The sequence below is a fragment of the Ovis canadensis genome, chromosome 3 (genome assembly GCF_042477335.2).
Source record: "Ovis canadensis isolate MfBH-ARS-UI-01 breed Bighorn chromosome 3, ARS-UI_OviCan_v2, whole genome shotgun sequence".
In the NCBI taxonomy this organism is placed as follows: domain Eukaryota; kingdom Metazoa; phylum Chordata; class Mammalia; order Artiodactyla; family Bovidae; genus Ovis; species Ovis canadensis.
The window spans coordinates 34,608,415-35,709,165 of NC_091247.1; the positions used below are offsets into that span (position 1 = coordinate 34,608,415).

The window sequence follows — 1,100,751 nt, forward strand, 5'->3', positions numbered from 1 at the left end:
ACATATGGCACCATACCTGGACCTCTAGGAAGTTACTGGCTCCAGAGAAGATACTTACAGGGCAGGGCATGCCATTTGGAAGGCTTGCTCTTTTGAAACCTTGCCACTATATTCTCTGGTCTATAACAAATGGTCCAGTCCAATTGTAGAAGAATCATAAAGGAGCTTCCTTGAGCGTTGGCTGTCAGAGCAGGGCACAAAGGCAGCTGCAGAAAAGGGCAGCAGGCGTATGACTCAGAGAAGAGACTCAAGCAGCAAGCACATTGGCTGGACTCTTGGGATGCCCATTGTGACATCATATGGAGTTATAGCCTTGAAGGATAAAACTGTTTGGCTGAGACGGGCATGGGGTTGAGGAATGGCTCCGATTTGGGAGCTCACCATCCCACTGCCACCATATGTCAGCCTTCTACTATTATTTGGTTTCCTTGTCTGGGGGCTTTGGATGCTGTTTTCTGGGAAACAGAATAGGGAACAGGTGGCAGCCAAGACATGCTCAGAGGTACGTGGTGCAACAGTCTCTTGAAATTATCTGCTCCTTTACTCTGCTCCTGGAGACATAGAAACTCCTAATCTTGGCCTATGGGAAGAACTGACAGTGGAAAGAGGGAAGTTGAGATAGTACCTATGGATGTCTTCCTATAAGTCATCCTCAGTTCTTTTCCTTTCAATTCATTTCAACAAACCTTGAGCACCTATTATATATGGCAGCATACTGGGCATTGAAGAAGAATAAAACACCATCTCCACCTTTTCAAGGTGTAGCAGGGGAGACAGACAAATATATGTATATACATATAGCCCAAGGAAAGAGAAAGGGATGAGTTAATAGATGTATAAATATTGCTAAATAGATGGGAGGTAAAGAGTACTGTAAGATCTATAAAATATCTTTGGGGGAGCTTAGGTTTGAGTTGTGTTTCAGAGGAAGGATACGATTTTAAAAGTGGATAGGATAGGGGGAGGAGAGTAATGGATGACTTCTGGACAGAAGGAATTGATTGGGAGAAAGCAAGGGAAGCAGAAGAGTGATAGGAGTGTTTTGAAGAGAGGTGAAAACATCTACCCGGATGGAGTGTAGAAGTGTAGGGAATGGTTTGGGGAAAACTGAGAGGAAAAGAGGTTAGAAAAAGGAAAGAAGTTAGAAGTCCTCTTGTAGAGGGATTCAAATGCCAGACTGAATAGTTTGCATAAATACTACTCTGTCTGCAACTGAAAGATATTAAAGATTTTAAAGCCAGGTGAAAGTGTACTTAGATCTGCGTCATCTAAACAGAATTTAAACTTAAGAAAATTTAAACTTTTTTCCTCAAACTTATCATTTGGGAGTCTAATTAAAAAGCAGATTCTGATTCAGTAGTCAGGGGAAGGGATTGAGAGTCTGCAATTCTAAGGAGCTCCCAGGTGATGCTACTGCTGTTAAACTGAGCACCATACTTTGGGTTTTTTGGTCGTTTGTATTTGTACTTGTTTGGTGTTTTGTTTCATTTTGGTTTTTGGCCACATTACCTGACAGAAATCTTAGTTCCCTGAGCAGGGATTGAACCCTGGGCCGTGGCACCGAGTCCTAACCACTGGACTGCCAGAGAAGTCCCAAGTACCATACTTTCAATGTGAGGCTTTACATACCTCCAGTGAGTGCTTCCCTTGTGGCTCAGCTGGTAAAGAATCCACCTGCAATGCGGGAGACCTGGGTTGGGAAGATCCCCTGGAGAAGGGAATGGCTACCCACCCCAGCAGAATTGCCTGGGGAATTCTAGGGACAGAGGAGCCTGGTGGGTTACAGTCCATGGGGTCCCAAAGAGTCGGACACGACTGAAGCAACTTAGCACAGCACAGCACAGTGAGTGCCTACGTTAGTTCCCTGGCTTGGTTAAACCAATAGAGGCTACGTTAAAAATGTAGTGAGGAGAGAAAAGGAACTGAAAGAACCAGAGCAGCAAGATGGGAAAGAGGACCTTGATTCACTCCCCCAGTGTTTATCACCTGCCACCAACACCATGTACAAGGCATTCCTCTGGGGACTATGGGTGAAGCAGTTAATGGAAGGAACAAAAATCTCTGCCCTCTGGGCTGTAAAAGGATAAGGGCCTTGGGTGAAAATTTGGATGTAGGAAGCAAGGCAGAAAGAGCGAAGGGGAAATTCCAATGGATAGGACTCTGAGCTTCCATTGAAGGGAGCATGAGTTTGAGCCCTGGTTGAAGAACTAAGACCCTGCCACACTATGTGCCCAAAAAAAGGACAAAAAGAGAAAGCGAAGAGACTGAGTCTTTTTTCCTGATTGGACCTTAAATACAAACAGTTGACTGTGAACATTATCATCATTTTCCTACGAGGACTATATTCATCTTTGTATCCTCCATGCCTGGTATACTACCTTTCACGTAGTAAGCACTCCACCTAGGTTTGTGAAATCAAAGAATGGCTTCTCAGTTTTAACCCTGTATGATTGAAAAGATGGCATTTTAAACAACACAGGAAACATCTGACAAAAGTTACAAGTGTGGCAGGAGGCAGAAAACATATGTATTGTGGAGATATTAATCAAGCTTCTCAAATTAATAGTCTAGACTTGGGCTATCCAGTTTAATATCTGTTGGCTACATATGGCCATTTAAATTTAAATTGACCAAAATTAAATAAAATTTAAAATTTGGTTCCTTAATTGCACTACCTACATTCAAGTGTTCAGATAGATAGGATGATTTCCATCATCATAGAATATTCTGTTGGGTGGCACTAACCTAGACTTTAGATCTTGGAGATAGATAGTGGCTATGTATTTGGCCACAAAGTCCTTTTAGTTTTTTTTCTCAGAAACATTTCTCAAATGTGGCCATCCAGATTCAGTGTCAATGTTTTAACTACAATTCCTCTTGAACTGTTTTCAGTCTCTAAGTGGTCTCCTACAAATGTTTTACAGCCTAAGAGCATAGACCCTGGCTCTACAAAACAACACAACAGCACACACACAACCTCCCAAAGCTAATTGTGCCACTCCACTAAAAGTCACTAAAGAAACTAATAGGGACTTCCCTGGCAGTCCAGAGGTTAAGACTGTGCACTTCCACTGTAAGGGGTACACATTTGATCCCTGGTTGGGGAGCTAAGATCCCACATGTCTCTTGGCATGGCCAAAAACAAACAAACAAAAAGAAACTAACAAAAATTTATCAGCATCCCACTGCCTGCAGCATTTCTTAAACTTTTTGACTTTCAAACTTCTTTGTCTAAATTTGTCAATCACCTTAAAAATTTAAAAATTGTTTAATCACTTTTTCATAATATTTAAGCGATTTGGGATAAATAATATTTTATTTTACAACACCGTGTTTTCTTAAAATTGCAAAGTTCATTTTAATATCATCTGTAAGAGATAAATGTTCACTTTTTCTCATGTAACAAGAGATGCGTGACATTTAATTGACTTAACAGATATGAACCCCCCCCCAAACATTTAGGCCTGAAAAATGGCAAATGTATTTCTTTGTCTACATCAAATATAATCCAGCTTAAACTTCCTATCACCTGGGTTGGCACAAAGTCTAGTATCTGTTTTTCTTCCCATATGAGAACCCTGGAGTGGGTGCAATTTGTCCAAAATAGCAGAGGGCAGGTCCTTAGCTATGGAAACAGCTGTTACTTTTCTTCTTTGCCATCTGAAGGCAAAAATTGCAGTTGTGTGCCAAGCTTAGTCACAGAAACCTTTGCCAAGGCCCCCAGTCCACTATATCTGAGCTCTTAAGAGCAGGAGGAATAAACTGCATCAGGCTGAGGGCCTCACTCCCTACCAAACCTGTAGCGTCCCTGTTGCTTCCCAGTTTCAGGGAGTCGGCTCATCTCTTCTAAACTCCAGAAGCACCAAACACTAAACCTCTGGCACAGTTCAGCTTAAAATTCTCCACAGGCCTAGTCTTATATGAGGGTTATCTCACATATTGAGATATAGCATACACTGGAAGTTCCAACCAATTTCTGCACCCAAAAACTAGCTATCTATTCCAGATTAGGAGAAACAAGACTGTAAGAACACAGTCCTGGCTACCTTTTTTGGTGAGGGGAAACATCTCTCCCAGAAGAATGCAGCAATAAACACAAGGTGGAGTGTAACTTATTCCATGCCGCTCTTCTACATAAAAAAAATTCTCACTACATATTTATGTAAGAAGAAGCTTTTTTTTTTTTTCCCCAAAATCCTACTTTTTATTCAGGTACACAGGTTCCCCTTCACTTTTACCACAATAAAAAAATTAAAACAACAACAAAGAAAAGTAGAGTGAGTCTATGGAACCTTTTATAAGCCAAAATGACACAAAGAGAAGCGATAACCTTAGCATATATCTTCCTAATGGATGCATAGAATAAATTGAGATAAAGCACAGATGCTCACAGACACATTGCAAAGCTATGACGGCCTGATGCTGAGATGCTGAGTAGAGTTCCCAGGGAAGCTGTGTGGCAGGGCCATTCTTGCTGCTGGAGTGCGTGCTGCTTCTACAATAACTCACTGCAAAATGAACGTTGAATGTTTTTTGCCTTTGTTTCCCCCATAAAAATAAAAATCCTCTGTAGAATTCTTTCAGTTAGCAAAAACATACTAATATAGGTCTTTCTTAAAATGGAAGCAGCATAAAGCAAATTTGCAAGAAGTGGAGGACACTTGTAGTTACATGCAGTAAAATGCACAGATACTAAGTGTACCGCTTGATGAATTTTGATAAATTCATACACTCATCAACTAACACCCCAGTCAAGGTACAGCAAGCATTGCCATAATCCTGGAAAGTTCCCTCATGTTCTTTTCTACTCAAAGGAAACATCATTTCTGATTTCTATCATCATGGATTAGTTTTGCCTATTCTTGAAACTTGTTTAAATACACAGTGTTTTAATATACAATGTATATTCTTTACTATCTGGCTTCTTTTTGCTGAGCATATTTTTGAGGTTCATGTATGTTGTCAACAATAAATTCTGAAGTGCCATTATGTCATGCTTATTAGTTTGGGGACCTAATGTATATTGAAATATATAAAATGATATTTAACTATCTGCTGGCATAAAAAATAAACCAAACATTTTCATTTCATGATCCAGTGGCTATAATTCTTGCATATTGCATTTCAAAAAGCCAGTTGTTATTTTATACTTAAAAATGTATATTTATTTGACAAAGTGAGGTTTCAGGATGTTCATTGCAAATGACACATTCTTGATATGGAACCCTACTTCCAGGAGGAGAAAAATTCCTTGGGCAAGTGGTAATATGTTTAATTTTAGTAGATGATGTTGAACAGTTTTCTAAAGTGATTATACCCATTTACATTCCCACAAGTAGGGTGCGAGTGTTCCAGTTTCTCCACATTCTTGCCAGTACTTGTATCTAAGTTCAGTTACTCTAACGAGTATGTTTGGTATTGCATTGTGGTTTTTTTTTTTTTTTAGTTTTTTATTTTTTAAATTTTAAAATCTTTAATTCTTACATGCTTTCCCAAACATGAACCCCCCTCCCACCTCCCTCCCCATAACATCTTTCTGAGTCATCCCCATGCACCAGCCCCAAGCATGCTGCATCCTGCGTCAGACATAGACTGGCGATTCATTTCACATGATAGTATACATGTTAGAATGTCATTCTCCCAAATCGTCCCACCCTCTCCCTCTCCCTCTGAGTCCAAAAGTCCATTATACACATCTGTGTCTCTTTCCCTGTCTTGCATACAGGGTCGTCATTGCCATCTTCCTAAATTCCATATATATGTGTTAGTATACTGTATTGGTGTTTTTCTTTCTGGCTTACTTCACTCTGTATAATCGGCTCCAGTTTCATCCATCTCATCAGAACTAATTCAAATGAATTCTTTTTAACAGCTGAGTAATACTCCATTGTGTATATGTACCACAGCTTTCTTATCCATTCATCTGCTGATGGACATCTAGGTTGTTTCCATGTCCTGGCTATTATAAACAGTGCTGCGATGAACATTGGGGTACATGTGTCTCTGCATTGTGGTTTAATGAGCATTTCCCTAATGATAAATGATATGGAACAACTTCTCAGGTTTATTGGTCTTTTGGAAATCCTCTTGTGAACTGTCTGCTCATCTGCCCATTTGTAAGGATTGGGTTGTCAACCTTTTAAATACTTATTGACTTTTAGGAATTCTTTAATTATGCATATGAGTCTTTTGTCAGTTATAGGTATTAAAAACAAATCCTCACTCTGTGGCTTACCTTTTCACTCACAATGGTGTGTTAAAAAGAAGTTCTTAATTTTAGTGAAATCTAATTTATCAATTTTGGATTTACGTTTAATGATTTTTCTGCTTTTTTCCAGTGTGAAAAATCTTTGCCCATTGCTAGGCTATGATGATACTCTTTTATGTTTCTTCTAAAAAGCTTTTTTTTTTTTTTTTCCATTTCACATTTAGATCTATGATCCATCTCAAATTACTTTTTCTGTATGATGTGTAAGGTAGGGATAAAAGTTCTTTTTTGTTCTACACAGATATCCAATTCCTCCAGTAGGGCAGGGAATCAGCACAATTTAGTTGCTCAGTCCTGTCTGACTCTTTGCAGCCGCATGGACTGCAGCATGCCAGGCTTCTCAGTCCATCCCGGAGCTCGCTCAAAGCAAGGCAGGGATGACTGTGAAATAAATGAAGCACTCAACTTGGGGACAACATTTAAGGTCACCATAAAACTTTGTGATTAAGATAATATTTAATGCAATACTGTTAAAAAAGACAAACTTAATGTGGAAAATCTACAATGAACAAAATATTAGAATTTTAAAATTGACTCTGCACTTACATGACCATACCTCACCACCTCACTCTAAAATCCTGGTCCTTTCTTCCAACACCATTTATTGAAATAACCATCATTTTCTCATTGACTTGCACTGGTGACCCTGTCATAAATTAGGTAATTATATATAAGTGTGGTTCTGTTTCAAGAGTCTCCTCTTTGTCACACTGGTTTATTTTCTATACTTGCACTGACAACTGTTCTTAAATATATAATTGTTTTGTAGATGGTCTTGAAATCTGGCCCAGTAAATATTCCAACTTTGACCTTCAAAATTGCCTTAGCTATTCTAGGTCATTGAACAAATTTTAAAATCATTCTGTTAACTGTCACATAAAGACATTCAGGATTTTGATTGAAATTGCGTTGGATTTGTAGTTCAAATTGAGGATAACTGACTTCCTAAAAATAATCAGTCTTCTGACCTATGAATGTATTTGTATCTCCATTTATTTAGGTCTTCTTATATCTTCCAATAATACTTAGTTTTCAATAAAGAAGGTTTTTTAAAATTATAGTGATTGTTTTTCATTTTTATTATGAAATTTTTCAAACAAATCAATAGCATGTAGAAATATATAATGAATCTCCATGAACCCATCACCCAGGTTCAACTCTCTTACCACATAATTTTGTAGCTAATCTCAGATAATATAATTTCATTAATAATTAAATATGAATATCTAAAAAATTAAGGGCTCTTTGAAAACACTTAATAATATTATTATGCCTAAAACTTTAATAATAATCCTTGAATACCATTAGATACCATCAGTATTCAAATTTCAATTGTCTCATAAATGATACAAAGTATTGTTTACAGTCTGTTTAACTCAAGATCAAATAAGGTCCACATATCGAGATTGGTTGGTGTGTTTCTTAAGTTCTTTCTAATTTGTATTAATAGATTCTCCACCTCTATATTTTTCTTTGCATTATTTTTTTTCTTTCCATTTTTGTATTAAAGAAAGATTGGTTGGTGGTTTCTTACATTTTTTCTAATTTGTAGATTCCCCACCTCCGTGATTTTCTTTCTTTCCATTTTTTGTATTAAAGAAAGGGGCTGTTTATCTTCTAGAGTTTTTCAAGCAGAATTTTGCTTATTAAATGCCCCAGTTGTCATTTATGTTTTTTTTGTCTTCTGTGTTTCCTATAAATGAGGAAGTTGGATCTAGGCCTTATCAGAATTAGGCTTGTTTTCGGGGGGCAAGATTATTTCATAGATAATGATGGTTATCAGGAGGTTCAGAGTGTTTGGTTTGGTATAATATTTGAAGTGTCATCTTCTAAATGATGCCAATGCCTGGAAATAAGTAGATGTTTTTATATTGATCTTCTACTCAGTGAAGTGAAAGTTGCTCAATTGTGTCTGACTCTTTGCGACCCCATGGACTATACAGTCCATGGAATTCTCTAGGCCAGAATACTGGAGTGGATAGCCTTTCCCTTCTCCAGGGGATCTTCCCAACCCAGGGATGGAACCCAGGTCTTCCCCACTGCAGGTGGATTCTTTACCAGCTGAGCCACAAGGGAAGCCCAAGAATACTGGAGTGGGTAGCCTATCCTTCTCCAGCGATCTTCCCAACCCAGGAGTAGAACCGGGGCCCTCCTGCATTGAGGGCGGATTCTTTACCAACTGAGCTATCAGGGAAGCCCCCTTATGCTCAGAGACTTTGCTAAATTTGCTTATCACTCCTTAAAACTTATCTATATATTCTTGTTTGAAAAGTATATTGTGATATTCTATACAATCATATTGTCTGAGAGTGATAATTTTATTTCTTCTTTTTCAGTCCTTATGCCTTTTATTTCTTTTCCTTGCTCTTTTGCACTGACTAGAACTTCAAGTACATTGTTCAACAGAAGTGATGCTAGTGGAAATCTTTATCTTCTTTTTATTTATTTAAAAAATATATGTGTGTATCTATTTCTTTGGCTGCATCAGATTTTAGCTGTGACACCCGGAATCTTGGGCAGAATCTTCTGTTGCACTTAGTTGCTCTACGGCATGTGGGAGCTTCGTTCCCTGATCAGGAATCAAATTCTCATCCCCTAAATTGCAAGGCAAATTTTAATCACTGGACCACCAAGGAAGCCCCTTCTTCTTTTTTTTTTTTTTTTTAATACAGAAGGAGGTTTTCCTTACCTCATCCTTCATGTATATTGTTTTCTACGTGATTTTTGCAAATGTTCATTAGATTAAGAAAGCTTTCTTTTATTTCTAGTTTGCTAAGAATTTTTGCATGAATGGGTATTGAATTTTATCAAGGCTTTTTCTGCCTCTATTGAGATGCTCATATGCCTTCTCTTGTTTATTCTACTAATGTGCTGCATTACAATTAATTTCTAAAATATTAAACTACCTGGGAATTCCTGGAATAAATATGACGTTTGTGATGTTGTTAATGATCCTTTTAATGTATTAATAGTTTGCTGATATGTCATTTAGAGTTTTTATATCTGTATTTTAAAAAGTATCTTAGAAAACATTTGCATTTTTTTGCACTTGTAATGATGAAAATAATTGACCTGTAATTTTCCTTTCTAGTACTATCTTTATCAGATTTTAGAATCAAGATTATTCTAGTATTAGTATAGTATTAGTTGCTCAGTTGTGTCCGACTCTTTGCGACCCCATGGACTGTAGCCCGCCAGGCTCCTCTGTCCATGGAATTCTCCAGGCAAGAAAACTGGAGTGGGTTGCAGTTCTCTTCTCCAGGAAGGTTATTCTAGGTCCCTACAATAAAGGGAGAAGTAATCCGTTTTTCTTTTTCATTAACAGCCAAAGCATTTCTATCACTCAGGAAATTCCAAGGGTTTTTGGACCTTTGGGTCAGGAACCCAAGACAAACACCAAATATATTCTTTATTATTACACACAACACTGCTGTGTGGTGTGCTTAGTTGCTTAGTCATGTCTGACTCTTTGTGATCCCATGGACTGTAGCCCACCAGGGTCTTCTGTCCATGGGGATTTTCCAGGCAAGTGTACTGGAGTGGGTTGCCACGCCCTCCTTCAGGGGATCTTCCCAACCCAGGGACTGAACCCAAGTCTCCTGCATTGCAGGCAGATTCTTTACCCTCTGAGCCACACACAACACATGCACTGCTGTTGCTGCTGCTAAGTCGCTTCAGTCGTGTCCGACTCTGTGTGACCCCATAGACGGCAACCCACAAGGCTCTGCCGTCCCAAGGATTCTCCAGGCAAGAACACTGGAGTGGGTTGCCATTTCCTTCTCCAATGCATGAAAGTGAAAAGTGAAAGTGAAGTCGCTCAGTCGTGTCCGACTGTTAGCGACCCCATGGACTGCAGCCCACCAGGCTCCTCCATCCATGGGATTTTCCAGGCAAGAGTACTGGAGTGGGGTGCCATTGCCTTCTCTGCAAGACATGCACACCTGAACACAAATGTGAGAGCAAGAGAGAGAATTGGCTTACATAATTATATGGGCTGACAAACCCAATTCTTATGGCAGGTTGAAAACTCAGGGTTTCTGTTTTTCCATCTTAAGGCAGAATTCCTTCCTCTTCAGGAAACATACCTCATTCTCTGCTTTAAGGCCATCAACTAATAGGATGATGCCCACCTACATTATGTAGGGTAATTTATTTTACTTAAAGTCTACTGATTTTAGATGTTAATCATATCTTAAAAATACTTCTACAGCAACATCTAGACTACTGTTTGGTCACAACCAGGGGTACCATTGCCTAGCATATAAAATTAACCATCATGACATAAAATTAACATAAAACTAATCATCACAACCTTTTTTTTTCTTCTAAGAATGTTATAGTTTTGGCTCTGCGATCTAAGTCTTTGATACATTTTTAGCTAATTTTTGTAAATAGCATGAAGGGTTCAACTTCATTTTTTTTTATTTTTGGCTGTGCTGGATCTTCCTTGCTGTGTGGTCTTTTCTCTAAATGCGGTGAGCAGAGGCTACTCTAGTTGTGATGTGTGGGCTTCTCATTGCAGTGGTTTCTCTTGTTGCAGAGCCATGCTTTAGGGCACGTAGGTTCAGAGCTGTGGTTCCCAGCCTTGAGAGCACAGGCTCAATAGTTGTGGTGCATGGGTTTAGTTGCTCCACACCATGTGGGATCTTCCCAGGTCAGGGATTGAACCTGTGCCTTCTGCAACAGCAGGCAGATTTTTTACCACTAAGCCATCAGGGAAGCTCCACCCACCCCCACAACTTCATTTTTTTCTATATGTTTATTCAGATGTCCCAGCACCATTTGTTGAATGACTGGTCTTTCCCTGTTGAGTGGTCTTGGTATCCTTATAGAAAATCAATTGGTTGTAAATATGAGTGTTTATTTCTAGACTCTCAGTTCTGGTCCATTAATCTATATGTCCATCCTTATATTAGTACCAAACTGTTTTTGACTACTGTAGCTTTGTTGAAAGTTTTAAAATCAGAAAGTGTGAGTAGTTCAACTTGTTTTTCTTTTTCAGGATTGTTTTGGCTATTTAGGGTCCCTTGTAATTTCACATGAATTTTAGCTTTGCTGTTTCTGCCAAAATGAGAAGTAAAAGGCATCCAAATTGGAAAGGAAAAAGTAACTGGGATTTTGATAGGATTATACTGAATCTGTAAATTGCTTATAAGTATTGCTATCTTAACAAAATTAAATCTTCCCATCCGTTAGTAAGCCTGTCTTTCCACTTAAGTCTTCTTTAATGTCTTCAACAATGCTTTGTAGTTTTCAGTATGTAAGACTTACATCCCTTTGGTTAAATTTATTTCTACATAGACAAATACTGTATGATATAATTTATGTGGAATCTAAAAAATAATACAAACAAATGTATATATAAAACAGTGTCACAGATAAAGAAGAAAACAGTCATTACCAGAGGGGAGAGGGAAGGGGGAAGAGCAAATTAGGGGTATGGGATTAAGAAACACAAATTACTATGTATAGAAAAAGATATATATATATCATATAGTAATAGTTTATATTACTATGTATAGAATATATACATTGTACATTAGGAATTATAACCATTATCTTGTAATAACTTTTAATGGAGTATAATATATAAAAATACTGAATCACTATATGCTGTATACCAGAAACTAATATTATATTGCAAATCAACTATACTGCAGTAAAAAAATCATTCTTAAGTATTTTATTTTTTAATTAAAAAATTTTATCCTTTATGATACTAAAAATGGAATTATATTCTTCATTTTCTTTCCACATTGTTCACTGTATGTGGAAATACAACTTATATTTGTGTGTTGATGTTGTGTCTTTTAACTTTTAGAGGTAAATTTATTTATTAGCTCTAATAATTTTTTGTATATATGTGTTCTTTAGGATTTTCTGTAAGTAAGATTATATCCTGTGTGGACAGAGATAATTTTACTTTTTCCTTTCTAATTTGGGTGTCTTTTATTTCTCTTTCTTACCTAATTGCTCTGGTTAGAACTTCCAGTACAATGTTATGAAGAAGTAGTGAAAGTGGGCATCCTTTTTTAATTGAATTATAATTGATTTACAATGTTGTGTTGCTGCTGCTGCTGCTAAGTCACTTCAGTTGTGTCCGACTCTGTGCGACCCCATAGACGGCAGCCCACCAGGCTCCCCTGTCCCTGGGATTCTTCAGGCAAGAACACTGGGGTGGGTTGCCATTTCCTTCTCCAATGCATAAAGTGAAAAGTGAAGGTGAAGTCGCTCAGTCGTGCCCAACTCTTAGCGACCCCATGGACTGCAGCCTACCAGGCTCCTCCATCCATGGGATTTTCCAGGCAAGAGTACTGGAGTGGGGTGCTGTGGCCTTCTCCAATGTTGTGTTAGTTTGACTGAAAATGTCTCTTTTTCATCTTTAACTTTAAAAAATTTATTTTTTTTATTTGAAGGATAAGAATTTTGTTATTTTCTGCCAAATGGATAGTTTCACTGAGTATAAAGCCCTGAGTAGTTATTTTCTTTTAGCATACCAGTGGAAACAGTGTCAGACTTTATTTTTTTGGGCTCCAAAATCACTGCAGATGGTGACTGTAGCCATGAAATTAAAAGACGCTTACTCCTTGGAAGAAAAGTTATGACCAACCTAGATAGCATAATGAAAAGCAGAGATGTCACTTTGCCAACAAAGGTCCGCCTAGTCAAGGCTATGGTTTTTCCTGTGGTCATGTATGGATGTAAGAGTTGGACTGTGAAGAAGGCTGAGTGCCGAAGAATTGATGCTTTTGAACTGTGGTGTTGGAGAAGACTCTTGAGAGTCCCTTGGACTGCAAGGAGATCCAACCAGTCCATTCTGAAGGCGATCAGCCCTGGGATTTCTCTGGAAGGAATGATACTAAAGCTGAAACTCCAGTACTTTGGCCACCTCATGCGAAGAGTTGACTCATTGGAAAGGACTCTGATGCTGGGAGGGATTGGCGGCAGGAGGAGAAGGGGATGACAGGATGAGATGGCTGGATGGCATCACTGACTCGATGGATGTGAGTCTGAGTGAACTCTGGGAGTTGGTAATGGACAGGGAGGCCTGGTGTGCTGTGATTCATGGGGTCACAAAGAGTTGGATATGACTGAGCGACTGAACTGAACTGAACTGAAAAGAAAATAATGTTATTTTAAAAGATGTTATTCCACTGTTTTCTGGATTCCATTATTTCTAAAAAGATATAAACTGTTAATCTTATTGCTCCTTTGAATGTTATGAGTCCTTCATCTTTGGCTCTTTTAAAAATTCAGCAACTTTGGTTTTCAGCATGTACTTTCTAAGTTTGGCTTTTCTTTGTCTTTACATTGCTCATAACACTTCTTGCACTTATAGCTTGAATCTCAGGCTTTCTCAGTTTTGGAAATTTCCTGGGGCTAAACTTTCCCCCTGAATATAGGCTTTAGTTTTTAGAGCAGTTTTTAGGTTCACAGCAAAACTGAGCAGTAAGTACAGAGAATCCCCATATATCCACTATTAAATTTCTCAAATATTTTTCTATTCTCTCTCTTTCTCTTCTGGAATGCCTATCAGTTTGTCCTTCACGTTTCTTGGTTCTTATATCTTTTTTTCTCTTTTTTTCCTCACTATGCTTCAGTATGAATATTGCCTTCAGATTTCTCCTCAGTTAGTTGCATCTAATCTGCTGTTACACCCATTTTAAGTTTTTTGTTGTTGTTCCAGAATTTCCATTAGATTTATTAAAATAGGTTCTAGATCTTGGTTAAGATTCTCCATCTTGTCACTTAATTTCGTGAAGACATAAAGCATGTATATTTTTAACGCCATGCCTTTTTAACAATATCTGGATTGCCTGAGAGTTTGTTTGTAGTGCTTGTGTTTGTCTCTTAGTTTTCAATCATTCAGTCTTATCTTCAAGTATACATGGCAATTTTTACTTGAATAACAGATATTTTAAAAGTAAAATTTAAGAGATAATTCAAAGCTCTGGATAAATTTACTTTCCTCTAAACAGTAGAATTATTTTTGCTTCTGGAAGTCATCTAGAGTAAGGAAAGATGCTCTTAATCCAATCAAGTATTAGACTCATTGAAGGCTGAGCTTCAGTTTTAGAGACTAGTTTATTTCAGGTTTATTACCAAGCTATGGCCACTTGGAGGTACCAACTAAAAGCCTGGAATTTCTATTAAGGCCCCTCCTTCTTGGTCCTGAAGTCAGTTTTTGTCCATTAGCCATATAAAACTACTGAATGTTCTGCTTAGACCTTTATACATAATTTAAAACATAATTTTATTCATTTATTTTTGGCTGTGCTGGGTCTTTGTTTCTGCTGGGCTTTTCTCTAGTTGTGGTGAGTAGGGGCTACTCTCTAGTTGCAGTGCAAGGGCTTCTCATTGCCGTGGCTTCTCTTATTGCGGACAGAGTATAGGCTCTAGGGCACTCCAGCTTCAGTAGTTGTGGCACATGGGCTCAGTAGTTGTGGCTCCCAGGCTCTTGAGCACAGGCTCAATAGTTGTGGCCCATGAGCTTAGTTGCTCTGTGGTTTGTGGATTCCTCCCAGAACAGGGATCAAACCGTATCTCTTGTATTGACAGGTGGATTCTTTACCACTGAGCCACCAAGGGAGCTCTTGCTTAGAGTGAACATTGACATTTTAGGAATCAGTGAACTAAAATGGACTGGAATGGGTGAATTTAATTCAGATGACCATTATATCTACTACTGTGGGCAAGAATCCCTTAGAAGAAATGGAGTAGCCCTCATAGTCAAAGAGTCTGAAATGCAAGAATTGGGTGCAATCTCAAAAATGACAGAATGATCTCAGTTCGTTTCCCAGGGAAACCATTCAATATCACAATAATCCAAGTCTATGCCCCAACCACTAATGCTGAAGAAGCCAAAGTTGAATGGTTCTATGAAGACCTACAAGACCTTCTAGAACTAACACCGAAAAAAGACATCCTTTTCATCATAGGGGACTGGAACGGAAAAGTAGGAAGTCAAGAGATACCTGGAGTAACAGGCAAGTTTGGCCTTGGAGTACAAAGTGAAGCAGGGCAAAGTCTAACAGAGTTTTGCCAAGAGAATGCACTGGTCATAGCAAACACACTCTTCCAACAACACAAGAGACATCTCTAAATATGGACATCACCAGATGGTCAATACTGAAATCAGACTGATTATATTCTTTGCAACCAAAGATGGAGAAGCTCTATATGGTCAATAAAAATAAGACCAGGAGCTGACTATGATTCAGATCATGAACTCATTATTGCAAAATTCAGACTTAAAGAAAGTAGGGAAAAGCACTAGGCCATTCAGGTATGACCTAAATCAAATCCGTTACACTTAACACAGTGGAAGTGACAAATAGATTCAAGGGACACAATAAAGGACAGAAATGGTAGGGACCTAACAGAAGCACAAGATATTAAGAAGAGGTGGCAAGAATACACAGAACAACTATACAAAAAAGATCTTCATGACCCAGATAACCACAATGGTATGATCACTCACCTGGAGCCAAATATCTTAGAGTGTGAAGCCAAGTGGGCCTTAGGAAGCAGCACTAGAAACAAACCTAGTGGAGGTGATGGAATTCCAGCTGAACTATTGAAAATCCTAAAAGGTGATGGTTTTAAAGTGTTGCACTCAATATGCCAGCAAATTTGGAAAACGCAGCAGAGGCCACAAGACTGGAAAAGGTCAGTTTTTATTCCAATCCTAAAGAAGGGCAAAGCCAAAGAATGTTCAAACTATCACACAACTGCACTGATCTCACATGCTAGTAAAGTAATGCTCAAAATTCTCCAAGCTAGGCTTCAACAGTATGTGAACTGAGAACTTTAAGGTGTAAGCTGGATTTAGAAAAGGCAGAGGAACCAGAGATCAAATTGCCAACATCTGTTGGATCATTGAAAAAGCAAGAGAGTTCCAGAAATGTACTGCTTCATTGATTACGCTAAAGCCTTTGACTGTATGGATCACAAAAAACTGTGGGAAATTCTTCAAGAGGTGGGAATACCACCTTACTTGCCTCCTGAGAAACCTGTATGCAGGTCAAGAAGCAACAGTTAGAACTGAACATGGAACGGACTGGTTCCAAATAGGGAAAGGAGTATTTCAAGGATGTATTTTATCACCCTGCTTATTTAACCTATTTGCAGAGTAAAGATATCATGTGAAATGCCAGGCTGCATGAAGCACAAGCTGAAAGCATGGTTGTGGGGAGAAATATCAACAACCTCAGATATGCAGATGACACCACCCTTATGACAGAAAGCAGAGAGGAACTAAAGAGCCTCTTGATGAAGGTGAAAGAGGAGAGTGAAAAAGCTGGTTTAAAACTCGATAGTAAAAAACTAATATGGCATCTGGTCTCATCACTTCATGGCAAATAGATGGGGAAACAATAGAAACAGTGACAGACTTTATTTTCTTGGGCTCCAAAATCACTGCAGATGGTGACTGCAGCCATAAAATTAAGAGACACTTGCTCCTTGGAAGAAAAGCTATGACAAACCTAAACAGCGCATTAAAAAGCAGACAGATTACTTTGCCGACAAATGTCTATATAGTCAAAGCTATGTTTTTTTTTCAGTAGTCATGTATGGATATAAGAGTTGGACCATAAAGAAGGCTGAGCACTGAAGAATTGATGCTTTTGAACTGCGGTGTTGGAGAAGATTCTTGAGAATCCCTTGGGATGCAAAGAGATCAAACTGGTCCATCCTAAAGGAAATCAGTCCTGAATAGTCATTGGAAGGACTGATGCTGAAGCTGAAGCTCCAATACTTGGCCACCTGATGCAAAAAGCCGACTTATTAGAAAAGAATCTGATGCTGGAACAGATTGAAGGCAGGAGGAGAAGGGGATGACAGAGAATGAGACGGTTGGATGGCACCACCAACTCAATGGACATGGTGAGTTGGTGAAGGACAGGGAAACCTGGCATGCTGCAGTTTATGGGGTCACAAAGAGTTGGACACAGCTGAGTGACTCAACAACAACAACAACAATAGTCATGGTAGTTTTTTGAAGCTTAGGATGAAGATCTTTCTCAGAGAGTATCTCATCTGTTTTAGACTATGGCACCATCAATCCAGGATAACTTCAAAATCATGGTTTGGGGACCATGCAGATGATGTGAACTTGAGCTGCAAATTATACAAAAGTCAACCTGTAGTTACAACTTCTCAGATACTTCCTTCCAGTCCTCTTAACTTCTCAGTGTCAAAGTAACTTTCCCTTCAGGTCTCTGAGCTTGGAAGTGGCAGATTTGTCATTTTGTTGTCCCAGTTGGATACGGTAGTCTTCTATGGATTTCCCCCCACCTCATGCTGGTATTTTTGAAGTTTTCCTTAAGAAGTTATTCTGTGCCCTAGGTCACAATGGTTTTTTCTAACATTTTTTTGATTTTCTAGTCTACCTTTCACATTTTAGTTTTTAATACATTTAGAGTCCATCTCTATATGCAGTATTAGAAAGTGATCCAATTTTATTTTTCTCTTTATATTGAGCCAATTTTCTCATCACTATCTGCTAAAGAATCTTTTTCCCATTCATTTGTAGAATTCCTTTTTTTCATATTAAGTAGCCATATATATAGGAGTCCCTTTTGAGTTCTCTATTCTGTTCTATTGGCTAACTTGTTCCTGTTTCTATTACCATAGATTGTAGTGTGTCTTAGCTTCTGGTACAGCAAGTCCTTTCTTTGCTCTTCTTTTTAAGGTTGATTTAGCTGTAAACAGACCTTTATTTAGCCATACAAATTATAAAGATTTTTTACAAGTCCTTGAAATTGTCCAACTGAAATTTGAATTGGGAATGTATTAAGTATAATTTAACTGGGGGAGTGCTGACATCTTTATAATCTTAAATTATTCCAGCCAGAGCCTAGAATGTCTCTCCATTTATTCAGATCATGCTCTATGTCCTTTAATAGAGCTCTAATAGTCTTTTACATGATGCTGTTCTGTCTTTTTGGTTAATATCTTGGTACTTGGTCATTTTATTGCTATTGTGAAAAATATCTTTCATTATTTGAAATTACATTTGTCTAGATTTTTTGCTACAGTAGAGAAATGCATTTATAAGACATTTATAAGTTGTGCTTGTATTCAGAAACCTTGGTGAGCTCTTTCATTAGCTTTGATGAAGAATGTCTTTGATTATCATTTCAATTGCTTTCATGCTTACTGTTCTACTCAAATGATCTATTTTTTCCTCCAATTTTTATGTTATATTTTTTCCTAAGAAGTTAACCATTTCACTAGGTATTTCACATTTATTATTATAGTTATTCAAACTATTTTTCTTCTCTCTCCTCTTCTACTTCAGTTTTCAAGGAGCTTTATATTTACTTTTGCCTTTTGCCCAGGACCACTTTCATTTTCAGTTTGAGGGCTCCTGACTACCCAGGGCATATAAATTAGAATTTCAAATCAGTATGAGGGTAGATTCTTGGTTAAAAATTTCAAAGAATGCTTTTTCCCCACCCAGAGTTCAAGCTTCCTTGTCTGGCATTGTTTTTCTTTTAATTTTCTTTTTTTGTCTGTGCTGGGTTTCTGTTGCTGTTCAGGCTTTCTCTACTTGCAGTGAGTAGGGGCTACTCTCTAATTGTGGTGCAATGGCTTCTCACTGTGGTGCCTTCTCTTGTTGGGGGAGATGGAGCTCTAGGCATACGGGCTTTAGCAGTCAGTCGTGGCTCTTGGGCCTAGTTTCCCTGAGGCTTGTAGAATCTTCCTGACCAAGGATTGAACTGCATTTTTCAAGGAAGGATTCTCCTGCATTGCAAGGCAGATTCTTAACCACTGGGCCACCAGGGAAGCCCTGGTGGTATTTTTTTCTAGCTACTTTTTTACCAAGTGTGTAGCAATTTGTGAATCCTGGCTTTTTTCCCCTGGGATCTCATTTAAATACCATTTCACACAGGCCTTGTCTTTGTCCCCAACTTGCTGTTCTCTCAGTGGCTGACACTGCAAATGACCAAGGGCATTTAAGTATTAACAAGTTTCCATTCTTGTTTCTCAGTTTTCTCCTGATTTTTGGCCTGGAGATTTCCCTTACTTTCTTGTAAGGAGCTACATTCTGCATTTAAAAAGATGTTTGTTGTATTTTATTCAGCATTCCCAAGTTTTTATAATGGGAGATTATTTTAGGTCTATAATATGTAGGGATCATTTTGAGATAAAAATATGGAAAGGCTATTTGTAAATATATCAACTTGTATTTCAACATTAATTTTCCTTTTGCTTATGTTTTTAATCAACAGTCCATTATAGATGTAAAAAATATATCATGAAGTATAAAATCAATTTTAAACTGTCTAAAAGTCAAAACTACCACTGCATCTAGGGCTACTCTACTGAGTAATAAACTGAGTTTCTTCATCATCAGCATATTCATGAATTCCCAACTAATTGTTGTAGGCTCTTTTAATACACTTTCAGAGACTGATATCCTAATTTAAAGAAAAGAAAAAAAAATGTTTAGTTGAAATTGTAACAATGTCACTTCTGCTTTCAAAAGGACCTGGAACACTCTTGCAGAAACACTAGGGATTTATTACCTACTGAATGGGAAAGTCTGACCTGCAGGATGAAATGAAAATCCCATATAATCTGGCTTCCCACCTACTTTTTCAGCTTCATCTTTCACTTACTTAGCAAAGATGCATCTGACAGGGACTTCCCTGGTGGTCCAGGAGTTAAGAATCTGCCAGCCAATGTAGGGGACACAGGCTCTATCTCTGGTCAGGGAAGATACGATATGCTGTGGGGCAACTAAGCACATGTGCCACAAATACTGAGCTCCTGCTCTAGAGCCCATGAGCTGCAACTAGAGAGAGTAGACTCCATTCTTCACAACTAGAGAAGCCCTGAGCACAGCAACAAACACCCATCACAGCGGAAAATTAATTTATTTAAAAAAGTACCTGACAATTGTGATGCTCTGTGATGTTCCTGCTGGCCTGGAAGGCTCTTTCTTCACCTAAAACCTTCTGTTGATTCTTCAAACCCCAGTACAAATGGTAACTTCTTTGAGTAATTCTTCCTTTCTCTCCCAGGCAGTTAATCACTATCCTTTTTATGCCCTCACATTTCTATTTGTGTTATAGCATTTACCACGTGGCATTGTAACTTACCTGTTTAGACTTCTCTTTTCCCTACTAGCATAAGTTCCTAGAACACAGGAATCATATTTATCTCTACAGTTCCAGCACCTCACACATCACATTGAACATAGTAAGTACTCAATAAATGATTCAGTATTAAATGAATGAAGTAACTGTTGCTGTCTTTATGAATGCCAACTGTTTATATTTATGTCTATGAGGTGAAATGTGCTATCAATAAAGTCTCTAACCTAGAGCATTACTTGATTTTATTTGTTCTTTTTGTGCCTTTCTAGACTTCAAAGCAGCATATATTGAAAAAGATCCAGAAATTCACAGGTCAGAAAGATCTTATCTGTTATTCTTCAGTTCAAGACTAATGACAAATCAACTGCAGGGTCTGCTTTAAGACTTTAACCTGTAATAACAGGTAGAAGGAGGAAGGCTGAAAAGATTGTGTTATATGAGAGAAATATGCCTACTCTTTCTAGCAACTATACTTCTGAAGAAATGTAAATGGCTTCATAACTCTTTTCATGAATGAAAAGAATCATGAATTCTTTCATTCCTATCCTCGTACTTCCTTTTCTAATCTCCTTTTGTACAAAGCTTAAAGTACCAGGAAACAAACTCTGTGAGAGGGGGTAACTATGAAGAGTTTGGTGCAGGAAGTTTTGATACCTTTTTTCTCTACCATAGAGACTGAATAATACTTATCTTTTCCTCCAAAGATATGTATTACTCTGTTTTCCCTACTTCTTCTCCCTACCATGATTATTCCTGCTGTTTCCAATGGCTTACATTGACTACGTGGTGAAGACAGCACACTGTAGCTTAAAGGAGAAACAAACAAAATGAGATGTTGGTTAAATCTGAGCTCTACCAAATTAGCCTTTTGATCTTAGGCATGATTTTATCTTTGTTTCCTTATTTGCAAAATGAGGGGATTCAACTAAGGTATGGTCAAAGGTCATAATTTTAATAGATTCTTCACCTCTACTCCCAGATTCACAGTTGGAAAAAAATCTCAGGATGGGTTGCATTGAAGCCAACCTGAAACGGTGAGTAAAATCAATCTCTGTGTATATTTTTTCTGTCTTCTCTCTCTACCCTACTGATAAATCCTGCGAAAGTTAGGAGTAAGATACCTGGGATTCTGTTTCACTTTCCCCACAATAATAGCTGTCTCCTTTCTAAGTCTCTCTTTTCATTGTTCTCATCAGTTCAGCTCAGTTCAGTCGCACAGTTGTGTCCAACTCTTTGTGACCCCATGAATCGCAGCACGCCAGGCCTCCCTGTCCATCACCAACTCCCGGAGTTCACCCAAACTCATGTCCATCGAGTAGGTGATGCCATCCAGCCATCTCATCCTCTGTCATGCCCTTCTCCTCCTGCCCCCAATCCCTCCCAGCATCAGGGTCTTTTCCAATGAGTCAACTCTTTACATGAGGTGGCCGAAGTATTGGAGTTTCAGCTTCAGCATCATTCCTTCCAATGAACACCCAGGACTAATCTCCTTTAGGATGGATTGGTTGGATCTCCTTGCAGTCCAAGGGACTCTCAAGAGTCTTCTCCAACACCACAGTTCAAAAGCATCAATTCTTCAGCACTCAGCTTTCTTCACAGTCGAACTCTCACATCCATACATGACCACTGGACAAACGAAAGCCTTGACTAGACGGACCTTTGTTGGCAAAGTAATGTCTCTGCTTTTCAGTATGCTGTCTAGGTTGGTCATAACCTTCCTTCCAAGGAGTAAGAGTCTTTTAATTTCATGGCTGCAATCACCATCTGCAGTGATTTTGGAGCCCAGAAAAATAAAGTCTGACACTGTTTCCACTGTTTGCCCATCTATTTCCCATGAAGTGATGGGACCGGATGCCATGATCTTCGTTTTCTGAATGTTGAGCTTTAAGCCAACTTTTTCACTCTCCTCTTTCACTTTCATCAAGAGGCTCTTGAGTTCTTCTTCACTTTCTGCCATAAGGGTGGTGTCATCAGCCTATCTGAGGTTATTGATATTTCTCCGGACAATCTTGATTCCAGCTTGTGCTTCTTCTAGCCCAGTGTTTCTCATGATGTACTCTGCATAGAAGTTAAATAAGCAGGGTGACAATATACAGCCTTGATGTACTCCTTTTCCTATTTGGAACCAGTTTGTTGTTCCATGTCCAGTTCTAACTGTTGCTTCCTGACCTGCATACAGGTTTCTCAGGAGGCAGGTCAGGTGGTCTGGTATTCCCATCTCTTGAAGAATTTTCCACAGTTTCTTGTGATCCACACAGTCAAAGGCTTTGGCATAGTCAATAAAGCAGAAATAGATGTTTTTCTGGAACTCTCTTGCTTTTTCCATGATCCAGCAGATGTTGGCAATTTGATCTCTGGTTTCTCTGCCTTTTCTAACACAAGCTTAAACATCTGGAAGTTCATGGTTCACGTATTGCTAAAGCCTGGCTTGGAGAATTTTGAGCATTACTTTAGTAGCATGTGAGATGAGTGCAATTGTGCGGTAGTTTGAGCATTCTTTGGCGTTGCCTTTCTTTGGGAATGGAATGAAAACTGACTTTTTCTAGTCCTGTGGCCACTGGTGAGTTTTCCAAATCTACTGGCATATTAAGTGCAGCACTTTCACAGCATCATCTTCCAGGATTTGAAATAGCTCAACTGGAATTCCATCACCTCCACTAGCTTTGTTTATAGTGATGCTTTCTAAGGCCCACTTGACTTCACATTCCAGGATGTCTGGCTCTAGGTGAATGATCACACCATCGTGATTATCTGGGTCATGAAGATCATTTTTGTACAGTTCTTCTGTGTATTCTTGCCACCTCTTCTTAATATCTCCTGCTTCTGTTAGGTCCATATCATTTCTGTCCTTTATTGTGCCCATCTTTGCATGAAATGTTCCCTTGGTATCTCTAATTTTCTTGAAGAGATCTCTGGTTAGAACTTTGAGCATTCACTGACAGGAAAGAGAAGTCACTCAGTCGTGTCCAACTATTTGCGACCCTGTGGACTATAGCCTACCAAGCTCCTCAGTCCATGGGATTCTCCAGGGAAGAATACTGGAGTGGGTTGCCACTTCCTTCTCCAGGGGATCTTCCCGACCCAGGGATCGAACCCGGGTTTCCCTCATTGGAGGCAGACGCTTTAACCGCTGAGCCACTAGGGAACCCAAGAGATCTCTAGTCTTTCCCATTCTGTTGTTTTCCTCTATTTCTTTGCATTGATCGCTGAAGAAGGATTTCTTATCTCTTCTTGCTATTCTTTGGAACTCTGCATTCAGATGCTTATATCTTTCCTTTTCTTCTTTGCTTTTTGGTTCTCTTCTTTTCACAACTATTTGTAAGGCCTCCTCAGACAGCCATTTTGCTTTTTTGCATTTCTTTTCCATGAGGATGGTCTTAATTCCTGTCTCCTGTACAATGTCACGAACCTCCATCCATGGTTCATCAGGCACCCCATCAGATCTAGTCCCTTAAATCTATTTCTCACTTCCACTGTATAATCATAAGGGATTTGATTTAGTTCATACCTGAATGGTCTAGTGGTTTTCCCTACTTTCTTCAATTTGAGTCTGAATTTGGCAATAAGGAGTTCATGATCTGAGCTACAGTCAGCTTCCAGTCTTGTTTTTTCTGACTGTATAGAGCTTCTCCATCTTTGGCTGCAAAGAATATAATCAATCTGATTTCAGTGTTGACCATCTGGTGATGTCCATGTGTAGAGTCTTCTCTTGTGTTGTTCAAAGAGGGTGTTTACTAGGACCAGTGCGTTCTCTTGGCAAAAGAGTGCCAAACAAAGAGAACGCAAAACAGTGTGTTCTCTATTAGCCTTTGCCGTGCTTCATTCCGTATTCCAAGGCCAAATTTGCCTGTTACTCCAGGTGTTTCTCGCCTTCGTACTTTTGCATTCCAGTCCCCTATAATGAAAAGGACATCTTTTTTGGGTGTTAGTTCTAAAAGGTCTTGTAGGTCTTCATAGAACCGTTCAACTTCAGCTTCTTCAGCATTACTGATTGGGACATATGCTTGGATTAGCATAATATTGAATGGTTTGCCTTGGAAACGAACAGAGATCATTCTGTCATTTTTGAGATTGCATCCAAGTACTGCATTTAAGACTCTTGTTGACTATGATGGCTACTCCATTTCTTCTAAGAGATTCCTGCCCACAGTAGTAGATATAATGGTCATCTGAGTTAAATTCACCCATTCCAGTCCATTTTAGTTTACTGATTCCTAGAATGTCGACATTCACTCTTGCCATCTCCTGTTTGACCACTTCCAATATTCCAGGTTCCTATGCAATATTGCTCTTTATAGCATTGGACCTTGCTTCTGTCACCAGTCACATCCACAACTGGGTACTGTGTTTGCTTTGGCTCCATCCCTTCATTCTTTCTGGAGTTATTTCTCCACTGATCTCCAGTAGCATACTGGGCACTTACCTACCTGGGCAGTTCCTCTTTTAGTATTCTATCATTTTGCTTTTTCATACTGTTCATGGGGTTCTCAAGGCAAGAATACTGAAGTGGTTTGCCATTCCCTTCTCCAGTGGACCACATTCTGTCAGACCTCTCCACCATGACCCGTTCATCTTGGGTGGCCCCACACAGTGTGGCTTAGTTTCATTGGGTTAGACAAGGCTGTGGTCTGTATGGTCAGATTGGCCAGTTTTCTGTGATTATGGTTTCAGTGTGTCTGCCCTCTGATGCCCTTTGGCAACACCTACCATCTTACTTTGGTTTCTCTTACCTTGGACATGGGGTATCTCTTCATGGCTGCTCCAGCGAAGCACAGCCACTGCTCCTTACCTTGGACAAGGTTGCCCCTCCTGACCTTGAATGTGGAGTAGCTCCTCTCGGCCCTCCTGCACCCGCACAGCAATGTGGGGAGCAATGTGGGGTTGCTTCTCTCAGCTGCTGCCCCTGACCTCGGACATGGGGTAGCTTACCAGTACATTAATATCACTTCAATTACACTAACACATTCTGCTGCATCCAGTTTTTCAGAACTCCCTGTGGGATGGACCCAGAAATATGTACTCTGGTCAATGGACAGAAGTCTTCAACAGATCTTCCAACACCTGGAAAGTACAAGGTCAGGTGTTTCTGAGTGGAGGTTGAAAGTGGTAGAGCTTTTAAGAGGGAGGAAGGAAGGGAGTGAAGGAGGGAGGGAGCGAGAGAGGGAAGAAGGAAGAGAGGGGGGAGGGAGAAGAAAGATGGTTAGTTTCTGTAGTGGGGCAAAGTTTAAGAACCACTGGTCTGTGAATCATTTCTGATTGGAATGGGGACAAATGACTCCCTTTTTCCTGGTGGAGGACTTCTTTCCATAAATAAGCAATTAATGTTGGGGAAAGCAACCTTTTTTGTTTTCCCTCAGTCCAAAATATTTCACATTCAAAATGGCCATTGTCTTCCCATTTTCCTACTTTCTCCTGTTTCAAAACAAATGGGAACTTTTCTCTTTATTTCTTAGATCAAGTCTTATGGAATTGGGTTTGCCTGAACCACAGGATATGATTTCTTCTTCCACATCCTCTGTTTTTGTGGCTCAGAAGCCTGTTCTACCCTGTTGTGACTGTAAGAATGCAGAACATCCTACTGACAGTAGCATCTCCTCTGGATCATCCTACAGCTCGAGCCTGTCTCACCTCCCCGTCTTTTCTGAAGAAACAACTCGGCAATTCAGGAGCCATAGTTTACCTATTTTACCCCAAAATCAACGTCCTGTGTTCAGGAACCAAGGCGGATCTCTGCCTTCTTTTAGGCTTTCAGAGCTTGGGAAATCAGAACTTTTTCAGAATTTGGAAACTCTTTCATCCTTAAGCCCTCAAAACACTTTTATCAACTCTCTTTTTGAATCCCCAGATCTCCACAGACAAGAAAAAACAAAGGATAAGAGAAGGAGCAAGAGTGATTTGACATCAGATCATAAGCCAAATATTATCTTCAAAGAGAGACCATTATTGTCAGGGTCAGCTCCAATCCAGCTGTCTCCTTTGGCTAGGTGGGAGTTAGAGGGACATATGGCTTGGAAGGTTTGTACTTTGCGGGAACAAACAGTGCCTCTGCCTGTGAGGGAATCATGGGCAATGCTGAATTATTTAATTGAGGTGCAAGGAGGATTCCCTGAACCAGAGAAACCCCAAATCCAGCTATCTATGCCCATTCATCAAAGCATTAAGCAAAATATCAACAGTGAATCCCCAGACCTTCCATCTCTTCAGCTCCAGGGGAACACTGGAGTGGAATCTGGATTAAATAGAACAGAAAACAAAATTTCTCAGACTCTTATCCCAGGTAAGCAGTCACAACCTGGAGATGACCCCCAAATCCTTGAATCCAGGCCATTAATGACATCAATAGATATTCTACTTCCCAAAAGCTTAGGAGCTGACATCACTCAAGAGGAAATGACTTTACTGAAGAAGGACCCAAAACATGTGCTAGAGCTTAATATAAAGCAAAGGGTCTTAGGTCTTCCAGAAAAAAGGATACAACAGCAACAGGCCCAAGTGCCTAATATGGAGCTGACCCCACAGCTACCATACCAAGTCACAGATAGTGTAAAAGTTACTCCACTGGCATTACTTCAAGTCATGGATTCAATGGGGATCATTCCAGATTCACATTCAGAAGTGATACAATCTGTGGGTTTGTTCCAATGGCCACCAAATAAAGTTGTAAAACCAATGGAAACAGTGCATGTAAGCCAAAGACCATCATATCAAGTCATTAAATCAGTGGAGGTAACCCCAAGACCTCAGCAGCAAGTTATGGAATCAAGAAAGATAACTTCAAGACCACTGAATCAAGTAGTAGATAATGTAAAGGTAACTCCGATAGCACTGCTTCAAGTCATGGATTCTATGGGGATGATTAAAAAATCACATCCACCTATCATACAGTCAATGGGAATGACCCCAACAATGCAATATCAAGTTATGGAGTCAGTAAAAAGGAGTACATTGTTGGACCATCAAGTCATACAACCAGGAAAAATGAATCCAAGACTACGACATGCAGTCATTGAAACTGTGGAAATAACCCCAGGGCCACATAAAGTTATGCAATCAGTTAATGTAACATCAAGGCCACAAAGTCAAGTCACAGAATCACTGAAGATTACTCCAGGGCCAGTATGTCAAAATATGAAATCATTTGAAATAATCCCAAGGCCATTGCATCAAGTGATGGATTACATGAAAGTGACTCCAGTAGCACTATTACAAGCTATGGATTTTATGGGGATAATTCCACCAACAAAGTCACATGTTATAGAACCGGGGGGTTTGATCCCAGATACACAGTCTCAAATTGCAAATTTAACCCCAAAGGCAATTCAATCAGATGGTTTGACTTCGAGCTCTTTTACTACTATTGGTACATTTGGAGTGGTAGAATCTGTGGGCTTACCTCCAAAGCCACCACATAAAGTCATGGAATCAGGAGGAGTGATTCCAATATCTCAAGCTAACTCCAGGAGTCTGGAGTTGACTCCTGGGTCATGTATTCAAGTGCCAGACTTTGAGGGGATGACTCCACAACCATATTATCAAGGCACAGAATCTATGGCATTAATACCAGGGCCATCTCACCAAGTCACGGAGTCTTTGAGGTTGACCCCAGGGCATCAAATTCTGGAGTATTCAGAGATGAGTCCAAGGCAAAGTCATCATGTCATAGAAACTATGGAGTTGACTTCTGACCCCTGGATAAAAATGGAGAAATCTGCAGAGGTGACACATTCACATCATCAAATGATGGAATGTTTAGGGACAATCCCAAGGTCACTGGGTAGAGGTACAAAATCTATGGGAATGAGCCAAAAGCCACTGCCTCAAGTCACAGAATCTGCAGAAATGTCTACTACATCAGTTCCAGATGTGAACTATAGAGAGATGAAATCAATTCCACAGCTTAAGGTTAAGGGGTCTATGATGTTATCCCCAAGATTGCAGAATTTGAAGTCTGGGAAACTGGTTTTGGCACCAGAGTCACAAAATATAAACTCTGTAGACATAACCACAGGTTCAGTCCCAGAATTGGGAAATTACAGACAGCCAGTCTCAACTGTGAACTCTATAGAACTGGCCACAGAACCACAATGGCAGAGTGTAAAACCTGAGGAGTTGGCCACCACACCACAGGGACAAAATGAGAAATCTGTGCAGTCAGCCCCAGGGGCTCAGCTTCATGGTGTGAAATCTATACAACTGATGCTGGGACCCCAACAACAAAGTAAAAAATCTACTGGGTTAGTTCCAGCACCACAGTTACAAAGTAGGAAATCTATAGATTTGGTCCCCAGTTCACAGTTGCAAGGTATGGAATATGTTCATTTGGCTCTACCATCAGAGTTTCCAGGTATACAAACTGTGGAACTGTCTCCAAGAATAGTACAAAAAGATATGAAACCTATGGAGTTGGCCCCAAAGCCATGGTCACAAGATATAAGATCTGAGGAGACAGCACCAATACCATTGCATGAAGATGTAAAAACTCCTCAAATGGTTGAAAGTACAAGACTGACTCCTGAGACACAGGTAGAAGGTATAAAATATGAGGAACTGATCCCAGGAGCACACATTCAAGCAGTAAAATCTGTAGAGGTAGACTCCAGACCAAATTATCAAGTCACAGAACCTGAAGGACTGATCTCACGGTATCAAGCTTCAGAATCTTTAGGGATGATCTCAGAACCAGGATATCCAGAAACAGAAGCAAAGCTAACCCCTGACACTGGTCACCATGCGAAAGAGTCTATGGGATTGATACAATCATTTTTAGGAAGTACCCCCTGGTCACTGAGCCAAGCATCTATGCAGATGAACTCAGTGTCATTCAGGGGCACTCATGAGCCAATGTTCCAAAGTGTGAGAGCCATGGACGAAACTCCAGTGTCACAGCACACGACACAAGAATCTCTGGAGTTGGTACTAGGATCAGAGATGCAAGGTATGAAATCAAAGATGTTGACCCCAGAGTCTCAAGATACAAAGTTTGTTCATCCGAATCTAGGACCATATTCAGAAGTTATGAATTATGAGGAGCTGATCTCAGAACCACAATTTCAAAATGTGAAATCTGTGTCATTGACCTCAGAACCACAGTCCACAGGTATAAAACCTGAGGAGTTGACTCTAGGGCCATTAAGGCATGATGATTTTGTGGATTTACACATACCACTGGAAGAATCTAGTAGGTTAATTCCTGAGTCACAGTTACAACATGTTGAACCAAGGAAAGTGACCATGGAACTGCATTTACAAGGATTAAAATCTGTGGGTCTAACTTCCAGACCAAAGCATCAAGACATACCTACAGAGTTAGCTGCTGAGATCTGGCCACAAGAGGAGGAATCTGTAGTCTTGAAACCTGGTGGTGTGATGCCCAGGCCGCATTTTCAAAAATTTTCAGAGTTGACTCCAGGTCAAGACCATCAAGACACAGAAACTGTAAGACTGATTTCTGAGGCTTTGCCCCAAGTTAATTTGCCCCAGTTAATGCAAAAACCAACAGATCAAGTTATAGAATCTGCAAGAATGACTCCTCTAAGGCCACATCTTCAAGATACAGAATCATCAGAGATACCCCTAAGGTCAGAATATGCAAACACAGAAACTGTGGGGTTTGCAACATTTCCAGTTGAAAACATCCAGCAGGTAATACCAGCACAACCATATTCAGAAAAAGGATCTCTGGAGTTGACTTTAGAACCAAGGATGCAATATGAGATATCAGAGCCACTACTACAAAATTTGAAACATGCGAAGTTAACCTTGGAGTCATCCCCATTAGTGGTGGAATCTAAACAGTTTATTACAGGACCAAAACCACAAGTTACAGGGTTGACTCCAGAGCCACAGCTCCAGGAAGTAACATACAGGCAATTGGAGTCAGAGGCAAAACTACAAGATGTGAAATATGTTAATTTAATTCAACAGTCAACTACTACCAAAATGGTAGAATCAGAGAAGCCAATACAAGAGCCAGTCCTACAAAGTATGATACCAGAGGAACTGACTCAGGAGGTACAGTTCCAAGGTGAGTCCCTGGGACCACAGTTGCATAGTGTAAGATTTTCAGAGTTATCTCCTGAACCACCACTTCAAGGAGAAAGACTTTTAGATTTAATCTCAGGGTCTCCACATCACAGTGTGACATCTGATGAATTGACCCCAGGTTCCCCAATGCGAGAAATAAAATTGTCAGATTGTACCCCAGGACCAAAGTGTCAAAGTGTTGTATCTATACAGTTGATGGCAAAACCACAAACTCAAAGTACAAAATTCATGGAACTAAGCTCAGGACCATGCTTACAAGGTGTCAGATTTTCTGATCTGACTCCAGACCCAAAGCATCAAGGTTTTGAAAATGTGCAGTTAATGCCAGGAACACAGCTTCAAGATACAAAGACTGTAGGATTTGTGACAGACTCATCTTTGCAGTTAAGTCAAGGGCTCCCAGTTGAAAATACGAAATCTATTCTGTCTGTTGAAGGGTCACAGTTTAACAGCATGAAATCAGTGAAATCGACCTTAGAACTTCAATTTCAAGGTATGAAATCTGAGGAACTGAACCTAGGGTCAAAGCAGCAAGATGTCAAATTTTCTGAATTGACCTCAGGGCCAAAGCTTCAAGGTGTCAAATTTGGGAAGCAAATCCCAGAATCACCATTTCATAGTGTGACTTCCATGGAGACAGCTCTAGAGTTAGGGCTTCAAGATTCTAAATCAGCAAAGATGTCTCCAGGGCTTCAAGGTGTGAAACAGGTGGGGCCATGGCTACGAGATGTCAAATTTTGTGATCTGACATCAGGAGTTCAGTCTCAAGGTGTGAAATCGTCTGAGTTAAACTCAGGGCCACAACTACAATATGTGAAGATTTTTGAGTTAACTCCAGAACCAAAGATGCAAGGAGAAAGATCTATGAAGTTGGCCTCAGGCCCTGAGCAGCAAGGGGTTAAGCCTGAGATGTCAGGACCAAAGCCACTGTTTCAAGCCGTAAAATGTGAAGCAGCAGACCAAATGTCAAGCTTTGAAGGTGACATTTCTTACAAACTAGTTTCAGAGCCACAGAGACCAGATGTAAAATCTATGGAGGTGTCTCCTGGACTCCAGTTGCCAAGTGTAAACTATTCTGAGTTGACCAGAAGACCACTGTTACAAGTTATGAAATCTTCTGGATTGACCCAAAGACCGCAGATGCAAGATGTAAAACCTGCAGTGAGGACACCAATCTCAAAGGTTGAAGGTTTACAATCTGAGGCACTAATGCCAGAGCCACAGCTGGAAGATACAAAATCTGTGAAGTTAACCCCAGGACCACATTTAGGAAGTATGAAATCTATTCAGTTAACATCAAAGCCACAACTGGGAAATGTTAAATCTATGGTGTTAACCCCTGGGTCACAGGGGGAAGATGTGAAACCGGTAGAGGTGACCCCAGGCTCAAAACTTCATGGTTTAATATCTGAGTTGCTGTCCTCAGAGTCAGAGTTGAAAGATGTAAACTCTGCAGTCTTAACTCCAGGACAACATCCAAGAGGTACGAAATCTACATTGCTAACCCCAAGTCCACAGCCGGAAGGTAAAAAATCTGTGGAGATAACCTCAGGATCACCGAGAGAAGATGTAAAATCTGTGAAACTCACCTCAGATTCCAAGCTTCAAGGTGTAAAATCTGATGTGTTGGCACTGTCCTTAAGAAATCAAGGATTAAAAACTGTAACATTCATCCCAAGAATGCAACTGCAAGATGTGAAAGCTGTGGAATTGAAACTTGGGCCAAGGATGCAAGATGAAAATTCTGTGTTTTTGGCACCATGGTCATTGCTCCAAGAGCCTCAACTGCAAGGTATGAAACCTCGGGAATTGACAAATTTGACAAAGCCCCAAATGCAAGATGTGAAAATTTTGCAGCTAACCCCATGTCCAAAGCTTCAAAGTTTAAAACCTGTAGAGGAGACTCCAGATCAAGAGCAGCAACTTGCAAAATCTATGAAGCTGACCTCAAGGCTAAAGCAGGTAGTAAAATCTGTGAATGGAAGCAGAAGACAAAAGTTTCAAGGAGTAAAATCTGTGGATTTAGCCCCAAAGCAACAGTTTCAAGAGAGGGCAATTGTGGACTTAACTCCTGGGCCAAAACAGGTTGGTGAGATATCTGTAATCTCACCAGAGCAGCAATGTGTGAATTCAGAGTCACTGAAGAGAGGGTCTAAGTCAGAAGATGGGATGTCTTGCGAGTTAATTCCAGAGCTAAAATTTAAAGTTGGAAAATTAGTAGATCTCAACTTTGAATTACAGTTGAAAGGTAGGGAATCATCTGAATTGACTCCAGAATCAAATATTCAAGGCGTAAAATCTAAAAAGTTAAAACTTGAACCACAGTTGCAAAGTATGAAGTCTCCCAAGTTGACCCCAGGACCACAGTTACACCAAGTAAAATCTTCAAAGTCAACTTCAGAGCCACAGCTTCAAGGTGTGAAAACTGCTGAGTTTAAACAAGAGCCACAGCCTGACAGAATGAAACATATTCAGTGGATACCAGGATATGAGTTCCAAGACGTGAAATATGCAGGGTTAAATCTTAAGTCACAACCTCAAGGTGGCAAATTTCTAGAGTTGAAATATTCAACACAGTTAAGAGATGCAAAGTCATCTGCATTGCATCTGGGGCCAAAAGTTCAAGGTACAGCATATATGAAGTTCAACCTCGGGCCACAGTTGAAGAGGGTGAAAACTCCTGAGTTGTCCCCAGGACCACAGATGCAAGAAGGAAAAGTTTTGGCATCATCCTCAGAGCCACAGTTTCAAGATATGAAAATTGTGGAGTTAAACCAAAAGCCACAGTTTGGAAGTATGAAAACTGTTCAGTGGATGCCTGCACCAGTGTTTCAAGGTGTGAAATCTCTGCTAAATCTTGAGTTGCAACCTCAGTGTGTCAAACCAACAGAGGTGATACAGTTGAGAGATAAGAAGTCATCTGTATTGACCCCAGGGCCAAAGCTTCAAGATGAACAATCTTTGACATCACTTCAAGAGTCTCAGGCTCAAGGTCTCAATGTGAAACCCTGTCTACAGTTTAGCAGAATGAAATCATGTGACCTGACTTCCAAGTCAAAGCTCTGTGATATAAAATCTATGATGTTCAAGTCTAGGCTTAACTTGCAAGATGGTGAATCTCCTTCATTGACCCCAAGACCATGGAGTCAAGAAGTGAAACCATTACAGTCAGCCCCAGGAACACAGCTTCAAGGTATGAATTTTCCACTGCTTACACAAGAGCCACAGTTTCCTGAGGTGAAATCTGAGGTACTAAGCCAAGGGTCACAATTACAAAGTGATAAAACTATAGAGTTGAACTCCCCACTACACTTGAAAAGTATGAAGTCATCTGAGTTGACTCTTCAGCCAAAACTTCAGGGTGTGAAATCTGAGGATTTCAACACTGGGCCACAGTGGCAAGGTCTAAAATCTTCTAAGCCACCGTTTGAGACAAAGTCCCAAGATAAGAAAGTTACTGAGCTAATACCTGGCTCACAGTTGCAAGGTACAATGTTTTCTAAATTGACTCTGGGGACAAAGACTCAAGGTATCAAATATACAGATTTTGACCCTGGGTCATTGTTACAAGGCGTAAACTCTTCTGGGCGGACCTCAAAGGCCAAGCTTCAAGATGTAAAACATAAAGAATTTAGCCCCTGTCCCCAGTTGCAAGTTCTGAAATCTTCTGAGCTGATCCCGGCATCAAAACTTCAAAATGTGAAATTGGTGTTCAACTCTGAGTCACAATTTCAAGGAGAGAAATCTTCTCAATTAATCTCAGACTCAAATTTACAAGATGTGGAATCTGCAAAGTCCAAATCTGGGCCACCATTGCAAGGTGTGAAATCTGAGTTGACACTGGGGACAAAGCTTCAAAAAGTGAAATCAGTGGAATTCAAGTCAGGTCCACAGTTGCAAGATATAAACTCTTCCAAGTGGATCACGGGTATAGAGCTTCAAGGTGTAAAATCTATGAATTTCAGGTCTGGATCAAACTTAAAGGGTGTGAAATTGTCTGAAGTTATCCCAAGGGAGAAGCTTCAAGGTGTGAAGTCTGTAGACCTGAAACCTAGTCCAGAGTTACAAGGTGCAAAATCTGATTTGACTCTGAGGAGGAAGATTCCAGTTGTGAGATCAGTAGAGTCAGACTCAGGCCAACAACAAGATATGAAATGTTCTGAACTGATCATGGGTATAAAGCTTCAAAATTTAAAATCCAAAGGGTTAAGTTCTAGACCACACTTTCAAGGTATGAAATCTTCTGAAGCGGTCTTAGGGACAATGATTCAGGAAGCAAAATCAATGTTCAACTCTGAACCACAGATACAAAGTAAAAAATGTTCTGAATTGATTCAGGGGACAAAGCTTCAAGATGAAAAATCCTTAGAGTTCAATCATGGACTGAAGTTACAATGTGGGAAATCTGATTTAATCCAGAAGAGGGAACTTCAAGGTGTGAAATCAGTGGCGTTCAACCCTCAACCACAGAGACAGGGTGAGAAATCTGATTTGAGGCTAGGGTGGAGGCTTCAGGATTTGAAATCTGTTGTTCCACATCTGCAAGGTGTGATAGCCTCAGAATTAACACCAAAGACAAAGCTTCAAAGTGGAGAATCTATAGAACTCATCACCAGCCCAATGTGGCAAGATATGAAACCTTTTGAATTGACTCTTGGTACAAAGGTACAAGATGTGAAATCTTTGGGGTTCAACTCAGCTCCACAGTTACAAGATAGAAAATTATCTATGTTGACATCAAAGGCACACCTTCAAGGTGTGAAATCTATGGAATTCAACCCTGTGGCAGAGTTGCAAGGTGCAAAATCTTCTGGGTCTATAAAGCTTCAACAGATGAACTCTACAGAAGTCAATCATAGCCTAGAATTTCAGGTTGCAAAATTCTGTAAGTTGGCCTTGGAATCAAAGATTCACAGTGGGATAATATCTAGGAGCAATGCTAGAAAGCAAAAGCAAGATGAGAAATCGTGTAAGTTGAACCCATGGGAAGAGCTTCAAAATGTAAAAGTCATGGCGTTCAGTCCTAGGACACATTCACAATATATAAAATCTTCAGAACTATGCAAAAGGGCAAAGCTTAAAAATGTGAAGTCTTTGGAATTCAGTCCTGACCAACAGCTACAAGATATGAAATCTTCTGATTTGAGTCTGGGAACAAGTCACCAAGGTATTCAATCTTTAGAGTTCAATCCTGGACCACAGTTGCAAGAGGTAAAATCTGAGTTGAGCACAGAAACGAAGCTCTCAGATGAGAAACTGCTGGAATTCAATCATGAGCCTAAATTACAAGGTGGGAGATGTTCTAAACTGAAGCCAGGGCCACAACTTCAATGTGTGAATTATACGCCATTCAACACTGGGTCACAAGTGCAAGATAAAAAATCTTCGAAGTTGAATCCCAGTATGAAGCTTCCAGGTAGAAAATCTAAGGTGTTCTGCGTTGGGCCAGATTTGCAAGGTGTGAATTCTTCTGCATTCATTTCAGAACCAAAACTTCAGTGTGTAAATCCAAATGGATGCAAGCCTGGGTCACATTTGCAAGGTACAAGCTCTTCTGAATTAACTTCAGTTTCAAAATTTCAAGGTATGGAGTCTTCTAAGTTAAATTCAGGGACAGAGCTTCAAAGTGAGACATCTATGGTGTTCAACCCTGGACCACATTGCCGAGGTCTGAAAGGAGCAAAATCATCTGAGCTGACTTCAGGGAAAAAATGTCAACATATGGGATCTGAAGTGAGACTAAGCACAGAGAATCAGTGTGAGACATCTATGGTGTTCAACCCTGGACCACACTGCCAAGGTCTGAAACCTGAATTGAGTCCAGAGTCAAAGTTTCTAAGTGTAACACCCAGAGAATGCAACCCTGGGCCACAGATGCGGTGTGCAAATTCTGAGTTGAATCCAGAGCCAAAATCACAATGTTTAAATTCTATGGGTTGCAAATGTGGGCCACCCTTGCAAGGTATAAAATCCCTTGAGTCGACTTCAGGGGGAAAATGTCAAAATATGGGAACTGAAATGAATCCAGGCACAGAGAATCAATGTGAGACATCTATGGTGCTCAATCCTGGATCACACTGCCGAGGTCTGAAATCTGAATTGAGTCCAGAGTCAAAGTTTCTAAGTGTAGCACCCACAGAATGCAACCCCGGGCCATGGATGCAGTGTGCAAAATCTTTTCAATTGAATCCAGAACCAAAATTACAATGTTTAAATTCTATGGGATGCAAATGTGGGCCACCCTTGCAAGGTATAAAATCCCTTGAGTCAATTTCAGGGGAAAAATGTCAAAATATGGGAACTGAAATGAATCCAGGCACAGAGAATCAATGTGAGACATCTATGATGTTCAATCCTGGATCACACTGCCGAGGTCTGAAGTCTGAATTAAGTCCAGAGTCAAAGTTTCTAAGTGTAGCACCCACAGAATGCAACCCTGGGCCATGGATGCAGTGTGCAAAGTCTTTTCAATTGAATCCAGAACCAAAATTACAATGTTTAAATTCTATGGGATGCAAATGTGGGCCACCCTTGCAAGGTATAAAATCCCTTGAGTCAACTTCAGGGGAAAAATGTAAAAATATGGGGTCTGAAGTGAAACCATGTACAGGGAATCAATGTGAGACATCTATGGTGTTCAATCCTGGACCACACTGCCAAGGCTTGAAATCTAAATTGAGTTCAGAGTCAAAGTTTCTAAGTGTAACACCCACAGAATGCAACCCTGGGCCACAGATGCAGTGTGCAAAGTCTTCTAAGTTGAATACAGAGCCAAAATCACAATGTTTAAATTCTATGGGTTGCAAATGTGGGGCATCTTTGCAAGGTATAGAATCCCTTGAGTCAACTTCAGGGAAAACATGTCAAAATATGGGATCTGAAGTGAAGTCATGTACAGGGAATCAATGTGAGACATCTATGGTGTTCAACCCTGGGCCACATTGCCAAGGTCTGAAATCTGAATCGATGTCAGGGTCAAAGTTTCTAAGCGTTACACCTACAGAATGCAACCTTGGCCCACAAATACAGTGTGAAAATTCTTCTGAGCTGAATCCAGAGCCAAAATTACAATGTGTAGATTCTATGAAGTGCAAATGTGGGCCACTCTTGCAAGGTATAAAATCTCCTGAGTTAACTTCAGGGACAAAATGTAAAGGTAGGAAATCTTCTGATTTTAATCCGGGGTCAGAACTTCAAGGTATAAGATCTGTTATGTTCAACCCTGTGCAGGATTTACAAGACATAAAATGTGAATTGACTCCAGGGACAAAGTCTCAAGGTAGAACCTCAACGAAGTTTAACTCTGGCCCACAGCAGCAAGGTGTGAATTCTATTGGGTTGAATTCAGGGTTAGAACTTCAATACTTAAGTTCTGTAAAGTCTAATGCAGGGCCACAGATGCATGGTATGAAACCCTCTGAAATGCACCCTGGGCCAGAATCTTATGGTACAAAATCCATGTTGTTCAACCTGGAATCACACTTGCAAGAAGCAAAATCTCCTGAGTTAACTTCAGGGACAAAGTTTCCAGAAGTCCAATTTTTGGTCAACCATGCTGGGTCAGAGCAACAAGTTGTGCAGTCTGTGTTCACTTTGGGCCCTCAGTTAAATGTTATGAAACCTATGTTATTTTTACCAGAGCAACTGTTTGAAGATATAAAATCTATGAAGATGAACAAAGAGCCACTGCTTTGTGGTACCAATCCTACAAAACTGATTTCAGACTCTGAGCTGCAGAATTTGAAATGGAACGTGTTTGCTCTAGAGCCATGTTTTCAAAAAGTAAAATCTATGGAATTAAATTCAGGGCCACATCCTCAAGGTATGAATTGTGAGGAGTTGCCCTCACATCTCAGGCAGCATAGTATAAGATCTGTGGTGTTTGCACCAGAGCCATGTTTTCAAGATGGGAAACCTCTGGAGTTGAAACCAGAGACACAACCTCAAGATGTGAATTCTAGTAAACTGATTTCTTGCTTCAGGCAGAAGTCTGTAGTGTCTGTATCAGTGCCATGTTCTCAAGATGTGAAATCTATGAAGTCAAACCTACTGCCCCAATCTCAAAGTATGAATTTTTTAGGATCATCATCATGTCTCAGGTCACAATGCATTAAATCTGAGGTCTCTGCACCAGAGCTATGTCTTCAAAATATGAAATCTGTAGAGTTGACACCAGGGTCTCAAGAACAAGACATGAATTGCCAGCAGCTTACTTCAGGATTGCAAGGTGTCAAATCAGGAATCTTGGCACCAGCGTTAACTAGGAACTTCACACCAGGACCAATGTTGACTAGTGTCAAATTTTCAAATTTGTCTCCAGAATCACAGCACCAAGATGTGAAACATTTGGAATTTACTCCAGAACCAAAGTTGCAAAGCACAAGGCATGCAAAATCATCTTCAGTGTCTCTGCAACAAGCTATAAAATCTGTGGAGTTAGCATCAGAGTCACTGTTTCAAAGACCAAAGTCTGAGGATATAACTCCAAGAACAAGCTCTCAAATGATAGGTTCCTCTGAAATCATCCCTAGGCCAGGGCATCACTTTGTTGAACATGCAGAGATGATTCCAAAGCCAATGCATCGAGTTCCTAAATCTGTTAGTTTGACTTCAATACCAATTTATCAAGTTACAGATTCTTCAAAAATGGCACAAAGTTTGGCACATCAAGACACAGAAACTGTAGAGAAATCTGTGAAGTTGACCCAAAAGCCAAAAGGAAAAGCCATGAAAGCTTCAGGAATGCCTCTGAAACTAGATCGTCAAGTACCAGAATTTGTTGATCTGACTCCAGGGCTAAGGAATCAAGATTCAAAATCCTTAGAATTAACACCAAATAAAAGCCACCAAATCCTGGAAACTCTGGAGTTGCTCTCTCAGTCAGGGTCCCAAGTTAAGGAGTTACATACAGGGCAGCTGCAGCAAGTTGTGGAATCTGAAGGGATGACTTCCGGACCCAAGGATCACATTACAGAAACTATGGGGTTGACCTTCAAGACAAAGCTGAAAGGGGAGGAATATCTTGGAAGGAGTCCAAAACCAGTAAGTAAAACCACTGCTGCAGAGAGATATTCAAGGCCCTACCCTCAAGCCCGGGAATCTGTGGAGGTGATCTCCACGCAAAAACTGCCAAGGGGAGAGTCTATAACATTGAATACAAAGGCATTTCAAGATGTCCCAGAATCTTCAGAGATGACAGAAGGGATACAATATCAAGTTCCTGGGTCTATAGGTTTGACCTCTAAGCGATTCCTGAAGGCAAAGCAAATAGGTCGAGTTGCAGGATATGCAGAATCTGCAGAGGTCACTACTGAGACATGGCAACAAGGGGAGGGAAAAATGAAGCTAACACAGTCACAGAATCAAAGTATGAAACATTCAGAAACAGCCCCAGGACTACTGGGTCAAATTACAGAATTCATGAGGATTAGTCCAAAGCCACTAGAACAAGTCACAAACTCTACAGAGACAGAGCTTCAAGTTGCTCAAGCAATAGGGGTAAAGTCAATAGCTCCCATCAGAGTTGCTACACCTGTGAAAGTGACTCCTGGGCCACCATATCAAGTTGTGAAGTCTGTAATGTTAACATCATGGCCAAACTCTCAAATGGTAGACAGTGTTGAGTTGACTTCAAAACCACAAGATGTGAGACCTTCAGAGTTTACCTCAGGCCTAAGGTTGCAAAATGCAAAATTTAAGAAATTAAGCACAGAACCAAAGTACCAAACTTTGAAAAGACTGGATTTGACAGGGTTTCAAATTGTAAAGACTGTGGGGCCACCACTTCAAATTGTAAAATCTGAGGAATTAGCACCAGGGCCAATTCCCCAGATTGCAGAACCAATAGGAGTGGGGCTTAAGGCAACAAATTACTTGGATTTATTCCCAAGGCTACATCTTCAAGAACCAGTAGAATCTGTAGAATTAACTCCAAGGCCAAATACTGAAGTGAAATCTGCAGAATTAACCACACAGCCAACATCTACACTCGAGGCACCTACAGTGTTAAATCATAAACAAGGGCTTCAGGCTGTGAAATCTACAGGGATAAAAACAGGACCTCCTCAAGTCATGGAATCTGAGGATCTGAATCTAAGTGAGGTGTGTCAGAATAAGGACTCTGAGGAGGGATCATCAGAAGAGTTACAAATAGGGAATTATTTCTCTAGGTTTCTACACAACTCTTCAGACTCACTCATCTCAAGTTCTGTCAGAACATCTGAATTAGATCTTTGGGATTCTGAGATGCCACAAGTATCAAGTGTGTTGGATATAAAAAACCTTGTGACAGATATTTTGCAACCTGAGGAGTCTTTTATAGACCTTGATAGGATACAATCTTCAACTTTTCCCTTATCCCTTCATAACCAACCCCTTGCCGAGACAGCTATTACTGTAAAAAACCCAAATTCTGAGATCCCAGGAGTGGATGTCATACCTAATGAAAGGACTAAGAGGAAACATGTGGAGGAGTCAGAGAGCTCGCTCCAGAGACTCTCACAATATTCACCACAAGACTGGAGATCACCACCTAGGTTTTTCCAGGCAGAGACAGGGGCTCAAAGAGCCCTTTCCTGGCCTGTCCTGGGCAGGCAACGGAATGTCTGGGAGAGTCGTTCCTCGAGGCCACGACTTCCTAGAAAATATCTCTCCAATATGCTAATGCTGGGGAATGTCTTGGGGACCACTATGGAAAGGAAGATTTCTTCTCAAACATCTTTAACAGAAAGAGCCACTGAAGATACCTGTCAATCTATTCAGAATTTATTTGGAGTTCCAGCTGAATTGATGACATGTTCTGAGAGACTGCTTGAGAAGGGTCAAGGTACTATTTCTCAGCCTTCCGTGGTCAAAAACTACATTCAGAGACATACTTCATGCCATGGTCATGAGAAAAAAACACCCTTAAGAATGTGGACACGTAGTTCCATGCCCTCCATAATACAGCACTACTCTGGGAGTAGAACGAGAATAAAGAAAAAGCCAAAACCCTGTGATATATCCCAGGAAGTCATTCAGTATGCGCCTGTTTCATGCACAGGGAGTCAGCCTCCTGCCCCAGCAAAGTCAGAGTCTTCCTTCAACATATTTTTTGCCAGGAGAGATTCTGTTCCAATGGAAGGGACTCAGAACTCACAGAGTGATTCACAGACAAGGATTTTTGAGTCCCAACACTCCCTCAAGCCAAGTTATCTTCCCCAGGCCAAGACTGACTTCTCAGAACAGTTCCAGCTGCTACAAGATTTGCAGCTAAAAATAGCAGCAAAACTGTTGAGGAGTCAAATACCCCCCAATGTACCTCCACCTTTAGCTTCAGGTCTGGTCCTAAAATATCCTATCTGCCTACAGTGTGGCCGATGTTCAGGATTTAATTGCTGTCATAAATTACAGGCTGCTTTTGGGCCTCACCTTCTTATCTATCCGCAGCTTCACCTTGTAAGCACTCCTGAAGGCCATGGAGAGATTAGGTTGCATCTTGGCTTTAAGCTGCGAACTGGTAAAAGACCTCAGCTCCCAAAGTATCACAGAAGAGACAGACCAGTCACACCAAGGAGTCTTAGATCAACATCATTAAGGAAAGCCAAAGGTTATACACGAGCTTCCAAGAGTCCTACTTCTACAATAAATTTCCAGTCTGGGTCTTCCCAGTCTCCTGCTCCTATAGAAGTCCACATCAGGCAAAGGCAATATGACAGCTCTAGCCTAAGAGAAAAGACAGAAATTAGAGAGCCTGGACACTATGAGTTCACTCAAGTTCACTCTCTATCAGAGAGTGACTCTGAAAGCAATCAGGATGAAAAATGGGCTAAAGTGAGAACCAAAAAGACCCGTGATTCAAAATATCCAATGAAAAGAATCCCCAAGGGAATTAGATCACAAAATACAAAGTTCTACACAAATGGTAGAGCTATAATACAGAGTTCCTCTAGGGAATTACCAAACCAGTTAAGAAGGAAGAAGAGTGGAGCATCTCAGACAACGACTGCCTCTTTAAAAAGACAACCTAAGAAATCTTCCCAACCAAAATTTATTCAACTGCTTTTTCAGGGCCTAAAGCAGGCAATTCAAACAGCACACAGAATTATGGCTTTGGCTGGGCAGAAGCATGAGGACACAACAAGGTCAGACTATTTCTGGTCAAGCAAAACCTACCTTCCAAAACAAAAATCCAGAGACTATTGCTTAACAAGAGACAGCAAAAGACACAGGATGCCAACTCTCAAGCTAAGGCATTCAAACTCAGTCACCAAGCAGAAGAGCACATGGTGGGAAGAAACAGACCAATTCAGACCAGCTCAACAACCAAAAAGGGATAGCTCTTTCCAACTCAGACCTAAGCAATTACCCAAGCCCACAGTTTCCCAAAGAAGTACCACTCTCAAAAACATCTCAACCAGCCAGTGTTTGGGTCCTGTTCAAAATGACAGTAGTGGCAGAGCTAAGAAAAACTTTAACAGAAATGAAATCTCTAACCAGGAGTCCAAGAACTTCAAACCAGGAATCAGAGTTCATGCTGGAGGGAGACTCTTACAACCTGGTTCTCTTATGAAGAGGACCTCACACAGTCACCTTAAAGGGAAAACAACACACAAGGAACAAAACCACCAGAGCTTCGGCTTCAGTAGGGAAAGAACCCCATGTTATTCTTCTGGAAGAAGCCAATACAGTCCCTCTGAGAGAAGCCATAGAAGTGCCTCTGAGAGAAGCCACCGCAGCACCTCTGAAAGGAGCCACCGCAGCGCCTCTGGGAGAAGCCATCGCAGCGCCTCTGAGAAGAGCCATCGAAGCGCCTCTGAGAGGAGCCATCGCAGCGCCTCTGGGAGGAGCCATCGCAGCGCCTCTGAGAGGAGCCATCGCAGCGCCTCTGAGAGGAGCCATCGCAGCGCCTCTGAGAGGAGCCATCGCAGCGCCTCTGAGAGGAGCCATCGCAGCGCCTCTGAGAGGAGCCATCGCAGCGCCTCTGAGAGGAGCCATCGCAGCGCCTCTGAGAGGAGCCATCCAAGCCCTTCTCAGAGGAGCCATCACAGTCTCTCTGAGAGGAGCTATCGAGGTCCCTCTGAGAGGAGATGTCGCAGTCCCTCTGAGAGAAGGTGTCGCAGTCCCTCTGAGAGAAGGTGTCGCAGTCCCTCTGAGAGGAGCAATCGCAGTCTCTTTGAGAAAATCCGTCGCAGTTCCTCTGAGAGGAGAGGACACAGTGCTTCTGAGAGAAGACAGCACAAGCCCTCTGAGGGGAGCGGACAAAGTCCCTCTAAAAGGAGCCACAACAATCCCCTCAAGGAGAGACTCAAACACAGCTCCCCTGGGGAGAGGCCCAGGCACGGTTTGAGTAAAGATTTCAAGAGTAACTCTAACATATCTCCTAGAGACCACACCAAAAATCCCCAAAGGAGGGCAAGTTTGGAGGCCTGACGCTAGTAGATGGAAGAGACCCGCCCCCGTTATTCATTGCCTAGCTCAAGTCTCCCCTGAGCGGCCCTGGCTTCTTTCCTACTCGGCCAAGGCCTCCACTTCCTAAGCCCTCAGCTATGAAAGAGCTTCTCCATCTCTCTACCTGCAGGGAGGGAGAGCGGGAATGGGTCTGTCATTTCCCTAAGATAAATAAAGGGCAATAATTGACCTTCCTGTGCATTAAGAAAGACCACTTTTCTCGCGGGGTGGAGCCTGGGGGCGCCGGAAGGGCAGAGGTTGTGCAAAACGAGGGAACGAAAGGGAGGGGGTCTCAGGACAAACTTGACGCTCCAAACCCCACCCCCAGTTTCCAGGGTCCCACCGCGCACTGCCGGGGCGGGGTCTCAGAGGAAAGGGGGGCTAGTCACGTGACTCCCCCCTGCCGCAGCCCCCTCGGAAGCAGCTAGGCGGAAGTAGACGTTCGCCACCGGGCTCGCGGACCCGACTCCACATCCGGGAGCGGAGAGGAGAGCGGAAGTGGCGTTGGTCTGGCCGGAGCCCTTGGGTGAATTTGTTAGGCGTGGAGAGGGAGTGATGTCTTCCAGACTCGGTGCAGTGCCCGCTGTGAGTTTCTCGGTTTGACCGTTACGCTTTAGGGGTAGCGCTGTCGAGCGCGCCACACGCGGTGCCTCGCTTTTGTCCCCTGCTCAGAGTCGGTTTTCTCAGAGCTCGGCGTAGGCCCCACCCTTCTAGGTCAGATCTATGAGCCCCTGTATTTACCCCCCCACTTTCTGCTGCCCGTTCCCAACCCCCCCTTGGACTAAGTTTCTCAGGTTACCGTTAGTCTCTATTCCTTTTACATCCCCAATGTCTCCCATATCCTTTGTCCTGTCTTTCCGCCTCCCGTGTAGTCTTTCTTGGACCAGGGCTTTGAGAATGGAAGAGATGAAGGCTCTGGTGTTGTCACCTGCCTTGACCCCGTAGGTAGGGCGGCGCACTTTTCCTAAAAAGTCTTGCCTTTTTCGGTTTGCAGTAGTAGCCACGGGAGAGCTTCAGTTCTTGGCGCAGGGGGATTCATCTTTTTGTGGGCAAGTTTCAGAGGTCCTTAGCATACACTCATTTATGTGCTTACCATTTGCTAGACCCCGGGACCCACACCCTTTAAGCAGCAGAGGAGCACGAGGATCGTGGGAGCTAAGAAGTAAGTGAGGTTTTCTGCAGTCCATTTATAATTGTATCGCCAGCGTTGTCCAATAGAACTTCCTGTGATGATAAAAATATTCTGTATCTACACTGTCAAGTATGATAGCCACTAGCCACGTATCATTTTTGAGCGCTGGAAATGTGGCTAGTAGCAGTGAGAAACTGAATTTTAAATTGTATGTTGATTAACTTAAATTTAAATAGCCACCTGTGGCTAGTGGCCATCTGATTAGACAGTGCAGGTCTAATCTTGGTGTGGGGGAGGAAAACGTCCCTTGCAAAAAAAAAGTACGGATTATAATAAAAATGGAATGTGTGACTCTGTAGCCCTGCCTTTCTTTAGACGTCATGTATGTACTCATGAATACATTGATGAACTTGGGAAGGACTGATGAAAATGAATAAGTACTTATATTTTCAAACTACTTGGCTTCAAGGCTGGTTTGTTATATTGTATACTGAATGCGCTAAGCGTTTCCATATTCGTTAATACAAAACAAATTCTTGTTCAGGAGATACTCAGAAAGGATTAATTCCTTCATGTAACATTTATTAAATATCTGCTTTGTGCCAGTTGTGTGATAGGTTAGATATACAGACATGAAAAACACAAGGAGATCAACACAATACTGTGTAATGAAATATTTTTATTTCAAGAATTGTATATATCCTTTTGGGAAGGGGAGTGATGTTTGGAAGGGAAGGGTTGCCGGAGCAAATCACTCCTAAACAGACTTTCAAGTCAAGGAATAATGGATTTAACCATAAGGAAAAGGATTTTTTTTGTTGGTTTTTTAGAAGAAATAATGTGAATTTGTAAAAGGTTTTAATGGAATAGCAAATCGGTAATTGTTAGGAAATGTAAAGATTAATGGCCTCTCATCCATTGATAATCAGAATCCCTATTTTTAACTGGCCTAGGATATTGTGAAGTTTGAGAATTACTGGTGAGAATTGAGACTAGAAGAGTAAAGGATGAAAATGTGGAAAAGATCAGTGTGTAAGGTTTGGGTAGAATAAAAAAAGGCTGCAGGTGATACTGAGATGAACTTAAAATATTTTTCTAATTAAAATATAACTGTTCACCTAGGGAATGAACTATGGGCTCTTAAAAATTCTTGGTAGATCAGAAAGGAGTTGGAAATAGGTTAAACTTTTCATCTTCGTGATAAGAAGCCAAGACTAAACAACAAATTATTTTAAAGTCACTACCATTATGATAGCCATTGTTGGAGCCAAAAGCTTTTTCTTGTCATATTTATGGAAAGAAAGTGAGTGAATGAGTGAGTGAAAGTCCCTCAGTTGTGTCCGACTCTTTGAGACCCCATGGACAGTAGCCCGCCAGACTCCTCTGTCCATGGAATTCTTCATGCAAGAACACTGGACTGGGCTGGGTTCCTATTTCCTTCTCTAGGGGATCTTTCCAACCTAGGGATCAAACCCAGGTCTCCTGCATTGTAGACAGATTGTTTACTGACTGAGCCACCACAGAAGCCCCAGGAAAAAGAAGTTTGATATTAATCTGGTTTTTAATAAATAATAAAAAATAAATAAACCCTGAGTTGATACATACTGTAAAATACTTGAGAATTGTTTTTGTTGAGTGCTTTAAAAATAAGAGACCTGGAGAGAGAATTCCCTATCCACATTGACTTAATCCTCAAGGTGTTAATCACGCTGACATATAAACTATTGATTTGTCACTATACTCATGCTTATTCATGAGCAGGGAACTGGGTATGTCTGAGTCCAACATTGACAGTATAGAAATTCCTATGAGGATGTTTCTAAGAGGAGTCATATGGGACTTGACTCTTTATAGCCTGTTGATACTTTCAAGTTTTTCTGGTAGAGATTATTCCCATTGTTTGGTATGGTGGGTTTTGGCCCTAGAGGACTGCCTATTACCATTAAATTTTTTTTATACCTTCACTGAGGTATAATTGAAGTGCAGTTGGCTGCATATATTGAAAGTATACGATACCTTCAGCTTTGACATAATGTAAGTACCCATGAGACTGTCATCACAATCAAGATAAGTTTCCCTGCCTCCCATAAGTTTTCTCCTGTCCCTTTGCAGTTCATTCCTCCCTCCACTCCTGTTGCCAGACACCCACTGACCTGTTTTCTGTCACTATTCAGTGGTTTGCATGTAGGATTTTACATAAATGAAATCAGACACTATGTCCTCTTTTTGCATGATTTTTCTCACTCAGAATAATGATTTTGAGTGAAAAATAGTTTTTATTGCTAAAAAGAATTCCTTTATGGATATATCATAATTTGTTTAGCCATCTACCTGAGAGATGTTTGCATTATTTTCAGTGTGGGGGTGTTAGAATAAGACTGCCGTGAACATTATGTGCAAGTCTCTGTGTGGAAAGATATTTTTGTTCTCTTGATAAATACTTAATATGTATTTATTAAGATGGTATTTACCATCTTAGGTTGATTAGCTCATATGTCAGGAGTATGTTTAACTTTTTGAGAAGTTATTTTGCAAGTTGGTGGTATGATTTTACATTCCTACCAGCAGTGTATGAAAGTAAGTCTCTAATTTTAGCAACTTTAATGGTGTATAGTGGTGTTTCATATTGGTTTTAATTAGCATTTTCCTGATGAATAATGATATAAAACATGTTTATGTGTTTTATTGGTCATTCATATATCTTCTTTTGTCAAATGTGTGTTCATGTCTTTTGCCACCAAAAAAAAAAAGTTTCATCTCACTATTTTACTATTTAATTAAAAAAATTTTTTTTTTGAGTACAGTTCCTTTGTTACATATATCTTGACTATTTCTTCAAGGCAGTGGTTTGCATTTCATTTTCCTAATGGTATCTTTTGAAGAGCAAAAGTTTTAAATTTATCATTAAAAATAAAAGAATTTTATCATTCTTTCCATTTATGTTTTGTGCCTTTTGTGTTTTATTTAAGGAAACTTTGCCACCTCTAATTGCAAAGATTTTTTTCCTGTGTTTTCTTCCAGGTGTTTTATAGGTTTTGCATTCAGATCTGTGGCTCATTTAGAGTTAATTTTTATGCATGGTGTGCTATAAAGATCAATATTAATTTCTTGTATGTCTAGTTGTTGAAAAGATTTTCCTTTCCCTATTCAATTCCCTTTGCACCTTTGTCCAAAATCAGTTGAATGTACATAGGTATGGTTTTCCTTGGTGGCTCAGTGGTAAAGAATCCACCTGCTAATGCAGGAGACGTGAATTCCATCCCTAAGTCAGGAAAATCCCCTGGAGAAGGAAATGGCAACCCATTACAGTATCCTTGCCTGTAAAACACCATAGACAGAGTAGCCTCGTGGGCTACAGTCCATGGGGTCACAAAAAGAGCCGGACACAACTAAGTGACTAAACAACAACATATATAGTGTGGGTCTGTTTCTGAACTCCTGTTATCCTTTTCCATTGATGTATATGTTTGTCTTTTTGCTAATACTGAACTGTCTTGATACTGTAGCATTAAAGTAAATCTTGAAATCAGTTGTCATGTACTTTCTTGTTTTTTCAACATTGTTTCAGCTGTTATATTTTCTTTGCTTTTTAATATAAATTCTACAGTTTGTCATATCTATAAAAAGAAGCTAAAATAAAAATAAAAAAGGACGTATGCTGGAGTATTGATTGGTACATATATTGAATCTGTAGGTAGATTTAGGGAGAATTGCCATTTTTAACAGTGTTGCATTTTCTGATTTATGAGCATATTTTCCATTCGTTTCGGTCTTCATTTTTTCTTACCATTGTGTTGTAGTGTTCATTGTAAAAGTCTTGATGGCTTTTTAAAAATTTTTAATTGGAAGCTAATTACTCTACAATATTCTGTTGGTCTTGGATGGCTTTTGTTAGATTTGTTTTTAGGTTCCTAGATTTGTTCTTAGATTCCTATGTTTTTTGTTATTGTCAATGCTGTTATTTTTATAAGTCCATTTTCTAGTTGCTTGTTGCTAGCAGCTACGATGGAGAAGGCAATGGCAACCCACTCCAGTACTCTTGCCTGGAAAATCCTATGGATGGAGGAGCCTGGTAGGCTGCAGTCCATGGGGTCGCTAAGAGTCGGACAGGACTGAGCAACTTCACTTCCATTTTTCACTTTCATGCACTGGAGAAGGAAATGGCAACCCACTCTAGTGTTCTTGCCTGGAGAATCCCAGGGACGAGGGACCTGGTGGGGTGCCGTCTCTGGGGTCGCACAGAGTTGGACACAACTGAAGTGACTTAGCAGCAGCAGCAGCAGCTACAAATACAATTGAACTTTTGTACTTTAACCTTGTATCCTGCCACTTGCTAAATTCGTTTTTAATTCTGGTAATTGTTTCATATATTTCCTTAGATTGTAAACAAATTGTGAAAAATCTGTTAAAAAATCTGCAAATCAATTCAGTTCCTCATTTGTGTCAGACTCTTTGTGACCCCATGGAATGCAGCACGCCAGGCCTCCCTTTCCATCACCAACTCCCGGAGTTTACTCAAACTCATGACCATTGAGTTGGTGATGCCATCCAACCATCTCATCCTCTGTGTCCCCTTCTCCTCCTGCCCTCAATCTTTCCCAGCATCAGGATCTTTTCAAATGAGTCATTTCTTCTCATCAGGTGGCTAAGATTTGTAGAATTCTCTGCTTTTCTTTTTCTGTCATTTTTATTTTGTATACTCTGAGCCTCTGTTGTTAGACATGTACCATGAGTAATTATCTCTTCCTAATGTTATTTTTATTATGAAGTGTTTCTTTTTATCTCTGGTAATACTCTTTGTCTTTGAAGTCTATTTTATCTGATAGTAAAATAGGTACTCCAGCCTTACTATGTTTGCTGATGGCATAGTATAATCGTTTCATACTTTTACTTCTAATCCACATGTCGTTTATATTTAAAGTGTGCCTCTTGTGGACAGCCTATATTAAAATACTTTTTTATTTACTCTCTCATTGACTTTCACCTGGAGTAATTAGGCCATAAACATTTAAATTAATTATTGACATGATTGGATTTAAGTTTGCCATTTATTCTCTCTACCTTGTTTTTTTATTCCTGTGTACCTTCTTTTGAATTATTTAAATGTTTAGTGTTCCATTTTATTTTATTTTATTTTTACTCCCCACTCCTTTTTTTTGGTGGGGGGGAGATTTGGTAATGGTTGGTTTCAGAATTACAATATACATACCTATCGTTTCATCATCTACTTAGAGTTAATATCCAACCACTTTGCTTAAATGTAGAAGCCTTACAACCATATAGATTTCCTTTAACTGCCTATTGCTGACTATTAAATTATAGCTGTTGTATATGTTACATCTACATTTACCTTACTAGATAATGTTAAAATTTTGCTTCAAACAGTTTTTAATATTTATCCACCTATTTACCATTTCTCTTACTCTTTTTTCAGTATTAAAAATCCAAATTTCCATCTAGTATCATTTTTTCCTTCAGTTGAAATTATTTCCCTTTGTGTTTTTCACAGAGCAGGTCTGCTGGTGACAAATTTTCTTAGTTTTTCTTCATCTTAAGGGTAATTTTTCACTGAATACGGAATTTCAGGTTGATAAATCTTTTCTCTCAGGATCTTAAAGATGATGTTGTGCTGTCTTCTGTCCTTGGTTTCTGTTGAGAAAATCATCATTTGAATCACTGTTCTCTGTAATATGTCATTTTTTTTCTAGCTGCTTTCTGGATTATTTTAATCTTCAGTTTTAAACAGTTTCATTAAGATATATCTAGGTGTATTTTTCTTTGAATTTATCCTATTGAGTGTTTGATTTACAGCTCCTTGAATCTGTAAATTTTAAGTCTTTCATTAAACTTGGGGGATTTTTCCACCATTACCTTTTTAAAAATATTTTTTCTTAGTCTCTCTTTCTTCTTCTGTGATTCCAACTATATCTAGGTTTGATCTTTTGATATTGATCCACAGGCTGTTGAGGCTCTGTGGACTGTTCTTCAGTCTTTTTCCCTCTTTGTTCTTCAGATTAGATAATTTCTCCTGATCTTTCTTAAGTTCATAGATTCTTTCCTCTGTCATCTCCCTTTTGTTACTAGTCCATCCAATGAGTTTTTTATTTTATTTGTTATTTTTCAGTTCTTAAATTTCATTTGGTTCTTTTTTATGATTTTTATTTTTCTGCTGATAATTCCTGCATTTTCTTTTATTTCAAGTGTGTTTTCCTTTCATGAAGTGTAATTATAATAGCTGCTTTAAAGTCTTGGATAATTCCATCATCTGCATCATCATGGAACTGACATCTGTTTATCATCTGTCCTTGAAGAATTGCTTGCATTTTACGGGTTCTTTGTCTGCTGCATAATTTTGGATTTTTATTCTCAAGATTGTCAATGTTATTTGCGTAGACTGTGGGTCTTTTTAGAATCCTCTGGGGATTGTTGCTGTTTTTATTTCTGTTTAGGTTCAGACCGTAAATTCTGTCCTGCTTCTGAAGGCGTTGGTTCAGTCTTAGTTCCTTTCTTTGTGTCTTTTTTATGATGGTTTAGAGCTTAGGGGTTAGTTTTAGACTTTTTTAAGGTTTTTCAAATCCTGTTTTCAGTTTTCCAATCTTTTAATACATTGGTTTGGATCTGTTTCACACTGATAACTCAGGGGTTAGTCTGAGACTTGTGTGCTTTGTTCAAATCTTATTACACTTTTCAAAGCCTTTGCTAAGCTGGTTTGACTATGTTCCATACATACGTAGCTCAGGTTAAGCAGTGATTTGTGTGGATTTGTACACAGAATTATGAGATTACCTTCGTTGCCTGCCTTTACTCCGTGATTCACTCACATTCTCTAGTGTATAGAGACCCCTTTTCATGGATTCTAAGACCAAAAAGTTTCTACTGGAATTTAACCTGTCCATGCCGGTCTGCAGGTGGAGCCCATCATATTGCAAAGCCACTTGAGAGAGGGGAAAAAAAACTAGAAAGCATACCTGTGTAACTCACTTCTACGAGTTTTAAGTCTTCTGCACAATCCACCTGCTTTTGTTTACTTTTTGAGGTCCAGAGTTTTTAGTTGTATTCAGCAGGAGGAATGGGCTATAGTGGGCGTATGCCACCATGCAAAAGTGGGACATTTCTATATTAAAGCTGTCATATTGGACCTCATGTACAGAGAGCTGAGAATCATTTTTCCCTTTTTGTAACATACTGACATTGTAAGCCCCTGTTATTTTTCTGTTTTTCCAATTCCCATGTCTGTCCCCTTCCTCCCAGAGACAGCCGTACTAACAAGTTTGATATTTGTCCTTAAATAGTTGAGTCCTTGTAAAATAGCTAGTGCTATTTGTGTATTTGTTAATTTACTGAATTGACATTGTACTGTAGGTCTTGTTCTGTTTCTTTTTTTTCATTCCACAATATGCTTTTTAGTTATGTTCGTAGATGTGTAGAGATAGTTTATTGCTTCTAACAACTACATAGTATTCTGTAGTAAGCATGTATCACATTTTACTTTTTTTTCCCCTAAGAATGATCACCAGTGTTGCTTCTAACTCCCTGTTACCCTAGACCTGTATGTGTAATTCTTACCAACTCTACCTCCAAAGTATTGTCTTGAGTTTGTTGGTTTGTCATCTCTACTGCAAAACTTTAGTTCAAGTTCAAGCTTAAGCTTTTGTCATCTCTTACCCATACTGTTGCAACAAACTGCCAACTCTTCTCTTTTCATTCACTCGTCCTCTGTGGGTCATTTTTTCATACAGCATCCAGAGTGGCCTTTACCATGAATCTAAGGCAGGTCTCACACGGCTGGAAAGGGGGTGTATCAGAGATCCTGGACGGAAGTTTGAGAACTGCTACTCTACCACACTTTGAGCCACCTAGAAGATACTGTGTTGCTACTCAGTAATGTTTGTTAACTACATAAGTGACTGGTCTTAGATTTGGAAATTTGGATCTAGCTATGTACCAGATTTCTGGCCAGTGTAACTCAGATAAGATAGCACCCTTCCTTTAGCTATGAAATCTAAGTATCATGTTGCTGAAGTAAGACAGGGTGCCCTGACATCAAGGTTTAGGGCCAAGGCTAAGGGAAAAGGAAGATGAATCAGACTAGAGCCTACAAACTGTTCTTTTCCTTCTTTATTCTCAGGGGTACTATTTGGTTACTGTCCCTCTGCCAGAGAAATAGAGAAACCTCGATATACCTTCCTATAGATCAGGGGATCTTCTGAAGGGTCATCAAACACCCTGTTACTTTTACTACTTTCTTTTCTTTGATTAATTTAGGAAAGAATACCTAGTTTGGCTATAAAGTGATCATTTATGGAGAGTGCTTATTCTTTCTGATGACAGCAAAGTATAATAACAATTGTATGTATTGTATCAGGCCAACTATTTTAATTGTTAGAAAATTACAGTCTAAATTGTTTTTATTATCAGGCTTCTTAGTTTTTCTACACAGGTAACCAACTTGGTTATCTTCTTAGGGTATAATATAATTAATAGGAACTTCATCCCAGACCCTCCTTTGTGGTATTTCTCTTTGTGTCATGTTAGTAGCAGGAACCAATGCTCCATAAAGGATAATAGTTTCCAGTACACTATCCCTCATGATGACTCCTTAAGCGGCTCATCATCTGCTTCTTCATGTGAACCAGTGAGTGATTTTCCAGCATCTTTCCGAAAATCTACCTACTGGATGAAAATGAGAAGGATCAAGTCAGCTGCTGCTTCCCATGTAGAAGGTATGAGTATTATTATCTTATTCTTATTCCAAAGACAGAGAACTCTCTACTTATATTTTGAGGTGGTGGTTTAGTCGCTAAGTCCTGTCTGACTCTGCGACCGTATGGATTGTAGACCGGGCTCCTCTGTCCATGGGATTTCCCAGGCAAGAATACTGGAGTGGGTTGCTTTTTCTTTCTCTAGTATTTTGAGGTAGCTTTTGTAAATGACTTAAAGTATTAAGTACCACATATATGTTTCTTATTAGTGATTGAATTTTGTTTTGGCTGTGCTATGCGGCTTGTGGGAATCTTAGTTCCCAGGACCCAGCAGTGAAAGCACTGAGTCCTAACCACTGGACAGCCAGGGAACTCCCTTGACATTTTTGAAGGTGTTAGGCTGTCACATACTGTTAGTTTCATGAACTGTTCCTCTATTTTTCTGAGTGAAAGTCTGCAGATCTTATTTCTCTAGGCCATACTGGTATCACCTTTCCTTTTCATATGAACTGAACTTTTTTTCCCATTGTTCTAGTTTGATCCTCTGTTGAAGGTTTAGGGGCTGGTGGTGAAAGGGCTATTCTAAGTAGAATTTTCTTGTGGTTATAGTCTGAAGGGTTCTTAGGAGCCCTTTGTCTTGGACAGTTAGCCTCAAATCAGGATCAAACAAATCACACTGCCTAAAGGACCTTATTATTCACAGGGAACAATGAATCACTTGAAATGGCGAACAGTACAGAGGAAAAGGGGAGGTTGAGTCAATTAATGGAAAGTTATATCAACTTCCCTAAAAAACTTACCAACACTTCTTGAGGCCTCGCTCGCTGATGATCTTTTTCCTTTCATGATCTTGTGATTGATGATTTAGAGGCAGGCCCAGATGTTCACATATAAACCATACTAAGATTTTGGTTTGTTTTCTTGTGTTATTTCAGGGTCAGGTGGAGTGTCAACCAAAGGAAAAAGGAAACCCAGGCAGGAAGAAGATGAAGACTATCGAGAATTTCCTCAGAAGAAGCATAAACTTTATGGTAAGGGAGTCACTTTGCTAATTCTTTTTCCCTGGGTGCCTAGGTTTTGTTCTTTGAAGGTGAAAGGAACCTTAGGTTTTGGCCCTTAAGCACTTTTGAGCCCCTTGAATTTGCCTTATTTTTTACCCTTTTCTTCTCTCTTGACTTAAGGGAGTCATTTGGTTGAGGGAGTGGGGCACAGCGTGTTGAGGAGGGAAGAGATTTTGGTGGTAGTGCAGGATCAGCAGAGGTGATGTATCAGGCTTCAAGTTTCTGTTTTGCATCAGGGAGGAAGCAGCGGCCTAAAGCTCAGCCTAATCCCAAAGCCCAGACTCGCCGTATTCGGAAGGAACCACCAGCTTATGCAGCAGGTATGCTTTTGGAAGCTTTGTGAGATCTGGTTCTCTCATTCTGTCTTTTTTGTTGTTGCTGTTGGTAAAGGAATGATGTACCAAAGCATTTCTTTGGGAGGCACTTACTAAGGACATAGGTTTGAAGATAAGTCATGTTCGTTCAAGTTTTGGCTCTTAATTCTTTGACCTGCCTCTTAATTTCTGCAAACTTCAGTTTCCTTGTCTCTAAATAGGAATAATAAAGCAGTCAGAATTGTTGTGAAAATTAAATGGGATAAAAAAACATTCATCAATCTCTGGCACATACAAACACTTAGCAAACTGGTTGTTACATATCTCAGTTACATATCCCATTCTTACATGCTGCTACGAAAAATGTTACTCATTGTCACTTATAGGTCAGTAAAACTGGGAAAAAAATTACTGTCCATTTCTATAAGCCACTGGGCTTGGGAGTGGTTCTTGGATGGTTTTTTGTCATGGGAATTGAGTAGGAGTTTCAGAAACTCTTCACTGTCAGAAAAAAATTATTTCTAGAAGTTATATAAAATAAGAGTCTTTCCCCCAGGAAGAGAAAGAGCCACTTTATGATACTTTTCCTAAAGTCTGAGATTGTGCTTTTTGTTTCTGGAGAATACTGCAAATTATAAGTGTTCCTTTCTCTCCTTTGTAGGCAGTTTAGAGGAGCAGTGGTACTTAGAAATTGTGGATAAAGGCAGTGTCTCCTGTCCTACCTGCCAGGCAGTGGGGAGAAAGACCATAGAGGGCTTAAAGAAACACATGGAAAACTGCAAACAGGTTAGATAATTTGTGGCATTTCATAACTCTTATGAATTTTTACCCAAACTTGAAACCTCTGGCACTGTGTTGGATATGCTGATTATTGTGGAGAAGAGGCAGCATTGTGTCATAAAGAGTCTGACAGACTTTGGTTTGAATCGTCATTCAGCCACTTACTTGTTGGGTCATTTAGCTTTTCATTTGTGGACCTCAATTTCCACATTTATAAAGTAACAATTATTACTACCTGTGTAAGTCATGAGGATAAAAAAGAAGTACTTCATGCTAAGTGCCTGTACCATTTCTTGACAAATACTGGCACTCAGTAAATGGTAGTTCTTATTATTTTAAAAATGTGTAGCCGTTACCTTTTTGCCCTTGAGGACATGACAGTGAATTTGGGGGATTTTGAGATTCGTTATTATTGTATAATTTGGGAAATGAAGATACAGGTGAGAGCATTTGCATAGGACTTTGTGACATTCTGTTTCTTTGTTGAACAGTTTGGCACTGAGCAGCATTTTTCCCTTGTAGGAAATGTTTACTTGTCATCATTGTGGGAAACAGCTTCGTTCACTAGCAGGGATGAAGTATCACGTCATGGCAAATCATAATAGCTTGGTAAGAGTGTCTTCTGTCCTTCATGAACATGTGATATTTGGATGTCTTTACTTGGATGAGTGTAGACACCCCAGTGGAGATGGCTAAAGCTCTGGGACTTCATAGGGGTGTCAGGAAGAAGAGATCCTTTTGATAGAAGAGTTACATACAATGAAATGTGGATATGGAAGTATTTGAGGTGTTTGTGTGTTTCAGTTCAGTTCAGTCGCTCAGTCGTGTCTGACTCTTTGTGACCCCATGAATTGTAGCACGCCAGGCCTCCTTGTCCATTACCAACTCCCGGAGTTCACTCAAACTTATGTCCATCGAGTTGGTGATGCCATCCAGCCATCTCATCCTCTGTCGTCCCCTTTTCCTCCTGCCCCCAACCCCTCCCAGCATCAGAGTCTTTTCCAATGAGTCAACTCTTCGCATGAGGTGGCCAGAGTACTGGAGTTTCAGCTTTAGCGTCATTCCTTCCAAAGAACACCCAGGACTGATCTCCTTCAGAATGGACTGGTTGGATCTCCTTGCAGTCCAACGGACTCTCAAGAGTCTTCTCCAACACCGCAGTTTAAAAGCATCAAATCTTCAGCGCTCAGCCTTCTTCACAGTCCAACTCTCACATCCATACATGACCACTGGAAAAACCATAGCCTTGATTAGACGGACCTTTGTTGGCAAAGTAATGTCTCTGCTTTTTAATATTAGGTTAGCCCAAAGGTTCATATCCTGGGAGATAGAGGCTTTGAACTCTTAGTTCCTTTACATTCACTTTACTGTTTAGGAGAAGATGAAGAAAGCCAGGAGTCAGATAACTTAGATTTTGTGATCATCAGCTTAGGTTCTAGTCCAGTCCTTGATTCTTCTCATGGAATTTTTTTCTGTGAATCATCTGCCTGTTTGTTTCTCTTGTTTTCTAGCCCATCTTAAAGGCTGGAGATGAAATAGATGAGCCAAGTGAGAGGGAACGTCTCCGAACAGTTCTCAAGAGACTGGGAAAGCTGAGATGCATGCGTGAGGTAAGAGCCCAAAGACAGGAACTCCATCTACCTGGAGCCTCAAGTCAGTGTCTTTCTGTTACTTGCTCCCATGTCTCCTCCTCCCTTACAGACCTGGTTTTGTGTCATCTTCCAGCATAGAGTGACTTCTGATTTTCAAGATCTCCTGAACTCATTAACAGTTCTTTTATTTTCTTTCTCATCCCAGAAATGTGTGTGTCTCCCTTTTCCTTTTGTTTGAAGGAGTTTCTTTGTCATCCTTTCTTTTTTGTGTGATAAAGAGGATCGTAGTAACCTCATGTGAGAAACTTTGATATTGCTGGGTATTTGGTATTGGGATGGAGTTTGATCATAGATCAAGGAGGAAGCTCTGACACAGAGGAGGTATACAGTTGTAGTTTGTTGAATGCTTACTAAATTGGTTGAATTTCATGCTTGATGGTAGAAAGGATTGCAGTTGGGCCAGGGAAAAGGAAGGGTTGTGCCGATGAGAAATGTTGGAGAGGGTCTAGTAATATCAGAGGGTCTAGTTGTGTGATATGGCTCTTTAGAAATTAGAGGTCATATCAAAATATGTAAGATTAAAATATAGGCCTTTCTCCTGTGTTCAGAGTTGCTCTAGTAGTTTCACCAGCATCATGGGATATCTGTACCATGTGAGAAAATGTGGCAAAGGGGCTGCTGAGCTGGAGAAGATGACCCTGAAATGTCACCACTGTGGAAAACCATATAGATCGAAGGCTGGACTTGCGTATCACCTGAGGTCAGAGCATGGTCCTGTGAGTACTGATTACTTTCCAGGCCCTGTTTAGGGGTCTATTCTGTGGTGACTGCTTTGCTGCTACATCTTCCTTACATCCTTGGTTCTTCATTTGTAGTTCCTTTTATTCTGAATGTGTTTGTTCTCTTTTTCCTTGTTTCTTGTGCTCTTCTTTCTGCTGTTTGATCACTATTAGGTTAGAGAAATCAAAGTTTATTGTATAGTCTGGGTCGAAGTAAACTAAACTATATTTTTAAAGCATAAGGCATTCTCCCTTAGCTAGAAATTTTATGGGACTCTATCCAGCTGGTTCAGTCCCTCTATTCCAGTTTTCTTGTCCTGACTTTTTCTTTTCCTCATTACATTTCTAGGTTCCCCCACCTCATGTTTCTTTTTAGCACTAAGTTTCAAAGTATAGTTTAGATATGGTCATTAATATTCACCCTTTTTAGTGTACATTATAAGAGTTTTGTAGTCAGTTGTTCTTCCCACTCCCAGCTGGCTGACCACTGATACATTTCATGTCCATATAATTTTGCCTTTTTTGGAATGTTATATAAATGAAGTTGTACAGTATATACCTTTTTGGGTCTGACTTCTTCCCCTAAGCGTAATACATTTGAAACTTGTCCATGTCTTACATGTATCATTAGTTTATTCCTTTTTGTTTCTGTCTAGGATTCCATTCTGTCTAGGATGTTTCACAAGTTGTTTATCCATTCACCAGTTGAAGAACATTTGAGTTTTTTCTAGTTTTTGGCAATTAGGAATAACCTCCTGTAAATATTTACTTAAAGGTTTTTGTATGAAAATAAGTTTTAATTTCTCTTGGGTAAATAAAACCTTAGGAGTGGGATTGCTAGGTCATATGATAAATGTATGTTTACTTTTATAAGAAACGGCCAAACTTTTCCAAAGCAGCTGAGCCATTTTCTCACCAGCAGCATATGAGAATTTTAGTTGCTTTGCATGTTTATCAACTCTTGGCTATTGTCAGGTTCACTTTTGAAATCCATTCTTATAGGTATATAGTGGTATTTTACTGCTGTTTTAAATTTGCACTTCCCTAATGACTAGTGATTGTTGACTGTCTTTTCATGTGCTTATTGGCAGTGTCAGTCTTTAGTGAAATTTCTTCTTTAGTGAAGAGTCTCTTGAAATCCTTTGTTCATTTTATTGTTGGAGTATTTGTTGTTTTACTAATAAGTTTTAGGGCTTCCCTGGTGGCTCAGAAGGTAAAGAATCCACCTGGAATGCGGGAATCCTGGGTTTGATCCCTGCGTTGGGAAGATCCCCTAGAGGAGGGCATGGCGATCCACTCCAGTATTCTTGCCTGGCTTCCCTGATAGCTCAGTTGGTAAAGAATCCACCTGCAATGCAGGCGACCCCAGTTCGATTCCTGGGTCAGGAAGATCTGCTGGAGAAGGGATAGGCTACCCACTCCAGTATTCTTGGGCTTCCCTTGTGGCTCAGCTGGTAAAGAATCTGCCTGCAATGTGTGAGACCTGGGTTCAATCCCTGGGTTGGGAAGATCCCTTGGAGAAGGGAACAGCTACCCACTCCAGTATTCTGGCCTGGAGAATTCCATGGACTGTATAGTCCATGGGGTCGCAAAGAGTCGGACACAGTTAAGCAACTTTCACTTTTTTTAAGTTTTAAATATATTTTGAATTTTTAAAAATATATTCTGGACACAAGTCTTTAAGCAGATACATGTTTTATAAATATTTTCTTCTGGTCATAGTTTGTCTTTGCATTTTTTATAGTGATTTTCAAAGGGCAGGATTCTTAATTTTCATAAAGTTCAGTTTGTCTTTTTTCTCCCTTCATGGATAATGCTGTTGTTATAGCTAAGATATCTTTGCTCAGTACGATGTATAATTTTCATTTGCTGCATTGAAACAGTCATCATAAAATTAATGGCTTAAACAACATAAGTGTAATATCTCACAGTTTATTAGGCCAGAAGTCCAGGCTCAACTGGTTCCCCTGCGTAGAACCTCATCAGACTGGACTCAAAGTGTTAGCAGGACTATTCCTTTATGGAGGCTTGAGGGGCGGATCTGTTTGCAGGCTCATTAAACTCAATCAAGAATTCAGTTCCATGCAGGTATAGGACCTTATTTCTTTGCTTGCTGGGAGATGTGCTCAGCTTCTGAAGGCCACCTGCAACCTTTGGCTCATGGGCCCATTTGTCTTTGAGTCAGCAACAGTATTGAGTCTCTCTCACCTTGGGAATCTTTCTTGTCTCTTTTTTTCTGTCACACCTGTCTTACTTAAAGTCAGCTAACTATGGACATGAATTAGATTTACCTTAAAATTAAACCTAGATTAATGTTTGATTGATTAACTGATGACAGTAGCCTAACGAAGTGGACACATCAGAACCCATCATGCCCAGGATCGTAAGAATGTTCTCCCTAGGTTTCTCCTAGAATTTTTGTACTTTTTATAGTTTATATCTAGGGCTATGATGCATGTTTATTTCTTTTTGTATGCGTATGTCTTGACTTTTAACCACTTGTTACAACACAAGAGATTTTATCCTGCTAAGAAGCTTTTTTACCAGTAAAATATGCATTAAGATGGTGGAGCTTGGTACTAGGGGTTAACAAGCTAGTAAAGAGTTATTTTGATTTTTAGGGCAGGAAGGACAGCCTTTAATCACTGGCTCTAATGGAAACCATTTCTCAGGCCTGTGTTTTACTATGTCTTATTCTTGCAGATATCCTTCTTTCCAGAGTCAGGACAGCCAGAGTGCTTGAAGGACATGAGCTTGGAGTCAAAGAGTGGAGGCCGAGTTCAAAGGCGTTCTGCCAAGATAGCTGTATACCACCTGCAGGAACTGGCCTCTGCTGAACTGGCCAAGGAATGGCCTAAGAGAAAGGTGCTTCAGGATCTGGTACCTGATGATCGGAAGGTGAGGCAGAAACTTGTATTAATTTTGAACCGTCACGTCTGATACTGTGCTTACTACACGCAGAAAGGTAAACATATTTGAATTACATGACAAACAGTATTTTGCTCCTTTATTCTCGGAGGTGCAGTACATATGATCCAGCTTTAGTGTTTGAATTCATATAGGTCCTAGAGTGATAGTCTTTTTCAGAAGTTCTTTAAGGAGCTCTCTTAATTTTAGACTACTTCCAGGGGAACCTGAATTCCCAGATTTTTGTTTGATCTTTGCCCAGTGTGTTTCTACTTTGTTAGTTCATATGTGGTAGTTTAATATTTAGTTTAGGTAAGAACTCCTCTTATTTGTTTCAGTTTGTTTTTATAGCAGTAGACCTCCTCTTCCCACCTACTTTCTTTTCCCAAATAAAAGCTTATGCAAAACACCATTTTATATACTAAAAATAGAGTTGCACTGACTGGGGGTAGTGAGCCCAAAAATGAAAGAAAAAAAATCTTAAAAGCAGCAAAGCAGCTGAATATGTACAAGAGAACTCCCACAGGACTATCAGTTGACTTTTCAGCAGAAACTTTGTAGGCCAGAAGGGGGTGACATAATATATTTAAAGCCATGAAAAAACCTACAACCAAGTATCCTACCCAGAAAGGCTGTCATTCAGATTTGAAGGAGAGAGAAAAGATTTTACAAGACAGGTAAAAGCTACAGGAGTTCAGCACCACTAAATCAGCTTTGTAAGATATGTTAAAGGGACTTAGGGATATATAAAACAAAAAGATGTAGAATATGTCTAAAACATTTGATGGGGGTAGAATAAAAATACAGGGTTGTTAGAATGCCTTCAAACTCAAGAGAACAGCAAGTATATGTTTATATGTGGCTTGTTGTTGGGTTTCTTCTGGTGGCTCAGATGGTAAAGAATCTGCCTGAAGTTCAGGAGACCTGGGCTTGATCCCTGGGTTGGTAATAGCCCGGGGAGAACAGAATGGCTACACACTCCAGTATTCCCTTCTGGAGAATTCCATGAAAAGAGGATCCTGGCTTGCTATAGTCCATATGGTCCCAAGAGTCAGACACGACTGAGCAACTAACACTTTTACTTCCAAGGGTTGCTATATGTAAACCTCTTGATGACCACAAACCAAAAATCTGCAATAGATAAATATGAAAAAAAGAAAGGAATCCAAAACTGTCACTAAAGATAGTCATCAAATCACAAGGGAAGAGAGCAAAAGAAGAAAAAGGAACAAAGAAGAATAGATAACCTGAGAAAAGTTAGTTAAACACAGTAAGTACATATCTGTCAATAATTACTTTAGATGTAAATAGACTAAATATTCCAATCAGAAGGCAAAATGACTGAATGGATATGAAAATAAGATCTGTATATGTGCTGTCTAAGAGAGACTCATTTCATATCTGACTGACTGAAAGTGAGGGGATGAAAAAAGGTATTCCATGCAAATGGAAACAGAAAGTTGTTCAGTACTTATATCAGACAAAATAGAACTTAAAGACTGTAACAAGAAGCGAAGTACATGACAACAATTATAAATAGATACTCACTCAGGGTGCTCATGCTCAGTTGTATCCAGCTGGACTGTAGCCCACCATGCTCCTCTGTCCATGGGATTTTCCAGGCAGGAATGCTAAGAGTGGATTGCCATTTCCTCCTCCAGGGGATCTTCCTGACCCAGGGATTGAACCTGCGTCTCCTGCATTGCAGGCAGATTCTTTATCCGCTGAGCCGTCGGGGAAACCTGTTAAATACATGAAACATAAAAATACTGTGTATTTGGTTGCTTTTGGATGCAATATATATATTTAATATATAAAGTCCATGTGGTATAATGTGTCATTTAAGGTGACTTTTCCTTATTGATTTTTGGTCTGAATGATCTGTCTGTTGATGTAAATGGGGTGTTAAAATCCCATGCTGATATTGTGTTACAGTCAGTTTCTCCATTTTTGTTTGTTAAATACATAAAGCAAATATTAACAACCAGTTCTGTACTCTGATTTATCAAAGGTTCTTTAGTTTACCTTCCTTACTTCCTCTATTACCTCTACAGACTTGGTTCTGTCTTTCTATCTCAAAGAATCAGCTTCCTTTCAGATTCTTTGATTTTTCAAGTAGGAGGATTCTTTACTCACCAGAAATGCAACTGTCTGTTAACTTTGAACTTTGTAAGAACTTTGTAAGAACGATCTCTGCAGAAGTTAAAACTTTTTTCTGGAAACTAGTTAAAAGGACTTCTCTGGTGGTCCAGTGGTTAAAACTCTGTGTTCCCAATACAGGGGGTTTGAGTTCAGTCCCTAGTTGGGGGAAGTAAGATCCTGCATGGCTCAAAGCATGGTCAAAAAAAAAGTCACTGGAAACCAGTTACAGTTGTAAGAAGAGACCAACTGGTGTCAAAACGTGTGAAAGAAAGTGCTGGGAATAATTCTAATTTTGTAGTATAAGGAAATAGTAGATGTTCTGTTCTCTGAGTCTTCTCACATTCTTTCAGGTTGAACCTTAAGTTTTTGGTGTTAGAATTTTTTAAATATCAAAAATTAACATAATCTCATTGAAGAAAAATGATATTCCTGCAGACAGCAGGAATAAAATAAAAATCACTCAAAATTCTAGCACGCAGAGAATACTTCTGTTAACATTTTGATTTCTATCTTTTGACCTATATACATATATTTCTATTAAATATATAATATATATATTTCTTGAGTATAATGTATACATACATATAGAGAGGACATATCTGTATTGCTTTCTCTCTCTTGTAACATATTTTTACTGTGTAATGCTCTGTCACTAGCTTTTTTATTTTCAACTTTAGATGAAATGTTATATCTGAAAGTCTCCTGTCTTCTGTTAAAAGTCAAACATTTTTAAGACAAAACAGTAGGCAGTGTTTTGAAACATACATAATATGTTTCAGGAACTTAAAAGGATCTTAAGATCCTTAAGATCTTAAGTCGGATCTTAAGATCTGACTTGATGAGCATGAGTTTGAGCAATCTCTGGGAGTTGGGGATAGACAGGGAGGCCTGGTGTGCCATGTTTTTTGTGTATGAAAATATACTTCTATAACTCCAGAATTACATGACCTGAAGAGCTCACATAATTCTCTTACTTATGGGATATTTTGGTTGAAAGTTAAGTTCTTCCAATAAAATGTTTCCTGTCTTATAGTTAAAATATACTCGTCCTGGGCTACCGACCTTCAGCCAAGAAGTACTACACAAATGGAAGTCAGATATCAAGAAGTATCATCGCATTCAGTGTCCTAACCAGGTGGTTCTTTCTCTTTCATCTAGTCATTAAATGTTGATCAAGTATCTGCTGTTGTTTCAGTTATTTATTCCTTTGTGACAAAGCATGTGAATCTTAAAAAGTTAAAACATTGATTACTTTATTAACAGTTCTGTAAATCACCAGTTCTGTCCACACTCAGAGGGCAGTTGTATTAATACATGGTATCAGCCGGAATCATTTATGGGTTGCTTTTAGCTGGAAGTTCTGAGTGTTGAATGGCTTCTAAGCAGCCACTTCAGCTGGGATATTGGCTCCCCATATGGCCTCTCTATCTTGCATTGTAGTTGGGTTACCAGCAGGATACATGGTGACTGAATTCTCAGGAAGAATATTCCAAGAACATAAAGAAAAAGCTCAGATCTCTTAGGCCTAGCTTCAGAATTTGTTCAGCATCATTTTCATAGCATGCTGTTTGTCAAAGGCATCACAAGACTTACGCAGTTTCAAAGGGAGGGTGTATGACACATTTCCTGATTGGAAAAGTGGCATAGAATTTCCTGCCATCATTAATCAACTGCAATTGCATATGCAGTGCTTTGGGGAGGAGTAGATATACGAGAGACATTTATACTAGAGAAAGTTAATTTTTGCAAAACCTGAGCATGCAATTTTTTGTGTGTTTCTAAGTATCGGAAAAGCACCAGAGAAGAGAATGTTTTAAGCTTTATTAAGCAGCTTGCTTATCTCTTTTTCTTTTACCTCTTCTGTTCTCTGGCTTGCATATGTCTCTGTGTGGTTGTGGTGCAATTTATTTGACCTCTTCCTCCCAAGGATAGTGTGGGTTAATGTGAATGGCCAGATTGCTAAGAAAATGATGCTGTTTGGTGTCATCTTCACATGCTTTCTTTTTCTCTTTTACAGGGTTGTGAGGCTGTCTACAGTAGTGTATCTGGTCTTAAAGCTCACCTGGGCTCTTGTACATTGGTTTGTAACATTCTGAACTATTTATCTGAACATGACCTCTAAAATAGTCTGACATGGAAGAGAATTCAGTTTTGGTGAACAGCTAGTTATCCTGTTGTCTGTTATCTTCAAAGACTGGTTTAGTTTTTTTGTGTGTGTCCCAAAAATTCTTGTCTGTTACTAGGTGGGATACCAGGGCATGCCAAAGATGCAGAATAGCCCCAAATAGCCATAAGTCATATCAATGAAAAAATTTGGAGAAAAATACATAGTTCTCAGTGCCTATCAGGGATTTAACTTTTTCCACCTGAGCCTATGCTACACTGGGCCTGTCCTGCTTTACTGGGCCTTCAGCTTCCTAGAATCAGTTTAACATGTGTTTATCTAGATTGGTGAAGATCTCCAGAGCCATCTGAACTATACTGTCTTCCGGCGATGGGAGGTGGGATCCCTGAATGTCAGGTTCACAGCCATTCACCTCACTGAATCTTTTCCATGTTGACCCAGGGGCCCTATAGCCAACCAGCCCTGGGATTGCTGCCACTTTCTGTTCCTATTCAGCAGTATCTGCTCACACAAAATGAGCACCATGGAAACCTGAAACTTCAGGAGGGGAGAGAAGTCTTAATTCAAGGTTAACAAGGGAGTGGTAGGCTCCCAAACCAGACCTGTGCAGGAGTGCTTAGGGGTTTGTCATCTTGATCCTAGTTTGAGTCATTCAGCTAGGTCTTATGGAGGGCGCTCTTCTAATTCTGGATTACCAAGGCATTCTTTACAGCAGTGGATTGATTCTAGTGGCAAGAATTATGTTTTGGTCCCTCATTGAACTTAAGGAGTTTGGTCATTTAGGGGAAGAAACCTGGAAGGAAGTGGAAGACATAGGGAAAATAGAAGAATGTGACATCTTACATAATAAAATCAGGGAACTTCAGATTGTGTTGGGGGCTTAGTGGGGCCAGTGTTTGGTATAGAGTTGCATTAGAATAGATGTATTATGGTGATAGTATACCCAAACGAGTTTTCCTGAATATATTGCTGTTCTTCACTTTGCTGAAGTTGTATTTTCTCTTTTCATCTCTAATAGTCCCTATCCATTGCCCAGGTAGCATATGTGGCTTATTGGAAGGGTAGTATTAACTATTTAACATGTAATGGTGTACTTTAACTTTTACCTAGCATGTTGTCTTCTCCGTACTTTGAGGAAGGGAGGGTCTCTGCTGGCACTAACTTGGCTTATCTCCTGAATTAGCAGTTTACTTGTGCTGTAACCATTATTTGTAGGTGTGACTTAGGATAGGCTTAAAGTGCTGGGTGGTGATTTGAGTTCAAACAATAAATTGTATTTTTTCAATATTGTAAATTTATGTATGCATATATATGTGTGTGTGTATAGACACACTCACACACACATGGATACATACATTACTATTTGGGATTTTCCTAAATTTGTTCCTAAATTGACCAGTCATGCTTGTTTTTCTTGAAAATAGGGAACGTTTGTGGCTGGAAAATACAAGTGTCTTCTCTGTCAGAAAGAATTTGTGTCAGAGAGTGGTGTCAAGTATCACATCAACTCTGTCCATGCTGAGGTGAGGCTCCTTTTTTCCCACAATTTGATGATCTTGTGAAGATGTGTCACAAGGGCATGTGGATTTTTTGATTGACTTTGGGCTGGGACTTTCAAGAAAAACTAAAGGGTCTACTGGACTCATTAGAGTTAAAAGACTTCCTTAAATCAGATGTAGACTAGTATTTTTCTATGAAAGCATTTGGGCTTCCTTGGTATCTCAGCTGGTAAAGAATGTACCTGCAATGCAGGAGACCCTGGTTCAATTCCTGGGTCAGGAAGATCTCCTGGATAAGGGAATGGCAACCCACTCCTGTATTTTGGGGCTTCCCTGGTGGCTCAGACAGTAAAGTATCTGCCCGCAATGTGGGAGACCTGGGTTTGATCCCTGGGTTGGAAAGATCCCTTGGAGAAGGGAATGGCTACTGACTCCAGTATTCTAACCTGGAGAATTTCATGGACAGAGGAGCCTGGCATGCTACAGTCCATGGGGTCATAAAGAGTTGGACACGACTGAGTGACTTTCACACACTCACTCATGAAAGCATTTGAAATAACTGTGGCTATGAACAGCCCTGATTCTTCTAATTAACTTGTATGCACGGGCTAAGTCGTGTCTGACTCCTTTGTGAGCTCATGGAGTGAGGCCCACCAGGCTCCTCCGTCCATGGGATTTCCCAGACAAGAATACTGGAGTGGGTTGCCATTTCCTTCTCCAGGGGGTCTACCCAACACAGGGATTGAACTCACAGCTCCTGTGTTTCCTGCTTTACCCCTGAGCCACCTGGGAAGCCCTCTGATTACCTGAAGTCTAGTTAAACTAGGCATTTGACAACTGCATTTACACCTTTGGAATTCTTGTTTCACAGCAATGTCTATACTCCTGTTTTCTGGTATTCCAACATCTTTGAGCAACATGTTTTGAATATTGTTGAAATACTGCATAGAAACAATGTAAAAGATGTTATTGAGAGAACTGAGGTAATTTGAATACTAACTATACTACAAAGTGATAGTCATTGTTAATATTCCAAAATGTGATAACTGTATTGTAGTTATGCAGGGAATGCCCTTGTTCTTAGGCAGATACATGACGTGCTTAGGAATAAAGTTTCATGTCAGTAACTAAACTGAAGATGGTTCAGAGGGAGGAAGAAAGGGAGAGCTGGAGGGAGGGAAGGAGGGGAAGAGAGAGTAACATTGGTCAGTCTAGGTGGTCATTGAACTATTGTAACTTTTGTGGAAAGTCTGTAACTTCTCAAAATTAAAATGTTAAAAGTTGGAAATGCTTTAAGTTCAGAAGGTCAAGAGTTTTCTCTTGGGGAAAGTTTTTAGGAGTCCAGATGAACAGAGAATTTGTTTACTATAGAATAAATCCGTTATTGCAAAAGCTCAAGGAGTAGAGTGTGCATTCTCTTGGCATATTTTACTGAAGAAACTATTGGCCTGCTGGGGAAAAATAGCAAGCCCCTGCAGCAGTTCTCTGCCCTCACATGTAATAGTTCTTAGCCATGTGGGCTTCAGTTCAGTTCAGTTGCTCATTCGTGCCCGACTCTCTCTGACCCCATGGACCGCAGCACTCCAGGCCTCCCTGGCCATCACCAACTCCAAGAGTCCACCCAAACCCATGTCCATTGAATCGGTGATGCCATCCAACCATCTCATCCTCTGTCATCCCCTTCTCCTCCTACCCTCAATCTTTCCCAGCATCAGGGTCTTTTCCAATGAGTCTACTCTTCGCATGAGGTGGCCAAAGTACTGAAGTTTCAGCTTTAACACCAGTCCTTCCAATGAACACCCAGGACTGGTCTCCTTTAGGATGTACTGGTTGGATCTCCTCGCAGTCCAAGGGACTCTCAAAAGTCTTCTCCAACACCACAGTTCAAAAGCATCAGTTCTAAAGTGCTCAGCTTTCTTTATAGTCCAACTCTCATATCCATACATGACCACTGGAAAAACCATAGCCTTGACTAGACGGACCTTTGCTGGCAAATTAATGTCTCTGCTTTTCAGTATGCTGTCTAGGTTGGTCATAACTTTCCTTCCAAGAAGTAAGCGTCTTTTAATTTCATGGCTGCAGTCACCATCTGCAGTGCTTTTGGAGCCTAGAAAAATAAAGTCAGCCGCTGTTTCCCCATCTATTTGCCATGAAGTGATGGGACCAGATGCCATGATCTTCATCTTCTGAATGTTGAGCTTTAACCCAGCTTTTTCACTCTCCTCTTTCACTTTCATCAAGAGGCTCTTGAGTTCTTCTTCCCTTTCTGCCATAAAGGTGGTGTCGTCTGTATGTCTGAGGTTAATGATATTTCTGCCGGCAGTCTTAATTCCAGCTTGTGCTTCCTCCAGCCCAGCGTTTCTCATGATGTACTCTGCATATAAGTTAAATAAGCAGGGTGACAATATACAACCTTGACATACTCCTTATTTGGAACCAGTCTGTTGTTCCATGTCCAGTTCTAACTGTTGCTTCCTGACCTGCATACAGGTTTCTCAAGAGGTAGGTCAGGTGGTCTGGTATTCCCATCCCCTTCAGAATTTTCCACAGTTTCTTATGATCCACACAGTCAAAGGCTTTGTCAGAGTCAATAAAGCAGAAATAGATGTTTTTCTGGACTTCAGTTAGTTTTTCTGGGCTTCAGTTAGTGTCATCCATTGTGGTTCCTGTTGCTTTACTGGTTGAAGCTTTGGGAATCGCTTTCCACATTTGAGATTTCTTCAAGAAGGCCAGTCCTTATTTTCTATTTGAATAATACTATAACTTTTTATGCTACAGGAGGTGTTTGAAAGATAATTATCTCCTAACAAAATATGGTTTTGTGTAGTTCACTTGTTTCTCCAGTTTCTTCCTCAAAAGTTGGAACCAACAAATTTCACTTAGCCTGGGCCTTGCTCCCAAGCATTTGTTCAATGATTTATGATGATATTTATGAACTCTGTACTATGGTAAACATGTTTACCTTTTTCCTACCATTTTGCCTCACTTTCTTAGGCTACATTTTTTTAAACAAGTTCAGAAACATGTAAGTGGACAGAGTAGTGTAATGAACAGCTTTCACAGTCCTCTGTGGGGCCCATCTGGTGTCATTGATAATTGCATCCACTTTTCTTGTCCTTTTATGCTTATTTTAAAGCAAATGTCCATATCACATATTACCTGTCAATGCTTCTTTCAACCTGTGTCTAGAAATATGAGGACTTTTAAAAATACATGACTGCAACCATCATCACACATTAAAACTTAACAAAGATTCCTTAATATCATCATATATGTACTCATTATTTATACTTCCCTAACTGTCTCATCATTTTATTTCAGATTTGGTTTTTTCCAATCAAGATTTAAAACCAGACTTCCCTGGTGGTCCAGTAGTTAAGACTCTGTGCTTCCACTGCAGGAGGAAAAAGAAGGAAGTAAATGAATGAATTAATTAAAATAAAATAGAGAAATGCAATATATGGACCTTTGTTCTAGATTTTTTTTTTTTTTTTTGGCCTCACCACATGGCATGGGGAATCTTAGTTCTCCGAACAGGGAATCAGTGCCCCTTGCGTTGTGAGTGCTGAGTCTTAACCACTGTACTGCTAGGGAAGTCCTTGTATTTGTCTGTTTTAATCTAGAGTAGTGCTATCTAATACAAATATAATGTGAGCCACATGTGTAATCCAGATTTTTCTACTAACTGCATTTTTTAAATGTATAAAGAAAACTGATGAAATTGACTTTAATACTGTATTTTATTTAAACACAATATATCTAAAATACTGTCTTTTTAACATGATAGTCAATACAGAATTATTAATGAGATACTTCACATTTTTTTTCACAGAAAGTCTTTGAAATTTACTGTGTTTTACATAGCTTATCTCAATTTGGATTCAGCACATTTCAAGAGCTTATTAATGACACATGGCTAGTGACAATCTCATCAGGCAATGTAGGTGTTTCTTTTCCCCTATTATTTAAGAAACCAGGCCCTTGGTCACCTATGTTTACTCACATTCTGGACTTGGCTGTTTGCATTCCTATATCAGTGATTCTCTATTCTGCTGTTTCCTATGAATTGGTAATTAGAGCTAGAAGACTGAGCAGATTTCTTGATTTAGGTTGACATTTTGTTGATTTTATTTCTGTGTTTTGTTTTGGTTTTTTTCTTTTGCAGGAATACTTCTTCATTGGGTTCCAGTTCCTCCAGCCCTTAATTTTTTAAACTGAGACTCAGAGAGGTTAAGTAGTTTTCTGATGGTCACATGGTTAGAAACAGAGCTGAGATTTATACTTAGGTGGTCTGGCTGCAAAATTAAAAATTGAAGTAAAAATCCCCTATAGCCAAATGCTTTATGTTTCATGAGGAGATCTTCAAAAGGAGAGGAATGGGTGGGATGATGCTAAGTAATCAGACTTTGTAGATCCCTTACAGTAGTACCTGAAGTCATGTCTTAAACAAGAAGTGCTTGTAATGACTGCTTTGTACCAAATTTCTCCAGTTTATAAGACACAGTTCTAGGCTCTAGTTTCATATCTGTTTCCTCCTTACTGTGTTCTGCTCTAATCCTACCTTAAAAAAAAAGTCTTCCATACCGCTTCCTCGAGCACTGTATTTTGACTGGATGTTTGTTTGTGTTTTGCCTCTGTAGGATTGGTTTGTTGTCAATCCGACAACAACCAAGAGCTTTGAGAAGCTGATGAAGATAAAACAGCGACAGCAAGAAGAAGAGAAGCGGAGGCAGCAGCACAGGAGCCGACGGTCTCTCAGGCGGCGGCAGCAGCCTGGCATTGAGCTTCCTGAGACAGAGCCAAGTCTTAGAGTAGGGAAGGATCAGAGGAGGAATCATGAGGAACTGCTAGTGGCGACATCCCGTAAAGAACCAGAGCAGGAGCCAGTGCCAACACAGTTTCAGAAAGTCAGGTCCCCAAAGACAAATCATAAACGAGGAAAGAAATAGGCAGTCAGTGTGAAAGCACTCCTGGGAGAGTGGATGGGAGGCTGTGGTCACAGGGACCTGTGTGGAGTGGCCTGAGTCACGGGGGCTGAGTGAAGAGAAATTTACTCTTTCAGCTGTTTGTGTAATGCTGTGACACTCTCAGCTCCTTCCTCCTGTGTAAATTTCACTGTTTTCCCTACTGATTCTTGTGAACCCTCCACCACCCCCAGCCCCATCTCCTTTTTGGTAGATTTTCCTGCTATTCTCATTGGAGTCCCCCTGTTTTTCTCTCATCTTGCCCAAAGAGCTCCCCCTTAAGGTCCACTGTAGGCCCTCTTGCCCTGTACAAGACTAAGAAACCTGTTTGATTATCCTTTCCATACTGGGGTATAGAATGTTCTTGGAAATGCCATTGATTTCGTAGTTACTCCATCATCTATCTTATAAAAATGATTCCAAACTAACTTTTTAAAACCGTACTGATTGATGATTTTGTATTTGTGGTATAACAAGCCTAGAACCTAGAACTGTTGTCATTCCTTTAATAAGGGTCCCCTGTCTGCTTGGGTGACAGAATTTATGGAGGCTGTTTGTTGTCTCATTATGGTTTTAGGATTGAAAGTGAGAAAATACTTAGAATAATAAAGCTAGACCCTCTGGACGCAGGTTTTCCTGGGAAATACTTCGTCCCAGGTGGCAGTAAGTAACTAGATGCACAGGCATGATATGCAGCCTTAGGAGGAATATGTCTCACATAAAATGACTGGAAAGAAGAAGGCAGCAGAAATAAATACCACCTCAAATCAACTGCAGTTTATTTTGCTCCTGCAGTTTTGAGGATTGAGAAGTAATACCCTTTTACCTCTGATATTTGACACAGAACCATAATATTGCTGGTACTGCCATGAAGATTGGTAGCCAGGGTGCACATTCCTTCTCCCCTGGACTTGACCTGATGGTTAGTCTGCTCTCTGTTAAGTCCTCGTATCTCCCATTAGCCAAAGTCTGTCCGAATTTTCTGAGAATGTTGTTCTCTACCCTTTTTTAGATGTTGTGTTCTGTCCTCTTTATAACCTGAGACTTTGACACCAGGTGTAGATACTTACCTGGAGTTGGAAAAAAAGTTCTTTTTCTGATACTCATGCCTAGCCGATAGTATCTGTTAGGCTGTTTCTCCTTGAGGCTGGCTTTCCCTGGAGCATTGATTAGAGCAGCTCTGTTACTGTATTTCTGAATTCTCTTCCCCCTTTCCATAAATATTGGTCTTCTATATTCTTGCCAGTTTTTGTGGCTTATGCCACATAAAAAGCCAGAGACCCTTAACCCTGATGTGGACCAGTACTGCCTTTTCAAAATCTAAAAGGCTGTTAACCACTATTAACTGTTCTCTGTGCTCCTCCATATAGCCTTAAAATGTGGGCTTTTGTGAAGACCACTTTGAAACATAGGAGCATTGAAACCTGGTTGGGATACTGCCAGAACAGGTAGTTTTGAAACGAAGGACATGGTCTGTCCACTCGACATTGTCATTGGCAGTTGCTCTCTTAAAGCCCTTTCCATTCATGAGGATTGTCAGGGAGGAAAATGGAGAAGCTCTGTTAATTTCTGGTGAGTAAGATCTGGGGAATGTTTGGCAATGGCAAGAAAAATAAACGACTGTGTTAGAATGATGTTTTCCATTGTTCATTGACTCCAGTGTGCTACCTGTCTCCTTGCTGACACTGTGTGAAGGGAGGGAAATGATGACTAGAGATGGGAATGAGGTTTGAAGAAGTAACATACAGTTTTTCAGTAGTTGCTTAGGTCTAAAATTATGCTGGTTCAAATGAATCTACTCATACCTTGCTTTATTGCTCTTCCCTTTACAGATACTGATTTTGATGGAAGTATGTACAGTTGTTGCTTTAGACATAGTGGAATTGCACACTTTAAAGCAACTACAATGCAGTGTAGTCTACATTGCATACCTTTTATATGCACTGTTCAGTTCAGTTGCTTAGTCGTCTCCGACTCTTTGTGACCCCATGAACTGCAACATGGCAGGTCTCCCTGTCCATCACCAACTCCCGGAGTCCACCCAAACCCATGTCCATTGAATTGGTGATGCCATCCAACCATCTCATCCTCTGTCATCCCCTTCTCCTCCTGCCCTCACTCTTTGCTAGCATCAGGGTCTTTTCCAGTGAGTCAGGTCTTTGCATCAGGTGGCCAAAGTATTGGAGTTTCAGCTTCAACATCAGTCCTTCCAATGAACACCCAGGACTGGTCTTTAGGATGGACTGGTTGAATCTCCTTACAGTCCAAGGGACTCTGAAGAGTCTTCTCCAACATTGCAGTTCAAAAGCATCAATTCTGCCCTCAGCTTTCTTTATAGTCCAACTCTCACATCCATACATGACCACTGGAAAAACCATAGCCTTGACTAGACGGACATTTGTTTGCAAAGTAATATCTGCTATTGAATATGCTGTCTAGGTTGGTCATAACTTTCCTTCCAAGGAGTAAACATCTTTTAATTTCATGGCTGCAATCACCATCTGCAGTGCTTTTGGAGCCCAGAAAAATAAAGTCAGCCACTGTTTCCCCATCTATTCGTCATGAAGTGATGGGCCATGATCTTCGTCTTCTGAATGTTGAGCTTTAAGCCAACTTTTTCACTCACCTCTTTCACTTTCATCAAGGGACTCTTTACTTCTTCAGTTTCTGCCATAAGGGTGGTGGTATCTGCATATCTGAGGTATTGATATTTCTCCCCGGCAATCTAGATTCCAGCTTGTGCTTCCTCCAGCCCAGCATTTCTCATGATGTGCTCTGCATATAAGTGAAATAAGCAGGGTGACAATATACAGCCTTGACGTACTCCTTTTCCTATTTGGAACCAGTCTGTTGTTCCATGTCCAGGTCTAACTGTTGCTTCCTGAGCTGCATACAGATTTCTCACGAGGCAAGTCAGGTGGTCTGGTATTCCCATCTCTTGAAGAATTTTCCACAGTTTATTGTGATCCACACAGTCAAAGGCTTTGTCATGGTCAATAAAGCAGAAATAGATGTTTTTCTGAAACTCTCTTTTTCAATACGCACTGGGAGACTGGAAAATTCATGTGACTCGCTTTATTGTAAATTTCACTGTATTGCAGTAGTGTGCACCCAAACGCCCAATAATGTGTGCCTGTAATTGGTTTGAGGTTAAACTTGTCCAGTCTCATCCACGGCCCTCACAGGGGATCCTTTTATATTTGCTGTCTGAGCCAGGGATCAGCAGGACACACTAGAGAGGATTCTAATCATATTACTGAGTGTTTTACATTTTTAAGCCAAATTCATTACAATAATATTTCCTGAAGTTGGACCGTATCAAGTCCAGCTAGATTTTGGAGCAGTGTGAACTCCCTGCACTGGGGAACAGACATTGGTACAATCAATTTATAAACAAATTGGCAAGATCTCTTAAAATTGAAGATCTGCCCTGCGACTCAGCACACCCTAGGACGATATAGATTCCTCTTGCTCAGGGGTTCCAGTAGACATCTACAAGAATGATATTCAGCCTAAAAATGATACTACAATCTTATTCCCAATTCATATTGGAAGCATCCTTGTACCTTGTACCAGACTACTAGCTGTCCAGCAAAATTGAACAGGTTGTAACAGGGTTACAGGACAAATGACTACACTTCCCAGGGCTCTACCTAATCCCCCTAATAGTGATGGGCGAACCAGCTAACTTCGCTCCAGTGGAATGTGAGTAGAAATGTATTAATTCTGTGCCAGAACTTATAAGAGGGTGAGTGTACTTCCATGCTTAATTTCCCCTTATGGTAGATGTGTATGATAAGGCGTCTCTAGGGTGTGGTAGAGCACAACATGGAAGATGTTTGATTCCCTGAATCACCTCAAGAATATTTGCCCTTCAGGAGATCTCAGACTATTATATGGGTGAAAAATAAATGTTCTTTGAGACATGATACAGTCTTGGGTCTGTTAGTGAGCCTAGTCCCCTGTATAACCTATTTGTCCCCTCCCACTAAGAGTCAGCTCTCCCCTATGCCTTCTGTTCACCCCCATGTTTGCCTTTCCATTCTGAACAGTCATCACCTCTTGCCTTTTCAAGAGCTTCCTAACTGGATTCCTTGTTTTCACTGGCTTGGTATACTCCACATACAACTGTGTTGAGTTTTTTATACTATAAATCAGACTTCATTCACTTGCTTAAAGCCTAATGATTTCCCAGTGCACTTAGAACAAAATTCATCTCACTGTCCTACAAGGCCTCCTTGCTGTCACCATTAACCTTTTTAACCTCCTTGGTCTCTGCTCCACCCTTTTTCTGTCCAGTCCCCGCTATACTTAGCCACATTGACTTTTGTTCCTTAATCCTCCCAAACTCCTTCCCATCTTGGAGCCTTTGCATTCTCTGTTCCCACTGTCTAGAATGTCTTTCCCCAATTGTACTCCAGGCTTCATTTTATCATTTAAGTCTTGACCTAAATTTCAACTCTGAGGTCTGTTCTAACAGTTTCTGTAACATCACCCTCTTTCCTTTCCAGTGTAGGAAAGCAGACAAAAAATAGACTGAAACCTTAGTTGGCCAACCTACTGCTGCTGCTGCTGCTAAATCGCTTCAGTTGTGTTGACTCTGTGCGACCCCATAGATGGTAGCCCACCAGGCTCCCCCATCCCTGGGATTCTCCAGGCAAGAACACTGGAGTGTGTTGCCATTTCCTTCTCCAATGCGTGAAAGTGAAAGTCGCTCAGTCGTGTCCCACTCGTCTCGACCCCATGGACTGCAGCCTGTCAGGTTCCTCCACCCGTGGGATTTTCCAGGCAAGAGTACTGGAGTGGGTTGCTGTTGCCTTCTCCAAACCTACTGCTAGCTTGCTGTTAAGAATTTCCAAGGGCCTTTATCAGATGACCCACCCCTTAAAGTCTTCAGAGGCCTCACTCCCAACAGAGAAAGCCAGAAGTACTATACCAGATCAGATCCGTTATCTGGGATGAGAGGAATTCAAAATAGGAGGGAAATTATTCACTCCTGAATTAGATCATCAGGATAGCACTGGTAGGAGGGGGAATTAAAAGAATAATAAGATTCTCCATCCATCCTCCATTCCAACTCATTATCCTTGGTTATATATTTTCCTGTGGTTTTTGCATCCTTAGAGAATAAAGGTTTCAATTGTGTTTTGGATGCCACATTTTAAAGCAAGCTCTATTTTCAGCTCCACTGACAAACTCTTTAGGTTAAGGTTTCTGTGTGCTACCTAACATTTGACTTTGTACACTAAAACTGCATTTTTATTTTATACACACTAGTATGAGGAAGACATTCAGAGTTGGCAAGAAGTGAGAAAAATATGAGTAGAAGGTATATTATATTGGAACAATAATGAAATCACTGGGTAATCTTTAATTTTTTTATTTTCAATAAAAAATTAGGAACCAAGACATTACACATTTAACAGCAAAGTTATTAAAGCTAGAAGTAAAGGCACATGGAGGCAGAATCCCTTTCTGAATCTAAGTACAAGAATTCATTTTACATATGAATGAAACTGAAAACTGGGAAAATCATTCTGAAGGTTTTCATCACTGATAGTTTCTTTAAAGTTGATTCTATTTTTTCATAAGGGAGTGATGTTAAAATATGAAGTTATATTTCTGTACCAGGATGCAGCATTCAAAGAAATCCCTGATCTGATCATTAGTATCTCCTAAGTGCCAAAAATGTAACTATCCTAAAAGTCTAAACTAATTTAAAATACTATTTCTAGTTCAATTGAAGGGGCATAGATGTAGGATACACATGACCTAAAGCTAAAGTGCTCTTTCTTATTGAAACTTCAGTCATCTTTGTAATCTTAGAATTTGAGGATGTTGCTAGGGAACAAGATGGCAAAAGAATCTTCAAAAAGTTCTCCAAATATATGATCACTTTCTTTTGATACATTTTTCTAAAACAGGCAGAAGCAGTCAGTCATCTCACTCATGTTAGTGGTATTTCTCCACAGAAAACTGACTGACTATACTGTGCCCTCTACCCTTCCTTCACAGAGTTTGAATAAGTGAAAGTGTTAGTTGTTTAGTCGTGCCTGACTCTTTGTGACTCCATGGATTATAGCCTGCCAGGCTCCTCTGTTCATGGAATTCTCCAGGCAAGAATACTGGAGTGGGTTGCCATGCCCTTCTCCAGGGGATCTTCCCAACCAAGGAATTGAACCTGGGTCTCCTTGGTAAAGAATGCTTGCAATGCAGGAGACCCAGGTTCAATCCCTAGGTCAAGAAGATCCTCTGGAGAAGGGAATGGCTACCCAATCCTTGCCTGGAGAATTTCATGGACAGAGGAGCCTGGCGGGCTACAGTCCATGGGGTCACGAAGTGTCAGATACCACTGAACAACTAACATCACACAGTTTACTCAAAATTGTATGGGCTGAGCATCAGACAGCAGGTCATCCTGTTTACACTTGCTGTTATTAATCTTTCAATCATGAGAAAACTACAGAAGCAGCTAATTGATCACCAGCACAGACTTTATAAAGAAGCTTGAAAACACTGCACGTGTGTGCCAAGGTGGCCAAAGAAGGGAGGATACATGGACATTGGTTGTTTTCAGAGCACAAAGCAGAATCTAACAATCTGAAATGCTATTCCTCAGGGGTTTCCTTTTCTGTAAAGAAACCTAACTTAGCTAGGTGGAACACACCACACAACTGTTTTTCTGTCACTTTCTCAAGCTGTTTTCTTGAGGTGGTTTCACAGGTGGATTTTTAGCAAATGGTACTGGGTTATCTGGAGGTATAAGGAACAGCCCAGTTATTACCAGGAGCTAATTAAAGAAAAACCTAACATAATGGGAAGCCAGTGCTACCAATAATCTAGCAGTATTGGTTGAGAAAAACACCTAATCCTTCATATTAACACATTACAATGGGTATTTTACCACAGCAACCTGAGATCTCAAAGCCTTCCTAACCAGGATTATGTTATATGGCACCTAAGAACCCTTGCTCTAGTCTTGACTTAGTGTTATTTTAGAAATTTCTTTGGATGCACCTTTGGTTTGGTGCCTAGGGCAGGGTTCCTTGTGGTCTTCGGAGAACCCTGTCCATTTGGGCACCGATTACGCCTTTCCTGCAGCTGTTGCCTCCCTCGCCTTAAACACTCCACATACCAGTGCTCCTGCTGCAGCAGCTGCTGCTGCTTTTTTAATTGGCTGTGAGTATCCTCCAACTGATGGCATTTCTGAACTAGCTCTGGAAGTTCCTTCTGTAACTGTTGGTGCTGTCTGTTGATATTACTGTGGAACTCGGAAACGTGCTGCTTTGCTGCCTTCTCCAAGGCCTGGTTCTTGCTTTTCAGCTCCTTTGTTAACTTCTTTCCCGGCTCCCTTGCCTCTAGCTCACTCAGCTGTGCCTCCAGTAATGCTTTGTCCTGGAAGAACTGGACGAGCATCGCCTGTTTCTTTGCAGCTGTCTCAACGTGGGTCTTCTTTATCTCCTGCTGAAGTTTCTCAATTTCTCTGTCCTGTTTTTCCTTTATCACTGAAATGTCCCTCATTGCCTCCAACTGCTTATTCAAATTGGATAGGGTGTTTTCCTTCTCCAAGAGCTCTCTTTTAAGCGCTGAATTTTTGTTCGCATATTTGGAGGTTAATTCTTGTTTTCTTTGTTCAATCTTCACGCTTTGTTGTAGATAGTAGTTCCACAGCTTCTCGGTTCTCTGTCTAGACTCCTCTGTTTGCTTGGTCAGGTATTCCTGAAAGAACTGGTTTTCCTTCTGTATGTGATCTTTTTCCTCCAGTAGCTGCCGGGTTTCCACCACTAAGGGCTCTAGCCGAATTTGAGTTTCTTTGATTTCTTTGTCCAGCTTCATCATTTCCATTACTGCTCTTCCCTTAAACCTCTTCTCAACCTTTGTTAGCTTCTCTGGCTTGAGAAAAGTATGTATGAAATTAACATCTGGTTGAAGGGACTCACTGGTGTCCTCAGCCAACCTGAAAGAAGAACAAGCGAGACATCTGCTCATGTTTTTCATGAGAAATTAGAAAATAATTTTCAAAATTCACACTTGTACTGTAATTCATATCTCAAGTATTTGGGTGGACAAATTGATGTCCCTCACACAAGGTAAGTGGGTAGGAGTGGTGGGGGGAGAGTGGTAGAACTAGGGGTAAAGACAAGGGAGTGTAATTTACAACTGACAAGTCTTCGCTGCAACCCTGAGAGGTAGCCTCTCCAGCTTAAAGAGGAGAAAACAGGTTCAGAGAATTGAAGTGCCTTCACCACAATGTACACCCCCAGAAATTCCTAGTTTCTCCGAGCTAGGCTCTGCGGATCTCGGCGTCGCCCAGCAACTCAGGGGCTCGGATCCTGCCAGGGTCCGGAGTCGTGCAGTCCTAAGCTGCATAACGTCCTCAGCTGATGGCCAGCCCTCAGTTCAGTTCAGTTCAGTCGCTCAGTCGCGTCGGACTTTTTGGGACCCCATGGACTGCAGCACGCCAGGCCTCCCTGTCCATCCCAGCTCCCGGAATTTACTGAAACTCATGTCCATTGAGTCGGTGATGCCATCCAACCTCTGTCGTCCCCTTCTGCCTTCAGAAGTTAACTCCGGGAATGTACAATGTACAACAGAGCCTGGGTGTAAAACCCACATCTCACAGCTTATTGAACACTACTGCCACTGCAAAGGGCCATTGGAGCCAACTAGGTGACGGAGGAGTACACGCCTCAGCTCTTCAGCTTTCCGGGTGCCAAGGGAGCTAGGGTGGAGGGAGGTGCCCCTTCAGTACCTACTTGACAAACTTGTCAGCCGACTGTTCTTCCCCGGTGTCGCGGCTCTGTCCCTTTCGGGAGACTACCACGGAGCGAGAGCTACTTTTGGGGGGCGGCAACACGCGGAAATAGCGTGTCATTACGGGGGTTATTCCCAGTTTCTCCGAACTAGGCTCTGCGGATCTCGGCGTGGCCCAGCAACCCCGGGGCTCGCATCCTGTTAGGGTCCCCTGTCGTGCAGTCCTAAGCCGCCTAACCTCCTCGGCTGACGGAAGAGCTCTGACGGCCGGTTCTCCAGAGGCTCGGTTCCCAGCTCCCCGGGGGCTGACAGGAAAACGCACTCTCTTCACTAACGTAGCGCGGGAATCCCTGGTCGTCCCTGGGGTTCCTGGGGTCCCCGGTGGACCCTGGGGTCCCTGATAGTCCTGCCCGCCCGGGGTCCAGAGCTTTGGCTTTCCCAGGCCCTGCCCGACGACCGTGAGCAGCTCTTTGGTTGGCCTTTTCCAGCCGTCCTCCCAGTGCCTCCACTTCCCCGACGGGGTCCCTAGTTGGGCCCCCATCCGGGTCACGATGGACAGAAAAAGGTGCACGCCTCGCCCCTTAGCCCTGCCCTTTCTGGCCGGTTGGGTTGGATTCGATTTGGTTTTGTTGTGTTCTAGTCTCATTCAGAATCCGGAAAGTCGCGGGTGTCTCTCTAGCAAGTAGCGTCTCTATTGTCTAGTGGGCGGAGCCAGGAACAAGATGGCCGCGCCCGCAGCTGCCACGGAATCTCAAGCTTCAGGGGGTCCCCGGCCCCCAGCGTGTCTGTTGGTGTTGGGAATGGCGGGGTCCGGGAAAACCACCTTTGTACAGGTGACCTACATGGCGCGGGCGTAGTCGGGGAGCGCGAGAAGTTGTCTGTGGTGGGAGTAAGGCCAGGAGAAAAAAGTGAGGGCAGTCTCTCTAGAGAGTTGGAAAGAACCGGCGCCTGCTTTCAGGGACATACCGGCAACTCCGGTTCCTTTCTCCGCGAAGCCTTCTCAGATCCTAACCTGGGTTCATTTAGACTCTTCTACGCACCCTCAGTGCCGATTTGGTATGACTGTAGTTGGTATAGGAATTGTCATGTTATTGCCAACTCCACAAGGCAGAGGCTTAAAGGAATTCTGGCGGTTAATAGAGTGTTGGGTTTCTAAAGTGTAGATTTCTAAACAATTCTTTCTGGGCTGCCTGCCATGTTTCAGGCACTGGGGATACAGCAGAAATGACAAAGTTCCCGCTTAGGTGGAGCTACTATTTTGGCGGGGAGATAGAAACCCTGCCCCCGCTCCAAGTTAAGTGATGGAGTATAGAGGAGACTCTTGGATGTGTGACGAAGAAAGGTAGCATTTCAACTGAGAGTGAATGTTGTAGGTGGAGATCAGAGACGAATAAGGTAGAGGGAAATGGAAGTACAATTCTTCTGGTAAGTTGGATAAAGGAGAGGAAGTTCACTCTTGTCCCTTGGTCCTGCTGTTGGTCTCAGCCCATCCCTCTCTCCATGTCACTGCAGAGGCTCACAGGATATCTGCATAGTCAAGGGTGTCCACCTTATGTGATCAACCTGGACCCAGCTGTGCATGAAGTTCCCTTTCCTGCCAATATTGGTGAGTAAACTCTGCCAGAACTTGTGTAAAGTTTCTTAGAGGATGGGACGCTGTCAACCTATCCTACCATCTTCAATACTTTCATTTTTAATGTTTTCTAAACTGCCTGATTTCATTTCCCTTAGATTTGCTAGTATCCTGAAACAGCCTTCTTCCTATTTCCCATTTTTTCCTTTGTTTACTCCCTCCCCTTCCTTGTTATTGTTGTTCAGTCCTTCAGTTGCTCAGTAGTGTCCAGCTCTTTTAGACCCCATAGACTGCAGCATGCCAGGCTTTCCTGTCCTTTACCATCTACTGGAATTTGCTCAAATTCATGTCCATTGAGTCAGTGATGCCATCCAACCATCTCACCCTCTGTTGTCCCCTTCTCCTCCTGCCTTTGATCTTTCCCAGCATCAGGATCTTCTCAAATAAGTTGGCTCTTCCCATCAGGTGGCCAAAGTATTGAAGTTTCAGCTTCAGCATCAGTCCTTCCAGTGAATATTCAGGATTGATTTCCTCTAGGGTTGACTGGTTAGATCTCCTTTCTGTCCAAGGGACTCTCAACAGTCTTCTCCAGCACCAGGTTTGAAAGCATCAATTCTTTGGTGCTTAGCCTTCTCTGTGATCCAACTCTCAAATCCGTATATGACTACTGGAAAAATCATAGCTTTGACTATATGGACCTTTGCGAAGTAATGCCTCTGCTTTTTAATATGTTGTCTAGGTTTATCATGGCTTTTCTTCCAGGGAGCAAGTGTCTTTTAATTTCATGGCTGCAGTCATCATCTGCAGTGATTTTGGAGCCCAAGAAAATAAAGTTTGTCACTGTTTCCACTGTTTCCCCATCTATTTGCTGTGAAGTGATGGGACCAGATGCCATTAGTTTTTGAATGTTGAGTTTTAAGCCAGCCTTTTCACTGTCCACTTTCACCTTCATCAAGAGACTCTTTAGCTCCTCTTTGCTTTCTGCTATTAGAGTGGTGTCATCTGCATATCTGAGGTTATTTATATTTCTCCCAACAATCTTGATTCCAGCTTGAGCTTCATCCAGCCCAGTATTTCTCATGATATACTCTGCGTCTAAGTTAAATAAGCAGGGTGACAATATACAGCCTTGATGTATTTCTTTCCCAATTTGGAACCAGTCTGTTCTTCCATGTTCAGTTCTAACTGTTGCTTCTTGACCTGCATACAGGTTTCTCAGGAGGCAGGTAAAGTGGTCTGGTATTCCCATCTCTTTAAGAATTTTCCAGTTTGTTGTGATCCACGCAGTCAAAGGTTTTAGCATAGTCAATGAAGCAGAAGTAGGTGTTTTTCTGGAGTTCCCTTACTTTTTCTATGATCCAATGGATGTTGGCAATTTGATTCTGGTTCCTCTGCCTTTTCTAAATCTACCTGGTACATCTTGAAGTTCTTGGTTCACATACTGTTGAAACCTAGCTTGAAGCCTTGCTAGCATGTGAAATTAGTGCAGTTGTGTGGTAGTTTGAACATTCTTTGGCATTGCCCTGCTCTTGAGATTGGAATGAAAACTGACCTTTTCTAGTCCTGTGGCCACTGCTGAATTTTCTAAATTTGCTGGCATATTGAGTGCAGCACTTAAATAGCAACGTCTTTTAGGGTTTTCAGTAGCTCAGCTGGAATTCCATCACCTCCACTAGCTTTGTTTGTAGTAATACTTCCTAAGGCCCACTTGACTTCACACTCCAGGATGTCTGGCTCTAGGTGAGTGATCACACCATCGTGGTTATCCAGGTCAAGACTTTTTTGTACAATTCTTCTGTGTATTCTTGCCACCTCTTCTTAATATCTTCTGCTTCTGTTAGGTCCGTGCCATTTCTGTCCTTTATTGTGCCCATCTTTGCATGAAATGTTCCTTTGTTATCTCTGATTTTCTTGAAGAGATCTCTAGTCTTTTCCATTCTATTGTTTTCTTCTATTTCTTTGCATTGTTCACTTAAGAAGGCTTTCTTATCTCTCCTTGTTATTATTTGGAACTTGCCCATTCAGATGGGCATATCTTTCCTTTTCTCCTTTGCCTTTAGCTTCTCTTCTTTTCTTAGCTAGTTGTAAGGCCTTCTCAGACAACCATTTTGCCTTTTTGCATTTCTTGGGGATGGTTTTGATCACCGCCTCCTGTACAGTGTTAGAAACCTCCATCCATAGTTCTTCTGGCACTCTGTCTATCAGATCTAATCCCTTGAATCTATTTGTTACTTCCACTGTATAAGTGTAAGGGATTTGATTTAGGTCATACCTGAATGTTTTCCTACTTTCTTTAAGTTTGAATTTTGCAATAAGGAGTTCATGATCTGAACCACAGTTGGCTCCCTGTCTTGTTTTTATTGACTGTATAGAACTTCTCCATCTTTGCCTGCAAAGAACATAATCAATCTGATTTTGGTATTGACCATCTGGTGATGTCCATGTTTAGAGTTATCTCGTATTGTTGGAAGAGTGTGTTTGCTATGACCAGTGCGTTCTCTTGGCAAGACACTATTAGCATTTGCCCTGCTTCATTTTGTACTCCAAGGTCAAACTTGCCTGATACTCTAGGTATCTCTTGACTTCCTACTTTTGCATTCCAGTCCCCTATAATGAAAAGGACATTTGTGTGTGTGTGTGTGTGTGTGTGTGTGTGTGTGTGTTTTAGTTCTGGAAGGTCTTGTGGGTCTTCATAGAACCAGTCAACTTCGGCTTCTTTGACTTTAGTGGTTGGGGCATAGACTTGGATTACTGTGATATTGAATGGTTTGCCTTGGAAATGAACAGAGATCATTTTTTTCATTTTTGAGAATACATCCAAGTACTGCATTTTGTACTCTTTTGTTGACTATGAAGGCTGTTCCACTTCTTTAAGGGATTCTTGCCCACAGTAGTAGATAAATGGTCATCTGAATTAAATTCGCCCATTCTGGTCCATTTTAGTTCACTGATTCCTAAAATGTTGATGTTCACTCTTGCCATCTCATGTTTGACCACTTACTATTTACCTTAATTCATGGATCTAACATTTCAAGTTCCTGTGCAATATTGTTCTTCACAGCATTGGACTTTACTTTCACCACCAGGCATATCCATAGCTGGGTTTTGTTTCCTCTTTGACTCAGCCTCTTCATTCCTTCTAGAGCTGTTTCTCGACTCTTTTTCAGTAGTATATTGCAAGTTCATCTGACCTGGGAAGTTCATGTTTCAGTGTCATATCTTTTTGCCTTTTCATATTGTTCATGGGGTTCTCAAGGCAAGAATGCTGAAGTGGTTTGCCATTCCCTTGTCCAGTGGACCATGATTTATCAGAACTTTCCACCATGACCTGTCCATCTTGGGTGGCCCTACAATGACTGATAGTTTCATTGAGTTAGAGAAGGCCCGTGTGATCATTTTGGTTAGTTTTCTATGATTGTGGTTTTCATTGTGTCTGCCCTCTGATGGATGAGTGTAAGAGGCCTGTGCAGCTTCCTGTTGGGAGGAATTGGCTGTGGGGAAAACTGGGTCTTGCTCTGGTGGGCCATGCTCAATAAATCTTGAATCCGGTTTTCTGCTGATGGATGGGGCTGTGCTCCTTCCCTGTAGTTTGGCCTGAGGCAGCCCAATCTTAGAGTCTTCAGACTCTATGGTAGGGCTATAGATTTCCTTTTTTCCTTACCACTACTATTCTCTCCACCTCTTTTTGACCCGAGGGTGTCAGAGTATGGCCATTTGGAAAAATGAAGTGACAGAAAGTCAGTCCTCTGTCTTCTAAGCCATAAACCCTTCAGCAGGCTGTGTATGTAGTTTCTTTTCTTCAAGTTAAGAGCATGAGGGTTTGGTGCATAGTCTGCTTACTGATCTGTAGCCATCTTGCAAAGTTACATGGGAAAATGTGTGTATATATGCTGGTGTGCATTGCCATGGTAAGAGGTTCCCTCCCTCATCACACTCTGAGGATAAAAAAGATTAAGAGTGGGTGAGAGCCAGTGTCCTGATACTTGATGGGATCTAGGCCTCCTGATTTTCAGACTATTCCTTGGTGTTAGTCCTTTCTCTCCTGGTCTCTTTTTAGTCTTATTAAGCTTGTACTCCAAACATACTAATTAAGGAAGACCTGGTATTAAGAAGCAGAAATCATTATGGGAACAATTTTGGAGAAAAAATATTTCTATCTTTTCACTTAAAGGCTCAGTTCAGTCGCTCAGTCGTGTCCAACTCTTTGCGACCCCATGGACTGCAGCTTGCCAGGCTTCCCTGTCCATCACCAACTCCCCGAGCTTGCTCAAACCCATGTCCGTTGAGTCAGTGATGCCATCCAACCGTCTCATCCTCTGTTGTCCCCTTCTCCTCCTGCCTTCAATCTTTCCCAGCATCAGGGTCTTTTCCAGTGAGTTGGCTCTTCCCATCAGGTGGCCAAAGTATTGGAGTTTCAGCTTCAGCATCAGTCCTTCCAGTGAATATTCAGGACTGATCTCCTTTAGGATGGACTGGTTGGATCTCCTTGCAGTCCAAAGGACTCAAGAATCTTCTCCAACATCATAGTTCAAAAGCATCAAGTCTTTGGCACTCAGCTTTCTTTATGGTCCAACTCTCACATCCATACATGACTACTGGGAAAACCATAACTGACTAGATGGACCTTTGTTGGCAAAGTAATGTCTCTGCTTTTTAATATGCTGTCTAGGTTGGTAATAGCTTTTCTTCCAAGGAGCAGTAGTTGATGGGGTAGGTCTACTGACTGCTGTATAGGTTTAGTTAGATATTACTGGATAGATCAATTTCCTTTTTATTTTGAATTCCATCCAGATAAATTTTTTTCTAGTTCTATTGAGATATAATTGACATATAGCATTGTATATGATTAAGTTGTATAACATAATGGTTTGATTTACAAACTCAGGAAGTGATTATCATGGTAAGTTTCAGTTCAGTTCAGTTCAGTTCAGTTGCTCAGTTGTGTCTGACTCTTTGCGACCACATGAACTGCAGCACGCCAGGCCTCTCTGTCCATCACCAATTCCCAGAGCCTACCCAAACACATGTCCATTGAGTCGGTGATGCCATCCAGCCATCTCATCCTCTGTTGTCCCTTTCTCCTCCTGTCCTCAATCTTTCCCAGCATCAGAGTAGTGAACATCTATTGTCTCATATAGATATAAAATTAAAGGAATGCAAAATCTTTTTTCCCTTGTTATGAGAACTCTTAATAGCTTTCACATGTTAACATATAGCAGTGCTTGTTACATTTATAATATTGTGTATTACATCTCTAGTATTTATTGGTGTTAGCATTGGAAGTTAATACCTTTTGCCTACCTTCATCCAATTGTTCCCTCTCTCTGCACCCACTTCTGGTAACTACAAATCCAGTCTGCTTTTTCTGCGTGTTTGTTTGTCTTGCAGTGTAAGTGACCTGCCAAAGTATTATCATTAGTTCCTGGTACATAACATACTAATTTGAAATATCTGTTAACATTTCAAAATGATCGCTATGACGAATCTAGTTAATATCTGTCACCATACAACAGTATTATATTATTATTGACTATATTCCCCACACTGTACATTTCACCCCCATGACTCATTTGTTTTGTAACTGAAAGTTTGTACCTCTTAATCTCCATCACTTATTTCTCTCCCTGACATCCACTCCCCAAGTTAATGCCTTTATAAAAATGTTATCTGCTTTAACTTAGTTACCAGTAAGTGAGGAGTAAAGAATAAGCCTTTTTTCTTGATTTAACTCCCTTTTTCTATATATATGGTCACTGAGAAAGTACTTAAGTCGTATAGAACTTTTCTTTTCATCTCAGACCATCCCTACTGTAACCGGAGAGCTCCTAGCCTAACCTTCTTGGGTTACTTGGCAGTTATCCGTGACCATAAGGAAGTAAACCAGTGTGAAGCTGGAGAAGTTACTAACAGACAGTGCTGAGCATAGAAGCTTCAAAAGCTGGTTTCAGTTTCTTGTCGGGAGGGAAGATACTTCCAGGGTACCTTTTGTCCTCCTAGTCTGTTCCTGAACTTGCTGCTTTTGCTATCACAATTCAGTGATCTTAGCTTGAAAATTTAGGAAACAGATTTGAAAAGTGACTTGGATGCTAAGAGAGAAACTGATTTATTTCCTCAGAGGAAGCAGAGATAACTTGAGAAGTCAATTAGCTTAGGTATTATAGAGAGTCTCAAATTGTATTGTTTCTTATGTGTTAAATTCCATTTCTTTGTTTTTTCCACCCCCTGCAGACATTCGTGACACTGTGAAGTATAAAGAAGTCATGAAACAGTATCCTTTTCTACATCTACTTTGTTGTTGGCTCATCCCTGGTTAGTTACTTTCTGTGTATTGTATAGCTTTGAAAAAATATCTGTGCCTTTCCTTGTGAAGTATACTAGCAAAAGCATTTGATAGTTTTCAAGTAACTTTATAAAGAGGAGGGATGATGAATATGAGGAGAGGCATTGTAGGTGATTAGACATCCTATTTCAGCTTGTGAGTTCCATTTTCTGCCTTTGTCCCAAACTGCAGGATGTTGTGATTAGCACAGAGGATCAGCGGCTAGCTGGTGGTGTGCCTGGGTCCACAAGGTAGTATTGCCTTGGTGGATACAGCTATTGGTCACCATCTCTTTAGACTGGGAAACTCAAAGGTTAGTAAGATCAACTCTAAGTTTTGGGTTGGTCAGCTCTTAGTACATTGCCCATAAAATGTGTATTTTCCCTTTAGGTCCTACTGAGTAGGAAGACTGACTCCAATCCTCAGGTGACTTGAAGAGTGAGAATCAGAGCAAGGAGTGGTACATAGACGATCTTCATGGCTAATGCTCTCAGACTGTCAATGCCTGAAATATCTGTCCATTCCATTTGGCCCCATTTTACGTGGCCATTGTTAAACAATAAATGAATGAGGTAGACGTCAATAATGAGTGTTTCCCTATGAGGTTAAGATTGTGTGGTACATTCTAGTCAATGGAACACTAATGTTATGCTGGGTTTATGTGTGTGTGTGTGTGTGTATGAGGGATTGTCAAGATAATAAACTTTATCATCTAAATTGATCTATAAGCAATTTAAATCCTTAACTTAATGTCTAGGTATGGACTTGGACCTAATGGTGGCATAGTGACCTCACTCAATCTCTTTGCTACCAGATTTGATCAGGTATATCTGTCTCTATTTACATAAACATGGCTGTGTTAAAACTTGTGACTCTTAAATGCCTTAGCTTGATCACATTGGGAAAGAAGGGCAATCCATCTGGATGTCCATATAGAACATAAGGAGGCATTTTGGTGGACAGAGAAGTAGGCTATGTGAGGATGATCAACATGGCGAGAGACTTCACACTGAATGTTTGTGGCAGCCAACAAAGCAGACACCTAAGAGACTTGAGTTCTTTTGCTCTCCTTTTTTTTTCGGCCATGTGGCTTGCAGGATCTTAGTTCCCCAACCAGGGATTGAATCCTGGGTCTTTGGCATTGAAAACACAGAGTCCTAACCGCGGGACCGCCATGGAATGCCCCCAGGTTCTATTCTTCATCTGTGCAGTTTTACCCCAAGGATGGGTTGGAGGGATGGGGAGTGGGAAGGTCTGCCAGGAAGAGAATGGAATGATTATGGGGCTTCTCACTTGTAGCAGATAGTTGTCATCATCTATTAGGTTTTTTCTGTCACATTCCACTTCCTTAAGAGAGTTTTGCATCACTATTTTTTTTAACCTCGGTTTCACTCAGTGAGACAAGCTGTTAACATTTTACCAAAGCACCAAGAAAGAGACTTGGGACTGACAGATCCAAGTCTTCAGCTCCTCAGGTGCTTGCCCTGTGCTCCAGGGTGTTGTGGTGCTGCAGGTGTGGCTTTGTTTCTTTAGTTCCATGAACATGTTAGTTGGTGTCCTCAGATGGACAACATAGAGATTCAGTTGTTAATGGTGCCTGTGAGGTGGGCCACTCTGGACAGGGCCCTGTAATTTTTTTCTGTTGAACTTGGATTCTGTTGTAATTGACATCTTTCTCTTTTAGGTGATGAAATTTATTGAGAAGGCTCAGAACACATCTAAGTAAGTGATTTCAGTCTAATGCCTATTTATTACTCTGTAGTAGATGTGTTTCAAAGTTTTTTTGAAAGATTTTGGGATACAATCAAGTTTTGAAAGAGTGAAGTTTGAGATGAAACCATGACAAGTGAAGAAAACTGTGGTCAAGAAGACAAGTTATTGAGATGCTCTACAGTGTGGAGCTTAGTTTAATAGAATCCCATCCCCAATCACTTTGGAATATGGTTCTGGCTTCTTAGGAGGTATCTTTAGAATTTGAGTCAACTCACTTGTTCAGTTGCCTTCTCTTGCTTGTTGGCATTAAAGTGTCTGAAATACCTTTCTAATCCTTGTTTACAGTAATATAATTCACATGATTCAGAGAGACTATTTTTTAATTTAAAAAGTATTAAAAAATAAAATAGAGTAATATTCTTATTATCATTATCTGTGATTAACAACTTGTTAAATTTTAGTAATATAATTCACATGATTCAGAGAGACTATTTTTTAATTTAAAAAGTATTAAAAAATAAAATAGAGTAATATTCTTATTATCATTGTCTGTGATTAACAACTGTTGTTAAATTTTTAATAGGTTTGCTTTTTTAAAAGAAAGGAAGATAATTTGTTTTTGTAAAAAGAGTATAGACATTACTGTGACTATTTCATACCATGCATAGATTTAAAATAGGAATCTATCACCCTTCTTATCATTAGAAATAACAATCATTATCATTATTGCTACTGTGAGGATATAGTAGCAGTGATTTATCATCCCAGGTGTTTCTGTTTATATGTACATAGATAGAAGGATGGCTGGATAAGGTGTTTTTACAAAAAAAGGATCATATAGGAGTAGTTTTTTAAAAGTAACAGCTTTGTTACAGTATGAATTCCCAGACCATAATGTGTACTCTTTAAAAGTATACAGTTTAGTAGTTTTTGGTATATTCACAAAGTTGTGCATTGATCATAATCACCTGATTTCAGAACATTTTCATCTCCAAAAGAACCCCATTCTCATTAGCATTCATTCTTTTCCCTATTTCTCCAAGCTCCTGGTAGCTGCAGGCACCATTTTACAACATACATGCATTGAGGGTTCCATTTTCTATACATACTTATCAGTACTTATTACTGTTTTTGATTAGAGCCATCTTAGTGGGTATGAAGTGGTGTCACATTGTGTTTATGGTATGTATTTCCTAAATGATTAATGATGTTGAGCATCTTTTAATGTACTTCTTAGCCATTGGTATATATTTGGAGAAATGGCTGTTTGAATTTTTTGCCTTTTTTTAAAAAATAAGTTTCCAGTACACATTATAATTTAATGTCTGTGTACACTGCAGAGTGATCACCCCCAAAGGCCAGCTATCATCTGTCACCATACAGTTGATCCCTTTCACCTCTTTGACCCACCCACAACCCCTTTTCCCTCTGGTAACCACTGATTTGTTCTCTGTATCTTGCTTTTGGTTGGTTTTCTTTTCTCTTTGTTTCATTCTCTCTCTCTTTTTCCCAGATTATTCCATTTATGAGTGAAATTGTACAGTAGTTGTCTTTTTGCTTCCGATTTGTTTTACTTAGTGTCATCCATGTTGTCACAAATGGCAAGATTTCATTCTTTTTGTATGGCTAAATAGTTTTCTACTATGTGCATACCACGTCTTCTTTATCCATTCATTCATCTATTGGTGAACACTTAAGTTGCTTCCGGGTCTTGGGTGTTGTACATAGTGCTGCAATGAACATACGGGTGTGTATATTTTTTCTAACTAGTGTTTTTATATTCTTTGGATAAATACCCAGAAGTGGGGTTACTGAATCATATATGGTAACTCTACCCTTCAGTTTTTGAGGAATCTTCCTACTGTTTTTCACAGTGGCTGTACCAGTTTATACTGCCACTAACAGTGTACGAGTGTTTCTTTTTCTGTACATCTGCTTCAACACTTGTTATTTGTTAGGTATTCGATAAGAGCCATTCTAACAAGTGTGAGGCAACATTTCACTGTGGTTTTGATTTGCATTTCCTTAGTAATTAGTGATGTTGAACATCTTTTCATGTGCCAATTGACCATCTGTGTATCTTCTTTGGAGAAATGTCTACATATTAGATCCTCTCTCATTTATGAATCATGTTGTTTTGTGAATTATATGTGTTCTTTATGTATTTTGGATACCAATCCCTAATCAGATGTGATTTGCAAATATTTTCTGCTGTTCAATAGGTTGCCTTTGGGTTTTATTTTTAGCCATGCCCAGTGACTTGTGGGATCTTAGTTCTCCAGCCAGGTATTGAACCCTGGGCCACCACAGTGAAAGTGCCAAGTCCTAACACTGGACCACCAGGGAATTTCCACCTTTTAGTTTTGATGATGTTTTCCTTTGCTGCGCAGAAGCTTTTTCATTTGATGTAGTCTCATCTTTTATTTTTGCTTTTGATTTCCTTGCCTTTGGTGTCCGATCCTCCAAAATTTCACTGAGACAGATGGTAGTGAGGCTACTGCCTCTGTTTTCTTTCGGGTGTTACATTCTAGTTTTTCATCCATTTTGAGTTAATTTTTGTATGTGGAGTGGTCTGGTTTCGTTCTCTTGCATATGACTGATTTTCCCAACACCATCTCTTGAAGAGACTTCCCTTTCTCCATTTATGTTCTTGGCTCCTTTGTTGTCAGTTAATTGTCCATGTATGAGTGAATCTTTGTTCTTTTTTACAAACAGCTTTATTGAGATATAGTTCATGTGCCATACAGTTTACCCATTTTAATTGTGCAATTCTGTGGCTTTTATGGTAGTTATAGAATTGTACAGCCATTACCACAAGTTTAGAACATTGCATCTCTTCAAGAAGAGACCTTCTTCTTTAGTTACCACCTTCTTTTTCTCTTCCTCCCTTCCCTCCATTTTCCTCTAACCCCACTGCTACGTAAACAGGTTTCCCAAGAGATTCACATACTGGTTTTGCTTATCTCTCACTTTTAATGCAGTGTATTTTGAAAACTGTCAGTTTCCTCTGTGACTGTTTGCAGCACTGATGTATTGCTGCTCTTGCCAATGAACCTGAATACTGGACACTGACCAAAGCCAGGGGGAATGTGGTCTTCACTTTAATGGCAATGGGAAGATGGGAGACTTGGCATGGAAGGTTATTTCTTGTCTTAAATGCCCAGATGTTAATGTTTTGTGGTCTGGAATATCTTTCGGAATGCACAAGTAAAAACTTCTTTTATGATTTTTTTTTGACACAGGTATGTCTTGATTGACACACCTGGACAGATTGAGGTATTCACATGGTCAGCTTCTGGGACAATTATCACCGAGGCCCTGGTGAGTATTCTAGGACTTGTTACTGAGGGTTAAGTAGAGAGCCAGACAAGAAAAACTTCATCTTTCTGCCTGGGAACTTATGTGGGATAGAGTCATAGAGCTCTGCACACCCTCTTAAAGTGGTTCTTCCTCTCCACAGAGGGTAGGAGAAGAGTTTGGGGACAGGTCAAGGACCTTTTGACTAAAGCTGTGATTATTCTGTGGCTTTAGGCATCTTCATTTCCAACGATTGTCATTTATGTAATGGACACATCTCGAAGTACCAACCCAGTGACCTTCATGTCCAATATGCTCTATGCCTGCAGGTAATGCATTATTGTTGGGCATAGTGTTGTGTCAAGAAGTGAAGGCTCCATTTCTTCTTTTCCTTCATTTTTGAGTCCTGAGTGCTTCCCTCTCAGTTTGTGCTGCCCACACCCTCTTTAGTGTTTCTGGGTTGGTGAGGGAAGAGAAGCACATATGCTTGGCATCAGCGCCTGGTTGTCTTTCTCCTTTGCTTATTACAGAACAGGTGCTGAATGAATATGCACCTTCTGGTAGATGCATTGCCCCCAGTTGAATGAAATCCAGTTTTGAATAGAATAGAGGCTCTAGTCTAAATGCTTTTTTTGTGTGTGTGTGTGCTAGGAAAAATGAGATTATAACATGAGGAGAGACTGAATTAAAAGATTCATCCGTGATTCTGTATGCACATATTTTCTCAAATGTGGTGCTATTAGGAGAGGAAGGGCATGCCCTCCTAGGCTATGTTAGTGCATTAGACCTAGGAGCAAGGTGGGCCATTATTAACACTGAGTTTAATTTTAGGCATTTGCAAAAAGCAAGCACTCCAATTTGTCTCTTCTAATGTGACCAGGGATGTTCCTTCCTGTTAAACACAAGAAATCCTGATCCAAATAGAAATCTGATATTTGATAGCATGATTTTGTCTTCATGCTGCTGCTAAGTCACTTCAGTCGTGTCCGACTCTGTGCGACCCCATAGACGGCAGCCCACTAGGCTCCCCTGTCCCTGGGATTCTCCAGGCAAGAACACTGGAGTGGGTTGCCATTTCCTTCTCCAATGCGTGAAAGTGAAGTCGCTCAGTCGTATCCGGCCCTCAACGACCCCATGGACTGCAGCCTTCCAGGCTCCTCTGTCCATAGTAACTGTTTAATAGACAGTTAATTTGAGGAAAAACAACAACACATACACACACACATAAACATACCCAGGATCAGTACCAAGGCATTATTACTCCAAGAATAGGAGAGAGTGTGTACATGTGTTATTTGCTTAGTGGTGGTGGTTTCCTGCTTGGGATGGGAGCACATGTGAGTGCTGTGTGAGAATGGATACCTGTATTTAGAGTCTGAACCCCTCTCCCTTTTACTTACTCAGTTCCGTTGGATTAATAACGCAAGGAGGAGCTTAAGTGCTTTTACTAATAATGCCTTCATATTTGATTTTCAGCATCTTATACAAAACCAAGCTGCCTTTTATTGTGGTCATGAATAAAGTAAGTGGAGTCTTCTTCCTGTCTTGCCTGAATATTTCTTTTCATCAGAACCTTGTGTTAGAAGTTTGGTTAGGTGAAAAGGGTGATTTCAGATGCTGGAGAGCAGATTTAAGCTAACTGAAAGCAAAGTTGTGAACACTTCTCAGAAATGGACTCAATTAAATTGAATGAATATGCTATATGTCACTGATTCTTCTCCAAAGTTATTTTAGGCTAAATAGAGTCACTCCTGGTCCACAGCTTATGGGTTATCCCTCAAGATCAGGACTATGTAAGTGGGGGCAGGGAGGCACTGCCAGTCTGTCGGGAGTGGCAATTAAAACCAAAACTTCTCTGTGGTTGGCTGTTGGCCAGAATGCAAGAGACTGTGTACTTGACTTTGGAGCCTGGAAAATGCTGGCCTCCACTGTGGCCATGGTCACTTGGCAGTGGATAGTGAAGAGTCTGTTTTAACCTGGAATATACAGATCTTCATTTCATTATTTATACTGCACAGCAGTCTTGACTCCTTGTGGCTTGTTTCAGTGGAGGAGGAAATGGGGGAAGCAGAGAAGGAAAATCTATGAATGATTGCTCTTTGTTGTCACCACTTAATTAAAAGAAATTGGGAGAAGGAACTTCCCTGATGGTCCAGTAGTTAAGACTCCACACTTCTACTGCAGGGGATGGGTTCAATCCCTGGTCAGGGAACTAAGATCCACATGCTGTGAGATGTGGCCAAAAGTTTAAAATTTTTTTTAATTAAAAATAAAATTTTTAATTAAAAAATTAATTAAAATTTTTTTTAAAAAATAAAATTTCCCATTGTTTGGGGTCTGACCTCATCTCTGGTTGCTGATAATTGTCTTCTCTCTGGTACAGACTGACATCATTGACCACAGCTTTGCAGTGGAATGGATGCAGGATTTTGAGGCTTTCCAAGATGCTTTGAATCAAGAAACTACATATGTCAGTAACCTGACTCGTTCAATGAGCCTGGTGTTAGATGAGTTTTACAGCTCACTCAGGGTAAACTTTCTCTCTTGCTTATGCTGTCCATCTCTTCAGTTAACCTATTAATCCAAAGGGCTGGCTTTGAACATATCTTTGGAGAGGAAGTTCATTACCTTCCGAAAAGTAATTTATAAGGCATTACTTATTAAAAACTGGAGATTTAAAAGATAAATATGATAGAGACCCTACCTTCAGAGAGTTTATGGTCTAGTTAGGAGAGAAGGCTAAACACAGAGTTGAAATACAATGTATTGTAACTTATATTGTGATATCTTAAGAAAGATTTAAAGTTGGCCTGATAGTGGTTAGGTTGTAGATCACTTTTGAAATGAGGGATTTTGGAGGATATAGCACATATAGGTGTGCTTTGAAAGAAGGCTAAGATTTGTGTAAGCAAAAGAAGGTGTGGGTAGCAAGGAGTATGTTCACTGTCCAAGCAAAAACATTGAGATACTAATTTTTATAGAGAACAGACTGTCGTTTGATGTGATAGGGAACAGATGAAAAGAACTGCTGCTTGTTTGGTCCTCATTTTCTTTTCCAGTTCTCTACTTTCCATGGACTTATTACCATGACTTTTAAACTTTGAAGTTTGAACCAAATAATGTACACTGTTTAAAAATATGCAGTTGTTTCCTCAGTGGCATTAATGATGCTTTTGGCAGGTGGTGGGTGTGTCTGCTGTCCTGGGTACAGGTTTAGATGAACTCTTTGTGCAAGTTGCCAGTGCTACAGAAGAATATGAAAGGTGAGGATAAAAGAACATTTTATTGATGGCATTCTTAGTTACTCAAAATTCTGATATGACAGCAGTTTTGTCAGGCAAAATGTTTTGGTTTTCATAATGTTTGTATTATATTTGCCATGCAGATGTGTACTGGGTCTCATCACATTTAGGGTTAACAAGTACCCATTAGTTTTAAAAAACCAATAATATTAAAAAAAAAAACAATAATATTAAAAAACCCCACAATAATATAAAATCTTCACTTTATTGATTGATGAAGAGCAGGAGTGATCAGACATTGTAAAAGTCAGATATAAAAATTTTTGACTTTGTGGACAGTAATAACTCAATCATTGTGGTGCAAAAGCACCTATAGACAATTCCTAAACAATTGGGTGTGGCTGTGTTCCAGTAAAACTTTATTTATAAAAATAGACAGTGAGCTGGATTTGGCCTGTTTGCCACATTTGTTGACCCCCGATTAAGAACATAGACTTTGGAGTCAGATAGACATGAGTTAGATTTCTTTTTCCTTCGTTTAATAAATGAGTAACTGTAGCATTTACCGTTAAGATTGGTCATTGTGAGGATTATTTGAGATTATTTGAGATGATATACCTAAAGCACCTAGCATAATTGCTGACACATGGAAAACATGTTTCTTTATAAATGATTGTTATAACTGTTGTCATGGTTAATACTGGAGTTCCATATATCTAAAGGAAAGTGGAGTCAGAGCACCTACACACTTTCCTTAGGCCTGATAACTGGCTGCTTTCTAGCAAGCTTCATACTTAGTAAGATCCTAATAGCCACATTATTATTTTCAGACACATTATTTTTTGTTCATCAGACAAGGGTTGTGGGTTTTTTTCTTTTGCGAGTGTTATCAAAGCCTCAGGATAGACTCTTTTCTGTATCATTTCATTGTTGCCCAGATGAACGACATAATTTATATACTGGGCTTCCTGAGTAGGCCTAGCTTCTTTTACTCGTCATTTAAACATCTTTTATTCATGTTCATCCAAGTGTATGATGAACTCATCAGTCATGGTCTCTCCAGAGTTGATCTTCCTAGCTCAGCAGTCAGTCTTTTGTCTCTTTGCTGGTTTCAGGGTCGGGGTCAGGCACCTTGCTTTTAATTCCTTAGGGCTAGAGTCTTCGTGACTAAGACTTGTTGCATCTGATGTTTGGTGACATAAGACCTTTTGTTATCGTCAAAGTACTAGGAAAATAGAAGTGCCATGGAGGGAGGCAGGATAAATTATTAATCAAAGGGATTTAGAGTGTTTCTCTTTCCAGAGAGTATCGTCCTGAATATGAACGTCTGAAGAAATCACTGGTAAGATAAGAAGCTGTGTTTTAGGGCTACTAAAAAACAGTCGCAAACTATGTCCTAATCCATCTATCATAAGTGATTTTGTTTTGGTATATCCTTTAGATACTTGTAAGGGCTTCCCTTGTAGCTCAGCTGGTAAGGAATCCGCCTGTAATGCAGGAGACTTGGGTTTGATATCTGGGTTGGGAAGATCCCCTGGAGAAGGGAAAGGCTACCCATTCCAGTGTTGTGGCCTGGAGAATTCCATGGGGTTATAGTCCATGGGGTTGCAAAGAATCAGACATGACTGAGCGACTAAGCGACTTCCACTTTGACTTAGATACTTGTGAAGGATACTTGTATCTTTTAGATACGGTGTATCCTTTAGATAGTTGTTAATTTGATCTGTAAATTTGTATGTATGCTGTCTGGATGCAGAAAGGCCTCTTTTTCCCTTCTCTAAATTTGAAGTAATAAAAATCAGGTTTTTCCTGTTATGTGTGCTGAGCCCTTCTATTGCTACACCTCCACCCTGACTCCAAGGTCCATTTAAAGGCTGTTCTAGAATTTTGTTTAAGAACAGAGAGGCAGTTCATAACTCTTCCCCAAATGATCAGGTGGCCTGTCCCCATTGGCTCCATTGGACATCTTATCATTTGGCTTTCCTGCTATGTCTGCTTGAGGGTTCTTTTGAAGATTTTATGTACAATTTGTGAAACCTCTAATACAGGCTGCAGAGCCCTCTGGAATGAATTTATGCTAATATGGGCCCACACTGCTTAGTGTTTCTAGTATCATTCATCCCTTATCTCCCTCATTGTTTAAGTAGCCTCAAGTATTTGTATAATTTGTCATTTCCATTAGAAGTCTGGCATCTAACTTGGGCTTTCTTTTTTAATACAATGACATATTTTTCTATGTATATAGGCCAGTGCACAGAGCCAGCAGCAGAAAGAACAACTGGAACGCCTCCAGAAAGATATGGGCTCTGTAGCCTTGGACACAGGAACTGCCACAGGTACTGGAGGGTCTTGTGGTGTTAGGAACTAAAAGAAGGGTACAGTTATCTCCACTTAGTATTAGGTGTTTGGATTTAAGGGAGAGAAAGAGAAAAGGATAAAGTAAATGTGGTATTTTATATTTGCCAATCAATTTAGATAAATCCTAGATCTAACAAGTAATTGGCCACCCTTGTTTCCCAGTTGAGCTTTTTTAACCTTTTAGGCTCCTGAAGAGGGAGTTGTCGTGACATCCTATGGCCTTAGGGTACATGGCTTGATGTTAGGTTCTCCTAGAGACCTAGAGACCAGGTAAGAGAAACCCAAGTAAGACGGTAGGTATTGCAAGAGGGCATCAGAGGGCAGACACACTGAAACCATAATCACAGAAAACTAGTCAATCTAATCACACTAGGACCACAGCCTTGACTAACTCAATGAAACTAAACCATGCCCATGGGGCCACCCAAGAAGGGCGGGTCATGATGGAGAGGTCTGACAGAATGTGGTCCACTGGAGAAGGGAATGGCAAACCACTTCAGTATTCTTGCCTTGAGAACCCCATAAACAGTATGAAAAGGCAAAATGATAGGATACTGAAAGAGGAACTCACCAAGTCAGTAGGTGCCCAATATGCTACTAGAGATCAGTGGAGAAATAACTCCAGAAAGAATGAAGGGATGGAGCCAAAGCAAAAACAATACCCAGTTGTGGATGTGACTGGTGATAGAAGCAAGGTCTGATGCTGTAAAGAGCAATATTACATAGGAACCTGGAATGTCAGGTCCATGAATCAAGGCAAATTGGAAGTGGTCAAACAGGAGATCGCAAGAGTGAACGTCAACATTCTAGGAATCAGTGAACTAAGATGGACTGGAATGGGTGAATTTAACTCAGATGACCATTATATCTACTACTGCAGACAGGAATCCCTCAGAAGAAATGGAGTAGCCATCATGGTCAACAAAAGAGTCCGAAATGCAGTACTCAGATGCAGTCTCAAAAACAACAGAATGATCTCTGTTCGTTTCCAAGGCGAACCATTCAATATCACAGTAATCCAAGTCTATGCCCCAACCAGTAATGCTGAAGAAGCTGAAGTTGAACGGTTCCATGAAGACCAATAAGACCTTTTAGAACTAACACCCAAAAAAGATGTCCTTTACATTATAGGGGACTGGAATACAAAAGTAGGAAGTCAAGAAACACCTGGAGTAACAGGCAAATTTGGCCTTGGAATGCAGAATGAAGCAGGGCAAAGACTAATAGAGTTTTGCCAAGAAAACGCACTGGTCACAGCAAACACCCTCTTCCAACAACACAAGAGAAGACTCTACACATGGACATCACCCGATGGTCAACACTGAAATCAGATTGATTATATTCTTTGCAGTCAAAGGTGGAGAAGCTCTATACAGTCAACAAAAACAAGACCAGGAGCAGACTGTGGCTCAGATCATGAACTCCTTATTGCCAAATTCAGACTCAAATTGAAGAAAGTAGGGAAAACCACTAGACCATTCAGGTATGACCTAAATCAAATCCCTTATGATTATACAGTGGAAGTGAGAACTAGATTTAAGGGCCTAGATCTGATAGATAGAGTGCCTGATGAACTATGGACTGAGGTTCATGACCTTGTACAGGAGACAGGGATCAAGACCATCCCCATGGAAAGAAATGCAAAAAAGCAAAATGGCTGTCTTTTTGCAAAGAGCCTTTGTCCAGGCCTTACAAATAGCTGTGAAAAGAAGAGAGGCGAAAAGCAAAGGGGAAAAGCAAAGATATAAGCATCTGAATGCTGAGTTCCAAAGAATAGCAAGAAGAGATAAGAAAGCCTTCCTCAGCGATCAGTGCAAAGAAATAGAGGAAAAGAACAGAATGGGAAAGACTAGAGATCTCTTCAAGAAAATTAGAGATACCAAGGGAACATTTCATGCAAAGATGGGCTTGATAAAGGACAGAAATGGTATGGACCTAACAGAAGCAGAAGATATTAAGAAGAGGTGGCAAGAATACAGAGAAAAACTATACAAAAAAGATCTTCAAGACCAAGATAATCATGATGGTGTGATCACTCACCTAGAGCCAGACATCCTGGAATGTGAAGTCAATTGGGCCTTAGAAAGCATCACTATAAACAAAGCTAGTGGAGGTGATGGAATTCCAGTTGAGCTGTTTCAAATCCTGGAAGATGATGCTGTGAAAGTGGTGCACTCAATATGCCAGCAAATTTGGAAAACTCAGCAGTGGCCACAGGACTGGAAAAGGTCAGTTTTCATTCCAATCCCAAAGAAAGGCAATGCCAAAGAATGCTCAAACTACCACACAATTGTACTCATCTCACACGCTAGTAAAGTAATGCTCAAAATTCTCCAAGCCAGGCTTCAGCAATATGTGAACCGTGAACTTCCAGATGTTCAAGCTTGTGTTAGAAAAGGCAAGGAACCAGGGATCAAATTGCCAACATCCGCTGGATCATCAGAAAAGCAAGAGAGTTCCAGAAAACCATCTATTTCTGCTTTTTTGACTATGCCAAAGCCTTTGACTGTATGGATCACAATAAACTGTGGAAAATTCTGAGAAAGATGGGAATACCAGACCACCTGACCTGCCTCTTGAGAAATCTGTATGCAGGTCAGGAAGCAACAGTTAGAACTGGACATGGAACAACAGACTGGTTCCAAATAGGAAAAGGAGTACGTCAAGGCTGTATATTGTCACCTGTTTATTTAACTTCTATGCAGAGTACATCATGAGAAATGCTGGGCTGGAAGAAGCACAAGCTGGCATCAAGATTGCCGGGAGAAATATCAATAACCTCAGATATGCAGATGACACCACCCTTATGGCAGAAACTGAAGAGGAACTAAAATGCCTCTTGATGAAAGTGGAACGTGAAAAAGTTGGCTTAAAGCTCAACATTCAGAAAATGAAGATCATGGCATCTGGTCCCATCACTTCATGGCAAATAGATGGGGAAACAGTGGAAACAGTGTCAGACTTTATTTTTCTGGGCTCCAAAATCACTCCAAAATCACTGACTGCAGCCATGAAATTAAAAGAGTCTTACTCCTTGGAAGAAAAGTTATGACCAACCTAGATAGCATATTGAAAAGCAGAGACATTACTTTGCCGACAAAGTCCGTCTAGTCAAGGCTATGGTTTTTCCTGTGGTCATGTATGGATGTGAGAGTTGGACTGTGAAGAAGGCTGAGCACCGAAAAATTGATGCTTTTGAACTGTGGTGTTGGAGAAGACTCTTGAGAGTCCGTTGGACTGCAAGGAGATCCAAGCAGTCCATTCTGAAGATCAGCCCTGGGATTTCCTTGGAAGGGATGATACTAAAGCTGAAACTCCAGTACTTTGGCCACCTCATGTGAAGAGTTGACTCATTGGAAAAGACCCTGATGTTGGGAGGGATTGGGGGCAGGAGGAGAAGGGGACGACAGAGGGTGAGATGGGTGGATGGCATCACTGACTCGATGGACGTGAGTCTGAGTGAACTCCGGGAGTTGGTGATGGACAGGGAGGCCTGGTGTGCTGCGATTCATGGAGTCGCAAAGAGTTGGACATGACTGAGCGACTGAACTGAACTGAACTGAACTGAGAGACCATTCCCTAACAAGCTGAATCCTCTGCTTAGGACTCAAACCCACTTGATTAGACTTTCTCCTGATTATTGGAGCTCAGCCCTTACTTAGTTTCCCTGTGTAGGGAGCGTACTTCCGTTAGTATATTCAGTTTTCCTTTTTTTTCTCCTCTTTTTCTTTTTTTAAAAAATTTATTTTAATTGGAGGCTGGCTAATTACTTTACTGTATTGTAGTGGGATTTGCCATGTATCAACATGAGTCAGACACGGGTGCATATGTGTTCCCCATCTAGAACACCCCTCCCACCTCCCTCCCCATCCCATCCCCCAGGGTCATCCCATTGCACCAGCCCTGAGCACCCTGTCTCATGCATCGAACCTGGTCCAGTGATCTGCTTCACATATGATAATATACACGTTTCAACCCTGCTCTCTCAAATCATCCCACCCTTGCCTTCTCCCAGAGTCCAAAAGACTGTTCTTTACTTCTCTTGTCTCTTTTGCTGTCTCGCATATAGGGTCATCGTTATCATCTTTCTAAATTCCATATATATGCATTAGTATACTGTATTTGTGTTTTTCTTTCTGACTTACTTCACTCTGTATAATGCAGTTTCATCCACCTCATTAGAACTGATTCAAGTGCATTCTTTTTAATGGCTGAGTAATATTCCATTGTGTATATGTACCACAGCTTTCTTATCCATTCGTCTGCTGATGGACATCTAGGTTACTTCCATGCCTGGCTATTGTAAACAGTGCTGCGATGAACATTGGGGTACACGTGTCTCTTTCAATTCTGGTCCTCGGTGTGTATGCCCACTAATGGGATTGCTGGGTCATATGGCAGTTCTATTTCCAGTTTTTTAAGGAATCTCCACACTGTTCTCCATAGTGGCTGAACTAGTTTGCTTTCTTACCAACAGTGTAAGAGGGTTCCTTTTTCTCTGCACCCTCTCCACCATTTATTGTTTGTAGACTTTTCGATAGCAGCCATTCTGACTGGAGTGAGATGGTGCCTCATTGTGGTTTTGATTTGCATTTCTCTGATAATGAGCAATATTGAGCATCTTTTCATGTGTTTGTTAGCCATCTGTATGTCTTCTTTAGAGAAATGTCTGTTTAGTTCTTTGGCCCATTTTTTGATTGGGTCACTTATTTTTCTGGTTTGTTTGGGTCGTTTATTATTCTCGTTTATATTGAGCTGCAGGAGCTGCTTATATATTTTTGAGATTAATTCTTTGTCAGTTGCTTCATTTGCTATTATTTTCTCCCATTCTGAAGGCTGTCTTTTCACCTTGTTTATAGTTTCCTTCATTGTGCAAAAGCTTTTAAGTTTAATTAGGTCCCATTTATTTATTTTTGCTTTTATTTCCATTACTCTGGGAGGTGGGTCATAGAGGATCCTGCTGTGATTTATGTCAGAGAATGTTTTGCCTATGTTTTCCTCTAGACGTTTTATAGTTTCTAGTCTTATATTTAGATCTTTAATCCATTTTGAGTTTATTTTTGTGTATGGTTTTAGAAAGTGTTCTATTTTCATTTTTTAAAAAGTGGTTGACCAGTTTTCCCAGCACCACTCGTTAAAGAGATTGTCTTTTGTCCATTGTATATTCTTGCCTCCTTTGTCAAAGATAAGGTGTCCATAGGTACATGGATTTATCTCTGGGCTTTCCATTTTGTTCCATTGATCTATATTTCTGTCTTTGTGCCAGCACCATACTGTCTTGATGACTGTAGCTTTGTAGTATAGTCTGAAGTCAGGCAGGATGATTCCTCCAGTTCCATTCTTCTTTCTCAAGATTGCTTTGGGTATTCAAGGCTTTTTGCATTTCCATTACAAATTGTGAAATTATTTGTTCTAGTTCTCTGAAAAATACCATTGGTAGCTTGATAGGGATTGCATTGACTCTATAGATTGCTTTGGGTAGCATACTCATTTTCACTATATTGATTCTTCCAATCTGTGAACATAGTATATTTCTCCATCTATTTGTGTCATCTTTGATTTCTTTCATTGGTGTTTTATACTTTTCTATATATAGGTCTTTTGTTTCTTTAGGTAGATTTATCCCTAAGTATTTTATTCTTTTCGTTGCAATGGTGAATGGAATTGTTTCCTTAATTTCTCCTTCTGTTTTCTCATTATTAGTGTATAGAATGCAAGGGATTTCTGTGTGTTAATTTAATATCCTGCAACTTTACTATATTCATTGATTACCTCTAGTAATTTTCTGGTGGAGTCTTTAGGATTTTCTATGTAGAGGATCATGTTATCTGCAAACAGTGAGAGTTTTACTTCTTCTTTTCCAATCTGGATTCCTTTTCTTTTTTTTCTCTGATTGCTGTGGCTAAAACTTCCAAAACTATGTTAAATAGTAGTGGTGGAAGTGGGCACCCTTGTCTTGTTCCTGACTTTAGGGGAAATGCTTTCAATTTTTCACCATTGAAGATAGTGATTGCTGTGGGTTTATCATTCATATATGGCTTTTATTATGTTGAGGTATGTTTGTTCCTTCTATGCCTGCTTTCTGGAGGGTTTTTGTCATAAATTCTCCTTTTCTTGAAAAATACTCAGCTCCTCTGTCATTTCACCCTCTGTTCTCTTCAGACTCTTTCTGAACTTAAATTTCCATCAGGAAGTTTCCTGAACACTCCACACTTTTACGCTGGACTTACCAGCACACTGGGTCTGCTCACATGTCTTTAGCCTTCGTAGGAAAAACCACAGCTGCTTTCAAGCTGAGAGCTAGTAAAAACAAATGACATTACTACTAAGACAAGCTTCTTGAGAGTTGAGTTTTTCCTCAACTTAAAAATGAGACTTCTTGGGTTACTGGCACTTTGTGAAATAAACTAGTGTAGAAATGTTTAATGGTATGAACAGTACATTCTAAATGTACTGTTAGAAGAGAGATCCTGCATTTTATCATGATCACTTTCATCCTGCCAATTTTTAATCATAGTTACTTACTGATTGAAAATTACCCTTTTGAGGAGGCCTGTGTTCCTGATATGCTGCTGATAGTGTTTTACATGCAGGCAGCTCATCTCCTGTGCTGGACCCTGCTGATTTGATCCTGACTCGGGGAACTTTGGATGAAGAGGATGAAGAAGCAGACAGTGATACTGATGATATTGACCACAGAGGTGAGAGGTGGCTGAGGTGACTCATTGCTTGCCTAGGAGCTTTCTGTTATTGAGAGACTTTAACCATGCAGCCAGTAATAGGGGAGACAGGAAATGGTAAAGGATATAGCACCAGAAAGGAGTTCCATACACTGAGAGTTCCTGGCCTCCCACAAGAATGGCTAGTACTGAACTTGATTATGGCCTTTTCTTAGTCTTGTGTCTTCTCATCTTTAGGTCCAAACTCAATTTTGAGGAACCCAGGATTGTTTATTATAATTGTCTTAAGAATACAGGAGGCCTTAGTGAACCCAAACTAGTCAGAAGGGACTGTAACACTGAGGAGAGCATGGCTTTGGAAACCCTAAAGGGTTTTATGTGGCCTAGTTTTATGGACTGTGGACAGAATCTATTTCTTGAAACAACCCTTTTAGGTCCTTGCTGTGCTCAAGGGTAAACCTCTCTTTATTTCAGTGTGCTGGATGCTAACATGTAAATTGCCTCATTTAATAATATTTATTGAGGTATAATTTACAAATAATAAATCCCACCCCTTCAAAGTGTATAGTTCAGTTCAGTCACTCAGTTGTGTCCGACTCTTTGCAACCCCATGGACTGCAGCATGCCAGGCTTCCCTGTTCACCACCAACTGCCAGAGCTTGCTCATACTCATGTCCATCAAGTCAGTGATGCCATCCACCCACCTCATCCTCTGTTGTCCGCTTCTCCTCCTGCCTTCTCTCTTTCGCAGCATCAGGGTCTCTTCCAGTGAGTCCATTCTTCGCATCAGGTGGCCAAAGTATTGGAGCTTCAGCTTCAGCATCTGTCCTTCCAATGAATATGCAGGGTTGATTTCCTTTAGGATTGACTGGTTTGATCTCCTTACAGTGCAAGGGACTCTCAAGAGTCTTCTCTAACACTACAAGTATAGTTAGATGAATTTTAATACATATAATCTTGTAGTAATTACCATCATAAGCAAGAAACAGAACACTTCCATCATCCTAAAAGTTCGCTCATGCCCATTTTTATTTAGTCCCTTCCCCCACACCAGTTCCTGGCAACCACTTATCTGATTTTTGTGCCTATAATTCTGCCTTTTCCAGAATGTCATGTAAGTGGAATCATCGTATTTAACTTGGCTTTTTTCACTTAGTATAATGCTTTTGTGATCCTTCCATGTTATTGCATGTATGAGTAATATGGTTAATTGCTTAGTAATATTCCATTATGTGAATGTGCCTTTGTTTATCCATTCACAAGCCAATTGACATTTGGGTTGTTGCCAGGTTTAAGCTGTGGTAAATAAACTGCTATGAAGATTGGTTAATAGGTTTTTGTGTGGACACAGGTTTTCATTTCTCCCAGTTAAAAATACGTAGGAGTGGGACCTCATTTTAGTTACCTTATGAGGGAAGCATCTCCCCACCTATTGGTCAAATTGTACATTTTGGGCAACATGATAAATAGAACCTGCTTCTAGGAAATACTTCCTTATTGGGAGAAGTGAACATGGAGTGTCTTAGAAAGAGTACAGTTGACTCTTGACCAGCTCAGGGGCTGGGGTACCTATTATCCTTGGTACAGTTTTAACAGTCCTCATATAACTAACTTATAGTTGGCCCTCTGACTCTGTGGTTCTGCATTTGTGGATTTCACCAACCGTGGTTTATGTAATACTGTACGTTGTTATTTACTACTGAAAAAAGTTCGTGTGTAAGGGGACTCACCCAGTTCAAGCCCATGTTGTTCAAAGTTACACGTACTGTTTCTGATGGATGGGAGACAGTGGCTCTAATCCACTGGTCTAATGGGGAGAGTTTGAAAATAACTCACCTTCTTTTTTCCTTATAGTTACAGAGGAAAGCCGCGAAGAACCAGCATTCCAGAATTTTATGCAAGAATCAATGGCACAGTACTGGAAGAAAAACAACAAATAGTTTCTAAAGTTCAAAATTTTGGAACACTGTGTGAAGGACTATCTTTATCTCTGACTGGGGGCTATAATCTATAAAGGATGGGTTTGTTCAGCATAGCAGTTTGTCTTACTAGTGAAACTTCCTGACTCTGATGAAGAGAGGAATAGATTATTCGGACCTGCTAATTCCCATTGGCCTTCCCCTCGGATTTATGCAAGGAAGCATATTCTGTTTTTGGACACTGATATCCCTTTGAGCCACAAGTTGTATCATTTGAACTCACCTACTTTTGCTACTGATGGATGAAACAGAGAACTCAGTAGGCTGGATCTCCAGCCTCTACTTCCCAAGCATTTGCCTTTGAACTTGCACCATGAGTTCCCTTCCTTTTTATCAGAAAGGGCGAGAGGAAACAGGAGCTTGTCCAGAATGACAGTGGAGGCTCCTTGGCAACCAGTCAGTGTTGGTATGAAATGTGCCTCCCACTGGGGAGCTCATTAGAGAACATCAGGTTCACTGAAGAAAGTGGGCAACACATAGTAAGAATTTTACTTTAGATGGTGGCTTAGATAAAGAGTTTTTAATTTTCACTCTGTTGTAAGCCTGCTTGTCATCATTTCAAGTAAGAAAATCATCACAAATCGTCACTTCAGTTCAGAAGAGATTTAAAGCCACATGATGTTTACTAAAGTTCTGTGTACACACCACACCTAATAACGAGGTATGAAGCCAGGCCCTGTTTGTATTGTACTTTAATGCAGTGTGTCTTTCCTTAGTGATTTACTCAAAGGACATGGGTTTGAGTCAGGTGCACATTGCATGCATAATAGCCCTGGTAAGGGTCTGCTTCACCTCCACATTCTTCATAGTATCTCAAAACATAATATTATTTCTCTTAAGAAATTTTATTCCTGCCTAACCTGTATTTCAGTTCAGTGGTTCTCAAAGTGTGGTCTCTGGAACAGAAGCATCAGCATCATCTGGGAAGTTACCAGAAATGGGACATTCAAGACCAAAATCAGAAACTGGGGGTGGGGCATGGGGCCTAGCAGTCTGTTTTAAAATGGCCTCCAGGGGATTCTGATGCATGCTAAATTCAGAACAGTGCTCTAACTCAAACAGCCTAGGTGAATCTCAGGTATCAATGCTCCTGTGACCTTCTTTATCAGAGTACCTGAACCTTGGCCATCTACTGCCTATTCTTCAATTTAAATCTTCTAAAAATAAAAATATTTTGTTTTACATAAAGTATTACTTTCAATACTGTATAACTAATGGGAACCACTGGTCTAAAAATTTGTTAAGAGGGAACCACTTGGACAGCAAACCTGTGCATACCTTTTTTTTTCCCTAGTGCCTTTGAATACTTTTTCATTAAAGAGGAAATCATCTGGCCTATGCTATAAGCTCCATAACAGCAGAGATGGTCTTACTCATCTGCATATCCCTTGCAAAGGACCCAGTATATAACGGGTACTCAATAAATGTTTGCTGAGTGAACTAATTAAATACTAAATGGCTACTTGCTGGAAACTGACCACCAGATGTGTACTTTCATCAGTAAATAAGGGGAAGTGAAGTGAAGTGAAGTGAAAGTTGCTCGGTTGTATGCAACTCTTTGCGACCCCATGGACTACAGTCCATGGAATTCTCCAGGCCAGAATACTGGAGTGGGTAGCCTTTCCCTTCTCCAGGGGATCCTCCCAACCTAGGGATCGAACCCAGGTCTCCTGCATTGCACGCAGATTCTTTACCAGCTGAGCCACAAAGGAAGCAAATAAAGGGAAATGAAGCTAAACCTGGAACAGGAAAGGTTTAAATGTGCCAAGGATGTCCAATTAGCAAACTTATAAATGCTTTGGCAACAGTTTAAATCATAACCTTATTTTGTTGCTGTTGCATTCATATTTATTCCCAATACCTGAGACATTTAAGGCACTCAGTGATATGGGCCTTGATTTCTAGTCTACTAAAAGAGTACTCTAAATTTCACAAGACTTGTATTCTGCACCCCCAAACCAAATCAGCAGTCCTTGCACACATTTGCTAATTACTCCTGATTATTCCAGTGCTACATCAAGTATTTAATAAATAATGATTGACACTATCAGATGCCAAGTAGGGCAGATACTGCAATGGATGAGTAACAGCAGTCAAGCTGTTCAGGACATGATGTAAAGCAGAAAGGTGCATACTGTTAGCCTTTTAGAGGCTGCCCATCCAGTAGAAGCACAATGTGCAGATGCAGAATTCTGGTAAAGGAATGGACCACTGTCCTCTGATGGTCAAGCAGATGCAACAAATGAAACAGGCACAAGTCTGTCTATGGACAGGTCCTGTTTGCTTCATTCACAAAGTGAAAGTCGCTCAGTCGTGTCCCAACTTTTTGTGACCCCATGGACTATAGCCCACCAGTCTCCTCTGTCCATGGGGTTTTCCAGGCAAGAATATTGGTGCAGGTTCCCCTTCCCTTCTCCAGGGGATCTTCCTGACCCAGGGATTGAACCCAGGTCTCCTGCATTGCAGGCAGACTGATGAGCCATCAGTTAGTTTCATCATTCAAAAAGGAGAAAATGAAAAGAGCAACTGAAAAACGTGCATGCTGAAAATACTGGGTTGCCCAAAACTTGGCTTAAAGCTCAACATTCAGAAAACGAAGATCATGGCATCCGGTCCCATCACTTCATGGGAAATAGACAAGGAAACAGTGAAAACAGTGTCAGACTTTATTTTCCTGGGCTCCAAAATCACTGCAGATGGTGACTGCAGCCATGAAATTAAAAGACAGTTACTCCTTGGAAGAAAAGTTATGACCAACCTAGACAGCATATTCAAAAGCAGAGACATTACTTTGCCAACTAAGGTCTGTCTAGTCAAGGCTATGGTTTTTCCAGTGGTCATGTATGGATGTGAGAGTTGGACTGTGAAGAAGGCTGAGCGCTGAAGAATTGATGCGTTTGAACTGTGGTGTTGGAGAAGACTCTTGAGAGTCCGTTGGACTGCAAGGAGATCCAACCCGTCCATTCTGAAGATCAGCCCTGGGATTTCTTTGGAAGGAATGATGCTAAAGCTGAAACTCCAGTACTTTGGCCACCTCATGTGAAGAGCTGACTCATTGGAAAAGACCCTGATGCTGGGAGGGATTGGGGGCAGGAGGTGAAGGGGACGACTGAGGATGAGATGGCTGGATGGCATCATGGACTCGATGGACGTGAGTCTGAGTGAACTCCGGGAGTTAGTGATGGACAGGGAGGCCTGGCGTGCTGCGATTCATGGGGTTGCAAAGAGTCAGACACGACTGAGCGACTGAACTGAACTGAACTGAACTGATAGCATATGGAAAAGCCTGAATGAACTTTTTTGGCCAACCCAATGTTAAAAAATAAATCTGACTGGAAATAAAGAGGATTGGAATACATGGACTAAGTCTAGAGAAGGAAGAAGAAAAATATATGGTTGAAATAGGAGAGGGCTATTTGGATAAGCAAAAAGGCTGTTCACAGACTGCTGTGATTTCACAGGAGATTCTGTGGGCAGCAGAAACAGTTCGAAAAAAGGACTACTGATAGATAAGCTGTGCAATGTTTAGCTATTTCCATTGGATTCCCAATGACTTGAACCAAAAATGAAGCAAGTTAAAAGAAAAAGATTGACATCTGATATCAGCATATATGTGAGTCTGTTCAAGCACAGCTGTGAAGCTTATTAATAACATCTTCATCTTCATAATATCCCTGCAGTGTAGGCCAGACCCAGTGTGATTCTTCTCGGTTGTATAAGAGAAATAGGTTGAGAGAAGCTAAGTCATTTGTCACATGGTGAAGACAAGTCAGGGACACTGTTTTGGTCTCTGGATCACCATCCCAGTGTGATATCTGTGAAAGGTGGCTTGGTTGTGGAAAACAACAAAAACTGGATGCAAAAGGTAAAAGTAGACTTATTTGGTTAAATCCAGCTCCACCGATATCAAGAAAACTCATTGTGTTTAAGAGTTCAATCATTATTTGTGGAAACAAATTAGAATCCATCAGTTTCTGTTGGGTCTTCTAGGTCTGGAGAGGTCTCCCTCTTTGCCTTTTATATTTTCCTCATCCTCTTTTTGCAGCGCTGGTTGAAAACAGGGGAGGAGCCCATGAGGCTGTCAGTGGAGTGGGAGCCGTAGCTGCTGTCTGAGTCATCAGGGCTTTGGGGGATCCCAGCTTCACTCATGCCTGACATCGGCTCCTCGAACACATCACTGCCCAGCACACCGTGCCCAGAAACGTTGCCTTCTTCACTCTCTTGCGGCTCCATTTTCACGTGGGCCAAGTTCCAAAGAGGGGAAGCATTTACCTCTGTACCTGGGAATGGAAAAGAACACAGAACTAACTAGCAGCAAGAAAGGCTGGAACAAAGCAGATGGCATACACCACCCAGGGCTGGCTGATGGCCTTTGACCTCAGTTTTCATTCTGATTCTCTACTTGCCTAGAGAATATGGTTGTTATTCTCTGCTCAAAAAATTACCAACTCAAAATATCTTCTTTTCCACTTCCTCCCCTTCCTTTACCTCACCTCATCCATCTCCATTTCCTCTAAACCAGGGAAACTAAAGCTATGCAGGTGGAAATATTCATGGTTCAAAGGTAGGTACAACCATGGGTTCTTGGGCAAGTGTTACATTTGCCTGTCCTTTTACAGGGCTGTCTTGTTTTTCTGCCTTGTGTTTGGGTCCCTGGTTCTCTCTCACATTATGGAAAGTTAGTGATCACTACAAAATGGTGGTAGCAGTTCCCAGACTGCTGAAAAGAGACATGACCCCTATGTCTGCAAGAATTTCTTTCTGGCTCTCCTGCCTCTGTGTCTTCTAGCAATGCTGTTCTGTGGTTATTACATCTCCCATGGTGAAAGGCTCTCTGCCCAGTACTTTGAAAATGTGGTCTAATTCTGTTTAGGCCACACTGAAAGACTGGCTGTTTGCATCGTTAGGTCATTGATGACATAATCTATATTTCTAAAGAACTGGGACTTCCCTAGAAGTCCAGTGGTTAAGACTTCCACTGCAGGGGGCTCAGGTTTGATCCCTGATCAGGGAACTAAAATCCCACATGATGCATGGCGCAGCCAATAAATAAATAAATAAATTGTAAAGAACTGAGCCTCTAGAGTTATTTGCAGTCTTTTTGACTTAGGGATCATTGAGCCATCTGGTTCTGAACGGAATCACAGAGTCTGTCTGGAAGAAGCAGCCAGCTGCCTATCACTGAGTTGCCCTATTTTAATCCCTTTCAGGTTCAACTTGTTGGTACTACTCTGACCAAGCAACCCCAACTATTCAAACATCCTTGAGCAATTAACATTACTCCACTTATCTGGAAGTTGCCTTAATTAACTCAGCACAAGCACCAGGAAAGACCAGAATACAGAGAACAGGAGGCCATCTGTCCACCTAGCTGGGTCGGCTGAATTAACTGTCATCAAGAGAGTAACAGCAAATTTGAAAAACTCAGCAGTAGCCACAAGACTGGAAAAGGTCAGTTTTCATTCCAATCCCAAAGAAAGGCAATGCCAAAGAATGTTCAAACTGCTGCACAATTGCAGTCATCTTACACGCTAAAAGTAATGCTCAAAAATCTCCAAGCCAGGCTTCAACAGTACATGAACCATGAATTTCCAGATGTTCAAGCTAGATTTAGAAAAGGCAGAGGAACCAGAGATCATATTGCCAACATCCATTGGATCATTGAAAAAACAGAGTTCCAGAAAAACATCTACTTCTGCTTTATTGACTACACCAAAGCCTTTGACTGTGTGGATCAGACAAACTGTGGAAAATTCTTAGAGATGGGAATACCAGACTACCTGACCTGCCTCCTGAGAAATCTGTATGCAGGTCAGGAAGCAACAGTTAGAACTGGACATAGAACAACAGACCGGTTCTAAATTGGGAAAGGAGTATGTCAGGGTTGTATATTGTCACCCTGCTTATTTAACTTACATGCAGAGAATATGAGAAATGCCTGACTGGATGAAGCACAAGCTGGAATCAAGATGGCTGGGAGAAATATCAGTTACCTCAGATATGCAGATGACACCACCTTTATGGCAGAAAGGGAAGAACTAAACAGCCTCTTGATGAAAGTGAAACAGAGTGAAAAAGTTGGCTTAAAGCTCAACATTCAGAAAACTAAGATCATGGCATCTGGTCCCATCACTTCATGGCAAATAGATGGAGAAACAGTAGAAACTGTCAGACTTTATTTTTGGGGGCTCCAAAATCACTGCAGATGGTGATTGCAGTGAAATTAAAAGATGCTTACTCCTTGAAAGGAAAGTTATGACCAACCTAGATAGCATATTAAAAAGCAGAGACATCACTTTGCTGACAAAGGTCCGTCTAGTCAAAGCTATGGTTTTTCCAGTAGTCATGTATGGATATGAGAGTTGGACTATAAAGAAAACTGAGTGCTGAAGAACTGATGCTTTTGAACTGTGGTACTGGAGAAGGCTCTTGAGAGTCCCTTGGACTGCAAGGAGATCCAACCAGTCCATCCTAAAAGAAATTAGTCCTGTATATTCATTGGAAGGACTGATGCTGAAGCTGAAACTCCAATACTTTGGCCACCTGATGCAAAGAACAGACTTATTGGAAAAGACCCTGATGCTGGGAAAGATTGATGGCAGGAGGAGAAGGGGATGACAGAGGATGAGATGATTGGATGGCATCACTGACTCAATGGACATGAGTCTGAGTAAGCTCTGAGAATTGGGATTAACAGGGAAGCCTGGCGTGCTGCAGTCCATGAGGTTGCAAAGAGCAGGATATGACTGAGCGACTGAACTGAACTGAAGAGAGTAACATTGCCTCTACATCCTAACTAGGAATAATTTCAAAGAATGTCTGTAAAGCTGTGCTAGTTCTCTCTTCACTAATTAAGAAGAGAATGTTTGTATCTCTAGATCAGTGAAGCTATATTTCTTCTTAGACTTTCCATTCCCCTGCCCATCCCTATTTTTGCTCTTCCATCTCCAGACTTTGAGTCTAAAATGCAAGAAGTACTGAGGCTGGCACATCTCCTAGAATCAAGATGGGTAGGTTCTCTCTTACTTGAAGCCTGTGGTGAAGCCTCGACCTCCAGGTTAGATGGGAAGCGCTCGTTCTGAGCGCCGAGAACTCCCATGGGCAGCGACTGGTCTCCAGAAGCAAGGTCGGCCTCCAGTTCTTCACTGATAGGGAAGGTGATGTCGCTCACAGGTTCCTCCTTGATCTTGACAGGCTTCGTGTCCTCTGTGGCCTTCTCAGGATTGACGATCCTCTCATACTCTTCAGAGAGCTGCTTACTAATCTGTTGGCAAGCAAGAGTCAATTTTCCAAAGGAACATTAAAAGCAAGTTGGATAGTCAGCTTGTGGCATCTGGTGCAAACAGAAGATGAATACGAATAAAGCATCACTGCTAATGGGAGGAATTTGAGTTTGAAATTCATAAATGGCAGGGCCATGTAAAGAAAATTTGTTTGGCAGAGAATGTGTATGTGATTAATTAAAAGGTACATAAAGGTAAAATATTTAGATGTATTATATCAGAACTGGGACAAAAGGTGACATTTTTGACTATAAAAACTAACATTTGACATAAACACAACAAGTGGCTAATGAGCGCTATAGGACATCTGGATCACTTAGCAAAGCCGATTGGGTGTTATGAATTTCTTATATTTCAGATTTGGGGAAAGCAAAACAGTGAACAAAATGCCTAAGGCCACAAGGGTGGAAGAGATTAGATAGTTCTGGTTTTAACCAAAAACGCCATCTCCCCCATCACACTCTACCTTTGAGAGCAGTGTCATCTCACTCGTTTGCTCCTGGTTTAAAGCACTTAACGCTATCTGAAATTATTTTGATCATTGTTTGTTTACCTGTTTTTGTCTCTCTCTCAACAAGAATGCAAGCTCAAGGAACTTGTCCTATTAAACTGCTAAATTGCACAATAGGCACTCCATAAATATGTGTTGAGTAAGAACAGGCTAGCCACATGCTATAATTTCACTGACTGAAGAAGAACCCTGGGTTTGGCCAGGTCAGTGTGGGTCACATCTGGGGCCAAGAGGAAAGTCAAGTTCATTCTATTCCAGGCCCTGTGCTCTGCACCCTGGGGCAAGTGTTAGGGATCCCACTAAACACCCCCAGATCACACATCCTTGTGCACCCCTCCTCGGGATCCTCTCACCTGCAGCATGTAACTGTGATAGTCCTTGATGCGGTGCTGCCAGAATTTCTGGAGGGAGAGCACGCTGCCGATGCCCACTTCATGGAACACCTGCTCCATCACGTCGGGGAAGGGAGTCTGCCCCAGCCGGGCTTCCCGATCCACAGCAAAGCGCAGCAGCTTGGTGAACTTCAGGCAGTACTCGTGCGCCACATCAGTCAGGGTCTCAAGGACACTCTCGTTAGCACACTCAAAGCCCGCGTGGGCCAGGATTGTGGCCACTGCCTGGTAGAGGAGCTGTCGGCAGGAGTGCCAGCTGAGTTCAGTCACAGGCTCCCCTTTCCCCCTGAAAGTGGAGACACGATGAGTGTCATTGGTTCTCTTGCAAAGGGGTGACCTGTCCTGTCTTCCTAGGTGGTTTACAACCCTAATCAAACGTCTGGCTCAGTTTTCCAGGAGAATTTTAGGCAGGTTATATAGTCCAGTTTTACCTTGCTGCCATTTCAGGGCACGTCTCAACAACCCACAGTCATATCCCTGAGCAGTTCCAATTACATAAAGCTTGCATAGGTGATATGTGTTTATAGTAAACAGTATAAAAGGGTATCTACTGAAAAGTAAGTTACCATCTTCTTGTATCAATTGCTTGATCACTTTTAGGGTCTGATAAATTTTAAGAGCATAGCTCAATGGTGCACATTTTCAGCATAGCATAGGTTCCTCACATGCTGGGCAATATATGAACCTCTAGAATTTAACTGCAACAAACCATTCATAAAATAGGAAAGCAATTCAATTTTATAAAAGCAGTTTAAAACATATATTGCTTACAAGCGACAGAGGATGAGATGGTTGGATGGCATTACCAACTCAATGGACCTAAGTTTGAGCAAACTCCAGAAGATAATGAAGGACAGAGAAGCATGGCTTGCTGCAGCATGGGTCGCAAAGAGTCAGACATGACTGAGAGACTGAACAACAATTGCTTACACAGCATTTTTATCCTACTTTATGCTGTGAAATTGGTAGGGGTCCATATTATTATTCCTATTTGGCAGGTGAAGAAATTGAAGTTCAGAGGGGGTGATTTGCCAAATGTTTTTGGTAATAGAAAGTAATAGAGCTTCTGACTCTAGATCCTATGTTCTTCATAATACTCTGTTTTGCACCTAATCATTGTGGCAAAAATCCTATCTTTCTAAAACAAAACAAAAAAACTTCAAAAGCTGTCTGATTTCCTAAAAGTAACTTTTAATAAGCTCCTGATAATTTACCTGTTCTCCTGAAATTTCCTATCTTCTGCTTTCCCCTGACAAAGGAAGTAAATGGATAAAAATAAAATCAGGTGCAGAAAATGACTCTTCCCAGAACACTTTTCATTTGTCACCCCGTGCTTACTGTACAGAGTGCCTGAGGAGCTATTCACCCACGCTGCTATTATCTGCTCAGTAGCAACTACTGCAATTTACCTAATAACTGGAAAATAAGAAAACCAACTGTCGAGTAGTTTTTCATTTACTGTTTATATCATCATTTCCCATGGCCAGTTTCTCTGGACCAAAAGCTAAAGACTTCAGAAGTGCCTAATAAACAGAGCTAAATCAGTACTGTTTTACTTAATATGTGGACCCATTTTAAAGGAAAATAATTCTTCCTGCAGCCCCATAACTAATGCAAATTATTTTTGTTACAGTCTCTTAAATATATATAAAACCATCTCATGTGAAGAGTTGACTCATTAGAAAAGACTCTGATGCTGGGAGGGATTGGGGGCAGGAGGAGAAGGGGACAACAGAGGATGAGAGGGCTGGAGGGCATCACTGACTCGATGGACGTGAGTCTGAGTGAACTCTGGGAGGTGGTGATGGACAGGGAGGCCTCGCATGCGATTCATGGGGTCGCAAAAAGTCGGACACAACTGAGCGACTGAACTGAACTGAACTGAACCTTCTGATGCTCACAGAATCTTCCTAACAATTAAAATTAGAAAACTGACACAAAAGTACAAATTCTAAATAATAGCATCAATTTAATATGAGGGACAGTATTATTTTGTAAAAGCTCAACTGCTCTCAAAATGTAAATGGTACTGATTGCTGCTGCTGCTGCTAAGTCGCTTCAGTCGTGTCTGACTCTGTGCGACCCCAGAGACAGCAGCCCACCAGGCTCCCCCGTCCCTGGGATTCTCCAGGCAAGAACACTGGAGTGGGTTGCCATTTCCTTCTCCAATGCGTGAAAGTGAAAAGTGAAAGTGAAGTCGCTCAGTCGTGTCCGACCCTTAGCGACCCCATGGACTGCAGCCTTCCAGGCTCCTCTGTCCATGTGATTTTCCAGGCAAGAGTACTGGAGTGGGGTGCCACTGATTGCTACAGAGTAAGTATTCTGAAGTTGGGCACATCGATACCAGTATGTGCCAAGCATGTAATGACACATTTCTCGTTCCCTTTTCCACTATTCCAGTGTCTTCAAAACTTCCAATTAGACAATGCACCATGACATCATCTTGCCTTAATCTAGCACAACTGCAAACCTTACATAAGAAGTCCATTTCTCTTTATTCATTAGTTTGGGACAATTAAAATAGGAGCAACTATCATCATCAACAGGCAGATGCAATAAGTGATGTACAACACAATTAGTTATGAAGCATTTTTACCAAACATTTAATCTGAATCTTGAGAAAATAATCAGCAAATCCAGTCTGATTTGGAACAGACAAATGACCCGAACTCTTAAAAAAGATTAATATCATGTATTATAAAAGGGGGAAGTTATTCTAGCTTAAAAGACACTTAAGAGGCAAAGAAAGACAAATACTGTATGATATCATTTATGTACAGAATCTAAAACAAACTAGTGAACACAACAGAAAAGAAGTAGACTCACAGATATTGAACACACTAGTGGTTAACAGTGAGGAGAGGGAAGGATGGGGCAAGATGGGGTAGATTAAGAGGTACAAGCTACTATGTATAAAATAAATAAGCTACAAGGATATTGTACCACACAGGAAATATAGCCAATATTTTATAATAACTTTAAAAGGAGTATAATCTATACAAATATTGAATTACAGTGTTGAACACCCCCAAAATCACTGCAGATGGTGACTGCAGCCTTGAAATTAAAAGACTCCTTGGAAGAAAAGTTATGACCAACCTAGATAGCATATTCAAAAGCAGAGACATTACTTTGCCAACAAAGGTCAGTCTAGTCAAGGCTATGGTTTTTCCAGTGGTCATGTATGGATGTGAGAGTTGGACTGTGAAGAAGGCTGAGCGCCGAAGAACTGATGCTTTTGAACTGTGGTGTTGGAGAAGACTCTTGAGAGTCCCTTGGACTGCAAGGAGATCCAACCAGTCCATCCTAAAGGAGATCAGCCCTGGCTGTTCTTTGGAAGGAATGATGCTAAAACTGAAACTCCAGTACTTTGGCCACCTCATGTGAAGAGCTGACTCATTGAAAAAGACCCTGATGCTGGGAGGGATTGAGGGCAGGAGGAGAAGGGGACGACCCAGGATGAGATGGCTGGATGGCATCACCGACTCGATGGACCTGAGTTTGAGTGAACTCCAGGAGATGGTGATGGACAGGGAGGCCTGGTGTGCTGCGATTCATGGGGTCGCAAAAAGTCGGACAAAACTAAGCGACTTAACTGAACTGAACATCTGAAACTAATACCGTAAATCAACTATACCTCAAAAAAAAAAAGCCATTAAAGAGGTATAACAATGAAATGGAATACATGGTCTTTATTAGGTCCAAGACTGGGGAAAAACATACCTAATAAAAGATATTTTGGGGACAACTAGAAAAATCTGAATACAGATGATAGTACTTAATTCGTGTTCACTTACTTTGATGTGATACTGGTTATTGGGATTATGTAGGAAATTTCCTTATTTTTAGGCTAAGGTGAAGAATTTAGGGGTGAAATACTGTGATATCTACAACTCTAATAGATTTGGCAAAAAAAAAAACTGTGTGTCTATGTGTATATGTATACATAAATGTTTGTATATTTGTGAGTAAATGTGTGTATACACACTTATACATATGTGAGAGAAAGTAAATGTGGTAAAATATTAACAATTGTTGAATCCAGGTGAAGGGTATTTGTGTTTTTGTCATCCTATTATTTAAACTTTTCTGTAGGTCTGACGAGTTTCAAAATGAAAAGACAAAAGTACTTATTTGGCATCAAATGCAAACTTTCATACTGAAATCCAGGAGTAGCACTAGCTTTTAAGGTAATCACTCGGAGGATTTGGACCTGGGCTTCTCAAACTGAAATTTACGTATGAATCTCTGGAGATCTTGTTAAAATGAAAATTCTGACTCAGGAGGTCTGGGTGAGTCTGACACTCTGCATTTCTAACAACCTCCCAGGTGATGTTGATGTTGCTGATCTCAGATCAGATTTTGAGCAGCAAGGATCAGGAACATTGTTATACTATAATTTCTTGAACTGTGTTATCAAAATGAAAATACACCATTTAAAAATTCTTGTATAGAACTCGTGGATTTCTAATGGTAAGAGAATAAGTCCATAAATCTCATCTTGAGGACAATGAGCTAAACCCACAGTATATCTTTTAATTAACAAGAAAAACTAGATTTGGAGGACTATGAGACCATGGCCTATTTTACAAACCAGTGTAGAACTTTGCTCCTAGTAAAGTGCTTGGCATATATTAGGTACTCAATAAATATTTGTTACATCAGAAAATAAAAAAATACAGACTCTGGATTTGGAAGAACATGGTTCAACTCTTCAGACTTTCCACTAATTACCTGAGCAACTTTGGCCCAGTCATTTACTCTCATCTTCAGTTTCCTCCTGGAAAAGTGGTGACATGCTTAACAAGGTTGTTGTGAAGATTTTTAGAGAAAAGTAACATATAGCAAAGCCTTGTCTTACCGATAAAAGTCACTCTCTGGGTCACTGTGCCGGACCTGGAACGGTGCACTGGGATTCTTACAATCTAAAGGAAGGAGATCATCAGGAAGAGGAGGTGACCCAGGGCAGGACGGAAGAGGTTCACTCTCTTCAGTCTTTACACCTTCTGTCTGTTGCTGATTCTGGGCCTGTGCTGTGGCAATGAGGTTACGCAGACGTCGGTTGTGCTGGATCAGCTGAATGGTGTGGATGGTGAGGCTGCAGGGCTCTGAGGGGATGTCCAGCATAGTGGGGGGCTTGGGCTTGTTGGCTGAGGGTTGGTGCAGAGGCGGGTCATGGACTTCTACCAGTCGGAACTCCCGAGGGAGCAAGTCAAAAGAACTTCTGTTGGTCTGGCTTGATGAGATTGGTATCTCTCCCCAGTATCTCAACATTTTGGAATCACAAAGGAAGAGCTCCCAAGTTAAATGTGGATGGTATCCTAAAGGCAACGTTTTAAAATCTCCAGCAACTGCAGGTTAAGGGCTTCTGTAGTGAGGAATACGAGGTCTAGCCAGGTATTGACATAAAAACTAGGCAGTTCAAGACCACTTAGAAAAAGTCAGTGTCAGCAACACTGTTGGACCAAGGACGTTCTTCCTGAAGAAATTAAGAGAAATATAACTGTTAATACCACAGTCATACACTGTGACAATTCCTACTGGACTGAACCACAAGGTAGAGTTTGGGTCTTTAGTAGACTAATAGCTGCAAGAGTATATTAGGCTACGGGGTCCATATTTTCCAACTCACCCCACTAACTTATTACCAATCCTGAATGATTTGCAAGGCAAGACACTTAAATGAGACCTGGAATATTTCTCAGAGTATCTTGACACATCTTTCCTGGATCCACAGGAGAAAAAGGAGTAGAGTTAAAGATAGGAAAAGGTTCTTCTTCTTTTTTTTTTTTTCGCTGTGCCGTGTAGCCTGTGGGATCTTAGTGCCAAGTCCTAACCACTGGACTGCCAGGGAATTCCTGATGTGGTTACTAATCTGTGAATGCTTCCCAGGTGGACTAGTGGTAAAGAAACTGCCTGCCAATGCAGGAGTAGGAGACATGGGCTCAATTCCTGGGTCAGGAAGATCCCCTGGAGAAGGAAATGGCAACCCACTCCAGTATTCTTGCCTGAAGAATCCCATGGACAGAAGAAACTGAGGGGCTAGAGTCCAAAGGGTCTCAAAGAGTCAGACACTACTGAAGTGACGTAGCATGCATGCATATGTGCCAAGCATGGGAACCTTTAACTAATCCTGGTGGAAAATTTTATGAACCACTATCCTAAATGGCCTTATGCATTCAACTTCTGACGTTCATAGGGAAGAATCTCAGATATCTGCTATCTCTTAAATAATACCCCTTCCTTTAGTCTCTCCTTGTATCAAATCTACTCTCTACAGTGATGCTGTGCTGTGCTTAATTGCTCAGTCATGTCCAATTGTTTGTGACCCCATGGACTGCAGCCTGCCAGGCTCCTCTGTCCTTGGGATTTTCCAGGCAACAATACTGGAGTGGGTTGCTATGCCCTCCTCCACGGGATCTTCCCAACCCAGGGATTGAACCCAGGTCTCCCACACTGCAGGCAAATTCTTTACCAACTGAGCCACTAGGGAAGCTCAAGAATACTGGAGTACCCTATCCCTTGGCCAGGGGATCTTCCCAACCCAGGAATCGAACCCTTGTCTCCTGCACTGCAGGCAGATTCTTTACCACAGCTGAGCTACCAGGGAAGCCTGTAGTGAGGCTAGATTTAATATTTTAAGCTTAGACCTAATGACTTCCCATTGACTACTGGAAAAACGTCAATGTTTTTTGATTTACCATTCAACACCAATTACAATCCAGCTTCAACTCACCTTTCCAGACTTATTGGCCATATGTCTCTTCAAATTCAATAAATATTTATCAAATGCCAAGTGTCATGTGAGGAGATAAAGACTAATTCAAGGTCCTTACCCTGAGGTGAGGGAGAAAAACACGAAAAGAATGTTTCAACATTAAAGTGTGTGGTCAGTGCTGTTCCAGAGACACAGACCAAGTTCGGTGAGAAAACACAAAGGAGGAACTTCCTGAAGAAAGTGACCATCTTAGTTCCAACCGTATCAGACTTCTCTGGTTGCGAATGCCATGCATTTCCACAGCTTAATGACGTGATCTCTGCAGGTAATGCCTTGCTACCTGCCACATCCCTGGCAGACTTGTATTCATCCTTAAGTATGATTTAAGTCACCACCCTCTATCACCTCCCCAACACATCTCCCCTTGTTAAGTCTCACAGCACTTTGTATGTCTCCATCACAGCATTTATCCCTGTATTTAAACTAGTACTTGTTTCAATTTTATTCTTCCATCTGTCTCTCACAGCTGCGATCTTGGTGTCTAAGATTTGAGTGCCTACTACATGCCAGGCTTTGCCTCTACTGTTAATTCAATTCTCCCAACCTTTCTATAAGTAGATGTCATTAAAAAAAAAAAAAAGAGGTAGATACTATTATTACCCCACTTTTCAGACGTGGAAGCTGAGGCCTTCTGTCTTGCCTAATGTCGGAAACAGCTGAGAGGGAAGATCGAGATGGTCTGGATCCAGGGTCTGCACTCTTAACAACTACACTACGCTGCCTCAACTGGTTTCAGAAAGAATAAAAGAAGGAAAGAATACATGAATGAACCAAGTGACAACAAAAATCGCCCTCTCCACTAACTTGACCCAAAGGAGCAGGAAGGAAAGGCATCAAGCACAAGCAATGCCCACATCCCCATCAGGGCTCCTCCCTCACCATCAGCGGACTCGGGCGCCAATCACAGTGTCCTGGGGTCGTCTAAGGCTGGGGCAGCCCACACACAGGGAGATGTGGACCTGGACCGAGGCAAGGAGGCTCCACTATGGACTGCCACTTCGCAGGCACTGAACTGGGCGGCTGATGGGCTCCGAGAGGCCTGAGATAAGGGTCCTATCAGGTCCGGAAGGCTGGTGTGTTGACCAGTGGTTCAAGGCTGCCGGAAGCGCGTCTTCTCAATCAGGCTCCGCTGCAGGAAGTCATTACGACTCGGTTGCAACCTCTAAAGATGTCCCCATTCTGACAGTACCCCGACCGCCTTTTTCTTGTTTTCCTCTTACTACAACTTCCAGGGATAACTCGCTTCTTCACAAAGCTCTGGGTCGTAAAGGATCAACTCCACTATCGCTGCTAGAGAAGCGTCTGGAGGCTGGAGAGAGGGAGACGTGGAGAGGAATGTAGAGACCCGAGGAGGGTGAGGTTTCCCAGGGACAGATTTTGAGGCTGCTCCTGATTGAGGATGGCTGATAGTCCCTCTCAGTCCGAGCCGCTGGCTTCGCCGGAACTCGATGACGACTTCAAGAAGCCAGCCCTGCCGATGTCCCCGGCGGCGCGGAGTAAGGCCCCGGCCAACAATCCTCCAAACCCGGAGGAGGTGAAGGAAAGGCCCACGGCGCTGCCGGACTCTGATTCCGGGGAGCCGGATGTCCCGCCGGCCCTGCCAGACAGCAGGGAGACTAGGGGTCCAGCGGAGGAGCAGCCGCGGCCCCACACGGCGGCTCCTTCCCCTGGCGGCCCGTCCCGGGCTCCCCCTTACCGAGAGCCGCCGTGGGGCGGCCCCACCACGGCCCCCTACAGCCTCGAGACACTAAAAGGCGGCACCATCCTGGGCACCCGCAACTTGAAAGGACTGAGTTGCTGCCTTTTCGGGAGGCTCCCTAGCTGCGACGTGTGCCTGGAGCATCCTTCGGTGTCTCGCTACCATGCCGTGCTGCAGCACAGGGTGTCCGGCCTCGATGCAGAAGGTGACGGCCACGGGCCTGGCTTCTATCTCTACGATTTGGGAAGCACCCACGGCACTTTTCTCAACAAAACCCGTATCCCACCCCGCACCTATTGTCGGGTCCACGTCGGACATGTTCTTCGCTTTGGAGGCAGCACCCGGCTCTTTCTTCTTCAGGTAAGTAGAAAACCTTAGAATTGAAATCTCTGGAGCCCAGTCGGGTGCGTTCCTGAGCTCCTTAAGTTTTCCCTGATAAAGGAGATTGTCCTTTATGAAAGTGCGGGAATCTGGCTCCTCATCTCCAGACGTCTTTACGCCTTCTGAAAGTGACTTCAGCCATCCTGAACTCTAAAAGAATTCTTTCGCTTGATTCATCAGGGACCAGAGGAGGATCGAGAGGCAGAATCCGAGTTGACAGTAACGCAACTGAAGGAACTGCGCAAGCAGCAACAAATGATGTTGGAAAAGAAGATGCTGGGAGAAGACTCAGATGAAGAAGAAATGGATACCGCTGAAAGAAAGGGAAATACTAGTAGTCAGGACGATGAAATGGGCTGCACCTGGGGAATGGGTAAGGCATTAAAACTGCTGCCAGAGGTTAATAAATCCGTTTCTACTGGCATAGTTAATTTTTAAAAATCATACAGCTTTCATGACTCTTTGAGAAAGATGAGGCAAATACAGTTTGCACATAGGTTACCAAAACTTAGATTTATTAATTTTTCTGATGCCAAAAAACTGAATTATGGGCCTAATTGATTTCTTTTCATGTGTTTTACAATGCACTCCCTTGTTCAAAACTCTTAGCGTATAGTTTAACAATTAAAGTTTATTTCATTAATTAAGTACTGATTATCGCTAGAGGGAGTAAAACTACATTCAATCAAATAAAACGGGATATTATCTAATACAGGAGTTCTGTCGAATTTTTTGTACTTTGTGTAAACACCCTGAAATGTGAAATATCTAATCAGAGGCATAAATTGAATTTTCCATAACACCAGACATTTTGGCGGATAGGTATTTGGGAGTGGAGTCTGAAAAGCTGGATGACCTTAACTGTGTTGTGGGGAAGACAGATAAGTCTTATGAAATTACTTGTGGTAAGTGCCAAACAAAAGCTGGAAACCACTAGTATGCCGGACTAAGGGTTCAGAGAAGGGAGCAGCCCCTGAGTACCTAGACCTGCACCATCCAGTATGGTCATCATCAGCCACACTGGGCACTTACGGGGTGGCTAGTCCAAACTCACATGTGCCGTAAAGGTAAAATACACACTGGGTTTCAAAGGCTTAGTGTGAAAAACGAATGTAAAATATCTCATTCATAATACTTTTCTTTTGATTACATGATAATTTCACCTGTTTCTCATGTTTTTAATGCGGCTACTGGAAAATGTAAGATTGCATATATGGTTTTCGTTATAATGCCTGTTGGGCAGCACTGACAGAACTTTGGGACAGTGCATAAGTTTATAAACAGAAGGGTTTTAAGCTGGGAATTGAAGGAAAGGAAAAGAAGCCCTTAGGAAACTGAGCATTGGGACAATGTCCAGGGCAGGGATTGATGATTTTTAAGGAAGTTCCGAGTAGATCAGTCTGTTGGTGGATATGATAAGTACTGGGAAATTATATTGAAGACAATGTATAAGACCAGGCTGTGAGAGAATGAGAATGAGGGACTGAGGAGTTTAGATTTTTCTTTTTTTGCATAGAGAATGTGGTAGGCAGTCTTGCTTTTAAAATACATATAGTGATGGAGAACAAAAGTAAGTTGCCATGAAAACAGGTTTTAACTTGTCACACAATGTAGAAAACCGAAGATGTTCAGAATGATGTTTTTGTGCTTGTTCTTCCCCACCCCCACCTTTCTTTTCATCACTGGGAACTTATCTTTGTGCGGCCTAAAAGGATAGTGACTGCCAGTCAGATAGTCTCTTATGTCTGATTGTCTTTGCTTTCTTGTATCCTGCAGGAGAAGATGCTGTAGAGGATGAGGCTGAAGAGAACCCCATTGTCTTAGAGTTTCAACAGGAAAGGGAGGCTTTTTATATAAAGGATCCAAAAAAGGCTCTCCAAGGTTTTTTTGACCGAGAAGGTATGTATACAGATTTTGACCCTGCTGGTAAAAATGTATCCACAAGAGGGTGCTTTTCTAGATCTTCAAGTACTTAGAAATGCTGTATTTTATCTATCGTCGTCCTTGTTCAGTTCTTGCCTGTGTGGTCAGTTGCTTCAGGTTTATTTTGGAAATTGTAAAAATTCTGTTAGTCTTTTTTCACATCTTGGAAAAAGGAAGTACTTTTTTCCAACTCATCTCATCCTTCTCAGAAGACAGGACAGGAGTGGTTGGAAGACCGACCCAGTTTGTTACAATTTCTTTGTTTCTAATTCCCCTGATCTTTTCTCATTCTTAGCATGGATTTCCACTTTATGTGATTTAAAGATTATTTCCATTAAAAAAAACAGTTAAAACTGGAATAAAGGCTTTGAGATAATAATTAAAAAAAGAACATTTCTGCAGAGAATTGTTTCAGTAGATAAGCTTTTAGAGAACATTTATATATATGTGTGTGTATGAGTATAAATATATACATATGAACTGTTTGCATTCTTCACTCAATGGTTATTACACTTCCAAAAACTAAGCAACTGTGACAAGTTAACATTAAGTCTACAACTTACAAGTGTGAAAGCTTCTATTTAGTGGACAAACCCGTGTGTGGAGACTCGATTATTTTGAGTTTGCAGTTCTCTGTCTCAAGCTCATCCTAATTTTATTATCAGACAATAATTCCTAGGAATAGAAAGTGAAATGCTTTGAAATGTAGTGTTCAGTGTGGTTTGAGACCTTTGTATTCTTATTCAACCTCTGCTCTCTTTTCCCTTTGTATCAACTGGTAATTTTCAGATGCTATTTAAATTGTTTTGTCTGTCTTCCTCCCACAGGAGAAGAATTAGAATATGAATTTGATGAACAGGGTCATAGCACTTGGCTCTGCAGGGTGAGGTATGTTCTTTTCTCAGTAACATCGATTTCTGGAAACTGGCTAATTTCAAGTTTAATTTATGGTTACAGACAACAACCCAAAGGGCAATTTTAGTCTTTTTGAGACTATTCATGAATTTGGGGATTGGTAGTTTAGTAACACATTGGGGTTATTGAGGGATGGGTAAAAGGTATAAGGAAAAGAATTGAAATTCAGCTTTGGCAAGATAGAACAAAATGAACTGAGTGATTAAAAAGCTATCTCAAAAACATGACTGTTATCATAAAGTATTAATGTTTTTCATGAGACTTGGAGTTTAGTTCTGTGCTTAAGTCCCTCCCATACCAATGCAGATTACCTGTGGATGATTCAACTGGAAAACAGCTAGTGGCAGAGGCCATTCACTCAGGAAAGAAAAAAGAAGCAATGATTCAGTGCTCACTGGAAGCTTGTCGAATCCTCGATACTTTGGGATTACTACGGCAGGAGGCTGGTGAGTATGTGGGGACTCTCCCTTTTTAAAGAAAAGATGGATAGAAGGAAGGAAGATTGAACACAGAAAGTAATAAAACCTCTTTTTAGGGGAAAAATGTAAATTGTACAGAATTCTACGAAATGAGAAGAAAAACATTCTCTATCTCTTTAACCAAAGTTAACCTTTGTTTATTTATATTCTCCCAGACATTATCTATAGACATGTGTTCAGAACTAGAACCTTTAACAAAATACAAACACTCATAGCAAATGCATTTATATTTATACTCTTTTGTGACTTTAAAAAAATTTTATTTATTTTTGGCTGCAGTGGGCCTTTGTTGCTATGTACAGGCTTTCTCTAGTTGCAGAGAGTAGGGGCTACTCTCTAGTTACAGTGTGTGGGTCTCTCATTGCGGTGGCTTCTTTTTTTTGTGGAGCACCGGCTGTAGACTGCTGGCTCAGCAGCTGTGGTACACGGGCTTAGTTGCTCCATGGCATGTGGGATCTTCCAGGACCAGGGATCAAACTGGTGTCCACTCTATTGCAAGGCGGATTCTTAACCACTGGAGCACCAGGGAAGCCCTTTTTGTGACTTTTTAGCATAGAATGTATCATGGATAGTTTTTATATTGTTGCATTAAATTTACCTTATTTTGGTAATTTTTATATCATTGCATTAAAGTTGCCTTATTTTTTTAAAAATTGGGCATGTAATTATTTTTTTTTTTATTTTGAAGTTACTCTTTATTATGGCAAAGTAAATTACATATACTTTAAAACTACCAAAGTCTTAGAATATACCTGTTCTTGTCCTGCCCCTCTCCAGTCTTTGACTCTAGAAGGCCTTTAACTCTTTCAATTATTTCTTCTGGCATTTAAATATATCCATATGTCTAATCCAATATCTTGTAGTAACCTGTAAGGGAATATTACCTGCAAAACAAAAATGAATTACTATGCTGTATACCTAAAACTAATTGTGTTATAAGCCAGCTATACTTCAATAAAAAAAGTTTAAAATTTTTCATATTTCTAAAAAACATGTGCATGCTATTTTTAGTCATGTAAACATTGACTGTAACAAGTATTTAATGTTTACAAGGTTATGTTTCTGCAAATATTAATTACAATTGAACAGTTTTTTTTTTCCTACAGTTAATAATTGTGTTTGTGTGTCATGTGTTTGATTTTTTTGGTACCTCTCTCTCATTCTTCCCACACATTTCAATAACCTTCTAGTGTGTTTTTCCATATGGTCAATTATGTTAAGTAATTTGTCAGTTCTGATTTATTGGGAGACATTTCTCCTGAAGAGCACTCTTCTTTTAAGGATGCCTGCTGCAGAACAGTAATCTAGGCCTTCATTTGCTATATTCCTTGAGATTTCCTTTCTTGTTATTTAGGGTTGGATTTTCCGTTTCATGATTCTCATTTTTCGGTTTATTCGTTTGTTTCAGTGGGACACATCTTTCTGTAGTTTTGGCAGGTTAGGAAGCTGGTACCAACGATAAGGGCATGGATGGTAATAATCTTCAGTGCAGTTCACATCTTTCATTTTTCTTGCTCTACTGTTGTTTTGGTGGACATCCTCTAGTAGATTCCTAAGAAAGGATAGAAAGCAAGTCAACTTTATTAAACTCTCCACTCTGTAAAATTATTCTGGCTTTACTTTTGGTTAATAGTTTGGCTGGGAATAGAACTCTAAATTGGAAGTAATCTTCCTTCACAACTTTGAGGGCATTGCTCTTATATGACATCCAGAACTGCTATTGAAGTCCTAAACTATTCAGGTTACTGATCTATCATATGTTATCTTTTTTCCCCCTCCTCTCACTAGAAGTTTGTAAGAGTTTCCCTTTGTTCTTAAAGTTCTGAAACTTAACTATGATGTACCTTTCTATGGGTTTATTTTTATCCATTTCCCTGGGTACTTGTTGGATCTGTTTGATCTGGAAATCTGGACAGTTCAGGAACATTTTGGGAATTGTGCCATTCCCTCATTTTATCTTTCTGTTCTCCAGCATTTTGTTTGTTAGATATTGAACCTCTTGGCCTGGTTGTCTATGTTTCTTTTTTCCCTTCTCTGTCCTGTTTCTGTGTCTCTTGTTCTTTCTGGGATATTTCTACAACTTTCTTTCTGTATTTTGCTATCAAGATTTCAATTTCCAAAGCTCATTTTGTTCTTTGGATATTCGTTTTTAAAACATAATATGCCATTGTTGTTCATGGATTATTAACATCTCATCTCTCTGCTAATCTCTTTTCTCCAGGTTGTTTTTTTCTGTTTATTTGATGTCTATCCTGTATGGTAGAGGTCTTTCTCAGGTATCATGTAGTTCTTAGTTGTAAAAACTACTTAGGGACAAAAAAGGTGATGAGCAGCTTGGAATATATAGGTGGGGCTATTTAAGTTAGAGGAACACTATAGAAGGATGTGGGTGGGCATTTTGCAGGGGGACTCCTGATCTAAGTATCTTTAGATTTTCCTTTTTCTGCTGGCAAGATTCCCCAAAGAGTACTCCTCAGTCTCCTGCATGAAGGGAGAGGACTGGCTGCCAGCATTCCTGGACCTATGTGGTAGAGATAGCTGAGCATGTTCTCAACATTTAGCCATTTTCAGGACAGTGCTAGCTTTTGAACATAGTACCCATGCCCTCAACTATACTAGTCAATCCATAGTTCAAAGACTTTCTATCTTAAACTCTGGGTTTTTCCTGGGGGTGGGAAGGAGGTGAGTAGGTGGGGTAGATGATCTGTTTCTCCGTCAGCTTTTACTCAGGCCTCTTTATTTTGTCACTGCTATCCAGCCCCAGTTCTAGATCCTTTTGAGGATTCTGTAGTATGATCAGATTGGTTCTTTTTTCCCCTCTGTTGGGTTAGGATTCATTTTTTTTTTTTTTTTTTAGTTTTGCTAAGTTAGTTTCCACTCATCTGTCTGCTTTCTAATTTCCAAAAATGTGGTGGTGTTGCTGTCCCCATTCCTATTCTTCCTGTCTTTGTAGATTAGTGCCTTTTAAAAAAGATCTCTTTGCTGCAGTCTTAGTGGGGTATGGGGAGAGAATGAAATTAGATATGTGTGTCCAGTATACCATCTCAACTTGGAAATTACCAGGTTTATTATTAATAAGGACTTTTGTTTGCAAATAATAGAAACCTAATGAAAACTTATATGGGGAAAATATTATTGGCTATGAAAGCTGGAAAGAGTAACTCACAGGACTGAAGAAAGAACTGCATGAACCAGGGCTGCAAGTTCTGGAAGCAAAACTTAGTGCTGTGAAACCAGAACTCGGTATCCGGAGGACACATGCAACCTGTATATGTGTATCTGTATGTCTGTCTCATGAGTGCATGGTTTTATTTTGCAGAGAGATTCTAACCCTACGCGGAAAAGCTGGATGCTTACAGCCCTGGATTTGTATCTTCTGTCTGTAATAACCTCATTGGAAAGAGAGCCTCTTTTTCTCCTATATCTAAATATAACTCTGGGGGAAAGATTCTCATGAATCTGGCTGTGGTCACATGACTATACCTAATCTAGATAGAATGGGAGAAGAATTTTCTAGAGAAAGAGGGCACTTTTACCACACCCCAGGGAGTAAGATGACAGTAGGGTAGGTAGAAACTTAATGGCTGCCGTAGTCCTGTGCTGATGGACTTCCTAGATTTTCACTGTTACAATGTTGCATTGGTAAATATGGTATAAATTCCTTATAAGTAGGATTGCTGGATTAATTGCATCTTTAATGTTGATGGATGTTGTAAGATTGACCATCAAAAACATTGCGTCAGTGTGCATTCCCACCAACTGTTTGAGAGTCTGTTTCCCCATATCCTTACCAAGTGAAAGTGAAAGTGTTAATCGCTCAGTTCACTTGTGTTTGACTATTTGTGACCCCATGGACTGTAGCCCACAGGCTCCTCTGTCCATGGTATTCTCCAGGCAGGAATACTGGAGCGAGTTGCCATTTCCTTAGACATTATTAATCTTTTTATGTTCTTTCTAGTCTAATATATGCTTCCCTTGTGGCTCAGCTGGTAAAGAACCTGCCTGCAGTGCCGGAGATCTGGGTTCACTCCCTGGGTTGAGGAAGATCCCCTGGAGAAGCGAAAGGCTACCCACTCCAGTGTTGTGGCCTGGAGAATTCCATGGACTGTATAGTTCATGGGGTCGTGAAGAGTTGGACACGACTGAGTGACTTTCACTTTGAGTCTAATATGTATGAAATGGCATCTCATTATTTTAGTTGGTGTTTTATAATTGTTAAGAAAAATGTTTGACATCTTTTTAAATGTTTGTTGGCCATTTGTATTTCTTTTCTGTGAACTACTTTGATTATTTTTAAGATTTTCTTTTGGATTATTGGCCCTTTCCTCATTTATTTTTTTCCTTTTTCACTAGTTGATTTTTGAGAGCTTTTGCTCATTAAATAAATTAGTCCTTCCTTTGTTTGTTTTAACTTTTTTATTGTGGTAAAACATACATATCATAAAATTTACCTTTGTAAGCATTTTTATGAATACAGTTCAGTGGCATTAAATGCATTCATGTTGTATAACCATCACTACTATCCATCACAGAACTTTTTCTTCATCTCATACTGAAACCTTGTACCCATTAAATAGTAACTTCCTATTCTTCCTCCCTCCAGCACCTGGTAACCAGTGTTGCACTTTGTCTCTATGAGTTTGACTAGTTTAGGTACCTCTTGTAAGTGGAATCAGGCAATATGTGCCCTTTTGTGTCTGGTTCATTTCACTTTTAATAATGTCTCCAAGGTTTTCTCATTTAGTCGCTAAGTCGTGTTGGATTTTTTGAGACCCCCTCCATGGACTGTAGCCCTCTAGGCTTCTCTGTCCATGGGATTTTCTGAGCATGAATACTGTCCTTTGTTTTTATATGTATTTTGGCAGCTTGTTGAGTCTTCTCTTTTAATAATCGGTGGTGGTATTTTAAGCTGCTTGCCTACTTGCCTTCTTTCTTTTTATTTTATTTATTTAATTTTATCATTTATTTTATCTACCTCTAGTGTCTCGGAAAAGGAAAGCCAAGAACTGGGAAGATGAAGACTTTTATGACAGTGATGATGACACATTTCTTGATCGGACCGGCCTGGTTGAAAAGAAGCGTCTGAATCGAATGAAGAAGGCTGGGAAGGTTGACGAGAAGCCAGAGACCTTCGAATCACTGGCAAGTTTTAGTTATAGAAGGAGCTGTGGTAGTATTATAAATAATGTATTATTTATGTTTTTTTAATTTTTAGAGCAGTAGCATTGAAATCTGGTAGTGAAGTATATTTTTGTGATGTGTAAGTTTGATGGTAATAAACAACCATTTAGTCTTATCCAAGTCGGAAAAAAGTTTGGCTTGTTGCTAGAAACTGTGTCTACCTCTAGGTGGGTAGTGATCCATTAATGAGCATTCTTTGGATATGATCTTACCATATCTTTGGATATGATCTTCGGAAAAAGAAAAGGAAAAAGTTCCAAATTGTGACATTCTGAGGTACAATTGATCTTGGCTTTTGGTAGTCAAGAATTGTGAAAGGAATTTTTGGGGAGTATAGTTCTGGTAATATAGGCACACCTCAAAGACATTGTGGGTTCAATTCCAGACCATTGCAATAAAGTGAATATTGTAATAATGTGAGTCACATGAATTTTTTTGTTTCCTGGTACATATAAAAGGTATATTCACACTATACTGTAGTCTCTTAATTGTGTCTCTAAAAAAATAGTATATATTTTAAAAATACTTTACTGCTAAAAAATGTTAACCATCATTCTATCAATGCAGAGTTGTGACAAATCTCTAATTTACAATATCTGCAAGTTGCAAGTAAAGTGAAGCTGCATAAAATGAGCTGTGCTTATAGTCTTAAACAGTGTGTCCTTCATGAAATTATCATAAAGTGGCCTGCATTTTCACTATATTAATTAGCATTCAGAGTTTAAAACATTACTCAATGTCTAGCTTTTTGATTCATCAATGTAAACAAATGCTTTGGGTTCTTTTGAGTAAAATAAAGTCTGTGTTTTGTACATTCCTTCTATTTAATTCTTGGTTCTTTAATTCAGAAATCAATTCAATTAGAATTAAATAAATGAAAAATGTTAACTCCATGAGGAGCAGATTTAAATGCACTTCTGAATTAATCCTCTTAAAACTTGTCACAATAATGAAAATAAGAGGAAGAAGTAAAGGAAAGCTACCATATTTTGAAAGATATAAAACGTATGCTAACCCTGTTAATTTGGTGTTATAGGTTGCGAAGTTAAATGATGCTGAAAAGGAACTCTCTGAAATTTCTGAGAGACTGAAAGCCTCCAGCAAAGGTAAGGGAGTGACTCATTTATTGAGAGCAACACAAACATTTATTGAGTGTCTACTTTAGTGCGCTTTGCTAGGTACTAAGGCTGTATTGGTTAGTAAGATATAACAGATATGGAGCCTTTCTAAGGAGCAACATAGAATTTTAGAACTACAAAGAACATTATAAATTATTTGTTTCAACCTTTTTATTTAATAGATGAGGAGAATGAAGCCCACTGAGGCAAAGTGACATTCTAAGATCTGGTACAACCAGTTTCCTTATTCCTAATATCAGTATCATCCTCTGTCCAGCTTCAAGTTAGTGACCTTTCTATGGAAACTTGGGCCGAATTTTAAAATATTTTCAGCCGTCTTTCTGAACACGTATTATCCCTTTCTTGGACAGCTCTGTCAGAGTCACCGTCTCAGGACTCTTTAGATGCGTTCATGTCAGAAATGAAGTCAGGGAGTGCATTAGATGGTGTGTCCCGGAAGAAACTTCATCTGAGAACTTTTGAACTGAGAAAAGAACAGCAGAGACTTAAAGGGTTGATAAAGATTGTAAAGCCAGCAGAGATTCCAGAACTAAAAAAGTAAGTAAGTCTTAGTTATACTTGAAATTTTAAGTAAGCATGTTTACATAGATACCATTCTGAATTATATCTTTGTTTCTTAGCTAATCACTTTGGACTAGAAATAGAATATAAGAAACTCTTTAAAGCACAAAAGGCAGTGATTTTGAAATGGGTAAAAATACATTTTATTTGTGAAATATAAACTGCTGCAAGATTTTTAAAGAAAACTGTATTAATTCCAGTTTCATTGGAGGGCTCTAAATTTTTACTTAATCTTGTAGTGCAGAGTAAACTTCTTTAAAAAGCAGAGACATTACTTTGCCAACAAAGGTCTGTCTAGTCAAGGTGATGGTTTTTCCAGTAGTCATGTATGGATGTGAGAGTTGGACTATAAAGAAAGCTGAGCACCGAATAATTGATTCTTTTGAACTGTGGTATTGGAGAAGACTCTTGAGAGTCCCTTGGACTGCAAGGAGATCCAACCAGTCCATCCTAAAGGAGATCAGTCGTGGGTGTTCATTGGAAGGACTGATGTTGAAGCTGAAACTCCAGTACTTTGGCCACCTGATGCGAAGAGCTGACTCATTTGAAAAGACCCTGATGCTGGGAAAGATTGAGGGCAGGAGGAGAAGGGGACAACAGAGGATGAGATGATTGGATGGCATCACCGACTCAATGGACATGGGTTTGGGTAGACTCCAGCAGTTGGTGATGGACAGGGAGGTCTGGCGTGCTTCAGTTCAGGGGGTCGCCAAGAGTTGGACACAACTGAGTGACTGAACTGAAATGAAACTTCTTTAAAAAACAACATGCGCAAAAGGCTAATTTCCCTAATATATAAGGACCTATCCACCAAAGAGACAAATGGGCAAAAGATATCAACTGAAAGTCCATTGAAAAAGAGATACAAATAACTCTTAACTATATAAAAAGAGAAATACAATTACTATACTTATAAATGAGAAATACAAACACTACAATGTATTACCATTCTTATCTATGATTTTTAAACCACAGATGAAAAGATGTGAGTACAGATTGTCATTTTAATGCCTGTATCTGTCATTCTCAAGAACAAATTGATAACTCTTTAGTGTATTTAAATACTTTTTAAAGGTGGAATCTGTTCCTTTAAAGGGGGGATAAAGCACAATCAGAAGTTGATTTTATCGTTACCTTTGGTTTCAGGGGAATTACTGGACACAAATGATATTTGAATTATGTTATTGATAGGTGGTAGATTAGCACTAGAGTTCGACTTCCTAGGTTTCATTCTCAACTTTGTCAATTTTGGGGAATTTTATATATATATATATATATATATATATATAAAGCATCATTTTGTTTATAAAGTAGATTTGGAGTCTATCAGTAGTTTAGCTTGACAGTTGGTCATAAATTGTACATAAATGTTCTTTTTTTAAAATTCATTTTTATTTGGAGGATATTGCTTTGCAATATACTTTCTGGGAATTTTAAGGCAAGTTATATAACTTCTTTGATCTTTACTTTCCTCTTCTGTAAATTAGAAGAAATGAGGTTGCAAAGATTAACTGAAAAGCACTTAACAATGTGCTGGCATATATGTATTGTCATCTTGTCATAATTTTTACTGTCACTGATATACTTAGCAACTATTTGTGGAATTGGTTTTGTGGAGCAAAGGTAAAAACTCAGGAACTATAGTCCAGAGTAAACAAATTAACAATGAGTTTCAATTCCAATTCTGTAATCCTTTAATCTGCTAAGTCAGCTCTGCGAAGTAGTCCAAGCTAGAAGACGAACATCAGCTTCTTCCAGAACCTCCCCTCCTACTGTCTCTGTGTCTTCAGTTTCTCCTCCCTTAGTAAGAAAGAACTGCTTTAGAAAGCATCTGGCCTTCAGATGCTGTGTATCTTCTCCCTCATCTTCTCACTTGAGGGTTGAACTTCTAAACTTCCTACCTAATTCCATTTCTCCTACATCCACAAGGAACTCTTGATTGTGATTCCATCTTCTACTTTTTCATCTCCTTTGGGAGTCTATGTGTGTCCTCCATGCCAGCCAGGCTATTTAATGGAGCTGAGAAATATCTGTGTTGCTCTTGCCTTTGCTTTCCTGTGCTTCCTGACGCTTGTGGGGAGGGGATATGAGGGATGTTTGACAAAGCATCTTTAAGGGCAGGCAGGCAGGATTTCCTCCAGTGGCCTTATTAAGGCAGTGGGTCTGTCTCAGTAGAGAAAGAGGGAGAGCACCTGGGAGCGGGGAAGACTAGGTAAAAGAAGGCAGGATTGGAACTGGGGCTTCAGTTGAGCAGAGTAATCCGTTTCTTGTATGGGTCCCTGTGAATCAAGAGTGCCAGTGCTGTCCTTGTGTTTCAGAATGCAGGGTTGTCCTCTTGTCATGCAAAGAAGGCACAGGGCCTTCTTCCCTCTGTCTCCTCATGCTGTCTTGTCCCTGTCACTTTTGCCTACTCTCGGAGTGTCTTGTCAACTCAACTGCTGTCCTTTTTGTTTTGCTTTGTTCTTTTTTTCCTTGCATCTTTTCTAATTTTTACAATCTCTTCTTTTTGCTCTTCCTTAACTTTACCCTCAGGTACTTAGCTTTTAAAACTATATTCAGCCAGTGAGAACATTGACAGCTCACCAGCTGTGGGGTCTTTCATTAAGTCTTTGTCAGGATATCCTCCCTCCCACCCCTTACACACATACTTTTTTTTTTTTTTTAAACTTCTGTGCTCAGAGCTGTTGTGTGTGGTTATGATAAGTGTGGCCTCCAGGTAAGTAAGGTATTGAGTCCTTTTCAGAGGTTGTTGGAAAATAGAGCTTTACACCATGGATCCGTCTCCTGCCACTTAGTGGGAATGGGTCATGTCTATGTGTACTGGCATGTTATGAATAAGTAACATACAGGTAATACCCAGGTCAGTGTCCTTTGCCACTGACCTGTGTACTGTATGTATCATTTTATGAATGTGAAGTCAGATAGCATGTTGTAAATTAAGCACCTTGTAAATTACTAGACTGCAGTAGCAGCTTTATCTGACCCTTAATAGCTCTGTGTCTGTGGTGTCCATTCAAACTCTGCTGGCCTGAATCCCTCTTCATTGGTGTATGAGTAAGTGTTTACTTTATGGAAAGTTTTGTTTTGCCAAAAGTTTCTTTCTCATGGTATTTTTAGATAAAACCTTGGCCTCACTGGGATATATATATATATATGTAAATATATATATATATATAAATTATTCTTTCTTTCTAGAATTGAAAGTCAGGCTACAGATGGAGAAAACAAAGCTAAAAAGCTCACATTGCCTCTCTTTGGTGCCATGAAAGGAGGAAGCAAATTCAAATTAAAAACGGGAACAGTAGGGGTAAGTTGTAGGTCAAGGTCTTAAACTTTTAGCTCTTGAGTTATCCTGAGCGAATTTTTCTCTTTTCTTTTCAAAATTCAATGACTCATCGCACAGTAATGTGAAAAGAGGCTGTGGACTTGGTACGATCATGTCTTTTCCAGGATGTGGTTCTTGGATTTTTCTCTTCGGCCTAGGGTTATCAAGAATTGATGAATCGGGACTTCCTGGTGGTCCAGTGGTTAAGACTCTGTGCTTCCAATGCAGGGGGTGTGGGTTCGATCCCCGGTTGGGATCTAATATCCTATGTGCTGCCCAGCTGAACAGAAAAAAGAATTGATGAATTGATTCATGTGTTTGCATGTAACTGATTTGTGAATTAGAATACCAGTTTATTAATTTGTGATCAATGTTGCATTTAAGAAAGAGTCTCCTGTGGTTTTTTGGGTTTTATTTTCCTGGTGGGTAGATGTTATAATATTCAGACTCAGCTAACACTTGTTAGTAACATAATCTATACACCTAGTTCTGTCATATGGTTTTTCTTCCTTCATTTAATCCTTCCATTACTTTATGAGACCTTCCCTGGTGGCTCAGATGGTAGAGGATCCCCTGCTAATGTGGGAGACCTGAGTTCGATCCTGGTCATACTGTAAAGCTGCTTGTTCATGGATTTTTTTTTCCCCTCATAGAAGTTACCCCCCAAGCGTCCAGAACTCCCTCCAACTCTAATGAGAATGAAGGATGAGCCTGAAGTAGAGGAGGAGGAAGAAGAGGAGGAAGAGGAAGAGGAGAAAGAAAAGGAGGAGCGTGAAAAGAAGAAAACGGAGGCTGGAAGCAGTAGTCTGCAGCAGGAGACAGAGCCGGAAGAAGCAGCACAGGAGACGAGTCCTCCCACAGACTTCACATGTTCTAAAGAAACAAACCATGGTAATGTCTTCTCTCTCCTTCCTGTGCTGTGCAGGGGGCATCTGCATTCATCATGCATAGGTTTGAAAAAGCAAAGCTAGTCCTTGCTTATGCATTTTGACTTTGTGACACTTTGTGATAATGTGATACAGCTGACTGTAACATACCTTCCTGGTCTTTCTTTGATTGCCAATTCTTATTTATTCTCACTGCAAAATATGGGCAAGTATTTCCAGAGTGTTCCAGAATTACTGAAAGTTGAAAGCTATGGAATCTGAAACCTCAACGGCTGTGGAGCAGTCCTGAGCTGCTGCCACTCTGTGACTGGAGGCTGGTGGAACAGGGTGGATGACAGGGCCTGACCAGGTGGTCTCAGGAAAAGCCTTCCCTTAGTTATTTTTCCCCTATAGAGGCTACACATAATTGTTTCTGCAGCTTGTACTTCTCAGGAAACATCATACCTCATTCATCGTTTGCCACAGTACCTGGCCGAGAGCCTGACATGTAGTTTTCACCTACATCAGCAAAGGGCTAATGAAAAATGTAAAAGAGGAAATTGATTGGTTTTTAAATATTAAGTATAATTTCTTCTGCTTATAAAAGGCATATATGTTCATTTTAGAAACTTTGGATCATACGTAAAAGTCCAAAGAAGAAAAGAGGAATCTGCCACCCCTAGATATTATTGATTATCTTTTTAGTAGCCCCTTAACCCTTGTCATCTGCAGGGGTTGTTTTCCTGCAGGTTTGTTGAACTGCTTTGCAAGATTAAGACTGCGGAGAAAAAAGGGAACATTAGGAAAAACAAAAAACATTGGCAGTAAGCATGTGGAAATGTGTACATACGGACTTCCAAAACCAGGCATGTCCATGTGAAAACACCAGGCCTACCTGGTATTTTTAAGTTACTTTCAGCTGTTTTAGGCGCAGAAAAGTTACTGTTTCCTCATCTATGAGAAGTAAATCTTTTGTTTTTGCATTTTCCTTTGTTATTGGCACTGTGCTTGGCCTTTTCAAAAAAGGCAGTTTTATATACTTTTTTTAGCATCTAGTCTTTGATTCATTCATTATAAGGATGATACATAAGCAGCATAATAGGGGAGCAGTAAGTATTGTATTTTTTGTTTGTTTGTTTGTTTAAGGGCCCAAAGCAAATGTGTGTCTAAAAATAGCCGATTAAAAATTTTGGTTTATAAGATACATTAATTAGTAAATGAAGCTGATTAGGGGTTACTCCAGGCATTCATTTATTTATTAATTTACTTATTTATAAAGCAACATTAGGGTCATATTGTACATGATATTTTATAATCTATTTTTTTCTATGTCTTAAAAAAATATTCTTTTAAGTGTGGTTTTTAATAAGGGGCAAAGTGGTCCATCACATGAATGTGCCATAATTCATGTAATCAACTCTATATTATTATGGATGTATATTTTTATTAATTTTTGCTATTATAAACATGCTTGTATATAATAAATCTTGGTGCTCATCTTTATTTTCTTTGACTTTATTCCTTGAAGTAGAATTTTTGGTTAAGAAATATGACCTTTTTTCAGGCTTTCAGTAGGTATTGCTAAAAAGTTTTGCCTCAGAGATGCCCAGTTTTTGAAGTAGAAAATTGGTGGTTCTCTGTTAGACATCTGGAGGCACGCTTATTGAAAACCTAATTAAGCTTATTGAAGCTAATGATAGTAAAACTGGATGATTATGTATGTACTTAGCTTTTCTTGCTTTTGCTTTCTTGGGTCCCCACCACAAATTAAGTTAATACAGTATGCTTTGGTTCTGCATTTTATAGAAAACATGTCTCAACTCAGCCAAGTGGAACAGAATAAAGATTGCCAAGAGATCAGTGAAGCAGCTGCTTCGTGTGAGGAGCCCTCAGGCAAGTGGAACAGTGACTCTTCTGTTGCTCCTCACACGGGCAGCCAACTGGTGTCAGAGATGGGGTGGGAGCTGAACTGCGGGCGCAGACCTGGGGTCGATGCTGCTGCCAGGGCCATGAACAGAGTCGGAATATATGAGAGGTGTCTATTTGGTGCCATCTCATTTGTCTTTCTTTTCCTCCTCTGCCTCCTGGGGTTCCCCCCCCAACCTACAAAGCACCCTAATACCTTCATTTTCCTCTGGCTCTGCAAAGCCCTCTACAATTTTACCTCTCCCAGAGTTGAGTATGTGCCTATCATGAGGATAATTCCAACATTCTTAAATTGGTTGAAAGATTGGCTTATTAAAAGGACTGTTTTTTTTCCCTGTTTTTTTTTTTCTGCTTTTAACTATAAAGATTAAACTGTAAAATAGTAAAGTCACTCCATTTTCCTTTACCTTTTCAAAAGGTGTGATTAAATTCAAGCTTAGGATTTGAAAACTAAGGTTATTAATGAAGGGACAGTTCTCTCTTTATATAGTCTTTACAATAGTTAGAGTTTTTAAGAATCAGATTATGATGCTTTCTTCAATAATTATACTGTTTAAGGAGGAATTTTTCTTTTTTATTTTTCTGAACTAGCCATCGCCTCTTTTTTTTTTCTTTTTCATAAATTAGCATCAAAGAATGAGAATGAGAAAAGCAGAGATGAATTCAAGAAAAAGAAAGCTCCTGGTCCAGGCAAAGTAAGTATTTTAGTCATAATCTTCACTTTTGAAGGTAAAAATGAATCCCTTTGTCATGAACCATATCCAGAAGAGTGAATCCAGGGGCTGTCTTAGCAGAATTCCCAGATGTCTACTACTCTTTCTTCTAGAAATCTGGGCTTTTTTTTTTGAATTTTTATTTTTTTAACCTGTGGTGGAAATCTTTGTATTAATATATCAGTGCAGTGAGAGCTTCCTACTGTGTGAAGTGAAGTGAAATAAAAGTTGCTCAGTCATGTCCAACTCTTCGCGACCCCATGGACTGTCCATGGAATTCTACAGGCCAGAATACTGGAGTGGAAAGCATTTCCCTTCTCCAAGGGATCTTCCCAACCCAGGGATCAAACCCAGATCTCCCCCATTGCAGGTGGTTTCTTTACCAGCTGAGCCACAAGGGAAGTCCGAGAACACTGGAGTGGGTAACCTATCCCTTCTCCAGGGGATCTTCCCGACCCAGGAGTTGAACCAGGGTCTCCCGCATTGGGGATGGATTCTTTACCAACTGAGCTATCAGGGAAAAGCCCTCCTACTGTGTGGGTGTACTCAGTTGAACCAGTTCCCTACCAACGGACACTTGGGTTCTTTCTAGTCTTTTATTGTAACAGTGCTATAGTGAATAATCTTAATGTATATATAATTGGGTTAGGATAATGTAAGTGCCCAGAAGTGGAATTGCTAGGTTGTGTCAGGAGGTCCACCCTCAGGCTGGGTAGTTTCACAAGAGGCCTCATAGGACCCAGTATGTGATGGAACTTTCAACTGTGGTGTATTACATCATTCATATGAATACTGAGCACAACCAGCAAAGGAAAAAGGCACGTGGAGTGAAGTCTGGGAACCAGGTACAGACTTCTAAGGGTCCTTTGCCAGCAGCCGCATAGGCTGTGCTTAGTTTCCTTCACAGCAAGTGACAACTTGTGGAAACGGAGAAGCTCATTAGAGACTCAGTCCCCAGGACTGGTACTGGGGACTGATCACATAGTAATCCTGCCTGGCATCTACCCAAATTCCATTGTCCTAAAAGGAAAGCAGGTGTTCAGCATAAACCACATTGTTTTTATAGTTTTGGCTCAGTGGGCCACTCTTGTCGGGTAGGGTAGTGGGAACCCTCCTGAAATCCAAGTTCCCAGATGCCAGCCAACAAGTCTTTCACACAGGCCCTTCAAAGGGTAACAGTTAGGCTGCTTTGTTAACTTTTTTGCACCTGGATCAAAAGGCAGATGTCAAAATTTCCTTTCTGGGGTTAGAACTCTCACCTGCATTGACTGCCTCTTGTAGAAAAAAATGCCACTCTCACTGGCTGAAAATAAGCTTGTTAAAGCTTTATGGAAAAAAAAAAATCAAGATTCAGAGAGAGTGACCCCCCATTTTTGGTTACTTATGTCAAGATCATTAGTGGAAACTGTTCTCTCAATTTTTGTTTGCTAACAAAGATAGGGACAATAGTTCTTAGAGTTAAAATTCTTTTGAATAAAATAACATCTTTTCTTTGCAGGTTCCACTGATACTTTCCTCCAAATATCCAGAAGATGACCCAGATTACTGTGTGTGGGTCCCACCTGAAGGTAGATGGTTTTTACTTTTCTTTTACTCTAAGATTTATTTATTTAGGTTTCAGAATAGGTAATATGTACTCAAGTAAGAGTATATAGTAGAAAAGTCTCCCTTCTGGAGGAATAGGTAGATATTTGATGAGACTAGGAAATTACTGTTAATTTTTTTAAAAGTATGAGTGATATTGAGTAATTTTTTTTTAGAGAAAGTCCTTATCTTCCAGGAATATTGTACTGTATAGAAGTGTTTGCAGATGAAATGATAGCTGGGACTTGCTTAAAATAATCCTGTGGTGGAGGATGAGGAGAGATGGAGGAGGGGCAATAGATAAAGCAGGATTTGCCACATACTGATAATTGTTGAAGCTGAGTTTTGAGTACATGGAAATTCATTATATTTTTCTCTTTACTTTTATGTATGTTTTAAATTTTCTATAAAGTGGCAAAAAAAAAAAAGTATTCTAGCTGTGCTTTAGCTACTCAGTTTTTTTCCTTTAAAGACAATCAAATATCAGTTTCGTATCACTTCTTATATACATTATATAAAATGCCTTTGAAAGCAATAAAATTTCATCACTTTTTTTTTTTTAACATAATTGGAAGCATATCCTATACCGTACTGTTTTGCACTTAATAGTATATGGAAATCCTTCCATAGCTGCTTACAGATTTCTTTTCTTTTTTTTATGGTAACATAGTTCTTTCTTCATGGTATGGATATATCGTTAACGTATTTAACCAGTTCTCTCAATGTATATTTGCTGTCTTTCCAGTCTTGTGCCATTAAAAATAAGTCTACAATAAGTAACTTCTAATAAGTATAATTTTGCAAGTGTAGGCGTGCACTTGTAGAAAATAAACTCATAAAAGTCAACACATTGGAGCAGAGGCTATGAACATTTTTAAGATAGTATAAATTGCATTCTATAGGGATTGTACTAGTTTATGTTCATACATACACTCTTAAGGCAATATAGGGCTTCCCTGATAGCTCAGTTGGTAAAGAATCCTGCAATAAAGGAGACCACGATTCCTGGGTTGGGAAGATCTTCTGGAGAAGGGATGGGCTACCCACTCCAGTATTCTTGGGCTTCCCTTGTGGCTCAGCTGGTAAAGAATCCACCTGCAATGTGGGAGACCTGGATTCGATCCCTGGGTTGGAAAGATCCCTTGGAAAAGGGAAAGGCTACCCATTCCAGTATTCTGGCCTGGAGAATTCCATGGGGTCCCAAAGAGTTGGAACGACTCAGTGACTTTCACTTAAGGCAGTGTATGAGATACTTGTTTCCCCATGTACTTACCACAAGTTGCTTTTTCTATGGGTTGGGTTTCTAATATGCTAGCAATTAATAGAAATGTAGGTACTAAAATGCTTGCTTTTTATTTGCTGGTAAATGTTAGAGTAGTGGTGAAAAGACTGTAGTTTGAAATTATATACAAAAGGTCATATTTCTGTTTGTTTTACATTTTGGCCCACTGATGACTGGATATTTTTCCCTCCTGACTTGGAAATGTGAATATCTATTTTTCTTTATTTCTTTTTATGCTGATATAGGCCAAAGTGGAGATGGCAGGACCCATCTTAATGACAAGTATGGGTATTGATTGCTTCTGAATCTTAAAGGAAGACCTTGTGGACCATGTGACATGGGATATTTAGGATAATATATCAAGTTGGATGTCCGGAGAAGGAATTCAGATGCTCATTTGTAAAATCTGGTGACTGGCATTTTCTTCTGTACTCCTAGCTTCCTAAATTTACCTACCTATCTGATTCTCTTGAATTTGATATTTATGTTTAAAAGTGTTTGTGTATGTATGTAGAAAGGAACCATATATTTTGAGAATGAGTAAAGTGAGAGACATGAGTCTATTAAAGTAAGAAGTACTTTAAAAGAAGTACTATTAAAGTAAATGTCTCATGTTTATTTAAGGCCACAATGTCTTTCTTAAGCTTTAGGGACTATGCTTTTACTGAACAATAGGGTTCTTTCGTCAGATGGGCTCTAGGATTCACTGATAATTGCCTCCTCAAGTAAGTGCCAAAATAGGAGGTCATGCCAGGGCATAACCCTGGGTTCTCTGTGATTCTTGGAACTAAGAATAGATACACAGTGGGGGTTTCCTACTCCCTCCCACTGTAAGCCTCCTGCCAAGTTTGAGGACAAACCCTGGCTTACCAGGACACAGTTCAGGAACATGTAGCACACCTCATGCACTCAGGCACCAAGTGCTGATAGAAACTCGGCCCTCTGAGTAGCCTGGACTCTGACCAATCGGGTTAGTCACTGCTCCTGTGGAAAGGTGCAAATAAGGTCACAGAATGAAACGCTGGATGTCTTCTGCCCACTGTGGGGCTTCTCACCTCTGTAACGAGGGGAATAAAAGTTCCTTTCTCTCTGGAAACATGAAATGCAGAACTATGTCTATTTCCACTCCCACTTCTCATCATTAGTGCCTCTTTTCCACAGGAAAGGAAAGCCTAAGAGTGGAAGCAAGGTGAAAAACCTGTGGATTAGGCTGGAGGCAGACATAGTAAGCAGGCAGGAGAAAGGCTGTGGCCCAGAGAGGGGGAGTGGATGAGGTGTGGATTCTGCGGGATGATGGGGTGGGCAGGAAGCCGTAATGAGAAACTGCAGTCACCCTGACAGATGTCTGGCCTGCTAAAAATAAGTCTGACTTCTCAGAAAACAATGCCAATATTGCCATTAAGAGAAAATACTATTTTGGACTTCATCTAGACCAACAGACAAGAACTTGATGTAAGGAGTGATGGGGATTTTGAGGGCAGAGTGGCCATGCCACTGTAGATCTAAATAGTGGACTAATCCGGATCATTGATCTTCAAAGGTAAAACTCTTTATTTAAACAAAATTGCATGTGCAGTCCTAATACTTGAACAGTTAAAAACATACCTAACTCTGGTTGAGTTGAAGGCATCAGGATTGGATGTACACACATACATACACCTGCATGATATCTTCCTCTCCTCACTCTGCTCTCACAGTGACCTTGAGGAATCCTTAGGTGCTTCACAGAGCACAGTCTGCTTTAGGAAGGCAGATTTCTAAATGTTTTGGGAATAGTAGGTACGGTCCTATGTCTGGAGAGCACGAGAGCAAGTAGGACTCCATTGGCCAAAATAAAATATAAACATGTAACTTGTACAATTAACATCAGTGTTCAAAAGACCTGCACATGGATCTTAGCTTCTTTTTATCAAATAGGAGGCTTTGGGGACATGACTTATATTCCTTGAGCCTCAGTTGTGTCATATTTGAAGCCGGGACAGTAGTGATTGGGTTTATTCTAGGATCAAATGAGACCATGTAGACAGATGTGCTTTACACAGGTTTGAAAATACTAGTAGCTGTTATTCACCACAAAAAAGATCATAACATCTGGGCTGACTTATCTGTGAGAGACTGGATTGTATCAGTGATGCACCACTGTAGCTGCTTATTAGAATTACCTAGGAAAATTTTTAAAGTTTTTGATTCCAATACTTGGATCCCATGTCAGATCAATCTAATGAGAATCTTTGGCTTCCCAGGTAGTCCAGTGGTTAGGCCGCTGCACTTCTGCTGCAGGGGACACGAGTTCAATCGGGGACTGAGATCCCATATGCTGTGTGGTGTGGCCAAAAATAAATCAGAATCTCTGGGTCAATCCCTTTTAAAAGCAGTCCAGGTGATTTTAATATACAACCATAGAGAACCTCTGAAGCAGAGTTGGCAGACCATTTTTTTTTTTTTAATTAATGGCCAGGTATTTTAGACTGGCATGCCATACAATCTGTTGTGACCACTCAGCTCTGCTGTTGGAGTGCAAATGGCTTAGACAGTATACAGTGAATGAGTGTGACTGTGTTCAAATAAATATTTACTCATAAAAACAGGTGGTAGGCCAGGCTTGGCCCAACCTCAGCTCTAGGCTAATTCACTTTTCAGGGTCTCATCAGATTCAAGATGTTCCTTACAAGTTCTTTAGGATATTTGAAATGTTTCTAATCAAAAGGCTAATTACCTGCTTCTGTACTATATGGGTTGTAGTTTTTTGGTTACCAGAAATCAAACTGATCCAGTGTCCTTTTCACAGAAACGGAGGCAAGGTTATTAGACATTACAAAAAATATTGTTAACACCAAGAATTCAACAGGTTATCTGTGAGCAGGGTGTCCCTGGTTTACTCTCATGGCCTCGAATTCTGCGTCATATCTGCCTCTGTATTTAAAGAGCAATGGGAAGCCACTGGGGTATCAGTGATAGTGAAATGGTCAGATTTGGGTCTTTAAAAGAACACTCAAGCTACCCGTCGGAGGAAGGATAGGAGAGGAAAGAGGATGCAGGAAGACCAGTCAGGAGTCTGCTGCAGAGATCCAGCTGAAAGACGATGGCAGCTTGAATTAAGTGGAGATCAAGACGCAGAGACAGAAAGGGGTCTTTGCAACAATTTAACAAGTAAGGTGGCTGAGATTGAGTGATGGATTGTCTGGAAGTGAAGGGGAAGGAGGCTGGAGGGTAATTCCTCAGTCACTAGCTTGTACATCTGAATGGCTGATGCTGTTTGCTGAGATGAGGGGACGCTGGAGGAGGACCTGCTGGAGGTGGAGGATATCATAGATGTCATCTGGACAAGTTGAACTTGATGTCCCTTTAAGACATCTAAGATGTCTGGAAAGCAGTTGGATAAAGAGGTCTGGATCTCAGAAGAGGGCTTGAGAACAATTTCAGTCTTCACCAGCTGAGCCTAAGATTCAGACCAGGTGGCAGGCAGAAATTTTGCAGGCAGACTCCAGTCTTGGACAACTGGTCTCCAAATCTTTGGTACTGGGAACAGTTTTTCTTGGCTACAGGCACTCATTTATTTGGGGAAAAAGTAAGTGCTACAGTGAGCAGCATTCTGGAAAGAAAAGGTCAGTGGCGTGAGTTTTTAACTTTAAACAGAATCTCTGTCTGCTTTTGGACATTTCTAAGGATTTTGCACAGTACCTGGTGTACGCAATAAATGTTTGTTGAGTGCCTGCTCTAAAAATTTTCCCGGAATTGTCCCAGTCTAGCATAGAAAGTATGAAGTCCCATTATTTCCCTGTAGCCCATTATAAGCTTTTACCCATTACTGTTTCACTGGAACTGGAAGGAGTTAACTATGTGGGAAATAATGACACAGTTCTATCTGCTGAACTTTGAAGTCATCACCACAGCCTGGGAATCTGTTGCTTTACCACTGAAATGCTGCCACCTCCTGGATAGGGTGTGACAGGTGACCAGCAGCTGTGGACGGCTTCCTGAGAATGGGAGCCAGGGGGAAGCCTGCCAGCCCTGTGGCAATCAAAAGCAGGAACCCAAACCCCTGTTGAGGCTGAGTTCCCATGCAAGGTTTGGTCCACCCCCGTTTGGACCCAGCAGGTTTGATGAACTGTTGGGAAATGACGTAAAATTCTCCTTAACCTTTCTGGAGGGTAGGTCACAGCATCAAGCCAGTATGGTGTCTTCTCGTGACAGGCTGCTCTTTGCTCCTGAGATTCCTCACTTGATGTGAGCACTGAGAATCATTTTTCAAGATTTTTTCTCAGCAATCTGAGAGGACTTTGCCCTGCTTTGTTTTAGAGATTTGGCCCAAGCACAGTCTAGGGTGGGACTGAGAGAGACTTCTATTATAGGGTAGACCAGAAGTTTTTACCCTCAAAGAGGACCCAGCATGGATGACAGGTTTGAGGGCTCAGCATGTGATGGGAACAGTGGTTCCCACTGAGTGTAACTCCACCTTCTTCATCCCCCAAATCAATCTTTATTTCAGGTCTTCATAGAATTTGTTATTCATTTTAATGAGATGTCAATAGAATTGATGGTATGACTTTGAATAGATTTCTATTTGGAAAATGGGAAAAGATTTAAGAATAACTCTCCTTTTAAACTTAATCCACATCCTTGGTTCTGACTGTAGTAATTGCCAATTTGATATGGAATTTTAAGTGTAGCCTTTAGAGTCCTCATTTATCCTTAAAAGTAAAAGTCTGTTTACTTCCTGCAGAGGACAGTTTTTCTTGCCATCTAACCCGGGAAAGAGCATCTTATAAACCGACGTGTATATCTTATGTCTCTTGAGGAAGCATTTCTGTGGGCTTCATGAGCCTTTAGTGGAAAAGGATTCTGTAACCATCATGTCTAAATGTTTGTAGTAGAGAGTAGTATATTACATGAAACATATATCTCTTGAGGTCTTTGTCTGAAACCAAACACTGATTTTGTTTTGCTCAGCCATTTAAAGTACCTTCTTTTTTTTCTTTTAGCATTAAAAAAAGATTGACCCCCAAGTCAATCTTAAAAATTTCTCCATGTAGAGGTTTTAGGATTCATTCCTCTGTATCGCCCACTGCCCTGACCCAAGCTCCACTCCCCTCATGATTCCTCCCAGATTTCCCTTCCTGTAGTCTGTGCCTCATCCAGCTCTTGTCCACACCTCTGAGCTCTCCTAAAGAGAGAAAAACCCAAAAGAACTTCTTGGCCAGTACATCACTGAGCAGAATCCTTGTCTCTGAAACCTCAAAAGCTTCTCCATTATCCAAATTCATTTGAGGCTTTAGAATCTGTATCATAGGGTTCCTGTAATTTTTGATCATAACTCATTCCCATATGCTCTTGTCCCTTCCCTTTCTGCCACCCGACCACCTGTACCCTGTACTCTAGTAATAGATTTGCCCTGAACAGAACTTTTACTTTCCATATTGTCCATCAAGCCTTGCTGTACATGGCCTTGAGCCTCAGTTTCCTTATTTATTAAATAGAGAAAACATGAGCTACCTCAGAGTATTGTTGTGGAGATTAAATAACTGAGCTGTCTATAAAAACTTTAGCCATTCTTGATACATAATCAGCTCCCCAAAATATGGTCCTCTTGGGCTTCCCAGGTGGCGCCAGTGGTAAAGAACCTGGGAAAGAATGCAGGGGATGCTAGAGACTGGGGTTCCATCCCCGGGTGGGAAAGATCCCCTGGAGGAGGGCATGGCAACCCACTCCAGGATTCTTGCATGGAGAATCCCACGGACAGAGGAGCCTGGTGGGCTACAGTCCATGGAGTCACAAACAACTGGACATGACTGAAGCACCTGGAGTGCAAAGAATATAATCAGTCTGATTTCAGTGTTGACCATCTGGTGATGTCCATGTGTAGAGTCTTCTCTTGTGTTGTTGGAAGAGGGTGTTTGCTATGACCAGTGAATTTTTCTTGGCAAAACTCTATTAGTCTTTGCCCTGCTTCATTCTGCATTCCAAGGCCAAATTTGCCTGTTACTCCAGGTGTTTCTTGACTTCCTACTTTTGCATTCCAGTCCCCTATAATGAAAAGGACAACTTTTTTGGATTTAGTTCTAAAAGGTCTTGTAGGTCTTCATAGAACCGTTTGACTTCAGCTTCTTCAGCGTTACTGGTTGGGGCATAGACTTGGATTACTGTGATATTGAATGGTTTGCCTTGGAAACGAACAGAGATCATTCTGTCGTTTTTGAGATTGCATCCAAGTACTGCATTTCAGACTCTTCTGTTGACCATGATGGCTACTCCATTTCTTCTGAGGGATTCCTGCCCGCAGTAGTAGATATAATGGTCATCTGAGTTAAATTAACCCATTTCAGTCCATCTTAGTTCGCTGATTCCTAGAATGTCGACGTTCACTCTTGCCACTCATCTCACATGCTAGTAAAGTAATGCTCAAAATTCTGCAAGCCAGGCTTCAGCAATATGTGATCCGTGAACTTCCTGATGTTCAAGCTGGTTTTAGAAAAGGCAGAGGAACCAGAGATCAAATTGCCAACATCCTCTGGATCATCAGAAAAGCGAGAGAGTTCCAGAAAGCCATCTATTTCTGCTTTATTGACTATGCCAAAGCCTTTGACTGTGTGGATCACAATAAACTGTGGAAAATTCTGAGAAAGATGGGAATACTAGACCACCTGACCTGCCTCTTGAGAAATCTGTATGCAGGTCAGGAAGCAACAGTTAGAACTGGACATGGAACAACAGACTGGTTCCAAATAGGAAAAGGAGTACGTCAAGGCTGTATATTGTCACCCTGCTTATTTAACTTCTATGCAGAGTACATCATGAGAAACGCTGGGCTGGAAGAAACAAGCTGGAATCAAGATTGCCGGGAGAAATATCAATAACCTCAGATATGCAGATGACACCACCCTTATGGCAGAAAATGAAGAGGAACTCAAGAGCCTCTTGATGAAAGTGAAAGAGGAGAGTGAAAAAGTTGGCTTAGAGCTCAACATTCAGAAAATGAAGATCATGGCATCCGGTCCCATCACTTCATGGGAAATAGATGGGGAAACAGTGAAAACAGTGTCAGACTTTATTTTTGGGGACTCCGAAATCACTGCAGATGGTGACTGCAGCCATGAAATTAAAAGATGCTTACTCCTTGGAAGGAAAGTTATGACGAACCTAGACAACATATTCAAAAGCAGAGACATTACTTTGCCGACTAAGTTCCATCTAGTCAATGCTATGGTTTTTCCAGTAGTCATGTATGGATGTGAGAGTTGGACTGTGAAGAAGGCTGAGTGCTGAAGAATTGATGCGTTTGAACTGTGGTGTTGGAGAAGACTCTTGAGAGTCCGTTGGACTGCAAGGAGATCCAAGCAGTCCATTCTGAAGGAGATCAACCCTGGGATTTCTTTGGAAGGAATGATGCTAAAGCTGAAACTCCGGTACTTTGGCCACCTCATGCAAAGAGTTGACTCATTGGAAAAGACTCTGATGCTGGGAGGGATTGGGGGCAGGAGGAGAAGGGGACGACAGGATGAGACGGCTGGATGGCATCACTGACTCGATGGACGTGAGTCTGAGTGAACTCCGGGAGTTGGTGATGGACAGGGAGGCCTGGTGTGATGCGATTCATGGGGTCGCAAAGAGTCGGACATGACTGAGCAACTGAACTGAACTGAACTGAACTGAAGCACCTGGGCATACAGCATGCAATGTCCTCTTGGCTTGTGTCTACTGGGTAAAGTCCTACTCATTTTTCAAAAGTTCAGCCTGAGTCTCACTATCTTCAGGAAACCTTGATCATCCCGATTGTCACTAAACCCCCCTCTCCCCAGCAGCCCTACACACTGTATTTCTGCTTCTGTGATGGGTCTTGCTTGGATGGCCTGACAGCTGTTAATTATGTGTGTGCTTGGGCCATTTACGTTTGTAAGCATTATGAGTTGAGGGCAGGAACTATCTTATTTTGTACTCCACCTGCACCTCATGGAACCTACCAGTTCACAAAATAGGTGCTCAGCTAACTTGCTTCACATGACTGAGGGTTGGAGGGCAAGTTCACGGCCTGGCCCTTCTTAGCATTGGGTTTTCCAGGCAGAAATGGGGCCTTAGAGCTCTTTGTTTCTAGAATTTTTCCAGACAAGCTGGATAATCTCAGCACCTACCATTTTAGCAGTGTTAACTCAGGCAGAGGCCTGGATTCGTGTCCTACTTGGGGCAAAATCAGGCAGAGCTACCCCTTCCCATCAAGGAGCTCTGGGTTACAGCAGCTGGCTTTAATTTGGGTTTTAAGTCCTCCGCTGGCCCTGGAAAATCTTGATCTGGAGGGTTGGCTCTGGTTTCCTCAGGCTGTCACGCACAGCCCTCCAAAAGTCAATGCAACTATGTCAGGGAGTGACCACAAGAGGGCAGTAAAGCTCCATCGCTATATAGGAGTTGACTGCCAGAAGCAAACGTTTCAAAGCAGAAGATCCTCAACTCCTCCACAATCAGGATTCTGAAAGACTTCAGGGCACCAAGCTGGTTCAGGGCACCAGAGCCTTCCCAGGCCTAAGACCCAGTAGCAGCAAATTAGGGACACTGACAAGCTCCCCAAATCTCTTCCCAGCCTGTTATTTCTGGTGCTTTGTTTAACCTGGAGAAAGTCATTCTCCAGTCTTAATGCAAATATTCTATGGAGGAGTTTGCTGCTGCTGCTATCTGTCTTAAAGGTAAAAAGAGGAGCTATTATCACCTTTTGTCTAAGGAAACTGAGGCTCAGAAAATGAAGCAACTCGCTCAAAGGCATGCCAAGTTCATGGTGGAACCATAATTCCAGATTCTTTGCTTATTCCTTTTAGTTTTCAGTTGTTTATGTTTGTAAGGTTTGTGAGTTTCTCGAGCAAAGACTCCAGCTCATTTGTCTTTTTGTCTCTGTGTGCTGCTCCCTTAACCTTTAGGACTGTGAATGGGTGTGCTGTATAAGACTCTGTCCCTTAGGAGTTGGATTCTATGACATCTCTTATCCCCTCTGTTTTAGTAATTCTGTGATTTGGAGGCACAGCCCTAACAACGACAGTGGTGGCCCTGAGTGATCCTACTGGCTGAACATTTCAACAAGGGCAGCCACTTGGCTGCCAGCCTGTGACAATCCATCATTAGTAATGCAGGGAGGGCGGAGGACAGTTGGACAGTTTCTCAAAGTGTGCACCAGCATCGCTGGCATTATGAAAGTTGACTTTGGGGGAGGAGAACGAACATGTTTAATTTTAGCAGTTGTGAATATAAATACATGCATTATTTATACACGTATGTAATGTTGCATAGAATGAGGTCAACTTTTAAGGTGAGTTTATTTAAAGAAGAACATTAAGTAACAATATGGTGGAATGAAACAGGTATACCAAGGAGTGAAATTCAAGGAACTATGGTGGGACTTCCCTGGTGGTCCAGTAGCTAAGACTGCGCTCCCAGGGCAGGGGGTCCAGGTTTGATCCCCGGTCAGGGAACTAGATCCCAGACTACAACTAAGATCCCACATGCCTCAGCTAAAAGATTCTGCCTGCTGCAATGAAGACTGAAGATCCCACATGCAGCAACTAAGACCTGGCGCAGCCAAATAAATACATTTTTTAAAAAAGAACTGTGATGAGGTGGGAAGATGCTGTAGTCACAAAACTATCTCATATTTGGCTCTGTGACCCTTAAGCCATGAAGCCCTAAGTTGCTGACCTTAAACAAGTCTTGGTTTTCTCATCTGTAAAGTCAGAGAAGAATTCTTGCCCTCCTTAACTCAAATGAGAACAAAGGAAAGCACAGTGAAGTCTGGAAAGTGTCCAGTGGTGCTGTATCACGATTCCCACTTGCACCCGGCTCTCCCTGGGACCTCCTCTTTACCACCACAGAGGGGGCCCCTCAACTAGCATCCGCTTCCCAGATCCCAAGGACTGAGTCCAGTTCTGCTTGTTGTTCACACCTGGGCCTGCCATTCTGAGGAGGAGGAGGAAGGAGGGGCTGGAGAAACCCTGGAATCAATCCGGGAACAAGTCCCAACACGTCACTGTTTGCTTTGTCATCCTGATTCAATGACCTCATACAAGGAGGGGAGGGAGCAGAAGGAGCTGTTCTCTCCCAGATACCTAAGGAGGCTTCTGACATCTCCTGTTTTCCTTGTCATGAGAAGAGCAGGCGCCAGGCTGCGATTTTTAAGGTCTAAGCTAATGCTGGAAGTGAAGGAGAACAGCACCTCCCATAATTGGCCAGACTCTGCTTCTTGGGGAGCTGCCTGGAGCAGAGGGGCAAAGGTGGCTGCAATGGGCATCGGAATCCAGGCTGTTGCCCTACTCCCCGGAGGGGTCGAGAATACACAGCCTTGTCCCCGGGTTCTAAGCAATCTCAGCGCTACTTGGGTGAACCCTAAGGATTGGCAGTTAGCTGTCCCTGAGGCTAGGACAGCTCCTGGACTGGTTATTCATCTGGTCCCCAAGGGGCAGCCACTAGAGTTGACAGAGGCTTCAGTGACCCCAGTGTCATCATCCTTATATACCCTGCACCTTCACGTACAGTATCCAGTGAATACTTTCTGAGCATCTACTGTGTACCAGGCCTTTTGGGGAAATGAAACAGCTGTGTGTATCAAAAGGCTACACAGGACCTTAGACTCACCTTCTCACCATGGAGATTGCTGTTGTTGTCCTTACCATCTTCTCTGGTGGCTCAGACAGTGAAAGTCTACCTGCAATATAGGAGACCCAGGTTTGATCCCTGCATCGGGAAGACCTCCTGGAGAAGGGAAACGCAGCCCGTTCCAGTATTTTCGCCTGGAGAATTCCACGATGGAGAAGCCTGGTGGGCTATAGTCCATGGGGTTGAAAAGAGTCAGACACGACTGAGTGACTAACACACACACACACACACACACCAATCTCTTCTGCTACCCTGAACTTAATTAATATTTAAAAGAATTATCTTGTCAGCCAAACAAACTGCATTTGTAAGGTGTTCATTTCCAAGTTTTTTGTAATCAGACATTTATGTAACTGCAAATAAGTGCTTCTGATCAACACAAGATAATAACATTATGACACTGAGTATCTAGTCACACAAAAGCAAAGAGATTCAGCATTTTTGCTATCCTGTTTATCCTGGTTGGGCTTTTTAAAACTTGAAAAGTAGCTGGAAGTCCACCTGGGGAATCAGTTCAAGGTTTTTGAGGCAGTGACATCTCAGCTGGGTTTAGAAAGATAAGCAAGCTTTCACAAGCAGGAAGAAAGAGATCCCTGCAGGCAGAGGGTACAGAGCAATCCAGGTGCTGGGCCCAGCAGCTCCATCCCTGGGCTGGTCAAGGGGATCAAGCTGTGGCTTGAACTCAGTGGGGGGAAAGCTGTGGTTTGGGATGAAGCTGATGAGGGTGGAGATGGGAACCAGGGATCTTACAGTTGAGTCTAGTCATGTGATAGTCCTGGAGAAACCGAGGCAGGAAATACCACTGGAGTCCCTTTGGTTCCCAAGGGCAGGAAGGAAAAAAATAGCAGAGGCCAAGCCAAAACTCTGCCCCAGAGCTGGCTGGAACCCCGTCTCCCACCCTGGCTGCTCCGCCCCTTAACTCCCAGAGCAAACCATTTTTCTGTGATTTTTTGGCTCATCTCTTAAATGTTCCAGAGTCAGAACAGGCTGTGCCATGGTTGAACAAACCTGTTGAACAAATAAACAAGGCAGGCTGTGGGGCTGGGAAAGCACCAGATGTGGGCCCCCAACCAGACCCATGGATTCCGGTAAGTCTGTCCCCAGCCTGGGCCTTGGCTTCTTCCTTCAGCCATGAGAGGTGGGAGCCTGGCAGTTTGAGGGGGTCCCTCCTAGCTCTGTGATATAAGCAAGTTGCCCACAGAGAAGAAAACTCCAGAGCTGCCAGTTCAAAAGAAGCCTCCTTTCTTCTCACTACCCAATGCAGCTGAGGGCAGAGAGAGGGGAGATGACCTCATGGCAAATATTGAAACCAAAGGACATCTGTTCACTCATTCACTCATCAAACACTAACCGAGTGTCCAGTCTGTGCTGGGTGCTGTGCTGCCCCTTCCCTCCAGGAACATACAAGGAGTTATAAATGCTCCAGCTGAGGAGACAGGGTCGCAGTTCTTGTGTGTAGCTAGTTCTCACCACCTCAGGGCCTTTGCTCCTGCTGTCCCCACCCCCTAGACCACCATCCCCTCCTTCCTCCTTCTCCAGGCTCAGCTTCAGTGGCATTTCCATTGCCTACCCTCTAAGTGACAGGCTTCCTCATTTCTCCCTGTCTCTCCAGCCACACTGCATCACCCTCATAGAATTTATGGCAGTTTGTAATTGCATGTCTGCCCTTCGTTTAGTCATTGATTTTTTCACCTTTTTGACTTGACTGTGAGCTACCTGAAGGCAAGAATTCTGTTTGCATTTTTTTCTTTTTCTTTTTCATTTGCACTTCTGTTTGCATTTAGCAGCATATACTTGTTGAATTTGGCATGGGCTGGATTTTTTTACGTGGACTACGTTATTTAGTCCTCTAGATAGCCCGAGAGAAGAGGCATTGCTATTCTCTACATTTTGGAGTGAAAAGACAGATGTCCAGAGGATGTTAAGTATCTTGCAATTGGCAGGGCCGAGTTTGAACCTCATCTTTTAATTTTAATTCTATTTAATTGTTATGTCTCTTTAGTTTTTTTATGGTATACATTTTAAGACTTTTTTTGGTGTGGACCATTTTTAAATTCTTTCTTGAATTTGTCACAATATTGCTGCTTTTTTAAGTTTTGTTTTTTGGCCTTGAGGCACATGGGATCTTAGCTCCCTGAGCAGGGATTGAACTCACACCCTAAGAAGGCAAAGTCTTAACCACTGGACCCCCAGGGAAATCCCTAAGTCATTTTGTAGAATGTCCTTTTGCTTGGGCTAGTCTTATGTTTGTTAGTGATTGGATAAAGGTAGGCAATTGTTGGCAGGAATCTCACAGAAGTGCTACTGTGCATCTCAGTGCATTATATCAGGAGCCAACGTGATATCTGTGTCCCGGAACTGGTGATGTTAACTTCCATCATTTGGGTAGGGAGGTGTCGGCCAGTTTCTCTGTGGTAAAGTTACTGTTTTTTGCTTTATAATTAGTAAGTAATTTAAGAAGAGATACTTTAAGCCTGTGAATACTCTGTCCTCCTCAAAATGTTCCATCTATTTTGTATTTATTTGATTAGTTATTTGATTTTGGCTATGCTGGGTCTTTGTTGCTACTCGGCCTTTTCTCTAGATGCGGTGAGAGGTGGCTACTCTCTAGTTCTTGTGAGGGCTTCTCATTGCTGTGGCTCTTTGTGTTGCCGAGCACAGGCTTTAGGGAGCTCAGGCTTCAGTACTGTGGCATGTGGGCTCAGTAACTCCAGCTCCCTGACTCTAAAGCACAAACACAGTTGTGGCTGCTGCTGCGGCTAAGTCACTTCAGTTGTGTCCGACTCTGTGCAACCCCATAGCCAGCAGCCCGCCAGGCTCCCCCATCCCTGGGATTCTCCAGGCAAGGACACTGGAGTGGGGTGCCATTGCCTTCTGGCACAGGGGCTTAGTGGCTCCACGGCATGTGGGATCTTCCCGGACCAAGGATCACACCCATGTCTCCTGCACGGGCAGATGGATTTCTTCTCACCACTGAGCCACCAAGGAAGCCCCGAACTTTCCCACCTGTTGATGATTGTTGACTGAATCAAGAATTAGTTGTAAAATCAAGATCCTGGCTCTGATTTTAAGGCTGGTGTCTGTATTTCAGAATGATAGCATAGGATGGAAGGGAGGAGGAAGCAAGAGAAAACATCTGACTTTGTAAACTGTTTCTCAGATGTCTATCATGGAAAGTGGAAGGTGACTGATATTGACTTTCTAACCCTATTAAGAAAAATACTGAGGGGGTGGAGGATTGGGAGCTTAGGACAAATAAATAATCACTATTAATACTATGTATAAAATAGATAACTAATGAGAACCTACTGTATAGTGCAGGGAACTCTACTAAATGATCTGTGGTGACCTGAATGGGAAGGAAGTCCAAAAGTGAGGGGATATATGTAGACGTATGGTTGATTCACTTTGCTGTACAGTAGAAAGTAACACAACATTATAAAGCAACTGTATTCTTATAAAAATTAATTTTTTTTAAAAAAGGAAAAAAACGACCTGGGAAATCAGACTGGATTTTAAGCAATAAAAGCTTTTACTTCCTAATGGAATAAGAATTTCCCCTTATCTAGCACTAAGTCCCAAACACCACACCAGCCATTTAGCAGACAACAATATTTTTAGTCCTCGTAACCACTCTTTGAAAGAGTACTGTAATCTCCAATTTATAGTTGAAAAAACTAGATCAGAAGGGTGGAGGTGTTTGCCTAAAGTTATACATCTAGGAGTGGAAGAGTGTGGATTCTGAATAAGATCCGTTGGGCTCCACACTCTTACTCTTTTCCTAGGGGAGGAGCTGGGGGTCATGTCAACACACATCCTGCCAGTGCCAGTTTTCAGTGAATTCCCAGCTTAAGAGTGAGGTAATTCCCGCTCCTCACATGGATGTTAAGTCCTGGAGTCCTGCAAAGAGCCTGATGAGGTCCCAGTGCGGTGACCTTCTGGCCCCAGCCAGCTGGTCCTCGACCCCTAGCAGCCCCCTGGCTGGAGTGTCCTGAGAGGACCTCCCTCAGCTCTGATGCTGCCCCTGTAGCCCAGGTGGCAGGGCCATCCAGACATTGACTCAACAGTTCGCCTCGCCTGCCCAGCACGGCTGCATCTCCTGTGCTTAGAAAGGCAGGAAGCTGAACTCCGGTATTTTAGAAAGTCTTTTAACAATAAGCTTGATTAAAAGGGATTTTCCAGTTAACCCTGGAGAATTTCAGTTAACCAATGACTTATTGTATTCTAGTTCTTTGAAATGTGGTTATCTATGTTCATTGTGTATTTAGGGTAAATCTCATTTACCAGACGATTCAATTAAACAGGATTTCCCTAAAGAGGGAAATCCTAAAATTACCGTTTGGTATAAGCCACAGAACCAGAGAATATGTTGAAAAGGTCTTGGGGATCATTTAATAGAATTTTTTTATTGTTCAGATGAGGAAACTGAGGCCCAGAGAGGACTACAACTTACCCAAGGTCACATGGCTTATTATTGACATAACTATTAACTAGGAACCTCACATCCAAAGTGCTTTCTGCCACATCAAGAATAATTACAAGGCAGGAAACCTTTACGTATAGGGTTACCTGCAGGCTAAATTTATCTTGTAGCTGTGTCTTTTGCTTGTCCTGCACAGTGTTTTAAAAGTTGGGAAGTTTCTTGTAAAAATCCAAATTTGGTGTTTCTTTGGGAAAGCTGGACATTCTGGCCACGCTGAGCAACGGCAATGAAGGGGGGCTGAGCTGCACCAAGCCCTCTGGAGTAGGGTCATGGGATCTACATTCCATCATACCCTGTCAGCTCACAACTGGGTAAGCTGACATTTCATGACCTACTGGTCACTCTAGGCATTGGGATTTGGGTTGTCTGCTTTCTGGTGGAAGGCACTCCTTAGTTAATTTAAATAAATAAATAAATAAAAGAGGGCTGGAGTGGCCAGACTGAAAAATAGGGGAGACAATGAGGAATCAGAAACACTCGTGTTACATGCCAGGTGCAGTGCCAGGCATGCAGCTGGTCCCAGGCAAGCTCAGATCAGGGGCTAGAAAGAGCTCCAAGAGCTTCTCATTTAGGTGAAAAAGGTAAAAAGTTCAACAGCAATAGGGACTTCCTTCAGGGTCCAGTGGCTAAGACTCTGTGCCTCCCAATGCAGGGCGCCCAGGTTCGATCTCTGGTTGGGAAACTAGATCCCATATGCCTCAAAGGAGTTTGCATGCTGCAACTAAAGGTTTTGCACACTACAATGAAGATCAAAGATCTTGTGTGCCACAACTGAGACTTGGCACACCCAAATAAATAAATAAGTATAAAGAAATAAATAGCAAAAGGAGATATAGCACCTGGCAAGATAATATGTATTGGTAAAGTGAGTAGAACAGGAAAGATGTGCTAGAGTAGTTCAGATGGTCAAGGAAGTTCTAGTGGAGGTGGATCCTGACTCAGAAGTTGGCTTATTTTAAAGAATGGAGACACTGTGGGCAGAACAACTAGCCAGGAAGCTATTTCTGCCATCAGAGCCAAGAGCCAGGGTTAGGTGAGTGGAGACAGAGAGGGAGGGAAGAGGTGGAGGCCAGAGAGACCTCTCCCAATGGGGATGGACAGGATCGGATACCTGCATGGAGGAGAGGAAAAGAGAACAGTCAAAGCTGGTGGATCCTTTGTGCCTGGGTGACCAGGAGGAGGTCATGGCCCAAACAGAGAAGGGGAGCTGGAAGGAAAAGCTGGATGGGAAATGATGAGAATTTATTTCTAGACATGTTGAGGTTGAGGTGATAACAGGGTCAGGCAGGTCCAGGTGAGGAATCAGAATGCAGACCCAGAGCATGCCCCCAACCCCCAGTAAGCACTTTACAATCTAGCCTCCCTTTGCCCATTTGGGAGTGAAATCCTTAAACATACAGACACACTGATTAAATATAAGGAGGCCTACGTAAGGGAGGGGAACAGCAGAAGGGAGTGGTGAGCATGGTTGGGAGGAAACTGGCGGGAAGAGATGCATCTAGAGTACTCAGGACTTTTGTGCTGGAGCTTTTAATCTGGGGTCTTGGGACACCTAGGGTCTCATGCACAGCCCTGTCCTTAGAGGCAGAACTAAAGAGTGTGTGTGTAGTGGAGGGATGGGGGTTGCCTAAGAACATTTTTTGGAAAGAGGGTGCATAACTTTCATTAGATTCTCAAAGGGGACTTGTCTCCCTGGCAAAGTTGAAAACCACTGAAATGGAAGCCCCTGCAGTCCCTTTGGTGGATCTGGAACACTGTGGTATCATTTATCCTGGTTCCCTGTCATTTTTTTTTTTTCCAGATCCTTGCCTAGAAGTGTATTCTAGCCGGCCTCTCTCACCCGGAACAGGGGGAATGTCCCTCCTCCTTAAAGGCCTCTTTTTTGGGGTGGGAGTGGCTGAGTGAGTCTCCGAAGTCCCTGGGGTGCAGCGGAGGGGTCGAGGAGGCACAGCTTCCAGGGGACGGGAGGGGGAGGCTGTGGGGAGCCAGAGCGGATGTCACGGCTTACCTCAGAGCCTGAATTAGAAGGCTGAAAAAAATCACAGCAGGAAATAACGTGGTGCCTAAAATAGAAGCATCAACTGGGAGAGAGGCCGGGAGTAGGTGGCATTTGAGGCTCCCGCCGCGTCCTCCCCAGCGGCTGCCTGACAAGCGCGTCGGAGGAGGAGGCGGAGGCGTGCGGATGAGCAATGGGGCCAGAAAAGGCCAGAAAGGCCGAGGCTGCGTTTCTGCTGGGGAGGAGGGAAGGAGGCTCGGAAAACAGCCACAGTCTGAGGAGCAGAAGGGGCCCTGCTGTCCTGGTCATCTCCCCGACCCCCTTACACACACCTCCACTGTCCCCCTAACCTCCCCCTTCCTTCTCACCCCCCGCCCCCCCACACACACACAAAGCCCCCTCTCCCCTTCCTCTTCCTTCCAGAACCTTCGGTCTCTGGCCTTGCCCACTGCCTCAGCCTGGCCATCCCCCCTACCTTTCCAGTACCCTTCCATCCTCTCTCCTTCCCCCAAAGTCCCTTCCAGGCTTGTCACCTACAGCAGCGCCTCCACTTCCACCCCCTCCCACTGGCCCTGCCCCTGTCCTCCAGGCCTCTGGACTACAAGGCCTTGGTCTCCAGACAGGAAGCTGCCCGCAGGCCCTCGCTGCCTTCCTGGGCCCTCGCTGCCTTCCTGGGCCATGTAATCAGAGGTCATCTAGGAGCTCAAGGTCAGCCTCCCTCTGCCTGACTGTGGTAATCCCTCCACCACCCCAAGCCCAGCCCCTTCCCCTCCTCTATGAGACTGCCAGGGCTGGGTGCCTTGGGAAAGGCCCGCAGGCAAGGGGCGGGGCTCCTTCACCTGGACTCTTGCCTCAGGAAGGATTGAGACCACACAAAACCTTTGCCTGCAGACCTGTGCTGGCCCTCCTTCCATGGCCACGTCTATAGAGAGGACTCTCAGAACTGTTCTCTGACTGTTGGTTCTCCCAGCACATGCCTGCTCAGAGCAAACAGCCAGGAACAAAACCAATAATGGCCACTACTTATAGAGCGTTTATGTGTACATATTAACTCACTTAATCCTTGCAACCCGATGAAGTAGGTATTTTTATCATTCCCATTTTATGGATGACGAAACTGAGGTTAAGACTCTTTCCTTCCACTGCAGGGGGCTTGGGTTTGATCCCTGGTTGGAGAAGTTCTACATGCCTTGAGGAACAGCCAAAGAAAAAAAAATTTTTTTTAATTATGTGAAAAAAGAAAATGATGAATTAACTTGGCCGTATTCACAGAGCTAGTCAGGGGAAGGGCCAGGCTTTGGGCCCAGGGGGTCTGACTGCAGGTCCTGACTGAATTTCATCCACCATTGCCTCTCAGCATAGTGTTGTTCTACACAGCTCTTTTTCCTAAAAAAGTGAATTTTGTTTTATTTTATTTTTTTCTGAAAATAAGCATAAGGTATTTGAGATTCTAAGCATGATGAGTGCTTGGAAATTTCAATTTTTTAAAAAAATCAGATAGTTTTATTTTTACTTCTCTGGGTTGTTTTTCCCCCCAGCTGTTGCTCTTCTGAAAACAAGTGTTCTCATTTTTGCCAGTCTCAAGTGCTGAGCGTCCTCATCACCATCTGGAATGAAGGGGCATTCATTCGCGCTCAAGTACACTGCCCACACACATACGTGCGCCACTCGCTCCCTCCCGAATCACGCCTTTGTGTTGTTCTGGGGTTAATGGCTGATGATTTGCCAAACAGAATTCTCAGGGAAGGTATGTGGCTAATGTGGCTTCACGCAGGCTTTGTTCCCTGGAGGCTGGGAGTTATTGGAATCGTGGTAAGAAACAGTGGCTAAGGTTGTGGGTAGGGGACTCAAAAAAATGTCAGAAGGAAATAATGTAGTTAACATTTATTCATACTTACTAAATGCAAGGCTTTGTGCTAAACATTTTACAGGAATGATCTCATTTAAGTGACACAATAACCCTATGACATTAGTAGTATCATTACCATTTGACAGAAAATTTGAGGTCATGTAAGGCTTAAGGGCAGAGGTTCTGATGTACTGAACCAGCACTTACTGCAATGAAAACTTGCTGGTTTCTGCAAGGTTTTTTTTTTTTCTCTCCAATATGGAAATATGTTTGTCATTTGCTAATTATAAAAGTAATATATGAAAAAAAAAAAGTAATATATGCTCAGGACTTCCCTGGCAGTGCAGTGCTTCCAATGCAAGGGGCAGGGATTTAATTCCTGTTGGGGAACTAACATCCCACATGCCATGTGGCTCAGCCAAGAAAAAAAAAAAAAAGTAATATATGCTCATGGAAGAATTAAAACAACACAGAAGTGTATGAAGTAAAACATTGAAGTCTTCTCCAATAATGCCCTTCTGCGTAGACTTTTAATGCACTTCTGCATTTTAAGATACCTGGTATCCCACCGTTATACTCCACAGAGGACAACTTTGCACATGTCAGTACACACTAGATGATTTCCTTAATTCTAGCAGGGGAATTGGGTGAGTCAGAAGGTAGAAACATTTACATTTTGGTCACTTGTTGAAATGGATGAAGTATTTTATTTTAAGCCATGGTATTAAATGGAGGGTAAAGAGGCAGTGAAAATAGGCCTTTGTTCTGCTGGCAATAGTACAATCTTTCTTTTTAAAGAAATTTTGTTTATTTATTTATTTGATTGTGCCAGGTCTTGGCTGCACATGGGATGAGCCAAGGCCCCTTTGGGAGCATGGAGTCTTAGCCACTAGACCACCAGGGAAATCCCTAAGTAGTACAATCTTAAAGAAATATGTTAACATATATTTAGAGACTTAAAAATGTTCACACTTTTTACTTTAGAGTAACTTATGGGAGTCTATTGAACTCAAGGAAATAAGTGAAAAAGTAATATTTAGCATAATGATAGGAAAAATTTGGGTATGACTTAAATGTCCTTCAATAAAGGAATGGTTAAACAAGTCTTGAAAAAAATTATGACCATCTCCATGCTGGAATACTATATAGTCATTAAAAATGATAGTTTTAAAGACTCATAACATGGTAGAAATGCTGAGAAAGTAAAGTCAAGTGAAAAAGTAATATACAAAATTATATGCATGTATGGTTATAGTTGGAAACCCTCTGTAGCTCAGTAGGTAAAGAATCTGCCTGCAATACAGGAGACCTGGGTTTGATCCCTGGGTCAGGAAGATCCCCTGGAAAAGGGGATGGCAACCCAATCCAGTATTCTTGCCTGGAGATAGACCATGGGGTTGCAAAGAGTTGGATGTGACTGAGCAACTTTCATTCATTCCATGGTTACAGTTGTACAGAAAGAAACAGTAAAGAAATGGTAGCAAAATGATATCATTGATATGTTAAGAGTGTTGGGATTAATGCGGTTTTTCTTTTTCATTTTTTGGTAATATAGTTTATTTTTGTAGTAAATGTTATATTCGTTAAGAACTACAGAATCATTGGAAATTATCAAAAGACTTTGCTTCCTTTTTCCTCTCTGGATTTGAGTTCTTACCTCTGTAAATGAAGCAGTTAGATTGAAGTTGGTGACTTCTAAGTCATCCCAGTCCTGTTATTGTATATTCTCTGATACAGGCAAGTGGTTCTTTCTGTTACAGATTCAAAGCCAAAAGTCAGTCTTCATGCTGAAAGTGGATAGATCACACTGGAACCTATTTTGTGACCATGAGCTCAGATTATGCTTACATGTGTCAAAGCTTCCATATGAATTTGAAGAAGAAAACAGAATGTTGGTAGAAGCTTCATAGATACATCTTTAGGCTCAGTGTTTCCCCCCGGGACATGGGGTATTCGAGAAGTGACTGCCGAGCTTGTCCCAGTGTTGAGGGGCTGTGTCTTAGACCCGCTCCCTCCCTCGTTCCCCCTGCTATGAGTCTGTTACACTGGAGACCCAGTAGGATTTCACTGACCCTGGGAAACAATGGGAAATAAGTGAGGCTAGCAGTCAGGGGAGGCATATTGAGTTGATCTGGAGAAATCCAGTTGATCTGGAGAAATGTGTGTGTGTGTGTGTGTGTGTGAAGGGACAAGGCTGGAAGAATGCTACTCTGCTGGCACAGCCTTCGTCAGAGCCCTGAAAAGGGCTGAGTGGGCTCTGACTCAGCTCTGTGACTCACCCTCTGTACTGCCGTCTCCATGCTCTGGGCACATCCTCTGGACCATTTCAGCCCAGCCTCCAGTGGAGGAAGGTGAGATCTGGGCCGGCAGCTCCGGATGACTCATCCTACTGAGCTGGAAGGAAGGGGCCACAGCCCCCTCTCCTACACCCCTCATCACCACCCTGTCTCCCCAGGAGTCCCCATGCAGGCCCAGACCCCATATGGATGTTATGGCTGCTCTGCTGGCAGCCCCCATCGAGGCTCAGCCCACCCACCCATTCAGATACCTGGTCCCATACCATCATTTCCTCGGTCCCTTTCCCTCGCTGTCGCCTGTCCTTCCGGTGGGCATCTGAGGTCAGCTTATAGGGAGGCTTGTAAGTCTCTCTGGATTGCCTGTCATTCTGTTCTTTGCATTTAGCAACTTCCCAGCTTACAAAATAGTTTTACATCCCTTTTCTCATTTGTTTCTCTGAGACCCTAAGAAGCCTGGCAGGGCAGTAAACATCACCATTCTGCAGGGAAGGACATGGAAGTTCACAGAAATGAAGGAAATATTTAGAGGAATTCATGAAGGGCATTGAGGACTGTGATGCAAGAGGCTTGCTGGGGAAGGGCAGAGCTGTTAGGGCAACTGCAAGGCTTTTGACTGGACAGTGGGCTGGGGAAGAGGGACAGTGCTGGCCACTTTGTGACATGACAAGACATGTGCCTGCCTGAGAGCAGAAGATGGGTGAGGAGTTTTTACTTTATCCCAAGACCAATGAGAGGTTTTAAGTGGAGGACCTGAGGGTGGCATGCCAAGGAGCCAGGAGGCTATTTCCATGGTTCAGATGAGAGTGGGTGATCTACCTGTGAGCAGTGCTCCTGGGATGATGTCAACCCTGAGAAAATTGTAATTTATTCCTATAAAGAGACCTGGAGCTCTCTGTAGATGGTGACTGGAGCCAAGCAGAGGGTGAGATGGCTCGGGGAAGAGGGAGGGACACGGGGGACACCACACTTAAGAGCTGAGCCAGGGAAGGAGTGCTTTCCCTGCTTTACCTGAACAAAGGCACGTGTGGCCCCTGTGACAACAACTTCTCAGGAAGAGGGCTTGTAATAAGTGAAAGCACTGCCCACCGTGACCTCCATCCATGTGGACAAGACCCTGTGAAGGAGCCGGCTTACTGTCACCTCACAGAGGCAAGTGTGAGCACCCGAGGGAACCCCTTGCTCCCCTCTGTCATGGCCCTTCTCCTCTTCTGCCCAGTGCTGGGCTATGCGAGTCACCAACTGAGGACACAGTCTTGGCAGGCAGCCAGCAAGTGGCCTCTTGGGAGAGTTCCCGGAACCTCCAGTGAGCGGTGGTTCCAGGCTCTGGGAAGGGGCCAGGCTTCCTGAGCCCCTTTATCCTTGGGCATTGGTAGAGGTGACAGGATTTCCAGATAAAATAGGAAATCTCTAGTTAAATTTGCATTTCAGATCGGAAAAAAAAAAATTTTTTTTAGTATAAGTATATCTCAAACATGAGATATATTTTTAAAGTATTTGATGTGTGTCTGAAATTCAGTTCTGCCTGGGTATCTGTCCTGTATTTTTATTTGCTAAAGACAGGACAGACATCCATGGAGGTGTCTCATTGCCCTCTGCCTACCAGGGCCTCAGGGATTTTCCTTTGTCTGAGGTCACGATAAGACCCAGCCTCTGCATCCCTTAGCCTGCCCTGGGACTTCACGTGGGGCTCAGGGTTGCATGGGGAGACATGCCTGCCCTGATGGCCTCCCACCTTCTGGTTAACTAGCATCGAACCCAAGCTACTGTGACCTTCCTTGTGTCTGTGGCTCCCCACCTGGATGGACAGCTTGCTGCCTCTGCTTGTGAGGCCTAACTAGTGAGGGGACCGGGGCTCTCCTGCTCCGGCCATCAGCATCCCCCAAGGTGTCAGTCACATCCAGGCCCAGTTGGTGGCCCCAGGAGCCTGCTGCTCCCAGCCACCAGCAGCTTGCACAGTGGGCCCCGGGCTGAGGGCGGGAGGAAAATGAAGGTTTAAGCTCTGCACTTGGGGTAGTGTAGTATGTGTTTGTTCAGAGGCCTATGTTAGAAAACAGCAGCACCACATCTGGCCTGGGCTTTACAGAGTTCAAGGTGCTTTCCCATGTCTGAGCTCATTTGATCCTCACCAAGTCATGATCAGGGGTGCAGAAAGGGAGCTGCCTCCTCCTTTATGGATGAGCGACCTGGGGCTGAGAGAGGGTAGGTCTTTGCCCAGAGTCACCTATCCTAACACACATGAGAGTGGCTGCTTCACCCTGGCACAGAGCAAAGTGCTACAGCTCCGAGGAGTTGGTGAGTTGGTGTTCTGGGCGAAGTTCCTTCATTCCCACAGTAGGGGGCAGACCTGAGGCCTTGCATTGAGAACCAGGTGAACAAGTCCGCCATCCTGCCCTGGCTGTAAGCAAAAATGGCGGGCCTCCCCACCCCACCCCTGCCCCGCTCTCACTGGCAGAGCTTGGAGAGCTTCCTCGGGATACATCTTATCTCCCGGCTTCTCCAACAGGAGAGGGGAGCAGAAATCTTGGTGAGGACCTCCCTGGGGCAGCAGGGCTGGGTGCTGAGTGCCCTAACTGAGGATCTGGCTCAGTCACAGCAGAGTCTTGGTGAATGCTGAACAGACTTTGAAGGAGGAGGTCACAGTGAAGGGTGCGTACATGAGGAATTGTATATACCTACTCCACAAATATTTTCTGAGTATCCACTGTGTGCCAATCACCATTCTAGATATTGGAGATACTTAGGCCCACTCAGTTGGGTCTAACTCTTTGCAACCCCATGGCCTGTAGCCTGCTAGGCTCCTCTGTCTGTGGGATTTCCTAGGCAAGAATACTGAATGGGTTGCCCCTGGAGAAGGATCTCCAGGGGATCTTCCCAACCCAGGGACTGAGCCCAGGTCTCTCACATTGCAAGCAGATTCTTTACTATTTCTTTACCAAGGAAGCCCTGGGGATGCTTAAGGATAGAACAAATATACATGCACTGACGCCTCACAGATTGCCTTCTCTTGCTTGTGAGCTATCTTAACCCCCAGCAAACGGAATGTAAAATTCAGCCCCTTTGCCAGTTTCTAGAAAAAAACTTCCTCCAGACATGGGGGTGGGTAGGGCATGTGTGTATAGGGTAGGGGTATTGTGCTAAAGATTTATGGGGCCATGATGAGAGGCTGTCAACCCCCTCACAGGCTCTCATTCTGAATCAATCCTCAGTACACCCTTCTCCCAAGTCCCCGTTTTGGCCCTGCAGCCATCCTGGGGGTGCGCCTCCCTCCCTCTGCTCTGCCTCCCACCTCGCGCTCCCAGCGTAGCCAGGCTTTCTCCGGCAGTTTTCTCTTAGATGCCCACTCTTGGGAGGGAAGGCTTTTGAGTCATTCTGCTGTCACTGGTCTCAAAGGACAGTCTCTTTCTGAAATGTCCCTACTTTCTGACATGGGGATGCTGTCCCTATTCCATTTCTGCTTCTCAGAATTATTCCAGGGTGAAATGACCTTGTATCTGAAAAGAATTGTTCTCAGAACCCTCCAGCGCCGTAGGTCATGTCAACGAGAAACACACTTGACAGCGGCTTGCTCTCAGTGTTAGGTCAGCCAGTGGAAGAGCAAGCCCAGTGTATTTACAGGCGGAAAGCTTGAGCTGCAGCCCTCTAGTCTGAATTGAGTGTGATTTAGCACCTTATTCTCACACTTTTGTTAATAAAATAAAACAATAAACACACACTACCATCAAAAGAACATTGACAGCCTGTGTTTATGTTTATGTTGTGTCTGTCTCTAATGCAACCGCTGTGTAGATTTAACAAAATGAGTTTACACTCACTGTTGGGGGGGTATGTTAATTAAACCAAAGAGGGAGAGCTGATCCTTTTACTGTGTCTTTCTTTCTTGCTCTTTCTCTTCCTTTTCTTTCTTTCTTAAAACAGAGATGTTGGCCCTTCCATTAACGTTGATTTTGGCCATCTCTGACAAGGCTAAAGCAGAGAAACTGGGTTCTGAGTATGTCAGTTTTCACTCTGCAAAGACTCCAACCAGAGTTAGGCAAATACTCTTTCCATCTGCTGTTCCCAGATGGGGTAGCTGCTCTACCCTCCCCTCCCTGGAAGGACCTTCCTGTGAGATCTGGATACCTGAATATGGCACCCAGGGCAAGAGATGTGTGAATGAGGAGAGCAAGGAGAGAGGAAAGGAATGGAAAAGAAGAGAAAAGAAAAAAGGAACATTGAGAGAGACAGAATTAGTGTAAGCTTTGTGAACTCAGTGACAAGAATGACAGACACGATGGCCATCTATACCTTTTAATGAGGGGTTTGATCTTTTGGCTGAAAGTAATAGAAACACAGCTGTAATTAGCTTGGGCCCGAAAGGAGGAGACATTAGTTCACTTAAGCTGACTGTGGAGACAGCAGAGGGAACAATTGGGTTCATGGACGCCCTCAGGACTCACCCTCCTCTTTTGGGTGTTGGTTCCCTGAAGCTCTCGGGCCTGTGCCAGCGTAGACAGAACTCCTCCCACCAGTGCCAGCACTGACACAGACCCCTGAGACATGTTGGCAAACAGCAATATACCAGTTTTCAGTCGTCAGATTTCAAAAATGTTCGACTCTGATACTCTCAACTGTCGGTGAAGAATGGGGAAAATAGAGATGCTAAGGCTCTGATATACTGCTGGGGGGTGTTGTAACTTGTCCCAGCCACTTTAGAGGGACAGTTGGCCATATTTATTCTTTTTTTTTTTTTTTTTGGCCTTGCTGTGTGACTTGGGGAATATTAGTTCCCTGACCAGGGATCAAACCCATACACTGGGTTGGGGGGTGGAGGGCAGTGAAAGTGCAGTCTCCACCACTGGAACACCAAGGAATTCCTTCTGTTGTGATTTTAAAGGGCTTCCTTGGTGGCCCAGTGGTTAAGACTCTGCTTCCGCTGCAGTTGGCGTGGGTTCAATTCCCGGCTGGGGAAGTTCGCATGCCTTGCAAGTGAACGTTCCTCAGTTGAGTCCAAGTCTGACTGTTTGTGATCCTATGGACTGGGGCTTGCTAGGCTTCTCTGTCCATGAAATTTTCCAGGCAAGAATACTGGAGTGGGTAGGATCTTCCTGACCCAGGAATCAAACCAGGGTCTCCTGCATTGCAGGCAGATTCTTTACCAGCAGAGCTACCAGTGCAGCCAAAGGAAAAAAAAGAAAAAGAAAAACAATTTGCAAACTATTAAAAAAAATGTGAATATTATTACTCTGATGATGCCACTTCTCAAAATCCTGACCAATAACTCTCACATGTGTACATAAGGAAATATCGGCAAGGGTGTTATTTGAAGTGTTGTTTGTAGCACAAAATTAGGAATAACTTAAAAGTCCATCTTTAAACTATAGTATCTTTTATACTCTGAAAACATGGAAACTTACAAAGAATGAAATATACACTGACATAAACCCCTAAGATATCTTGGTAAATGAAGAAAGTAATTTGCAGAATGATACATACAATATGGTGTCACTTAAGTGTAAACAAAAACAAAGTTGAAGTAATAGTAGGTATGTCTGTGTGTATGTTTATAACATATTTCTAAATGTGCCCAAATGCATCGAGAAAGTTCTGGTGACGGACTAAGATTAGGGGGTGGGGGGCGGTGTCACAGGAGACTATCAGGCTTGAATTTTTTCAGTGATAACAAATTATGTATTTAGACTTAATTTTTAAAACTTAAAATGAAAAAGCTGTGGAAGCATTCTGATTGGTTTAACTTTGGTCATGTGACTATTTCTAGACCAAGCACTGTAGCCAAGGAGCCTCGAGGGTTCTATGACTAGCCCCAACTGGGTTACACACTCACCTCTGTGAACCTGGGAGCAATACATTTGATTGGCAGCTCTTTCCATAATTACATGTTGGAATGGTGAAAGAGGAGTTTCCCCTAAAGGAGGGAGGTGGTGTTCTAGATAGGCAACATAAGTCCCTATAGTGAAAGCTTTTGAGCCAGCATTGTTGTGGGTTTATGTAGGTGTCATCCAAGGCTGAAATACTTCATCCAGTATATTTCTATAACAATATAGGATAAGGGTTTGTTCTGCTTACTGGAAGTTCACCCAGGGAAGTTCTGGGAATACAGTTGTTGTTGTTCAGTTGCTTAGTTGTGTCTGATTCTTTGCGACCCTATGAACTGCAGTACTCCAGGCTTCCTTGTCCTTCATTATCTCCTGAAGTTTGCTCAAACTCATGTCCATTGAGTCGATGATGCCATCCAGCCATCTCATCCTCTGTTGCTCCCTTCTCCTCCTGCCTTCAATCTTTCCCAGCATCAAGGTCTTTTCCAACGAGTTGGCTCTTTGCATCAGGTGGCCAAAGCATTGCTTGATATAATAGATATTGGTAGAATGCAGACAACACTACCATAGTCTATGGTTATTTTCATAGTAATCTACAAACGGACAGCTGCAAAGGCAGCTCCTCCCAGTGCTCACAGCAAGGGCAGAAGAACAAAGGAAAAGGAAGACAAACCACCAGCTCGGGACTTCTCCCAAGGCCAGGGAGTTGCCGTGACACAGGCTGGGACAGTTTGACGATGATGTGGACTAGGTGTGGGGTTGGGCAGGGGGAATGTCTTCAACCCAGTTGCTCATACCCACTCATGACTAAGTGGTGATTTCTTTCCAGGCTACTGAGAGTTTGTAAATGCTCCTTTAGCTGGTGTAATACCTCACAGTTCAGCTATGGGAGATGGAGACACAGTGGAAAAGAAGGTGGCAAAAAGGCCCAGGTCACCCAGGATGGGAGACCCTTGGTGGGGGAGTCACCTAACTCATCTAGATCCTTTCCTCTTCTGTAAAGTGACGAGGATCTCATAAACAGTCTCTCCATGACCCCGTGAACGTGTTCCTTCACTATCCATTGTAAACATGGAGACATCAGCCACAACCATAATGAGGGTGTGGTTTTTGAAGAGAGCCCCTCTGAAGAAAGAAGAGTCCCCAGGATTGAATCTTGAGGGGGTACCTCTAGCAGGGAGGGAAGGGTTTGTAAAGGGTACCAAGGAAAAGAAGGAGTGGTCTCAAAGGAACAATGACAGACAGCTGGAGGTCAAGAAAACCAAGGATACAAAAGCTTCTAGGAAGGCCCTCCCCAACCCCTGCAGTGTTAACACTGGTGCTGTTGGAAGGAGGCCTATGGGGCTCTGGAAAGAGAATGGTCCCAGAAAACAGGTGAGGCTAGAAGTCAGCCTGCAGAGGAGAAAGAGGGAGATCACGTCCAGTTCTTCCTCAACAACTTTCCCAGCTGTATCTAGCCTACGAGGTGAGCCCCAGGACAGCTGGGGACCCCTTCCTCCTTCCTGTCTTGCTGCTGGGTGCTGGCCTCTGCCCCAGAGAACAACTGTTCTGCCCCTGGTCTACAGGCATGGAAGCCTCAATCCTGAGCCCCAGACCTGACTCTAGCCATTGTCACCCCCTCTGCAAGATAACTGGATCCTGCTGGGTCCTGCACCCACCCCACCTCTCTACTCCCTGCGGGCTGAGGTCCTCCCTGGAAGGGTGTAACCAGCTGGAACCTTTCTTCCCAGGACTGGCCTCCCAAGAGCATGATGGCGGAATGAACTTCTTTTAGCCAGCTCCAGAGCATGCCTGCCCAGAACCTTGGTGTTCCAGACCATGTGGTTTTCCTGTTTACAGTCTTCCCTGCCAGGCACGCTGTTGAGTTCCCAGCATGCCTCTCACTTAAGCACACTTCCTGAATGGAGAAATAGGGGAGAAATAATGTGGTCTTAAGACACAGCACTGAAGTATTATAATATTAGACATATATGTAAATATATAAATCATATAACATTGTAATATATACAGCATCCATATTTCTATTAATATTAGTTTATTTTAGGGGGTTGAGGCTTTACTGTAGATACACAATTTGTATCTCTTTTTTTTTTCCTCACATACCACCAAATCACAAGCATTTTACCAGGCCATAAAAAAACTTGTGAAGGCATTTTAATTAAGGCCAAGAGAGGCCAACGTAGAAACCAGTGTATAGTTGTTGGCAAAGGAGAAGGTGAGTGGAGAAAGAAAGCACAAAGATGCTACAAGGTGAAGGAGTTCAGCCAGGGGTCCCAGTGGGGCCACGAGGGTGGAGGCTGAAATGGCCTCCACCTGGAAGCCAGGTGACTGGCTCCCCAGACACTGCTCCACTGGGCTCCTCTCTCTTCCCTGTTGGCTGGAGGAACCAGGCTAGAGAGGGGACCTAGGCCAGTTCCCTTTTCAGCTGCCAAGACCAGGGTGTCCAGCCTACAGCCTCTGGCCTTCACCAGCCCTCTGGCTCCTGGGGTATATGGGCTGGTGATCAGGAGCTCCCAGAATAGTCTCTCTGACCCTGACCAGCCCAACAGGTTCCCCCAGATGTCAAGGGAAATGTGATAGAGGGGACAGGATGTATTTTCCTGCAAAATCACTTGTCTCACAGATGATTTGCATACTGGTGGGACACAAATGTCAGTCCCTGCCCATTTCCTCCCTAGAGAAAAGTGTTCCCATCAGAGCTTTCCCTTCAAGGGAGGAGACAGCTGTGTGGGCACAGCCCCAGGCCCCCGGGGACGACTTCCTGATAGAGGGGAATCAGACATTAGTGAGGACTCCCGGAAGTAAGGAGGCGCCTTTATTTGACTTCTTCCCACTCCCAGGGCTTGGCTGGAAGGGGCTCATGGCTCCAGCTCTGGCAGTCAGCCTGCTTCTGTGATCCCTGGAGCCCTGGGCATCCCACCTTGCTCTATATTTGTTGTTGTTGTTGTTGTAAATCGTGCCCAACTCTTTGTGACCCCATGGACTGTAACCCACCAGGCTCTTCTGTCCGTGAGATTTCCCAGGCAAGAATACGGATCTTTCTTCCTCCAGGGGGTCTTCCCAGCCCAGGGATAGAACCTACATCTCTTGAGTCTCCTGCATTGGCGGGCGGACTCATTACCACTGTACCACCTGGGAAGCCCTATATTATTATTGGAGTTAAATAACTGGAGGTTCACTTGCTAAAAGAGAGGGTTGACGTGATAATAGGCAAAAAATAATAATAAATACTTAGTGTTTACTCTGTGTCAGACATTGCTCTAAGCATGTTACATGGACTGTAAATTCATTTAATTCTCACAAGGATCCATTGTCTGTATGAGAAATCAGAGTTCAGAGAGGTTAAGTACCTTGCACGCCTTGCATTTAGTTGTCATATTCTCTTCCAGTTTGAAATAGTTTCTCAAATTGTTTATCCTTTAGTGGCTTTGTGAAATGCCCCTCAGTTCAGGTTTATCTGATGTCTGGCTGGCTGAGCTTGCATGGTCTGTTTGGTGGGCACCGAGGTCAGGTCCCGCAGCTGCAGAGGGGAGGAGCCTGGGCCAGGCACAACCTCCAGAGAGGGGCTCAGGAGAAGCCGGAGGAGGAACCTGGACTGCTAGATTCCCCACTTGGCGGATTTACTGGGAAGTGCCCTGAGAACGACAGAGGCTCTGTGGGGGCTTCTCCATCACCCTTTCCCAGGAACAGCCAAGAGAGAACGTGAGGGTGTGTCTCGAGGCCAAGTGCTTCCCGTCGTGGCTTCACTGAGGGCTCCCGAGGCCTCAGCCAGCCTGGCCCCGCCTGGGAAAGGCAGCAGAGAGAGACGTCGGGATGTCCGGGAAAGGGCGGCTGGGGAGAGACCAGCAGGCCCAGTGCTAGGAAGGAGCTGCCCCTTTCTGGGAAGGACTTTGATGCAAGAACCCACCCCTTCACCCCTCCCTCCCCCACACCCTGCACTCCAGTTTCCGGAGGTTCCAGCCCGGTTCTCTGGAAGGCTCTAGGGGAGGAGGCTGCAGCCTGATTCTAATCAGAGGCTGGAAGTGGAGATGGGGGCTGGAAGGCGGCTGGCTTCACTTGGCCCTGAGCCTGTGTGTTCCTCAAGGACTACCCAGCTCAAGGCCCTACCTACCTTTGCAAAAAGACTTCTAGAAGCTCCATCAACAGTACTGAGGGCAGCAAAGTCTTTGATCCTGCCCCTCAGCTGCCCAGAAAAGTTCTGCCTCAGGCAGTAGTGGCTTGTTTGTTCGTTCATTCATTCCTTCATTTTGTGGCTGAAGATCCATGTTCCTCACCCTGACCTCACCCTCCTGGGGAAGAAGCTTGGTGGGCCCTCCAGGTGGCAGTCTGGGACCGGGCCTGCTTCTGTTGAGAACACCGGTCCTCGCTCAGCTCCAGGGCCTTGGGTTCAGGCCACAGCCAGGGCTGAGCCAACCCCAGCTCAGTTTATAGTGTGGTAACTGTAACCACCTGGGGAGGGCGGTGCCTTAGGGAGCCAAGCAGAAGCGGAGCAGGGAGAGGAGGAAGGAAACGAATACAGAGTGAGCACAGAGGCCAGCAGACAAGTGGACATCATCTGGGTTCGTGCACTGGTCACCAGCAGGTATGCTGTGTTCTACCCTCACCAGCTGTTGACAATTGAACAAGTTCACGTAAAAATCCAGGCTTCTGATTTTTCTTGACAAATAGATTTGGCAACCCTGAGCCTGCCTTCCGCGTGGCAGCCATGGTAAATCAGGAAACTTGATTGCGGAAACTCTCTTCACTACCTGCCTGTACCTCCATTACCTGCCTGTTCCCCAAGGGCACCTGTGATCTCATTCAGGCCTCACCACCAACCTGCTGAGGCCAGAAGCATTAACCCCGTTTTAAACATGAAGAACGCGAGGGGAGAGGCAGAACTGGGCTTCTCATCCAGGTAATCCCCTCCAGGTCTGGGCCTTCTCCATGCCCCTCAGCTTTTCCCTGGTCAGAAGGCTGGTACTCTCCGCAGCAGCTGGGAGGACTGCAGATGCAAACAGCAAATACAAACCCTCTGACTGTCCAGATCGGGGGCCTCCTAAGCCTCAGCAGAGTCCTGAGCTGGGTGAAGTAGTGCTTAGCTGAGGCACTAGAGAGGCAACTCTTTACCCACACATGGAGCAGGAAGTAGCTGGTCATCAGTCCCACCTCCACTGAGACAGGTGAGAGGACCTGGGCACCTCTGGTCAGACTAGGTGGTGTCTCCCTTCCTGGCTTGTCTGCCTTTGCTGGAAGCTGGCTCCTGTGGCAGGATCTTGCTCCATTTGGCCTTTTCACCACACATGGTGCAGGCCAGAACCATTGCTGGTTGCGAATCACAGCACAGTTCAGACCAGTCAAGGTTCCTTGAGCGGAAGCCCTCTTTCTGGTCGGTTGTACATGCTCCTTCCTTCTGGAGAGGCTTGCTGACCCTTTTCCTAGAAGGGTTTGTCCAGTGTTCCCTGGCAGTTTTTAGGAATGAATGGAGGAGCAGTGCCTGAGGATGGCAGGGCGTCAGAGGAGGAAGGGTAACTGCCTTATAAAAATAGCTCCACTGTGTATGGCACTCTATAAATCCATTCACATTCACGTATGGTATTTGGTTCTCACAACTTGGTGAGCCAGATCGAGTAGCAATTGGCAAATAAGGCTCATCTAGGAAAGGGCACGGGATTCTGAGTTCCATTCTTAATCATGCAACTTACCTTGAGCAAGTTTATGCCTTCTCGTTCAGCTTTTATTTCCTCATTGACTAAAAAAGATAACAGTTTCTTTATAATGGGTGTTTTTTTGTTTTGTTTAATTAAAAAAAGATGATAATCTCTCCCAGCAAGGCTCCTCTGCTCTATAACTTCCGGGAGTATTGTTCACATGGACTACCATGGATCCCCTTGAAACTGTGCCACCCATGGAACTCCTCATGCGTGTGTGTCGTGATGTAATCTATGTGCTAACACAAAGCCTGGGAGATAGTAGGTGACTAACAAATGCGTATTGAGTGGATGAACTCACTCACTCCATCAGGATGGATTTTGGGGGGAGCTCACAGGAAGAAGGAAGTAGTGCTGGCTCCCTGTGGCTGGTGTTGCATTTCCTGCCCATTTTTTTCTGTGACTCTTGCCAAGTTGCCCTTTGTCCTAGGCCTCTGGGCTCCGAGCTGGCTGGAGGCACAGACTTATCTGTGGGGACTGGAGAGCTGGGTCTGGACTGGGTAATGACCAGCCTTCCGCTCACTTGAAGTTTCCGCTGGGGGGACTGGAAGCCACAGCATCCAGATGGCTAATTGCTTTGTGCCTGTTTCTGCAAATCACAGTGATTCACTGTCCCTGCTGAAAACACGCTCTCATTTCAAAGATTTAATGGTTTCCAAAATTAATTTAGCCTCATCTGTTATCCCCCTGCCCTTCTACACTGTCCCCTCCCCCCAGTATCCTCCCCTATCCCAGGATGGAGTTTTCCGATCCAGAAAACCCAGTTTCACCCTGCAGGGCATAGTGGAGAGGGGTGGGGAAGGCAGGCTCCTTTCCAGGGTCACCTGAGCACATACTGAGCATGGATTTTGGGGGGAAGAAGCCTGGGAGGGCAGAGCTAATGTTAGGAACACACTTACCTCCCACCATCCTACATGCTTTTGATCACCCAGCTCACTGACTCTCCTAGGTGAAGAACTCCAAGAAGCTCCCATTTGCACTGCTTTGCTTATAAGACTCCCAAAAATAATCTGGTTTTTTTTTTGTTTGTTTGTTCGTTTGCATGTGAGAGACATGGGCAGCTCTGTTTTAGGCAACTCTTTATGGTTCCCTGAGACCTTGGGGCCAGAGCTCTGGTTAAGAGGCCAGACTTTAAGAAGTTTTCCTCCATCTAATTTTGAATTGTTTCTTGACCATCTTAAGACTTCTGTTCTTCCCCGGTGATATAGTCCCTCCCTCTGCCCACTATTCATTTATTTAATAAACAGTTATTGAGCTTCTCTGTATATCAGGCATGTGCTAAGGGTTGAGAACACAGTAACCAAAAACCTCCACAATCCTGGCCTTTCAGGATTAACTTCCAGTCTAGAGTAGAGAAAGAAAAGGCCTGAGGCCAGCAGGCTGATACATTCTGTGTTAGGGAACAGTGAGGGTAAGGGAACACCCCATCTGGAGGAGCCAGGAAAGACCACTGGACAAGGTCATGCCTGAGCTGAGCCCTAAGTGATTAGAAGGAGTTATCCTGAAGAAGAAGGAAAAAAAGGAGGGGGAGAAGGAGAAGAAGTTAGATGAGCAGTGTCCAGGTAGAGGAAATAGCATGTGCAAAAGCCCAAGGCAGGAGAAACCGTGGTTCATGCTGAGGATCTACGCACCAGTGCAGCATGACTGGTGGGAAGACGGGAAGGCAGGAGTGGTGAGAAAGGTGGCTGAAGACAAATGCAGAGCCAGAGCAGCAAAGTCCGTTTAGCACTTTGTAGAGTCACTGCGGGATTCTAAGCATGGTCCAGTGTGTGCTCTGGAGAAATCACTCTGGCTGCAGTGTGGAGAATGGATTGGATGGACAAGACTAGAAGTAGGAAGTCAGTCTGCATTGGCTGCATCTTAAAAGCATTCTGAGACCCTGGCTGAGATATTGCTAACCATATTTTATGATACAAATCGAGAAGATATCTTTATGGATTTGTAAAATTCTCTCTGTAACTCTTTCGGATTTGGCTCTATATATTTTAAGACTGTGATGTTGAAAACATTCAGATTCCCAGTTATTACATCTTCTTGGTAAATTGTTCCTTTTATCAGTATGAAATGTCCCACTTTTATCTTTATAATGCTTTTTACCTTAAATTCTATTCTGTTTTGTCTGTCAGTAAGAGAGTCATTGAACCAATCATGGTATATCTAAGGCCAATAAAATCACAGAGAGAGGCATTCAGATATAACATGCCTCCTGATGAAAGTCTACAACACTGTCTATTAAGCATTCTGGCCAAAAGCTGAACCTGAATCAGATAAAAATTTCGTATCTTGTGACTGATTCACAGGAAATACAGGGTACATAAAAAGATGTAAAGAATACACAAAGAGGCAATCATAAAAATCCAGACCAAAATCCAGAAATTCAACAAAAAACGATACAATTCAATAGATATAATAGAGAAATAGAATTTTAAATATATTTAACATATACTAAATATAGTATTTAATATACATAATGTAAGTATATATGAAGAATAAAAAAGGAAGAACCTTACAAATTAAAAGAGACTTAAAAGATATATAGAACAAATACACTTTGATAAAAACAAACCTGATAAAAACATTTTCAGTGTGATGCAATAGCCAAGAAGTGGAAGCAACCCTAATATCCACTGACGGATGAATGAATAAACAAAAGGTGGTATATACACAGAGTAGAATATACAGTGCCTCAGCATGGATAAACCTTGACAACATTAAGCTAAGTGAAGTAAGCCAGTCACAAATGGACAAATACTGTATGATTCCACTTATATGAAGTAATTAAAATAGTCAAATTCATAGAGACAGTAAGTAGACTGGTGGTTACCAGGGATTAGCTGTTGTTTCATGGGTATAGAACTTCAGTTTTGTGAGATGAAAAAGTTTTGGAAATCTGTTTATAATAAGGTGAAAATACTTGATGCTACTGAAATGTATGCTTAAAAATGACTAAGATAGTAAATTTTATGTTATGTATTTTTTTAACCACCATTTTTAAAAAGAATAGGTTCAAGGCAAAAAAAAAAAATGTGTGATAACGACACTGTGGTTATTTTTAAAGAGAGTCCTTAGCTGTTCTGGACGTGTACTGAAATATTCACAGTGTAAATAATAAGGAATCTTGGACTTGCTTCAAAATAATCTAAGACAAAGACGGAGGAGTGAGTGGGAATAGAGCTGAAATAACGTTACTTACATGCTGCTGATTATTGAAGCTTCTATAATGGGTATAGGGAGCTTCATTATACTATTTTCTTTATTTTGCTTACGTTAGAACATTTCCATAATGTATTAGTCAGCTTTTCTGTGCTAACAATTCTTTAAATCTCATTAACAAAATTTAGAGAGGCACTCACTCTCTGGTGTGGACTCAAAGGACACACCTAAACTGTTACAGTTTCTTTTTGTACAGGTTGGTAGTTCTTTTGGTGACGCAATTTTCTCAAAAACTTTCGCCTTTTTTTTTTTTAAGAACTGTTTGATTTTAGTCAACTCTGTGTGTCCAACATTGTACCCATAATTCTTTTGGAGACTTGCCTCTCTTTCATGACTTTGTTATAGATGATTTGAGTTAATCTGTTCCTGTGGAATGCTGTGCATACTCCCTTTTTTAATCCAACTGAAAGGATTTACTAAGGGCCATCTCATAATGGGCTTCCCTCATCGCTCAGGATGGTAAAGAGTCTGTCTGCAAGTTTGATCCCTGGATTGATCCCTGGGTTGGGAAGATCCCCTGGAAAGGGGAATGGCTACCCACTCCAGTATTCTTGCCTCCACACCCCCAGGCTTTAGGTAATCAGTTCTTTTTCTCTCTTGATTTCAAAACTTTAAAATTTATTCTTGATATTCTCTTGATAATGTTTTTGATATCTCATTTGTTATCTCATTTCTGGAAAATTCTCACATAGTCTTTGAAAAAAGTTACTTTTTGTCACCCTTTTCACTTTCTTCCAGAATTCTTACTATCGGACTCTTGCCACTTCTTTCTTATCCTATTTTTTTTATCCCTTGGATGTTTCTGGTTATGATCTAGAAAACAGTCCTTACTTCTGTTTTCTAAATCACTCAAGTGTCACACCTCAAAATAGAGCTACAGAGTGTAAAACTGCTTAGCCACAGTCTAGAACTGGCCCCACAGTTAATGCACACCCCACAATTCATGTTTCAACCCCCTTTGTTTCAGTTTGTTTGACTGTTTGGTGTATGGGACCAGGAGCACAGGGAACTGGCATCTTTGGCTTCTTCCTTTGCTGTCTGTGTGAGTAAAACATTGTCTAAGTCTCAAGGTGGCTAATTGTCTTTACTGGTTGAATCAGTTAGGTCTTGACTTTGCTTTGCCTTATATGCATGGACTTGACAGATACTATCTGGTGATTTTCTCCATGGTAATTGAGGTGTTAGCTCTCTTACATTTCCCCTTTCTAATGTTCCCATATAAGTTAGATGTGATTTTAAAAATTAGTAGCCAAATGTGAAACTGTACATCCATACAACATTGGGACTTGACCCACATCCTGGGACACAGCAGAGCCTCCTTCCCCTCTGTTGCAAATGCTTATCTTATGATTTTGTAAATATAATTTACTGCTGAAAAATAGTATTATTTATAATTATATTCCCTCTGAATTGTGATTTTCTTGCAGTTAACACTTGTCACAGTTTTCATTTTGCTTAGTTTCTTTATAATAGCTATTGCTTGTGTTCAAAATGTTCTTTCATTTCAGTTCAGTTCAGTTGCTCAGTCATGTCCGACTATTTGTGGCCCCAAACACTGCAGCACGCCAGGCCTCCTGGCCCATCACCAACTCCTGGAGCTTGCTCAAACTCACATCCATTGAGTTGGTGAGGCCATCCAGCCATCTCATCCTCTGTCATCCCCTTCTCCTCCTGCTTTCAATCTTTCCCAGCATCAGGGTCTTTTCAAATGAGTTAATTCTTCACATCAGGTGGCCAAAGTATTGGAGTTTCAGCTTCAGCATCAGTCCTTCCAATGAATATTCAGGACTGATTTCCTTTAGGATGGACTGGTTGGATCCCCTTGCTGTCCAAGGGACTCTCAAGAGTCTTCTCCAGCACCACAGTTCAAAAGCATCAATTCTTCAGCGCTCAGCCTTCTTCACAGTCCAACTCTCACATCCATACATGACCACTGGAAAAACCATAGCCTTGACTAGACGGACCTTAGGCGGCAGAGTAATGTCTCTGCTTTTGAATAATGCTGTCTAGGTTGGTCATAACTTTTCTTCCAAGGAGTAAGCGTCTTTTAATTTCATGGCTGCAGTCACCATCTGCAGTGATTTTGTAGCCCCAAAAATTAAAGTCTGACACTGTTTTCACTGTTTCCCCATGAAATGATGGGGCCGGATACCATGATCTTTGTTTTCTGAATGTTGAGCTTTAAGCCAACTTTTTCACTCTCCTCTTTTACTTTCATCAAGAGGCTTTTTAGCTCCACTTCACTTTCTGCCATAAGGGTGGTGTCATCTGCATATCTGAGGTTATTGATATTTCTCCCAGCAATCTTGATTCCAGCTTGTGTTTCTTCCAGTCCAGCGTTTCTCATGATGTACTCTGCATATAAGTTAAATAAGCAGGGTGACAATATACAGACTTGACGTACTCCTTTTCCTATTTGGAACCAGTCTGTTGTTCCATGTCCAGTTCTAACTGTTGCTTCCTGCCCTGCATATAGGTTTCTTAAGAGGCAGGTCAGGTGGTCTGGTATTCCCATCTCTTAGAGAATTTTCCACAGTTTATTGTAATCCGCACAGTCAAAGGCTTTGTCATAGTCAATAAAGCAGAAATAGATGTTTTTCTGGAACTCTCTTGCTTTTTCCATGATCTAACAGATGTTGCCAATTTGATCTCTGGTTCCTCTGCCTTTTCTAAAACCAGCTTGAACATCAGGGAGTTCACGGTTCACGTATTGCTGAAGCCTGGCTTGGAGAATTTTGAGCATTACTTTACTAGCATTTGAGATGAGTGCAGTTGTGTGGTAGTTTGAGCATTCTTTGGCATTGCCTTTCTTTGGGATTGGAATGAACACTGACCTTTTCCAGTCCTGTGGCCACTGCTGAGTTTTCCAAATTTGCTGGCATATTGAGTGCACCACTTTCACAGCATCATCTTTCAGGATGTGAAAGAGCTCAACTGGAATTCTATCACCTCCACTAGCTTTGTTCGTAGTGATGATTTCTAAGGCCCACTTGACTTCACATTCCAAAATGTCTGGCTCTAAATTAGTGATCACATCATCATGATTATCTGGGTGGTGAAGATCTTTTTTGTACAGTTCTTCCGTGTATTCTTGCCACCTCTTCTTAATATCTTCTGCTTCTGTTAGGTCCATACCATTTCTGTCCTTTATCAAGCCCATCTTTGCATGAAATGTTCCCTTGGTATCTCTAATTTTCTTGACGAGATCTCTAGTCTTTCCCATTCTGTTGTTTTCCTCTATTTCTTTGCATTGATCGCTGAAGAAGGCTTTCTTGCTATTCTTTGGAACTGTGCATTCAGATGCTTATATCTTTCCTTTTCTCCTTTGCTTTTCTCTCCTTTTCTCTCTTCTTTTCACAGCTATTTGTAAGGCCTCCCCAGACAGCCATTTTGCTTTTTTGCATTTCTTTTCCATGGGATGGTCTTGATCCCTGTCTCCTGTACAAGGTCACGAACCTCAGTCCATAGTTCATCAGGCACTCTATCTATCAGATCTAGGCCCTTAAATCTAGTTCTCACTTCCACTGTATAATCATAAGGGATTTGATTTAAGTCATACCTGAATGGTCTAGCGGTTTTCCCTACTTTCTTCAATTTGAGTCTCAATTTGGTAATAAGGAGTTCATGATCTGAGCCACAGTCAGCTCCTGGTTTTGTTTTTGTTGACTGTATAGAGCTTCTCCATCTTTGGCTGCATAGAATATAATCAATCTGATTTCAGTGTTGACCATCTGGTGATGTCCATGTGTAGAGTCTTCTCTTGTGTTGTTGGAAGAGGGTGTTTGCTATGACCAGTGAATTTTCTTGGCAAAACTCTATTAGTCTTTGCCCTGCTTCATTCCGCATTGCAAGGCCAAATTTGCCTGTTACTCCAGGTGTTTCTTGACTTCCTACTTTTGCATTCCAGTCCCCTATAATGAAAAGGACAACTTTTTTGGATTTAGTTCTAAAAGGTCTTGTAGGTCTTCATAAAACCGTTCAACTTCAGTTTCTTCAGCGTTACTGGTTCGGGCATAGACTTGGATAACTGTGATATTGAATGGCTTGCCTTGGAGACGAACAGAGATCATTCTGTCGTTTTTGAGACTGCATCCGAGTACTGCATTTCAGACTCTTTTGTTGACCATGATGGCTACTCCATTTCTTCTGAGGGATTCCTGCCCGCAGTAGTAGATATAATGCTCATCTGAGTTAAATTCACCCATTCCAGTCCATTTTAGTTCATGATTCCTAAAATGTTGACATTCACCCTTGCCATCTCTTGTTTGGCCACTTCCAATTTGCCTTGATTCATGGACTTGACATTCCAGGTTCCTATGCAATATTGCTCTTTACAGCATCGGATCTTGCTTCTATCACGTCACATCCACAACTGGGTATTGTTTTTGCTTTGGCTCCGTTCCTTCATTCTTTCTGGAGTTATTTCTCCACTGATCTCCAGTTGCATATTGGGCACCTAATGACCTGGGGAGTTCCTCTTTTGGTATCCTATCATTTTGCCTTTTCGTGTCCGAGGTCAGGGGCGGTGGGGAGAAGCCGCCTCGCGCCCAAGGCCAGGGACAGTGACCCTGAGGAGCCACCCTGAGCCTGGGGCCAGGGGCGGCAGCTGGGAGGAGCCACCCACGCCCGAGGCCCCGGGCCGGCGGCTGGGAGGAGCAACCCGAGGAGAGGTGGCTGTGCAGGCACCGGAGGGCCTAGAGGAGCTATCCTACGTTGAAGGTCAGGAACAGCGGCGGTAAGGAGATACCCCTCGTCCAAGGTAAGGAGTAGCGGTTGTGCCTTGCTGGAGCAGCCGTAAAGAGGTACCCCACGCCGAAAGGTAAGAGAAACCCAAGTAAGATGGTAGGTGTTGCAAGAGGGCATCAGAGGGCAGACACACTGAAACCATACTCACAGAAAACTAGTCAATCTAATCGCACTAGGACCACAGCCTTGTCTAACTCAGTGAAACCAAGCCATGCCTGCAGGGAACCCAAGATGGGTGGGTCATGGTGGAGAGATCTGACAGAATGTGGTCCACTGGAGAAGGAAATGGCAAGCCACTTCAGTATTCTTGCCTTGAGAACCCCATGAACAGTATGAAAAGGAGGAGGTCTGGTGGTCTGGTATTCCTATCTCTTGAAGAATTTTCCACAGTTTATTGTGATCCACACAGTCAAAGTTTTTGGCATAGTCAGTAAAGCAGAAATAGATGTTTTTCTGGAACTCTCTTGCTTTTTCCATGATCCAACGGATGTTGGCAATTTGATCTCTGGTTCCTCTGCCTTTACTAAATCCAGCTTGAACATGTGGAAGTTCACAGTTCACATACTGTTGAAGCCTGGCTTGGAGAATTTTGAGCATTACTTTGTTAGCATGTGAGATGAGTGCAATTGTGCGGTAGTTTGAGCGTTCTTTGGCATTGCCTTTCTTTGGGATTGGAATGAAAACTGACCTTTTCCAGTCCTGTGGCCACTGCTGAGTTTTCCAAATTTGCTGGCATATTGAGTGCAGTACTTTTACAGCATCATCTTTTAGGATTTGAAATAGCTCAACTGAAATTTCATCACCTCCACTAAGTTTGTTTGTAGTGATGCTTCCTAAGCCCCACTTGACTTCACATTCCAGGATGTCTGGCTCTAGGTGAGTGATCACACCATTGTGATTATCTGGGTCATGAAGATCTTTTTTATATAGTTCTTCTGTGTATTCTTGCCACCTCTTCTTAATATCTTCTGCTTCTGTTAGGTCCATACCATTTCTGTCCTTTATTGTGCTCATCTTTGCATGAAATGTTCCCTTCGTATTTCTAATTTTCTTGAAGGGATCTCTAGTCTTTCCCATTCTATTGTTTTCCTCTTTCTTTGCATAGATCGCTAAGGAAGGCTTTCTTATCTCTCCTTGCTATTCTTTGGAACTCTGCATTCAAATGGTATATCTTTCCTTTTCTCCTTTACCTTTCACTTCTTTTCTTTTCACAGCTATTTGTAAGGCCTCCTCAGACAACCATTTTGCCTTTTTGCATTTCTTTTTCTTGGGCTGATCTTGATCCCTGCCTCCTGTACAATGTCACGAACCTCAATCCATAGTTCTTCAGGCACTCTATCAGATCTAAGCCCTTAAATCTATTTCTCACTTCCACTGTATAATCATAAGGGATTTGATTTAGGTCATACCTGAATGGTCTAGTGGTTTTCCCCACTTTCTTCAATTTAAGTCTGAATTTGGCAATAAAGAGTTCCTGATCTGAGCCACAGTCAGCTCCCTGTCTTGTTTTTGCTGACTGTATAGGGGTTCTCCATCTTTGGCTGCAAAGAATATAATCAATCTGATTCAGTATTGAGGTGATGTCCATGTGTGCAGTCTTCTCTCGTGTTGTTGGAAGAGGGTGTTTGCCATGACCAATGTGTTCTCTTGACAAAACTCTATTATCCTTTGCCCTGGTTCATTCTGTACTCCAAGGCCAAATTTGCCTGTTACTCCAAGCATTTATTGACTTCTTACTTTTGCATTCCAGTCCCCTATAATGAAAAGGACATCTTTTTGGGGTGTTAAGTTCTAGAAGGTCTTGTAGGTCTTCATAGAACCATTCAACTTCAGCTTCTTCAGCATTACTGGTCAGGGCATAGACTTGGATTACTGTGATATTGAATGGTTTGCCTTGGAAATGAGCTGAGATCATTCTGTCGTTTTTGAGATTGCATCCAAGTACTGCATTTCAGACTCTTCTATTGACTATGATGGCTACTCCATTTCTTCTAAGGGATTCTTGCCCACAGTAGTAGATATAATGGTCATCTGAGTTAAATTCACCCATTCCAGTCCATTTTAGTTCATTGATTCCTAAGATGTCTGTGTTCGCTCTTGCCATCTCCTGTTTGACCACTTCCAATTTGCCCTGATTCATGTACCTAACATTCCAGTTCAGTTCAATTCAGTTCAGTCGCTCAGTCGTGTCCGACTCTTTGTGACCCCATGAATCGCAGCACACCAGGCCTCCCTGTCCATCACCAACTCCTGGGGTTCACTCAGACTCATGTCCATCGAGTCAGTGATGCCATCCAGCCATCTCATCCTCTGTCGTCCCCTTCTCCTCCTGCCCCCAATCTCTCCCAGCATCAGAGTCTTTTCCAATGACTCAACTCTTCGCATGAGGTGGCCAAAGTACTGGAGTTTCAGCTTTAGCATCATTCCTTCCAATGAAATCCCAGGGTTGATCTCCTTCAGAATGGACTGGTTGGATCTCCTTGCAATCCAAGGGACTCTCAAGAGTCTTCTCCAACACCACAGTTCAAAAGCATTAATTCTTCAGCGCTTAGCTTCCTTCACAGTCCAACTCTCACCTCCATACGTGACCACTGGATAAATCATAGCCTTGACTAGACGGACCTTTGTTGGCAAAGTAATGTCTCTGGTTTTGAATAAGCTGTCTAGGTTGGTCATAACTTTTCTTCCAAGGAGTAAGCGTCTTTTAATTTCATGGCTGCATTCACCATCTGCAGTGATTTTGGAGCCCCAAAAAATGAAGTATGACATTCCAGCTTCCTATGTAGTATTGTTCTTTACAGCATCAGACTTTACTTCCATCACCCATCACATCCACTACTGGGTGTTGCTTTGGCTTTGGCTCCACCTCTTCATTCTTTCTGGAGTTATTTCTCCATGGATCTCCAGTAGTATATTGGGCACCTACTGACCTGGGGAGTTCTTCTTTCAGTGTCCCATCTTTTTGCCTTTTCAAACTGTCCACTGGAAAAGGGAAAGGGAAACCACTTCAGTATTCTTGCCTTGAGAACCCCATGAACAGTATGAAAAAATGTTCTTTATATATCTGTTAAATATCTAACAATGTTTTTCCCCCTAAATAAATAAATGTGTGAAATAATCTATCACTATTCTCTCTCCACTCCCCCACCCCTCAAATCCTCTGTTTTCCTGCTTCAGTTTGAATGGGTTTTTCTCTATACCTGGGCCTCAGATGTCATCTTAGGTCTGTCTTCCTTTTATCAGTCTTCTCCTTTGAATTGGTCTTCTGTTTTCTGGAATTTCTTTGTTCCTCCTTCTGGCTTAGTCTTGCCTTTCACTGAATCACACCCTTCACTATCTTCCTAAGAAAAGGTATGTGGGAGGTAAAATTTTTGAGTTCTTACATATCTGAAAATATCCTTATTCCACACTTACACATAGCCTTTATTTGGATAAGTATAGAATTCTAGGATTAAAATAGTTTTCTCTCAGAACTTTGGATTCCCAACACTACTATCCTCTAGTATCTTGTACCACTGTTGAGGTGTCTGATGCCCCAGCTTTTTACTCCTTCGCATACGATGTGATTTTTCTCTTAGACACTATGATGTTATTTCTTTTATCTGGGCATTCTGAAATTCAAGTTATTCCTTGGTATCTTCTTCCTTCCATTCTACTGGACATTCAGTGGGTATTTTCAATTTGGATATTTATCTCTTTCACTAATGGGAAATTTTCTTACATTGTTATTATTTTTAAAATAATTTACTATCCTTTGCTTTCTCTTTCCTGAAACTGCATACAGATGTCAGAACTTGAATAATCCTCTAAAACTCTTTCTCTCCTAATTTTCATCTGTCTTTCTATTCTACTTTCTAGGAGATATCTTCAAGTTTATTTTCCCACTCTTTTGTTTAATTTTTAATTTTAGCTCTCAATTTAAAATTCCTAATTGCTCTTGCTCATTCTCTGATTATTCCTTTTTTTACATCATGGCTTCCCCAGTGGCTCAGTGGTAAAGGATCTGTCTGCAGTACAGGAGACCTGGAGACTTGGGTTCGATCCCTTGGTGGGGAAGATCCCCTGGAGGAGGAAATGGCAACTGATTCCAGTATTTTTGCCTGGAAAATCCCATGGACAGAGGAGCCTGGCAGGCTACAGTTCATGGGGTCTCGAAAGAGTCGGCCACAACTGAACAACTCAACAATTCTTTTTCATGGATGTGTATCTTCTTTTAGCTCTCTGAGGCCATTAAATATATACATAAAATTTTAAGATTCAAAAAGTCATTTTCTTAAATTATCTCTATTTCTTCTGAGTTCCTTTCTTATTTTAATGTTTGTTTGCTTTAGTCTCTCTCTTTCATGTGGGATACTTTCTGTAGATATCGGGTGATTTCAGGTATCCTGTCCTGTGTAACAGTGAGGATCAGTGTGATTGACAGCTGTGTATGTGGGCAAGGACTTGACTGGTGGGCTTCATCCTCAGGCCATTTCATTGTGGAACCATGAAAAGCCAATACTTTGAGGATTTCTCTTGGAGGCAGGTAAATTTTTTTCCAGTGAATCTTCTATCCAGGGGACATATACCTGAAAGTTCCTTTCTGGGAAGGAGTCTGGTGGAGGGCCCTACTATTATCATATGAACTGACAATCAGACATCTGCCCTTTTTTCTTGCTGGAATCCTGGAATTTGGGGATGCTCTGATTCAGTTTCTCTAGAGAAACCTCCACTCTCTGGTAGGGGCATGGTTCCTGACTATGTGATGGAAGGGTATCTAGAGTTGTAATTTCTTCATATATCTCTTCCAGCCAGTTCCCTAGAGTCTAATCCCATGCTTCAAACTCACTTCTTACAGAACCTACTGCCTCTAAGTCCCCTGCCTCTCTGGGCTCTGTGGGCAGAGTCTTCACTCATGACCATTGGTTCCTCTCCAGGTCCTTCGAGTCTTAGTTTCCTCTATTCTGGCGACTCTGTTACCATTCTCCCAGCCACTTTCTTTCTTTAAAAAAATATTTATTTATTTGGCTGTGTCATGTGGCACGCAAGATATTCTATTTTCATTGCAGCTGCAAGATCTTTAGTTAGGGCATATGGGATCTAATTCTCTGACCAGGGATCAAACCTGGGCCCCCCCTGCATTGGAAGAGCAGAGTCCTAGCCACTGGGCCAGCAGGGAAGTCCTTTCCAGCCCCAAATTACTGAACTCAGTCTTGTCCATTGATGTCCTCATTTCCACCCTCTGTATTCTCATGCGTCTATACTTTAAAGAGGTTTATGGCATCTGTGGAGCAAGAGGAGATAAAGAGACATCATCAGTTTGTTATCTCTAACTGGAAGTTCATACCTACTTTAAAAAATGGTTTCAGATTATATAAATAGTACATACTTTGTAGAAAATTTGAAGCATCCTACCATCCAGAAGTATTCAATATTAACATTTTGGTGTATGGTACCTTTTTTTTTTTAATAAACTTTTTGTTTTAGAATAGTTTTAGATTTACAGAAAAATTACAGTGATGGTACAGAGTTCTCATATACTCCTCACCCAGTCCCCTCTATTATTAACGTCTTACATTAGTATGGCACATTTGTCATGATTAATGAACCAGTGTTGGTACACCATTATTGTTGTTCAGTCTGTCAGCCGTGTCCGACTCTTTGTGACTCCATGAAAGACAGAGTCCAATCTTTATTCAGTTTTCTGTAGTTTTGCTCCAGTTTCTCTTTTCTGTTGTAGGATCACATCCAGGATACTATGTTATCTAGTTGTCATGTCTCCTTAGGCTCCTCTTGGCTGTGACAGTTTCTTGGAATTTTCTTGTTTTTGATGACTTTAACAGATTGACAGTTAGGTATTTTATAGAATGTCATTCAATTGGGATTTGTCTAATGTTTTTCTCGTGATCTGACTGGGGTATGGATTCTGGGGAGAGGAAGACCACTGTTATCATATCAAGAACACATATATCAACATGACTTCTCCATCTCCTTGAACGCAGAGTATTTATAATACACAAGTTATTTGGAATTCTTCTATATGGAGGTTCATCTTTTCTCCCTCATTTATCTAACTATTCAATTTTTTATTTGTATGTACTCATGAATATTCATTTTATACTTTGGGTTATAATACAATAATACATTACTTTCTTGTTCAAATTGTTACAGCTTTAGCCCTTAGGAGCTGTTTCAATTGGCTTATGTATTCCTTTGTGCTCTGTACCCACTCCAAACCCCATCATTGTGGAGTTTCGAGCTTTGTAAGATGCTCCCAGATCATTCTGTATATTTCCTGTCCCAGTTCTAGATCAACCATTTCTTCAAGGTGACCTAGTCCTTTTATTGAAAAATGGTATTAGAAACCAAGTTCTGGGCAGTAGGTGTGCTTGTTGCTACTGGGATTTCATTGCTTCTCAATCCCGTAGGCTGACACAGCAAGGAAATAGATGTATGTATACTAACCCATGTATGTGTACATATATCTATAAACATTTCCATATGTAACCATCTGTATTATGTCAAGTTATACATGATTTCCCACTTATGTCTCTAAGTCATCACCACATGGATCATTCTACCCTTCTCCTGTTTGTCTGTAAACACCTACTCCAACAATAAGAATCCTGGCTCTCACCATCTGCCATTCATTTACTTAATTATTCAATTCCAGCGTCCACGTGTTGTCAACCACCTGCTTTTTAAGGTAGGAATTTAATTATTCCCAAACTACTTATTTAACATGCGCAAGACTCCATAATTATGCACTCAGTCCTCACAGTCCCTGCTCTGCTGCCAGTCTTCAGACTGCCAAACTAAAATGCCGATTCTCACACCGATGTCCTCTCCAGGCTTGGGTTGACTGGTTTTTTTCTAGTCTCTCTCCAGCTGAAATGTCCTTCTGTAGGTCTGCTGACAGGAATGCATCATTTCAGACAATCCCCGAGTAACAAACTCTTATTCTACCAAATCTATGTCTAAATGGTTGACTGGTGGTATAAAAGGCAGAGCTTGCCTTTGCTGCGAGGAGAGGAGCACGTTCTCTACATTCTTCCTCAGTGTAGACAAAGTTCTCAGAAGCCACTTGGGCGGCAATGAGAGAGAGAAGTCTCCCTTAAATGGTGTGTTCCCACATCACCACACACCACACTGCCTGAGGCAACACTGCTATAAATAGCACGTGAGCTCCTTACCCGTCGGCCACAGCCGGGTTAACCCAGACATGATGGAGACTTGCTAGGAAGAGGAAAAAGCAGAAAACTAGATAAAGCAAGAAGCGGGGAGGAAGAAGGATGGTGTGGAAAGGGTGCTGATGATATTAATGATACATATAATTAATGATTTTAGTAATCACTGATATTTGCAGAAATCTTCCACATGCACGGTCTCATTTGTTTCATTAAGTATAACAACTCGAGAAAGTAAATAGTTAGTTCATTGTAAGCTATCTTATAGGTTAAATTGACTTTTGTGGGTTCTAAATTCAGGGTTCCTTGAGTCTAGAATCGAAGCTGGGCCAATGAGAGTTGGTCCTGGGACCATTGATATTAATAGAATTATTGGAAAATAACATGTTCTCTTTTCATTGGAATTATAAAATAAGCATGGGTGGATGTTCAATATATCTAGTTATCTGTTTATTTATTTGTTTATATGCATAGAGGAAGATCTGAAGATAGTATCCCAAATGTTGACATCGATTCATTTGGGGGGTTAGGTAATTGGTGATATTTATGGTTTTTATATGTTATGTATTATTTATATTTTCTATAAAGTAGCATATTATTCAGAGAAGGCAATGGCACCCCACTCCAGTACTCTTGCTTGGAGAATCCCATGGATGGAGGAGCCTGGTAGGCTGCAGACTACGGGGTCTCGAAGAGTCCGACACGACTTGAGCGACTTCTCTTTCACTTTTCACTTTCATGCACTGGAGAAGGAAATGGCAACCCACTCCAGTGTTCTTGCTTGGAGAATCCCAAGGACGGGGGAGCCTGGTGGGCTGCCATCTATGGGGTCGCACAGAGTCGGACACGACTGAAGCAACTTAGCAGCAGCAGCAGCATATTATTGTATATTATCATAAATTTTTCTGTTGTAAATTGTTTTAAATTTTATACTATATGTATGTTAAAATATAAATATATCATATGTTTATGTTTTTTAATTAATAGCATAGTATAATTTTTATACTAATATAAGACAGAAGTCCTTTACCCCCCATTTTTAAAGAATCACTTTGCACCTTCATAGCTGTTATTTTTTAAAAAAACCTTTATTCATTTGGCTGCATCCAGTCTTGTAGTTGTAGCACGTGGGATCTTGGTTGCGGCACATGGGCCCTGTAGTTGCGGTGCACAGGCAAGCTTAATTGCTCTGCTGCATGTGGAATGTGGGATGTTAGTTCCCAGACCAGGGATTGAAACCGTGTCCCCTGCATTGCAAGGCAAATTCTTAACCACTGGACCACTAGTGAAGTCCCCATGTAACCTCTTAATGCCCATTGATTCCTTCCCATGGTTACTGACTCAAGCCCAGTTCCCTATGCTGGTAGGACATGCACCCTTAATCCCAGGATGATCCAGTTCCCTAGAAGAACTTTTTCAAAATAAAGTTTTTTACTTTTTCAAAGTAAAGTATTTGTAAAAAAGAGATTTTTCAAAATAAGAATATTTAGGGACTGAGAGGTTCTGTCAGTTTTGGCCGCATTCCATCAGACACTAGGCCTCATCCAAGAGCAGAGTGGAAAGGTGGGTGAGGTTCTGGTGTCATGGAGGTGCTCCTGCTCGAGGCTGACAGTGGCAGGGGTACCAGGGGTGGATGGGTCAGTTTCACTTGGATTTGTAGTCATTTTAGAAGAAGCTCATTTTTTTTTTTTCTGTAACCCTGCCAGAGGGAGGAACAAATCACAAGCCCCAAACAAAAGAGAAGCAGCACCAGTGGCCACGATCTTGCTGGGGTTCCCTCCTCCAGGTTTGTGAGAAATCTGGGAATTGTACGCAGACCTGCCCTCCCTGCCCATCACCCACTCAATCCAGCTCTCTCCCACTGTAGACACAGGCCCCACTCTCAAGTCCCCAAAGCACAGCTAAGGCCAGGCTGCAGCATTCAGAAAACTCCCCATAAACCCTGATGAGATGCCACTCATTCCATAAGAAAACCACCTTTTATAATTACGATGCAGAGCCTGTAGTCTCACATTGTTCTGAATTGCATTGTCTCTTTTCCAGAATAGGTTTACATTTTATCCCTGCATAACCCAAAATCCTATTAAAATATTTGCCTAAAAACAAAAGGGATTATTCCCACAAGAGCAATTTGCTTCCCCCTCCACAGGAGGTAGAGGAACTGGGATGAAAACCCAAACCCACACAGTTTAGCCTAGCACTTTGTTCCCTTTTCTCACCATTGCAGTTTTCAAAAATAGTAAAGACCACTTTCTTCTACACATTTCAGTATCTACCCATTTGGAAGCAAAAACCTGGGTCTAACAAGGGTCAGGGGCTTGGCTGGGGGGCAGGGTGGATGTGGGTGGGCAGTGTGGATAAAGGGGTGAGGTGTGTGCCCTGGGATTGACTTTACGAGGAGGGAGGGAGGTCAGGACACAGAAAGCACCAGTTTCCCTTTGGCTCAGATTTTACATCTTGGAGTCAGAAGTAGGGAAAGAAGGATAGACAGCCATCACGGGCAGTTGACCTGACCACTGAGTGTTTGTTTCATCTTTAAAGGAGGCAGCTGGGATAGATGACCTCTCAGGCTCCTTTCAGCTCCCGAGCTCTCTGGACCTCAGCCAGGTCAGTGAGGCAAGGGGCTTGCTACCCACAGACCTTTTCCTGGATTGCAGTCAGCAGCTGCCTTCCCACCTGCCCAGGAGCACTCATTCTCCCGATTCCAAGGCGCCTACACCTCCCAGACTTCTTAGCTTGAGATAACAGTCTGTTGTCCTCTCAGTGACTCCACACCCAAGGGGAGAGGGAATGAGGAAACCTTCAGGAGAGTGGGGCCTATTTGATGAAGATAAGATGTGGGAGGCTGCCCCACTGCTCCTCATGCCTTCCAGGTTCCCAAGGGCCCCCGCCCAGCTCAGGAGGCATTTCTGGGCTTGGCTTCCTGGCAGAGGAGGTTTCCAGGCACTGGGGGAGCTGAGGAGGGTGGTGAAGGCCCTTGGCTCATAAATCGTCATCTTGGGGATTCATTAGGGATTTTTTCCAAGGACTCTTCCAGGGTGGAGGTGGGTGTCTTCTAATGGGTTCCCATCAGACTCAGGATCAGGTCCCAACTCCTCAGCCTGGTATCAGGATTCTGCAAAGTCTTGCCTCAGCCTTCCTGGCCAAACCTCTCTTCTGTTATTTTTCCCAGACCCACTGAGCTCTGGCAACATAGAACTACACTGTTTCCCTGGACACACTATGCATGTTCACATCTCTGTGGCTACTTTGCATGTTGTTTCCTCTGTCTGAAGTGCCCACTGACACTTCTCAAAGAGCTCCTATTCATTCTTCAAGACCCTACTCATTGCCTCATCAAAGCCTTACTTGACTCCTTACACAGGGTTGATTGCTCTGTGCTCCAAGGGATAGTGTTCCCTTCCCTGGCTCATCACCCAGTACGGTAATTATTTGGATTTGCATGTTTGTTTTCCTCCTAGTGGCTCCTCTAGGGCAGGGACCGTGTCATTTACTTTGGTAAACCAGTGCCAGGCTAATAATTCTTCAGGCAACACTTGTGTTAGAATGAACACCGTTTCTGCTAGATTCTTGGTATTTTGAGTAGCATTAAGAGAATGCTTCTGGGGACTTCCCTGGTGGTCCAGTGATTGGGACTCTGTCCTCCCAATGCAGGAGGCATAGGTTCAATCCCTGGTCAGGGAATCAGATCCTACATGCCTCAACTAAGATCCGGGGCAGCCAGATTAAATAAACATAAAAAAAGAGAGAGCAAGAAACACTTCTGTTACCACGGCCATTTCTTGGCCCACAGTGCTATTTCTCCAGACAGGGGTCATATATCTGTGAGTCTGTGTATTCACACAGCATCAGCACAGCACTCCTCAGGTAATTTTATATCTGATTTATTTATTTTATGCATTTACCTGATGGGTAGTTATTATAGTTGCCATCATAAGATTAAGAGACTGAGATGCCAAGAGATTAAGCAACGTCATGTTCAGTGTTACAGTCTGTGTATGGCAAAGCTGGAGCTTGAACCCGGGTATTCTTACTGCAAGATCTCTGCCTACACCAGAGATTCTCACTAATCTTTGGATCAGCATCACCTGGGAACTGGTTAGACACGCCCATCATTGGGCCCCTCCCCAGACCTGCAGAATCAGAAACTTCTAGGGTGGGCCAGCAATGCTTTAACCGCCTGCAGGTGATTCTGTTCCACACTCAACTCCAAGCACCCAGGCCTACATCCTCAGAGCTGCACCAGTGGCTGCCCAGAGCCAGAGGAGGGCGCTCCAAGGCAAACTTTTACCCCTGAATAGTCATGGCTTCTGCGATAGAAACCTAGCCCCTGGGTAAAAGGGAAGGAAACAGGTCGACTGGGAGTTCGGAGCCAGAGTTCTAGTCCCACGGGTTCTGCAATTACTGACAGTGATTTTGAGCACCTCCTTGGGTCTCAGTTTTCACATCTGTAAAGTAAGGATGTTGACTAAATGCTCTCATCTCTAATTTCCCTTTGTGCCGTTATTTAGCTCTCCTTTGCACTATGTTGTGCAGTGAAGATGGTGTATGTGTGCTCATGTTTCAAGACTTTTCCCGGTCCTTGGAAATTGACCATTCCCAAATTCCAGTTCCTTGGGCCAGCTATCCTCCTGTCATCTTCTTCTTTGCCGGCAGAAAATGGGAGCAAACATTTGAGTTGATTCATGAGACTTAATTAGGCAAAAGGTAGGAAACTGTTTAATGATGTTGGATTGGACCCCCTCCGTTTGCCCAAGGCTCCTCATCTGAGCCTCTCCCCTGATTTCTTGTCTGTCGTCTGCTTCCTCACTGTGACTGTGCCAGACACTCTTGCTCACAGGACCATCTCCTGTCCCTGTCCCCGCTGTGAGCTCCTATGTGTCCCCTGTCCCTCTCTGTGGGGTTGCCTGATTCACAGGCTCTTGATAACGCCCCATCCTTCTGAGAAGGGGTGAAGGGTGATGTGTCAGGGTGACTTTCTAGGTGCACCAGCGAGGGGCTTGGTGACCAAATGGGGGAGCCCCATGAACACAGTGAAGCCCTGTCCTAGTGTTTTCATGTGGACCTCATGGCTCTCCCAGGAGCACACCTGATTGTGGATGATCTTGTGCTCATTGGTACCTGCGGGGGCCCAGCATTTAACCAGCAGCTGGAAAATCTCCTGTGTGTAGCAGGCTGAAAAAAAGGAAAAATGCCTCTTGCCCCTTTGAGATAATGATAAGAAATTCAAGGTGAGTATTGCATTGTAGGAGTAGAGCCCTAAGGGGCATCCCTGGTGGTCCAGTGGTTAAGAATCTGCCGACCAATGCAAGGGACATGGCTTCGATTGAGGATTCCCCGGTCCCACATGGGCAGTTAAGCCCACACACTGCAACTAAGATTCAGTGCAACCAAAAAAAAAGTAGAGCCCCCTGAATCAGAAAGGTGGATTGAAGAATTTTAATCTCTCAGGACCTGGGTGTCAGCAGGAGAACATGGCTGAGCTTTCAAGTCCTGAAAGGGCTCTGAGAATGTGGGCAGTTCTGGAAGTCAGTTAAAGAAGATAGTGCCTTCAGCAAAGTCACAGGTGCCAGATAAATAGCACAGGTGTCTGTTAAATTAGTGTCAGGCTCAGAGAGAGACTCATCATGAGGTTTCCAGAGTCCAGGAAAAGCCTAAAAACTGCAGGACATCACGTATTGCTGGCAGCCTTTGGATTAAAAACCAAAAAAGGTGGTTCTTAAACAAGGTCCCAGAGAGAGCAGGAGCCATTGATGATCCTTCATCAGCTAAAGCTCAGTGAGGCTGCACTTCTCAGCTGCAAGTGACCCAGGAAGCTGGACTCCTCTTGGACTGAGCATTGGTGGAACTACAGGTAGATAAAGAATATGTGTGTATTCCAAACTCATCAAGTTGTGGACATGAAGTATCTTCAGCTTTTTGTGTGTCACTCATACCTCAATAAAATGATTGTTTAAAAAGAATATGTATGTGGATTTGTGGGTAGCTCTAGCTTCTGTTGTCGTTGTTCAGTCACTCAGCCTTGTCTGACTCTGCCACCCCATGGACTGCAGCACTCCAGGCTTCCCTATCCTTCACTGTCTCCCAGAGTTTGCTCAAACTCATGTCCGTTGAGTCAGTGATGCCATCCAGCCGTCTCATCTGTCACCCTCTTCTCCTCATGCCTTCAATCTTTCCCAACATTAGGGTTTTTTCAAATGAGTCTACTCTTCGCATCAGATGGCCAAAGTATTGGAGCTTCAGCGTCAGTCCTTCCAATGAATATTTAGGGTTGATTTCCTTTAGGATTGACTGGTTTGATCATCTTGCTGTCCAAGGGACTCTCAAGAGTCTTCTCTAGCACCACAGTTCAAAAGCATCAGTTTTTCAGTGCTCAGTTTTATGGTCCAAATCTCAATATACCCTTTAAATCAGCATACATTGTCAGTAGTTATTGATCTCCACCCAGTGCCCTGGAGTCCCATGCTCATACCTTCAGCTGATGGATGCTTTCTTTGTGCATCTTGGGCCCCCACAGTGGGCCTGGTAGTTGAGTTCAACCTGGAAGCTGACGACCTGCCTTAGTGGACCTGAGACTTTCCAGTATTCCAGGGACTTGAAGGCTGGGGGAAGAGCCAGGCATTGGTTAGGCTTTCTGGGACTGCTCCAGAATGGGTCCCTCCCTTCCCCAGTCTGCTCCTGTCCAGCTCAGTCTAAAATTGGCCTGCTCTCCTGCAAGACTTGGATTAAGGGATTCTTCTGCACAGGTTCAGAATGGATCTCAACCTCACTCATTAGAATCTCCTAAGCATCCTACTCTCCATCTTAAATGACTTTACAGATCTCAGAGCACTCATTTCTGGTGATGTCTTCCATTCAAAGATTCCTCAAGTCCAAATACTTTGGTCCTTTGTTTCTGAGGTTGTGCAAGGAGAGGAGATGTGAGCTTTAGACTGAGCAAGCTGATGCAGTCTAGCTGTGGGCTCTTTGGCAAGTCATTTTGCTTCTCTGGGCCTCAATTTTATCATCTGTAAAATGGTAATGTTGGTTCAGGTGCCCTCTGAGGTCTTCCAGCCCTAACATTCTGAGATTCTAGACCCCACTTTGACCAAAAGAGAAGGCTCAGAAGTCCTGTTCATCACTGCATGATGTCCAGGTGGAGGTAGAAAGGGCTGCGTGTAGTGTTAGGACAGCTGGGAGGACTCCGGGCCCGAAATGTGCTTTCCCTTCATGGACTTGGATTGGGAGTGCCTGTTGGGTGGGGCCTGGCTGGAAGGAGTGAGACAGTCTCTTCCAGACGTCCCCCTGCCTGAGTGGTTGCCTCACAGGCTGTTACGTAGCTCTCCCTACCACTTTCCAGGGTGGGGCGGGGAAGGGCAGCTGGGGAGCAACTGATGCAATAGGCAAGCTCAAGCCTGTGTTCTTCGAAGACTAACTAAGCAAAAGTCGGCTGGCTGGGCTGGGCCGACTTGGGCAACAGCTTCAGGGCCCTACTCTTCGCAGGGTTTCAGCTTCTTCTTCTCTGCCTGTAATTGAAATGGGGTTCATTCTCTGGTCACCAGAGCCAGTAATTGACACTATGTATTATATGTTTACTCCTGGAGCTCTTTAATCTTATAGCTTAAGAGAATATCCTTCCTTGCTAGGAATGGGGACATGCACGAGTACACATAAACAGTGTAAGGACACACACACCCGGTGTGGGGACATGCGTGAGTACACACATATACAGTGCAGGGACATGCATGAATATGCATGCACACCCGCATAGTGGGGTCCTCCAGAAGTAGGATAATTATTTTGAGAATCTGCTCCCACCAGACCATGCTTCCCACCAGCTCTTCCAGGAGGAAGTGGATCCAGTCAAAAGGACCAGAGAGCATCAGAAGATGGGGAAATTTCCTCTGTATAGCCAAAGCCTCCAAATATGCCCCAAGGGATGCCATTTCTATTCAAGGCCCATCTATCAAATATAAATGAGTCTCTGGGCTACTTTCCATCTCCCAGGGATCTGGATGCCCAGAACACAATAACTAGTCTTTTAAGTTAGTGAGAAGGAAAAAAAAATGGAAGTGCATCAAGTTCTCAACAGAAGGAAAATGGCTAAATATTGCACTCAAACTATGCCTCCATCATAAATTCCAAGGAACTTTGTCTTACTAAACCCATGCTTCAAGGTTCTGTATTTCCTGCAAAAGGCTCAAGAAGGAAAGCTGAAGTCCAGTTGGGCTCTATGTCCCTTGTAATTATCATAATTTGCTTTGTACTTACTATGTTTCAGGTCCTATGCTAAATGATTTATGTGAATTATCACATTTCATTCTCACAAAAACCCTGTGAGGTAGGCTACTATAGTCCCCATTTTACAGATGCAGAAACTGAGGCACAGAAGTTTAAGTAAACTTGCCCAAGGACACAGGGCTAGTAAGTGGTAGAGTCAAGGTGTTAACCTGATTCTCCTGACTCCAGGGCCTAGGCTCATAACAATCTGAAAAACCCACATGTACAAATAGACAGTTTAAGTGGCATAGAATCCTTCAGATTACAAAAGGATTCATCAGAATGTTCTCTAAATCCCAAATTCCTCTATAGCTTTAGTTGATAAAATCCATACTTTTATTTTCCAGGGTTTATGTCCAAATTTTTAGGAAGGTATATTTTTTTCTTTTTTAAAAAGTTACCCATGTTTATGCTGGCTCTTTGTTGCTGCACAGGCTTTTCTCTAGCTGTGGCGAGTGGGGCTACTCTGTAGCTGTGGTGTGCGGGCTTCTCGTTGCAGCGGCTGCTCTTGTTGTGGCTCCCAGGCCCTAGAGTGCAGTCTCAGTAGTTGTGGTACATAGGTTTAGTTGGTCTGCGGCCTGTGGAATCTTCCCAGACCGGGGATCAAATCCATGTTCCCTGCTTTGGCAGGCAGATTCTTATCTACTGTACCACCAGGGGAGTCTAGGAACATATTTTTTAATCTAACACACAGACTTTTGCTCTTTGGGAAGTGTCACTCCTAGACTTTCATCAAATCAGTTCATTCTGTTAATAGTTAACAACTGACTTGCTGTCTTATTGGCACTGAATACATTTAGAAAGGAGCTTTGGACAAGGTAGTTCTAATTTAAGTATGAATTGTATAATTATACATTTGTATATATTCACACATAATCAAATTTAATCAAATGGACAGCCTGAAAGAGTGAAATTGGAGTGTTTTCATGGTGGAGCAGGAGTTGGGGGCTTTCTTCTTGATTTGGCCATCATCTTGATTTATAGATGTTTTATCTCATTAACCTTAATGTCATGGAGCTAATTAGTAACTCTGAAAACTGCAAAACACACTTGAAGCAGTCCTGTAACTCTTTAACTTCACCATGCACCAGATTAGACTGGACTCAGTTATTCTGAATCACAGAAGACATCTTTCAAAAGGTTTTGCCTCCTTCATTTGGAATGGCTTACTGCCATGAAAATCAAGCTGGATATGGATCCCAATTTTCCCTTTTGGCTGCACATCACATTACATCAAAACCGTCTGAATCTTTCAGATCCATTGCTTCACAGAGAGACAGACATATACAGATTGCTGTGATTACCTCTGTTTGGGTTAAGTAGTCCCAGGACCCTGTGGAGGGGCCCAAGGATCTCACTGCCTGTGTTCTGCCTGCTGGTGAGCATCAGGGCAGCTATGTGGGGCCCCAGCCCTGTTCAGGAGGCTGCCATCTTCAGGATGCGGAAGGTCCCTTGGGTCCTAAGGGCACTATGGGCATCCTTTTCCCTCTTTCCCTCTTTTCACCTCTGGACCAAGACCCTGAGGCACAGGTAGTTACAGTCTTTCTTCCCTTCTGGATTTCTGTGGGAGGACTCTGGGCTGCTTGGCAAGTCCTCCCCACCCCTCCTCCCTTTTCTTATGGCTGAATTAGATGGTTGCTAGGATAAAGGATGGTAGACATCAAAGAGGCTAAATTAATCTACAAGAAAAAGGGGAAAGCCCTTCTCTGGAGAGAGAGTAGGCTAGGTATGGCTGTTGAATGGGACTTTGGGTGAGAAAAATGGCCACTTCTCAGGAAACTTCTCAAAGGTTTCCATGATTTTTAAGGCACTTGGAGTTCAATTTATGTTTCTTTTGAATAGGATACTATGTGAAGATGGAACTACATAAGGGAGGAAGGGGGCTCAGGTTTATTCAAGTTACATTAATTTTTTTGAGAAAGGAAAGTGATTTAAGTAGCAAAATCTAAGATGATGACTTACAGTGGGGTTTTCTGAATTTGCCTGGTCCTGGAACAGGACTGTGAATTGTAGGAATAATAGAGAGTGGCCTCTGATGACATATTATCAGATGGGGAGCCTTGGATCTGTGGGTGAAGCTGAGGTTTCTCCTAGGAGGATGTCACATGAAGGACAAACTCCAATGCTGGAATAGGTGATAACAAGTGAATCTCTATTCTTGATTTAGTTTGAAAATGGACTAGATTGTTAACATACAGACGAATTTTTGTGTGGGCCCTTGTTCCTTAAGTGCCAAACTGATGTTCTAATGCCGTTTGACATGTCTCCCAGCTGAGTGACTCAGCGCTGGCCTCATGGACCCTCCACAGGCTCTCCCTCCCTCAGGGGTGCAGGTGTGTCCCCACCTCGGTCAGAGGCCAGGAAACTAACCACAATCTCCTGGCTAGAGACACAGGCTTCTGCCTTGGAGGCAAAACAGGGTGAAACACAGGCAGGCAGGATCCCAAACCACAGAAGCTCAAGTTAGGTCATCCTTGTGAACATGACAACTTGCTGTCTTTCTCGATCAACAGAAAAGAAACACAGACCCATTCAAAATGGCTCTAAAAGACTGAGAGTTTGCATGACTATGGCAACTTGCCATTGAATGCTATTCCTAAACAACTGAAAAGTTAATTAGCCATTCTTTTCACAAGGCAAGAAAGGTGCAATGATACATTCACACCAGGACAGTGGAGTACAGGAGTTTAAATCACTTTTCTGGCAGCCAATGAGTCCAATGTCAGAGTTCATGATACCTCCTTATATGCACCTGGCAACTTGGGGGACTGGGTGCTGGGCAGGGACCATCCTCCCAGGAGATGCTGCCAAGACATTCAGAGGATTGTCCCTCTGTGGGACCCGCCTCTCTGGAACAGTTAGAAATTAGGTTGAGGATTGGGATGAAGGGGAGGAAGTCATGATGGAAAATGATTATTCTTTTGAAAACAGTTATTCATGGGGACTTCCCTGGTGGTCCAATGGCTAAGACTCCGTGCTCCCAATGCAGGGGAGCCTGGGCTTGATCCCTGGTCAGGGAGCTAGATCCCCATGCTGCAACTAAGACCCAGGGAAGCCAAGTAAATAAATAAACTTTTTTTTAAAGAAAGGAAAATAGTTATTCATGGAAACTTTGCCATGACTGGTATGGCCATTACTGTGGTTATTTTACTTTACCTTAAATATGGACCCTAGTTCAAGACAGAGGTAGACGAGCCCTAGGGAATGCAGTTACTATTTATTCAATTCATTTGCAGGAATCAAGCAAATGAAATTGATGATAAAAATGACATTGCTTTAGAAGGCATTCTCTCATGTTCATGGTATATTTAAAATAATCATTAGGAAAAAGGTCATGGTGTTTTGAAGAATCTGTCAGGAATCTTCAGCCCAATTTGTTCCTAGGGCAGGATGAGAATGGATTTCCTTTGGATGAAATCATAGCTTCTATTGTTAGGATGATGCAGAAATTTTGGATAGTAGTACACATAGGAAAAACAAAGAGAAACATTTTCTCTTCTAGACTGACACCCTTGAAGACTACTTCAAATATGAATTATTGGTCTGTTCCTCTAAGGCTAGTTAATAACAAACACGTTTATCTTTTGTAGGATCTACTATTTCCCTAACTCACAAAAGCCATACTGGTTGCCTTTGACTCTGGGGTAGGTCTTACTGACATCCATTTTAAACAGAGGAAAGAGTAGGTATATTAGAATTGTTGCTGAGTGTAATTGAATTCTACCCACTATAATAAACACGTTGGAGGCAGCTTCATGGATTCCTTCCTCCAGACCAGAAGAGTTATTTCTGGAGCTGGGGCTCCTTTGGCCACCCATACCCCACTGGTTACCTCAGCCTCTGGTTCTTGTAGCAGACCTACTTGAGAAGACCAGTGTATTTTTTGGTTGCAATTTCATATAGCCTTTTCATCTTCACAGATGAGACAACTAAATACATTCCTGCCTCACATGGCCATGAGTTCTTTCCTGTGCCAGCATCACAACCAATCTTGTCTTAGACAGAGGGCTAGAAAGACTTAGACCTTAGAAGTTGGTGTCTAGTCATCATGATTACTGGTCCCACTCTAGCCTCATACCTGGCCCCGGAAACTGGACTCTTAGCTCATCCACTCACTTGACAAATATTTATTGAGCTCCTATTATGTGCCAGGCCCACAAATATGGCAGTAACTAAAACAGGTGAAAATCTCTGCCCTTCTCTAACTTAGACTCTGTTTTAAGGAACCGAGCCTTGTCTTCCCATTCCTCTTTCAACCTTGATTCCCTGATCAGTTAGTCACTTCTTCTAGGACAATCCTCCTCAAACTTCAAGGTGCTTATGAATCACTTTGAGTTGCAGATTCTGATTCAGTGGGTCTAGGGTGGGGCCTGAGATTCTGAATTCCTCACAAGCTCCCAAACGATACTGCTGCAGCTGCTGGGGGTGTTGCCTGGATTATGCTCTGAGTGGCATTGATGCACAGCCAGTAGCACCATCAGTGAGTCTTTCAGAAACACAGAAGCTAAAAAAAAAATCTCAAGCCTTCCTTTGGACCTCATGGCTGAGAATCTGCCTTTTGACAAGATACCCAGGAGTTTCTCCAAATGGTCTAGAACAGTGATTCCCAAAGCACATGAAACATCAGAAGCACCAGGTGGGAGTTGTATTATTTGGCGTTGAATACCCTACGTGATTCTTATGGATAGTAGGTTTGAAAACCTCAAAGAACATTTTCGGAGGGCACTTTCCTAGGCTCATGGGATCTCACAGCGAAAAAAGCCTTTGAGATGACCTGAGGATAATCGTCTGAGGTTGTGGTCTCCTCTGAAGTTACTGTCACACAAGTTCCAGGTAAGGGACTGAGGCCAAGTCCTCGAGCAGGGCCCCTGGCTGGCACATGGTGGGGTCAGGCCATACACCATGTTCTCCTTCCACCGCAGCTGCCTCTCCTGCTGCTGTGATGCAGAACAGCTCCCACCCAACAGCATCCCCAGATTGCTTCTCCTTGACCACAGCCCAAATCTTCCTTTCCTCCCGCCAAGAGTTTCAGCCCATTACCTCCACACCCTCACAGCCGCCTTATTTCAGCACCCACAGTTGCCACCCTCTCCTCACCTGTGTCACCAATCACGTATTTAATTGGTTGACTTCCCCCAAAGGCTGATTCTGCCAGCCGTTTGATAATGTTTGCAGCTCTTCTTGGGGAGGTGCAGTGTGTGGGTGGGAAGGGTGTTGTCTGCTGGCCTTCCATCCATCTCTCAGGAAGGCAATTAAGCTTCCTGCTCTTTGTCTTCAGTTCCAGCACCTTTTTTGCTAAGTATTCTGCAACCTTCTGGAATGCAGGTGAGCACCTCCTCTCTTTACTGACAGACCAAAGTCTTCCTCATTTTTTCAAGCTGGCTGCATTCTCCCCTCCCCTGCCTACACAGGTAGGTGCTGCTCACTGTCAAATGGACACACATGGAATTTATGGTCTATGCTAGGGGCCTTCACTTGGAGTCCATAGATCCCTAGCCCAATACTTTAAAATTTTGAGTGTACACTAAAATCTCCTAGGGAGTTTAAAAATCCAGACTGCACTGAGATCAATTAAATTAAAAACTCTGGGGGTGGGAGGCAGGCATCAGTTGGTGATAAATCTCCCCAGGCATTTCTACTGTACAGCCAAGATTGAGAACTACTGCAAAGTCCAGGTAAAATTGTTTCTGGACAAGTATATGTCCATTTGGTGGAAAAGCTAAGCCACAGCTTTTAGCAGATTCTTAAAGGCTCCAATGACACTCTTCTACTTCCCTTTCTTCCCCTTTCAAAAAAGGTGAGTTGATTGGTCTAAGATAACAAGCAGGAAGAGTTTACCAGTTATTAGAGAAACACCAAATACAAGTGTTAACTAAATAAGCAGGTATTAACATGTAGGGCAGAGAAAGTGCCTATTGTTGCTTCATGAAGTGAAGGGGGCTTGGGAATATTGTGTTTGGTGAGATGGGTTGGTCCCTGCCTCTCTCCTAGTTAACAGAAAAAAGGTGTGATTTCAGATACTACCACTACAGAGATCTGATCACATCACTTAACTCCCCTGCTGCCCACAGAACCAAGGCCACGCCCACTACATCATCTTGGCTCCTTCCTTCCTGGTTACCTACCCCCAGGGATCCTTTCTAGTCACTGCACTCATTTCTTCACACACTCTAGCCCCAGAAGGATGTGCACTGCTTATTTATTTATTTATTTTTTGGACAAGTCTGTGCCCTTGCTTCTATTCTTCTCCTGGTTCCTCCCACTCTGTCTCAAGTGGACCTGGGAGGGGAGGCAGGATTGAAGAGATGGAGAATGGCTGAAGGCAGGGTTCCCTAGTGCAGAAGGCGCTCAGTTCATACTTGTCAAAGTTAGTGGGGCACCGCTTTGCGTTAAGAGCTCCTGCTGGCGGGGAGTGGAGGGTGACACAAGTGTGGGATTGGGAAGATAGAGACTCAGAAGCTCTGGCTCTCAAGGGACTTAGATGCCAGTAGGGAGGCAGACCAGTGATCCAAGGAGGGCAGGAAACATAACAAGTACTCTTAGGGGAACCTGTGGAAGGTAGGGTGGGAAGTGGAAGGTCAGGAGAGACTTCCTCCAAAGAGTGACTGTTACTCTTCCAGGAAAGGCAGGCTCCATGGAAGAGAGATGGGGCTGAATTAGGAGAGTGAGGCCAGACTACAGAAGGCACTGAATGCCAACTTGAGCATACTCTGCACACAGATTGAACCTGGTTGGTGCCCCGAGGTCTTGCCAGCCTTTAGTCTTGCTCCCTCAGGAAGTTTTTGCTATAATACTAAGCTGTTGAGGTGGACGACCCAATTTTGAAACTGTCCAATCTGGCAGGAGGTGCCTGAGTTGGTGAAGTGAAGTGAAAGTCACTCACTCTCTGCTACTCCAAGGACTGTAGCCTGCCAGGCTCCTCTGTCCTTGGGATTTTCCAGGCAAGAATACTGGAGTGGGTTGCCATTCCCTTCTCCAGGGGATTTTCCCATCCTAGGGATCAAACCCAGATCTCCTGCATTGCAGATGGATTCTTCACCACCTGAGCCACTAGGGGAGTCCCTACAGATGTGAGAGCTGGACCATAAAGAAGGCTGAGTGCAGAAGAATTGATACTTTAAAACTGTGGTGCTGGAGAAGCCTCTTGAGAGCCCCTTGGACTGCAAGGAGATCAAACCAGTCCATTCTAAAGGAAATCAACCCAGAATATTCATTGGAAGGACTGATGCTGAAGCTGAAACTCCAATAGTTTGGCCACCTGATTCAAAGAGCTGACTCACTGGAAAAAACCCTGATGCTGGGAAGGATTGAGTTGGTGAAAGTAGAAGCTATTCTCACCTTGTCCTGTAGTCTCCCTCCCTCAAATGCCCATGTGCCCAGGCCCCTGGGACAGCCAGGGAGCCAGGATCACTGACCCTGCAGACAAGAACAATGGCTGTACTTTCCAACGTAAGTCAGGCAGGATGTAGGTAGGACAGTGGGCTGAATAAATAGGCAGTTAGGGACCTCTCAGCACAGCAGAGAGGGGAACAGCTGTGATCCTAGATCCTCACGGTCTTATCCCAGTGCTAAGCAATGCGGGGCTGGCCGACACAATGCAGACACTGGCTAAGGCCCTGCGAGAGCAGATATTCAATAGATGTTTTTGTTTCCCTCCATCTATTTTTCTGCCCTGAGAATCTAAGTTAAACAGCTCTACCTTCTTCCAGGTGCCAAAAGAGGATGAGTGCCCCTCCCCTAAGGACTATACCCTTTCCATTTGGGCTGCCAGGATGCTCTAATTGTTCTGCACTTTAATAAGGCACAGAGGGCTCATTATGTAAATTCAGACAAATATACACACATGCCCCAGATCATAAATTACATCTATATTAATAAACATTTTAATTAACACTTACCAACTGCCAACAAAGTGTTAGGTGTAAATAACAGGTGGATGTAGGGTAAAGTAATAAGACTAGAAAGCCACTGCTTCTCTCTACTCCATACAAGAATATCAACAGTGTACATGCTCTTTTTAAAAGTAAGCTTATGAGTTTGCCTGAAGCCTGAAACAATCAACAGTATACAAATTCTTATCATTGTTTGCCATTTAAATGTAAGTATTTATTAATAATTTAACATTTGTATGGTGTATCTCATTCCAGAGTCATTCATTCATTCAACAGATATTTAATAGAGGCAGCAAGCATTGTTCCAGGCACCAGGATACAGAAGTGAGTAAAGAAGACAAAATTCATGATCTTAAGATGTTTACATTCTGGTGAACAAAGATAGACAATAAGGAAATTAACCAGTACACAAGTAATATTAAATGATATAAGAACTGTCAGAAAATATAAAGTGGGGTAGAGCGAATAGGGAGTGTGTGCCTGTGTGTGAGTGTGCTTGCCCATGGCTTTTTTACATAGAGTGGGCACAGAGGCCTCACAGATTAGGTGACATATTTCAGTGACAGGACTTGTTGATGGGTTAGATATAGGGTGTAATAGAAAGAGGTAGCAAGTTAGCTGCCAGGGTTTTCATTTTAGCAACTGGAAAAGTGAAATTGCCACATACTGTCATAGAGGAAGACTGTGGGGTGCAGTGCAATTTTGGGAATTTGATTTTGGATGTGTGATGTCAAGGAGGCAATTAAATGCACCAATCTGAAATTTGGAGAAAAGATTGGGACAGGAGACATAAATCTGAAAGTCTTCAGCTTGTAGATTTAAAAAAAATTTATTTATTTGACTGTGTTGGGTCTTAGTTGCAATATGCAGGATCTTTGTTGAATCGTGTGGAGTCTTTCATTATGGCCCTCAGACTCTCTAGCTGTGGGGTGTGGGCTCACTAGTTGCAGTACACAGGCTTAGTTACTCCACAGCATGTGGGATCTTAGTTCTCTGACCAAGGATCAAACCCATGTCCCCTGAATGGCAAGGTGGATTCTTAACCACTGGATTGCCAGGTCCCAGCTTGTAGATTTTTAAAAACATAAGCCATATGTGACCATCAAGGGAATGAGTGTGGACAGAGAAGAAATCCAAGAACTGGATCTGCCCTCATAACCTCATCACCTCCCTAAAGCCCCACTTGCAAGCACCATCGCCTTGGGGATTAGGTTTCAGCATATGAATTTGGTGCAGGCGAGGGGATACACAAACATTTGGTCTTTGGCAGATACTCTATTAACTGTGGTCCTGAACTGATTCTGAAGTGCTGTTTCCTATCTCTGAGGAGGTATAGCTTTTGAGTGGTCTTCTGCTCCAGGCTGTTCCTGCTGCTGCCAATGTGCCCATAAAGCTCTCTCCTCCCTGGATGAGGCCTCTGCATGGTCAGACAGTTTGGGAAGGAAGACAGTGGAAGTATGACAAAAGGCTGCAGGGCCTGTGGGTGGGATTTGAAACCTCAAACTGGAATCCAGAGCAATGGCACTGGAAGAGAATGTGGCCATTTCCATAATCCAGAGTTTCCATGACCTGTGGAATCCAAGATTCTGAAGTCATCCCTCAAGAGATGAGGCTTCATTTTACACTGTGAGCTGAGACAGATTTCATTTAAATGAAAATTCTGTGGCTTAAAATAAAACTTGAAATTCCCTAAAATCTAGTCCAGTGCTGTGCATCAGATGGTGGCTCCTACATATCACAGAGTGCCTTGAAGAAATGGCTGATTCCATGTTTGGGCCAGGGAAAGTACAAGGTTAACCTGAGATAGCTGGTGACAGAAAGCAAGGAAGGAAATGCACTGAAAAAACATTGGACCAGCTTGGGAACTCCTAATGACCTCCTTTGGGAAACTTTGAACATCAAAAATAATAATGACCATGTTTGATTATAAAACAAGGAATAAAAATCCATTATCAGTTCAGTTCAGTCACTCAGTTGAGTCCGACTCTTTGTGACCCCATGAATCGCAGCAAGCCAGGCCTCCCTGTCCATCACCATCTCCCGGAGGTCACTCAGACTCACGTCCATCGAGTCGGCGATGCCATCCAGCCATCTCATCCTCTGTCGTCCCCCTTTCCGCCTGCCCCCAATCCCTCCCAGCATTAGAATCTTTTCCAATGAGTCAACTCTTCACATGAGGTGGCCAAAATACTGAAGTTTCAGCTTTAGCATCATTCCTTCCAAAGAACACCCAGGGCTGATCTCCTTTAGAATGGACTGGTTAGATCTCCTTGCAGTCCAAGGGTCTCTCAAGAGTCTTCTCCAACACCACAGTTCAAAAGCATCAATTCTTTGGTGCTCAGCTTTCTTCACAGTCCAGCTCTCACATCCATACATGACCACTGGAAAAACCATACCCTTGACTAGATGGACCTTTGTTGGCAAAGTAATGTCTCTGGTTTTGAATATGCTATCTAGGTTGCTCATAACTTTTCTTCCAAGGAATAAGCGTCTTTTAATTTCACTGCAGTCACCATCTGCAGTGATTTTGGAGCCCCAAAAAGTAAAGTCTGACACTGTTTTCACTGTTTCCCTATCTATTTCGCATGAAGTGATGGGAGCAGATGCCATGATCTTCGTTTTCTGAACGTTGAGCTTTAAGCCAACTTTTTCACTCTCCTCTTTCACTTTCATCAAGAGGCTTTTTAGCTCCTTTTCACTTTCTGCCATAAGGGTGGTGTCATCTGCATATCTGAGGTTGTTGATATTTCTCCCGGCACTCTTGATTCCAGCTTGTGCTTCTTCCAGTCCAGCGTTTCTCATGATGTACTCTGCATATAAGTTAAATAAGCAGGGTGACAATATACAGCCTTGACATACTCCTTTTCCTATTTGGAACCAGTCTGTTGTTCCATGTCCAGTTCTAACTGTTGCTTCCTGACCTGCATATAGATTTCTCAAGAAGCAGGTCAGGTGCTCTGGTATTCCCATCTCTTTCAGAATTTTCCACAGTTTATTGTGATGCACACAGTCAAAGGCTTTGTCATAGTCAATAAAGCAGAAATAGATGTTTTTCTGGAACTCTCTTCCTTTTTCCATGATCCAGCGGATGTTGGCAATTTGATCTCTGGTTCCTCTGCCTTTTCTAAAACCAGCATGAACATCTGGAAGTTCACAGTTCATGTATTGCTGAAGCCTGGCTTGGAGAATTTTGAGCATTACTTTACTAGCATGTGAGATGAGTGCAATTGTGCGGTAGTTTGAGCATTCTTTGGCATTGCCTTTCTTTGGGATTGGAATGAAGACTGACCTTTTCCAGTCCTGTGGCCACTGCTGAGTTTTCCCAATTTGCTGGCATATTGAGTGCACCACTTTCACAGCATCATCTTTTAGGATTTGAAATAGCTCAACTGGAAGTCCCTCACCTCCACTAGCTTTGTTTATAGTGATGCTTTCTAAGGCCCACTTGACTTCACATTCCACAATGTCTGGCTCTAGGTGAGTGATTATACCATTGTGATTATCTGGGTCGTGAAGATCATTTTTGTGCAGTTCTTCTGTGTATTCTTGCCACCTCTTCTTAATATCTTCTGCGTCTGTTAGGTCCATACCGTTTTTGTCCTTTATCGAGTCCATCTTTGCATGAAATGTTCCCTTGGTATCTCTAATTTTCTTGAAGAGATCTCTAGTCTTTCCCATTCTGTTCTTTTCCTCTATTTCTTTGCATTCTTTCTTATCTCTTCTTGCTATTCTTTGGAACTCTACATTCAGATGCTTATATCTTTCTGTTTCTCCTTTGCTTTTAACTTCTCTTCTTTTCACAGCTATTTGTAAGGGTTCCCCAGACAGCGATTTTGCTTTTTTGCATTTCTTTTCCATGGGGATGATCTTGATCCCTGTCTCCTGTACAATGTCACGAACCTCATTCCATAGTTCATCAGGCACTCTATCTATCAGATCTAGTCCCTTAAATCTATTTCTCACTTCTACTGTATAATCATAAGGGATTTGATTTAGGTCATACCTGAATGGTCTAGTGGTTTTCCCCACTTTCTTCAATTTAAGTCTGAATTTGGCAATAAGCAGCTCATGATCTGAGCCACAGTCAGCTCCCAGTCTTGTTTTTGCTGAGTGTATAGAGCTTCTCCATCTTTGGCTGCAAAGGATATAATCAGTCTGATATTGGTGTTGACCATCTGTTAATGTCCATGTGTAGAGTCTTCTCTTGTGTTGTTGGAAGAGGGTGTTTGCTATGACCAGTGTATTCTCTTGGTAAAACTCTATTAGCCTTTGCCCTGCTTCATTCCGTATTCCAAGGCCAAATTTGCCTGTTACTCTAGGTGTTTCTTGACTTCCTACTTTTGCATTCCAGTCCCCTATAATGAAAAGGACATCTTTTAAAATCCATTATAGTGATACTAAAAATTTAAAGAAAATTACACAAAGGGGAAAACGTCTTTGTCACCATTGGAAGCGACTGTTATGCTAATGTCTTACTTGAATATTAGTAATTAAAGAGAAAACAATTAGCATTTATCTTGCCTTTTTAATTATAATTCTGCCTCAATTGATTATAGAAAACTTTTCTGTACAGAAGAAAACTAACAAATGAATAAGAAATGAAATGTTAGAAAAACTACCACTGTGTGCCCCAAAACATAATTCCTGAGTGAAAAAAAGATCAACAGTGAATGCTAAAACCATTGAGGAAAGGTTGATGGGGAGCAAGATATTTTCATATACTGAAATATCACCATACAGAAAACTGCAAAGGGAAACAAAATGTACTTTTATAATGAAAAGGAGGGAAAGGTGGTGAGGTCTCCAATTTGCTTTTACACAGCTAGCCAAAAACCCTAATCAAATAATATATATATATATAACATATATATATGTTATATATGCATATTAAAAATTCAATATACATAGCAGAATCAACATTTACTGAATTGGGTACACAGTTTGTTCATTATAATATCTTTTCTACTTTTTGATATATTCAAAATGCTTTTTCATAGCAAATTGGGGAAGGGGAAGAAATACTGTATAGACTCTGGGCCTCACCTCTGGCATCCGGGCCTTTTAAAAGATCCCAGATGACTGATACACTCTCAGGAATGAGAATCACTGATTCAGTGCCCACATTCAGCCTGAAACTGAGGTCTGGAGAGTTGAAATGACTTTCCAAGGGACAGAATAAACACTAGAATTCATGTTCCTTGGCTTCCAGTCTTGTGTTTTTTTCTTATAAATCTTCAAAAGAAATTTCCTAAATAAGAAACCTTATCCTCTTGAACACCTGAAGCTCTTGTTTGTCAGCAGCTGAACCACACATGGTAAGGAAGGATTTGGCCACCTAGAGGGAGTCCATTTGTTGGAATCTGGGTATGGGAAAAAAACCATTAGAGGTACCCAGGGCAAGGACAGTCCTGATTTAAAAAATTGAGTTGTATTGTATAACATTTTCTCTTTTTAATAATTTTATTACCTTCAGCGAGGATAATCCATGAGAATAAGTCTTTCACTTGTTTGTAATATTTAATATGTAGATAAAACCACAGATTAGAAAAAAAATCCTAAAATCCTGATTATTAGTTGGGAAATGAGGTTTTGGCTGAAGTACCTGGTGTTGCAGGTACTTGCAGGTTTCTTGCAGAGAGATGAAGATTGGAAGATGGCAAAGTGGTTAGGTCCCAATGCTAGTGGGAAAGCCACGAGTCTTCGCAGTCAAACTCTGGGTTCAAATTCTGACTTTGCCATTCACTAGTTTTGTGACATTAAGCAAATTATGTGACTACTCTCAATCTCAGTTATTTGCCCCCTATTGCCAGGTAGGTGCTTAGATACAGCAGTTAAAATGCTCAGGGCCCAGCCCTCCTAGAAATCCAACACATAATCAAGAAATAGGTATATTCAGGTGGAGTTCTTAATTCTGGAGAGACAGAGTAGCTCTTAACCAGATGGAGATGGAGTTGGGCCGGAGGAGGAAAACGAAGGCAACAATTTAAGGAAATAGTGCAGAAGCGTGATAGCCTGGAGTGGGTGAGGAACATGCAGAGTTCCCGTGGCTTTAATGTAGTTGACTGCGATGATTTAGTGAAATATGTATGGAAAACATCTAACTTTGACTCAGAAGTAGGAGTTAGGGTGTGGGGCGCGAACCTCGAGCGATAACAAAGGTTCTCTCCAAAAATGAAAAGGACTCCACACTCCAGCACCACATAAGAGACACCTGGACTGTAGAGACCACAGAAAAGAGGCAGGCTCAGCCCTGAGGTTTATATAGGGGGCGTGGCTGTGGAGAACTTCCGGACATCCTTTTCCGGAACAGACCTGTGCCCCGGAAGCAGTTGTTTGTTGCTGGAACTTTGGACCCGTTACCGAGTCTTCAGGGGTACTGTCGCCATGTTCCTGTCGGCGGTTACGTGTAAGTGGGGCTGGAGGCGGCGGCAGGGCCTGCTTCCCGGGCAGGAGGTGGTGACAGGCGGGCCCTGGGACATTGCAGGGTGGAGTGCGCACGCCGGTGGGGCAGCCGCCGCTGCGACGTCCTAGGCCTTCAGGACTACAGCACCCGGCATGCCTCGCGGCCGCGCTCCCTGTGGGGCGAGTGGGTCTTGGGGGTCTTCGGCGCAGATTTTGGGTCCGTTTCGGCTCGTTCCGCGGTTAGAGTCTGGCCGGCAGAAGTGGGGCTCTCCCTCGCCCTCGCGGTGTGTCAGCAGAATCACTGGACGTTCTAACTGAGAAAACTTCAGAATTTTTAGTTCACTCATTTCGAGTTCTCAAGGTGAGAAACAGTGATTGATCCTAGGTCGTACAGCGGGCTGGGAAAGAAGCCCACTGGCTCCCAAGACCGTGTTCTTAGGTGCACTAGGCTGACTTCCCGGATGGATTTAATTTCCTTTCTCCACCTCGTGTGATGGTTGTTGAATTTGCATAGGTTAATTTACCGGACAAGAGGCTTGTTCTAGTGCAAATATTTGCACCTTAGAAGAGGAGCAAATGCAGCAGATCTTTGGGAAGATTTAAAGGTAGTCAGTTCAACTGAAAAGAGATTGTGTAGAGGATTCCATCCAGAATTGTGGTGGTCCGATTGGATTTTTAAAAAACATCTATAAAATCCTAACGGGATCCCCAATAGCTCGGGAGTAGTTACTTGAGTGACAATTTATGACATATTTCATGACTTAAATATTTTTATTATAATCTTAAAATTTGAGCTTTATTTGAATTTTGCATAAGCAAGATAATAAATTGTTTATTTTTTCCCATTTCTGTTCGACTTTTCCTGCCTATGAAAAAGTTGCCAAGAGCAAGTCAAAGTAAGTACAAGTTTTTCTTTTTTTTTTTTAAGCTTGTTTATGTTAGATTCATTAGTTCAGCTACTCTCAATGAATCCTTATGTTAAATTAAGCATTTGGCTTCAATTTTCTAAAGTCTGATTTGAGGATTACACTTGATGAATTGTTTTAGCCCTATGAACTGTTTACTAAAATATTTTCCCTCCTTCCCAACTGATCTATTTAAGTGAGCTTTCAGTTAATTTCCTTAAAAGTTGCTTTTGCTGTCTTGTTCCTAAAGAAATCATCAGGGTCCCCATGCTCTTTGGACTATGATTGCAGTTCTTTTTCCTGAAAGTGAGGACCAAGGGCCATTTGTCTGGAGCCCACTACAGGAATATAACAAAAAAAGCTGTGATTTGACTATCCACAGAGCCAGTTTTGAGTTTTGTAATCTTTTGCATTCATGGTACAAGCATTTCAAAAATGGCAAAGGCTAAAGATTCCATGCTGTACCAGAGAGATTATTAATACCAAACTGGTATTTCAAAAATAAATTTTGTAGGCAATAACTGAAGTAAGATTTTCTGTGTTAAAAATAGAAAAATTCTAAAGTAGGTAGCATTTGTTTATAACCCAAGTCACATAATAAATCCTTAAAGCTAGGTTTTCTGGATTAAAGTTAGTGAAAAACATGTATGCTAGTATTCTTCCCTCAGTATCTTTTATTACTTTATATAGCTTTTCACACAATCCAGTTACTTACTTTCCTTCTTCACATTCTGTGGGAATCTCCTGTGTCTTCATTTCTTTAGGGGTGTGCCCTGCCTCTCATGTTCTTTGTGTCCTTCTGGTGCCATGTTCTTTGTGTGCCTTCTGGTCACATATGTCTTGCCTTACAGACCTCGTGTACACAACTCACCTTCCATACTGTTAGCGTTACTTCTCCAGGGTGCAGATGTAGACTTAGAGGGCCTTGCATGTTGTGCTTGCCATAGAGCAAGTACTTAATATTGTATCACTCTAATGCATGACGTACTATGCTGAACATTGAAAGGGATGCAAAGGTGTATAATATTATCTTAGGTGCTTCAGATTCTTTTTGGAATTAGATGAGAAATCAAATAGCATGATCTACATAGGAAGATAAGACCCCTGAAAAAGTAACAAACAGTATGAGGTATTAAAAGGCCCAGTGGGACAAAACATGAACTTTGCTTTGGATGATTGTAAGTTAAACTATGAAAGGGAACAACAAGGTTTTACACATTGTCGGTGTGAAAGTTCCAATCTCTTTATTCTGTTGCTTCCTGATTTCACTCTTACTGCTCATACGTGAAAGATAAAGCTCTTCGGAGACCACTGTCTTCTTGACTGGCCTGCCAGGGTTACCAGTACTTGTGTATTTTCCTTGTCCTGATTTCTCCTCCTGAAATGTGGGGGTCTGAGTCTGTTCCCACAATGCAGTTTGATTAGTCTTCTTGCTTTGGTTAGGTTATTTCCAAGGCACTCTGTGTAATGGAAGAAATATTGGGAATCAGAACCATTCTAAGATATAGACTGTCTTAGAACTGAACTTAAGGTTTGATTGATGTCCCCACAAATAATACTACTGTATAGTGTTCTCAGAATGTGCCATCCTCCTACAACTGATTTTAGTCTATTTCCTTAGCTTGTAACACCTTGCTTTTAAATCTTAGAACAATTCTGGTGAAAATGGTGAGCCAAGCTGGAACAGGTTTTTCCTTCAACACTAAGAGAAGCCGACTATGGGAGAAACTTACTCTACTGCATTATGATCCAGTAGGTAAGATTCCAGAAAAGTTGCTCCATGATAAATTCAAATGCTTTCAAGCCCTGGTGCCCTTTTCAGATGATGTTGAACAAAGGCAGTTTTGTGGCCCCTTTGTCACTATAGCGTTCATTCCTAGTGTATATTGAAAGTTTACTTTGGTGCTAGTTACTATCCCAGGTGCTGGGATATTCATGGACATAAGATAGACTCACTGCCTTCGGTCTTGACGATCAAAGCCTGGTGTTGGAAGGGAGAGGAAGGAAGACGACAATTAATGCTCAGTGCTATGCAAGAAACAAGCAGGATGCTGAGATACAGGATAGAATTGCAAGGAGGTAGATCCCATCTTCATTCTTTAGGTAGGATAGTTCAGGGAATGTCTCTCTAGTTAGAGATAGTTAACCGAAGATTTGAAGGTGAAAAACCAGATATATAAATAGAATAGGCGATACTGTTCGGGAAACAGAAAGAGAAGTATGTCAAGGTTGAGTTGAATTCTGAGACACTTGGTTGGTGATTAGAGTTGGAATTGGTGCTAGAATCTTATTTCTTCAAATTAATCCATTACATAATGAAATATAGGCAGTTAACATCATAATCGCTGAGGGAGGAAATGGCAGCCCACTCCAGTATTCTTGCCTGGAGAATCCCATGGACACAGTCCATGGGGTCACAAAGAGTCGGACATGATTGAAGTGTCTTATCATGCATATAGCGTCATAATCAGTTATTTTGTTAACTAAGAACAAGGCTGATAGACTCACTTGTGGCCAAGATGGAGCAATGGGACTGAATTTACCTTCCCTCCTGAAACAACAACAACAGAAGGACAATATAGGCAACAGAATGCAGTGATCCTTGAGAGAAAGGGAACAAGTGCTTGTGAATAACCAGACAAAATGGAAAATTCTGTCTTCTTTGTTTACCTGCCTAAGTCTTCAGATACATGAATGCATCATAATGACACCACCCTTATGGCAGAAAGTGAAGAGGAACTAAAAAGCCCCTTGATGAAAGTAAAAGAGGAGAGTGAAAAAGTTGGCTTAAAGCTCCACATTCAGAAAACGAAGATCATGGCATCCGGTCCCATTACTCCATGGGAAATAGATGGGGAAACAGTGTCAGACTTTAGTTTTTTTGGCTCCAAAACCACTGCAGATGGTGATTGCAACCATGAAATTAAAAGACGCTTACTCCTTGGAAGAAAAGTTATGAGCAACCTAGATAGCATATTTAAAAGCAGAGACAAGACATAGAGTCTAGTCAAGGCTGTGGTTTTTCCAGTGGTCATGTATGGATGTGAGAGTTGGACTGTGAAGAAGGCTGAGCGCCGAAGAATTGATGCTTTTAAACTGTGGTGTTGGAGAAGACTCTTGAGAATCCCTTGGACTGCAAGAAGATCCAACCAGTCCATTCTGAAGGAGAACAACCCTGGGATTTCTTTGGAAGGAATGATGCTAAAGCTAAAACTCCAGTACTTTGGCTACCTCATGCGAAGAGTTGACTCATTGGAGAAGACTCATGCTGGGAGGGATTGGGGGCAGGAGGAGAAGGGGACGACCGAGCATGAGATGGCTGGATGGCATCACTGACTCGATGGACGCAACTCTGAGTGAACTCCGGGAGTTGGTGATGGACAGGGAGGCCTGGCATGCTGCGATTCCTGGGGTCCCAGAGTCGGACATGACTGAGCCACTGAACTGAACTGAACTGAACACAAGCACCCTTACTCTCCAGGCAATATGAACCCCATTTTATAGATGATGAGTTTGATGCCAAGGATTTTAGTTAAGGACACATAACTAAAATATGTGACAGAATAAAGATTTGAATTTAGGACTGTCTGACTCCAAAACCTAGGCCCTGAGTCACTTTATATATGAACCTCTTATTGAGAGAAGAGGCTAAAACTCACTCACTAGTGTGTGACCTCTGGTTGGGCACTAGTACAAGTCTGCCTGACAGCCACCTTAATAGCTGCTTTCAGAGTTTGTAAAGAAGATCTGACAAACTGTTCATTAGCTGAATTCATCAAAATCAAAAATAATATCACCTTCAAAAAAATCAGGGCTGTGCCAGTGTAAGGAGGCATTCAAAAAGGGCTCTGAGAGGGATTTCCCTGCTGGTCCAGAGGTTAAGACTGTGCTTCCACTGCAGGAGTGAAAGTGAAAGTGAGAGTCGCTAAGTCGTGTCCAACTCTGCAACCCCATGGACTGTATAGTCCATGGAATTCTCCAGGCCAGAATACTGGAGTGGGTAGCCTTTCCCTTCTCCAGGGGATCTTCTCAACCAGGGATCGAACACAGGTCTCCCACATTGCAGGTGGATTCTTTACCAGCTGAGCCACAAGGGAAACCCAAGAATACTGGAGTGGGTAGCATGGGTTTAATTCCTAGTTGGAGAACTAAGATCCTGCATGCCATGTGGCCAAAAAAAAAAAAAAAATTTGTTATGAGTTCCATTCTTTAACAGAAATAAAATTTCCTGCTGTTTTTATGGTGTGAAACTTTCTGGTCATTCTTTAATAAAATGGGAATTCTAGGTTCGTCCCTCATGACTAGCAGTCTGAATTTCAGGATATATATCTCAAATGATGGAAAATTATTAGAATGATAAGGTATATGTCTTAGGCTGGGTTGATATAATGAAATACCACAGACTAGATGACTTATAAACAGCAGTTTTATTTCTCACAGTTCTGAGACCTGGAAAGTCGAAGATCAAGGTGCCAGCATGGTGACTTTCCCATGGTGAGGGCCCTCGTCCTGGTTTATAGGAAGGGGTTCTTGCTGTGTTCTCACATGGTGGAGGGGCAGGCAACTTCTGTGGGGTATCTTTTATGAGGATTCATCCCATTCACGAAGGTTCCACCCTCGTGACCAAAGCACCTCCTCACGGCCCCACCTTCTAATACCATCATCTTTGTGGGTTAGGATTTCAACATAAATTTGGGGGAACACAAACTTTGAGACCATAGCAATATGATATTAGATTGATGTGGTGGTTTTCTCCCTCTGATTTCTATCAGCTGGTGAAAACCCAAAGTGATGAACTTTACAGTAGAGTGGTTTTCTAGCATTTTAGCTCCTTTAGAGCTTTTTAAGGAACTTGTACAACGTTAGTAAATGTTGATTGAATAACCTTCTGAGATTTTAAGTGTGAAAATGTACTGGAATTTTCAGTCTTAGTATGGAGATATTAGGAACTTTCTGTCAGATTGATTTTACATTTTGAGATCAGGAAAGGATACAAACATAAACAGTTTCAACCATGAGTTGAAAGTGGAAGAAAATATTCATATATATATTTCAGACAGACGATTAGAGCTTTTCTGAGAAGGGATTGTTGGAGCCTTGACAACACAACTTTGTCTCTTCTGAAGAAAAAAATGTTCTGGGATAGCTGACTGCTTGGCTTTCTGCCCACCTACCGAATGCCCTGTGGGCTTGCATGATGTTTGCCTTGCGGCCTGCCCCATTGCCCAGGGTACCAAATAGCTTGGCAGTTGTCCTAGCATGTTTTACTGCAGTGAGAAAATGGTTTAAGGGTTTAGTTTAAGGGTAGTGTTTCGCTTGTCTGCTTTACAAAGAAAATCAGGCAAGGAAACATGGAAAAATTCCCAATTACTTGAGTACTTCATGGTATACTCTATGGCTAGAACCAGCCTGTGTCTTTTCAAACTCCTTTTCCTCATATGAATCTAGATGTAAATTTCCCAGGAGGAAGGATTAAAGGCTGAGGCATAAGTGTATTAAACTTTGTTAAATATATGAAGGTTTATTATAAGGAAAATGAAAACTTGTCAGTTTTAATTTCTTGGATGACTAAACAAGACAATATTGACTTTAATTGAAGCAGAATAAATTTAGGTTAGATGTAGGGCAAGAACTTGACAGATTCATTCTTCTATGAATTAAACAGCAAATATTTTGACAGAAAATTAATTTATTGTTTATGACTGAGGATAGCAGCGTGTCATTTGAACTCAGCTAACACATAATGAGTGTTTGCTCTCTGGCAGTCCTGTGAGGGAGATGGAGTTATCCCTCTCATGGGGAAGAAAACTGAAGGAAGAGTATTTTGAGAAATTTGCCCAAGAACTTACAGTAGATAAATGGTGGAGGCAAGGCTTGAACCCAGTCTTTCTGATTCCAGGCCCCCTATTTTTTCTATTACATGGAGCCAGTTTAGTCTATTTTTTTCCTTTTTTAATCAGGACCTTCCCCTGCAATCAGCACTGTTGTTCTTATCTCCTGCCACTATTTGTCTAAACTAGATGCTCTTCCCTGTTCATCCAAATGCTGCTGCTGCTTGAGAGCCTAAGCTTGACCCTCCTTGTGCGATGTTTGCCTCACCATTCCAGTCCCTTTTAGTCTTTAGGTTCCTGTGGGGCTTACTGGATGTTCATACAGGTACCTTATGGTATATTGGTACTAAAATCAGGGACTCTTCTTCAGTTCAGTTCAGTTGCTCCGTCGTGTCTGACTCTTTGGGACCCCATGAATCGCAGCACGCCAGGCCTCCCTGTCCATCACCAACTCCTGGAGTTCACTCAGACTCATGTCCATCGAGTCAGTGATGCCATCCAGCCATCTCATCCTCTATTGTCCCCTTTTCCTCCTGCCCCTAATCCCTCCCGGCATCAGAGTCTTTTCCAATGAGTCAACTCTTCACATGAGGTGGCCAAAGTACTGGAGTTTCAGCTTTGGCATCATTCCTTCCAAAGAAATCCCAGGGCTGATCTCCTTCAGAATGGACTGGTTGGATCTCCTTGCAGTCCAAGGGACTCTCAAGAGTCTTCTCCAACACCACAGTTCAAAAGCATCAATTCTTCGGCACAGATAGGACTCACTTTCATAAATCCCACATTGCCTAGCACAGTTCTGTGGACTTAAATATTTATTCTTTGAATTAAGGGAATGAACGCAGCAAGTATATCAAATTTTCATGAATAGTCTTCATCAGTTATTCCTCTCCAGGGTCACTTAAATAATCTCCTGACCAGTTATCCATGAGACAAGTTCTTTTTTTAATCCATTTTTTAGTTCCATGTAGAAAAAACATGGAAATATTTTTTGCAGTGAATAACATTGATAGGAAGTTGTTTGGGTTCTTTACTACTGCCTTGCAGTGCTTTGTAGTCTTCCTTGGAATTTGAAGGAGCACTGGTCCTACTTATGTTTAATACTAGATCTTTTGAAACATATTAAAAATATTCCTATTTACAAAGTAATAAAATACATTATTAATTTTATAGATAAATTTCTGTTGACTGGTTAATGGTTATTAATTTTAGCTGCCATCAGAATCATCCTAAGAGTTTTAAAAAATGCAGACTTCCAGTCTCACTCTAGTTCTGCAGAAATAGAATTAGGGTAGAGATGGAGGTAAAAGTAGGAATGTATTTAAATAAGCTCCCTAGCTAACTGTTGATAATAGACAGTTTGGGGATCTCACGTGCAGGGTATCCATATTAATTATAGAAGAATAACAACAAAGCTAAAATTTCTTTGGAGTTCCTGGATCTTCCTTGGTGCACTGTTCTTGGTTTTTTGCAAAGAAGAGTGTGTGTGTGTGTGTGTCCTTATTGCCTACCATCTAGTCTCTAATCTTTCATCCAGGCAGTGAGCACTTTTGTTTGGTGTGTTTTAGAGAACTATACTCTGTTATGATATTCATAATAATAAGACTTGGGTTATAATAGTAAATCTGTACTTGGATATATGAAACCATTTCTGGAAAGTACAAGGTTTAATGTATATTTACTCTTTCAGCCAGGCTTCCTTTTCTTCTGTGGTCTGCTCAGTTTTTACCACTCTTTTTCTGGAGTCCAGCGTTTTCCTACAATCTCTCCTTGCTTTACCTCATACAAGAGTGGGCATTAGCTGAGTGAGGACATTTTTTTGCCTGTAATTTTCTTTTTTTAATTTGACTATTTCATATTGGTTACATGTGACTTTGTGGGTTATCAGGGATGCAACTGGTTGGCTGGTGGGCCTTCCTTGTTTTCCTTACCATTTTCTCCAGTCCTCTCTGGGATCAGTGAACTGAGTTTGCAAGTCAGCTCCATCCTTATGACAAAGGAAAGTAAAAGAAGAGAAAGGAGAGGGCTCATGATCTGATGTGTATTTTTATTAAAAAATGCTGATGATAAACTTTTTAGTATTCTGCTACAATCCTTTTTTCTCCTCCTACAGTGAAAAAAAAAGTCCTCTTTGTGGAACAGAAAAAAATACGCTCCCTCTAAACAATGGATTGAAAATGAATTTGATTTATAAATGAGAAGATCGAGGGTGGTACTGATTCAGAAATTCTGCAGCGTGTAATAAAAGAAGAGGAAATGGCACGGAATCACTGCCTCCTGTGATTTGAAGGCCATTGTGAAGGAAAACAATGCAATGAAAACAAGTTCTTCATATTAGGACATATACCATTGCATCACATTTATTTATCTTTCTGGATATTTTTATAGCTCTTAATAAAATATATTAAAATAGCTTGTGCTATTGTCTTTTAGTGATGTTTTCCCCCACTCTTTGAAATGTTAAAAACTACAGTACTAAAAAATAACCATTGTTTCATATAAGAAAAGAAAATTTTCCATAGTGAGATTTGTGCAAGAGTTTCCAGTCTGCCCTCACTTGTACTTCATAGAAAAGGCAGGGTCATGGTCCAGAGAGATCTTGAAAGAACTGTGCGATAACACAGATGGCAAAGGTGAGCAGGAATGAAAGGAGGAAGCCAGCCTGTTAACACAGAAGAAACCAAGAAAACTTCTGTTTTTCATCTGTACTTATATAATTAGAAAAATGCCATTAGTCCACACTCTCAAACTCAGGTCACCAAAGCAGTATCTAGGGTTTTCTAGGAACAGTTTGGACGACTTCTAGAATTTTTTTTTTTTTAATAAGAGGCGCTATAGTGTATTTCCATAAAGCTAATGGCTCAGCTTTTGCGGCAGTGGTACTACACAGCCAACCAGCTTGGAAATTCCACTGATTATCCCTAATGTACAGGTAAGGACTCCTGCCCTCCCCAGATCTGTAGTGCTTTCCTACCCAAGCTGTTTACCACAAGGTTTCAAAATTGCCCATTTCTCTCCCTGTCAAATTTCTCATTGAAGGTAAGGATCAGCTCATATTTTGAGCTCTACTGGTATGTATCCTATAGCATTTTAAGCATTTATAGGGGAGAAGGATGGAGTGTCCACCATGACCACAAGCATTAAGAAACCAGTGCTGTTTGTGAGTAACAGGTGTTCCCTCCCTGTGGCCCAGTCTTGTCTCCTGAGGAAATGTGAGAGTGCCTCTCTGGAAATGGAATTAGACAGTTGTTGAGTCTTAGAGGCTTGTGGCATTACAGTCAGTCAGCTATTTTTCTGGCATCTTTTGTGAAAGCTCTAATTGAAAGCAATAATAGGTGAGATCTTGGCTATTTTTAGATTGAAACTCTACATTGTGGTATTGGGTTACAAGAAAAATACTTCACTTGATTCTACCTAAACCCAGTGTAAAGGGTCTGTGACATGCATGAATCACTTAAAACAAAACCAACTTAAAATCTGGTTTAACGAATGACTTGTCTATTTAGCACATAGGCTAAAAGTGGCCTACAGGTGGTGTTTACAATTTTAAAAAAACTCAGTTGCTGATACTTAAATGTTGAAAGATTTCAATAAACATCTAAACTTCTGGCTTCTCTTGCAGAACCAGAAGCTCTGACAACACTCAAGGCAAAGCTGAACATCAGCTGCCCTTCTTAGGAACTGCTTGTGTGGCCCAAGTCATACCCCTCTTTCCCTTATTTAACATTCTCTGCTTTGATTGTAGACACTGTTGCTTGCAAATTCAGCTGTTTGGTGTACATAACAGTATTCATGATGTGTTGGCAGTAGAGTTTGCTGGTTCCTGAATGGTGGGGTTGTTTGTACTGGTCTTTGTTGTAGTATCCTTAATTCTGTCTAGTTGACTTTGCATGAAAAGCAAATCATTATAAAGAAATAATTGAAGGCTTGAGGATGACTTGGTAAATGAACATAATATTTGCAAAGAAAGGAGGTGACATTTTATAGTAAGCTGCTAATTAATAGTGACCATCCCTAAGTACATTTTATTTCCAGGTATATTTACTTTGGAGTTAATAGCAATCAAAACAGATCAAGGGGCAGGTCTTTTTTGTATGGATAAGATGACTGTGTTCCTGTGACCTGGACACTGACCGCTGCGATGAAATTAGATCTCTTGAGCATTTCTTCCAAGGACAGATGTGAGTAGTAAGCCAGGTAGAAGGCCAAAGCTCCCACAAAACTGTCACCAGCACCCTGTAATTCAAAGCACATTTGTAGAGATAAGCAGGTAGTCATTTGTTGCCCAATCTGTTTTCAAAATATTCAAGTATACTTTTAACTTTAGTTTTAGATTTACAGAAGAGGTACAAGGATAGTGGAGATTGCACATAGCACATATCCAATTCTGTAAACGTCTAACATCACTAGGGTACATTTGCCACTACTAATGAAATAACAGTGCTTTGGTATTAACTAAACTCCGTTCTTCGTTCTGGCTTCCCCAGTGGCTCAGTGGGTAAAGAATTGCCTGAAATGCAGGAGATAGAAGAGATGTGGGTTTGATCCTTGGATGGGGGAGATCCCCTGGAGGAGGAAATGTTCATCTCTAATCCTTGCCTGAAAAATCCCACAGACAGAGGAGCCTGGTGGGCTACAGCCCAGAGGGTAATAAAGAGTCAGACATGACTGAGTGAACACACACACACACCCATACTTCATTTGGATTTCATTAGTTTTGCTTAGTGTCTTTTTTCTGTTCCAAGACCTCATCCAATATACCTGAATTACATTTCATTGTCATATTTCCTGAAAGTCCTATAGGTTGTGACAGTTTCTTAGACATTCTTAGTTTTTGATGACCTTGATAGTTTTGAGGACTGGTTGAGTATTTTGTAGAATGTACCTCCATTGGGATTTGTGTCTGTTTTTTTCATGATTAGACTGTGTTTATGGTTGTAGGGAGGAAGACCACAGAGGTGAAGTGTCATTCTTGTCAGAGCATAACAAGGGTACATACTGTCAACATGACTTAACACTGATGTTAATCTTGATCGCTTGGCTAAGGTAGTCTTTGTCAGCTGTCTCCACTCTAAAGTTACATTGGTCTCTCTTATCACACTGTGTTCTTTGGAAGCACATCCAAAGATTACACTAAAAGGGTAATCCACACTTAAGGGGTGGGGAGTTATGCTCTACCTTCTTGGGGGTTGAGTATCTCCATAAATTATTTGGAATTCTTCTCTATGGCAGATATGTTTCTTTTCCCTCATTTATTTATTTCACTTTATTTATATCCGTATGAAGTCAGGGATATTTGTTTCATTCCTTGGGCTATAATCCAACACTACACTATTTATTTTGTTGTTCAAGTTGTTCCAGCTTTGACCATTGGGAGTTCTTTCATCTGGCACTTGTGTCCTTCTGATAAACTCTCATCATTTTGTTTTTTTGAGTGCTTTCCTTATTTTCTGACATTATAAGATACTCCAAGCTCATTTTGTATATTCTCTGCCCTAGTGCTCGAATTAGCTGTTTCTCCATTAAAAATTCATCAAGGAAGTGGTAAGAGGCATTCAGATGTTATTTTCAAACTAAATGTAGGGACATATAAGGCTTATTCCATTTTCCCTGAATTTCTAAAGGCCTACATTGGTGAAGGCCATATAGGAACTCATGGAAACAAAAACCTCCAAAGAAAGTCTGTTGATCTCGCCTTCAGATTGGGCAATACTTTGTCATGTGTTCATCCAACAAATGTGTTTAAAATAAATCTGATGACACAGTTTCACTTGAAAAATCACTCTGGTATTTAACGGCTTTCAGGGTCACTGTCCAGTTTTCCCCAGTGTGTTGCTTCCTTAGTCTCAAGGGCTTTCATAACAAATCTTGAGGCTCACTCGAGCCTTGGTATGCAGTACTGTTTCAGTTGCAGTTTAAGTATTTAATGACCTATGTGCCTAGCACAGTAATGTATATTTGAAAAAATAGTAAAATCCATTGTGGATTAAAGGCTAATGTGGCAGTACTTTACACATACTGTTGAACTACAAGGAAGGGTTTGAGGAAAACCTGCTTAAGGGGAGTCCTTATGAAATGGGACAGACTTATAGGGAGAAGGAAGGCCTTAGAACAAAGATACAGGAGGCGGAAGGAACTGAGTGAGCTCATGAGACAGCGAAAGGCTTTAAGGAGAATGACATTTCCCCTTGTTTACACAGATAAGCTGTCAATATTAAACTTGCCAAGGAGTCATAGTAACACAGGTGTGAATTCAACACTTTCCTTCCTCCCATAATGTTTTCTGAGTACCAAAAATATGTCAAGCACTATGCTAGGTGCCTTAAAATTGTTTATTAGTGTTTCCTCATGGAAACAATGGGAAAAGAGACATGCCCTCCCTCAGTTTGGAGCAATGTGACAATAGACAGGTCTGAAAGCAGAGAAATCATGAGCTAGGTCGAGGGGGTATTATGAAAATATGGGAAATACTATTATACTATAATACTATAATATATGAAGAGTTAGGGAAAACCCTTTTTTTTTCTTTTTGGCAAACTTAAGATTTCACATCTTCATTCCTCATATCATACACAACGTTAAACTCCTGGTAGGTTAAAGGCTTGAATGTAAAAAAATAAAACTAACATAATATGAAAATTTAGATGAATATTTGAATAATTCCAAGCAAGGAAACTATAAGCAAGTCACTAAACCCCAAAACCATAGTGAAAAAAAGAATAGATTTAATTTATAAAAATTTTAAAAATATATGTCCAAAGACACTGTAAATAAAGTTAAATGAGGGACTTCCCTGGTTGTTCAATGGTTAAGACTCTGTGCTTCCTCTGCAGGGGGCCAGGTTCAAGCCCTGGTAGGGGAACCAAGAACCCACATGCTGTGTTGCTCAGGCAAAAAAAAAAAAAAAAAAAGCCAAACGAAAAAGTACAAATTTGCTGAAAATTCTTTTAGTATATGTGACATTCCTAATATTCAAAGAACACCTTCAAATTGCTGGGAAAAAGACAAATCCTGGATAAAAATGGACAAAAGATACAGTTTGCAACTTCAGAAAAGGAAAAGTAAATTGCCAATAAGCAAACAAGAAAAGTTGCCACATTATCAGCTATTAAGGAAAATTCAAATCAATGTTTTTTACCCATCAGACTGATAAAAGAATAAGATTGATAGCAAAAGCAGCAAGATGAAGATAGGACAATGATACTCTCATATAATACATTTGTTGGTAGGAATGGAGGAGAGCAATACAGTATTTGTTAAAAAATGTGTATGTCTTTTGACTTGGTGGTCTTGCTTCTGGAAATCTACAGAACTGAAAGCTCTTATATATTGGGATATATGCCCAAAGATGTTGACTGCAGCATTATTTCTAAAGACAAAATACTAGAAATAATGTGATTTTCTATCAAATAGGAGAATGGATGAATAAACTTATACTTTTGTATTATGGAAAAAATATGCAGCTGTTAATAAGGAAAGGTTAGCAGTATATGTACATACCTGGAGGAATGTCCATTACTTAAGGCAGAAAAGATTTCAGTATCATGATCCCATAGAGGGTTGGTGGGAGAAAAAAGAAAAACAGCTGTGCCTAGAGTATGTGTGCATTTTTTAAAAAAGAATACAGAAAAAACGAAGAAGTGTATGTATCAAATTGTTAAAATTTATTTTTCTTATCTGCAAAGAATGGCAAATTTTTTTCCTACATACTTTTATATTATTGTTTAACCTTGTTATTTAAGCTTACTGTTTTAAACTTGTAATACTTCTCCTAAAAAATGTAAGGCAATAAGCATATTTAATGAGAAGTTAAGTCATGCCTCTGTGCCTGGCTCCTTTTTAACTTGTAGCCTAACCAGAGCAGAGGAACAGGGCTGACAGGAAACATTCTGGCACCAGGGAAGATGTTAGTCTTACATACTCCTGTCAGCTCATAGGGCATTTGACTGCAAAGGAGATTTTTAAGGAAGTTTAAAAAATACTGTACCTGTATCTGAAAAGACTCTACTAGATCACTTAAATTTTTCTCCACTATATCCAAAGTCATGGAAACACAGTGCTTGGTAGAACTGTGCGTGCCGGATGCATTATTTCAGCACCAACAATTTTTGCAGCTTGATTTCCATTTATTCTCAGTGCTATACAGTGTGTTGGTAGACAGCAAAGGCAAATCCTTTCTGTATTAAAAAAAGGGATTTTTTTTTTCCTGCAAAGAAAACTCTAGGCTAGATGAAAGAAAACCAAAGTCTAGATGACTTTACTGGAGAATTCTAGCAAGTGTTTAAGGAAGAAACAATACTAATTCTACATAAATTCTTTCAGAAAATAGAAGAGACAAGGGAACACTTCCCAAGTCATTTTATAAGGCCAGCATTACTGTGGTACCAAATTCAGACAATGACATTACAAGGAAAAGCAAAACAACAGATCAGTATCTCTCATGAATATAGGTGCATAAACCTTAACAATTTTAGCAAATAGAATATATATCATGACCAAGTAGAGTTTATCCCAGGAATGTAGGAATTCACTATATTAAAACCCTCAAAACATTGTATTTTACTTATACTCCAAAAAAAAAAAAAAAAAGACGCAGAAAAAGCATTTGATAAAATTCTACATTCATTCATGATAAAAATTCAGTTTGGAATAAAAGTATAACTCGATCTTCTTGATAAAGAACCTTTGTGAAAAATCTATAGTTAATATCATTCTTAATGAGAAAGACTGAAAGCTTCCCCCTCTAATACTGAAAACAAAAAATTTGTTCTCACTGTTTCTGTTCAGCGTCATACTGGATTTCCTTGCCAGTGCAATCAAAAAGGAAAAGCAGGAAAAGGTATACAGATTTGAAAGGAAGAAGTAAAACTCTTACTATGCAGATGGCATAATCACCTATGTAGAAAATCCTGCTGCTGCTGCTTCTAAGACTGTGCGACCCCATAGAAGGCAGCCCGCCAGGCTCCGCCGTCCCTGGGATTCTCCAGGCAAGAACACTGGAGTGGGTTGCCATTTCCTTCTCCAATGCATGAAAGTGAAAGTGAAGTTGCTCAGTTGTGACCCCATGGACTGCAGCCCACCAGGCTCCTCTGTCCATGGGATTTTCCAGGCAAGAGTACTGGAGTGGGGTGCCATTGCCTTCTCCGATGTAGAAAATCCTAAGAAATCTAAAAAAGTTACTAGAAATAGTGGCTTTAGCAAGGTAAACAATATTTTTAAAAATCAATTTTATTTCTATGTACCAGCAATTATTAATAATAAGAAATTAAAATTATCAAAGCAATACCATTTGCAGTAGCATAAAAAATATGTTGTCAGTTCTCCCTAAACTGATGTACAGATTCAATGCAATTTCAATAAAAACCCTAGCTTGCAATTTTTAGGAACTGGCAAACTGAGTCTAAAATTAATATGGAAGTGCAAAGGACCTAGAATAGACAAAACAATTTTGAAAAAAGTAGAATGAAGTTGGAGGATATAAACTATCTGATTTAAAGAGTTACCATAAGTTACAGTAATCACAGATACTGATGGAAGGATAGACATGTAGATCACTGGAACAGAAAAGAGAATATAGAAATAGACCCACAGATATATATGGTCAACCTATTTTTGACAAGGTAATTCAGTGGATGAAAGGACAGTCATTTCAACAAATGGCGCAGGAACAAATGGGAATCTATACGCAAAACTTTACCTCACACCGCACACAAAAACCAACTTCAAATGAGTCAGAGACCTAAATGTGAGAGCTGAAATGACAATATCCAGAAGAAGAAAATAGAGGAGAACATCTTTGTAACCTTGTGTTAGGCAGATTTCGTAGGACACCAAAAGCATGAAACATTAAAAAAAAACAAAACTGATAAACTGGGCTTTGTCAAAGTTAGAAGTTTTTACCCTTCAAAAGAATATCAAAAGGTAAGCCACAGACTGGGAGAAAATATTTGCAAACCATATGTGATAAAGAACTCATAACTCGATAATAAAACTCAATATGACAAGCCAATAAAAATGAGCAAAAGATTTGAACAGAGGTGTCTTCAAAGAAGACATATAGATGGCAAAAAAAGTATATATAAAGATTCTAGACATTATTAGATACCAAGGAAATCCAAATTAAAAACAATGAGATAATACTACATACTGATTAGAAAGGATAAGTTTAAAAAGACTAAAATACTGACTTTTGGTGTAGATGTGGAACAATCTCAGTCATCATTTGTGGGAATGCAAAATGATACAGACACTTTGGAAAATAGTTTGGCAGTTTCTTATAACATGTAACATACACTTAACATATAACCCAGCAGTTCTCCTCTTAGATATTTACCCGAGAAGTGAAAACATGTACCTACATAGAGACCTATATGTGCATGCTTATAGCAGCATTATTTATAATTGCACCAAACTGGAAACAATACAAATGTCCTTGAACTGATGAATGGGTAAACAAACTGTAGTATATCCATATAATAAAATACTACTTAGCAATGAAAGGAAATGAACTGCTAATACAACAGCATGAATGAATCTCAAAAGTATTATGCTTAGTGAAAGAAGCCAGTCAAAAGACTACATACCATATTTGATTTCACTGATACGAAATTCTAGAAAAGGCTGAAGTATTGAGATAGAAAGTAGGCCAGGGGCTGGAGAATATCAACTGCAAAGGGACTGCATAGAGAGCTTCCTAGAGTGATAAAGTTCTATATTATGATCATGTTGGTAAATGATTATATACATTTGTCAAAACTCATTGAATCATAAACTTAAAATGGGTGAAATCTTACTGCATACTAAAATGATATCTCCATAAAGCTGATATTTTAAAAATAAAGACTGGGATAGGGTGGGGGCATTCAGACATGCAGGGTCATAAGTTGTGAAAAGCTTAACTTTCTTAAGCACACTGGGCTTACTGCTGATTTACTCTTAAGTGCATGGTCGGGATAATTACTGAGAAGTTATGACTGGCGCATAGGAACCTATCTTTGTATATTGAGAGCCCTAATTCTATCACTGTTCTTCCACTACAGATGTGTCTCTTTCTTTTGACAGCGTGGGCTTTAAAGTTAGATAGATTTGTGTTTAAATCTTTGCTTTAAACTTAGTATTTTGGGGACATTGGGCAAATTAAATTCTCTGCGACTTCGTTTTCTTATAAATAAAATGAAACTATTAACATCTTCCTTATGGGGATTTTGGGAATCTGTCATTCCCTGCTGCTCAGTATTCTTACCCAAAGTCGTCAAATAGAACTCTTAACTACTTCACATACCTTTCCACCTTACTCCCTTGACCTCCGCTGCTCTTCTGCACACTCTACGCACAGACTGGGCATATTAATTCCACCTTTGGTTCCTTCCCTGCCGTTTCCTCATCCTCAACATTTCTGGTGAGTCCCCCTTTCTCTGTGTCAAGTCTGAAAGACATTGATTGTGCCTTCTCTCACCTGTCTGTGGAACATCTTTCCTTCCATTCTCAAAAAGGCCTCCCAGGTTACCCCATTTTGCCACGGCTATTCAAAACACTTCAGTCACCTATGTGTTTAAGCTTAAAAGTGCCATAAACGTTTTCTACTTCCTGTTCACCTTTGCAGATATTGGGGCATAGATTAAATGTTCAAGTTCACATAAAAAAGAGATCCGCTTGCAATTAGGTTGACCTAAAAAATGGAGACATAATTTATCTAAGGGATGGATTCCAAATATAGATAAGTTGTTAACAGTTACATTAAAATTTATTAAGGGAGGACTTCCCTGGTGGTCCAGTGGTTAAGAATCCATCTGCCAGTACAGGGGACATGGGCTTGACCTGTGGTCCAGGAAGATCCCACATGTTGCTATGGAACAACTAAATCTGTGCTGCAATTGCTGAGCCCACGTGCTGCAAATACTGAAGCCTGTGCACCCTAGAGCCTGTGCTCCACAAGGAAGAGTGGCCCCTGCTTGCTGCAACTAGAGAAAGCCTGAGTGCAGTGGTGAAGACCCAGCACAGCCAAAAATAAATAAAAAATTTACTAATAATCCATAAATCTATACTGATATTAAATAAAGGGAAAAAATCCTGGACAAAACTCATCCTTAAAGTAGAATGCCAGCTAGTAAATACAGAAATCTGAAAAATCACCATTTTGAACCCAGAGTAATAATAACTAATTCAGGAAAGAATCATCAATGGATACATTAAAACTGCTGAATAGAGGTCTGATGAAGGCAGAATATTTACAAGTTTCAAAGTCTCTCCCCACAGATTACCTATTAATTACAAAAGGGAAAAAGAGTAACTCTACCTGCAGAAATCTGGTGGACAGCACCTTGACCAAGTGATCAACATACCAGTGAAGAGAGAAACTGATGCTCCCTGATGTGGGGCCTTGAAAAGGAACTATGGTCACTTGTGTGGTATTCCTGCCCCAAATGCATAACCTAACTTGGATTATGGGGAAGCATCAGACAAACCTAAACTGAGAAAAATTCTATAAACAATGAGGTTGTGCTTTTCAAAAAAGATCAATATCAAGAAAGGCAAAGGTTAAGGAACTGTTTCATAGTAAAGGAGACTAAAGCAACATGACAATTCAGTGAGATACATAATCTTGGACTGGCTCCTGGACAAAAAATTTATAAAGAACATTATTGCACTGTGCATGGAAGATAAGATTATCTCAGTGTTAAGTTTCCTGAATTCAGTAATTACATTGTAGGTTTTTTTTTTTTTTTCAATGTCCTTGTTCTCAGGAGATATATCCTGAAGTATTAAGAGGTAAAGAGTCACCATGTCTGCAACTTACTCTCAAACTGTTCATCAAAAGAAAAAGTATCTTTATGTATTTTGAGAGACACCAATAAAACAAATTGGCAAATTTGTTAGCATTGTAAAAATGTTAATAATTGGTAAAACTGTGAAGAGTATATGGGAGTATTGCAACTTTTCTGTTCTTTTAAAAATTAAAATTTTTGTTATGAGAAGTTTTTAATAAAAGAAATTTTACTAAAGAAGTTTAAAAAAATCAATGTCGGTCACTCTTGAATTTTTAAATGGTCCAATTTCAGCCTCTGAATGATCTCCCTCCTTTTCTAAACTCAATCAAGTGGACATCTGAGACAAGCTGGGGCGAACTGAACTGAGAAAACCTCCTTCCTGCAGTTGGGAATACCCCATCTCATTGAGGCAATTTCCTTTGCAACTGAGGACTAGGCAGTGCCACCCACCTGTAAGCCCAGGGGACTGGAAGGAACATTTTCTGGCTGCGACACTGACTGCAGAGAAACTGAATTCTGGGATGTCAGTGGTAGCATTGTAATGGTGTCCAGTGCTCCATGCCAGTAACACAACTGGTTTTCACCCAGGAGCTTTGATTGAGGCAATTCCATGTGTCAAAATTCCTTTGAGAGGCCAGAAATCTTATCTGGTTCTTTCCGATCTGCTGACTCCCCAGAGTTACACAATCCTTACAAGTAGAATGAGCTCACTTAATGACTGCTGATGGGCCAAGTCTCAGCTGCCTGGGTCTCCACCTTCTCACCAGAAAAGAGATGGTGGGAGTCCGTGGTGATGGTGGACTACCTTCTTCTTCACAAAGAAGGCAGCCGTCTAGCCTCATTCCAAAAACAGTACAAGAAAGCAGGGAGGCTCCTGGCTGACAGGGGGCTGTCAGCTCAAAGATGTGAAGGCCAGTGAATAATATCTTAAAAGTCACATTGCATCAAACAGTGAAAAAACTCTGAAATTCAAGCATGAAGGGGTGGCAAAGTGCTACTTACGTAGAAGCGTGTTAGGGAAAGGAAGGGAGTGAACTTCTATCGTCTGCTTGGCATCCATCAGGAGGCTGCAAATCTGGGTACCTTCATACACACGAGACTGACCTAATTTCATTTTACAATGACGTCCCCTGGCCCCCCCCCACTCCCCCTGCCGCCACACCCCAAACCAAGCTGAAAAGAGTCTTCCTCCCTTTCGAATATTTACTTGGCCGCACAGGTCTTAGTGTGGCACTCAGGATCTTTAGTTGTGACATGTCAGCTCTAAGTTGGATTGAACCCGGACCTTCTGCCTCTGCATTGGGAGTGTGGAGTCTTGGCCAGTGGACCACCAGAGAAGTTCCTCCCTCCCTTCTGATGTATTTGTACTTCTTTAGGACGCTTAAAACACTGTAGTCACTATTTGGTGTAAAGGCTAGAGTCTGGGACAACTTGAAAACTCCTTGAGGGAAGAGACCATATCTCCGTCCCTTGTCTCTTGGAGTGCCTCACTCAGCACTGACTGGGTGCGCTGACCTGGGTCTTGGTCCTAGCTTTACTGTTTTTCTCTCCTGGTGCTCTCTTCCAAGGGGGCCAGATGTCCCTCACTGAACTATGTGTGACTTTGTTTTGTATCAGTGAAAATGGAGGTTAGGTTGCCACAGCCCAGTTACTTGATAGTCTCATTGTTGAATCTATTTATACCACAAGGCTTTCAAGTGCCAATAAATTACTAGGCTGTTGATTCACATCTTCAGTATAACTATTTTTATACATTGGTATAATTTTTTTTTAATGGAAAGTGCTTTAAAAGTAGAAGCTGTATTGTATCACTGTGATTTTCCTGTAAGTAACGTTCTTTCCAATCAATCATTCTTAGAATAATGGAATAGTTCTCATTGATACAACATGATGGTTTTAACCTTTTACTGAAAATTATTTTTGTGCCAAAAGGGGTGATGGCATAATTTATCTATCTTCAATAAAAATACCCAGGTGGCTACTATTCATTGCCTTCTCAACAATAACTTCCTCTTAAAGAAGAGTCGCCCTTAGAGAATGGATGTGGCATTCTGAAAGTCCTGCTCTCTTGAGAGCCTGCCACTCCTGGATCCTGAGGGGTGCTGGTCTGAGGGACCCAGGAGACAGCTGGAGTATCCATGAAGTGGAAAGGAGCAAGACACGCCTGTGGAGAACCTGAGGCCTCCAGTGAGGTGGAGGGTGGGAGGGCAAGGCACTCTGCAGGGCTGGTGGGGTAGAGATGACACTCATGAGCAGCTGATGAGAGGAACCCCAAGGGGAGAATCTGAGAGGTGGGTGCTCCTAAGGACAGCACCCAGAGGTGGTTTGGGGAGGGGGCAGCCTCTGGCACCAGGACTCAATGCGATGTGGCCCTGGGGAGGCTGGTGGCTCTTTGCCCTTCTCCCTTTCAGACCATCCTCTCGGTCCGCCAGCCTCCACTCCCCATTCCCTCCCACTGCCCCTTGCCTGCCTGAGTCTTTGACTATGACCCTGGTCTGCTCCTGCACTCAGCTCACCAGCTCAGTCTCTCAGGGCTCTGCTGTCTGACAAGAGTGATAAACCTCATAGGTATTGATGGGGCTGCAGAGTCTGGTTATACAACGTGGTTCTGCATGAGGGTGCCCAGGTGGCAGGGTGACCCTGGGTCTGCAGGCCATGCTCAGCACTCTGAGCTGCGTGCCTGTTCAGAGGCACCTTCTGATTTGCACAAAGTGCCTCAGGGGTTGGCAGCAAGCCTGGGGGATCCTTATTTTAAAACAGAGGAAACTAGGATTTAAAGAGGTTAAGTAACTTGCCCATGGTAGGAATAAAGGAGGTAGATGGCAGTAAAGACTGTACCAAGGACATCTGGGTGGAAATCTGGCGGCAGAGCAGGTGGATAAGCTATTTTGGGAGTGAGACTGGGCTTCTGGCTACTGCTCAATTTTTCCTGTTTCCCCAGGGGAAGGACTTATGTTTTCTGTAGTGATAAAGAATGCCAGGAGTGAAGACCATGAATCTTTAATGATGTCCCTCTGGTGGGGGTCCCGTTTCTCTCTGCCTGTTTGGAGCAGGAGCAGAGAAGAGAATGGGAATCAGAGTTGCCCTGAGCAGGTGTGGTGGAAGAGGGCGGGTCCAAGGGGAGCAGAGATTACAGGAAAGAATAACCAGATAAATAATTGGTCTAGCCTGGGTAAGGAAGGAAGAGGTCAGGAGAGGTCAACAGGTCAGAGGTAACTAAGGAATGTGAGAACTAGTGTAGGAGAAGAAGGGTGAGAGCTGGTTGTGGGATGCGAGGTTTATTCCCACAGAACAGAAGCAGTGCCAGGTATTAGCCATTTCCTGGGAGTCGTCATGGGAGTGGGAAGCTGAAGTGGAGGTGAAGAGTCCCTGGAGTGAGGGCATCTAGGAACTATGGGACTTGGTGATGGTTCATCCTCATGGTGCTGGAGTCGTCTTATGTTGGTAGCATTGCAGGGGTGGGAGGGGGATGGAGAGATAAATGGTGATGTGGATGCTAGCGTCTTAGACAAACAGAGAATGACCAGGAAAAGAGGTCCAGACTTTGTAATTGAATTGCATGAGCCTCAAAGATGCAGGAATCTTTACAGGAGGGGCGAAAAGGGGCAGCTGGAAGCCACAAGAATGTGCCTTAGGATCAGGAGCAACTTTCACCTACAGGGACTGTGTGGGGAGTTAAGGAGGTGAAAGAGCTTACTTATGGGGAACAGGACAGCCAGAGGTTTAGGCGGCAGAGACGCGCGCGCGGAGAAGTGAAGCACTCTCTTGGGGCCCTGTGGCTCTCTGGCCCTCCTTTGTCTCTGCCCTGGGTCTGTCTTCCCCCTCCTGCACCGTGGCTGTTGGTATTCTCCCAGGTTCTGTCCTTCACCCACTGCCTTTCTTTCCCCCCTAATATCGTGGGTGTGTCAAATACTTTATGGTCTTGACTGCTATGAATCTGAGGAGTCCTCAGTCATTACCTTTAGCCCAGATTCTCCTCTGTCTTCAGGCTTGTGTATCTCACCTACCTGCGAGTCAGCTCAACCAGCCTCATGTCTCTGGCAGCTGATTCTAACTCCACATGCCTGAATTGAACTCCTAATCCTGACTGAACATGAGCCTTTTCTTGTCTTTTCAGTTTGTGGCACTTCCACCCTGAAAATCTTGGGGGTCTTCTAGACAGCCACCAGCTGCCAAGTTTGCTGCTGCTACTGCTAAGTCGCTTCAGTCGTGTCCGACTCTGTGCGACCCCATAGATGGCAGCCCACCAGGCTCCCCTGTCCCTAGGATTCTCCAGGCAAGAACACTGGAGTGGGTTGCCATTTCCTTCTCCAATGCATGAAAGCAAAAAGTGAAAGTGAAGTTGTTCAGTTGTATTCAACCCTCAGCGACCCCATGGACTGCAGCCTACCAGGCTCCTCCGTCCATGGGATTTTCCAGGCAAGAGTACTGGAGTGGGGTGCCATTCCCTTCTCTGGCTGCCAAGTTTAAACTCTAAATGTTTCTTTAATATGTCCCCTCATCTCATCCCTACTCCATCCCTACCTCATGCTCACATAACCACCGGAGGATCACGCTCACTTCCTTAGCTATTCACCCTGTCTCTGATCTGGCCCCTTCCACTCCATCCTCCATACTGCTGTACATCGGGCCACCTCACGTCCAGCTTAAATCCCTTTGAACATTTCTCGTCTTTCTTAGGATAATGTTTTAGCTCCTTAGCATGGCACACAAGGCTCCCCCTGCCCACCTCCCCAGTTTCATCTCTTATTTTTTCCTACTCACACATGTAACCTTGGATCTTTATTCATGGAGGTGGCTCTGCTTGACCTCATTCCTACACCAACTCCTAGACTCAACTCAGGTATGAACGTAGTCATCACATATTTACTGACTGGTACCATAGTCAAAGCGCTGCGTTTTCCCTGATCCCACAAGTCTGGGTTACATACTCTCCTTCACACACCCCTGTCCTCCTCTGTGGTCTTCATCACTTCCATACCCTTGGACTAGTGCAAGGCCAGGCTCACTGCTGAAATATGTGCTGACTGAATCAAGGACTGTCAGGAGGCTGGGTGCTGAGTGATTAGGTGAGGAGCACGCACTGTCTCAAGACTGCCCCGTAGGAGGGATGACAATGAGACAGACCTGTGAAAGTCCTAGTTTGCCAACTTCCAGTTGATAGAAAAATGGAAGAGTTGTAAGGCGTGATGGGTATTAAGTGTGGCTAGGAAAAAAAAAAAAAACACAAAAAACACCATGTGGTGAAAATCCCCAAGGTAAGAACTTGTCAGGCGCCTACAGCAGACCTAGATGATTTTGCAAGAATGATGTCATCACGAGGGTTCATTTGTTAGGAATCTGTACCCACACAGGATGATTCATCAACCAAACTGCAGAGGGACCCTAACAGTTAAAGTCCTTGCATTCCTGCCCAATGTGTTAACACATTCCATCTGACAAGCAGATACCACTTTCCTTTCTTCTCAGAACCTCTCCCTACACAAAGCTATTCAAAGCCTACACTGTGGACCTGAATTCCTCAGCCAGGCTCGTGGTTTTTGAGGCCAGGGAAAAGGCAAATGGGATGAAACATGACTAAATCCCAAGTCAAGGCGCTACTTCTCCTTCATAAAAAAGACTATTGCAAGGGGCTCAGGAAAGGGACAGAGAACAATGGGAATGCACCAGCTTCCCTGCTCCATCCCGTCCCTGTGCAGGCAGGGCTGCTGAGGTGGCACTGAGCTGGCTCACCCTCAGGCTAGCTGGGTGGCAAGTCCTGCCTTGCTTTTGCTTCCAGGTTCCAAGAACAGGGCTTCTGCCTCATTGCTGGATGTTTAGGCATGAGCATCTGGTTAGACCTGGGAGAAGAAACGTCATCCTTTGTCCTTAAAGGGCTAGTCATGGATGGGCAGGAGACCTAGTGTCATGAACTTTGGTCTTGGCTTTGAAGGAGCACAGAGGGAACACACATATGGAATTAAATCCCAACTTCTTCCCTCTACGTTACCTCTGTCATCATTTGGGAATGGTAAACCTACACTGAAGTCCCTCTGTACACAGCTGGGAAAAATGTGGTTCTCAAGTAGAAACATGTTTTCTCAAGTGGGACAATGTAGTAAACGGTGTGGAGTCAGACAGACCTGACCTGAAGCCCTGATTTCACCGCTTTGGCGAGTGACTCAACCTCTCTTGTAAACACTGAACTGGATAACGTAGCACGGTCTAGCATGGTGCCTGGAGCATAGAAAGTGCTCACCAAGGTGGGGGGTACTGGATGGTACCATCTCAGAGGCCCTTCAACTTACTAGCATTTGGGGAAATGAAAGCCTGTGATCTAAGTTGGAGGGTTCTAAGGGACAAAGAAGGTCATGTTCCTGTGGATCCCATGGCTGGGGGTTTCTGCTGTGCCTGGCGTTATGTCCCCAGCTCCAAGCAGAAGAGGGCCTCCAGGAATGCTCTAAGAGTCAGGGAAGGCGGAGGAGGCAGAAGCATGTCCTGCAGCTTTTAATTACAAGGAAGCCAGGCTCCAGAGAGTTCTAGCAGTGACCATCCATGTGTGCTAGGGTCTCTGAAATCCATTTTTCTGTGGGGGCAAGGGAGATCTTTATGAGGCTTTTAAAGAGTTTGTGAGCAGAGACTAAAGAATGTAAAAGGAGAAGCAGAGAGGTCGGCGCAAGACTGGGGAACCTGGTAAATCTCCTGCTTTCATTTGGATGAAGGAATAGAGGGAGAACAGTGAGCAAGGGTTCCGGGAGAGGCTAGAGCTGGGAGGGGCTGGAGGACTGCCCGGGAGGGAGGGGCCCTGCTGCACAGAAAGCTGTGCATTTCCACCTGCGCTGCTGCTTTGATGGAGGAACTGCCTATGTCCCCGCCAGCTGGTCACTGGGCAGAGGGCTCCTGCCAGCAAGAGGATGTGGTGGCAGAACCCCGAGGGTGGCAGGCAGGCTGCATGGATAGTTGCGGGGACAGTGTGACTCAAGAGGACAGTCCTCAAGCTGTGGTGGAACCTGATGTCAGGGCCTCTCCTGGTTAGTGATGGACACTGGGTCACCTGGTCCACTTTCTCTGTGTGACTGACCTTACCACTCCCAATGTGAGCGGAAAGAGAAAGGCCCTGTTAAGACTCTTCATTCCCTCCAGGGCATGCATTCTTAATGGAGGGTGAAAATTCATTCTTGTGTGCGTGGGAGAACCACAGTATGTAAACAGACATACACATATATACATATGTATATATTATATACACACACATATATATATATATATACATACACGCATACACACAGAGAGAAAAATATGATTGAGTATCTGTGGTGTTAAAATTTCATGGGAGAAGATGACAATTAGGAAAAAAAAATCTCTTAAGAGGCTCCTTGGTGTGGTGGGTGGTGATTAATGATAAAAAAAAAACATGTTTGAGACAACTCCAAAATAGGGCCTCTCACCACAGAGAACTGCCAGTGGCCAGTCATATGCTTCCGGTGCATTAAGGAGCCCTAACGAACAGCCTCCAAACTGCAAGGCTTGCTAGGCAGGTGTTGGTAACTCCCTGGTTTCTTTCCACTGAGCCAGAAATTCCTCCATCTCCCAGCCAGTTCCCTTCCTGTTTACCTCATTCGACAGTCTCCATGGACACCAGTGAGCCCAGGGCAAGCCCCAAACCCTGGAGCGAGGACTTTCACAGGAGATTAGAACTAGTATGGCCTGGCCTATCTTGCCAAGGCAGGAAAAGGGCAAATGTTCTCTCCTGGGCAGACAAAACTGAAGCCTAGACAGTAAACATACCACAAGATATGATGCTGCTTATACAAAAGCCCCGTTTTATAGCTTGAATCTGAGTATTTCTATCTTCTCTTATCAACACATATTCCCATCATAAGGATGAGATCACATCCTTTCCAACTTCAACCTTCCAGCCTTCCCTAACCAAATCAGCTTAGGGCATCATGATGGACAGTGAGAATCCAGTTTTCTTATCATTATTGTGAAAATGCTGCTGATTTTTATTCTAAATAAATCTTAGGGAACATGGACTAATTATTGTCATAAATGTTTTGACTTTGGTTTCAACTACTGGTCACCTTAATTTATTACATTTAAATTTCAGTTATTTGGCTGAGCTAGTCTGCTTTTAAAACAGTGTGATTAAAAGAAAGCAAATATTTTCTGCCTTAATGTATTTCAAATGATCACTATTTCATATTTATCAAGTAGGAAGCCACATGCAGCAAAGTTTTGATGTAATTTTTATTTCTGTCTTAAATAGACACAGCCTTTTCCTTGGCTCCACAATTTATTAGCAATTTGACTTAAGAAAAAAAAGCTTGGTTGCGATGTAATTCATATTCCAAATAATCTGTCCATTTAAAGTATACAGTTCAGTGTTCTGAATATTCAGTTCAGTGTTCAGTATATTCACAGGGTTGAGCAACCATTAGCACAGTCTAATTTTAGGAACTTTCATCTCCCCTAAAAGAAACTTTGGACTTATTAACAGTCACTCCTCACTCCTCCCTACTCCCCCCAGATGTAGGAACCACAAATGTACTTTTTGTGTCTCCACAGATTTATTAAATAGGCAAACATATGGAGCAAAACCATTTCCTATTCTAATTTCATAATTAACCAACAGCTTATTTTCCCATAATTAACCAATAATTTAATCCTAATTAACCAATTAGATTCCTATAGAATCTCTTGACTTTAGCTGCCACTGTGTGTGAAAAGTAAAGCTGATGTTGGCCTAGTGCGAACTGTTCCATGTCACTAAAACTGAATTCTCAGTAAGCATTAAGGCCACAGATTTAGCTTTCTTCCTGCCCAGATATGGCCCCTCAGGAGTCTGTAAAGTTTTCAAGTTAAGTTATAAACACACCAGGAGCTTGGTGTTTATGAATTCCTATGGTGAAGCTGTTTGTAAGTGCTAACCTCTGAGGGAAAATCCACGCACATTCTCTTCAAGCACAGACACATTAACGGGTCTGTTTTAAAATCTTGGTTGCTCTAGATTTGGTTTGCTGCAGGGAGCTTCTCTTTGGTCCTCTTGGCAGTGACTAGGATGTAGCAGTTGGACACTTAGCTTCCTTTTCGAAGATCATGATTCCCTTGCACAGGGCTGATGTGGGTGGTTTCAGCATAGACCCTTTCACTGCTAGTGTGTGACATGTTCTGGCATGAGCATGCAGTGTCCACATACATTGTCCATCCATATCACCATCACTCATCACGGAGCTTTCCATAGAAAATAGCATGTCTGAAAATGAATATATTTTCCTTGCCCCTTGTAGCCACTAGTCAGGCAATAGTTTCCCTCTCTTAACACCAAATAAATCAGTGGGTTGCAATGGCAGAATCTTAGACATATCTACCAAGGTGATGAATCAGTCATAATATGAACAAAAAGGTGGATGTGGCCAAGCAAATGATAACTGCCAGGACTACCAGAATCCTGTCTGCAAAATGACGTGACTTTTGCATTTCCATAGTACTTTCTGGTTTCCAGTGCATATTTGTAGTTGTGACTCACTTTGAATCTCATTACAATCCTGTGAAGTAGGTAGGGTGGGCCTTTCATTTTCCAGATGAGAAACCAAGTGTTAAGAACTTGCTCAAGGTCAAATGGCTAGGTGGCAGACCTGGAATGTTTCAGTAGAAGACCAGTCTCTATTAAAGCAGTCCCCTGGAGAGGCATACATGTACTCCAGCTTTGCTCAAAAAGGTTCTGAAACCCGTTCTTTGGAATGTCTTAAAAAAAACAGTAGCACATCTTTGAATATCCTCAATAAAGGCAATAGTTCATCTTGTAAGCCAGTGGTTATCAAACTAGGATTGCCTTGGTAAATGCAGATTGTTGAGCTCCACCCCCAAAGTTTCTGATCCATTAAACCTGGCCCAGGATATGTGTTTCTTGGAGAAGGAAATGGCAACCCACTCCAGTATTCTCGCCTGGAGAATCCCATGGACAGAGGAGCATGGTGGGCTACAGTCTATAGGGTCACCAAGAGTCAGACATGACTGAAACGCATGCATTCATGCATGTGTTTCTTATGAGTTCCCAGGTAATGCTAATGTTACTGGTCCAGGGCCACACTTTGCGAATCACTATCCCCAGGAATTTATTTCTGGAAAGACTTGATTCCATTTAGAATCAAGTCTAGCAATTAAGGTGAGGGATCCAGCTAGGAAGTTCCACCAATGGCCAGAAACAATGGGCAACTGTAAAGAACAACACTGGCTGTAAGGGAAATCTGAATAGAGAGTTCCAAAAGGTGCTGAATAACGGCCGCTCACGGGACTGATCCTTCTGGATGTATGCTAAAGAACAGTTCTCCTAAGTGCTAGGAACACCTTGTGCAGTCGTACATGTCTGAAATGTTCATTATCAACCTTTTATTTTCCAGCTTTAGGAAAACAAAAGAAACCATGGACGTAACACCCACATTAGAAAGAATCCATATTAAGGAAGAATTAATAGCTATTTAGAGCAGCTGAACTAGTCAGACTGGTAGCGTGGGGTCCTTTCTGTGCTGCAAACGTGATGGGTGTGGAAGATGAGGGGAAAACTTTGAGTATTCCTACCCTGACTTTCTGTTGAGATCAGGATGGAAAAAGTGAAAAGATCTAATTTTGGATGCCAAAGATAAACAAGCAACATTTTATGGGGGAAAAAAAAATACCAGCAGAAAAGAAAAATGAACTGCATTAGGTACTTAAGCTGGGAGTCAATCCTTCATGTCACAGTAGGGAAGAAAGAGGTGGAGAACTGCCTAAATATTGCTTCTAATTTTATTTTCAATTCTACATTACATTAAACTCTCCGTGTACTCGTCTTTAATTTACAGCAACTGCTGACACAAATTGGTGTGCCTTCTCTTCTTTGACATCAGTATTTCTCTTGAATTATGCATTTCCATCTGGAATGAGGTTTATGAGGCTGAAGGCTTCTTTCATTTAGATGGATGAAAAAGGAGAGGGATCAATAGGGGGTCGAGTGCAAAATCTAAGTAAGGTGGGGCCAGATATGTTCAAGGCAGCATTTCATTCTCCCCAAAGATTGTAAGTGGTGTTAAAAAGTGACTCTGGTCTTTCAACCTTCAACATATTGATTAAAATTCAACTACTAAAAAAAAAAAAGAATTCAACTACTAGAGAACAAGAAAAACTCTACCAGCCTTCATCCCAGAACTGCCAGATTCTTTATTTATTGGTACCCTACTAATATTTAATAATAATTTGTAAGAGTAGGGTGATCATAATAACTGCATCACTTTGATCTGATCTAAAATTGAGCCAGGGACTTCTGTGGTAGTCTAGTAGCTAAGACTCCATGCTCCCAATGCATGGGGCCCGGGTTCAATCCCTGGTCAGGGAACTAGATCCCACATGCTGCAACTAAGAGTCTTAGCCTATTCTGGGGCAGGGGCAGTGGCATGGCTGGCACGTGCCCAGCATGCTAAGCTGCACAGAATGGCCTGTGGAAACTGAAATTGATTAAAAACTCCATTCTGCCCCAAATGACTGTGGTGTATTAATTTATGCTATAATTTAAAGAATCCCACTATTAATGAGAGAGAAGTAAAATCTTGAATATGAGCTAAAACTGAAATAAAAAAGGCCCATTCTTCAGGCACTATTAATGGAAGCTTTGTATATAAATAACTTTATATATTGATGAATAAATGGCACTGACAACTAAAATGTCTGTTCATCATTCACTGGGTTCTAAAGACTGCCCTGGCCTTCTGTGGTCAGTGATCTTTTCCCTTTGTGACTCCATCATTCGAGACAGAACACAGTTAATCCAATATGATTTAGCATCTCAGAGAAGATTCTTCTACAACATTTTCTGCCAAATGTTCCTCTTCTAACAGCTGCTTTTTTATTTCGGTGAAAGCTACTTGAAATAAAATCATTGTTCTCTGTGAAAACTGCATGCTAAATAATATAGAGCTACCAGATTATTAAACAGCAAAGGCATCTGATAATATTAGCACCAACCACAGGTCCCACTTCTGCTGATGCACAACATTTTGAGTAATTAGTCATTGCACAATATTGTATTTATATCCTTTTTTTTTGCTTGAGCTGTTAGGCCACAAAATCAGCAGGCAGTTGCTGTTATAAAAGGGTTCTCTGGGTTATTTATAATGTTTCTGCTTCCTTACAGCTACTGCTTCACTCTTGGGTCTTGGGCCAGGTCTACACTGTGAAGGCCCTGAGCAGTTGTTCTGTGACTCTAACTGCTGAAAGCTGGTGTAGGTGATGCATAGTGCGCCATGCGTGCCTTGGCTGCAATACCTGGTATTTTTGTCTGCACAACCCAGATTCATCACATCCTGGCTGATGTGTCACTGCATCAGCGGGGAGACTGTGTAGTTTCATGAAGGCTGTGTCTTTATCAGGAGTCAGCTATTGTCTAGGGCACCGGTGGTGGGGCGAGATAGGTGAACTAGCGTTCTGTTGCAAAAGAGTTTCCTTCAAATGGTATTTACTTGAAATGAAGGATAAGTCTCTCTTCCAAATGTTTCTCTGTTGCATAGACCAGTGATTCCCCCAAATGGTGGCAGGCAGCCAGGCCTGCCCAACAGAAGGGCACAGAGTAATCAACAGAGCGTTTCATTGTCTTTTTTTGTAAATGACAGAGGTGTCTTCCTGTGCCATCTGCAGAGAATCACTGATGATATGAACTGTATCTAATGGGAGGAGGTCTGAGCCTTAGGTGAGTCTGGGCTCAAAAAAACGCTGAGAACCAGAGACCAGTAGAATGATCTATTTGTTCTGACAATGAAATAGGCATCTTACACAGCCCCCACCCTGCCACCTCCATTTGTAAAAAAAAGGAAATGAACTACCATTATGTCCTCCGAATTCTTAAGAGCTCTCAAACCCACGTCTCCACATCCCTCGTTGCCTTGTTGCCAGTCTAGGCTGCCATAATCTCTCAGATCAATGCAACACTCTGGATGGTTCTCTCTGCCTCCACTCTTGTAGTCTCCAATTTATTCTTCACTCAACAGCCACGTTAATCTTTTTATAAAGTATAAATCTGATAAAATCTATCCCTGGCTTAACCTCTTTTCAATGACTCTCGCTGCTTGCCAGAGAAAGTGCAAATTCCCAGGAGTGGCAAACCAAGCCTTTCACGACCCATCCCCATTCCAGACGTGCATGCGTACCTGTGTGCTGTCATGCCCAGCTCTTTGTGACCCCATGGACTGTAACCTGCTAGACTCCTCTGTCCATGGGATTCTCCAGGCAAGAATACTGGAGTGAGTTTCCATCTCCTCCTCCAGAGGATCTTTCCAACCCAGGGATCGAACCCGTGTCTCTTGTGTCTCCTGCACTGGCAGGCAGATTCTTTACCCTTGCACCATCTAGGAAGCCCTGTATTCCAGCTGTATCTCATCCTTTCCCACTCTTCTTGTACTTTGACCTCTTTACAATCAGAACTACTTGAAAAAGCATAAGCACGACCTGTTCTCTTGCTTCTGGGCCTTTTCATGAGCTGTTGCTATAGATTTTAAAGGAAAGAAAGTAGGAGGTGGAAAGCAAGAGTGACTAGTTATCCCTTTAACCTCTGTCCCATTGTAGTACATTTACTCACCCCCCTGCCACACACACACATACAAACACATGGCATTCATGCAACTCATCATTCACATGGAGCACATGTCATCAACACTGAAAATACACAACGTAGACATACCACTAACCTAACACACTTACGCTTTATAACACCCTTAAACACAAAGGGCAGACAGATGTTCAGCAAGCTGTACCCCACAAGCTGTTTTCTCACTTCTGTGTCCCCCCTGTCAGCAGTCATGGGCATCAAGGGCAGTGGGTCCCAACTCATTGGGCTCTACAGTTTGGCTCCAAATGGGTTTTTCAGCTCCTTATTCCAAGCCTACCCAAGAAGTGTCCTCACATGATGGAAACCTCTTAGGAGACCTACAGTACAGTCCTGGGAGCTCTGCTCCTGGGAACACTGCCGCAGCATCCTAGGAAGATGAGCAAACAGCAGACAGCCAGTTCACTGCTGTGCCCTTACACTGATGTCCAGGACACTGAAGGAGCAGGGAGAAGGGGAGCTTGGGCATAGGAAGCTAAGAAGACTTAATCATGGATGGGTAAGCAAGCTCCCACAACCTCATCCTATCCTTTCTTACTGGGAGAGGGACTGTTTCCTGTCCCTTCTGTTAGGGGCCTACTGGATTTAGATTTTGCTCTCCTGACTTTTGCTGAGGCTCTAACAGTGTTTTTCCCACTACATCTTTCTTCCACGCCCTTGGCCCTATTATCCCCTACCACTGCTCCTCTTTAGTCTCTGGGCATTATGGCTTCTGAAGCAGGGCCAGGGGAGACACTTGGGAGCGCCCAAGATGTCCAGCTCTAGGCACATGTTCCAATACATGCAAGTCCAGTTCTGGCCATGGGATGGTACTTTAGAAAAATGGAAAAAAAAAACCCACAAAAAAACAGCCTTGTATCTGGCCCTGGTTCAATTCTTCAAAGTGAAGATGACATTTCTGGTAAGCAGTTACAATTAGATTTTTAGAGCCCTGGGTTTTCAAATGATCACATGCAGGATTAAGGAAGATAATTTAAAATGTTTAATTCTGCCTGATTAGCTAGTAAATGAGGTGATCTGCTGATGTGGAAATAATGTAATAGAGTTAATAAGGCCCCCCAGCATGACAGATGTCTTGTGCCTTGTCGATCAGTCTCCTCAGCAATTACCTTGTCCTCTGTCCTTTTTTTCTTTTTTTTTTTTAATAGTCAATGAACTTCGTTTTGTCATCTTCATCTTTTCTGGCAGCCAGAGTCTGCAGAGTTTGCACAGACATCATGCCCATTTATTAGTATCATTCCTAAGGTGAAGATGGCTATCTCAGAGCTCATTTGGATGTAGGTTTTCTTTCTTCTATGATGCTGATTTCAGAGATGTCATTTAGCCTCTGTAACTTTTTTTTGGAGGGGGGGGACCTGGCCTTTTTATGACTGGAGGTAAAACAATCAAAGGGTATGTTTTAAAATGGGAAACTGGGTAATTATTTTGTTTGCAAAGCATTAAAAAAAGAGCATTTGTACCTGAGATTGAGTCTCTCCCTTGGCATACTCAATGTGGCACTGAAGTACTGTAAGGCATCCTGTAGCTTCTAGTACCCCGAGAACACGACGGGTCAGCAAGGCTGCATGCATGCATGCTGAGTTGCTTCAGTCATGTCCGACCCTTTGTGACCCTATGGGCTATACAGCCCGCTAGGCTCCTCTGTCTATGGGATTCTCAGGCAAAAATACTGGAATGGGTTGCCATGCCCTCCTCCAGGGGATCTTCTTGACCCAGGGATCAAACTCACATCTCTTATGTCTCCTGCCTTGGCAGACACTTTCTTTACCCCGAGTGCCATCTAGGAAGCCACTCAGTGAGGCTAAGTGACTCTTACTAGTTACTTTCCCAGTATGAACTGGAACTCTTTTCTTATTTCAGGAGGACCAAGCATTGTATTAAGCACTGGGATGGAATTCCTGACTCTTCCAGCTTACGAGCTGGATGACTCTGGGCAAGTTGCTTACCTTCGGGAATATAACTTTCTCCTCTCTAAAGTGGCCTTAGCCCATCTTGCAGGGCTGTTCTCAACATGTGAGAAAATGCACAAGGAGTGCAGCACAATGCCTGGCCTAGAGTAGTACTCCGCTTTTCATTATTAGTCAAAGGGTCCTCGTGTTCCCAAGGCTCTGTAAGAACCAAGGGATTTCAGAGGTTGAAGACGCCTCAGAGACTGCCCACTCCAAACACATCATGTTTGGGTGCACCACCTGAATCCCAAACATAGTGAGTCATTTCCCCAAACTGCCCGCCGGTTACTGGTTAAATGAGGATGAGAACCCAGGACTTCACCTGCCCCTAGCTACTGGGACCAGTGATTCCAGTTAACCCATAGGTAATCCTTTTGAGATATTTCATTTAAAAGGTGCTTTACACTGACTCTAAATTTAGGGTTAGTTAGTTTGCTTCAGCTTATTTTTTCCTCACAGAACAGCTGACCTTTTGAGATTCAATCTCGGTTACCTCTGAAGCATGCTCATTTGCTTTCTTGTGCCAGTTGACTTGGGTCAGTTCAGTTCAGTTCAGTCTCTCAGTCGTGTCCGACTCTTTGCGACCCCATGAATTGCAGCACGTCAGGCCTCCCTGTCCATCACCACCTCCCAGAGTTCACCCAAACTCATGTCCATTGAGTTGGTGATGCCATCCAACTATTTCATCCTCTGTTGTCCCCTTCTCCTGCCTTCAATCTTTCCCAACATCAGGGTCTTTTCAAATAAGTCAGCTCTTTGCATAAGGTAGCCAAAATATTGGAGTTTCAGCTTCAACATCAGTCCTTCCAATGAACACCCAGGACTGATTTCCTTTAGGATGGACTGGTTGGATCTCCCTGCAGTCCAAGGGTCTTCTGCAACACCAGAGTTCAAAGGCATCAATTCTTCTGCACTCAGCTTTCTTTATAGTCCAGCTCTCACATCCATATACGACTACTGGAAAAAACATAGTCTTGACTAGACAGACCTTTGTTGACAAAGTAATGTCTCTGCTTTTTAATATGCTGTCTAGGTTGGTCATAACTTTCCTTCCAAGGAGTAAGCGTCTTTTAATTTCATGGCTGCAGTCACCATCTGTAGTGATTTTGGAGTCCCAAAAGTCAGCCACTGTTTCCACTGTTTCCCCATCTATTTGCCATGAAGTGATGGGACTGAATGCCATGATCTTAGTTTTCTGAATATTGAGCTTTAAGCCAACTTTTTCACTCTCCTCTTTCACTTTCATCAAGAGGCTCTTTAGCTCTTCTTCACTTTCTGCCATAAGGGTGGTGTCATCTGCATATCCAAGGTTATTGATATTTCTCCCAGCAACCTTGATTCCAGCTTGTGCTTCCTCCCGTCCAGCGTTTCTCATGATGTATTCTGCATATAAGTTAAATAAGCAGGGTGACAACAAACAGCCTTGACGTACTCCTTTTCCTATTTGGAACCAGTCTGTTGTTCCATGTCCAGTTCTAACTGTTGCTTCCTGACCTGCATACAGATTTCTCAAGAGGCAGGTCAGATGGTCTGGTATTCCCATCTCTTGAAGAATTTTCCACAGTTTATTGTGATCCACACAATCAATGGGCCACCATAACATAAAACCACAGTCTAGGTGGCTTGAACAACAGAAGAGTATTCCCCACAGTTCTGGAGGCAAGAAGCCCAAGATCAAGGTGCCAGGAGATAAGCGTCATTCTGAGGCCTCTTTTCCTGACTGGCAGGAGGCTGCCACCTTGCTGTGTGCTCACATGCCCGCTGTGAGTGCACACACAGGAGAGTGAGCTCTCTGGTGTCTCTTCTTATAAGGGCACTAATCCTACTGGGATCAGGGCCCCACCCTTATCATCTCATTTAATCTTAATTGCCTCCGTATAGGCTCTGTCTCTAAATAAAGTCACTTTGGGGGCAAGGGCTTCAACATATAAATTTTGGAGGAAGCACTATTCACTCCAAAGGCTTGTATTACATATGGTCCTCCATCCCTCATGAACCCTTCCATTTAGGTTGGTTTCTTTCTTTCTTTTTTTAGCCATACCATGGCGGCATGTGGGATCTTAGTTCCCCAACGAGGGGTTTGAACCCATGCCCCTTGCACTGAAAGCATGGAGTCTTAACCACTGGACCACCAGGGAAGTCCCTCAGGTCTGTTTCAAACAGAAGGTACATGAACAGTGAAGTCCATGAACTAGTAAGTACCTCAACCTGAGGCATCTCCTATGGCCTGGCCCCTTTTACAGCTCCTCCAGGTCATCCATTAGCCAAAGACCAAGAGATGTGATAAAGCCAAAGTCTGGATCATTCATTCTGATATAAATTGTGAGAATGAGGGTTAAAGAGTTAAACTGAGATATATAAGCAGACTCATTCAGAAAGAAAACCTGAACATGAGTGAAGTTTCTCTGAAGATCTGCTGTGCATTTGAGTGACAGACACAGTGCAGCTCTGACATTTATTCTGATATTTCCAAAGGAAACTGAATAAAATAACATGTTTTTGAGGGAAATTGTTTCTTTAGAAAGAGTAAGGAAAAAACTGTTGAAAGTGTGTAGTGAAATATCCAGATTTATGGAGGCTCAAGTACGATGGATCTGAAGGACATGCAAACCTACGTGTCCATATATAATCAGGACTATCCATTCAGAGGTCATCCTAAATCAAAGGGCTACTCAACCTACACATAGAGACTTGGGAATGCATGAGAGGTTCCTTATGAGACTGGGAGTGAACTGTGGTCCCTTTGTGAGAACAATGCCCAGTTTGCCCTTTGAGAAATATTACCTATCTTACTTGCTAGATGTGGCTCCAAAATTTTTTTTGCTATGTCTGAAAGTCATATTTATTCCAAATTTCAAGGTAATACATTAAAAATACAGGTTTATGGAAAAATTGCGAACAAGTAAGAAGAATGTGGAGTAGAACATAGAAGCCCTCCTTTATAACACTTTCCTATCCTCCAGTTTATTCCCTTTCCCATGAGTAATGGAAAACAGTTTGGTGTTTTATCTTTTTCATTTTTATATTTCTTTTAAATTATACTTATGGATAGCTACAGCTATTTTAAAATTAATGGCACCATACTGTATCATTTGACCTTCATCAGGTTTACTGATGATTATGTAAACCTGTCTAGTCAATTTTTTGATTATAACAAAGCTAAAATAAACATTCTAGAACAAATATTTATATATGTGATCAATCCTGTAGGACAGATTCTTAGAAGGAAATATACTGGGTTAAAGGCAAAACATGTTTTAAAAATTGCTATTGTCAAATTGCCTTCCAAAAACATTCTGTGAATTTATACTCCCACCAGAATTACATGAGAGAATGTGCTTTCCAATTTATTTGGACTTTGACATTAGCAATTTTTTTATTTTCTGTGACCTAATGGGCAGTGAAGGGAATCTCACTGTTATTTTGATTTGCATATTCCTGATTTCTTATAGGGTTGAACAGTGTCTAATTTCTTTTTCTTTTGTATTTCTTCTTTAGTGAATTGCCTATTTACATTATTCTAAAGAAATGTTTGATTTTTTTGAGTTGTAGAGCCTTCCCATAATAATACATTCACATTTGCTGTTAACAGATATTAAAAATTATGCATAGAAAAATCTGGATGGATTTATACTAAAATGTTAACAGTGGTTATATCTAAGTGGTAGGATCATGAATATCAGACTTTTTTATACCTTTCTATGTTGTTTGTTCTTTTCTCCTCTTGAACACTAAGCATGTATTAATTTCAGAAAGTGGAAAAAAAATAGTGTGATTAGGGGAGTAAAGGTGATAAAGACTCTCAAGGCAATTCTAAAAGAGCATTTCCCAAGGTACTCAGAGTGTTGGCAGTATCAATGTAGATGTAATTCTCCTAAGGTCAAAATTTGAAAGAAACAACAGTCACCTTTTAAATAATCAATTGATAAAGTTAGCCTTATTATTTTATAGTTACCTCTTTAGCACCCAAGATCCTGTCGTTCAGGATGTCATTCATTCATTACCTACTGTATTTTATAGCCCAATCCTTTCTGAAGCATTGGCAATCAACAGTGAGGGGCACGCAAACATTTTGGCTATAACAGAAGTTTCTGGATAGAAATCTGCAAAGTCTCTATTGAAGGACAAAATGGCTACTAAGCTTCAAAGACCCCTCAGAAACTCTACCAATTATTAACAAGTGCAAAGAATGTACATGTTGATCAGAGAGAAGGAGGTGGGAGAAATAAAGGTTTGCTGGGAAACACAGTTTAAGGAGCATCATGAAAACTGCCACTGGCAGGGCCACATGAGACCTGGTGAGTCCCCAGTCCTCTCAGCAAGACTGTGGCTCAGGAGGAAACAGTACCTAAATCTGCTGGACTGAGAAACATCTCTTGAGGGCACCTAATTATATCTGACAAATGGCTAGGCGGCTGGGGATGGGAAGTCGGTGGAGGTTGGGGGCAAGGTCACACCAAGATGGAAATGATGATCTTTCCATTGTTGGATTTTCAAAGACTGAACTACCATTCTGGATGATATCTCAGAAGTGGGTCAATGGGAACCTATGCTTGGGAGCTGAATAAGCCTGTGCTTGGATGGCTGAAGGCCAGACGCCAGAATGAGGGCAATGTACCAAGGAGGTTACCTTAGAAAGCTGTGGGTAGCCCACCAGCCCCAGCAGTCTCCCCACCCTCATGAGCTGCCTTCCAGATCAACTTTAACAGAAACAATTCCACTTCCTACTGGTACAGTCTCCAGTTTGGAGCTGATTCTCCAGCCCTGTATTGTCCCTTGGGGATATCCTAGCTGGGCTGATGCTGTCTAATGCCTCATCAACAACTGTGAATACTACAGGACTCAAATGGATCGAAAGAAAGAGGAATAAAAAACAGGGAAGATGAATCCCTCATCTCACTGGCTTCTGATTCCTCTCAGCTTACTTATATACCCTGAATTATGATGATTTATTACAAAGTGAGTGATTATTGAGAGGACAGATTTAGCCTATGGGCTGAATTCTTAAAATTTAGAGTGTCAATGTAGCTTCTAGGATTTAACCATTTACACATGGAAACTTGTAAATCAAGAATTTTACACAGTCGACAGACCAAGGATAATTAATGTTACAATATGTTATTTCACACGGTCACAATAATCCTACAGTATCACCATGCTTATATGTGTGTAACTCTGATAGTGGACTGTTCAGTGCAGTCATGAACACAAGAAAGCAAGCTCCTGACCTTCAGGTTGGAAGGATCTGAGCAAGGACATGAGTGCCAGAGATGGGAAAAGAGACACATCTGTCTTGTCTTCCAAACTGAGCTGAGGACATCTGCAGCTATTGCCACCCTCTCACTCTAGTACAACGGCAAAAACGGATTAAAAATAGAAGTGATACATCCAACTATTAACACTGAGGCAAAACCGAACATAGCAGCCAGCAGAGGCCTGGTGTAGAGGGGGCGATGGCTCCTTCTAGGGCTGGCTGGCTCCAGTGGACAATGTGCCTACTAACTAAAGAGGTTTCCATCATCCATGCCATTCCTGATGTACTGAATTCCCCCCAAGCTTTACTGAGATATGACTGGAAAATTAAAAAGTTGGCTCTATTTAGGTTGCACAGCAGTATTTTTTGCTAAGGTGTCATGGATGAGGAGGAGGAGAAAAGGGAGAAAGAAGGTTATAAACCGCCTGAGAGCCAGTAATACCCTCCTGACAAGAAAGTGAAGGAGCCCATTTGTTCAGAAGAAAATGCCTCCCTGGGAGTTCCTCACCTCACCAGGTGAATTAGCTCATCTTTACTAGGCTTATGAAGAAGCTGAACAGTTGTATGCAGAACAAGCAAGAGTTTTAATAATCAGAGTGCTGGATGAGAGGAGAAAGACAGAGTACAAAAGCTTGAGGGAGATTCTACGCCCAGAAAATAACTACCCTTGATTCCTGTGGCACCTCTGTTGCTTGGGGTTGGGGAGGGGGTGTTGAGTGCCCATTCAGTAGATTTAGTAGAGCAATTAAGTGAAAGATTCTTTATCACAAGAGTATCCATTAGTGAAGTAGCTTTTTGTTATTTTTGTCTGTTCTTTGTTTTCTCAATTAAGAGATAAATACATATACCATAAAATTCACCCTTATAAAGTGCACAATTTAGTGATTTTGAGTATATCCACAGGGTTGTGCTGGGGAAGGCAATGGCAACCCACTCCAGTACTCTTGCCTGGAAAATCCCATGCGCGGAGGAGCCTGGTAGGCTGCAGTCCATGGGGTCGCTAAGAGTCGGACATGACTGAGCAACTTGACTTTCACTTTTCACTTTCATGCATTGGAGAAGGAATTGGCAACCCACTCCAGTGTTTTTGCCTGGAGAATTCCAGGGACGGGGGAGCCTGGTAGGCTGCCATCTATGGGGTCCCACAGAGTTGGACACGACTGACGGGACTTAGCAGCAGCAGCAGCAGCAGCAACAGGGTTGTGCAACCATCAGCACTATCTAATTCTAGGACATTTTTTTATCACCCCAAGAGGAACCCCTATACCCATTAGCAGTCACCCCCCTTTCTCCCCTTTCTCCACCCTCTAGTAACTGTCAATCCACTTTCTGTTTCTATTGATTTACCTACTCTGGATATCTCATATAAAATTGAAGTGAATTTATATGAAGGCTACAATATGTAGCCTTTTATGCCTACCTTCTTTCACTTAGTGTAATGTTTCAGATGTTTATCCATGCCATAGCATGTATCAGGATTCCCTTCTTTGGCTGAATAATATTCTATCATATGTGTCTACCACAATTTGTTTATCCATTTATATCAGTTGATGAAATTTGGTTTGTTTCCAATTTTGGTCTTTTATGAATACTGCTGTGTGAACACTTGTAGATAAGGTTCTGTGTAATATAAATTTTTATCTCTTTTGGCTATATACCTGGAAGGAGAATTGCTGAGTCTGTTGTAATTCTAAATTTAACTTTTTGAAGCACTTCCATAGCGTTTTCCAAAGTGGCTACATCATCTTGCATTCCTGCAGGCAATGTTTGAGGCTTCTGATTCCTCACATCTTAGTTCAGAGTTGCTATTATCTGTTTTTGATTATGGCCATCCTAGTGAGTGTGAAATGGTACCTCATTGTGTTTTGCCATTAAAAAAAAAAATCCAAGCCATCCATATACATAGTGGATGTACACTAAAAGACAAAGCTTAAAGTGTAAATGCCCCATTCCTCTCCATTCCCATTTCTGTAAAGGAAATACTTTCAATTCTTATATTGCTTTCCTCTGTTTTTATCTTCTATTTCTTGGAGTGTTTATACTGTGTGGTTTTTTTAAAAATCTGTTTTAGATATTATCTGTTGAATCCCAGCTAAGGAAGATGAGCATTTAGTTCTCTTATCTTCCCTGATGTGCACGCAAATACACACTCACTGTATCTTTCCATTTTCACAATATGATTATAATCTCCATGTCTGGTTAATTAATTATTGTTTCACCCTCAAATTCTGCAAGAGAGCTAAAAATCTCTGGGCATATTCAAACACACTGGATAGCTGGATATTCCACTATTTCTTTCTTTTTCCTTGTTTCTTTTTTGTTTCTGGAAGACATTCCTTCTGGAATGGAAGAGCCCGCTAAGCTCCTGCTCTAATCTGGACTCACTGAGGATGGTGTTTCCTCATAGCTATTGTCCTGGACCTTTCCTTCAGTGTCACTGACTTCTCTCTTTTTAATTAGTTTATTTTTTAATTGAAGGATAATTGCTTTACAGAATTTTGTTGTTTTCTGTCAAACCTCAACATGAATCAGCCATAGGTATATCCTCTCCCTTTTGAACCTCCCTTCCACGTCCCTCCCCATCCCACCCCTCTAGATTGATACAGAGCCCCTGTTTGGGTTTTCTGAGGCATACAGCAAATTCCTGTTGCCTCTCTATTTTACATATAGTAATGTAAGTTTCCATGTTACTCTCTCCATACATCTCACCCTCTCCTCCCCTCTCCCCATGTCCATAAGTCTGTTCTCTATGTTTGTTTCTCCAATGATGCCCTGCAAATAAATTCTTCAGTACCAAGTTGCATCACCTGTTTCCTGAACCCTATATCTTCCTCGGTCTTAGTTTTATCCCAGTTTACAACAGCATATCTTTCAGTATCTTTATTCCTCTGTCCCTCCATTATTGTCTTCCTTTGTGTTTAATAGATATTTTCCAGTGTACCATTTAACTGTCTTGATTTTTTCTTTTTTGTTCTTAGCAATTGTAGTTAGTTGGTGATTCCAATGAACACCTTAACTTAACCTAGTTTAGATTAATATTAACTTAATTTCAAGAGCATACAAAGTTGTTTACAGATGCTTTCATGTTACCACGATAGTGCTGAGTGGTTGTAACACAGCATGTATGCATATGGCATATAAAGCCTAAAACTCTACCACCTGGCCTTTCACAGAAAAAACTTGTCAATCCTGATCTAGCACCCTGATCTTCCTGATCTCATCTTCTCTCTCTTGCCTCCAAGTATTAAGTAATCTCTTTTCTCTAAACTATCACTGTCTCTCACCTTTCCTGAACCTTAAAAATTATCTGCAGGAGCTCAGAAACCAAATGAAAGGGCACAAGACAGTATCAATGAAGTGTGAAAACCTTGGTGCACACGGCTGTGTGTGTGCACTTTGATGCTCAAAGTTATAATCCATCCTGATCTGTGAAAGCCAATCCTTCAACATGAAATTACTGAGCATTATTACTATTGATTCCAATTTGAACATTTCCAAGGCTAGTTTCTCCAATCAGTCCTATACCCAAGCAGTGCATTTCCACATGAATGTTCTGTGGTGGGCACAGGTGGCTTTCCCTGATCAGTATCCACTTCCCATCCTCTGAAAAGAGCTCTTTGATTTTCATGTGACATCGGGGATGGGATCATGATGTAAGACACAGTGCGGGAAGGGGGCTGCTAGGGTCTACCACCCAGAGGATGCCGGTCTGAGCTCAAAGCCCACCACAAGGCAAGCAGAGCTGACAGGGCAAGGGTGAACAAGTGAGTCCTGAGGACACGGTTTAGTCTCTGCATTCTGCCTCTTTGAATGTTCTACTTATGTGTACCAGATACATCCCTTGTTCTGAGTTAAGTCATTTAGGTTGTGCTTCTGGAGTTGTGACTGACACAGGTGCTGAAAGCAGAGGCAGCCACTTCTCGGCAGCCAGAGGTCCGACAGCTTTGCAAGGACCCTTCGTTTTATTTTCAGCAAAAGAGAACAAACTCTTCTGCTCTAGTTCAGGACCTGGAATAGTTTTAGTCTAATAGAGTACTTCCCTGTTGGCTCAGACGGTAAAGCGTCTGTCTATAACGTGGGAGACCTGGGTTCAATCCCTGGGTCAGGAAGATCCCCTGGAGAAGGAAATGGCAACCCACTCCAGTATTCTTCCCTGGAAAATTCCATGGAAGGAGGAGGCTGATAGGCTACAGTCCATGGGATTGCTAAGAGTCAGACACGACTGAGCAACTTCACTTACTCAATGGAGGACTGAGTTCAGAACTAATACGGAATCTCTCAAATGCAAGTTACTGTCTTTCTCGACAAAGCAGAAAAACTAGTGGTTTCAGAAATAAGTAAATATGATGAGAATAATACTGCTAAGTATAGTTTATCAAATTCCTGATAAAGCACATTTTAAAAAGCATTCAGGATATAATTTTATGTAATAGAAGTACTCCTTACACTTATGTATTTCAATGCATATTTGTATCTAAAACGTTATCAAATGCCCATAAGCTTCTTTTTGGATAAATGACCCACATTTTAAAGTCTTCCCTAAGCAACAAAATAAATAAACATACTGTATAAATATAATAAAACATACAATATATAATAAATTAAATATATTATCTATTATATATATGTATAATACAGTAGTAACTAGTGCTCCTTGCTATTTCATTCTAGGCAAGAGGCTTGTAAGATCCGGCAGTGTGCTTATTGCTTAAAAATCTGGCCCCATGAGGGCAGAGACTTTGTCTTGTACATCACTATATATATATATGCACCTAATACATGACTGGCATATAGCAGGTATTCAATCAAGGCTTATTCAATGAATGAATGAATAAAGGTAATATGGGTATAATTTTACTGATATTCATTTTATGGAAGGAACTGATTCAGAGAGGCTAAGGGACTTGTATAAAGTCCCACAGTGGGCTAGAGAGGGTTAAGATACAGTTCTCCAACCTGATTGATTGTTCTTCTCTTCCAACATATTACCTCTTAGGGCCTCTACCGCATGATGCAAAAGTTCAAGTGCAGTATCTTAGTTACTAAATGATGATTTTCAAAGGCCAAAAGGATTCTGAAATTGAAAAACCTACCGTAGTATCCACGGCCTTGACTTTCTCTGTGGGAATGTGCTTTGGGACAGGTTCTGTCTGTGATAGCATCACGCATCCTTCAGCACCTAAGGTGATGATTACGACCTGGCAGCCCCTTTCCAGGAGCACCAGTGCAGCCTTCCCAGCATCTGTGGGGCTGCCGACCTCAAGGCCAGTCAGAATCTCAGCCTGAAATACACAAAAGAGAAAACAAACAGTGTTGAGAATAAGTGACTGGGTCCACTTCTAGATTAGATCTGTTTCTCTAGGAGATGTCTCCCTTCTTTTTCATAACAACCAAGGCCATGGCAAACACTGGTGGATACTGGCTCAGGAAAATAAATGAAATAATAACAGTGACAACAAAAAAGCTACAAAAGATGTTCCTGGGACAACTGGGAAAATTTGAATGTGGCCTGAATATTAGATGATAGTATAGAATCACTGATAATTTTCCTAGGTGTGATGATAGTATTGCGGTTCCTCTTAGGAGATGCAAGCTGAAGTGTTCAGGGTTGAGGGATCATGTCTGCAGCTTACTCTCAAATAATTCAACCAAAACAAAAATAAATACATACGGGGCAAAATGGTAACAACTGATTAGGTGGAGAGGATATGAGTATTCATTGCCCATTCAGCTTTTTCTTATTTATGATGATTTTCATAACAAAGAATTAGGGGAAGCAAAGAGAATTTCACAAAAGAAAGAAGGGAAGGGGGAAGGGAGGAAAAGAAGGAAGCAAGGGGCCACTGCCAATGATTTTTGATGTAAATCATACCCATAACTTTCACACCTAAATCCTTTTAGTCCTTTCTTGGGCCATAATGCCTTTTTCATATTACTAGTTTGCAAACCATTCATTTCTTCTGTTTGTTTTGCTTGAGAAGATGGAAGCAGAGTAGGAGAGGCTCTGAAATATAGCAGAAAAAGCAATGTGCTGACATTCAGAGACCTCCACCTCTCACTCACTGTGGAAACTTCTCCAGGTCACATAAAACCTGTAAAATGTGGGGCTTGGACAGGATCAGTAGTTTCTCCCATAATATAAACAAGTCTCTAGCTGAAGTAGGGGTGAAGGGCTGCAGTCCGGCTTCCTTGCCCACTAGGTACCCAGCCAGCATCTCCAGGGAACCTTTATGGTTTTGAGATAAGCAGCTGAAAATACACTGGACTAGATGAATCATGTGATGCTTTTTGACTTAAAAAGTTTATAGCCAGATTCTGTCTTTTCTGTGTTAGAGTTTAATCATATACTATATTTACTTGAGAGTGGGTCTGTCCCTTCCTGTGCTTGCTCCAAACGTGCCCAGATTAACCCTTCTTGTTGCCTATAAATCATCTCAGTGTCTGCTCATTCTTAGCGTCAATTTTCCCAAGAGCACAGGTTTCACTAACCTCACCATGTATCCCCCGACCTGATCTTTTCCATAGACCCTTTCAGTCTGAGTGGGTTATACTGTGAGGCTACTTTCTATTTTCTTTTTATATAAAAGAAGGTTTGCATTGATCTTCATTACTGGGATCACTTATGTACATTGAGCTGGATGGTTCGTTTTCAGAAACATTGATTTCTTGTGGTTTTTAAAAAACCTTTTAAACAGCTATTCTTTAATGAAAAAATCTTGAACATGAAAAATAATGCATAAATCCTCATATACTTACCACCCACCTTTAATAAATTTTACTTTATTTTATTAAATTGTACTTCATTTTCTTCTAATATTTTTCTTTAAAAAAGTTAAATGATATCTTCCACATATATTATTTAGCAATGTAGCTTTCCTCTTAACATTTAAAAATTTGTGTTGATATATATAGCTTAAAAAAAAACTGCTCTGTATTCCATACTGCAAATATGCTACAGTTTAAACAAAATCTGTTCTCCTTTTCATGGACACTTTCATTTTTTTCCATTTTCCCCCTTTGTAAGCAATGATGTATTGGATATTCTTGATATTTATATGTAATCTTTTTTCCTCTAGCTGTTTAAAAATATTTTAATCTTCATTAAACTCCTTGATTTTATACAGTTCCAGTAAAATGTACATCAGTAGAAAGTTATATTTATTTACTTTATATGGTGCTTTTAATATACTTTTGATGTTTTGAGGGCTCATGTCTTTTCTCAATTCTAGAAAACACCCTGCAGTTTTTCCTCTACTAGAGTTTCTCTTCAGTTCCATTCTCGTCTTCCTTCAGTGCAGTTTGACGTATGTTGAAGCCTCTCAAGCTGTCCTTCTTTTTTCTAGTTTCCTCTTTAATAGTTAACTACTTTTCTTTCTGTACTGTTTTCCAGGAGAATTGAGTTTTCTTCCTCCAGGTGAACTGACCAAGACTCTCTTTCAGTTTGCAAATTCTTTTTTTTTTTTTGCAAATTCTTCATCCCAGTTTAATGTTTATCTTTCTATGAGTGCTTTAAAAATTTTTTCATTGACTGTTTTTTCATTTTCAAGACTTCTGATTGGTTGGTTTTCATATTCACATACCATCACTTCAGTTCTGTTTTTCTTTCACAATTTCTTCTTTTTTAAAAAAAATTTAATTGGAGGATAATTGCTTTACAGTGTTGTGCTGGTTTCTGCTAACACCAGTGTGAATCAGCCGCAAGTATACATCATGTTCCCTCTCTCTGGAACCGCCCCTCCATCCCACTCCATCTCACGTTTCTAGGCTGTCATAGGGCGCCAGGTTGAGCTCCCTGTGTTCTCCTTTTTTAATGAATGAGAATCTTGATCATGCTTATTTTAAAGTCTTTTTTGCACTGTTTTATTATTTGGATTTCATCTTGGGCAAATTCCTCTTCAGACTGTTGATTCTGCTGCATCTCTCGCAGCAGTACGTTTCTCCATCCGCAGGCTCACTGCTCGCAGTGAGGTGGAGCGTCTGAAGCTCTCACTCCCACCAGGCTTATCCCTGCCTTTCTAGTGGTTTAATGGCTGCATCCACTAGGTCCCCAAGGGTCTCTAAACCAGAGCGAGATGTTACATCGACAACAGGGAGTTCCTCTGCTGGGGTTCTTGGCGATACTGTACTGCCCGTCCAATCTCTACGTCATCAGTTGGCTTGGTTTTCTTTCTGATCTGAGGCAGTCTCTCTGTTCTCCTATCTCCACATGTTGGGAGCCTTCGATGTGTTCTCGGCATAGCAGCTTCCACCACTCTTTTTCCTTAGCAGGGAAGCCTTAGCCCAGCACTTCTGGTTTCCAGCCATGGGCACTGAGCCATGGTCCCATGAGTAGCACCCTTTCAGTGCCCATTACCCATCCAGCCACCAATGCCAGCTTCTGGGGTTGGAGTACAGCATACCCAGGGCTAAATGCTCTGTGATTCTGTTCCATTTCTGATCTGTAGCATTATTTATCTTGTTTTTGAGCTTGTAAGTATGTTTTTGTTGTCTCTTTTTATATTTATGTATCAGTGGTTTGTGTGTGGTGCACAAGGTGTATCTTAGAGCATGAATTTACATGATTATCATGATTAGAAGTCATCCATGAGAATGTTAAGTTAAAAATTTTTTTTTATTCCATGAAGTTTTTGAGGTCAGTTTCCTTAAAGACCAGAGTTCAATTCATTTGTTCATTCATTCCATAAGGATTTACTAGGTGCCAACTATGTTCCAAATATAATATAAAAGGTGATAATTTCCAAAGATAACTATCAAGATATTATCACATTGTATATGCTCTTTTCACACTGTGACAATGAAAATCTTCTGTTGAGAGGGTACCAGGGTGTACTTTCCTATGTATCATTAGAATGGGCTAGAAGAGACGCTGTGTGACTTACAAAAGTCACATAAAAGCTACCATGTCTTCTGCAGGGCTCTTGCACTCTCTCCTTCACCCTTCCTTAGGGGACTGGATCTAGTGGGAACCTAACTTCCATCTTGTGAGGAAGCCCAGGCCACAAGGAGAAGTGCTCTGGCCAGCAGCCAGCATGTGGGTGAAAGAAGCCTTAGATGATTCCAGCCCTCAGTCTTTGAGTCTTCTAGCTGAGACCCTCAGATATTACAGAGGAGAAATGAACCATTCTGGGTCCTGTCTCAATTCCTGATGCACAGAAACCATGATGGACATAAATAGTTACTGTTGTTGTAAGCCACTGGATTTGAGGGTAATCAATTATGCAGCAATGATAGCCATTGGATACAACAGTGAATAAGAGATGTCCATGCCCTTCCAGGAGAAGACAGAGGTATTGAATAAGGAATCTGAGCTGTGATGAGTGTTTGAAGAATAAACAGTGATGCTCTGTAAGTGTCTAACAGGGAAATCTCAACCAGTTTGGCAGTTGAGGTTAGTCTAACATCTTATTGTGAAATGGCCACTATCTCCCACAGTTTCTTTTTCCCAGCACAATGCTTGGCTGTGATGGTTGCTCAAAAATATTGCATAACCTATTTGTGGCTTCTTAAAATTATTCTCCTTGTGGCAGTCTTCTTTCTTATTTCCTTTATGTTCTTGAGAGATGAACTTAACCAAAAGGCAGATCAGGAAATCCTAAAAACCTCCATTCGGCCTTTGTACCAAGTGGAAAACTACTATTACAGTTTATTAATTATAAACTGTCTTTCTCTGTATGTTGCATTGTATAATAGGTCTTGCCTCACCATGGTGGGGGTGAGTGCTGGTCTAAAACTGTCTGGTCAATACAAGGGAAAGCATGGAAATTTTTTCCCTAAAATACTTCAGAATGAGTGGCATGATATGAATCTATATAGACATTTTATGCAGATATATACATTATGACCCTCAGATGGACTGAGAGGGTGGTTCCCCAACGGAGTGGCCACCAAGGTCTTCCCATGGCAGCAATGGAGAACCTGTGTCTGTCTACCAATGCAGTCACAGGGTCTGCACAACAGAATGAAGCAGATGCTACAGGGTTATATGTTAATTATTAATAGCTCTGCTTGATAAAATATAGGACTCTCAGTTCAACTTGAATTTCAGATAAACAACAAATAATTTTATAGTATGTTTAGTATATTATTTCTTGTTTGTCTGAAATTCAAGTTTAACTGGGTGTCATATTTTTGTTTGCTCTCTCTGGCAGTTCCAATGGTAATTAGTCCACAGACTATGGAATGATTAAATAAGAAAACAGAACATGGGTATGACTCAGGGAATCCTTTTTCTTCTAGGACTCACTACTTTCCTTTTTTCTACATCCCAGTCAACCAAAAAAATCTGTTTTCATTATGTCCAAGAATTCACATGCAATACAGTTCATGTGGTTAGTCCTGGATTCTTTGCTTTATCCACATACATGAAAGTCTTTTGGTCTCTCAAGGAAGGCGCACAACCTTCCTTCCTTACCTCACTTTCATTGCAGCAGAACACATCCGAGAGGGTGTAGAACTCGGGGTCCAGGTCAGCAATGGCAGGCGCCGGATTGAACAATGTTTTCACTACAAAGAAGTGAAAAGGGAGTTCTGTGGTTATCATTTTTAACATGGTGTGTTTGTGAACATTCAGTAAGGGAAACCCCCAAGTACAACCATTTTCCCCAGCAGATTGAAAAATCGACTTATAGATGTTATAGGTGTAGAAAAGTTTGGACTCTCAATCTCCGTGACAGCCTAGTATCAATTCCTTCTTATGTCCATTTGGTCTGCTTTTTACTTTACAACATTTCAGCCCCAAGGGCAAGCATCAGTATTTACAACTAAGGTGGTAACAAATTTCTGGCAAAGAGCAAGAAGAACATTAAAGAAGAATTTAAATGATGTGGCATGAAAGGACGCGTGCAAATGTGAACATGCAGGCTGGTGAACATTTTTGCAGATTACTTTAAGCACTTAGTCGCAAGGCAAGTTCGTAAATCCATTTTCCAGGAAAAAAATAAAGACATGATAGAAAGGAAACAATGAAGAGCTCAAAAATTTCCTGGTAAGGATAGTAAGTAGGAGGGTCATGTACATATGCATGTTTTGAGCACCTATTTTTTTTAATATCTTACAAATATATTCCACGTACTCAGGCAACCATGCACATTCACACAAAAGCTTACAATCTTGGCTTCTATGGGCAATCTGGGAACATAAAGACTGATAAAGGAGGAGAAATTCAATCAGAGGCTGAGAGCTAGCTCTGAATAGGAGACTACAAGGGGAGAATGGATGGGGACAGCAGAAAGAGGAAAAATGAGAATGTCACAGCCATCACAGTGTCAGAAGAAGTACATTTTTCAGAGGAAGAAAGTGAGCATCAGAGAGATGAGGTCAGCCTGAGGACACACACTGGGAGATGGTTAAGCAGGGTCCCTACCAGGGTCCTCTAGCTTGAAGTCTAGGGTTTAGACATTTCTCAAGCGGTTGCCTCTCTAGGCCAGGACTCTGTTCATAGCAACAGAAGCCCCCCATGCCAATGCACAGTATTTAACAATAGTCTTTGTTGTGGAACTTTGTAAACATTAAAAAAAAGTATTTAAAAATTACAGTCACAGGAAGTTCTCCTCTGTCAAAACACTTATGTATACACCAGAATACCTGACTAGGTTGGTCAGTCTTTTTTTAACCTTATTTTTAATTGGAGGATAGTTGCTTTACCACAGTGTTGTGTTGGTTTCTTGGTTGGTCGTCTTTTCCTTACCCAGGTCCACTGACTTATGTGTTTAGTAACTCCAGTTTACTATAAACCCGCAGAGTAAAATACTCTAGCTGCAGTCCTCAGAGACTCTTCTAGAACAGTGGTTCACAAACTTGGCTGCGTATCAGCCTCGCTGGGAGAGCTTATTAAAATGCCTGAATTCTAGGCTCCACCTTCACTGAATCAGAATCTCTGGGGGTAAGGTCAGTGAGTGTGCATAGTAACAAGTTCTGCAAGTGGCTCTCCCGTGGTTAGTTTGGTGCTGATCCATCCACGTTCCTGGGGAAGATGTATATCCGCACGTGGCTAGTGAAAGCTGTCCACTCCTTCCGCCTGGGGAAGCGAGCTGGTGTATGGCTGCACCTTCTTTGGTCTTACTCAACATTTTGGTTTCGTCGGTAGATGTTGACCAGCAGTTTGTAGGCCAACACTATTCACACATTTTCATTATTTTAGAATCTAGAATGTCCACCCACAGAAATTCTATGGTATACTTTTGGCTGCTCATATTTTTACACAGGGCTATTGTGAAGCTTAAATTAGAAAATGGATGTAAAAGCCCTGTGTAAACTGTAAAGTGTTGGACAAAAGTAAAGGATTATTACTGTTATTATACTGTCCTTTAGCCATAGCCCCATACCCCTGCCTGTCCACCCATCTTGTCTGCCTTCTGTTGGAGTTTGGATCCTGGCAAAAATCTCTCATTGGTTTACGCACTTCAGCAAGGTCTCAGAGATGTCAATTATGCATAAAGGCCCTCATTGCCCAGCATTCTAAAACATCCATTTAGTTTTTAGGTTTTCAAAACAAATATGTTGTTCCCTATTTTCTGCAGGCATAGAGTTGAAACACCATAGCTCACCCTATCTGATCCTCAATTCTGCACCCAGCAGCTCTGAACACAGGTTAAAGCAAGCTGTCAGGATGGAACAACGGGACAGAGTAATTTTTCTTATAAAAATTCCATTTTATTGCAAAAGAGCCTTGATCTAGTAATTCCTTTTCTAAACCTGTCCTACACACGCACACCCAGGCCTGCAAAGATGAGGTACAGTAGTGTTCATTCAGCTCTGCTTGTAACAGAAAAAAAAAAAACAAAAGAAACTAAGTATCTATTAGAGTAGATAAAAAATTATGACAAATACTCCCCACTGCTACTCAAAAAAATGAAGCAGATCTCTGGTTTGTCATAGAAAGACTTCTATAATTTATTTATAAGTAAAAAAAAAAAGTATTATAGTAAAGTCTGTGGTAAGATTCCCCTCTTCTTTTAAACAAAAGAAATAAAATATAACTATATGTGTATTTATATTTATACACTTAGAAGAGAAAAAAGTCTGAGAGGTTACTCACTAAATTAATAAGTGATTAGTTACAAAAGGCTGAGAATAAGTCTGACCACAGGAGATTTAATAAATCTGACCATAGCAGAGTAGCTGCTATATACCATGCAAAGACATAACTCTTAAAATATATACAATGTCTCACATCAAGAAACAAGTACACTCTGAGTGAAATGATAATGTCTTGGTTTCATTTCAAAATGATCCCAGGTATAAGTGAAACAAGATTGGCCAAGTGTTGATAATTGTTGAAGCTAAATGATAGTATATATGGGTTTACCATACTATCCTCTATATGTTCACATATAGTTGAACTTTTTCACAATAAAAAAAAACAAATTTTAAAGAAACAGTTACATTGAATTTTAAGCAATAATGGCTGGATTGAGAAATTCTGCAATTTAATTTGACTGTAAATACTGTATAAAAACCAGTCAAATCTTATTTGCCTATATCTTACTAAGGGGAAGCATTCTTACCAAAAGAAATTGAATACATAGGGTTAGAGTCCAACTAATCACTAAATTTAGGAGGAAAACACTGCCATAAAGAAAGGATCCTCTTTGGCTCATGCTACCATAAATAAGCATGGATACTTTACCATGATGAAAAAATGAAGAATCAGTAGATGGAACTCATCAAAGAAGAATGCAAACTTGTAATAGTCAAGATGGAAAAAAAATGATGTCATCCTGGAACCATGTGAAACTAGAGAACACAGGATGTGCAATGCCGTGGAGTAACTTGGAGCTGCAGAGGTGACAGACGGCACCCGACAGTAATTATTATTCATTACTATGTACAATGGACTAAACTCCCAATTGTCTTAGGCTGTTGATGGCTGGCACAGTAATATCAGTGAGGAACTGGTGAGGCCCAGGAAGGCAATTGTACACGCAAAGACAGGAAAATGAAGCTGACTCTTAATGATGTCAGCATGAAAGGCAGAGGCTGGATAGTTAAGAAGGGCCTATGAGCGAGCTCAGAGAAACAGGAGAAGACATCACCGTAAGTAAAGAAACCATGGGACAGCTGGGCTACCCAAAACACTGGCTAGGCAGTCTCTCACTCTAGAGCTTCTTCTCTGTGACTTGGGCAACAAAAACACCCAAAGCTTGGGTGATGTGCTGAACCATGTCATCAAAGTCAAGGTGGTCAGCCAAGAAGCCTGGTTTGCTAAATGGAAAAGGACTAAAGTGGCATTAAAAGATATTTTGTATCCTACCTAGAATTTAATTTCTTGGCGATCTTACAATTTCAATTATTTATAATTGTTCCTGTAATGTTCCATTTGCTTTAAAATGGATATAAAGACCAGAACCAACACGCATAATTTCATCACAAGCAGCTGCAGCACCAGCTCTGCTGTGGGCCTCCCTCACAACACTGTGACCTAGACAGGAGAGGGCTGCGGAGGGATCTCAAGTCATTTTTGACATTGCAGGTGTTGCGTAAAACCAATGCTTTCATTTTGGTAAATTCTGAGACAGTATATACAAAGATGGAGGGGGAACTTTCTTCTCTGTATTTTAACACCTGATATATAATCCAGTTGTACAATGTGTTTAGTTCAAACCTCATTGCTTATCAATAAAGAGATAAGGGAATTGTGAAATAAACCCATGGCAATGGGTTTATTGTCGTCAATGGATGACGACAATGATTTTACCATCTTTCTTGTAGATGGAATAATGCTGATCAGCACCTATGCCAGCCCTGGGCAATGGACAGGACACTCAGTGTTCAACAGATCTTCATTCTCTGCCTGTTCTGCTCTGTGATCAGCCCACTCTCACATTACGACATTAAAGGAATGTGAGGGCTCTCAGTCCGATTCCCATGTTTCACGCAAGAAACAGGCCCAGTGCAAGGAACTGACGTACTTGCATGAGGTCCTCCATTTAGTAAGTGATTTGATTCTGAATTCAAAGCCATACTTCATGACTCCTAAACCAGTGCTACTCTGCTGTACTATACACTTCTCTCAGGTGAGAATGAAGACACATTAAATTCAAACACACACGCACCCACACCACTCATAGTATAGAATCTAAGCTATGATAAGTACCAAATGGGGACCAGCTGGATACTAGACAAAGGCACACGTGTGCACAGTTGCTTGTGTATGTGTTTTATGTGGGCGGGAGAAGGCAATGGCACCCCACTCCAGTACTCTTGCCTGGAAAATCCCATGGACGGAGGATTGGGGCTGCAGTCCATGGGATCGCTAAGAGCCGGACAGGACTGAGCGACGTCCCTTTCACTTTCCACTTTCATGCATTGGAGAAGGAAATGGCAACCCACTCCAGTGTTCTTGCCTGGAGAATCCCAGGGACGGAGGAGCCTGGTGGGCTGCCATCTATGGGGTTGCACATAGTCAGACACAACTGACGTGACTTAGCAGTAGCAGTAGCAGGGGACACACTGCCGAAAACACTGTAGGGTCTTGTCTCTGTGACTTAAGCAGTAATAACACTGAAAGCTTAGGCTACATGTTGGAGAGTATTACAATTCATTGGTTTCACTTTTCTAGAGATACTCTTCATAAAGGCTCAGTTCCTTGAAATCAATGGGACACGGCAGTTTCTTTATTTAAAGTTTGCCCTAGGACACAGAACTTGGGTCTTGGAGTCTGGAATTGTGGTTTCTACAGTGACTTTGGTTGAGCTAATTACTTAACCTCTCTATCTTCTCCTCTTTAATTTGGGAGAATAATGCATGCCTTACTCTGTCATAAGGCTTTTCTGAGGATCAAATATGTATGAAAGTGCTTTCTAAACTGTAAAGTACATATAGGTGCAGGTATTGCTGCTAAGTCACTTCAGTCGTGTCCGACTCTGTGCGATCTCATAGACGGCAGCCCACCAGGCTACGCCGTCCCTGGGATTCTCCAGGCAAGAACACTGGAGTGGGTTGCCATTTCCTTCTCCAATGCATGAAAGTGAAAAGTGAAAGTGAAGTCGCTCAGTCGTGTTCGACCCTCAGTGACCCCATGGCCTGCAGCCTACCAGGCTCCTCCGTCCATGGGATTTTCCAGGCAGGAAAAATAGTCCCAATATTACAATATAAGAAAGATCATGCAGAATTTCCTGAGGCACGCTGGCTCTCAGGAAAAATGTGAAGTAGCCTAGGTGGACTGTGGCCCTCCATCGCCTACTCCTGCTCATTCCTGATGCCCCAGGTCCTCCAGCTCCTCAACAGAAAAACTGCCTGGCAGATAACAGAGGAAACACTGCTGGACCCCAACCAAACGACCGCCCGTGTCAGGCTGCCTGCCCATCCAGATAACTCTAGCCTCACCTGTGAAAGGTTAGCTCTTCCCCTGTGGTTGCTGTACCTTTCTCTCCTCCACGAGCTGGGTAGGCAACAGGCTATTAGACTAGGACGGAAGGAAGAGTCATCTCTGAGAAGCGAGGGATAGCAGGAAAAGAAGAGAAGTTACATGAGAACATGCTTTGACCTATACAAGGAAGATAAGAGCTTGAATGAAGTGGCTCCTTGTACTCACATCACCTGATTACGATGAGTGCAGTGTGGAGAATGTTCACCATAAGCCTTAGACTTTATCTGTGACACCCTAAGAAAACGTAACCAAATGAGTTTTGGCTCAAAATTCTTCCTGACAGCTTCAAGTCCATTAGAAATACATTAAATGTCAGTGAGAATTTGCCACGGCATGTTGTTTTGTCAAGAGGAAATTTGTTAAATCAGGACATACATTTTAAAATTCTCCACAAAATCATTTCGGTAACTTATTTTCCATTTATTGCTATGTAGAACACTTATACTTTGAGAGAAAGCACTTATAAACACACACACACACACACACATGCACACACTTTTTTCTTTTTTTCCTTTTTGTCTTGATGAGAAAGTTTGATCTGGAAAAGTCAGTGTGGTTCTCTCCCTATTTTCTTCTTAGTATAAGTCACAAAATTATGGCCACAATATCAAGAAGAAGCCACTGTCTTAGATAAGTGGCTACTTTTTGATTTTTTTCACTAAAGAGTGCTGAAATCAGGATATTATCCTAATTTTAATTTAAAAAAAGAAGTGAAAGAGGGAAGAAAATTGGTGTCTACTGAGAAGTACTATACCAAACTTGGCATCCTATTTTATTTTATTTCATTCTTAGAACAATTCTGTAGGAGAATATGTCTATATGCATTTAACAGATATGGCTCAAAAAAATCAGATAATTCTGCTAAGATTATAAAGCTAACAAGGAACAGAAATGGGATTCTAACTCAGATGATTTCCTATTAGTCAGTCATAAAAAAAAAAAAAGCAAACAGAATGAAACTACTTAGATTTTTTTCAAGTTTGTTATATGTTGGGCGTGAGAAGGGGAGTAGGTGAGAGAACAGATGAATCAAGATTAACCATGAGTTGACAACTGTTGAAGCTGGGTCATGGGTTTCCTTATAGAATTCTGCCTGCTTTTGTGTGTTTGAAAACTTCCAAAGCCTAAGATTAAACAAAACAAAAAGAGCTACTTAAAGGACATTGATAACATAGAAAATATTACATATAAATAATTTTTTGTTGTTTTTAGAAAAGATGATAAGGTTTTACAAAAAGGAGGAAGATTTAATCTTCAGTCCTTGAGCTGTTTATCCAGGGGCACCTGGGCAGTGATTCTCCATGACCTGCAGCTTAAACTCTGCTTCTCAGAATGGAACTCATTCTACTACTTGGAGTATATCTTGGACAAGGGGCTCTTTCAAAGATTCCAGTTACTACTTGAGTTATTTCTGCTAACTAGACTGGAGATTTATATTTCAGAATATCAGAAATGCTACTCGTGTTATTTCTCCCCTCCCCATTTGTAAGGTTTTCTAACATTATTGAGAACTACAGGAAGGCAGTGAATCTCAGATGGGAGAAAATATTTTACTGCAGAAAAATATGGCATTGCTTAACTTGAAAAGTTAACTTTCACTGAGACAGTGATAAAAGCTTTATAGAAAGAAAGACAAACATGTAAAATTACCTCCATTGCTGTGGGCTATTCTCAGGGCTTCCAAAGAAGTTGCAGGAGTTACTTCTAGCTGGCAGATCATTACTTTGGCCCTGCTAATGGCACTGGCTGCTTCCCTCAGGTCTTCTGTATTCAAAAGTAAATTTGCTCCAGCTACTATAACGATGATATTCTGGCCTATAAAGAATTTCTAGATGTTTATATTAAAAATCAAGCAAAATCAAGCAACAACATCCTGCAGTGTTACATTCACCCTTAGAAAACCATTATATAAAAAATGTGTTATAAGTATGAATTTTAATATTTCTAAGCCATTCAGGTTAAATTTTGTATTCCCCATGGACCTTCTTTTATATCTCTGTAGGAATCATATTATTCTTATCATCTTGAGCAAAATCTTAAAAAAAAACCCAGATTTCCCTTTCAGTATTCTTATGTACACAGAATATTAGCTGATAAGTTATACATAACATACTTAAAATAGTTTCTCTTATGGGAAATGGCTGATAAAGGTATATGGTAAAGGTTCTGAATCCTAAATGACAGATGTCATAATGATGAGTATAAACAGGAAGAAGCTTGCTTAATGCTAAAAACTAATGCTCTGTAGTATGCAGTCAGTTCATGTGTATGTCCCAGGGTATTCTGCAAAGTGATTTTGTAAATCAAAACACATTTTATAATATTAAACAGATAAAAACTGTACTAGGTAAGTAGGGAGACAGTGATATCTGGCCTGTACTGTACTAGATCAAGCAGAAGCAGGACTGAGGACTCTTGTATGCTCATCACTTGGAGCCACTCTCTACAGTCTGACCCAAGCGGGGGAGCGGTGGTGGTGCATTTTCTCTGTCAGGTGAAGTCTCCAGAGCTGTGCTGTCCCTTAGGGTAGTCATGAGTACAAGCCATGTGTGGTGACTGAGCCCTTGAAATGTGGCTCGTTCCAACTGAGATGAGCTTCAGTTGCATAATACACAGCAGATTTCAAAGACTGAGTACTAAGAAAAGAAGGTAACATAGCTCATTAATTTTAAAGAACATTTTGATTACATGTTGAAAGGATAGTATTTGGGGTTAAGTCAATATATTAAGATTCATTTTACCTGGTCCTTTATACTTTTTAAAATGTGACTAAAAAGGTGGCTCAGTGGTAAAAAATCTGCCTGCCAATGTAGAAGATGTGGCTTCGATCCCTGGGTCAGGAAGATCCCTGGGAGGAGGAAATGTCAACCCACTCCCGTATTCTTGCCTGGGAAATCCCATGGACAGAGGATCCTGGTGGGCTACAGTCCACCAGACACGACTTAGAGACTAAACAACAGTGGAAAATGTAAATTTATGGATATAATTTGCATTATAGTCTATAGGACAGCCTGACTCAGAGGGATGGGCTGCAGCAGTCTTTTGTGCTCTAGGCTGCTTGTGCTGATCATGTATAGACATGACCTAAAACCTCTTCCGACTACAGAACACGTGCCGGCCTGTCCTCTTACCACAGGTATGTGTGTTGACCAAGGAGGACTTGATAACGTGTGGGTGGTTCAGGGTAAACCCAATCTCAGTACTGGAAAAATTCAAAGTACCTGCATCCTGGAAGACAGCATACCTCCTCCCCTCTCTCCTCCAGTGACTTCATTCTCTTGGCCACTGTCCACTGCTGCTCTGTGCTGCTGACGGGTTTGGCCTGGCTTTGGCTGATGTGCGACAAAGCCCAAGACTACAGCTGTCTGGTGGACACTGTCATATGGCTAGCTCATTCATACCTCAAATTTAACTTGTCAGAACCACTACTCATCCCTCCACTTAAAGATGCTGCTTGTTGCCTCTCTGGCTATCTGTGTTAGCTCTTATCCCATATGCTGTAAACCAGACAAAGTTTACTGTAATAGGCAGCCCATACACAATATTAAATTATATCTTTGCATGGAAAACATGGTATTATGTCACCCAGATAAGGAAGAAATAGAACTTGACGATATCCCCAGAAACACCACCACCATCGAAATAGAGGATTCAGACAGGGAATGAGCTGTTGTTGAAAGTGATAATTACATAAGATATGGCTTAAAGTAATGGACACAGACTGTTAGGATGAAAACTTTTGTCTACTGTTTTTAAATAGAATATAATTTTTTGGGGTTGTTATTGCAACTTTGAGATCACTAAAGTAGACTGAAAATACCGTAATTTCTGTGATAAATGATTTTGTGAAACTGCATTATAAATAAAAGACATATTAGGACAGTTCAGTTCAGTCAAATCCTAATTTAATACAGTATACTCTGACTCCTCACAGTACAGTAGGTTCTTCTGTCCTAGGAGCTCCATGAAATGCTTGGTCCTTCTGAATATTGTGTGTGTGTGTGTATGTGCTCAGTCATGTCTGATTGTTTGTGACACCATGGACTGTAGCCTGCCAGGCTTCTCTGTCCATGGAATTTTCCAGGCAAGAATACTGGAGTAGGTTGCCATTTCCTGCTCTGGGAGATCTTCCCGACCCAGGGATCGAACCCTTGTCTCCTGCATTGGCAGGTGAATTCTTTACCACTAGCACCATTCAGAGGGTGGTGGGAAGCTCTCTGAATATTAACTCTGATTTAAAAAAAATCTTATTTAAGAGTTTTTATACTTAAAATAGTTGGCAGAAATTCTAAAAACTTTCCTTGAGGGTAAAGAGAAGTTACTGTTTCTTTTTTTGACTACACCTTGTGGCATGTGGGATCTTTGTTCCCCAACCAGGGATTGAACCTGCACCCTCTGCAGTGTAAGCATGGATTCTTAACCACTGGACCATGAGGGAAGTCCTGGAAGGTTACTGTTTTTAAAAGACACATTTCAACTATTGCAAGGTCCTGTGACAGACATGGTTGTATATATATACTTTTGAGATTTGATTGCTATTTAAAGAGCAGACAAAATTGAACACTAATGACAAGTTATAAGCAATTGGTTGCTGCCATTTGCTCAGTAAATATTCTATAAATATGATTCATCAACTTTCCTTTGCACCTATCTATTTACATGTATTTACTTAGTAACTGAAGTGACAGATGAATACTTAACTACTTTTAGAGATAAATATCAATTCTGGGTTCACATGAAGGGTAATGGGATGCTACAGAATATAAGTATAATTTTGAGGCAACTATATCACCTCATTTGTACTGGATGGACAATTTTGTATTTGAGCAATCAACTTAGGAAGTATAAATAAAAGGAAATATATATATTTAGATTGGAAAGACCATACATTAGGCCTTGGAGTGGTGGGTATGGTAAGAGATCCACAGGACCAGGCTGAAAAATGGATGTTTCTGCCCTAGTTCTGGAAACGATACTCCAATGTGCAAAACATATACCTTCACTATCGACAATGATAGAAGCAGCTCCTGTCGCAGCATCTTTAGTCTGATATGTAAATTCTAAAAGAAAAAAGAAATCATCACGTATGTACAGCCTGGCAGGGATAATCTATTTTTTAACAATTTCAATGCAACACTAATCCTTGGAAAAACTTTTTAACCTTTAACCATCTGGAATGATAAAAAAGAAATAAGTAATTAGTGCTAATTTATACTCATCCCCTACACAATGAGGAACACACAAGTCTTCACACTTCGTTGTGCCTTTTTTTCTACATTAGTGGCAGCCCAGTAAACCACCCCCGCTTCCAGTTCCTCCAGATTATTCACAGTTGTACATGTGCATTTTCCTAGACCACCATATTTCTTTTCTTCAGTGAAAGAAATGACAGACTTGGAATGAAAGACTAAAGGTCAAACTCATAAAATGAACTTGTTTGATTCTCTTCATTTTCATAAGCTTTGCATCTCATCAGGATTATGGTCTGGCGCGTAAATGGAAATGTTGATCAGGCAGCCTTTGGCAGCAGCAAAAAGCCCTGAGCTGGAGCCAGAGACCTGCATTCTAGCCCTAGCTCTGGCTCCAGCTTAGCTGTGTGCTCTTGGACACATTCAGAACCAATCTGGCCTTCAGTTTTCTCTCTTGTGAAATGATGGTATCAGCATCAGTGGTTTCTCAGATCATTTCCAGCTATGACATTCAATGACTTTTCTTAAAATATCTTCTGTGAATGCAGCACCTGTTTTCTCTTGTCACCTACTTTTGAAACATTTCTACGAGATGAAGGTTTGTAACCTCCTACCATTTTATTCCCATCTGGAGAAATGTATATGAAAGAAGTAACCAAAGGGTAGTCAAGCAAGATTAGACAAAGCTGAGCATAAAAGTTCTCTGACCACCAGGGGAGGATCTAATAACTCTATTCTATATTTGACTTTTCTTATAACCAGATTCCAGAAGAAAGTTATAATAACTAACTTTAAGAAAGATGAAATTTTACCTGTAGAAATATCATTCTGTTTTAAGTTTTCTATATAATCATTGCCAAAGGAATCTTTGCCAACCTGTACCAAAGAAATGATGAACATTAGATGTTTTACACTTAGTAAAATGCTATAATGTAGTTTTTAGAATACTTAGCATTTTAAAAGGGCATATCTGCACGGTACTTTATAAACATTAACTAATTAATCTTCTTAATGTAAGATGCTAGACTTGATTTCAACCCAAAGAATTGTTATATATTAATGTTCCATTTATATCCTGCCTAAAATGTGAAGCATTTAATGACTGTCACAAGTTCCATAGCTTCATTCTCATTTTGATCTGTTCATACGAAAATTCCCATTGAGACAGAGCTGTCCACCATCAACAATCCTCAATATTTATGAAGAATCTCAGTTATTCACACTATATATCTATACTATCTGTAGTATACACTGATATACTATAAATCACTATACATGAAGACAACTTTGGAATGACCTGCCTGGTGCTTGGGAATCTTCTTTATCTTCTCCTTTGACCCTGACATAGGGGGCAAAGAGGAGGGAATTTAAAAAGCCCTAGCTAGTTTGGGTAAGTTGGTACAGTTGAATTCTGTTGTTTAGCATCCTAGCATGCGTTCTGGTAATGATACTTCGGTTTTTCCTTTGGACTCTTCCAGTCATAGACAACATGAGTAGGGTGGCCTATTTGTTACAATTAGTGAATGTGTATTGACACATCATTATCACTTAAACCCCACAGCTTACGTTTGGGTCCACTTGGGTATTGTACAATCTTTGTGTTTTGACAAGTGTATAGACATGTATCCACCATTATAGTCTCATACAGAATTTGTTGTTGTTCAGTCACTAAACTGTGTCCAGCTCTGTGTAACCCCATGGATTGTATCACACCAGGCTCCTCCGTCCTCCACTATTTCCCAGAATTTGTTCAAATTCATGTTCACTGAGTCGGTGATGCTATCTAATCATCTCATCTTCTACCACCCTCTTCTTTTGCCTTTAGTCTTTCCCAGCATCAGGGTCTTTTCCAATGAGTACACTCTTGCTCTTTGCATCAGAATACATGTATATATAAAGCTACATATCTTATTCCTTTCATAAGAACAATATAGTCAACTGGGAGCATATCTCTGCCTAGGTTCCAATGTTTATTGTATTGAAATGTGGACAAAAAGCAATGGAGGTCTGAGTCCTATTTAAAAGGACTTTAAAAAGTCCTTTTATTTGTACATTACAGAGTGGCACAGATGACTTGTGCAATTTTTGTTCTTGTCGTTCAGTTGCTAAGTCATGTCTGACTCTTTGTGACCCCATGGACTGCAGATGCCACACGCCTTTGGCCTCCACCATCTCCTAGAGTTTGCCCAAATTCATGTCTGTTGAGTCGGTGATGCTATCTAACCATCTTATCCTCTGCTGCCCCCTTCTCCTTTTGCCTTCAGTCTTTCCCAGCATGAAGGTTTTTCCCAAAGAGTCAGCTCTTTGCATCAGGTGGCCATAAAAGAATGCCATCTTCCCTATTTCCTCTCCCACAAAATCTCTTACACATTCATTTATTCTTCTGGATTTACTTTAAAAAAGGATGAGAGAAGTGAACATCTTCCAATCTCCTTTGTTTACTTCTGACTCAAATGTAAGCCTCCTCCCCAGCACTTGGAAGTTGATAACCAGAAGACCACTGACAAAATGCGGGCCACTAGAGAAGGGAATGGCAAACCACTTCAATATTCTTGCCTTGAGAACCCCATGAACAAGCAAAAAGACAGGACACCGAAAGAGGAACTCCCCAGGCTGGTAGGTGCCCAATGCACTACTGGAGAAGAGTGGAGAAATGACTCCAGAAAGAATGAAGAGATGGAGCCAGGGCAGAAACAACACCCAGCTGTGGATGGGACTGGTGATGGAAGTAAAGTCGGATGCTGTAAAGAACAATATTGCATAGGAACCTGAAATGTTAGGTCCATGAATCAAGGCAAATTGGAAGTGGTCAAACAGGAAATGGCAAGAGTGAACATCGACATTTTAGGAATCAGCGAACTAAAATGGACTGGAATGGGTGAATTTAACTCAGATGACCATTATATCTACTACTGTGGGCAAGAATCCCTTAGAAGAAATGGAGTAGCCATCATAGTCAACAGAAGAGTCTGAAATGCAGTACTTGGATGCAATCTCAAAAACGACAGAATGATCTCAGCTCGTTTCCAAGGCAAACCATTCAATATCACAGTAATCCAAGTCTATGCCCTGACCAGTAATGCTGAAGAAGCTGAAGTTGAATGGTTCTGTGAAGACCTACAAGACCTTCTAGAACTTAACACCTCAAAAAGATGTCCTTTTCATTATAGGGGACTGGAATGCAAAATTAGGAAGTCAAGAAATACTTGGAGTAACAGGCAAATTTGGCCTTGGAGTACAGAATGAAGCAGGGCAAAGGCTAATAGAGTTTTGTCAAGAGAACACATTGGTCCTAGCAAACACCCTCTTCCAACAACACGAGAGAACTTTACACATGGACATAACCAGATGGTCAATACTGAATTAGACTGATTATATTCTTTGCAGCTGAAGATGGAGAAGCTCTATACAGTCAGGAGAAACAAGAGCAGGAGCTGACTGTGGCTCAGATCATGAACTCCTTACTGCCAAATTCAGACTTAAATTGAAGAAAGTGGGGAAAACCACTAGACCATTCAGGTATGACCTTAATCAAATCCCTTACGATTATACAGTAGAAGTGACAAATAGATTCAAGGGATTAGATCTGATAGAGTGCCTGAAGAACTATGGATGGAGGTTCATGACATTGTACAGGAGACAGTGATCAAGACCATCCCCAAGGAAAAGAAATGCAAAAAGGCAAAATGGTTGTCTGAGGAGGCCTTACAAACAGCTGAGAAAAGAAGAGAAGCTAAAAGCAAAGGAGAAAAGGAAAGATATACCCATTTGAATGCAGAGTTCCAAAGAAGAGCATGGAGATATAACAAAGCCTTCCTCAGTGATCAGTGCAAACAAATAGAGGAAAACAACAGACTAGGAAAGACTAGAGATCTCTTCAAGAAAATTAGAGATACCAAGGAAGAGTTCATGCAAAGATGAGCACAATAAAGGACAGAAATGGTATGGACCTAACAGAAGCAGAAGATATTAAGAAGAGGTGGCAAGAATACACAAAGAACTATACAAAAAAGATCTTCATGACCCAGATAACCATGATGGTGTGATCACTCACCTAGAGCCAGACATCCTGGAATGAGAAGTCAAGTGGGCCTTAGGAAGCATCACTACAAACAAAGCTAGTAGAGGTGATGGAATTCCAGGTGAGCTATTTCAAATCCTAAAAGGTGATGGTGTTAAAATGCTGCACTCAATATGCCAGTAAATTTGGAAAACTCAGCAGTGGCCACAGGACTGGAAAAGGTCAGCTTTCATTCCATTCCCAAAGAAAGGCAATGCCAAAGAATGTTCAAACTACTGCATAATTGCACTCATCTCACACGCTAGTAAATTAATGCTCAAAATTCTCCAAGCCAGGCTTCAACAGTATGTGAACCGTGAACGTTCAGATGTTCAAGCTGGATTTAGAAAAGTCAGAGGAACCAGAGATCAAATTGCCAACATCTGTTGGATCACTGAAAAAGCAAGAGAGTTCCAGAAGAACATCTATTTCTGCTTTATTGACTATGCCAAAGCCTTTGATTGTGTGGATTGCAACAAACTGTGAAAATTCTTCAAGAGATGGGCATACCAGACCACCTTACATGCCTCCTGAGAAATCTGTATGCAGGTCAAGAAGCAACAGTTAGAACCAGACACGGAACAACAGACTGGTTCCAAATTGGGAAAAGAATGCATCAAGGCTGTATATTGTCACCCTGCTTATTTAACTTATACGCACAGTACATCATGTGAAATGTTGGGCTGGATGAAGTACAAGCTGGAATCAAGATTGCTGGGAGAAATATGAATAACCTCAGATATGCAGATGACACCACCTTAATGGCAGAAAGTGAAGAACTGAATAAGCTCTTGATGAAAGTGAAAGAGGAGAGTGAAAGAGTTGGCTTCAAGCTCAACATTCAGAAAACGAAGATCATGGCATCTGGTCCCATCACTTCATGGCAAATAGATGGGGAAACAATGGAAACAATGACAGACTTTATTTTGGGGGGCTCCAAAATCACTGCAGATGATGACTGCAGCCATGAAGTTAAAAGACTCTTGCTACTTGGAAAAAAAGCTATGACCAACCTAGACAGCATATTAAAAAGCAGAGACATTACTTTGCCAACAAAGTTCTGTCTAGTCAAAGCTATGGTTTTTCCAGTAGTCATGTATGGATGTGAGAGTTGGACTATAAAGAAGGCTGAGTGCCGAAGAATTGAATCTTTTGAACTGTGGTGTTGGAGAAGACTCGTGAGAGTCCCTTGGACTGCAAGGAGATCCAACCAGTCAATCCTAAAGGAAATGAACCCTGAACATTCATTGGAAGGACTGATGTTGAAGCTGAAACTCCAATACTTCGGCCACCTGATGTGAAGAACTGACTCGTTGGAAAAGACCCTGATGCTGGGAAAGATTAAAGGCAGGAGGAGAAGGGGACAACTGCCGGGGTCCAGCCCCGGTGGATCCAGGGAATTCGATGGTGGGGACGGAGTCGGCATCCTTGGAAATAACTTATTTGATTAAAGATAGAGAGGGATTAGAAAATTAGAGTTAAAGAGGCTGAATAACTTGGTTCACATGGATTACCAATCACCACCTATGTAGGCCACAGGCATCTTCCCGTTCTCCCGAAGGAGAGGAGGCACTGAGGCCCCCCCGGTCCGATCTTAGAAGCCCAGGCAAAATTAATAGGCTTGGTGGGTACCCATGCACCAGATGGGAATTTGGCCAGAAAATAGTAGGAGAGAAAAAGAGGCTGAATAACTTGGTTTACGTGGGATACCAATAAAATTCCAAGACAAGGAATTTGCACCATCTATGTTGGGCCACCGGTGCCACTTGAATATCGGAAGGTGCCCCTCCTTGGGCTCCTTCTTGCGTGGGCTTGAAAACCAGGGCAAGTAAATAGACATGGTGAGCACCCACGCTCCAGATGGGAATTCAGCCAGAAAAACGGGGAGCAGAAAAGAACGACATGAGGGAGTCTTTCCGGAAACTGATCCAATGTCTTTATTTTTGGGTTTGCTTATATACCTTTTGTTACACATAGGGATGAATACAGAGTCACACAGGGGTCAGCAGTCCTGACCTTTATCAAAATCAGGTGCTTCACATAAAAAGGTCTTAGGGATTTTACATCATCTTCTGGCCATGAGACCTGCTGACATTTTATGATCCTTTCTTTCTGATAACCAAAAAACGTATTTTTTCCAAGGGTGTTTTTTCTTAAAACAGGCACCACCCTCCAGATAAAGTTGCATTCCTATAGGATGAGGGTGTAGTGAGTTACAATCAAGAAAGGAATTTATTTAACCCAAGGTTAACATGATTAATCTTAAAGGTTAATACTTATTTCTCCTATATGGTTAAAGGTTAATAGTTATTTCTGCTATATGCTAGTTATATTCATTACAAGGGCAGGGAACGTGGAGATTTAGCAGCAAACATCAGCTCAACAAATGAAAATCCTTTCACCAATGTTCCCCTTAAGATCTATTTAGTCTTAAGATAGTGATAAAGTTATATTTTTACATAGCAAGGACACAGTGATTTATAACAAAGTACAGTGATCTATTACAAAAGAGAAAATTCATTAACTCAAAAAGTCTAGTATTGATAATCTTAAAACTACTATATTTCCTTTTCTATATTCCAAATACATTGATTAATATATTCCCAGGTGCCTAAGGATATGGAGGCCTGGTGGCAATCATTGACTCAACAATGAGAAAAGCCCTATGTAAATTAAGACTTTAAAAATACTCCAAAACTCTCTGTGCTGTTTATGGTTAAGAAGTAGTAAACAATCATGTGGCAAGAGTATGGATAATCCTGTCAGACAAGCTAGTCTGTCAGCAGAGAGGTTTGACCTGAGACACCCTTGTCACGCCCAGGGCAGGGAATTAGCAGCAATCATTGGCACAACAAATGAAAAACCCTTCACCAATATAATTCCTAACCAACCCACTATACTAATAATTTCCAATTCCCCAAAAGAATTTGCCTTTAGTAAGTCTAAAACATCTTGTGCCTGTCAGGTTGGGAGGCTGTAAACAATCACATGTGGCCGGACGGACCTATACAAGTGGGCTAGATAACCTTCAGAGGAGTCCGTAAGCCGAAACACTCTTGTCACGCCCAGGAATTTTTATTGCCTTGGAGCTGCACGTTTACTCCTTCTCCGAGAAAAACGGTTATGGGGGAGAGCCCCCCGTAAAGTCAGAGGTGTAGGTGAGAGCATAAAACAGACTCTGGTTTTGGGGTAGATGCTCGGGAACAGGGGGTTTCCTGAGGCTTGATCACGCCTTTGCGTTTGCCAAGCCTCCTTCCTCATGACCTTTGCCATGGGCAGAGTTCCTCACGCTGGCCCCTGGCAGACAACAGAGGATGAGGTGGTTGGATGGCATCACTGACTGGATGGACATGAGTTTGAGTAAAGTCTGGGAGTTGGTGATGAACAGGGCAGCCTGGCATGCTGCAGTCCACGGGGTCACAAAGAGTCAGACATGACTGAGTGACTGAACTGAACTGAATCAGAAGTCAGAGGAATAGAAGCCAAGTAAAGGAGTCATTCATTGCCCACCACTGAGAGCTAAGTGAAAGTACCTTGAAAACCACCGTGAATGCTACAAGGGCAAGGCTCCTGGAATAACGACAGTTACAAAGGAATCCTCATGGGTATTGTTGGAGGTTTTCCCATTTTCCCTTCACACTTTGGCTGTCAAATGTGTGAAAACTTTAAATGTGGCCATGAGGCAAAACGGCGCTTGTGAGAATCAGGGCATCTGGAACTGAATTTCAGTTCTGCTATTATCCTAATTAAAATGCTTTACAGTTTACTGTAAACTGTTCCACCTGAGCCAGGCTGTAAGGTGGGACTTGTATGAGTTATCTCAGGCAGGTAGGAAACCAAGATTTCTCAGCCTGAGGATGCCTAGGTTACACCCCAGACCAATTAAATCAGCCCCTGTGGCAGGTGGGCCAGTGGCAAGGTCCCCAGGTGATTACAATGTGTGGCCTCCAGGCAAGGCTGCTGGTTACATGGTTAGAGCTGGGAGAGTGTCCAGAAAGCTGTGTCTGAGTGGAAGTGAAGAGGGGGAGCATGGTATTGCTTGGTTTCCACTGGGAAGTCAGCTCAGTGGGAGCCTGAAGGGACCTGCAGAATCTGCTGGGGGCAAGTGGCCCATTAGGGTCCAACACTGGCATCAAGGTACTGTAAAATCTGAAAGCTTTCTTTGGCTTGTGTTTGCTGACTCCAGACTGATTTTTGACGTGGCCCAGGCTTGCTCCCCCTTGCTTCTATTTCTCTGAAACTCATAGTTGGCAAAATAGTAGGATTTCTGTTTTTCAGAGTGGTCAGTAGAGGCACTCCTAACTTGAATGGTCAGTGTTTGTATTAAAAACATGCTGTGAGTACAATATATTTATGCCTATTTCCTTGCCTTCTACTTACAAGAACTAAGAAGTCCTTTCATCTCTCCTCTACCTAATCAAACCTCACCTGTTTTTCAAGCATCAACTTAAGGCTTACCTTCTCGATTCTAGCCCTTTTTAGTTCTTTCATTTCCAGAACTCCTACAGCATTCTTCATGGATACTGTATAATTAAACACTTAATTGAATACCATCTTATCATGTTTGCCCAAACAGTCTTAAAGTGTAGTCTTCCTAAAAGCTTACTGGAGACTCTAGCTTAGCATATATTTATCCCTCCCCCAGTCCTGTCCACTAAAGGTGTTCTGTAAGTATTTGATCACCTTAATTGCTTGTCTGTTCATTTTCCTTGAATCTAGCTTATCATCCTTAAAGGGACATGACTTATAGGCATCCAGACTATGCTGGTTATGGCTACAGAAAGCTTCTAGCCAAGGTTTTGCTTAGAACAGCCTTCTTGAAGGTCCCCTCACATTCTTCTGATTGCAGCAGTGAATACTTTTGGGAAGAAAGACTCTGGGAAAACCACATAGTCTGAGGTAGCCTGTGTGAGGTGAAAGGTAGCTATTGCAGGTGAAAGAAGCCAAGTCAGCAGCAACTAGGGACAATCACTCATACATAAGCCAAGGCAACTTATGGAACCCCAGATGTTCTTCAGGAAATCCCAGGTTTCAGCCCTACCTGAACATTGTAGAATGGAACTCTGTGCAATCATGAAATGTTCTGTATCTGTGCTGCCCAATATAGACACTTGAAAATGTAGCCAGCATGACTGAGGAACTCAATTTTTTTTAATTTTTAATTGTGTTGGTTTCTGCCATACCTCAAAATGGATCAGCTATAGGTATATAGACGTCCAATCCCTCTCGAGCCTCCCTCCCCATCCTACCCCACTAGGTTGTCACAGGGCCCTGGTTTGAGTTTCCTGAGTCATACAGCAAATTCCCACTGGCTATCTACTTTACAAATGTTAGTGTTTATGTTTCCATGCTACGCTCTCCATTTGTCCCAGCCCTTCCTTCCTACCTTCTGTCCCCCTGTGTCCAGAAGTCTGTTCTCTTATGTCTGCCTCTCCATTGCTGCCCTGCAAATAGGTTCATCACTGCCATCTTTCTAGATTCCATATATAAGTGTTAATATACGATATTTGCTTTTCTCTTTCTGATGAAGAACTCAATTTTTAATTTCATTTGAATTACGTTGAAATATAAATAGCCACATGTGGCCAGTGGCTAGTGTAGTGGACAGTGTGGCCATAGAGAGATGTGAATTAGGATCATGGAAAAATAAAGGGCTGGATTGTGTTGGGAACAAGAGCAGTTCCTCATGCTGAGGGCACCGAGGTGCTTCCTTCACTCCAAAGACTGGAAAGATCTGTCTGCATCGAGGGAGAGCCACTCAGCGGCTTCCACAGTCCAGAACTATGCCCAGTGCTGAGGAGAGTAACTGCAGTTAGTGAGGTCATGATAACCAACATTGTCAAATGCGTGAGGAATGATGCGCTGCTTGGAATCCTTGAGTGGCAGAAAATATCTAGTAATTCCACCCATCAACATATACTTGAGGTAAATGAAACAGGGGACCAAGATAGCATACCCAGGGACACATGAAATGATACATACTGCTAAAAAAATGATCACATGCATTAAAACAGGTTCCTGGGTTTCAAAGTTAGAAGACATAAAGATACAATTAACAGTAAATCTAAGTTGAACATAATTTAATCTTTGTGATTCAAAGAGATTTTGTGGCTTTTCAGTGCCTGAGGGTCACAATGAACAAACAGCACATTGAAGAGACTATAAGCTACATTTGTTGTCACATAACAAAACTCAGCAGTTGCTTTTTTTGGAGGAATTTTATGGTAATTTCATGGTAATTTTATAACTTGTCATTTGTGGCTTTATCATAAAAGATGAAAGAAGAATACATAAAATTCCAGTTTATGCTGTCTGCTTGTTTAAATCCTAGATAAATGGGTGTTTACCTTACTGAATGATGGCTTTTAACATGCAAAGTTAATGTTTCAGTCTCCATTATCAGGCCTGCTTATCTGAGAATGGTGGTTCAGTTCAGTTCAGTCACTCAGTCGTGCCCGACTCTTTGCGACCCCATGAATCACCCCAGCATGCCAGGCCTCCCTGTCCATCATCATCTCTTGGAGTTCACTCAGACTCATGTCCATCGAGTCCGTGATGCCATCCAGCCATCTCATTCTCTGTCGTCCCCTTCTCCTCCTGCCCCCAATCCCTCCCAGCATCAGAGTCTTTTCCAACGAGTCAACTCTTCGCATGAGGTGGCCAAAGTACTGGAGCTTCAGCTTTAGCATCATTCCTTCCAAAGAAATCCCAGGGTTGATCTCCTTCAGAATGGACTGGTTGGATGTCCTTGCAGTCCAAGGGACTCTCAAGAGTCTTCTCCAACATCACAGTTCTAAAGCATCAATTCTTCGGTGCTCAGCCTTCTTCACAGTCCAACTCTCACATCCATACATGACCACAGGAAAAACCATAGCCTTGACTAGGCGGACCTTATTTGGCAAAGTAATGTCTCTGCTTTTGAATATACTATCTAGGTTGCTCATAACTTTTCTTCCAAGGAGTAAGCGTCTTTTAATTTCATGGCTGCAATCACCATCTGCAGTGATTTTGGAGCCCAAAAAATTAAAGTCTGACACTGTTTCTACTGTTTCCCCATCTATTTCCCATGAAGTGATGGGACCGGATGCCATGATCTTCATTTTCTGAATGTTGTGCTTTAAGCCAACTTTTTCACTCTCCTCTTTCACTTTCATCAAGAGGCTTTTTAGCTCCTCTTCACTTTCTGCCATAAGGGTGGTGTCATCTGCATATCTGAGGTTATTGATATTTCTCCCAGCAATCTTGATTCCAGCTTGTGTTTCTTCCAGTCCAGCGTTTCTCATGATGTACTCTGCATAGAAGTTAAATAAGCAGGGTGACAATATACAGCCTTGACGTACTCCTCTTCCTATTTGGAACCAGGCTGTTGTTCCATGTCCAGTTCTAACTGTTGCTTCCTGACCTGCATACAGATTTCTCAAGAGGCAGGTTAGGTGGTCTGGTATTCCCATCTCTTTCAGAATTTTCTACAGTTTATTGTGATCCACACAGTCAAAGACTTTGGCATAGTCAATAAAGCAGAAATAGGTTTTAATTTAATTTTTTGGCCACACCGAGTAGCATGTGAGAACTTAGTTCCCCAACCAGGGATTGAACTCAAGCCGCTACAGTGGAAGTGCAGGATCTTAACCACTGGACCACCAGCTGCTGCTGAGAGTGGTGGTGGGTTTGTGATAATCCAACTGTTTCTTCCATTCTTCCTGTACAAGGCATATTGGTTGGGATCATAGGATCCTAGTGTTTGAACATGCATTTCTATCAATACAGCCAACCAGTTTTAGCCAGTCATCTTTCAACAGAGTTCAGAAAAGAGATTTCACTTCATTATGTATATTATCTATAAAGGCCTGTGATCTTTGAAGATTAAAATCTCAGTGCACAATCAGTGGATTGTCCCATAGTAATCTAACATAGAGGGCTTCCCAGGTGGCATTAGTGGGAAAGAACCCGCCTGCCAATGCCAAAGACTTATGTAAGAGACTCAGGTTTGATCCCTGGGTCAGAAGACCCCCTGGAGGAGGGCATGGCTAGCCACTCCAGTATTCTTGCCCTGAGAATCCCATGGACAGAGGAGCCTGGTGGGCTACAATCCATAGGGTCGCAAAGAGGTGGACATGACTGAAGCAACTTAGCACACGACCTAACAGTTAGAAGGGTACTTTTATGGCTAATGTGATGGATACATTGCTTTTCAAGTTTTTTGTGGTGAAGGATCAGGTTTCTGGTTTTTTTTTCCCCTTTTTTTCATTTACTATACATTATAGACTAATAATTTTAAAAATATAACAGTAAAAAATACGAGTCATACAAAATACAAGGCCTAATTTATTATTGTTATATTCAGCAGCTATAAAGTTACCTTCAGATTGCTGAAAATGCTCCTAAACACTTACTCTCAAGTTTCTGTACTGTCCTGATCAGTGACAGTTTGCCCTGAGGACCAGATTTTGAGTAGAACTGCTCTAACATACTGCCTTTGTCACAGACTTTTATGCCTTTTAAAAAATTAAAAAAAAATTATATTGGAGCACAGTTGATGTTCTGTGGGAGAGGGCGAGGGTGGGATGATTTGGGAGAATGGCATTGAAACATGTATATATCATATGTGAAATGAATCGCCAGACCAGGCTCAATGCATGATACAGGATGCTCGGGGCTGGTGCACTGGGATGACCCAGAGGGATGGTATGGGGAGGGAGGTGGGAGGGGGGTTCAGGATTGGGAACACGTGTACACCTGTGGCAAATATATGGCAAAACCAATACAATATTGTAAAGTAATTAGCCTCCAATTAAAATAAATAAATTTATATTAAAAATGTGTTAGTTTCAGGTGTACAGCAAAGTGGTTCAGTGTATACACATACATGTATCTATTCTTCAAATTCTTTTCCCATTTAGGTTATTACAGAATATTAAGCAGAGTTCCCTATGCTGCACAGTAGGTCCTTGTTGGTTATCTATTTTAAATATAGTAGTGACCCAGAAAGATGTTATGGGGAGGGAGGTGGGAGGGGGGTTCATGTTTGGGAATGCATGTAAGAATTAAAGATTTTAAAATTTAAAAAATAAAAAACTAAAATTAAAAAAAATAAAAATAAAAATGGATAAGCAACAAGAGCCTATTGCATAGCACATGGAACCCTGCTCAATGTTATGTGGCAGCTTGGATGGGAGAGGAGTTTTGGGGAGAATGGATACATGTATATGTATGGCTGAGTCCCTTTGCTGTTCACCTGAAAGTATCCCAACATTGCTAACTGGATATACCCAATGCAAAATAAAAAGTTTTTTTAAAAGAAAAAAAAAATAAATATAGTAGTGTGCATATGAATCTGACTATTCTTAAAAGAAAATAGATGACTGTTTATCCCATTGTGTGAAGGAGGCAAGACCAGGTAATTCTGTGAAGGTCCTCCCAGTTTGCTGATTTGCTGTGTGGGCTGTCCTGCTCATGGCTTCTTACCCTGGGCTCATGCTGGGTGACTGAACCTTGAGCTGTTTATGCTAACATGGTCCTCCTAAGCTGCCGGTTTTTGATATTTAGAAATAACTTCCTTCTAACATTTGGCTTCAGTGGAATGGAGGAGGAGGAAATACTTAATTCGGGTGAGGTCCGATGCAATGTGTCCTAACAGGCTCTTTGCCCTGCCAAGTAGACCTTCATTGTCTGTATCTGCCTGAATTTTTAATGTCAAAACATCACCTCCAATTATCCTTGGACCATGACCTTGGCCCATGACTCAGCTGAGTACTGACTGCACAGCTCTTAACTTCTTTACACACGTATCACTGTACACATGTGGATGGAACCTTGTTTAGCAGCCCTCATCACAGCTGACAGACATTTCTCCCGAGTGCAGTGTAAGATGTTGTACCTGTGTCATCAAACAGTGCTCCTTCATCAGAGCTCGAATCTGTGCTTGTTGCAAGGCAGTAGTAGATAGGTTAATGTTGCTAAGAAAGCCATAAAACATCTTCTACCTGTTTTTCTTTTGCTTAATCTGTTCATTTTTATCTTGAGTAATTTAATGATTTTTGTTTTCTACTTGGAATTTAATTTGCTCAATAAAAATATACCTCACAATTGAATGAAATATTACGATTAATGGTTAACAATAACTCTTATTACAAAATATTTTATTTTTAAGAAGCCTAAGAATAGGATGCAATTTGTTTAAGCTTAAATAAATCTATATCTAAAGGTCCCTCAGGGTATCTAAGCAAAGTAAACTTGTACAGGTTTTAGATGAGGCCATGTTTCCATGTCCTTTCAGTACAGATAATCAGGGTAAATTTCACCGTGGGGCTAAACCACAGACGACTAGATCAGGCACTGTAGACATAAAGCACTTTCAGAATTGTACAGGTGCTCACATAACCATCACACACGGACCAGAATAAAACAAACAGCACAGCTGTTTAATCAACCTCCTTACTGGAGCATTTCCCAAAATACAGCCCTCTGTCTTCTATTCTGCTCACCTCCACTCCTGTGGTTTCATGATTCATTTCCCAAGTTCAATTCCATAATTCAAATATTTCTATTTTGCATTTCTCTTTGCCTCATGTCCAATAGACCTAAAATAAAACCAACTTCAAAATTGTTGAGTTGGATGAGATTGCGGGGGACGTCCATTTTTCACTTTAACGGGCTATAGTAATAGCTTTTATAAAGCTCCCAACAGGGGGTTCTCTAAACTCTCCTTTCACATCTCCAACTCTAGGGGACTCCCCTCTGCCCAGGGCACCCATTTTTGGTGCCTTGCTTCCAATACCAGTACTAATTCTCTGTCCAGGTTTCCCAGCCAGGAAATGATACCATCCTCTTTTCATTTCCCAAGCCCCACTTAAAGTCTGCACCATCTGATTGTTCCCCAAATCCCCATTTCTAATCAGGTATAGGATGGGTCAGGCCTAATACTTTTAATCAGCTCCTTCTCCCAGTCCCATAATTCTTAGCACATAATAGGTCATCAATAATTCATTGCTAATTGATATTTTAAAAATATTAAGAGTTCAACCTTAGCAAGTGAAGGTTTCTTAATTTGAATTTTGTGCTTCATGTGATGTTTTTGACCAAATAGCCAGGTGAGAATTATATCATCAATTAGAATAAGGATACAGTTCCTTAGCAGATGAAGTGATAACTGTATAGTTTATACATCATTTAAAGACTCCTGTGGAGAGAAAAGTGCTGTATACAATGGGAAATGACATTTCAGAGAAATTTTGGTAAAATCTACCCAGCTCACAGGAGAGAAATTATTCTTTTAAATTTCTCATGTTTTTCTTATCCTCTACTGTGCAGACCCTAGCTAGTTTTCCTAAAGCAAATAAATGATTTTTCCCATTATACTAATAATGCTAGCATCTTAAAATTTCATTAAAGATGCAAAAATTCAAACTTTGGCAGCCAATTTTGTTTTATTTTCAAATAATTTCAGTAGAATGGATAGAAACAGGATTTTCCTATTTTACATGTCTTTTCTTAACATACCTGAAAACAGAACTAAAGATCAGTTATGTGCAGTTCATTAAGGCCCAGATTCCTTTCTGATCTGAGACACAGCATTAGAAGGAAACAGTTTAGAGGTGAGGAAACCACCAGTTATTAGACCAAGTTTCCAAAAGCCATGCTGCTGGAGTGAAACTTGCTAAAAACAAGATGATTCATGCTGTTGTTTAGAAGCTGGACCACAGGAACCCATCAGAGTAGACTAATTGCCCTCACTTCTCACACTCCAGTTATAAACCTGTTAAATTCAGGGAATGCAGCATTAAGTTATTTGAGGACTTCTACTTCCCCGAGGATTCAGTGAGGTAGAAACTAATACAAAGGACAAGGAAGATTACTCTCTCCTATTTAAATCTTTAAAAACAATGAGCCTCTCAAAGGCTCATACAGATACTTAAACATGCAGGTACATGTACTTGTTTATAGCAGCAATGTTCACAATAGCCAAAAGGTGGGACCAGCCCATCAACAGATACATGGATAAACAAACTGGTATACACAATGGAATATTATTCAGCCACAAAAGGAATAAAAGTACTGATACATGCTATAAGGTAGATGAACCTTGAAAACATTATGCTCAGTAAAAGAAGCCAGACACAAAATGTCACATATCATATGATTCCATTTATAGGAAATATCCAGAATAGATAAATCCATAGAGACAGAAGGCAGATTGGTGGTTGCCAGGGGCTGAGAGGAGGGGGAATGGGGAGAAACTGCTTAATGGGTAAGGAGTTTTACTTTGAAATGATGGAAATGTTCTGGAACTAGATAGATATGGTGGTTATATAACACTGTGACTACACTAAATGCCACTGAATTGCTCACTTTAAATAGTTTATTAAAAACACGAGCTCATGTCTTAACCAGGTTCTTGCCTCTAGAACCCTCTTCACTCTACTTTATGCTTACCTTGCACACCATGGATGTCTTTGCTCCAAGCCTAGCAGCTTGGACACACTGGTTGGCACCTTTCCCTCCAAAGCCAATAAAAAACTTATGTCCATGGATGGTTTCTCCAGTTTTTGGCAGACGAGAAGTAAGGCTATAATTTAAAAGAAAAAGAGGGGGGAAAAGCACATTGGAAACTGCAGTCAATTTGAGTTTTTCAGAAGACAGAGGGAAGTTTATCTGATGGAGCCCTGGTCTTAGCAGCCAGAACTGCAAGGAGGAGCAAGAAAGATTCTCTTTTCCTTGAAGATAATATTCAGTAGTTTGTATCGCTATCAAGAAGTCATCTGTTTGACAAAATTCCTCGCTCTCATACTGCTATAGCTCTACTTCAGAGCACAACTCTTAGAGTCTGTACTGCATCAGGGTTGTTCATGGGTGCCTGTTTTCCTTCTCGTGGAACTCTAAGAGGGAAGTAACTTCATATTCTCCCTTCCCAATGCCCAGCACAGAACTTTATTCACAGTGGGACTTAATAAATGGGACCAAGTTAATGTGTTCAGTACAGGTTTATCTAGTCACTTACAAGAAGGAGGAAGTGTGCTTTAATTCTGGTAACCATGTGCAGGACCTAAAGGGAAAAGGGAAGTTGCAAATCTTATTTGTTTCCTTGGGGGTGGGGTGGAAGTAGGGTATTTAGATGGCAGGATTAGGTTTTAGTCCTAGTCCATCTTGTATACCATCCATTTCATGCACTGACTCAAAAAGAGCATTAATCAAAAAAAAAAAAAAAAAGGATTCTAAAGATCTTAGTTTACAATTTTTACTATAGAAAATTCCAAACATAAAACTATAGAAAATGTTATAGTGACTTCCCCTAGCCCCATGTACCTATCACCCAGATTCAATCATTGTCAACTCAAAGCCAATCTTTTCTCAGTTTGTACCTTCACTGACCTCTCCAAGTGCTAAGGATTTTTACTGACATGTTACTGCCTAGTGAGAATAGTATTAAGTGAGGCAGAAAGAGTAAAAGACTTTCTCTAGGATAACATTTGGAGAAGGAAATGGCAGCTCACTCCAGTGTTCTTGCCTGGAGAATCCCAGGGACGGGGGAGCCTGGTGGGCTGCCATCTGTGGGGTCACACAGAGTCGGACACGACTGAAGTGACTTAGCAGTAGCAGGATAACATTAAAGATGTAAGGTGTGAGGAAACAGTACCTTTGAAGAATAGACAACTTTAAAAGGAGAAGGAGTTCTGGGTATAGGGGCAAGTGGAGAAGATGGACTCCAGCGGCATGAAGACTGCTCAACTGGCCACAAAGAAGTGGGCCAAGGGCTGTGCGTGTGTGTGTGCTAGGTCGCTTTAGTAATGTCCAACTCTTTGCGACACTATGGACCGTAGTCCAACAGGCTCCTTTGTCCATGGGGTTCTCCAGGCAAGAATATTGGAGTGGGTTGCCATGCTCTCTTCCAGGGGATCTTTCCAACCCAGGGATTGAACCTGAGTCTTCTACATTAGCAGGTGGATCCTTTACCACTAGGGCCTGGAGCCAGCAGAGAGATAGCAGGCATTAACTAGCTTTAGACAAGAAAGAAAGGCCAAGAGATAAGTCCACAATAAGTCAACTGAGAACCTACTCTGCTTTAGCAGGTTAGAAATTTATATTCATTTCCCACATAGGCTGCAATCTAACAGAAGACAGTATCTTACTGTATTAGAGTAACAGAACAGTGCCAGTTCTTACAGGTCCCTAACAGCCTATTTGCAATGGGATGACATATGACTGATGCCAGGAACACATGATCATGTCAATAAAAACCAAGTTTGACCTGTGAACCTCCCTTATGAAGTTATAAAAGTCTCAATAAATTGGGCTAAAACATTGCTCGGTTCCCTAGCAATGCCCTGTCAAATATGGTTATTTGAGGTTCAAAAGAGACTCATCAATAATTTGAAAACATCCCACTCTACTCCTCCCCTTTTCAATTCTATTTTTATCTTGGATTCTAAATGCATTTATAGTACCGATGGAAAAAATATACATCTACAAGGTTCACTTCTGAAAAAGGTACTCAATCAAGAGAAAAATGCTCTTAATGTAATGTTATTATCCTGTCATTTAATTTAGCAATGACAAGTGATGATGAGAGTTTGATTTGCATCAGAAATCTTAAGCACTTTAGGATTCTGTTATGAACAGGCAATGATGAGTAATCTGTGTGATTGAGTAACTGTGTGAATTCTTGGCTTATTGATGCTGCTACAAACAACATTCATAACAACCTTAAAAAGAAAAAAGTATCCAATGTGGCTAAAAACAGGCCGAAATAACTTAATTAGTAAGACTGTCACTAAAGAAACTTATGACTTCCACTATATTTATACTTAGATCTGGGTCACAATTCATTGGTTTGAATTAAGTGTATTTTTTATTATCAACTGTGGGAAATCATGAAAAACATATCACCAGATTATTATTGGGATGTACGTGTTTGTGGGGGAGGAGTGAAGTCAAGGGTACAGCGTGTATGTGTTTGACGTGGGAGCAGATGGCTGAGATTTAAACTCATTTCTAAACAACTTATATTAACACAAGCACTGTACTGATTTAGCCATCACTTAAATTTCTCACTCCTTTGGAATGCTACTATTTTCTTTCCTGTCTGCATCTCTGTTCTACTCTTATCTCTTCCTCCCCTCAGTTGTCGCCTTTTCCAGCACGAGAACAGGGAATAATGTCTGTACCATCTTATCCCCATTTGCTGACCGGATGAACCTTTGTAAGAGCCTCCTCTTGTCTCTGAAGGGCAGCAGAACATGCCACCCCAAAATATGACTGTAGGAGTTGAGGACATGCCACTGCAAAATGTGCTGCTTTGGCATATTATCTGGAGTTGTAGGCACTTGAAAACCAGCAGATGCAGGGAAAGGTTTGCTCTGAACTCCCTTATCTGCCTATAGGAACTCAGCTGCCATCAATTCCCTTCCTGGAGTTTGATCAACCAGACGGGATGGACTCTTGTCACAGGCAAGGAGAAGAGAAGTCAATACCATGCCTAGACAGCGTTTCTTGCAGACTATCACACCTCTCACCTATTTTTCTAAGAGCCATCAGTTCAGTTCAGTCATGTCCGACTCTTTGCGACCCCATGAAGCGCAGCACGCCAGGCTTCCCTGTCCATCACCAACTCCTGGAGTCCACCCAAACCCATGTCAATTGAGTCGGTGATGCCATCCAACCATCTTATCCTCTGTCGTCTCCTTCTCCTCCTGCCTCAATCTTTCCCAGCATCAGGGTCTTTTCAAATGAGTCAGCTCTTCACATCAGGTGGCCAAAGTATTGGAGTTTCAGCTTCAACATCAGTCCTTCCAATGAACACCCAGGACTGCCATAAGTCTGTCCTAAAAATCATTTACTCTCCCCTAAGGGTTCTACCAGGCTTCCCAGGTGGCTCAGTGGTAAAGAATACACCTGTCAATGCAGGAGATATGGGTTTGATCCCTGGTCCATGAAGATCCCCTGGAGGAGGAAATGGCAACCAACTCCAGTATTCTTGCCTGGAAAATTCCATGGACAGAGGAGCCTGGTGTCCTACAGTCCATGGGGTTGCAAAAGAGTCAGACATGATGTAGACTAAAAACAATGAAGAGACTTAACACTCCCCTCTCCCTTCCCTACTAAGATGTTATTTAATCCCAAATTCTAAGTCACCTTGTGGATTAATTTCTTCCCCTGGATATCTCCCATGTATATCTGAGGGATACATGTTACTGAATTCTGTTTTCCTCTTGCTAATCTGTCTTTCATTACAGGGGTCTCAGTCAAGAACTGAGAAAGGTAGAGGGAAGGTGATTATTTCCTCTCCTACATCTCTTTTCCATGTCTCCCTTGTATGGCATCCTTTGTTTCTTCTTATTTGAAGATGTGGCGGTGTTGACAAATGGGGAAGAGGAGGCTTGAATGACTGTTCAATTGTCTGGCAATAACAATTCCATGTTTTACAAGACCTTGTCCACTGCATTCCCAATATCAGCAGCATTCCTTTTCTATTAATATAAGCAAGAACTGTAACTATCATTCTTACATTCAGACATTAACTCAACAAATGTTAAATCAGTGTTTTCCAATGAACTTCCTACAGGGTAAAATCAGCTTGCTGACAATAAGATAAAATCTAACCATGATGCAAATAACAGAGGAGTGAAAAAAACATGTTACAGCATAAGATTAGTATAACCTGCTTCATGTTTCTTAAAAGGAAAAAGATACTATGTATATATCCTCATATGATATGTAAGTGTATAGAAAATGAAATGTTAATGACAGATATCCATGAGGAAGATGGGAGTGGGGAGCAAAAGTACATGGAAATGTATGTACCAAGAATATCTTTGTGTTTTATGGGAAGCCACTTGTAACTATTTCAGGTTTATCTGGCCTCCCTGCATCCCAGCACCAGTTGGCTTCTTGCAGGTGCAACCTAACAGAACCTTGCCTTGGGCGACTCTCTCACCAATTCAGGGTTTCTGTTTCTGTTCTGGGCTGTCCTGCAGGACAGAGAAATCTGTTAAAATACATCAAGTATCTTGGTATAGACACTTATGCTTCTTGGCTTCACTTTCTCCGGCTCTTGCTTCCTGGATTATAGTCCAGCATAGCGGATGTGCACTCAAGCCTTTGTCTTATTGATCTGCTTTCGCTGAACCCAGATTAAGGCAGTTTATTGCTGATTTATTATTCTTTAAAAGTGAATGAGTTAAAGAGTAGAAAGTGGACTGGAGAGCAACTAGAAAATTAGTTACAAATGGGCAGAAGAATTTCTGAATTAAAAGATCCTAATTTACTTTGAATTACGTTTTTCTATCTTTTCTTTATTAAAGCCATGAAATTAAGGTCAGGTTCATGAAAGAACCTGCACAACGCACTGTCCTCTGTATGAAAGCATCACCATGATTCTTTCCAATTCAAACATGAGCTCTCAGTAGGGTGTCAAAGACTATACTCAAGTACTCAAAAGAAAAAAAAAAAAAGGAAGTAGTATTGGTAGAAATATGGACATCCCAGGTTGCTCAGTGGTAAATAATCTGCCTGCCAATGTAGGAGACTGGGGTTCAATTCCTGGATGGGGAATATTCTCTGGAGGAGGAAATGGCAACCCACTCCAGTATTCTTGCCTAGAGAATTCCATGGGCAGAGCAGCCTGGCAGGCTACAGTCCACAGAGTCACAGAGTTGGACACGACTGAGCACACACTGGTAGAAATACACTGTTGCTACCACTGAAAATTTTAAATAGGACTTCCCTGGTGGCTCAGATGGTAAAGCGTCTGTCTACAATGTGGGAGACCTGGGTTCGAGCCCTGGGTTGGGAAGATCCCCTGCAGAAGGAAATGGCAATCCACTCCAGTACTGTTGCCTGGAAAATCCCATGGACAGAGGAGCCTGGTACGCTACAGTCTATGGGGTCACAAAGAGTTGGACACGACTGAGCGACTTCACTTTTATAAACTTCTGAATGAAGGAGAAAACCAGTTATAAGAAATATATTTGAATTTAAAACAAATCTGTAGTTTTAAAATGTCATGATATTTCAAATTTGGACAGAAGGAAGAACCAATAAATGTTTAGAGGTGGCCCCCCCAGTCTCCTGGGCCATGAGAGGCCATGCGGTTAGAGCTTGGTTGTACAAGGCAGGAGGCCTAAACCACTTACAGACTGCATTACCTTTGACAGCTTTTCCCTCTTTGAACCAGATTCTTCTCTTGCAAAACAGGTTTAATAATACTTGTCAACTCCTTAAATGCCTGGGTTTTGTACTCTGAGTTATTTCACTGACAGGTATTATCAGAACAACTTATCAATTGCTTTTAACTTCTTGACAATGACGTCCCTGTTAAAGATTCTCACAGATGATTCATACTGAAGGAAGGAATGACCTGGTGAAACAGGGATGAGAAGCGTTTTGACCAAAGAGGTCACAATGATACTGACTCCAGCCAAAAGTCAAAGGATGTGCTGCTTTTTGGCTTTTGAATTCCATCCTTTCTTCTTTCAGGCTGCAAGCTTCTGACACATGGTACACCCCTGTAACAGGGGGTTGTACCATTAGCTTTTACCCAGTTAACATTCATTATGCTCATCTATTATTCCTACAGCATGTATTTTTCACCCATATCTATTCTTCTCAGCATTTGTGTATGTCACATTTATAAGCATAAGAGTAATTCCCAAACCAAGCTGGTGACAGCTATTTCTACCCTTGTAAAAAGAACTTAGCCTTGAAACTAAAACTTCATTTTGTGGAGCCTAACCCTACATTTGCAGACATACACTTAAGATTTATTTAAGGAAATGAAACATGAATTAGGCTTTAAATGCGTCTTAACTGATTTCCATTTCTAACTCGTCTCCGGGCTAAACAAGCCTGTGGCTAAAAAGTCATTTTGTCTGAAGATACAGCTACTCTTGAATCAATATAGATAAACAATTTTCTAGTCAGAAGTGGCCAGCCTTTCAGCATGTCATATACTTGACCCTTATTTATTTAAATTTTGCTTATGTGTGAAAAAGCATGCTAGTCACTGGAAGAGCCAGTAAAGCTTTAGCATATTATGGTCTTCCATGTCCTTCCCAGACCACCTTACAGGTGAGATACCTGTACCTAACTGAATTTTTGTGAAGTATTCATTCATTCATTCTGACAAGAAGCATTAAGTTTTTGAACCAGATCCAGGCTTTTAATTACTCATAACTGTGTTAGTTCTCTGTGTACCAATCCCCCGTGGGGTGAGGTGATGAGAGAAACCTTTAAATAATGAATTTTGGGAGTTGAGGCAGAACCACCGCCACAGCTGCTGCTCCTCCTGCCCTCTAGGGTGGGATGGGCAGAGAGCGAGGGTGGGAGGGAGGGATGGGGAAGAAGAGCATGACCTACTGACCTTTGCTCTGCAGTGTAAACCAATCATCGTAGGGGAAAGGAGGGGGAGGTCTCTAGGTTTATAACCCCGAGAATGTAAATAAATGTATCCAAGGAAAAGTCTAAATCTCTCCAGAGGTCTCTGACTTTTAGGCTTTGTTTGGCATTCAAAAACATTCTTTAATCCAAGTGCCAACAGACTTTCTCAGAAAGTCCTGATCGCACAGCAACGTGAAAACATTTATGGAGAACTGCTTCCCAGCAATTTTCTTCATAGCAACACCACTGCCCAACATTACAGCACTCGCTTCTGTCCTCTTGTCCTAGTTTCTTCAGGATTCAGTTCAGTTCAGTTCAGTTGCGACCGACTCTTTGCGACCCCATGGATCGCAGCACGCCAGGCCTCCCTGTCCATCAACCAACTCCCGGAGTTCACTCAGACTCACGTCCATCGAGTCAGTGATGCCATCCAGCCATCTCATCCTGGGTCGTCCCCTTCTCCTCCTGCCCCCAATCCCTCCCAGCATCAGAGTCTTTTCCAGTGAGTCAACTCTTCGCATGAGGTGGCCAAAGTACTGGAGTTTCAGCTTTAGCATCATGGATCTTAATTGTACTGTATTTCTTCTTCACTATACTTCCTGGGTGGCTCAGTGGTAAAGAATCCGCGTGCCAATGCAGGAGACACAGAAGACTTGAGTTCAGTCCCTGGGTTGGCAAGACCCCCTGGAGAAGGAAATGGCAGCCCACTCCAGTATTCTTGCCTGGAGAATTCCATGGACAGAGGAGCCTGGTGGGCTACAGTCCATGGAGTCGCAAAGAGTCGGACACGATTGAGGGAGTAACAGTGATGTGTTATTGACTCTTTTTTTCTATTTTTTTAAAAGTGACTGATCTAAGGTTTACAATATGCACTTTAACTTGGTTTATTTCCCAATGTTACTAAACTACTTTACTTCTAAATGTAATTTACATTTCCCCTTCTTCCATTTCCCCTTTCTTAACCTTTGTGCTATTATTGGCATACATTTTACTTTGACATGATATAAACCTTACAGTATTGTTATTTTTATTTAAATTGTCAACTGCCTTTTAAAGAAATTAAGAAATGAAGAAAATAACTCTTTGTATTTACCCAAAGATTTACCACATCTGGGGCTTTTCCTGCCTTTGAGTGCATCTGAATTTCCATCCAGTATTATTTTAGTTTCCCCTAAAGAACGTCCTTCAGTATTTACTGTAGTGCAGGTTTCTAGTAAGAAATTCTCTTGGCTATTGTTTTTGTCTTTATTTCCCCATCATATTTGAAGGATATAGAATTTTATGTTGACAGTTTATTTTTCCAGTACTTGAAAAATTTCATTTTTTTTTTTCTGGTTTGTATTGTTTCCCACAAGAAGTCTGCAATCAATCTTTGTTCCCCTTATGTAATGTGTATTTTTCCCTCTGGATACTTTCAGGAGTTTCTGTTTATAATTGGTTTGCAGGAATTTGATTACACAGTGTCCTTTGCTATGGTTTATATTGTTTATTCTTCTTGGGGTTCATTGAAATTCTTAGATCTATGTGTTTATATTTTTTATAACATTTGAAAAAAATTCAGTCATTATTTCTTCAAATATTTTTTGTGCCTCTCCCACTTTGTTTTTCTTCTTAGATTCCATTTACATGCATGATACACTACTTGTCTCACATCACAGAAGCTTCGTGCATTTTGCTCAGTCAGTTTTTCCCCCTCTATGCTTCAGTTTAGATAATCTCTTTTCTGTCTTTGAGCACAGTGATCCTTTCTTCTGTAATGTCTACTCTGCTGATAAACCCCTCCAGTGAATTTTTCATTTTAGATATTGCATCTTTCATTTCTTAAACCTCCATTTGCTTCCTTTATACATCTTCCACTTTTCTCCTCACTATATTCATGTTCCTCTTTAAATCACTGAGCATATTTATAAGGGCTCTTTTAAAATCCTTTTCTGCTAATTCCATTATCCTTGTTGTTTCTGTGTTGGTTTGACTTTTTTTTCTTGGTTATGGATAACACTGACCTAAATCAAATCCCTTATGATTATACAGTGGAAGTGAGAAATAGATTTAAGGGACTAGATCTGATAGGTAGAGTGCCTGATGAACTATGGACTGAGGTTCGTGACATTGTACAGGAGATAGGGATCAAGACCATCCCCATGGAAAAGAAATGCAAAAAAGCAAAATGGCTGTCTGGGGAGCCCTTACAAATAGCTGTGAAAAGAAGAGAAGCGAAAAGCAAAGGAGAAAAGGAAAGATATAAGCATCTGAATGCAGAGTTCCAAAGAATAGCAAGATGAGATATGAAAGAATGCAAAGAAATAGAGGAAAACAACAGAATGGGAAAGACTAGAGATCTCTTAAGAAAATTACAGATACCAAGGGAACATTTCATGCAAAGATGGGCTCGATAAAGGACAGAAATGGTATGGACCTAACAGAAGCAGAAGATATTAAGAAGAGGTGGCAAGAATACACAGAAGAACTGTACAAAAAAGATCTTCACGACCAAGATAATCACGATAGTGTGATCACTCACCTAGAGCCAGACATCCTGGAATGTGAAGTCAAGTGGGCCTTAGAAAGCATCACTACAAACAAAGCAAGTGGAGGTGATGGAATTCCAGTCGAGCTATTTCAAATCCTGAGATGATGCTGTGAAAGTGGTGGACTCAATATGCCAGCAAATTTGGAAAACTCAGCAGTGGCCACAGGACTGGAAAAGGTCAGTTTTCATTCCAATCCCTAAGAAAGGCAATGCCAAAGAATGCTCAAACTACTGCACAATTGCACTCATCTGCAGTCCATGGGGTCACTGAGTGTTGGATATGACTGAGTGACTTCACTTTCACTTTTCACTTTCATGCATTGGAGAAGGAAATGGCAACACACTCCAGTGTTTTTGCCTGGAGAATCCCAGGGATGGGGGAGCCTGGTGGGCTGCCGTCTATGGGGTCGTACAGAGTTGGACACGACTGAAGTGACTTAGCAGCAGCAGCACACGCTAGTAAAGTGAACGTGAGTTTGAGTGAACTCCAGGAGATGGTGATGGACAGGGAGGCCTGGCGTGCTACGATTCACAGGGTTGCAAAGAGTTGGAGACGACTGAGCGACTGAACTGAACTGATGGATCAGTTTCTTGATCCTTTGCATGCCAGTGACTTTTTAATGAATGATGAACTTTGCAACTATTATATCAATGAGTATCTTAATTTTCTTGTATTTTTCCAAAGGGTTGAATTTTGTTTTTTCAGGCAGCTAAGTTGTGAGTCTGTTTGATCCTTTGAGGATTGTTTTTAAGAGCTGTTACAGTGAGTATAGAGTAGCCTTTACTTCAGGACAAGTTGACCCCTTTTACTAAATCCTATAAATGGTCCTTACTGGGTATCTACTGAATGCTCCAGGGGTTCAACAATGTCTCTGGCTGGACAGAACTCAACACCTCCCATTCCTGTATAATCTCTGGGACATGTTCAGTTTAGAGCTTTCCAGTAGGAGCCCAGTTTTGTGGCATTTCATTTTTTTAAAACGTTTATTTATTTGGCTGTGCCAGGTTTTAGTTGTGTCACACAGCATCCTTAGTTGGGACGTGTGGGATCTAGTTCCCTGATTGGTGATCAAACCTGGGCTCCTTGCATTGGGAGCACAGTGTCTTAGCCACTAGACCATCAAGGAAGTCCCCAGTTTTGTGGAGTTTCTATGTATGTCCATTGAGCATTTAGTAATAGAATCAAAGGGACTCCTATGCAGATTTCTGGACCTTCCTCTGGTTAATTTCCTACTTCCCAGTATGTGTTGCCATAAATTCTAGCCACTGTAGTCTTCCTAAATGATAAACTCAGTTTTCTCAGCTCATGAGAAAATGCCACCATGCTGTCCTTGAACTCCTCCTCTTTGTGCCACGGTCGGTAACATGCTTCCAAGGCTCACCCTATTTGTTTCCTTAGTCTTCTGGATAATACTCCTGTTTGTCCAGTATCAGAAACAGTTGCTTCACATGTTCTGTCCCATTTTCTAGTGGTTTATAGTGGTAAGATAAGTCTAGTGTTTGTTATTCTAATATGGCCTGAAGTAAATATTTTTGAACGAATGGTCTGTACCTTAAAAGGTGCTTAGATAGTTCTTCCAATGTAAATTGAGTCCTCTTCTAATAGAGGACCGAGTACAGAAGGCACCAGGAGAGGCACATAGGTCCACGTATTAAAAACTTTTAAGTACCAGCTAATGTCAACTATTCCTTTTGAATATATATATATACACATACGTATGTATCAATAACCTCAGATATGCAGCTGACACCACCCTTATGGCAAAAAATGAAGAAGAACTAAAAAGCCTCTTGATGAAAGTGAAAGTGGAGAGTGAAAAACTTGGCTTCAAGCTCAACATTCAGAAAACAAAGATCATGGCATCTGGTCCCATCACTTCATGGGAAATAGATGGGGAAACAGTGGAAATAGTGTCAGACTTTATTTTCTTGGGCTCCAAAATCATTGCAGCCATGAAATTAAAAGATGCTTACTCCTTGGAAGAAAAGTTATGACCAACCTGCATAGCATATTGAAAAGCAGAGACATTACTTTGCCAACAAAGGTCCGTCTAGTCAAGGCTATGGTTTTTCCAGTGGTCATGTATGGATGTGAGAGTTGGACTGTGAAGAAAGCTGAGTGCCGAAGAATTGATGCTTTAGAACTGTGGTGTTGGAGAAGACTCGAGAGTCCCTTGGACTGCAAGGAGATCCAACCAGTCCATTCTGAAGGAGATCAGCCCTGGGATTTCTTTGGAAGCAATGATGCTGAAGCTGAAGCTCCAGTACTTTGGCCACCTCATGCGAACAGCTGACTCATTGGAGAAGACTCTGATTCGGGGAGGGATTGGGGGCAGGAGGAGAAGGGGATGACCGAGGATGAGATGGCTGGATGGCATCACTGACTCGATGGACGTGTGAGTGAACTCCGGGGGTTGGTGATGGACAGGGATGCCTGGCGTGCTGTGCTTCACGGGGTCGCAAAGAGTTGGACATGACTGAGCGACTGAACTGACTGATGTATATATATACACACGTATGTATATATACACACACATATACATACATACATATATACATACACACACATATATATGGCTTGCCAGGTGGTGCTGGTGGTAAAGAACCCACCTGCGAATACCAGAGACTTAAGAGATGCAGGCTTGATCCCTGGGTCTGGAAGATCCCCTGGAGGAGGGGATGGCAACCCACTCCAGTATTGCCTGGAGAAACCCTTGGACAGAGGAGCCTGGTGGGCTACAGTCCAGAGTTGCAAAGAGTCGGACACTAATGCGACTGAGCACACACACAGACAGACACACACACACACCTCCTTACTCCCAGCTGAGAAAAGTCCTGGAGAAAGAAGAAAAGCTTGAATAGGTAGATGCAGAATGAGCTAATTTTGGAACTTGTATGAGGAGAGGGCAGGAGAAATACATATATGTGTATATGAGAGATCAGTGATGGGGTACTGGACAAGATAGGATAGCAGAAAGGTATGTAGGATGAGGAAAAGAACTATTGAGGCCAAAGCATTTATTAATGTTCCTGATGAAAATGTGTTAATTCTTTGAAGAAGACAAGCAAAGTATGATAGTGACAAATAACTATAAAACCAATATTTTATTTTCTATTTTGCCAGTTAATTATAGTACATTTTAAATTTCAAAATGACTTCTGTCACCACCATTGTAATTATCTGTAGGCTACTTCTTGCCATCTGCTGGTGTGTATGCTAAGTCACTTCATTCGTGTCTGACTCTTTGAGAGGCTATGGACTGGAGCTCTCCAGGCTCCTCTGTCCATGGGATTCTCTGGGCAAGAATACTGGAGTGGGTTGCCATTTCCTTCTCCAGGGCATCTTCCCAACCCAAGGATTGAACCCATGCCTCCTGGGGCTCCTGCATTGAAGGCAGATTCTTTACCGCTAAGGCACCATTCTTTATCGTCTCCTAGGACTCCTGCACTGGCAGGTGGGTTCTTTACCACTAGTGCCACCTGGGAGGCCCAGCTGTTAGGTGGATGAGCCTATATTATAATTCCAGACTTAGAAATCCACTGCCATGTCTTTAAACCACTCAATACTACTTTTTTTCACAATCAACTTTCAATTTTTTAAAACGAAAACTTAAAAAAACTACTCTCTTAGCAATGTAGTATTATTTATTATAGTCACCCTGTTACACTACATACTTACAACTTTTTATAATGGGCAGTTTGCTCCTTTTGAGCCCATACCTGTTTTGTTCACCCCTGAACCCCACCTCTGGCAACCAATAGTCAATTCTTTGTATCTATGAGCTTAGTTTTTAAATTAAAAAAAAAAAATTTTAACGATCCCTCGTATAAGTGATTATCTATTTCAGTTCAGTTCAGTTGCTCAGTTGTGTCCAGCTCTTGGCGACCCCATGAATTGCAGCACGCCAGGCCTCCCTGTCCATCACCAACTCCCAGAGTTCCCTCAGACTCACATCCATCGAGTCAGTGATGCCATCCAGCCATCTCATCCTCTGTCATCCCCTTCTCCTCCTACCCCCAATCCCTCCCAGACTCCCTCCCAATCAGAGTCTTTTCCAATAAGTGAACTCTCGCATGAGGTGGCCAAAGTACTGGAGTTTCAGCTTTAGCATTATTCCTTCCAAAGAAATCCCAGGGCTGATCTCCTTGCAGTCCAACGGACTCTCAAGAGTCTTCTCCAACACCACAGTTCTAAAGCATCAATTCTTCGGCACTCAGCTTTCTTCACAGTCCAACTCTCACGTCCATACATGACCAGGGGAAAAACCATAGCCTTGACTAGACGGACCTTTGTTGGCAAAGTCATGGCTCTGCTTTTCAATATGCTATCTAGGCTGGTCATAACTTTCCTTCCAAGGAGTAAGCGTCTTTTAATTTCATGGCTGCAGTCACCATCTGCAGTGATTTTGGAGCCCCCCAAAATAAAGTCTGACACTGTTTCCCCATCTATTTCCCATGAAGTGATGGGACCAGATGCCATGATCTTTGTTTTCTGAATGTTGAGCTTGAAGCCAAGTTTTTCACTCTCCACTTTCACTTTCATCAAGAGGCTTTTTAGTTCCTCTTCACTTTCTGCCATAAGAGTGGTGTCATCTGCATATCTGAGGTTATTGATATTTCTCCCAGCAATCTTGATTCCAGCTTGTGCTTCTTCCAGCCCAGCATTTCTCATGATGTACTCTGCCTATAAGTTAAATAAGCATGGTGACAATATACAGCCTTGACATACTCCTTTTCCTATTTGGAACCAGTCTGTTGTTCCATGTCTAGTTCTAACTGTTGCTTCCTGACCTGCATATAGGTTTCTCAAGAGTCAGGTTAGGTGGTCTAGTATTTCCATCTCTTTCAGAATTTTCCACAGTTTATTGTGATCCACACAGTCAAAGACTTTGGCATAGTCAATAAAGCAGAAACAGATGTTTTTCTGGAACTCTCTTGCTTTTTCCACGATCCAGCGGATGTTGGCAATTTGATCTCTGGTTCCTCTGCCTTTTCTAAAACCAGCTTGAACATCAGGAAGTTCACGGTTCATGTATTGCTGAAGCTTGGCTTGGAGAATTTTGAGCATTACTTTACTAGCATGTGAGATGAGTGCAATTGTGTGGTAGTTGGAGCATTCTTTGGCATTGCCTTTCTTTGGGATTGGAATGAAAACTGACCTTTTATATTGTTGCAAATTTTAAGTTTTTTCTTATGGCTGAATAACATCCCATTGTATATATGTATAACCACATTTTCTTTAATACATCTATGGGCCCTTAGGTTGTTAGTTCTATTTTTAATTTTTTGAGGAACCTCCATTCAGTTTTTCAGAGTGGCTGCACCAATTTACATTCCCACTGACAGTGCACAATGGTTCCCTTTTCTCCAATGCTTATTGCTTGTCTTTTTGATAATGGCCACTCTAACAGGTGTGAGATAATAATACACTGTGCTTTTGATTTGCATTTTCTTCATGATTAGTGATCATCATTAGTGACTGAGCATCTTTTCATGTACCTGTGGATCATCTACAGGTCTTTGGAAAAATGTCTATTCAGAACTTCTGGCCAATATTTAGTTGTCTGTATATATATATATATATATATATATATATATATATATATATATATGCTACTGAATTGTGTGAGTTGTTTATATATTTTAGATATTTTCCCTCAATTTTGACTATAATACTGGATATTCAGTAGCTTTAACAGATATATTTAACATTTTTATGAACATAGAAAACAGCAAGTTCTGTATTCAAAAAGACGTGTAGTTCACTGCATTCCCCTACTCCCTTTGACACCAATTGATATTACACAGGAGAGCAGTGGCCTCCACACAATGTCATAATAGATAATTGTTCATTCGGCTGCAGGATCTTTGCTGCGTCACGAGGGATCTTTCCGCTGTGGTTTACAGACTCTCTAGTTGTGAAACGTGGGCTTAGTAGTTGTGGTGTGTGGGCTTCGTTGCTTCATGGCATGTGGACTCCTAACCAGGGATCGAACCTGCATCCCCTGCATTGCAGGGCAGATTCTTAACCAACCACCGGAGAAGTCCCGATAAATGTTCATTCTTAAAATTTAACTTGTTAGTTGAATCTCTTTGCATATGCTATTCCCTATGATTGGAAATTTCTTTCCCCTGCTTCTTTTTGGAGCCAGTCTATATGCGTCCTTTAAAATTCAACTCAGTTATTCTCTCTCTGGGAGTCTGGATGTAACTGTGTGGGTTAGCTGGCCTGCCTCTACTCTCTAGCAGTCTATGCATGTTATCTCCCATAGACTGTATCCCATCTTCTTCTGTATCACCATGGCCTAAGACTTTGCCCATACACACCAAGTGTCCAATAAACAGCAGTTAAAATATATGTACATCGGTAGTGCCAGATACCATTTCTTCTTCTTTTAAAAAAATATTTATTTATTTGGCTGCACCAGGTCTTAGTTGTGGCATGCAGGGTCTTTGATCTTGATTGCAGCATGTGGGATCTTTGTTCCCTGACCAGGGATGGAACTGGGCCTCCTGAGTTGGCAGCATGGAGTCTTAGCCACTGGACCACCAGGGAAGTCCTCAGATACCATTCTTTGAGTGCTTATAAGACAAATAGTGCACTAAGCATCTTATGACTGCTAAGTCACTTAATCCTTACAATAACCCCAAGACAAGGTTATTATTTTCATTTCCATTTCACAGATAAGATCAATGAGAATTAGATTAAAAAACATACCCAAGTTCACCCAGTAAAAGACAGAAGAGCCAGAATTCAAACCAAGGTTGGTATGACTCCAAAACCCATATAAGATATTATGTACAAATGTATTCAATGTCCCTTGGAATTATTTATATTTTGTGTTTTTATAATTTCTCATATAATTTTTGGTAGATGTACTTTTGAAGAACACTGGAATTTTGCAAGCTGAACCAAGACAGTAAGGTGGGAAAACCAAATAATGGTGTTCTTTTCCTTAGAGTTCAGAAAGAATTAAGTTGATGGATCAAAGAAGAAATCCAGTGATATTTAGAAAGTAATGAAAACTAAGTTACAACAACAACAACAAGTTACAAGCATACCTCAGAGATATTTCTGATTCAGATCCCAACCAGCACAATAAAACAAATATTGCAATAAAGTAAGTCACATGAATTTTTTATTTCCCAGGGCATGTAAGTTACCTTTATATTATACTGTAGTCTATTAATGTGCAATAGCATTACATCTAAAAAAAAACAACAACATACCTACCTTAGTTAAAAATACTTCATTGCTAAAAAATGCTAACCACCTTCTGAGCCTTCAGCGAGTCGTAATCTTTTAGCTGGTGGAGTGTCCTGTCTTGATGTTGATGGCTGCTGACTGATCAGGGTGAGATAGCTGTGGCAATTTCTTAAACTAGGACAACAATAAAGTTTGCCACATCAATTGACTCTTCTTTTCATGATCGATTTCTCTTTACAGTGTGCAGTGCTGTCTGATAGCATTTTACCCTCAGCAGAACTTCTTTCAAAATTTGAGTCAATCCTTTCAAACGCTGCTGCTACTTTACCAACTAAGTTTATGTAATATTCTACCCCCCTTGTTATTGTTTAAACAAAATATTCATAGCATCTTTACCAGGAGTAGATTCCATCTCATGAAACCACCTTCTTTGCTCATCCACAAGCAGCAGCTCCTCATCTGTTCAAATTTTGTCATGAGATTGCAGCAATTCAGTCATATTTCAGGCTCCATTTCTAATTCTAGTTCTCTTGCTATTTCTACTACATCTGCATTACTTCCTCCATTGAAGTCTTAAACCCTCAAAGTCATTCATTAGGGTTGGAATCAACTTCTTCCAAACTCCTGTTAATGTTAATATTTTGACCTCTTCCTATGAATCACAAATGTTCTGAGCAACATCTAGAATGGTGAATCCTTTCCAGAAGATTTTCTATTAACTTTGCTCAAATTCATCAGAGGAGTCACTCTGGCAGGTTTAGCCTCATGGAATGTATTACTTAAATAAGATGTAAAAGTGGAGATTACTCCTTGATTCATGGACTGCAGAATGGATGCTGTGTTAGCAGACATCTTGAAACATTAATCTCATTGTAAACAACAGTAATCTCAGTGTATATCTTCATCAGAGCTCTTGGGTGACCAGGTACACTGTTAATGAACACTGATATTTTGAAAGGATATTTTTTTTTCCCCTGAGCAGTAGGTCTCAACAGTGAGCTTAAATAAATGTTGTAAACATATGTGCTGTCATCCAGGCTTTGCTGTTCCATTTACAGAGCACAAGCAGAGTAGATTTAGCCTAATTCTTAAAAGACCTAGGATTCTCAGAACAGTACATGAGCACTGGCTTCAACTTTGAGTGGCCAGATGCATTAGCTCCTAACAAGAAAGTCAGCCTGTCCTTTGAAGCCAGGCATTGACTTCTCTCTAGCTATGCAAGTGCTAGATGGTATCTTTTAATATGCAGCTCTTTTGTCTGCACTGACAATCTGTTTAGTGTAGCTACCTTCTTACGATCTTAGCTAGATCTTCTGGATAACCTGCTGCAGCTTCTACATCAGCACTTGCTTCATCTTGCACTTTGATGTTACGGAGATTGCTTCTTTCCTTAAACATCATGAACCAACCTCTCTGTTGGCTTCAAACGTTCCTTCTGCAGCTTTCTCACCTCTCTCAGCCTTCACAGGATTGAAAAAAATTAGGGCCTTGCTCTGGATTAGGCTATGGTTTAAGGGAATATTGTAATTGGTTTGATCTTCCATCCAGACCACTAACATTTTCTCCATATCAGCAATAAAACTGTTTTGCTTTCTTACTATTTTATGTGTTCACAAGAGTGAACTTTTAATTTCCTTCAAGAACTCTTCCTTGGCAGTCAAAACTTGGGTAACTCTTTGACACAAGAGGACCAACTTTCAACCTCTCTCTGCTTTAGACATGCCTTCCTCACTCAGCTTAATCATTTCCAGCTTTTGTTTGTAGCCTGAAATATGACAGAGAGATGTGCAACCCTTTCACCTGAACACTTGGAGGCCACTATAGGGTTATTAATTGGCCTAATTTAAATATTGTTGGTTGTCTCAGGAAACAGGGAGGTATGAAGAGAGGGAGAGAGACGAGGGAATGGCCGGTCAGTGGAGCAGTCAGAACACACAAAACATTTATCAAGTTTGAAGGCTTATATGGACATGATTCAGCAGCTCAAAGCAATTACAATAATAACATCAAAGATCCCTGATCATAGATCACAGTAACAAATACAATAATAATGAAAAAGTTTGAAATAGTGCAAGTTACGAAAATGTGACACAGAGACATGAAATGTGCAAATGGTGTTGAAAAATGGCATAGACAGACTTTCTCCACGCAAGGTTGATATAAAATTTCCATTTGTGAAAAACATATCTGTGAAGCACAATAAAATGATGTTATACCTGTACTGAAGAACTGCTTATAATCTTTACGAAGCCTGAAGGACTTTAGAGTTGAGTTTCTTTAAGAGTTTTGGCAGAGTACAGTTGACCCTCGAACAACTAGCTTGAACTGTGTGGGTCCACTTATAGTCATTTTTTTTTTTCCACTAAATATACACTATTGTGCCACATGACCTGTGGTTGGTTGAATCCATGGATGTGGAACCATAGATATGAGGGAGTGACTTAACCCCTGCATTATTCAAGAGTCAACTGTACTTATTTGCAAATAGGTAACTGAAAATTTAGATTTGTTATTTCTCACTTGAAAAATGAAGATTTCTAATTTAGAAAACATCGATATTATTGCTATCACAGTCTATGGATTATATAGCATTTTAAACCAGTGGTAAAAATCCAGATGTAAAATATAATATGTAAAAGGTTCTTAAAAACTGCTGCCCAAGTTACTTTCTGCAATATTATGGAAGAATTACATTAGAAAAAAATTTTGGCCACAGAGGAAAAGCCAGTATCTAAAATGTGATATATTTGGGAAACAAACTAAAAACAAAACAAAACACCTCCAAGCCCCAAAAAACCCAAACCCCAAACAAAACCCCCAAGTTTTGTTTAGAAAGCAAATGGACCATATACATACAAAGATCATTATACCTGCCTGTCTTCTGCAGATATACAAGAAATGCCCCAAATCAAGCTAGTATTATAAAAATTGTGAAGAAAGTAAAGTAAGATAGATGGAGACATTTAAAGTGCTCACATGAAGATTTTAAGATAATCAGTTGTCTTAAGAACTTTACACAATTCAAAGAAATCCTCCCCTATGACCTTTGTCGTATGACCTTATCATACAACAAAAGGGTAACTCGCCACTATGTGGAGAATACTAACAACTGATTAAAATTATATCCAACGAGGCAGACTTTGACTTAGTAGTATTCTTGCCTGGGAAATCTCATGGACCGAGGAGTTGGTGGGCCACAGTTCATGGAGTCGCAAAAGAGGTGGACATGACTGAGCAACTGCATTTAACTATGGAAGAAATACATTGGAATCCTCTCAGACCTGTTTGGGATACTCAGTTCAACTGTCAGCACACATTAATTATGTTGTTATGTTTCAGGCTCTGTCTTGAGATTCCGGGGACATCCACACCCTATCGTCATCGAGCTTACAGTTAAGTGCTAACACTGTAAGCTCACTGTCAAAATGGAGGAAGATCCAGCCACTTAACTACGAGGTAACTATCCTTAGCAGAACTCATGTAATTCAAGAACTGATATCCATTGTGTCACTGTTCTGTGACACAATGTGTCAGGAGTTAACACTCTGTATTGTCACAGCTGAGAGACGGTATAACCAGGTATTTGCTGTTGTTTACTTGCTAAGTCGTGTCTGACTCTTTGCGACCCCACGGACTGCAGCATGCCAGGCTCCTCTGTCCATGAGATTTCCCATAACCAGGTATGGTGCCACTTAAAAACCGATGTGCTCATCTGTGCCAAGGATGACTCCCCAGGGTCAGGAATAACCCTACTCCCATTCTCTCAAAGGGTAATTTCTCCAAAAAATTGAGTGTGTTTTGCCACATTCACATGACTTCACAGTTCCTGGTTTTATTGATTAATCACTATTCTCTACCCTGGTGGCACATTAAAAATCTATAGTGGTAGGATGGGAGGGGGAAGGGAGGCTCAAGAGGGAGGGGACATATATATAATTATGGCTGACTCACATTATTGCATAGCAGAAACCAACACACCATTGTAAAGCAATTATCTTCCAATTAAAAAATAAAAACATATTTTTTCTCTCTGCAAAAAAAAAGAAGTGAGATAACTGGGCTTCCTTAGTAGCTCAGACAGTAAAGCATCCACCTGCAATGCAGGAGACCTAGGTTCGATCCTTGGGTTGGGAAGCTCCCTTGGAGTAGGAAATGGTAACCCACTCAAGTATTCTTAGCTGGAGAATCCCCTTGGATGGAGGAGCCTGGTGGGCTACAATCCATGGGGTCACAAAGATAATTGTAAAGGTGAATACTTTAGTTATTAAATACTTCTCTATCTTTATTGATCACCTTTAAAAAAATCTATGGGAGGAATTTATTTTAAAAAAATTTGATAACTGGGCCCTATCCCTGGAAGTCTAGTTTAGTTGATTCTAAGGGCAGCCAGTGTTGAGACCGTTTTCTTCTTCATTTCCACAGTGTCTTATGCTAGCTGGAGTCAATTTTTTAGCTCTACTTTCACTTTTACTCTGTTAGTTCCTTTGCTAGAGAAAGAACTCTCTTTCATACTAGACTCCTCACAATTTTTTTTTTCCTCTGAACACTCTCATTTAAAATCTCAAAGGGAGGGCAACAGAACAATGGACAAAAGACACATGGACGGGCAATTCTTGAAAGAAGAAATACAAACCAACAAACATCTGAGAAAAAACTCAATCTCACTAGTAGTAAAACAAGAGAACATTTATCACCTTTCAAACCAGAAGTGTGTTGGTTAGTTTTCTAGGAAATAGGTGTTTCTCACATTGCTGGTGGGAGTGTATTTCAGAACACTTTATGAAGGTAAATTGGCAATATATTACAAAAAATGTTATTTCCCTTGATCTAGAGATTCTACATCTAGGAATTTTCCTAAGGAAAAGGAAACAAGTCCAAAAGATAAGAGTTCAAAGAAGTTTATCAAAGCAAACAGATCAACTTACAGATATAAATTTAGGACACTGTATCTTCAAGTAATACAGTGGTGAAACCATGCTGTTGCTGAGTGTGGGGCTAGTGGAGAAGGTGTGAGGTTTACTGAGCTCCTCTTTTGCAGACATCCCCTCCCCCACCAAGCATATACTTGTAACATGTATGCATGCACAGGGGAGATACATAATTGCATGCTGCTGCTGCTGCTAAGTCGCTTCAGTCATGTATGACTCTGTGCAACCCCATAGACAGCAGCCCACCAGGCTCCCCCGTCCCTGGGATTCTCCAGGCAAGAACACTGGAGTGGGTTGCCATTTCCTTCTCCAATGCATGAAAGTGAAAAGTGAAAGGGAAGTCGCTCAGTCATGTCCGACTCTTTGTGACCCCATGGACTGCAGCCTACCAGGCCCCTCCATCCATGGGATTTTCCAGGCAAGAGTACTGGAGTGGGGTGCCATCGCCTTCTCCACATAATTGTATAAGAGGACATAACAGAGGGATTACTAGGCAGGACCTACCTCTTGAGAAACCTGTATGCAGGTCAGGAAGCACCAGTTAGAACTGGACATGTGACAACAGACTGGTTCCAAATAGGAAAAGGAGTATGTCAAGGCTGTATATTGTCACCCTGCTTATTTAACTTCTATGCAGAGTACATCATGAGAAATGCTGGGCTGGAAGAAGCACAAGCTGGAATCAAGATTGCTGGGAGAAATATCAATAACCTGAGATATGCAGATGATACCACCTTTATGGCACAAAGTGAAGAAGAGCTAAAGAGCCTCTTGATGAAAGTGAAAGTGGAGAGTGAAAAAGTTGGCTTAAAGCTCCACATTTAGAAAAACGAAGATCATGGCATTCAGTCCCATCACTTCGTGGCAAATAGATGGGGAAACAGTGGAAACAGTGGCTGACTTTTGGGACTCCAAAATCACTGCAGATGGTGACTGCAGCCATGAAATTAAAAGACACTTACTCCTTAGAAGGAAACTTATGACCAACCTAGACAGCATATTAAAAAACAGAGACATTACTTTGTCAACAAAGGTCCATGTAGTCAAGGTGATGGTTTTTCCGGTAGTCATGTATGGATGTGAGAGTTGGACTATAAAGAAAGCTGAGTGCCGAAGAATTGATGCTTTTGAACTGTGGTGTCGGAGAAGACTCTTGAGAGTCCCTTGGACTGCAAGGACATCCAACCAGTCCATCCTAAAGGAGATGAGTCCTGGGTGTTCACTGGAAGGACTGATGTTGAAGCTGAAACTGCAATACTTTGGCCACCTGATGCGAAGAGCTAACTCATTGGAAAAGACCCTGATGCTGGGAAAGATTGAGGGCAGGAGGAGAAGGGGATGACAGAGCATGATATGCTTGGATGGCATTACCGACTCAATGGATATGAGTTTGGGTAGGCTCTGGGAGTTGGTGATAGACAGGGAGGCCTGGTGTGCTGCAGCTCATGGGGTCACAAAGAGTCAGACACGACTGAATGACTGAACTGAACTGAACTAGGCAGGAGCTAAAAATAAGAGACAAAAGAAAAAAATGTTACTCAGATTTTATAAACTGGAATAGAAAAAGGAGGCTTAAACAGGTAAGTTGAAAAGTGGGCAGTTTAAAAAGAAATGCCAGGATAGGAGAGGAAAAGTACAATTGCTATAGAAAATACTATGGTTCCTCCAAAAATTAAACAGAATTACCATATGATCCAGCACTTCCAGGTACGTACCCAAAAGAACTGAAAACAAAGCACTTGGAACAGATATTTGTATAGCCATGTTTCATAGTAGTGTTATTTACAGCAGCAAAACTGGAAGCAACGCAGTGTCCGTCGATGGATGAATGGATAAACAAAATGTGGTGTCTACACACACTGGAATATTATTCACCCTTACAAAGGAAGGAAATTCTGATACACGCGAAAACAGAGATAAACCTTAAAGATGTCACTCTAAGTGAAGTAAGTCAGTCACAAAACGACAAATACTGTATGATTCCACTTATTCATGAGATACATAGAAAAGTCAAATTCATAAAGAAAAGTAGAATGGTGGTGGCTGGGGAAGGGAGGGGCGATGGAGTTATTATTTAAATGAGTACAAAGTTTAGGTTTGGGAAGATGAACAGTTTTTAATTATGGAATTTTTGAGTTAGTGGTTCTCAACCCTGATACATATTAATATTATCAGAAAGTAATCCAAAAAAACCCAAGGGGGACTCTGTTTAGCTGGAGGAAATTGACCAGGTAGGGTGGGTCTATTTTTAAATTTTCCCTGCTGCAGCTAGGGTGGCAAAGACTGCTGTAGGCCAGAGGAAATAAAATATTGTGATTTTTCTATTACTTAAAAAAAGTTCTGGAGATGGATGGTGATGATGGTTGAATGTACTTGTTACCACTGAACTGTACACTTAAAAGTGGTTAAAATAATTTTGTCTAGTGTATTTTACTATAATTTAAAAAAATCTAAAGAAAAAAAAAACCCTCTAGAGGACAGTATTAAGCCTTTTGATACAGGTAATTGCATTATTTGCTTTTTCTTCCTTGCAAGGAAACTGTTCCCTAATAGCATTTTGAACTCCTTCCTATCTCTTGCAAATACATGTCAAACTGCTGAAATGCTACTCTAACCTTCCCGATAATGTGTTAGTATCTGAGAGTCATGGAGAAGGCATTGGCAACCCACTCGAGTACTCTTGCCTGGAGACTCCCATGGACAGAGGAGCCTGGTAGGCTGCAGTCCATGGGGTCGTGAAGGGTCGGACATGACTGAGTGACTTCACTTTCACTTTTCACTTTCAAAGAGAGGTAAATTTTAATCCTGGCTCCAATCTTTATAGGTTGGGGCCAGATCATTGAAGTCTTCCCAAGTCTTGTGTCCAATAATTAAAATGAACAGGGTGGCAGACAAAAAAGAACTGACTCAAAGTCTCTAGTTTCATGGTATTTAAGCTTCCAAACCACACTTTTGCTACATTACAAATATCTTTGTTACATGGGTAGTTGAGTTTGTATAGTTTCTGTGTTTTTAAAAGTATTGGTGTATTTACTATCTTAGTTTCATTATCTCCAATAAGCAGTTGTGAATTTCCTGAGCCAACTTTATCATTAATTTCTTCATTATAATTATAAAAGCACACCATTGTTTTTTCTTAAATCTCAAAGCCAAATTTAGGATTCACTCCCTCCCACCCCCTGCCCCTCTACTCCCTGCCATCAGGGGATTTGCCTGCCTTATAGTTACTTGAATTACTTTGATTTTTCAAGGAGTAGAATCTTTTTCCCTGCTAAAAAGCATGAAACCTAGAATTCTTTCGTTCCACAAAGTGTGATTCTTTCTAAGAACTCCACTTTCCAGGTCTTGTCAGTGTGAGAAAGCTAACAGGGTTTGCTCATAAAGAAGCAGCTTGACTCATGCCCATTTTACTTAACAGATGTTTTGAAATCTTTTACTCCCCAAGTATTTAACTTTTTTCCTTTTCTTTACTTCTCACTACTGTCTTAGTTAAGGCCCCTATCAACTCTTGTGAAGACCACTGCTTTCCCTTGGGTCTCTCTGTCTTCAAGGACAAGATCTTTGATGACTTCCAAACATTGCCTTTTTTTACATCTGCCTTTGGCAGTGAGCAAGCTATGGCACTGAGCAAGCTAAGTGAAATGTAAACCTGACCGTGTCATTTCTATACTTTGAATCCTTCAGTGGCTCTCAGAGCCTACAAAATAAGACCCAAGCACCTTAGCATGGCTGACAGGGCCTTTCATTGACAGCTTTTATCTGATGCTCAGCGTACAGTGAACAGACCCAGTGGTTGCTGTCCCTGGCACACCCATGCACACCCACAGCCATGACTTTGCTCCTGCGTGACCATCCCAACTGGCCAGTATGTTCTCCATTTTCAAGACTTGGCTGGGGAGGCATCTTATCCAGGAACATTCCTCTGTGCTCCCACAGAACCTGCAGGTGCTGAGCACATCATATTACAGTGATCTGCCTCTGTGTCTGCCTACTTCTTTGGTAAGTTCCTCAGGAACTTGTTACACCATGGCCATGTTACACCAACTGCAGTATCCCCAGCAGTTAGCACAGTCTCAGCATTTCAATATTAAATATAAGTAATCAAAATACTGGAGCACATTCATCACAAAGCCCACCTCACCATGCTCTCCCCACCATGCAGACACTAGGGCGTGAAAAGCTGGCCAAGGAATGGATTGCTAAGTGAAAGTCACTTAGTCATGTCTGACTCTTTGTGGCCTCATGGACTATACAGTCCATGGAATTCTCTTGGCCAGAATACTTGAGTGGGTAGCCTTCCCCTTCTCCAGGGGAATCTTCCCAACCCAGGGATCAAATCCAGGTCTCCTGCATTGCAGGCAGATTCTTTACCAGCTGAGCCACAAGGGAAGCCCAAGAATACTGAGGTGGATAGCTTGTCCCTTCTACAGGGGATCTTCCTGACCCAGGAATCAAACCAGGGTCTCCTGCATTGCAGGCAGATTCTTTACCAACTGAGCTACCAGGGAAATCCCAAAGTATAATAATACCAAGCAATAGGTGCTCTTTCTTTGTCACATGCAATTTACCTTTTAACATATATTTTCTTTGAAGGGACCAAAATTAGCAAATTTCCCATGCATGACTGCTTTTGAATTTAGAGAATTCAGTTGACAGAAACATGTTCAACTAAATATTGAAAAATTGATTTGTAACTGATAAGCAACTTTCAAGGCCAAGTTAAGGAGCAGACAGAATAATGATGATATGATAATTCTTCTCATATTGGGAATGCATGATACTTCCTGGACCAACATTACTTTGGCTTTTACTTTCCTGAAAATGTGACTGCTAGGGAGATCTTTCTGTTCTAAATACAAGTCAAGAAGCTTTTGTGGAAGGCAGGTTAGAAGGTACTATAATTCGCCAAACACATATAACTTTTCTAGGTATAATATAAAATTTTGGCCTTTGTTTTTTGTAATTGAGGTCCAGCATTTCATCCACTTTGGATCTAAAAAGTTTCTAAATTCACTTCTGCCACCATCCAATTAAAATCTTTTGAAAATTAAGCAATCATTTCCTGACTTGCCAAGGATTAAATTTAGATGCTTGGTTGAACACGAGCCTTATCTCTCCAGCCATCACTTTTAATTGGAGCATGTAAAAGGATAACATAGGGTTTTAGTTGACATCATAGTCTATTGCCATGGAAATGTAAACATGGGTTTGTATTAAACTTGTCTCCAAGCAAGTTTTAGGGGTACAGATAGACTGGGAGACAGGAGATAAATTATGTAAAACAGATCCTCTCAATGTTGGAGTGCCCCAGGAGCACAGACCTGGGTGATCTCATCTTGTCTCATGGCTTTAAATACCATCTATACACTGATGACTCTCAAATTTATATCTCCAGCTCAAGCTTTCCTCTGAACTCCAAACTCATATATCTGTCCTCTTGACCACTTCAGCTGGATGCCTGACAGGCACCTCAAGTCTCACACATCCAGCCTGAGCTGCTAATACCGCCCCCTCCCTGTGCAATTTGTTCTATTACCCCTCAGCACATGTCAGTTTCCCCTTCCACTTGCAGAGGGCATAGAGCTGGGGGTAATCCTTGACCTATCTCGTATTCCTCCGCAAATCCTGTCAGCTCTACCTTTAAAATATAATCAGAAGATGCTCACTTCTCCCCAGTTGCACTGTTCAAATTACCATCGTTTCTTGCCTGGACTATTAATGAACTCTTAACTGGTCTCCCTGTTTCTGTTCTTATGGGTCATATCATGTCACTTGTCTGCCCAAACCCTCCAGTAGCTTTTCGTTTCATCCAGGGTAGGACCCACTGGCCTTTAACCATCAATTATCTTCTCTCCCTTATTTTCTTCTTCAGCTACACTGGACTCCTGGTAGTTCACTGATCCTACGAGGTGTGCTCCTGCCTCTGGGCCTTTGCATATGCTCTTCTTCTGGTGATCTGTATGGCTTGCTTCCTTTCTTTCGGTAGGTCTTTACTCAAATCACTTTCTCATTGAGGCTTTCTGTGGCTAATGATCTAAAATTACTATTTCCACCTCCATTTCATGCTTTATTTTCCTCCTTAGCATTTCTCTAATAGGCTGTGAATTTTACTTATTTCTACTGATATTGTTTGTTTCTGCCACTAGAATGTAAGCTCCAAGTGGCAGGGACCTTTGGCTGTGTTTTTCATTGCTGTATCCTCTGCCCTTAGGGAAGTGCAGAGGCACACGGTATAAAACCAATAAATATTCACTGAGTGAATAATTTAAAAAAACAGGTGAAACATGTCAAAAGAAATAAAGACTAGTGAAAGCATGATTAACCAGTGTCTAAAAAAATTTATTCGTTATTGGGTTTTCATGGGAATCTGTCTTTGGAGGAGCTCTGACTTAATTTTCTACAAGAACAGACTTGATTTCTCTTATCTTTGCCATTTGGAACTTCAGAGATGATTGTTCAAGAAGGAAGAGAATAATTAAATAAATACAGGTGGGTAGTAAATAATGTTCATTGTTTGCCATGTTGGATGAGCTAATGATTTTTAAAAATTATTAGCACACAGAGCTTACTATTCATAGTGGACTGAAATTAGAAATGAAAAAAGCTGCTCATTGATTGCATTAGCAGTGTCTGGCACCCAGTAATGCAATATATAAAGTGAGTTAGACTTGGATACTATCCAAGAGGGCTTAGTTACTGAAGTAGTTTCATTTCTAAAGTGATTCTACAGTACAGGCATGGGTGTCCAGGTTGGTTATAGTTAAGCTTAGACAGAAACTAAGAAACAGTAATGGAGATCCTATCTTTAGACCTGAAAATGATAAATCTTTAGTTGTCATTCCTTGCCAACTTACAAAGTAAACACTTAATGAATGCACAGACTATAAGCCTTTAAATGAACTGTAGATGAAAAGGGCAATAAATATGTGCCAGAGTTAGCGGTACAATGATATCATGGAAAGATAAAGGTTGAGACACCCAGGTTCCCACTGACTGGCTCTATGATTTGGGGTGAGTCATCTAACCTCTCTCAATTACCTCATCTGTAAAATGTGGAGGATGGACTGATAGGCTTCAGCGGTCCTCCAAGCTCTATGTATTATAAGATTTTTTGACTTTAATCACTGTGGTAGGCAGAATTATGCCCCACCCCCACCTCAAGAATGTCTACATCCTAATCCCCAGAACTTGTGAATATATTATATGGCAAGGGGGAATTAAGGCTGCTAATAAGCTACCTTAAAATAAGGAGATTATCCTGAATTATCCATTTGGGCCCAGTGAAATCACAAGGGTACTTAAAATGTAGAAAACGGAGGCAGAAGAGTGAGTGTGAGAGTGAAGCTACGTGAGAAGGGCTTCACCGACCATTACTGGATTTGAACATGGATGGGGAAACAATGGAAACAGCGAGAGACTTTTATTTTGGGGGGTTCCAAAATCACTGCAGATGGTGACTGCAGCCATGAAATTAAAAGACACTTGCTCCTTGGAAGAAAAACTATGACCGGCCTAGACAGCATATTAAAAAGCAGAGACATTACTTAGCCAAAAAGGTCCATCTAGTCAAAGCTATGGTTTTTCCAGTAGCTATGTATGGATGTGAGAGCTGGACTATAAAGAAAGCTGAGCGCAGAATTGATGCTTTTGAACTGTGGTGTTGGAGAAGACTCTTGAGAGTCTTCAAGGAGATCCAACCAGTCCACTGATTTTCCTAAAGGAAATCAGTCCTGAATATTCACTGGAAGCTAAAGCTGAAACTCCAATACTTTGGCTACCTGATGCGAAGAACTGACTCACTGGAAAAGACCCTGATGCTGGGCAAGATTGAAGGCAGGAGGAGAAGGGGACGACAGAGGATGAGACGGTTGGATGGCATCACCGACTTGATGGACAAGGTTTGGGAGTTGGTGATGGACAAGAAAGCCTGGTGTGCTGCGGTCTGTGGGGTCACAAAGAGTCGGACATGACTGAGTGACTGAGCCAGTCGCTAAACTGAAGAGGCCATGAGCCAGCATCTGAGCAGCCTCTAGAAGCCAGAAAAGGCAAGAAAACAGATTTCCCTTAGAGCTTCCAGAAAGGAATGCAGTTCTACAAAAGACCTGATTTTAGCCCAGTTAGACCTGTATCAGACTTCTGGACTTCCAGAATTATCAGTATTCAATTTGTATTGTTTAAGCCATTAGGTTTTTGGTAATTTGTTAATGGAAGGGATAGAGAAATAATACACGGAAAACTGAACACAAGTTTATTACAGATGCAGGCTTTTAAATAAAAATCCTATACTCAGGTATTCTGTAAAGATCTTCAGAGGTAGCAGTAATCAGAAACCATGAGAAGCCTGTTAGAAATATTGTGGGAAAGTATATGTGTGTGTGTGTGCATGTGCACACTTGCGCTGTCACATGAGTCGTGTCAGACTTTTTGTGACCCCATGGACTGTAGCCTGCCAGGCTTCTCTGTCCATGGGCTTCTCCATGCAAGAATACTGGAGTGGGTTGCCATGCCCTCCTCCAGAGGATCTTCCTGACCCAGAGACTGAACCCTCATCTCTTCCATCTCTTGCATTGGAAGGCGGGTTCTTTACCACCAGCACCATCTGGGAAATTTACTAGCGATTCATGTGAAGAATAGAAATCTGGGTATCTTATAAAGAAAAGAAAATGTCAAGAGAAGAGAGATCAAAGATTATCCACAATGTAAGAGTTTTTTCTCTGGATCTCACTGTACTCATCTATAAGTAGAGTGAAGGACTGGGATAAATAATCTCTAAATTTCTCTAGCTCTGAAATAAGCTTTTAAATGCTGATAGATGCTACCATGGGCATTTGAGACCCTCCCCTCCCCAAAGTTTGAAGAGTATTCATTTTAGAAAGTAACTATAATTATTTTTAATGTGTAATAGTCAAGCTTCACAGAAAGCTCTTAGTTTAACAAGGAGGGGGCTCTGAATTCTAACCCTGACATTCAGGTAGAGTGCATGGGGAAATTGTTCAGCTTTCCTTCTCTTCTGTTACTTCCCCTACAGAAGTATGGTAAAATTTTAGCTAGATGGATTTTCTAAAGAATGAATTATTTCAGATGTCTCAAGGTTTAGTCCTTTATGTATTGAATAACTAAACTTTAAATATATTCGATGGAACTATATCTAAAGTAAAATGCCCCATTTTTATATACAATTTAATGATTACCATATTCCCTTCTCTTGAAAAGAGTCATGACTAATAACATCAATTACTAGAGTAATGCTCTAGACAGCATTTGCAAGCTATGGCCTGTAGGCTGTTTGTAAGGTGTAGTTTTTTATATTCTGTACATGTTAAAAAAAAGGTGTGTGTGGGGGATATGTGACCTTAGACCCTATGTGGCTCAAAAAGTCTAAAATAAATATTATCTGGCTCTTTGCAGAAAGGTTTGCTGACTCCAGCTCTAGAGAAAGATGTGCAGGCCTCTTCATCAAATGTCCAAAACTAGACTGAACTTTGTTATATCACTAAACGAAAAACATTCATCTTGGCACAAGGTAGCTCAAGTATTCGTGGAAAAATAAAGGCTCTGGGCATTTTTTTTTGGCTGAGCTGCACAACTTGTGGGATGTTTAGTTCCTGAACCAGGACTCCAACCCCAGATCCACATCAGTGAAAGTGCAAGAGTTCTGTCCACTGGACTGCCAGGGAATTCTCCAGGATCTTGGCGTTTAAAATTCTTCTGTTGCTTGTTGATACACTCTCCTCACTTTCAGGGTTTTTTTGTAATTACTACCTGCCTCTTGCAGTCTCTCCCCTTTTCTAATCTCAAGTCTGGAAATTTGATAATCGATAGCATATTCAAAAGCAGAGACATTACTTTGCCGACTAAGGTCCGTCTAGTCAAGGCTATGGTTTTTCCCATGGTCATGTATGGATGTGAGAGTTGGACTGTGAAGAAAGCTGAGCACCAAAGAATTGATGCTTTTGAACCGTGGTGATGGAGAAGACTCCTGAGAGTCCCTTGGACTGCAAGGACATCCAACCAATCTATTCTGAAGGAGATCAGCCCTGGGATTTCTTTGGAAGGAATGATGCTAAAGCTGAAACTCCAGTACTTTGGCCACCTCATGCAAAGAGTTGACTCATTGGAAAAGACTCTGATGCTGGGAGGGATTGGAGGCAGGAGGAGAAGGGGACGACAGAGGATGAGATGGCTGGATGGCATGACTGACTCCATGGATGTGAGTCTGAGTGAACTCTGGGAGTTGGTGATGGACAGGGAGGCCTGGCGTCCTGTGATTCATGGGGTTGCAAGGAGTCAGACACGACTGAACGACTGAACTGAACTCAACTGAGCTTATAAACATTGTAAACAATGTAAGATTTGGTCAGTTATGTGAAGACCCTAAAACTAGTTTTTAAGTAAATCACAGGTAGTTTAGTGCAGGTATTTGGTGACTAATTTTGCTAGTCCCAAGGTCTTTTTATTTCCAGGTTCTCAGCTGTCCTTTGAAAAGGCAAGGTGTCAGGACAGATAAGGTCTTACTGTAGTGTGATCATTTTTTATTTTTATAATATAAAAACAGCAGTATATCTGAAAAGCCACTCACCAAAAAATTAAACTCAAGCAATCTAAATGGTAGGATTTTCTTGGAACATTTTTTTTCTTTAAAATAAACATACATTACTTTTACAATCAAAAAGGCGATTTCATTAAAAAAAAGAAGATATCTTGGAACGATCTCTCCATTCAGTCTCACTGCCCTAACTCAACTATTTTCATCTAGCATATTTTGTTTATTCAATGACTTTAAAATGGTTGTATATACTGGATTTTTAATTTGATTCACATTTGGCTTGCCACAGGTAACCTATGGTTACTCTAATACTGAAAAATAATCTGTAAATATGATATGCAAGCAAGCTGACAATCAATATGGTGAAAGATGACCGCCTAAAATTTTGTCTTAGGCTCCACCCATTTTCTACACATTCACACGTATAATACCCAACCTGGATAGTATTACAGCTCAAAACAGTTTTCTCCATTTAGTGTGCAAAACAACCGTGTTAAGTGGGCACATTCTCGGAGGTAAAATGACTTGGCCAAAGTCACTCGGCTAGCCAGGAAATAGGTTTAGCAGCCTAGTCAAGAAAACAGGACCAGATCTTTAGAGGCGCTGCTAGTTAAACGAGAGCTGTCACTACAGGCTGGCCTTTATGTTCCCTCATCTGACAATGACCTTTACAAACTCAAACTTCCCTCTTCTACCCTATGGAGGCACGCGAGGCGGGCTGGGGAAATCTGTGGGTTAGTCGCTCAGTTGTGTCCGAGTCTTTTGTGCCCCCATAGAATGTAGCTCGCCAGGCTCCTCTGTCCATGGAATTCTCCAGGCAAGAATACTGGAGTGGGTAGCCATTCCCTTCTCGTGGGGAATCTTCCCGGTCCAGGGATCGAATCCGGGTCTCCCGCACTGCGGACAGATTCTTTACAGACTGAGTAGCTCACATCCAAAGTCAACACTCCATCCCCAAAGCCCTAGTTCCAAGGCAGAGAGAAGAGAGCGCTGGAGGCGCAGCCTCTGCGCGCTGGTCCCGAACTAACCTGACCAGGTCGGTCATGCAGGAGCCCACCACCACCACCGCCGCCGCCGCCGCCTCCGCCACCTCCTCCTGCCACTGCCTCCCAGAGTCTCCAGACGCGGCCATTGCTCAAAGTCGGCAGTGTCCAACCTGGAGGCTGCCCTTTAACCTTTGCCCCACCCCGTAACCAGAGACGCCGCTCACACGTTCCCTAACGACGCGGGCCTTCCGGACGCCCGGGTGGGTCGCCCACCTGGATGCCCGAAATAACCCCATGCACCAACTGCCCCCAGTTTTTCCAGGAATTGTCTTCCTGCACAGTCTCTCGTAGTAGAGCCATCCTACGAGTTCCAGACTCCGCGCAGCTCGCCACGCACGAGGTAGGCGCGGAGGTAGGAACTTTCAGGCACTCGGGGGACGCCCTTCCGAGCGCCAGGCCTGGCGCGGCCGGGGACGCGCACGCCGCCCAGCTCCAGGGCCGCCGAGGGGGCGGGGCGGGGCGGGACGTCCGGGGACGCGCACGCATCCGGCCCGCGGTGCGCGCGCAGGTTGGTGCGTCGGTCGGGGGCGCGCTCGGGTAACCTGTACCCCACGTAGTCGCCGGTTACCGATCCGACTTAAGTTCCAGGTACCTGGACTGGGGCTGGTGCGGGGAGGTTGGATCCCGAGTTGCACAGGTGGCTATGAGGACCGTGGTTTTACATATGCCCAGGGCTCTCCTTCTCTTCCTATAGAGAAGGCCCCTGTCCCAAAGATGCCCTACTCATTCCCGTCACGCTAGTCCCCTCAAGAACGAGCCCCCAAGGCCAGAGGCTGCCCTGTCTCCACACCTAGCCCGCCCCCTGGTTCCTGATTAAGCTCAAGACTCTGCTTTTTCCTGCCTGATTAGGGGATCATACAATTTGGGAGAAGTTGTCCCCTTTTAGAGCGGGGTGGTCATTCTTTGGGTTCGAGCTGATTGTTTTTCCTGAATGCTGCCCCTTGGAGAAATTACTTCCCCTGTGTACTTCCCTCGTGCGCCGTATGACGTCGACGTGACGCAGCAGGACGCCACCCCTTTCCGTTCCATGACGTAAGCTGGGCACGTGTTTCCGTGTTTGTCATCCCATCTTAATTGGGAGAAGGTAGACGATGCTTTAGACGTGTTTGTATTCCCCAGACTGCCCATCGAAGTACCTCATGTGACCCTATCTTGAGGCAGCAGAGCTCTGTAAAAATTGTATTTCTGCATTTCCTTCTGTATATTACACGTCAAAATCAGGAAATAGAAATTTCACAACTAGCTTTCAAGGGAAACGGGCCACAGTAAATTTTTGCCTATCTGGGATCGATTATTGTGCTTTGTTGTGTAAAAAATACTACTGGGAGATCATCCCCCATCTGTGTATCCTGCTCAGAAGCCAAAGAACTATCATTTTTAGCTATTCGGTGACCTCTGATTTTGGAGTCAGGTTTTTTACCCCCCTCTCTCTCGTCTAGAGAAGTCACAGCAGCTGTGCTTGTAACATTTTAATGCTGCGTGAAATCTTGCACTGTCAAAAGATAGTATTATGGCTGCTCAGGAAACAAAGACAAATTCATTCCTTCAGGTGTCATTCTAAGGTCATGACAGTTGCTGAATTGGATGGGGTGTTGTCACCTTAAGTATAGTTTGGTTTCTGGAGCAGGTTTGTTCCCTCTAGCATTTTACCTAGTGAATCACTTAGGCCAGCTTCAGCAGTAGGCCAACATTAGTCTAATTTGTTTCTAGTTGTCAAGAAACCGTTAGTCTAAATTCATGACTTTTTTGTTCTTTTTACTAGATGTATGCTTTTTAAAAAACAAATTCTCGTTGATGCTTTCCTCTTTGGTGTTTATTTGAGAAGAAGTTAGGTATAGTGGACTTTGAGGGAGATCTGGATTTGGATTCCAATCCTTCTGCTTGCTAGGTTTGTAACTTTAAGTAAGTTACTTAGTCTTGCTCAACATTAGTTTTCTTATCTCTGATATGGGAACAAAAATATTAAACAGAGGACGAGGTAGTTGTTGGGAAGTAAATGAAATTGCAGCTAGAGATGGGTAATATAGTGCCTGATATTCAGTAGATTTTGAGAATGTATTGGTTCTGTTTCCATTTTTCATAGAAATGAGAGATGAAATAATAATAGGTATTGTGGGAAAATACATGGAAGAATAATTTTGTAGTGTAGGTAAGGTCCTTTTGCTTTTTTCCAAAATGAGTATTTCTGTTTTGCATATGATCTAGATAAGCATCCTTTCAAGAACTGTGACATCAATGAGCAGAAATAAAAGTGGAAATGTTGCAGAAATAGGAAAAAATAGGCTTCAAAGTGATAATATGGTCTAGTATATTATTCAAAGACAAATTATAAATTATCTATGTCATCTGTAAAATGGGAATTCTAATATATGCCTTACCATCCAGAATTGTGGAGGTCAAGTGCACTAATGTTTATGGAAGCTCTTTATAAGTGATAAAGTGTTATAAAATGTACTTGATTTTTATGACTGATAATACAGTGCATTAGATGTTTATTCTTATTTTGTGATGACATATTGGAATGGTGGTGGGAGGCCATCTGTTAAGTGGTCAGAGGAGGACCTTGTTTTATATTTGCAGAAAAGATGATTTGAATACTAAAGTATAAAGCTTTTTCTACTTCAGAGGTACTTTTGGGTGTCATCAGTATGTAGGGTCACAGTGGGTTTTTTGTTATTATTTGTTTTTATGATTGTTATTTATTTTTTTGCGCTTTATTACTCTGAAATGTATAAAATGGGTACTAGTTTTCAGCATTTAGCAGGGAGCTGTAAATCCTCATAGGGCACAGTATATGAAAACTAGAATGAGCACATCATTTACTTGCAATTGTAACTTGCAGGAAATTAATTTGCTTTTGATGTGGGATTATCCTTTCAGATTGAAGAAGAAAATGATCATTTAAATTGACTTATTCACCTCTGAAAGTGGAGGCTTTCATTTAGAAATCTATTAAGAGGAATTCATGTACTCCCTCCTCCAGCCCATGGGTTTCCAAGTAATTTAGAGATGATTTATTGGTTTTACTTTTGTATTTTCAAGTGTAAGAATTTCTTAGTGCCTTAGAGTCAAAAACTTTTAGATCTATGATAGTTTGTGCTGCTTAACATCTGGATAGGTGTGTGTTTTCATGAGTTAATGGTTATGTAGATTTTTGCTACATCTCAGATATGCTATTTTCTACCAGATTTTTTGAGGGCATAATACCTTTTCTTCATACCTAAATATTTCTCTAGCTCTTGTCTCCTTATTCATCTTTATTAAAAGATGCTTCTTGATGCTTATGGGCAGGGAAGAGATCACTAAGCAGGTAATTATACTGTGGAGGGGAAATAAGAAAGAGGTGTATCAGTAAATACACCTACAAGTAAATAACTTGTAAGTAATAATTGCAAGTAGATTTTCTTCTTCTGAAATTTTGCAGTTTTATCATTCAAGTTCTTTCTCTTTGTGGGGACACAGAGCGGGGGACTCCTAACCTAGCAGTGTGTGTGTTTTGTGTATCGGGGGAGAGGATTGTCAGTAAAACCTTCTTGAGAAGGAAGGACCTGCCAGTTGTAAGACAGAATAGGGCAGCTTTTAAGTGGAGTGTGGCAGCATAGAAACTGGCTTTGAAAAAGGGGAGGCAGTTAGATTTCAGGGGTTGCTGCTCCTCTTGCAAAGTCTGTGTCTTGAGTAGGCGAGCAATAGTGAGCTAGGCTCTTTTGGAAGGTCACTGCAAGAGGCTGCCATAAGACAGGAGTTGAGGTATCAAGCAGGAGACCCTTCTGTGTACTGCACCAGTTTCCAGGAAGATTGTTATGTCTAGTTCCTTTGGATATTCTGATCATCATTCTTTCCTTCTTCTTTCAGTGGTGATTTGCAAGGCAAGTTAAAATGTCTCCAGAAGTGGCCTTGAACCGAATTTCTCCAATGCTCTCCCCATTCATATCTAGCGTGGTCCGTAATGGGAAAGTGGGACTGGATGCTACAAACTGTTTGAGGATAACTGACTTGAAATCGGGGTATGTACCAGAACCAATTCATCCATTTCCTCATAACAGACCTTTCTCACCAGGCTTGTAAAAGTTGAACACCACAAAAATTCATCAAGTCATGCCTTTATCATATGTTAAATTGGTTTTGTCCAGTTGTTGACATTTTATGTTTCAGGTTATTTAGTTGTGTTGTGGGCCATTGCTTCATGATCAGAATGTTGTGTGTGTATGTGTGTGTGTGTGATTAAGGCATATCTCTTTGTTAGCAGTGTGCCATGTGTTTTTTAGCTAGTGTGTTTTTCATCATTAATTTGTTTTCTCGTTTTGTGTTCTGCTATTCAGTATGCACTGTAAGAGTTGGGATTTGAGATTGTGAATCTGACATTATTTGATAGTCGCTCCTAATAGGAAAATTATAATTGCAGCCCCAAATGAATCATTTTTCACAATGGAGTTGAGACAGTAATATCTCATGCCTAGAAATGTTGCATTAAAAAAACCCAACTTTTTATTTTGAAATAGATTTACTTAAAGAATAGTTACAAAAATGCTACAGAAAATTAATGCTGTTATGTGCTGATAATTGTTCTATAAGTCTTATTTGAATTTTACCAGTTTTCCTGTTAATGTCCTTTTTCGGTCCAGAATCCAATCCATGATACAGATTGCATTTAGTTGTCATGTCTACCTTATCTTCCAAATCTGTGACAGTTCTTGGCTTTCATTGTCTTCCATGATTTTGAAGCTTTTAAAGATAGCATTGGTTAGTTACTTTGTAAAATATTGCTCGATATGGGTTTGTCTAATGTTTTCCCTTTGTCAGAGTGAGAAATACTCACTCTGATACCTCCCGTCAGTATTACAGAAGGGATGTATGATTTTCAGTACGTCATTAAGATTGTGTGTGTCAGGTTTTGCCACGGTGAAACTGATTTTCCCTTTGTAATCAGTAAGTGCATTGTGCAGTGTGTTTGACATTGTGCAGATGTTCTGTTTCTCATCTTACTTTTGTCCATTAATTTCAACCTCCATTAATGGTTCTTGCCTGCAGTAATTGTTACTGTGGTTCTTGGATAAGAATGATTTTTAATTTCCCTTTTCCTCCTATACTTAGTCATTTAATTCTTCTGTAAAGTAGCATTACCCCTCCCCTGCCAATTATTTATTTGTTTATTTATATCAGTATAAATTTTGAGGCATCTATTTTATTCTTTGAGTCATAATCCTCAATGAACTGTGTTCATTTATTTTTTTGCTCAGTTATTCTAGCCTTTGTCATTGGGAGCGCTGTCAAATTGTCTTTTGAGCATATCTCCATAATTTTTTGAACATTTTCTTACTAGAGATACTACATTCTTGATTTAGCTCTTCTTTTAAAAGCTCTTTTATTTTTACTTTCCACAAATCTTGCTATTTTCTGACTAAGCTGAGGACCTGGATATAAGTAAGATAGAGAAGACTAGGTTAGTTGGACATTTCATTGGAGTGGTACGATGCTTTTTAAGTAATCAGTGGGTAGGGGTTTCTTTTTGAGGTGATGAAAATGTTCTAAAATTAGTGGTAATGGTTACACGACTCTATTATTCTAAAAATGACTGATTTATGCACCTATAAAGGTGAATTTTATGGTTTGTGAATTATCTCTCATTAAATTTGTCATTAAAAAGACAAACCTGTGTACCCAGGGTTATTTACTGGCTTGAATGGATAGGACATGGAAAAAAGATCTTTCTTCTTTAGTTTGTCGCAAATATTCTTTTCAGAGATGTTGAAGACATGACAGGACTGATGGCAGAGGACTGGGAACTGGTTTATGTCAGATGATATAAACACATAAACCTGAACTTCCTACTCTTTTGTTGGTATCCTGAGAAAACAATTGGATTCATCCAGATAAAGTCCCTTTACTTCTTCTTTGTAGACTCCCTCTTTGGTGCTTCCGAATTCCTGAATGTTTAGTTGAGTGTTTAGGTGCAATAGTGGATCTGATGATTAATTTGAAATGAATCGACTAGACCTGGCCCTGTCTGGACTAACTCTGTAAAAAATACTTGAAAGGGTGTTTAATGACTTGTAGTATTTATGGAGTTTACTTTCTTTAGATTTAGAAAAGAAGTAAAATGATCTCTACCTACATTAACAAACCTGCTACAGATAAAATGATGTGAAAAGCCTTATTAATCTAGACCATTTTATGTAGTACTTAACCGAAAGATTCATGAAAGTTCTTTTGAAACTCATTAACAATTCTTTTCTCAGTGTTTCAACCAAAGTATGAATTCTGACGTTTCTATAGCAAAACAATGGCAGAGTTAGAGAAAATAATTTTTTTTTCTGTGTGTTGCTTTTGGCATTTCCCTTTCTTTTAGACCAGCAGGCACCTGGTGGCTTAAACGGTAAAGAATCTACCTGCAATGCAGGAGATCCAGGTTCAATCCTTGTGTCTGGAAGATCCCCTGGAGAAGAAAATGGCTACTCACTCCAGTATTCTTACCTGGAGAATTCCATAGACAGAAGAGGCTGGAAGGCTAGACTCCATGGGGTCACAAAGAGTCGGACATGACTGAGTGACAGACACTTCCATTTTTCAGTCAGTTATGAGAATTGGGATCCATGTTTGGATTTTCTCTTAAATCAAATGTTTAAAATGAGGAGACTTAATTTTTATACATCACAAGAGCCAGTACTGTTACCATATATAGCTACTTGCCCTTGAAGAGATGAGGTACCAGAGTTTCTGTATTCTAGGTCTGACTCACAGAAGGACTAGATAGGCAAGAATCTATGCAAAGTAAGTTTTTTTTGTTTTTAAATAGCAATTCACTTTTATTTCTCTTGTGGCAACTAAATCTCTCTACCTTATGTAAGATTATGTGTATTTCCAAACTCCATTGCTAGGCTGTCAGTATCAAGGACAGGATTCTTGTTTAAAATATTTTTGTGCCTCTGTATAAAAACAAAAAAATTTTTATGCCTTGAGAATCCTGTATGCAGGTCAGGAAGCAACGGTTAGAACTGGACATGGAACAACAGCCTGGTTCCAAATAGGAAAAGGATTACGTCAAGGCTGTATATTGTCACCCTGCTTATTTAACTTCTATGCAGAGTACATCATGAGAAATGCTGGGCTGGAAGAAGCACAAGCTGGAATCAAGATTGCTGGGAGAAATATCAATAACCTCAGATATGCAGATGACACCACCCTTATGGCAGAAAGGGAAGAAGAACTAAAGAGCTTCTTGATGAAAGTGAAAGAGGAGAGTGAAAAATTTGGCTTAAAGCTCAACATTCAGAAAACAAAGATCATGGCATCTGGTCCCATCACTTCATGGGAAATTGATGGGGAAACAGTGGAAACAGTGTCAGACTTGATTTTGGGGGGCTCCAAAATCACTGCAGATGGTGATTGCAGCCATGAAATTAAAAGATGCTTACTCCTTGGAAGGAATGACCAACCTAGATAGCATATTCAAAAGCAGAGACATTACTTTGCCAGCAAAGGTCTGTCTAGTCAAGGCTATGGTTTTTCCAGTGGTCATATATGGATATGAGAGTTGGACTATAAAGAAAGCTGAGTGCCAAAGAATTGATGCTTTTGAAATGTGATGTTGGAGAAGACTCTTGCGAGTCCCTTGGACTGCAGGGAGATCCAACCAGTCCATTCTAAAGGAGATCAGTCCTGGGTGTTCACTGGAAGGACTGATGTTGAAGCTGAAACTGCAATACTTTGGCCACCAGATGCGAAGAGCTGACTCATTTGAAAAGACCTCGATGTTGGGAAAGATTGAGGGCAGGAGGAGAAGAGGACAACAGAGGATAAGACGGTTGGATAGCATCACTGACTCAATGGACATGGGTTTGGGTGGACTCCGGGAGTTGGTGACGGAGAGGGAGGCCTGGTGTGCTGTGGTTCATGGGGTCTCAAAGAGTTGTACACGACTGAGTGACTGAACTGAACTGAACTGAATGCCTCTGTAAGTTCTACCATGGTGTTTTTCTAATGTAGTAAGTAAAGGTTGAATGCATGAATGCATTAGCTGTTTTCCCGGAGAAGTTGTGCTATTTGGGGATCAGAGTAGTTTGGACTTGTGGTTCAGAACATGTTTGTTGGTCTGAGAGTTGATCGGTTAAATTCTGTTACACATAATCCTTTTAAATGACATTCCCTGACAAATGAGTTGATTTGAGAGATTACGGTCAAGTGCGTTACAGTACTGGGTTTACTCTTCCAGGTAGAATTTATATTGAGACCTGGAGGGGCTGAATTTTTAATGTTAGGGAATTATTCCATGAGCCTACTGAATGTTTATAGCTCTCTGCCCTATGTTAATTTGGTCACAAGCATGTGTTATTTGTAAGATGCCATATTTTGTCTTTTTTTAGTGATTTACTAATCTTGAAGATGTCTAAGTGTTCCACATTCTGGAATGATGCCTGAGAGGAAAGCAGAGGAGGGCTCACTGCAACCTGTGACAGCTGAGCCTTAATATCTTTTTTCAGCACATCACAGTGACTCAATCTTACTGGCACATGGCTGTGTTTGGGGCATCTGCTATGACATCTCATCTACCCACAACTACCTGTTGCATGTTTTGGGTCCATGTTCTGAATTTCATTACTTAGTTAAAAATAGATACTCAGTGTAGTTGATTACTAAATGGAACAGTTTTGAAAGATGATTGCTGTCGGCTTTGAAGACTGATCTCGGATTGGCTGCTTAAGTCTCTAGCTGGCAGGCTGAGTCTCTCTCTTTAGTCTCATGTCTAGAAGGGAGTTGCTGCCCCGAGAAAGTGTTAGTCGCTCTGCTGCTATTGCTGCTAAGGTGCTTCAGTCGTGTCCAACTCTGTGCGACCCCATAGATGGCAGCCCACCAGGCTCCCCTGTCCCTGAGATTCTCCAGGCAAGAACACTGGAGTGGGCTGCCATTTCCTTCTCCAGTGCATGAAAGTGAAAGGTGATAGTGAAGTGGCTCAGTCATGTCCGACTCTTACCGACCCCATGGACTGCAGCCTATCAGGCTCCTCTGCCCATCGGATTTTCCAGGCAAGAGTACTGGGGTGGGTTGCCATTGCCTTCTCCGAGTCGCTCAGTCATGTCTAACTCTTTGTGACCTCCAGGTTCCTCTGTCCATGGATTTCTCCAGGCAAGAATACTGAAGTGGGTAGCCATTCCCTCCTCCAAGGGATCTTGCCAACCCAGGGATTGAACCCAGTTCTCCCACACTGCAGGCAGATTCTTTACCGTCTGAGCCACCAGGGAAGCTTCCCTGAGAGGCAATAGTTTAATTTTGAAGATGGGCAACTTTTAAGAATTTAACTATCTAGCTGTTCACTTGGTCTTTCCATTTACTTGCTTTTTCATACTCTTCTGTGATCTTTTTCCTTTTTCCCTGTGCATAGTTTTATACTTTATTCATTATGTATAAATGTATCTCTAAATAATATGTAGTATTGTTTTATATGTTTAAAAAGTTTATGCAAATATACCATACTGGATGTATTCTTCTGCAACTTGCTTGTTTTGCTTAGTGTTAAATTCATCAGATTTATTGATAATTATATTTAACGGTTCTCATTCTTTCATTGCACTGCTGTATCATATTCCATTGTCTGAATATGCCTCCAATTTTTAAATTCACTCTCATGCTGACTGACTTGTATGTTATTTTAAATTTCTTTTGACAAAGCAAGCCATGATGAACATTGTCCCACCTTTGCTCAAGAAGATATTTTGAGATTATTTTCTGGGGCAAAGGTTTTTGAATTGGGTATGGTTACCCATTTTTGGTTGTAAAATCAGTGGAATGAGTCACCCCATCATTTAAAAACTGAATGAGAAGAGAATGGAACTATCAGAATGTGTCACACTTAATAAGAATAAGCTCCATTTTGTGAATTTTCCTTTGAGTTGTATGCTTGAACTGGGTCATAGTATAAAATGTGTGTGATGATCAAAAAAGTTTGAAAGCTACCCCTTTAGGGTATATTCATAGAAATGGAATTGTCAGCTTTTAGGGTGTATGGTATTTTATTCCATTAGATATTGCCAAATTGTATCAATTTCTTTCTACCAAAAATGAATGAGAGTTCTCATCTTTCTATAGCCTTCACAATACTCTGTGTTGTCAGACTTAATTTTTTGTGAAGCTGATGGATGTGAAGTAGTATCTCATTATGCTTTTAATTTGTATTTCCCTGATTACTAGTGTAGTGAAGAATATTTTCATTGATTTCTTCTTTTGGGAAGACCTTTGCTCATCTTTTGGGCTTCCCTGGTGGCTCAGATGATAAAGAATCCGCCTGCAATGTGGGAGACCTGGATTCAATCCCTGGGTTGGGAAGATTCCCCTGGAGAAGGGAATGGTTACCCACTCCAGTATTCTGACCTGGAGAATTACATGGACAGAAGAGCCTGACAGCCTAGTCCGTGGGGTCACAAAAAGTAAGACACGACTGAGCGACTTTCACTTGCCCATCTTTTAAGTGGATTGTTTCTGTGTATGCGCCTGTGTGTGTATATATATATATGTATATATATGTAGAGAGAGAGCTTAAAATGCTGTTTATGTAGATGGATACTAATCTTTCAGCAGTTACATATATTACAATCTCCATTTAGTTTGTGGTTTATGTTCTTAATTTGGTGCTACTGATATCTAGCAGCTTTAATTTAATGAAATCATTCATCAACATTTTCCTTTTTAGATTTGTTCTTGTGTGTGTGTGTGTGTGTGTGTGTGTGTGTATTTGTAAGAGAGAGAAAAGAACCATTTCAGGAAATTCTGTCCTACTCAAAAGTTATATGTCTTTCTCTCAGAATTTTAAAGTTTTCCTTTTTGGGTCTTTAAATAGGAATTTATTTTTCTATAAAATACATTGTAAGATAGGAGTATAGTTTTTTCCCACCAGTGAATAATTGGTTGTCCCAGCATCATTTATTGAAAACCTCATCCTTTGCTTGTGGCTCTGTAATGCTGTGTCTCTTATTATGTCAAGTTTACATTGCACATGGACCTATTTCTAGGCTTCCTGTCCTGATCAGTCAACCTCCTTGTCCTTGTGCTAGTTTGTGCTATATTAACCATTACAACTTTATAGTGTATGTTGTGATAGCTGGTAGGAAAATTTCTCCTCATCCATCTTGTTCTAAGGGCTTCCCTGTTGGCTCAGAGGATAAAGCGTCTGCCTGCAATGCAGGAGACCCAGGTTCGATCCCTGAGTTGGGAAGATCCCCTGGAGAAGGAAATGGCAACCCACTCCAGTATTCTTGCCTGGAGAATCCCATGGACAGAGGAGCCTGAGCGGGCTACAGTCCATGGGGTCGCAAAGAGTTGGACACGACTGAGTGACTTCACTCACTTGTTCTAATTCTTAAAACTTGTCTTGCTTAACCGTATATCCTAAATACTCTTTTTTATAACCTCATTTATTTTGTTTGTTTTTTGGCCACGCCATGCGGTTTGCAGGATCTTAGTATCCCAGTCAGGGATTGAACCCAGGGCCATGACAGTGAAAGTGCTGAGTCCTAACCTCTGGAACTCCAAGGAAGTCCTTCATTGAAATGGTTGCATATGTAAAAAACCTGCCTTCTATGTGGAAGACCTGGGTTCAATCCCTGGGTCAGGAAGATCCCCTGGAGAAGAAAATGGCAATCCACTCCAGTATTCTGGTTTGGAGAATTCCATGAACAGAGGAGCCTGACAGGCTACAGTCCACGGGGTCTCAAAGAGTCAGACATAACTGAATGACTTTCACTTTCACTTTTCACTTTCATACTGTTCTTTAAGGATATACCGTAATTCGCTGAACAAAACTCCTTCTTTTTGACTCACTGAGAAAGGAAATGAAAGGAAACTGACCTGGTGAGGGGCTAATTGAGAATTGACCATCAAGAAAGCTCACTCTGAGGAAATGACATTTAAGGTGAATCATGAAAGATGAGAATAGTTCAATGTGAAGGGCTGGGGAAGTTGTTGTAAAAAGGGAATATCATGTTCAAAGACACAAGAAAGCTTCCATGTTCAAGGATCTGCAAGGCCACTGTGGTTGGACTATAGGGAGGGAGTGTGAGAGGGAAATAAGGTGAGATTCTAAAGATAGTCAGGGGCTAGATTATGCAGAGTCTGGTGGGCTAAATTTGGGAACTTGGATTTTATTCTGGGTGGAATGAGAAGCTATTGAATGATTTTAAGCAGAGTGACATGATCTTATTTATATTAAAAATATTACTGGTTGTTATATGGAAAATGGTTTGTACAGGATAAGGTAGAGTAGTTAGCTGCCCATTACGATAGACCAGGTGAGAGATAATAGAGTCTTGGAATATGGTGGTACCAGTGGAGATGGAAAGAAGTGAATGTATTTATATAAGTTATTTAGAAAGTAAAATCAAGAGTATATTGAATTTGGGTTTTGAGAGAGTCAGGAATGACTTCTTTCTTAGCTTGAGTGGGTAGGGTAGATAGTCATGTCATCTGCTGACATGGGAAGGTGAGAAGATGGATGGAGGAACTGCTTTAATCTGGATTGATTGTGGTCTAGGTCTGCCAGGCAGCTCTCATTGTATCATGTATCATTCCCTTTACCTCTTTCCTGTGTTGAATCTCATAGCTTACTTTCTTGTTTTACCCTCTAGCTTTGTTGGAGCAAGTACTCCAGTAGCATCCTAAGAAAGAGAGAAGAGGAGGTTCCTTTTTGAGTTCTTGGAAGTCTGGAAATGTCTTCATTCTACTTTAAACTTGGTTGATAATTTGGACAAGTACAAAAATGTAGGTTGCAAGTTATATTCCCTTTGAAATTTGGAAGCCTTGATCAGTAGTCTTGGGGACTCTTAACACATATTATAATTTTATGGATGGAGTATTCTCTTTTCTGCAGGGATAGTAATTGTAGTTTTTTTTTTCAGTTGAGGTATAATTGACTAAATGTTTAAAAAACACTTCTTCTTTACCTTGTAGTATCCCCATTTTCTCTTTCATCTTGGTGGCTTTCGTTAAACTGATGATTCTTGGCTGTCCATGTCTATTAAAGAGTGAGGTTCTGAAATGTGAAACTGAAGCTCTTTGTGCGTAGGTGGGCTTGTCAACTATTGAGCCTCACTGCAGTGTTATCAGGTAGTGTGGTGTTGTGGTTTATATTTATCTCCTATATATTTGGTCTTCATCCACAGTTTGAGTCTCATAGCTCCCTAATTCCTTGGAATTTCCTGAATGATAAGAGCAATGGGATAACATTTGGTCTCTTGTCCTCAGTTCCTGAACCTGCTTCAGGGAAGGTGACTATTTGTTCCCACCCAAGGTTGGGAGCTGGCCCCTTAGATCGTAGTTTTACAATATTGAGTATTCCTGCTATGTAGTATTGAGTATACCTCTTCAGGAATATGGCCAATTTCTCTTTTTCACATCTGTTTTTTATCTGTGAATAAAAGTTTGTGTTTTCTTCATTTTGTTCCTGCACGTTTACTGTTAACTTATTCCTAGGTTGTGTATTCTTTGTGTGCTATCAGATAGAAATTCTTTGTGGTTTTTTGGCATATATGAAAGCTAGTACAGAAGTTAAAGTAGAATCAGGAAATGTATTGAAAAATTTAATAATTCAGAAATCTGTTATCAGAATACTGAAGAATACTTAGGGAGAATTTGGAGAAAGGAAACACAACTGTGACTGGAAGAGCTGAAGCATGGCTGGGGAGTGGAGCTGGGAGGGCACAAGTCAGAAGTCAGGGTGATGGGACTGGAACCCTCTGAGCCATCTTTAGAGGTGCTGGGTAGCAGCATCATATAGTGGTGAGTATGCAGGTTTTTCAGCTGGTGAGGTCTGAGTTTGAATCCTGACTTTACCACTTAGTAGCTTATGACCTTTGGCAACTTACATACCCTTTCTGTGCTTTTTCTTACACAGGGATGATATTAATAATTATATTCGGTAGTTATGAGAAGCCTTGTGGAGCCCGAAGGTGCTGCTATGGCTTCCAGTGGGGCCGATGTGAACATTTTTGTCTGGGCAAATGAAGCTCCTGAAATGCCAGACTACATGGGAGATTGGCTTGAGGGCATCTGCTGCCTCAACACTGATAGGAATGCTTTTTGGAAGAACTTGATCCTCAGTTTTGGACTTTTTGCTGTGGGAGTATGGCTCACCAGGAGTTTGAGTGACATTGATCTAATGGTACCTCAGCTTGGGGTGTAGCCAAAAAGGCACATAGAACCTCTGTGCTGCACTCGAACCTTCTAAAAACAGAGCCTGCAGTCTGGTCTGTGAGTGTCACAAAAACCTGCCCAGAGGGGCCCCTTTCCTCTTCTGCCTGGTTTGCTTTCTCCGCAGAGTCTACTCAGAACACCATTCTCTGGTCAGCTGTCAGGTTTCAGTGGCAGTGTTGTTTTCTGTAAAGTTCTGTACATGGTTGCTAAGTTTCTGTAGGGGGATTATCTTTGCTCCTGTCCTGTGGAATGACCTAATGGTATTTTAACAAATACGTGAAATTAAGACTACTCATAAAGATAAAAAGTAATTATAGAGATGTAATGGGATAACTTATGTAAAGCACTTAGAGTAACTTTGGTCATAGTGCTCAATAAATGGTAGCAACTATTATATTGCTATTGTTATGCTACATATGGTATATATATATTTTTTCATAGTTTATATATATATTTTTTCATAGTTTATATATTATTTATATTTATTATTTCACTGTATTATTGTTGTTTGGTAGTTGGTAGAGTCACATTGGCATTCCAGAATCAGGGACTCTGTGAAGAGTGAGTGTCCATGTGAGTGGTATAAAGGAGCTGTCTAATAAAACCCAGGTGATTTGAGCAAGCTAAGAACTCACACATGTATAACAGAGATCAGAAATCGTAGAGCAGAAAAGCACAGGAAAGCCAGAGACTTTTGTTTCTAGGGTAACTTTCTATCTTGTTCACTGCTTTTTGGAGATCTATAGAGGGAGGAAAAATTGTGGCTAACTGAGACTGAGCAGGGGGATATATTGTTCATTTGGAATATTTGATTGTGTTGAAGAATGAATGGGTGTGAAGATACAAACTTTTTCTTTTTTTTTTAAGCAGATAGAACCTAACAGTTTTAAACAGCTATTAGAGACTGAACATTGCTTGTCCTGAGCAGAGACAGCAACAGTTTTCAACAGAGGGTTAATAAGCCTGCCTGGCAAGGCCTGCTAAAATGGTGTGCAGGCTAGATTAGGGAGCTCTGTTGGAGGGTGGAGAGTGAGTGTGGGCAGTGGGTGGGTGGGGTTGTGGATATTACAGAACTGATCTCTGCCCAGGGTTCAGGGTGCCTATCTAGGTACCGAAGCACCTAGAAACCTAGTGAACAGTGCCTGGTGTTAATGTTTTGAGTGCTGTCACCATGCTCAGGTCATCCTCTAGGAATTAGTCCTGGAGCTTTTTTAACCTTAGAAGCACAGGCTCTTCACCCTCCTCTGCCCTAGCCCCATACTCCTTACTTGTCTTAGATCTTTGTCCTGAGCAGCCTTCTCGTGATTATAATAGTATAATACAGTAATGTAAATGATGAAACAGTTAATGGGTCTTTTTAATGTTTCAAAGGGCTGTCGTTTATTTTATATTTTGTACTTAGGATTTTTTGGGGAAAAGTCAGAGTGGTGATATTGTCTTTGACCCAGTGAACTCTGCCATCACTAGCCTTGGGAACTTCTGCTAGGATTCCACAGTCTTCCCACAGAGTCTGGGGTGGTGAGCGCTAAGATAAGTCTGAGTCTGGAGTTTTAGATGATTGTCAGTCCTGGGCTTTTCGTGCCTTATAGTGACTTCATTTCAGGGTGGCTTCTTTTGGGGAAGGGGAATAAGTAGAGGGAAGTAGCCAATTTAATGTGCAAAGGAAAGAACAGAAGATTCATTTAGTCAGTTCCTGGCTTTACTTTGCATTGTTCAAGGGAACAAAAAAATCACTCCTACCCTTATTTTTGTTCTCTCTGTTATGTGCAATTTTAAGGTAGTATTTTTTGACTGGTTTTTGTTTAATTAAAATGAAAAATTTGTAAATTGCTTGATTAAAGTGAGGCTCTTTCAATGCATGCTAACAGGCATATCAGTTTGTTTCAGGGCTCCAATTAAGTGTTCCTGTGCCATCACTTACATGTTAAAGGACCCCTTATGTCCAAGTAACACAGCTCCCTTTTTAAGCTTCCATGTTGTTTGAATTATCTTGCTTTTTGATGCCATGGTCTTGAGAAATAATTTTGTAATTTTCCTTTCCAGGGCCACATTTCCTGAGTCATTTAGTTATCTTTCTAATGGCATGTTATGAAAGTTGTTTTTCCCATTGACCTTGCTTCTCTTGACTTTTTGAAAAACGTATCCCTTTTGTTTTCTGGAAAGGTTTTTTTATCTCAACCTTTGCTCTTGCCAACTTATTGATAAGAGATCTTGAATCAAGTAGAAGTTTTGGGAAGCATTTTGATGTTCTACTATTAAGTAGATATACTGCCCTCAGAAAAATTGCTTGTTTCATCTGTAGACACGTTTGTAGCCTGCTAACACTTCTTCAGTTAAAAAGGATTATTTAAAAATTTTTATGTTTCAGTAAAGTATGAACATGTAGGTTCAATTTGGGACTTAGCACACACTTTGTTTTCAATGTGGTGAAATATACATAACATACATTTACCATTTTCATCATTTTTAAGTGTACAGTTCGGTGTCATTACATACTTCCACATTAAACAAGAGCTCCCCATTCCTCCCTTCCCTCAGCCTTGGCAGTCACCATTTTATTTTTTGTCTTTGAATCTTACCACTTCAGGTACCTCATGTAAGTGAACTCAGGAAGAATCTGTCTTTTTGTATCTGGCTTATTTCACTTAACATAATATCTTCCAGTTTTATCCATAGCATGTATCAAATTTTTCTTTTTCTTTTTTTTGACTGCACCTTGATGATTGTAGTTTTTATAGGATCTTAGTTCCCTGGTTAGGGATAGAACCTGGGCCCTTAGCATAGTGCAGAGTCCTTACCAGGGAATTCCCAAGATTTTCTTCATTTTTAAGGCTGAATAATATTTCATTGCATGTATAGCCACATTTTGTTTATCCACTCTTTCATAGATGGACATTTAGGTTGCTTCTACCTTTTGGCTATCGTGAGTAATGCTGCTATAAACATGGGAGTACAAACATCTGTTTGAGTCCCTATATTCAGTTTGGAAATATACCCAGAAGTGGACTTTCTGGATCATATGATAATTTTATGTTATCACCATACTGTTTTCCATAGTGTGCTTTGTGTTCAGTCACTCAGTCGTGTCTGACACTCTGCGGCCCCGTGGACTGTGACCTTCCAGGCCAGAATAGTGGAGTGGGGCGCTATTTCCTCCTCCAGAGGGCCTTCCGCCCAGGGATCCCACTGGCCTCTCTCGTGTCTACTGCTGGCAGCGAATTCTTTACTGCTAGCGCCGCCTGACTGTTTGCACAGTGGCTGTGCTTCTGCATTGCCCTTGCAGTGCACAGGGTTCCAGTTTTTCCACACCCTCACCAACACTTTTTGTTTTTTTTTAAAAAAAGTTTTAAAAATAATATCCAAATGTATATGAAGTGGTATCTTATTATGGTTTTGATATGCATTTCTCCAGTGATGTTGAGTATCTTTTCATATGCTTCTTGGCTATTTTATATATCTTCTTTGGAGACATGTCTGCTCAAGTCCTTTGCCTATTTACATTTTTTCATTGATGTTGTCTAGGAGTTTTTTATGTATTTTAGATATCAAATTCCTTATCAGATATTTGATTTGTGAATACCTTTTCCCACTCCCAAACTACTGCACAATTGCACTCATGCTAGTAAAGTAATGCTCAAAATTCTCCAAGCCAGGCTTCAGCAATACGTGAACCTTGAACTTCCTCATGTTCAAGCTGGGTTTAGAAAAGGCAGAGGAGCCAGAGATCAAATTGCCAACATCTGCTGGATCATGGAAAAAGCAAGAGAGTTCCAGAAAAACATCTATTTCTGCTTTATTGGCTATGCCAAAGTCTTTGACTGTGTGGATCACAAGAAACTGTGGAAAATTCTGAAAGAGATGGGAATACCAGATCACCTGACCTGCCTCTTGAGAAATTTATATGCAGGTCAGGAAGCAACAGTTAGAACTGGATATGGAACAACAGACTAGTTCCAAATAGGAAAAGGAGTACGTCAAGGCTGTATATTGTCACCCTGCTTATTTAACTTTTATGCAGAGTACATCATGAGAAACGCTGGGCTGGAAGAAGCACAAGCTGGAATCAAGATTGCCGGGAGAAATATCAGTAACCTCAGATATGCAGATGACACCACCCTTATGGCAGAAAGTGAAGAGGAACTAAAAAGCCTCTTCTTGATGAAAGTGAAAGAGGAGAGTGAAAAAGTTGGCTTAAAGCTCAACATTCAGAAAACGAAGATCATGGCATCCGGTCCCATCACTTCATGGGAAATAGATGGGGAAACAGTGGAAACAGTGTCAGACTTTATTTTTCTGGGCTCCAAAATCACTGCAGATGGTGACTGCAGCCATGAAATTAAAAGACGCTTACTCCTTGGAAGGAAAGTTATGACCAACCTAGAAAGCATATTAAAAGCAGAGACATTACTTTGCCGACTAAGGTCCGTCTAGTCAAGGCTATGATTTTTCCAGTCGTCATGTATGGATGTGAGAGTTGAACTGTGAAGAAAGCTGAGCGCCGAAGAATTGATGCTTTTGAACTGTGGTGTTGGAGAACTCTTGAGAGTCCGTTGGACTGCAAGGAGATCCAACTGGTCCATTCTGAAGGGGATCAGCCCTGGGATTTCTTTGGAAGGAATGACGCTAAAGCTGAAACTCCAATACTTTGGCCACCTCATGCGAGAGTTGACTCATTGGAGAAGACTCTGATGCTGGGAGGGATTGGGGGCAGGAGGAGAAGGGGACGACAGAGGATGAGATGGCGGGATGGCATCACTGACTCGATGGAAGCGAGTCTGAGTGAACTCTGGGAGTTGGTGATGGACAAGGAGGCCTGGTGTGCTGCAGTTCATGGGGTCGCCAAGAGTCAGACACAACTGAGTGACTGAACTGAACTGAACTGAAGTCTTCGGTGAACATAGAATGTCCTTCCGTTTATCTATGCCTTTAATCTCATTCAGAAATGTTTTTTAGTTTTGAGTCTTCAAGTCTTTTGCACCTTGGTTAAGTTTATTCCTAAGTATTTTATTCTTTTTGATACTATTGTCAATAGGATTGTTTTTGTAATTTCCTTTCCAGATTATTTATTGTTAATATATGGAACTGTAACTGAATTTTGTGTGTTAATTATGTATCCTGCAACTTTGATGAATTTATTTATTAGTTCTAACAGCTTTTTTTCTGGTGGAATCTTTAGGGTTTTCTAAATGTATGACCTTGTCATGTGCAAACAGAGATAGTTTGCTTCTTTTTAAGGATGGATGCCTTCTTATTTCTCTTTCTCGCCTAACTGCTCTAGTTAGGACTTTCAGCCAGAATAATAGCAAGGGGAACACCCTCATAGTTTTACAAACAGTTGAGGTTCTTAAAACTCAAAGAGGCTTTTTTTACCTTTTCAGTCTGTGCAAGCACATATATTTGTGTCCACACTGTATTTTTAGCTTTATGGTGTAAATAAATGTGTCTGAGTACATACTGTTCTGTGTAGGACTGAGGGATACAGTCAGGAAAAATAGAGGGGATGATCGTGTTGACAATTTGGGTTGTATACCAGTGGCTTTTAGTGGACTTCTGTCTATAAAATAGTCACAACAACAGTAGCAGTAATAGTAGCAACAATAGTAGCAATAATAGTAGCAATAATCTTGGCTAGGCAAATTAGGTATGTAACCTCCTGCAACATCACATCACTGCATAAGGTATAGATATTAGCATCCTCTTGTTACAGGTGAGGAAGCAGTCCTGAGAGGTCAAGGTAAGGGTTTCAAGCTGTTACATGGCAGAACCAGGATTTGAAACTAAGTCTCTGATTTCACAGCCCTTTTGTTTTCCCCTGAATTTGTTGTTTTTGTTTGATTTTAATTCTGCCACCATATCTTAAGTATAGACCTTGATTCATTGTGGTACCAAGAAAGTACCAGGTAATAAATGAAGGTACTGCATATATTTTCTTTGGTTGGTTAACGTGAACTCCGAGATGATGTCGCTTGTCTAGCCTTCTCCTTTCTTAGCTCTGTTTGTCTGTGCTTGCTTCTCTTTAAAGGCTGGAGAGGGCTTTGCTGAAATTGAGTCAGGCCTTTGGGTGAGCGCTTCTTTAGAGGGAGTGGAGAGCCTGTTATCAATACACCTGCTTCTACCTAGAATAGAAGCCTTTTAATTGAGAATTAGTGACCTAGAAAATTCTATTCCTTGTTATGATTAATGTATTAGTGTAGACCAGGCTGGCATTGGTTAACTCAAGCAACTTTATATTGAGCATGTGCATGCTAAGTCCCTTGAGCTGTGTCTGACTCTCTGTGATGCTATGGATGATAGCCCACCAGGCTTCTCTGTCCATGGAATTTCTCAGGCAAGAATACTGGAATGGATTGCCATTTCCTTCTCCAGGGGATCTCTCCCCAACCCAGGAATTGAACCCTTGTCTCTTGTGTCTCCTGACGAGATGAGTCTTTGCCACTAAGGCGAGTCTTTGCCACTAGCGCCACCTAAGAAGCCCCAAAGTGTTAGTCTCAGTTATGTCCGACTCTGCCACTTCATAGACTATAGTCCACTAGGCTCTTCTGTCCATGGGATTCTCTAGGCAAGAATACTGGAGTGGGTAGCCATTCCCTTCTCCAGGGGATCTTCCTTACCCAGGGATCAAACCTGGGGGTCTGGCATTACAGGCAGATTCTTTACCATCTGAGCCACCAGGGAAGCCCTCTTACATTGAGCAGTAAGGGCAGTAATATGATAACAGCTGTTATCATTAATAATGCTATCATTATAAGTACTTTGAAAAATATTATCACATTTGATCTTTGTAATAATCTCTTAGGGCAAATAAGGTAACTGAGATTCAAGTAAGTTAAGTGACTTCTTCAGGGTCATCCAGCTAGATGATACCATCAAAAGCAGGTCTCACCTCTTTTTCTCCATTACAGGATCTGCCTTTTTGCTAATTTCAAGTATATATATATATATATGTATACACACACACACACACACATATACTTGAAATAAGTATACATACACACATGTATTTGTTGCCTCAGAGAAGGCAGGCTTCTCATCTGGCATCACAGCTGTGTCCTCAGTGCCTAGAATAGGACCCAGCCCAGTAGAGGAGCATTAAGTATAAAGCTGGGAATCTGAGAGTAGATTTCATGGTTCCAGGTTCAGAGCCATATCACAGTTGTCTCCTGGGGTAAACAAAGTAAGTCATTAGGACCTTGAGGTTCTAATGATCCATGAGGGCATCATGGATCAAAAAAGTGGCTAGTTGTTGCTACTGCTCGTTTCCCCTGGACATTAAAGTTTTAAGCTCATTGATTTAAAAAAACTTTTATTGAAGTATAGAATACATTCAGAAGACTACACTTAATCAAATGTGAATATAACTGTGAATTTTCACAAACAACACATTTGTGTAATCAGCACCCCCCCAAAATGGAACATTACCAGCTTCCGATACATCCTCCTGGTGCTCTTCCTTCCCCATCACACACAAAACTACTGTCCTGCCCTCTAAAAGCATAGATTAGTTTTGCTTTTTTTTAAAAAAAAAAAATTTGGTACAAGTAGGATTTATATTCCACAAGACACCGTTTTGTGTCTGGTTTCTTTTGTTCAACGTTATGTTTGTAAGATTCTGCATTGTGGTGGATATATGATTCTCCTGGCTGAGCAAGGAGTATTCCATTATTTGAACACACCGGTTTATCTCTTTGGCTGTTGGAGGATATTTGGGTAGCTCCTGGCTTCTGTCTTTTTAAAGAAAATTATTTAATTTCTGGGTCTGCTGGGTCTCCCTTGCGACATGGGCTTTTCTCTAGTTACAGTGACTGGTGGTGCTCTCCAGTTGCTGGGTGTGGGCTTCTCTTTGCAGTGGCCTCTCGTTGTGGTGCACAGGCTCTGGCGCTAGTGGGCTCCAGTAGTTGTGGCTCCCAGTCTCCAGAGCACAGGTTCAGCAGTTGCGGCGCTCAGGCTTAGTTGCTCCGCCGCGGATCTTCCCAAACTAGGAATCGAACCTGTGTCTCCTGCACCGTGCCACCAGGGAAGCTCCTAGTTTTTGTCTTTTGTGAATAGTGCTGATGTAGACATTCTGGTACATGTCTTTTGGTGAATGTATATAAACATGTCTGAATCCTCCAGATTTTAAATTAAGAACTGTTAATTAAGTAGAATAGATATTTAAAAATGATTTCCATTTCATATTGTATCTAAATAAGGGAGGAGGTTATGGAGGGAAAAAAGAAGGGCTGGAAAGGAGGCAGAAGGACAATATGGGGAGATAAAATTGGGAGAGGGAAAGATCAGAAAGAAGAAAGGGTGAAGAAAACCAGAGGCCAATATTTAGACATTGAGAGGGGCTCCTATGTAAAGGGAGCTACTGAAACAGACCCCTGACCCAACCTTGAGTATGGACTTCAAGGTTACTTTACTTCTTTTTTATTTTTTAAAATTATTTTTATTTGTAGGATGATTGGTTTATAATATTGTATTGGTTTCCCATACATCAGCATGAATCAGCCATAGGTATATATATGACCCCTCCCTCTTGAAATGCATCTCTTTTTAGTCTCATCAGCTCTTCTCAGAGGCTCTTTGATTTCTAGTCTACCCATTTCCCTCCATCTACATTGTCAGCATCAACTCTTATCTAACTAGTCTCTTCATAAGTGCTCTAGGTCTTCTCTGTAATTCTAATTAATTTAAGTTAAAAATAAAAAATAGATCCTGTGACTCATTCAGAATTATTGAACAGCTTCCCTTTGCTCTTAGAATAAAATCTCCAAATGCTCATTGATTTTCCATGTGGTTGGGCTCCTCTCCCCTGTTCTGCCTTATTTTGTGTTGCTTTCCTCCTTGTTCCCTTCCCTGAGCTTCACTGACCTCTCTGTTCCCAGAAGGCCCCAGACCCTTTTCCAGGTGGGGCTTTTGCTCACCTTCTTCCTTTTTCTGGTTCATTGTTTCCCATTACCAATTGTCTGATTTTTGTAATGCTTCAGATTTATCTTGAGTGCAGCTTTTTTTAGTTTCAGAGGAGTCCCCCAGCCCCTATCTGAATTAGATCTCCTGGCTGTGTTTTTCTGTAACATGTTATTTTAGCACTTACTGTCATTTGAAATTATGTGCACAGCTGATTATTTAATGCTGTGTCTTGCCAGACTTTTAGCTCTCTGAGGGCAGGCACCATGCCTGTTTTGTTCAAACCTTAAAACCCTGCAGATGGCACAAAGTAGGCACTTGGTAAGTACTTGTTGAAACTCTAAGAAACTGTGCTGTGAGTGGAGTAATCTCAGTGGCTCACCTCTGGGAAGTATTGCCTGTACTGCCAAAGTGCCACTAAAGGAATGTTGATCAGGACTGAATGCCAAGTAGGTTAAGTGTCAGTCTACAGCGTAACGGGTACTATACGACTGTGTTATACCTGCGTGCGTGTGTAAACAGGTACTGTATGACTGTGTATACCTGCATGCATGCATGCATCCAAAGTTGCTCAGTTGTGTCCGACTCTATGCGAACCTATGGACTGTAGTCCACCAGGCTCCTCTGTCCATGCAATGCTCCAGGCAACAGTGTACTGGCATGGGTTGCCATGCGCTCTCCAGGGGATCTTCCTGACCCAGGCATTGAACCTGGGTCTCCTGCATTGCAGGTGGATTCTTTACTGCTGAGCCTTCAGGGAAGCCCATATGTATACCTCTGAATTTCTAAGTGTACACAGGAAGGTTTGGAAGGATATTAAACAAACTTTTTTCAGTGTTTAACTTAGGAAAGGGGAGGAGGGTGAGCAGTGAAGGGATTCCTGGTACTTTCATTTCCATATTATTGTAGTTTTTTTTGTAGTAAAAGATTTTTGCTTGTGTTTATTTTAAAAAAAGGTAGGTTTGGCTTAAGAACAGTTTCTGCTATAGGAGCCCAGTGGGATAAGACAGTAGCAGGAGATATTTGTCTTAGTATTAGGAGAAAAGACAGACATTGGGATAGAAGATAGAAGAAATGGAACTTGAGGAAGAATGAAATTCTATAAAAAGCGTATTTTTCACTTTTTGCTTTTCCCGTGTAGGTTTATCATCAGGATTCATTGTGTGAGTATATATTTTATATTGTAATAATGACAGAACTTTCAGTAGTATTCCTGGAAAGAATATAAAATTTGTTTTATTGTGAATTGAACAGTGGATTCAGAGCTCTAAATAGACAATATCTTTCTGTATATCTGCCTGTCTTTTACCGTAAAGAAATGGGTGATAAATGTATTTAGCATTTGTGAATAGTATAAAGCTCTCTTTTCATTGGCTTTCTTTGTCTTCAGTAAATCCATGAGGAATGTTTTTATAATCATCCCTTAAAATTTATGTGTATATATTTTTGAAAACATGTGAGGACATAAGTCTCAGAGAGGTTAAGCAACTCATTCAGGGTTACTTAGCTGATAAGTGGTGGAGGATAGGACTGGATCCCAGGTCATCTTTATCAGATGTTATTTATTTTTCAGGAAAGCATTGGCCAGAAAAAGATAAAAATCACTTATTAATACAGTATGCTGTGGAATGGGTGTTTTGGCCATCTACATTAGTGAAACATCTTTATATATGACACTAACAAAACCCATTTACTGGATAGATTTTAGAAATTGTTAGACAGTTGAGACTAAAACTTAAACATCAGAAAGAAGTCAGTTCAGTTCAGTTCAGTTCAGTCGCTCTAGTAGTTGAAGTTATTCAGAAAAAGCTGTCTGAAATAACATTTTCTAGGCAATAAGTTACTACAAATGAGCTAGCTCTCAGCATTTTAGATAATTTGACAAGAGTTTGTAGATCTCTACAAATCAAAAAGACTATGGGGGGAGAATACAATTTTATAGTTGAAACTGGAGCAGAAGTTAAAAACATGTAGTTTTTTTTATTAAGACTGTCACTGATTCATTCTTTGACCTAAATCTCAGACTCCTTCATAGTTCCCCCCCCCTTTTTTTTTTTTGCTTTTTTCTGTTATTAGGTTATCGAACAGTTGGAAGCTTAAATGATATTGCAAATCTTAACTAAAAGTATGTAATTATTGGCATTCTGGAATAATTTCTTATAGTACAGCCTTGTATATTTATGCAACTTTTCCTCAGAGTAGTATTGACCACATTTTTGTGTAATAAAAATATCTTTGGGAATTGTTTGTTATTGGCAGGTTTTTATAACTACAGTAGTTCCCCGCCTCTCCTCACTTTATCCGCGGGAGATACGTTCCAGAAGCCCCCAATGATGCCTGAAACTACAGATAGTACTGAACTCTACATATATGGTTTTCTTTCTCTACACACATATTTATGATAAAGTTTAATTTATAAATTAGTCACAATAAGAGGTTAACAACAATAATAAAATAGACCAGTTATAACAATGGGGCTTCCTGGGTAGCTGAAACCATAAACAATCTGCCTGCAATGCAGGAGACCTGGGTTGAATCCCTGGATATGGACTATCCCCTGGAGAAGGGCATGGCAACCCACTCCAGTGTTTTTGCCTGGAGAATTCCATGGACAGAGGAGCCTGGTGGGCTACAGTCCATGGACTCGCAGAGTCAGACACGATTGAGCAACTAACAAACACACACAATTATAAAATATACTGTAAAAAGTTGATGCTTTTGAACTGTGGTGTTGGAGAAGACTCTTGAGAGTCCCTTGGACTGCAAAGAGATCCAGCCTGTCCATCCTAAAGGAAATCATTCCTGAATATTCATTCGAAGGACTGATGCTGAAGCTGAATATCCCAATACTTTGGCCACCTGATGTGAAGAACTGACTCATTTGAAAAGATGCTGATACTGGGAAAGATTGAAGGCGGGAGGAGAAGGGGACAACAGAGGATGAGATGGTTGGATGGCATCACTGACGCAATGGACAAGAGTTTGAGTAAACTCTGGGAGTTGGTGATGGACAGGAAGGCCTGGCATACAGTCCATGGGGTCGCAAAGAGTCGGACATGACTGAGCAACTGAACTGAACTGAAAATTAAGTGACTGCAGTGTCTCTCTCAGGATATATTGTGAGCACCCTTTTTCTTAGGATGATGTGAGATGATAAAATGCCAGCATGATTAGGTGAATAGGTGAATGATGTAGGAATTGTGACTTGGTGTTAGCTACTCACGACCTGACCATTTGTCAGAAGGAGGATCATCTGCCTGGGGTGATCCTGGATCATTGAATCCTGACGATGTCAGTGACTGGATGTCAGGAGCAGACTGCACTGATTGTTCGGGATTCCTTATGGGATGGCCGAAAATTTCATCCTGCTACTCAGAAAGGACATGAAACTTAAAACTTATGACTTGTATATTTTTGGAATTTCCCATTAATTCCTTGGGACTTTGACCATTGGTAACTGAAATCTTGGAAAGGGGAACTGCATTTAATGGGGGACTTGTTATTGTTGTTTAGTCGCTAAGTCATGGCTGACTCTTTTGTGACCTCATGGACTGTAGCCCATCAGGCTCCTCTGTCAATGGGATTTCCCAGACAAGAATACTAGAGTGGGTTGTCATTTCCTTTTCCATTAAGGGAGACTCTATATGTATTATATCCATCTTTGTACTTATTTGTGTAAGAAATGAAAGAACATATAAGTCAGAAAAGAGTTCTGGGGACCAAAATAGTTCAAATGAAGAATTGAGGGTCCTGGTAGATTGGCAGAATTGCAGAGGTATCAGATCTTTAATCATGAGTTCAGAATGCAGCAGGCCACTACTTCAGGTGTGAAGGCCTAGGATTTAGACTTGAGCGATACTTTTCTTTAGACTTTCTAAAACATTGTGACTTGCTGCCGCAGATTCTGCCAGCAGTCATATTGTAAGATTGGGTGATTCCCTTTAAACTGGATCTCAAATTACTTAATATCTTTTTAAAAGGAATGCATCCAAGAACATGTTGGAACTACATCTGGATACAAATGAAGTAGTGTTAGAAATTCTGAGCAGTCAGATAGATAATCTGATAATAAATTATAAGCAGTGAGCTATATTGATATTACTGTCAGTTTAGCAGAGATATCAAAAGAACACTTGGCAAGGAATAAATTAATAGTGTTTGTTACTCTAGGGAAAACCAAAGTGAGTGGATGGACTGGGGGACTTCAAAGTAAAGCAGTTTATCTTTATAATCAAAGACCTTCAGCATTTAAATAAAGGATATTTAGCTAAATGTTTCTCACTTGTCTTTGGTGAAGAACTAGAGTTTTAAAAAGCTTCCAGTCTGTCACCAAGTCCTACTTTTATAAAATATAATAAAAAGGAATTAATCAAAAAATGAAATTAAAAAAGACACATGAAATACAAGGCATGGCTTTTTAATGATAAACTCTCCAGACTTAAAGCTACACTTGTAAATTGCTATAAAATTTTCTAAGTTCTTACTCTCAGTATCTGTTCTTGTCTCCTCATGGATTAGTAACAGTTTGTAGTCTAGTACTGGTCCATGGGTCTCACTTTGAGTATCACTGCTCAGGGTGTTTCTGCATTCTAACAGTCTAAGAGCTGGCCTTTTCAGAATTCTGAGTGGTGAGACGGTGGTACACTAAGTAATTGCTAGCTGATAATGGGATAATCTGAGATAATTTTTTTCCTTTTTAAACAAATACAATAGAAAAATATGGTAGAAGGTTGTAAGAATGCAGACTTCTCTCAAAATTACTAAAGTTTTCAATTAATGGGTCAGTGAAAACTGAGCACATCCTTACTTTATTTATGTTTTCTGCATATAGACCAAAGAAGCGTGACTTTTGAGTAAGGAGAGAATGTTTACAATACAGGTCTTTTTTGGGAAACCTTCTTACTTTATTCCTGTACATTTTAAAGATTTTTTTTTTTTTTTTTGCTTTTTGCCTATTAAAGCTATGTATAGATTTATATTTTCTAAATTGGTAAACATCTTAACACTCTGCCAGTGACTTGGGTGGTAATTCAGTTTTTCTCTCCTTGTAACTGATGAAGGTTTTATTGACTGGGCTAGGCACATTTAGTCAATTTTTATTACACTGTATTTTGTTAAAATGTTAACATTTGCCATTTCAAGTTTGTTTAATGTAGTTCATGGTAGAATTCATTTCTTTATAAAAACTTAATATAGTTGTGAAGAGAAAAATATCATATATTAATGCATATATGTGGAATCTAGAAAAATGGTACAGATGAAAGTATTTGCAGGGCAGAAGAGAGACGCAGATGTGGAAGACGGTCGGGTGGACATGAAGGGGAGAAGAGGGCAATGCACAGGGAGCTTGGGGTTGACGCACGTGCACTGCCATGTGTGAAACAGATGGTGGGATCCTGCTGTATAGCAGGGAGCTGGGCTGCAGCGCAGAGCCATGCTCTGTAATGGCCTTGATGGGTGGCATAGGGCGCAGGGAGGGAGGCCTAATAGGGAGGGGCTGTATGTATGCATAGAGCTGATTCACTTTGTTGTATAGCAGAAACTTACATAACGTTGTAAAGCAACTCTATCCTCCCCCAACCCCCGCCAAAAAAAAAAAAAAAAAAAAAACCAAAAACTTAATAAAGAACTGGTGTTGGCTTTTGAAGTCCTATTATAGTTTAACATTATCTTAATCTAGTCTGGAGTTATAGAATTTCAGGATTGGAGGCATTAAACCCTAACAGCCACCATGTGATCTGTTAGCCCCTCCTGATGGGTCCTTGCTAAATACCTACTCAGCCTGAGTATCTCCAGTCACAGGGAAATTCAAGTCCCAAGGCTCCTCATTGGGCACCTGTGCTGTTAGAAAGTGCTTTTGTGTCACTTCTGCTTCCTGACACAGTAAGGAACAAACTTAATCAGTCCTCCATGTGACAGCACTTTGAATAAAGGAAGGTAGCTGTCGTGTTTTTTGTTTTTCTCTTCTGTAGACTGGCATATAACCTTTGCTTGTATGATTTGTGTCCTTTTACCATTCTTGTTGGCTTTTCTGAAAGTGATCCAGTTAATCTCTCTGCTTCTTAAAGTATAACACCTAGAACTGAGTGACTTGTTCGATAGGTAGCTTTGACTACTGTGTAGTATAGTACTTTTGTCTTCATTTTTCTGGAAGCTACATTCATGGAGCTTGTTTCGGACAGAGCATTGGTAGCCACTCCAGTACTATTGCCTGGAAAATCCCATGGACAGAGGAGCCTGGTAGGCTACAGTCCATGGGGTCGAAAAGAGTTGGACACGACTGAGCGACTTCACGTTCACGTTTGGTAGCAAACCATTTGGTAGGTTGTAATCCATTGGTGTGTTATAAAATCATGTTAGTGGGTCTTGATCCACATTTTAAAAATTATCAAATAGGATAGAATTGAATAAAAAATTTCAGTGCATTTCATGTAGTATTATAGCTGGGTATCATAGAAAAAATTTTCAATTTATGTAGACACATACACACTCTTGTGTACACTTGTATGTGTGCATAGTCAACACATGCGTGTGTACTAGGTGGTGGTATAAGGTGGTGGCATCTAAGTTTCTTACTGTGTGTCAGAAACGTGTGAAAGTCTCTGGTCTTGACTCGAGGCTTTCTTCCTTGCCTCTCTCTGAGGGCTGCTTCCGGTCTCTTCTGGCTCTGCCATCACTTAGATCTTCCAGCTGATACTCTTTGTTCTGCCATGGGCCCTGCTGTGCAACCTGAGGGGCATCCTGGGCTCCATTTGAATTGGCACCTGGGGAAATCCCAGCTCTGAGTCAGTCTGCACAGTGGGACTACTTCTGATAACATTTGTCTGTAGGTTAAAGAAGGCGTAGTAATGAGGTGAGGGGGTACACTGAAAGTTTTTTTGGTGGTTGCTTTAAATTCTAAAAATTATTGCCCAAGTGAAATTAAGGCTTTAATGAAAATAATGTTTGAGACAGTCTTTCCTTCTCCATATTTTTGATTTTGCAGTCGTGCAAAACTGTTTTGCAGTACTTCTAATGGTGAGTACTTATTCTGTGCCAGAATCTGTTCTAAGTACTTTATCTGTATCATGTCAGTGGATCCTCGTAACAACTCCATGGAGTGACTATCATCCCCATTTTACAGATGAGGAAACTGAGGAAGAGACAGACTATTTAACTAACACAAGGCTTTACAATTCATGGTGTTTAACTGTTATATCCCAGATGGCAATCTAAGAAAAAAATCCTCTAAAACCTAACAATGTAAAATACGTGGATGGTGTGTTTATCTCATTGCCCTTTAGTTCTTGATGAAGTGAAGTGAAGTGAAGTCACTCAGTCGTGTCCGACTCTTTGTGACCCCATGGACGGTAACCTACCAGGCTCCACGGTCCATGGGATATTCCAGGCAAGAATACTGGAGTGGGGTGCCATTTCCTTCTCCAGGGGATCTTCCCAACCCAGGGATCGAACCTGGGTCTCCTGCATTGCAGACAGATGCTTCCATCTGAGCCACTAGGGAAGCTACACTTATATTAATATTACTAAATCTTTTCATAATCACTTAGAAGAATTTGAGAATTAAAAATTTTTTTTCTTTCATCTTTAGAAAGCACCTCTTACCAACAGTAGTGGGAATCCTTTAATGACACTGCAGTCTATTAATTCTCCCGCTTCCCTTCTTCTCTGCTCTCCCATTCTATCCTCCATTTTTATCTCTGCCTTGTCTGGCTCCACTGCAGTTCTCGCTTCTACTTTTTGCTTGTTGTTTTTTCTTCTCTCTGGCCTCCTCTGTCCCATGCCAGTTTCCCATCTGTTCTTTTCTGTACCTTCCCTTTGTACTATTCATGTTCACTCAAATTTATTTATTTTTTATTAGAAAAGCATATATTGAGCAGCTAGTAAGTGTGAGGCACTGTGGAGATACAAACATAAATGAGTATCATGAAAAATCAGTAAGAGAAAGATCAAGGCTCTGCTAGTTCATTCCCTTGAGAATCTGAACCACTGGAGCCTGCCAAGATAAACACTCTCCAGTCCTTTCTTGTAAGCAGCAGGAATTGAGACTGAGATCTAGATACATAGGATATAAAGGATATAGAATATAAAACAGAGTTCCGAAAACAGGGAATACATCCATTTAGGCCATGTTTGGGGTCAAGGATTGAAAATGGTGGCATAAAAACTGTTACAGGAATATTTTTATTGAACAAATTAAAAGTGTTTAGTGTAAAAATTGCTTTTTCTAAATTTATGTTGTATAATACATTAAATGTAAAGGAGTAACATGTAAGTTGGCCTTGTCCCTGGGGATTTCTTTTTTTTTTTTTTTTCTTTTAGTGTAAGAATTAACGGCATTTTCACAATTGGAATAAGAATCTGTCCAGGACATTTATGTAACTTATTTTGACTTTGACATGACCTTGGAGTATGCTTGTCATCTCTGGCTCCACTTGCTCACCTGTACTATATATGCAGTAGTTATCAGGTACCTTCTGTGTGTTGTCAGGTATGCTGCTGAGCACTAAGGGATCAAAGATTTAACGTACTCTAGTTCATTGTAGAGCTTTTATTCTAGCAGACTATCTTGTGTCTTTTGTTTTGCCCTATTAGGGACACTGGCTGGTAGGTATTTTTCCTTCCTCTGTCTTGATCAGACCCAACTTATTCTTTGAGGCCAGTTATATTCCAGTGAACCTTCTTTGATTACTTCTGCTGAAAGTGGTTTCTCTGCTCCCTCAGCTTCTATTGTGTTTATTTTCTTTAGCCCTAATTTGGCAATTAATCATGTTAATTGCTTTGTGACTTCTATCTATTGTTGTCTTGAGTTGTTATTTAAGTTGTGCCTTGTTTGACTTTCACAGATTTGATTTTTGTCTTCTGATTACAGTTTAAGGTTCTTGAGGAGAGAGACTCCGTTCTGTAACTTACAGCAGTGATCTTGTTCAATCATGTACCTCAAATAATTTGATTATGAACCCCTAATTCATGCAAGTTTATTTAATTATAAAGCATGCTTGTATATTATAAAGCAAGTATAAAAAAGAATGATATGTCCACTAGTATATATAAAATAGATAATCAGTAGGACCTACTATATAGCACAGGGAACTCTACTCTGTATTCTGTAATAACCTCTGTGGGAAAGAATCTAAAAAAGAATACCTGAAACTAACAATACACTGTAAATGAACTATACTCCAATATAAAGTGAAAATTAAAAAATGATATAAAATAGAATAAGCATTACTGTAAATATAATTTATATAATTGAAAAATTGTTTTTGGCTGTACCATGAAAAATGCAAGATTTTAGTTTCCCTCAGTTCAGTTCAGTTCAGTCGCTTAGTCGTGTCTGACTCTTTGCGACCCCATGAATTGCAGCACGCCAGGCCTCCCTGTCCATTACCAACTCTTGGAGTTTACTCAAACTCATGTCCATCGAGTTGGTGATGCCATCCAGCCATCTCATCCTCTGTCATCCCCTTCTCCTCCTGCCCCCAGTCCCTCCAGAGTCTTTTACAGTGAGTCAGCTCTTCGCATGAGGTGGCCAAAGTACTGGAGTTTCAGCTTTAGCATCAGTTCTTCCAATGGACACCCAGGACTGATCTCCTTTAGAGTGGACTGGTTGGATCGCCTTGGAGTCCAAGGGACTCTCACGAGTCTTCTCCAACACCACAGTTCAAAAGCATCCGTTCTTTGGCACTCAGCCTTCTTCACAGTCCAACTCTCACATCCATACATGACTACTGGAAAAACCATAGCCTTGACTAGACGGACCTTTGTTGGCAAAGTAATATCTCTGCTTTTGAATATGCTGTCTAGGTTGGTCATAACTTTCCTTCCAAGGAGTAAGCGTCTTTTAATTTCATGGCTGCAATCACCATCTGCAGTGATTTTGGAGCCCCCAAAAATAAAGTCTGACACTGTTTCCACTGTTTCCCCATCTATTTGCCATGAAGTGATGGGACCAGAGGCCATGATCTTAGTTTTCTGAATGTTGAGCTTTAAGCCAACTTTTTCACTCTCTTCTTTGACTTTCATCAAGAGGCTTTTTAGTTCCTCTTCACTTTCTGCCATAAGGGTGGTGTCATCTGCATATCTGAGGTTATTGATATTTCTCCCGGCAATCTTAATTCCAGCTTGTGCTTCTTCCAGCCCAGCGTTTTAGGGGTCAAACCTGCATTCCCTTGCAGCGGAAGCATGGAGTATTAACCACTGGACCAAGAGGAAAGTCCCAGGTGTAACATTTTATATTCATTTTTAACAAATACTTATAATTTGAAAGAAATGTGTATTCCCAGTTACAAATTTTTAGAAAACTCACTGGCTCCATAAGAGTTAAGAAAAATTCAATTAAAGAGAAAATGAAGATTAAGAAAATAAACTATTTCAAACTGATTTGGTATCATAGGAAAGGAAAATGTGAAGTTGCATATGCAGGTGGCTGTGTTGATCCACTGACAATAGAAAATCCAGCTCAGATTACTGTGATCAGTACTAAGCCTAGACATGGTACACGTTCATAGCAGTGGTCAAACTGAGTGTGCATTAGAGTCTCCTGGAGGGCTTGTTAAACCATAGATAGCTTAAAACATATTCTTACAACTTAATGAATATTAAAACATGAACGTCTGAGTTACCACTACCCAGATCAAGAAATAAAATGTTTGGCAATGCCCCAGATACTCCTTATGTGCCTCTTCCCAGTCACCACCCCATTCTTCCCTCATTGGTAGACCACTGTTCTGACTTTTGTAGTCATCACTTTCTGCTTTCTTTGCACTATTTTTATCAGTATGCAAACACTATAGTTTTTTTTTTCTAGTTTTGAACTTCAAATAAATGGAAACACACAGTATGTATTCTCTCTTTAAGCAATATGTTTGTGAGATTTATCCACCTTGTTGCCTGTAGGTATAGTTTATTTATTTTATTGCTATATAATATTTCTTTTGATGGTTACATCCTAATTTGTCTTCCTAGCTTCCTGAGCTTCCCTGGTAGCTCAGCTGGTAAAGGATCTGCCTGCAATGCAGGAGATCCTGGTTCGAATCCTGGGTCAGGAAGATCCTCTGGAGAAAGGATAGGCTACCCACTCCAGTATTCGTGGACAGTGAAGAATCTGCATGTAGTGGGAGACCTGGGTTTGATCTCTGGGCTGGGAAGATCCCCTGGAGGAGGGCATGGCAACCAACTCCAGTATTCTTGCCTGGAGAGTCCCGTGGACAGAGGAGCCTGGTGAGCTACAGTCTATGGGGTCACAAAGACTTAGACATGACAGAGTGACTAAGCACATCCTGTAGCGAATAGGCATTTATATGGTTGTTCAGTTTGAAATTCTAGTTTAGTTGTTCAGTTTGGAGCTATTTTCAAAGATTGCTACTGTTATTGACATTTTTGTATTCTTTGCTGAGGGCTTACCTGGTGGCTCAATGGTAAAGAATCTACCTGCCAGTATAGGAGATATAGGTTGGGAAGATCCCCTGGAGAAGGAAATGGCAGTCCACTTCAGTATTCTTGTCTGGGAAATCCCATGGACAGAGGCATGGTGTCACAAAAGAGTTGGACACAACTTAGTGGCAAAACAACAAATTCTTTGGTGAGGTATATGTACACATATCAATTGGGATCATTTTAGGAGTCAAATTGTTAGATCATAGGGTTGTATATGTATTTAGCTTTAATAACTACTGTCCAGTGGTTTTTCAAAGTGGCTGTAGCAATTTATACTTCTGCCGCAGTGTATAAGAGTTCTCGTTTGTCTTCATCCTTGTCAGTACTGGTTGAGATTTTAATTTTAACTACCCTGATGGGTGTGTTGTGGTAACTTACTGTGGGTTTAAATTGTATTTTCCTGGTGACTAATTCAGTTAAGCACATTTTCATATGTTTATTGACCATTTGGATCCCCTTCTATGAAGTGCCCCTTTGGATCTGCTAACTTAGTTGCTATTTTCTTACTGACTATACAGGAGTTCTTTATATGTTCTGAATATGAGCTTTAATCAATTTTGTATGTTGTAGATACCGTTTCCCACTCTGAGGGTTGTCTTTCACTGCCTTATGTGTGTGCTAAGTTGCTTCAGTCGTGTCCAACTCTTTGCAACCTTATGGATTGTAGCCCACCAAACTCCTCTGTCCATGGGATTCTCTAGGCAAGAATACTGGAGTGGGTTGCCATGCCCTCCTCCAGGGGCTCTTCCAGACCCAGGGATTGAACCCACATCTCTTATGTCTCCTGCATTGGCAGGCAGGTTCTTTATCACTCGCACCACCTTCACTCCTTTAATGGTGTTTTTTGATGAACAGATCTGTAATAATATTAATGTGATCCTATTTACCCATCTTTTCTTTTATAGCTAGTGCTTTTGGGGAATTTTTGTTCACCCCAAGTTCTTCTTTTAAAGGTTTTAATTTTGTATTGGAACATAGCTGATTAACAATGTTGTAATAGTTTCGGGTGGACAGCCAAGGAACTCAGCCATGCATATACATGTATCCATTCTCCCCCAAACCCCCCTCCTCTCCAGGCCGCCACATGACACTGAACACAGGTCACTGTGCTTTAGAGTAGGTCCTTGTTTGTTCACCCCAAGTTCTTGAAGATATTCTTCCATTATCTCCCTCCATCCCAGGTTATCTTCTAAAAATATTTTTCTTGTTTTTTTCTTTTTACATTCAGAGCTTCAATCCACTTGGACTTGATTTTTGTGGAATGTTATAAGGGTAGGCTTTGGGTTTTGTATTTTTCACTATAAGTATCAATATGTCCAGCTGACCCAGCATCATTTATTGAGAACAGTTTTCTTTCCTCACTTCTGTGTAGAGCTACCTGTCAGAAATCAAGTGTTCAGGTATGTGAGGGTCTTTCTTTGGACTCTCTCTTCTGTTTCTCTGTTCTTTTTGTCTATCTTTGTACCAATATCAGTACTTTAATGATTTATAGTAATTTTTGATAGCCAATAGAGCAGGTTCTCCTACTGAGATTTTTTCTTATTGTGGTAAAATATCACGCAGCATTTACCATTTTAATCATATAAGTTTGCGTTCAGTAGCGTTAAGTATATTGATGTTGTTGTGCGGTCATTGTCTAGCAAAACTGCAACTCTGTACCCAGTAAACACTCTTTCCCTTCTTCCCTCAGCCCCTGGCAACCATCATTCTCTTTTTGGTCTTTTTGACTTTAACTACTCTGTGTACCACACATAAGTGGAATCATACAGTATTTGGCCTTTTGTGGCTGTCTTGTTTCACTTAGTGTAGCATTTTCAAGGTTAATCCATATTGTAGCATGTGTCAAAATTTCTTTTCTTCCTAAGGCTACTGAATAACATTCCATTATGTGTGTAGACTACATTTTGTTTATCCATTCATCAGTTGATGAACACTTGGATTGTTTCCACCTTATGGCTATTATAAATAACTCTTTCAAGTTTTTCTTCATCAAGAGAATCTAGTCTAGTCTTAGTTCTTAATATTCCATTTACATTTTAGATTCTGCCATTCAGGTTCCAGATCAACTTAAGAACTGTTGTCTTTTCATTACGTTTCTTTTAATTTGTGAACATGGTATCTATGTTCTTTTTTGTTTGTTTTCTTTATTTTCTTCTTAATAATAGCTTTTCTATATAGTGCTCTTGTGCACCTTTTGTGACATTTATTTCTATATATTGATTGTTTGATGTTATTTGTAATGGCATCTTTCTAAAAGTTTTTATTTTTTAACTGACTGTCGATGGTATATTGATATACAGTATACAGTTGATTTTGTGTATGTTCTTTGTTTAGCAACTTTGCTAAACTTGAATGTCATTTCCAGTGATAGATGTGAAGATTTTAAAATGCTTTCTACATAAGGCCATATTACCTACAAATAAGTATAGTTTTATTTCTTCCTTTCCAATGTTTATACCCTTATTTCCTCATACTGCAAACTTTGTACTAGGCAGGATTTCAATTTCAATGTTAAGTAAAAGTGGTAACAAAGGATATCCTTGTTTCATTCTGTCTCAAAGGGAAACATTTAACATTTTGTTACCAGTATAATGTTGCTATAAGTTTTTATAGATGGCCTTTACCATATTAAGGAAGTTTCTTTTTTATCCTTGTTTTCAAAGAGTCTGAAAAAATCATGAATGGATATTTAATTTTATCAAACACTTATCCTGAACTTACTGAGATAATCCTCTTAATTTTCTTTTCTGTTTTGTTAACAGAGTGAATTAAATGCGTATATTAGAAAAGAAGAAAGGTTGACCAGTAATGAGCTAAGCATCTATCTCAAAAAGTTAAAGGATTTCCCCTTGCCTACTTACCTGTTAAAAATAGTATTTGAGCCCATCATTCCTGCTGAAACGATATTATAATGTAAACCACATTTTTGCTATAGAACACCTACTAAGATTTAAAAATACTCCCCACTCTAAAGTAGAGTTGAAACCTCTCATTTTAAATGGAGATACAGCGGAGAAACTGAGAATAACAGTTGATGCCACATGAACTGGCAAACACATATTTTTGAATATTTTAATTTTATAATTGTTAAAACATTCTGGGCTGAGTCACTTATTTTGGTAATGGCATTTTGGATTCCTGTGCTACGAGTTAAATCCCTCACTTTCTAGTAGGGTTCAGAAATAGATTTTAGACTTTAGAGATGTAGAGGATGTGCTTGGTATATCAGGAACATCGTATGTCATCAAGCGGGTAGTTCCAGTCTCCTGGATAAGCATCTGAAACATCTACCTCAGTGTGATTTTGCTGCTTTCTTTCACCAGCTTTAATTCATGAGTCTTCTTGTAGAAAGGCCTAACCCCTGGTGGGTTTTGATGTAGTCATCTAGTTGCACCATAATTTCCTTCCAAGACTGAAGGTGAAAGATTCTGTGAATCAGAAGTTCAGATACCTCCACAGATAACATGCCCATTTTATAGATTATTTAGATAGCTGTTACGATATCCTACTTCAGCCTTCTAGCTTCTTTATTGCTGAATTTCAGTCTGGAAACCATGATAATTTTGAAAGTGCTTGAGTCTGAGTGGAATTTTTGGTGTTAGAGTTAATTCAGAGAAAATTAAACTCTGTAAAATGAAAATGTGCTGAATATCAACTCACAGTAATTCACTGTAATTTATGACTTAATAGTTATTTAAAATGCAGTTATTGGTCTTTGAACCTGTTTTTGCTTCATACTCACCTGGTATTTTAAGTTGCCAAAGCTGAAGACTTCCTTCTTAGCTGATGTTAAATATTGTTGGTTAAGCACACACGTCATTATCAAGAAAACAGGAAGCTATGTAGGAGAACATGCCAAATGGTGAATTAATAGTTAGAGTAAAGGAAACTGACGTCTACTCAGGGAAGGAACCCTAGACTCATCTACTTTGTTCTTTTTAGGTGGCTTGAAGAAGAGAAATGGTTTGTCATTACTTTTTTCCAGAAAGTATGTCAAATAATAGGTTTAGCTTTAAACTGGAAAGCATATATTTTGCATTGTCTTAAAAATGCTGATGTCTTAAAGGTTGTAGAATATCTTCATTTAACTTTGTTAAATCAAGATTATTTCTTGGCTGTTATTCAGATTGTGTAAAGTCTTGTGAAATTGCCTACCTTTTCTTCTTTATACTGAAACTCTCCTTATTTGAGTACCATCTCAGTAATTAGGAACAAGTAATGATTTAAAAAGGATTCAAATCTAAATTTACATTTCACTGTTATTTAAAGACGTTGCTGAATAAATCAAGAGTGTCAACACTGCAGCACAGATTTAATCAGATACATTTGATTGAGAAGAGTTATAATTCACATTTTTCATCAATTCTGATGGTTTTCTCTTTAATTGTTGAGAGATGATTTAGTTTGGTGGTTAAGAAAATGGACCTTAAAAAAGAAAAGAAAATGGGCCTTGGAGCTAGATATCCTGGGATGGATCCCAGCTCCATCACTTACTAGCAAGTTATATAGCTTTTATTTGCCTCAGTTTCCTCATCTGTAAAATGGAGACAATAGTACCTATTGCTGAAGGTTGCTGTGGGCTTAAATAGTTTAATTAAAGAACTTAGTGCCCTTTGCACAGTAAATGTCCAATAAATGTTAGCTGCTATTGTTATTATTTATTTTGAAAATAGAGTAATTTTAGATTATGACTTTAAATTCTGAGTTGCATGGATAATTCTTCAAAGGGAGGACCTTCCACAAATAGTCACTTATAACTTTCTCAGAGGTGCAGATGAGAACGGCTTCCCAATTCCAGTTAAATCATTGGTTCTTGCAGGAAAAGAGTGCTAGACTGGGGATCAAGTTTTACACAAACCTTTCATTCAGCAAACCGTTACCTCCATGCGTAGTTGCTGGACTCTCCATGTCCTCGACATAAGTGCTGCTGGATTCTGAAGATTAGAGATGATTTAAAGATGCTTAGGTCAGGGAGACTAAGATGTGACTAGAGTGCTTTGGAAGTGGTTTCCAATCTATTGTCGTCTATAAAATGACAATTTTTGAGTTTAGTTGATGATTTCAGTCATTAGTACTGGGTTCGTAGCACTGTGCTGGATTGCTGTACTAAGACATTTTGAAAAGGGTAAAGCAGTTCTTGGCACCAAGAATCTTAGAACTGGTAGGAAAAACAAACCACCATTAGAAAATAGATCAAAGACAATATTGAGAGTCATGTGATTAGATGGGAAATAAGAAATTGTAGGGATGATAGTTTGAGAAGATTATTATGCTTAGCATTTTATCACGTCAGTGGTTAGCTCCAAGTTCTTAATAAGGTACCAGAGTAAATGGCCTGATTTGATGTTAACTTGAGAGGAACCTTCTTTTTCTCAGAGTATATCATGAGAATCACTGGGCTGGAAGAAGCACAAGCTGGAATCAAGATTGCCAGGAGAAATATCAATAACCTCAGATATGTAGATGACACCACCCTTATGGCAGAAAGTGAAGAAGAACTAAAGGGCCTCTTGATGAAAGTGAAAGAGGAGAGTGAACAAGTTGGCTTAAAGCTCGACATTCAGAAAACTAAGATCATGGCATCCGGTCCTATCACTTCATGGCAGATAGATGGGGAAACAGTGGAAACAGTGGCTGATTTTATTTTTCTGGGCTCCAAAATCACTGCAGATGGTGACTGCAGCCATGAAATTAAAAGACACTTGCTTCTTGGAAGGAAAGTTATGACCAACCTAGACAGCATATTAAAAAGCAGAGATATTACTTTGTCAACAAAAGTCTGTCTAGTCAAGGCTGTGGTTTTTCCTGTGGTCATGTATGGATGTGAGAGTTGGACTGTAAAGAAAGCTTTCGCCGAAGAATTGATGTATTTGAATGGTGGTGTTGGATAAGACTCTTGAGAGTCCCTTGGACTGCAAGGCGATCCAACCAGTCCATCCTAAAGGAAATCAGTCCTGAATATTCATTGGAAGGACTGATGGTAAAGCTGGAAACTCCAATACTTTGGCCACCTGATGCAAAGAGCTGACTCATTTGAAAAGACCTTGATGCTGAGAAAGATTGAGGGCAGGAGGAGAAGGGGATGATAGAGGATGAGATGGTTAGATGGCATCACTGACTCAATGGACATGAGTTTGAGTAAACTCTGGGAGCTGGTGATGGACAGGGAGGCCTGGCGTGCTGCAGTCCATGGAGCCACAAAGAGTTGGGTACGACTGAGTGCCCAAACTGAACTGAACTGAAGCGTCACTTGGGAATCCCCACATGCATAATCTTTTTAAAAGGGAGCTCAACACCCTTTGTTTTCTTACCTGTTAAACTTTAAAATAGTGAATCCCCAGTATAATGAGGTAATTAGAATTTAGTGGAAGATACATTTTTAGAGCATGGTTCATCCCAAACCTTTTTTTTATGTTATAATGGTAAGATAATATCTTTTTATTCCTGCCATTGCTGTATTCCCAGCTTCTAGCGCACTGCTTGATGTGTAGTCAACACTCAAAAATATATTTGAGAGGGAATCCCGCGATGATCCAGTGGTTAGGCCTCTATACTTTCATTGCTAAGGGCATGGGTTCAATTCCTTGTCAGAGAACTAAGATCCCACAAGCCTCCACTTGGTGTGGCCAAAAATGAAAAAAAGTAAGAAAACAAAAATATCATTGAAAGGCAAATTTGAAGTTACATTTGAACTGTCAGCAATTTCTAAGTCATTAAAAATTATTCTATTATTAAAAGATGTTGGTCTTTTTAAACCTTTAGATCTAACTATGTTAGGGCAAGTTGCCATTATGCAAATACAATTTTAATGAAGTTAGCAGCTTCTTACTAGCTTTTTCATACTTGGGTAAGGAAATGTCTTTCTAGGAGAATGAACTTGTGTACTGTATTAGTTCTCTGTTAACTGCATTTGACTGCAACTTCATGGGAGACCTTACACCAGAGTTGCCCTGCCAAGCCATTCCTAAACCATGACATGTGAGAAACTGTGAGAGATAATAAATATTAGAAATGTCATGTTTTGTGATATCATAATATAAAGAGTTTCATACATCTCATTTGAAGACTGTTCATCGGTAAATCACCCTGCCTTATTTCCTTTTGAAAAGGAGTGAGGTACTTTAGAAGAAAAAGATAAATCAAGCCATCATAGCCAAGTTTCCTGGGTCAAAATAAGAAAGAATATGTTTAGCTTTAAAATATTTAATTATAGAATAGTTCATGTTCATTATTAATCAAAACAATGCAGAAGCTCATTGAAGAAAGTTCTAAGGATCACCCTAAATCCTACTTAACATTTTGGTGATGCTCTTTTTGAAATCTGTTTTTGTACATAGACATAAGCACACTTAGATCTTTCTTTTCCATATGTGGAACCTTTCTTTTCATCTGTGTTTTTCAGTATTTTTTAACCCAAACCTTTTTTTTTATTAATTGAAAAACTATTGGCCTCCTTGAGTATGGTTTGAAATTTCACAGTAAATTGAATAACATGACCGAAACCAGTTTTAGATGGAGGTAATTTAAAAAGGGGAAACAGTTTAATCTTAAACGAACCATTAGGTAAGATGACATTGGCTTGTTTCCCATCAAGCTGTTTATCCTAAGAAATATGGAAGACAGCATAACAAGATATTTTAAATAATTTGCTCAATGTTTCCTTGGAGGAGAAGCTGAGTGCTGTTTACGAGAGAGAGACTCTCTCTTTCTTCTCTGCTCCCTTAAACAGTTTGGTTCTTGGCCCCAAATTTGTGTATACCTCTCAGCCAGACAGAAGCCTTGCAGTTAACCGGAGATTAGCTGATGTACCCCGTGTATAGTCCTGCTTGAGGACTGTTACCCCTGCCACCATCCCCACTTAAGTAAGTGATCTTTCCAACAATAGACAGGGCTCTTTTTTGATGAGTTTTTCTTCTATCTTCTTTGTGTGTGTGTGTGTTGCTTTAGTGGCTCTTTTAGAATGGCTGTCCCTCCCATGGATCTGCCTCTGTTTCCGGGAAGAATTGGCTGTCAGCTGACACTCAGCTCTTGACTTCCCTTCTCCCTCAGCTTGCTTCTCTCCTAGTTGCCCCTGTTGAGTAAATCGTCTCGTCTCAATCGCCCCTGGTCTTTCCCCAGCCCAAGGGCCCAGCATCTTTCTTGCCTGTAATGGATTCGTCTCTGGTTTCCTGGTTTCTGTTTTACCTTTTCACAGTCCCCTTTTCCATGCAGTATACTGGATAATCTTTTAGAAACATAGACTCAGATAATAATACTCTTCCTTAAACCCTCCTTTGTACTCAGAATAATACCTGAATTAATCGCCCCCGCTTCCGTGGCTCTGCGTCGTCTGTCCCTTGGGATCTCTTGTCCTGATCTTTTGCTGTTCTGATCTCCCGCAATCACTCTGCTCTAGCCGCATTGCCCAGACTTAGCAAGATCCCTTCCCCCAGAAATACCCAACTTCTTCTTGCCTTCACGCCTTTGCACCAGCTGTTTCCTCTGCCTGGAATGCTCTTCACCAGAACTGTTTATGATTGGGCCCTTTGCATTATTCAGGTTTCAGATTTCACCACCTTCAAGGGTCTTTCCCAGTCTTCCAGCATCGTGTGGCTCCTGTTTGATTGCAGCTCCCTGTTTTATTTTCTTCATCACATTTAGCAATCTCAAACTATCTTTGCACATTTGTCTCTCCTTTTTTTTAAAAAAATCATTTCTCCTTCCCTTGCCAGATTTTAAGTATCATGAGGCTGTAGCTCTTGTCTATCTTGTCCACTCTATATTTCTAAGACATGGAGCAATGTTCAGTCAGTCTTAGCTAAGTGAAAAGAATCAGTGAGTGAATCACTCAGATGGAGAAATGTATTTTTTTCTGCCCTGAGGTGGCTGGGACCAGCCATTCAAGTAGAAAAGGAGGAAGGTGAAAAGGCAGAGCACAAAGACACTTTCCTAGTCCTGGTTTAAGCATAAAGTGAATACTATAAAGTGTGGCACCACAGTGACTAATTATTTCAAAATTTAATTCACATAGTAGAAGGATGAGTTTATTCAAATTAGAATCAGATTAATCTTGAAGATTTCCTGTACTATTAATAACTTTAGTCATTAAGGTAGGTGATTCGATCTTCAAGCCTCCAAAGACACTTGATTGTATGCTTATTTGTTAAATTATTTAAAAACATTGTTGAATATAATGTAAGAGAAAAAAATTCTTAGTGTTGCTTGTAGAGTCATTTCTGTCATTAGATTATACTTCATATTTTATAATGTTAGTGTTTAAGTGTTTTCCGTAAGTGTTTTCAAAGAACTACTATGTTGTAGGCTAGAAAAGATGTTACTATAAGAGAGATATTTTAGTACCTTTAATAAAATGTGCCCCAAAGAATTTTTTATGTTGAAAGGTAAAGGAGACTGTGATCTTAAAACTTGTAAAAAAAAATTAAAGTAAGTTACTCTGTAATTACTAGTGCGGTTTTGTTGTTTAGTTTATAACCTAATGTTTTTATTGGCCCCTAAGGATAAAGAGGAATACTTGACCTGGTGTGCGTGCGCTCAGTCACTCAGTCTGGTTTATGCTAAATACATTAACGTTTCTGTCTACTTTTCTCTTTCACATTCATAGTGTTTTGGGAAAAAGTAATAGTAAATCTAATATGAGCTCTGAGTTAGTGTTTTTAGAGTCAGCACTTCTCAAATTTAGTTTCACATGCCGGTTGCCTTTCACAGTGGCCGTCTAGGGAAGTGGCACATTTGTTCCAACAGTGCTTCCTTTCCTTAAACCACTTAGGTAGGTTCTTTTTCAGAAATGTTTCATAGGCAGTTTTGGAGTTATGAAAAAAATCCTTCTTACTCTACCAATGAAAAGCTTTGCTTATTTTTTTGACTAAATGAAGACATACAACTTCCTCAACTGACTTCATATTAATATTTTATTAATTTATGAAGCCAATATTGCTGTTACAGTTGAAGTTATGACTCAGAAGATCATGAGAGAGAGTTTACAAAGTAAATCTGTGTAAAGAACAAAGAACATTGTATAACTTTGCAAAGTAATAGATTTGAAAAAAACAACAACAAGCTGTTGAGACCTGGGTGACTAACTCACCCCCTCCTTTTAAATTTGCATTTTATCTGAAACTGAGTGCAGAGCATTGTGCTCTGCTACAGATGTAAGTTATGGGGTGCCAAATCTAGAGGAAGCGCCTTGTTTTCGGGGAAAGAGAGAAAACCATCTGGTACCAGAAAAAGGCCAAAAGTGGGCTCTTTTTAGTACTAACTGAGTGAAAACTAAGAGTCTATATATAAAATATGACCATAAAACTACCCTTCTTTTACAATTCTTGGCATCAAAGACTACAGACCTGTTTTGGATCATGTACCTGTTTTCAAAGTTGAGATGCACTTCTTTGAGAGAAGTAGCTGAAGCACTGTTGGTATTTAATGTTAGAAGGCATATAGGTTTTATTGTGAGATAAATGAATTATTTCCTTGAACACAGGTCTTATTTTGTCTTAGCCTCCATGACCATTAAGGGCTTTTATTTTGGTCTATAAGTCAGTGTTTTAAGTGGTCTGTAAGGATTATTTTTAATTAACTTTATTTAATATTATAAATATGTGGGGTTTTGAGAAATGCTTTTCTTTTCTTTCTTTTTTTAAAAAGCTGCACGTCATTGACTCCTGGACCCAACTGTGACCGATTTAAGTTGCATATACCATATGCTGGAGAGACATTAAAATGTAAGTAAATGATGACTGTTTTACTGAAAATGTAGATTACAGTGCTAGCTATTGGACTTTGTGCTTTAGTGTTTTTATTTCTGGCTTTTAAGTGTCATCTCGTAAGATATCAATCAGGAGGATTTACCACTTTTTGAAAGTTTGTCTTTCAGTCCTAGTTCTAGTAAGATAGTTGGCAGGCAGTAAGTTGTGGTCAAGTGGGCATGCACATGTTTTTTACAGCAAAGATCAGAAATATAAATGACTAAAAGGCCAGACTGGTAACATGAATGAGGGAAGTAGGCTAGGGGTGGCAAGTTGGAGCACTCAACCCAGTTTTGAGGGGTTACCCTTACTGATTTATTGAGAAAAGGTGGAAGTCTGCATTTTTATTTGAATTCTCTCAGTTTTAGACATTGGCCACTTCTTCAAAATTACAGTGTGGGCCAGCATTATGTAGGCCAAACCAAATGTGTGTGTGGGCTGCCTTGAGCTCTTGAAACTCTGGTTTGTGACCTTGATGAATAATATGCAAGACCTCCTGTTGGATTTAGTCCACTCTCTGCAGCACTTGCCCGGGTTGCGTCAGCGCTTCTCTGCCATAATCACCAGGACTGCAGCTGTAGCCTGTGATGATGGAGATGATGATCGCTTTGGTTGGTTGGTATCAGTACTCTCATCAGGAATTTTCCCTTGAAACCATTCTACTGAACAGAGTATGAAAGTCTGACTTTTCTTACAAAGAGGAGTAAAGAACAAAGATATTGAAGGTGGGACAGATGGGCAAACAGTACCTTTCAGACCATGGATTGTGTGTTTTGCCATTTTAGGCCAGGAAAGGCCACATCTTAATATTTGTAGAATCACTCTATATAAATTTACCAATTGCAACATGAACTGAAAAATTTGTGACGTGCTGACCTGTTAACCTTTTATTGTTAGGTCATTCTCTGGAAACCATTAAAATAGAAAAGAATTTGACCTGACTGAGATAGTAGGACAGATCGGATTGCTACTCTTTTGGGGAAAAATATTATTAACTAAATTTGAAAGAATTGATCAAAGTAAATCATTCACATGGTGAAAAATGTAAGTAGTTCAGAATTTTTTAATATATGAAAGCAGTGGTCCTCTATCCCATTTCTCTCCGATCCTAGACCTATGTCTCAAAGGAACCACTTAAAACCTTAAAAAAAAATTGTTTCAGTGTCTAGTTCTCCTGGGGATGATTTCCATATATCTAAGTAATATGCTTATGTCTCTGTTTCTTGGCTTATCAGTTTTAGATGTTACTATCTTTTGACTTCCTGCACTGATGCATGAGGATCAGCCTGTTTTCATTGTACCGTTTATCTCTCTCTTGTCATCTTCATCTTACAAAGTTACATTATTGTGATTATATCACCACTGTTGGTTCCTGTATTGGGAAACAAGGGAACAGTGAGAGACTTTATTTTCTTGGGCTCCAAAATCACTGCAGATGGTGACTGTAGCCATGAAATTAAAAGACTCTTGCTCCTTGGAAGAAAAGCTATGACCAACCTAGACAACATATTAAAAGGTAGAGACATTACTTTGCCTGACTAGACAGACAAATGAAGGTCTGTCTAGTCAAAGCTATGGTTTTTCCAGTAGTCATGGATGTGAGAGTTGGACTATAAAGAAAGCTTTTGCCGAAGAATTGATGCTTTTGAACTGTGTTGTTGGAGAAGACTCCTGAGAGTCCCTTGGACTGCAAGGAGATCCAACCAGTCCATCCTAAAGGAAAGCAGTCCTTAATATTCATTGGAAGGACTGATGTTGAAGCTGAAACCCAATACTTTGGCCACCTGATACAAAGAACTGACTTATTGGAAATGACTCTGATGTTGGGAAAGATTGAAAGCAGGAGAAGAGGGCAACAGAGGATGAGATAGTTGGATGGCATCACTGACTCAATGGACATGAGTTTGAGCAAACTCCGGGAATTGGTGATGGACAGGGAAGCCTGGCGTGCTGCAGTCCGTGGGGTCTTAAAGAGTCAGACATGACTGAGTGACTGAATTGAACTGATTGGTTACCCTGTAGCTTCAATTTTTTGTTTTTTAAAGATTGTTGGATGTGGACCACTTTTAAAGTCTTTATTGAATTTGTTACAGTTTTGCTTCTCTTTTTTTTTATGTTTTGGTTTTTTGGTCCCAAGGCATGTGGCATCTTAGTTCCCTGACCATGTAGGGAACCCCCACACCCTGAATTGGAAAGCAAAGTCCTAACCATTGGACTACCAGGGAAGTTCCTTCTTTTTTTTTTTTAAAGACTTATTTAAAGCATTGTATTGTATAGTTAAATGAATAGCTCCTAAAAATTCTTAGTAAATGCCTGGCACACAGTTACCACTGTTGGTTCTTAAGCAAAATCTCTGTGCAATAATGGCGCTCACGTATTGTGCTTTTGTTTAGTTTTCCATTAGCCAGTATTCTTGCCTAGAGAATCCCATGGACAGAGGAGCCTGGTGGGCTGCTGTCCATAGGGTCGCACAGAGTTGGACATGACTGAAGCAACTTAGCATGCATGCATGCATACATTGGAGAAGGAACTGGCAACCCACTCCAGTATTCTTGCCTGGAGAATCCCAGGGACAGAGGAGCCTAGTGGGCTGCCACCTATGGGGTCTCACAGAGTCGGACGCGACTGAAGTGACTTAGCAGCAGCAGCAGCGATAGTAGCCATAGATTGTGTCTTTTGGCTCCCCACTTTGTAAGATGACGATATTAACCCCTGTCCTCCTTCACCTCTCAATTTTTGTCTTCTGTTATTTTCCTTTTGCATTGTCAAAGTTGATAACTTATCGTCTGTTCTAAATCTGTAATTGCCGTATGTGCTTTGTCTATAAATTGCTTGACTGATTACCTTGTGGGCCTGCTTCTGCAGTTATCACTGTAGGATTCACCTTTATTCTCTTGGGTTTGACCTTGCTTTAAAAAATTTTCTGAAAAACTCTCAAATTGATACCCTTTGAGGTGCCTCAGTGCTTCAATAAGGAGGCCAAACTAAAACCTCTTTAGATTTCCAGGTGGAAATTGTTTTTTAATATCTGTTGATATTAGAACTGGACATGGAACAACAGACTGGTTCCAAATAGGAAAAGGAGTATGTCAAGGCTGTATATTGTCACCCTGCTTATTTAACTTCTATGCAGAGTACATCATGAGAAACGCTGGGCTGGAAGACGCACAAGCTGGAATCAAGATTGCTGGGAGAAATATCAATAACCTCAGATATGCAGATGACACCACCCTTATGGCAGAAAGTGAAGAGGAACTAAAAAGCCTCTTGATGAAAGTGAAAGAGAAGAGTCAAAAAGTTGGCTTAAAGCTCAACATTCAGAAAATGAAGATCAGAGCATCTGGTCTCATCACTTCATGGGAAATAGATGGGGAAACAGCGGAAACAGTGTCAGACTTTATTTTTTTGGGCTCCCAAATCACTGCAGATGGTGATTGCAGCCATGATATTAAAAGACACTTACTCCTTGGAAGGAAAGTTGTGACCAACCTAGATAGTATATTCAAACGCAGAGACATTACTTTGCCAACAAAGGTCCATCTAGTCAAGGCTATGGTTTTTCCAGTAGTCATGTATGGATGTGAGAGTTGGACTGTGAAGAAAGCTGAGCACCGAAGAATTGATGCTTTAGAACTGTGATGTTGGAGAAGACTCTTGAGAGTCCCTTGGACTCCAAGGCGATCCAACCAGTCCATTCTAAAGGAGATCAGCCCTGGGTGTTCTTTGGAAGGAATGATGCTAAAGCTGAAACTCCAGTACTTTGGCCACCTCATGCGAAGAGTTGACTCATTGGAAAGGACTCTGATGCGGGGAGGGATTGGAGGCAGGAGGAGAAGGGGGCGACAGAGGATGAGGTGGCTGGATAGCATCACCGACTTGATGGACTTGAGTTTGAGTGAACTTCCGGGAGTTAGTGATGAACAGGGAGGTCTGGCGTGCTGAGATTCATGGGGTTGCAAAGAGTCGAACTCGACTGAGTGGCTGAACTGAACTGAACTGAACTGAACTGAATGTCAGTGATTATATAGCAAGGTTCTTTTGCTTTCCTTAATTTGTGTAGCTTTTAGGCCATGGCAATTAAAGTTTCTCTCTTTGTAACTGTACTTATTTAAATTACTTCAAAATTAAATGTCTTTACAGTATTTTATACAGTTTATCCCTTGGTATCAATGGGATTGGTTCCAGAAGCCCCTGCAGATACCAAAATCCACAGATACTCAAGTCCCTTAGATAAAATGACATAGTACATTTGGTCCTCCATACTCATGTGTTTTGCATCCATAAATATGGAGGGCTGACAGTAAACTTTCCTAAGCGGAGTTTGTTGAATCATGATGCATCAGTGGTAGTAGTAATGTGAAGAGCTTCTTTATCTAACGGTTTTCATTGAAAACTTGTGGTATGTGATTTAAACTATAATTTTAACCAAGGCTGAATCAAAGTATTTGGAGTCTATTTATTACATAACTTTAAACTCAGCGAAGTTAGAAATGGAGACCTTTTTGTTTATTTTGTTTATCAAATTATATCCTCAGTCCCTAGCACTGTAATGATATTCAGTTAGATATTTATTGAAGGAATGTGATGAATGCATGCATGAATTTTTGAATCTTAGTGTTCAGATTTTTGTTGGTTGAAGTATAGTGTAGTAAAGAATGTGACATTCTGTTACTTGTATCAGCCAACAGAATTCGACAGAAATTCAGTCTTTAGAAGTTATTTATTACACAAGGAATTTTTAATTGGAAAATTGCTCTTAACAATTCAGAAAACAGGAAGGACATACAGTATTTTGCAGATTTGGGGTCTGTTTCCATTTTCCTTATATATTTTACTGTGCCTTCTCAAAGCAGATTAATGAAAATAATGTGTGACTAAATTTTATATTTTGAAATCTTTTATGTACTAGGAAATATTTCTGCTATAAATGTTTCATCTGGAATAAAGGAAGCTGAATAAAGAAAGCTTTGCAGTTAATAATAGTGAAAATGAAAGACAAAGGAGAGGGCATATTTCTACCTATAAATTTATGAATCGATTCCTAAGAATTACCCATATGTATAATGAAATAACAGACATTAAAAAAAAACACATAAGGTTATCATGCATTAAGAATGATGTTTCCTCAGCTCTTTTTAATGTGAAGAGAAAACTGTTGGGCGTTGAAAGAGGTGCCAATTTGTGTAAGATTCTCACAGAAAATATCAAAGGATATCTGAATTGAAGAGAAGTCCTTGAATTGCATGATTCTAGAAGAAATAACTAGTACTTACTTAAAGAGGATTGGAAAAGTGACTCTTCAGTGATAAAATTGATTTATATAAAACAAATAGTAATGTCTAGGATAGTGCCACTGAAATGACTCAAAATATGCAAGTTACAGCAAAATTCACAGAGGAAGATGAGAGTCATGTATATGCGTATTTGTAATAACTGTCATGCTCTATAGCACTTAACTCTTGAAAAAATTATTGTGTTTGTGCTTTTGTGTATCCTATTTAAATAGGGCAGTAGTGAGGCTGTTTTGATCATTTTATTTCCAGTCTGTATCTTATATTTTATTTCCAGTCTGTACTTGGCATTTAGAGGGACTAAATGAATGAACCATGCTCATTCTTTGGATATAACGCTGATGAAGTTTGATGAAGTGGCAGAATCCTGAAATATTCTCAGTTTTACAGGTTTTTTGAGCAGCATTATTTCATAACTATAAAGAGAGATAATGGAAATATTTTAAGTTTTATAAAGCAAAGCTGTGGCTAGTAAATCAAAAGATTTCCTAACGTTGATTTCAAATATGAAATTATCTTTTGTTTAAAATTGCTGTTTTTTCATACTGACAGTTTGTTTTAATCAGGGACTGTTTGGTTATAAGAAACCCATTGGAACAAACATAAACTAAGGAGTTTGTTTCTTTGTCTTTATAAGGAATTAAGTGAATTCCATGGTGCCCAAGGACAGGAAGTATAACCAGGCCTCATAGGGACTAGAAGGATGGTGGGCACAATAGTAACCTGGCAGTATCTGTGTTCTTGAGTGTCTTTGTCCTGTAACATATTTTCTTGTCATCATATTCACTTTATTCTTTTTTAAAAAAATTTATTTATTTTTAATTGGAAGATAATTGCTTTATAATGTTGTGTTGGTTTCTGCCATACATCAACATGAATCACGCATAGGTATACATATGTCCCCACTTTACTCTTTTTCCACCAAATTTCTGTTTCTCCTCACAGAGAGTGGAAATGACTTCCTGAGCCCCCCTCGGACATGGTGACTAAGCTCATGGCCAGCAGAGACAGCCTATGGTCTAAATTCCTGGGAGAGAGGGTCTGATTGGCATCTTGGGCTGGGTGTTCACTTGTGATCCAGTCATATGGTCAAGAGTTCTGGTTAATGTCTTGGCTTGGGTATTAGAGGCCAGTTTAACACAAAGTGAGCATGGTCTGGGCAGGTACCCAGGAACCTATCTATCACACTGTTTCAGGAGTTCTTTCTAAAGAGCTTCCAAGAGAAACTAGAGACATTTTCCCTTTGTCTTTAACAACAGAAGTAATGCCATTGTTTATCATCTGAGAGGAATGATGAATATTTCAAAGCCATTTGTGACAGAGTCAAGAAGTCATGCCAAAAAAATTATCTCCAAAGGTTTTGAAGTTGACTTTCCCAGAGGAAAAGCTTTTTTTCCACAGGAAAAAGTGAAAAAAAAAAAAAAAGATAATGATTTGAATAATATATTATCTCTTCCACGTCTTCAGAGGAACAGTATAAAATTACTGTTCGTTTCCAAAGCTTTGATACTACGTCACTAAATTTAAATTTTTTTTTTTGAGAATTATTACAAGAAAAAGAAATCAAACTCAGAGCTCCTGTTTCAGTAGAATGCACCGTTTAATTGAACAATGGTCAGATACATACAAAAATTTTTATAGGCAAATTGCAAATAGAGTTCCAGAATTTCTGCTTTACTGAATCTTGAAATTCAGCTTCATTTTTGATTCTGTCTCAAGTAGTTTGGCTGCTTTATGTGTGTGTGGATGCTTCTTTCATCTCAGGTCTATTATATATTACTTTGTCTTAGCCAGTCAGCATAGTAAACTCAGAATACTCTCTTTTCCTTCTCTTTGTCCTCTAAGACCTCACTTATGTAATACTATGTAGAGACACTCAAGGTCTTCATACTGATGACTGTCAAACAGAAACTAAACCCCAAATTGGTGGCACCAAAAGGTCCCAGTGGTGGTGTGGAGAAGTTTGTTGTATCAGCTGAAGGAGATACTAAGGTTCTGTTGATATATCTAAAAGAATCTTGCACTTTCCTTAGATTTGTTCTCATGCATTGTATTTTGAACTTGGGTACATCCAAAGGTTGGCTGCTGTGGCTGCAGCTGTTGGCAGTTTTGTTGGGATGACAGTATTATTTTATGAAAAAGTTCTTGTATTGTTTACAATAAATAATCTGCTTGGAAAATGTTAACCATGTAATCTTTCCCCTCTTCCCTTCAATATTTTAGCAGCCAAATCCCACAGCCTAGCATTCAAGGCTGTCACAATCTGCCCTTCCAGCCCCTCCATGGGCCTCCTTGGTGGAACTCAGCTGATGACAGTCCAAGTCGAAAGCCTGTACAAATGATTTGCTTGTTGTCCTTCTCAGATATCCTGCTTGTCCTCTTTCTGCTTTTGTTCACACTGTTTAGTCTTCAGTGTTTGTGCTCAGTTGCTCAGTTGTGTCCGACTCTGCGGCCCCGTGGACTGTAGCCTGCCAAGCTCCTCTGTCCATGGGATTCTCCAGGCAAGAATACTGGAGTGGGTTGCCATGCCCTCCTCTAGGGGATCTTTCCAACTCATGGCTCGAACCCAGGTCTCCCACATTGCAGGTGGATTCTTTACCCTCTGAGCCACCAGGGAAGCCCTTGAGTCTTCAGTAGGATTTCCCTGATAGCTCAGTTGGTAAAGAATCTGCCTGCAATGCAGGAGACTCTGGTTCCATTCCTGGGTTGGGAAGATCCCCTGGAGAAGGGATAGGCTTCCCACTCCAGATAGGCTTCCCTTGTGGCTCAGCTGGTAAAGAATCTGCTTGCAATGCGGGAGACCTGGGTTCGATCCCTGGTTTGGGAAGATCCCCTGGAGAAGGGAAAGGCTACCCACTCCGGTGTTCTGGCCTGGAGAATTCCATGGACTATATATACAGTCCATGGGGTCCCTAAGAGTCGGACATGACTGGGCAACTTTCACTTTCAGGATGGACCAAAGAAATAGTAAAATGGCCTGACAGTTCTGTGACATATTTGGTTCTTCACTCGCGCTCACCAGCCTGCCTCTCCCGTGGCTGCACTCTCTACGGGGCTCCTTGACCAGCCCTTTTCTTGTCTTCAGGATCACCTGCAAGGAGAGGAGGAGTGAACCAGGACTTTTACTAGGACTTGTAACAGTTGCGCTAAGTAAAAAGTTGGATGTGCAGTCCAGGGATTTAGTTTGGCATCATGCTGAGAAGCATTATAATTTTCCTTGGTAGCATAGTTCATTTTACTTTATTTTTATCTTTTTAAAAGATTCATTTACTTAAGGATTATTATTATCTAGCATTCAAGGTATTTTTAGAGGCTAATTAGGGAGGCAGGTCACCTTTGATGTAGTGACTGTTCTAAAAAATGCTCATTGAAAGGCAAGTAAAAAGTGCTAATTTTGTGGATTAGACATTAACTCTCCCTTAAACTTTGAGGATTCCTTTGTCTTGGTATTTCAGAATGTTTTTTTCTTGGAATTCATGGAATGTTAGAAGAATTTGTAAGAATAGCCCCTAACATTGTTAAAATTTTGTAAAGTGAGCTTAGTTATAGCTAACTGTATATGTTTAAATCTGGTTTTTGATGCTGATTATTATATATTAAAAATGATATAATTGTTGAAAGTAACTTATTGAGTATATATCTTATAGAGTATTAGACTTATTTTTATACATGTTTTCATTTAATCACACAGTGGGTTTGGAATAGAAATTTATATCCCACATATTTGTGTTAACTTTATAGAGGTATAATTTATATAAAACAAAATACCCATTTTAATGTACAATTCCATGCATTTTGGCAGTTAGAAATAGCTATGTAACTACACTACAAAGTGTAGAACATTTTCATCCTCCAAAGATAATAGAACATTTTCTTTCCTCTCTAAGTCAGTCCCTTCCACTGTCATCCCCCAACCCATGATCTTTGTCTTCTCTCTGAAATTGTAAAACAATTCTTCCTAATTTAGAATTTCATATAAATGGAAGCATATACCATGTAGTTTTTGGTGTATGGCTGCCTTTATTCAGCCTCATGTTTTTGAGATTCATCCATATTATTCCTATATCAGTACTTTGTTCCTTTTATTGCCAAATGGTAGAACATTGTATGGATATACCACAGCTTCTTTTTTTTTTTTTTTAAATCATTCATCAGTTGAAGGTTATTTGAGTTATTTCTAGTTTTTGGCTAATGTTCATAAAGGTACTATTAAATTTTTGTTCACATCTTTTTGTTGAGATATGTTTTTTCAATTTTGGGGGTAAATATCTAGGAGTGGTATTGCTGTATTGTAAAGTCTGTTAATGGTTAAACTGTTTTCTAAAGTGATTATACTATTTTGCATTCTAGTTATGAGCAATTTGCAACTATATTTCATAGTCATACCAACATTTGGTACTGTTGGTCTTTTAAATCATGTCCACTCTAGTGGATGTGTAGCAGTGTCTCATTGTGGTTTTGATTTGCATTCTCATGTGCATGTTGGCTATCTTTTCTTAACTGTTCGAATGTTTTGCTCAATGTTTTGATTGGATTGTTGGTCTTTTTGTTGAGTTATATGTTCTTTATATAGTCTGGAAAGAAGTTGTTTGTCAGCTTGTCAATATTTTCTAATAGTATGTGGCTTTTCTTTTCATTTTTTTAATGGTGTCTTTTTAAGGGCAAAAGTTTTTAACTTTGATGAAGTCCAATTGAACACATTTTTTGTTTTATTGTTTATGCTTTTGACTTCTTGTTTAAGCAGTCTTTGTCTACCTGAAGTTCTTAAAGATTTTATCCTAGAAGCTTTATACTTTTATCCTTAACATTTTGATTCATTTTGGGTTAACTTTGACCATATCTGTGTTAATCAAGTGTGGGCCCATTTTTGAAGTTTATGTTGTATCCCACTTATTATGTCTGTTCTTATGTGAATATAACACTGCCTTGATTGTGATAGCCTTGTAGTAAATCTTTAAATCAGGTACAGGAAGTCCTACTACTTCTGCTATTTCTGTTTCCATAGAAGTTTTAGAATCAGTTTGTCAGGTGTCTACAGAAATCCTGCTGAGACTGCATTGAATCTGGAGGTCGATTTGTGGGCCTTAATAACATCAAGTCTTCCAATGGATGAAAAACCTCTTCATTTATTTAGGTCTTCTTCAATTTCTTGGAAGTATTTCATAGTTTTTAGTGAACAGGTCTTATACAAATTGTGTTAAATAAATCTCTGAATATTTCATATTTTGATGATAGTTTGTAGTACACATATTTAACTTTCTTTTTCTCTTTATTGCTCATCTGTTGAAAATACAATCCCCCCATGTTTCTTTTTCTTACTAGTGCATTGACTAGAATCTTGTTGTTGGATTCAAGTGATGAGAGCATATATTCTTGCTATGTCCAGATTTTAGGGGAAAGTGTAAAGTCTTTCACCCTTAACTATAATGTTGGCTATATATTTTTCACAGATACCCTTTATCAGTTTGAGAAGTTCCTTTCTATTCCTAATTAATTGAGAGGTTTTTTTTTGTTTGTTTTAAAATAAAAAAATGGATGTTGTATTTTGGCAAATACTTTCTTCATCTATTGAGATGATCATGTGATTAAAAAAAATTTTACTAATATGGTGGTTAACTTTTGAATATTCAGCTTATCTTGCATCTCTGATATAAACTCCAATTGGTCATGATGTATTAGCTTTTTAATATGTTGTTGATTCAACCTTGGAAAACTGTTTAGAATTTTGCATTTATGTTAATGGATGATACTGGTTTGTAGTTTCTTTTATGCTTTTTACTGGTTTTAGCATCATAGCAAAACTGATTTCAGAATAGAATGAACTGTGAAAGAATCATGAAGGAAAATTGTGAACCATTTTCCTTAGTATTTAGGAATGGTTTCTGAAGAATTCATATTATTTCTTCCTTAAGTGTTTGATGGAATTCTCCAATGAAACTACTTTCAAGTTCAGATTAAATTTCCTTTATAGCTATAGGCTTAGGTCATCTACTACTTCTTAAGTGTCAGTAGTCTGTATCTTTAAGGAAATTTGTCTGTTTCAAACAAGTTGGTGAATTTATTGACATAATTTATTTATTTATTTTTTTAATTTTAAAATCTTTAATTCTTACATGCTTTCCCAAACATGAACCCCCCCTCCCACCTCCCTCCCCATAACATCTCTCTGGGTTCTTTTTTTAAAAAAATATTCTTTTTTTAAAAATATGTAAAGTCTGCAGTGATGTCACATTTGTTTATCCTGATGTTGGTGACTTGTTTCTTCTCTCTCTCTCTCTCTCTTTTTTTACCAGTCTGGCTGACTTTTTAATTTTCTCTTTTCAAAGAAACAGCTTTTGACTTCATTCATATTCTCTGTTGTATTTCTGTTTTCTATTTTATTGATTTCCATTATGATCTTTAATATTTCGTTCTCATTGATTTTTCTTGCTCTTTTTTTAGATTGTTAAGTAGAAGCTGAGATTACTGATTTGAGATTTCTCTTTTCTACTATCAGTATTTAATGCTATAAATTACTGCCTAAGTACTGCTTTAGCCTTGTCTCAGAAATCTGGATATGTTACATTTTCATTTTAGTTCATCATATTTTCTTATTTCCTTTTTGATTTCTTTTTTGACCCATGGGTTATTTAGAAACACATCATTTAGTTTCCAGAATTTTCTTGATTTTTCAGATATCTTTCTTTTAGTGATTTTGAATTGGGTTCCACTATGGTCAGATAACATACTTTGTATGATTTACATCCTTTTAAAATTGTTGTGACTTGTTTTATGGGTTATGATTTAGACTGTCTAAGTAAATGTGTAGTGTCTTGTGAGGGTACAAAGTTGTTGTCAGTTCAATACATGCTTACCTTAATTATCTTTGGGCAATTTTCCCCCACTCCCCTTTTTGGCAAGATTATGGCACTGGCAATAGTGTCTTCATATTAGAAAAGAGGGACTTGAAGTTTTTCAGAGTAGGTAAAGCAGAGACTTTAAGGAAGCCAGTTAGAACCTTACATGGAACAACAGTGACAGATTTTATTTTCTTGGGCTCCAAAATCACTGTAGACATTGACTGCAACCATGAAATTAAAATAGGCTTGCTCCTTGGGAGAAAAGCTATGACAAATCTAGACAGTGTATTAAAAAAGCAGAGGCATTACTTTGCTGACGAAGGTCCATATAGTCAAAGCGATGATTTTTCCAGTAGTCATGTATGGATGTGAGAGTTGGACCATGAAAGAAGACTGAGTGCTGAAGAATTAATGCTTTCGAATTGTGGTGCTGCAGAAGACTCTTGAAAGTCCCTTGGACAGCATAGAGGTCAAACCAGTCAATCCTAAAGGAAATCAACCCTGACTATTCATTGGAAGGACTGATGCTGAAACTGAAGCTCCAGTACTTTGGCCACCTGATGTGAAGAGCCAACTCATTCAAAAAGACCTTGATGCTGGGAATGATTGAGGACAGAAGGAGAAAGGGGCAACAGAGGATTAGATGGTTGGATGGCATTACCGACTCAGTGGACATGAGTTTGAGCAAAGTCCAGGAGATAGTGAAGGAGAGGGAAGCCTGGCATGCTGCAGTCCATGGGGTTGCAGAGTCAGACATGACTGAGCAACTGAACAACAAGAAGTCAGATTCTTAATGGAAGTGTATGGAGGGCCCCAATTTGCTCTGTTTGTTTTGAACTAATTCTTTTTCTTCATTATTTTGGTCCTGAAGTACATTCAACCTCTCTTACCTCTAGGATATTTCTACAGAAGGTAGTATAAGACCTTTTGGGACATTTGATGGGCATTCCAGATGGCATAGGCACTCCAGATCACTGTAGGTTGCATGGCAGGATTTGTGTGTTTGTCACTCAGTCATGTCCAACTCTTTGTGACCCCATGGACTCTCTTAGGTGGCATTTTCTGATTGCTGATCTCCATTGATTTTCATTGGGTCATTAGTCTATTTTAGAGGAAATAATTGAGATTTCATATTTCTGTTAGGTAGAAAGTTAGGCATGAGCAACAAGGATTGGCCTAGCTGGAAAGGATGCAAGCTGATTTCTAAACCCCACCCCAGACACACCCAGGGGAGCTCACAGATATGCTACAAAAATGGCTGCAGAGACTTCCAACTCCTGCACTTGCTCCCAAGGCATGCAGTGGATACAAACTAACCATAGGGGTTTCTCCAACTTGGTCACATGTGCCCTATATATATAGCTATATCCTCAAGTAACCTTAGGCAGCCTGGAGCCCATTAAGGGTTCATAAATATTATATACATACATACATCTGGTTATAACAGACTAAATTACAGGAAAGTCACGTGCAATAGAGCCTATTGTTATTAACTTGCAACTATCAATCAAAACTCTCAGTCCAGGCCCAACTGGATGAATATGTAAAAGCCCTAATTTGCATATACCCAGACAAACCCCTTCCCTGATTGGTGTTGAGCATACACCTATTTGTATTCCCTTTCCTAATTGGTGGTGGGTATAGGCTGTATTTTGCACAAGGCCAGAACCAAGGGTTGGAAGTATAAAAGGGAAGCCAAGAGGGATCATGGCCTCTCCTTTGGGGTTTGCCTGCTCCCCTGTCAGGAGTGTATTATCTGCTGTCAGTTTAGTAAAAGTTCTGTCTACTTGAGCTGTAACTGAATTGTAACTAGTCTGTTGTTTTAAATCCTTGCTACCCTAGAAGAGCCTAGAAATCCTGCCTAATTGAGCTGTAATTAGGCCCTCTGCCATACCAAATCTTTGTTACAACAAAACAAGAACCAAGGCAGAGAAATAAACCAACCTGACATTTTCATTCTCTCAAAGGATATGAACCATGTCTAAATTTCCTAGTATGTGATATCATTCATATTAACTTATATGTGTTGGTTCTTAATAAATCAGTCTCTCTCTATATACTTGTTTGTGTGGTAGATATGACTCTTCTGTTTCTACTGAAATTAAAAAGTGAGACTTCTGTCTGATATAAGAAGCCTAACTCTTCATAGAACAGCCTTTTAATACTTTTCCCAGGTTGCTGTCAAACTTCCAATTTATTGAAAGCCTTGTTCACATTTCCAGAATCAAGCAAAATCTTTTAATTCTTCTACAGGTTATATATCAGTATATAAAAAAGAAAACCAGCAGTGACTGTATCCTTCCCATTTCCCTTTTGATGCCGTTCATGTTAATATCATTAGTAACCACCCCACCAGAAACAAATAAATAAAATTCTTGTTTTTCTTCTGCTTTTGGCTACAGGCTAGGTTGTAAAAAGAGAACAAAATGTTTTAGTATGCTCATGTCTTTAGTGATGGGAATTAGAGCCATTAAAAAAAAATAAACAAGTTAACCAAAAATACGGCAAAATAGGAAGGTAGATGCAAGAGGATTTAGGAAGTTCCAGAGTGTTTTACAGATACAGGATTTCAGGTGAAGACCACATACATCTAACTTTTCGGGGAGGTGAAGGGACACAGGAAGAGAGTTAGCTTGAGGAGAAAGAGAAAGGAATTAAAAAACAGTTTTCATGCAGTCTGAATAAAATTATAGTTTCTCCCTCCCCGGGCCTTAGAAATTGGACTCTTTTCCTATTATTGTCACTCTGTATGAGAAACCCTGTTTGATAGTGGTGCTGCAAACCTGAATTGATGTGGCTGCATTCAGTGTATAGAAAAGTTCCAACTCCATCTCTAGTTAGTTCTTCCTTTGTACTTATGCCTAAACCTCTTCATCTGGAGAAGTGCCAATTTACCACTAAATTTAAATAAATAAGAACATTTCTCATCAATAGGGGTGGCAAATTTAGCCCCTCTTTAGAGCACTGAGCAATTTATGACCATATGTTAAATACCATAAAACAGCTTTAAAGACTTGGTCCCTGGCCATTGCCAGATTGTACCGTAGGAGTAGGCAGCACTGCGAGGGACTGGGAATGTTTCCTCCGGCCCTTGGAGGCCTCAGTAACTCACTGATGTCACAGCCAGAGAGGCCTGTTTTCAAACATTCCCTTTATAAAGGTGAAATACTAAAAGATTCCATTTTGGCATTTGGGTGCAAAGAAGGCAAGGCTTCTTTTTTAATTTTTAAGGGTCGAAATTAGTATGGAAAGTGTTGTGTGGGAGAATGAGTAACTTGGCAGCAGCGAGTCCAGAAGGCAAGTCTAGGAATAGGTAATAGATATCCTACTCATTCTTTTTCTTGGAGCGTGAACTGGACTTTTATAAGGCGTAAGCAAACCAAATATCACGTTTCTCAATCGTTTTCTTTTTGCCAACTTTTATGGAATTAATATTAATGTTAAAAACAATTTTGAAAATTTCGTCCTATAGGGCTGCCAGTTCCAAGGATTTCTTTTCTTCCAGGAGTATGACTCATTATTTGGTGAACTCCAAATATTAGTTTTTATTCTTACCATCATCACAGCCTGTGAATCATTTATGGCATTCTGTGGGCTCATGGCTGAGAAAACGAAGATGTGTGCCAGCAAGCATGTGATTTTTTGGTCAAGTAAGTACCATAGGATCTTTGATGGACTTCTGACACGTGAGGAAACCGCTGGTTCAGGCAGGGGGACTTACTATTACTAAATAGGAATGGGCCTCAGGATGCTTTGTCCAAGATCTTTCTGACTGTTCTCTCTGATGGATAACTCTACCTACAAAGGAAGATGATGAAATTGGGTGTAAAAGGTCTAGGAATCCTAGTCTTCTTAAATGTGTCAGTGCCAGCCCAAGGGCTGACTTCCTGTCAGTTCCTGTGTGGTTTGCACTACATCCTCTTTGCACCAGATTAGTGTTTTAGGTCATCTATCATAACTGCTATCCTGTGAATTCTTGGCAATCTGATCTCACTCTGCAGAAGGCAGCTGGCACCCTTGTCTAGGAAGTGCAACTGGGGAGCTCCCGTCTCCCTCTTCCTCAGGCCAGGAAGTACACTATTGTTATCCATCGGTGCTTTCTTCCTTTGAAAGAACAAAAAAATCTTCAAACTTTGGCAACTCCTAAAAGTCCTGGGTAGCAGTTTGAAATGACCCTTTCCATTTTGTTGGTCTAGGGCAAAAACTTGAGTGATCTTTGACATTACTTGTAAATCTTGTCTGGTTTGTCCCTGATGTACGTATATGCATTAGTGGACATTTTCCCCCCCATTGTGAATGAAGTCATGCTTAAGTCTTCAGAGTCACATCAGAGTGCTTTGATTTGTTTTGGGCTTTGATTTCAAGGATATTCTTTTGACTTAGGCTATGTTGTTGCCCAGTTATTTCCTCTCTGTGTCTTCGTCTTAACAGTGGGAATCTTCAGTTCCTGTTACCAGCATTCCTTAAAGACTATTCACTTTGGATATGACTTCAGTATTTGCATTGGATTTTTCACTCTTTGGAATAAGTGATAATTTAAAGCACATTTCTTCACTAGTGAATGTAAAGACAAATGTCGTCTTAGTCGTCCTGATTTGTCATTCCATAGTTTGGCACTTGTCATGGCAAATACGACATGGTCCATGTCATGCCATGAACTATATTGTGCATCTTAGAATAGTCTTTTTCCTTTCTCATGACTCAGAGGTCACATTTGGGCAACTTGATTTTATCCACATAGAATAGGAGTTACCTTTAGCCCAGTTCATCTAAAGAACTTGTTTATAAGGGAATATAAACCCATGGATGAGTTATTTTAAGTGGCATCCTTCAGTCTCTCTTGGCACACATCATTTCTGCTTCTGACTCTTTTTTCTTTCATCTTATGAAAACCCCATCTTCTGTAAGGTTTCATCGTTGATGTAGCTCTTGGTTTCTTTTGTGTTCTGCTTCTTAAGATGGGTGAGGAGAAAGGAAAGATAAATTGTGCTTCTTTACAGAAAAAAGGTGAACTTTCTGAAGGTGGATTTTATGTTATATTTATGGACATCAGGCAGTATCATCATATAAAGAGCCTGAATCCTACTAATGCACTAAGAACAGCATGAAGGAAGAAATTCGGATTTCCAGACATAGGAGAATTTGTTATTCAGATTATTTATATCCAATCAAATCTGTGGTTCCTGAAATAATACACTGTTAAACTCTAGGGGTGGTATCCCTGAGATCTCTAAGGTCTGTATACCCCACACAGTAGCTGATAAAGAAATGCTTGTTTATTAAATGAGACCAGAGCACTAAAAGAATTATTTATGTGGAAAGTCTCAACTGGAAGGATACTAAATTTCAGAGGGACTTTGAGTAGGACGTGGGTTATCTAAAGATATTTGAGAAAGAGCATTATGGTTTCTGCATTGAAGACAGGGAAAGAGAGCTCTGAAAGTTTATATAAATCTACCAGGTTGACATGCATATTTAGAAAGAAACAGGAAAAAGACTCACAAAGGCAGTTTTGCCAACACTTGGCTACAACAGGACTAAATGACTTAACTTTGTAAGAACAACTCTTAATCAATGAATTTCTTATTTTAAAATGATAAGTATAGTATATTGGGAAGGAAAGAATAAATTGACTTTGTCCTGAGGGTAGCAGCACTTTTGATTCTATCTCCAGATTGGATCGGAGAAGCAGATCATGAAATGATTAGTGAGACATTAAATATGTTTCTTGACAGTGTGCCTAAAGCCTGTGACGAAGAATGAATGCTCCTTATTGTTGAAATCAGACAATTTGGTCATCCTAATGTAGAGCAAATTGCAAAATGGTTTCTTTTGCAGTTAATTTTTTATTGTTCTTATTTTCCTGTTTCTCCTTTTTCTGTTTTTCTGAGTATAATTTCACTACTCTTGGGTAAGACAAGTTCCAGGCAGTCGTCCTCAGACATCAGACTGTTTACCTGCTTTCTCAGGGTTGGCTATCTCCTATAGAGAGGAGAGGTAAGGATCCATGAATCTCAAAGCACTTTCTCCCATCCAGTCATTATTGAGCACCTCCTCAGTCCAAATTCTGAAGCCCAATACTTGAGGGCCTCCACTATTTGGCACCATCATAACGTTGTTCACATTCTCTCTTTACCCACTTTTAACTCTGAACACGACTGCTTGAACAGTCTGTCCCTAACCTTCATTTTCATCTCTTATCTGCCCTCTCCCTTCTGAACATCTCTTTCTTACCAGTGTAGTCTACTTGCTGTCCCCTGGGCACATAATTTGCTTTCTGTCCCCAGGTTTCGCTCATTTTCTTACCTTTGCCAAATTTCTCTGTTTATTGAAGCCTACTATGGACAGCCCTCAGCAGTCATTTTAAGAGGGATTTGATTAGACTGAGCATGATTTTAAATTGAAGCAAAGCAGGCAGTGAAGTGGGAGGCTGTGGCAGGTTGTCTGTAGATGGTCATGGCAGTGTCTCTGCTCTGTATGCCTTTCTGTACTCAGTGAGACCTTGCCACCTCTCCTTCAAGAGTTTAAGTGTAATTTCCTCCCCTTGAATCTGTGTGGGTTTGTGACTGTTTTGACCAATAGGGTATGATGCAGATAATGGTGTTTGACCTCTGAGGCTGGGTCATCAAAGATAATTGAGTTTTTTTCTTATTAGCTGGGACACTTGTGCTTGGTGCTTTGAGCCACTGCCTGAGAAGTCTGACTGCTTTGCGGTTGCCATACTGTCTGGTAGCCAGGCCATCTGGAGACTTCACATATAGGCACTGCAGTTGGCTGTTCTTGCCTTGGGATTATCCCAGCCCAGATATTGGACCCTTCAAACTAATCTGTCCACTAAGTACCACTTAGTGATATCAGTCAATGCTGTGAAGAGTAAAAGAATCACTCACCGCATTCTGCCCGGGTTTCTTTCTTGGTTTCTCTCTCTCTCTCTTTTTTTTTTTCCTCATGGTTGCTGTTTTGGCTATGCTTTGTGGCTTATGGGATCTTAGTTCCCCAACCAGAGATTGAACCCACACCCTTGGCAGTGAGAATATAGAGTCCTAATCAGTGGAATTTTCTCTACCTAGGTTTCTAACCCACAGAATCTGTGAGCATAATAACAAAGTTGTTGTTTGAAGCCTCTGAGTTTTGGGGTAGTTTGTTAGATAGCTTTAGTAATTAGAATACACATCCTGATGAACAAGAGTGGATTAAGAGCCTGTAGGAGGGGGGCAGAGGTGGGACCCAGGGCAGAGACCAGAGGTGAGGTCTGCAGAGGGAAGAGGAGAAGACAAAATGATTAGGAGAGAAATGGAAAATTACTTTTCATTTTATATTGGAGTATAGTTGATTAACAATGTTATGATAGTTTCAGGTGGACTGAATCAAAGTGATTCAGTTCTATTCTTTTTTGAATTCTTTTCCCATTTAAATTGTTACCCAGTACTGAGCAGAGTTCCCTGTGCTGTACATCAGTCCTTGTTGCCCCTCTGTTTTAAACATATCGGTGTGTACACATCAATCCCAAACTCCCTAACTATCTCTCTCCGCTTCCCCTCAACCACAAATTCATTTTCTAAATCTGTGAGTCTGTTTTTGTTTTATAAATAGGTTCATTTGTATCATTTATGTTTAGATTCCTTATATAAACAATATCACATGATATTTCTGTGACTTAACTTCAGTCAGTATGACAGTCTGTAAGTCTACCCGTGTTGCTGCAAATGGCATTGTTTCCTTCTCTTTAATGGCTGAATAATAGTCCACTGTATATATATGCTGCCTCTTCTTTATCCATTCCTCTGTCAGTGGACATTTAGGTTGCTTCCATGTCTTGGCTGTTTTAAACAGTGCTGCAGTGAACATTGGGGTGCATGGACCCTTTTGGATGTTTTTCTCTAGATATGTGCCCAGGAGTGGGATTGTAGAATCATATGGTGTTTCTCTTTTTCGTTTCCTGAGGAACCGCTATACTGTTTTCCATAGTGGCTCCACCAGTTTACAATCCCACCAACAGTGCAGGAGGGTCCCCTTCTCTCCACACCCTTTCCAGCGTTTACTGTTTGTGGAGGTTTTGATGATAGCTGTTCTGACTGGTGTGAGGTGATATCTCGTTGTAGTTTTGATTTGAAATTTCTCTGATAATTTGTGATGTTGAACATTTTTTCATGTGCCTCTTGGCTATCTGTATGTCTTCTTTGGAGAAATGTCTGTTTAGGTCTTCTGCCCATTGTTTGATTGGGTTGTTTGTTTTGATGGTATTAAGCCACATAGAAATGGGTAAATTTTGAGGGAAAAAGGTGGGGAATTCACATCAATGATCTATTATTATTAATTATATATGTATATATGTTAAATTTGTCTTTGAATTACGTTACTTATTTTCATCTCTGGGTGAGGTTGGAGTTAAGGTCATCTTTCAAGAAGCAGAAGGTCTGGAGAGGGCCTGGCTGCCTGATGGAGAGCACTGAAGACAGCTGAGCTGCTGTCAGCTCTGGCCTTTGACAGGTACTCTGGTGAGGAAAGACAGGAACTGGGTGTTTAGTCACAATGGTGTGCTTTCCTCAAGTGCATACTGTCGGTGTGAAGCACTTGGAACCCTCAGAAGTACAGGAGACCCTCTCCAGAGGGGTGCCTTGGACCTCCGTGGCTGTGTGGGAGTTCTGAACCTCATCATGGCTCTTCAGGATTTCCAATAACACACAGCTGCCTGTGGTTTTGGGGAATGAAAAGGATCCTACCTTTGCCTGGGGACATTGTTTTTAAGTGCAGCTTTCTTGGGAGAAGAGGGGAACACACCTCCAGTTTTAGTTAAGGACCTTCAGAGGGCTTTTGTCCACACTGAAGACTCAGCACGTGTTATGAATTGAGTGTTGGCATTGCTTTCATAAAGGAATTGTTTTCTGTATCCATCCAGCAGTCTGGCTGCCAGCCACATGCAAGTCAGTTTATTTCTGTGAAGAATTACATGCTCCCAGTCTAAGTGGACTCTTAAGAGTCTGGGAATCTGCAAGTTTTAGATAGCTTTCCATTTAGTAAAATATTTAATTCCTAGTTGGAATCTTTTAATTACTGTTGTAAGGAGAAAGATGCTATAGCCTAATTGAAATACTATTACTGGATAAAAGAGTGCTACTTTCGTGACAAAGTAACCATGATGTATCAACCCTTTGCTTCATGTATTATTGTCAGGATAGAGTTTGCCCCTGTGCTATAAAGGATTCTACTATGTTTCACTTGGTCTCTGTTAGGTGCTTTTAGATTTCACTATTTCTTATCCCAGCCACCGCCCACCCTTGCCCCCCCGACAGTGTTGGAGTGACCTTGGCACTTCTGAGATGTTGTGACTTGTTTTTGTGTACCTCTCCAACCCTTTCCTGAAAATGGCAGGACGTGTAAATAACTTGATCTTGTAGATCCTGCTTTATATGTTTCTTTCTGACTTGTGAAATTTTCCTTTCTGGAGCTTGACTGTCTGTGTCCTTTGTTATTATCAGTTTGAATTTAAATTATCAAATAGAAAATCTGTCATGATACCATTGCTTAAAACTGCTCATTTTCTGTTGTTTTATTTTTCAGTTTTCTTTTTTTTTTCAGGGGGTATTTTGTTTGAATGTTGGCTAGAGCTTTAACTGTTCTTACTTTGGTAGTGGTTTTATTTTTATGAATTTTATCATTCCTTGCTTTCTGCAAAGCATTTTCTTTTATCTACTTTTGAAGAATTTTATTTAATTTGTTCATCTTTATTTTTCAGCATTCTAAATTTTCATTCATTTGGATAGATTTCCCCCCTACTTTAGCTTCCGTGGATTACACGACTTGCTTTTGTCCATTGTTAGACTTGTTTGACTCTTGTCGTGTGTGAACTCAAAGGATCCTTCAGTATTTATTTATTTATTTATTTTTAGCATCTTTTTCGGTCCAGCTGCTGGGCATTTCAGAGTTACTTGACAGTGAGAAATATTCTGTTTTTTTGTTTTCATTAATTCCACAGGCTACTCCTTGGTTTTCACAGAGTTTCTGAAAGTTTATGAGTGGGCTTTTGCACGATCTTCTAAGCCCTGTTTGTGGGAGCTGAAGCATAGGGCCTGGACTGAGATTGTTCTTTGTGTGCTTGTTTGATTCTGCCACGGGTGCTCTGGTTTATGCCAGTGGGTGCAGTCAGTAGAAGACACATTGCTAAACAGTGAACTCATAACTGAAAGAAAGATTGGTGTGGTTTTTTCTCCCCATCTAGCATTCTGTGGTTATTTCTCCTGATTTTTTGGCAAGTGTTATTTGCCTTTGTCAAGCTGTGGCCACATCAGCCTTAAATTTCTGCTTTGTATAATTCAGCTAGGAATTAGAAAGAAGTATTTGCAATCGTATAGCATTCCATATTTTTTGAAGTATTTATACTTAAATGATCTCACTCTAATTGCCCGACAGCTCTCAGAGGGCCAGTGACTCTGCTTCTTCATATACAAGAGCCGACTTACAGAGTCTAAGTGACAAGGTCACATAATTGGGAAGTCAGGGACCCAAATCCAAGACTTCTGAGTACAAGCCCGATACTTTTCCTGCAGTTAACATGCTGGGAAAGAATTACTGTCTTTATTACCATCCACTCATAATTGGTTTTTCAAGTAGAATCAGATAAAGGCAAGTCAGCGTGGTGAGAAAGTCATGCAGGAAATAAGGATAAGCAGTGGCATTGCTGAACAGGAAGTAAACACAGCATCAAACACTCATGCCTTCTGTCATACATCAGCTGGGAAAGGTGTGGTGGTCAGTTTGACTAATACCTGATTGGGAAACTAACTGACATGCTTCCACTTTTGTGTGGATCTCTTTTGGACACTTGAAGAGTAATAGCTCATGGATGGATATATTTAGTATGTTTCTGAAGGCAGAAATCCCAAGCAGAAGTTGCTGAAAACAGAATGCGAAGTTAATCAGGTTTGTGAGAGATAAAGGCTAAGTGTCACCCCCAAGATGTAGAGAATAGTTTGAAACGCTGATTTTACTGTGTGTGTGTCTTTAAGCCTGTGATCTTCAGTTATCTTATAGACCTTGACCTAGCAACATAGCTTTATGATTCAGATCTATTATCTGGCCTAATACATCTTTCATTGTCTTAATTATATCTTTGTGATATAATAAAATTTGTTGTTTAATTTGCAGTCAGATCATAAATTAAACAACAATTTTAAGCAACTTTTCAAAATCACTTGGATGGTTTCTCTTTAATGTGGGAAAGATGAGGGAAGAAAATTTAAAGGTCAAGATAACTTAAAAGTCAAGATAATAAAATGGATCAGTTATGTAGAGCCTAACTCTTTGGGTATTTTTGAATGAAAGAATTGGCTTTTCATTTAAAAATGTACTTAACGTTTATTTAGAAATGAAATTATCAAAAGATTTTGACCTTAGCATAAGCTTTAAATATCAAATACTCAGTTTTATTTTATGAAACAAAAGGAATCTTAAAGGAGTTAGATATGATCAAAAGCAAATTTAATTAAAATAGGGTATTCTACCCTCAACCTATTAGTCTTGCTGTAATTTCTCTTATGAGACACATTGTATTGTTAGAACTTATGTCATCCTAATAATTAACTGAAGTAAAAGAATTTTATTTTTAGAGCTGTAGACTCTTTGATGTCATGTAATCTACCACCAGTTGTAGCAATTTCTTTGGTAAGTGGATATATGGCTACTGTCATCAATGGGAATCTTATCATTCATAAGACAGCATTGCAGAGTGCTCTTCAAAAAATATTTTTTGTCCCAGAGACAAAACAACTTTATTTCCTCATCTGTATGACAGTTTCATGGTACTAAAAGGAATGCTTAGTGGAATTCTTATTTGAATTAATTAGCCAAACCAAGATTCTTTTTATAGTAGTGATCTTTTTTTGAAAATGGAATTGCTGGAATTACTAGAATTGCCAAATAATTATTAGGGTTGAAAAATTGTGGGTAATAAGCAGACTACAGATGAGGAAAATCATGGACCTAGTATTTAAAGAAAAAAGAGAGATATAGTCTTAAAATGACAGATTAATTTTTATGTTGATGCTGGTTAAGCTTTAATAACTGATTGTTTATTTATTTATTTTTGAGCTGATTGTTAAGCAAATGGTTTGAGAGCATTTAAAACATGTTATATGTTTAGTAGCTGGCATAGGTTTACTTAGAAACAAGTTGATGCCAAACTAACTTATTTCTTATTTTTGATACATCAAATGACCTAGGAAATCATTTCAGGGAAAGTCTTACCACATCTCTGTGATGTCCTTCTGGATATTAATAAACCAAAATATGGTTAAGTAAATTTTCAATATGTACAAGCACTGAAAGTCTCTAAATGAAATACTCTAGGGTTGTATTTTTGACTGTATATTAAGATTTTAATGAATGATACCGGCTTACATGTTCAACTTGTGGGAGAACACAAGTTTAAAGAGGCTAATACAATCTTTCATTACCAGGCAGCATTCAGATTTCCCTGAGTTGATATATATACACAGACACACACATACATATGTAAACAAAATGTATTTGTGTGTTCACAGTTTGTTTGGATAGTGAGAGTGTATGCATTGCAATAATAGGCTGATGTGTTATTTACAGTCATCTCATCTCCCATCCTTCCTTCTTTCTCGTTTTTCCTTTTTCTCTTCATGGTCTTTTATGTCATGTTCTCTTTCCTCCTCTCCCTCCTCCTCCAGTTTTCTTTCTCTCTTTTTCAGTCTGTTTGTGAAGAAACTGGGGCATTTGTCCTATAGAGTTTTCATCCATCTGAATTTTGATGATTTCAGCCATGTGATTTAGCAGTTCCTTCGCTGCTGTGTATCCTGTATGAATTAGTTATCAAAATGAGTAGTTTCCTTTGCATTTTTCAAAGATAACTTGATTGTTTTAGTGTTTCATTGTTAACTCATGGTTAACTGGTTATTGGAGTTTCCCAGACGGCACAGTGGTAATCTGCCTGCCAATACATGAGACACAGGTTTGATCCCTGGGTCAGAAAGATCCCCTGGAGGAGGAAATGGCAAACTATTCCATGTTTCTGCCTGGGAAATCCCACGGACAGAGGAGCCTGGCAGGCTACAGTCTGTAGGGTCGCAAAGAGTCGGACATGACTGAGCACACGGGCCTGACTGACTTAATTGGTTATTAATGTGTTTCAGCCCTTTACATTTATTGTTGTTGATGCTTGAAGTGACCCATCTTTGGCCAGTGAGAGCCTCTCTGTGATGTTCCTGAGTCTTTTCAGTATGACCCCAAAAGCTTTGATAGCTTTCTTGCTTGCTGGCATGACCAGATGTTCCAGGCTCATCTTATACTTTTTTTGCCCTGGTCCTCCAGCTAGCCTTTTCACTCTTCCTCTCCATCCAGGGAACAACTGGGAAAGGAGTTTTTTGGTAGGAAATTGTTGCACTTTGTAAAGTTGTGTGTCTGTCTTTAGTGAGTTGCTGAGCCAGATTGTCTCAGGTCTCAACCTACACTTTGGTTTGATTACGTTGGTAGAGGTGGCTTTAATAGTGTGAACCATTCTCGTCTATTTGAAGTAGCTTGGTTTGTTTGCTTAGCCTTCTGTTCCATTTTTTGCCTTTTGGGTACAGGGATTCTACATTCCTTTTCTGGCTGTGGATTAAAAGTGGAAGGACGGAAGCCCGGTTTCATGACTCTAAACTGTAGGGGCTCAGTCAGAGCCCTGAGCAAAAAACTGTCAGCGATGTGGTTATGGAAATGCCCACCCAGTCATGGTTAAACATTTCATTTTTCCAGGAGGAATGTACCTTTCTTCTCTGAACAGCCACATGTTCTGCCTTAAGTTTAGATACTTAGAACAGCGGAGCCTGAGACAAGGATTTGGGTAAAAATAGTTTATTTGGAAGGTGATCCCTGGAAATATAGTGAGGGAGTAGGGAAGAGAGACAAGGGAGGCAGAAAAGCCAAAAAAGTGTATAACTGAGTGGGTTATTGCTGTGGGCAAATGGGGTTAAACCGTACTTCTAGTCTTCCAACTGTAGAACTCTTCCATACTGTCCCAAGGAAGGGCAAGGAATGTTTATATATCCATTCTCATCCTTTAGTCTTAGTGTCATTCACTTTCACTTTTTGTAGCCTTTTTGTGTTTTGTTTTGTTTTTTGGCCAGGCTCTCTTTTAGGCCAGAGAATGCCCTTAGGGAAATAGGTGAGGTTACTTAAACTGGATGGGATTGGGGGCAGGAGGAAAAGGGGACAACAGAGGATGAGATGGCTGGATGGTATCACCGACTCGATGGTTGTGAGTCTGAGTGAACTCTGGAAGATGGTGATGGACAGGGAGGCCTGGCATGCTGTGATTCACGGGGTCGCAAAGAGTCGGACACGACTGAGCGACTGAACTGAACTGAACTGAACTTAAGCTCGGTGGCTATTAGTTTATAGTGTGTGTGTTTGTGTGTGTGTGTGTGTGTTTGTGTGTGTGTATGTGTTTGTAGGGAGTGTGTAGCAGGATTAAGATGTAACGTAGGGGAATGGGAGTGCGGTCTGGGGCGGGGAGGTTGGTTTGCTCCCCAGTGACCATTTGGCAGTATCTGGAGATACTTTTGATGGTCACAGCCAAGGGTAGAGTATTTAGTGGATAGAGGCCAGGGATATTGCTAAACATCCCTCTCATAGGGTTGCCCTGTGCAGCAAAGTGTGGAGCCCCAGATGTCAATGGGACTGAGGTTAAGAAGCTCAGGTGGAATCCAAAGCTGCAGTGAGTGCTGCGGTGGGGGGACCAGGGGGTGTGTGGGGAGCACTGGAGGTGTCTGCTACATTTCTTTACATGTGCTTTGGGTTTCCTGCGACTCTGCTTTTTGCTCATGATGCTCCCTTTATAAATTCATTTTAAATCTTTTTCACTCGTTAATTTTTTGGTATATGTTCTGTGTTATTTCACTTTTTAAAAGAGAATGTATTAATGTATTTTGTAAATTTTTTTTTCTTTTAGAGCCATTTTTGTTATCTAACACACAGCTCAAGTGCCACTTCTTTGATGAAGCCATCTCTTATGTTCCTTACTAATTCCTCCATTTTCAGAATTTCCATGGCATGTTATTTGTCTGTTTACTGTGACACTAATCTGTTTTAACCTTATGCCATTTTTTCTGTCAAATTTTTATTTTAAAAAATGTCTATAAAAATTTGAAAGAACTGTACGATGAACATCTGTAAACTCTTTATCTAATTTGTCAGTTGCCAACATTTTACCATATTTATTTCTCTCTTTACTCACATACATGTGCAGATGTATGAAGTTATAGATTTTATTTATATCTATATGTCTTCATTTTTTGTAGAATCATTTTAAAGTAAGTTGCAGACATTTTGATACTTCACATGTAGTACTTCAGTATATGTCTCTAATGAAAAGGACATTTTTCTTCTACAGAATCTCATGCCATTATCACACTCAAGAAATTTAACATTGATGCAATGGTATTATCTAATATGTGGCTCATTTATATTTTCAGTTGTCCGGTGATGTCCTTTTAGCTTTTTTCTGCTGATCTATGGTCCGGGGACGAATCATCGCTGTTCTTACTGCTCATCTCTCTTTTATTTTCTTTAATCTTGAAGAGTTCTCGAACCTTTTTTTGTTATTGTTGTCATTGTTGTTGTTTTCTTTTCTCGTTCATGACATCTATGATTTTGAAGACTCTAGGTCGATTGTCTCGTAGAATATCCCACAATTTCGTTTGTCTGATTATTTTTCTTCATGATTCCATTTAGCTTAAACATGTTTGTCAAACTTTCTAAACAAGTGACGTAATGTCCTCAGTGTGGTCTTCATAAGGTCCATGTTGCCTGTTCCATTGTTGGTGTTGCTGAGCTTGACCACATGGTTAAATTAAGGTAGTATCTGCCAGGTTTCTCTGTTATAAAGATAGCCTTTTTTCTTTTGTAATTTATTAGTAATCTGTGGGGGTGATGTTTGAGACTATCCTGTTCCTCAAGATTTTGTAAAATGGTTTTAGTATCCATTGGCTAATCCTATACTGAGTCAATATCAGTGTTTATAGTTATTTTCATATCTCCTAGATTGTAAGCTTTATTGAAATAGAATTTCTTGATTCTTTTTCTGTTACTGACATGACTCAGAGTATTGTATATGCTTAATATTTTTTGAGATATTGAATGAATTAATAAGTCAAGATTATCTCTCTAGAAAATGAGAAAAAAATTCTTCTTTCATTCTGCCAGTTCAACCTAAATCTTTACAGTATGTAACTACTTCAGTGGTTACATACTCTTTTTGTTAAGCTTCTTCAAGTATAGAATAATCAGTTACTCTTTTGTTTGGTATTGCTTCACATTTCAGGGTTTTTTTCTATAGTGTCCTCCAAATGACAGTGTTTCTTATTCTTCTCTGTAGTGCAAAGTTACTTACTCTGTACTTTTAAACTAACCCTTTTATTCACCCAAATATGAAATTTAGTTCACAGAAAGTGAAATGTAAATACATAGCAGTTTAGAGGCTATACCTAAATTAATTAACATCAGTGTTTCACTGTTTCATGACAGTCATCATTACTGACTGTTTAAAAACTATATTTGATTCCTAACTACTTTTAAAAACTATAAAAGAATCATAGAAAGGTTGAGAAAGCTTACTTTCTTTGTATGGTGTCAGATACATTGTAGTCATTAAAAAAGAATTGGTAATAAATTGTATTAATGAAACATTTTGTGAATATGCATTAGAAAATTATTACGACTGAAATTGTCTGCAGCAGAATATTTATTACTCAATAAGTAATGCTAATTCATAGCATTTGGCTTAAGATATTGTTATTTTATGTGCTGAAATAAGAACACAAATTCAAGGGTAAAGGTTCATTTAAAACGTATTATAGCATCTGAAGATGGGACATTATACCACTAATTAGCCTAAGTTTCTAAGAATCAGCAACATAGCAAATTCCCTTAGATATACCTAAGAATTATGTAGCTTAGGCTTAATTTCCTGAGAACTGTCTCTTATTGTACAGCAACCACTGAAACAACTGGCATATTTTATCTGAAGAAGAGAAAACTAAAGGAAGAGGTCATTTGCAGATAGATGATTTAGGTACTGCCATGTAGAATAATGCTTAGGGTAGGATTTCCATGAATAGGTAAAAGTGATACACAGGCATATATATTTTTCCTATCTAAGAAGGTACTTTATTCATCACCTGATATCTATCCAGCAACAGAATATGCTGCTTATGAGGTCGTGAGCGCATTTTACCTGGAAGGGGCCATGCAAGGTTGGGTGATCTCTTCTTGCTTTCCTTTCATTCCCTTCGTTTTCGTCTTTCCTTTTATTTGTTCCTCTAGCTCTGTGTTGCTCAGTGTGGTCACTGCTAGCCACATATGGCTGTGGAGTACTTGAAATATGAATAATCTGAATTTGAGGTGTGATATAAATATGACACATCAGATTCTGAAATCTTAATACTAATAATAATATAAAAATCTCACTAATTATCTTTATATTGATTATGCATTGAAATGATACTATTTTGTATCTGTTGGCTAAATAAATATGTTAAAATTAATTAAGTTTATTCAATTATTTTATTTATGATTATTTTTTAAATATTTATTTCTTAAGATTATCAATTACAGATAAGAAGATGTAAATGTATTCCACCCTATCTCTCTCAGTGGTTGCAATTAAAAACCCTAGAATACCTAAAGAATGTAAATAGCAACTACTTGAGGACTCAGAAAAATAAATAAATAAATAGATACTAAGAAGAGAGATGTGAGCTTAAAGAATGGCCCATATAGAGGTAAGAAGTTAATTTCCTGCCCCCTTCCCTATCTTCCTTTCCCTGGATCTTGGAACCATGCAGGGTGTGGACAGAAGAAGCTTCAAGGAAAACCCTTTCTCTTGGGCCAGAAGATCAAAAGGATTGAGTGAGGGTTAGGATGGAGCTTTTTTTAAACTGCTGGCCCTAATCAGGTAATGAAACCAGACTCCTGCGGCAGCTCCCATAACTCTTTTCTTTTGTTCTTTCATCTTTAGGTGGACATAGACATAAGAAGTGCACTTGGGGAGGCTATAATTCCTACTTTCTCCCATAACACCCCTGGAGCTAGAGAGTATAGAGAGAAATTGTGAAGTGGAGGGAGCTGGAGAAAAAGCATCCTTTAGTTTGTGTGTGGAACCTCAGACTTATCCTCAGGCTGCCTGTGTGTGGAACTGGACAGAACCAATAGGGCGAAGATTTGAGAACTGGACTGTAGTGTAGCCTCTTGCCCAGGTCCTAAACTGGTTTCCGGGTAGTAAACACTTGGGAAAAACCAGGATAGCATTAAAAGGCTTTGAAAACAATACTGACATTTGAACCAAGCCCACAGAATGTAGTTCTGCACTTTTAGTCTGAACCTAACTTTTTATCAACTCATTGGACAACTTAAATGAACAAATTCCTCAAAAGACTTAAATTATTGAAATTCACTCAGGAAGAGGTAGATAGTCTGAAAAATCTGATATCTATTAAAACAATTGAATTCATAGTTTATAAAAGAAATATTTCAAAAGTAAAACTCCAGGTCCAGATTGTCTCAGGAGAATTCTACTAAACATTTAAGGAAGAAATAGCACCAGTTCTACACAGTCTCTCTCAGAAACTGAAGTGGACACATAATTTACCAACTGATTATATAAGGCCGCATTTTCCTGATAGCAGAACTAGTCAGAGAAAGCACAGGAAAAACAAAGCATGCTATAAACCAGTATCCATCATTTAAAGAGAAAAACCACTCTTCAAAAAATTACCAGCACATTGAACCTGTTCCGTTTTGTTCAGTCGCTCAGTCATGTCCGACTCCATGTTGCGACCCCATGGACTGCGGCACAGCAGGCTTCTCTGTTCCTCACCATCTCCCAGAGCTTGCTCAAACTCATGTCCATTGAGTCAGTGATTTAGTGGGAAAAAAATGTGTCACTACCAGGTGGGTTTTATCCTAGAAATAGATAACAGATTCAACATTTGAAAATCAATGTTACGTCCATTATTTACCGACTAATATAAGCTATATAATCATACCAATAGATGCAGGAAAAACATTGAGCAAAATTAAAAATCTCTTAATGATAAACCTAAAAATATTATGATGGACTGTAAACTAGAGAGCTAAATCTGACAAGATTGAAGTGAAATAGGGGTAAATTTAAAATCCTGAAATGGCTTCTGAAATTCAGGTGTCCAAATTAAGACCCAGTCTTAGCATTAGTGTATATGTAAAAGTTTGGGGGCTTTTTTAGTTGACAGGAAGCATAACATGAGTTAACACTGATACGGCTGCCAAAAAAGCTACTTCATTATGCAATGATATTTGTTAGTACAAGTTTAGTGTCTAAAATGAAGGCATGGATTTTTATTTGTTTATTTTTTTTTTTTACTTAATCTGTGTTCTTTGGAGCACACCTGAAATCTTGTGTTTGGTTCTGGGTATTACCCTCAAAGAGGACTATAGACAAACTGGTACACATGCAGAGAAGAGAGAGGAAATGGTAATAAAGGAAATGGAGACCAAGTCATAAGAAAAGTAGTGGAAGAAGCTGGGATATTTAGCCTGGTTATGAGATGACTCTTGGTAGGGTTGAAAGAGAGGTCATAAGAACTGCCTGTGAATAATTGAAGGGCCATGATATTAAAGTGAAACTATACTTGTTCTATAAATTCCTAAGAACCAGTGGATGAAGTTTTCAGAGAAAGAGAGGTTAAATTTCAGTGTGAGGAAACACTATATCAGGAGTTAGAACTAACTCTTGGAAATGAGTTACCTCTCCAAAATCTTTGGTAAAACTATTGCCTAAACCTACCTTTCCAATGAAAATTTCCTTCAACCTGGCATTTCCACAAGACTCTTGTCTGACCCTTACTTCCTATAGTTGAGAGTTTCAGTAAATAATCATTTTATGTAGCCACTGAAAAGAATATTTCTTCCATCACTAGTGGGCTTCCCTGGACACCAGTCATTTGCCATTTGAATTGTTTCTTTGAAACTGTGTTTTCCTGGCGGTTATTTCAGCTTTAAGGTAGACGAAGTAGCACGGTACTATTCATTGATGAAAATAAGGAAGGGAGCTTGGGGACGAGCTTCATTCCTCATGTAACTGGGGAGCAGGACAAGTGGCCTACTCTGTAGCTCTGGTGACGGGGCCTTCCTGAGATGGTGCTCATATGTTCCAAAGAGTGTCAGCTACCGAGACGCAAGAATGTAGACAAAAACTTTCTTGCTCCTGTTGTGCTTTTTATGAAGAATTGTAGACATATATTTTCAAAGAGAAGAATTTCTGCCCCATTGGTCCTACGGTTGTAGTGTGTGAATTTTCAGGGAATCATGAAAATTAAGACTTACAACAGCCCCATTTTGTTGTTAGATGTTTGTTATACTTCTAGACATTCTAAGAGTTTTGTTTCTTTACTTGCTTTCTTTTTAAACCTTACCTTATATCGCCTCTGATTCTATTTTTATTTCTTTGTTCTTTTGCCTGCTCTTCCTTTTTATGAAAAGTTGAAGCAAGCAGTATCCAAGGGATCTGTCCTCTGAGTTCCTATCATCTTGTCCAGGGTGAAATAAAGGAAACACGATGTTATTGCTCTTCTCTGTGATTTGTCTTGGTCTTTTCTCCTCCATCTCTGCCTTGAGGTCAGGGACTGTGTTTTCTACTTCCTGTATATCTCCCCAGGTGTCCAATATGTGCATGTGTGCATGGTGGGTTTTTAATAAATGTTCTTGACTGATTTACTGACTGTTCTTCCTAGCAAGGAAACAATGCTGCATTTTATTCCAAAGAGGCTATACAGTATTAAGGTAAAGTATTTTAGGAGTTCTTTGAGGTTGAAGGTAAAGAGTTTGAGAAATTCTGAAATGTATAAGAGTGTGAGATTCTGGAAGACATTTAAATTTATTTTTTGTTTTGAAAATTACTTGTATAATAGATTTTGCTCTGTGTAGTATGGTAATGTCTCTCTCTCTAAAAGGATTGTTACAGTTGAGGATGTAATCATTGGTATACATTGTTTCCTTTAAAAACTTTTTTTTGTATATTTAAATAATTTTGGCAGCTTAAATTTTTTTTTAGATTAAAAAAATTAATACCCCCCCCCCCCCAGTACTCTCCTTTTAAAAAAACCGATTGGGAAACTTCTTGAAAAATAAAGATCTTTGTAAGTATTCATCTTATAAAAACATTATTTACTTTTAAAAAGGACTCATTGCAGAGTTTTTTTGTTAATGGAGAACTCTACAATTGCATTTTCAAGATGGTTTTATTTATAAAAAGTAATTTACTCATAACCATTGAGTAAACACCTTCTAATTTATTTGTGTTTAAGTTCAGATTAAAGTGAGGTGAATTTTTGCATCAGAGTAAAAAACAACAATGGCTTTATTGAGATATAATTCACATACCATGCAATTCACTCTTTGAAGTGTATAGTTTAGTGGTTTTTAATACATTAATGAAGTTGTGCTAATTCCAGAACATTTTCATCTCTACAGAAAGAAACTTTGAACTCATTAGCTGCTGCTGCTGCTAAGTTGCTTCAGTCGAGTCCGACTCTGTGCAACTGCATAGACGGCAGCCCACCAGGCTCCCCTGTCCCTGGGATTCTCCAGGCAAGAATACTAGAGTGGGTTGCCATTTCCTTCTCCAATGCATGAAAGTGAAAAGTGAAAGTGAAGTCACTCAGTCGTGTCCGACTCCTAGCGACCCCATGGACTGTAGCCCACCAGGCTCCTCCATCCGTGGGTTTTCCAGGCGAGAGTACCAGAGTGGGTTGCCATTGCCTTCTCCGGAACTCATTAGCAGTAACTCCCTATTCTGTCCTTTTTAGGCCCCTGGCAACCATGGATCTACTTTCTGTCTCTATGGATTTATACATTCTCGATATTTCATAGAAGGGGAATAATACAGTAATCATATAATATATGGTCTTTGGTGTCTGGCTGTTTTCACTGAGCATAAAGTTTTCAGGGTTTATCCATATTGTAGCATGTATCAGTATCTTTTTTTATACTTGAATAATATTCTGTTATATGTATATACCGTATTTTGTTTATCCATTTATCAGATGAACATTGGATTGTTTCTGCTCTTTGGCTATTGTGAATAATACTGCTACAAACATTCATGTGCAAGTTTTTGTGTGGACATATATTTTCATTTTTCTTGGGTATATACCTAGGAGGAGTCATGGCCTAACTCTAGCATTTTGAGGACTTGCCAAACTATTTTCCAAAGTGATAGCACCATTTTATATTCTCATCATCAGCAAATGAAGGTTCTGATTTCTCCACAACCTCACCAACACTTATTATATTCTCTTTCTTTCTCTCTCATTTTTTTTTCTTTAGTCTTATCCTTATGAGTATCAAATTATGAAAAACTCTTTTTACTCCATTGAGTTGTCTTGGCACCCTTGCCAAAAATCAGTTGACTATAAACAGAAGATTTATTTTCAGACTCTGAGTTCTATTCCATTGATCTGTATGTCTGTATTTATGTTGTTGCCACACTGTCTTAATTACTGTGGCTTTGTAATCAGTTTTGAAATTGGGACATATGAGTGTTTCAACTTTGCTCTTTTTCAGGATTACTTTCTGTTCATACGGAATCCCTTACACTTCCATATGATTTTTAGGAGTGGTTTGTCAGTTTCTGCCCAAAGAGAAAAAAACCAGCAGGATTGTTTGAGATCTGAACCTTAATTTAGGTAGTATTGCTATCTCAACAATATTGTTTTCTGATCCATGTACAAGAGATGTTCATCTCCCATACATTCAGGCTTTCTTAAAATCTTTCAACAATGTTTCATAGTTTTCAGAGTACACGTCTTCACACTTCTTTTGTTAAGTTTATTCCTAAGTATTTTATTTTTCTTGATATATTTTTAAGTGGAATTATATTAACTTCATGTTTGGATTGTTTGTTGGTAGTGTATAGATAAGCAATTGATTTTATACATCCGTCTTATATTCTTGGAACCTTCCAAAACTTGTTCATTAGTTCTCATTGTGTGTATGCATGTGTGAATTCCTTAGGCTTTTCTCTATGCAAGATCATGTCATCTGTGGATAGAGATAACTTTGCTTTTTCTTTCCAATATAGATGCCACTCATTTCTTTTTCTTGCCTAATTGCCCTGGCTAGAACCGCCAGTACAGTGTTGAATAGAATTGGCAAGAGTAGATATCCTTGGATCAGATTCATAGTATTTAGTGGTTTGGAAATATGTATTACTGACAATGCTCCTTTGAGAATTTGAAAATCCAACTTTGTGTCCTCCTGTAGTAACAAAATTTCTTCTATTGGAATTTAGCATGCTATTTATTTTTTGAGCATCAAGGCACAATAGATTCTAGCATGGCCTTCCCCAAAACGTCAGTGCCTCTGTTTTATTAACTTATGAGTATAGTTGAGTAAGAATGAATAATTAGAACATTCATATTGTCTTTGCCTCTTAGTCTTAGCTTGGGCTAATGCTTTATAGTTAGCACATTTGAAGGAGGTTTATAATTTGTAATAGACATAGTTAAAAACCAGAGATGATGATAGTGGTAGGAAAGGTAGTGATTTTATTACTTTTGATAATTTAACTCTACACCCAACTTCTGATGAGTGTATTTCCTTGTTCAGGTTTATTCACTACAGAAAGCGGTAGAATTAACTCTTCTTTACTTTATTCCTTATTATAGATTTTGTCAGTAGTTAGATATCCAATTCAGAGAGTAGAATTTCTTTCATATACTGAACATTTCTCTATGTATTGTATTTTGCCCTGTCAAACACATGAAGTCAGTATAAGAACATGTTTATTCTCTGACTGTGTGTAAGATATGTAGGAAGATCAAGTATATGTACTTACTTTGTACCGCTGTGTATTTGTGCTTCAGTGTATATGTTCTGTCCCTCTTACTAAATGTGAGCTCCTTGAGGTTAACAATCTTTGTATTGAAATGATGGATATCATAATGCCTCACCTATACCATGTGTTTATTATGAATTTTTAAAATGAATGGAGCCGCTTAAGTATAAGCTTCCAGTTAAGTATTCTTACTCAATGGCATAACCAATCAGTATTGTTGAATTTCACAAATAACAAGGATCAGTGTGTCCTGGATTTATTAGGGAAGGCTTCATACAAGAGAAGTTAATTAAAGGAGCTCACACAGGATGAATAAGAACTGAGCAAAGAGAAAGAGCATTTCAACTAGGTGTCATAGTTTGGAGTTCAGTGAGTAGATTATGTTGATTGGAATATAAAATTAGTATTGGCTTTTAGATCTAAAGAAAAGGGTAGATAAATAAGGAACATTGTGTTTTGGAGGCCTTAAATTCGAGTTTGAAAAGTTTGCTCTTACTCTGTTACAGAACCATTTGAAATTTTTGGAGGCACAGCAGTACTTTAAGAAGATAGGCTTTATGATAGTATGTGTTATGGGTTGGAGGTATTGGGAGAGCACTTAGGAGGGTGTGGTAATAATTCTAGTCTGTTGCTTTTTTAAGAATAGAGTTCTTCATTTGCTTTTTCATGCTCAGCATAGTGCCTAGATCAGAGTTCAAATATTTGTTCTTTGGATGCACAAATATATGGACTAAGTCATCTCAGCCTGGGTTGAGCAGTTAGCAGTAGGAAATAGCATATGAGAAACACTTCGGGGGAAGAATTGAGATGATTTGTTTTCTAAGAGTATAAGGATGTGGGTCAGGGTCAAAGATGACATTGAAGTTTCAGCCTGGGTGATTAAGGAGTAGCAGTGCCATCCTTAGAAATAGGGAAGTCAGTTAGGGGAAGAGAGGAGTGAGAAAAGTGACAGTCAAGTGCATGTTTTTAGACTTGGTTGAGTTTGAAGTTGAAATCCATAGTACACAGGGTTAGTTAGGCTCAGATGAAAACTGAAGTCTGAATGTTTAAATTTAGACAAAGATATTATTGTTTGAGCAGTAAAAATGGTTGGACTGATATAACACTATGTGTGTACATGGGTGCAGAGGTTGTGTGCATGTATACAAGTAGATACAGTCTTATACACTAGAACTCAATATGTGTATTAGAGTGTGGATATGCAAATCTGTTAGTGGAGTGATGAGGAATGATTCTTTGTGTGAGCAGAGGGGAAAGAAAAGGAAGTTAAAGAAAGAGAAAGGGGAGGAACAAAGGGGTAGAACTTATAGCACAAATTTGCCAAGGAATTTTTGTCTTATGTTTGAATATAATACTAGTAATAACAGTAGTAGTACTCCTGTATGACTTGTTGAGTGCTTCCAGTATGCCAGACATCTGGCTAGACGTGCTATCTTTTTTACCCTCATAACAAATCTGTGATGTCAGTACTGTTAGATTTCCTTTTTAACTGATGAGGAATCTGAATACTGAAGAACTTAAAACTTCCCCAAATGACCTGAACTAAGAAATAATTAGGAAATCTCATGAATATAAACCTGACTTTTTGGATTCTGAGCCAAAGATTCTTTTCCATTATACCAAAGGTTTGTATGTTTAATTTCTTCAAGGCCAGGACTTTATCTTTAGGAAACCAGTCCTTGATAAAGGCTTATTAATTAGCGGCAGTGATTGGACAGTCATGTTTGCTATTAACAAAATCTGCATGTACTGTGGATGTAGTTGTTTCTACTTTTCTACCTGGGTATTTATATTTATGTGCTTCCCAGGTGGCACTAGTGATAAAGAACCTGCCTGGGGTTCAATGCAGGAGACAGAGGCAGGTTTGATCCCAGGTTTGGGACGATCCCCCTGGAGGAGGGCATACCAACCCTCTCCAGTATAGTGTATTAGGAGGTAGCACTTTCGACTGCATGTTGTGAATGTTAACTTAAAGGAAGGTATCAGTTCTTTTTGTTTCTGAATGAAAGTGCTTTTCAGTATTTCTGTTAAACTGCTATAAACTTGTTTTAGAAGTTTTTCTGATGCACTGCTCCGATCATTCATACATTTGCAAAGAAATAAGAACTGACATTTTCTGTATTACAGGGGATATAATTTTCAATGCCCAGTACCCAGAGCTGCCTCCCGATTTTATCTTTGGAGAAGATGCTGAGTTCCTGCCAGACCCCTCAGCTCTGCATGTGAGTACTACAGGCGTGTTCTGTGTTCGGATGATCTTTATTTGTTGAAAGGAAAATAAAGTTGCCTGTTGACAATTCTTTAACAGATACATTTGCTGAACACATAGATTTTTTTTCTGCTCCTCTTTTCCCCTCTGTCCTGTGAAATAAGTACAACTCCTTTTGTGCCAAAATTGTTTAAATAAGAGTTTGGTTTTTTTTTTTCCTTCATTGCAGCTTTACTTGCAGACTATTTTGAATTAAAGAAAGTCTAGCCTTTCGGTTAAAATATTGTTGCTTCAGTTTAAGGAGACATGTTGAAAACATTTTCTTTGTTTTAACTTAATATTTCATGCCTGCAATCAATTTTCTAATGTTTACTAGCACTTCATCACAGGACTTGTTAGGGGAGTGTTTCTTGGCTTTTCAAGAGGCCTTTTTTTTGTATAGAAGTGAAAGTGGCAAATTTGGACTTGTATGCGCATTATCTCAGTCTTATTATCAGAAGGGTAAAGACCAGATTAAGTGTTCTTTATTAAGCAAGACCCAAAACTTTGTAATTGAAGTAAAATATTTCTGGATTAAAAGCAGAGAAAGGGGTGGTAGAATTGATAGTTGTCAGAGCACATGTGTGTAAAAAGTGTGTTTTTCATGGCTGCTAGAGAAAAACATGCCATTTTGTTTAAAAGGGCTGACCAGGCAAAATGTCTCTTTCTTTCCTTTCCCAAGTTTTGGTTTTGCTATGATTCTTGTACCATAAGAAGTTCTATTGTTGTTCAAAAACTTTGTTCTTAGTTGTGTTTTTTTTGAAAAGTTTTTGCCGCATTGAAGTTTTGTAATTAAAAGTTTGAGAATTTGCTTTTAAGTCTTGTCCTCCGTCCCTTTTTAAAAAAGGGAAGTATTAAACAGGAAGTATTAACCCAAACCTAAAGAATTATCTTAAATTTTGGAACACAGCTGTATAAATACAGTTGACAAGAGTAGAATGGATTTGATAGAAAATTTCTAAGATTTACACATAAACTGTTACTTTAGGTGATTTCTTTTTTTTAAATTGTAGTTTATCTGTTCAATGTTATGTGGCAGCCTGGGTGGGAGAGAAGTTTAGGGGAGAATGGATATACGTATATGCGTGGCTGAGTCCCTTTGCTGCCCACCCGAAGCAACCATCACATTGTTAATCATCTGTACTCCAGTATAAAATAAATTTAAGAGAAAAAGAGAAAAGAAATGCCAAAAAAATATTTAACTGAAGCTTTAAAAAAAGAATTTAGTTTAAGTTTGGACCCTTTAAATGCTTCCCTGATAGCTCAGTTGGTAAAGAATCTGCCTGCAATGCAGCAAACCCCTGGTTTGATTCCTGGGTTGGGAAGATCTGTTAGAGAAGGGATAGGCTACCCACTCCAGTATTGTTGGGCTTCGCTTGTAGCTCAGCTGGTAAAGAATCCGCCTGCAGTGTGGGAGACGTGGGTTTGATCCCTGGGTTGGGAAGATGCCTGGAGAAGGGAATGGTTACCCACGCCAGTATTCTGGCCTGAAGAAATCCATGGTCTGTATAGTTCGTGGGGTCACAAAGAGTTGGACAAGACTGAGAGATTTTCACTTCCCTTTAAATGCTTTGTATGAGAAATTCATCCCATGTTGAAGCTGAAGGCCTTACCTGAAGAAAATAAGGCAGAAGTACCCTTATAGATTTCTCCTGTATTAAATCTGCCCATTGGAAGGTAGCATATGCTAAACACCAAAGTTATATAACAGGCTAAGTGCTCCAGGAGTTTAAGGATACTTGTCAGAAAAGGCTTTGTTGTGGAGGTGAGATTTGTATCAATATTTGCAGAATGGAGTAAAAGTGGGGGCAGTATGGTGGAGAGTGTTTCAAGTGGAGGGAATGACATAAACGAATGATAGGTATAATATATTGTAGAATAAGGTGCTTGACAGGTTTGCTGAAGAGTAAGTTAATATAAGGAAGGGCTGCTGCTGCTAAATTGCTTCAGTCGTGTCTAACTCTGTGCAACCCCAGAGATGGCAGCCCACCAGGCTCCCCCGTTCCTGGGATTCTCCAGGCAAGAACACTGGAGTGGGTTGCTATTTCCTTCTCCAGTGCATGAAAGTGAAAAGTGAAAGTGAAGTCGCTCAGTCATGTCCGACTCTTAGTGAACCCCATGGACTGTAGCCCACCAGGCCCCTCCATCCATGGGATTTTCCAGGCAAGAGTACTGGAGTGGGGTGCCATTGCCTTCTCCAAAGGAAGGGCTAGAAAAGGTTAAAAAGATAAAGTGGGGTGAGATTGTTGAATGCATTGAATTCTAGGTTAAGCGTCACTGAAGGAAATGAAACATGGAGAATTGTCTAACAGTAGTGTGGTTAATATAGTAGATTAGAAGAAATTGAGGAAGAGAATTAAGAACTGTTGTATAGATCTAGGTGGAGGTGGGAAAGAGGCTTTAAGCTAAGATGATGCAAGAGGGAATAGATGGAAATGATAAGAAATACATGTATACAATTAATTTTTTTGGAATTGCCTTTAAAATTTGCAAGGCACATCTTCAATATTGGCAAGGATTGTGAGTGTATTAGACTTTATCTTTCTATTTATTTATTTATATACCCATTTATTTGTTTTGATTAGAGTGTGGACTTTCAAAGCTGTAAAGGGCTTTAAGTTTTATCTTATTCTACTTTTCGGTTTTAGTATTCAGGAAATTGACCTATATTTATATTGTTGTGTTGGAGTTGATATTATAACTTCACTTATCTGATGTTTAATTTTGAGTGGAGTTACCATTAAACGTTTTTGGGAAATTAGCTGCAGAAGAACAGCCCCAGAAATCAAAGCACTATGTCTAAAACAAAGATCCCAAATCTAGGGGAACTCCTGTCTCTAGCTATAGTTAATCTTAGCCCTCAAGCAGTCTACCCAGGGCTTCTTCATAGACTAGTGAGTGAGCTGGGAAAGCCTAGAGAATCAACTGGATACAGCCTTCCCTAGTTGGGTGAAGTCTACACAGCTCTGGAGGGTACCTATATCTTTCCAAACAGTACTTTGAAGTAGCTTATAGGATACACAGAGATTTAATAAAAATATGTGAGTTGGTTATATATATTTAAATATCTTCTTTGGAGAAATGTCTATTCAAATCCTTTGTCCATTTGTAAGTTGGGTTATTTGTCTTTTAATTGCACTTTTTCACCATTTGATAAATTTGGGGCTATTTGAAGTCAAGTGGGCCTTAGGAAGCATCACTATGAACAAAGCTAGTGGAGGTGATGGAATTCCAGTTGAGCTATTTCAAATCTGAAAGATGACACAGTGAAAGTACTGCACTCAATATGCCAGCACATTTGGAAAACTCAGCAGTGGCCACAGGACTGGAAAAGGTCAGTTTTCATTCCAATCCCAAAGAAAGGCAATGCCAAAGAATGCTCAAACTACCGCACAATTGCACTCATCTTACACTAGTAAAATAATGCTTAAAATTCTCCACACCAGGCTTCAGCAATACGTGAACTGTGAACTTCCAGATGTTTAAGCTGGTTTTAGAAAAGGCAGAGGAACCAGAGATCAAATTGCCAATATCCGCTGGATCATGGAAAAAGCAAGAGAGTTCCAGAAAAACATCCATTTCTGCTTGATTGACTATGCCAAAGCCTTTGACTGTGTGGATCACAATAAACTGTGGAAAATTCTTTAAGAGATGGGAATACCAGACCACCTGACCTGCCTCTTGAGAAACCTGTATGCAGGTCAGGAAGCAACAGTTAGAACTAGACATGGAACAACAGACTAGTTCCAAATAGGAAAAGGAGTATGTCAAGGCTGTATATTGTCACCCTGCTTATCTAACTTCTATGCAGAGTACATCATGAGAAACGCTGGGCTGAAAGAAGCACAAGCTGGAATCAGGATTGCCGGGAGAAATATCATAACCTCAGATATGCAGATGACACCACTCTTATGGCAGAAAGGGAAGAAGAACTAAAGAGCTTCTTGATGAAAGTGAAAGAGGAGAGTGAAAAAGTTGGCTTAAAGCTCAACATTCAGAAAACTCAGATCATGGCATCCGGTCCCATCACTTCATGGCAGATAGATAGGGAAACAGTGGAAACAGTGGCTGATTTTATTTTTCTGGGCTCCAAAATCACTGCAGATGGTGATTGCAGCCATGAAATTAAAAGAAGCTTACTCCTTGGAAGGAAAGTTATGACCAACCTAGACAGCATATTAAAAAGCAGAGACATTACTTTGCCAGCAAAGGTCTGTCTAGTCAAGGCTATGGTTTTTCCAGTGGTCATGTATGAATGTGAGAGTTGGACTATAAAGAAAGCTGAGCGCTGAAGAATTGATGCTTTTGAACTGTTGGTTTTGAACTGTGGACTCTTGAGAGTCCCTTGGACTGCAAGGAGATCCAGCCAGTCCATCCTAAAAGAGATCAGTCCTGGGTGTTCACTGGAAGGACTGATGTTGAAACTGAAACTCCAATACTTTGGTCACCTGATGCAAAGAGCTGATTCATTGGAAAAAACCCTGATGCTGGGAAAGATTGAGGGCAGGAGGAGAAGGGGACAACAAAGGATGAGATGATTGGATAGCATCATCGACTCGATGGAGATGGGTTTGGGTAGACTCCGGGAGCTGGTGATGGACAGGGAGGCCTGGCATGCTGTGGTTCATGGGGTCGCAAAGAGTTGGACACGACGAGTGACTGAACTGATTAGGTATCTGTTTCTGCTCAGGTGACCAAATGCCCTTGTTCAGGAGAGAGGGATTTTCTGGTATTTTTATGTTCACTGTTAAGATGGGACAGCCCTGTGGGATCTGGGATACATGATCATCGTTGTTTATTCACTGGACTGGAAGCTTCTTGAGAGCTTGTTTTATTCCCAGTTGTATCCTAGGGTCTACAAGCGTGCCTGTGGCTTTGAGATTAGATGAACAGTTTGCCTTCAAGGTTCTGTATTCCTTAACGGACCTGTTGGTTTCTAAGACTGAAATGCTTTAAATGAAAAATTCAAACTAGCAGAATGATTCAAGTTTTTAGAAATTTGGGGGATAAAAATCAGTTAACAGAAACTCTGAAGCAGTGATTTTTCAGCCTTCCTTTTGCAACACCCTGTGGTGTGTTCAACTGCCTGAGAAGTCATTGTGAAATTCTTTCCCCTCAAAGTAGCAGTGATAATTCACTTTAATTTAAAATAAAATTGCATAAAGGAGGAAGGGTGGATCATATGCTTAAATGAGAAGAAGGTGTTACAATTATCGTGTGTTAGAAACCGCTGATATCTGACTTCCTAATTTAAAGAAGGTGACGATTTTGTGTTTGGGACAAGTATCTTAGGGTAGGGAACCTAGACGCTACTGCAGGTAGTACCTGCAGGTTGTGTGATTCCTTCGCTGACTCTGTTCTGCTTACGTGGAATGTGAGCGTATAAAGAGTATTGTACTAACATCTTGTCGTGTCCCCTCCCCTGCTCTTCTGTGTTCTGGAAGACATGTTTTGAATGTGTTCATGCAAAATAGTCCATATCTGGTGTACATAAAAAGTATTTGAAATACATGTGAAGAAAGCACTAAGCTGAGATGTTCTGCATGGCCTATTATTGAAAAATGCCATCCTGGTGTGTGGTGCTCCTGCTCCTGGACATGTCCATTGCCATGGCCACTAATGTATTATAAAATAGGTTGCTCTGCATTTTTAAAATATTTATTTAATGTTTCATTGGAGACCTATGAAAGAGTCATCTTTCACCCTGAAGCTGTAGTGAGTGAACAGAATTGCAGCCTTGGGTGATATGAACAGGAATAGAGGTGTATGCACAGGGAGCTGTGGGACATGTAGGGGAGAAGTTTTCAGATCCATGGGTAGGTAAGTGTCGGTGACTTAAAAACGTTATTTGGTTGTTTATGCTCTCTTCTTCGAGAAGGTTCATTGTTCCCGTCTAGAAGGTTCATTGTATCATAGGCAGATACACAATCTGGACAGGGACTCTGCTGGGTTGAGGCTTATTTATGGCTCTCGTCAGCATGTGTCTACCTCTGTTTGCTATTGCTCTTGAGGTAGAGCTCTTCAGAATTTTTAACTGAGAATCTGGCGTGGTCAACGTTCCTAGACCTTTCAAAGTAGCTGGGCCAATAAAACATTTTAAAATATGCTGACATGTTATTTGGGGTTCCCTGATAACTCAGTTGTTAAAGAATCTGCCTGCCATGTAGGAGACCCCTGTTCGATTTCTGGGCTGGGAAGATGTGCTAGAGAAGGGATAAGCTACCCACTCCAGTATTCTTGGGCTTCCCTTGTGGCTCGGCTGGTAAACAATCTGTCTGCAATGTGGGAGATCTGGGTTTGATCCCTGGGTTGGGAAGATCCCTTGGAGAAGGGAAAGGCTACCCATTATCAAATTATTCCAATACCCACATGGCATGGATCTTTTCTTAAATTTATTTAAATTGGAGGATAATTGCTTTAAAATGTGTTGGTTTCTCCTATACATCAACATGGATCAGTCATAAGTATACCTATGTCTGCTCCCTCTTGAACGTGCCTCCCGCCCCTTTAGGTTGTCACACAGCACCGGGTTGAGCTCCCTGTGTCCTACAGCAAATTCCCACTGGCTATCTATTTTACATACGATAATATATGTCTCAATGCTACTCTCTCAGTTCATCCTTCCCTCTCCTTCCCTCACAATGTCCACAAGTTTGTTCTCTATGTCTGTGTTTCTATTGCTGCCCTACAAATAGGTTTATCAGTACCATTTTTCTAGAATCCATATGTATGTGTTAATATACTATACTTACTTTTCTATTTCTAACTTACTTCACTCTGGAAACAGGCTCTAGGTTCATCCGCGTCACTAGAACTGACTCAAATTTGTTCCTTGTTTTGACTGAATAATATTCCATTGTCTGTGTGTACCACAACTTCTTTATCCAGTCATCTGTTGATGGACGTCTAGGTTGCTTCAACATACTGGCTATTGTAAATGCTCGCAGCATGGATCTTTGTCCTGACAGATCTCATATTCTAAACTTTGTTTTGTAAGACTGTGGATAACTCTGCTCTGCTTTTCAGAAGTGGTTGCTTAATTTTTAGCTTCTTGCCCTGGGCTGCCCAGAACTTATCAGATGTCTTGAGGAGAACTGGCTGCATGTTTGAGGTCTCCAGGACTCTGTTCTGATGATTTTTTGGAGTCCAGCAGCAGCTTTGTGCTGTGCAAAGCTTGGTTTATCAGCTTGCCTCCTGTGCCCAGAATTTGTAAATGTCTCAGAGGTACCTTTCCCTAATGCTTTCTCCTCTGAATTCTCAGCCCCTCCAGTTCTCATTGCTTCAGCAGATGTTGAATACCTTCAGATATCTGGCTTTCTGGTTGTTTTTCTTGCGAATGTTGGTTTATACAAAGCCATTCCGTCCTATCTGGAAGCAAAAGACAGTTGTCCTACATATCATTTTGTCCTTTAATTTCGAAGCAAAACTAAAAATCTTTCAGTTCAGTTTGTCCATCACCATCTCCCGGAATCTACCCAAACCCATGTCCATCAAGTCAGTAATGCCATCCAGCCATCTCATCCTCTGTCGTTCCCTTCTCGTCCTGCCCCCAATCCCTCCCAGCATCAGGGTCTTTTCAAATGAGTCAGCTCTTTGCATCAGGTAGTCAAAGTATTGGAGTTTCAGCTTCAACATCAGTCCTTCCAATGAACACCCAGGAACTGATCTCCTTTAGGATGGACTGGTTGGATCTCCTTGCAGTCCAAGGGTTTCTCAAGAATCTTCCCCAACACCACAGTTCAAAAGCATCAGTTCTTCGGCGCTCAGCTTTCTTCACCGTCCAACTCTCACATCCATACATGACTACTGGAAAAACCATAAATCTTTAGTGCACTATAAATACCACTTTCTTGGTAAGAATACAGAATTTTAAAATTGTTATTCATAGTGAAAGTGAAGTCGCTTAGTCGTGTCCGACTCTTTGTGACGCCATGGACTGCAGCCTACCAGGCTCCTCCATCCATGGGATTTTCCAGGCAAGGGTACTGGAATGGGTTGCTAAAAATTTCAGTAACATTAATAAAAATTAATAAAATGTTAAAAACAATGTACTTTTTTGTTTCTTATAAAAACCTAGATTTTAAGTTCCAATAGATTTTCCTAAGGTGGAAAGAAGCAAGGGTAAACATTATATAGAAATGGCATCTCTGGTTCTCTTGAGTTATTTAGCTTGGATGCAAAAGGTACATCAATGTATGGTTTCAAGTGAATATGAGAAAATTACCAGAAATATCAGTGCAAACTTGGTTTATATGCTGATGAGTTAAAAACTCTATGTTTACACCATTGTCTATTTTTACTTACCAGCCATGGAAGCATTTTATGAGGTAGGAAGATAATGTTATTCTTTGTAAAATGTACCTTCTCAGGGGAGAGAGTAGAAAGGTCCCCAGTCTAAAAATGACAGTTTATATAAGTTCGTCTATTTTTTTTCAAAAGTGTTGCTACTATAACAATTGTGGATTAAGGAGAAGTATTAATATACACACACATATGCATACACACAAAATTTTGAAGGCATGTGTTATAAACAAGGCTTTAAAAGCACAGTTGTAGAAAAACAGAACATCTTGAAAGTACAAACAAGGTACATTTAAAATGTTCACTCTCATAAGACAAATGAAAAAAAGGCAAACCAAGTTATTTTTTGAAATCCAATGGCAAATATAACATTTAGCAGATGTTGCCAGTTTTGATTTACTCAATTGAATTTGTAAAAATGCTTTTAGGAAATGAGGTACTGAATTGAATACGAAGCATTTCCGTTCAAAAATTGCTTACTCAGAGGATTATTTAATGATCGGTTTTGAAGATTATTCATTGTCTTTGGTTGGTCGGTCATCTCTCATCATCATCCTCTCTTTTTTTAATTCATTCTTTATATATAATTTTATTTATTGTTTTTGGCCGTGCTGGATCTTCACAGCTGAATGGGCTTTTCTCTAGGTGCATTGAGCAGGAGCTGTTCTCTAGCTGCAGTGCATGGCCTTCTCATTGCAGTGGCTTCTCTTCTTGTGGAGCTCAGGCTGTAGGGCACGTGAGCTTCAGCAGTTGCGGCACATGGGCTCAGTAACTGTGGTCCCGGGCTCTAGAGCACAGGTTCAGTAGTTGTGCCACATGGGCTTAGTTGCCCTGTGGTACGTGAAGTCTTCCCAGATCAGGGATCAAACCCGTGTTTCTTGCATTGGCAGGTGGATCCTTTACCACTGAGCCACCAGGGAAGCTCCATCATCCTCTCATCACTTTTCTTTCTCTCCAGCACTCTCCTCAAAGAGTTGGATTTTTAAATTAAAATAATGTATTTTTTATCATTAATGACAGATTGTATAGAATACAGATAAGTAACAAGAAAAACATACCCTTAATCACACAGGTAAGAGATGAGTATTAAAATGTTAATTATTTTAGTGTATTTACTCCTAGTATTTTTCTCTGTCTCTGTCACATGCATACATGTCCTTTGCACTTTTCAGCAGTTATTTTTTTACTTTACATATTATTGAAAGCATTTTTCCTTTGATGTTATGAATTCATCTGAAACATCTTTTAAAATTGACTTCTATTCTGCCCTGGAGAGGTTAGTGCCTTCCCAGGAAAATAAACATGAAAGTCACTCAGTCGTGTCCAACTCTTTGTGACCCCATGGACTATATAGTCCCTGGAATTCTCCAGGCCAGAATCCTTTCTTCAGGGGATCTTCCCAGCTAGGAATCGGAAAATAAAAGGTGTATCTAAAACCAGTCCTATTTCTTTATTTTTAAGTTTGTTTTTCATCAGAAACAATGAGCTTCACTTACGTGAAATGGGAATAATCTGATTTCTTAAAACCTAATAGTTGATGATGGTAATAACTTAAAAAAGTTTTTACTTCATCATTATAAATCTAATTTCTGTGAACAGGGATTCCACGCATATTCTTCTTAAGAAAATAAAGGTTTTTAAAAAAAGAAGATAGAGGTGAAATTCAGGTTTTAGTGAAGTAACATCCGTATTGCTTTTAGCTAGTTTGTATACAGCATTGAGTAGGGATGGAGAACTCCACCTTTTAAGAGGACTTTGGTTTAACTGGAGAAATGGCTTAAACATAAAAAAGAGAAATATTGTAGCATATTGCAGTACATTGTCTTAGCATTTTATGTATACCTCTGCAGCACTACTATTTGTCTAGTAGTTGTCTGTTTACATTTCTGTCTTCTCTGACATTCTGAGAGCACCTTGAAGGCAGAAGTACACACTACTAAGGTTTTTTTTTTTAATGAATGAATATGTTAAGTACCACATTAATAGCGCAGGAATTCTGATGAAGTAGTGATTATTGTGCCCTGATGGTCATATGAGGTTTTATGGGGGAAGGAAGGGTTTTACCTGGGTCTTTAAACAGGGGTCAGTCAGTCAGTATAGTCGTTCAGTCGTGTCCAACTCTTTGCAACCCCATGAACTGCAGCATGCTAGGCCTCCCTGTCCATCACCACCTCCCGGAGTTCACTCAAACTCACATCCATCAAGTCGGTGATGCCATCCAGCCATCTCATCCTCTGTCGTCCCCTTTTCCTCCTGCCCCCAATCCCTCTCAGCATCAGAGTCTTTTCCAGTGAGTCAACTCTTCGCATGAGCTGGCCAGAGTACTGGAGTTTCAGCTTTAGCATCCTTCCTTCCAAAGAAATCCCAGGGTTGATCTTCAGAATGGACTGGTTGGATCTCCTTGCAGTCCAAGGGACTCTCAAGAGTCTTCTCCAACACCACAGTTCAAAAGCATCAATTCTTCGGCACTCAGCTTTCTTCACAGTCCAACTCTCACATCCCTACATGACTACTGGAAAAACCATAGCCTTGACTAGATGGACCTTTGTTGGCAAAGTAATGTCTCTGCTTTTGAATATACTATCTAGGTAGGTCATAACTTTTCTTCCAAGGAGTAAGCGTCTTTTAATTTCATGGCTGCAATCCCCATCTGCAGTGATTTTGGAGCCCCAAAAAATAAAGTCTGATACTGTTTCTACTGTTTCCCCATCTATTTCCCATGAAGTGATGGGACCAGATTAGGTTTAGAAAATGAACAGAAGGGATGGCACTGTAGTCAGGAAGAGAAAGCTACAGAGAAGTATCTCAAACCAAGGATAACATGTTAGAAGCATTGAGCAAAACAGTTTTCTTTTTTTTTTTTTTAACTATTTTTCTTAAAATTGGAGCATAATTAATTTACAGTGTTGTTAATTTCAGGTGTACATCAAAGTGATTGTTTGATAGTAAGATATTCAGTATAGTTCCCTATGCTGTATAACTATACAGTAGGTCCTTGTTTATATGCTTTATATATAGTATTTTGAATATGTTAATCCCAAACTCCTAATTTATCCCCCTCCCCACCCCCACTGCCACTGTCCTCTTTGATAAGCATGTTTGCTTTCTCTGCCTGTGAAACTGTTTCTGTTTCGTAAATAAATTCATTTCTATCACTTTTCAAATTCTACATATAAGTGATATCATATGATATTTCTTTTCTCTGCCTGATTTACCTCACTTAGTATGATAATCTCTAGGTCCATTCATGTTGTTGCAAAAGGCGTTATTTTTATTTTTTTTAGTACAAAGTTAGGCTCTTCATTCAGACAGTAAATGTTATTTTTTTTTATGGCTGAGTAATGTTCCATTGTAGTATATGTACCACATCTTTTTTATTCATTCGTCTGTTGATGGACTCTTAGGTTGCTTCCATGTCTTAGCCATCATAAATAATGCTGCGATAAATACTGGAGTGCCTCTATCTCTTCAGATTAGATTTTCCTCCAGTTATTTGCTCAGGAATCATATGGTAACTCTGTTTTTAATTTTTTGAGGCATCTGCATACTGTTCTCCATAGCAGCTGCACCAATTTACATTCCCACGGACATGATAGGAGGGTTCCTTTTTCTTCACACCCTCTCTGGCGTTTATTAGTCGTAGACCTTTTAATGATGGCCATTCTAACTGGTTTGAGATGGCTCTTCATTGTAGTTTTGATTTGCGTTTCTCTAATAATTAGGAGTATTGACCATCTTTTCATGTGTTTATTGGCCATCTGTATGTCTGTGAAGAAATGTCTATACTGGGCTACCCATTTCTTGATTGGGTTTTTTTTTTTTTAATCTTAAGCTCTATGGGCTATTTGTATATTCTGGAGATTAATTGCTTGTCAGTGCATTGTTTGCAAATATTTTCTCCCACTTAGTATGTTGTCTTTTTGTTTTGTGTATGCAAACTAGTTTTCTCGGAGTAGAATTTGCATAGGTAAAGAGTAGAAAATTATAGAAGTAGATGAAAGCAAAATTCTTAGGAGTTTAGAATACAGATTCTTGATGCTTTAGAGTTTTGATGCTTTTCTTTTTTAGCTACCTGTTGTGAGGGGTGCACTTTTGGGAATAGTTATGAAATTAATATGCATAGGTAAAGAGTAGAAAATTATAGAAGTAGATGAAAGCAAAATTCTTAGGAGTTTAGAATACAAAAGATTATTCATTATAGATTTAGGGTGTGATTTTAAGCAACTACTGCAGCCTTAGGTTTTAATTTGTTTTCCTTTTTTAAAAAAATATGGTTTACCAAGACATTTTTGAGATGTTCATGATTTGAAGATATCTTTTCCCCTGTGGTCTTAAGAATTCCACAGATTTTTGATGCTTTTCTTTTTTAGCTACCTGTTGTGAGGGGTGCACTTTTGGGAATAGTTATGAAATTAATATGCGTACATTAGTTTTTCAGAGGAGTCATTTTATTCTACATTTTTAAAGAAAAATGTGCACTTGATTATTGATTATATTTCCTTAGAATCTCTAAATTGATTATTTCACATTTTCTGCTTGTTTCAAAGGTTTCAAAGTTAGTCTACAACTAACTTACTTTGTGTCCTTTTGGTATACAGGGCCTTATGGGTGAAGGGCTATTTATTTTTTAATAAACTTTTAGATTTATACAATTACTGAAAAGATAGTAAGAGTGTTCCGGTGTACCCCTCATTGTTTTGCCTATCACTAACTCAGTTGGTAAAGAATCTGCCTGCAGTGCGGGAGACCTGGGTTCGATCCCTGGGTTGGGAAGATCCCCTGGAGAAGGAAATGGCAACCCACTCCAGTATCCTTGCCTGGAAAATCTCATAGACAGAGGAGCCTGGTGGGCTGCAGTCTTTGGGGTCGCAAAGAGTAGGGCACGACTGAGCGACTAACAGTAACTAACACTAACATTACTATGATACATTTGTACAATTCTGAACCAATATTGATTCATCATTATTAACTGAAGTTCAAACTTTATTCAGATTTCCTTAGTTTTCCCCCGATGTCCTTTTTCTGTCTAGGATCTCATCCATGATAACACATTACATTTAGTTCTCTTGTCTATTTAGGTTCCTGTAGTTGGGACAGTTCCTCAGACTTCCCTTGTTTTTGATGACCTTGATAGTTTTGAGCAGTACTGGCAAGATATTTTATAGAATGGCTCTCAACTGGGATTTGTCTAATATTTTTCTCATGGTTAGACCATAGTTATGGTCTTCTGGTAGGAAGACCTCAGAGCTAAAGTGCTGTTTTCATCACATCATGTTTAGGGTACATACTATGAATATGACTTATCACTGTTGATATTGACCTTGATCACTTGACTTGAGAGAGTGTTTGTCAGGTTGCTTTACTGTAAAGTTACTCTTTTCTCATCCTTTCCGTACTGTCCTTCTTAGAAAAGAGTTACTGTGTGTAAGCCACACTTAAAGATTAAGAGGTATGATCTACCTCTTCAAGGGCAGAATACCTGCATAAGTTATTTGTAATTTTTCTGTATGGGAGATTTGTGTGTTCTCCTGTGTCACTTATTTATATCAGTATGGGCCGATAGGTATTTATTTTATACTTTGGGCTACAATCCACTACTGTGTTATTTATTTTGTTGCTAAAATTGCTCCAGCTTTGGCCATTGGAAGCTATTCAGTTGGCTCCTATCTTCCTTTGACATGCCCCCATTATTATAGATTTGTTTGTTGGAGCACTTTCTTACTTTATAGGACTACAAGATATTCAGTCCCAGCTTATCTAGTTCCTGCTCTAGCCTTAGAATCAACCATTTCCCCAAGAAGCCCTAGTTCTTTTACTTTATTGGAGAAAGGTATTAGAAACCAAGATCTGAGTGCTAAGTGTGCTTGTTGCTACTTGGGTGTCCCCTTTTGGGTCCTCTCAGCGTATAGATCAAGGAAATATGTATATGTAGAAATATATGTATATATTAGCCATTTGTATTTATATTAAGTGAACATGATTATTACTGATGTCTTCAACTCTAATTCACTACCACATGGATCATTCTAGTCTCTGAAAAGTGTTATTTCAAGATAGTGTTTGTGTGTGTCCTGATCTCTGCTCTATTGAAATTCTATTTCCAGCTGCTTATTTGTCAGTTAATTCCTTCTACAAGCATGTATTGAGTCTGTAGTATATTTAAGCCTTTGTATTAAGTATTAGGGATATAAAGATGGATGATTTAGTCCCAGTTTCTTCAGTATATGTTTATCCAGTACCTCTCTTGTCAGCACCTGTGCTCCATGCTCACAGTTCAGTAGTGGAAGAAATCTGGCCGTAGATAATTATGATATAAGGTAGAAAGATAATAACAAAATTCAGATGGCGAAGTGCTTCAAGAAGGGAAATCATATGATGAATTGTATCAGTTAGATTCTGGTAGCATCCAAGTGACAGAAAATGTAACCTAACTGGCTTAAGTAAAAAGAGGATTTATTGGCTCAAATAACAGAGAAGACTGGGGTAGAGTTAGCCGGGGACATGACTGATTTTAGGGTCAAATACTTGGTGGCATCAGGGCTTTGTTCTACCTCCCCCTCTTCTGGCATTGTTCTCAGGTTCTTCATAGCATCTCCTAATACCTCTAGGTCAACATCACAATACCAGAATAAGAGAAAATCTGACATCATGACATCACGAACAAAAGTCTTAGAATTGAGCCTTGTTAGTCTTGATTAGCCTCACTTGGGTCATCGTATCCATGAATATTGTTGCTCTGGGAGACAGAATGTGCTGGTCAGCTTAGCTTTGTACATGTGCTCCATTCCTTTCACAGGTGCTGGTTTTATGATTATTAATTGAGCTATATATACATTTTTGTTTTGTGACCTTGTCTATGTATGTATTTTGTAATAAAATATTAACAAATTGAATTCATCATTCAAAAATTAGCATAATTCCTCAGATTCAGAAAGTCCAGTTAGAAGAAAAACACTTCTAGATTCACGATGTCAAAATTACAGATAACTAGGCAGTGAGAGAAATCTAAGAATAGCTAGAGAAAACACAAGCATGACTATTAGACTGTTAGCTGACTTCTTATGGCAATATGGATGGTAGAAGACAGTTAAACAATATCTTTAATGCAGTTAAAACCACAGTCATTTAAAATTTGTTGCTAGCAAATATATCCTTCAAGAATTTAAGTGAAATAATTACATTTTTAGGTAACAAGAACAGTGAGTTCATCATCAGCAAATCTTTACTAATTCTTCAGGGAGAGAAAGGTTTCATTTGGAAGATTAGAAGTTTATTAGGAAGATTAGGATATATTCCTTCAGAAAGGAATGAAGAGCAGTAAAATATGATGAAGGGAGATAGCAGTAAAGAGAGTATAAAATTACACATCATTCAGAAGGTATTTCAGCTGCAGTTGTCTTTTATATTTTGGTGGATGTTAGGATTTATGTTCCCAATAGATTTCATGTGTGTGTGCTAAGTCAGCTTCAGTCATGTCCAACTCTTTGCGACCCTACGAACTGTGGCCCACCAGGCTCCTCTGTCCAAGAAATTCTAGAGGCAAGAATACTGGAGTGGGTTGCCATTTCCTTCTCCACACTTCACGCAGGCAAATATTAAAATTAAATGAGGTTTTCTTGGTATTTACTAATTTGGGAATGAGGACATGGATGTATGTAGGGTGAGAAAAAAAAATGGCATTAAAGCTTGCCTTTACAAGTGTTTCGCTTAATATTGCCATCCTTGCTAACTCTTCTGTGCTTACGTTGCTGCTTTGTGTAATACTGGGATTCTTTTATGGGGACACTGGAAATATACTGAACCTCCTATCTCCTAAAGATTCTACCTTAGTCTAGGTTAGAGCCGGGGCACCAGTGGTTTTAGAAAGCTCATTCTTGTGTACAACCAGAGCTGAAAACTAAGGTTACTGAAAACGAATATGATTGAAACAGATCTGAATTCTAGTTTCAGCTCTGTTGATTACTATGTGGACTATGCTGATCAGGGTACTTAACATCTATGTGTTTATTTATTAATAAAACTACTAATATTAGTACCTATCTCGCAAGGCTGTTGTGAAGAATAAAGTAACGTTTGAATGGAAAAATGGAAATAAAAATAGAGGTGTAGAAACCAAAATGACCAAAGGCAACATATAATCTTTAACTATAGAAGGTTTAGCAGATGTTTGTATTTTCAGAGAAGCCCTCTGGTTTCCCTTTATAACTCAAAGCAGTTTATTCTGATCTTTGAGTTTGCATTTTAACTCATATCGAAGTGAGGTTTTGTACTTACTGAACATCTTTAGGTTTGGGATTATTTTACTATTCTTGGGTTATCTGCGGGGATGAGAACATTAAAAAGGGAAACAGTATTATAAACTTGAAACTAATTCTAATGTATGCGTTCTCCAACATTTAAAAAAAAAAAAAAATTTTAGCCATTTACAAACGTTTTTTGGATAAATTATCTGTATCCGGCTGAGAATTTTATGCCAAACTGCAGCCCCCACATAAGCTTGGAAGAGCCAGGATATTTAAACCTGCAAAGTAAAGTGCCAGCACAACCTTTACACTGGTCTGATGTAATCATTTAACCATAGAATGGTTTGTAGCCTTGAATTGGCAATGACTCAGTAGACCTTGTATGCATTTTAAAATGTTTTTAAGTTGTTGGGATTATGAAAATACCATAGAAGCACAATATTATCATAAGTAAAACACTTAACATATTTAATGAAGCTTCTTGAATATGTTTCAAGAACATTTGTAAAGAAGCCAGATTGAAAAGTAGAAAGTCTGGATTATAATAGATTTTTAAAAGAAGGTCAGCTCATTACTTATAGTATCTAAAATATAGCATACCAGAAGTGATCAGTCACGTTTTTAAATCAAAGGAGTTCTTTAGAAGATTTGAAAAAATTAATTGGTAAAAATAGTGATTAGTATATAATAACCATTATTAATATATAATAACCATTGTATATAATTTATATGTTTAAAGGTACATTTTAAAAGGATTTATTTCTTTTATTACCTTGGAGATGTTTGCAAGGTTAACATGAACTTTTAGCACAGTCAGGTTCTATGAGAATTATTTAAAAAATGTAAAAATTTGTCCCAATGAACTTTGATTTAATGTAAAAACTAGTATATTATTTTTGTGTTATTATACAAAAAGTGTATGTTAACCGTTTGTTTTACTTTCAGCCTCTACCTAGGTAATGCTACTCCTAAAACCAAATTCACTAAATCCACCCATGTTAGATTTAAAGCATTTTAGGGTCAGAAAAATATGAAAAATTGTTTCGATTTTGAACGTTTGAGTTTGTATGTTTGTCTTGATATATGAATAGAACTGACTAGAAATAATTTTGGTATTAGGTGTAGATTTATGTTATAAATGTTTCTTTTGAAGTTCATAGTGACTATATCATAGGCACCCTTAATTATATTCTTACTGAATCAGAAAATCTGTAATAGTAATTTTCAGACTTTTAGGACTAAAAATAAACAATTGAATTACATCCATTAACCTAATAACTTTAACTTCCTGAAGAGAGCCAAGGATACTTTTCTTAGTTTTTGTTGGTACTTTTTTGTACCTTTTTATTTATGACTATTATAATTGTGATCTAAAATTTTGTGCTGTTTTGCAGCCTGTCCTGTGAGAATTCTTTTCTAAGACAGTAATGCAGTGTAAAATGTTAATAACATTTGAGGTAAAGGACGAATGAAGATTTTGAAAACTGAGAAACTCTTTTAACTGGATTAAAAAATTAAGATTACTGTTATAGTTTCTTTAACTTTTAGTATGAATTTTTAACTAGCAATTTTTAGAAATCAAAGCATAATCTTAGATATAATTTTTAGAAATCAAAGCAAAACAAAATTCTTTCTAACTATAGGGTTGCTTTATTTTAAAAAGTGCTTCATTTTAAAAAATTTTATTGTGGAAAATTGCAAGTATATACAAAAGTAGAAAGTATTATATAGTAAATCCTCATGGGTCTGTCACCCAGTCTCAGTAATTGTCAGCTCATGATCAGTCTTGTAGTACCCTCATCCACTTACTCCATCCACTTACTAGCATATTATATTGAAGCAAATTCTGTACATTTTATCATTTCATCTGTGAATATTTTCATATGTTACTAAAAATGATAAGGAATCTTTTAAAATACATAACCAGAATATCATTATCTTGTCTAAAAAAAAATAACAGTAATTCTGTAGCATCATGAAATAACCAGTATTCAAATTTCAAATTGTCTGAATCAAAACCTGTGCATTGTAATTGTTACGCCTTTTAAATATCTTGTAACTTGTCAGTTTTCTCCATCTTCCTCCCCCCCATTTGCAGTTTATGATTGAAGAAGCAGATCTATTTGTCTTTTAGATTCTTTTGATTATATTCCCGTGGCACAGTTTAACATGTTCCTCTACATTTCCTGTGAATTGGTAGGTGGGAGTATGTCCCAGATTTTGTGCACCTTCAACCACCTGGTACATAGTCACAAACCAAACATAACCCCACCCTCCCGGAGAAAGAGGTTCTGAATTTTATGATAGGGACTAAATGCTGTATTTTATATATGAGCTATAGAAGCATCTTTAGTTTTTATTTAGATAATTGTATATAATGTATGACTGAAGATTAAAATTTACAATGACACTGGATATAGCAAAATGAGACAAATGTTTATAAAGTAGATAGAAAAGAACTATCAAAATCAACAGAAGGATTATTAAGGTAAAGTATCCTGGATGCATTCATTTTAAGGACAGCCTATTCACTTAAAAACCTCTAATGATATCATTGTTTTTAAAAAATATACTGGCAGTATAATACGCTGTTATAAAAATGACCTTGATTCATCAGGAAAGGTGAATTATATTTAATATGGCTTATTATAAAGAATAACCACAACTAGAGAGTCAACAGTTTGGCATTTAAAGGACTGAAGAATTACCATGTCTGTAAAATATGGTGTTGTGGTTAATCTGTAATTCCTGTTAATAATATATGTAAATATGTACATTTCAAAGATAGGAGTCATATATAAAAATTAAAAAAATTCTGCTTTATCAAGAATAACTAGGAAATATGTGTACTGGTTAATCAAATATTCATAATCATAAAAATTTACTGTGGATGTTATATATGGATCACCAGTTCTTTTAAAATAATTGATTTTTGATAAAAATACTCTTTACCCTTAAAGTAAAAGATAATTTGATCTTTTTTTTGATGATTCAGAAGCTTTTAAGGGACTGTTTATAGCATCAGAATTATTATTAAGCTTGATTGTCATATTGTAGCTGCATCGTAGAGTTGATTAATGCAGATTTCCAAAGTAATGTTAATTACCAGAGCATTATCACTGGATTCAGTAAGCCCAAATGGGCTTTGCGTCTGTGGTGTTCACAGTCATGTAAAGATACTTACAGGAACCAGTGTGCATGCCTTTGTATGTATGGCTGCATACATAGATGTTTACACATGTGCACATGTGTACATATTACTGTTAAATTTATAATCTATAGTGTTAAACACAAAACACATATATACTGACTTGTGACATGTGTAGCCATTACTAGTGCTGAGGAAATTGCAAATTGAAGGAATTTGATCAAAATTTACCAAGAGGAAATTGGCTCCAAGGCATAATGATTTTGGCGGAGGAGAGAGTGATCCTGGCACCGTATGCTCTCTGTTTCCTTGTGAGGGCTCCAAGATGATAAGAATTAGCTACATAGAGGCAGATGCTTGGTAGTTTTCTGGAAGCACAATTATAAGGTTTATGAAAAACAGGAAGATCAACATCTCATGCAGGTTTTTTTGAACGGAGAACTGATTTAATGTGCTATTTCGTACCCCTTAGACCTTGACTGTTGAACCATGATAATTTGATTTTTAAAATAATTTTTTTTCTTACTTCAAGTGTGCTAGCTTTTAGAGAAAAATTGTGTCTTAAAAATGCTTTTAAGATAATAGTTTTCAGATTGTTCAAACTTTTAATGATTGATGACTTTAATTAGTCTTACTATAATATTGTATTTTCAGAATTGCTGTCCCATTTCCTTTTGTCTACTTCTTCTCATAACCACAGATTAACTTGGCTCCCAAGAGCCAGTATCTCTATTGACACTGGAAATTTTTCAGATCCTTTAATATATTTAACTTAGTTCATAATGAATTGAATAGTAGTGATCATTTGACAAATCATTTTGAGTGCCCACATTGAATAGCCCATGATGTCTAGCACCCCTCTTGCACACAGATGAGTAAGATACTGTCCCTGTTCTTGGGTAGTTTATAGTCTTATAGAAGAAAGGTAATATGAAAGAACTGTAGCACCCATTCTTCATGAACAGTAGTGGGTACACTGAATAGGAGAACTTTCTTTGCATCTTTAGTTTTCAGTGTCTGAGAAACTTTAGCCATTTGTCTTGCATTTTGCTTATGTGATGCCAATAAACACCTTATGTATCTACTGTAAGTGAAGGGACCAAGGAAGGAACTAAAAATTAATCTTAGTAAATTCCCTAAAATCTGAATTTAGTTGTTGCAAACTCAGATGCCTAGAGGAGCCAGCTAGGCAATACAAATGAGTGAAAAAGGTCAGTATATAGCAGTTGTAATTGGTGGTGGTTGTGTCCTGCTGAAATGTGTGTGCTTTGTCTAAAGATTTTCAAGTAGAAATTTTGTGTAGGTCAAATAAAGTGTGTCTGCAGGCTGAAGCTGCCAATTTGCAGTTCCTCTGTAATTCCTTAATATAAATGAAAGCATCATAAAAACATTTGAGAGAAAAGAAGTGGTTTAAAATTAAATACAAATAGGGACTTTCCTGGCAGTCCAGAGGTCAAGACTCCTCACTTGCTCTATAGGGGATAAGGGTTTGATCCCTGGTTAGGGAACTAAGATCCCACTTGCCACGGTGTAGCCAAAAAAAAAAAAAAAAACCAAAACACACCAATAAATACTTGCAATTTAAGGATGATCACACCATTTAGTAAGCTATTTGGTGCTTTTTTCTGGGGCATAGATGATGGTAAAGAATGCACCTGCAATGCGGAAGACCTGGGTTCGATCCCTGGATTGGCAAGATCTCCTGGAGGAGGGCATGGCAACACACTCCAGTATTCTTGCCTGGAGGATCTCATGGACAGAGGAGTCTGGTGGGCTATAATCCATGGAGTCGCAAAGAGTCAGACACGACTAATCACAGCACACAGATGGCATTAAATTAGGGATGATGGGTTCTCAGGAGGAGCCTGGAAGGTAGAAATCTAGGCAGATGAGGGGGATCCAGTTTGTAGGAATTCACGAGTGATGTTGGTTCTCCATCATTGAAGATTTTCTTTTCTGGGTGTGGCTAGCCCTGGATTTCAAATGTTAGTTATTGTTAAAAATAGGTCACAGGTCTGAAGACACATTCTGTTATTCCTGGGAAATGTTCAGGGCAACTCGAATGGAAAGCTCTAGTGGATGGAGCCTTTAGCCATCATTTAAACAGTGGATCTTATTGAAGGATCAGTGAGTTTATATGAAATTATTTGGGTCTTTGAGCACAATAAGAAAATTCATCAGAAAGGTGATCTAACTTCCTGGGTTTCTGCCTTGCTATCAGGATACCTGAACGTGACTCCAAAAATTACAAAACAGATTCTCTAGGGCCACAAAGTGGGTGTCCCTCCAGGCTTACTGAATCAGTGTCTAAGTGTGTTATTGTTATTTAGTCACTAAGTCGTGTCCGACTGTGACCCCATGGGCTGCAGCATGCCAGGCTCCTCTGTCCTCCAATATTTCCAGCAGTTTGCTCAAATTCATGTCTGTTGAATTGGTGATGTTACTTAACCATCTCCTCCTCTGCTGCCCAGAGTGCAGGATCTGAGAGTCTGTCTTTTTAATAGATACTTTTACAGTTATTCTGGTGATAGATAGGATGGGAAGTAGAGCTGTAGGTAGAAAAGGTTTCATATATTGCTGAGAATACCAGGTTTCTTTGGTCAATGAAGATTGTATACCGACAGACCTTTATTAAAGAATTTTTTTAAAAAGTGGTGTTTATTGATAGAACCCCATTCTGTCTGATAAAGTGTGTTGTTGGTAATAGATATTGGTGGCTTAGGTTATAAGGGCATTGTTAAGATTCTTGAGGCACATCGTTGGCAGGGTATGTATTTGTAATTATTTACGCTGAGACCCAGGGAAGATTGTTTGGGTGGTACAATTTGAAATAGGTACTTCTCTTTGTTGACTGTGAGAAGCACCACAGTTTTGAAAGAAGTGATTAGAAGAATGGCCTTGGGGACTGGAGAGGGATGTTGAGTTTAAGGAAGTAAAAATTGATGAAACTGAGTAATAATCACTGTGTATTGCTCAGCTGACAAATGACTTGGGGCCGTCACTGTGGCTGCTATTGTGGGGGCCTATTTTTAATCTCTCTGGAGAGAATCTGTGCAAAAGATGTAAAGGCTTATTAGTCGAAGCTGCACACTTCAAGCTTGGCATGGAACCAGCATTCATAAGACACCTAGTACAGTGTGTCCATGCCGATTGTTTCACTCAAGTGGAGGAAAGGGAAAAATACCTCCTGTTTACAGGACCACGAAGGCAGTAAAGGCCTCTCTGAGCGCGTGTTAACAAAGTGCTGGGCTGCTGCTTGTTGTATACATTCACAAGACACATGTCACTAATCAAAATGTTCTTGTCTGGTCTGAAACAGTTGTTCACTTTTTTCCCTTGCAACCTTCAGTAGCAGTATTGAGTTTTTCAGAAATCTCATTTTATTACTGACTGAATCAAATACCTTACTGGTATTTGAAAAGCTCTGGGATGGGGAACATTTCTGATACCTGTTTCAGATTCATTTTAACTTAACATATATTGAATGAGCTGTAATATATAGCAGTAGAGTCGTCCATCTTTCCTTCCTTCCTTTTAATTTACTTTTTCCTTAAGGGAAATTATTTTAATCATTGTTGGGTTTGTGGAAATAGATTAATCCTCTGTGTAGATTTTCCTGCAGTAATATAAGAAGCTTTCTTTTTTCCTCTGGCAGAAAACATAAGGAGCCATGTCAAATGTATACTTTAGATTGAAGGGCTCTCAAATAATGATCAGAGTTTATGAATGTTTCCCTCTGTTCTTTGTCTTAGTGAGGTGAAATAGTGACATGGTGTATCAGTACTGTTTTATTTCTTCTCTCCCTCTCCTTTTCCTCCTCCTTCCTCATTTTCTTCCAACAGAAAACCTGAATCAGATTAGCTTAAACAATAAAGGGAGAGTTCATTGACTTACAGAACTTAAAAGACCGGAGGTGGGCTTCAGATAAGGCTTGGTCCAGTGGCTACAATAATGTCATTTAAGGACCTAGTTTCTATTTCTTTTCTTCTCTGCTCTGCCTTCCACTGTGTTGACTTTATTCTTACTCTTCATATTCACCCAGCAACTTGAGTCTGTTCCTTAGTGAATATAAAATTGTTACTCCAGTTCAAACTTTGTATTCTCCTATCATGGGAAGAAAGACTACTTTTATTTCTCAGAAGTCCCAGCTGTCGTCTTCATTTTTCTCATTGCACTTGTGCACATAGCTGAATTTCCTCGGTGCACAGGAAATGTTGATGGGGTTAGGCAGTCAGCATCATGGAGCTTGAAGTAGAAGGTCTTACTCAAAACTCAGGCCTGAGAGTGGGGAGGGGTGGTTTCCCAAGGAGATTTGGGTTTGTCTTACCAGAGGAAGGGAAATGGATGTTGGAAATCAAATAATAGATGTCTACTAAATGTGGGTTTAGGCAAAGGACGTTATATGGACCTGGGGTGAGGTGGAGTTTTTAGGGGGAAGGATGAAGACATTGGAAATTTTTGCTATCTTGTGTGTTACATTTTTTGGGTATCTGTTCCTTTAGTTGATGGTCTACTTTACATTGCTTTTTCTTCCTTGCTCTTTTAGTAGTTGCCTGTGGCTGGTGTAACAGGAAGAGCTTGAAGAAGAGCCTTCTTTTCAGTTGGCATTTCCCCTAATTATTTATATGCAAACTGTGTTACTAGGACTTTGGTTGCTTCAAGACCACTGGCCAGAAAGGCCCAAGACTGGGATTTTGGCTAAGAGGACGAAGGTCTGTCAAATACTGCCGGTCTGGAATTAAGTCCAGGGAGCTCGCTATGGTGAGGAGAAGCAGTTGTGTAGTATAAATCATTGTAGCCCAGGGGCCAAGTCTAGCTGGGGAAATCATTGATAGGGCAGGGGTCAGAAACCAGGCGTCGGAGCTTGCAGGTGTTTGTCTGGTTAAAAATAACAACTTGGTTGAAGCTGTTTGTTCTCTTGTTTTGTTCCATATGGCTCATTCCTATAGGTCTCTTTGTGATTATCATAGTTGGAAAGAAATGAGAATCTACCCTGAGGTCTGGTCCTGACTTCAGTGGAGAAGAGATTATTGTCTTGACAGGGGAGACTGGGTAGGATTCCTGTGGTGTTGTGATTCACCTATGGCTATAAAACACTCAGTGCCAACAAAGGATACTAAGCTTTAATCATCTTCTTCCATTATTTAAATAATTTGCTCCAAGTTTAAAATCTCTGTGCAGAAATTGGGATTCTTCATCTTTTAAGTTCAAAAGACTCCTGAAGACATTTTTCTAATGAGAAGTGAAATCCTAACAAAGTGTTTGCTTTAACTAAATGATTGCAGTTAATTTCTTGTAAAGAAACACAGAAGCACACTTTAACTTAAAATAAGCTCACACTGTTGTTTCTTGTAGTACAGCCAGGAAAACCAGAAACAAGCTGTTTCCTTCAAAATCACATCCCTGGATGATATTCGAGCAACCTGGACAATTTAAATGCATCCCCAGGAAAAACAATTTGAGTCAAGTTGGAAATCATATTTGCTAATTTCCTTTCTGTCATGGCAATGTTGTGTTTTATTCTTAGAGTCCAAGTAGGCTTGATTGAGAAGGTGTGTGGCATCAGAGGCTCAGGTGAATCGCAACATTCACTTCAGAGCCACAGCCAATCTGGGGTCATGAAAGTTTTTTTTTTTTTTTTAAATTGGGGTTTTGGTGAACTGGATACATGTACGGCCTAAAGGAATTTAAATTTCTTTGAAACACTTTGCGGGCCAGACAGAAAGATTTCTAAATGTTTAGGGATCACTAGTCAAATTCACTTTCATGCATTGGAGAAGGAAATGGCAACCCACTCCAGTGTTCTAGCCTGGAGAATCCCAGGGACGGGGGAGCCTGGTGGGCTGCCGTCTATGGGGTCACACAGAGTCGGACATGACTGAAGTGACTTAGCAGCAGCAGTCAAATTTTAGTCTACACTGACATTTTGTTCAAATATTGAACTTAATAATATTATTTATTCATGCTTTTAAAAATTTGTTTGAGAAACAGTAGGTATAAAACTTAAGCATTTTGGCCCCCAATAGATTTGATTTTGTATTTTAAAGATAGCGCCTTAAAGTTGTGTGTGTAGAGACAGTATCTTAGGGAAGAAGTAAGAGTAGATTTGGTTATTATTAAATTCAGCAGTTAGTGATTTTAGTGTTTCCAGTCTTAGTTCTTTTATATTCGTTTTGGAAAAGATGCTGGTCCTGTGCTCTAAGTGGTTATACTGTTAAAAGAAGAAAGGCTCATAAAGGCTCTGGGGAGCCTCTTTGTTTTCAACTTTGTTCCACTTGGAGCAGGGTTTCCAAGATAGAAAAGAATCTGCTCTTTACTTTCTTTCTCTTGATAGACAAGAAATGCTGGGTCAACAGATGTGGTTTGAGATTCCTTTCTTCCCCTGTTGTCTTCCACCCTAGGTTGCTCCCATCTCTCCATTCCAGTTCCAAAGAAACAGAACTTAGAAATGTGCCAAGTGACCCTAGAGACCTATTTGAAGTAGCAGTTCAGCGTGTCCTGGGGTTGCATGCTGGTCACTTTCTTTTTGGAGGAGCTGAAAGGTCATTTGTAAGCAACTTCTCATGGGCAAAAAGTGATATTACAGGTGTTTTTTTTTTTTTCTGAGTTTTCTAAATGGAGCTAGAACTCTGTTTTTGAGATGTACTGTGCTGTGCTTAGTCACTCAGTCATGTCCGACTCTGCGACCCCATATAGCCTGCCAGGCCCCTCTGTCCATGGGGATTCTCCAGGGAAGAATGCTCGAGTGGGTTGCCTTGCCCTCCTCCAGGGGATCTTCCCAACCCAGGGATCAAACCCAGGTCTCCCCCATTGCAGGTAGATTCTTTACCGTCTGAGCCATGAGGGAAGCCTGTATTTTTGAGATACTTTTGTATATTTTAGATTAAAGCATGCTGACCTGTGGAAGAAAGCAAACATGTATGTCAGTTCCAATGAGCCTGCTGAGCATAAAACAGGGATGGTAGAGAAATTCTGGTGTGATGCACCAGTAGGTGGTAGATATTTGAAGATTCCCCAGAACTCCTCTGTTATTTGGAAGTTTTGCTTACCTAGTAATTGTTGGTGAGGCTGCCCACTGAATGGCATTTAAAAAAATTCAGATTTAGGATTTCTTTATTTTTCCTTTTCTCATTTGTGAACCTGTTGGTTCTTTCATAAAATCATGCAGAAGAGTGATTTTTCAGAAACCAAGCTATTTGTATATTTTGCCCAACACATTACCTTTGTCCTTCTCAAAGGTGTTTATCTGTCATGTTCTATATTGCCATAGGGTTAGTATCACATTACCACTAGTATCCAGAAGATTTAAGCCAGGGAATGGACTGCTGTCTTTTTTCTTTTTTTTTTTCCTGCAAGGCAATAAATCAGACCTTTTAGAAAAGCCTAGGTCACAGAAAATCCAGGGAATTTAGTTGTTGATTGAGAGGGAGGTCAGAACCTTGGAGAGCTCTAGAGAGAGCAGGGACAGAATGCAGTGGAAGCTGCCATGACCAGCCCCAAGCAGACTAGGTTTTTTTGAGAAGATTGTGGTTCCACTTTGTTTATTGTTAAGATATGTATGAAATAAGGAGATGAGTCCCTTTTACTCCCAAGCCATGAGAGCTCTCTCTCTCTGTCTATATGTATAAAATCTATAATTTCATGACTTGGGGCTACAGCCTTATAAAGCAGAGAAAATGCTTTTCTTCAGCACATCTAGAAGATCCTCCAGGCTATTGTATGATTTCGGATTCCTCCTGGGAGGGCCTCCGGTATCATGATGAAGATGGTCACAAATAGGAAGGATAAAAGAAGCATAAGGTTTCAGTGAAGTGTTTACTAGGCAGTGGCACCCCACTCTAGTACCCTTGCTTGGAAAATCCCATGGATGGAGGAGTCCATGGGGTTGCTAAGAGTTGGACACGACTGAGCGGCTTCACTTTCACTTTTCGCTTTCATGCATTGGAGAAGGAAATGGCAACCCACTTCAGTGTTCTTGCCTGGAGAATCCAAGGGATGGCAGAGCCTGGCAGGTTGCCGTCTCTGGGGTCTCACAGAGTCGGACACAACTGAAGTGACTTAGCAGCAGCAGCAGACTAGATCCACTTCCCCCAAAATAAATTTTTTTTCAAATGACGTTAGGTAAAACTTCAACACAACCCAAACTCAAACCAAACCAAAACAACCAACCAAACAAAAACCAAAAGCAGAATGACAGAGGTGTTCTGGTTAAAGCAGGTTAAGAGGCTGGGGTGCCCTCTACTAGGTTTACTCCTGGCTCCAGCCGTAGCCACTGAACACAGGCTGCAAATTGCCACATTTGAGCAGAATACTTCAGTTTACTTCTCAGACATAGTTCTTAAGCAAGTGTGAGAATTTAACTTAATTGTACTTCTAGGAATATTTTTTAGTAGCCCATATTAATCCCCAAAATGGCCGTATGTTGGTTGTCGTCTTAGCTATTCATTTGGATGTCACAGATTTGCATCTCTTTCTAATTAGCTTCTGTGCTTCCAAGAACCCACTGAGTTTTCAAGACTGTAATTAACAGCAACTTCAAAGAACATGGCAACATTCTCAAATCTCAGATTCAATAGGCTCTCCTTATAAGAATGAAGAGAATTATTAGACTATTTGAAAATAAAGCCATTGAGGATTATAAAACTACCCTAATTAATTTTTTGCCATACCAATATTTATTTCTGTGAGTACTCTATACATTGTAGAGGTCTCAGGGTAGCTCCGTCTGGGGATAAGAATAGTCTTTCTGGAGAGTGGAGGGATCTGATAATATAGGTTGTGAGGAAGACTTACCTTTATTCCTTATTCTCTTATGCTATCAGAAAAAATGCTATTTCTCTTACCATGTGTATATTATTGTTTCAATGAAACATTAGTTTATGAAAAAGAAGAAATCAATAAAATCACATTTATTTGCTTATTAGTCGAAATCACTGCAGATGGTAACTGTAGCCATGAAATTAAAAGACGCTTACTCCTTAGAAGAAAAGTTATGACCAACCTAGACAGCATATTCAAAAGCAGAGACATTACTTTGCCAACAAAGGTCCATCTAGTCAAGGCTATGGTTTTTCCAGTGGTCATGTATGGATGCGATAGTTGGACTGTGAAGAAAGCTGAGTGCCGAAGAATTGATGCTTTTGAACTGTGGCGTTGGAGAAGACTCTTGAGAGTCCCTTGGACTGCAAGGAGATCCAACCAGTCCATTCTGAAGGAGATCAGTCCTGGGTGTTCTTTGGAAGGAATGATGCTAAAGCTGCAGCTCTAGTACTTTGGCTACCTCATGCGAAGAGTTCTCATTGAAAAAGACTCTGATGCTGGGAGGGATTGGCGGCAGGAAGAAAAGGGGACGACAGAGGATGAGATGGCTGGATGGCATCACCAACTTGATGGACGTGAGTTTGAGTGAACTCCGGGAGATGGTGATAGACAGGGAGGCCTAGCATGCTGCAATTCATGGGGTTGCAAAGAGTCAGACACAACTGAGCGACTGAACTGAACTGAACTGAACTGAACTGAAGGTTATATACTCTTCACACACAGTTTTTTAACTTTTTAGTAATATATAATTGACATACAACATTTAGTTTTAGGTGTACAACATGTTGATTTATGTATATATTATGAAATGAATACCACAATAAATTTAACTTTCATCACCATACAGTTATAGATTTCTTTTTCTTGTGATGAGAACCTTTAAGATTTACTCTCTTAGCAGTTTTCAAATATATAGTACAGTATTATATGTTGTGTATAGTACTAGGTAGTTGTACATAATTTTGTAATGTGTCAGATAATTTTAAAGAAGTGTTTCTAATTTATATCTATACTTTATCCTCTTATTAATTAACAGTTTTTATTGTAAGCATTTTTTAAAAGAAATTTTTCCCCCTTATAAGATTTTTTTCCCCCTTCCTTATTAGTCAGTGATGGTCCCAGGGCTCATTTACTAATTTGCTTATTTCTCTTCTTCATCTCCCCAGTGCTGTGAATCTAGTACATTGTTTCCTGACTCTTTTCATATATTTGTGTCATTGTGAGTGAATTTGCTTTAGTATGACTGAGAAGCCTTGTTTTGAATAAGTGAGATGTGATTTGGGGGTGAAGTGAGTTAGGCGTTTGCAAGAGTTATAATCTGATGTATTCTCACGTAAGGAAGCTCACATAAGAAGCTGAGGATTGGTTGTGCTTTTTCAAGTCTGCAGGGCCATCGATTTGGGAGTATAACATATGTGGTAGAGTGTATCAATGAGAGAGACGTGGGAAGGTTGAGGGTCACACAAACAGGAGCATCCCTTAAATCAGACAGCCTGTAGAGTGAGCCAGAGTGGGGAATCCAGAATTACTGCTAGATGGGAGACAGGTTGTGACTACAAAGAGGCAGATGCCAATTCTTTGGTTAGAAACTGATACTTTAGTGAATATCATGTCACTGAGGGTTGGCAGGTTTGCATTCTATGCTCTCAGTTGTCTACACTTGAGCATCATCAGAGTTGTTCAACCTCTTTAATTAACCAGCGTTCAAAAGGCACCGGCATGATATCTTCCCTGAACTGCTTCATATGTGTTTGGTGAGAATGAATAAAGTTTCATGATAGTAGTTCATTTTTTCACTTTTGTCTGTTTTCTTTTATTATACTTTTATCACTTTCTCCTAATGCATTTTTACTCCTTCCCATGTTGATATATTACATGTCCCATGCCTACTCTTCTTGACCATCCTTATTTAAGATTTCCTCTTTCATATATCACCAAAAATAAGTAAAATAAGAACCTTGTGCATAGAGAGAAAAACTTACTTTTCTTTTTTTCATAAAGAGGCTTCTTAATTTATGCCCCCACACCCTTTCCTTGAAGAAGCTCTAGACATTTTTCTCTATCTCCTTCTCAAGAGTGTGGAAAACCTCAATGTCCTGCATTGTTAGACCTGCTTTTGAAATATGCTTTAGTCTTAGAAAATGACCAAAATCTTGTGTATCTTCTATGTTCTCCCCTTCTAGGCCAAGTAATTCAAAGCACAAATGACTTCATATGTAAAAGTGGTCATGCAGCGGCAGTAGAGGAATTTTTATCCCAGTGAACATATCTCTGCTTCCCTTGATGAGAATGTTTTTCAACTAAGTTGTTTTCCACTGAAGTGCACTTTGAATGTCCAGAGAGGTCAAATGCATTTCCATGTATTGGGAGGTTGTATTTAATGGAAAGGCACTGCTTGGCATGTCGTTACTATGCATTTAATAATTATATTGAATCACTTGAAATGAATTCAAATTGGTAAGAGGTATTTGCCAGCTTATATGCTTTCATAATTTAAAAAATTTTTGTAGATATAGGCTGTAACTTGCCAAGTAGCTAAAGAGAAATTTTAGAATTAACAGTTTAAAATGAGAGAAACTTCTCTGGTGGTCCAGTGGTTAAGCATTTGCCTTCCAGTGCAGGGGACACTGGTTTAATCCCTTCCAGTGCAGGGGACACTATTTTAATCCCTGAACTATGATCCCATGTGCCACGGGGCAGCTAAGCCTGTGTGCTACAGCTGCTGGGCCCACACGCTGCAGCTGCTGAAGCCTGAGTGCCGAGAGCCCGTACTCGGCCACAGGAGCAGCCACTGCAGCAAGAGCGTGTGGCGCAACAACCAGAGAGTAGCCCCTGCTCACCACAACAAGAGAAAGATTGCTCATGCAGCAAAGAAGAGCCAGTGCACTACAACGAAGAGCCGGTGCAGCCAAAAATAAGTAAATAAATAAGGTAAATAAAGAGTTTAAACTGAGGCAGCGGAAGCTTTTTCTTTTTGTATTGGAAGAAGGACTTGAATACTTGACCAAGAAAGGGAAGATTGCATATTTTTTTCTATATGTCAGTGTTTAATGATGATTTCTGAAGGAAATGCATAGCCAGCTATATAATGATCATTTTGAGTTTTATACTGTGTTGTTATATCCTGTTGATACTTTAAATGTGGTCTTGAGTACCTCGAAAGGACCACAGGCTCTTGAGATTCAGAAGTTTGCCAGTGAGGAGTTTATATTCTTTTTGTTCAGTCACTTCATAGCAAGGGCTCTCTTTGATTCACTGTAGAATGCTGAAGCTCCTGCTTTTTCCTCTGTTCATCGAGTCTTTATTGGATATTCCTGAAGAGCTATCTTTCCTATAAGTGAAAGAGCATTTAGTGACTTCTCCATTGTCATTTACTCCCTAAGTCAACCCACTATTGGGGAAAAATCATTATGATTCTTTTAAAGGATGTATTTCTTTACCTTCTGTTTGTTTTCTTTTGATAGAAGACTTCTCTGGTGAGATTGGTCATGGTATTAAAGAATGTGATTTTTTGGTATTATATAAATGAAGTGTGTTAACATTTGGAATATCTCCGTAACTCAGTGAATCAGTATTTTCTAAATGACCAATGAATGATGGTGCAAAGTCATACATGAGTGAAAGTTTCATTTAAAGTACAGGATAGACAAATGGAATTTAGGGTAAGAGTGTGAAATATTTATCAATATAATTTTATCCTACTGTTTAACACAGGGAATTGGATTCAATATCCTGTAATAAACCATAATGGAAGAGAAAAAAAGTAGTTTTAGATTCCCATTACAACTAACCTTTAAGAAACCACCACTTGTTGAGTTTTGGTGTAGTATCAAAGAAGAACATCCAGAATTATTTGGAAAGGCTGTGTAACTACTCTTTTTTCAAAGTACGTATTTGAATGAGGCTGTATTTTCTTCATATACTTCAGCCAAAACAACATATTGCAACATTGAATGTAAAAGCACATATGAGAATCCAGCTCTTTAATTAAATCAGACATTAAAGAGTTTTGCAAGAATATGAAACAATGCCATGCGTCTCATGATTTTTTGGAAAAATACAGTTTTTTCATTAAAAATGTTTTTATGTTAACATGTAGTAGGATTGTTATTTTTAAATGAGTTAATATTTGAAACTTTCTGTTTTAACTTTTACTATAGTATATTTAATACATATAATTCATATATGTAGAAGCTCCTTGGGGTCCCCAATACTTAAAAAATTTTTTTTAAATATAAATTTATTTATTTTAATTGGAGGTTAATTACTTTACAATATTGTATTGGTTTTGCCATACATCAACATGAATCTGCCACAGGTATACACTTGTTCCCCATCCTGAACCCCCCTCCCTTCCCGTACCACCCCAATACTTTTTAAGAGTATAAAAGGTTCCTGAGACCAGAATGTAGGAGAACCTGTGCTATAGTGCTTAAGCGGGGACTTGGAGCTAAATTGCTTAAGTTCAAAACTCAGCTTTATTATTTAATAGCTCTGTGACCTTGGACAAGATACCAAACTACTTTTGGCCTCAGTTTCTCATCTAAATAAAATGCTATAATAATGTAACTTGTAGGTTGTCTTAAGGATTAATTTGAATATATGAAAAGTTCTTAGAATTTCTGTAGTACTCAGCAGGCTATATAATTATCACCTTTTGAGCATTTATAATGTATTGGTGTTTTCCTTTATAGGTGCCAGATTTCTAAATTTCTAGAGATTCAGTGTTTTGCGGTATTAACATGGTCTGTGATCAGTAAAGTCTCCGATACCCTTAACTTTTCTACACCATTCCACCTCCCCACTCCCCAACCCCAACCCCGCCAAAGTCAGTGGTTCTCAACCTTTGCTGTATTTTAGAATCACCTGGGAAGCTTAAACAAACAAACCCTCAGTGCCCAAGACCACACTTCAGATTGACTCAGTTAAACCAGAATCTGGAGGTGGGAATAGGGACCAAACATAATATTTCCCGCTCTTGAAGCCTGAATATTCAGATCCTCTGCCCTGAGATTCTCTTTCCTTCCATGTTCTCAAATAATTTATTTATTACAGCTGATTTCTCTCTCATCTTTTGTATCACTACACTTGGAGGGGTGGTAGGTGTTCTCCCTGCTCGATGCTGCTGCCAAGGAAACCATCATTCCCTTTTCCCTGACACCCCATCCCCAGCCTTGAAACTCAGCCCATCAGACAGTAGGACACACCCCTCCCTCCTTTTGTTATCTAGAGACATCCTTTGAAGATTTTGGTGCATGGCTCACAGTTATTTTCTCAGCACTGTTGATTGCTCTTTTTGTGATTGCAGGTGATTTAATATTCACATAAACGCTCCTCCCCACATGCGGGCCTCTCAGTCCCTGACTTCCTTTCCTGCAGGGATCTTGTCCTCCCTCCACCTCCCTCAGCCAGGCACATGCTCAGCCAGTCCTTGTCAGTACCCATTACAGATCAAACATCCTGTTCTCCGACCACAACTCCTGTCTTTTAGAATTCCTTTTTTTTTTTAGAATCTCAACTGCAACAATTCTTCCAGCTCACCAGGACCATTGGTCCTGTCATTTTCCCATTAACTCTCACTTCTCTTATGAACTTACTTTGCTTTTTCCTGGCTTAGGGCGATTATCATCTGTGTCCATAATTACAATCATTCTTCTGCAAGCCCTCAAAGATCTCTTGCCCCTCTTTCTATTGTACTTACCTGGCAAAATCCCAACCTTTGTTAAATCTAAATTCCTCCCACTCCACATTGCACCCAGGTGAGTGAATTTATGCTGATTGGTCTCACTTAAAATCATACCTCAAGCCCAGTGGGGCTTTTAGTGCTGTCTGGAATTCCTCCTCCATTTCCCCAGTTCATTCATTGTTTATTGTTCTAAATGACTATTGCACACTCTCTTCTCAAACTTCTTGTATCCCCTCCTTCTTCCTCACTCTCAGCTGATGGCCTTGTTTCAAGGAGAAAATGTAAACTCTTAGGAGAGAACCACCACAAGCTTCTATCACCGCATAGAACAGCCTGCCTACATTTGTAATCCTAAACTGGCCTTTTCTCTTGTACCTACAGATGGATTCTCTGTGCTCATTTCTAAGGCATCCCTCTTGGAGATCCCATTCTGCCTACCTAATTGTTATCTTCTCTGATGGTGTTCTGTGCCCACTTCCCTTTACAGCAGCATGTTCCCCTCTCTCTATGGGGATATTCCCTCAGACTGTAAACATCTGAGCAAAACTTTCTCTTCCCCTCTGGTTACCAGTTTGCATTGTCTGTACCACGTTTCTAATGTCTTTCCACTCATTCTCTCTTAAAGCCTCTACAGTCAAGCTTCTGCTTCACCAAGATAGCCTTTGTGGAGCATACTACTGACCTGTGTGTCAGCATACCCAGCCGTCAGTTCCTAGGCCTCCTCTTACTCAGCAATACCATTTGGCACAGCTGATCACTTCTCTCCTTTGAAGCTGTTCCTTCACCAGTTTTCTCAGTAGCATTTATTACCATCTGATTTTGTTGATTATTTATTTTGGCCAGTGAAACTGTAAGCTCCTTTAGCAAGGACTTGGTTTATTCCTGCCACTGCCTAGAACAGTGGCTGATACAGAATAGGTACTTGATACGTATTTGTTGAAAGAATGACTGTGTGCTTAAGAGCAGCTATATACTTGTCAGATCTTTCCCACCTCCTTTCCTGGTCAGGCTGTCATAGCCACGTCCTTTCTCTTTTTCTCCGGACCTTTCATTTCCTAACTGTATTTCCTGTCATCTCTACTCCATTCCTATCTTTTTCAGGCTGAACCACCACCATTGTGCTCACATATCTGTGGGGCTCTAATGTTTACAGAGTGTTCATTTATATCTGGTATTATAGATGCAGATGGTCTGTGGATCTGAGTTGAATGACATTAGCATTTAATGCTGAATTTAGGTGCAGATGGAAGAAATTAAAATTATGAAAGAATAAGAAACAAGTCTTTAGGGCTAAAATTATGGTCTTCTTAGGATGTTTTGGCTTCTTGTTTTGTTATTACCCTACTTTACACTTGACTATTTCTGCCTGCCCATAGTGGAATTCTCCTTGATTGTCTGCAAGAATTTTTAGAAAGCAGGAAAAACCAGCAAGTTCAAGAGGCCCTTCTGACTTCAGCTCTGAGCTTATCATTAATTAAGAGTAGTCTGTTTCTCTCTTAGATTATTTGTGGGAATATAAATTGGTGCAGCTTCTATGGAAAACAGTATGGAGGTTCCTTAAAAAAACAAAAACTAGAGTTGCCACGTGCCCAGCAATCTCACTCCTGGGCATATATCCAGAAAAACTCTAACTGGAAAAGATACATGCTCGCCAATGTTCATAGCACTGTTTATTATAGCCAAGACATGGAAGCAACCTAAGTATCCATTGGCAGATGAATGCTAAAGAAGATGTGGTGCATACCTACGATGGAGTATTACTCAGCCATAGAAAGAAGGAAATAATGCCATTTGCAGCTACTTGGAGGTTAGAGATTATCATACTAAGTGAAGTAAATCAGAAAGAGAAAGACAAATACCCTATGATATATGTGAAATCTAAAATATGATAAAAAGGCACTTATTTACAAAACAGAAGCAGACTCACAAACTTAGAAAACAAACATGGTTACTAAAGGGAGAAGGGTGGGGGAGGGATAAATTAGGCGTTTGAGATTAGCAGATATAAACTATATAAAATAGAGATGTAACCAAGTCCTCCTCTATAGCAAGGGAACTGTATTCACTATCCTTTAATAAACCATAATATGAAAAAGAATATATATATACACATATATATCTGTGTGTATAATTGCATCACTTTGCTGTACCCCAGAAACTAACAAAACACTGTAAATCAACTATACTTCAATTTTAAAAAAAAGTCTATTTCTCATAGATTTTCATCCCTCTTTGCCTCTATATTGATGAGCCAGTGTGATACTGGATTTGTGTGGAAACTCATTTGTTACTGGGCTTTTCTTTTTGGCTTCCACAGAACCTTGCCTCCTGGAATCCATCAAACCCTGAATGTCTCCTACTGGTGGTGAAGGAACTTGTGCAGCAGTATCACCAGTTTCAGTGCAGCCGCCTTCGTGAGAGCTCCCGCCTCATGTTCGAATACCAGACGTTACTGGAAGAGCCACAGTATGGAGAGAACATGGAAATTTATGCCGGGAAAAAAAACAACTGGGTAAGGTTTTTCGAGAAAGGGAGAAAAAGGTCACTTTATCTGTAATAGAATAAAATAATCAATTCCAACATTCATTTATAATAAACCCTGGCCATTTCCTTAGATAAACATGATTGAGGATGCCCAGATACTCTCTCAGTCTCGCACCCACAGCCCCTGACTTCTGAGTGTCTGCAGCTGGGAATATGAGTCTCCAAATTTTACAGACTTCCCAGGCGATATCTTTGAGAATCCACATAAACATTAAAGTCTCTTTAAAGCTCTGAATTATGAGAAAGTATATTGTATCTCAGTCAGATGAGAGAGGTCAGTAACTCCAGAGCTAACTAGCTTATGTGGAGCCTTTTATAACTTCTTTTACATTGTGTGATCCTTCAAAGACACAAGTCAGAGTGTATCACTCCTCTGCCCAGGACTTTCATATCCCTCTCTTTTTTTCTCACAGTAAAAGCTACCGTCTTTCCAGGGGTATCAAAGAGCTCAGCGTGATTCCCGTCACCACCATCCTCCATCCATCGTTCTTGCTCTCTCTTCATCTCCTGCTTTGCTTTCTAAAAATAATCATCTCAGCCACACTAGTGCCTCGTTGTGCTGCAGACACACCAGACATGCCCCTGCCCTTGGGTCTCTGCATAGCTTTCCTGTCATCTGGCTTGTTTCCCCTGTATAATCACAAAGCTAATGCCCTTCCTCCTTAAAGATTTTACTCCTATGTGACTTTCTTAGGAATGTCTGTATTAACACCCCCAATTAACAGCTTTTTTTGAGGTATTATTTTGATATCATATATCCACCCGTTTTAAATGTAAAGCTAGTTGAACAATCACCATTAATCCAGTTTTTGAATGGTTCCATCATCCCAGTGATATCCCTCAATGCCCATTTATAGTTAATTCTATTCCCACCCCCAGTTTTGGGCAACCACTAATCTAGTTTCTGTTGATCTAGATTTTCTTTTCTGAACATTTCACGTACTTGCATACTTGGGAAATACTGGGTTTGGTTTCAGACCACTGCAAATAAGCGAATATCAAAATAACGTGAGTTACATGAATTTTTTGGTTTCCAAATATGCATATGAGTTAATTTACACTACACTGTAGCCTATTAAATGTGCGCTAGCATCGTGTCTATAAAAAACTTTTGATATGTTCTGCTTAAGTCCAGCGTACACACAGGGGAGGCATTACATAAGAATGAGTACCCCCAGAGATCATCGGGAGCCTACCACACTTACTTATTATGTTTGTTGTTTGTCTCCTCCCAATGGAACGTAAAATTCCACAAAAGCAGAGATATTTGTTCACTGGAAATATCGTAAATACTTAGAACAGTGCCTGGCATATTGTTTACATTCCATAAACATTTATTGAGTGAATGAATGAATGAGTAAACTCTAGTTTATTTAAGCACAGAGTAAGTTTAGGTTCCCTTCTCTGTGTTAAGCCTCTCAGATTTCTCTCAGTCTTTCTTTTCTTAGGTTAAACATACCTCTCCCTTTTTGCTCTTCAGCTCTTTCTCAAAGGACATGTTTTCCAAGGTCTTACATGTGATTAATGCCGTTGAATCAGTAGGACTGAAGTTTATCCTTGTTACAAATCATCTTGTTTGTTCAGTTCAAGGTGTTTTTTTTGTTGTATATTATTTTGTAAATTTATTTTGTTTATTTTATTGTGGTAAAAGACACGTAAAATTAAATTTGCCATCTTAACCATTTGTAAGTATACGGTGCAGTAGTGTTAAGTTTGTTCTCATTGTTGTGCAGTCACTCTCCAGAGCTTTTCCATCTTGTAAAACTGAAACTCTGGACCAATCATGTTTGGGATCGCATGTACACCCGTGGTGGATTCATGTCAATGTATGGCAAAACCAATACAGTATTATAAAGTAAAATAAAGTAAAAATAAAAAGTTAAAAAAAAATAAAATAAATACTAACTCCATTTCTCTGCAGCCCTTGGCAGCTACCTTTCTACTTCCTGTCTGTATGATTTTGACTCCTTTAGACACCTCAGATAAGTGGAATCATCTAGCATTTGTCTTTTTGTGATTGGCTTATTTTGCTTAGCATACTGTCTTTGAGGGTCATCAGTGTTGTAGCGTGTGACAGGATTTCTCTCCTTTTTAAGGCTGCTTGGTATTCCAGTGTACACTTATGCCACATTTTGTGAATCCGTTCATCTGTCAGTCAACATTTGTGTTGCTTTCACCTCCTGGCTATTATGAATAAGGCTGACTACACCTGAGTATGTGCAAAGATACTCCTTTGAATTCTTTTGAATACATCCCCCAGAGTAGGATTGCTGGATCATATTGCTAATTCTGTTTAAAAATTTTTTTTTGAGAAATCTCTGTACTGTTTTCCATAGTGGCTGCACCATTTTATATTTCTACAAGTAGTGCAGAGTTCAAGGTTTTAAAATGTTGTTTTGAAACTTTAGTCTATTCATACGGATAGTAAGGAAAACTTTACTGAATTTAGTTTATCCTCTAATCCAAGCATTTCTCATATTAAACTATCAACTTAGTTGTCCTTTCAAAAGAGTTGTTAGGTTAATTTGGCATGACTTCTTGATGAACCTGTTTGTGTTGTCTTTAGTACTGATAGATTCCTTTAAAGACAGGAATCGCTGTCAAACTAATTGGTCTTTAGTTTTTAGGATTTTCCTTCCTACCTAATTCCCCCTTTTAATATTAAGGCTGACTTTAAATTTATGCAGTTTTATGGTGCCATTTCTGATCTAAGAATGTTTGAAATTATGTTCATTGGCCCAGCTAATACTTGAGTTGTTCTTCTGAGTGTAAGAGTATAGGTAGTTTGAATTTATAGTATATTTAAAACTTTCAATTTAATGTTACTGATTCTCCATTCTTTACTTATAAAACCTACTACTGCTATGTTTACCCCCAGTTTATTTTCATATGCTGTTGAGTAGTTTGTAAGCATCAGGGCAATGATTATGGACTGAGGGGAAGTAAAGAAATTGAGAACCCTGTAACAAGACAATGTGGACAATTAGGGGTTAAGCTTACAGCAAACCAACCCAAGGAGGAGATCAATGGAAGTAGGAGTTGAGACACTAAAAGTAAAAATATAGGTATATGAGTTAGTTCCTGGTCCAAAAACAGAACATAAAGGTGAGTCTTACAGAGTGAAACACATTGGAGTTTGATGTGCTGCTTCAGGAATATGGTAAAGGACAACTTGCTACTGGAATTCAAATATACCCCAAGAATTTGGTTGACAAACATGGGACCCTAGTAGAAAGAAAGGAGTTTGATTTTGAGGTGAGATCTTTTGAATCAGAGGCTGTATTAGTTTCCTACTGCTGCTGTAACAAATTACCACGACCTTGGTAGCTTAAAACAACACAGATATATTACCGTATAGTTCTGGTGGTCAGAAGTCCAAGGTGGGGCTCCCTGGCTAAAATCAAGTTGTTGGCCAGGCTGCGCTCCTTCTGGGGGCTCTGTTTCAGGGCTGAAGAAGTCAAAGAAATGGGCAGATGTGCTTCAGAGGTATTATCTTTGAGAAATGGAGAAGCAGAAAGATCCTCAGGGCTGTAGAAAGTAAAAACATACTGGAGATTTTTAAAAGAAATTGCACTCAGGTCTTTAAGTGGATGATTTGCAGGCATTTAAATAAGAATGCAATAGTTAGTTGGAAGAATAGTTAGGTAACTAAGAAACAGTTATGGCAAACTTATTTTATCCTTTTAAGGAAGGTGAATATTATTAGATTGTCTCATTTTCAGTAAAGCATTCAGTCATTCTCTCTTAGTATTCTACTGTGTGCTCCTTTCTTAGTTGTCTGAGTCTCTGGAAGAGCTACATCTAAGAGTTTGGATGTATGTCTAGTTTGCCACCAGATGTCTTGTGAAATGTCACAGAGCTGCTCCTTTGATCCTGTTTTGTTCATTCTTTTATTAGGTAATTAAAAGGCACGCTTTTCAGTTTTTCTGATAACACAGAGCTTGGAAAGATAATTATTTTGAAAGACTGCAGAATCAGTATTTTAAATTATATTTATATGCTCTGGAATGCTGCACCATACCTGTAAGATATAATTCAACAGGGCTAAGCCAATATACAAGTGATAAAGAAAGTCTATTATGCTGCTAATGGTTGGAGTAAAAAAAAAGCAGTCCTGGCTTTTGCTCATGAAGGTGTTAAAATCCAGTTAAGAAGACTCAACATGTATTTGTAAAAAATGAAATAGCAATGCTAAATGGATTGCCTCAAATGGGATGGACAGCCTGTATATGAATTCAGAAGAAGACCCAATCACTGAGAAATGGAAGGAACTACGGAGCCTTCACTGGTGAACCGAAACTGACATAGGCCCTAAAGGAAGGTGGAGATAGGTAGCACTATAGGTAGAGGAGGCCAGTGGGTTATATGGTTGCAGAAAAACTTCAGAGGGAAATTCCCCAGTGTTCAGTGATTAGGACTTCCACTGCAGGGGGCCCAGGTTCTCTCTCTGGTTGGGGAACTAAGATCCTGCAAGCCATGTGGTGCAGCCCCCAAAAAAGAAAGAAAAACTTATAGGCATAGCATATGTGGGAGACAAGAATTATAAGTATTCATATGACTGGTTTACGGATCAGTAAATCACATCTATTATGTCTTATTGTAGCAAGAAAACATTTTAATATGAAATAAATTGATATAGGAAATAAAATATGAAAACTAATGTATTCTTTTAATAAAATAGAGTAAGAACCAATATGTTCTTCCTGGGCTAAATGTGAATCCATGTATTGTGGTTCTCCTGATCCTACTAGTCCACCTGATAAATATTTTCTGTAAGGAATCTAAGACTGTGCATAATGACTGAAGACCTTTGGATTACAACATCCTGTGCTCATTTGAGAGGATGGTGGCTTTCTAGTCCCCTTTCTGTTTCCACCTTTGCCATTACTGAAGTTTTCTTTCTAGAACATATGTTTACATTCTTAACCTTCCATTTCTGCTCTAAAAGTACAAGGCTCTTAAAATCCTGAGATGCCTCTTCTGTTTTACCATCAGTTGGCAAAAGGAAAAATTTAAAAACCATGTAGAAGAGAGAGCGAAGGCTCTCGTCTCCTGTCAGCCTTCTGACAAGCATGTTAATTTGAATTACACTGGTTCTCCATGTCACTGCAGACACTCCTCTTTTTTCTCCTCAGTTTCCAGTTAGAGGATTTCAGCAAGTGCACATTTGAAAGTAAACACTAAAATTAAAAAAAATCAGCACAAACTCTTTATTATTCTTTACCATGGTCTTTTTATGAAGCCATCTCTCTTATTGCTTTGTCCATCTCCTTTAATGAATAGAGTTTTTAATGAGTAGAGTTTTGAACACTGTTTTCTTAGTCTGTGCTGGTTTTATAATTTTTAACAAATGCCATTTTTTTTTAAATCGAGAGAAAACAGACGATACATTGGGATGCAAGGTTACCTGTTCAGAATGAAGAATTCTAATGTTCCTGCATGATCAGAGTAATTTTAAGAAGATATATTAAATAGTTACAGATTCACAAGAAGTTGTGAAATAGTACAGAGAAGTCTTATATACCTTTCACCTGGTTTTCCCCAGTGGTTATATTTTTATAACCAAGAAATTGACATTGATACAAAGTATGTGTATGCCATTTTATCACATGATTAATTTCCTGTAACCACCACTCTAGTTAAGATACAGATTACCACAAAGACCTCCCTACTGCTATTTGAGCAGTTATTTTTAAGATTAGAATTTTAATTTTGATGAATGTCCCAATGTAAGCTATAGATACTAAAATTATATATACTGTTTTGATACAATATATCAACATAAAGGTACACTATAAGTTTTCTCAATGGACAAAATTTAAGGTCTCACTTTATACTGTAAATAATTAACTGCTTTCCTGCTTGTGTCAGTAGTATCTAAAGAACCAATGTCAGTTAATAGTAACAAAGCACAGTAAGCAAATTTGTGAATTTTTCTTTGGCTTTTGTTTTAATTCCCGGAGCTCAAAGTTAGTTTGTCATCCTTAATATTTTGATCAAAGGCATTTTTCTTTCCTGCTATGAGAAGAATGTTTTGAGATGTTCTAAAACCACATATTTTCACATATTTTACATATTAAAGATCACCAGTGGGTGATCTGTGAGATAAAACATTTTTTTAGCAACTGATTTTATCCTTTTGTGGAAATTTTCTTAATAATGATATATGATGGAGACCCCCCCCCTTTTTTTTTTGCTGTACCTGGCCACAAATCCTGGTAAGATTTTAAGAATTTATGGCTTATAAATTAAACTCTGGCAACATTTTAAAATACTGTGCAGAGAAGAAAGGAGCCATTTCATGATAGCTCTTCATCTGAATTAATGACATGCTTTTGTCACCCCAACTTGCTGTGGTATTATGTTTGAAGGAAAGTATATGAGCAGTGTTAAAAGATAAACTGGGACATACTAAAATTTTTAAGTTTATTTGAGCAAACGTTGATGCAAGGTGGTTAGGAGCATTCTACTGCTAAGAGTTATGGGCAAGGGATTTACAGAGAGGACTTGGAAGAAAAGCAAGGCAGTTGTTTGGCTAGAGCTTGAAGTGGTTGCATTATTTGGGAAAGACTAGTTGGCTGTTTGTGACTGGCTATTCTTCTTAATCTTAAGGCATTTACGGGAACTGATTCTGGCTTAGGTTTCCGTTTGCTTAAGTTGGCTACCAAGGCATTAGAGTCATCTCATCCTTATGGTCTCCTTGTTTGATTAATTTTATAACAAGGTGGTTCGCGTATAAGCTCCTTTAGGGCAGAGGCTTCAACAGTACGTGAACAGTGAACTTTCATATGTTCAAACTGGGTTTAGAAAAGGCAGAAGAACAAGAGATCAAATTGCCAGCTTCATTGGATTACAGAAAAAGCAAGAGAATTCCAGAAAAACATCTTACTTCTTCATCGACTATGCTAAAGCCTTTGACTCTGTGGATCACAACAAACTGTGTCATATACTAGTCATATAACACACATGTGGCTACTGAGCACTTGAAATGTGGCTGGTCTGAACTGAAATGTATGCAAATGTGAAATACACAGCAGAGTTCCGGGAACTGGCACAGAAAGTGGTCTCATTAATAATTTTTCATGTTGATTATATGCAGAAATGATAGTATTCTGGATATACTGGATATATATTATTGAAATTAATTTCATCTTTTTTTTTTACCTTTTTAAATATGGCTATTAGAAAATGTTAAATAATGTCAAATTGCATAGAAGGATCAGAATAGCTGGAGGGTCTGGAAGAGGGTGACCCTTTTACTGCTGGCCACGATGATGGAGTAGATATTCTGGTGACACCATTTTGCCACATGGAGCAGGGGATACAGGGGGCTTCTCATCATCTCTGTTTAATTTATGCCACTTGGGAGTTAAAGTCTGATGGCATTTCACCATGGCAGGGATAAACTTGTGGTTGCTCCTTTGGAAAAATGTGTAGCATGGTAGTGAAATCTATTAGAGTCACTTCTTATAACTGTCCAGGTTTGTTTGTTTTTGTTTTTAACCGCATGGAACTATTAGGCGTTGAACATTATTTAAAATAATAGAACCAATGACAGGGGCACTGACATATTTATTGTTTGTGTAATGGAATTTGTTATATTGGATATTGACCTGTATGTCACTAAGAGTACTTAGGATCTTGTCACAACAGTTTATTTCTCAGGTTTTTACTTTATTCACTAAAAGTAGTTGTGTGCGTGTATGGGTGTGTATGTTTGGGCCTAAATTTCTTTATATCTGAAGATGTTTAAAGTGAATAGTGCCACCTGGAAAGCCCCTATATACATACATATTCCCCCCTTTTATGCAAATAGTAACATATATTACATACCCTGTTTTGCAGCTTACTTCTGACTTTATATAGCTCAGATCTTTTTTCCATATAAGCATTCCTTTAAAAAAATGATTTGTATATTATTACACTGAATAATTGAACTGTAATTTATTTAATATGAATTTTATTGTTGGGCATTAAAGTTGTTTTAAATCTTTCACTGTTACAGATAACACTGTGGTAAATAATCTTGTACATCTGACTTTGCCTGTGTTCCAGTATGTCTATAAGATAAATAACTAGAAATGGAATTATTGGATTAAAGATTATATATGTGTTTATAATTTTTTCACCAGAATGCCCTCAGAATGTTTATAACAATTTATTAACACAGCAGCAACATATGAGAGTGGTTGTTTCTCCATAGCATTGCCAGTCGTAAATTAAGCATATTTGCAGATTTCTGTCATGTTTTGCTTTGCATAATGGCCAGGTAGCTCCTGTTAGACTAACCTATCCACAGATACAAAGCCGTGTGCCTTAAGGCACTGGAGAGTAATCAAAAGCAGGCAGATATTAGATGGGAGGTTGATACTTAGAAGGGAAAGCAGAGCTTATGGGATAAAATCTAAACGTCTAATATGTATGAAAGAAAGCAGGAAAATAATTTGAATAAATAATGCCCAGATATTTTCAAATAGAATGGAAGACATGCATTTACAGATCGAAGACTCTCAACACACCCCGACCAAGACAAATTCAGGGAAAAAACAAGGCATGACATAGTCAAAATACTGAAAACCAGACATAAAGAGAAAATCTTAAACCACCACAGAAAAGAACACTTTACATACAGGTGAAAGTTATTTGTGTCACCACTAACTTTTCATCAAAAACAGTGGAGGTCAGAAGACAGTGCAGTGCTATCTTTAAAGTGCTGATAGATTTCTCCCAGTCTGTTTGGTGAAAAATGATACTCAATTTAGTTTTACTTTGTATTTCTGTTGGTACGAGTGGGGTTAAGCATTTTTTTTCATATGCTTAAGAGTCTCTTGTATTTCTTTTCTGTTTATCCTTTCTTTTTGTTCTCTTGGGTTTTTTATCTCTTCATTAAGAGCATTGCTGTTTGTGATGGAGTTGCAAATATACTTTCCTCAATTTGCCAGTTGTCTTTTAACTTTGTTGATGGTGGTTTTTATCATCCAAGCAATTTTTATGATCGGGTAGTCAAGTTTGTCTATTCTTTTGTGGCTTTTGAGTTATAAAGTCATTCCTGCTGCCAGGTTTTATAAAGACATTTGTCAGTGTTTTCTTCTATATGGTTTCAGTTTTTACATGGAAATCCGTAGTCCACTTGGAGTTTTTCCTTATATATGATGTGAAATATGGGCCTGAGTCTTGTTTGTTTCTAGATGGCTACCCAGTTGTCCCACATTATCAACCAGGCACTAAATCTTCTGGACTGATTTCCTGTTCCATTAGTATGTCTCCTGAAGCCACAGCAGACTATCCTGCTGTAATTACTGTGTGTCTATATGATGCTTTGCTGTTTGGTATAGTGAGCCTCCTTTCATTGCTTTTCTTCTTCACAGTTTTCCTGGCTGGTATTTTGTCTTTTCTTCCGAATAGAAGACGTTTATCAGTTCCTGGCTGGTATTGATTGTTTATTTTTCCACACAGTCTTTTGACTCAGCTTTTTAAAGTATCCTCAAGTAATGAGCCCCAAAGCTTGGACAGGGGCTTCAGGCCAGGTCTTCCTGAATATGCTCTCAGAGCTCTCTGCCATTTTATGGATATTATTTTTTGGCAGTTTTAATTTATAGGTGTATTATTTTACTTTGGATTAATGGCTGACTCACTCACTAGAATATAAGCTCCAGGAGGGCAGGGATCATATTTCTTTTACTCACTGTATTTGTACTGCCTCATATAAGGACTGGCACATGTGAGGCTCTTAATCTACAGTAATGAATAGATGAATAACTTTTGAATCTTGAGGTTGAGTTTTGACTGTTATACTCTCAATGACTTCAGGCAGGTTTCTTGACTGTTCTAAGCCTCAGTTTTCTCATTTCTAAAGTAGATGTAAATGAATTATACCTACTGAACTGGGCTTTGGGAATAATTAAATGATATACCTTAGAAAACATTTTTGTGAAGTGTGAGATGTTCTAATTAGACTAACTTGGCTTTCCTTCTCACCTGTGGTAGATAATTATGTGTTTAACAAGGAACAGTCTCTAGATTTAGGCTGTTGGTTCTGTGTCCATTTGAAGATTCATCCTTACCAAGCTGTCACCCAGCTGAAGTTAGTCACTCTTGAGTACTTCTTAGCTTTTAGCCACCTAAGCATTAAGACAGTCAATTTCAGATAACAGCTTGTTTGTTGACAGCAGACTGTCTCTAAGAAAGGAAGAACAATTTCCCTTTGCAGAGCAACCAGGTTTTGGAATCCATTCTGCACAAGATGTCTACCTGCCACTTCTGAAAGGAAAAGAGAACTACGACACAGCTGTTGTTACCAGAAGAAAAGCTTAGACCTAATAAACTGCCAAAACTCAGCACTGCTAGTTTGTTACTTGCCAATGTACTATAACTTGAAGAAAAGGGAGGATGTGCATATTTATTGCTAATGCTGGGGAGATTGCCATTAAAGCAGTTGGCAGAATGGCTGACATTTTAACGGTCGTAGGTCAGATCATCTTCTGCGTCTATTGAAGAGAAGATTTGACCAAGGATTGACAAAAAGGAAATCAGATGATTCTGTTGACTTGGCTGCATCTAAATGTCTCCTTTTCGGCTTACAGGAAAGATTGCTATGGAAGCAGTCTTTGATGTTGCAACAGAGTGGCTGTAAATTGCTTGAATAACTATTGGAACTTCAAATATAAAAACAAAAGAAGAGTCACTGTCTGAGGTCGAACTTGAAGAGTTTTCACTTGTGTTATGCTCCTCATGTAATGTTTAGGGCTCAAACATTTTACATTAGGATATGTTTTCAATCACTGTTTACTCCGTTTCCCAAAAAAGGGTTCACTTACAGGTTGCAAGGAAAATCTGTGGCAACTGAAAACTGAATTCTAGAACCTTAGTCTCCAACATTTCTGACGCTGTTAGAAACAAGTGCAAAATTTTCTTTGTTCTCTCAAAGGCAAAATAAAGAACGTATAGTAAGCTTGAAAGTTAGAGATCATAAAGCACTTTGTATGGTTTCCAAAAAGTTCAAATTCTTTTCACACTTTTAAGCTCTTTTTTATTATTAAGTTATGTAAATCAGCCCTTTTCTGATAAACAAATTAATATTAATCCTGAGATCAACATTTCTTTTATTGTGAATTTAGCTGTATAAATCAGTCTTTTGCCACCAAACATAAATTTATATTAGTTCTAGGATCAACATTTTGAGAAGGGATAAAGTAGGGACCGTCTGAGCATTTTAAAAAGAATGTTGGGCAAAAATAGCCAGTAGAATAAAAATACATTGTGCAAGCTAAAATAGGGCAAAAGAGCTAAAATGCAGCCCATGGACTAAAATAACTGGCAGTTCAAATGAGTCCAAGGGCTAAATATGTGAATATCTTCCGATTACCTTATATGTAGAAGAGTTTTTAATTTTTTAAATTGCACATTTCACTTCTTTTGTTGTTGTTTTCAAAAATAGTCTAAGAGCCATTGAGTCCAACAAACTAAAAGATCGGAGTTTGTTAACTTTAACATTTTAACCTACAGGTTGACATTTTTAGGCTAGTAGGTAAAATGGCTATTTATTGATTGGTAGGGAGTTTATCTAGTAGGCATTTAATGTTCACTCATTTTATGAGTGATTCTTGCATAGCCTATAGGGGTTTAGCAGTGGGGCACACTGGGGAAGTTTCTAGGAGACCTGAGATCAGTGTTAGTGCTTATTTATGCCAGAGACACTGACCTTGTTGCTGTTTCTTGAACATTCAGGTGGACTCCTGCATCAAGCCTTTTTACGCTTGTTCTCTTTACCTGAGATATTTCCGCCCATGTTTCATATGGTTTACTTCCTCACCTCTTTCACATTTTAGATGAGTTGTTACCTTGTCAGATGCCTCTATGAAGAAGCTAAATCCCTACCATCTGAGACTTTTGAGCCAAGCAGAAACGTAATCTGACGAACATTGAAAGGATCTCTCTTCCTGTGGTGATGGGAATCAGTTGCACATGAGTGATGGCTGAAGTGTTGAGGTGTGGTTGCAGTCATCCAGGCTGGAGATAACAATGGCTCAGGTCAGACGGCTGTGGAGGTGGTGGAATGTGGCTGGACTGAGGATATAAATTGACAGTAGAGTCAGCAGGATTTGCTGCCACTTGGAATGTGGAAGCAAGAGAAACATAAAAGTCAAGAATGATGCTGAAGTTTTTTGGCTTGAGAGATAGAATGAAATCGCCATTCTCTGAAACGAGGAGTGAATATGAAAAGGAAAGTACAAAATCAAGATTTGGGTTTTTGTTGTCATAGCTGAATAAATGAAACTTGAAGTAGAAAAAGATCTGAGATGGAGATAAAATATTTGAGAACCCTCCAGGCATAAAATCAGGAACCTGGATGAAGTCACCTGGTCACCTGGGTAAAGAAAAGAGGTCTTGGGGAGAAGCACTGGTACCCAACAGTGTTAAGAGGCTGGGGAGACCAGAGGGAGGGCCAGTGAAATAAAAAGCTCAGAGAGACTGGCTCTTGGAAATCAAGTAGAGAAAGTTCCAGGAAAAGAGTGATCAGCTATGCTGGAATGCTTCTGATAGAACAGCTAGAAGATAAAGACTGAGAAAGGACATTAGATTTGGCAATGGTGTGGTCACTGGTGACCTTCGTGAGCTGCTTTGGGAGAGGGATGTGGCGGCAGGGCTGACTTAAGAGGCTTTTGGAGAGAAAAATGAAAGAGAAAATGTAGACCTCAAATATAGACTAATCTCTAGAGAAGATAATTTTGTATAGTAGAACAGAGAAATGAGATGGGACTTGAAGAGACCTTTCAAATGATGTTTGCACGTTAATGGGAGTGAGTGGGTAAAGAGGAAAAAATAGAGTTTACAGAAGATGGATAAGGGGGACCATTGCTGGGAACCTGTATTCTTTGATGAGTCTTCCTCCCTCTATAGCCCTGTATGCATCACTCAAGGGAGACTTCTGTTCTTTACAAAATCTCACTGGGCTGGATTACCCTCTTATGTGTTAGTTGCTCCGTTGTGTCCAATTCTGCGACCCCATGGACTGTAGCCTGCCAGTGTCCTCCGTCCATGGAATTCTACAGGCAAGAACACTGGAATGGGTTGCCATTTCCTTCTCCAGGGGATCTTCCCGACCCAGGGATGGAACCCAGGTCTCCTGCATTGCTGGCAGACTCTTTACCCTCTGAGTCTGCAGAAAAGCCTCATATTCCCGTCTTGTAAGTTCCTATATAATTCTGTTTCTCCCATACATACCCGTTTCAAAGTATGACCTCTTGTACTTAACACTTCACAGGGTATGTTAGTCCTCTAGCAGCTTCACAGAACACTAAAACCACACTTTCTAGTAATCTGGGACTATAACAGAAGGTAAGAATTTTATCAGACTCTTTCACAAACCTTCTCCCGTCCATCATGAGCTGTTTATAGACCCTTAAGTGGCTCTTAACTGTTCTCTTAAGTGTTCGGTTGTGAGTAGCCTGTGCGATTAGGGTTCCATACTGTGTCAAAGATGATTCTGAGGTTTCTGGCTAGAGAGACCAGAAGAATGGAATTAGCATTTACTGAAAAGAGGAATAAACATCAAAGGAAGAGCACAGCTGTTGAGCCCTAAGGAGTAGTATCATTTCTCACCATTGGCATTCCTGGTGGCATGATGACTTCTGGGACCTCAGCATTGATTCTGGCCATTTGGTTCTCTGTTTTCTGCCTTTTCTGTCATGGGATTAGGCTTGTGGGATTGAAGAAGTACTCTGTCCTTAGCCAGAGATTGATGTTAGTTAAAAAATGTTGCATGCAGTAAAACAAACACAAATATGTGGATGGTAGCTATCATTTTTATCTTTTGAGCTCAAGGTTTATATTTCTGTTTGCATTTTCAAGGTTTTAGGTCACAGTTAGGGCCAGGACCTTGAAGCCAGTCACTTGGGTATTTGTAGAAAGGAGTGGTGACTCTTGTGAAATCTTATGTAAGAGGTGTGCATACATCCTTAAGTGTGTTCATCCACCCATCCATAAAAAATATTTATAAATGCTTGCTGTATTTAAAGATGTGTTAGGGAGTTTGAAGTGCTTGTTTTATCAGGAGGGAAGAGGTAGAGATTCAGGGAGCTCTGTAGTGGTCATAATATGAAAAAGGCAGAGACCACTCTTTAGAGTAGTTCTAGCTCATCCCAAGAGTTCTTTGTTCAAACAGCACATCGTAGGAAAACCCATGGTATCATAAGGAAATCCCAAGCTGCACTGCAGGCTTGGTGTCAGAGAGACTGAAAGACCTAGAACCTCACTACCTCAGCGCCCCTCTTTGTTGCCTTTGCAGAAGTTTCTTAGAACTCTGGTGGCTCAGAGGTTAAAGCGTCTGCCTTCAATGTGGGAGACCCGGGTTCGATCCCTGGGTCGGGAAGATCCCCTGGAGAAGGAAATGGCAATCCACTGCAGTATTCTTGCCTGGAGAATCCCATGGACGGAGAAGCCTAGTAGGTTACAGTCCACGGGGTCGCAAAGAGTTGGACACGACTGAGCGACTTTACCTTCACCTTCTTAGAACTCTGAGGTGTCTGCATAGCACAGGTGGAAAAACCCTTCCTTCTAGACCATGACAGAGTTGTTTTTCTTTTTTTTTTAAATGTCATTCCTTAGGCTTTCCCATCATAAAAAATATAATAAATTATGATGATTTCCCATTTTAAAATGAGAGGGAAACTTTTTTCTTTTACATAAGTTTTCTGTTTTAAGAAAAAAATAGAAGTTATTATTTAACTTGGTTGAATGTTTTAAATCACAAAACCTCTGTACATCTTTCCTGTAGAGACTAGTTCATAGAACTGCTGAAAAATTTTAGTTGATGATGATATTAACAGATCATCAGGAGTTTAGAGTCTTATTTGGGGTACCTGCTGATATACTCCTTTATATATGTGGATAGAAGTTTGACCTTTGGTTCTTCCAAATGTAGTAGAAAGGATGGTGATTTATGTCAATAGCCTATGGGTTATAAATATTAGTGAAATGGTCTGAATGCTTTAGTAAAATCAGAATGGGCAGGTCTGTGCCTATTGTTTGGATTTAAAAAAATCACACATTCATGTATTCTTTTCATACTGTTAAAAAACAGAAAGGTAATACTACTGCATTATAATTCTAGTGCACATTTAAAATGCAGATTAAAAATTCTAATTGTATTTTTTAGTAACTAATAATTTAATAATGCTTTTTGATCCTCCCCTACTTTTCCAACTTTCTTTTCTTGCTTGATGTTAGGAAACCCAAATTGAAGATGCCTACAGTTCAAATAGGTTGAACTTGTTGCCTTGGCTGTAATTGTCACTTCATAATCTATTTTTTATTTTAATCTTATTATTAAACCTTTTTTGTTTCTTGCAGACTGGTGAATTTTCAGCTCGTTTCCTTTTGAAGTTGCCAGTGGATTTCAGCAATATTCCCACGTACCTGCTCAAGGTAAAAATGTATGATTATCACTATGAGAATGCATTTGAGCTTTTAAAGTCATTATTTAACTTTGAATATTTGTATGTTTTGCCAACATTTTGTTGAGATGATGAATTCTATTAAAAATTTTATTGCATGAAGATCCAGTGAGTTAGTTACCTAAGAGCTAAAATCGTAGCCCTAAAAAACAAATTCAAAATGGGCTTTCCATATAAGATAAAATTAGTATAAACAAATTAAACCTTGGGAAAAAGACTGCCTTTAGTTAATGATCTTCTGGGGATGAAAGACTCTTAAAAATTACCTTAATATTCATTTTGTCTCTAAGTAGGATTGCATATTAACTATTTTGTGCTACAGGGCATTTCATTTTCTTTATTTATGTTAGCACTTGATCTCAGGCATCTTCAAAGTTGGACTGCCCTAGAGAGATCCAGAATTGAATTAGGCCAGTGTATATGGTACTTTAAAATACAATGAGGGCAGGGGATGGCTTGGGAGCCGCTGCTTTGGGAAGGGGTCTGCAAAATGCTTTGTAGAGGAGAGGTGGAACCCAAATCCACACCAGGCTGTGATTGTTGTTGTTTGGTAGCTCAGTTGTGTCTGACTCTTTGTGACTCCATGCACTGTAATCCACCAGAGTACTCTGTCCATGGGATTCTCCAGGCAAGAATAGTGGGGTGGGTTGCCATTTCTTTCTCCAGGGGATCTTCCCAACCCACACATCGAACTTGGGTCTCCTGCATTGGCAGGCGGATTCTTTACCACTGAGCCACCAGGAAAGTCAGGTGAAAGAAACTGTGGACCAGTGAACTGGCAGGTTCTGAACAGGAACCCTTGAGACAGGGGCCTAAGTTTATCGTGGATGTGGTTTTGGGTATCACCTCAGCCATATTTAGCCTGTGGTGATATAGCTTTGCTGTAATGTGAGAAAAATTTCTGCCTTCCAAATTTGATGTTATTCAGAGAGTTAATCATATTTATTACAGTCTAGAGAGAAGACAAAATCCTCATGCAAATATTCCTGTGTATTATTGTAGTCATAAATAACATGAGATTATTCTTGATAGTGGTTGGAATTATAGTCTGATAGAATATAAACTATAGACCATAGGAAATATTAGGACTTTCTTTTTTTTTAGCATTCTACCCATGGGATTTATTAGTTTTTTTACCCCCTAAGTAAAACATGGGATTTTTGTGCCTCATTAAATTCTCATTTTTAATTTCTAGTTGACTGTTTTCCCACTCTATATCCAAGAGTTGTGAAATCCAAGTGAGAATGAAAGTTAGCAATTTATATTAGTTTCTCAGTACTCCTGTTGTGGAAAATATACATATTAGACCTGTAATTACCAAGCATAATTAATTTGGTTTCAACAGTTCCGGTGCTCTATTAGAATAACAAAGTCTCCTTGGAGACTCTTACATAACAGACTCACTGACTTCCATATGTCCAGTTAAAACTCTATTTCTGCTCATTTAAAACAAAATTTAACAGTATACGAGAGGATTATTATTCACGTAGTCACTTTAATCCTTAATTTATAGTTACAGTGTCTTTGTTTTGATCTGTTGGGCCTTATCAGTTTGAATGGTTATCCTGTTTATTTGAACTTAGTGTTGCCTCTGCTCATGTTCTTGAAGGTCAAAGGAAGAAAAAAAAACACTTCTTGGATCATAATCTATGTAATTTTTTTCCCTCTTCAAAATCAAATTTCTGTTCTAAGAATTCTATCTTTATGTTGTTATGCCCTTACTTTCCTTGCCAGTCAGATAGGAAAAAGGTAGAACCTATTTGGCAAAATTGGAAAGTGGTTTTTTTTCCTCTCCCAAAGTACAATGAAGTACTTTTTCTACTCTAAGTAAAACGCCTACCTTGCAGCACTAATGTCTTTCTGGATCTTTTAGTTCCTGCAAAGAGAGTAAAACAACAGGACAAAAAATATTGGTGTAGGCAGGTTCATTTTTCGCCATACCCTCTCCAGCATTTATTATTTGTAGACTTTTTGACGATGGCCATTCTGATTTTTGTGAGGTGATACCTTATTGTAGTTTTGACTTACATTTCTCTAATAGTTAGCAGTGCTGAGCATCTTATCATGTATCTGTTGGCCATCTGTATGTATTCTTTGGAGAAATGTCTGTTTAGATCTTCTGCCCCTTCTATTTAGGTCTTTTTTATTTGATTTTTTTTATTGAGTTGTAGAGCTATTTGTATGGTTTTTTGTTTTTTTTTGATATTGGGTTATATGAGCTGTTTGTATACTTTGGATATTAACCCCTTATTGGTTATATCATTTGAAAATATTTTCTCCCATTTTTCATTTTGTTGATGGTTTCCTTTGCTGTACATAAGCTTTTAAGTTGAATTAGGTCCTGTTGATTTATTTTTCCTTTTGTTTTCTTTGCCTTAGGAGACAGATCCAAAAAATACTGCTGCGATTCATGTCAAAAAGTGTTTGGCCTATGTTTTCTTGTAGGAGTTTTATGATTTCAGAGCTTACATTTAGGTCTTTACTTCATTTTGAGTTTATTTTTGTATATGATGTGAGAAAATGTTCATATTTCATTCTTTTATAAGTAGCTGTCCAATTTTCCAAGCACGGTTTATTGAAGAGACTGTCTTTTCTTCATTGTATATTCTTGCCTCCTTTGGCATATATTAATTGACCATAAGTATGTGGGTTTATTTCTGGACTTTGTTCTGTTCCATTGATCTGTACGTCTGTTTTTGTGTCAGTACCATACTATTTTGATTACTGTAGATTTGTAGTGTAGTCTGAAGACAGGGCATGTGATCCCTCCAGCTTTGTCCCTCTTTCTTAAGATTCTTTTGGCTATTTGGGGTCTTTTGTGTTTTCATACAAATTTTAGAATTCTCTGTTCTAGTTCTGTGGGAAAATGCCATTGATATTTTGATGGGTGTTGTAGTGAATCTGTAGGTTGCCTTGTGTTGTATGATCAAGAATTAATGATTTAATTCTTCCAGTGTATGAACATTTTATATCTTTCCATCTGTTGTGTCATCTTCAGTGTCTTTCATCAGTGACTTATAGTTTTCCGAATAAAGGTGTTTTACTTCCTTAGGTAAGTTTATACCGAGTTATCTTATTTTTATAGATGTGATTATAAATGCAGTTATTTTCTTGATTTCTTTCTCTGGTAGTTCTTTGTTAGTGTGTTGGTATGCAATGGATTTCTGTATATGAATTTTGTGTTCTGCATCTTTAGTGAATTCATTGATGAGCTCTAGTAGTCTTTTTCTGTTATCTTTAGGATTTTCTACGTATATTATCATGTCATCTGCAAACAGTGACAATTTTACTTCTTCCCAATTTGGATTCCTTTTATTTCTTTTTCTTAGCTGATTGCTATGACTAGGACTTCCAGTACTGTGTTCAGTAAAGGTGGTAAGAGTGGGCTGCTATCATTCTTTTATATAGTAGGGGGAAAGAGGTAATAGCATGATCATTTAAGAAGTGTGTGTATGATAGTCACATTTTGTGACTTGTCATCAGAAGACTGAATTTTAGTTAATTTGCAGTTTTAAAATTCCTCACTCTTCTTACCTTCCTTTAGGAAGAGGGGAGGATTTTGCATTCTGTGCAGCCAGAAAAAGAGAATTAGGCTGATTAATCTCCTTGGATTCCCCCCCCCCCCCACCTTGGATGAATACTTGCTTTGTCCTTTATTATACAGAATTGTTTGAAAGTCCATTTAATTTTGCATATTTGCTAGGAAGGAAACTGATAACTTCCCCCAAATAGTTTCTTTTTAAAAATATAGCAAGCTTTGTTAGAGTGATATATAATATATTGATTGTAGTTGTTTCTCAGAAAACATAAGATAGCAAATATTAAAAATCCCCCTGATCCTGGTAAATGAATATAAAGTCAATGAATTTTTATTTAGTGAAAATAAATTTTATCCTTATAAAATTTTTTTCTCTGAACTATTCATTAGATGATGCTTCAAAGTTTGAAACTTTTTAGTTTATGAAATTTTTTGGATCCAATAAAGTCATACTTAATAAGCAGCTTTTATAAATAAAGACTGCTTTAATTCACTCCTGTGAAATCTAGTCTTAAAACAGCTGTCTGGTGCTTGAAAGACCATAAAAAATTCCCAGGAAACCCTCATCTTATCTGAAAGGAAATAGTTTCTGTCTAATCAAATAGGAGTAGGCATACTTTTATAAAAGTAGGAATGTGTACCTGGAAGAAAGTGCCATAAAAGTAGAGTGCTGTTTATTCCAGTAATAATTCTGATTTATCATTGCTAAAACTGAGCCAAATTTGCATTTGAGACTTAATCATGTGGAAAGTAGTGAGATGGTCTAGAAATAGCCTGCAGGATATTTCCCTTTCTTCCTTCATTAAGGAGGAGACAAATGACTGCTTTTAGTTCATTGTCCTTTTCCCACCTCCCTTCTGTAGAGAATCAGGGCTTAGAGAAAAGCATACTCTAGATCAGGGGCTCTAGATGTCTGCACTAGAGGGCACGATAGTAAAATTTTAGGCTTGCAGGCCGTGTGGTCTCCATCACCTACTTAACTCTCTTGTCACTGCGTGAAAGCAGCTATGACAGTATCTAAATGAATGATAATGTCTGGGTCCCAATAAAACTTTATTTACAAAAAACCAGACATTAAATTGGCTTTAGACTGTGGGCAGTTGTTTGCCTGTCCCCTTTCCTAAATTATAGGATGGAAAGTGGGATAAATATTGCTTCACAGTATCATCATAGAAAGATGAGAAAAAAAAGATTTGGTTCACGGAGTTCAAGTTGTTTTTTAATATTGTGGTCTGTTTATTTTTTTTAACTAGTACCTTGAGCTTGGTTGTAGTCTCCCTGCCTCTTTTCTTCTTCCTCTCTTCCTTTCCTTCCTTATTTTCTTCCTCCCTTTATTCCACCTTCTCTCTTAAACAGTCTGTTAGCAGCATATAATTTACTAAGTTCTCTTCCAAGTCTTAGTTCCCCTAACTGTTAAAATGTGGTCAGGCTATTGCATACCATATTGGGTTGTTGGGAATATCAGTGAGATGATGAAGATGGTAGTACTTAATACACTTCTGAGCTTGGAGTAAGTGCAGAATAGAAATGGTTTTGATTTTATTTAGTCATTAATTTATATTTCAAAGTATTGAATTTATTGTGTTCTAGGAAGAAAGCACTTCATTGAAATTAAGATAGAGTTATAGTTACTGCTTCTTTTTTCTTCTGTCCTGTTTTCCCCTAATCTAGAATTCAAAACCCAAATTTTTACTTGCCCCAAATTTTTGTATATAATTTATGGTAATCTGAACATAATATTTTTCCCTACAGAAAATGAAGAATAGTCACAGGCAGCTTCTGTGAAATTTCTCCTTTTGGTTTTGTTTTATTGTTTTACTGTTTTCTTTTGCTTTTATTTTTTTATGGTATGCTTTTGTTTTTTCCTCTAAATTATAATTTTATAGTGGAGCTGTGTCTCAGATCACTATTAGTTGACCAGCTTTGTTGCCTTGTCCCCATATATCTTGTTAGTTCTTCAAGTAGAGTATATTCTATTACATAACAGTGCTTTAGTATCATGAATTAGTTCATACATGATTGATAAATAGTGGAAGTATATCAGTATAAGGCAAAAGTTGCCATGGTTTATAGTTAATAGGTTGACCACCAAATAGCAGCTGGATGAAAGTTCACTAGTGCAGATGAATTTAGCAATCTGTGAAGGGTTCTTGTATGGCACCCAATGTCCATTCACGTCATTCCTTCCACTTGGCTCAGTTTTGCTGTACATTCTGTTTTTAAGTATTTACTGCATAGCTTCTTCCCATCTTTGTAGAAAAGAAACAAACATAAGACAATAAGCCAGAGCTCTTTCTCTCTGGCATCATTACATTTTGTCCAAAACCTGCTTCTCTGCTATAACTTCTGATGATGATGTCCTTCTACGTTTTCCTGTAACTCAGCTGTTTCAGGCTTTCCTTGTCTCCCCTTTCATTAAGTTATCTTCAGCTTTTTAAAAGTCCTATACTTAGTATAATAATTCTTTGTTTATTACAACTATAGCATGTCATTTTAGGTATATTAGTAATTTCACTGGATATACTTTGGTTTTTGTTAATGCTACAGTTACAGAGTTGTACAGGCAACTGTAAGGTAAAGTCTAGACTTGCCATAGTTTTCTCATAAGCCTCTTATTTTTAACGTGTGATTTATTAGAATGCAGTTTTTTAAAGGAATGCAGTTTTTCACTTTATAGCAGAAGCACTTATATTCAAACAGCCAGAGATTCTGTTCTTTTATAGGCTAGGCATCTTTTTGTCCTTTCTACTTATATGTCATAAGTCTTTAAATCCTTCTCTATCCTTGTACTTCTCTTCAGTAGGTATTCCAGATTGCTGGCATCTCTCTTAAACTGTGGTGCCCAGAAATATGCACAAAGCTTCAGATAGGATTGATCAGGTCAATGTTCATTAGAACTCTGATCATCACCATTAATTTGTATTTATTGAGCTTGTGAAGAAAAACTAAACCTCCTTATTTTACTAATCCTGTTTTATGTAATTGGTTTTTTAAGGCAAAGTATAGATGAATCCCTTAATATTGATTTCTTTATTTCCCCCCAGCTCATTTATGGGGGAAGTATTGCCACCTATAATTCAGAAAGGAAAGTGTGGATTGAAACCAGATAGTTCAGTGAGGGTAACAAGAATTGTAAGATATGATCATTACAGGTTGACTCTTTTTTTTTTTTGGAGCTGTTTTCTTAATGGTGACATTTCCCCTACTCACATCATGAAGTTACTGCCTGGCACTTGACAGGGGTAGTGTCAGTTTATCACTGTCATCTGTTACTGTTAATGTGTTTTCATCAATCAGCGTGCATACAATTCAAATAAAAGTAAAATCTGGTTTGGTGTGTAAGATGATTGCATAGACAATAGTAATGCAAGTCATAATAAATTAAGTACCATAAGAGAAGTACAGAGTTCTTTAGTGGATTGGTGAGAGATTACATCTAGGTAGAAAAGACCTTTATAAAGGAGGTGATATTTGAGATGGGCCTAAAAGACTTGTTTTGATAGAGAAAGTATGAGCATGGTTTTAGGTGGCAAGGAAAGAACATTTGGAGAATAGTGGAACAGTTTAGTTTGCTTAAATGACAGAATATGTGTACAAACTAGTGAGAAATAAGAAAGGAAAGGCATTTTTAAATATACATAATGATATAGAAAGTGAAAGAAGTGAAAGTGAAGTCGCTCAGTCGTGTCCAACTCTTTGCGACATTGTAGACTTTAGCCCACCAGGCTCCTCCATCCGTGGGATTCTCCAGGCAAGAATACTGGAGTGGGTTGCCATTTCCTTCTCCAGGGGATCTTCCTGACCCAGGGATTGAACGCAGGTCTCCCACATTGTGGACAGATGCTTTAACCTCTGAGCCACCAGAGGTGGGAATAATATAGATAAAGTCTTAAATATTCAACCATGGAGTTTAGTGACTGTTTTGAGTAGTACTATGATTGGGATTGTATTCAGGAAGAGAAATCTGCCAGGAAACAGTGTGTAAAATGACTAGGCAGAAGGAAGAGGGAAATGAGGCTGGTAGTCAGGGTTCAAGGAATGTAGAACTGAATATTAAGGTTCAAGGTGACCATGTTTCAGACTCGATGAAGTTTTCATACATGTAGGTGGTGTGCTTACTCACCTAACTCAGTGATCAACCTGAGAAAGTGGAGGAGAGGAAACGGTATAGTCAGAACCTTCTAGTCAGTGCTATCCAAAGTATATGTTTTTACTCATGAAGAAATAAGTACAGAATTGATAGTCTTTAGAAGCATTTAAAGCAATTTGACAGAATAATCATATGTCTGTTGACTGTAATGATAAAAATACTGGGTTTGCGTTTTGATGTTTAAATTTTTTTCTCTTTATAATAACTCATTTTTAATGTATTTTATGAAGCCATCAATCTGTGAAGGATTAGAAAAAAAAGCAAACAAACAGTAGTGTCTCCTTTATCGTAGATATTTTGAGAAGTACTGTTCTGGCTCATATCTTGTCTTCTAGGACCCTGGCTGCCCTTGCCTCCCTTATCCTGAGACACAGCAATCTCTTAAGTATCCTGGGGTTTTCAGTTTTGTTCTTTTTCACTGAGCTGGGTGTTGTATTCATTGTTAGACAATATTTCAGTCTCCTTGTTTTCTCTATAAATGCACCACCAGGATTTGGAGTAGCAAAAGGAAACTTCAGCCCTTGATTAGGATGGCATCTAATACAGAACTGGTAGAGAGGGATTTTGTTTTTTCTTTTATAAAATATTTTAAAACAAATTTTAACAGTGCACTTACATTTTGATCTTAGTTTCATTACAAAATAATGTCATAGTGATATTTGCTCTCTTTCTACTGTTTTTCTGAAGATCCCATTCCTTTCTTGAATCCATTTACTGCAGCTTTTTTTTTTTTTTATGATGACCGTATTGTTGAGATGGGTGACACCCAGAAACAATGTTGGTGTCATTCTTTGTTCCAAGGGTGCTTATAAAAAGCTTTGGCTCCCTTGAAGCAAGATGGACAATAATTTAGGTTTTTCAAACTTTGTGCTAACTCTGGAAAAGTAGTCTATACTGCTTTGAATATCTGTTCAGTATGTGGCTACTTCATGAAAATAGTCTTTAACATAAAATCCTGGAATATTGATGGTGATGCTATTCTTAACCTCTATTGCATAGCCTAGTACTCGGCAAAAGTGTGGTCCTCGGACTCCTGGTGTCACCAAGACCATTTTAGAGGGTCCATGAAGTAAAAACTATGTTCAAAATAAAATTAAGAATTTATTTACCTCTAGATTGAGTAGTGAAGTTTTCTAGAGGCTACATGGTGTGGTAACATGTCATCATCACTCTGATGGGCAGTGACATGTTGGTGTATGTGTTCTTGTATTTTAAAAATTTTTCAGTGTTTACCAAAACACATTCAAGAAGAAATGGCTAACTTGAATAGTCTTATGTCTGTCATAGTTAATGGTTAAATACCTTCCTGTAAAGGAAACTATAGGCACATGATGCCTTCACTGGTTAGGTTCATCAATTATTTAAGGAAAAATAATACATGAATTCTACACATTCTTTTGGAAAATTGGAAAAGAGAGAGTGCTTTCTGACTGATTTTGTGAGGATATCATTACCTGATAACAAAAATCAAAGAAAAAAAATACAAATGAATGTCTTTTATGAATATAGGTGCAAAATTCAAAATAAAATTTTGTATTGTATTGAAATTCAATACAGTAGTATATAAAAAAAGGGTAACATATATCATGACTAAGTGGAGTTTATCCGAGGGATGCAAGATAGGCTGCATGTTTAAAAAACCAACAATATGATTCACCGTATTACCAAACAAAAAAAAGAAAGAGTGTATGATCATCTTAATAGGCACAGAAAGAACATTTGGCAGAACCAAACATCCATTCCTGATAAAAGTCTCCAGATAAAAACCCAGGACTAAAAAGGGACTTCCTCACCTGGTAACTTGTATCTCTGAAAAGTCTATAGTTAATATTATACTTAATGGTGGAAAAGACCACTGTTTTTCCTCTAAGGTTAATAGCAAGGCAAGGATGTTTACTTTCACCAATACTGTTCATTACTGGAGTTTCTAGTCAGTGCAGTAAGGCAAGAAAAAGGAATAAAGGGCACACAGAGTAGGAAGGAAGAAGCAACTGTTTTTATGCACAGAGGATATGATTATTATGTAGAAAAACCTAAGGAATCTACAAAAATGCTTCTAGAGCTAATACATGAGTTTTGTCATGTTGCAAGATACAGGATCAATATATAAAAACCAACTATAGCACTTTCACTTTTTTCCCCTAACAATGAATAATTTGATATTAAAACTAAAGCTGAGAGAAGTTAACTGGGTTATGCAGGTTACCTTATCTATATGTGGCAGAGTACAGGGTTTCTGTTCAGGTTTGTCTTACTAGAAAACCCAGGCTCTTTCCACCATGAGAGATTGTCGTGCAAACTAGTGGTAGAGCAGGCCTGTTTCTTGGTGCAAAGGGAAGGAACTTTATTGATACACATTCATAGGTCTGTCTAGCCTCTGATATAGTAGAACAGGAACAAGAGGGAGGAACTTTATTGTTACACATTTGTAGGTCAACATAGTTCTGTCTAGCCTCTGATATAGTAGAATTATGAAAATACTTCTATTTTTGACAGGAACTTTTTGGGGCAAATACATTCCACCTCCACCCCTCTCTAAAGAGTTACTTCAGCAAGTTACTTGGCCGTGAATGGAACCTGCTTCAGTCTTGCATATCCTGTGGTCACATGTGTCCTGCTTTGTAGACTGGTAGAGTCACCTAGCCTTGTTTCATTTGAAATCTATTATAGCCTGTCCAGGGAACTTTATTAGCGCCTCTAAACAATTATATCATTAAAGAGCAAGACTTATGAGCCCTGTTAAGGCTGCATAAAATCTGTTTTCCACCCTGAATATAGTTAAGCAAGTTCCCACAGTAGTTTTAGAATGATTTAGTCTTTTCTAGGTTCCATAACTGATGTTGCAAAAAAATTGGAAATCAACATGAGGCTATTCTTTTTCAGTTTTTCAGTCATTTTGAATGATTACAATACTCTACTGTTTAGTTGACAGTTGATCTCTTTTAGGAAATTTGTCATAATCCCATATGCTGAGGATTAACAGGCACAGAACTGAGATTTTATGCTAGAACATTCAGGCAATCCATAATCTCAGTAAAAAAAAAATTTTTACCTGAAATTCAACTTATTTACCTTGTTAGCACACTATCAGCTGTTTCATTATTAAATAATAACACAACAGTTCGATGCAGTTTAATTTTAGTGAATAATGTGGCATAAAGCTCCCTAAAATTAAAATCTACAAAGCAAGAGTGCTGTCTGATTTTCAATGTGAGGCCTGAACCTGCTGCCACCATTACATCTCATTCAGGAATTCCATCCACGCCTCTTTTATGCTATGTATTAAAATTTTAAGGAAAAAAAGGTAGTAGATTCACATTAAGGGTCTTCCCATTCATGATCCTATCACACAGCTCTTGCTTCTCACCCACAGGTTTTACAGTTGGCAGCCAGGTCTTAATGCTGTGGGAGCTCTGCTCATGAGATCCTGGCCGTGACGAGAGTCACCCCTTGGATCTGATTCTCCTTTAATATCCTCTCTCTTTTCTAAGCATAAATAGTCTGGTTCTTTCCTTGCTTAGATATGGGATGTAAGGAAACTATATCTGCATACATGCTCTGTTTGGAGGGGCTCTTGGGATAGCTGACCACGTTCTATTTTTTGACCTGGGAGGTTCTTTTGAGGGTGTTTGTCTTTTAGTAATTCACTAAGCTATAGATATTTTTGTGTGTCAGTTTCTGTACTTGTAGTTGTATTTTTCAATAAGAAGGGTAAAAAAAAAACCAAAAATATTGATTGTAGAGGGTTTTAAGGAATTGTATTCTAACTCCATTTGTCATGCCTAGTCTTGTCTTTTGCTAAGAAACTCAGGGCTGTAAAATCTATTATATTGTAAGAAAATCTGCTTCAGAGCCATCCTCAGAAAGGGGTCCATCCATTCAACAAATATTATTGAATTGTTACTGTATTAGGCTCCATACTTGATACTGAGGATGTGTATGGGGGAAACCTTAATAAATATGATGTGTGTCCTCACTGTGCTTTCTAATCATATCAGTGATACCACAGGTTAAGAGGCTATTTATTCTTTGGTATACTGTTTGGGTTGGAGAAGGAAATGGCAACTTACTCCAGTGTTCTTGCCTGGAGAATCCCAGGGACGGGGGAGCCTGATGGGCTGCTGTCTGTGGGATCGCACAGAGTCGGACATGACTGAAGCGACTTAGCAGCAGCAGCAGCAGAAGCGTACTGTTTGGGAATATTGTCATAAAGATTTATATTTTTATCTGAAGTCATTCTTCCTGGTAGACATTTATCCTATAGGTAGTATAGCAGTTATTTACTATTGCATAATAAATTATTCCAAGACTTAATGCCTCGGAACAGTGAACATTCATTATGTCATAGTTCCCCTGGGTTAGGAATTTGGGAGTGACTTAGCTGTGAGTTTCCAGCTCAGAGTCGTTCATATGGTGGCTGTCAGGATGTTGGCAGTGATGTAGTCATCTGAAGGTTTATCTCTTTCTGGAGCATCCACTTCCATGATGGCTCACTCGCAGGACTGTTGGCAGGAGAACGTAATTCCTCATTTAGACGGACTTCTCTATAGGCTGCTTGAGTGTCCTCACAACATGGCACCAGACTTCCTCCAGGGCAAGCAATCTGAGAGAGTAAGAAGGAAGCTTCAGACCCAGTGTCTAAAGTCTCACAGTGTCTTCTTCATTCACTTAGTTAGAAGTGGCTTAAGTCCAGCCCACAAATAGAGGACTTTCTGGTAGTCCAGCAGCTAAGACTTGGCACCCTTGATGCAGGAGCCCTGAGGTTCAATCCCTGGTCAGGGAACTAGATCCCACATGCCACTACTAAGAGTTTGCATGCTACAACTAAAGATCCCCCTTGCTGCAACTTAGACCCGGCACAGCCAAATAAATAAATACATATATTTTTTAAAAGATTTATTGGAGATGGCACATGGAGGCCAGAAGTGTAGGTTAGAGGAGAAAGCAAATGTCTAGATGTGACATGGTACAGTACTAGTGGTACATAGGAAGGAAAGGACCATGTTTGTGAGCTTAAGCTCTTTATGGAAGAATTAGTATTCTCTTTATATTACCCTGCATTCTAGGGTACTGTCCTGAAGACAGTATATACTCAGGAAGAATTTGCTTTAAAAAAAATAGGTGTTTGTGTATATCTCACATGCTAGTAAAGTAATGCTCAAAATTCTGCAAGCCAGGCTTCAGGAATACATGAACTGTGAACTTCCAGATGTTCAGGCTGGTTTTAGAAAAGTCAGAGGAACCAGAGATCAAATTGCCAACATCCGCTGGATCATGGAAAAAGCAAGAGAGTTCCAGAAAAACATCTACTTCTGCTTTATTGACTATGCCAAAGCCTTCAACTGTGTGGATCACAATAAGCTGTGGAAAATTCTTCAAGAGATGGGAATACCAGACCACCTGACCTGCCTCTTGAGAAACCTGTATGCAGGTCAAGAAGCAACAGTTAGAACTGGATATGGAACAACAGACTGGTTCCAAATAGGAAAAGGAGTACGTCAAGACCGTATATTGTCATCCTGCTTATTTAACTTCTAGGCAGAGTACATCATGAGAAACGCTGGGCTGGATGAAGCACAAGCTGGAATCAAGATTTCTGGGAGAAATATCAATAACCTTAGATATGCAGATGACACCACTCTTATGGCAGAAAGGGAAGAAGAACTAAAGAGCCTCTTGAAAGAGGAGCATGAACAAGTTGGCTTACAGCTCCACATTCAGAAAACTAAGATCATGGCATCTGGTCCCATCACTTCATGGCAAATAGATGGGGAAATAGTGGAAACAGTGGCTGACTTTATTTTTTGGGGCTCCAAAATCACTGTAGATGGTGATTGCAGCCATGAAATTAAAAGTATGGCGGGTCCTAAAAAAATAAAAAATAGAAATATCATACAATCCAGCAATTCCACTTCTGAGTATTTATAAAAAAAAAAAGTAAATGCTAATTTGAAAAGGACATATACACTAAAATGTTCATAACAGCGTTATTTATGGAAGGAACCTAAATGTTCATCAATAGATAAATGGATAAAGAAGATGTGGTCCATATACAATGGAATATTAGTCACCCATTAAAGAAAAAGAATGAAGAGAAAAATAAAAGACGCTTACTCCTTGGAAGGAAAGTTATGACCAACCTAGACAGCATATTAAAAAGCAGAGACATTGTCAACAAAGGTCCATCTAGTCAAGGCTATGGTTTTTCCAGTGGTCATGTATAGATGTGAGCATTGGAGTATAAAGAAAACTGAGTGCTGAAGAATTGATGCTTTTGAAGTGTGGTGTTGAGAAGACTCTTGAGAGTCCCTTGCAAAGGAGATCAGTACTGGGTATTCATTGGAAGGACTGATGTTGAAGCTGAAACTCCAATACTTTGGCCACCTCATGCAAAGATTTGACTTACTGGAAAAGACCCTGATGCTGGGAAAGATTGAAGGTAGGAGGAGAAGGGAACAACAGAGGATGAGATGGTTAGATAGCATTACTGACTCAATGGACATGAGTTTGGGTAAACTCTGGGAGTTGGTGATGGATAGGGAGGTCTGGCGTGCTGCAGTTCATGGAGTTGGACACAACTGAGCAACTGAACTGAACCAATATAGTATCTGTAGAATGACAACATGACAGTGTAGATGATTTCTTTTATTATTTTAGCAAACTCTTTTTTCTGCTGATTTTTTAAAAAAACATTATGATCCACATTATAGCAATTAAAATCTTACATCTGAAGAAAACATGGAAAAGGATATATAATTCTAGAACTCATTCTATTTTTATTTGGTATATATATTTTACTTGATATGATGAGACTAGTCTAATAAAGGATAGAAACAGACTCCTGATTATGTAATAGCCTGCAATTATTTTTATGGCTCTTGCATTCCAGTCTTCTTAGGCAATATTTACAATGTACATGTGTAACAAGGGCACAATACAAGTTCTAACAATCTTAACCATAAATCAGAATCAAGTCACGCAATGTAACATCTGTGAACTTGCTTGGCTGATGCAGACAGCCTTTGTTAAGAGTACATAAAATTCTAAGTTTACAACTTTGTAGTAGATTTGGGGTTTTAAGCTCTAAAATTTAATTACCCTTCCCACCCTATAATTAATTCTGCCAAGACATTTTGATATTGGTTTAATTGTGAAGATGGGGAAAACTCATATATTACAGTTTGAAAAAAAAATGAAATGTTTTAAATATTCTATGAATGTAATGAGAATTTCAGCAGATTATGGCTACAAAAGATTATGATTCAGCCTGAAAACATAACCTATGGAAAATCATCAACTGTGCAGAATGAGCTCTTCCAGATGACAGATCTTACTAGGAAAACCTGCCAATGAAAGAGAGAACGCTAGAAGAAAAAGAATCCTGTTGACTTTCAACATATGGCCTCGACACTGACATTCTTATAGCTTTTAGTGAATAGCAACCCAAAATAACTGGGTTGATAAAAACCAAAAAAATAAAAAAAAAAGAATGCATGAATTTAAAAAAATTCTGCTCTGATTTTTTTCTTTACTTTTAGTTCAGAAGACTTAAAAAACTTGAAAAAAAAATCTTATATTGGAGTATAATTGATTAACGGTGTTGTGTTATGTGTACAGCAGAGTGATTCAGTTATACATATACATGTATCTATTCTTTTTCAAATTCTTTTTTTAGGTTATTTTAGAGTATTAAGCAGAGTTTCCTGTACCGTACAGTAGGTCCTTTTTGTTTATCTGTTTAAAATTTAGCAATGTGTACATGTCAATCTCAAACTCCCTATCTGTCCCTCCCCATTCCCCTGGTAATATATGAAGGTGATGAAGTGGTACATCTTCCTTATAGTTTCACCTTTCAGGATAATAGTGACTCCTAGCAAACTGAAAATAAAAGACAAATATCCATATATATTTAGACATTAGTGAGAAAACCGGAATCATCACGTATTACCCTCTCTGTTGGTTCTCTCAGCTACATACTCCTTGCATTGGTCTTTTTCTCTCCCACTCTTCTTTCCAAGGATCCTGCTTTTTACCCTTTTTTTAGTTCAGCCTTTCGAACTACTTAAGAAGAAGTGGGCCATCAGTTTACTTCTCTGGAACTATGAAGATTATACGATGTGTCTCAAAGTTTTGTGATTGTTGACTCATGTATTTGTTTACACTTTCATTCAATATTGAGTACTTACTGTGTGCCAACCACTGTAACAGAGAAATCTATAGTTTATAGGCTAAATCCTGTCTGATAATGAGTCAAAGAGTTAGTTACAGCAAGTTAAGCATAGAGCTCAAGTGTACCTCTAATATTTCCTTCCCTGAAATAGAATGGACTCAGATTATTCCCTCTAGAGAGCTCTTAGTTTCTTCTGAATTCCATTAAGGTTGTACCACTACCATGGGGATTGTGGTGCTAATTTAGAGCAGTATTGGCCTAACTAGAAGATTAACTGCCAGATAACTGCAAAGCCAACTAAGGTCTGTCTAGTCAAGACTATGGTTTTTCCTGTGGTCATGTATGGATGTGAGAGTTGGACTGTGAAGAAGGCTGAGCGCTGAAGCATTGATGCTTTTGAACTGTGGTGTTGGAGAAGACTCTTGAGAGTCCCTTGGATTGCAAGGAGATCCAACCAATCCATTCTGAAGGAGATCAGCCCTGGGATTTCTTTGTAAGGACTGATGCTAAAGCTGAAACTCCAGTACTTTGGCCACCTCACGCGAAGAGTTGACTCACTGGAAAAACTCTGGTGCTGGGAGGGATTGGGGGCAGGAGGAGAAGGGGACAACAGAAGAAGAGATGGCTGGATGGCATCACTGACTCGATGGACATGAGTCTGAGTGAGCTCCGGGTGTTGGTGATGGACAGGGAGGCCTGGCGTGCTGCAATTCATGGGGTCGCAAAGAGTCGGACACGACTGAGCGACTGAACTGAACTGCAAAGCGGTGCATAAATTAACACACAAGACACATAAAAGTCTCAGTGTTCCAGGTCTGTTGCTTACTAGTTGTGTGCTTTGGTACATACAGAATTGCAGCCTACTTCCAAGAGTGGCTCTGAAGAGTAAATGAGTTGGTATCTGTAACTGGTTAGTTCAGGGACTACCACAGAGCCCTCTAGGAATGTTGCTGCTGCTAAGTCACTTCAGTCGTGTCCGACTCTGTGCGACCCCATAGACGGCAGCCCACCAGGCTCCCCCATCCCTGGGATTCTCCAGGCAAGAACACTGGGGTGGGTTGCCATTTCCTTCTCCAATGCATGAAAGTGAAGAGCGAAAGTGAAGTTGCTCAGTCATGTCCGACCACTTACTATCATTACTCCTATTGTAATTGGTATAAAAACTGATTCTTAAAATAACAGGACAAATATTTACTAACTACTATGATTTACAAACAAATCCAAGGCTAGATGTTACATTGAATATATGCAAAAGAGTTAGACCTACTTTAAAGTACAGTCTCAAATAGTTTCATTAAACCTGACTGTAATCAAAGTACTTTTTCATTCTAGTTTTCTTTATAGTTTTAAGAAAATCTTTTAATTCGCACAATCTTTCTGGTGTCTTTTTATGCCTGCTCTGGAGATGCTATGAAAACTTACCCCTTTATTAGCTAACCTAAAAGTTTATGTCCATGGTAGCCCCTATTCTGATACCCCATGCCTGTCTCTTTTTTCTGTGGAGAGAAAATACTTTGCCATCTCTTACTTCCAGTGAAGCCATACCTTGGCTTTCTTCATAAATCCCCGGGGAAGTATTAATTGGTCAGTAAAAAAGAAAACTGAAACACTAGATCACATAGGAAGCATCGTCCTGTCTTATCCCCAGTTCCAGGAAAAGCTCACTTACTGCTGTTGTCTCTGAAGTACTTTTCTTGTTAATCTTAAATTGTTAACAACTTGGTTTTGCCCTGGCAAACATATTTTCTTAAAGAGATTATGCATTTCTCTCTTTAAATGGATATTAAAGCCATCAGAAGAAAGCAGTGTTTCAAATATAAAGTTCATTGGGCTTTACTCTCAAGTAAAAGTTATACTCCAAGTGTATGCACTTTAGTTTTTGTAAGTTAAACCTTAAAAAAAAATGAACCCTGGGCAGGAGCTCAAGTCTGTAGAGCTCAAGCCTGTAGTCAGATAGTCTGTGTCTGAACTACAACTACGCAGCCACCACTTACTGTGTTACCTTGGTGAGTTGCTCAAACCCACTAAGCTTCAGTTCCCTTAATTATAAAATAGTAATATCTGTCCCTAACAGGTGACATCTCTCTAATGTCACCTGTTAGCTCTCCTTCAAATTTCTGTGCCCCGTCTCAGACACAGCCTTTTCCCTCACATCAAGGATAGCACTCCTCTGAGTTTTAGGAAAAAAACATTGAGATTCTTTACGGCTTCATTAACCAAGTGTGTAGCCTTCAACTATGTAGTGAAGAGTGAAAGTTGCTTAGTGGTGTTCGACTCTCTGACTCCATGGACTGTAGCCTGCCAGGCTCCTCTGTCCATGGGGATTCTCCAGGCCAGAATACTGGAGTGGGTAGCCATTCCATTCTCCAGGGGATCTCCCCTACTCAGGGATTGAACCCAGGTCTCCCTTCTGCATTGTAGGTTGATTCTTTACCGTCTGAGCCACCAGGGAAGCCCAAGAATGCTGGAGTGGGTAGTCTATCCCATCTCCAGGGAATCGTCCTGATCTAGAAATTGAACTGGTGTCACCTGCATTACAGGTTGATTCTTTACCTGCTGAGCTATCAAGGAAGCCCCATCCTTCAACTATAGTTGTGTCTTATCTGTTATTTTAAATTTGACGTGTCTTCATGTACCCCAGTGTTCATTGCAGCAACATTTACAATAGCTAGGACATGGAAGCAACCTAGATGTCCATCAGCAGACAAATGGATAAGAAAGTTATGGTACATATACAAAATGGAGTATTGCTCAGCTATAAAAAAGAATGCATTTGAGTCAGTTCTAATGAGGTGGACAAAACTGGAGCCTATTATTCAGAATGAAGTAAGTCAGAAAGAGAAACACCAATACAGCATATTAATGCATATATATGGAACTTAGAAAGATGGTAGTGATGACCCTATATTCAAGACAGTGAAAGAGACACAGATGTAAAGAACAGACTTTTGGACTCTGTGGGAGAAGGCGAGGATGTGATGATATGAGAGAACAGCATTGAAACATGTGTATTACCATATGTAAAATAGAAGACTGGTGCAAGTTCGATGCATGAAGCAGGGCACTCAAAACTGGTGCTCTGGGACAACCCAGAGGGATGCGATGGAGAGGGAGGTGGGAGGGGGGTTCAGGATGGAGGGACACCTGTATTCATGTCAATGTATGGCAAAACCACCACAAAAATTGTAAAGTAATTAGCCTCCAATTAAAATATTATTTAAAAATTTGATGTCTTTTAAGTCGTCGTCTTCTTTTTTTTTTTTGGTCTATAGGTTCCTCCTTTATTCCTTTCCTTCCATCTTTTGCCCCCTGAAGAACACAGGTGACTTACATTTAGAGTTTCCCACAGTCTAGATTTTGCTGATTGCAAACTCATTGTTTGTGAAGTATGTTCCTATGTGTTTCCCTCAAATTGGCAGGTAAATCAAAAGGCTTAATCAGATCTGGGTTTAATTCCTTTGGCAAAACTATAGGTGGTGGTGTGTTCTTTTCTCAAGAGGCACATAAATGTCATTCTTTTTGTGATTGATACTTTCTCTCATCTGCTATTTGGTTATCCAACGATTGAGTTCATATGGGAAAGGCTGGTCCAAAACCACTGACTCCTAACCCCTTCCCCCATTTTTGTTTGTATAACACAAATCTGTTTCTTTGAATTTAATTCTTAGTGTCTTCATATCAATTTACATAATGATTAAATTGCTGAAAAGCAGTTAAAATTTTCTCATATATGTTACAGTAGTTTGAAGGGGAAAACAGCTTGGGTTTAGTTTCTTTGGTAAAACTAGAGGTGTTTTTGCCTTTTCCTTGAACAGTAAAGACAATTTGTGGGAAATGTACTATGTTGAAAACTTATTTATGCAAGACAGTGATTTATAATGTTCAGTTTTGCTCACTGTCAACCCTGACGCCCTCTGTAAACTTGGCGGTGCTGTCCCCCTGTGTTGTGTTCGATGTCACTCTCTGTGGAGCCTGCGGCCATGCCGGTCACCTTCCCTTTGTCTTCATTGCATCTGAGGACCACCTGCCCCCCTAGTTTTACTCAGTGGTGATAACCCTTTGCTGCTTCTTATCTGGCCGTGATTTCTCTTAGAAGTGTAACACTCCCCCACCCACTAAACCACAAATGAATTCAGAGCATAATCTTGGAATTTTCTTTCCAAGCTAGAAGGTTGCGTATGTGGTGTTTCTGTTGGAGCTGAAGCTGGTGGAGCTGATAGAGACCAGATCTTGAATGTTGTAGAGAGCAGACTGCGTTTCGTCAGTTTTACTTTTCAAAATGTTGAAGTGGTATGTAAAGAAATAAGAATCATTTGTTACCACAGCTTCACTCTTGTGACAGGAGCCATGACAACAGAGTCCTCCTCTGACCCTGAACTCAGTTCCTACCTAAGATTTAGGGTTGCAAAAGTGCGTCCTAATAAAGAGCTAGTTACGGATTTGGGAAGATGCTTCAAGTGGGTGAAATGTCCACTTGACCTTCAGATTCTCCCTTGACTCAGTTAGGAAAAGTTGATGGTGTGCTGTGCTTTGATGTTTCCCCTTGTTACTGTCTATTAATGTGAACCTCAAGTTCAGAACACTTTTTGATTGTCGAGCTTAGCATCTCTTAGGGCCATACCAAGTTCTCTCTAATCTCTGGTCGAAAATCAGATGCTACTGGTATCATTTATATTTCTTTATTCAACAGATTTACAGAGTGCCTTATTTCTGAGAGAAGGGGCTAGGGCCAATGCTTATGAGGCAGAAGTGAAATTCTGTGCTTTGTAGATTTGTGTGTGTGTCTATAAATAAAACAGGATGTTGACTTCCTCAACCCTTCGTAAGAGTGTCGTTATACTATTGGTAAATCTTCAGTAGACCCATTTCGCTCTCTCTGTACTTTCACATTCTCTCTTCTTTACTGTTCTCCGTGGCTTCAATACAGGTCGGGGAAGATGAACACTGTGCAGTATTTATTGGAGGGAATGGTTGTCCAAGCACATGAGGACCAGTGGATGGCACTTGTTTATCATCCACAGATACCCCATTGATTCAGATAAATTTGGATTTTCAAACTCTTGTTTGAAATGTAGACTTTCCTTGAGAATAGTGAACTTTATACTCTTAGTGTACATTTAACCTAAATAGTTACTTGAGATCATGCTTCTGCCAAAAATCTTTGGGAATTGGGGGGATTGCTACAGATCAGGAAAAGGAGGGCTTTTTTTTTTTTTTTTTAAAGAAGCTCCCATAGGGCATGCCTAAGGTAGTCACAGACTTTCCCAGTTCATGGACCATTAGGACCACATCTGTGTTGAACTTTGAAGATTTTCTATACTACTTAGTTAAGAAGTCAGCTGTTGTCTTTGCCTCCTTCCAGTTTTAATACAAAGTACACCCAGTACAGTTAATGCAAGTTCTGACAAGCAAGCTTTTTTCTTGATCACAATGGAAACTATTTGAATCTAACAGAGTATTCTGGGGCACACAATTGTCTGGATTGGACCACACCTCTGGTCTAAAAAAGCTGAGAGGGCTGTCATCGCTCAGAATCTGTAGGGGATTTGTTTCAGGACCCCCGAGGTTACCCTAATCCCTGGGTGCTCAGATTCTTTATATTGCTATTAAAGTGGCACAGTATTTAAAGATAACCTGTACAAATCCCAGGGACGGGGGAGCCTGGTGGGCTGCCGTCTGTGGGGTCGCACGGAGTCGGACACGACTGAAGCGACATAGCAGCAGCAGCAGCACACATCTTTTAGTGTACTTTAAATCATCTGTAGATTACTTATAATACCTAATACAATGTAAGTGCTATACAAATCATTGTAAATAAACACTATGAAATTAGCTGCAGGACAAATTCAAGTTTTGCATTTTAGAGCTTTCTAGAATTGTTTTTCCCCAAATATTTTTGGTTTGTAGTTGGTTGAATCTGTGGATCCAGAACCCTTGGATACAAAGGCCAACTGTAAGGTTAACTTTGAAAAATCATTGCATCTTCTTATTACCATTTCAAATTAGAGCTACCTTAAAAACAAAGTATGTATGTATGTGTGTGTGTATGCACCTACCAGCCCAGCTTTTTCCTCAGGTCCATCACTTGCATTTGTTTATAAGTCTTTGTGTTCTGCAGTTTTTGATAGATACGGAAAATCACTATATTTGTTCATATACAGTGTCTGTATACAGCATTTGCTGTTGTAGTTCATTTAAAAAAATTTTTTATTTTTACTTTATTTTGCTTAACAATACCGTATTGGTTTTGCCATATATTGACATGCAGTTACTGTAGTAGGCAGCTAATCAAATAGAGTGCTCTTTGGCCTGTGATTCCTATAACTCTAATAAAATCTTTATTTTCACTTCATTTGAATAAGACTGTCTACTTCCGTATTGTCTCATGGCTTTTTCCTCATTTACTGTATATATTTTATAAATTACATATTATAGATTATTACTGGAGAAGGCTATGGCACCCCACTCTGGTACTCTTGCCTGGAAAATCCCATAGACACGACTGAACATCTTCACTTTTACTTTTCACTTTCATACATTGGAGAAGGAAATGGCAACCCACTCCAGTGTTCTTGCCTGGAGAATCCCAGGGACGGTGGAGCCTCATGGGCTGCCGTCTGTGGGGTTGCGCAGAGTCGGACACGACTGAAGCAACTTAGCAGCAGCAGCATAGATTATTACATTTAATTAAAATATTGAGATAGAAAATTTCATCCCTGTTTTTAAAAAAATTTTATATTTGTAATGTTTATGGAGATAACTCCTGTTTTAGTAATTTAACATACAGTTTAATTGGAGGTCATTTCAATCCTAGATGACCACTTAACATTTTTAATAGAGAATCTTATCATTTCATTTTTTATGCTATATATCTGTACCATGAGCTCGCAAAAGATAGATTCTTTTTATCTTTGTATCATCAGTACCTAATTTAGATGATCAGCAGTGTTTTTCAGCTCGACATATTCTTTCATTAATTGCAAATTGGTAGTGGGAATAAATGACTGAGAAAATCTATAAGTAGTCTCTCAAATACTATCATCTTTAATTTTCAGAACTTGAGCAAACCTTTCAGCCTTTAGGTTTTGGAGACAAACACTAAAATTGCCCAGAGTTTTGTCTACTTACTGACAATAGAATTAAATATAATTAATGGGTGTGGAGAGACTAGTTAATTATAAAAGTACAAAAATGTTTGTAATACAAAGTTTAACTTTCTGTATTTGAATGTCATCTTACAGCATATATAAGTAAACTTGTTGCTCTTTAAGGACTAGATCCTTAAGAGAAGACTGCTGCTCTTTGTTCCTATGTTTTATGAATTTAAAATACTTTTATAGAGTATATAAGATGCTATTAAAATTGTAGTAACTTTTGGTTTTTATGCTGTGGTATAATTATCCTTGATTACAGACTTCACAAGAGGTAGTGTATGGAAGAGCTGTTTTATCTCACAAACATTTTCACATAAGGTTCTAGAATTTACATTCTAAGAATAAAGGCTCTTCTTTTTGAGGTAGTTTAAACCTAAATGAATATTATTTCAGAGAAAGTTGAACTTTATTTTAAAAAAGGACAACTGTCTTTGGTTTTGAAGTACAAATATTCTTTAGCATGGATAGTTCTGAACACCCAGAATGCTCCCAATGTCTAATTTGATCATATCGCTTCAATTCTTTTCCTAACCTCCCTCCCTCTCTTTAATCCCACCCCAAAGAAAATGCTCAGAAAATACAACAAAGACACCAGATACTATTATCAGACTTCCTTTCTTTACTTCACTAGAGTTTCAGTATCTTGAGAAGAAAGGACAGCCTCAAGTGCAGTTTTCATCAGATTATTTGTTGTTCAGTTTCTCAGTCTTGTCTGACTCTTTGCATGGACCCCATGGACTGCAGCACACCAGGCTTCCCTGTCCTTTACCATTTTCCAGAGCTTGCTCAAACTCATGTCCATTGAGTCGATGATGCCATCCAACCATCTCATCCTCTGTCATCCCCTTCTCCTCCTGCCTTCAATCTTTCCCAGCATCAGGGTCTTTCTAATGAGTCAGTTCTTTGCATCAAGTGGCCAAAGTGTTAGAGCTTCAGCATCAGTCCTTCCAATGAATATTCAGGATTGATTTCCTTTAGGATTGACTGGTTTGATCTCCTTGCTGTCCAAGGGACTCTCAAGAGTCTTCTCCAAGACTCACAGTTCAAAAGTGTCCATTCTTCAGTGCTCAGTTTTCTTTATAGCCCAGCTCTCACATCCACACACAACAACTGGAAAAACCATAGCTTTGACTATATAGACCTTTGTCAGCAAAGTAATGTATCTACTTTTTAATATGCTGTCTGGATTTGTCATAGCTTTTCTTCCAAGAAGCAAGCGTCTTTTAATTTCATGGCTGTTGTCAACCATCTTCAGTGATTTTGGAGCCAAAAAAAATAAAGTCTGTCACTGTTTCCATTGTTTCCCCATTTATCTGCCATGAAGTAATGGGACCAGATGCCATGATCTTAATTTTTTAAATGTTGAGTTTTAAGCCAGCTTTTTCACTCTCCTGTTTCACTTCCATAAGAGGCTCTTTAGTTCCTCTTCTCTTTCTGCCATAAAGGTGGTGTCATCTGCACATCTGAGGTTATTGATGTTTCTCCCGGCAATCTTGATTCCAGCTTGTGCTTCATCCAGCCTGGCATTTCACATGATGTATACTCTGCATGTAAGTTAAATAAGCAGGGTGACAGTGTACAGCCTTGACGTACTCCTTTCCCAATTTAGAACCAGTCCATTGTTCCATGTCAAGTTTTAACTATTGCTTCTTGACCTTCCATTATTAAGTCAAGACAATTCAATACTAATAGAGAGAAAGCAAGGATGACTACCAGGTTTCTGGCTTGGGTAACCGGGTAGATAGTGGTGCCTTTTACATAGATGGGGAGGATAGGGAGGGAGAGGGGTACGAGTTTGGGGTGGGATGAAGAGGTTGAGGGGTTGACTAAGAATTCCAGTTTTGACACGTTAATTTGGAGCTGCCTAGTAGACATTTGGGCTTCCCAAGTGGTGCAGTGGTAAAGAATCCACCTACCGATCCTGCCAATGCAGGAGACACAAGAGATGCAGATTCCATCCCTGGGTAGGGAAGATCCCCTGCAGTAGGAAATGGCAACCCACTCTCGTATTCTTGCCTGGAAAATTCCATGGATAGAGGAGCCTGGTGGCCTACAGTCCAAGGGGTTGCAAAGAGTTGGACATGAGTGAATGACCGAGCACACACATACAATAGATATTTAGGTCAAGATATTCAGTAGATAGGATCTGTAAGTTAAGTCTGGAGTTTGGAAGAGAGGTTGAAGTCGAAATGTAAACTTGGAAGTATTGCCCAGATGTATTGGTAATTTGGATTGTTAAAATAAAATTCCTTTCCAAATCTCTTGATACTTGAAAAAATAAAACAACTTGGAAGTTTTTAGCACAGAGACATTGCTTAGACGCATTGGAATGCCTGGGGTCATCTGAAGAGAAAGTACAGAGACTGAATAGTCCAAGCCCTGAGGATTATTTAGAGGTCTTGCAGGGGAAAAGCAGTCAGTAAAGGAGACTGACAAGGGTGGTTAGTAAAATGGTAGAAAACCCAGGAGAGAGGAGATGGCCCAGAAGAAAGCGCGGTCAAGTGTGTCTATTGCTGCTGAGCACTGACTGAGAGGAAGATAGTGTTAAAATATGGTGGCTGCATTGCTTGTTCTTCATTTATTCATTTGTTCACTTGTTATTCATTAAAGAAATGATTTTCAACTCAGATCTTAAAGTTATTAATATTTGCAACTTGAACCAGTTTTTCATCTCTTATTTTTGTGTCAGTCGAACATACAAATTGATACATATTCTCAAATAAATTGAAGAATATTGATCTCAATTTCTCTATCAAATTATCAATACTTTCTAAGCAATAGAAATTTATAGAAGGGAAAAATGACAATAAAAACCATTACTCAAAAAGGCATCAGGTGTGCCAAAGTGGCCTCAAAAATTTTCAGGGTGCTGGATAATTGAGAAGGGTTATAGGGGAAGGGATATAAAAGGGTAGAAGATACACAGGCACTTCTTTTGTGCTTTATGTGTTTCTTTATATGCATGATTGATAAATTGGTGTTAATTGTATCTGTCTGGACTATTTCGTTAAAGGGGAAAAAAAAACACTTTTACACACATGTCTAGAGAAAGTCTTCAGAATTTGATGATGACTTCAGTGACAGTGTTTCCTCATTTTCTTTTTTGTTGTCATAAAAATAAGGCAGGAATTAGAATAAAAGGTAAATAAAAGCTCTTTGCTTCCTTTATTAGGAAATATAGCTTACTAAAGAAAAGTTTTATGATTACTTATTGAACTGTAGTACAATAGTATTTATGTAAACTTTGTTCTGTATAGTAAGTACATTATTTCACTGTTGATAAGTATGACCAGTGTATTTGTTTGTTATTTTTAACAGGATAAAACCACAAAAAAGTTCAGTAATGTATACATTGGAAAGATCCAGGAAATCTGAGTAACTCCCTTTGTATATATTTCAAAATAAAATTTTGAGCTCTAGATCCTTGGTCAAGTATCTCTCCTTCATAATTCTTTTCATGGGAAATTCAGAGTCTAATTACATTATTTGGATTTACAGTGCTTATTAAGGAATATGATTCTCTGTAAATGTAAGCACCCCCTTTAATTTGCAGTAAAGATGGATGGATTTAATTTTATTGATTGAAACAGTGTCAAAGACATTAGAAGATAAAATGCTTTACTTTTTTGTTCTCAGATGGACCCTTCTGAAGAAAGCAGAATTATCCTAATGTCTTGTTCACAATGGCATAAACAGTAAAAGTCATTTTCTACTGTTTTACAGATATGTTACCCAAAGATCAGTCATGAATCTTGGCTCATAGTTAACTATGTACGAGAGGTATATGTCTATGGATTTACTGTACATACATTTATTTGCATAATAAATTCTTAAATAAGGAACTACAGGAGCTCACTTTTTAAGGAACCCTTCAGCAGTCCTTTTGTAAAATGAGTAACTTTTTATAAGTACCAATTTTTAGGTTGGATTTTTCAAAATAGTTAACATTGGAGGCCCTGTATTTTATTTGTCCTTAATTAATCATGTTTTCTGGGACATTAAGAAACCTGTCTGAGTTTCAGCCTTCTTATTTTTAATTCCAGAATTTGACTAGATAATCTCTGAGGTTCATCCTTAAAATTCTGTGATTCTCATTTAAAAATAACTGTCTCATACAGCATTTAAAAAATTATTAAGGACCTGGGCATTCTTAAATGAAAGCAATATTGGAACATTGGGGGAAAGTGAGTGTGATCTCAGTTATGTAGACAGAGAGTTACATAGTCTGTCTATTGGGCAGACTACTTGGATGAGGCAGAAAAATCCATAAACTACCTGCCTTGCCTAAGAGGAAAAAAAATCTCCACAACTAATGGAAGAGATGGTACTGCTTATGGATGAGCTATCTATCAGCTGATGGTTTTTTTAAAAATTGTGGTAAGATATATATGACAGAATTTTCCATCTTAATCATTTTTAAGTAGTACAGAGTTCAGTGGTTTAAATGCATTCACATTGTTGTACAGCTATCACTGCTGTCCATCTTCATAACTCCTTTCAGGTTGTAAAAATGACACTCTGTGCTCAGCAAACAATAACTTCCCATTCTCCCCTCCCTTGAGCCCCTGGGAAATCATGGTCACACTTTCTGTCTCCATGATTTTGACGACTCTAGGTATCTCATATAAATAGAATCATATAGTGTTTGTCTTTTTGTTAACTTGCTGATTTTAGCACAGTGTCCTCAGAGTTCATCTGTAGAGTAATGCAGAATTTTGTTCCTCTTAAAGGCTGAATAATAGTCTAACGTGTACATATGTGTGTGTGTGTGTGTATACACTATATTTTGCTTATCTGTTCATCTTTCAATGTATACTTTGGTTGCTTCCACATTTTAGCTATTGTGAATAATGTTGCTATGAAAATAAGTGTACAAATATCTCTTCAACACCTTGCTTTCAGTTCTTTTGGGTATATCCAGAAGTGAAATTGCTGGGTCATTCAGTAATTCTATGTTTAATTTTTTGAGGAACTGTCATACTGTTTTCCACAGCAGCTTTACCATTTTACATTCCTACCAGCAGTGCACAGAATTTCAGTTTCTCCACATCCTTGCTAGTACTTGTTGTTCTCTGTGTGTTTGAGAGTAGCTATCCTAATGTGGGTGAGGTGGTGTCTTATTGTTTTGATCAGCAGTTTCCGTAATGATAAGTGATATTGGAGATCTTTTGATGTGCTTATTGGTTTTTCATATATCTTCTTCGGAGAAATGTCTGTGTAAGTCCTTTGTCCATTTTTGAGTCAGGTTATTTTGTTTTTTTGATGTTGAGTTTCAGGCATTCTCTCTATATTCTAGACATTAATCCCTTATCAAATGTATGCTTTGTGAACATTTTTTCCCTTTCTGTGAGTTGCCTTGTTATTCAGTTGATACTTTTGATGCACAAAATTTTAAAAATTCCTTATGGAATCAGATTTGCATGTTGTTTCTTGTTATCTATGCTTTTGGTATCATATCCAAGAAATCATTGCCAAAGCTAGTGTGAAGCTTTTGTCCTGTGTTTTTGTCTAAGAATTTTATTGTTTTAGTTCTTACATTTAGGTTAATTTTTAGAGTTAATTTTTGTATATGGTGTTAGGTAAGGGTGCAGCTTGATTCTTTTTCATGTGAATATTCCATTTTTCCAGCACTTTCTGTGGTAATGGTTATGAATAACAGTAAACAAAACAAGTGATCCTGTTATGAGAGACCCTCCATGCCTTTGAGTTTTAGTGCCCTGTAGACCACATTGTTTAGAGCATGGTTCAAATAAAAGAAAATTGCTTTTAAAGCCTTGTAAAATTACCTTGACATTCTCATTTTTAGTAGCCCTCAACAAGCATATCAATTTCATTATTTCAGTGAATTCCCTGGTTGATTAGCTGGTAACTTGATTTAGTAAACATTTGTTAGGATATGTCTTCCCTGGAGACATACTAAGCTTGGAGTATGTAAGGCATCTTTTCCTCATCCAACAGTGTTAAGTTAGGAAAGTGTTGTGGTAATATTATGAGTACAATTGTCTAAGAACATTAAGAACCTTAGTCTGGATCTTTTGTAACCATAAAAGGCAATGTGTCATGCTTTCCTGTTTTGCATGGATCAGAAGGGAGTAAAAAACACCAAAAGAATTTTTATTGCATAGAAATATTTCCTTCCTAGCAGGGAGTGTGTGAAGCAATAATGAGCCTAAAAAACAATCTTATATATTAATAGTAAGGGGAGAGAAAGGCAGGGAAACACAGTACAGCCACACAGACTTGAGGGCTGATCATGAAACTGCTGATTCCAGCCAGGGTCCCTTCTCCCTCCCTGCACAGCACTTGACTTTAATGTGCATCTTCTCACAGCCCTCTTAAGGTGGATTGGATAAGTTGTAGCTTCCTCTGTCTGGAAGAGGAACTTGTCAGAGTCTGTGGTGCAGATAATTGATGAAGACAGGCTGGAACCACACTTCCCTAATTGCCAATCTGTGGCTAAGACCGGAGGAGTGTCCTTTGTGTTGAGAAATTGTTTTCCGTGATGCAGATTGCTCAGTACAGAAGATGTCATTTTTAGTGTATCCGGTGGTAACTTGATCATCATAGACCGTCCCCACGAAATACTATCAGTCCACCTGAATTGCGGGTTTGAGCACAGCTTGACGTGGTCATCACACCTCAGCACATCTTAAGAGCACACATTTTCCACCAGACTGATTCACACTGGGCCCTTCTCACATTGTTAATGACATACTGCTCACATTTCTTTTACTACCATTTCCTTCATCTCATTCCTAAAAGAACTTAGGTTGCTGAATCGAAATGACTGTAAATCTCTGTTTACACCAAATTAGAAGAGGCCAATGGCTTCCTGAGTCTGTTTCAGACCCATCGCCTTTCGGTAGACCAAATCTGCTTCGTTCTCTGGGTGTGGAAATGATAACAGCTACTGAAAAGGTACAGGAATTAGTTCTGTCAGGTACTCTTCTAAAGATGTATTTATGTGCAGTTGATTTTTTTTTTAAAGAATTCTGTACTGTGTGTAAGAATTAAGGTAATAATACCTTAATACATGTTCTTACATATTGTTATTGTTTAGTTGCTAAGTTGTATCCAAATCTTGTGACCCTATGGACTGTAGCCTGCTAGGTTCCTTCTGTCTGTGGGATTTCCCAGGCGAGAATACTGGAGTGGGTTGTCAGTTCCTTCTCCAGGGGATCTTCCTGACCCAGGGGTCGAACCCATGTCTCCTGCATTGGCTGACAGGTTCTTTACCACTGAGCCACCAGGGAAGCCTCTCTTATATAATAATAATAAATATGTTCTTTATCTTTTTAGTAATGAGTTATAGTAACAAAGTGAAGATAATCTAAAATTATTGTCTTCTGAGATGAGGAAATAAATCTTGAGACTAAACAGAGCTGCCTAACATTTTGTTGGTGTGACTGTGATGTGTCCTTGGGACATGATTGCGGAGGAGAAAAAAAAAACCAAGCCATTCACTCTGATACCAGTGATTTGAAAGTGGAGAGCAGTTGTTCTTCAGCATAATGCATTTTTCTGTTTTAGGTTAGAAGTGTCGCATTCCCTGGGAAGACACTACAGTGCATTCTCAGTGCAGTGCAACTGTGTGGTGTGAATTCTCTGATGTGGTTGAGAACTGGTATTGCATAGCTTTAAAAGACATGTTTTAATGATAAAAGAATGAGGAATAGAAATGTGGGACGAGGGAATACTTTATACCATCTTAATTCTGTTAGTGGTTAAGAATAGCAATGGCCCATTGGGTTCCAGGCCCATCTTTATCACTGACTCTGACCATGGGCAAGTTATTTGACTTATTTATGCATTTGTATCCTCTTCTCTAAAATGAATGTAATATCTATCTCATAGTTCAGTTGTAAGGATAAAGTTAGATAACTCTTGTGCCCTTCATTATAGTCTCTTGCATGTAAGTCCTCAGAAAATTATTCTTAAGTCATTTCTTCACTCCTTTATGTAGTTTCCCACCTATTCTTAGCTTCTCTCATAGCTCAGGTGATAAAGAATCTTCCTGCAGTGCAGGAGACCCAGGTTCAATCCCTGGGTCGGGAAGATCTCCTGGAGAAGGGAATGGAAACCCACTCTAGTATCCTTGCCTGGAAAATACCATGGACAGAGGAGCCTGGTAAGCTGCAGTCCATGGGGTTGCCAAGAGTTGGGCACAACTGAGCAAATAACACTCTCCTCCTATCCTAAGTGAAATTGATTCTTCCCTCTTCTGTGGAGGTCTCATTTTTCCCCCTTACCTTGACTTGTTGAAGAAGTATTAAAATGCAATCCTTTGTCAACCTGTACCATTCTCTTCAAGTAATCATGCTGACTCTGTCCCCCTAGGACTCATTTCTACCTTTTTAGGCAACCTCAATACCTGGGTCATGTCTTTCCTCCTTACCAACTTTGGATGCGAGATGGTGATCCACTCATCATTCTTCACCCTGCTAGAGTCTTTCCACCTTCATCTCTGCTTCCACCGCCCCTTTTTGCTGTGCCTTATACTCATCATTGCTTCTCTGCTTCTGAGGTTCTCTTCTCTGTTTGCAGAGTCTTGAGCTACTGCCTCTTCCATCCAGGTCTTTGCCTTGAGCCATTCACTCCTTGTTGTTGTTTAGTTGCTAAGTCATGTCCAGCTCTTTTGCAACCCAGTGGATGGTAGCCCATTAGTCTCCTCTGTCCAAGAAATTTTCCAGGAAAGAATAATGGAGTGGGTTGCCGTTTCGTTGGGGATCTTTTTGACCCAGAGATGGAACCCACTTTTCCTGCTTGGTAGGCAGTTTTTTTACCACTGAGCCACCTGAGAAGCCCACTCACTCCTAGATGCTGCTAATCCCCTACCCTTCCTGGTCCCCAAAACCTGCTTCACTACCACCTCCTGCTCCACGACCACTTCACTATCACCTAGCCATGCACTTGGTCTGCTATGTGCTTTTCCCCTTTTTGCAATCTGATGGTAGAACATTATAGGAGAAATTTCCAGAACCATGCTGATTTGGTCCGCTACCAATTTGTGATTCTAATTTCACTTTGGGCCCTCTTTGTGGCTCAAAAATTTCTTATCAATTCTTTAGCATATTTTCTGCAATGACTGAAAATATATTCCATTTTCTCTGTGCGTCCAGTTCTAAACAGCCATTCTTCCTCTTGGGAAATGATTTTACCTGTTACTTCATGAGATTATTGGTGTTTCTTGCTACTGTGCATATACAGTCATGATCCCTGGAAAACTCATAACAAAATGTTACCCGGCAGCATTGTGTCTCTGAGGTCTGCTTGGACCTTTAAGTAACCAGGTATCTAACTCTTGCCTTTGTCTTAGCTTTAGAAAGTGTCCATCTTTGACATAGATGATCTTTTCTTCCTTGTATGTGTGTATTCAGTAATTTGATGAACTGTATTTATTGAGTGCACTGTCCTATGTTAGGTAGTGAGAGATGTTAAAAAGAGAGTTAAAACACATGCCATTTTTACACTTGTGCTAACACTTAGAGAAGGTCTAAAGACAGAAAAGTCACAGGAACTACCAAATTGATTAGAATAAGGGTCTGAAAAGGCCTCTGAAGGGGGGTTAAGAGGGAACTCAGAGCTGGGCTTGGAAAAGAGGTGTGTCATTTGATGAGATGGTCTTGCGGAGGACATCTCAGGGATGTAAGTGGCATTCTTGGCTGGAACAGCCTGAGAGCAGGCCTCGACTCTGTTGAGAGATGTGTGCAGATAGGCATTTCTCTAGCAGACAACATAAACATAAACCCTTGTAGAAGCTTATACATAGAATGTACCCATCATTGTTTTGTGGGTGTGTTGAATTGTATTTGAAAGTAGAACTTGGAAGGGCTCCATAACCTAGGCAATTCCTTTCCTCCTTTCTAGAGTTATAGGTCTTGAGGGAGCCAAGGGGTATGTGGAGGGGAGGATGTTTATTTTGCTTGTGCACCTTGGGTATCTCCATTTCAGGTGGTTTCCTGAAGAGAGAGTGTGGATGCCTTTTCATGTACTGTTGACATTTTAGTCTGTTGCTGAGGAGAATAATCCTAGAGATTTGATCCATTGGAGGAATCCAGGAAGCCTAAGTGGTGGACTCTGACAGCTGGTCTAGACCGGTAGTTTAGGGGCCATGGTCCATGAAAACAAGGCCTAAGAAGCCCTTCCTCCTTCTCATAGTCTGTTAGGAAACCATGATAAAGAAAGAAACCCAAGGTAAACTTTAAGTGTCCCCATTTTTGACACTTTCCCAGTCCTGTGTACTTTATTTTAAAAGATAGACTATGTATTGGGGCGTTGCTGGTGTCATTTTACTTACTGTAGTGTTAGAAGCACACCAGACTAATCTCTTTTTTATTTTTGTTTAAAAAAAGAAAAAGAAGGTTGCTCTTACAGAATGAAGAGTAATAAATAGTACTAGGACCAATAAAAGGAAGGCATTTCCAGTCCATTTTTGTAAGAAATAACACTTTCAACCTTTCTACTTTGTGCATTTCCCAACTTGAATACTGCTCTCAAATGTCATTTATAATCAGATATAACATAGGGAACGTTTTAAATACCACATTTCAGTTGGAGATGAATAGAACATAACTTATATTGTGTTAACAAATACATAAGTTGCTCTAAGGTGCATATTAAGCTTTAACGGGGAAAGAGATAAATATTTTGTGTCTGTTAATGTTTAGCTCAAGTAACAGTAAATCTCTAAAGTCTACCAAAACATGAAATCATTGCACAATGCATGGTACATTGTGAATGTATTCTTCAGAAGTGATTTATGCATCTGACTTTTATGGCACTGAATTTCAAAACCTCATAAAGAAGTCTTTCAGAGACGTGTCATGCTGACCTGTGTTGAGGGAGGGGTAAGACTTGCCTGTGTGATCAGCTCCATACCAGCTTCACTTTCAGAATTGTAGATGTAGTTGGAAAGTTACATATTGCTGATATTCAATAAGTGTCTGTTAAATGAATGAATTACTTGATTCATGTATTAATGATCTCTCTAAAATTTGAGTTTTTTAGCCCCAATAACTGAAAGTTTATTTCTCGTATATCATATTATCATTCTTTCCTTCCTGTTGGGCAAACCGAAGAGAATCTTGGTGTTTCTGGGACTTTGCCTCAGGATCATCACAAACTACTTGTATGTACTTTAAAAATTCATATCATAGCATCTTTAATATATGGCAGTTTTAATATTTTGGCATCTCCTACACATTGATTTATCAGGGAAAATTATGTCTTTATTTTACTTTAAATGAAGTACTGTTTTCAGAGATGATTTCCTTAAATCCATCTGCACTGAAAAAATGTAATTGATCTGACATTTTGTAAAGGTTTCATTGAATTATATTCTTGTCTTATGCTGTGCAAGGATACGTACGTATACATTTTCAGCTAAGATTGGCTTTAGGATGTGTTAAGGAAAAAAGATAACAGTACATATTTTATGATCAATATATTTTAATTAGTCAATTTTCAAATGAGCTTGTCCATCTGTAAATTGTGGATAGGATATGCCCAACTGCAGAAAAAAATGATTTAGCACTTAGACAAATACAAAAAAGAATTTTGGATATATCTGTGTGAAGCTCATATCCAAGAATAGGCTGGTTTGTGTATGACCCAGTGTTCTAACACATTGACACAATCCCCAGTACAAGGAAAAACCTGACTTGGGCTTTAAAACACAAATACTCTTTGAGTTCATAAAACAGTTTTCTCTTTTTCCCCCTTCCTAACTAAATTAATTTAATTATTTATTAACCACTGTGAGTAAATTTGGACCCCGGAGTAAACTTGCCTCCATTTTTGAGGAGCTTACATTTTCACTTTACCAGTGGAAGGGTTTATCAATGAATACTTGTTTAATGCATGTGGATACCTGTTTCAGGGTTAACAGGTTTTGTTTTTTAAGTTTAGCATAGCATGTAAGTTCCTTTTGTGATTGATTGAGGGTTTTTTTTTTTTTTTTTCCTTGCCTGATGGAAAGCAAATGTTTAAATATGCTTTCAAGGGCCTTATCTATTTTTCTAGTCTTGTGATTTTATAATTCAACTACTATAAAATTTCTTAGAAACAGTAAAACAAGTACTTTGGTAGAGATGTATTTTTCTCCTCTTCAGATGAATAATTTCAAAAAAGTTCTTCGGACAAGCCCAGAAATGCACCTATAAGTCTCAAATAAATTGCATTTTTCTTGATTCCAATATGGTTTCTTGAATTATTTCTAATGGCTTCATATTTTTTCAAAATATCTGTGTAGTCAGCCTACTCTCCAAATTGTTATTGTTCAGTTGCTCAGTCACATCCAGCTCCTTGCAGCCCAGTGGACTGCAGCATGTCAGGCTTCCCTGTCCTTCACTATCTCCTGGAGTTTGCTCATACTCATGTCCATTGAGTTGATGATGCCATCCAGCTATCTGATCCTCTGTCACCCCCTTCCCCTCCTTCTCCAAATTAGGAGAAAACAAATGTTGACTTGGTTTTCCTCTGCTCTGCCACTGTACTTCAGCAACCTTTTTATATATTTTTGTTTTAAGAATGCAAAATTAATTTTAATATCATGTTTAAGCAGATCTTCTCTGCAAATTAGCAGAGAAGCAACCCTGCTGTTTAAACAAAACAAAAAAGTTTACTCATGTAATTCATCATAGTTGCCTGTTCATTTTTTCCTTCTTCAGTGTGGATAAACAGAAGGTGACTGTGTAGGCAGTTGGGACCCTTTTGGCATGGAGACTCTTATCTTTCTAGGAAATTGTGTTACATTTTTCCTTTGAAAATGTACTCCATTTCAGTTTTTTGTTCTCTTTCTCTAGAACTCCAGTTTATTGGAAAGTAGGCTTCTTGATTATATTTCTTTCCTTTTTTTTGGTTATGCCTCTCCTGATTCTCTCTGCTTTTTTTCATTCTACTTTCTGGGAGGTTTTTTTGTTTTTGTTTTTTGTCTTTATCTTTAGTTTTTCCATCGATATTTTAAGCTTTGCTATCATATCTTTAGGATATTAATTCTGTGTTTTTTTAATTTCAGTTTTTCTCTGAGTTCTTTCTTGTTTATGTTGGAAGCTTTCCTTGAAAAACTGGTAGTTCTTTTATATTTAAGAATGAGATATTAAAAGTCTGAAGAGAAGCTGTGTGTTGCAGTGGGTGGGGGGTGAGAGGAGAGATTGACTTTGTGTTTGTGTGTGTAGGGAATGCTTGTTAATTGAGGGCTCAGCTGTGGAAAAGATCAGGCAGTGAGCACTCTTTTTCACTGGGAGATACTCAATGGCCAGTATTAGTAGGTGCTTCTGGAGAAATTTTTAACTTCTCTAGAGGGTAAAATTTTGTCTCCTGACTGGAGACAGAGGAGAGGTATGAGAACATAGAGATCTGACTGCTGACATTCTAGGAGTGAATTTCTGGTTTCAGCTCTGTGATGTGAAGAGTTCGAACAGCCTAAGACCCATCCTTACCACAAGAAAAATGCTGGACAGACAGATTTTTGTGAACCCATCAAAGAACCAAGGTCATAAAACAAATGACCACCCCCAAATCTGGAAAGAGACAGGGGCCTTCAATAGACAAGAACATAAGCATTCCCTTATCTGAAGTAGAAGTCATTGCATGGTGGTAGGACGATGGAACTAGAAATTTTGCTGAATTGCTGGAAGCCAGGGGTGTTGAGAACCTGATGTTTCTGGGGCCCACAGCCATAAAAGAACTCTGTTCCTCTTTTGCAATCTTATACTTAGAAGATTCTCTCCTTGTGTTTTCTTTTAGCTTGTTCTCATCTAGATGTTTAGGATCATAAATGGCTAGTATTCTACTGAAACTTGTCATTTGGGTGCATAAAGTGGTGACAAGCATAGTTCTTTATACCTGGACCCCAGTGATGGCCCTAAAGCTCTCTCTTAGGGTCCCCTCCCAAGCCGCAGGGCTTTAAGTTGAACTGCTCTGGAGCTGCACATGTGGAAGAAGATGGCCTGTGAACTCCTGCAATTATTCTTTCTCCCAGGTGAGGAAACTTTTCAGGGCAGGGTGACTATTGAATTCCCAAGAGATTCTGAGCTCTTCGATGCCAGTGGTGCTCAACCCTGGCCACATTTGAAGAGCTTTCACAACTCCTAATTGCTTAGGTCACACCCAAGACCAGTTAAATCAGAATCTCTAGGGAGGGGTCCCAGACACCTATCTTTTTTAAACTCTCCAGATGATTTCAAAGTCACTGCCCTGAAGGACAAATTAAATCTTTTCATGTCTGAGTAGCCCTCTGTATCTTCAGAGACAACCTGGAAAAATAATCTCTGCCTGACTGTATCTCAGTGTACACCTGGTAGGATTCTGTAGCCACTTTATACCCTGTGGCTGACGGGCCACACTCATTGTGTGTCTCTGTGTGTATATCTGCCTCGATGTAACAAATCTAAGTAGCAAGAGGAAAGACAGCCTCTTCTGTTTCATTATTATATCCCAAGTGTCCAGAATCACTGCAGATGGTGACTGCAGCCATGAAATTAAAAGACGCTTACTCCTTGGAAGGAAAGTTATGACCAACCTAGGCAGCATATTAAAAAGCAGAGACATTACTTTGTCAACAAAGGTCCATCTAGTCAAGACTATGGTTTTTCCAGTGGTCATGTGTAGATGTGAGAGTTGGACTATAAAGAAAGCTGAGCACCGAAGAATTGATGCTTTTGAACTGTGGTGTTGGGGAAGACTCTTGAGAGTCCCTTGGACTGCAAGGAGATCCAACCAGTCCATCCTAAAGGAGATCAATCCTGGGTATTCATTGGAAGGACTGATGTTGAAGCTGAAACTGCAATACTTTGGCCACCTGATATGAAGAGCTGACTCATTGGAAAAGACCCTGATGCTGGGAAAGATTGAGAGCAGGAGGAGAAGGGGATGATAGAGGATGAAATGGTTGGATAGCATCACTGACTCAATGGACATGGGTTTGGGTGGACTCCGGGAGTTGTTGATGGAGAGGGAGGCCTGGTGTGCTGCGGTGCAGTTCATGGGGTCGCAAAGAGTCAGACACGACTGAGCGACTGAACTGAACTGAAGTGTCTAGAACAGTCTCTGTCTTAATAGGTTATCAAAGATATTTGTAAGGTTAATGAATTCAGCTTTTTTTTCTTTAACTAAAAGGGGGCAAAGACTGTTAAATGGTCAAAACATCATTACATAGTCTTGATTGTTAAGGGCTGTACCAGCCTGGATTGTGTGGCATTCAGTGAGGAAAGACCTTTCCTTTTCCTGTAATGTGTGTTTTGAATACCCGTGGCTTGCACAGGGCTATGTCTTTGATAAAACACACACCTTTGACACTGTGCCTCGGAAGAACTAAAACTCAGAGAGCCAAACCTTTAGAGAAATAACAAACATCTCAATACAAAAGTGAAAATCACTATGAGCTAGATTCATTTTTCCATTTAACAAGTGGGTTTTGACCATCTCTATCTTGTAGTCATTGTTCTAACTATAGGAGTCCCTGAGGTGAGTTTAACAAATTACCTGATATATTGGTCAGTAATTTAAAAATGTAACTTTAGGGCCTGATTTTCATTCTTTTCACAGATTTTGGACCAGAGCCCAAATAATGGATTTCTGGCTTTTATAATAGATGATGAAATCTGTAGTTGCACTTGTAGTTTATAGTAAACAATCTGATGAGAAGAAAAAGTGGATATTTTTATTATCCTTATTTTACAGATGAGGAAGCACTTTTTAAAAAATCTTTATTTATTTATCTTTGACTGTGCTGGATCTTCACTTCTGTGAGGGCTTTCTCTAGTTCTGGTGAGTGGGGCTCCTCTCTCCTTTTTATAAGTAGGCTTCTCATTGTGGTGACTTCTCTTGTGGAGCAGTGGCTCTAGGTGTGTGGGCTTTAGGAACTGAAGTTCCTGTGATCTTAGAACACAGTCTCAGTAGCTGTGGCGTGTGGGCTTAGTTGCTCCAAGGCATATGGGATCCTCCCGAATTAGGGATCGAACCTGTGTCTCCTGCATTGGTAGGCAGATTCTTTACCACTGAGCCACCAGGGAAGCCCAAGATGAGGAAACACTTTTAATGTACTTTGAGTAGCTTGCCCAGGTTCATAACCAGTAGTAGGACAGCTGGGATTTCAATCTAGGTCCTCCTGTATTTTCAAATATTCAGAGTAAGAAGCTTAGTATTTTGCTTGTTACATTATGGCAGATTGAATTAACTTTGTACTCAGTGCAATGAAGTTACATACTGTTAAAAATTTAGTTACAATAAATTAGTTTCAATGCCATTAATATTTGTTTTGAGATCATCGGAGAAGGCAATGGCACCCCATTCCAGTACTCTTGCCTGGCAAATCCCATGGACAGAGGAGCCTGGTAGGCTGCAGTCCATGGGGTCGCTAAGAGTCGGACACGACTGAGCGACTTCTTTTCACTTTTCACTTTCATGCATTGGAGAAGGAAATGGCAACGCACTCCAGTGTTCTTGCCTGGAGAATCCTAGGGACGGCGGAGCCTGGTGGGCTGCCATCTCTGGGGTCTTACAGAGTCGGACACGACTGAAGCGACTCAGCAGCAGCAGCAGCAGAAGCTATCTATCCCTGTTAAGCTCTGTGATGTTTTTGTGTGCATGTGTGCATACACATGTGCATGCGTGTGTGCGTGTGTTTAATGAGTTAGCATTATTTTACAGGAAGATGTGACCTTTTGAAGGTACCTTCAGATGAATTGGCAGAGCCACTCATTACACTTAGGAAGGGTTTTTCAGTCTCCAGTGTTCAAATAATCTTAGAGTAACTTTTACCTGTCTTTGTTAACAGGGATTATACTTATAACTTCTTAACTCCCAATATATGATTAAAAGGTACTAATCAAGAGATGGCCAAATGACAGAGAGCTTGTATCTGGCACAAAGAACTTAGGTCACTGAGAAAAGTAAATTACCGCTTCCAGTTTCTATTCTGGCTGTTGTTTTCATGTCCTCATTGTCTTTCCTGAAGATTTCACCTATCAGAATATTTAGTTTTGGACTTGAAATAGATAGAAATGCTTCTAGCTCAGGGTGCCTCCAAGGGGGTTGTTTTTCTTTAAGATCTCTATTATTTAAGATAGATGTATCTTCTGGTTTATCTCTGGAAGATATTCACGTGTAAGTTATACATATAGCTAAGCAAAGGACCCATGGCCAAGTAGAGTTGATTTTGTTTCTGGAATTGGAGGGCAAGGGTAAAAGCCCAGACTTGCCATTTGCTGTGAGTGCAACCTTGAGCAAATTGCTTAGCTTTCTGAACCTGTTTTCTTACCATGAAGATTAGGATTGTACAATTTGTGTTTCTATTTTCCTAGGTTTTGGGAGAATCAAGTGAGATGTGTGTAAACAAACATATTTTAACTACCAAGTGCTCTGTAAATGATGGACTTCATTGTTTAAAATCTGCCATGGTGATCATGTCATTTTCCTCACTCTTTTAGCCTTAATAAAATATCTTCTCCCTGATACTACCTTTATATTTTAGTTTTTCAATTTCATGTAAAGATATGAAAGTAGTCAATTTGTTTTCATGTAAGTTCTGCCCTCCATCAGTACTTCTTGTTTTCCAGTCCTAAAACAATTAAAATGTAGCCAAATGTCAATTAAAACCTTGCTTTGATTAAAATGGTGTAAAAAATGCTATTTTCTTTAATAGAGTTTTTTTTTTTTTTTTAATCAAATGGATCCATGATACTTAGGTGTTACTTGCTTGGAGTTTCGGTATTTTCTGTTGAACTTGCCTGGGAAAGTAGGCGTGCCTTTCCTGGTAGGGGTGGGGTTGGGGTAGGGCCAGGAAGACTAGAGTGTATCTTGGATGATTGTAGGGATGGGAAGTAGTAGAGTTTCACTGCTGCTTATGGTGTGAATGGAGCAGTTTTGTTTCTCAGTCAGGGAAGCATGTGTAAAGATACAAACATTAAGTAAATACTAATCTCTGACGTTTAACATCATCCTGAATTGCATCCTTGTCTCTGAAAGGTAAATTATTAGGACTAGGAAATATGGAGTTAAAGTGAAATATGGCTTAGTGTTCTCCTTATGCTACCTTGGGAAAATAATTTTATCAATAAAGTGTGTGCGTGTGTGCTTTCATCACTCAGTCGTGTCTGATTCTTTGTGACCCCATGTACTATAGCCCACCAGGCTCCTCTGTCCATGAGGATTCTCCAGGCCAGAGTACTGGAGTGGGTTGCCATGCCCTCCTCCAGGGAATCTTCCCAACCCAGGGATCGAACCTTGGTCTCCTGCATTGCAAGTGGATTCTTTACCATCTGAGCCACCAGGGAAGCCCAAGAGCACTGGAGTGGGTAACCGATCCCTTCTCCAGGGGGGCTTCCTGACCCAGGAATCGAACTAGGGTCCCCTGCATTGCAGGTGGATTCTTTACCAGCTAAGCTACCCTGGAAGCCCCAATAAAGGTGTACAATATGCTTATATAATAATTTCTCTAATTATCTTACATGTAAAATTCAGGGACCATTCTCTGAATTTGCCATTTTCAATATATGTGTTGCTAAAATCAGCTGTAAATTTCAGCCCATCAGTGTAGTTTAGTAAAATTGGTTATTATGAGGCCAGAATAACTCTCCCAAAACCTACTAGGATACTGCAAGAATAGAAAATTATAAACTGTTATCCATCATGTGTGAGCACACAGAAAGCTTTAACGAAATATTAGCAAATAGAATTAAATATTATATTTAAAATGATATTAATACATCATGACCAAGTAGAATTTTTCCCTGGAATACAGGGTTGATTTAACTTTCAAAAAGCAATGTAATTAACTATGTTAACAAAGAATAAAAATATGATCACTTCAGTAGAAACAGGAAACACATTTGACAAAATTCAATACCCATTCATAATGAAAGAAAAGGAAAACTTAGTGAACTATAAGTATTAATAGAAGATAACATCTTCAGTCTGATTCAGGGCATCTGTAGGAAAACCATAAGTAACATCATACTTATGATGAAATGTTGAACGTAGTAAGATCAGGAAAAACACAAGGATGTCTGCTTTTACTACTTGCATTCAACATTGTATGGGATGTGCTAATCTGTGCAGTAAGGCAAGAAAAATAAATAAGAGACACAACGATTGAAAAGGAAGAAGCAAACATGTATTTGCAGACATTACAATTGTGTGTGTAGAAAGTCCAATAAAATCTACAAAAAGGCAATACCTTTACAAAGGGTGAATTTAGCAAGAGCATAAGATACAAGGTTAAAATTAGAAATAATTTATTATATTTAAATACTCTAAGAGAAGAACTAGAAAATGTAATTAACAACAATATCATTTAAAGCAGCATCAAAAACATAAAATAGTTAGCAATAAGCTTAATTAAAAATGTAGAAGATCTCTACACTGACATCTATAGGATATTACTGAGGTAACTTATAGACCTAAAAAAATGGAAAGATAAAACATGAGGTAGAGCCCGGGAATCTTGAAAATACCCCACGATGCCTTGAAACAGGGGCCTGGAGGAAAAATAGGTTAGAATGGGTTCCTAAAACAGCCACAATACTCTGTACCTAAGCAGTCAGTCTTAATCTTTATATGCAGTCTCCCTCAGTCCCTCGCTCCCACCCTCCTTCCTTTCTTCCCTTTTTTACACACACGCGCTCACACAGACACACACTATCGTACCTTAATCACTTGTACTTGTTTCTGCCACCCTCAGTGGACTATGAGCCCTTATAGGTTCAGGATCATAGGATCATATCTTCTTTGTCTTCATATTCTCAGCTTTGGGCTTAGTCTCTCTGGCACGTGTTCCCTGAGTAAGCTGTGCAAAGTACATTTTGGTTTCCATTGAAGTATAAAATGGCAACTTTTGAGGAACTTAGTTTAAGATGTGATTTGTCCCTGTTGTATTTAGTCTCACTGAATTTTAATCATTAACAAATCTTTGGGCTATTTTGATCCAGATTTGAAGAGTAATCTTTCTATCCGTTGTCTGCATATACTTTACCATCACGAAACTCTCATAAAGAGTGTTTTCTGTGTTAATCCCAACAATTTCCATATGGTAGATAGGACATATACTGTTTTTTTTTTTTTCCTTCATTCTCAGGAGGAAATTGAGCCAGAAGGTAAGCAGCTTGCACTGGGTCTTGTGGCTAGTACCTAGTAATGCTGGGAGGGCTGAACCCATTTCTTTTTTTTAAATAATCTTTGACCACACTGCAGAGGCATGGGGAACTTCCCTGACCAGGGATCAAACCCATGCCCCCTTCAGCATGGAGTCTTAACCACTGAATCATCAGGGAAGTCCCTGAACTCATGTCTTTTTATTTCAAATTCATTTTTCTTTACTCCACCATATCACTCACCACCATCTTAGTTGAGCTGTTTGCCCCTCTTTTGGAGAAGACAGCATATCAGCAACATGGTGTCAGCACTCTGCTTCCTTTTTCTCTGCATAACCACACCTTGCTTCGGGGGCCAAGAGTCAGCTATTGTGTATACTTGTAATGACAATAAACATAGAACATTAATTTCCTTGTGGTTTCTTTTCAATATTTAACTTATCCTTAATTTAGTTTTTTTTATGATTTAACCATTCCTTTGTTTGTTTACTTGTTCATTCTTTTATCCGTCCAGCAAATGTTTATTGACCATCTACTATGTTTTTCAGATGTTGAATAAAACTGGGGCTGAGCCCTCAAAGTGTTCACAGTTAGTGGGGAAACAGATAAGAAGTCAGTTAGTATAATAATTAAGAGAGAAAAGCAGACTACCTTGTGAAATATTTGAACCAGTCTGAGAATCAAATATTAATACTGCTATTAGAGATTGACAGCATAAATCTATGGCAAACCAGGGGGTGGGAGGGCTAACTTATGAAATGATAACCAAATTCTTATCTGTCCTGAGCCAGGTTGAGGAACACATTGAAATGGCCAGCAGTATTTTCTTGCCTGTTCAGGGCAGACCCAGGTTAGATAACCAGAACAATGAGCTGTCCCTTCTCAAATTTAATTTAAAAGTTTTAAATCAGATTTGAGGAAGTTTTCTATAAAAAAATTAAAAGCAACACATACATCTATCTTTATGTAGAGAAAGAAATGACAACATTATATTTAAATTCAGTGCTAACATCTGTAATGAGGATAATTTAAGGTCTGTACAGTAAATGCTTTGTTAATTCAGAGACCTAATTTTTAGTCTTGGTCATAACTATGCCTGGCCCAGGTAGGTACTCAGTAAATCTTCATTAAATTTCAATAAATTTAGGGCATTAAAAAGATCTAAATATAAGTAGAAAGAGATTGTGTTAGTCACATAATATAGTGTTTTAAGATACTCCTCTTGGTCTGACGTAAGTATTCAATTTTTAAAAAAATAATAAGCTTTAAGCTTTCTTACAAATGAAGAATATGATGAATATTTGGTTATAAGTTAAATGTAGGTTAAGTCATATAATTACAGAATGTTAAGAGTAGAAAAGTTTTAGAAATCATCTAGTCCAATTTTATTTATTTATTTTTAAATAAATTTATTTATAAGAATACATTTGAATCAGTTCTAATGAGGTGGATGAAAGTGGAGCCTATTATACAGAGTGAAGCAAGCCATAAAGAAAAACACCAATACAGTATACTAACACATATATATGGAATTTAGAAAGATGGTAATGATAACCCTGTATGCGAGACAGCAAAAGAGACACAGGTGTATCTAGTCCAGTTTTAAAGTTATTGTAAATAAATAGGTTCTGACATGACTCAGAAATTGAAATATATAAACAGGTATACATTGATAAAAAACTCACTGCCATCCCATTTTTCTGTGCTCCATTCACCTTCCAGTTCTCTATAATCACTTTTATTACTTATTCTTATATATCATGGACAAGAGGAACCTCATGGGCTACGGTCTGTAAAGTCACAAAGAGTCGTACACAACTGAAGTGACTTAGCACAGCACAGCACACACACGTTTCCTTCCAGGATGTCTTTATACTGGTACCTGCATGTGCATATATGCAGTCTTATTTATCCTCATATAGAAGGTGTCATACTACATACACTACTCTGCATTTCAGGGTTTTTTTTCCTTAACAAATGTAATTTGGCAGTCTTTTTATGCTGCCGTATAGCCCCCTGTTTCTATATTTTTCACAAATGCTTGTAGTTTATCATGTGAATGTATCATGGCTTCTTGTATATGCGTTATTTCCTGTGTTTGCTGGCATATTTGTAGGCCAAATTCCCAGAAGTAGGAGTGCCAGGTCAAAGGATAAATGTATTTATTATTTTGGTGGGCAATGGAGAGTTTCCTCCATAGCAGTCACTCCATTAGGAGTGACGGAGTGAAGACATTTCTCCAAGGGATCTTTCTAGAGCAAGTTTTGGTCAGGTGCATGTCTTCTGTGCTCCCATAATACCTTTTGCCTCCCATAGCAAAGCCTTTATCACATGTGCTGTAATTGTTGATTTATTTACCTGTCTTCCTGACTACATGTTCATTGCTATAGTTTTGATACTTAACACAGCACAGAGCCTGATGCAGAGTTGATAGTCAATAAATATTTGTTGAATGGATGAATGGAAACAAGTTCAGTCTTTTGATTTATGGTCCTCCTTCCTTCCTACTTTGATTTTCTCTACTTCCTCCCTCTTCTTGACCACATGAAATCAGGCAGGACCCACATCATACACCGAAAAATCTGGGACTAGCTGGGGAGATCAATGGGGAGATGGGAACAGGAGGCAAAGCTTTGTACCCAACCCTGGTCTAATTGCATTTTCATAATTTATTCTACTAAGTTAGTAGTTATGGTTGTGATACCTTAATGTGGTCTTTCATTGCCTAACTAAGCTGTATATCTTTCCAGGGTTCATTTTTCTTGGACCACTTTTCAATTAAATTCTGTTGATTGACTCTTTTTCTGTATATGCTATGGGTAGTAACCTTACATCACATCCATCACATCTCACCAGTCTACTCTGTCTTTTAGATGTCTAATATCATATTGAGTTATATTGGTATTGTTGATATTTGATATATTTAGGGGATAGATATTTTTATCATGGAAAGTATCTTGTCCATGATAATATTTTACTTTTGGGGGAGTAGTTTTAAAGTTCTCTCTCTTCTGTAGTTGGAATAAATATGCTATTCTGGTTTCTTCTACGTGTATTTTCGCTCTTTAGCTTGCATGTTTGAATGAGCTTAAGACTCTAAGTTAGTTCTTTGCATTTGGGTTCACTTCCCAGTTGCTCAGTAGCACCTTTTCCTCTTATAGGATTGCTTTAGCCTGATCATTATTAATGAATTCTGAGTTTTTTCTGCTTCAGCTAATACCCTGTCTTTCTTTAAGAAATAATTTTCCTTTTGTAACAATTTAAATAGTTTGAAACCACTATCATAACTTCAATGTTTTTCTTTTGGTGTTTTTCCAACTTTTCAGACAGATGTGTTTTAGTACCAATATCAAATTCTGTAAATTCAGTATTTTATTTAATCTACATAATAATTTGGGGAATGTTGTCATCTTTACTATATTTAGTTTTCCCAGCATGGAGCAAATTATATTTCTCCATTTATCCATCGTTCTTTAATTCAACTATCAGACCTTATGTCATTTTGAATAAGATGTCTCTAATTTTCTGATTTAAATTAATACCCACTTACTGAAATTTTTGTCATCATTATGAATGGGATCTCTTCCACTGCATTTTTTAGCTGTGGCCCTTGTCACTTAGGCCCGTAGTAGTTTCAAATGGCTTTTTATCCTGCAGTTGTGCTGACGTCATTACTTTAAATAATGACTTAGTTATTTTTTTTAATTTTAAATATTTTTGTCAAATTTTTTTTTGTTCTGATTTTTGTTTCTTGGCTGTGCCACACAGCATGTGGGGTCTTAATTCTCTGACCAGGGATCAAACCTGCACCACCTGCTCTGGAAGCATGGAGTCTTAACCACTGGGCTGCCAGGGAAGTCCCAACTTATTTTAAATGACTAGTTATTTTAAATTGATTTTAGTAAGTTGTATAATCATGTAATTTCTCAATATGATGTTGAACTATGTCATATATAAAACATATTTTTTCTTACCTTTCTATGTTTGTACTTTTCAATCCTTTTCCTAATACCTAATGGCTCATTCAGTGAAGTAACTACTAATATCTTCGCTTCCCTAAGAACTAGGAAATAGCGGAATCAAATTACCCTGTGAAAGCTGTAGCCAGCACGTAAACAGATGAAGATATTAACATGAGATATTCTCTTTGGGAGGTGAAATGGACTCCAGGTGAGCAATATTACACCTGTTTGAATGTAATCATGTATCTGGAGAAAGAGTATATCAAATGAAAACTAAGGAAAGAACAGGAAAAAAAGATTGTTATAGAGTCAATTTGGTAGTACCTGTTCCAGTGTTATCCAAGATAAAGGAATGGGTGAATTCTGAATAATCTGAAAGTTGCAGGATAAAAAGCTATTTGAAACTACTACAGACCTATGTGCCATGAGCCACAGCTAGAAAATGCACTGAAAGAGACCCCATTTAGAGTTGGATGCAGGAGGATGTTGCTCATAGTCTAAGCACTCCTAGTATCCCATTGGCCCCACTGACAAGATTATTCCTAGGGTGAGCTTGATGCATCAGGCTTTATTAAAATGCAGTTCCTCTAACTCACTTGGGTTGCCTGGCAGCCCACATGGGTCTTCCTCATGCAAAGAGCATGCCATGATAAAGGGGCTTGAAATATTCCATTCCCCATGACTAATTTGTCGTTACAAAGCAATGGACTGGCATTATGGGGAAAGAACACACTAACCATGTGAACTTGGAATATTTTAGTTCCTAATTTCCCATTGTGAACTAACAAGTTAGTGTTCTGGTTGTATGTCACCTACCCTTGGGCCGTGGCCCTGCAGTTGCTGTGCAAACAGAATCGAGTTTCTGACCTCAGAAGGCTCAAAAAGAATATAAATGTGCTCCTGAGGTCTCTTGGAGAGAGCCTGACAACCTGGCTGTGGTGTTTGCATTGGCAAAAGGCTGAGAATGAGTATTTTAGTTTTCTGTGAGCACTTACTGCAGTGATGCTGTGATTCTTACCACTTCTCCTTTTCATGTGACAAATTTTAATATTTTCCTTGTGTCCAGTCGTGCAAGTGTAAACTTTGCTTGTTCATAGTGGAAAATTATTTTGATGTTGTCTTGTATTTTATTTATTAAGATTTTTATTTAGTTATTAGAGCCATACTCATAAAAAACTATTGTGACTCTCTTGTCTGTTTATGGGAAATAAAACCATATTTGCTTTTATTTCATAATATATATAAATGTTGAATCACATTATTATGAAACAAATGTATTATGTAAATGTATTATGAAACAAATGTAATATATGCTAATTATACATCAATTAAAAAATTATATTTGCTTTGTGAAGTAGATTGAAAAGCATAACATTCTTATCTATTTTGGAAAATTTAGAAACATTCTATACCAAACTGATTGGCCAGAGGCATTATTTAAAATGGTAGTTCCTAATAATATTTCTTTTTTGGTAACTTGTTCTTTTCTGTTTGCTGTTTCTGGGTACTTCTTTTTTGTTCTCCAGTTATTTTGAATTTTTATCCATTTCTATTCAACTACTAAATTTATTAGCAGATAACTAAAATTTATATTGCCCCAATTGGGAAGTGAAGTCGCTCAGTCATGTCCGACTCTTTGCAATCCCATGGACTGTATGGGATCTTCCTATCAGGCTCCTCCGTCCATGGGATTTTCCACGCAAGAGTGCTGGAGTGGATTGCCATTTCCTTCTCCAGGGGATCTTCCGGACCCAGGGATTGAACCCTGGTCTCCTGCATTGTAGGCAGACGCTTTACTGTCTGAGCCACCAGGGAAGCCTCAATTAAAAAAATACTATTTTCTAACATGTAGTCTTGATTTAATAAAATGATTTTTCTCTGGAATAATGTTATATTTTGCCTGTTATGTTTTTTCTGCTCTTGGTTTTATTTTTGCCTTTTCTGACTTTAATTTGATATTTTCTTTTCCTAAATCCTTTTAGACAGATTCTTATTTGTTTTTATTTCTTTCCTTGGTAATCTATACAGTTGACAATCCTGATTTTCCTTAAGATGGCTACCTGACTTTTGAAAGTCCTATAAATTGAAATGCTCTCTTTATGGATATACGTGTAGGACCATTCTTGCAGCCACTAGTAAATCATTTGAGAATTGCCTTCTTAGTCCTCACAGTCAAATGATTTTATTACCTTTTATTTGAATAGAAATAGGAAGCACAAACAAGAAGGCACTGGAGAGGAGACTATAACTGGAAGAGAGAAAATATTATCTGTTGAGTTTTTTTTTTTTTTTAATGCCGCAGAGAGAAAATAGCCAGGAAGTGAGCTGTCAAATGAAAGGGCAGATGAAGGCTACTGGTCCACAGAGGTGTAACCCTGAATTCAAAGTCAAGGGGCTGCCCCTCTGCCAAGCCAAGCAGGAAGTGGCTTTAACATCATCAGTTGTGGGGCCGTTCGTTTATCATGGTTAGAAGGGACCAAACTAGAAACTGATGCTGCACAGTCAGGCCAGAATTTGCCAACAATGAGTTTATACACAAAGAAGGCAACTGACAGGTATCATTTCCAGGTGCATGGGCCAGGATCAGTGTGTGTGGATTGCAGGAAACAGGTGGGCCAGGTGTTCCAAGGTGGTCTGGGGTAACAGGGACAATGATGGTGGCCACAATGACGGCCACCCTTTATTCATGGTGTAACTGATACCATCGTTTTATATAACTACTCCCATTTTACAGTTGAGGAAACAGAGGCTTACCCAGGTTTTAAATAACTTACTCAGCCAAGTGGACAAGCGAGCAACCAGGGGAGAGCCTGATTCTCACTAGCTTGTCTAATCTGGAAGCCTGTACTCTTTCTACCTTTATCACATGGTCAGGAATCTAACATGCACAGACACATTCACACATGATTCAAATGACTGACACAGCAGGATTACAGCTGCTGAACCTAGGATGGTGTTTATGTGTTTTTCCAAGTGTGGTTTTTCCATACTTAGTGTATGTCAACAAGAGCTGGCAGGTATGTGTTGGCAGGTGGAGTGAGGCAAGGTCTCCTGAATTCTTGCCGCTGAGATTACAGTTCTAATGTCCTCTGCCTACTTCTCTCCCCTGTGCCATAGATAAGAAAGTGTAAGTTTACAGAGCAGAGCGAGGGCTGAGATAGAGTCTGTCTTCCCAGGCTGTGAATCAAAAGGCTTTGCCTTCAGTTGCCCTGCTTCCTAGTCTGTGTGTGAGGAACCTGCAGGCCTCTTGGTTTGCCCCACTTCATAAATTGCAGCCTGTGCAGGCAGCCAGCCGGGTTGGGAGAAAATATTTGTTTATATTTATATCTCACCTTCCTAGAATTTCTACTGTTTGTGCATGTTTTATGATATTTATAATGTATTAGCATAGCAGTTCATGTATATAGCTTTTCAGTAAATACATAGAAGATATGTTGATCTGAAGCCCAAACTTTAAAAAAAAATTTTATTGAAGTATAGATTACAATGTTGTGTTAATTACTACTGTACAGCAAAGTGACAGTTTATACACACAGACACACACACACACACACACACACAGACTTTCTGGGTAGCTCAGATAGTAAAGAATCTATCTGCAATGCAGCAGGCTCCGGTTTGATCCCTGGGTTGGGAAGATCCCCTGGAGAAGGAAGTGTCTTCCTAGTCCAGTATTCTTGCCTGGAAAATTCCGTGGACAGAGTCTGGTGGGCTACAGTCTGTGGGATTGCAAAGAGTTGGACACAACTGAGCAACTAACACACATACACATATATACGTACACATACATCTCTTTTTCATCATCTTTTCCATTGTGGTTTATCACAGGCTATTGACTGTAGTTCCCTGGGCTATTCAGGTTATCCATTCTATATATTGTTTTTAATCTATTCTATATGTAATAGTTTGTATCTGCTGATTGCAAACTCCCAGTCTATGCCTCCTGCCCACCGCATCCCCAGCTTGGGAGCCACAAGTCTGTTCTCTATGTCTGTGAGTCTGTTTCTTTTTTGTAGATAAGTTCCTTTGTATCGTATTTTAGGTCCCACATATAAGTGACATCTTTTGATATTTGTCCTTCTCTTTCTGACTTATTTCACTTAGTATGATAATCTCTGGTTGCAACCATGTTACTGCAAATGGCATTATTTCATTCTTTTTTATGGCTGAGCGATATTCCATTGTATATACGTACCCCATCTTTAGCCATTCGTTTGTAAATGGACATTTAGGTTGTTTCCATGTATTGGCTATTGTGAATAGTGCTGCTGTAAACATGGGGGTGCATGTATCTTTTTAAATTAGAGTTTTTTCTGGATATATGCCCAGGAGTGAGATTGTTGAATCATAGGGCAATTCTATTTGTAGTTTTCTGAGGAACCTCCATACTATTTTCCATAGTAGCTGCACCTACTTGCATTCCCACCAACATTATAGGAGGGTTCCCTTTTAATGATGGCCAGTTTGACCTGTGTGAGGTGGTACCTCATTGTAGTTTTGATTTTCATCTCTCTAGTAATTAGCAGCATTGAGCATCTTTTCACATGCCTACTGGCCATCTGTATTTCTTCTTTGGAGAACTGTGTTTTTAGGTCTTCTGCCCATTTTTTTGATTGGGTTATTTGTTTTTTGTTGTTGAATTGTATGAGCTGTTTGTAAACTTTAGAAATTAAGCCATTGTTGGTCACATAATTTGTGAATGTTTTCTTCCATTCTGTAGGTTGTCTTTCATTTTGTTTCTGGTTTTATTTGCTGTGCAAAAGCTTATAAATTTGACTGGGTCCAATTTGTTTATTTTTCGTTTTATTTCTATTGCCTTGGAAGACTGACCTAAGAAAACATTGGTATGATTTATGTCAGAGAATGTTTTGCTTATGTTCTCTTATAGGAATTTTATGGTGTCACATCTTATTTTTAAGTCTTTAAACTATTTTGAGTTTATTTTGTATATGATGAGAGGGTGTCTTCTAACTTGATTTACCTGTGGCTGTCCAGCTTTCCCAGCACCACTTGCTGAAGAGACTGTCTTTTTCCTACTGTATATTCTTGCCTACTTTTTCAAAGAATAATTGACTATAGGTGTATGGGTTTATTTCTGGAAACCAAATATTTTAAATTGATATTTTTAACTTAATGCTTTTAAATGTTTGGAGGTCAGTATTCTAGGGCAGTAGAGCCCAAACCTGATGAGCGGTTCAAGCTCTTGATTAAGTTAAAAAAAATCCACGTTTCCTTGGCCCAGATACATGTACTGAATCATAATGGCCAGAGGTAGGGTCCAGTAATGTGCTTTTAAATAAGGACCAGGGTTGGAACCACTGCTCTAGAATATGGTTCCTAAAAACTATCTTATTGCTTATAGTTGCTGGGAAAAAAATCGTAGTGTCAATGGTATCAGATAGACAGTTGGAAACCTATAGTGCTTTGAAGAGTATTTATGAATAGGCTTATTTGTTGTTTGTTTCCCCTGTGGAAAGGTAAGCTCCAAGAGGTGGTCATTATCTAGCCTGTTCCCTACTTGTTCCTAGAATAGTGCCTGACACATAGAAATGTTCAGTAGTGAATATTTGTTGAGTAAATAATGAAACCCTTTCCCTACTGTAGTTAGTATGTGTCCCCTCTTTCTTCAAGTACCAAAGAAAGAATTGGTTTCAGCTGCGCTGCTGTCAATTTGAAGTAATCTGATAAAGTCCTTGGCTATTCTACTCTTATTGCAATGTTTTAATGTTCAAAAATTATGTAAATTCTCATATTTTATTACATTTGTAATGCCATCAAAGAAAGTAGTGGAGGTTGGAAGGTGACATAGAGATTTGCTTTGATTTCATTTCTCATTTCAAATCCCTGTGTCTTTAAGGAACGGGCTAAGCTACAACTTGGTCATTCTCCAGATCCAAGAGGAAATGGATTGTAGCAGTTGTGCCTTTGTAGAGCAGATGTTTTGGTTGGAAAGACTGTAAGCCATCTGACTCATAATAAATCCTCAATTCCAGTAAATTCCCAGTTTTCAGTTACAGTAGGTAGGATGCAAGAAAACAATGTCTTCCACTTTGGGAACTTTGAGCTTGTTTCACAAATTACCACTACCCCCTGTGCATTATTGTGTGTGAAAGGATGAAATACTAGGGGAGGTTAAGAGCAATTCCAGGAATAGATTCAGTTGGTGTTTGTAACGGAGACCATTGGAGGTAAACCAAAGCCATGGACTTGCCTGACACAATACTAATGATGAGAAACATAATAGCATTGAGTTTTCTTACATATTCCCCTATTAAAATCATTTCTAAATCATAATGATTTGAGTAATATATAAATAGGCCTACAGGTTCCTATTGTCTTATGGGGAGGACTCCCTTTTATTTTTTTCTCCATAAAACTTTGAAAGTACATGATTACTTACATGTTATCTTGAATTTTAGAAATTTGTTTTATGGGGAAATCTATTCATACATATAAGCTTCTCAAAATTCTGCCAAGACCTATATCCAGTGTTTTAAATGGATAAATCAAGATTACAAAAGTGATATTAAACATTTCACATTTTGTATTATGAGCTTGGTGGAGGGAATTCATTATTGATGAAGTAAACTGGCATCTCATTGTCCTCCCTCTGCTTTTATGTAGCAGTCAGTTTCTTTTTAACCATCACTAAAGTGAGCAGAATACCATAATCTTCACAGACATAAATGAGGAATTCAAGTTCTCACTGCTTCCTCGGAGAATGACAGTCCATCAAGAGCACCATTGCTCTAGTCAGGAGGTTGACTCTGATTTCTGAAAGCTCCTTCTTTTTTTCTTAATATTTATTTATTTATTTTGGCTGTACTGGTCTTAGTTCCAGCTCGTGGGATCTTCATTGCGACATGGGGCTTCTTAGCTGCTGGGCATGCAAACTTCTTTGTTGTGGCATGCATGTGGTATCTAGTTCCTTGACCAGGAATTGAACCTGAGTCCCATGTAATGAGCGACCAGCATCTTGCCCTCTGGACCATCAGGGAAGTCCCTCTGAATGCTTCTTAGGTGACCTCTTCTACCAAGTGAAACAAAAAAAGTTTGGAAGGAAGCAGTTCACTTGTCCAGAACTCCTGACATTTCCTGGATTGGTCTTTGGCTTTTTTCTTATCTAGTATCACATTATTTAGAAGTAATACTATTTTCTTTATACTCCTTCTGTATCCTTTTGTTCTTTCCGTTTTTAGCTGATTGAGTGGTCATTGTATACTCAGAAACCTCATTTAACACAGTATGTTAAGTGCTCATTTTTTTGGTCTTTATATTCTAAGGCACATTTGTACATCTTCAGAATTGCTGTCTCATCTCTTCAATGACAGAAAAGGTAGAGAAGACAGTGTTCCTGAATTCACCCACTGATAAAATCTGAGATGTGGGAGAGTCATAGCAGGAGGCAAGAGGCAGACGATTCTGACTGCGACATAAAGGGGAGAAAGCAGAAGTGGTTAGTTCCGTGAGAACATGTCTTGTTAATCTTGTCTCTCCTGTGGTGAATCACATGATGCCTTGCACGTAGCAGGCTACTGGATTGTAGTGGGAAAAGCATGGGCTATGAGTGAGAGAAATCTGAATTTATTTTCTGATGCTCCACTTACTAGTAGAAAATTTTGGACATTTTGCTTAATCTCTTGGAGAAATTTTTAGATCTGCAAATAGAGATGACAATATCTATCTTGAGGGTTGTTGACAATGTAAGTTTAGGTATGATGTGTGGTACCCAGACAGAAATCAGCCGTATTAAACTATTTTCTGTAAGAAACTGGGACTACTTTAGGCGTCAGATCTTGACTCCAGGATCAGGTGGAGGTCAGCCATTCCTGGTAGATAATTATAACCAAACCTGGCAAAATTCCTTAATTTGGAGGAAAATGGCAGTATTTGGAGAAATTACTTAATTGTGTTGTGATTTGAGAATTATATATATTTTATTATGCAGGTAAACATAAACATGTACCACAAGACTTTAAAACATATATAATGGGTTTTTAATTTAAGATTCCAACTCCTCTCCTCCTCTTTCTTCCTGAGAACAGTATCTTTGTGTGGTCTGGTCTGGATTTTTATCATCTATTAATTCTTTTCCTTTTTATATTTGGAACAATATCAAATTCATACTAGAAATATAAGAACAATACAAAGCATTTTTTTTAACCATTTGAGAGTAAGTTGCAATGTGATGCCCTTGACCTTCATATACTGTTGCATATTTCTTATAAATAAGTACATTTCCTACACAATTCCAGTATAGTTATAAAAATTGGGAAATAAACATTGATGTAGTACTACCATCCAAATGTAAGACCTTATTCAAATTTTGCCATTTGTCCCACCGATTTCCTAATGGAGAGAAGAATTCCATTTAGAATCATGGATTCTATTCTTCTGTCATGGCTCTTCAATTTTTAATAGTTCCTCAGTTTTTCCTTGCCATTCACAGCCTTTTTAAAGATTATAGACCAGTTTTTTTAAATGTGTGAATGTGTCTGATGTTCAGCTGTGATTGGATTCCATGTATGCATCTGTGGCAGGAATAGCACAGAAGTGGTGCTGTGTTCTCACGGCACCTCAGGTGGCACATCTGATCTGTTTACTCATTGACATGATCACCCTGGTGACTTGTTTAAATTGGTGTCTGTAAGGCTCTCTACAGCAAAGTTGCTTTTTTAAAAAAAATGTAATCAGTAAGTATTTTGTGGGGTGGTCCTTTGAAACTATACAAATATCCTGTTTTTCATCTAACTTTCTTTACAACAGTGTGGACCCATGATTTCCTATTTGAGTTAATGGGCTATATAGTCAGTTAGCATCATTGTTTATTTTGATGCTCAGTGTTATTTCTATATCTAATCTCTGTGTATTAACCAACCATGTTCATACTGATACTTCCATTTCCAATTTAATATGCTGAATTTGTTTATACATATTTGTATCTTTCTTCTTTGAAAGCGATAAATCCCATTATCCATAATATATTTTGGGTATACTTCCCATTATCTATAATATATTATAGCTATATTACATTGGTTATATATGTAACCAATATGTAACCAATTGGTTACATATGTCCCAGTGTTTCTGCTGTCCCTCTGTCATGTGGGCACCTTCTGCACTCCGCTTGGGCTCAGACATCCTGCACCAAATTGCCTTTCTATGGGGACATCCTTCTTGTTCTGCTCTGGCCCACTGTAGAGCTCCCCCTTCCTACATTTAGTCTTGCCCTGCAAGCTGCTAGAATATTCTTTGTAGAACAATCTGATCACGTCATTACTTTGTTTGTAATCCATTATTGCCTTGCCCTTAAAAAAAAAAAAAAACAAAACTCCTTGGTTGTGTTGCTGCCTGAGAACTGGAGAAGGTCCTTGCTTCAGGGCTGCAGCTCTTCAGCCGCCTGACAATGTCATCTCATTTAGTAGAACAGCCACTGCCCCCGCACAACAACAACTGTGAGAAAGGTGAACAGTCTCTGCCACTACCTGCCGGCCTCAACAGTTCCTGGGTAGAGCTCCCCATGAACAGCAGCAATGGCAATGATAATGGCAATGGGAAGAATGGGGGGCTGGAGCACGTACCCTCCTCCTCCCTCCACAATGGGGACATGGAGAAGATTCTTTTGGATGCACAGCATGAATCCGGACAGAGCAGTTCAAGAGGCAGTTCTCACTGCAGCAGCCCTTCCACGAAAAGATGGGCAGGTCGTGTTTGATGTGGAAATGCACACCAGCAAGGCCCATAGCTCTCAGTCAGAAGAAGTTGCAGAAGGAGAGAAAGAAGTGGATGCTCTGCAGAAAAGCATAGACTGGGTGTCTGACTGGTCCAGTAGACCTGGAAACATTCTACCCAAGGAGTTCCGCTTCAGGCGCCCTAAACCTTCCGTTTCCTTCAGCATGGGTTAAAGTGGAGCCGTGAAGGGGGACCTTCTTCACAGAGTTTCTTAAGGTGTCCATTCCATCTCTCTTCCTCTCCCATGTTTTGGCTTTGGGGCTAGGCATCTACACTGGAAAACGACTGAGCACACCTTCTGCCAGCACCTACCGAGGGAAGAGAGGAGCCCCCGGGCCAGCGCGTGACTTGTGGTGTCTTCTCATAGTAATTCGTTTGAACTTGAGACCATTGTAAGCATGACCCAACCTCCACCCTCTTTTAGCATATCCAAATTCCAGTAATTCTCAAATCCAGTATTTTATTCCAACTTTGTTGAGGCATTTTACTAAGCTCATTCAATCTTTTTAGGCCTGTAAAACACTTTAGAATTTTCGAATAAGAGTTTACTCTTGTTTAGAAATTTGCAAGGGCTTCTTTTCCACAGATGCCACCAGCAGATTGTAATTTTGTCAAGAATGCCATTGTCTCCTCTCAGTACCACCAGACCTAGAACTGCACCCTTCATGGTATTATTATTACTCCTGCAAGATAACTCCCACCTGTCTCTTCAAACTAGACCAGGTTGCAAATGATATGAAAGCTTTGTTGTTTAGTTTTTCAAGACAAAGACAAGCTTCACTAAACTTATAAAAAAAGAAAACAAAAACAAAACAGACAAAAAATGACACAAGGAAAAAAAAATATCCTGGGCAATAAAGTTATTTAAAAAAAAAAAACAACTGTTTGGCTGAAATACATCGAAGTTGTTTATGGTCAGGCCCTTAAAGTTGTCCCGGAACTTTCCTGTGGGCCAGTGGTCCAGTGGCTGAGACTCCACAGTCCCAATGCAGGGGCCCAGGTTCCATCCCTGGTCAGGGAACTAGATCTCACATGCCACGACTAAAGATCCCACATGCTGCAACTAAAACCCAGTACAGCCAAATATTTATATATAGACTTGTTCAGCTTCGTCTGTCACCCCTCCTCAGTGGTGTCCATTGTTTCAGCCTTTCTGAACCCTGCCCTGGGTGTGCCATATGCCTCTGTACCCCCATAATCTTTCCATGTGCTCTTTCTTCCTTTCACTTTCTTATACTTTCTATTCCTTCAGAGCACTGTGATTCCTTCCAACTAAAAGCATTATCTCCTTGATGTCATTTAGTCACTAAGTCATGGCTGACTCTTTGGCAACTGTAGTCAGCCAGGCTTCTCTGTCTGTAGGATCTCCCAGGCAAGAATACTGGAGTGGGTGGCAGTTTCCTTTTCCAGAGGATCTTCCCGACACAGGGATCGAACCTGCATCTTCTGCTTGGCAGGGGGATTCTTTACCACTGAGCCACCCGGGAAGCTCAAGATTATCTCCTTAAAAACCTGCATGTGACAGCCAGTTTTGCCCTTTCTTTAACTCCTCTCCTTTTTTCTACCAAAGATTCACACCTGCATTACAATATACCTTTATTCTAACAGTTTTAATCAAACGGTCGGTTATTATTTTTTTATTGTTTATTTGGTTTTCCTACTTGTCTCTGAAGATTTTGAGGGTGTGTGTTCCTAGCACCTTCTGGGTAGTGCCTAACACATAGTAGGGCATTAATAACATGTTTATAGGGATGAATGAATGAATGAGTCCTGAGGTCAGCACCAAAGGTATAATCAGTATAGGAGAATGGAATTAATTGAAGGCAGAAGAAAATAAAAGAAATCTGCAATATATTTTGTCCATGGTGCATAGGCTATATTAGGTCCAGTCGTGGTTTATCTTGGGGAGAAGCCCAGTTTAGTTTGCTCAGGCATTGGGAAGGTGTTCTGTCTGCCCTTGTATATTTTTTTTTAATAGTTTGCTTGTTTGTTTTTTAACATAGTTCATGAAACCTGTTTTGGATTATTGTGCAGGTTTTCTTGTACACTTAACCAACATTTGATTCTATAATTAACAGACCCAAGAGAGCCTGGAACTTAAAGGGTTCAACCTAATCTGCTTAATTACATTCTTTCATGCTTATTTGATATTAATATAAACTTTTTTTAAGTAAGTTTAATCCACATTCCAATGTGAACCAGAAATGTTAAGCTGTTAATAGCTTCCCTGGAGAATTGCAACTTGCTTGGATGCTTCAGTACTTTCATCATCATTTATGCATCGTGAAATGTCACAATTTCTGTTCATAACCACAAAACTGCAAATGTTCATCAATTGGTCTATCTTCAACCTGTTATTAGCTTAGAAATGAAGTATTCTTCACTAACCCAAGCCAGTGATAAAGTCTAACTGAATTTTTAGTTGATCTAAATCTAGTCATCAGCACGTCTATAATTAGTCAAGTTCTAAATAACAAAGCCACCTACTCAATAGTTATGCTAAGTCCAACACTGAGTTTTTCATTTTGGGAACTTTTTAGTATAATATATTCTTCGTATGAAAATTTCCACTCCTCATAACTTCCTCCTCTTTTGGGGTCTTACATTTTCTTTTTGATTCACACAGACCTCATTTAGTAAGTGGCACAGTTTGGGGAGCAGATTTGGATATAGTAGATTGATGTAGTGAAAAGAAGCATTGATGCAAGAATCAGCAGTCATGAGTTTTGGTTTCAGGCCTGTGACTAATCAGCTCTACACATCAGACAAATCACTTCCCTTATCTCAGTTTCTCCATCTATAAACCTACGAAGTGTGGGTGTTGGGATCAGTGGCTACAAACTTTATTTTTAATATAATAGAAACCTTACAAGTGAAATCTTTCTCCCAGTGCCCAGTATACAAAACACCATAGTAGTTGCTCTTAAGACACTTACTCGTAGGTACACATGATCCCAAGTTTTCCCCAGAGCACAGGGTAACAACTCCTGGCCCAGATCTCTAAAGGCTTTTTTTTTCTTTTTTAACATTTTCTGACTTTATTTACCCTTCATCTGTGTTCTTTCACCTTTGGCATGTTACCAGTATCATTGACCCAAAGGGGATAGTGTCCACCATACCAGCTCTCTTGACCTGGCCCCTTTCTCTGGCCCCTCCATAGCTTATGGATGTGGCCAGTTAGAAGAATTTTTGAGAAATATCTTATTGTACTTTTCAGCTTCTACCACAGTTCTTTCCTCCATTTAACTCTGAGTTTTGGGAATATGCCACAAAGACTTATTTTTAAATCCTAAACTTTGTCTAGGATACCTTCCACACTCTTCCACAGCCCCATGTGACATCACAATTCCTCTGTGGTCTCCTATTTAATCACAGGATGAATATCTCAGTCCATTGCTTTTCAGTTCTCTCTCTATTTTTGAACCTGTTTTCTCTTCCTTAAGTGTCATTTCTCTAAGTCAGTGCTTCTCAGACTTTAATGTTCTAGAGATCATCTAGGCCTTTGTTATAAGTGCCCCCAAGGTGAAGCTGATGCTGTTGGTCTGATTAGCAAGGCTCCACCCACATAGGCTTCAGCTGCTGGCTGTTCAGGAAGGTAATACCACACCTGCATTTGGAATCTGGTACTGATTCTCTGTCTCTATGCATTTTGAACTAGATAGAACTACCAGTTCTACTGAAGTGGTAGAACTGTTTTCCTGGGAGGACACCAGGACTTGCTGTTTAGCATCTTCCAGGGTTTGAAAGTTAGAGCTCCTTTTCCTGCCTTTTACAACTTGTAAAAGTTTTGCATTTTTCCACTTAGGATGCTCATTACTCTCCTGCTTTATCTCCTTATAAAAGTCTAAGGTCAGAAAAAGTCTGATGAATTTACTCTTAACACATAGAAGAACTGATGAGTTTTTCAGCCTTACCTTATAATGATTAATCATGTCTTATCTTACTGGATCTCTTATTGAAGAAGGAAGAAGAAAAAGTTTCTCATCTTCATGTTTTTACATATGAAGTTGGGAGATGGATTCTTGCCATTTTTTCTCTTATTGTTTCCATCAAAATGTCTTACACATGGTAGGTAAATCATAAATGAGTATTGACTTAGTGATAGCACATGGTGTGTTATTTGGAAGTTGATTAGAAATGGCAAAAAGATTGCTCTTGCCTTTTTATCTTGTAGGGTTTGATCTCTCAGTCAAGTGTTAGAACTTGAATTTTCCTATTATTCTAGAGTATATCCTGAATCCAAGGATAGTGGCTCATTCTGCCCAAAATTATACCTACTGATTTATATTGGAAGGTCAAATTAATAAGAAACATAGACCTCTGCTATTTCTGCAAGGGAAGCCTGCTTGTGGAACCCGTCTTTGGATCAGTAGTTTCCTGGCAAGCCTATGTAGTCATTTTTTTAAATACATACATTCATACATTTGTTCATCAAATATTTACTGGGTGCCTATTTTTGTGGCAGGCACCATACTAGGTACTGAGAATACAGCAGTGAATGCAGCACTGCCCTTCAGGAACTCAGCCAGATACATGCTAAGAGCACACATGTAAGTAACTTTAAAACACAGACAAAACAATCAAACGTTATCATATGCAGGGTGTAGCTAAACATCTGTAGGATCCTAGAGGAGAAACCATTACATCAGAGGGCAGGGCCAGGAAGTCTTGTGAGAGGACATGGCAGCTGCGTGTGACTTTAGAGAGCAGATGGAATGGGGAGGTTTGGGGTTGAGGGATGCAGGGTTGGAAGAAGGCATTCAGAATCTAGTGGCAGGATGGAGCGTGCGCAGCTGCTGCAGTTAGGGTGTGTCAGTGACGTAGTGTGGAAATGAGGTTGGAAAGATACCTTGCAGAGGCTGGAATGCCAGGGGACACTTTCGAGTCTGAGAGAAAGATGCAGTATTTACTTCTCAGAGCTCTTTTCCACTCTGAAATCATTCATCCAGCCAGTTCCAGAGGGATATGGCTCCAAGCCACGAGATTTTTTCAGAGCTGCCCTTTAGTTTCTGAAGATAACATCAATATGCAAATCAGAAGATCTCATAATACTTTAAGGAGAGAGTGTCCAGTAGGTTCCATTTTCTGTTCTAGCACCTGTGGTTTTTGATTGTCGCCAGTTAATGAGGGTGTGGTACCAGGTGTCTCAAATCCCGTGGAAGTAACCAATTGCCTAGTTGCCATGGGCACCAAACAGTTTGTGCAAAGAGACTGGCTGGGTGGGTGGGTGCAAAGGTGTTACGCGCTTCTAGGGTGCCTTTCCCTTCTGTCCTCACTCACAGAACCTCCCAGGAAGAATCTCTAAGCCTCATAACTCAAAGCCACCTAACAAGGAGAGGAAAGGGTGGATCTTTAACAGTAGGAAGAAGAGCATGGTAATGGATATGATCTCAGACCCGGAGTCAGGGAGGAAGGAATAAGAGAAATGAAACAGCGTTTAACGAGCCCCTTCTTCATGCCTGGTTCTGTGCTCCACGTCTTACTGAAAAAATACAAAAACATGCAAACTCTTAGCAATTTTTATTTTTATTTCTGTAGCTAAAAGATCACCTTTTTTGTGCCAGTTGTTAAGTTGTGTGATAAACTTGCAAAGCAGTGTATGTGTTCAAATAGTGAGCCACTATGATTTGACAGCCATTAGTGTTGGCACCTCTGATCCATTTTCCTTTATTGGGTGAGGTTAGGGAGGCTACAGAACAGTGAGGGCAGGCTATTCCATCCAAGGCTTGGGGTGGGTTACTCTGCCATTTCAGATCTTCCCGGATGAGAAGCAGTAAGTGCAGGGAAATAGCCTGGTTGCAGCCTCAGCCTGGTGCCGAGGCAGATTGCTCCAGTAAAGCTTTCTTCTGGCACGTGCAGAGGCATGCCGCACCTCTCAGTCCTAAAAGCCCTTTCCAGGTTCTGATTAGAGCCTGGCATTTAATAGTATGCAACAAGTATTTAGATAACCCAGGGATGAAAGTCTCTTTTTAGCACTTAATTCTGTAAATTTCCATTTGCCATGGTTATCATCTGTATGAGTCAGTTTAATCATTTACAAGAGAAAATGTTGGTTGTACATGAAGGAAAACTACCTCTAACCAGCTGAAGCACGTAGGCAATTTATTGGCTTTCCAAAGTCAGAAAAAGGTTGAAGGCAAACAACAGGAGGAGCAGGACACGGCTGGACCACGCACATGGGTGGGTGTGCTGCCAGGACTCTCTTCTCTCTCAGCTCTCCTTCTCTTGGTTGTCATTGTTACTATTCAGTCACCAAGTCCATGTCTGACCCATGGACTGCAGCATGCCAAGCCTCTCTGTCCCTCACTATCTCCCAGAGTTTGCCCAAGTTCATGTCCGTTGAGTTGGTGATGCCATCCAACTATCTCATCCTCTGCTGCCCTCTTCTCCTTTTGCCTTCTCTAGGGTGTGGGCTTTGCTCTCTCACGATGGCCTGGCCTCTTTGCAGATGGGGAACATGGCTACTGACAGTTTCTTTTGCCTCTACAAAGGGACTAGGTCACTCTTCTAGGGACCCATCAGCTCTTCCCAGGGGGTTGGAATTGGTATCTCTGCCAGGTACTGTAAGGACTGGGGTCTAGGCGTGGGGACTGGAAGAGAAAGGGGCTTCCCAGGGTAAGAGAAGGTATCAGCCAAGTAGTATCACAGAGGTCCACTATATCAGCTTTCATTTCAAATCTGTGTTTTCTATTCTTTACAAAGAGCTGTATGAACTCCTATGTAAAAGCTTTATCTACCTTTTTGTTAAGTTTTGGAGACATACTGAGGATGTGGTAAATGGTGTTCATATTTGTTCCATATGTGCTTAAAGAAAACTCACTATTGTTTTAACTTGTTTTGTTGGGCTCCTGGAGAACAGTCTGGCACAAGGTTTGTATCAGTAGGTGTGCGTAAAATCACAACTCAGATGTCTGAGGATGTGGTTTGGTACAATTTGTAAAACAGTTGCAGAAACTGATGCTTATATAAATAAGCTTAGCTTCTTATCAACTCATTAAGAACACATTGTTAGAGTAATAGGGGAAATCCCACACTCCAGGTTCTTTCTCTAAAAATGTTGGTGAGGAGAGAAGGTAGTGGAAGCCAGGAAATATTCTGTGCTTCTAATGAGGACCCTGGCTGTATTGCAACTCCCCACCTGCCCTCCTATCCCCCCAGCCTCCAGCTTCCTAGAGAAAAGGCTCCATTTCACACACCATTTAGTCAGAAGGTTGGTGTTCTCAAGACTATGTCTGTTAAATATAATAACTGTTGAGACAGTAGTTGACCAGTGAAATCTTGATTATGATTATTTTGAAAGAACCAGAAATTCTTTTCTCCCCAAAGTTATTTGTACAACATGTGTTTCAATTTAGTTTTATAAACAGAAGCTATAACCAACATATTAGGGGTGAGTAGAGCTTCACAAGCAGATTCCTGCATAAATGAGGGCACTGAAATGGTTTCTGTTTATGAAAATAACAAGCAAGATATAAATTAGAAAAATGCTGCTGCTGCTGCTGCTAAGTCGCTTCAGTCGTGTCCGACTCTGTGCACCCCATAGATGGCAGCCCACCAGGCTCCGCTGTCCCTGGGATTCTCCAGGCAAGAGTACTGGAGTGGGGTGCCATTGCCTTCTCCAAGAAAAATGCTAGCCCCATACTATATCATGACATCTCATAGTAATGAACTCAAGATGTCACTTTTGGAAAACACGGGTGGGTGACAGCAGCTTCATCCTGGTGTTTGGGACTCGCTCTCTTAGAGCTGCTGTTTCAAGAATATGGCAGGTATCCTTTCTCGACCTGATGATCAGCGCTTCTTATTTCCACAGAGTGTAGTTAGTGTAGTTAGTTAATCATGTGCTGTGCTGTGCTTAGTTGCTCAGTCGTGTCCGACTCTGTGACGCCATGGACTGTAGCTGGTCAGGCTCCTCTGTCCACGGGGATTCTCCAGGCAAGAATACTGGAGGGAGTTGCCATGCCCTCCTCCAAGGGATCTTCTCAACTCAGGGATCGAACCTAGGTCTCCTGCATTGCAGGCAGATTCTTTACTGTCTGAGCCACCAGGGAAGCCCTAGTTAATCACAGAATGTGCCTAATCGTACATACAATTGAAGGAAGGTTGATACTATGTCTTAGAACTCTACAGCCCTCATCGGTTTTCTTAGAGAAGCCATCCTTCTTCCTTTGATGAGTCTGTGTAAAGATGTCAAATAAATACATTTTGTTTGGCATGGTGATCTTTATAGCTTTTAGTCTTTGTACTCTTAGAATTTTAAATTTCTTGCTCCACAGTTTCTAAAAGTAAACATTAAAACACATAAAGCATATATTCTTTTCAATTTGCTTTGAATACCCATTGATGCAGTCAGGATAGTCTTCTTGGGATAAAAAGGAAATAGGGAGTGGTTCGTTAAGTTTCTCATGGTTGTTTGAAGCATACAGGATTTAGACACTAAATGGAGGACGAGTACATGTACAGCAGATCTCTGCTACCTTTTCTGCATGTGGGTTTCCCTGTTTTTCTTACATTTTTCTCTGAGCACTGATACTCTCTTCTTTGTGCCTAACAGTATGTCAGTGGGTATAGCATTGTGGCTTCGAGTCTGGGTTCTGAGTCAACATACATGACTTCAAAATGCATTTTCACCGTTTAATCACTTTCAGCCTCAGTTTCTCCATCTGCAAATGTGTAATAACAGTACCTACCTTATAAGGTTGTCATGGCGATTATATGAGAGAATGTATATAAAGCACTAAGCAAAGTGACTACTGAATAAACAATAAATGTCACCTGTGGCTATTAGACATAATAGGAAGTAGATCTCTACCCTGCCCTCAAGAAATTCGCAGTCTATTTGGAATATAAACTCTACACTGCTTAAATAGCATGAGGAATTCATAAGGCAACATGTAAAAACTACCAAGAGTAGACATAGATCACAGTGCAGTTGAAAGGAATCTTAATGAAGCAAGTGAATTTACAGAGTTAAATTAAAATCGCACCACTTAAGAAAAGGAGAGAAAGAGCATTTTTAAATTATACTTTATTTTTTGATTGAAATATAGTTGAGATACAATATTATGTTAGCATCAGGTGTACTGCATAGTGATTTGACATCTGCATACATTAAGAAATGATCACTACGATCAGGCTAGTAACCAGCTGTCCCCACACTAAGTTATTACAATATTATTGACCATATTCCTTGTTCTATATATTATATCCCCATGACTTACTTATTTTATAACTGGAGTTTTGTACCTCTTAATCTTCTTCACCTATTCTGCCCTTCTCAACCATCACAAGAGAAAGAACTCTTTTTTTTTTTCTCTTCTTTTTGGCTGCATGGCATGGCATGTGGGATCTTAGTTCCTCAACCAGAGATTGAACCTGTGCCCTCTGCATTGGAAGTGTGGAGTCTTAGCCACTGGACCAGGGAAGTCCTGAGAAAATGTGTTTTTATAAGGGGAATGGCAAGTGCAAAAGCATTAGTCCGGGAAACACATGAGAAGTAGCCCAGTTTCTCTGGACTAAGCAGAGAGAGTCGTTTGATTCTTATTTTCATTTGGTGAAACCAGATCTGAAGTAACCGTCTTAAATGCTGTCTTCACATGGTATATCAATATATTGAAGTGAATATTAGCCAAGAACGCAGTTATGTGGTGAGATAAGCTGTAACTAGGCTTTCAGAATCCCGACCCCAGTGCTACAAGCCCTGCTGCATGAACAGAGGGGCCCAGGGTCGGGAGCCAACTAGCAGGCCAAAGGGCCCAGTATGATGCCCATTGATTCCTTACTCTTGTATCCATTTTCCTTTCTGACTGAACTGCCTTTCCTTGCACTTATATATTTCCCAGCACTTTGATGAAGAGAAAATGACGTGATTTCCAAAACGAGCAGTGTCATTATTGGACAGAGACTTAGCAGTGAGACCAAGGTGTTCCCGTAGGTACATCATTTTTCTTATTCTTCCATATTTCTTTTGCTGTTGTTCAGTTGCTCAGTCATGTCTGACTCTTTGCAACCCCATGGACTGCAGCACGCCAGGCTTCCCTGTCCATCACCATCTCCTGGAGCTTGCTTAAACTCATGTCCATTGAGTCAGTGATGCTACCCAACCATCTCGTCCTCTGTCGTCCCCTTCTCCTCCTGCCTTCAGTCTTTCCCAGCATCACGGTCTTTTCCCGTGAGTCAGTCAGCTCTTTGCATCAGGTGACCAAAGTATTGGAGCTTCAGCTTCAGCATCAATCCTTCCAATGAATATTCAGGATTGATTTCCTTTAGGATTGACTGGTTTGATCTCCTTGCAGTCCAAGGGACTCTCAATAGTCTTCTCCAACACTGCATTTCAAAAGCATCAATTCTTCAGCTCTCAGTCTTCTTTATGGTCCGAACTGTCACATCCATACATGACTACTGGAAAAACCACAGTTTTAACTATATGGACCTTTGTTGGTAATGTCTCTGCTTTTTAATATGCTGTCTAGGTTTATCATAGCTTTCCTTCCAAGGAGCAAACGTCTTTTAATTTCATGACTATAGTCACCATCTGCGGTGATTTTGGAGCCCAGGAAAATAAAGTCTGTCACTGTTTCCACTCTTTCCCCATCTATTTGCCATGAAGTGATGGGACCAGATGCTATGATCTTAATTTTTTGAATGTTGAGTTTTAAGCCATCTTTTTCACTCTCCTCTTTCACCTTCAAGAGGCTTTTTAGTTGCTCTTTGCTTTCTGCCATAAGGGTAGTGTCATCAGCATATCTGAGGTTATTGATTTTTTTCCCAGCAATCTTGATTCCAGCTTGTGTTTCATCCAGCCCAGCATTTTGCATGATGTACTCTGCATGTAAGTTAAATAAGCAGGGTGACAATATTTCTTTTGCTTACTGTCTTTTTTTGACCGCATTGCATCTTAGTCGTGGCAGACAGTATCTTCCTTCCATCATGCAGGATCTTTCGTTGTTCTGCACCAGCTCTCTAGTTAAAGTGCATAGACTCTCTAGTTGTGACCCTTGGACTCAGTTGCCCTGGAGCATGTGGGATCTTAGTTCCCTGGCCAGGGATAGAACCTGTACCCACTTCATTGCAAGATAGAGTCTTAATCCCTGGACCACTGGGGAATTCCCTTGTTGTCATGTCTTAATGCTAGTAGAATCCAATTCAAATTTTAACTGGGGCTGCTTATACTGATATATAACAGTGAATCTAGAGGACATATTATTGTAAATCTCCTGTCTCAAGTAATGAGAGGCCACTGCCGAGTCTCCATAAGCTGTCTTGACCGCTCTTGGAACTTCTGTTCCCTCCTCACTCTTTATCCTTTTCTCCAGCTTTAATTTTCCTCCATAGTATTTGTAACATACTATATATTTTACTTACTTTGTTCCATGCTTGTTAAATGAATGGTAGCATCGTGAGAGTCTCATTCTCTTACTTGAAAAAACTTGACTTGGAAAAACCTAAATTTATGTAATCTGATGACAAATCTTGGAGAAGGCAATGGCACCCCACTCCAGTACTCTTCCCTAGAGAATCCCAGGGATGGGGGAGCCTGGTGGGCTGCCATCTATGGGGTCGCACAGAGTCGGACACGACTGAAACGACTTAGCAGCAGCAGCAGCAGCAGATGACAAATCTATACTGTCAAAATTCTGGGGCCTCTAGAGTACAAACCTCATTTAGTATATTTTAAAATAAGGTTCTGTTTTGGAAATTTTTAATTTGCTTATATCTTTTAAAAAACTCATACTTTTGTATAATGAGGTGCTTACTCAGATGTAGTTTTTAGTCACCCTAGGAATCATGATTAATCCTGGGTCTTATTTAATATAATTTTAAATATAACTCAAAATAGTTCTTACTCTGTTTTTGACAGACGGGATAATAGCTTCTTTATAGTCTTTATGTCCACAAACTGGTTTTACTAGTAATGCTTATAGTTTTGTTGTAAAACTTTTAGAATTGAGAAATGCAATTTTTTTTTTACAGTCTTCCTATGTGACATGTGGTTTGTAATATATATTGTCCAGCTAATATTTTCTTTTTTTTCTTTTTTTTTTTAGTTTTTTATTTTTAAAATTTTAAAATCTTTAATCCTTACATGCGTTCCCAAACATTAATATTTTCTAACAGCTAATTAATATTTCCAAACAGCTAATATTTTCTATCAGCAACTAGTTAATTGATGGTTTGATCCTACGTATAGGATCAACATATAGGGGCTTGTTTTACAGCATAATGATAAATTGTACTTGTGTCTACTTTCATTTCCAAGGCTAATTATTGTCTCTTTCATACCTTTTTGATATTGCAGTGAGCCCCAATGGAGAAAAGGTGTATAAATAAACCATTATAACCTAAGCAGAGTGTTAACTTTTATTGGTCAGTATATCCTTCACTTATGTATGGTTCAGATTTCAGTTTTCTTTGATAGAATCTGAACTAGTTATAGACTTAAGGCACAGAAGAGATAAATATTGAGAATCTTTGTAACAGAAAGCATTTTCTGTTTAACTCCATCATTTACTCACTCTTACAGTCATTCCTGAGCTAATTCAGTTTTTTTCAACCAATTTGCTATATATTTACTATGTTCCAGACACTGGGGATACAAAAATGAACAGGAAAAACTTGCAGCCTGCAAGGAACTCACCATCTAGTGACTATTCACTGCAAGCCACAGGAAGCGCTTTCTGCTATAACCAAGGGCCATGCCAAATCCACTGATAATTCCCAGCAAAATATCACAGCCATGATTGCCTCGCCATATGCATATCAGTGCCTGACATGCTTTTGTAAAGGTGTGAGGCAGTATTTTTGTTTCAGCTTTAGCAGATTCGGCATTGCCCCCGACCCCGTTTTAGTCTGCTGCAGTTTCAAATGGCGCAGATAGGAAGCCCTGAAAATGTATACTTGTACATTTTAAAATTTCCCCTGCTACACTGTTACCACCCCCTGTTTTCCAAATGCTGCCATTAGTGGTTACAATAATCATCTGTAATGTTAGCTTCTAAGAACCATGGTACAAGAGCTTCTTTTATAATTTCCCAGATGGGAAGGAACACATGTACAAGCCTGTTAGAGCTGCAGAAACTGGAAGCAGCACTGTGTAGATTTGTATTTTTGGAACTCTTTGGGCTTATTTAAGCTCTCAATGTCAAACTTACGTATCCATTAGAAATCAAATACCAACTCAGGGGAAACTCATGTGCCACACCAAGGGGAATAAATCATATATAAAGAAGTTCATAAAAAGAACTCCTAGAAACAGCTATTTTCATACTCAGACTAATGTTTCATGTACCTTTTGCAGGATGCCAGATAATAAATGTTGATTATGTAAACAAGGGTCATTCCGGTTGTTTGGAGGACTGTCTCTGAGCATTTCTGTTCTTTGCTTAAATAGTAGTGAAATGCAAAGTTCAAAAGCAGGAAAGGGAAATAATTATAAGTTCTTCATAAGCATATGGAATGAAGCTGTTAATTAAAAGGATTTTTAGTGGCCCCCATTTCTTTCAGTGTTTTTTTTTTTTTATTTTAACAGAGTTCTGTGACTTGTAGTCAGAGACCTTTAACAAGGAAACGCAGTTGTTGGGCAAAGGTATCTGAAAGTCAGTTCAATGTTAGTTCTTTTTTTATTGTCTCTCTGAAGGTGACTACCCTAACTCCAAAAGGAACTACTTTGGCACTTAGATTATAAAATGAATTTGTCTCCTGAATGTGAATTTTTTCAAGCTCAGCTTCACCCTTAATTTTAGGTATTTTATGAGTTTTAGAATCATATAATTACATAGTTTCTATTTGCTGAGGCTATAAGTATTTTTAAAATTTTCCATCCTTACTTTACAGAAAGGAACATACGAAGTTGGATCCTTTCTCATCTATAAAAGAGTAAAAAGTGATAGATAAACTCAGACTCCCAATCTTGGCTTTCCTTTTAAAACCACTAGTTCTGGGGACTTTGGTTTATTGGGGAGGGGAGGTAGGGGAGAGAACAGGAGCCAGGAACCAGTACTTATTTCCAGACATCACTGGTGACAGCAACTTTTATAAAATCACTGGGTGTGGAGGAAAAAGGTTAGGAATTAACATTAAATTGTTTATTGATTTATCCATTCAGCAGACATTGCGTGGTTTCTGTATTCCAGGCACTGTACTACCTGCTCCTTGTACACACTTCCTCTGTCATCCCCCCTAAAGATACAGTCCAGATATACATGCATTGCAAATCTACATGCAAAAACAAAATTGTAACAGTGTTAGATGAAAACCTAAGAAAATGGTTAAACAGTCTCTGAGTTATTAGCAAGATTTAACCCTATAGAATTCTGAATTTTCTTCTGATGCCAGAAGAGCCCCCAGACTAAGTCCGAAGCCAAAAAGAGAAAATATTTATAGTACATGGAATAGATAAGGGTTAGTAAATCTAATAAACAATAACAAAAACAACAAAAAAGTCCAAAAACTTAAGCAAAATGGGCAAAAGATTTGATGGGAAAGTTTATAGGAGAAATGTAAGTAATCTATAAACAAGTAAAAAAAAATGGCCCAGCTTCATTCATTGAATATAAATTGAGGTACAATTTTCCAGCTATCAGATTGCCAGTGTCAAATGAAAGAGAAACAGCCAGTATCATCCAGTTACTCAGGATGAACGGAAAGAGGCTCTTTCTCATCCTGATGCAAATTCATGGGCCCAAATGTGAATTTTTAGAAAAACAATCTATTAAAATGTAAAATGTTTATAGCCTTTGACCCAGCAAGCTGAGTTTTAGTTATCTCCTAAAAAACAGAAGTCTCACTACTAAAGGGTATTTATCCAAAGATACTTATTGAAGCAATATCAAGTGGCTAAGAACTACAGGCAACATGAATGTCTGTTGCTAGGGGAATGGTTAAATACAAAATAAATCCATGACGTGAAATATTATGTGACTATTTAGAAAGCCAGTGGTAGAGTCCTGTGTATAATAGGACTCTTATTAGGGAAAACAGAACACACAGTTAAAGAGTTATTTATATGCAAGTGTGTGTATGTTTTTATGATCAGAGAAAAAGCTGTTTAAGGCCACATACACGGTTACTGTTGGTTACCTTGAAAAGCAAGGATGGAAATATCTTTTTAAAACAACAACAACGACAAAATTTCTGTATCGTTTGACTTGTTACAACAAGCCTGAATTTTGTAATGTAAAATGAAAAAAACAATTGTGAAGATAAAAAATAGAGAAAGAAAAGAAAGGGGGAAGTGGCCAAAGAGACAAGAGAAGACCAGGAACATACAGTTTCTTAGAAGCAAGAAGGAATATTTTCAGAGGAGAGAGGATTCCATGTCAAATACTGTTTAGAGATCAAGTAAGATGGGGACCAAGAGGCATTTGTTGTCCTTAGTGGCTGTCCTGGTAGGAAGGAGGGTCAGAAGGCTACTAGAGTGGGCTAAGGGGAGGTTAAGAAGAGGGGAGGGAGTGAGACAGGGAGTGTGGATCAGTCTTTCAGCAGCAGTCTATGCAGTGGAGGAGGAGAGATGTCAAAGAGAACACAGGGAACTAAGCAGAGACTTGCATGATTTCTTTTATTTCTTTTAAGAATTTTTATATTTTAAGATGGGAGAGACTTTCAGTCCTTGTCCCTATGTATACTTGCCACAGTTGTGCATCCTGTAGACACAGTAGAAGGCAGAGAAAGGAGATCAGAGATGCTAGAGGTAAGCAGGTGAATGTGAGGACCAGCTTCCGAAGATGCAGGAGAAGCTGGGCTGAGGCCTCTTTTAGACCAAAGGAAAGACATCATGTCTGAGATTCCCAAGTATCACAGGCAGTGGTTCTTAAAGTCTGGGTTGGGACCCTCCTAGGATGTCTGCTGAGAACTTGTGATCTGATTTAGAAATGTGGGTTGGCTCTTAGCAGTGCCTTAGTGTGAAAAATGTGCAATTCAATTAAGTTTCTTAAAAACTTGTATTTGACTTGGAGCCATTTGTGTGTGTGTGTGTGTGTGTGTGTGTGTGTGTGTAAGAGAGAGAGAGAGAGAGAGAGAGAGAGAGAGAGTCGCTCAGTTGTGTCTGACTTTTTGTGACCCAATGGACTGTAGTCCACCATTCTCCATCCATGGGATTCTCCAGGCAAGAATACTGGAGTCGGTTGCCTTTCCCTTCTTCAGGGGATCTTCCTGATTGAACCCAGGTCTCCCACATTGCAGGCGGATTCTTTACTGCCTGAGCCAACAGGGAAGCCTCTGTAGCCACTTACCAACCAGAAATAAATTGTTGAGGGTTATTAAAATTTTCTATTCTCAAATTGAAATCGCCATGCTATGAGAATTTATTCTAATTCAGTATTTGCTTCAGAAGTCTGCCAAATACTCAGTGCTTGGCAGTGATTGTAAAGTACATTCACATAGTGGTAAGTCCCACAGTTTTAATTCAGGACAATTTAGTATATCATCAGTGTTGGCTTGAGTTGATTATGACATTCGATTGTTGCTATTCTTGTTTTTTAATTATAAATTACAGTAAGTTTAGCTTTATCATTATCAGTTCAACCTCTCAACGTTTCTTTGTTTTTGTCTTATAATATTCTTATAACTAGACTTTTAAAATACATATGTCTTGTGGTTCACATATGAATCATCCGTGATCATTTTGCTTAAGCAGATATGTATGTAACACCCTGCCATTTGCATGTACAGTGGCACACTACATAGTAATATGTTTCTTGGCAATGTTTACTATTTAAATAACTTACAGTACATTATCAAGATAGATATAATAAAATTCCTAGGGTATCTTAAGATTTTGTTGTTGTCTGGTGATATAAGTCATGTTTATAATGCATCTTCTTCCTAGGAAAAGTAAATTTTAAGCCATTTGTAGGTATTATATAAATTATAAGACATTGTATATCTTGCTAGCAGAATGTTTACTGTAACTTAACTACGTTTTTGTCTAATCCTTTATTAACACCAGATTCACTTTTCCCTTCTTGGAATGTGGGAACAACTAAAAGATTGGTGGGGATCTTTCTATTACTATGGTGGAGTTTGATCAGAATGTTTGAAAGCTGTCACTATTAAAGAGTGACTAGATATGTGGCAAAGCATGTATGGAGTCTCGAAACTTGAATCCAGGTGACCCACACTTCTGGCCTTATTGCTGGCAGACAGTAAGCTGGTCACTAGAAAAATGTTATGAGAGTAAGTACTAATGGCATTGTGTTTTTCATTAACTGTTTAAGGATGTGAATGAAGACCCAGGAGAAGATGTAGCTCTCCTTTCTGTCAGTTTTGAGGACACTGAAGCTACTCAGGTGTACCCTAAGCTGTACTTGTCACCGCGAATTGAACAGTAAGTATTGGTGTCATAATTTTATGTAGCCTGAAGATTCTTCTTGTTAATGAGATGTGATTGCTACTTCTTTTGCCAGTCTTAAATTCTTAAAATGGTTTCTCTTTATTGACTTTTGTTTTCTTAAAATGAATTGTATTCAGCGTTTAGATTCCAGATTAAATACAGACAGTATTTGCCATAGTGATCTTTGGATAAGACTTAGCTCTGCAGTTTGTGATGTGAATACTATGCCTGGGTCCAAAACTGTGACTCCTTACGAATGTCCCTGGCTATGTGTGGTTGGGCTTCCCCTGACGGCTCAGTGGTAAAGAATCCGGCTGCCAAGTAGGGTTGGGAAGATCCCCTGGAGAAGGGAATGACAACCCACTCCAGTATTCTTGCCTGGAGAATCCTGTGGACAGAGGAGCCTCGTGGGCTACAGTTGACAGAGTTGCAGAGACAGATACAACTGAAGTGACTTGGCATGCATGCACTGACTAGTGGAGAGAGGGAACCATGCAGACATGGTGGGGGCGGATCTTTCAGCCAGGGGAGAGCATTCCAGACAGCAGGAGGGAGGCTGCTGGGGACTGGGAATCCCAACTCTGGGGCTGGTGCCGCTCATATGAGCTCCTGAAGCACTCCCCTGCATCCCTTGCAGAGTGCACCCTAATAGTTAATGCATGCGGGTTAACCCGTTTGCCTCCCCTCCAGATAGCAACTGTGAGGATGGTGCCCTGCTTGCCAGACTGATAGGTTAGCCCTATGTCCCCTGGCAGTCCATGGGTTTGCAAACGACTGAGCAACTGAACTGAACTGATGTCCCCTAGGGCTTCCCTGGTGGCTCAGTTGGTAAAGCATCTGTCTGCAATGCAGGAGACCCGGGTTCGATCCCTGGGTCAGGAAGCTCCCCTGAAGAAGGGAATGGCAACCCACTCCAGTATTCTTGCTTGGAGAATCCCAAGGACAGAGGAGCCTGGCATGCTATAGTCCATGGTATCACAAGAGTCAAGACATGACTTAGCGACTAAACAGCAACATATGTGGTTACCTTAAAGAGGACTGCTGAATAGCATCCTACTCAGTGTCTTGTGTATTCATAACTCTTCTCATTGTTTGTAAAAATGTAACCAGTATCCTGACAGTATTAACTTATTCAGAAGTTAGTGAAGGGAATATTAGAAGCAGATAGCTTAAAAAGATGACATTTTTTTTTTGCATTGGAATAGTTCTGTATCACTTTACACAACATTCAGACTATGTGGTTCCAGTAGTTTGATATTACATTTGTGTTTTAACTCAGTAACTTTGTTCATCAGTAATGAATCTTATAAGCACTAACCTCACAATGTGCTTATTGTTGGCTAAAATGCTTTAGTAGCTTATTCTACTTCAAAGGAAGTTGAGGTTCATTGAAAATGGATTGTAAGCAGATTTGGTTGGGAACTTCTGACAGGACAGATTTTTCATCAGCAGAGAGAGTTTTTACAGACTCTGCTTGAAATGTATTATTAAAATTCTCTGTAAGTCATCTAGTCAGGGTTGGCTGATTTCTGTCTGAGATGTGGTCACCATCCACATTCACCCCCCCTCTCCTTAGTTGCTCTTAATTCATGAATCATGGACATACCATCTTACACACTGATAAAAGACATGGCTCTTTATACTCAAATATGGAAGATTATGAGCATTAATAATCCACAGGCATTCTCTCATCTATTTATATACCTCTGACAATACCTGAACAGGATCTTAAAGTAGCAGTCACTCAATGAATCTTTTAATTTTTAATTGAAAATACTGAACCATAGCAGTAAGAGGCCAAAGGGTATTGGAGATAATACAGTGAAGTGGTAACAGCAAGGGTTCTGAAGTCAAGCATATGTGATTTAAACCTGGATTCTGTCACTTACCAACTGGCAAAATAGTTAACATCTCTGAATTTATTGCCTCATCTGTAAAATAGGGGTAATTGTACCTTTTTCATAGTTTTTTTTTTTAGGATTATATTAAATACTGTTCATAAAGCATTAATTGCAGTGCCTGTCACTATAGCAAGTTGGAGCTAGTAATGTTATTATTATTGATATAGTTTACAGGAGAAGAATGAGTGACTGAGTGAGTGGTTAGTAGGACAGATTGGGGCAGAAAAGGAGAGGATGAGTAACCATGTGAGCAAATACTACTTCCAGAGTAGCCACTCAGTACATACAGGATGCATTAAACTAAGAAGGTATTTTGATGATGAGAAAAGAGAGTTGTAAAACAATCACAGGATATAGGTAATAAGAATATTATCAGTTCAGCTGCAGCCAAGAGTTTGCCAGCATTTACATTATTTTTCTTTGAAGTGACTGCTCCTAATTTGCAGGTAAACTTTGCTAATAAAATATTTCTCACTCTAAAATCAAAGATATGGTAGGAAAAATTATTAGTAAAGGGTATATTTTAAAAGTGATTTCCTATTTCTAAAATCTAGCTTTCTACACCCCCAACCCCTTTTATGTTAAGAACTGGCCACAGCTTACTTTTCCAGATCAGTTTCCTGTCATTTCTCCCCATGTATTCTGTTTTCCTGTCCTTCAGCTGGACTCCTTCAGTTGAAGTTTTCTGCATTCACGTGTACTCTCTTGCCTCTGTGCCTTTACTAAAACTGTTATGTCCATGTAAAATGCCCTTCTCTGATGCTGTCTTTGTGTTGAAATATTATACATTTTCTAAGACTTTTTTCAAATGCTGTCTACCACCCATTTTCCCTGGGAAAAATTAATCTAGCCTTCCTCTGAGTTCTTACAACACTAAACTTATATCACTCTTATAATCTGCATACCATAGATTTAGTTGGTGTTGTGCTTTTTTTCCCCCCATCTTTTCATCTATATCGCAAGCAACTCACGGGCAAGGAGCAAGTCTTTTCATTCTTTTAATGCTTTTACAAATGGAGTGCAGGGTAAATAATATCAAATAATAGTAAATAACTGACAGTGTTCTAGGGCAGTAAGTAATTTTCGCAAGAAGATGTGAAAATGCACCATTGAGAGGTTGTACGTTTTTACTGTTTGATACAAATGCGGGAGACCTGGGTTCGATCCCTGGGTTGGGAAGATCCCCTGGAGAAGGAAATGGCAATCCACTCCAGGACTGTTGCCTGGAAAATCCCATGGACAGAGGACCCTGGTAGGCTACAGTTCATGGGGTCGCAAAGAGTCGGACACGACTGAGCGACTTCACTTCACTTCACTTCCCTTAATAGAAGTGCATGTGTATTACCAAAGAAACTGATTAAACGTTCTTATATCCTTGAGTAAAAGTTGTAAAAATCAGCTTTTAGAGAAAGTTAAAATGGAAAGTGGTCAAATTGTGGTATGATCTTCTAAGGGCTTACATAGTTGTTAAAGTTGTTCGTATCTTAGCCTGACTCTTATAGAGTTCAGAGCATAGAAAAGAAGTAATGTCATTTCACTAAGGTCAAGGTCATAGGATAGATTTTAGGAACTGAGAGAAGAGAAGTTGCCACTATCTTTGATATTGTGTTCAGCTCTCGTTTCTGTGTTTCATACAATCCCGTCAACTTTTAACTGTTGAGGCACTGATTATAGAGTCAGACTTGGAGAGTTCTTACAGGAGTCATGGGAAAAGTATCCTACGTGAACCCGCCCGAAGCCGATGCCAGACGCTTGCCCTAGCTCAGGCTTGCACACTTTTTGGCTTCTGCTGTGGCTCTTTCGAGGAAGTCCCAAGTCCCATGCACTGTATTTGACAGGCAGGAGCCCTGGAGTTCGACAGCCTGATCCACAGTAGGTAAAAATTGATAAAAGACTTTTCATGGCATGGAAAGCTATCTTGAGCCTGGGAAATAACCTGTTTTAGTCTGGCTGATGTAATGTCTCTGCCCCAGCTAGTCCATGCAGTAGGCAAGGGCACTGTGCTCACATTAACTAGTCTCAAAAAAGGAAAAGGCTATTCTGGGGTCTTGTCATCACATATAGGAAGAGGGATACATTTATTTTACCCTAAAGATTTCTAGGGATATGGATACCAAATGCCCCCAAATTAGAGGCTCCCACAAAAGAGAACATCTGTCAGAGACACTGGGTAGAAAACTCCCAAGTGTATTATAATTTATGAAGCTCTGCAATGCGGTCTCACTTCAGAAATCTGTTGTCTGATGTTTCTGGCAGTGCCGGGACACATGACTGACTGAACGCCTGTATAGTGTTTAGATGCTTGTTCTTTTCTGATCTCTCGCTGTGTTATGTGTATGGCTTGCAGAGTAAAAGGTTCTGAGAACTTTGTGTTCTTCTCCAACAAGGGACTTTTATAAAATGCACATGTTTCAGGGTCCATACATCTGTTTTCAAAGGAACCCAAGCCAATCAGTTGAATTAGACACTAAGTAATGTTCATTAAAAAAAAAAAAGTGGTAAGGTATGCAAGAAAAGCTAATGGTCAGTTATATAAAGTAGATTTTGGTTGAATAACAGGAGAGGGGGGGTGAAAAACTAGATTCCAAACCAGTTGCCTTTTTTTCCTGGCAGGAAAGCTGGAATCGTAGGGTTACGTCATCAGAGCTGGCACGAATCCTTCCTTGCCTTCACCTCCACCCCAGACAATGGCAGTTCCAGCGGTGACACCAGAGGTCAAATGGCAGCAGAGGCTGCACAGTTCTCTTCCCCAAAAGGTGTGGGCCTGTCCTTGGCTGCAGCCGGTTAGTGGGAGTGGTTTGAAGAAAACCAGCTCGTCACTCCCTGTGCTGTTCCCACTCTGTGCATAAAAAGAGGACTTCAGCCCCTGAGGCAGACCAGGTGGCATCTTTCACAAGTACAGAATTTGTTTTTAGAACTTTGTGTTGTTGAGTTACAGTCCCGCCTTGGAAATAAATACTCAAGGCTTACCAGCCCACAGACATTCACCATTAGTGAGGCCTGTGTGCCTGTGAATATCGATGCATTCATTCTTTCAAGCAACAAAAACACATTGAAAAGTGACCCAGTATAAGGTCCTTTACTAGATGCTTCAGAGAATATCAAGAAAAATGAGATATGGCTTATGTCCTTAGTTTGCATATAATCAGTAAGGGAGATCAGAACAAATATGGCAAGTTCCAACTTGTGTGTAGAAATAGCACAGTAAGACTTGGCATGAGAAGCCCTCTGTTCTTCTACTTGCTAACTGGCAGTCTTGCTCAAGATACTTTAACCTTTTTGAGCCTCATTTCATCTTCTGTAAAGGGAGATACATCTTAAGCTTCAGTTTCATCCACTCCAAGGGGATATGGAAGTGCCTACAGTAGTGTTTGACTCATGGTTGATGTTCTGTTAGTGCTTCTCAAGTTATATAAACACCCAAGAAAAGATATTAATTACTGAAAGACTTCAGGGAAAGAGAAGGAGATCATAGTTCCAATCAACTTGTTGAGGAGAGGACTTTGGAAAACTTTGGAAAGTATGGCTCTGCCAGTGTGACGTGGCTTTTCTAGAGATTAGATATGATAATACTGTAGCAATAAAAATATATTTGTTTAGTGTTTTGAAATGTTCAAGTTGCTTTCCAATTTACCATCCCATCTAATCTTCATGGTAATATTCCTGGCTTGCATTTTTTAAAATTGACATATAGTTGATTTACAATGTTGTGTTAATTTCTGCTATACAGCAAAGAGACACAGTTATACACACACACACACACATGTTCCTTTTTGTATTCTATTGTGTTTTACCATAGGGTATTAAATATAGTTCCCTGTGCTATACAGTAGGACCTTGGTTTTTTCATCCATTCTGTATACAGTAGCTTCTATCTGCTCACCCCAGCTTCCCACTCCATCCCCCTGCAGCATCCTCCCCTTTGGCGACCACAAGGCTGTTCTCCGCATCCATGAATCTGTTTCTGTTTCATAGACAGTTTCATTTGTGTCATAGTGTAGATTCCACATCTCAGAGTGGTGTTTGTTTTCTCTTTCTAACTTCCGTAGTGTGGTAATCTCCAGTTGCCGCCGTGTTGCTGCAGATGGCGTGGTTTCATTCTTTCCATAGCTGAGTAGTATTCCATCGCATATATGTGCCGCAACTTCTTTACCCAGTCATCAGTAGATGGACATTTAGGTTGCTTCCAGGTCTCGGCTACTGTGAATAGTCTAGCATGAGTTTCATGATACATCTTTTCCCCTCTAAAAGCTGGATCTCTTAGATCCTTCCTGGTATCCTTCACTGTCTTTACTTCCTTTCCCAACACATTAAATTATGCTAGATTATGTTTCCCGTGATTCCACCCTAGGGCTCTTTCATGGCCTCTTTGTGGACGACCCCCAAATCCCCATTTCGAATCCCAGCTTTTCTCCCTGTCTACAGGTCTGTTTTTCTAGCCATTTGATAGATTTTGTGTCTGTGCGTTCAGCTGACACCTCAAATTCAGAGTGTCTGAAATGAAACTCATCATTCCTCGAGTGGATGTTTCTGCTTTGCAACCTTCTTTCTGTTCACAGTGCTCTCGTGGTCTTCAGTGCCCACTGCTGTATCTCAAGATCAATAGTCAGCCCATTGTTTGATACTAGAAACCCTCTCTCCACAATGTCTTTATTTTTGTCATTCTTCCTGTCATTTTAGTTCTTCAATTGCCATGTCTCCTGATAGCCTTTTAACTTTCCCTGCCATTTCAGTTTATTTAGCACAGAACTCTCCTGTCTTCTTAAAGTAAGTTCTAGTCATTTCATGTCCTTTCCTTCCTCCATCCACACCACCAGTGCCTCCCTGTTACCAACTAAATCAAGCACATCCCTCTCATCATCCACAGTGTTCTCTCTTTTAATCCCATCTGGTCTTTCTACCCTGATCTGGCCTCTATTATATTTCCTGTTGTTCAGCCAAACTGGTTTTTGGTGTGTGATTTCCTGTGGACACAGTTTTTATTTTTTTCACTGTCATACCTTACTCCTTCTTATACTTGAACATTAAATTTCTTTCCCTCTCCTGTGGGGTCTGTCCTCTTAGGCCTTCTCCCTCACCACCTCCTTTGTGGCGCGATCGTGACCACCGCCGTCTGTGTCCACAGCATGACTGTACTCTCCCCTGGTTGTCCTCTGTTGTCATATTGTTTCCCTGGACTATAAACTCCTCATGGGTGGGCTTTTTCTCCCAGCAGTTGAGGCCTGGCGAGCCTCAGCCCACCTCCTGCCAAGCTGGCCCTGCCCTTGGTCCCGACATGAGCTCAACCACAACCCCCACTGATTAGACTCCTTGGTGGGGCAGAAAGCTCTGAACTCCTTATATCCGTGCCTGCGAATGCAAGTGGTTTCCATCATTATTTCTTGTTGCTGTGCTTTGTGACCAGCCAGCAGGCTTGTTCCCCTTGTGGACCCTGGCTTTGTTTGGAGAGGTGGAATTTATCTTGTAGAGGGGCTTATCAGCTGAATCCTGGAAGTGGTGCATATGCTTGTGATCTCATATAATATATAAAGTATGAAGTGTTAGTTGCCCAGTTGTGCCCGACTCTGCGACCCCATGGACTGCAGCCCACCAGGCTCCTCTATCCATGGGATTTTCCAGGCAAGGATACTGGAGTGGGTTGTCATTTCCTTCTCCAGGGGATCTTCCCAACCCAGGGATTGAACCCAGGTCTTCTGCACTGCAGGCAGAGTCTTTACCATCTGAGCTACGAAGAAGCCCATGTGATTGCATATGACCTGTCAACTCCTCCCTCTGTGGCCTCTCCAGCCTCCCTTTCCCTGTCTTTTCCCCTTGGTGTGCCTAGCCACAGACATAATCACTGTGAATATTTGGCTGGCCTGTAATCCACAAAGGCTGGGATAAACTGAAATTTGACCAAAGGGACTAGAGAAAAAGGGGATGAAAAGAACCGAATATTAATACTTAGAATTAGGGGTGAGAGTCAATGAGATTGTAGATATTAAATTCAGATAAACCAGATAAAATAAGTTAAAAGCAGTGAGCTAATCCAGTATTTTGTGAATTTTATTTAAATTTGATACTGAATGCAACATCTTAACAGGATGGGAAATTTTCATTTTAGATGCTAAAAAGATTTTTTAGAATAATTGAAGAGGTGTGCGATTAAACACAAATAGATTTAAAAGAAATCTTGCCCTTTAACTTTTAAAACTGCATCAGTTGTCTCAAGAAATGGACCCCAAATCTCTTGGGGTGATTTTGTGTCAGGATTTAAGTAATAGAACGTCATAGTAAACATGGTTTAATTTAGCTTTACTTATGTTTACTTGAGTCACAGAGATAATCGTGTAATATTGTGCTGCTGGAGATTTTTTTTTTTTTTTTTGCCTTTGATTAATATATAGTCCTGAGTATGCTAAGACAACCAGCTGTCAGGAGATGCATATTTGGTTTTAGTGGAGCAAGCTATCTTCGCCTCTGGGGACTTGAGATGTTCGTTTTACTAGTCTGGGAGCAGGGCCAGAAGGGTTCTTCGTGACTTAGAATGGAATTCTGAAGAGTAAGTTCAGCAAGTTTTCATTAGCAAGTTTGGCCTTTTGTCTTGCCCGTGCCTCCCAAAAGATCAAGAGCTCAGCCTGCACTTTGAAACATTACGAAAAAGAACCAGAACAGAATTTAGTTCTGGGAGAAAAATCAATCAGTCCCCAAATACCATATTTTTGGAAACATTCTGGTGCAGAACTCCCACCTCCCCAGCCACCCAGGTTAGTGATAGATTAATGTTTTTAATCTAGCTTTCTTTTCAGGCAAACAGTAGACTTTCAGAAAGAAGATGTATATAAATCTGTGATAGCTTAAATCTCACTGGTACATGGTTCTTAAACTTGTTTGACCTTTAAGCTCTTAGATTTGTTTTGTGTCTTTGGGCAGTTCTCTGCCTTGTTTCTTTTAAATGCTTTTCTCTTCTCTATAGTGTAATGATTAGCTTATATTCTTACAACTTAGCTTGATATCTTTAAACTATAAGATATAATGTGTCCCCACTTAAGAGCTGAGGCCAAGCACCTTTCCATTAAATAGCTCAAAGATTTTGTGCCGAGTTTTTTCTGTAATGAAAATGAGAAGTTTATGATTTTCAATTTAAATGTGTTTATCTCAACAGTGAAGCTCTGAGCACTGATCATTACATATAGCCAGTGTTCATTTATATTTCACAAGTAGGAAAATATTCCTCAATGGAAGGTCTGAGATGAAGAGTGGATAGTTCTTGAAAACATTAAGCTGTATTATAGGCAGGAGTAGAGAAATTACAAAGCAGAAGAGAAAATGGTCTAGAATGTTCCAGAACTAATGGAAGACACCAAATAAAGGAAATACAAGGATTCTCAATAGCCTAAATAAAAAGAAATTGACATCTATACACATCATCTGAATAGCAAAGATGTAAAGTATCTGAAATAGACACATCATGTGTAAAGGAATAGCAGACTGACACAGACCTCTTTGAAAATCTTGGAGAGCCGTGGACTTTATCCAGGGAAATATACAGGTGCAAAAAGTTCAAATGCAGTTTTGAGAATACCACACCTGCCCCTAAAATCAGTTCATAAACTTTGTTTAAGGATCATTGTTCTTGGTTTCATTTCTGCATTGTTAATTGCCTTCTATAGTATCTCATGCTGGAACAATCACTGAAGCTTTGAATTTAATATCTAGAGTGTAAATCATCATCTAACATTACCCATTTACTCTTCCTCAAAATCTGCTTTCTTTCTGTGTTCTTATTTTCAGTAATGATTTAACTATCCTTGTACTGACCTTAGCCATGAAACCTAGGCATCCTATTTTTGACCTTCCTCCCACCATTGTTTGTTCATTCTCTTTTCTCATAAGTGGTCACTCACCAGTTTTATCCAACTCGTTACTTTTCCCTGTATCTCCCAGGCATATTCCTTTTTTTAAAAAAAGAATTATCTATTCTACTTTATGTTCAGGCTCCGGCATTTTTTCCTTCATACTGTCTTGAAATCTGAACTCCTCCAAGACTGTTTCTTCTTATCGCATTGTTTCAGCTACTTTACCCTTCAATCCTTTTGGTCAAGAACTGAGTGGAAGTACAATAGAAATCCGTGTGTAAAAAAGGTGGCATGAAGGTATAAAAAAGTTGATCATTGGTGCTATGAGGCACTCATCCTCATTCTTTTCAAGTGTGAGGACCTGTTTTTAATGTTGAAACCTTTTATACAAGGTTGACTACAAAAAATCAACACAAGAAAATTTTAGTATTTTGGAATTGTTCTGTATCATGATGGTGGTAGTAGATATACAACTCTATGCATTTATCAAAGCTCAAAGAACTGTGTCACAAAGAGTGAATTTTACTGTGGGTAAAAAATAAACTTAAAAAACATTTCACAGACTTGTGTAGAAAATAGTAGTACTTTTTAGCATTTCATGTTATTAGTGATGTATTAAATACCTTTTCAGTGAACTTACATTTTATTAATCATAATAGGTTATATATTGGAAATAGGTTATATATTCTTCTCTGGACTTCCCTGGTGGCTCAGACGGTAAAGCGTCTGTCTACAGTGTGGGAGACCTGGGTTCAAGCCCTGGGTTGGGAAGATCCCCTGGAGAAGGAAATGGCAATCCACTCCAGTACTGTTGCCTGGAAAATCCCATGGACAGAGGAGCCTGGTACGCTACAGTCTATGGGGTCGCAAAGAGTCAGGCACGACTGAGCAACTTCACTTCACTTCAGGTTATATTTAGGTTGTATAACCTAAATAGGTTATATAAATTGGAAATGGATATATATACACACACACACACTTGTATGTGCTATATATTTGTGGATAATATATGTATATAGGTATGTGTATGCATATATGTATCAGTTCAGTTTAGTTGCTCAGTCATGTCCGACTCTTTGCGACCCCATGGACTGCAGCACGCCAGGCTTCCCTGTCCTTCACCAAGTCCCAGAGCTTGCTCAGACTCATGTCCATTGAGTACGTGATGCCATCCAACCATCTCATCCTCTGTTGTCCCCTTCTCCTCCTGCCTTCAATCTTTCTCAGCATCAGGGTCTTTTCCAGTGAGTCAGTTCTTTGCATCAGGTGGCCAAAGTATTGGAACTTAAGCTTCAGCATCAGCCCTTTGAATGAATATTCAGGGTGGATTTCCTTTCAGATTGACTGGGTTGATCTCCTTGCTGTCCAAAGGACTCTCAAGAGTCTTCTCCAACACCACAGTTCAAAAGCATCAATTTTTCAGCACTCACCCTTCTTTATGGTCCAGCTCTCACATCCATACATGACTACTGGAAGAACCATAGCTTTGACTAGATGGACCTTGTCAGTAAAGTAATGTCTCTGCTTTTCAATATGCTATCTAGGTTTGTCATAGCTTTTCTTCCAAGGAGTGAGCATCTTTTAGTATGTATATGTATACATACATTTGTATATATATACATAAATATGCATATTTTTATATATGTGATATCACACACAGCATTTACATAGCATTTAATTGGAATTCAGATGCTTAGTGTTCAGTAAATTAGTAAACCTGTAAGTCTAAGGTCGCATAGTATCTTGAAGCCAAAAGATAGAAAAAGTTTGCTACAAGGGATATATAATGAATGACCATTTTTCTAGCAATGATGATGTTCATACTTATCAATATTTGCTTCAGTAAGAATACATTTTAACTTCCTTCTTGTTCTCAAAATAGCTAACATAATCACTATGTTAGGAAGCAGTTGTTAACCTCATTGTTTTGGCTCATAGTGGAAGGACAGATTCATGAAGACCCTGCCACTTGCATTCCTCTTTGCCCAACACAAGCACCTAGGTTTCTGAGTTTAGCTTACAGTGGAGAGAGAGGAGCTCCAGGAGCAAGGATCCAGGATCCTGACACTTGGGACTTTCCTTTGATGTTTGGGCCTTGATTTCCAGGAAACTCATGGGTTCACAGCACTTCTTTCCCAGGGCTTCCTACTCTCAGATGTTCCAGTGGTTCTCATTTTTCTCAGTATGTTTCCATCTCCACAAGGATCCGTGAATTGGTCTGTTGTTGTTTAGTCACTAAATTGTGGCTGATTCTTTGTGACCCCAGGGAATGCAGCCCTCTAGGCTCCTCCTCTGTCCATAGGATTTCCCAGGCAAGAATACTGCAGTCCGGGGATCGAACCTGCATCTCTTGCATTGGCAGGCAAATCCTTATCATTGAGCCATCAGGGAAGCCAAATTGGTCTATGACATTAATATGAATATAATAGCTTTTACTTAGTTTTCAGAGCAGAGTGTGGATGTGCATAGGGTGATAAGTCAGTTGGGTTTTAAAAATAAAGTCATTCTACCTCATCTTCTTCATAAAAATGTATATGATTTATGTCCACAACATGATTTCAAAGGGTAATTACTTAATACCAAAAGGTAATGGCATGGTTCTTGATTACAAGTGTTTGGTAGGAGTAGGTAATGACTAAAGCTCTTAATGTATAAAATTAATGTATAAAGTGGAATCCCTATACTGTTGTTTGAGGAAAGGTTGAACACCAATGTTGTCAGATTTTACTGTGTGACCTTTTATTAAAGAACATGTAATTTGATCCTGGTATGTCTGATTTTGAGTCTTATAATATAGGGCTAATAATTATATTGGACTTTTTCTGCACTGGTTAAAATTCAGACATGCTGTCTTTTACTAGCAGCACTAATGACTTTAATGAATGGAGAAGCCTTTAGTTTAAAACAAAACAAATGATGAGTTAACATAATATTGTAACTAGGACCATAACAGGGAATGGACATCCTGTCTGTGAACATTATCTTTTATAGACAGTTTCAACAAAATAGAGGTCATACCTGAAAAAGACTGAAATCTGCTACCTTGCCAAATTTCAGCTAAAACCAAGCCATTAATTTGAAGAATTTATACATCAGTGGAAAATCTATTTTACCAACAATCTTTTTTTCTCTTACATGTAAAGAGCTGTGCCCTCCCGCTTTTTAATCCCTCCCATCCCTACTCCACCCCAATCTTTGAAAAGGATGATGTAAGAGTGGGTTATTTTGTGCCAAGTTTTCATCCTGAAACACGTTTTTATAGCTGTGTTTCTCTGAGAAAAGTTTGTGACCAAATGGCGATAACGTTTCCATGTTTCCATTTCCTCCTCTGATCTTGTGCTTTTGTGCAAACTTCAGTTTTGTCAGAGTTTGGCATGACCAGTATAATATGTGTGCTAAAGAAAATTACACTGAAAGCTTTTGAAGATTTAGTCATTATACTCTATATGTATTGAGTATATGTGGTTCCTTGGGAAAAACATTCAATATATGTGGTTCCTTGGGGAAAAAAGACTATAGAGGGTATTATTATTTTTAAATTTTAGATTCTTCTGTTCATACAATTAAAAAACCCTTCAAAATATTTGTTTGTAGGTATCATTTGTTTTAGTGATTGGTTTCTGTTATTTCTCGTCTATTAGTGACTCTTCATTTACTTTTTGCACATATTTTCTTAAGGACACAGATAAACTTTGGAGCCCTGTTTTTTCTTGGTCAGGAGAGAATTTAACATTAAAGGTCCAGATGGTAGAAACAACTGAAATGGTTGTCAGTAGGAAAATGACGAGAACTTTTGGCATAGAATGAAGCAGTAAAGGACCAGGTAAATTTCTGTTTACTCACATGAAAAGTTTTCTCAGTTAAAAAAACAAGAGCAAATATCAGAAAGATGAGCAGAATTGTACATTTTTTATGCTTAAGAAAAGCTAAAAATCAAAATCATAGTATATGTTCTCTACAAGGGAGTGTGTGTGTATGTGGGTGTGTATATGTGTACTGGATACTAATGGTAGCTGATACTTAATGAATACTTGGGTCACATGTTTTTAGCATGCTGTACGCATTAACTCACTCAGTCCTCACAGCAACCCTATGAAGTTGGTTACTACTGTTGCCCCCATCTTACAGATGATGAAGCTGAAATTCAGAAGGGGTCTCTTCAGTTCACTTTCTGTCTGCCTCCTATCCTCCCATAATCTTAGGAAGAAAGTCCATAGCTTTTTACTTGGTACCTTAGTTAAAGTGTGTTTCTTCATTTGTAGCTTTGATCTTTTTCCTACTTTCCACTCCATACTCAGTACAGACAGATATTTCCTAGTCAGTCTTCAGTTTCCTTACACACTTTTATTGATCAGAGCAGTTTTGCATGTATATCTTTCTGGGCTGATTTTTATAGACTTTTTTGGAAGGATCCCCCATCTCTTAGTTCCAAAGGCTAACATAGCTTGAAGACTAACTGGGTCCAAGGCCTGATTCAGCCCTTTTGCCCAAATTCTCAATTCTCGATAAATGTAGTTGAGCCAAGGCATACTCCTCCCCTCTGCTCTCAACAGCCACTTCACCTCTCTCCGGCCCGCATACCCTTCCCATCAGGAGCAAGTCTAGTGAAACACCAAGGCAGAGCACTGCTTGGCCATCAGACAGATGGCAGTTTATGGCCTGACTATAACTTTCTGGTTCTGTGAACCTAGTGTAAATTACATCTCTGTGACTCAGTTTCTTTATCTATAATCCTCATAGAATTTTTGCTAAGATTGAATGAGAGAATGTATATAAATTGTTTTAAGATCAGTTCAGTTCAGTCGCTCAGTCGTGTCCAACTCTTTGCGACCCCATGAATCACAGCACACCCGGCCTCCCTGTCCATCACCAACTCCTGGAGTTCACTAGTGCGTGGCATATTGTAAACACCAGATACCTAATAAGTTGCTGTGTTATTATGACTGTCATCTCAATCAACATCATCATCTTCCTCCTCCTCTTGAAATACTTGGAGATCCCAGTGTTTGAAAATCTACCCCAGATACTTCCCACCAGGACCATAGGTATTATCAGTCCCCTGAATTCATTTAGGATAGGCTGGTAGGGGAAATACAGGAATAGACATGAGAATATCATGGTAACAATGACAACCATGACCATCAGTGGGCCACCTCAGACTGCTGACAGGCTAGACCTGTTGAGTATTAAATCTGAATACCGCTCAGCCTCTGAGATCTTCAGACTGAAGCAGGCTTTCAGTCAGAACGAGAAGGTCTGGAAAGTCTTCAGCGCTCTAGTGAATCCATACTGATTTTGGCTTGGGTCTTAGTCTTAAGAACTCTTACATGGATCAGATTTCCAGCATTTTTAGGAATTTTAAGAAAGGTCAGTATGGGCTTTTCAGTTCAGTCCGGATTTAGAGGTGTTCAGGATTCCCAAAGGGAGTCGTGGAACTAAGGAAGTCTTCTTCTGTGTTGACCAGATTGTCTGGGTCCTGAGTTGGGCTGGTTACAGAATGAAGTGGGATCTGAGGATCTGCCTGTCATTTGGGCCTTTCTGGAAATCTGAAAGGAGGCTTTTGCACATAATCCCTGTTCTTCTTCATGATCACTGTTGCTTGCATACACAACTAGAAAGTTTGAGTTACTTGCAGAGTGAAGAGAGGGCCTATCCGGACCCTGACCTTGGACTGACAAATTCTGAACGCAAAGATTACAGTAGGCCTCAGGGCAGCTTTACCCTGTTAAGCCTGGCATGGAGCCTCTTACTCCTACCAGCTTTTTGGAGCCCTGTCTGTCCTTTCTTAGAAATTAAAGTCACTTCCTTCTTCATTTTAACGAGTCATTTTTAACTTTTACATCATTGGCTTAACACACTTGTCAAACAGATTAAGAACTTTAAAAATATTATTTAGATTTTTTCGCCCCCTTCTTGTTTATCTTTCATTTTTTAAAGAGAAAAGACAAGTGGTAACAAGTACATTAAAAATTTTTAATTTAAAAAAGAAGTACATTAAAAATTGATTATTTTTCTCATTAGGAACTTCTTTTGGTAACATGACACATTTTCTCATGTTATTCTTTGTTTTGTCGTGTGGTCCTGTCCTGTGCAGGGCAGGACATGTAGCATCCTTAGCCCATCCCATTGCTTGAATGACCCCTCACATATTGAGACCTCTTCATGGTGCATGTCCCCATGCATTTCCATATCCCCCTAAGAGGGTGCTGTCACCCCGGTTGAGAGGGAAAGTAATAACCTTTTTCCTTTGAGTTCCAGATTATAAAATGAGCACTTTGTTAGACTGTTTATCTGAGAACCTTAGTCCTATTCTTAGCAGAGATTTCTAGGAATCCCAGAAGGGCTTTACTCTTACTCTGTGGTTGTCAACCCTCTTACTTCCAGACCAGGATCTCATCTCTTGGGACGTAGCATCTGCAGAAACAGTGTCACATAGCTCAGGCTGGCACATTTCAGGTTTGGCCTTGCCCTTCTGTGTTATGGCACCCTTCAATTTGGGTTGCATGGAGATGTCTGCTTTGGGGCTGCAGTAAGGGTATCATGACTTTTTAAGATTACTAATTTTTCCTAGAGTGACCGGCCCCCTACTAATAAGTTACATTTAAAATTGTATGCGTATGTTGATTATTTGGACTCTGGGACATGCTTTGCCATGGAAACCATTCAGTACATAGTTAGGTTACCAAGGAAACTAGATGTTCTCAAGCCATAGTGCCTGCCGTGTAGAGCAGCACATTTAGAGGGATAGGGCCCAGTCCTTTTATTCCTCTTCAGTGGCTGTCACTTGTACAGCTTGCCTTGCTGGGCGGTGGCAGGGGGCCAGCAGTGATCCAGTCACAGCAGATTGGGCAGATTCAGTTCAGCCAGTACAAGTCTATATACCATCTTTCTAAATTCCATATATATGCATTAATATACTGTATCGGTGTTTTTCTTTCTGACTTAGAAATGATGACCCTGTATATGAGACAGCAAAAGAGACTTTACAAAAAAATGTAAAGAACAGACTTTTGGACTCTGTGGGAGAAGGCGAGGATGGGATGATTTGAGAGAACAGCATTGAAACATGTATATTATCATATGTGAAATAGATCGCCAGTCCAGGTTCGTTGCATGAGACAGGGTGCTCAGGGCTGATGCACTGGGATGACCCTGAGGGATGGGATGAGGAGGGAGGTGGGAGGGGGGTTCAGGATGGGGAACACATGTACACCCATGGCTGATTCATGTCAATGTATGGCAAAAACCACTACAATATTGTAAAGTAATTAGCCTCCAATTAAATTAATTTTTAAAAAAGTCTATATACCAAGAGGTCTGCAAACAAAGCTCAGGCATATCTTCTCTATATAAAGTATAAATGCAGGGCAAACCACACCTGAGCTGCCGCTTGGTCCTGGATTATTGTCTGAAACAGTGGTGATCGCCTTTCCTTTATTGCTTGTGAAACCCCCTACGCATCCCAAAGCCAGGGCAACTGGAGCCGGAAAGAACACAGAGCGAATGGGGTACTTTTTTTTCTTCCTTGTGTTATCAAGTGTCCTTGCAAGAAATTACTGTTTCTGAGCCTCCATGTGGGCCCTCTGTCACCCAAAGAAAGCCAGCCAGCTCAAACCAGACAGGAGTCTGTGCACAAATGCTTATTAACCCACGATCTAGGTTCCTGAGTATTAACCACATTTCTCTGTTATTTGTCACTTATTCCAGTAAAGATAGGAACCGAGTGACCTCTAGACCCATTGTGCTCTTCTAAAGACTAGGGTGGTAAGAGTATTAGTGCTCTCCTGTTTTTATTGCCTGTTTTGAAATTAAGCTGAATTTGGCTTAAATGTTTATAGTGCCTGTTTATCACCTGCCCTGGCATGGTGGGTTAGAGTCGTCCTGCCAAGCAATGAGTATATAGTGCTGAGCCCTTCCGTGTTACTTCTGGGCCTCTTCACTTGGTGTCCTCTAGTCAGGGCGATGGCTGCCATCCTCCTGTTTTGTCATCACCCTTTGGGCCTTCTTCATTTTATAGTCTGTTATTTCTCATCTTTGTATGCTGTCTTACTCAAAATATTTTCACTTTACATATATATTGCACTTCTGACCTTAGAAGTATATTCTCCACAGTTACCTTTGCAGGCTAGATAGGACACACATGGCCATCTCCATTTTCCCGAGTTAAAGTCACAGCTCAGATACCTTAAAGGCCTTGCCCAACTCTCACCCCCTTTCCCGACAGGTCTGGAGCTGGACCTCAGGGCTTCCAAGGCCCAGGTTTCTCACGCTCTTCCCACCGTGGCCCACTGCGTGCCTGTGCTGTTGCTGCTTCCTGCAGCCCTGCTTAGATGCTTAGTTGCTCAGCTGTCTCCGACTCTTTGCGACCCCATGGACTGTAGCCCACCAGGCTCCTCTGTCCGTGGAATTCTCCAGCAAGAGTACCGGAGTGGGTTGTCATGCCCTCCTCCAGGGGATCTTCCCAACCCAGGGACTGAACCCAGGTCTCTCACATTGCAGGTGGATTCTTTACCATCTGAGCCACCAGGGAAGCCCATGAGTACTGGAGTGGGTAGCCTATCCCTTGCTGTTTTCCTGCTTTGGGTTTTTACTTCAGTGCTAACCATCCCTGGTAGAGAGCTAAACTTCCTCTCCAGCTGCTTTAGACAGAGTTCTTGGCGCTTTGGCCCTGCTGTACCTCTTCAGCAAGTCGGCAGTCTCAGACTGCCAAGACTCCTGGCATAACTTATTTATTGGTGGATTGGTACCTTTGCATATTTTATAAAGTGAATTAATGCCTTCAGGTATTCATCTTGATGGTTAATAATCATATTTTGTTTTTATATAGTGTCTTTTCATCAGAAGCATATATTATCTTCCATTATGTAGGGGAGGTTAACTAGTTAATTACTTGTCTAAAATCTTAATAATAAGAGCAGAAGAGGGGAAAAGGGAACTCATTTCTTTGAGAAGCTCATGTGAAACAGACGTCGAACTAGGAACTTTAAATATGTGATTTCATTTCATCCTCGCAAAAGTTCTGTGATGTTTCTGTAAGATGGTATAGAAAAACTCAAGTGAACTTTTTGGCCAACCCAGTATTTTGAAGAAACTGTAGGTCAGACAAGCCAAGTAACTTGCACTGCAGGGAAAAAGTAGATGAAATATTGAAATCTAGCCTTCTCTGTTCTGAAACTCATGTTCAGTCTACTCTCCTGTGTACCTTCCTCTTGGGCAAAGGGCTCACTTTGCAGGGCTTATAGTAACAAACAGAAAGGCTCCTGGGACACTGGGTAACACAGAGCAGGAGAAGGTAAGCTGGGGGACAGCTATTTCTTTTTCCTGATAACTCCCAGGAAAGAGCGAACTCACTCCTTTCCTTTCCCTCTGAAGATCATGAATGTATTGACAAATGCTCCGATACAAGTTTGAGCTTGTCACTTAGTTGAACCAGATGGTAAAGAGTCCACCTGGAGTGTAGGAGACCCAGGTTCAGTCCCTGGGTTGAGAAGATCCCCTGGAGAAGGGAATGGCTACTGTAGAGGAAGAGCAAATTAGCCAAGATGGCTCTCTGGCACCACATCTTCTCACCCCATGTTTTATAAATAATGACTTTGCGTGGTTATGCAACTGCTGAGATAATTTGTAGACCTATATAAGCGCCACCTGAAACGCCCTTGTGGCAATATCCGCTGGGTCAACCACAAGAGAATACAGCACGTCTGCTGCGTGTCTGCCTTGCTGCTGTGGCAGTCAAGAGAGAATAAAACATGTTTGCAGTTCCCACGGCTCCTCACATCTTCTTCCAGCTTCCCCACTTGCTCCTTGCCTACCCTGGGTTAAGTGATCAGTGATGCAGTTGGCATAGTTAGCAGGATACAACGAGACAGCTACCCACTCCAGTATTTTTGCCTGGAGAATTCCATGGACAGGGGAGCCTGGTGGACTACAGTCCATGGGGTCGCAAAGAGTTGGACATGACTGAGCAAGTAACACTTCCAAAGTAATCAGGAGCAATGAGTCAGTGTTTTAAGAGCTGTTCAAGGAGAGCCCATTCAGAAACATCACCCACGCCAAGTAGTTAGAAAGCTGCTTGGAAAGAGTGGTGCTTCTCTCCTAGAAAGGCAGTGAGACCTGGGAAAAGAGGGCCAGCCTGGAAGGCAGGAGTACCATGTTGTGGTTGTATGACCCTACATTAGTAAGTCACCTCACCTGGCTGAGTTCCAGTTCCCTTAACTGTGAAACGTGGGAACTGAACTCAATGGGCCTCCCAGCAACTGCAGTTTTATTATCTTGAACATGTCTTTAGCATATTCGTAGGAAAAGAATCTTTAGAAAACAAGACTGACAGAATGATGAAAAACCTCTTGCTACTCAATGTCCTTGCCAATGATAGTTTTTCGTTGGGAACCTAGGGTCAGTAGCTCCCAGGGGTCTGACTCTTTTGCAGAAAATAGGGCACCACTGGAGGCAGTGCTGCAGTCAGACTTGTGGGTGAGACAGTTATTGATTAGTGAGTGGCTGGGGATAGTGTTTAAGGTCTTCAAAGACACCCGTGATTTGAGATTTTGCTCTGTAGGTTCTAAAGAAAACATATCCCAGGCTTTGAAATTTCTCTTGGACACCATTTACAGCTCTTCTCGCTGACTCCAGATGACTTGTGACGCCCTTGTTTATGCCCACGTGCTCCAGGCAGATTGGCTGCTCTGGAGGTGTGCAATCACTAAAAAAGGAGGGTAATGGCATACTTGTTCACTGGACAGTCAAATGTTCCTACAGTAATTCTTAAATAGCTAAAGCTAATAGCTAATTACTTACATAGTAAGTATGAAAAAAACTATAATTTAGAGCAAGATAGTTAAAAATACTGTGGTCCAATTTGATCTGTTAATAAACTACAAAAAAATTTAACATTTGTGGTTTAAACTGCCTCTGGCTTTCTTTCCCTAAATAGAAAATTCAGTTCAAATCCTTTCTTGGAGAAAGACAGGAGAACTTCCAGAGCTTTCAGGGGACCTTTCCTCTTCCTTGAATCTAGCGTGGGCCTTTTTTTTGGTCTTGGCGAGGAGAGGGGACGTTGCAGGAGCTGAGTAGCAAGGAGGAGCTGGGAGACTTCCCTGCTCTACCATAGAGATGTCTGTGGTGAGAGGTTGGGGAGGCAGGACTGGACAGAAGGAATTGCAGAGAACCAACAATTGAAAAAACCCAGGATGAATGATGCTGCCTGCCTCCTGTGGATTCATGCTGGAATACCAACAGAAATATCAGTATTTTTATTTGTAAAAATAGTATGATACCAGAATACCAAAACTAGTAAAATTTCCCTTGCTGGAGTAAGGAAGAGAAGACTTCACAGAAGAAGTGTGATTTGAGCTGAGTTTTAAAGGACAGTCACTAACTACTAGGCCTTGAGCCCTAAAAAAACATCAGTTGATTTGGCTGGTGATGACAAGAAGAGTTTCACGTAGTGTTAGTTGCTCTGTTGCGTCTGGCTCTTTGCGACCGCATGGACCATAGCCTGCCAGTCTTCTCTGTCCATGGACTTCTCCATGCAAGAATACTGGAGTGGGTTGCCGTTCCCTTCTCCAGGGAATCTTCCCAACTGAGTTACATGCTATTCCTTGCAGGAGTTCAGTCTGTAATTTAGCTGGGGGGGCAGAGGGTGGAATGGTGTAGATAGTTCTTCTGTTCTTTAGTTCTGTTCGTCTATGGTTCTGTTCTTCATTCAGCTGCATCTCTTCTACCCCTTCTCCTCTTTGTAATAAAAGCTTCCAGTAATCACTTGAGCAGTTCTGTGTGTTATTCTTAGTGGGTAACACTTTGATACATTAACACCTCATAACATTTCACACAGAGTTGTTTTTTTCTCCCCAGTGACTTTAGCATTTAAGAATGCAAAGACACATTAGGATTTTGGATCCTGTTTCTTGGATGCTCCTCTTTTCAGAGGCTTATTCACAAATGGCTTTTTTTTTTTTTTTCTCATACTTTTTCTTTAATGGGCATTAAATTGGCCCATTGTTTGTCACACCTGTTTTCTGAGCTTTTAGTTGGTGTATTTGAAAATGCAAAGCGTGTAGCAATCACTTTTTCTATCTAAAGGTTTTTGTTCTGCTTTATTCTGTTCATATACATAAGTATTTCTTGAGGTTGCGTTTTTGGAACAGCTTTTCAGTTCAGCTTCTTTCTGGTCAAGATTTTAGAAATTCTAGTCCAAATCTTAGCCACTTACATTGCTGTTTAATTGAAGCTGTGTTTAAAAAAAAAGTAATTCATTCATTTCACTTGGTTTTGCTGTCTCTGAGACCTCCAAGTCTTTGTTGAATGTGTTGAATCAGAATTTTGCTGTTTTATTAGATGGCTTTCTGGAACCCCAAAGAAGTGCTTTTCAAAAGTGTGACCAGAAGACTGTTCATGTGTAGTACAGATTTCCTGAACTCGTCCCAGAACTACCAAATTAGACTTTTGAGGGCTCTGAAATCTAGGTTTTTAAAAGCTTCATAGGTTGTGCTGAGCACAGAAAATTTGGAAAGTTCTGCCTTGAGCATTTATTTATATATTATATTGGGGATTTATTACCTAATTGTCTTCAGGACATGCTTGAGTGAGGTTTGGACTTTCTTTCTGTGGATTCTCTTTGATTTGACTTTTGTGAAGCATACTTCTCAGAAAGAGTAGGGTCATACTTTCCCTGGTATTCAGTAGCATTACAGAGAAAATCAGGTTCCAACGGTGTTATCTAAACCCAAGTCACCATACTGTCTTAGGCCTCTTGTTTGTGTGACGCTTTGATACATACAAGGGCAGCACACCTACGTGTGATGTTTGGAAATCACCCTCCTGGGTCACAGAGGGCCACATAGCACATTAGACGTTAGAATATAGCTAGTCGAAGCTCTGGAGCCTTATAATAATAGTAATTAACATAATGATACTTTGTATTTCTCAAGTGTTTCTAAGCCGAAAGCCTTCAAGTGCCATATTAAATATGGTATGCAACACCTGGTCAAGAGAACTCAGTGTTTCTCATTTTATAGATTCAGTACCTAAAACTGAATAAGTTAAGCTTTGACACTTCGACACTTCTTTGGGATAATGACACATTCAACTTAGAGTAATGGGATTCTTTCCAAGAAAACGTTTCTGATTTGAGGGGAATTGGAGGAGCAGTAGTGGCAGGATATTTTGGTGTTGCAGAGTATATCCTAAGTGAAAACGTTTTTTGGTTACTTTAATTAATGCCTTTAATAACTAGAGGTGATTACCTGGAAAACACCATCATTTTATTAGAATTTCTGTGCATCTTATAAATCCCATCTTATAAATCCTTTGGGCTCCTTCATCTGCTTTTCCTTTACTGAGTCTTCTTTATTTTCAATCATTTATACAAGTCAGTCATCTATTAAAAATAAAATAAATAAAACCTTATAGAAAGGACCTTAAAGATCATATCATCAGGCCCCTTTGTTTTATACGACGAGATACTTGAGACTAGAAGGGTTAAGTAAAAGATTCACCCAAAATGGCCCAGAAAGTTCGGATATGAAAGATTCGAACATTTGAATTCTGTAGTCTTAACAAATCTCAGTGGTGCTCCACTGCAGCATTCTCAACTGTAGTCAGCATGTTTTAGATTAGACCCTCAGACTTTATTCATCTTAGAGCTAAAAGTTTGTATCCTTTTACCAGCCTCTCCCTGATGCCCCACCTCCAACAACTTTCCTTCTGTTTCCAGAGTTCTTACATTTGTGTGTTTTATTATATCTCTGTTCTCAAATGAGCTGGAATATACATTAAGTGAATACAGTGTAGGGTTGGGAGTCAGTCCAGGTCCTTCAGAGTCCCTGTATAGTTATCACCATTTTTTCTTGCCATTTTTCTTTCTCTAATGTTCTTTTTTTAAGTTCACCTTTGGAGCCTACGGTATTTCCTTGCTATTACTACCTTTTACATTTTCTCCCATTTGCTTTTCCTGTGTTCTTCCCATCATCTCCCTTCTCTTTCTTCTGCTTTTGTGAACTAATATACTGTTGCATCTTAAATAGTTAAATATCCCAGAAACATAAAATTAAGTTTTTAAAAAAATCCTGAATATGTTTATCATTTAGAAAAGGCAGATTTAATTAAAAAAAAAAAAGTATTGAGAGACTTCTGGAATATTTGAGGTTTTTTTTCTTAAGTACTTTAGCAACTGTAGAAATAAATCATTCTTAATTATCTCAATCTTCAGCATTCTTTAGCTCAGCAACAAGTGTATGCATAACTAGCATTCCTCTTATGGGTGATTTCTGGTGACTTTTGCCTTACAAATAAAATGAAGAACAATTCCTAAGATAACAGATTAAGAGAAGATAGGAAATTTATTCATCAAATAATTGATTGATAGGGATCATCTCCTTATAGCTAGAGTGCAGAGTAAAAATCTCAGTGCAGGCTGAGAATGCTGGTGACTTATGCAGCAGAGTTCTTCGTCTTCATACCCAGATGACTGAGCTAAAGGTACACAGTAAAAGTACTTGGGAAAAATGGAAAAGGCCTTACAAAAGCATTGAATTAGGAACTTCTTATTTGAAGCAGTTCAGCTCTGTAAATATTTATTGGGAATCTGAATAATAAATATTAGTGTACTAAAATCCAGGTGCTGGAGACACTGAACTACAGAAAGAGAAGTAGGAACAGTGAGGGAACATAGTATTTATTCTTCCCTCTGGGAAAGGAAAACAGGGACAGAAATACTAACCACATAATTCCCCATCTTGACCACCAGAGGGGGCTGTCAGCCATAGGCAGCTCAGTTGCTGTTCCATCACGCTTCCATTTGGAAAGCAATGGAGTGAAAGAAGTGTGAACTAATTGTTATATATGTGGATAATTCATATCTTGAGATACCCCTGTGTTAGCACAGTGTTTACCAGAATTTTCTACATCACTTTCCTGTTTTTACCTACTGTACCTGAGAAGAAAATGAGAGTAATCCGATGTGATTTGTTTGTAGAATAATGCTAGTTATTATTAACTCCTCTTTTTCTGAAGCTTATAAATTTATTTGGGGGCACAAGTATGGATAGGTTTTTCTAAGTATATGTACCCACACTTAAGAGACAGCATGATAAAGTTTATTTCCTACTTTTTCTGCCTGTAATCTTGCTATCCTAGTCAGTTTTTAGTCTTCCTTCAAGATTCAGATTAAATGTCATCTCTCTCTCAGAGCATTTCTGGGCACTATTCTGTATAACAGAGCTAAGTGCTCTCTTCCATACTCCGGCATGGCTTTTATGCTCAACCAGGGTTTTTAATCTCATTGAATTAAAATGTCTTCAGTTTATCTCTGTCACTAGTTGGAAGATCCTAGAGACTACATAGTATTTCTATTTCTGTTCCCACTGCTGTGTACAAAACCAAATACAAAACCTGGGGAGTATCAGTCACAGAGTGAGTACATTTTAAAATATTTGTGAATTGTAGTTCTACATAGACTATTTAAAGAATATTGTATTATATATTAGTAGTTATGGAGCCTTTCCTAGAATTATAAATAAGCTATCAGGAATCATCTTACAAAATAATTGATTTTAGAAGACTTTTAGAAAGTAGTATTTATCCTAAAAGGGAAGAGGTTATAGGATTAGCTTCACAGACCAGGCCCTATATATGGCTTATCTTTTCCTGTAGTTTGCTCCCAATGCAGCAGATTTATGAAAATTTGAGACCTATTTGGAATTTCATTTTGTGACTTATTTGAAATGCATTTTTTATTACTTTGATTAGAGAGAAATGAGCATTTTCTTTAAATGAGTTTAGGTAGTCTAAGGACGTCTTTAAGTAGTAGGCCAAATTTGATTCAGTATTACAAATTTTTAAGTGGAACTTAATGGGAAAATGTGATTCACTCCATTCAATTCAATTGATAGAAATCTTTTTCATAGCCAACTTTTCTTTAAAGTGAATTATATGTTTCTGTTTAGAAAACAAATGTGTTGATACATAATTTTTATATTTATGTAAGGATGAAAATAGTAGGCTCTTTGACTTAAACCTGTAAGAATTTTTTTCTAGAAATAACATCCCAGTTACTTCCCTGTATATGGAAAATTTCCATTTCTCTTATCTTGACTGGAGAAGTTTCTCCTGGGCAGGTTAGAACTCTAAAGAAAAGTATTTCATCATCTTAAATGAGCATTTATCAAGTGACTGCTATGGGAAGGTCATACTACAGTCTCTTGGAAAAACCCTACTTATCCAAAGGTGAGACTCCTGGTAACCCCCAGGAAAAGAGCCGTGCTCCCTGGACTCAGAGAAAGGGAGTGAGTCTGAGTATTGAAGAGCCTATTTTGTTTTTATTTTTTAATTAATTTTTATTGGAGTATAGTTGCTTTACAGTGTTGTTGAAGAGCCTGTTTTAAGGACAAACTCTGATTTTGTTTTATTAATATACTGACCTGGCAAACTTGGTTAGTCTGTTTTTACACCCACAGCATATATGAAGTAACATGCATGAAGGTAGGTAGGCTGATCTACGTATACTTTTGGTAGCAGCAGCAAATACAGCTTTAAGAAAGCAGGAAAAAAAACAAAACCTAAATTACATTATATCAACTGACTTCTCCAGTGTTGGCTCCACATCATCAATAGAGTTTTATAGTGTAAAATTAATTCTGTTCAGCAGATTATTTAAGGACGTGAGTGGGGAGATGAGACAAGCCTGGGCTCTAATCTCAGATACATTCACCCAGGCATTCAAGCTGAACTTTTCTTCTATGTCAGGAATATCATGAAAACAATTTAAAACCAAACTAGAAAATTATCTGTCACAAATAAAACAATAATTAACATCATTTCTGTATAGATGATCAGAAGAACACTTAAGATCCCATTGTAAAAAGATAAAAAATAATGTCCTTCAGTTTACAAAAGAGGAATAAGACAACTAACAGATATCAGACCATGTTCACTGTCCCCTGATGATCCAGAAACTCAAAACAAAAACAGCACAATACTTGCATCAGGTTTAAGTCTGCAGGACAGTAAACCTATACAGACAAACTCAAAATGAAGAAGCTCGTGTAGGGAGAAAAGACACAGATCTAGAGGAAAAACAAAAATGACTGCTTATATTATATAGCTTCATCAGGAAAGTTTAAAAATGCTGATATGCACACAGTTCTCTTAATAAGGTGGCTCCCACTTCATGCCTCACTATGTGATCCTGCAACTATTGGTAGCAAAGGTAGTTTTGGTAAAGGACTCCCTGTCTCTATTCTGTATCTCTGTGCTACTACTGTTTTACCCCTCTAAGAGGGTTTATCCCTTAGGACTACAATATTCACACTTACATTTGTATTTTCCATTCTTCAGACCTTTCTGGTCTGTCTCCTTCATTACTTAGAAGCCAGCTCTTACTCTTTCAACATTACAAAAGAGGCGGTGAACTCAGCTTGAGACATCCACCCGCCTCTTGATCCTGCATGCCTAAGGCAGCTTTGGCCTGCATTATTATTATTTATTATTGCATGATTGACACTTTGACTCTTTAGTTAGGGATTGTGGGAGGTTTTTTCAATAGAAAAGAAGTTGAAGTTGGCGGAGTAGGAAATCTTTGTTTATTCTCATTAATGCGTTTGTCCTTTCTTTCTCTGTTTCAAGTTATCACCTGTGGTTTAAGCTATCTGACATCCTCAATTCTGCTTTTAGTTCATGCCTGGAAATTTTATTGGTATGGAAAGCATATTTTGGAGCCTTAAGTACCATCAACAAAATTGTCTTTTCAGTTGAGTGGGTGAAAGAAAAAACTTCTGTTTGATCTGAAGTTCCTATGTTCTGAGTGAATTGATTTATATCAAAGTATTTCAGGATTTGTTTGTTTGAAGAAATGAAAAGTATAGCAACCAGTTTTTGAGTGCCTGTCACATGCCAGGTGGGCTTCCTTGGTGGCTCAGTGGTAAAGAATCCACCTGCCAAGTAGGTTCGATTGCTGGGTCAGGAAGATTCCCTGGAGGAGGAATTGGCAACCCACTCCAATATTCTTGCCTAGGAAATCTCATATAGGAGCCTTGTGGACTACAGTCCAAGGGGTTGCAAAGAGTTGGACATGACTTAGTGACTAAATAGCAGCAGCCCACGCCAGGCACTTGACTAGCATTGTTTGGGTCGGGGTAGGGAGTTGTGAAATAAGGATAAAGATATCACTGCATCAAGAATGACAGTCTCTTGGTAGATACAAGCACAGCAGTCACCAGCTGGAACAGTGTGGTCGGTCCTGTACTGTAGGTGGGCACACAGATCCACAGGAACCCAGCTTGGAGAGCCGTGCACTTGGTCTTCTGGAGGCCCAAGGACTCACAGAAAGTGTGGCTCCTGACGTGGACATTGCAGGAAGAATAACAATTTTCCAGGAGGGGAAGGGCAGCCAGAAGGGATGTGTGAACGAGGCTCAGGTGGGAGAATGTGCCTGGCACTTTCAGACACTGTCAGGGACCACTATGGATGTTTGATCATGTGTCATCTTGGCCATAGCTTAATCACGTGCTGGAATTTAGTTAGGTAATACATGTACCCAACTAAAAGTTAATGATCCAGAAGGATTCTACATCCTCAAAACAAAACAAAACAAAAAAACCCCACCAAATTATTCTTTTGTTCTGGGCTCTATGCACAGAGCTTACTGTGTGTTCAGCTGGAGCCAATGTCCATCCAGGTCCCTGAGCCCCCTAGCCTGCTAGTTAAGTGTCTGTCTTCATACATTATATTGCCAGCATTTCCCTGTTCGCTTGGCCAGGGCACTGGGCTGCAGAAGCAACAGTTTAAAGGAGCCCACACACGTGCCCTTGTGTGCTTAAGCACCACCCACACAGTCACACAAATATGCTTTTTGTATTCTTTCTATTATTCCTAATAGAAAATTGAGCTCCCAGAAGGTACTTTCTAAATATTTGGTGGCTTTTTTTTTCTTTTTCGGCACAAGCACTACACTTAGCACATGCAAATATGACATACATATTTATCCAGAGGACTGAATTAAGTGAACTGGGAAGGGACACAATTGTTTAATAAAAATAAAAATAAAAACAGTGGTAGGTGGAACTTCAAAGGACTTCATAATGAATAGTGAATGTGGGCAAGTGAGCAAAGGGTGTGATCTGGTGGCTATTAGTGACAGTGGTGAATAGGAAAGTTTGGAAAGTATAGAAACTTGTGGTCTAAGAGTTGTCAGAATCTGGTACATGAAAGATTTCTACTATCCATGCTTTTTTCCCCTTTAATTTAAGGCTATTTAGTCAAATTTCTGGAGACTACTACAAAGTTAAAAACTATTAGTGTGGTTTTTTGTGAATTTATTAATGATGGCTTATAACTGTGGTGATAGCAGTTTGCAATTGTGAAGAGCCAGCTTTCCAACAGATTCCCATTAGAGGAAAGGCTCATAACTGAGGAATTAGTTAAACCAGCCAGACATCTTCAAGGAATTATGGGTAAGCAGTTTTCTTTTCAAGTGGTTTATAAAGCATCTGAAAAATGGCACTGTGGGGCAGAGGGCACATGTCCAACCATTGCCCTTCTGGGGGAAGGGACAGTAGTTGGCACTTTCTTGTCTTTAGTTGCCTGAACCCCAGGACTATTCTGTGACCCCTAGGGTTCTTGGGGTGACTCTAGGGCTTGGGGCTGGTGATGGAGAAAGCCGAAGACCCACCTGCTTGAGCAGGTTTCAACAATGCATGTGACCCCAAAGTTTGTCATGAGGATGAGGACAAGAATTGGGTTGAGAGTAGGTGGAAAGTGGAAATTATATATAGGTTAGATAAGAATATGCCAATTTTAATTTTCCCCATTTTCAAAGAGGGTCTGGTTTGATCCAGCCTCCCACTGTCTCAAAGCTCCTTCTTCCTTTTATTCTGAAACTGTTTAGAACCCAGATTCTCCTTCCACTTTCAAGCAAGGATTAGCCAGAGCTCTGTGGCAGACCTGTCCCGGATATTATCCTAAAACCCCTTGAGCAATGCTGAGCCCTGCATTCATAATGTAAAAGGGAACACAAGTGGGTGTGTCCCTTCTGGCACTTGTCCCCTTCCAATTCTTTTGTGGTCAAAGAGTCCCGCACAGCAGTTGCTCAATGCCAGGCTGGCACAGCTGCAACTCATTTAACCACTCATCTGTTGAGTGAAGGACTGTTTCCTTTCTACATTTTGGGTAAACTGAGGGATGAGATGGTTAATTGTTTAATCTAAAGCCAGAGATAGACTCTGGTGGATCTTGGACCAAACATTTGGACATCCTTTTGCTTGCTTTCAGTTTCAAACATAATTCACTAGGTTATACTGTTTCCTGTACCTTAATTAGCATAAATTTAAATCTGAGCAATGGTAACCATCTCTTCAGATGAAATACTATCAAAAAATGAATACCAGTGGTTTCAAATAAAGCCTTTTGAATTTATACTCAAGTGGTTAGGGGATTGGCAGGCAGTTGTTGAAGCATAAAATTTAGAAATTTGAAATGTTGAACTTTTACTGTTTCATGCTGCCTTTAGGAGGTGTTAAGGGCAAGATGAAGAAGGTGCCACCTTTGGACTCTGAGTACAGGGCTCACACCTGGGCAGTAAAGATACAGGACGCTTGAAATGTGCACCACTTTCTGCAGAGGGATACAGTGAGAAACTAGAACTTGCATAGTGGTTAAAGTATGGACTCCAGAGTCAGAAGGACCTGGCTTTGAATCCCACCTTTGGTGCTTACTAGCTGGTAATACTGGACTGGTTCCTTAACCTGTCTATGAGTCAGTTTTGTCCCCTGTAAACTGGGCATAATGACAGTTGTGGGGATTGAGTTCCAACACATAAAGCAAATAAAGTGTCTGGTATACACAACCACACACAGTAAGCATTCGTGCAGGAGAGCTCTTGCTGGCACGACCCCCTCTGTTACCAGTCTCTTTCCTAACTAAGCACTGTTATGCTCATTAACGCATTTCATTTTCCCCACCAACCAGCCAGGTAGTCCTCTTCCTTCTGCAGCTAGAACAGTGTTAGCTGAACATTTGCATTTTGAAGCATCTTGACTGAATATGACACTGCATTGGTGACATTTTGATAGCTGTCACTGCATGGTTTAGTTCCAGCATCTTTCAGCACATTCAGAAGCATCAACCTTTATATGTTGGGGCCTCTCCAGCAGCAATTATAGCCACAAATGAAGAAAAGCTATACATGTTCCCATAAAATATCGAGATTTGTGTCACAGGCCTCTGGTGACAAAGACTTGTTGAACTGCTAGATGTCAGCTTTTTTTCCCCCTTCAGATAAAATTAAACTGTGGCGTAACCATCCACTCCATTAGAATAAATTGGTTTTTCAATCACAGTTCTATAGAATATCAAATGTGGTACCATATGTATGCATAAGCATTTTTTATTGTGTGTGGACAGATAGAGGGGGTGTCCCAAAGAAAAGATGTTGGAATTGTGTTTGAGGGCAGGCTTCTGGCATGCCCCACCCTACCTCTGACCCCTGTGAAATCCTTGCTGTTCCCTACATGCCTTCCCAGCCTCAGCTACTCTGCTTTCTCCATGACCTTCTTCTGAATGTGAAGCTCTGAGTGCTGGTACTTGTTCCAGCCAACTCAGTAGGTGGACTCTGGTAAGTTTTATAATTAGTTTTCTTAACAGCCCCAACTGGTTACTTTCAAAGTGATTGTGTTAAAGCAGCCTCTTATGTTGTATGGCATAAGTCAGTAGCTGGCTCTACCAGGAGACTTCAGAGATATAGAGAGCTATATGCCTATGGGGGCAAGGGGGAAGAGTTTTTTTTTCTGGACCTGAGGCAGGTCAGAACAAAAAGATATCTGCAGGGTGGTGGGGGGATGGTGGGAAATCCCGTATGACTTAATCAAGGCACCATGGTTATCATGACTTAAACTCCTTGTGTAAATAACACAGAGCCAGGAACAAAGGTCAAGGGAAGAAGCATAAGGCCGTCACCCCTGCCTGGTACTTAATAAAAAGCCAGATTTAGACATTAATGCCGAAAGAGAATCATAAAAAGCCTGTGCTTGCGAGGCGTTAGGAAGAGAAAAGGCAAGTAAATTGAATGTCAGTACAAGTTTTGACCGCAGCCAGAAAGATAGATGGAGAATGAGGCAAAGTCTGTCTTCATCTTGACACGATGTGTTTGTGTAAGATGGGCTGGGCTGACAGACTGGGTCAGAGGGTGCAGAAGTGGACCCATGTGGCCCAAGATACTAAGGTGAGGTGATCTACTGTCTTGAGGATAGGAATTAAAGCCACCCAACCCTCCTTGGGGGTGTTTCCCTCAGGGCACTCACTGCCCACTGAAAATTGCTAGTGTTCCCATCTAATTTCATCTCTCAGCCTGTAGCTACTCACCTCTACTCTGTTAGCGAGGCAGAAACTAACAGATGATCTTGGAGACTGGAGAAGAATTTGCCCAAGGATCTCTCTCTCCTTAACAGAAACTCTCAGACTCAGTGACTGATTGCAAGGGACACATCTGGTACAAGGAAACAGGTGCTTTCAACGTATTGTTCTGAGTATCTTGGTACCAGGGACCATAGGGGTGGAAAGCAAATGCTGATCTCCCTGCATGTGACATGTCTGGTGACTTTAATGGAAACAGTGAAAATGGAGTGTTGGGAGAAACCCGTACAGACAGAGCAAGGCAATTCTCTACGTACACATGATTGATGTTTGCCCTTCCCTCCTTCTGTGTGCTTTTTGCCATGTCAAACGCAACTAAAGGAGAGCCGCCCCCAGCCGTAGCCCTGACTGGAGAGAGTAGAGTGTGTCCTAGCCTGGAATAGGCCTCTTTCTGGGCCACTCTCTGGGCTGTCTGCACAGAGAAAACACAAATAGAAACCTCGGGCACGTAAGGACACACACAGGCCACAGATCCTGTCAAAGGGGCTCCATCGTGTTCCGAGTGAACAGATGTTTATTCCACAACATTCTCCTTGGGGTTTGTCCAACGCATTTTAAAAAAAAGGCAAAACAAAACAGTTTACACTAATTATTCCCTTTTGCTGCCTTTGCTTGTTTTGCTTTGCTCTTTTCTTTTTCCCATACGTTAAAAACTATTCGTGTGAGGAAATTCTGCCCAGCTGCTTGCTGGAACAGACCCTTCCATAGCTTAAACCAGGAACCCTTTGTTCTTGGATCGGAGTGGAGCTCAGATTGCCTTGTCACATGTGTCTTGGCGCTTCTTCCCTGAAGTTTATAGGCTTTTTAAAATCCATTTCCTTTTTACTCCAAAGATGATCAGCTTTCATAACTTTTCTTCAAGTGAATTAATCCAGAGCCCCTCATTGTTTTGGGGTTTCTTCTATGGTTCAGTCAGTATTTTACTCAGCAATCATATATTAAGCACATCCTAAGTTTGGTGACTATCATACCACTATACTGGGTATTAAAAGAGAAAATAAACACTTTCGCTGTCACTAATTTGTTCATATCTTCACTTCATTATTCATTTCCTTCATTCAAGAAATATTTTTTCTGCTCTTGCTGTGCACTAGGTCTGCACTGGGTGCAGAAGAATCAATAATGAGGAAAACCAGGCTTGGTCCTTGCCTTCAAGGAATTCCCAGTGTAGTGGTGGAAAAAGACAGGGAGAGAATTAATTGCAGTTCAGGGTGATACATGCTGTAATAGCAGGGTGTTCAGGGTACTTTGAGGAGTAGGAAGAATGTAATGAGCTCTGCCTCAGGCATCGAAATAACTTCGGAGCGTACCTGATATGGGAGAGTATTGTAGACAGAGACAACAAGATATTCAGAGTCAAGGAGGTATGAAAGAGTATGTTTGGAAAATGAACATTGGTTCAGTGGGGTCAGTATCTAGGGTGCAAAACCAGGAGATGCAGCAGATGAAGCTGGGAAAGTAAGATAGGCATCCAGGTTGGTAAGGTCATTTTACATGTCACATTTAGAAATCTAGAATATGTTGTATAGAAAACGGGGGGGAGTAGCAGCAAAGGCTCTTAAGCAGAGAAAATACATACTTGTTGCTGTGGGCTGAATTGTGTTCTTTCCAAATTCATATATTGAAGCCCTAACCACCCCCCACCCCATATGTCAGAATGTGACTGTGTTTGGGAAGAGGATTTTTAAAGAGGTAATTAAGTTAAAATGAGGTCATCAGTGTGGACGCTGGTCTGTATGGCTGATAATCTTTATAAAAAGAGGAAGTTAGGGCACAGACACACACAGAGGGATGACCGTGTGAAGACGCAGGGGAAAGTAGGCCATCTACAAGCCTGAGAAGGAGGCCTCAGGAAAAAACCCAGCCTGTGCCAGTACCTTGACCCTGGACTTCTAGTCTCCAGAATTGTGAGAAAATAGAGTTCTATTTTTTAAGCCAATGACTAGTGAAACACTTTCAAAGAGAATATTTAAGTAACTTAACATAGGAAAATATTTTTGAGACTTCTTAAAGATTTCAGAAATATGTTTATTTTTAAGTACAGTTGGCCCTCCACATCCAGTGGTTCTGCATCTGTAGATGTGGCCAACCAGGGGTTGAAATACTCAGGGAAAAATATCTCCAGAAAGTTCTGAAAAACGAAGCATGAACCTGCTGTGTTCGGGCAACTATTTACACTGTGTTTAAACTATTTACATAGAATTTACATTGTATTAGATATTATATGTAATCTAGAGATGATTTAAAGTATGGAGAGGACTCTGCCATAGCTTTTATGCAAATATCACACCACTTTATAGCAGCCATAAGTTTTGATATCTGCTGAGGTCCTAGAACCTACTTCTGATGATTGCTAGGGGACAACTATAATCTGTGTGTTTCCAGTTCCAGTTCAGTTGCTCAGTCATGTCCTACTCTTTGTGACCCCATGAACCGCAGCACGCCAGGCCTCCCTGTCCATCACCAACTCCCAGAGTCCACCCAAACCCATGTCCATCGAATCGGTGATGCCATCCAACCATCTCATCCTCTGTCGTCCCCTTCTTCTCCTGCCCTTAATCTTTCCCAGCATCAGGGTCTTTTCAAATGAGTCAGCTCTCCACATCAGGTGGCCAAAGTATTGGAGTTTCAGCTTTAGCATCAGTCCCGCCAGTGAACACCCAGGACTGATTTCTTTAGGATGGACTGGTTGGATCTCCTTGCAGTCCAAGAGACTCTCAAGAGTCTTCTCCAACACCACAGTTCAAAAGCATCAATTCTTTGGCGCTCACCTTTCTTTATAGTCCAACTCTCACATCCATACATGACCACTGGAAAAACCATAGCCTGGACTAGATGGACCTTTGTTGGCAAAATAATGTCTCTGCTTTTCAATATGCTGTCTAGGTTGGTCATAAGTTTCCTTCCAAGGAGTAAGCATCTTTTAATTTCATGGCTACAACCACCATCCACCGCGATTTTGGAGCCCAGAAAAATAAAATCAGCCACTATTTCCACTGTTTCCCCATCTATTTGCCATGAAGTGATGGGACCAGATGCCATGATCTTAATGACAGGTTATTTTCACTATTTGTTAAAGCGGTGTAAGTCCCTTTGGTAGACAACTTTTTGTTGGTTGAGATTAGTTACTCTATATATTCCGAGGTAATTAACCTGTGGTACCTATAACAATAATGTTCCCATGTTGAGTGTTTTTCCTGTGCTGTCTTGTTTAATCTGCATTTTTACCCCATAAGGTGGATGCCATTAATATCTTTCTTATTACTGATGATGAAACAAAGTCTTAGAGAAGTTAGTAATTTTCCCAAGACAATACCACTATTAAATGTCAGAACTAAATTATTTTATCTATCTAACTAAATGAGAGTTTTCATTTATACTTGGAAGGACTTTTTTGGACCCCATCCAAGAGCTTTTTGTTATAGAAGAACTCAAGGAACCCGATGTAATGTACTTTCACCTGAAAGGTGTCCTTGTGGTCTAGACTTGGAAGATACTTTTAAAGAAGATCCAGCACAGAGATGAACCATTTTATTATAAAGGGTGGATTGAAAAAAATACATGTTTTATCTCTTTGGCTATTATAAAAGTTTTATCCTTTGTACTAAATTAAGTAATTTAACCAGAATCTGATTTTGTTGGAAGACCATTATTCATGCTTTGAATACTGTTATCAGAGTATGTTTGATTCTTTTATGAGCCATGGCCTACTACTTCTAGAAGTCTGCACATGGCCTGGTTTGATATCATGGGGGTTCGTTTCTACTTTGTACAGGTAATAACCACTCCTAGTGGCCGTGAATTTTTCTCCTTTCATTTATTCCAAATTCTACCCCCTTTTTAGGTTTTGAAAGGTGGGACCATTCAAAAGCTGAAGTGGATTGGGTTTATGACCCAAGGCCCTTTTTACCGTTTTTGTCTAATGCATTGTTGAAAGTTATCAACATGTTTATAATTCTCAGAGGACAGGAAAATTAGTTCTGAGCAAGATTGTAATATCTGAAACTTGTTTTTTAAATGGATTTGAAGGACCTGCCTAAAAGTTGAATGGTTTCAAGTCAAACTGGAAATGCAGACAAGAAGTTATTAGAATCTTCACACTTTTTCCCTTTGTCTTCTATCTGGGTGGGCACAGATCTGCTAACTTCCTCCATGGTGTGAGACAGTCTTACTTCTCCCCAGATCAGTTACTTCAACTAAACTTTCAGAAAGACAGTGACACTAGGAGTAAAGGTTCAGTCTTATTTTTCAGTCATTTATTGGTTTAATTCAGTTCAGTTCAGTCGCTCAGTCGTGTCCGACTCTTTGCGACCCCATGAATCGCAGCACACCAGGCCTCCCTGTCCATCACCAACTCCCGGATTTCACTCAGACTCATGTCCATCAAGTCAGTGATGCCATCCAGCCATCTCATCCTCGGTCGTCCCCTTCGCCTCCTGCCCCCAATCCCTCCCAGCATCAAAGTCTTCTCCAATGAGTCAGCTGTTCACATGAGGTGGCCAAAGTACTGGAGTTTCAGCTTCAGCATCATTCCTTCCAAAGAAATCCCAGGGTTGATCTCCTTCAGAATGGACTGGTTGGATCTTCTTGCAGTCCAAGGGACTCTCAAGAGTCTTCTCCAACACCACAGTTCAAAAGCATCAATTCTTCAGCGCTCAGCCTTCTTCACAGTCCAGCTCTCACATCCATACATGACTACTGGAAAAACCAAAGCCTTGACTAGACAGACCTTAGTCGGCAAAGTAGTATCTCTGCTTTTGAATATGCTATCTAGGTTTAATTCTAATACCCTGCTTTTTTCCCCTCATGGTGTGGTGGGGCTTCTGAGCAAACTGATAAAAGATGTAGCTTACTTCTAGTATGTGGGCTTCTGATTATCTTCCTGCTCACACTGAAGACCTGATAACTGAATTTTAGTATGGATTTATTTAAACCTTTACTTCTTTTTAAACCCTAGGAAGAACTATGGGTTATTTTTAAGAGCAGTTCTGAGCTCTGTATTGGAATTTTATTTCAAGCTGTGGTAACAACACTTGAAACCTATTACTTTAACTATTCTTATAACTGTCTTTGATTCAGGGAGAAAAATCACGTATATTTTATGTATATGATAAAAGACGTTTTTATTTTGCTCTAAATATGTCCAGTGTTGTTGGCATTGTTGCTTATTACCTCTTCTGGAAGATAATATGAGAATATTATCTTGAGAATATGTGCTGAAAACTTTTAAAAAGGTTCATATCAATTGTTCAGAATTTCACTATGTTAGTATAATTCTAACCTGGGTCTAATCTAACATGAGGGCTTTTTAGCTGACATTTTTATGTTCTTTGTGACCTCTTCAAAGAAACAATCTAAATATCCAGTAATAAGGGACTAGCCAAGTATATTGTGACATATCAGTGTAACAGAATCCTGTTATCCATTTAAAAAATATTTAATGTCATGAAAATATATTTCTAATACAGGGCATTCCAAAAGTCTTCAGTTCAGTTTTAAGCTTTAATAACCTTAGAAGTATAAATGCTTCAAATTTTCAAAAAGCATTCTTTGAAAGTTTAATTATGTGAGTTTCTTGTTTCACTTTGTGAATTTTGAGTCATTTAAATTTTTTTTATTTCAGGTAATATTTGTCAAAGAGACTAAAACAAAATTAAAATTAAAAATTTATCTGAAACTTTACAAGTAATACATATTTTATAATCTTAAGCACAAAAATTATAAAACAAAAGATAAGTAGGAGTGATAATTTATTAAAGTAGACTTTTAAAACAATTAGTGCATCTTGATTCCAAGTATTTAAAATATATATACATGAATGCATTGAAAATAGAAAAGGAAGGCTATACATGAAAACTAATAGTAACTTTCTCTGGAGTAGTAGGATAATGAATTGTTTTAATATTCCTTTTTGCTTTTCTCTATTTTTCAAGTTTTCTACAGTGAGCATGCATTACTTTTTTATTCAGAAAAATGTTATTTAAATACTTTAAAGAATAGAACTAATATTTTGACTTCTCTGAAACCCAAAGGTCATAGTTAGTAAATGTAAAAAGCCAGGAAATATTAACTCCATCCACCAATTGTCATTAAAGTAATTAACTTAGCTATTAATTCTGAAAATAAAGAACAACTATAAAATATAAGAAAGATTCCTCCCTAAAATAGCTAAAAGCTGTGTTCCAAAGCTTTTTGTTTGATTGAAAGTATCATATTTTAAGATATTTTTAGATGTTTGTGGAACTGTAACAGAATCATACAACTGAAAGTGGGAGATTAGAGGGCATTTTGATTATTATTATTTTGTATTTTATGATTCTAAGAGATTATACAAAGATTAATGAATAGAAGCTACAAAGCAAAAGAATTTAACTTCACAAGAAGAAATTCATTCCTCTCTCACATTTTAAGACATTTTTTTAAAGAAAAATCAAGCGATATATCCATAAAACGAAATAAAGTTTTTTTTAATTTAAGCAAAGAAAATAATATAAAAGGATATATAATGCAAAGGACATTTTCTGCATTCCCAGACCACCTAGACTTCCAGTTTCTCTCCTCCATTATAGCCAGTTATAAAACTGTGTTCTTCATGAGTATAAAAGTATGAAAGTATCTTTTCTGTCACTTGTATATCATACTATACAAAGTATGCTGCAACCTTTTTTTTTTAATTTTACAATATATCATGGAGATTATTCTATATTAAGCCAGGTGGGTCTATTGAATGTTCGTAACATAGTTTATTTAACCAAATCCTTGATGATGAACATAGCATTTTTGTTTTCATTTTTCAGCCTTTTGCTACTCTCCCTAACACCGAATATCTTTATACATACCTTGTGGAGTACTGTTCTAACAATCACATATGTCAATGAGAGATGATGGTGGGATTCTCATATTCCTATAGTACTGATAGTTTTGAAGGCTTTTCCCATATATCTTCTTCTTTGCTTCATTTGTTTGCCTTCTGAAATGATTACCTGTCCACTGATGGAAGTGGGCGACCGTCAGGTGTATCCAAGGTTGCTATGGAGAGAGATCATTCATTTAATGGTTGGGAGTGCCCTCTGGTTAAGGAGTCAAGAAATGGGACAGTCCATTCGTGTTTTCCTGTCTAACAGGTCTTCCCAAAATAAAGGCTTTCCCCCCAACCCTCACAGTTGGTATTTTCTTACTGATAGCAACTGAAGGCAAAGTAGGGGGAATCTCATTGTCCTTTAATTGTTTTTCATGTTTCGTGCCCTATGCTCATGGTTAAGTGGACTACTGTGGCTGAGAATTTCATTTATCCCTTGTTGGAGGCACTTCTTAATTCCATATTGAAAGTGAAAGTCGCTCAGTTGTGTCCAACTGTTATGTGATCCTATGGGACTATACAGTCCATGGAATTCTCCAGGCCAGAATACTGGAGCGGGTAGCCTTTCCCTTCTCCAGGGGATCTTCCCAACCCAGGATCGAACCCAGGTCTCCTGCATTGCAGACGGATTCTTTACCAGCTGAGCCACAAGGGAAGCCCAAGAATACTAGAGTGGGTAGCCTGTCCCTTCTCTAGCGGATCTTCCAGACCCAGGAATCGAGTCAGAGTCTCCTGCATTGCAGGCAGATTCTTTACCAACTGAGCTATCAGGGAAGCCCTAATTCCGTATTAATGAATAAATCATGTCATTGACACCAGGACTGACTCTTCTAGGCTAGGTATAGCACTTGAAATGTTTAGTGATTTGTAGGAGACATGTCAAAGTTTGTAGATTGGGACCTTATTTTCCTCAGATTTTAAAATTAATGTCTTTTCCTTCTCTTCAGCTAACTTAGAAACAACGGCTGCTTGATTTCTTTGTGTGTAAATTTTAGAAAAGACTTTCTTAACATGTTGTATGTTCTTTAGAGTTTAGTTCAGGGATGTGATCAAAAGGGAACAATAAAGTCAGAGGAACTCAGGAAATGCAGCTGTACTAGAGGCTCCCTACCTCTGCTGTGCTTTCTTTTCTTTCGAGGGGTGCATGTGTGTGTTTAAATTGTCCAGCATACCATCCTTAGTAGAATTGACCAGTCTTTTTTTTCTGGCATCTGATAGCATGATCAGGTAAGTGTGTTTGTTCAGAGCTTTGAAGAACAATATCTATGATACTATGCATGGGTTTATCTCCCTATTCCTAACTTGGACATTCATTGTGTTAATTTTTTTCATCAAAAAGCCAAGGACAGATTCTTGTGCGAGTTTGGAGGAGCTCCTCTGAATTGCTACAGAACAGGGACGATGCAGTTGTGTGTTTCATGCCTCTGTGTTTGGCCCAGCGTGCATTAGCCCCAGTCCACCCTTTGTGCATTTGCTTCCCTGTCCTGCTTCTGGCTCCCTAGAATAAGAAGAGCATTGGAGGGGGTGGGGGCTAGGGCTCTAGGACCCTGCCTTGACATGTCTTTTTTTCACTGGGACATTCTGGAATTGTTCTTTCCATCAGCTTATGGTTCCCTGTAAAGAAGACTTGTCTCGGCATGATGTGGCTGCTCTCAGAGTAGTGTGTGTGTGTGTGTGTGTGTGTGTGTGTGTGTGTGTGTGTGTAAAAGGGAGGGGGGGAGAGACAGGGAGATGAGGATGGGCAAAAGTATTCCTATATTCTCCTGTTGTGAATAGAAGAAATCAAATTTAGGATGTTGTCAACAAGCATTAGAAATATGCTTTCTGAGACTTGGCAATTTAATGCAGCTTTTAAGATCTAAAACCTCATGTATTAGCTCAGGCTGTCATGACAAAACACCATAGACTGGGTGCCTTAAACAACAGAGTTTTATTTCTCACAGTTCTGGAGACTGGAAGTCCAGGTTCAAGGTGCCAGTCTGCTTGGTTTCTGGTGAGGGTTCTATTCCTGGCCTGCAGACAGCTGCCTTTTCACTGCCTTCCTCACAAGGCACAAAGAGCAAGCCCTTTGGTCTCTCCTTCTAAGTGTGTTGATTGCATTGGTCCAGGGCTGTACCATGACTTCTTCTCATCTAATTACCTCCCAAAGGCCCCATCTCCAGATACCATCACACTGAGAGTTAGACCTTCAGCATATGACTTTGAGGAGAGCACAAACCTTCAGTCGTCATCTAAGGAAGGCTTGGTGGGTGGGGTGCCCTGGCACAGGTTAGCATCTGCTTTTGACAAGACCCTAGTTGAGCTAAAGCTGACTAATAACTACATAAATAAGTGACTCTTTACTTTCCCCACTTTGGTGCATACAAATGGCAACCTACTCCAGTTCTCTTGCCTGGAAAATCCCGTGAATGGAGGAGCCTGGTAGGCTACAATCCATGGAATCGCAAAGAGTCAGACACAACTGAGCTACTTCACTTCACTTTACTTACCCCACTTTGGTGCATACAATTCACAGCTTGAACTCAAGCCATTAGGCCTCATAAGACTTCAGGCAAGGACCAGTTGGGCTGCCCATATCCCTCAAGTCCACACAGGCCCAGGAAGGCATAAGAACGGTTTTTGTTATTATTAGTTATCTGGGGTGTCCTAGGATTCAGAGCACCAGGAGGATGTGCTTTAAGTCATTAAAAGCAGCTATGGTGACCCAAGCCAGCTCCAGTGATCTGGCTCCCAGATTGTAGAGTGCAACAGGGACGAGGCTTTGGATCACACTGAGTGTGGCTTTAATGCTTGCAGACTGACTTCATGCCAGGATCACAGCGTCCCTAATCTTTCCTTGCTGTTTTTAGATTTTTAACTCAGTCACATCTAGTTGTTGGATTAACATGATATCATTTCTGTTTGATTTATCAGTGCATCACTTGACAGTGTACTGCCAAGAAATCAATGACAGCTCTGTATTGCCAATGAAAATTTCTGGCAGCTTAAAGCATTCTATGATACAGGTTGATACATGACCTTTGGGTTTGCAAGCCTTGGATATAATCCAGGAGAAAACAAAAAATGAAGATGAGATTGAGAAATCGAATTTACAAAGTTTAAAGAATTAGGAGAATGAAAAAGAGTAACCATAAATTCCTTTAGTATATAGGAATTTGAGTAAAAAAAAAAATTAAGGGGCAGAATACCTTGCTTGAAGTCATTAAAAGCAGCTAGGAATACAGGGAGATCAAACCAGTCAATCCTAAAGGAAATCAACTGTAAATATTCATTGAAAAGACTGATGCTGAAGCTGAAGCTCCAGTACTTCAGCCCACTGAGACTAAGAGCGGACTTATTGGAAAAGACCTCAATGCTGGGAAAGATTGAGGGCAGGAGGAGAAGGGGGCAACAGAGAATGGGATGGTTGAATGACATTACTGCCTCAATGAACATGAGTTTGAGCCAAATCTGGGAGACAGTGAAAAGCAGGGAAGCCTGGTGAACTGCAGTCTGTGGGGCTGCAAAGAATCATACATGACTTGGCTACTAAACAATGACAGTCCCTTGCTTTAGAGTAGAATGGTACTTTCTAGCCAATTTATTTGTGAAGTACCTTTCACTAAGAAGTTTTTATTTTCCCATTAGTCTTCATGATAGGAATCAGAAATATAGTTTTGCATAGGACTGTGTTGTAAACCCTTGGGATGGCCTATTCACCCATTCATTCATTCATTAAACAAATATTTATTGGGCATTTACTGGCAGTGTTCTAGGCACTTGGGGATACAGCAGTGAGCAGAACAGATGAAGTTCCTGTCCTCATGGAGAGTACACTGTAGCTGGCAGAGACAGACGATAAAGTAAACAAGAAATATTCAGAAAAATAAAGCTGGGAAAAGGGGCAGGGTATGTGGATATGGGTAAGGATGAGAGATGAAGTTGCTGTTTTGGATAGGGTGGTCAGGGAATGCCTCCCTGAGAAAGCAGCATGTGAGCATATGGAAGTGCAGGAGTGAGCCATGCGTAGATCTGGGTGAGAAACACTGTAGGGAGAAGAGTCAGCAAGCATGAAGGCCTGAGATGGGAGGCTGCTGAGAGTGATCCAGGATCAGCCAGGATTCCAGTGAGGCCAGGGCACAGCCTGGCAGTGGGGAAGATGAATGATGTTATCTGTCATTTTATCCAGATCACTCTGACTGCTGTCATGTGAATGGATGAAAGGGATCAGGGTAGAAGCCAGGAGACCAATTAAGAGGCTCCTGCAAGAATCCGCGGGAGAGATGATGGTAGCTTTGAGTGATAGCACAAGTGATGGTGAGTGGCAGGTTTCTGAATATATTGAGGCAGTTAAGAATTCACTGATAGACTGGATGTGGAGTAAGAGTGGAATTATTGGAATTAGGCGTAATTTCAGGGTTTTTGTTTGGTTAGTGAGTTTTTATTGGTTTAATTTGAGAAATTAAATAGCCATTTACTGAAATCAAAAGCACTGTGGATAAGTGAGATAGAGGAGAGAAGACCTAATCTGAGTGCTAGAGCTCGAGAATGAACCAGCCCAGGGCAAAGGTGAAAGTCTAAGTCAGAGGTCAGCAGATTTTCTCTGGAAAGGGCCACATAGTCAAGAGTTTATGCTTTGTGGGCCAACAATTCAACTATGCCAGTGTATCGAAAAAGGAACATAGACAATGTATAAAGTAAGGAACAAGGCTGTGTTCAATAAAACTTTACAAAGCTAGGCAGCGGGCTGCATTTAGTCCATGGACCATAATTTGGACCATAATTTGCACATCCCAGTGTCTGTCTCTATACCAGGAGTTTCCGTTCTTTCTTTCATTCTTTCTTAGACTCTGGGATTTTCTTTTATTCCAGGCAGACACTTTACCGTCTGAGCCACCAGAGAAGCCCCTTTTTTCCAGGAATCCCTTTTAATTAGATAGCCATACTGTGTAATAGAACCAGAATCTAACATTACACGTTAAATTTGTCTGGCCTGATTCAGTCAAGAGAAGTCCTAAATTCAAGATACTACTTTAAAGTTCTGTGCCTTATTATTTTTTAATTCACTTATATGAGGAGAATTACACAAAAATTACTGATGATGTGATGATGGATAATCAGTAAAAGTCAGTTACAGAGAAGGAGACAGATTTGCAGCAGGAAAGATTTAGGCTCTATATAAGTAATAATATTTTGATGGAAAAGTTGTTAAATATTTTGCCCAATACAGTTCATGGGATAACTGTCTTAAAAGATGTTAGTTTTCTTAGGATTTTGCTTTTTAATGTTATTTGTACAATTTGAAGTAACCCACTGTAGATGGTGATTGCAGCCATGAAATTAAAAAACGCTTGCTCCTTGGAAGGAAACTTATGACCAACCTAGACAGCATATTAAAAAAAAAGTAGAGACATTACTTTGCCAACAAAGGTCCATCCATTCAAGGCTATGGTTTTTCCAGTAGTCATGTATGGATGTGAGAGTTGGACTATAAAGAAAGCTCAGTGCTGAAGAATGGATGATTTTGAACTGTGGTGTCGGAGAAGACTCTTGAGAGTCCCTTGGACTGCCAGGAGATCCAACCAGTCCATCCTAAAGGAGATCAGTCCTGGGTGTTCACTGGCAGGACTGATGCTGAAGCTGAAACTCCAATACTTCGACCACCTGATGCGGAGAGCTGACTCATTTGAAAAGACCCTGATGCTGGGAAAGATTGAGGGCACGATAAGGGGATGACAGAGGATGAGATGGTTGGATGGTATCACCGACTCAATGGACATGGATTTGGGTGGACTCCAGGAGTTGGTATGGATAGGGAGGCCTGGCATGCTGCGATTCATGAGGTCTCAAAGAGTTGGACACGACTGAGTGACTGAACTGAACTGAACTGATGTACATTTTATAGTCTGAGGACAAAGGCATAAATGCATGGCTTTGAATTCTTTTTTTGACCGTTAATAGTAATTAATCTGTTCAGTTAGTAATATGTGTTTAAGGTTCCTTTGTGTCTTATTATGGCATGGTCATTTCTTTTTAGTGCTGAATAATAATCTATTGCCTGGATGTACCACAGTTTCATTTATCCATTCATCCACTGAAGGACATTTTGGTTGCTTCCAAGTTTTGGCATATGAATAAATTTACTGTAGACATCCACATGTAGATTTTGGTATAGATCTAAGTTTTCAGCAGGAGCTAGTAGCTCAGACAGTAAAGCGTCTGCCTGCAATGCAGGAGAGAGCCGGGTTCAATCCCTGGGTCAGGAAGATGCCTTGGAGAAGGAAATGGCAATCCACTCCAGTATTCTTGGCCTGGAGAATCCCATGGACAGAGGAACCTGGTGGGCTACAGTCCATGGGGTCACAGAGTCAGACACAACTGAGCAACTAACACACACGCAAGTTTTCAACTCTTTTGGGTAAATGTACCAACCTAGATAGCATATTGAAAAGCAGAGATATTACTTTGCCAACAAAAGTCTGTTTAGTCAAGGCTGTGGTTTTTCCAGTAGTCATGTATGGATGTGAGAGTTGGACTGTGAAGAAAGCTGAGTGCCAAAGAATTGATGATTTTGAACTGTGTTGTTGGAGAAGACTCTTGAGAGTCCCTTGGACTGCAAGGAGATCCAACCAGTCCATCCTAAAGGAGATCAGTCCTGGGTGTTCATTGGAAGGACTGATGCTGAAGCTAAAACTCGAATACTTTGGCCACCTCATGTGAAGAGTTGACTCATTTGAAAAGACCCTGATGCTGGGAGGGATTGGGGTCAGGAGAAGAAGGGGACGACAGAGGATGAGATGGTTGGATGGCATCACCGACTCAATGGACATGAATTTGGGTGAACTCCAGGAGTTGGTGATGGACAGGGAGGCCTGGCGTGCTGTGATTCATGGGGTCACAAAGAGTTGGACACGACTGAGCAACTGAACTGAACTGAACTGAAAGGCACACAATTGCTTTTGTTTGTTTTTTTAAACAAAAACTTTTTTTTTCTTGGTGTTTAAAGAAACTGCCAAACTGCCTCTCCCAAAGTGGCTGTACCATTTTGCATTCCTGCCAGCAATGAATGAGAGTTTCCGTTGCTCTGCTTGCTTCACTAGCATTTGATGTTGTTGATGTTCTTAGACTGGGGCATTCTAATAGGTGTGTAGAGGTGTCTTTTTCCCTGATGACATGTGACATGGAACATCTTTTCATATGTTTATTTTCCATCTGCTTAGCTTCTTAGGTGTGGTGTCTGTTAAGGCCTTTGGCTCTGTTTTTTATTTGGGTTGTTTGTGTATTTGCACTTCCCTGGTGGCTCAGAGGTTAAAGCGTCTGCCTGCAATGTGGGAGATGTGGGTTCAATCCCTGGGTCGGGAAGATCCCCTGGAGAAGGAAATGGCAACGCACTTCAGTATTCTTGCCTGGAGAATCCCATGGATGGAGGAGCCTGATGGGCTACAGTTCATGGGGTCACAAAGAGTCGGACACGACTGAGCGACTTAACTAACTTGTGTATTTGGTGTATTTGATTGTTTAGTTGGTTGATTGGTTGGCTGGGTGGTTAAGGAGGCAGAATTAAAAGTGTATTCCCAAAGAATTATCACTCATGTGTAAACAGTCCTAACAACCAGCTAAAGAAAGCAGAACTATGGAGAGTCAGCGTCAGAAAGAATTTGGAGCATTTGTGTTGTAGTTCCGGGTTCTTAGCCTTTAAACAGAGGACCAAAGTTGGGGTGCATGTGTCTGCTGTGAAATTATTGCAAAGACAACAAACTCATATGAACACTTACTGTTGTTTGTAGACTAAATAAATAATATCTAACATCTGTATACCATTTGTTTAAAACTGAATGCAGACTCTGCTGTGATTAATAAATTGGAATTTTATTTTCAACTGTCACTGTATTGAGAGTTTCTTTTTATCATTACTTATTGCACAGATTTTTGAAGTATAACTGCCTTCTAATTGCACAGATTCTTGAAGTATAACTGCTGCCATTTGATTAGGCCAAGAGAGATTTTGATGTGTTAAAATGCCCCTCATGCCTGAAAAGTTTGAGAAATGCATTTCTAGTCCAACTGCTCAACTTACTTTACAGCCTGGGACGCTGAGATCCAGAAGATTTACGTGACTGCCTTGGGGTGGTGGAGATTGTCAGTAAGAAAGTAAGGACTAGATCCTGGTTCTTTGGGTTACAAAAGTGAGTTATTTTTTTTAATAGGTCATATATGGCTCCTGTTAATCCAAAACATCCCTTTGAATCACACAATACACTTCTTACACTAATTACACTTCAATACACAATCAAACAATACAATTTACAAAAATATACTTCTCCCCTCAATATAAGTGAAGGGTGTGTAATAATGAGGCATGAAGTAAGCAAGCCACAGCAACTCAGTGTGACACATGACAACGCCTGGGTTCACTTTAGAAAAGATGGGACGTTTCTGCAGCTCAGCAGCCACCTTATCATGGAGCCAGTCACCAGTGCAGACAGCATCTAAATAAGCCTGACAGGTGTTTGCCCCCTTATCATTCTTAGGCAGATTCCATAGACACACTGTCAAACCAGCCACACAGCTTTTCACATCGCTTTTGGAGAGACGATGCTGCACGAAAATAAAGTGCCCTGATCTGTGTGAAAACTGAGAGCAGACGCCAACATCTGTTAACCAAATGGTGGTGGTATACAAAATGCGTCTCCTGTTTATGTTTGTGTGTGTTTTTTTCTTTTTCCTGTTTTTTTTTTTTTTTTTTAAGAAGGGACTTATTTCCCTTGGAAAATCTTCATATCAGAGAGCCAAAAAGTAGTTACTTGATCACAGAGATACATACATAATACTTCCCTCTGTGCTCTTATTCATACAAAACTTAACTCCTAGTCTGTTGAACGACAAAGTTTGCGTTTGGACACAGGAGATAAGTGTGCACTTGCTTAGTTGGGTCTCTAACTCCTTTCCTGTTGTTAGCTTTCTTTTGTAAGTGAAATAAATTCCGGGCTTTCTGTGAAGCTTAACCAAAGATTCAGGGCTGTGACTTATAAAGATTATCTGCCCTGCCTTCTATTCAATTCTCTCTAAGTAGTTTTACAATTCATGAAACAGTTGCTGTGCACTGCCTTTACATATAGGACATATTTAATATTAAATGCATCATTGGATGGCATGCACACACTACTTTGTGAGGTGGTTTTAATTAAGTCACTTATTTTCTTAAGACTTTATCTTGATAATTTTCTTTCTTGGTTCGTAATGAGATGGAAAATATTTCTGCCTCTACTGTCCTGAAACCTTTGTGCTCTTGTCTTATGTTTATTGAGACTGAAAATAATAAGTATTTATTTACAGACACCCGTGTTTAAATCATGGGTGTCTGTAACCCATTTATGTTGAGAAATGGGTCTTTGAATAGATTAAAAAGAACATAAAGGCAGGTGTAGAAGATGCTTGTCAACTGAGAAGACCCACCCAGTTTAGAGCAGTATAAATGCTTCAAAACCTCATTTCTTATCAGAACACAGTTATATTAGAACAAAACTCCAGAGATAAATTCATCTGCCTGCAGACAGAGCCATCCACCTGAGCCCCAGGTGGGTGTTTGTGTTTGGGTTGTTTCTAGGTAGAATGATCTCATGTTCTGCCCGTACCGCAGGATTGTGCAACACTGATACACACCTGTGTTTTGATCTTTAAAATCTGTCGTGCTTACATGTCAAGCAATTGTAAATAACTTCATGGATGATCCAGAGCACACAGCTGCCAGAAGCAGCACTGGGCACAGTTTTGGAACTGGCTTAGACTCCTGTAATACTAAACTCAAGTTATACTGAAAATATATTAGGTCTCCAGTTCCAGTCTTCTGCCTGAGATTCTTGTCTTAACGTGTATTGGTCTACAAGTGACCCCCAGTGCGGGGGTCAGTGCATGAGGGCTTTCCAGATACTCTTAAACAGAGTGGGACAAACTACCTAGAAAGTAAGACAAATTACCTGAATCACCACTTTTCTTTTATTTTCAGTATTTATCATAAATACTTATTTTTTGACCCTTTAAAATACATCTTTATTTTTAAATGTCTACAGTTTAAAAATGTGTTAGTCGCTCAGTTGTGTCCGACTCATTGCGACCCCATGGACTATAGTCCACCAGGCTTCTCCATGCATGGGATTCTACAGGCAAGAAGACCAGAGTAGGGTGCCATTTCCTTCTCCAGGTGATCTTCCAGATCCAGGGGTCAAACCCGGGTCTCTCACATTGCAGGCAGACTCATTTCTGTCATATCTGCAAATCCGTGGTGAATTCCTGCCTTAGCCTGCCACCATATTTTCATACTGTCCTTTCCGGGCATCTTATCACTCTTTTCATCCTGCTTCCACATCCCCTGTGTGACAGTGATGACATCCCAGCCGTTCAGCTGGCTTGCTGCTTAAAAAACACTGTTGATGACTTCCTTAAACTGTCCCGTATTCTTTGTGGCAAATAAGTTTGAAACTGACTTCTTATGTGGGTTGGGGTGACCCTAGAGTTCAAGGACTTGAAAACAAGTTGGTTACAACCTTAAACTCTGCTGAGAAATAGTTAGGGCCAGAATCCAGAGTTCAGTAGTAGGCCCGAAAACACTGAAATAAATTACTGGATATTGGAGGGTAGAGTTTGTCCTGTGTCTTCTAAACCAACAACTGCCTCTGTCTTGTAAACAAACTCAATCAGATGCTAACAGCTATTTGTCAAAGCTGTACATACCAGAGACTGAAATGGAAAGTAGACAGAAGCCACCATGCAACTAGGCTTCCCCCGACAACAGGCCCCTGGGGCCCTTTTAGAGCTGCCATCTAGGTATGCAGCGGGATGTTCTCTTCAAGTGCTTTCCTTCCTTGTGAGCTCCCGAAGGACAAGAAAGCAGATCTACAGTTCCTTGAACTCCTTAGTGTCCAGGCTATGGTTGAATATAAGAAACACATATTTAATATTTGTTTTTTTATCTGCTTCACTGTAAGGTAGTACTGAATACAGGCTAGAGTTTTAGACAGGTTTTGTTTGCTGAATTTATGAGTTCCTTCATTAAAAAAAATAGATTTATTTCCTATTTGCCTATCAGTATTCTAAGCACTGTAGATTTATAATTATGTATAAATTAGAGTTTTACTTCCAAGGGGCTTGCAATTTAATTGGGCAGATAAGGCATATACAAGAAACAATTAAAGAATACAACAGCAAACATAACAATGTTGTGTGATGCTGTTAGAATAAATGTGCTGTTTGGATATTATAGGCAGTGAGAGCAAAAGGGAAGAGATCAGCATGGGCCAGAGTCTTCAGATCCTGGCACATGGATTGCACAGAAAATATTCGTTGTACAGAAGGACAGAAGACTGGAGATAGGCAGAACAGAACAAAAAAAGAAAAAATCTTTCTTTGAAAAGGAGCTGTTTTTGTTATATACCACTTAACAGTAGTATCAAAAATCGGAAGTACTCAGGGATAAATTTAACAACAAAAAAAAAAGGTTAAAAAATCTAGATGCTGAAAACTGTAAAGGAAAAGTTAAAGAAGACATACATAAGTGAAAATATATTATCCATGGGTCATAAGGTTCCGTATTAAGATGTTCGTTCTTAGCCAAATTGATCTTTAAGATTCAAGGCAATCTCAAGCAAAAATGTCAGCAGACTTTTTTTTCACAGGAATTGACATCCTGACCCTAAAATATATATTTAAATGCAAAGGACCAAAAGTAGTCCTAACAATTTTTAAAAAGAGCATAGTTGGAAGAAAGACTTATACTACCTGATTTCAAGACTGACTATAATGTTATAATTATCAAGGCAGAGTGATCCTGATATAAAGAGATAAAAGTAGACAAATGCAACAGCGTACTGAGTCCAGAACTAGATCTGCATATACATGAACAATTTGATTTTTGATAGAGGTGCCAAGGTGACTCAACAGGGAAAGGATAATCATTCAGCAAATGACCCTGGAACAGTTGGAGCCATAAGCAAAATGATGAACCTCAGTCCTTTCCCCATATCAAATACAGAATTAGCTCAAAGTGGATTATAGACCTACATGAAGGAGCTAAAACTAGAATATTTAAAAGAAAACATAGGGGAAAAAAAATCTTAGTAACTCTGGGTTTGGAAGAGATTTCTTAAGGATGGTACACAAAAAGAAAAAAATATAAGTTGGACTTCATCAAAATAATAATGTTTGCTCTTCAAAGGCACCATTACAAGAACAAAATGGCAAGCCAATAGGCTGGAGAGAAAAAATTTTCAAAACATGTATCTGACTAAGAACTTTGTCAGCGTATACAAAGAACTGTTAGAATTTAAAAAGAAGAAGACAAACAGCTCAAGAAAATATGGCAAAAAAATATTTGAGCACATACACAGCCTTTAGGGAAAGATGAATTAAAACCACAATGAGATAACACTATACATCCCCTTTAACTGCTGAAATTAAAAACACCAGCCAAACCAAGTGTTGGCAAGATATAGAGAAATTGGAACTTTCATGGGAATATAAAATAGTACATCTACTTTGCAAAGCAGTTTGGCAGTTTCTTACAAAGTAAAGCATACACCTGCCAGATGACCCACTTGTTCTACTGTCAGTACTTAGCAAAAGAAACAAAAGCATATGTCCACAGAAATATTTGCACATGAATTGTCATAGCAGCTTCATTTTCAGTAGCTAATAGGTGGAAACAATTCAAGTGTCTATGCAACGGGTGGTTGGATAAATATATATTGTGGTATGTCTATACAATGGAATATTACTCAGCAGTTAAAAAATGAATGTACTATTGAAACATCCAGTCATTCTGGGTGGGGGAAAAAACTAGATAAAGAAGAGTACATACTGTATGATTCAGTTCAGTTCAGTCGCTCAGTCGTGTCCGACTCTTTGCGACCCCATGGATCGCAGCACGCCAGGCCTCCCTGTCCATCACCAACTCCCGGAGTTCATTCAGACTCACATCCATCGAGTCGGTGATGCCATCCAGCCATCTCATCCTTGGTCGTCCCCTTTTCCTCCTGCCCCCAATCCCTCCCAGCATTAGAGTCTTTTCCAATGAGTCAGCTCTTCTCATGAGGTGGCCAAAGTACTGGAGTTTCAGCTTTAGCATCATTCCTTCCAAAGAAATCCCAGGGCTGATCTCCTTGCAATCCAAGGGACTCTCAAGAGTCTTCTCCAACACCACAGTTCAAAAGCATCAATGCTTCAGCGCTCAGCCTTCTTCACAGTCCAACTCTCACATCCATACATGACCACAGGAAAAACCATAGCCTTGACTAGACGGACCTTAGTTGGCAAAGTAATGTCTCTGCTTTTCAACATGCTATCTAGGTTGGTCATAACTTTTCTTCCAAGGAGTAAGCGTCTTTTAATTTCATGGCTGCAGTCACCATCTGCAGTGATTTTGGAGCCCCCAAAAATAAAGTCTGACACTGTTTCCACTGTTTCCCCATCTATTTGCCATGAAGTGATGGGACCGGATGCCATGATCTTCGTTTTCTGAATGTTGAGCTTTAAGCCAACTTTTTCTGTATGATTACATTTATATAAAGATCTGAAGAACACAAGTCAACAGTGACAAAGCTAATCAGTGGTTGCCTGGGGATAGGAGTGATGTAGTTACAGGAGGGAGAGATTACAAACGCAGGAGGAAAGTTTGAGAGATGATAAATGTGTTCATTATCTTGATGGTGATCATAGTTTCTTGGGTGTAGTGTATACCTATGTCAAAAGTCTCTAACATTGTATGCTTTGAAAATGTGCAGTTTATGTCAGTTTTTCCTCAAAGCTGTAGAAAAAAAAATATTGATTGCTTAATATGATCATTTTCATCTAAGTGATGACATTAGTCAAAGAGGTATTTCCGACAGGAGCAAAGTGTCCCACTGATTTTGGCAGGAGATTATACATGACGCCAGGTAGAGAAGCTAAAGCATCACAGTTTGTGGATTTCTATCTCCTGTCTCAGTTTCCTCATGTGTGAAATGAGAAGAGTCATAATATCTGTCCAGCCTGCCTCCCAGAATTGATATAAAAATCCTGTAACCATTCCTAAAAAAACTGTAAAATAGCATAAAACTACAAGGGGTTATTGCTACTTCTGTTGTATCTTGCTTGGGATCTCATTGTCGGCATATTCGTTGCTCAGGAAAATCTAAGGGATATCAGTCACCCTTGCAGTTTACAAGAAGGAAGAGAAGGCTATGTCATGATCACTTCTATGTAGAAACAGATGATGTCCCTAAACTTATGACATGATTGCCATGGACACTCCACCCTGCTCCTTCGGAAGCACTGCTCTCTCTTCCCTTTTTCCTCTTCTGCCTCTGCTTCCTCATTTTGCTTCATTCACTTAGTCAGCAGAAAATCTCTGAGCACCTGCCAGGTGTCAGGTCCTGTAGGGAATAGAAATAAAACAAGGAAGAAAACAGATGAGTCAGTGCCTTTGAGAAATTGCCCTTCTAGTGTGTGTGTGCGGGGGGTGGGGGGGGGGAGTGGAGGGTATGCAGTTTGATATGTATTATGAGGGGAAAGAAAGGGGTACTGTGGAGCACTTGAGAGGACCCCCTAACCCAGATTTGGGGTGTCAGGGGAAGGAGACATCTAAATTGAGACCTGAGGATAAGTAAGGGTCAGCCACGCAAAGAATGGGAGAGAGAGTTCCACTCAAAAGGAACAGCATGTGCAGAGGCGTAGAAGAAAGCTTAGTATGACCAGAGATGAGAGTAGAAGGCAGGTGGGTGAGATGAGGATGCTTTCTGGGGTTTGTGGTAAGAGCAGGGGAGCCATGGGTCAGCTTGCCCACTCTCTGGCTCCTGTTTGGTGGTCCTCAAGATTAAGAAGGTTGCTAGGCAAGATTTTCTTGGATAGAACTAAGCTTATGGTGACTAAGCTGACTTTGTTTACATTGTTTTCTGCCAAGAAAACAGAAGCTTCTTCAAGTAAGCAGCAACTATCACTTATGCTGGTTAGTAAAACCATACTTCTCATTGTCTTCCTCACAACGTGTGATATGTTTGCAACATAGACATTTTAAATGGGAATCCTATGCCAGAGAGAAAAGTGTGCTCTAGCAGGAACAACTAGAAAGATTTGAGTACAAGGAAAGCTCTAAGGTTAAATGCAAAGAGTTTATTTTTTAACAGTAGAATAATTAGTTTCTGTTTCCCCTTTTCACAAATGTCGCATTGGCACTTTTAAACACCTTGGGAGAGAGGCATGCTAACTTTTGCAAGTTGTAGCCTGTTGTTAAGAATTCATCTTCAGTTTCTGCTTATTGGTACTTGCACTGGTCTTCCCTTTCTCTTTTACTGTATCATTTTATATTTGTTTGGACAGGGTTTCTTCTCTCCTTTTCAGATTCCTTAGTCTCTTCCAGATAGTAATACAGACAACCTTTATAGAATTTTCCCTAGTTGTCAGGGTAGTTTATATATTTTTATATCCATGACATAAGAATTCCAAAGGGCAGAGGGCATGGACCTTATGAAGCAAACTCCTGGATTCAAACTGCAGCAACTGAGCAAAATTCATCCTTTTTGGTCAGGGGTGGCGGGGGCTGGGGTGGGGGGGTGTCTTAGAAGGCCAGAGCCTCTAGATGTACTAGTGTATTCTGATTGAACAAAGTAATGTTGTTATCTGTTTACATCACATGTGTGTGTATATGTGAAGAGCCTGTGTGTGTAAAAGTGGCTCCCATTGGACATAAGGTCTCAGTCAGTGTATTTGACAAAGACCATTAGTCCACTTACTAGCAGAAATGAGTGTGCCAGGTGAAAATAACATGTTTTCCACTCAAAATAGTTAAAAATTCAAGTCTGTCTAATGCAAAAGTAGCTTTGGGCAAGTCTAACACACACATAAAATATTAGCTTGAACAAGCAAAGACAGAATCCCATCCCAGAGGCAGTGGGGTTGTAACTAGTGCCAACAAGTTTGAAGGTGTTGCCCTGTGAGCCGCCATACTTTAGAAGTAAGCATCAGCTTCCACCATAGTGAGCAGAGTGCCTGTCACCATTGTGCATAATTAATCCAAAGTTTAAAGACTTTTCCACAAAAACAGTTTTACATGCTTTTTTTTTTTTTTTTAAGTTAAGCCTGGCATTGGCGACCAGGGACTCAGCAAATAGTGCCCACTCCGCCATTCTCTTGGACTGTGTCTGTCAGCCTGTCCCTGACCCTTTGTTTAACCTTAGTTCCTTCATCTCTGAATTGGCACACTGGTTGACCGATGAAAATGTCAGCTCCAGGAGGACTTGAGCCTTTATTTTCTACTCCTCAGGAACAACATTATGGGTAGAGGAAAAACTCATTCTTTTGAGTCACACTGACTTTTGGCTCTAAGCTTCATGCATGTGTATCCTTGACCAGTTTATTTAGCCTGAGGTTACTGCTTTATCTCATAATACTTAACTTACTAGGTTGAAAGAAGAAGTCAAAGAAATAGAGTGTGTGAAATAAAAAATCAGAAGACTTTTATGCTTTTCAAGTGCTCAGAATGTGCTTTCATCCCTTTTACAAGCACCACAGATACTCGCAATGGAAAATGGGCATGGCATATTAGAATGCTTAGAATGTTTCCTCTTTACAGTTATCTACACATCCTACTCTTTAACCTAGATGAGAGATGAAGATGGTAAAAGAGATTAAGCAGATAATTGGTATTTTTGTTAGAAGGAATCAGGAAATTGTGTCTACTGCAGCCATGGTTGAGAGCTCTCATAACCACACCTGATTCCACATCTGAATCATTTGGGGAACTTTCTGACACAAAATAAACGTCCCAGCTTCTGTTTCTCCTGGTATGCAAGATTAAGTACCTAAACAATTCTGACCAAAAACTCTGGGAATGAAATAAAATAAAAACGGAAAGAAAGTTACATAGCTTCAAAGGCCAGAAATAATGTTTAAGCAGAAATTCAGTGGAATAGGTTAGCACTCAAGTCAGCTTTCAGTCCTGGGACATCTACTTAACTGTGATGCCCTTGGCTTGGGTTCTGATAACTTGTTGGATGTGGGGCTTCCCAGGTGGCACAGTGGTAAAAAATTCACCTGCCAATACCGGAGACACACAGGTTTGATCCCTGAGTTGGGAAGGTCCCCTGGAGTGAAAAATGGCAACCTGCTTCAGTGTTCTCGCCTGGAGAATCCCACGGACAGAGGAGCCTGGCGGGCTACAGTCCTTGGGGTCGCACAGAGTCAGGCATGACTGAGCATGTGTGCATGCTCACACACACAACTTGTTGAATTTGGGGACAGGAGCCAAATCCAAGGTTTTGTCCAAGGTGAGGAGTCTAATAAGAGGGACCTGAGCAAAACTGGGGCCCCAAAGTACAAAACCCTCCATATAAGGCTAAATGAGAAATCTGTAGTACAGAAGGGGACAACAAGGAAACATGTCTACCATGACCTTGGGATTGGGTAGAAGGGAACACAAGCTCCTTCCTGAGAATTCACAACTTCAGACAGCCTTCAGGCAAGTTTGTACCTGCATTTACACTGTCAAGAGAGTCTGAAAGCCTTTAGTGAAAGCCTTTCCTTTAACATAGTATTTGGTTGTTGGTACCCAAGCTGCCTTCCTGCTCCACATCCAAAGCACCTGCCCCTCCTTAACCTTCTTGCCTTTAGCTCCAGTGACTAAATACCGGGAGATTGGGTCTTCTTTTGGCCTTCAGGTATTGGAGTTTTTAGTTGGCTGCAGTACTCATCATTAGTATCAGTCTTACCTCAGGCCTTTAGGTAAGCAGAGACCCCCACCCCCCCACCCCAGGATATCCACAGTCTTTGGTCTTTACCTGCAGGATGCAAATGGGAAGGGGGAAAGAGAAAGGAAGAGATATTTTTTTTATGCCTTAACTGTATTAAAAATAATTTCTGATTGTAATAAATTCCCGCAAATAAGCAACCCTAAAGCAGGCCTTTTGTGGGCTTTAGGAAGCCAGGGCGTGTGGATTAAGAGTGTGGTCATTTTGGCAGCAGGACAGAGAGGGGAGGATTTCGACTATAGCAAGATCTCCTAAGGCAGCCAATGGAGGAGAAAGTGGGTGACTGGGCCTTAGATCCCCCAGGGCCACTCCCACTAAACAGCCTGGAAAGGTAGGCTCAGGGTGCCTGCTGTTTAGGTGTGGTTATTAAAAACTAGAATTTGGGATTTGCTGGCTCTAGCTTGTGTACCTGTTCCCATGGTTCCGACCCAGCATATCTTTTTAGAGCCTTCCTTCTCTTTGCAATTCTTGGATTCATTTTTTTGTTTTTTAATAATGCAGTGCTGATCTCTTTGCTGGGTCAGCATTGGGGAGAGACAATTGATTTTGGAAGCATCGTGCCAGTTGGTGTAATCCCAGAAGCAAAGTGGCATGCGCTACATTACATGCTGAATTGACTTCTTGGCCGACTCACAGCCTCTGCTCTTTCATTACATGCTTGTAGCAAGTTGCATGTTTTACGTGTGTATTCTTGGCCAGGCTGGCACAGGTTAGTGCCACCCAGCTCTTCCTGTTCCCAGCCTGTATTTGCTGCTTGGACAGCTGTGGGTTTTTCTAGCAGATTGTAGTCTTTATTTCCTCAATATAAAAGTTTAATGACTTTGTCCACTCCTATACACCCAGCTCCTAGAATTGTGTTTGGCAAATAGTGAGCACTCAATAAATTCTCCGAATGAATTCTTATTTTTGTATCAACGGCAGTTAAAGTACAGAGGATAAAAGGGAGACTAGATATGAGCTAAGGAGATTAGGGACGAGTGACCTAAGGCAGGATTGGAGAAGAGCTCAGGAGTTGTGTTGTCCCATTAGTTGGCAGTAAAGCAGGTGAGGAGTGAAGAACCAGCTAGAGTGCTGGGTCACATTGGCAGATTGGGTTCTGGGAAGGTTAACAGTGTTTCTGGCCATAATTTAGGAGCCACAGTGAGGCATAGAACAAAACACCCTGGACAGTAAGACAAAGTAAGTGCTTTGTAATTGACATTAAAGCAGGGCATGGGTAGAGCTGGTCTGTCCCCAACATCCTGTTATTTCGTGAAGTAAATATTAGGAAACCCCTTTCCATTTTGTGCATGTTAATGAAAATGAACTGTTAATCACAGTTAGCACTGATGTCTTCTCTACTAAATGTGTGAAATGTGCCTTTTAAGGAAATATGCATTCTCTTCTTGTTTATCTTCTTCATGGTTGATTTAGAGTCTACTTTCTGAATAACCTTTCTGTCTGCTAGACTACTGACAGTGCACAGCACTTAAAGGAGAAGGCAGGACAAGAGACTGTGGTCTTTGCACTAAATTCCTTTCTCTCATCAGTCACTGATGAGTCTTCTGTGTTCATTTTTCACAGATCATCATTCAGTGTTTGCCTCTCACTAAGTCCCAAGTGTCTCTCCACTGAATGTTTTTGTATGTTATTACTGTCTACTAATGAAAGGCTAGAAAGGCTAATTTGTTAGAGAAGTGAATGAAATCTATAGATATTAACCCTCTTCTTCATTCCCTGTTAATAAAAGCAGTGTATCATTGCAGGTGGAAGAAAGGACCACGAACTATCCATTTGTAATCATACTCTGCACACTCTCAGTTGGCCAGAAGGGTCAAGTGTGTATTAGTAGGCAGCTGGGAGTTTGCTGAAGCAATTAATTGGACTTGTCATCTATAAATAATAATTTAAATAACTTCCTCTTCTTGCTCACTTGACTGAAACAGCCGTTCAAATTCAAATCATCAATGACCTTTCCAAAAATAGACTAGAACTACAAGGTTTGGCTGTTTTATCAAAACCTCTATTCAGTACTCTGTGATGGCCTACATAGGAAAAAAATCTTAAAAGAGAAAAAAGGAGTGGATATATGTATATGTGTAACTGATTCACTTTGCTGTACACTTGAAAATAATACAACATTGTAAATCCGCTGTCAGTTCAGTTCATTTCAGTTGCTCAGTCATGTCCGACGCTTTGCAACCCCTTGAACCACAGCACGCCAGGCCTCCCTGTCCATCACCACCTCCTGGAATTTACCCAAACTCATGTCCATCGAGTCAGTGATACCATCCAGCCATCTCATCCTCCATTGTCCACTTTTCCTCCTGCCCTCAATCTTTCCCAGCATCAGGGTCTTTTCAAATGAATCAGCTCTTCTCATGAGATGGCCAAAGTACTGGAGTTTCAGCTTCAACATCAGTCCTTCCAAAGAACACCCAGGTCTGATCTCCTTTAGGATGGACTGGTTGGATCTCCTGGCAGTCCAAGGCACTCTGAAGAGTCTTCTCCAACACCATAGTTCAAAAGCATCAATTCTTCAGTGCTCAGTTTTCTTTATAGTCCAACTGTCACATCCATACATGACCACTGGAGAAACCATAGCCTTGACTAGACGGACCTTTGTTGGCAAAGTAATGTCTCTGCTTTTGAATATGCTGTCTAGGTTGGTCATGTTTCCTTCCAAGGAGTAAGCGTCTTTTAATTTCATGGCTGCAGTCACCATCTGCAGTGATTTTGGAGTCCCCAAAAATAAAGTCAGCTACTGTTTCCACTATTTGCCATGAAGTGATGGGACTGGATGCCATGATCTTCGTTTTCTGAATGTTGAGCTTTAAGCCAACTTTTTCACTCTCCTCTTTCACTTTCATCAAGAGGCTTTTTAGTTCCTCTTCACTTTCTGCCATAAGGGTGGTATCATCTGCATATCTGAGGTTATTGATACTTCTCCCGGCAATCTTGATTCCAGCTTGTGCTTCTTCCAGCCCAGCGTTTCTCAGGATGTACTCTACTCTGCGTAGAAGTTAAATAAGCAGGGTGACAATATACAGCCTTGACATACTCCTTTTCCTATTTGGAACCAGTCTGTTGTTCCATGTCCAGTTTTAACTGTTGCTTCCTGACCTGCATAGGGGTTTCTCAAGAAACAGGTCAGGTGATCTGGTATTCCCATCTCTTTCAGAATTTTCCACAGTTTATAGTGATCCATCCACACAGTCAAATCCACTATACTGTAGTTAAAAAAATTAAAAAAAAAAAGACTCTAGGCTGTTTATAAGTTTACCAGGTTTTTTGGATTTTGTTTTTTGATGGGGTGTGGGGTGGTAAATTTCACTGATAACCAAAGAGTTGTAGCCTGTGTAGAAAACAAGCAATGGTTACCAAAGGGGAAAGACAGGGGGTCATGGGGGTGGGGGGAAGAGAGATAAATTAGAAACGTGAGATTAACAGATACACATCACTATATATAAAATAGATAAAACAACAAGGACTATAGCATAGGAAACCATATTTAATAGTCTATGATAAACCATAATGGAAAAGAATATGAAAACAGACACATATATACGTAACTGAATCACTTTGCTGTACAGCTGAAACTGACACAGTATTTCAACTGCAGTACAGTTTTTTTTCCTAAGTGGGAAAAAAATAGAAAAAAAAGAATTATGTCCTGAGCTCTATTTTTTTTTAAAAAAAAGCAGTATAATATTCTATATTTAAGGGGTTTTGTTGTTGTTATTAAGGATTTAACTATAAGGAAAGGAATCCTAGTGTTATATGACAAGGATAGCAAAAATAAACAAGATGCCAGATTTTAGAGATGAATCTGAATGTCATATTCCTTGGTTCTAGTATCACATGATTGTTTTTACCCAAAAATACCATATGGCTAATGTGGACCCAATCTCCTCAACATTTGTTTGCTGCTCTATACACACATTTTCATTTATATTTATTTTTTATATAAGAGGCTTTGAGGATGCCAAGAGAGATGATACTTTGGAGGAAGTCAGTGCCTACTCAGAGAGGCTGTGGTGTCAGCATGGGTGTTACATGGTGCTCTAAATCTCAGGGTGCGTAAGGAGGACCCTTCAGGTTGTGGCTTTCATTGTCACCAAGGGACAGATCATTGGAAAGTTTGCTTAAAAGTTCTTCTTTTGTGTATAGGTGGGTTTTTAATATGAAGGGAAGGAAGGAAAAAATAAAGAATAAGCATGACCCAACTCTTGAGATTTGGCCCTACCAGGAATTTCATCTCCATTTTGTAGCCTCATCTAACCCTCTCCAGCTTCTTGCCAGGGATTTCTTAAGTCTTGAGACACACAAAGATCCTGGCTGGCAAGAAACTGCAGTGCATCAGCAGGAACAGGTTGCAAAATGAAGACAAAGCCTCTGGCAAGACAACGAGGGAGCGGTGGAGGCCTGGCTGCAGAATGGAGATGAAGGCCTGGGTGGTGAAAGATCACCGTGGTCACCGCACACATGCAAAGACGGGCTGTTCTTCCCTCAGGGGAGTCATGTGGGGTGAGCCACCGGGAGAGTTGGCCAGGCCAGCAATTGGGAACAGCAGGCCAGGGGCATCCTTTGCCAGAGGAAGTTAAAAGCTTCAGAACTGAGGGTGCTCCCGGGTCTCAGGACTGTCTCTGGGTGCAGTTCACTCCTGTATGCTGATAAGGAGTGTGTGACTGGTTGGAAAAGCACTGCAGGGTCAGAGAAGGAAAATAAATCTTAGAGAAGATACCAGAAAGGTTTGGTTAAATACTGCTTAATGGAGTACAACTTGTGACCAGGGTGCTTACTGTGTTCCCAATATTGGATTACTTTAACCCTGCTCTGTTAGTTGTCCTCAACTTTTACCTTCCTCTCCCCTCCTTGGCTGCTACCCCACCCACATGTCCCCTGCTTCCTGTTGCCTCCCCTCCCCCTTCCTCCCTTTCTTTCTCCCTCCTTGTCCCCTCTTCTTTTTCCTCCGATTTAAGAAGTGACTCTTCTCTTAATAGCTTTATCAAGAAGTGCTTATATTCTTACAATGTTAAGAAGTTCCTCAGAGGATAGAAAATTTTACTTTAATTCCAGCATCTAGTTGCTTCAGAAACAGCAAGGTGAATTGGACTTGCCAAAGCTGAGCTTAGTGTTATTGTTCTGGTTAATGTGATGGGAATAGGTTAGCTGGAGGCTTTTGTTAATTTAATACTTGCAGCTAGGGAAAGAAGAGAGGACATGGCATTATTTAACTTGTGTGTATGTCCAATAGAGTATCTTCAAATGTTCAAAAGAAAAAAATTGAACCTTTGAGTACAAATCATCAAAAAAACTCTCATCCTTTCTTTAGAGGTATTTTTAAAATAAGAGAAAATCCAAGCCAAAAAAAAAAAAAGAAGAGACTTGATAAAAATCTTCAGTAAGTAGTACAAAATACAGCCTGTAAACACAATATAGGGCTTCCCAGATGGCTCAGATGGTAAAGAATCTGCCTGCAATTCGAGAGACCTGGGTTCGATCCCTGGATCAGAAAGATCCCGTGGAGGAGGGCATAGCAACCCTCTCCAGTATTCTTGCCTGGAGAATCCCCATGGACAGAGGAGCCTGGCAGGCTGCAGTCCATGATGTTGCAAAGAGCTGGACACAACTGAGTGACTAAACACACAAACAACACAACAGGCAAACACAATACAGATGTGTGTTTTTAGCACTTCAAACATGGGGGGAAATTCTTCCCTTCTTTTACTGCCTACTGTTGATTATGGCAAAGCATTGGCAGGTATTTTGTACTATAACCTCCAGAGAAAGAATACATTCTTACCACTGAATCTTTGTGGGACACTTCCTGCCTTGTATATGGGTAGTCATGTCTCAAAATTAACCCATACCAGAATTAGAAAAGTCACAATGAAGTGTCAGAGTGAGCTAAGGTGGCAGGTTGGATTTTGAACCTTTGTAATGAATTTACTTGGTTTACTTCCTTTTTTAAAAATTTATTTTTAATTGAAGGGTAATTATAATATTGTGTTGGTTTCTACCATACATCAACATGGATCAGCCATAGGTATACGTATGTCCCCTCCCTCTTGAGCCTCCCTTCCACCTCCCACCCCATCACACTCCTCTAGATTATCACGGAGCACTGCTTTGAGTTCCCTGAGTCAGGCAGCAAATTCCCACTGACTGTCTTACACATGTTAGTGTTTATGCTTCCATGCTACTCTCTCCGTTCACCCCAGCCTCTCCTTCCTCCCCCCCACCCCGTGTCCATAAACCTGTTGTCTATGTCTGGCGTCTCCACTGCTGCCCTGCAAATAGGTTCATCAGTACCATCTTTCTAGTTTTCGTATATATGCGTTAATATATGATATTTGTTTTTCTGACTTCACTCTGTATGATAGGCTCTAGGTTCATTCACCTCACTAGAACGGACTCAAATGTGTTCCTTTTATGACTGAGTAATATTCCATTGTATAAATGTACCATAGCTTTTTTATCTGTTCATCTGTCGATAGACATCTAGGTTGCTTCCATGTCCTAGCTGTTGTAAATAGTGCTGCAGTGAACATTGGGGTACCTGTGTCTTTTTCAGTCATGTTTTTCCCAGGATATATGCCCAGTAGTGGGATTGTCTCTGTGACTATGTTTCTCCAGGGCTGCCTTTTATTTTAGGATCTTGGTTTCTTATTTTACAACATCTGTCAGTTAATTCATTAAGAAAGGGACTTACTTGTAAAGGCTACTGTGAAACAATCTTGATCTACTCTAGCTGTTAAAAAGCAAATAACAACATCAGTATTTGTTGTTTGCTTAAAGTCTTTTATATTCAGATCCCCATCACTCCATAGCCCATTTCATTTTATTTGTCTGCATACTTCAATCAGTAATTTTAGGAAGAACATGAATGGTTATCATCTAACTCCTGCTAGTGCTTTTCTACTTTTTGTGTGTGGTGGTGGTGGTTTAGTCACCAAGTTGTATCCGACTCTTGCGATCCTATGGACTGTAGCCCGCCAGGCTCCTGTGTCCGTGATTCTCCAGGCAAGAATACTGAATTGGATTGCCATTTCCTTCTCCAGAGGATCTTCCTGATCCAGGAATCGAACCCAGGTGTCCTTCATTGCAGGCAAATTCTTTACTGACTGAGCTATGAGGAAAGCCACCTTTGTATGTGGGTATGAGCATCTGTGGAAACTTGGGGTGGAAAGTTGAATTCGTCCTACTGCTAGGTTAATATAAGCACAGTACCATGACCACCAGTCTGTTCAAGGGTTACTTATTTTCTCTGTTTACTTCTTAACCTCATCTCCATTCGATTCTCATTCCCACGAATAATGTTCTTGATATACTCTTAAAAATATATTGTGCTGTTTTGTGGACTTTACAGAAGTGATGTTTTTCACTCACATAGGTGATTACTAAAGTTCATGTTCTGTTTCTTACATTTGCTAGGTTTTATTCTTTTAAGATCTTTCCTTTATATCTAGGTTGCTGAACTTGATTGCCATGTGGGGTTCCATCAGGTATCCATCACATTTTCCTTTTCATCCCCATAGTGACAAACAGCTAAGTTGTCTCAGTGTGCTGTGTGTGGTGAACATTCTTACAGCACAGCCAGGTTGCTCTCCCAGAAGCGCTGTGCCACGTAAGAATCTCATCAGCAGTCCCAGAGATGCTTGTGGTCCCACAACCTCACCAACACTTTGTATTATACAAATTGATAGTTTTTGCTGATCTTTATGGCATCTTGCTTTAATCTTTATTTCTCTGAATATTAGTAGACTGATCATCACTTTGTTTGCTCTTACACATTTAAGTTTCCCCTTCTGTGAATTGCCTGTTCATATTTTTGCCCATTTTTATATTATTTTTTATTGATTCACTGGAGTTCGTTACATATCTTAGTTATTAATCCCTTGTTATAATCCCTTGCCATTATCTTCTCTCTGTATGTTACCTGTCTGTTCATTTTTTTCTGTTGTGCCCGTCTTTGAATGGATATCATTGTATATTGTATTTAAATGTTTATAGCTTTCCAGGAAAAGTATAATTTTGTATTTGCATTGAACTAGAGATTGGCAATAAATGATATAAAAACTATGATGTTTAGGCCATGACCTTAGAGAATTCAAGAAGCAGCCTGACCTCTGGGATGAGAAGCAGTGTGCAGAATGTATTCCCTGGGAACCTACAGGGAAGACCAGGACTCCATTGCATGCTCAGTCACTTGAGTTGTGTCTGACTCTGTGAACCCATGGACTGTAGCCCACCAGGTTCCTCTGTCTGTGGGATTTTCCTGGCAAGAATACTAGAGTGGATTGCCATGCTCTCCTCCAGTGGATCTTCCCGACTCAGGAATCGAACATGCGTCTCCTGAATTTCAGGAAGATTTTTCACTGCTGGCTGAGCCACCAGGGAAGCCCCAAGACACCATTAGACAGATGGAATTCAGGAATGTTAGAAAGATCAGCAGTGGAGAGTAACTAGAATTGCTGACGTCTTTTCTGAGTCCTCATTTTTCATCTGGATTCTTGACAATGATGATGACGAAGATGGTGCTGATCCATGAGGTGATGATCAGGGTCTGAGATCCCACCATTCGCCCACCTGCTCTTGTTGCCAAACCAGCGCTTTGGCACATTTCTCAATTTAGAGGAAGGGGCATCTTTTTGTCATTTATCCTTTGGGGGGGGAGTATATCTTTTTAAAAATTTATATAAAGATTCCTTATATGCCTGCAGCAGCCCTGATTAAGTGGCAGTGCTATGATTTGACTGCAGCCCTACCTAACGACAAACGTTGGTGACTGCCACAACTTACTACTATTACAACAGCTACCCCTATTACTACTACAGTTACTAGGGGAGGGAGGGAATATAGCATCTGATAGTCCTTGAGTGCTTGCCGTGTGCCAAACACAGCCTTCAGTAATGTACACATATTATTTTATTTGATTTTCACAGTATCCCTGTGAGGTGAGTCCTGACACTAGCTATCTCACTGGCAGAATGGGGACTGAAGCCAACCCTCACTCCAAATCTGAGGGCTCACCCAGTGTGGTAGTAGCTCCTCTGAACACTCAGGGATGAAGTATCTCAGAAAACAAAATTGCTGCACTATTAGAAATCAAACAACAACCAATTTTTCAAAGCAACAAACTTGACCGGGGATAGCATTAGTTCAGTACTCTGTCAAAAAATGTTTCACTTAATTTATACACACAACCATCTTGAATGCTGACATTTGAGGAAAAAAATATCAGGTTAAAGTAGAGGACACAGTAAAAATAGCTAAAGATTATTGTGAAAACTCTGATGGTGAATTTGGGATATTTCCAAGAGAGTTTAAGTTTGATGGTATAGGCTGCCTGTTAATCAGGTCTAATTCTTCTCCTTTTCCTTAATATGAATAAATGTCTAGTTCACTGTTAAATCCCGGTAGCTTCTCTGTGATTTAGGTCCCCATTAACATTCCGCTGTTAATGTTTTCATTTCTGTTTTGTTCCTTTACTTTACAAAGGGAACAAACACAGAGTACGTTTTTCTTGAGCAATTCATCAAGCATTGTGAGTGAGAGGGGAGGTGTTAAAGGCTGTGTGCGTGTGTGTGTGTGTGTACACACCTATATGAATGGAACAGCCCACCGGCAGTAGGTTTCACTGAGCTCTGGTGGAAGATCCCTGCCTGCAGGTAGTTAGCTCCAGGTACTGCTCTCCTGAGTTAATATTGCCCAGCTGCGACGAGAACAGACTCAAGGTGGGACAGAGGGAGCCTAGCCCAAGACGTTGTGTCTCTAGCTGGCCGTGTATATTTATGGAACATTTCCTAACAGGGTGTTGCTATTTGAAACTAAAAAAGATTACTTGTTGAGTTTGGTACTGTAGGACAGTGTTTTTGAAACTTCTAACATTTTTTTTTTTAAAGTTAACAAATACCTCCTTTTCCAACCCCCATATTTACAACTTAGGATCAGGACCCAGCCTGGTGGAACTCTGTTTACTCAGTCTTTGGTATGTCCAAAAAGGGGCCCCTGAGGCACTGCCTTCTAGACAAATTCTTCTTTTTGTACCTTTCCTACAATTTTGGTTTCCCTTTTTTTAAATTTTCCTTTGCATACTTGCCTGAGTGTTCACCCTCTTCCCCTATTCTTCAGACCAGTATGGGAGTTCCTCAGCAGCCCTAGGAACTTGAGAGTCCCTTGGACTGCAAGGAGATCAAACCAGTCTATCCTAAAGGAAATCAGTCCTGAATATTCATTGGAAGGACTGATGCTGAAATTCCAATACTTTGGCCACCTGATGTGAGGAACTGACTCACTGGAAAAGACCTTGATGCTGGGAAAGACTAAAGGCAGGAGAAGGGGTCGACAGAGGATGAGATGGTTGGATGGCATCACCAACTCAATGGACATGAGTTTGAGCAAGCTCCAGGAGTTGCTGATGGACAGGGAAGTCTGGCGTGCTGCAGTCCACGGGCTCGCAAAGAGTTGGACACGACTGAGCAACCGATCTGACTGACTGAAGCAGCCTTATGCTATTAACAGTTTTATCCTCTGTTTAGATAGGATTTGACAAACCTACCAGGTGAGCAGGGGCTCTGGAGGAAACAAGTGGGGTTATGCGATAGTGATCTCTTGATGATAGGTTTCACCTGCCTTTCTTTTGGTCCCCTTTCTCTGCTGGAAGGTCAGAAGCATAGACAGATGATTCTAGTTATAACATTGCCTCCACTGGCTCTGTGATCTCAGGCAAGCCTTTTTACGTGTCTGGGTCTCAGTTTCCTAAAATGTACAAGGAGGCTAAATTAGGTCTGAAGGTCCATGAGAAGTTATTTGCAGTAGTAACTTAGGATATTCTTGGCTACCTGAGTTGGTCATAATTGCTGTCATGCCCCATTCCCAAAGCTCAGAGATCGTTTACTGGATAAATGTGGGCCCCTGGGCTGCATGTGTCCATAGCAGGAATCAACAGCTCACTGTGTGGACTCTTCCACTTGAGAGTGGAGGTGGAGTTAGGTGAGGATTGCTTTGTTTATCTCTGAGGCAGTGTTTCCTGTCTTGGCTGCATTGGGTGGAGAAAGTTCTGATTACCTGTTAGCTATCTGCCTAGGATTGACATCCCACAAATTGAGGGTGGGGACTTGGCCAATAACAGAAACTTTGGACTTTAACCTGATCTTCAGATTCCCCGTAAAAGGTGTGGCCTGGAGGAAAAGGGTTACCTTGACAAGGAACAGAAAACATTTTGAAGTTTCTACACATTGACTTTGAACATTGCCAACTGAGAGTAGGGAAGGCTTGCCAGATTAGTAGTTGATGTGTGTGCTATAACCATGTTGTTATTGTTGTCACATTATTCATTCATTCATTCATTTAACATACACTCACTGAACAACCATGTGGCAGATACTTGTCTGGCCACTGAGGGCTCTCTTTAGTCCTAAGGGCCAGTATTGAGAACTGTTTTTACTTATACACATTTGCTCTGCAGTTAGGGTTTCTTGCTATTAGGAGGTAGTGACTTTTTTTTTATACTACATAATCCAGTCCTAGGATTTGAGATATTAGACATAGTTTATGTGAGATAGGGATTCTAGTATGATTTTCCTTTTTCAGTTCAGTCGCTCAGTTGTGTCCGACTCTTTGTGACCCCATGAACCGCAGCATGCCAGGCCTCCCTGTCCATCACCAACTCCCAGAGTCCACCCAAACCCATGTCCATTGAGTCAGTGATGCCATCCAAGCATCTCATCCTCTGTCGTCCCCTTCTCCTCCTGCCCGCAATCCCTCCCAGCATCAGGGTCTTTTCCAATGAGTCAAAGTATCGGAGTTTCAGCTTCAACATCAGACCTCCCAATGAACACCCAGGACTGGTCTCCTTTAGAATGGACTGGTTGGATCTCCTTGCAGTCCAAGGGACTCTCAAGAGTCTTCTCCAACACCACAGTTCAAAAGCATCAATTCTTCAGTGCTCAGCTTTCTTTATTGTCCAACTCTCGCATCCATACATGACCACTGGAAAAACCATTTTCTTAACTAAATGGACCTTTGTTGAGAAAGTAATGTCTCTGCTTTTCAATATGCTATCTAGGCTGGTCATAACTTCCCTTCCAAGGAGTAAGCGTCTTTTAATTTCATGGCTGCAATCACCATCTGCAGCGATTTTGGAGCCCAGAAAAGTAAAGTCAGCCACTGTTTCCCCATCTATTTCCCATGAAGTGATGGGACTGGATGCCATGGTCTTCGTTTTCTGAATGTTGAGCTTTAAGCCAACTTTTTCACTCTCCTATTTCATTTTCATCAAGAGGCTTTTTAGTTCTTTTTCGCTGCCATAAGGGTGGTGTCATCTGCATATCTGAGGTTATTGATATTTCTCCTGGCAATCTTGATTCCAGCTTGTGCTTCCTCCAGCCCAGCGTTTCTCATGATGTACTCTGCATATAAGTTAAATAAGCAGGGTGACAATACACAGCCTTGACGTACTCCTTTTCCTATTTGGAACCAGTCTTTTGTTCCATGTCCAGTTCTAACTGTTGCTTCCTGACCTGCATACAGGTTTCTCAAGAGGCTGAAATAAAATTATTCCATAAAATAGGCAACTTTAAACTCACTTTGCCAACAAAGGTCTGTATAGTCAAAGCTGTGATTTTTCCAGTAGGCATGTACAGATGTGACAGCTGGACTGTAAAGACTGAAAAATTGATGCTTTCAAAGTGCAATGCTGGAGAAAACTCTTAAGAGTCCCTTGAACAGCAAGGAGATCAAACCAGTCAATCCTAAAGGACATCAACCCTGAATATTCATTGCTGAAGCTGAAGCTCCAATACTTTGTGGCCACTTGACATGAAGAGCATACTCATTGGAAAAGACCCTGATGCTGGGAAAAGTTGAAGGCAGGTGGAGAAGAGGGCAACAGAGGATGAGATGATTGGATGACATCATTGACTCAATGGATATAAGTTTGAGCAAACTCCTGGAGATAGTGAAGAACAGGGAAGCCTGGTGTGCTGCAGTCCATGTGGTTGCAAAGAATTGCACACAGCTAAGCAACTGAACAACACCAGAAAACTCTAAGGCTTGATTCTATATTTTAAAGTCATTGGTATGGAGAGAAAGCAGAAGTCTTAAGTGTAATTATGTACTTTGTTAACCCTGTGTTTCCATTCCCCTGATGTCTCGAAGAGGAACTATTTATTCTTTCCTTGCACCTCCTTTCTTAAATGCAGAAATCCCTGGACTCATTGGCTCTGTGGGTTTGAATAATGCCATTCCATCTCTGCAACATTATTAGCCTCTTGACAAAAAAAAAAAAAAAAGAAAAAAAAGAAAGCCTGCAGGGGGAGCAGAGCCAGAGGAGCTCCTCTCTTCTATGAGTCTCCTCCCCTGCTTCCTGCCTTTTATTAGTTTATGAGGTATTTGGTGCCTCTGCCCACAATGCAGAAAACCTGGGTTCGATCCCTGGGTCTGGAAGATCCTGTGGAGGAGGAAACGGCAACCCAGTCCAGTATTCTTGCCTGAAGAATTCCATGGACAGAGGAGCCTTGGTGAGCTACAGTCAATGGGATCGCAAAGAGTCGGACAAGACTGAACGACTAATACACGTGTCTAGGATGGAGACAGGTCCTACGGCTCTAAAGATAAATACGGTGTGTTTTCCACCCCTGAGCTGCTCACAGTCTGCGAGGAAGAACAACATAGGAAATAGTAAATTATGCTATACCGTAGAATGTACTGTGGTTTTTTTAACTTAAATTTTTTTAATTAGAAAAACTTTATTGTTAAAATTGTTATTTTTCATTGTTGCTTTTAACTTTTTTTTGGAAATACAGCTGATTTACAATGTTGTGTTAGTTTCAAGTGCACAGCAAAGTTTTTCAGTTACACATATATATGTATATGTGTATATATATATATACACATATACATATATTCTTTTTTAGATTCTTTTCCATTTTGAGTTATTGCAAGATATTGAGTATGGTTCTCTACACTATATAGTAGGTCCTTGCTGGTTATCTGTTTTATATATCATAGTGTATATATTTTAATCCCAAACTCCTAATTTTAGAGTACTTTTAATGCATGTAAAGAATTACCATAGCACTTGGCACTATAGTGCTATTCAAAATATTTAACAACCAATATAGCTCTGGCATTGATCAATCAGAATTCATGGAGCTCCATCCTCAGAATGGAGCCAGCTAGTGCTGTTGCTCTGGCGTGTACAGGCTGAATATCTGTGATGCCTGGCACACACAAACTAGGATTGTGTGGTGCACTGACTGATCAAATCCAGTCTTTATCCCCTCTCCGTAGTAGAAAGTGCTGTCTTTGCATTATGAATGAATTGTACCAGAACAGGAGAGAGTGCTGGTGATGCCCTGAAAGACCAAAGAGTAGGACTTACACCAAGGTATGATAATGGTTGAGCTGGGTATTAAAGAGGGCCTTGAAGCATGCCCAGTGGAAAAGGTGGTAGCAGGAGATAGTATTTCACCTTCAAGGCTCAAGAAAAGAGAAAGATGTCAAAAGTATGTGCTCCAGTGACTTGTTTTCAAAGAAAAAAGGAAGTACTTTGTTTTTCCCTTAAGAGAGAGTTATAAAATGCAAGAGAAAGGAAAAGCGAGGGCAGTCAAGATTGCCTCCTCCTAATACTTCGTGCCCGTAGATGCTCCTGGATTAGGTGTTCCTTGAAACTGAAGTACAGTAGCAGAGCTTAGTCACTGAGTACTTTTGGCCAGCCCCTTACAAATGAATCTCCAAAAGGAAAGAAAAAAGTACTTCCTCAGTGCAGATCCCTTGAAAAGATTCTATTTCTTGAAAACAAAACATTTAAAACAGTTAAACAGAACACTCAACAGAGATTTTGGAACAGAGATATAAAGTGATTTCATCTCAGCATTAACTGTTAATTTCTGATGCAAATGAAGACAGAGGTAAAGACAATTCAGATATTTTAAATCTGTTTTCAGAATGTGGTTTATATGATTTGGTTTGCCAAGTTTACCATGATACTTTTCTTGGCTCAATAATAAAATTAATTCTCATTCCCTATAAATGGGGCTAATAACTGTCTCATGTTGTTGTGAGGATTATATATGTATATAGATATACATACATATATATATAATGCTTAACAGATAATAGACATTGAGTAAATGCTGGCGGTTGTTTTTATATTGTTCTTACAGTGTTTGTATATTTAACAGTAATTTATTAAGCTCTCTTTAGTTTGTGACAGAGTTAAGTGTAGATTTTCTTACAAGAATGTACCATTTAATTTTCAAATACTCCATATATTTGAATAAAAAGAATAAGCGATCTACTCTTCTGTCAGTCCAAGACCAGTCAGTGTTTGGTCCTTACCCTTCCATTCCTTTCCTTTACACATGTCCTCTTTTTCTTCCTTTCTCCTTCCTCTTCATTTCTCTGTTTTTTGGTCACAACCCAGCGCTAGTGATAAAGACCCTGCCTGCTAATCCAGGAGATGAGGGCTCAATACCTGGGTTGGGAATCTGGCTTGAAAAGGAAATGACAACCCACTCCAATATTCTTGCCTGGAGAGTCCCACGGACAGAGGAGCCTGGCAGGCTGTGGGCGAGCTATGGTCCATAGGGTCGCGAAGAGTCGAACAGTACTGAAGCGACTTAGCATGCACACACACAAACTGTTTTAGATGAGCCAGTTTCTACCCTTCCACTCGCATGGAAATTTCTTCTTCTTCTCTTCCTTCATTTTATTTTTTCCGTTTTTCATAGTTCCCATAATTGTATTTTAGGCTGTCTTTCTCTTTAATCTCTTTGTTTCCCTAGAGAAAGTCTAGATGCCCCAGCAACCTCAGGACAGCCACTCCTCATGGTTTGCTCTTTTACTTCCGAGCCCAAAATGACCATGATCATGACTAAGCTATCTGAGAGATACCTGAATCCAAAGTAATAATAATATAAAATTAGTGACATTAATGTCTAAAAGCCTTGATGGTGCCCAGAATTCCTTAATAGAATCTCTTCTAAATTTTCCATTTCTCTACTCATTTTCTTCTAATTAAACCTTCTTTCCCTCAAATGACAGTATGAAGAAAAATTAAAAGCTCCAACTTAATTTTTGTTTAATTGCCACATTTCAAAAGAATTCACTTCTATTATTTTCTCAATGCAAATTTACAGTATTTCTGCCACTTTATGAATTTTAAAAAGCTTTAGTGGATTGGCCTGAGTCTAACCTCCTTTATAACATTCTTTCTAAAGGAGCATGCATTCCCCAAACTCCTCACAAACAAGCCAAGTTTACCACTTTGTTGGTAATTTGGGCCCTCCCTGAACTAAATGTCCCAACTTGTAGAGGATTGCAGTTCTCCCAGGTATTGCAGAGAACCAGATCAGCCTGTAAGTGTATTACTTGGTTCATCCTCCTTGGAAAGAAACCCATCTCATTAGAATTGCCATGGCAGCTCTGTTTTCATGCGGTAAAATAGACACACTGACCTGAGGTCAAGGTTGCTGGAGCAAAGGTACATGATGGTGACAGAAACAACATTCAAGATCTTAGAGTATTGGCTCCATTTCTCTCCTAGCTGTTTTTCTGATTTTTGCCCCTAATAAGCATTTATTAAGCACCTATTGTATGGAGAGTGTATATAAGCCCATGAACTATCTACCTTGGAGAAAGAAACAATGTAAAACCCTTTCACAGACATAGAATGAAGTCCCAATACCTTACCATCACCTTCATAATCTGCCCTCTGCCAGCACGTTTGACCTTCTCCCACCTACCCCCGTGCCCTCCGCTTTGTCCTTACTTGTTGACCTCTTTCTCTGCTTCAGGCCTGCCGGGCTTCTTACCTGTCGTTTGAGCTTTTGCACTTACTCTTGCCTCTGTCAAAGGGACTTTCCTCCCAGAGGTTTACTTGCTTGGCTCCATGTTACCATTTGGGTGTCAGTTTAAATTTATTTCCTCAGAAAGCCTTTCCTTGATCGCACTGAAGTTGCCCCCCATGTAAATAGTTATGCTCTTTAACATTATATTTTCTTTCTTAGTGCTTTCTGTTCTCTTCAATTACTCTATTATCATTATTGTATTGTTTGTCTCTTATTAGAATGTAAACACTGTAAGAGAAACAACAGTATTTGTCATGTTCCCTGCCATATGTGTTAATATTTGTTGAATGAGTGAATGAAGAGGAGGGTGATTGAGTTTCATGCGGGTCAAGAAAGGCTCCATGGATTAGCACTAATTGTTTCAGAAAAGGTGATAAGTATGATTGGGCAGAAATAGTGGTCAGAAAGCATTTTATGGGTGAGGAATGATCCATACGAGTAAGTGCTGTGTGGAGGTCAAAAATCATTTGTTTGATAAGAGCATTTCTGAGTGTCCAGATCAACTGTGGTGAAGGGACCTCTTAGAGAGTGAGTGTGAAGGATCACTGAAATTCAGTGGATCAGTGAAATTCAGAAATAAGGAAGTAGTTCAAATTTGACTTGAGAAACACAGGGACTCATTGCAGATTCAAGAAAATAAACACTAGACCTACAATAGAAAAAGCAAAAAGCGTTGCATGCTTAAGCAAATCTCTATTTGAAGAAACATGTCTAAAGTTGTACAGCCTCGGAGGAGAGGGGAGGTGGGACGAGTGAGACTAGTGACCTGGAAAGTTTACAAAGAACCTTTAATTGCTCTTTCCTCCAGGATAAGCTGAGTTTTAAAGTTCATTAAAAGCATGATTTTTCAAACATTTGACAGTGGATACCCACAAAATGAATTTATTTTTTAGCTTGGTTTGAATGTTGATTCTCTTTCCTATAAAAGAAATAATTAAATAAGTACAGAAGTAGTAGAACTCAATGACAGTAATAAATAACATTTAAAATTGTGCCTGAGGCACAAGATTCTTTACTTTTCACAGAAACCCAGTGAGCTTTATTATTATACTCATTTCACAGATGAGCAAAACTGAGGCTTATGTACATGCCTGCTCAGTTGCTTCAGTCATGTCCAACTCTGCAACCTCCTGGACTGTAGCCCTCCAGGCTCCAGTGTCCATGGGATTCTCCAGGCAAGAACACTGGAGTGGGTTGCCATGCCCTCCTCCAAGGGATCTTCCTGATCCAGGAATTGAACCTGCATCCCCCACGACTCTTGCATTGCAGGTGGATTCTTTACCTACTGAGCCACCTGGGAAGCCCAAAACTGAGGCTTAGAGAAATTTTAAACCACTTGCCCTAAGGTCAGTATACTAAATGGATATTGAATTTCAAATCCTAGAGCCCATCAGTTCCAGATCAAGGACTCTTAACCTCCTCATTTTTCTGGCTCATTTACACTTTAAGCTAATTTTTAAAAAAGTTTTTATTTCATATTATGTATGTATCTCCATGCTTTTATTTGGAGTGCTGACTTTCCTACTAAAAATAAATTACTTCTTTTTAGCCTGCAGATACATACTGCTTGCCTACTATAGTCACGGTATTAAATAACATATTAACATTCATTGAAAAATCACCTAGCCAGTTATATATTGTATTACTTTAGAGAAAATTAAGTTCATTGAATTCATGTTTTCCTCCTCAAAAATTCTCTTTGTATGTATAATAGTATATCTAGTATAAACATAAGAATTGAAAGCATAATTTATATAGTTTGGGAATAGAGTTTTTTATGTCGATATCTAAAAAGTGAAAATAAGTTACTAGAGTGAGGAACTGCCTCGTATCTTTTACCCATTTTCACCAATTGTTTATATTTAGCCCCAGTTGCCTTACTATTCTGTGTATTTCTATTTGTGGATTATGATTATCTTTTAACACAGCCATCTGAGAGTAAGGTGGGGACATGGACGTTACCCTAAATGCTTCCGAAGGCATTTCCTGAGAACATGGGCCTTCTCTTTCATAGCCACAGTGCAGTTATCAAGTCAGGAAGTGTATCACTGACACAGCACTATTATCTAATCCCCAGCCTGTATTCTAATTTTGTCAGTTGTTTCCCATAATATCTTTTTTAGCTATTTTTCACCCTGGTCCAGGATCCAGTCCAGGATCACATGTTGCCTTTAGTTGCCATGTCTCTTTATTTTCCTTTAGTCTGGAATGGTTTCTCAGTCTGTCTTTATCTTCCTTGACCTTGGCAGCTTTGAAGAGTGGAGGCCAGATATTTTGTTCCTCAATTTGGGTCCCTTTGGTACTTCCTCAAGATTGGATTCAGATTATGGCGTTTGACTACAGACACGATAAGCGTCCTGAGTACATCATTCCTAGATGCACGTGATGTCAGTTTGTCTCCAGATTGGTGATGTTAGCTTTGATCACTTGGTTAAGGCAGTGTCTACAAGATTTCTTTACTGTAACGTTACACATTTTCTATGACTAGTAAGAAATTTATAGAGACCAATGTTAAGACTATGTAAGTGTCCTCATCAGACTTTAACCCATTAGTTTTAACATCCATTGATGACTGATGATTTTTCTAGCTTCATATTACCTTTTACATTTATTAGTTGGCCTTCTACTGAAAATATGAGTTTTTCTTATCTATTTATTTATCCGTTTATCTATCAGTGTAGGACTTAGCGATTCTGTTTTATTCGGTGGATTATGCACCACTATTATTATCTTGTTGCATAAGGAAAGATAAATTCATCTCATTGTATTTGCTTTAAAATACAGTTGTATTTGGAGTTCTGTATTAGATTTCTACAGCGACTATAACAAATTGCCCCAACTTTAGGAGCTTAAAACAACATAAATATATTATGTTATAGTTCTGTAGGTCTCAAGTCCAGTACAGTTTCACTGGGCTAAAATCAAGGTGTTAGCAGGCTGTATTCCTTTTTGAAGGCTCTAGTGGAGAACTTTGGAGAAGGCACTGGCACCCCACTCCAGTACTCTTGCCTGGAAAATCCCATGGGCGGAGGAGCCCGATAGGCTGCAGTCCATGGGGTCACAGAGTCAGACATGACTGAGCAACTTCACTCTCACTTTTCACTTTCATGAATTGTAGAAGGAAATGGCAACCCACTCCAGTGTTCTTGCCTGGAGAATCCCAGGGACAGGGGAGCCTGGTGGGCTGCCGTCTATGGGGTTGCACAGAGTCGGACACAACTGAAGTGACTTAGCAGCAGCAGCAGCAGCAGCAGTGGAGAACCTATTCCCTGGCTCCCTTGGATTATTGGTGGAATCCAGTGCCTTGCAGTCATAGAACTGACATCCTTGTCCTTGCTGGAAGTCAGCCAAGGGCCTCTCCCAGCTTTTCAGGGCCGCCTGCATCCACTGGTTCCTGGCCTTCTTCCTCCATCTTCAAAAACAGCAGATCCAGTCTCTCTCACATCTTTTCTGTCTCTTCATCTGTTGTCACATCTTTCTTACCTACTCTTTTGTTGCCTCTTCCACTTTTAAGGACTCCTGTGATCAGATTGGGCCCACTCAGGCAATCCAGGATAGTTGTATTGATGTCCTTAACCTTTAGTGGATTGCAGGATCTCTTTTGCCATGTAAGGTAATGTGTTTGCAGGTTCTGGCAGTTAAGGCTTGAACATCTTTGTGGAGCCATTATTCTGCCCACCACAAATGCTTATTCTTGTTCAAGGCTTATGCTGGAGACTTCTGTTTAAACAGGCAAAACATCAGGCAGAGGCTTGCAAGCAAATAAACTGTTCAGTGAGAGACTGAACAAAGTCTGAACTTTTGTTAACTGAACTTTTAGTTAAAAGTATAGGCTTGTGGGTACTCTGGTGGCTCAGCAGTAAAGAATCCCCCTGCAATGCAGGAGATGCAGGATCCCTGGAGGAGGGCACAGTAGCTCACTCCTGTGTTCTTACTTGGGAAATTTCATGGACAGAGGAGCCAGGTATAGTGTCCATAGTGTCCAAAGAGTCAGACATGACTGAAGTGACTGAGCATGCACACATGCACGATAGGCTTGTAGTAGTAACACTCAAAAGTGGGAGCTGAGAAGAAGATGTAGGAAAGTGGGAGCTGAGAGGAAGATGTAGGAAAGTGGGAGCTAAAAAGAATATGTAGAAAAGTGGGAGCTGAGAAGAATATGTAGTAGCAACAGGGCCTCAACCACAGTCTTGGAAGGTTGAACAGACCATTTGGGAGCCAAGCAAGCATGTGAGGCTTCTTGTCCAAGTGACCCTGTTGCAAAATAAAGCCATGATGCTGCTGGCTGCAGGGACTTCAAGTACACCCAGGCTGGTGAGCAGAATCAGTTGGACAGTTGTGGCTCAGGGTTTCTGTTTCCTGGATTTAGGACCTGCCCTCTTTACAGCATCTAGGCCATCTGTTTATGAATCGTGTGCTTTCCTCAACTAGTCACTGTTTCATAATTTGGTGCCAGGAAAGTTTGGGCATTCAGATTGGATCTTCCAGGTATTATAGGACTTCTTATAAAGCTTCCTTAATGACATACTCCCAGCTTTTTGAATCCAAATATCTACCTATCAGTCTGTACCACTGCATCCGCCCAGAGTAGAATGATGGAACCAAAAGAGATCTGAGAATGAGTTGGCCTCATCCTTGTGCATATAAGGGAACTGGACAGTGGAAGAGTTAAGTGATTGCTAAGGCCTACCAGATGGTCTATGGTAGGAGGCAGGGTGTCGGGTGGTGGTGAAATTGTGTGGCTTCCGGAATTAAATGGCCCAGCTCAATCCAGTGTCCGTGATTTACTGGATGAGTTAATTGAATCAATTATTTAACCTGCCAAGCCTTACTGTTTATCTGTAAAATACATCAACCTTATAGGGCTTTTGTAAGGAGTAAATAAACATAATAAATGAGAATTCTCAATACAATGCCTGGCTTACAGAAGGCGTTCAATATGTGTTAGGCATTATGACTGCTCTTCTAAATAGTGGTAGGAATCAGATCAATATTATGGAGTCCCAAAGTCCTTGGGAATTTTAGGTTCCCAACCCCAGAACCAAACGATGAACTACTCTGCACACCCCTCAGGGGCTCCATCCATTGGGTCCCTGCCTTTTTCCTTTTCACCCTCACCTGTCCAAGTTCAGTACCTTCTCTTCTTTGCATTCACTTCTTTTTATATCCTGGTCCCCATTACCCTCACAGGTAATAAATGACGATTGTAACTTTCCAGTAGCACCAAAGAACCAAGTATACAGGGTGAAATGTGTCCTACCGCACAGAGCTGTGTCCTACCGCAGCTCCCCCTTGGTGTGCAGGTTGGTCTGCAGCAGCATCTCCTCAGCCCCAGGGAGAAATTGGAATAGAAACCCCTCTCCACCTGGGAATTCCGTCAGGTGATCTGGAACTTCTAACCTCTCACCACCTCTACCCTGCTTCTCCCACACCCACTTCCTCCACTGATTTCTTTTTCCCTGTCTGTCTGTCTGTCTCCACACAGACACACGGAGGTCCAAGGCCAGTGTCTCAGACACCCAGGCAGACCTTGTTTTCGCTGATTCTCTCCCCTTCTGCTTCTGTTTCTCTTCCTTCCCTTCTGGCGGATGTGCTCTAGCCATCTTCTTCCCTGAACTGGAGGCTCGTCTGACCTGAGCGGGACCACCCACTTCCTTAGGACAGTCAATGAGCCTCAAGTCTCCACCTCAGTGAAAGGAGGAAGTACGGATTTACTGGGAAGTGTAAAGTAGCTCGATTTTGTGTTTTCACAGTGTTGTCCCTGCTAGGTCATTTGGGGTTTTTGTAGTTGTTGCTGTTGCCTTAGTTACATGGATGGTTTGACATCTTACAGACTGGTCTGCAGCTTGCTTTTTTTTTCCTTTAACAACACATCATGACCAGTGTTCTCACTCAGGACCTTCTCATGGCGGCATAGTACTTGTGTCGGAAGAGTTCACTCTAATGTATTCAACTCTGCAATTGACCGATACTTCAGTTGTTTGAAATTTGTTGTTTATGTCTGTGACTCGGTCCTACCCATATGAACCCATCATTTCTTCTCTAGGAGTTGGCTTCAGTACCCCCCCGCCCCCTCCCCCACCCTACTCCCTGCTTCTGAGGAGGCCCCAGTCTCTCCGAATATGCCCACTGTGTGTGCTGAGTCTGAAGGACAGCTGGTGTGTTTGCTGCTCAGGCAGCAAGCATGGCTGCAGCTTAGTAGTTTGGGGATGTGATGTGAGTGAGCGCAAGGGCTCCCCCAGTTCTGAAATGACCTTGACCCCATTCAGTGAGAAAATATTCAGAAGAGACAGTTGTGCCAAATTTGTCATCGCCAATACTGAGAAGCAGTCTTGGTCTGACTGGGAAAGAGAGGTGCTGCTGGGAACCAGCCCACTTGCAAGGGGCTGGAAGCTCTATGATGGACCACTGAGCCCTGTGTCCTCAGAACTTGCTAGGTGGCCCCGAAGCTGTGGATCTCTCCCTGCCTTTCTCCTTGAAGACTATAAATATCCACATAGATTTCTATGGGATATTATTCTTGGAGAGTACTTAGGACTCCTGAGAATTAAATCATGTCCTAAACTGAATTCTTACATTGAGCGGTCCATTTGGCATCTTCTGTGTGACTCTCGGTGACACTGATACCACGCATGCAATATTGACACATTCACTAATGCAGGGTCAGGATTCAATAGCTATGGTTCAGCCACACAGCTTGTTAAGTCATTTTGACAGTCCCCTGTATGCTCTTAATATCGCTCTGTTAGTAAATTTTGAGTGTTTTAAAGATTTAAGAGAACAGTAGTAATAAAAATTCTGAAACAACCAAGAGAGTTGCAAAGAAGTTAATAATAGGCCAACTTCAATTATATTTGACCAGTTAAATTGGCATCATCCTTGTCTACCTTTTCCAGAACTGGTTTCCTTCCTGACACAACCTTTCTGCTTCTGTTGCAACTTGTACCACTGGGTTAAAGAAAGCAAACACATCTCCTTCTGGGGTTATCATGTTCCCCTCAGACAGATTTCCCCAAGCTGCCTGGACCAGTGGGCTCTCCCAGGCTTTCTGCTGCTCCTCCTCAGGCCTGCTCGGCAGCCTTTGTCTGGGAGCGTGTAGACCTGTGTTTTTTGTCGTGGCTGATTTGAATCATCTGTTGCAGAGAATTGGATAAAAATAATATTTAAACTGATGGAGGTATTTTTAAAGCAAAAAAAGCAGGTAAATAAATTAAGATATTTAGAAACAGGCTCCAGTTTTGCACAGATGGGTGTTAACAGAACTGAACTCCTACTTCCTTCATTAGTAAGTAAACAGTTTATTTAGTAAGATAAAATGTGTTTTTAAATGACAGGAATCTACTCAATACTTGTTGTTTTTGTTAAAGTTCTGACTATGCTGATAGCCTCCTCGGTCCCTCACCTCTTCAAGTTCCCAAGAAAGGACTTTCTCATCACCTTTTCCCCAGTTTCCTCTCCCTAGTATCTCCAGAAAATGGGTCCTCCGGTTTACTGGGTACGTTTTGGAGTTCAGGGCCTGGAGGGCTGGGAGTCCCATAGAAGGGAGCAGTGTTCCCATCCAGCATCCGTGCCGTGTTTTAGTAGGATGATAGCACCCTGCACTCACGTTTGTAGGCATGTCCTGGGGCTGTAGCTGGCACCGGGGCCTGGCACCTCCGAGGCAGCAGCACAGTATGGAGCAGAGGTTGGGCTGCTGAGCAACACCTGCCGGCGGCACCCCCTTCCCTTCGCTGCCTTGCGTCAGTCACACACTCTGTCCCATTGGGCAGCCAGGGGTGTGTGGCAGGGAAGAGGGGCTGGGAGAAGGGCAGGAAGGTCAGTGGACAGCTGGAATGACACAGATGATTTGGCTCTTAAAGGGGTAATTAGGGCCAGACTGAACGTTGCCAAAATTAGAAGACTGGCAGTTTCACCTGTTAACTAAGAAAGTCTTTATCTCTAAGGATAAAGGATTCCTCCTTCTGTATGTTTGACATGTGATTCTTCTGCTGGTGTGAGAGGGGTTGAGAACCTATCCTTTTCATTCACATCAGAACCAGCTACAGGATTTGCTTTTTCAAATCACACATTTTTCCAAGGTTCTAATATGCTGCTCTACAACAGGGATGTGCGTGTTAGTGTGTGTTAGTCATTTAGTCATGTCCAATTCTTTATGACCCCATGGACTATAGCCCCCCTGCTCCTCTGTCCATGGGATTGATTTCCCAGGCAAGAATACTGGAGTGGATTGCCATTTCCTTCTCCAGGAGATCTTCCCAACCCAGGGATTGAACCAGGCTCTCCTGAGTTGCAGGCAGATTCTTTACCATCTGAGCTACCAGGGAAGCCCAGAACAGGGATGGGTAGAGATTTCTCCTCTCCCCAGAAGAATCTCTGGAGGGTATCACATCACTTGGGTATAGTGGCACCTTACTGTTTTCTCTAAATGGCTTGGATGTTGGGCATATGTTTTTAATTTAAAAAAAAAAAAAAAAAACACTTTAACTTTACACAAGCCCTTTTGTGATAAGTACAGGTATCATGAGAGCCAGACCTGAGAATTGCTGTTGCCTGTAAGCTGAATGTGGATTTTCAATGTCTGCATACAAATTCAGCCCAAACTTTACTCAGCTTGCTAAAATATGGGGTGCTTCATGCTCCAGCCAGGGGTACTTGGAGTGGTTGCCCCCCTTGCAACAGCAAAAGAATGCCTGAATAATGCTTGAGGCCTCTGCTGACAACCCTGAGCTCTCACAAAACTTTGAAGGTTTGGCCCACATACCATCAAGAAGCCAACATCCCGATCCTAAGTACAGGCCTAGCCTAAGGTTAACAGTAAGACCAACATTTTGTTGCTTCATTTTCCTATTAAGCTCCAGATCGCTGATTGAAGCAGAATTCCAATGTATTGACACACCACCACACTGTTAACATGACAGGGAGGATTTGATTATGGGAGAACAAGTCCAAAAACGGTAAACTGGCGCAAAAAAAAAAAAAGAGAGAAAGAGAAAGAAAAAAAGATTCTGGGGCCTTGCTTCTCAAGGCAGCTTTTGTGGTTGCATTCCTTTATTTGATGTGGTTCCCTCCTTCTCCTGTGCCAAACGGTGCAATATGGGAAAAATGATGAAGCTGCAAAAAGGGTGGGATGGCAGGGGGCAGGGGAGATAGGGAGTGAACCATTTAGTAACAGGAGAAAGAAAACAGAGCTTAGGGATCAAAGACAGAAATACCTGTCTCTCCAAGCAGGAAGCAGAAAGAAACACAGGAGTCCTTTCCCCATGCTCAGGGAAAGGCTGAGACACTGTTAGCTGGCGCCTTTCAGGCCAACCCAGGCGGGCGCAGTAGACGGGGTGGCCGAAAGCTGCCTGCAGGTGAGAAGAATCAGCTTGAGAAAGTCAAGGCTGAGCATGCTGTGCCTGCGTTACCAAGAACTGGGGTTAACCTGGGAGGGCCCCGGGGAAGAGGGGTGGGGACCAGAGGTTGCCTCCCATCAGCAGATTATGGGAATCAACACGTTTTAACACCAGCTACCCTCAGAGGCCAATCCTCGGACAATATTGGAATCTAGATGAGGAAGAAGCTTCCGTGCAGAATCAGAATTTTATTTATTTACAGTTTTCTGGCTGGGCAGCTCTTCTGTTGTGTGGTTTGTGACTTCCCAAAGTGACATTTTCTGGGTTTTAAAATTATCTTTCTTTGCACTGTGAAAAGAGCATCTATGATTCATCTTAATATTTCTGAGGATCAGTCACCAACGAACAGCTAGTATTTCGGGTGGGAGGAAGGCTTTTGTAGGCAGCTTTTTCACCTAGCATAGAAGTAAAAGCACCAGAATATGCCTCAAGCGTCATTTGAGATCATATAAATAGCTCTCTCTTGCAGTTCTAATCCAATATCATTATGAGAACTCCCACAGTCCACGAGTTGCCTAATGTTCACCTCACCCTTGCCTGAAAAAGGCTAATGCTTGTGGTTTACCTGCTGATTGAATATAGTTTCTGAAAATGCTTGTGGTTTACCTGCTGATCGAGTATAGTCTCTGAGAGGTTTGACCAAAGGATCTGCTTTTCATTTTGGCTGATCTAATCTAGGTCTTTTGGCCTGTATTTCTTCCTGGATATTTTCCTCAGCTTCAGCATCCATAGAACTGTCAAGTGATCCTTTAATCCTAGTTCAGGAGTCAGCAGAAACTACAGCGGCCCTGGCCGTATCTGGCCTGCACCCTGTTTTGTATGGCCCGGGAGCTCCAAATGATTTGTACATTTTTTTTTAATGATGAGAAAAACATGTAAAGAATAGTATTTTGTAACTTGTAAAAACTATGTGAAATTCACATTTCAGCATCCATAAATAAAATTTTATGGAAACACAGCCATGCACCCTTATTTACATATTTCGTCTGACTCTCTTCCTGCTACAGCATCAGACTTGCATAGTTCCAACAGAAATCTTAGGGCTGCAAGGCCAGTGATATTTACTACCTGTCCCATTGCTGAGAAAGTTTGCCAATCCCTGTCCTCGACCCTTAAAACCTTCTTTTTCACACTGTTTCAGAAAAGATAGATACATTTACAGACTTCTCATGTCCATTTTAGAAATTAAACTCTTATCTTTCTTTATTCTTTCAACCTTAATGCCACAAATATTTATTGAGTGCATACAATGGACGTGGCCTTATTCTTATTTCTGGTGTCTTAGCAGTAAACAAAACAAATAATTCCCATTCTGGAGAAGTTTACATTCTAGTGAAGGGTAATGGGAGAAGATGGTAAACAAATACAATATGCGAAAGTGTTTTATGGAGCTCTGTGCCATAAACAAAGTAAAACAAAGAAGAGGGGTTACTGGAAAAGGAGGTGGATTGTTTTAAATAGGTTGTTGAGGACGCTTTACTGAGAAGGCGGTGTTTGAGTAAGACCTGAAACAGGTGAGGAAGCCCCGCAGCTGGGAAGAGAACTGCAAGGCAGAGGGGACAGTGGAAGAACTGAGCCAAGTGTGCTGAGGTGGAACAACCCTTGCATATCCCTGGAGGCGAGAATCCAGACGAGAAGCTATTCTAGATTGGACTGAGTCTAAGGAGCCGATCAGTTAGAGCTGACTTGGGCTGAAATGGGAGAGCAGGAGCAGTAGGTTTTGCAGGCAGAGTTTGCTGAAGGGCAGGTTAAGTTTGAGCTACATTTTATACACCCAAGAAGAGGTGATGAGTAGGCAGTTGGCTCTGTGAGTCCTGAGTTCAGTGAAGGTCTAGCAAGGGTATAAATTTAGAAGTTGTGGGTATAAAAGAGCTATGTTAAGCAGTGAAGCTGGCTGAGATTCAGACTCAAACCCCAGACTCTTCCTTCTCTTCAGGACATTTCTCACTCTAAAACTACGCAGAACTTCTTTTTTAACCTTGAATTTTCTTTCCCATCCAGTTCACCATTGGCATGCCTCAGGATGGACATCAGAGCTTCTTTTCCCCTCTCTGGGCAGATGCCCTTTAATCAGTAGATATCCCAGACAGCCTGAAGAATGAAACAGGCTTTTCTCATTGGGGAAAAAAACTGCTTGGTGTGGTCCAGGCCCCACAGCCTGCTGTCCGTAGAGCTCCTAGCCTTTGATCACGTGCCTTACCTTGTTGTGTAGAATCTGTTTCCTCCTTCCTTCCAGCTGAAGTCTTGATTTGACAACTCTTTGCTTTGCCTTTTGGTTACCTGCACGTGACTGGACTTCGTTTTGCCCATGTACACACTTAACTGTAATCACCTTTTTCTAGTTGTTTCCATAAATGTCTACTCTCCCATTCTAGACTTTGAGTCCTTAAGAGCACATCTGTGTGTTGTTCTCCTCCTGTCCACACTGCCTTTCAAATAGTCAGTGACCTCATGCCTTGGGGATGGAAGGCAAATTTGCTTTTGCCACACGCCTTCCCATCCTCATCCCTGTTGTGCATCCTCAGGAGGTACAGGGCAGGGTGTGAGGACAACCTGCACCTGATCCACTGGGAACCAGGTCAGCCTAATCACTCACTGTCTCTGTAGATGGGCCTTGGGTGTCTGAGTTATTAATAGGCTCCTTAGATCATTCTTATGCAATCATGAAAAGAGTGCAGAGGAAAGATTCCAAACCCACTTTGATTATTGCCAGCCTTAAACCTGGACAAATTATCCACCTCAAGCCTCTGTCTTATCATCTCTACAGTGAGTTAACACTTGTTACAAAGCAAAGGAAAAAAGGAAAGATATAAGCATCTGAATGCAGGGTTCCAAAGAATAGCAAGGAGAGATAAGAAAGCCTTCTTCAGTGATCAATGCAAAGAAATAGAGGAAAACAACAGAATGGGAAAGACTAGAGATCTCTTCAAGAAAATTAGAGATACCAAGGGAACATTTCATGCAAAGATGGGCTCAATAAAGGACAGAAATGGTATGGACCTAACAGAAGCAGAAGATATTAAGAAGAGGTGGCAAGAATACATAGAAGAACTGTACGAAAAAGATCTTCATGACCAAGATAATCACGATGGTGTGATCACTCACCTAGAGCCAGACATCCTGGAATGTGAAGTCAAGTGGGCCTTAGAAAGCATCACTATGAACAAAGTTAGTGGAGGTGAAGGAATTCCAGTTGAGCTATTTCAGATCCTGAAAGGTGATGCTGTGAAAGTGCTGCACTCACTATGCCAGCAAATTTGGAAAACTCAGCAGTGGCCACAGGACTGGAAAAGGTCCATTTTCATTCCAATCCCAAAGAAAGGCAATGCCAAAGAATGCTCAAACTACTGGACAGTTGCACTCACCTCACATGTTAGTAAAGTAATGCTCAAAATTCTGCACGCCAGGCTTCAGCAATACGTGAACCGTGAACTTCCGATTGTTCAAGCTTATGTTAGAAAAGACAGAGGAACCAGAGATCAAATTGCCAATATCCGCTGGATCATCAAAAAAGCAAGAGGGCTCCAGAAAAACATCTATTTCTGCTTTACCTACTATGCCAAAGCCTTTGACTGTGTGGATCAAAATAAACTGTGGAAAATTCTCAAAGAGATGGGAATACCAGACCACCTGACCTGCCTCTTAAGAAACCTATATGCAGGTCAGGAAGCAACAGTTAGAACTGGACATGGAACAACAGACTGGTTCCAAATAGGAAAAGGAGTATGTCAAGGCTGTATATTGTCACTCTGCTTATTTAACTTATATGCAGAGTACATCACGAGAAATGCTGGGCTGGAAGAAGCACAAGCTGGAATCAAGATTGCCGGGAGAAGTATCAATCACCTCAGATATGCAGATGACACCACCCTTATGGCAGAAAGTGAAGAGGAGCTAAAAAAGCCTCTTGATGAAAGTGAAAGAGGAGAGTGAAAAAGTTGGCTTAAAGCTCAACATTCAGAAAACGAAGATCATGGCATCTGGTCCCATCACTTCATGGGAAATAGATGGGGAAACAGTAGAAACAGTGTCAGACTTTATTTTTTTGGGCTCCAAAATCACTGCAGATGGTGACTGCAGCCATGAAATTAAAAGTCGCTTACTCCTTGGAAGGAAAGTTATGACCAGCCTAGATAGCATATTGAAAAGCAGAGACATTACTTTGCCAACAAAGGTCCGTCTAGTCAAGGCTGTGGTTTTTCCAGTGGTCATGTATGGATATGAGAATTGGACCGTGAAGAAAACTGAGCACCAAAGAATTGATGCTTTTGAACTGTGATGTTGGAGAAGACTCTAGAGAGTCCCTTGGACTGCAAGGAGATCCAACCAGTCCATCCTAAAGGAGATCAGCCCTGTGTGTTCTTTGGAAGGACTGATGCTGAAGCTGAAACTCCAGTACTTTGGCCACCTCATGCAAAGAGTTGACTCATTGGAAAAGACCCTGATGCTGGGAGGGATTGGGGGCAGGAGGAGAAGGGAATGATAGAGGATGAGATGGCTGGATGGCATCACCGACTCGATGGACATGAGTTTGGGTGAACTCCGGGAGTTGGTGATGGACAGGGAGGCCTGGCGTGCTGTGATTCATGGGGTCGCAGAGTCGGACATGACTGAGCGACTGAACTGAACTGAACTGAACCTACTCTGTAGTGCTCAATCAGTCGTGTCCAACTCTTTTGCAATCCCATGGACTGTAGCCCACCAAACTCCTCTGTTCATGGAATTATCCAGGCGTGAATACTAGAGCAGGTTGCCATATACCTACTCCAGGGGATCTTCCCGACCCAGGGATTGAATCTGCATCTCTTATGTCTCCTACATTGGCAGGCTGGTTCTTTTCCACTGATGCCACCTGGGAAGCCCCACCTATTATTGTAAGGCTGTTGTAAAAGCCCAAATGAGGAGCACTTTGGAAACAAATTATTAAGTGCTATCTACTGGTACCCTGGCTAACTGCATCTCCTGGTATCCTTTCAATCTTGGTGTGTAAAAGCCAGGCTCCAGCTCCCTACATGTTAGCTCTTGGAACACAGAGACCAGTGCTGTATGTGGGAAGTCATTTATGCTGTTTATAGGCCTATGGTGTGTGTGCTTAGTTGCTCCGTCATGTCCAACTCTTTGCACCCCTTTGGGCTGTAGCCCACCAGGCTCCTCTGACCATGGGGATTCATAGGCAAGAATACTGGAGTGGGTTGCCATTTCCTCCTCCAGGGGAATCTTCCCAAACCAGGGGCCCAACCTGTGTCTCCTGCATTGCAGGTGGATTCTTTACCATCTGAAGCACCAGGGAGACCCATTCATAAGCCTGAACCTTCAGTGAATACTGACAAACAGGAATCAAGTGGATACATTTCTCTACCCTGGTCAGACAGATGGCAGTTTTTTTCTCTTCTTTTGTCCATGATTAAAACCTGTGTACAATGAGGAGGAGGGAGTTATAAAAAATACTTGTGAATTTAGTCTAGGGTAACTATTATATGCATTGATTTTTTTCCCAGCTTTATTGAAGTATAATTGACAAGTTAAAATGTGAGATATTTACAGTGTACAATGTAATGATTTGATATATTTGATATGTATTGATTTTTCTTGGTAAGTATGTTTCAAAAGTAATTCATAGGAACAACAGCCTCTACCTGTGTAGTAGCAGAGCAGTAAAGTCATTCATTGGAGTCTCAAAGTTGTAAATAACAAATTCACTCATTCCTAATGACTAGTGTTTGAGAAATTGTGTTAGAATCATACTGCAGGTAACAGGCCAGGGATCAACATGCAATAAGAGGGAAAAAAGCTTTTCCTTCCCTCCGCCTGTTCATGTCTTGCGTGGCCAGGCATCATTATAAGTAGTTCATACCAGATCTTAATAGAACATCTGCTAAGTTCATTGTTGTTTTCCAGGGCTTACTTTAAATGCTTTTCCACATGCTAACAAAATCCTGATGGTGGACATCTGTTAAGATTGTCCCTTAAAGGCTTTTCTGAGATGTTAACAAACTTAAACACATTTCTGAACAAAAACTTGGTTAGTGTTCATGTCATTAGACAGACTCTGTTTGCAATTAAAATATTCTCATCTTTTGTATTTCTTGAAGTATAAAGTTTCCTTGCTTGCATTTCCCCTCCTTTCTCCTGGAAAGTACCCATCAAGTCTTCTGGCCCTCAGAGTTTCTAACAGTTCATTTGCCTAGGATGAAAACGTCCCTAACCACTTCAACTTCAGGTACCTACGTAAGTTTAAGGAGTGTTCCTGGCACTGGCTTAGGTCAGTCAGCCCAGGCATCTGCCTGAAGACACCCAGGCTGGAAGGAACCTGATGGACCTGGCACACATGGAACCAGATGTCAGGCCTGCAGATCAGGATTCAGTAGTCACAGCAGTGATCAGTGAAGACCTGAGAGTGGTAGACTGAAGTCAGAAAGACTAGATTTAGATGCCAAGCTGGCCACCCTCGCCAGTGTTCTTGCCTAGAAAATTCCATGGACAGAAGAGAGGAGCCTGGCGAGCTACAGTCCCTGGGGTCCCAAGGAGTCAGACAAAACTGAAGCAACTTAGCACACACACAGTGCCATTTACCACCTGTGTGACTTCAAGGAGCGTTATGTGGCTTCTCTAAGCTCTAGCCTTCTCATCCGTAAAATGGGACAATACCTCTCTTGTAGATTGATATGAAGAAGAAATGATATCATTCATGTAAAGCACTCAGTATAGTGCCTAATATTACACATAAAACTTCATAAATGGAATGGTTATTCACCACTCCATTCTGTGGAGAATTCATTTTACCAACTAAATCCCCCATATTGCCTGTTAAATTCTCTTCTTTTATACTGCAACTAAGCAAAGAATGTGGATGTGCTTTTTCGCTCAGTCATGTCTGACTCTTTGTGACCCCATGGACTGTAGCCCATCAGGCTCCTCTGTAAATGGGGATTCTCCAGGCAAGAATACTGGAGTGGGTTGCCATGCCCTCCTCCAGGGAATCTTCCCAACCCAGGGATCGAACCCACGTGTAGCAAAGACTACCTGATTATTCCAGTTTGATCATTATAGTATGCCTACACCTTTTAAAATTACTCTATTTAATAACTCCATAACCTTCTAGGTAATTTAACTCAGCATTTCAACTTCTTTAGACTTTGCTCCAAATAGGAACGTTTTCTGAGTGTTTAATCCTACTCACTCCGTCTCAGAACATTTCCATTTTTATATGTCCCTCTAGAAATGGGAAACAACAAATGGAATAATAAGATCTGATTTTATGCCATGAGGTACGTTTAGTGGAACTTTCTGACCAGGTGCACAAATGGAACACAGCCAGGCCCACAGCCATGTCTCAGTGAAGGTCTCATCCAGTGTGACTCCCCAATTTTCTCCTACTTATAAACTTAACTTGTCACTCTGATCTTTTATTTTATTTTCCTATTATACTATTTTATTCCCCTGTTATAGTCATTGAGATTTTCAGTATTTTGAATTACACTCTGATTTTGTTTAACTGAGGGGTGGAGAGGCTCTTAAGTAAGGGCTCAAAGCTGAATCTATAAAATGAGACAGTGGCTAGCAACAGCTATAGAAAATGCTTTACTAAGATAAAGAAAATCCAGTTAGGAAAACAACAACAACAAAACCCAGACTCTTCGCTTAGTGTAGTATTTGTACTTTTGGAAACTACATATGATTTTTCTTTATCCTACCCAGTTAATGTCTTGTGACATGATATCTTAAGAAAAAGTGGGATAACAAGGTGATGAATTTCATGGATGAAGGTTTTCTGAGGATAATTTCAGCCACTTCTGCTACTGTTTCAGTATATAGGTAGGGATTACTAGAGATGAGACTTTTAGAAATTCCACACCATCCTTCTTATGAAAAAATTTCTAAAGAAAAAGGGCACAGGCTCTGGAACCAGAGAGACTTGGATTCAAACCCTGCAACTTACTTGCTGCATAATCTTGTACAAGATACTTAGACGCCTAGAATCTCAGTTTTCTGATCTGTAAGTTGGGCTAATTAGATCTACCTGGCAGAATTCTTGGGCGGTTTCGAGCTAATGAAGCATTTAGTAGAGTGCCTGGCAAAAGTGGATACTCAATAAATAACAGTGACTTTTGTTTTATCGTAATGGCTTTCCTGGCATGCTGCCAGGAAACATACTCTCTCATTATAGAGTGCCCTAGATTCTTGAGGTCCCTGGCATTTCTCTACCTTGAAAGGAGTTAACAGTGGTGCCCGAGTCTTGTATGCAGAATGGAAAACTCAAGTCCAGATACAGATTTAGGCATATAGTTCATGTTTATTGGACTGAATTGAAGGCTCACCTTTCTTTAGAATTTCTCTTAACTTGGGGGCCAATGGTGGCTGGTGTCCTTCTGTCATCCTTGAAGTTCTCCATTTTCATGCTTCACTCTCACACTCCCCTGAACCCTACTATGGAGGAGGCAACCAGGTCAACTTCCTGTCCCTCGGAACCCGGTTCAAAGGCAAAAACGAAACACCGAGACCACTTCACGCATCTCTGACCGTGACTTGATGTAACCCTGGACGTGAAACACTCACACAAGAGGCATTCTAGAATAACATCTCTCTTGGAGTGTGTGGTGCTCTTTTCATATTCAGTTCAGTTCAGTTCAGTCACTCAGTCGTGTCCGACTCCTTGCGACACCATGAATTGCAGCACGCCAGGCCTCCCTGTCCATCACCAACTCCCGGAGTTCACCCAAACTCATGTCCATCGAGTCGGTGATGCCATCCAGCCATCTCATCCTCTGTTGTCTCCTTCTCCTCCTGCCCCCAATCCCTCCCAGCATCAGGGTCTTTTCCAGTGAGTCAACTCTTCGCATGAGGTGGCCAAAGGATTGGAGTTTCAGCTTTAGTATCTTTCCTTTCAAAGAACAGCCAGGACTGATCTCCTTTAGAATGGACTGGTTGGATCTCCTTGCAGTCCAAGGGACTCCCAAGAGTCTTCTCCAACACCACAGTTCAAAAGCATCAATTCTTTGGTGCTCAGCCTTCTTCACAGTCCAACTCTCACATCCATACATGACCAGTGGAAAAACCACAGCCTTGACTAGATGGACCTTTGTTGGCAAAGTAATATCTCTGCTTTTGAATATGCTATCTAGGTTGGTCATAATGTTTCTTCCAAGAAGTAAGCGTCTTTTAATTTCATGGCTGCAGTCACCATCTGCAGTGATTTTGGAGCCCAAAAAAATAAAGTCTGACACTGTTTCTACTGTTTCCCCATCTATTTCCCATGAAGTGGTGGGACCAGATGCTCTGATCTTCGTTTTCTGAATGTTGAGCTTTAAGCCAACTTTTTCACTCTCCTCTTTCACTTTCATCAAGAGGCTTTTTAGTTCCTCTTCACTTTCTGCCATAAGGGTGGTGTCATCTGCATATCCGAGGTTATTGATACTTCTCCCGGCAATCTTGATTCCAGCTTGTGCTTCTTCCAGCCCAGCATTTCTCGTGATGTACTCTGCATATAAGTTAAATAAGCAGAGTGACAATATACAGCCTTGACATACTCCTTTTCCTATTTGGAACCAGTCTGTTGTTCCATGTCCAGTTCTAACTGTTGCTTCCTGACCTGCATATAGGTTTCTTAAGAGGCAGGTCAGGTGGTCTGGTATTCCCATCTCTTTGAGAATTTTCCACAGTTTATTTTGATCCACACAGTCAAAGGCTTTGGCATAGTAGGTAAAGCAGAAATAGATGTTTTTCTGGAGCCCTCTTGCTTTTTTGATGATCCAGCGGATATTGGCAATTTGATCTCTGGTTCCTCTGTCTTTTCTAACATAAGCTTGAACAATCGGAAGTTCACGGTTCACGTATTGCTGAAGCCTGGCTTGCAGGATTTTGAGCATTACTTTACTAACATGTGAGGTGAGTGCAATTGTGCAGTAGTTTGAGCATTCTTTGGCATTGCCTTTCTTTGGGATTGGAATGAAAATGGACCTTTTCCAGTCCTGTGGCCACTGCTGAGTTTTCCAAATTTGCTGGCATAGTGAGTGCAGCACTTTCATAGCATCACTTTTCAGGGTTTGAAATAGCTCAAGGAACTCCATCACCTCCACTAGCTTTGTTCATAGTGATGCTTTCTAAGGCCCACTTGACTTCACATTCCAGGATGTCTGGCTCTAGGTGAGTGATCACACCATCGTGATTATCTTGGTCGTGAAGATCTTTTTTGTACAGTTCTTCTGTGTGTTCTTGCTACCTTTTCATAGCTGTGAAAGGAATAGAAGCAAAAAGCAAGGGAGAAAAGGAAAGATAAAAGCATCTGAATGCAGAGTTCCAAAGAATGGCAAGGAGAAATAAGAAAGCCTTCCTCAGCTATCAATGCAAAGAAATAGAGGAAAACAACAGAATGGGGAAGACTAGAGATCTCTTCAAGAAAATTAGAGATACCAAGGGAACATATCATTTTCATATTAGTGTAACTCTGATTTTTACTTTAACCCTTGAGAGAGATGGATCTTTTTGAGAGTAGTAGTATCCCCACTGTACTCAGGGGAAAGTGGAGAAGGACCAGAGAGAGCAGACTTGGTAGAAGCAAGAACTGCAGTTGAAAGTCGGTGGCCCTTCTGGTTTTCTCTGCTGCTATATCACGTTTTCTTCATTTTTATTTGGCCCAAAGGTAAGGCCCCACAGGAACAGAGGGGAGTTACTATTTCATAATGGGTTAAAAACCCATTGTCCCAAGTCAAGCTTGCAGACAGGCTGATTGCCTGCCTTTTTCCATGGCAGAATGCCCCATAATATTTCCTTATGCTATTGACTGTAGCCAAGTCAAGTCTTCAGTATTAGAGATGCTTTGAATATTTGCAGACAGAGCAAGGTCCACAGAGGCTCAGTTAGCTGTATTTGCATGGAAACAATAATATTAGTACATAGACAGTTCTTATATTTGACTTTTAAAACCCAAGGAGGACAGACTTGGAATTGTTTTTCTGGCTACCTTTGGGTCTGTTTACCTCCACCACTGGAAAGGTTTCTCCAGCTCTGGCCTTGTCCTTGTCATTTCTATCCATGGACTCAGTTTCAGTTCTATGAATTATCAGCTAGTTTCATGTTTCATTGCAGCCCATAAGGAGATAGAAGGTGCTTTCTCATCAAAGTAGCCCTTTTCACCCTCTCCTCTCAAGTTCAGCCTGAGACCCTGCCACACCAATTTAGTTTCTCCATCTTTTAACCCAGCTTTCTCCCTGAACCGCTCCAGAGATCAGAAGAGTCAACGGCCCCAGTGGTCCCTTTCATCTCCCCGTCACCCCGTCCCTAGCCCCTACTCAGCCATGGAGTAGGTTAGCGAGGCCCGGCTTCTCGCCAGCCAGCCCTGCATTCCTGAGAAGAGCTGAGTGAGGCTGGGCATGCCTGCAGAGAGGGAGTTTTCTCTTGTACACGCTCAGCACGGTATTTTTTGATTCATGAATATTAAAGGCTTTGAGATCACAAGACCTTACCTCCTCCATCTTGCACCCTTTGAAAACATAATAGCTCTTTTATTTCATGGCACTTGACTTTGTTTATTCAGCACGATCAGGGCAGCATTCAGGCTATAGCAAGCCTGTTAAATATTTACCCATGAGGCGGATATTTATACATGAATCAGCAGCACTTATCAGCATGCATTGCTGGAAGTCAGGTTCAGAACTCTCACAGGCTGAAAAACTACTGAGTTAAATAAAGAGTGCAGTGAGTTTCCTTTAAGAAATCAACTCTCATTTAAAACTATCCTTTGTAGTATCTGAAGTGCTTCACACATTAAGGCTTCCTTCCCCTGCACAGCTGAGTCTTTCACAATTGAACATGACTGAGTGGTTGGTCCATCACATCTGAGATGCAGTGAACCTGGTTGTTTGACCATCTGGGTGTGAACAAAATCAGGAGGAACGCTTGCCCTGCTGCCATGTGGAAAGTTGCGAAGGGAGATGAGCTGTGTGCAGCACTGTGCTTCTGTGGTGGCCTGAGTGCTTCTAGAAGCCCTTTAACCTCATTGAAATCCTGACCCTGCTCACTGGTAGTCATCCCCAGTGTGTCTTTCCATCCTTGCAACCCTTTCAAGATTATACTCCGCCCACCTGCCAGTGCAGAAGATGTAAGAGACGTGGGTTTGATCCTTAGGTCTGAAAGATCCGCTGGAGGAGGGCATGGCAACCCACTCAAGTATTCTTGCCTAGGAAATCCCATGGACAGAGTAGCCTGGCAGGCTACAGTTCATGGGGTGGCAAAGAGTCAGACATGACTGAAGTGACTTAGCACACACACCCCCTCCCCAGGGAGGTGCATAATTCAGCAGTCACAGCAGCCTGGACACTAGCAACAGGCTTCCCTGAATTCAGATCCCAGCTGTACCATTTCCTGGTTGTGTGACTGCAGGGAAGTTTCTTCTGCTCTCTAAGCCTCAATTTCTTCACTTGTAAAATCACAGTGATGATTTCTACCTCACTGAGTTGTAGAGAGGGTTCAATTAGATAATGGGAAAGCACCTAGCAACCAGAGTTAGTTCTTGATAATCAGAGAAGCAGGGTGCAGAGAGATGGCCCTGGCAGCAGAGCAGCTGGCCTTTGGGTTTCTCCAGACCTCTGCTTCTTTCTGTTACTAAAGGTGATTTTTGTTTAGTGGCTGTATCTCAGAAGCAGAGAGAGAAATTCAAGTTGATTTTTCACACACTGTTTTTACTCATTGTATTCAATTTAGTGAATGATTTAAAACATATTCTGTAGTATTTTATACAGATCGAAGTCCATTGCTATCAATTCCAGGGAACTGTCCAAATCATTTGGGGGCTAGGGAGGTGGTTTATTTTGCTAAAGACTTTTTCTCCAAGTAACCTATGAGAAGCCTGGATCTTAGTATTCTGTTATGCAGATATTTCACCATAAACCACAGGCTATAGATTTATTGTTCTCATAATTTAAAATTTTCTTCTTAATCAGTTTTCCATCCTAATGGAACCATTAGACCCTTAGAGTGAGATGCACACGCTCTGTGTACTTTTACGCACATAAGAGGAAACAGAAAGCCTTCCTCTAGTTCACAGAAAGTCACAGGAATTTTCCCAGCTTTCTTCAGAGTTGAGGCTAAATCTCATCTAGTGTCTACTCTGAGAGTAGCAAATGGAAATGATGTTCTTGCTAATTCTGTGCAGTTACAGGGTGTATGCGATTCATTAATGTCATACTTAGTCAAACACTGTCTCAGAATCTTCTCAGTTTTCAGAGTTGTGCGTTTTACTTATCTTCTGAGTAGGGTAAGTCAACAGCGAATGTTTCTACTCTGTATTGAGTTACTCGCATCACCTAAAATTTTGTTTCTTGTGATTTTTCCTTCCTATAAATAACCATAATATTCATTTTTACTTAAAAAAATTAATTTCAGAAATCTGTAGTCAACAGAGTGACAGACTGGTCCTGAAGTCCTTTGGCTAGTTACAGGTGTTATTCCGTGTACCACAAACTCTGTGTGCGTGCGCTCGGTCGCTTCAGTCATGTCTGACTCTTTATGACCCCGAGGATGGTAGCCCGCCAAACTCCTCTGTCCTTGGGATTTTCCAGCCAAGAATTCTGGAGTGGGTTGCCATTCCTCCTCCAGGGTCCTTCCTGACCCAGGTATCGAATGCACATCTCCTGCACTGCAGACAGTGGCTCTTTACCGCCGAGCCACCAGGGAAGACCACAGACTCTAGACTGAGGTCTCTGCTCTAAACTATTTGAGAATGATTTTCCAGACTGTTGTGAAATGTTTTCTTTCCATTTATAATCTCATTACTGTAGGGTCTTGGGTAATGAATAATCACAGCATTAAGGGATTGAGGGGTCTTTTTATATCCTGTTTGTCTTAAAGAAATGGTTTAAGGGGGTCATAGAAATATACACATTAAAATAAAATTCAAGTAAGAAAAACAAATTAGGACCAAAGAAGAGCAGGACGAAAGATGAAATCACAATTAAGAATGATATACAAAATGCATGCTATAAGGTTCTGAACAATTTTCTTAATAATTCTATGCCAGTTAATTTAAACTGAAAAGAGAATCTCCAGGAAAGTTCTGGAAACTTTTTCTAGATCTCAGCAGTGTGTCTTAGTGCTCGGACTGATGATTTTTTACTATTCCTTCTTGTTCAGATGAATCGAACATCAGTGTTGACTGTGATTAATTGCATACTTTCTACCCATATTGGCCCACAGACTCCAGTTAAGCATTTTCAGAAAATGCTTAACTCCATTTAAAAATTGAGAGCTTAAATCATCTGGATTTCTGGCTTCAGTTGAAAAATTAGGATCTGATAAGACCGGGCGTGTGTTCCTACATATTAGAAACCAGCTGAGGCTGAGCAATGGGAGCCCTTCCCTCTGTGTGCAAAGTCTCCAGTCCCTACCTGCTTCTCTGCACTCATTTACAAAACCTACCTGGGCTGCCTAACCGCCAGGGTGACTGCCTCTCCTTCTCTCGACCACCTACTTCATATGGCTCAGTGGTAAAGAATCCACCTATAATGCAGGAGACTTGAGTTTGATCCCAGGGTTGGATCCCCTGGAGAAGGAAATGGCAACCCACTCCAGTATTCTTGTCTGGAAAACCCCATGGACAGAGGAGCCTGGCAGGTCCATGGGCTTGCAAAAGAGTCAGACACGACTGAGTGACTTTCACTCACTTCACCCACAAGAATGAGAAAACTGAAGTCCAAAGAGGCTGCTCAAGGCTGCCAAGCCAGTGAGCTGCAGAACTAGTCCCTTTGGTTCTCTATAACACCAGCACATCAGTTCAGCATTTAATGAACAACTTATCTTTGCTTGGCTCAGTTATGAATTGGGCATAATCAAGAGTATAAAAGTCTGTGTTTCAGTAACAGATACAACCCATTCGTGTTGGTAAGACATTTACCTATGCCAATCAAAATTTGCTTATCTGTACTTTTGTGATAGGATCATGAGTTGTCATTAATCGTTAGTTGTTAGTTATGTGTAATGTGAACATGCTGCTGTAATAAAATGGATTAAAATATAAAAATGGAATCATAAAGTGAAGCACCTAGTTTCACAGTCACTGATTCAGGCAGTTGGTGGGCAGACTTGGACAAGAGAAACCAAGTGTGTTGGGAATGTCACGTAAGTTGCTTGAGCCCTAAGAGAAGTATCCACTGTACTCTTGTCCTTTCAGTGCACTTGGCGGCTCCTCGGCTCTTCACATCCCAGCTTTTCCAGGAGGAGGCTGTCTCATTGATTATGTTCCCCAAGTGTGCCACCTGCTCACCAACAAGGTAAAAGCAAGTCCCCTGCCTCCCTAGCCTTGTAAGGCTCTTTGCTCCAGCATCATGGTGCAGACACCATCCTCTCCACCCTATCTTAGTTTCAACCTCCATCTGACATGGCCTTTCCTGCTGTGAATAGATTTCATCAGTTTCTCTCCCACTTTGTTTGCCCTCCTTCCGTTTCTAAGTATTCTGACCCCCCTGTTCCAGTCTTACCTTCATCTTCTTTAAAATTGGAGGATAATTGCTTTACAATGTGTTGTTTTCTACCAGACAAAAACTTGAATCAGCCATAAGTATATGTATGCCACCTCCCTCAAGAACCTCCCTCCCACCTGCCCCACTAACTCACTCCTCTGGGCTGTCATAGGCACTGGGTTAAGCTACCTGTGTTATACAGCGCTTTCCCACTAGCTGTCTGTTTTACATGTGGTAATGCATATGTTTCAATGCTGCTCTCTCAGTTTGTCCCCCTTCTCCTCTCACTGTGTCCACAAGTCTGTTTTCTATGTCTGTGTCTCTATTCCTGCCCTGCAAATAGGTGCATCAGTACCATTTTTCTTGATTTCATATATATGCATTAATATGCATTAATATGTGATACTTATTTTTCCGACTTAACTTTACTGTAAGTTTACAAACAGGCTCTAGGTTCTTCTACTTTACTAGAACTGACTCAAACTGGCTCCTTTTTATGGCTGAGTAATATTCCATTGTATATGTATACCACAACTTATTTATCTGTTCACCTGTCGATGGACATCTAGGTTGCTTCCATGTCTTGGCTATTGTAAATAGTGCTGCAGTGAACATTGGGGTACACGTGCCTTTTTCAATTATGGTTTTCTCAGGGTATCTGCCCATTAGTGGGGATGCTGGATCATATGGTAATTTTATTCCTAGTTTTTAAAAGAGTCTCCATACTGTTCTCCGTGGTGGCAGTGTCAATTTACATTCCCACCAACAGTTCAAAAAGGGTTCTCTTTTCTCCACACCCTCTCCAGCATTTCTTATTTGTGGATTTTTTTGATGGTGGCCATTCTAACCGGTGTGAGGTGATACCTTATTGTAGTTTTGATTTGCGTTTCTCCAACAATGAGTGATGCTGAGCATTTTTTAATGTGTTCATTGGACATCTGTATGTCTTCTCTGGAGAAGTGTCTGCCTAGGTTCTTCATCTTTTAAACGTATATCTTCTCATTCTTGAATTTCCATTTTGCCCTAAGTTTTTGCTTCTTCTTATGGTTTAAAAATTTTCAACTCTTTTATTTCCCAATTATTGTGTGTGTGTGTATGTGTGTGTGTGTTTGCCACTAGTTAATATCACAGTGATCCTGTCGAGTGGCTCTCATCTCTTTCTGCTTTTCTGTACAGCACGTTTTAATATTTGGTTCCTGATTTTTCCTGTCATGCCCAGGAACAGTTTGCCAGAGTCCTGCTTGTTGGGACAGGGTTTCCAGGTCAGACTGGCTTATAGCCAGATTTTACGGAGAAGGCAATGGCAACCCCCTCCAGTACTCTTCCCTGGAAAATCCCATGGGTGGAGGAGCCTGGTGGGCTGCAGTCCATGGGGTCACAAAGAGTCGGACACTTACTGAGCGGCTTTACTTTCACTTTTCACTTTCATGCATTGGAGAAGGAAATGGCAACCCACTCCAGTGTTCTTGCCTGGAGAATCCCCGGGACGGGGGAGCCTGGTGGGCTGCCGTCTCTGGGGTCCCACAGAGTCATACACGACTGAAGTGACTTAGCAGCAGCAGCAGCAGCCAGATTATAGCCAGATTATCTAAAGCTTTCCCTTAGCTGCATTAATGGGCCTTTACACTGGCAAGTAACTGAGCTTACTCTATTGGTTCTTATCAGGTATTTCTGCAAGTATAGAATATACATATTAATGTCCAGCCAGCTTATTTAGCTAAACTCTGGAGCTTTTAGTCCACAGACCATACTGACTTTCTTTCTTCTCCCACATGGACTTAGTTTGCTTAATTCACCAAATCCTATTTTCTTTGCTTCTGTTGACTTGTTCACAATGGCTTGGAAAATAAATCTTTTCTTTGTCTCTTCCATTCAAAAGATAGCTCATCTCTATATAGAAAATGCTTTAGAAATATAATATTTCAAAGTCTTCAGTATTATTTTTTAAATGTTAAAGGAGCTAAAATCTGGCAACTCTGCAGTCTGTGGGCTTGGCACAGATTCTAGGGCGTTTAACTCTCATGGAGTGGTTGCTGTTCATTGGACCAGATTCCCCCAGCCCCTGCCCTCCCACAAAACTGATCAGAGGACAGCATTCTTACTTACAGTGTAGGTTTTACACTGCCTTCAAATCTGTGTCCCAGTACTATAGAGAAAAATGCAAATTTGGTCTTCCAGAACTGAGAAGAAAAGCCTTTTTAAAGCTTTCCAATTGAGATTAATTTCTAGTCATACATTCTCCTCAAAAAAAATTAGAATACCATTTTCCCAGAAATACAAGAATCAGTCAGTTTTTCTTATCTGGTTCCCTTTCATTAATTTCACTTGTCTTTCAAAATTGATGTTCTTCTGCCTGCTACAAACGAGGACAGTATGGGCTGCTTTTAGAAACAATCTCTTCAAATGAATTTCCATAATTGCATTGGAATCTATCTTTATAGCCAGTTTTGTTGTGGGTTTCTGTTAAAATGGTTTTCTGTTTTTAAAATCAAGTATACAGAACTGTTTTCATCCCCTTTTTAAACAAAGCCACTTAAGCAAACTTATCATCTGTTTTTCTTTCCCCAAAATAACATTTCTGATCCTGCGTTGAGCCTGCAAAGCAAGCACTGTTTTTGTAAATTGACATAAAACCCCTATTATATAAATAGAATTGTTTTACTTTTAAAGGGTACAAATGGCTATCAGTACCAGTTGTGTCAAGGTTATTTCAAGCACTTTATCCTGAGCTTTTGTTATCCATGGAGACTCAGTGTGGCTACAGCCAATATAAACTATTTGGGGGGTCTTTTTCTCCCACTGTTTCTTTCAGCCATTATAAAGACATTTTATAAGGAATGTATTTTTGCGTTAGAAACTGATGGGTAAATGACTAACTTTCAGATGCCTAGCTTAATGAGTTCACAATTTTTTTTATAGAAACTGTCACTTGGTCTTAAGAAGGAAATATAAAAAGGCAAAATCGCCTGTTGTAACACTCCTTATTCTGAATGTTACAAACCTAAAAAGAAATACTTGAGCATTACTGTCCTTTTCAATAGGAGTTGTAGTTCAAGATAACCAATGAGGCCCATTTGTTGAGAGGAAATTCTTCTTTATGGAGAATGCCAGCTGTTAAATGAGATAGAATGAGAAAATACAAACATACCATTTTTCAGGCCTCAGTTGAAGTAATTGATTCAGACAAGGATCTCCAACAAATACCAAAACCATTAAGGAACTTGATCTTCCCATGCTTCGAGGAGTGTATCCCTGGATTACTCACTCTGGCAAAAGGGAACCATTCCCTTAAAGTACCGTGGTCTGGCTGACGTCAACCTAACCAGTGATCAAACTCAGTATCACCTAGGAAGTTTTCTTGCCAACAATGTTTAACCTGGATCACCTTTAGCTCTAGCTTCTAATTCATAGGAAATACAGAAGGTAGATAAAAAAGGAAGAAGACAATCGGAGAGTCTAGAATGCAGACAGTTAGCTCAATCTCTGAAAAGTCAGTATTAGGCACACACACTCACATCCCAGGAGGTACTATTATTCTATAGTAAAAGACTTTCTAGAGTAAATGCCTGATCCCTGTTTATATCCTTGCTTTTTTTTCAAACGTATTTTGGGGACAGTTGGGAAGTTTGAAAAATTGTCAGGGTCCTAAATAAATTCAGAGAATGAATTACTAAATTTTGTTGTGTGTGATAACAGTATTGTGATTGTGTAGGAAACTGTCTTGTTTTTCAGAGATGCATGCTGAAGTGTTCAGGGGCACACTGTAATGATGTCTCTAATTTCCTCTGAAACATTTCAGCAAGATTGATTGACAGGTTGATAGATAGGTAGATGGCTAGATAAAGCAACTAGACAAAATATTCACTGTTATTGAAGATAGGTGTGGGAATATGGGTGTTCATTTTACTATTCTTTCTACTTCTGTGAATCTTGAAAATTTTACATGATAAAGCATTTAATAATTCCCTACTGTACTCAGCTGTGGGTTCGTGTTTCAGGTGCAGTATGTGATTCAAGGCTATCACAAAAGAAGAGAGTATATTGCTGCCTTCCTCAGCCACTTTGGCACGTAAGTTCTTCATTAAGACTGTAAATCAGTGATGCCCTCACATCCTGGTGACCCTGAGGAGAGGGCTCAATGAAGAAAATAGCACTTAGTTCTTCCATATGATACCTTTCAGTGCTATTTTGGTTCTTCTGGTGTGTTTCTCACACTAACGCTCCCAGAAAGACATTTTTTTCAGCACTGTTTGTCAAATAGAGTCAAATATCTTCCCTGGAGCAGCCGCATAACTAGCCCCGAACACCGCAGTAAAAGTGGTTGTCATACCTGCTTCTTCTTGCACCCTTTACAGTCTGCACAGTACTTCCACCTCCGTCATCTCACAGTGGTCATGAGGTGAGCCAGGTGGGCATTCCTGGCACATTCTGTGAAGAAAAGCCTATAAAGCTTGACCAGTCCAGTCACCTGTGGAAGTCTCAGAGAGAGCTGGGGCAAGAACCCTGTTCCTCAGAACTCAGGTCTCCTGATAAGACGCCCACTCCCCACAGGGCCGCAGAGATTTGGGAAGGATATCTGACTTTAGACACCAGCGCCATGACTCACACTTGGGATTAGTGTGCTGGAAGAAGGCCCTGCGAGGGAGGGGGCAGTGTGTAGCTGCAGTTCCAGGGTGGGCGTCTCCTGGCCATCCACCCTGTGCTCTGGCCCTTTCCGTCACGTGGCCCGTGCTGGCTGCTCGGCAGCTGTTTCCTTAATGGTGGCGGAGCCCTTATCAACCTCCCACTTAGGGCTTAGCTCGGGGTGGGGAGGGGGTGGGGGGGGTGGGGTGGGTGGTTGCATTTTCCTCACAGTCTCTTTAAAAGGTGGAGCACACTCTGTCTAAGCACTAAGCATTTTAGTGCTCTCATTACCTCCCACCTCGTCCCAGAGAAGGTGTGTATATTAAAATTTTAAATCAGTAACTGAAGAAATTAAGATAAAGGAATGAGAAGATGAAATCAAGAATAAGGTTAGGATATAATTTTACAAATGTGGCATAATTAAAAGAAAATTTCTGACTCCTCAAGACAATTTCAAGAAATTTTCTCGTTATCCATTGTGGAATTTCTCATATCGCCAAAATAGAGTAACAGTATCTAAACAGCATAACTGTTAATGAGTCATGAGACTCTTAACACTTAAGGTATTTTTCAGCTTTCTTTATGTGCATTTTGAGAAAGTGCTTATGCTATGAACAGTACTTAATAAATATTAACTCTCTTAGTCTTCTCATTTTTGAGTAAGATTATTTTTTGTGTATGTTACTGAAAATGAAGATGTTAGCCCAGTGACCTGCAAAGCAGGGGTGCATGTGCCTCAGGGGCATGTGCCTCCCCTCACTTCAGTGGTATTCAAGAAAAGGGTGAAAATTGCATTTACGCTTGTTAACAATTGTTTTTAAATCTCATTCTATGTGTGTACATTTCTGTGTTTTATTACACATATAATAGTACTTGTCTACAACTACAGAATCATGTACAAATACTACTATATACTGTACTGTATGCATAATGAGAAAGAGTCTGTCAGTGCTTGTTTTTGCTTATGGGGTACAGGATCTAAAAAGTTCAGATATCATTGTTGTAATATTGAGTAAATTACATATCCAGAAAAGAAATACAAACTGATGAATAAAGTTGTTGGCTTGTCGGCAGATTTAATGAGCCAATCACTGAACCTTCAGTGCCTCAGTTCCTTTACCTTCACAGTGGGGTCAACTGTTCCTCTTGAACCTGGAGGCCATCAGTATTAATGGTCTATTTAGCCTGACTCAGCCAGGGGGAAGGCATTTCTAAGGACAGCAAAGGTCTCCTTGTATGGATGAGAGAGAAAGTTATCCTTGTCCTCTCTGTGTGGTTAATATTGGCACATTATGGTGGTGTCACCCCCTGTACACTCAGCTCCAGAGGGAAATGGGGGAGAGGAGCCCATGAGAATTCAGTCTAGGCTCTTCTGTGTTCGGAGACTGTTCTCCTTTGACACAGGAGGTGTGCATCTCCCATCTGAACCCCACATCCACCCTGCTAACGATGCTACTTTGTCTTGAGCCCAGTGGAGAAGATCAGGGGACATGAGAGAAAGGATGCCAAGTACTTTGGAAGATAGTCATCTATAATCCTGAACTTAGTAATACTGTCATTGCTTGTGACTATTCAGTACCTGAATAAAAGTGAGACTGGACAATCACTGTATAAACCTGGGGTCTTTGCTGCCCTGACTTCTTCATTTGTCCTTTTGCTCATCACTAGTGACTAACATTTGCATAATATTTTGTGGGTTGTTATTGTTGTTCTCTCACTAAGTCATGTCCAACTCTTTGCAACCCCATGATCTGTAGCATGCCAGGCTTCCCTGTCCTTCACCATCTCCTGGAGTTTGCTCAAACTCATGTCCACTGAGTCAGTGATACCATCTAACTATGTTATGGGTGGCCTTACTTGTTTTTCACAGCTCCATGATGAAGTTTGCACATATGATTATATTTGTTTTACAGATAAGGAAACTGAGGCTCCAAAGGCTAAGTGATTTGCCAGAGGTCGTAATAGATAGTGAAGCTGTAACTCAAACCTAGATGCTTTCATTCCAAATCCCACATCCTTCCTGTGGTAACACTCACTTATCTTAAATGTATCTCGTATTCAGTAACCTTGCTTCATGAACATATTCTTTACTTGGTTCCATCTCTTTGATACTTTGTTTTTATGAAGGTTTTTTTGTTTGTGTGTGTTTTTATTACTTAGGGGTGTCGTGGAATATGATGCAGAAGGCTTTACAAAACTCACTCTGTTGCTGATGTGGAAAGATTTTTGTTTCCTTGTACACAGTGAGTATATTTTTGCTATTAGCATGTCAACATACATTTCTGAATGCACTAAACCACATGTAATAATGAATATAACAGCCTTTAGTGTCCTGACTTGGTTCCTTTTACTTGAGTTGGTGATGGACAGGGAGGCTGGTGTGCTGCGATTCATGGGGTCAAAGAGTCGGACACGACTGAGCGGCTGAACTGAACTGAACTGAAGTGTATTTACTGCATGATCTCAACCAGGTATAATTTGCTACTTGGGGGATGTTTGGTAATGTCTGGAAACATTTTTGTTTGTCATGATGGTTAGGGGACCGGGACTGGCCTTGTTGTTCCTGGCCTCAGTGGGTAGAGGTCAGAGATGCTGTTAAACATCCTACAGTGCATGAGACAGGTCCCTAAAGCAAAAAGTTATTGAGTCCACAGTGTCAGTAGTGCTGAATTTAAGAAACCCTATCCTAGAGAGGGATCTTTTCCAGTGGCACTAGTGGCAAAGAACCCGCCTGCTAATGCAGGAGACATAAGAGACGTAGGTTTGATCCCTGAGTCAGGAAGATCCCCTGGAGGAGGGCATGGAGGAGGGCATGGCCACCCACTCCAGTATTCTTGCCTGGAGAATCCCATGAACAGAGGAACCTGGTGGGCTACAGTCCATAGAGTTGCAAAGAATCAGACACAACTGAAGCAACTTAGCATGCATGCATTCTAAAGAGATTTCTATTTTCTAAGTATCTTTCCAGATTCAGGCCTCAAAACTTTCAAGATTACTCAAAGTGTAGTGCCTTCATCATTTGGTTATCATTCTCACTTTTTAAGGCAGGGGTTCCCAACCTCCAATCCATGGACCAATCCCTCCTGTTAGATCAGTGATGGCATTAGATTAGAAATACAGCACACAATAAATGTAATGCACTTGAATCTCCCCAAACCATCTCCTCCCTGCCCCCAGTCTATGGAAAAATTGCCTTCCATGAAACTGGTCCCTGGTGCCAAAAAAGTTGGGGACTGCTGGCTTAAGGTATTTCCTAATAGTAACTGCCTTGTCAGGCAGTGTTTCATATGGAGCTCCTACTCTATATAACTAGTCTTACGTGGAACCATCATTTCAAATGCATCTGAAAAGTGCATGCATATTGTCTACATTAATTATATGCACGGAAAAGCAGAGTTGGAGAGGTGACAATTTTCATCTTGGGTGTGCCTCCAACTAATTATATGACCTTGTTCAAATTGCTGGGACAAGCCTCTCCCTGCTTTAGTCTCCTCTTATGTCACTGGGAATCGGGCTGCTAAGTCCCATAGAGACATCAGCAGACGGAGCTTATCCTGCACTACAGGACCAGGTGGGAGAGGAAGTCCCAGGCAAGGCCTCCTGGCACTCCCCTCAGTTCCTGTTAGCTCTCTTCACCATCTTCTGTGGCCCTACCCAGCTGAGCTGTATACTAGCGCTCCCAGCTCTCACTTTTGATTCTGACCTTATGTGCCACAGCTTTGATTTTTTGTTCTGAGTGTTAATTCCTTTCTGAGATCTCACTTCCTATTTGCCATGTCCGCTTTGCCCCACCATCTTGATCCTGTGATTCTGTGATTCTGTTTCTAGCTTGGTAATCTGACCCCAGATCCTTAGTATATGCTTGGTTTGTCTTTCATGACCCTGGACAGCTGCCTGGGAGATTAGTCTGGTGTGTTTCCTCTAGGCGGGCTCAGCAAGAGGGGTCTGTAACCTGCCACGAACGGTGGTGGCTGTGGGCAGAGGCCTCCCAGAGGAGCTGTGAGAGAAGGATTCAGAAGGAAGGACACATGGAGAGACAGTTAGAGACAGTAAATTAGATGACAGCTTCAACCAGTTTTTTTCATCCCAAAGTGGCATGAAATCTCAACAGTCTTCCTGAAAACTTTCTTTGGTCTCCTAGCCATGATTCCACTTTCAAAAAGGATGTTTTTCAGTCGCTAAGTTGAATGTATCCAACTCTTTGCAAGCCAGGCTTCCCTGTCCTTCACCATCTCCCAGAGTTTGCTCAGACTCATGTCCATTGAATCAGTGATGCCATCCAACCATCTCATCCTCCGTTGTCTCCTTCTCCGCCTGCCCTCATTCTTTCCTAGCATCAGAGTCTTTTCCAGTGAGTCAGCTCTTCCAGCTGACCAAAGTATTGGAGCTTCAGCTTCAGCATCAGTCCTTTCAATGAATATTCAGGGTTGATTTCCTTTAGGATTGACTGAGTTGATCTCCTTGCAGTCCAAGGGACTCCAGAGAGTCTTCTCCAGCACCAAAGTTCGAAAGTATAAGTTCTTTGGCACTCAGCCTTCTTTATGGTCTAACTCTCACATCTCTACATGACTACTGGAAAAATCATAGCTTTAACTATACGGACTTTTGTCAACGAAATGACGTCTCTGCTTTTTAATACACTATCTAGGTTTGTCATAGCTTTTCTTCCAAGGAGCATCATCAAAAAAAGATGATGTCAGGTCATATCAGATATATGGAAAAAAGAAATCCTTGGCATTAATCTTTCTCGCTGTTTTCCACATGGGACTTAAGAATGGCTGCTCTGGTGGTGCTGGCAGGAGAGGTGTTCAGAGAGAAAAGAGCGTCCACCTCTCAGTGCCTGTTAGCTCTCTTCTCAGTGTGCTCAGTGTTACAGCAATTCCTGTTCCTTAGGAAGGTCTATTCCCCAAAGAATATTTTCTCCATAGTACAGTGTCCAGTATTTCTTACAGCTCCTTCTCTACCTTCCTTTGTCAGACATGCAGAATTAAGTCCCAGAGTCATATTTTCAAAGTTACAGTTTCATTTAGTTTTGATTACTTCTTCAGAAACATAGAACCCCCAGACACTCATTAGAACAGGCACAGGGACCTCGAGGTTTATATAATTAACTCTTTCCAAAGTGTTTCCTCAGGCTCTTCCTCCTTTCTGCCACAGCCCATTTGCTCCCTGCTCTTGGCATCGTGGCCACATTCTTGGCTCTTTGGCAGATAAGATCTTATACAGACAAGGGACAGAATCAAGGGACTTTGATGCTATTTACTACTCCATCAGTAACTCACAGCCTGTCTTTAAATAAATTATTTCCACCCTTTTTCTTCTTATATCTAGAATGTAGGACTTGCTACATCATCAGAGTGAAACTTGCTTGTTGTTCAGTCACTAAGTCCTGTCCTACTCTTTGTGACCCTATGGACTGCAGCACACCAAGCTTGATTAGGTAATGCATTTTATTCAGTCATACTGGTTAAGCATCTGAGACTTACCTTCTTTGGGAAACACCTGCTTGCTAGGTTATAACCCTCAAGGGACCACTTGTTGCTTTTGTTCTTGCCGTGAAGATGGGAGTTGAATATGGAGTGGCAGAGACTTAATGATAGAACATTGCAGTGAATTATTCTGAGACCTCAAGAACATGAAAAAGAAAGAAGTGCCTAGAAATGGAGCCAGTTTTCTGTGGCTGGCTCAGTACTTCATGGAGATTGAAGAGCTGGCAGGATACGAAATAATGTCTCTGATCTCCCCCACCCTCTGTTCTGCCCAGGGCGGGAAGAAGACTTTTGAGAGGATAGGTGCTGGCAGTAATTCTGAGCCTTTTGGATGCTACAGGAAAGAGGCACTGTTCTCCTGAGGCCAGTGGCTCTGACCTCAGCCTTTGCCAGAGCACGGAAGCAAAAATGCCCTAGGGGAAAACATTATACACATTCTTGGATCTCTCAGGAGACACTGCAACTTCCTGGCATTCTGGTGGTTCCAGGAGTGGGAGCTGTGGCCATCATTATGGCCAGGGAGTATTTTTATCCATTTATTCCTTCTTTCCTTCATCTAGATCAGTATATCACGAGATTTGGAACCACAGCAAGAGCAAGTACTTGCTCTCATTCGGAAACTGTTTTCAGAACGGTTTCCTGGTCACCATCTAAGAATTATCTGTAGTGGTTAAATATGTAATTCTGTATTTGTCAAGCTGTTTGTACCTCTGGAGGTAGATGCTGTCTTTAAACCAGCAGCTTTTCAGAATGCTGGGTGACAAGGGAACCAGAGAGCAAGGCATAGTAATGCAGAACAAAAGTAACCACTGGGGAAAATTGACTCTTTCTTGGGCCCCTGTCAGCCACGCTGCCTAAGGTCACAGGGTTGCTGCTTGGAAGCAGAGGGTATTAAGATTCTGACAGAATGAGAAGCTGTCTTTTCCCATTACCTGTAATCCCTGTCAGTGACCTTTTGAGTCATTCAGCCTGGACCATAGGCCTTCTCTCCCTGGCAAAATACCTGTTAGACCAAATCTGACTGTTTTAGGTGTTTCATTTCGTTTTTTCTCTATGCCTAACCCAGTCAATTTAGCCAATGCAACTGAGTTCTAAGTTTATGGAGAACCTGCTGTGTGCTCAGTATTGTGCTACGTCCCAGAGGATATAAGTAAATAACTCAGGCTTGACCTTAAGACAGTTGGAGTCTACACAAGGGTTGACTGCCTACAGCCTATGGGCCAAACTCCACCCTCAGTCTATTTTTATATGGCCCTCGAGCTGAGAATGGTTTTTATGTTTTTAAAGGGTTGTTGAGGGATGAGAAGAATATGCAACAAAAATAAAGTCTCAAATATTTACCCTTTGACTCTTTACAAAGTTTGCCAACCCCTGACCTAGTTAATGAGACAAGAGATCAGATAAAGGTGACGTATACTGATATGCATTTTTTAAAAGCAAATATTTTATGAGCTTGCTTACTATATACAAGGCACAAAGTGATATGTAGCCCAGACTTAGCTCATATGGCCTCAGCATGTGTGTTTGGGCAGACTGGGAAATGTAGTTCTTTTTCTGGGGAAACAAATGCCCAGCTAAAAATCAGAGTTCTTTTAACTTGAGTGAGAAAGAGGGAATGGCTATTGAGTAAGAACTGCTAGTGAAGCGACTTAGCAGCAGCAGCAGCAGCAGCAGTCTCTTTCAATCCAAGGAGGGGAGTTTAGATATAGGTCAAATTTCCGTCAGAAAATGGATGGCACATCACACAGGTGATGGTGGTTTAGTTGCTAAGTTGTGTCCGACTCTTGCGATCCCATGGACTGTATCCCGCCAGGCTCCTCTGTCCGTGAGGATTCTCCAGGCAAGAATACTGGAGTGGGTTGCCATTTCCTTCTCCAGGGGATCTTCCCAACCCAGGAATCAAACCCAGGTCTCCTGCATTGCAGGCAGATTCTGTACTGATGGAGCTATGCGAGAAGCCCCATTACATCTCAGGGATACATAGGGAGAATTCAGTGGAACCAAAAGGGCTAATTAGCAGCAGCAATAGGGAGTCATGACCTTCCCTAGGACCCCTGGGGTGAGAGGAGTGTGGGCACCAGAAGCTGGAAACTATAGTTGTCGCTGTAGGAAAGGGTTTTCTGGCAGGAACTTTCTGGCCTTTCACTGAGGAATGTCGATACTACTGACATGCAGGAAGGATTATTTCTACTTTCAGTTCTGTCTGTTTTGTTCTTAGGTACATGTCCATTCATAATTGTTTCATCCTCTAACGTTTTGACCTTTTTAGCATTATGGAATACTCCTCTTTGTCTCTAGTGATATTTCTGAACTTAAAGTCTATTTCATCTGATATTAATAACCTGTTCTAGCTCTATTTTGTTTATTGTTTGCTTGGTATACCTTTTCCAGCTCACTGCTTTCAGCCTTTTTTTTTTTTTCCTAAATGCCTTTAAATCTAAAATGTCTTTCATAGATAGCATATGTTTGGGTTTTGCTTTTGCATGCATTTAAAGAAACTCTGCTGTTTTCTTAAGATAGTTTACTCCATTGACATTCTATGTAATTGTTGGTATGGTTGGATTGGGGTCTGCCATTTTTATGTTTTCTGTTTGTCCCATTCTTTTTTTGTTCCTCTTTTACTGCCTCATTTGTGTCAAGCAGAATTTGTTAGTGTACTGTTTTGATTTCTTTGTTGATATTTTAGCTACCATTTGGTTGTTATTTTCTTAGCAGTCCTTTCTAGATATCACAGTATGCATCTTTAGCTGACCTAGTCTACCTTGAGATTAATGATGACTTGATTCTGGTAAAATATAACAATTTTGCCCCTCCTTCTCCCCCTTTTTTGTGCTCTTGTTGTCATATATGTTATATTGATATGTGTCACTATGTAAATGTAAAGCTATGTACACTATGTAAAGCTGTGTAAACACAGCTTTTTGTGTTATTGTTATAAATAATCTTATATTTTTCAAAAATATTAAAAGAAGGTAATAATTTCCTTTGTATTTTCCTCTGTCCATTATTTAAGGTACGTCTTAGTAGGACCTTGTTACTCCATTTCATAGTTGTAGTGGAGGCAGAGGGAAGTGGCAGGGTGTTTTTTTCCAGCAGATGATGAGTTTTTACTCTGATTTTTTCCCTTTATTTTGAATAATTAAAAGTTAACACAGTTTTCTTACTATACTTTTGGTATTTGTTTTTATCTGTCTCTTTCCATTCATTCATTACTTTTAAGCTTACTTTTAAACTATTCAGAAAACAGTTATTTTACTTTATAAAGAGCTCAGTTTCTGGTAAGGTTTTTTTTTTTTTTTTAAAGCTAGAGGAGATTGACATCTGCAGACTAATTTTGCTAGTCATTTAAATAATTCTTTCCTCATAGGCCTGTAATCAAGGCCAATAAGCTAGAAATCAGGACAGCTTTTGAAATTTTAAGTAAAAATCAGAGGCTTCTGTTTATTGTTGCAAATGCCCCCTTCCAAGCTCTGATTGTGTCAGGCTGTGTGATTGCTGGTCTAACCAAGGAAATTATTTACATTGATGTATCACTGTCTTTTCACCACTCAAGGCAGAGCTATTAAAGTGACAGCTACTCATCTCCTGAGCAAAGTGGTGTGAACTCATCTCTTTGTCACAGAAACAAAGTCTTGTAGAATATTTAGCAGCAACAAACAAGATAACTACTAGATAATTTAGTAAAACCACAACTGTGCGGTTTCCCAAACCTACTTACTTTTTGAATACAGATCACATTTTTATATAAATAAGCAGATTTGAAGAGTAAATCAGTCAACAAAGTGATTAAAACTAGGAATGATATGCATGAGAATTCATTTCAAACCAGATTTGTGAAAAGTGTAATATAATTTTAGAATTAGTATACTTAGATCAGGCATATATCAAACTTTATGATTTAATTTTATCATTTTGGTAGAAATAATAACTATCAAAGCAACAAGAACTAAAATTGATTATGAACAAAAGGCAAAACCAATCAATTCTCTGTACTGTTCAAAATGATTTAAAAATACAGAAAAAGATAAAGGAAAATCTACTTTCTAATGTAAAATGCCTTTTTGCTTTGATTAAGAGAACTATGGGTCTTTTAGATACTTTAAACATTTGGGTTAATTTTTACCCTGGACTTCCTTGAAAGTGGTTAGCTCTGCTGGGCAAAGTGGTTTTTGTCTTTTGATTACACACACAAACACACCCTATTCAAGGTTTATAGCTCAAATAACTCCAATCCTTTAGAAACCACTGTCACTATTTTGATTCAAATTGAGACTTCTGTTTCATGTTGAGAGTGTACTTCCAGAAAGTCTTTTTTTGTAATTTCTGACACTGATTTGAGAATTCATTTCATTAATTTTCATCGGGAATTTTCTCTTCATTCTAATACCTTGTGAGACCTTTTCAGTGAGTTTAAAGGACTTGTAAGGAAAGAGTTTGTGAATATCAGATCAGTTCAGTTCAGTCTTTCAGTGGTGTTTGACCCTTTGCGACCCTATGGAGTGCAGCACGCCAGGCTTCCCTGTCCATCACCAACTCCCAGAGTTTACTCAAACTCATGTCCAGTGATGCTATCCAACCATCTCATCCTCTGTTGTCCCCTTCTCCTCCCACCTTCAATCTTTCCCAGCATCAGGGTCTTTTCCAATGAGTCAGCTCTTCGCATCAGGTGGCCAAAGTATTGGCGTTTCAGCTTCAACATCAGTCCTTCCAATGAATATTCAAGACTGATTTCCTTTAGGATGGATTGGTTGGATCTCCTTGCTGTCAAAGGAGCTCTCAAGAGTCTTCTCCAACACCACAGTTCAGAAGCATTCATTCTTCAGCACTCAACTTTCTTTATAGTCCAACTCTCACATCCATACATGACTGCTGGAAAAACCATAGCTTTGACTGACGAACATTTGTTGGCAAAGTAATGTCTGTGATTTTTAATAAGCTATCTAGGTTGGTCATAGCTTTTCTTTCAAGGAACAAGTGTCTTTTAATTCCACACGATTCCAAATACCTTCTTATATACGTTATAGTATTCTTTTCAACTGTAATTATTGGATTAGCTCAATTGCTAATATGAATTTATCTTAATTAAGAAAGGTCATGAAAACTCAGTGTTTCTAACTTAAAAATGTTTGTAACTGCTTTGAAATTAACAAATTATAACACAACAAGGCACCTAACTCAATGAAAGAAAGGACTCATTTTACAGAGAGTAACTTTTATAGTATCAATCTCATTTAGTGTAACCTTTCCTTAGAATTAATTTTGAGGTATTGTTGAAACATGGGCATTATTTGGGTGTAAAACTTTTGGTGTTGTTGAAGATAATAGTTATGGTAACAGTAGGTAGCCGATATTAACTGTATACCATGCTCCAGACACTGTTCTCAATATTGTGCATATATATGTATGTGTATGTGTGTGTGTGTGTGTGTATATATATAGTTATTCTTCCTCATCATCCTTCTGAGGATAATTACTAGTAACTTCCCATTTTACAAATGACAAATCTGTGGCACAGAAAGAGTAAATATATTCACTGTGACAGAGTTGGGATTTAAATCCACAAACTGATTCCAGAGGTTATATGAAAATGAACTGCATTTCTGCAACGGCTTCATGTCATTGGTTGGCAGTGTCCCCATGAATGTGATGAATGTTGCAAGCCTTTGGAGTTTCACAGAGAACTGTGAGTCCCAGGAACTAAAGTAAAGGGTCAGTGTCCATCCATGCAGTGGGAGATAGGCATATAGTGTCTCATCTCCCAGGAACATGGGTGAACATCTCTCCAATGACGTTACTGATATGAAAGCAGTGGGGTATAAAACTGGTGTTGCTCCTCAGTGGTGGTAACAGTTTGTCCAGCTGTGATCCCATGTGCAGTGGCACAGATATATTGACTCAAGAAGGGTTTCACTCTGTGGCCATAGGAAGAGAAAAATAAGTGGTTTAATTAAGGAATTACCAGCTCTTGCAGCCACTATGAAAAACAGTATGGAAGTTCCTTAAAAAACTAAAAATAAAATTACTATATGATCCAGTAATCCCCCTACAGGGCATATAGCCAGAAAAGATAAAAACTCTTAATTCCAAAAGATATATAATACATGCACCCCAATGTTCATAACAGTACTATTTACAGTAACCAAGACATGGAAGCAACCTAGGTGTCTATCAGCAGATGAGTAGATAGAAGATATGGTATACATACACAATAGAATATTATTCAGCCATAGAATAGAATGAAATATTGTCATTTGCAGCAACATGGATAGACATAGAGATGATCAAACTAAGTGAAGTAAGTCAGACAAAGACAAATATATGATATCACTTATTCGTTAAATCTAAAAAAATAATACAAATGAACATATTTAGAAACAGAAACTCACACATAGAAAACAAACTTATGGTTATCAAAGCAGAAAGGGGGAGGGAGATAAATTAAGAGTATGGGATTAACAGACACACTATTATATATAAAATAGATAAACAAGGGTTTTTACTGTATAGCACAGGGAATTCAAAATCTTGTAATAACTTATAATGGAGAACAGTGTCAAAAGAATGTGTGTGTGTTTATCTGAATCACTTTTCTATATACCTGAAACTAATACAATATTGTAAGTCAATTATAGTTTAATTTTTTAATAATGAAGATTGGGAAAAAAACCAAACCAAAACTAACAAAAAAGAATTACCAGTTCCTAATTATTAAGAACTAGATTTAAGCAGTTTAGACATAGTGAAGGTAGTCAGTTATAATGGTTCATTATATAAAGACTGCAAACCTACAAAGTCAAATGTTATGTGAGCCAAATAGGCAACATAGATGGAGCAACCCAGGTTCTAAGACAAGAAGGTGTGGCAGGAACTGTGGCAAGCTGCAGACTCCTTTACATGATTTTTTTATTTTTAATATATATAGTACAATCCAAACATTTCTGTAGGCTTGATCTATCCTGAAAGTCTATAAAACTTTTTTAAAAAAAATTTGTAAACACTTTTTATTATAAAAAATTTCAAACAAAACACAAAAAAGAGAGAAAAATATAATGAACCCCCCATGTACCCATCATCTGTATTGCAATTTTGTCTACCTTATTTCTTTTTTTAAATTTTCTGAACTATTTTGAAGCGTATGTGAAATGTGATCTCACCTATAATTCAACATGTCTCTCTAGCAGATAAGAAATTTTTCAAAGAAGATGTAACCAAAATAACATTACATATAAAACTCTTTAATATTATCTAATAGCCAGTCTATGTTCAAATTTTCCTATTTGTTTCAGACATGTTTCTTTTTTGTTTTTTGTTCTTTTTTTTACAGTTCTTTTTGTTCAAAGCGGGATCCAAATAAGTCAAGACCCATAAATCTTGAAAAATCTTTCTTTAGAAATGTGAGCCCAAATAATGGGCATCACTACCCATTTTCCTTGCCCTAAATTTAGTTTTAAAAGCTAAGGAGTGAAATCGTTGAAGATATCACTTCACCCATGGGCCCATAGAAGACGGCTTCTCACATTAGTATACTACCTTCCAGTTTCAAAAGTGCTTTTAATCATCTTGTTTACAATATGAACTATCTATCTCTATGCCAGTTTTGGATAGAATTCCTAGCACTTGAATGAATGGTTAGAGGTCATCTTGCCTAGGGATTTTTAATTTTTTTTTTTATGCCAAAGACTCCTTTGGTGAACCCTATGGATTCATTCTTCAGTGTTTTAAAATGCATAAAATAAAGTATATAGTATACTACAAGGAAGCCAATTAAAATGCTGTTACCACATCTTTAAAAAATAATAACAGATATAATTCTTTTTAAATACCTTCAATAACCATATCCATGGCAAATCTAATAATCACTGCAATTTTGAAGTAGTGACGAACATAGACTATTTTGAAAATATGAGCAACAACCACAATGTGATATAAAAATACCTGTGATTTTTCTTGATACCAAAGTCAGAGTACTGCTAACACTGCTACAGATGGTTGCCTGCATTCATAATTAGAAGAAATGCTAAATTTCAGTTAAAAGTAGTGAATATAAAGATATACATTTTTCCCATGCAAGTTCCAAGATGCCCTGAATTTTATCCAAGGACCTTGGTGGAAGGGAAGGAAGAGAACGGGGTTGCATGGACCTCAGATTAAGAATCTCTGAAAACCTTCGGTGTTACAGGAGTAGGATGTGGGTCAGTGGCTGACCTGGGGCCATGCATGATGTTAGGGGAAGAACAGGACTAGAAACCCGGTTTCCTAAATCCAATTGTTTTTCCTATATTTGAATGGCTCAGTTCCAAGATACTAAGATAGGTGAGCACTTTTATAATGGTATGTGTTCAGAATTGTACTGCTGATATCTTAACACTAGCCTGAAGAACTAAGTAATGTTCAGCATAAGGAAAATTCCAGAAAATAATGCTCAGATTTGAGGTTTACTGGCTTTTTCATTTACATATTGTATACTTCCTAACTCTACAAGTACAACTTTCGTAAGTCAGTGAGGCAGATTTTACCATGAGGATAGCAAGAAGTTACTGAAGGGACTTCGCTGGTGGTCCAGTCTGCCTTCCAGTGCATTTGACCCCTGGTTGGGGAGTTAAGATCCCACAGGCCATGGCCCAACTGAGCCTGCGCACCAGAACTAGAGAGTCTGAGCACCGCAATGCAAGATCCTGCATGACACGACTAAGACCCCAAACCAAAAATAAATAAACAAATGTATTTTTTTAAGTCATGTAGCTTAAAAAAAAAAGTCACTAAAGAATGCCTAACAGAGAAGGGACAAATATTTGCTTTTTATAAAAACAGATTATTCTCATATGTAGATGATTTGAAACGTGAACCAGGAAATCGGAAAGATGGATTAGGCAAAAGATGATTAGACCAGAACTAGAGCAGTCATAATAGAGATGAAGGGAAAGAAGATATTTCCAGAAATATTTTGGAAGTAAAACTGGCAAAACTGAGTAATTGATCCCAGTGCAGGACTGAGAAGAAGTAGGATGATTCCCAGCTTTCTTCCGTAAGCATCTGTTAGCCAATGATGCCAATCACTTGAAGCAGGGGTTATGTGAGGAGGAGCAGATTTGGAAATGCTGAGCGCAGTTTGGGATATGTTGAATTTTATGAGCCACTGGATATCCAGGTGAAGAATCAATGAATGAACATTTACATAAAATGAATATGTGGTGGAGATTCTCACGGGCTTCACCTGGAGTCCATCCCAAGCTAGAAACCCCTGGTCATCCCCAGTCTGAACGATTCAGAACTATTTGGCTTGACTGAACCCTTAACAAAAGGATTCAGTCATACGTCATACTGACAGAGTTTTGGTTTAAACTTGAAACCTTGTTGGTAACTTTTCCTCCCATAGAGGTAGTCTAGATTCTTGACGTGGCCTGGTGTAGAATGTATTTTAAGAGGCTTTAGGGAGTGACTTCTGAACTGAGAATGACCTTTGGGTAAATTTAAACAGTTGTGTTCAGATAGGTGAAGTGAATGTCAAGACACAATTAAAAGGGCAAATGCTATGTGATTCTACTTGTATGAGGTACCTACAGTAGTCAATGTCACAGGCCGAAAGCAGAATAGAGGTTACCAGGGAAGAGGGAGACGGGGAGTGGGCAGTTGTTGTTTAACAGGTAGAGGTTCAGTTTGGGAAGATGAGAAAAGTCCTGGAGATGGATGGTGGTGCTGTTTGCCCAGCACTGTCATTGTACTTAAAGCCACTGAACTGTACATTCAAAAATGGCTGAAACGGTAAGTGTTATGTTTTACCACAATTTGAAAAATGAAGAAATTAAAAAACCAATTCATTAGTAGGCAGGCATCTTACTGACCACATTTCTTCAGTGTTAGTCAACCTGGTATTCTTTTCTCTTCAGTTCATTCTCAGAGGTTACTGAGAATGATAAGAAGTGCCTTCTGGTGACCAGTGATGATGGTAGTGATCATGATGATGCCATTGTCTTATTAATACATAAATAACATCACTTATTGAATGCTCATTATGTGCAAAGTACTGTGCTAAGTAGTACTTAACATTCCTAATCCCATGTACTTCTCTCAACAGCCTTATAAGATGGCTACTTATCCCCATTCTACAGTATAGAAAACTGAAGCACCTAGAAAGAAAGTAACTTGCCGGGGTCACCTAGCTAGTAGTTGAAGGGAACAGCATTTGAACTAAGACCTTTCCAGAACACTTGTTCTCCACGTTCACTAAAGCTTCCCAGCCCACATGCTGGGACACACTCTTGGGGTGGGGACAAGCTCCAGGTAGACTGCTGATCATTTCAGTCCTTGGAAATGAGGGCTGGGCTCAGGACTGGCTCCTATACTTAGTGATCTCTGCCTGCCTTACATATTTTTCCTGTTGTGCCATAAAATTATAGCACTTTCTGACTTCAGTTCAGTCACTCAGTTGTGTCTGACTCTTTGCAACCCCATGAACCACAGCACGCCAGGCCTCCCTGTCCATGGCCAACTCCCAGAGTCCACCCAAACTCATGCCCATTGAGTCAGTGATACCATCCAGCCATCTCATCCTCTGTCATCCCCTTCTCCTGCCCTCAATCTTTCCCAGCACCAGGATCTTTTCAAATTAGTCAGCGCTTCATATCCGGTGGCCAAAGTATTGGAGTTTCAGCTTCAACATCAGTCCTTCCAATGAACACCCAGGACTGATCTCCTTTAGGATGGACTAGTTGGATCTCCTTGCAGTGCAAGGAACTCTGAAGGGTCTTCTCCAACACCACACTTCAGAAGCATCACTTCTTTGATGCTCACCTTTCTTATAGTCCAACTCTCACATCCATACGTGACTACAAGAAAATCCCTAGCCTTGACTAGGCAGACCTTTGTTGACAAAGTAATGTCTCTGCTTTTAAAATGTTGTCTAGGTTGGTCATAACTTTCCTTCCAAGGAGTATGCATCTTTTAATTTTATGGCTGCAGTCACCATCTGCAGTGATTTTGGAGCCCCCAAAAATAAAGTCTGACACTGTTGCCCCATCTATTTGCCATGAAGTGATGGGGCCAGATGCCATAATCTTAGTTTTCTGAATGTTGAGCTTTAAGCCAACTTTTTCACTCTCTTCACTTTCATCAAGAGGCTCTTTAATTCTTCTTCACTTTCTGCCATAACAGTGGTGTCATCTGCATATCTGAGGTTATTGATATTTCTCCCAACAATCTTGATTCCAGCTTGTGCTTCCTCCAGCCCAGCATTTCTCATGATGTACTCTGCATGTAAGTTAAATAAGCAGGGTGACAATATATAGCCTTGACGTACTCCTTTGTTATTTGGAACCAGTCTGTTGTTCCATGTCCAGTTCTAACTGTTGCTTCCTGACCTGCATACAGGTTTCTCAAGAGGCAGGTCAGGTGGTCTGGTATGCCCATCTCTTTCAGAATTTTCCACAATTTATTGTGATCCACACAGTCAAAGGCTTTGGCATAGTCAATAAAGCAGAAATAGATGTTTTTCTGGAACTCTCTTGCTTTTTTGATGATCCAGCGGATGTTGGCAATTTGATCTCTGGTTCCTCTGCCTTTTCTAAAACCAGCTTGAACATCTGGAAATTCACATTCTGTCAAAATGTGGTCCACTGGAGAAGGGAATGGCAAACCACTTCAGTATTCTTGCCTTGAGAACCCCATGAACAGTATGAAAAGGCAATAAGATAGGACACTGAAAGATGAACTCTCCAGGTTGGTAGTTGCCCAATATGCTACTGGAGATCAGTGGAGAAATAACTCCAGAAAGAATGAGGGGATGGAGCCAAAGCAAAAACAACACCCAGTTGTGGATGTGACTGATGATAGAAGAAGCAAGGTCCAATGCTGTAAAGAGCAATATCGCATAGGAACCTGGAATGTTAGGTCCGTGAATCAAGGCAAATTGGAAGTGGTCAAACAGGAGATGGCAAGAGTGAACGTCGACATTCTAGGAATCAGCAAACTAAAATGGACTGAAATGGGTAAATTTAACTCAGATGACCATTATATCTACTACTGTGGGCAAGAATCCCTTAGAAGAAATGGAGTAACCATCATAGTCAACAAAAGAGTCCAAAATGCAGTACATGGATGCGATCTCAGAAACAACAGAATGATCTCTGTTCGTTTCCAAGGCAAACCATTCAATATCACGGTAATCCAAGTCTATGCCATGACCAGTAATGCTGAAGAAGTTGAAGTTGAATGGTTCTATGAAGACCTACAAGACCTTTTAGAACACCCAAAAAAGACGTTCTTTTCATTATAGGGGACTGGAATGCAAAAGTAGGAAGTCAAGAAACACCTGGAGTAACAGGCAAATTTGGCCTTGGAGTACAGAATGAAGCAGGGCAAAGGCTAATAGAGTTTTGCCAAGAGAACACACTGGTCATAGCAAACACCCTCTTCCAGCAACACAAGAGAAAACTACACATGGACATCACCAGATGGCCAACACTGAAATCAGATTGATTATATTCTTTGCAGCCAAATATGGAGAAGCTCTATAGCAAAACAAGACCGGGAGCTGACTGGCTCAGATCATGAACTATTTATTGCCAAATTCAAACTTTCTGAGTACATGCTATCATTTGAAAGCGGTTGGGGAGCGCAGTATATAAACTATATAACACCATGTATGCAACATAATACTATATTGCCTCTTCTATAACAATCAAAAGACTCTATGTATGTCATCAAGAGAGTCCCTACCCTAGTGTACATGAAGGTTTGAATTCTGAGTCTTAGTTCTTTTCTGTAAATGAGTTACTTATCCCTACGTTACTTCTGATAACTCCCAACTATGAATCTGTCTCTTTGTACTGTGAGTCTTTTGTACTCTCCCAAGTGTTGAAAAGGTGGATTAAGAATTCCCTGTCTCTAGGGAGACCATAGTACCCACCAGTAATCAGCACTTTGCATACAGGGGAGCCTTGTGAAGATAATTACAAAAATGAATCTATCCATGCAGCCAGGGAATTAGCAACTACATTCACATTTAAAATGCCACGCACCTAGCAATCTCTGACCTAAACCCTTGTCTGAACTCAGTTTGTTTCCCAATAAAGATACAAATTTAGTTCTGTGCATGTTTCCGGTTCATCTGTCAGGTTAGGTCTTATTTAGCTTTATAGACCCTAACATTTGTAGAAACGGAGTTTGTCTTTTTATGTCCTCCCAGGTGGCAGCTGCGTTTAACTCCGTGAACATTTAAGCATATTCTTCATGACAGGCACCATACTGAATACTAAAGATAGAGGGCTGAAGGGGACATGTTCATTTTCCAAAGGAACTCACAGTCTGCTATACTCAAATTCCCTGAGGCTTTTCCCAATGAACACTCTTCTTTTTTAAAAATCTCTTTGGCTGTGCTAATATTTCTTATTTTTCCATTTGGCTGTAGCATGGAAACCTCATGTGTTTTGTAAACTGTCTCCTATGTCAGACAAATTAAAAGAATTTGCAAAGTTTATGCTTCGGTTCATGTTTGGTTGAGACCTCAGAAATGAACTGTGGTCTCAGCAAGGCATCTCCCAATGGCATAGCGTTTGTTTTATGTTGGAAGAATGGAGAGGGCCAAACCTTCTGTTCAAACTGTTCCACCACAGACAGTCAATGAGAAGGTAGAAGCCATTTCGATTGGGACAGTGCTGAACACTGTATTTACAAGAAAATGAAAACATGCTCACTTGGCCTTCAACCAGAAGGACAGAATACTTCAGAAGGCCCATTCTTCTGGGAGGTGAACAGCCCAAGATTGCAGGCTTAGTGGACTCCACAGAGAGTAAACAAAAAGAGACTATACACTCTAAGGTTCAAAGATGGTTTACTCCACATCATTGACTGTTTCCATTATTGTCGAGATGGTGGAAGCTGCAGAAAACCAACACAATCAGAAAGAACTGCTTCTTGATTTCAGCTTTTCAAATTTAATTCTTGTAACAACTAGAAAGTCCTTTGAGACAACCCAGGTTTTACTTTGGTACCCTGAGAGCATTTGTGTTTTAAACTGCTTAAAACCCAGAGAAGTCCTAACTTGTGGTTATAGAGCAGATACGGGAGGAAAGACCTCAGCTGTTATTTCTAATCTCCTTTTGTCTGGTTGAGTGAGTTAGATCAGCCTCAGTTTCCCCGTATAAAGTGATCATTTAATTAAATCAGTTGGTGTTCTGAAACATAGTAATAAGCTAAGGAGCAGAAAATTGAAAAGCAAGGGTAGCAGTTCCAGTGGTTCCCCCTCCATGATCCCTGGGTATTTCCAATTTGGAGAGACAGGAAGGAGGTAAGACCTCGTCCAGAATTCTCTGGCATGTGCAGACTTATACTAAGACACACACACTGGTATACACAAATACACACCCCAGTGATAACACTCAGCAGACTTCATCCTTCTGGAACTAAGGCTTTAAGAAGAACAAAAGTAATTGTCACACCCACACACACAAAATAGGAATCCTCCCTAAGAATGTCCCTTAACTTTTGTATTTTGTTTGAATAGGCAATATATATTCATTTAGAAAAAGGCACACTATGAAAAATCTCATCCTCCTCAATCCACCCTGTTCGTCATCTTGTCACTTTTATTCATTTTTAAATTCAGGCTTGCATAGTTTCTTTATGCAAATAAAGTAAAAATGAGTATATATTGTTGGGTTTTTTTTTCTTCATTACATGAGAAGCAGTGTATTTCACACCAGTCTGCACCTGGAACAAGGAGGACGTTTATCTTGTTACCACAAAGGTGTAGTCCCTAACAGCCCCTCAGTCTTGGTCACTGAGTTAACACAAAGGCTCAGCGCCCACAGCTTTCCAGCGCTTATAAATGTAGGTGGGATTTGTATAATGCTTTGTCATTGCCAAGTTGTTACTAGAAATGAGTCTTCAATATCCTGTGTAAAACTTTTCAGTGTTTCAGTGTACTTTCCTATTTATCATCTTGTGTAATTTTAATCTGCCAAAACCCTACGAAGTTTTAGGGCAGGTACTGTCCTTGTTTTTAAGGTGAAGAAACCAAGGGCAAAGGGTGTTCCCTGGGGCACACTCCTGGGTCTAAGGGCCATCCTTTGTACCTGATACCACTTTATGTTGCTGAAAACCAGGGAGAAACTGCCTTCCTCCCTGTGTTTAATACTTCTCCATATTTACGAAAACCTTTTTCTTTTGAGATCATTATATAATACCTGTGAGGGTAGCATGTAACGCAGAGGGATGCTGGGTTCCCTTCACCCAGTCTCCTCCTTGAACAACTGTGGTGCATTATCAGCAACCAGGATATTGACATTGACACAACCAAGATGCAGAAAGTCTCCATCACCCGATGGATCCCTGGTACCATTTTATAGGCATACTTCTCTTATTCCACCCTCAACCCTAGCCCTGACCTGACCCCTTCTGACACATATACACACACTCTAATCTATTTTAATGGAGGTTGTATTAGTCAGGAAAGCCTTACAGATATAACAAGCAACCAAGCCCCATCTCTGTGGCTAACAGTAAAGGTTTATTTTTTGTGATAGCACTTCACTGATGGTCAGTGGGCAGTTTGGGGAGGGCTCTGCTGCTTGCAGGCATCCCAGGACCTGGGCGTTTCTATTCAGTAGCTCCACCGTCCCTTGTGGCCTCAGCATTCTCCACTGCATCTTCTGTCTCAGGCCAGCACGTCCAGGGTTGTAGGGCCAGGTCTAGAAGGGGCATCTATCCCTCCTGTCCGTAGTCTATAGGTCAGAATTCAGTCATGTGGCTTCACCTCATTGCAGAAAGGCCAAGAAATTTTGTTTGGCTTTGCCCAGCAGGAAGTGTTTGAGGCACACGTGTACAAGAGTAGTCACAGTGGCATTGTTAGCTGTGGTATCAACTAATGAGAGAGTGAATGTTCACTGATAGGGGAGTGGATAAATAGTGTGAAACTCACCCCACAGAATATTATACAGTTGTGGAAATGACAAAACCGTATCTGCACACGATGAAGATGAAATCTTAGAAATTCAATGTTGACTCAAAGAAGCCAGTTACAGGAGACACCCTAGGTGATAGAAGTTATATATAAAAAGCTCAGAAGTAAGCAGAACCAGACACTATATTATTTAGGGATAGGGAAATAGGCAGTAAAATCATGTTTTTTAAAAACAAAGGAGGGACTTCCCTAGAGGTCCAGTGGCTAAGATTCTGTGCTTCCAGTGCAGGGGTCCCAGGTTCAATCCCTGATCAGGGAGCCAGATCCCACACGCCATGCCGCAACTAAGACCTGGCACAGTCAAATATATAAATATTTTTTAGAAAGGAATGACAGTGGACAGTGGCTATCTCTGGGCAGAGAGGCAGGGGGTTGAGTGGAGAGGGAGCACACAAAGGGCTTCCAGCTGTAGGTTGTGTCTTTGTTCAGAGAGGGAGTGTGGATTCAGGCACGTTGTTTTTTTCAACGTGTTGTATGTGCGTTACAAGTATTCTTTGATACGTATCAGATATTACATAGTAAATTTAAAAATGAACTGAAACACTATCATTAGTAGCAATACAAATAAAGCTTTATTAGTTATAAGAATGTGACAAGGAACAGACACATCACTTGAAAAGGTGAATGGTAATTGGTGTTCCTCATGCAGTGAAAGCGACCCACTTTGGGGCTGGGTCCACCTGAGATCACACATGTTGCTGGCCCTGTGGTCAGGGTCAGAGATCAGCCCCCGTGCCCTGGTCAGAATCCTTTCTGGTTCTCCTGTGTGGATCAGTCGTCATCACACTCTCAGCGTGTCACGTCGCTTGATGTGTATTGTGGCAATTATTCCTTGCAGAGAAACCCTGCAAAGCTGTATTGTGATCCTTTGCCATGAAAGGCAAGCTTTGTGTATCTAAATTTCCTAAAAACTGTCCCTTTAAAAGTATCTCCTGCCTACAAAGATGCAACTGAATCCCACATCTCAGCAAACAAAAGCTGAGGCTTGTAACAAGCAGGAGTCATCGCTAGACAGTTATCACCACAGGTAAAGGCCCATCTTCCAGGGCAACCAAATGACTTAATAAACACGTCAAATCTCCTTTATTGTTAAGTGAAAGACCCAAAGAAGCAGCATGGTAACAGTCGCCAGCCAGGCTCCATCCCTTATCGAGCTGCTGGCAAACTGTCTTGTAAATAATCAATCCAGCTCTCTGGGTTCCTGTTTTCTCCACCCCTCTCCCTTCCCCCTTCTCCTCCTCCTTCCAAGTTTCAGCCTCTGCTGTCTCCACCCTCTGTAGGCTCCACCTTCTGTAGAGGACTCTGCTCTCTGCACCCAGAATGAGTCAGCATATGGATACATACCCACGTTTTCAGGGAAATGGACTGAGGTTATCAAAAAATGCAATCCCTCTAACCATAGATAAAAATCAAGGCATTTACAGCAGCCTCGAGAGTGAGTCCAGCGGCCGCCCGCACACTGGAACAGACAGTACATCTCCTTTGGGAAATACCTCCCCAGGGAGTGACTCTTGGTCTCCTGGGTAAAATGTTCGCTTGTCAGACAGCAAGCCCTTTGTAAAAGGGAAACAGACTCTGTCAAAACTGGGTGGTGATGAGATAAAGGCAGGCCACTCCTGTTTGAATGTTTGTCCTGTTGGTGGGGATTTTGTTTAACAAGGTGCCTACCTTATCTGTCTTCTTTAAGATTTATAGCTTCAGAGCCCATAAAAGGGAGGCCACAGATATGACCATGGGCTGTAGAAAGATTAAAAACAAACCTAGGCTATTCAATAAAAATAATTTGAGATATTTTGGATTTTCTTCTTTTTTTCCCACTGAAGATCACATCAGAGACTCCAACAGTACTTGACTAATAGTACTTAGCAGCACTTGGCTAATATACATATTATGAAAATGCTGGAAGGAATATTGCCTGACACTGTTTATAGCACATGGGCTATTTTCCTCTACTCTGGCCTGGAAAAAGGGGTTAAGCCCACTATTCAATTAAAAATTAGTTTTTGAAACCTCATCTTGGACCATGCAGTGTATCAGGTATACAAGTAAGATATGATCCTTCCCTCAAAGGAACTTAGAATTAAAAATTCACCAACATATCCTACTGTTACAGAAAATGATGTTAAAATTGTCACTTAAGAAAGGACCAGATCTAGGAACAAGCCCTTTTAGTGCTGATGTCTGACAGCTGTGTTACCCATTTGCGGACTTTATGCTTTGAAGAGCATTTTGGCCACTGCTGCTGTTCGTCATGGATTTGATTGAACCTACACTGGAAACCTTCATCTTCTGATTCCTGAACCACAAATCCTGTTCTCCCGGATGGCGAGTTCTTTCTCCAGTCTCCTGATAACTACCCTGCTGTTTCTATGGAAGAGAAAGTATCTGGGCCCTCAGTCCACATCACAAGGATAGTTGTCATGGACCACTCGTTATGAGACCATCACTGTGCAAGATAGCTTACGTGCATTGTCTCCTAATCCTTATAACAGTCCTGCCAGATAAAACTCATGAATGCCATTCCCCGAATGGAAAGGTAGAAAGCAGAGAGGTTTACTAACATACCTAAGATCCCATGGGTGGTGAATGCAGGATGATTAGATCAGGTTCCAGATGTTTAAATTCAAACTCTGAGCCGTTTCAGTTCTACCTTGCCTTATCGTACTCACTCAGTGATGTAATGCTATAATTTCTTGATTATTGCAGTATGCTCTTGCCCTGTTTCCATGGGATGCAGGCATCAGGTATGCAATGGGTGCATGAACACCAAGTTGACATATTCAGAGTATGTGCCAGAGCCTTGGAGACAAAAAAGGATGCAGAGCATCTTATTTGGGTTTCCCGATGTAGAAGATAGCCGTCCACAGACATACAGCTAAAGCTCAGTGGAATGCTTTACTCATCTAACAGTGTTGAAGATAAAAGGAGGCAGCTGTGTCACATGTATGCAATTCTTCAGGAGAATACAGACCCAGTCTTCAAGTTCTCACCTCTCATCCAAATAGAAGAGGTTTTTGTAAATGCCATGGTGGTTGGCTGTGTTTGATTTGGTTGGGCCTCAAGCTGGACCAGAGGCACCAGACCACTTCCTGCTGCACCAGGGACATTGTTCCTTCAAGGTCTCACCCACCTGGGGAGGGAACCAACATAACCTCCCCTCCTCACCGCTTGGGCCCTCATGGCGACTGTGCCGCCAGCTGCAGTGATGTGACTCAGCTACAGTCTTCAAATAGTTCCTGGTGTTCTCGTTCAAAGAAAGAAATTCTGAGAGAGTGACCTGTCAACGTATTGTGAAGGAAGCAAGGCTCTTCAAGATCCATGCCACCCTTCCCCCACCCTTTATTGAGGTATATTTGACAAGTGAAAATTGAGGTATATTTGACAAGTAAAAATTGTATATATTTAAGGTACACAACTAGATGTTCTGATATATGTATATACCGTGAAATGATTGCCACCATCAAGTTAATTCACATATCTAGAACCTCAGATTGTCACTTTTTTTTTTTTCTTATTTTTGTGTGTGGTGATAACATTTAAAATCTACTCTTTTAGCAGATTCCAGGTGTACGGATACAGCGTTGTTAACTGTAGTCACTATGCTATACATTAGATTTTTCAGAACTTCCTCAGTTGATATAACTGAAACTTGGTATCCTTGGACAACATCTCCCCATGTCCTCCTGCCCCACAACCTCTAGCAACCACCGTTCTACTCTCTGTCTCTCTGAATTTGACTGTTTTAGATTCCACATAGAAGTAAGATCATGCAGTATTCGTCTTTCTGTGTCTGACTTATTTCACCCAACACAGTGTCCTCCAGGTGTATCCATTTTGTCACAGATAGGAAGATTTCCTTTTTTTGAGGCTTAATAATACTCCGTTGCCCGTGTAAACCGAGTTTTGTTGATCCTTTCGTCTGTTGGTGGACATGTAGGTTGTTTTCATATCTTGGCTGTTGTGACTACTATGGCTGTAGGAATACAGATGTCTCTTCAAGATACTGGTTTCATTTCCTTGGATATATACCTGGAAGTGAGATCACTGGATTATATGGTAGTTCTGTTTTTTATTTTTTGAGGAATCTCTATATTATTTTTCATAATTTCAGAACCAGTTTACATTCCCATCAGTAGTTCCCTTTTCTCCACATCCTTGCTAACATTTGTTATCTTTTGCCTTTTTGCTAAGAGCCATTTCTTTCTGTTTGTTTTTAATGCCAGTACCATACTGTTTTGATTAGTGTAATTGTGTGATATGTTTTGTAATCAAGAAGTATGATGCCTCCAGGTCTGTTCTTCTGGCTCAAGATTGCTTTGGCTATTTGGGATCTTTTGTGGTTTCATATGAATTTTAGGATTTTTAAAATGGTAAAAATTACCATTGGGATTTCAAGAGAAATTGCATTGAATTTGTAGAGTGCTTTGGGAGTATGGTAAATATCCATGTATTTTACAGTAAGTATTCCATTATCAAAGAGAGAGTGAAGGAATCTCATAATATGGGGTAAGATTTTAGATGCATACAGAAGCATGTATCACCTCCATATTCATCCTTTATTGAGTCATTAGCTGAAAGGGAAAAGGCCAACCAAGGAGGTTAACTGTACAATGTAATATTAGAAGACTCTGCCTATCCATTTGAAATTGGTAAGTTTAGAATGGATTTTCTAGTTTCATAGATATGTGCTTAAGCTTGGTAATGGCCCTCAGCTTATGAAAGTTATGCTAATTAGTAGCATTTATTAATTTCAAATTATTCATGTAATCATATTCTAGGCACATGGTAGATTTTAGAGATGGTTCTACTCTCAGTGGCATTATCTTTTGGTTGGCATGTTTGTAGAAAGTATAGATAGAATGGGTACAATTACCCTTTAAGAGGAAAGGAGAAGGGAGAATTATGTTAGCTGGTAGAGAATTAGGATAATTCTTTTGGGAAAGCATCCAAGAGGTCTTAAGTTTCTCCTATGAAGGTAGGGTATGGTAAATAGAAGATAAGAGATTCTTTCTAGTGTTTAGACCAGTTTAACTATTCACAAAAGCATCAGTGGAGGTCTATAACCCAACTGTGTTCAGAGGTGTAATTCAGAAAGCCTAATAGAAATCAAAACTCGTGGTAAAGCTGTATCATGGATAAATGAAACATTAAATTTTTTGCTTTGGTTTGGAATTCTGTCAGTTTGGCCTAATAAATGTGGCAGTTTCTGGGAAAATCATTGTAAAGGCAAAATCTCTTAAAACCTGTAGCTTCAGGGAGTGAAACAGAGTGTAGGATGAACCCCATGTAGTAAAAGGGGCAACCAGTTCCTTGGACAAAGGCAGAACAGTCCAGTGAAGACGTGGTTTGATACCAGTTTGTGTTTGCTCCAGAGGATGGGGTGGGGGTGGGGGGTGGGTGAAGCAGAAAGCTGAGAATTGGACAAAAGTTTATTCAGTTTGGTTTAGATTCAGTAGTCACACAAAGTAAGAGCTTCCCAGATGGCGCTATTGGTAAAGAACGTGCCTGCCAGTGCAGGAGACGTGGGTTGGGGAGACCCCCTGGAGGAGGGCATAGCAACCCACTCCACTAGGCCTGCCTGGAGAATCCTGGGGATAAGGGAGCCTGGCGGGCTACAGTCCATAGGGTCGCAAAGAGCCAGACACGACTGAAGTGACTCAGCACATGCACGCACACACACATACACACACACAAAGTAAACCAATAGTCCCCAGGTCTCTCCTGTGTCAGGAAACAAGATGGTACCTGACTGTGCCTGCCAGCAAGTGGTTCCGTGTCTAGCAGGGAACTCTGTGAAACCAAGAAAGCCCACAGCAGGGTAGGAATTTCCAGAGTTCTGTGGAACTGGAGGAAGTTCTAAGGAAGCTGGGGAAGGCTTCACAAAGACCCCATGTGGACTAGGAACTGACAGGGCTGATGTAGCAGAGGGAGGCGTGAGCAGTAGGAGATGGGGAGGCCAGGGCCCAGCAGCACCGTGCTCACTCAGAGCCACGAGAGTGCAAAGCCCTCGACACACGAGTTGATCTTCACAGCCACTGCTGTCAGCCAGTCTTCTGGAATCCACAGGACCCTTTACTCTGACTGGTGAAGGCACAAGATAGGAGCTAAGACAGACACATGGAGCTGATAGACGGCATCCCAGGCTAAGAGACGGTTTCTACCAGATTCCCTGGATTAAACAGCTTCTGCCCCACCCAGCATTTAATGGCAGGACCAGACTCCCATGAACTGAGGCTCCAGACCTTGGAATGGAGGGTCATTTCTCCTCTTCCCTTACCCACTTTATCCACTTGGGCTGCACAGGGTTTCAGACCCAACCCTACGTCAGGACCCCTCAAAGTCTTGAAAAAGTCTGACACCTGAACACCTACCTCCCTGCCTCTGTCCTCTCCTCAACCCACCCCCCATCCCTTATTACTGAATCAGAATCCAGAGTTGGTGAGGGGGAGATGCTGAACTTACATATTTTTTAAAAACTTCATGGGTAAGCCTGAGGCATAGCTGGTCTTGAGAACCACACACATCGTAGAAGGAACCCTCACCTCACAGTCAGGAAACCTGGGCTGAGTTTCCAGCCTCACCTATACACTGGCCCTGAGACTGTTTCCTCATCTATAAAATGGTATTGTTGTTTATCCTGCTTACTTCACAGGGGTTTTGTGTGGATTAAATCACATGATAGCCAACTGGAAGCCCTCCTGTGCTCTAGAAATGCAGGTGCTCCTTAGCCCTGCTTGCCCCACCCCTGCCTCCACCCCAGTTTATAGCCAGTCACCTCACTCCTGGATTGTTTCTGGGCTAGCTGGTTGGTTTGTCCTGCCTGCGCCCTGCCACCAAGTTAATCCTCTTGAAACACCACTTCTATTGTGTTTCTCTTCTGCTCAGCGTTGCCTCTCAGGACATAGGCTCCCCATGCCCACTGCGCTTTCTCTCTCTTTCCCACCTTTGGCCTCTTTGCTGTCTGTCCTTGACCTCCATATATTTCTTGCATCGTTTCTGAAAACCTGTCTCCAGTTTTTCTAATCTGATCACCTCCATCTCAATCTGAATAACATAATTATGAGACTTTAACATATATTATATTGAATGGTTCCTTCATTGTTATGTGTATTTGCTTCATTATTCTGGTTAGTTTGCTTGCAGGGTCCCAGACTACTAGGGCTGATTGATCTTTTAAACGATGTTATTATATGCAGTGCCCCCGACGGTGATAGGCCTCGGGCCGAGCTGAGAAGCGCAGTGGCCAGAGGACGCTGACCAGTCTGTAAAGCCCTTCCCTTTATAGGTGTCTTTTCATCTCACCACCCTGAGAGGTAGATAGTTATGCTACCCATTTTACAAGTGAGGAAAGAGAGGCTTGGGAATATTAAGTAACATCAAAATTGCTGGAAAAACAGGGAGGTGAGGGAACTCTGTGTCCTGAGGAGAACCAGAGTGGCTGAAGCCCATGGTAGGGTGCAGATGTGAGCGACAGCTCCTTCAGGTAGTGCTCAGGCCACAGCAGGTGCCCAGTGCTGAGACTGAGTTAGTGGAGAGACCTAGCAGAAGGGAACAGACCTGACAGGCTGCAGTAGGTGCCCCTGTACGGGGCAGCTGCTCCCCTGGGTTGAAGGTCAGGCCAGGGTGACCCCAGCTGGCCTCCTGGGGACAGGTCAAATGATCGGGAGATGGAAAGGGTTTAATGTGATTCGGTTTCTGCCCAGGTAGGAGCCAGGCAGTGGGCTTTGTAGGCCATTTCCTGGGGAATTTTCAGATGGACCAGTGGTTTCATCTTCCTATTCTAAAGCACCCCGGTACCCTGTGTGATTATCCAATTGTGGCCAAGTGGTCTGATATCTTAAAGCTAAACAGCAGTGGAAACTTCCTAGGTTTCGAGGCATCAGTAATTCCATTCCTGAGTAAACACTGATGAGAAAGAAACCCTTCCAGTCTTCTCTGGCTTCAGCCAGAGTGTAGTTTAACAGTGCTCTGATATTTCCTGATTGCTCCCTGACTTATGAAGGTATAAGCTCCTTGCAGGTAACATGCTCCTGCCCCAGGTTGAATTCCTTGCACTTATTGCCTAAGTGGGACAGGCCCAGGGTGGGGCAGCTGAGAGCTGGCAATGCCAGGCCCACAAATGCAGGCAAGCAACCGAGAGGCCAGCGGGCAGGCCTGAGGGCTGGACAGCTATCCAGCAAGTGGGTGGAGTACTGAAGCTTAGTTGTGTGGCTGAAGAACCCAGGGCGTGGCAAAGAAATCAACTGCTGGAACAGTAAAGATGAATGCTTAATACCCATGCGTTTATTAGCATGGCTGGGTCTTTTGTCGAATATGTCATACAGTCACAGCTTTGGGTTTTAGAATAAACAAGATTACTGATATTTCTTTCAAAAGCTGATAAGCACTCCTTACTAAAAGTTCAGAGTCTTTGATCAATCTTCAACTTAAAATATTAAAAATCTAGTTTTTATAAGCTATTAGAAATAGTTTTCAAAGGAGTCCTTCCCCCATCCTGCACCCCAAAGCCCTGCCCACGTCAAAGGTTAGGAGTAAACCATATTTTTTGTAAACCATCTGATAAAATTCTTCTCCCTTCCCCAAGTCTACCAAATGTTGATCTTTTAAAAAAAAAACAAAAACAAAAACAAATGGGGCTAATGTGACAGTAAGATTTATACCTTCACAAGTAAATATTACAGTTTGGCTGGGTAGCTTGTGGAAGCTTGTCAGGTCACAGTGACTCACTTGCATAGATGAAGTTATTTTTAGAGATGTAATTTGTACTGTTTAGAAAAGAATAAAGAGATGGTAAAAGGCTAGATCGCTCATTATAGTTTACAGAGCTCATGAACCCAGCATCCATGCGAAAGATGACTAAGCAATGGGTCGGTTGGTACTTTCTCTCAGAATTTTACAGACATGAGTCACCCACTTGAGATTGCAGACACAGCACCAAGGTACCTGTGACTCAGCTCCCATTAGGATGAGCACTTGAATTCAATTCTGATACACTTTGGTAGTTAAGGACTGAGGAAATTACATAGCAAAGCAAAATATGCCTTTCTAACACGCAGCCATCAGATGTTTTTAGCAAGGATTGATTTATCTTCAGCTCTGGCCTTTGAAAGACTCTGGTTTGTGCTGGGTGATCTGCCCATTCTATCTGCTGCTCTCCATAGCAGTGCCTCCTGACCCTAGGGTACTGCTATCCTCACCCTTTCTGCACTGAGCTGTCCAGCATTCAGGCCCACTTCCTTTAACCAAATGTGTATATGTGTATGTGTGTATACGAAAGATCTTCAGCCTAACATGGAAATTCTAGTTTTCTTAAGCTAGGAGAAATAGCTTTCAAAGACTTGCTTCCCCTACGCTGTGCCCAGGTCAGGGAGTAGAAGAAATAAAATGGTATTTTCTTAGGGTATTTTTGTATGTTTTTTAAAAAGCCATGTACACAAACCTACGCATCCACATGTGTGGTCACAGATCAATAAGAACCATCTGTATACGTAAACAGACTTTTTGAAATGAATGCATTATTCTCTCTTCAGGGTTGCTGCTTTGTTCTCAGGCACAGGGCTCTGCTGGCCCCGAGGTGCAGCCGCACACTAGGACTGCCCCCTGGTCATCAGCACACGTGCCTTATGCAGCCCCTTTGGAGTTAAGCCCTCAGAACTTGACCCCTCCTTTCAAACACACAAAAAATGGTCCTTTGCCGCTTGTAGACATATCAATAGACTATTCATAACCAACAAAGAATATTATGCTTGCTGCTGCTGCTGCTAAGTCGCTTTAGTCGTGTCCGACTCTGTGCGACCCCATAGACAGAAGCCCATGAGGCTCCCCCGTTCCTGGGATCCTCCAGGCAAGAACACTGGAGTGGGTTGCCATTTCCTTTGCCAGTGCATGAAACTGAAAAGTGAACATGAAGAGGCTCAGTCGTGTCTGACTCTTATTATGCTTATTACTTTTATAAAAGAAACATGAACATGGTTACAAAAGCACATACTCCAGGAAGAAATGCAGTGAAAAGTGAAAGTACTCTGCCTCACACCACTCTTGGACAGTCACTGTTAACCACTTCTGTCACCTGGCAGTTACTTCTGAAACCATTGTATTCCTCAGCTGCTATGCCTGTAGCACTATTACTAAGAGCGTCAGGCCATGCAGAGGCTATGAACTGGGTCCTGTTGTCAGAGAGAAAAGCCTTGGGTCCATTCAAGTCAAGTCAGCAGACATTTGGGGATCTCCTATGGACTGAGCCCTCTGTCGGGAGGGGTGGTCACAGAAATGGGTAGGAGTTTGCAGATGTGCAGATACATGAATACAACCACTGTACAAAAAAGCTATAACACAGATGTAAAATACCGGTGTATAAAACCCCTTCTGTGGGATTTTACAGAAGAATCCAAGAGCTGGGTCTTTAAGTACTTAATAGAAACATACTGTGGAGAGAACCAGGCAAGGATGCCCCAGGGAGAGTAGTGTACTCGTGGACTGATATGGTACATTCAGAAGACTGGGAATAATTCATAAACTTGAGTGTTTAGAGTGTGTGAGTTAAGGGGGTGTTGGGAGATGAGGCAGGAAAGAAATATGCCTGATGAGGAAGAGCCTTGCACATGAGGAATTCAAAAAATGCCGTATTCCTGATGGAGAGTCTAGGAAGGATTTTAAACAGAGCTGTGCTGTGATCTCACTTACGCCACAGGTCTGATGGCAGAGTGGAGTATGAGTGCTAGTGGGAAGAAGCCTGGGGTAGGAACTGCTTCTCCAACAGGCCTTCGTGAACACTCAGATTTTGGAAGCGAGAGGGAGTGGCAGATGGCTGTGTGATGCATGGTGGGGAAAGCTGAGTAAAGAGTGAAGGGTCCCAGAGTTGAGGGGAAAGACTGTGAGCTTGAACTTGTTGAGTTTGAAGTGTCTAGGTGGTAAGCAGGTGAAGTCAATAAGTAATCAGCACTGTAAGACTGAAGTTTGGGAAGAGCCCTCCTAGTTGATACAGATCTGTGATCCACGTGGCATGGGACGGGGGAATGGCCAAAGGACGAGCCTGTAACAGGGGAAGACTGAAAACAACTGTGGGGAAGGCAGCAGCTGGTGGCAGTCAGAAGACTCAGGTGGAGACAAAGAAGCAGTGGCGAGGTAAAATGAGAACCAGGAGAGAGCGGCCCTAGGAAAGCAGGAGGTGCAGATGAGGTGGGAGTGAAAAACATTTGCTTTGCTAATTAATTTTGCTTTTTTTTTTTTTTTGCATTTCTTTTCCATGGGGATGGTCTTGATCCCTGTCTCCCGTACAATGTCACGAACCTCATTCCATAGTTCATCAGGCACTCTATCCATCAGATCTAGACCCTTAAATCTGTTTCTCACTTCCACTGTATAATCATAAGGGATTTGATTTAGGTCATACCTGAATGGTCTAGCGATTTTCCCTACTTTCTTCAATTTAAGTCTGAATTTGGGAATAAGGAGTTCATGATCTGAGCCACAGTCAGCTCCCGGTCTTGTTTTTGTTGACTGTATAGAGCTTCTCCATCTTTGGCTGCAAAGAATATAATCAATCTGATTTCGGTGTTGACCATCTGGTGATGTCCATGTGTAGAGTCTTCTCTATCACCCTGCTTATTTAACTTATATGCAGAGTACATCATAAGATGTACTCTTCTTGTCACCCTGCTTATTTAACTTCTATGCAGAGTACATCATGAGAAACGCTGGACTGGAAGAAACACAAGCTGGAATCAAGATTGCTGGGAGAAATAGCAATAACCTCAGATATGCAGATGACACCACCCTTATGGCAGAAAGTGAAGAGGAGCTAAAAAGCCTCTTGATGAAAGTGAAAGAGGAGAGTGAAAAAGTTGGCTCAAAGCTCAGTATTCAGAAAACGAAGATCATGGCATCTGGTCCCATCACTTCATGGGAAATAGATGGGGAAACAGTAGAAACAGTGTCAGACTTTATTTTTTTGGGCTCCAAAATCACTGCAGATGGTGACTACAGCCATGAAATTAAAAGACGCTTACTTCTTGGAAGAAACATTATGACCAACCTAGATAGTATATTCAAAAGCAGAGACATTACTTTGCCGACTAAGTTCCATCTAGTCAATGCTATGGTTTTTCCAGTGGTCATGTATGGATGTGAGAGTTGCACTGTGAAGAAGAGTTGCACCAAAGAATTGATGCTTTTGAACTGTGGTGTTGGAGAAGATTCTTGAGGGTCCCTTGGACTGCACGGAGATCCACCCAGTCCATTCTGAAGGAGATCAGCCCTGGGATTTCTTTGGAAGGAATGATGCTAAAGCTGAAGCTCCAGTACTTTGGCCACCTCATGCGAAGAGTTGACTCTGGAAAAGACTCTGATGCTGGGAGAGATTGGGGGCAGGAGGAGAAGGGGACGACCCAGGATGAGATGGCTGGATGGCATCACAGACTCGATCGACGTGAGTCTGAGTGAACTCTGGGAGATGGTGATGGACAGGGAGGCCTGGCATGCTGCGCTTCATGGGGTCGCAAAGAGTAGGACACGACTGAGCGACTGAACTGAACTGAACTTGGTAATTAACATGGACAGTGTCCCAGTGGGAAAAGCAGTTGAAAGAAATGTCCATGTGTTAGAGCTGGCAGAAGCCAGGCATGAATGGGTTACAAAATTAATTGATAGTGAAGAAGGTGGACCAGTCCGCTTTATGGGGGTTTAGAGAATGAAAAGAAGAGATGGGAAGTAGCTAGTAAGGGTGGTGGTCACGAGGGGTCCTTATGGGAAGGGGAGGTTCTTCAGCATGATGAGAAGGAACCAGTGGAGAAGAGATTGTAATTTAGAGGGAAGAGAGAGAGAGAGATCTTTGAAAGAGCAAAATCCTAGAGATGGTTTAAGAGTATGGAACCTGGAACTGGGTCAAGGAAGGAGATTTGGGCAAGAAGGAACTCCACCACCCCTGAGGCAATAGGAAAGGGTACAGATATTGGAGTTCATTCATTCCTCTATCACCAGCACCCAGCAGTGCCTGGAGTATAGTCAGCACTCAGAAATGTCTCTAAATCAATGAATTTTTAAGTCATTGTATTTTAGAAGTTATTATTTTGTGGCTCAGCACGAATAGATGATGAGAAGGTTGGGGGTGTGGCCACAGGGAAATGGGAACTGGGTAGGTTGCCTTGTTAGATGCTGATGTTACACTGGATGGTTACAGAAACCATACTGATGTTACACTGGATGGTTACAGAAACCCGAGTGGAGAGGAGGACTTGAGGCCAGTGTAGGCGTTTCTCAAGAAGTTAGTGTGTAACCAGGAGACTGAGTAGATAACACACAGTGAGAATCAACAGAAGTGATCTAGCCAAATGGTAGAAGCTTCAAATAGGGTTGCTTTTCTTAGGGGCAAGGTTGAGTGTGTAGGCAAGTCTGGGAAGACAAGTGGCTTCTACTCAAGGGAGTGGCCAAGGGGGAAAGCTAGATGTCGCTTTCTCTTAGACAAAAAGGTGGCAGGAACATTCTGGGAAGAAAGTGAGAAGGCTTATCCTAGAGTCGGAGCAGAGGTAACGGTCTGATACAGTGGGTATTTGTCCTGTGAGGATCCAGAGTGACAGGACATCAGGAAGAGTTGGGAGGATGGATTTTTTTTTTCCAACAAAAGATGAGCGTCACTGTAAGTGAGAGACTAACTAGCTAGGGAGGCAGTGGCTGAGAAAGACGGTATGCAGGGGCCTCTACACGGGCAGTGGGTTGCAAGGCAGTCCCAGCAGCCAGGAATGTCGTGGTGGAGAACTTGACACTGTCTGCAAGTCTGCAGACCCTCAGAGGGCCACAGTTAGTTGGTGGTCAGATGGTCTAGGATGCCACCTCCATGAGCACACGTGTTCCAGGAGAGCTCCTCCAGAGCCCTGGACTGTCCCTGCTCCAAAAACGCTTCAGGCACGTCTCATGGCCTCTCTGACCCAAGGCTCAAAGTACGGTCTGCAGCTGATTAGCTGACCATGAAGATGCATGGAGACAATGCGAGTAAACATGGAAACTGTTATAGCTGTTTGACATTGCTGTGGTGCCTGGGCATGATTGCTTTTCTAGGCATTCAGTTTTACTTTATCAGTCTATGACGGATTGGAATTTAAAACGAAACACAGTAGGATGTCCCTGGTGGTCCACTGGCTGGGAATCCACCTGCCAGTGCAGACCATTATGCTAGTGGTCCAGCTCTCATACCAAATCATAACTGATTTTTAAATAGTTAAAACCCTATAGGTCTTTCTGTGCTATGCTAGAAGGTGCCTCAACTCTCACCAGTCAAGAATCCCATGGTTGGGAATGCTCATGACCACTATCTCTGAGTTTCAGACAAGCAACTGTCTTCTCATTTGTACAAGTCTTAAAACTTTGGAGCTCTGAAACCAAATACATGCACATATATACCTGCATGTATTTAGATATGTATGTGTGTGTGTTGTTGTTGTTGTTGTTGTTTTAGTTACTCAGTCATGCCCGACTCTTTGCAACCCTGTGGACTGAAGCCCACCAGGTTCCTCTGTCCCTGGGATTTCCCAAGCAAGAATACTGGAGTGGGTTGCCATTTCCTTCTCCAGGGGATCTTCCTGACCCAGGGATCTCCTACATTACAGGTGGATTCTTTGCCACTGAGCCACCAGGGAAACCCATACGTGTGTGTACACACACATAAAGATGACATCTCTTGGTAAAGAATTCCTCTGGACCTGGGGTCCACACCTCTCCTATAGATCCATATTGCTACCTACTCAGGGCACCCCTTTGGAGACTCTAGTTTAATCTAAGGGTAAGTGATGACTTAGCAAGTTGAACATTGAAAGAATCAAACCCTTTTTCCATGCAGCCAATTAATAAGATACCTAAATAATATTAACCTTTTGGCTTATGGAAACAAAGAGAATTCCATCACCAAGAGCATTGATAAGGGGTAAGAGAAGGGTGGGGTGGGATAGAATAGCTATTGTGAGAGCAGGAAGGCTGAACCAAGAAGGGGTTAGCTGTTGAGCCCAGATCAGGTTCTGTTAAGGTGTGCCCTGGTTTAAAGTACTTTATTTTAAAGCCCTTTGGATCTTCCCTCTCTTTTTCATTCTTAATCTGATTCTTTACATCTGTCCTTCAATACTCTTGTGTATATGAACTTCAACTTCTATATTCAAACCTTAGTCTTAACTGAAGCCTGATGGGCTGTACCACGCACACCCTCTTAAGAAGGGCAAGCTGTGTAGGCCTTTCCTGACCTGCTCCACCAACATTTAAGAGTTATGTTTTTATCCAGGAGACTGTGGTTAGTCCCTATCGGCTGAAACAAGGGGGAAGAATTAAGGTAATCAAGCTGGCACCAGTGTGTAGGACAGACAGAGAAGCAATTCCTGGAGGCAGAGAAAGCATATTGAATTACTTCAGGTGTGAATTGATTAGTATTTGGAGCTGACCTCAAACGGTTGGCATGGGAGGCCTAACGCGGTTGTTCTTAGGTTTAAACAAAAGTATATTCAATTGCATAAAGTGGGCTGCTATTTTTAAAAATACTCATTCCCACTTCTGTTTATCATGATGGAATTATATGGGCCTCCCACCCCACCAAGTAGGACAGTGCCTTGTGGATAGTCCTCTCCAGGATATGCTGCCAACAGTGAGCCTTTCAGAGATGGAAACAGCAGGATGAAGAGTCAACGGTGACTCAAAGGTCCTGAGCTTGGCTGAATATTAGACCCAGCCTTTGCGGGTGAGCAAGCTTACGGCTTTTATTTCAGACGTGTGGTATGATTCTTCCCCTGTCGATAGTAGGACATCCTGACAATGTCAGAACCATGGGTTTAAAATCTGAAGACCTGAATCCAAGGTCCAGCTCTGTCACACAACTGTAATTTTAAATGAGCTTCTTTCTGTTCCTGAGTTTCAGTGTTCTTACCCGTAAATGGGATAATATGCCACCTTTTACATCACAGATGAGATATGAAAACTTTTAAGCCAAAAAACATATATTATGACATTCGCCAGGCCTCTGGTCTGGAATTATCAGATTGCACAGGTGAGCAGTCAGAAGGATAGGTAGATTTTAAAGACATCAGAGTGTACTGAGATGAAGCTTTCTGGGACTTTCTAAAGGAGGAAAGCACAGGGCCAACCCTTCAGGGTTAACTATCCCTTACCTGGGCTTTGTGGGGAGTTGTTACGTGGATGGAGAAAGGGAACAGTAAATATTTTAAAAGGAAAGGAAGTACAGATCAATATGGTGTCATGGAAACTATGGGAGAAGAACAGACGTGAGCACCAGGGTCTAAGGCCATTAAAACCCCATGGATATGACCGTAAAATATCTTCCCAATCCAAAAGAAAGAAAACAAGGAAATTGAAACATCAAACATAAAAATCCTTAAAAGCCTGAGCTCATTGAACCCAGAGGAATAACTCGTGAGGTCTGGAAGGCAGGCACATTCTGTTCTTCCTCTTGGTCTGTGAGGACTGTGAGAGTCAGTTGCACTTTCTGATTCACGGCCAGAGAATGTGCTTGCCCATAGCAACCCCTGACTGAGATGGCAAACAAGCCAAAGTGTCCCTGAGTAGAAACTCCTTCCAGAATATCGGAAACAAGCAGTAAACCTAATTTGTAGCACTTGTGATAGAAAGAACACGGACTCCGGACCCAGACTGGCCAGGGCTCACCCTGGCACCATCTCTTCTTCCGGGCTGCAAGAAGGTTCTTGGGCTTGCCACAGGCATGGGCTTCCTCCCTAGTGAAAAGGGACAAGAGAACCATATGGCAGGAAGCACCCAGCACATTGTAGATATTCAGCAAATGCTTGTTTCCTTCCCTTTTCTTAGCATTAAAAAAAAAAAGTACTTATTAGAATGGAACACAAAAATAAAAACCACCATGCCTAATTTTTCTCTAGTAAGAGATTTTTCAGACTTGGGTTAAAGGAGAACCCGGAGTCACACTATGGACTTCCTTGGTGGCTCAGTGGTGAAGAATCCACCTGCCAATGCAAGAGGCATGGGTTCAATCCCTGGATCGGGAAGATCCCCTGGAGAAGGAAATGGCAACCCACTCTAGTATTCTTGCTGGGGAGATCCCATGGACAGAGGAGCCTGGCGGACTACAGTCCATGGGGTCGCAAAAGAGTCAGACAGGACTTAGTGACTAAACAACAGCAACAACAAAGTCATACTGTAAAAGCAGCTTTGCTAGCTGTGGTTTACTTTGCTCCTGTAGGGAGATTTGCTGAGCCACGAGAGGCTTGCTGGATGGGGGTCAGGACCCTGGGGTTCTCTGTCAGCTGCCCAGGCACCTCACCACTCTACACCACAGGCTTTTCAGTTAAATGGATAGATGACTTCCAAGGCCTCTTTCTGAACTGTGGTTTAATGAGTTTGTCCTCTGTTGTGACAAGACATGGAGATCTTTAAGCACCTCACCTGCCCATAGCTCAGCTCTTCCCTGAAAGCACATCTGTCAAAAACACAGCTGAAAGAAAGGGAATAGACTAAAGAGGTATTGCAAAGTTTATGTATTTCACTCACAGGGACCTCAGGCCTGACTCCTACACCTGCTGTTAAGCTTGGTGTACTAGTTCCCTGATTCCTAGCAGCCTAACTGCTCAGAGAAGGTCTGTGGTCTCTACACAGCCTAACCTATAGCCTGAGCTGGGCGGTGGGGGTGGAGGGAACTAAGAAACTAGAGACAGCAGAATGCTAGACACTTGGATACACACGCCTCATTCGGCCTGGGTTGTCACGACTGGATGGCCCACTCTGAGAGCTAATATTCATAATTGTGATTTAAGTCATTTAAAGGGGGATATGGAAGAAGTAAATGTGAAGGCTGCTTTGGAAAGATTTCAATCAAAAGCAACAGAAAGGGGAAAAAACGTTTTGGAGCTCGCAAGGAAGAGCTCTCAGTTATTGGGTGCAAGTCTGCTTCTCTTAGGAGAACCTTTGCTTGAAAAAGATTTTATTCCTTTACATTTGGATGTACAAGTCAAGCAGCTAATTTAAGTCAAAGGCTTGCCTCAACATGCTCACCTTGTGTTTATATGTGTGTTCTCTATAATTCAAGTTAGGAGAATATGACAGTTTAAAAACATCATTTTAGACAGCTGTCATACTTTCATCTGAAGTGAAATTTCTAAATGGAGTTGCTATCAAAGAAGAACATGACTTAGTTTCTATTTTCCCACTGTATCCCCCTCCCATTCTCACAGAAGAAATAATAACTAAGGAGATGGCCAAAGAAACAACTAAACAAAAACTAGGATAGTTCATGGACCACATAGCAATCTTTCTGGTCTTTTTTTTATCCAAGCACAATGGAAAACTGTCTGACTGAGTTTTCAGCAGGCTTCCTCTCTGTTCAAATGTTTTATGGTTTTTGGTCAGCTCTTGCTGCAAAACCCCATTTGACTTTATATTCTCCAGAGCTGTGGTTTTTTTTTTTTTTTAATTTAAAGGAAGAAGATTATAGAATTAAAAATGGGGAGTTCCCAAGGACTCTGAATTTGCCCCACATAAAATGATGGGCAGAACTAAGTTGGAAGCTTAATTGAAAGAGCCTGGCTACCTTAATCTATGGGTTGTATTTTCTCAGCTGGAAGTCAGGTTGGAGAAAGAAATTATATAGACTCAGGTTTGTTATAATTGCTTCTAAGAGAAGAGTGAGTAATAATCGGTATCATTATGAATATCTGCTAGATGCCAAGTATTCTACATGTATTCATTATGTCTTATAAACCACCCAACAGCCTTGTATGGTAGGTACTGTCCCATTTTAAAGATGAGAAAACCTAGACTCAGAGAGTTTAGCAAATTGCACAAAGTCTCCCAGGTCATAACCGGTCGAGTAGGAATCAAGCCTGGATCTGTCAAATTCCTAAGATCATATTCTCTCCACTATACCTACCTGTTCTTACATTCCCTTAGGCTCCAACCTTTATTTATCGAGCACTTTCTATGTGGCAGATGCTATACCACATGCTTTATTTTCAACCTGGAGGTTAGAGTTTTTCCAGTTTTACAATGAGGAAGAAGCTCAGAGAGGTCAGTGAATCTACCAGCGCGATATGATCACTAGGTGGAACCTAGGTCGCCACCTCCAGGGCACGTGCTTTTCACGTGACCCTTCAGCCTCACCGAGATAAGCTCTTTCCTGTTCATCTCACCAGACGGAACTGAACCTAAAGCAACCAAAGAAGGGAGTGACTTATCTCTGAACATTTCCACAACCACCTAATCTAGTGGGTGAGACATTTTCCTGTAATTTTGATACCCCAGCACAGTATAAATCTGGAGTGGAGAATGCTTGGAAAGTGTAACACACAAAAAATAAGTTCATGCAGCTTTCTGCATAAGAGAATGACAGGGTTCTAACGCTGTCTTGTAAGGAAACATACAGTCACTCTTGAGGGTTCTGGTTTCCAAGCGCTGCCACATATTTAACCTAAACTATTTCCCATCCCAGTCTTACACCCAGTCCCAAATCTCAGGCTCTGCTGTAGAATTGTCCTCATAGGAAGTTAGAGCTGTTTGAGGGAAAACGGAAGACTCCTATAAGCTGATGACAGCCCATCGCCAAGCTTTCCACTCAGAGCCTCCCTCTGAACATAAGGGACACACTAGTAAGTCTTAAGAGATGTTTTGTAAAGTGGAATCGGTTCCCGAACTGAGAAGTGAATGACTGCACTCCTCTAATAATAAATAATAAATTATTTGTGATTTGTGCATGTGTACCTTCTAAAACATTCTCCTTTCTAGAAGATTTCTACCATTTGAGGGTATTTAAATTACAGGAAAATTTCTGACCAGAGTGGGTGGTGTGGGGTGTCTTCCCTAGAAATGTTCAAGGATCTCGCTGCTCATGGAAGAAAGTCCACACTGCTTTGCCTTGTGCTCATGACTCTCCACAGTTTGGCATATTTATCCAAAGACCCCCCTGCACTAGCATTGTATCCTCTGGCCAGTGCTCCCTCTGCTCTGATCACCCTCATCCCCTCACCCTCCTCTACTCTGACTGCTTGATGCTGTTCCCTCTGCCTGGAATCCCCTCGCCTTTCTCTCTCCCTTCCCTGTCATAAGCCTCCCACTGCAACTGCCTGTCCAAATCCTAGTGGTCTTACACGGTTCTGCTTATCCAACAAACCTTCTAGAAGCCCTTGGATTATCTTTCCACCCCTACCCAGGCAGTTACTACCTCTATTATAACCCACCGTCATTTTCCTGCCTGAGAACAGTGATGGTCAGGGGGGAGAACCAGGCTTTACTCAACTTGGCCCCCTAGAGCTAGCTCATAGTAGATTCTCCAGGAATGCTTCTCAAATTGGATACTTGTTGCTGTTTTCTCTAGCATATAAAGCTCATAACCAGACCCTTTCAAAAATAAAAATAACTAGTTTCAGAATTCTTTTTCTTCTAAAGCCTAGTTAGTCATCCTTCACTTTGGAGTAGTTGCATTATTTGCAAATTTGTGCCTGGCAAGACGTTCTAATTTTTTAAGACTGGTATTTAAACTGACCATTGTCAGTCCTCCTCCTTTTCAGAATTTGTCCTATTCCTTCTAATCATCTGCCTTTGGTAAATCATCTATGATTTTTTGAAATTAGAAGCTTATGACTCTTTAAAGACTTTGCCCAGCTTTTAAATGCCAAGGATTTTGTATTCTTTAAGGATTATTCTAATCAAATTCTTCCTTAATTTAGCCAGATATCTGTTTTAATCCTCCCAGGCCAGGAGTTTATTTATTGTGACTACATTCTTTTAAAGATAGAAGTTTAAATGGTATTAAAGGAACGACCGAGGATGAGACGGCTGGATGGCATCACGGACTCGATGGACGTGAGTCTGAGTGAACTCCGGGAGATGGTAATGGACAGGGAGGCCTGGCGTGCTGCAATTCATGGGGTCGCAAAGAGTCGGACACAACTGAGTGACTGAACTGAACTGAACTGATAAAGGAAGCTGAGCACCGAAGAATTGATGCTTTTGAACTGTGGTGTTGGAGAAGACTCTTGAGAGTCCCTTGGACTACAAGGAGATCCAACCAGTCCATCCTAAAGGAGATCAGTCCTGGGTGTTCATTGGAAGGACTGATGTTGAAGCTGAAACTCCAGTACTTTGGCCACATTATGCAAAAAGCTGACTCATTTGAAAAGACCCTGATGCTGGGAAAGATTGAGGGCAGGAGGAGAAAGGGGTGACAGAGAATGAGATGGTTGGATGGCATCACTGACTCAATGGACATGAGTTTGGGTGGACTCCGGGAGTTGGTGTTGTACAGGGAGGCCTGGCGTGCTGCAGCTCACGGGGTCGCAAAGAGTCAGACACAACTGAGCGACTGAACTGAACTGAAATGCTATTTATGATTTTTCTCTGCATCTCTTAAAAACATGCTTCCTTTATTATGTCTTGTGTCGTTGACCTCTCCTCACTTTTATGGTCTCTGCCAGGCAGAGTTCCTAGACATGCATCAACTACCTGCTGTGTGTCTAGCCCAGTGTTCACATGTGGAAAATATAGAATTATGACGGGAACACTTCATTGTTAGCAATTCAGCCAAGACTATATCATGGGGACATGTCACTTAGTGACAGAGTAGGCAAGAGAGGCTTCCTAGAAGAAGGCCACAAAAGCAAGAGCAGCTTGTAGGGACTGAACCAGAAGCCAGACCTGAGAAAGTGCTAGGATCCAAATGGAACGCATCCTCAGGGGACACAGAAACCAGAGGACATCACAGGAAGTGCACAGTGTCGTGCCTACCATTCATTTCCAGGAAGCAAGGGTCCTCATGTGTAGCCTGGGACCTGCAGCATGGGATGTGCTCACTCAGTGTGTGTTAGATGAGGGAATGGACGAAGCAGGAAAAGCGGGCAGAGAAACGCTGGGGTAAGGAAGGTTTCCCACGTGGGGAACCCCTCGGTTCTGGCCTCAGCCATTGGCATTCTCCTTTTCTCCTGGGGAGGACAGCCCTGATGAGGCCTTGTTTGGAGTACAAGTTGAAAGCATGCAGAGTTCTAGGACAGAGACATTTCTAACAAACTGAGTCGTGATGAGAGGAAACCCAGATAAACCTAGCGAAGGAAGGAGGTTCCTCCAGGAAGGGAGAGCAGTTTGGCCGTGAGCTTCCAAGGGCAGCATCAGCTTCCCTTCATCTTTGCGTCCCCTGTTGCTCTCCGTGTGTGTGAAGGTGAGGGCAGTGGTGAGAAAGAAAGTGGGATCGGTAAAATAGGACAGGTTATAGCTTCTCTGAATTGAATGTATACAATACAAAAAGAATCAAATAAAAATGGAAAACTGATGACTTCCCTGGTGATCCAAAGGTTACCTCCATGCTCCCAAGGCAGGGGTACCCATTTTGATCCCTGGGCAGGGAACTAGATCCCGCATGCCCCAACTAAGAGTTCATATGCTGCAACTAAGACCTGGCACAACGAAATAATTTTTAAAAAAAAAAAGAAAAAATTGTTACATCTGCACAACATCAAAGCTTTATTGACTTCTTCCCTCTTTACGGAGTATCCCCTAGACTCTGGTTCTGATTCAGCCCTTAACCTTCTGGATCCAACTCAAAATCCATCTCTTCTGCAAAGCTTCCACCTCAAGTAGTGTCCCCTCCCTCGGCATGGATGCCATGTCCGCACCTCTGCTATCACCCCATGTGAGCTGTGGGAACTTCTCCCCTTCCCCTGTGACTGCCGGTGCTCAGGGCCCAGACACCTTCATTCTTCCCAGCACTCCGCCTTCCACTCAGCAAATCTGGGAGCAAAGGAGAGACTCAGTGGACCAGCTGACTGTGCCAGCCTGACAGTGTTCTCATGAGAGAATGTCCCCCTTCTCCAGTGCCTCTGTAAGCTGCATTCCAGGTTTTCTGCACCATTTTCTTCTATGTTATTTTATTTTTCTTTATAACTTTGGTGCCTTATTTTTCCCTGAAGACCATTCAACTTTCTAAACCCTCTTAGTTTTATAAATGCTCCCATTTAAAAAAATAATATTTCTTTGCACATATGTACAGGGATCATAGAAAACATACCCATGTACTTTAAAGACTAATAAAACACCACCGACTTCAGAAATGGAACAGTGCCAGTATCTTAGAAGCCCTAAGCGTGTCCCCCTCAGGAGTAACCACTCCCCTGAATTTTGTGTTTACATGATACTTCTATCACGTAGCATATACCCATAAACAATATATCATTATTTTTTCCTGTTTTTGAAATTTATGCAAATGGAACCATATTGATTGTCTTGTGCTGCTCTGAATATCAATGTCTGTGTGCTTTATTTGAGTATATAAAAAGTACCAAAACAAACACCATGTACCCACCTTGGCCAAATCTTAATATTTTGCTGGTAATTGCTTCTGCTTTTGTTTTCACTTTGTTTTTAAAGAAAGAGCACATTACTAATTTGGTTACATCCCCCTGAGTACCCCTCCATGATGCATTCCTATCCCTCTCTCCTTTCCCATTACCCCCAGAGGGAACTTCTTTCCTTAATCTGGTGTTTATCATTCCCGGGCACGTTTTTATACTTCTTCTACATAGGCATTCATAAGCAGTGTGTAATAACGTATGCATGTTTTTGGACTTTGTAAGTATATACTGGACACTGCTCATCTTTAACCTGCTTTTTCCTGAACATTATGTTCTTGAGGTTCGTCTGTGTTGGTGCATGTAGCCCTAGCTCGTTCGTTTGAACTGCTGTAAGGCATTCCATTGAGGAATGTACCACAGTCTGCTGTTGATGGACACTCTAAGATGTTTCCAATTTTTGTTATCACAAACAATGCTACAGCAAACCTTCTCCTACCTTCTTATGTATTTGTGGCAGTGTTTTAGGAGTGGGAATGCCGAGTTATGAAGTCTATACATCTTCACTTTTACTGTACAGGAGGTTATAGAAATTTATATTCTCATTGTCAGTGGTGAGAAATTCCAGTGTTCCACATCTTTGACAATACTTGGGGATTGTTGGTGTTCTTAATTTTTGCCAGTCTAATACGTATGAAATGGAATCTCCTTGAGGTTTATAATTTTGCATTTCCCTTAAATACTCCTTTAGTTCAACAAGCATTTATTGAGTGTCTCTCCTATGTTATGTCATGCCCTGTGCCAAGTGCTAAGCATATAAAATAACTAATTCATGACCCCTACCCCTAGGAGCACTCAACTTTTGTAGTAATTCCCAGCTTGGGAGGCATATCAGAGGCACTTCGGGTGCATTTTCAGGAACCAGAGGTCTGAGATGGGGCCCAAGGGTTAATTCCTTCGTGATGCAGACGTTGACTTCTAGTTGAGACCCTCTGAGCTCATGACAGGAGAAGCTTAGCTGATATGGTTCAGCCTGGGTTCATTTATGTGGCCAGGTAGGAGAACCTGGCTCTTCCTGGGCACACACTATGGCATCCCTTTCACAGTGAGATTCTTCCTGGAGTTTTGTGTGAATGGCTCATTGGGGGTCGGAATTATTAATTTGTCTCTGTAAAGTACCTCAAAAGCGAATGCTAAACAAAATGTAAGCAGGAACCAAATTTCCTATAACTTCACCTACCTGGGAAGTTAGCTGTAAACCTGGAAGGAAACGAACAACAGCAGGCAGAAGAGGAGGAGGAGATAGTATCTGAACTCCAAACAGTACCTGAACTGGAGCTCACACAGCATTGCTTGCCATCATACAGCCCCTGCTCCACACCAGGTCCCGGCCTACAGATAGAGAATCAACCATGCTGGCTCTCCAGGAGCTGAGACGCAGGCTGGGTGAAGCAGACAAAAGGCAGAGAGAAGAGGCAAGAGAGCGAGACCATACTGAGGCTGGGCTGGCCATGGTGAGAAGTGGCAAAGGAAAAGGAGCCAGAAATAAATGAAGTTTGTGGTCGGGGGGCGAACGGCACACACAAGCCAGTAGCACTGGGGACCTCAGCACCACCTCAAAGGCATGTCAGCTCTTTAACTGAACGGTTTTGGGGGTCTGGCTCGTGGTAGGAGGCATTTGTGAAAGAGCAAGTAAAGTCTTCTCTTTTTAAAAACTTTGTGTTTTATATGGGAATGTAGTTGATTAATAATGTTGTGTTAGTCTCAGGTGGACAGCAAAGTGATTCAGTTATATCAATACGTACACATACATCTATTCTTTCTCAAATTCTTTTCCCATGTTGGTTGTTACATAATATTCAGCAGAGTTCCCTGTCTATACAGTAGATTTTTGTTGGTTATCCATTTTAAATATAGCAGTGTGTACAGGTCAATCTCTAATTCCCTAACTACCCCTTCCCCCCCTTGTAATCATAAATTCATTTTCTAAGTCTGTGAATCTGTTTCTGTTTTGTAAATAAATTCATTTGTATCATTTCTTTTTAGAAGTGAAGTCTTATTAACACTTGAGACACTCATGTATAATGATCTTTTCATGTGTTGTTTGTCATCAAGAAAAGGCTAAATTCTTTTTAGTATGTTATTTTACTGAGATGTAAAGGTCTGTACAAAGTTTAGAAAGAGATCCATCAAAATAGTTAAACACTGTGAAAATTTATGCTGTAGTTAGAAATTTCACAAAAATAGAAGTGTATAAAACTAGACTGAAAGAAAAATACAAAGTAAGGAAAAGGACGAGTCAGAGGAAAGAATGAATGTTTATTTACTACCTGTTCTGTTTTTGTTCAATTGTTTCAACAATGCTATAAGAATTACTACCCTCATTTTTCAGGTGAGAAAAATCAAGAATCAAATAGATGAAATATTCTGCCTATGGTCTCACCACTAATAAATGAATAGGGCTCAGAATTGAAACGCATTTTTATCAGACTCCAAAGGCTGTGTATACTTTTTCCATCATATCGTGCTGTCACCTCCCATGCTAGGATTTTTAGCATTTACAGCAAAATCCAAGAAAGTTCAGGCTTTCGTTTGTTAATATTACTACACCCCAAAGGTCATCTGTTTACATGATCAAATCACACAAAAAAGTGAAAAATTGAAACCAACGAATTAAAATGTGGTTAATATTTGGTCTCTTTGGTCACTTACATGTAAGGCCATGATGATAAAAAAGAGACTCCATTTGCTTTTTAATGCCTTGAGTGGGGACACTTCTGAATTGGAAAACTTGTCTTTTCTGTTTCTTATAGGTGAGTGTTTTGGATATGTGGTAGTTAGCTTTCTAATGGTTTGGATCCCTGTGTCTCAGAGGTTTAGTGTGTAGTTAGTAAGATCAGGGGTGGTCAGTCAGTAAGTGGCAACTTCCCTAATTGGTTCTGTGCTCACTGCGGGGAAAGCCTGGGAATGAGACATGTACAAACTGCTCTTAAGAAGAATTGACCTGAGATGGAATCATCGTCTAAAGGGGAGTTTACAGCCAGTCAACATGGGGTTAAAACTAGCTCCTATTGAGGCTTCGAGGAACTGGAGGAGGACTGGAAATCGAAAGGTAACCATAGCCACCACAAAGTGAATCCATGAAGCATCTTCCCTATAGCCCAAGCACACAAGAATACAGAGCTGGGAAGGTTTGGAGGAATGAAATAATGGCTGACTTATGAATAATGATGAAAATATTTGATGATGCGACTCTCAGGGAAGCAATTATGGTTAACCCCTCGTTTGTCTGGCATTTTCAAGGGTTGAACTGTCCCACATAACTGAATTTTCCAGACAGCTAAAACTTTCCTATTTATGCGCCTTGAATGTTTTTAACCATGCTTGATGGAAATATTTCTGAAATAGATTATACAATTATCCTGCCTTCTTGAACAGAAGCTGCAAGGAATAACATTTCCTTTAGTTTCCTTGCACTGCAGGTCCAAGAAGACCTGATTTAAAAAGTTGAAATAGTTAGGTCTTGTAATCGTCTGACAAAACAAGGAATCCAGAGCTGGGCAGTGCCAGAGAGAGATGAATTCGACAGCTCAGTGACGTCAGGCTGACTTTCCGCTCATGGTCACGAGATGAGTGCCAGCTCCAAGCCTCAAGATCTCACATGATAAGATCTAGGCAAAAATGAAATGGGGGCTTCTCCATATGTGTCTTAAATTAGAACAAGATTTCTCAGAGACCCCTGGCCGACTTCCACTCGGGTCCCATTAGCAGAATTGAATCACATTTCTTTGCCTTGGTTTTATAGAAGGTTGAGGGAGTGAATGCTCTCCGACTATGGGAGGAGGTGTCTGAACATATAAAAGAAGATGGAGAATGGCTGTTGGTTAGGCAACCAAGAGTGTTGGCCCCGTTACCAAGATTGGGAGTGAACATCACTATGTATGGTAATAGCTTGAGGGAACGATCAAGCTCTTTGTTCCTACACTGAATCGCGTTCCCCACCCCCACAACTGGGATGCTTTGTGATTTCCTAAGTCTGCTTTTATTTATTATTCTCTCTCAGTGCTTTGTGCCAGACTGCTAGTTATCACTATTTTCTGTTAATGTCCCTTGTTCTAATCTTGCCATAATTAGATTTTTTTCTTTTTCCTGGAAAAACCATATGATCAAACTTGTTAGAACAAAGCCTGAAATGTTGAGTATCTGGCAGCTGTCCTGTGGATCGGATACACAATGTGGCATTTTTCTTTTGGCTGTTCAGTGTCATTTTTCCATTGTTGAGGTCTGAGGCTGGGAAGTGAAGTTTCTCGAGAGTCTTGTGAACTTAGATAAAACTAATGAAGTCTTCTGGTGCAAGGATGAGGACATAGGAGCAGTTAAGCATATTTACTAGAGAAGATAAAACCATCAGAACTTCAGCATGGTTTGGAGAGAGGCGGCAAAGTTTCTCAGTGCATCTGGCGCCTCTCAAAGCTGCACGGTGGGCAGTTCTCTGGGACTGTGACCAGTAGAACCTGTCACTGCTGTGACCGTCCAGCATGAGGCAAGCTGGTGCAGAACTTAATTATTCCTGCCTTCTGCCAGGGCGTCAGAGCCCTGTGAGCAACTCCTGTGAAGTGCCCAGGTTGAGCAGAATTAGCAGTGTTTGAGTGTGACTCGTTTCAACAAGTTCTTGAAGAAAATAATGCTTAGAAAATGGCTGTTGAAAATTATACTGAACAAGAAGGGGACCATTTCTTCTGTGGCTCAAGAGCTGGGCAAAATTCAGTCTCTGAATCCAGAAAGAAGAAAATAGGAAGCACTTGTGAAAACAACGCTGACAATGAGTAACTGAATCCAATGGAATGATGCTACTCTGGGAATCAAACCTGAGCTAGTAGAGGAGTTGGATTCTAAGAAAGCAGATGTTCAGTTGCTCAGATTTAACATGGCTGAGACGACTAGCCCAAACTGCTCAGAAGCTTAGGAGTTTCTTAAAGCGAGTTAGCTGTTTGAAGGCTCAGCAGTCATTATTTTAATGTTTCAGAAAAATCATGACGTAGCCTGTAGGCAAAATGTAAAGTGTCAGAAGCATTTGGGGATAAGGAAAACAAATTTTGTTTTGTTTTTTTAATTCTAACTAACTTGTATCATTCAAATCATTCTTATAAGAAAAATGCAAAGTATTTCTCATAGGTATTTTAGTTATTAACTCCTTCTTAGAACATTTTTAAAGAAGTCATCCTTCTACTGACTACAGACTGATTCAGGCAGGATACGCCCTCATTAAACTGAGCAAGATATTTATATTTTTTAAATTTATTTTCTCATGTGAATTAATATGTGGATTACCAACTTTTATCTTTGAAGGACTCTGATCAGTCCTACCCCTTCTAATGATGTAGCCACTGTGTTAAGTTTTAGTACTGACTCCAGCTACACTTTTTAAGAAAAATCTCCATGGCAAAATAATCATGTAATCAAATACTTTTGGGGAAAATCTTGGTACATATCAGCTAACAGTTTTTTTTAAATCAGAGTAACTCACTCATTTAGGTAAATAAAATTATGTTTATATTTTGAATTGTTCCTGGTCTTAATTGGGCATATAGTGGGTCAGAGTGGATGTTTCAGGACTAGATGGGAAAATCATTTTTTAGCCTATCAAAATACCAGTGGCTCATTTTCTACAAAACAAAATAACAGGAACAAAAAAAAATGCATTTCAGCCCTAGAAAGCTGATAGCTTAAGAGTCATGAAGCTTCTGATACTATCTATATTGCTTGGATACTGAATGATGACTGTACTTACTTTGAATTGGTAAATTATTGCCATTGAATTTTATTATTGAAAATTACTGCTGTTTTAAAGGGAAACTTGCATGTTAAATACTTCGCACCAATGCTATAGCTATTGCTTTGGAGATTAATCTGAATCTCATTTTATGTATGAAACATATAAAATATAAACATGGTTGAAGTCAAATTAAAGTACATGTGAATAGGCATTTTTTTCTAAAATTAATCAGAGGAAATGAAGTGAGTAATCAGAAGAGAGATAAAGTTTTGGAAAACAATATTTATTCTAAATGACTGAAGATATTTCATATCAAACTCTGTAAGATGAAAGGATTCAAAAGGGTTTTTTGAACCTAAGTGCTTATCACGTGAATTAGTGTGTTTTTCATGTTTTGTATTATTCCTATATGTTACCAGATTTTTGCTTTGGCACAGACATGTATTGAAACTGCATTGAGGCACTTGGAAAATGTGACTAAAGAGTGGACATTCAAAATCCTGCCACTTTTCTTTGGTTGGGGGGTGATTCATCTGTAGAAACCCCCTACAGCACTGAGTCAGAGTCAGATATACTCAGAGGCCTAAGAGGCCTTACCAGCTGGACAGTTTTTTGTTTTTTAAGTTTGCTGCAAACCTAACTTCCTTCAAAAAATCATTTTGGATACTTGGTGGGCCTGTTCCAAGTCAAAGGTCACCCTAACTGACTTGGTGATACATGTATAGCTATCTAATATATCTTTTTCTTTCCTATATTTGCCTCATGGAACCAAAAGGATGAACCCTGTACATCCTTCACAGTAGAGACTTTAGCTTACTAAGTTGTAATTTTGACATAGTGAGCAGTAAACCCAAGAGCAAAAGGCAATGTGAGCCAGTGGAAGGAGCTTAGGATTTAAATTACAGGACTAGATTTGAGTCCTGCCTCTGTGTAGCTGTGGTATGAACAAGTTAATAAACCTTTTGGAGCCTCAAGTATGTCATTTATTAAATGCAGCTGGTGAAAATAATGTCTGCTTCAAGGAATTATAGGTATCAAATTAGATAAAGTATATAAAAGTACTCTGTAAAGCTAGGAAAGTCTATACACATTTTTCTTGTTGTTCTTTTTTTAAATGGATGTGCCTATTCTGTGTCCTCAAAGTGAGTAACATTTACAGAAATACATATTATATGCCTTGAGGAATTTGACATTGAAACAGTCTGTGTTTTTAGTGATAGTTTGCCTGAACTGAAAATAGGAAGTCATTTTATTTTTAAAAATGGAATTAAAGGATCCCCAAATGAACATAAAGCACATAATATTTTGTAAATAGCAAATATTAAAATCAGTATATACTAAAACAGTAGACATATGTAGTCCCTGTGACATTCCATTAAGCAGCTGATACTGATTGAGGAGATATATATGGTAACATATACAGAAGAACGGAAAACTGCTCAGTATCAAAGTTCACTGCTAGATTGAAAGTGAAGTGATATACTTTGTTTTTTCTGGTGGCCCAGTTGCCATCTCCTGTAGAAAAGAAAGATCATCATTTGCCCTCTTGATCACCTTTCCAAATCCATTCTTTAAGAACAGTCTTCTTCAAATTCTGGATGAGAAAGACACTGCCCAGCCTTTGATGAGTTTATGATATAATAGATACTTAAAAGAGATATACAATTAATTTCTCTGTGAATACTGGACAGGTAATAAGTGCCACAGCAGTTCAGGGAGCTGGGGTTGCCCAGTCTCTGCGACCATTTCCTAGTACTCTTTCAGCACTTACCTACACATCATGCCTCATATTGGTTAAATTTTTATTTATGGGTGATTTGCCTCTCTACCTAGGTTATAAACTCCTTGAAGGCAGGGAAGACACCTTGTCTTGGATTGGCCAAAAAGTTTGGAAAACCCAAATGAACTTTTTGGCCAACTCAATATTTCTTGGGTTCTCTCTCCATACCTGTTACCTAAGCGTCAACCAGTGTTTATGGTTTAAGTAGAGTCTTGTACCCACCATTCGTATTTAGCCAAAAAATGTGTATTAAGATGCATTTAAGCCCTAACTATCTTTTCCTTTCTTCTGTCTTTACAGTTGACCTGCCCCTGTTTTTCCCTCGAGATCAGCCAACTCTCACATTCCAATCTGTCTATCACTTTACCAACAGTGGACAGCTTTATTCCCAGGCCCAGAAGAACTACCCATACAGCCCACGATGGGATGGAAATGAAATGGCCAAAAGAGCAAAGTAAGTGAATCATTGTTTTTGTTGTTGTGTTATTTGGCTGTGTTGGGTCTTAGTTGCGCACGAGGGATCTTCGTTGCATCTTGTAGGATCTTTCCTTGCAGTGTATGGACTCTCTATCTGAGGCACACAGGCTCAGTAGTTACAAAGGTGCTTGGGCTTAGTTGCTCCATAGCATGTGGGATCTTAGTTCCCCATCAGGAATTGAACCTTCTTCCCCTGCATTGCAATGCGGATTCTTAACCCCTGGGCCATCAGGGAAGTCCGCTGAATCAATTGTTATTTCTTGCAAATAAGTAACATATGTTTATCTAGTCCAGGGGTTGGCAAGCTACTGCCCTGTGCCTGTTTTTATAAATAGAATTTTATTGAAACATAGCCATACCCATTTTTAAACTTATCTTCTGTGGCTGCTTTCATGCAACAACTGCAGGATGAATAGCTGAAACAGACCACATATGGCCTGGAAAGCCAAAAGTAATTGCTGTTTGGCCCTTTATAGAAAAAATTAGCCAACTCCTCTTCTAGCCTCATCAGGTAGATTGTCTTTTTTAAAAAAAAAAAATTGGGTTACAGGACATCTCTGAAATCTACCTTTCTATTTAGATTAGATTCTATTTACTAGTTGGGAATTGGAGTTATGTATAAACGGTGTCTATGATGAAAATATTGACAGCTGCTTTCTCATTTTTTTAAATGGGAAATTCCAGCAGATAGTAAACAAATAGAATTTTGGTCTTGTTAGTCAACATGTGGATGTAGTACCTAGTTTTTCATATGGAACTGTAAAGCCTTTGAAGGAACAGAGTGAGTTATATTCCTCATTGCATCTTTGCAGCCATTGCCCAGAGTAGGGCCTGCATCATCTTCGAATAAATGGCTATACAAATAACTTCAGTTCAGTTCAGTTCAGTTCAGTCACTCAGTCGTGTCCGACTCTTTGCGACCCCATGAATTGCAGCACGCCAGGCCTCCCTGTCCATCACCAACTCCCGGAGTTCACTCAGACTCACGTCCATCGAGTCAGTGATGCCATCCAGCCAGTGATGCCATCCAGCCATCTCATCCTCTGTCATCCCTGTCTCCTCCTGCCCCCAACCCCTCCCAGCATCAGAGTCTTTTCCAGTGAGTCAAATAACTTAGAACTATTAATATCCTTAGGGAAATAAGTTGGGAATTTGAGGTTGAAGTTTAGCTGGAGTTTGGAATTTAGAGATATAACTATTGCACTTGAACCTCTCTATAGAAAGTGTTCCCCAGTCATATGGAATAGGTAAATATAAATGCAGAATGTTTTTTATAGGTAAGACTTTAGTATCTGGAGCACCAGTCGTCTTCATGAACCATGGCCTTCCTAGACTGAAGCAACAGTGAGTGGGTCAGTGTCATAGTTTCCAAAAATAAATTATAGAGTGGCAGGTGGTTATTACTTTATCATACAGCTGTATGCTCACACCTATGATTCCAGCTAAAGGATGTTCAGATCCAAAGAATTACAGAGATGAAGAATATCGATTCAGCATCCTCTTCATTGCTCATCCAGTATTCATTGAGCATCTCCCATGTTCCAGGCAGTGTGCCCAAGGCTGGGGATACGGTGATAAACAAATCAGAAATTTTCCATGTCATCATGGAATTTATAGCCCAGCAGGAGAGATCAAAGCGTTTATGATATCAAACCAACTTGTGATGGTTTTTTAAAGTGTGTACTAGTAAAACCTGGCCTTCCAGACCTAGAACGCTCTTGATTGGTAAGGCTTCTTGCTCGTTTCTTCCCTGCTGTGGGTTCTCTTTCGTTCCCCAGGTACCCCCTGGCATCTCCATACTTTCTGTAGTACAAGGCTTTCACTCACAGCAGAGTTGGGACTCTTTTAAATAATGACAGGACAACTTTCTCTAGAAACCCAGATTGCCTCAGATTCATATGTGGAATCCAGAGCTGTTGTTGTCTGAACCTTCAGTGTGCCCTTCCTCCCTGTGTTTTCCCTTTTTGTCCACAATGCCCAAGTCTGAAATTCTATTTAAGGGAAAAAACAAACACACGCAAAGGTAACTAATGACGATGAGTAAGACTTACTTATCATGAAATAAACTTGGAAAGGGGGATTATGAAATAAGTTTTATGTTTGAGGAATTGCAGTTTAATTTTCTGGGCTTTCCCTGGGTCTACATAGAATCTGCCATTAAAAGATGGGCTGTTATTTGTGGTATGTGCTGTGGAGTCTAAACTAGACGTGTTTTTGTGGTTTCCATGGCAAAGTTATCTCCTTGTGTGTGTGTATGCTTATGTGCATGTGTGTGCCCATAGACACACATGCTTTTTCAGTAAACTTTTTAGCATGTATGAATTTAGTCTTTAAGGAGTTGCAGACCAAAGCCTATGATTTCAGTGTAGGCCTGTCGTAAGTGAGGCCTGTTTATCTTAACAGATTGGTTCAGAATTGCAAGAGACATTTGCTTTACATTACCACCAGCCTAAAGAAAACATCTGAAGTAGTGTTTTTAAAAAATCTGCCTTCTACTGTAGTGAAGATGGATCCATTTTAAGTGTAATAAAAGAGAAAGTCAGCTCTTGCTAGAAAGAAGTAGTTTAAAAACTCCCTTCTTAAACTGATCCGAGTAACTTCCCTGAGCTGTGTCAGAAGTCCAGGTAGTGGATAAGCACAACCAGAGAACTTCCCTGCAGTACAGACTAGAGATTGGGGGAGAAGGTGAAGAGACAGGACAGAAAGAGACAGAGGCCAACTGCAGCGTTCCTTGCACTCCCTGCTTCTTTGTCCTGTGAAAATGCTGTATGCACACAGTGCGCACAAGGCTGTAATTCACTTGGAGAGCTCTGCCCAGGCCATAAACACTCTCATGGTTTATGAACAGCACTAGAGCCCGTGGAGTGGAGTCAGCTGTCTATTCCCTCCCATAGAGCAGAATTCTAAACATGTGAACTCAGAAAGGCCACTTTCTGGCACTGACCAGAGCTTCTCCTGTGACTTGTACTTCTTGCTCATGGCTGTCCAGCAAGTTCTGTCCTCACAAGTGAATCCCGTCTGCTGGGTGAGCACAGGCTTTGGGGTCATGTGCTCCCCAGTTCCCATCACAAGTTCTAATCTGTAAGCTCTGTCACCTTGGGCAGGGCTATTAATCTTCCCAAACTTCATCCTGAAAAACAAGACTGTACTCCTCCCTATGATAGGCTTGAGGCGAAGGGTCAGTCAGGGGGTGGACATGGAGAGGACCCTTGGTTGGATTTAACTTCCTCTTTGACTTACAGTACCTTTGCCTGCTTCTTTCCTCCTGCTCTCTTTCTGCTCCTGCAAATCTCCTCTTCCTTCCACAGTCTTCCTTATGGTTTTCCATCCATGTTAACTTACAGGCAGTTCTTTCACCTCTCTCCAGTTTGGGTTGACCTATTGGTCATAGACTGCTTTGAAATCTCATTTGTATTGTTCTTTGCTTTTTTACATCTTTGTATACATCTCATTTCCTTCATCAACCTGTGAGTCCTTTGAAGGCAAGGGTTTTCTTTTAAAGATATCTTTATCATTTAAACGTATTTATTGTAGCATAATTTAGGTACACTTATAATTTACATACAGTGAAGTAGACAGATTCAAGTGTAACTTTTGATGGAGTTTTGACAGTTACCTTCTACCCCTTTCCAGTTAGTCTCCTCACCCCCAAAACAATGCTTTTTTCTATCATCATGTCTTAGTTTTTCCTCTTCTAGATGGTTCTTATAAATGGAATAATACAGATTGTACTCTTTCATGTCTTTTGTGTTCAACATAATTAATTTTAAACTTATCTGTTGTGGCATTGCTTCTTTTTCCTGCTGAGTAATATTTTATTATCTGAATATACTATAATGTACTAATCCATTCATCTGCATATGTGTGTTTAGGTTGTTCCCAGTTTGGGGATTTTTATGAATACAGCTGCTATGAACTTTCTTACATGAGTTTTTAATAGACATGCTTTCAATTCTGTGGGTAGATAATTAGAAGTGGGAATGTGTGTATGATGAACTTTATAAGAAACTAACCACCTTTTTCATAATCGTTGTTCCAGTTTGTACTCCCACCATTAATATGTCAGGTTCCAGTTGTTGCATATCCTCTCCAACACTTGGTATTGTCAGTCTTTTTAATTTTAGCTATTCTACAGGGAGTGAAGGGATATCACATTGAGCTTTTAATTTTAGTATTCTAATGATTACTGATAAGCATATTTTCATGTGCTTATTGGTATAAGTGTTTGTTCAATTTTGTGTATTTTTAATCAGGTTGTTGGTCAGTTTATTATTAAGTTTTAAGAGTTCTTTATATATTTGTCAGAAATATGTATTACAAATTATTTTCTCCCAATCTGTGGCTTGCTTTTTCATTTTCTTAACAGTATCTTTTGATGAGCAGAAAATTTTTAATGAAATCTATTTTATCAGTGTTTTATTTTTATGTTAATATTTTTGTATCCTCATAATTATTTGCCTTCCTCAAATGCCTGAAGAGATTCTCCTCTGTCTTTCTCTAAAGCTTTGGTTTTGGTTTGACATTTAGGTCTATAATCCATCTCAAATTCATTTTGGGGTATGGTATGAGGTAGAAGCTGAAGTTAATTTTTTTGTTTAAATATCTCCAGCTATTTAAGCAACATTTGTTGAAATTACCTTCATGCCTTTAGCAAAATAAATAGACCATATATAAGTGGGTCTGTTTCTGGATATTCTTTTCTATCTAGTTTTCTGTTTATATACCAATAGTTCTTAAAGTCAGGAAATATAAATTCTCCAACTTTATTCTTTCTAAATATTGTTTTGGCTATTTTAAGTCCTTTATATTCCTGTGTAAATTTTAGAGTCAGTTTGCCAATTCCAACCCCAACTTTCAAAAAAGACCTGCTGAGATTTTGATTGAGATGGCATTGAATCTGTCAATGAAGAACTGACTGACATTTTAACAATACTGAGTTTTCCAATCAACAACATGATTTTTGTTTAGATCTTCTATATTTTATCTCAGATATGTCTTAAGATTTCATGTGGAACTCTTGTATATTTTTAGCATTTTTGCTTTTATTGTGAATGATAGTTTTTCAGATTTCATTTTCCAGTTGTTGCAGGTATATAGGAATACAAATGACTTTTCTCTATTAACTTTTCTAAATTTATAATCCTACCAAGTTCTAGTAGCTTTTTTGTAGATTTCTTAAGATTTTTTACATAAACAGTCATATCATCTGTACACAGCTTTACTTCTTTCTTTCCAGTGTTTATAATCTTTCTGGTTTTTTTGTTTCTTTTTTTTTTTTTAAACCTTCTGTACTGACTGGGACCTCCAGTTCATTGTTGTACACAAGCGCTATGAGCAGACATTTGGCTTTATATATCCCCTTAAGGTTAATGTTAGCATTAGGTTTTACTTAGATGTCTTTAGCAGATTAAAGAAATTCCCCTATATTCCTGCTTTGCTGAGAGATTTTTATCATGGCTGAGTATTAAACTCTGTAGCATGCTTTTTCTGTATCTATTGACATGATCCTGTGTTTTTTCTTTTTTCTGTTAAAATGGAGAATTACATTCATTAGTTTTTGATTGTTAGACCAACCTTGCATTCCAGCAATAGATAAACCCTTCTGAGTCATGATACTTTATCCTTTTTTATATTATTTGATTCAATTTGCTAAAATTGCATTGAGAATTTTATATCTATGTTCATGAGTCATAGTGGTCAGAAGTTACTTTTCTTGTATTGTCCTTATTAGACTGTTATAGTAGCACTAAACTGGCTTCATAAAATGAATTGACAAGTTTCCCTGCCTCCTCTGTTTTCTGAAAGAGTTTGTGTAGGTTTTGCGTTATTTTTTTCCTCAATGTTTGGTAGAGTCTATTTGTGGAAAAAAATTAAATGTCTGTACTACATATAGAGATATTCAGATGTTTACAGTTTCTCCTGTTAGTTTTAGCAAGTTGTGGGTTATTTTTAAAAGAAATTTATCCATCATATTTAAGTTGTTGAATTGATTGGCATGAAATTGTTTATGGTATTGTCTTACTTTCCTTTTAATATCTGTAGGATATAGTGATATAGCTTCTTTTATTCCTTAGAGTGAAAATTTGTATCTTTATCCTCTTATCCCCTTTTCTTTAAAAAAAAATCTAGTTAGGGGTTTATCAGTTTTTCTAATCTTTTCAAAGAAGCAGCCTTTTACTTTGTTGATTTGTTTCCTGTGGTTTGTTTTCCATTTTGTTCATTTATGCTTTTATCTTTATTATTTCCTTTGACTTATTTTCAATTTAATTTCTTCTTTTTCAGTTTTCATTTCTCAAAACGGAAGTTTAGATCATTGATTTTAATCCTTTCTTCTTTTTTAATATAAGCCTTTAAAGCTATAAATTTCTGCCTAAAAGGTTTGCTTTAGCTGTCTCTCTCAAATTTTGATATGTTGTTTTTCTTTATCATTTTGTTAGAAAATTTTTTAAATTTCTTTTGTGATTTCTTTTTGGACCATGAGTTATTTATAATTGTGCTGCTTGAATTTCAAATGTTTGGGGACTTTTCTAGATGTTTTATTGTTACTGATATCTAATTTCTATTTTGGTCAGTTATAATCTGTATGGACTTAATCCTTTGAAATCTGTTGCGATTTGTTTTATGACTCAACACGTAGTCTATCTTGATAAATAGTCCATGTGAACTTGAAAAAAATGTATATCCTGCAATTTTGAGTATAGTGTTTTGGGTACGTATTAGTTACTTGTTAGTAGTATTCAGTCTTCTGTATCCTTTTTTTGTGTGTTTTTTATTATATCAGCTACTGAAAAGAGGTGTTAAAATCCCACCTATGATTTTAGATACGTTTATTTCTTCTTTTAGTTCTGTCATTTTTTTGCTTTTTGGATTTTGAAGGTTTGTTATTTATGTACATACATATTTGGAATTGTTACATCTTCTTGATAAATTGACCCTTCTATCATTATGAAATGACTCATGCTATTTCTGATAATACTCCTTCACTTGAATTCTGCTGGGTGTAATATGAATCTAGTTTCACCAGCATTCTTGTACTTATTTTTTGCATGGTATATCTTTTTTCATCCTTGTTCTTTCATCCTGTATGTGCCTTTATATGTCAAGAAAACCTTTTATAGGTTGTTTTTTAAAATCTAGTTTGATAATCTCTGCCTTTTAATTGGAGTATTTCATTCATTTACATTTCATATTATTAATGAGCTGGTTGCATATAAGTCTGCCTTCTTCCTATTTGTTGTTTAATTTCCCCTGTTCTTTATTCCCTTGTTGTTCCCTTCCAAATGTTTCATTTGATTTATTTGAGAATTTTTTAGTATACCATTCTGTCTTATCTTGGTCTTTAAGTATCTCTATGTATCATATTTTAGTTTTTAACACACTAAAACACATTTTAATTTGTCTCCATCTATGATGAATTAATACTGCAACATTTCAAGTGTAATGTAGAAACCTAAAACAGTATAATTCTCTTTATATCTTCTGCTGTCCTTTGATATATCTTCTTATATCATGAATCCCACAATATATTGTTGTTACTTTGGCTTTAAATAGTCAGTTGACTTTTAAAGAATTTTAGAAAAGAAAGAAAGGTTATGCTCCACTTTATTTGGTGATTTCCAAATAAAGGTAATGGAAAATATATTTCCCCTCCAAAAAGAAAAAAAAAATGTCTTATTTTTAAATGTCTTCTTTGGAACAAGCCATCAGAGAGCCATGTCCAGCCTGTATGCAGAGGACATCGACACTCTCAGTCACCAAGAAAAGATATACCTACATGACATCCAGGCACCTCTGCCTGCCCTGTGGACTTTGCCATTTATCATGCACCCTCACATACGTTCTTGAAATCATCACTGTAGTCCTATGAGGAGTTTAGTAAAAAAATTTTCACCACCCTTCATACATATTAAAACACCTGAGGCTCAGAGAGACTCAGTGACTTTCTTAAGGGCACACAGGTAACTTATAGTGGAGTCAGGACTCAACATAGGGCCTCTGACTTTCTGTACAGCCACACCTAGGCAGAGGGATAAAGTTTTCCATTCTCTTTACCACTTCTGACCCTCCTTTCTCAGAAGCCTGGTATTTGAGTAACATAAATATAGAGAAGAAATACATGCGGCCTTTAAGAGCACTGACCCTAAAGTCAAGAGAGAGTTGGATTTAAACCTATCTCTGCTACTTACTAGCTGTGTAACTTTAGGCAAATTCTTAATCTGAGTCTGTCTCCTTATCTATAAAATAGGGAAGCTAGTTTAGAATATCAAGTCAGTTCAGTTCAGTCGCTAAATCGTGTCTGACTCTTTGCGACCCCATGGACTGCAGCATGCCAGGTTTCCCTATCCATCACCAACTCCCAGAGTTACTCAAACTCATGTCCATTGAGTCGATGATGCCATCCAACCATCTCATCCTCTGTCATCCCCTTCTCCTCCCACCTTCAGTCTTTCCCAGCATCAGGGTCTTTTCTAACGAGTAAGTTCTTCGCATCAGGTGGCCAAAGTATTGGAGCCTCAGTTTCAGCATCAGTCCTTCCAATGACTATTCAGGACTGATTTCCTGTAGGATGGACTGGTTGGATCTCCTTGTAGTCCAAGGAACTCTCAAGAAGTCTTCTCTAACACCACAGTTCAAAAGCATCAATTCTGTGGCACTCAGCTTTCTTTATAGTCCAACTCTCACATCCATACATGACTACTGGAAAAACCATAGCTTTGACTAGACAGACCTTGTTGGCAAAGTAATGTCTCTGCTTTTTAATATGCTGTCTAGGTTGGTCATAACTTTTCTTCCAAGGAGCAAGCGTCTTTTAATTTCATGGTTGCAGTTACCATCTGCAGTGATTTTGGAGCCCCCCAAAATCTGTCACTGTTACCATTGTTTCCCCATCTATTTGCCATGAAGTGATGGGACCAGATGCCGTGATCTTAGTTTTCTGAATGTTGAGTTTAAAGCCAACTTTTTCACTCTCCCCTTTCACTTTCATCTAGAGGCTCTTTAGTTCTTCTCTTTCTGCCGTAAGTATGGTGGCATCCACATATCTGAGGTTATTGATATTTCAAGTAGGGTATGTGATTTTCTATTGTTGATGAACAACAGAAATTTAACATCTTATAACAGCACAAACTGTCATCTCATACTTTCTGTAGATCAGGAGTCCAGCACAGTCTTCCTCACTTCTCTGTTCAGGGTCCTGAAAGATTAAAGTCAAGGTGTTGGCTCAGGCTGTTACCATACCTGAGGCTCAGGGCCTCTTGTAAACTCATTCAGATTGTTGGCAGAATTCATATCCTTGTGGCTGTAGGACTGAAGTCCCTGTTTTCTTGCTGACTGTCAGCTAGAGGCTGTTCCCTGTCGTGTGGGCCCCTCCATTGTCAAGCTTTTAGTGGTACATGAAATCCTCATATTTCCAATTTCTGACTGTGTCACTGACATCTAGACTCAGATTTAAAGGGTTTATTTGATTAGTCCAGGCTTACCAATTAATACCCCTTCCTTCAAGTCATCAATCCATTCCAAGTAACATGAACCACTTGTGTGTGTGTTTGTTCTGTTGCTCAGTCATGTCTGACTCTTAGCAAACCCATGGACTGTAGCCAGCCAGACTCCTCTCCTCTGTCCATGAAATTTTCTAGGCAAGAATACTGGAGCAGGTTGCCACTTTCCTGTTCAGGGGATCTTCCTGGGATCAAACCCACATCTCTTGCATCTCCTGCATTAGTAATCCACTGACAGGAGTGAAATACATAATTTTTGCAGTCCTGGGGCTAATACAGGGAGTATACACCAGGGAGTGAGGACATAGCAGCTATCTTAGAATTCGCCACTACACAGGTAATACAGGTGAATTGTCTAGCATAGGATATGGCATGTTGTGAGCATTCAGTAAATGTTAGCTATCAATGTCATCATCCCTGGAGGAAAAATAGAGAGTTTTGATTAGAAGGTAGCAGAGTCAGCATTGCTATCGACACATGTGACCCTATAAAACAGTCCCTCACCTCAGTGACTTCACCGGAGATTCTTCAGTTCTAATCTGCCCTATTCATGGTTGCTACCCTCTGTGGTTGTGTCTTCTTGGTGCCAGTATAGCTGGTTTGAAAAGTGGAAAAATTCCAGCCTTCAACTGTTTAATCTACACAAAACCAGCAATCACTGAAAAAAAGTTGAACCCACTAGTTACCTACCTTCGTATCTTGTACATAGCTTTAGCTCTATCTAGAGGAATGAACCAGGTAACTTTTATAATCCTTCCTAGCTTGATGACTCTATGAATAGATGGCATGAGTTTTCCCTGAGTTTCATTGGATAAAACCTTAAGTTGATTCTAGAGGTCTGAGTAGGTTCTTATAATAAAATTTAACCCCCAAGTCACCTACTGCAATGGCTTGTCACACATTAAATCCATTATATAAATGGATTATTTTGAAAAATAGCTTCTCCGTCAACACATGGGAGTAATTCATTGTGAACCATCTAAAGCACCTTGTTTCCCCCTTGCCTCCAGGTCAGAAAGAGATGTTAGTTTCTTATTCTGAAACTTATCCAAAGCAGTCTATATTTCCCCATATGTGGCTTTTTACCTTGCATACTCTATTATTTATCATTCCGTTATCCTTGCAGAACAACTTTCTCTTTCAAGAATTTTTTAAATTGTACATTCTGGACTACTGCAGTTACTTTTCATCATTAATACCTTAGTATTCCCAAAGACACTGTTTTCTTTAGACTTCTCATTAGCGGCCAAATGCTTCTATCCAGTCTTACACAGTAGTCTTCTAAGTCAAACAGGTAAAGACAGATCTCCTCTCCTCAAGAGAAAGGGGCTAGATGTCCCATGACCTGATGTACCCCCCATCCCATCCCTTACTGTGGCCTCTGGGCCCCTCTGGGATGCCATAGAGCACAGCGTGGACATCCCACAGTATGGTTTCAGGACCCCTGAGGCCTGAGAATTCCTTGGAGACCAGGGTAGGGCTGATGATGGGGAGGGGATGATCATGAAGTATAAGTGGTTATAATGTGAGCCTATTTATGTGTTTGTTTCTCCAGAAATTACTCACTCGCGTCTCCTGGTGAGATTTAGTTGTGGCATCAGGCCTCTCTCTCAGTCCCTGTGCTTGGCCAGCTGACCATAGGGAGTCCTGGCTAAGCCAGCTTTGGGGCCCAGGTAGCCAGTCATTGCTCAGTGTTAGGGAAAACCCTGATGGGGACTTCACAGCACTCTCCTGGGACCACTGCTCCTCCCCTCTCCCCTTTATGGTTATATTTTTGGAACTCTCATCTGGCATCCAAGGGTAGGGGTTGGCCAAAAAGGTAAGAATTGCAGCCACTATGATTGCTTACCCCCACAGCCCTTCTGAGGGGGCGGTGGTGTAGCTGCAGAACTGAGCCACTCTGGGCACAAAGCTCCCTGGGCAGAAGGGAGAACCCCGAGCTGGGCAAAAACAACCAAGCTTAGACTCCCAGGAAGCTTAGCCTCAGGGGCCCATCAGGGCTCAGACCTCAGTGGCAGAGCCTGTAAGTCCAACTGCTGCTATGATTCATGTGTTTTCTGTTTTCTTTCTTTTTTTTTCCTTTGAGTTTCCTAGGAATAGTTCCCTTTTAAAACTCCCAACCTCATCTCAGCTGAACTCCCCCAGAGAGAAGAGGGAATTTTTCAAGCCCAGGCTAGCCTAGCTTGGGGGATGAGAGCACCTGTTGAGGACAAGAGAAGAACCAGTGATGGTGCCTGCAGAGGAACTGGTCGAGGACCCCAAACCTTCCTCTCCTCCAACGTACCCTGGGTTCCTGCATGCACATGCTTACCATCCCCCAGGTTTAGAGACAGAGAGCATATGCATGCGTGTTTAGTCATGTCCAAATCTTTGCAACCCCGTGGACTATAGCCCATCAGACTCCTCTGTTCATGGGATTCCCCAGGGAAGAATACTGGAGTGGGTTGCCATTTCTTCCTCCAGGGAATCTTCCCGACCCAGGAATCGAACCTGGGTCTCCTGCAGAAGCTGTGTGAAGTTATTGCATCCTTGAACTTACACAGAGATTCATTTTGAAAAGTATCTTCAAGGGATTCAGTTTGTTTTTCCTCTGAGAAGAGAGAGCAACAGAGATGGGAGGAATCCAAATGTGCCTGGCGTCCAGGCCTCCTCTCCAAATTGCGTAGGTCAGAGAGAACATGTTATTTATTAGAACCTGACATCTGTTGCTGTGAAATGATAAGCTCCATTAAAAAGCCTGGCCATCAATTACTGCTAATACAGCCCTCATCCTGGAGTAGGCTGCTCACCATTCTTCCAGCCTGCACAGACCAGGCTGTACCAGGCACGGAGCGTTCGCAGCCCCAAGCAGCCTCCCTACTCCTTGCACATGACCCCACAGGCCATCTCTTCCAGGTCCTCCATCTGTGTTCCTGGCTTCCTTTGATTCCACTCTGTGGCCACTCTGTTTTGGGGACTGAACCCCCTGTTCAGGCTGCTTTCTCATTGGAAACCAGGGTGAGGCTTTACCCTCTGGTCTCAGTCATGCAAGCCTGAGTCGCGCCAGAAGCTGCAGGCGGAAGGGTAATGGAGTGATCAGCAGGTCTAATTGGAGGAATTCACCTAGCTGTCCTGTTGTGAAAGCTACTGATCAGCTCAGGCTTGGATTCTGATTATCCCTCCCGGATGGGAAAATGTTCATGATAACCAAGTACAGCTACTTCTTTGTTTGTGAGTTACACTCCTACATTTTCTTGGAAAAATAGACAGATGTCTTACAGATTCAGAAAGGAAAGAGTCGGGGAGTTGGTTTGGGATTTTTGTAGTGTACCAAAGTAGAAACTTTGGAATTAAATACTTCCGTAATACTTATGGAATTAAAGTTGCCTTTGAATGGATGGAAGGAAAACCGTAAGTAACGAAAATGCAAAGAATAATGGCCTGGGAGTTAGGAGACCCGGGTTGCATCTGGACACCATTATTAATTTCCTGTGTGAACTTGGAAAGGACACTTCACATTTCTGGGCCTCAGGACCCTCATCTGAAAGTATTGGGCAAATAGCCGATGATCACCAAGCTCTAACTTATTTCTGGAATTGTAAATGAAAATTGTGTTTAAGGTAATTTCACATACTTTTTTATTCTTGTTGAGAAAATTCCATCTCTGTTGCCAGAGGTCAGGCACAAATTGAAAACACTGCTAAATGGAATTAAGTACACTACATACGTGATGCTTTTTTGTACAACCCGTATCTAATATTTATAGAACACTTCAGCTGTGGAACGTGCACACAGATGCCCTGAACACACACACCCAGTAAAATAATTCTCGATGTAATACTTTTTCAGATGTCAAGTTAAAACAGCTTCTTAGGAATTAGGCTTAACTGTTCAGATGTGCATGTTGGTTTCTGACAGGTGCTGTTGGGGCTGCTCAGGGCTGTCACGTGTGATGTGGAGTCCAGCCAAGGCAAGAGAGCCAAGCCTCACGGTTCTATCACTTCTCATTAAGGCATGAATTTTAGAAAAGGGGGGAAGCATCAAAGAACAGCCATCCAATTTGTGCATATCATTAGTGACAAGCAGAGGCCTTGTTTCTGCAGAAATGAGATTCTGTCTTGTTTTTTGTCAGTTTCCTCAGCACAGGGGCCACCTGTGAAGATGAGCTAGATTCACGACTTGTTAAAATCACAGCTTTATAGAAGTGAGCAAAAACAGGGCACAGATACTGGGGTACTTACCACTATGTCAGTGACCTTCCAGATCCACAGCCAGTAACAGAGCTGGGTTAGGTGACCAAGCAGGATCGCATCTAGGAAGGTAAGTTTGTCAGTAGTGGCCAGTCTCAGGCTGTGAAACAAGGAAGGGACCTCAGGGATCATCCAGTACAGCCAAGGTTGAGTGTGGTCAGCATTTGCCATTGTGCCGGAGATTAAATGGAGTGATTGGTGTATTTAAAACCCTCAGCACAGTGATTGGCATAGATTTGACACTTCATTTTCATTTCCTGGAAGAATTTGTTCAGAGCCATACAGTACAGAGATAAGAACCCTGTGTCCCTGATCGCTGGTCCAGGGCCAGCCCAAGCCATCTCTGACCTCCCCTCTTTTCTATGCCTATTTCTTGCTCCCTTACTCATAGGAGCAGCACAGTCGAGTCCGGGGCTGAAGGGTAGCATGCCTGCATTCACGTGCCCATCACCTTCCCATGGGGTGACCTGGCATGGGAACCTTCTTCCTAGCAGCTCACCTTGGAGGCTGAGGGCGTATGTGGCCGTGGAGGCAGCCCAAGGTATTCTTGAGCAGAAATAGCTCTTCTGAGAGTGTAGAGACCTGGCACTGAGTACCTTTAAGGGAGGGTGAACATTCCTGTGGCTTGACTTATTACTATAATCAGTGGGCCAGCAAAGAAAAGGGGTGTCGTAGCAGAGCAGGCCAAAGGAAGGACACTGCTTCACAGCTGCCTGCAAACCAGCAGGAAGGCTGCACATCGAGAAAAGGACAAAAAATTCCAGTGACTCCTATCTTCCCAGACAGACAGACAGAACCTCTGGCACTTAGTCATGCCTAATGGAAAATGGAAGCCGAGAAAGCAGAAGTGAGCCTGGAGTGATCTCAGGTGGTCCTTAATCCAGAGTCACTTCTGAGGAGAAAAAATGGTTTGCTTCCTTGTGTGCCCTGGATGATCAGGCTGAGTTGCCAGGTAGAGATGCCGTGGCGTGGAGAAAACAGGCCCTAGAGCAGCTGTGATTGTAAGAATCAAAGGCAGCAGTGGCTTCTGCAGTGAAGTTATTGCTAGTATTACTAGTAAGTCATTCAGCAAACAGTTAAGAGCTATATACACACTACAGTTGACCCTCAAACAATGCACAGGTCAACTTACAGTCGACTCTCTATTTCCAGAGTTTCTCTGCATCCACGGATTCAACCAACCACATACTGTGGTATTTACAGTTGAAAAATATCCACAGTTAAGTGAACCCTCACAGTTTACACCTGTATACTTCAAGGCTCAACTGTATATACAGAGTATGTGCAAGGCACTGGGGACAACACACACACACATGCACAAGTTCGCTGCCCTCCAGGTGCTGAAGCTCATCTACCTGTTGTGTAGAATCCCAACTACAAAGCTTGCTGATTGATTTTTGGAATGGTCCATCACTGGGTGAGATTCCATTCCAGAGATGGAGCATTCGTGGCATTAATTCCTCAGTATATTGAGTACAAGTCAGAATTGCAAAGCAGGAGGCTCTGTAGCTCTTCTAAAACTCAAGTTTAGAAAACCAAAATTTTCTGTTATTGATCATTTTGGGGATCAAATAACCCTTAAACTGTCATTATTTGAGTTGCCAAAAAATGAAATTAATGGGAATATATATGTAAAGGCAAGATTATATTGTTTCTTTGTCAGAATAGGTGATATCATTCAGTCGGTCCTGATCATCTTACAGATGATGATAATATACATCAAGTACACTGGCATAGCTGTTAACAGTTTATGTATTGATATTTTCACACTGTGACTCTCATAACAACCCTGTGAGACAGGTACTGCCATTACACCCATTTTACATGTGGTAAAGCTGAGGCCCCACAAAGTGAAATGGCTTGTCCACTAGGTCATAGTGTGATATAGTGTAGGATCTGAGGATATAGTTTGGGTTTCGCGACTTTTAGACTGATATTCTGCTCTTATAACACCCTGCCACTCTTCCACAAACTGATTGCCTGAGGTATCCCCAAATTGCCAGACAGCTGAGCTCAGCTGTCTGTTTGGAACTGCAGAGCTTCCGGGTGCTCACTCAGGTTTGGTGAGCCATAGTATGGATCTGTAGTGGCAGATGTTTAGGTTAGGTTCTGTCCAGATCATCAGCACTCCTCCCATTTGTTTATTCATTGAGCAGACGTTTTACTGAATTCAAAGTAGGTGTCAGGCACCATATTAAGTGACGCGTGAGATGCAGTCTGCCTTCACTGGACCAGTTTTCTGAGATGAACTGCTGCTGCTGCTAAGTCGCTTCAGTCGTGTCTGACTCTGTGCGGCCCCACAGACGGCAGCCCACCAGGCTCCCCTGTCCCTGGGATTCTCCAGGCAAGAACACTGGAGTGGGTTGCTATTTCCTTCTCCAATGCATGAAAGTGAAAAGTGAAAGTGAAGTCGCTCAGTCGTGTCCGACCCTCAGCAACCCCATGGACTGCAGCCTTTCAGGCTCCTCCGTCCATGGGATTTTCCAGGCAAGAGTGCTGGAGTGGAGCGCCATTGCCTTCTACATAAATGACTTATCAGGCAGCAGCCTGTGCAATGTGCAGGCGAAACACAGTCGGCGCAGTTGGGAGTCCAGAGGAAGGAGATGGCGTCTGTCTCTTGAGATCGAAGTGGCTGGCACTGGAGGTCAGAGGTTGGACAGGAGCTGATGTGCAGAGATGGAGAGAGGATGCTCCTGCCAGATGATGCTCAGAGGCCAGGAAGCACAGGGGTTCCAGGTAGGCCAGTCTGCTTTGAGGAGGGCTGCAGTAGCTGAGGCAGGAGAAAAAGAAAGAAAAGAGGCAGATAGCAGAGTTCTGCAACGTGGAGAGAATGTGTGCTCTGGGCTCACCCAACCAGGATTCACATCCCGGTTCTGCCGCTTTCTGCGGCATTTTGTCACCTCTGTGGATGTTGGTTTCTCATCTGTGCAGGAGGGTGACAGTCCTCTCTCACAGGGCGCCATGGACGTCTTTTGGTGTTTGTTTTCGGGTCTTCGTTGCTGTGTGTGGGCTTTCTCTAGTTGCGGGGAGCGGGGGCTGCTCTTCCTTGTGGTGCACCGGCTTCTTACTGCGGTGGCATCTTGTTGCAGAGCACAGGCTCTAGGCACATAGGCTTCAGGACTGCGGCAGGCGGGCTTAGTTGCTCTGTGGCATGTGGACTCTTGCCAGAGCAGGGATTAAGTCTGCGTCCCCTGCACTGGCATGTGGATTCTCAACCCCTGGACCACCAGGGAAGTCGCTGTGGATATAAAATGGGAAAATGATTGTAAAATGTCTGGGTTATTGTTGTGTGCAGTTAATGGTAGCTTGTTATTAACTGCTCTGCTAAGACACTTGATTCTCTTTTCTGTAGGCAATAAGATTTTCCTTAAATCAGCAAATTACATACTGATATGGTGACCTGCCTTGGCACAGGATCACAATAGATCCTCCTTGCCTTAGAAATAATAAGGAAAGCAGTGAAAACTGAGATCTGTGGTCACACATGTCCATTCCAAAAAGGAATCCTTATCTTAGTCCCTTTTACCTTTTCTTTGCCACCTCAATGCCCAAAGACCCAGTCTTACTCTCCAAGTTAGGGGCTCCAGTTACAGCAATTGAAAATACAAGTTGCCCAGGTAAATCTGAATTCTATAGAAACAACAAACAACTTAGTATAAGTATATCCCTTGCAATATTTAGGATATACTTATACTAAAACATTATTTGAAGTTTAGTTGAAATTTAAATTCATGTGGGTATCCTATGTGAAGGAACAGCTCAAGAATCAGTTGAGCAATCTGTCCACTGACTTGGGGAGGAGGACTCACGCATTTTCTAGTCCTCTCCCTCTGGTAATAAAGGCTCAGCAAGACTTTGGCCGTGCCTTCAAATCATTTCCTGGGTAGAGACAGTAAATGCTGACAGGTCCTGCTGTGTGTCTTTGGGGTGGGAGCAGAGGTGGGGGGCGGGGTGTAGGATGTCTTGTACCAGCCTTCACATCTCCTCAGCCCTCTTTCTTTTGAACATTCTCATAGACAGTTGGCAGAATAAAGACAGCCTTTGTGGTCTAATAACTTGTCTCGTGAAAAAAGGGCAAGCCCTCTTCACAGAGGTTCTTCTAGAAACATTGCTAAAAGTGGGGACTGTAGCTGCTCCTGTGATGTGAGTAACTTGAAACAGCCAGAGCAGGCGTGATGGTAACCGACTGGATGCTCCTTACTCTGGGAAGTCTAGAGACTGCAGAACTGGAGCTTGGAGGATGATCCAGTGCCTTACTGCAGGTGAAATAAAGACGACCCAGGGAAGGGAAGTGCTGTGCCCGGGGTCACACAGCGATCCAGAATCGGAGTCTGAACTTCAGTCTGGGTCTGCTGCCTTGCCTTCTTCTGTAATAATTCAGGGGGTCTGAGAATTCCCCACACACTTGTTTGGTGGACTTGGCAACGTTTTCTCTGAATGACTTGATAACTCTCATCTCCAGATGTCAACTCGATTATGTGTCCTTCAGCACTGCTATGCTCAGCTTCATGCTTGCCACCCTTAAGAACAAGATCACTACTGGTAGAGAGCTCATGGCACTTTCTAGACCAGCTTGATCTTGGCCCGCCCCAACAGTGCCTCCTTGCTGATCCCTTTGCCCCACCCTTACCAAGTGTTCTGTGGTTGAGATGGAAAAATCCACCTCAAAGCAGAGGGCTTTTAACCTCAGTTTCAGAGGAGTAATTTGTCCACGTAACAGGAGGTGAAAATTAAAATAAAGCAGGGCGTAGGTTGGAGCAGTGCAGTGCTCCTGGGCTTAAGAGTGCCTTTGGCCTATCCCCCCGAGACTGGAATGATGATCTGGCTGCCAGAGAGTTCTTAGAGGACGCCCTCTGTTCAGTGGTGTCACTGGCGAGGTGGTATTAGCCCTAAGACCAGCTTTATCTGCACACTCTGAAAGTGGACCTGACGGTGCAGGCAGAGCCAGCCCACGTGGAAGCCCGGAGCGGTGATCATGGGATCTTCCACTCTTTTTATTTTCTTGTTCTTGCCACAACCTGTCATGAGACCAAGAAAACTTGTTTTGAAAATGCTTGACAGCCAAAACAACCTGTTCTCAGCCCCGGACGAGAGGGTTTGTCCTCTCTGACCATTTCTGTACTGTTTGATGTTTGACTGGCTGCTGACTGGAAAAAATGAAGTTGCTGTTTTCTTCTCATATTGTTCACAGACTAGGGCTGGTAGCTTGCCAGGTCCTTGTTTCCCGTTTTTTTCCCCAGCCCTTCACCAGAGAGATTTTAAAACAGTGCCTGAGTTTAAGTGATGAATGAACATTAGCAACATAAACTTCTGAGGATTTAACCGATGGTTACACCTCTGCAAGCAGAGCTTGAAACATGGGTTGTCTTTCCCAGTCCCATTAGATTTCAACCTGTGATTTTCCACTTGTGTTTTGGTCCTCTTTCCTGAAGTTGAGGGTGTGAGTCAGAATCTCCAGTTATCCCAGTGGCAACTTTGGGCTTCCACACCGATGGCTCTGAGACAGCAGCATCTCTTCTCCCGGGGGTCTTGGTTTGAGATGGTCTCGGGTGGGTCCTGTGAGTGGGAAGGAACCACTTCCCTTCTATTCTGCAAATAGAGGGATTGGACTGGATAAAGTATTAGCAAACAATTTGTTGTTTAGTCACCAAGTCATATGTGTCTTCTTTTGCAACCCCATGAACTATAGCCCACCAGACTCCTCTGTCCGTGGGATTTCCCAGGCAAAAATACTGGACTAGATTGCCGTTTCCTTCTCCAGGGGATCTTCTCGACCCAGGGATCGAACCCGAGTCTCCTGTATTGACAGGCAGATTCTTTACGACTGAGCCATCTGGGAAGCCCTTGACAAACAATAGCCAGAGGGTGAATTTTGCCAACTGCTTGTTTTCATAAATAAAGTTTTATTGGAACGTAGCCCCACCCATTTATCTTCATGTTGCTTATGGCAGCTGTCACTCCAAGGGCAGAGTTGAATTGTAGACAGGGTATATGGTCAGCAAAGCTGAAAATACTTACAGAAAAACTTGCTGATCCCTGGATTAGTTGGCCTTTAGGGTTTTCTAATCCAACTTTTTATGACTTTTGAACTCATAGCAGTTTTTTTTTTTTCTTTTATAACAAGAACTCCTGAAGTAACTAATAAGGGGCTAACTATAAGGGACCTCTCTCTTCCCTGCAGTAGTTACAATGCAAAAGGTTGGGACTTATTTTGCTTTGTTTTTAGTTTATTTTGCTGTATGCCTGTATTTGTTTATTGGTCTGGCATCTTTGGTGTCCATCAATTTTGGTAAAAAGACACCAAAGCTGAGTAGGTCTGATTGCATTCAGTGGCATGGTTCAAGGTAGGACACCCGTTTGTACCCACATGGAAGAAAATGAGGATTTGTTTGCGTGATAGCTATGGCAGGAAAGGGAGCCAGTGCTGCCTTGAGAACCTGTGGCTGCCCAGACCCACCCCACCCGCTGTTTGTGTTTGCCTGTCTGAGTCTGAGTGGTGAGATGGGGGCAGGAATAGCTCAAAGTGGTGAGGTAGTTTGGTGGCCGTGGCTAGAAAAACAGGAAGAAGCCTTGAAAAATGCAGAGACTAGGGAAGAACTAATCTTTTTAATCTTCTTCCCTCGGTGCCAGTCCAAACAAGAGGCCAACACAAAATTTGCATCCCAGTGACATGCATTGCATACCCACATTCCCAGAGCATAATATGGGATCCCAGGCACCAAGCTGCATGATCCTCCTATCAGGCCAACCTAGCCTGTAAAGAACTTTTGTACGAACTAGAAAAAAGTGCCCCTTTGGGTTGGTGCAGGCTTAGCTAACAGCTTTGAGTAAGAAAACCTTGCCCCTTTCTCTTGGCATCTAGCCCTGGGTAAACTAGCAAGTGGGCAGGGGCTAGATTTCAGCCTCCACTTGCTGCCTTGGCCAAACTTCTTTTGCAGGACAGACACTGCACTGCCTAATGCAGCAGTCGCTCCTGCTACCTGGCATCTCTGAAGTCTAGGCGGGGTGGGGTAGGGGGTTCCTCTCACCTGGGGTTGCTGGCCAAAAAACAGGTCAACTCTGCTTGACTTTGGTTTTTGAGACCACAGCAACCTGAGCTGGCCCCCTGCATGTCCATTAATACCCACTCGCTCAGCAGCGCTATGGAGCAGGGTAGCCGAGAGCCTCAGGGCAGGGAGCACAGTGCACCCCCACCGCCCCCCCCCCCCCGACAGCTGCACCGGGGCCCCTGATCTGGTCAAGGTGCTTGCTTTGGAGAGCCCACAGCCTGGCTCTTCTTTGCCAACTTCTGACCTAAAACTGGCTCAGTTCAAGGAATGCACACAATTTTCCACAGAGTTACATAGAGGTAATACGCTGGCAGCACAAAGAAATGTGCTAAGAGGGCCAGAACAGACGAGCTCACGGCAGTAAGAACTGACCTCACCCCCTGGGCTCTGGGTTACATGTAGCCCAGGGTGCGCAGTGACGACATTGCGCCAGGCTGCCCTCCTCTGCAGGGCGTGTTGTTGGCGTGGTTTGAGAAGGCAATTATGCACTCCCCATGGGTGAGACAACTTTGCGGTCAGATCTGGTTTCCACCTCTCAGCTCACGTTGGAAATTGTATTGGGCCAGCCATGTGGGCAAATTTTGAAAGATCCCTAACCTACCCTTTTCATTTTGCGTCTATCAGCAGTTCCCAGCAGATAGTTCAAGGCTAGAGGATTGGGAAGAAAGCCTGGGAGCCCAGAGTAGCCAAAGACCCAATATCTACTTCCAGTCCCCTTTCTTGGTTCTTAAAAGACTCCTGGGAATAAGAAAGAATGTAGTTTGTCCGCTGTTCTGAGCCCCTAGCCAGTGTGGAGTGCTGTGCTAAGGAACAGAGTCCTGTGGACCAGAGCGCTTCTCTCTGTGTACTAGAAAGATGCGATGGAGGGGAGAATGGGTGGAGAGTGGGCATTCGTGCTGCTGCACCCCGTGGGGAGGATGGTGGGAGCCCATGAAGTTGACACTGGAGAATAGCCCTGTACCCTGGTTTTGGACCAGAACCTCAGGGCTGAAAAGAAAGAAATCTCCCAGTTAGGAAATGTTCCCAATTTTAAAATATTACTTTTCCAAGTCACCGGATGCGTGATAATGCCCAGAACTTTTAGCTACAGATGTTATGACCAGATATGGGGTGGGGAGCAGCACTCAGCAGGGCCCTTCTAGTGGAACATGGGTGCCCGAGAGCCATGCTCATCCCGCTCCAAGCCTGTGGCCACAGAGGGCCCCTGGAGCTGGCAGTGTGCTGCCTCAGGGCCCTGGCTCATGTCTGAACCTCACTCTGCCTTTGCCATGCACCTGACCCTGGGTAGGTTATCTGCTCTTTCCCAGGCTGCCTCTTCATGTGTACAGTGGGAGCAGAGCAAAACTATTTCATACACATGACTGTTGCTTGGATTAAAATGGGGTTATTTTTAAAAACACAGTATAAACTGAAAATACTAAGGATCGAGTTAGTTCATTTACTTATCCAGTAACTATTAAATGCCTACTAGGAGCAGGTACTTTCAGGCAGTGGCCCAGGTATTCCAGGCCCTCCCGTAAACAGGAGCTATTCAACACATGTGTGTTAAAATCGAGTGAAATGGGAGTTCCTCAGCTGGGTGAGGGGAGGGGAGAGTGGGAGGAAAGGAAACTACTCGGGTGTGAGTTCTGACTGTGTACCTGACACTGTTGCTTAACAGTTTCTCTCTGGGTTTATCAGAGAGAAACACGCAGAGACTCAGAGAGGTTAAGTATGACATCCCTGAGACACACAGCCACCAAGTGACTGACCCACGTTAGACTTCAGTAACCAGGGATCCCAGATGTTCCCTTGCCACAGAATGACACGAGCGATCCCCTCTCTAGCCCACTTTTCTCCTCCCAAGCTGCCCTCAGATCAGTGAGCCAGGCCAAATCCAAGCCAAAAACGACCACCCCTAGCCCATTCTAGGCCAGTAGAATTTCACGTGGGGAGCATGTGAAATCAGGGCAAAATGAGGCTCTATCACCACAAGCCTGTTCACAAGGGCGCAGGTTTTAGGAAAACAACGGCCTTCAATGCATGCTCGGAATTCCTTCCATGGCAAGCCACTGTGAGAAAAATCTCACCCAAACAATGCATTCTTGGCCGCCAAGGGAGGGTGGCTGTCTTTTCAGGCATAAAGCTACCAGCAAGGACCCAGAAGTCACCCCAAGGAGCTGTTGGTTTCCCCAGAAGATCTAGCTGTTTAAAATCAACTTAGCAAAGGATTCCATTCACCCCTCTGCCCAGCCTCCCAGTGCTGAGGCCTCCTTTGCCTGTAAGTCCTGGGAGAGCAGGAGGGTCATGGAGCTCGTTGTCCTCATGTGGGTTTTCAGTCCGAGCAGTCGATGAATCCTTTTCTCAGATGTAACACCGAGTATTTATTCTGAAAAAGGATTTTAAAGAAAAAAGAACTAAAGAGATCATTGTCTGGCTTGGTCTCTAAAAACTAGTCCAGGTATTGTCTAGATTTAAGATGATCGATTGAGGAAAGATTATTCATTTGTTGTCATTCAGTCATTCAACGGAACTTTAGGGTATTTCTGGGTCAGTGAGGTACAGCCCCCAGAAATGAACACAGAAGCCTCCCGTGTCTACACCATAGGGGGAAACACCTAAAGAACTGCGTTTAAAGATGGATAGACCCAGGGCTCTAGCTGGAGGAGGGCATGACAACCCACTCCAGTATTCCTGCCTGGAGAATCCCAAGGACAGAGGAACCTGGCGGGCTACAGTTCATAGCATTGCACAGAGTCGGACACGACTTAGCAACTTGGCACACACAACCCCAGAGCCAGCAGCATCCAGGGAATTCCTGCCCAGGAAGTCAGCCTGGCCCTGGAACTCAGAGCACACGGCGGAGGCCTCGACTGACCTCCACCATTCAGTTCACAAGGCTTCCCTGAACCTTGGTAACACTGAGCCACCAAGCTCCACCCATGGGTGACTGTAGAAGTAGACAGCATGTGTACAAGGGACAGCAGCCAGCAGCCCCAGACAGTTTAGTTGGAATTGTTTAGTTCCAGAAGGCAAAAGTAGACTCCGTGGGTGGGGGTTCCCAGGGGACAAATTCCAGTTCAGGAGAAGGAAGACCATCATAACTGTTCAGTGCTGCAGGCTCTGCGGAGGGCCTGATGCTTATGCCAGGCCTTGAGGGTGGTTAAGTTTTCAGTAGATACGGAGGCCCTCAAAAAGTGTTGCATGGTTCAGGAAAGTACCCTTCACCTGCAAAGCAAAGGGACTCCTACTTAGCTGGCTCCCAGAATTGCCAAGGGGAATTAATTATTGTTTGTGAAACACTTTAAGAGTCTCCAATGAAAGACCTTGTATAAATGCAAATTATTATTATTGTCATTAAAAGTGCTAGACAGACGTCTGGCCTGCTGGATAATACGCTGGCATAGCTCTGAGCAGCAAAGAAAAGTCAGTTCCAGGCAGCAAGTTTGCTCTAGTTGCTCCAGAGGAATAGCAGGAAGAAACAGTGGGCGGAGGAGGACTTAGCCCCTGACTGTGAAGTGAAACCACCCAACTCCCACCCAGGCTGAGCAGGCAGCAGTCTGTGTGGGAGTCCAGGGCCGGTGTGTCTCCTGAGGGTCAGGCTTTGCTCAGCTCTTTCCCTTGCCCCCTGCAGGAAACAGCCCTTGTGGAGTACAAGAGCTCGCCATGAGTGAGTGACTGTCTGGTTGTCCGCTGGTCTGACGGATGAATGCTGGCCTCCATTCTTGGAGTCCTAAGTCAGATCTGGAGACAAAAGAGAGAGAGATAGAAACCTCTTGTCATGCCTTTGATGGTGCTTATTAAGGCTCTTGAGGGAACCCCTCTAGCAAAGCCCAGGGAGAGGTCATTTATTAAATTACTGCTTCCACTAAAGAAACTGTCTCTGGCTAAAGTGCTTGGATTGATACCAAAGCAATAATAATAATGGATAATAGTACAGTTGGCCCTTCATATCTGTGGGTTCCACATCCAGAAAATATTTCAAAAATATTTGGAGGAAAAAACTCCAAAAAATTCAAAAAGCAAAGTTTGAATTTGCCAAGCACCAGCAACTATGTACATAACACTTATATTAGTATTTATATTGTATTAGGTATATAAGTAATCTACAGGTGATTTAAAGTATATGGGAATATGTCAATAAGTTACAAGCAAATTCAGTCAGATCTCCACATTTGTACATTCCATACGCACAGATTCAACCAGTGGAGTATAAGAAACCAGAGTTGGTTGAATCTAAGGCTGCGGAATCCAAAGATATGGAGGGCCAACTAGTACACCACTTTATAGAAGGGACTTGAGCATCCTTGGATTTTAGTATCCAAGAGGGTCCTGGAACCAGCCTCCTGTGGCAGGTTCCAGGGGATGACTGTATATTAGACCTGGAAGTAAACGCAGAGGCCATCCCCTCACTTTCCAGATGAGGCATCTGGGACACAGAAGTAAAGTGGCTCATCCACGGTCACATAGCAAGAGCCAGGATCACAACTCATGCTTAATTATGTCAGGGTAGTAATCCCTCCCACTGTATAGCATTTTACAGTCACATCACTTCTGAACAGCTCTGGAGAGTTTTCAGAAGCCCACAGACATAACTGTTAAAGGAATCTTCTGGTACCTTTGCTCTTCTGGGACTCATTATTTGGAGAACATTTCTGGTGCCTCTTGCGTGCCCTTATGGGGATTGCAGGTGCCTTTCCTTCTCCAGACACTCAGACTAGGCCTCGTTCTTCCATAAGATGTGTTGATACTTCCAGGATCCAGATGGGCAAGTGAGCAGGAGGTCTAGTTCCTCCCTTCCATCCCTTGTTATCACAGTCATAATTCTACTGGAAAGTCACCCGATGCAGGTTCCTAGATGAGAGCTAAGGATACCAGTCACCACCTCTGGACACACAGACTTACAGGATGGAGGAAACAGATGTAGGTGTAATGGGAGTTAGCAGTAAGTAGCCCTCGGCATTCATTACTGGGCCATTGGCAATTCCAATATTATGGAGTTTTAATGAAGGAGAATAAAAGATCCTAAAATGATGTTTGGGAGGGGAGGATCACCAAATCAAAGAAATTTAGAAATCATCTTTTCCACGCCTTCATTGTGTGGATGAGGAAACAGAGGCGTGAGTCAGCGTCACACAGCAGGTGCAGACATGGAGGCCTCAGCTCTGTGCTTAGCCATCAGCACTCTTTCCACTGGAAATCCTGGCAGTGTGCAAAGTATGTGCACTCTGGAGTCGAGCAGCTTTGCCACCTGTTAGTGATGTGATCTTAGAAAATTACTTGCCTTCTCTGAATCATAGATTTCTCATTGGCAAAAATAAAGATACAGGTGTCCCCCTCTTTTGGAAAGTTCACTTTATGCCACTTCGCTTTTACAAAAGGCCTACCTTAGTGTCTGCTTTCAGTGACCCAAAGACATCCAAAGAGGATTTTCACTTTTATTTTTTTTTAAAAAGGCAAAAAGCAAAAATAGCTTTCATTGTTTGTTTTGTGGCAAGCCCTTGTAGAGGCAGCATACACTCCAAGCAGCCGGAGTGGCACCGCCAACCTCATTCCCCAGGAACCATGCTCCCATCTCAGCATCAAGCCACTATAGCTCACTTTCTGGAATTGCTGCTTTTCTATCTGTGAGCCCAGGTGTCTGGGAATATCATTTTAGCTGTTGGGCCAGGGGATTAGCCTGAAAAGAAGAGGGACCATAGCCCTCCTTGCTGTCCCTCCCCCAGATCTTCAAGGGGTATCTGTGAGCACCCAGCTAGGAGGGCAAACACCCAGAGTGTTGGTGTGACCAGGAGGTGCCTTCAGAAGCCAGTAGATGGAAGACAGAGCTTCATCCTCTAGATGCTGAGAGTCTAGTGAGAGAAACCAAATTTACAACCAGGGAAACAACACTTAAAAGCCCCAGAGAGACTCTATGGAAAGGAGGAGAATAGTTTATGCTCCAAGGACTTGATATCCTAAGTGTTGTCTGTCCTTTGGGGGTCCAGTACTCCCCTGTGCTGGCTGATGCCTGGTGATGCTGAGTGGAACCCTGAAAACACCGTCCCCCGCACGCTGCCGTGGTCTGCTCCGCCAGGACCCTGGGCACTTCCTCTCTGTGGGCAGTTCTTTGGTTTTTTTCCCTCTTGCTGACTAAGGGGGAGAAGGTTGTCTGTGATCTTGACGGTGACTCACTACCATCAGACAGGCAGCTGGCTTCCCCTCAGCAGTCCAGCACAGGTGAGCTGTGTGAGTAGCCCTCCTCCCGACAGGGCCTGTGGACGATCCCAGCACCCTCCACGGGCATCTGCCTGGCCATCAGCAGAGCCAGTGCTGGGATCCTGCCCATACAGCCCAAGGTAGAGTGAGCAGACAACTTGAGATGCCCATTGCCATGGCACCTACCACCTGAGATACGTCAGATGTAGGCGCAAATAGGGCGACAAGGTGGACACAGAGAGTAGCTCTGCTCTGGGGTCCCAGGCCTCAGGGAGCACTGCATTCCTTAGCTCCCTACACCCACTATCTGGCCTAAGCTTAGCGCAGACAGGTGCACTGGGTCACCACAGCCTGCCCACCCTACCCCTCCTGGGTAGAGGGGGACCAGCCTTTCTCTGTGGCCACACTGTCGGCTCCTCCTCCCAGGGTCTCATCAGGTTCACAGCGGAAAGAGCATCAGCCTGAGAGTAAGCAAATAGGGAGGACAGGCTCAGATTCTACCTACCAGCTCTGGAGCCTCAGGGCAGCCCCTTGGGACAGCCATTCATTCGTTCATTCCTGCCTGTGAGGCCTGTGGACGGTGAGCACCATGGGGCACTAAGGAATGAACCATCACCAAATTCTGCCCTCAAGGGGCTTCCAGAGAAGAGCTAGGCCTGTGAGAGGGGACCGTTAACTTCTCCAGGCCTTAGTTTTCTCTTCCCATAATGGTTGGAGTATATGGCCGCTGAGGTTTCTGTTATAAAATTTTATCATTCTAAAGTACATCTTTAAATAAACCACGTTTATTAGATCGCTTGAGAAATGTTGGTTGAGCTGCAGTGTGTCGGCACTAAACTCGAAGCTGGGCTGCAGAGAGGGATGAACATGTGCAAGGGGGCTTGCAGTTAAGGAGCTTCTGGTCGGACGTGGCGGGGTGGATAGACAGATGCAGGCAGAGCTAGAGCCCCGGGGAGGAAGGTAGCCCTGTGGCTGGGGGAGCCCACGAGGACTACCCTGCCCCCTCATCCCGCCAGCTGGCCGTCTCATGGCCTCCTCCTCAGACCCTACACCAGGGGATGCCGAGAGGGCAGAGGTCCCTACAGTCCCCACCACCCCCACCCCCAGCCCCACTCCTGGGCAAGGACTGGCCCTGCAGTTGCAAAAGCTGGCTGCATGCTGCTTTAGCCCCAGAGGAACTGGCTAGGCTCCAGAAGGCCTCCTCGAAGAGTCTCAGAAGGAAGGAGAACCACTAGGTAATTTTGATCATTTCAGTACCCATTGACAAATACCCTATGATTTAGAAGGAGGCAGATTTCATCCCAATACTTTGATGTCTAGAAGTGGATTCCAGTTGGTTGGTTGTCCTCCTAAAACAGCATTTTCTTTAATTCAACACATACTGAGACTACAGCCAGCTTTCTCATGGGCGAGGAGCCCGAGCTGTATAAGACAGAGTCTAGACACCAATCTAAACATCTCAAACTCAAGGCAGACCATGGCTGGGCCTGAGGTTGGAGGTCAGTGTGCCATGGAACCCAGCAGAGGGGAGATTGATTCCAGCTGAGGGCGAGGGCCTCTGCCTGAGGCTGCAAGCGTGTTCTCAGTGTGATATCAAGCCTTTTGCAGCTCATGGGTTAGTTTCCTTGCTTTGCGAGCTTAGATTCCTTAAAAACAAACCAGGCCTGCTTGAGGATTGGCACCTCTAGGGAGACTGTGTACATGAACCAGTTATAACCACTTGTTTGTTCCTAAAGCCCATACCAGCAATCCAGGCTGGCTGCCAGGGCACAGCTACAGAATAAGCTCCCATCGTGCCAGGCATTTGCTCACCAAGGCGCCCAGAGTCGGGTGGGCCATCTTCACAGGGGCTTTTGGAGGGCTTGGGGTGATGGGCATTGAGGCAGAACCAGGTCTCTTTGAGGAGATCCTGTTATGAGGATGACCCCTTTGCCACGGGAGAGTAACCTTCGATGAGTCAGTCTTTACCATGGCCGTTCAGGACCATGAGGACAAGGCAAGACCACAAGGATGATTAGTGGGACTTGTCTTACACTATTTACAGGACCGCTTTGATTTTCAGACCACAGTTAGCTTGCATATGACTGATTAAAAACATGTGCCAGTTGAAGTCACAGCTGCAGAAGAAAACTGGAAAAAAGAAAGGAGCCTTAGATGTTTAGGAACTCGCCTCTATTTGCAAAAATGAATTCTGACTTGATTCGTATGTCCTTGATTTCCTGACAGTGAGGTTCATGTCCCTGAACCACTTCTCCCACCCTGCCCCCCGCACTGGCCTGACTCGAGCAAACATCATAAGGCTCATCTTATGACTGCCCAAAGAAAAGCATTTGGGAATTCCAGAAAGAGACCTCAGAGTCCTATTTCGGAAGAGAGCAGCTGTTTAGGCTTCTGCGGAATCAAAGGTCCCAAGTAAATGAGGCTAAAGGCAGCAAGATCCCAGGGGCTACTCTGTCAAGTCGTGCTCCCGTGGGAAGACGAGCTCTGGTGGCACTGGGGCCAGAGGCTCTCTTGACTGAACTCGCTCAGCGTCTGTTCCCTCATCTGCACAATGGGGCCTTGCCTCCTGCCGCACGCGGGAGTATTGTGAGCGGCACCTGTGCAGTGTTCAGTCCACTCTGTGGGCTTCCTTCCTCTTTCCCTGGAGTCTCCAGCCTCTTGGGACTTTTTATTCTGTTTTTTGTTTTCATTTTCTTAAAGTGGTACTGATTCAAATGTTTAGATGTTGATTTCACAGATTTTTGTCCTTTGGAAAAGATCCATTGAATAAATCGAGGCTTATAATTCCAGCAGGGAAGACCCCTTTTGGTGAGAAAGGCTCCTAATTGCCTTCATCTCAAGGCCTCTGAGGATTCCTCTCACAGCTCCCTGTCCCCACACTCCTTAGTGCCCCAAGAGCCCCTGCCCAGGAGCACCTAGATGATGGATTTTCCAGGCATTGTTACCCCCTGACAACTTAGCTTGAGCTCCCTGACTCTGGACCTCTGCTCAGTGGGAGGGCAGACATGGCCAAGAGAAACGAGCCTCCCTCCTTCCCACCACTGCCTGTGGTTCCCAGGACATGTGTTCGGAGCTCTGCCATGTTTGCAAAAAAGCATCCCAGATAATGATGAGCTCTGCCTCCCCACACCACAAGTCCTTACAGTGCCTCGAGGCCTGGGCTTGGCTGGTGCCTTGATTTAACCAGTGAAGGTCAAAACACAAAGAGGTTAAGTGGCTTGCTCAAAGTCACGTGGATTTCTCAGAACCATAACTGGGTGGCACCTAGAGATGACCAAGTATCCATCTGCCTTTTGGAGGTGAGGAGCCGGGCCTGGACTAGAGCCCATGACTTCTGCCTCGTGGCTCAGGGCTCTTTCTGCTCACCCCGCTGTCTCTCCTTTTCAGTACTTGTTGTCCTGGACAGAGAAAGGTCTGTTCGAGGACTGAGCCAACTGTAATACCCCCACTTCCGGTAGCTAGAGCCATGTGATTATCTTAAACATCTGTCAGGCCCACAGCCCACCTTCCCCCAACCACACTCTTGACCAGAACTGCACACAAGAGCACACCCAGAACTCAGGCAAAAGCCAGCCAGAGGCGCAGGTGCCTCCCACTGCAGAGCCCGTCCTTAGATACCATGAGTCCACTTCCAGCCACTCTGGGCTGCATTTCCAGAGGTTCACAGTGTCCTGACAACTTTGGCTGGGTGTCAAGCCCTGAGACCGACCATCTCTGTGCCTCCAACTGCGAGCGCATATGATAAGTGAAAAGTGATCCAAGAAGGCCCAGAGGGAAGGATGATCTGGGACCTTTCCATCCATACAGGGTTTTTCTCTTTTTCTCTTTTGCAGCCACGCATGCCCTGGCTGTTCCCAGGGACTCAGTCTTTCCCCCTCAGACCCAACTGGGTCCCCATGGTAACAGTTGACATCTATTGATCAAGTAGTATACCAGGCATCAGGCCAAGTGCTTACTTGGAGCATCTCATTTAATCCTCCTGAGGATTATTCTTTAAGGTAGGCATTATGGCTCCCCTTCTATAGTCAAAGAAATTAAAGCTAAAGGGATGAGTCACTTGCACAGGTGGGACAGCCAGGAAGGAGCAGGGCCAAGCCTTGAGCCCAGGTGTGGCTGGCTCCAGAGGACACAGTGCCTGTCCTGCACAGCCTCCAGCCTGTGAGGCCTTGGAGATCATTGAGCACAGCTCCCTGCCTTGAAGATGAGGGATCTGGTGCCCAGAAGGGAGGAAACTTACTCCTGAACCCCAGACCCAGAAAAGCAGACCCACTGAGCCCCCCAGTACCCTGATTCCTGACCTCGGGAAATTCCCTCCTGGCAGTGCCTGTGAGCTGAGGCCGGGAGCCAATCCTGCTTCCCATTCATGGAAAACCTACCAGACCTTGGCCTGGAGTCAGTTCTGTAAGTTTTATTCTGTTGACCTGAGACTCTGTGATGGACTAAGTTGTGATTTTATAAACCCAGAGCGAAGGAACTGAGGTCAGTGGAAAGGGTCAGAACCTGATTTCGTCTCAGGCATATTTAGCTCTAATCTGGTCTAAAAATAATTTCCCTCCAGTGTGGTAGAATGGGAGCTTGACTGATCCTGCAGGTCCTTTTGACCAGTGAAGGAGGATGTGAGAAGACCTTCCCTTCACCACCAACACACTTATACTTTTGAAGCTTACCATACACTTTGTCTTTGGGTCAAAGAGTTTTTTAAAGGTGACAGACTAGTGCCATTGGCAAGTGATATATTCTGAGCAGCTCTCCACTTTCTCTGATAAAAAAACTGAAATAAATGAAAACAGTGCTTCATTTTATATATATATATATAAATGGCTGGGAGCCAGTTGTCATTTTCCCCTTCCTCCCCCTTTCCCCGAGCTGACTTCGTGCAGCTCCATGTTGAGAAGCGCTCACTGACAACAGCTGGTAGCATCATGCCTTTAAATAGCCCTGCTCCATACTGCTTCCCCATGGCGTCGCACAGTTTGCCCTGGCAGGGAAAGCCCAGGACAGAACAGGAAACTTTAGAATTTTCTGAAGAAGGAAAGAGCTTGCTGTAAAGCTTGCTCCCTCTTGCCAAGACCTTTCTGTCAAAGGAGCTTGCACTGGTGTGGCCCCTTCCCCCAGAAGCTTCCAAGGAAAAACCTGCGCTGAGGAGATTTGCTTCATCAGATTTGCCCCATGTGACACTGGGCATGAGGAGAGAGCACGGGAGAGAGGTGCCCAGCCTGGAGCCCAGGGCCCCATTTCAGCAGCAGTCAGTCCCACTCCCTCGTCGGGCACCTATTGTGGGACTGACCGCCTCTCCCTATAATGTCCTCACCTGTGACCTAAGACAGGGGCGCCACCCCACCCAGTGCTCGGACTCCAGATGTCCTTTGGGCAGGAAGGCAAATGCAGTGGAGGTTGTCAGCAGCCCATCGGTGCCACACCCCTTGAAGAAGGGCCACCAGGCCCCCCTCCAGCAAACACAAATCCTGCTGGGGAAATAGCAGCATGTGAAACACAGAGAAGGCATGAACAGCCCTCACGACTGGTGGCGGCAGCCAGTCAACAAACTTCCTTCCCGCACGTGGTCCTGTGAGAGCATCACAGCAGGGTGGGTGGGTTTGTTGCCCCTTCTCAGCCTGGGGAAACAGAACTTGGGGCATCTCTTGCCTGGTCTGCCTGGCTCTAGGTCTGGGGCAGCTCCTGCCTCATTGCAGTCCTCCTCCCCAAAAGGATGATTGTGGGCAAGGGTTCCCAGGTTCTGCATCTCAGTAAAGGTGGCGGATTGGCTGGAACCGGGATGGTGGAGGGTGTTGATCCTTCTCACTGACAGTCAGCATAGGCTAAAGTTTGAGAATGGAGGACACTTTTGCAGTTTTCTTCCTCAGAATCTAAATGTCTCATCTGCCTGCTTTCTGGGCTTGCTCTTTCACCCCAAAAAGCCTGCAAGGGACCTGCTTTAACTGCTCTCACAAACCGGTGGTCATCAGTAGTTACCTAAATTACAGCCATGAAGTCCTCGCCTGGTGCTCTGTACAGGCCAGGCCTGTGGGGTCACCGAGAAGGAGACTCACTCCCTCCTTTCCGGGACTGGCAGTACCACCCAGTCCACAAAGCCGTGTGCACCCATGAGACATGCCCAGAAGCAGCACAGAGAGTGTCTGCACTCAGGGAGAGAACCTTGGGAAGGCTTGATGGAGGCAGGGGCATTTGGCCTGAGCATGACTAAAGGCCTGGGGTGGTAATGGCATGTATGAGGAAGAGCAGGTGGCTGACGGGAGGAAGTGGGAGTGGAGGTTGGCATCTGGACCGTGCGTGGGCCTCAGGGGGCTTATGACACCCCCGATTGCTCTCTTCTCACGGGTGGACATCCCCTTGTTGCCTCTCATGGCTTCAGCACGTCTGCCATCTGCCTTTAAGTGAGCACCCTGACTCCTAATGTGCTTCTGATCTGTGACATCACAGTGAGGAGACTCACCTGTAGGTTTTCAGGAAGAGGATCTTCAGCTTTCTTAGCTTCTCAGTGGTGAGGGCAGGGCATGATCCCAAAATGCGACGGAGGAAAAGTGCAGATGATGACAATCACGGCACTCCAGGCTGCGGGTCTGGGCAGATGAAGGGTCTTGGTTGGAATAGGGACACAGACCCACGCTCAAAGAGAATTCATTTACCTGCAACAGGAAGATGAAGCCTTGCGTCCCAGGAAGAAATAGCAGTGTTGCGAAAGGTAACAAGGCAGGGAGCCCAGGGTGTGGGGAGGAAGAGGAAGAAGCTGCAGGATGAATTCCTGCAGAGGTTTAGGGAGAAGTGGAAGGTGAGGGATCTGTTACGGAAGTACCAGGGCCCGACGCACTTTCAAATGCGTGACAGCGATGAGCACATCCATGCGGCACGCACTGGCTTGGGTGAATGATAGACGTTCAGGCCATGATGTCCTGGTTGGAAATGTGAGACTGGCAGTTTGGGAGAGAAGGACTGGAGACCCAGATTCCAGGGGCGGGGCAGGTGTTCTCTGCTGAGGGTGTTTCAAGCCTGAGAGGAAGCGAGCGGAGTAGAGAGCAAGACTGGAAGAGGCCAAGGAGAGATGTCACCTGGAGGTGAGGAGGAGCAGGGAGAGGGGGGAAGGAGCAGGCCTGGATGTGTAAAGTTGGGGCAGTAGCTTCCAGACGCAGGAGCCACTGCAGAGAGGCTACAGAGGCTAGGACTGAAAAATCTAAGCAAATCCCTGAAATGTGAAAGAGGGCTTCCGGTGACCTGGCGTTGCGGGGCGGGGATCAGGCAGGCGTCATCGATGACGCTCTGTGTGGCTACCTGATGGCAACCCTGGGGCTGCTGAGTTTGTGGGGGCTCCTCTCCCAACATCGAACCACCTGTTTGAGCTTCTTGACTCCTGAGCAGTTCTCTGCTTTTTTCTCACGGGTGGACATCACCTCGTCGCCTCTCACAGCTCAGCACGTCTGCCTTCTGCCTTTAAGTGAGAGCCCTGACTCCTAATGTGTTTCTGATCTCTTGGGAGCCTGGAGCACCAAGTTTACTAGGACTATATCCTAAATTTTAATAACATAGACTTGGGTAAGGTACCTGAGGCCTTTATGGTACCGATGGTGACAGGTCATCTAGCTCGTGTCCCAGGTCCGGGGGAACCACTGCTGGATAAGTCAGCTGCTCTGATCTCACCAGCATCAGGGGCAAGAGAGGGGGGACTGGGAGGCACACAGGGTGCCCACCCCAACCTCTCCGTCTTGTTGCCCTCTGCTTGCCACCATGCCCTATCTCTTCTGGAACTGTGTTGAGTTCCCAGCTCACGTCCCATGCTCCCCAGGCCTCTGCTCCTGCTGTGTCTTTCGCCTGTGTAAAATGCCTGCTTCACTTCCTCCTCCATTGACTGCCCCAGGCCGGTGCCTCATGGCACCTCCGTAAGCGCCCTCACCACAGCAGTCGATATTTCTTCTGTGTCTGCTACTCCTCAAAACTGAGCTCACCCGCACGGGGTGCCATGTCTGGGGCATCTCCCAACCCCTGGCACCTCAAACAGTGCCAGGCATAGCCTCCTGCTATTGAATGGAAAGTCTGCTTCTGCAGGTTCGAATCTGGATGCTGGAAGAACCAAATGGTCCGCCCCAGATCCTGTCACTAGTCTGAGAAGGCTCTTCTGACACCCAGCCTGATTTTCTTTCCAGTAGATCAAACCACGAGTATGTTTGCAAATAAATGGAGACCATGGATCACTTAGAAATTCCTCGTATTAGGCCTTGCTTATCTATATGGAGGAGACCTGGGTTTGATCCCTGGGTTGGGAAGAGCCCCTGGAGAAGGAAATGGCAACCCACTCCGGTATTCTTGCCTGGGAAATCCCATGGATAGAGGAGCCTGGTGGGCTACAGTCCACAGGGTCGCAAAGAGTCAGACACAACTAAGCCACCAGCACTTTTTTCTTTTCTTTGTCTGTATGAAGTTGATCCAACTGAGTGAAAAGTACAACCCTGTTGATATTTCAGATCACGAAAATGACTGGTTGCTTGGCTTGGTCACTCTCTGGCTTGTAGCTTGAAACCTTGGTTTTGACCTGGGAAAGGCCAGACAGAAGCTGAGTACTGATGTCTAATGGGAATTGGCAGCCAGGAAGTCCTGAATACAGGCCTTTTAAGCATCCATGAGAGAGAGCACAGCAGTGAACTGCATGGACCTCTCTTGGAAAAATCCAGAAGGCTTTGCATCAGCAGAGAAGGAAAATCCAACCCAAGATGCATGAACAATAAATAACAACTGTTCTGAGTTAGGTTGAAAGCTCTGAGTTGCACTTTTTTTTTTTTCAAGTTGTTTGTGCTAACCACAATTTTTTTTTTCTCCCCTTTTCCCACCAGGGCTTATTTCAAAACCTTTGTCCCTCAGTTCCAGGAGGCAGCGTTTGCCAATGGAAAGCTCTAGGAAACACCAATCTTGAGAGGTAGCCAGCCAGACTGCTCTGTCCACATGCGTGTCGGCACATAGGGCTGCTTCCTGGAAGCCATTGGAATGTCTTCATGGCAGCGTTTTGCTCACACAGCAGCTTTGCTCCGCGACTGGAAACCAGACTTGAGCTGGCTGGCGGGAACCTGGGTCCCAGAGCCACCCGTCTCTGGTGGCTCCCTCTTTGTTTCCTGCAGTATATTTCTTAGTTGAAAGAAATAAAGTCACAAATCATGATGCCGTATTTTTCCAGGGAAAGTAAGACATCCTGAGTGCACACACCCTGATTCCAAAGCCTTTGTCTCTTAGACCTCTTTTTAAGCTTTCAGATTAAACACACCTTTGCTTTTCTCATTCCCCCGAAATGAGTGCCTGTGTGTTTCACACCCAGTGTTTCCCATTTTGGACAGTCCTCCAAAAGCACTTGTAAAGGTGCTGCCTGAATGAGTCTGACCAGCTGGCAAGGTTTCCGCCACTTCCCAGCCGGGCCCAAGACCGGTGCTCAGGAACAACTAGGTTCTAGCACCAGCCTCGCCTCCAGACCCCTGTGTGTACTCCAGGTACAAAGCCCATCCTGACCCAGGAGGCGGTCATTAAAGTCATTAAAGCTTGTTGAATGCCTCAAGAAATTTATCTCTGTTCTCCCATCCCTCTTCCCAATGCCATTGGGAGAGTTGTTTGGGCTTATGAAGCACTCTGTGAATTATACCTGGAAGACACAGGTAGAGTCCTGTGGGCGAACCCTGGGCTCAGGCCTGCCAGCTCCGCTGCCACCCAGGAACAGGACTGGGCAAGATACCCTGAGCAGGCTCCATCTTCCCTAAATTTGTGGATTATCAGAGCTGGGTGGGGTTTTAGAAGTCATCTGTTTCCACCCCCGAATCCCTCTCCCCCTGCTACTCCCTTTAGGGTCAGAAGTGAGAACCAAGGCCCACAAGTTACAGAAATACTCCCAGTAAATTAGGGCAAACCTGGGAGCTGAGAGCCATCACATGACTTCCCTCAGCTTACACCCAGGCTGACCACGACCAGCTTGTCCACTTAACAAGGTCTAGTTTAGTTTAGTGGGGTTCCACCCTGAGGGCTTTCAGCCCCAGAAGTGGGACCCTGGCACAGAGGCGAGAGAAACAAGCTGACCTGCGTGGCCTGGGCTCCTTTCTTCAACTCACCTGCCTCCCACCCTCTGTAGGGCCTGCACAGGTGAACCCGACCCCTCACTGTTCCCTCAGCTCCTCTGTGGCTCCTGGAGCCCAAAACCTGAAAGGGAGCCAGCTCGGGGCCCTTGTGGGGGCCGGTGAGAGACACACCTCCTTCCGGTATTCTCCAGCACTTGAGAATGTTCTCAGGAGGCAGGGGAACCACCAGAAGAGACCTCTCAGCTTGGCTTCCAGCTGAAGGGCTGCCCTCCTCTGGGATCTTTCACCACGTGAGTACTTCACCTTGAAGCCTTGGGAATTACTGTGACAGAGAACAGTCCGGTGTCCCATGGCCGCACCCCAGCTCTGCCGTCAGCCAGCTGTGTGACCCTGAGTAGGTCCCTTCCCTGTGTAGTCAGAACCACCCAGGGAGCTTTTTAAAGAACCACTGCCCAGGGCCCCACTGCCGGCCTGCTGAATCACATCTTGTTAGCTGAGGCTTGGGTGTCTGGATTTTGATAAAACTCCCCAGGTGATTCTGTTGAGCAGCTGGTCATGACCACATTGGAGTCTCTCCTGACTGTGGCCAGCTGCGTGCCTCATCTACGTCAGGCCAGCTGTGGGCCAGGCTCCACTCTCCTGCTCCACGACACGGTCACTTAGGATGGAGGGGCATGGATTGGACTCGCTGCACACAGAACCAAGAGTAGACTGAGTCAGACTTTGTTTCAGACCCAGTAGGGGTTTCCAGCTCGAGTTCTAGCAGGGGCTGGTTGGCAGGTATGAGATGGGTGTGATCACGTGGCCTGGACCCTTGGCATTTCAAATAGCCAGTCAGTAGTGGCAGCAGCCAGTACTGGGCAGTGCAGCCCAGGCGTGGCCTTCCTGCCCTTGCCAACCTCTAGGGGTCCAGATGGTTCAGGCTGGCCAGATTGTCCATAGTAGCCCACACATCTGTGAAGCATGCCCGACCAACCAGAAGTGCTATCTGTGCTTTATCTCAGCACATCTCTACAGCAGACCTGTGAAATAAGCAAGTGAGGAGGGTCGCCCCTGTTCCACAGATGAGGAAACAAGATCAGAGAGGTTAATTGAGTTACCCGTGATCACCAGCTAGTCGGTGCCAGTCGGGACTCAGCCCATGCTCGAGACCCAGTGCCTCTTCTCACTTTCGTCCGTAACTCTAGGAAACAAGGGCTTCCCTGTTGGCTCAGTGGTAAAGGATCTGCCTGCAGTGCAAGAGATGCAAGAGACTCAGGTTCAATCCCTGGGTTGGGAAGATCCCCTGGAGTAGGATATGGCAACCCACTCCAGCATTCTTGCCTGGAGAATCCCATGGACAGAGGGATTGGTGGGCTACACTCCATGGGGTCGCAAGGAGTCAGACATGACTGTGCAACTAAACACACAGGCACACAAGTAAACAAACAGGGTTTGTCCCCAGTGAAGGCTGAGGTACTGTGTGTAGCTTTGTGAGCATGGCGATGATAGGATTTTTGAGAAGACTTTCAGCCCCAGTAGCACAGAGGGAAGGTTTGGGCTGCTTTTCTTAGGGGCAACCAAACCACAGAAGGTGACAGTAGCCACTTCGTAGTTCAAGTGCCAGGGACTCAGAACCAGTATCTGTGAGATTTTTATCTCCACCCCCAACAGCAGCGGAAGCAAGTGGCCCTCGTAAATGGGCGACAGTCACCTGTGTGTGGTTTAAACACTTCTTGCTAGTTCGGCCCATCGCTGTATTGTATCTGCACACAGAGTGCAGCCCAGGACTAATTAGTAAATGGCTATAAAATGCTTTGAAGATGAAAAGTGCCATATATGAGAGCACATTATTATTACCTCGTAAATCCTGTCTCCAGCTTACTCAGCCCTTGTAATTTCAGTTGCATCTTTAAGCTCAGCACAGACAAGGAAAAGGTGTTATGAGTGTTTGCTGCTAATAGCTGGATCAGGGCATCTCCCGGGGTGCCAGGGAGGAGCCACAAGAGACTGGAGAAGCAAGTGTTCATCCTTCTCCCAGCTGTTCGGCTTCCAGAGGACCCACCACCAACAGAGAGATGGTGCTTCATTAGAGCGAGAGAGATGGGGCCCATTTACTCCTCAGGATGAACTGGGAAGTGGGTGAGCTTGAGGAGGAGAGAGACTTACATTTGAATCCTGGCTCTGCCCACTGAGTAACTAGCAAATATATAACAAGCTGTTCTTCAGCAGTTTAAAAAAGAAGACAAGGGTAGAAGATGAGGGTTGGGGGGAGAAGGAGCCTCATTTGTATCATTTGCTGCTTTTCATGGTGTAAATGCTCCCAGCATGAGGTCATGACGCAGGCTTGCAGGGAGCATGGAGAGCCATGTGCTGGAAGACGGAGTGAGCAGGCTCCAGTGTGGATCTTAAATCTCGCTGAGTTCTGTTATCCTCATCTGTAAAATGGGAATAAATACCATCTGCCTCCCGGAGTGGTGAGAATTAAATAAGAAAAGTACATGAAGCACCAAGCAAGGAGCTTGGCACACAGAAACGTTTGCTAAAGCATGGCTGTTGCAGAGCAGAAAAAGGATTGTTGATGTTGACTTTGGCCTTCTCCTAATCAGTCAGAATGCCCTTATTTGAAAGTCCTGCTTGGGCTTCCCTGGCAGTCCAGTGGTTAAGACTCCATGCTTCCACTGCAGGAGGCATGGGGTTGATCCCTGGGCGGGGGTAGGTGGGGGGGGTTGGCGGGGTGGGGACTAAGACCCTGAATGCTGTACAGTGTGGAGAACCAAGAAAAAGTGTTGCCAATGAATGTGGCCTTTGGAAGAGTGACCCTGTCTTTATGACTAGGAAGAGAAGATGATGTCATCCTGATTTTAATAAATGAGGGACTAGATGTATCCATGAATGTTCCCTCCTCCCCTGCCCCCACACCAGTCTTGCTTTAACTCTCAGCAGGTCCCCAGGTGCTCCAAGTGACCTGCTTTTTTGCCCCCACCTCCCATGGGCAGGAGAATCAGAAAGCACAAGCCGCTTTTGCTTCTGACTCAGTTTCGGTTCCTGACAGCTACACGTCCTTGTTTTGGAGTCACAGCCTAGCCAGAGAAACAACCACACTCGGTTGGCCTCTTGCTTGGGCCTATAAATAGAAAGAGCCCAGAATCTGTCCCAGTTCAGGGGGACTGGCCTGTCCCACAGTTCTTAACGTGAATGTTCAAACAGCATCTGATGGTAAGGTGACATCGAATTCTCTCAATGGCATCGTCTTAATTCGCTGGTGCTTTTAAAAATGAAAACGAGAAGAAACACCCCCTTTATGTATCTTTGGTGCTTATGTGCAGTGGCAGGAGAATAAAAGCCAAGCGAGTAGACCAGGTATGTGACAGTCAGTGTACTGAGTGGAGGTCACACTGCTCACTGCCCTCAGGGAGCTATGAGGGATAATTCCATCCTAGCTGCTTTCCTTTCTTTTTTACAAATATTTATTTACTTGGCTGCTCTGGGTCTTAAGTTGCGACACATGGGATACTCGATCTTAGTTCCAGCATCTTTAGTTGCGGCATGTGGGATCTAGTTCCCTAGTCAGGGATGGAACCCAGGCGGCCTGTACTGGGAGCCCAGAGTCTTAGCCACTGGACCACCAGGGAAGTCCCACTAGCTGCTTTTCTAATCCTCGCAACAACTAAGCGAGGTGGGTGTTATGATCCCCATCTTGTAGAGAAACTAAGCCTCAGAGAAGTAGGAAACTGGTGCATTTCCTATTCATCCATTGTTTCTAACTTTCCCTCCCGGACCCTCATTCTCTCCCTTTCCATCCCCTCCCTGATTTCACAAAGGAAGTGAACTCAGATCTCTGTTTGTTTCTACTTCCTTTTTCCAGCTTCCCCCAATGAAGAGAGATTTATTGAGCATCTGCTGTGTGCATAGCTCTGTATAAGACATTCATATACCTGTTTTCGCTATTTTCCCCAGGAGGAAGAGGGACTTGGATGGTTGGGACTGGTCAGGGTCAGATGCCCAAGGCTGCTGGTTCCAAGGCCAGGCTTCACACAGTGGTTCTGTGTGTCGGTGCCCCAAGTAAGATGCTCTGCAGCAGTCTCTGCAAACATGGATAGGTCTTTCTATGTGGCTACCTAAATATATACATAAATACCAGTTGATTTTCAGATGGTTGAGCCAGGGTCAGCCTACAGTTAAAAAAAAAAAAAAGTCTGACTTCAAAGCTTGTGCCATATTCTCAGGTTAAAGTCCAACACACGCTTGGTTGAAATGATGGCCTAATATCTGGGAAAAAAAAAGATGAAAATAGGTGTAATCATTAAGGGAAATTACCAAGGTATTACCAAAGACAGTAGGATCCATGACTGACTCCAGGTTAAATATGAAATAACTCCAAGGGTTATTTCCTAACATAACTCATGTTTTCTTCTTCAGGGTTCCCACACTGACTCCTTCATTCTTCTCGGATTCCCTGAGAAGAACCACACTTTACAAGTCTGCAAGGTCATGGTTGGGGTCACGATGAATTATGACTAATGGTGGCAGTAAAAGTAGCCCCCTAGGCCCCAGGAGTGACCAGATGGCCCTCCCTGCCCTGGGTCAGCTGCCTTGGTACCATCGGGATGAGCCAGATGGTGTGGAACACACTTGTTCCTCCAAAGAATAGCCCACCACCCCCTTCTTTAAAGCCCCCGGGGGGCACAGTCCCTCTACAGAGGTCTCCTCATTCCAGGGTCTCTTGGAATATGCCCTTGGAGCCAGTTTAGAAGCCACTCAAGAAAATTCATTCCTTTCAATTCCATGACCACATTTCTGCCGCAAAATGGAACTCCACAGCTCACGGAGACCTGTGGCTGTTTGAGTAGGTGCCAACAGAGTAGAAGCTAGGAGGGTTCCAGGTACCTCTAGAAATAAGGTGGTGGATGGCTTTTAATGGTGATGCCGTGAGTGATACTCCAGGCCCTGCTCCAGGTCCTTCGCATCCATGCCTTCTTGGTCCTCTGACCCTTCAAAGCCCTAGGACAGGCCACTGCTGCAGAGAGAGAGTTAAAGGGAGGGGTCAGGGCTCTGCTGGCAGTTCCCGAGGTCAAGATCATTTGAGGAAGGCAGGTTCTCCCATCTCCCCAGGGGAAATTTTGAATGATATGGTTCATGTGGGTGCATGAGTTCAAGTAGGTTCTTGGAGGGGTTTTCCCTTGGATTTATTTTATAGCCCAGCTGGAGGCTGGTGTCATGCCATGCCTGGAAACACGAGGACTGGGGCAGGGGTCGCTCACAGGCCAGACCACCCTGAGGGGAGATGCAGTTCACCTGAAAGTGTGGCCCACCCACACATGCACACAGCCGGGGATTTAGCTGAACTGACCCGACCCTGCTTATCCTGTCCCAGTGGTGACTCCCTGGACTCAGCGCAGGCCCAGGTTGGGGCAGATGCCTCACCCCAACTCCACACCATGGTGCTCGGCCTGTGCTGGCCAGCGGGTTGCACAACCCAGCCATCTGCCCACTTGCCACCTGCACCGACACCCCAGGCTGCCCCCGGGCCACCCCGTTGCTTCATCTGCTGTCACCCTAGCCTCCGGAGCTGGTGGTGCCTCCTCCACCTCGCCCACTCCAGCTGCTGGCCGGTCAGCAGCCGGCAGCCACCGGGCAGTGACCCCTTCCAGAACTCTCCCCAGGCTGGAGCCTCGTGTGGGTGAAACCAAGCCCTGGGCTAATTGGCTTGTTGTTGGAGTTGAGGCCGTGGGCTCTGGAGCCAGCTGGCCTGAGTCAAGTGCCGCCTCCACCGCTTTCTGGAGGCGTGGACTTGAGTAAGCCACTTGACCTCAGTTTCCTACCCTGCGAAATGGGGCAACTGCCTGTGTCCTAGGGCTGGCAGCGGACTCGGTGAATCCAGCCATGAGGGCTGCTGAGACCAGCGCTGGCAGAGTCAATGCCCAGACAAGGCTGTCTTTGGTGTTAGCGCATTTTCGGTCTGATGCAGGCTGTTCCTCGCCTTCTTAACTGCTTCCTTTCCTTTAACATCCCTGCCCTTGAGCATCACCTGACCAAAAAAAAAAAATCCTTTTCTGCCCCTGCCGTCCAGTCTCATAGATGAGGTTCCTTCCTAGAACATCTGGGAGCCCTTGCTGCCAGCCTCCTGCAGTCCCACTGGCCCACAGCTGCCCCTCCCCCTCCCGGGGTCCCCAGCAAACCTGTGCTGAATGAACCTGGGCTCCCCAACTTGTCACTTCTGTCAAGCTCCTAAGACCCCCTTATTTCAAAAAGTTTTGCTTGTTCCACTGCTTTTCTTAAGGAATCATTTGAAACCAATGACTTACATACTTGCTTACATTCCAGTGAGCACCGGAGACTGGAAGTTACCTCACTGAATGGGCACGTTTCCAGTCAAAACTAGAACACTTTACTAGCTGGGGTTCCTGCTTGCTGGTAAACAGGCAGTAGATACTAGCCTTCCTTAAAATCTTGACTGTCTATGGTGGACCTCTTTCCTGCCTTTCGGACCCCCGGTTGAAAAGCCTGGTCTGCCTGGGCCAGGCCCAGGGGTTAAATGGAGAAACTGAAGGAACTCCTAATGTAACCGTCAGCTCCCTCTCCAGCACCCCCTCCTCCTCTCTCTCACATGTGAGCCACCCGGGTCTTGACAGGCCGCCCAGAGAGGGAAAAGCAGGTTTCCAGGGCCGGAGACGGTAACGTCATCCAGAAACCTTGAGGAGAGTCCCACACCCATGGAAGGGTGGCCAGCCCTGCAGAGGCTGTAGGAAGAGATGCCAGGGCCATCCTGGAACTGAAAGATGGACTGAGTTCAAGGAAGACACAGGTGATCCCAGGCTGTCAATTTAGGATAAACAGATGTGAAGCAGAACAGAAATCTGTGCCCAGCCAGGTAGCCCTCCATCCCTTCCACACTTGTTTATTGAGTACTTTCTGTGGGCCTAGATGTGGGAGTTGCTTCCCCAGAAAGTAGGAATTGAATTCCGTCTGTCAGCACCCCGCCCCTGATCCTGGCGCTGAGGCTGTACTGATGATAAAGCCAGTCCTGCCCCAGAAGAGCCAGAAGGGTAAGGCAAGTACCAGGTCAGTCTATTCAAAGCTACGGTTCTTTCAGTAGTCATGTATGGATGTAAGAGTTGGACCATAAAGAAGGCTGCACACTGAAGAATTGATACTTTTGAACTGGTTTTGGAGAAGACTCTTTGAGAGTTCCTTGGACTGCAAAGAGTTCAAACCAGTCAATCCTAAAGTAAATCAATCCTGAATATTCATTGGAAGGACTGATGCTGAAGCTGAAGCTCCAATACTTTGGCCACCTGATGAGAGGAGTTGACTCCTTGGAAAAGACCTTGATGCTGGGAAAGACTGAAGGCAGGAGGAGAAGGGAATGACAGAGGACGAGATGATTGGATGGCATCACCAACTTGATGGACATGAGTTTGAGCAAGCTCCAGGAGATGGTGAAGGACAGGCGAGCCTGGCATGCTGCAGTCCATGGGGTCGCAAAGAGTTGGATACGACTGAGCGACTGAACAGCAACAACTCCTCCCCTCACCCCCCACTGCTGACAGGGAAGACAGTGATGAGCTGTGTGATGAAGGCAGATTCACACTGCTTAGGTCCAGGCCATGCACATCAGGAAGGGCTTCCTGGAAGAGGGGCCACTTGGCCCCACTAATACTTTATCCCTTTACCTCACCATGATGTTCCAGCTTCCTGGCAGGCTCTGCAACGGGGCTAAGGAGCACATGATGCCTAGTTTGGATGCATATTCAATTATTGCTTGAGCCTGTGCTTGTTGCCCAGGCGCTGTTCAAGAACAGCAGTGCATAGAGCATAACAGCCCCTGCTCTGATGGAGGTTCCACTGGGAAGAGAGCTCAAACAGGATACGGAGGAAATGGCGCACATGGTAGACGATAAGAGAGGAGGGAAATAAAGCAGGGACGGGGAGGAGTGTGCTGTTAACCAGGGTGGTCAGGGAAGGCCTCACTGAGGAGGTGACATTTGAGCCCAGACCCAAAGGAGGAAGGCGAAAGGGGCAGGGCATGGCCCTCCGCCTTCCCTTCCCAGAACCTGGTCCATCCCCAGGGTCTGGTGTGGACTTGCCTTGGGTCCCCTGGGAACCCATCCAGAAATTCAGTGCTGGAACCCAGAACATCCAGGGGTGGCAGGCAAAGAGCAGTGAAACCCTCGAATCTCCCTGGGACACAGGAGGTCTGGGCAGTGAGGAGAGACCCAGAGCCCAGCCCTTCCCATATTTCCCACACCCTCAACCCCTCTCTCTGCCTCTACTCCTGCCGCTCGGTGGGAAAGGCAGGTGGCAGGGGGCCCTACCAGGCAATGGGCAACTTTTACTGTGGCTCTTATCAGTGGGTCACCAATGTCTAGGTTTCTGAGGGCCATCAAGATCATCAGGGCTAATGCTAACTCAGGTGGGCAACCTGAGGCCCAGAGAGGAGCAGGGACCCAGCATGAGGCTAAAGCCCAATCTGACTCCAGTGATTTTTCACCTTCCTTTTGGACTCAGCTGAAGTGAAGCGGCTCAGTCGTGTCCAACTCTTTGCGACCCCATGGACTGTACTGTAACAGGCTCTTCAGTCCATGGAATTTTTCAGGCAAAGAATACTGCAGTGGGTTGCTATTTCCTTCTCCAGGAGATCTTCCCGACCCAGGGATCGAACCCAGGTCTCCCACATTGTGGGCAGATGCTTTACCATCTGAGCCACCAGGGAAGCTCAGCTGAGGCAGAGGCCAAGCAGGCTCTTCCCCAGTATCATGGGGCCATGGTGATGAGGAGGGAAGGAAGATGCCCTGAAGGAAGGCAGGAGGGTCGTGATCTGCAGGGGGCCTTCCCTGTCAGGGCCACCTTGAACGGGAAGGCGGGGGAGGTGAAAGTGCAGCACACTCCCCTGACCCCCCAACCTCCAGCTACTCTGCAAACCCGGGGGCAGACCCCGGGGGCAGTGGCCTGGGAGGAGCACCTTTTTTCAATTTTCCCTCAGGCCCTGCAGAGACCCCCCCTCCAGCCCTGATGCAGGTCGCCTGGCCTATTTTGGAAAGGCTCCCTGGCCAGCCTGGGCTGTAGCTGCAGCTCGCTATTGGAGAGCCCGTGGGCCTGGGGAGGCTGGAGGGGACAGTGGTAGCTGGAATACTGGCCGGTCCTGGGCTGGTCGCCTCTTTCGTCCTGGCCCGCCTCGGAGCCACGACGCTGCGTCTGCTTGGGGTACCGTTTCCTCACCTGGTGCCCATTCCCATCCAGGCCGGACGTATCTGCTTCGGACTCCTGTCTCTTCTTGTGTCAGCCCCTGGCCCACCCAGAGCTCCACTAGAGCCACCCCTACCCCACAGGTGGGGCTGCCACACCTGTCCACTGTGGTGGGCCAGAGCCCAGTCCTGCAGGTCCCTGGCCTGACTCTGAGCCCCTGGGGACCACCCATGCTACCCGGAGCCCTGAGGCTGGCGAGGTCGCACACACAGCTGACCTCCCTCTGCCTTGTGGGCTGCATGACGTCGGCAAGACCGTCCCCTTGAGTCCGGGTGCTGGTGTCCACCCCCTTCCTCACAGGATGCCCTGAGCGGTGGACCTTGTTCCCCCCACCCCCGTCTCCATTATGAGGTTCAGAGCCATCTGACGGTGACCCATGTCTGGGGAAGGAAGCTTCGTGTTTGGCGTCTCCTTTCTTCCAGGGGCTCAAAGCATTTTTATAAGCATTAATCTCCTTTATCCACACCGGCTGTTGTCTTGTTTTCTCTTTGTGTTTTATTGTTAGCTGACGTGTTGTGTTTAACCCTTGGGCAGCCCGCAAGGGGGAATTCCCCAAGCCCAAGGTGGTGCAAGCACAGGACGCCTCCTGGCCAGCACGGCGGGGATCCTGGGGCCAGGTCCCACCCCGGCTGCTGGGCAATGCCTTCTGCCATACCTGCCTTTGGCTGGGTGTCTGCCTTCAGGATCTGTCTGGATAGTGGGCAAGGTATCCCTGTGAGGCCGCTGCTGGATGAGCTGTGAGGTGGGGATCCCAGTGGCTAAGACGTGTGGGAAAGAGAGCGCTGGAAGAGGAGGGAGGAAGCCTAGGCTCCACCAGCCACTTGCTGCTCTGTGACCTTGGGCCAGTCACTTCACTGCTGAACCTGGTTTTTTTGAGATATACAACAGGGGTAATGAGACTCTGTGAGTATTGAGTTGGAGTCCATAACAGCGATCTGTAAATGCTACAGCTCTGGGCCAATGTCCAGGGCAGGGCACCCCTTCTTCGGGACAGGTGTTGGTTGAGATGATCCCGTGGGGATGTCAGTCCAGGATCCCACTTGGATTCTAAGATGAAAGGAGCCTTTCCCTTCTCCCCACACCACCCTGAGCCTGTGTCCTGGGCCCAAGTGACTAGAGCAGAGGGCAGCGAGGAGAGGGAGGGAGATGTGTCAGAAATCAGCCTCAGGTGCTGCCAGGTAGATGGCCTGACCTGAGGCGGCTCCTTGCACTGCTCTGCACCACAGGCAGCTTCTGCCGTTCACAGCTCTTAGATACAGGTGAGCCCGAGGCGTGAGGGTGAAGCCAGCCCCTCCGCTGTCTGTCCGTGTCTGTCGGGGCAGGGCCGCTCTGTTGGGCTGCATGGTTTGCTGGTGCGGTGCTGGCCTGCCCAGAGGAAAAGATGCATTCCCGGCTCACAGACTGCTGTCTGCTGACTGTGTCTCACCCCCACAGGTGCTGAGCTTGCACAGCGGGATTGCTCTTGTTTAGTCGCTAGGTCATGTCTGACTCTTTGTGAACCCCTGGAACTGTAACCTGCCAGGCTCCCCTGTCCATGGGATTTCCCAGGCAGGAATACTGGAGTGGGTTGCCATGTCCTTCTCCAGGGGATCTTCCCAAGCCAGGGATCCAATCCGTGTCTCTTGTATTGGCAGGCAGATTCTTTACCACTGAGCCACCTGGGAAGCGCTGCACGGAGGGATGCTTTACTCAGATTCACACAAAGGTGCCCAGTGCCTGGTGGAGGCCCTGCCTGACTGGGCACTCTCCAGGGTAAGGCCATGGTGGGCGTTCCAGTTGGGCAGAAGGGAGTGCCCTGCCACCCTTCATGTTTGGCTCCACACATTGCCCGCCCTGTCCATGGCCCAGAGCCACCGGGAAGCCAGCGCAGAGCAGTGGAAAGCATTCCAGCATTTCCTCCTGAATAGACCAGCATAATAACAATACACCTTCCCCAGTCCTTCGTCTGCCATTCTAAACTCCCCAAAGCACTGAAAACCCAAGGTTTTTATATATATATATATATATATATATATATATATATATATATGAAACTTAGTTGGCATAAGAATCTGGCCTGATCAAACATGAGACTACCTATAATTTTTCCCACTTAGGATGAATAGTCATGGGCGTTAATGAAGAAATAGCAATGTGTTTCATCATGGGGTGCTGCCCAGACCTCACTGCATTAAGTGAGGTATTTATATTACCTTCCTAAAAATGCAATAACATATAAACTCTGAAACACAAGGGACCAAAGGTTCTAGGTAAGAAATTCCAGATCCATAATAACCAGCACTTGGTGTGGGCCTTTGAACAAGCTCCAGAGGGTGGTGAAGGGCAGGGAAGCCTGGCATGTTGCAGTCCATGGGGTCGCAAAGAGTCGAACACGATTGAGCGACTGAACAACAAAGTGTAGGCCTTGCCATTGCCCAGATACTGTGCAGAGAACTTCACTCATATAATCCTAACAACTCAACTTATTTTCATTTTACAGATGAAGAAACTGAAGCCTGAGGAGCTCTGTAACATTCATATAGTTAACTGAGGGTGGTGCCAGGATTTGAATCCTGCTATTAACCCTCCACCGTAAAGATGAGGAGATTGTGGTCCAGAAGGAAGAGGGATGGGCTTGAGGTCATCCAGGGAGTCCTGGGTGGAGCTGGAGCCACCCCCCCTCCCCCGCAAGCAGTGCCTACTCCTGCTGATGGGGAGCTGGCTGGTTGGGGGAGGTGAGTCCCCCAGCAGTTGCTCAGGGGCTCACAGGCCGCTCAGGCTGGGTTTGCCCAGCCCATCCGGGAGAGTTTAAAATAGAAGATGTTCCCGTGGAAAGTTGGAAGATTCCACTGGATTGAAACCAGATGATGCTGTGCAAACAGACCCCATCAGCGGCGCAGAGTCTGGGCAGGGAGAGAAACTGCCCTGGGGCTTCAGAGAGGTCAACGACACAGGACGCTGGACAGGACGAGCTCTGGCTGATGGGCAGGAGACCCTCTTGCCAGCAGAGAAGTGTCCCCAACACTTTCACCCGCTCCATCTGTTTTCCAGTTTCTGAAGATGGACAGAGACTCTAACAAAGCATTTCCCCATTGCCACATGCTTCCAGTCATTTCTTTACTCCACCAGCTTGTTCTTCCGCAAATTCAGTCCTTTATTTGCATGCCCTCAGTCATGCCACAAACACACGGGACTTCCCTGGTGTGATGGCTGCATGTGAAGCAGAGCACAGTGCTGCCCTTCAGAAAGCCCCAGACACAGCAAATAGTCATCTTAACAGGGCTGGGGCTTGAGGCTGCGGGCACAGGAGCAACCCCAGGCTGCTCAGGGAGGGCTTCTCAGAGCAGGCGATGAACAGGGGCCCCTAGGCAGGGAGAAGTCACATCTTCCTGGAGCCAGGCTGTTCTACGAAGACTCGTCTCCTGGCAGTAGCCACATGAAAGAGGCCTGAGCAGTTTCCACAACAATCTCTAGGTCATACTCCTTCTAGGAGCAGCAGACTGAGTTCTCGGACATAGAAATTCGAGCTGGAGATTGTCATTCAGCACACGGGTCACATCACGGGTCACCTCAGCTCAGTGATCTGGCCCTGAAGAACAGAGCTAGGAGCTAGACTACAGAGGTGATGAGGGCAGGCCCTGACCCAAAGGAGACTGATGTGGAAGCTGCTCAGGTCACTTCCACGTGGCCCCCGCCAGGAGACAAGACGGACTTATGGGTAATAACATGATGTCTAGGATTATTTCCAAATACTCTTAAAAAGTGGAGTGGGAAGTAGAGATTAGAAAATGTTGATGAGTATTGAAGCTGAATGGTGGGCTGATGGCGGGCGTAGGGGTATGGGTCACGATACTTTTCCCTTCTTTTGAGTGTGTTTGGACTTTTTCATGCTTTTTAGTTACGAGCAGAGAGAAAGTTTGTGAGTTTTTAGAGCACTGGCCCCATAGAGCAGCTGGAGCCAGGCAGACAAGACCTCAGTCATCCCACCTTGGAAGCAGGTGGAATGGGGGATCCTCTGGAGTTAGAGGGTGACTACATAGGCCCAGAGGGGCCTCAGGCTCAGATGATGGCACCCCAAGTTGTCAAGAGGCATCACCCCCACTCTCTCTAATCCCTCATCCAACCAGGCACTGGCCCTTCTTGAAAGTGAAAAAGTGTCATCGCTCAGTTGTGTCCAACTCTTTTGCAAACCCACAGACTACAGCCCTCCAGGCCCCTCTGTCCATGGAATTCTCCAGGCAAGAATACTGGAGTCAGTTGCTATTTTCTTCTCTAGGGTATCTTTCTGGCCCAGGGATTGAACCTGGGTCTCCTGCATTGCAGGCAGACTCTTTACCATCTGAGCCACCAGGGAAGTCCTTCTTACTCTACCTTCAAAACTGAAGCGGAGAACAGTGCCTAGGAATGTGGTTCCCCTGGGCATCGTGCTCTTTGCAAGCAGAGGTCTAGCCGATAGCTTCCAGAGAAGTCGAGGGGCTGGTCCTTGGTGTTTGACCCTCGCCATCCTGGCCACCTGCAGAGGTCACTGTGGCCACCGCAGCCACTACACACAAGGTGCCCTGGGGGCCTGTGGTGGCCACATCTCTGTCCCTGTGTCACCAAGCTTGGCCTTTAAGTGGGCCTCACCCGGCTCACGCTGGGGACAGCTACCATGACCTGGGGACCTTGCTCCTCCTGGGTTCCAGAGCCAGGGCCGCGGCAGGGCAGCTGGATGGCAGGTTGGTATGGAAGAACGCTGCCTGCCCCTCAGAGAGGCCCTCATCAATCACCATGGCAGCAAGGAGAGCGAGGAGCCTTCTAAGGACCGAAGGAGGCAAACCTGCTTCCCCGGGGGCCCGGCTGCCAGGCCAAGTCGGGATAATTGGAAGAGCCTTCCTACTGTGTCCGTCAATCTTTACCCAGATGCCTAATGAAGAAAACAGCTTTTCTGTGCTTCTCGGGCCCCCACACACAGCCTGGGCCGGCCCCACAGGGCCATGCAGGCCCCACAACTTGACTTTCCCAGACCCCTCCCACCCAGAGCAGGGCCCAGGAGGCAGCTTCTCAGTCACGAAGCAGTCTGTGAGGCCGGCTCTGAGCCTGGGCCTCCTGCCAGGAGCGTGAGCCGGGGGAGCTGGGCTCAGACACCAGCCCAGTGCCTTCACTCAGGGCTTGCTGCCCTTGGCCCTACCCCATCCCTACCTCCCAGTCACCCTTGGGCCTGGCAGACCAGCCCAAGGTCCTGCCTGCTCTGGGGTCCCAGAGAGCAGCTCCTGTCGATGGAGGAACAGACGATGGGCTGACGAGAGGAGAGGGTGGCCAAGAGCAGAGAGTGGAGAGGAGCTGCCCAGGACTATGGCTGTGGAATTATCACCTCCTCCCACCCTCAGGTGCAGGAGAGACCTCCCCACCCCAACCAGGAGCTGCCGGCAGGGTGGGCAGGCAGGCAGCTATGGCTGCCTAGGAGTAATTCGTAATGACCAGCAATGATCTGGGGGACAGACTCCAAGGAGCCTGGAGGCCCTGCCGCCAACCCAGCCTGCAGCGTGGACGCGCCTGCTGCAGCTGAGCTCTGGGAGCCCAGGCCAAGGACAGAGGCGCCCCGCCTGGTTTCCTCCCAGGCTCTCCCGGAGACCACCCACATGGGCGCTATCTGCTCCCATCATTGTCCAGATCTAGCTCAGCCCACAGACCCAGCAGTCTCTGAGTGGCTCAGGCTTTCTACTCACTCGGGGACAGCTTAGTCCCAACAGCTGATCCAGGAAGACATCTGGGCCACAGGGAGTAAGGCGGGAGGTTGACACAGCTGAGGAGGGTGGCCCAACCCTGGAGAAGCTCCCGCCTGGACTGGCCGTTGACCCCGAGGACACAAGCTTCTGCGAAGAGCTTAGGCTGCACCAGGGTGGGGTCTGTCCCGTAGCATCTACTTTGCCGGTTCAGCCCTTCGTCTCTCTCCCCAGAGGCACCCCCTCCCCTGCCCAGGTTCTGTCCTGGGGGGACCATTTGTGCCATGAGCCCTGACTCAGGCTGCACCCCTCTTGAGAGTGCCCTTTGCCTCCTCTGTTCCCTGCTCAGGCCCCTGGCTCCCTTGCACCCCTCCCTCGGCACACTCAGTCCAGCTTTCTGGAACAGGGTTTCTGCTTCAGGTCAAAGTTATTAGAGCTCTGTGGTCAGGACCACAGTCCTATAGCCTTGACTGTCCCAGATTTGAATCTCAGCTCTGCCATTTCCTAGCTGGGTGACCTGGAGCAAGAGACTGAAGCTCATTTTCCTCATCTGTAAAATGGAAACAGCAGCCACTTTGCAGGGTTTGTAAAAAATGTTTATGCACTTATTTATGTTTGGCTGTACTGGGTCTTCATTGCTACGTGGCCTTTTCTCTAGTTGCACAGAGCTGGGGCTACTCTCTAGTTTCAATGCGCGGGCTTCTCACTGCGGTGGCCTCCCTTGTTGCAGAGCACAGGCCCTAAGGTGAGTGGGCTTCAGTAGTTATAGCACAAGAGCTCAGCAGTTGCAGTTCCTGGGCTCTAGAGGACAGGCTCAGGAACTGGTGGCTCGCAGGCTTAGTTGTTCCTGCGGCATGTGGGATCTTCCCGGATCAGGGATCAAACCTGTGTCTCCTGTAGTGGCAGGCGGATTCTTGACCACTGAGCTACCAGGGAAGCCCCTGCAGGTTGTTTTTAAACAGTGGTTCAGTGAGACGAGCGTGTGACATGCTGAGTGTGGGGCTAAGCCCCCAGTCACACAGTGATCATGGGCACGGTGGTGGTGCCGGCCCATACCCTGCCATGATGTCTGCAAAGAGTGCAGGTTCCCCGAGGACGGGAACCAGGTCTTTTTGTCTCTGTGGCCTCTCCCCTCCCTTCGTTCCCTGCAGCACCCTGTGGCGTGAGCAGGACAGGCACAGGGTGGAGGCCCAGTAAGGATTTGGGTCAAGTAGAAGGAAATGGCCCCCTGGGAAGGCAGAAGGGCCATCCTGCTCCCCAGCAGTGGACAGGCCTGAACTGAGCTGACTCTGGGTCACTCTGGCCATCCCTGGCCCCAGCCTGAAGTCCAAGCTCTTTCTGAGGAGGCCCTACTCGGCCAGGACCCCGCCCACCGTGGGTACAGGTACCCCTGGAAAGGAACTGGTCTTGTCCTGGGAGTCCTAGAAGGTACCATCGGGGCTCATTACTATGCAGCAGACATTCTCGAGCACTGTGTGCCCATGGCTCACTGGGGCCTTGGGCAAGTCTCAAACCTCTCTGAGCTTTAGGTCTGTCATCTGTCACTGAGCGCTCTATAAACTACCTACTTCAAAGGGTGGTCAGAACATCACTTGAGATAACAGAGCACGGAACCTGGGAGAAGAGGGATGTGCAGCAGACGTAAGCCGCCCCTTCCCTGTCCCCCAGCCCTGGCATCCTCCAGACTGTGGGGCTGGCAGGGGGCAGGAAGGGGTTTGTGGCCTGGTTTGAGGAAGGGGAGGGGTCCTCTGTGGATCGTGGCAGGGGGCGGGGCCTGGTTCTGTCACCTGGGACCCTGGAGGTCCCAGCCCTTCCTGACCAGCCTCAGGGTCCGCAGTTCCTGCCCTGTGCCTGATTCCCACATGTAGAGAGCTCTGTCCAAGCCTGTACCAGCCAGGTTCTCAGTGCTAGAAAACCCACTTTGGCCATCCCAGGTCAGCCTGGGGACGCCTGGCCTGGGGATGCCTTCAGCTGCCTTCTCTGAACCTTCAAAGGACCGTGTAGTCCCCATTTCCCAGGACCAGCGAGATTTTGAGCAGTAAAGTCTCTTCTGGTTTATCTAGAGGAAGGAAGATGACGTCATGAGGTAAACCACACAGTCTCAAACCACGAGGCTGGGTGCCCCAGTGATGTTTGCTTTTTAGCAAAAGTTACTCATGTGCACAGAGGGACAGAGAGCTTGGGCCATTCTGGTCAGAGGAGAGCCGGGAAAACAGAGGGAGATTTCCAAACATGGAACCACAAGAAAGGAGAGGGCTCCCAGACAGGACGGACGTCAGAGGCCAGGCAGGGTGGCTTCCTGGGGTACTGCGGGCAGGGGCCCCAGGGCGGGGCGTCTCCTTGGCACCTGAGGCACCAAGGATCATGTTTACTGTGGTGGGTATAAAAAGTAATAATGATAATAATATTGACAATAAGGGCCATTCATGTGGGTCCCTGACCCTGTTACCGCCTCAACAGCACCCCCTGAGATTGCATCCCATGAGGTCGGCGTGATCCCCACGCAGAGATGAGGGAGAAGGGCTGAGGGCCTCTGCTGTGTGCCTCCAATCTTAAAACAAGCCTGTTTCCTTTCCAAGGCCTGGGTGGAAGGCTCCCAGGTCCAAGCCCCAACCCCCTCCTAGTTACTAGGTTACCCTTGGAGGCTCAGCTTCTTCATTTGTTCCATGTCCTGCTCATAAGCTAAGAGGTTTCCTCACATGAATCCCCATCTTCAGTCTCATTCCATTCCTTTCTCTAGCCTTTGAGCAGCTTTCTCTGGAGAAATTGGCCCTGAAGGGTAGGCCCGAGCACTGTCCTGGGGGGCTGGTGAGCAGGGATGGAGGGGGTACCCTCCGCGTAGGGGAAAACGTGGACAACTTGTGTGAGGATAGAAAGCTGTCTGGGGAGGCCAGAAGGAGCTTCCACACCCCCTCTCCAGGGCTGCATGAGTTGCGGAGCCAGTGCCTAAAGGGAATGTGTGGGGTCTGGGTGGGTCTGGGTGGGAGTGTAGGGGTAAGTGTGATGCCCTCAGGGGTAGGTGAGATCCTTGATCCTACGGTGTGCTCTGACCTGCCCCAGGTCCAGTCCCTCTACCTCGGGGAGGGGCCATTGCTCTAGCTTTGACCTACTCTGAGAGCTGCAGGGGCCGCTGTGTGGGGCGGGAGATGGGAGGGGTCAGTGCAGAGAGTTAGCCAAGGTGTCTTCAGTGGACTCACAGCTGTTTGGGTTGAGGCCCACCCTTTTCAGGTCTTTTTCTTATAATGCAAATACACAAGAAGAGAGAGTACTTCATCAGCCTCGAAGGTCAGAGTGTGTAAGATCTGGCGACATCCAACAGGAGCTCTCTTTTTATAGAGGAGGAAACTGAGAGCAGAGAGGGGACAGGATTTCTCCACAGGTGCATGCTTAGCTATCAAGAGCCCAGGAGCCAGAACACAGTCCCACCCCTTGCCCCCTACTCGCCAAGGGACTTTCCCTCCGGGGCACAGATGTTACCATCCCAGTGTAAAATACCCATCAGATTCTTTCCAAGGCACCCAAAGCTTTGCACAGAGAGCAAGCTTGGGATTGAGGAGCCCTGGCATGCGGATGTGGAACTGGGGGAGGGTCCTGGGGGTCCAGGGCCCAGGGGAGGCTGCCAGAAACAGACTTAGACTCCCTTGCCCTTTTCCCAGGGCCAACTCAGCACCTTAAGTGTGAGGATTAGTCATAAGCAACTGCTTGACCTCAAAAGTCATGGTACACTGGGTTGGTGTCGCCGTGATGCTTCCGTGACTCACGGCCCGAGGTGACACGAGGGCCAGAGGGATGGACAGAGATCCCACTGGCGCAGCCAGATGCTCTGGGGTCTCTCTTGCCTGCAGCCATCTTGCTTGGCAGGAGGGGCTTTAAGGAAAAAGAACCACTGGCAGCGGAAGGTGGGCAGAAGCGGAAGCGGAAGAAGAGGCAGGCAGCTGGGGTCCAGCCCTCCATCTGCCGGGGCTTAGTGGTGGGCCTGCGGAGTTCTCTTCCCTTTCCCTGCTTGTCTGTACAGTGAGAGGGCAGATTAGATGGTCTCTGGGTTTCTTCCCAGCTCTGAGAACCCAGCAGTTCTTCAGGAGGAGAGGGTAGTTTGGTCTTGAGGCCTGGGCCCCAAGGCTTGAGGCTTGGCGTCCTCCCGCCCTGCTCCTGTGCCATCCGGGTTCTGCTGCGCTGGCTCCCCTATGGGGAGAGCCTCTATGTGTCTCAGCTGAAAGGCCTCCCAGATTCCTGAACCCCACTGTCTCCTAGATGGGCAGAGTGAGGCCAAGAGAGGGTAAGGAGCTTACCCAAGGTCACCAGTGAGCCAGGAACCAGCTTCCCATAGCGCTAGCTGCCTTGTGTTTGCACCTGGAGGAACCCTCTCATGGGAGAGCTGGAAGCAGCCAGGTTCCTCAGCGGTCCTCCCTGCGGCGCCACCTCCACCAGCATGGCCAGCACGGGCTCTGACCCTCCAGCACCAGCACCCCCCGCCCGCATTCCGCTCCCCTTCCTCCACCTCTGTGCTTCTGCGCTCTCCTTGCTCATTCCCAGAGGCAGGATAGTGCCAGTAGGAAGGAAGATGCAGGTCCAGGCGACCTTGACCGGGGGCCAGCTTTCATTCTCACTGTGCTCTGGCCCCTTGACTGTGAAATGGGAATGCTAGAAACGTCTTCTCAGAGGGTTGTTGGGAAGCTTAAATAAGTCGATACCATCAGGGGCTTAGAACAGGGCCTGGCGTTTACGCAGGGACTGCTACCGTCCATGCACTCATTCACTCAGTCTGTCCTGACTGTTTCCAAATAGGTTAGAGATGACTCACAGTGGAAAACACAGGCATTAGAGGCTTTTAAAGTCTGGTTTCAAGGAATACAAGGCTGAGGTAGAAGAGGAGAGAGTCGTCCCAGAACCGTGGGCTGAGTGGCTGTGGCCTCAGAACACAGCTTCCAGGCTGGCTTGTCCTAAACGTGATGTTGTTGGTGCCAGGCTCTCTTTTCCTGATAAAAGGGCGCGCACCAGCTTTTCAGGAGAAGAGAAGATTTCTTCTGGTTCGACATTTTGAATGGCAATGCCTTGGGCAGAGACTCTCCCCGGCCTTCCCGTCCCACTTTTTGGATCCTCCCCTGAGAAACTCGGGGCTCCTCTTCATGGCATTCCGCTCCCCACCTTTGGAAGCTGGGGAACTGGGGGCCCAGGACCGCTGCCCTAAAGCGAAGCCCTCGGCCGTCCCAGGAGCAGAGCTAGCAGCTCTGAGAGAAGCCAAGTCAGTGAGACCCCAAGGGCCTTCCCTCTGAGGCAGAGCGGCCCCTCCCACGGGCTGCTTTCCCAGCAGCCGGAGCAGCCAGTGCCCCAGGGAAGGGGGCCTGGGAACGGTCACCGAGAAATCCCAGAGCTGCCCACACACTTCCCCTTCTCTCAAATGCCAGGAGGCAAGGGGAAGGTGAGCGGGGCACTCCATACTGAGTCACTGGAAAGACTGGGGGACCCAGTGGGCAAGGGTCTCATGGCATCTCCTCCAGGACCCCTGACGGGGAGTGCAGTCCTGGGTGTGGCCCAAAACCACCTGCACAGAGCTAGGTAGCACCAGGGGATGGAACCTCCCTCTCCCCTGCCTCCGCATGTACACACACATTATGGGGACAATGGGAACTACCCTCCAGTCCTGTACAAAAGTCCTCTGCAAAAGACTTGTGGGGCCACCAGCTGTCACCCACCTCTTGGCTGGAGGAGTGCCCCCTTCCTAAGCCAGCCCCAAGGGTGTTTCCCCAGTGTCTCATGGGCTTCCATCCTCAGCTACGAGCCTCTCTGCAGTGGGAGGAATCCCTCTGTTTGCTGCCTTCCCAGAGAGCCCGCTGGAGCCCAGCACAAAATGTACCAGCTCCTGGGGGCCCTAGTGCAGCCGACCCCCATCCCAGTTCCCCTGAACCAGCGGGAGGGAGCGGGGAAGCCAGCCCAGCAGCTGGCCTGGCAGCTCTCCCTCCTGAGGTGGTTGGGGAAATGCCTTTGGTACCAGGATGTAACCATCAGGATGTAATGATTTGCCCACATCAAGGTCTGTCCATGCATCGGTCACAAGAACAGTTTGTCCGGAGGTGTTTTTGAAGGCCAACACTAGACATGAGTGTGAGGGAAGTCCCAGCTGGCCCTTGGTCCCCTCCTATAGTTTATAGCTGGTATCAGGAGGCAGAGCCCAAGAGATTCCCTGGTGGCTCCATTGGTAAAGAATCCACCTGCAATGCAGGAGACCTGGCTGGGTTCAATGCCTGGGTTGGGAAGATCCCCTGGAGAAGGGAATGGCAGCCACCATCCCCCACCCACTTCCCTAGGAAAACCCAACCAAAGGCCTCTGGTCTCTTCCGACTGTAGGTATCTCCTTCTCCTGGGTGGGCCTCTGCTCCCTCTCCTCAAGGCACAGCCCAAGCCCCATCTCCTCCGGGAGGCTTTGTCTGATAAAAAGACCCTATGAAATCTTGGCATTCACCTGTTGGGAAAGAGCCCAGTTTTGGAGTCAGAAAGGACTGGGTTAACGTCTCAGCTCTGTTCCCTTTCACTGGTTGCAAGTTTCCATCTCCCACTCAGTAAGTGGGAACAAGCCCACCCTGGGAGTACAGAGGCTGAGAAGCATCTGTTATTTTGGCCTTCCCAGAGTCCATTCCTCTTTCTTTTGATATCATAGACTTGCACTTGGGTGTGTGGTCCAGGTAGGGCTGACCTTACTTCCTGATCCCCATGTGAACACATGAGAATGAGGACAGTCCATTGCCCTGGCCACAGAGATAGGTTCCCAGGGATGGACACGCAACTCACACCAGCCCTTGGGAATCCTACTTGAAAATTTAGCTGGAGTTACTGAGACTTCATTTCCATCAAAGTTCCAAAAAGATACGCTCAAGTCCTAGCCGCCTCTAAAGGTGATCCTGTTTGGACAGAGGATCTTTGCAGATGTAAGCAAGTTAAGATAAAGTCATACTGGATGAGGTTAGACCCTAATCCAGCGACTGGTATCTTAATTATTATTGTCGTTATTTAGTTACTAAGTTGTGTCCGACTCTTTTGCTACCCCATAGACTGTAGCCCACCAGGTTCCTCTGTCCATGGGATTCTCCAGGCAGGAATACTGGAGTGGGTTGCCATTTCCTTCTCCAGGGGATCTTCCCAACCCAGGGATTGAACCTGTCTCCTGCATTGGCAAGTGGATTCTTTACCACTGAGCTCCCAGGGAACCCGGTATCTTTATAGGAAGAGGGAAATTTAGAAGTGGAGATACACAAGGAGAAGTCCCCGTGACAAGAGACAGCGATGTGAGGGACGCAGCTACAGGCCAAGGAGCCCCAAGCGGTGCCGATGGCTGCCCGCAGCTGGGAGAGAGGCCTGGGCCAGTTTTCCTCTCAGCACCTCCAGGAGGGACAGGCCTTGCCAGCACTGTGGCTTCAGACTTCTGGCCTCCGCAACTGTGGGAAAATGCGTTTCTGTGTGTTAAGCCACCCAGGTTTGTGGAGATGTGTTACAGCAGCCAGAGGAAGCTAATACAGGCCCAGAGGAGAGACGGAGCCTGAGACCGAAGCCAGCGCTGGAGACAGGGCCGCGAACGCGCACTCTTGGCGCCAGCACCATGCTCGCATCCAACAGGGGCTGAAGCAAGAGCTTTACCGGACTTGCCAGTCGTCTGAGCCAATACATTCCCTGTTTCACGTGAAGCTGCTTCTGCTGTTGTGTGTCTTTCAACCGAGAGAGGCCTGCCTAATACAGAGATGGTGGATGTGAAATGCACAGGACAGTGCCTGGCCCATAGGAAGCTCTGTGTGGTTACTGTTACTGCTGCTGTCGTTTCTATTCCCGACTAGCTGCAGCACTCTTTAGAGCAAGGGTCACATCTCTCCTCGGCGTCACTGGCCGGGTTCCCCGGAAGCAGGCTCTGACGCAGTCAGCATGCAGGACGTTTCTTAGGGAGGGGCCTTGGGATTAACCCCAAGGGAGCACGGGGGCAAGCAAGCAGGACTGGGCAGAGGGAAACCGAGCAGGGCTGCCCAGTGACAGCCTCAGCCAGCCCTGTGGGAGTCCTGGCACCAGGGCTGCTCTCCAGAGTCATTTCGAAGGGGTCCTTTATACTCTCGAATGCATCGGCATGAATCTGTGCAGCCCTAGGAAGCGTCAGATCTTGTGAAAGGTGGATCCATGGAGCTGAGGCCATGCCTAAAGGGCCAGATGGCTGGCCAGCCCCCTTGGGAACCTGAGCAACAAGTCCTCACCTTAGGGGACCCAGCTGGGCCATCATGATGCCCACCACACTTGGGGCATAACTCAGAGCCTGGCACCCAGTAACTAATCGTTGCTGAAAACATTCCTTCATTCACTCAAACCCAAGGTTGACAGGGCAAAATCAGGTGTCCTGGTGGTCTGACATGGAGTCCTTGGCAGAGGGGCCTGGTGGTGGTTGGGTCTGATAGAAGCACTGTGATTGGTGGTAGGGCCTTGTCTGGCACAAAGTAGGTCAAATGAGTACTGAGGGATCAGGGTGCCGAGGCAGCGTTTCCCGTGCTTAGAGCTTTAGGCTCCTGGGGCTGTAACACGCCGCTTCCTTTTCTGTGGTGATTTCTGTATGTTAGGGTGGAGTCTGGAGGCCGGCTAAGTCTTCAGAGTTTTCTTTCTTGTGTCTCTCCTGCCTCCACAGGCAGCTCTTCTTATAGCTGGGGTGTTCCCCAATCTCAGCCCCCAAGGGTGGCCTCCTGCACGGGCTCCACAAGCCCAGGGCCTTGGGATCCGTGCTGGCGGGGTTGGGCCCTCCTGAGAAGCCAGGTGCTCCTTATCAGATGAGAAACCAAGAGTTAGAGAGAGGAAGCTTGTTGTTCAAAGTAACAGTCCGTGGTTTAGTCAGGAAGCAGGACCCACTTCTCCCTGCTCGGCCTTCCTCGTGCTCAGCGCAAGCCGCAGCCCTGGCCACAGCCTTCCATCTAAGGAGCGTCCAGCCCCTCTGCCTGCTGCTCCTCCCTGCAGAGGGCTGCCTCCTTCGCCTGGCGACTGGGGGCAGGGGCTGCCAGCTGCACGTGCCACGGGGGTTAGCCCGGGGCCTGGGCTGAGGATCAAGGGGTGTCAAGCCTCCCAGGGCTTCTCCAGGAAGCACGGAGCAACCAAAAGGCCCTCCCGGCCACCCTGTCCTGCCCTGCCCCCTTCTCCTGTCACAGGTGAATGGAAAGTCTTGAGGTAAGATCTTCCTGAGGCCACACAGTAAAGGGTTGAACTCAGTGGTTGTCCTGTTTTCTCGATAGTTACTCACCTCCCCAAGTTTACACAGAGCCCTTAACTCTGTGCTGTGGGCCAAGTCGCTTCAGTTGTGTCCGACTCTTTGCGACTTTATGGACTGTAGCCCTCCGTGTTCCTCTGTCCATGGTATTCTCCAGGCAAGAATACTGGAGTGGGTTGCCATGCTCTCCTCCAGGGGATCTTCCCAACCCAGGGACTGAACCCGTGTCTCTTCTGTCTCCAGCATTGGCAGGCAAGTTCTTTACCACTAGAGCCAGCTCATCTTATTTCCAAGTGGTCTTAACAGAGAACAATGCAATAATATGCCAACTAGAACAAACACCCCTGAAGGGTGGGTCACCAGCAGGGAAGGATGTTGGTGATGGGACGGGCAGACTCCTTCACCTGTGGGCCCTCCCTGGCTTAAGCTACCTAGGCTGCTGTCTAAGAAAGGCAGCTACACTAGATGAAGGGCATTTTGCTCTGTGAGCACCTGGCTGACTTGGATGTGCGTAAACGGTCTAGAAGGAGTCAGGCAGGAGGGGATGGGGAAGCTGGGCTGCCCAACAGAGGAAGAAAACCTGAGAGGGCACTTAGGGAGGGGAAGCTGGGGAGGGAACGGGGGCAGACCTGGAGAAGCTGACCCTGGGACTCTGGGGCCCTGCAGGGAGAGGCAGATGGGAAGTCTTGTGCCTGAAGAGCATTTGAAGAGCTGGAGGGTGCAGAGTACATTTAGGAGTTCCTTGCTTCTCTGTCCTCCCAGTCCACTGTGCAGTGAAGACCTCTGGCTCTGGGTTGGGAGAGCTGGCTTTTGATGGAGAGGAAGGGACAGATTGCCTGGGCTGTCACAGGGTGCCACACACAGAGAAACTCAGAGGCTGAGGGGCCCTGAACCTAGGTGCCCCCAATCTCACCCCACTCGGTGATCTGCAGACACCCTGGGGAGGGCCCTGGACTCCTTAGAGCCTGGTGTGGGGTCTCTCGCTGATTCTTGGAGCCCTCCGGGGCCGAGGAGACCCCAGCTGACTCTCACAACTGCATTTTCTGAGTTGTACTTTTTCATGCCTCTCTGTGGGTGGTAACGTTCTACCCGTTTTCCAGCGGAGACACCTGGGGCCCTGAAAGGTTCACTAACCCCTACCGGACCACACTCCTGGTAGATGGCTGAGCTCGCCCCATCTCTCCAAACACTCACGCTCTGCACATGGAGGGGACTGAAGCTCAGGCCCCAGGCTCCATAGCTGGGATCCAAATCCTCCTCTGACCTCACCAGCTTTGGTGCTTTAGGTAAATCAGACTCTCTGAGTTTCGGTTTCCTATCTGTCAAGTGTGGCTCTGATTCAGGCACGCAGTAGATGCTAAATGAGTATTAATATCACCATCACTATTACTCAGCAGCCAGAGCCCAGGATGGAAGCCCTCCCCTGGGGATAAGCTCGTCCTGCTGAGGGCGTCCCATCCTCCCTGCCTCCTTTCTTCTCCCTCCCAGCACTGCAAGAAAGACAAGCCTCCAAGTTCATCCTGGCGTTTCCGGCATGTCCTGTCCCTTGAGGAGTGAGGGTCCTACCCAGGGGAGAGGTGTCCCTAGCCATGACCCTGGGAAGGGCCGGTGACCACACAGAGTCCAGGAGGGGCCTTTGGGACGAGGAACGTGGTCGGAAATGGGCGGGGTGGAGGTGTGTGGTGACGGACGGTCTCTTGGTTCCCAGCTTAAATGGAGAACTACAGAGAACACCCACTGAACCACGAGCCAAGGGCCTGTACCTTCCCTGCCTTTCCGTGCTTCCCTGCCACGGAGTTCCCTGTGTCTGAATTCTGTTCCTAGATCCTAGGCCTGACAGATTGGCACCAGTCTGGACTGGAAAACCTGCTCTCAATACCCCCCACCTCTCTCTGCTCCATCTGCACTGCAGGAATCCGGGCCCTCTCTCTTCCCCTTTCTGCCCGGGGATCTGCTCAGCCTCTGAGCAGCCACCAAAGCTGCAGTGCTAGGTGGTCCTGGGCTCAGAGCAGGGCAAGATTCAGTGACCTGTGGTCGTAGCCCTGGTGCCCTGTCCCAACTTCAGGAGGCATCATTACCCATTTTCCAGATGAGACCCAAGATTGCCCAGGTCCATGGAACTTGCCATCGAGCTGCTGGGATTTGAGTCTAGGGACTGGCTGATGCTGACAGCTGCCAGGAGGATCTGGAAATGAGAAAGGGAAATGGAGAATGGCTTAGGGGTGGGGAAAGATACACAGTTCTGCCTGTAAGTAGAACATATCAATCACGTTTTGTGGGCACTATCTGCAAAAGCCTTTTAGCATCTACTTGAAGACGTTTAATTACTTAGTACAAACAATAATATGAACAGTGGTTCTGTTCGGCTTTCTTTGTGCTAGGCAAGTCTATTAACTCATTGAACTAAATTGACCCTCACGTTGAGATTAGGAAAGTCACCCCTCCCTTGGCAACAGTTCTGACCTCTGCCTGCTCTGATGCCTGGCCTCACAGAGCAGGCCGTCAGCTCCCCTCTCTCACCTCTGCACCTGAGCCCAGGAGAGGGCAGGACAGTACTCCTCCAGCATGGTGTGTGTTGAGCCATTTCACCCTTTTTAGAAAGAAAAAGAAGTCACCTTCCCCTTGGGGGTCTTCTCAGCAAACCAGGCCACCAGCCCCTCCCCGCTGTTGCAGTCTCACCAGCTTCCAGGTCATGACCCCACTGGCCTGGGCACTGACTCTGCCAGTTTCTTGGCCTCCACTTGGGGAGATTTCGACAGCCAAGTGGGCAGTCCGTCCAGATCCTTGCCTCACAGTTTCTTGACCTTTCCAAACCCCATGACTTACAGCTTTTCTTCAGCAAGACACCCCCTGGCCAAAATGTGAGACTTGACCCCACCGGGAAGGGCTCAATTCTTTAAATTCCACTTTAGAACTCTCTGCAGCTTGCTGTGCATCTCTCTCTCCTGTGCCTTCCAGGGACACACACCCCCCATACACATCCACTTTTCTCTCACTTGCCCTCTGTCCTTTCCTCCCTACCTGCATCCTGGTTCCACCCCACCAGGACATCTATCCAAGACAAGAAAGAAAGGGAACACCAGGCTCTTCTCACTTATGAATATTGGATACATAATTCCTAAATATTAACACACTGAATCAAGTATTATATTCTAAAAAGCACTTCCTGACCGAATAGACTATTCTAACCACAGAGAAAGAGATGTGGTTTTAATACTGCTAAATTTTATACTATAACTCATATTAATATATCAAAAGAGGAAAAACAACTTGGCCATTTAGATGAATGCCAAAAAATCTACTTAATAAAATTCAATACCCATACCTCCTTAAAAAAAAAAAAACTCCTAATAAAATTGAAATAGGATACTTCTTTAATGTGGTTTTAAAATATCTATGTCAAAACAATAGACAGAGCCACATGTGATGCTAAAGCATCAGGGATATCGCTTATTAAAGCAGGCATAAGAAGAGGGTGCCAGGATTTGCCCCCATTCTTTGACATTATTCTGGAATAGACAATCAGTGCTATTGGTTAGAGGCAATTGCCTAGAGGCAGTGATACCCTGGTATCAAGAAGCCATCAAGAGCCCACTTCTTAGTTTTAAAATATCATTCTCCATTAGAAGGAATCAGAGCTAATAGCTGATCCCAGGGCTAGAACAGGAAAAATACAAGATGAGTTTAAAATAACTTTTTGTGCCAGAAACTAAAGAAACAGTCCAAAAATAATGGGGACATGTCAAAATGACATTGGTATTTCCCTGAAGGCTAAATTGTAAACAATCTGAGCATCAAAATAAACAGTGATGGTAACAGATTACAACCTTTGGATTAAAATAAGAATCTGTGAGTCTCTAATGATATAAATGAATAAATGGTGGAGAAAAAAAATATCTTCTTTACAGTAGAATGCCAATGAATATGTGTAGAATGAGTGATGGAAACAGATCTTCTCCATTTGGCAACCAACACCCCTGTGGTTGAACAAGGCTGGCGTCGTCAAAGGTGGGTGGAGATTTGAAGAGAAACGGGATATTAGGGTAGTCTTGGAGTACCTCCCCACCACATATGTATCAAAGACAAAGATGATGCATTTACGATGGAGAAACCCGGCAGGCACCAGCCTGACCTGTGACCAAGGTTAGCATCACTGTTGGTGGGCCAAGTCAGTAACGTATGCCCAGATGTGGTGCCCTGAGATGAGCACACTATCATTTCTGTGGGACTCTTGCCAAGAATGCACGTCCTGAGAGTGGACATGAGGAAACCAGGACAGATCCACCCTGGGGGGCATACTATAGACTGAATGGCCAGTACTCTTTAAGACTATCAAGGCCATCATAGACAGAAAGATCAGCTTGCTCCAGATTGAAGGAAACTAATGAGGCATGATAACTAAATGCCAGGCAGACATGGACCCTGGGCCAGAAAGGCAAATGAGGCATTGCTGGATCAGTTGGAGAAATCACTCCAAGTCCATGGGTTAAGGGATGACATTAAACTAATTTTGATTTCCTAATTTGGAGGGGTGAATGATAGTAACATGGAGTAGGAAATGGCAACCCACTCCAGTATTCTTGCCTGGAAAATTCCATGGACAGAGGAGCCTGGCAGACTATAGTTCATGGGGTTGCAAAGAGTGACACAACTAAGCAACTGAGCACACACGATAGTAACAAGCAGAGGGTGTTTGGGGGAAGTACAAACGGGAGTATTTGGGGTCATGGGGCATCGTGTCTACAAGTTTTTATCAAATGGTTCTGGGGAAAAAAGGCAGACCTATATGTACGTCAGAAGAGAGAGAGAGAAACACAAATAGAGGTCGCACAATTGCGGTCAGTCTTTATCAGAGGATCTGGGGGAAGGGGATATAGAAGTTGTTTGCATCGTTCTTGAAAAGTTTCTATAGGTTTGAAGTTATTTCAGAGTAGTAATGATCAGTGAATAAGCCTCACGCCGGTCATGGGGCAGACAGCTCTCACACGGCTCTGCGCTGCCCCGAGTGTGTGGCACCTGCTACTCAGGCACTTTTGTGTCCATTTAACTGCCCCTTTCAATCCTGACACAGAATCTCCAAGCTTTTGTCAGTGACTCAAGCCCATATCTGTCTCTTTCTCCCTCCCATTTTGTCAGATGACTTATTTTTCAGAGAAACTATAGGACGTCATGAAGGATGTCTATTAATTTCCCTAAACTTATCTCGGTATCTATCCTTTCCGTTTATTCTCAACACACTGCAACATGGTTCATCTAACCTTGAGACGGGCTTCCCTGATAGCTCAGTTGGTAAAGAATCTGCCTGCAATGCAAAAGATCCCAGTTTGATTCCTGGCGGGGAAGATCCTCGGAGAAGGGATAGGCTACCCACTCCAGTGTTCTTGGGCTTCCTATGTGGCTCAGCTGGTAAAGGATTTGCCTGCAATGTGGGATACCTGGGTTCGATCCCTGGGTTGGGAAGACTCCCTGGAGAAGGGAATTGCTGCCCACCCCAGGATTCTGGCCTGGAGAATTCCATGGACTATAGTCCATGGGGTCACAAAGAGTTGAACATGACTGAGCGACTTTTAAATTTTATTTTATTATAACCTTGAGACAGAGTGTAAAAGCCCCTCACATCTGTGATTCATCAGCCACAGAAACCCCTCCCGGAGGCCTCCACCCTCAGGCTCTGATCTGGACGGGTCGCCCTCCATGCCTGCAACACAGCTGTCCCCTGCGATGTCCCTCAGCACTCATTCCATTCCGGGGTTCCTAGCTCTTCCTCTTTTCACTTTGTTAGGAAAGCAACTCAAATAACAGCTTCCAGTGAAAGAATTCACAGGAGGTAAGCTTTTTTGCGATTTTCCATGTCTGAAGATTGCACATAGCTAGTTTTTGTATATATTTTTCCACCCTCCCACTTAGTTTAACCGAGTATTCATTAAAGACTGTTTTCCTTCACAATTTTAAAAATACAGCTTCCTTGTCTTTTTTTGCTTTCAAAATTGCTCTTAAGAAGTCTGATTTCATTCTGATTCCTAATCCTCTTCGTGTGACGTGTTTTCTTTCCATCCTGAAAGGTTTTAGATTCTTTCATTTCTCTCCATTCTGAAACTTGACAGTGATGGTCCTTGGTGTGGGTCTTTTCTCAGCTACTGTGTTAGGCCTTTGGTAGGTCCTTTCATATTGGTCACCTATGTCATTTCTTTGATTGTTTCTCCCCTCAAATTTCTCCATTATCTTTTTCTGGGATTATTTACAAGCAGACGTTGGAACTCTTGGATCCATTCTCTAATTCTCCATCTTGTACTTTTCCCCTTTTCTAATATTTTGCCTTTTTACTCAATTTTCTGGGAAAGTTTCTTGACTTTATCTTCTTACCTTTTCTATTAGATTTTTAAAAAAGGTTTTCTATCACATTAATTTCAAAGCTTTTCATTAATTTTCCAGCGTCACCTTTTAAACTGTCGCCTTGCTCTTATTTCATGGATGCTTCTCCCATTTCTCTGAATACTATAGGTTAGTTTAAAGAGGCTTCTTCTGCTCCCTGACTGGTTAGTTGGAGGCAGAGGAGGCTCGGAATGCTGTGCTTGAGGCTTCCAGCCAGAGCCTCTATCCTGAGGCCTCTCACTTTGATAGTCACCTGAACCCCTTCTAATTCCTTACCTTCACAAAACCCACCCATATTATGCCCATTTCCTTAGCAGCCTCTGCCATGTCTCAAGAAGACACCCAGGGAAAGAGTCTTAACAACCCTGGGAGTAGGTGCCTCAGCCGTCCTTCTCTCCATCTCAGAGCTCTACTGGAATTGAAGGTTTCATAGGAATTTCTGGTGACAGAAGAGTCAGTGAAGGAACCCCTCTGAGTGAGAAGGACCTCCCGGTGCCCTCCCTATGGTACCAGTAAGCGCCCTCTCTCCTTGGGGAAATGGTCTCAGGGGATGGTGGCGTGAAGGAACTGGCTTGAACCAGATTAAGAGAACCAACTGTTAGGGTTCTGAGAGATGAGTGAGCTGACTGATGTTACAGCAGTAGCTTGAAGTCAGCTATGGTATTTACACCACTGAAATTGGCAAACGCTACATGTCAATCTTTTTTGCCTTTTTTTTTTTTTTTGGCTTTGCTTTTTGAAAGGTTGTTATTAAACATTTAGAACACATCTCTGAATATCAGTATCACTCACTCAGTGCTCTGGTTCCTAGGGAATGGAGCTGAGGAGCAAGACAATGACCAGGAGTTGTACACCCCTGATGGGGCTTCATGCTCTGAGGCTGGATTTGCTGTGGAATATCTCTTTAGCATGCTACCTTAAAGCACTGATTTTACTTCATGTACTTGGAATCATGGCTTGTTCTGCAAACTCGTGCAACCTGTCTTCAAACTACCAGCTCTGGAATACTTTTAAAAAAATTACCATATCCATATAGCAGGGCATCAGGGAGCGAGTCAAAAGCACCAGGGGCTCCTGATTGTTTCCAGGAAGCAAATGGGCTTCCCCCCAGAAAAGGCAGATGGGTGTGGGTCTCTCTAGTCCAGTGAGTCCTCGACAGACTGACAGCCCAGAACCACCCACCTCATCAGTCATAGAGCCTCATGCTTCTTCCCTGTCTTGAATGCCCTTGGAGAAATAGCCTGGAAGGTTGGACTCACATTGGTTCACTGGAATTTGACATGATCCCACCCTCCAGGTGACAAGAGGAATTTGGGGAGCTTCTGAACCCAACACCAGTGAGCTGCCCTGGGTCTCATCTCCGCTCTCCCGGTCCCAGCGTGCCCTCTGCTTTCCTGGTCTTCCTTCCAGTCCCCTCAGTGCCAGCTTCTGCCACCCAGCCAGACCAGAGATGGGCTGCTCCGGGGAACAATCAGAGGAGCAGGTGAGGAAGTACCTCACCCGCCCCTTGTGGGCCCTGGATGGCTGGTCCAAAGGAAGGTGCTCAAGTGTACCCTGGGGGCTGAGGATATAAGAGCCAGGGGGGCAACAGAGTCTAGGAACCCTGGGCCAGCTCTTCCCTTCTCTACCCTGCTCTGACTTCACTTCTCTCTGTGCCTTGGTTTTCCCAAATGTGAAATGGGACTAATCGCCCTCAAAATATCCCTGCAAGGTACTAATTACCATTTGTAAGAGACTTTGAGATCTTTAGATGGACTATAACAGTACTAATAATGGATAATAATACTCTGCTCTTCTCTGGGGCCTTTCATCCATGGATCTCAAAGCCTTTTACAAACCTTAATTAATTCTCACTACATCCCAGTGCAGGAGGCTGATGGTCATTAGCCCGATTTTTATTGGTGGGGAAACTGAGAGAAGCCAGGAGGTTGGCTTGAGGCCACACAATAGGTCTGCAGCCCTGTGAGGGCTAGAACTCACAGCCCCTGGCCCCTGGGAGAGGATCACATGATGTAGGCTCCAGCCCAACCTGGCAGTAAGGCTGATGGAGCAGCAACAGAGCCTCCTACCTGCCACAGCCCTGGAGTGGCCGCCAAGAGGAGTCTGGACCACTGAACTCTCAGAGGACTTGGGTGAATAGGAGGAGGCCCCTAGGGATGGGTTTTGCTAGCTGGTCTAGAGATTTGGGGAGAGAAGTAACATTGATAGGGTGCCCCATGTGTGCCAAGCCCCTGTTTAAGGCCCTTGTGTCATTTGGTTACATGCCACCTGTGATAGGCATAGTGTTCCCATGTCATTCCCATATCACAGGTGAGAAAACTGGCTTGTTGAAGAAGCCGCCATTTATGCTCACCTGTGTTGGAGCAAACAACGTGCTTGTGCCTTCGTTGTCACTCGTATGGACCACAAGTCATGCGGGTAGCATGAAGCATAATGAGGCATCATTTTAGAGATGGGGAAACTGAGGTACCCAGAAGGAAAGTGACTCGTTCAAGGGTGTGACCTTGGACAAGTCCTGTTCTTCCACAACCTCTCCCTACCCCCCGAGTCCTCAGAGTCCCCCAGCCCTGACTCCCTCCCAACCCTATGGGAGGGAGGCTATGTGAGATCATGGCAGGAAAGGCTTTGAAGTGCTCTGAGGCAGCACCCAGGTCCTCCCAGGGGCAGATGAAAAGCCTCCTCCCCTGGGCTCTTTGTCATCCCACAGGAAAGCTCTCAGAAGATGGAAATGACACAGTCACGGGGCTGACCAGGGATCGCCTGGGGACAGGGGCCCATGGGCTTCCCTTAAGACTTCTAGAGTGCACCCCCATTTCCTGCCTGGGGGATCCTCTGGGGAGGACCGGGCTTCCTGCAACAGAGGGCTGAGGGTGTCCCTCCCCTCCGGAACAGGCTAGGGAGAGTCTTAGGCCAGGGCATGTGACTGGACAGGTCCTGCCCCTCTTTGGGGCCCTAGTCTCCCAGGGAGTTAACCTAGAGGACCTCTGAAGTCCCTTCTGGCTCTGATGATCCCTGACACCCTAACTTGGATCCATGCTCCCCAGAATCCTGTTTGTTAATGATTGCCCCACAGGAACCCAGAGAATTCATTAGAGAGCAGATTCCTCCGATGTGACAGTGGTGGGAGCTTTAGGTCTGAGCAGGGTGTCTGGGGAAAGATTGAAGGCAGGAGAAGGGGACGACAGAGGATGAGATGGTTGGATGGCATCACCAACTCGATGGACGTGAGTTTGAGCAAGCTTCGGCGGTTGGTGATGGACAGGGAAGCCTGGCACACTACAGTCCACGGGGTCACAAAGAGTTGGACACAACTGAGCGACTGAACTGAGGGTGTCTGGAGACCTGGCTCTGGCCCCCACAAACAAGCTGTGTGATCTGGACAAGGGTTTTCCTGATCCTTGCCTCAGCTTCCCTGTTGGTAAAAACAGCAGTGGGGGATGCCTAAGGGGCCTTTGAAACTGGAGGAAAGAAATAGAAATGGTGAGATGAGTCTCTGTCTGGGGTGGGGGGGTGGGGGCCAGGGCACACAGGGGACTCAATGCTCACTGAGTGAAATGGGTTGGAGGCGGTTGTGGGGTGGGAAGAGGGCAGTGGAGTGATATTTGGCAGCTGGAAGGGGGTGGAATGAGGCTCCAGCAGTGGTGTTGCCCACTGCCTGCTTAATCTTGATAGAAATTCTACCTAATATTTATTTATGCAGCCTTTCCTGGTGGCTCAGAGGTTAAAGTGTCTGCCTGGAATGTGGGAGACCAGGGTTTGATCCCTGGGTTGGGAAGATCCCCTGAAGAAGGAAATGGCAACCCATTCCAGTACTCTTGCCTGGAGAATCCCATGGATGGAGGAGCCTGGTGGGCTACAGTCCATGGGGTTGCAAAGAGTCGGACACGACTGAGCAACTTCACTTTCATCCAACTTAACAGAATGCTTTCTCCCCTGTTGTCTCTTTCGACTGCCCTCCCCATCTGTGGGAGAGGTCTATGAGCACTCCCAACCTACAGATGAGGAAACTGAGGCTCAGAAAGATGCAGTCATCTCAAGGACGCCTAGGTAGTAGGGAGCAGACCCAGGTTTCTAGCACAGGTCTGTCCCTGAGACATGCTTCTCTAGCAAGTTCCATACCACAGGGTCCCTTCTGGAACCAGTGCAAGGCAGCCTTGACCTGGAGGGCCTTGATGGCAGAGTCCCCTCACGGGGCCCTTTTCCTCCTCCCAAGGCTCCTTGGGGGTGGCGGTTGGGGGAGGGGGGCTGGCCCTGAGGGCGGAATCTCAGATGGTGAGTCCAGGGTGCGGCCAGAAGTGGGCGGGAGGCACTGGAGGCTGCTGCTAGCTGGGCTGGGTGGGGCAGGGCGGGCACGGGAACAGTGTGACCTGGACGGTATGACCTGTGATAATTGAGAGCTGCATGCAGTGGCTGCGATGGAGGCAGGGAGGCCCCCCCGTGCTTGGGGGTGGCCTCACCATCAAGGCTGGGGCCTCCGTGCCTCCCACCTTGCTGGTCCCCCTCAGCCATAGCTTGGCTGCTTCTAGGAGATGATGCTGTCTCTCCCACCAGCAGGCCCTCCCCTGGGAGCCTGCTCAGACCTGCCTTCCTCACAAAGCTCGGTAGCAACTCCCTGGGGCAGAAAATGTCTCTTCTGAAAGCAAGACAAGAGTTTAATTAAGCCCTAAACGCACACAGTTGAGCCTGAAATTAGGGTGGTGATGGGAGGGGGAGAAGGCAATAGAGGACTGGGGGGGGAGCAGGGGGGAGCTTCGACCCAATTCTGGCTCAGCTGAGCCAAACAAGCCTACAAGCAAACATTTACAGAGCCTGTGGGCGTGGTTACAAAGCCTCTCTTACCTGGAGAGGGGAGAATGCCATGTTTCCTCTCGTGTTTGGGGTATGTCTGTGGAGGATTTTGAAAGTGGGAGAAGAAGCAGGGAAGTGAAGCGAGGCCAACCTCTGAAAGCAGATCCTGAGGCTCTAGGGACACACGAGGGTGCCAGGGGCAGGGTTGGGGGGACGCTGGGGGGTCCTGTGAGACTGCAGCTAGGCCAGTGGGAACCCTCCCCAGCAAGGCCAGCTGGGCTCTGGGTGAGCCCAGCCAACCACACGCGCAGGTGTGCCAGGGCTGGGGCTCCTGCCCAGCACCCCGCTTGGTTCATCCAGGTGTGCAAAGCTCACTCTGCTCCCTAAGAAGGCAGGCAGCAGCCAGCCAGGTGCCTGACCGGCTGGGCTCCCAGCTGGAGGACAAAGTCGCTGACACTGGCTTTGCCATGGCCGCAGGCCTTGGGGGCAGTCAGGAGCTTTGAGGGGGACAGAGGCTTCACCCTCCTCTCTCTCCTGTCCCCAGCTCTCCCCAGGTTGTTGCTCAGACAGTCAAACCACAGCCTCCTCCTCTACCTGGCAATTAATCCTGCTGTGCCCTGCAACCTGGGTTGGGTCTTACTCTGCCAGGTACTGAAGCAAGAAGAGACGGGCCGCCGGGCGTGTTATCGCTTGTCTCTGGGGCAGAGAGGCGGTTGCGACAGAGCCCCTGCATGCGTGTGGACGTGCCTGCATGGAGCGGTGAGGGAACATGCTGTCCTCGGGGGGTGCCCTGTCCCCCTTCCCTGTGTGTGTGGCAGGGAACCCAAGGGCAGACCCCACTTGACTGACACAGAAGCTGCTCTCACAGAAGCCACCCCCACCCCCCAGACAGGTCATCTGATCAGTTAGTGGAGATGCTGTAGGTTCTTTGATTTAAAGGACTCTCTGCTGAAGACACGAAAGTGGGGGTCTTTGCCGGGGCTGTAGGGAGCACCAGCCAGGGTTCAGTCACTAAGCGGCCCCCATTGGCTTTTCCTAACTCAGGCCTTATGCCCTGATGGCTTCCCCTTCCAAGGGCAGATGGGGAAATCCTGGCACAGGCTTTCTGTCACTGAGTCACAGGTGTCCTGGAGGTATGATGACCGCTGGGCAGAGGGTCAGGAGAGGCCCCAAGCTTCATTCAAGGAAGCCTCTCTCACCCGTCTGTGCTTATCTCCCCTTGAGAGCATCTCTTTATCCTGTGGCTTATCCTTATCCTGTGGCTGCTGTGACAAATTACCACAGACAAGCTGGCCTAAAATGACAGAAATGTACTCTCCCGCAGTTCTGGAGGCCTGACGTCTGAACTCAGAGTGTGGCCAGGGCCTCTTTCAGCCCCTGGTGGCTGTGGTGTTTTGTAGCCTTAGCGCATCTGTCTCCATGGTCTCCGCATGGGTACCTCACTAGGTGTGCCATCTCCCTCGGCTTCATTCTTATCCAGACACTTGTCACTGCATTTAGGGGCCATCCAGATAATCCAGGATGACCTCCTCTGTTGAAATCCTTAATTTCATGACCTGCATAAACCCTTTTTTCCAAATAACACATTCCTAGGTTCTGGGGATTGGAACATGGACTTATCTTCTGGGAGCCATCTGTTGCCACACCTGGTGGTCAGTTAGCGTGAGTTGGACCCCTCCAATGATGGAAAGCTTGCTGCCTCATGGGTTGGCTCAGTTCATGCCTGATGCTGCTGCTGCCAAGTTGCTTCAGTCGTGTCTGACTCTGTGCGACCCCGTAGACGGCAGCCCACCAGGCTCCCCCATCCCTGGGATTCTCCCGGCAAGAACACTGGAGTGGGGTGCCAAAGTTCATGTCTAGACAGGTCTAATTATTTTAAAGTTCTTCCTTGGGTGGAGCTGAAATTCCACTCAATAAGAATCTCTACCCACTGGCCCTGGCTCTGTCCTTCAGAGCATATATAATGTACCTAAATAAATAAACTCTTTTCCCACTGCCCCATGACCTCGATTACAATGCAAAAACAAAATTCAAAAAAGATGACCCAGCTTAATCCTGGAGTCAGAGACAGTACACAGACCCTGGGGTCAAGAGACCTTGACTCACTGAAGGTTCTCTCCCTAGAATCTTGTGCCTCAGTTTCCTCATCTAATGTCAAAGGGCTGGTTGAATGACTCTTCCCAAGGGTTACTTTTGGAAAATGTATCCTGGATATTTATAATTTGTACTGGCCTACAAAAGCCTCTGAGAAGCCCTGACTAGAGAAGCTCACTGAATTCAGTCATTTCCAAACTTATTTGAAAATGGAGTCATTTTATTGACTACCATCTTTTTTTTATCACCCTGCAGAACTTCTGTGCTGCTTTGGAACAAGAACCAGTTCTGTGATGCCTGGTCTGTTAAGGTCAAACAAATAGTTGAGTTCAAGTTCACTGTCAAGTTCCCATCCCTAGAGTTGTTGACAGGCATTTTGCTAGAGGTGACACACCGTCCATTACAAGCTGAGGGGCAAGGATCTAGAAAATAAGAAGCCCCTCCCCTAAGCTACAGCCAGCCTGGGTGAGGTTGTTGGGGGGGGGGGGTCTCCTCCCAGGGGCCCTGGGCCTGCGGGGGGTGCCCTGTGGGAGGAAGCCAGGAAGGAAGGAGCATTTCTGCTGTCCCGCCCTCACAGGACCTCCTCTTCACATCCCCAGGGTCCGGACTTCTCTTCTGCCTCAGACTCCACCTACTCAATCCTCCTTCATTAGGTAAAGATACTTCCCAGCCTGGGGGCTTTTCAGGTGGTGCTAGTGGTAAAAAACTTGCCTGGCAATGCAGGAGACCTAAGAGATATGGGTTCAGTCTCTGGGTCAGAAAGATCCCCTGGAGGAGGGCATGGCAACCCACTCCAATATTCTTGCCTGGAGAATCCCATGAACTGAGGAGTATGGCGGGCTACTGTCCACATCACTGCAAACAGTCAGACAAAACTGAAGTGACTTAGCACGCACCTCTGAACCTGGCTCTTCCCAAGCTTTCTGCTGAGGGTCCCAGTGAAATCCCTCTTACATTTGCTGGGGGGAAGGGGGTGGGCAGGAATACCCCAGAGAAGGTGGATCTTCTGAAATGAGAGCAAGAAGAAACCTAGACCTCCCAAGGGAAAGGCAGGGCTGGTGGCGGAAGAGAAGGGCCTGCAGGTGTGTCCCAAGGAGAAAGGCGAGGGAACCTGAGGGTGGGAGGGAGGCGGTGTGGGGCTCCTACCCTGGGTGCAAGAGAAGGATGGAAACATCGAAACGACAGCTAAACTGAAGATGACGATTGACTGAGAAGGCTACTAGGGTTATTTCTCTCGCCCCAAGTGAGATTACCTCCAGGCTATTATCCTCCCCCAGCAGGGGCAACCCAGCTCAGATCCACCTCGTATTGTATGGAGTCCCTGCGGCCTGATGGTTTCATCTGCAGATACAGGTTCATCATGCTCTCAGACACAGCTCCAGCTTACTTACTGAGCACCAGTATATCAGGGACTGTGCTAGCTGCTTTTACGTGTATACTATTTCATCCTTGCAACCCCTAATATTTCACAGATGAGCACACCAAGACAGAGGTTTAGTATCTTGCCAGAAATTGAGAGGAGAAGCGAGGAGTAAGACCAGCTCTGGCTCCCCACAGCTTTCGATGGTACTGAGTGGTGCACCCTTGGACCCTGATGGTGTGGGCAGTTCCCCCATAGGTCTGGCCTGAGTCTCTCCTGCTCTTGTCTGAACTGGATCAGATGGAAGGACCATGTCAGTAGGTTGGTTCTGCTCCCAACCCAGCCTCAAGAGACATTACCCATCCCTTGGTACAGGCGGTAGCCTTCCAGTTACTGGGGTGGGGAATGTTTGCCTTCTGTTAATGAAAAGAAATAGATGTGATAATAAATAAATGCCCAACCCAGTGCAGCAATCAATGTCCCTAACAATGAGGCTCTGTGTTTGCTCTCAGCTGTGGGTTATGCTCATTGGCCACGGTCACTGCTCAGGAGCCCCTGGGCACATCATGCCGGGTGGGGCCCCAGGTGTACTTCCCAGGGGAGGGAGCAAACCTTCCTGCCTTCAGCTACCAGAATTCATCCCACTACGTGAGGTTCCTACAGACCTACTTCCAGGCACCCCAGGCCAGAGTGAGGGGAAATGGGCCAGGTTCACAGAAGGAACAAAGCCCTACCCTTCGCATCAGGAAGTGAGTCTGGTCCCAGCTCTGCCTCTGCTGCCCTGGGTGACCTGAGACCAGCCTAGTTCCTTCTTTGAGCCTCAGTTTCCTCATCTGTCAAATGGGGTAGGGGTAGAGTAGTAATACATGATCTCTCATGTTCTGACATTACAGGACCCTGTAGCCATGGCCTCTCCCAGAGCTGCTTTATGAATTAAGCATATGGGCCCCTGGCTGGTGCCCCTTGGGGCTCCAAGAACCCAAACTCTTCCCCTGCTAGGAGGCCAGACGTCCATTCCTGCCTCAGCTTCCCTCAATCCTTTTCTTTCCCACTTTCTCTAGCTGCCGTGAGTCTGGAACTCCCCAGTTTGCGAGGCATTTTTCAGAAATATTATCCCATTTGAGCTTCACCCCAACCTCGTGAGTTAGGCAGAGAAAGGGGTGCGGGGCTTTCAGCACAACCAGGTGTCAGGCCCTCCCTTGATGCTGCCAGGAATCTTCTCCGTAGCTACAGAAGTCCTTTTGGGAATGAGCAGAATATAACTAAATAGACAGTGGGTGGATATTTAGGTGAATGCATATGTGCGTGATCCTCACCACACCCTGAGGTCTTGGTCTTATGATGGTCACCACGTTACAAGGGAAGAAACTGAGGCTTGGAGGGGTTCAGTAACTGCCCTGGGTCCCCTGGCTCTCAGACAGCAGAGCAAGGATTGGAACCCAGACCTCTCTGATCTGAGCCCACAGCCCTTTCTGAGCACCTACCTGTGCACAAATTAGCCTTCTCCACCCCACTTTGCAAATGAGTGAATTTGGTGTCTAGAGATGATGTGATTTTGTCAAGGGTTTGCAGCTCTGAGTAGCAGAACCAGGATGCATGCCTTGTCTTTTGCCTATAAACCTAGGGTTGTTTCTGGAAACATCTCAGTTGCCTCCAAAGAAAAACCAGTGGTGTCCCTTCCTCCCTCCCTTTCTGCCTCCCTTCCTTCCAGAAACATCTCTTATCTTTCAAGTGCTTCCTTGTCCGAGGCAGGGAATCACGTGCTGCACTCACTGTGCAATAACAGGGCCACCACCCCTTGGGCTCGGTGTGTCTTCAGGGGTGTGGGTCCCCATGGCAGCTCATGTGCCCCGTGGCCCACATCAGCTGATCCACAGGGGTGCCGGGTGGGGTGTGCTGACACCTGGGTGCTCTCAGTAGGGGTCGCGCCCGCACCGTATGCGTCATTCTTGGGGTGCCTGTGAAACTGTACATGCCTGCCCTCCCTAGGTGAGCATACCCTGGACGGCTGGAGTGCTGGGGACGGTGGGGGGTGGGCAAGGAGCACTGGACACGATGCTGCTCTCCCAGGCCCTTGCCCTCTGTGGTGCCCCCACCTCTCTCCTCTCGGTCTCTACTCCAGGCTCTTCTCACTCCCTCCCACCCTCTACCGTGGTGACTTGCTTAACGCTAGATTTTTGTCTTCCGGCTGCAGCCCATGATGTATGTCTCTGAGTAATGCAAACACAAACAGAACACTTCTCCCTGAGGGGAGCATTCAAACTTGCTTGGAAAACTCAGGCTTAAGGCCACAGCTCACATTGTGTCTTCTAAGAAATTATCAGTGGAGGAGTGGTGTGTGCTTCAGGCCGCTCTCCCTCTCACGTGTATATCACAGTTCTGGTCTCTGTCCCACGTATATGCTCATGTGTGCACACACGTGTGTGGGAGTAGCATTTTGGGGTAAATTCATTGATGTATGAAACAAACATCCAGAGGGAGGGGACATATGTATACTGTGGCTGACTCGTGTTGATGTGTAACAGAGGCCAACACAATAGTGCAGAGCAGTTGTCCTCCAATAATTGTGTTTTGTTCTATACTGCTCCATATTGTACAATTATAATCTTTGATAAGTATTAGTTACTCAAGAAGAGTTACATTTTATGAGCATTGTTCAGTTGTCATCACTAATAGAATGATACTCAGAAAACAAAAACATCCAGTCAAGTACCCAAATTGAGTGCAGATTCACTGAGTTTTTACAAAGTGAACAACAACACACATGTACGCCTAACCTAGCCAACAAACAGGACTCAGCCCTCACGCCCCTACAGTTTGCCTGACCTGCGATGACTTCTAGATTCGTTTTCTCTTTAAAAATTATATAATAGAACAACACAATCAGTATCACTTTCTATCTGGTACCTTTTGTTCAACATTATATTTGCTAATTTTGTGCGTGTGTCTAGTATACATATACACACATCTACATACACTTGTGTTTATCCACACATACACACGTATGTGTATGGGGGAAAAATACATCTTTTCTGCCTCTTTTCTTGCTTAAATATTCTAAATCAAGATGCAAATATTATGTCATTTAATCCCTATGTTCTTCAGCATGCATCTAGAAAATATGGCTATTATCTTATATAAATGAATACCATTATCCCATCTAACAACAACAAAAAATTTCTGATCCCATCCATACTAAAACTTCCCAAACTGTGTGTTTACAAAAGAAAGTCACAGATACAGATATATCTCTGACCCCATCACTGTGCCTGCTTCCTCTCCTCCCTCTTCAAGTTGCAAAATATTAGCACTGCCTTTGAAATGAAATCCAAATCCCTCCAGTATCAGCCAGATTTCCAAGTCTGGCTCAGTATTCACAGAATGGTGAGGGTCAGCCAATTCAGACTCCCTTCTGCTTTCTGAATCCCCTTATAACATGCACCAGAGTCTGGCCTCTTTTTGAACATCTTCCCCAAACTTCCCATGATATTGACTGGCAGGGCTGCCTTCCTTAGGCTAAGGTTAACTCTGTCTCTCCCAATACCAGCATCCACCCTTTGCCGTAGCCTCATGCCTTAGAGCCATACCAAATAGACCTAGCTTTTTTTCCACAGGGAATGCCTTCAGATATTTGGAAATAGCTCAAAACCATTCTCTCCTCACCGCCCCCCCCCCCATACTATAAATTTTAGAACATTCCCCTGGTCTCAGTCAACCCCATCACTTGATTCTTGCCCCTGCACACGCATACTTCCCTGAACCTGGCTCTACCTAAAGCTGTCTACTCTGCACCCTTCCCAGCCTTCACCTGTAAGCATCTCATCTGGCTCCTGAGGCCAGTGTCAGAGCCACTGCCTTCGCCAAGCCTTTTCTCAGGTGTTCGGCCTGCGATGTTCTGACCCTCTGCATCAGCCAGAGAATCCTGGTGGCTGCCTTGTGGTGTTTACTGTGCTCTAACTTGTTTCAAAGTTGTTTGAGAATCTTTCTCATGCCTCACCAGATTCCACATACTTTGAAGACAGCCACTTCCTTACCTGACATTGCTTATTTCTGAAATGTCTAGAAAATAGTAAGTGCTAACAGTAGGTGCCCTTTAGGTGCTCCCTGGTAGACTCTTTTACTCAAAACTGACAGATTTGTTGTTGTTCAGTTGCTAAGTCATGTCTGACTCTTTGCAACCATGTGGACTGCAGCACCCCAGGATTCCTTGTCCTTCACTATCTCAAACTCATGTTCATTGAGTTGGTGATGCCATTTAACCATCTCATCCTCTGTCATCCCCTTCTCCTCCTGTCTTCAATCTTTCCCAGCATCAGGGTATTTTCTAATGAGTCAGTTCTTCGCATCAGGTGGCCAAAGTATTGGAGCTTCAGCTTCAGCATCAGTCCTTCAAATGAATATTCAGGATTGATTTCCTTTATGATTGACTGGTATGATCTCCTAACTGTCTAGTCAGTCAGTCAGTTCAGTTGCTCAGTCGTGTCTGACTCTTTGTGACCCCTTGAATCACAGCACACCAGCCCTCTCTGTCCATCAACAACTCTCGGAGTTTACTCAAACTCATGTCCATCAAGTGGGTGATGCCATCCAGCTGTCTCGTCGTCTGTCGTCCCCTTCTCCTCCTGACCCCATCCCTCCCAGCATCAGAGTCTTTTCCAATGAGTCCACTCTTCGCATGAAGTGGCCAAAGTATTGGAGTTTCAGCTTCAGCATCAGTCCTTCCAAAGAAATCCCAGGGCTGATCTCCTTCAGAATGGACTGGTTGGATCTCCTTGCAGTCCAAGGGACTCTCAAGAGTCTTCTCCAACACCACAGTTCAAAAGCATCAATTCTTCGCCACTCAGCTTTCTTCACAGTTCAACTCTCACATCCATACATGACCACTGGAAAAACCATAGCCTTGACTAGATGGATCTTTGTTGGCAAAGTAGTGTCTCTGCTTTTGAATATGCTGTCTAGGTTGGTCATAACTTTCCTTCCAAGGAGTAAGCGTCTTTTAATTTCATGGCTGCAATCACCATCTGCAGTGATTTTGGAGCCCTCCAAAATAAAGTCTGACACTGTTTCCACTGTTTCCCCATCTATTTCCCATGAAGTGATGGGACCAGATGCCATGATCTTACTTTTCTGAATATTGAGCTTTAAGCCAACTTTTTCACTCTTCTTTCACTTTCATCAAGAGGCTTTTTAGTTCCTCTTCACTTTCTGCCATAAGGGTGGTGTCATCTGCATATCTAAGGTTATTGATATTTCTCCTGGCAATCTTGATTCCAGCTTGTGCTTCCAGCCCAGCGTTTCTCATAATGTACTCTGCACATAAGTTAAATAAGCAGGGTGACAATATACAGCCTTGACGTACTCCTTTTCCTATTTGGAACCAGTCTGTTGTTCCATGTCCAGTTCTAACTGTTGCTTCCTGACCTGCATATAGGTTTCTCAAGAGGCAGGTCAGGTGGTCTGGTATTCCCATCTCTTAAAGAATTTTCCACAGTTTATTGTGATCCACACAGTCAAAGGCTTTGGCATAGTCAATAAAGCAGAAATAGATGTTTTTCTGGAACTCCCTTGCTTTTTCCATGATCCAGCGGATGTTGGGAATTTGATCTCTGGTTCCTCTGCCTTTTCTAAAACCAGCTTGAACATCTGGAATTTCACGGTTCATGTATTGCTGAAGCCTGGCTTGGAGCATTTTGAGCATGACTTTACTAGCATGTGAGGTGAGTGCAACTGTGCGGTAAGGGACTCTCAAAAGTCTTTTTCAGCACCACAAAAATTGACAGATACTCAACTCGAATTGGCTCCAATGGAAAAAGGAATCTCTTTTAAAATGGAAAGTCTAGGAGCAACCATTCTAGGCTTGCCAGTGTCCAGAAGGTGCAACAGAGTCATCAGAAGCCTGTTGTTCTCTGTTGAAAAGAGAGGACGTCTTTCCCAAAGGTTTCAGACAAAGCCTCAGGTCTGCCTCTTAGAAGCCAGTCTTGTGTTGTGAACACAGCCCTGAACTGCCGGTGCCTGTGGCCAGGGAAATGGGTGTTCTGATTGGTTAGGACTGCATCATGTGGCCTTGTATCCATCCGTGGGGTCCAAGGGTCAGGATCAGTGGGGAAGTGTAAGGAAAATCAGGGTGCTCCTACTAGAAAGGGAAGTGGGCGCTAGGCTGCTGCCCGACAGAGATTCGCCAGCACTGGAAGGAGACCTGACACAAGCAATGAGGTCTCCTGCTCTTGGTTGTTCTATGAGCTCCTTTTGCATCCTCTGTGGGCCCCGTGTGTGGCGGAGAAAAGCAAAGGCCAGGTACATGGGAGTCTGAAGACCTGGGTTCACTGTGCTCTGCCTGCAAAGTAGGTATGACTCTGAGCCCATGGCTTACCTTTCCTGAAACTCAGTTTCTCTGTTTGGAAAATAGGCCAATAACACAGGTCTTAGCTACTGCATACCCAAGTATGCAGGGATGGTTTGTCATGATTCCATGCCAAGCTAGGGGGAGATTCATTAACCCCTCCCATATCAAGAGTCTGGGGCCTAAATCAGTTCAGTTCAGTCACTCAGTCTTGTCCAACTCTTTGCGACCCCATGGACTGCAGCACACCAGGCTTCCCTGTCCATCACCAACTCTTGGAGCTTACTCAAACTCATGTCCATTGAGTCAGTGATGCCATCCAACCATCTCATCCTCTATCGTCCCCTTCTCCTTCTGCCTTCAATCTTTCTCAGCATCAGGGTCTTTTCCAATGAGTCAGCTCTTTGCATCAGGTGGCCAAAGTTTTGGAGTTTCCGCTTCAACATCAGTCCTTCCAATGAATATTCAGGACTGATTTCCTTTAGGATGGACTGATTGGATCTCCTGTTGTCCAAGGGACTCTCAAGAGTCTCTCCAACACCACAGTTCAAAAGCATCAATTCTGTGGCACTCAGCTTTCTTTAGAGTCCAACTCTCACATCCATACATGACCAGTGGAAAAACCATAGCTATGACTAGATGGGTCTGAATGCTCGTGTTCAAATCCCAGCTTTGTTTCTCTTTTGCTCTGGAATCTTGAGAGAGTTTACCTCTCTTGACTTCAGTTTTCCTCATCTGTTGAATGGGGATAATTGTAACTAACTCATAGAGTTGTTGTGAATATTAACTCAGTTAATATATATGACAATTAAACACTGTCTGGTACGGGGAAGCCCTATAAAAGGTTTTATAGGTGTCACTATTGTTGTTGCTTCCTGCCCAAACCATTGTGAGTGTTACTCTCTATTTTTCTCAGCTAGATTGTGAGCTGCCTGGGGGCAGGGTCCATCCAGGCTCCAGACTTCTCCCCCTCCCCCTTCCTCAGAAAGTGCTCAGCAAATCCTGGGGTCAGGCTGATGGACAGCTGTGAGGGCCCGGTAGGTCTTGGCCTCTGACCACATTAGAAGTGGAGGGAGCCTACCTGGAGCCTCTTGCCTGGGTTGGAGCAGGAGAGGGAAAGCTCATGCTGGAGTCTGGGTTTCTGTAGTCCTCAGGAGAGAGAGGATAGACGTTTCTGTGTGAGACTTGAAGATGCCTGGCAGGAGACTCGTCCTGGATGGAGAAGTGGTGGGGAAAATGTCTCCCCGTCTAGGGCTTCTCTGTATCCTTTGCCCTATGACAGGGCTTGCGTTCAGTCCAGCCTCTTGGTGGCAGATGAGGAAGCAGAGGCCTGGAGATGTCAAGGGACTCAGTCCAGGTCACACAGCCAGCCGCAGCAGGGCCAGACTTGAACCTCTGTTTCTCAGCTCAAAGCCCAATCTGAGCTCCTCTCCTTGTGCAGACCTTGGATCCAGAAGAGGAAGCGAAGGAAACTGTCCTGTTCTTCCTCTCCAGACCCATCAAACATTCCTACCAGGGGTCACTTCTGTTCTGACTCATAAAGATATTTCTGAATAATAGCACTGGTCACCTTATCTCTGGAATGTATCCTGCTTAAACACACACACACACGCACATACACACAAGTGGGGAAGTACCTTCTTCCTGCCTGAGTCTTCTAAGGCAGTCACTACTCAGAGTCTCTCAGGGGCCACGAGCTGAGCTGGGACCAGAAAGGCCTCATTTGCATATGTTTTCTGAGAAGTCTTGCACAAACTTCAGCATAACGCTAAATGTGGTCTACATCAATCAAAAGGATTTGCTGTTGTTTGTTTGTGTCCTTTAAATTGGAGGTAACATATAGTAGAGGGCCCTAAGCTGAGGGCAGAGCTTGATGAGCTTGTCACATGCATGCAGATATAACCACCACCCAGATGCAGAATATTCTGTTTTAATATTAATATTAGGATGGCCTCTAGAGCAATAGTTTTTGGACTCCCTTGCTTTCACATCTCCTCCTTGGTGTGCATCCCATACTTGAAATGGAACTCATTGTGGGTAAGGGCATGGGTCACGTCTCAGAATATTTCAGCTGGGTGGGCCCCTCTTGGAATGTAAAGGAGGTTGTGTAAGGCCACAGGGAGGAGTCAAACATTGCTTATTCACCCAGCTCTTTCTTCCAGATGCTGATCTCTTTTGATCCATGGTTCCCAGCCTTTCTTTCTGCCCCCACACCTGAGGGATACAACACATTCCCTTGGGATTAGTGGCTGAGTATATCCCTGAGGTTTAAAGGGAGGGGAGGTTCAGCTTGAAAAGCTGTGTGGGTTATTCTGATGTTTACCCTGACTCGGGGTGAGATCTGAGAGTCACTGATGGACTGTGTTTCCCCCATCCTGAAATGCCACCCGTGAGAAGATACATCTGGGTTTAACAGCATCCGTGCTGGTTTTTCCTTATTTGCTGAACGTGTCTTCCCCACCCCCACCAGATCCACTGCTAACCCTTCCTTGCCCTTCTCTATACCCTAGGAGGCTGACAGGGGTGGGAGAGATGGGCATGGGGTCTTGTCGCCATCCTCTTCAGGGCTCTCTCTGGCAGGGGCGGCTTCTCTTTATCCTGATGGATGGCCTTCTTCCATGGTTGCAGTATGCACAAGGCTCTTAATAACTCTGTTTTCTTCCCTTTCCAACCCTGGGGGTGGTCAGCAGTTTCCACCACCTGTGACTAGGCCTGGAGTGCAGCAAGGCCCCTTGTCACTCTCTTTGCCCTGCTCACACCTCTTTATGGAAATGTTCTATTAAAGCCTCTTCCTTTGAACCGTCTGGGCCGAAGTCTGTTTCCTGATGGACTCCTGACTGACCCGGAGATCTTGGTACAAACAGAAATGCTTCCAGGTTAGTCACTGATTATAACTTGCACCTGATTTTCAGAAATGTTCAAAATGCATGGTTTACAATAGAGAAGTGATGGCAGATTCACTCAGGCTTGGTGGATAGAGGACCATTTATCATTAAGCTGTGGACTTTGCTTCTGACCTGGCAAGGCTGGGACAACAGGTAACAGGCTGTAATGAATGTAAAGCTGGGCGAGAAGGGTTTGTGTTCCGACTCTGGTTGGGAAATACTGAGCAGGCTGCCTTGCCTCTCTGTTCTCAGCTGCCTCTCTGCCAATCCAGAGTCACCCTGATGGTTGTCACCTCCCTGGCAGGGACGTTGTATGAGGAGAAACGAGGCCATGTATGTGAAAGGGCTTCATGAACTGTCCAGCACTCAGACAGGAGGGCCAGGGCAGTCCAGCCAGGCAGTCATTTTGGTCAGGAGTCAGACATCAGGCGGGGAGGGACAGAGGAGGAAACAGCAAACTTTAGTGCAGGGAGGTCCCAAGACCCAGAGAGGCAGTGAGAAGGCAGCCCAAGTACCTTTTTCTCCCCATCTCATTTTATGATCTCTTCTTCTGGCACTTCACATGACCTTTCCTTAACCTGAGTGATAGTGGTGAATTAAGGAGCACCTCTAAGTGTAGGACAGAGTCACGCACAAGATGAAGTCCATGCTTTCTGAGGATCAGTAAGAGAGAAACAAAGACATTCCCGTAGGAGGCAGGTCATGCATGTCCTGGGTAAGAGGAGGAGCCTGGTGTCCTAGAGGATCAGCTGCACTTCCAGCTGGGTCACTAACCCTCTAACTAATTCTCCTGGGCAAGTTACTTCATCTCATTTTCTTTATCTGCAACCAGGGAATAACACCCACCTCAAACTTTTGTTGGGAGGATTGCATGAGACAATCCCTTAAAGTATTCTGCCTGGTAAGTGTTCAATAAAGATTGGCCCCTATTCTTCTTAGTATCCTATTCCAGGGAGTCAGACAATCCTTTGTTACTGGGTGATCCTGTAATGATTCCCCACGGAGGGGGCCATGAACTGGGCTTGGAGGCTAAATTCTCAGTCTGGCATTCAGTTAGTCCGAGGCACCAGTTGCACCAGTTGGTCGGTCCCGCAGCATCAGGGCACTGCTCTGTTCCTGGCGCTCAGGGACTGAGAGGTGAAGGCCGGCTGCAGATCGCGGGCCTCCCGGCGGACAGAGGGAGCCAGCACAAGTTCTGGAGCCGGGAAGGCCGGGATCAAAGCGTTTCGAGGCAGGCCGGGGCGCACCAAAGGAAGGCTAGCGCCTTGCATCAGCACAGATTCCGTGATGCTCTGCAGACGTCTCGGGGCTGCCGGGCTTTACGGGAACCCACAAGAAAGGAAAGGGCTGGGGAGCAGGCAGGGCGGGGGCGGCCGAGGGCGCGAGGGTGCGCTTGCCCGCCCGCGCGCTCCCGGCGGCGCCTGCCCGGGCCTGGACGCGCCTGGGACGGCGGAGGCCACGGAGGAAGCATAGGCTCCCTTTCCCCCTCCTTCTTTCCCCGCGAATTACTGGAAGGACTGTGTGGGAGAGACCCAGAAGCGCTGGATTTTCAAGCGCAGGGTGGGGGAGGGCCGGGTAGCCTCTGCAGCTCAAAGAAAAACTAAAAGTGTGTCTGTTAGCGCCGCTTGGACACGCCGCTGCTCCCAGGAGGGCGCTGGACGCCCGGACCGCGCCTGACTTTGTAGCCCCACCTAGGAGTTCGCCAGGCCGGCCGAGGACCGTGCGGTGCGGAAGGCGACTGAGGGGCGAGTCAGAGAGTGTCACGATTTCTTCTCCTGCGCTCCCCCCACCCCGTCCCCACCTCCAGTTTTCTGGGTTTTGCCGCTGCCGCTGGGGAAAGGGCTGAACGGTTTTGCGTCAAAGGACTGCATTTACTCAGCCCTGCTGGGAGAGGAGCATAAACACACCCAGGCAGGCAGGACGCGGGATTAAAAAAAGAGAGAGAGAGATGGCAAAAACGCCAAGACCGCGCTGGGTGTGCGCATCCATCTGCCTCGCACTTCTCGCCGCGACCTGTGGAGTTGCGGATGCTACGCTGCAGGCGGCGAGGGAGGTGCGAGGAGCCCAGCCAGCCTCGCCTCTCCACGCGCGTCCTTGGGGATGGAGCCGAGGACAGAATGTGTTTTATAGTTGTAAACAATGACCCCGAGTATTGTTTAGGATTACCGTATCTTGGGGCCATTGGGGCGGCCAGATGCCGCCAGCCGTCCCGGAAACGCCAGCGCTTTATATAGAGCCCCGGGAAAGCTTTGAGTTCCCGGCTGGGTTCTATTTTTCTTTCCTAGCAACACCCCCACTTTACAGATAAGGAGACTGAGGGCCGAAACTGTGATGTGTTACAGTGCACAACGCTTCACAGCCTTCGCGCATCTTCCCGCTGGTACATTAAGAGCTGGGTATGAGACTAAGGCAAAGCGTGGAGCAAAATTCGATTTCCTTGACTCCTAGTACAGTGCTCCTCCGGATCATCATCTCTGCAGAAGGATTGAAGTTCCAGAACTGACAAGGGCCTTAGAAGGTCATGTCTCAATCCCTTCGTTTTACAGAAAGAAACTGAAGCCCAGAGAGGTTAAGGGACTCGCCCAAAGTCTCACAGCCCGTAAGCAGCACAGCCTGGCGTTCACACTCCAAGGCCTGTGCTCTTTACCCCGCACCTCGCCCCGCCCCGCCCCGCCCCGCGAGGCGGGACAAACTAGGAATCCGGACTACCTACTGCCTGAACTTCGCTCCAAAACAGCTGAAGACAACGTTGGGGCACGCCCTCTCTCGGGCCTCCCTCTTCCCTGTTTGGTTTTTTTTTCCCTTTCAAATTCGTAATAGTCGAGGTTGCTTATAATGCCCGATTACTATTAGATGCATCTTAATTGCCCAGCATAGAGGGCGGCCGGAATGTCTTGACTGGTTAATTTCGTCTTCAAGGCTGCTCCTAACAAATTAATTGCAGAGCCGAAAAGAAAGGGGAGGGGGGCGGGAAGCAGTGGGCAGCCAGCCGCGGAAGGGAAAATAGGCAGGCCGGCCCCGCCCGGCGGCGCTGCGCCCCGCCAAGGCCCGGCCGCAGGGAGGCGCGGATACCCAGGGCGCCCAGGGCGCCCGTTGCTCCGGGTGGCGCCGCGAAGGGCGCCGACGACCGTGCGCGGCCGCGCCCTCCCTGCGAGCGGCTCTGCGCGCCCGGCTCCCGGCCTCGCGGTGGCGCCGCACTGAACCGCCAGTCTCGCTCTTCAGGACTGTGATTATTTTCTGAAACCCGGCGCCGAGGGCCCCGCGGCAGCCCTCGCAGGGGCCCCGCCCCGCGCCCCTTTCCCAGGCGGTGGAGAAGGTGGGGAGGCCGTGGCGCGCTCGGGAGCCGGCGAGGGAATCCCTCTCCCTCCACGTCACCCGAAAGCTAGGGAACCCGCACTCGCGTCCTCTAACGCAAATGACCATCTTTGGCAACGTGCGCCAGTGGAACAGACCAAGGGCGCGTGGCCCGGGGGGTGGGGATGGGCCAGGCTGCCTCGGCTCCCCCAAACCGCGCCAGCGGTCCGCTCCCACCCCCGCCACCGCCTTCCTTCCTCGCGCAGGGTGTGCGGCTGGCGTCAGCGCGGCCAGGAGCCGGGGCAGATACGGGAGCGCTGCGCCCGCCTCCTCCCGCGCGTCTTCCTCCTCCTCCCCCTCCTCCTCGGCCTTCTCCCCCCGCCTCCCCGCGCGCTCCTCCCTGCAAGGTGGAGTCGGGTTGACGTGAGGTACAGGGGCTGGAGAATAAAGAGTGTGGAGTTGAAATCGTGCCATTGTAGTGACTCATCTCGGGCAGAGCGCTGGGGCTCCGAGCAAACCAGCGAGCAAGCGAGCGGCGCTCGGCGGGGACCGAGAGAGGGAGAGAGAGAGGCGCGGACGGGCGAGGCGGGCCCGTCCGGGAGCGGGAGCCGGGAAAGGGGTGCAGGTCCGGGCGCCGGAGCTGCGGCACCGCGTCCCTCTCCACGCCGGCTCAGCTGGATCCTCCCGGGCCGCGGGCCGGGCACAGGCTGCCTTCTTCTCCTAGTCAAGTGTCCGAGCCGCTCCAAACTCCGGCGGCGAGTCGGCCACAGGAAGTTTATTCTCAGCTCCTTTTCTAAAAGGAGGAAATAGAAGTTTCTCCAAGCGGGCAGCCTTTCTTTCTGCCCCCCCCCCTTTTTTTCCCTCCTTTCTTTTCTGCGCTGACATCGGGGGTCCCCAGACCTGGCAGGCTTGACCCGCTGGGTTGACTCCCATTCTTTTTTAATTACCGATTTTTGACTGAGCCGGCGGTCCCGGCTGGGCTCCGATTGCGCGCGGGGGCGGGAGGGCGCGCGCAGGGGAGGGACCGAGGGACGCGCGGACTTTTTAGAGGGAGGGACTGGGTGGACAACTGGTCCCGCGGCGCTCGCAGAGCAGCAAAGAAGTGGTGTAGCGCTCGGCGCTCAGGGGGCCGTTCCCGGGGTGCCTCCGCCGAGGGGGACAAGCCCGAGGCGCGGCCAGCAGAGAGCCAGCGCACAGCAGCCGGTGCGCGGCCGCGGCGAGGGCGGGGGAAGAAAAACACCCTGTTTCCTCTCGGGCCCCCACCGCGGATCATGTACCAGGATTATCCCGGGAACTTTGACACCTCGTCCCGGGGCAGCAGCGGCTCTCCTGCGCACGCCGAGTCCTACTCCAGCGGCGGCGGCGGCCAGCAGGTAGGTGCGGGCCCCGGGTGCACCTGGCGACGCGGGTGGACCCCCGCCTTCCTCTCGCCGCCACTGCCTCTTTTGCTTTCTTTGCCCTTTCTCGGTTTGGTGAGAAAATACCTGCGGGCCACCATTGTAAGTTCTGAATTCTCATCTCCTGCCCACACCTCCTTTCACCCCCTCTACCCTCGCCAACCCCCCCCCCCCTTTTTTTTTCCAAACTGGAGCGGCGAGTGGGCTGAAAGAACCTACAAACCCTGTCCTTCACACTATATCGTATCCAGACAAGCTCCTGGAATTGCAGGTCCCGTTCCCAGAAGCCGGTGCCTCCCTCCTCTCCCAGGAATTCATCTCCATTCCCCTCTATCTCCGTGGTGGATCCGCCGCTCCCCAAATTTTTTACGCACGGGCCCCTTCCGACATCTAGAGAACTTATTCCTGCGAAAAAGCCTTCTCCTTCTTTCCCCACCCCGACCCCGCACCTTCTCCCGCCGTTGGTTTTAGTTAATTTCGGAAAGAAGTTGGGGACTCAGAAACTGGTTGGGCTCCTTCAAGTGATCCAGAGTGAGGGCGAGAGTTGTCACTCAGGGAATCAGGTGCGAAGGTCAGGAAGGAGGAGGTGAGCCTTGATTGGCTCAGGCTGCGTGCGTCTGTGTACCCTGCGCCCTTCCACCTCCTGTTAGGGTAGGACTAGGAGCCTGAACTGCCACCCAAAGGGGCGCCTTGGGGTCTGGGGAGTACCTAGGGCCAGGACGGCTGCAGAAAGAAGGGAGGCTGGAGAGACTTCCTCTAGGCTCCTGAATGGTTCTGGAAGCCGAGAAATAACTTGTTTCTAAAGCAGGCGGACTGGTTTGTACTGGAGGGGTTGTGCCTGCCATCTCTGTCTATAAATACCAGAATAAATACCAGAAAGTTGCTGCTAGGTTGGTGGTGCTGGTGGGGTGCCGGCCCTCTGCAACAGCCACCCCCCACCTCACCCACCCACCCAGAAGCTTGTGAGGGAGCTGACTTAAACAAGGCTGCTAGAGCCTGAAGCCCGTCTTGATCAGGATCTGCCGAGTCTCTAGCCCAGTTGGCTGCGGCAAGAGCTGCTCTGGTTAGGCGGTGGCCTTGGCCTCTATAAGCCAGCCAACCAGGAGGGGCTGGGGTGGGCTTCCAGGGAGGAGGGACCCTGATGGAGAATATAATGGAAACGTGGCTCTCTTTAGTAACTGAGGAGGGATATCTTATTCCAAAGCTGTTCCGCATGCCTGATGGATCCTCAAAACGCTTTTCTATGTCTTCCCTCTACCTGCCCTGGTATCCCCATAAGCACCCGCTGGAGAAAGCCTTGTCAGTGCATGCACCCTTAATAATGAACACTAAGGTGATGAGTTTCAAATCTTGTCCCAAAGTGCTTTTGTTTGCTTTCCAGCCCCATTGGTGGTTTCTATTGAATCCAGCCATCATTAGGCAAAGGGTTGGAGTCATTTGAAATCCATTCCCTCATTCTCCAGTTCAACAGCCCCCAGATGTCCCTCTCTGCCTCTCCAAATCAGGAAGGAACCTTTTGATTTCTCATTTGCCCCTTTGGCTGCCGTTTCTGTGGCAGTCATCACTGAAATGTTACAACCTTGCAGCCGGGCTTTACTCAGACCCTGGGGCCTAGATGGACAATCAGACCGGACATCAGTGCCCCGACTGAATAATCTGTGTCACTAGGGCTTTGAGCCCAGGATGTGAGTGGAGGCAATTCCCTGTTTTGGAAGAAAATCAGACAGGAAACCAGAGCTAGGAAGAAGGAAGAGAACTCAGTCCAGCAGAGTGTAATGGGGCCTCATTACCGAAGCAAAAAGCAGCTGTTGGCTAATTCCTAGCGTGCTGTAACACATGAGGATTTTGCAATTAGTAATAACTGGTGCACGGGGTTCTTGCGTATGTGCCTGTCCATTCGGCCCAGCAGCTCAAGCAAGGAACCTTTGAAACCAGAGGGATTGGTAAGGTAATGCGGCTTTGGGCAAGTTTCTCAGCCTGTCCACTCCTGAGGGAGGGGGTGGCGGGAGGCCGGGAGAGGGTTTTTCCATCATCCCTGTGACTGGGAGCAGAGCTGTTCTGTGGTCCTAAGAGCTGACGTGAGAAGCTTTTGTTACTTCACATGTCTGTGACCCCACCTGGGCTCAAGGTAACTTTATTGCATACCAGATAAAACCTGTAATCTCTTTATTTCTCTTAGCTTCCTTTATGGAGAGACTTTCCTGCCAGTTGGTGATGGGCCTTCCTCCTTTTGTGGCAGCTCAATATAAGAGCTCTGGTTTTACCTTGGACAAGTGAATATTATTTTTTTCTCTTCTCTTTGTTTGTGGGGTCTAATATTCCTTAGAAATTTGTTGCTGTTTACTCAGCCTGGGACTTTCTTCTCACTTCATGAAGGTTGGTCTTAACACATGGCCGTGAGTTTCAGTGACTTGAAGGGGGGCGTCAGATAACTCTTTGTTAAAAACCTCTGTTCTTGTATGTGGCAGGAACTTGAAGTATGAAAAATATTTCCTGTTCCAGTTATAGTTTTAATCTCAGACGTTGGTCATTGGTGATTTGATTTGCCCCTAATAGTTGCACCACCCCCCCTCACCCTGGCTTTTTCTTTTTATTGTTGTTTTCTCTCTTTCCTAACTTTCCTAGGAAAACACCTCCCAGATATATGCCCTGGCTGACTGCTCGACTCACGGTTTTAGGCCCTGAGCGTTACGCAATCCAGCCAGTTACACAAACATAGGTCATTTCATAACTTGTTTTCATCAGCTTGGCCCCCTTTTAATGGAAAAACAAAACAAAACAAGACCCAGAACTTTTCCAAGGCTGCCATTTTCTCTCAGATAACTTGTGAAAATAAATCAGAGAGGACAGTTCCTTTTTGGAACCAAGGAATACCAGAATAACTCTCTTCTTTGGCAACCACTCTTTTCCAAGAGACAGACAGACACACATACACGCACGCACGCACGCACACACACACACACACACACACAAAATTCCCCAGAGTGAACTTTTGCCAACTGTACCAGGCTGGGACATTCCTCACATCAAAGAACTTTTACCAGAAATGACTGTGATTCCCAAGTCAGCCCCAATCATGCCTCTTTAGTGCCCCCTACGGGACATTCTTAGAAGAACTATCTGGGGAATGTATTTTTCCAGCCCGAGAGTGTTAACTTGGTGAGTTTTCGGAATTCTTAGGACCTTTTTTTTTTCCTTTTTAATTCAGGACAAATAAATGCCATATATTTAACAGTGGTTAACTGGGAGTTGCTTGACTTTGAAATGCAGTTTCTTTTCTAATTTTATTTTGTTCTAAATAAAATGGTTGAAAAAGGAGTGCTCTTTTCTTTCTCTATTTTTAAATCTGTTCATTGGCAGCACAATGCCTTCAAATTCTGAAGGCTTGTTTTCTTGATATTGTTTGTAGTAGGACACTGGAAATTGTTTGAGGAGATCGTCTTCAGAATTGGTGGGAAGGTGGGAGGTGTATATTAAGAGTCTGGTGCCCTTTTTTTTTCTTTTGCATTGATCTCACAGATGTTGTAGATTAGGATCAAACAAAATGTTATCCCAGGAATTTGTCTGTTCCGCTGATTCTTGCTGGTGGAAGTCAGTGTCACTGGTTCATCAAAGTGAAGGGGGTGAAGCAGCAGTCACGTATTGTCTGAGTGGCAGTTGAATTTTCCTATCCAAACTCCTGAGTGCTTTTCCATTGCTCTATTTCTACCTGGCTTACTATTCAAGGTGAGTGTAGAGTTAGGAGCCTCTGTTTTTTTTCTTTCCTGTCTTAATACAAACACACCAGAACTTATGCACCCAAATCAGCAGTTGTCCCCTTCATAATCGTTCCTCGAGGAGACTAAATTCTTATTTGGATGCTGTGGTTATTAGTCAGACTCAGAAAGACTTTACAACACCCCTGTTTGGAATTGGCTTCAGCAAATTCTTTTGAAAACCCTCCCTCGTAGCATATTTTTGTCTTTTGAGGGTGAATTTAATATTTGGAAGTTATCAAAAGATCTGGCCTAGAAGGAACCAAGGGTGACGTGTGAGATCTGGATGATCCGGCAGGGTCTGAAGCAGGCTGTGATTCCAAATCCTGCTGGTCTCCATCTCAGGAGTCTTCCTGGGAGAGCAGGCACACCAAAGCAGCCACCTCTGCCACCTAAACCTTTCGATTCCCCCCAACCCCCACCCTGTTACAGAGGAATAAATGCACTGGTTTTGAGAATTCAGGAGGCTAGTTTTCTCGTCTATCCATTGAAAGAAAGAAAAAGAATTAGTGTTTCATGACTACATCTCTTCCATGCTGTGTGTGGCATCTTTTGTGGCCACAGCATTTCAAAATGGTGGCAGCTGCCCTGCTGGAGGCAAATAAATCTGTTCCCAGCTCCAGTTGGTAACTCTGTCCCTCTTGGACTCAACTGGGCCAGAGAGGGAAGGTGTAAGAGTCGTCTTAACCAATGCCCCGCCATGGGGCGATGACTTGGCTGTGCTCACCTGCTGTGGCTGTAGAGAGGATGAGATGGCACGCCGTTCCCATGGAGTGCAGAGCTGTCTTAGGCTTGGTGGGGGTACAGAGTGGGGTCTACAGAAGGGTGGAGGGAATTCCCTCTTGCTTTGGAGTGGAATTTCTGTCCAAAAGGGCCCTGGAAGGAAAGACCTCAGGGAACTTGGTGGGCAACTCAGTACTGGTCACCTTCTTTTCCTTGCTGTCCTTCACCCTAGCAGTTAGGTGAAGGAGGATAACATGATTCGTTCAAGTGAACCTGGCAGGAATCACTCGGAAAATGGGTGGGGGGCAATTATGAGTTATTGATTACTATTTCCATGATGACGTTAGTGCTGACTCTCAGGAATGAAAGGTCAAAGGTCAAGGTGATGTCCCATATAGAATCTGTGAAAATTGGTTGAATTCCACAGAGAAGGCTTTGGAGAACACCCCACGTTTAGTCCAAGTACAGAGCATTTGAGTCAAACTGGACCTCAGCAGGTTTATTCTGGGGCATTTGAGGCAGCATTCACCCTGCCTTCTCCTCTTCCCCCAAGCGAGTCTCCTGGGATGTTGGAATTTTCCTTTTCCTGTGCTGGGAAACTAAAAAAAAGGGGTTCTTGAGAGAGAGAACCCAGTCTCTTCTCAGACATGCAGAATCATTTCTACCTGTCGAGGCAGGTCCCAGGTATTCAGGGTTTTGATGGCTTGAGTGCTTGGTGGCCCAGTCAAGAGTCAACCTGGTGGAGAAATGCCTGGCTGAGGGGACGGACCCTGAACACCAACTCTGATTCCATCTTGAATGCCACTTCTGGGCCCTCACCCCAGGAGTTTCTGGGATAGGCCCTGCCACATCCATGTCTGCAGGAAAGCAAACCTTACTTCCTAGACCTTTCTGAACCTGAGGCCCTATAGAGTTCAGAAAGGTCATTTCCCCAAGTTAGCAGTTTCTGGACTGAAGAGACCTCTCTGATCTGGTGAAGCTGGGTAGCACTAACGGCCCCATGTTCTGAGCTTTCTCATAGGCAGCAGGACATACATACTTACTGAGTGGCCCCAAGGCGCCCTTAAATTCAGGATAAGGAGGTTCTGCTGCCCGAAGACCCCCATCAAGGCTTGTAACCTTGACATTTGGCTTCAGGTTCTGGAGAGTCACGCTGGCTAGTGAGAGTCCATTACTTGACTCCCTGGGTTAGGAGAATGGTTCTGCTTTTTTGCTTTCTCATTTCCTCTCTTTATTCTTTTCCCCTCAACCTGAGCTTACCGAGATGAGAATAATCCTCTAGGACAGAGGACGCCAAACTATGGCCCAGGTCTTTTGGTAAATAGGGCTTAAGAGAGCACAGGCACGCCTGTTTGTTTACATCTCGTCTGTGGCTGTACTCACGCTACAGTGCCCGAGTTGAGTAGTTGCGACAGAGACCTTACGGCCTGCAGAGTCTAAAATATTTACTATCTGGCCTTTTACAGCAAAAGTTTGCCAAACTGCCAAAGGAGGTTGGGGGGAGGGGGGCAATTTGTCCTTTTATAGGCATTCTTGCCCACCCAGAAGTCAACAGGATGACACAGTTAAATAAAGCATTTGGAGGCTCTGCCAGACTGGAATACCACATAGCCATCCAGCACCTTCCAAGCTGTCCTTAGAGGAGGAGTTTTCAAGCGAGTGGAGAGCCCCAAGGGGGTCAAGTGAGGGTCCTGGGTTACCTCCCCTAGCCGCCCCCCCCACCCCCAGCACACCAACACCCCTGTTGGTGCTGCAACAGGAATCAAACCACCCTGTACCTGCAGCTGAGAAGCCCCATCTTGGTTTCTTTTTGGTGTTAACCCATTGGTAGGGAACTGTGATTTCTCCCCAACATGGCATGTGACTGGTTCTTGGGTCCTTGGGAGAGAAAAATGCCAGGCTAACTTCTGGGACCACAAACTCTGAGGCTCACCTCTTCTCGCCAACCCCAGTGTCACTTTCTGAAAAATACTTTCAGAGTTGACACAGAACACAAATCTGCCAGATCTCACTTAAACTTTTGTGTGTGTCTCAGAGAGGCTCCTGCTGGAGACAAAAGCCTTCTTTAGCAGTCCCCTCTGGGGCTGGGACATTGTTTCCCTTGCAGCTCAGAAGCAGTGTGTTACCCAGATGGCTTTACCTTCCTCTGAAACGAGTTGTGCGTGCATTTAGAGGCAGTCATTACCTACTGCCTTGTTTTTATTGCGTCTTGTTTTGTCTAGACCAAGCTACTGCTGCAAGGAATCTGGCTGATGGCCGGGCACGGCCTTCTGTAGACCTGCCATCACAGAGAGAGTGGACCGGAGGGCCCCCTGAGAGGGGCTGAGAGTCTGCCACTTAGTCCTAAGCAGAATTAGTCTTCTCAGTTTGGCTTCAGGCTTTTGGCTCCCCTCCCCTAGCCTGAAATGGGGGCTCTTTTGTTTGTTGGAATGAGGAGTCAGCTTCTTGGGTGCTCTCCTGAGAGGAAAGCTGACAGCCCCCTGCCCCTCCAAGGAAGGACATTAAACTGTCCTACTAGATGTTTCGGGTGTCTTTCAAACCCAGAACCTGACTTGGGGGGAGAAACAAGAAAAATGTTGGGTGCTTCCCAGGAATGAGAAGCTGGCAGTTCTCCCAGGAGCCACCCCTTCCCACAGACACTTCCAATGACAATGCGTGTGGTGGTGGTGATGGTGATGGTGGCCGGGATGGTTGCTATTCTTGTGATGATGACAGCACCTTCCGTTTATTTGGAGCATCGTTTCTCAACCCTGACTGCATGTTAGAACCTCCTTAGTTTTTTTTTTTTTAAACACCTTATCAGAACCCCACCCGAAAGCAGTGATTTTAGAACTCTAATGGTAGGGTTGGCTCCTGCATTGGTGTTTTTGAAAAGCTCCTCAGAATATTCTAATGTTACAGCCAGGGTTGAGCACCACTGATGTGCTTTCATAGCCTATGATTACAAGTAGCTCCTTATTTAATCCTTGTGATAGTACAAAGAGTTTGGTATTACTGTTCCCCTTTCCAGACAGGGAAACTGAGTCCCCAGTGATTCACTAAGGCCTCACATCCAGGCCTTCTGACTCAGATGACCTCCCAGCCTCCCTCCCAATTCAGCATCCTAAGAGACACATAGCTGCCTGGGCTTCGGTGCTTCTGCACACACTCAGCTGCTCGTGTGTTCCCAATGTGCTCTTCCTTATGGCCAGCCCTGGTTGTCTGTTTTCCTCCTTGAAGATCATTTCCCACTTGGATCCTTCCATGTTCACTGCACCCAGCCCTCCTTCACACACACCACATGTACTCAGGTACACCTGGTACTTTTCAGTCAGCTCCTGATAAAAAGCCCAGTTGTCTTTGTCTTGGGAGATGACTCAAAATCCATTCTTGCACTGGGCAGCTCGTTGCCTCCCAGAATCCATTGCGCTGGCAACTTCACAGAATCCCAGAATCCATTTCATCCAGGTTAGTCAGGGAGATGAGACACCCCCATCCCACCACCTAAATTGGGGTCAGGCAGGGGAGTGAGCAAGAAGGGTCCCCAGCTCCCTGAGCTGCAATGAAGTACTCTAAGCTTCACTTTTATTTACACAGAGGAACACAGATGTCATCACCAGGGGCAAAGACCATGGTAGAGGCAGCTGCCATTGCTGCTGATATTTCTAATCTTGGTTGGGCTGCAAGAGCAGGGATGCTATAGCATCCATGCTAATGTCAGTGGGCTTTCATCTGGGGTCAAACAGATCTGTGGGGCCTCCTGGGTGAGGGAAGGTCTGTAGGGACCCTGGGTGGGAATGACCCTGTGCTCTGTCCAGGTGCATTGGGGGTGGATACCAGCACCTGGGGCTGGACTTCAAGACAGGAAAAACAATTCTGCAAAGCGTTGCATTGTGTGGGAGAGACCTGGCCTCTCTGTCAGACCGAACTGGGTTTGAATCCTGACCCCACTGCTTATTAGAACGTGGCTTTGGATAAGTTACTTAATCTCTCTAAGCCTAAATTTCTGCCTCTAAAATGGAGATAATGGTAGTTCTTACCTCAGAGGGAGAATTAATGGGATAATCTAGGTTAAACACTACTGTGGTGCCTGTCATTTAGTAAGTGCTCAGTAAGTGTTAGTTATTATTGTCATCACTGCATCCCCCAAGTTAGGGAAGAAAGGAAGTGCAGAACCTTTTTGTGGGAACGGGCATCATCTGAGGCTGAGGGTTCCAGAGGGGGACTCTCCCCTGAAAATCTGGAAGTTGAGGGGGTCTTCCCCTTCTCCCTCCGTCTCGCTTTCTAGTAGCTGCCCTGAAGGAAGGTCAGGCCCAGCTGCTGAGGAGCATGGCCCATTTTAGCTTTGGTACTCTGTCATCATGTTATATTTTAAATAGACTGCTTCCTGCAGCATGTTCCACAGGGCTCTGCAACGTGGTCTGGGCATAAATTAAGTGACAGGGAGAAAACTCAGAGCTAGCAGCACCAAAGTTTCCCACAGACAGGCCTGTGAGCTCAGATAGACAGATACATGAACGGGTAGAGAGATGCAGTATCTCTCAAGATGGGGGTGAAGGTCAAGGAGGGCAAGGACGGCAAGGGGAAGTCTGGCAGCAAAGGCTACCACTGTCAGTCTTGTGGGTCAGGGGACATCTTTTCATGGACCTGGTCTCACCCTGGTGGGATCACAGCCCCATGATGAAACTGTTTGGAAAGTAGCAGAAGCAGACACGATAAGCTTCCTGGTGATCTTTGTTGCTGTACAGCAGTTGGTCTGCAAATCTCCTCACAGGATACTAAGCTGGTACCTGGGGAATAAGAGCAAGTGACCCAGAGGCTTAGGTGGCCCAGATGGGAGGCCTGCTCTCCTGCAGATTGGGGCATAGCTGGCCTGGAGGGTTTCAGAGAGGGCCTGCTGGGATGTGAGCTGCTGAGGACCACATCTGTCCTGGCAGTCATTGGTGATATGACCATATCTTTCCCGAGCCAGTGGGGGATGGAGTTTCCAGGACCTCAGTCAGGGAGCAGATCTGACGTGGAAGAGTTAAGATCCCCTTGATTCTTGGATGTGCAGGAAGCCCGCCCAGTTATCCTGACCTCGGCACTCCAGGCACTGACCCTACTTTCTGCTGGTTTTGGCCTCCTATCTTGGCTTGGCCTGTTTTGCAGTATTTGTTGGCTCAGTCCTATCTCCCTTTTCATTTCAGAAATTCCGGGTAGATATGCCTGGCTCAGGCAGCGCCTTCATCCCTACCATCAACGCCATCACGACCAGCCAGGATCTGCAGTGGATGGTGCAGCCCACGGTGATCACTTCCATGTCCAGCCCATATCCCCGCTCGCACCCCTACAGCCCCCTGCCAGGCCTGGCCTCTGTCCCCGGGCACATGGCCCTCCCGAGACCCGGTGTGATCAAGACCATTGGCACCACGGTGGGCCGCAGGAGGAGAGATGAGCAGGTACAGTTCTGTTTGGGAGCCACATCAGTGGCTTTATAATGCAGAGTGTTTTCCTGCAGACTGGTGAGGAGCAGGTGTGTGTTCTGGGAGCACTGGGGAGATGAAGAAACTCAGGACCCTCATCCTTGGAGGCAGAGCATGCGACCTGAGAGTCAGGCATCTTGCCCATGTCCCTTAGAATCTCTGAATCTCAGTTTCCTCAGCTGCAAAATGGGGATGGTGTCTTGCCAGCCAGGACTTGCTGCCACTGGAATGAGATCATGGTGGGAAAGCACATGGTGAATGATGAGGCGTCAGCACATGGGCAGGACTGTTGGGACCTGCTTATAGCAGTATCCTCTGATCTTGGCAGAGGGACCATGGGACAAGCAGCCGATGAACCCTGGCTGGGAGCCTTTGTGGGCTTATCCCCTAAGTGTCTCCTAGTATCTAGTATGGGCAAGAACCCAGCTGTCCTAAAGGGGCCCCCCTCCAGGCCAGTACTGCCCACGGTGTGTCCATCACCCCTCCATGTCCCAGGCCTCCAACTCAAGGCCAGAGCCCATTTCAAGTGCCTGGGATGCACATTCTGGAAGTGCATCTGGGACTCTGGGGTCTTTGGAGTCTGCTCAGCTCCTTAAGCTCCAGGGACACACGGGGGAGTGGGGGTCAGACAACAGCAGCCTTTTTTCCCCTCAAGGGGCTTAGCTTTGAGCAGGAGCCAACCTGGCTGGGAGGGTTGCCAGAAAGGGGTGGGGCCTCTGCTCTCTAGATAGCATCTACCCGAGCCTCCAAAGGCCTATCGTCTGTATTAGCAGAGAGTGGGGCAGTGATGGCCCTCTGCTTCCCAAAAGAGAAATCAGAGTCATGCATAATCCTAGAAAGGAGGGAATGAGCCTTGTAAGAGCCCCACCTGTCCCCCTTCACAGATGACACAGCCAAACAGCTACCTGGGGCTCCTTGGCCAGTGAGTGGGGAATGTGGTCTAGAACCAGGCCTCTGGGATTCCACCCCTCTGCAGTGCTCTTTCTATAACACCATGCTACCGTGAGTCCAAGGAAGGGAAATACTTTAGGAGCAGAATCCCTTTTTCAACTGAAATGTTAGCCTGGAGAATTACTTCGATTACAGCTTTGGAACCCCTGCCCATTTCAGCCACTGTCCACCTCCACTCTGGGATCCCCAGGCCCACAGTGTTCCAATACAAGGGCCTTTCAAACGTGGTGCCCAGTGGGTAACTGTGGATCCAGTGCCACCAGCCCCTTTGTGTGTGTGCTAAGTCACTTCAGTTGTGTCTGATTCTTTGTGACCCTATGGACTGTAGCCCGCTAGGCTCCCCTGCCCATGGAATTCTCTAGGCAAGAACACTGGAGTGGGTTGCCATGTACTCCTCCAGATCTTCCCCACCCAGGGATCGAACCCACGTCTCTTATGTTTCCTGCATTGGCAGGCGGGTTCTTTACCGCTAGTGCCACCTGGGAAGCCTGCCACTAGTTCCCAGGACACTTAGAATTACAAGGATCACTGCTTTGAGGAACCAGAAGCTTTTACACGAGTCCCGTTCCTCTGAGGACAAAGCTGGGCCTTGTATCCGCTGCTTGTTGGCTTGTTCTCTTAATGGTAGGACCCTGTGCAGGGGCAGCATGGGGAGATGTGTGTAATAGACACTAACAGTTCCCAGGTCCTGTTGGGCTTCTGCTCCCGGGGCAAGTAGCCAATATCCCCCCTCCCTGCTGCTTCCATACTTGAAGTTATAAATATGCAGTAGCAGCGATCCCAGTGTCCTCTATAAGTGTGCTTCCTTCAGGGAGCTTAGGGTACCAAGCTTTATTCTCACTGGTGATCTGGATTCTCCTGGTATGTAAAGGACCCCTTATCCTTTACAAGCTAGGCTTGTGAGGGACTCCCAGGGTAGCAGGACAGCCAAGCAAGATGTGCTAAATACTCTTCATTCTTTTATCCAACTCTTTGTGACCCCACGGACTGTAGCCCGCCAGGCTCCTGTGTCATGGAATTCTCTAGGCAAGAACACGGGGGTGGGTAAGCCATTCTATTCTCCAAGGGATCTTCCTGACCCAGGGATCCAACCCGGGTCTCCTTTGCAGGTAGATTCTTTACCATCTGAGCTATCAGGGAAGTCCTTTTTCTGGACCCAGGTCACACCAAATTTGCAAGATTAGAGAGGAAGAGACTTTGGAGACTGGCTTTTCTAAATTTCCCTCTGCACCCATTTTACAGATGAGGAAACTGATGCCTAGAAAGAAGGGCCTTGCTTAGGCTCATGCAGTGAGTGGCAGCAGAGCCAGGACTAGAATCCACCCCCTTTGACTTTCAGCCCTATGATTTTTTCCGTCACACCACCCAGGCGTGCCCTTGGAGAGTTTCCTTCTGTTTTTGAGAGAGAAGGAGAGAGCCAGGAACATTTTATCCCATGTCAATTAGGAGTTCAGACCATCATTCGGCAGCTTGGAGGAAGCCTAGGGAGCAGCATCCTAGAACTTGGCTCTTCAGGTTTCTAGCTCTAGGGTCTTTTCTCTGAGGCTCATTTCCGCCTTTCCAGCCTCCCCCAGGGGGCAGAGGCTGTTATGGTGCTGGTCTGGTGCCTCACTGCCTCCTCCGGGGCGCCCCGGAGGCTCCCTCTGAGGCCAGCAGTGGTGGGGAAGGGAGGGTGTGTGTGGCTTGTGGGTGGGTACGTGGTGGTGTGACACACTCATGCTGTAACCATATTGTCACCGCCCCTGAACACTTCCTATGCCAAGAGCTCCCACAAGTTGCCCTGTACCTCACCAGACACTTCTTAGAAGAGAGAAACTTCTAAGGCACTGGGGAGGCCAGAATCTGTCCAGGGGGGATGGAAGCAGAAGTGGATCAGGACCAGCTCTCTGTCTTGTCTGCCCCTTGTCAGTGAGGGAGCGGGGTGCTAGCTGGGCCTCAAGGGGAGCCCTGGTAGCCTTTTGATGCTGAGCCCTGAACCTGGGGCTGCAACAGGGCCATCAGGCTCTCTTGGTCCCTCTCGGGCTCAGGCTGATATGGATTTTGGAGTGGCAGGTATTCAGGGCCTTGGCCAAGTGGCCTTTTGTGACCTCAGCCTGTGATCCTCTGTGATCCCACAGAGAATAGGGTGCCCCCATCTGTGTTCTCTGGGTGTCTGGTTGATTTGCTGCTCAGTGAGTGCAGCAAGGGTATCAGAGAGGAGACCTCTGGACTATGTCGTCTTCTTTCTAGCACTTTGTGGTTTAGAGAGGACTCTCACACTGCGTCTCATCTGATCCCTGCAGAAGCTTTGTGGGAGGCGGGGCAGGTCCTATTAACCCCACTTTCCAAATGAGGATCTGAGGCTCGGAGGGTCAGTAATCTGTCTGGGTCCACCCAGAAGAGCCACATCTTCATCTGACTCTGAGCCACCCGACACCTCTCCGGGAGAGACCATGGAGCCATCAGCTTTCCCGGGGAGGTGGGGCAGGGGCTTGAGGAGGGAAGTGGAGCCAGGATCCAGTGTGGGCTCGAAGACCAGGCCTTTGTAAGAGGGTTGAAGACTAACAGGAATGTAATGTTACCAGCTGGATGGGCTCAGGTCAGTGCGCCCCACGTGGAGGCCGCTGCAAGGACAGATGGTGCTAGGGAGGGACACAGTGATGCTATGCCCTGCTCTGCAGGCAGTGTCCTTGGGACTCAGCCCGGGGAGTGGCTCCCTCACTTGCAGGCTGGCTGGAGGTCCAGACAGCATCCCTCAGTGGGGGCGGCTTCTCTCTCAGCCCCTCCAAAAATGGCTTTGGCCTTTTCCCCACATGTCTCTTGAGGGGAGGACTTGGGCCTTACTGCCCCCAGAATCTTCTAAGCCCCCAGTACATCACTTGGCACCTAGATGGTGTGCTGTCCCAGGTGATCCCTGAAGGGGGGGGTCTTTCCTTTTGAATTCCTTCCTGCCTTGGCCCACGGCCATCTACTCACATCACCTCTGGAAGGGCTCTATGTAAACGGAGTGTCATCCCTGTTGGTGGGGCAGAGTTCTTGCCCTCTGGCCTGAGTTGCAGGCCCCTAACCAGCTTCCTGATGAGGAGCTAGGTCATAAGCTCTGCAGGCGGATTTTTGTTCATTTGGTTTGCTGACACATCTCTAACCCCTCACACCATGCCTGGTATGTTGAAGGGCTGGTTGGTTGAATGAGTAGATGTGGTGGACAGCAGGGTTCTAACCTGCTCCAGGGCTCCTCCTCCTTTTTGCCCATCCTGCTCAATCCAGCACTGTGCCAGGCACACTGGTGAGTCCTCTGGGTTGAACTGCCAGCAGCTAGCACTCGAGGGCTGGCAGAGGGACTTGGAGTGGGGTGGCCCTCCCTCCCGCCCTCTGGCAAGAGAACATGCCTCCCCCCGCAGCCCCAGGTGGTTCTTACTCTGGGCCCAGCTACATAATCAAGTGGGGATAATAAGGCTTGCAGAGCAGGCAGAGTGTTGGGGAGGAGTAATTAGGCCGAGTTGGGAGGAAGCTGCGTAAGTGGGTGGGGCCAGGCCTGGCACGGGGGACTCTGGGGAACGGGCACGGGGACTCTGGGGAACGGCCCCTACTCATTCCCTCGGGTCTTGGCACTGAGTCAGGGCTGACATGACACATGCTGCCGCCATGCCTGGGCTGGTGAGTCTCCGACCCGTGGCTGCCCTGCTCTCCCTTCAAACATGCGACATCCCCTGCTAGGGGCTGGGGTTTAGTTCGGAGTCCTGCTCTCCCTTCAAACATGCGACATCACCTGCTGGGGGCTGGGGTTTAGTTTGGAGTGCTCCCCCTACCCCCAGGCACCCAACCTGGGCTGAGGTACATGTTCTGGGGCCCCTGAACCACGTTCCTCTTGCCTTCCTCCTTCCCTGCCCGGTCCCAGAAGGGCTTCTTCCCCTACTTACAATGCGGTTAAAAGCGGAAAATCTTGGTGAGCCACGCACCTGAGCCTAACCGTGATCCTTGGCCCTGGCCTCTAGCTGTCCCCTGAAGAGGAGGAGAAGCGTCGAATTCGGAGGGAGAGGAACAAGCTGGCTGCAGCCAAGTGCCGGAACCGCCGCCGGGAGCTGACGGAGAAGCTGCAGGCGGTGAGGAGCCCTGCGTGGGGTGGGCGCACTCCTGGGTGGGCTGGAGCTGGGACCCCAGGGCTCCCGGCCCTCTCCCCTCCCTCCCTCACCCCTAGTGACTGACAGGAGAGTTAGTGTGGGCAAAAGCATTCCTTCTTCTGAGCACATGGGTCGGTCCTGCCCTGATTTGAAGGCGGGAGGTTGGGGGGGCAGGGTGGGGAGAAGGGAGCTGGCCTTTATCGTCCAGCCTGGACCCAGAGAGAACTGGATGAGCTTCTTGGGCCTGGCACCCTGTCCACCTCAGCACCCAAAGGATCCTGTGCTGAGACCTGCTGGGGCTCCTGGGCGAGAGATGGCAGAGGGTGTCGCCATTGCCAGCCAGCAGCCAGGCAGGCCCAGGCCTGCCCCCTCCAGGGTTCCTCTTCCCAGGTTCCAGCCACCCCCATGCCTGCCTGCCTGCCGCCGGCAGGAGTGGGCCCAGCCTGGCTTCAGCCGTCTGGTTCTCTGGGCTTCTCCACCTCTGCAGGGTTTTGGCGCTCCCTGGGGCTCATGGGTATGGATCATAGGCAGCTGAGTTGTGCTATCTTGGGGTTTTCTCATATCCTCCGTGGGCGGGAGGGTTCCCCGCCTCTGCTCTGAGCCTGAAGCTGTCACCTCATTGGTACCTCATTCTGCCCTATGAGTCATTCTCCCCCACTGGCTAATTGCCCCCACCTGGGGGCTCTCAGCCCCGCCCTTCCCGCCCCAAACCTTGACCTGACCGACATCACGTAACTCCCTCCAGAGTCCAGCCCTCCAGGAGGGGCCGTGTGGAGGAAACCCAGAGCCAGGACTGACTCTTCCTGGGTGGAATGTTTTCCAAGTGAGGAGATGAGGTGGACTGTGTCAGTGGTCATTGCACTGAGCAGCCAGGTTGGAGCTCTGGAAATCGAAATGGCCTTGCAAATCCTATTATTTTATTTAATCCTCCCAGCTACCATTCTCCTGCTTCCACTTCCCTGTGTCCATCCCGGAGCCCTTGTTCATGGGCCTTAAATGTGCACTGGGTGAATTCTGGGATGCCCGTAGTAGTGGCCTGCGGAGGTGTTAGAGGCGGGAGGAGGAGTGGGAGCTCTCCGATGCCAGGTGGGGCAGATCCGTTAGTGATCCGCACTCCCTGGGAGACACCCTGGAGAGCCCTCCCCACCACTAACCTTTCAGGGAGCCATATCCCCCTGGGTCTACCCCCAGGTGCTTCTGCCATCAGCCCCAGAATAGCCTGCCCCCCGAGGCCCGTCAGTTTTCCTCCCCTCTCTTCCCTTGAAGCCTCACACCCTACACCCCCGCCTCCCCATGACCCAGCCACCCAGGCCTCTGAGCCACATCCTGCACAGGAAGCCTCTCAGAAGCTCATGACGTTCATCAGACCCTTGAGACAGATGGAAAGTTTTTTTCACTCCGGAATATGCTGTACTCTGCTTAGCGAAGCTCTGGCCCATGTCATCTCGTTCTCAAACAGGAATCTGTGTTAGGGAAAAGTGGGGAGGAGGCTGGTGACACACACCTCTCCGTAAATTCCGTGGCGACCCCCCCCACCTCCCGCCACCACGTGCATCTGTTGCTTCTCTGGCTTTGTGTGAAGGGAGGGGCTGAGGTCCTTGCAGAGGGTCCCTGCCGGCCTCTTTTGCCCAGTCAGGCTGGCAGGGGTCTCATCTGTTGCAGCATGGGGGCTGAACTGAATGTTCTCTCGGGGTTCTGTGAGTCCTGAAGAGCAAAAAAAGGGAAGAGGGGCAGGGAAGATCCAGTGGGATGGATTGAGCGCTTCCTACAAGCCAGCTACTCCTAGGCTTGTGTGTGCTGACAAATATCCAGTCACGCGGCTCAGAGTTCAGTGTCAATATGTCCATGGCGAGCTGGAGGGGCTTGAGGAGGCATGGGTGGGGGAGGGGTGCAGCTGCCTGTTCTGCTCCCTTTCCCCGCCAGGTCTCACTATTACTCACCTCCTCGGGGTACCAGGGGAGGCCCTGACAGAAAAGAGTAGCAGCACGTGGACTCTGCAATCAGATACATTGGAGTCAGATCCAGGCTACCCTATCTGCTTACTCTGGCATCGGGCAAATGATTAAACCTCTTGAAAACTCAGTTTCATTATCAGTGCTCAGTCATGGCCACTACAAGGGTTAATTCACCCTTCCTCCAAGCTGACTCACCTCTACTCTCAACCTGGAATTCTGGAAACAGAAGGAATCCTGAACATACAGGTGGCCCAGAGCCAGTCAGGTAGCTTCATGGTCAGCCCTCTGAGGACCGTGTTTGGTTTTCCCTCTCTCATCCAGATTTGACAACCCCTGGCCCATCCCCTACCATCCCTCACAGACCCCTCTTCCCCTGCAGGAGACCGAGGAGCTGGAGGAGGAGAAGTCGGGCCTGCAGAAGGAGATCGCCGAACTGCAGAAAGAGAAAGAGAAGCTGGAGTTCATGCTGGTGGCCCATGGGCCTGTGTGCAAGATCAGTCCTGAGGAACGCCGGTCCCCGCCGGCCTCTGGGCTGCAGGCCCTGCGCAGCGGGGCCAGTGGAGGAGTCGGTGCCGTGGTGGTGAAACAGGAGCCCCTGGAAGAGGACAGCCCCTCGTCCTCATCGGCGGGGCTGGACAAGGCCCAGCGCTCCGTGATCAAGCCCATCAGCATTGCTGGGGGCTTCTACGGTGAGGAGCCCCTGCACACCCCCATCGTGGTGACCTCCACTCCTGCCATCACTCCGGGCACCTCGAACCTCGTCTTCACCTACCCCAGTGTGCTGGAGCAGGAGTCGCCAGCATCGCCCTCTGAGTCCTGCTCCAAGGCCCACCGCAGAAGCAGTAGCAGTGGGGACCAGTCGTCAGACTCCTTGAACTCCCCGACTCTGCTGGCTCTGTGACCCAGCTCCCAGGGGCAGGGGTAGGGGTCCTCGTCACTGCCTCCTGCCCAGGGACCAGCACCTTCTAGCGCTCTGGGGCCGTGAGGAGAAGAGGGGGACCCTGCCAGAGAGCTTCCTGGCTCTGGGGAGACCCAGGTGGGATTTGGTGGTGAGTTGCCGGAGGACTTGGATGAGCTCTTGGAAGTCACAGGACCTCCTCCTCCCTCGTCCGCCTCGCGAAGCAAATCCTGTTTCTTGAAAAACATTGGAGAACTTGGTTTGGTGGACTCAGGCATCTCCCTAGCTTCTGAAGAGCCTGAAGCTGGTGTGGGCCGATCCTGTCCCTTGGTTCCGATGTGTCTCTGGAGTGATGGTGTCCTTCCCGCCCCACCAAGCATGCTCAATGCCTTTTTGGTTTCACCTTCCCTCTATTTGCCCCTTCCTTCCCCCAGTGTCAATTTTACTTCCTCTTAAGTTTTTTATCAAATTTGCCATGACATTTCATCTGGGTGGTCTGAATAGTAAAGCTCTTCATTTCTGAAGAGGGGGCAGCAGGATGACTCTTTGGCTGGGGCTGACTTGTCCAGAAGGGGACAGTCCATGTGCAATACAGAACCTTCCCTCCTCTGACGCTTCTGGTCCACCGCCATCTCCGGAACTGCCAGCAGGGCTCCTTGAGCTTTCCAGGAGAGGCCACCATCGCCAGGAGGTTTGGAGGACCCTTCCTCCCCATTCTCAGAGACGGCTTTTGGAGGAGCAGCTTGGCCAGAAGACAAGGGTGTGAGTGAGACAGCTGGGTCACGTTTTGGGTTTGCCAAATGCCTAACTACCAGGCCGGGAATGGCCAGGAAAGTGCCAACGGGCCACATGGGTGTCCCAGCCAGCCTCACTTCACCCCGTGTCTTGAGTAGGACATCTCTTGTAATTACCGCCTCGTCGTTCTGCCCTGGACCCTTCTTCCTTCCTCGGAGCCACACATCACTCCAAGTCCCTGCCCGCTCCACCCCCCCCCACCCCACCCTGCCTCTCAGGGTGACGCCACCCGTGGAGGTTTAATGAGCGTGGGCCTGGCCCCTCCCCAAGCCTCAAAATCGCCTCTGCTGTGGATGGAAAGGCAGGGGGAGGAAGGAGGGAGGCAGTCAGAGTGGGGTTTGCCTCGCAGCAGCCCCAGCGCCTGCTTCTCGCCTCTCACCAAGGTGCTGGGCTGTGCTACCCTCTGTGGTCATCTGCTACCTGATGGATCTTGCGCTTCTCTTACACTCCCCTGCCCCCTCACCCCAGTGTGCTTCCCAGGTCCACCAGCCAGCTGTGAACAGCTGGCCCAGAGCTGCTGTTGTGGCTTGCAGCTTACGCGCCATTCCCCAGGGGCTGCTGAAATCAGAGATGAATCCCACTGCAAGAGAGCTGCCCCTTCCTGTGGGGTGGGGGATGGGGGAAAGGGGCTCCTCCAGCACCCCCCACCTCCCCCCGGAAACACAGCTCTGCAGAGCTCAGCGGAGTCCCCGCCTGCCACCCCTTGGAGACTTTTTTTCTCCCCAAGGCTGGTCTTCCAGCATTGGCCTCTGCTGGGCTAGTGCTCTGAGGGAGGCCCCGCTATTGTGATTCAGCTCTAGAGATCATTGTATGATAATTTAAAACTATATAGATATTATTTAAATCAACCCAGTTGGGGTTAAATCTCAAAGTTGGACTCGGGAGAGAGAGAAAAAGCGATGAACATGATTGCTCACCTGTTCCCTTCACAGACCCAGGCCTGGCACGCCAGCTGGTATTTAAGGTTCATTACTCCCTTGCCATACCCTAGACACACAGAATGGAACAGCCCAATGCCTAAAATACGCAGCCCACTATGACTGGGAGTGATGTGTGGAGGGGTAGGGCTTGCAAAGAGAGGAGACTAAAAGAAACAGGATTTCCCCCCAAATGCTTTAAATATGTTATTTCCCACATTCCTTGGCTGTGACACCGCCCCCCCAGTTCCCCAGAGGTTCTGGGAGGGGCGCTCCTAATAAGATTGGGCCTTTGGGTTTCTGGCTTCAGATTAATCAAGGACGCAGAGGTCAGCTAGGCGTAGCAGGAGACAGGCGAAAAGAACTGGGGTGAACTCAGCTCTGAAAGACTCAATCATCTCAAGTGGCATTTGTGGCCAACTGGGAGCTATTTGCTTCTTTTTGAATATATGTGTTATATATTTCTTAAATGAAGCTGCTCTCTGGTGTTTTGTTTCTAAAGACCCTTTGTGCCCCATTTTGCACAGCCCTGATCCCAAGGCAGGCCCCGGCATGTGACTTGGGGCCAAGCTGGACATTCCTGAAACGGAGTCTGGCTTTAGTTCAGATTTCAAACTGCATTGGCTTTGGGACCAGCAGAAAGCAAGAACCCAGCCGCCTTGCAGGACTTCGAGGCCTCTGAGCTGTGTTTCTATTCAGGACCCTCTAACTTTGTTCTTGGAGGCAGTGTGGCTTCCTCAAAGCCAGAGGGTATCTGGAGAATTCACTCTTAACTCATAGGCATATCCTCAGTCACTGCCTTCTGGCTGGTTCTCTAAAGTTGCTGCCAGACACCAGGCCTGCTGCTTCCTCCTCCTTCCTTTCTCCTCCTCCTCGGGAGCAGCGGCAGGGGAGCCTTTGGACTTGGGCAGGGAACCCCATGCCCCCCTGTGTCCCCAGCCATGAGGCAGCTGGTGTGGACTCCAGTTGGGCTGCAGGCAGCTCTGGGACAGCATAGGGCAGGCACTCCTTGACAGGCTGGTATGAAACACACAGTCCCCTTGGCCACCTGGCTAGCCTCTTGGGAACAGCCCTCTTCCTGTCGAGTGGACGGGGACAGCTGCTGACACAGAACAGAGAGGAGATCCCAGGTGAAGCTTAGGCAATTACCAGAGCCAACTCAAAGCAGAGAAATTCACTGGGGAAGTTTCAGAAAAAAATCATTTTTCTGCCTGGGAGATTGGCCAGGTGTCTTCATTGTGGCCCATCCCACAAGCATCTCAAAGCCAGGAACCATCAGAGGCTACTGGTTCCCTTTCTCAGACTTTGCGGAAGGGAGTCTCCCCTCTGTTCCCACTAGGCTCCATCTTAAGGTTGAGCTCAACTTATAGGCATTGGGACTTTTCTCCCTTTTCCTTGATGGACCAACATTACTTCTTGCAATCTCACCTTATAACTTTTAGGTTGATTTCCTCCCTTGATCAGACATCCATGTGGCCTCTTTAAGAAGGAAAAGAATAGCACCTACTATGTGCCAGGCACTGTGTTAGGCACTTTTATATATATATACTCTCTTTAGGGTGAGACTAAGTGATGAGGACTTCCCTTATTAAAAGCCCACCACTGATGGATCAACAAAAACACTTAGAGGTGAGAAGGTCTTTCTCCAAAGATCCAAGGCAAGATTGCCTTCAGTCTGAGATCTGTTCTCAAAGACCCACCCCCTACAATATCCTCCCACCTCTAAATTTGTTTCCCCTGTGATGTGCTCCTTTGCACTCTTCAGATGGTTAACCTGAGTCCTTATAGAATTTGTGGACCAATAGGATATGTGGTGTGTGTAACTTTCTTTTAAAAACTTAAGTAAAGTGGTCTTGCTACTTTCTGCTTGTTGAGTCTTCTTGGCATTCAATCTTAAAAGCCAGCATCTCACTATTTATTGACGGGTTGTGTGTATGTGTGCGTGTGTGCGTGTGTGTGTGTGTATATTTCTAGGTGTGCCCATGTCCTCCTGCACCTTTTAAAAAGGAAACCCAGTCACCCCACTACCTATTTGATATCTTCTCACGCTTCTAGCATATTGGTTGTACATCAACAAAGGGTTTTAATTTTCTAAGGCTAACATGTTCAGGAGGAGCTGGGTCAAATTTTGAGCAGGGCATGGGAAGGGAAGGGGGAGAAGTAATTGACATTTATTTTATTATTTATTTTAAATGTTTACATCTTTGTGTTGTACCAAGCCTGAATAGAAACAGATAGCATTAAAATGCTCAGTTCCTCTCTCCCTTTCTTTCTTCTTTATAATTTTTTTTTAAATTTAGGCTAATGATGCTTTGTTTCTAAAATGACTTGTGACTTGTGCTGTATAAACTTGTGTAAAAAAAAGGTTCTGTTTTTAAAGATGGTGTGTCATTCCTCTGGGGACAGCGGTCACCAAGAACTCTGCGTTAGAAGAGAACACAAGGAAAGATCCTGCTCTGTTCCTCAAAAATTATTTTCTGTGTATGATTAAAAGTTTATTCCATTTATTTTAGTTTGTGGTTACTTGATGTCGAGGAAGAAAAATTTTCACGTTTGTATAAAGAATAGGTGTCAGGGTGTCTTTTCTGAAGTGAAAGATGTATATATAGTATTTTGGTATATCGTGGCAAATCAAAAGCTTTGTGCATCTGTATTTGAGGTATGTTGATGTGGAATAAAGACTGCTCTAAGATCCTGGAGGTAAAAAAAAAAGTTGTCAAGATTCCTACAGCTTGATGGGGGATTTAATTATCTTTCTGAGCACCTTGTCTTTTTTTTTTTTTTTTTTTTAAAGTATTGGTGAAATGGTCCCATTGGAAAGGCTTCTAAATAGGCCTCTCCAGGCAGGACTATGAGCTCAAAAATCTTTGTATAGTTTTGAAATTCGAGGAGTAGCTCAGCTCTGAAGCATCTCTGGTGGTGTTTTGTTGTTGTTCTGTCTTGTTATTTTCCTGTAATACAAGCCTACAGTATTTGCACTAAAGAAAGCTTGTTAGAAAAAGCTTGCTGCTATGGAAGAAAAAACATATTACAACTTTTTTTCCTTTTTTTTTTTGTTAGCTTTTTCACTTTCAATTGAGTAGCTTTTTGTAGAATAAAATGAATTAAGATTGAAGAGCCTCTGATGGTTGGTTTATTCTGTCTTTTCTTCCTATCTTTTCTGTCGCTTCTCTTTTTTTCCTTCTAGGCTTTTCTACTTTTGGCTCCATGGGCAGAGTTGGTCTTTCTGTTGGGAATGGGGAGGCAGGGAACAACTCCCTGGGAATCTCTTTTGGCAAAATTAGAAGGTGAGCTGCTGGGGGTGAGGCTGCCTAGACCTTCTCCACCTCCTTTCTCCTGCTTCTTTCTCTTTACCCTCTCCAACCCCTCCCAGTCCCATTTCCCACTTCTTAGGGCCTGATTCTCAGCTAGCTGCCAAGTACTGCCAAAAGCTAGCCACTAACAGTTCACAGGGCTGTCCCTTCCTGGGGGCACTTTGGATTTTGTTTCAATAAAATTGACTCTGGGGACTTGAGAATCTTTAAAAAGCCAATTTAAGGTATTGCTCAGAGGGTCCAGGTGGTTGCATGAGGTCATACACAGGCCTCTGGAAACAACCAAGGCATATACATAAGAGGGAGAATCACATCTCGGGACATCCTTTTTGAATAGACACAGGTTGGTGACACTAAGAAGTGTCAGCCAGACCCTGCTGCCCAGGAAGCCGGGGGTAAATGAGAGTGTCCGTCCTGGGTGCTCTTCCCCTGTAGTGTAAATGCTAGGGAGGCACACGTTTCAGTAGTTAGCACTCAGGATGATTGGCAGCAGCTGAGCGTTAGGTGCTGAGTTAACACCGCTCACTCCTAATCTGTGGAAGAGGAGCCCAGAGTGAAGGCCTCGTTCCTTGGAGGACCCAAGAGCTCTGGACCGTGAGAGGTACGGGCACTCTGAATCCTAGCCCTGCCCCTCTACTCGTAATCTCTCTGAGCCAGAGTTTCCTCTCTGTAAAGGGGGAGGGTATTGATAGTGCTGTGGGAACCCCCATGTTTTATCTCCTTTCCCTTTTGAGAAGGCCTGGGGTATGAGGAACCGGACATTCAAAACTCTTGGCCCTGGGCCTCCCAGCAACAACTTCTGCCTGAGTAGACAACACAGGCCACGGTACCTGGGGTGTCTCAGTGGTACCTGCATTTTTCTGAGCAGTTGATGTGGCTCTTTTCAGTTTAAGTATCGGGGAGGCAGATGCTGGGAATGTTCATATCAGCTTCAGTCGGCTTTCCGGGTTATGCTGTCCTGAGAGAAGCATGTGTCTCTGCTTGCCTCTCATGCCAAGGCGCTTCCGTCACATTTTTCATCTTCCAGTAACACTTCGAAATCTCCTTCGTTTGTTTGAATTCCCACCTCTTCACCCACATGGCAATTAGAGATGTTGGTGATTGCCAGGTGCTTATTAAGTGGAGTCATAAGCAGTCCTGCTTCTCTGGGCAGCTGTAAATGCCTTAAAAGCATGCAGAAAACTTTTTAGTTCAGTTTGTTTTTTTTAAATTGAGGGAAACAATAAGGGGCCACCTCCACTGGGTTCTAACAGCGTCTGTTGGGGGAATTCTGCAATTCCAGCTGAGTTTAGGCTGTCTTGGTCCAAACTGGTTCAGTGGTCTGGCTTGATGGTAAATGCTGTCGAGTTACATTTCTAACAAAGTTGGAGTTCTTCGGACTGAGTGGGGTTCTCTCCTAGGAAAGACGTCTTGGTGAGGAACTTTAAGGACCGTCCCCTATGTTGGACCTAGAGTTTCCCAAGTGGATGCTTGTCATTGGGCTTTCTTTGTTCACTGGACCGCTGCTGGGTAAGGGAACAGGAATTTCCCCTGGAGTTGCTATTTCCCAAGGTGGTCAGCTATGTTTGTTTCTTGGGCTAGTGAATGAAACGGTATATGTGAAGGCAGAAGGAAAGGTATCAAGTGCTAAAAAAGGAAAAAAAAAAAGGAAACTTGGTTATAAACTTGACTGATGCAACTTGATTATAGCATAGCCCCTGGGTTTTGAGCTCCAAGCTGTGTTTGAAATGAAAAGGTGTGATTTCCCCTTGGGTCCTGTGTGTTTAAAGGATGGATGGGTACTTGTTCGTGGGCAGCCCAACCTCGCTGGCCCAGGGCCCACCAGGCCTGAAGGTCGAGAAGGAGTGCTGATGGCCTTCTCTCCCCACCTGCCCTTGTTTGAGAGTCTGTTCCTCCCCTGACACAACCAAAGGACTGTCTCCTGAGAAGCTGTGAGCTGTTAGGACAAGTCCACCTGCCCTTCTTCACAACTGGTCTTCGCCTTTTCAGGACCTGCCTGGAGTGGAGAGAAACTGGGACCCCTCATTCCATCCTCTGGGATGGGATTGTCCTCCTTCCTCCCCACGGGACCCAGTGGACAGACAGATGGCCCGGGAGAGCATCTGGGCGCCATCCACAGGCTGTGAGCTGTTGTCTCTGGGAAGTTCCCCCTGGTTTAAAGGACAAAATAAAACCTGCTCCAGGCTCCACCTGTGGAACTATCAAATCCTTAATCAAACTAAACACCTTCAGAAGTCCTTGTTAAGGACTCAGCCAGTGAAGTAAGAAACCAAAATACACACACTCAGCTGGTTGGTAATAGTGCTCAGCTGAGTGTCTCTGAGGACACTTGGAGGTCATGCTTACACATGGGGGGCACTCCAGTCTTGATCCAAAGGTGCAGTATAAGGTGCTCTGGGACCTTGACTCTGGGGCTGCCCTAGCATACAACACTGTTGTGCCCTTCGGGACATTTAGAAATGATTCAGTGTTTAGGTATGCAGTGTTTTTTTTTATTGAGGTAAAATTCACAAAACTATAAAAGCAACCTTTTTATGAACTTCTCTGGCAGTCCAGTGGTTGAAACTGCCAGTGCAGTTTGGATCCCTGGTCAGTGTGCTAAGATCCCATATGCCTTCTGGCCAAAAAACCACAAAACATAAAACAGAAGCAGTATTTTTAACAAATTCAGTAAAGACTTCAGAAAAACTGGTCTACATCAAGAAATCTTTTTAAAAGTAACCATTTAAAAGTGAGCAAATCCAGTGGCATTTAGTACCCTCACAATGTTGTGCAACGACCATTTCTGTTGGGTCTAAAACATTTTCATCACTGTGAGAGGAAGCCCTAACCCATTACACAGTTGCTCCCTGTCCCCTGCCTCCAGTCCCTGGCAACCACCCATCTGCTTACTGTCTCTATGGATTTATATTTGAGGTAGAACTTTTGAGAATCCCAATGACTCTATTTTCTGAACTAAAAAACAATCATGAGACCTTAGCATGGAAAATAATAGCTATGAATAGTGATGTAGTTTCCTTCTTATTTTAGCGCTTTGTAGATTTTATATGCTTTCACATACCTGGTCTTATTCAGAAGCCCAAGAGACAAATGTTGCTGAACACGTTGGAAATTATCAGCTCCAGGAGAAATTCCTTTTCCCTTACGCAGTGGTGTGTCTGGTACGCTGGCAAATACAGTCACCACCTTGATCTGCTGCATGAGACATGCATTTGTTTCTCAAGGAAAGATGGAAAAAATCTGAAAAGACTGATTTTGTTCATGGATAAAAACAGGCACTTTTTTTGTGTTGTAAGCATAGGAAAACCACATTTAAATTAACTTAAAAAATTAATGTAGATGGAGACTATCACCATCATATTCTTATATTCATTCAAAATTATTTTTGTGTCCCTACCAAGTCCATGACACCATGCAGACACTGCTGGGGATAAAGTCGTATAAAACTGTTTATACAGATGTTATATAAGGTGTTTCTTTGCCTCACAGTCAAGTGTTTTCATTTGAAATAACAATTACTACCTAGAGGTTTCCCTCAAGGAGGTTGCAATGTGATGGGAGGAAAGGGACAGGAAAGAGATATTCACAGTAGAATATGGTAAGTGGCTCAGCTTGTGGCTGGTGGGGGTTTCAGAGAAGATTCTGCAGTGGAAGGGTCCCTGGGCTGGGAGGGGAGTGGAGTCTGTACAGGACAGAGTGGAGGGTGGGCATGCTGGGCAGGGAACAGTCTGAGCAAAGACCTGTGTGGAAGGAAAGTATGGGGCAGCCTTGGGAACCAGGAAGGAGTACCCAGCATCTGGAGCATGGGCAGGTTTAGGGGATGCTGGAAATTTAACCTGAGATCTTAAGAGCCTCAATAACAGGCCTGAGCCTTGTTGTCAGTTGGTCATTCAGCCCAGCGTAATGCCTGGTTGTGCCAGGCTGTCCTCCATGCTTTGGAGATAGAGGTGATAAGCACTCACATGCATACATACACACACACACATACACACACAGAGGTGATAAGTACTCACATGCACACACACACACGCACACACACTCCAGCCATTGTCTAATGGGGTGGTCTGATCACATAATTACAAGGTCAGTGAGCACCTCAAAGACATATAAGCTGTTGTGGCTGCGGATTATCACCGGGACTTTCCCTAATCTGGGGGCTTTTCCAGAACTAGCCCCACTTAAGGTGAGACCCCCACAGTCAGCAGAAATGAGTCTACATTCTAGCAAACTCTTTGTTTGGAGGTATTGGGAGCTGTAGAAGAAGGGCCAGTGGATGCGGCTACAGTCACTCTAGGAAGATTAAGGTAGATGTGCAGGATAGACGGGGGTGGGGCGGAAGGAGGCCAGGGGCTGGGAGCCCTTGAGAAGGTTCTGCCCACAGCCCAGGAGAGAGCCAGCCTGTCTCCCGTCTGCCCTCCTTCACCTGCTTTAACAGAGAAGGGGTCCTCCTGCTCCCCAAAACTCATTCCTCCCACCTTCTTCTCAGGGATCCTCTTCAAGTAGCTTCTTCCTCTTCTTATTCCATCATTGACCTCTACCTCTCTAAGGGTCCTTTCCTCTAAATAAGGTCAAGTCTCGCCCATTTAAAAAATAACCCTCCATGACTCCACCCCTAGGTCAGCTTCAGAGAAGTTATCTCTACGTGCTGGGCCCACTTCCTCACCTCCCACTCTTCCTTCAACCCACTCAAGTCTGCTTCCGCCTCCGCTGTCCTGAGGCTACTTCCTTGTGACCAAATCCTACAGACTTGTCTCAGCCCGCATCTTCCTTGGCTGAGGCACCGCTGATGGCTCTGCTCCCTGCTCCTTCCTTGCAGGGCCATTTTCTTTGACTTCCTTCTCGTCTCTCCCTCACCATCACCAATTCCTGTCTTACCTCCTAAGTGTGTCTCAGATCTGAGTGTTCTATCCAGCTCTACTGTTACTGTCCTTGTACAAGCCTCTGTCACCTCCAATCCCCTCCTGCAGCCAGAACATCAGCACTGCGTCTGCAGGTTTTGGGTCCCAACTACTAAATTGATGATGTAAGTCTCCCACTCAACCTCTGTCTTAGAGGTGTATCAATTAGGATTACATTCAGCTGCCAGTGACAGAAAACCCAAATAAGCAGAACTGTGAACACACAGAGCTTCTTTCTGTCCCTTAAAAGTCTGGAGCCAGAAGCTTGAGGGCTGGTCTGGTGGTTTCAGGAAGTTGTCAGGGGCCAGGATCCTCTTTCCTGTCCGTTCCCAAGGTATGGCTCTAATTTCCATGATCTACATTCTAGCAAACTCTAGTCATCATACTTGCTTTCCAAGAAACAGTATGGCAGAATAGGAGAGGAGCTTCCCCTTCCCTCTTTTATTTCAACTCCCATTTTACAGAGACTTTTCTGAAAGTCCTTTTGACATTTCTGCTTATATTTTGTTAGCTAGAACATATGCACATGGTCAGAGCTAGCTGCAAGGGAGTCTGAGAAATGTAATCTTAAATACAGCCTTAGTGATATACAGCCTTAAGGCATAAAATTGAGGGTTGTGTTATTGAGGTTAAAAAGGGAAGAATGGGCACTGAAGTAACCAAAGAGCAGTTTCTGCCATAGTCACCCCAAAATTCACATGCCCCCTTCTTGTACATCGAATTCTTTCCTTTCCTCCCCAGGGGAGATGACCCCAAAGCCTCATGCAGATCAAGGATCCTCAGGCTGTGTGCAACACTCCTCATGGGCTCCACATGGTCTGAGCACATAGACACGAAAACCCTCCACCCCATGCTGACTATGGCAGGTGGAATAGGAGCAGGATAACTGCAGTGAGGACTCCCATTCAGAGAAAAGAAGCATGGGAACACATCTGGCACTGGTTCATGACAACGATCAGATGTTGATGGGCTGGAGGAGGGAGACCCCTACCCCGGCAGTGGAGCTTTGTCCATTGTCCATGTCTCTGGGCTTCTCCTTCTGGGAGGCTCTTTTCCCCCACGGCTACACCTGAAGCAGGCATTGGTGAGCAGAGCCGTGGGAGCTTTAGCGTGTTCACCTCTACTTCCTGCTGCTGCAGATTGTGGATCCCAGCGGCTGTATTAGGAAGTGACGGTCATAGTCAATACTTTTTATTGTTTTTTCAGTGCTTTCAAAAACAAAAAACAAAAAACCAGCAGGCTTTCAATCTATCTGCTTCCGTCCAGTTTCTTATACAAAATCCACAACTACAGGCCTAGTGCAGCCATCATTCTAACACTGCAGGGGAACCAGGGGGGACTTGAGAAGGTTAAATTCAAACTTCCCCTGTGCCTAACCACACTGCAGTTTACTTTGATGTGAAGACCCTTAGAGTGATATGTAAGGGCATCTCCTCCCAGAGCTCCCCTCTCGCTTTGCAGTCTGGGACTTCAACTGGAAGATGGACAATGAGGATACACACCTGACTTGCTCCCACACTTGTGTCCTTTCTCACCTCCTCCCCGCCATCCTCCAGTCCTGAGATCAGGGCTCTCCTGTCTGTTCTCCTCTTTAGATAAAGCTCTAAGGTTAGTTCTGTCAGGCTAGCTTCTTGATATATTACAGAGAAAGTTAAAGACATCCAGAATATCCTTTTTCTTAATAAAGACTGTCTTTCAAGACCATTGTCTGGCTGAAGAATTTGATTTTGAATGTCTGCAGCTCAAGACTCCTTATCCCCTTCTCTGAATATTTTTTTCTTTGATCACTCTAGCACCACTTTCAAGGCAAGCAGACCAATGCACTGACCAGGAAGGACACATACACAGAAATGCAAAAGAGAAATGCAAGTGATCCTATTTTTCAAAATAGGATCCTGCTTACATCATTCAAGACTTCCTGTTTTGCTGAGGGTAAGTCCAAAATGTGTAAGAGTGTTCTGTGGGGTTTGATTCCTGCTACCTCCCCAGCTTCATCTGGTCAAACTTCCAGCCTCGCATTTTCATAAGAACCACACTGGACTTTTCTCAGTTCCTTCAGCACGTTTTGCTGAGGACCTTCATAACAGCTTTAGTGTAATCTGGAAAGCTCTTTGCCTCTCTCACTGACCATCTCCTGTTCATTCATTCCTCAGGTTTTAATTTAAAGGACCTGCCATGGCATCCCTTAGAGTACCTTGCACATTTGGGACTATTTAATCATTTTAAACAACATATGATGTATCTCTGCTTCCCACTGGAAATCAGCTGTAGAGGGGGGCAAGAATGACCTCTCTTCTGTCTGCCTGGCACATCCTTAGGTCATCATAATCTCTAATCTATATTAGAACAATGAGTTTCTAAAATGCAAATCTGCTTGAATTCCTTCTCTTTCACTCGGGTTAAAGTCAGTCTGCTTTATGCAGCTTCCAAGGCAAAGTATGATCTGGCCCTATTTTTCTCACTTGTCTCCCTCTCCTCTTCCATATTCATCTAGATGGAAACATTGGTTAGGGTATTGTAGGGGCTGAACCTTTGCCTACAAGTCTTCAGGTAAGTTATGCCTAACTCCTGGTATAAACAACTCTCATCCTTTGGCTCCTAGCTGAGAAAGCTGCACTGATGGATGGATGGACATGCCATTCATCCTGTTCTAGGCACCAGAAATGGGACTAAGTGCAAAGGAAACAGCATGAACAAGGCAGACAGCATCCCCAGTCTATCTGCCCTGGATAGCCTCACCCTGAGGCTGTTACCTCTCTTTCCTCTGGGCTCCTCTGGCTCTCTGAAAAGCCTCTAGCAGTGCCTCATCACACGGCTGCAATGATTGCTACCTGTCTGTCTCCCCTGTTTTCTGTTTTCTGCCAGCCCAGAAGCTATTTGTTGAATGACTCTAGGAAGCATCAAAATCCTCTTCTGCGGGTAGTTACAAGAAATAGGAAATGGCATAGAACAGATGAGCTGGGCCACAGACACTGTGGGCAGGGGGTGCAGGGCAACACGGACCAGGGGGTAAGGATAGACACAAAGGAAACAGAAATGGCCCTTACTCTTCCTCCTTTCTTAGGGAGTTACAGAAAGTGTGGTCCAAGAAAGGTGTTTGAAGCCAGACACAAAAGGTCACATACTATATGATTCTGTTTCTTCCATTACTGAAATAGGTACACCCAGAGAGGCTGCATGTGGGTTGCTGGTAGCCAGGGGCTGGGAAGAGAGAGGATGGGGGATGAGGGGTACAGGGTTTTCTTCTGGGGGCAGGAAAACGTTTTAGAACCAGGGAGAGGCGGTGGTTGCAAGACACGGTGAAATGTGATAAATGCTGCTGAACTTTAAAAATGGTTGATTTTATTACGTAAATTTCACCTAAAGAAGGGAGGAAGGAAGGAAGGACTTGGAAGCTGGAGGAAGGGAGAGGGCGTTTCTTTCCCCGGCCAGTCCCTGATGAAGTCACAGCGACTCCTGGGACTCTGGGGCTTGATTGGCTTTGACAGGAGAAAGAGTCTCCCAGGGTGTCTGGTTCTTCTCTAGGTACAGGTAAGCCTGGAACACCAGGACACAGGCCCCTATGCACCCAGGCATTGGCAAGAGCATCACAGTCTTCGCAGACATAGGGACTAGAACGACAGGCTTTCCTGGATGCAGGAGAGAATGCTCAGCACATGTGTGCACCGAGAACTAGGTCTCAAAAGCCAACGGTGCATAAGTGTTTGTGAGGGTGTGTGCTCAGCATGTCCAGCTGAGGGGCAGCGTGGTCAAAGGGCAACCACCCAAAAGGGCACTACCTTCAAGTCCTTCCTCTGCCAAAGAACGGCTATGTGATCGTAAGCAAGTCACTTTTCATTTCTGAATAAAAATAAGAGCCACAGCCATTGCTGCTGCTAAGTCTCTTCAGTTGTGTCCGACTCTGTGTGACCCCATAAACGGCAGCCCACCAGGCTCCCCCGTCCCTGGGATTCTCCAGGCAAGAACACTGGAGTGGGTTGCCATTTCCTTCTCCAGTGCATGAAAGTGAAAAGTGAAAGTGAAGTCGCTCAGTCGTGCCCAACTCTTAGCGACCCCATGGACTGCAGCCTATCAGGCTCCTCCATCCATGGGATTTTCCAGGCAAGAGTACTGGAGTGGGTTGCCATTAAGAATGAGAAATGATACAGTCACTTTGGAAGACAGTTTGGCAGTTTCTTATAAAACTAAGCACACTCTTAAAGTTTTTTCTTACTTTATTGAAGTATAGTTGATTTACAAGGTTGTGTTAGTTTCTGGTGTACAGCAGAGTGCCTCAGTTTTATCTATAGATATATAATAGTTTGCATTTGGTAATCCCAAACTCCCACTCCATCCGTCCCCCTTCCTCCAGCCCCTTGGCAACCACAAGTCTATTCTCTTGTCTGCAAGTCTGTTTCTGTTTCATAGATAAGTTCATTTGTGTCATATTTTAGATTCCACATATAAGTGATAGCAGATGGTGTTTGCCTTTCTGACTTCACTTAGTGTGATGATCTCCAGGTCCATACCTGTTGCTGCAAACAGCTTCACTTCATTCTCTTTATGGCTGAGTAGTAATCCATCACACACACACCCCCCACATCTTCTTTATCCATTCATATGTCAATGGACATTTCGGTTGTTTCCAACACATACATATCTATCAACAGTTACCTTAAATGTCAATGAACTAAATACTCCAACTAAAAGAGAGAAAGGCAGGTTGGATAAAACACAAGGGCCTACATTAAACATATTCTTTATGAACCCACAGTGGTGCTTCTAGGTATTTTCCCAAGTGAGTTGAAAAGTTATATCCATGCAAAAACCTGCGCATGGATGTTTATAGCAGCTTTATTCATAATTGCCAAAACCTGGAAGCAAGCAAGATGCCTTTCAGGAGGTGGATGAAGACAGAAACTCTGGTTTCCATCCAGAAAATGGAATATTATTCAGTGATAGAAATAAGTGAGTGATTAAGCCACAAAAAGACATGTGCAGGGTATTGTGTGGACATAGAAGATGTGCTTTTATTTGATGAACTTTGTGTGTAAAGGGTATATGTAATAAGCTGTTGGAAAGAAGCATTACTTTAAACCATTACATTAAAACATTACTTTAGACTTGTGGGAACAGGAGCAGGTGTGTGGGTTGTGGAGGTGCCAGAGCTCTCGCTTCCTCTGTGTTCTCAGGAGTCCTGGTGGCAACCTGGGTCATCGCCACCCACATTCTGCATACCAAGCCCAGGGTCCAGCCCTCAAACAGCAGTGAGATGGAGCATAAAGGAACCGGGGTGGCCCTTCTGGATTTTTCACTCAGGATGGAGCCAAGAGCTGACCTTGAGGGATCTAGCATTGGGGTTAGCAGGCATTCAAGGCTTTAAAGTCCTATTGGGTGGTTTATTAGCTGTGTGAACTTGGATGAGTTACTTAACTTTCCTGAACTTCCATTTTCTTATTTGCAAGATGAGGATAACCCTTCAGAGGATTATTGGAAGGATTATGTGAGATAACATACTTAAGATGACTCAAACCCAGTAAGCCCTGCATAACGATTTACGCCATTGTTATACAGCCACCCTTCCTTCTTACAACACAATGGAGGTGCAACCCAGAGAGTGGAAGCAGCTGGTTCAAGGCTACACAGCTGGCTCATGGCTGTCTGGGGGTTCCTCTGAAATCATTTACCTGGCTGCCTTGGTCGGGCCTTTTCTGAGAATCCCTAACAGATAGGATGAATTGATAGCCTGCATTTCACATCATAGTCAGACCCCTGTGCCCAGCAGACAATGGAATTACAAAACCATAGGCTGCTACTTGTTTCCAGCTCTGCCACTAGTTTGCAAACTGGGATGGCGTGTTTGAGTTCCTCTGTGCTGAGTTCCGCCACTTCACCAAGCTGGGCTCCCTGTGGGAGACAGCAGGGCTCCAAGGATCACACACCTCTCCCCCTGCAAGAGCTATGTTAGCATTACAGAGCCCCGGCCTGCTCATCCTGCAGCCAGACCCAGTGCCAGACACCCCAGCCCCACCTCTCTGGAGTGGACCCAGACTCATCAGCATTTCCCTGACTTTGTGACACCTTATCCCCTCCTCAAAAGCGCTGCCTGACATACAGATCTTTTGTACAATTAAAATGAATTGAAAGTACGTTATTCTCTTTGGAACATTTCACAACAGCCCTGGAGATAATGAAAGACATGTTGGTGTTGTGAAATAGAACCAGGAGTTCCAGCTCTGTAAAGCTGTCTCTGACACCCCAAAGCCAGGCATTTGGTGACCGGCAGTGTCTGCCCTGGGCACATCTCCCCATTGAAGTTTCTGCTACTTTGGACCTCTCCCATCCCCTCCCCCCACCATGTTGGAGCTCCTGCCCCCATAACTACTATCTCAGAAGCCGTCACTCCTTCCCCTTCTCTGTGCCGCAGACCCTGCTGCCCAGACCTCCCCAAGGGCTGGAGGAGCAGGTGTGAGCAGGTTAGGGCCATGGCCAAGAAATGCAGATGGCCTTTAGAAGATGGAAAAGACAAGGAGATGGATTCTTTTCTGCAGACTCCAGAAGGAATACAGCCTTGTAGAAACCTTGATTTTTGTCCAGTGGGATATCTGCTCTACAGAGTAAGATAATAAATATGTGTTATAACATATTATAACATGTTATTGGCCAGAGATGTATTAATATGTCTTTTGTTCAGTTCAGTCGCTCAGTCATGTCCGACTCTTTGCGACCCCATGAACCACAACATACCAGGCCTCCCTGTCCATCATCAACTCCTGGAGTTTACCCAAACTCATGTCCATTGAGTCGGTGATACCATCTAACCATCTCATCCTCCGTTATCCCCTTCTCCTCCTGCCCTCAATCTTTTCCAGCATCAGGGTCTTTTCAAATGAGTCAGCTCTTCGCATCAGGTGGTCAAAGTATTGGAGTTTCAACTTCAACATCAGTCCTTCCAATGAACACCCAGGACAGATCTATAGGATGGACTGGTTGTTTGCAGTCCAAGGAACTCTCAAGAGTCTTCTTCAACACCATACTTCAGAAGCATCAATTCTTTGGCACTCAGCTTTCTTTACAGTCCAACTCTCATATCCATACTGTAGAGGAGCTGGAAGGCTTTAAGCAAATACTGAAAATGTATTTGCTCCACTCATGACGAAGGTTGGAAGCTGGGACGAGCATAACAAAGGGTTATGAGCGTTCACTGAGTGCTCAAGGCTGGGAACGGATGACAAAGGGTCAATACGCCCGGCCTTGAGGCGATCAAACGCTTCCATCTGACCACCTGTATCTGAGAACAAGGACTGTTGTTTCATGATAAGACTCCCTTTAGAGTTTCGCCAAAGCTATGTTATGGCTTGGGTGGTGGGAACTGTATTTTATGCTTAAATGCTTTAATGTTTATCTGGAATGGCTACGTGCAAGTCAGCCTTATGCTCTATTCCCTGAAAATTATAAAACTACACAATTGGATAATAAACTTTGTCAGTCCACTAGAGGCTGTTCCTGAGTGTCCTTTTCAGAGTGCAGTTCTCCGAGCCTTACACATACATGACTACTGGAAAAAGTATAGCCTTGACTAGATGGACCCTTGTTGGCAGAGTAATGTCTCTGCTTTTTAATATGCTGTCTAGGTTGGTCATAGCTTTTCTTCCAAGGAACATGTATCTTTTAATTTCATGGCTGCAGTCACCATCTACAGTGATTTTGGAGCCCAGAAAAATAAAAGTCTGACACTGTTTTCACTGTTTCCCCATCTATTTGCCATGAAGTAATGGGACCAGATGCCATGATCTTACTTTTCTGAATGTTGAGTTTTAAGCCAACTTTTTCACTCTCCTCTTTCACTTTCATCATGAGGCTCTTTAGTTCTTCTTCACTTTCTGCCATAAGGGTGGTGTCATCTGCATATCTGAGGTTATTGATATTTCTTCCAGCAATCTTGATTCTAGCTTGTGCTTCTTCCAGCCCAGTGTTTCTCATGATGTACTCTGCATATAAGTTAAATAAGCAGGGTGACAATATACAGCTTTGACGTACTCCTTTTCCTATTTGGAACCAGTCTGTTGTTCTATGTCCAGTTCTAACTGTTGCTTCCTGACCTGCATACAGGTTTCTTAAGAGGCAGGTCAGGTGGTCTGGTATTCCCATCTCTTTCAGAATTTTCCACAGTTTATTGTGATCCACACAGTCAAAGGCTTTGTCATAGTCAATAAAGCAGAAATAGATGTTTTTCTGGAACTCTCTTGCTTTTTCCATGATCCAGCAGATGTTGGCAATTTGATCTCTGGTTCCTCTGCCTTTTCTAAAACCAGCTTGAACATCAGGAAGTTCACGGTTCACATATTGTTGAAGCCTGGCTTGGAGAATTTTGAGCATTACTTTGCTAGCATGTGAGATGACTGCAATTGTGCGGTAATTTGAGCATTCTTTGGCATTGCCTTTCTTTGGGATTGGAATGAAAACGGACCTTTTCCAGTCCTGTGACCACTGCTGAGTCTTCCAAATTTGCTGGCATATTGAGTGCAGCACTTTCACAGCATCATTTTTTAGGATTTGAAATAGCTCAACTGGAATTCCATCACCTTCACTAGCTTTGTTCGTAGTGATGCTTCCTAAGGCCCAGGACTTACCTGGTGGCCTGGATGGTAAAGCGTCTACCTACAATGCGGGAGACCCAGGTTCAATCCCTGGGTTGGGAAGATCCTCTGGAGAAGGAAATGGCAACCCACTCCAGTACTCTTGCCTGGAAAATCCCATGGTCAGAGGAGCGTGGAAGGCTACAGTCCATGGGGTGGCAAAGAGTTGGACATGACTGAGCAACTTCACTTTCACTTTTCCTAAGGCCCACTTGACTTCACATTCCAGGATGTCTGGCTCTAGGTGAGTGATCACACCATCGTGGTTATCTGGGTCATGAAGATCTTTTGTGTACAGTTCTTCTGTGTATTCTTGCCACCTCTTATGTCTTTTGTTACCTGAACATTATTGACCAGAGTGTTTCAATATTCACCTACGTAACAATTCACTGGCCACAGACATTTCTTTCTGCAAAAATACCCCAGTCGATAATGTGTTAAGCCGGAATGTTTGAGATGATTTGTTACAGCAGCCACTGAACCAGTGAAGTTGCTCAGTCATGTCCGACTCGTTGCAGTCCCACGGATTGTAGTCTACCAGGCTTGCCCATCCATGGCATTTTCCAGGAAAGAGTACTGGAGTACTTTTTCCTTCTCCAGGAGATCTTCCTGACCCAGGGATCGGACCCAGGTCTCCCGCGCTGCAGACAGACGCTTTACTGTCTGAGCCACCAAGGAAGCCCAGTTACAGCAGCAGCAGGAAGCTAATATGGTGGGTGTACAGCTGGGATAAGCAACAATACTGATGGCAGTAATCAGTGTTTATTGAGTGTATATAATATGCCAGACATTATTCTTCTGCTTTCTGTGTTAGTGGGCTAGGGCTGCCATAACAAAACACCACAGACATTTGTTTTCCTAGGTTTCTGGAGGATGGCTGTCCAAGATCGGTGTGCCCACAGGGTGCATTCCTCCAGCGGTCTCTTCCCTTGGCCACCCTTTTGCTCTCTCTTCATGTGGTCTTTTCTCCGTGTGCCCATTTCTTTGTCTTTTCTTCTTCCCACAAGGACACCAGTCACATTGCATTAGGCCCCTAATGGCCTCATCTTAATGTCATCACCCCTTAAAGAGCCTGTCTCCAAATAAATTCTGAGTTACTGGGGGGTTAGGGCTTCAATGTGTGAATTTGGTGGGGGACACAATTCTACTCATAATATGTGGATTATCTCATTCAATTCCCAAGTAACCCGTGTGTTAGAACCCTTATTGTCATAATTTTACAGATAAGGAAACCGGCTCAGAGTGGTTAAGTTGCTTCTCCAAATTTACATAGAAAATAAATAGCAAGGCCAGGGCTGAGAATAATCAGTTCGTATCCTTTGCTCTTTGTTTCTATGACAGAAATGACTGCTGTTTGGGATTTGCAGGTGCACGGGGGCTGAGGAAACATTGATTGATGAAGAAACGAGTGGGAGTCGCTCCCACGACTCCTAGAAGAACACGGGCCAGGCTGGGCTGAACCTGAACGCAGCTTGTGCCCCACTTCCCCAGGTTGGCAGGGAGTGCTTCCAGGGGAAAACCAAAAACTAAGCAGGAGATGGGTGGCCAGGAGGGGTGATGAGAGAGGAAAGGTGCTATCCACTATTCCCCAAATGAGCACACTCCTCAGAGGTTTTCTGGTTGAGGGGGTGGTCTGGTTTCTCTTAACCCTCAAAGAACGGTGGCAGACAGCTTTGTAGCTTGAGGTATCCCATGGGCAGTGCTGGGAAGCTAGTGTCAAGTCCCTCCACCTCTAACTCCAGATCTCAGGTACTCAGATGTCCCAAGAGAGCTCCTCTTCAATATGGACAATCGCGGCCAGCTGCAAAGGAGGAGTGGACAGTGACACGACCAGCTGTCTCTTGGACACAGGTGGCTGGCCAACACCCAGGGCTGAGGCTGGACTTGCCTTGACCTGGCCTGACAGCTCATTTTGGTCACTGTGGCAAAGGAGACAGCTGCCCATGAGGGCCAGGCAGGTCTTTGGCTGGTTGCCCAAATCAATGGGAATGGCCTAGTTACCTCTTGGGACTGCAGAGAACAATGGCCTCGGAGTGCTCAGCCCTCAGAGCATGGAGCTCCAGCAGACCCTTCCCCAGTCAGACTCTCAGCTTGCTGTGGTCCAGAGCCCGCCATGCGGCCTGCCATGCAGCCCACCATCCCTGCTCTTGACATCTTCTCTCCATTCTATCCCAGTCTGTAACAGCAGAAGGTAGAGACACTCTGCAACAGCTTTATCGTGATCACATATGGTACTCATAGAGGGTCCCTCGGTCATGTCTGACTCTTTGTGACCCCACAGACTGTGGCCTGCCAGGCTCCTCTGTTCATGAAATTCTCTAGGCCAGAATACTGGAGTGGGTAGCCAGTCCTTTCTCCAGGGGATCTTCCCAACCCAGGGATTGAACCCAGGTCTCCTGCATTGTAGGCAGATTCTTTACTGTCTGAGCCACCATGGAGGCCCCATAGAGGGGAATTTGAGGCCCAAAGGGTCAAATAGAAGCTAATATGGCTCCCATGTCATCCTAGGCTCTTGGTGTGAGAAAAATGTAAATATTATGTAGCCTTATTCTTCCCACTCGCCATGACAAGAATTGAATTTCCTATAAAACATTCCCAGGGTAGAATGATTACCCAACCTTTACTTAAACTCCTTCAGCGATGGGGAGCTTACCTCTTTGTAAAGCAGCCGATCACACCCCCCACCAGGCTGGAGAGTTCGTCTTCATACTGATCCTTCCCTACATCGTGTCCCATCTGCTTGCTGCTGCTTCTACCCGTTGTCCCCACCAAAGATGGCCATTCCCCGTTCCTCACAGCTCTTCAAAGAACGTCATGGGGTTGAGCAGGAGGAAAGAGGTTCAGCCTTGTTTATCCTCAGGCAAGCACTGCCCTGAGTCTCAGGCACACTACAGAATGACTTCACTTTTCTGACCTGCTCGATGAACTGGCACTGCTGCCAAGGGCAGAAGCGTGGTGGGCCTCCAGGCCCTTTGGACCACAGATACACAGCTGTGCTGGCTGGGAAGGCCTCAGCCCACTGTCTGAGTCCTGGCGGGGCTTTTCTGGGTCCCTAGGGCCTGGAGTGAGGGACACAACACCCCAGAGGCAACGATGACCTTGGAATTTGACCACCTGGGTCCCTGACCTAGATTTACCAATTTCTAGTTGGTATCCTTTAAGCTTGTTGCTTAAACTCTGAGCTTTAGTTTCCTCCTCTGTAAAATGGGGAAATATTGTTTTGTTATGAGGATCAAGTGACATCACATGTGAGAAAAAGGTTTATCAAGCAAAACAGGCTCTGCCAATGAGTAACCAGTTCTGGCCATTAGCAAAGGGTCTTGTGGGGCTTGGAGATTTCTCTGGTCTGGGCCTTCCTGGGAGGGTGAATGTCTCAAGTGGAATTGGTTTAAACAGGACTTCAAACTCCTCCTGGAGCTCTGTGGCTGGTCCTTTGGCACCCTTGGGGCCTCCCTCTGGCAAGGCATGATGACGGAGCTCCATGCCTGTGTCTTCAGGAGCAGACTCTGGCCCAAGTGCCTCAGCCCTGCTTTAGAGACCTGGAGAAAGCAGGTAAGCCTCACGAAGTCAGGGTTTGGAGTGGGGGCGAGGAGGGAGGTACCAGGCAGGGCCCCCTCACCCCCAGCTTTCAGGTGATTCTCCTCTCCTCTCAGGAGACCCCAGGGCTGCCTGCCCAGAGCCACACATGCAAGGCCTCTGCCCATCATGGCCTGCCATCCCTCCCTGCCCAGCCTTTAATATGCTCAGTCGCTCCAGTTGTGTCCAACTGTATGGACTGTACCCTGCCAGGCTCCTCTGTCCATGGGATTCTCCAGGCAAGAATATTCTCAGCCTTTAATATAGATACAGGTTAATTCTCATTCCCCAATAGAAGGGTTTACTGAGGAAAGCAATTGAGGAGTGGGTGTGAGGCCCAGCCTGACGATAGTGCAGGAGCATGAAGTGAGGGGATCTCATCTGATCCCACCCATCACTGGACAGATGGGGCCCTGCTCCAGCCCAGTACGAGGGGGCTAGTTTGCTGTGTTGGGGACTTGGGAGTCCCAAGCCCAGCTTCTTTCCTGGCAGCTTCCTTGGCTCTCTACAGACTCTGGGCCTCCAGGCTGGCTTTTGGCAACCCTGAGCCCCGTGACGGGGCAGAGATGGCAGCTGCCCTCACCCTGCTGATGTCACAGGAGCAGGAGGCCAGGAGCCTCCACAAATAGCAGCATGTCGCCACCCGCCTAACCCCAATCCGGTTTATCCTGAGTTAGCAGAGGCACCTGTGGGACAGACTCCCCAGGCGGGGCCGGCTGGGCGGCTCCGGCCTTCCTCGTGTCACATGCCACAAATGTGGGGGTGGGGGAACGTGGGGAGGGGAGCTAGGTCTGGATCATCTCGGGGCTGTGAGATGATGTGGGTTTGGTGGGGGTGGGCAGGCAGCTTGTCTCAGTGAGGCACACCCCCGCCGCACAATGGCAGGGTCCATCCAGGGGGCTGAGGGCAGAGTGGGCAGGGCCAGTCCCCTGGCTGGTCCCAGATACAGGGTAGATCCTGGGCTGCGCCCATGGCTTCCCCTCTCTTCCTGCTCATCCACTCAGCTTGGGCTCCCCTGCTATAAAGCAGGAACAAGTCCCATCCCTTACCTGCCTGGGGGGACATTGAGCTGGAGTGAGATAATGTCTGCACAGCTCAGCCCTCCACCAAGGAAGGCAGCCTCTAAACACGAATCTATTTTTACTGCCTAGAGCTCTGCCTGGCTCCTTCTGGGGGCCCCTACTGCTGCCTGGCCCCCTGGAGACAGACATGGGAGCTGGGCCTGTGTGCAGGCCCTTCAGGCCCGTCCTAGGCATGGCAGTGGCAGAGGCAGCTCCGAGCAAGCGCCCAGCCCCTAGCTTTCTGGGCCCCCTGGCCCTGGGGCTGGATTAACTCCTCACAGGCCATTGTTCAGGGTTCAAGGAGCCGCCCGCTCCTGGCATTCTGGTTCCACCAGGAGTCTGGGCGGACAGGCGTGGCCGGGGCCTAATGAGCAGGGTGTGCCCCGGGGAGTTGTTAGGAACAGGGTGACAGCTGTGGGCAGGTCCCCGCCCTCGGCTGGTGGGCGGGCCGGCTTACACAATAGTCACCTGGGTTGGGGGCACTGCACGGCATCCTGGCCAAGTGTTTATTTTTAAAAAACAAATACTCAGCTTTGGTGGTGGGGCGGAGAATGTTTCTAAATATTTAAAGGACATCTTGCCAACACTTTTTAAACCCCCGAATCTATTGTATTAGGAAAGCTGATGCAAGTTTATAAAATTGTTCCCATCGGAAATGGCAACCCACTCCAGTATTCTTGCCTGGAAAATCCCATGGACAGAGGAGCCCGGTAGCCTACAGTCCATGGGGTTGCAAAGAGTCGGACATGACTGAGCCGCTTCACTTCACTTCACAAACTCCAGGAGATACTGAAGGACAGAGAAGCCTGGTGTGCTGTAGTCCATGGGGTCACAAAGCATCAGACACGACTTAGCGACTGAACAACGACAAAATGGGTAGAATGCCAGACCTATATCTGGGTTCTTATCTCCCTCAGCTTACCCCTTCCCCACCAGTTTTAAAAGGAAAGGGTTTCTGCAATCACTAGGCCATTGTGGGCAGGTGGCCTTACACCATGGCCATCTTCCACGCCTGCGTCAGGATGGGTCTCCTGGTCTCAGTCCTCTGCAGGCAAACATAACTGCCTGCTGTTGTTTCCTGGGGTGAAAATTGCTGGTAGGAGGGTGGCTTCCTGGCCTGCCAGGTTTTCGTGGTAGAACTGTCACCTAGATCTCCAGCAGCTCATGGAGTCTGGAATGAAATCAGTCCTCCAAATAATAACCAAGTGGAAGTGGACTCAAAATGCTGAGTGTCTGTGTGACTTCGGGGGACTGTTTCTCTGTTTTCCAAAGCAGCTCTCCTGCCGGCTCCTGCCCGGCAGCAAAGGTTAGTCTGTCTGCTGCATACGTGGGAGAGGGCCTGTTGAGACAATGTTGAAGTATGTGTGAGTGTGTGTGTGTGTGGAGTGGAGTCTTGCATCCTGGGTCCTGCTGTCGGCTGGGAGGCTTCTAGCTTAGAAATGGGACTGTGGAATCCAAGGGCTCAGGGGGAAATGCTGCGGGGAAGACAAGGGCAGGCGGGCGTGAGAACACTGTGGTGGTAGCAATGTGTTTTGAAAGCTTTCTGCGGCTGCTGCTGGGTCTAGCAAGAGCGCAGACCCTGGAGACACCAGAATTTCTGTGCGGTGGGGCTCAAAATAGAGGCCGTTCCCCTAGAATCTCTTTCTAAGATCATAAACACTAGGGCCCCAGCGAGGACATCTGCTACAATCCACCAGTCGGCCATTTCTGTTCTCAAGCAGCTTAGCCATGCACCACGGCAGACTCTGAGAAGACCATGAGATGAGCCAGCCTGGGGTGATCTCCAGTCAGCCCGACTTCTGGTCTCACTCTAGCCTGAATCTCTCTGCTGAGCCCCAGACCCTGTGGACCACCCACTTGACACTACTCATCATCTTCACAGGGCTGCAGGGCGAACACTGAGGTCTCTGCTAGGAACACCCAGGGGATTAAAAAATGTAAACCTCATCTCTCCCACCTCTCCACCCCTCAGGTCCCTCTGTTCCAAACAGTGGCTCCTTCAGCCTTGTGAGATGAGCTAAGCTCATTCTTCCATTCACCTCTGCAACACACTATAACTCGTATCTTTCACTCCATTTTTTCCAACTGACTTCAGAAAATTTTAAATACCACCTCCCCTCTTCTGGGGAGCATTCTTCAGCCAAACCTTTAAACTCTATCTCAGTAGAGGGAGTTTCCATCACCAGCAAGGGAAGAGGGTCACTGGAAAGAACTGGAAGTTGTTAAAGCAGATGACAGCCACTGGGGTGGGAGGAGGTCAGAGTAGAGCATCTAGAAGTATCTTCAGTCTTACAAATAAGACAGTTCTGTGTTGTGATGAAGGGATTGAGGTAAGGGGTGCAGGGGTGGTGACTAGTTTAGTAGGAGACCTTGAACAAATCCACTCCCCATTCTGAGCTTTCATTTCCCCATTGACAAAATGGGAAAGATGAGTTCCATCTCTCAGGGTATATGATATACCCCTTATGAGTTTTTAACACAGACCTGACCAATAGGAGATGCTTGCTAAATGCCGGCTCTCCTTCCCCTTTTCACAAGGCAGCAGTCTGCTCCAAAGGCCAGGGGAGTCTGGCAAGTGCCCCCAGAGCATTGACACCCCCCAGGGCACTCTTGGGAGATTGAGGAGGTCGAGGGACCAACAAGCAGGGGTCACAGGGACTCTGAAAACTGGGAATCGAGACACTGCCAGTACCACGGCTGTCATGCAGCTCTCTTAATTAGCCTGCATTAATGAACAGCATGATTTAGGACTTGCTACTTCTCAACGATGCCCTTTCTGTTTGCCTTCCTCCCACCTGGGCCCAACAGCTGTTGCCACCCCAATTCCACCGTCTACATCACCCGTCAGCCATGTCAGGGAGGTGGGGTCTGTTCTCCTTAGTCCCCTGCGCCTCTGGCTCCGCCCCTGTCTGGTTCTTGGACCAGCTGGGCCAAAGGGCAGTCCCAGCCAGTGCTGAGGGACTTTGTGCAGGAGGCCTTGAGCTAGTCCCTTCAACACAGGTGACAGATTACAGACTTGGCAGAAGCCGCATAGGATGTTATGGGTGGGGTTCAGGCTAGCGGACTGAGGCGTCCCGGTGCAGGGACTCAACTCACTCGCCTCACCTATTTCCTTCCTTCAGCCCCACATGCACAACTGAGGCAGGGCCTTGCCCTTCTTGTACATGCAGACCTCTAGGGGATGGGCAATGTCCAGTTCTCAGAAAATGCGTTCATGAGAGAGGTCTCCTGAACTTTCCAGCTCTGTCTGTCTCTGTCCTCTGGGAAGCCGAGATGGGCTGAGACCTGGGAACTTTAAAGAGTCTGCCATGTTGCTCAGCTTAGAGCGGGGCAGCCCAACAGAGAGGACTCACACCCTTCTCAGTGCCCACTTACTTGTCCAAGGCCATCCGCAGTACCTTCCATGCCCCTGAGTTACCTTGCCTTCTATTTCAAGGACTACATAAATATTATGAAATGTTTGACTCCTCGTAAGAGTTGGACTGTGAAGAAAGCTGAGTGCTGAAGAATTGATACTTTTGAACTGTGGTGTTGGAGAAGACTCTTGAGAGTCCCTTGGACTGCAAGGAGATCCAACCAGTCCATTCTAAAGGAGATCAGCCCTGTGTGTTCTTTGGAAGGAATGATGCTAAAGCTGAAACTCCAGTACTTTGGCCACGTCATGTGAAGAGTTGACTCATTGGAAAAGACTCTGATGCTGGGAGAGATTGGGGGCAGGAGGAGAAGGGGACAACAGAGGATGAGATGGCTGGATGGCATCACCGACTCGATGGACGTGAGTTTGAGTGAACTCCGGGAGTTGGTGATGGACCGGGAGGCCTGGCGTGCTGCAATTCATGGGGCTGCAAAGAGTCGGACATGACTGAGCGACTGAACTGAACTGAGTAACATTTGTTAGGCTATATGTGGTAGAATATTTTGTTTTTTAAAATGTGGTATTGTGCTGTGCTGTGGCCAGTTGCTTCAGTCATGTATGACTCTTTGTGACCCCGTGGACCATAGCCCACCAAGCTCCTCTGTCCAGGGAGTTTTCCAGGTAAGAGTAGTGGAGTGAGTTGCTATGCTCTCCTCCAGGGATTGTTCTGACCCAGGGATTGAACCCAAGTCTCCTGTGTCTCCTGCATTGCAGACAGTTTCTTTACCACTGATCTACCAGGGAAGCCCTAAATTGTGGTGCAATACATATTATATCAAATACACCATCGTAACCATTTCTAGGTGTACATTTCAGTAATGGTAAGTATTTTCACATGGTTTGCAACCAATCTCCAGAGATTTTTTTTTTCAAAACTGAAACTCTAGACCTATTAAACTAAAACTCTAGACCTATTAAATTGAAGAAACTAGACTCTTCAGGTATGACCTGAATCAAATCCCTTATGATTATACAGTGGAAGTGACAGATTCATGGGATTCAGTCTGATAGAGTGCCTGAAGAACTATGGATGGAGGTTTATGACATTGTATAGGAGGCAGTGATCAAGACGATCCCCAAGAAAAAGAAATGCAGAAAGGTAAAATGGCTGTCTGAGGAGCCTTACAAATAGCTAAGAAAAGAAAAGATGCAAAAGGCAAAGGAGAAAAGATATACCCATTTGAATGCAGAGATCCAAAGAATAGCAAGGAGAGATAAGAAAGCCCTCCTCAGTGATCAATGCAAAGAAATAGAGGAAAACAATAGAGTGGGAAAGACTAGAGATCTCTTCAAGAAAATTAGAGATACTAGTGGAACATTTCATGCAAAATGGGACCAATCAAGGACAGAAATGATATGGACCTAACAGAAGCAGAAGATATTAGGAAGAGGTGGCAAGAATAAACAAATGAACTGTACAAAAAAGATCTTCATGACCTAGATGACCACGATAGTGTGATCACTCACCTAAAGCCAGACATCCTGGAATGCGAAGTCAAGTGGGCCTTAGAAAGCATCACTATGAACAAAGCTAGTGGAGGTGATGGAATTCCAGTTGAGCTGTTTCAAATCCTAAAAGAAGATGATGTGAAAGTGCTGCACTCAATATGCCAGCAAATTTGGAAAACTCAGCAGTGGCCACAGGACTGGAAAAGGTCCGTTTTCATTCCACTCCCAAAGAAAGGCAATGCCAAAGAATGCTCAAACTACCGCACAATTGCACTCATCTCACAGGCTAGTAAAGTAATGCTCAAAATTCTCCAAGCCAGGCTTCAACAGTATGTGAACCGTGAACTTTCAGATGTTCAAGCTGGATTTAGAAAAGTCAGAGTAACCAGAGATCAAATTGCCAACATCTGTTGGATCATAGAAAAAGCAAGAGAGTTCCAGAAAAAAAACTACTTCTGCTTTGTTGACTACACCAAAGCCTTTGACTGTGTGGATCACAATAAACTGTGGAAAATTCTGAAAGAGATGGGAATACCAGACCACCTGACCTGCCTCCTGAGAAATCTGCAGGCCAGGAAGCAACAGTTAGAACTGGACATGGAACAACAGACTGGTTCCAAATTGGGAAAGGAGTACGTCAAGGCTGTATATTGTTATCCTGTTTATTTAACTGTTATTCAGAGTACATAATGAGAAATGCAGGCTGGATGAAGCACAAGCTGAAATCAAAATTGCCAGGAGAAATATCAATAACCTCAGATATACAGATGACACCACCCTTGTGGCAGAAAGTGAAGAAGCCTCTTGATGAAAGTGAAAGAGGAGAGTGAAAAAGTTGGCTTAAAACTCAACATTCAGAAAACTGAAATCATGGCATCCGGTCCCATCACTTCATGGCAAACAGATGGGGAAACTATGGAAACAACTCGCTTTATTTTTTGGGCTTCAAAATCACTGCAGGTGGTGACTACAGCCATGAAATTAAAAGACGCTTGTTCTTTGGAAAAAAAGTTATGACCAACCTAGACAGCATAGTGAAAAGCAGAGACATTACTTTGCCAACAAAGGTCTGTCTAGTCAAGGCTATGGTTTTTCCAGTAGTCATGTATGGATGTGAAAGTTGGACTCTGAAGAAATCTGAGTGCCGAAGAACTGATGCTTTTGAACTGTCGTGTTGGAGAAGATTCTTGAGAGTCCCTTGGACTGCAAGGAGATCCAACCAGTCCATCCTAAAGGAAATCAATCCTGAATATTCATTGGAAGGACTGATGCTGAAGCTGAAACTCCAATACTTTGGCCACCTGACACGAAGAACTGACTCATTGGAAAAGACCCTGATGCTGGGAAAGATTGAAGGTGGAAGGAGAAGGGGATGACAGAGGATGAGATGGTTGGATAGTATCACCGACGCGATGGACATGAGTTTGAGTAAGCTCCGGGAGTTGATGATGGACAGGGAAGCCTGGTGAACAGCAGTCCATGAGGTCACAAAGAGTTGGACATGACTGAGCGACTGAACTGATTAAACCCATTTCCCCCATTTCTCCTCTCCCAAGCCTCTGACAACTGTCTTGTTCTTTCACTGAGATACACTACATATGGTGAGATAAATAGATCTTAAATGTAAAACCCGCAAATTTTGACATATGTATGTACGTGTAAACATGTCTCCAAACAAGATGTAGCATCTTTCTATCACCTCACAAACTGGTGTTATTTTCCTTTCCTTTTTATTTTTTTAAAAATTTCAGTTTATTAAAGCTAAAGCTAACAAAAAAACCAGTTCATCTATTTCGCCTCACTGTCCCCCTTTCCTGCCTCTGGCAACCACCAATCTGTTCTCTTTATCTGTTAGCATGGTTTTTAAATTAAAAAAATTTTTTTTAGATTCTTCATATAATCCTTTTAAGAAATGGTTTTATTACTATAATCATATCACCATGCTGTACATTAGGTCTCCAGCATGTTTCTGTCAGTCCCCATCTGACTTCTATCATCATAGATCAGTTTTCCTTGTTCTAGAACTTCATGTAAATGACATTATACTATATGTATTCTCTTGTGCTGACATTTCTTTCAACATCTCATTTTTGAGATTTATCTATGTAGCATCTATCAGTATAGGTACACCCCAGAGACACTGTAGGTTTGATTCCACTGCAATAAAGCAAATATTTTTGTACTTAATTCTTTGTCTGATCTGATCTTTTAGACTCTTTTGTTAGTTTGATGACTTTTAAAAAACTTTTAATTTTATATTGGATATAGCCAATTAACAGTGTTGTAACAGCCCCAGGTGCTAAAGCAAATATTGCAATAAAGCAAGTCACAAACAATTTTTGGTTTCTCGGTGTTTATAAAAATTACATTTATGCTATATTGTAGTCTATTCGGTATGCAATAGCATTATGTCTTAAAAAACAATGTACATATCTTAATTAGAGAATACTTCATTGCTGAAAAATGGTACCCATCATCTGACAATACAAGGTTGCCACAAACCTTCAGTTTGTTAAAAAAAAAAAAGACAGTATCTTCAAAGCTCAGTAAAATAACCCACAAAAAACTGAAGTGCAGTAATACAACACGTGGCTGTAGCTTGTTTTTTCTATTGCTGAGTAGTATTTCAGTGTACAGAGATACCACAGCTAGCTTATTTACCCACATATGGATGGACATTTGGGCTATTTCCAGTACTTGTGGTTATGAGTAAAATGCTGTGAACACTTTTGGAGAAGTGTTTGGTGGCTATATGTTTTTATTTATCTTGGGCATATGCTTGGGAATGGAACTGGTGAATCACAGGGCAGATGTATATTTAACTTTATAGGAAACTGTCAAACAGTTTTCCAAAATAGATCATTTTACAGCTCCACTAACAATGTCTGAGTCCCAGTTGCTCCATGTCCTTGCCAACATTTAGTATTGTTGGTCTTTTTAGGTGTAGCTGTTCAGTACATGTAAAATGCGGTTGTATGGTGGTTTAATTTGCGTCTCCTGATTAACTCAATGATGTTGAGCAATCGTTAATTGTTTATTGGCCAATCTTCTTTTGTGACACGTCTGGTCAAGTTTTCTGCTCTCTTTTATGTAACATTTCTTTATTTGGGGGGAAGCTCCTTTTTATCAGAGCTTCCCAGGTGGCACTATTGGTAAAGAACCTACCTGCCAACACAGAGGATGTAGGAGATGTGGGTTCAATCCCTGGATTGGGAAGATCCCCTGGAGGAGGGCGTGGCAACCCACTCCAATATTCTTGCCTGGAGAATCCCATGGAGAGAGGAGCCTGGCTGGCTACAGTCCGTGGGACCGCAAAGAGTGGGACACAACTGAAGCGATATTGATCTGTTGGTATTCTGTATATATTCTGGATACCAAAACTTTGTCAGATATATGTTTGGTGAATATTTCTTTGTTCGACTGGCCTGCCAATTTTTGTGACAATGTCTTTTGATTTTTAAAGAAAATTTTGACCAGGTCTAATATATAAATTTCCCTTTAAAAAAATGGTTTGTGCTTTTCATGACCTGTTTAATAAAACTGTCTACTGCAAGGTCATGAACATTTTCTGCTCTGTTTTCTTGTGGAAGTTTTATAGTTTTAGGTTGCCTGTTTAGGTCTATAATCCATCTTAGGATACTTTTTGAGTATGATGTAACGGTCAATATTCATTGTTAAATATGTGAATATCCAGTTATTCTCCCACCACGTGAAATTAAAGACTTTCCTTCCCCGTTGAATTATCTTGGGGTTTTTTCCTGATTTGCTGATGATCAGTTGACTGTATGTGTATGGATATAGTTCTGGACTGTGTTCCTTTGATCCCATTGTGTATTCTTATGCCAAGACCCACCATCTTGATTAGTAGAGCTTTAAACCAGCTCTAGTAATCAATCAAGTCCTAAAGCAGGTAACAAGAATCCTCCATGGGGCAGCATAGTTTTGAACTATGAACCCATTCCCTCAAGTATGTATCCTCTGCCCTTTTCACCACAATTCTATGCTGGTTGCCAAGGGGAAGTAAGCACAATAGCAAGAGCAGTCAAAAAAGGGAGACTTCCTGGCTTTGGTTTTGAAAGCCCAAGTCCTCTGAGGACTAGAGACAAAACATTTGGGGAACACAGAGTGATAAAAAGTGGCTCATCCATCCACTTCTAGTTAACAATTCTTCTAACATGAGAGAACCCACCGTAAGCTTGGTGGAAGGAATCAGAACAACCATGCACCCCTACATTGGGGTTAGGATCTCAGGGAGGCACGGGAACCCTTGCGGAACACCTCCTGTCGCTGATGGCCCAGGGAAGCAGAATGAATCCTGCACCCTCGCTGCAGCCCCGGGGAAGAGCTGTGCCCTGAACAGCCTATGTATCAGAACAATGGCCATTCCGGCAGAGGGATGAAAAGTTACCCTAGTGTCTTGGTTCCCTGTCTGTCCTGACCCTAAGAAAGGGGAGAAGGAGTCATGAATTGACTGTGATTAATGTCCTGCCACTTTGGTAGCAAGGGGTCTGAGCTGAGTCATAGGGAAGGAAAGCATGTAATATCCTGAAGCACATGGGTTTATTATTGAAGGTTTATCCTGCTTTAAATGGAACTTCTAACAATCCATATTTAAATAACCGAGGCTAATGATAATAAAGAGTGAAGGTGGAGGAGAGGAGCCCTCCTTTCTGCTGGGAGAGGGACTGGCGAAGAGGAATCAGGGGGCGCACTGGCCAGCCCATTTGCCTGCCTCACTAATGTTTTAGCTCCTGCATCTAGGGTGTCAAGATGCTGTGAAACAACTCATCCTATGTTCTTCTGAGATCTAGTGCCTCCTCTGTTCTGAAATGCCTTATTAAAATCCCTCCCCTTGATGCATCAGTCTTGTCTTGAGCAGTTCAAAAGACATCAGAGTGGGTCCCATGTGACACCTCAAGATCCTCGTGGGGCAAAGCTTGGAGGTGAGTCCCATTTCCTACACGGAGGGACCATCTGGGGAACCGAGGCTCAGAGTGAGGACACCGTCTTATCCTGGTTGCAGAGAACATCCACGTGGGTCTGCCTCAGCTTCACATTCCTGCTGCTGTCGTCCATGCCGTCCATGTCCTGACTGCGCCCATGTTAGGAATGGGGAAACTGATGCTTCAGTGCTATTTATTAAGTGCAGGAAATCTAGTTTGCATGTCGTTTTGCTTCTAGCAGTATGTTCAGCTTGTACTTTAACTCCAAGAATGTAAAGCAAACATTTCAGAACACGTTGAATTAATACCTCCCCTTTGCTGAGATCCCATTTCCACCAAATGTCCAGAAATGGGACATGTGGATAATGGAAAACAGACCAAAAATATTTGCTTGACTGGCACTGTGGATTAGGGTGTACAGGAGAGTGTAAACACACACACCCACTCCACGTACGCACCCTGCAGATTGAGCCCTGGATTAGTGTTCTTTCAAAGCAGCCAAGGCTAGGCTGCCAAGTTCAGGGTTGCCTGGGGCCTGGCTGTGCTGGGGTGAGGCTGGGGTGCTTGGGTCAAAGAGACACAGTGTCTTGGAACCCAGTGAGAGCCCCTGCACCCACTGCCCAGAAAGGGGTGGGGGCTGTCAACCCATGTTGAGAAGGCTACTGTCACCCAAAGGTTAGCAGAAAGCCTGGGGGAAGGGGGAAAGAACTTCTAGCTTGTTGCTGACTGGCTTTTCCTAGCTTCTATCTAGGGTCTTGTGGCCCCTTCCGCCAGCAGGACTCCTGGCACATGTCTAAGTGGCCTGGCTTGAGGCAGTATTGAACTCATTCACCCTCCCAGCAGTTGGGCCATGACGCGCATGGGGCTCTTACTCATCCAGAAGTCATCAGTCATGTTTCCAGGAGTATGAGTAATTCAGGGGGGGAGGGGGAGGGGAGAGGACTGGCGATTGTGGGGGTGGGATGATGTTGAAGAGGCAACGTGGCCCAGAATGAGCCCTCATCCCTCTTATTCCAAAGCTAGAAATATTACTTGTTTTGAGAAGTAATGCATCCTTAATCTGCAAAGTGTGGTGTGGTGTGGTGTGGTGTGGTGTGGTGTGTGTGTGTGTGTGTGTGTGTGTGTGTGTAATGCTGACTGTTTAAGGAAATTGGAACCCAAAGCAATAAGGACGTCTCCCTTCATTCCAAGGCAGCTGAGAAAGTGTGGTAGCCCAGAGAAGGGTTGCCAGTAGGATACCTCTAGGACTTATTGATAAAATATGAACTTGCATTGTTCTAACACATTATCCCATGTGTCTCTCTGAGGGGAACGTAAGCTCAGAGAAGTCTTGTGAATTGCCCACCACTGGAGACTATCAGAGCTGGAAATAGAACCTGGGTCCCCACACTAGTCCAGTACCCACCTCTCTGGACTGTGAGGTCTGGTCTATGCAAGCCCCTGGACTTGTTTCCTCTGCCTGACCAGCTTCCATAGCTGGGTCAGCCTGGACCCGATGGTTGTCCTCACCCTTTCCTACATCACATTCTCACAGAGGTCCTGTCAGTGGGTACTGCTGATGAGGTTCAAGTCCAAATTGTTTTTCCCTCTTCCTGCTTTAGGGCCTGGCTGCCCCAGAAGAGGGTGAAACCTCTCCTGAGGCAGTAACAGGTGGAAAATCAGGAGACCACCTGTGGGATGGAGAGCTGGTGAGCTGGTCAGGCTGGACTGCAAGAGGTGCCCACGGAAGGGTCCTTCTGGCCCAAACCTGAGGAGTCAAGTACAGTGGTCAGGCATTTGGGCTATGGATCGGCTGAGGAAACTGACGTCTTAACCCTGTATCTGAGTTTCTTACATTTCCTGGCACACTCCTCTCCCCAGAGTGAAAATGGATGGAATACATGGAATACATTCTTAATACCCTGGAAGAGGAAATCCTGCAGGAGATACACCTGGAAAAGGAACTCCCACTAGGTGAGCAGGCTTCCCAAGTGGACTAGCGGTAAAGAACCTGCCTGCAAATGTAGGAGACATAAGGAACCAGGGTTCAGTCCCTGGGTCGGGAAGATCCCTGGAGGAGGGCATGGAAACCCACTCCAGTATTCTTGCCTAGAGAATCCCATGGACAGAGGAGCCTGGCAAGCTGCAGTCCATAGGGTTACAAAGAGTCAGGCACGACTGAAGCGACTTAGCACACATGTGCTTGGTGAGTACTTACTGTGTTCCCAGACATTGCGCTGTTTCACATGTATTATCTTTTTGGATCTTCACAAAAGCTCCCTGTGAGACAGGCAGTATGATCCTCATTATACTGTGAAGAAGCAGAGGCATCAGAGCCTATGTAACTTGAGCTACATCACCCAACTAGTAAGTGAGGGAGGCAAATTTGAATTCCGATCTGACAGTTCAGTGCCTATTCCACAGAGTCATCCTGCCTTAGACAGTCTACAACAGGAAATACATCCTAAACCACCTCGTCTCAGGGGCTAACCTCAGATGGCAATCAAAGAGAAAGCTGTTGTCATAGGAGAACGCCTTCTTGAGACCAGAGCCTCTTATCAGCTGAATTGGGTTCCCCTTAAACTCATAACTCCAGGAGATAGTGAAGGACAAAGAAGCCTGGCTTGCTGCAGTCCATGGTGTCACAAAGAGACACGACTTAGCAACTGAACAACACCAAGATTCATAAATATTGAACTCCTAATATGATTGAATTTGGAGACACGATCTTTAAATAGGTAATTAAGCTAAAATGAGGTCATATGGGTGGGCTTTCATCAATGTGACCGGTGTCCTTAGAAAAAGAGGAGGTCGGGACACAGACACACACACAGGGAAGACCATGTGAAGTCACAGGGAGAAGACGGCTGTCTGCAAGGCAAGGAAAGAGGCTTCAGAAGAAACCAGCCTGCAGACCCGTTGGTCTTAGACTTCCTGCCTTGAGAATCGTTTCTGTTTAAGCTGCTCCATCTATGACACTTGGTTATGGCAGCCCCAGTAAATTAATTCAGAACCTCCTGTAAAATTCACCTCTGTGTTCTCTGCACACGGTAGGCACTGCATCCATGTTGGCTGATGGGCAGGAGGAAGGAAATGCCGCTCCAATAGGCAGAGAGAATTCAAATTTTGACTTTTGCAACCAGCCTCTATCCTTCTGTTGAAACTTCCTGTTTCTGAAGAACAGAGATTTTTACAGATCCCAGAGGGCATCCAGTAAACCCAGCAGTGATTACCAAATAATTCTGGTTTTGATGAGCTCAGTGGGTATGAATCAGAAGCAGACAGAGAAGTGTTTCCCTTGAAATACACTCAAGGTTAAGTGTTAGAGGGAGAAACAAAAATATGTTTGGGAATTTGTTGCCAGCCAGGAAATATGGGCAGTGTTGACACCCCAGGCCAGGTGGAAAAGGTCTTTCCTTCCTTCTGTGCAGAACAGAAGCCACCATGGGCCTGGGCAAGCCTGATGCTGATGTTGTTGCCCATTCCAGGGCCTGTCCTTGTGGTTCTCACCCAGGTCTCCTTTTTGAAAAAGGAATTTCTGGGTTAAGAGTCCCTCCTGCAAGCCCCGTTATCTTAGTAGGCTGTGGCCTACAGCAGTGGTCCCCAACATTTTTGGCACCAGGGACCAATTTCGTGGAAGACAGTTTTTCCATGGACTGGGGGTAGGGATGGTCTTGAGATGATTCAAGCCCATTGCACTTATTGTGCACTTTATTACAGGCTTCCCTGGTGGCTCAGCTGGTAAAGAATCCACCTGCAGTGCAGAAGACCACCTGCAACACAGGAGATGATGGTTCGATCCCCTGGGTCAGGAAGATCCCCTGGAGAAAGAAATGGCTAGCCACTCCAGTGTTCTTGCCTGGGAAACCCCATGGACAGAGGAACCTGGTGGGCTATGGTCCATGGGGCCGCAAGGGTTCGAGTCGACTGAGCAACTAAACCACCACCCTCTTATTTCTATTATTGTTACATTGGCTCCACCTCAGATCACCAGACATTAGATTCTGGAGGCTGGGGACCCCTGACCAGAGGATAACCTGGCTCCAGCTCCCCCAGGAGAGAGTCCTGGTAACTTCCCCAGAGGTGTAGAGGTTTGGGATAGGGAGGCACTATGGGGTCCTCACAGCTAGGAGTCCCCTAGACCCTGACTTGGGGAGCCAGGGCTCTGGGTCCTGTGATGGGATCAGAAGGGGCATGGGTGAGAAGGTTGAGGCAGGGAAGGTCACACATCATGGTGAAGCCTGGCTGTTGTTAAGTGCAGCCTGTGAAGCTTCTGTACCTGGGGAGGAGCTGTGAAAAATCATAGAAAGTGAGTTCAAGCAGGAGGTCCTAGGAAGGCCTTGTGGTAGTCGGATTTGGAAGTGGGGCTCGTGTGAAAGCTTCTGGTTTCTGAAAGCAGTGATCCTTGTACTTCTAAGTGTCCTGGGGACTACTGGCTGGCTTCCCAGGAGGCGCTAGTGGTGAAGAACCTGCCTGCCAGTGCAGGAGACATAAGAGACATGGGTTCGATCCCTGGGTTGGGAAGATCCCCTGGAGAGGGAAATGGTAACCCACTCTGGTGTTCTTGCCTAGAAAATCCCATGGACAGAGAAGCCTAGTGAGCTGCAGTCCATAAAGTTGCAAAGAGTCGGACATGACTTAAAGTGACTTAGCATGCAAGAGCTCAGAAGGCCTGGCTTCTGATTTTGGCTCTGCCACTTATTGGCTGTGGGATGTGGGCAAGCTTCAATGCCTGTGGCACCTCAGACCTTACATTCATCCACAGGGGAAATCGGATCTACCTCTGAGGGCCACTGGAGGGTAGCAGGGGGGGATGTGTGATGAAACCTCCAACGCAGGCCTGACCCCGTGAGAGCACCATACTGAGGCCAGTCTCTTCTGAGCAAGTCGGTCACCTATCTATCAGAGTCACTTGCCCATATTAGACATGGGGTCTCCTCTCCCAAGAGGGGTCCTGATCCAAGCTCTCCTGGGTTTACATCTTCCAAGGACCTTGATGCCTGGAAAGAGCATCTCAGCTCCTTCAGGATCGGCTGTGCTTAGGTCTTCAAGCTCTTTTCTCACCACCGTCCCCTACACCCTTCTCAGGAACTTACAGCTCACCAAACCTCCCCCACCCTGCAACCTCCGTGCCTGCCAGCACGGTGCTCCTTCCTCTGCCTGTAACTCCCTTCCTCCTCCCTCTGTCTGTCTGGCGACAGACACTACTCCTCCCACACCACGTGTCCTCCCCACCCTCCCTTCCCTCCTGGGGGGCAGTCTTCCCTGCCACTCCCTCAGTGCCACCCCTGCCCTCCAGCCCCATCTCCCTCTGCCCCCTGCACACCTACACTCTGCAGTGGAACCGTCTTTCCTTCGAGGCCACCAGCTCCCAATGTCTTAGTTCTCGCTCCCTCCCCGCTGCCTAGTCCAGTGTCTAAAACAGGATAACAGCTCCATCGATGTGTATTGAAAGACTTAATGACTTACTAAATGAATGACTTCTCCTGGGTATGGGGGCCAGACTCATGAATGAGTCACAGGGCCTTGCCCCCACCCACTGACCCAGGTTTAACACTCCCCATGATAACATCACTAGTTACCCTTAATTCTCAGAATCACCCATGCCTTCTTTCTTCTCCTTTTAGTCCTGTCATCCCCCTCCTCTTCCTTCCTTCCTCCTCTGGGAGCAGCACATCTAAATATGGCGATGCTTTTCCTGGGGCCGGCCGTGTACAATCACGATTTTCGCCCAGTTATCCTCTGGGATAATTGTGAGATAGTCATGAGTTCGATCCCTCAGTGAGAAGGTGGGACAGATGACACAGAAACCCTGCAGCAAATGTGGGGCCTGGTGATCAAGTTAACTGAGTAGGAACCTGCGAGGACGTGGGTGGGGAGAGGAAGAGCGTGTCTGATGAGACCTGTACCAAGAACAAGGTGCACGGGGTGAGGGAATCTGGCAGATTTGGGCCCCTTAAAGCCTCCATTTCCCAAGAAATTCCTGGTTCTGATTCGTGTGGCCGGGGTGGGACCACTCTTACCCATACACTCATGTCTGGCCGCCTCCAATCCCATCTGGAGGCAGCCATTCTCCCCTGACCCAACTCAGATGATCAGGCACGAGCCCAGAGGTTCTTGCCCCTAACATGAGCCCCAGCCAAACCCAGGGGCACCCTGCCCCTTTCCTCTCATTTCCCCAAGACTTGCCGCAACTTCATTAAATTTCATGGAGGCGTTTCAGGCATGTTATGAGGCTTGGCCTTGTAGAGGGTGCCTCTAGGTCACTGCCATTTTCCAGTTGTATACTTTGTCATGAGAATGAAAAAATAAATGAGCACCCTGCTTCTGGAACATTGATGTTTACAGGATCACAAAGGAGCAGACAGGCTATCTGCGATTCTTAAAAAAGAATGCCCCACCATCTGAATGGAAGGCAGCTCCTGAGGCTGGCGAAAAATAGCATTATAATGAATAGAAGGAGTGCTACTTCATGTCCCTGGTGGAAAATGTATGGTGTGAAAGTTGGTTTGTAAATAAGCAAAAGTAAATTAACCCAAGGAGAGAGAAATCAAAGGAGCTTCTCGGTAGGGTCTTAATGGGCAGAGGGGCACCAGCTGGCCACACTTCTCCAGTCATCTCATCTGTTTCCTCACTAGCTGGTGAGCCCTATATAAGGCTTGATAAGCCCAGCGGCTTTATATAGCATCCCTCTCTCTCAATCCTTAGGGCCTAGCACAGGTTCCAGCACACTAAGTAGGTGGTCATATAGTCTATCATCCAAAGCGGGACACCTCAAGAGTGAAAGGAGGCCTTTAATCCTTATGTCAGGACAACAGTCATGATCTGGGACTAATGCATGAATGAACGAATGAATGAATGAATGAACAAATGATGCCTTAAAAGGCTGAGGCTGTTGGCACTGAGGCAGCCATGGCTTCCTACTTCCCCGATGTCACTGTCAAATAGAAAATTCATCCGCATGTACCATAGGTACCATCACATGTTTTATGGTCCATCTTTGTTCTTCTCTTGCAGACAAGGACTCTGGCTGCAGAGACAGAAGCTGGGCTGGGACTGAGGGGCCCTGCTGGTGCTTCCCAGGGTCTCCTCCACTGAGGGCACTGCGTCCTTAGGTGCCAGGCACTGAACTAGGTGCTCTGTGTTCTTACTGCATTTAATCTTCCCACCACCCTTGTGAAATAGCTGCTCTTATAACCTTTGGTAGGTGAGTCAACTGAGGCTTAGAGAAGTTAATTAATGTGCCCAATGTCACACATCGACCAATATCAGAACTGCAACCCAGGCCCAAGTCTGTTGGAAGTCAAAGCATGTGGTTTTAACAGTCCCCAACCTTGCTTTTGTGTGGCCTTCTCTCTCCCGCTTGGGGCCCCAGTAATATCGGGTTCATCAAGAAGAGGGGTCATAGGGATTGGGAGCTGGGGAGAAGAACAGGAACAGAGAGTTTGTCTCCTGGTGGCCAATCCTGTGTCCAGTTGTGGGTTGGATGGGGGCAGTGGCCAGGTCAGGATGGTGAGCAGAGGGCTCTTGGCGGGTTATATGCCTTCCAGGCTCTCCACGAGAGAGGATGCCCAGACCCAAGTGTTGTGCCTGAGTCTGCATGATGGGGAGGGTGGGTTAAGGAAGAGAAAGCAGGCCCCTCCTACCTCCTGCCAGTCTCCTCCCCACCTTCACTCCTGCAGGGTTGTGGGGTTTCCTTTGACCTGGCTGGGCCATTTTTCCAGAATGGCCATCTGAAGCCCAGCCCCAGCCCACTGGGAGAGGCCCATGCCACACCCTGGGGAGAGAGGCTAGCAGGGACTTGGCCAGGCTGAAGTGGAGGAGGGGAGGCAGAGTGGGCAGGGCTCAGCACTCTGCTGGGTGGACAGGGGCAGTGAGAGGGGTGGGCCAGGCTGAGTGCAAGCCAGGAAAGGGTCCGACTAGGGCTCTGCTGGGCACTTGCCCCCGCCTGCACATCTCTGCCTGAGATTCTCTTCAGACAGGTCTTGGCCCCGGGTGCCAGTCCGGCCTATCCTGGAGACTTTGCCGGCCAAGCACAGCTAACTGGCGCCCTCTAGTGTCCACCTCTCTGGGCCTAGTTTGCCCTCTCTTGGAAACCACACATCACACACAGCTCCCCTGAGCCCGTCCGCCAACAATCCCCCCAAACCTATCATGTGTCTTCCAAACCAAGACACCTCTAAGAGTGAGAGAGGGGGCTCTGAGGATAACGAGGCTGGGACAACAGACATAAAATGGGACTGTCCTCAAGACAGGGCATTTGATCCCCCTCAACCCAGGTCAACCCCCCACCCCCACTCCCAACCATTGTGGCTACCAGAACCATCTCTGGGAGGCATCCCATCAAGGAAATGAGAATCTCATCAGCGCGAGGCCTGGGAGAGCAGGTGATCAAGGACCGTGTGATCAAAACACAAGTAGCAGCTGCATGGCTGGTGGTCATCACCTATTGGTCTAGCTTGCCCAGTTCCAGCTGGGCGGCGGCAAGGGAAGCTGCATCCGAAGCTCCTTGTGAAGCAGGAAGGAGGACCTGATTCTGGAGTCCAGCGCGCAGCAGGAGGGTGGCGGGTCATGGAGCCGATAGACTGACCGAAACGTCGGCCTATGAGTAACTGAGACATCCCCGCTCCTGCCATTTGGGTTTTGCTGGGGCATCTGGAGAGAAAACCGCCCCTCCACCAAGAAAAGGACATTTTGACATGGTATCTCTTCCGGCTAGTCTTCAGGTGGGTCCTCCGTCTCCCCGCCCACCCCTTTTGGGGTGGTGCTCACCATGACCACACCTCTGCAGGGCGCGCTCCATGCCCTCGGTGATGAACACAGGCCAGTGTGTGGGCCGCCACCTGTCCCCACCTCAGTTGTCCCCCTCCGTTTCCTTGTCACTGAGGAGGCCACAAGACTCGTGGCTTCTGGAACAAGGCTTCGGGGTTATATGATAACTGCTGACTCCCTGGGGCTCCCTGATGTGGGCTGATGTGAAGTGGCTGGCATCCGTGACCCCTGCACCCAGTGGGGCGCGGCATCAGGGCTGCGTCCTACCCTGGGGAGCCAGCTGAGAAGCCCAGGGGCCAGAGCCTGGGTAGAAGGACCAAAACAGGCTTGGGAGAGCAGAGGAGAGGAGGTGCCTCAGGACTGGGGAGGTGGGATGGGAGCAAAGGGTTTCCACAGGAGGATCTGGGGCAGGGGGGCACGGTGCTGACTTGGGCTCAGCCCGGGGACCCCCGGGGGAGGGCCCTGGGGTGGCACTCTGTGTGTGTACGATTTGAAGAGACTCATGAGTGACTTTGGCGAAGTCAGGCAGCTTTGGAGGAAGGGCAGATATCGTTCTGGAGAATTCTTTGGCATAGGGATGACAGGGCAGGTCTGGTGCCTTGTGTGGGAAAGGGAAGAAAGCTTTCAGTTGGGTTTTTTTGTTCCTCAAACCAGTCTGCCCACATCCTTGGCATCTGTGCTCCGGGAAGGATCTGTTCACAGCCCTGCATGTCTGGGCCTGAGGGGCAGAGCGCCTACGTGAGGCCTGCGGTCTCTCCAGCCTCTCCCCCAGGGGTCGCAGCCGCTGCTGGAGTGGAGGGAGTGCCGGGCTCTGCCTGAGCTCCTCCTGCTCCTCATTCCCTCCTCCCCCCACCCCATCCCCCAGCCAGTGGGCTCTGCTCTCTGCGCAGCCTTGTCTCTCCTGGGGTGCTGGCTCTAACATAAGGCTCCCTTCTCCCGCCACGTGCAGGGCCCTGCACGACCAGCAACATACAGACACTGGGGCTGGAACAAAAACCCAGGGTGTGAGATCAGACTCTGCCATTTACCAGCTATGTGGCCTGGGGCAAGACAAACTCTTTGAACCTCAGTCATCTCATCTGTAAACTGGGGATAATGGCACTTGATGGTCCTTATCTCATGGGGCTGTCATGAGGCTCAAATGCATGATGCATGAACACTGTGCAAAGGGCTCTGCCCATGGGAGGGATTATTATTACTGCTTTCATACCATGCGGGAGACCCAAACAGAACACTCATCCAAGACTGGAAACACGTGCTGAAAGCTGTGGCTTGACTCATTCTTCACTGTCTAGTGAGCTTACGGTGTGCCAGGCCCTGTCCTAGGCACATGGGCTGCACAAACAGATACGAGCGCTCACCATCCTAGAGCTCACATTGTAAAGGAGGAGCTCCCCCATACTCCCCTCTACTCGGCTCACACTCTGACCCATCTCCTGCATCTGCAGACCTAGCCTGAGAAGTCAGGAAACACCGATCAGGCTTCTAGGAACTCTCTTCCTAAAGACCTTGCAGTCACCCAGTGGCCTGGCAGAAGCCCTTGAGTGGAAAAACAAGGTCATTCTGATACTTGCTGGAACATTCAAAGCATTGTAGCAAGAAGAGAGCACAATCATTAAGTCTAATCACCCATTTTACAGATGAGGAAATTGGGGTCCAGAAAAGTTTAACTGCCTTGCCCTGGGTTATGCAGCTGGTTACCCGATTACTCATTCAGTCAACAATTTATTGAGCTCCTACTCTGTGCCACCCACCAGGCACCAGGGACAAGGCACTGCCTTAGTTTTGGCCTGTGTAAGCAAATAAGCTAATTTCAGGTGGTAAGGAAGGCTGGGCAGAAAACCAGGCCTCCAGATAGGGAGATGGGGTGATTAGGGGTTGGGGAGGTCAGGAGAGGCCTAGTGAGGGATGACATTTAAGCTGAGGAATCAAGTAGAGGGCTTGAAGGAATCCCCTCTCCACACTTCCGAGGCAAAGGAGCACCTCTCCATCCCTGACCGTGGGAAAAAGAAATGGCATAGGAAAAGAAGATGGGGCTGTGAGCTCTCCTGCTGGTGAACACATGTCTCTGAGCCTACAGCTGAGTCACTGTGTGAGGAGCGAGGTGGTGGCCCTCTCTGGTACCCAGATCGCAGGGTGTCTGGAATTGCTCTTTTTTTTTTTTTAATAGACTTTATTTTTTTTTAGAGTTTGAGGTTCACAGCAAAATGGAGCAGGAAGTACAGAGAATTCCCATATGCCCATGGTCCCATATATACCCCCACCCCGCATGTGCACAGCCTTCCTGCCATTCATATCCCCACCAGTGTGGCCCATCTGTCACAATCCATGAACCTGCACTGACATGTCATTATCACCCAGAGTCCACCGTTTCCCTTTTAGGGTTCACTCTGGACGTTGTACACTCAACGGGTTTTGACACTTGTATCCATCATAATAGCAGCACACAGAGCAGCTGCACTGTCCTAAAAATACCTTGGGCTCTACCGATTAGTCTTGCCCTCCTTCCTAACCCCTGGCTACCACTGAGCTTTTTACTATCTCTCTCGTTTTGCTTTATCCAGGAAGTCATAGGGTTGGAATTGTACTGTATGTAGCCTTTTGAGCTTGGCTTCTTTAGTCATCTGCATTTAAATTCCTCTGTGTCTTTTCATGACTTGATAGCTTATTTCTTCTTCTTCTTTTTTTTAGATATTTATTTTTAGCTTTGATTGCACTGGGTCTTTGTTGCTGGGTGGGCTTTCTCTAGTTGCGGTACCCAGACTTCTCATTGTGGTGGCTTCTCTGGTTGCAGAGAACGGTCTCAGTAGTGGTGGCGCCTGGGTTTAGTTGCCCTGTGGCAGGTGGAATCTTCCCAGACCCAGGATCGATCCTATGTCCCTGGCATTGGCAGGCAGATTCTTAACCACCGGCCCATCAGGGAAGTCCTCATTTCTTCTTAATGCTGACTAAAGTTCTGTCTGGATATAGGGGCTGCCTTTGTTCTGGTTCTGGTTTTTATCTAGCTTTTCTTGCAGTGGTTTCAGCTTGCAAACCTTTCCTTCCCTGGGGGTGGGATTGAAGCAGGCATGTTGCTGCCTGGTGCTTGTGGCAGGTCCAGCTGGAAAGGATGGGGTCTCTCTCTGGGCCCCAAGGCTGCACCACCCCTGGTTCCCAACAGGTGGCCACACCACCCTGCCCTGGCCAGCTTCTAGTTGGCAATGACTGAGAGGGACAAGGGCATCTTGGGAGACTGTATGAGGAAACAAGGGAGAAGTGGTGGCTGTCCCCATCGGCCACCTCTCTCCCCCTCTCCTCAGGCAACTCAGGTGGCCAAGCTACATTATTTGGTTTGGGGCAGCAGGAGGACCTGGAGCATTTTGCCGTCCCTGTTCTTCAACAAAAGACACAATACAGTCTTCTAGAAGACTGGAGACTACCACTGTTCTCATAATGGGATCTGATTCCAAGGTGGTGATTCCCTGCGCAAATAACCCCATTGCCTGGGGACAGCCTCCCTGGGATAAAGAGCAAGGATGCTGGCACAGTCTGCTCTTGGAGCTGGCAGCCTAAAGGGGGAAATATTTCTGGAGAAACAGGCTACTCCTTTTGTCAGCAAGACAGAACTGCAACAACTGGGAACGAACAGAGACAATGTGGTATCTAATACATACAGTTCAGTCGCTTCAGTTCAGTTCAGTCGCTCAGCCGTGTCCGATGCTTTGCAACCCCATGAATCGCAGCACGCCAGGCCTCCCTGTCCATCACCAACTTCTGGAGTTCACTCAAACTCATGGCCATCGAGTCGGTAATGCCATCCAGCCATCTCATCCTCTGTCGTCTCCTTCTCCTGCCCCCAATCTCTCCCAGCATCAGAGTCTTTTCCAATGAGTCAACTCTTCCCATAAGGTGGCCAAAGTACTGGAGTTTCAGCTTCAGCATCAGTCCTTCCAAAGAATGCCCAGGGCTGATCTCCTTCAGAATGGATTGGTTGGATCTCCTTGCAGTCCAAGGGACTCTCAGGAGTCTTCTCCAACACCACACTTCAAAAGCATCAATTCTTTGGCACTCAGCCTTCTTCACAGTCCAACTCTCACATCCATATATGACTACTGGAAAAACCATAGCCTTGACTAGATGGACATTTGTTGGCAAAGTAATATCTCTGCTTTTGAATATGCTATCTAGGTTGGTCATAACTTTCCTTCCAAGGAGTATGTATCTTTTAATTTCATGGCTGCAGTCACCATCTGCAGCGATTTTGGAGCCCCAAAAAATAAAGTCTGCCACTGTTTCCACTGTTTCCCCATCTATTTGCCATGAAGTGATGGGACCGGATGCCATAATCTTAGTTTTCTGAATGTTGAGTTTTAAGCCAACTTTTTCTCTCTCCTCTTTCACTTTCATCATGAGGCTCTTTAGTTCTTCTTCACTTTCTGCCATAAGGGTGGTGTCATCTGCATATCTGAGGTTATTGGTATTTCTTCCAGCAATCTTGATTCCAGCTTGTGCTTCATCCAGCCCAGCATTCCTCATGATGTACTCTGCACATAAGTTAAATAAGGAGGGTAACAATATACAGCCTTGACGTACTCCTTTCCCCGTTTGGAACCAGTCTGTTGTTCCATGTCCAGTTCTAACTGTTGCTTCCTGACCTGCATACAAGTTTCTCAAGAGGCAGGTCAGGTGGTCTGGTATTCCCATCTCTTTCAGAATTTTCCACAGTTTATTGTGATGCACACAGTCAAAGGCTTTGTCATAGTCAATAAAGCAGAAATAGATGTTTTTCTGGAACTCTCTTGCTTTTTCCATGATCCAGCAGATGTTGGCAATTTGATCTCTGTTTCCTCTGCCTTTTCTAAAACCAGCTTATACATCAGGAAGTTCACGGTTCACATATTGCTGAAGCCTGGCTTGGAGAATTTTGAGCATTACTTTACTAGCATGTGAGATGAATGCAATTGTGCGGTAGTTTGAGCATTCTTTGGCATTGCTTTCTTTGAGATTGGAATAAAAACTGACCTTTTCCAGTCCTGTGGCCACTGCTGAGTTTTCCAAATTTGCTGGCATATTGAGTGCAGCACTTTCACAGCATTATCTTTCAGGATTTGAAGCAGCTCAACTGGAATTCCATCACCTCTACTAGCTCTGTTCATAATGATACTTCCTAAGACCCACTTGACTTCACATTCCATGATGTCTGGCTCTAGGTGAGTGATCACACCATCGTGATTATCTGGGTCATGAAGATCTTTTTTGTACAGTTCTTCTGTGTATTCTTGCCATCTCTTCTTAATATATTCTGCTTCTGTTAGGTCCATACCATTTCTGTCCTTTATTGTGCCCATCTCTGCATGAAATTTTCCCTTGGTATCTCTAATCATCTTGAAGAAATCTCCAAGTCTTTCCCATCCTATTATTTTCCTCTTTTTCTTTGCACTGATCACTGAGGAAGGCTTTTTTATCTCTCCTTGCTATTCTTTGGAACTCTGCATTCAAATGGGTATATCTTTCCTTCACTCCTTTGCTTTTTGCTTCTCTTCTTTTCACAGCTATTTGCAAGGCCTCCTCAGACAGCCATTTTGCTTTTTTGCATTTCTTTCTTGGGGATGGTCTTGATCCCTGTCTCCTGTATAATATCATGAACCTCTGTCCATAGATCATCAGGCACTCTGTCTATCAGATCTAGTCCCTTAAATCTATTTCTCACTTCTACTGTATGATTGTAAGGGATTTGATTTAGGTCATACCTGAATGGTCTAGTGGTTTTCCCCACTTTCTTCAATTTAAGTCTGAATTTGGCAATAAGGAGTTCATGATCTGAGCCACAGTCACAATACATCAGTGAAATATTATTCAGCCTTTTAAAAGAAGAAAATTCTGATAAATGTTATGATACAAATGAAACTTAAAAACATTTTGTCAAGTGGAATAAGCCAGACACCAAAGGACAAATATTGTTTCATTCCAAATAGGAAAAGGAGTTCGTCAAGGCTGTGCATTGTTACCCTGCTTATTTAACTTCTATGCAGAGTACATCATGAGAAAGCCTGGGCTGGATGAAGCACAAGCTGGAATCAAGATTGCTGGAAGAAATACCAATAACCTCAGATAGGCAGATGACACCACGCATATGGCAGAAAGCGAAGAAGAACTAAAGAGCCTCATGATGAAAGTGAAAGAGGAGAGTGAAAAAGTTGGCTTAAAACTCAACATTCAGAAAACGAAGATCATGGCATCTGGTCCCATCACTTCATGGCAAATAGATGGGGAAACAGTGGAAACAGTGGCAGACTTTATTTGGGGGGGCTCCAAAATCACTGCAGATAGTGACTGCAGCCATGAAATTTAAAGATGCATACTCCATGGAAGGAAAGTTATGACCAACCTAGATAGCATATTAAAAAGCAGAGACATTACTTTGCCAACAAATGTCTATCTAGTCAAGGCTATGGTTTTTCCAGTAGTCATATAAGGATGTGAGAGTTGGACTCTAAAGAAGGTTCAGTGCTGCAGAATTGATGCTTTTGAAGTGTGGTGTTGGAGAAGACTCCTGAGAGTCCCTTGGACTGCAAGGAGATCCAACCAGTCCATCCTAAAGGAGATCAGTCCTGAGTGTTGATTGGAAGGACTGATGCTGAAGCTGAAACTCCAATACTTTGGCCAACTGATGTGAAGAGCTGACTCATTTGAAAAGACCCTGATGCTGGGCAGGAGGAGAAGGGGATGACAGAGGATGAGATGGTTGGATGGTATCACCCACTCGATGGACATGAGGTTGGGTAAACTCCGGGAGTTGGTGATAGACAGGGAGGCCTGGTGTGTCCATGGGGTCGGAAAGAGTTGGACACGACTGAGTGACTGAACTGAATGGAACCACTTATATGGCATATCTGGAATAGTTAAATCCATAGAGATGAAAAGTAGGATGGTGGTTGCCATGGGCTGGGGAGGGGGACAGAGCTTCAGTTTGGGATGATGAAAAGTTCTGGAGATGGATGGTGGTGACGGCTGCACTCTCTTGCGAGTGTATTTATTGCCACTGAACTGTACACTTAAAAATGATTAAAGTGGTGCATTTTATGTAAAATATATTTAACTACCATAAAAAAAGCTTTGTAAAAAAAGACTGAACCAAGATCATGAAATCAAAGAGTGCACAGATTCCATCATGTTCTTCTACCGTGGTTTGCATTCCCTCCCCACCGCCACCCCCCACCCCCAAAACAATCCAACATGCAACCCTACTGCTCTGAACCAGCACTTCAAGAATGGAGCTATCAGAGCCTCAAATTAACTCTGAACTTCAGCTGAAAGGACTCGAGTTGAACCTAATGGCTGAATCCCTGCTGCCTCAGGTGTAAAATAGGAAAATAATACTTGCCCTTTCCTACATTACAGAACTGTCACAGAATCAGTGAGGTTACGTATGTGAAAGCGCTTGTAAACTCTGAAGTCCTCTGAACAGATAAGGAATCATTAGCAGTATCATCCTTATTGCTTGCCTATGTCGCTGGCTCCATTTGGGGACATCTCTGATTGTTGGAAAGGTCAGGCAGAATTGTGAAGTAGCAAAGGTTGCTCTTGCTGTCCTCTCCTCTTACATATTTCTTAGGATGTCCCTCTCCGTTTAGCAACTTCATCTTTCCTCCTGACCCCTTGATACTGTGAGCGAGGCTAACCTCCTGCCTATATCTTGTCTCTTGGGAACTGTGCAAGGAAAACCCACTTCTCTGGTGTGTTTCCTTGGCTCTCACACTTCTGTCACACTCACAGCACTCCTGACACCAGATGTGTGGGGCTCGGCCCCACCCCCCAACATCAAGTAAATCTGTGACACCAGCTGGTTGTCCTACATGGAATTTCATCCAGTTCTGACACTGTCTACCTGGAGATAACATCAGATGCCACAGGTTAGGGCCTAATCCCACAAGGCTGCCCCCTTCTACCCCACTTTCTTTTTTCCTTCCTCCCTCCCTCCCCCTTCTCTCTTTCTTTCTTCCTTTCTCTCTCTCTTTCTGTCTTTCTTTCTCTCTCTCTTTCACCACGCAGCATGCAGGATCTAGTTCTCCAAACCCATGCCCTCTGCTGTGGAAGCATGGAGTCTTAACCACTGGACCTCCAGGGAAGTTCTTTATACCCTACTATGTATTTTTTTAATTTTTAAATTTTTTTAGACTTAAAAAAGATATCCTTATGACTGTGCTGGATCTTCATTGCTGCACGTGAGCTTTCTCTAGCTGAGGCAGATGGGGGCTTCTCATTGCAATGGTTGCTTTTGTTGTGAGCACAGGCTCTAGGGTGCTCACGCTTCAGTAGTTGCAGCTCTGGGGCTCTAGTGTGTAGGCTCAGGAGTTGTGGCTCATGGGCTTGGTTGCCTTACGGCATGTGGGATTCTCCCGGGCCAGGGATCAAACCTGTGTCTCCCACATTGACCATCCCCTGCAATGGAAAGTGGGTTCTTTAGCACTGAGCCACCAGGGAAGTCTCTCCCACTTCACTTTAGATGCCAGTTTGCAAATCCAGGTTGCCACCTATGCTGCTGACTGATTGACTATAAATTGGATGAGGTTCAACTAATTTGCTGCAGTGGCTCACAGCCCTCAGGAACAGTTTCTTCACTATTTACTGGTTTATTATGCATGCGTGCTCAGTTATGTCTGACTCTTTGAGACCCCATAGACCGTGGCCTGCCAGGCTCCTCTGTCCATGGGATTCTCCAGGCAAGAATACTGGAGTGGGTTGCCATTTCCTTCTCCAGGGGCTCTTCCTGACCCAGGCATCAAACCTGGGTCTCTGGTGTCTCCTGGGTTGGCAGGTGGATTCTTTACCACTAGCACAGCTGGGTGATCATCAACTCCATTTCCCCTCTTCTCTCTCTGGAGAATGTGAGGTGGGGCTGAAAATCCCAAGTTTCTAATCATGGCTTGGTCTTTCCAGAGACCAGCCCCCACCCAAGAACCTACCGAGAGCCACCTTATTACAGCAAAAGCATTGCTACCCACCCAGGAAATTCCAAAGGATTTAGGCATTCTATGTCAGAAACCGAGGTCAAAGACCAAATATTGAAACAAAAGATGCTCCTAGTGTTGTTATCATGTGGGGAATTATAAGGGTTTTAAGACTCTGTGCCAGGAACTGGGAAACACATAAATATTTTTTCTCTTACCTCACAGGATTCAGAATACCACCTCCTCCAGAAAGTCTCTCCAGATACTTCTGGTTTTTCCCTCATCTGAGCCAGATAGGGGTTGGGGAACTGTGTGAGGCAATGAATGTATCAATGAAATTAATACTTTCATTGTTGGATGAATTGCCACCTTCATTTACTATACATGTGACCTTGGAAAACTACCTTTCTGAGCCTCAACATCTCTCTAGAAATTAGTGGCAATACATGATTTAACAGGCTATTAATGAAGATTACATGATATAACCCATAGTGATAGAATGTGAAGAATGCTCAGTTAATAATAGTTTCCTTCCTTTAAACTCTCATAACTCTGTATCTGAGCTCTGTCTTGTGTTGTAGCTATTTGTGTCATTCATTCATTCAACAAATGTTTAAATAATTATGAAGCCAGAACGTGTTATGAAGAAAAGTAAAAACAAAGGAGGCTGGTTAGGAAAGACTTCACTGATATCGCATCATTTAGGCAGATAATTGAGGGAGTGGATCCTGAAAATACCAGAGAAGGAGGTTGGGGCAAGAGCAAAGTCCCTGAGACAGCAACGTGCTGGTGTGTTTGAAGATTGAAGGCAGGAAGAGAAGGGGATGACAGAGGATGACATGCTTGGATGTTATCACCTACTCGATGGACATGAGTTTGAGTAAGCTCCTGGAGCTGGTGGTGGACAGGGAGGCTTGGCGTGCTGCAGTCCATGGGATCGCAAAGAGTCGGACGTGCCTGAGCGACTGAACTGAAGGAAGCCAAGGTGGCCAGATCAGAGCGAGCAAGAGAGGGAGGGAGGAGGAGCAGAGAAGGAGCAGGGACCACATCACGTGAGGCCTTTGTAGACGGTGGCAAAGACTTTGTTTCCTGGTGAGATGGGAAGTCAGCAGACAGTGATGAGCAGAAGAGTGAAAGAACTGACATAGGCTTTAAAAGGATCACTGTGGGGGAACTTCCCTGGTATTCCAATGGTTAAGACTTCTTCCAGTGCAGGCGGTACAGATTCAATCCCTGGTCGGGGAGCTAAGATTCCATGTGCTTCATGGACAAAAACCAAAACATAAAACAATACTGTAACAAGTTCAGTCAAGACTTTAAAAATGGTCCACATGAAAAGAGTCTTAAAAAATTATTTGACTGCTATGTCCTATGCCATTGACTGCATGGTAGCAAGAGTAGAAATAGGGAGATTGATTAGCAGATTAGTGCAGTAACCCAGGCAAAATATGCTAGTGGCTTGGACCAGAAAGGCAAATATGGGTAGAAAGAATGGTCAGATTCTGAATAAATATTGATTTGAAAGGAGAGCCAAGACTACTTTCTAGGGAGTAAGAGAAAGACTTGACCCTAGTATTTTTGCCTAGGGGACTGTGAAGATGGAGTTTTCATCATCAAAATAAGGAACCTACAGGGAAAAGTAGATTTGGGTGGGGCAAAGTGGAAATTACAAATTTGATTTTGTATTCATCCAGTTATTACCATTTGCCATGGTCTTAATTTGTTTCTAATAATCCACATTTCCTTATATTACTTTCCTTCAGCCTGAGAACTTCACTTAGCATTTTCTGTAGTGAGGATCTGCCAATGGTGATATTTTAAAGTTTATCTTTAACTAGAGATATCTATTTTAACTTCAGTTTTGAAAAATATTTTTGCTGGGGTAGAATTCTGGGCCAAAAATTTTTTACTTTCAGTACTTTAGAGATGTTTCTCCATTGTTTCCACTCCCCACCACTTTTTTCAGTTTTATTAAGGTCAGTTCAATTCAGTTCAGTCGCTCAGTCATGTCCGACTCTTTGTGACCCCATGGGCTGCAGCACACCAGGCTTCCCTGTCCATCACCAACCCCCAGAGTTTACCCAAACTCATGTCCATTAAGTCACTGATACCATCCAACCTTCTCATTCTCTGTCATCCCCTTCTCCTCCTGCCCTCAATCTTTCCCAGCATCAGGGTCTGTTCAAATGAGTCAGCTCTTCGCATCAGGTGGCCGAAGTATTGGAGTTTCAGCTTCAACATCAGTCCTTCCAATGAACACTCAGGACTGGTCTCCTTTAGAATGGACTGGTTGGATCTCCTTGCAGTCCAAGGGACTCTCAAGAGCCTTCTCCAACACCACACTTCAAAAGCATCAATTCTTTGGTGCTCAGCTTTCTTTATAGTCCAACTCTCACATCCTTACATGACCACTGGAAAAACCATAGCCTTGACTAGATGGACATTCGTTGGCAAAGTAATGTCTCTGCTTTTTAGTATGCTGTCTAGGTTGGTCATAGCTTTTCTTCCAAGGAATAAGAGTCCTTTAATTTCATGGCTGCAGTCACCATCTGCAGTGATTTTGGAGGCCCCCAAAATAAAGTCTGCCACTGTTTCCACCATTTCCCCATATATTTGCTATGAAGTGATGGGACCAGATGCCATGATCTTAGTTTTCTGAATGTTGAGTTTTAAGCCAACTTTTTCACTGTCCTCTTTCACTTTCATCATGAGGCTGTTTAGTTCTTCTTCACTTTCTGCCATAAGAGTGGTGTCATCTGTGTATCTGAGGTTATTGATATTTCTCCCGGCAATCTTGATTCCAGCTTGTGCTTCATCCAGCCCAGCACTCCTCATGATGTACTCTGCTGCTGCTGCTAAGTCATGTCTGACTCTGTGCGACCCCATAGACGGCAGCCCACCAGGCTCTCCCGTCCCTGGGATTCTCCAGGCAAGAACACTGGAGTGGGTTGCCATTTCCTCCTCCAATGAATGAAAGTGAATAGTGAAAGTGAAGTCGCTCAGTCGTGTCTGACTCTTCGTGACCCCATGGACTGCAGCCCATCAGGCTCCTCCATCCATGGGATTTTCCAGGCATATAAGTTAAATAAGCAGGGTGACAATATACAGCATTGATGTACTCCTTTCTCAATTTGTAACCAGTCTCTTGTTCCATTTCCAGTTCTAACTGTTGCTTCCTGACCTGCCTACAGATTTCTCAGGAGGCAGGATGGGTAGTCTGGTATTCCCATCTCTTTAAGAATTTTCCATAGTTTGTTGTGATCCACACAGTCAAAGGCTTTGGCATAGTCAATAAAGCAAAAGGAGTTGTTTTTCTGGAACTCTCTTGCTTTTTTGATGATCCAATGGATATTGGCAATTTGATCTCTGGTTCCTCTGCCTTTTCTAAATCCAGCTTGAACATCTGGAAGTTCACGGTTCACATACTGTTGAAGCCTGGCTTAGAGAATTTTGAGCATTACTTTGCTAGCATGTGAGATGAGTGCAATTGTGCGGTAGTTTGAACATTCTTTGGCATTAAGGTAGAGCTGATAAAATTATAAGATATCTAAAGTACATAACACAGTGATTTGATATGATATTTATTAAGGTATAACTGATAAAATGATAGGATATCTAAAGTACATAACAGTAATTTGATATACGACCCACGGTGAAAGGTTGCCCCCATCTAGGTTGATTAGGACATCCATCACCTCATATATTTATCTTTTTGGGGGCTAGGTGAGAACATTTAAATTCTCCTCTCTTAGAAAATTTCAATTATACAATACAATGTTGTCACCTTTAGTCATCATGTTATACTGTAGACCATCAGGGCTTATTTATTTTATACCTGAAAGTTTGTATACTTTTACCAACTTCTGCCTGTTTCTCTGACATATAGCCCCTGGCAACCACTCTTCTGATTTGTTTCTATGGGTTTGACCCCTGCCCCCTTTATTTAAGATTCCACATATAAGTGTAAGTGATACCATGAAGTATTTGTCTTTGTCTGACTGATTTCACTTAGCACATTGCCCTCCAGGTTCATCCATATTGGTGCATATGACAGGATTTCCTTCTTTTTTAAGTCTTAACAGTATACTGTTGTACATATATACCACATGTTCTTTATCAATTCATATTTTGAAAGGCACTTCAATTGTTTCCATACCTTGGCTATTGTAAATAATGCTGCGATGAATGTGTGGGTACAGATATCTCTTTGGGATAATGCTTTTGCTTCCTTTGGATATATATCAAGAAGTGGGATTGCTGGATCCTATGGTAGTTCTATTCTTATTTTCTTGAGGAGCCTCCATACTATAGTGACTGTACCAGTATACATTGCCACCAACAATGTGCAAGGGTTCCCTTTTCTTTACATCCTTACCACATTCTTCTCTCCCTCTCTTTTTTTTTTTCATAATTTCTCTGATGATTAGTGATGCTGAGCACCTTTACATACACCTGTTGACAATCTGCATATCTTCTTTGGAAAAATGTCTATTCGGGTTATTTGTTCATTTTAAAATTGGATTACATGGTCTTTTTCTATTGAGTTGTACAAATTTTTTTTGTATATTTTGGATATTAACCTCTTTTTGAATATTGGTGTCCATTATTTCTGATGAGAAGTCAGGGTCATTTGAGTTGTTTTTCCCTCTACATGGGGTTCCCTTGTGTCTCAGCTGGTAAAGAATCCGCCTGCAAGGTGGGAGACCTAGGTTCAGTCCCTGAGTTGGGAAGATCCCCTGGAGAAGGGAATGGCTATCCACGCCAGTATTCTGGCCTGGAGAATTCCATGGACTATATAGTCCATGAGGTCACCCAGAGTCAGACACAACTTTCACATTCCCCTCTATATGTAAAACATCTTTTTCCTCTGGTTACTTTCAAATTTTTCTCTTTATCTTTGATTTTTAGCAATTTAATTACAATGTGCCTTGGGGAAATTTTCTTTGTATTTGTCTTGCTTGGGGTATACTGGGCTTCTTGAATTTGCAATTGAATATCTTTCACTTCAAGGGAATTTTGGCCATTTCTTAATTCTTTTTTTTTCTGTCCAGTAGTCTCTCCCGTTTTCTTCTGTGATTCCATATTAAACATTTTGATAGTGTTTCTTATGCTCTAGGTGCTGCTCATTTTTTTTCAACTTTTTTTTCCTCCTTGTCTTCAGATTGGATGCTTCCTACTGATCTAACATCAAGGTCATTGACTCTTTCCTCTGTTATCTCCATTCTGTTATTAAGCCTAGCCAGTGAAGCTTTTATCTCAAACATTACCTTTCTCAGTTCTAGAGTTCCCATTTAGCTTTTTAAAAATAGAGTTTATTTTTCCCCAAAGGTTTTCTATCTCTTCATCTGTTACACACACATAACCACTTACCTCATGAAGTATAGTTATAACAGCTTATTTTAAAATTATAATCTACTGATTCTAATGTGTGGGTCATCTCAGTTTTCACTGATTGTCTTTTGCATATAGGTCACATTTTCCACATTCGTCATGCATGGAGTAATTTGGGGATATTCTGGACTTGTGATTAGGTCATACGACTCTGGATTCTGTTGTACAACACCCCCCAAAATGCTGGACTGTTTGTTTGCTTTAGCAGGCAATCAACTTGATTGTATTATCAGACTATAAACTGTCTCTTAGGCCACAGTTCAAATCTCAGTTCTTTTATTCTTATCTGGGCCTCTTAAGCCTGCCTCGTGTATTACATTTCAGGAATTGTCCAGAGATCTGGACAGAGCTTATACATAAAAATGTATGGCTTTTCGTCTCTGGGTCTCTTTTCTTGAATTCCTCCCAACATTTTCTACAGGCTGTGGCTGCCTTAAATTCTCTCCTTTGAATCATCAGGCAAGAAGGACCGCAGGTTTTCTATTATTTTAACTGCCCTGTGTGACTCTACTGTGGCCTGCTTCAGGCTAAAAGCCATTTTTTTTTTAAAAAAAGGAAACATGCCCTATGCATTCTCTTTTTCCAAATGTTGACTCCTCTTCAGAAACTGCTTACTTTTGTTCTCTCTCCAGGGTAATTGGTAGTTTCTAAGTGTTCATAGTTGCTCTCTGCAGGAGTCTATCTCCTATGAGCTTAACTGAACTATCCTGGAAACAGAACTGTTTACATTTTTGGTTTGGACACATTAAGTTGCAGAACTCCATTAGACATACAAGTGGAGATGTTCGCTATCCAGTCAGAAATGCACCTGGAGTTTCTGGAGAGAAATTATTCAACATTTGAATGGATGGTGTATTAAGTTATGGGTGTAGGAAAATCAACCAAGATGTGAATATACCTATAGAAGAGGGAACCAAACCCAGTTGTATTCCAGGGCTTAATGATCAGTATGATGAGGAAAAATTAGTAAAGAAAGTCAAGAAAGAGTGGACAACAAAGGAAGAGAAAACCAAGAGAGTATCGTGAAGTCCAAGTGAATGAAAAATTTCTGAAAAAAAAAAAAAAAAAGGCAAGGCAGTCACCTGTATCCAATACTGCTGATAGATTAAAATGAATAGTAAAAACTGATTTCTAGGGGACTTCCCTGGTGGTCCAGTGGTTAAGACTCCACATTCCCAATGCAAGAGACGTGGGTTAGATCCCTGGTCGGGGAACTAAGATCTCGTATGCTATGCGGTATGGCCAAACAAATAAATAAAAACTGACTTCTGGATTTAGCAACAGGAAGGTCGTTGGTAAACCTAAAATAATTGTGTTGTTCAAGTGGAGTCAGTTCAGTTCAGTTCAGTCACTCAGTCTTGTCTGATTCTTTGCAACCCCATGGACTGCAGCACGCCAAGCCTCCCTGTCCATCACCAACTCCCAGAGTTTACTCAGACTCATGCCTATTGAGTCGATGATGCCATCCAACCATCTCATCCTCTGTCTTCTCCTTCTCCTCCCGCCTTCAAACTTTCCCAGCATCAGGGTCTTTTCAAATGAGTCAGCTCTTCGCATCAGGTGGCCAAAGTATTGGAGTTTCAGCTTCAACATCAGTTCTTCCAGTGAATATTCAGGACTGATTTCCTTTAGGATGGACTGGTTGGATCTCCTTGCATCCAAGGGACTCTCAAGAGTCTTCTCCAACACCACAGTTCAAAAACTGTGGAGTCAGAACTCACTGGAAGTGGAGTCAGAACTCACTTTAGTGAGGAATCGAAGCCCAGGAGAATGGAGAAATCTATCAGGGAATTTTACCATCAAAGAAGGAAGATGTGATTGAAACTGGAAGGGGTTGTGTGACTTCAAGAAGTTTTGCTTTGCTTTTTGACATCAGGAAAAATTAGACCATGTTAGTTTGCTAAAGTAGTAAGTAGTTGAGAGGAAATAACTGGTGTGTTGAGAGAGAGGACAGGCTTCTGTGCACATGTTGGGAGTTGGTCTTAGATATAATCATGAGCAGCTCTTTCAGAGCAGCCGGAGGCAAGAAAGGAAGCTGTTAGATGTCGGATGTGATGGGGGTGGGAAGGCCTATTATGAGAGGACCCAGAAGAGGGAGAAGTAGAAAGGGGCAGCACGCCAAAAAGAAATCCCCTTCACTTCTTAAACCAGTTTGTGTCAGATTTTGTGTTGCTTAGGGTCAAAGTTATCCTAAATGATAAATATAGTTCTTATGAATCTTTCAAAAATGAATTTTCATAGACCAGAGCATTACTGTTTATAAGAAATGACCACAAGGGACTTCACCGCTGGTCTAGTTGCTGAGAGTCCGCACTCCCAATGCAGGGGGCCTGAGTTTGATTTCTGGTCAGGAAACTAGATCCCACACGCTGCAACTAAGAATTCACATACTACAACTGAAGATCCTGCTTGCTACAACAAGACCTGGTACAATCAAATAAATATCTATATAAGGAAATGGCTATAAAGTAATAAACTTTCTTATTAATGGACAGATCAGAAGTTCTGAGTCCAAATGGGTATTTACCATGCTTTCATTTACTTCTGGGAACCAATTCCAAAGAATGTCACACCTCAAAGTATCTTTGGACTCTATTCTATTTTGCATTCCTTTAAAAATCTGTTACACATTTTGAGTACTCTCAAAGATGACAGATGTGGTCTTTTGTTGGTGGATTTGGTGTTGGAAATATACATAAGCTATTTGGGGTTGAGTCTGGCAAAAAACCTTTTTATTTTTAAAGTTTTTAAAAATTTCTGGCCGTGCTGCACAGCATGTAGGATCTTAGTCCCCTGACCAGGGGTTGAATCTGCGCATCCTGCACTGGAGACCTTCCCAGGTGGCACTAGTGGTTAAAAACAAACAACAGAAAAACCCTGCTTGCCGATGAAGGAGACATAACAGATGTGGGTTTGATCCTGGGAAGATCCCCTGGAGGAGGGCATGACAACCCACTCCAGGATTCTTGCCTGGAGAATTGCCGTGGACAGAGGAGCCTGGTGGACTACAGTCCATAGGGTTGAAAAGAGTTAGACACAACTGAAGTGACTTAGCACACACACACTTAACTCTGCATTGGAAGCACAGAGTCTTAGCCGCTGGACCTCCAGAGAAGTTCCTGGCAAATACCTTTTTAGATCAAAACTTGTTCCATGGAAAGTCCAGTGCAACCTGGAGCCTAAGTATGGCAAAGAAAAGTCACTATCCAGAGCTTGTCCTTTTGGAGTAAAAAAGTCATCTCAAATCTTTCTTAGTTAGCCTGACCATTCAACCCTGTGGATTATTTTCTGCAGGCATCATACTGCTGATGGCAAGGAAAACAGCCAATGTAGACTTCATTTCTGATGTGCAGAAAGTCAAATTTTCTACTTTGAGACAGGATTATCCTCAGATGTGTGTGAGGCAAGAGAGCCACAGAAGGGTCTCGTCTCCTCATTCATCTTTCACAGGGAGTCTGCATCTTTCTTCCTTTTTCACTTTCTCCCTCTCTTCCTCACCCCCTTTCTCATTCTCATGCCCCCTCCTCCCCTTTGTTATTGAACTATAATTGAGGTATAGCAATGTAAGTTCCAGGTGCACAATGTTGTGATTGATATTAATTATCACCACAGTAGGTCCAGTTACCATATGTCAGCATACAAAGATATTACAATATTATTGACTATATTCCCTGAGCTGTTCATTTCATCTGTATGACTCATTTATTTTATAACTGGAAGTTTGTACCTTCTAATCACCCTCACCTGTTTCACCCATTCCCACCTATTCCTCTCTGCTTTAGCAACCATCTGTTTGTTTTCTGTACCTATGAAATTGTTTTATCTATTCATTTGTTTGGTTTTTAGATTCTACATATAAGTGAACTCATACAGTGTATATCTTTCTATGTCTGATTTATTTGACTTAACATAATCGCCTCCAGGTCCATCCACCTTGTTGCAAATAAGAAAATTTTATTTTTTGTGGCTGAATAGTATCCCATTGTATATACACACCACATCTTCATTATCCACTCATCTATCAGCTGACCCTTAGGTTGCTTTCATATCTTGGTTATCGTAAATAATACTAGTATGAACATTGGGTACACATAACTTTTCAAACTAGGGTCTTTGTTTTCTTTGGAAAAATACCCACAAGTGGAATTGCTGGATGTTATGGTAGTTCTATTTTTAATTTTTTGAGGAACCTCCATACAGTTTTCCATAGTGGCTGTACCAATTTACATTCCTACCAGCAGTGCACAAGGATTCCCTTTTCTCTGCATCTTTGCCAATACTTGTTATTTTTTTCTTTGTTTTTGATAACAACTGTTCTAATAGATGTGAGATGATGCCTCGTGGTTTTGATTTGCATTTGCCTAGTGATTAGTGACATTGAGCATCTTTGCACGTATCTGTTGGTCATCTATATGTCTTCTTTGAAGAAATATCTACATATTCAGATCCTCTGCCCATCTTTTAATCCGATTATTTTGTTTTTTGAGTTGTATGAGCTTTTTGTATATTTTGGATATTAAATCCCTTATCAGATATATAATTTGCAAATATTTTCTCTCACTCGATAGACAGCCTTGTTGTTTTGTTAGTGGTTTCCTTTGCTGTGCAAAAGCTTTTAGTTTGATATGGTCCTATTTGTTTATTTTTGCTTTTGTTTCCCTTGCCTGCTGTGACTTATGTCAAAGGATGTACTTCATATGTTTTTTCCTAGGAGCTTTATAGTTTGAGGCCTTACATTTAAGTTTTTAATCCATTTTGAGTTTATTTTTGTATATGGTGTGAGAAAGTATTCCAGTAGGATTCTTCTGCATGTAGCTGTCTAGTTTTCCCAACATCATTTATTGAAGAGTCTATCTTTTCTCCATCATATATTCTTGCATCCTTTGTCTTAGATTAACTGATCATGTAAGTGTGGGTTTATTTCTGGGCTCTCTACTTTGTTCCATAGATCTATGTGTCTGTTTTTGTACCAGTACTATACTGTTCTGATAACTATAACTTCATAGTATAGTTTGAAATCAGGGAGAATGATACCTCCAGCTTTTTCTTCTTTCTCAAGACTGTTATGGCTATTTGAGGTCTTTTGGGTTTCCATACAGATTTTAGAATTATTTGTTCTAATTTTGTAATGCCATTAGACTTTTGATAAGGATTCCATTGAATCTATATATTATGTTGGATGGTATGGTCATTTTCATAATATTAATTCTTTCAATCTGTGAGCATAGTATATCTTTTTATTTGTTTGTGTCATCTTCAATTTCTTTCATCAATGTCTTAGAGTTTTTTTGAATACAGCTCTTTTACCTCCTTGGTTAGATTTATTCCTAGATGTTTTATTCTCTTTGATGGAATTGTAAAATGTGATTGCTTTCTTAATTTCTCTTTTTGATACCTCATTGTTAGAGTATAGAAACACAACACATTTATGTATATTAATTTTGTATCCTGCGACTTTATTGAATTGATTTAAGCTAATAAGTTTTTGGTGGTGTCTTTAGGATATCCTGAATATTCATTGGAAGGACTGATGCTGAAGCTGAAACTCCAATACTTTGGTCACTTGGTGCAAAGAATGACTCATTGGAAAAGACCCTAATGCTGGGAAAGACTGAAGGCGGGAGGAGAAGGGGATGACAGAGGATGAGATGGTTGGATGGCATCACGGACTCAATAGGCATGAGTTTGAATAAACTCTGGGAGTTGGTGGTGGACAGGGAGGCCTGGTGTGCTGCAGTCCATGTGGTTGCAAAGAATTGGACACAACTGAGCCACTGAACTGAACTTAGGATATCATGTCATTTGCAAACAGTGACAGTTTTGTTTCCTCCTTTTCAATTTTGATTATTTTATATCTTTTTCTATCTGATTCCTGTGGCTAGGACTTCCAATACTATGTTGAATAAAAGTAGTGAGAGTGGACATCCTTGTTTTGTTCTTGATCTTAAAGGATATGCTTTCAGCTTTTCACCACTGAGTATGATGTTAGTGGTGGGGTTCTTACGCTGTGATGTGCTCAGTCATATCTGACTCTTCATGACCCCATGTACTGTAGCCCACCAGGCTTCTCTGTCTGTGACATTTTCCAGGCAAAAGTTACCTGATCCTACTCCAAGAGATCTTCCCAACCCAGGGATCAAACCTGCATCTCTTGTGTCTCCTTCATTAGCAGGTGGATTCCTTGTTTTTCTAATTCCTTTAGGTGTAAGGTGAGATGGTTTATTTGAGATTTTATTTGCTGTTGTAGGTCTGAATCGCTATAAGCTTCTCTCTTAGAACTGCTTTTCCTACTTATCATAGATTTTGGATCATTGTGCTTCCATTTCCACTTGTCTCCAGATTTTTTTAAATTTTCTTTTTTATATTTTCAGTGACCCATTGGTTGTTTAGTAGCATGTTGTTTAACCTCCACATGTTTGTGTGTTTTTTTTGTAGTTTCTTTCTTATAGTTGATTTCTAATCTCACTTCATTGTGGTCAGAAAAGATGCTTGATATGATGTCAGTCTTCTTAAATTTATTGAGACTTGTTTTGTGGCCTAATAGGTGATCTTTCCTGGAGAACATTCAATGTGCACTTGAAAAGAATATATATTCTGCTGCTTTTGAATGAATGTTTTACGTCAGAAGTCCTGTATGTATTTAATCTGTCTGATCTGTGTCATTTGAGATCAGAATTTTCTTTGATTATCTGTCTGAATGATTTGTCTGTTGATGTCAGTGGGATGTTAAAGTCCCCTACTGTTACTATCTTACAGTTAGTTACTTCCTTTATGTTTGTTGATATTTGTTTTATGTGTTTAGATACTCCAGGGTTGGGTGTGTATATATTTATAATTGGTATGTCTTTTTGTTGGATTGATCACTTAATCATTATGTAATATTCTTCTTTGTCTTATTAGTCTTTGTCTTAAGTTCCATCTTGTATGATTGTATGGATGCTGCAGCTTTCTTTTTGTTTCCACTTGCATGGAATATCTTTTTTTCATCCTCTTACTTTCAGCTTGTGTGTGCCTTTAGATCTTAAGTGAGTCTCTTATAGGCAGTGTATATATAGGTCTTTTTTTCTAAATTCCATCAGCCACTCTATGTATTTTGATTGAAACAGTTTATTTACATTTAAAGTAATTATTGATAGTTGGGTCCTTATTATCATTTTGTTAATTGCTTTCTGTTGTTTTTATAGTTCTTTGTTGTTCTTTTCTTCTTTTGCTCTCTTCTCTTGAGATTTGATGACTATCTTTAGTGTTATTTTTAATTTCTTTCTCTTTTTTGCATGTATATATTATAGATTTTTGGTTTGTGGTTGCCATGAGATTTATAATAGCTCTGCTGCTGCTGCTGCTAAGTCACTTCAGTCGTGTCCAACTCTGTGTGACCCCATAGACAGAAGCCCACCAGACTCCCCCATCCCTGGGATTCTCCAGGCAAGAACACTGGAGTGGGTTGCCATTTCCTTCTCCAATGCATGAGAGTGAAAAGTCAAAGTGAAGTCGTTCAGTCATGTCCGACTCTTAGTGACGTTATGGACTGCAGCCTACCAGGCTCCTCTGTCCATGGAGTTATTTATTTCTAAATAACTTTTAAGATACAATTAAAGGACCACTTACAATATAAACAGATCTGTTTTTTACATCATTTTCATACTCATCAGTCACTTCAGGGAGGGGTTTGGTTGGAGATCTTCTCATTTTAGTTTTATCTTCACTTATTTCCATGAGTTCTGCCTTTGATTTGCTCAGGGCCTCTACTATTACATTAAAGTCTGTTGTCAAATGGTTTAACCTATTAAACTTTATAGCCATATAACATATATACATGATTATTTTAAGTTGATCTCTTAAATTTGTACACATTCTAATAACCCTGCATTTTTATTCTCCTTGCCACATTTAATGTTTCTGATATCATATTTTACATTTTTCTGTTTTGTGTATCCCTTAACTACTTATTGTGAATACAGATGATTTTTACTACCTCTGTCTTTTAACATTCCTACTAGCTTTATAAGTATACTAAGTATACTAAGTATACTACTACTTTTACTATGTATTTACATTTGCCAATGGTATTTCAGTCATTATATTCTTCGGTTCTGATCGATTCTTCTTTGTATTTTCTAATTCTTTGTTAAACTTCACACTATGTTCATCCATTCTCCTGAATTCATGGAGCATCTTTATGATCATTAACTTGAACTCTTTATCAGGTAGATTACTTATCTCCACTTTGCTTAGTTCTTCTTCTGGGGTTTTATCTTGTTCCTTCATTTGGAGCATATCCCTGTTACCTCATGTTGATTTTCTGTTTTTATTTGTATGTATTAGGTGAGTTGGTTGCATTTCACAATCTTGAATAAGTGGCCTTATGTAGGAAACATCCTCTGGGATCCTTCTGGTCACCAGAGTTATATGCTCTAGGGGTGCCTATATGCTGCACAGGTCCTCCTGTTGTAGCATGTTGACTACCACGGCACACTGGTAGATGGGGCTAGCCACCAACCCTGCTGGCTGTCAGGCCCTACTTTGTATAGAGGCTGCTGGCTGCTACCTGGAGGGTAGCCTCAGGACTGGTGCCAAATGACTGGTGAGTGGTAAGACCCTGATACTAATAGGCTAGAGAGTGGATTCCAAAATGGCACATGCCAGCACCAGTGTATTTGTGATAGAATGAGCTCCCAAAATTGCTGCCACCAGCATCTTTGTCTTTAGTGGGAGTCCCATTTGCCTTCTGCGAGGCCCTCTAAGATCAGCAAGTGGATTTGACCCCAAGCTCCTTTCAAATTACTGCCTCTGTGCTTGATCTCAGAGCAGGTGAGATTTTGTGCATCCTTTAAGAGCAGAGTCTGTTTCTTACAGTCCTCTGACTCTCCTGTGTGCAAGACCCCCTGAGCTTCAACACCAGATGTTCTGGGGATACATCTTCCCATTGCAGGACCCCTAGGGTTGAGGAGCCCCATGTATGGCTCAGGCCCCTCATTCTTTGGGAGTAATCTCTGCAACCATGATCATCTCTCATTTGTGGGTCACCTACACAGGAGTATGGGTCTTGACTACACTATATCTCTCCCTTCATACCTGTCTTTTGTAGTTTCTTCTTTACACCTTTAGTTGTGAAAAATCCTTCCTGCTAGTCTCGGTCATCCTCATCACCCTGTAAACAGCTGTAATTCTGGTGTGCCAGTCAGAGGAGGAGCTCAGGGTCTTCCTATTCTGCAGTCTTAACCATAAACCCAAGTCTGCATCTTTAGCTAAAACAAAGTCACCAGCAGGCATTTGGACTGTTAATTTTCTTGAAAACTTTGAATTCCCCAAGGAAAACTACTCATTGGTCTTCCCTGGTAGCTCAGACAGTAAAGAATCCACCTGCCATGCAGGAGACCCAGGTTTGATCCCTGGGTCAGGAAGATCCCCAGAGGAGGAAATGGCAACTCACTCTAGCATTCTTGCCTTGGAAATCCCATGGACAGAGGAACCTGGTGGGCTACAGTCCACAGGGTCGCAAAGAGTCAGACACGACTGAGTGACTAAGCACACACACAGGAAACTACTCAGGCAGTGTTTGGAAGTATGGAATACAAACTAGAATAGGGGTCAGAAGCTACTGGCTCAGTTTTGGCTCTTGCATCTATTAGCCCTGCAACCTTGTATAATAAACTCACAGGGGCCCCAATTTCTCCATCTGTAAATAGCAGTGATTCATATTCAACCCAAGAAGATTAAAAGAGGAAAGGTTTATGAAAGCACCTAGCAACATGCAATAAAGGAGTAATCTTGCTCAAGTTCAGATCCTAGCTCTGTTGTACTAGCTATGCGACTTCAGGCAAGTTACTTAGCTACTGTGCCTCAATTTCTGGGTAAACAGACATAATAATACCGACCTCACAGATTTTATATCAATCAGAGTTTAGCACAGAAAACAGCAGAGAAACAGTTTCTGCCTTCTTTCTGCATTCCAAAATTCCTTCTAATTGGTGGAACCTATTTCATATCCAGAGCCTCAGCTGCAAGCTCCTTTCCAGCCTCTGCAGTAGGAAGGAGGATGCTGTGGGGGCTGAGGAAGTCAAAGCACACACACACCTCCCGAGTTACTATGAGGATGAAGTGAAATGATGTGTATGAGGGCTTGGTAAGGGTTCAGTAAACATTAGCCATGGTTACTTTCAGCACACAGATAATGCTTGAAATATATATATTTTTATTCATTTGTAATAGATCAGAACATAAGCTACTCTGTTTACATAAAGAGCAACCCTCTACCTCCATGTATTATGGATCCAGGTTTTCCCACAGCAAACTGAAGGTCTGAGTTTCCCTATTTCAATCAATATTATTCAGGCTTTAGACACTAGTGTCTGCTGTGGACTGTTGCTGCCGCTCTTTGAGAAAACTACTGCATGATTTGAGATAACGTGTGTAGAATGTAAAATGTTCTCAGTATCTTTGGAGAGATACTTAAGAAACTATGACAGTAGTTTCAGTGGTGTGTGCAGAGCTGGGGGAACTGGTTGCATGGGGAAAAGAAAGGGGAGATTTGCATTTCACTTTCAGTGAGAAGAGTCGACATTGTCACGTTCCTTTGAATTTTGTGATATGTTTATATATTACCTATTTCAAAAGTTATGGAAAAGGTAAGTCTGTGAAGCATTTTCTGATTTATTATTGGCATTCCACTTCAGAACAAAGCCATCATAGGATCAAGATACTTGAGTCATAGCATCCTGGTTTTTAATGTCCATTTAGGGCACTCATCACAAATCGGCTGCCTGCAGTACAGGCGACCAGGGTTCGATCCCTGGGTACGAAAGATTCCCCTGGAGAAGGAAGAGGCAACCCACTGCAGTGTTCTTGCCTGGAGAATTCCATGGACAGCTAGGCTACAGTCCATGGGGTCATGAAGAGCTGGACACAACTAAGCGACCAACACATGCACACATCAAAAATCAGGGTGGGTAGAAATGGATTATTTACAGAAGTTCCAGGATGAAAGGCAAGAAGCAATGTATAATTCTGCCCCAACTCCAGTTCTTGTGAAACGGTGTCTAAACAATCTGCTCCAGCCCTTAGGTAAGCCTGAAAGGGTACTTGTGTTCTCCAATTCTGATGGCCAAGTACCTTCCAGCAGGTCACTGAGGACTAGCTGCTTCTAGTAGGCAGCTCCTGCAAGGAGAATAGCTCAGCATAGACCACACTTTTGTGCTTCTGTTTTTTTTTTTTTTCCCCCTCTTTGGTCAGTTTCTTCAGTCTGCAGATAATAATAAAGGAATGTATTTAGCAGATTATGTAATTCAGGAAATGGGGAAGGGATACGGATTATGCAGCTAGTTCCTTGCCATAACTCGGGCACTTAGGCAATCTTGGGTGAAAGGTGTCGAGGAGCTGAGGTGGAAGGGTCAAAGGAACAGACCTGGTCATGGGGCAGACTCCGGAGGCTCAGTGGCTGTAGAAGTTTCTGGCTTAATCCCAGGGTGAATTAAGGCATGTGAGCAATGAAATTACCAAGACAGTAGCTGTCATCATGGAGAGGTATTTCTCCAAGTGGCAGGATACTCAGGGGAACAGTTTCATCTGAGAAGACTGATACCATCTTCCTGACGAAAGTCTGGGATCTGTCCCTGCATTCTGCCGCTGCCTCCTTGACTTGTGTACAGTTATTAGCATAACCAACGCCATCTTTGACCCTTACAGTTTCTCCGGTCCTTTGGCTGACCCTACCCAGGACTGTGCTGTGCAGCGAATCACTCTTCTGTCATCAAGGGCATTGTAGTTAATAGATATTGCTTAATAATGATTAGGACTGGGTAGCCACTGTGCTCTGTTAGTCCCCAAACAATGATAATGACCTTTGGTGACATATTCCTGGCACTCATGTGACTTGTTACCCATCATAGGAATGTGTGTCCCATTTCCAAGTTCCTACCCCCACACCTTGCAGTCTTCTTGCAGTCCTTGCATCTCCACTGGACTGCAAGGGGATCCAACCAGTCCATCCTAAAGGAAATCAGTCCTGAATATTCATTGGAAGGACTGATGCTGAAGCTGAAACTCCAATACTTTGGCCACCTGATGTGAAGAGCTGACTCATTGGAAAAGACCCTGATGCTGGGAGAGATTCAGGACAAGAGGAGAAGGTGGTGACAGAGGATGAGATAGTTGGATGGTGTCACTGACACGATGGACATAAGTTTGAGTAGGCTCTGGGAGTTGGTGATAGACAGGAAAGCCTGGTGTGCTGCAGTCCAGCTCACAAGAAGTCGGACACAACTGAGCAACTGAACTGAGCTGAACCCCCACACCCCAGGTCAACTATAAAGTTGTCTCAATGGCACTTTGGCAGCACAGAGTGTAGCTGCAAGTGATTCTAGATCATTGCCTGCCTGATCAGATCCCACCCTGTGAGTAGATTACCCTGCAACAAACTGATCCATGGATTATATGGAGCTGCCGGCCTCAATTTTCAGTCTCTAGATGCTGTATCAGTTTGGTGGGCACTTTTGTTCCCTCTGTCCTCCAACAACTGGGAACAGAGCCCATCCAAGTTTGGTCCAGGAGGTTGGCTTTTATTCACCAATTTCACATCATAAACCAGCACCGCACATATATGATATGTGGATTTACCCATTATTGAAACTAAACTTCAAAGAAATAGTTTGTAGTAAGTTGTGATGCACTCTTTTTTTTTTTATTTTAATGCTGGTTACAATCGATCAAATTGATTTCATAACCCACCAGTGGGTTCCAACCAGTAGTTTAGAAAACACCACCCTAACCACATAAGCTAATCAGTTCTGGGTCTCTCTGGTTCTCAAGGGTGGGGAGCCACACAAAGATCCCAAGAGTCTCTTACACAACTTATTATCTCAGCATATCTATCCATTCCCCACTATTTGCATATACAAACTTCAGAGTGCACTTACGTAAATGTACACTTTGTCCTCCTTGACCTAACCTCAAATAGCCTCACTCTCCTGACAGTGGAGCCACAGTGCTGAGTTCACTTCTTTATTCCTTGCTTCTGTCCTTTGAACCCAGCACTCCGCCTTTTCCACTCAATCCCCATGGGAAGTCCCGGAAGGTAAAATATTTGAGTCACAGAATGTCAAGGATGAAAGAGACCTTAAGAATCATGTAATACAACCACCTCTTTGATGCATCTTGGTAGTCTCTGGCCTCTGCCTGCATTCCTCCAGGGACAGCAAGCTTACTACTGCCAGGGACAGCCCCTTCCCTCCTTGGACAATATTAGTTAAACGAAAATCTGTTTACCTATGCTTCCATTTATTACTTTTTGTGTCAAAATTAGTCTTCTTGGAACAGTGCCTGGCACATGGTGATAAATATTTGTTACTAGTATGACAAACCTAGACAGTGTGCTGAAAAGGAAAGACATCACTTTGCCGACAAATATCCGTATAGTCAAGGCTATGGTCTTTCCAGTAGTCATGTACAGTTGTGAGAGCTGGACCATAAAGAAGGCAGAGCACCAAAGAATTGATGCTTTTGAACTGTGGTGCTGGAGAAGACTCTTGAGAGTCCCTTGGACAGCAAGGAGAGTAAACCAGTCCCTCTCAAAGGAAATCAACACTGAACACTCTTTGGAAGGACTGATGCTGAAGCTGATGCTCCAATGCTTTGGTCATCTGATGCAAACAGCTGACTCATTGGAAAAGACCCTGATGCTGGGAAAAATTGAAGGCAGAAGGAGAAGAGGGTGACAGAAGTTGAGATGGCTGGATGGCATCACTGATACAATGCACATGAACTTGGGCAAACTCTGGGAGATGGTGAGGGACAGAGAAACCTGGTGTGTGGCAGTCCATGGGGTCTTGAAGAGTCGGACGTGACTAGACAACTAAACAACAGTATGACTAGCAGTGGCTGTGTTAGTGCTGTAAACAGTAATAACTAATCTCTAACCCTTTTCTCACACAACTGCTCTTCACGTGTTCAAAGGAAGGCATTGCGTTGCCCGAGTCTTCTCTTTTCTCTGCTAAACACCCACAATTCCGTCAGTCCTAGCTGTAGTGTGCTTTCCTGCCCTTTCCCATCCAGTTCACTGTTCTCCTAATGCAGGTGGGTCTCTAACAGGTTGGTGAAGTGAAGTGAAGTCACTCAGTCGTGTCCGACTCTTTGCGACCCCATGGACTATAGCCCACCAGGCTCCTCCATCCCTGGGATTCTCCAGGCAAGAACACTAGAGTGGGTTGCCATTTCCTTCTCCAAGTGATCTTCCCAACCCAGGGATCGAACCCAGGTCTCCTGCATTGCAAGCAGATGCTTTAACCTCTGAGCCAGGTTGATACTTCCTCTGAAAACACCAGCCTCCAGAATTGGCCCCAGGCTTCCCTGTGGCTAAGAATCTGCCTGCCAATGCAGGAGACACATAGGAGATGTGGGTTTGATTCCTGGGTTGGAAAGATCCCCTGGGAGAGGAAGTGGCAACCCACTCCAGTATTCTTGCCTGGAAAATTCCATGGACGGAGGAGTCTGGTGGGCTACAGTCCATGGGGTCGCAGAGTGGGACACGACTGAACACGCACGCACTCCCCATGTGGGGCACCAGGGCAGAGGACAGAGACTTGCACCTCCTGTGACCTGAGAGCTTGGCGGCTAATTATGCTGCCCAGAATTAATTAATAGCCCACATCAGAGCAGAGAGAGGCTGTACCCACAAATAATAGAGGAGCGGGAGATGGCATCCCTCCCTCCAGAGCACATTCCTTTGGGGAAATGTACCAGCTGCTCTCCTGGAAGGAAAGAGGCCTGCAGGCATGTAGTGAGCCCACCCAGGAAGAATTAAACATCCTGTGGCCGCCCCAGGGAGTCTCAGTGTGGCCGCGTGGTGGGGCTGTGATGATCTTGGGAGGAAGCACTTACCCTGCTCCAGCCAGTTACCACCCTGCAGGAATGTAGGCCCTCATGTTTCAAGATCATCCACCTTTTCTAAAAAGCCTGAAATATGAAGCTTTAAAGTAGAATCATCCCACTTGAAAAAGTCAGCTAGTTCCAATTTTTTCCCCCCAAATATGGTCTGAGGCAAAAATGTCCAGGCTAGACCAAATGCTGTGACCTCAGCTCTCCTGTTAGACTTCTGTTCTCTATCTTCAGAGCAGAGGGCCTTGGAGGGTGAGGCTGGGACTCAGTGGAGCCTGGTGACTTCCAGGCTGGAGCCACCCTCCTCTTGCTTCAGTCTCTCCAGACAGTTTTCGAGCCACGTGGCAGCCAGGGCCAAACTTGGAAAAACAGCTCTGTTATCTGAGCAGCCCGAGGGAGCTTGCCTGAGTCTCACATGAATGTTTTCTGGGCAGGTGAAGAGGGCAATTAAGCCTTCCATATGGAGTAGAGGAAGGTTTTAAAGGGAATCCACCCCCTCCTCCTGCAAGAGGTGGAAACACTGCCACCTAGTCAACATTGCCTGCTCCGTGCGGCTGGGAATCAGGATTTCCTCGGCCCCTGGCTTCCTAAGTGACCTCATCTCTCCTTCCTTGTGACTGCAAAGGAATGAACATAAAAATGCTTTTGTGTGTTTTCAGATATAAAGCATGCAAGACAGGGCCGAAATGTAATCGGTTTTCCTAAAATTTTTTATTCATTATGGGATCCACAGAACTATAGATTTTTAGGGCAAAAGGGACCCTTTCAACTGGTGAGCTGGCCAGATGGGATAAACTGAGGCAGAGCGTCATTTGCCTAAAGTCTTGCTGTTGGTTCACTAGTTCCTTTATTTCATGTCATCCTGTGATTTGAAAGGATGAACCCCAGTTTCCCCTCACCCCATCCCACCACTCACAGCTGGCCTAGTCAACTCACCTTTGCCATAGTATCATATCTTGTGCAGAGTATAAAATTTGGATAAAATATAAATATATTTTAAGATATAAATTTATTTTTAAAAGTTAGTGAAATAATTAATAAAGCCTTTATTTATATGTAACACATGAAATAATGAGAGTCCCCAAAAGTTTTAAAAATTCTTCGCCGATTACATGATGTGAAACCTGGCAGGCCAAGTGAATGATATACTGTTAATACTACCACCATATGGAGCTACGACTTCAGTGAGTAAACAAAAACTACTACCAGACACTGTCAAGATTGGTTTTAATTTGCATGAGCTTTAAAATGTGCAGGTTTCCAAAATTCATGTTTCATATAAAATAAAGTACCTGGTACTCCACTGAACAGGTTTTATTGTTTTCCCGATTGATGAAGCCTGCTCTGATCTGAGAGCTCTGGAGATGAGGGAGACATTGTTGGCTCCCTTCCCAACAGCTATTCCTGCTTTCCCTTGTGAGCAGAATCCCACTTTTGCTTAGATATTGATCAACAATATGTTCAAAGAAGGTGGTACCAACCCTAAGAGATGAGTCATGCTTGCTCTAGGCCAGACATGGTAACACCATCTCCCTTGCCAATGACTGATCGATCCAGTTCTGCCCCTGAGGAGGAGTCAGCTGGAGACCTCTGGGAATGATTTCCTCTGACAAGAACCAGACATACACCAAAAGAGCCCTGTTTCTGTTCTGCCTTTGGACACTGTTAAATAAACATGAGATGCTTGGAGATGTGGCAGCCATTTTGCAACCATGAGGGAAAGCAGAAGAGACTTGCAGAGAACTATATGCCAGGCTGAAACATGTGTTTTATGGTAAAAATAAAGGGGCAGGTAAGAAAAGGGAATAGATACAGAAATGTAAGCCATATAGGGCCAGACCTCCCAGCAAGTCAGGACCAAAGCTGAGGTGACACTGGGCTCCCTCTCTTAGCCCTGGAAAGAAAGGAGCTCTTTTTCCTGCACCAGGGGTATGAAAGAAACATCTGTACTTGGAGTGGGAGCAAAGGGTGCTCAGAAGGTGTGGGAGACCCAGAGCGTCCTGTGCACCCTGAGGGGAGTGTGTGGAGCACTCCCGCATGTGTCACACGCAACGCGGCTCCAGAGAGGACATGAGAGCGTCCTTGTGCCCCATACTTGTGTATGGAGTTGTGTGATAGTGTGGAACATCTTCTCCCCTGGAAATGAGGCCATTCATCCATTCACTCAGTCATTTTATTAATTTACAAAATGCTGACTTTGGGCCATACTCTGTATTGCTTCTTTGTGGGATGCAAAAAGGGAGAACATACCCTTGCTGCCTTTTTGGCATTTGCTATCCTGCACAGAGAGACAGATTATGCTTGCAAATTCAGAACCAAAAAAAGGACAAATCAAATAGCAGGTGAAGAGGGCTTGAAGGTTGCCCTGGCGAATGGTCTCTGGGACCTGGGTAGTCAGAAAGGGCTTTGTGGTGGTAAGGACAAGAAGAGGAAGGAATCTGATGATGGAGGTTTGGACCTGGAAGACAGGGAGAATGGAGATTCATAGAGTTTGGGGTGTCAGAAGGAGGCTTCATCTTATTTCTTGGCACCAGTGGGAGAAGTTTAAACTCTAGATCTTAATCTACATTCTGATTTGTGGTTTTATTCATGTCAATACATTTTCACTGAGCAGCTACTGTGTGCCAGCATGTGCTGGCAACTGGGGCCAAAGACAGGCAGATCCCTCCAGAAGCTCTTTGTCTATGATGGGACAGTCAAAGACAGTTCCAGGAGAGACACAGGATGCCGCCAGGCCTGGCCAGAGAAGGGAGACCAAGGAGGGCAGAGGGGATGGCAAGGTGGTTTTTCAGGGGCAAAGATGGAAATTTGTCTTGGGGCTCCAGGGAATCCACTAGGCTGGGGTTTAGGCTTCCAGTCTGCTGATGAACCCATCCTCCACTTTATGGTTCAGTCCCTAAGGCCAAGAGCTCACCCTGTCTCTTTGTGCGGATGGTACCCCTGGTCCATCTGATCATTTTGGTCTCTTATCCCAGTAGTTGTTCAGTTGCTAAGTCATGTCTGACTTTGCAACCCCATAAACTGTAGCACACCAGGTTTCCCTACCCTTCACTATCTCCCTGAGTTTGCTCAAATTCATGCCCATTGAGTCAGTGATACCATCCAACCATCTCACCCTCTGTTGTCCCCTTCTCTTGCCCTCAGTCTTTGCCAGCATCAGGGTCTTTTTCAATGAGTCAGTTCTTTGAATCAGGGGGCCAAAGTTTTGGAGCTTCGACTTCAGCACCAGTCCTTCCAATGAATACTCAGGTTTGATTTCCATTAGGATTGACTTGTTTGATCTTGCTGTCCAAGGAACTCTCAAGAGTCTTCTTCAACACCACAGTTCGAAAGCATCAATTCTTTGGTGCTCAGCCTCCTTTATGGTCCAACTCTCACATCCATATATGACTACTGGGAAAACCATAGCTTTGACTATATGGACCTTTGTCAGCAAGGTGATATATCTCTGCTTTTAGAAAGGGGGTTGAACAAGGAAAGACTCTGCTTTTCCATGTTGGGCAGATTCTCTTTGCCTTGAGTTATATGGACGTCTGTAAGTTGACGCCTGTTGTGCTGGGGTGAGGAAGTACAGTGTGGACCTGTCCTGCACGCATAGTTCTCCGTAGGCACAGCTTGAAGACTGCTGGGAGGAGATGGGCAGCTGTGAGCTGCCTTGAGGGCCTGCTTCCGGCTCACGGAGAGGGGACCATCAACACTAACATTTCTACTGAAAGTGACTCTGTCTGAGGTCACCTGGTGGGAGAGAGCACCAGGGGCCTTGGGAAGGAAACCCCTTGAGTGTGGTGCTCCATTGGCACAGTGCAAAGACACGAGGCCACGTGGAGTGGCCAAGCTGGTGAGGCAGGAGCCCGTGGGGCACAGCTTCTCCTTTGGCCCTTGTTAGGGGTCTTTTCTACTCAAAGAGGCCTATTCCTGCCCAAGGTCACTGTGTTGGAGGGACAAGAGAAACGGGAAGATGGCAAAAGTAGTCCAGTGCCTTGGGATGTGGCGTAAGACCAGATGGGGATGAAAAGGCAACTGGCCTCTGTTGGTTTGGCAGCATCTCCAGCCACAGGAAGTGTTTGTCCTTCCCACGTTGGGACCTTACTGGTCCATCCTCATTTCCACTCAACAAATACCTTCTGTGTAGGACCCACAGGGGCACAGAAGTAGTTTCTGTTTTAGGGAAGTCTGTCACGTATAATAGAGGGCCAATTTGGGTGAGACCCCAAATGTGCCAGAGCGTCAAAGCAGGGTGAGGTCACAGCTGGTAGGAGGGGGATGGAAACGAGCTCCAGTAGTTAGCTTTCCTGAGTCGCTGCCAGGAGCCACGTGCTGCCCTGAGCACCTCGCACACCTGGTCTCCTTTCATCCTTGCTTCACTGAGGGATGGATCAGCGCTTGCTTTTATAGATTGGAAAACAGGCTCAGGAGACATGAAGTGACTTGCCCAGGGGCAAAGAGCTTCAAAGTGGCCAAACAGAGATTAAGGTCAGAGGTCTCTGGCTCGAAAGTGCAGAGTCATGTACATTTGCTTGGCTGCCAGATGAGACAAATGAGGTTTGAGATGAATCCAGAGGGGAAGAAACTTGTTAGATGGAAACAGGAGGAAGGTAGTTCAGGCTGAAGTTACAGCCTGAAAAGAGGTGTGGAGGCAGCCTGGTACCAGTGACATGTGGTTTGCTCAAAGGGAGTCTTTCAGGGCAAGGGAGGAAAGGAAGGTTTCGACTCATCATGGAGGGTATTGAGGGCCCGGGCCAGGGGCCAGAGGAATCCCTAGTGGAGGGGAGAGCCTCAGTGATGGAGAAAAGTAATGACAGAGAAGGCTGAGGGCTTTTTGCCACCTACTTTTGTGTTCCTCCAACATAGTGACCTTGGGCAGGAGTAGGCCTGGCTGAGCAGAGAAGACCCTTAAAAAGGAAGGGTTGTTAAGAACCTTGGTTGAGGAGGAAGGAGGGCAGCTGGGAATGTGGGCTGCAGGGGAGGGAACAATGGAAGAAGTCGCCTCCCTTGTGTGGGCAGTGGAGCTTCTTGGAGAAGAGCGCCCAGAGCGCTGCTGTCTTGGGCTGAAGGTGCAGTGGGGAGACCCCAGGACAGAGCCTAGAAGCACCCACCACCCTGGGGAGGAGAGCAAGAGGCCCGGCACGTGGCAGGTGAGCAGAGGGAGAAGGGGCTTGTGAATGATCAAGGTGAGAAAGGACCCCACTGTTGGCTGGGTTGGGGGCATGAGGAAGGGCCAGGGTCTGGTGACAGCCACAGTCAGTTCTCGAATATTTTCCCACAGCCCCAGCTCTGGCTGTGACATGCCATGAGTCTGTGAGTTCATGTATCTTGGTCAGGGCTGAAGTCACTCTTGAGGGGGCAGGTCCCTATGTGGTGATACCTGCATTCACAGGTCCTATGAGGCATTTGACCCATGGTGCTGGCTCTGCTCTGGGGCAAGGTCTGTGCCCTGGACCCAGACAGAAGCAGCCATGCCCACATGTCCCCATCTCTGGGGATCCCCGCCCTGCCAGACCTGTCAGCCAACCTTTTATCAGTCTGCTCATGGCTCACCTCCATGCCTTTGCCCAAGCTCTTCCAATGAGCACACATCCCTTTTTCCAGACCTGGGTCAAGGTTTGCCCACTCCAAGCAGCTTGCCTGCAGAGACCTAGCCCTTATTTTCTGCTTCGTGGTTCAGTGTCCACTACATGCTCTTTCCTTGAACTTACACAGTCTCTAGGCTTTATTTCTGTGTATGTTCATTGTACTTCCCAAAGAGATGATAAGATCACTGAGGGTAGGGATCACATCTTCTATCTTTTCTGTCTCCCTCATAATACCTAAACTTGACTCATGGAAGGCCCAGGACTCATGGAATGTCAGATGAATGGGAATTCCCTTCCACCCACATGTAGGTCTTGCACCTCTAGGAATGTGACCCTAAGACATACCCAGAGGACGCAGTAAGATGCAGATGGGGAGCAGGGCCAGGCAGGAGCCGAGGCATGCCACCATCGTGATGTTTCTCTGGAATGATGCTCAGCGGGGAGGGACCTTGTTGATGATCCAAACTTCTTCCTCCACCGACTGATAAACAGCAGTCTCAGGTGGAGGCATAGTTGCCCCCAGGGGCACAGAGCTGAGCTGAGACTCCCAGGCACACCATGAAGACCAGCAACAACTCCCTCTGCTCAAACCCAATTTCCCAGGTCTCAGAGCCTTGGCTTCTCAGCAGCATCCCCAGGCTTCTCTCTGACACAAACCTTTTACTTCTCTGGCCAGTTTTTCTCTGGCTAATCTTTAAATAATTAGCAGTCTAATGATTAGGATTGGGATGCAGTCCTTGGAGTTTTCTCTTTTCTCCCTCCATCCTCTCTCCCTAGGCAGACTCATCCCACATCTGGAATGGCCATCTGACTCCCACTTGACTCTGGTTCAGAATTCTCGGCAGAGTTTTCGATCCATTTATCTGCTGCCCCTCTGGCATCTCCTGAGTATCCAAAGTGACACTTCTGAAGACTTCTGAAGTCTTCCCTCAGCATTCTTCCAAACCCTTCCTCCCTGCCCTGTGGTCCCTACTCAGCATGTGAACCACTGTCTGGGCCAGTGTGCAGTCCAGAAATGGAGACAATTTTCCTCCCCTCTTGTGCATAATCTGTAGGTTTGACTTCCTGAGCATCTCTGCATCTCCACCACCATCAGCCTGCTTCAGACCTCCTCCACCTCCTGCCCAAAGGCTGACAGTCTCCTGTCTGGGCTCCCTATAGTCCCTAGTCCACTCAGCCATCAGACCACTTTTAAAAACATTAGGTAGATCCTGTCACTTTCCCATTTTGATCCTTCATTGGCTCCTGGTCTCTCTTGGGATAAAGGCCCAGGTGTGACTGAGACCTATGAGGTTTGAATAGCCCCTCCTACCTCCCCTGGCTCCATCTCCCTTCTCTCCGCATTGCAGTCACCCTGGCTTTTCCCAGGATCCTGCTAATCATAGAGTCTTGAAATGAGCCCAGAAAAGATCCCTTGCCCACATGTTTCCATATTCTTATCTTACATGCATTTGTAAAACGAATTCATGTTTCCCTCTCTAGCTGCCTAGAATCTAAGCTCCATGAGGTCAAGGGCCTCCCAGGGCATATAGAAGTAGCTCAGGAAGCATGTGTTGGCTCTTAGGTCTATCTCAGGGGTGATGTGCCTGGGTTCCGGTCATCGAGCTATGGGCAGATGTGTGCCATCCTGTGCTGGGTAAGGTGTGAGCACCTGGGCTGGCACTGGGGGGAGTGGGCTGGGAGACAGGGGATGTGGAGAGGGCTTGGAGTACAAGATCCAGGGAGGTGATGGTCACAGGGAAAAAGGCCTGCTGACTAAGGGACTTGGCTTTGAATTTGGGGAAGAATTGCTTTGTTTCCTGGCAATATGTGATGGGAGGAAGGAGAATCCTTTTGATCATAAGGTGAGCAGTTCTTGTTTTCTCTTTAAATCATTAACACACACTGGAGACTCATGAGGTGATTTAGAGTCCAGAATTAATGAAACTCAGCAATGAATGATACGTTGGGGCTGAGGAGATAAAGTTTTTAAGAGTAATTCTTGGGTCTGTCTACAGCCACTGTTGCCATTTGTTGTAGGAATGCAAATGAATGTAGGAAAATCATATGTTCAGTTCTCAGTTTCTTGAGTTTGAGGTCCTATAAAACATCATAGTGGAGATACTGAGTCAATGAATCTATGAGTTCATGGGATTTGAAGGTTGGAAGAGAGGACTAGCTGGGAATTGAAATGTGGGATTTACCAATGCATAGATTTTAAATGAAGCCATGAGTTGGAGAGAGGGTGTACATGAGCTCTCCTTAGGAGACAGGAAAGAGACAGAGTAGGGTCCAGGCCAGCATCCTGAGAAGCCGGCAAAGGAAGGTGGAAAACAACAGCTGGAGAGAAGAAACCAAGAAACTGGAAGCATGGGGGTCATTTTCTGAGAAGAGGGGTAGCAGTCAGGGAAGGAACAAACTGGAACGAACAAAAGCAAGGCAGTGCTGTGTCTAGGGTTTTGAGGACAGGCCTTTGGGGCAGAAGAATCAGTATTAAAAACCGGGCCTTATCTGTATTCTGTGTGATCTTGGGCAGATTTCTAAACCTTTCTGTGGTTTATCAGAGTCTGTTTTCAGATATGTTACAGTATAAAAATGGACAAGGCTTAGAATGGAGAAAATCAGGAATTTGAAAATTCCTTTTTCTCAGGCTTTCTGTTTGGGTTATAACCAATTATGAAACCCTCCAGTTATAAACAAGGTCCTTCTAGAACCAGAAATAAGAACAGGCTGACCTGCCTCTGTCAACAGTGCCCTGAAGAGAGGCACACAGGTGCTCCCTGGAAAACAGAGTTTGCAGTGACAAAGCTCCTCAGAACTAAGCCTGATCTAGGCCTGTCTGTCCTGGTGGCTGGAACTCAGCACCAATCTGCCCAGCAGGCCCCCTGCATTAGTGCCCTGGGACAGAAGGGACCCCACCCATGCCCAGGCCACTCGCGCAGCCCTCACCCCAGGTGATGCTCATCAAAGGTAAACAGGGAGCCAGCCAAGCAGACACACTCATGCATCATTATCATTACCGAAGCTGTTAACACTGCGCACAGTGTGTGGGGGGGTGGCTGACGGCCAGCCCCATAGCAAGCTGGTGATGCCAGACGGCAGCCATCCCCTGTCCCACAGCCAAAGGCCCAGAGGCCCCTCCTGGATCAGCAGCGGGGATCAAAGACGTTGACAGCCGGTAAGCTGCCCTGATTTCAGTGGTAGACGGGCTCTTTTCCTCCTCTGGCTCCGTGGTCTGGGAGACGCCCTCCTGGCTGGAGGTCTGCTCTGAACACAGGCCAGGGAGGCACGTGGGGTCAGGCCATGATGGCTGAGGCTGTGGGAGCCAGGAGCCTCCCAGCATGGCCTTTAAGCATGTGAGATTCCCAGGAAAGACCAGGAGACTTTGGTTATACCCTTTGGATTTGAAGGACAGATCATAACTCTCCAAGGATGCAAAAAGGGTCAAATAAGAGAAAGCTTAGCCACATAGCACAGTTCTATGTGTCCGCCCCACCCCCACCCCACAGCGGGCAGAGTATTCTCACCACCACTTCTCTCCCCCAGGGCATTCCCTGCCCCCTGCCCCAGGGACCTCGGCTCTAGAAGCTACAGAGAAGAGCTTCTCCTGCGTTCTAGTGCCTACTGGCTACGCTGGCTAGCCTGTCTCCACAGAAGGCCCCTTCCCAGAAAGCCCAGAGGTGTGGCCCCTGGGTTTTAGTTGGTATCTGCTAGTGCGAGGTCTGTGCCAAGTCTCTGTGACTTGAACTTGGCCATTCCTGGGCTGCAGTAGACAGGGCAAGTGCCCTGGGTTCTACCCTGAGTAGCTGAGCAACTGGGCAAGTTCCTAATCCTCTTTGGGTTTTCATTTCTCATTGGTAAAACTGGCCTAAAATCTCCATTGCTGCAAGTGTTCCGGGGTGACTCAGCCCTGCAAGATGAGTGGGAAAGAGCCCTGGACTTGAAACAGGGACTACAAGACCTAGCTCACAGTCAGAGACCGGCCCTGCTGCTTTCTTTGCCTCACTCTTCTCCATTGTACAATGGGGGTGGAAGGGACTGACGAGATGGCTGCTAAGGTTCAGGTGCCCTCTGACCAGTTCTGACCTAATCCCTGCTGTGTTCCTGCCTCTGGGTGGGATCCTCCCTGGGAGGGGAAAGTATGTCACCAGCAGAGATGGAGCAGGTCCTCCTTCTTTGCTCTGCTGGTCCTCCTGAGAGGGAGCCACAGAGGATAGCATCTCCCCTACAGGTTAGTGGGTGCCCCAGGCCTGGGCTGTGAGGCAGTTGGGCTGGGTGGTCTGCTCAGACTCAGTGCCCAGGAGCGAATGGTCACATTGCCAGACTCTCCCGCTAAACTGGATCCATGGGCAAGGGGCTGCCCTCCACCAATGCACCATCAAGAACCTTCCTGGGCTTCAGTGGGCTCATCTCTCAGTCATGCCAAGAAGAAACTAACAGACATGGAGGTAGAAGCCTTGGGTCAGAACCTCCTGTTTACAACTTACTGGTTGGGTGACTTCAGTCGTGGCTTTTAACCCCCATGGATATAGCTGGTATTAAACAAGATAACATTCATTTATGAGTTGGATTAGAAGATGCCTGGCACCTAGTAGGTGCTTAGCAAATGCTGTTCAAGTCTTCACCTGGGTGTAGGTGCATAAGGTGTACAGATGGGGAAAGGCATTGACGATGCCCCATGCCCAGCCCTGCTTGGTAGGGCAAAGGTGCGGGGGAAGGGGGGAAGAGGTTTGGGAGCAGTCCTGGCTGATCATTTCAGGCTGCAGATTGCCCCATTGGCTCACTCAGTGTTGTGGGAGTACTACGATCTTCCATGTGCTGGGAGGCGTAGAGGTTGGGAAGCACTGGGGGGCCTGGGGAGGCTCAGCGCCTGGAGATGGTGGGTGAGAGAGGGGAGAGAGGGACAACAAGTGTGTGACTTGAGGATGTCAGAGTTCATGCTGGGGATGCCTCACGCTCCCCATCTGTAAATGCTAGTCAGATGACTCCCTTCTCTGTGCAAAGGGCTGTGTGGGAGGGGGTGCTCTGTATGCTTGAAGGAGGCAGCTCATCTCACCGCTTCCCCAGTTGCCATGCTCCTCTTCTTTGTATTGCATGTAAGAATGGAATTCATGCCACAGGAAACCAGGAAGAGGAAAGGCCTGCTGATGAACTGTAGCCCACACAGCCTGCGACTCAAGGCCTGGGCGTCTCCAGACACCAGGATCTGGCCCTGTCCATTTACTCCCTGACCTCGGGGGGAAATCCCAGAGTTTTTATCCAATATGTTCACATGGGTTTCCTCTCTGGAGGGGCTTCCAGGTCAGTCTGACTGTCAGCATCCATAGCCTGTTCTGGCATCAAGCCGCATCCTCTGGACCTTTGGTTCATCCAGATCAGCAGAGATGAAGCTTCTTCATTCCTCAGTGCTGGGTACTGGGCAGGCCTAGCTCCACTAGAATCCATCATTGAACTTGATGCCCAAGTTCCTGTCTAATTTAGAATGTCTGAGGATAAAGCCAAGGCCAGGGTATTTTTCTTTCTTTCTTTTTTTGGCTGCTCAGCATGTGGGATCTTACTTCCCTGTCTGGGGATGGAACCCACTCTCCCTGCATTGGAAGCATGGGATCTTAACCACTGGCCAAGCAGGGAAGTCCCCCACAGGTATTTTTCTTAAAAGCTTTCCAGGTGATTCCATTGTGCAGCCAGGCTTGAGAACCACAAGGTGGGAGAATAATGGTATGACCCAGGGGAAGACCGTGGGCTGAGTGCCTCAATATTGCTTCTCCATTATTTTTCCCATCCTGCTACATGGTATTGGAATATCATGCCTCTCTCTCCTCAGTGTTCTATTCTAAAACAGAATGTTTATTCCCTTCATCTTTTCTATTCTGCACTATTGAGCTGATCTTTTTATAGCAGTCTTGGTTTCTTTCCTTTTTATTATTTCATTCATTCATGCATTTGTCCAACATTGAATGAATACCTGCTACAACAGGCAATGTGCCAGCGGCTGGGGACATAGCAAAGGACAAAGAGGTCAGGTCTCATGAAGTGAAGTGTGCATTCTACTGGGATTTATCCTCTTGTTCTTTCTCTTTTTATTAATAAGGCTGTGATACTTGAAAATCATATTTTTTTCCTAGACCTCTATTCATTTTGTCTCTTACTGATTCACTTCTTAACTGAACTCTTATCTTTAGTATATTGACTGTAAGAAAATCCTCTGCCCCAGGCAAACTAAATCTGCTCAGTCACTCACACTGGACAGTGTTTTACCGGTGGGTGTGTGTACACATAGGCTTGTGTTTTGTATCCACAGGAACACGCGTCTGGGTAACACTCAGGTCTGGAGATGCCTAATCCAAGCCTCCTTTTACCTCTGTGACCATGAAGGGCTAGGAGAACATAGATTTGGTTAGACCAGCTGTCACTTTGCCCTTGGAGAATATCCAACCAATGAATGAAGATTTGTTGAAGGCCTTGTACGTGCAAGACATCAAGCTAGGTGCTCTGCGGGGAGGGGTTCCAGGAATGCTAAGATGGCAGGAAGAGAACGCCCCAACCTCTCCCTCAGGAAACCCACCAGGATCGTGGGGCTATTTCCATGCAGGGCTGAGTGACACAAGGCTGTCACGGTGAAGGCCAGCAGGTGCTTCAGAAAAGCCAAAACTTGGGGCAGACACTTCTCAGGGCCTGACTGTCATCTGTGCAGATTATTCTGAAACGGACACTCCTGGTTCCACCCCTCCCACAGTTCTGGCGTGCACCCTTCCTCTTCCAGCTGTGGACCTTCTTTAGTATAGGCCCCAATGGGTACTCGTCCTACATAACAGGCACACACTTCAACCTCATTGCCAGAGCGTACCTAGGAGCTGAAGACTAGATTTTCCTTTGTTCAAAGAAGAGGATAATTTTATTTACTCCTTGCTCACAACCGTCTAAAAGCTTGGTTTGTACTTTCCTCCCAAGGCCCAGATCTAATCACAAGGATGGCGGGCTTCGCAGGTGGCGCTAGTGGTAAAGAACCCACCTGCCAATGATCCCAGGGTCAGGAAGATCCTCTGGAGAATAAAACGGCAACCCAGCACAGGGTTCTTGCCTGGAGAATCCCCCAGTCAGAGGAGCCTGGTGGGCTACAGTCCACGGGGTCCCAGAGTTGCACGTGACTGAGCGACTGGCTCCCTTTCCACCATGGCTTCTAGCTCCTGGCACATGGGAATTTGGGGTGGCTGGATCCTTCCCCAGAGGGAAAAACAAATCAGCTTTCTTTTTTGTGAAGTCTAGGGACTTCTTTGTGGATCTGATCAACTACTCTCTGAGGTAGTGGTTTTCTTTTTTTCTTTTTTACTGTGATCCATGTTTAGAAACACATATTGTAATATTATAGCACCAGGTTTAGTTGAAATTAAAGTTTCTTAGAACATTACTTATCCTTACTATATACAATGCACTCCATTACATTATATCCTTTTCAGTTTTTTTTAATGGGATTACCATCCACCAAATAAAATTCTTAGGATAATAATAGATTGTAACCCTCCAGTTTGAAAAGTACTCTTCTGAGGCCCCTTTAATCCACACAGGCCCTGAGGCAGAGGCTTGGTCTAGCGCCCCCTTGTGGATTCTTAGACAACAGCAAAGTGAAAGTGAAAGTTCTCAGTCCTGTCGGACTCTTTTTCGGCCCCATGGACTATACAGTCCGTGGAATTCTCCAGGCCAGAATACTGGAGTGGGTGTCCTTTCTCTTCTCCAAGTGATCTTCCCAACCTAGGGATCGAACCCAGGTCTCCCGCATTACAGGTGGATTCTTTACCAGCTGAGCCGCAAGGGAAGCCCTTAGCTTTTTCAGCACCAAGAACTAACAGCAAGCACATAGCTTTTTCAGTCACCAAAATGCCTTCTGACCAAGGTATGGACTGCCATCCCTGAAAGATTTGAATTCCTAGGGCCGTGCCTTTCCCTAAAGGAACATCTGTTGAATGTTGCTAAAATCTGAAATGGAGCAACTTCCAGTCTCTAGGACATGTCCTCATAGGATATTTTAGTAGCAAAAATCAGAGAACAAGTTTATAAACTTTGGGAGTGGCAAGTCCTTTTCCCCTTGTTTTCGCAGCTGAAAACAGATCACAAAGGTCATTGGTGCTAATTAGACTAAGACGTGTGAAGAGCACACCGCAGAGGGGGACAGGGGTACCCGAGAAATGTTATTCCCCCACTACCATGCAGCTGATGAGAGTTCCTTGATGCACTGACAGGACTCAAAGATTTTTTTTTATCTAAGAGGTAATTCAGTATACAAAAATGCTTCACAAAGGTTCAAGATGGTTTTAGATCACTTCTCAGTTTTTCTAAATGGAAACGGGGTGAGAGATTGGTGCGTATGTCACTCCATTTGGGCCATAATGGTCCTGCAGAGAAGCAGTAAGCGATGGAAGGGGATGCATGGACTCCGGGCTGTTTCTGTCCATTGCTCATCATGCTTGCCACTCCACCTGCAACTGACCTAAGCGTGAGTGAGGACCTATGAACACTCATGCAGCCCAAGCAAGTTGAGGGATGCTCCTCAAAGCTGCTAGTGGCCTGGAGCTGACTCCTGGACTCCTAACATCATCATAGAATGGGAGCTTTGGGTCTCTCATTGAGCTTATGGGCAAATTGGTGAAGACAACGAGTGTCATGGACTTCCCTGGGCAGTCCAGTGGCTGAGACTCCATGCTTCCACTGCAGAGAATGTGGGTTTGATCCCTGGTCAGGGAACCAAGATGCCCTATGCTGGGCGATGAGGCCAAAAAGTGGGAACTTATGTACACCTGTGGCGGATTCATGTTGATGTATGACAAAACCAATACAGTATTGTAAAGTTTAAAAAAAAAAAGAATAAAACAGAGAACAAGGGTCAGATGCTCAGAAGTATCTATGCTCAAAATGACCCCTGCAGACTCATATTGGGTTTACTACTTCCTCCTTCTCTGCCTTGTGTGCCACCCTCTGCCAGGCTCCAGGGCCAGTGGGTGGCCAGCTGGTCAAGTTAAATAAGTGCCCCCACACCCCTGGTGTGACCTGAGACCTTCGTGTCACCCTGAGGCTGAGCCTTTGGCATAGCTAAGCCTGTGGTCACCCACAAGCCACGTTATTCTGAGCAGGTGAGGAAGGAAGACATCTTAATATCTGGAAGTCAGAAACAAAGGGGCCACTCACTTGGTCTTCACTTTATTCTTAAGACAATCCAACTATGATTTTATGCAATTGAGGAAAATGTCAGCAGATCAAGACTTGAGGCTGGATGATAGAAACCAGCTCCAGTCTCCTGGTTAGATCTCAGGAGCCAGGCTCTCGGCCTAGGTGCTATTAGGGTGGCCATAATGCGAGCATGATTTAAATACATCTGTTTTATTAACCATGGGCCATCATTCCTTGATACTTGCAGGAAAAAATTTCAGCTTCACCCTCAAGACTCCTTTGTCACCCATGCTTTAAATTTCAGCTCCATCTACTCAGCCTAGACCCAGCCCAGTATTCTGGCTTCGTTTGCCCAAAGGAAGCTTCTGGTTGTATCCAATGAGCTCCATGGCTCATCTCTTGGCTTACATCTGTCACTTCAACATGCAGCCAGGAAGTGTGTGGCAGGCCCTTCAGCCCCACACTCCCGACCACCCATGGCTTTGGGGGTTGGGGGTCTGAGAAAACCTCTCTGCACCAAGCAAACTAGGGAGCCCGTCGGCACTCCTGAGGCGCTGTGGGAACACATCACACACTCCAAGCCCTCACGTTTGGAGGTGGCCTTTTGGTTTGCAGATGGTACAAGGTACTTTCAGTCCTCTCAAGGCTTTCATTTCCAGAACTCACAGCAGAAAAACTGGGGCTAACCTAAGGGATGACCCCAAGCTCTGACCCAGGATTCTAGCCCAGCACCTTCCATTTCCAGTGCCCGGACACGAGCAATTTCTGGGCCCTCACCATCCTGGAAGACCACTCGAAGGGGGCTATGTCCTGGTCTTCTGGTGCCTTTGCCTAGAATGTGCCACCCATCTTTGACCCATCTACCTTGAGAAGTCTTCTGCCTAAATGTTAATATTTATCATTTACAGCTGGCCACGGCCCCTCTCAAAGGTGAAGACAATAAAATTTATGACTGGCGCTCTATCAGACAACAGAGGAGCATAAAAGCCGCAGGAAGAGTGAGAGCCCATTAGTCTGCAGACATCTGGAAGGTTCTGGGATGGGGCTGCTGCCCTGCGCTTTCCTCCTGGGGCTGCTACTGCTTCTGGGGCAAGGTAAGTCCACTTTTTGCTCATCAGGCAACGAATGGCTTGGCCCTGCAGGTGTCCCACGTTGCTTCGCTTGGAGCTTGGGAGAGGAGCAGGCAGGTTGCAAAGCAGAGATTTGAGTGCCTGCAGCTGTGGGGAAGAGGCGGGTCTTGAAACAGGCGAAAAGGTGCAGGCGGGCTGCAGCCCCGTGGTGGGGAAGCAAGCAGTGGGGGTAGGGCCCTGGCTGCTCCTCTGTGCTGTGTGGTCTTGGGCAAGTTCTACCTCCTTGGACCTTGATTCTTAACATGGAGATACTAATACCTCTGCTACCACTAATGGTAAGCCCATTAGTATGATCGCATGGGCCATGCTTGTTTTTTTGGCTGAAAGGGGAGAGGGAGGCAGATTTGATGGCCCCATGCTTTTTAGGGATACTGGCCCTGATTGAAATGAGAGGTTGCCCAGCCAGGGCTCTGGACTCCTCAGAGCTAATGGTTAGAAGACTGGGCCTCTGCCCCTCTTCTCCTGGCCCCTGGCTCTTCCTTTCTCCCTTTGTCTAGAAAGGCAGAATCTCTTAAATCTGAAGTAGACCTTAAAGATGACTTTTTTACTCTCTCCAAATGAGAGGCCTGGGCCCAGAGTGGGAAAGCCCTGGAGGCCCCTGATGGAGAGGAGGAGATGGGGACAGAGGCCAGGGCCCACTGGTGTCCAAGCCCTGCTTCTGCTAGTTACCTAGGATATGTCGCCGCTTTCTCAGAGTCTCTGGGGTGGGGAGGTAGGTGTGGCGGTGGAAGATGGTACCTGCTCAGCTCCCTGTATGGGAAGACTGCATTTTCCTGACTATTCCTGAGGCTTGCTGCTGCTGCTGCTAAGTCGTGTCCGACTCTGTTACCCCATAGACGGAAGCCCACCAGGCTCCTCTGTCCCTGGGATTCTCCAGGCAAGAATATTGGAGTGGGTTGCCATTTCCTTCTCCAATGCATGAAAGTGAAAAGTGAAAGGGAAGTCGCTAAGTCGTGACTGACTCTTCGCAACCCCATGGACCGCAGCCCACCAGGCTCCTCTGTCCATGGGATTTTCCAGGCAAGAGTACTGGAGTGGGGTGCCTTCGCCTTCTCCGTCCTGAGGCCTAGGAATCTTTATTGACCATTTGAATTCCTCTTTTGTGAAGTGCCTATTCTTGTGTGTTTCCCATCTTTTTCCCAAAGGTTTGTCCTTTTTCCTACTTTATTTTGTTTTAGTTTTTAATATGCGCTGTGCACTTGCTGTTCGTTTGGTATAACCAAAAATATCTTCTGTTCTGGGCGCTTGTTTTTCCAGTCTCTTTATAGAGACTTTAAGAGAGCAAAATTCTAAATTTAGGGGGAAGTAAATTCACCAGGAAACCCCAGAGGAAGACCACCCAAATGAGAACAACTGGAGGCATTTATTCTGAGGTTGCTTCCCAGGTGGCACAGTGGTAAAGAATCTGCCTGCCAATGCAGGAGACGCCGAGAGACCAGGGTTCCATCCCTGGGTTGGGAAGATTCCCTGGAGAAGGAAATGGCAGCCCACTCCAATATTCTTACCTGTAAAATCCCCTGGACAGAGAAGCCTGGCAGGATAATGTCCTTGGGGTCACAAAGAGTCAGGCACGACTGAGCACATCAGTGTGTTACTCCAAAGTTGCTATGGCCAGGAGGCAGCTGCTATCAGTTGTGTTGGGCAGAGATGCCTTCAAGACAGGCAGAGGAGTGGGAAAGCTTGATGACCAAAAAGGAGAAGGTTTCAGGGGTGCTCTGATTGGCAGCAGTTGCCAGAGGGAAAGTAGCTGCCGGTGGCTAACTGGAAGGCAGGCCCTAGGAAACATACTCGGCTTCTCTGGTCCGTCCTGTGTTGGGAGCAGAGACAAAAGTAGGGGTATTGGAGACGTGGACCAGGTCCTGACTGTGCTAGGCTGTTTGCTGCGGGAGTGCTGGTGGGGCTTCCTTGCCTGTCTACTGCAGACGTGTGGGTCAAAGGTGTATTGTCAACTATGGTCTGGCTATTGTCTGTTTGTATATTACCTGTCCATTTCTAAAGTTTTTAAATCTTTTCTGGTTTGTGCTTTTTGTGCTGTCTTTAAGAACTTCTCTCTGGTCTCTGGGTCAAGAAGATATTATCCTATATTTCCTTCTAAAAGTTTTATAAATTTGCTTTTTCCCATGGATCTTTTTAAAGACATCCGGGATTGATTTTTGGTGACTAATGTAAGAGGAGAACCATCCCCCTCCTTTTTTTTTTTTTTTTAAATCGTACAGATGTGTCCGACTCTGACTCTTTTTAACCCCGTGGGCTGTACAGTTCATGGAATTTCCCAGGCCAGAATACTGGAGTGGGTAGACATTCCCTTCTCCAGGGGATCTTCCTGACCCAGGAATTGAACCGGAGTCTCCTACCTTGCAGGCAGATTCTTTATCAGCTGAGCTATCAGGGAAGCCCCAGTGGTTTTTTTTCCTCTCACACAATGTCTGATTGTCTCAGCACCATTGAACAGTTGGTTGCTTCCTCAACTCTGTTCACGTATAAAGGATTCACAAGTGCCTGCATCTGTTTGAAATCTGTTTTGCTTTATTGGCTGCTTTCCCTATTTTTGTGCCAGGAGCACATTATCTTAATTCTATAGGTTTATAGTAAGCTTTATTATTGGGAAAAACAAGTCTATTTTATCTTCTTCTTTAGAAGTAACTTGGCTTTGAACTTTCATATAAATTTTACTATTTGTCAATTTCTACCCCCCCAAAAAAACCTGTCAGAATTTTGATAGAAATTGCTTTGAATTCTATGAATTAAGTTTAGGGGAAAATAAATATCTTTACAATATTGAGTCTTCTTTAATGTCACTCAATGCTTCATAGTTTTCTCTGAGGTCTTGCATATGCCTTATTCATTTTTTTCTTAGTTATATGATTCTTTTGGTGTAGGATAAATGGAATGTTGTGTTGAATTATCATTTTGAAAATGTTATTGATATATAGAAATTTTTATTTTGTACACAATTAAACTCTTGGGCTTCCCTGGTAGTTCAGACAGTAAAGAGTCTGCCTACAGTGCAGGTTTGATGCCTGGGTTGGGAAGATCCCCTGGAGAAGGAAATGGCAACCCATTCCAGTATCCTTGCCTGGAAAATTCCATGGACGAGAAGCCTGGCAGGCTATAATCCATGAAGTCACAAAGAATTGGATACAACTGAGCGACTTCACATGTACAAACTTAAACATTTTAATAAGTTACCTGTATATTCTTTTGAATTTTCTGTAGACGCAACCCTGCTAGCGAGGACAGTTAGGTTGCTCTTTTTTCAACCTGTATACCTTTTCTTTCTTTAGCCTTACTGTGCTGGCTGGTGCCTCCAACTACAATTTTTTCATAGCAGTGATGGTTTAGGCACGCTTGTCTTATTTCTTGTCTTATTTTCAAAAGAAAAATATTTTTAATGTTTCATCAGTACATGCGGTGTTTGCAGGCTTTTCTGTAGGTACTCTTTATGAGACTAAGAAAGTTCTAATTTATTCCTAATTTGCTAAGAGGTTTAAAAAAATTGTGAGTGGGTCTAATGCTTTTTTTGCACTTATTGAGATGATTGTATGATTTACTCTAACATGGTGAATAAGTTAATTGGCTTTGTATTATTTTGTTCACTTTTTCAGTCATTGCTTGTTAGATTTACCAAAGACCACACACTGCGTTTATTTTCCTGCCTCTTTAATCCCTTTTAATCTACAGTAGTTCTTTAGCCTTTTTCCCTGCTTTCTTTTTTATTTTGTATTTTTGTGTTCTTGAAAAATTGAGGCTTGTTCTTTTGTGCACTGCAGTTTGAATTTTTCCAAATTGTTTCTTTATTGCTACAGTCAGACTAAACTCTTCAGGTAGAAATACAACATAGATTGTGTTGTGTCCTTGATGTATAACATTTAGGGATACATGTGATATTAGCAAATATTTTCGTTGATGTTAAACTTGATAATTTGTTTAAGAATGGTGTCTGCCAGATTTCTCCTTTGTAAAGGTACCTCCCATGGGATTTATAATTTGTAGGGAGATTCCAAGTGACTGTTCTTATAACTAATGGTTTTAGCATCCATTGATAAATTTTGCCTGAATTATTACCATGGTGAGTGTAAGCTGTGATTTTTAAATGTCTATAATTTCCTCTTCTACTGTTGGCATTCCTGTTTTAAAAAATTCTCTTCTAAAAATACCCCATTCTTTGAGATTTATCTTTCATAAAAGATAAAATGGACTTATGGATTCTTTTTTTAATCAGTATGTCATAACCCAGCCTTGTGCTTACTCATTTTGATGCTCAAGTTATTGGCCTGTGAGAGCCTCTCCAAGCTGACTTCTCTTTCCTCATCAATTTTTAAGCACCTCTAACTTTATAGAACAAGTTATTCAGACTAACCCATTTTCCCTATTTCAGCCATGCGGTTAGCAATGCCTTTAAGATGTTAATTGATAGGGGATTTTATTTAGATCCAGGTGCTAGCGGTATTCATTGCTGCTGGAGAGTCATTATGTCTAAGCTCTCAGCGCAGAGGTCAGAAACATAGTTTTCTTTTTAAAAAGATGTGTTTATACAGATATCTCTACTTTTAGTTAGGTTAGGGTTTTATCTCCTTGTCCTATTCCAGACTTGTATTTTCCTTCTCCCGCAGTGCAAACCAGCTTTACAAAAACTCGATACATTTGTTCATTTGTTGAATCCTATAGTACATACAATATTAGAATTACTACAGTACTACACCACAAACAGATGAAGTTCAAAATCTTTGTGTTTTTGTCCTTAGACTGTTTGTTCTGTTCCACTCAGGGTATGGAATCAAAATATTTTGATCAAAATCACTTGTATTAACTCTCTTCTTCTCTCTGTGGTTATCTATTTGACATATAATTTTGTTTGTTTGTATTCAATTATAGGGTTTCTCCTATTCTTGTTGATTTTTACTTTTTTTTAAGTTTTTTTATTTGATGAGGACTATTTTTAAAATCTTGATTGAATTTGTTACAATATTGCTTCTGTTTTTTGTTTTGTTTTGCTTTTTTTGGTGATGAGACGTATGGGATCTTAGCCTCCTGATCAGGGATTGAACCCATACCGCCTGCATTGGAAGACAAAATCTTAACCACTGAACCATCAGGGAAGCCCCTCACTTAATTTTTTTAATGTATAAAACATTAACATGGTTCAAGAGTCAAGGCTATGTGAAAAGATATACTCAGAATTTCCATTCCTGTGCCTAGCCTTCCCATCCCATTTCTGCCTGTCCCCGTAGGTAACAGATTTAATTATTGTCATATCCTTTCTATGTTTCGCTTTGCAAATATATATTATTTTTCTTCTTGCACAAAGATAAACTATTATACGTTTCTTCTTCATCCTGTTTCTTTTTTCATTTAACAGTGTATCCTGAAATTACATTATATCTGTTCAGATACCTTTTTAAATTTTTCCCAACTATAGGATATTTCATTGTGTACCACATGTATTCAGTCAGTCTCCCGACATGAGTATTAGGTTGCTTCCAATATTCTGCTATTTTAGGTAATGCTGTCATGAACAATCATATACATGTGTCTCTTCTATGTTTTGGGAGGTATAGCTTAGGGCAAATTCCTAAAACTGGGATTTCTGGGTCAAAGGATAAGTACACAAATGGTTAGATATTACCAAATTTCCCCCAGCCATAGGGATTGTACCATTTTACATTCCCATATATATATATATATGAAAATGCCTACTTCTCCATAGCTTGACAATAGAGTATATTGTCAGGCCTTAGAATTCTTGAAATGTCACAGATGAGAAGTAGTATTTTAGTTAAATTCTCTGATTGCAAAGGAAGATGTCTTAAAAAAAATCCTGTATTTTCAGGTGCCAAAAAGCAATGAGAGGGTAAGTTCCAAAAGTATCAACACTTTTCAAGTCTCACACTTACATTGGGACTTGCATAATGTCCCACTGACCAAAGCCATTCTCATGGCCAACCCCGGGCTTAAGGGGTGGAGAACTTAACCTCTCCTCTTGCTGGGAGGAACAGCAGCGTTCTATCGCCAAGTGACATACATTCAAGGATAGGAAGAATTTGTGATTATTTTTCAATCTACTTTTCCTTGCTCTTGTTTTCTGGGATTTTCATAGCTATTTTGCATGTTTATTTTTCTATATGAGTCTTAGAATCAATTCACCTAGCTTCAGAAAAAAGAAAGGTATTGCTGTTTTATTGAAATTGCCTTAAATTAGTAAATGGAGGAAAATAGGCTTATTCAGAAGTGTTTTATCTCATATTATTATAAATGTCTTCCATTATATTTGCTAACTGAGCCAGGCCATATACTGCTGTATGTGAAGGTTTTTAATTTTTATGTGAATTTTATACATCTTGCTAAATCATTTTATTGTTTGGATTAGGTTTAATGCTGATTCTTAGAGTTTTCAAGGTTAGTCTCACATTATCAATAGTTTTCCTTTTCCTGACTTTGCTTTTCTGATTGCATTGTCTGCTCCAATACAGTGCTAGACAGCAAGGGAGAGAGTGGGAATTCCCACTCTATTCCTGACTTTAGTAGAAAACATTTTCCTTGTTCAGCTAGATGATGGGCTTTGGGAATTATACATATATACACATAAATTATGTTTTGTGTGTTCACATTAAGGAAGTATCCACAAATTTCTGTTTTCTTGAGTGTGTTTACATTTATCAGAAACGAATGTTAAAGCTGTTGAAGGTCTTTTCAGCTTCTATGGAGACAATCTTTTTATTTTCAGATTTTTGAAAATTGGTTTCATTGTTCAAATTTAATTTACATTTAGTTCTCTATCAAATTTGCAATGTCACTTTAAAAAATAATTTTGTATTCCTATAAATATCCTCAAATTTCTTTTATTTTTAAAAAACAGCAGTTCTATAATTTTTGTCTATAATTTCAGTCTTCAAAGTTTTTGATCTATTTTCTGCTTTGTTTTTTTCTGCTAATACTTGCTCCTGGGTATGTTGTTTGTTTATGTGCTTGTGTTACTTTTTAGTGTGTGATGCTTTAACTCCTTGAAAAACTAAGATTCGCTGAGGCCTAGAATGAAGATGCCTGTCTTTAGAGACTATGAACATTATCTGTCAGGCACCTGGGGCACTACCATTATGCCCTTCAAAATAAATTCATGAGGTTCAGTAGAACAGCCAAGCCCCATGCTAAGCACTGTACATATATAACGACTTCCCTTTAAGAGGGGTGTACTATTCTCCTCATTTTATAGATGAGAAAGCTGAGACTCAGAAGTTAAATAACTTGCCCAAGTTCATCCAGCTAATAAGCACGGAAGCCAGAATTCAGTTCTGCGTCCACAAAAAAGGGCTTTCACCACCTTCCTGCATCACAATAGAGCCCAACAGAGGAAACCAGAGCTTTTGTTCAAGTTTTAAAATGGACTCAAAAAACCCATATGAAAACAGATTCCTGTTCTGAAAGTTTCAATTTAGAAAAGTTTTTATTTAGAAAACTGAAACATCCCTATCTCAAAACTGCAGTTTGCTAAAGCAAGCTGGCAAGGAAGCCCTATGCCTAATAAAATACAATTTTCTCTAGAATTTCACTTTCCTGGCAGGGGTCAAAAGTTCTCCAGGAGACTGTCATACTAGTAAATGAAGGCTCTTGGCTTGGTAGCACACCCAGGCCAGGCCTGTTGCTGCAAAGCCAAAGATGGGAACTGGGCAAAGTCATTCTGTGAGGAAAGGAATGCCTCTTTTATTATTAGAACAAGTAAAGTTAGTCAATGTTTGTTTTACAAGGGCCTGCAGTCCTTCCTGGAGGTTACCAGTACAGTCTTCTAGAAATAGTCTCTTTCCAATTAACAGCAAGCAACCTTGAAGGACTTCTGGTTGGCCCAGATCCTTCTAGTTATTGATGGGGGAGGTGGGGGGAGGGGGGCAGGGGCGCTTTCTCAAGTCGCCTGTCTAGTTAGTGCAGGGCCAACCCGGAGCTCTGGTGTCAGACTCTCTCCTCTACATCAGATGCCTGAATCCCTATTCCCACCCCCGCTTCAACTCACACACTTGCCTCCGAATTCCTGCCCTGAGTAGTAGGCACAGGTATGGGGTTTTCTCTGGGGGCTCAGGAGTCCTACTTTTCTGGAATGTCATCTGCACCTTGTAGATATTGAAGACTTTATTGTCACTCATCATTTTCATCTAGTTGCATTTTTGCTACTGTCAGTTAACTGTCTGAGCACCCTTCCTAGAATCCAAGTAGGGCTGAGCCTGGTTGGGAAATAAAAAACCAAATGTAAGGAAGCCTCTGGGGAGAGAGAACTGATCTGCATAAAATCACTGGAGAAGAATTAAGCACCAAAATAGGTGCAAGTAGATGTAATAAAAGCAGCAGGATTCAGAGAACTGAGAGATGAATGTGGGCTGGAGAAGTTTCACGTGGGAGTTGGAACTCAATTAAGTGCTGGGGATGAGTGGGATTAACGTAAAGACAGAGGAACAGGGAGGGCATCCGAGTCGGGAAAACAGCATACCCAAAGGCAAAGTCAGGGCTCAACGTGATGGGTTTGAGGAGCAGGGAGCAGTCCTGCTGGACAGCAATGCAGGATTGGTGTCGGGGGAGGTGACAGGTTAGGTAAAGTTCGATCTTGAAATCCATCAGTTCAGTTCAGTCACTCAGTCGTGTCCGACTCTTTGCGACCCCATGGACTGCAGCACGCCAGGACTCCCTGTCCATCACCAACCCCTGGAATTTACTCAAACTCATGTCCATCGAGTCGGTGATGCCATCCAACCATCTCATCCTCTGTTGTCCCCTTCTCCCACCTTCAATCTTTCCCAACATCAGCGTCTTTTTGAATGAAATTTCAAATTTGAAATAGATGAGACTACCCCATGGACTGTAGCCTGTGAGACTCCTCTGTCCATGGAATTCTCCAGGCAAGAATACTGCCATTTCCTCCTCCAGAGGATCTTCCCAACCCAGGGATCGAACCCAGGTTTCCTGTATTGCAGGCAGATTCTTTACTGTCTGAGCTGCCAAGGAAGCTTAGGAAACTATACTAAAATCATGTAATAAACCATGTTGTGAAAGAATAGGAAAAAGTGTACGTGTGTGTGTGTATATATATATATATATATATATAAAACTGAATCACTTCGCTGTACACCAGAAGCTAACATAACATTGTAAATCAACTATAGTTCAATTAAAATTTAAAAGCCCCCAAAAACTAAGCCTTAGAGAGGTTAAGTGACTGGCTCAAGGTCATGCAACAAGCCTAGGGTTTGGATTTGCAGTATTGGGAAGTGGGAACTATTCAGTGTTCTTCAGCAGGGGAGTGGCCTAATGGAAATGGTATTCTGGGCAGGATGAGCCTGCTGGCTTCAGACATAAAAGGTCATGAGCTGAAAGAGGCGACAGACTGGTGAGTCAGTGGGCCTGGCTCCTAGAAAAAGGCCCCACATGGTGTTTGCTGGGCTCTGGCAAGGCCTGCTTTCCTCCTGGCTTAGGTAGCCATTTCCTCTTACACTCCTGCATCTCAGGGAGAAGCAGTGGTCCTCAGGCAATGGTCCCTTTTTCACAGAAGCAGGTAGTTTTCCAGGGAACTCCAAGCCCTTCATAGATCCATGAGCTTGAGAATAACGCAGCTTTCCAAATGGGAAAATTCCCTTGGGATTCCATGATTAGTGTCCAGGCAATTCACAAAGGCTCTGACAATTTCTCCCCAAAGGCCTAAGGGTGATGTGAGAAAGGCAAGAATTTTCCTTCCCATTTACCTGGTGGGAAACAGAACTGGAGTGAAGGCCTGGGAGTCAATGGGGACAGGTCCAAGGGGTCCTGAGTTTCCATCTGGGTCTTCAAGTCTAGACACTTTGATTCCAGGAGTAGCCTCTTTGTGATGCCTCAGGCATGAGTTAAATCACCAAGGTAAACGTGAATTCTCTGGTTATATGAGGAAATCCCAAAACATTGAGACTGGAAGGATCTGAAAAGGGTCTGCGCTTGGTCATCTCTCTGATATTGAAATTTGAATAATCATAGCTACCACTTACTGAATCTTCACCGTGTGTCAGATGCTGCGCTTTGTGTTTACATGTGTTTAATCCTGACAGCAACTCCATGAGGCAATGATTATCAACCTTATCTTAAAAGGGAGGAAATGGAGGTCTGGAGAGATTGACCAGACCAAGGGTGTCCCGTCTTCCCTGGTGGCTCAGAGGTTAAAGCGTCTGCCTCCAATGTGGGAGACCTGGGTTCGATCCCTGGGTCGGGAAGATTCCCCTGGAGGAGGAAATGGTAACCCACTCCAGTATTCTTGCCTGGAGAATCCCATGGACAAGCTCCTAACACCTGTCTGATGTGTGCCACTCGCTCGCCTTGGTCCTCAGCCTCTGCCTGGACCAGGTGCCCTGAGTGGCCCATTCTTATTGAGGTAGCCCAGGCTATCCTACCAAGGGACAATCTATCTCCACTGGTCCTGTCCTGGTTTGGGGGTCATGCGGAACACCACCATCCCCCTTGGTTTTCCAGTCATTTCAGATCCTAAAAGAAGTTCTCGTATATCCCCCCTAAGCTTCCCATTTCTGGTCTTAAAATGATATCTGACTATCCTTCAATGAGTCCTACCTGTTCTTTGATCTTTCCTTCTTTCTTGTCTTCAGATTAAATATTTCTATTGCTTCACTTGCCCCATGCTATCCTGCTCAGTGTTAGCTTGCTGACTATACAGTTTTGTTATTTTGGCACTTGATTATAGCATGCATCCCTGTCCTATTAAAGTCTAATATAAATAAATGAATGGGCTTCCCTGGTGGTTCATACGGTAAAAAATCTGCCTGCAATGTGGGAGAAGGGAATGGCAGGGATCAAACCTGGGCCCCCTGCACTGAGAGCACAATCTTAGCCACTGGACTACCAGGGAAGTCCCCTTTTTAATTTTTTTTTAATATCAAGTTTGGTAAACTTTTTGTCTGTAAAGGGCCAAATGGTAAATATTTGGTTTTGTGGATCATGTATGGTCTCTACCACAAGTTCTTATTTGTTTTATAACCCTTTAAAATGTAAATCTCATTCTTGTCTAGTGAACCATATAAAAATAAGCTGTGGGCAAATTTGATCTGCAGGTCATAATTTGTTGACGTCTGTTTTATACAGGCGATTTTAGTTCGGATTTACCTCCATATTTGCTCTTTGTGTACTTCATTTCTTTTTGTATTACCATGCTTCCACATGGGATCATCTTCCTTTTAGCATTTTAAATAGATCATTCCACTGCCTTCTGGCCTCCACCATTTCCCATAAGTCAGCTGTTTATCATAATGTCGGTCTCCTATACATTAAAAGTTGTTTTTCTTCTGCTGAGTTTTGTTTACCTCAGCTTTAATCTACATCTAGACACATCAGTTATTACAGTTGACGTGTCCAGGGAAAATTGTGTTTTTCTTACCTAAAGTGGTTTTTTTGTTTGTTTGCTTTTGTTTCTTCCCTGCTTCTTTGTTTCAGCCATTATCTCTTAATCTCTTAATTTTCAGCCTCCCTCTCTCTGCCTCTTCTGGGACTCATTACCTGGTTATTTTGTATGCTTAACAATACCCACACACTTCTGATGCTCTATTCATTTTTCTTCGACTTCTTTTCCTCTGTATTTTTCAGAAAGGTACTTTCTATTGATCTACCTTTAAGTTTACAGATTCCTTTTTTCTGCCATCTCAAGTCTGTTACTGAGACCATCTAGTAAATTTTTCAGTTATTTTAATTATCACTTCTGGACTTTTTAAATATAGCTTCTATTTGTTGAGTCTCTAACCTTTTTTTTTTTTTTCTTTAAAAAAGAATTTTTTCTTTAATTCTTTGAACATATATATAATAGCTACTTTGAAAACCTTGCCTGCAAAACTCAACATCTGGGCCCACTCAGAGCCAGTTTTCATTGGTTCCCGGACTAGCTTTTCACTGGCTAGTTTTCATGGAAAACTGGACATGTCTGATAAAATGGAGCATTCTGCTTTATTTTTCCGAGGATTGTTGGTCCATTTTTCAGTTTCTTGCCTCAACTTAAGCTGCTTCCCTCACAGAGGGCAGACACTAATGTCTTTGCTCAGTGTTTCCTTTTCTTTTTTAACCTGGCATTCTAGGAATCACCCTGGGTTTGCATGATTAATGATTTTGAAAAAAATAGTGGTGGCCAAAGACCTTGAGTTTCTCAGGCTCTGTTCTTAAGTTTGTTTTCACTTAAATTTTACTTGAGTTGTACAAGTTGTTTGTATATTTTGGAAATTAAGCCCTTGCCAGTCACACCGTTTGCAAATATTTTGTCCCATTCTGTAGGTTGCCTTTTTGGTTTTTTGTTTTATAGTTTCCTTTGCTGTGCAGCTTGGACAGCAAAGAGATCCAACCAGTCCATCCTAAAGGAAATGAGTCCTGAATATTCATTGGAAGGACTGATGCTGAAGCTGAAACTCCAATAGTTTGGCCACTTGATGCGAAGAACTGACTCATTGGAAAAGACCCTGATGCTGGGAAAGATTGAAGGCGGGAGGAGAGGGGAACGACAGAGGATGAGATGGTTGGATGGCATCACTGACTCAATGGACATGAGTTTGAGTAAGCTCCGGGAGTTGGTGATGGACAGGGAGTCCTGGCGTGCTGCAGTCCATGGGGTCGCAAAGAGTTGGACACGACTGAGTGACTGAACTGAACTTGCTGTGCAAAAGCTTGTAAATTTGATTCAGGTCCCATTCTGTTCATTTTTATCTGTGCTGCCTTGGGAGACTGACCTAAGAAAACATTGATACGATTCATGTCAGAGAATGTTTTTCCTATGCTCTCTTCTGGGATTTTTGTGGTGTCATGTCTTATGACATCTTCATGTCGTGTCTTTACATCTTTAAGCCATTTTGAGTTTATTTTTGTGTATGGTGAGAAGGGTGTTCTCTGACTTCATCGATTTACATACAGTAGTCTGACTTTTCCAACACCACTTGCCAAAGAGATGTTTTTCCATCGTATATTCTTCCCTCCTTTGTCAAGGATTAATTGACTGTATGTGTCTGGGTATATTTTTGGGCTCTCTGTTCTGTTCCATTGATTTATATGTCTGTTTTTGCGCTGATACCACATTGTTTTGAGTATTGTAGCTTTATGGTATTGTCTGAAGGAGGGCTATGCCTCCTGCTTTATACTTTTACTTCAGGATTACTGTGGCAATTCTGGATCTTTTCCATGTCAATTTTAGGATTATTTGTGAAAAATGTCATGAGTAATTTGATAGAGATCACATTAAGTCTGTAGATTGTTTTGGGTAGTATCGTCATTTTAACTATTAATTCTCCCAATCCAAGGGCATGGGACAGCTTTCTATTTACTTGAGTAATTTTCAGTTTCCTTTATTAATGTTTTATAGTTCTCAGCATATAAGTCTTTCACCTCCTTGGTCAGCGTTAGTCATGTCCAACTCTTTGTGACCCCACGGACTGTAGGCTGCCAGGCTCCTCCATCCATGGAACTCACTGGGCAAGAATACAGGAGTGGGTTGCCATTTCCTTCTTCACCTCCTTGGTCAAGTTTATCCCTAAGTATTTTTTAATGCAATATTAAAAGTTTTTTGTTTTAACATTGTCTCTCTGATATTTCATTGTTAGTGCAAAGAAGTGCAGCTGATTTTCGTATGTTAATCTTGTATCCTACTGCCTTGAGAATTTATCAGTCTAGTAGTTTTTCTGTGGAGTCTTCAGGGTTTTCTACATATAAAATCATGTCACCTGCATAAAATGACAATTTTACCTCTTCCCTTACGATTTGAATACCTTTTATTTCTTTTACTTGTCTGATCTTCGTGGCTAGGACTTCAACCACTATGTTGAATAGAAGACGCGGGAGTGGGCATCCTTGTCTTGTTCCAGATTTTAGCAGGAAGGCTTTCAGCTTTTCATTGTTGAATATTATATTGACTGTGGGTTTGTTGTAAATAGCTTTTATTATGTTGAGATATGTTTCCTTTATACCCACTTGTGGTAAGAGTTTTTATCATGAATGGATATTGAGTTTTGTCAATGCTTCTTCTGCATCTGTTGAGATGATCATGAGGTTTTTGTCTTTTATGTGGTATATCACATTGATTGATTGGCCTATATTCAACCATCCTAGTGAACTTGGGATGAATCCCATTTGGCTGTGGTGTGTGATCTTTTTTATGTGTTGCTGAAGTAAGGAAAATGACTAGACATTCAAGTATGACCTAAATCAAATCCCTTATGATTATACAGTGGAAGTGAGAAATAGATTTAAGGGACTAGATCTGATAGAGTGCCTGATGAACTATGGATGGAGGTTTGTAACATTGTACAGGAGACAGGGATCAAGACCATCCGCATGGAAAAGAAATGCAAAAAAGCAAAATGGCTGTCTGGGGAGGCCTTACAAATAGCTGTGAAGAGAAGCGAAAAGCAAAGGAGAAAAGGAAAGACATAAGCATCTGAATGCAGAGTTCCAAAGAATAGCGAGGAGAGATAAGAAAGCCTTCCTCAGGGATCAATGCAAAGAAATAGAGGAAAACAACAGAATGGGAAAGACTAGAGATCTCTTCAAGAAGATTAGAGATACCAAGGGAACATTTCATGCAAAGATGTGCTTGATAAAGGACAGAAATGGTATGGACCTAACAGAAGCAGAAGATAGTAAGAAGAGGTGGCAAGAATACACAGAAGAACTGTACAAAAAAGATCTTCATGACCCAGATAATCACAATGGTGTGATCACTCACCTAGAGCCAGACATCCTGGAATGTGAAGTCAAGTGGGCCTTAGAAAGCATCACTATGAACAAAGCTAGTGGAGGTGATGAAATTCCAGTTGAGCTATTTCAAATCCTGAAAGATGATGCTGTGAAAGTGCTGCACTCAATATGCCAGCAAATTTGGAAAACTCAGCAGTGGCCACAGGACTGGAAAATGTCCGTTTTCATTCCAATCCCAAAGAAAGGCAATGCCAAAGAATGCTCAAACTACCACACAATTGCACTCATCTCACACTCTAGTAAAGTAATGCTCAAAATTCTCCAAGCTAGGCTTCAGCAATATGTGAATTGTGAAGCTGGTTTTAGAAGAGGCAGAGGAACCAGAGATCAAATTGCCAACATCCGCTGGATCATGGAAATGGAAATACACTCTTGACCCTCATGAAACTCCAGATAAATTCTTTTCAGGTTCAGGAAGCAAAACTGCAGAAGAAGGCTGGAGTGGAAAAGAGATCAAGTCCGCTCTCCCCAAGTCAGGCCTCCCTTTGGCCTTGTCTGATGCTGTCTGGGGGTTCTCGCATGGCATACCCATTCAGGGAATGTGCACCCTGGACAGAGAACTGGGTGGAGAGAAGCCAGAGGGAGCAAGGGAGCCAGACCTCTGATTACATATCAGTATCATAAATGTTTCTTGACGCTGTTGAAGTTAGCATCAAGACTATATCAGTGTGAAAAAGAAAGCTCAAGATACAGCATTAAAGGAGCTTGTAGGATATAATATTGCATCCACACTGATTACAACTGAATGAAAAGTGAGACTGATCAGGAGCCTGATGGTGGACATGAGTGTGAGCACATGAAACCACTCTTGGCTATAGGGGTACTGGACACCATGGGTGATTGTTTTCCTTCCTCTAAATAGAGTGCTGTTACTCTGCTAGTGGTTCAGACGGTAAAGCGTCTGTCTGCAATGCAGGAGACCCGGGTTCGATCCCTGGGTTGGGAAGATACCCTGGAGAAGGAAATGGCAGTCCACTCCAGTATTCTTGCCTGGAAAATCCCATGGACCGCAGAGCCTGGTAGGCTACTGTCCATGGGGTCGCAAAGTCGAACATGACTGAACGACTTCACTTTCCATTTCACTTTACTGTGCTACACCCTTATTTGTGTATTTAGAAAACTAAAGGTTTGTTGGGGAAACTCATTGGCTTATAAAGTGAATCTCTCGTTGTACATAAAATTTTCTAAAAACTACGTTTTAAAAGACTGGCACGAAGTAAGCTGGGACGAGAACAGTGTCTTAGCAGTCTCTCCACCTGTCTTTTCTTCCTCCTCATTTCATGTTCAGTAAGATGTCTGAAGACAGCCCTTGTCCAGCTATTATGTACAGTCATGGCTATTGGGAATGCCACTATTAGCTCTTAAGCTCACATCACCCTTCAGACTATTCCAGAATGTCCTCCGCTTTCCCTGATTCATCCTGGATCCCCAAACAACAGCAGTTATTTGTCCAACATCACTCTCCCCTGGAGTTCTGCCCTTCACTAAGGAACCCACAAAGCAATCTGCGGTAATGTTGTCTGTGCAAGATATTGGGTTATTGCTAACCCCTCCCAGATGACACTTTTGCTTCACAACCTGGGGATTCTGCCCTAAGAGATTGCGTTAATGGATGTACAGGGTCCCAAACAGCGGAGGTGATAGTTGGAGGAATGGAACCTGGACTTTCCTAACACAAGGGACAGTAATGAGCAGGGCAAATAGGTAGGGTGGAGAGGAAATGCACAAAAGCTGTGCATCTAGGGCAGGGAGTTAACTCCAGATAAATAACCAGGACAGTTCTTGCTTTCTTTTAGGAACGACCCAGGCCCATACTTCCCCTGGAGAGAACACATTGGAAGAGCAGCTGTGGCCAGAGGTAAGGGCTTTGTCTTCATGGGAGAGGTAGTGACTTCCCTGCTGAAGGGTGAGTCCAAGTCTTGATATAAGTTGACAGGCCCTTCCCTGAGGCCTTGGGGGTATAGACTGGGTGAGCTGCTTCCCCAGGGACAGGCAGGTTACCTGGCAGAGTGAAGGCAGCATACCTGTAGCTCCTGGAATTTGGGGCTCAAAATCTCTTCAGACTGAGCAGGTAGTTCCCAGAAGTGCCCAGAAAAACTTATAAAGAGGCTGGTTATCTCTGTGAACCTTTAAGCAGATGCTGTGAGTTATCCGAAGTCATTTGGGTGAGGTTTTCCCAGAATATCTACAAGATAAGAGTTGAGAGTAAATGCTTTATCTCTTACTGAAATCAGTAATTCATGAGAAATTAACTTGTGTCTCCTGGTGACAGATGTGCAACCAATTTACTGCACATTTTCCCTCATTGGAATCTTTCCCCTTTTACTCTCGGTTCTGGGGAGAATACATGTGATCTCCTTCCCAAAGTCCTCCACCTGATTCAGAGAAGTGGAGGCTGCTTTGGATGTATACGGGCATCTGAGCCAGCCAAGTGGCCTTGAGGACCAGCCCTCCCCCGAGCCCCGTCACTTGCTTTCAGCAGCCTCTCTGGGCTTAGGACACATTCTGTTCCAGTGGGGACACAAGAATCTCCCAATTTCCACTTTATCCAATTCCCAGCTCTAAATAACATAATGCCCCATATACCCACTTTTGTATAAGCAATCAAACTTAAAGAAGGAAAAGTAGATAATACAAAAAATATAACACCATAGAAGAGATTAAAAAATATTTTAGTCTAGATATACTGGGTATCTTCATGATTTCCTTTTTATTGTGATAAAATATGCATAATATAAAATTGATCATTTTTGAGTGTACAGTTCAGTGACATTGAATATATTCACATTGGTGTGTACCTGTCACCACTTTCTATCTCCAGAACTTTCTCATTATCACAAGAGTTGGTTTTTATTCTTTATCCTGCCTCCCTCCCTCTCCACCCCACTGTTCTGAGGCATCCTACTTGCCACCTCTAAAATCGTTCTCAACAGGCATATGTCTCCTTTTACTAAGTGAACTGGGTAAAGGGTTGAAAGAGCATGACTATGGACAATTGTTGCTTCTGGATTTTGATCCTCATAGAGTAAGTACGTGGTCATCTCTGCATCAAGCTTTCAGGACCTGTAATGTTCCCTTACAAGGCAGTTGATATTTCTGACATTTGGTTTCAGGGGCAGAACCTGAAGAGTTTTTCATTCTTTTGCAACTCAGAGAATGTGCCTTCTCCAGGATCCAGTGTGCCTTCTAACTCAGGTACGTGACCCTGAGCCATGAGCCAGGAAGGCCAGCGTCTTCTCTCTGGTGTGGCTGGCAGAGGCTTGAGCCCCACTCCACGTGCACCTTTGGCTGTTCACATCTTCCCTCTTCCCTGTTCTCAGTCCCTCCTCTTTTGATATCCTCAGTCATTTCTATGGAGGGACACAGCCCAACACACCACTCAAGAGGTAAAGCCAACATGGCCCCATGGTGGCTTTACCTGGGTGAAGGCGACCCCTGGGAGCTCACCTCCAGGTGGGTGGACCATGTCACAGGAGCTGTGGATTGGGTGGATCTTGGCTGTGCACGAGCCTTCCCAATCCCGTAACGTAGCCACAGTGGCTGCTCTAGACATATTTTTTCCTATAATGGGTTAGGTTCATCTAATACCTGGATGCTGTGAATGTTGCTATTGAGCTGGTCCTCTTCTCCAGCTTTATCATCTTACACGGCTGCATTATGGACTGTGTTTAATGGCTTTGTTTGCATTGTACTGGCTTACCAGGATTTCCAGTTAAGCGCGCTACTCTTACTATTCTGCCATCTAAGAAGTGTGGTTAGAAAAAGAAATAGACGTACTTCTTAGGAAATGGCTTCTTTAGGAGGCTTACCCTTAATGCCCCCATAACATGACCAAGGAATATATCAGTGGTTTCTAAGGAAACTTAATTTTAAGAATGCTGGTGACCCAGGTAGGTCGTGGAGGCTTCCAGCAGCTTGTGTCTGATATTTATGAGTGTTCACAGGCTGTTCACAGCCCTGTTCTCTGGCAAGCCTCCAAGCCAACATGATCCCTTTTGAACCCAAATGATTTTCGTTTTACTGTGTTGCTGTCTTATTAATGCTGCTGCTGCTAAGTCACTTCAGTCGCGTCCGACTCTGTGCAACCCCATAGACGGCAGCCCACCAGGCTCCCCCGTCCCTGGGTCTTATTAATGGTGGCCAAGAAATGCAGAGTCAAGAAATAGAGGGAAGTGAGAGGCAGAAAGAGTGCCAGGTGAGAAGGAAAGGAGGTCCGTGAGTAACCTTCCATGGGACACCTCCTTGGAGATCCTGAGACCAGTCAGCAGTGTGGCCTCCAACTGAGGACTGAGCCTCTTTGGAGCAGGTTTAGGGCTTCCAGTGACTTCTTGGTCTTCAGATTCCCCCTCCCATGGCCAACCTTGGGGCATCCTTGGGGCATCCTTGGGGTGAGGACCTTGGGTCTGCTTCTCCCATTTGGCATCCTGGGCCCACATTGTGTGAAATGTAGATCTGATCTTCTTACATGGGTTCTTGTCTTTGCAGTTCACTCTCTGAGACCTTCTGATATTAAATTTGTGGCAGCCATTGGCAATGTGAGTATAGCAAGGAGATGGAGGTGGGAGGCGGGGTTTGGGACTGAGGATTCTTTGAATGAGCTCCTAGTAACCAGGAAGATTGTTTCACTTGGGGAGAGAGAACATTCTCTGAACTGGAAAAATCCTAAAATCTAGGGTTCTGAGTTGATGTTGTTTTAAATTGAGTGACTGACTCTGTTTACATTAGGATGAGGAAACTTTTGAACTTTCTCATGAGTAAATCAAACCTATTGATAAATTAATCAAAGATCACACAGAATTTTAAAAGCAATCTCTTAAACTATCTACTTATGAGATAAAGAAGAAAAATGTCCTTACCTGCTCGGCAAATTTTTAAAAATACACCCATCTTTGCTAATAACTTTGAAGTGGTATTGTTTTATGCGGTCAGGAACTGAGAAAGGGAGCAATAAGGGAAGGATGGAGAGCGGAGAGAGGGATAAGCAGGAAGAGCGGAGGCTTGGAGAGCAGAGCCAGTGTGATTTCCGGTCAGTCCTGGCTTCCTGCAGCCCCATTGCTCTGGGCTCAGCACTGCTGCCCCACAAGTCCTAGCAGTCTCAGCGGCATGGACCACTAATCAGGTGTTCTCAGCTCTGCCCTGTACCCCTCGCGCCTGAACCAGTACCCCCTCGCCTCTCCCCTTCCTCGCCTCTCCCCTTCCATGTCTTCCTCCCATCTCTGCCCACCTCGTTTCCTTCCCCCTGTCCTCTGTGTCGCCGCTGCCCTCTGTACCCCTGGCCCAGGCTGCCTCCTTACTGCAAACCCACCCCACTTCCCTGCACACAGTGCCGGCCATGGTGAAGACTTCACATTAGAAAAGCTGACCAGGCCCAGTGAAATCTGCAGCCAGGGCTCCCACCCTTGCTCTTTGCTGCTTGTGATGGTGGGGTTAAACCTGCACGTGTACGGTGTGTGTGTACACGCGTGCACATGGATGAGGGTGAAGGCGGAGGTGTCCCAGGGGGCGGGATGTAAAGGAGAGGTGGGAATAATGAGAAGAGAGATTTTCTGTCATGAGGAGCACGTTGCAGCTGCTGAGCCTGTGTGTCCCTGCATGCTGGTGGTGACATCGCAGAGCCGGGAGTGTGTGACACTGGCTGGAGGACTCGCGAATTCTCCTTCCTGAGGCAGGGAAATTCCCTGCAGGGAACTCTCCACTCCAAGCCAGGTTTCTAGAGTTAAACCAATCGGCGGTTTCCGCTGTTAGGTCCTGGCTCTGAGAGAGCTCTTTGACTCATGAATTATTCAGCCTCGCAGCCCCTGCTGTCACTCAGCTCACCCTCTCTCCTCCTGGGAGCCCAGGGTGCTGGGAGATGCTTTCAGTCCATGATGGTCTCCCAGCCCCCGATCATTATCCTCCACCTGCAGGACAAGCCCCAAGAGCACAGTTCGTAGGAGGCTGCCTGCCTCTGTCTGCCCTGAGAGTCAGCTCTCATGAACTCAGCCTGGTTTATGAGAGACATCAGGATAGGGAAAGGTAATGGAAGATAGCGAAATGAAAAGGAAGGAAGGTGGAAAGCCGGTGCTTTTGCTCCAAGTTCCTGGCGCTTCCAAGGCCTAGCACGCACTTGTGACTGATGCTAGCACTTGTTTGTTTAATTAATCTGGACTTCCTTTTCCTCACAGAATGTTAAAGATCAGAGTCATCAAAATTGTTTTCAAACTAACACTTGTGACAGACATTCATTATAATGAAAAAATGAAAACATGTGTAGATAGTATTGAAAAATGGAAGGCCTCAGTCATATCTCCTATTCTCGTCTCAACAGCCATACACACACACACACACACACACTTCAATATATAGGGGGTGTGTGTGAGAGAGAGAAAGTGTGTATGACCTAAATAGGGTTACACTGCAGTGTGCTATCTGTGACCTTTTATCCCTCTTAACTAAGAGTCACAGACATTTGCAGTGCCAGGGAGGTTATAATCCACTCTACCAAATTCCTTGAAGCCAAGGCTTGTGTCTCAGTCATGTGTCTCTAGGGCCACAGAACATGCAGCCAGTGAAAAGCGTGAGAGGGTAACAGGCAGGAAGGCCAGGGGTCTCCAAACCAAGGAAATAGCCTGCAAGTGTCAGACATTTTTATCTCTTAAGCGGCAGGAGGAAACAAACTAGCGATATTTTTTCCTTCTCTATACAGATTTAAAAGAAGGTTTCTCTTAAAATACTGTGTTGCCATAATGACACCTGGTTTCACCTGAAGTTAACCAATGCCTTTTTCTTATGAAAATGTTTATCTTAAGCTATGCTAATGTACTCTGCATTTACCCCAAACTCTGTCTTCAAGTTGGTCCCGCCTCTTGGCTCAGAGCCTACTTGACAAACCAATATGTTATACTCAGATATTGTTCCCCTAATCTATGTAAATGAAACTATTTGTATGGTGATCTGCCTTTCTTCAAGATTCAAGTTAATCATTTTATGGCCCAGGATGAACCATTTGGGGCCAAGATGATCCCAAAATGCATCTTATGGGTGAGGGGCCTGGTGCCATTCTGAGTTTTAAGACATTCCTTTCTTTCATTAACAGACTGCTAGTGACCATATAACATCCAGCTGAAGACTAGCAGGGGGGCTACTCTTTCTGCCCCCTTCTGATGCCTATGTCAGAAGCTTTCTCTATCTCATTTGTACTTTAATAAAACTTTATTACACAAAAGTTCTGAGCGATCAAGCCTCATCTCTGGCCCCAGATTGAATTCTTCTCCTCTGGGGGCCAAGAATCCTGGCATCTTTGCATGATTCAACAACAACCTTTCAAGTGTAGGGGGGAAATGGCCAGCAGTTGGCAAAATGGTAGCAGAGGAGTTTGCCGGGCTTGTTCCAGCCTTCCCCTCTGTGACCTCTCCCTAAGCTCTCCCATGCTCTCTCTACCTTGTTCCTCTTGTTCTCTCCCTTCCTTCCCCTCCCCACCCCCATCTGGCTTTTCTGAGGAAAACCTCTACTGTCAGTCAGGTCCACTTTGGCCAGGCACAGGCTGAGCCCTTTGCCTCAGCCCCAGAGCCAGGCCTCCCTCAGGATTTCACCCGACTTGTATTTGCATGTGGTTTTCTGTTTAATGTGTTACCTTCCCTCAGAAAACTTTTTCAAGCTCCCTCTTGTTGAAAAGAATAGAGGACTCCATCCCAGTCAGAGGAGAGTCAGCCTGTCCTCCCCAGAGGGAGCCAGAGGTATGGCCCATTTTTACAGACTGACGGGCTGTCTTTGAAGCTGGGTCCTGAAGGACAAGCAGGCCCTTTAAAGGGAAGCAGCAGCAGACTGGGTGTAAGGTAGTGATGGTACCTTATCACCCGTCATCACCACACCTGGAGACACTGTCTTCTAGGAGTTTTGAGAGAGAGAATTGGTGTCAGAACCTGTGAAAATACTACTATTGACGACAGCTAATATGTGCTGAGCACTTTCAGTGTTCTGGGCACAATTCCAAGCATCTCTGTGCTTAGTTGCTCAGTCATGTTCAACTGTGTGTGACCTCATGGACTGTACCTGCCAGGATCCTCTGTCCATGGGATATTCCAGGCAAGAATACTGGAATGGGTTGCCATTTCCTCCTCCAGGGGATCTTCCCAACCCATGGATCGAGCCTGCATCTCTTATGCCTCCTGCATTGGCAGGCAGGTTCTTTACCACTAACACCATCTGGGAAGCCCCTCAAGCATTCCTGGGACCTCACAAAAGACAAGATTCTCATGGTTTCACCTCAACCCCATGACCAGGGAAACTCTCCAACTGAGTCCTGTGTGGTTCAGCTTTTACCAAGAGGACAATCAAACGCTTACATTGTTCATTCAAAAAATAGTATCGAGTGAGTATTTATTGAGTACTTGTGATGCATCAGATGCTATTCTAGGTCTGAGAAATATAATCAAGAACAAAACAGAAGCAAATTCCTGCCCTCCTGGAGTTTTCATTCTAGGCAAGGGAGACAGGCCACACACATTCTAGACTGTGTATTAGACTCTCTAATTACTTTAGAGTATGGAAAGTCACAGTGAAACAACCTATTGTGTTTCTATGAAGGATGTTAACATTCCACAGAGACACATTTAAGTCTAAGCTCTCCCACCCAGTTTCCTAATCTGAAGAAACCGTTTACACCTGTTATTTCCTGAGTTTGGACCAGCAAGCTTTGGAGAAAATCTAACATCCTTTCTTCCCTCCCTGAAAAATGAACGCAGGCAGGTCTGGCCATTTTCTGGATCCAGGGATTCCCTTTTGTTGGTGGGAGGGAGTGTACTGCAGGCAGCTGGGGTCTCCCCAGGACCAGGCTCTGCCACCTTCCCTGGCTGGGCTGCTCACACGCCATATCTTTTCCAGCCTCCAGACTCAGGGACGGATGACCTGGAGAAACAAGAATGGTAATTGTTCGGGAACCCCAGAGCAACAGAGCTGAGCCGAGCCTCCAGGTTGATAAGCTCTTGTTGTCTCCCTGCTTCATTGGCGGGGAGACCTGAGGGCCAGGGAGGAGATGCCTGCTCCAGGCTCCCTTAGGGGCAGGCAGAAGAGTGGAGACCAGAACACAAACTCCTGCCTCTTCATCCAGCGTTCTGTGTGGGAATCTCCCTGGCTCCCTTGGGTGAATAAGGGAGGAACAGCGGGAAGGGCTGAGTAAGGGGTTCTTGCTCTTCCTCCAGCCTCTGTGCTCTGCTCCGGGGGATGCAAGCAGAGTTGGACCAGGGTCAGGTTCGTTTTATGTGGCGGTCTGTGTCCCCTTCCAACTTGGGACCAGACTAGAGGGGTGGGGAGGAGGGTCCAGAGCTGCTCACCCCATGTTGGGAGCTCCATTGCCCTCTGAGGTGTGCCTCTGTCTCCAGGAAGGATAAATCCAGAATCAGAGCAATGCTGAGTCGAAGCCTGTTGTGAAAGAGGCCACAGCAGTTGAGGGCAAGCATTGGTAGGTGACAAACTCAGGCTGGCATTGTATGCTTGCTTTTACTTGCAGGACTGAAAAGCAGGAGCTGCAAGCGTGCATGGGAGTGGTGACTGGTGAGTTTGGTGTTTTCATGGCTGGAATCCAGATTGTCCCTGTCCCTCCCAACACAGCAGCCCTTTGGTGAAAAAAGAGGATGCGCCCTACTGGCCACATTGCAGCAGAGCCTGAGGAAAAGACATTCTGAGAGGACAGAGAGGGAGCCAGGGTGTGAAGAGTCACGTCCTTTGAAAGGAAGGCATGAGAGATGTGTCCGAGGGTCCCTGAGTGGGAAGACTCCAAGAGACATGGGGTTAAGGTTAAGGGATGTAGGAGAGGGGTCAGGAGTGCCTGGACCAAAATCCCGAGGCTTCTTCTCCTCCAGGACCCCAAGGCGGGACCTACAGCACTTCATCTGGGAAACTGTCCACCATTCACTGCCCCCACCACCACACCCAGGAGAAGACTCAGCTCCAATTACCAGCTCATTTCATTTTGTAGTAACTCCCTTACTTACAAAATAGATATATCAGTTGGCTTCAGCAAAGTGAAGAATGAAAACTAACCATAATCCCTCCATCTAGAGATAATGATTGGGCTTCCCTGGTGGCTCAGATGGTAAAGAATCTGCCTGCAATGCAGGAGATCTGGGTTTGACCCCTGGGTCAGGAAGATCCCCTGGAGGAGGAAATGGCAATCTACTCCAATATTCTTGCCTGGAGAATTCCATGGACAGAGGAGCCTGGCATCTACAGTCCATGGAGTTGCAAGGAGTCAGATAATCAGTATTAAGATTTTGGCCTTTTATATATAAATGTGCTTAGGAATATGTTATATGTAGCATTTTTTTTTTCACTTAATATCAGAGGTTCCTTGCAACTCAATTAAGTCATCCTGAAACCCCTGAGTGCCTTAATGCCAGCTGAATTAGCCTGGTGGATAGAGTCACCTATGGCTGGTGTTCACAAGCCAGGAGCAAGAACACCACTTTTCACCCCATAATTAGAGTGAAAAGACTCGGGTGGCAATGCAAATGCTCTCCTGAGCTGGCACTCAAGCAGAGCATAATAACAAGTGAGGTAATTGGTGCCCTGTCAGTTTAGCCCATGAATGTCACCAAGGACCTGGGAATTATGAGGCTCCCTGCAAAGTGAGGGATAAATAAGACACTGGTCCTGCCATCTGCCCTTGCCATCCATCAGGGGAGGCAGAGGCCTGGTGCCCAGCCCTCCAGGATCTGATTGACAGGTGAGGGGACATTGGTGGCCAAAGTGGTGGGGGGTCCTCTTGCAGAGTCAAGTGTTCAGAAGGAGCAGGCCCCTGTGACTTGGTGACTATCTCAGCTCAGGCTAGGTTTGGCCCTGTTTACCTTTAACTGGTAGGAAAAAAGAGATGAAGTGGTGTATTTGGGGGAGTCTAGGAAGATGGGGTATAGTTTAGATCCTGAAACCATAAGCACAGCTATGGCTTTACCTGATTTCTCAGTCTGTCTCCATTTTGGGGGTCCCTGACCCACCTGGTAACAAGCCCTGCTAGCCCCCCATTAAGTGCAGCATGGCCGGGAGCCCCACTGAGCAGAGGAGCAGCAGAAGGCAGGGCGGTGGGGGCAGGGTGCACCTGTGTGCCCCTAGGGACGGGACTCACCTGGAGCTGACAGGGAAGCCGGTCAAGCTAAGAGGGATGGGCCAGGGAGGGGGTGATATTGGGTAGCCAAGCCCACAGAGGAGCAACTGGTCTTCTAGGAGAAAGTGCTATAGGGGCATCGAGGCCCGAGTTCAGCCCATCTGTCCTTTGACCCCAGAACCTTGGAGCCCTTCCAGTCTAGCTATGTCCCCTCACCCACCACAGCCATTGTGCCATTGTGCAAATGGGAAAACTGAGTCTCAGAGAGGTAAACAGACCTTCTCAAAGTTACACGGTCAGTATGTGGCAGAGTCCCTGGGAACCCAGGTGGCCCAGCCCCATGGCCCGCGTCCTTTGTTCTGACTCCAGAGAGGGGTAACTAGGACAGAGCAGCTGCCAGCAGCCCTAGAATAAAATAATGGGCAGATTGATGTGAAAAGACCCAAGGCCACGTTTGATCACAAAGAAGCAGTGTTTTACAAACACCCTTAATTTGGTCTTCCGTGGTGGCTCAGCTGGTAAAGAGTCCACCTGCAATGCGGGAGACCTGGGTTCGATCCCTGGGTCAGGAAGATCCCCTGGAGAAGGGAATGGCTACCCACTCCAGAATTCCGGCCTGGAGTATTCCATGGCCTGTATAGTCTATGGGGTCCCAGAGAGTCAGACAGGACTGAACAACTTTCAACACCAAGCTGCTTTGTCATTCATCCTCACAGACCCTCCTGATGTGAGGAAGAGAAAGTGCCCCACCCCCCACCCACTCACATGCGCGCACTCTCACGCAGACACGCCCACACACCCACTCTGACCCTGTCACTTTCAGCTCTGGGTTCCCACCACGCATAGGGGATGGGCTCTGTCCATGGGCTGGTCAGGGCGCCATAAAGGAGCTTCATGAGTCTGGGTTGAGGATGAAGATGTTGTGGCCCCAGGTGACTGAGGGGGCTGCCCAAACAGACGAAGCCCAGTGGACGACTCCCGCTCTCCTGCCCCTTCTCTCTCTGCTACCTGCACAGTGTCAGCTTCCTTCAAAAGCAGCCCCTCTTGAGCTATCTTTTGGATTCTGCTCCACAAAGCCCCAGGCGCTTGTGGATGGGGACAGTGGAAAGAGGGGCCAGGGAGGGGAGCACCGCTTCGCTGCCATGACACTCTCCCCGTCTGCCCTCTCCTCTCTCTGGGGCAGACACAGCCTAACTGGTCCTGACAGCACTATTTTTAGCGGTCCTCCGGCTGTCAGCTCTGGGACACGTCTTCTGTGTGCTCCCCGGAGCCTTCCCGCTCCGCTGTCACTCTCAGGAGGAGGGAGGGCAGGGAGGCAGCCCGCGGAGGCCCGCATCCCAGCACACTTTCCCTAACGAGTACACAGCGCAGGACAGTGAAGAGCTGTGGGATCTGAGTGCTCAGGCTCAGATCCCAGCCCCCTCAGGCAGCTGGCGTAGCCTCCCCCAGCCTCAGTTTCCCTTCACACACACACACACACACCTCGGGGCTTAGCACTTGGCTGGCCAGCACCTGGTGGATGCTCCTTTTCTCAACTCTGTTCACTTCCCAGGGCCTGCTACATGGTGGCCCTCACGGCCTAAGGCAGGTCATGCTTTGGGACAGGGGCGGGGACCCCGGCGCCTCACCCCGGATGGGTCAGTCTTTACAGGTGACCGCGGGCTGCCAGGACCACAGCCTCAAACTAGCGCTGTCTTCAGTCCTTTCAGATGCCATTAGACACTTCAACCCATCTGTTCTGGAGCCCATATGCGCCCTCGGGACGGGAGCGGTAGGCCGTGCTGCTGCTGAGTAAGCTCTTTTTCTGGCTCTCTGCAGGGCTGGGCGCCCTGTCGTCCTTGGCATCTGGATGGGAGGCTTTGATGGTGCCGGGGTGGGGGTGGGGGGCGGCAGGAGGAGGGTGGTGGTGCTGGAAGAGTCAAAGAGGCTTTAAAAGAAAGATCTGCGTTAAGTCAAAGCCGAGATGTGTCTCCTGTGCTGACTTTAGTCTGTTGGTGGGCCTAATAAAAAAAATCAGGTCAGTGTCTGCCTTCCAGGACTCAGGAGGGGTGCAATGCAGCCTCCTGCTCAGAGCCTTGTGCGTAGGCTCGGGCAAGTGGCAAGCTTTCAGCCCCTGACAAAGTTGTATTTAACTGACTTTTCTCTTGGCTCCCTTCCCTCTGTGCAGAGACTTGTGGATTCAGGCAAAAGACCTGGTGAGGAACATGAAAGAGAACCAGGTGAGAATCCATCCAGCTCTGCTGGGGGCTATTCTATCTGCTAGGAGGCCATCAGACCAAAGACAGCAGGCCGCCGAAGCCCTGAAGCCATCCTGCCCTGAGCTTGGCAACCAGTGTGGCCTGGGCCCTCCAAGAACACCCCTGCCCCTGGTATCCTCTGGAGGCCAGTAGAACACAGGGCCTCTTCTCATATTCCCCAGTTTGGTTCTGCCAAAGTCGGCAGATGAACTAAATAACTTCTTGCTCAGCGAGGTGGTTGAAATCTTGGGTTCTAGAGGGACACCTGTTGGAGGATGAATCCTGAGTTTCCACCTATTAGCTGTGTGACACTGGGTAAGGCACTTAACCTCTCTAATCCTCAGATTTCCCATTTATGAAATGAGAGTAATACAAGGGCCTGCAGCACAGGGCTAGGGGTGGATTCAGTGAGGTGCTGCGTGCGCCTAGCACAGAGGCAGTGCCCAGTGCAAGCCTGCAGCTGTCATTGTCATTGAAGAGACTGTTCCTGTCATTACTAATCATCACACCCATTCTAGTTCTTGGGTGGAGGCTTCTGTCACATGCATGCTGGGGCTCTAGTCCCCACTCTCCTAGGAGTGTAGACACCCTTTACTCAGAAGCTCACATATGGGTTTGTAATAAACTGCCTTTAATCTATTGTGCTCTCCTTATGGACAAGTATCAAATCTAGGGAAGCTTTGCTATCAAGCTGGCTTTTAGCGAGGGACTTAGCCTGAACCACTGGAACCAAAGGAAGCCACTGTCTCAGCCAGCCATGCATTCATTAAAGAGTTGGGATGTTCAAGCCAGGTCATTCCAATTTATACAAGTGAAGTCGCTCGGTCGTGTCTGACTCTTTGCAACCCCATGGACGGTAGCCCACCAGGCTCCTCCGTCATGGGATTCTCCAGGCAAGAATACTGGAATGGGTTGCCATTTCCTTCTCCAGGGGATCTTCCCAACCCAGGGATTGAACCCAGGTCTCCCACATTGCAGGCAGGCACTTTAACCTCTGAGCCACCAGGGAAGCCAGTTTATACAAGGAGAGGGGCAAATATAGGAGCAATGCTATAAAGAGTGGCTTCTTCCAAACTAGAGACTTCTCAAATTTCTGGAATGATCATAACATTCTGGAAAATGGCTAGAGGTCTTGAATCAAATCCTGTCATTTTGCAGATGAGGAAACTGAAGCCCCAGAAAGTCTTATGACTTGTCTGAGTTCAGAGCCAGTTAGTTAGAGCTAAAATCAAAAGTGCCTGATTCACATCCAGTGCTCCTCCGGAGCACCATGCTGCCTCTTCCAAAACAGAAGTTTGGTTTTTTGTTCCACAAGTAACACATGTTCATTAGAGAAAGATCAGAAAACACAGATAAACAAAAGAATACTAAAATCATCGCAAACCATCCTTAAACCGGATGTCTAGAGATAGTTACTGTTGACAAGTTGGTGTACAGTCCCTTCCATAATTTTTCCAAGCACATACATTTGTATACATTTTATAAAATAGCCATGTTGCTTGATGTATATACTTTTTACAGTCTGCTTTTCTTGACATCCTATTTCTGCTGATGGCAGTTATGCTTTCCAGCACTTTTTGAATAGTCACATGGTATTTCATGTCATGAGTGCTCCATAGTTTACACAGCAATCCTCTATTTTAGGCATTTATATTGTTTCCAACTTTTTACTCTTATGACAAGGCTTCATCATTGTAGCTAAGTCTTTCACATATCCATTTCCTTAACACTCATTTTTGGAAATGGATTGTTGGATCTAATGGTAAGCCTCTTAAAAAAGTTTTGATGGATTTTTCCATATTGCCTTCTAGAGCAGGCATTGAGCCCAGGTCTCCCGCATTGCCGGCAGATTCTTTACCATCTGAGCCACTGATCTGGGGGATTCTGATCTGGCGGTCTGAGCCACTGATCTGGGGGATTCTGATCTGGCGGATGCTAAAATTCTACAACTTTAAATGCCTACCCTAGATGTCTCCTTTTGAAAAAATCCATACATATGGTTTGGGGAGGGACTTGTATGAAATCAAAAGACAGGCAAAGAGAGAAGCTCTTTTGGCACCAGGATTCCCTCCATCTCTTTTTCATGGTATCATCCTTTATTTCTTTTTTACAGCAACTTGACTTTCAAAATGATTGGAAACTCATCAATGTGTTCTTCAGTAATGCTAGCCAGTGTCACCTGTGCTCCTCCACCCAACAGGTAAACCGCAGGCGGGAGGCAGAGGGATTGCAGATGCTGGGGTGGGTGCCGAGTGAATGAACTAAGCCTGACTGATCTGCGCCTGGCAGGCTGGGCCTGATGGCACTTATTTCCAAGTTAGGGCAGGCAGGTAGACAGACAGATATCTAAGGGCCGAGGAACCATGCTGAGGGACATGCATATATGCACGCTTAGTCACTCAGCTGTGTCCGACTCTTTGCAACCCCGTGGACTATGGCCACCAAGCTCCTCTGTCCATGGGGATTCTCCAGGCAAGAATACTGGAGTGGTTGCCATGCCCTCCTCCAGGGGATCTTTCCAATCCAGTGATCAAAACCACATCTCCTGCATTGCAAGAGGATTCTTTACCACTGAGCTATGGGGGAATTCTTAACTTACCATCCTATCAGGAAGAGGAAACCATGATATAGATAAACTGAGCCAGTGATCATTCTGCAACTGAGGAAAATTCACTTTCTGATAAAAGATCTTTTTACCTCTTGTAGCTCCAATTTTATTTAAATGCTGACATCAGGAGTTAAAGCAGGATCTGTACTTTTGGTATTGCTTCTTAACTAGTTTACTGTGAACTCCAGTTTTAAAGAAAAGTTGTCTAGTTGTTCATATAGGTTGACTATATTGTCAAGGCTCTTTGGCATTCCCAGGAATGGGATATGAAATACGTGACTTTTAAAATATTTTATGTAGGTGACTGACTGTGACTTACGTCTTTATTGAAGAGTGTCTAGGTTAGGATCAGTTGAAGGTGAAAGGGTGGCTTAGGCTATGGTGACATCAACGGCACACATTTGATTCTTCAGGAGCCTGCTTGCCTCCAGGATGGCCCCGCCACTTACAACAGTTCAAGTGCCTGCCCGCTGTCCTTTCAGCCACCTTCCAGGGCCTCCACCAGGCCATGGCACAAGCAAGGGTGAAGTTTCTTGGGTGCTGTCCTCTTATTTTCTGTGTCCTTCTCCCAAACACATACTCTTGCCTTCCTCCAAATGCTCCATGATTCCCAGCCTACCATCAAAACTCCACTTCCTTTAGTGATGTTGGGCATGTAGATCTTGAATCTTGTTCTACTTCACTTCTGTCTTCTCCCATGGCAAGTGAAATTTACATTGTCTGTTTATTCTTGGCACCCTCCACTTAGGCCATCACACAAACCAGCAGGTAGTCATGTGCTTTACACATTCGTGCCCTGAATGCTCAAACAAGCGATTAGGCATTACTGTATTCCTCTGTATATCCACTCATGCATGCATCCATCCATCCATCAGTTATCTATTCATGCATAACCTCATTCTTTCCTCTTACATGCAGGCACATATTACGGTATTTATGATGAGTTGTTCACGCTAGCATTTGACTTTTTTAATATTTGAACGCATTCATTAACACCTCCACTCATTCATGACTTCTTCCACACATTTTATCTTGGGTTCAAGCATTGCTGCATGAATTCTTGCATTCTTTCATGTATTTATTCCTTCAATACATTACATTGATTCTTAAATACGTACACAAAATATTCTTGTGTGCATGTGTCCATTTATGTATTATTTACTTTTTTAAAATTTCTAACTACACAAGCAGTGCTCAAATGCTTTCTCCTTTTAAAAATGAACCATTACAGTTAATGCGAAAATATTCTTTAGCCAACACCTCTGATCCTCTCACTTTTTTCTCCCAAGTATTTTGCACATCTGTAATTCCTAGTATTCCTTTATGGGTGTGTATATGAGAGAGGTTTAACATAAATAGTGTTATATTGTATCTACTATTGAATAATTTTTTTCACTAAATATTTTTGAGATCTAGTCATGATGATACTTATAGATTAAATTTATTCCTTTAATTGCTAAATAATGTCCCATAGTGTATGTTTACCAGATTTTATTTTGCTGTATCTATATTGGTGACCATTTAGGTGTTTCTAGTTTTTCACTATTGTAAACAATCTTGTTCATTTACTTGAACATAGTGTTTTTCTAAATACAGTGATTACATTTCATTGTATTCAATTATAGTGTAATTATATTTCAAATTGTAGATTGAAGTATATTAATGGGTCAAAAATCAGTTTAAAAGATTATAACCAAAAACTATAGAAAAAGAATAGAATCAACTATAAAATACTAGAGTTTATTGCATGTAGAGTTTATGGGCTTGTGATTATTTTTGTTTCATTTATATATAGATATGTATGTACTGGGTTGTGATGTGAAATATACCTCACACCATGGGTCATGATCAAGGCAGTTTGAAGAGAAGTGCCTTGAGTAGACTCTTAAACAGAGAATTGCTGGTTATCAGATACATACACTTTAAATCTTGAAGGACTACCTAATTGCCCTCCAAAGGAGCCAAACCCATTTATAGTCTAATATCTTAGGACCAATGCCAGCATGTAAAGGGGCTTTTCCAAACCACTAAGCAGTTCTCAGATACCAGCGGGATGTCCTACAATTCAGCTCAATTCTGACATGATCTACCTAGAGATAGCATCAGATCCTGCAGGCTAAGGGCCCAGTCCTCCAGGACCGCCCCTCACCCCACATTTCAGATGCCAGTCCCAAGTCCAGGTTGTCATCTGAGCTTCTGCCCAACTGGCTATAGATTGGAGATTCCAACAAGCCCCTCCTTGAGTTCAGTTAGTTTTCTTGAGTAGCTCACAGAACCCAGGGAAACATTTTACTTATTGGGTTATTGGTTTATTATAAAAGGACATAACTCAGGATCAGCCAGATGGAAGAGATACACTGGGCAAGTTATGGGGAAAGAGCCAGGACCCTCCATGCCCTCTCCAGCTGGGCCATTCTCCCAGCACATCCAGGTGGTCACCAACTGGGAAGCTCTCTGAACCTATCCTTTTGAGCTTTTATGGAGGCTTCATTATATAATATGGTGACTGACTAAGTCATTGACCAGTGGCAGTTGATTCAGCTTTCAGCCCCAGGTAGAGGGTGGGGTGGGGGAGGAAACTTAAGTTCCAACTCTCTAGCCACAGTGTTGATTCTCCTGGCAACCAGCCTCTGTCCTTAGGGGTAGTCCAAAAGTCACCTCATTAGCATAGCAAAACATATTTTTATGCTGTCATCACTTAGGAAATTCCAATGGTTTATAAACTCTGTGCCATAAAAAGGGACAAAGACCAAATATATACTCTTCATTATAAATCACAATATCACATATTCTCACCAATGTCTGAGTGTACCCATTCTCCAACCTTCCCAACACTGTTACCAACCTAATGACTTTTTTGTCACTATGTGAAATTCCCTCAAGATCTAGTCATGTTGAGACATATGGATTAAGTTTGTTCACACTTAGAGCCTCACACCTTTAATTGGCTGTAAACATATGACAAAAGTAATCACGCCTCTCCTCTGATTTCTAAAGGGCTACATACCAGTGACTTAATCTCTGTAAAGTGAGCTCAATGTAGCAATCTTTACTAGCATTCACTTAAATTCCCACTTCGTTGCATATTTTCTTCTCTCTTGATTTTTGTTTTGCACAAAGACCACCAAGGGTTTTGAGCCTAGAATAAATCTCACCTCCACTGCCATTGCCCCCATAGGACCTCGTGGCTCACAGGTCTGGCTCTCAGCATCCTTGGCCTGGGTTGGCTGCTTCCTGCCTTCATTCCTCCAGTCTTGCTTCTGCAGCACAGACCCACCCCTCACATCCTAGTCTTCCTGGTGGTGCCTCTGGTCACAGCTAACCCAGAACCACCATCTGAGAAGTTCTTACACAGCAGTTTGCATCCCCAGTGGACATCACAGGCACAGCCTCTCCATGAGGGGTTGTTCTGCAGTCTCAGGAGTTGCAGCAGGTACTCTGAGACTGTGGGCTCCAGGCTTCCACCTGACCTCAAAGCAGTCCTACCTTTACTGGCAACATACATACATCAGGTTCCCTGAAATAGTTCATATGAAATAAAGGTATTTCACTGTTAAGGAGACATTCAACACATAAGTTCCTGTCCTACTTAGGACCTGGAATTTTCCTCCTATAAGAGGCCTTGGGGCTCCTTTCATGGGGAATAGACAAGGGCCTGGGTCCACACTTGCTCTTTAGGGGTTTCTTAAGACCAGAGTTGTAAGAGGAAGATGATGAGGAGCTATTCATTAGATGGTGACAGTGCTGCCTCAGGCCTGCTCTGGTGGGTCCAGCTATTCAGAGGCAGGTGCTTCAGAGGCAGCTGGTAACCTGGCTCATAGCAGTGACACAGGGATGGTTTTAGGGTCTGGACTCTTACTTACTGCTCTCCAGTTAAAGTCTAAATGTGGGGAGTAAGAAAAAAATATCAGAATAAGAGAGAGGAGAAAGGAAAGAGATGAAGACTGATACTGCAAGAATTCGCCCCTGAATCCAGTTTGTTTGCCCCATGCACAGTGGGCCATGGGACACCAAGGTTTGCAGAGAGAAAGGATTTACTCACCAGGCAGCCAAGCGAGAAGGTGGGAGAACAATCCTCACATCTACCTCGGAACATTTATGGGAGAGAGAGACAGGGTGATCTGGGACATGGGGAGTGTGGGAGAAAGGTGGGGAGAGAAGGAAAAGTGAGGGAATTGTAGTTCTGCCAGGAGCAACCAAGCTGTTAATACCTGCTTCTTCACGGGACACGTGTTCAGAAAAGGGCTGTGTCAGCCTGTTCTGAAGGTGGAATTCAGGGTCTTCTGGTATCAAAAGGTCACCAATGGAACCCTCAACACATGCCCATTTGGAGGTCTCAACCATTCTTATTCATTTGGAGCTCAAGCTAGTGAACAGCTGACTCCAAATTCCTGAAAAACAACTTGGGCAAACATTTCATTGTTTAAGCTACGTCATGCTTGGAGGACATACAAGTTATTGTAAAAACAATGAAAGGGAGCTTGATCAGTGAAAGCAGATTACAGTTCATTATTTATTAAGCAAGTTACAGTTTAATGTATCTAATGGATAACAACCCTCGGTTTCAAAAATACACTCGCTTATTCTTTCAGATGCCTTTAGAAATGGATGTCAACATTTCGGAGGGCACACACTGGCAGTATGACTCAAGAAATCGAAGTGTTTGTGCCTTTTGACTGAATAATCTTACTTCTCGGAATGAATCCCAGGGAAATACTTTGTTAGAAAAAGTTGTCTGGTTGCAGGCACATGTTTGATAATGGAGCATTCTTCTGATTCTAGGGGCAAAAGATATCAATGGAAATATGCAAGTTCATTTGAAGAAACAAGCTTCCCAAGTGGCGCTAGTGGTAAAGAACCCTCCTGCCAATGCAGGAGACGTAAGAGATGTGGGGTTCAATCCCTGGGTCAGGAAGATCCCCTGGAGAAGAACATGGCAATCCACTCCAGTATTCTTGCTGGAGAATCCCACAGACAGAGGAGCCTAATGGGCTACAGTCCCTAGGATTGCAAGGAGTTGGACACAACTGAAATGATTTAGCATGCATGCATTTGAAGAAGTTAACTTTTTTCCTGATTTCAACTTATGGAGGAGTTTATCATATGTGACATCATAGGCAAGGGACATTTTATAGGAGTATCATGTCTTCCACTAAAGACATGGTGCCCCAGTTGGTGCCCCACAGGCAACCATTCAGCACTTGGAAAGCCTAGGTGGGCCCCAGCTCACTCTGCAGCAGTGAATAGGCACCTTGACCAAGAATTTTCTAAAGCAGAGTTTGCAGTCCAAGGAGAACCATGCAGGGACTCCCCGAGGGAAGAGGGATGCCCTGAGTATGGTCCGGAGGGGAAGTGAGGCCCTTTCTCGACAGACTTCCCAGGCCTCTTTAGAAGGGAAAGTGTGATGCTGAATGTCATGCTCAGGGAGAGAAAAAACTGACAGAAGGCTTTATTGCTGGCTGTGGCAGCAGCATGGGCAGGACTGGCTAGCAGCGGATAGCCTTGCACTGAAGCAGAGACACAGGATGGGGGAGACTGCCCTCCAAGCAGTCCCAGCCTCAGTGATTGACAGCTGTCTCCAGAGTCAGTGCCTGCAAGGCATGCTTTGTCGTCCTCTGAGCCATGTTGCCTCAGGGGACATCAGGTATGCAGGCAGCTGAGAAGATTGTCTTGTTGAAAAGTTTACTTTTGTTTTGTTTTCACACCAAAAACATAAACCAGGGCTGTTTTTTTGAAGTGCTCTTATTTGCTTATTTTCATTACACAAGAGGAATTGGGTGGATAGGAGGTGTCTTTAAATAGTCAGTGACAGGAGTCCCTTTCTTGGGGTGGATGTGGCAGGGGGAGGTCTGCGAAGAGTGTAATGGAAAAGTTTGGCGGACCTTCTGAGTCCTTAAATCCAAGCATAATTATGTCCCCGCTCTGGACCTGATTTTCTTCAGGTCAAAGTGATTCCATCAGCCTTTGGGAGTAAGTCTGGCCTCCTGTCCCAAATGTTAGCTTTCTAATTGCCTTGATCTTGGGCTTGCTCTTCCCTGACATGAAACTTTTTTCCTGGTGGTGGGTGATGGGTCAGGGAAGTCAGAGAATGGACCAGAAAAAAAAAAAAAAAAAACAACCTAGGGAGCTCTGGGAACTCTACACCTGTCTGTGGGAGACTGGGATCTAGAAGGGCCTTTGTCGCTATCAGGCCCATCGAGGTAGGTGGGGGTGGCTGCTGAAAGCAAGAGACAGGCCGGTGTGAGCCTGGACATCTCGTCCCACCCACGTTTAGCACATTTCTCCTTCCACAGCAAAGTCATGTGACAAGCAGCCTGGACCAGCTGACCAGGACGCTGGACTACCTGCAACAGGAGGTGAGGCTCCCCCAGCTCTGTGGGCCCAGGCGCCCAGAACTCCGTCACAGGCGCCTGCAGCAGCCAAGAGAAACTGTCCTTCTGTGGGTTGGCGGGGCTCTGGTTTCCTTTAAACGGCCTCCACTGCAATGGGGAAACGGACTCCCAGGAGGGAGTCCAAGACTCCAGAGAAAGGGAAGGCATTGGAGGAGCCAGGCTTCTTGGCCTTTTGATGAAAAACGGGTCAGATATAGAACTCTTTACTCTTGCAAAGGATATTCCTGAGGGACCTCTGGAGAGGAGGAAGGATATAGGCCAGTTCTTCCCTAGGTTCTTGGTGACCTGCTATTTCCTGAGGACTGGCTCTGACTGCATCTAGGGTGGTGATGGCCTGGAGGGGCCTTGAGAACCCTCAAACTCCACTAAATGACCAGTGAGGGCACTGCATATCCTGGAAACCCCAGGGGAGCTCTGGGAGAAGAAGAGAGTCTACAGTCCTATTATCACCAGGTCTTGCTGCCCTGTCCATACTGTGGTGGAGAGGTACCCTGCCCACCATGGGGGATGATGGCACAGCAGCAGGGCCAAAAGCTTTGAACCAACCCTAACCAACTATCTCCCAAAGGGCCTGCCTGTTTAACAAAGAGGCCCATCGTGCTCAACTGGACCCCAAACTAGGTTCAAACCAAGGGTTCCAGAAAGGCCATGCAGCCGTGACCCTGACTCTGCAAATGTTCATCTTTTCCCTTGTATCCCTCTAGGTCCCCAAAGCATTTGTGAACCTGGTCGATCTCTCTGAGGCCCTGAGGGGCTCACACTGGCATCAGAAGACTCTGCTTAGGTAAAAAGGGGACCAGCATTTGCGGCCTGGTACCATGTGTCAGGCACTGTGTGAGGCACTTCACGTGCATTAACTGATCCAAGGGATGGAGTTAGAGAGAGGCGAGGGGACGTGTATGTGTGTGATCACACAGCCGGTGGGGCAGAGTTGGGCTGCAGGAGCGGCCTGGATTAAGGAATGAAATAGTCACTCTGGTTGACTTGGCGCCAGGTGCCCTACTCCCACCAGAATGACTTGAGAGTTTAAAAAACAGCTTGGGTAAAACGTCCATAAGCCAAGACGTGTTACTTCAGGACACTGGAGAGACAATTTAGCCTAAGTGGATTTTATTTTCACACAACTTGATTCCCATATATTTCTGAAATGTTTCAGAGAATTTAAACTTTATGAACCTAAATCTTGAGATTTCTGGCCTTGTATCCAGAAAAGATATCCTTCGTGATGTCCTTGGTGATGGATAGTGCTGCAGTCCATGGGGTCGCAAAGAGTCGGACATGACTGAGCGACTGAACTGAACTGAACCCAGAAAAGAAGTTCATGTGGATAAAGTCAGGACAGGGATGGTTGGAGGTGGTGGCGATGGAAAGGAGAGGAAAGGGGCATTTGAAGAGGAAGAAGGGAGAGGGTCTCAGAGTAGGGGAAAGAAGGAGAGAAGGTGGGCCTCTGGGGGAGGGAGGGAGGCAGTGCATCAGGAGGTGTCTCCATAATGTACCCTTTTTCTCCCCAGTGTGTCCCTCCCATCCTCCCTTTCTTCTTTCCTTACTTCCTTCTTTCTCCTAGACCCTCTGAGACCCCCAACTCGTCCCTTCCCTGCTCCCTAAGCAGCACCCAGGTCCCCGCATCCCCATCTTTCCCCAAGGGGCTGCCTGGATGGTCCCAGCACCGCATCCACACTCACTTCTGGCTTGTTTTAACCTGCAGCCCCACGGCCCAGCCCTGCAGGTGCTCAGGGGAGACCTCGCGGCTGAGCAGTGTTGTGACCCAGTGGGCTTACCAGGTGAGCCCACTCTGGGACACTGGCTGCTGGCTCACAGGGGAGGGTGGCCGTGAAAACAGAGGTGTAGGAACAATGAGGGTGCCAGCTTGCTGAGGTGGGGCCCCACCTGCTGAAGTTGGGACTGAGAGTCAGGAACCCAAGGCAGCAACTCCTCTGGGGGCACTTCCGGGTGGTGCTGTGATTTTCCTGGATGTAAAGTGGGGACGTACTGGTTGCTGGGGGGAGAGTAGGTGGAAGTGCAAGGGTGGTGGTGGTACCTACGGCTAAACATGCTGAAGAACTTTGGAGAGCACTCCGAGATCGTTTGGTCATTACCGTATATACTGTGGCTGCTGAGCTAGTTTGCCCAGATTAGGCTTGTGCCCCAGACTATAGCCAGAAACAATAGCCCCTGAAGACATGTATCAAGCTTACAGCAGAGACCCCATGACAGTGTGGATGGCTCAGCAGAAGCCTTCATCCCCACCAGCAAACAGCACAGAACACAGCTCCCACTGATACATATTACCATGATGATTTTTAATCTAAGAAGAGATTTATACCTGTGAAGCTGTATGGCACTTGACTCACTCAGGAAGCGACAGCTTCTGACGGGGTCATAGCATAGCCCTTTACAGAACTCAGCCCTTGAAGAGAGCGTGGGGGCCCTAGCCATGTGGTGGGCAGCTGTATACTTCTTGAGCTCTCAGAGAATATATTTCAGGTCTAACTCTGCTATTAGCTGATGCTAGCACTTCAGAGGAGAATGAAAACCCAATTTAGTTGATCATAAGGCCCCCAAATATGCGATGAGAGGAGCTTGCAAGCAGCGCACAAATCAGACCAGCACGGGTGGGTCATTCTGACCGGTGCAGGGGTGAGGGACTTGCTGGGAGGACAGGAGGATGGGGCAGGCTGAACCTTGACGGTGCTCGTTTCTTCAGGAAACTTGGGAACATCTCCTGGCCTCCAGCAAGTACAATGAGCAGGAGTCCTTCGTGGTCGTCTTCCAGCCTTTCTTCTACGAGAGAGCCCTGCCGCCACCCTCAGTGAGTGAGGCCCGGCCCACACCCTCTCCTGCCCCTGTCATCTCCTCCACAGGAGACCCAGCCCAGGACGTGCAGTCTCAGGGGAAATGCTGCAGTTCTCTCTTATACTCTGGGGCCCGTTTCCCCGTGGGGCTGGCTAACCCTGTGAGGTGGGTTCTGAGAAGCAGAGCAGCCCGGAGGTAAAGAGCATGGACTTCACACAGACAGCTACCAGCTCTGGAATGGGCTGGCTGTGTGACTGTGGGCAAGTTGTCTGAACTCTCTGTGCTTTGGTTCTTCACCTGGGATGTTAGGGCCATTTTTAGTAGGGTGGTTGTCAGTTCAGTTCAGTTCAGCCGCTCAGTCGTGTCCGACTCTTTGCGACCCCATGAATCGCAGCACACCAGGCCCCCCTGTCCATCACCAACTCCCGGAGTTCACTCAGACTCACGTCCATCGAGTCAGTGATACCATCCAGCCATCTCATCCTCTGTTGTCCCCTTCTCCTCCTGTCCCCAATCCCTCCTAGCATCACAGTCTTTTCCAAAAATGAGTCAACTCTTCACATGAGGTGGCCAAAGTACTGGAGTTTCAGCTTTAGCATCATTCCTTCCAAAGAAATCCCAGGGCTGATCTCCTTCAGAATGGACTGGTTGGATGTCCTTGCAGTCCAAGGGACTCTCAAGAGTCTTATCCAACACCACACTTCAAAAGCATCAATTCTTCTGTGCTCAGCCTTCTTCACAGTCCAACTCTCACATCCATACATGACCACTGGAAAAACCATAGCCTTGACTAGACAGACCTTAGTCGGCAAAGTAATGTCTCTGCTTTTGAATATGCTATGTAGGTTGGTCATAACTTTTCTTCCAAGGAGTAAGGGTGGTTGTCAGGGGTGAGTAAATAGGTGTGAGGATCTTAGAACAGCGCCTGGTGTGTGGAAGCCCTCCATATCTCTCAGCCATGGTGACTATTCAGGGTGGAATTTCCAGGCACCACGCCACACTCTCTCTGCAGGCTCCTCCACACCCATCCTTACAAGGGAGGGTGATTCGAGTTGCTTCCTCACCCAGGTCACTGAACCAATGCCTCTCACCCCAGGAGGCCTGCAACCACAAGCGCTGTGGTGGGTCTAGGCACGCTCAGCTCAGCAAGGTCTCTGACGCCTCTGGGGCTTTAGCACTGTGTATCTAGGCAGTTTTCCCTCCAGGCTCTTGGTTTCTGTTTCCTGGAGTCGCTGTGTCCCTCCGGGACTTCTGTGATGTTTAAATAGTGGTTTAGAAAGAAGAGGAGGAGGAATATTAGTTCTCACCCCCCTCCTACTCAGACCACACCTGAATCACTTCCGTGCCACCTGCTGCTTCTGGTCTTTAGCTCAGTGTGTACAGCCCCATGATGACAAGTAGCGTGTGACCCGCCCCTCCAGGCCCTCACATCCCAGCCCTGACCCCAGACAGCCGTCCTCTACGCTCCCACCATTCTTAATGGGGAAGCATGCAGGATCGAGGCGCATCGGGCCCCCATCTCTGCCAGGGGAGCTTCGAGAGTGTGTGGCAGGGCTATCCCATCCCTCGGGGCACACAGGGCTCTTCATCTGGTTCTCTTTCAGGGGGAGCAGCCATTCCAGGATCCCACTGCTCTCGGCTTGACTCTCTGGAACAGCATGGTGAGTGGCTGGGGGTTCCGGGGCTGCACTGATAACCTGGGGTTTGTTCTGTGGAAGGAGGGGCAGGACTCTGCCTCTGCGCCCGACCTGCCCACTTGCTGCTGGAGGGGCTGCAGGAACCACGAGGACTCCAGGATGATGGTGATTCTGGGCCACCAGGGGTCCCTCCCACACCTAGTATGGCCCAGCTGGGACCCCTGGGAGTTTCCCCTCCTCTTCCCAGAAGCTGGGCTGCAGCCCTGACAGTGAGCAGGGCTCCCTGGAAAGCCTCAGTTCCGCTCTTCCTGGAGGCAGGGACACCTCCCTGGAGTCTGTCTGGGAGACTTCACTGGGAGTCAGGCACTAGGGATCAGGCTCACGTAGCGAGTAGGTCCGGGTTCCTCTCACTTCACACTTGAGGGCTGTCATGCGGTTCCCAGGGCCCAGGGTGGTACCTGGGGTGAGTGGGCTCAAAGGTCTCACGGGCGTGTGAACCTAGGGTCTCTGCTCCCTTTCTACAAAACCCCTGAGCTGACACGTGGTGAGTGTGTGGCTCCCTCCCTCCCGGCCCACAGCGAGTACTCACCACAGTGACCCTTCCTCCTCTGACTGGGACAGGCTTTCCCCAGACTCTGAAGTTTCCTCCAGGGCTGTCTGGGATTCGTCAGTGGATGGAATGTTCTGTCAAGACTCTGAGCCTCTCCAGGACACCAGACAGAGACCTGATTTTGCCATTTACTTTTTTCCCCATCCAAGCTGTCTTATTTTTAGAATTCCCAAGACAGAAACTTGGTTTTCTTCTTCCTTGAATTAGAAAAATTTTTCTCTCCATCTCCTCGACTGGGGTGCAGAGCTGAGTCCATGAGCAGCTGCAGTTGGGTGTGTGGTAGCCGATGAGACAGGGAGGGCAGGGCTGGCACAGGCAGCCTGGGTCCATGGAGTCACACCAGCCTTCAGAAGAGGCATTTGATTTCTTTGGATGAGGACCCTTTTTAGTGGGCCTGACCCCTGGGCAAGATATTCCCCCGGAAAACCACGTTACTGCTGATCTCCTGTGAAGGGCCAAGGAAAGTGACTGGTCCTATACAGGCTGCCCTCCCCAACCCTCTCTCTGTGGGAGGAGAGCTGATACTTTAAGCTCAGCCAAACCTCTCTCCTCCCCAGGAGCCCAGAGGGGAACAGAAGGTCTTGCATTCAAGACCAGGGACTGGGACCTCATTGGTGTCCCAGGGGCTTTGAGGTGGAGATGGCTTTCCTAGGTGGGCAGTTACCTGCCCACCCCAAACAGCAATCATTTCCTAGTGAGAGGCTTCACACTTCCTGGAGCTGAGTCACTAGGAGAGAAGTGTGTCCCCAGGAAGGTCTGTGCCCTTCTTCCTCTTGGGTGAAATGACAGGCTATCCCACCATCTCACTCCCAGAGCAAGCACAGCTGCCAGAACACACAGACAGCTCCTGCAGGCCCCGGATAATTTATGAGAAATCAGGGCAGTAACAGGTTTCGGGAAAGGGCACCGGGTAATGAGCCAGAAAACCTAGGTTCGGGTCCAGCTGTGCTATTGGTTGTTTCTTGAGGTGTATCACACGGTCTTTCTGGGCCCCCTTTTCTCTCCTGGCCAGCCTCAGAAGGCCTTGGCAAATACAGGAGCATTCCCCCTTGGGTCCTCCCAGGGACATGGGGAGGCCGCAAGCCTCCCTTCCTTCACCTCTGTGCGTCTCTGCTATGTTGGACCCCACCGAGACCACAGAGTTGTCAAAGCCAGTTATGTCCATCATGCTCAGATTTGCAGACCCACAGAGGCCCGAGGGAGGACCACCCTCTTGTTTGGGGAGCAGAGAGGCGCCAGCAGAACTGCTATGACCACAGGGGCCCGGATTCTATCGCTTCTCTCCTTGGCCTTGCCCCAGGACACAACAGTGGAGCTGGCTGGGCCAACCACACAGTGTCTGCTCCCCTGGCTAAGCTCGGGATGGGTGTGAGCTCTGAGAGTTGGTAAAGGAAAACCCCATACACCTAGCACCATCCCAGCCGAATGAACCACTCAGATGGAAGTTGAGCTCCTGACACAAAGCAGAGGAGGATTTGTGTTTGGGATGTAATTCATTCCCAGGCCCTTCCTGCCTCCCCGGTAAATTCTGATAATTCTTATACAACAGTAGTGTTGACGAGACCCACCTGTGGGGGCTGTTGCCAGATCCAGTGGCCACGGACCCCCACCTTATGCCTAGCCCTGTGCTAGTGTTAGAATCTCAGGGCACAGCAAGAAGGCTGGGGAATGGCTCCCAGTGGAGCGGGAATCTCGAGAGCATGTCTAAGGTCACCCCCCTGCCCCTCCCACACTCCAGTTCATCTCAGGGGCCGGGAAGCCAAAGCACAGGAGATGCAAGCAGTGAAAGGAAAAGGAGACCACGAGCAAAGCCCAGCATCAGTGTCCCTGGAGGGTGTGCGTGTGTGTGCAGCGTGGGGTGGTGGATGGAGGGACGCGCACGTGGCCTTTTGATGGACCAAGTCATTTTCCATCCTGAGGTGGAGGGTCAGAGCAGGTGTAAAGGGAATTAATGGCAGCAGGAAGGATGTAGGTGATGGATAAAGAAACATTTAGGATAAGATTATTCATGCAAATGGGTTTATTGAGAAAACCTACGACTCTTCCTTTGGAGTCCTTAAAAAAAATTAGGCTCTGTGATATCCATTTGACTAAAATAAGCATGATGTGGTTTTCTCAGTGTTTCTTTCCAGATTCTATCATTGATTAAATTCTTGAAAGATTGGAGAAATCAGGCCAGTTCGACTTCAGGCCACCAAGCCAGGTCCACTGAACACTTCCTTTCAGAGCAGTCCTGAACCTTATGGGTGGGACTCCCACACTTAGAAGTGTCCACCATCAGAATAAAACTGAAAGGAGCTGAGGAACCCTGTTCTTCCTCCAGCCCCTGAGCGAAAGGTTGCCACTCCTTTGCCAAAAGGTTAATTACACCCTTTTATCTGACCTGGTCCGTTTGGGTGACAAGCCAATCCCAAGAAGGGTAAAGTTCTTTCCTGTTCACTGGGCACAGATGCTGGGATAAGATACTGCTGAGGAGTCTAAAAGGCTCTTGCAAGATGGCAGAGCCCGTGACTGAGCAAGACAGGGGCGTCCGTCCCATTGTCTGCTGTCTCTTGTGTCCCTTATCAGAGTGCTTGGAAGGGGAAGGGAGTAGCAGGATGGGGTGCCCTAGGAGCCCAGCCCCTGGGGGCAGCAGTGACGGCAGCAAACACGAGGTTTCCAAACAGTAGAAGTGTGGGCAAGAGAAAATCTACGATCTCTCAAAGCCACTGCATTTTCCTCTTAAGTGTTTACAAATGTGTGTGTGTGTGTGCATTCTAAGTTGCTTCAGTCATCTCTGACTCTTTGCGACCCTTTGAACTGTAGCCTGCCAGGTTCTCTGTCCATGGGATTCTCCAGGCAAGAATACTGGAGTGGGTAGCCGTACCCTCTTCCGGAAAATCTTGCCGACTCGGGGATCGAACATCTACCTTCATTGGCAGGTCTTTACCACTCGTGCCACCTGGGAAGTCCCTTACAAATGTACAGTGAACATTTTAAAGTAACAGAAGGAGCTTAAAATTCCTCCTCCGTTGAATTCTTCAGCTGCCTTCATTTTCTCATCTTCCCTCCAGTGAATTTCCTGGAATGGATCCTCCGCTGCTCTCCTTGTGGATACACCACACACTTTTTGCTACGTCACTTTTTGCTATGTTAGATCGGCTTCAGTTATCATTTAAGTAGCTGCCTCTATCAGCGCTGATACCACTATCACTCTTCCTGAAATGCAGGCACACTCTCTGCTTGTTAGCATGGGGCTGTGCTGTGCCCCATGCCCCTGCGCCTCTGTGTCCCAGGTAGAAACACGGGGCTTGCCAGGTGACCAAGTGTTTCATTCATTCCTGCTGGTTTACACCATGTATTTGCCTTTCCTTCCCATTCCTATTCTCCTCTCAGAGGGAAATGTAATCAGGGAGCCAGGCAGTATCAGGGCAGCAAGGATGGGGGACAGGAAGTCAAGCAGAATAAATAACCAGCTGCTGGAAGGTCAGGAAGCCAGCAACTGCATGAGAGTGATTCGATTGGATCTGGACACCCAAGTCCTCGTGTCAGTTCAGTCTCTCTGGTGTTCAGTTTCCCTGTCATAACAGTGGGCTGGAATCGGTGGTTCCTCTCCTGCAATGGAACTCGGTTGTTGTTCAGTCGCTCAGTCATGTCCGACTCTGCGACCCCATGGACTGCAGCATGCCAGGCTTCCCTGTCCTTTACTATCTCCCTGAGTTTGCTCAGACTCATGTCCATTGAGTTGATGATGCCATCCAATCCTCTCATCCTCTGTCCGCCCCCCTTCTTCTCTTTCCCTCACTCTTTCCCAGCATCAGGGTCTTTTCTGATAAGTCAGTTCTTCACACCAGGTGACCAAAGTATTGGAGCTTCAGCATCAGTCCTTCCGATGAGTATTCAGGCCTGATTTCTTTTAGAATTTACTGGTTTGATCTCCTTGCTGCCAAAGGGACTCTCAAGAGTCTTCTCTAGCATCACAGTTTGAAATCATCAATTCTTTGGTGCTCTGCCTTCTTTATGGCTCAGCTCTCACATCCATACGTGACTATTGGAAAAACCACAGGTTTGACTAGATGGTGTTCAGTTCTCTCTGGTGTTCAGTTTCCCTGTAATAGGAGCAGTGGGCTGGGCATTGGTGTTTCCTCTCCTGCAGTGGAATTCAGCTTGAGCAGGCATCAGAATCTCTGGAGGACTTGATAAAACACACAGAGCTGGGTCCCACCCCAGGGCTGGGGGCTGGGAAGTGGCATTTCTAATGCATTCCCAGCTGATGCTGCCCTCCCAGGGTCACAGTCTGAGAAACACAGGGCGAATGAGCGTCCCTCAGTGGTACCCTAGGGCGCTGCCACCTGTGTAAGACTTTGCTGTTCTAAATATTACCTTCTATTCCAGTTGCAGCCAGCAGGACAGAAAGATGAACCGTTTAGTGCAAAAGAGAGGCCTCTGAAATGTCCCTCCCAGGTAGGCAAGGACTGGAGGGGGCTGAGGTGGGGGTAGGGGGAATCTCCTACTGAGTTGGGAAGAATGGTGGGGTCACAAAGAAGTAGGCTTTGCTGTGAAAGTGGGTCTCACCTGGATGAGACATTAGCCCCATTAGAGTCATGGGTCTGTTCTTCTGGGCCTGGGCACACCTAAGGTTTATATCTGTGGGCCAGAAGAACTGTTTTAATAGAACTCAGGCCCCTTCCATACCTATGCAGGGCATAGGAACAAAGCCACAGGTCACCTGGCCCCAAATGCCAAGATGGGTATCTTAAATATGTGCCTAATGTATAGTAGGTATAGAATTAATGTTGATGAATTTTGTCTTTCTTGATGAATTGGTAAGTTTTTTGTCACTATGCAATTCATCCTATTTTTCTCTTGGCCTTGGCTCTCAGGAAACTTTAAGTTCTCTTTTCATGGAGATATACCTGCTGCGCCTGGTGGCAGGAACCTCAGGTAGAAAGCAAGAGATGCTGACTGTGGCAAATGGGGAATTTCAAAGTGTTAATGAACTCCTGCGGGGAACTAGTGGGCAGTACAGAGAAGAAAAGCCAGAGCGTGGTTTTCTCATCATTTAAAGGATGGTATGAATGCTTCAAATTGGCCGAAGGCATTGCTGGGTGATAAGACCTGATGATTCAAGGATAAGGATTCCTGGATCGTGGCTACAATACATTTTCTTTCTCTGCAGGAGAATCCCTATCTGTTCACCTATAGGAACAGCAACTATCTGCCCAGGATGCTAAAGCCCCAGGTGAAGACTGAGGTATGGAGAGGTGTTCTGTGATTGACAAACATGCCAATGAACCAGGGGCAGCCACTCGATGAGTTTTAGAAGCTTCTGAGGGGTTCTTTGTGTGCTGGACCCCCAGGGGCAGGCTGGAGAGGGTGAAGGAACACGTGTGTGGGTGTCCCCTAGGTGCTTGAAGCAGGGCTGCCCTCATACTCCATCTTTAGAATGATCTTGGCAACCAGCGTCCCGTGGCTTCACTGGGTATACTGGGGGCTCAGTGCTGCTGGCTCCCTGTCTGTTTTGATGTGAGGCAAGAATCTTTGTATATGATTGTGCTCGGTCATGTCCGACTCTTTGCGACCCTATGGACCATAGGCCACGAGGCTCCTCTGTCCGTGGGATTTCCTAGGCAAGAATACAGGAGTGGGTTGCCGTTTCCTCCTCCAAGGGATCTTCCCAATCCAGGGATCGAACCCACGTCTCTTATGTCCCACGCATCAGCGGGCAGGTCCTTTACCACTAGCACCACCTGGGAAACCCTAAAAATCTTCAGGCCCTCCTCAAATCTCTGACAAGCCCTTTTAAACTCATCCAAGCCCTTAATCTGAAGAGAAAGTCAAGAAAAGACAGGGAAACGGGGTGAGATCTGAAAGCAGTCAACGTGGAAGTCCTCAGCCATCAGCCACCCCTTCGGGGCCGCCTCACACTCACTCACGTCTTCATTTTGACTTATCTCATGAGTCTTTTTCTAATACTTCCTGTTGAGATTAGATAGGGCACTCCACAGTCCTCTGCGCACACAAGAAACACTTGAAGGTTGTCATCCTCCTTCTCAGAGGACCAGGGACCAATGTGGGTTGAGGTGAATTCAGTCCTAGCACCACCCCCGCCTCCCTACTGGATAAAAGAGGGTGCAGTTTGTTCTGGGTGGTGAAGGCAAAGCTGATGGCCAGGGCCTGCATCGCAAAACCAGAGAGATAACAGTCTGAAAGACGGTTTATCAACTCATCCCACACTCTCTCACCAACTTCACAGCAATAAGGATGATAAGAGGCAATGCGGCTCAGTGAGTTGAGCGAGTGGGCTCTGGGTTCAAACACAGACTCTTCCTATTACTGGCTCTGTGTCAGCAGGCAAAGTACTCAACCTCTCTGTGCCTTGGTTTTCCAAATCTGGGAAATGATGAGAGTCATCATCCTACCTCATAGAAGTGTTAAGTTATAAAGTATAATGCACATTTAACAGTATCTACCTAGGAAAAGGAGTACGTCAAGGCTGGATATTGTCACCCTGCTTATTTAACTTATATGCAGAGTACATCATGAGAAACGCTGGACTGGAAGAAACACAAGCTGGAATCAAGATTGCTGGGAGAAATAGCAATAACCTCAGATATGCAGATGACACCACCCTTATGGCAGAAAGTGAAGAGGAACTAAAAGGTCTCTTGATGAAAGTGCAAGAGGAGAGTGAAAAAGTTGGCTTAAAGCTCAACATTCAGAAAACGAAGATCATGGCATCCGGTCCCATCACTTCATGGGAAATAGGTGGGCAAACAGTGGAAACAGTGTCAGACTTTATTTTGGGGGGCTCCAAAATCACTGCAGATGGTGACTGCAGCCATGAAATTAAAAGACGCTTACTCCTTGGAAGGAAAGTTATGACCAACCTAGATAGCATATTCAAAAGCAGAGACATTATTTTGCCGACTAAGGCCTGTCTAGTCAAGGCTATGGTTTTTCCCATGGTCATGTATGGATGTGAGAGTTGGACTGTGAAGAAGGCTGAGCGCCAAAGAATTGATGCTTTTGAACTGTGGTGTTGGAGAAGACTCTTGAGAGTCTCTTGGACTGCAAGGAGATCCAACCAGTCCATTCTGAAGGAGATCAGCCCTGGGATTTCTTTGGAAGGAATGATGCTAAAGCTGAAACTCCAGTACTTTGGCCACCTCATGCGAAGAGTTGACTCATTGGAAAAGACTGTGATGCTGGGAGGGACTCGGGGCAGGAGGAGAAGGGGACGACAGAGGATGAGATGGCTGGATGGTATCACTGACTCGATGGACATGAGTCTGAGTGAACTCTGGGAGTTGGTGATGGACAGGGAGGCCTGGCGTGCTGCGATTTGTGGGGTCAGTTGCAAAGAGTCGGAAACGATTGAGTGACTGAACTGAATGAACTGAACCAGGCCGTGAGTTTTATATAAGAGGGAGCAATACAGCCCTTCAGGATACACTTACTGAATACAAGCTGTGTACCATTAGCTTGCAGGCTCTGTGAGGGCAGGGGCTCAGGGCAGGTATCTCATCACTGTTAGCTGAGAAACTAAATGAGTGGGTGGATGAAGACCAAGTATAGGAGATAAAAATACAGATCGTCTAGTGGGGTCAGCCAGCAGTGGCAGCACAATGTACCAAGCCCTGCGAGGTTCCCATGGGTATTCTGAGAACACAGCTGGAAAGCACACGACAGGAGGGAGCTGAGAAGCCTTCCCCGGGGCTCCCACGACCTCAGCCTTGGGGGTGACGAAGGCGTAGCCAGGTGGGTGGGAGGAGGGAAACAGGGAGAAGGAAGAGGAAAGAAAGGGCAGAGGTGGGTGTTGGGCAAAGACACGGAGGGGACAGAGAGCTACTGGACGGTTTGAAACATTGAGGGCCTCCTAGGCCATACCAAGGAGGATGGACTTTATGCTGCTGTTCGTACAGAGTAGAAACATGCATATTTAACCAACAAGCATTTACTGAGCTTCTACTGTGCAGTGTTATAGGCTCTGGAAACACAGTAATCGAAACAGACAAAAATTCCTGCTTTCACTGAGAATCTGGGCAAGGGACTGATTTTTATGTTGAGAGAAAAAGAGTCCTCTGAATGGATTCAGAAGGCTAAGGAGGAAGCCTACAGGCCAGCAGTAACGGTGCTGAAGAATACAGCCATATTTTGGAAAGAAGTGATGAAGCCTGAAATTAGGCTGAGGGCCTAGAGAAGAGGGGGAGGCCTGGGAGCAGCTGGAAGGGGTTTTGCGGACACTCGGTGTGAGCATTGAAGGAGAGGGACAACTCCTGAAAGATGCCCAGGTTTCTGTATTAAGTGGTATCTCCCCAGTAGAGGCACACTTCTCACCCAGTTTCTTACACGGAAGAACCATTTCTTATTATTTCTCCATGTGTCTCCTTTCAGGTGAGAGATGGAGCAGAAATCAGGTGCTCTGACAAGGATCCCTCTGACACGGTTCCCACCTCAGGTACACGGCTCAAGTCCAGTGATTTGTAAACTCATGTGAGGTCTAAACCCATCACAGTAAGAGTAGCCTTAGGATGTCAATCCCCACAATCTGAGATATACCTGAGAGGTTTTCAGGGCCATCCAGCTCTGTGTGTATACTTGCAAGTTCATGCCTGTATTTGATTATTCTTTAACAAAAACATGATAACATTATCAGAAAGCATTTATTGAGCATTAACTGTGTGCTAGGCCATGCTCTGCAAAGGGCCCAGTGTCAGGTGAGTGAGGTGATGTCATTGTCCCCGCTGGGAAGCCTTGATGAGGCAGATTTGTTCTGTGAAAAGCAGAACTGCCTTAAGCAGGAAGCAAAAAGTCCATGCTCTGAGTAGGGCCGTCAGTGTGTACTCAAACACCGCACAGCACAGGAAAGCACAAAGTCTTACACACGTGCCGTTTTCACTACTTCTGGGTATTTTCAAAATGACTGTTGCTGGGTCATGAAAGTGAGACTCATGGAATGTTCTAGGCAGAGACCTTTCCAAAGAGGGGCTGCCTAAGGGCTGAGCCTTTTCCTCCGAATGAGTCAACCTGGGGGTGATAGCTGTGTGCACCAGGCCATGGAAGGCCCCGGGTGGGGGCCATGCGGTGGCCCACACAACTCAGAACCTCAGCCTAGGAGCATCTCTGCAACTGTGCAGTGGGTTCTCGTGCGTCCTGGGGAGTGACTCGTGTGTTCATTGATTTGTTCCCTTGTTTACTCATCTATCAGATGATTGTTGAATGCCTCCTACGTGCCTCCCAGGATAGAAAGCAAAGTTTGGAGATGTTACGGTATGCAAATCTTTGTGGGCAGGTTGTCTCCTTTTGCTGAGTGTTAGTAGAACAAGTAAGTGTCAGCTTGCCCTTCATGCCTGTCTTAGCTCCACATACTCGAATCAAGCCAAGTGACTGGCAAATAAGTTAAAGATCTTCTCTCGGAACACTTCAGTACGTAACTGGCTCTTGACGAAGTTGCAGAAGAATGGAATAGGTGATAAAAGTCTTACACACACACAGCATCTTTATGCTTTTTCCCCATATTAGTGACAGCCTCTTCCTGTTGGTTAGTTTGCTAGCAGAATTTTAGTAACAGAAACAAATTATTAGCTTCATATGTAGGCTCTCCAATAGCAAAAGCTCAAAGATGTATGTGTATATGTATATTACATATGCACGTGTCTGTATACATATATGTATACGTATGTATACACGTGTCTATACATATATGTGTGTGTGCCTGTGTATGTTTGTGTAAGGAGAGGGAGGGTGACGTTTGTTTTAATAGCCATACTCTCTACAGTGAAATGATATCTATCCTCTTTTAATCTTATCATTCTAAAAGGATGGTCTGTAAAGATTTTGCAATCTGTCCAGATTATGTTCCTATCACAACAGTGATAAGCAAGCAGTCCATTAGAGCATATCTGAACATCTGAAAGCCAAATGAAACATGAACCTCTCCTTTATCCCCTGACCCTGGAGATGGTCCTGTTTATTGGCACTTGAAGATGTAAGCACAAGAAATCTTGAGACCTTGAGGTATGAGATGCTCTGGTGATAGTTGTTTGGATAAGCAGGTGGACAGATACAGGCATCCTTGATCTAACCAAGTAGGCCGGGGAACAAAATGCCGGCACTGGTCTACTGGGTGGCAGTACTCAAGGGCTAATGCTGGGTTGGCCCCTCTGAGTACCCCCGCTAAAATGCGTCATTTCGAAAAATGGCCACAGCTAACTGGACAAAAATGAAAAACACATTTCATTACTGCACTTGATATCTGATTGGACATTTTAATCACACTTGTGGCTGTTGGGGCAGGAGAAAGACTTAGCACCGGGCCACGCTATTATCACCCTTGATAATTGTCACATTTTTGGTGAGGTCATTCACCCTTCTGGAGACCATGTTTACAATTTCTAATTGAGATGAAGGCATCTGATATGTACTTCTAAGAGCAGATCATCTATCTTTACATCGCCAGTGACTCAGCACATGGTGGGAGCCTGATAAACGCTTGTTGAACTTATCTTTATTGCGGAGTATTTCTACTTCAGCAAATCAAAAATTCCCAGGGTTGAAAAAGATCCTAAAAACCCATTGCACCAAAGTGCCTTCCATTAAGACAATTTTTCACTGAGACTTTCTTATCAAATAACTGTTTTACCTTCAGAGTCATTTTCAAAAACCTTTTTTGTAGTCCTCTTTTCGAATGTCTCTCTCAAACCAATCCACCAATACACCCAGCTAATGAACAAGTGATAATTTCAAAATAAGATACTGCCCTCATCAACAGGCCACAGCCCCTGGCCCGCCTGGGTGCCTCACATCACTCCATCCGGAGCCCGTAGGTGATGAACCTCTTCCGCTGATCTGTGGGGTTTGGGATGAGATATGTAGAGCTGATGTAAGTAATTTTCATTGCCAGTTGCTGTTTGGTAGCATGAATGAGTGCATGCACGCACGCTTCTAGTTTCCTCCTCCTGGTCAGTGGGCTGTGGCTTGTGTTCATGCTCAATCATGTCTGGCTCTCCACACCCCTATGGTTTTCAATGCATACATAAAATTTATTGAATGTACCTCCTGTGGGCTTTATAACTTCATAAGTACTTACATCATTTTGTATTACTTCATGGCCCTGTCCATAAGATCACTGGGATAAGTTTAAAAAAAAAATACAATGGGCCTTGAGGATGACTTAAGGTTTTCCCAGTGAGAAAAGGAGTAACATTTTGTAAACAGAAGAGTGGCAATAAGGAGCCAGAAAGGGCACTGGCTGTCTATTGAAGTTGGCTATCTTAAAGTCAAGCTGCTAATTCCATGCAAAGGGGGAAAATTCATGGCATTTGAAAGTAGAACAAAGTTAATTCTATGCCACTGTCACCAATAGTATAAATTAGAACAAGTCATTTCTAAGTCCCTGACATCATTTATTTAAAATGAGCGATTCCAGCGCTGAAATTTAAATTGCCCGGGTTGTAGCACTGTGACCACCAGGGGCTTCGATTCATTGTGGGTCAGTGGTGAGCTGTCCAGGGCACATACTATCCAGTGTGCATCCAGAAGCTGTTTCTAGAGTCACCACATGCTCATGAGACTTGGGACCTAACTAGCCTGTGACTAGGAAGTCATGATGCCCTGCAGGGAATAACAGCCTGCCTGTCCCCTGGTGGTGCAGAGGTTAAAGCATCTGCCTGCAATGTGGGAGACCTGGGTCTGATCCCTGGGTTGGGAAGATCCCCTGGAGAAGGAAATGGCAACCCACTCCAGTATTCTTGCCTGGGAAATCCCATGGGCAGAGGAGCCTGGTGGGCTACAGTCCACAGAGTAGCAAAGAGTTGGACACGACTGAGTGACTTCACTTTGTCCCCTTGGCGGGACCCACCTACTGAACAAGTTCAAACTCACCCCAAGACACTTGGATGAATATATTTCCCTTCCCTGCAGTTTCCATCATTTAGAGCTTCAAGAGCTATAAAGTCTCTGATACACTTCCTTAGCCTTTAATTCTGCTGAACACATTTCTTGAGCTCCTATGTGCCAGTCACATATTTTTTTCATGTAAACTCATGCCAAAGCACTCCAAAGACAGGAACATAGACTAACCTGGGCCAGCAGTTTACCACCAGAGCAAAAGTCTTTATATAAGTCCCTCAGATCTGAGTGCAAAGGGTTGGGCAGCTCTAGCTGACAATTGAGAGAAAGTTGGTTTTTCAGATTATTGCCCCAGGTAGTTTAAGAACTCCCAAGCGTCAAAGCTTCTCCCTGCCGTTCCTTTTTCTGTCCAGTGGGCACTTTCCCCATTCTGTACTCTAGTCAACCATTTTCTGGTAATTCATGAACTTTCATCATAGTTTAGATGGCCTTCTGATAAGAGGCCCCTTCTGTAAAAATGTTGATGAGTTAACAATATGTTTATCAACTTCTTTCGAGGTGATGGACAATCTGTACCAGATAATGTTTAGGCTAATCAGCCCACACAAATTTAATCTTATCTCTGATGAGTTCTCTCCCCAAGGAGAGCAATTGCTAAAGTGCTTTGCTGTGGTTCCAGGCTGGGTCTTTATCATATATGATGATATTAACAAAACTCAAATTGAGGATTCCGGAATAACAAGCCAATGAAATGTGTGTGCAGGGTTCTATTTTAATAAGATCCCAGATGGTTCAAACTTCTTCCATCTCTATTTGGTTCTTTGGGTTCATTATCTCTTACAGGTCATTTCTTACAGAATGACCAGCAGGAAGCCACCCCTTCCAATCTGCATATCAAGCCATATACATGTATGTACACACACAGATATGGACATACATGAGCACATATATATGTGTGTGTTTCCTTTCTGCCTGCTACAAATTTAGGAGGCAGAAATGGCCAGCTTCAGCCACCCCTTTAGAATACTGTAATGTGCTTTCCAAGCAAATCTCTCATCTCCTCCACATTTTACCAGCCCCAAAGATTTCCCCTAACCTTTGCACACTCGTTAGTGTTCCCAGAATTCACTGTATTACACATTATGGCAACAAGAATACGGTGATTGGCCATCATCATCAGAAGCTAAAATAAACCCTCTAGAGTTGAGGAGAGGAGGTCTTAGTTTTCATTTTGTTGCCTTTTTTACCCAGATCCTGATTTCTTTGAGAAGAGGTCATTTCAGAGTTCTCAGGCTCAGCCCCGTGGATGTGTGCTAACGTCTGCAGCTGGCTTTGTGATTTGATATTGTTCTTCTAACCACAGAGCCTTGGGCCCACCCCAGACCTACTAAATCAGAAACTCTGAGGGTGGGGACCAGCCATCTGTGTTTTAACAAGCTCTCCAGATGATTCTGATGCATGCTTAAATTTGAAGACCACTAATCTCTATATTTTGCATACACACATTCACAGCTACGCATGGTTTGGTTTGCATGCTGTCATGGGAAAGAAGCAGGGACTTTTACTTTTCCAATGAGAGCAAATTCTCAGTGGGAGCAACAGTTCCTCATAGGCGGACAGCATAGAAGTCGGGTAGACAAGATGTCTCCATGGAGGGAGCAAGACCTGAAGATCCCTTTGAACATTGTTTGTGCTGAGCGTGAGCACAGCTTCCCATGCAGATGCGATCATACAACATGGTAATGAGTGAAGTAGACTCTAGGTAGTCAGGTGGTGTCGAAAGCATCTTTTTCTGGGTTTCCCCACCCTCATCACAGAGTGACTTGGTAAAGAAGGGCTGTTGAGAGAACCTCCTGGAAGGTAGATTTTAGTTTATTTATCTTAAGCAGTGGCTCACTGAAATGAAAGGTTTCTTTCCCTGTTGGAGTAGTGGGCCACTCCCTGGTATAAATGCTACATTAGACTTCTTCCCAGGCTGAATGGTAATTGACCAGTTAGTGCAGCATCACACAGCTAGAGACCACGGAAGGCACATCGGAAGAAAGACGGAGCTGTGTCAAAGTCGGGGTGACTATGGGAGGAGGTACTCCAGGGAAGTGGGAGGTACAAGGGGGAGTAGGAGGTGAGCTTGTGATCTGATGAAGGAATGGACGAAAGGTGGTACACCCACACAATAGGATATTAGCTGTAAAAAAAGCACGAGGTACTCACAGCTGCTACAACATGGAGAACCTTGAAAACAGCATGCAAAGTGGAGGAAGCCAGACATACAGGTTGCGTTTTGTGTGATTCCATTTATATGTAATATCCAGAATAGGGAAATCCATAGGCAGAGAGCAGACAGTGGCTGTCACAGGCTGGAGGGAGGGAAGAGTGACTGGCTTAGTGTGTACAGGTCTCCCTTGGGGGTGATGAAAATGTTTTGGAACTAGATAGAGGTCATGGTTGCACAACACTGGGAATGTACTAAAGGCCACAGAATTGTTGATTTTAAAGTGGTTAATTTTATGTCATGTAATTTCGCCTTTATTTTTTAATAGTCAATAGTATAAAGGCATTTCCCTTTTCACTTCAGAAAAACTGAGCTGATTTTTTTCTAATAAAATATAAAATATAATATTTTATCCCAAATATCAACAGATCCTAGCATAGATGAAGTATAGGTTTCACCTCCACCACAACCCCCTCCTCACTCCCAGATCAGGTCATCAGGGACTGTTTACGCCCTGAGGATAACTGCCCACCTGTGGCATCAGGTTCACCCAACACCAGCAGATGCCCCTCTGAAAGTGGGGCCACCTTCCAGCTCCCCAGCCCTGTGCCCAGGCGCCCCAAGGAGGAGACTGGCAGTCAGGCTCCACAGCTGCTACTGCTGGGCTTTAGGACAAGGATGGGCTTTTAGCATCTTTGTCCAAACGCAATTTCCCTACTTTGTGTTAGTCTACCTAGAACACTCTTCCCTGATTCAGAGGAGGCAGGAAGCCCATCTTCTGTTCATCTCTGCATTCAGTTCACAGGCTGAAGCTGGCTGACATCAAGGTCATCGGAGCCCTGGGCGACTCGCTCACGGTGAGTTACGGATGGCGGAAGGAAGGGCAGGAGAAGAGAAGATCTTGGTTCATAGGAGAATCTCACTTCGAGCCCTTAGAGCTGCCATCATCCTTGCAACCTCAGTCCCTCTCCACCTCCCCACCCTGGAATCCAGCATTCCCTACTGGCGTTGAGTTTTCCACTGCCATTCTAACCTCATCTTTCTTCTCCTAACATTGGATTGAAAGAGAGAGCAGGAAGTGGGGGGCCCAGAGGGAGCCCCTGAGATAGAAGTGACCCAGCCCAGACCACACAGCCTGTCGGTGGTGGGGTGGAACAATATGAGGTGTAGGGCCCCTTCAAAGACCAGATGCTTTGTTCTGTCCACGTAGGAAAGCTAAGGGATCATGCCGAGGGCCACGCGATGATGCAACAGGAACTAGTGCTAATGGAGGGGGTGAAAAACCAGGGTCAGGGGAAGAGATGGAAATACTAAAGATGATCCAGCCTATGTCTGCAGCCGCCCCGTGGTGACCTCCCAGTCCCCACAAAGAGTGATCCAGAAAAAGCATAATCAAGTCCTTAGAGCACCGGGGTGGGAGGCAGGGGTCCCTGCTTCCGGTCCACAGCAGCTCATTACAGAGGAGTCCAGCTTCTGCTCTCCAGGTCAGTAAGGTCAAGGGCCTCCAGCTGAATTCCCCCCCCCCCCCCCCAGCTACCAGCTGACACCTATCATGTCTGTGGCCTGTTCACATTGATATGATCTCACTCAGTTTCCTCAATAAAATCCTGTGACGTATCTCCTCAAACTTAAACCAACAAAGAAGGTGAAGCTGGATGAGGGAAAGTGAGTACCACGGCCACAGAGGCTGTAAGTGCTGGATGCGGACAGAACTCTCAGGCCCTGACTCTGAGGCCAGAGTCCTGTCTCTGTCCCGTAGCCCTCTTCTCCATGACCCCTCACGACTCTTTGCCCCAAAGGCGGGGATACCTCTCCTGGAGGCCAGCCTTCCCCCGCTTCCTTGAAATGGCTTGTCTCAGAAATAACAGGCGTCAGGCAAGGGACATGAAGCTGCAGCGTGTCGCATAGTGGTTTTAAAAGACTCTGCTCTTTCTGTAGCTGAGGAGCAGGTACATGGCATTTCGTTTTAATTTTTCACATTGTACGTATGAGAGATCTATTCATATCAAAGGATTATAATATACTTCCTTTTATGATATAGTTCACAGCTTTTAGAAAAATGGGGCCCTGAAATGATTCCTTTGGAAAACCACACTGCAGTCTAATTTCCAGAGCACTTTTGCCAGCCTGGTGTCTGGGCACGGTTTCCCAGGGTGGGTTCCAGGATTCCCAGCGGGAGCTTGCACTCATTTCTGACAAGGCAGGATTCACATCAAGACATGGTGCTGTCAAGACTCTCGGTTCTAAAGGGCTTGGCATTCTGGCCTGGCCAGGACAAGAACACAGACCCTCTGGTGAGCAGGCAAGAAAATTACCCCCGTGTTGTTCTCTTTTCAGGCAGGTAACGGGGCCGGGTCCAAGCCTGGAAACGTCCTAGACGTCTTGACTCAGTATCGAGGTCTGTCCTGGAGGTGAGTATGGCCGTGGCGAGGCCCAGAGATGCCTCGTCGTCACAGGACAGGGGAGGATCCCCCTGAGCATGTAGAAAACAAGTTCTCTAGCAGAGAGATGAGTCACCTGGTGCTTTTCCATGAGAATTTCTAGGTTTAATTTAAGGAAGGTATTTATCAGCTTTCCCAAACCACTATTTTCTCCCAAACAAGTCTGGATCTGAACAGGAGGAGTTTAGGGGAGAACCTACTCAAACATTTGGGCTGGAAAAGATTGAGCTTCCATTTCTCCCTCTGGGCGGTAGTCTCAGAAGGAGGCAGCAGCCGTCAGAACCATGGCTGTGTCTGAGTCCCAGCTGCCTGCTCTGTGTGACCTTGGGCAAGTTATTCAACCTCTCTGAACTGGTCTCATCTTTGATGCAGAGATGATAATACTGGCTTAGTGTTGTCACGAGGCTTACATGCTAAGTCGCCTCAGTCACGTACGACTTTGTGCGACCCCATGGACTGTAGCCCACCAGGCTCCTCTGTCCATGGATTCTCCAAGCAAGAATACTGGAGTGAATGCCAGGCCCTTCTCCAGGGTATCTCCCAACTCAGGGACCAAAACCACATCTCTTAAGTCTCCTGCATTGGCAGGCGGGTTCTTTACCGCAAGTGCCCAGGTCACGAGGCTTAGAGAGAATTTAAATGCCTAGCACAGTGCCTGACAGAAAGGAAGGTAAAAATCATAGCTGGGATCACTACTGAAGGGCCTTCATTTAACAGACGAGAAGCATGGCTCAGAGAGGACAAGTAACCTGTCCAAGATTACACAGATGATAAAGGAGCAAAAAGTAGGGTAGATGGCTCCTGACCCCTAATCCAGCACCTCTCCTAATCATGTATATATATCCTGTGCATGCTGGCCCCGCTCCGCCTGTAATCAAATCCAGGCACGGCGGACTGTGGTGAGCACCACTACAGCTTCACCTTTGAAAGTCTGGCGCATGCCAACATGAGAGGGCAGGTGTGGTGTTTCCTCAGCCTGCAATCCATCATCTCTGGCACCAGCTTGGACCTGAGTGCTGAGTCCCTGGCCTCCTCCCTGATGATGCTCCACAGAGTTAAACCCCACACCGTTTTGGGAACCTTTGAAATGTTCCCAGACGTACTTGGCAGAGAACGAGGAGATATGGAAAAGCAGGGAATCCAATCAACTTTGGAACGCTGTGTATTTTCATGCCTAGAAACCCATCCAACTTTGATTTGGAATTTTAGAAGTGGTTTGGAAGATGGAGAAGGCTCTCTAGAAGACACCCTTTAAAGACGGATTTTCCCCAAGCCAAACAGGAAGAAAACCATGAGGGCAAACTTTTTTTTTTTCTTTTTAATGAAGGGGCCCACTTAATTCCCTTGCCTCGAGGTTAAAGCTCAAACTTAAAAAACAAATGTCAGCCCCGTCGGTTTAAACAAGTTTTTTATTTGGACATTCTGGTTTGTGGGGCAAGTAGAGAAAAGTTGCTGTGTTCTGGGGTTTTTTTTTTTTTTTTTTTTCAGTTTTTCTATAGAAATAATGAGGAAAGGGAAAGACCCAAGCCCCTTGAGTGTTTCTCAGAAGGAGGAAGGTGTGTCTTGCTAGTGTCTGGGGTGTTTCAGCGTTGCTGGCAGTTTTAACCTTCATTTTCTTTTTTGTCCCCACGACGACGACGTAGTGTGGGCGGCGACCAGAACCTCAGCAGCGTCATCACCCTGCCCAGTGAGTACGCGCTCCCCCGGGGTTCGGGGCGGGCCCGCCGCAGCCCTGCGCGTTTCGGCAGCTCCCCCTGGCGGTGACCATGGGCTTAGCAGGGAACCGGGCTGCAGAAGACAGCCGTGTTCGGCAGGGGGCGCTGCTTCCCCAAGACGGTCTCCTCGCTCTGCTTCTTGAGAGTAATTAAAGCCTTGCAGATTTTTTCTTTTTTTAAAAAAAGAGAAATTGTATTTGTCTGAGGAAGGAAGAGAGTAAGAGAGAAAGAATGCTCCATCCAGCTCTTAGTGCAAGTTATTATTAAGAAGTGATTGAAGAAGGAAGGAAAGGAAACCCCTCTCTGCTTTGCCTGTCATTCTGACCAGAGTACATTTCTGGGAGGCGTTGGCTTAGGCTTGGACTGCGTTAGGCACCACTGCATACAAAGACGTTGAATTCCTGTGTGTCCGGTTTAGGGAAAGCTGCGATGGCAGCAGCAGAGGTGAAGTTACCTTGTTCAGGCCATGCAAACACAGCAATATTTGGGGCGCAGCATTTTCCTTAAATTGCTTCATCAACAACCTGTTTGGAACGATTTGTTTAAGCCTGACTACATTCTTTCAGTGGTGTTATCTTATTCATCTTTTCATTCTCCTTAGTGCATACACAGTGCTTGTTCTCAAAGCACTCATAAAATATGTGTTATTTTCCCTCAAAATCTTCTGGCTAACAATTTTGCCAGAGTGGAATTTAATCGGTCCCGTTCTCGTTTGCTTTTCTTGTAATTATCCCTTGGTAATATATCTTTAGCAGTTAAGAAATTAACTTTAGCAGTTTCAGCTCTAAAGTCAGACTTTGATGATAAAGATGGCTTGATTGCTACACAAGCAGAACTGGTTGGACTTCATGGGCTATCTGTTCTTGCTATTCGCAAATCCTGTTGAGTGTAAGTAGGTACGGTTCTGTGGCACAAGTACCCCTTGTCTTCTTTATTTTTAGGTCCACACAAAAGAGCTATGAATAAACTCCACTATTGCGAGGAGATGGTTGGCGTTGCTTTTGTGAATGTAATTGACTGGGCTGTGAGCTGGGCTAGTGTACACCACGGTTTGCTGGGCTCTCTGATTGCCATGCAGTTGTGGTCAATAACATGACTGGAAAGCATCCGATTCAAGGTCGTCCACTAAAATGATTCGTGGAAAAATTGAGAAAAAGTCACGCCTTAGGTGGATGCCCCTGACAAGCTTAGCTCAGCAGTGGAACATGGCCTATTCAGACTTCCTTACTAAAGCTGTGAAGACAGATTGATGGTAGGGACCAGATAATCTATGTGGAAATAATCGTATAGCCATGTGTTGGAAAACTTATGAAAACATAGGGTCAGAGCGGAAGCTCAATTCAACTCCCTCTTCAGTTTAATCCAGCAAATACTCCTGTGCTGGATGCTTGCGAAACAGGACAATTAGACAAGGCCCCTGCCCTGATGACATTACTAATGTCTGTTTAGGGCCATGTCTCCCTAAAGACAGACACGCATACCAATCATTATTGCCACGTACAAAGTTTAGGGGAAAGTAAATAAGAAAGTTGTTAACCTTGCCTTTTGAAAGCGGGGCTTTAAGCACTGGAATTCATCAGATAAGGAAAGGGAATGGAACGTTCTCGGCAGAGGCAACTGCATGCCCCAGCAAGCTCTCACCCTGCCCAGTGACTAGTGCCTTTCTGTGATATTCCTGATAATACCTAGGTCGCCAGAGATGGATTCTTCCAGTAATGAGGAGTCTAGGATAATCCCTTCCATTTTCAGCTAGCTCTCTAGTGATCTCACAATGCTTCCTTCTAATGAGTAGAAATCAGAGTAGCTATCATCCCTTCGTACAATGTCCCCAGAGCCACAGGGAATGAGTTCAGTCCCTCTGGGTTACACAGGCCCTGTAGCAGTGCTTGGTTGCAGAGAGCACCCTGCTGGATGGCATGGTGCCTGAAAGTCCAGACTGATACCTAGCCAGTTCTTTCCCACATCCGAGAAGATTGTAGGTCTGGAAAAAATACCCTGTGTTAGAGCTGCAAGACTAGGTTTCTAGCTTAGGATTCTATGCTTAGTAACTGTATGACTTTTAACAGTTTTCCTAGCCTTTCTGAACTTTGAGTTATTCTTCAATCCATAAACATTTATTGAGCACATGTGAGGCTCTGGGACCGCTGACCTTATGCTTCTGCTCTGACCCTGTGTTTTCACAAGTTTTCCAACACATGGCTATATGATTATTTCCACATAGATTATCTGGTCCCTACCATCAATCTGCTTGCAGGAGTTCTCAGCCAAGTTGTGGGCAGAATGCAAAATGAAAAGAGTGGACCCAGCATGGTAAAGGCATTAGAATGAGTGAGACTGAAAAGCTGAACAAAATTGGCAGCAGGTAGACTGACCAGAGTAGATGGGGGAATAGAGCCTGAAAATCAGAAATGAAAAAGGAGATGCTATTACTGAAATAAAAAGGATTATGAGAGAATATTGTGAACAATTATATCCATACAATAGAGTATTATTTGCCAATGAAAAGGAATGAAGTACTAATACATGCTAGAACAGAGATGGAAACTGATAACACACTAAGTGAAAGAAGCCAGTCACAAAAGACATTGTATTCTACGGTTCCATTCTTATGAGTGTCCGGAGTAAGCAAACCTATAGAGATGGAAAGGAGGTTAGTGGTTGCCATGGGGCTGGAAAGCTGAGTGCTGAAGAACTAATGCTTTTGAACTGCGGTGTTGGAAAAGATTCTTGAGAGTCCCTTGAACTGCAAGGAGATCAAATCAGTCCATCCTAAAGGAAATCAGTCCTGAATATTCATGGGAAGGACTGATGCTGAAACTGAAACTCCAGTACTTTGGCCACCTGGTGCCAAGAACAGACTCATTAGAAAAGACCTTGATGCTGGGAAAGATTGAAGGCAGGAGGATAAGGGGATGACAGCGGATGAGATGGTTGGATGGCATCACTGACTCAGTGGACATGAGTTTGAGCAAGCTCCAGGAGTTGGTGAAGTACAGAGAAGCCTGGCTTGCTGCAGTCCATGGGGTTGCAAAGAGTCGGGCATGACCGAGCGACTGAAATGAACTGATAGGGCTGGTAGAAATGGGGAGAGACGGCTAATTAATACCAAGGTTCTTTTTGGGGTGATGAAAATGTTCTAAAGTTTATAGGGGTGTGGTTGCACAACTGTATGAGTGTACTAAAAGCTATTGAATTGTACTTTGGTGAATTTTATGTTGTGTGAATTATATCTCAGCAAAGTGATTATATATTTAGAGAAAAAGCAAAGTGCCTGAGAGCAGTACCTGAGAGCAGTACCTGAGCCAGATCAGCACTTATTCAGCACCAATTCATTGAGCCCCTGTGTGTGCTGCCCACATGGCTTAGCATCGCCCTTCTGGACATTTTCTTTGGGGGCCGAGTGAACTGTAAGGGTGAGGGCTGTGGGGGGGGGGGGCTCTGCTTTGTCACCAACACCCCTTGGCACTTATCAAAGGAATTCGAAGATGGCTTTAGGGTACTGACATCTCTTCCTTGTATTTACAGACATGCTCCGGGAATTCAACCCTTCCCTGAAGGGCTTCTCTGTTGGCAAGGGAACAGAAAGCAGTTCTGGGGCCTACCTAAACCAGGCTGTGGCGGGAGCCCGAGCTGAGTGAGAATCTTGGGGGTGAACCCCAAGGGTCCTATGGGGACCTGGTCAGGCCCTTGGCCTAGACCCCTGGTCTAGGGTGTATGGCTGAAGGCTGGGTGGTTTGGTCCAGGGGAAGGATCTGAGGGTCAAAGACGGCTGGGTGGGCTCTCTTGGGGGGTGTCCCTTGCTCTGGGGCACAAAAACCCACTAGTCCACCCCGAACCACATCCCCAGGAACTAGTCACAATTGGTTCTGATGCCAGGTACATGCTTTGATCAAATTGCTTTGCCTCATCCATATTTCTTCCAGAATAATCACAAACCTTACTTTACCATGTAGTTCCTAGGGATTCCTATGTTTTGGTTCCTAGATCCCCTGATATTCTCTCAACTCTCACCGCCACCCTGAGCTTGAGCCCCCATCCCCACCACACCCCGAGCTTGAGCCCCCATCCCCCCACACACCCTGAGCTTGAGCCCCCATCCCCACCCCGAGCTTGAGCCCCCATCCCCCCACACACCCCAAGCTTGAGCCCCCATTGTCACCCACACCCCGAGCTTGAGCCCCCATCCCCACCCACACCCTGAGCTTGAGCCCCCATCCCCACCCGAGTAACTTATTTATTCAGGACCGGAAAAGCAACAGATTATCCAGAACAGAGATCATACAAAACCTAATAGGCTTTATCATGAATTCTGTGACTTCTTCTTCCTTTTGGTGGGGGAGGGGTGAAAGGCTACCACTTTATGGCTTAAAATTTGAGGCTTACATTAATATTACCTTAATCTTGCTTTTTTCCAAGTATATGTCAACTGATGGCATAAGAAGAGAGGCAGTTCTCAGAATGACTAGATGAGGAAGCCATCTAAGAATGAAGCCTGAGCTGAAAGCATGGAAGTAACCAGAGCAGAGAGTGATTCATATGGCCCTGGATTTCTTCCCTGCTTTCCCCCAGGCCCCAGGGCTCTTCCACGTGAGAAATCTGTGTATCCAAGCACGTCCTGTGTTGTAGGGGAGAGTTAGGGACTATTATCCCAGATTATTGTTATTACAGATGAAGACACTGTAGCACCAAGAGATGGAGTGGCCTGGACAAATGTATTATCTCAGCCACACGGTCTCTCGTCTTTATGCCTCACAGGCTTTATCTCAAGTTCCGATAACAACCTGTCCTACTAGACAACAGTTGCAGTTTAGAAAGTACCTTTGTTATCTCTCATATATCCTGTGTAGTAACTGTGAGATTGAACAGAGGGTCAGATGCCCATGTTTCCTTGGTGATGCTGCTGAGGCTCAGAGAGGCCAAGTAATCATCCCAACACTCTAGCCCATAGAAAGAGCGGCAGCCCTGCTAACTTCAGAGCAATCGATGAGGAAACTGAGGCTCGAAGAGCAAAGTGTCCATCCAGGGACTCCGATGCCTAGCCTGCTCTGCTGGGCACATGACTTTTTCCTTATGTCTGCCCTCAGGGACTTACCTGTTCAGGCCAGGAGGCTGGTGGACCTGATGAAGAATGACAAGGTAAATTTGAGGAGAGTGGCCTCTGGGCCTACCTGAGGTAGGGCATCCAGTGCAGAGAGCAGGTGGGAGGAGTTATGGGGATGGAGAGTTTCAGCTCTGGGGAGGACGGGACACATGGGAATCCAGAGAGGCCACCTTAAAAAAAAAAAAATTAGCACCTGTGACCTCAGTACCCCCAAACCAAAGAAAAGAAATTATTAATGTCTCCACTAGACCTCCAGGGTGTCCAGACCCATCCCTGCAGTGTTCAGCGCTTTGTATTTTCCTAGACTTGACTCTAGGGCAAGACATTTACTTGTTTGTTTCCTATTCATTTCAGAATATAAATTTTCAGGAAGACTGGAAGATAATAACCCTGTTTATAGGTGGCAATGACCTCTGTGATGTCTGTGATGACCCGGTAGGTCTCCAGGCCCTAACCCAAGATTCCCCCAGGAAGAATTTCCACCCCGGGTCACTGGAACAGTTCAGCTGGGTTGGGACTTGGCTAGTGGTCAGGCAATGATCCAGCCTGGGCAATGTACTGGGGGCAAGCAGACACTGAAACACTGCTCTATCCATAACGAGCTCACACCTCCAGGGCAGGGGGACACAGACAGCTCAACTTCAGCTGTGATAGAACTGTACCTAGAAGAGAAGTCTGGGGTCAGGACTGCCATGGGATTTGGCATGGGGGTGGGGGTGGCATCAGAGGTTTACAGAGAGCAGGAGAGTCTGGGTTGTGAACACAAGAAGCTTTGTCAGGCAGAAAGCGGACCAGCAGAGCAAAGTGGTAGGTCTGGCTGTGGCTTGAGAGCACCTGCTCCCAGAGGTGACTCTGCCTCCCGAGACTCCTCAAGGCTTGCTTTCCTGGCATCAAAGTCATCAGAGTCTGGGATTTCCAAGCTGTGTTGTGGAGGGCCCGCAGTGGGGCCTGAGGGCCACTGGCTACGGGGTGGAGCAGATGAGGAGGTGGGGCCATGGGTTGCTCCCTCACTTCCCCTGAAGCTTTGATCATTTGGTAGAGCAAGGCTCTTGGCTAAGTTTCACTCAGAGAAAGGGTTCCACTGCTTTTCTTTAAAAATGTTTGATAAGCACAAGATGAGGGAAAATCACCCTTAAAATGTTTTACCCTTGGGGAGGGGGAGGCAGGAGCCTCTTCCCCTCTCCTTATCTCCTCAAGTAATATGGTTGAGCTGTGGGTTCCCAGGCACGGGCAGCTCCCGCAAAAGTGATCAGCCACTAGGATGTTCAAGCTGCAGGAGATCTTAGAGGGCCCCTGCTTCAGGATCCCAGTTCAGAGGTGTGATGTGCTTTAGCTAAGGCCCTACCTCTAGTTGACGCAAAGTGGGTCGAGAGCTTTCCATAGCAGAAGAAAGGGTGTTTCCCTGAGGGTCACAGCCTTGACAACCTTGAGGACTGTGAGGTTAGGGTGGAGGCTGAGGTCCCAAAAGACAGCCTGTGCTTCAGTGTTGCCCATTCAGACTGAAAGGCAGGGAGGAAGGGACCCAGGAGAGGATGCGGTCCTGGTTACAGAGAGACTGGGTGGTGACTGGGGTTAGAGACGTCGCCTCTCCCCGCAGGTCCGCTACTCTCCGCAGAACTTCGTGGACAACATTGGGCAGGCTCTGGACATCCTCCACGCTGAGGTACGAAGGCTGGCCCACGTGTCCTCTGAGCCGCTCAGCCACGGGCCTCCTCCTTGGGCGTCTGGCTTCCGGCTGAGACCCTCCCACGTGGCCCCCTTCTCCTGGAGACCAGCGCCGGGCACACTGTCACTCCTGGGCCCAGCAGCCTGAGCACACGCGTGTTAACAGCGAGCAGCAGAAAGGAGGAGACAGGGATGACGGATGTGGGTGGGCCCAGGTGACAGGCCACAGACCTGACACCCAGCAGGAGGCACGGGCCCCAGACCTGGGGGAGAGGCTGGCGCAGCCCAGCCGTGATCCTCATGGGGACGATCTGGCCTTTGCTCAGGTGCCTCGGGCCTTTGTGAACCTTGTCAAGGTGCTGGAGATCATCAACCTGAGGAAGCTGTACCAGGAGAAGAATGTCAGCTGCCCGAGGCTGATCCTCCGGTGAGTTGGATGTTCTCCACCTGTTCCCAAAAGGGCCTATGGGTCCCTTGGCAGAGAGTGACTCTGGCTGGTGAGAAGAGCCAACGGCAGGAGTGTGAGGAGTGCTGAGACCCCCTGGTCACACCTGACAAGGCCTCCTGGAGGAGACCCCCAGGGCACTGTGCCCGCCCCCGCCACCCAGTCCAGGCTCCTATACCCTCAGAGGACATGCATTTGCCACCCAATGTACTTCTTTTGCTATGACAGCTCAGGACGCTCTTCAGTCCTCCAGGGAAGAGTAAAACATGAGGGGCAGGCGAGCCTCTGTGGGCCAGGCTCACTAGGGCCACGTCTTTCTCAGTGTCCAGAGCCTCCCCGCTCCCTCCCAGAGGCCCAGCTCCCCGACAGATGAGCCTCTGTTCAGCACAGGTGCTCCGGGCTGCACATTCACAAAGGTAGGGCTGTGGTCACCTTTTAGGAGAGAGGGTGGTCAGGTCAGAATCAGCTTGGTAGAGGACAAAGAACCCTTGCCCCGAGAGGCTGCCTTCCTCCGCAGCCTCCAGAGCTGAAGATGCCCTCCCCCTGCTAATGTTACCTGTGACCCTAGGGAGTAAGACATCCTTCTGCCCCGAGCGTGAGCCGTTCCTGCCTGCAAGGTCTCCTCTGGCCTGTTAGCCCAGATCACGGTGGCTGTGCCCCCCACCCCTTCTTCCCTCCTCAAGCGCTATACAGGCCTCCACTGCAGGTCTGAGCACATCACGTGGTAATGACCCTGAGTGCCTCTCCCGCACTCAGCCCTGAACTCTGTCTAGGTCACTGCCAGTGCAGAGTCAGGGCTCCGTGGCTGTTTGCTGAATGGCTGAATGAATAACTCACAAGGGCCAGATCTGCTCTTGGAAATGAAGGGATATCTTGGCTGTCCCCTGAGGATGCATGCCAAAGCGCCCCCGGGGGGCCTAGACTGCATGGGTCCCCTGGGGAAGGCCCGAGGATGCTGTGAACAGTGGGAGGACGGCTGCCGAGCGACACGTGCCTGTTAGCGCAGCTGGTGTCAGGCGGGCTATTTTTGGCTGCTGACTCATCCCCTGGCTCCCACTTTCTCCAGTCACTGGGCCACATGGGGCGGGGGAGGGGACAAAGAGAGTTCAGCATTCTTATTTCATTTCAGAGCACCTCACCTAAAAGTCTCTGGCTGCCCATCACTACAAGGCTTCTAGACGATTTAAGCTGAAGGTTCGGGGTTGGCATTTGTCTGACCTGGAATGGCCAAGTTGCTGACAGTGGGGTTAGGAAGGCTCAGGGTCACGGCATTCTGCCACTTGTCCGCTGTCTTATCTCAGTGGCTGTGCTTTCCTTGGTGGTGCTGAGTCTACATTGAGCCATCCTCACTATTATTGCCTCCTGCCTACGGACCATAAGCCCAAATTTGTGAGATGGCTAGTCAGCGCAGAAGCGGCTTAAACAGGGGTTGAGAGCTCAGGTTTAGACCAGAGAGACTTGAGTTCAAGTCCTGGCTCCCACACTCAGCATCCACATGAACTTGAGAAACTACTAAACCATGCAGAACCTTAGTTTGCTCATCTGTAAAATGGGGGCAATGAAAAGACAGTTTCTAGAATAGCTAAGAGGATTCGGCAAGTTAATACTCACGAACCTCTCAGCACAGTGAGCTCTCAGTATGTGTTATCATTATTATTGATGTTGTCACGGTTATTTAGAAGGAGGCATGCCTTAACTTTACGACACCGTTCTCAGACATTCATCGGGTAACTTGGCTCCCTAAAAGTCACTCCTGCAGATGCCAGAAGATATAACTGTTTCATTTTCACGAGCAAATCCAGATCTGGGAAATTTTCTTAGGTTTCAGCTGGTGCAGTTGACAAGTTAGCCAGCCAGAGCTGCCTGCCCACCCCCCCTGCCCCCCTCCGGCTCCCTTAGCACAGGCATCTGGTACCTTTGAGTTAAATATATTCTGAGTCTCAAGCCAGTGTTCCTGTGTCATGCTCTCAGACGGTGGATCTGGTGGGTGAGCACCTCTGTGGTTTGGTCTGCAGGAATCTGTGTCCCTGTGTCTTGAAGTATGATGATAATGCGACAGAGCTTGCCTCCCTCATCGAAGTGAATAAGAAATATCAGGTAGGCTGGGAACTGCTGTGTGGTTCATGGTTCTGGTTAGAAAAGGAACAGACACTTAGATTATTTCAACTTCGACTGCATGTGACATTACCACTGACCAGTTTGCAGATATAAAGACCGCCCCCTTCCTCCAAGGCAGAAGATTCAGTTTATTTGAATCAAGTTACAGGGCCAAGTCACTCAACACACATGACCAAATCTCAGTTCCTGGCCTTACACCAAAATAAATATTTCCAATTGTCTGTGGAGAATGGGTATGAGGTTCTGACTCCTGGGGCAGGAACCCTTGCCACCCAAGAGAATCTGGAGGATTCAGTGTGACAACACGTACTCCGTCTGCCCTCCCTGCCCAGGGGGAGCAGGTGTTATTAGGTGTCACTGGGGTGCACCAGAAAGAAAGCTGATGCTCTCCCAGCATCCTGTGGGCTATCCCTTTGAGGCTTTTCTCCATCAAATCTTTCACCAGAGCAATGGACTCTCTTGAGTTTTGTCCCAAAGAATCACCCAGTCACTTGAGAACAATGGTCACCTTCCAGCTCTTCCAGGCTGGGTATGATGCAGAGAGCTTCCAGGGTGGACCAATCCTTCAAGCTCATGGACTCCTTGGAGCAGAACCCCTCCTGCAGCCTCTTTCAGAGCAGCCTTGTCCACGAGTGGTGTCTGGGCTCAGGGCAGTGACCTATGTATCATTCTTCGAGGCCATTGCCGGGCCCCTTGGGTGACTCCTCAGAGCACATCCCTCTGTTCCTTTGTCTCTGCTAAGGAAGTCACGGCCCTCACCAGGCGAGGGAGGGCAGCCAAGGTTATGTCTGTGAAAGCAGGCCTTTTGCAGGTGGGGTTTGGGCGCAGAGCATAAGCGCTTATGTAATTCTGGTTGGTTTATTGTTTATTATTATATCAGATGTATTATTTTCTATAACTTGATTTATTTTTGGCTGTGCAGCGTCTTTGTTGCTGCACAGGATTTCCTCTAGTTGCGGAGGGCGGGGGCTACTCTCTGGTTGAGATGCTCTGGCTTCTCACTGCCGTGGCTTCTTTTGTTATGGAGCTTGGGCTCTAGGCACTCAGGCTTCGGTAGATGCGGCATGTGGGCTGAATTGCGTGGTTCCCAGGCTCTAGAGCACCCACTCAATAATTGTGGCCCGTGGGCTTAGTTGTCCCTCATTAGGTGGGATCTTCCTGGATCAGGGATGAAACCCATGTCTCCAGCATCGGCAGGTGGATTCTTTACTGCTGAGTCACCAGGGAAAGCCCCAGATGTATTATTTAAGCAGATTATCTGGAAGAGCTAAGGTCAGAGGCCAAGCCACCAGAAATTGAAGGGTCATGGAATTCTGGGGCCATGGAGTTTGATGGGGTCACCATAGACACCACCATCACTGCTATTTCTAGAAACTAGATGCACCCTCAGCAAAATGGATTCTGTGCCATCCCTCCATCTTTCAATCTCTAGTTTCCAAACCAAAGCCTGAGGCAGGAGCCCCACACATCAACTGGGGCACCCATGGGCGTGTGTGAGGGGCGTTGGGAGAGACAGCATCTGGGCTTCTCGCCTACAGTGCAAGGCGGGCTCTTCTTCACACGGTGGAGTGGGTTCAGAGAACCAAAGAGAAGGGGAACTGTTCCCTAAAATGGCCTTCACAACCTCTCTAGATTAGCCACCTATTCCCAGGTCTGCTCTCGGTGACCAGTGAGACCCTGCTGTAGCATCCCAGACGAGCTCACAGCTCAGCCCCATGAGGCCGTCACATCCTCTCTCTCAATCCTCTGACTCTCTCCTTCCTGTTCCCCTCAACTTGAAGATGAGCATTGCTGTTAATTATTACCACCATGTGCCAGGCCTTCACACTACTTACACCATTTCTGAAAAGTTGCGGTGGTGAGCTGGGGGGGGAGGGGGGGGGCGGGTCTCCGCTGTGAGCCATTGTGGCTGATTCACAGAGGCCCTAGCAGCATTTAAAAGAATTTAAGAGATGGTCCAGGCCTTGGTGAACATCCTCCACTTACAGGTGAGGAAATAGAGGTCCAGAGAGGGAAAGCAGCTTGCTGAAAGTCACACAGCTAGTTAGTGGTATCATACCTTTTGCCTGCCTCAAGGCTCTGTAACTGAGTCTCCCCCAGGAGGTTAGAGCTGATGTATTCCCAGCCTGGGGGCTCTCTAGCTGACCGTGGAAAACAGAAGGTGTCCTGGTGCCTTCTGAGGTAACTGCACTAATGCTCTGGGTGTGGAAGCCTGACCTCCCCCTCCAGACCGGGTCCTGGCTCCGAATGGTGGAAACCCAGCAAGCACTGAAATGGCAGAGTGTGGCAGAAGTGGGAGCAAGAGCTAGGGTAACTGGTCCTTCTGGAACTGAGTCTAGGTGTAAGCTATGAGAGTAACAGCTCTGCCACCTCCTAGATAGATCTGAGCACTCAAGGGTGCATGGAAAGGAACACTCAGGCGCACACACACTGCTTGCATGAGTGATACAGATGGGCATTAAATGTGGTGGTTAATTCGCCTTTGATTTCCTGAACCAATGTATAACATACATAAATGTAAGGATGATCCCCCAAAGTCTTTAAATCAAAATTGTACTCACTCCATCTCCACCCTGATCTTTAATCAGAATCTTTAAAAGAGGCTCAAACTGATGGACTTAGGGTTTTCGTTTTTCCCAGGCTGGGTCAAATAGATGCAATGGCAGCAGAGGCTGGGGGCAGGGCGTGAGATAAAGGCTGATCTGAAACATAACTAGCTGGCTCCTGATCAGTAGGGATTTTACTGCAGATTGATTTCACTCAAAGGTGAGATTGTGTCGAATTCTCTGGTGGAAAAAGAGTCCACACAAAGACCAGACAGGTGCAGAGAGCCCCCTGACCCCTGACTCCCTCCCTCCTGCAGGAGGGGACTCACCAACTGGTCGAGAGTGGGCGTTACGACACCAGGGAAGATTTCACAGTGGTTGTGCAGCCGTTCTTCGAAAAAGTGGACATGCCCATGACCCCGGTAAAGCCTCATGGATAAGTGGGAGCTACAGGTAGTGCCCAGCTCTTTCTGAACACCGCTGGTGTTATCTGTGTTCCTATGACACGGCCACTCTATTCTGTCCTATGACCAGGAGGGGTTGCCTGACAACTCTTACTTTGCTCCTGACTGTTTCCACTTCAGTAGCAAGGCTCATGCCCACGCAGCCAGTGCCCTGTGGAACAACATGGTAAGATGACCAAGACAGGGGAAATTATGATTCCTCTGATAATAAAAGATTCTGGAAAGTGTTCAGAGGACTTCAGAGACCCATCACTCAGGCTGTGAGATTCCCCACACAGCACTGATGATAAACCCCAATGCCTCTGTCCCTCCCTCCCTTACCCAGCCCTGCCTCCTGACTTTTCCAGTCTTGCCACCTGTTTATCACTCCCCATCTTCCTGCTTCTTGGTTTAGTTGCAACCTGTCGGCCAGAAGACAAGACAGCATAATTTTGAAGACCAGATCAATATCACATGTCCAGACCAGGTAGAGTGAAGAGCGCAGCCTTGCCAGGGGTCTGCCTAAAGCCTCTTTTGCAGCCTTTTGAACCTTTCATTCAGGTTTCTCCATTCCTTTCATCCCAGGTTCACATCCACACCCCCAGCTCTGTTCCCCTACCCAGCCAATCCATACTGCAGTTAACCATCCACAATCCCCCATCTGATTGGACTGTGAGGGGTGACAGCCAGTGGCCAGGATGCCCTAGATCTCACCTCTGTCTCTCCCTGTCCCCATGAGCCCTGGCACAAGTCTGCACCCAGGCCTCTTTCCAGCTGGGAGGAGGAGAGTGGTAGTACCTTCCAGCCCTCATGTTGAAGCTGAGGCTGGGAGGACATTAAGGGCAGGATGGGACCTCTCCATGTGGTCCCCATGGCAGGATGAAAGAGTGAGGGGCTGGGACCTGGAATAACATCTTCTAGGATGGAGGTGAGGGTGAGAGTGGGGAGGTCCATTGGAAGCCAGAGATAAGAAAGCAGACATTCACCAGGAACACAAAGTAGGTCTCCCTGTTCACTCGTAAATTGTCAGAAAGCTGCTCGGACCTTTGCAGGTGCTCCCTCACGCCTATCAGTTCCTTCCTCTGGATTCCCAGAGGGATCCTGGGTCCGGGACAGGAACCTGCTGAGTAGGGGCTTCAGGGGCGGAACCTTAAAGCGCTTGGTTTTCTTGTCTGGGTGTGAGGCACCTAGGCTACTACAGGGCAGGAGTGGTGGGGTGGGAAAGGGGGTAGGAGTTCAGGACCTCGGCTTGTATTAGTAGACAGTGGGACTCTGTTAGAAAGGGGCAAGGTGGAGAAAGAGAGGTGACCTAGCCACCCCGGCCAGCTGGGTAAGAGGCAAAGTGCAGAAGTACTAGTTCCTGGGAGCCCTGCAGGGTTTATTGTGGTTGTTTAAGGGAGTTGCAAAGAAGGCTGGGTGCATCCTGGGAGGGGGCCCAGCGGTCACCCTGGAGGGCAGGGACTTGGGAACCTGGAAGGTATTTCTGCACGTGGGAGCAGAGCAGGAGGCAAGTTGACTTGCTGTGGTGGTTCGCCCCCTCTTCTCACAGGCCTGGCCATTTCTGAGTACCTACAAGAACCTCGTGCAGGTATGTACTTGTTGCTTCCTTTCAGCTCAGCCGCCAGTGCAGTGGGCAGCCCCTAGCAGGCACCAGTCCTGCAACGCAACGGGAATGTGGGTGAGCATTCCTGATGGACAGTCGCGGGGTATTCACACTCTTCTATAAAGTCCATTCACCTGCACCTTCAGACAGTGGGGAGGGCAAAGTACGCACTATTGATACAGTTCAGACAGGGGGTCAGCCAGTCAACTCTCAGCCTCATTAGACATAAGTGAAGAGAACCATTCCCTTATAAATCTGCTGCAGAAGTAGGGGGATGGGGAGGATATGTTTGCAGTAGGCTGGGATCATCTTGTTGATGTTGATTTTGGCATTGGATGGTAGGGGTGGTGTGGGAGGATCAGAACTAGGTTAACAGGTAGATCCTGGCCTGACACCCAGAATCACCTGGGGCACCTTCTTCAGATGTCCTGCTAGGCCCTCCCCAGGGTGGGGCCCAGGAATCTGCATTCGTTAAAGCTCTTGGGTGAGTCCGATGCCCAGACAGCTCCTCTGGCCCCTGGCAACCCTGGGATCTATTCTGCATCCTTAGGATTACGGGAGCCAGCTGCTGTGCAGTGACAGAGCCCCTTCTGCCTCACCACCCACCTCAGGTAAGCCCCCGGTGGCATACCAGGACCCTGGGCCCCTCTACAAGAACTCAGTTAATAGCCAGTGCTTGCTTCCTGTCTGGGTGGCCACCAGGGAGAAGTCCCCCTCTTCTACAACAGAGTCTGACCCAGCAGGACCCAGAGCAGCCAGGGTCCCCCCTGTTCCTCCCGCTAATGGGAACACATGTGAGGGAGCCACAGGAGAGCCGCCCTCAGTGGCCCAGCCTGGGCTGTGACCTCACCAAGGCCCAGAACCGGGGTGTACGGTGCCCACCAGGGAATCACCACAGAGAGCCAGCTCTGTGGGTCACCTGGGCCCCCAGGCTCTGCAGTTACTGCTGCCGCCTGGAAAGTTCTCAGGAGTCTTCAGAAGAGAACTGGGGGCAGAAAAAGACCCAACATGATTATTCCTCAGACTCTTGGAAATCCAGAACTCAGCTCTAAGGAGGCCATGCATCAGACTGTGACCTCCTCTCCATGGGCCAGTGCCCATCTGGTTGTGCACTCCGATCACAGCTAGTATCCCACGTGACTGCTGGCACCAAAGTGCTGGGATCCCATGGCGCCCTAGCATCCTGCCCTCCCCTTCTTCCTCCCACCCTCTCAACACCTCTCCCTTCCCATAGGCCCAAGTTGATTGGTTGTGTCTCTGATGGGGAAGCTGTTTTCCCTGCCCTCTGCCTCCACGGCACCACAGATGCCCAGTCTTGCACGGCCCAAACTCGCACGCGGGTCATGCGCCTGGTCGTCTGAAAGCAAGAAGCACTGGACTCTGACGGTAGCTTCCGCCTCACAGACTCAAGTGTGTGTCTGTCTTTCCAGTGCACACCCTGAGACCTGCAGACATCCAGGTGGTGGCCGCTCTTGGGGATTCTCTGACCGTAAGGACTCTTGGGCCCCGTCCTTGCAGGGTGAGGGTGACTGTGTCTGCTCCAGGTCCCTGTTCTTCTAGCTCCAAGGCCTGTGCTCCTGGCCTCTGTGCTCTCCCACCCCTCCTCTGTTCTGACACCAACAGGCTGAGAGCAGGACGAGGGTTTGATTTTGCAGTCGCGTTCTCAGTCAGGCGTGTAAGTGGGAATTCTTCAGGAGTGAGCTGAACTGTCTCAGGCAGCAGAGGTTATGAACACTTAACATCACGTTTTGTACAACTGCAAAAAAAAATGTCATTTTTGACTCAAAAAATCTTCTAAACCTTCCGTGAGGGCACTTTCCCCTTGGATTATACTTTACAAGCAGCTCCAACCCTCACATCTGTTTCCTCTTTGCATCCTCCCGCAAAGCAGGAAAGACTCTGTAGTTGTGGTAAAAGTTATGCTCCTAAGTTCCAAGAAATAGGGCCATGGTATCATTGCAGAGCACCACTTTCTGGCAGCACTTCTGAAGCCATGAGATTGCCTTACAGAATGTCCCCAAGGGAAAGAGAACTGTGAAATGCATGAGAAATCTGTCCACTGCAGATCTGTAGGCTGTTTCTTCATGCACATCAAGAACTTAGGAGCAGAATGCTGCTAATGGTTCTGAATCTCACGTTCGTAAAGCACTTTAAAGACTTCATAACTGATTTTGCAATTATGATCCAATTTGGTCATAAAAACTATCCTGTGAGATAAGCAGGGCATGGGCTCGGGTCTGTAAGGAGGCAGCTGAGATCTGGGGAAGGCACGCAGCTGGAAAAACAGCCAGCCCAGGAATTCTGACCCCCTGGGGTGATGCTCTGCTCATGCTGCAGGGAACACCTTGGGAAGCCCTGCCCATACGCAGCCTCTCCTTTCTCTGACTTGCTGATTTTCCCGTGGATTTTGATATTTGGATATGTTTTCAAAGGCCGGCAATGGAATTGGCTCCAAACCGAATGACCTTTCTGATGTCACCACTCAGTACCGGGGGCTGTCGTACAGGTAATGTTAACCTGTGACCCCCTCCCACCCCATGCTCACCGCTCCCCCCACCCCCAGAGGTCGAGTGGGGATGTGTCTCCTGTAAAATGTATAAATACCGAAGAGCAAGGACCAGGTCTGGAGGGGGCTTTCAGAAGGAAAACTTACCTTATTTCTGGAAAAATGGAACAATCTGATGAGTGGAGAGGATATTTTTCTTTGATAACTCTTTTCTTTTAATTGTACAGAAGAAGCAAACCGAGGTTCTTATCAGACTTCTGGGTCAACAAAGTCAACATGAAATGCACCAGAAAAGCACCAGATCTCTGAGTCTTCACCTGCCTGTTTGCATGTATATGTGGCCATGTGGTTGTTCCTATGTTTCTTGTTTACTGTCTGTCTGTGTTTATTCATGTTGCTAATTCACGTTGTGTCGCCACACCTCTGCCTTTATGTATATGCATACATCTGTACAGAAAGTTCTGAAATGCAGCACCCACTTCAGGTGGAATCAGCTGAGTCAAAAATCCCAACCAATAGGCATTCCAGGGCCCCTTCCTTGTGCCTGCATAATGTGGTAGTGGGGGAGGTTGGTATGGGAAGCACAGGCTAAGCCTTATGCTCAGTTGACAAGTGCCTGATGCTACAGGAACATAGAAGAGGGGATACTCAACCCTGCCAGGTGGGAGAGGAGGGCTTCCCAGAGAAGGTGGTACCCCGTTAGGCCTTGACGTGTTAGCTGGTAGGCGAGAAGAGTATTCCAGACAGGAAGTATTCCTGACAGCTTAAGGCATGTCAGGAGAGTGGCTGCACGTGAGTATTCTTGTTTCTTTCTCTCCTAATAAAGTTCATGTTTATGAGCCCTTCGAAGTCATTGGTGATGAGCTCAGGACTCTGCCACGAGAGGGCAGAGCACTGATGAAAAGTGGGGTAGCCCAGGGCCGCCCCTCCCTTTCCTGCAGAGAGAATCAAACGAAACGTTTCTTTCAAGGAAGCGAGCGGGAACAGTGTGCAGCTAATGCACGCTGTGGCGGCTCTCCAGCCGGCCCTGAGGACCGTCCTAGAGAGAGAGTTTTTCCTGGGTGAGGGGCATCCTCACTCAGCCAGGAGCCCCCCACAGAGAGGACGCAGATGTGGACAGTGTGGGGACATCGGCTAGCGAGAGCTGAGCTGCAGGCCTCCCAGTGCGTGAGGTCCCATACACCTTCAGCCACCTTCAGGCGGGGTAGGGAGGGGGTCCCTGAGGAACAGAGTCAAGGTTGCCTCTTACCCACTGGGTCCCAAGAGTTATCGAGGCTGCAGGAGAAAGACAAACCAGAGGGAGGAGCAGGAAAGCAGAGGGTATTATAGTCGGAAGAAAACACGAGGTAGGGGCAGCTTTACTTGGTCTGAGCTAAAGGAAGAGGCAGTGATGTCGCATCCTCGTGTGGGAAAACAGATAATAAGACAGACAAGCCGGCCAGCAGTTGACAGGTGAGCTACCCCTGGTATGGTCAGGGGAGCAAGGTGACCTACCTAACTTCACAGTTACTGCGCAGATTCCCAGGATTCAGATACAGACAGACCATCTTCCGCTGAACGTTTCTCTCTGCAGCAGTGAAAAAAATCCAGCCATTGATGTTTCTTCCTATGAGTGAGGTCTAGTAAGGCCTGAAGTTTTAATCTTCTGGTTCCGTTTTCAAGGCATATATTCAATGGCTCCTGTCCCTTTAAACCCTTTATTCTAAGTGTTTCAAAGACCTGCCCCAAAACCCACATGTGTTAAAAGTAGAGGTTCTTGGTCAGAGTCTAAGAGATAGTTTGACTCTTCATAAAATATGTAATGTTTCCCAAACTGTGTTCTATAGAACACTAGCCCCAATCTTTGTGTTTTGGGGGAAATTTTTCCAACTATATCCTTCCTCTGGGAAATTCACATGCATAGAAGCATATTAAAGGCTCTGAGAAGCCCGACAGTGAAGAAATCTATTTAAATTGTGTCTGTTTAATCCAATATTTCCCTTAATCCCTGAACACTTTGTTTGTTCAGAGTACCTGTTAGCATCTCCTGGGAAATGTCCATGTAGTAAACCAAGCTGAGAAAAAGCAATTTTCTGAAGCTGTTAAGGCTTCTGGATAGGAAATTAATGATTCTAGGTAAACTAAGAATGCAATTTGAGCCTCTTTCTCCAAGGAAACAAAGTGGAGGGAGTGGACCTCATGCAGTCAGACTAGGGAGAAGAGTTCTTGGTAGATGGGTAGCTATAAGCAGGCCTTGCAGGAAGAGGTTAGGCTGTGAACATTTCCAAGGCCCCTTGGCCTGTAAGAATCACATGGCAGTGAAAGGCCCAGCTCTGGCTAGCTTACTGGCGTGCCAAACCTGGAGGTCTTCAGAGAATTGCCTTTCCTTCAGTTGAAATGTTGGCTTGATTGCTCATTCAAAGGACCAAAATAAAATTTATTTATCAAAAAAACCATCTCTTTGTCTTATTAATTAGGAGTTCAGTCTCACATTATTGAAACTCCGTTGATAAATGTTATCAAGCATCAGTTTTGCATTTCTCTGCATACTGTGAGTGACTCCAGAACAAAGCCCATTCTTTGAGCTCATGGTGTAATATGAACTCCGTTCATCTGAAGGGTCTTGTCTAAACTAGCTGTTTCATGTGGGTCTGTTTTCTTTCATGTTTCCTATAGTTCTGCTCAAAATGAGGGTTTTCATATTTTTGTTTCTCCTAATTTACTTGTATAATTCTCTCTTTTCTCCTGGAAATGGGCTCTGAGAGATTTCTGTAGCCTATTGTCTTAATCACCTACCACACTTTGTAGAACAAAGATAGTTTTAGATAAAAAATTGCAATAGAACATACTTGATGTGTATGCATTTATATATATTTCTGTGTTTATAATTTTTTAGCTTTTATATGTTTCTGGAAGGAGGGAAGGAGGCAGGGTTAGAAGACAATGATGGGAGGAGGTATAAGTCTTTGTTATCTCATGCCAAGTGAAAAGTGTTATGATGAAATGCTTTTGGTCCAAAGAAGGAAGGCTCAGGAAGCAGCTAAAGTAGTAGCTTCATGCAGAGTTGGGAAAGGATCAGAAGCTTTAAAAGCAGTGCCCAAGCAAAGGCCAGGTTCAGTTCAGACACTGGATGGGAGGTGGGAGAGATACCTGAGTGAGAATAGAAGGGTAGAGTTTACCTGGCTGCTTTTTCTCTCCACCTTTTGAGGATCTTGACCCTTTGACTTAAGCCCTTGACCCCACCCTAGTATAAAATAGTCAGTTTCACTCCAAGCCTTCTCTTGAATGAAGTAACTTTGATTCATGGCCTGTCCTTCGAAAGTCTACACTGGTGGGCTGAATGCTAACACTGTATTCTCTGAAACCTCTTGGCCTGGAATAATATACTGGGATGGAGGAGGGAGTCACAGAAGAAAAATAACAGTAAATATAGTACATCTGAACAGTGGACTTCATTAAAACAAATACTTCTCCCCTTGCCTCCCACATGTGTTCAGTTTAAATGCATGAAAGAAACAAACTTCAAGTGTGTCTTGAAGTTAGATTGAGGGCCATAAAACTAGATTATATGAAATTAGATCAGGTGTTAAAAGGCAGTGAGAGGCCATCCCCTGAACTTTCCAGTGGAATTTACCTGACCACTGGGCAGAGAAGAGCTTATCCATTTTCTAAACGTTTCCAGTTCAAGCTGATTTTTAGTTACCTTTATGGTTTTAAGTTTCCATAGGAAGTTGATTAACCCCTGTTTGCCTCAGCTTCCTACTCTGTAAAATGGAGATAATTCATCTATATCCCAAGCTTGTTTGGAGATATGAGATAACTAATGTAGAGCATGGCTGGGTGCATAGTATAGAATCAGCTAAGTATGTGCCCTCCTGATTTGCAGACGAAAAAAAAAACAGCCCTCAGATTTCACCTTCAAATCCTGAATTTGGAGGAGCCAGCCTCTTGGGGAATTCACATTTTTTCAGAATCCCTCAAACACAAAGAGGTGGCTCTGGGGCATGACAGATGCTGATGGTGTGGGTGTCTTTAAAAGATGGGGGCACTTTTCTATAAAGCCTGTACATTGATTCAGTCTCTCTCACTGACTTGCTCACTTTCTACAGTTCAGGAGGGGACAGCTCCCTGGAGAATGTGACCACCTTACCGAGTAAGTAACCACCAGTGTCTTGAGTCTGTCCACTGGGTCCATCTGATGCCCAGGCTTCCTGAAAGTGCCTCTTGGCTAAGAAAGGGAGAAATGACATCTCCCTTATGGACTGCCATTGAAATGAGAGGAGAGACCTGTGGACAGGCCATTGAAGGGGATGGAAAAAACTAGGTTCAAACCCTGGCCCTTCTATATGCTGGCCAGGTGACCTGGGCCAAGTTACCAAACACCCTGAGCCTCAGATCTCTTCACCCAGCCCAAAGGGTATGAAGATAGATGAGCCAGAGAGTATGGCTGCACTGCAAAGTATAAAGAAAGACAAGAGAAGCTGAGAGGCTCTTGCTGCCTTGGCTCAGCCTGTCATCAAGTCATCTGAGGCCTCAACTCCTTTCTGGGGCATACTCCACCTCCCACCCTAAGCTCTCTGTGTCCGTGCACCCCCTTCTCTTCCAGATATCCTTCGGAAGTTTAATGGGAATCTCACAGGCTATGCGGTGGGCACAGGAGATGCCAATGAGACAAATGCATTCCTCAATCAAGCTGTCCCTGGAGCTAAGGCTGAGTATGCATTTTGGGGGGGAGGGAGCTGTTGGGTAGGGAGTGGGAGGCACATCATTCCCTTCAAGGCTGTAATTCTGACCTCTGTGTACATAGGGGGCCTTTATTTACAGCAGTGATTTGAGAGTCTCTTGGCCATTCTCTTCACTGGCTGCCTCTGGGACTGCGGGGAGGCTGGATGGCTGGCTCTTGGACAGAGACCATGATCCTAGAGCGTGAACTTGGTCTTGCTTTCCTGTGCAGCATGTTCTAATCTTCCAGCTACCTGACCCACCATATCCAATTTTTAAAACTTACCGTGGCATAATGGTATTCTCTCAATGCCTCATGAGTGGCAGTTCCCCCCATAGACCAGGGAGTATCAACCAAATGGATGGGCAATACAGAGTCTCCATGTTAGAGGCTGCTTAGAGGGGCTGCTTAGAGGAGTGGCGAGTCACGTCCTGTCCTATGCCCATAGCGGGGCTGCAGGAAATGCAGAAGCTAGAGGCTGCTGGTGCCAACCACTCAGCCCCCCAGGCTGACCTCCAAGGAGACCCCTCCTCCCACACCCCACTCCTAGAGGCTTCAGCCACCTGGGTCTCCTCACTCCTGGCCCAGCCTGGGAAGACCCTTCTTGGTAATAGAAACAGCCAAGATGATGGTACACATGGACCCACCACCAGGTGCCAGGAGACCTCTGATCTGTGGCTCCATCTCACACTAAAGCTAAGTCGCTTTAGTTGTGTCTGACTCTACGCAACCCCATAGACGGAAGCCCACCAGGCTCCCCCGTCCCTGGGATTCTGCAGGCAAGAACGCTGGAGTGGGTTGCCATTTCCTTCTCCAGTGCATGAGAGTGTAAAATGAAAGTGAAGTCGCTCAGTCGTGTTCAACTCTTAGCGACCCCATGGACTGCAGCCCACCAGGCTCCTCCACCCATGACATTTTGCAGGCAAGAGTACTGGAGTGGGTTGCCATTGCCTTCTCTGATATCACACTAAAACAGGGACCAAAACTAGTGAGGAGCTGAGGGTGCTGAGAGCTAGTCTTTCCGTGAATTATAAACCCAGGTATGTGTAGGGTGTTTGTTTATTTCCCACCTCTTTCTATGCATGTGCACTCAGTCGCTTCAGTCGTGTCCTGCTCTTGGCAACCCTCTGGACTGTGGCCCGCCAGGCTCCCTGACCATGGGGTTCTCCAGGCAAGAATACTGGAGTGGGTTGCTATGACCTCTTTCTAAGAGAAGCATTTAGCTAAGTTGTGCCATTACCAAAAATGACACAACTAACATATACCTAAGAAAAATCACAGCCACTGGTGGGAGGAGGAGGGGAAGAAGCAGCTGTGTCAATATGAGACTTTTAACTATTGCGCTTGAGCATCAGATGCTCAGCTTCCTGGCAGCCAAGGTAAAAGAGGAAGCATGCTAAAACTTTCCCAGATCTAATTTCAGAGTCTACACCAGTCCTTTAAAGGAGATGAACAGCTTCCTGCACGGAATCGTTAAAGACGCTTGGCACGTGGAGTCCTAGAAAGGAGACCATGCGTAACGAATATAATTGCCAGTACCCTTGACTATAGAGGCTTAGGACAAATACACAGCTAGTTTTGTGAAGGGTTATTTGTTGTAATAACTTCTTCCAAAGAGGCAAGTAGCTTCTTGTCCCTGAGCCTCAGGATCTCTGCCAGCTCATGTTGGAGGGTGGGGGGTCAGAGGTGGGGTGAATGCCATCAGTTCAGTTCAGTCGCTCAGTCGTGTCTGATTCCTCTCGACCCCATGAATCGCAGTATGCCAGGCCTCCCTGTCCATCACCATCTCCTGGAGTTCACTCAGACTCACGTTCATCGAGTCAGTGTTGCCATCCAGTCATCTCATCCTCTGCCATCCTCTTCTCCTGCCCCCAATCCCTCCCAGCATCAGAATCTTTTCTAATAAAGCCTCCAATTCAGGCCTTTTAGGATGAAAGATTCAGGGGCTCTTCCTCAATGGGACTGATTTCCTCTCCTCCTCAGGGAACTTGTAAACCAAGTCCAGACTCTGATACAGAAGATGAAATCCGACCATGTAAGTCAGATCTATGATTATCTTTAAATACTAGCTTGCTAGCCCAGTAAAATCCCCAGATGGAATTGTTGGCCATGAAAACAGTGAGCCCCCGGTCCCTAGAGGCATTCAAGGGGCAGAGGGCAGCCTCTGTCGAAGGCTGCCTGGAGGAGATTACGTCAACCAGAGGGAGGTTTGTCGCTGATCACAGTGACCCTGAAAGTCCTTCCTGATGCTAAGAATCTGTGGTCTATAAATAAATCTCTGAAGTGCAGTCAGCTCTGAGGTTCTGATCCTGTTATTTCGAAAGGGCCAGGAAGTTTTAGAGGTTTGAATGAATTTCCTAGAGTTGTGTTGTTTTTTGGTTTGTTGGAAATCATCAAGCATTTTCCTCCCTCTGTACAGAGAGTAAATTTCCATGAGGACTGGAAGGTCATCACGGTGCTGATTGGAGGCAATGATTTATGTGACTACTGCACAGACTCGGTAATGGGGGCGGGTCAGGCCTATGCATTGCTCTTGACTTTGACCTGTGGGCCCTGGAGATCCTCTTTGAGAACAGTCCCTAGAATTAACCTCAGGATTGTCCAAGGATACGTCTGTGTGTGTGCATGCACACACAACTCACACATGTGCACATACGCACACTTCTTTCCCCAGCCCCTCAAATTTCTGGCCCTACCTCCCTGTCCCAGGTAGTGTGAGTCAGCAAGTGACAGATATACAGGGCTTCCGTTCCCCTCTCTTACAATTCCTGAAAGAAAGAGAAGAAAGAGTATACTCCAAGCAGTTAGAAGTGGGACTTGACGTGTCCTACTCCTGAAGTAAAGCTGCAACTGAAGGTTGTAGGCTTCTGTCTGGCCCAGCGAGTACCCAACTGTTCATCTCAGATTCTGATATCATGAGCTGGTCACAGCTGGAGGCCAAGGGGGATCAAGTCCTTGGGGCTGGAGCTGGGGGCCTGGGGGAGAACCCAGTTCTGCCCGCTGCCCTCTCTCCCTAACCAGCTTCTCTTCTCTCTCCTGTCTCTTCCAGAATCTTTATTCTGCAGACAACTTTTTTGACCATCTCCGCAATGCCTTGGACATCCTACATAGAGAGGTGGGTAGGGGCTCCCACAAACTGGATACTGCTCAAGCATGGTGGGGAGAAGAGAGTGAAACACCCCCTTCCCAAGGAGCTGGACAAGGACATGGGCTCCTGCCCTTTCCATAGTTTGGGGGTACCCCCAAGGAAGCCTCATGCTATTTGGGACCAGTTCCAAGGGTCTCAGGATTTCCCAGGCAAGAATGCTAGAGTGGGTTGCCATTTCCTTCTCCAGGGGATCTTCCCAACCCAGGAATCAAACTCAGATCTCCTGCACTGAAGGCAGATTCATTATGAGCTGAACCCTCAGCATTTAGCCCCAAGACTGCCATGTTGGCCCACTCTGGGAGGCCCATTCACACTGAAGCCCATGTGGGTGGCAAAGACTGTGGGGCTCTAGGTGGTCGCCTTGTGCTGACACGTCCCAGAACCCCACTCAGTGACCCCGGAGCCTGGCCCCACTTCTCAGGGTCCTAAGGCGGCTGGCGAAAGAAGGTTCCCAGGCCCTCTCTCACCCAGAGCCTTGCACATAGGTACCCCGGGCGCTGGTCAACCTTGTGGACTTCCTGAACCCCAGTATCATGAGGCAGGTGTTCCTGGGGAACCCCGACAAGTGTCCTGTGCATCAGGCCAGGTAAGTGGGTGCTTGCTGATCTGGTTCACATGGTGAGAACTCCTTGGGGTTTCTGGGACTTGATCTGTCCGTGTGCATCTATAAAGGGGTCTGTGCCAGGACCACCTCCTTCTGGGAGGTCGAAGTCAGGGCCCCCACTTCCCTAACCTCAGGGTACCATTGAACCTCTGTGATGGGGGAAGTTGCCGGGCAGAGGTCAGGGCTGGGACACACGCTAGTGTTTGAGAGACAGTGCAGCCCAGCCTGTGAGGAGGAGTGACATACAGGTGTGTCCACACATGGTGAGACCATAACAAAAGCAAAGCTCACTTACCTTTGCGGAGAAGTGACCTGGGGAGGGACACGCAGAACTTCCCGTTGGGAGTGTTTTGTTTTTTAAGTGGAGTGAGAAGTACACAGGTGTGTGGGTTATTGTTCCTCCTGCCTTACACATCCATTTATTCACTTAACAAATGCTTTTTAAAGTCTTACTCTGCACCAGGTTCTGTTTTGAGTAGAGAGATCTTTTTTAACATCCAGAAGGTTTTATGAGTGTGAAATAATTCATCATAAAACAAAAGGGAACACAGCAGGACACTAGTGTGAACTCCAGAGGTGTCTGGGGACCTGAGCGACAGGCTCACCAAAGCGTGTGTTTGTACTTATTTTTAAACACTAAACATGGGCTTCTCATTGCCTAAATGCATTTGTTCAGTGTAATTTGTTGAAGGCCCAGGACCCGTGGTCCAACACTTAGTACTTTGTTAACGTGGAAGGGTGCCCATCCATATATCTTCCCCTTGTGCATCCCTGGGTCAGTCCTGAAACCTGCCCCTGAGCATGTGTAGCAGAGCCTCCTGCAAGTCACTCCCCCACCTCCACCCTGACCACAGCTTTGGCTCTGGGTCCTTCTGTCTCCCCTCTTTTTTCAGCATTTTATGCAATTGTGTTCTGACCCCGCGGGAGAGCTCCCAAGAGCTGGCCAAGTTGGAGTCCATAACCCGAGCCTACCAGGTAAGACCAAGAAGGTCTCTCCTCCACCTCGATCAGCACACCAGCCCAGAGCCCCCCTGGGGAGGCTCATGGGAAGGGAAGAGCTATTCAGAGTTTGAGAGGCAACATCACCATCCAGGCTACTTCCTGGCTTAGGTATCTCAGGCACCCCAGGCAGATTCACAAAGGAACCTAGGTGACAAAGTCCTCATCGCCGAGCTGTCTTGCTGGCTCAGCCCCAACCCTTGGCCTGACAAGGGGAATAGCCCTGGGTGCCCCATGGGACTGCCTTTCCCTCCCCTGCCCACCAGATGCCCAGCTGCCCCCGCAACCCCCTACCTCTTCAACGGGCAGGCCACGAGCCAACGAGGGTGTTGCAGGTCCCAAGCCTAGGGGCCTTCTGGAGGCCTCTCCTAGGTTGCTGTTCCTTTTGGGACTTCCTGCTGGCCCTTCAGAAGTTGCAGTCCACTTAAAACCAGAACCAAAAGGAGGCACAACCCATTTCCAATTCTCTGGAAAGAGATTTGTCATCAAGTATGTTTGTGTTCTCAAGAGAAGAACTGAGTTAGCCCACCTGTTGAGGGAGATGGGCACAAGGTCACTGCCCATCATCCCCAGCCTTGTGCTAATGGGTACCTGGAGCACCCAGGCCTGTGCTGAAGATGCCCACGGTTGTGTCCCCAGAGCAGCATGCGCGAGCTGGTGGAGTCCGGTCGGTACGAGACGCGGGAGGACTTCTCTGTGGTTCTGCAGCCCTTCTTCTACAACATCCGACTCCCTGTCCTGGTGGTAGGCTCCCTGCCCTCCCTGACAGGGCTCCCACAAGGAGGAGGAAATTCAAAGTGGAAATGCCAAGTGCTTCCATAGACTGGGAACAAATGGGGTGGACCCAGGTAGCTCTCTAGCTGCTGGTCTGGTGGCTGCAGCCTCCTTGAACATCAGAACTGTATTCAAGAGGCAGCCCAATGTTTAATGTTCTCATGACTGCTCATTGCAGCCTCCATTTTACTAAGTATCTACTACATGCCAGGCACTGTGCATACCATATGTAAAATCTTCACAATTACCTTCTGAGGTGAGCTTTATCATCCCCGCATAAGAGAGGCTCACAGACATGAAGAATCCTTCCTAAAAGCTTGCAGGAAATAAGGGACAGAGGTAAGATTTGAACACATCCAACTCCAGACTGTTCACTTTCGGCCCCATACCCAGCACTGTGGTTGTTGTTTCTCTCCCTGGCTCTGCTCTCCACCTGACTCTTCCATTCTGAGCAGAAGGGCTCTGTGAATGGGCCAGGGTGGGGACTTGGGTCTGTCCACCTGGGCCTCCATCCCAAGGGCCTGGCCTACCGGAAGAAGCTTTAAGCACCTAGACTTTGCCCAGGCCTGAAGCCCTAGTCTCCCTACCAAGCTCACTGGGACCAACTGGTCAAGAGTTGGGGAATAGCTGTTCCGAGCTGGCTGGCTAAGACTGCCTCAGGGACTAGGATCTCATTCCTTCATCCATGGCATGAGTTGCATAAATGCACCTAAAAATATATATAGCACTTTTTAAATTAAATAATGAGAATTGTGAGATCCAGAAAGCAGGTTGGGGGCTTGGGGTCACTCAGGGTTGTTGATCGGTGGGACTACTCTGAGCCCTCTCTCAAGGTGAGCAGGCCCTTAGGAAGCTGCAGGCTGGGAGCGCCCCCCAGGGAGGCAGGGTGTCGAGAGGTCCACTCCAGAGGGCAGGCCTGCCAGTGAGCCCCACTCTCTACCCTCGGCACCAACAGGATCTTAAGGATGTCTATTTCTCTCCTTCAGGATGGGCGCCCAGATGTGTCCTTCTTTGCCCCAGACTGCCTCCACCCAAGTCAGAAATTCCACTCCCAGCTCTCCAGGGCTCTTTGGATCAACATGGTAAGATGAGTGGGGTTTCCTGGTTCTCTGGGGTTCTAGTCTAGAGCAAAGCACCAGCCCCTCCCGAATGGAGCTTCTTCTTGGCCTCCCTTTGCAAGCAAGGTGTGGAGGAAAGTGACTGGTGTCTCTGTAGAAGTCGATGTAGAATGAAAAATACAGAGTCCTTAAGATTCCTGGATCAACTGCATCCTCTCCGACAGGCTTTCAACCGTGATGCAGGACTCTTTACATGAATGCAAGGCAGAACCCTTATGTTTATTCAGTATTTTCTATGTGCCAACAACTCTGCTAGGCAGTTTAAGCCATGTTTATCTCATTTAAGCTTCTCAACATCCCTGCAAGACTTATAAGTTTACAAGGAAGCTGAATCCTGCAGAAGCTAAGAGACTTGCCTGGTATCCCACAGCTGGTGACTGGCAGAGCCAGGAGGAGAAGCCAACCCCCCTGAAATCAAGTTCTGAGCGTTCCCCCACTGCAGGATGCCCTGCCAGGGAATGTTCACTTCAGCGGAGACAAATTAGTACACTCACGGCTCTCTTTTCCTCCCGCATCAGCTTGAACCACTGGGAAGGAAAACAGATACCCTGGATCTGACGGCAGACATACCCCTCTCCTGCCCTGCTCAGGTAATGCTGCTCTCCAGAAACCCAGAGCTCAGGCCCTGCCCATCTCCCTTTACACCGCCCCCAACCCCCCGCCCCCTTACACCAGCACTTCTCTGTCACCCATCTTGCCCCTTGTCTGGGAGCAGATGGATTCAGAGGATGGAGGGGAGTGGAGGAGAATGGAGAGGGGAGAAGAGGGCGCAGAAGCACCTCTGTCTTTGGGAGAAGCAGGTGGGAAAGGAGGCCTGAGCCCAGCGGAGGGAGAGGAGCAGGGAAACACGTGTGGATTCTTCAGGAGGGGAGTTAAGCCAGAGGTGGCCAGACTGAGCATTTCAGCGGACACGTGGGGCCAGTGGGAAGGTCCACCTGCAGGTTGGTGGCCTAGTGTGAAGCCAGCTGAGCTCAAAAGTTGCAGTTAGTGGTCGTGGAATCCGGATTGGGAGTGTCTGGCAGGAAATAGGTCAAAGAGGAAAGCCCTAGAGCCCCCTGGGGAAGGAACAGGCAGGACCAGCTTTGCGATAGTTGGAGTGAGGCTGGCCTGGGCTCATTTTAAGGAGGAAGATGTAAGTGGTTGTTAGACCTGATTTCAGGCCTAGGAGTGGGGCAGGTACACATGCCCTTTGCCTTCAGCTCCCTCTTCAAGCCCGTCTTAAGGCTTTTTAACCAAATAAGGTTGAGGCCAGAGAGCCCTTGACAGCAATGAAAGGTGGACAGCCTGACCCAGTCTGGGAGGCCGGGTTTCCTGCCTGGGTCTGACTGCGTCACCCTCTCCCACCCTCCCAACTGAACAGAGAGAGGACCTACATCTCCCCCATGTGTCTGCCAGGGGTCTAGAGGCAGTGGGCACCCTTCCCTGTCTGCTGCCTTCCCCACACCCGTCTCAGACCCAGGCTCAGCCTTGGGTACCATTAGCCTCACCAGGCGGGTGGGTTGAAGGGATGCAGAAGTAGAGGCGGTGATAGTAGAGGGCTCAGATGCTGGGTGCAGGGCTCAGGGCAAAGATGATGGTCAAACGATGTAACAGTCAGTGTAGCATGGATGCCTCTGTTCTAGACGGTCAGATGCGGGCTGAAGGGGTGGGGCAGAGGCCTAATGGCCCTTTTGTATCACGTGTAAATGCTAAAATTGCTAGATCCTGAGCTTGTCCAGTGCATTCTAGGGGTAGGGCCAGGCAACCTGGGTAGTAGAGGCATTTGGGGACTCAGAGTGGTGGCTATAAACCATACGGTGGTGGGGGGGGGGAGGGGGGGTACTTCAATATTTTAACAACCATATGGCCATACTGAACATCAGCCATGGGAAACCCTCTCCAGTCTGCCAATTCTCCTTCTATTTAATAGTGAAAGTAATAACAACCCAGTCCAGGGAGCCATCCTTTGCTCTCTTTCCTTCTCACAAATATCTACTATATACCAGGTTGGAGCCTAGGCTCTGGATCGGGTAGAGCCCTGTCACCACCGGCCTCAAGGCCCTAGACCAGGCAAGGAGCCCCGAAAGTCTACTGTCTCGGCCAGAACCTCAGGCCACTCCTGAGCTGGGCTCCGCTCCTCCTCCTGGACCAGCCTGGCTGAGCCGTTGGTGAGCAGAGGAGAGCAAATCCAGCCTCCTGGAAACGTAGAAGCCCTGCCTGGGAGAAGCGGTTGCCAGGCAACCCCAGAGCCCATTCCAAAAGATCCATCTGTTGGCCGGCCCAACTTCAAGGCACCAGGCACTGTGGAATCCTGCACTCCTCACGTCCCATCTGCTCCCTGCAGTGTGCCATGGAGCTATATAAAAGTCCACCAGCATCTCAGTGTGAGCTGACAGGGGCCAGGCAGCACATATTTTAATCCTAGCTGAGTCTAAACATAGAGGCAACAGGCAGTACCCAGCAGGGAGGAGGGGCTGAGACGGATGCAAGCACCGGGGAGCTTCTTTCTCAACTTCCTGCCTGCTCCTCCCCCAGCCCCAGTCAAGGGCAAGTGCATTCTGCCCAGCCAGGTCAGGTGCTTAACTGCGCTCTGTGGATTTCTGTTAGACTTTCAGGTTGGACATGTGATTTTACAGGCAACTTTAGCTTATTTGGTCTGTGAACCGTGACTGTGGTCCCCTTGCTGCCCCTCATCACCTCTCTGCCCACTCCTTCCCTAACCCAGGGCAGCTGCCTGTGGCCCCTCCTCAGGCTTTGAAGAAATGGGCTCAAAGACCAGCAGAGTCCTTTTTCAGCTCTTATTTTTCTTGCCCTTGAAAAGCATTTGTCAGAGTTAACCACCTCCTCCATGGATTTATTCCTCCCTGCATTTGTGGATGGAAAACCAGCTTGACTGCTCTGCTTTTCAAGTTTCTGCCCCCTCCCATCTCCTTTAATGACCCCTCTTCCCCCCAGCCTCAAAAATGTGGACATTCTCCAACTTTCATAACTCAGCCTGCTTCTCTTTTCTCTTTCTCTACACAATCCTCACTCTGACATTTGTCCATTTCCAGGGTTTCCTGTTAAATTTCCTTGCCTAGGATCCCCCAACCTACATCTTCATTTCTTTTTTTTTTTTCCTCCAAACTTGAGCTATATTTCTAACCCTTCAGAGGTCTTTCTCCCTTGGATGTAAAGTTTACCCAGAAGACAGATTAAATATATGATCAGGGTACCAACAAAATAGAAAGACATAGTGAGACAGACAGAAATAATGTCAAGTGATATTTCATCATTCAGTCTTTCCTCCTGAGAAAAACTGAGCTTTGTTGGATTCTCTTAGACTTTATTGTTTAGCGATATTTCTATTTTAGCATTACGTATGCGGGGCTATTCTCTTTTGAATGCTTTGGACTTCCAAATCTCTCAAATCTGCCCTGAACCCATCATCTCAAACTCAACATTCATTTAGAAAATAATTTTTGAGGAAGAATTTCAAAATAGGACCGAAATCAATGTCTTCCCAAACTCCCTAATCCTGAAGAGTTCCTCTGTCTGTCCATATTGTCGTGGTGGTCACAGTTCTGCAGGTGTGAGATGTCAGGCACCTCGCCTGATAGAATCCTTCCTAGTCCCTCCTCTTCCCACTTCCACTCCCCCCAGTTCAGGTCCATGTCACTGTGGATGTTAAAATTGTTACCTGCTCCTTTCCATCATAAAGCAACAGAGAATTTGATAGCTTTAGAATCTCCATGGGGAGGGCTTTGGAGTCCTGTTGATGCAATCTCTTGTATAGTTGAGTTATTCTACCACATCCTGCCAGGCTTCCCAAGCAGCGCTAGTGATAAAGAACCCACCTGCCAATGCAGGGGACATAAGAGATGTGAGTTCAATCCCTGGGTTGGGCAGATCCCCTGGAGGAGGGCTACAGTCCATAGGATCGCACAGTTGGACACAACTGAAGGGACTTAGCATGCATGTACCACATCCTCCCGAAGCAAGCAGAGGCTTACGGCCTCTACTTAAACCTCCACACTCTCAAGGCAGTGCATTACTAACAGCCAAGCGGCTATCCATTAACAGCTTGTGGAATCAGCCTAGTAGGTCATGTTGGGATGGGATGATGGGATGGGATAGAAATGTCAGCGGGTACTCCTATGTCCTCCTCCCCTTTACCACTACCACCCTTTCCTGGATCTTCTCCTCAGTTTCCTCAACCATTTATGGCAGACAAGTATTCCGAACCCTGCCCCTATATACAGTAGACATCAGTCCTTGGAATATGACCCCACTTAAGTCGGTGCCTGGACTTGACCATACACACCTGGTTTGGTCCGAGAAGCACAGAACAGAACACCAGCTCTCCTTCACTGTGGAAGTTTACACCTGTTAACATAGCCAGGATGCGCACGCCCTTTTCCGGTAGCCACTGACTCATGTCGCTGACTCACATCAGTGGCTGACCAGGCTCTGCCTCCGGGCAGGCTGCACCCTCTCTCCCCAGCTGTTCCTTGTGCTGGCATTCAGTGGGCTTCGCTTTCTGCTTACTGGTGTTACCAGCCGAGCCTAGGAGAGCCAGCAGACTAAGTGGACTCCCTTTTCCCTCTGCTGAGTTCCAGGCCTTTCACCCAGTCTGACTCACGCATGCATAAGGCAGCCGACAATCAATAAAATAGGCCCCAGGCACTCAGGCCACTTGCCTGGCCCTGTCCTGGACCTGTTCTCATTGTTTCTTCTCTGGCCTCACTTCCCACCACATTCCAGAGTCTCCCTGACCTCTGACCTCTTAGTTCAGTCTCTCCCCTCTGGCCCTTCCCTCTACCCTTGGGTCCTGTGACGAAATAAACTCCCTGGCTTGACTTTCAGCACATGCAGAAGGGCAGGTGGAGTCTGCCCTCCAGTTCCTCTTATGCTAGCTACTTTGAGAAAAGCTCCGGCTCCCAGGTCCTGTGCCCAATCCGGGTCTTGGGAAGTGGGGGGAAAGTCATGAGGAGTGGCCTACCTGCCACTGAGACTCATCTTCAAGGACCACACATTCCCAGATCTTACAATCCTTCCTCAGCAATTACTGCACTAACTGGACACACTGTTCTTTGATGCTTCGCTACCCAATACTTGTCATGTTTTCTGCCTCACTGAATTGTATGCCTCTGGATCCTCCCTTCATCCAGCACCTAGAACAGAGCTCTGAACACATGGGGTTTTACAAAGATGAGTCAGTTGTTTATAGGATGCTACATGCCCTCAGCTGCTAGGGAATCTCAGGGGACAGGGGACACTGGACAGCACTGGCCGGAGACAAGTCTGGCTAACCGTGGCGACATGCCGCTGTAAGGCCTCTCTCACCTTGCACTCTAGCAGATGGTCCAGGGCACACACACTTCCTGCCCTTGGCCCTGAGTGCTCCTTTGGCCCGTGTTTTGAGGGCCTGGACTCAGACCGAAGGAGAGGCGTGGCATGCCCCAGGAGGCAAGGTCTGTGCTGACGGCTGGGGGTTGGGTTTTGTGCGTGTAGATTTCATCCTGCCAGTGAACCGCTAAGACCACCTCCTCATCCCTCTGTCTGGCCCCAGGTCTTTTTCAGGCCTGACCCTGGTGTGAGCCGCGGAATGAGGGCATTGCTGGTCAGGAGGCCTGATGGATCCGGCCCAGCTCTGCCCTCAGTGCACTTGGGGCAGGTCCCTGCTCCACCCTGCACCTCAGTTGCCCCTCACCTGTAAAGCGGGATCACTCAGGGTTGAAAATTCAGATGCAGAGCCAGGCTAGAACATGACTGTGTGGGTGGGATGGACAAGAGGCAGTGGCAGGTCAGAGCTGAAAGGTACACGCCTCTTGTGGCAGCACTCAGGGTTGTCGTCTTCTCTCCTTCTCCTTTTTAAACACCTTTCAGGCCAAAATGGAGCAGATGGGCAACGGGCTTTCAACCCCTGGAACAGATACACAGTGACATCTCCTCCAACATTCTGGTTCTTCCTACTTCAGTTCAGTTCAGTTCAGTGGCTCAGTCGTGTCCGACTCTTTGCGACCCCATGAATCGCAGCACGCCAGGCCTCCCTGTCCATCACCATCTCCCGGAGTTCACTCAGACTCACGTCCATCGAGTCCGTGATGCCATCCAGCCATCTCATCCTGGGTCGTCCCCTTCTCCTCCTGCCCCCAATCTCTCCCAGCATCAGAGTCTTTTCCAATGAGTCAGCTCTTCACATGAGGTGGCCAAAGTACTGGAGTTTCAGCTTTAGCATCATTCCTTCCAAAGAAATCCCAGGGCTGATCTCCTTCAGAATGGACTGGTTGGATCTCCTTGCAGTCCAAGGGACCCTCAAGAGTCTTCTCCAACACCACAGTTCAAACGTGTCAATTCTTCGGCGCTCAGCCTTCTTCACAGTCCAACTCTCACATCCATACATGACCACTGGAAAAACCATAGCCTTGACTAGACAGACCTTAGTCGGCAAAGTAATATCTCTGCTTTTGAATATGCTATCTAGGTTGGTCATAACTTTTCTTCCAAGGAGTAAACTTACTCCCATATTATTCCCAGATTTTCAGACCGTGGCCCTTCTACTCCACTGAGCAGGACTTGTGAAGGTGTTGGCAGCCCTGGGCTGTCTGGGCGAATCTCTGTCTTATGAACTTCTTCTTGCTTCACTATCATTTCTACATTTTCTCATTACCTGCTTTCCCCTGCTACCCCTCTGTCTACTTCCTTCTTCCTTCTTGGACTAACTTATCACCCACAACGGAATACACTTGGATTCTTGACTGGGCATGTATGAAACCAATGGTGAAATAGAAAGGTGAGCAGGGAATGAAGAGGCTGTTTCATGAGAAAAAAATGCAACCAGCGTATGTGAAGCCAACCCGAAATGGGTAAGGGACATAACTCAAAGGAGGCACAATCATAGCAACAGATGTTAAAATACACTGATGATCATAACATTTTTTGGAGACGAAAAGATCCCTGTAATATCAATCTTTTGCCAGAGCAATGACAAAGGAGAGAAAGTCATTCTGATGATTAGGGAGATGTTCCATTGTCAGGGTGAAAAGAAAAGCACAGAACCCTGAAAAGAACGTGGATGGAACCCTTTTTAGTCCTTTGATTGTACATCCCTTGTCAAAGCTGTTATGTAAAACCCTCTAGAGAATGAATGAAATTCTGTCTGTATGATTCTTTCTATTTAAATGCAGAAGAAACATGTTAAATGAACCTAGAGGACAGGACTGTTAGTATTTAATATTTCCTAAGCAGTCTTCCAGGCTGTCAGGTAACCTTTCCCTGTGGTTTCTTTTCCTCTCTTAGATTGAGCCCTTCCTGCGAACCCCCCGGAACAGTAACTACACATACACCACCACGCCAGCCATTGAGGTAATAACTCCTGACACATGTCTGCCTCTCTCAGAGACAAACCGTTTCCACCCCCTGCCCCCAGCGACTCGGGGAGTGGTGCGGATTTCAGAGAGGTAGCTTAAGCAGAAACGTACCCTTCTTACCTACTGGATATTGGAATATGAAACAAAGTCTCCTGAACCACAGAGTCCCAGGACTGTCCTAACTTGTTCTCAAGTGTTTTCCTGACGTCAGCAACCAACTAGAGGAAGTGCCTGTGGATCAGTCATCTTTGACCTTTGCACAGACATCATTTCTGATCAGGCAGCTCAGCCTTTCAAGAAGGGATGAGGGGGAGGCAGTAGGTATAATGCACATCAATTTCCTGTAAGGTGGGAGCTGAGTAGGAAGAGCCTCAATTCCAGGAGCTGGGCCCCCAGGAAGCTGATGTATATGCAGGTGGGTCTCCGGGGCTTGTCTGGTTCAGGTCAATCATTCTAGCTCTAAGGATTTAAGGGCCATGGCTTTAGGGACAGTTGCTGCAAAGATGGCCTGGAAGATCCTGAACCACACCAGGCCTTGCAGGACAGGCTTGGTCCAGGCCGCATCTGTAGGCCACCTGGACAGGGAATCAATCACCACTGTCAGTTGAGCACCTAGGGTTTGCCCAGTCTTGTGCTACGGGCCAGCAGGGGTTCAGAGGAGTGTCAGACATAGTTCTGTCCTCGGGAGTTAGAGGTCATTCCAGACTGGACACCTCCTTTGTGTCGGGCACTGTTTCAGGAAGATAGAGCCGTAGAGCAGACAGATGGAGCCCATCCCTTTTATGGACCCTACAGTCTACTGAAAGAGGCATCCAATAGAGAGTGAAGCATAGTCATGTCAGAGAGTAAGGACAGTCTTGAGAAAGTGCAATGGGAAAGCACATTCTGATGAGCTGTGACCAGGACCAGTGATTGCAGAAGCTCAAAACTGGGGCTGAGTTGGGGGTATTTGAGGGGAGAAAGAAGTCAGCATGGCTATGGGCGTGCAAATGAAATGGAGAGTTTGGGGTCATGAGATAAGCGGGGTCATCAAGGGCATAATCATACAGAATCTGAACCCCTGAGAAAGAAGGTTGAACTTTAGTGGAGAGCTGTGGGAAGCTCTTGGAGGTTCTAGGAGAAAGTGGTATAATCTGGTTCACCTTTTTAAAAGAGCTCCTAGTGTGGAAAATGGATGGGGGAGTAGCAGGAGTGAGTGAGGAAAGACCTTTTATAAGGCAGCTGAAGCACTGAGACTAACTTACAGGAAAATACTGAAGAACTGTCAGATGCTCCGCTCTGAGATATAGGCCACACCAGCTTCATGGCTGGGGTAAGGCCACCATTCAGCCTCTCCGAATTCTCTCAGGCCCAACAGAGGCTTATTTCAGGCCAATCGTGGACCAAAATCCACTAGAACTGAAATGTCAGCTGCATCTTGTCAGTTAGGCATTTATTTATTTATCTAACGTGTGTTTATTGGATGACTAAATGGTGCAGGTGCTGTGCCAAGTGCCAGATACACACTGACGAACAAAGTGGTTCTGGTCCATTGTCTTTGATCTTAGTCTCACATGCCTTTGCTTCTGTTGCTGGAAGAGTGAAAAACTCAGGCACAGAAAGTGATTTTTTAAAAAATACTTTGCTATTTAAATCAGCCATAGACGGGCCGCATCAACATTACTTGAGAACTTGTTAAAAATGCAGAGTCCTGGGTGGCACCCCAGTCCTGCTGACTCAGGACCTGCATTTCCCAAGACCTGCAGGCGATCTGGGTGCCCTGGCATAGGGTGCAGCCCAGGCACCCTAAGCAGTTCTTCCCTTGGGACAGACGAACGTGCTCCAGTTCCGACCTGCGTCTGTTCGCCTGCAGGGGATGGGCTTGTCTCTGGCTCATCAGTTCTCTGAGATGTTTCTAAAGCACTCACGGCTGTAGAATTATTTTAAATTGCATCTTCTCTGGATATTTGTCATCTACACACAAACATGTTCTTGATTTCAATAGAACCTCCACACAGAATAAGGACTCCATCAAAATGACTAATTGAGCAGTTCCTTGGAATAAACTCATTTACATCAGATTAAGCAAATAATATGTAAAGGGAGTTGCGTTGTTGCTCCCTTGTGAGAGGAGTGTTTTAACAAGGTGTGTCTACATCAGCCTCTGATCAGATGAAAGAGACAAACTTCCAAAGGTTTGGCAACCACGCACCTAGAGAATCAGCCAACCAGACAACACCTATGTGTGGAGTCCTCCTGTGCACTCAGCACTGGGCTTGTCCCTCAAGCACCTCTGGGGATGTGCAGGTGTCTGGGACACTAGGGAAGGATGTCTGTTTCTCTCCCAGCTGCTATGCCCTCTGCTTCCTACCTCATCCCCTCCTCCAGCACTTGGAAAGTGTGCTCTGTATTCCAGAGTCAAGAGTGTGTGACTAAAAGCCCATAGAGGTTATGGGCTTCCCTGGTGGCTTAGTGGTAAAGAATCTGCCTGCCAATACAGAAGACGTGGGTTTGATCCCTGGGTGGGGAAGAGCCCCTGGAGAAAGAAGTGGCAACTCACTCTAGTCTTCTTGCCTTGGAGATCCTATGGAGAGAAGAGCCTGGTGGGCTACAGTCCATGGGGTTGCAAAAGAATTGGACATGACTGAGCGACTAAAAAAAAAAAACAAAAAATCCAAATTATAGACTTTAATTTATACACATGCAAGGAACTGGTTGGCTATTAAATACACAAAAAGACACACACATTCAGAAATAATATACAGAAACTAGAAACTTTACATCTGTAAAAATTTGTAAAAATTTCACGTTGCTTTCCTGAAAATATAGTAATTATTGTTTTAGTCCCAGCATTGTAATTAGTGTTCATTAGTTTCACGTTAGACAACACCACCTAAACCCATGTGGAACCCTGTGGTTGCCCTATGGAGAGGAGATCTAAGACAGTAGTTTGCAAGCTCTATGCAATGATCACCTGGGGAGCAACTAAAAGGTATCGAATCCAGGTGCCACTCCAGACAAAGTCAGAATTTCTGGGGATGAGACCCAAGCACTGTTTTGTGAATGGGGAGGTGGCAAGCACCCTTTTTCTCTTCGATTCCCCTCTCACTCCATCCACAGCCCACAGCTCTTTGCCTCACATGATCTTCTACAGTGACATAGTTTTAGCTAAGGAATTCTTGGTGGAGACTGGAAGAAGGTTGAGGAGGCATTTGTGTTTATGTTGGTGTCTATGCAGAATCTTAGGATAGATTCTAGATTAGTGAAAGTGAATGTGTTAATCGCTCAGTCGTGTCTGACTCTTTGCGGCCCCATGGACTGTAGCTCACCAGGCTCCTCTGTCCATAGGATTCTCCAGGCAAGAATATTGGAGTGGGTTGTCATTCGCTCCTCCAGGGGATCTTCCCTGGATTTCACATGAAAGAATCAATGACCTATATCCTGGATGCCAGAGTCTCTCAGCTGCTTCTGCCGGTTTTCATCAAGGCGCCATGTTCAGGGAACAGCTGTGTGCGGGGGAAGAATTCTTTAGCTAACTCTTCTTGGGCTAACTTTCCTGCACCGTGAGTCCCTGCTGTTGTGTGTTTGCTTTTGTCGATTTAGAACTGGGGCAGCGACTTCCTTTGTACGGAGCAGAATCCTTCCAACAGTGTCCCCACGTCAGGTGAGTATAAACGTCATCACCCCCTTCAGTCAAGGGCTAAGTGGCAGGTTGCTGGGAGAACCTACAAGCACACCTTGGAGCCTTGAGCAGGCCTTGCTGATTCCTGGGCAGCCCATGACGAGCTGGCCTGCAGCACTGCTGGGCTCCCAGGTGCCCCGCAAACCACACTTCTCATCTCAACTTATTCCTAATGGCAACCCCTCAGGCCTCCCTGCCTAGTGAGGTAGGTACAGTCAGGGATGGGGGTCCTCTCTGCCTGTGCTCATGATCCCCACAGCTGGAACTTTCTTGGACCCCTCAAGAATGAATTTGGCTCCTCTCCAGATGGCTAAAAGCCATCAAGCCCATTACCTTCAGTCCCTTGGTTGCTCTGGATGCATGGAAGAGACAAATTTTCTAAAGCCTTAGGCTGGAAATAAGTGTAATGGAGATGGATGGGATGAGAATGGAATCTCAGGCTTCTAGTCAGGTTAACAGTTTAAAAGGAAGACCTCTGCCAACCATTCACCTCTTTGCCTGTCTCCTTAGTCCATGAGCTTCGACCAGCGGATATCAAAGTGGTGGCTGCCCTGGGTGACTCGCTGACTGTGAGTACAGAGATGAGCCAGGAATCACCTCTGCTTCCACAATGGCTCTGCGTTCAGCATCTAGCTGACACTGTTGAGAACCTACCTGTGTCTGGCTCTGAAGCACAGCCAGGGAGCCACGAGACATCAGCAGGCAATCTAGAGGCCCTGCCGTCCACCCTTCCACACCCCTGCTCAAACACCACCTCCTCCCATGAGGCGTTCCTCCAGCCCCAGATTGAAGCCATTCCATCCCTTCTTCCCCCCTGCTCCCAGGCATTTCATCTGTATGTGCTAAGGTAATTATCCAAGTCTGCCCAACATCACTAGGGAACTATCTTCCTCACTCCCTCCTTGGGTGGTGGGTCTACCCACAAACCACCCAGCTCCCCTTCACCCCATTCAAAAATGTGTTCTTGAGGGCAGAAAGGACCCAATTCCTGCACATAGTACAGTTTCACTAAAGGAATTCTATTGGCCAGCCCAAGATTTCGCTATTGCTATGTGTGAGACAGTCTGCTAGCTTTTCAGAGCAAAAAGAAGTATGAGATGTGGTCTTAACCCTCTTAAAACTTGTCCAGCTGGGGAAATAAAAAACTTACACTGAAGGAGACACCTATCCAGCTAGGTGACAAATAGGACTCTTGAAATCAGGTATTCATGTCTATAGAAAAACAACTTCCCCATATGTGTGTGAGTACGTCTTAATTTTCATATGAACATGGGGAAAGCTGTGGAAGGATACACATCAGGCTTTTACCCATTCATCGGCTCTGGTGGTATGTATATGTGGGTAAGGGGTGAGGAGGGATGTAGAACCTGTGGCAGGAGGCAAGGTTATTAAAGTAGGGGTAAATTATTAACTAAAAAATCCTTGTATTATTTCCCTGGTTCACTTACTTTTGTAAGTTTCAAAGAGGGATTTCTCTTTTTTAATAATAGGGCCTTTAGGTAAAGCTTGATGGAGGAGGTAGAAGCTGACCAAGGTCTTAGGGAATGAACTGGAGACTTAAGGGCTAGAAAGGAGAATGTTTTGTATTCTGGAAAGGGATGGAGTGGCTATTAATAGGCTGCTCCAAGGTTCTCATGCTTCACATCAACTTGTTTAGACCTGAAGGTGTGAGTGGACAGGAAAGGGGGGTGAACAAGAAAGGAAAGTGGAAACCAGGTCGTGGCGAGCTCCGAATGTTGGTGAAGGGTCAGAGGCAGGGGACGCGTGAAGAAGCAGGTGTGCTTGGAGGAGCAGGTGGGCAACTGAGTGAGAAGGGGAGAGCCACTGGGGGCTGGGGCCGAATGGGGCCAGGGCTGTCCACGGCAAGGAGATGAGAGCCTCGCCAGGGAGTATGGCAGAGGGAACACAGAGGGTTGGAAGTCAGAGAAGCTGGGGAGGAAGCATCTTGCTTCTTCCATGACTTGGTTACTGGTTGTGTGTGGAAGGTCGGGGAGTCAGGACAACTCAGAGATTAAGCGGCCTGGAGAAAAACTGGTACCGTTTTCAGAAAAGGTAAATCAAGGTCCCAGCTGCTACCCCAGGGGCTCTCCAGTGCCCCCAGCCTGCCCCTGACCCAGCCCAGCTCTACAGCCTTCTCTTTGCCTTTTTCAGACAGCAGTAGGAGCCCGACCCAGCAACTCCAGTGACCTCCCCACATCCTGGAGAGGACTATCCTGGAGGTGAGGGTGTTCTCTTGTCTCTGTTGATGATGCTCCCCATATAGGCATGGGTGGTATGTTTCCCCATCACTTGTCAGAGATGAGGCCAGGTACCCATGGCCCAGCGCTGGAATGCAAGGCAATGCCTTGATGCTCATGCTAGTCCTAAGGGGGATGGGAATCCTGCCTTGGGGCAGCCTCTCTGGTTCTGACTCAGAAACATGATGACCGGTGATTTTAACAAATGTGCTTTCTCTTCCCCAGCATTGGAGGGGATGGCGACTTAGGGACCCACACCACACTTCCCAGTAAGTAGCAACACAGAGAAGCACCATCACTGTGGCCATAACAACCCCTCACTGTGGCCAGGGCCCTTCCCCTGAGCAAGGGAAGAGAAGGTTATCTATAAGGAGGGGGAGTCAGCCCATCTGAAAAGACCAGGAGCATCCAGTCCACACCTGTGCCCCAACATTGTACATCCATCTCCCTCTCACCTGTCCACTCTTCCATCTCTCCCTTCAAAGACATTCTGAAGAAGTTCAACCCCAACATCCTCGGCTTCTCCACCGGCACCCAGGAGGAGACAGCGGGGCTGAATGTAGCCGTAGAAGGGGCCAGGGCTCGGTGAGTAGACGGGGGTACCAGAGAGACAGAGGAGGGCAAGGCTGAGAGATCAGGGAGGAGAGAAGGGTAGTGTCTGAGCAGCACTGGTGGCTGTGGGCGGAATGCCTATGCTACCCAGCCCCGAGCTGCCCCTCATGTGGATTATCTCCTGAAATCCTTGCCCACTTTGAGATGGGTATTAGCACGAGGACCCAGAAGCTTAAACCATTTCCTGAACAGCCCAGGGTCATCAGAGCAAATGCTTAGAGAAACCAGGATGAAACAGGCTGAACCAGAGCCTTTGCTCTGCCTGCGGCACTGTTAACACCTCTCAGGGTAGTGGGAGGAAGCACTTGAGGGTGGCTGGACGACAGGCGGGCGGCCGGGGCCCAGGATGCATCCTGCTGACTTCAGCTGACCTCTCTAGCCAGGGGAAGCCAGAGTCGAATGCGTGGGGGACTCTCAGCACCCCTGGAACGCAGAGCAGGGCCCCACAGAGGGCCACCCTTCCTCTCTCTCCTCACCTCTGAGCCTCTAGAGCTGGACTCTGAAAAGGCTGTATTTGACACCAGGGAGTTAGGTGGTAGAGCCCCTAAAACACTGAGGCAGTTGTTTGTTTTCACTTGGATTTCTGTGGTTGACAACAATCCAGATCATTAAAGTTGAAATGCCTGACAGAGTTCATTGATTTTCTGCACGGAGTGTGCTGGGTCTTTGCTTTGTAGAAGGGTTGCTGCAGTCTCATCACCAGGGAGACAGAACCGGCTTGACTCACTCTGTTTATAGGCAGCATTCCTTTCAGACACGGTAAGGAGGGCCCCACGCTTGCTAGGTTTGAGTCTCTGAGCCACAGGAAGCAATGTCAGTTCCTCAGCGTCATAAGCAGGAAGAACTTATTTTTCTGTGAAAAATTGGGCTGCCTGGGGCCGTAATATCAACATCTAGTTGCTGGTATTGCCATTATTATTATTATGATCATTACGGTTTTATGAAAATCATTATAGAGCCCAGGCTTCATTAACCAGGGACTGACTCTTTAGTCTGTTGACGTTCAAGCCCCCTTCCCCTTTCTTGCTTCACGTGTCTTAAACTGCCTTTTCTATTTCACTGCTGCTTGGTGTCTCCGTGAAAACGAAGAGTGGCAGGGGAAGTGGCCGACACGTGCAGCTTCTTGTTAGGATCTCGGAGGTCCTGTGTTAGGGGAAAGGACAGCAAGCCGTTAGTCAGCGTAAGTAAGCAAGAATGGAGCACCGTTCTGTGAGCCTTCCTCATCTGCACTGTGTCATGCGGCATGGTGTGGAAAAGGGTGAGTTCACTTAGAGAGAGATGAATGCCACAGCAGAGCAGCCAGGATAATGAGACCTCCAGTTAGATTCTCTATGTCCAGCCCCCAGCCTTGTGGGCTGTGTGACCTTGGGCAAGTCACTTAGTATCTCTGAACCTGAGTTTTCTCATCTATAAATGGAGATAATAATAGTACCTACTTCTCTTGGCTGTCACAAAGATTCAATGAGACCAATAACCCACCCAGTTTATAATATGTATGCAAAAGAAAAAAAATGGTCGTCATTAGGGTACTTTGTTTCAAAGTTTTATTTAAGATCAAACTTCCTTTCTATCAATCAATAAGCAAGAATTCACTGAGCACCTGGGAAGGACTGAGCCCCATGGTGGTTACTAAAAGATACAGAAGAATCAAAAAGTGAACTGTCTGCCCACAAAGAGCTTGCCATCTAGTTAAGGAGCCTAAACCAATAGGAAATAATTTTGGGGGGGAAGAAGTGTTGTTTATGGCAATGTTGCAGACTGAAATGATTTTGTACTCAGAAAACAGAAGAATGTAAAATGTGAACTGGGCAGTCTAGTTACAGACAGGTACAGACCCAGAAGGGCCCCCAGAAAACATCTAGTCCTGCCTCTTTGTATAGAGATGAAAAAACTCAAGGTTAGCAGGGTTCCGTAACTTGGGTGAGCTCTGCAGCAAACTAGTAGCAGAGCTGGAAGGGGATCCCTGGTCCCATAGCTCCCAAATCATGGCTCTGCACACCAAGACTGAAAAAGGAAATGGAGAAGTGGGTAAACAAACCCAGAGAGAAGGCTCCTAGGGGAGACAGGGCTTGCTCTGAGCTTGAAGCGTGGGAAGAACTTGGCTAGGGAGAGGGGAAAAGAGGGTATTCCTGACTTCCGCTAGTGTTCTGGAGGGCTTACCACCCACAGATGCCCCTGTTCATATCTCAAACCTGTAAAAAGGTTACAGAGACTTCTGTGGTCACCTTTAACCAAACCAGGCTTTCCTTATGACTTTCATAGCAATAGCATATGAGGCATGGTCCTGAGTGAATGAACGAGACACACAGCAGAAATGGTGCCATGTGTGCTTGGCCACATGCCCAGCTCATTGTGGACATGCAAAGATTTAAAATACCCATTCTGTACCACTTCCTTCTTTTATGGCTTCTTCCATGGAAGCCTCCATTTGCTGTATCCCTTCTGTTATACATATGTTTTAAATAACTGCTTTATTGAGGTGTAATTGACATAAGTACACTGTACCAGTTCCCCAGTGGTTCAAACAGTAAAGAGTCTGCCTACAATGCAGGAGACGTGGGTTCAATCCCGGGTCAGGAAGATTCCCTGGAGAAAGAAATGGCAACCCACTCCAGTATTCTTGCCTGGAAAATCCCATGGATGGAAGAGCCTAATGGGCTACAGTCCATAGGGTCACAGAGAGTGGGGCACAACCGAGTGACTAACACTTTCACACTGCACATATTAAAAGGGTGCAATCTGATCAGTTTTTTATATGCATATACCTATGAAACCATTGCCTCAATCAAGATGATGACTAGATCCATCGCCTCCAGAAGTTTCCCCATGCTGCTTCATAATTAGTCCCTCCCTCCTGCCCCTTCCGGTTTCCACCCCACTCACTCCCTTGGGACCCAGGTAACCACTGACCTGCTTTCTTGTCACTATAGATTAGGTTTAATTTTCTAGAAACAGAGCCATAGATGATGTACTCTTTTCCCTTTTTAAAAAAAGGATTTATTTACTTATTTGGCTGCACCAGGTCTTAGCTGTGACTCGTGGGATCTTTGGTCTTTATTGCAGCAGGCAGGATCATTAGTTGCGGCATATAAACTCTTAGTTGTGGCATGCAGGATCTAGTTTCCTGACCAGGGATCGAACCCGGGTCCCCTGCGTTGGGAGCACAGAATCTTAGCCACTGGACTACCAGGGGAGTACGTGTACTCTCTTCTTGTCGAACATCTTTCACCCAGCAAAATTATTTTGACATACATCCCTGTTGTTATGTGTATCACTAGTTCATTCTCCTTGATTGCTGGGTAGAGTTCCGTTGGCATGCCTCTCTCTAACCCAGAAGCATTCATGGCACACATCTAGGGGGTGAAGTGAGGACTAGCCCTGTCGGTATCTGTCTCCCTCATCCTGCTTTGTTACCAGCGGGGGAAGTGAGGAGATGGGGACTGGTTTGGAAATCCAAAGGAATGATAGAGAAGAAAAACAGAAGGATTAACAGAAGAGAGACTGGGACTTAGAGGTAAAGGTTGAGGGAGTCATGAAGCTTGGAAAAGAGGAAGCTGAGGGGTCATTTGGGGTGATGGCTTTTTTCAAATATACAAAAGGTTATTTTTAAGACAGGCAGCCGAATAAGAATTGAACAGGCTCAGCCTGCAATGAAAAGACCTGGATGAAATATACGGGGATGTCCCTGACAGGAAGGTTAAGCAGATCCCCACTGCCTGCCCGCCAACCTACCCCCCCACCACCATCCCTGCTGCCGAAGTGGCCTCAGAGGACCAGGCCTGCAGAAGGGGGTGGTGAGATGCGTGTCAGCCCCCTGGCAGGGTCAGGATCAACTAGGGCTCCAATGCCCACAGCAAATCTTTGATTGTTCATAGGTTGAGATTTCTTGAGAACTGAAAGCCTTTCAATACCTTCTGAAGGAATAAGTCTTTATATAACATTTTTTTTTCCTGAAAAATCTCCTCGCCAGGCCCAAATCCTGCAGCTTGAGCCCTTGCTCATGAACCAGCGCTAATGTTCCCTTCTCTTCCCCTGCCCAGGGACATGCCAGCCCAGGCCCGAGACCTTGTGGAGCGAATGAAAACCAGCCCTGTGAGTACAGGCCCTGGGCCATCCTCTGTCTTTAGCTGGGGTGGGTGCAAGTGGCCCTGAATGAGCCCCCTTTGCGCCGCTGCACTTCAATCTCTTGGCTCGTCTTTATGAGGGACCAGATGAGCAGGTCTTGCCACCAAGACAACGTCTCTGCTGCACCCCTTCCCCAGGCACCCTCCCCTCCAGGCCGGCTGCAGGAGGAGAGATTAGCAGAGGGCTGGTGGAGGTGGCAGGCCTCGGCCTTTGGCAGCTTTCCATTGCACCCAAGAGCTGGCTTCCCAAACCCTATTATGTAAACTTTGGCTTCTAAAAATAGGCTTCTTATTCCAATCCTTCCTCCTTCCCTCTTACCCGGCCCCTCTAAACCTCCTCTCCCGCACTTTTTTCAGTGCTCTGGGTTTATGCCTTGGAAGTCACTGCCTGGCAGCACTCCTATTATGGGGCTGCTGAGTGGAAAGCAGGCTCCCTAGAACCTCTCCAGCCCCCTCCTCACCTCTCTGTCCAACCAGTCCCCTTCTCTAGACCCAGGCAGCTCTGGGCTTTTGCTTCTAGATGCGTCTTTTGCCCTGGGCTCCTTTGAAGGCCTTTGGATCACCTTTTATTGTTATTCGGTTGCTAAGTCATGTCCGACTCTTTGCAACCCCACGGACTACAGCACGACGAGGCTTCCCTGTCCTTCACTGTCTCCCTGAGTTTGCTCAAACTCACGTCCACTGAGTCGATGATGCCATCCAACCATCTCCTCCTCTGTTGCCCTCTTCATGCTCTCCATCTTTCCCAGTATCAAGGTCTTTTCCAGTGAGTCAGCTCTTTAGTAATATGTTAGTACAAGCCACCTCCTCCTGGACTTCAGCTTTCTTAAGATCTCGAAGGGAAAAAAGTTCTCTGTACTGAGCAGTCACACACACACAGAGACACACACACACACACAGACACACACACACACACAGTGGAGTCCTTGCCCAGCACCAAAGTGAGGGCAAGGGAGCTCCATGTGACATCTTCTCTCCACTGTGACACAGAGGATGAAAGGCACTGGGGGGAAGGGGTGTCTAGCACACGCATGTGCCCCCTGCCCCCCACCAAGGCCTAAGTGGGCTCTTCTGCCCCCTCAGGAAATCAACCTACAGAAAGACTGGAAGCTGATCACACTCTTCATTGGGAGCAACGACTTGTGCCATTACTGTGACAATGAGGTAGGCCCCTGACCGGCCCCTGGGGGATGGAACCGATGGCCAAGTCACTGTCTGTATCCAGGCTGGGATGTTCCCCGTGGGAGGCACCCAGGCCGGCTCTCCCAGGCGCCTGAGTCTGCCCAGACAGCCCGGCTCCCATGCCAGACAGGCCAGCCGTCCCCACTACTTAGTGGCTGCTGCATTGGTTTCCTGGTCCAGATGTGTCTGGACGTCCCCACTCTCAGGCGCTGCTGAGGTGGTCTCTCTTACACCCTTAAATCCTGTTCTCTGGTAGCCAGTGGATAACCAGGAAGCCCCCTCGCCTGTTTGGAGTCTCTGCCCATTTTTTCGGTGTTTCTTCAGGGTGGGGAGGTTGCAGGGGGAGGCTGAAACAATGTCATAAGTATGGTTGATACAGTTGAACCAATCCTGATCCATGGCTCACTGCCCTTCAGGGACAAAAATGTGTTAATCACCTTCAGCCAGCCTGTGAACCCAACCCACTCCCAACCTTGTTTCTGTGGGGAGACACGTCCAGACTTACAAACTTTGGGAGGTAATAACTTTTGGAATTCATCTTGTTCTAAGTTGAGGATGTGCTATATTTTATTTGGCCAGGAAAAAAAAAAAAAAAGCAGCTGCCATAACTCAGAGGTTGTGCTAGAATGTTTGACAGTCATAGGCAGCAGGGAGAAGGCATTTATCATTCCTTGTGGCTCAGTCAGTCCCCAAATTCTAGGTGAGAACCAGCCTCCCCCACACAGGGACCTCTCTTCCTCACTGCCCAGACTAGAGGCAGAAGTGATCCAACCCCATGGGATTTCAAATGTCATTGTGTTCTGCACTCCATGGGGTCCAGGGAGCCAGAAGTGACCCCAGAAGACCTGTCTTCATGCAAAGTCAGTTTTACCTTCCTGAAAGCAGCATTTTGTGGAAATGATTTGGGGCCACCACCAGGATTCAGGCCATGTTTTTGGAAGGGGCTAAATCAGCCTCCAGTTGGGAGAGGGGCCAAGAGAGGAGGCCCACAAGCTGAGTTACAAGGGTAGAAGTGATGGGGAGGCCGTGGCAGGGGGGCCAGCGCTGTCAGGATCTGGGTTAGAGATACCATGGAGAGGGTGGGGTGGGGGCCGTTGGTGGTACCTAGTAGGCATCAAGGGATGACTGTTCTTTTTTCAGCCTTGCTGGGTCTTTGTCACGTGGGCTCTTCATTGCAGGCTTCTCTGGTTGCAACATGCAGGCTCCGTAGTTGCCGGGCATGGGTTTCTTTCTAGCTGCAGCACATGGGCTTAGTTCCCTGACCAGGAATCAAACCCACGTTCCCTGCATTGGCATCCACTGAGTACCAGAGAAGTCCCCAAGGAGTGACTTCTTACCAGAGACTGTCCATCAGCAGCAAGGGTTGGGCTTCCCATCCAGTGCAGGACCCTCCTGTGCTGGGCATCAGGCCAACTTTTCCCCCTCCTCCCAGGAGCTGAGCAGAGAGCCCCTTCCTTCTTCACAGGAGGCCCGCTCTGCTGAGGAGTATGTTAAGTACATCCGGCAGGCCCTGGACATCCTCTACGAGCAGGTAGGGAGGCACAGCGGCATGTTCCTGGGTCCTATTTCCTGCCAGCAACCAGGCTGTCTGCTGGCTCACCAGGGGTTGCTCCCTGAGCACAGCTAGAAGACTTGTGTTCAGTGAGATGCACACTGCACAGAGTCCCCCAGGAGCAGGTACCCGGATGGATGGGATGGGAGGGAGGCAGCTGCCAAGCTTCTCTGTGGGGTGGAGTCTAACTGGATCTGACTGCCTTGATGGGGAGGCAAAGAGCCTGCTTCTGGAGCCAGTTGGTCTGACTTGCAGCCGGGCACTGTGGCTTCCTAGCCATGTGACTTTGGGCAAGTTGACTGTGTCTCGGGTTCCTAATCTATAATGTAGGGCCAATAAAGACCATTCCACAAGATAATATAAGGCACGTTCCCTCTCTCGGCCTCAGTTTATTGGTAAAGTTGGGGAGGGGGAAGTAGACTGTAGATGATCCCCCAAGCTCTTTCCAACAATAAGCTCTGCTCCCCCACAAGTGCTTGGGGACTACTGAGGCCCACCCCCTCTACTCTCCACAGCTTCCACGGGCTTTCATCAACGTGGTAGAGGTCATGGAGCTGGCTGACCTGCACCAGGGTCAAGATGGAAAATGTGTCATGCCACTGCCAGCCCAGTAAGTAGACGGACGTGGTCCCCAGGTGAGGGCACCTAGGGAGAATGGGGCTCAGATGCCAGCGGGTGAGACCGAGACTGGCAGAGCTGGAGAGTCCTGTCCAAGGGACAAACATCAACAATTAGCCAGGGGCTTGGAAAACCATTCTAAAGTGTTGCTACCTTATTGAATGCCTACTGTGCGCAAATTGCTTCAGTTCTCTGGACCTCACTTTGCCTTTCTGGAAATGATCTGTGAGGGCTCCAGAATTTCTGTGGTGCCAAACCCCAACTTCAGCAAGTTGTTCCCTGTTTGAGAGGCAGCATGAGGCGATGAGATTTCAAGACAGATCTACTGGGCCTCACAGCCTGGCGTTGCCATTCAGAAGCTGTGGGACCTTGTACAAACCACACCACCTCTCTGGGCCTCTTACTCACATGTAAAAAACTCCTGGGGAAGTAGAGGTGACGTCTAGGGGAAACACATGTAAAGTGCATGGTCCCGCTTGGGCAGGCACTTAGGAAATAGTAGCTATAATGTGCTTCTTAGGACTGGCCTTGAAAGCCAGGCTTAGAGCTAAGTTACATCATGCAATAATCTCTGTTGGCCTGGAATTTGTTAAAGCTCAGCTCTGACCCTGCAGGAAGTTGCCCTCATTAAGGCCAGAGAGTTGCCCAGAGTTTCTGTGAATGTTTTTATGGGGGAGGAGATTCTACAGGGTGGCTAAGAAGCCCTATCTGGGGTCAAATGGATTTTCTGGGAAGGTGACCAGCTAGTTCCAATCTTGCCTGGAACCTGGTCCCTGCATGGAGCAGCCAATGCCACCCAAGAGCATCTTCCTGCAGGAGAGTCCTCAGCAGCTGAATGTAGAGAAGGGAGGCCTCAGGAACATAAGAAAGGCTGGGCCACTTTGGGAGTCTTCCCAAAACCCCAGCCCCCCTGGAGAAACTCTAGGAGCCACAGACTAGGGAAGGAAATAGTCAGGCAGCCAAGGAAATGGGTGGCCTGTCCACAGGAGCCCCAGGCACTGTTGCCAGCCCTCCTGGCTTCTCTCCTAATAAGCACCTACTGGATCTCATGTCCCTGAGTTATGCTTCTCTGACCCGGGCCCAAGAGGCAGCACCTGTGTTGTGGGGGCACCTGTGTGTATGGAAGCGGGTGGGAGCAGCCTCCCAGGGCCCCTGAGCCTCAGGACTCCTCACCACACAGGAGCAACTGCACCTGCCTCCAAGGCTCTCAGGAGAACCTGCCAGAGATGCAAGAGTTGAAGACGGTGAACTGGGACTTCCAGGTGACCCTGAGCCCCTTTTCCCTCCCCACCCTCCTCTTTACTCCTGAAGCAAAGATTGGGAAAGCAGGGGTTTGGCAGGGTTCTGCTGCAAGCAAGGCCACTTCCTAAAGGCAGATCACAGCCTCTGAAATGTGTGTCCAGGTAAACCAACATCAGGGGAGGGGAGTGAGAACTCAGAAGGGAGGCTGGAAACAACCCCTCCTCTCAACTCTCAGAGGAGGCATCACCCCTTCACCCCCCACCCCACCCCACCCCACCCCACCCAGAGGAGATGGCCTGTGTTCACTGTCCTTGGGCTCCCTCCCTCCTCACTTTCTCCTGTCTGTCTCTGCTCTTGCTGTCCCCTCCCTGGACCTGCCCGCCTGGGCCTTTCTGCAGCGTGGCCATCTCACGCTCAGAACTTTGTCTTCTTACCTCTCTGAGAAGCTTCCCTTGACTAAGCTCCCTGCTGGCAACTTCAGTCAGCACTTCACTGACCCTAAAGCCACACATGATTTTGACTTTTACATCTCACAGATGGATGACCAGCTCCTAGAGGGTGAGCACAGCTAGTCTATCCATTTTACAGTCCGCCTTTGGGCACTTAAGCAATGCCAAGACTGTGGATACTCATCCTAAGGTCTAAGGCATTTTGAGGAGCTGGTGTTGAAAAGTTCCCCATTTGGACGGGAGTCCCACGCTCTAATCCACTTCTTCGTGCCGTGAGAGCAGGGTGGTGGCCATGCCTGGTGCAGCCTAGGTGGATGCTTGTGCAGTAGAGCAGCTCCTCTGGATCTCCTGGCCCTGACACAACCTGCCCGAGGCCTCAGGGACAGCCTGTCTGTCCAGCCTCGCTGTGGGACTCAGCAGCCTCTCTCCCCATCCCTAGAGTGCCCTGTCGACACTCTCCTACCAGTACCTGCAGCGTGAGGACTTCGCCGTGGTTGTACAGCCTTTCTTCCAAAACACTCTTGTGCCCCTGAACAAGGTGAGCAGCTGGGAGGCACATGTATAGCGGCGGCTATCTTGGGGAATGTATTTCCTTCTCCACATGGGCTTTTTTGGACAATCTCTCTCCAGGAGTGCTCCCGAGGAGCTGCTGTTTCTGCTTTTGCTCCTTCCCCCCTTTTGAGTATTACTTGAACTTAGATGTAGTTGGAAAGAAAACGTGAATATTAATAGTGACCGAGCTCCCCAGGTATGGCCCTGATATTTGCCAGGTTGGAATAAAATGAAAAGAATATTTTGGGGAAGCTTTCAACTATTAGGGCAGGGATACTGAAGGAAAAGGGATGGACTGTAGGTGGCTATGAATCCAGGAGACATGGGTTCAATCCTTGGGTCAGAAAGAGCCCCTGAAGGAGGAAATGGCAACCCACTCCAGTATTCTTGCCTGGGAAATCCCATGCGCAGAGGGGCCTAGTGCGCTACAACCCATGGGGTCCCCGAAGAGTCAGACACAACTTAGCCACAACAAGCAACTTGGTTGCTACAAATATTTTAAAAATAAAAATTCCAAAACTAGGTAGTTTCCATCAATATCTGAGCCAATTGGCAGCAGAAATCAAAGGATGGAAGGTGGAATGCCCAGGGTGCCACTGCCTGGGGCAGACGGGTTGGGCAGGTAGCGGCGCTCTCATCTCAGGAAGATAATCCCCTTCCTTTGGTCACAGAGAGGGGGCGCTGACCTCACCTTCTTCTCCGAAGACTGTTTCCACTTCTCAGAACGTGGGCACGCGGAGATGGCCATCGCTCTCTGGAATAACATGGTCAGTACCTAAGGGTCGAGTGGGCTCAGGTCAAGGGTACACCCAAGGACGCTCTTTCCCACAAAGAAAAACCTGTTGGTTGATATGGCAGCTCACGTATTTGTCCTGACAGATTCTATTCTTTCTGTAACTTCCCAGTGTTGTTGGGATATAACTTTGTCATCAGATAGACTAAATGAAAATATCAGCATCAACCCTTTACTGTGTGATCTTGGGCCATTGAGCCCACTCTGGCCATTTGTGGGCTTCCCAGGTGGTGTGGGTGGTAAAGAATCCGCCTGCCAATGCAGGAGACACGGGTTCGATCCCAGGGTCAGGAAGATCCCCTGAAGTAGGAAATGGCAACCCATTCTAGTATTCTTGCTCAGAAAATTCCATGGACAGAGGAGCTTGGCAGGCTACAGTCCATGAGATCACAAAGTGTCGGACATGACTGAGCAACTGTGTACACACTGGCCATCCATATCAATATCTACAAAAACAGCAAAAGTGACACAGATCTTAGGGATAATGTGTGTGCCGCACCCAGCACAATAATCCCCACACTCCCTGCTATTATTTGTTTAAACGTTATAAAGAGCCACTCAGCCAGTTTTCCCAGGCTGCCACCTAGTCTAGTCCTTTCTGGTGGGGAGAAAAGGAGACCTTGCGAAATGCAAGTACAGCCCAGGGGCCACAACCCTGCGCCTTGACCTACCCTTTATAGCTGGCCACTCATGACTAGACGGTCAGCTATGTTTGCCCAGAGCTTGACAAGTAACCCTGAGTGCTGTATCCTCTTGTGCAGAGCAAATGAAATGCCTTTCCAGTCCACTGGCTTCTTTTGATCTGGGCTCAGCGGGTAACCCAATCCCCACCCCAACCTGCATGTTCTCTCCTTTCTCCCATGGTGACTAAACCATCCACACGCCTGCTCCTTTCCCTGCAGCTTCAGGCCCCTGTGACTCTGCCAGGCTCTGCTGTGCAGATATTCCCACACCTGTCAGCTCCACCAGCGTGGCCAGTATCTTCCTTGGCTGACTCACAATATTGACTTTCTCCTTAGTTACACCACCTCCTCCTCCTCCTCTCAGAACAGCATGTAAGGAGGTTTTCTCCTTGGCCTACTTAATTGCAGGCTCAACCTCCCTCTGCTTGTGTTTTCCTGGTGTTTTCCTCCTGTTGACATCACAGTCTGCCCACTCCTGGAACTTTCGTCATCTCTGTTCGTCCAGGACCGGGAATGGCAATTAGAACAGTTTGAGTTTGCTCCCAATCCTACTTCCACAATGGTTTTTTAAAATCAAAGTTAAAGCAATATAATCCCCTGGGAGCAGTCATGTTTCTCTTGATGATTTTTCGCTTTGAAGTCCAGTTGTCTTTCGGTGACCGAGTCATTCAACTTCACGCTTTTAACCACCACCTGCCCCTGCCCCTGCCCCAGCAAAGGCTGGATATCTCTGCATGGTTTCCTTTCTCCCCCTGCAACCCTGGGGGAATCCACGGATTCCAAGGAGGGGTGGGAATGCCAAGCCCTTAGACCTTCCCTCCCAGTGTCCCCATCAGGGTATGGTTTTCCTACCTGGGGGTATTTGGAGCCTACTCAGTGCCAGGACCCTCTGAGTCTCCTGGGACCGATGGCCATATTGATGACTTGAGCATTACAGGACCCACCTGTCTCATTCTGCATGATTTAATGTAGTTCTGGCCTTTCTTTTCCAAAGCATCTCAGTAGGTCTTCCCATTAAATGCTTCTGTTTCATAAAAGCAAGTGGAAGGGATTTAGATCTGAAAACGAAAGGTAAATGCTGCATGGAGCCATATTATTGCTACTACAAGACTGTTCATAGCTCCCCAGCCATACCCCAAATTTAAAAAACAGCAGCAAACACAAAGCAAAACAAACCTAAAACTGTGAGTATGTTATTCCTGTGCTATATGATTTATGGGAATAATTACATAGTCCAGTGTTTTCCTCCAAAAGCATCTCAGATACAAACCTACAGCATCGTGCCAACTTCTCAGGTCATCTTCTTCCTGGAATTTCACCCCTAAAGTGACATAAAATAAGTGACAAACCAATAGGACTGGAGAGGATCTCAGAGGTGGATCATCGAACCAGAATGCTCTGTAACTAAAATACAGAGACATGGGGCAATTTGCAAGGGGTCAGCCAGCCAGCAAGTGGCAGAATAAGGATTAGAACTCAGGTCTAACCACCAAGCATCCTGGCTACAGCCCCAGCCTGATAAGCACATGTGTAACTGGTGAATTCATGTCTCATAATTAGTCCTATGACATAGTGTCTGCAGGCTTTGGCTGATACCCCGGGTGCCCCACTGTGGCAACAGACACTCTCAAAACTATTCCATCTCATGCCCCTCCTCTAGGAACAGTTTTTGCCTCCTTTTTCAGAGACTTTCACAAAGCCAGAAACTCCAACAGCACTAGGGCATGTTTTTCTCTTCCTTTTTCTTTTGTCTTCTTACGAACAGTCTCGCCGCCTCTTTTCTGATAACTATTCCTCCACTGCTGCCTGCTCCCTCTTCTGTGGAAATCTTATTCTCTTGTAACACTGACATCTCCCTGGGCATCTCCCCTACCACGAAACAGAAAACAATGCTAGCCTCCTAATTGGTGTCCCTATCTCCAAGGCTTATAGCCATTAAAACAGCTCTGGCTGGGTATTACAGTTATTTGGGGGCTCTTAAAAATGATGAATACCTACAACCACTTTGCATGTCTACTAAAGCTGAACACACGTATTCCCTATGATTCAACAATTCTACTCCTAGGTATATCCCCAACAGAAAGGTATACACACATTTCACCAAAAGACGGACAAGAATTTTCATAGCAGCACTATTCATGACCCCCAAACAGGAAACCCCCCAAATGTCTACCAGTAGCAGAATGGGTAAACAAACAGCACATTCATGCAATAGAATAACCTCACAGCAATGAGACTAAAACTTTAACAACATACAGCTATATATATACACTTCAAAAACAAGCAAATATATACATGGTCTTACTGGGACGTGAAGAGAGCAAGAGGGAGCTTTGGAGTGTTGATCATATCCTGTTTCTTACCTGGATGCTGACTATGTGGGTATGTTCATTTTGTTATAATTTACAGTGATTCATTTTTTATATTTGTTTCTATATGTATGTTAGCTTCAGTTAAAAAGAAAACAGTGCCTGGGCCTGATCCCCAGAAATTCTGACTCTGTCTGGGGCAGCACCTAGATTCAGTACCTTTTAGATGTTCCCCAGGTGATCATTGCATAGGGTTTGCGAACTACTGCCTTAGACCTCCTCTCCACAGGGCAACCACATGCCCTCCATAAATGAAATATGACCAAGTCACACCCCTGCTCTCAAATGTCCAAGGCCGGCCCCTCCCTGGGGAAGAAAGGCCAGGCTCCTTAGCCCGGCACGCCAGGCCTTCCGGGTCTTGGCCCCAGTTAACCTCTCCAGCAGCCACTCCTACCAAGTGACCTGCACTTGGCAATCCAGCAAGGAGTGAAGTTTCCTGCACCACCCATGCTGGCTCCTGCCTCTGCGAGTTTGCCTTTGCTCATCCCCTTCTCTGGCTGCCCTTTCTGCCTCCTCCTCCTGACTAGCTCTGAACTACCTCAACACTGGCACTGGCACTCAGGTGCCAGCTTCAACAAGAAGCCTTCTCCAAGTCCCCAGAGCAGGCTAGAGCCGCCACCATCACTCCGGCCCCCTGGTACTCATCCTGTCTCAGTCCTGTCATTTGCCACATTGTTGTATCCACAGTGTCTGTCTATAGAAAAGGTGGGTTCTAGCAAATACAACTCCCTTTCCTGAGGGCTCCAGGTCTCTGTGACTCCAGTTCATCCATCCATCCACTAGGCCACTATTTCCTGAGCACCACGATGCCATAGGGGCTGCCCCAGGTGCTGGGGAAAAGAGATGCCCTCCGCTTGGAGAGCTTCCAATCTAGTGGGGAAAAGAGATTTTAAAAAATAATCAACAAGGTAGTTTGTGAGCACATTCAGGGCTTGTAAAAAATTAAAGCAGAGTGCTAGGACAGAGAGAAATGGTGGGAGGAGGGAGGCCTCACTGGAGAGCGACACGTGAACTGAGAACTGAATGTCAAGAGGCTGCCAGGCCAGCTGAGGTCTCAGGCCAGGGTGTTCCAGGCAGAGGAAATTGGACCTGTGTGGGCCAGGAGTCAGGAATGAGCTCGAAGTGTGTGAGGAGTGTAAAGGCCAGGGTGGCTGGAGGGAAGGAAGCAAGGTCAGAGAGGTGGACAAGAGCAAGGGCTGAGTCCTCGGGTGGCTTTTGACAGGGGAGCCGCGTGACCTGGTTTGCCCTCTGGCTTCTGCATAGAGATAGCTAGGAGGGAAGCAAGAGAGGAACTCGCCCATTAGGAAGCTGCTGAAAGTCCAGGTGGAAGGTGAAGGTGGCAGAGAACAGGGGATGGCAGTGGAGAAGGGAAGTCATTGGATCTGGGATGTGGTTTGGTCAGGCTGGTGGATGAGGCAGAAGAGGAATAAGGGATGACTCTTCAGTGTGGGGTTAAGGAATCTGGGTGGACAGTTGTGCATAGAGAGAAATACAGTTGGGAGGGGAAAATCAAAGTTCTTATTTTGGACATGGTCAGTGTGAGCTGCCTTCCAGAAGTCCTCCTGGAGGAATCAGGTAAGGTGTTAAATGTATGTTTCTGGAGTTCAGGGAGTCAGCAATGGAGATTTGGGGTGGGCCGGGGACAGGGGGCAGAGAGAATGTGGGAATAATTAGCCTAGAAGTGCCATTCAAGGCCACAGGATTGACTAAGAGCAACTAGAGAAAGATTAGGTGAAAAAAAGCATAGGGCCAACCAGCAAACCCTGGGGCTTTCTTCCAACTTTTGGTCTAGCAACAGATGAGAAGTACAGAAGGAGGGGGGAGGGAAATAACAGTGCTGTGTCTTGGGAGCCTAGAGAAGTGTTTTGAAAAGGAAGCATCACCTTTGACAAATTCTGCTGAAAAGTTAAGCAAGACAAGAAAGTGAGCGCTGAATCTAGCAATATGGAGATCTCTGGTGACCTTGACCGGAGCTTGAGTCAAGTGATAGAGACAGACAGAATGGGGGATTAGGAAGTGCAGTGCAGTTCAGTCGCTCAGTATGTATGACTCTTTGCGACCCCATGGACTGCAGCACGCCAGGCTTCCCTGTCCGTCACCAACTCCTGGAGCTTACTCAAACTCATATCCATTGAGTCCGTGATGCTGTCCAACCATCTCATCCTCTGTTGTCCCCTTCTCCTCCCACCTTCAATCATTCCCAGTATCAGGGTCTTTTCCAATGAGTCAGTTCTTCACATCAGATGGCCAAAGTATTGGAGTTTCAGCTTCAGTATCAGTCCTTCCAATGAATATTCAGGACTGATTTCCTTTAGGATGGACTGGTTGGATCTGCTTGCAGTCCAAGGGACTCAAGAGTCTTCTCCAGCACCACAGTTCAAAAGCATCAATTCTTCAGTGCTCAGCTTTCTTTATAGTCCAACTCTCACATCCATACATGACTACTGGAAAAACCAAAGCTTTGACTAGATGTTCCTTTGTTGGAAAGTGCAACAAGGGCTGAAAACAACTCTTCTAGAACAATGGGGAATAAGAGTGAAGGCAGTCAGGAAAAAAAAAAAAAGGTGAAGGCAGCGTGAAGAGGTGGGAGGGGCTTCAACCTGGGGGAGAGAGGATAGAGCAGATTGTGTGCCAAGCTGAAGGGACCAGTAGAAGCAGAGACAGATACAATCATCAAAACCATATGATTATTACCGTCCTCTGCGCCAGTGAGTTCCTGGGTTCCTGGAATACCACTGGGAGTCAGCCAACCTGATCTGTAGCATCTGTTCTGGCTCTAGGTGGTTCTGTTACAATAGAAATAAGGCTGTGTTACCTATGTAAGCCACCTCCTGCTCACATGTGTTTCATCATCTTATTTGATGCTCACAACACCAGATGTGGAGTTGTCCGGTCACAGTTTAACGCCCCACCCCTAACCCGGGGGCAGTTCCGGAGCCTGCCTAGCCCCACACAGCATTATTAGCAGAGCCAGGACCCCAGCCCATGAGCCCACTGTGCTCTGTCCATTGACAGCAGCCTCTCCCTCAGGACCAGAGCACCTCGTTCCCCTCTAATTGTTACTAACAAACAGGTACAAAAAGGCTTTAAGACCACAAAAAGCAAGGTCTTGGGCCAGGTGTGGTCATTAGCTGACATAGTGGACTTTCACTTCCCTCCTGGGCAGTACCTGGGTGTCAGGAGCTGAGGAGGTCAGGAATAGGCAGGGAGCAGATCACAGGATGGGTGGAGGCCAGACATTCAGGATGGAGTCTGGAAAGGTGAGTGCCAGGGATCCATCTCCTTGGTGCAGGCCACGTGTCACAGGGCAGGGTACTGGCTAAAGATGCTGGGGAGGAGGTTACAGCAGCCTCCAGCTCATTCTCAGAAGGCCCCAGGATCAAACGCGTTAAGCTAAACATGAACCATAATTGCTCCCCAGGAGGTTTCAAGTAAACCTTTTCATCTATACAAAAAACACACAAAAGTAGCTCAAGCAAGAAAGTTCCAATTTCTTAAGGATCAACAAGTCAAGCGTAGTAATGATGTCATGGTAACCAGTGCATTTTCAAAGTGTTCTTGAAATTGATTATCCCCAGACACTTCTAGAAGTTGGGAAATATGCTCATCACCGTTTTGTAAAGTTGAAAATGCAGAGTATCTGCATTCACAGCCACGCCCAGGGATACAGGAGATGGAGGTCCTGAGCCCTGCGTCCCCCAACTCATCATTTGCTGAGGCCTCTGAATGGGTCAGACTCACCTGGGTCTCAGTGTCCTTCACAGTAAATCCCAGATATAGACTCGGGGTCCCTCTGCTCTGATGGACTCTGATTTGACAATCTCTGAGTCGGAAGTCAGGTACAGCTCTGGCCTCAGGGTGGCGAGTGTTGGCCGTGGGTCTTGCCCCTTTGCTGGTTTCAGCAAAAGGGAGGAACCTGGTGTGAGATACTCCTCCCTCCAACAGGGGTTGGGGCTCAGCCTTGGAGGAAATCAATGTTCCCCTTTCTCTCTTCAGCTAGAACCCGTGGGCCATAAGACCACCTCCAACAACTTTACCTACAGCCGAACCAAGCTCAAGTGCCCCTCTGCTGTGAGTAAGGTCCTACCTCTCTGGTATGCAACAGGTGTCTGACCCGGGGGAGGAGGGCCTTGGCCACCTGGAGGCACCAAAGTCCCCTGGGAGGCTCTACCATCGGACACGGTCATTCACGACCACCCTTCTCAAATCTCACCTCCCCTGGCTGCCCCTGACGTTTCTCAGGTCCTCAGGGCGCTCAGCCGGGAGTGAGGTAAGGGAGAAAGCACAGGCTCACCGAAGCAGGAAGAGGCCCAGAGCAGGCAGATGAGCAAATACTGGCCAGACCTTCATTACCCACCATGATCCCAGAGGGTCTGAGGCATCCTCTGCCTTAAACGTGCACCAAAGAGCCCTCCCGCACCAGGCGTGCTCCTGGTACTGGGGGCTGCAAGGCAGAGAAATAAGACACCATGTCTGTGCTGGGTGCCTGTATCGTCTTTCTGGCTTCCCAGCACTCCCAGTGTCCAGGCCCAGACACCTTCCCCCAGATCACTGACAAAGCACCTCATCTTGCCTCCCTGGCTCTTCTCTGCCTTCTCTGTCCATCCTGTAATCATTGCCAGACACAGAGTGGCATACCTGGAAGGAATTCCAGTCTTGTCAAGACTGCTTGAAACCTTTCCCTGGTCCCCATGTCCCACCGAAGAGAGTCCAAACCAGAGGCCCACCTCCCTGTATCACCTTAGACAGACGACTCCGCTCCTGGAAAATGGAGCCACTTCCCAAACAAGACCCACGATGGCCCCCGTCTATGCTTCCACTTCCACCATCTGCTCCCACTGGAGGCTCATCCCCCATCTCTGCCTATGGAAAATGTTCACATCCTACAAGGCCCAGATGTTGCCCCTTCTCTGCTGTTGTTCATCCTATCTCCTCTACACTCCCACCCCAGATGCACCCCAGTGTTGGTGTCTTTTCTCTGCATACCTCTCACAAGCCCTGACCCAGGCCTCGCGATTATTTCTAAACACCTCTCATCTCCCAGCTGGACCACAACGACATCACATCTCAACCCTCAGGCACTCTCCGAGCTCCCAGCACATGCCAATATGCCATCAGCCTTCACTGGGGGAACAGAATGGATCCAGGGAGGCAGGCCCTTTGCATTTGGGGTGCTTAGTCCACTACAGAACCAGCTGTCTTTCCACCCCAACCTTCCCCATTCACAGGCACCCCTGGGATGGGAGGAGGGGAGTAGCTGTCCAGTGGTGGCCTAGAGGAAACAGAGGTAGGGGCTCTGCCAGCACCCCAGGTCTCCCTTCCAGGGGTCACTTCTCAGTTCCTGATCATTCAACATTGAGTTGACAGGAAAGGAGGTGCTGGTGAGAAATCAAAACCAAAAGGGTATCCACTTTGGATACCCCTCCTCATTCAAGGGGCTTGGGCTGAGTGTGGATGAAGCACTTTACAAATAAGAGATGGGCTGTAGAAACAAGGCCATTGCTCCATCACTGGGATGGGGACCACACAAGCCTCAGATGGGTGGTTTTCTGGCCCCTGACCCAGAACTCTCTCCTCCTCCACAGGAGAACCCCTATCTCCGCACCCTGAGGAACAGTCAGCTGCTCCAAAACCAGGCTGACACAGAACCCCCAGTGCTCTCCTGGGCCGTGCCAGTGGCGGCAGGAGGAGGCCTGGTGGTGGGTGTCGGTGCAGTGATGACCTGGAGAGCCCTAAGAGGTCGCCAGAAGGAAAACTCTCCCCTAAGTCTGAACACCATGAGCTTCTAGGCCTGCCAGCCTTGCCTGGGCTCTCATCCTGAACTCCCTAGCCCTCCACCTCGGCCCCCATTTGCCCACTACAGAGGCCATTCCAAAGCTGGGGCACAGGAGGCCACATGGATAGTCATGACTTCCTGGGCCTGGGACCTATTCTTCTGGAATTGGTGCATTTAAATAAAGGCCAAAGCTGTTCTATTCTTGAGCTTGCCTGCTTGAAGCGCTCACCTTTCACCTCTTGCGCACTGCAGGTATGGAAACTAGAAACTTTCATCTCAACCAGAACTGCCCAAGGGATGGCGAACCAAACCCAGACTGTCACCCTACAAGCCTGTCTTCCATCACTAAAACCCTATTTCAAATGTAGGGGAAATGCTAGTCACCATGGCTGGAATTTGGGGGCTTGCCGGCCACCACTGGGTATAATCCAACACATATCTGTTATGCACATTTCTGTACTCAGGGCAAGGTAGAAAACACTGTAGTACCTCCAAGGTTGTGCAGGTCACGGCCCAGCCCAGAGATGAACTCTTTTCAAAAGACAAGATGCTCTGTAACTGTGTGATTCAGTCCTGGGGCAGCAGTAGGTAAATGTGTCTGCTCTTGAGACTAGCAGTTCCTTGGGAAAGGTTTCCCAGAAGAGAGCAATTTTGAAATGTCATTTTACAAAAGGATTGGGACATGAACACTTCATATATCCTCAACCTTTCTTGAAGTGCTAAATTTAGGAAAGAATCCCTCTTTCTACAGTATCAAGTTTATGAGAGAGCTAGACAGAGACTGTTAACACAGCCTCCCTTCATTCAGCCCCTACCAGGGACAAGGCCCTCAGCTGAATTCTTACACAGATAAGCTCTTTTATTCAGCACAAAAACCCAGGGAGGGGATAATAAAAAAACTCTGAAGACAGAGCTAGTGATTGCACAACATTGTCAATGATCTAAATGCCACTGAATTGCTCATTTTAAAATGGCTAATGATATGTCATGGGAACTTCACCGCCAATAAAAAACAAGCAAAAGTCCATTAAATCAGGATCTGCGTATCTTTCTGATCCCAAAGCCTGAGATGACAAAGAATATGATATATCACCTGAATGTGTGGCTTTCGCCAAACCCCATTACCAACCTGAGTCCCAGTTTCTCAGACATTTCATCTATACAATGGAAAAATGGAAATAAGAGTATTTATTTTGCCTGTCTCCCAGTCTTGCTTAAAAAAATAAATAAAACAGAAGCTGTATAAAAGTTTTCTGTTCTCTAAAACACTGCACACATGAAAGTGGGTCGTTTTCTCTTCTATGAAGAGTTGAGCTAGGGTCTAGATTACTGGGGACTTAGGTTCAGAGACGGGTTTGGGGACTTGGGAGTAATGTGTGGATGAAGACTACTTGCCTTCCACTCATGGGGGTTCATCATCTTGTTTCTCTTTGGCAAAAATGAAAAGTCTCTCCAGAGGACCTCCCAGTCCCAGTTTTCTAGTTTCAATTTCTGCTTCTGAACAAGAGGAAACGGCATACCTGCCCCCACTTCTTCCTGGGGACAAAAAACAATGACTAAATAATCACACCCCCGAAAGAACGACCACATCCCAGCTTGTGTTCTTGGCTTAACACAGCGTAACAACCAAGATAACCCATGAGGTTGAAGAATTCAACTTTTTTTAAATTCCCTAAGTTTCCGTTTCAGTAGTTCCTACTTCAAAGAACCATGAAACTCACAAGTCTACCTTCACTTGGATTGGGATTGAAATTTATACTACCTGAGTAATCCAGGAGCCCCCAGTCTGAAAAATTTATGAAAGATGTGGTCCCACACAGGGAACCAAGGAACACTTTGGAGAAATAAAAGGAAACCCCTCTGGAGGGACTTAGCCACAAACCCACCCACATTCCCACCAAACATATGCTAAAAAGCCAAAATTTAAAAATACATGAGAGCACTTACTTGAACCTGGTGGTAGTATATATACACTGGAACATTCCCTCCTACCCCAGGAAAATGTTCAGTCTGGTTAGGAAGACAACCACGGCCACACCAGGAGCAAAGTCACCAAATCCAAAGAAAGCTACACTCCATGATACTTTCCATGGAGGCTTTTTCATTCAAAAAAGGTTGAAAGAAAAGCGTTAGTCCCTCAGCCACGTCTGACTCTTTGCAACCTCGTGGACTGAAGCCTGCCAGTCTCCTCGGTCCATGGAATTTCTCAGGCCAGAATACTGGCGTGGGTTGCCATTTCCTTCTCCAGGGATCTTCCCAACCCAGGAATTGAACCCAGCATCAAAAAAGATTAATGTGGATTTCACTTAGTCAAAAGCCTTCATAAAGAACATGGAAATTTGAGTCCTGAAGGATGAAGAGATGCTTTGGTCAGAGGCTGAAAAGAATGAGGTCATGGAGACTGGAAAACTCCATTTAAGTAGAGAGATGAATGAGTAGGGTGTGTATATAGGACAACAAGAAAGATGTTTTCCAGAAAATGAGGATGTGTGAGCCAGATATTGTCAGATTAGGGAGGGACACTATGGCAAGGACAAGGAACTAATATGATTATATTGTTATAATAGTTATAGTATCAGGCTGTATTTGATTTGGCCTGAATGCTACTGGGAAAAGATTGGTACAAGAAAAATAATGCCAATAAATGTTTACACTACAAGAGACAAATGGTGCACAATTAAGCTTCCATATGCCTTTGATCATCTCCCCCACCCCGCCGTCTTTTTTTTTTAAACAGAAGAGAAACTCAAGACTCAGAAAGTGTTAATTGACCCAGAGTTATGGTTTCATTCCATAACAGAACACTCATCAAAATGAATACTGATTTCCAGAGTAGGAGAATAACCCAAAAATACAAAATAGATGATTCTAGCTGAAAATTGGGCTGAATTGCAAATAAATGTGATATAAGATAAAATGTGATCTAGAAAAACAGGGATACATATTAGCATCACAAGGCTATGATGGCACCGTAAGTTTTTGTGCTTCCAATTGGTCTGAAGAATTCAGCCATCTCTAGCTAGTAAGCTTTTAAAAATTTACTATAGGACTCATCTGGTGGTACAGTGGATAAGAAGCTGCCTGTCAATGTAGGGGACGGGTTCAGTCCCTGGTCTGGGAATATGCCGCAGGACAACTAAGCCGGTACCCCTCAACTACTGAAGCCCACATGCTTAGAGCCCATGCTCTGCAACAAGAGAAGCCACTGCAATGCGGGACTCGTGCAGCACAGCAGAGAGCAGCCCCCGCTCGCCACAGCTGGAGAAAGCCTGCACGCGGCAACACACGCAGACGCAGCGCAGCCAGAAAAAGGAAAGAAAAGTCAGCTACAGTGGGGTTATAGCAGCTAGCAAATCTCTTAGTTGGGGGGGAAAAATGAAGAAACAATCCCAGTGAGAATTAGTAGACACAATATATGACAGGAAACCTATAGAGCCACATTTTATGTAATAGTACTGAAGACGGACTATATACAAGTAGATTTCAGAAGATTAAAGACAAAAGGCAATTAAAACATGAGATAAGAAAAAGGTAGTATTTTGTAATAAGGGCAGATTTATTTGAAAAAACTAAGAACCAAATGGAAATTCTAAAAATAAAATATATAGTTATTAAAATAATCTTCATTAGATTTGTTCAAACAACAGATTAGAAATTCAATAAACCAACATGTCTGGTGTATTTACTGTGTATCAAGTACTGTTTTTAATAGTCTATATTACTCATTAATTCTCACAACAGCCCAATGAGATAGGTACTACGGTTATCCCAATCTTATAGACAGAGAAACTGAAGCAGATTCACTGTTTTTTTCAGTCTTTTTGTTAGAATTAAATTAGATGAAAGCAATAGTTTAAAAAGTTCAGTTCAGTTCAGTCGCTCAGTCATGTCTGACTCTTTGTGACCCCATGAATCGCAGCACACCAGGCCTCCCTGTCCATCACCATCTCCCGGAGTTCACTCAGATTCACATCCATCGAGTCCATGATGCCATCCAGCCATCTCATCCTCGGTCGTCCCCTTCTCCTCCTGCCCCCGATCCTTCCCAGCATCAAAGTCTTTTCCAATGAGTCAACTCTTTGCATGAGGTGGCCAAAGTACTGGAGTTTCCACTTTAGCATCATTCCTTCCAAAGAAATCCCAGGGTTGATCTCTTTCAGAATGGACTGGTTGGATCTCCTTGCAGTCCAAGGGAGTTTAAAAAGTAGGTATTCAATAAGCACTCCTTTCCCATATCCATATCAAATCCAATAGATTATTCAATGGGGACTTGGTGAAACAACCATAATAAAGAAAATATATTTGGTACCTTATAGTTTACAAAGCATTTTTATATGTTTTCATTTGATCCTCACCACAAACTTGGAAGCAAATTGCTGTATTGTTAAGAAAAAATTTCCCAAACTTAGAAGGAAGGCAAGAGTGACCACATGTCCTGTTAATATCACTGTTGAACAAGCTCTCTAAAGAAATATTGTTATCTAAAATACACTTGTGTTTGACTTTTCTATTTGATTAGAGCCCAGATACTCTGAAATTATGTTAACTAATGTTAACATATTTCTGAATGATAAAAAAGATAAAATCAAGGTTATGATTTTATCACCCTGTAGAACATTAACCAATTTTCTATTAGCAACATATTTCAGCATTCCTTTGGCCAACTAACAATGTAAATCTCCTTCCTCAAATTCTCATTTAAACCAAACTTGACCATCATGATGATTCCCTCGTTAATAACTAAGTTAAAGTCTGGATGGTGGGATGGCATCACCAACTCAGTGGACATGAGTTTCAGCAAGCTCCAGGAGTTGGTGATGGACAGGGAAGCCTGGTGTGCTGCAGTCCACGCAGTCCTTGGGGTCACAAAGAGTCAGACATGACTGAGTGACTGAACTGAACCCAAAGTCTAGACATATGTTCATCCTATATTGAGAATTTTTAACTTTTCGAAAATACTTTTTAAAATTAATAAGGGGAAAACTTTTTTAATTATGAGAAAATATATAAAACAATAGGATATATTATAAAAACCTAGTAGGGTTGAACAAGTGGAAAACAATGATCCATTAATTCCATCCCTAGGTGATGGTTCTCAAATAATCATTTGCAAATGTATCTCTTTGGGGAGATGTGTACAAGAATATTTGTGGCAGTGTTGTTCATAAAAACAATAAAGCCAGACATGAGATGGATATCCATCAATAATGGACTGGGAAAATAACTTTTGGTATATTAATCTAAGTATTTATGCATCAGTGAAAATAACTACCGCTGCATTCATCAGCTTGGGTGACTGACATAACTGAGCAAAAAGAAAGTATGGCAAAGAACACATGTAATACAGCTCCATTTAAACATGGAGTTAGGTAGTAGAAGTAGTCAAGGAAATCAGTGTAACAATTATCAGAAAAATCAGTAATGTTACTTTTGAGAGAAGGAGGGGTTGGCAATTGAGGAAAGATCTACAGAAGGCTTCTAAGATACTGGAATGGCAATTTCTAAATGTGGGTGGTAGTTTCACAAGATCTTGCTTGATTACTGTTCTTATAATTGAATGTATATACACTTCAGATTTTTTCTGTATGTGTACTTCATATTTTTCAAGTTAAAAGAAGGAAGGAGGAAGATGTTTTTATAAAAGAACCAAGCTAAATTAAACTGCTTATTCATTCAATGACCAGTTGGAGGGGGCTTTTGCCTGAGTGCCACCTACAGAAGTTGTGAGTTCTCATTCCAATGTCACCTGAGTGAAATAAATAGAAGTCAAAGATGACCTGGGCAAAGAAAAAGAAATCCCACATCCAGCTGGCAGGGAATCTGCCTCCCTGCAGCACATCAGTTTGAGGCCAGCTCCTGAGCAAGCATGGGCTTTCCCGATGGCACAGAGGTAAAGAATCTGTCTGCCAATGCAAGGGAGCAAGAGATGCAGGTTCGATCCCTGGGTCAGGAAGATCCCCTAGAGTAGGAAACGGCAACCCACTCCAGTATTCTTGCCTGGGAAATCCCGTGGACAGAGGAGCCTGGCAGGCTACAGTCCATGGGATCACAAGAGTTGGACCACGACTGAGCGACAAAGCACACCTAAGCTGCATGGCATTGCTGGGTGGCAGCCAGGACTCACCAGGCTTCAGCAATAGGAGGCCACTCAAGTGTGTACCCGCTGTGCTCTGTGCGAAATCCAGAAGACTTGTCACTAGAAGCTTGTCCCACTGTTTGGCCGCTGGCACTGTGACACACCAAGGGCCAAGGGAACGTGTGCCTTCCTGGAGGCCCAGGGTCCACCCCTACTGGGCCATGGCTGTCCCATCCAGCAACAAGCCTGCTGCCATCAGAATACTGTCACCCAGTGCTGGGTGAGCAGGAAGTGAGGACAATGAGAGGAGCAGGAGAAAGCAGAGGCTTCTCCCGAATACGTTCACCTGGATGGTGTTTCAGTAGCTTGAATTCCATTCTTTATGATCAAATAAAGTCTTGAGCACCTGCGGGCTCTGGGAGGAAGGGAGCTGGGGAAGAGACAGGAGTATAAAACGATTCACATCCTGAATTATTAGGACTGACCTTCTTTCTTCAACTGCAATAAAGCAGGGATAATGTCTACCTTAAAAGGCTATTAGCAGATTAAAGGAAGAAAATGTATGAAAAGGGGCTGGCAGAAAAGGAGTTTGATCAATGGCAGCTGTCATTTTTCTCATCTCCTGTGTGCAAACTAGGCTGATAGCGTGTCCACGAGCCCTGCTCTCCCTACCCTCAGCCACTCTGCATTGTCCACGTGGGTTCTCAACCTAAGAATAAAATGATTGGTCTCTCAGCAAAAGCTCAGCCTTCACTGGAAGGGGAAGAGCGGAAGAGGCCTCTCCTCTGGATAGAAGAACCAAGGCAGCAGGAGGGGTCTCCCACTCAGAGGTGAACAGGGCGGCTGCAAGTGCCTCTGATGGTTCCTTTCTGAGCATGAGTTAATTTACTTTGAATGTCTTTGCTGATATCCCCAAAGGATATGAAAGAAGTTGACAAGACAGCCTCCTTCCAAGCATTATCATCTTGGTTCCTCTGACTTGGGGAATATCTCAGGGTCTAGGATACAAAGGAGGGCAGGCTCACACCTCCTGGTCCCCACATCACCTGGGTGGCAGATGTTTCCTCTGCCCGCTCCTTCAGGGCACTCTGTCGTGGAAGAAAGTCTGGTTTTAGTCCATTTCTATACCTGCCTAGGTTTAGAAGTGAAAAAGCTACCCTGCCTTAGGCCACTTAGTGCTCTGTGCTCTCAAAAGCCAGAAAGGACCTCCCTGCACCCCTGTTCCCCATTTGTGGGCAGAGAAACAGAGGAGGCCAAAGGGCATCAACCCCCTAGAGAGGAAGTGCCGGGCCCTGGAGTAGAATTGAGGATGCCCTATCCACAAGGAGGCCTGCAGGGCGGGTTGGGTTTTTCCACTTGCTGGAAAAATCACTCAGAGCATATCTCCTGTGCCCAGGAAATCAATGATAATGTCATTACACATGGAGGCTCCATTTCGACCTTTCTCTTGCAGCTCTATTTCTGTAACTCATTTTACACAGGAAGGCACACGATCGGGATCTCTTTGCATCTGAAATCCCCTGAGCAGACAAGGAAATAGTTCTCAGAATTGGTCCCCAGAATAGTTCACTCTCTAGAAGGCAGCACAGGGACCTGCGACAGCAAGCCCTGTGCTGGTGCATATCACAAGGCCGTTGTGAAAATTCGAGAGGGTCTGAGCGTTAAGCACAGAACACTCCTGGCATGGAGTAAACACTCCATGAATTTAGCTACTAGTAAGTGTTTTTCATAGGATGCACCTCAGGCTTCATATTTCATTGTTTTTGTCCCTCTGCCAAATGCTTATTTATGTATTCAATCCTTTCCCCCCTGAGTTGATATTTATGTTGTTCCTATGACAGAAACACTTTTACTGATAGTTTTCATTCAGCCAGGCAGCCAGTCTATGGTACTGAGGCTCATAAACATGTGTCCTCTGTGGGCCATGAGTAAACCTCAGCAAGAAAGATAGGTCACCTCCAAGGTATTTACAGTCTGCTGAAGGCATTGCCACACTCTTTCAATTATGTACCTGCAAAAAATATTAGCACATGAACCACAATGGAGAGATGTTTATTTATAAGTTGTATTAGCCCACTAAGCTTCTCTGTCCACTGGATTCTCCAGGCAAGAATGCTGGAGTGGGTTGCCATGCCCTCCTACAGGGGATCTTCCCGACCCTGGGATCAAACCCACATTTCTATCTCCTACATATATATCAAGAGACAGATATATATATTAATATATCAGTTACAAAACACATAAAAATAGACATTTGTAAAGAAAAAGGTAGTTAAGATTTGGGAGGAAGAGAACATTTTGATTGAATATATTTCACTGCTTTCAAAATCTTGGGGAAATTCCCTGGTCGTCCAGTGGTTAGGACTCCGTACTTTCGCTGCCTAGGGCATGGGCTCAATCCCTGGTCAGGGAACTAAGATTCCGCAAGCTGCATGATGCAGCCAAAAAATAAAATAAAATCTTGATTGAGAGATTTGTGATACGACTATGCAAAGGTCTGGTTTTAGCTTGATTTTCTTTCTAAACTTGTCTTCAAAGGTAGTCATGGCTCAAAAATAAGAAGAGATAGAAGAAAGAACTGGCCACAGTAGGAGAGGCATCCTGTCTAGTCCTGCTCTTGGTTTCCTGTGTGTATATCGCCTCTTCCCAGGCAGAACAGGGCACACTGTTGCTTTCATTTGCTTCCCAGAGCTCGGCGCACAGGTGTTAAACATTTTTTGCCTCACTCCCTACTAATACTGGTTGTGCTCTGGACAGGGCTGGGGGATACAATGATCACCACCTTCCAGGGCCCAGGACTGTGTGCAGGACTGCGCTGTGACTTCCATGATCCTTAGACACTTTGTCTTCATGGGTACCTTCTTCCATTAAAAAAAAAAAATCAAATAATATATTTTACAAGTGTTTTGGCATAAGACAAATATAATCCAGGCAGGATTTTTAAAAAGCAAAACGTGGTCATGGCTGAAAAAAGATTCCTCACCAAGATGGATAGTTCCAAACAGAAGAAGTCATGATTCTCATTCAGTCGTGTAAAGATTTTTGTTAAATGTCACTCATGAAATACTCTTTTTCCTAATCTTTTTATTTTTTAGCAAACTAATTGGAAAGTGTCCCATTTCTCACAAATGGGCTTATACTCCATTGCTGAAGCCATTTTCAAGTTTTGAAGTTTGCCTCCTAGATTTCTTTAATGTACACAAATACAAGAATTTATGGAGGAAGTTCATGACTGTCAGAAGCACAATCACATAATAGTAGCAATGCTTCAAGCATCTACTTTCAAAGTCAGCTCCCAACACCAGCTTTGTTGTCATTTTATTGACTTTTAAAAGTTTATTGAATTATAGTTGATTTGGTGGTTTTAGTTGCTAAGTGTCTGACCCTTGCAACCCCAAGGACTGTACCCCGCCAGGCTCCTCTGTCCATGGGATTCTCCAGGCAAGAATACTGGAGTGGATAACTGTTCCCTTCTCCAGGGGATCTTCCCAACCCAGGAACTGAACCCGAGTCTCCTGCATTGCAGGCAGATGATTTACTGACTGAGCTACGAGGGAAGCCCAATGTGTTAATTTCTGTTGTATAGCAAAGGGATTCTTCATATTCTTTTCCATTATGGTTTATCACGGATGTTGAATGTAGTTCCCTGTGCTATACAGCAGGACCTTGTTGTTTATTCATTATCTAGATAATAGTTTGCATCTGTTAATCCCAAACTCCCAGTCCTTTCCTTCCCAAACCCTCCCTTTGCTTTTTTTATTATTATTATTTTGCTTTTGGCTGCTCTGGGTCTTCATTGCGGTGTGTGGGCTTTCTCTTGTTATGACAAGTGAGGGCTACTCTCAGTGCACAGTGCTTTTCTTTGAGGTGGCTCCTCTTGTTGCAGAGCATAGGCTCTAGGGCATGCGGGCTTCAGTAGTTGTGGCCCATGGCCTTAGTTGCAGCTTATGGGCTCTAGCGCTCAGGCTCAGTAGTTGTGACGCACAGGCTTAGTTGCCCCAAAGTATGTGGGATCTTAGTTCCCAGACCAGGGTTGGAACCTGTGTCCCCTGCATTGGCAGGTGGATTCTTAACCACTAGGTCACCAGGGAAGTCTCCTTATTCTTGTTTTTAAAGAGTATCTTTGCATATCACACTCTACAACTTACTTTCTGGAAGCAATTACTTCCTCTCCATTTCCATGAAGTGAGGTTTGTTTTTAATATATGCTAGGTAACATTATCAACAGTCAGTCGTCATCATAGAAAAGGTCAGCAAGTTTGAAACAGTTGTCTATTGACTTTAAAAATGTATAATTCATCTTTAGTCTTGGTGGCTTTTATAAGCACATTGCCAAAATATTTACATGGTGACTCCCCATCTCCTTACAAAATGTTATAAGGATTCTATGACACTTAAAAATCTGGCTCTAGAAACAATAACCACATTGATAATATCCTATCTCTTCCTGTACGCTTTTGGCTTTGCTGTGACAGTTTGCCAACAAATGATACAGTGAAAGAATTTCATTGATGGTGCTGTGTTTGTACTCTTACCCAGGAATCTTTTATTCTAGTTAATGCAGTTACTCTATTAGTGAAGACATTTCCACAATTTTTCCAAAGTATTGATTTTATTAAAAAGTAATTTTCTGTTGAGTATATATCTTCCCTGGTACATTTTTCTTTTTTTTAATGGTACACATAGAAAGAGAAAGAGCAACTGCGTGTATATTTCATAACTGAAGTGATTCAACAAATACCATAGGCTAAGATTGGGTTTTTTTATCTATATTTTATCCAGATGCCCAATGCTTCATAATTTGTTCAAACACTTGGCGATATTTTCTGTGCATCTTCCAACAGTGAGCCCAGATGAGCATGTACCTGTTCTTTTTGCACTGTGTGGTTTCTCTTATTTTAGTCATTATGACATGTAGCTGTTTGCTAGTAAAACTAAAAAAAGAAAAAAAAAAGCCCTCTAAACATTTACTGGTAAGTTTAGTGAATTTCATAAGGTGTTGAATTCAGAACCCTATGATTTCAAACATCACTTTTAAAAAGTGTAGTGGTTTGCTGACACATTATCAAATGCTTAGTTTTTAAATGTCTTGTGAATCCATATGACTTCATTTCATTAGCTTAAATCTGAATACACCATAATGCACTTAAGGAAGGCATTATTATTACCAGGAAGAGGTGCTTATAAATTCATAGTCTAGACTTCTCGACTTCTTGATAATCTCAATGTCAATATTTTGGGGCATGTGGTTGTTGTTTTTTGTATTGTTTTTGGAGGGTGTTTTTTTTTAATCTCCTTGTCAGGTCTGCTTAGGTCATTGTTTTTCTTTCACAATGTGGCTTTGAAAAGCCCTTACTCTCAGGGTTGTCAGCTCCACCATTTTTCTTGTGGCTTTAATTGGTCTGACAGCTTGTTGTCAGACAGCTTTCAGCTCTGGTTCTATTACTTTCTAACTCTATGACCTGGGAGGACAGTCATCACACCACATTGGAAGTAGACGATTGAGCAAAGGACCACTTTCAACCCCTCTGTGTTGGGTTCACATTGCCACCCCTGGGAAATCACTCATGCTTGTGACACTTGCTTGAGAACGCCAGGGTCAAACCACAGGTAAGATACTAGGAAGGTCAGCTTCTTTCACTGATATCAGAATCACCTGGAGAAATTTTTAAAACGCAGATTACTGGGCTCCATCCCAGATCTTCAGAATCAGAGTTTCCAGATGTATACAGACAGCAATTTGTATTTCAACAGACTCTCCAACTAAATTTGTTTTGCATTACTTTATCACCCCACTGCTTTACCTCCACCCTGAATTGTTCAGGTGCATACTAAAAATTGAGAACAAAAACTAATAGAAAAAAATTTAAGAGAAAAAGTTGAAAATACAGTATTTATTTTAGAAAATAACTGTGTGGTTGGTTTGTAAGATAGAATGTATCAGCAAGTGATTATGTTTCTATCTTAGCATTCCTGACAGTTACCTAAATTACTCTTAGATTCAGACTTGAAATGCAGCGCTCATAATTTTTTCAACTTTAAGCCTATATTGCTATTAAAGAGTCTAACTCTTCCCCTCTCTCAAACACTTATCCCTCTCCTTTTCCTGGCTCCCAAGTTTTACATAAATCATGTGGTCAAAGCCAGGTGCTTTACCTTTTAACACTGTGTCCTTACAACTTCATGAGGAAGGTATGATTCTCATTTTTAAAATGAGACTGGAAGCTGGACCCCAGTAAGAATCAGTAACTCATCCACAGTTAAGAGGTCAGCAAGTAGGGTTCCCTGGTGGCTTAGTGGTAAAAAAAAATCCACCTGCCAGGGCAGGAGACAAGGGTCCAATCCCTGGTCTGGGAAGATCCCACATGCCTCGGAATGACTAAGCCCACGTGCCACAACGATTGAAGCTGTGCTCTAGAGCCCAGGAACCAAAAACAACTGCGCCCATGGGCCACAACTAATGAAGCCCTCTGCCCTAGAGCCTATGCTCCGCAACAAGAGCAGCCAGCGCAATGAGAAGCTCGTGTACCAAAACTAGAGAAATATCTCCCTGCTGGCTGCAGCAGGAGAAAGCCCGCCCAGCAGTGAAGACCCAGCACAACAAAAATAAATAAATTAATTAATTAATTAAAAAAAAGAAATTAGCAAGTAACAGAACTAGAATTTGAAATCTGTCTAGCTTCAAAACCTGTGTTATTGAAATTTTAAACACTAACAAGTGTTGGTGAGGCTGTGGAAGAATTGGAATCCCCACACACTATTGATGGGCATGCAAAATCATACGATCACCTTGGAAAACAGTTTGGAAGTTTCTCCTAAGGTTAAAATGTACCCTTACCATATGACCCAGTAACATATTCCTGTGTTTGCTCCAAAGAAAAGAAATATACATCTATATACAAAGTTGAACAAAAATGTTGATAGCAGTTTTGTTCATAAAAGTCCAACACTGGAAGTTCAAACTAATGACGGGAAAATGGAATGAACACATTGCAGTATACCCATACAATTGAATACTACTCAGCAGTGAAAACTGCTAAGCCTCACAACATGGATGGATCTCAAAAAGCAGCCAGATATGTAGGAAGTACTCTGCGGGACTCCCCTGGTGGCTCAGATGGTAAAGAATCTGCCTGCAATGCAAGAGACTGGAGTTCAGTCCCTGGGTCAGGAAGATCCCCTGGAGAAGGAAATGGCAACCCACTCCAGTATTCTTGCCTGGAGAATCCCATGGACTGTGGACTCTGGTGGGCTACAGCCCACAGGGTCGCAAAGAGTTGGACACAACTGAGCAACTAACACTTTCAGATACTCTGTGTGAAATTCCATTTATATGAAGTTCTAGAAAAGGTAAAATAGATCTATAATGACAGAAAGCAGATGTGGACTCCCTGGGCTGGGGCAGTGAGTGTAAGAGGGCACGAGGGAGGTAATTTTGGGTAATGGGACTGCTTTATATCTTGATTGTGGTGGGGATATATTTGTCAAAACTCATTAGATACACTGAAAATGGGTGCATCGTATCATTTATGTTACACCTCAATAAAGTAGATTTTTTTAAAGAAACAACAACTTGTGCTCTTTCCACTGAACCACATTGCCTCTTTGTCTGACTCTACCATAAATCACACACTCTGCCCGCTGGCCAAGCAAATGATGTAATGTGCTGTGGCATCTATGATGGAGGCCTGGGAGGCCACACAGCTGCCCCTGGTGACCGAGTGAGACTTTGGTGCATATTGTTAAGGTCCTTTAATGGACCAGAACCTGGTGGTCCGGAGTCAACTGATAGGAAAGTAAAGGAGAGAGAAAGAGGCTGATATTCATTGGTTTATGCAGAAAGTCAATAAAGTCCCTGACACAGGGCTTGCTCTGTTCATGAAGCCCTCGGACGCCCTCTCAATGGGGTGAAGGCGCAGAGCGCCTTCTCGAGAGGGTCTTAAAAGCCCGGGCAGGAAAGTGAACTTAGAGAGCCTCTGCACTCCAGGGGATCAGCCTGAAAAAGAGAGAGAGGGAGAGAGAGAGGAGGTGGAGAGAGAGAGAGAGAAAGCAAGACAAGAAAAGCTCTGATGGAGCAAAGGTGTTTTATTCAACATTGTGTATGTGTTTATACTGTCTTACAAGATAGCTATTTTCAGCAGAGATAAAATCAAAACTTACAAGTTATCAAGGAAACATGAGGTCATCTATATGAAAGAGAGAGGGTTGTCAATAATCACTTTTACCATATGGTTCATAAGAAGGAAGAAGGTACTTATCACCCTATAGAAAAACTAATGAAGGAAATGCCTGTATTCCTCAGCCCCCGGGAGAGGCTTGCCTCTCCTCTTAATTCCTGAATATTCAGGAATTAATAAGGAACAGAGAATTCCTGACAGATTCAAAACAGCACACAGGAAGCCTCCTGTTAAATGCTTCCTGACAGCATGTCATGTCCAAGTTCATTCCTCTAAATGTAGTTTTAGCCTGAGGCCCCATCCAGGGGTCGGGGGGAGTAGAGGGGGGACAGCTTTTGTTTTCCTTGTCATCTGTGCTGAGGAACAAAAAGGCAGGGTCTCCCTGGAAAATTCTCCATACAGGGCTGGAAGGGCACCAGCAAGGAGAGAAGCACTAATCACGCACCTCCCCTGGCACCACCAAGAAACCTAAAGGGAACCCAAGTCAGGAACAATGGCAAAGTTGGTGCCTACCCTGGCCCCCTTCTAAGTGTCTCCCACACTGAGGAGGGGCTCTGGAAGGAGGAGTGCATCTCCTCCAATCCCTGGAACTCAACATTTTTCAGTCACCCAGATGCAACTTCACATCACGCCTTCTCCTTGACTCTTTTTCCAACTTCTGAGTGCCAGCACTACTACTCCCTGTCTAAGCTCTGAGTTCACTTATTACCTTGCCTGCATATGAACAGCTTAATTATACTGCGTATAAACCCAAAGCAATCTTGAGAAAGAAAACAGAGCTGGAGGAATCAGGTTTCCTGACTTCAGATAATACTACAAAGCTACAGTAATCAAAACAGTATGATACTGACACAAAAACAGAACTATAGATCAATGGAACAGAATAGAAAGCCCAGAAATAAACCCATGCACCTATAATAAGTTAGTCTATGGCAAAGGAGGCAAGAATACACAAAGGAGAAAAGACAGATTATTCAATAAGTAGTGCTGGGAAAACTGGATAGCTACACACAAAAGAAGGAAATTAGAATATTCTCTAACACCAAACACAAAAATAAACTCAAATGCATCGAACACCTAAATAGAAGTCCAGACATTATAAAATTCTTAAAAGAAAACATGAGCAGAACGTTCTTTGACAGAAATTGTAGCGATATCCTTTTTAATCTGCCTCCTAGAGTAATGAAACTAAGAGCAAAAATAAACGGCACCTAATGAAACTTAAAAGCTTTTGCAAAACAAAGGAAATATAAATGAAAAGACAACTCACAAAATGGGAGAAAATATTTGCAAATGAAGCAACTGAAAAGGGATTAATCTCCAAAATATACAAATACCTTGCGCAGCTCTTTATCATAAAAACAACCCAATCAAAAATGGGCAGAAGATCTAAACAGACATTTCTCCAAAGAAGACATATAGATGGCCAGAAAGCACATGAAAAGATGCTCACTATCACTAATTATCAGAGATAATGCAAATCAAAACTACAATGAAATATTATCTCACACTGGTCAGAATGGCCATCATCAAAAGTCTACAAACAATACATACTGGAGAGGGTAAGTAGAAAACGGAATTCTCCTCCACTGTTGAGGGGAATGTAAATGGGTGTAACAACTATGGAGAACTATATAAATATTCCTTAAAAAACTAAAAATAGAACTACCACATGATCCAGGAACCCATTCCTGAGTATATATCTGGAGAAAACCGTAATCCAAAAAGATATATGTGGGACTTCTTTGTGGTTCAGTGGTAAAGAATCCACCTGCCAGTGCCGGAGACACAGGTTCAATTCCTGATCCAGGAAGATCCCACATGCTAGCAACTAGGCACATGTGCCACCACTCCTGAGCCTGCGCTGTAAAGCCTGTGAGCCGCAACTGCGGAAGCCAGCACACCCTAGAGTCCATGCTCTACAACTGGGGAAACCACTGATGTGAAAGCCCATGCACCACAAGTGGAGAGCAACCCCCACTCTCTGCAACTAGAGGAAAGCCTGCACAGCAGCAAAGACCCGGCACAGCCAAAAATAAATTATTTCTTTAAAGGTACATGTACCCCCAGTGTTCATTGCAGCACTCTTTACAATAGCCAAGATATAGAAGCAACCTAAATGTCCACTGACAGAGGAACAGATAAAGACAGATACATATATACAAAGGAATATTGCTGCTGCTGCTGCTGCTAAGTCACTTCAGTCGTGTCTGACTCTGTGTGACCCCATAGACGGCAGCCCACCAGGCTCCCCGTCCCTGGGATTCTCCAGGCAAGAACACTGGAATGGGTTGCCATTTCCTTCTCCAATGCATGAAAGTGAAAAGTGAAAGGGAAGTCGCTCAGTCGTGTCCGACTCCTAGCGGCCCCATGGACTGCAGCCCACCAGGCTCCTCCATCCATGGGATTTTCCAGGCAAGAGTACTGGAGTGGGTTGCCATTGCCTTCTCCAACAAAGGAATATTACCCAGCCACAAAATTAAATAATGCCAATTGCAGCAACATGGATGGAAATACAGATTATCATACTAACAGAAACAAGTCAGAGAAAGACAAATACCATATGATATAACTCATGTGTGGAATCTAATTTTTTTAAATGATACAAATGAAGTTATTTACAAAGCAGAAACAGGTTTACAGATATCAAAAACAAACCTATGGTTACCAAAGGGGAAACATGGTATAGGGGATAAATTAGGAGTATGGGATTAACATACACACAACTCAGTTCAGTTCAGTTGCTCACTCATGTCTGACTCTTTGTGACCCCATGAATCGCAGCATGCCAGGTCTCCCTGTCCATCACCAACTCCTGGAGTTCACTCAGACTCACGTCCATCGAGTCAGTGATGCCATCCAGCCATCTCATCCTCTATTGTCCCCTTCTCCTCCTACTTTCAGTCTTTCCCAGCATCAGCATCTTTTCAAATGAGTCAGTACTTTGCATCAGGTGGCCAAAGTACTGGAGTTTCAGCTTCAGCATCAGTCCTTCCAATGAATATTCAGGACTGATTTCTTTTAGGATGGACTGGTTGGATCTCCTTGCTGTCGAAGGGACTCTCAAGAGTCTTCTGCAGCACCACAGTTCAAAAGCATTGATTCTTCGACACTCGGCTTTCTTTATAGTTCAAATCTCACGTCTATACATGACTACTGGAAAAACCATAGCTTTGACTAGACAGACCTTTGTTGGCAGAGTACTGTCTCTGCTTTTTAATAAGCTATCTAGCATGATCATAACTTTTTACATCTGTTAGATGGCTATTATCAAAAAGACAACACATAATAAGTGCTGGCTAGAAAATGGAGAAAAGGGAACCCGGGTTGGTGGGAATGTAAACTGGTACAACCACTATGGAAAACATTTTGGAGGTTCTTTAATAAATTAGAAATAGAACTACCATATTATCCAACATTCCCAAGGTGAATACATATCCAAAGGAAATGAAACCACAATCTCAAAGAGATATCTTAACTCCTGTATTTACTGAAATATTACTCATAGTAGCCACAGTGTGGAAACCCCTTAAGTGCTGATTAATGGGTGAATGGATCAAGAAAGTATGATATTAACATAAATATACACACACAGAGAGTGAATATTATTCAGCCTTAGGAGAAGAATATCCTGTTGTTTGCAACAACACAGATGAAATTGGGGAGACATTATGCTAAGGATCAGTAAAATTAGTCAGACAAAGGCAGATACTGCATGGCATCACTTATTAGAGACTCTCGGAAAAAAATTTTTTTAAATAATATCAAACTATAGCAACAGAGAGTTGAAAAGTGATTGCCAAAATAAGGAGAAGTTGACAAAAGGTTATAACACTTTCAGCTATAAAATGGAAAAGGGCTGATGATATAATATGTAGGATAGTGACGACAGTTCATAAGACTGTATTGCATACTTGAAATTTGCTAAGCAAGTAGAACTTAAATATTCTCACACACACACGCACCCAGTAGTAACTATGTGAGGTGACAGTGTTAACACCATAGGGGGAATCCCTTCAAAATGCACATGTATATCAAATCACATTATACACTTAAAATGCTTTGCAGTTTTTGTCAATTATACCTCAATAAACCTGCAAAAAATTTAAATACTGCAACCATAAACCAACCAACTTCTCCCACAGATAGCTTCTCATTTAATTTCCCATAGACCAAATGGTTTATATGTGTTTTGTGCCTACAACATCTCCATAAAATATCTCACCAGGTAGCCTAATATAAGATTCTCTTGTTTCTTTTCCAGAACAATCACCTGAATTTTATTGACATAAACTAAATATAGGTCGTTTTTGCCCTTTGTCAGCTGAGGTTATATTTCTAAGTACTTCTATCCCGCAATCACTTGAAACAGCCTAGTGAATCAGAGGTCAGCCCAGTTTCAACCCTGGCAATAAATGAGTTTACTTGTGTAACTCACATGTAATGGACAGAAATGGCTGCAGTGCTGCCAGTTAGTGTTTTTGCTACAACCCCAGTTGAGGTCTGCAGTGCACTGATGTCTTGAATATACTATGGCTTTCCCATGCATATAGTGCCCCAACCCTGGCTAGGTTGAACAGGAGCAAATGCAAGTTGGTACTGAAAAGAGACAAAGGAGAGGATGGCTAAAGAATGTGGATCCACAACAAGGCAAGGACAACTTGAGTGGGGAAGTCAGAGACAAGCAAGGCATCCAAAGCTAAAGAGGTGAAGGACAGAACAGAAAGGAAGGGAAGGAAGAGAGAACTGCATAGACATTTTGGGATCGGGGCTTAAACAAAATGAGTTTGGGTGGTAGATACATGGATGGAGGAACCCTGAAGGCCAGTCTTATTTTGTTCCCCAGGGAGACTGTGTTCTTGGAAGACCTGTCAAAAACCTGTCCCTTCTTAACAAAACGGTGGCATATCAAGAGGGGCTAGAATTGCCAAGTAACATAAAAGACACTCAGTTAAATTTGAATTTCAGATAAGCAATAAATAGTGTTTTAGTGTAAGGGTCTCCCCTAAGCAATATTTGGGACATACTAACACTGAAAAAAATTCATTATCTGAAATTCAAATTTAACTGGGCATCCTACCATCTTAAATCTGTCAACCTTAGGAGGGGTAGATAATTAATTTCTCACCAAAGAAAATGTTTGAGAATCACACCTTGACAGAAAGCTCCCACCCCAACAGTGAGATACGAGTGTAGACACAGTGAAAACAGAGAGAGCATTTGAAGGGAGCAAGCAGGACCATTAAGAAAATGAAAAGAGAACAGTAGAGGCAGGAAAAGAAAAGAAAAGAGTGAGATTTAAGATGTAGAACAGGGGCAGAAAAGTGCAAGTGATGCCAGCCTTATAGGGTATTGAGTTACTTGCAGAGAGAAGCAATAAACCCAGGCTTCAGTTCTGAGCAAAGTAAGCTGACACTCTTCCAAACAGAGAAGGGAGCCAGCAAAAAGAGTGAGGTCAAGTAGGACAGCTTAAGATCAAGAAGGGTAGCCTGCTGGCAGTGTATCCTGGACAAGCTGTTTTACTTTGCTGAGCCTCATTTTCTCAGTTGTAAAATGAAGATTAAAAAACAGGGTTTTAAACCCTAACTCAGGCACTTGTGCATTCTAAGTTGATTCAGTCATGTCTGACTCTTTGTGACCCTATGGACTGAAGCCCGCCAAGCTCCTCTGTCCAAGGGATTCTCCAGGCAAAAATACTGCAATGGATAGGCATACCCTCCTCCAGGGGATCTCACTACCCAGGCATTGAACCCGCCTCTCTTTATGCCTCCTATATTGGTAGTTGGGTTCTTTACCACTCATGCCACCTGGGAAGCCCCCAAGCACTTGTACCACTATAGATTTATTTTACCTTTTCCAGTAATGTCGTATAAATGTAATTATAGAGAATACATTCTTTGATGTCTGGCTTATGTTTTTCCTCAGTTCATCCATGCTGTTATTATTTTTTATTTCTAAGTAGTATTTTTCTGTGTGGATATACCACAGTTTATTTATCCCATCCACCTATTATTGGATATTTTGGTAGTTTCTGGTTTGGGATTACTGTGAACAAAACTATCAAGTACAAGTCTTTGTGTATGTTTCATTTCTATTGGGTAAATATCTATCAGTGCTAGATGACTGCTGGTCACATGATAAGGGTTGGTTTAACTTTAGAAGAAACTGTCAAACTTCTTTTCAAAGTGGTAGCACTATTTTTCATGCCCATCAGTAGCATATAAGGGTTCCATTTTTTCTACATCCTCACCAACAGTAGTTATTATTCATCATTTTAATTTCAAGAGCACAGTTTTAAAGTCAGGCAAACTCTAGATTCCAGTTCTGCCACTTGCTACCCCTATAACCTTGAATAAATCATTGGTCTCTTTGGGTCTCATTTTAAAAATGAGAATAATATTCATACAATGAAATTTTATGTGGCAAGTGAAAATGAAAACTGTGTTCAGACATTTAGCACCTCTAATCACATTCATATTGCATTTACTCAGTATCAATTCTGAAGACTGGTTTGTCTGAGGTTCTAATTTCAGAGCTCTATCAAGATGTTTTTATATAAAAATTACTGAAATAAAGTGCAGGATGCCATGAGCTCACCACAGTGGTCAGACAGAGGTATTGGGTTTGTCTTCACAACTGCCCCCAGGTAGAAAGGGGAGGAGATTATCCTCAAAATCAGGTGTAAAGACACCCTTCTAGATCTTTCTCTCCAGCACTGGATAATAGGAAAATAATGGGACTTGGAGTCATTAGCCAATTTCTTAAACCTTCTGAGGCACAGACTCAGAAGGGCTTAAAATGGACCTTATGATTCTTTACAACATCGTATTATTACTGAAGATCAATATTTGACAAATTGTAAGTGCTATGCAAACGACAGTTTTACTTCCACTAGAGAGAGAGAAAATCATATCCAGATAGGCACCTTCTTTAAACGAATCAAATGGCAAACACAAATCCTCACCAACTCTTCTAGCCACATTGGAGAGGGTGGATTTCTATGCCAATGGGCAATTGAGGAAGATAACTACAGAGAGGTCAGTAACCCGGTATTCCTACTTGGCACCAGAAAGAGGGAAACTGGCCACTGGAGGCCAGACCAAGAGAGGCAAAGGAGGTATTGACCCTTGGCAATCTCAACTCAGTAGGACTGGTGAGCTCCCAGAATCGCCATGTAAATAAGATACCCAGTTGACTCTGATACACAGGTCTGGAAACTGCAGATAATAGTTCTCAAAAGGTGGTCCTCTGAAAATTAGCATCAGTATCACATGGGAACATACAAGAAATGCAAACTCTCAGGTTCTATCCCATCAAAAATTCTCAGAGTCGGGGGCAGGGGGAACACAGCAATCTGTGTTTTCAAATGCGTTCCAGATAATTCTGATGAACATCCAAGTCTGAGAACCACCGTAGAAGATCAGTGACTATTGAAGTAAAGTGAAAGTTGCTCAGTCATGCCTGATTCTTTGCGACCCCATGGACTACACAGTCCATGGAATTCTCCAGGCCAGAATACTGGAGTAGGTAGCCATTCCCTTCTCCAGGGGATCTTCCCGACCCAGGAATCGAACTGGGGTCTCCTGTACTGCAGGCAGATTCTTTACCTGCTGAGTTACCAGGGAAGCCCATTGGGACTTTCCAGTACAGAGGGGCTGAGGCCAGAGCAGGAGGAGCAGCAAGGGAATAGACCCCATGAAGAAAAATCAGGAAGCATTGCTGGTTTCAGCCCAAATGACCATGTTTACACATAAGACTCAGCTTGATTCAAAGAAACAAGGATTGACTGCACCCTGTTCCACTCTGTCCCTCTGGGTCCTCCCCTCTTGGGTAAAGAAGGTGGGCAGCTTCTGTCCTGGTAAGTATAGAAAGGCTATGGTCCCTAGGCTTTGCAGATCTTTTCTTCTGAATTTCAGTGTAGTTTGGCACATTGATTGAGACAGGCTGCCAACGCCAGTGCACAAGACCCCAAACACTAGCTTTAAACATGTTAGACTGTGATAACCAAGCTTTAAAAATGCACTGGGGAAAAAAAAAAAAAAAGGACTGGAAGGAAACATGCTAAATTCGAGATGAAAGGGCAGGCTAATCTTAAAATCACAATTCTGTTTTGTTCAGGTTTCAAACCCTAACCACCCTTCCTACAGCACACTCAGAAGGAGACAGAAGGCTGCAGCCCCAGTATGGAAGCAGAAAGCATTTCAGGGGTGTGCCACTGGCCCAGCTGAGCATGGGTTGGACTGAGTTTCCCAGTGTTCCAGGAGATGTTAACATGTGTGCCAAGGGAAAAACAAAAAAGGCTATAAAAAAAAAAAGTTTGGAAAACTCTGCTTTCTATAACTCTCACCTAGAAATTCACATCGAGTATTTGCACATTAAAGGTTCTGAGGACTCCTGTAACACAGGAACCTGTGTAGCTTCCTTTGATCCAGCATTTCCCATCTTTACTGAGCACAGACCCTGCTGTCTTGACACACTCAGAAGCATCCTAGGGAACGGTGTTCTGCAGACCGTCAGCTTGGGAAACAGCTCTACAAAAAACTGTCCGACATTCTTGCACTCCATCTCCTGCTTCTCTCACCGCAGTCCACTGGCCAGCTTGCCTTCCGCCGTGGATTCAGACCAACCTAAGCACTTACACATAGTTCTGTCTTGGACAGGAAGTCTAAAAACAGCCTCTGCCTAATGCAACCCTAGATAGTGTCTGTCTTGGTATTCTTGGTCTTTTGCATAGACACTGTCTTTTTTCCAGACTGTTTGTTGCCAGACATGAATCATTGACAATTCTTCAGAATTCTGGGCCTGGGTTCTGAAAACCCAAACTCTGGGCTTGACCTGCCTCCTGCCCCAGCTCTTTCAGATCAGAGCCTGGCTTGCTGGGTGGCGCACCCTGCCTGCTGCTCTCCACATCAGCTATCTCCGAGCATGACCTTGGACCTGCTCAGTTCTGTACCTGTGCCCTTCCCTCCAGAAGCATTCCTGCCCCTCCCCTGGGTGTTTCAGGTCCTGTTATTCAGATACCTACTCAGCTCCCAGAGCACTGTGGGTAATTCTCAGGTGTTTTTCTAAAGAGTTATATTTGGGGGTAATAAAATAAGGAATGACAGTTACTGGTGGTAAATCTGCCAGGACGTGGGTGGAGTGCCCCCCTCCCCCGAAGATACTCTGTTGGCTGGCGACACTGTGTATCCACGGCAAGTGACCCAAAAAGCACCCAAACTGGGGACAGACAATTTGCATTGTAGACCTAGAGCTGACACCTTGAGCTATTAACCTCTTTGAGCTCAGTTTTCCCATCTATAAGATGAAATTAATAACACCTGTCCTGCCCACTTTAAAAGAAGGCATCAGGAGGAATAAGATGAATAAAAATCTCATGGGCTAATTGGAAGTGACCATTGCCATAACAATGGAAGGTGTTATTACCAGTGTTTTATAATTTAGCATCTTTCTGCCCACATCATAGGCTCGGGATGGGAGCAAGGCGAAGGGGGCTGTTGCTTTTTTCTTTTCCCAAAGGTTGGCTTTATAAGCTGTTGTGAAGTGATAGTGACCTTGCTGACCATTTCCCCATGTCCACCTCGTTGAATTCAAAGCTTCAGTGAAGTGAGCATTCAGCCTGCTGCTTTGACACAGAAGCATGGCCATAAACAAATGGGGTTGGTCACTGGCCTCGGGGAGATTTGAGTTCTGCTCTGGCTGGATATGCACCATGCCCCAGAGGAGAATAAATGTGCCCCTCTCCGTGGAGCAGGCTCTCCCTGCTAGGATAAAACCACAGGCTCACTGATGAGACTCAAGTAGAAGGGGGACCTGTGGCTCCTTGGAGGAGACAATGAAACGGGGGGTGATGACACTTACTCTGGACTCAGGGGACATGGATTTGCATTCCAACCCTGCCACTTGGAGAAGGAAATGGCAACCCACTCCAGTAATCTTGACCTGGAAAATCCCATGGACAGAAGAGCCTGGTGGGCTTCAGTCCATGGGGTCACAAAGAGTCAGACACGACTGAACGGCTAAGCACCTGACACTTACCAGCTCTGAGACCTCAGACATAGAGTGTCGTTTCTTTCACCCTTATACTTTTTTTAAATACAGGTCATAGTGCCTACCACATAGGTTGAATGACAACACCATGAAACTGCCAGAGCTCTACATGAGTACAAGCTAGAGGCAGAGGAGGTGGAGATGATGCCGTTGGTGCTGGAGAGGCAGAAGCAGAAGTGGCAGTGGTGGAAGTGAAATGTTGGTGGGAACAGAAGTGATGGTTGTTGTGTACAGTGGATTGGATTCCAGAGGAGAACTGGGTGTGTGCAAAATCTCCAGAAGTAGTGGCTCAGATGGTAAACCGTCTGCCTGCAATGCAGGAGACCCAGGTTCGATTCCTAAGTCCAGAAGATCCCCTGGCAAAGGAATGGCAACCCACTCCACTACTCTTGCTTGGAAAATTCCATGTACGGAGGAGCCTGGTAGGCTACAGTCCTTGGGGTCACAAAGAGTCAGACACGACTGAGCAACTTCACTTTCACAATGTCCAGTCTAGAAAGAGAGCCTCAAAGATCCTAAAACTCAGCCAAGACCCCTAACATGACCATGGGATCCTAGTGACTACATCCCTGGAATCCAGGAAGGCTTTGGTCACAAGGGGGGCTTGGTGAGGCTGAGCACACAAACCTCTCCACCGTAGGGATGTTCCTGGGAGCCAGCAGTGAGAAGAGGGGAAATGCTTGCCTTCTCCTTCTGCCTGGTCCTGGCGCTAGACCACAGGGCTCAGCAAGTGGCAGACAAGGCTGGGAACTAGGTTCTTTTCGAATTCCAACTTATCATCTTCTGCTTTCCAGTGAAGAAGACTTCAGCCTTTTTAACCACCTCTCAGTGAGGCCCAGGGGGGTTGTTAGATCAAATCGGTAGGTGACTGACCAGCTTTTAGGAAGGATGAATATCTCTGCTCCAAGTGTGGCCCAAGGACCAAGAGGATCAGCATCATTTAGGAGTGTTAGAAATGCAGAGTTTCAGGCCTCACCTGGACCTACTGAATCAACATTTAAACAAGATTCTTGAGAGAATGATTTTTTTAGGGGGTGTCAGCTGGAGGCTTGCGGGGGGGGGGGAGGGTGATGTGTGGAGAATCTGCTCTTTGCATTTTGCAGCTTATAGAGGCCACCTGTATTCCTTGGCTCCAGACTCCTTGCTGCATCTTCAAAGACGGCAATACAAGACCCAAAAAAAATTTCAGAAGTGCTCGTTTAGTGAGCTATGTCTGGACTCAAGTCCTTCCTCAGTCTCTGGTGTCCTTTTTCACAGTATTCAATTAAATATTCATTTCTGTTCATGCAAGAGATACTCCGTATGCATCTACCTGACATCAAGCGTTTACCAGACTCTGGAGACAGGGTGGGAAACAACACAGCATAGTACTGAAGAGCTCGTAGTGAGTCTTCCAAAAGGAACGGAAACCGAGGCCCTGGTCAAAGCCAGTCCTCCAGGGCAGAGGCTTCCCTGGCTGCATACTGGGAGATGTCCAGAGCTCTGGACACTCACAGTAACACATTCCCATGTGGACAATTCACCTTGCTGTGGACAGCAGAGCACAGGGCGTGTTTACGAATGCAGGTGCTGGCCTCAGTACCTGGCATACAGTAGGGACATACTGCACACACACAGAACCGAATTGCTCAATTCCAGCTAATCGCCTCTCCTCCCCCAGCCTCTCTCTTCTCCCCTTTGCTTTGTCCCCTCCTCCTCTCTTCTTTCTCTTCCTCCAGAATTGTCTCCCTAAAGGTTTCCTTTCATGTGATTTCCCCCCTACATCTTCCAAAAATCTCCATGTTGCACTTTACCAATCTGTGTAGCAAAAACAGCTGGGGACCCAATGGCTCTCCAGAGTTTGTTTTAAGCCAGGATGACGCACAGCACTTAGGAACATTTATATTTTGTAATGTGACTCTTCCTTTTGAAGGCTCTTCAGCTCAAATGCATGGTTGGGGCAAGCCAATCACCCGCCCACAGGCGCCAGGACGCTGGGGTGCCTCAGCCACCCACTCCAGGAAGATTAGATGCAGCTGTAAGGCTCAGATATACCAGGAGGCCTCGCCTCTCAGTGACATTTTAAAGGGCCAAGGAACCACTCTGTTTTGACTAATAGCAGCAAATACAGCTCAAACTCAAGGGGAAACAGAGGGGCACAGGTGGAACACAGAACAAGCAGAGCTGTTTGATGAGAAATTCATTCCCACAGAGAATGAAGGATCGGGTTGTTCCAAAGTGGTGGCACAGAACAGATGGCCAGTGCAAGTGCCCGAGGCCACACTCCACCCTGGCTCTCTCACCAACACGCAACCAGAGCTAGACTCTGTCCACAATCGACATTGTGGGTGAGGCCCAGACCCCAGCCTTCCCTGTAATTGTGATGGATATTGTGTGACTCCAAGCCCAGAGGACAGAACTTGATCTCTAGGATAGAATATCCAGCATAGATTCTCTCTTAGAAAAGAAAGTTGCCTCTGGCTTTCCAAGGGAAGGAAATCGACTCTCTCTCCCCAACCTCCTGTTTATAGCAAAGCTGACGCAGACGGGTTAAACTGTGTTTATGCAAGGCACTCACTTGGATTTGCAAAACACAGAGGGCTCAAGTCCCCTGTATGGGATACAGGCTGGGATGGGGGAACAAGGGGCCTGCGTGATGAAGTGGATACTTCACCCTTATGACCTCCTTCACCCTCCTGACTGCACTATTTGTGAGGTAGGCATGAGGGAACCCATTTTAGAGATTAAAAAAACTGAACCTCAGCAGGATGAAGAGAAATTTCCTTGAAATTCCCGGATTAAAACCAGGGTTCAGAGTTGTTTGGCCCAATTCCAATGTGCTTTTTTCTGCAACCCTCTTGGTTCCCACCAGAAGCCTCCTCCAGGGAGGACAGTGTGGGGAGGTGGGGGGCGCATGAGTGAAGGCAGACTTGTAATTAAAGCTCGGAAAATCCATGACCTCCTTGGAAACTGATAACACCCTACGTTGTTGCCCAGCAATGGAATCTGGGCTCAGGCATCGACAGCCCCGCCTCCCCTTGCCCCCGCACCTTTCCTGGTCTGAAGCCAATTCCGGCAGGCATCCAGCCCTCTCAGCCCCCAGCCTGGACATTGACATTACCTTTCCAGGCACACATCTGTTGCAACAGACACCTACATGTCCACTTACCTTCTCTTCTCTAACCATCCAGTCACCACGGAGTTCTTGGTTAGCTCTGCTTCTAGGTCTGGAGCACCCGCCTCCTCAGCTGGTCCCTGCTATGAGACCTTGCCCCCGCCTCACTCAGCTCCAAACCTGATGGATTTTCAGGTGGCTACCCCCCAACTCTTGCTTCCTTCTACTCCCAAGAGACTCCCCTTTCTGTGTCCCACACTTGGGCTCTAGCAAGCCCTCATTGTATGCCAAAACCAGTTACTGATGTGGACACAGTAAGTTTTTGGCCACCTCTCTCAGAATCCAACTCCGCAAATGAGTGCCAACTTCCTCTCCACCCCCACCGCTAAGATCCCCGAATTCCTTCCAGCCCTGCCCACCTGAGCCATGACCTTCACAGGTGCAGACAGTAATGGTGATGTGCCTGCGAGGACTGGTGTATTATTTAGCGTCAATGGGCAAAACATGGAGGCTGGGACGCTCACTGCCTGCCAGCAAACATGGAATTGTGGGACTTAATTACAGCTCTGGGACAATTGATTTTTACCAACAACTTTTCATAAGATGATTTATTGATTTTAACATGACACATCCAACTCGGGCATGCCAGTCCCTGACCGCATGTAATATTGATATCCCATTCATCTTCCCGTCCCTGAAATGACAAAGCACCGGCAGGTAGAGATGTGAAACAGAAACCTGAAGGCCCAGGGACAGTGCTCGTGGTGTAACAGCCAACTGCACCCCTTCCGAGGGAAGCGATGCCCCACACTTCACCAGGGCAAGGAGCCGGAGGAGGATGGGTGACAAGAAGTGTGGGAAGTGCCAGGCACACTGTGAAATGTGGAGAATGCAAATTGCTCGCTGACAGTGTTTGCTCATGCAAGGCAGCTATGAAGGTTACTGCCAAGTAATAGCACAGAAATCAATAACTCGCCAACAACCAGGCAGCCTAGAATCTTTGGCCGGTACCCAAGAGCACAAGTGAAAGTAGCCGAGGCCAGCATCTGCTCTGGCCTGGCCCGCACATTAGGGCCTGGTGTCCCTAACCGGGCCTGCCTGTCCCAGCGGCTGCCCACCCTCCTTCGCAGTGGAGTCCCGCCGGTTCCCTTACCTGTTATCCCTGGCTGCCAAGGTTCCTGCAGGATGGACCTCCTCTTCCCAGGAAGCAGCATGTACTGGACAGATACCTTAGTGGCTCTTCAAAGCCAACACCCCAAACAGGCCAGGACACACCTGACTAGCCTGCCTTCCACTCTCACTGTAGCCCAGAGAGCCTCTCAGCTCTTGCATCCAACCCTTTATACCTCTCACCTGAGCGCCTACGAGAGCAGTGTTTTTCGGAATCATCTAAAATTCAGATTGCTGCTAATTCAGTTAGCCTGAGGGAGTCCAAGAATTTGCCTTTCTAACAACTCCCAGGTGATCCTGATGCTGCTGGTCCCAGGACCACCTTTGGAGAGCCAACCACTGAGTTAGAGGAAGCCTGAGTGTCCTCTGAACCAGTCTAAGGCACAGCAAAGGCTTCGTGCATGCGAGTATGTGCTCAGTCACTTCAGTCGTTTCTGACTCTTGCAAACCCGTGGACAGTAGCCCCCCAGGCTCCTCTGTCCATGGGATTCTCCAAGCAAGAATATTGGATCGGGTTGACATTCCCTCCTCCAGGGGATCTTCCTGACCCAGGGATCGAACCCACGTCCCCTCCATTGGCAGGTGGATTCTTTACCATTGTGCCACCAGGGAAGCCCCAGCTAGGGGCTTCACTATCTTGCAAAACTTGTCCTGAGCCCATGATGGAACTAGACAGAAAAACACGTCAACAGCCCTACTTTCGTGTTTAGTATAAGACTTCCTCCTCCCTGAGCGAGGCCTGGCTCTAATGTTGTCCTTGGGTTCCTGTTTGGGGGCAGTCAACAATTAAATGAGACCTTTATGGCACTTTAATAACAGTGTGTGGGATGGGCCCCGAGATAAACTTTTACTGAAGTCCAGGCAGCTGCAGATTACAGGTCCAGGGCCTCCCACGAATTTACAAGGCTGGCAATGGACAGAGGCCAGACAGGCCTGGTGGGGTGGCCCTGCCTTCTAAAGGCAGGCTCTGAGGTTCCTCTCTGGGCTCCCCTGGAGGTACTGCTGCCTTCTGAAGCTGGTCTCCAGGATTTCATTTATTTACAAAGCAAAGGAATGTGGAGCTGGTGCAGAGAGGTAGATGATTCAGCAGTCTCTCTGGCCTCCCCCTTCTAGGGAAGAGACGGCTGGGCTAGGAGTGAAGGAATGCAGGCTCAGGACTGCCGAGTCCTAACTGGAGCACTAACTGATGTGTGACCTCAAGCAGCGTCTCTACATCACTGAACAACTTATTTCTTCTGTCAAGGGGAAAAAATGTCTTGTCTAACTCGTAAGGTCATGGCAAATGCATAATGCTGCTGTAGGACATTATTTATTTTCATTATTATTTTTTTTCTTAGGATCTAATTCATAAGGTCATGGCAAATGCATAATGATGCTGTAGGACATTATTTATTTTCATTAGTATTATTGTTATGTTTTCTTAAGAGAGGATTATTTATCCCAAAGCAGTTTCTTCCCTGTTTTGGGACACTTTCCTGGCCCCTCCCTCCTATATATTTTTGCCAGTGGTATCTGTTTATTCGTCAAACACTTGTTGAGCCCCTCCTCCTTAGCAAGCACTGCACCAAATACCAGAGCCCAGAAATGAAGCAGACAAGATTCTCAGCCTTAAAGAGCTCTCAGCCTAGTGGGAGTGATAGCAAGTGTCAAATAATCCCATTCCAGTGAGATGTGCTGATACCAGGGTATGCAGAGGGCAGTCTGAAACAGAGGTGAGGCCTAATATTCCTACCTAATATTTAGGCTTCCTTCTCACTTGGTAACAAAACTCCCAGTTCTTAGTATGCTATGCAGTCACCGAAATAAAGATTATAATTTCCATTCTCCCAGCACCTAGATTTGATAATGTAACTAAGTTCCAGCCAATGAGATATAATTGCAAATGGTATGAGGATACTTCTAGGAAACAGACAATTAGCATGTGCCCTTTTCCCATACCCCTTCCTTCATCCTGTTGCCTAGAATGCAGATGCGTTGGTTGGAACTCCAGCTGCAACTTAAAACCATGAGGATAGAGATGTCTTTGAGATGATAGAGCAGTGAATTAGAAGGGGTCTGGTTCCCTAACAGTTTTGTGTACCAGTCCTGGGCTGCATATCTCCAGAATTCATTCACATAAGACAGAGTAAATAAAGGATCTCATTTTAAAGCCACTATCATTTTGGGCTTTCTGATACATGCAACTGAGCTTAATCCCAACTAATTCAAAGCCGGGTTGAATTAGTGGCCTGAGAACTTTAGACTTCATTCTATAGGCAATAATAAGCTACAGACAGTTTATAAGCTGTGGAGTAACTTGAGGTGGAAAGATAAAGGGAGAAGATAAAGAAATGACCCAAGATATAAAGAGACTATGGAAATTTATTTCTGTTGATAGAAATGAGGAATTCTGATTTGAAGGGACAGTAGGTGAGCATGGTTTTAGACTTGTGGTCTTTGAGACGACTAATGATTCCATGTTAAAGAGTCCAAAAGGGAGCTGGGGTTGTAGATGCAAACCTTCAAAGAGAGGTAAGGACTGAGCTTTAAGAATTCCTTGTAGAAAAGAGCTGACATACTGTACCACAGATGAACTTTGAAAACATTGTGCTAAGTAAGATAAGCCTGTCACAAAAGGACAAATACTGTATGATTCCACTTCTATGAAGTACCAAGAGTAATCAAATTCATAGAGACACAAAGTAGCGTGGTGGTTGCCAGGGACTGGGAAGGTGAGAATTGGGAGTCAATGTTTAAAGGGGACAGAGTTTCAGTTTTACAAGGTGAAAAGACTTCTGAAGACAGATGGTGGTGATGGTTGTACAATATGAATACACTTAACTCCACTGATCTTAGCTACCCTGGTGGCTCAGTAGTAAAGAATCTGACTGCAAATGCAGGAGACTTGGGTTCAATCCCTGGGTCAGGAAGATCCCCTGGAGAAGGAAATGGCAACCCACTCCAGTATTCTTGCCTGGAAAATTCCATGGACAGAGGAGCCTGGTGGGCTACAGTCCATGGGGTTGTGAAGAGTCAGACACGACTGAGCAACTGAGCATGTATGTAATATCACTGAACTGCTCACCTAAAAATGGTCAGGATTGTAAATATAAAGATATATATAAATAAATAAAGGAAGTATCTACTGATTTTTAAAAATAGTCCAACCCCAAGAGTGGATGAAGTTTCCTAGAAAAGTGAGATAAAAGTGCTCACCATTGAGGAACAGAAGAAGGAAGCTGATCTAAAGAGAGATAGTTGGTCTGAGAGATGGAAGGAGAGGGAGGAAAGGCTTTGCATCACAAAAGGCAAAGAGGTAGAGAATTTGTGACATGATTTGGAAATTTTGGAAAGTGGCAATGCCAGGGGAAGAAAGAGAGAGGTTGTTCAGAAAAGTCTAACCAAATTGTTTGGTAACAAAAGAGTCTGAGTTAGTATTGCAGGCAAGACTGAAACTGCTGGCGGTGCCAATCTAAACTGGATATTTCAAAGCTGATCAAAGAAAATGTCATGTACAGCAAGATTGGGCTTGCATGAAGGGCAACCCAGGCACCCATTCCATTGTAATTATTTCCAAAGTAAAAGGGCTGCCTGCATGAAGTACAATGGAGAATCCACCCAATCAGAAGTCAGTTTCTGAGCCATGTTAGAGAAACCCTGGCTTCCTAGGTGGCTCAGTGGGTAAAGAGTCCACCTGCAATGCAGGAGATGCAGGAGATGTGGGTTCGATCCCTGGGTCAGGAAGATCCCCCGGAGCGGGGCATGCCAACCCACTCCAGTATTATTGCCTGGAGAATCCCACGGACAGGAGCGCCTGGAGGTCTACTACAGTCCGTGTAGTCGCAAAAAGTCGGACACAACTGAAGCAACTGAACATGCACGCACGCATGCTGAGAAACCCAGAAATGCAGGGTAAAATGCGCCAGCAGCATCTGGGGGAAATGCCTAGGAAGAGGAAGAAAAATGGTCTCAGAGAGAAGAGAATTCTAGAAAAGTCCCTCCAATTGAGTCAGCCAGGAGAGGTGACCTTTAACACTTGATCCACCTGTGATCGCTGTAAGGATTAACTGAGACCAATGGGAGAAAAACCGAAAAACCCTTGTTTAAGGTCTGGTAACAGAATTCCCCTTAGGGCAGAAACTGTCTTCCCACAATATAGCACCTTTGCTTTCAAACAGCAGGTGTGACTAGAGGCACAGGCTGCTGCTGCTGCTGCTAAGTCGCTTCAGTCATGTCCGACTCTGTGCGACCCCATAGACGGCAGCCCACCAGGCTCCCCCGTCCCTGGGATTCTCCAGGCAAGAACACTGGAGTGGGCTGCCATTGCCTTCTCTGAGAGGCACAGGCTAGCAGGAGACAAAGTTCTGACGGAGAAAGTTAAACATGGCTGCGTCGGTGAAGGGATGCGGGTACAGAGTGAGGACCTGCAGGAGTACAGAGTCACCAAAGGACTTCTGAAAATAGAGGCTACTCATAATCCATTGTGTGCAACTCAGTAATGAAAACACACTCCTTTTGTCTCCTCAAACTTTGTTCAAGTAGGAAGGTTTTGGTAAAAAGTAAGGAACAAAGGATGAATTCCCTGTTGGTACAAACACCAGGGTAGCAATAAAGGGAAAGGCCTACCGCCAGAACAGAGAACAAGAACTCATTGCAGACAGGAAGCTGGAACCAAAGGTCACCTTGAGAATGAGCGCAGGAAGCCCGCAGGCAACGTCTGGGGTAGAGTACCGTGAAGGTCTGCCATCGTGAACAGCTGTGCTGGAACTTGGGGCTATTGGAATAGCCAATCAATTTTGCAGTAATATACCATTTGTCGGAGAAGGCAATGGCAACCCACTCCAGTACTCTTGCCTGGCAAACCCCATGGGCAGAGGAGCCTGGTAGGCTGTAGTCCATGTGGTTGCTAAGAGTCAGACACGACTGAGTGACTTCACTTTCACTTTTCCCTTTCATGCATTGTAGAAGGAAATGGCAACGCACTCCAGTGTTCTTGCCTGGAGAATCCCAGGGACGGGGGCCTGGTGGGCTGCCGTCTATGGGGTCGCACAGAGTTGGACATGACTGAAGTGACTTAGCAGCAGCAGCAGCAGTATACCATTTGTATCCTTATTCCGGCTCCATCCTGTCTCCTTCAGTTCAACATTGTTATTCAGTTGCTCACTCGTGTGTGACTCTTGGCGACCCCATGGATTGCAGCACTCCAGGCTTCCCTGTCCTTGGCTACCAATTCAATATAACAAGTTGCAAAGAGGAGGGGGTGGTTTACAATGTCACATGAATCTGTGAGAGGAAAGAAAAGGAGAACTAAGGAAAGGTCATCAGTTTTCATGACACTGGAAAGGAAATTTTCAGCAGAAGTAAGGTACCTGCCATGGTATGGATTGTGCACTGCACCAAGGCAGCCCATTTGCAAGGCACCCTCCCTTCCTAGTCCTCACAGAGTAGATATTCATGACAATTATCCACCCAAAGGGAGAAAAGTATCTCAAGGAATGGGTCCCACTCCCCACTCTTTTGTTGACCCTGACACAAGCAAGGCTTGTGGGATCTTTGTTCCCCAGCCAGGAATCAAATCAGGGCCTATGGCAGTGAAAGCACCAAGTCCTAACCACTGGACAGCCAGGGAATTTCAGGGTCCCTTTTCTTAAATGGCACAGGTGCCTAATGGGCCAGCAGAAGCCTTGGTGGGGACAGAAGGTAGATGGCACAAAGGTTATAAATGAATCACTAGTGAAGATCCTACACAGGGATATATATTATTTATCTATAGCTGCATAATCAACTACTCCAAAATTCATCAGCTTAAAACAACAGATATTTATCATCTCACAGTTGTGTGAGTCAGGAGGCCAGGAGAGGCTCAGCTGAGTGGTTCTGGCTCAGGGTCTCCCATAAACCTGCAGTGAAGCTGTCAGCTGGAGCTGAAGGATCCACTTGAGAGCTTTCTCATGGGGAAGTTGGCAAGCTTCCGCTCTTCCAGTTGTGCCCACAACATGGCTGTTTGCTTCTTCTAGTGTGAGTGATGCAAGAGAGAAGGATGATGGACAGAAGGGATGAGGAAAGGAGGGGAGGATAGGGGAGAGGAAGATGGGAGGGAAGTGTGGCTACATTTCTAATACAGAAACCATAGTCTTTTCATAACTTAATCTCAGAAGTGACATCCCATCCTTTTTGCTCTATTCTGTTCTTAGAACAGGTCAGTAAGTCCAGCCCTCATTCAGAGAGGAGAGTAACCTAGAGCATGAATACTGGGAGATGGAGACCACTGGAGACATCTTAGGGGAGGCCTGTCGGGATATCAAGGCTAAACCACTATTTCAGAGAGAAAGCAAAATCTCTCTCTCATCCTGAGGGTGAGATCATTAAGAGACAAACGGAAAAGTTCTAAGCTCACTCTCAGTGGAAACCAGATTGTGCTCCAAGTTAGTCACATGGACCATGAGTTGAGCCTGATGGCAGAAATCTTTGCCACTAGGCTGCCCCTTGGAAGGGACCTGGTCGCTAGCTTTACAGGGATTTAAGCTTTGGTGCCCAAGCAAAGCTTTCTCTGCATCTACCTCACATGAATGTGAAGAAAGTTTGTGAATGCCAACAAAGGTTTCTAATCAGGAGAAACAGCCCATGCAAACATCTACAGAAGCATTCAAGAAAAATAAAGCACCTCACAGGCCAGCTTTGATTCTGTTTTCCATGTGGGCAGACCTGTTATACAGAAGCATGGAGGGAAGAAAAGGCTCATTAGATCTGCCAGAAACAGGCAACAATTGTTTCCCTCACCTCCACTATCAGGGGCCCTGTCCAGGCCACCTAGAAGGCTGGGCTTGAGGCTGCCAACTATGCTGGAGAATAAAAGTCCTGTATGGAGAGCAGCCTCTTGTCTCATCCTGACTCACACCTTTGTGGGGCTCTCTATGCTTTCTTTTAAACTTTTGGACCCAGAGAAGCACAGGGATGAAAGAGAAGTCTTAACGTGGAACATACTATTAGATGACAGCCAGCTCTCCTGGATTCCTTTTTAGAAGTACCTGGAATTTCTGAACCACTCTGGAGTTGATTCAGTTCACAAATATTTATTGAGGACCTGTTAAACATGATGGGTCAGCTCCAGGCCATTGGCTGTCTCAGATGAAGTGGGTCAGGCACTAGGAGGTGGGTCAAGCTGGTGGGCATGGTGGCAAGAATTTGTCATGTCAGCGGTTAGTTCAGGGGTCGGTTCATTGAGGAAGGCGATGCCTGTGGTAACCAAGAACCCAAATATCAAAGTCAAGGGCAAAGACTGACAGGAGATCAAAGGCAAGACACAATAAGACAGAATCTGGGTAACAGAGCCAAGGCTAATGCTCAGCATTTCCAGGTGAACAGACAAAACATGTATAGCCCTGGTCAGAGAGCAGAGGCCAGGAGCCAGCATCCTTTCCTGGAAACAGGCTCCCTTCTGCCATGTTCAGCATCCCATCCATATCTGGCACAGTGATTCATTTATGTGCTCAAACCAGGCAGGAGGACATGGAGGTGTGGTCATCTCTGTGTGTGTGCTTAGTTGCCCAGTCATGTCTGGCTCTTTTCAACCCCAGGTACTATAGTTCACCAAGCTCGTCTGTCTTGGAATTCTCCAGACAAGAATAGTGGAGTGTGTTGCCATTTCCTTCTCCAGGGAATCTTCCTGAGCCAGAACTCAAATCCAGGTCTCCTGCATTGCAGACAGATTCTTTACTATCTGAGCCACTAGGGAAGCCCAGTCATCTCTGCAGATATCTATAAGTCAAGGTTTGGGGTCTAAGATGGGCATCAGGAAACAAGCAGGGAAAATTGTCCAGACCCAGCAGCTAGGAAAGGCAGCTCAGGATCCAGAACAGGTGGGTGGGGCCACCTAATAGCTCAATCAAAGTATAAATACTGATTCCAGGAAATTCTCAGGATTAATTATAGAATTAATTATTTTAAGCAGGATTCTGCTGGACTGAGGACTGAAGCCATGTCTGTCTTACTTTGGGGTATCACCAGGCTGGCACAGAGCCTGGCATGAATTACATGCACAGTAAGTATGTGTGGAGGGAGCAACTGATCCCAGAGAAAAGAGGGATTTGCAAGGGTTGGAGCATAAGCCCAGGACCCAGAGGGTCCTCACAGTCAATGCAGAGGTAGACAGGTTTTACTTCCAGATTATAGGGAATTGGGTGAAGCCAAAGGAGCCCAGATTTCAGATTGAGAGCAAGGAATAAGGTGCCAATCTCCTATTCCATGTCCCTGTCACTCTCCTGGCTGGCTGTCCAGAATAGAGCTGAAGGTTTAAATGACAACAGCCATTCACCTTTCCCAGAGCCCAGTCTCCAGATGATGGACCTCCATAGGCAGAAACCAGGCTAACAACTTCAACCTGAGACTGTGAAATATTCCCTATACCCAAAACTAGATTGGTGGCCTTGAGCAAGTCATTTAGCCTGTATTGGAGCTTTAAACTCTTTCCTTATCTGTGCTGAGCAGAAGCTTTTTAATTTGATGTAGTCCTGCTTGTCTATTTTTGCTTTTGTTGCCTTTGCTTTTGGTGTCAAACTTTAAAAATAATTGCCAAGGATAATGCCAAGGAGCTTGATTTCTCTGAATGTTCTTCCTAGGGCTTTACAGTTTCAGTTCTTGTGTTCAAGTCTTTCATTCATTTTGAGTTGATTTTTGTATATGGCAGAAGATAATGGTCCAATTTCATTCTTTTGCATATGGTTGTCCATGTTTCCCCATTTATTTCAGAGACTATCCTTTTCCCACTGTGTATTCTTGGCCCCTTTGTTGAAAATTAACTAACCATATATACACGGTTTTCCTTCTAGGCTGTCCATACTGGTCTATGTACCTATTTTTATTCTAGTACCACACTGTTTTGATTACTATAGTTTTATAATATAGCTTGAAATCAGGAAGTGTGATGCCTCCAACTTTGCTCTCCTTTTCTCAAGACTGCTTTGACTATTTGGGGGTTTTGTGTTTGCATAGATTTTAAAATTATTTTTTTCTACTTATATGAAAAGTGCATTGGAATTTCTTTTTATTATTTGTTTATTTTTACTTGGAGGATAATTGCTATACAATGTTGTGCTAATTTCTACTGTACATCAAGGTGAATGCCATAAGTATACATATATATCCTCCCTCTTGAGCCTCCCTTCCATCCCTCCCCGCAGTGGAATTTCTACAGAAGCTGCATTGAAGCTGTAGATTGCTTTGGGTAGTATGGACATTTTACCACTATTAATCCTTTCAGTCCATGAGCACAGAATATCTACAGGAAGCCATCACAAAATAAAAAGGCAACCTATGGAATGGGAGAAAATATTCACAAACCACATATCTGAAAAGGGATTAATATCCAAAATATATAAGTAACTCATATAACTCAGCAAAGAAAACAAATAATGACAAATAAAAATGATCTGATTAGACATTTTTTCCCAAAGAAGACATATAAATGGCCAACAGGTACATGAAAACACACTAGTCAACATCACTAGTCATCAGGAAAATGCAAATCAGAAAAAAAAAAAACCCCACAATCGTTGTCACACCTGTTAGGATGACTATTATCAAAAAGACAACAATGCTGGCTAGGATGTGGAGAAAACACCTGAACACTGTTAGTGGAAATGTAAACTGGTACAGCCACAACAGAAAATAGTATGGCTGTTTCTCAAAAAATTAAAAATAGAACTACCATATGATCCAGCAATCCCACTTCTGGGTATATATACAAAGGAAATGAAACTATCATCTCTAAGAGATATCTGTATTTTCATGTTCATGGCAGTAATATTCACAATAATCAAGGAACTGAAACAACATAATGTCCATTGATGTATGAATGCATCAAGAAAATGTGGTATAAAAATACAATGGAATATTAGTCAGCCTTAAAAGAGAAGGAAATCCTATCACTTGCAACAACGTTGGATAAAACTAGAGGAAATTATGCTATGTGAAATAAGCCAGACAGAGAAAGACAAATACTGCATGGTATCACTTAAATGTAGAATCTTAAAAATAAAAAGCATTTTTAAAAAAGGTCAAACTCATAGAAACAGGAAGTAGAAAAATGGTTGTCGGGGGCTGCAGGGGAAGAAATAGGGAGAAGTTGGTAAAATTGTATAAACTTTTAGTTACAAGATGAATACAGTCTGAGGCTGTACTCTATAAAACAAGGTGATGGTAGTTAACACTGTATTTGTGTAATTCAAACTTGCTAAGACAAGGGTGTGTTAACTGGACAGGGCAGAGCAGAGGAAGCATTTCACAATGTACATGTTTCAAATTATCACATTATAACATTACATATCTTACCATTTTGTAAATTATACCTCAATAAATCTAAAAAATGAAAGAAAAAGTTTTTTCCTCATCTGTAAAATTAAGGTATTCAACTAGAAGAAGATTCTGGTTTATTTTCTGATATTCTGTGATTCAATTTTTCTGGCTTTGAAGAGGACATGGATGAGGATTGACCCAGCATGAAAATCCAGGGTGGCTCATCAGCTACTAATGAGAACTGTCGTGGGTCTAGAGGAGACACCCGTACACACCCTCTGTGTTCCGTTTCCATGGAGTTTGGTTCTGGAACGCCGTGTCTGTGAAGAAGGTGAAGCATATTTCCTGTAGGCAGTTGCTTATGCTCCCTAAGCCCTCTGGGAAAGAGGCTGCATGACAAAGCTGAAAGCTTGTAGCCTTAAATATGAGAAGACCTGGATCCTGGTCCTGAACTGGGCGTGCGAGTCAGCAATTCAGTCACCCTCTTTGGGTCTCCATTTGCTCGTCTCTAATGGACAGAATGCCCACTCTGACAGCCTCACGAGACTTGGAGAGAGTCCTCCCCAAAACATTAAGCGCTAAAACAGGCGTATTCTTAGGAGAGTCCTGTCAAATGGCTGGTGGGAAAGAATGAAGAATGTGTGAGGCAAAGAGTCCACAGTTTGAAGGCACAAAGGACTCCTTAAAGATTTGTACATTCTGGAAATTAAGATGAAGGCTGGACTTTGTGAGTCTGTCTGGTGAGAGGCAACGTGGCATAGCTGTCGAACCTGTAAAACTGGTGGATCTTGATTCCAACGTTGCCATTTATGAGCTGGGTGGCTGCAAAAGTCACCTTTTTTGAGTCTCAGTTTTCTCATCTATAGCATGGGTATAATCTTTGGCCCTGCCTATTTCCTAAAGTCATCCCTTGATCAAATAAAATCCTTGTTTCTAAAAATGTAGTTCACTAGAAAGGCCATCACATCCTGGGCGTCAGTACTCCTGGGAGAGTCAGGCACTTAGCAGGAACTCTTAGTAATTAACCTGGCTGAGCACCCAGCAAGGCGCATCCAGGCTATGGCATCGGCTCCGGCATGAGAATAGATGGACGAGACAGACACTACACGAGACAGTTTGTGGACAACTATGAGACTTCATCTGTGTCTAAAACTTTCCCCTCCTCCCTAGCCTAGAGCCTTTCCCATTAGATTCACTCCCACGAAGCATATTCACTTGAGAGAGGGCTCAGAGCCCAAGGGTGTCCAGGCAAAGGGCAAGTAGGGACTAGAATCCAACCTCAATTCCACCTGGCAGGGCCTGAGCCTGCCCAGAGGGAGGGACGTTTTTCTCTAATTCTCATGGACAGCCTTGCCATATGCACCAGCTCATCCCTCCGCTGGAGGTTAGGAAACAAGTGATCAGGGTTTAAATGAACAAACGCTCCCCTGAAATGTGAGTCACTCTTCCACTGCCTCCCTTTAGTAAACAGAACTCTGGAGAAATAAAATGCCAACTGGTGAATTCTGTGTGTGTGTGTGTGTGTGTGTGTGTGTGTGTGTGTAAACCTTAGTCCTGGAGGGTATGGCAGGAGAGGGTTGTATAATGAGACCCACCCAGGAAACCTAGTGTGGGCCCTGGGAGCTGGTAGACGTGGGCCAACGTGAGAGGAGTGAGCAGGGCAACATGGCACCCCAGAATATGGAGGGTAGCTTGACCATCAGAAACTTGGCTAACCTCAGACTCTTGCTGAAGATCAGTGCTTCCAGCTTGGGCTGTGGGGGAATAATCACAGTGTGTGATATTAGGAGGGGTCCCAGGACTCCACCCTCTGACCTCTCAGGTGAGCCCTTGGCCTTCCGCCAAAGTGCTTGCTAGAGTGCCTTCACCCCCTCTCCTCATTTTGGCAACATGGTAGACCTTGAGCACAGCTAGGTAGCCTCAATCCAACAGGAAGGAGCAGTCAAGGCCACTCCAAGGTCACTGCATCCACAAGGATTCTGGTGACTCCCATGCCCCTCCTTTCTCTCCAGATGAGACACTTTATTGTCTGGGGTGTGCCAGTCCTCCAGGGAGTTCTGGGAACTGGACTCTGGGCAAGACAATAAAGAGAGACAGTGGATTGTGCCATTGTGGGAAAGGAAGAACGCTTTCCTTCAGGGAGGGCAGCATAAAAGCCCAGGGTGTAGCTCCCTATGAACCTTGGCAGTGCAGCCTCGCAGCCAAGGGCACACTCACCTCATAGGCATGTCCACCAGCTTTCTAGGCAAGCAGAAGGGCCACAGCAAAGGGCTTTCCTTCTGGCGGAATGAAGGCTCTAGCCTAACCCCTCCCCATGGAGTCCATCTTTCCTCACTTTGGAGTTGAGAAACTTATCCACGGAGAAAAGGAAAAGAAAAAAAGGACATATCTAGGGTAAATTGCACACCAGTCCCCAGAGCTCCAGTTTTGAGGAATGGAAAATAAAGGCTACTTATTACCAGAGACCTTGTTGGTATGGATGAAGGCCTAGACATAAACACTTCAAGACATTTATTCATTAATTTATGTTTGGCTACACTGGGTCTCCATTGCTTTCTCTAGTTGCATCGAGCCTGGGGCTCCTCCCGTTGCAGTGGCTGTTGTTGTCTTGGAGCATGGGTTCTAGGTGCACAGGCTTCAGGAGTTGTGGCCTGCGGGCTCAGCAGTTGTGGCTCTCAGGCCCTAGACCGTGCAGGCTTCAGTATTTGTGGCTCCCAGGCTCTAGAGCCCCGGCTCAGTAGTTGTGACACATACATTTGATGCTTCGCAGCATGTAGAACCTTCCTGGACCAGGGATTGAACCTGTTTCCCCTGAAATGGCAGGTGGATTCTTATCTACTATACCACCAGGGAAGATTCCTTCAATTTTGATGCAAAATTGATCCAAAGGCCAAAGAACCACCTCCTTTCACAAGTGGATAATATATTAATACAATAATGCAGTTGATTCTTCTAGCCCTCATTTACAGCCCATTCACATTTCTCATATCGTTGTCTGTGCTTCTTGATATGTTTGAACATCCACAGAGCGTTAGGAGAAGCACTCAGCTATGTTCTCCCAGTTATCTCAGAGAGCAATGGATTTTCTTTTTTATCAGGCTTCCCTCTGGGGCTCTCATAATAGATCACTATGAAGAAGCCCACCCCTAAAATTTGTGGGGCCCAGCACAAGAATACAAATAGAGCCCCATTTATGTAGATCTCCATTTATGTAGGTGTAATATTTAAATGCTACAGATCAACCTAACAAATAAATAAAAAGTTAAACCATCCTAACCAGGGCTTCCCAGACAGCACTAGTGGTAAAGAACCTGTCTGCCAATGCAGAGAGACGTAAGAGACTCAGGTTCAATCCCTGGGTTGGGAAGATCCCCTGGAGGAGGGCACAGCAACACTCTGTTTTTTTGCCTGGAGAATCCAGTGGACAGAGGAGCCTTGAAGGCTGCAGTTCACAGGGTCGCATAGAGTCTGACACTACTAAAGCCAGTTAGCACGCATGCACACCATCCTATCCTAATGAATACATGTCCACATTGCTCAGAAAGCCAGCTCCACAGTTAGAACTCTTTTTCTCCTCAGAATTCAGCTACCAATGTAGAATTCACCCCCAAATGCTCAGACCTGGGCTCATGGACCTTTCTTCCCATCCTCCATCACCTGCCCATATCCCAGCCCATATACACAAGCTCCCTCTACACACCCCACTATCAGCCTCCCATATGCCACCCTTTGTACAGACTGGCCATATTGGCTGTGACCTCAGGAAAAACCTGGGAAGGAGACCTGAAGAAGGCTGGAAACAGGCTCGGGATCATTTAGGCAGCAAATTCTAGGTACTATAGAGAATCTTTAGGTAGCCAGAGAAGGTGATAGAAGACGTAAATGGGCTCAAGACAGTCACATTTCCTTGGTCCTACAGACCCCTTACCCATCTATACCCATAGAGAGAGGCATAGCTGAAAGACGGTCATGGTGGGGGTCCTGTAAAGTCCAGGGTCCAGGGTAAGAGAGGGTATCTAAGGACATTATCATTATGTAAAATCTGAATCCAGGAATTCAGTGCTCACCCAGATCACTCCCTATGACTCTGGGCAATCCCCTTCAACTCTCTGGGCCCAATTTCTTCATTTATGGTTTGAACCAAGAATTTTTCAGTGCTTTTACAGACATCAAATCCTATGCATCCTCTCCAGATTAAATTCCAGTAACACATATGGAGTACCTATCATGGGCCAGGTGAGTGCTTTTGAGTACATGGTCTTATTTAATCCATTATTCCCTCACTGCACACCCACTTCACAACCAGATAAATTTATGGAGCTGTGCCCAGGTCAACCTATTCCAGTACTCTTGCCTGGAAAATGCCATGGATGAAGGAGCCTGGTAGGCTGCAATCCATGGGGTCGCTAAGAGTCAGACACGACTGAGCGACTTCACTTTCCCTTTTCCCTTTCATGCACTGGAGAAGGCAATGGCACCCCACTCCAGTGTTCTTGCCTGGAGAATCCCAGGGACGGGGGAGCCTGGTGGGCTGCCATCTATGGGGTCGCACAGAGTCAGACACAACTGAAGCGACTTAGCAGCAGCAGCAGCAGCAGCCCAGGTCAAACATCCCAAAGACTTTCAGAGATGGAACTAAAAATGATGCAATTCTAAGAGCATCCAGGAGGGAACCTAAGATTCAAAAAAACCCACAGCCCACCTACAGCAGCAACCATGAGGGGCTGGCAGAGAGGACACTATGAAACAGACCTGGGGGGATGGGTGCCTCGTGCCTAGTCCACAGGTGGAGAGCGAGCTATTTAGGACTGCAGTGCAGACACAATTTCATACTCACAAAAAGCAGTTGAAAGTTCCTGGGTCATTCTATTTGTCTTTTTTTTTTTTTTACTTTTTGATGGTGCCACAAGGCATGCTGCTGCTGCTTCGCTTCAGTCGTGTCCGACTCTGTGCGACCCCATAGACGGCAGCCCACCAGGCTCCCCCATCCCTGGGATTCTCCAGGCAAGAACACTGGAGTTGGTTGCCATTTCCTTCTCCAGCATAGTGGGATCTTATTTCCCTGACCAGGGATCACACCCACACCCCCTACATTGGAGGCACATTCTTAACCACTGGACCACCAGGGAAGTCCCTCTCTTTGTTCTTAAAGGGAGAAGTCTGGGCCAGGCAAAGAGAACAGCAGTGGGAGAAGGGAAGCTAAAATCAGAAGAGACGTTAAAGTCAGTTCTGGGATTCTTGTGCTGAGACTTGAGGCAGGTCTGCAGACGTTTGGGAACAAGGCTTCCCATCCTTTTTCTCTTTCCCTAAGATTCTCTAGCTTGTGAACACATCTCTCCCTGAATACCCCAGTTCTTGAAGTCAAGTTGATTCATGTACTTATTCTCCTTGGTTAGCTGGCCCTCCTCAGGTCACAACCTACTATTTGACCTTGAACGAGTATCTTCATTCTCCAGGCCTCAGTGTTCTCAACTGTAAAATGAGCCTTCAGAGGACTAAAAGAGATAGCACCTGTTATGTGCCTGGCATAGGATAAGCAGTCAGCAATTGTCAGGTACTAAGATTATCCTTTCAAATGGGAGAGCAAGAAAAAGACCGAAGCCAGTTTTGAGCTGATCAGCCCTGCTGTCTTCCCTGAAGGACAGTGGGCCCTTATTCCCCAAGGACATTGCTCTCTGGCCTGTCACACCAGATGCAGGACAGCTGGTAGTCACACAGCAGAGTCGGTCAGCCAAGCACACCGCATACCCGGGCCTTATCAAATATTGATGGAGTGTATAATGTCTTCTGAACACAATACGCCTCTTCTTGAATATGAGCCCTACCTTCTCTGACCCCAGAGGAGGGTGACGGTTTTCCATACCTCTTAAGCAGCTGTACATCTAGGGAAACTTGCCCTCGTCAGGGGCAAATATCTCAGAGTGTGTTATCTTTTCCGCAGCAGGAGGAAAGCTCCCACTGCCTACTTTTAGGTTTTTCCTGCTAGGCCAGCTCCCCAAGAAAGAAAGGGATGGAGATGAAAACTAATGTTGGAAGCATGTCTTCTGTGTCAAGCACTGTACAGAGGGCAGTGCAAACATTGTCCAATTTAACCCAACAGGCCCCCTATAACATGGGTTTGTAGTTGAAGGCGGTGGGATGTAGACTTGTGTCTAAAATCAGTGCGCTTCTGCTGAGAGTACTCAGGAAGTGGGACCAGAAGGCAGGAAGTGCCCAGGATCCAGGTGGGTCTATTCCTGGGACCACTGCTCCGGCTCAGGCATGCCTGGCTGTGCAACCTCCTCGAAGGCTGATCACAGAGTACAGCCAAGTCAAGACTCTAAGTTCTCTCTGTGCTTCCAATGCAGGGCACACAGGTTTGATCCCTGGGCGGGGAACTAAGAGCCCACATGCTGTGAAGCGTGCCCAAAACAAAACAGAAAGACAAAACAACAACATCAGCAACTCTAAGTTCTACAGACTAGTGCTTACCAGGAGGGAGAAGGAAGCGGGTAGGCACACCGTAGAAGAGTAAGAGGTACAAACTATTAGGCATTAAATAAACTACAGGGACTTCCCTAGTGAGCCAGTGGTTAAGAGTCCAGGCTTCCACTGCAGGGGGCAAGAGTTTGTCCCCTGGTCGGGGAGGTGAGATCCTGCATGCCATGCAATGTGGCCAAAAAGAAAGAAAATAAACTACATGGATATATTATACAACAAGGGGAATATAGCCAATATCTTATGATAACTATAACTTTTTAAAATTGTGACTCACTATATTATACACCTATAACTTATGTAATATTGTACAGCAATAAACATCTACTTCTGCTTTATTGACTGTGCCAAAGCCTTTGACTGTGTGGATCACAATAAACTGTGGAAAATTCTTCAAGAGATGGAAATACCAGACCACCTGACCTGCCTCCTGAGAAATCGATGCAGGTCAGGAAGCAACAGTTGGAACTGGACACAGAACAACAGACTGATTCCAAATAGGAAAAGGAGTATGTCAAGGCTGTATATTGTCACCCTGCTTATTTAACTTATATGCAGAGTACATCATGAGAAACGCTGGGCTGGAGGAAGCACAAGCTGGAATCAAGACTTTATTTTGGGGGGTTCCAAAATCACTGCAGATGGTGACTACAGCCATGAAATTAAAAGATACTTGCTCCTTGGAAGAAAAGTTATGACCAACCTAGACAGCATATTCAAAAGCAGTCCATCTAGTCAAGGCTATGGTTTTCCAGTGGTCATGTATGGATGTGAGAGTTGGACTGTGAAGAAAGCTGAGTGCTGAAGAATTGATGCTTTTGAAGTGTGGTGTTGGAGAAGACTCTTGAGAGTCCCTTGGACTGCAAGGAGATCCAACCAGTCCATCCTAAAGGAAATCAGTCCTGAATATTAATTGGAAGGACTGATGCTGAAGCTGAAACTCCAATACTTTGGCCACTTGATGTGAAGAACTGACTCATTGGAAAAGACCCTGGTGCTGGGAAAGATTGAATATGGGAGGAGAAACGGACAACAGAGGATGAGATGGCTGGATGACATCACCAACACAAGGGACATGAGTTTGAATGAATTCCGGGAGTTGGTGATGGACAGGGAAGCCTGGCGGGCTGCAGTCCATGGGGCGCAAAGAGTCAGACAAGACTGAGCGACTGAACTGCAGCAACTATATTTCAATTAAAAGAAAAAAACAAAAAAAAACTAAGTTCTATGGTTCCTTGTCAAGCAATCCCTGACCAGCTCACGTCTCCTGACCCTCTGAACTGAATCTTGTTTTCAGATTCTTTGTAAATAAAATTCCATCTATTCTTTTAAAATCCTCATCGATAGTAGATATATGGGGCCCTGCATAGGTTGGGGCAGGGTGGGACAAAGTTGTGGCACATCCATTTCTCAGCACAGTTTCAATCAGTATTTGCCTCAAGTTATTTATAATCGACTTACAAGTCACAGGGATTGTGCTGATAATCAATGGTATTTATAAAATGCATGAGAATTTAGAAATTAACTCCATATTAGGGCACCACCAAAGGAAGATTACACGTCTCCTGGGATCTTCATGACACCCTGATGAGGTCATCAGGATTCTTATGAAAAAAACGAGTCAAAAAGTGTTCAATGACTGCCCCAGAGGTAGTGCTGAGCCAGGACTGGAATCCCAGTCTTTTTTTTTTCTTTCTTTCCTTTGTCTTTCTTTGCTGTGCCATGTGACGTGTGGGATTTTGGTTCCCTAACCAGGGATGGAACCCAGGTCCTCTGCAGTGGAAGCGCGGAGTCTTAATCACTGGACCACCAGGGAAGTCCCCCAAGTCTGTCTTACAAATGATATTTAATATGAACCATCATTGTAGAGGGCTCTCCTGGTGCCTCAGATGGTGAAGAATCTGCCTGCAATGCGGGAGACCTAGGTTCAATCCCTGGGTTGAAGATCCCCTGGATGAGGAACCCACTCCAGTATTCTTGCCTGGAGAATCCCCATGGACAGAGGAGCCTGGTGGGCAGCAGTTGATGGGGTCTCAAAGAGTCCGACACTACTGAGCGACTAAGCACTGCACAGCACATCATTGTAGGAGCCAGCGATTTTAGCAATTAAATAAATATTTGTTTTAAAAAAGACTGGGGCAAAACAGAGAAGTAAAGTGGAATGGCTTGACTCTGATCACACAACTAGCCAGGATTTGAACCTAAGCAACCTAGCTGCAGGGCCTGGTACTTAACCATCATATCTTCCTCTGTAACAACTTAATTTCTACACCAAGTTCCCTTCCACTGGGGAAGCAGAAACCTAAGTTCTGTCATTTTGTGATTTTTCTTCCCTTTTCTCTGAAGTGTGTGCAGGTTCTAGTGGCAGAGGTAGGGTAGGGGCAGGGTGGGGTTGGGGTTTGCCAAGTCATCTCATGTTGAGGTGGTCTGGGGTTGGCTGACCCCTCAGGGCCTCAGCCATCATGCCCCGTGTGGGTAGCCCTCACTGTCCACTGTCCCCACCTCCAGAGGGGTGCCATGCTCAGGGCAGGGAACTCACTCCCCTGTTCTCTGCCACGCTGGCCCTAGGAAGTTCTGTGAGGCAGGCCAAGGCCTAGTAGACCAAAGCTCACCATGTGGCCATCCCCTCTGCGGTCTGGTGACCTTCCCAGGGCTCCCCTGCAGGGTGCCAACAGTCTCTCATCCTCCCCCTCTCTTGCCCCCAAATTTCAATATCTTGTATTTCCCCCAACCTTTCTGTCCACACCTATAGTCCCATCTGGCCTCCTAAAGGTAAATTTATGGGGCCCCAAAGATGAGGGAAAAAAAGAAGAAACTTACCTGGTAGCTCAGCTGATAAAGAATCCGCTTGCAATGCAGGAGACTCTGGTTCAATTCCTGGGTCAGGATGAGCTGCTGAAGAAGGGATAGGCTATCCACTCGTATTCTCGGGCTTTCCTGGTGGCTTAGCTGGTAGAGTCTGCCTGTAATACAGGAGACCTGGATTCGAGCCCTGGGTTGGAAAGGTCCCCTGGAGAAGGGAATGGCTACCTACTCCAGTATTCTGGCCTGGAGAATTCCAAGGACCATATAGTCCATGGGGTCATAAAGAGTTGGACATGAGTGAGCAACTTTCACTTTTGCTTTCAAAGATGGGAAGGGGCTTCCTAGGTGGCGCTAATGGTAAAGAACCCACCTGCCAAAGCAGGAGACATAAGAGATGGGTTTGATCCCTGGATGGGGAAGATCCCCTGGAGGAGGGCATGACAAACCACTCCAGTATTCTTGCCTAGAGAACTCCCAGGGACAGAGGAGCCTGGTGGGCTAAAGTCCGTGCAGTTGCAAAGAGTTGAACACGGCTGAGTGACTAAGCACAGCACGCAGCACACAGCACAGGTAATTATCTACATACATGCACATATATATGGAGGAAGATCCAAGAGTGGATATAGTAAGGCTTCACAGTCTAACATGTATTTGAGGGAGATCTTACAGCAGGTGAACACTGATCGACCAAGAAGAGAGAAAAGGCAAGTATTCATATTTCCACCCAGTCAACCCAGGGATAATAACACCACCCTTCGCAGTGCCAGAGGAATTGAGGGGAGAAGGTGGTGAGTTGTTTCCTTCACACTCGAATTACTGTAAAGGTGAGACAATTAACTTCATTCATTCTTGAACACCTGCTATGCGCCTGGTACTAGTACCTGATACCAGCACCTGGTACTGGGGATTCAGCCAAGAACAAAACTAACACACAAAACGTACAGCAGGTCCAGTGTCAGTAACAGGCCACAAAGTCCAGCATTCCAGGTGGATGCCATGGCCATGCATCCTGAAGAGACATCAGCTCCCAGGGTGAGGGGTGGACATGAGGTCAGAGACAGAGGGCTCTTGGCAGAGAACCTGATCACAGTGAGCGCCCAGTAAATGCAGCTACTGATGGTCATTATGAGTCTTCCCCAGTCAGGAGCCATTGCTGTTTGGACTCCCGTGGGCACCTCCACTGTAGCCATGGGGCCAGGCCAAGGAAGCCATGTGCTCTACATCAGGCTGGGTGGCCCCGGGGACCAGTGTCTCCAGTGTTGGCAACGCAGCCCCAGATGTTGGCTCTGGCACAAGCACTCCAGGCCCCTGAGCCTAGAGAGAAACCTGCTTCCCAGCACGACTCCCACATTCCTTCTGGGTGGAATGCCTTTATATGGCCAAGTCCCGTGGGCAGGGATTTAATTAACTCTTTACATGCCTTCACAAAACTCTGCACGGGAGAACAATTCTTCCTCTATCCACGGAAAACGCTGATGCCAAGGGAATGTTTATATTTGGTGATTCTCCAGTCTCCTCTTTATGAGATTCTGCAGTGCCAGGTAACCAGGGTGGGGATCTGTCTGAGCACCTCAGGGGCAGGACTGAGTCATTCCTGGGGGAGTGGGAAGAGTTTGTTTAGTTGGTTTTGAGTTGGGCAAGAATGTTGCATGCCTACTGTGTGCAAAGCATGGTGTGAGATATACAAAGTTGGAAAAGACATAGCTCTTGATACAAGAGAGTAAATACACAGTGGTGAAAAAAAGGAACAAGTAATCTGGGTTTCCCTGGTGGCTCAGACAGTAGAGAATCTGCCTGCAATGCAGGAGACGCAGGAGACTCGAGTTCAGCCCCTGGGTCGGGAAGATTCCCTGAAGAAGGAAAGGGCAACCCACTCTAGTATTCTTGCCTGGACAATTCCATGGACAGAAGAGCCTGGTGGGCTACAGTCCCTGGGTCACAAAGAGTTGGACATGACTGAGGGACTAACACTACTTGCTACTACTAATCTGGAAGAAGCATGACCCCCCCTAGACTATCCAGAGCTCAAAACCCCAAGTTTTAACACAGGGGTCTGACAGGAAAGGGAAAAGCCAGGGCAGCTATTTGATCCTCCCCTCCTGCCACCCAAGGGGGCTGGATAAGGTCAGTCTGTGAGAGAGGATCTCTGCTTATCTGTGACACACCCGCTGAACTGGCCTGTGTAGCCTGGCTGCCTTATCAGAAGCCCTGTCTCACAAGGCCAGTGAGGGTCACAGCAAGGAGGGTGGTGAGGTGGCTCCAGGTCCCCAAGAGGAAAATGAAAAAGCTCAGTCTTCCACTAGACTGCAGAAGAGCCTTCTAGAAGGTCCTCTAGACACCAGGCACTCCCTACATCAACCTATGGCAGGTGCGATTTCCACTCTGAACTCTCTGAAGCCAGTGGCCCCTGTCCGTATTGTCTGTTCCCTGCCCTAAACCTCCGGGAGGTTATGTCCTTACTGCCAAGCTCCTGCGTCAGCTGCTCAGCCCAGCATCCCAAACCCACCCCCGTCATCGACAGCAGGGACCCTTCCAGCATCTCCCCAGTACTCAGGCTGCTCAGGCCACCTAGAACAGCCTCCCCTGCCTCCATCTGTTGAAATCCTGCCCCCTCCCTCAAGGCGACCTCAAATGCCCTTTCCCTCACAGAGGCTTCTCTGTTCCCCCAACCCCCACTTCCTGCCTGCCCTACCCCTGCTCCTGAAACGCCCCTGCATGTCATACCTGCCTGGTGTCACATGTCTCACTCCAGCCAGGACGGGCCTCTCTTACTTCATTAACTTGGCAGCTCCCTGAGATCAGCCTCCGTCCTATCCCCTCCTTCTCCCTTCCCCAGAGCCCCTTGCAGTAAAGGAGCTCTCTGTGCTCCTAGCCTCTCCGTGTTGTCTGCTGGCCCTGCTCCCCTGCACGAGCCATGCCTGGCCCCTCCTTACAAGGTGATGGTCAGGGCCGCTGGAAGCCCGCTGGGGAGATCCTTTGTTGTTTGGCTTTGGCGTTCATTCACATAAAATCAAATTGCTATGAGGTCCTAATGGACCCTTCCAACTCCTCCTTTCCTTGAAAATCTTGGCCTAGTATTTGGATTTTTTTTGCTTTAATTTTTGTTGGAGTAGAGTTGACAATGTTGTATTAGTTTCTGCTGTACAACAAAGTGAATCAGTTATACATATATATATATGTTTCCACTCTTTTTTAGATTCTTTTGCCATATAGGTCATTACAGAGTATTCAGTGGAGTCCCTTATGTTATCTATTAGTTACCTATTTTATGTATAGTAGTATGTATATGTCAACCCCAATGTCCCAATTTATCACTTCTCCTTCTTTCTGCCCTGGTAACCATAAGTTTGTTTTTCTACATCTGTGACTCTATTTTTGTTTTGTAAATGAGTTCATTCATATCATTTTTTCAGATTCCACATGTAAGCAATATCATATGATACTTGTCTTTCTCTATCAGACTTACTTCACCTAGTATAATAATCTCTAGTTGCATCCATGTTGCTGCAGATGACATTATTTCATTCTTTTTATGAATGAAGTAATACTGGCTGAGTAATATTCCATTGTATATATGCACCAAAGAGAACTGACCAGAAAGCCTCTCGTGTGTGTTCTTTCAACACTGACTTCACTCAGAATTTTCCACAGGAAAGAGGCCCACTCCAGAATCAAGGAAGTTCATCTCTCCCAGCTTTCGCGTGAGGTGCCACCTCTGGTTCTCATCCTGCCTCTCTGATTATCCTGACTTCTCTTCTTGCAGCTCCTCAGTCCCTGTGGCCTCCAGCCCGCTTCCCTCCTTGATGGTGTCTCCCTCAGAGGATGGGCCCAGTGCTACAGCTCCTAAGATCTCTTCAAAGTTGTTGACCTGAAAACTCCAGACCTCAAGTTCCTACATTCCATAGCCCTCTGAGCACTGGTGCTTGTACATGCACTTAAGATCTTTGCAAATTTAAATCCCCAAGTGCAAACTCTACCCTCCTCCTGGACTTCTGCCAACACTACCTCCAAATGCAGGTAGGGCCTTCAAAACCCCACTCTGGCCCCAAAATGCTCAGTCACTCTCAGAGACGGGAACTCTCAGAATTTACCCCTAATCTTCCCTTTCCCCTACCCACGTCTCTTTCCCCCTCCCACCCCCACCTTGCTGCGGTCACCCTTCCTTTTTTCAGGCCAACCCTCCAGCACCAGGCACTGATGGACCTTCCCTGGTGATCAGTCTTCTTGCTATTTCCCAGCCTCAGGCTTGGGTTCCCTCCTTCACCAAGATGGAGTAACAGACCCTCCTTCAGCCGGGTCCTGAGTCCACACATTGTTCCCTGCTCATAGCAGCCCCCACCAGCCTCAGGAACTTTCACACAAACTCCATCACTTGATCAAGTTGCAAAGTCCAGGTGTAACGCCTCTTGGCCCTCAATGCCCGCAGCCACTCACTCTTCTGCTGTAATGATTTGGGAATCTCCCTCTTTAGTTCCTTCACCCTTGTTTGTCATCCCCTCAAACATACTAACTATACTCCCTCTCCTAACAGCCTCCGTGAGCCGTGGCCCCAGTACCATTCTAGAGTTCAGCACTTGGCTGTGAATCTGCCTCACACTACATGGTGAGGCTGGAGACGGGGCTCATCAATCCTGAACCCCTAATGTTGAGCAAAGGTCTCTTTATATCATATTGTGCTTTAGTCGCTCAGAGGAGTCACCAGGCTCCTCTGTCCATGGGGATTCTCCAGTCAAGAATTCTGGAGTGGGTTGCCATGGCCTCCTCCAGGGGATCTTCCCAACCCAGAGATTGAACCCAGGTCTCCCGCATTGCAGGAAGATTCTTTACTATCTGAGCCACCAGGGAACAGGCACTCCATAGATGAAGAATTGAATGAGTGCCTATCTGCCTGCCACGTGTAAAATCTGATGAGAAGTCCTAGGGGGACCCTGAACTTGGCCCCTGGGAATGGTTGGATGTGGACATACAGACGGATAACAGCAGCAGGGCAGCAAGGGAGAGGTCCCCCCTGAGGCTGCGGGACTCCCGAGAAAGACGAGGCAACCAGAGGCTGGAGCTTCAGAGGCATCTACCAAAACAGGCAGACTCGGATGACTAGAAGGAATGTGAGGTTAATGCAGGGAAGAGAATGGGGAACAGAGGAGAGGATTCGAGAGCCAAAATGGCACTTGGCTTATTTGAGCCACCAGGGAAGCCCACTTGGCTTATAAGAGACAGTAAGGACTTGTTTGAGGAGGGCAGGTTGGAAAAGTGGGCCAGAGTTCAATTGCAGGGGCAGAAAAATACCAGGCTAATAGCAATAACTTAGCTAACTTTTTTTGAGCACTCACTAGATACCAGACACTAATCTATGTTTGTTCAAGAATTATCTTGCTTACTCTTTACAAACTCCTGAAGTAATTACTACGACTACGGCCATTTTACAGATGAGGAAACTAAGGCACAGTATGGTTACGTTATTTGCCCATCATAGGATGGTTATATTACACAGTGTCAAGTGGTAGAGAAGGTTTGATGCCAAGTCTCACCCTCCTTTCCATTAACCTCAGCAGTCTAAGGCTTGGTCTTTATCCTGAAGGAAGCAAGAAGATATTTTAAATGGGGGTTGGGGGGTGGGCAGGGAGAGGAGAGGGAGAAGAGTATCACACACCCACTGGGGCTTGGGAAGTAATCATCCACGATCACTCTTTAGAGTGGATCTGAAAAGGAAATCCTGAAGTCTGAGGGGTTAATTCAGAGGAAGCGGACAAAACAGTGCTCTAGAAAGAGATCCTCAAATTTCATGAGAAAACCTTCATTTGAAGTCCATATCAGTACTTAAAAGGCAACTTGGTCCTTTCTTAGGGACTCAGTTTTCCCATTTGTAAATTGTTAGGGAGAGTTGGAGTCCCTTCCAGCTCTGAGGTTCTGTGGTTTTTTATCAATATGAGGATTTTGTAATGTGATGAGATAGCCACCTGAATTAATCCTTGGCATAGAATAGAGGCTTTCCAATTGGCTCAGTGGTAAAGAATCCACCTGTAATGCAAGAGATGTGAGTTTGATCCTTGGGTTGACAAGATCCCCTAGAGAAGGAATTGGCAATCCACTCCAGTATTCTCGCCTGGGAAATCCCATGGACAGAGGAGCCTGGCAGGCTATAGTCCTTGGGGTCACAAAAGAGTCAGACACAACTTAGCAACTAAACAACAACGTAAAAGCAGCCAGTCCCCAGCTCCAGCCCCACACCCTTTATGGAGCCTTTCTGATATAGCCTCTAATTCATCTGCCCTTCTTGGCAGCACCCTACATTGGTCACTTAACGTGAACGGCCTCAAACCATTTAGGAACTAGGAGGGTTATGTCCTCAACCGAACCCACAGCCACAGAGGTCAGCATAATCTCATCTTCAACTTCCCTGGGCTCTTCCCTTAGCACCTAATTCTGTGCATATACACTACAGATATTCACTAAAGGCATCCTGAATTTTGAATAACCTCCACATGTACAAGCCTAAGGTTATCTTGCCTGTTACTTACATCGTGCACCAGGTAACCAGGACGTATTCCTGTGATGGAGTTCTGACCTTGCCACAATCATAGGCCCCTTCTCTGCACTCAAGACCCAGCAATGCTACTTCTTGGCTGAATGATTCTTGCTCTTTTTAGTGTCCCTTATCTATAAAATCAGACTAGTAATACCTACTTCACAACATAGTTGTGAGGATTAAATAAGACTGTATGTGTTAAGGCATGTTGTAAAAACAAAACGCTATCTAAATATAAAATAATGTAAATCCTACAAGGCACTGAACCAGGTTTAAGCTCTGATTCCAAAGTGGCCTAGCCATTTAATTTGGACTAGCCGTTTAGTTTCTAGTCTCTTCCATCCTCATATGCACTCTCTCCTTTGAAGCCCTCATGGTCCTCTTGACCTGCCTTTTCCCACTCCTCCTCACTCCCAGGCTCTAGCGATCAGTTTCCTTCTCAGCCTTCAAGGACTGGCTTAAAATCCTAATGACCACTCAGGTCAGGATTCTTTTTTCCAGGTCATCAGTTTAGATGATTTACATTCTCCTGCAAATGGCTTCATCCTGATTATACATCCACCTTCCTCTCTAGACCAAGGGTCAGCAGACTTTTTCTGTAAAAGTCCTGATGATAAATATCTTGGACTTTGTGGGTTATATGGTTGCAATGACCTGATTCCACGACTGTAGCCAGAAAGTCATCACAGATAATATGTAACTGAATGGACTTGGAAGTAAGTAAGCTTTATTTACAAAACAGACACAAGGCCAGAATTGACCCAAGGGCCATAGCTTGCTCAGCCTGCTCTAGACTGCCAGCTTCCTAAAGTACTGACAAGCTTTTCCTCTTCTCTCTGCCTTCATGCTTAGCCTCAATGCCAAGCACAGAGTTTAGCCCCAAGAGGTCTCAAATAATGTTTAAATGAAGAAATAGCATTAATAGTAATAGCATCCTTTTACTGAAGCCTGATCAAGTGCAAAATACTTGGAACTATGTGAGAAAGTATGGGAGTTGCCCTGGTGACTCAAATGGTATAGAATCTGCCTGTAGTGCAGGAGACCTGTGTTTTATCCCTGGGTTGGAAAGATCCCTTGTAGAAGGGAATGGCAACCCACCCCAATATTCCAGCCTGGAGAATTCCAAGAACAGAGGAGCCTGGTGGGCTACAGTCCATGGGGTCACCAAGAGTTGGACACAACTGAGTGACTAACAGAAAAAAAGGTATATATTATTTCACTTCACAGATGCGGAAAATGATAGATGAAGGACTTTGCCTGAAGAGCTGGCAAGCAACAGAGAATCACACCCAGGTGTGTGCAAATCAAACCCACCAGTGCCGTGCCACGTGTGTGTGCAAATGTTAACTGCATTGCATCTGAGTGGTGTGGTTGAACTAGGTGTCATCTCGTTTTCCCGGCAAAGTTAGCCAAAGAATCTCCAAGTCCCAGCCTGGCTTTCCAGGCAGTCTCAGACCATTGCGCTGTGGTGTGAACACCATCTGACTTGTTCTTTTGTCTTCTTCTCTCTCACTCGCCCAGGGCCAGTCCCTCCATCTGCTCTGGCATGCACAACTCAGCCGCAGGCACACTGGGACCTCTCTGAGCATGAACACACCCTGCCTTGGGGGAGTCGGGGGGACCTGGGCTGTTTGGTGCACCAAGAGCCTGGCCCCTCCCCTGCCCATTCTCTCTCAGGAGCCCAGAGAGGGAGAACCATCGTGGTGTCCTCCCAGCTGCTAAAGTAGGACCACCATCCCAGACTCTCCAAGAGACAGAGGGAATTTATAGGAGGGAGAGAGAACAGGAGATGGGGGTTAAGGGCCAGATCTGAATTCAGCTACCTAACTTTGTGTTCCCCAGGCTTGTCTCAAATCAGCTTAGAATCCCAGGCCTTAAAAGGACAAAGATAGATAGATCATTTTTAAGTAAATGATCTCCATGGTGTTCCAAGATTGAGAACAACGTGAAGAGTCCAGGTTGAAAGCAGGAGGTAGACACTGATACTTGGAAGCGCACAACAGAATTTAATCTCTACACTTCCAGGAGCCGCGATAGCATTGGCTCAAGCAACTGAGAATGAGATTTTGGGAAAGTCCCTGAAGCAGTGGTCAGTAGGTTGGAGGAAACCAGCCAGGAAGCTGCCGTCCTGGGGGAGCTGTTCAGAAGCCCTGAAGCAGGGGAATGCAGTGGGAGTTGGGAAGTCCCGCCTTATTCTTTGCTAGCACTACCCATGCTCCCCACCTTCTCCTTCTACTTCCTCTCATCTTTCATTCATTCAACAAATATCACTTGAGCCCTACTATGTGCAGACACGCGATAAACATGGATACACCTGTTCCGTTCTCTCTCTTCCCCATCTTTTCCCTTTCCTTTCCTCCCTTCTCCATGCCTCACAATCTCTCTTTCCTTGCTTCTCCGACATCCTCTTTCATGCTACTTTTCCAGTTGGAATTCAGGAGTGAAAGCCTAACTCCCATCTTCTTGCCAGGGGCAGGGGGCTGGCAGTCAGGGGGCTGCACAGATTTCCTGGAGGGAGACTGCACAGGGGGCCGTCAGAGCTCAAAGTGAGCGTCATTGTGGTCTGGAGACCAAAAAATGCCCTCAACCTCCCACCCATCCAGGCTAAACATACACACCATGCACCCTTACCCCATCATAAACCAGAAAAAGACGGAAGTACGCTACCTCCACCAAGGTGCACATCAGTGACCTCACTCCCTACAGTGGGGTCACAAAACTCAACTAGTCAGGGTCCAACCACAAAGCAGAAAGCACCAAATATTTACCACAGTGGGGATCTATTTAAGGCACGAAATTAGTAACAGGAGTGACAGAGCAGCTGGTAAATCTGTCAGGGGATGATGAGGCAGCCCTGAGCAGTTGGAAGCAACTATCACCCCCAAGGACCAGCGGGACGAGGAAAGAGATAGGTAGCATTACCTGAGCCCAGGGACCTGCCAAAAACCAGAATAGTAGCAGGCCACCTGGCAGGTACCCAAGACGCCAAAAGAGTCACTGCCAACAATGGCCCAGCTTCCCGCCAACAACCTGGTCAGAAACCACTGACACCAACCCTCTGGTGTCAGCCTCCCTGTGATTCAGAGCAAGCAAGAGGTCTGGACTGGTTGGCCTTTGCATGTTCCCCTACTGTGTACCTGTGCCAGGCCTCCGAAGGCCCACCTGGCTTTGCCTTTGATCCACAAGTTTGGGTCCCGAAGGTCTCTGATATCTGGAGGCCAGACAGCATCTGGGCTCCATTTCCCCACACCCTTGGGTCTTGCCTTCTGGATGTTCAGACTCACTTGTTTCCATCACATCTTCCTTCCTTTTTCCTTCCCTCCCTCCCTTCCTCCTATTCTGCCTCCATCTCTCTTCCTTCTTTCCAGTATCCCTCGTTCACACATTTGGTGATATGTGGCCCACCCTCTATGTGTCAGGCACTGTGCTGGGCACTGGCCACATGTTGGAGGATGAGAACTCCTCCCTGCCCTCCAGGAGTTCACAGTCAAGGGACAATTCCATCTATAACCCTCTGAAGCAAAGACAGGGGTGGTCAGTTCTGCCTGGGAACTGGTCAGGGAAGGCTCACAGAGATGCTAATGTTTAAGCTGATTCTCGAAAACATTTCACAGGTTAAGTAAGAAGAAGCAAGGCTTTCAAAGCAGAGGAAACAGCAGATTCAAGGATCTGGAAGCAAGAAAAAATTAAAATCCAGTGGGGCAGAGGATGTGATAGTGTAACAAAGGATGGGCGACATCTACTAGGCAGGGCTCATTGTTGAACAGTCTTGCAGGCATACTTCTCCTGGGAGCTATCAAAGGATTTTAAACAAGAGAGGAAGCCTATGAGAACTGAACTCTAGAAAGAGTAATCTGGCTACAACATGGAGGAGGGACGGGGGTCAGACCTGAAGCTAGAAGATTGGGGAGAAAGCTGGTGTCTGTGCAGGAGTCCAAGCAAGCCAGGCAAGGTAAAACCAGCATCTCCGGGAGAAATCCACAAGGACCTATTCATAGTCAAGGTCTGCTTGTTTGAAAAGAAGGAAAAGAAAAGAGAAAGGAAGAAAAGAAAACCTGCTTGGAGAAAGTCAAGCTTTTCTCCAGTAAATCAGTTGTCAGGGGCGCGGGTTGCTAAGCTACAGCCCACTCTAAAAGGAGCTTTGGGGGAGGTGGGTGTCATCAGTCAGGTTGCTCCCTCCTCCAGGCCCAGAGGAGGGGAAGGGTTCGCTCCACACCTCCAGGAAGGACCCACAGGGTGCAAATGGCAGCAGCACAGCAGGGAGACGAGGCTGCAGGGCCTCGGCGGTGTCTGACTTCAAGCTGAGTGCGCATCTCATCAGCTACTCACCATGGCTGCGGTGTGCAATGCTCCAGCGCCAGTGAGCACAGCGCTATTTCGTTATGTAGGGTCACAAGCTTCCATCTGTCTTTTAACCTGTTTTTAGGCCATGGAGGTAAGGGTTTTTCTGCATCTCTACTCTTGCAGGTTTGCCCTGTGCAATCAAAGAGGCTTTCAAAAAAAAAAAAAGTCAATTTAATCATCCAATGATTTAACTGCTATCACCTGTAGCTTCTTAAAATTCAGAGGACGGGGCTGGAGAGAGTGGAGGCTCGGTTTACTTTGCAATGTCTTAAATTGATGTATTTTCCCCTGGAATTGAAACATGAAGCAACAAGGCCTGGGGTCTTGTAGGGGGCTCCTCATGGAGTCTGGTCATACTGTGTGTGGCCAGGAGCTCCAGCTGCACGTTCTTGAGACTTTGTTTCCCCATCCAGGCCCAGCACACATCAGCTTTGTGTTTATCAGGGGTTTTTTATTATTATTTATTTACTTATTGGCCAAAAATCTTGGCTGTGCTGGGTCTTCGTTGCTCTGCAGGTTACTCTCCAGTGGCGACGTGCGGGCTTCTCATTTCGGTGGCGTCTCCTGTTGCAGAGAATGGACTCTAGGGCGCTTAGGCTTCAGTAGCTGCGGCACATGAGCTCTGCAGTTGGAGTTCCCAGGCTCTAGAGCACAGCCTCAGCAGTTTCGGCACACAGGCTTAGTTGCTCTTCAGCATATGGGGTCTTCCTAGATCAGGGATCGAACCCATGTCTCCTGCATTGGTAGGCAGATTCTCTACCACTGAGCCACCAGGGAAGCCCCCCATCTTTGTGTCTATAATAGTCACTCAGAGGCAAAGTACTCTTAAAGGTCAATCACATCCTACCTCCCTTCTTCTCTGATTTCCAGGTGTCCTACAGCCTCTGCCACGTCCCACTGGACCAAGTACTCCTGGAGGTAACTGTTTAGGGAGAGAAGCCAGTGTAAGCTGCCTCCCAGGATTAGGCCCTGAGAAGTGAGCACAAGGAAGTGACGGGGTGCCGGGGAAGAGAGAAACCTGAGGAGCAAAAGACAGGAAACTGGAGTCTGTGGACATGCGATGCTGGGGACTGATGACAGTTGATGGAACCAAGACCCTACTGAGAAGAGAAAGCCTGGCAGGAGAAGTGAACTGAATCACAGGGGCTGCAGCTGAAAAACAGCAAGCAGGAAATCTAGGCTGGAGATAGAGAAGCTGCTAGAGGAGATGACCAGGGCAGGGAGGACCTAGAGGAAGACACTGAGGAAGAAACTGATCATTGTCAGCATCGCCTGTTGAACTCCCTGCCGCCTGTTGAGCAAACACCATGCAGGGCCCAGTGGTGGCCCAGGGCCTACTCTTCCCGAATCCTTTCAGATCTGCACAACCCAGGCCCCAGGGATTTTTGTTTGCCTCTTACCAAACATAACTTTCCCACTTACTACCTAGGGGTCCTTGAGCAACTTACTTAACTTCACTGTGTATTGGTTTCCTCATCAGTAAAATGGAAATCAAATCATCCCTACTTAACAGAGCTGTTGTAAGGATTAAATATGTTACTATATGAGAGACGCTCAGAGTGACTACTCAATAATTTACATCATTACTGCCATCATCTGCACTTTAGTGAAGAATTAATAGATTCTAAAACATGAATGGGGGGTGGAAACCTCTCACCCTCTTTCCGTAACTAGGCAGAAAGAAGGCTGAGAAGGTCAAATACTTCCTGAGCCCACACAACAAAATGAGTGATGGAGCCAAGATCCAAACTCAGATCTGCTGGCTTTACAGCTCAGGTTGCTTCCACCGTGTTCGTTCATCTCTCTTGGCTCCCTGGATCCTTGATACTGATGGATGTGGGGAGCAGCCTGGGCTGGTGGGAACAGCACAGCCACGGAGTTGGACACCTGGATCCCATGTCCTACCTGTTAACTGGTGACCAAGAACATGGCACTTCTACTCTCTGGACCTCAGCTTCCCCACATCAAATAATAAGACCACCTCGCCAGGGGTGTTGAAAGGACAGTGAGGCCATCAGGGTGAAGAGGACAACACAGAGCATTTACTTTTGGTGACAAGACTGTCATCAAAAATCAAAAAGCATGAAATGATTCTGCTGCTTCTTCCCATTGCCTGTGGATCACTCACTGCTGTTTCCTGGCTTCCTGTCTACCCTGGGAAGTCAATTTTTACCTCAATTTCTGAAATACCTTTGCTCACTCTTTGTTATTTTCTTTCCCTTTAGTTTCCACCTACTTCTAAGTTTCTAGTCCCTGTTTGCAGTCAGTGCCAGCACCTAGGCCTTTAGCTGGAGAACTGAAATACTGTTTCATTCCAAGGACCCATTCCAAGCCAAATATGGGATTGGGTAGAGCTGGCTGACTTTGTATGCACCCTCTCTTCCCAGTCCCTGGTACCAAGGGTCCCTAGGTTCTCTAGGTTTTCTCTTCCTCTAACCAAAACTGATCTCTGGACAGAATCTGAAATTCCTTCCTATTCATGTGAAAGTGACATACAATCACTAATACCTCTAAAGAATATATATATACACATATATATGTGTTATATATATACATATATGTATATATGTGTGTATATATACTGTTGTATATGTGTGTGTATATATATACATTAAAGCAATGGCAACCCACTCCAGTACTCCTGCCTAGAGAATCCCATGGACAGAGGAGCCAGGCGGGCTATAGTCCATGGGGTCACAAAGAGTCAGACACAACTGAGTAACTGACACACCCACACACGCATGCACACACATATATATTTGGCTGTGCTGGGTCCTTGTTGCTGTGTGGGCTTCCTCGAGTTTCAAGGGGCAGGGGCTACTCTCTGTTGCAGTGCATGGGCTTCTCCCTGGCTGGCTTCTCTTGTTTCAGAGCACGGGCTCTAGGCATGTGGGCTCAGTAGTCGTGGCACCCAGGCTTTAGTTGCTCCAAGGCATGTGGAACCCTGCCAGACCAGGAATCAAACCCATGTCCCTGCATTGGCAGGTGGCAAGTGGATTCTTACTCACTGTGCCACCAGGGAAGTCAGCAAGAGCAGTTATACATTTTTATTTTATTTTATTTATTTATTTATTTTTTTGCCACTCTGCAAGGCGTGTGTGATCTTAGTTCCCCAATTAGGGATCAAACCTAGAAGCACAGAATTTTAACAACTGGAAACCACCAGGAAGTTCCCAACATTTATATTTTAATGAGAGTGAGAACCTTCTGCCAAGCACTGAAAACTCCCTGCAGAATTTCAGTTTGCTGTGTCTCCAAAGTGTAGGGCCTTCCCTATACCATGCAGGTGGTTGGGACTCACCTGTGCATCATCCAGGCCCTTGCAGTGTTTCTGGAATATTTCCTTGCTCTGGGATCAGTATGTCACACCTATGACAGCTCTTATCTTTGTATCTTAAAGAGCTCTGGGAATGTTAATTAATGCAAGATCTTCTGAAAAAGCAGACTTGCAAGCGGCAACCACCAGCTACAACTGCAGTTCCTTTTATCCTTATACTTTTAGACTTAAATCTCCATCAAGAACAAAACTCAAGGTTTCTAAAGCTCAAGTCAGCTCTTATTCTAGCAAAGAGGTAACATGCCTCGAGTGTTTTGGACATATTTTAGTTCCATTCCTAGCTGATTTCTAAAAACATATTTCATTCCATTTGTATCAGGTACCGACCTCAGGATGCAGGTTCAAGTTCTAGCTCTGAACCCTAACTTCATGACCTTAGGCAAGTCTTTTGAGCTTTCTGTCTCAATTCCCTCATCTATAAAGTGAGATATTATTATAGTACCTAATTCTGGGGATTGCTGTGAGCCTTAAATGAGATAATATCTGCAAAGTACCCACCCAGTTCCTGGTTCTTAGGGGCACTCAGTAGAAGTCAGTTCCTTTCTCTCTTCTTCCCCCACATCCCCTCTCATTTGTTCCACAACGCTGTAGAGAAGTAAACAGAGATCCATTCAGGTTCATCCAAACCATGTGTTCTAAAAGGATGTACATTTGGTTATTAAAAACCTCAGACACACATCCTTTTTGTTTAAAGGCTTTTCAAGGAGGAATTTGTTAGGAGTTTGAGATTAAAATATACACACTATTATATATTGGAGAAGGAAATGGCAACCCACTGTAGTATTCTTGCCTGGAAAATTCCATGGACAGAAGAACCTGGTGGGCTACAGTCCATGAGGTCACAAAGAGTTGGCCATGACTGAGCATATCAGCACATTATATATAAAATAGATAACCAACAAGGACCTATGGTATAGCACAGGGAACTATACTCATATCTTGTAATAACCTATAATTGAAAAGACTCTGAAAAAGAATAAATGTATGTATGTATATATATATATATATATATGCTGCTGCTAAGTCACTTCAGTCATGTCCGACTCTGTGCGACCCCACAGACAGCAGCCCACCAGGCTCCCCCGTCCCTGGGATTCTCCAGGCAAGAACATTGGAGTGGGTTGCCATTTCCTTCTCCAATGCATGAAAGTGAAAAGTGGAAGTGAAGTCGCTCAGTTGTGTCCAACCCTCAGCGACGCCATGGAGTGCAGCCTTCCGGGCTCCTCCGTCCATGGGATTTTCCAGGCAAGAGTACTGGAGTGGGGTGCCATTGCCTTCTCTGAAATGAAAAAAGTTTTTCATAAAAAACTTTATATAAAACGGAATATAAAACTGAATCACTGTGCTATACACTTGAAACTAAAACATCGTAAATCAACTATATTTCAATTTTTAAAAAATTAGGTGTTTCGTTCCTTTTTTTCATTTTCTGGTTGAGCTTAGTTTTCATTGCAGCATGCAGGATTCCGTTGTTGTGGAGCACAGGCTCTAGAGCATGAGGGCTCAATAGTTGCAACACGTGAGCTTAGTTGCCCTGTGGCACGAGGGATCTTAGCTGCTCCAGCCAGGGCTCAAACCCCTGTCCCCTGCACTGGAAGGCAGATTCTTAACCACTGGCCACCAGGGAAGTCCCCCCAAAACAAATTTTTTTAAGACTTTTCAAACACTCCCTTTTCACTTTTTCTACCCTTCCCTAGGAAAGAGAAGAAAGAGTAGAAAGTGAACTGAAGAGAAAGTTGTGGAAAGTTGTGTATGCTGATCATTAAGACACACCAAAATAAACAGATTGCCTTGAACAAAGAGATTATTTACAGTTTGCAAAGTAGAATTACCAACCTGGCCCTAGCTGCAATGTATTAGAAAGAAGCCAGCCAACTGTTTCCTCCTTTGGAAGCACCATAACAATTAAACTGTCAGCTGGTATGGCTGGTATTCATCTGAAGGTTGCAATAACAAAATCTTGTCCAATTCGCTACGGCCTTCTTTAACCTGTTCCGGGTGCCTCCACCGTCCTAGATCCAGGTAGGTGGGGCAGGTGGATAACTGCAAATCACTAACATCTTTCTGATTTGAGATCAAGGGCAGTGGTTAGATCTAAGAACAAATGTGAAGTTATGCTCAGGAGACAAAGCTGGATGTTAAGAGACCAGGTCAGAAAATAGAATCACAGATTGTGGATGGATCCACCATGGGTGCTAAATAAATGGAACAGTCAGCATCAGTTGACCCAAAAGTGCCAGGCACACAGCAGGAGCCAAATGCCAACCCTGGAGAATGAAAGGGGTAAATAGAAGAGAGCAGAGACCAGAAAATAGCCAAAGGTGTAAACAAGTAGGAGAACAGGTTGAGGTCAGAACTCTGTGATCCCACTGCTAAATCCAAGAGTGAGTGACAGAAAGAACAGAGGCTAAGACCCAGGCTGAGGGCTGGTGCATTTCCACCAGAGCAGGACTGGAACACTCTGAGGGGAGGGACCCTCCCCTGCCTTGGACACTGCCTTGTGCTCAGAGCCTGGAGCAGAGTTCAGCAAACCCGCAATAAGAACTACATAAATCCTGGCCATTGACCAAATCAGCAGAAGCCAATGAGTGAGCAAGATGAGAAAGACTGGGAGGTCGACCGGATGGAAGGCACAGCACCTGAAATGGGCCCTTCTCTACCTGCCTTAGAGCACTGGTAGACAACATCTTCAAAGGGACACACCTCAGACTTTCCACTGTCTGCTTCCTTAGTTCCCTGTGATCACCATAAGGAATTCTGACCAAGTTGGTGGCTTAAAACAGCAGAAAGTTATTATCACATGGTTCTGGAGGCCAAAAGTCCAAAACTGGTATCAATCGGCCGAAATCAAAGAGTTGGCGGGACCACGCTCCTTCCAGAAACTCTAGGGGAAAATCTGTTCCTGGCTCTTCCAGCGTCTGGGGGCTGTTGACATTTCTTGTTTTATGGCTGCATTACTCTAAGCTTTGCCTTTGGTTTCACATGGCTTTCTGTGTCTGTATGTCTGTGTCTGTGTCTGTGTGTCTGTGTGTGTATAAAATTTCTCTCTGCTTCTCTCTTATCGGGGCACTTACAATACCATTAGGTTCCACTTGGATAATCCAGGATAATCTTGCCAACTCAAGATCCTTCATTAAATCACATCTGCCAAGACCACCCCCCACCCCTTTTCTCTTACAAGGTAACACTTGCAGGTTCTAGGGATTAGGACCCAAAGTCTTTGAGGGGCTTTGATTTTGCCCACACAGGGCCTAGGGCATCAGTGATTTGGACAAGATTCCAGGTTGCCCCTCACTGGAATGACTTCCCTGGTTGGCTCAGATGGTAAAGAATCTGCCTGCAATGCAAGAGACCTGAGTTTGATCCCTGGGTTGGGAAGATCCCCTACAGAAGGGAATAGCAACCTACTCCAGTATTCTTGCCTAGAGAATCCCATGGATAGAGGAACCTGGCAGACTACAGTCCATCCCTGGAGTAGGTGGCAGGGCCAGCAGCAGAGTTGTCACCAGGGCAGGGACAAGACAAACCAGGGCAGAGCAGGGATGTGCGGGAGGCTGGTGCAGACCACATGGCAATGGGCAGGGTGACCTCACTGAGGCCGTGGGCCACAGTGGAGCTCAGCACCAGCATCTGGGCACGGGTGGGTGTGTTAATAGAAAACGTATTGAACACCTGGCCTGGGGAAGGAAGAGACCAAGGCCAAGCTGATTGCATTGCTTAGGTTCAGAGTCTTGGTGGATGGTACTGGGAGCCTGTGTCCAACCTCCCTAAACTGGGCCCAGCTGGTGAGTTCAATGAACAGGACCCAGTCCCTGGTGAGTTCACATCCTACTGGTGGAGGCAGGCAACAGCTCCATCTTCACGGGGCTGTCTTCCTCTGTGTCTCTTATAGGGATGCTTGGTCTTAAATTGAGGCCCACCTAGATGGCTCAGATGGTTAAGCATCTGTCTACAATGAGGGAGACCTGGGTTCAACCCCTGGGTTGGGAAGATCCCCTGGAGAAGGAAATGGCAATCCACTCCAGTACTATTGCCTGGAAAATCCCATGGACAGAGGAGCCTGGTAGGCTACAGTCCATGGGGTCTCAAAGAGTCGGACACGACTGAGCAACTTCACTTTCACTTAGCTAATCCTGACGATCTCATCTGTAAATCCTTAACTTGATTACATTTGCAGGGATGCTTTTTCCAAATAAAGTCTCACTCACAGTTTCCAGGATATGGACATGTCTTTTAAGAGCTTCCCTGGTGGCTCAGATAGTAAAGAATCCGCCTGCAATGCGGGAGACCTGGGTTTGATCGCTGGGTCAGGGAAATCCTCTGGAGAAGGGAATGGCTACCCACTGCAGTATTCTTGCCTGGGAAATTCCATGCACAGAGGAGCCTGATGGGGTACAGTCCATGGAGTCACAGAGAGTTGGACACAACTGAGCGACTAAGCACATAAATACATTCTACTCCACTTTCCCTGTCAAAATTTACCTGTCCTGTGGTTCATTCCTTAAGTCCCAATGTGATGTTAAATATTTTGAGCAAAAATTGTTAAAAATTTAATGCATTACCTCTCTATTTTATCAGAGAACTCCTAGAAACTTAATGTCTGTCAAGAGACAAAGGCTGTCTAGGAATTTCAAGCTCTCTGACAAAGATAGCTTTGGGGAGTGGCTCTTTTATCAGCAGCCCTCTTATCAAATCACTGTGTACTGTGGATTTTCCCCAGTGTCTCCATCACTGAAAATCTTGGGAGAGTTTGGAAATGCTGATTTCACCATTTCCTCTGCTAGCTTGCTAAATAATGTTTCCTTCTTTTTATTCCTAATCCTTCCCTTTCAAACCAGTAAATAGTAATCCTGCACGGTGCTAAGTAATTTACAAGTATCTTCTTTCATGCTCAGAACGTCTCTATGAGATCGGAGCTATCAGTATTGCACATGTAGAAGATGACTATGCAACTTCGAGGGTGAAAGGCAGAGCCGGCACCTGAACCTAGGCTCTCTCTTGCCCCAAACCCATGATGTTAACAATTCTCAACAGGAAGTTCCTACAGACCTTAGAATGGTGTTGCTCTGGAAAATAGACTGTCAGAAGCATGATGGGAGTGGTCACAGAAGCACGGTGGAGGGTGCTGGCTCTGTTTCCAGGAAGTCAGGGTGAAGGAGAGTGAGGGTAGACCCTTGGGGTCTGGCATGCGCATTTATTAGGACCACCATGACTGAGAGACCGCTTATTTTTAGACCTCAAATGGTCCAGGTTGAGAGGCACAAATGTGTGTGTGAAAGAACCAAACTGAATCCTTCTGCTTGTTTACTTGTGAGTACAGGGAGAGGAAAGAATGAGGAAGAAAATAGATTTGAGAAAACAAACAAGTCTAATTTCTAGTAAGATGGGATGCCTTTAATACCCATAAAGGTAATAGGTAATGTTATTGTGCCACCCCGAGCAGGAAGAGACTTTGCCCCAGTGATGGTCTATCAGACTAAGCTGCCTTACCTCTCAGGAAGGAGGAAAATAGCATTTATTTGAGCATGAAGATTTTTAGACCATTTTCCCAACATTATTTTACTTAATCCTAAAAATCATCCTCTGAGAAAGATGTTAACACCCTCACTTTACAGACGGGGTACTCAGGCTCAGAGGGCCTTCATGGTTTGCCTAAGGTCACAGAGGACAAGGTCACTTGTGGACGAGGCAAAGTGAAAGGTGGGCAAGCAGCTGGGCAAGACAAAGCCATGACTCGTGCTCACATGCTCTAACTCCAGATTCGGAGTTCTGTCTTGCATTGTAACTCTAAGTTGAAGATAAACCTTGGTGATGTTCTGCTGCTTGTTTAGATGTGAAGAAGCCACATGCCTCATAGGAAGTGGAATTAGGAAACCTGCACAGACACAGCTTGTGTCCCTAACCTCACATGTCTCCTTATCTCTCACCCAGCCTTTGCCCACCTTGGCCCAGAAAACTCCTTGAACTTGAAGACTCACTTCAAATTGTCTCTTGGAAACTTTCTAGATCCACCACCCTCTGGCTCCAGGTAGAACAACTATTCTTAGACCCATATAGATATGAGCTGTATGAATAGAGCACTTTGAATATGCCTGCCTCTGCCAGTAAGATGTGAACTCACCAGGGACTGGGTTCTATTCATTGTGGCCCAGCTGGGCCCAGTTTAGGGAGATGGGGCACAGGCTCTCAGGTCCGAAGCTCCCAGTAGTTGTTGTTGAGGTTAAGATTCCATATTACCAATGCAGGGGGCCCAGGTTCCATCCCTGGTCAGGGAACTAGGTCCCTCATGCTGCAACTAAGAGCCTGTATGTGGCAACTAACATCCAGCCCAGATGAATAAACAAATAAACATAAATTTTAAAAAATAACAAGAGCTTATTATGGGCCAGGCATTGTGCTCAGCACTTTCCATACATCAATTTATTTTTGTCATCAAAGCGACTCCAGGAGGTAGGAGCCACTAGTAACCCCTTCCACAGACAAGAAAGCTACCACTAGCGGTAGAGCCAGCCCCAAGCCCTGGGTTTTCTGGGGGTCCTGGACCAGTGTTACTTACTCTGATCCATTTTGCCTCCTGTTCACACTAGCACACAGGCTATAATTTGACTTGGATGCAGTTCAGACTTCTGAAAGGTTCCTCTGTTGTCCCAAGTCTGGAGGACTTCCATCAAGTGTATGTGTGGAGCTTGCTTATTAGTTTCCAGAGAGTTCAAAACACCCACCGTGCTGAGAAGTATTCCACTGCCCAGACATTCACAAACACCCTGCCCACATTTTCAAAAGTCTCTCTACCTAGACCAATCCACCCTCCTCCCCCTTCTCATTAGAAAAATTGAGAAAATTATAGGGTGTAATTAATATACCCCAAAACCTGCAAAATATAAATTGTTGCAGCATTGATCATTACAACAATGATCATACAAAAAATAAGAAAGAAAATGTTAAAGATTTCAGCAGATTTTGTATCCCAAGTCATTAATAAAGAAAAAAAAAATCTTAATAGAGGCAGGTAAAGGGAAGAAAGCCAGGGAAGAGATACAATGAGACAGAAAGCAAGATTCTTTATATTCATAAATCCTGACTATCTGAATTGACTTATTTAGAATCAGTGGTAATTTACATGCCCTCCTATGAAATGCTGAACAACTTAATTGAACCAGCAAGCCACACAAGATGGCCAACAGACAACAAACTGCTTTTAGAAGTGAATTAGGACTTCCTGCATCATTTTGGTTCTTTATGGGGTTTGGGTAAAGAGAAGAGATGATTGGAAGGGTGAAAAAACTTGCCAATTGTTGTCCACAGAAGTAGGATAATGAAAAGAGAACAGGACCAAAGCAGAAAACCTAGTTTCAGTCTTAGCTTTGACACTTATTTTCTATGTGAGCCTAGACAAAGCACTTGCCTTCTCTGGACTTCAGTTTTTCATGTCTGCAGTTGATTTCTATGGTGCTTTCAAATTCCATAATGATGTTCTTAAGTTATATAGAACCACAACCATGTTTTTTTGTTTTGCTCTGCTTTTGCTTTTCTTCTCACAGTTGCATATCTCAGTCAAGTGAAAGACTGAGATGTGCTTGCTGCTGAACACACACATTTATCCAGAGGGCAAAGCCACACAGACATTTGATTAAAAATCTTCTGACAAATGCTGTGTCTCACATCCAAATCCCAAGTTCAATAAAACTGCCTTGAGATGCTGGCCTGCGCAGCCTCTGCTAGGAGGAAGTCCATGGAGGCCTCTGAATTTCTTTCATTGCAACACTCCCAGAAAGTCAGCCCTGTCATTAGCCTGCAAAGTAAACACCGTCCTCTGCAAAAGCCCGGTCAGAGTCACCTAGAGTCAACCTCGCTCTTTTAAAAAGAGAGCTTTCACCATTCATCACTCCACCAGACCCTGCTTTAAAACATGAAAACAAACATGGGACTCCCCTAGGAAATCACCCTGGCCTTTCATCCAAAATCATGGAAGGCTGTGGGTAGAACTCAGAATTATGTTTCACTGGCTGGTCCAGATCACAGTTTGTCTGGGAAGAAAAATCAACAGAGGGGAGAGAGGGGCAGGGTCCTGAGGCTGGGGGTAAGAAAAGAGCCTCTCTGCTGCGATGCCATAGAGCTCTGTATGGTATTAACACATTCAGAACATTTTACCCAGAGTCTAGAATTTAGACTTATTAATAAGCATTTCTTTGAGGAATTTTTACCATATCATTTTGTTCTTATTAATTCAGATTCTGCTTCATTACATTAACGCTGCATCTTGTGTTATGTCTTGAATCCCCACTGAGCTAGAAAATTCTTCAAAGACAAAGGAAGTTCCAATTCTTTGGTTTCCAAGCCCAGCAAAGAGCCCAGTGGTGAACTGAGCCGAGATAGGCACACTGCCTGGGCCAGGACACCAACTGCAGTTCTTCAATCTGTCCCCCAAGCCCTTCTCCCACCAGTTTATCCCCATCCATTTCTGAGACTCACAATGCACTGCTTCGTCCCCCAGGTCTGAGAAGACTAAGGAGGGCATTGAGGAAAGCGTTATGAGGTTCCTACACAGCCCAGACTAGCCTATACTCCATCTTGGACTTTCTGAATAACAATTAATAATAATAATAGCTAACACTTATTGAGTACTTACTATGTGCAGGCATTGCCGGGTGATTTCTTTTTGCCATACAAATTCATGACAACCATATGAAATAGCTACTTTCATCATCATCATTTTACAAATGAAGAAACTGAGGCCCAAGATACACACCTAAGAAACGGTAGACCTGGGATGCAGATCGGGGCTGCCTGACTTGAATCCTGTGTTTTATCATCTCAGATATATTGCTTCCTAAACTGGTTTGTATATGACTTAAGAGAAGAGATTCTGCCTTTTTTTTTTTTTTTTCCTGAACTGTCACAGAACCTAGAGGAATTCTGAGCAGTAAACAGTAGTCTCATGGTACATTCCTGGTAACTGACTGATAGGAGACCCTTGCCCAGGGTAGTCAAATGCCAGAGACAAGAGTGACAGAAGGATAGACGGGGATCCTGCAGAGAGTTTGGAGAACTGCTTAAAGCCAGGCCAATTCAGGTGCAGAAATGTAGGCACAGAGACCTCTTGTAGGCAATACTTGGAAATTTCCAGAAAGCTCTGAGAAGGAAGATGGCTTTCTCTCCTCTGAGGAAGACTCTCCAAGGAATAATGAGGCATCCATATCTACAGCTAGGGCACGGGGTGGCTACTGAACCAAACCTAATTCACAGTCCCCATCCATTGGTGATCAGTAAGGAGCAAGTGTTGATCTTTGCAAGCAACTGCTGATTGGCTATCCCAGCTGATATCCAGTTTAGAAAAAGGTAAGCGCTCAACAGTTCCTATGCTTTGGGTGGTGTGCAGAGTTTTGTTTTTGTTTTTTCCTTTCCCTACACTAAAAATATAAACTTTAGTAGGGGAATTCCCTGGCAGTCCACAGGCTAGGACTCTGCACTTCCCCAGCAAGGGGGCCAGGTTCAGACTCTGGTTAGGGAACTAAAATACCACAAGATGTATGTAGTAAAAAAAAAAAAAAAAATTAAAAAAAAAATATATGAAGGAAACATATCATTTAAAGAGGTTAGGATCTCAGGTTCTAAAGGCCTTATTTTAACCATCGTTAATAGTACTGAGTTCAGTGGTACATATTGGTTACAAAGAATCATGCTTGTACAAGAAAATGCAATCTCAATTCTTTATCAGCCTTTCAGGATCCCCTAGCCCTTGGAGTAAGGATTCAGGACAGGAGCTCTTCATTGTTTATGACTGGTTTCTAGTCAAGAGAGGCCAAATATGATTATGACACACTGAATGAATGAGGGTTTTACAGTTGATTGAACAGAGACAGATCATAGAAGGCTTGCCTCCTCATGCGGTCACACAGCACATGGTAATATAGGTATGCCATTCACAAGGACTTGCCCCTTAGGTACCACCCTCAGATTAGAAGCATTTACCTTACATAGATTCCACCTATCTCTGGCCAGCATTGCACACTATGTTGACTCATCATTTTGAAAACTAGCTAATTGGCTGCTAAACTGCTTTAGTACCCAGTGCAAATTTTTAAGAAATAAAGTTCTTTACCATATCTCCTTTTAGCTATTTTTCTTTTCTGATTAGTAATTACAAATATCCTCTAGAATCTTCTCATTTGCCTACTTAGAAGAAACTCAGAGTAACAAGACAGAAACCTGCTGGTTCAGTCATATATAAGTAGCCCAGGAAACATGTTTATGAAACAGGAAGAATCACAAAGTTTAACATTAGAAAAAGTGGGAGAGAAAAAGCAGTACACATAGGAAGCACAAAATAAGATGATAGAAATAAATCCAAATATGTCAGTAACCACTAAATGTGAAAGGACTAAACTGACCTATTAAAACTAGAGAAAGTATTAGATTGAAAAATATTATAAATCCAAATATATTTTAGAAGAGACTTATTAAAGTATAAGGATGCAAAAGGACAGAAAAAAGCATGAAAGAATATAGAGCTGTCAAATACTCACCAAAAAAAAAAAAATAATAATAATGTGGTTATTATATCAGACCAATGAGTTTAAAACAAAAAAGCATTATTAGGGATAAAGTGAGTCACTACATTTTGATAAAAGTGTTAATTCATCAGGTAGGTGTAACAACTCTAAACGCATATGTACTTAAAGTTGACCTAGGAGGAATTGTTTGAAATGTTCTTAAAGGATCAGTAAGAGTTCACCAGAAAGACAAGGGGAGAGGTCAGGGAGAAAAACATGCCAGAGAGAGGAAATGTAAGGCACCAAAATCCAGAGAGGTAAGAAAATAAATGTAGCACTGTATGGAGGTCTAACGCACTGGATAATTACACTGATGAAATCTTTGTTTCTTTTACACTTTCATGTACCAGGAAGAACTAGACCAAGTTCCTCTTCAACATAAAACCAAAGCCACTAGAAAAGGAATATTTACTTACACAGGAACAAGAGGACTGAAAGACTTATGGTTTCATTTTCTCTGGCAAGTCCTGCACTGCAGATTTGCAAAATCCCAGACTAATTTGCTCTGGTGATGTCATTTTCACCCTGGATGATGACACATCCTAAACCATCATGCGGCTGATACCCTCTGGCTGTCATGGAAAGGTCCAAACAAAACCAGCAGCATTGCTCAGCCTCAGAGTGCCAGCAGGCCGCCTTGGTTCCTCGCTTTCAAAATTACAGTCTGACTTGTTACATGTAATAAAAAGAGGGTAAGAAAGGAGAAAGAAAAACAATTGTGGAAACAATTTCATATTAATGTCATGACCTAATGCATCCATCTGATCTCAGTTGGCAAAGGAAGCAGAAGATCCAGTCTGACAAAAAAGATCCAGGATAGTTGCACAACGGGGTTCTGAGCCAGGATTGTCTTTTATTTATTGTCAGTTTCTATATATATTGTCAGTCAATCACGAGGAAAACACCTCAAAGAGCAGCCCAAAAGTTTCAGTAAGTAAGGCACAAATGACAAGGTATTGCTTTTTAAGATTTCAGATGATTTAGATAATTTGTGGCCTTTGAATTCGGACCCTATTTTTTGCTGATACTTTAAACAAAGAAATTATCTAATATGTGGTAGGAATTGATGCTTATCTGGCTCAGACAGTAAAGAATCTGGCTGCAATGTGGGAGACATGGGCTAAGCCCCTGGGTAAGGAAGATTCCCTTGAGAAGAGAATAGCTACCCATTCCAGTATCAGTTCAGTTCAGTCGCTCAGTCGTGTCCGACTCTTTGTGACTCCATGAACCCCAGGCCTCCCTGTCGATCACCAACTCCTAGAGTTCACTCAAACTCACATCCATTGAGTCAGTGATGCCATCCAGCCATCTCATCCTCTGTCGTCCCCTTCTCCTCCTGCCCTCAATCCTTCCCAGCATCAGAGTCTTTTCCAATGAGTCAGCTCTTCGCATGAGGTGGCCAAAGTACTGGAGTTTCAGCTTTAGCATCATTCCTTCCAATGAACACCCAGGACTGATCTCCTTTAGAATGGACTGGTTGGATCTCCTTGCAGTCCAAGGGACTCTCAAGAGTCTTCCCCAACACCACAGTTCAAAAGCATCAATTCTTCGCCACTCAGCTTTCTTCACAGTCCAACTCTCACATCCATACATGACCACTGGAAAAAGCATAGCCTTGACTAGACAAACCTTTGTTCACAAAGTAATGTCTCTGCTTTTGAATAAGCTATCTAGATTGGTCATAACTTTTCTTCCAAGGAGTAAGCATCTTTTAATTTCATGGCTGCAGTCACCATCCCCAGTGATTTTGGAGCCCCCAAAAATCAAGTCTGACACTGTTTCCACTGTTTCCCCATCTATTTCCCATGAAGTGATGGGACCAGATGCTACGATCTTAGTTTTCTGAATATTGAGCTTTAAGCCAACTTTTTCACTCTCCTCTTTCACTTTCATCAAGAGGCTTTTTAGTTCCTCTTCACTTTCTGCCATAAGGGTGGTGTCATCTGCATATCTGAAGTTATTGATATTTCTCCCAGAAACCTTGATTCCAGCTTGTGCTTCTTCCAGCCCAGCGTTTCTCATGATGTACTCTGCATATAAGTTAAATAAGCAGGGTGACAATATATAGCCTTGACGTACTCCTTTTCCTATTTGGAACCAGTCTGTTGTTCCATGTCCAGTTCTAACTGTTGCTTCCTGAGCTGCATATAGGTTTCTCAAGAGGCAGGTCAGGTGATCTGGGATTCCCATCTCTTTCAGAATTTTCCACAGTTTATTGTGATCCACACAGTCAAAGGCTTTGGCATAGTCAATAAAGCAGAAATAGATATTTTTCTGGAACTCTCTTGCTTTCTCCATGATCCGGCGGATGTTGGCAATTTGATCTCTGGTTCCTCTGCCTTTTCTAAAACCAGCTTGAACACCTGGAAGTTGAACACCTGATTGCTGAAGCCTGGCTTGGAGAATTTTGAGCATTACTTTACTAGCATGTGAGATGAGTGCAACTGTGCAGTAGTTTGAGCATTCTTTGGCATTGCCTTTCTCAGGGATTGGAATGAAAAGTGACCTTTTCCAGTCCTGTGGCCACTGCTGAGCTTTCCAAATTTGCTGGCATATTGAGTGCAGCACTTTCACAGCATCGTCTTTCAGGATTTGAAATAGCTCAACTGGAATTCCATCACCTCCACTAGCTTTGTTCATAGTGATGCTTTCTAAGGCCCACTTGACTTCACATTCCAGGATGTCTCACTCTTGGTGAGTGATCACACCATTTTGATTATCTGGTGAAGATCTTTTTTGTACAGTTCTTCTGTGTATTCTTGCCACCTCTTCTTAATATCTTCTGCTTCTGTTAGGTCCCTGCCATTTCTGTCGATTATCAAGCCCATCTTTGCATGAAATGTGACAGAATGTGTCACATCTGACAGAATGTGGTCCACTGGAGAAGGGAATGGCAAACCACTTCAGTATTCTTGCCTTGAGAACCCCATGAACAGCATGAAAAGGCAAAATGATAGGATACTGAAAGAGGAACTCCCCAGGTCAGTAGGTGCCCAATATGCTACTGGAGATCAGTGGAGAAATAACTCCAGAAAGAATGAAGGGATGGAGCCAAAGCAAAAACAATACCCAGCTGTGGATGTGACTGGTGATAAAAGGAAGGTCCGATGCTGTAAAGAGCAATATTGCATGGGAACCTGGAATGTTAGGTTCATGAATCAAGGCAAATTGGAAGTGGTCAAACAGGAGATGACAAGAGTGAACGTCAACATTCTAGGAATCAGCCAACTAAAATGGACTGGAATGGGTGAATTTAACTCAGATGACCATTATATCTACTACTGCAGACAGGAATCCCTTAGGAGAAATGGAGTAGCCATCATGGTCAACAAAAGAGTCCAAAGTGCAGTACTTGGATGTAATCTCAAAAACGACAGAATGACCTCTGTTCGTCTCCAAGGCAAACCATTCAATATCACAGTAATCCAAGCCTATGCCCCAACCAGTAGTGCTGAAGAAGCTGAAGTTGAATGGTTCTATGAAGACCTACAAGACCTTTTAGAACTAACACCCAAAATAGATGTCCTTTTCATTATAGGGGACTGGAATGCAAAAGTAGGAAGTCAAGAAACACCTGGGGTAAAAGGCGAATTTGGCCTTGCAATACCGAGAAGCAGGGCAAAGGCTAATAGAGTTTTGCCAAGAGAATGCACTGGTCATAGCAAACACCCTCTTCCAACAACACAAGAGAAGACTCTACACATGGACATCACCAGATGGTTAACACCGAAATCAGATTGGTTATATTCTTTGCAGCCAAAGATGGAGAAGCTCTATACAGTCAGCAAAAACAAGGCCAGGAGCTGACTGTGGCTCAGATCATGAACTCCTTATTACCAAATTCAGACTTAATTTGAAGAAAGTGGGAAAACCACTAGACCATTCAGGTATGACCTAGATCGAATTCCTTATGATTATACAGTGGAAGTTAGAAATAGATTTAAGGGACTAGATCTGATAGACAGAGTGACTGATGAACTATGGATGGAGGTTCATGACATTGTACAGGAGACAGGGATCAAGACCATCTCCATGGAAAAGAAATGCAAAAAAGCAAAATGGCTGTCTGGGGAGGCCTTACAAATAGCTGTGAAAAGAAGAGAAGTGAAAAGCAAAGGAGAAAAGGAAAGATATAAGCATCTGAATGCAGAGTTCCAAAGAATAGCAAGGAGAGATAAGAAAGCCTTCCTCAGCGATCAATGCGAAGAAATAGAGGAAAACAACAGAATGGGAAGGACTAGAGATCTCTTCAAGAAGATTATAGATACCAAGGGAACATTTCATGCAAAGATGGGCTCAATAAAGGACAGAAACGGTACCCATTCCAGTTTGGCTACCCGTTAATGGCTACCCGTTGCCTGGAGAATTCCATGCACAGAGAAGCCAGGCGGGCCACAGTCCATGGTTTCACAAAAGAATCAGACATGACTGAGTGATTAACACTTCCAAATATACATATATACCCATTTTTAACTTTGGTGATGAAAACTGGAAAATCAGAGGAGGAGGCAAGAGAGATGTGAGAAAGGATTGTTTCTTTTCCTGGTTTCTTCTAAAATGTCCTTTTCTGCAAGGTAAATCTTGTTGTTTTTTTAACCATAGCAGAAAGCATTCTCCATATCAGAGAAAGTGAAGGGCAGGCCTTGAACTCTGTGCTCTGTTTTCTCTCCAGCTATCCAGGTTTGTCCTCTGCTCTTCAAGGAGCTCTGTCCCTCTCTTCTCTTATTGATCCCTCTTTTTTTGTTTATTCCCTAGTTTCTTTTTTGCCCAACACAGAATGGGAGAACTTTTGCAACCTAGTACTTTATGTAGAGGCTGCTTTATTTCATTAATTTAGCAAGTGTTTGTCAAATGCCTGCTGTCTGCCAGCACTGTTCTACGTGCTGGAAATACCGCAGTGAACGAAGCGGAAGAAATCCTTTCTGTCACCAACTTCCCTTAGGGGGCCGCCGCGGAAGGTAGCACAGAGGAAATGTCTCTGAGCTGACATCTGAATCATGAAAAGGAGTGAACCCAGGGGATCACACTTGGAAGAGGTTTCCAGCCAGAGGGACCAGACCCCGAAAAAAACTGCTTTGAGAGGAGCATCAGTTCCATGCATTCCAGGAAAATGAAGGAATTCCATGAGCTATTCCTGGGATCCGGTCACCCGCCCATGAAGGGCACTTGTAGCTGCTAGGTCACTGGACTAGAGCCATGCCAAGAGAGAAAGACACACCCCCTGCTCAAAGTGAGAAGTTCAGATTCTAAAGGGTGGCTTCTAATTCCATTCTGAGCTATGGAGTTGGAGGTCGGGGTGGGGGATCCTGTGCTTCCACAAAAGCAGTGTGATAGCTGTTGGCGATGGCAGAATAGAAAGACTAGAGCCTGAGGAGCAGAGAGGGAAGGCCCGTGCAACAGTCCAGTCTCCCGAGGTGGTGGCAAAGAACAAGAGAAGGATGAGGACTCTCTAAGAAAGGGAGAAGGGGGGCACAGTGTCTTCCAGAGAAAATGTATCAGTTTGGATGAGGAAGAATAGGGGTTAGAAATACGAAACAAAGGAAATTAGCTTAGGACATTCTGCTTAGAGTTCCAGAGTCGGATTAAAAGCAGTCTCAAGAGAGAGACCTAAACACCTGGGGGACCAACAGCCTGGAGCTAACACACAGATAGGTGTACTTACCTGTATACTTATCTGACTCACACTCGTCACACTCGTGCACACCCTGGTGCAGCCATCACAGGTGCCTTTTCATCGTGTGCCAGGTTGAGGGGAAGGTGCACAAATATCGAATTGGCCAAAAATTTTGTTCAGGTTTTTGTATAACTTCTTATGGAAAAACTCAAATGAACTTTTTAGCCATCTCAATACCTTTTTTTATACAGAAGGCAGGAGGACCAGTTCATTCTTACAGACTGCATCCTCAGTGCCTTTTAACCTTTGTTCCCCTTCAGTAAAACATGGAAGTCACAAGCGTGGGTGTGTGCACAGTCAGTAAGTCATGTCCGATTCTTTGGGACCCCATGAACTGTAGCCACCAGACTTCTCTGTCCGTGGGATTTTCCAGGGAAGAACACAGGAGTCGGTTGCCACGTCCTCCTCTAAGGGATCTTCCAGACCCCAGGATGGAATGTGTGTGTCTTACATCTCCTGCATTGGCAGGAGGGTTCTTTATCTGCTGAGACACAATGGAAGCCCAAATGTCACATATTACCTCTCAAAGCTATTTGAAATTTCAAAGTAAAAATAGTAATTAAAAACAAAGCAAGGTGATTTCAGAATGTTTCTTCAAGCTACATATGTCCTCTCTGCCCAGATTTTGGTCTGCATCTTTCTGATTTAGAGGCTTTCCATCAGGATCTCTGCTGAGTTGTTGAGCCTGAAAGGGTGGCCACATCTGCACACCAGCCTCGGGCTGCATTCATTAACCCAAAAGAGAAAAGGAAAAGGCAACAACTTAGTGGACTGCCAAAGCTTGTCTTTAAAAATACGTAGATGGGTTGAGTCAGGGAAGGAGAAGGACCCTGGGGTAAAGAGAGAGCTTACCTGGCTTCAGAGAGCAAAGCTAGGACCAGGAGCTAAAATTTTCAGGAAAAAAGTTTCATATTAAAAAAAAAAAGATCTCACTAAAGATGCTAAAGATCAGAACTTTCTGACAGTGGATGAACTGCAGGTGGACTGGGTTGCAAGCAGGAGCCTGTCCTGGGTCTAAGGTCCCTTCCAACACTTTGTTCAGTGATTTGGTTTCTATCTTCACACCATGAGTACAGCAATGAGTGAGGGTGTTCACAAAGATTTTTGTTTTCTTTCCCTTCAGGAAGTTGATTAAAAAGAAATATCAACTTCATTAGCCACTCAGTTCAGTTCAGTTCAGTCGCTCAGTCATGTCTGACTCTTTGGAACCCCATGAATTGCAGCACACCAGGCCTCCCTGTCCATCACCAACTCCCGGAGTTCACTCAGATTCATGTCCATCGAGTCAGTGATGCCATCCAGCCATCTCATCCTCTGCCGTCCCCTTCTCCTCCTGCCCCCAATCCCTCCCAGCATCAGAGTTTTTTCCAATGGGTCAACTCTTTGCATGAGGTGGGCAAAGTACTGGAGTTTCAGCTTTAGCATCTTTCCTTCCAAAGAAATCCCAGGGCTGATCTCCTTCAGAATGGACTGGTTGGATCTCCTTGCATTAGGGAAATACAAAGCAAAATCCCAATGAGACACCACTTACCACTCACTAGGATGGTTATAATGAAAAAGATAGACCCTAATGAACGTTGATGAGGATTATGTAGGAACCAGAACCTTCATGTATTACTGGTGGTGATCTCAGAGAAATAGCAGTGGGCAGTCCTGAACAGAGATCTTGGTTTCCTGCCCAGGACTTGAACCTACGTAGCCTGTATGGAAAACCAAGAATCCTAGTCGCTAGACTACCAGGGGCTAGAAGCTAGAAGCAAAGTGGCCCTGGTCCTTGCCCCTGTTTGAAAGCAAGAATGTTTCAAAGAGGGAAAAACTGTTAAAACAGGTGTTGCTGTTCAGTTGCTAAGTCGTGTCCTACTCTGTGCAACCCCTTCGACTGCATCACACCAGGCCTTCCTGTTCCTCACTATCTCCAGGAGTTTGCCCCAAGTTCATGTTCATTGAATCAGTGATGTCATCCAACCATCTCATCCTCTGTTGCCCTGTTCTCCTTCTGTCCTCAATCTTTCCCAGCATCAGGGTCTTCTCCAATGAGTAAAAGCAGGTACAAAGTTTCTTATTAGAGATAGAGTACAAGAAATGGGAGCGCATACAGAGAAAGAGTTAATTTAAGACAGAAGCAAGGCAGAAAAACACACCCCGAGAGAAAAGGGTATGGGCATCCTCTCTAATGAGGAGGAACACAATAAAGAGGCAGTTAAATTATTTATATAGGACAGTTCTTCTGGGTATTTGTTTACCTTTGGCCAATTATCTCAATTCTCTTTTCACACCTGAGTGGTCCTAGAATCCTCCCCAACATGCATGTGCAACTTTTTGCTAAGATGACTCCCACTGCAGAGGCCTGTGGGGGTATGTCCACACTTACTATGGGGTGGCACTGCCTACCTTTTTGACCCCTAGGGAGCCTTCCTGCACATGTACAGACTGGGAGGTGCTCCTTGACCTCTGGAGTGGTCATCTCATCTCTTTACTTCAGCTGAGCTCAGCTCCTGCCATCAACTTTGTCCTTGGAGTGTCTGGGGAAAACTAAAGCTTCAATTTTACTCCACTTGACAAATATCAGCTGTCCAGCCAAGAGGCCCATCTGTCTCCCACCTCAGTGGGAATGTTAGATGGTATAGCCTCTTTGGAAAGTCTGGCAATTCCTCAAAATGTTGAACATAGACTTGTCATATGACTCAGCAATTTCATTCCTAGTTATATACTTAAGAGAAACAAAAACATAAGTCCACACAAAAACTTGTACATGAGTGTTCATAGCAGTATTATTCATAATAACTGAAAAAACACAAATATACATTGGAAACAATTGAAATGCCCATCAACTGATGAATGGCTAAATAAAGTGTGGTATATACATATAATGGGATGTTATCCAGCAGCAAAAGGGAATGAAGTCTTGATACATGTTACAACGTGGGTGAACCTTGAAAACACTGCAAGTGAAAGAAGCCAGGCATGAAAGACCACATATTATAGGATGCCAGCTATGTGGAATGTCCAGAATAGGCTCATCTTTAGAGACAGAAGACATAAGTAGATTAGTGGTTGTCTAGGTCTGGGGAGAAGGACGGGTGAAGAATAGAGGGAGAGGAGTTGAGGAGGAAATAGGAAGTGACTGCTGATGTCTATACAGTTTCCTTTTGGAATAATGAAAATACTCTAAAGTTGACTGTGATGATTGTTGAGCAACTATGCACACAAACAAAGAAAAAAACCTCACAGCTAACACAACATTGTAAATGAACTATTGTTGTTGTTGTTGTTTAGTCACTAAGTCATGACTAACTCTGCGACCACATGGACTGCAGCACACCAGGCTTCCCTGTCCTTCACCATCTCCTGGAATTTGCTCAAACTCATGTCCATTGAGTCAGTCATGCCATCCAACCATCTCTTCCTCTGTCATCCTTGAACTCCTGCCTTCAATCTTTCCCAGCATCAAGGTCTTTTCCAGTGAACTGGCTATTTGCATCACGTGCGAAAGTATAGAAGCTTCAGCATCAGTCCTTCCAATGAATATTCAGGGTTGATTTCCTTTAGGATTGACTGGTATGATCTCTTTGCTGTCTAAGGGACTCTCAAGAGTCTTCTCCAGTACCACAGTTCGAAAGCGTCAGTTCTTCATGCTCAGCCTTCTTTATGGTCCAGCTCTCACATTGGTACGTGACTACTGGAAAAACCATAGCTTTGACCATACAGATCTTTGTCAGCAAAGTAATGTCTCTGTATTTTAATACTCTGTACAGGTTGATCATAGCTTTTCTTCCAAGGAGCAAGCGTTATACTTTAATTTAAAAATCACATGACATTAAAGAAAGAAATTGATAAATTTTTAAAAAATTGACAAGTACACAATGATAAAAATGTATAGTATGTGGATTATATTAATATCTCAATAAGAGTGCTTAAAAAAAAAACACAGAATGCTGGCAGCAAGTTCAGAATGCAAATTGATTGATGTATCCCAGAACAGTTTAGATTTCACTGTCAATACATAAGGGGCAGTGGGAGAGACAGAAAGAGAGGGATCAAGAGAGAAGGAAAGAAAGAAGGGGAAGAGGGTATAAAAAAAAGAAAAAAGAACTATTCTCACAGCACAACGGGAAGTAGATTTTTAGCATAAATATTATTGGTAATTTGCTAATTAAAGCAAGATCTCTATCATGTAAATATGTACTTCTGAATACTGACACCAGAGGTGTTTTTAAGATGATTTATTCGGAGTTTTCCCCCGAGACCCAAAGAACAGAGCACTCTGAGCTGCTCCCAGTGTTTAGCATGTGCGCACACACACACACTAACGTGATGATGCCCAAGAAAAAGATGCAAAAAAGCAAAATGGCTGTCGGAGGAGGCCTTACAAATAGCCATGGAAAGAAGGGAAGTGAAAAGCAAAGGAGAAAAGGAAAGATATACCTGTTTGAATGCAGAGTTACAAAGAATAGCAAGGAGAGATAAGAAAGCCTTCCTCAGATCAATGCAAAGAAACAGAGGAAAACAACAGAATGGGAAAAATTAGAGATCTCTTCAAGAAAATTAGAGATACCAAGGGAACATTTCATGCACAAATGGGCTCAATAATGGACAGAAATGGTAGGGACCTAACAGAAGCAAAAGATATTAAGAAGAGGTGGCAAGAATACACAAAACTATACAAAAAAGATCTTCATGACCCAGATAATCACAATGGTATGATCACTCACCTAGAGCCAGACATCCTGGAATGTGAAGTCAAGTGGGCCTTAGGAAGCATCGCTACGAGCAAAGCTAGTGGAGGTGATGGAATTCCAGTTGAGCTGTTTCAAATCCTGAAAGATGATGCTGTGAAAATGCTGCACTCAAAATGTCAGCAAATTTGGAAAACTCAACAGTGGCCACAGGACTGGAAAAGGTCCGTTTTCATTCCAATCTCAAAGAAAGGCAATGCCAAAGAATGCTCAGACTACCACACAATTGCACTTATCTCACATGCTAGTAAAGTAATGCTCAAAATTCTCCAAGCCAGGCTTCAGCAATACATGAACCATGAACTTCCAGATGTTCAAGCTGGTTTTAGAAAAGTCAGAGGAACCAGAGATTAAATTGCCAACATCTGCTGGATCATCGGAAAATCAAGAGAGTTTCAGACCAGATCTGTTTCTGTTCCAGCAGATCTATTTCTGCTTTCTTGACTATGCCAAAGCCTTTGACTGTGTGGATCACAATAAACTGTGGAAAATTCTGAAAGAGATGGAAATACCAGACCACCTGACCTGCCTCTTGAGAAACCTGTATGCAGGTCAGGAAGCAACAGCTAGAACTGGACATGGAACAACAGACTGGTTCCAAATAGGAAAAGGAGTATGTCAAGGCTGTATATTGTCACCCTGCTTATTTAACTTATATGCAGAGTACATCATGAGAAACACTGGGCTGGAGGAAGCACAAGCTGGAATCAAGATTGCCGGGAGAAATATCAATAACCTCAGATATGCAGATGACACTACCCTTATGGCAGAAAGTGAAGAAGAACTAAAGAGCCTCTTGAATAAAGTGAAAGAGAAGAGTGAAAGGATTGGCTTAAAGCTCAACATTCAGAAAACTAAGATCATGACATCTGGTCCCATCACCTCATGCCAAATAGATGGGGAAACAGTGGAAACAGTGTCAGATTTTATTTTTCTGGGCTCCAAAATCGCTGCAGATGGTGATTGCGGCCATGAAATTAAAAGATGCTTATTCCTTGTAAGGAAAGTTATGACCAACCTAGACAGCATGTTGAAAAGCAGAGATATTACTTTGCCAACAAAGGTCTGTCTAGTCAAGGCTATGGTTTTTCCTGTGGTCATGTATGGATGTGAGAGTTGAACTGTGAAGAAAGCTGAGTGCTGAAGAATTGATGCTTTTGAACTGTGGTGTTGGAGAAGGCTCTTGAGAGTCCCTTGGACTGCAAGGAGATCCAACCAGTCCATCCTAAAGGAGATCAGCCCTGGGTGTTCATTGGAAGGACTGATGTTGAAGCTGAAACTGCAATACTTTGGCCACATCATGGAAAGAGCCGACTCCTTTGAAAAGAACCTGATGCTGGGAAAGATTGATGAGAGGAGATGAGGACGACTGAGGATGAGATGTTTGGATGGCATCACCAACTCGATGGACATGGGTTTGGGTGGACTCTGGGAGTTGGTGATGGACAGGGAGGGCTGGCGGTTCATGGGGTCACAAAGAGTCTGATACGACTGAGCAACTGAACTGAACTGAATTAAAGCAGGATCTCTATCATGTAAATATGTACTTCTGAATTCTGACACCAGAGGTGTTTTTAAGATGATTTATTCTGAGTTTTGCCCTGAGACCCAAAGAACAGAGCACTTTGAGCTGCACCCAGTGTTTAGCATGCGTGCACGTGCGCACACACACACACACACACACACATTAATTTGATGAAAGGCCTCTGCCCCCCACTCCCCGAGATCCATCACTTCATGCTGGCTCAGCGCAACCCATAATGCTAAACATCTCTTCTTGAGATAACACCATCCCGAACTCACGGGACTGGTTCTGTATCTCTTTTGCTCTCTGTCTTCTAAATAAAAGGTTTGTGGGTTGTTGCGCTGCTCATATTAGAAATAAAAACTATTTTGGGAAGATTTGAGTGTCAGAAGCTCTTAGATAAGAAAAGATGAATTAAGTTGTCAAACTCTTCTTTTCAGAGTATGAATGCAATAGATTCTTGTATAATGAAGTATCATTATCCAGGGGTGCTGAGAATCCCTTTTCTTTCTCCTCTTTGTGTTCCATCTCATTGTCCTGGAGGTACTTGAGAATTATATGGCACTTGTAACAACTGTACAGGTGATTGAAGATATTTCATAGAAGCAAACCATTCATATTACTTTTAAAATGTAAATATGTAGACGTAGCTGCATGAAACATAATACTGATTCTTTATATTGATAACTAGATGGATATTAAACACAAAGATTGCAATCATTTAAATTTATAAATATATTTAATAAGATTTAATAAAATATTCAGTTAAATTTAAAAGTTCAACTATATTTAAATAATTTTGTTTAAAATGGTGTACTCATGTATTATTTTCACATTTGGACTTTAACAGATAATACAAATAATTTAAAGCAGTAACTTTTTGAAAATATTCTAAGTAATTATAATTTAAATGTACGTTCATTTTAACTTACATTTTGATAACGTACTCAAATTTTAAACATTTTGAATGAGATTGCACTTTATTTTTAATTTGTTATTACTGTCAGTTGAACATAAATTACATGAAAATCTTTAAGAACATAATCAGGAATTCCTTGGTGGTCTAATGATTAAGACTCTGAGTTTTCTTTGCCCTAGGCCTGGGTGGAATGTGAAGTCAAGTGGGCCTTGGAAAGCACCACTATAAACAAAGCTAGTGGAGGTGATGGAATTCCAGTTGAGCTGTTTCAAATCCTGAAAAATGATGCTGTGAAAGTGCTGCACTCAATATGCCAGCAAATTTGGAAAACTCAACAGTGGCCACAGGACTGGAAAAGGCCACTTTTCATTCCAATACCAAAGAAAGGCAATGCCAAAGAAAGGCAATGCCAAAGAATGCTCAAACTACCGCACAATTGTACTCATCTCACATGCTAGTAAAGTCATGCTCAGAATTCTCCAAGCCAGGCTTCAGCAACACGTGAACCATGAACTTCCAGATGTTCAAGCTGGTTTTAGAAAAGGCAGAGGAACCAGAGATCAAATTGCCAACATCCGCTGGATCATGGAGAAAGCAAGAGAGTTCCAGAAAAACATCTATTTCTGCTTTCTTGACTATGCCAAAGCCTTTGACTGTGTGGATCACAATAAACTGTGGAAATTCTGAAAGAGATGGGAATCCCAGACCACCTGACCTGCCTCTTGAGAAATCTGTATGCAGGTCAGGAAGCAGCAGTTAGAACTGGACATGGAACAACAGACTGGTTCCAAATAGGAAAAGGAGTACGTCAAGGCTGTATATTGTCAACCTGCTTATTTAACTTCTATGCAGAGTCCATCATGAGAAACACTGGACTAGAAGAAGCACAAGCTGGAATCAAGATTGCCAGGAGAAATATCAATAACCTCAGATATGCAGATGACACCACCCTTAAGGCAGAAAGTGAAGAGGAACTAAAAAGCCTCTTGATGAAAGTGAAAGAGGAGAGTGAAAAAGTTGGCGTAAAGCTCAGCATTCAGAAAACGAAGATCATGGCATCTGGTCCCATCATTTCATGGGAAATAGATGGGGAAACAGTGGAAACAGTGTCAAACTTGATTTTGGGGAGCTCCAAAATCACTGCAGATGGTGATTGCAGCCATGAAATTAAAAGACGCTTACTCCTTGGAAGAAAAGTTATGACCAACCTAGATAGCATATTCAAAAGCAGAGACATTACTTTGCCGATTAAGGTCCATCTAGTCAAGGCTATGGTTTTTCTTGCGGTCATGTATGGATGTGAGAGTTGGACTGTGAAGAAAACTGAGTGCCGAAGAATTGATGCTTTTGAACTGTGGTGTTGGAGAAGGCTCTTGAGAGTCCCTTGGACTGCAAGGAGATCCAACCAGTCCAGTCTAAAGGAGATCAGCCCTGGGATTTCTTTGGAAGGAAAGATGCTGAAGCTGAAACTCCAGTACTTTGGTCACCTCATGTGAAGAGTTGACTCATTGGAAAAGACCCTGATGCTGGGAGGGATTGGGGGCAGGAGGAGAAGGGGACGACCGAGGATGAGATAGCTGGATGGCATCACTGACTCGATGGACGTGAGTCTGAGTGAACTCTGGGAGTTGGTGATGGACAGGGAGGCCTGGTGTGCTGCGATTCATGGGGTCACAAAGAGTCGGACACGACTGAGCGACTGAACTGAACTGAACTGAAGGGAACTAAGATCTTGCAAGCCATGCAACATGGCCTAAATAAATAAATAAACCAACATATAAAATATGGCTCTATTTTTTATTTTTAAAACAAGAACATAGTAATTTTGCTGAAATCAAGAAAATGATTTATGGATTACTTATGTCTTTTGTCACTCTTACAAAATGTCACTAGCTCATCCAAACTCCTTTATTAAACTGTTCTATCATAGCTCAGTTGGTAAAGAATCTGCCTGCAATGCAGGAGACCACGGTTCAAATCTTGGGTCCAAAAGATCCCCTGGAGAAGGGATAGGCTACCCAGTTCAGTATTCTTGGGTTTCCCTTGTGAAGAATCTGCCTGTAATGTGGGAGACCTGAGTTCAATCCCTGGGTTGGGAAGATCTCCTGGAGAAGGGAAAGGCTACCCACTCCAATATTCTGGCCTAGAGAATTCCATGGACTCTATAGAGTCAGACACGACTGAGCAACTTCCACTTTCACTTTACATGCCAAAGCAGACAAACAACATACATTTTTAAACACCCACATTTGGAAATTCCTCTAAGTACAATCCCCTGTAATGTACAGCCAGCAAAGACACCATGACATCCCCTCATTTTCTTGGCTAAATTTAGAAGCATATATTTTCAGAACATGAAATTAAATTACAAAGGTCATAGGACAAATGAATAATATGTCATGTGTGGTTAATTACACTTAGTTCTAAAGAACAAAGTCATCCTAGCCTCTATATAAAAATTGTGTGTATAGTTATTTCATTTTGAAATGTCAAAGGGTTACTTGGTTTCAAGAGGAAAATGGATAAGCACAAAGATATTTATGTAATACTGGAAAAAAATATTCCTTAGTAAAATGTAATGTTTAATTCTTTATTGCTTTCTTTTGTCCTGTGGCTGGCTTATAAATATGCAATGCACAATTCTTTGTGCCACTGAAATTAAGGGTTCACAGTATTTTCAGTCCTTTCAGAGAAAAGAACCAAATAATTAAGATACAGAAAAGATATGATTGTTTCCCAACAGTTACTAAATCTGATGAACCATTATAGTCATAAGATACACAGAATTACATTTAATCTTTTTCCATGAGATAACCTGTACTTTTAACTTCAAACCAGATGCTGTTTTTATCTACCCTTAATACTTCAGACTTCAAAAGGAAAACATTTCTGAAATACTTGAATCAAAGCCACTTGTCTGCCTAGTTTTTCTTTCTACTCTAATTAAAGCAAGGAACTTAATTGTGAGTGAACTCATTCTAATACTCCAATAAGACAAAATAAGCAAGCCATATTGTTAATAGCAATGATGGAAGTGATACCTCTGGGAGGTCTAGCAAATGCTTACCTGTGACTTGGGGTGTTCACCTAAAAAAAGACACGCTGAGGTCAGCTCATTTTTTGTTTTGGAGGGTAATTTTGCTCTGCCATGTTCTGGGAGATTAGGGAGAGTTTTCCTCTCAATATTTTTTTCCTCTGTTGCCCTAGGACTTATGTTCTAGCTTATTCCGGTTGGTTTAACAAGCACCACTGGACCCTTATTGTCAGACACAGTGCTGAATGTTAGGAATTCAAAGATAAAGACTAAAGTCTTTGGGGTCAAAAAGCCCAATCTAGAGGATTCAGATAATGGGAATACTGTGTGATACGTATTCTCTGCTAGAGGCATGAGTATGGTCTAGCCCAACCTATAGATTCTGAGTCCAGAGGAGAGAATCATTTACTTCATCTGGATAACTCCTCTAGGGTCCATTCAAACTATAAAATGTATATGATTCTAGTTGATGTATATGACTGATGTATATGTATATGATTCTAGGTTTCTTATTATTTCAGCTGAGGCAGTTAACAGACCTTCTCCAATGCTGACATCAAAATTGGTCTTACGGCCTCTTCCAGGCTTCTCTTTACGTTTTCCTTATGTTACTAACCTACCTAAAACCCCACAGTTACTTTTTATCCAAGGAGGGCTGTTTTGAGAGTACAAAACTCCTTCAGCCTGATTTGGTGGAGAATGACTTTGTCATCTTACTCAAGTTACTTTCCACAGACTCAAATTTTAAAAGACTTTACTTGTCTTTGATCCTTTTGAAATGAATACAAGTCTGAGACTTAACTCCTCTTTTCTATTTTGGAAAAGAGAGGCCTTAAATTGGTTCTATCCTGTGATTTATTGGGCAGCTTCTTGCCAGTGTCTGAGGCTGATCCCAGTCTCAGTTTCTTGGTTTGCATCACCCAAGCGCATAGGGTTTGCTGATTCAGGAATCATTCTGTTCTTTGTACCCATCTGTTGGCCACTTCTAAATAAGTAGAACCATCTTCCAGCTTGAGTTGTAAAACTCATATTTTGTTTTGCTTTTTTGAGGAGGTTTCAAGAAGACCCAAGGTAAAATGAAATGAATTATAAATCAGTGAATTTCAAATGGGAGTAAGGAGGGATAAGAGCTTTTTCAAACCACACAGCACCCCTTTGCCCATCCCTGTCCACTGCCGCATCTGAGAAGAATGACTACTGGAGAAACTGATAATAGCAGATCAGAATCTGGAGGCCAAGTTCCCTTTACATTTCTGTCACCAGCTCCCCAGATGCTCTGTGATCCTGGTTTGCCGTCTGGTCAATACACTAATCTGTTCATCTCTATATTTTGAATTTAAATAAATAAAAAAATTAAGTGAAATCTGAAAGAATGAAATATATATTGAAAAAGCTATCATAGGAAAAATATATGTATTTCGACTGTCTGCTGTACTTAATCCCCAAAACAAATGGCAGAGTTGGTTGAATTGGGTTCATTCAGTAAGCCTCATTTCCCCCTCAAAGAAGCAGACTTTCAATTGTAGCTGGAGGATGCAGTTTCAAAATGATGCCATTCATTTCCTGGGATGCATTTGAGGTGTGTTATCCAAACTCCAAGGGCATATCCCTTTACCTAAGGGATAGTAGAATGCTGACAGGGCCCAGCAGAGCCAGGCAGTTACAGACCCACAGAGGGTGAGGATGTAGCTTGGAGACCCTCATAAGAAGTCTCAGAGAGCCTTTGAATTTGGTCCTCTACCAGTTACCTGAGTTCATCTCATTCCTGGCCAAAGGCATTTTCCCCTTAGCTTTCTCTAAAAGTCTCATCTTGCCCTGCCTCCCCCTCCACTTTAGTTCTAAAAATCCTTGTTCTCCCTAGTGTTCTAAGAGGCAATAGCTCTTGTCTGGCCACTCAAATCCTTGTTCCTCTCTCAGACCTACCTATCTTTATGGCTTTGTTGCTGTTCAGTCGCTAAATCATGTCCAACTCTTTGAGACCCCATGTACTGCAGGACACCAGGCTTCCCTATCCTTCACTATATCCTGGAGTTTGTTCAAACTGTCTATTGAGTTTGTGGTGCTATCCAAGCATTTTATCCTCTGACACCCTCTTCTCCTCCTGTCCTCAGTCTTTCCCAGCATCAGGATGCAATGAGTCGGCTCTTCACATCAAGTGGCTGACTATCTTTATGGCTAGCAAAATCTAATTTATTATCAGGCCATTTACAGAAAAAAAATGTGTCAACCCATGATCTAAAGCAGCCATGGCTTCTCTGCAGGGGTCCAGCACTATCACTCCTGGCCTCTCATCTTTCCCTTGCTCAACATCCCCTCAGGAAGTCATATGAGTTGTACTACTGTTGAACTTGGGAGAAGGAACAGAACTTAGGGCAGCCCTTATCTCCACAGAGCCAGCCTATCACAGCAGGATGAATTCTGGTCTATTCTCTGCTGTGTAGTACAGGGCCAACAATCACTCTGCTCTAGAACTTTGTCTCAGGATAGACTCGAACTGACCGAAGCTCATAGAGACTGCTATCTAGCCAGAATTCAAACTTATTCCATTTTAGTGATAAATGTAATCAGCTAGCCAATGGCCCCTCATATTAGCAGACTGGGGCATTTTCTCCTTGTAGTCAGGGAGCAAAGTGATTTAAATTCTTTATTTACAGCATCACAACTGAACAGGGAGAAGTAGGGAGATGATCTATCAAAGGATAATTTGCCACAGAGACAAAAGAGCTCATATTCTTGGGCCAAGGCCCATTCTCTCCCAAAGAGTATTTGGGAAACTGCTACCAACTTTGGTTTCCTAGGCTTTGGTTTTCTATGCTATAGGCTGACCACACCTCTGTCCATCACCTCTGTTCATCCTGGTTTTCTCCAGACCATCAATTAACTTTACACTTGTTAAGTTAACAGTTACTTTCTGGTGCTTGCTAACCTGAGATTACCCCCTAGGTCTCCTTGGCTGAATTTATAGGTGTTTCCAAAGTTTTCAGTTACATACTGATTATCTATCAGTTTACTTCAATTGACTTACCATAATCTGTGTGTGTGTGTGTGTGTGTGTGTGTGTCTTACTCATTTAACTCCCAGAAGAAAACCTCATTTCCTACTTCCAGGTTTCTTTGGAAACCATCACTCCATTTACTGCCAACAAAGGCATTTTTGAGCTCTCTGGAAAGAAAGCTTTCAGTGTAATTTTTTTTATTATACTTTAAAACTTAACTACCTGAATTCAAGCACTTAAGCAGTTTTTGCTGATTTCATATTGTAATAACTTATTATAATATGAGCTAATGATGACAAATACCTTGTAAATCCTCTCAGTAGAACTCACCTGGTTTTTAACCACTGTTAGTCTTATGCAATAAACTCAGCACATCTTTAAGATCTCTGATTTGTTTCCAAAGAAGATGGATAAAAATATTTGACTCTTGAGCAAAGAAAAGCTAGCTGGATGCCTTCTACAATCAGAATCAGTCTCAGATCAGAAGCATCTACCCCACTGTCTCCCTTTTTTTCCTCACCAAACATCTCTCCTGTGTGAGGCATAGTTTGGGGCACTGTAGCTATAATAGTGAAAATATGACATGGTAGATTATTCTCGACCTAATGGGTCTTGGATTCTAGTTGAGGGAGACAGACTATAAAAAGGAAAAAATAATAAACATGAAAAATAGCAGTACCTGGTAATTGCTACAGAAAACAAAAGTGAATAATGTAATAGATGGAGGTCATCAGTTTAAGCTGAAACCTCGACAAAAAGTAGGAGCCAATTATAGGAAAATAAGGGTGAAGAACATTGCCAGAGAGGAGACCTGAGACAGGCCTGAAAGGAGAAACAGGCTTGGTGAGTGAGGGAAGAGAAAGAAGGCTGGAGGGTGGCTGGTGAGGAGGAGAGCGGGAATCAGAATAAGACTTCCATCTAGAGCACAGGAATGTGTCAGGGGCAAATACCATGATAATTTCCTCAGTTAGAGGGACTGTGGAAACTGTAACTGCCTTACCCTGCCTTATGTTTTCACTCTATCTTAAAAATATGTAATAAGCAAAAGGTGGGCATATAATATGGGTTTGTTCAGTCTCCATAGCATTATCTTTGGCCAAATTCATCTGTAAGTCTTTGTAAGATTTTTCA

General features: G+C 43.1%; 12 protein-coding genes, 1 long non-coding RNA gene and 2 pseudogenes across 29 annotated transcripts; 11 read left to right on the forward strand and 4 right to left on the reverse strand.

The window, feature by feature from the left end:
- The first annotated feature begins 358 nt into the window (after positions 1 to 358).
- On the forward strand, positions 359 to 38,986 carry SPATA31H1 (SPATA31 subfamily H member 1). Its single transcript, XM_069581913.1, has 8 exons — positions 359 to 502; positions 20,646 to 20,722; positions 21,354 to 21,410; positions 25,356 to 25,451; positions 25,830 to 27,643; positions 28,652 to 29,390; positions 29,928 to 35,305; positions 38,952 to 38,986. Exons 1-8 carry the CDS (start codon positions 359 to 361, stop codon positions 38,984 to 38,986), a joined length of 8,340 nt encoding a protein of 2,779 aa, XP_069438014.1.
- Positions 38,987 to 39,066: 80 nt separating this feature from the next.
- Positions 39,067 to 44,037, forward strand: LOC138436245 (spermatogenesis-associated protein 31H1-like). Its single transcript, XM_069581914.1, has one exon. The coding sequence runs from the start codon at positions 39,067 to 39,069 to the stop codon at positions 43,828 to 43,830; it is 4,764 nt and encodes a 1,587-aa protein (XP_069438015.1). The 3' UTR covers positions 43,831 to 44,037.
- A 162-nt stretch (positions 44,038 to 44,199) lies between these two features.
- On the forward strand, positions 44,200 to 73,479 carry ZNF512 (zinc finger protein 512). 3 transcript variants are annotated; one of them, XM_069582863.1, is made up of 14 exons: positions 44,200 to 44,433; positions 44,952 to 45,010; positions 53,617 to 53,703; positions 54,618 to 54,713; positions 54,980 to 55,063; positions 55,719 to 55,843; positions 56,360 to 56,446; positions 57,349 to 57,447; positions 58,038 to 58,205; positions 60,912 to 61,106; positions 64,291 to 64,392; positions 65,275 to 65,337; positions 66,807 to 66,905; positions 71,522 to 73,479. In XM_069582863.1, coding segments are annotated over exons 2-14 (1,515 nt in total). In that variant the 5' UTR covers positions 44,200 to 44,433; positions 44,952 to 45,009; the 3' UTR covers positions 71,831 to 73,479. The 3 variants fall into 3 exon arrangements, with proteins under 3 accessions (XP_069438964.1, XP_069438962.1, XP_069438963.1); XM_069582861.1 differs by having other exon boundaries at positions 44,256 to 44,433; positions 53,516 to 53,703; XM_069582862.1 differs by having other exon boundaries at positions 44,265 to 44,433; positions 53,519 to 53,703.
- Positions 73,480 to 77,209: 3,730 nt separating this feature from the next.
- Positions 77,210 to 81,292, reverse strand: CCDC121 (coiled-coil domain containing 121). Of its 2 annotated transcripts, none has more exons than XM_069582866.1 (2): positions 80,602 to 81,292; positions 77,210 to 79,802 (listed from the first exon to the last, which is right to left on the reverse strand). In XM_069582866.1, exons 1-2 carry the CDS (start codon positions 81,243 to 81,245, stop codon positions 78,836 to 78,838), a joined length of 1,611 nt encoding a protein of 536 aa, XP_069438967.1. In that variant the 5' UTR covers positions 81,246 to 81,292; the 3' UTR covers positions 77,210 to 78,835. The 2 variants fall into 2 exon arrangements, with proteins under 2 accessions (XP_069438967.1, XP_069438968.1); XM_069582867.1 differs by having other exon boundaries at positions 77,216 to 79,802; positions 80,838 to 81,262.
- GPN1 (GPN-loop GTPase 1) lies at positions 81,196 to 108,948 on the forward strand. Of its 2 annotated transcripts, XM_069582874.1 has the most exons (15): positions 81,307 to 81,432; positions 82,112 to 82,205; positions 88,401 to 88,481; positions 88,684 to 88,804; positions 88,882 to 89,315; positions 90,176 to 90,213; positions 93,447 to 93,525; positions 93,736 to 93,830; positions 94,978 to 95,023; positions 95,885 to 96,031; positions 96,682 to 96,764; positions 98,046 to 98,085; positions 98,989 to 99,079; positions 105,695 to 105,802; positions 107,636 to 108,948. In XM_069582874.1, exons 5-15 carry the CDS (start codon positions 89,241 to 89,243, stop codon positions 107,719 to 107,721), a joined length of 888 nt encoding a protein of 295 aa, XP_069438975.1. In that variant the 5' UTR covers positions 81,307 to 81,432; positions 82,112 to 82,205; positions 88,401 to 88,481; positions 88,684 to 88,804; positions 88,882 to 89,240; the 3' UTR covers positions 107,722 to 108,948. The 2 variants fall into 2 exon arrangements, with proteins under 2 accessions (XP_069438974.1, XP_069438975.1); XM_069582873.1 differs by lacking the exon at positions 88,684 to 88,804 and having other exon boundaries at positions 81,196 to 81,432; positions 88,401 to 88,440; positions 89,249 to 89,315.
- On the reverse strand, positions 104,155 to 108,597 carry LOC138436757 (uncharacterized). Its single transcript, XR_011255568.1, has 3 exons — positions 107,618 to 108,597; positions 106,486 to 106,700; positions 104,155 to 105,401 (listed from the first exon to the last, which is right to left on the reverse strand). It is a non-coding gene; the product is annotated as an uncharacterized lncRNA (long non-coding RNA).
- A 1,463-nt stretch (positions 108,949 to 110,411) lies between the features above and the next one.
- Positions 110,412 to 124,603, reverse strand: SUPT7L (SPT7 like, STAGA complex subunit gamma). 3 transcript variants are annotated; one of them, XM_069582869.1, is made up of 7 exons: positions 123,604 to 123,865; positions 123,325 to 123,450; positions 122,683 to 122,783; positions 120,808 to 121,425; positions 115,908 to 116,232; positions 114,787 to 115,024; positions 110,412 to 112,040 (listed from the first exon to the last, which is right to left on the reverse strand). In XM_069582869.1, the coding sequence occupies exons 4-7, from the start codon at positions 121,218 to 121,220 to the stop codon at positions 111,778 to 111,780; spliced, it is 1,239 nt and encodes a 412-aa protein (XP_069438970.1). In that variant the 5' UTR covers positions 121,221 to 121,425; positions 122,683 to 122,783; positions 123,325 to 123,450; positions 123,604 to 123,865; the 3' UTR covers positions 110,412 to 111,777. The 3 variants fall into 3 exon arrangements, with proteins under 3 accessions (XP_069438970.1, XP_069438969.1, XP_069438971.1); XM_069582868.1 differs by lacking the exon at positions 123,325 to 123,450 and having other exon boundaries at positions 123,604 to 124,603; XM_069582870.1 differs by lacking the exons at positions 122,683 to 122,783; positions 123,325 to 123,450.
- Positions 123,633 to 145,316, forward strand: SLC4A1AP (solute carrier family 4 member 1 adaptor protein). The gene is made up of 14 exons (XM_069582865.1): positions 123,633 to 124,783; positions 124,985 to 125,177; positions 126,581 to 126,703; positions 127,555 to 127,615; positions 127,949 to 128,088; positions 133,103 to 133,263; positions 134,339 to 134,408; positions 134,792 to 134,978; positions 138,198 to 138,309; positions 138,981 to 139,218; positions 141,000 to 141,086; positions 141,747 to 141,814; positions 143,331 to 143,400; positions 144,944 to 145,316. Exons 1-14 carry the CDS (start codon positions 124,124 to 124,126, stop codon positions 144,991 to 144,993), a joined length of 2,220 nt encoding a protein of 739 aa, XP_069438966.1. The 5' UTR covers positions 123,633 to 124,123; the 3' UTR covers positions 144,994 to 145,316.
- A 69,701-nt stretch (positions 145,317 to 215,017) lies between these two features.
- Positions 215,018 to 224,275, forward strand: MRPL33 (mitochondrial ribosomal protein L33). Its single transcript, XM_070292339.1, has 4 exons — positions 215,018 to 215,134; positions 216,008 to 216,026; positions 217,685 to 217,791; positions 223,977 to 224,275. Exons 1-4 carry the CDS (start codon positions 215,113 to 215,115, stop codon positions 224,024 to 224,026), a joined length of 198 nt encoding a protein of 65 aa, XP_070148440.1. The 5' UTR covers positions 215,018 to 215,112; the 3' UTR covers positions 224,027 to 224,275.
- RBKS (ribokinase) lies at positions 217,254 to 327,106 on the reverse strand. Of its 7 annotated transcripts, XM_069582877.1 has the most exons (10): positions 326,674 to 326,817; positions 302,956 to 303,161; positions 293,496 to 293,628; positions 277,816 to 277,879; positions 276,812 to 276,874; positions 273,465 to 273,629; positions 265,857 to 265,948; positions 260,539 to 260,727; positions 225,998 to 226,099; positions 223,891 to 224,525 (listed from the first exon to the last, which is right to left on the reverse strand). In XM_069582877.1, exons 2-10 carry the CDS (start codon positions 303,003 to 303,005, stop codon positions 224,445 to 224,447), a joined length of 939 nt encoding a protein of 312 aa, XP_069438978.1. In that variant the 5' UTR covers positions 303,006 to 303,161; positions 326,674 to 326,817; the 3' UTR covers positions 223,891 to 224,444. The 7 variants fall into 7 exon arrangements, with proteins under 7 accessions (XP_069438979.1, XP_069438981.1, XP_069438982.1 ...); XM_069582878.1 differs by lacking the exons at positions 223,891 to 224,525; positions 302,956 to 303,161 and adding an exon at positions 217,254 to 217,495 and having other exon boundaries at positions 326,674 to 327,106; XM_069582880.1 differs by lacking the exons at positions 223,891 to 224,525; positions 326,674 to 326,817 and adding an exon at positions 217,254 to 217,495 and having other exon boundaries at positions 302,956 to 303,072.
- Positions 327,079 to 728,581, forward strand: BABAM2 (BRISC and BRCA1 A complex member 2). 2 transcript variants are annotated; one of them, XM_069582871.1, is made up of 12 exons: positions 327,079 to 327,279; positions 330,544 to 330,695; positions 371,833 to 371,909; positions 410,066 to 410,160; positions 446,702 to 446,896; positions 462,280 to 462,354; positions 536,393 to 536,502; positions 634,660 to 634,759; positions 638,947 to 639,017; positions 641,732 to 641,814; positions 692,163 to 692,316; positions 728,132 to 728,581. In XM_069582871.1, the coding sequence occupies exons 2-12, from the start codon at positions 330,568 to 330,570 to the stop codon at positions 728,193 to 728,195; spliced, it is 1,152 nt and encodes a 383-aa protein (XP_069438972.1). In that variant the 5' UTR covers positions 327,079 to 327,279; positions 330,544 to 330,567; the 3' UTR covers positions 728,196 to 728,581. The 2 variants fall into 2 exon arrangements, with proteins under 2 accessions (XP_069438972.1, XP_069438973.1); XM_069582872.1 differs by lacking the exon at positions 327,079 to 327,279 and adding an exon at positions 328,452 to 328,579.
- LOC138436756 (mitochondrial import receptor subunit TOM6 homolog pseudogene) lies at positions 340,610 to 340,855 on the forward strand (annotated as a pseudogene).
- On the forward strand, positions 518,854 to 519,575 carry LOC138435148 (BCL2/adenovirus E1B 19 kDa protein-interacting protein 3-like pseudogene; annotated as a pseudogene).
- Positions 728,582 to 781,026: 52,445 nt separating the features above from the next.
- FOSL2 (FOS like 2, AP-1 transcription factor subunit) lies at positions 781,027 to 804,667 on the forward strand. Of its 4 annotated transcripts, none has more exons than XM_069580323.1 (4): positions 781,027 to 781,990; positions 791,661 to 791,912; positions 796,862 to 796,969; positions 799,322 to 804,667. In XM_069580323.1, the coding sequence occupies exons 1-4, from the start codon at positions 781,889 to 781,891 to the stop codon at positions 799,841 to 799,843; spliced, it is 984 nt and encodes a 327-aa protein (XP_069436424.1). In that variant the 5' UTR covers positions 781,027 to 781,888; the 3' UTR covers positions 799,844 to 804,667. The 4 variants fall into 4 exon arrangements, with proteins under 4 accessions (XP_069436424.1, XP_069436427.1, XP_069436425.1 ...); XM_069580326.1 differs by lacking the exon at positions 781,027 to 781,990 and adding an exon at positions 782,660 to 783,962 and having other exon boundaries at positions 799,322 to 800,364; XM_069580324.1 differs by lacking the exon at positions 781,027 to 781,990 and adding an exon at positions 783,571 to 783,957.
- A 105,550-nt stretch (positions 804,668 to 910,217) lies between these two features.
- On the forward strand, positions 910,218 to 1,008,055 carry PLB1 (phospholipase B1). The gene is made up of 54 exons (XM_069582883.1): positions 910,218 to 910,252; positions 910,837 to 910,880; positions 914,127 to 914,217; positions 914,594 to 914,645; positions 916,777 to 916,863; positions 923,565 to 923,627; positions 924,368 to 924,447; positions 925,369 to 925,444; positions 926,368 to 926,472; positions 928,061 to 928,117; positions 933,078 to 933,146; positions 933,862 to 933,936; positions 937,080 to 937,143; positions 943,546 to 943,604; positions 945,085 to 945,158; positions 946,832 to 946,875; positions 950,429 to 950,537; positions 951,988 to 952,039; positions 952,359 to 952,439; positions 953,602 to 953,667; positions 953,996 to 954,096; positions 956,130 to 956,211; positions 959,096 to 959,200; positions 959,313 to 959,408; positions 959,637 to 959,708; positions 960,771 to 960,809; positions 961,375 to 961,435; positions 962,255 to 962,313; positions 963,257 to 963,330; positions 967,419 to 967,462; positions 967,916 to 968,024; positions 970,016 to 970,067; positions 970,452 to 970,532; positions 971,082 to 971,147; positions 971,666 to 971,766; positions 972,678 to 972,759; positions 973,423 to 973,527; positions 974,544 to 974,639; positions 975,194 to 975,265; positions 981,936 to 982,001; positions 985,589 to 985,649; positions 986,178 to 986,236; positions 987,819 to 987,886; positions 988,130 to 988,173; positions 988,390 to 988,489; positions 992,557 to 992,608; positions 993,724 to 993,804; positions 995,255 to 995,353; positions 995,890 to 995,984; positions 997,173 to 997,254; positions 998,123 to 998,221; positions 998,907 to 999,002; positions 1,006,077 to 1,006,151; positions 1,007,666 to 1,008,055. Exons 2-54 carry the CDS (start codon positions 910,865 to 910,867, stop codon positions 1,007,867 to 1,007,869), a joined length of 4,098 nt encoding a protein of 1,365 aa, XP_069438984.1. The 5' UTR covers positions 910,218 to 910,252; positions 910,837 to 910,864; the 3' UTR covers positions 1,007,870 to 1,008,055.
- Positions 1,008,056 to 1,100,751: the final 92,696 nt, after the last annotated feature.

Coding starts and splice junctions, on each gene's coding strand:
- MRPL33 (XM_070292339.1), top strand. CDS start 215,113: ATGTTCCTGTCGGCGGTTACGT. Junction 217,792..223,976: donor ACTGCATTATGATCCAGTAG/GTAAGATTCCAG, acceptor CTCCTCCTACAG/TGAAAAAAAAAGTCCTCTTT.
- PLB1 (XM_069582883.1), top strand. Junction 943,605..945,084: donor CCCTGGGCGACTCGCTCACG/GTGAGTTACGGA, acceptor TTCTCTTTTCAG/GCAGGTAACGGGGCCGGGTC. Junction 975,266..981,935: donor CCCTCTCCTGCCCTGCTCAG/GTAATGCTGCTC, acceptor TTCCTCTCTTAG/ATTGAGCCCTTCCTGCGAAC.
- ZNF512 (XM_069582861.1), top strand. CDS start 44,404: ATGTCTTCCAGACTCGGTGCAGTGCCCGCT. Junction 58,206..60,911: donor TGAGGTCAGAGCATGGTCCT/GTGAGTACTGAT, acceptor TTATTCTTGCAG/ATATCCTTCTTTCCAGAGTC. Junction 66,906..71,521: donor TCAACTCTGTCCATGCTGAG/GTGAGGCTCCTT, acceptor TTGCCTCTGTAG/GATTGGTTTGTTGTCAATCC.
- BABAM2 (XM_069582871.1), top strand. CDS start 330,568: ATGTCTCCAGAAGTGGCCTTGAACCGAATTTCTCCAATGCTCTCCCCA. Junction 536,503..634,659: donor TTGTCACCGCGAATTGAACA/GTAAGTATTGGT, acceptor TTGTCCTTTCAG/TGCACTTGGCGGCTCCTCGG. Junction 639,018..641,731: donor TTCCTCAGCCACTTTGGCAC/GTAAGTTCTTCA, acceptor TTTATTACTTAG/GGGTGTCGTGGAATATGATG.
- SPATA31H1 (XM_069581913.1), top strand. CDS start 359: ATGGCTCCGATTTGGGAGCTCACCATCCCACTGCCACCATATGTCAGC. Junction 25,452..25,829: donor CAACACCTGGAAAGTACAAG/GTCAGGTGTTTC, acceptor TTTATTTCTTAG/ATCAAGTCTTATGGAATTGG. Junction 29,391..29,927: donor CTAGGACCATATTCAGAAGT/TATGAATTATGA, acceptor ACATCTTCAAGA/TACAGAATCATCAGAGATAC.
- SUPT7L (XM_069582868.1), bottom strand. CDS start 121,220: ATGTTGAGATACTGGGGAGAGATACCAATCTCATCAAGCCAGACCAAC. Junction 115,025..115,907: donor ATCACAGTTACATGCTGCAG/GTGAGAGGATCC, acceptor GCTTGCCAACAG/ATTAGTAAGCAGCTCTCTGA. Junction 112,041..114,786: donor GGCTTCACCACAGGCTTCAA/GTAAGAGAGAAC, acceptor TTCCATTCCCAG/GTACAGAGGTAAATGCTTCC.
- FOSL2 (XM_069580323.1), top strand. CDS start 781,889: ATGTACCAGGATTATCCCGGGAACTTTGACACCTCGTCCCGGGGCAGC. Junction 791,913..796,861: donor GCAGGAGGAGAGATGAGCAG/GTACAGTTCTGT, acceptor CCTGGCCTCTAG/CTGTCCCCTGAAGAGGAGGA. Junction 796,970..799,321: donor TGACGGAGAAGCTGCAGGCG/GTGAGGAGCCCT, acceptor CTTCCCCTGCAG/GAGACCGAGGAGCTGGAGGA.
- LOC138436245 (XM_069581914.1), top strand. CDS start 39,067: ATGGCACAAAGTTTGGCACATCAAGACACAGAAACTGTAGAGAAATCT.
- GPN1 (XM_069582873.1), top strand. CDS start 81,322: ATGGCCGCGCCCGCAGCTGCCACGGAATCTCAAGCTTCAGGGGGTCCC. Junction 88,441..89,248: donor TATAAAGAAGTCATGAAACA/GTATCCTTTTCT, acceptor CTTAATGTCTAG/GTATGGACTTGGACCTAATG. Junction 105,803..107,635: donor TGATGATATTGACCACAGAG/GTGAGAGGTGGC, acceptor TTTTCCTTATAG/TTACAGAGGAAAGCCGCGAA.
- CCDC121 (XM_069582866.1), bottom strand. CDS start 81,245: ATGAGACTAGAACACAACAAAACCAAATCGAATCCAACCCAACCGGCC. Junction 79,803..80,601: donor TCGGCTGACAAGTTTGTCAA/GTAGGTACTGAA, acceptor TTCTTCTTTCAG/GTTGGCTGAGGACACCAGTG.
- RBKS (XM_069582875.1), bottom strand. CDS start 326,777: ATGGCCGCGTCTGGAGACTCTGGGAGGCAGTGGCAGGAGGAGGTGGCG. Junction 293,629..326,673: donor TGCATGACCGACCTGGTCAG/GTTAGTTCGGGA, acceptor TTTAAATTATAG/CCTTACTTCTCGTCTGCCAA. Junction 265,949..273,464: donor AATAGCCCACAGCAATGGAG/GTAATTTTACAT, acceptor ACTTCTTTGTAG/TGAAAACATTGTTCAATCCG.
- SLC4A1AP (XM_069582865.1), top strand. CDS start 124,124: ATGGCTGATAGTCCCTCTCAGTCCGAGCCGCTGGCTTCGCCGGAACTC. Junction 124,784..124,984: donor CCCGGCTCTTTCTTCTTCAG/GTAAGTAGAAAA, acceptor TTGATTCATCAG/GGACCAGAGGAGGATCGAGA. Junction 134,979..138,197: donor GAGATTCCAGAACTAAAAAA/GTAAGTAAGTCT, acceptor CTTTCTTTCTAG/AATTGAAAGTCAGGCTACAG.